The sequence below is a fragment of the Schistocerca serialis genome, chromosome 8, assembly GCF_023864345.2.
Source record: "Schistocerca serialis cubense isolate TAMUIC-IGC-003099 chromosome 8, iqSchSeri2.2, whole genome shotgun sequence".
Classification (NCBI taxonomy): domain Eukaryota; kingdom Metazoa; phylum Arthropoda; class Insecta; order Orthoptera; family Acrididae; genus Schistocerca; species Schistocerca serialis.
This window is the reverse complement of record NC_064645.1, coordinates 31,064,562-32,217,994: the sequence shown is the minus strand read 5'-3', so window position 1 is coordinate 32,217,994 and position 1,153,433 is coordinate 31,064,562. Positions and strand designations below refer to the sequence as shown.

Genomic DNA, 1,153,433 nt, shown 5'->3' with positions numbered 1-1,153,433 from the left:
AGATTCGAGGACCCAATGGAGCCGACGGGCTACCATCCATTCAAGTAACTTGCAAACAAAGTTTGTCAGACTAATTAGCCCATAGCTATCGACAAACAGGGGGTTCTTACCAGGCTTAAGGACGGGAACCATGATGCTATCCCTCCATTGAGAAGGGAAGTCACCCTGGAGCCAAATACGGTTAAGCACCCGGAGAAGATGTTGTCATTGTGGAGTCTGGGCCAAGGGCCGTATCATGAGAAGAAGAAAGTGCGGAAAGAAGTTCCCATTCAGTAAAAGGTTCGATGTAAGATTCTGACTGACAAGGATTAAAAGATAAGGCGGAAGCTTGTTTCAAATGGGGGATGAACAGGCTAAAGCCAGTCATGCTCGCGGGTCACCATCCGTCACCGACAAGGAGGGGGAGACATCCATGAGCAGCAGGTCAGAGTCAGGTTGCGAAGGTGGGGACGGGACCTCTGGCGACACCAGTGGCTCCTTGTCCCGGGAGTTATGTTTCTTCTTCTTTGCTGTTTGAAATCGAGGGGGGCTGTGCTACAAAAGGGAGCCAGCCATAGAAAGATCTGGAACAGAAAGTGAGCGGGCAACCTGGGGACCCACAGACCCGGGTTCTTGTGGTCATTGTGTGGCAGCAGACCTTTGGCCTGGAAGGTGCCGGGTCGGGGGGTGCTGGGAGGGGCACCCTCGACCAGCAGACGTCGAAGAAGTGGGAACCGCAGGGGAGGGGGGGGAGCAGAGGGGTTTGGGACAGGGGTGGGGGGATCATGGATGCAGCAGGAAAACGTGTCGAAACTGTAAGCATTTAAAGCATCTCATCGGTGGTAGAACGTAAGGTTTTACATCACACCGATACACCATCACCTTGCCCTTCTCTGGGAGGGTATCTCCTTGGAAGGTCAGGATAAAGGCGCCTGTACCGGTGCGATTGATTTTAGGGTCGCGTTGTACAGGGCGGTTAAATCAAACTCGTCGCCACTCGAGGTTTGTACAGAGCTCCTCATCAGTCTGGAGTAGACAGTATCGAGTTCAAAGATTGGTGGGGTGTGACGGAGACTGGGATGTCACCAAGATGGTCACAAGCACACAGGCTTCAGATTGAGAAGCAGAAGACGTCTTTATGAGCAAAGAATCGGACCGCATTTTACTCAAGGATTCCACTTCACCATACTTACCTTCAATCTTCTCCACGAAAAACAAAGTCTTGGTTGTGGCAAAACTTTTGCTACCTGTCCTGGTACAAACCACGTACCGAGGGAAAGGTTTCAACCCAAGCCGGCGAGCTTGACCCTCTTCCCAGAGGGTGGCCAAGGGTCAGAAGGAGTGTCATGCCTTGTATCACTCTTAGAGACGGCCACAGAATGGCCAGGATGTTGACGCTTTTGTCGCTTCATGTGCAAGGTGACCGCCCTAGTACCACCCACTCCGACCAGGGGCTCGCCCCGTGGGCCCACCCATCCACAGCGAGGGCTGTCTGGCACGGCAGCCATCGCCGGGAATTCTGATGCCCTAAAGTGATGAGTATCAACTCCTAGGCATACACGAGGCATTAACAGCTCAGGTACTAGCAGTGTGATCCCTGTGTTGTCAGGGGGCTCAGCCAAGTGGGTACTTAACAGGCCCACCACACGGACTGGCTACCGTGCTGGTAACCTAGCAGGAAGGGGGCAAGGGTGCAAGGGGGAAAGGGAGGGGAGAGGGAGAGGAGCCTGCACTATGGAAACTAGGTTGGTAGTTCATTCCCAAATGGCTCACACTGAGCGGAAAATGTTGGAAATGGAGGTTGAACCTCAAAGGGACCAAAAATGCTGAAAAGGAAACAGCAAACTAAACCATAGCACACACCAAAAGCAAAGCTGAGAGGATAGCCAGGTTGATATAAAGAAGTCCACCAAGAGGACAGGGAGAAAGGAGCAAGGACAGGGAAGGAGAGGAACAGGGATGGTACTGTAGTCTCAAAACAGGAAGGAGACTGCAATAGCTTTGGGCCCCATGAACGCCACAGACATACCCACAAAACGGACTGTGGACCCCCTGAGCGGACAACTAGGGAATTCATTACAAGACTGCGTCACGCAGAATAGCAGTTTTCCACAGAGTTACATCTTATAGCCAAAGTGTCACAAGAAAATCTGGCAGTGTTCTTCCCTATGGCTACGGTAGAGGTAGAAACAGATACCGTCAGGGCGCACATAGTGATCGTGTACCTATTGTGGGGATATAGCAGAAGTGGGTGCAGGTGAGGACACAGGACGTATTGCTAGTCTCCAAGGATGGACAGGCTAACGTAGTAATGTCACAGGTAGTGTTGGAAAGATGGACACGGGGAGATTGTGACCTGTCCAGATGCCCAGGTATGGACTGATATGCACCCATGTGAAGCGAGTTTGTTTCTGTGGGAAGTAAATGGGACGAGTTGTGAGAAGGAGCTTCTGCCACCTTGAACTTACTTCAAGAGACTGGGAACACATTGGTTATACCAAATATTCACAATGGAAACTGTATGGCTGAATTGTTACAAAGAAGGAAGATTGGTAGCATTCGGAAAATTCATGCTTTAGGAAAGCAGAATGATTACTGATGGAACAACTAGTAAGGTAATTTGGACAGACTTTCAGCTGCTGGTACCACTCACAGGATCAACTCTTATGACACTATCATGGCATACGCTGTATTGACTGAAAGGATCTCTGAGGGTATTACTCGTTCAAAATTCAACCTACTTAAATAACACACTTCACCCAGAACTTACAGTCCTTGGACAAATTAAGTGTCCCAGCAAGGGGACATTTCAATGGAACGAAAGTGGCAGCATATATGCTATTTCCGGGAATGACAGCATTGTGAGGCCTGTTTCTAGCAGACTTTTGTATACTGTATTTCTGGGTAAACTGTAAGCAAGCACGGGCTGTAGATGTGTCAACACACCAAACACCAAAAGAATGGTTAACTGACGCTGCCCATGGAAGCAATTAGTACTAAGGACTTAATCAGTATAGAAGAGTATAATAGGTTACATGGTAGTTAGTTAGGGGGACAATACAAGTGCGAGGAAAAGTTCTGCGTGGAGACACTTTATTGTGAATTTCGAAGGGGGGAGGGTGCCCTCAATATATTGGAGTTCAGATAATGTACTGGGAGCTCGATACTAAAGTAGGGAGAACATATGCGACGCCATGAGTAACTATAGGCATGGATTTATGGAATTCTTAATAACTTCGTGTAGCTATGGCTGGAAGGTACAAGTTAAGCGACCAATGGACATATCAGGTAGTGGCCACTGGTAACATTGTTATTAAGCAAACAGTTTAGCAAGGCAGGTTAACGAAGCCACTTGCAGGCAAGAAAACACAGCCTGGAGGACATCGTAAACAGAAGTGGCATAATCAGGCAGAACATAGGCACTGACGTGCTACAAAAAACCTGTACGTTGCACTTACAACAGTGCCTAGCAACCTGCACTTGGGGCTGAAGTGGGTTGGAAAAAGCTGATGTTATAATTATTAAGGACACTCCAATTGTCCCCTCCAGAGGGACTAAGTCAGAATCATAGGGAAAGGAGTATAAATACGGCGGTCCAGACACTTGGGGCAGGCAGTTGTGTTGCCATTCTGCCCGCGTCCGGAAGCGGAGAGAATGATGATTGTTTAAATTGCTGGCCAACCACAATGACTGTCCGGTGACTAATTCTGGCAGCCAACTGCCCCCTGAATCGACCTCAAAGCTCTGTGGCACATACACACCACAGCAATGATGAAGTGTGTCTGAAGCTCAGTGCTGCATGGGTGTGGGGAGGAGGGGAGCGGCCAGCCTCCACCTTCTGGGTGATGTCGTCGAACGTACTGCGAGCTGCCTTCTGCAAGGGTGGAGCTGGGGTGCAATCTCGTGGCATCCTAGGTTCAAAGCTGTCCTCAATCACTGACCAAGCTGCTCTGATTGGCAACTGGAGCTGCCAAGGCTCTACTACATCGACAGCTGCTGGCTGTTAACCTTCGGCACTCTACATGGTGACCAAGAACAGCACTTCATGGAATAGCCAGCTGTGCTCCGGAGGGCAGGTGGGGCTTCCAATTCAGCCAAACAGTCTGCTCAGGATACGACAGGCTGGTACATCATGCGCACAAAGTGGCTGGGTGCTGTAGTGGCAGACTCTGTCACTGGCATTTGCAATGACATGTGGACACATGCAGTGCTTCTGACATCCGGATCGGCTGAGGCACTGTGTATTCTTCGGCAGAATAAAAGTCGATGCCAAACTCTTCTCTCTATCTCTGCACACACTGGCAGGATTCACCCTCTCCCTCAAATCATACCTCTGTCTTCCTGGTGTGTTATGGCAGCAGTGGCCAGGGGCCATAACAAAATGAACACACAGGAGAATTGCCCTAATTTAATCCTCACACCACTGAGATGATGAGTGAAATACATGTTAGTGTAAATGGTGCTGAGAAACACATGAAATTGTTAAAACTGAACAAAGCTCCTGAGCCCAAACGAATCCCTATCAGATTTGATACTGAATCTGTAGCTGAGTTAGCACCTCTTCTAGCCATAATGTACTGTAGATACTTGAACAAAAAACCATGCCTGGTAGTTGGAAGGAAGTGCAGGTCCCATATGTCTACAAGAGGGGTAATAGGGCCTACAATGACCTACAAAACTACTATCCAATATCTTTAACATCCATTTGTTGTGGAATTTTAAAACAATTTCTGAGCTCAAACATAATGAGGTATCTTGAACAGAATGTCCTTTACCAACTAGCATGGATTCTGAAAACATCGATCACGTGAAACCTGACTCACGCTTCTCTCACATGACATACTGAAAGCTTCGGATCAGGACAGTCTACTAGATGCAGTATTTCTTGATTTCCATAAAGCATTTGTCTCAGAACCACATCTACACTTATTGTTAAAATGGGATATTAAGTGAAATTTTTGAGTGGACCTTTTAGTAGGGATAGTGCAGCACGTTAACTTGGATGGAGAGTCATCGTCAGATGTAGAAATAACTATGGGAGTGCACCGAGGAAGTACGTTGGGACCCTTGTTGCTTATGTTGCATACTAATGAGTTTGTGGACGATATTAATAGTAACCTCAGACTTTTTGCAGATGACACAGTTATCTACAATGAAGCTGTACAAATATTAAGTAACACTAAATTTCTTCATGTCTATGATCACAAACTTGTTAGGTCCTCAGAGTAACGGTTTTGGTCAGCAATAATCTCCTTCAGATCTGTTTTAAAATATGTCTTAATATAATGGTGCAGCACGTGAAATTAAAAAAGACCTCGATAAGATTTCAATGTTGTGCTATGATCTTTAGCTTGTTTTAAACGTTAACAAATGTAAAATTGTGCACTTCACAGAAATAAAAATACCACACACACACACACACACACACACACACACACACACACACACACACACACACACTGTATCGTATTACTGTAACATCAAGTAACACTTTGTAGGGGGTAAGAAATGGAATTCACACACAGGCTCATTCGTGGGTAAGCAGGTGGCAGACTTGAGATGCTGAAGAATCTTAACTGGGAGACCCTTTGAAGATACAATGTAAACTATCCCAACAAACCCTAATTACAAAGTTTCAAGAACCGGTTTTAAATGCTGACTCTAGGAAATATTAGAACCCCTTACGTATTGCTCTAATTATAGCATACATTTAAACAATCTTTCTTCCCGTGCTCCCTACGACAGTAAACGGAGCAGGAAGACACCTTAATAACACGTACAATGGGATGTACCCCCCTGCCATGCATTTCACAGTGGTTTGCAGATGTGGATAACAGAGGCATGGCACTAAGGCCACGGCTTCAAAATCAATTACATACATGGGTGGGTGCTGTGGCAGCGAGAACTATTGAGACTAAGTAGACAGCATGGATATCATGACTTAGGTGTTCAATTACTTCAGGCAAAATACTGGAATGGACGCTTCAATAAAACAGCAACCTTGTAGTACTCTTTTTAAGGAGCTTGCATACTGAAATGTCACTATATGAGGCCTACGTTTTTCCATGTATTAAGCTGACAAATCCTAAAGGTATATCACTGACACCTGTGCCTAATACCCAATACTGGAGAAAAATACAGGTCACACATGTTTACAAGAAGGGTAACAGAAGTTATTGATAAAATAACTCTCCACTTTCATTAACTTCCATCTACAGCAAAACCGTAGAACATATTCGAACTTACACGTAATGAAGTATCTTTAACAGAATGACCTTTTCCATGCTGACAACATGAATGCCCAAAACATTAATCATGTAAAACTCCCAATTCATGGTTTTCTCAAATGATACCCTGAAAGCCAATGATCAAGGAAACCATGTAAATGCAATATTTCTTGACTTCTGAACAACAATTGTTAACCAAGGTAAGATTATATGGGTTATCAAACAAAATTTATTGCTGCTCTGAGTATTTCCTGGTAGGGAGGACAAAGTATAACATCTTGGATGGAGAATCACTCACAAAAGCAGACGTAACTTCAGGTATGCCTAACCAGTGCATCCTGGTACACTTGCTGTTCGTGTTCTGTATTGATGACCTTGCACACAATATTAACAGCAACGTCATAAGCTCAATCATAGGCAAATCATATGGTAAACTCCAATTCATTGACAGGACTCTACAAAACCGCAGGCAGTTGACAAAGGAAACTGCTTGCATACAAATCACTTGGTCATTTCACAATACTGTGAGCAAGTGTGCCCATACGAAATAGGATAACAGGGGATATTAAATACATGTGGCTGAATGACCATGGGCTCCTGCGATCATCATGGTAACGTTGAGAAATCTGAATAGCAAGACTCTTGAAGAGAGATGCAAATTATCCCACGAAAGCTTACAAAATTTCAAACGCCAATATTAAGTGAAGAATCTAGAGATATTACTCATCATCCAATTCCTCACTTCAATAAGAGCCATGGAAACAAAAGTAGGCATTAGGCACTCACAAAGACATTTAAGCAGTCCCTATTCCTATGCTCCATATGCAACTGGGGGAGAAATCTCAATATATGGTTTCATGCAAGCGACAGTATTTTGCGGAGTATATAGATGTAGAGGTAGAAAATTGTCAGTGACGAATAAATCGTAATACTGTTGGACGCCAACTTTTTTCTTTCTTTAATATGAGTTTTCCATCATTTCCTATGTTTAAAGGCATTTTGAAACTTTACTTTGACGAACTAAAACCTAATTACACTGAGTCGTTGTGAACCAATTTCAGTACGTAAAATTCGAAATATAAACAAGTATTAACATATGCTTGGTAATCCTTCTTCAATATGTTTGTAACTTATATGGCCGTAAATGATCTCCACTTATATAATGTCTTGGTTAATCTGCAATATTATTGTGATTTGGTACTAGATCTTTACGAACAATGCACATACAACAAAATTTACAATGTAAACAGTACCAATACCACCCTTACTTGTGTTCGTTATCAATAACTTTAAGACATAACGCAACATAACTAAAAAATAAATAAAAAAACAAAGTTTGAGAGCATCATACACGTGTAAATAACCTTAAATATAGAAAAACAGTTACACGCCCGTGACTTTGCAGTGCATCGGAAACATCAACATGCGCGTGTTCCCAGATCATCAAAATGAATACAACATTGTGCTGTCAAAACCAGGTTTCTACAGTGCGACTACCAGGTGCCTTCATCCAATACAAACTGAACGTAAACAACTTACACACGTCACTATGTCATGCAGAAACCGAAACGGTGGCTTTCTAAGCAACTTTTCGGTCAAAGGTGGCCTTTTGACGTATTTTCCTAAGGATTCCTGCGTTTTCTTAATAACATCGGGTTTTACTTCTTCTGTCATACTGCCAAAACACTATAACAACCACCTTACGATTAATATACACAACAGCAGAAAAGAATGTGGTTATAATAATTTCTGTGCAAACAGGTGTGACATCACACGGGATGAGTTAACTTCGATCAAATAACTTAACTTCACACACTGATCATAAAAACTTCAGTAAAGGGCAATTAATGCTGCTAATATTTTTCCAGTATCTCGTCTGACAAAATACTTATTCTGTATGTAGCTACATACATGTCAATATCAGCATTAATGACACGTTCAGGTCGCGCTGTTGGTATTACGCAAGGATGTTAGAAACTCACGGCAAAGCATGGAAGTACCTCCACAGTCTAGGCCCGTCAACACGCAACGATCTGTCTGCGCAAATGTCTGCGCACAACACATCTGCGCAGACAGATCGTTGCGTGTGGACAGAAGATTTGCACCAACCTGAGGTGTGTGCAAACCTGGAAGTTGGAGTTGGAGGTTTGAGCGAAACCTCTCAAATCTGTGGGTTCAAACCACATCTGCGCAGACAAGTGGAGCGTGTGAACAGGAGATCACCGCAAATCTGGTGCGAAACGACTGTTTGCTCAGTCTAGTGTTTGTATTTGTGCGCACAGGGCATTAAAATGGCTGATACTCGTCAGTGTTCTCGAGAGTTTGTTAGTGAATTCATTGAAATATATAGAAACCACCCATGTTTGTGGAAGATTTAAAGTAAAGAATATAGTGACCGAGACAAAAAGACAGCACCATACAATGCTCTAATTGAAAAATTGCGGGCAGGTGACGCCACGGCAAACAGAGACACAGTAATAAAAAAATAAAAAAATTCGTTGCGAACTGTTTACGGAAAAGAGTTATCCAAAGTTCAGAAATCTAGAAGATCTGGTGTAGGAGTAGATCAAGTATACCAGCCAACGTTATGGTATTTGGATCTGCTTGGCTTTCTTAAGGTTCGCCCTGCAAATCTCGCAGTAAATTTACGTGAGAAATCTGCTTTCGCTTTAGCAGTCACTGTCTACACCATTTTGACCGCTTTCTCTGTTTCCCGCGACTGGTCTGAACATTTTTTGCAACACACGTTGCGAACACAGACCACAACAGAACTTCCTCCATTTCTATATTTCAAAATAACTGAATTAAATTTTTGACGTTTACGGGGAGCATAGTCGCTTGCCACTGATATTTCTTCTCTACACCGACAGATGGCGGGCGAGTAGTAGATTGGGGTTTGTGTCGTGTGAACACACCACATTTGCCGCGATCTTTTGCATGTACAGACATCTGCGCCGATGTCTGCGCAGACAGATCGTTGCGTGTGGACCGGGCTTTAGACTGTGGTACCTCCATGTGGCGAAGAGATATGCGTTGAACCTCCTTGGACGCTCCATATCTGTCCCAATAAAAAACTTGACAACAAAGTTGTGTTCATCCATGCAACTGAACTTTGCAAATACCAATTACTGTTTCTACCTGCTACGGATTAAATTTCCAAAGGAACAATTTGCACATAACTTCAACAAAACTCGCTTACGTTTAGCTGGGTTTCCAAATGCAGCACAAGTGACACCTCACCAGTGTCGCCACCGAAATTGCACATTGAAAACACCTAAATCCAGTTCACATCATTCTACACACGTCAGTTCTTGGCATAGGGGGAAACGCCGTTTTAGCTTTGTGACATAACTAGCTTTCTCAAACTATTTATTGCATATACAGAACGCATATAAATTAATAACGTTTGTAGGTATGCCAGAGGAGAATACATAATAAACCAGTGGTGGCATATGTTCTCATTTACAATATCGCCATTAGAATGCCTATAGAATCTTACTGTCAGTCCAAATACTTTAATAATTTTTGATGTCGTAGCGACTTTATCAGCTTCGTCAGCTAACGTCTGTGCTCACGGATTTTGTTCTACTTTCATTTGAGGAGACTCTATACTTGTTCCTAACGAAAGGAAGTTTTGTATTGATGTATTCTTTTGTGCAGGGTAACCACTTGTTTCGGATAGATCCACCACCATCTTTGTTATCACAAAAAGTGAATAGTGGCTACTACACATTCTCAGACACATATGTAAAGGCTCACTGAGACAGGGCATTTTTTCCAAATAGACTGAAATACGCTATTGTTACACCATTGCATAAGAAAGGGGATAGATCTGATGCTAACAACTACCACTCAAGCTCACTTCTGACAGTTTTATCCAAATTTCTTGCTTAAGTAATGTATTCAAGAGTAGCATCACATATTTGAAAAAATGAAGTACAGTAGAGTTCCGTTAATCCGAACTAATTAGGACCAGACCCTGTTCGGATTACCGATTTGTTCAGATTAGCCGGAATTACGGTGACGAGTTTATAGAATGAAGTATACCAAGCAGATAAGGAGGTACACAATGATAAAAAATGGGAACAAGCGTGCATTTTTTCAAGATGGCGCCGAGTGTAAATTGTGGTTGTGTTAATTACCGGAATAAACTCAACATAAACGTTAAAAAGTGCTTAACATGTAAAAAATTTGATGTATATCGTGATGATATGTGTATTGCGTGTTTTATTATTAAAAACGTTTCGGAAGGAAGACAAGGGGAGGCCCAAAATTGCGAAACTGAAATCGCACATGGAGCTAGTACCTCGTCTGACGAATCGCGAGACGAAATACAAAGACTTTGCTACTGCAAATCGCTCGCCGTGAAGGGCATAACGTGCATAAACTGTAAAACTGTAGACCATTTCGCGTGTGTAAAGGCAGATGCAAGACGAAAACTATGGTGTTGCAGAAGGTGTAATGAATATGGCCTAGACAAAGCACTACAGAAGAGCGACTGCAAAGTTGAAATTATTGCTATGCTGTTAAAAGAGGTACACGCCCTGAAATGCAAATATACCAATAATAATCAATGTGAGTATAAAACAAACAGTGATCTTGTAATTGATAATGATATTAGAACAAATATGATACCAACTGTAAAAAATGCGGGAAAACCGCTAAAAGTGGTACAGTGTGTGTAAAATGTGAAACAAAATTCCACTTTCGATGCGCAAAGGTGGACAGCTCACTACCGAGATACTAAGCAGGGCCGCAAATATCTCGCGAACAAACAGATTTGAAGTGCTCGATGTAGACAGTAACGATGATGCTCTTGAAGCTCATACAGAACATTCTCAATCATCAAATGCTGCAGTAATTCTTCCTGGAAGTACTACCGCTTCTGAACTTCAACAAGGAGATCTTCAAGTTCCGTGTGATGCTGCTGTTCCTGTCCCGAAAACCATCTGTCAACATAAATCGCATTATGGTATTCCGAGGAAGCTTGTGATTCTTGCCGATAGTCACGGTCGAGAGATTGCTTCTCGTATAAATGAAACTGCTGAAACTGTGAAGGCAACAGGATTCGTCAAGCCTAAAGCATCTCTCTCTCAAATATGTACGTATATACATTCAGAAGAAATCGGTAAGTTGTCATCCAAGGATTTCATTGTACTACTCGGCGGCTCTAATGACGTGTACCGCAATGAAACATCAGTAGCTTGCCAAGAACTATAGAAGTGCTTGTGTTATCTAGGACACACAAATGTAATACATGTAAACATTCCACAGAGGTACGACTTACATCAGTCGTCTTGTGTGAACAGAGAGATCAAACTTGCAAATGAACAGCTGTCAAACGTATGTAACCAGTTTAAAAATGTAAATGTTCTAGATGTAAGTGGTGTTGGTCAAAAATTCCATACCTCACATGGGCTTCATTTGAACAGTCTTGGGAAAACGTTCCTAGCACAAAAACTAATTGAAGGAAGCACAGGTAACAGTTTTACTACAAATTCAACAGTAATGACAAAATTTGTTTCATCGCAAACCACAGAAAAGAAAAATAGTGATTTTTTTTCCACTGCAACACATTCCAGTAATAGTCAACACTCAAATAAGATCTTTTTTAGGCTAAAGAACAGACGAGAGCACAGTGTAAATGTTGTACCTTTTGATAATTTAACTTGTGTGAAAACTAACATTAAGGAACCAGTTAAAAATACAACTGATAAACTATACTGTTTCAAAATATTTCATCAGAATATAAGAAGTCTTTTGAATAAAAAAGAAGAGCTGATGCTTTCACTGCAAGAAACAGCTGACACAGACGGAATTATTCCTGATGTGCTCTGCTTAACTGAACATCACTTGGAAGCCGCCACAGAAATTAATCAGCTACATTTAAATGGTTATAAAATTCATTTTTCCTACTGTCGGAGCAATTTAAGGCAAGGCGGAGTGGCAATTTACACACACAATACTATTAGGTGTTGGTTATATGTTGTAGATGTATCTAAATATTGTACTGAACAGCACTTTGAATGTTGTACCGTCAAATTAGAGCTTGAAACGCAGTTCCTGATCATAGTGACAGATTACAGGTCACTTATGGGAGACATACAAAAATTTCTATCTCAGCTAGAAACAGTTGTTACTAAACTTTATAGAAACAATAGTAATGTCATCGTATGTGGTGACTTTAACATAAACTTACTCACACAAAATAACAACCAGAAACTATTAGAATCACTACTGTTAACTTTCAATCTGCTCCCCATGATCTAGTTCCCAACAAGAGTATATCGGCACAGCAAGACCCTGATTGATAATCTGTTACTAGATCCCACAAATTACAATGAAGTGATGACACGGGCAGTTACAAATGGTCTGTCTGATCACGATGGTCAAATGACAACCCTAAAACCTGCCAGCAGAAAAACAACACATGACCATTGTAACCAAGTTAAACATGTTACATCAATAAATGCTGAATCTACTTGCTTGTTCAGAAATAGTTTATGCCATGAACAATGGGAGGAAGTATACCAGGCTGACACCATGAATGAGAAGTTCAACTCATTCCTGAACTGATTCCTTAAACATTTTGGAGCTTCTTTCCCCCAAAGACAGATTAAAATCAAACCAACCTGTGGTAAAAGGAAAGAGTGGCTAACTACTGGCATGAAAATACCATGTAACAAAAAGAAAGATCTGTATGTATAACAGAGGACTAGTACAGACCCAGCAGTAAAGTTACATTACAAGAAATACTATAAAATTGTAACAAGTGTAATCAAAAAGGCCAAACAGTTGCACTATGCACAAAAAATTAGCAATTCAAACAATAAAATAAAAACCATATGGCACATCATAAAAAGTGAGACAAATAGAAAAATAAAACCTGACAAATATAAACACAAAGCTGCAGCCTCAGATTTCAACAATTTTTTTTCTCTCTGTAGCTGAAAAAACAGTGAACCGTAATAAACAGGCTCACACAGAAGCTATTAAACTACTTAACCACATGCAAATAACATCTAAAGTGGCACTTCATTTCAGAAGTACAACCCCTAAAGAAATTGAAAAAAAAACAATAAAATTACTAAAAAAACTCAGATTCCTGTGGATACGATGGCATATCAAGTAGGACTCTAAAATCATGTGCAGACTTTATCAGTTATATATTGTGCTATTTGTGTAACCAATCTATGGAAGCTCGTGTGTTCCCAGATAGATTAAAACATGCAGTAGTGATGCCTATCCACAAAAGTGGAGCAAGGGATGAAATATCCAACTATCGGCCCATGTCCCTCTTGCCAGTATTCTCAAAGGTATTTGAGAGAATAGGGTATGATAGGATTTATAGTCACACTACACAAAATGGCTTACTGGCTCCTACACAGTTCGGCTTTCATAAGGGCTCCTCCACAGACAGAGCTATATTTAACCTAACAGATGAAATTTTGGGTGAACTAAATTACAAAAGGTATCCAGTGGGGCTATGTTGTGACTTTGCCAAGGCCTTTCATTGTGTAGATCACAACACACTCTTAAAAAAGCTTCCACATTATGGCATTAAAGACAGATCTTTGACTTGGTTAGAATCATACTTACAGAACAGGAAGCAAAGGGTTGTCTTAAGGGGGACAGGAACAGCATTAACATCACACTGGGGAAATATAAAGTATGGAGTCCCACAGTGCTCAATTCTTGGGCCCTTAATTTTCCTGATCTGCATTAATGATCTACCAATCACAATTAACAACAGAGCAAAAATAGTAATGTCTGCCGATGATACAAGTATCCTCATAAAAGGACCCAACTCAACAATGCAGGATACATCCATGACAGTCTCTACTCAAGTACACAAATGGTTCACTGCGAATAGCCTAACCTCAAATATTTAAAAAACCAATATGATACAGTTTCTGACAAAAAATAAAAAAATTAAAGCTCCTGAAATACATGTTAACAATCACAAAATTAATGAAACCACACATACAAAATTCCTAGGTATCCAGATAGACAGTCACCTAAAATGGAATGAACAAATTGATCAGCTGGTCAAGAAACTTAGCTCATCATGCTTTGCACTAAGAGTTCTCCATCAGTTAGTAGACAGAGAAATAATGTTGTTGTCATACTTTGCATATTTCCATCTGTTCTCTCCTATGGCATAATCTTCTGGGGAAATGCTGCAGGTGTTGAAAAAGTCTTCGGAATACAAAAACGAGCACTGAGGCTAATATGTGGGGTCCCTAATGAGACATCTTGCAGAGGTCTCTTCAAATATCTCAGGATACTTACCAGCACAGGACAGTATATATACTCACTGATGTTATTTGTAGCCAACAACAGGGAACTGTTTCAGAAAAATTGTGACATCCACAACCATGACACAAGACAGGTGAAAAATTTTCATCAAGGCTCTGCAACTCTCACTAAGGTACATACGGGAGTTACTGAGTCAGGTATAAATGTCTTCAATAAGCTCCCCATCAATATAACAAAGGAAATAAATAATGTACAGGTTTTCGAAAGGAAACTAAAATTATTTCTCATCGAACAAACTTTCTATAAAATGAATGAATACTTAGAGTTATGATGTACAAGAGTGGGGGAAACTGCCTAAGAAAAGCACTCCCTTAAAAATAAAGTGTGATGTTGTTACTTGTAGTTTAACTGAAATTGCGGTGATAAAATGTAAATTTATCTGTTTCATTATGAGAAAATGTGAACTCCCATGTATCCCACTCTCTTGAGCATTCACTTAAACCTCTGCTTAAGGAATGCAGTTAAAACTTGTATTCATTCAAACCATGACCATGAAGAAAATTTACTTCCTTATATATGTCAGTAGTATAAAAATATGCACTGTCACTTATTCTACTATTTTAAACAATCACTTAAACTGTTTTTGGCATAATGCAGGTTTTAATACTGCATGCAAGTAATTGTTCTTGTAAAATAAACCAATGTATGTGCAATATGATGTATAAATGTTGATGTACTACTGTAATTGCATCAATTGACTTGTCCTATATTACTTGTACACTGGCTGTATAATATGTAATCAACAGGACCAAATAAATAAATAAATAAACTTCCTGCCCTTGTTGTTGTGCATTGTTGAGCCCTTTATAGTATGTGCGGTCAGTGAATTGCCAGTTGGCTCGCAAAGCGCTTGGTTATGTTAGTTATCGATCGCTGGCACACGTAACAGTTGTATTCTATTCGTTCAGGTGTACTGGTTTAAGTATTTTCGTCATGAGTAAACGGAAACATACAAGATTAACTCTCAAAGAAAAAATGAATGATTTGAAGCCGATAGACAATGGTGAAAATGCATCTAAACTGGCAACGTTACTGGGTGTTGCTAAGGCAGCCATTTTTGATTGGAAGAAGAACCGAGTGAAGCTTGAAAAGTACTGTGCAACGTCTTCAGCAAAAACACTCGAAATTTTGCAGAATTTGAAACAGTCCCAGTACGAACAAGTGAATGAAGCTGTTTTCCTTCAGTTTACCTAGGAAAGAGGAAGAGGAATTTTGAGTGGAGCACTGGTTCAGGAGAACGCTGTTTACCTGAAGAAGTTAATGAATGGTGATGAGTCTTTTAGTGCGAGTATGGGTTGGTTGGACAGATTCAAAAAATGTCATGGAATCCGTCAGCTAACAATTACTGGAGAGAAGCTTTCTTCTGACCGTGATGTAGTGAAGGAATACTTTGGTGAATTTGAAAAAATGATAAGAGAGGGAAAGTATTCTCCCCAACAAATTTATAACGCGAGACTGGCCTTAATTTAAGGTCATAGCCAACAAAAAGCCTAGCATCAAAAGCAGAACATACCCTTGGTTATAAAATGTGCAAAGTTCGTGTGACTTAATTAGCATGCAGCAACACTGCTGGTAATCACAAGCTGCCTTTAATGCTGATCAGCAAATCTGTTAGGCCCAGAGCTTTTAAAAACTGCAACATGAAATCCCTGCCAGTATATTATCGCAACCAGAAGAAAGTATGGATGAATGGTAAGCTGTTCAAAGAATGGATTCACAGTCAGTTTGTTCCCTCTGTTCGACGGTTTTCTAAGGAAAATCATTTGCCTTCCCATGCAATCCTTTTGATTGATAACGCGCCATCTCACTCCAGCACTGCGGAATTATGTGATGGAGAAATTGTGGCGACGTTTTCGCTGCCGAATGATACACCACTTCTACAGATGATGTAGATGAGTGGATGGCAGTGAATGGGGTGTGTGTGGAGAACCTTACTGACACTGATTTAGTTGCTGCTGTGACTCAAGACCAGGAAGAAGTGGACTGCTGTGACAAGAGTGACAATGAGCCTGGAAGCGACAAAGGAGAGCTGGTGCCACACAGTGTCGCAGCAGAAGCCCTTGACCTCGTTTTACGTTATTTTGAGCAACAACCCACTGCTAAACCTGCTCATTTGTTGTTTATGAGATGATGGCGCAACTATGCGTCATATAACAGACTGTCTTCATTATGCCAAAAAACAATGACTGAGTTTTTGTCATCTAAAAAGTAGAGATGAAATGTCTGCTGTATTTTAGTAAGTTTGACAGTTTTTCTTTCATGGTTATGCATTGTTTAAACCTAATGTTTTCTTACCAGTTTTTCTAATACATGTTTACTGTATTGTCTGAATTAAAATACTGTGTATGTACAGCAGTTTGCCGCACAGTTTTGCATACTTAGATTAACATTTTTCGTGTTTGAAATAACTGAACATTCAGATAACCAGGGTTCGGATTAATGGGACTCAGCTGTACTAACAAATTGTCAATTTGGTTTTCAGAAAGGTTTTTCAACAGAAAATGCTATTTATGCTTTTGCTGATCAAATATTAAATGCATTGAATAACCGAACATGTCTCATTGGGATATTTTGTGATCTCTCAAAGGCTTTTGATTGTGAATAATGAAATTCTTCTAGATAAGCGTAAGTGTTGTGGCATGAGTGGGACAGTGCACAAATGGTTTAATTCATACTTAACTGGTAAAATGCAGAAGGGTAAAATTAACAGTACAGATAGTCTGCAAAAACCAGCAGAATCCTGTAACTGGGGAGGTATCAAGAATGGTGTCCCACTGGGTTCAGTTTTGAGTCCCTCATTGATCTTAATGTATATTAACGACTTGCCACTCTATATTTCATGAAGATGCAAAGCTAGTTCTTTTTGCTGATGATACAAGTATAGTAATCACACACAACAAGCAAGAATCAGCTGAGGAGATTGCAAATAATGCCGTTCAGAAAAGTATTAAGTGGTTCTCTGCAAATGGACTCTCGTTAAATTTTCAGAAAACACAGTTTATACAATTCTGTATAGTAAATGGCATAAGACCATTGATAAATATAGACTATAAACAGAAGTCTCTTGCTAAGGCAGAATACTCAAAATTTCTGGGTGTGTGCATTGGTGAAAAATTGAATTGGAAGATACACATTGATGATCTGCTGAAACAGTCAGGTTCAGCTACCTATGCTATTAGGGTTATTGCAAATTTTGGTGATAAACAAATCAGTAAATTAGCCTACTATGCCTATTTCAATTCACTGCTTTCATATGGCGTCATATTTTGGGACAATTCGTCATTAAGAGAGAAAGTATTCATTGCACAACAGTGTGTAATCAGAATAATAGCAGGAGCTCACCCAATATCACCTTGCAGGCATTTATTTAAGAAACTCGGGATATTCACAGTACCTTCGCAATACAGACATTCACTTATGAAATTTGTCATTAATAACACATCCCAGTTCAAAAATAACAGTGTAATGCATAGCTACAACACTAGAAGAAGGGATGATCTTCACTATTCTGGATTAAATCTCACTTTGGCACAGAAAGGGGTGAATTATGCTGCCACAGAAATCTTTGGTCATTTTCCAAATAGTGTTAAAAGTCAACAGCTAGCTAACCAACATTTAAAAGCAAATTAAAAGAATTTCTGAATGACAACTCCCTCTACTCAGTAGATGAATTCTTAGATATGAAGTAGCAACTGTAAAAAAATTACTCGTTTAATTTGTGTACAGAAAACTTATATTAAGGTGACTCGTTCTACATCATTACAAAATGTTCTCTTCACGATCTTTGGAACAAGGATTAATGTATGTATGTCATGTGGAAATGGACCAATTGGAAAAACTGATTGTAAAGATAAGTTGAAAAAAATTTGAAGGTAATTTATGAAATGTGCACAAGCTTGGGTGAACTTTTAACTGATACAGACCTTTAATATCATTACATTCAGGGTCAATAAATGTAATTTGCATTACATACTGCTGCTTCCAGTAGTGTGCAGTACCAAATAATCACCGCAACCAATGAAACTGTCGCACGAAGCACAATATCTGAAGTATAGGTAAACCAAGTTCAATAGGTGCCTATCAAGTCTGAGTCATTACCTTCGCATAAATTCCATTGCGTTTAGCCTTGATTGTGAGAATATACTCTTTCATATACTAATGTGAATTATTCTTGTCTGCACCGAACCTTTTGATGCAGGATCTCAGCAGCGAGTTAACTGATAAACAGACAGGATTTGAACTTTAACAGCGCGAATAAATATTCCTTTTCTAATAACTTTTTATAATACTTTTAATGGATGGTTAATATACACATTTTTAACTGTGCTGGTACAATGGGTCCAAGCATATGTCTGTATGTTTCAACTGCCCGAAACAAAATGGTGACACACATGATTAAAAAACTGAAGAGCGTATTTCTAGCCTTGTTTCATACAGATATTTAACGATGCTGGCATTATCTGAACAATATATTTTGTGTAAGGCGGCAAAGTGCATCATGTGGAATATAATAGACCTCTCTGGTGCTATTGTACACTCTGAGTTTTATATGTGTAATAAGAATCTTCCTTAGTTGTTGTGTTCGATGTCCTTTACCTGGAAGTGCACTAAATGTTTTTTACTCACTATCATTTATTCAACTGTGTCGACTCTAGTAGGTTATGGGTCCAGCGAGGTATTTGGAGTAGGTAGGGTAAACCTTGGTAAGTTCGTGACATCGCTTCTTTCGTGATACTTCGTGGATTCCACTTCACACATTTATCAACCACACTAGAAGTGCAGTCGCTGACGCACAAATAGCAGCACATGTCCCCTACGTGCAGCGGCATTTCACGCCACGCTACGAGTGGTCTTGGCAGCACAGTGAGTTGTTTTCTTCCGTTGGGGGTAGTTGTCTTTCGCTTTCGCGCTGCAGAATCCCATGTGTTTTTAAAGAGCTGATTACTCCTCATATTAACAAGATAATATTTTTTGATTTTGCATAGTTGTTTATGTGATATAAATAAATTTTTCTGATTAAGGTTTGTGTTTTTGAGTTCGTTAGTTAAGACGTAATAGCTTTAGCTGCGCTAGTAAAAATTTTAGCTTTTTAACTACCATCTTACGCCACCCTGGACAGTCTTCGCAAATACTGGCTAATAAACGTATTTAGAAGCGGATATTTAATTATTTGTAGTAGCATGCCCATGGTATAGATAGAGCACTTCATTTTAAACCAGGCAGTATATTACATTTACATATCATGAATTAACCAAGCTATCACGAACCAGTTTTTTTTCTTCTGCATGCTAGATGCCTCCAAAATATCGCAAACATGCCACCCCAAAAATTATTACAGCAGCAAGGTTGGTAAAAGAGGAGAAGTACTCAATTTACAAGGCATCAAAGCACTGTGAAGTGCCATGGTCTACCCTGAAAGACTTTCTTAGCAGGAATGAAAGTGAATGTGTATGCCTACCTAAATTAGAGAAACTGTTTGCTTTACATGTACAAATGGTACAAAGAATATGCAATTACATGCTTTCCATGCAGGAATTAGGATTCAGATTGACTGTAGTTCAAATTCGAAAACTGGCATTTAAGCTAGCTACAGCAACTGGTAGGAAACATCCCTTCAATGAAGACGAACAAGATGCAGGGGACAGGTGGGGGAAAGATTTTAAAACACATAATGCTCTTACCTTAAAAGTGCCTGAAAATATTGCTGCTTATAGGCCTTCTATGGGTTCAAAAATGGCTCTGAGAACTATGGGACTTAACTTCTGTGGTCATCAGTCCCCTAGCACATAGAACTACTTAAACCTAAGTAACCTAAGGACATCACACACATCCATGCCCGAGGCAGGATTCGAACGTGCGACTGCAGTGGTCATGTGGTTCCAGACTGTAGCGCTTAGAACCGCTCGGCCACCCCGGCCGACTTTTCTATGGGAAATAGGTCAATAATTACTGACTTTTATCAAAAATTAGAATCATTAGTCACAGATCTAGGAGTTCAAGATCGTCCAGATCTAGTATGGAATTGAGATGAAACAGGGCTCTCATATGTGGTGAAAGCATCCAAGATCGTTACAGCAGGTGGCAAAAAGTATGTATATAGCAGAACGTTTGCTGATCGAGGTGAACATCACACATTGCGTGCCTGTGTCAATGCTAGTGGTCACTGGATACCACCTATGGTGATATTTAAGGGTATTCGAATATCAGAAGATTATCTGAAAGATGTAATTCCTGGTACCATTGTGAAACTATCACCAAAAGGGTGGATAAATGGAGAACTTTTTCTGGAATGGTTCAATCATTTCATACAATGTATACCTCCTGCAAGACCTATAATTTTAGTAATGGATTCCCATGGATACCATATTTCAGAGGAGGTCATTGACCTGGCCAAGAAGAACCAGATCTTTCTATTGACATTTCCTTCTCACACTACTCACATTCTGCAACCATTGGATGTGGGGTATATAGGCAACTTAAAAGATCATGGGGAAAATCTTTAAATAGCTACATGGTCAAGAATCCAGGTCTCAGACTCAACAAATATGATTTCCACAAATTGTTGAAACCTGCTTACTATAGTGCTTTCAGTCCTGAGACCATCATATCAGCTTTTAGGAAGACTGGGATACATCCATTTAATCCTGCTGCTGAGACTTATGAGGCAATAGCAACATCAAAGCTGACAGACAAACCTGCAGAAGACAATCTGGAACCAGCATTAGACGATTCAGAAAGTCATTTAGAGGTGAATGAACTTTTTGCCCTGCCTGTCTTAATAGATGATGGGAACAAAAGCAAGCGGAGGAGAAAGACAGATAGCAAGGCAAAATGTCTGACTCCAATTCAAGAAGCAGCTCCCGAAAGAACTGGAGGTAGGCCTATGCATTTTCTAAAATATTGTCTCACATGCTTCATTAACAGAGTTGACAGTTGTTTCTTTGAGTTGTTGTTTATTTATTTTAATGAAATTTATTGATTTACAGGTAGGCCATGAAAGGAAGATACATTAAATCCACAACCCAGCACCTCTGGTGTGACAAAGAAGAGGACGAAGGATGACAATAAATGTGGATTCCGTGGCCACAGTTATTTAGAAGACGTGAGGAAAAATCGGAGGCACTATGGATTCAATGTAGTTTTTATTTAATGTGGTACTGTTCGAAGTGTCAACACACTTTTGAAGAGAGTGAGAACGTTTTTATGTGCAACAAGTGTCAAAACCTTTCTGATGAAGACTAAAATGAGGCTTTCATTTAATCAGTAAATTCAGTTCAGTGGTTTTGCTCATAACTTCGTCAGTGCTTTATCATTATTGTTACAAATAATCCTCAATGTCCTAAAATGTCAAAATAAAATCTTTTATAGAATTACAATGCTTCCATTATTTAATTATTGCATTATCACGAAATTACCCAAGTAATGTCACGAACTTACCAAGGGGTATCAAGAAATAACCTACAAAATTCTTACTTGATGAAATCATAAGGGAGAGAATGAAGAATCAACTAATCATAATATTGTGCATATTGAGTAATGCATTTCAGGACAGGTTTACATATGTAATTCAGCAGGCTTTCAAAATATTTTGTATGTACTTTAAATTAACTTAATACAGAAATCCTCACGGAATTACCAAGTTTTACCCTACATCCATAATATTGTAGTGAGAAAGTATTGGAAAGGTTCCAAGCAGTGCACTTGGGTGAAGTACGAGTTGTCCTTACAAGACGAACGCAACTCTTTTGTATTATTCATCAGTATTATTCTTTACGTTAAGAAAGATCAAAGTTACCATTAAAATGAGAGCAGCACAAGTTCTGCAGGTCTGAAAGACTTATGAGTCACGAAAACTATGCAACGTCGAAATTTGCAGTAGAAGTGTATTTATGTTTGGACAACCTGTGGGATGTGGTGGTGGAACAATGAAATCCACACATCAGCAAAATCAAAGTTGATATTACTAGTTGACCCAGTGAATTATGTTCACGTTGAAAGAGCTGCGACAGCAAAAGAAGACTGGGACAAATTACGAAGTGTATTTGATGACGAAGGTCTTACAAGGAAAGTAGGATTATAACATGAGTTAATTACCACTCAGCTGGACAAATGCAAGAGTGTAGACGAATACGTCAACAAAATAATAGCCATGTCAAACCGACTGAGGAACATTGGGTTAGAGATTGCTGATGAATGAACAGGTACACTACTGTTGGCATGACTGTGGCCTAGGTATGCGCCTATGATTATGGGGCTGGAAGGCTCAGGTATACCAGTCATGGGCGACAGTGTTAAAGCGAAAATCCTACAAGACGTAAGAGTACTTCAAGCTGTCCTGTATTAGAGAAAAAAACTGCATGTGTTCTTTATTCAAAAAACAAAAGAAAGAAATCAGTGAGGTGCTATAGATGTCAGAAGAAGGGGCATGTTGCATCTCAGTGCAGAGGAAAAGTAAACCCAATGTCAGACATGCACTCTCATATTTTTATTCTTTTGAAGATGGGGGTAACCATCAAGTGGACTGGGTTTTAGACTCAGGTGCATCTGCACATATTGTTAAAGACAAATCTCTTCTTTATGATGTTAAAGATAAAACCATATGGGAATATCTGCTGTTGATGGCAGGAAGCTCCAATGTCATTGGGCTGGGAAAGTAGGCCCACATGTAAGTGTAAATGATGAACCTGATATAGTTACAGCACATGATGTTCACTATGTAAAAAAGTTGCGATTAACCTACTGTCTGTAGGGGAAATTGTCAAGAAGGGAAATACAATTATTTTTGACATGAACAGAGCAAGAATAATCAACAAAGATGGTGAAGTTATAAGTACAGCAAGTAACAAAAAGGGGTATTTTTAAGTTGGATACCTATATGGTTACAGCACATGTTGTTCATTACATGAAAAATGTTGCGACTAAGCTACTGTCTGTAGGGGAAATTGTCAAGAAGGGAAATACAGTCATTTTTGACGTGCAGTCAAAAGTAATCAATAAAGATGATGAAGCTATAACTACAGCAAGTGACAAAAGGGGGTATTTTTAATTTGGATACCATTGACAGTAAACACAGAAATGTTAAGCATTCAGTATATTCAACAGAAGGTTTTTTATGGCACTGCAGACTTGGACATCTAAATAGAAAGAGTATGTCTTTAATAAGAGATATAGTGAGGGCGATTCAGATTTATAGTGTATCCAAGGACCCTTGTGAGATATGCATAAAAGAAAAACAAGCGAAACTAGCTTTTAAGACTAGTAAAAGTAGACCTACAGAGGTCTTACAGTTAATCCATACAGATGTATGTGGCCCGATGGAGTGTGAATCCGTAAGTCGGAGTTATTATTTTCTTACATTTATTGATGATTATTCACGATCTACTCATGTTAATTTTCTTAGTTCCAAAGACCAAGTGAGTAACAATTTTGAGGAATATCGTAATATGGTCGAAAGGTGGACAGGAAACAAGCCTAAGATCATCAGGTCTGATAACAGGGGAGAATATGTTAACCAGAAATTGAAGACAATCCTAGCAAAAACGGGAATCAGGCATCAAACTACCATAAGGCAGAGCCCACCTCAAAATGGGGTTGATCAGAGGACTAGTAGGACCATTGCCGAAAAGGCAAGGAGCATGATAACTGAGGCTGGAGTATCAAAAGATTTTTGGGCAGATGCAGTAACAATGGCTGTATTTTTGAACAACAAATCACCTACAAAATCATTAAGGTACATAGCTCCCTATGAAAAATGGGTAGGAAGGAAACCTGGCCTAAGCAATGTAAGGATTTTTGGGTGATGCAATGTTGCACATTCCAAAACAGCTAAGAGGAAAATGGGACCCAAAAGCTAAAAAATATGTTTTTGTAGGCCATTGTGAGAATTCAAAGGGCTACCGATTAATGGATTCATTGAATAAAAGGATATTTACAAGCAGAGATGCAGTAATCTCTGAAAATAGAAAGGCCTCTGACGAGGACAAGACCACTAAGTTAACTGCACCTAGTTCTGAGAGTGAAATCTTAAGTGAAGAAAGAGAAAGTGAAGAACAGGAAGAGGACAGCCAAAGGCAAATGGAAATGACAATGAGTTTGGGGGCAAACAAAATGAAGAGAACAATGTGAAGTGTTCTTCTCGCATACCAAAAGTGAAAGAATATCCGGATTTTGAGATGTGTGCATTCCAGTCGTTTCGTGATGAGCCAGCAACAGCAGAAGAAGCAATGAACGGCCCAAACTCTCACGAATGAAGAGAAGTGATAGAGAGGGAATTGGAATCTTCATCTCAGAACGAAACCTTTGAATGGGTAAATATACCAGCAGATAAGAAACCACAGCAGATATGATGGGTATTCACCTTGAAGAGCCTCAAAAATTCATCACCAAGATATAAAGCACAATTTGTAATAAAAGGATATTCGCAAAAAACAAGGGGTAAATTACAAGGAAACTTTTCACCTGTAGTCAAGTATGCGTCATTGAGGTATCTTTTAGCCTTGGCAGCAAAACGAAATTTAACAATTCATCATTGTTGTTGTTGTGGTCTTCAGTCCTGAGACTGGTTCGATGCAGCTCTCCATGCTACTCTATCCTGTGCAAGCTTCTTCATCACCCACTACCTACTGCAGCCCACATCCTTCTGAACCTGTTTACTGTATTCATCTCTTGGTCTCCCTCTTCGATTTCTACCCTCCACGTGGCCCTCCAATACTAAATTGGTGAGCCCTCGATGTCTCAGAGCATGTCCTACCAACCGATCCTTTCTTCTAGTCAAGTTGTGCCACAAGCTCCTCTTCTCCCCAATTCTGTTCAATACCTCCTCATTAATTACGTGATCTACCCATCTAATCTTCAGCATTCTTCTGTAACACCACATTTCGAAAGCTTCTATTCTCTTTTTGTTTAAACTATTTATCGTCCACGTTTCACTTCCATACACGGCTACACTCCATACAAATACTTTCAGAAATGACTTCCTGACACTTAAATCTATACTCGATGTTAGCAAATTTCTCTTCTTCAGAAACGCTTTCCTTGCCATTGCCAGTCTACATTTTATATGTTCTCTACTTCGACCATCATCAGTTATTTTGCTCCCCAAATAGCAAAACTCCTTTACCACTTTAAGTGTCTCATTTCCTAATCTAATTCCCTCACCATCACCCGACTTTATTTGACTAAATTACATTATCCTCGTTTTGCTTTTGTTGATATTCATTTTATACGCTCCTTTCAAGACACTGTCCATTCCGTTCAACTGCTCTTCCAAGTCCTTTGCTGCCTCTGACAGAATTACAATGTCATTGGCGAACCTCAAAGTTTTTATTTCTTCTCCATGGATTTTAATACCTACTCTGAACTTTTCTTTTGTTTCCTTTACTGCTTGCTCAATATACAGATTGAATAGCATCGGGGAGAGGCTACAACCCTGTCTCACTCCCTTCCCAACCACTGCTTCCCTTTCATGCCCCGAGACTCTTATAACTGCCATCTGGTTTCTGTACAAATTGTAAATAGCCTTTCGCTCCCTGTATTTTACCCCTGCCAGCTTCAGAATTTGAAAGAGAGTATTCTAGTCAACATTGTCAAAAGCTTTCTCTAAGTCTACAAATGTTAGAAACATAGGTTTGCCTGTCCTTAATCTTTCCTCTAAGAGAAGTCATAAAGTCAGTATTGCATCATGTGTTTCAACATTTCTACGGAATCCAAACTGATCTTCACCGAGGTCGGCTTCTATCAGTTTTTCCATTCGTCTGTAAAGAATTCGCGCTAGTATTTTGCAGCTGTGACTTATTAAACTGATAGTTCGGTAATTTTCACATCTGTCAACACCTGCTTTCTTTGGGATTGTAATTATTATATTCTTCTTGAAGTCTGACGATATTTCGCCTGTCTCATACATCTTGCTCACCAGATGGTAGAGTTTTGTCAGGACTGGCTCTCCCAAGGCTGTCAGTAGTTCTAATGGAATGTTGTCTAATCCCGGGGCCTTGTTTCAACTCAGGTCTTTCAGTGCTCTGTCAAACTGTTCACGCAGTATCATATCTCACATTTCATCTTCATTTACAGCCTCTTCCATTTCCGTAATATTGTCTTCAAGTACATCGTCCTTGTATAGACCCTCTATATACTCCTTCCACCTTTCTGCTTTCCCTTCTTTGGTTAGAACTGGGTTTCCATCAAAGCTCTCGATATTCATGCAAGTTGTTCTCCTTCCTCCAAAGGTCTCTTTAATTTTCCTGCAGGCAGTATCTATCTTACCACTAGTGAGATAAGCCTCTACATCCTTACATTTGTCCTCTAGCTATCCCTGCTTAGCCATTTTGCACTTCCTGTCGATCTCATTTTTGAGACGTTTGTATTCCTTTTTGCCTGCTTCATTTACTGAATTTTTATATTTTCTCCTTTCATCAATTAAATTCAATATTTCTTCTGTTACCCAAGGGTATCTACTAGCCCTCGTCTTTTTACCTACTTGATCCTCTGCCTTCACTACTTCATCTCTCAAAGCTACCCATTCTTCTTCTACTGTATTTCTGTCCCCCATTCCTGCCTTTGTCCCCTTACGCTCTCCCTGAAACTCTGTACAACCTCTGGTTTAGTCAGTTTATCCAGGTCCCATCTCCTTAAATTCCCACCTTTTCCCAGTTTCTTCAGTTTTAATCTACAGTTCATAAGCAATAGATTGTGGTCAGAGTCCACATCTGCCCCTGGAAATGTCTTACAATTCAAAACCTGGTTCCTAAATCTCTGTCTTACAATTATGTAATCTGATATCTTCTAATATCTCCAGGGTTCTTCCATGTATACAACCTTCTTTCATGATTCTTGAACCACGTGTTAGCTATAATTAAGTTATGCTCTGCGCAAAATTTTACCAGGCGGCATCCTCTTTCATTTCTTAGCCCCAATCCATATTCACCTACTATGTTTCCTTCTCTCCCTTTCCCTACTCTCGAATTCAAGTCACCCATGACTATTAAATTTTCGTCTCCCTTCACTACCTGAATAATTTCTTTTATCTCATCATATATTTCATCAATTTCTTCGTCATCTGCAGAGCTAGTTGGCATATAAACTTGTACTACTCTAGTAGGTCTAGTAGGGTTCATGTCTCTCTTGGACACAATAATGCGTTCACTATGCTGTTTGTAGTAGCTTACCCGTACACCTATTTTTTATTCATTATATGGATGTAAAAACAGCATATTTAAATGGGAAATTGGTAGATACATGTCATTCCACCAAGGGAAGCCATGAAAAACAATTCGGAAAGAGAAAAGAATTGGCGTTTGCGAAAAAGTATTGTAAAGCCACAACTATTCCAATTGAAGTAGGAGTGAAGTTAAATATAAATGAGACAGATGTGGAATGTTATAAGAATGTTCCATATTCAGAATCAGTAGCGAGTCTGTTATATTTATCTCAAACATAACAACCCGACATTGTCTTTACCACAAATGCAGTGATCAGATATCACAGAGACCCAAAGGTACAGCACTGGAAAGCTGTGAAAAGGATATTCTGATAGCTAAGCGGAACTTCAAACCACGAATTAAGATACTGTAGAGAAGGTAATGCGAAACTAGAAGACTACAGCAATGCGGACTGGGGAAGTGGCCGGCCGGTGTGTCCGAGCGGTTCTACAGTCTGGAACCCCACGATCGCTATGGTCACAGGTTCGAATCCTGCCTTGGGCATGGATGTGTGTGATGTCCTTAGGTTAGTTAGGTTTAAGTAGTTCTAAGTTGTAGAGGACTGATGCCCTCAGCAGTTAAGTCCCATAGTGCTCAGAGCCATTTTTGAACTGGGGGAGTGAATTGGGAGATAGGCACTCCAGTACTGGCTGCTGCTTTAAATTAATAGTGGGCCTCATTTCATGTTCCTGTCAAAAGCAAAAAACTGTTGCATTGAGTACCGTAGAGGCCGAGTTCATGGCGTTATCTTACACCACACAGGAAACATTCTGGCTAAGAACATTAATATGTGAAATAGAACCCAGTTTAATAATGGAACCTATAACGATCTTATGTGACAATAAAGGAGCCATCAACCTAGCTAACACTAGTGCTAGGACAAAAATTGATTTAAGGCACTATTTTTTTCGGGACCACATAGAGCGACAGAACATAACCGTGGACTATCTGCGCTCAGAGGATATGTTGGCTGACGTTCTGACAAAACCCTCGGACAAGATTGTGGAGCTCTTTGATTTATCTTGTGAAGCCATAAAATATATGTTCAAAGGAAGGTGTTGGAATTGTGTGAACAATATATTTTGTGTGGGATGGCAGGAAAGTGCATCATGTGGAGTATAATAGACCTCTCTGTTGTTATTGTCCTCTCTGAGCTTTATGGGCATAAAATAACGTACCTTAGTTGTACTGTTCAATGTATTTTACATGGAAGTTCAAATATAGATACTGGCACTAAATGTCTTTTACTCACTATTATTTATTCAACCATGACAACTCTAATAATCCTTGTCACAAAACCACTCGTTAATTTATCTTTGATGGTGTCTTTGGTTTATAGCTCATTCAGTTTATATATATCTTATATGTAAGAAAAGAAAGAAAAATAATACGATTCAATATAGTTGACATCCCATTCCCCCCCCCCCCCCCCAGCCAGAGTGTCGGTGCCATGCATTTACAGTGGCTTTCACTTCACAAATTCGTGAAGCTCGTGTCCAGCGGCGTCATCGTTTGTGAAATCTGACAGTGACAACTCGTGTCCATATCACTGGCCTGATAAATTTATTTCACCTCATCGCTCTCACTTATTCAGAGAAGAGACCAGCTGTACATCCGACATCTGTCAACAAGTTAAGTTCCTTGGTGCTTTGACGATGTTGTCGAGCACAGAAAATTCATGTTACACAAAGTATTGCCATTTTTAGTTAACCATGCGCACATTCACGTACTGTTTTAACACACATACTCTTAACACTTTGGAGCCAGGTTTCATATGTTTTTCGCTTTGTTTTTGAGCGTCTTCCACACGGTTTCTGCAGTGTCCTTTCCATGTACTGTACACATAACATAAAATACAAACACAATTACAAATACACTTATCCTATTCATTTGCTGACATGCCATTTTCGTCGCTCATATACATTATAGCCTGTAACATATTCTCTCCCCTTTTTATATATAGGGTCATTAATTATCATTTGGTTTCAATACATTTTATTAGATTTCATTTTCGTGAAATTATTCGATTCCAATTATTTGAGTTCACATTTTATTCTCATTTGGATATACATACTTCATATAACATTTATATTAATAAATTCTATTTTTATTTATAGCATAAATTCACATATATTTTATGTCAGTTTACAGACCTCTTGACGGAGCATATTTATTAGTTCAAAAAGAATCAAAGAAGTAAACAATAGTCGTAATAATAGCGCCACTCAGATAACTAAGCAAGGCCATGCCTCTCTAGCATTCTCCAGGAAGGATCTACAGACTACAGGTTTGTGGAAACTCCAGGGAAATGCATTCATGTGGTCAGTTACATCTAGTTGATAGACTTAACTGCGACCCCAAGAACAAAATAGTTTGTTGTTCCTAAGTGCATTTAAATCTGACGATACCAATTATATTAAATCCTTATTCAGTGTTTAAAAGTGCAGCTCAATATTTACTTGTTATGTTCATTTCATATGCTGAGGTATACAGAGTTGTATCATCAATACAATATGGTACGTGTAATGAGTGTAAAATCATTTTTGATAAGTAACAAATGTGCATAATAATTGAAATGTTATTCAGATGTTTGAGGCTTTCATGGGTGATCGACCCTCACAGTAGTTAGGTCTCGACCCCTTGATTATCTGGTAGTACTCAACCATAGTTTAGCATCATGATATGAGATGTACTGCAACTGTTTTCTTCTTCACATATTTTCACACTATTACATTCATATGTATCATTAACTTACAACTATATTTACTTCTGGTGTGGTTATTTCTTATGTTTTATGGTACCTAACACTCTACAAACATTTATCTTTCTTCACTTTAGGATGTATTGATGCATTGTTCCCTGGAAGAAAAACTGTAATACTAATTTAAAACTAAATCTTCATAGATAAGTGTATGGTGCCTCGATAGCTTCTAATAATTTCTTCACATATTCAACCATGTATTCATTCACTTGAGTGTGCAGTCATGTTATCGCAAAACTTATTTCATGTCGTATGTCTGTCTCTACTTACCTTATAAATTTGAAAGATAAAGTGTATTAGAGGCATGGTGCGACCTCTTATTCAGTTTGGCACTTATACTGCACTCGCTTATTTACCTTCAGCAAGACTTTTTTCGCATATCAAGTATAATTAGTGCATACACTTTCAATACTTAAATTTGCAAATATTGTACATATACAGGGTGTTACAAAAAGGTACGGCCAAATTTTCAGGAAACATTCCTCACACACAAATAAAGAAAAGATATTATGTGGACATGTGTCCAGAAACGCTTAATTTCCATGTTAGAGCTCATTTTAGTTTCGTCCACCTACGCTCAATGGAGCACGTTATCATGATTTCATACGGGATACTCTACCTGTGCTGCTAGAACATGTGCCTTTACAAGTACGACACAACATGTGGTTCATGCACGATGGAGCTCCCGCACATTTCAGTCGAAGTGTTCGTACGCTTCTCAACAACAGATTCAGTGACTGATGGATTGGTAGAGGTGGACCAATTCCATGGCCTCCATGCTCTCCTGACCTCAACCCTCTTTACTTTCATTTATGGCGGCATTTGAAAGCTCTTGTCTACGCAATCCCGGCACCAAATGTAGAGACTCTTCGTGCTCGTATTGTGGACGGCTGTGATACAATACGCCATTCTCCAGGGCTACATCAGCGCATCAGGGATTCCATGTGACGGAGGGTGGATGCATGTATCCTCGCTAATGGAGGACATTTTGAACATTTCCTGTAACAAAGTGTTTGAAGTCACGCTGGTACGTTCTGTTGCTGTGTGTTTCCACTCCACGATTAATGTGATTTGAAGAGAAGTAATAAAATGAGCTCTAACATGGAAAGTAAGCGTTTCCAGACATATGTCCACATAACATATTTTCTTTCTTTGTGTGTGAGGAATGTTTCCTGAAAGTTTGGCCGTACCTTTTTGTAACACCCTGTATAAATATAATCATATAGTAGCATACCTTAAGTATATATATCGTAGTTTAGCGTCCCTTTTCCCTATATACAATCCCTTAGCTTATCTTTGTATGTGTGTATTGTGTAGATAGTCGTAGTTGTAGTATAGATTCTTCCTTAATTTTCTATGTCTCTGTTTATTCGATAAGCATTACAAATCCTAGTGCAGGCTGTAGCTTATCAGGTTGGTTTGTTTTGGGCACTTCATCACTTCTAGTTGCGCCTGCCAGTTGCGCATGGACTGATGACCATAGTTGTTAAGTCCTATAATGCTCAGAGCCATTTTTTTGTTGCACACAAGCTTGCGGTTTATTGACCAGCTTGCTTCCCAATGCACATCCACTGTGTCGTTCTGACGTCACTGGCATTGTGGCGAGCTGTATATTGAATCGCACGCTAATGTGCGTTTCACAAGTTCATTTATTAGTTTAAAACTGACTTACATGAACGGCAAAGCGTTGTATATAGAGTACCATCGTCTCAAGAGACATAAAAGTAAAATACTTCCTGTTACAACCACTCATCTTGCCGTTTACATGTTTTAAATATAAGAAAAAACACAAGCAAAACTTTTGCTTAACGACTAACAACATAAATTCTGGAATGTGACTTTCCAGCAGCCTAAATATAATATTATTACACATATACAGGATGGTCCATCGATCGTGACCAGGCCAAATATCTCACAAAATAAGTGTCAAACGAAAAAACTACAAAGCACGAAACTTGTCTAGCTTGAAGGGGGAAACCAGATGGCGCTATGGTTGGCTCAATAGATGGCGCTGCTATAGGTCAAACGGATATCAACTGCGTTTCTTTAAATAGGAGCCCCCATTTTTATTACATATTCGTGTAGTACGTAAAGAAATATGAATGTTTCAGTTGGACCACTATCAATGGACCACCCTGTATATAACTTAGAGGGTATACCGGTCTTCTCTCAATATATAAACGTTTTCAAGGCTTCTGTAAGCTTCCAGGTAGGGGATTTTATTAATTATGTATGGTCTGGTGTATAGTAGTTGCCACTTACAGCTCAGTTTTCCAATTTTTGTGGATTTGGGGTATGTTCTATGTAACACCTTTTGTCCTATATAAAATTGTGTTGTACGTTTCAGCTTTCTGTCATTAATTCCTTTCCTTATTTAGCCCAGATTTCGAGGTTCATTACTGCTTGTAGTATTTTATCATCCAGTGATAATTTCTGCATCGGTATCTTGGGCAAAGGTTTCTACCACTCATCTACTCGTTTCCAATTCAACATCAGCTCATTTGGTGTAAATACGGTTCATGTATGGGGCAGGTTGTTAACAGCTTGTAAGAGAGGGGTGGCATATTCAATTCACTTGGTATGTTTATGAGCTATTCCTTAAATACCCTTTCTATGGTGGTGTTTCCAGATGAAATTTGGATAATAAAATGTGTTTGATCTGGTTGTAACACAAACTCTTCCCATTTACATCCAACAAAATATGAGGCATTGTTAATATAGCTTCTGGTTTTCCTACTCTTGCAAAATAATCCTCTTTGATTCGTCTTATAATTGAAATGGCTGTAGTGTTCTGCACAGCATACACTTTTTCATATTTGGTGAAAATATCATAAAAACAACCTTATAGTTTATGCCACCCTCACCTCTGGGATAGGGTCTTACCACATACAAAGATACATTTTGTATGTAATGTATGCATCCGATTTAGCAGCAGAATGAATCCTAAATCAGATACAAGATGACGAAAAAAAATCGATCGGTTTACCTCTCATTAAATCAATAAGGCTGAAATTAATTACAGTACAGAGGAGAAAGAATTATTAAATTTGGTTTTGGAGTTCATTATTTTAAATGCTGTTGAATGGCACGAAGTTGACAATGGTAACCAATCATGCTACTCTTTTGTGGCTACTGTTTCTGAAAGACCCCTGCAGTCATTTAACGAGATGAGCATTGAAGCTGAGTGAGTGTGATTACTACATGCATGATAAACTCCATAAACGTCATCAAAATGTAGATGCACTACTTAGGAAGTTCTGTGTAGTGCAAGAAGATGGCATGTTTATCGTAGAGTTGGAAGAGGCACAAGCAGGAAACTGTCAGCAGTACACCAGTCTCCTAGATTTTGTACCTGAAGACAATATACTGTAGCATAAAACTCAACCCAGGAATCAGTTAATGATATCTATGGCACTGCAGCAGTATAATAGTACCCGACGCCATAACTGGATTCAGTCTTGCTGTAGTAGAAGATGTGTCATTAATACTCGAATTAATGGTGAAATTGGGAGTGTGAAATTAGAAGACATATACATGCTCATCTTTTGTGCAAAAAAAGGGTGTAGAAAAACATTACTGCAGATTGATTTGCAACCTTGAGAGAGTCTTCCAGACCTTTTGAATTAATTTGTAGTACTGGATATTATGGGACCATTTCCCCAAACATAGCAGGAGAATAAATACGTTCTGTCACAGATCACTGTCTTTGTGAAGTTGCAAGATGATGGAGTGTAGGGCCAGCTACTTGGGTATGAAATATTTCTATTTTTTCAATATTTGACACAGTTGCAATAACAGCCATCTCTTTGTGGTGAGTAGTATCAGACTATCAAGTGCATTTTCAAACCATAGCCTTAAATGTAAGTGTAATCATATCATCTACCAATGGACACTGGTGAACTATGTGATTACACTTACATAAAGGTTACAGTTTGGAAATGAATGTAAAGAGTAACAAACTTTCATATTCATCATTAAAAACGCTTACATGATACAAAATGTTAGACATTATATGAAAATGTAATGTGGTGTCCTTCCAGTTCTTCTTTGCTACATTCGCCTGCAAGGAAAACAATTATGTATTTGTATGAAGTGTAACATTTTGTGTTCATGTAATGGTATCCAACGATGAATATGAACATTTGTTGCTCGTTTTTAGATTGGTGGACTGTATGATTACAGTTACGTTTAAGGCTATGGTTTGAAAATGCATGTAATGGTCTGAAAATAGTTGGTACAAACAGATGACTATTATCGCAACTGTGATGGATATTGGACAAAGTACAAAACAAGAACTGGTCTTTGTCATTGATCACTTTTCTCAGTAACTGGTTTGGATATCAATTACAGATATTCCATTGGAGACAAAGACCTTTGTAAGTCACTTAGTATTACCATTCAAAAGTCCTCCGGCCATTTTGACACACTATGGAAGTAATTTCATGTCCATTTTATTTGTGCAGATGTCTAAACTACAAAGGATTAACAAATGGAGGAGTACCCCCTCCCAACCTAAGGCTAATGCCATTTCGAATATGTTCATAAAACTATTGTTTGAATGTTGTCTTATTATGTAAATAAGACATCTAACGACTGGGATCATTATTTGCCTTATTTTTGTCTGCTTACAATAGTAGGGTCCACAAATCTACAGTATAAACAACTAAATGGGTACTCCATGAGCTCCCCCTTAGAATTAGATTAATTGCTGTTGGGTGTTGATCTGATGAAATAAAAATATTTAGCACACCAACTTCAAATTATTTGGCGAAAAGGCTCAATTTCAAGGTGTCAAAGCAGGTTAAGAGGGCTAATAAAGGAGCAATGATACTTCCATGGCGATCAGGTGACTGGGTCTTGTTACAGAATTCAGTGATTAAGAAAGGGAAAGCTAAAAAAGTTTCCTCCACTCCACGAGGAGCTATATGGAAATGTATGTTTGACATTGTCCATCAGTGTTGAAATACAACGGGCAGATCGTTCTGCAATCATCCAGTTTGTTAGAATGAAGCCTTATCATGGACAAACAGCACAACTTCATTACTCATGTGGACTGATCCCACTATTGCACTGTTTGTAGTTGAGGTAAGAAGGACTCACCTTCACAATGTTATCGTTTCTATATTAGATTACAAATTAATTTTTAAACACGGACAACACAATGCACTTCCACTGCGACCCCTAGAGTTGTATGACAGTTGTTCCACTCCTTTTTTTGTTTCTTCCCTGTAGCTGACATTCCTTCATCAGGCACACATTCCAAATGAACCTACTAGCTGCTGGTTGCTGGCATGTACCGCTGTGCATTGTTAGAACAATAAGCAATACCTACTGGTGGGGTTAATATTACATTTGGAAATGCAAAGTCATACTTCCATATACTTCCTGGCCCAGAAAACTCACCTATGTTTACAGCCAGTAAAAGTTATGATTTCATTATCTAATTACACAAACTTGATGACATACTACCACACTTTTATACGCATGACACCCAATGCTTTTCATATATCCTTGTCTATCGCCCCAGTGGTAAGTTATATGCTATCAATTTATTGCTTGCGCGTCACACTGGATAACTGTATCGGCTTTCTCTGTAGATGCATGCTACTTTTTGGATTAGGGAATTTGCATGGGTCAAATTATTGACCTGTGGTGTAGTTGACATTTGCAACTAGCACGCTGCCCTTCGCAGCATGGTAACTATCACGATTTTAGCCATGGCATAATTTATAGATGTGCCTTGAACTTTTTACATGTGGTTGCCTATAGTCAATTCGACACCACACCCCACATGTATGGGTAAACAGAAGAATAATAAACAGAAAGAGACTCACATCAGCTTACCAGTCACATCCACAGTTCTACTAATTTGCCCATGTTCCCCATATGCTACACAATATATCGACATTATTGCTGAGGTAGTTGATTGTTTGGCTTCCACAACTACTTTCTTTCGAAAACTCTTGACACCATTGAGCTGAGACTGTAAGGCTACAAAAATGCACATTTAGCACCCCAGCTGCTTCATCGTGTTCGATTGTTCACAGTCTAATTGTAAATGGAGAGTAAGTATTGAGAAAGTCACTCTATGATGCATACAGTCTTTTATAGTACACATAGTCGAATCACACTTCACACAGTTACATATGACACACCCTTAAATTTGCAACACACCCTTTTCACATACCTCTTGTGCCACTGAGTCTTGACATCCCATGGATGCCAATACACAGAAGCTAGCTAAAAAAAAAAACGGTAAACATGCAGATAAAGAAAATAAATACATGTTAATAAAATGGACACATAGTAAAGTCGCATATCTAAAGAAGGAACCATCTCAATCCTGAAAGTACTTGTCTATGTGATGAACTTCACAACTTGACAATAGCACTGGGTATAATCTCTTTCGTCGAAAGTAATAATGTATTGTTGTAGCACAGCAAGGTTAACATATGTGATGTTATGTCTGACACCAAGTTACGTAGTTGCCCCACAGAGGATGGCAGCAGATTGCAAGCAACAGTACATCATCATATAAACCCTTACTTTCATGTACGAGGGCACATTCCCCTTATGTTTGTTGAGCCCCAGTTTGCATTAGTTACGGTTGACCTCTCTGGTGTGCAGGACCCAGAAGCCTCTGGGCTGGGAACGCTTAACACAGAGGAGGCTGGCAGACCAGTCATTAGTACAGGCATTAGCGTGGGAGGCCTTATGTATGCAGAAGGAAAAATATAGCCGTGAACCTGATAAGGACAGAAACTGTGCTAGTTTTTCCCAGCCAATCCCCCTGTCAGAATTTCAGATCCTCCCACATGTTGACATGTTGAATGTATCTGTGGGTTCTACACATATTTCATTATACTATTGTGGCTACTCTACATTTACACTTACACTCTCTGCCCCTGTACTTTTGTAACCGTTTTTACTAGCTTATTCCGACACAAATAATACTATACTACCAGTTACACTGAACGCTACAAGGATGAAGCTTTATTGTACCACAATCAACTGCATGAACGCGTGCTGCTTCCTGCGACTGGCTCGTGCACGCACCTTGCTCGCACGTGGAGACATGTGAGAAGACACGACTCAGTTGAGGTATCACTGTTGTGTCACTGACTTGCTGTATGTTTTAGAGAACCTCTATCACACACCACACACTTTCCTTTTATAACCTGAAACTGAATGAGTTAGAGGATGTAAAGAAGCAGTAAAACAAGTGATACACAAATTATTTTGCACTCTTCCTTGTAGCTCATATATTAAGCTAAGTGTTTATATCTTGGCGTTTTGAAGCACAATGGTTTTATACAAATTTTGTGCGTAAATCTAAGCTAGTTTTGGCAATATTGCTGATTTGGTTTGTATGCAGGATGTAACTGTTACTGGAATTGCCTTGTGCCCAAAGTGCCTTTACGATTCCAACTTTTTCAGTCAATTTTCACTGCCCACTATTTCTGCTTTTCTACATTTTTTGTGGGTACTGCTATCCAATCGTCTATGCTGTCACTTGGGATTTGCCAGTTCTGAAGTCTTTTATGATTTGAGATTTTATAGTATGCAAATCCAAATGGTGAAAGCTTCAAGGATTTCACCCTGCCGTTGTTTACATTCTACTTGTTATCTTCTCCACTTGTGTACACAACGATCGCCTCCCTGCATGGGGACTTCTTAAGGTGTTCAGGAAAGGTGTCAGCCAAGCTGCAGTACCAGCCTCCAAACTCCCACAGGGTGAAATGAGTATGAGTCTTGCCTATCCCTAAATGACATAAGTAAGCGTGTTTGCGACCAAAACAACAGCAAGAAAAGACCGTTTCCATTACCACCCAGAATTTTGTTTGGGACAAGTGCCCCAACTCACCACTCTTCTACCTCACTATTACGCTGGACCCCCACTGAATGTCAACACGGATATGATAGCAAGCAACCCACTTGCTGTGAATCTTTTCTGGGTACAGAGTTTTCTTGTACTTGTATACAATCCAACTTTTCACCAGTATATTTTTGTGCAATACCTTTATTTCTTTCATGTTTCCATTTTGGACTTAAGGATGCTTCCTTGAATGCTAATTTGACAGAACATGTACTCATTGGTGTCTTCTCCCTTCAATTCCCATTGGCAGAAATTAGACAGTTAACTTTCTGGTGTGTTGCAATACTACTCTTATTACACAGTTCATATCACCAACCCTAAATGCTTGTAGCATGTGATGGTATGCTCTTCCGACACCTGATGTCTCACGTTAGATTCACACAAGTTACAAAACCCAACCACAATCCATATTTGAGTCAAATATGTATTCAGATCAAAGAAGTGGGTCATCAAACTTGAATGTTCGGAATTGCCTATGAGCATGTATATGAACAGAGCAAACCTGATGCATTCCCTCACTGTCAATGAGACATATAATGCAAATGAAAAATATAAAGAACGACCTTCCTTGACACAGTGAAATATCTGGTAATGTGTATGCTATGACAAACAAATGCAATGAACATCAATAAACTGGCCTTGGATAAACTATCGCCTCTTTCTGAAGAGACAACGTGACCTCACATCTGCAGATCATTAGCCACCTACTTTTCTTTTGATGTCCCATTTTGTCTTTATTAGAAACTGCTACTGATAGAGAATGTAGAAGGGAATCTGTAATGGGACTGCATATACAGTTGTGCACAAAATGGTGTGTATGTTCCAAAACATTGTTTCAGGAAGGTTGTTTTTGAGGACTGTGTTGTGAAAATGCCTTAATATTTCACCTCTCTATATGAAGCCTTTGGGAAATTATTATTGGTGAATTGGGGAGACTGCTTGCATGAATTCAGACCCACAATTTGCTACAACAATTTCTATGAAAATGACTTCAGAAATTCAAGTGACATACATACAGTTCATTGAAGCTCACAAAGGTCTATGCTCGACAGGGAACCATTCTGTAAATGAGCATCGTACCTCTCGTAATTAATTTCCGTTTAGTGGAGATCGATCCAGATATTGCTGTATTCGTTACTGCCAGCTTTCCCGGCACTGACAGTACTCACCAGCTAAGGTGGAGATATTCTCCTTCACAACTCAAACTTTCCTTGTAACATCAGCCATGGTTGTGTCATATGTTTAAATATGCACATCCCTTATACACTTGAACTTTCCGCTCCCACCACTGAGAAAATGTATATTGATGTGATCCTGGTTACCAGAGAGGGACTTGTACTGTGTCCATGTTCGCTCAAATGTGTGGTACTAGTATAACTGCTGAGCATATACTCCTTGGCCTGGCACTTTCCATCTGACTGTGTGTGTGCTTGTAATGAACATTGATCAATTTCCAGCTCTGAAACATAAACACTGCTCATTGTCATTCTCTCAATACAAATGAACATTAAAAACATGTACACTACTATGACGCTTATTTATTTCCTCCTTTTTTATCCTGAATCGATTTTTCTTGCTTACTGACAGTTCAGGGTGATAATCCAGACTTTATATAAGTTGTGCAGAAGCAGGTAATGGAGTTAGTACAACATATACACACCAATATATACTTCGGTGGTGCCCTAGTACAGTTCTGTGCTGAGTTACGACGACCACAAGAATTATTCTCTTGTCAAAGGTCGTTCTCCAAGATTAATCAGGCTCCAAAGAGGAAAATACGCTTCACTGAATTATGAAGTGTGATGTGAACCCAGCGATGTATCAGTGCAATGGGTACAAAGGGGAGTGAGTGTGCTGAGGCTTATCCCGGTTCACTGCTACTAGCGCCACATCATCATAGTGTGCCTGAGCTTAGCATACAAAGGATTGCACCATAATCTAAGCATGAAATTACAAATTAAAATAACTTTTCCAAACTACATTAGTGTATACTTAAATGCTTTAATGTCAATGTGGTGAAATCTCATAAAAATAAAATGAATACGATTCACTTAGTATACTACTTTAAGAAAAAATAAGTGGTGCAAATTTCTGAAGCTAGAGAGCTATAAACTGTTCAGAATATGCAAATATATGTCACAATTAAAAGTTACAAGTCTCAACTTGATCAGAGAAACATTTTTGGTCAAAATCAGCATTCTTACAAAAAACTGAAGGCGCTAAATGTTGGACAGAGAAAGACGAAAGTTCGTATGTAGCCTCAGTTTGATCTAAAAACCTTATATCTGTGACACCAATAACCTATCGCTGTTAGTTTTCAAGATATTTACTGAAAACCAAATTTGGAACAAAAACATACTTATTCATAATAGATTAAGTACCATTTGCATTTTTATAGAAATTTATAATTATAGCACTCAATGACATTGATGAAATAATACAGGTGCACCAAGTTTGAAGACTTTTTTGTAAATAACAGTTAAAACAAGGAATCTTAAAGGGGCAATTAAGAGGTCATGTTCTACTTTTGATTCCATTCTAAAAATGTTAGTCGGCAAAGTTTAAATGCAGTTGAGCTAAAAGTTTTTCAGTAACTAAATCAAACTTAACTTTACCTGTACAAAAATCAAGAAGATTGAAAATTATTAAGCCACAGAGGTATTAATTAATATGAGTCTAAGAAAATGACCATTTAGGCGTTGTTATCTGTGCCCAAAGCGGTTGACAGCAGAAGTTCCGTTCGTCGGTCCGCTGCGCCCATATATAAATACTGTCAGAGAGGCAGTAGCGAGAGACACTTCGTTTCGAGATATCAATATTTTCCCGTCAGTCAAATGCCAGCATTTGCTGTGCCACAGATCTGTAATTGTTTATGTGCTGTCCATAATTCTGACAAAACTGCGGGTAAGTGACGAGATATTTCCCATTTTTGAGGTGAGCAATTAACTTTTAGTGATTAGAAGTCAGAGCGATAGACCATATTATCTGGAACTTTTCACATAGGTCGCCTCTGAACTGTTAGTAGTGCAGTTTCCAATAGGGACATTATCATTATGATGAGGAATATTATTATATTTTGGGAGTGTGGACTTTTACTTAATATATCAATCAGTTAAAACTCAAAACTTTTATTTATGCTGGTTGTTCCTGATCACGTTGTGTAAATAGTAAGTAGGAACATTTTCTTTCAGTGAACACAATGAGTAATGTGGACTTGCAAACTGGAAATTATAATCAGTAAGTTCTCCATGCCCCTAAGAGCGAAAGAAGCAGTAGCGATCAGCGGCATGAGGATGCAGAAGGCAATGGAAACCACTGCATTAAAGACACATAATATGCAACCACAGGACATGTGGCCCATAATTGAAAAAGTGTCACAATGATCTAACGATTTACAAAAGATTCTGTAATAGTCCCCCATTCGGATCTATGGGAGTGGACTGCGAAGGGACTGGTATTGATGAGGAAAAGATTGCATAACAAACGAACGGATAACGTTCTACGATTCAGGGCCTGAAATGTTAGAAGTTTGAACGTGGTAGGGAAGCAAGAGAATCTGAAAACGTAAATGTAAAGGCTCTGTTTAGACATAGTAGGGCTCAGTGAGGTGAACTGGAAAGAAGACAAGGATTTCTGTTCAGATGAGTGTAGGGTAATATCAACAGTGGTAGAAAATGGTATAATGGGAGTAGGATTCATTATGGATACGAAGGTACGGCAGAGAGTGTGTTACTGTGAACAGTTCAGTGATAGGGTTGCTCTTATCAGAATCGACAGCAAACCAACATCGACAACGATATTTCAGGTATACATGCCGACGTCGCAAGCAGAAGATGAAGAGATAGAGAAAATAAATGTGAGGATATTGGAAGCCTAATACAGTGTGTAGATGAAAATGTAATAGTCATGGGGGGCTGGAATGCAGTTGTAGGGGAAGGAGTAGTAGAATAGGTATCAGGAGAATATGGGCTTGGGATAAGGAATGAGAGAGGAGGAAGACTAATTGAGTCTATAAAATATTTCAGCTAGTAATAGCGAATATTCTGTTCAATAATCTCAAGAGGAGGAGCTATACTTGGGAAGGACCGGGCGATACGGAAAGAATATCAATTAGATTACATCGTGGTCAGACAGAGATTCTGAAATCAGATACTGGATTGTAAGGCATACCCAGGAGCAATTGTAGACTCACATCACAATGTAATAATGATGAAGAATAGACTGAAATTTTAACAGATTGGTCAGGAAGAATCAATACACAAAGAAGTGGGATACAGAAGAACTAAGGAAGGATGAGATAGGCTTGAAGTTGAAGAGGAATTGACATCCCTAAAGAGGGCAATCACAGAAGCTGTAAAGAAAAACATAGGTACAAAGAAAATAACTGTGAAGAAACCATGGGTAAAAGAAGAAACACTCCAGTTAATCGATGAAAGAAGGAAGTACGAAAATGTTCAGGGAAGTTCAGCAATACAGAAATACAAGTCGCTGAGGAATGAAATAAATACGAAGTGCAGGGAATCTAAGACGAAATGGCTGCATGTAAAATGTGAAGAAATAGAAAAAGAAATGATTGTCGGAAAGACTGACTCAGCATATACGAAAGTAACACAACCTTCAGTGAAATTAACAGCAAAGGTGGTAACATTAAGAGTGCAACGGGAATTCCACTGGTAAATCCAGATGGGAGACTGGATAGGTGGAAAGAGTATATTGACGGCCTCCGTGAGGGCAAAGATTTGTCTGATGTGATAGAAGTAACAGGAGTCGATTTAGAGGAGATAGGGATCCAACATTAGAATCAGAACGTAAGAGGGCTTTGGAAGCCTTAAGATCAAACATGGTAGAAGGGATCGATAATATTCCATCAGAATTTCTAAAATCATTGGGAAAAGTGGCAAAAAAACGACTATTCATGTTGGTGTGTAGAATGTATGAGTCTGTCGACATACCATCTGCCTTTCAGAAAAATATCATCCACACAATTCCAAAGACTGCAAGAGCTGGCAAGTGCGAGAATTATCGCACATTCAGCTTAACAGCTCATGCATCCAAGATGCTGACAAGAACAAAACACAAAAGAATGGAAAAGAAAATTGAGGATGTATTAGATGATGATCAGTTTGGGTTTAGGAATGGTAAAGGCACCAGAGAGGCAATTCTGACGTTATGGTTGACAATGGAAGCAAGACTAAAGAATAATCAAGACAAGTTCAGAGGCACTATCTACTGGAAAAAGCACTCGCTAATGTAAAATGGTGCAAGATGTTCGGAATGCTGAGAAAAATAGGGGTGAGCTATAGTAAGAGAGATGAGTAATATACAATACATATAAGTGCCAAGAGAGAATAATAAAAGTGGACTACCAAGAACGAAGTGCTCAGATTAAAAAGGGTGTAAGACAGGGACGTAGGCTTTTGCCGCTCTCATTGAATCTGTACATCAAAGAAGGAATGAAGGAAATGAAAGGAAGGTTCAGGAGTGGAATTAAAATTCAAGGTGAAAAGATATCAGTGATATGATTCGCTGATGAGATTGCTATCCTGAGTGAAAGTGAAGAAGAATTACATGATCTGCTGAATGGAATGAGCAGTCTGGTAAGTATAGAATATGGACTGAGTGTAATTCGAAGAACGACATAAGTAATGAGAACTAGCAGAAACTTAATGTCTGAATTGATGGTCACGAAGTGGATGAAATTAAGGAATTCTACTACCTAGCAGCAAAATAACAAATGACGGGTGGAGGAAGGAGGACGTTAAAAGCTGATTAGCACTGGCATAAAGGGCATTCCTGATGAAGAGAAGTCTACTAGTATCAAACAAAGGTCTTAATTTGAGAAGAAATTTCTGATAATGTATGCTTGGAGCACAGTGTTGTATGTTAGTGAAACATTGGAGTGTGCTAAAACTGGAACAGAAGAAAATCGAAGCACTCGAGATATGGTGGCACAGGCGAATGTTGAAAATTAGTGGGACTAATAAGGTAAGGAATGATGAGGTTCTCCACAGAATTGGAGTGGACAGGAATATTTGGAAAACACTAAGAAGGAGAAGGGACAGGATGATAGGACATCTGTTAAGGCATCAGCGAATGACTTCCATGGTACTACAGGGACCTGTAGAGGGCAAAAACTATAAAGGAAGACTGATATTGGAATACATTTAGCAAATAATTGAGGTTGTAGCTGACAAGGGCTACTATGAGATGAAGAGGTTGGCACAGGAGAGGAATTAGTGGCAGGTCGCATCAAAGCATTCAGATGACTGATGACTCAAAAAAAATCGCAAAGATAGATTTTAGGCTCCTGTAAACGGACAACCTGCATTGTGAAATTATGGAATTTTGGAATTAGATGCATTGGCTATCGTTTGGTACGCAAAAGTTTGTTAGGTGATAATATATAGTGATCATTAGGCACTTGTATTTTTAAAAACTTACAAACTGAGACATCCAAGACTAACCAGGTGTGCAATGTACCTTCAGCAGTTTGTACTTGATATTAAATACATACAAAGGAAGAACAATCTGGTAGGAGACAGGCTATCAAGAAACGCTGAGTTATTCAGAGAATCAAAAATTCCGTTAGCAGATAAGAATGAAGTGAGAATCTTGGCCATAAGTGAGGTCGAAGAGTAAAGTTGTAACCTCCTCCTTCCTAATCGCGCTGTTGGATTGCGATATAACTGCATATGCCTAATGAAATCTTACAGTGAATAAGGCTATGTTTACCGATGGAAAGTAAAACCAGTTAGTTAGGGAAAATTGGACAACAGACTCATCTGAAAGAAAAATCTATTCTAAATTTAAGCTAAAAACTGATGATAATTCTGTAATGGGTGGGATACGGTGCAAATACTCACGAGCCACAAAAGGGAGAAAATGGTACCACATAATATTTACTACAAAAGTTACTGATAACACAAAGAAAACACTGATTAGCTAAAAATGAGATAATTGAACTGTCGCCAGTCCACTAGGGCAATAAATTTCCAGAATCTTAAGAAACGCAATGGCAAAGAAATTTAAGCAATAATCACTGGTGTGCTATCAGAAGGTTGTCGCGCTTTTCCCCAACGCAACTGTTTATGAGAAAATAAATGAATCAGAAAGCACTGAGTTTGCACTTACTTATTCAGAAGTACTAAATTTTGAAAGTAAAGTAAATAAAGCTACTGGTTAAATAAATGACTGGCATAACTTAAGCTTTGTCATGTGGAAAACTGACTTTTAGTAACCTCAGTGTAGCGTCATGCAAAATTTAGAAAAAGGCAAACAATTTCCTTTTGTTTATAGAAAAACTGAATTAAATTTACTTTAATCAAATGAGCAGCTGATTTTACTTTTAATATAACAACAATAAGATATATACCAAGTCAGCAGAAGTCACTTGCTAAGCTAAATGCAGAACAAATGAAATGTGCACTCTTAATTTGTGCTGTACCTTTAGTTATTAGTTTTGCAAGTGAAATTTTATGTTACTTTAAGTGGATGAAGTTAATATCCAAAATTGGAAACTAGTTAAGCCTCTGTTAAGCAATACAAGAATGAAGATTTACTGAGGGAGAAAATGTATACTGAAACTGGTCATTAGCAAAAACAAAAAATTTGCTGTAAGTAATTAATCTATTTTTATATTCTTACAATACTCAGTGATTGCATGGAAAGGAAAGGGACCCTGCTTGGTAATAATGTCTGAGGGCAATGACACCACATGTGTCCTTCAAGTTTTAACTATTGCTGGTTATTATTCAAGTTAGTCATACTTTGTGAAAAAAATGTCACTGGGTAATGACTACATAATGGCTCTGAGCACTATGGGACTCAACTGCTGTGGTCATAAGTCCCCTAGAACTTAGAACTACTTAAACCTAACTAACCTAAGGACATCACACACATCCATGCCCGAGGCAGGATTCGAACCTGCGACCGTAGCGGTAATGACTACATAAGTTTTCAATTTTTTCACATAACAGCTCTATGATGTTGTAGCTGTGTGGACTATGAAGAATGTAGCCGATGACAATGCTGAGCTGCTGCTGCTGGATGAGGACCCCGAGTCATCTCCAGAGCCAAGGATAATTTTGAGACAGGCAATAATTAGAACTGCAGCTTCCCTCACCTGTCCACTCCTACCATGCTCTAATAGTCGATGGTTAACGAATTAGGTGCACCTACGCTGGTGAAGTCGCAGGTGCATCCCGCGTTTGTAGGAGCACCCAACAAATAATTCCACACTTTTTCATGACTCAAGCTGCTCTGCTTCCTTTCTCCTCACAACTTGACAGAGACTCTCCATATGCAAAGATAAACAATGGCACAGCTACTACAATTTGACGATGTTATCGATGTGTTTAAATAAAGTTCCCTTGGGTATGACCCAGCAAATTACAATATTTTCATTATCATTACACTCAGTTATATACAGTCTGAAGTAATACACTATTACATCGATTACAAATTAAATATAAATTCCACGATAGAGCTTATAGATTCAGCATCAGAAATACAATACAAGTTATCAACAGACATTAAACAGCGATAAATTTTAGATAGTGCAGAAGTTATTTTATCTATGTTTTCGTTGTTACAAAGTGCCTTGAAGAAAGGATGTAACGACTCAAGAAGGGAGCAGAATGATGATGATGAGTTGAGGTTAGTCAAAAGCCATTTAGGGGTCCCTAATTATCCAAAAGTAGCACAGTACTATTGTCTACATAAAGGAACTTTACTGCGAGCAAGGATGTTAGTTTCTGCAGAATGGAATGCATGTTTTCCATCACAACATGTGGTGTCCCCCATGAACCATGGACCTTGCCATTGGTGGGGAGGCTTGTGTCCCTCAACGATACAGATAGCCGTACCATAAGTGCAACCACAACAGAGGGGTAGCTGTTGAGAGGCCAGACAAACATGTGGTTCCTGAAGAGGAGCAGCAGCCTTTTCAGTAGTTGCAGGGGCAAAAGTCTGGATGATTGACTGATCTGGCCTTGTAACATTAACCAAAACGGCCTTGCTGTTGTGGTACTGCGAACGGCTGAAAGCAAGGGGAAACTACAGCCGTAATTTTTCCCGAGGGCATACAGCTCTACTGTACGGTTAAATGATGATGGCGTCCTCTTGCGTAAAATATTCCGGAGGTAAAATAGTCCCTCACTCGGATCTCTGGGCGGGGACTACTCAAGAGGACGTCATTATCAGAAGAGAGAAAACTGGCGTTCTACAGATCGGAGCGTGGAATGTCAGATCCCTTCATCGGGCAGGTAGGTTAGAAAATTTAAAAAGGGAAATGGATAGATTAAAGTTAGATATAGTGGGAATTAGTGAAGTTCGGTGGCAGGAGGAACAAGACTTCTGGTCAGGTGAATACAGGGTTATAAATACAAAATCAAATAGGGGTAATGCAGGAGTAGGTTTAAAAATGAATAAAAAAATAGGGGTGTGGGTAAGCTACTACAAACAGCATAGTGAACATATTATAGTGGCCAAGATAGACATGAAGCCCATGCCAACTACAGTAGTACAAGTTTATATGCCAACTAGCTCTGCAGATGACGAAGAAATTGAAGAAATGTATGATGAGATAAAAGAAATTATTCAGGTAGTGAAGGGAGACGAAAATTTAATAGTCATGGGTGACTGGAATTCGAGAGTAGGAATAGGGAGAGAAGGAAACACAGTAGGTGAATACGGATTGGGGCTAAGAAATGAAAGAGGATGCCGCCTGGTAGAATTTTGTACAGAGCATAACTTAAGCTTAGCTAACACTTGGTTCAAGAATCATAAAAGAAGGTTGTATACATGGAAGAATCCTGGAGATACTAAAAGCTATCAGATAGATTATATAATGGTAAGACAGAGATTTAGGAACCAGGTTTTAAATTGTAGGACACTTCCAGGGGCAGATGTGGACTCTGACCACAATCTATTGCTTATGAACTGTAGAAACTGAAGAAATTGCAAAAAGGTGGGAATTTTAGGAGATGGGACCTCGATAAACTGACTAAACCAGAGGTTGTACAGAGTTTCAGGAAGAGCGTAAGGGAACAATTAACAGGAATGGGGGAAAGAAATACAGTAGAAGAAAAATGGGTAGCTTTGAGGGATGAAGTAGTGAAGGCAGCAGAGGATCAAGTAGGTAAAAAGACAAGGGCTAGTAGAAATCCTTGAGTAACAGAAGAAATATTGAATTTAATTGATGATAGGAGAAAATATAAAAATGCAGTACATGAAGCAGGCAAAAAGGAATACAAACGTCTCAAAAATGAGATCGACAGGAAGTGCAAAATGGCTAAGCAGGGATGGCTAGAGGACAAATGTAAGGATGTAGAGGCTTATCTCACTAAGGGTAAGATACATACAGCCTACAGGAAAATTAAAGATACCTTTAGAGAAAAGAGAGCACCTTGTATGAATATCAAGAGCTCATATGGAAACCCAGTTCTAAGCAAAGAGGGGAAAGCAGAAAGGTGGAAGGAGTATATAGAGGGTCTATACAGGGGCGATGTACTTGAGGACAATATTCTGGAAATGGAAGAGGATGTAGATGAAGATGAAATGGGAGATACGATACTGCGTGAAGAGTTTGACAGAGCACTGAAAGACCTGAGTCGAAACAAGGCCCCGGGAGTAGACAACATTCCATTAGAACTACTGACAGCCTTGGGAGAGACAGTCCTGACAAAACTCTACCATCTGGTGAGCAAGATGTACGAGACAGGCGAAATACCCTCAGACTTCAAGAAGAATATAATAATTACAATCCCAAAGAAGGCAGGTGTTGACAGATGTGAAAATTACCGAACTATCAGTTTAATAAGTCACAGCTGCAAAATACAAATGCGAATTATTTGCAGACGAATGGAAAAACTGGTAGAAGCCAACCTCGTAGAAGATCAGTTTGGATTCCGTAGAAATGTTGAAACTTGTGAGGCAATACTCACCTTACGACTTATCTTAGAAGAAAGATTAAGGAAAGGCAAACCTACGTTTCTAGCATTTGTACACTTACAGAAAGCTTTTGACAATGTTGACTGGAATACTCTCTTTCAAATTCTAAATGTGGCAGGAGTAAAATACAGGGAGCGAAAGGCTATTTACAATTTGTACAGAAACCAGATGGCAGTTATAAGAGTCTAGGGGCATGAAAGGGAAGCAGTGGTTGGGAAGGGAGTGAGACAGGGTTGTAGCCTCTCCCCGATGTTATTCAATCTCTATATTGAGCAAGCAGTAAAGGAAACAAAAGAAAAGTTTGGAGTAGGTATTAAAATCCAGGGAGAGGAAATAAAAACTTCGAGGTTCGTCGATGACATTGTAATTCTGTCACAGACAGCAAAGGACTTGGAAGAGCAGTTGAACGGAATGGACAGTGTCTTGAAAGGAGGACATAAGATGAACATCAACAAAAGCAAAACGAGGATAATGTAATGTAGTCGAATTAAGTTGGGTGATGCTCAGCGAATTAGATTAGGAAATGAGACACTTAAAGTAGTAAAGGAGTTTTGCTATTTGGGGAGCAAAATAACTGATGATGGTCGAAGTAGAGAGGATATAACATGTAGACTGGTAATGGCAAGGAAAGCGTTTCTGAAGAAGAGAAATTTGTTAACTTCGAGTATAGATTTTAGTGTCAGGAAGTCGTTTCTGAAAGTATTTGTATGGAGTGTAGCCGTGTATGGAAGTGAAACATGGACAATAAATAGTTTGGACAAGAAGAGAATAGAAGCTTTCGAAATGTGGTGCTACAGAAGAATGTTGAATATTAGGTGGATTGATCACGTAACTAATGAGGAGGTATTGAATAGGATTGGGGAGAAGAAAAGTTTGTGGCACAACTTGACTAGAAGAAGGGATCGGTTGGTAGGACATGTCCTGAGGCATCAAGGGATCACAAATTTAGCACTGGAGGGCAGCGTGGAGGGTAAAAATCGTAGAGGGAGACCAAGAGATGAATACACTAAGCAGATTCAGAAGGATGTAGGTTGCAGTAGGTACTGGGAGATGAAGGAGCTTGTCCAGGATAGATTAGCATGGAGAGCTGCATCAAACTAGTCTCAGGACTGATGACCACAACAACAACAATGTGGTCCTGCTGACACATTACATACATCTACGATATGACCATTATGGTGCCAATAAGTGCATTTCTAAGTTAAGAGAGAAAGTGATTTTCGAAAACATGGATTGTAGAGTAACAACATCCTGTATTGTGTGGCATTAGGTACTTGCAGTAAATAGTATACTGGAGGGAGACATGCACAATGTAGGACCAAGTGAACCCCTGGAATTATAGCAGCCCATCTTTTTGGACCCCTACAACCAACTAGAGAAGGATGTACACATGCATTCTTGGTGATTGATGGTCTTAGAAATTATGTGAAACTACATCCAATACAGAAAGCACATGTCAAAACGCTGGTAGACAAGTTCGAAGAGGACTTCTTTGTAAAGATTGACAAACTTAAGAGTCCTGATTGGGTAATGGCCTGCAATTTGTATCTGGAAAATTTAAAGCGTATCTAGATGGAATTCGCCATATAAGGATCTCAGCATATTTTCCATATGGACATATGAATGAGAGGATTATGCATGAGCTCAACATATTATGTAGAACTTATTGAGCCAGAAAACATTCAACTTGGGCGAATCATATCAAAGGTTTGAAGAAATCATCAACAACTTTACACATGATGCAACAGAATTCGCTCCTTGTGAACTAATGTTTAATCAGGGACCTCATAACATCTTCTCAAACTTGGTAGATTTTTCCAGTCCTATCTCAGAGCTCATTAGGTGAAAAGAATGCGCAGGCTAGGCCACACATAAGTAAAAGAGCCTTGGACAGGCAAAGAAGACATGACACATCCTCTTCCCCACTAGTTTTAATATTGTTGAAATACTATTAGTCAAAACTAAAGAAAATTCTAAGATATTTCAGTGGAAACAAAGAAGTTTATGCACGTTTATCAAGGACCATTCAGGATAAGAAGTACACCTCATGCAAATGCATGCTGACTGGAATACCGAAAAAGGAAGAGAGCTAAGCCCATGAAGCGTTGTAGATCTGCAGCCTTTCAAAAGTGGTAGTAATTAGATTCTGTATGGAGTCTGCCATTCTTTGGTGGATACACAATTTGGTATACTGTGTAGTCCCAGGTGGATGAAACTTTGTTTCCCTTCCAAGTTTTATTTTCTTCTTCTGTTCCATCTACAGTATGTAAGGAATATATGCCTTCATGTTATACATATGCTATTAGATTGTATTATGTTCCTAATTGTTAAAATAATAATGTTTAACTTACAAGTATCAATGATAAAAAATAATGGCTAAAATAATTAAATAGTAAATGAGATCCACAAAAATGATTAGTGAAAACCTAATATGGATACTCTGCATTAAGAGAAGTAATTGAATTTGAAAATTACTAAAATCTGAAAAATAATCTCTGAATAAATTAATAATTTTCATTTTGGAGGTAAGTTTGTTTGTAGGTAAGAGGGATTAATAATATGGTGCAAATAGAGAAAAATTTATTATGTGTAAATAAAGAGGTCGGTAGGCTGACGAAGAAAAAAGGGAACAAGAAGCATCGGAATATGTGTAAAAGTGAAATTTATGGATAAATGAATAAAGGGAGAAATAGGAGAAATGAAGGCAGTAGTGTGACATATGTCGTAAAATGGTGGAAAATTGAGTCCCTCACATCTGGTAAACAGGGTAGAGAAATGTGTAATCTTGCTTAAGGCGTATGATCAATCAACAGACATTGACATATACAGATAAACAAATGTGTTACAGAATGCAGATAGTAGGGTGTTTGTAAGTTATAATAAAACAGCTTTTTAATGGTGATTGTAACAAAATACTAGCCCATCTGCACTAGTTTGACTTTATGGAAGTTCAATTATTGTTAATAAGAGTTGGTGTGTTATTTCAGAATAATTCGTATAGTACCCATTTGGCAAATATTAGGTGTTTTTAATACTTAGTCGCCACAAGTGACATTCAAGATGTCGCTACAGCATAACTTTTTTCCTCCAACTTATGCTGTAGCTAAAATGTGAAAAACTCTTTTCTTGGATTATTTGGTAAGTTTACACTATTCATCTTTTCCACTACTGCGCGCATATTTTCCGCGTCTCAGTTACGAAATTCAAACTTTTTCGTGACAGGAATATGCAGTTCTTCTCATTCGAGAGAACAAATAAAGCATATATTAAAACGAATAACTCCTGACCCACAGGGTCCTAAATGCATCGTGTACTGAATAAAACACGAAAAATTATGACTGAAGGCGTTTTATAATTCATACCTCGAAAATGTAAGAGGTATTAGAGATGAAGTTAGCGAACTGCCTATAGGCTTAGCACTTAAATAATTTGACAATTCTGAGGCTTCCTTTACCAGGATACAGATTAGCTGACGGTTTTTCAAGGAGTTCTTTATGAAGCTCTGGAGTGACCATGCACATAAAAAACAGTATTCATTGAGTCCATCGAAATACCATGGCACTTCACTGAACAGGTATTTAAATGTTGTGCATGGCAGTTGAATTTAATAAAATTAAACTTCTAATTGTTGTTATTTATTGGACCCCTAACTTTGACTTGAGAGCATTTCTGTTCAAGCTAGAGAGGGTTCTTGGTTCACTTTATAGAAAGTACCAAAAATTAGTTATATGTGGTGACTTCAATATTAATTTTGCTATGTAATTGTGCAAGAAAAAGGATGTGGAAGCTCTCCTAAACTCATATGATACGATGCAACCTTTTTTTCTATCAATGTTCAAGCTTCTTTATTCATTCTCCATCACTAGCTGGGCATGCTATTAGTAAAATGGTGAATGGCCTTTCAGACCATGATGCACAAACTTGAAAACTAAAAGGTATTTTTGACTCAAACAAATGTTATACGTAATTACAAACTATGTGGAAAGCTAATCCAATGGCAATATAGAGTTTTTTAAACCTCATTAAGGAACACCGAGTCTCAGGATGCTTATAGTGCTGATAACATACATGACATACATAACGCTTCGCTTAACGCGTTTCGTATGCTGTTTGAAAGTTGCTTTCCATTAGAACGTTCTAAATAGGATACTAGCAGTGAAAGGCAGCCTGGTTTGCTGACTAGTTGGATAAGGATATCATGTAGCACGAAGTGGGAATTGTATCAAAATGTTAGAAGAAGTCACAATCTAGCTAAGTAGCCCATTACAAACAGTATGGTAAGGTGCTTAAAATGTTATTAGGAAGGTAAAAGTATGTTGTACACAAACAGAATAGCTAATTCATAAGATAATACTAAAACCGTATGGTCAGTTGTGAAGGAAGTGTTGTCTAGTCAGCAGCACAAGGTCGAGCATATAAAGCCAGTTCATAGCAAAAATGTTTCTGTTGCTGCTAAGTCAGATATACATACAGTATTGAACAATCATTTTATGAGCATTTCTGGTGAATTAAATAAAACCTTTCTTTATACAGGGAATCATATAGCCCTCTTGGAAAATGCCTTTCCGAGATTGATATCTGAAATATTCCTCTGTGATACTTACAAGAGAGAGATTGAGTCAATAATTAAATCACTGAAGACTAAGGACCCTGTTGATATGATGTAGTGCCTAGCAGAATATTTAAGCACTGTGCTGCACATGTTAGTCCTGTGCCTTTCCATATTTGTAGTTTTTCCTTTCAGGGTGGTTAGTTTCCTGATTGATTAAAGTACTCAGTATAAAAACTTCTTTATAAAAAGGGTGAAAGGGACAATGCAGACAATCTTAGACATATTTCTATGCCACTAGTCTTTGCTAAAGTCATTGAAAAGGCTGTGTATGTAAGAATAAGCGATCATTTTATTTTACATAATGTGCTATCAAATGTACAGTTCTGCTTTACGAGTGGTTTAACAACTGAAAATGCTATATTCTCTTTTCTCTGCGAGGTACTGGATGGATTAAACAAAAGGTTTCGAACGCTAGGCATCTTTTTTGTTCTAACTAAGTAGTTTGATTGTCTTGATCACAAAATATTGCTCCAGAAATTGGACTATTATGGAAATGGGCTGTGTCCCAGGGATCAGTGTTCGGGCCACTCCTGTTCCTTATTTATGTAAACGATATACTCTCTAGTATTGTAGGTAATTCTAAAATATTTGTTTTTGCTGATGACACTAGTTTGGTATTAAAGGATGTTGTGTGCAACATTGGGTCTGTTTCCAATAGTGCAGTTCATGACATAAGTTCATGGCTTGTTGAAAATAAACTAACGGTAAATCACAGTAAGACTCAGTGTTTACAGTTTCTAACACACAAATCAACAAAACCCGACGTTTTAATTTCACAGACTGGGCATATGATTAGTGAAACTGAACAGTTCAAATTTCTAGGTGTTCAGGTAGACAGTAAACTTTCGTTCAAAGACTTAATGCTGCCATTTTTGCTATTTGAACAGCATCTGAATTAAGGTATAGTTTGACATGAAAAGTACTCTACTTTGCTTATTTCCATTCAGTATGTCATATGGTATTATATTTTGGAGTAACTCTTCCACTTCTCAAAGGATATTTTTGGCACAGAAATGAGCAGTTTGGGCAATAAGGGCTGTAAGTTCGCAAACTTCTTATCGACACCTATTCATTAGTCTATGTATTCTAACATTGGCCTCTCAATATACATGTTCTTTTCTGTCGTTTCTTGTTAACAATATCAGTTTATTTCCAAGAATTAGCAGCTTTCAATCAGTTAATACTATGCAGAAATCCAATCTGCAGTTTGATTGTACTTCTTTGACTCTCGTGCAGTAAGCAGTGCAGTATGCTGCTGCATCCATTTTCAATAACCTACCATCAGAATTCAAAAGTCTTAGCAGTAATCCACGCTCTTTCAAATCAAAACTGAGGAGGTTCCTCATGGGTCACTCCTTCTATTCTGTCGAGGAGTTCCTTGAAAAATTAAGACGATTCCTATGTTATATTGTTAATTAGGTTTATATAAACTTAGGGTTGGTCTTTTTTGGATTCATAAACATTTTATTTTATCTGTTATTACTTTTATGTTGTAATTTTATGTACTGATACGATCCACAACCTTGGAGATTTATTTTATTTAATAAAATTGCAGCCAAACCAGTTACTTTGCTTAACATTTTGCATTTACATTTACATTTTACATTTTTGCATGTTCATTTATAGATTTCACTCTTTTACTGCACAGTTCTATGTGATATCGTTCATAGGCTTTGTTACACAGTTTTTGCAAATTAGATGATGAAAGCCATGAATAGATAATCTAGTTATGACGTGTCGTAGTTCGAAGTTTGGTGCTGTACAAGAATGGTTCGTCATTGCTTCGGTACCATAGAACACTGGCCATACTTTTTCTCGTTTATCCTCCATGATCTTTAGTTAATTTCTCGAAGCCCTGGTGTGTGGCATCATATATCGAAGTTTGATGTCTCCAATTAGGAATGTCTCTCTCGCTATCAGGTACACTAGTCTAGATCTTGTTGTCTTTGAGAGACCTAGTGCTCTTTTTAAATAAGTCGATTTTACCTTTTATAGTGATTCTAGATTTTTTTCTGTCAGGTGGTCCTATATAGCCTCCATCCCATACGCCAGGATTGGCAAGATTTTTGTGTTGAATAATTTCATGGTCGTTTCTAGACTGAGTAGGCGGATGTTTTTGATGTCCGTGTTGCTATTATTGCTTGGGTTGCATGTTATGTTGTATGTTTTGTGAAGCATTAGGCTGTTGGTTGCAATGTCACCCCTATGTATTTAAAGTCTGATGAGATTTTTGTTTTTTGTCCTCTGATGTTGATTTCTGCATTCTTGGGTGTTTTGCTTCCTTTTCTGAAAATCACCATTTCTGTCTTTGTTATGTTTATGTTTGGTTTATGTTCACTGCACCATTTATCTATTTTCTCAATGATTATCTGCAGCTTCTGTATATCTGTTGAACTTAAGGCTATGTCGTCAGCGTATGCATATATTTATACATCTTCTTTATTTTCTCCAATTCGCAGTACATCTTCAGTGGCAAGAATGTACAGCAAAGGGCTTATTAGGTCACCTGTAAGACTCCGTTCGACTGCAGAATGAGGTTCGAAAAATAGAGGTTGTCTGATATTGTGATTAGTTATATTTGTGGATTGACTTGATTATTCTTGCCCATGTGCTATCTTCTCCCATTGTGTTTTCCAGTTTTCGGACTATGAGATCTCTTTCCAGTAGGTCAAAGGCTTTGGTAAAGTCTATGAACACTGTGTAGAACATTTGTTTCTTTTGTAGCGCTTCGTCGATGTTGCTTAGAAGAACCTGACTGCCGTAAGTGTCGATCTTCCAGTTCTGAAGCCCATTTGTCGTTCTGGGAGGTGATTGTCCACACAGGCTTTGATTTTTTGTCTAATTATCTATGAAAACATCTTGAAATGAGTATTTTCCAGGGCTGTGCCTCTGTACTTGTTTGTGTCCGTTGGGTCTCCTCTATCTTTGTAGAGAACTTTTATTATCGAGTGTCTCCATTGCGTCGGAATTCTCCCAAGTTCCAGGCATTTGTTGATAGTTTGATCCATTTGTATTGGAGTGCCTCTTTTGTGTCTTTTATATGTTCGTCCTGCTGCTTCCTTGTTCTTCAGTGTTTACATTACTTCTGTTACATCTTCTTCATTTAGAGGTTCCCATACATTGTATTTTTCCTTTGTCTGATGTTGTTTCGCTTTCTTTGGGGGTGTTTTGATTCCTTGTTTGTTCAGCATCTTTCTGAACTGGTCTTCCCGTTCCTTCATGTCTATGTTTGGTGTATGAGCCAGTCTTCTTGGTCTTGCCGCTATGTATGGGTCTTTCTCTGTTTCATCCACTTCTCTTATTGCCTCTCTTTCTATGAATCCCTTTTTCTTCTCTACTATTGGTTTTTTGTAGATTTTCCTCTCTTCTACGTATAGTATGCATGTTTCCTCGTCGTGCTGGTTTCTTAATCTGTGGAGCGTTCTTAGGACACTGTTCCTTTTGCTGTAGCATTCAGCATCGAACCATCTTTTTGCTGTCCTTGTTTTTAGGTTTGTTTGTATCACTGAATTTTTTAGGAGGTCTTCTATTTTGTCTGTTGATTTTTCAAGGTCTCCTTCCTCTATTAACGTTTCCATTTGTGTTATTTGTTCTTGCTGGTTTGTTAATTTTTCTTTGTCTGTTTTTCTTTGTGTGATTTGGTGGGTCTTTCTTGCTGGTGATGACGTGACATTATTTATTTTTATCTGCATTGGAATGTGCTTTCATATAGGAGTGATGGAGTCATGACATATTGGTTGAATACTTCCTTTTATTTCTCCTCTTGTTAATGCAACATCATTGGTGCTTTTCCCATTGTGGCATATGTATGTACATATCAGCCTATCGTTCGGTAGGGTGAAATCATATTCTTTTAGGGTTTCAATGACTAGTCTTGTTTCATAGTTCTCTGTGTCTATTCTGCAGTTGAGATCACATGCAATAATGGTGGGTTTGCTGTCGCATTGTTTGATGTATGTGACTATGTCGTCAATTATTTGTGTGCAGTTGGAAATAGGCTGCAATTATATTTTTGTTTGCCGTTTCTACTAGCATACAATTTTCTTGTTTTATAATTTTTTTGGTGGGGGGCATCCAGGGTTTCAGTAGGATAGACATTCCTCCCGTGAGTTGTCCTCTTTCTCCCTTCTTTGCGATTAGGTGAATATCATAGAAATCTTTATGTTGTCAGTTGTCTATCAGGAAGGTTTCTGTTAGAATTGCAAGATCCGAGTTTTGCAGAATGTCTGTTGGTGTTAGGCTAAGAGCACTTTTTATTCCCTCTGTATTCCACAAGACTGCTTTTATTTCTTGTTCTTCTAGTTTTCTTGTTAGTTTAGTTGAGCTCTGCTCCCTCTTCCATTGATCGTCTTGGGAAACGAAATCGATGTACTTTTATGTTTTCAGGTCCTAATTCTGGTTCTTGTACGATTTGTAGATCTTCAAACGGAATGCATACTTTGAAAACTTTTTCGTCGCCCAGTGTGCGCAGTTCTTCACATTCTAGTTGTCCCAGTATTCCGTTCTTGTTGAGGTATTTCACTACTGTATCAGTTGTGGTGGTGCTCTTGAAGTTAGCGATATATAGCCACGCTGCTGTTTCTGCTGCTTGGATTTATTTATCTTTTTTTATACCCATTATCTGGTTTCTTATCCTGTACCAGCTCCTCCCTACTGCAGTACTCCAAGTTGGTTCCTCTAGTTCATTCACCTGGTTTCGGTTTTTATTATGTTGCTCGTGCGCATTGATTTGGACTTGTGGCTGATTTTGTTGCTGGAGCAGAGGTTTCTGTGTATTGTCATTAATTTTGTTGTTGTACTTAGTTTGAATGTTGTTTCTGTCAGTTTGGTTTTCTCTGGTTCTAGGTGGCAAGCCTCTTCTAGATTTTTCTTTATTTGCTCCTGTATTAAATCTCTAGTTGGTTTTTTAGGAAATCAGTTATCTCCTCCCCTTTATGCTTCACTCCTCCCATTGCTGTGTTATTTTCGTCTTTTTTTCTTTTTCCAGAGAGCGACCCACTCCAAAGATGTTTCTGTTGAAGTTCTTCTCAGATCCTGTAGGTGTCTCTTCAGTCTGCCTCTGTCCGTTATGTGCTGTTTCCTGCGTTTCCCCAGTAGATGTCGCTAGGAGTTCAGCAGTCCACTATCCGTTATGTGCTGTTTCCTGAGTTTCTTTAATAGATGTCGCTAGTTCTCCAGCAGTGCAGCTGTCTTCTTCCTCATTCGTATCCTCGTTTTGGATATTCCTAACCTCTCTCGTAGGATTCATATTATCCTCCTTTGCTTTTGTTTCGTTTTTGAAAGATTCTAAGCATTTTCTTATTTCACTCACCGCCTCTTGTAATTCATTCTTCATTTCCTTCTTCATATATCCTCCTTCTTCTGCCACTTTTCCGATCTTCTTATGAGCAGTCCCTATACCTTGCAATGCACTGTCCGCCATCGCGTTTTACTCAACCTTGGAGATTTTCTTATCAATTTGGTCCTATGGAACTAGACATGTAAAATAAAATAAAAGGTGTCATCTTACCCTGGATTGTACCAGCTGCTGCTCTTGCATCCTCCATAATCCATTGTATGACTAGGCACTAAACACAACTGTTCTTCCAGAATTTTTGGATCCCTTTCACGCTATTCAAAGAAATGCAATTTTATTGAACCAAGAATCTTTGTGTTGAGAGTTAACACCACGTATAGCTCTCAAAATTCATGCAGACCTCACATGTTAGGGCAAGAGCATATGGCTTTCCAGTCAAAACACTGCCTAAAAGATGCCGAAGGTTGGATATATTGAACGTGATATTGTACAACAGAATATTTTATTGTACATATTGTACTGAAGTTCGAACAGGCGAGCTGTGAACATAGTAGGTTAGCAATGAGATAATGGTATGTATTTCCACACCTATGCATCACTAAAAAATTAAACTTAGACAGAAAAGAACTCAGCTCATCGACCCAGAGTGATTATTGAATTACCAGAGGGAGGCAAGGAGTGCTGGTGGGTCAGGTAAATGAGGACAGATGTGCTCATACACTCAGAGCCACCACATCACAGGTGCGGACACAGCTCGTTATATAGAGAGGGATGTGGTGCTCGAGGAAGCGTTCTCTCGTGCTGCTATTCTGTCTACATTGCTAGAACCAGAGAGAATGACAGTTGGTTGAGTTCCGATGAGACCACAACAAGCTTGTTCTCTTCAACACAGGGATGCAGCCAGCCTGATGCATGCCACTGTCACTGCCTTCCTGGGCTGACTACTGAGTTAGCATAGATGATCTATCAACAGAAGTCAGAGCGATGTGGTACACAGTAGTAAATGGGGAAATACTGATGAATGCCAAACTCCACACCATCAATCTCACAGACTCACCCACGTGCACAACATGCATGTTAACTGATAATGAAGATGACACATTTGTCTATTCCAATGTGAAAGGAATTTCGCAATTATCAAAGAGAAGTTGGCACGCAACAACAGAAATTCTCCCTGTGTCTTCAACCCAACAGATTTACTGACGCAAGAGGCAATTGCAAACCCAACAACAAAATAGGATGTGACCAACTGGATCAAAGGGCACACCGTGCATTACATCCTCAGAAGAGGACACAAGAGCAAAGAAGACAATTGGGAGTACCTTTCCACACAACATCATGACCTTACTAAAACTAAAAACTACAGTAAAAATTAGCAAATTTCCTAAATAGAACTATCACATAACATGTGCAGTGGGCCTTTGCACACTAAGAAGGGAAAATTCTGATTCTGTAAAAGCCAACTCTATATCTGATGGATCGATGAACATTTCTTTTTCATATCATGATGATGAAGTCCCATACTCCATGACAGAGCATAGGGGATCTTATATATGAAATATAGAGGCACAAGTTTACATGCTTTTTGATAGAGAAAACTTTTCTTTACTAGCTTCCTTATGTATACAAGGAAGATTAATAATGTTTCCCTTTTTCTACAGCTTCCGTTTCTTATCACAGAGACAAAAACTATCAAATGCAGAAAACATTACAAAAAAAGAAAAAAAAGTGGTGTAGAGGTTATCACGTTGCCAGGTAAACAGGAAACCCAGGTTCAAGTCCCAGCTGTGGCACAAATTTTAATTCACTACTTCACCTTCTATCCTTATTGAAATTCAAATTTAATTCCATCAGATCAATTTATACGGGTTTGTTTCAAAAAGGTTAAGAATATGACAAAAACCCTTGCTGATAAGTGAATATCGCCATATATCACTTTAATACAAATTGCATACATGAAAATAAAAGTTTTGGAAACAATAAGATAAATAGAATAATGTTAAATAGAGGACAAAAGGTTTGTTTACACAGTAATTGGTAATGTTTATTATTAATTTTGCCAATACGGACGTCTTTATTGTTGAACACAAACTTGCTGAATTCTACCGCTATTTGCATACTGGATACTTAAACTGTTTGGTAAAATTATAAGGTTGATTCAAAAACTGACAGCACATCTGCAAGATCTCTTGATCGATATTTTTTTATCAAAATCTATCAGTATATTAGACAAACAGTATCTTGGTCCTGAAGCTGATATAATGGAATGTGAAAGACAGTTGGTAGTCATCTTTACCTTTGTATGTTCTCCTTGCTCTTTTGAGCAAATAAATCATTCTAAGAAGTAAATTCAGCGACTCTTTCACTGTCACTTTCAACTTTATCCAAGAACATGTCTGAAGGAAGATACCTCTCTACTCACTTCATAAACTCGTGATCTAATGTTCTTCAGTATTACAGCACCAGTTTCAACAACTTAGTTGTGTTTCTCTTGGTGGTCTCTTGGTCGTCCTACGCCACTGTGAACTGCAACATCAGAATGAAAAACCGTCTGGCGCAATTACCGTGGTATTTACCCGCAAAAACAAGAAGATCTTAAGTGTACCCTACTCGAAATTTTGCTGGAGTTCTCCATTCATTATTCTGCTGTCACATCTCCATTAGCGATTTTGACAATGTCTTTGAAGCATTATAATGAACTCTTTTCTAACCTTCCCATATAAATACAAAATATATAAAATAATGAAGTGTAACCTTCCCAAACAGAAAATAAAAATAATTAAATTTGGATAATTAAATTCTGACATATGAAAACTGATAAATCTTATCTCATGAAAAACTGATAAATTTTGACGTAAGCATTGCTACGCCATGGCCCTGTGAAATCACTCTGAATCTCTCCGTGAGAAATAAACTGGAAAACTCTTATCTCGTGATGATGTCGCCGGATAACGCTGCCTATATATCTACTTGTAAATGGCACAGCTTAGTGCAATGCTGGCCTTCTACTAATGATGGATAACATTTATCTGAGATCTGAATTACTAGTAAAACTGACTTTACTTAGTGACACAGCTGCACAGCTGGCCGTCTGATTACTAAAGAGCAAATGACTATGATCTAACAAAAATTCTGAAATATTTTAACTTAGGTAAATGACTGAATCAGGACTGGCAATGACTTAAGGGAAAATTGTAATTTTATAGTTGACTGGTAAAAATAATTATAATCTGAAAATTTTTTACGTTATTGATAAAAATCTACAATCCATTACATGGGAAAATTGAATATATTACAAATCTGTGTCAAAAGAAAGATTGAAACATCTCAGACAAGTGACTTAACTACGTGCATGCCAATAAAAATAATAAAATTTACCTTGCAATAGATGGTTGACTTAATTACACTGTTGATTTTTCATTATATTAACCATTATTCATTTGTTCATCACCATCTCATTGCATGGTATCATTTAGCTCTGCGGCTGATCGCAATTATTATTCAGTTCCATGTAATAACATTTTACAATTTGTTCTATACTGTGACTTTAACAACTACTAACTATAAACTGCATTGTACCAGCAACAGACTACAACTACACTGTAGCAGCAAGTGACTGCAACTGCGGCAGAGACTGCAACTCTATTTCAACTCTCTTTTGTCAGGGGCAAAGATATTTTATGTCTCAGGCAGCGCCTGTGAATTGTCGTTCCAGCAAGTTAACAATACATCGAGATTACATTTGCTCCAGCAGGGTGGTGAACCTCTTACACTTTTTTAAAAAAATCGGTTTCTTCAGATCATTTCTCACATAACCCGGTTTGTTTAAAGGTAAACTTTTTGAAGTTACGAGAGATAAATGTAGGATTAGGTGATTAAAGGTCATGTGTAGAATGTTGTGTGTATAAGATGGAGGTGTATTACCATCAAACTTTTCGTCACTCTTCATAAGCAGTACCATGGAAATTGGGAAATAATTGAACCTTCACAGTCACCATATTATAGCCCTCTTCAGGCAGTCATCAAAATGAATGACAGCAGTCATGATGGTGAATGGCAGTGTCTATGTAGCTTTAGTTGCCAGACAAATCAACAAGATCATTGTTCTAGTTAGGACAAAGCCACAAAATTTATGTGAACTATTGCTAAAAATTGACAATTTAAAGTACTTAACTAGCACAAATTTGTATGCTTCATACTGGTAGATAGCACTTCGTCCAGACAGTAAAAATTATATAACAATCGTTTTTACAGGTAGAAGTTACCAATACTGTGTACTTTCCTTTGGTTTGAGTGTCACTCCAGGGCTACTCATAGCAGCCCTGGATCCAGTGTTGGGTACAGAGTTGCTATGTAGACTGACCATGTATGTAAATGGCCTAATGGATGCCACCACAACATGGAACGAACGCCTGGCATTGCTGAGTAAAGTGTTAATGTCACAGTAAATTTACAAAAGTCTGACTTTAGCCTTCAGAAAATAAAATTTTTAGATCACATTATTTCCTCAAAAGGATTAATACAAGATAAAGGAAAGATCACGTAACAAGAAATTTTTCAGCACTGCAAAATAGGAGACAACTCGAAGTATTTTTACAATTAACGTCCTTCATCAGATAGTTCTTGCCAAATCAATTGGTAAAACAGGGGTGCTCTGTTAAACCTGTTGACAAACAACGATATGTGGTTGTGGACAGCGTATTGCCAGAATGATTTTAATGCAATTAAAGAATATCTAGTCAGTACTAATCTGTAACATCACTGTGATACACTTTTGTCTCTGCATGGACACATCATTCCAGGGAGTGCGGGCATGCCCATTTCAAAACAGTAAAACTGACGGAAAATCTACCGTTGTGTGATTAGTTTCTCAAGTGAAACTCTAAAGAAATGTGAAACATCTTATTTGGTAACAGAACAGGAAGCCTTAGCAGTGGCTGGGCATGTAGGAAATTCGAGTACTATTTATGAGGTAAGCACATAAAAGTGTTTTGCGATCATCAAGCCTTGTCCTTTCTATTAACCTGCAAATTGTTACACAGATGAATTGCCAATTGGTGTCTTTTCTTTCAAGAGTTCAGTTTCGAGATAGAATACAGAAAAGTAGAGCAGAATATTATATCAGATCTAGTTTCACGCCTCCTCAAGGCTTACACGAATTCAGTGAGTTGATAGAGAAAACTTGCGATTTTCATATTTACAGGAAGAAGATGCATGTTGGCCGAATGTAAAGTGGAGTCTCTAAGAAGATAACTGTGAAGAACTGGGCATGTAGTATACTCTGCACCAAGGTGTATCATCGTTGCACACCAGAATCATCCTGATGATGCATATGTTCACCTGATACATACACCGATGACTTTATCAAATACATCCACAATGCTTAGGGGCACTATTGGGTGTCAGAGTGCACAGACAAGATCGTTTCATCCTGTTATTTTCTTGATGTCTGATGCAGGGTACATCGACTCATAAGAAAATGTATCATTTGTCAATAGGTGAAACGCCCTAATCGACCTAGTTTAACAGAAAAAAATCTAATAATTCCTATTAAACCACTGGAGTTGGTGTCACCAGACGCTCCTGCCGCCCTACCACAAGCTATGGGCGAAATGAAATATATAATTCCATTATATGATATGATGTTGTTAAAACAGTGACTTCCACACCTATTATCAGAATTATTGCAAACAATTATTTACTGAGAGTTGGTAAGACGTTAGTAATATTAGCTGATAGTGCTACCAACTTTACAAGTAGTAAACGGAGAGTATTTTTGACAGAACAACAGAAAAAACATGTTCTAGTTTCAAGTTTCCATCCAGAAGCAAGTCCTGCACAGAGGCTATTCAAGGAGATTAACAGTTTCGTTGGGACATATGGTCCTCACAAACAAACTGGATAGAATATTTGACACTGTTTCAGCAAAAGGTAAATGATCTTCCACACTCCTCCATGGGATTCACACTAACCAAAATGATGTTTGAAAATACTGAAATTGACAAGTGTGTCAAACCACTACTGCAAGTGCCCAAAAGAAGAAAAGATCAGTCAGGCATTAACAACCCTTAATGCAAGAGTAGAGAAACGAAAACAAATGTATGATAAAAGATGAAAGAACATGTGCTCTCTTCAAGTCGGAGAGGAAACACTCTTAGCACACACCCTAAATCCACCAAACTAAAGAAACTAAATGGCAACTACTGTATGTAGGGCCATACACAATAGTTGACAACCCACACTCTTGGTGTTATCTTCTGGGTCAACCCAATTTAATAAAGATACAGTGATTGTACCCACACTAAGACATTATGAACTTTGTTTGTTAAAGCCAAATGGTGTAGAACAAAATATCCTCTTTCCAGGTTCAAATAACAGTTAGTGACAATAGAAGACAAATAAAAAAACGTATAAATATGAAAATATAAATTTTTAGACTTAGGTTGAAGAAGTAAACTGGAGAGCAGGAAAGAGGAAAAAAGAAGATGTACAAAGAGGATATGCACCACTCTACTAGCTACCTAAAAGTATACTATTTATAATATTTACATTAACCACAACAATTGTTAACTATGATTTATGAAAGGTAATATGACTAAATGCTACAACTAAAGTGGGGAGAAATAAGTGTGATCTTTAAGAACATCAACTAAAGTTCTGTAAATGCAAGATGTTTTAATACCATGTTGCCAATCCTCAGAAGAATAATATGTAACTTCAGTACCCAGATTGTATCTCAATGAACTCAGTTCTAGTACTTATAGATTGTTCAAGGTATGAGAATAATGTTTTACAAAAATGAAGAATAGTACACTCTTAAACTGCTCAAATATTGTACTTATATATGAGTGATTAGCACTTATATAGTTTATTTAGTATTAGATATATGGGAATGATGAAAGTGTATGTCCTAAATGACAGGAGATGCTATATGCATGCAGTGGTAGGTACTGGGAGGACCACACTGATAGAAAATGTGATTATGTTTAAATGTGTAGATATGAGTGATGACAAACGATGTGTAGAGCAGCGAGAAAAGCGTGAATGGTCTTTACTGTTAATAGGAAAGCAATCATGAACGTAATGTAGGAAAACATACTAGTCCTGATGGAGCGAGGTGGCGCAGTGGTTAGCACACTGGACTCGCATTCGTGAGGACGACGGTACAATCCCATCTCCAGCCATCCTGATTTAGGTTTTCCGTGATTTCCCTAAATCGTTTCAGGCAAATGCCGGGATGGTTCGTTTGAAAGGGAACGGCTGATTTCCTTCCCCATCCTTCCCTAACCCCGAGCTTGCGCTCCGTCTCTAATGACCTCGTTGTCGACGGGACGTTAAAAAACACTAACCTAACCTATCCTAGTCCTGATGCATGCGTGGTGAGTTCTGTATGGTTGACTGAAGCATGTACTAACATAAAATATTATAACTTATGCTTTTGCTGATCAGTATACTGTATTTAGCTGTTAAGAGAAGATTTAACATTCGTCTTTACCCCTATAAATGATGTACACATAAATATTTCACAAAGATTAACATATGCGACCACTAGTAGATGGTGAAATGTTTATGCAAATTACATTTTTAAGTATTTTATAAGAGAGATGTTAAGTGCAACGCTCCGTGTTGCACATTTTTGAAGGCATTGCATTAGTACCCATAATATAAAGAAGAAGAACTAGCGATATGAATTCTCGTAGTTACAAGAATAAGTAAAAGTGGGCAAACGTGTTTTGCTATACAGAAGATAGCATGACCCTTACAATGAGGATCACACAGTCCACATACTGAAGATTTTCTTGTTGAGAGGGTCAAACAATACCAGTAGTGGATGAAAACTTTTTTTGGTGGAACAATACGAGTTAACTCTGTCGCTTCGTATTTGAGCCACATGTATTAAACTTGTACTTAGTATGAATAGGAATTAGATAAGTGTTAGAGTGCATTTCAGTACAAATTTTAATGTACATCTACACTGCATATTTCCATAGTACTTTAACAAAGGTCTTTTTCTAGTAGTAAACTATGTATCTATCTTATGTTGATTTTGTCTCGTCCTTGTACTACTGAAGAAAAATTTAGAAGTAGATTTTGTAACAAATTCTTATGTAGGCGTTTTTGAATCTAAGTATCAGTATCTTATATCGGTTATCGCTTTAACAACACCATAAGTTTAGTGAAACCAGGGTACTCACTTGCCAAAAAAAGAAACACAATTCACCAATCTCTTCAAAGTACCATAAATCGTGCCTTAATATTATGCCCAATGTAAACTGAAGAACATTTTTTTAAAAATATTTAATTGTGGTAGTGGCGGTGGTGGATGTACAGGGCGATCAACAGCGTGTTCATCAGCGCCTGTACTCAACTAGAATAGTGCAAGTGTGGTTATCAGTTGTAAGAAGCACGCACCAAAATTAAATTAAAAAAGGAAACTGAAGGCATCCTGGGACTCAGTCACTCACACTGTCACATGAAACAGCAAAACACAGATGTCTCAGGCAGTGGGTGAGTAAAATACACAGACGATAACCATGCAACATCTAAAATAATGGAAGAGACTAATGTGCTTACATGATCAATTGTAAAATGAACAATGAAGCAACCACCCTAGGAACACTTCAAAATCTTATACCTAAGACGCTATTGAGAACGCCAGACATCACACAGAATCTTAAAAAGTTATGAATCACATTCGATTCATCATAACCTAAAGAGAGGGCAGTGGTAAGTGCGTTTTGGCCATCAAGGATTTGGTATAAACTACATACACTTAAAATGTGGCATACAGAAATCCATATACCTCAAGCACTTCATGTCTGTGGGTCTACCTGTGAGTCTTCCATGCATCAGACAGCAGTATCCTTTCTGGAGGTGCACGAAAAGTAGTTGCTCCCTGCACAGCGGCCAGAATGAGGAACACCACGGTTATGTCATGGGTTCCACAGGCCTCATCTTGTCGGTCTCCAACCCTAACCACTCCTCCTCCCACAGATGCGTGGTGTTCCTCAATAACGAGGCAACTGTGTGGACAGGGCAGCACATTTCGAAAATGTAACTTCCAAACAGGCATCCTTGCTGCTGTATCTGCTGCTTCATTATCCTGAATGTTCATGTGCCCTGGTACCCAGCAGAATGACACATCCTAACCTGTCTCTGTAAGTGGGAAAGCGTATCATGAATCAGCTGAAGATACTTTTCAGCTGGCTGATAGATAGCCTGAAAGGCACTTAAAGAGTCAGTGCAGATAAGGAACTTGGTAGCAGGAAAGCATCACATCTTCTCCAGTGCTTTAAGATCGCATATAGTTCAGCATCATACACTGTAAATGTACCAGGTAAGCGAATCTTGACTACAAAGTCTGGAAATAGCACGTCTGATGGAATTATCCTGCTTAGAACCAACAGTCTATTTGACCACACAGTCACAGGGCTTGGCTAAAATTTTGTAAAACATAGATTTAGAAACACTAGCCAGATACTGTTTGCACAAAGAGCCACTAAGTCCTGACACAGGTGAATGCCATTTGGCTTTGTTGCTCATGGCCTATTTCGAGATAGTTGGGCTACAGGAGGGCTAGCAATAGTATGAAATGCCAGTGATTGTGACGTGAGAGTTTGCTGCACACATCACGCATCTTGAGGACCAGCCACCAGATAACAAGTAGTGGTTCACCAGCCTCGACACAGAGACTAGGAATTGGATTGGTCATATATACTCCCGTTGCCAACAGACTCCCCTCATTAAATTTAATGCACGATAAGAGCTTATCGTAACATGAATGTGTAAAGCAAATCAATGTTTATGTTGTTGTTGTTGTGGTCTTCAGTCCAAAGATTGGTTTGATGCAGCTCTTCATGCTACCCTATCCTGTGCAAGCCTCTTCATCTCTGACTAACTACTGGAACCTACATATCTATGAATCTGCTTAATGTATTCATCTCTTGGTCTCCCTCTACGATTTTTACTCCTCCTCCCACCCTCCCATGCTTCCCTACAGTACTAAATTTGGGATCTCTGGGTGCCTCAGAATGTGTCTTAGAAAATGAGCCCTTCTTTTAGTCAGGTTGTGCCACAAACATCTCTTCTCCCCAGTTTTATTCAGTACCTCCTCATTTGTTATATGATCTACCCACCTGATCTTCAGCATTCCTCTGTAGCACCACATTTCAAAAGCTTCTCTTCTTGTCTAAACTGTTTATCATCCATGTTTCACTTCCATATATGGCTACACTGCATACAAATACTTTCAGAAAGGACTTCCTGACTCTTAAATCTATACTCAATGTTAAGAAATTTCTCTTCTTCAGAAACACTTTTCTTGCCGTTGCTAGTGTACATTTTATATCCTCTGTTCTTCGACCACCATCAGTTATTTTGCTTCCCTTATATCAAAACTCATCTGGTACTTTAAGTGTCTCATTTCCTAATCTAGTTGAAAGACGTGCACTTCATTCACCATTCATATTTCTAATCCACGCATTCTGGTACTCGGTAAACTAATAATTCAGGTAATAATAATAATTTCTATGGGTTGCCTGATTTATTTGACGATTTTTACAGCTTGTCTCACGCTGATCTGTGAGAGTAGCTTGGCGCCAGGAATTTTCTTTATTTATGGGCGAGGGCAGCAGTCTTCCTGGCAGCCATGATGGCTCCCCGTTTCCTTTCCTTTTCCGATCGCCGGGGTAGCACGTGGTGGCGTTTGAAAGTTCAGTAGTGGCCAAAGTTTCTCCTGCTCTCAGTTCCCCAACCTGCCTTACCAGCCTTGTAACTGATATTTCTTCTCAACTTTAACGTCGCGAGATCGCCTCCCTGTGAAATTCCGGCCCTATGATTGACCAGTTCAGGTGCGCGCCCGTTTTTCGCGGGCGGGCGCCAACCGCCCTCCGCGGATGGGTAGTGGACAAAGGGGCAGTAGTGCAGTTCTGGAGTGACCGGGCCTGAGGTCGGAGGTGCTGCTTCCAGGAGATGAAGCTCGGTAAGCATGAGCGCCGACGAGCACTGTAGATTCGCGCCCTGCGGCCCAGAGGGAACCTTATAGGTCATTGTACTGATGTGCGCTCCTTGAATTACGGTTTATGCAATGGTTTCCGTGTTATAAGACTGTAGGGTTTTCCTTATACAGTCGGGCATAATGTGCGAGACGTGTTGGTTAGTCACAGAAGCTTGCAGTACGGCACTAAAGTGCATACATTCATGCTCAATTTTCCACTTCGTCCGACAGTAGCTCTTTCAGTCCTCCTGTGTAAAATTCGACTCAGAATTTATGTCTTCCTAGCTTAATAACTTGTGCCCTTTGTCCTACGCCACGTGGTGAGTGTCTGGCGCCCCTTCATGTTTCGTTAACGTAGTCGGACCGAGAGCCAAAGTTATACGAATAGTTTCGCGTCTTGCTGGTTGTATTCCTTTAGTACAGGAGTCTACCTAGCGACTCACCCACAGTAGCACCTTTCTTAGTGTTTGGCTGATTCATGGTGGTGGTCGTTGCATGCCTGCAACCCCTTCCTTTAGTAGATTGGACCCCATTTGATAATACGGCAATCGTCCCTAAAATTCCTTGTCTCCTGCTATCGTGGCTTATTATGAACGAGCGTTGGGGCAAGCTGCTGAACTCAATTCTTTCTTCCCCCCACCCCCATTTGATTGTATAATTGTTCAGTATTCAACTGTTAAATAAATGAGTCCTTTAATCTGTACATTCTCCCTTTCATTGCGAGAAACCATCCTTAGTGTCACAGTACATCTCCCTTGTATACTCTATATACTCCTTCCACCTTTCTGTTTTCCCATCTCTGCTTAGGACTGGTTTTTCAGCTGAGTTCTTGATATTCATGCAGGCGTTTCTGTTTTCTCCAATGGTCTCTTTAATTTTCCTGTAGGCAGTAGAAATCCTACCCTAGATCTACATCCTTCATTTGTCCTCTAGCCACTCCTGCTTAGCCATTTTACACTTCCTGTAGATCTCATTTTGTGAACGTTTGTATTCCCTTTCGCCTGTTTCATTTATTGCATTTCCTCCTTTCCTCTATTAAATTCAATATCACTTGTGCTACCCAAGGATTTCTACTAGCGCCGTCTTTTTATCTACTTGATCATCTGCTCCCTTCACTATTTCGTCTCTCAAAGCTACACATTCTTCTTCTATTGCATTCCTTTCCCCTGTTCTTGTCAATCATTCCCTAATGCTCCCTCTGAAAACCTCTACAGCTTCTGGTTCTTTGAGTTTTCCAGGTCCCATCTCCTTAAATTCCTGTCTTTTTTCAGTTTCCTTAGTTTTAATCTTCAGATCATAACCAATAAATTGTGGTCAGAGTCCACATCTGGAAATGCCTTACAATTAAAAATCTGGTTCCTGAATCTCTGTTTAATCGTTATACAACCAATCTGAAACCATATGGTGTTTCCAGGTCTCTTCTATGTGTACAGCCTTGTCCCATGATTCTTAAGCCAAATGTTAGCTATGATTAATTTATGCTCTGTGCAAAATTCTCTTTTCATTCCTTCCCCAAGTCCATATTCCTCTACATCCTTTACTTCTGTTCCTTTTCCTACTATCGAATTCCAGTCCCCCATGACTATTAAATTTTTGGCTCCCTTAAACATCTGAATAATTTCTTTTATCTCATCATATATTTCCTCAGTCACCTACTCATCTGCGGAGCTAGTTAGCATATAAACTTGTACTACTGTGGTGGGTGTTGGCTTCATTTCTATCTTTACTACAATAATGCTTTCACTATGCTGGTCATAGTAGCTAATCCACGATCCTATGATTTTACTTATTATTAAATCTACTGCTGCAGTACCCCTTTTTGATTTTGTATTTATAGCTCTGTATTCACCTTACCAGAGTTCCCATTCCTCCTGCTATCAAACTTCACTAATTCCCACTATATCTAACCTTAACCTATCCAATTCCCATTTTAAATTTTCTAACTTTCCTGGACGATTAAGGGATCTGACATTCCACACACTGAGCCGTAGAACGCCAGTTTTGTTTCTCCTGATAACGACGTCCTCCTGAGCAGTTACCGCCTGGAGATACAAATAAGAAACTATTTTACCTACAGAATATTTTACCCAAGAGGATGCCATCATGTTTCAACCATTCAGTAGAGCTGCATGCCTTTTGGAAGAGTTATGGCTGTAGTTTCCCCTCGCTTTCGGCCATTTCGCAGTGCCAGCACTGCATAGAAAGGCCATTTCGTTGATGTTGCAAGTCCAGTTCAGTCAATTATCCAGGCAGTTATCCCTGCAACTACTGAAGAGGCTACTGTCCATCTTCAGGAACCACACGTTTGTCTGGCCTCTCAGCAGTTACACCTCTGTTTTGGTTGCACCTACGGTAGGGCTATCTGTATTGCTGAGGCATGCAAGTCTCCCCACCAATGACAAGATCCATGTTTATGGGGTGGGGGGGGGGATCAATTTGGTTATATATGAATAGATATATAGATAGATGTATGTATAAAAAACAGTCTAAACCTGTGTATCAGCAAACAAACTTACCTGTTACTGATACGAAGATAAGGATGGGATGATGTAAGCACCAGGAAACTCATAAGAAAAGTGAAAGTGTGACAGTTATGACGAATATTTATGAACAAATTTAAAGACATTTTATTCGTGTAATAAAAGTAAAATTCTGAGGAGGTGTAAGAAGAGGCAACTGAGACTGACTATGTGTGGTGTATCAAAAGCACAATGGTGAATGCTATAAGGTGAACAATTTCTGAGCGAATTCCAAACGTTGGTGCACTTACCAAACTGATGTCTTGCTTAGAAACACCAAGGTTTGTTTCATCTACAGTTTCCACTCTGCCGCAACTGAACTGTTGTGGTATCTTGGGGATGTGATTTATAGATTCAAGGCAAAAATTGGGTTCTGGCTTGAAATAACTGCAGCACACATTCACTTGCACCTGATGGAGAATCAACAACAACCCCATAGCTAGCGCAAACATTGTGGCGATGTGAAAATTGACCTTGGGAACAATGCGGCTCAATGTCTTGGTAATAAACAGGTCAGCCTCCTAATGTACTTTACATATTTCCACTCAATAATGTCTTATGGAATAGTTTTCTGGGTAGCTCAACACTTAGACATAAAGTATTGATTGCACAAAAGAGAGCAGTGAGAATAATTAGTGGTGTTCACCGAAGGATGTCATGTAGGCACCTTTTCAACTAGTTAGGTATTTTAACTACACCATCAGAGTACATATATTTGCTAATGAAATTTGTTACAAATAATCCATCTCAATTCGCAAAGAACAGTGATGTTCATATGTACAACACTAGAGGGAAAAATGACCTTTCCTATCTGTTATTGAAGCTTTCAGTTGCTAAAAAAGGAGTACATTATTTAGAAACTAAAATCTTTGACCATTTGGTCAACAACATAAAGTGACTGCCAGGTAGCAGATCAAGTTTTAAATCCAGCTTAAAATCATTTCTTTTGGACAACTCCTTCTACTCCATGGACGAGTTTCTGTTTCAGAAATGGTAAAACAAATTGTACCTCTAAATGTACGAGTAGTTGCATGTGTAGAACTAAAAATTTCAGTAATATTAATGTTAGCACTATTCATGTGCATATATATGTCTTGTAATCTGACTTGTTCCACATCATATCGATAAAATAATCGGGAAAATGATCTACAGAACATGACGTAACTAAACTAAAACTAAAACTAGAATATCGTAACTGAGGTACAAGTGACGCCAACTGATCAGGACTTGAATAAGCCTAATTCATCATTTGTGACAAAGAGCACTCAACAATAGAAACAGTGCTTGGTATAAACTTAAATAAATGTAAAATCAAATATGAGCAATTAGTATCAAGTATTTTTTTTCACTGTATGCAATTCTTGTATAATATTATATGTATAAATAGCAAGTTTTAGTTTTCAATTGGGCAACACACAACTCTCAAGAGAAGAAAAGTATAGTAAATACCTCACACCCTCTCCTATACTCTCATCACATAGTAAAAGGTACTTCCTTGGACCATATACATGCATTACCCATAGCTGCAAACCTGTTATTTTTAAAATCTTACAATCAATCTGTAAATTATATAATCACTGTAACAATTACAACTGCCTGTTGTCAGAAGCATGAACTGAAGTTCGCCCTTACAGCAGAAAGTGGGGCAGATGTGATATTACTTAGCAGTTGATAAAAATTTTGTAAAAGGAAAAAAGGTCATTCTAAACATTTGTAAAGGGAAGTAAGTATCTACTGGAGAAACGTTACAGCAATCACTGAAGTTGCCAGAGAGCCGTTAATATAAAAGAAAAAGGTGAAGTTTTCCGATCCTGTTTTGTTACTCCCTTTTTGGAGGTCATTTCTCGCTTTGCTTCGAAAAGTATGAACAGTACAATCCACATACTAATATATAAGGTAAAACATGTAAGTGTTTATCGATTTATTAATCACCTAATACTACATTAAGTCAGTTTTAAGTCAAGATCCTTAACAGTATTGATGCCTGGTTCGCCTCCATTGTGGTTAACACGACAGTGATTGTGAAAGGAGTGGTGATATAATAAAGCACACAAGGAAAGACAAGAAGATAAAAGATAAAGGTCGAACTTTATAATATTTACGAACACTGGATTGTGTGAAAGCATCAACTTAGCTTTATAAATAATTCTCTAATGACAAAACATCCTAAAGCTTGCATGATTCATTTCATCATCTATTGTGACAGCAACAGCACTTGTGCAACTTCGTTAATCTTATATGTCACATAGACATTGACAAAGGCTACTTTTTGTATTTCATTAATCTACCTGGTATAGTGTTTCTTTATGCATACACACATAATCGTAAGAATATTCTTGTAGTTAACAGCTATTATATAATGTTCTTTCCAATTCAATGCCTAAGCATTTAATTTTCGAGTGTGTCATTAGCTGGCAGTGATCCTTTATTCATAATTCCAGACTTATTCCTCTTCACGTTTACTCTTGAGGCAAGTTCATATTTATTAACGATTCGTAGAGCTTCCCTAACTCCATGATCATCCATGATTAGAAAGCCTACATTATCTGCATACACATTCAATATTTTGCTACAAATTATGGTAAATCCTCGTAAATGCTGGGTCAGTGTTACAAGCAAAGATTTAATGGCGATCGAAATAGAGCCATTGAGACGACCCTGTCTCAGAGAGCTGTTTGTTTTAATTTATTTAGTCAGGTGGCTACGCATCATCGCACTTGTAACATTTTTACTGAGAAGTTCACAAGTAAGGTTAGTAAAATTTATTGGATATTCTATTGTCTACATGGTGTTTACGAAACACTGGTGATTTAATGTGTCTAAAACTTTTGACAAATACTACCTCTACAGTACCTCTATAGAAGTAGCTACAGCTCTGTATTCACGTAAGTTGTGGAGAATAACCCTGTTCATGCCTAGACTCACCATGGTACCGATCAGTTATCGTATTCATTTATACATAAGTCTGCAGCAAATCCTGCGTGGCATGATTTTAGGGTTACTGTTCAGTAACGTAATTGGTTTAAAATCCTCAGTTAATCTGACTTCCTGATGTTTAGGAATTAATGCAGTGATTCCCTCCACAAGCACTTTAATTCGTTATACATAAATAGTAACTTAGACTGCATTTGTTGTTGAAATACATGGTAAAATTTCGGACCAAGCCCATGGGCTCCTGGAGATTTGTTTCAGACTTCGTGATATTGCTTATTCCAGTTCCTCTTACCCGATTTCCTTAATGAGGGTTTCAGCTGTGCTTAATTTTCCTTGCAGTTTATGTGGTACTTCTTAGTGTATTCCTTTTCCAGTATGTGTCGTTGCCAGTAGCTCATCCAGGTCCGTTTCCCTGTGCAAGTCACTTGCCTTTAGCGTCATCACTTAGTTTTAGATGTGTTATTATTCTCCTTTCCCCACTCTTATTTTTATGGATTACGTAGAATGTGGATGGTTCTTCATCATCTATCACGTTCTGCGATCTGGGCCTATTTTATAGCCTTCTGATTGCTGTTGTTTAAGTTTTAAATATTCCGATTTGAACTTTTAACTGTTATTATTATTGTCTGTTACCGATGAGTATAATTTGTGCAAGTCTCTGAGACAAGTAAAACAATATTCGGTTGTTTTCTTTTGGCATGAATACTTTTCCATTGCGTTAATTTTAAACATTTTCGTCATTTTTTGTTTTGCATGTTTAAGCCACCATTCCGTTGCCAAGTTGTAATGTCTGCACTTGCTTCTGCATTCCATTTTTGTTCCTTCCAAGGCATGCTTACAGGCACCATCTTGGAGACGAGTGTTGTTGAGTTGTCACGCTCCTTTGGCCCGAAATTTTCCTTGATTGCTCACTCTAACAGCACATATACAGAGCGTCCCAAAACAACACTGGCAATACTTAATAAGTTGGGTGGGAAGGCAAACTGCGATTTTCAAGAATGAATGCATATGTGGAAATTCCCAGCTTCGGCGTTGGAGAGCGTTTGCTCCAATTCGTTTTGGTGTCTGAGTACAGAAGGCATGCAGCCTAATAACACACCTGTGCATACACTACATTCCTCCATACAGCCCTTGTGTGAGTGCTACCGCAGACTTTTCATGGTCTGTTAGTGGAGTAACGCTGTTTACAACAGTGTGACATGCACCATTACACAGCTGTGGAAGTTACTCGAATATTGCTTGCATACAGGAAAGCGGATTGCAGTGGGAGAAATGCTGCTGCAATACTATATACATACCCCCACATCATTCCAAATTCGCAGCCATTGATAGAAGCCTCAGAGAAGCCAGAAAGTTGCATGTAGATATTTTCTGCCTGAGGCGTGTCCATTGCACAGTAAAGTTATATCCCTTCTATTTTTACAAATACTATCCCCATCCATACCATCTGCAGAACGTCCAGGCGCTACAGGAGGAGGACTACCCACGATGATTACAGTTCTCGCAGTGGTATTTACAACAAAACATACTCCAGCCTCAATTCCTAAGCTTGCTGCTATTCATGAAAAATGCACATTTACTCGAGATGGCATTTTAAACTTGCCTAATAAGCAGGTTGGGGCAGATGAAAAACAGTGTGCACAGGTGATTCATAATCACTAACACAGTGTTGGTATTAACATCTGGGCTGGAATAATTGCTGATCGTATCATTGGCCCATATCCACAGCCAAACACACGAATAAGACCGACCTACCTCACATTTATTAGAGATGTTTTCGCTACCCTATTGAATGTAGTGCCACTAAATTTGTGGATGGACATGTGGTTCCAGCACACTTTGATGTCGATGTGGTAAACACTTCAACATCGCATATCCCAATTAATGGATTGGGAGGGGTGGACCAGTTCCACAGCATAACGGTTCCCATATATGATATCGCTTGACTATTTTCTGTGGGGTAGTATGAAGAGTATGGTGCATGTCGCATCTGTAACATCAGAGGAGGACCTTATTACTCGATTCTGCAGAGTGATTGAAATACGTCAGTCACATGTATTGGCTCATGTGGGTGAGGCTCAGAACTGCTTATGCAAGCCTTGCAGTGACGTACAGGGTACACAGTTCGAAACCCATTTGTGGTGTAGACAGCACCAAGTGCTACCCATGTTGGTTTATTGACATAATGCAAAATGCACACCATGTCAGACTTCAAAAGTGGGTTTCTTCTCGAAAACCAATCAGTTTGCCTTCTCATACAACATATTAAGCCTTTCCAGGGCTTTTTGGGGACATGCTGCATATGAGCATATCAGAGAAAATTATCAGCCAAACATCATACTGTAGACTTGAGTTGTTAAATGAATAAAAGATGTATTCTGACGACTTTGCCCTGAGGGGTTCAGCATTGATTTGCTGGGCATGGGCTTGGCGACCTCAGGGTACTTGAGCTGAGGACGGTACGTGCCGCCAGTCCTCTCTCACTGTAAGCTTTGGACATACTTCAGCGACCACTCGTGCAGCACAGTGATGGAACATTGTGTGTCATAGGGAATGGGGAACTTGGGTTGACCACCTCAATTGCAAGGATGGAAAAACCTCTAAAAAAACACTTCAACCTCAACGTGTGCTCGCACTGATGAAGTACATGGCTGTTGAATTGGAAGAATCGTTACCAGCCAACCTCTGGGAAACCTGCCGCATCTGATTTGTATAAGACTTACCTAGGCATGTGGGGCTCTCTCTAGCTGCACTTTATTTCCCTAGCTGTTAGTGAGACCAAGATGGATCATTCGAAATTTTCTTTTCCCTCTTCCAGTGAAAAGTGCGGGCCGCTGGAGGTTACCAACATCCAGTCTAACAAGAGGGCTCGTGTAGTCATCCCTCCTGACTCAGTTCTCCAGTATACAGTAACAGAAAGCATGTTGCTAGTCATAATGTGTTTTTGATTGTGAACCGAAAAGAGGGTAACTTTGAGAAGGTTTAGCCTTTCTGTATTCAAAAAGGCTTAGAGTCATTTTAGGTGCACTCATATCAGTCAAGAGATTGCGAGGTGCTGGGATGGAGAGGAGTTTGTACCTCTTTAATTCCGGCGAATTTTGCATGAGAACTAGACATGCACTCGATCCCCTCCTCACCTACCACCTAATTGATAATGTGCACAACGGTAACGAAAGGAATTGATGGTGGACCCTGCTAGTTGGTAAAATAAGGAGTGCACACTCACAATAATTTAATAAAAATCAAAATCCACTCAGTAAAGAAAGGGAATTTTATCTAAATAAACGACAGGAAATGGATTCTCCATTTATCTACCAAATGGTATGCTGATTATATGAGATTTATTATAAGTCAGGACATAAAGGTACCTCATTGTCGATACAAACAGTAGGCTAAAGGATAGGGTATACTGAACTATTATGAGAATAAAAGTTGGCTCGAGAACGAGGGGCTCCTACTCTCTATGATGCAGTAGATTGACAATAATGACTGGAGGTCCTAGTGAATGAAATGTTACTCCCCCAACTATTATGTAGTGAGAGCTCAAATGGGAACACGTGGAGAAACAAACAAGGTGGACTTGTAGCAAAGCGAGTGCGCGTGCTACTGAGGACTTCAGTATAAAAATAATATGCCGTACAATGTCAGAGCCGCAAAATCCTTCACCAGTCCTGAAACCTGCAGCACGTCGTCGGTAGGCAGCGTTGTGATGATGTAGGCACCGACTCCTGCTGTGCAGCGGCTCTGTTTCAATCCCTGCCAAAAGCAGGGAAACTCCTGGGTGCACGAGGATGTATTTCTATGAAGAGACACAGCTACACCACCTAAACTCGCCCTGTCGGCAACAGGAGCGAAAGCACAGAGTAGGAATATGGGTCTTATGTCACAGAGTGAAACTGGAGTATGACAGAAGTCATGCTCGTCAATGGTTTCGAAAAAGTGCGACCAAGTCGCAAGACAACAAACTCTGAAGTACGCTACCCATAATCCTCAACTGCTACATGTAATCCCAACTGTAGCCTACCTGCCACTGGAGCATGCTCACAACTACTGATGACGTTTTAACTTGGCTAACTATGCTACCTACAGGCGCCACTGCACATCCCTCGCCGTCTCAGATCCCAGAAGCCTCGATGGATCCCTGAAACTGCTCAAGACACGGCGTCCGCACAAAAATACACAACGAACACATATTAGACGTGATAAAATTAGCTGCAATTGCCTTAGCAATCGAAATGAATGAAAATATTATATGTAACTTACCAGCTACACCTTTTCACGATACATATGTACATGTCCTGCCTCGTTGAGACAACTCAATGGATACTGCTGTCTCTGGCGTGGCCGATATGTTGAGTCGGTCGCCGCTCATCTGAGATGGAACTGGATATACTGACACTTACAGGTGCAAAATTTACACAAAAAACACTGCAGACTTCGCTAGTTACAATGCAAAGACTCTATCCCTGTAAATAAGTTCTTCTAAATATCATCCATTTGGACTGCTCTTGCGTGCTAGGTGTGACACTAAGACACCAATTACCAGACTTGTTGAGGAATTCCATACCTTCTGCATTACGCCGCTCGTACGATAAATCCTGACGACTCCACACGTTCAGAGGTGTGACGTACCATCGTACGAGAAACTCGCCACACTTCAGAAAGGTTACACCCAAGAGCAGTTGCATGTTTGGGCACAACGGTCACTTTTATATATCCCCCTCCGAACCTTAAGAGTATGGTGCAACGCACTGTGGTGTGCCCAACGCGCCAACGAAAGAAAACATCACTGAAAATAGGCGCAACACTGCAATAGTGTGCCCATAACACCAGTAACACGTACCGCGAAAACAAACAAATGGTGCAACGCTGTAAGGCGTGCCAAGAACACTGTCGATATGCATCCAGTAGCTCTTCCTCAACAAAGAAACAGTAATAGGTATGGTGTAAAGACAAAACACACATGGAGACCAAGTTTGTGTTACCGTTGACTCAGAAGAATTGTGGCTACTCCATGTAACTAAAAGTCCAGAAAAGTAGGTTAGACAACGCAACTCCTATCTTCACTTTCAGAAATAACCAAGATCGCGGAACAGCGTATGTCGCTTAGTAGCCCCTACAAGTTAAACATGTACATGTTAAAGAATATAAATAAAAAGAGATTACCACAGCTCAATGTCTAATATGTGCACAACAGAAATATGTGATTCTTGAGTTTCTCCCGGTGTATTTGATAATCAAAATATCCAGGGTGTACTGCCGGTCTACAGTGTCCAACGGGCACAATATTTCGGCGATCATGCATGTCGCCATCATCAGGTGAACTGACGGACTGAGCTCCAGTGAACGTGCCAGTACGGAGATCCGTACTCTATGGCTGCTCAGGGGGAACTGGGTTCGGTCGCGGCGGCGGCCGATTTAAATACCCTTCGCCAGCGGCGGACTCCCTCCGCCGTCCGCTTCCCGCGCCACGGTCGCGCGGTGGAACAGATTGCGACGGCGTCTGAGATGACGTCGGTGTGATGGCTCTGTCCGCCGTGGTCGTCACAACTGGGTACTCAGAATGGCAGATTCAACGTGCTCTGCCCCCAACCACTACAGCACAACCTGTGGAGATGGATGAAATCACGAGGGAGGAGGTAGGCACTGCGTTTATTCCATATACAGGCGCACTCACGGGGAAAATCGCCCGCATTTTGAAGAAACACCGGATCGGAACTGTGTTTTGCCCTCCGAATAAAACTCGTGCACTGGTGGGGAGCGCCAAAGATGACCTCGGTTTGAGGAAGGCCGGCGTGTACCAAATTCCGTGTCAATGTGGCAAGTCGTATATTGGTCAGACGATGCGTACCGTCGAGGATCGATGCCGTGAACACCAGAGGCACACTCGACTGATGTATCCGAGCAAGTCGGCGGTCGCTGAACATTGTTTGTCGGAAAATCACGCTATGGAGTATGAACGCACGAGGATTCTGGTACAGACGTCGAGATACTGGGACAGCGTTGTTAAAGAGGCCATCGAAATTCGCACCAATGACGACCTCATAAACCGTGACTGTGGCTATAATCTTAGCAAGGCTTGGGAACCAGCGATTGGGTTAATCAAGAGTAAATCAAGCAAACGTATGTTGTGACGACCACGGCGGACAGAGCCATCACACCGACGTCATCTCAGACGCCGTCGCAATCTGTTCCACCGCGCGACCGTGGCGCGGACGGTGGATGGAGTGCGCCGCGGGCGGAGGGTATTTAAATCCGCCCGCCGCCGCGAGCGAACCCGATTCCGAGCTGGGTTGCCGCGGGAGAAGGGCGTGCGCTCCGATGCGACGGGTGTGGCGGACGGCTGTCCGGCGGAGCTTGCTCCGTCGGCGACCCCATTCGGCCCCCCACCTATGACGACCACGCACACGGCAACGGAAGTGATTGGATCTGCTAAACGGACGAAGCCAGCTGCAACCGGCGACGCAGTTGCGTTGCTGATGCCCATCATATGCACCTCCACCATCACCACCACAACCATCATATCCACTGTCATCTGCCCCTCCCCTGCTACTCTCGGTCGCAGCTTCATTGATGCAGCCATCAATGAGGTTGCACCTAGGGCCAGGAATAGGGAAGTTTGCGCATCAGGGCCCCCTTCACGTGGGACAAGCCCGCGTGCGCCGCGCTCTAGGTCACGCTCCCCCCTACCCCCACCAGACCTGCCCTTGACATGCCGGACATACAGGACGCCGTCTGCGTCCCGCAACCGCTTCCGGCACCAGAAGAAGAGCTTGCGTCGTCGCTGATGACCGCCGCTGATATTCAGGAGGGCCTGCAAGAGCAATTAATTGCCCTCCGTGACGCTGCAGAGGAGGGGGGCCAGCAGGTCGACAGTGTTCGGCTGCAGGCCCTCCTCTATCCCAACATGATTGCCGCGGCCGACGACAGCGATGACGGGAACGTGATGGAGTTTGATGACGACCATCGGCGCCCGGTCGCTGAGCGTCGGAAGCGGCAGTCAGCCTCCTCCTCCGACTCTGAGGCCACTCAGCCTGCTGAACGCGGGCAGTCTAAAAAGAAGAAAGCCACTGTTGAGGCGGAAGGCTTCCAGGTGCCGCGTAAAACGGCACCCCGCTGTCAGTTCACCACGTCAGTTACGGATGTGTCTGTCCGCAACACATTTGCGGCCATTGATGGTGCCGCAGATACCCCACAATCATATCCCCCTCCCCCCCACCCTCAGCCACCCCCCTGCCCCCCACCCATCGTCATACAACACAAGGGGCCCTACAAAGAGCTCAAAGATATTCTCATTGCTCACACCGAATACCCCTTCCGCATAAAACGGTCAGGCAATGATAATACCGCCTGTTTGTCCAGTCCCCCACTGACCTCACTAAGACCCTTCACATCCTCAGCAAGCTCAATATAGGTATCTCAACCCCCCCCCCCCCAAAAAAGATCTACCGCCTCCGGGTCGTCGTCAGAGGGCTTCCCGTGGAGTACTCTGATGTTGACCTGAGGACGGCCCTAACGTCATTGAACATCACCCCTACAGTTATATCCAGAATCATTTCCCATCGAACCCGTCTCCCCACCCCACTCTTCTTCGTCTCCGCCCCTGACACGCCGGAGAACCGTCCCCTCCCTACCCTCCCCCTCCTCGATCACGTCAGCATCACGATGGAGAAGCCCTGCTCCAGGAGGATGACCCTGGTATGCTATCGCTGTCAGGGACTGGCGCACTTTGCGGGTGACTGCTCCCGTGAAGTGCGTTGCGTGAAGTGTGCCGGTGGTCACACCTCCTCGGAGTGCCCCAAACCCCGAGACGCCCCCCCCCCCCACCTGCGCCCGCTGTGGCGGAAATCACACGGGCAGCTACATGGGCTGCCCAAAAATCAAGTCGTTTAGGGCAAATCAAAAATCTGCAGGGCCCTCGGCTGCTGCCCGTCCGGGCACCAGTTACTCTGGTGCCCTGTGGGGGTTGGCACAGTGGGCTTACCCCCATCGTGCATCTCGCTCCCATCCCGCCCCTCTGGGCTCCTACCCACCCCCCTCCTCTCCATCCCTATCCCTCCCCCCCCCCCAACAGCCTTCCCTCGTCTCCACACCCAGCAGGCGTCATGCACTGCTTCCCCCTCCCCACAGCGGATGTCACGCTCTGTTGTCCCTTCCCTCCCCTCCAGCAGGTGCTAAGCTCTGCTGCCCCCTCTTCCACCCCGGTGCAATCTCAGCAACACCCTCTCCCCACCCCATCCGCCATTCCCACCTGCTTTGGTGACCTCTTCACCAATGTTGTCGAGGCCTTGATCTTGGCAATCTCCTCCACATTCAACTCCCTCCTCCAAACCATTCCACTCCAACTTGCCTCTGCCCTCTCCCAATCCATGTTCCCCACCACCACCACCCCTGTTCCAACCAGTCATGGCTGTTAGACACCACGGACTGACAGCCGTGATCTGGAATGCCAATGGCCTCTAAAAACAACAGGGCGAGCTCCGACAGTTCCTTTTTGATGAGGGGGTCGACATTTGCCTTGTTGCTGAGACGCACCTCAAACCTGGTGTTTTTGTCCGTGTAGCAAACTACTCCGGCTACAGGACAGACAGGCCCACCGCCTTTGGTGGCACGGCGGAGTACGTGCGTAGCTCCCTCCGCCACCTCCCCATCCCCCTCCCCCAACTTAACACCGTGGAAGCCACCGGCGTTGTAGTCCACATGGTGAGGGGTCCCATCACGTTCGTGGCTCTTTATAGACCACCACGAGGCCTTCTTGAAACACCAGACTATGAGGCATTGCTGTCGCTCGGCAACGACGTCTTCGTTGGCGGTGACTTCAATGCCAAACATGCTGCCTGGAACAGTAGATTAACCAACACATCTGGTTGTCGTCGCCTCCGGGTGGCTGAGCGGCAGCATGCCCGCACCGTTGGCCTGCATGACCCCACCATATTCCCTACTGGAGGTCGTCCCCCAGATGTCTTAGACATCGCAGTGGTGAAAGGTCTACCCCACCCCATCACTGCAGCCACCTGTAACGCTCTAGCCTCTGACCACCGGCCGGCCATCTGTTCCATCGATCTCGTTGGAATCACGACCACGCCGAGTGAAGGCCTGAACATTCACAGTATTGACTGGCAGTCCTACCAGCGAAGGGTCGAAGCAGCCCTACCCACTATCCCTGCTGCCGAACAGACGGACGCAGATCGCACCCTCATACACCTCACTACCATCGCCCTAGATGCTGCAGTGGCAGCGACCCCTCACCGTCCACATCAATCCCCAGACCATCTGTGTCCACTCCTCCCCCCCTCCCCACATCCTTGCTCTCATCACTGAGAAAAACTGGACCATCCGAGAATGGCAGCTCACTCGGAACCCGGCAACCAATCGCCTCATCAATAGACTACAGCGCCAAATCAAGGCTGCGGTAGAAAACCACCGCAATCAGGCATGGGAGGACAAAATCTCTGCCATTGACCTGAGTGACCCGTCTGCTTGGCGGCTCACAAAAAGCCTTCTGAGACGAGAGCAACGGATCTCCCCCCTCCAGGTCGGCAATGCCTTTGTGTCCGAACCAGACGCCAAGGCCGATGTCCCATCCCTTGGCCGATGTCTTCACGCACAACTTCACCCCGGTCGATGACCCCGTTGACCCCAACCATATCCGCCTGGTAACGGCACGCCTCCCTCAACTCCTTGCCGTGCAGGACCCTGAGGATGAAATCACCCCTATCAATGAAGAAGAGGTTGAACTGCAATTGCGGCACCTCAAATCCAAGAAAGCTGGCGGCCCCGATAAGCTGAAAAACGCCCTCCTCAAGCAGCTTCCCCCAGCTACTATTCCCATCCTGATGGCCACCTTTAATAACATCCTCACAACCAGGCAATACCCCACTGCCTGGAAACATGCCGAAGTGGTCGCCACCCCCAAGGCTGGGAAGGATCTTCGTTCCCCTGCCAGCTACTGTCCCATCAGCCTCTTGCCCGCTATCTCCAAGGTGTTCGAGAGGCTATACCTTAAACGACTGCTCATCCACATTGCCTGAGAACGAGTCCTCCCTGATGAGCAGTTTGGCTTCAGGCAGGGACATGCAACCACCCACTCCTGCACCTTGTAGAAGAGGCACTGGACGCCATAGAACGTAGGGACAACACTTTTTCCCCCATACAAAAACAACGTTCTTGGGCTCCTTTATCCACATGGGTTTTTCTGTCTTTAGCTGCAGCCTTTATTCTACTTAATGCCTATTATGCTATGGTCTGGTGTTGTCCAGAGGTCCTTGGTGGAAGATCCACCAGTTTTCGTATAAGATCCTGAAGCTGTCTGTTCTTTGGTACGATGACAGGTACCAACTTAGTAATGCCATGGGGTGTCTCATTGATGACATTTAGGAAATGCTGCTTGTCACAGTACAATTGACATAAGTTTCTAAGATCTTTTCTGACCCGTTCTGGTAAGCTGGAGGTTGGGTGGTGTGACGAGATGACGATCGGCTCAATTTTGTGCCTTCTCAAAATCTCCTTCCACTTACTCGACTTGTACTGTGGACCATTGTCAAAGATAATCTTTTCCATGTGTCCGACCTGTAGCAGAAAGTCCCGAGCTATGGCGTGGGACACTGTTAAGTGCAGTAGCCGTTTTGAGTTGGGGGGGGGGGGGGGGAGTAAATGTTACAAATTGCGATGTCAGTTCGACAAACACTAATATATAACTATACCCCCTTCGTGTCCTTGGCAAAGGTCCCATCAGGCCGGTCGCCACTACTGTCTCAGTTTCGTTGGCACTATCGAGAACAGCAGTACCTGCAGGCAGACAGTGGTGTGTTTTGCTTTCTGGCAATCTTTACACAGCGACAGCACTCGCCGGATCCTTCACTCCATGTTTCCGAAGTGACACAGTGTTCTGAGCTTCAGGAAGCATTTCCGTGGTCCAAAATATCCGGGTGTGCAACGCCGCCTTATTGATTAAACGTTCTGGAAGACACAGGCACCATTCGACGACTCCCACACCACTCCGATGCACAGCAATCAATTGAAAAGTAATTTGAGCTCTCAGTACAAATACTCTAATCAGAATAACCTTATTCGGCCCGTTTCCACTGTGAAATGACATAAAACATTAAGAAAATTGATTAAAATTAGAGGCAACATGCAGGAAAAGGCATGGAACCTATCAAGATTTCGTTACAGAGCACTGTTGTTTGAAGCTGCCAGTTCCCAACAAGCCACCAACCTCTAGAAAGTTAAGTGCCTTGAGGAATACTCCACAGAAACAGAGCGCAACAACACCTTGAACTGTAGCAATGGTGTTGTGACACATAGAGATCTGTTTGACATCCCAAAGAGGAAGTGAAAGATAAGTGAACTCAGGAAGAGATCGTGCAAAGTGTATTGAAAAGTGTGGATGGGGACCTCATAAAATCTGACTCATTCATCCTTGCCTTCAATAGCACGAAACACCCACAGTATATCAAGGCCACTTTCCTTTACCTAAACCTTTGGAAATATGTCCCCAAACCAACGCACTGTTTTAAATGTCAGCACTTTGGGCACACCACCTTAGGATGTAAGGGAGAAGCCACTTGGGGCAAATGTCATAAGGCCACCCATGACAGAATCGGTAGCTTCTTCCCTGCTAAGTGTGTCAATTGTTCTGGCATCCCCCATTGGGAATAGGTACTGCAGTGTCTTCCTAGAAGAAAGGAACATACAGGAGATTAAAACATCGAAACGCATCCCATATGGCTAGACCAAGAAGATCTATAAGGCAGCCTCCCACACTCACTATACCTTTTGCTTCAGCCCTGAAAAAGCCTATATCGACCGCCAACAATTCTACACATGAGTACGTATGTTTGTCAGTGCACCTGTCTAGCTGCAGTTATTTCAGAGGCCATAGCCCTCCCTAGAAGGTCAGATAAAGCTACAGTTGCTAGCATTACGGAGCTCATGGTACCACCAAAGGCACAGCCTGCTAAAAAATCCGGCACTACCTCTACCGCTGCTGCTGTACCTCCTACAAAGCCCTTCCAGATAAAAAAAAAACAAATGGGAAGCTTCCACAGCAGCCAGAAACACGCTGTAAACCGTCATACCATATCGATGTCATTCGGCTTGACACTCCTACTGTGTCTACTTCAGAACTAATGGACTGCAAATGCCGCATGGCAACCAACTTTCTCTAATGCTGAACCTCACGTTTTGGGAGCTCTTCACCCCAGTAGAAAGACAAAGTGAAAATGCAACCCCATGGCAAATACGTGGGTTCAGGACACTTGTGAAGGAACTGAAACTCGTGTCATAGGCAAACCCCCTATGCTTGTGTTTACAGAGCCACTGATGCCCCTGTGCTAAGAGGCTATACCCTCCACCGAAAGGATGAAATGACTGGGGAAAAAGCCAAGCGAAGGGTTGCTCTGTTTGTCAATAACATACACTATTTCTCTGACTTATAAGCAGTGGCTGTTGCTGTTCATGTGGATCAGAAGATCACTATTTGCTCCCTGTATTTACCTCCACAGGACACAATAGACTCTGAGGCTTTCACAGACCTTACTGAAAAACTTCCCCGCCTGTTTCTCCTACTGGGTGATTTCACTGCCCATTATATGTTATGACTTTCGACCTATACTGGCCCCTGGGGTAAAGCATTGGAGAACCTCATCATGTGACAGGAGCTGTGCATCCTCAATACAGCCAGACCCATTCATTTCTCAGCTTCTACTGCGTCGTCCTCAACAATCGACCTCCCTTTCTGCTCTACAGCACAAGCAGACTCAGCACAGTGGGAAGGAACTGATGACCTTCATTTCAGGGACAACTTACCACTATGGATCCACCTTCTGGTTGGAGGATTGCTTGAACAGAAGCCACCGAAATGAACAGTCAGCAGCTAACTGGACGCTGCTCAGGCAACTGGCTGTGTTTGAACACCGCAGCATCATCCAAGAACAGGTGGACCACATCACATGAGTGATCCATCATGCCACTGACTTGTCTGTCCTAAAGTCTTCAGAGCATTTTAGGAGGTGACCTGCACGTGGTGGACTGATGAGTGACGTTCAACAGCGCGGTACAGGCGTGTAGTTCATCAACAGTTTAAATACATCACGTTATATATCGCCTGACAGTAGACAACCTCACAGCCATTCGAGTCGCGAGAGCCAAGGTTTGATGTGTAATTAGGGAGAGCAGGATATAGTCATGGCAAGCGTTCCTGAACTCCATCAACCGTTCCACTTGTTCTACAGAATTATGGGAAGCCATTTGAAGGATTTTCAGTAAAAACAGCCGTTTACAAACAGCAGCAGTGATGAAGCAGAGGTGTCTCCAAATATCTCCTGGAGACATTACTCGGACGATGGCAGAGCATTTTGTAATGACTACTGCCGATGCCAGCCAGGATCTGGTGTTTCATCGCTGCTGTGTGACTGCAGACAGGGGCAAGAGGTAAACTTCCGATCCCGCAGTTCTGAGTCTTACAACTGCCCTTACTCCATGTGGGAGCTGGAATCGGCACTGTCTGAGACTCGTGATACTGCATGTGGTCACAGCCAGATCTGGTACTTCCCGGTTCGACATTTTCCAGCAGCATCAAATGAGTAGACCAGATGCAAAAGCCACTAAACCCATTTTTCGTAGCTTTTTAGTTTGGCACACTGTCGTATAGATTTTTTCGGTGCCTACACGATGGAATAGTTTCAGGGTGCAAAACCCGCTATAAACCGTTGAAAATGGCTGTAGAAAATCGTGTTCCGTTGCAAAAGCCGGTAACTGCCCGTTGTCTTTGGGTGCAAAGCCCGCTAAATGTCCAACGATTGCAAAAGCCAGCAAGTTTAACAGGCGTGGCGGTCGCCATGCCATGTCTGGATGCAAAGCACGTCAACTGACATCAGACTTACCAATCTAGACATTCAAAGCTACTTTTCGATTTGTTACGATTAGAAGGGATATTTTTCTTATTCAGAGTTAGGTTTGTCGCGCTGTACAGAACGCGTAGGCAACAATGAGCTCTCACTGCATATGCGTTGTCCAAATGTACGCCAGTAAGCACAGCTGATCAGCTGGGCGTTTGTTAACGTGCTTGTGTGAGTGTTTTGAAGAAAATTAGGTCGAACTCGTCGCAGTAGTAACAAATGATCAGAATGAGACAGAGGGAAAAGGAAGAGGCGTTCTGATCAGTGGAAAATAAATGTTTCCAAAACAGAAAGGTAAGAACATGAGAAGTATTATTAAAGCAGTGGTATGCAATGGGAACTGTTCAAATGGTTCAAATGGCTCTGAGCACTATGGGACTTAACTTCTGAGGTCATCAGTCCCCTAGAACTTAGAACTACTTAAACTTAACTAACCTAAGGACATCACACACATCCATGCCCGAGGCAGGATTCGAACCTGCGACTGTAGCGGTCGTGCGGTTCCAGACTGAAGCGCCTAGACCCGCTCGGCCACATCGGCCGGCTAATGGGAACTGTGCTGACACTATTTGATACGACATAACTTCAACAATTTCTTGGTATGATCTGTGCTCTGCTCTACATAGTGACATAGTTTGACCAATTTAATGGACAATTCCTGCAAAACTGAAACTGGTAGCTATCTGGCAACAAAATAAGTGTAGTGCGTAGCAAAACTAAAGAAAATCTGAGTTTAATTCAGTAGATCTCGCAGGGAGCAGCAAGTAGTGTATGCGATTAGTGTAGTTGTGCACGCACTACACTTACACTGTTGCCAGATTGCGCCCACTTTCAGTTTCGGAGGAGTTGTCCATTAGGGATGCTTTTAAGCAATTACTGTGTGAGGGGGTTATGGCAGTAAAAATTAAATTTTCTACCAAGAATGTGGCTTAATCCCACCTTTTTTATATGCTACTTGATTTTTAACTTAGCTCGTCGTGCTCACCATCTCACTGATTTTACCTGCATGTACAGACTTTTCAAGAGCCGTGATGTGGTCGCCTCTCTCCCCTTCGTCACCATTTACTGCTTCTACGTACTTAAGCATGGAACTTTGTTCCAGACACAAACCAAGGCCTTCTCAAAGATGCCTGATTGTCACATCCCTTCGGAAAACATAGATGTAACGAGCTTACTGTGCAAGGCGTAAGAAAACGATTTACTAAAAGAGAACCCGAGAGTGGCATGGCAACTACATAGCTCAACATGTCTCCTGAAAGAAGATCCGACAAGGATGAAAAAAGGAAATGAAAGATCACCACCCATTTTTGTTTATTGATTAAGAGCCACTAGGAGAACGAAAATATTGCTGTTTTCAAAATGACTTTTTTTTCAATTTAACAGATTAAGAAAGATAGAGATACTGGGTTGTGTCACCAAATCTTAGACCAAGATTAGAGGAGGCGACATAAGAAACAAGTTGTACGAAGCGAGAAAAGAGTGTGTGAAAAATCACACTAAGAAGTTCATCCCCTTAGAACGTCACTACTCTGTAGGAACCAACACCCAAAGAGTCTATTTAAGTAGCGAACTGAGCATAATTAAGAATTGGACCATGTATTATGAAGAGAATCACAGAAATGTTCTCAAACACGATTACTACAGGAACATATTTTGCCAAGATTTCAATATTGGCTTTGGCGCCCCATATGTTGATACCTGCTCGACATGCTCATAGCTGGAAAGTCGTATACTCCAAAAAAGGAGATCCTGAAAACCCAGTTCAGAGTTCATAAAATGAGGGCTGAAGTGTTTTACACAAAGCTGAAAGAAAATATCGCGGGTGAAATAACTCTCAGATACGATTGTCAAAATAATCTAGTACTAACAAAGGTGTAGGACCAAGCGGCCTATTCTTCACGTCAAATGTACCTTTACATTTCATTGGAACAGGAATATGCCACAGGATCAAGCGAAGTAGCTTCGATGGTTCACCACAGACTAACTCACCGAAACTTCAAAGAAGCGAAAAAATTTCGGTTGTTTTCCGACGCATTGGGAGAGTCAGAATAAAAAACAGGACGATTATCAGCATGCTATGTCCTATGTCAATGGTTTTTTCTCGAAACTCCCAACAATCTTGAAGAAACAGAGCCGTTGTTCCCAATACCACACGTCCATTCCACCTCACAGGATTTTTTGTAACATCGAAAGTCAACTTCGCAAGTTGAGCGTCGTTGAAAACTAGGCTGTATACATTCAGGCACATTGAGAAATTTGCGACGGTAGTATGTCCAACACAGAATGATTCAAAAATCCAAAAAAATCGACTTCACAAAAAGCAAAAGCAAGAAAATTTTCTAGTTCGTGGAAAGCCCTTCTAGTTTTGAAACTGGAAAGGAGAAGAGGATCCTGAAGAGGAGAAAACATTTCAGCAAATCAAATGGCCCAATATCAATCGTAGCAGGTGTAGAACTTTCAGAAGCCAAACCCGGAAACGTCAGAAAGGCTTTGGAGCTCCACTTTGTTGAAGACTAGGCGACCAACAACAAATGCAAATTCTACACCGAGGTTCCGACGAGCTGGAAGGCACTCATAGAGTCTCTCCTGCTGCTGCCAAACCCCAGAAAAAGGGCAAAGCCGGAAGCGGTTTTGAGTTGACGAACAGTGCTGAGGTCGACGTCATTTAAAAGCAATTTTCAGTCAATTTCATTTTCTAGAACTTTTTGTAACTGTTTTAATTAAGAAACAACTTTCTGCCAATTTTTTAATTCCTAAAATTTTGACGATGTTTTACTATGATGCATTTTTGCACTTATTTTAATTTCTACAATATCTTGTGATGTCGAAAGGCCGAAGGTGTATCCTTTTTTTTTTTTAAAAAAAAAAAGCTAATGTTGAACATTAATTTTTGTTCTCTTTTTGACGTCAAATAAGTCAGATTTCCCTGAGAAAATAATGTCACTTTCGTGTTTTTATATGACAGTTTCGTAGAATTTTCGGACTTCTCTTTGAAGTAAAACGTATTCCGTTTATATTTGCAGCAATTACATTCCATCACAGAATTGCGGGTTCTACAACCGAACGTTTGATTCGTAATTTCATCGACACATTTGTAAAAGCCGCTAACTGCATAAATCGGATGCAAAAACCGCTAAGACAATATTTCAGTTAAGATTTTAACGTATAAAACATAATCCAAGATGTCAATCATTAATACGGAGTAATTGTCTGCCCCCGGTAGCTGAGTGGTCAGCACTAAAGAATGTCAATGCTAAAGGCCCGGGTTCGACTTCCGGCTGGGTTGGAGATTTTCTCCGCACATGGACTGGGTGTTGTGTTGACGTAATGTTAGCAGAGCCCCGGACGGCGCACAAGTCCCGCCCAATCACCCCCCTCCACACCAATCCATATCCTAAGCTCCGCGCATGGTGTGCCGCATGCTCCAAAATCAACGTTGCTCGTATCACAGATATTCAAGCCATAAAAAGGGAGAAAATCAGTAGTTAGTACGAAATACAGTTTTTCCAGTACCATTGTGAAAAGCATTGGAAATATGTTCATTGAATATGCGAGTTGAAAAATCATTAATAAGAATGAAAAATAAAAATGGCATACACACTGTCTTTATTTATTTCATTAGCTTTCATCTGCACTATATCAAAATATCTGATATTTGTTAACTGCAGTGAGCGCAAATTTCCGTCACCTCGCGTAGTGTAAGAAATTCTGTTGGGAAATATTAATTGGTAGTATCGCCAAGGATGCTGTCCATTATCTCGATTGTCTAAAGTCAATGTTGTGCATGAACAAGGCAAAGTCGATGTCTTGGTTTGTTTCTGATTACGTCATTAAGACTAAAGAATATAAGAGTGGGATAATGTAGAAATGCGTAATGCAAGCAGTCAGATATTTATACAGTGACATTCTTCATTAATATTTGCCTGTGTAATGGGTGAATTTTTGCTTGTGAACTCTTATGACTGCTTGCTTATAGCAGACACGAGAATACTTTGAGTTCTTCTTCAGTGTTTCAGAGCTTTAGAGTTGCCTATTGTTAAACATATGTACATAATTTCATCAGTGTCATTCCAACACATCTTACCACACTTTAATGTCTGTTAGATATCAGTTTTGACAGCAGTTGGCCACAACATTCAAGATTAGGTACCTTGTGTATGATAACGCTAAACAAAAAACGACGAACAGAAACACGACAGCGACGAGGACTACCAAAGATCATATTGTTGCGCTCTTGGTTGGTGTGCGGGGGGGGGGGGGGGGGTAGGTGTGGAGGGGGGTAAATGGGCGGGGCCTGTGCAAATGTCCGGGGCTGTCGCTAACTTTTCCTGTTGTGTTGTCCTAATCATCATCATTTCATCATTTCATCCCCATCCACGCGCAAGTCGCTAAAGTGGCGTCAAATCGGAAGTCTTGCACCCTGCGAACGGTATAACCCAACTAGAGGCCCTAGTCACACGACATTCATTCACCTAGTAATTAATTATTTTTATTTATTTTTAAAAAAGAAATTAAGTCTTTAACTTTAACAGTTTGGATGGAACGAGTTTTTTGCGATTATCTCAGTTTCGCTTATCATGCAATTAGCGGCTTTTACGTCTGGGCTACTCAAATGAAATCTTCCTCACATGCATTAATCTTAATTAATGGCAAAAGGGACAACTTTATTCACTCATGGAGAGAGGCAATTCTGACACTTCCACTCAAACCACACCGAAAGGTCCAGTCTCAGCAGTTACGAGAGCGTCGCCTTAACGAGCTGTGTAGCAAATACCCTCGAGTGAATGGTTAACCATCGTCTGGTGTGGTTGTTAGAGACCAGGCAGCTCCTTAGCCGCTCTCAGTGTGGATTCCGGTGATTTCGGTCCACTGTCGACAACCTGACATTACTAGATGTGGCTATTCAGCAGGCACTTCTGCGTAAACATCACTGTCTTGGTGAATTCTTTGATATCAGCAAGGCACATGACACTACTTGGAAGCACAATATTCTCAAACATATACATCAACAGAGCTTTCGTGGACCCTCCCTATCTTCATATGGTCTGTCCTGTCTAAGTGCTTTATTGGGACCCGAGTTGGTGACCTGCTGTCGGATTGTTTTGAGCACGAGAATGGTGTTGTTCGGGCACAGTTGTAAGTGTTACCCTCCTTGCCATAGCCATAAACAGTATCATATCTATGGAAAGGAGTCCTGTACAGTGCTCCTTATTTGTGGACGAGTTTGCTGTTTTCTGCTCCTCCTCCAGCGTTCCACCGGTACCCCATGAGTTGCAACATACAGGGCAGAAGTGAGAGAAATGGGCTGCAAAGACAGGTTTTCAGTCTTCTGCAGATAAGAATGTGTGTGTTCATTTTAATCTTTCTCGTCGTATTTTTAGTTTACCTGACTTGCATGTGAGGGGCACCATTCTACATTTTAAAGACTTGGTGAGGTTTCTGAGCCTCATTTTTGACTCCATATTGTTGTAGTACCACACCTGAGAGACCTGAAAGCCACAACTCAGAAGCCACTGAGTGTCACAAAGTGCCTTAGCCACTGGTCTTTGGGAGCAGACAGGATGCGTCTGCTCCAGTTTTATAAGGCCCTTGTGCATCCATAGCTAGACTATGGATGCACAGCATGTGAGTCAGTGACGCTATATTATTAGAAAATTAACGATACTACCCACCATCAGACGATTAGGCTAACTACTGTTGCTTACAATACCAGTGCTATACCGAGTCTCTCTGCTGAGGCTAGGGAACCACCACTCCCCATCTGGCAGCAGCTCCTCATGGTGAGTCAGGCATGTAAATTCCTCAAAGCTCTGACCTCACCTGCATACCATACTGTTGGTTAGCCATCTCTGGACTACCTTTCCTCCAATCGTCATGAGTAACAGTGCTGTTTGAGAGCTGCATGCAGCGTGTGCTGGAGCCACTTGGTGTGGAGCACATACAATCCTAAATCCAGGGTATTAACTGCCTGCCGCCAAGGTTACTGCAGAGACCCAGGATAATCTTAGAGTTAGTGCAGTACAGGAAAGATTCCACTCCAGTATATGTTTTAATACTTTATTTTCTGCCCTTTTAACTGTGCATCACAATTCTACAACTGTCTTTACAAATGGGTCGAAACAGAGGGACTCCGTTGGTTGCCCTGTTGTTTTCCCTTATTTTGTCCTCAAGGTCCAACTTAACTGTATTCGTTGTAGAACTGTATGCAATCTTGTGGGCACTGGAGTAGACAAGGTGTGCTATGAGTGCTTAACTCTTTGTCTGTAACGATTCTCTGAGTGCCCTTCACTATCTACAACGTTTTTACCCAGCAGATAAAGTAGTCCAGAACAACCAGGACGCAATTCTCCAACTACAAAGGCTGAGAAGGAGCTGTCTTTCTGCTGGGTACCAGGGCACATAGGTATAGAAGGGAATGAAAAGACAGATGTAGCAGCCACGGAGGCATGTAGCGATCCTCGATTATTTCAGTGTGCTATCACCCTGCATGCTGTCTCCTCGTTGTTGAGGTGCAGAGTCATGAGTCACGAGTGGCTGGAAGTGATTGATAATAAGCTGCATCTAGTAAAGTGCATTATGTGACTGTGGCATACTTCCTTTCAGCCACGATAACGGGATGATGTCCTCCTTACCCATTTTCGCATAGGCCACAACCCAATGACACATGTCTTCTTGCTATGGTGGGAGGTCCCCCCAATGTGTGGTGCTTGTGGCGTATAGATCACTGTGTACCACATTTTACAAGGCTGTGTTTTATTTTCAGACCAGAGGGTAGCGGCAGATTTGCCAACAGTTCTGTTCCCTATTTTAAGTGACACTGAAACGAAGGTAGTGTGACTTTTAAGGGTTTGTGATCTGTCCACCTTTTTTCCCTGATTTCTGGGGAGATGTTCTTAATGTGTTAACTGTGTTACTGGCTCAGCCGTACTTTTTTTTATAAAGGGGTCAGCCAGACACAGTCCACTGTGCTGTTGTTTTAGCTCCTCTGTCGTTTTACTTCTGTTTTCACCCCAGGTGTAGCACCTTTCACCATATCGCCTTTGCGAAAATGAAAAAATGAGCATATGGCATCGTTGGCTGGGAGGCCCCATCCGGGCAAGTTCGGACGCCAAGTGGAAGTCTTATTTCAGACACCACGTTGGGGGAGGATGAGGAGAACAACACAACATCCAGTCCCTCAGTGATAGAATCTCCAACCAGGCCGGGAATTGAACCGAGTCCACTTGCATGGGAGGCAAGCACATTAGCAGCCAGCTATTCAAGCCACTCTCTCCTTCCTACCTTACTCGTGTTGTCCCACGTAATAACTCCAACGGCAATTTTTTACAGAATGTGATATGGAGTTATTGTGTGGGACAACGTGAGTGAGGTAGGAGTGAGTGAGTGTGCGAACTCTTGTAGCCCTTACCAATATTTGGTACTTTTAATATTAGTTAGGATGCTGATAACCTCGCTGTTGAGCTCTTGTAGTTCCAAATACAACAAGATAATGGTCCTTGCTTGTGAGGTAATCCAACACAAGTCGCCATACCAAAATCAGTTCTTTCAGGAATTCTCTGTTGTTGATATGTGTTTCTCTTTATGGGATGACAATGATTTTTTCAACAGTTTTCGGGATCCCAGCCATGTTATTATTCATAACCGTTTATTCCGCTCAGTTCCCTGTTTGTGTGTTCTGGTACAAAGTGTCTGCTGCTTTTTTAGGTCCATGGTGATCTGGCCTACGGTGTTGACATGATCTTGTGATAGTGTTCTCAAGCACCACTTGGTATATTCTCATTGTGAGGGAGTTCGTTGCATCTACATCCATCGGGCCTGATGCAGATTGGCTCAGGTCAGAATTTTCAGAACTTTTCTGGGTCAGTTGCCTACTAATCGTTTTTGCTTTTTCGGAAGTAGTGGTGCTGCTTCATTAGCATCCTAACATGGCAGTCTCTGCTTATTTTTAGAGTAGCTTCCTTTGCGATTTTGTTTCATTTTGGCGTTCGATTTAGACTGTTTTATCAGAGTTTGTTCCTCTGTAACTACAGTGTCTGATCGTCCTCATTACTGAATGCCTGGACTTCATGCAGAATTTCAGTTATTTCAGTTTTCTCTGGTTTGTCATTGTTATCTGATCATCATCACTAACACTTTTGGAGTAACACCTACAGTTTGACTTACAGGTTTGAATCTGGTTGATTATAGTTGAGAAAATAAATTGTGTAGTATTGCCTTATGGCGAGATGCTCAGTAATGTTTGACAAAGGTGGTCTAACATTCATAAATTCCTAGTGCTTTAATGGATAAGGCAGGAGTAGAGATGTATCTATCAGGGACAGAACTGTTGTCACAGGGGGGCTTATGTCTTTACCTGCAGGTATCTGGCCACTCTTCAATGTATGCACTGTGTGTGAACATGTGAACATGGCCAGGCTAGCTACAGCCAGCACCTGTGCATGATTGTCCATCATATGTTAGTATAGCATGGTCTCCACTACTGTAATATGCGAAGGTATGTGCTACTGAATGTCTATGTTAACCTTCCTTATCCATTACATCACCAGGAATTTATGAACATTAGACCAACTTTTTCCAAAATTACAGAACACCTTGCCCTAACGTGGTACTACAGAATTTATCTTCTAGGCTGCAATTCGCATGATCGTGGAGGTGGAGCAGAGCACACAACTTGCGTATTCTATGACAGGCCATGTTGGTGTCTTAGAACAACCTTGAACTTCTCACATGCACAGTAGCTCTCAACATGCTCTCTGCCACAGTTCTTGCCCTGTTGAACTGTTTGATTGCAGTGAGTATCCGTGACAAGCTGCGCCTCTCGCTATCTCCTCATTTACCTTATTACAATTGTGGTGGTTCGTATTTCGTCGTTAGCCGCATAGTGACCAGCATGAGAGTTACAACAGTTGGGTGGAACCACTCACCGCATCCAGTCACCTTGATGGAGGGGTACGAGCGCTGTCAGCGAAGTCAAACATGCATATGGTGGGGGGACTCATCACAATTAAACCCGTAGGAAAACTTCCAGACACGTTAATGTGCAGCCATTTTATTTGTATTGTAAAATCACATTTTCAACACTCCAGTAACGCTTAAACGTCAATATCAGACGTTAGAACACAAAAATGTGCATTTACGTTGTAAATGAAATGTAGAATCAAATATGTCGGTCTTAATTGCAAAAACAGGCACAATTGATATTTGTCCTTTACAGCATCATCTACCACGAATGAGAAATGACTGTTAGATGAATCCATATATATTTTTTGGCATTGAATCCGAATATGCAAGAAAAGTTTGGGTTCCCATTTGAAAATACAAAGTTGATCCCACCCACACAGGAGGGGTGGTTAGGAGGTAGCCAGTTGAAGGGGAAACATTGTTACAAAAATCTCGAAAAGTTCTTGACCGATTTCCTTCAAGTTTTTACATCTTATCGTTATAAATATTTGGACAGACACAGGATATATATATATATATATATATATATATATATATATATATATACTATAAATTTATATATCATAGGGGTGGCTCACATGAATACTCACAAGATTAATGTGTGTCAGAGGACTGACTTTCCACATGCCACAACCCTGGGCAACAGAAGCGCTAACATGGTCCTTTCTTGTGTATGAGTAGTTCAGTTGTCACCACAGTGTTGGCTTCGAACACTTCAGTTGTCCTTGAACACTATTTTTATGGTCTGCTGTGGAGTGGTACCCTGTATGTAGAAAAACAGCGTGTGTGTGGCCACCTCGCTCATTCTCTCCAGTAGTTTTTCATGTTGGAAAGCTGCCCTTTCACGAAGTCTGTTGGCATAGATCTTCTAGTGTAGACCGCAATCGTTAATTATTGGAGGTCCTGCAACAAAGCTTGTACTCATACTTGACGTAGAGGACGATTATCAGTGGTCTGTGCTCAGATCGACTGGGATTTAATATGCATTGTGGAATGTTTTGTTGTTTCATTCTGTTCTGAACCTTTGCACTCAGTCAGTCATGAATAAATCTTTATGCTGACGATTCTAGCTGGAAGTGTCGACCTCTTTCTCCAGGCTCTAAGAAATTTCTTGAAAAATTTGTTAGATTGATTTGCTCAATTTCTGCTCATAACACGTAATTTTATACGCATGTGCATTTCCTTTAAATATAAAGTTTTTACAGTTACATTGGTTTAGTTTATATTATTTCTTATTACATTATAAGTCACGATAAATTTAAGTTATAAGGACATTTTCGGATAAGCCAGTGCTTGACTCACTTTTTAAAAGTATTCACTATCAATATCTTAACTTTATAGGATAACAAGTTACTAAAAAGAGCTTCTTTGACATAGGGGCTTTTCGCTGTTAAAGTTAATCTTCTGTTAACCATATGACAGACTTTTCTATACTTTGTTTCATAGTTGTGAATATCCATGTTTCTTTTTGTGATCTTAGTATCTTCTTTCACTAGCATTGTAGTTTATAGTATATACATGGCAGAAACTGAGATTATTGTGTCTAACGGACAGGGGTTTGCAAGAAGTTCCTGGTTTTACTTTTGCTATCATCTGAAAGGCTCCCTTCTGTAGTATGAAAACAGTTTTCATATTAGTTTGGCATGTCCCACCCCACAGTACTGTTCTACAAGACAAGAATTGGTACACTAATCCATAATATACAGTACTTAGGGTTTTAGGATTAAGATATGGTGATAATCTTCTTAATGCATGTAGACTGGGTGTTATTATTTACAGATATAATCAGCTTGCTGCTTCCATGAAAGTCGATCATCTATGCATAAACCCAAGACTTTACAATATGTACAGGTTTTTGGTAGAATTTCATCAATGACAATATTTTGTCTGTTGTGATCACTTGGTTTAAAGTAAATAATATTACTTTTTTCTATGTTTACTTTTAGGTCATCTCTTTCAAAGTGATCTCTTGCCTTTTCAGTAAAATTTTGTATCCCTTAAACTATATTGAGCTCACTGTCTGCATAGTAGACACCAGATGTATCGTCTGTGTGCGTAGTGATCGATTGCTTATTGTCAAGAGAACTTGAGAAATCATTTACATAGCATATGAATAGGACTGGATCTGAAACGGAGCTCTGAAGGACACCAAAATGTGTATTTCTTATACTTGACCTTCTCCTTTCCAATATTTCTCCATTAGACTATATAATCTCCGTGCATTGCCATCTACCCTTTAAATATGTTTCTAGCAATTGCGTGAGTTTTCTAGTGACACTACTCTTAGAAATTTTTGACAAGAGCACTTTTCGATGTACTCCATCAACAGCACTTGACAGGTCCAGGAATACATAGCATATACCGAGCGGGGTGGCGCAGTGGTTAGACACTGGACTCGCATTCGGGAGGACGACGGTTCAATCCCGGGTCCGGCCATCCTGATTTAGGTTTTCCGTGATTTCCCTAAATCACTCCAGGCAAATGCCGGGATGGTTCCTCTGAAAGGGCACGGCCGACTTCCTTCCCAATCCTTCCCTAATCCGATGAGACCGATGACCACGCTGTCTGGTCTCCTTCCCCCAACCAACCAACCAACCAATACATGGCATATGAATAGGACTGGATTTGAAACGGAGCTCTGAGGGACACCAAAATGTTTATTTCTTACACTTGACCTTCTCCTCTCCAGTATTTCTCCATTAGACTATATAATATCCGTACACTGCTGTCTACCCTTTAAATATGTTTCTAGCAATTGCATGAGTTTTCTAGTGACACCACTCTCAGAATTTTTTGATAAGAGCGCTTTTCGATGTTCTCCATCAAAAGCACCTGACAGGTCCAGGAATATTCCTGCTGCTTGGGATTTTTCATTTATTTTTCACTTCTTTTAAACGTGAGTTTCTTGTATGTCTGGCCCATACAAAAAGTTGTCAAAATTTTCTATACGGAACATTTTTTATATAACATTCCCCAAAGTGTGTTATACAAGGTCTTTGAGAAAGTACGAAATATGTTTAGCTGCAATGTGATTATCGATATGTAGTAGAAGTTTCTCGATTCTCGATTATCTTTGAAAATATAGGTATGAGGGAAGTCTGTGGTGGGAGCACGTGAAAGGGAAGATTTTGTGTTGCGGTGGGATTGAAATTGAGAAATAGACAAAATGTTGTTCGTTTGGAAATACGTTGGTCGTAAGGCTTTTGATTCTACTTACCATGTAACGGAATCGGCGAGTAAACATCAGTTTAGTACGCTTCTGAATAAGGTATAGGTTCCTGCGTTGCAGGACAAGTATTCATAAATCGTGGGGATATCACATTGTTGGAAAATAATCTGCTATTGCGATTAGTATACACCTATATGTATTAAATGTTCAGGCTTGTTGTACTTGCATTGGAGTTAGTGGTATTTACCTCCCTTTTTTCAGGTCGCTACACCGGCTCTTGGCGCAAACCAAAATGTTACGCAATTTAGGCACAAGTAAGTACTATATATCAACTGCTTAAAGTTCAAAACCGTAACAAAGATTCTAGTGATATTATTATGTTTACTTGCTGCCCTTTGTCGTTACATTGCATGATGCAATATATTATATTTTTGCATGGCCGGTGTTAAATAAATTTGTTGGGCGTACTGGACAGAAACGATGTCATTGATGAAGCACACTGGCATGTTTTTCGTTCCAGGCGCGTCTTATGAACATTCTTCAAGATAACAGTTTTTGCCGTGAAAACATTTTCTGGTCGAGTGTCGTGTATTGACGTTCTGTAACTTGCAAGTAATTGGAGTATGATGAAAATGTAATTCTCTGCATTATGTAAAAGTTTCAGGCCAGAAAAGAGGACATTGGTTTATGTTAGTTTGTAATTGCTGCAGTTGCACAAATTTAGTGATTTGGCTTTCTCAGTAACTTTGACCTCGTCAGTTAGTGAAATATAACTTATCAAGTGTTATATTTGATAAGACAAGCCAGTGCGTTTTGTACTTAGGTGTGAGAAAATGTTTTATGCCGAGTTGTTAGGTCTTGTTCCATGTAACAGGGTTGTGGTGAGATGTCATTACAATATTAAACCAATCTTTGATTGTATGCCTTGTGTGTAAATGCAGTTAACATCAGTGATTTCGAGTTTCTACTGCCCAAACTGAAAGATCAAATTCTGTTTTAATTGAAAGTCAAGCTTATGTTGCTGTTCTACATCTACATTTATACTCCTCAAGCCACCAAACGGTGTGTGGCAGAGGGCGCTTTACGTGCCACTGTCGTTACCTCCCTTTCCTGTTCCAGTCGCGTATGGTTCGCAGGAAGAATGACTGTCTGAAAGCCTACGTGCGCGCTCTAATCTCTCTAATTTTACATTCGTGATCTCCTCGGGAGGTATAAGTAGGGGGAAGCAATATATTCGATACCTCATCCAGAAACGCACCCTCTCGAAACCTGGCGAGCAAGCTACACCGCGATGCAGAGCGCCTCTCTTGCAGAGTGTGACTCTTAGTTTGTTAAACATCTCCGTAACACTGTCACGGTTACCAAATAACCCTGTGACGAAACGCGCCGCTCTTCTTTGGATCTTATCTATCTCCTCCGTCAACCCGATCTGGTACGGATCCCACTCTGATGAGCAATGCTCAAGTATAGGTCGAATGAGTGTTTTGTAAGCCACCTCCTTTGTTGATGGACTACATTTTCTAAGGACTCTACCAATGAATCTCAACCTGGTACCCGCCTTACCAACAATTAATTTTATATGATCATTCCACTTCAAATCGTTCCGCACACATACTCCCAGATATTTTACAGAAGTAACTGCTACCAGTGTTTGTTCCGCTATCATATAATCATACACTAAAGGATCCTTCTTTCTATGTATTCACAATACATTACATTTGTCTATGTTAAGGGTCAGTTGCCACTCCCTGCACCAAGTGCCTATCCGCTGCAGATCATCCTGCATTTCACTACAATTTTCTAATGCTGCAACTTCTCTGTATACTACAGCATCATCCGCGAAAAGCCGCATGGAACTTTCGACACTATCTACTAGGTCATTTATATATATTGTGAAAAGCAATGGTCCCATAACACTCCCCTGTGGCACGCCAGAGGTTACTTTGTCTGTAGACGTCTCTCCATTGATAAGAACGTGCTGTGTTCTGTTTGCTAAAAACTCTTCAATCCAGCCACACAGCTGGTCTGATATTCCGTAGGCTCTTACTTTATCAGGCGACAGTGCGGAACTGTATCGAACGCCTTCTGGAAGTCAAGAAAAATAGCATCTACCTGGGAGCCTGTATCTAATATTTTCTGGGTCTCATGAACAAATAAAGCGAGTTGGGTCTCACACAATCGCTGTTTCCGGAATCCATGTTGATTCCTCCAGAGTAGATTCTGGGTTTCCAAAAACGACGTGTTACTCGAGCAAAAAACATGTTCTAAAATTCTACAAAAGATCGACGTCAGAGATATAGGTCTATAGTTTTGCACATCTGCTCGACGACCCTTCTTGAAGACTGGGACTACCTGTGCTCTTTTCCAATCATTTGGAACCTTCCGTCCCTCTAGAGACTTGCGGTACATGGCTATTAGAAGGGGGGCAAGTTATTTTGCGTACTCTGTGTAGAATCGAATTGGTATCCCGTCAGGTCCAGTGGACTTTCCTCTGTTGAGTGATTCCAGTTGCTTTTCTATTCCTTGGACACTTTATTTCGATGTTGTTATGAAACACAAAAGTTTGTGTTTACATTGCAGATGTAGCTTGCACTCTGAAATGCTTCTTTATAGAAGTTTTGGAAGGGGAAAGGAAAGTATGAATAATTATTTTTTTCTTGGGGACATATTGTGTTTGTAGTTGGAGATCTGGGTTAAAGTGGAATGTGATAGCAAATTTTCTGATGCTCTTGTAGTAGATTCCATCAGGGTTGTTATATTCACTTATTGTGGACGAGAACTATGCCATGCACTTTATTTACTGAAGTCTGATAATTTGTAATCATTGGAAAATATAATTTGAATTGTATTACATGTGAAGTGCAAGAATTAACCATATAAAGCAATATGACGTCGTTAAAAAATTGTTGTATTTTGCTCCTTGGTGCATGTAAGAGTTCGTCCTACTCACTTTCTTACTTTTATTTTCAGATCAGAAGGTGTGAAAGGGGCTGTAGTTGGTATAGATCTAGGCACCACGAACTCGTGTGTGGCAGTAATGGAAGGCAAACAGGCAAAAGTAATTGAAAATTCAGAAGGTGCAAGAACCACACCGTCAGTTGTGGCTTTCACTAAAGGTATTTCTGTTGACAACAATTATTTCTTCCTTTTGATGTGACTATCTTAAGAAAATCCCTTTTTTGTATTCACACTCTAAGATTGACTTGTGTTGTATTTTGTGGTAGTTTGTAGCTAAACTATGTGCACAGTAATGTATTTAGGAAGAAACCTAAGCTGATGATCTGTTCTCTCTGTGCATATGTGACATCACACGCATCATTGTCAAAAGTCAGTTTTGACATGCAGTTATCAGTCGATTCAACCAACCATAGTTTTGATTTTTTATCCGAGTGTGGACTCTTGGAATTTTACCAAACAAGGTAATGGTTAAAATCCTTATCCAGCAGTCCAGATTTGGATTTTCAATGCTTTTGCTAATGTCTATAGTTCCTTTGAAAAGACAACAATATTGGGCTCGACAGAAGCATCCGATCCCACGCGTCGGCTTTGACCCGTGACGTAAGGGTGTTGTCGTGTGTGACGTCATGATGGCGCGGAGTTTGGTTTGAGTGTGGCTGTCTCCAGTTCTGTTTTATCTTATTTTATTTACTTTTCTAATCTGTTCGTTCTATCTCGTGAGGGTTTTTTTTTTTTTTTAAATTTAAAAACACTTATTACTTATTTTAATTATGTTTCCTCCAATTTGTTTTAGTTTATTATATTTATCTTTCTGATCTGTTCGTTCTATCCTGTGAGATTTTTTTTTTAAAAAGACAAAAAACACTAATCAACTACTGAAGCATCTTTATCTTCTATGGGTTGCAGGGGTTACGACCCCTGGGGAGGTGGGTGGGGGTATTCATGCATGGCTGTCTTCACTTACACGTTGTAGCTACACAAGGTGTCTAAATTTGTTTATATTTAGTTTGCCCCCCACCCAAAACACCCCATTTCCCGCGCTTGTCCCGTTAGTGTCATTAGGCTTCTTGTGGAAAGTGTGTGTGTTTGTTTTTGTTTCCGCCATATTTGTGACGTCATGGGTCAAAGCAGACGGGCGGGATCGGACGCTTCCGTATTTCCACAATATTGCCAATGTCATTCCTCAATCTGAGTTTTGTGCTGTTTCTGATGATGTTGGCCTCACAATAATTTGAATCCTCCTTTCTTCTCAGAGTGATGGTAAAGCTCAAAGAGATAGTCTTTTTATCTGGGTAGGCATTTTGCTGAACATTTCTGTGTTGTGTGAAGTTGTGGTACTATATATCTATATCAATTTTTTTTTTACAACAGTGTTAACACATCTTGTAATGTCAGTCATGTTCCACAGGTGAGTGAAGCCAGTGCAGTCTCGTCTTGCACTATTGCTTTGCCAAAGTTAATTCAAAGACTTTGTACTGTGGATTGCAGAGTCATAATTTTAGGAATTGCGTAGATGTCATGGGGAGATGTGTCAAACTTAAAAAAAAGGCGGCAGTGTTGATTTCGCACTCAATTTAAATTGTACGAAACTGCGATGAGGAAAAAATGGATTAGACACTTGTAAATTATAGAGCAGAACATTATTGTAGTGTCCTGCTGGGTTAAAGAATATACATTAAAAACACTACCTCTGAAACAGGATTATCTACAAATATTGTTTGTGGTTATTATGGTTTTGTGTGAGGTATGTAATGTTATTGTCATGGGTAACAGTGTTGCTATGCATGGTGAAAATAAGGGTGTTGAAATAGATGAATTGCATGTCACAACCTGCAAGTAAAAGAAAGGACAAATTTTGAAAACCGAAATTGAACAGATATGGGTGTTTGGAGGTGTATAAAGGGTATCTCAGAAATGCTTTATAGTTAGTGTATTTGAAGAATGAAGATCAGGATTTTGAGTAAGGTGAGTTAAATTACATTTAAGTGCTTCATTGGAAGACATTCATTGTCATCAACACTGTAACCAAAATTGGTATCTTGTGCCATGAGTTGCGCTCTTGTTATCCATTGCTTGCAACAGATGTTGAAAATTACCAAGTCTACTGCCCCTGTGTCATTAATGTTACATTGTAAAGCTCACAGGTCTATGAATAACTGTCAACAGTCTGTGGAATATGATTTAGTGCTTTTTTCTGAATTCAGTAGTGCTCCAGAGATAAATACTGATCTTTCACAGTTGTGACTGGTTCCAGTGAACTGTGAAGTCAAATAATAATGGTTCTCTGCACATGTATGTGCATTCTTAGACGTAAAACCTGTCCAATGCAGAGACTAAGTCACTCGTTAATGTAAAGCGGCCAATCAAACTGGCCGCCCTCATTTGTGAGTCTGCCTATACGCATGATTTGGCAACATGATAGAGTGCAGAAGTGTCTGGAGAAAATATAGTCTCTTTATTGAGCTGTTACAGTATTGTATTAGCTCGTAGTCTGGTACAGGATGATTAATCATTAACACAACCACCTGGCAAGGGTTTCTTGCAGACATCCTTCTAAGGCTAGTGGGAATTTCCTGTGGCTCTGACCAAATGGCTATAAATTTACTGAAGTTACAGCCCACTTTGTTTTCGGTTGTATCGTGGTTCCACGAAGTGGATACATTTATTCACAAGATAACTGTTACTGGAGTTCCAAAAAACCTAACATAATATGCTTGTACCAACTGCGTAATCAACAAATAGGAATGTGGTGCGCTATTAGTGGTGGAAGCAGTTAAGTGACAGATACGTGCAAAAACATTTTGCAACTTTTTTTCCAAATTAACTGAGAGAGAACTTGCTTTTGCTACCTTTCCCCAGGAATATGTAGTGGCACATAAGGCCAGCTTATCATTATAGGAAATTGTGTATTTCAAGATAGTTATCACTAACACCATATGGCCTCCTTATTTCTCCAGTTTAAACACCCTGTGATTTGTCTCTAGGAGACATTAAATGAGAAAATGTGCAGATCAAATTGATGAACTTCAGATGAACTAATATACATCAAGAAATTGCTACCATGTCACGGAAAGATCTGCAGAGTGTAATGTTTATTTCCTAAGCAGGTGTTAGAAATTCATGAAAAATGAAAAGCAGCAGTCCAGATCTCCTTCCTTAATGTATGTGAGAAATTGATTTTTGTTTTTAGGGCTTTATGTTGTGTATGTTAGAATAACTTCCATGACAGACCACACTATATTTACCTGCAGACCTCCTATCACCACCCGCATGCCACGGAAAGTGATGGCTTTTATGAGTGATCACCCTGTAGTAAGTATGGCAAAATGTAAACACGGAAGTCACAAGTTTGATTCCACGCATCTCCTTAGTTTTTAAACTGCATTTGTGCTGTCTGCCTGAAGTTATCGGTCTGAAACCTCAGAGATAATTTGCATCGCTTCCTAACTCACGTGTAATAGCAAAAACTTTTGGAAAGAATGCAACTCAGTTTGTGGCTGCGTCAAGAACAAAATAGAATATACTCAAGTGTTTTTTTGTCCTACTGCGTCTACTGGCCATCTCAGGTCAAGTGCTGTCCAAATGACTGCAGCACTGTGAGTGTATTTATCGACTCTCATTTTCTTGTTTGAAGTTCTAGTATTTGCCTTGCAGTTACATATTATAAGTTGCATACTTGAAACTTACTAATGTTGTGTAAGCATTGTAAAATATTTACAACTGGAAAAAAGTTTCACATTTCTGACATATAGCTGCATATTCCTTGAATGTCATGAGATCCCTCATTGAGCATTCCTTTGTAGTATTGTTGTTGGTGACAATTTATGGCTGCTATTTGTTGCCAGCACCTGAGACACGTTTTGGTTGCAGTGTACAAAAATACTGTTTTTTTTGTACCATTTGTTTTTTGATTTATTGATTTTTGAAGTTTCCAAAGTTCTGCAAGCAATTTTTGTCACATTTTGGAACCTTAAAATGGCTATATCTCAAAAACTACTTGCATGACAGACCTGACATTTGTATCAGTCTATTCAGTTTCTCCTAAGCTTTACAAAAATATGCTATATTACTATATTCATAAAGTTGAATTTTCCAAGACCAAAATTTTTAAAATTGTAAGAATTTCAATATTGGAATTTTTTTTCTTTGAAATAAATATATGTTAATTCTACACTGTGTGTAACTGTGAGGGTATTCCAATGGGAACATGTTAAAATAAATTTTATTATATTGCTAAGCGAAGCATCCAACATGATGTCCATAGGACTGCACACTTATTACGAAGCTGTAATGGAAATCTTACATGGCAAAAACCGTGTAAGGTTGTGTGTGGGGCACTGTGTCAATTGCTTTTTGGAAATCCAGAAATATGGAACCTGCCTGTTGTCCTTCATCCGTAGTTCTCAGTATATCATGTGAGAATAGGGTAAGATGAGTTAAAGTGAACAATGCTTTCTAAAACCATGCTGCTTTGTGGACATAAGCTTCTCTGTCTCAAAAAGTTTATTATATTTGAAGTGAGAACATGTTAAAAGATTCTGCAGAACACGGAAGTTATGGATATTGGTCTGTAATTTTGTGGGTCTGTTCTTCTACCTTTCTTGTATATGGGCATCACACTCACGTTTTTTCTAGTTGCATAGGACTTTGTCCTGAGTGAAGATTCACAATAAATGCAAGTTAAGTAAGGGGCCAATGCCATAGAGTACTCTTTGTAAAATCAAACCCAGATTCCATCATTACCTGGTGATTTATTTGCTTTCAAATTTTTTTAATTGTTTCCCTATGCCATGAATGCTTGTTGCTATGTCATTCATACGGGAGTCTGTACGATGGTCAAATGACAGTATGTTCGTATGATTCTCCTGTGTGAACAATTTCTTGAATGTGAAATCTAAAACTTTGGTTTTTGTTTTGCTATCTTCATCTGTCACACTAGAATGGTCAACAAGAGACTGAATAGAATCCGGCTGCTTTGTCACAGAATTGTTAAAAATCTAGCCTCCAGCGAGACCGGAACCGCAAGCCAAAACAACCTTCACTTTACAGACAGCTACATTCGCTCAGAGCTATTGCAGGGCTACCGTATTTCTCTCTCCCTTATTGTCCCAGTGGTGGCAGTGGCAGATATGACAATGTATAAGTTGCTATTAGTTGCCATTTCTCTGTGGAATAACTTTCCTGGACTCAAAACCATGCATTGCTACCATTAGTTTACACCTTCAGAGAAAATAACTCCATTTATACAATGGAAATGTCATGAAAATCAAGTGAATTTGGCAGGATGATTCTGTGCTAACCAAGAGGTAACTCTCCTGTCACAGAGACGCCAAACATACTCTGTGTTTTTGCAAAGATTTAGTTATACTACTAGCAGGAAGAATACCAGCCAGCAAGTTCCCTGAGTAGACTAGGAAGCAACTATACCTTAAGTCGCAGACGTGGCTGTCGAGAATACACAAAGTATGTCAGTTAGCTTTATTATGATTTCTTTAATAGTATTTAGGGGCTAGAGCATTGTTACCAACAATACTCAGGTGCATCGAATGAATAATATACTTGTACATCAAAAACTGTCATTATTTATGTTTTCCTATCTTAAGTGGGGTCGGCTGAAGTGTCTGATCCCACCTGTAGGCTTTGACCCGTGATGTAAGGCTGTTGTGTGTGACATCATGCGGAGTGGAGTTTGGTTTGTGAGGGTGGCGTGTTTGTAGGTGTCGTCGTGTTGCGGTTTGTGGTGCCCTCTGGTGGTGTGTTTAGGGGTTTCGTGTTATGTGGTGGTCTTACTGATTATAGTGGCTGGTTTGCGTTTTGGCTGTGTTTGGAGCGGAATTGGTTTCAGTGAGTTAACAGTCTAGTGGTTTTGTGTGAAAGTTATTGTAGTGCTGTTTGCTGTAGTTAGTATTTTAATGTGAGTAAATGAATTTGTTGTTGGTCTTGTTAGGTATGGATATGACTGATAAAATAGTGTGCGACTCCATGCTATGATGTTGAAGCTGATCAAATTTCTACAGTTTTTGGGTTGATTGTGGAGGTGGTGAAGTGTGCTGTCGGAAGGAAGTGACATTGGCAGAAGTTCCGGCATCTCGGACCAGGGATAGTTGTGTGTGGCAGTGCCGTAGGGATAACCTATGGTGCTCCATACGTCACGGTTCCTGGTTCGAGAAGTCTAGGTTGGGCCTGCGCAAGATTGTGTTGTTGACATATTACTTTTGTTATAGATCCTCTCAAAGTTTTTGTGCATGAGACTGGGTGAATGAGAGGAATGTGCTTGACTGGTTTTCATTTTGCCGTGATGTGTGTTCTGAGTTTATCAAGTATGGGGGTAAGTTGGGTGGGCCTGGGGTTGTGGTGGAGGTGGAAGAGTCACAGCATGGGAAAAGTATGGCAGGGTTGGTCTCTGGGGGTGGGGGTTCTGTTGTACCGGTTGGGTTGGTGTTTGGAATGTGTTTTCAGGGTTGTGGAGGGGGTGGTCTTTGGCGGAATTAGTGTGGTTGATTGAGGAGTTTGTAGAACCAGGTTCCACTGTAGTTTCAGATGCTTTTTCTTCTTATAGGGGGTTGGGTGAGAGGGGGTACGGTCATTTAATAGAGGGGGTACGGTCATTTAATTGTTAACCATAGTTAAGAGTTTAAAAATCATGAGACGGGGCTTGTGCGAATACTATAGAGGGGATGTGGGGGGGCTGTTAAGTCAGTTCTTGGGGGGGGGGGGGGGGGGGGAAGAGGCGCTCTTTCAACCTTCAGTCTCATTTAGATGAGTACTGTTGGCGGAAGAGCGTCCCTGAGGGATTTTTTTTTTTTTTCCAAAAGGGGGCTATTAGTAAGATGTACAGGCCGAAGGTGGGTTTTTTGGGTGGGTGCAGCTGGGGGGGGGGGGGTGTTATTGGTACTGTTTGTGGGGGGGGGGATGTGTTGGTTTGTGATTTAGTTGTGGAGGATCTATTCTGTTGCAGTTTTTGTTGAGTTGTAGTGTGTGACTGAGATTTTTTGTAGTGTGTGACTGAGATTTTTTTATTTTGCGTTTGGTTTTTGTTTATGGGTATTTTATTTTGGGGTGATGAGGGAGGTTGGGTTGGGGGGATGGCATGTGAGTGGCTTGGGGCTTTCTTTTGGTTGTGTATTTTTTGTTGGTTTGTGGTTTTTGTGTGTGTGTGTGTGTGTGTGTGTGTGTGTGTGTGTGTGTGTGTGTGTGATGGCCGACCTGGGTTGCGGTGCCAGGACTTTGTTGTGGTAAGTTTTGTTTTTCTTGTTTGTGCCCTGAAACCCCTATCGTTCAATCCTCCATCTCTTCTCAACTCTCATAGGAGTCGCATGAGAAGATACGGTTGAAGCCCTCTCTGAACCAATATGTTGAACTGTAAAACAAGCACACCGTGCAAGTAGAACGGGAGGCTTGGAGTGTCACTGAAGTATTAGTTGGCCCAGTGGGAGTGGATGGGTGAGGGGGCAAAAAATAAACTGTTAAGATTAAACTACAAAATGAACACAAGGGAAGAATGTTTTGGTTGTTTGTGACACAGTCTGCAAGACTTCGAATGGTACATACTTGGGATCAGTGAGTCTAGGCTCAAAGCTGCAGTACTACTATCCTCAAGTCTGGACACACCCTATTAAGTAATAACTGGGACATAAATTGGTATATTGGCAGCATAGCTCTGCTCATTTGCAATAGGACGAAACAGTTTTTCACCAAGTCTGATATTTCGGACAGTGATCCTTAAGGTGAATTCTAAGGTTAGTCTTCAAATCAGTTGTGCTTATGCATTTACTTGTACTTCAACCTATGAAGAATTAGGACAGTCCTATGAAGATTTCACAACAACAAAAAATTCAGAAACTACCGCATTTTCCATAATACTTCAGTGTTAATACAAAAATGGGAGCGAAGTCTACAGAAAACGATCCCATTGTTGCAGACTTTGGATTTTCAGCACGACACCAGAGCGCATAAATTATGATTTTTCTTAACAACCACAGACAAGTTAAGAGGAGTGGATCTGAATGAACTCTTGACAGCACTCCAAAACCAGACAAATCGAAGATTCAGCTTTGAAACAGAACAGCTCATAGAAGAAAGGTGAAACACTGACAGACGCCATACACTCACCTCAACAAAAATGTGAAGAAGGCGATCAGAAGAGATCATTGAATGCACAACAAAAGACTGATCGAGGAGACCATTAAAATCAGTGTGAACAAAAAGTCCTTTGTACTAATCAATCAAAAGGGAAACTTAGCATCCACAAAATTCAGAATGGCTGAAGGGAAATCGTTACCGAGAGAGAAAATTATAAAAACTGTCGGACTTTCATTAGACGCTCTACTGTCACTGGCAAGCCAAAGCCTGCGTGATGAAATAAGATTTGTTATTAATGTGGGATCATAAAAACTGGAACCTATCAAAAAAAAAAAAGAATTGAAACAGCTTTGAAACAACTCAACAATTTTAAGGTGCTGGGAGATCAGATCATGTGAGATGCTTAAAATTCAGGGAAGACAAAGTGGCACTCCTAGTTCAATTAAATAAATGTCTCAAGGAAGGAATATTTTCAGAGTCATGGAAAAATCCAGAAGTCATTCTCTTCTTCGAATAAGGTGACATGAACCCCGAGAATTAGTCTTTTTATCCATATTTTGCAAGCTGCTAAATCATTACGGACCACGGTAGTCAGAAATTTCTCCTCAGCCATTCTTAATGGTTTGTTTTACATTGACTGGAATGAAGGACTCTCATGCTTACATGGATTCTGATGGTCTTCTCGATCGGTCTTGTTTTGCACTTGCTGATCTCTTCTGATGGCCTTCTCTGTGTGTGTGTGTGTGTGTGTGTGTGTGTGTGTGTGTGTGTGTGTGTGTGTGTGTGTGTGTGTACCCGTCCTTTTTTCCCCCTAAGGTAAGTCTTTCCGCTCCCGGGATCGGAATGACTCCTTATCCTCTCCCTTAAAACCCACATCCTTTCGTCTTTCCCTCTCTTTCCCTCTTTCCTGATGAGGCAACAGTTTGTTGCGAAAGCTTGAATTTTGTGTGTTTGTTTGTGTGTCTATCGACCTGCCAGCGCTTTCGTTTGGTAAGTCACATCATCTTTGTTTTTAGATATATTTTTCCCACGTGGAATGTTTCCAAACATTCCACGTGGGAAAAATGTATCTAAAAACAAAGATGATGTGACTTACCGAATGAAAGTGCTGGCAGGTCGATAGACTTACCTTAATTAATCGAATTAATTAATTACATTATTTTCATGTTTAATTTTTACGAATTTTGCAGCGAATGAATTGTCTTTCACTTTTAATTTACTGATCTTGTAAATTGTAAGTCAGTGGTGGCGTAAACATACGTCGATTTTGCTTGCTTTACGTCGTTGAGATTTACAGAATTTGGTTTTATGCTTCTTGTTCCACCATGACTACTTCTCATTTTTGACTGTGAATACAATACTGATTTTTATCGGACTTCCTCTTCAGATGCAGGCAGCTAGTGACATGACATTAACATAATGCACGGAAGAAAAGAAAACTTTCGTAGTTTTGCACTTAAAAGAACTCTAATACTTCCATAAAAACTATTGTTAGGTAGCAAAATGTCTACTACACACTTCACAAGGATATGTCTTCTCCCCACGAGAACTAAAGACAATGTCCTCTCAATATTATTATTAGTTATTTTATGGCCTTCATTGGACCACTGTAGTCAAAAATACAAAGTTCTAAACAAGTTGTTACACATGGATACAATTTGGTTCAACAATTACTTAATATATTTAGGTAATATAATTATTAGAGGCTATTCTTATATGAAATGTGTTTTGCTCTTCTGTCTGCCCAATATTTCTTCATTTTTTCAGATATTTTCTTTCTTTCTTCATCTGAGACAACTCTTCCTGTACTCCTTTTATTGATTTTCATTTGTAGTCTGGTTTGCGGGTCTTGCAGTATTCTGGTTTTCTGTGTCTTGTTTTTTAGGTCATCTACTGTAATTTGAAGTTCTTTTATATCTTCCTTAATTTCTGTGATCCATTTAATGTCGCTCTTGCTATTCCACAATTTTTATATTGTTTTTTTACTAATTCTGTTTTCTGTAGTTCTCATCAGATGTCCAAAGAATGAGATGCGTTTCTTCCTGATTGTGCTCATGACTGGTTCTATTTTCTTATATACTGTTTCATTTGGTGCTATTCTCCAATGTCCATTTATTTTATACTGTTTATTTATACATGTCCTAATTATTCTTCTTTCTATTTTTAGTATTCTGTCAATTTCTGCTGTATTAGTTGTTTTGAAGATAGTTTCAGCTGCATACGTTATTTCTGGTTGTGTAACTGTTTTACAGTGTTTTAATTTTGCATCTATAGATAGGCTTTTTTTATGTAGTTTTGGTAATGTAATTTGCATAGTTCAGTTTTTTTATTCTATTTTGCCATGATGTCTTCTCATTTAGATTGTATTTTATTATTTCGCCTAAATATTTAAATTTATCAACAATTTTGATTTCCTGTTCTCCTATTGTAATTGTGTTTGCAAGTGGTGGATCAGTTAGCATAATCTCCGTTTTTTCAAATGATATTCTAAGGTCTACTTTCTCTGCTATTTCTTGTAGTGATTTCACTTGTTGCCTGGATTCTTGAACGGTGTTGGCTAGGAGAGCAAGATCATCAGCGAATCTCAAGCAGTTTAAGCTAATATCATCTTTTGCACTTCCAGTTCTTATCCTCTTTGGATTGTCCTTGTACCATTCTCTCATTATGTATTCCAGTGCACAGTTGAAAAGTAATGGTGATAGGCAGTCACCTTGTCTTAAGCCTGTTTTTGTGAGGAATGGTTCCAAAATTTCTCCTCTAAACTTCACTTTTGATTTGGTATTGGTTAGAGTGAGTTGTATTATTTTAGTTAGTTTTGGATGGAGTCCTAGATTTCTTAAAATTTTTAATACTGACGGTCTGTGGAGACAGTCATATGCCTTCTTAAAATCTACAAATGTTATTGCCAGAGGTTTGTTCCGTTTCTTGTAGTATGCCATAATCATTTTTAAACTAATTATCTGCTCTGCACAGCTTCTCCATGGTCTGAAACCTCCCTGATATTCCCCTAACTCCTGTTCTAATTGCTCCTTGATTCTTTCATATAGGATCTTGGATAGAATTTTATATGTGCAATCTAGGAGAGAGATGCCTCTGTAGTTGTCTGGGTTGCTCTTATCTCCCTTTTTGTGTAGTGGGTGGATGATAGCTGTGGTCCAATGTTCGGGACATTGTTCTGTTACCCAAATTTTTGTTAGAGCCATGTGTAAGGAGGTCTTCACTGTGTCACTTGCATATTTCCACATTTCAACAAAAACTTGATCTTCTCCACATGCCTTATAATTTTTTTGTTCTTTAAGAATTTCTTCTACTTCTTGGAAAGTTGGAGGGTCTAGTTTGTTAGGTTTGGTTTTTATTGGGGTATTTATGTTGATTTGTAAGGGTTCTTTGGGTTCCTCGCAATTCAGAAGTTTGTAAAATGCTTTTGCCATGATTTCTGCATTTTCCTTGTTACTGTGTGTCATTCTTCCATCTTCATCTTTCAGTATTAGTGTAGGGGCCTCATATTGTTGTAGTTATTTCCCAAAGATTTTGTAGTAGTTGCTGGAGTTGGTTTTATGATAATTACCTTCTATAGACTTTATAATATCTTTATGAAATCCTCTCTTGATTCTTTCATTTTTTAGGTTGATGGCATTTTCTTCAGTTTTATGTGTTTGAAACTTTAACCATGCTTGGTGTCTATCTTCATGGAATTTGTCACATTCTGATGTCCACCATGCATGTTTCCTTCGTGGATTCAAGGGAGCTAGATTCTCTGCTTCTTTTTTAAGATTAGGCGCTAGTTGTTCTAGATCATCTGTTAACTTGATGGTTTGTGTTATTTGTTGGTACTTATTATTTTTAATTTGCTGATGTGGGTCAAACCTCCTTTTTATTTTATTAGTTTTTCCGGTCCTCTTCTTTAACGGTGTGAATTTGATTTTAATTTTAACCATATAATGGTCTGAGCCTGTGTCTACTCCTCTCAGTACTTTAACATTGTGGATCTCCTTATGAAAATTTTTGTCCATACAGACATGGTCTAGCTGCCACTCGCCCTTCCTCCAGTCTGGATGTTTCCATGTTTTAAGTTTACTTGGCTTCCTCTTAAAGTATGTTGATTTAGATATAAGTTTGTGCTCTCTGCAGAGTTCTACAAGTCTTTGACCGTTTTTGTTTGTAAATTGACAAAAAAAAGGAATTTCCATTATTTGTCATTTGCCTTCCGGTGTAGCAAAACACATCTTTTCCGATGCTTACAGCAATCGCGCTAGTGATTATTATCATTGGTTTTAAATTTTTGTTGTAGCTTGTTGGGGCTTTTCCTTATGTGCTTATACATATGGTTTTGTGTATTTTGTGTCTGTATTTGGGTGCGTTTGTCAATGTTTCTGTGTTATTCCTCAAGCTCTTTTACGGTAGTTTCTTGTGTACTCATTGGCTAAACTCATTTCTTTTCTGTTTCAACTCATTTGTTGTTTGTCGGATCTTCCTTGGTATCATATGTTTCATGAGTTGAGTGTTAATGTGGCTGCTGGCTGTTACGGAAATGGACAGTTTATAATTTGATGATGATTCTGAAAAAATTGAAAAGGTACTGTTTACATTTTCCTAATCATATGCTACTAAAATGTTTTATAAATTGTAATGATTTCCTTTTGGAGTATGCAGTAAACCTGTCTATGGATGATTTCATCGCAGCAGCTTACTAAAGGTGCATTTACACTGAGTTCAAAACATGTTCTGAAACATACTTCGTGGCTAGTACTGGACTGCCAGTATTCGCAACATGTTGTCAACATCTTGGCAACACATAATCAGTGTTAATACAACTGTCTATATAGATCAAAGGTACATCCTTCCTGTCCTGCTACCACTAAATGCTGCTAAACTGTGCTAGTGTTTTATTTTGCTGTCTGTAGTGTTGAGTGTTGTCTTTATGGATTTGTCCATCTCTTTTAGGCAGAGGAGTGCATCCAGAATGTTTGGAGTGATTGCTATCAAAATATTAAACAGAAGAATGACTCCCTACAAAAAATGTTTTTCTTCACACCAGCAGCAGTGGTGTAGATAGAATAATTAAATCTCTAATTCCCCAACACTGCAGCAGCGACAGCAACAACAGGATTCGCGATCCAAGTGTGGAAATCTTTTGTCATCTGCAAGTTAGATGACCCTTTGCTATATGAAAGGGTGGGCCGACAATAAAAGTAATTACAATATTTTCTGTGCAGCAGAAATGAATGTACATAGGTGGTAGCAGTCCATAGTAAATGTGGATGTGTCAGAGGAGTCATCACCTGCAGATTTTTTGTTCAGTCATTTGAAGGTGTGTGACATTTAGGCTGGAGTAGTTTTCTTTAGTAAAGATGATGATTTGGGTTAATTTTAATATGAAAATAAATGTCACCAGTTAATTGCATCTTCTCTGTTTAGATTCAGAATATGTTTGAAACATAGTGTTTAAAAGCCTATATCAGACTTCTTATATTTAAATTTTTCCGGCAGCTGGATGGTGTGTAGTGGATCTCCACTCCGTATTTGCCATGTTATTATTGACAGCCTCTTCTCAATGTTGGCAGTTGTGTGTTAGTATGGTTTCTGTTTGTAAATAGCCCATGGTTGTTGCTATATGTGTAGAAGATATTTATGAATGACACACCTTAGCAAAGTCGGTTGTTCGATATGATGTAATCTACTAATATCTTAACTGTGCTTGGAGGGCTTCTGAAGGTTCACTAGCTTTTTGGGTTTCCTTTGTCAAATGTGTTCATGTAGAATAAATCATCTTTATTGCTGTTTGATTACTGGAGGTAAATTGTATCCGTAGTTCGTTCAGTTCCATTCCTCTTAACTTTTTTGGTTGGTTGTTAAAATTCATCGTTATTTGCCCTCTGTTTTCTGCGTAAAGTCCCAAATTTTCAATGCGGGGATGGTCTTCTATGGACTACTTGTATTTTGGTGTTGAAGTTGACGAGTATTAATGAAAATGAGATGGTTTTTGAATTTTTACCTGTTGTCAGATCTTCATAGAACTGTTATAGTTCTTCCTCGGTTGAGGTAGAGGTAGGTACATAGGCACAATTCGTTTGTAGGCTAATCTTAATATTCTACTTCTACTCAGATACTGTGGAAATCACATTTAAGCACCTGGCAGAGGTTTCATCAAACAACATATTTGTTTAGAGACTCAAGTAATGGATATGGTATTTCTGATAAAGTGTACCCTGCTGTTATGAATTAGCAGAGCCATGCTGCCAGTACATGAAATTGCCTGATTTACTGTGAAACACTAGGTGCCGATGCTTGAGGGCACTAGTCATTTCGCTTTTGAGACATGTTTCACTGACTCCAAGCATGTCTTGTTTGGTGTTCTGTGATTTGCGTTACAAAAGCTAAGATATTCTTCAATTTTCCAAGTGCTATTGTTATATGAGGTAGCAAAAATAGTTTTGTTCAAATTGAAGCTATTTCCTGACTTTTCAGTGTGACATTCTTACCCTCTGGCTCTACTTGCCTCTGGCTATGCTTGTTTTAAAGGTTCAGGGAAGATTTGGACCATACATTGTTATGTTGATCCAGTGTGAGTTGAGAAGAGGTGGAGGATTGTACAAAAGTTAAGAGCTTTTGATGGATAAGGATTTTTTGGGACATGTTCCTTTCAGGTTATGCAGGTGAGGAAGAAAAAGTGCTCATGTAAGGTGCGGTCGCCACTCCCTGAAATGATCCTGCTCCTACCAGTTTGCGAGAGGGAACCAGCTGCTATCAGAGTTTTCACATTGTGCTTTGATAATTATCATAAAAATATTTTGCTAAGCTATAGCCATCGTTTATATGAACTCAATACAGATTAAATTGATAAAGCCTACGCTAACTGTGAAATGCTGCACTGAAAATTAGCACCATGCACAGCTTATTTTAGATAATACTGTTAACAGTTCTGTGTTCCTTGTTCAAAATTTTGATAAAACTGCTCCACCGTTCGTTAGCTGGTATGACTGCCTCCACGCCTTTTTGAGCCCACTGTTTTGCTCATGGCGTACGGTTTCTGTGCACAGTAAACTTTCTTGATATGGAACTTTTGTTATTTATAGCTCACAGTCTCTGTGGAAGTTTTTTGCGTGAAGTACATTTAAGATAGAAAAATATAAATAATTATGACAGTTTTTGATGTACAAGTATATTATTCATTCGATGCATCTTGAGTATTGTTAGTAACAATGATCTAGTCCCTAAATGTTATTAAAGAAATCATAGTAAAGCTAATTGACATACTTTGTGTATTCTCGACAGCCACGTCTGAGACGTAAGGTGAAGTCGCTTCCTAGTCTACTCAGGGAACTCGCTGGCTGGTATTCTTCCTGCTAGTAGTATAACTAAATCTTTGCAACAACACGGAGTATGTTTGGCATCTCTGTGACAGGTGAGTTACCTCCTGGTTAGCACAGAATCATCCTGCCACATTCACTTGATTTTTATGACATTTCCGTTGTATAATTGGAGTCATTTTCTCTGAAGGTGTGAACTAATGGTAGCAATGCATGGTTTTGAGTCCAGGAAAGTTATTCCCCAGGGAAATGGCAACTAATAGCAACTTATACATTGTCATATCTGCCACTGCCACCACTGGGACAATAAGGGAGAGAGAAATACGGTAGCCCTGCAATAGCTCTGAACGAATGTAGCTGTCTGTAAAGTGAAGGTTGTTTTGGCTTGCGGTTCCGGTCTCACTGAGGGCTAGATTTTTAGTCATTCTGTAACAAAACTAAAAGCAGCCAGTTTGAAAATCAGTAAGGAAGTCTAACAAAATCTTCTGCATCTAAAGTAGTCTTGCTACTTCCAGTAACACCATAGTGTAAGGGTGAACATCTAATGACACTGCACAATTGATGCCTCTTTACACTTTTGTGTGCATAATTATTGATAACTCTTTATGAAATACCAAATTTTCATTCTATTTGAGTATGACACAACAGCTAGTAAACATGGGCCATTTCAAAGTCCAAACTGCATTAACATATCTCTCGTCCATAGTGATACAGGCACACTCATAAATATTTTGTTTTTATTGAAATAGACTTTTGTCGTGTGGTTGATATGGTAAGTTGTATTTAATGTGTATTATTAAAGTGCAAATTTAAATAGAGGTTTCCATTAGTTCATTAAACAGAACAGAAAGCACCAGCTATAAATTATAAACAATACAGGTTCTCCTATGAGGAATGGTCAGTATTTAGGGATATGGTACAAACTATCAGTTGAAGCAAAAAAGTTTAGTAGTCACGGCCTCTAGAATGCACATCTTAAGAGCTGTGATCACATCATCATCATCTTCAGTACTGTGAAGCAAATCTCTTCTGGGTCTTTGCTTTCCCTTTTTTGAAGCAAAACAAGAAAAATGTCCTATAGTGCAAACCATAAGAACTATTAGCAGTTGTTCGTCTTTGCTATTGTGGAACACACCTCTTTTTCTGAACAAATGCTCATAGCTCGTAAGGTATGGTTTTTAGAGACTAGTCAGTTATTTTTCTCCTACCACCTCCTCCCAAAATACGGAGAGGGTAGAAGAGATTTTCTACATCTACTTACATACTCCGCAGTCCACCATACGGTGCATGGCGGAGGGTACCTCTTACCACAACTAGCATCTTCTCTCCCTGTTCCACTCCCAAACAGAACGAGAGAAAAATGACTGCCTATATGCCTCTGTACGAGCCCTAATCTCTCTTATCTTTGTGGTTTTTCCGCAAAATATAAGTTGGCGGCAGTAAAATTGTACTGCAGTCAGCCTCAAATGCTGGTTCTCTAAATTTCCTCAGTAGCGATTCACGAAAAGAATGCCTCTTTTCCTCCAGACTCCCACCCGAGTTCCTGAAGCATTTCCGTAACACTCGGGTGATGATCAAACCTACCAGTAACAAATCTAGCAGCCCGCCTGTGAATTGCCTCTATGTCCTCCCTCAATCCGACCTGATAGGGATCCTAAACACTCGAGCAGAACTCAAGAATAGGTCATATTAGTGTTTTATAAGCGGTCTCCTTTACAGGTGAACCACAGCTTCCCAAAATTCTACCAATGAACTACCAACTATCCGCCTTCCCCACAACTGCCATTACTTGCTTGTACCACCTCATATCGCTCTGCAATGTTACGCCCAAATATTTAATCGACGTGACTGTGTCAAGCGCTACACTACTAATGGAGTATTCAAACATTACGGGATTCTTTTTCCTATTCATCTGCACTAATTTACATTTATCTGTATGTAGAGTTAGCTGCCATTCTGTACACCAATCACAAATCCTATCCAAGTCATCTTGTATCCTCCTACAGTCACTCAACGACACCTTCCCGTACACCACAGCATCATCAGCAAACAGCCGCACATTGCTATCCACCCTATCCAAAAGATCATTTAGGTAGGTAGAAAACAACAGCGGACCTACCACACTTCCCTGGGGCACTCCAAATGATACCCTCACCTCTGATGAACACGCACCATGGAGGACAACGTACTGGGTCTTCAAGCCACCCGCGTATGTGGGAACCAATCCCATATGCTTGTACCTTAGGAGTCTGCAGTGGGGCACCGAGTCAAACGCTTTCCGGAAGTCAAGGAATATGGCATCCGTCTGATACCCTTCATCCATGGTTCACAAGATATGTGAAAAAAGGGCGAGTTGCGTTTCGCAGGAGCGATGCTTTCTAAAGCCGTGCTGATGCGTGGACAGCAACTTCTCTGTCTCAAGGAAATTCATTATATTCGAACTGAAAATATGTTCGAGAATCCTGCAACAAACTGATGTTACGGATATTGGTCTGTAATTTTGAGGATCTGTCTTTCTACCCTTCTTATATACAGGCGTCATGTGCACTTTTCCATTCGCTCGGGACTTTACGTTGGGCAAGAGATTCGCGATAAATGTAAGCTAACTAAGGAGCCAGTGCAGTAGAGTACTCTCTGTAAAACCAAATTGGAATCCCATCAGGACCTGGCGATTTATTTATTTTCAACCCGTTCAGCTGCTTCACAACACCAGGGATGTGTATCACTATGTCCTCCATACGGGAATCTGTACGAGACTGAAACGGCGGTATGTTTGTACGATCCTCCTGCGTGAAAGATTTCTCAAATGCTAAATTTAAAATTTCAGGTTTTGTTTTGCTGTCTTCCATTGCCAGGCCAGACTGATCAGTGAGTGAGTGGATGGAAGCCTTCGACACACTTACTGAATTTACGTAAGACCAGAATTTCCTTGGGTTTTCAGCCAGATCTTTTGCTAGGGTATGACGGTGGTAGTGGTTGTATGCTTCGCGCATCACTCTTTTTTACAGCAGCACGAATCTCTACTAATTTTTGCCCGTCCTCATTCTCCCGATCTTTCTTGTACCGCGTGTGCAACTTTCTTTGCTTCCTGAGCATTCTCCAAATTGCACTGTTAAACCACGGTGGGTCTTTTCCATCCATAACCCACTTTTTCGGCACATACTTCTCCAATGCGTGATTTACAGTGTGTTTAAATTTTGCCCATAATTCTTCCATGTCCATCGTACCGGAAGTAAATGAAGTCGATTCATTTACTAAGTGGGATGCTAACAACTGCTTATCTGCTCTTTCTAGTAAGAATACTCTCCTAGCCTTCTTGACCGACTTTTTAACTTTCGTAACCATAGTCGTAATGACAACATCATTATCACTAATCCTTGTCTCAACACTGACACCGTCGATTAGGTCTGGTTTGTTTGTGGCCACCAGATCTAAAATATTTCCATTAGGTGTTGGCTGTCTATTTAGCTGCTCAAGACAGTTTTTGGATAATTTGTTCAAAAGTAATTCACACGACGGCTTGTCTGTACCACCTGTAATGAATCCATAGACATCCCAGTCTATACTAGGTAGGTTGAAGTCGCCTCCGACTAATATAGCATGATCCAGGTAGTTCTGCGATACAGAATGTAGACTCCCTTTGAATGACTCTAGAACTGTCACGGTGGAACCTGGTGTCTGGTAGTAACACCCAACAATTAACTTTATTTCCCCTAGCCCTGTTAAACGTGTCCAGATAACTTGACAATCACACTCTACTTCGACCTCAGCAGACACAATACTTTTGTCAACTGCAATGAAGACACCTCCTCCTACGGTGTCTAATCTGTCTTTCCGATACACGTTCCAACCCTCACTAAATATTTCAGAAATTCCTATCTCAGGATTCAGCCAGGTCTCAGTCCCGAGAATAATTTGTGCACCACACGCTTCCTGGAGGGCAGTAAATTCAGGAACTTTATTCCGAACATTCTGAAAATTTACTGCTAATATCCTGATAGCTGAAGTGTCTTTACACTGAGCGCGTCCTGATATCCCTGCCTGCATGTCGACTGGTGAGTGTTCATCAGGAAACCTCACACTACTGCCTAGCCTAAAAAACCCTCATGTGCATGCCACAAGTACTCTGCTACTCGAGTAGCCGCTTCCTGTGTGTAGTGCACCCCTGACCTATCAAGGGACGTCCTACAATTCCCCACCCAATAGAGCAAGTCTAGAAATCTGCAGCCAAGACCGTCACAGAGTCAATGAAGCCCTCTATTTGGCTCCAAACCAAATGACCCTGATCCACTCTGGGAACGATGCTGCAAATAGAGAGCTCTGCTTGCACCCCACGTGCGAGGCCAGCGGTCTTCACCAAATCCACCAGCCGCCTGCACGAACTGAGGATCGCCTCAGAACCCAAGCGACAGGCATAATTGGTGCCGACGTGAGCAACTACTTGCAGATGACTGCACCCCATACGCTCGATAGCTGCAGGCAAGGCCGCCTCCACATCTTGGATGAGGGCCTCCGGCAGACAGTGCACGTTGGAATTCTTTCCAGCCCTGTACGCTATTTCCCTAAGGGGTTCAATCACCCGCCTAACGTTGGAGCTCCCAGTAACCAGCAAGCCTTTGCCCTCGTGTGTGCCTGCTCGGGCCCTGCTGAAGGAGCAGCCATCTGCCCACTGACAGTATCGAAGATGAAGTGCTCATAGCTAAGGTATGCATCATAGAGCCCATGTTTACAAGGCTTTCTTGCTCCAAATGATTGGTTCGGTCATCTCCAAATATTTATCATTCCTCCTGGTACACCTTGCATATTCTTTTACATTACCTAAAATTGCCTGACAGTGCTCTCGTAGTTTACATATTCCAAGCCTGTAGGAAACTTCCAAGCCTGTAGGAAACTTCCAAGCCTGTAGGAAACTTCCAAGCCTGTAGGAAACTACTGGTTCTGATTTAAAGGTGTCGTCGAACCTGGTTTGAATTGCATTTTCATCCGGAACGGAACTTTTCTGATGGTTGTTCAATAAGAAATGGGAAAAGTAAACATTTGAGGGTGGAAGATCGGAATAATAAGTGTGCGAGGGCAGAATTCCCTAACAGACTTGTAGATAGTTTTGTTTGTGACATCAGCAGAGTGTGTTATTGCATAGTAGCAACACTTTATGCAGTTTTCTTAGTTATTTTTTGTACGTTGCAACCGAAAGGTATCTCGGATGTTGTCATCAAATACCAGCTGTGATGGACACATCCTTAGGGGGGAGTTCGTAGAGCACAACACTAATTTGGAGCCTCCAGATGAAAAATATTATGTTGACTCTGCCCTTTGCTGAAGTAAATTCTTTTCTCAGGGCTCAGCCATTCTTATGACATTGAGGTAAACACCTCATAACTCGTCACCAGTAACAATACTGTCCAGGAATGCTCAGCAGGAAAACCAGTGATGTTCATGAAAATAAAATAAAGCAGTTCGATTTTGTTGGTTTGTGTTAGAGCATGCAGTACTTCTGGACCTTGTCTATTGAATGCAAATCTCCACAATGGGTTAAATGGTTGCAGTAAATCATATATGTCGGTCAATTATTGACACTTCTTGAATGCTGAAAATCATTCATGTCAGAACAAAGTATCGTGAAACAAGAAAAGCTTTTTCTGACATGTTTTCCTGAAAGCACTTGTTGTGCACACAATACAAAGGATTCAAGCTGCTACAGCTGCCATCATTTCTAACGTGAAGCAAACAATAAGTCACTAATGAGCTACTCTTTACCACTGGTGACTATTTTTCAATGCTTCACAACATTCATATTTTTTAATTATGCAAAATGCAATATAGTATTCCCCCTCTTTTACACTTGTCCAAGGATTGGAGGATTGGTGGGGCAAATAGGGGGGGGAGTGTAAATGAGGTAAATCGCTTTCAAAGGTAGAAATGCTCTGGAAAAGCCAGGTGAAGGTTTCGAAATGTTTTTTGTTATATAATAGTGTACATTGATTTTATTTCTAGTACTTACCTCAAATGTGCAGTGAAAAAAAAAAACTGCTGATATTGCTCTGCCTTCTAATTATGCTTATCCAGTGGCAAGTTGAATGGTACTAATGGTTGGAACAGATAGCCTTCATGTGAGCTGATTATTTGTTTGCTTATATAATATAGCATGAAAACTGGAGCTATCCATAATAGAAATGTTATGTCTTTTTAAGAAACATCCAGATTTTAATAACAACTCAATATTTACGATTCAAAAAATCACAGTTGTAAGTATTATTGTTGTTTACAAAAGAAATCCATAATAGTTTTGTTGAGCTCTTGTTTGATATGCCTCAGTCTGTTCCTCCAATTTGTAGAGAGTATCAAGTGTATATTCACGCCCTTCAACAAAAAAAAAAGTCTTTAGTACCTCCACCGCTGCAATTGCCTGAGCACTGGGGCACAGTCTTCTCTTCCATCTTCTTCTCAGTCACTGAGAGAGGAATTAGGTGGCAATTTTTCTGCAGTGAATTCCCCCATGGTTCTTTCTTCTGCAGTTATAATGTTGTCATCTACCTGTAGAAATTCATTAAAAGTGCAACTTTGGCTGCAGTGTTTTCTGTCCCGCAGGAAGTAAGCCTTTACTTTCTTCTTCCTCACCTTCTGGCAGCTGCCACCTCATACTCTTACTGAATCCTACCGCTTCGGTTTTTTACTGTATCCTTCACCAGCCTTCCACAACACCCCCCTGCGGGTTCGGGGATAAGAATAGGCCCGCGGTATTCCTGCCTGTCGTAAGAGGCGACTAAAAGGAGTCTCAAATGTTTCGGCCTTATGTGATGGTCCCCTCTCGGGTTTGACCTCCATCTTTCTAAATTATTCCGAAGAGCGAGCCAATTGGGGAAGGGCGCCTTACATGGTGCACTGTATCCGTCGTGCGTTGAGACCTTTAGCCGGCTTTTTCGTCATTGCACTGGGGTCCCGCTCGTTTTCCATCTCTTGGGCGAGGATACGTCCCTGGGTGTGATTCCCACGCTGCAATCTGCAGTGTTTCTTTTAACTGCGACGACGACCTTGGACAGTTTTGCACCTAAGATCCAGCACGGTAGCCAGCCCGTTGTGGTGGGGCCGCCATGTACCCTCTTGGTTGTAGCCCCCTGACAACACAGGGATCGCTCTACTGATGCCTGCGCCGTTAACTCCCCACGTATGCCAAGGAGTAGATGCCCATCTCCTTGGGGCATCAGGACTCCCGGCAATGGTCGTCCTGCCAGGTGGCATTTGCTGTAGCTGGGTGGCGCCAGTGGGGAGGGCCCTTGGTCGGAGTAGGTGGCATCAGGGCGGATGACCCGCAATGAAGCGTGGTACATCATCTCTCGCTGGCGGCCAGCCGCCAGCAGTCTCTAAGCGTTCTCGGGCTCAATTTAATGCTGAAAAGTACAATCCGAAAACGTTCCCCTCTCTGGCCACGCCGTGGGAGGAACGTAAGTCTCAGGATGGCAGTAGCAATTACTCGCCCCGATTCTTAGTTTGTACGAGAGCTGATGGGGAGTCTTTTCTCTCCACAAAGCCTCAGTTCTTTGTCGAGCAAGTTTGGGGAGGTGGAGGGCTTGTCAAAAATGCGCTCTGGATCGGTCCTGATCCAAACGGCATCCTCTGCCCAGTCACGACGGTTACTTGCTTGTGACAAGTTGGGGGACGTTGCTGTTACGATCACACCGCATAAGAGTTTAAATATGGTCCAGGGAGTTATTTACCATAAGGACCTTCTTTTGCAGTCTGATGACGAGCTGCGCGCCAACTTAGAGCGCAGAGGTGTACATTTCATCCGGCGCGTTCATCGGGGTCCGAAGGAAAATCAGATCGCTACCGGTGCCTTCATCTTGGCCTTCGAGGGTGATACGTTACCAGAAAAGGTCAAGGTGATGGTCTACCGATGTGACGTCAGGCCCTATATTCCTCCCCCGATGCGGTGCTTCAAGTGCTGGAAGTTCGGCCATATGTCTTCCCGCTGCACTTCCAGCCTCACATGTCGAGATTGCGGACGCCCGTCTCATCCCGATACTCCATGTGCCCCGCCTCCCATCTGTGTCAACTGCGGGGAGCACCATTCACCTTGCTCGCCAGACTGCAGAATCTTCCAGAAAGAACGCAAAATCATGGAATATAAGACCCTGGACCGACTGACTTATACCGAGGCCAAAAGGAAATACGACCGTTTACATCCGGTGAGAATGACATCATCCTACGCCACTGCTACAACACCTGTGCTCGCCCCATCAGTTTCGCGACTTCCGGCCGGATCGCTGAGTGGTACAACTCCTCCTGCCGCCTTGCCAGTGGGGGCCTCTACCCACCGGGTTGCTCCTGCGCCACCTACCTCAGGGGCAACACCTTCCCCCCCCATCAGGGACGTCCGTCCCTGCTTCTAAGCCGGAGAAGAGTCCAACTTCTTCGGCTTCTCACGCTCGCAAGGGGTCCCTCGGGTCCCTCCCTTCCCAGGTTTCCACCAGTGGGAAGGCTGACGACCGACAGTGGCGTAAGTGCCCGCAATCAGCTGGTCGACGGGCTTCACGATCCTCCTCAGTCTCGGAGACTGAATCGGTGAAGCCCTCCCAGCTAGTTAAACCCAAGGAGCAGCGTGAGAAATCAAAGAAGAGCTCTAAGCCCAAGGAACTCGCGGTGGCAGCCACCCCACCGCCACCTTCCAGCTCTGCGTCTGAGGACGAGGTGGAGATCCTGGCGTCTGCTGAGGACCTCGATCTCGCCAGTCCCTCCGACGCCATGGAAAGCACTGGCACAGGTGCTCACTTGGAGGCAGCAGGTGACCCAGCGGCGTAATCTGCCTTCCCCGACCCATCACGCCTTTCCCAGCCATGGCCAATACCATCCTCCAGTGGAACTGCAGCGGTTTCTTCCACCATTTAGCTGAGCTCCGCCAACTTATCAGCCTTCGCCCTTTCTTCTGCATTGCTCTCCAGGAAACTTGGTTTCCAGCGATGCGAACCCCCGCCCTCCGTGGCTATCGGGGTTATTATAAGAACCGAGCAGCTTATGAAAGGGTGTCTGGTGGCGTCTGCATATATGTCCTTCACACTCTGCACAGCGAGTCTGTCCCTCTCCAGACGCCTTTAGAGGCTGTCGCTGTACGCGTGTGGACGCCACAGGCTGTTACCGTCTGCAGTCTTTACATTCCACCGGATGGTGATGTCTCGCAGCATGTCCTGGCTGCACTGGTCGCCCAATTGCCGCCACCTTTCTTGCTATTGGGTGACTTCAACGCCCATAACCCTCTGTGGGGTGGGTCAGTGGCCACAGGTCGAGGCGCCATCGTTGAGCATTTATTGTCGCAGCTCGATCTCTCGCTGTTAAATGATGGTGCCTTCACACACTTCAGTGTGGCGCATGGCACCTACTCCGCCATTGACCTTTCCATCTGTAGCCATAGCCTCTTACCGTCTGTCCAATGGAGTGTGCATGACGACCTGTGTGGTAGTGACCACTTTCCGCTCTTTTTGTCACTACTACAGCGTCACTCTCCTGGGCGCCCTAGCAGATGGGCTATGAATAAGGCTGACTGGGATTTGTTCTCCTCCACTGCCGCTTTTGAGCCTCTCTCTAGTGATGACATTGATGCGGTGGTTCAGTCGGTCACCACCGGCATCGTTACTACCGCCGAATCTGCCATTCCCCGTTCTTCTGGGTCCCCTCGGCGGAAGGCTGTGCCTTGGTGGTCGCCTGAGATCGCTGAAGCGATTAAAGATCGCCGGCGGGCGCTCCAGCGTCACAAGCGACATCCCTCCTTAGCCCACCTTATCGCCTTCAAACAGCTGCGTGCGCGGGCCCGCCTCCTTATCCTCCAAGGCAAGAAGAAGTGCTGGGAGCAGTATGTGTCCACCATTGGCCTCCATGTCACTCCCTCGCAGGTCTGGGCCAAGATTCGACGCGTCTACGGCTATCGGACCCCTGCCAGCGTCCCTGTGCTCTCACTGAATGGAGCCGTTTGTACTGACTCGGACGTCATTGCAAATCGCTTAGCAGAGCATTTTGCTATGAGTTCCGCTTCTGCGAATTACCCCCAGGCCTTCTGCTCCATTAAAGAGCGGCTGGAACGTCGGAGCCTTTCGTTTCGCACCAACCACCTGGAATCTTACAATGCTCCATTCAGTGAGCGGGAATTTCGCAGTGCCCTAGCTGCTTGCCCTGATATCGCTCCTGGGCCAGATGGCATCCACTGTCAGATGCTGAAACACCTTTCAGTGGACTGCCAGCGGCGCCTTCTCGATCTTTACAACCGTCTTTGGGTCGAGGGGGAGTTTCTGTCGCAATGGCGGGAAGGCATTGTCATCCCCGTTTTGAAACCTGGAAAGACCCCTCTGGAGGTGGACAGCTACCGTCCCATTAGCCTCACCAACGTTCTTTGCAAGTTGCTTGAACGGATGGTGAGCCGGCGCTTGCATTGGGTACTGGAGTCTCGGGGCCTTCTGGCTCCGTCTCAGGGTGGGTTCCGTAGAGGCCGCTGTGCCACCGACAATCTGGTGAGCCTGGAGTCGGCCATCCGTACTGCTTTTGCCCGCCGTCAGCACCTGGTCGCTGTCTTTTTCGACATGCGGAAGGCGTACGATACGACATGGCGTCATCACATTCTTTCTACGCTTCATGGATGGGGTCTTCGGGGTCCTCTGCCGATTTTTATCCGCAATTTTCTGTCGTGTCGTACCTTCCGCGTGCAAGTCGCGGCCTCGTATAGTTCCTCCCACGTCCAGGAGAACGGTGTGCCACAGGGCTCTGTTTTAAGTGTCTGTCTGTTTTTAATAGCCATTAACGGGCTTGCTGCGGCCGTGGGAAATTCTGTCTCCGCTTCCCTGTATGCTGACGACTTCTGCCTTTACTACAGCTCTACTGGCATTGCAGCTGTTGAACGTCAGCTACAGGGCGCTATCCGTAAGGCGCAGTCTTGGGCTGTAGCGCATGGGTTTCAGTTTTCGGCAGCCGAGACCCGCGTTATGCATTTCTGCCGGCGCCGAACAGTCCATCCTGAGCTGCGACTTTATCTTGCCGACGAACTCCTTGCTGTGGTGGAGACCCACAGGTTTTTGGGGGTGGTTTTCGATGCCCGGTTGACTTGGCTGCCTCATATCCGGCAGCTTAAACAGACGTGTTGGCGGCATCTAAACGCTCTGAGATGCTTGAGCCACACCCACTGGGGCGCCGACCGCTCTACCCTGTTGCGGCTCTACCAGGCGTTAATCCAGTCCTGTCGGGATTATGGGAGCCTGGCTTATGGCTCAGCATCCCCATCTGCGTTACGGGTGCTGGACCCAATTCTCCACAGCGGGATACGCCTTGCCACTGGTGCTTTCCGCACCAGCCCTGTGGGCAGCGTACTAGTGGAGGCAGGTGTACCTCCACTGCGGTTCCGACGCCAACGTTTGCTGGCCACTTATGCTGCCCAAGTTCTAAGCTCGCCCGGGCACCCAAACTATCGTCTCCTGTTCCCGCGGTCGGTCGTCCGTATGCCAGAACGTCGGCCCCGGTCTGGTTGTACAATAGCGGTCTGCGTCAAAGAGCTTCTCTCTGGGCTTCAGGTTTTCACTGTTCCACCTCCTTTCCGGGCTACTTTGCATACACCCCCATGGTGTGTTCGTCGCCCTTGCCTTCGGCTCGACTTGGCACGGGGCCCGAAGGACTCAGTCCCTCCAGAGGCCGTCCGCTGCCGCTTTTATTCCATCCTGGCCACGTATCAGGGCTCTGTTGTTGTTTACACTGACGGTTCGATGGTTGCTGGTCGTGTCGGATATGCGCTCACTCTAGGGGACCATTCCGAACAATGTTCCTTGCCAGATGGCTGCAGCGTTTACACTGCTGAACTGGTCGCCATCTTTCGTGCCCTAGAGTATATCCGCTCCTGCTCAGGTGAGTCCTTCGTTATCTGTAGCGATTCCCTGAGCGGTTTACGAGCTCTCGACCAGTGTTTCCCTCGTTCTCGTCTGGTGATGGCTATCCAGGAGTCTCTGCATACTCTCGCCCGTTGCGGCCGCTCTGTGGTCTTTGTGTGGACCCCCGGTCATGTCGGTATCCTAGGTAACGAACATGTTGACCGCCTGGCGAAAGAGGCCACCAGTAAGCCATCTCTGGACGTTGGCCTCCCAGAGACTGATTTGCGGGCAGTCTTCCGCCGCAAAATCTTGGCGCTATGGGACGATGAATGGCGCGAACTGACAATGTGCAATAAACTCCGTGCTGTCAAGGAGACGACGGCTTTGTGGCAGTCGTCCCTGCGAGCCACTCGCAGGGACTCAGTAGTTCTTTGCCGGCTCCACATTGGCCACTCCCGGCTGACACACAGTTATTTACTGCGCCAGGAGGACCCTCCTCTATGTCGCTGTGGGGCGGCTTTGACAGTGGCCCACATTTTGATGGCCTGCCCCCTTTTAGCTGTGGTCAGGCAGACATTTGCGCTGCCTGCTACGCTCCCTGCCCTTTTAACAGACAGCTCCACTATGGCTGACTTAGTTTTACGTTTTATTTGGGCAGGGGGATTTTATCATTTAATCTGAGTGTTTCTGTTTTATTTTGTTGTTTTGTGTTGATTCTGGCCTTTGGCCTATGATTTTAAACTGATTTTTTAATGTGTTTCTAAGTGGTTGGCTTTTCCTTTTTTCTTTCTATGGTCGGCCAACCACCGTCAAACTGTGTGGTTTTAGTTCGTTTTGTCTTGTCTTTGTCTCAGTTTCTCTTGTTCTGTATCATCTGTGGTCTCTTCTGTTCCTCGTTTTTATTCTCTGTGGGTGTTCTTTGTATTTGGACAAAGGGACCGATGACCGTAGCAGTCTGGTCCCTTTAATCCCCCAAACCAACCAACCAACCTTCCACAACATAGCTGTGAAATACAGTGCTTTCAGAACTGAAATCCTGCTAATGTGAGACCATCAGTGACACGTCTTTCACTGAGATTATTACTATAAAATGACGTGGAGTGTAAAATTCCCTGGGCTGCATTTGCTTGTGCTGTTAGCTAGGAAAAATTCTAACTGCACATTTCTTAAGTTCACATTAAGAGGATGTGCAGGACAGTGATCAAATGAAAGTTTTTTCCGTTTTGAACCCCCATTTTTGCATCAGGTGTAGCTAACAGCTTTCTAAAAAGATGTGAGGTCATACAAGCTTTGTGATTGGCATCATATCTAGCTGGAAGTGAACATTTATCTACAAAATGAGGCTTTTGTTATTTCCCTGTTGCAAAGGGGTTGAGCTCCTCGGAGTCAACATTTGCACCCATCATCACTTTTAGCCTTAATTTATCGTGTTTGCCACCATAGCATTTATCACCATTGAATGACAATATTTTGTTTGGCAACAAATTTAAAAAAGTCCAGTTTCATCAATGTTAAATATGTTTTTGGCTTCATAATTTGCAGTTGACTTTGATAATTTTCTGTTTATCTACTGCTACACAGTACCACTGTCTGCATCATTTGATTCACCACAGACAGTTTTATAACAGGCATATCTTCTTCTAAACATGGCTGTTCAGCCATTGGAGGTGCTGAAATTCTCAGTGCCAAGAATGTTGACCACTTTAAGTGCTTTGTCCCTTAAAAGCATGACATCAACTGGAATACATTCTGCTGCCCTTAATGTCTCAGACCAATGTTTTGTTATTTTATCCAAATATTCACATACAAAGAACATCCATTACTTTTGTTTTTGGGCATTTGGTGCACTTCCTCTGGCACTAGATGTATTTTCTGTTTCTTTTCTTTTTTTTTCCAATTGTGTTTAATGTTCATACTGAAAGTTGCAATTTGTGGGGAGGAACCCACTTTCTCCAAAATCTGGACCATTGCTTCAATAGTAAAATATTTTCTTTCTTTCCTCTCCATTGGTCAGAAACAGTAAAAATATCATAACAGGCAAAGATTAAGAAGGAAACTAGTCAAGAAACAAAAGCAATTGTGGCAAATGTCGTGGCCTCCCAACTCTGGTACAACAACAACAAAAATCAAAATGAAAACAAGAAAATGACAGGTGATAAATACTCTCACAGCGCTGCACCGTGGTCACCTGGTCGTATGGCACTTGATGTGAGGTGAGGTGGCGTGTGACCAAAGGCCACAGTGGACCAAAGAAACTCTCAAGCATATACTGTGCATATGTTGTTGCAGTCGAGGTTCATCACACAATAACTCTAGCACATGGCTGAAATGTGGTTTAAAAAGTAAGCGAGTGTGTGGACTTGAACTTGCTACTTTGTATCTACATTTTGTGACATTTACTGTTGGACCACGAACTCGTACAACATTGTAACAGCTGTAGAAGACAACACTTTCGCGAGACATCCGTATTCAATTGTGTTACCAAATCATGGGTATGGCTTAACTTGGAACTCTTTGACAGGTGGCTAGTTCTGTTGGCTGCCTTAAATGAACAACTTGGACTTACTTGTCTAAGACTGTACATGCATTACTTTGTTTGGTAAACACTTGAGTGACCCTGTCAACTCCCTGTCCCCCAACTATGTAATTGACAAACAATCTTTTTAAAGCATTGTCCACCAGATTATTATACATTTTTCCACTTTTGTATGATGTGCCACGTGCATATCTAATGATATCTTCCAATTAAATCGAATGTAATGCTCTGGAAAGTATTGCACCCAATCTCATACTTATTCATATATTCTGTAAGCATGTATTTTCTATACTATGTTAGGGTGCAGAGCTATATTAAACGCTGTCCAAACGTCAAGAGATGCCCAAATGTCAATAAACATTGCATAAATGTGTGTTCAGTCAACAGCGTCATTCTGTATCTTCTGGATTAACACCACTGGTGCTTGCGAAATCTGTGTTGGTTCCCACAGGAAAGGTCTGCCGTATCCAAATATAATAATCAGCTGTAAGTGCAAAGTAAGTTCCAGAAATTTCTGATGGCTCAGACTGGTTCTGTGCAGCTACTCTATAACTCTTCTTAGCCTGGAATAACCTGTACATCTAATCGTGTAGGACACTGTTGTTTTGCCGTTCTGTGAAGACTTCTCCTTAGATGAAACATTGTATCTCACTAACTCAGTTCTGACAGAGACAAAAAAGAAAAATTATCATGTTGGGATTTTCTGTGATCTTGCTACTGCTTTCAGTTGTACGGATTAACACCATACAATTTTACAAAGGCATTGCACTTCCATGGATAGTTGTATCTTAGTGATGGAAAATGAGGATCACATTGACCTTCTTTTCCAGCACTACAGCTCATGATGAGACGGGGCCTTGTTTGACCACCTATGTCATCTAATCCTCTTTTGACTTCACCAGCCTTATGCAGTCTGTACTCCTACCTTTCTCAGATATGTCGTCCAGCCATTGCAGTCTCGATCTCCCCACTGAGTGGCTTTTATCTGACTTTGCAGTTAGCACCTTCTTTGGCTGTCGTACTTCCTATCTCTGACATTTCTGACCTGTTGTGTTATTGTCCTTGTTCTGCACCCATACACAACTGGTTTTATAACTGTTTCGTAAACTTATGTCTTCAGCTGTCTTGGAATGTTAGAAGATTGCTACATGTTACAGAAGCTATAATAATAATAAAAAAAGAAGCTATAATAACACCTGTTACCTGCAGCTATTCTTGCTTTGTCCCTCTTGTTACTGTATTATCTTCTGTAACCATGTCGCCCAAATACTTGAACCAATTTACTCTCTCAAAGCTTTCGGTCTGCTCAACGTCTCTCCACCTTGTGTGGATTTGTTTTTTTCCAAGCCAAGTGTAGCCACTTTGCATTCAAATACTACAGTTTTCCAGCGTAGCATAGCTGTCATCTGCAAATACCTTATTCCGAGTTGTTCTGTTGAAAAGTGTACTATTTATTTTGCTTCAGTTTTCACATGACAGCCTCCAGAGCCAAATTCATATTCTTGAGGGGGGAAAAAACCTTGTTTCACAAAGCGACTAGCATCCAGCGCACGGTAGTCTATCGATTATTCATATGTCTTTGAAATGCATACCTGTCGGTTTTTGAACACATTATAAGTTGATTTCTGAATGAATGGTAAGTTGATCTGTGAATGTGTGCGTAGTATACATGATGTCTCTGTCAGAGGAATCCTCATCGCATATAGAAACAAACTTTCCTACAGACAAAAGGGGCTATACGAGCTGAGCGGAGTTAAGGCCGAGTGTTTATGATCTGTCGCCGCTCGTGGCATGACTTATTTTTGTGCACGCTACCGCAGCTAACACTTAAAAAGGGAGGAATCGTCTCATTAGCAAAACAATGGCAAGAGACTGCTATTTGTTGTTACTTACACTGCTGCTTTTTTTGATAATGATCAACAAGAACCAAATAATAGACTGCATATGAAGGATGTTCTGAACGAGAATTTAGCGAAAATTTTTCTCCGTTTGAAAATCTTTGCAGATGCCTCTTTAGTACATTACATTCTGCACAGAAATTAGTCATCTTAGATTTAAAAATCCAGTCAGTTGCCTTGTTTCATTTCTGACTATCACATTAGGCATAAGAATAATACGAATATAAACATGATATGATATGTATATTCTTCTGCGTTTACTGTTGTCTCACTCTAGTTTCATAGTTTATTAGGCAGACAGGATTTAAATGAGATATCAGCAAACACGAAAGAATACATGGCAAAATGTTTATATTCGTATTATTCTTATGATGAAGAGAATAGTGCATGTGATTCACAATTCATAAAAGTTCCTATTAGCAACCATCTCTTCTCACAGGTAGGAAAAAATTCAGAACGTAGAGTTGGCCATATTGACAAACATCCCAAACAGCCTTGTCAGTCGGATTTTCGTAGTACATTGAAATGAAATGCTGTTCCCATTCGAAGATGAACAATACAGAATTTGTATTTACTTCGTTGGATAATTTATGAAAATGCAGTGATCAAAACTCAGGGCGGAGAAAAAAAGCTCGTCTTCCACCTTTTTTTAAATTTATTTTCTGACGTAGAGGTTTTGGCACCAGTATTTATCTTTGTGCCTGCAAAGCATGCCTGTGTAGCGCTACATACATTCGACGGCAGAAGTTAGTTGTGGTGGCACCTACCAACATTTTTCGGAACTTGCGCTTACTTTGCACTCGATTCTAAGCGGCAGGCGTTTTTTGGATTACAAAAACCGGAAAAAAAGTGCGGCTTAGATTCGAGTCAATACGGTAAATCATACTTGGTTTGTTGTAATAGGTGCACAGGCAGTGATGGCTACATTGTTGTGCGCCCAAGTGAAATGGACCGTAAACAGTAAAGAGGAGAGAATAGAAGCCTTTGAAATGCGATGCTACGGAAGAACGCTGAAAGTTAGGTGGGTAGGTTGAATAACTGATGAAGTGATAATTGAATTGACTAAAAGGGGGGAAAAAAGTTTAACTGGACTAAAAGAAGGCATAGGTTTGTAGGCTAAATCCGGAACATCAAGGAATTGTGATTTTGTCGTGTAGGGGAGTGGGAGGGGAAGGGGTAAACATTGTAAAAGGAAACAAAGGTTTGACTACAGGAAGCAGTACAAGTTGTTTTAGAGTGTCACAGGTTCAGGGAGTTAAACGGGATAGTTAAGCATGGAAAGGTGCATTGAAATAGTCTTCAGACTGATCTCAGCCATTGCACTCTCACAGTATTGGTGTCAGGTAACTCATAATTAAAAAGAATAATTCTCGTAATAATGGAGACCTATTTAGAATAATTAGTTTTTCTTCATAATCTGAGATTCTGTGTCTTACAGTGTGTCTTAGAATGTACCGTTAATCCCCATTTTTACTGTTGGAGTAAATTTACACAAGTGTTAGGCTTGTTATGTGTTTACTTAGAACAATACTTTATCACTTCTGAAAGCATGTTAAATGTGTGGACTCAGGCTGCATTACATCAAGAAATGAATGCACTAAGCTAGAATGTTTGTCTGCAAGTGTTTTGGACTGCAAAACATTAAAAGTCTAACTTTTTGTTGCCTTGTCATAGTGCTTATTCAGTTTTTGCTATGTTATGTATGTAGATGAATACAAATTTCTATGTTTCTTCACACTTATGAAAGCAAATTAGATTGCCGTGAAACAGTTGTAGATCTGTTTAGTGGTTTGTATGCACCACTGCAGTGTAGTGTGTGATCCTCTTTTGTGAATTAGTAAGGTAAGACTAGCCATATGAGGAAGATGCTACACCAATTTAGATTCTTAAATAAAATTTTCTGGTCTGCACTATTCGCAAGGTTATGGGAAATGCCAGAACAACTGCTTTTTCCTCTTATTTTTTAGCTCAGCCAAAGCATCACTTAACAAACATACGTAAATGTGATGTGCATGCAAAGCTCTGCTCAGAAAAGTGGACCAACATTTTATAATACATTGCTTACTAGTAGAGATAAATGGAAGATTGTGTAATGTGTTTGTAAGAAAAGTTGAATTTCATAGTTTATGTTGACATTGCTAAATCATTGACTGGTAATGAAAGTGTATCAAAGGTCATACAAAAGCACAGCATTGTAGTACTCCACAAGTTACACTGCCATACACCAAGAATTATTGCATATTAAAGATATGATGATTACCGTTCCCTCCTAAGGGATGTAGTTTTTCCTGCATTTAAACTTGAAATGACTTGTGTTTACGTTCGATATGACTCCTGTAACGTGGAGCAGAAAGCAATACTTAAATATGAATCTCCATATGCTGTTGCTGGCACATCTGCGAGAGTTATCCTTTGTGTTTTTAAGCTTCTTTGCCTCAAAGGTATTACTTTGTCATATTTTTTGTTGTCTTACAACCATGCCCACCAAAGTGTCTTCTACATCTACTCTCTGCAAACAATCACGAGGTGAGTGGCAGAGGGTACATTCCATTGTACCAATTATTAGCATTTCGTCCCGTTTCACTCGTATACGGAACGCAGGAAGAATGAGTGATTGAATGCCCTGTGCGTGCAGTAATTATTCTAATCTCATCCTCACAATCCCTATGTGAGCAATATATAGGGAATTGTTGTATATTCCTAGAGTCATCTTTTAAAGCTGGTTCTTGGGACTTTGACGTTCTCAAGATAGTTTACATCTATCATCGAGTCTCTTCCAACTCGGTTCACTGTCTCTCTCTGTGACACCCTCCCACAGATTAAATAATCCTGTGACAATTTGCGCTGCCCTTCTCTATATACGTTTAATATCCCCCATTACTCGTTTTTGGTATGGGTCCCACACACTTGAGCAATACTCTAGAAACAGTTACACAATTTATTTGTAAGCAATCTCCTTTATGGGCTGATAGCAGTTCCCCAATAAACTGAAATCTGCCACCTGCTATACCCATGACTCAGCCTAGTATTTTTTTTTTGTTATCAGTTCTTTGGTCAGCTTTAGTCTTCCTGTTATCTAATTAGACACCTGGACACCTCTATTGACACAGCAGTAATGAATTTTTCTTTTCATGCTTCATATGCTTACATGATTGTTTTAATTAAATCTGGTGTTACTATCATTATTTGTAGCCTATAACTGTTGTGGAATATTTACCTAGTTTGTTCCATGAGCACATTGCACACATTTAACCTCTCTAAATTTAACCTGCTGTATCTTGTGTTTTAGCTCAAATGCGCTAAGTCTTAACCATTGTATTAATCAAATAACTGAAGAAAAGTGTGAAAATTAAATGTGGCATTTGGAATGCAGGTACTTGGTAGTTGCAACTATTTGTAAGGAGGGGTACAGTGATACGCAGATTTGACACATCATCAAACTGTGGTGAACTAGTTGAGACAGAACTGTGACTGTAATGATGAACTCTCGCCCCTCACACTTGGCATTCCATTTTAACTCATCTGTTTGAGATATGGTCAATGCTTTGAATACACTTGTATGGTGGAGTGTTTTTTACCAGTGATACTTGCTTTAGTGTTTTCTTCCAGTCCTATCTTGTCTGGAGTGCAAACAGAAAGTTTGAGGAATTATTTGTAAATAAATCACGTGCATCATTGTAGGTTGTGTTGTAACAGTATTCTTCTTTTGGTATTTGGAGGTAAATATTATTTGCTGATAATTGTCAGTATCATTTAGTAGTCACTAACAACCATTCACCATAAAATATTCCAGATGGCGAAAGACTTGTGGGAATGCCAGCAAAGCGTCAAGCTGTTACTAATTCTGCAAATACGTTTTATGCAACCAAGAGACTTATTGGAAGAAGGTTCAATGATGCTGAAGTGCAGAAGGACATGTAAGAATTGTGCCACTTCTCTAAAAGTTGAATTTTTCTGTGCATATAATTTACTGTACATTGGATACTATTTGAGTACTAAATTTTGTGTAAATAAGAAACACATGACTTAATCCGTGCTTAGTTATAATCCGGTTGAGAAGCATACATCACACAAGTTTACAAAAGTGTTTTCTTTTAACATTCTTTGACAGTGTGTCTTTCCTTTGTCGAAGTTAATAAAAGTTTTGGAAATGGCTGACTCACATGTTGACAGTGTGGTAACACAATGATACCTCTAACTTGGAGTAGTAGTATTGACACAGTATTTGAGACTGGCTGAATAGGTCCACCTCACCTGCTCTGTATTGCCCCCACCACTCTGAGAATATTCTCAGTCATTTGAGAAAATCGTGAAAATGAACAAAATACTGTTGAATGCTCAGACATACACTTAAAGTACTCTCAAATCCACATATTCAACAGTATTTTCATTTATCTTTGATCTGCTCTAATGGATTTCCAAAAAGTATACCAACACATCCATCTCATCATTTATATACACCCTTCTGAGTGAGAATGTATCCCCACAACAGAATAATGGAACATTCTGAAAACTAAAGAGTATTTGGGAAGTTACTACTTGACAGACTTCAATGGGAGGCTGGCAGTTTAATATAAATGTTTAAATAGCTCACATGAGAGAAGAGAACAGAATGAGCTACTTATGGTCTGCTCTTCATTTGGTTCTCTCCATTACATAGTAGTGAAATGCCTTAAAGATCAAATGGGTTGTCGTCATGGGAATAAAATTCATTTCCATCTTGTGCTAAATTGATATGGTCAGAATCATGGTTGCATCTAATGATTTAGTGGAGAATAAAATATGGCTCAAGCCAAATTGGTTTATTACTTTGTTTTAATAAATGCGGCAAACTTACAAAAAATAAAATAAATAAAAAAATCATGATTGAAGATATTCAGCCTGAGGGTAAACTGTGATGGACATGGCCACTCCACTTATAGCACTAGTAATGCCTCTGTCTGTAAATATATGAACTACACTGATGATTAAAAACATTGTTTTGGTGTTTGTTACTTCTTGTGCATAATTGCCACATAGGCAGTCACTTGTCTTGCTTAAGGCTAGGATAACAAGGAACATGCTGCCAACAAGGGCCGAATGCAAGTTTTCCAGCTGCAGGCGACAACTTTTAAATCAGCCGCCAGTACTAGTAGCCGACAAATTACATTTGTAAGCTGCACTATTCAAACACTATGCTAACTGATGCTGTTGTGGCACATTGGCATCAACACACTTATGTGACACTGAGTGCTCTTGTTAGAGGAACTAAGTTACAAGGTATAGTGTGAACCAACAAGTAATTTTAATCAAGCAGTAGCATGTGTAGTTCTTGTGAACTCCGTGTTGCTGCAAATGGTTATTGAAAAGTGAGCATTGATGGAACACTTACATTGTATCATTATTAGGTTTATTATTTTTGAAAGGGTTGTGGTGACAACTCTGCAGGGTACCCCAGATTTTACGCTAGTTTCAAGGAAAAATCTGTGTTGCAATAACAAGTACATGAATTAGTATAGATTGCTACATACCACATAGAGACGGTGTTGGATGGCAGGCACGCACACTAAAGAGTAAGCTGAGCTAGCAAGCATCCATCACACATTCATACTTACACACATTACGGTGAGCACCTGTCCCCCAATGGGGCTCACCACTCTGTGGTGAGTTTGTGTTTGGCTACCATGGGCTCCCAGCTTTTGCAGCACATTTTCCCTCTCGTACTGCATGTCTATCCTCCTATTTTTGTCCCGTCCCTAGGGAGGGGAAATTTGCAGGAACATGTCTGCACTTTCAGTAGCCTGACGTCAGAACAGTCCCCACACATCTTTTCCCTATCCTTACTGTGTTTCGGCGTTTGATGATTCTTTGTTTCTTCTTCCTCACTGTGCACTCCTCCCAAGCGTCTGTCGTGTAACAGGTGACTAATTCCCAGCCTCAGGTCGACAAGTAGGTTGTGAGAATACCTCATGGTACAGCCATGGCCCAGGGAGAGGTGATTGCCTGAGCTGTTACCTTTCCAAATTGCCAATTGGTCCCTCAGTTAGGAGCTCTGGAGGTGTGACCTCTGGTGTGAGGGCCGCCGCCCCCCCCCCCCCCCCATCTTGAGCTGGGTTGCATTCCCTTCCCTACATCCAATCCTTCCCACCCTAGCTCCCACCCCCCTCTTTCTTCTTTGGTGTTTCCCTTTTTAACTTGTTTCCATAGTGTGAGTCATTTGGGGACGAATCCACTCCCTAGTGTCTCTGGTGTGGGTTCCTCTCCTCCTCCTCTCCCCCCCCCCTCCTCCTCCTTCCCCACGATAGTCTCCCCATCCCACCTCAATAGGTCATGGCCACATGTAGCCAGTCCAGCTGCCTTGTGTATGTGTAGGAGTTGTTGCTCATCATTTTGGGGCATTGTAACTTCCAGCAATAAAGTCCATGGCAGGTAGACCTTGGCGTGGCTGGGTACACCCATGGGGTGAGCCCCTGATAGTAGTGGGTGCTAAGCTTCATGCTTCTGGCCACTCTTCCACGGCTGCATCTTCAAACAGGAACGGTTATCTGTCTTCTCTTACAGTTGCTTCCCCACCCTTCCCCTCCAGTGCCACCCAAACTGGTGGGGAAGGGTGGCAGACTTTAGTACGTTATAAACTGCTCTGCATGTGGGGACAGTCTTCGTCCCCTCTCATGAGATTTCCTGTTGATTTTTCGTCAGGGCACTGATGACCGTGATGTCGAGCGCCCCCTCAACCAAACTCATCATCATCATCCAGGGCCACCCTTTGGGAGGAGGGCCAGGCCTGCTGGCTTGGATCAAAATCCTTTCCCCATTACTTGGTCTGCACCAGGACAGACGAGAGACTTTAACTGCTCCCAAGCTGCTCCTTTCTGTAGAAAATTTGGTGAAGTTGACTCACTAAGATGTGACCTGGTTCCCTACTGGTTAAAACATCTGCCAGTCATTCGACGTCCCTTTGTGCTTTCAAGTGCTTTGGACACATCATGGTGAGCATCACTCCTCACCAGGCCTTAAATATGACCCAGGCCATAATCTTCCAAGGGCCATCCTCTTTCAGTCTGACAAAGAAACTGGGACTGGTCCGGCATGGTGCAGCATTCATTTCATCTGGCAAGTCTAGGGAGGTTTTTTTGAAGGAGAATCATGTTGATGCAGGCATTTTTATCATGTCTTTTGAGGGGATACCCTTCTGGAAAAAGTTATAGTTAACTATTGCGACATGAAGCCTTATATCTCACTTCCAATGTGTTGCCTCCGGTGTCTCCATTTTGGTCACATATCTTCGCGATGTGATGTAAATCCTATTTGTGGTGGCTACGGCTGCCTCTCCATGTGGGGCATCCTTGTGCTCCACTGCCCAAGTGCATGGACTGTTCTGGTCCATATTCTCCTTGCTCATTAGGTTACCTGATCTATAAAAAGAAAAGGAAGGTACAAGAATTTAAAACTCTTGACTGTTTATCCTAATCATAAGCCTGACAGAAATTTGACAATCTCCACCTGATATCTTTAATGTCTGTCTTTGCTTCTGTTTCATCCTTTCCTCCTCTTCCTCCCCCCCCCCCCACCCCCCCACCCTCTTCCCCCCTCCTCCTCCCTTATTAACTTTGGCCTGTTTTCTTCCCTTTCCTCCTCTCACAGAACCGCTCCTTCTCTTCAGCCAGAGAAGAAATCTTCTCTGGCACCCACAGAGGATGGGGCTCCCACTAGAAATCCCCATCTCCAATGTCTCCAGGACAAGAAACCTTTTATTTTGAACAGGACCAATGCTCTGTGGGCCTCAAGGCTGCTCATTCTTTCATATCTTACAATTCCTATGACTCTCTCTCTTTGCTACCACATCTCCTCACACACTCCTTAGGAGGAGTAGCAGACTCATAAGTTCAGGACAAAGCCTCTCTGACATCCTATGGGGTGTTGCTCCCCCTCCCTCTGAATTCAATCATACATCCATTGATGACACTCAATGCTTACCTCTGACGGTCACTGACTTGGCACAGTGATCTATTCTGGCCTCTTCAGTGGCCATCGAGCCTCTAATACTACTCTCCTCTGATGAAACACTTATCACCATCTTCCAGAATTGGTCTCTTCATTCTCTCTGCTATGTAGCTTTCGTTGTATTGCAGGAATCTTGTTTCATGGATACACATAGTGGTTTCTGAGCCTTCTGCCAGAACTGGGTTGATCCTTTGAGAGCCTCCAGTGTACATTGGTTCACATGGACACAGTTCTTGGGTTCATCCTTATACTTTGCTGGAAGCAGTGGCTGTTCAGATCTGTTTAGACTCTGCTGTAAAAATATGCAATATTTTGTATCCCCCCCCCCGACTGGCCTCCTATGCCTGCTGCTGTTCTTGCCCTCCTTAAACAGCTCCCTTCCCCCTTCCTTCTTCTTGGTGTTTTGGCACCCCAACCATCTGTTGGGTGGTATTGTGACCACTAACTGGGGCAGCACTAACTGGGGCAGACTTGTTAAGACCTGCTGGCTGGGCTTCATCTCTGTCTCCACAATGCAGGGGCCCTGACACACTTTGGTGTGACACATGGCACTTAGTCAGCCGTTGAGATTTCCTTCTGTAATCCTGGATTCCTCCCCTCCATTCATTGGAGAATTCATGACAATTTTTGCAACAGCGATCAATTTGCGATCATCTTATCTCTTCTCCAGCATCACTGACCTTGGCCTTTAGTAATGTGGATTGGGAGGGCTTTTCCTCAGCTGCCATCCCAAGTGCTCCACCACAGGATGGCATTGATGATCCCTTCAGCAGTTGCTTCTGTGATTACTTCTTCCTCAAATTCTTCCCCACAGAAGACTGTCCCTTGGTGGACCAGCAAGATTGCTGCTGTTATTAAAGTCCACAATCACACCCTCCGATGCTACAAGCAGCATCCATCTGTCGATCAACCCCTGGCCTTTAAACAGCCTCTTATTTGGCCCAAAAGATTTGTAGGGGACAATATATCTCTGCCATAGGGCTGCATACTCCCTCTTGACAGGTGTGGGCAAAGATCAGATGCATATTTGGCTGTTGTCCTGTTGTAGATGTCCTAGGAATTTCCAAAAATGGTGCCGTTGCTGAGCATTTAACCCAGGCCTCAGAATTGGTCCACTAACTGTCCACATTCAGTCTTCTCAAACACCGTCTGGAACAATTCCCTTTGTTTCTTTCCCTGCTGCCTGGAGCCTTGTAACACCCAGTTCCGTTAGTGGCAATTTACGAGTTCCCTTGCCATCTGCTCAGACATGGCTCCTGGACCAGATCGGATGCACAACCAATTGCTTCAACACTTATCAGTGGCTAGCAGATATCATATACTTGCCTTTTTTTAACAGTAACTGGAGTGAGGGGGAATTCCCTTCCCAGTGGCGAGAAAGTGTCGTTCCAGTTTTGAAATTAGATAACTGTCATCCAGTCAGTTAACTGACTGCGCTCTGCAAGTCACTTGTACAAATGTTGAGTTGAAATCTGTATTGGATCCTTGAACTTTTGGACCTTTTGGTTTCAACTTGGTTTTTCCCAAGGCTGCTATACTGCAGATAATTTATCCCACTTGGAACCTGATATCCAAACAGCTTTTGCCCAGGGTCTACACCTTTTTTCGATCTGCCTAAAGCTTTTGATACCACACAGTGCCACCACATCCTTGCCGCTTTATATGAATGGGGCCTCTACAGCCTGCCACTGATTTTTATCCATAACTTTCCACGTCGCACTTCTTCGGTACAGGTTGGCACCTTCCAGCTGCACGATGATGGAGTTGCACAGGATTCTGTTTTGAGTGTCTCTCTCTTTTTAGTGACTGTCAGTGGTCTGGTGGCAGCTGCAGGATCTGTGGTGTCCTCCCTTTGTGTACTGATAATTTTTGTGTTTAATTTTGTTTGGCCTTAATGGGTGTTGTTGAATGCAGACTGCAGGGAGCAATACATAGTGCAATCTTGGGCTCTTCGTCATGGTTCCAGTTTTTGGCTGTGTTATCCATTTCTGTTGTTGCTGTAGCTAGTTCCTCCTTGTGACTGACTCTAATATTTTTTGGGACTGGTCTTTGATGCCCAATTGACATGGCTTCCCCACCTTTGTCAACTAAATAGTGCATGTTGATCTCACCTTAGTGCTCTTCGATGTCTCAGTACCGCCATTTGGGGCATGGACCACTCTACTCTGATACGGCTTTATTCAGCATTGGTCCTGTCCTGTCCTAGATTACGGGAGTCTCGCATATGGCTCAAAGTTGCCTCTGATGTTACAGATGCTGAACCCGATACACCACTGTGGGGTATGACTGTTAACTGGTGCCTTTCGGACTAGCCCCATGATCAGTCTCCTAGCAGAGGCAGGGGTTCCACGAAGTGTGCTCTGCACCAACAACAGTTGAGCGCTTAAGCATTATGCATCCGCTGGTACCTGGAGCATCCGAACTACCATCTCGTCTTTCCAGATATGTTGATCCTCCACCAGCAACGGTGGCCCACGTCTGGAGTTATGATCCCCACTGCTGGCACAACGTATATAGCCATACAGATTAAATACACACATCAAAAAAAGTTTTGCTTCACCTCGATTTTGTAACCTATACGGAAAATTGGAATAATTGTGATCAATATAAACGTCATTTCCGCACCCCCCCCCCCCCCCCCCCCTTCCGTGACAACCAGCAGCTTACATCGTCTCCACATAATGCCACTCCAAATCAGCAGGACACCTCCAGCTTGCTGCACTCACTGGATAGTGTGTCTAAGGCCTTCAGCCCGACTGGGTTGTCTCCAAACACATCTCCGACTGGTGAAGAGAACGTGATGCCATTCCTGAGCAGTCCATTCGGCATGTTGTTGGGCCTATCTGTACCATGCTGCATGGTGTCATGGTTGCAAAGATCGACCTCGCCATTTACGTCAGGAGTGAAGTTGTGCATCATGCAGCCTATTGCGCACAGTTTGAATCGTAACAGGATGTCCTGTGGCTGCACGAAAGCATTATTCAACATGGTGGCGTTGCTGTCAGTGTTCCTCCGAGCCACAATCTGTAGGTAATGGTCATTGACTGCAGTAGTAACCTTTGGGCGGCCTGAGTGAGGCATTTCATCGACGATTCCTGTCTCTGTATCTCCTCCATGTCTGGACAACATTGCTGTGGTTCACTCAGAGACCCCTGGACACTTCCCATGTTGAGAGCCCTCCCTGGCACAAAGTAACAATGCAGACGGGATCAAACTGTGGTGTTGACAAATTTGGGAAACAACCAAGAATTCTTGAGGATTTTGGAAATTTTTCGTTTCTTAGTTTTCAGTTAAATTTCTGTAGAATAATTTTACTTTTATCTTACTACTGCAGAATAATACTGTAGCAATAAAACATAAAACGAGAGAATAACACCAAAATAAAACTTTAATTGCAAAGAAACTGCACTGTTTGGAACAAAACACAGTGGACATAAAAGTGTCTGGCAACAGCAAAATGTGCCAAGGCTTTAAGATTAAGAGTATATAATACTACAATAACAGCAAAGTGCTTTTGATGAACGTGATGTCAGAACTGTTTGTTTCTAACAAGTTGCAAGAAAATATTGTGAACCGTGGTTTGAAAAGCATTACATAGTAAATTTCCTTTTATGCAAGACGAAATATGTTACGTGTGAGGATGTGCTATGAATTTCTTAAATTGTGGGTCGTTTGATGCTTTCGAAACTTAACACTTTGAGAACCAGCCACTCAGAAAAATTTCAAGCTCAGCAGGTCAACCATTTATGCCATCATTTAAAATTTTACCGGCACATTCGTATTTGATGCATCTGAAAGAGTAATGCACACTAAAACAAGACCAATTTTTTTGAGGTTATTTTTTCATATTTATCATAATACTTTCATAGATTACAAATTATGCAATAACAATGGCGAAAAGTATAATTATCCTTTAAAAAAAGTTGAGGTGAATTCTTGAGCATTTTCACACATATTCAGCTTTTTTATGGAAATGTTGAAGTGCTCTATGGAACATGTATTCAGCCAGGTAACCCATGAAATGTTCGCTGCACAACAGCAGTGAAATTTATAATCGTGCTTTTCAGATGGTGCAGTTTAACCTGTGCTCTTAGGATCCTGGCTACCACACACTCTGAACAAGAGCAAACAATTTTTGACGACCAGTATTATATGTGAAAGCTTAGCCTTTCTTGATGAAAAATATCATCTAGTAGTTGTATTCTGGAAAGCAAGTATAAATGTTACTGCATTATATTTTCCCGAATTCTAAGTTACTGCAAGGCCACTGAGTGCTATATGGTCTCTTTTTCCATATAGTAGCGTGGGTATTCTTGTCTTTTGATGTTCTGTGTTTGAAAATTACCTTGCTATATTTGATGAATTTGTATATATACTTTTGTATTGCCAAAATAAGCAGTGTAATTGTTGCCGCACATTAAAGATCTTTCATGAATGTGTTGTTTTTGCTGGGAGTGCCAGAAAGTTCTACACCGGTGTATAAAGTCTCTACCATTCAATGGATTGATATCATTTACAGCTATACTGTGTGAGGGAGTGTTTGCTTTTAACAGAATATGGGCTGTGAGAAAGTAATTAAAGGGAAATTGCCTGGTAGAATTTAGCACAGAGCGCACACATTTAATCATTGTTAGTTGGTTTAAGAATTGAGAAAGAAGGATGTAGGCCTACATGTAGAAGAGACAACGAGACACTGGATGGTTTCAATTTTATTTTATAATGTAATGGTAAATAATGAAAGGATTAAAAGTAACCACTCACTGTACAGTGGTGGCATTGAATTGTCAGTAGGCACAGATAAGGACAGAATGTTGCCACCTTCCGCTTCACAATGCACACTCAGTGCAAAATTCTCCCATGTTGCTTCTGTCTTCCAGTTCATTACTCCAGTCCATTTTCCACTAATATATTTCCTTCCTTCCTTCCTTTTCTTATTACTGAATACCATTTCAGTTTTCATCTCCCGTAAAATTACTAAATCACTTATTTTATTTCATCATAAATTCTTCAATCTCCATCTGCGGAACTAGTCTGCGTACATATTTTTATTTCTGTGAGGCTTTGTCTCTTTCTCGGTAACAGAAATACATTCACTGTGGTATTCATAGTTGTTAACCTGCAATCATATTATTTATTTATTTATTTATTTTTGTTCATTATTAGGCATACTCTTATATTGTCCATTTCAAATTTTGTTGATAACCCTGTACTCATCTAGCAATAAATCTTTTTATTTGTGCCATTACACTAATTCCACTTCAATCTCTCCCATTTCAAGTTCTCTAACCTACATGTCGAATTAAGGGACATAATGTTGTATGCTCTACCCTGTAGAATGCCAGTAGTTTGTTCTGTTCCCAGTAGTCCTTGCCTGTGATTTAGTTGCAGACCACACTGGCTGACAAGAGAAAGTGAAGCACATCAGAAGACATGGTCAGATATCAATGTAATGCCTTACGTACAACCACCACCAGTGGGTGTGCAAATGATTAAAGAGTTTTGGCACTCTGGCATACAGAACGGCTGTCAGAATGCATTAGTGTTAGTGTTGGGTACCAAGCTAGGTAGAATATGATGGTGGCCGGGAAGTAACTATGTATCATTGAATTGATATTGGTTGAATAATACTGGAAACAGTGCAGATACACAGAACATTAAATAGTATAGTGATTTTCCATACCGCGTAATACCGAGGTGGTACACTCGACAGTGAGAAAGATGGCTGACTGCATGGATTGCTTCATAGTTTGAAGTGTGAAATTTGATTGTTCTTTTGGAGAGTTGCTGGCATACAGTGAAGGGAAGAAATGAATCAGTTCATCTGGAGGCAATAAAAAATTGTCATTCGAAGATAATGACCACAGATTTGGTGAAGAATGCAGTGAAAACAGGTGATCCATCCATGTCATTGGTGTTCTGAGAATGTGACAATTCTGCAGAACTCGTGCAGTGATAGCGTGAAGAAATTGATACAGCCTGCAGCATGTGAAAATGGACTCGTGGGGCACCTGTGCATCAAGTATTTTATAAAAAATTAAACTTTTGAGCATGGAAATCCCATTACGTGCAGCAGCTGACACTGGAAGACTGTGATTGCAGGATGGAGAATGGGGTGTTGGTATTGGATTGGCACTAAGATTGGCTCCAATTGTATCACATCACCTTCTGGAGTGATGAGGCCATATTTCTTGATAAGTTTCATCAGTCAGCACTGTTGCCAATACTGGGCGTCACAGGATGCTGATGTTACGGTGTAGAGGATGTATTCTCGTCCAAAAGTGACCATGCGGTGTGGCATATCAGCTACGAATGTCGTTGGCCCATATGTCGGCTGTGACACAATGAACAGGGAACACTACCTTTGACGCAGTGAACGGGGAATGCTACCTTCAAATACTTCATGATCACATTTGGTCCATGATATCTGGATGGGAAAATAATATATTCAGTATCTTCATGCAAGACGGAGTACCATGTATCTTTGCAATTGTTGTGTGGGACATTTCCTGGGGAGATATGGACATCACGAATGGCCTGCAAGAAGTCCAGACCTGACTTTTTATGGGGCTGGGCAAAAGAGGTGTACCAGACAAAACTTTCACATCGGACAGATCGGAAGTACGGATTCAGGATGTTTCTTATTCTTATCAACATCTCACACAACTTCCTCCAAAAAGCTGTGTATTCCATTCCAGATTGTTTGAGACGATTGGTTGATGCCAAGGTCCCTACATTAAAATTTAATGGACTTTTAATGTACGCCTGATATTCTCATATAGTTGTATATAATTAATTTCAAGTAAATAACTCTGCAGGATAAAAGTTATGTCAGTTTCAGTACCTAGTTACTTCTCACCCATCCTGTAAAAGGGTTGTGAAAAGTGCCAGATGTGTGAAGGACACAGAGATGGTGCGTGATCGTATAAGGAAAGGGCTTCAGTGTGGGTCTCCATTTGGCAGGCTTATTGAATTGTGCAATATCTGGACTTGTGGGGGAATTCAGATGTTACAGAAGTCCAGTGTTGGACTGCAAGGAAACTCAGTGAGAGGCATACTTGTCTTAAGGATTCTAGCTAACCACTACCCCCAATAGAGGATTGCTGTATTAGGCACCAAGCACATTCTAACCCCTTCACATCTGCGCCTGCCATAAGAGAATAGGTAATGGACTCCCTACAACTTTGTATGTCATCTTAGAGCATTGGTCAGAGATTAGGAGCAGCTATACTAGGGAATTATAGTCACATGTAGGCTGCTGCTAACACCTCAACACAAGCAACTGTTTACGAGTGGTGCTATGACTGGGAAGCAGGCCTGCTGTGAAGGGTTTCATATTGTGTTCAATGGTGGATCACAAATCTGTGCTAACCCTGATGACTGTTGCAACCTGGTGAGGAGAGCCATCAGGTGTTACTTAGTCTGGACTGGTAGTAATTGAGGGAACTCTGGGGGGCACAATGCTATGTCAGGGACATCCAGCATTCACGTATGTTACCTCTCGTGTCACATTATCGTGGTGGCAATTTCTCAACAGTACAATGCTTGTCCACAAATGAAGTGTGTATCTTTGAGCTGTCTGCTTGATGTTGAGGCTTTACTGTGGTCTGCAAGAACCCAAAATCTGTCTCCGATAAAATTTGTGGGACTAGCTTAGACATAAACGGTGATGCAGTGACAGTATCAAGGAGTGGCCACAACAGTTGAAGGCCAGCTTGCCTCGGGAGAGGATACTGTGGCTGTGTAACACTTATCATCCTGATAAGTGGGTTCCTACTGCCAAATTATTTGCAAATTTGACTTGATATTGTAGTAAATAAAATAAAGTTCTGTACCTTTTCAACCACTGAGGTCTCATTTTCTTTCCACTGCCTCTTCAGGGGCTTAACTTTTTTTGTCAGGCAATGTGTGTCCTTTCTCTGTAAGAAAGGCAGTGGGACGGTATTAATAACTGTTAACTATGGCATCTGCCATTTCCCTGGACATGTATTAATATATCAGGACAGTTGCTTACAACTTAACTTCACTGTTGCACAGAATCTACATCTATACCCTGTGATCCACTGTAAAGTGCAAGCCGGAGGGTACCAGTTAGTAGGGTTTCTTCCCTTCTGTCATGTACGGAGTGCAGGAAGAATAATTGTTTGAATGGAGCAAAGTGCACAGGCATAGGCATAAAAATATTTGACCAGCTCCCTTGTCAATAAAAGGTCTTAATGGATGTTGTAATTCTTCCTATACGACAACTCCTACTCTCTAGATGAATTTCGAACGACGACGTATTTATGTGGTTGGGTTACATTTAGCAAATTTTGCTGTTGATTAGGATTAAAACAAAGTCCAGTTATGTCAGTATAGTCTTGTAAAGAGAAATTATACCTTATTTTTTGAACCTACTGACATATTGCCAACTAAACTAATGCTACTATCTGTACTCAAAATGAAAGGTGGAAGGATTGCTTCCCCATTTGATCAATCTAATTTTGACTCTGTGATTTTTCTTAACAAATCAAAGAAATCACTTGGATGGTTTCATTGGAAGGGACAAGGTAGTTTTCCTTTTCAGTCCTTTAATTATGTGATCTTGTGCTCTATCTTTAATGATCTTGTCATTGGTGGATAATAAACTATAATCTGCCTCAAGTACTGCCAGTGTTTTCATGTCTCTTTCCCATCTTATTTCTGTCCAGCTTTTCCATTTGAGTTACTTTTCTCTTTTATGCTGGTATTTCTTTCCCTTCCTACACCTTCACTACTTACTTTCAATTTTCCTGTTGGTTTCTTTGTCTATTCTTCCACGTTTGCTACTGTTTCTTAGAAAGTAAGATTTTTTTTTTTTTCATTTGTTGTACTTGATTATTAAGAGCAATTCAGAAGCCACAAACCAAATTGAACTGTAATACTTAACTTCACTACTTGTAGCTTTACTGTGTGTTGAACATACACAGCCGGTTTTGGAAGTTTGTGCTATTTTTAGTTGAACACCTTTATTGCATATTCTCTACTCTCTCCTGCTTTTCTTTCCTTTACCTTTACGTGGAAGGTAACAGTTCCATGGCACAACTTCGTTGACTTGCAATGAATGCAACTTGCATTATTAACTGCAAAGTTTCGGACAGAAACATTTTTCTTTCGTAGTTTGAAGAGTGAAAGCTTCACACACAGTAGACGGCTGTCTTTTGGCACTACATATATCAACAAAATGTGTCTGCGTGCATCACAAAGTTATTGTGCCCTGTACTAAAGGGACTTGCTCATCATTCCCATGAAATTGCCTTAGAACAAAATAACTGGACTACTTTAACTAATATTTTCAAAGAAAGTTTCACTTATAGAACACACATTACAGAAAATATTCAGTTTTATACAAACAGTTTATACCAAGTACTCTACTGATAAATGAAACAAAATAATAGAACTCTCCTCTTTTTCTATGGGCACACAAAAACTACTTCACATTATTCAGCCATTGTTGGCATTACCTTGTCAACAGAAAAACTATTAAATCCCCCATGAGAATCTCACAATATGAAATGATTGTGTGTCTCAGTGCATCAGTACTAGAAGATCCGCAGTTTGAGTTTCTATCTCCGATCACTTTTAGGATCTGTACATCAGTTATCACCTTTCACAGTGTTTGTTAATGTGAAATTTCATCATGTTTTGATGTTCATTTTAAAATGTCAGTCTGCCTAAATAACAATAAGTTAGTTAAAGTCAGGGGAAGGCATACTGTACCACTTCCATTAGGACATGCCGAGTAAAACATGGCGCATCTCAAACCGACTTTCTGATTACACTTCACCTTTTTTATGAAACAGTATGCTAATTAAAACCTATTCTGGAAATAATACCGTAGCATATCAGTTTGCAGCTGTTCCTGTTCATGTTTTGCAAATATGCTAATAAAATGTCGCATAATTACTTCATTCTAGTGACTTCACAAATAAATTTCTGGTCTTGACAAGTCAGTGTGAGTGAGACAGAATACCTTTTGTATGTTAATTCAAAATACATGGACATTTTAAATGTGATGACCACTCATGAGTACCTCTTGCATTGTGATAACCGTAAACTGTTTACATTTACAAATACTTACTTTTGCAGGAAAACAGTTTCGTATAAGATAGTTAAGGCATCAAATGGTGATGCATGGGTAGAGGGCAGTGATAAGAAAATGTACTCTCCAAGTCAAATTGGAGCATTTGTTTTAATGAAAATGAAAGAAACTGCAGAAAGTTACCTCAATACATCAGTTAAGAATGCTGTGATAACTGTGCCTGCTTACTTCAATGACTCGCAGCGTCAGGTAAAGATTGTGTTTCACACCGCATCATACTTTACAAAAATTCTTAAAGTACCATAGTTTGTATGAACTACTGCAATGATGTCTTATTTTTCGTCTCTGAATTATGTATGAAGAGAGAATTTTCTGAGTGTGCAGACATTATAAATAATGATTACTCAAAATAGTTGTAAGTCTGAAACCGAATGCATTCTCTATTTCAGGCAACGAAGGACGCTGGTCAGATTGCAGGCTTGAATGTGTTGCGTGTCATTAACGAGCCGACAGCTGCTGCATTGGCATATGGCATGGACAAAACAGAAGATAAGGTGTAAGTTTCTTTTACTTATAAAATTGATATCAGACCAGTATAGTACATAATATGCTTCTTTATAATAAACAGAGCTGCCCTCCAGAATGAGATTTCCATTCTGCGGTGGAGTGTGCGCGGATATGAAACTTCCTGGCAGATTAAAACTGTGTGCCGGACCGAGACTCGAACTCGGGACCTTTGCCTTTCGTGGGCAAGTGCTCTACCAACTGAGCTACCCAAGCACGTCTCGCGCCCCGTCCCCACAGCTTTACTTCTGCCAGTACCTATCTCCTACCTTCCAAACTTTACAGAAGCTCTACTGCGAGGTCCCGAGTTTGAGTCTCGGTTCGGCACACAGTTTTAATCTCCCAGGAAGTTTCAGAACTGCCCTAACAACATACAAAAGGCAATTTTATTTTAAACTAGTGTACAGTTTATACACTTTGTATGGCGTTATGCAGTGATGTCTAATTTTTCGTCTCCGAACTGTATATGTGGAGAGAATTTTCTGAGCATCTTTAAAACAAATGCCAGTACAACAAACTTGAGATGTGATATTACCTACAGATTTGGTTTTTTGACCTGTTTACTTTAACAGCTCTCTTGGTAGCCTACTTTCACAGTATGTTGATGGATTACTGTCAGCTGTTGGTTTCATAAGCAATGTCAGATGAGGACGATGGTTCAAACCTGTCTTGCCATCCTAATTTAGGTTTCCCGCAGTTTCCCTAAATCACTTAAGAAACATGCTGGGATGGTTCCTCTGAAGGGGCATAGCCATCTTCCTTCCTCATTCTTCCGTAATCCAGTTGGACTGATGACATCGCTGTTTGGGCTCCTCCCCCAAATCAACTAACCAACCAATGTCGGGTGACTTCATTTTATCAGTTTAAATGATTTTCGGTCCAGGGTCTATAGCTGAAAAATCTAGAATACAGAGAAATTTCATTATTAATGACAGATAATTCATGTTATGTTAGAACACCACCAGTTTGGGAATACATAACTTCTTTTCGAAGTACATACTGTCGCAGGTTTACCGTAGCTAAAAAGTATGTCGGCCATTAAACTGTAAATCCACTTCATGGACGCTTATGTCAGAAATTTGGAATTTGGTCAAATAATGTACACATATTGCACACATCATGGCATAGTGTAAATACCCAGGCTGTCAGTAACTACTGTCAATGCACACTTCAAGAGCTTAGAATGATAATGGGTTATAATCGGCCATTTGATGCCCACTGGAATCACACTCCAGCTCCCAAAGACAGTAGTAGTATGTATGTGTGTGTGTGGGGGGGGGGGGGGATGGACTTGCCAGAAAGTTAAATATTTTGCTGTCTCTTTGATTGTGCCTGCCTGCACCTCAACACCACCTCCCTATGATAACTAGCAATCTATCCTTTCCATTTTGTTGACATGTTATGAAAACAATAGATTCCTACTCACCATATGGCAGAGATGTTGAGTCACAGGTAGGCACAACAAAATAATGTCAAAGAAGTAAGGTTTTGGCCAAAAAGGCCTTCAGAAGAATACCCCCCCCCCCTCTCTCTCTCTCTGTCTCTCTCTCTCTCTCTCTCTCTCTCTCTCACACACACACACACACTATAACTGCGTGGTATCCTGCTGTCCGCTGAACCTACACAATATCCTCATCCATCCCTACACAACTCCTGATAAATCCTGATCCCAACCCCTTGCCTCATGGCTCATATATATATATATATATATATATATATATATATATATATATATATATATATATATACACACACAATTGTAATCGACCTTGATATAGGACCTGTCCCATGCGTTGCCCCACCACCGCCTACTCCAGTCCAGTCACAAGCATTACCTGCACCATCAGAGGCAGCACTGTGTTGCGTTCTATGTCGGCATGATGTGACAACCGACAAGCTGTCAGTCAGCATGAATGACCACTGATAAACCGTGGCCAAGAAACAGCTGGACCACCAAGTTGCTGAACACACTGCCCAACATGTTTCTTAATTTAATGATTGCTTTTCAGTTCTTGCCCCTTGGATCCTTCCTTCAAACACCAGCTTTCCTGAATTGCGCAGGTGGGAATGAACTCTTCCTGCAATATATTCTATGTTCCTTTAAGTTTCATGGCCTCAACCGTTGTAAGTCCTTGTTTACACCCAACTAATTTTCTTCCCTGTTCCCACTCCAGTACTACACAGCCTTCTATTCCACCAACATAACCACAGTCTTTATACTTCTCTCATTTTCTGCTGCCCGCCGTCTGTCTAATTTTCTGACTGCATCTAGCTCCCCTACTCTCTCCCTCCACCTTGTCTCTGTATGCTCGCACAAGCAACACTTACCATCCCGCACTCGTATCCTGCTGTCCCTCCCCCACCCCACTCTCCTCCTTATCCCCGCCACTGAGATTGCATCTCCCATCATTCGCTGCTGCTCTCTGTCTGGCCTCGGCAGTCAGAGACTGTGGTAGTGTGTGTGTGAGTTGCTCATTTGTGTGTGTGTGTGTGTGTGTGTGTGGAGGGGGGGGGGGTGTCTTACTCTGATGAAAGTGTTTTTGATTGAAATCTTACTTGTTTGACAGTCTTTTTGTTGTGTGTATCTACAACTCAACATGTCTGTTATATGGTTAGTAACAGTCAAGCTTTTTCATAAGAGTGTCATTATTCCATCCAAGACTTTCCATTTTGTTGCTATTTAAATTCTTTGAGTGTGTTAGGAAAGACAGTGAGAATTTAGTAATAGCGACAACTTACAATAACAGAACGATGACTATAACTTAGTTTTAGTAGAAATCACATTTGGACATTTAAGATGACATAGGAGCTAGCAGAAATATAAGTAGGAAAAAGTAATGTAACCATGTTGGTACACAGGCCTGAATGATTTACATGGAATATGCCATTAATTTATATTGAAACAAGTTTTGCTTTTAGAACTGATAGTCCATCAATATTTAAACGCCGTTTTTAATTTTTCGTTGTTCATAATAAAGCCTGGTCCCCAATTTTCTCTCTGCATTGTTCCTCTGTAACAAGGCGTGTCTAGTTCTCAATTCTCTATCGGCTGTCTTTCTTCCTTTGAACTTCTGATAACCCTGCTATATATTATTTTATTTGTTTTTAATACAGTTTCTGCACTACTAAGATGCTTTTGATTGTTAAACTTTGGCAACTTATTTCTAGCTACATGGAAAGTAAGAATGTCGGTAACAGATGGAAATGTTACTGCTCACTCAGCAAAACTTTTTGCGAAAGAAATAGCAGGGGATGTCTGCTGGGCTGAAAGCATTACTAGAATTCTCTCAGCCCACTTCTCATCATAATCCAATATTATGAAAAGTATAGTTGTTATTCACCATATACCGGAGCTGCTGAATCGCAGATAGTCACAGCAAAAATAGTCGGAAAGTAACAGAAAGTAAGCTTTTGGCCAGCAAGGCCATCAGAAATAATCTCTCTCTCTCTCTCTCTCTCTCTCTCTCTCTCTCTCTCTCTCTCTCACACACACACACACACACACACACACACACACACACACACACACACCATATGACTGCTGTCTCTGGCTGCTGAGGTCACTTTCTGACGGCCTTTTTGTTGTGCCTGTCTGCGACTCAGCATCTGCGTTACATGGTAACTACTCTCCTTCATAATATTGTTACATTCCATCCTGGATTTTCCATTGTTGAATTTCTCCTAGTATTCCTTCATCCAATCCTAAACAGACGTCCCAGGAACTCGCATATAACCATGGTACACTAGCTTGCCAGGGCCTTGAGAATTTGGTGAGATGCATGATCAGTGTCTGCTAAACTGTTGCAGAACCATGCTAACAACAATCTCAGCCTAGATCTGAGTGCCTGCGAATATGAGCAAGGAATCAACACAACCTGTTCACCTACCAAGCGTGTGCTAGCAGAACCCTGATCTCTCCAGTTAAGTGTCATTATTTGGCATTTGGCCAGTCTGTGACCTGTAGTAGGTTTGGTCCAGATTGGTGAGAGTTTGACACAGGAAATTATCTGCAGTGCAGATAGGTTGTAGCTTCTCCCCAAAGTTATTCAATCTGTATATTGAGCAAGTAATTAAGGAAACAAAAGAAAAGTTCGGAGTAGGTATTAAAATCCATGGAGAAGAAATAAAAACTTTGAGGTTTGCTGATGACATTGTAATTCTGTCAGAGGCAGCAAGGGACCTGGAAGAGCAGTTGAACGGAATGGACAGTGTCTTGAAAGGAGGGTATAAGGTGAACATCAACAAAAGCAAAACGAGGATAATAGAATGTAGTGGAATTAAGTTGGGTGATGCTGAGGGAATTAGATTAGGAAATGAGACACTTAAAGTAGTAAAGGAGTTTTGCTATTTGGGGAGCAAAATAACTGATGATGGGTCGAAGTAGAGAGGATATAAAATGTAGACTGGCAATGGCAAGGAAAGTGTTTCTGAAGAAAAATTTGTTAACATCGAGTATTAAGTGTGAGGAAGTCGTTTCTGAAAGTATTTGTATGGCGTGTAGCCACGTATGGAAGTGAAACGTGGACGATAAATAGTTTAGACAAGAAGAGAATAGAAGCTTTCGAAATGTGGTGCTACAGAAGAATGCTGAAGATTTGATGGGTAGATCACATAACTAATGAGGAGGTATTGAATAGAATTGGGGAGAAGAGAAGTTTTTGGCACAACTTGACTAGAAGGGATTGGTTGGTAGGACATGTTCTGAGACATCGAGGGATCACCAATTTAGTATTGGAGGGAAGCGTGGAGGGTAAAAATCGTAGAGGGAGACAGAGAGATGAATACACTAAGCAGATTCAGAAGGATGTAGGCTGCAGTAGGTAATGGGAGATGAAGAGGCTTGCACAGGATAGAGTAGCATGGAGAGCTGCATCAAACCAGTCTCGGGATTGGAGAAAACAACAATTGAAGTCTGTAACATGTATGTGTTGTGTTTATTAAACTTAGGCAGCAACGTAATATGTTATTTTTATCTTATTGTAATTAATTTGCTGGTCTTCTGTCATTACTTACTCTGTTCAGTTCCTCCGTCATTTGCTGAAGTTCTGTTGGATTCCAGGCAAACCACCATTTGCAAATCAAACTTGGTTCTGAAAAGATTCATTCATCCATACTCCTGCATCATCGTCATCTTCGTTTCCCCTCTATCCAACATCTGGTCAGGTTGGGGTATCAATGGTACTTCGCCACTTTACTAGGTCTTTTCACCATTCTTCTTCCACAATTTGGTTCCATGGCAGGTTTCTCCTTCTGAAACTCATCTTTGTTGTATCAATCCGTCTTGTTCTTGGTCTTCATCTTGACCTCTTGCCTTCAATCTTGAACTCTTATCATTCTTCTTGGTATTCTTCCCGCTCCCATCCTCTTCACATGCCCAAACTGTTTTAATCTATTATTTTCAATTTTTTCAGTGAACTTCTCCAATTTCCTTCCTAACATCGTTTCTCTCTCTCTCTCTCTCTCTCTCTCTCTCTCTGTCTTGCGAGCATACTTCTCAGAAACTTCATTTCACATTAGCATGGTTGTGAAGCAAGTCTTGTATAGCACCAGCTTGCACTTCATTGGCACTTCCCTTCCCCACACCAAGCCCCTCACACACAGGTAAAATGTACTACTCTGATGTATTCTTTTGCCAATTTCTGTCTCCAAACGAGAATTCCCCATTAATACACTTCCCAAATATTTAAAGTTGTCTACTATTTTAATATCCCGTCCCTTAATATGAATTTGTCCCTTGCCCTCTCTATCCCCTCTGGTTACCACCATGGTCTTGCTTTTCTCCACACTAAATTTCATTCCATATTTCTCGACCATATGATTTAGGATGTATTTGTTTTTGTACCTCCTTACTTCTTGTTTCCCACACTACAATATCATCAGCAAATAGTAACAGCTTCATCTCTTTCCATCAACTGTCTCATACTAAAGATTGGGTCCACTGTTTATCTACCATGAGGAAAGCCATACTGCTCCTCTTCTAACTGCCCTTTCACTTTCTCTCTCTCTTCTTTCCAGTATCCTCTCCATTAGTTTTGCTATTTGGGATATGAGTGTGATCTCTCGATAGTTGTCACATACTTTCCTCTCACCCTTCTTGAAAACTGGGGTTATTATTCCCTTTCCCCATTCTTCAGGTACACATTTTTGGTTCCAAATGCATCTTATTAGTCTATATAGCCGCTGTAGCCCAACTCGTCCAGCTGCCTTTATCATCTCTACGGTCATTTCATCTATCCCAGGTGCCTTTCCTGTTTTCATTTTTGTCAGGGCTAGTTCCACTTCTAACATCGTTATATCCTCTTCTTCCAGACCCCTGCCTTGCTTCTATTCCCTTTCCATTCCCGTTCTTCACATTTAGTAATTTATCAAAGTACTCTTTTCCATCTTTTCCTTATCTCCTCTGGTTGCATTAATAGCTCTCCGCTTTCCCCTTTCACTAGTTTTGTGTATGTTTTTTCCTTCCTCATACTCTTTGTAATTCCATATATCATCCTCTTACCACTAGTAACAGCTTTCTCCAACTCTCGGGTGAATTTCTCCCAGCTTTTCCTCTTTTTCTTCTGCTACCATTTCTTACATTTATTTCTACTATTCTGGTATTTCTTTTTACTTTCAGCTGTTTGGTCTCTGTTCCATTCATGTCAGGTTTTTTTATTTTCTTTTACTGCCTCCTTCACCTCTCATTCCACCATCGTGTCTTCTTTTCCTTTACCCTTCCAGACACTCTGCCACAGGTCATCTCAGCAGAGCTTACAGACGCTTCTTTGAACTTACCCCATTCGTCTTCCACATTGCCGTACTCAGTGTTAGGGATTTTACACTTAGGTGGCTCCTTGAACTTTTCTTGTACCATGCCATCCTTTAGTTTCCACACTTTTTTCCTTTTCCTTTCTTCCTTTATGCCTTTCAATTCATAGAATCTCATCTTTGCCACCACCACTCGATGGTCTCCGTGAAAAGCCTCTCCTGGGAGTGCAGTTACATCCATCAACTGTCTCCGATTTTTCTTTTCCATCAGAAAGTAATCGATGACTGTCTTCGTCCGTCTATCACTCCATCCGTATCTCGTTACCATTTGGCTATTCTTTTTATGGAACCATATTACCCACAATCAGCCAGTTTCTTTCACAGAAATCAATCAGTTTCTCTCCTTCCTCATTTTTCCTTCCATATCCATATTGGCCAGTTAGCCTTTCCTTGCCTACCTGCGCATTTAGGTCACCCATTACTATTGCTTCACACCTATATTTTCTAATACCTCTAGAAAATCCTCTATTTCCTGTTTGTGGTGCATATACTTGGATGAAGTCCTTCACAACATTCCTTGTCCTCAGCCGAATCTCCTAGGTTTGGATTTACTATGATACCTACTCCATTCACCTCCCCCCAGGGGACCCACAGTCCCTTTTGTGGGTATGTGTGTGGTGCGCACGGGGCCTCGAGCTATTGCAGTCTTCTTCCTTTTTCCAGACTGCATTACCGTCCGTGTTACTCTCCTTCCCTGTCCTTGCTCCTTTCTCCCTGCCCCCCCTTTACTATGATACCTACTCCATTCACCTCCCCCCAGGGGACCCACAGTCCCTTTTGTGGGTATGTGTGTGGTGCGCACGGGGCCTCGAGCTATTGCAGTCTTCTTCCTTTTTCCAGACTGCATTACTGTCCGTGTTACTCTCCTTCCCTGTCCTTGCTCCTTTCTCCCTGCCCCCCCCCCCCCCCCCCCCCCTCCCTTCCCTCTTGATGGACTTTTTTATATCGACCTGGCTATTCTCTCTGCTTTTTTTTTTTTTTTGTATGTGCAATTGTTTAGTTTGCTGTTTACATCTCCTGTTCAGGGTTTTTGGTCCCCTTGGGGTTTGACCTCCATTTCAAACGTTTTCCATTCAGTGTGAGCCATTTGGGGATGAAATCCCAACCTAGTTTCCATGGTGCAGGCTCCTCTCCCTCTCCCCTCGCTTTTCCCCTTGCACCTGGCTCCTTTCATGTTAGGTTCCCAGCACGGTAGTCAGTCCGTGTGTGGAGCTGTTAAGTACTCACTTGGCTGAGCCCCCTGACAGCACAGGGATCACACTGGTAGTATGCGAAACACGAAGTCAGTTCTTCCCCTTTTCCACTGTTAGGACTTGTAAAATCCTCTCCCACTTTCCAACTGTTGTCTGTCTTCAACTGTTACCCTGGCGAGGGGCCCTTACAGGGTAATACCATCGGGAGCCAGATGGACCCAGGTTTTTTAATGAGTGTGTTACTCCTCCGCCTCCTCTTTCCTCACCACTTACAAGGTGAGGCCCCAGGCTTGGGACTGGCACTGGTGGAGTTCCATACTCCTGCATCCAATCGAAATGATTTTAAGACCTCTTCCAAGGCTGTAGAAAAGGGTTTTGGTGATATGGTCACCTCACGCAATGCCTTTTCAGTTTTACTCTTTTAAGATTCTAGGTGTAGTCATATGGATGTTGTATTCTTGAATTTTTTCCTTCTGTGAAGATTTTCGAAGAAGTCTTCAAATAACTTCAGTATGGTCTCCTTGTTTGTCACAACAGTGCAATCTGACATCCTGACTGATGTGATAGATCCATGGTATAATTACCTGTTTCATTTACTTCATTTTTTGATTATCAGTTGATGTCTTAATAATCTTATCGTAATACATTTTGACATTTCCTTGTAAGAGAGTTTCTGAATATTTTTAACAATGATGGAAATTCCTGAATCGAGCAATACCCAAAATGAGGGAAAGGCAGCCACTCACTTATAGCAAATCAATGTGTGAAACACAATAACACAACAGTAAACAGCACTAACACTAGTTTTTCAAGAACTAGCTCTCTTTGTAGCAATAGTACACGCGGATGAATGCACGCACGCATGCGCACACACGTACACTTCATGGCAATGGCAAGTCTTGCTATGGCCATTTGAGGTTGTATCTGGGTGTCAGTTTGGAAGCTGGCTCTGGACATTCTCTGCCATACCCTGCATGGGATGCACGATTGCTGTGTCTGATAACGCCAGCACACAAAACTGTTCTACATGAAGTGGACATAAATGTTCAGTTGCAACTACAAAGTGTTTTAATAAATTGCTATACGTGAAACTGTAGAAAGGCTTTACTTAAAATAAATGCAATTTTATAGCTCATCTAAATTGCTTGCTCTCCTGATTTTTCTTCCTCCTCATCAGTGAGCTTCCTTTAAAGTTTTAAAATCACTTGTAAATGGTCAAATCACTCATATTTTCTGTTTACATATTCTTTGACATTACAAGACTCCCAGTGCCTTTGTAAATTGGCTTTGATAAACTAAACATTTTGCAAATTGATACTTTTGTGTAAAAAGATCTGATTCGTCGCACTGCAGATTGGAATGTGAATCCGTGACCCCCACTAAGTCGCAACTGTCGTGCCCTGAGAGAGAGAGAGAGAGAGAGAGAGAGAGAGAGTGCAGGGAGAGTGCTCAAATGATATTGTGAAGCTCTGCTATACAAAAAGACAGTCCCTCACTGCTGCTCTGATAGTGTTCATTTTATACCACCTCTGCTACCCCACTGCATCCCTCTTGATATTATTTAGTTTCAGTTGCTGTAAACTATCTTCAGTCCCATGTATCCTACTGTTTAAGGTCCCTGTATGGAATGTGGTAAAAGCTGTCTTGGAGTCACAGCAGTTTATTTCAACCAGTTTCTATGCAGCAGGATGCAGGTGTACCCTGTGTCATGAATACGTTGCCATAGTTCATTAAGTCCAGTGCTTCCCACATCCCTTAATCCAGTCTCAAATAGTGACACTCGGGAACTTTCACACGGCACGTTTGCCAACTCGTAACCTGGAAGGCCCCTAAGAATTTGGTAACACACATGTCTGCATCTAAATGTCACCACAGCAGAGATTAAACAGTTTCCTTCTGTTTTTGACAGCTTCTAAATGTAGATGATGGGTTTGAGTGTCTGCAAGGAACATTCTTCTGTGGTTAATTGTTGTCTCCTGTCTGATTAGAAGGGTGCTGATGCCAATGCTTTCCACACTCTTGTACTCTTGTGGTGCAGGTTGGATAGTTGCTTGCGTGTGCCTGTTCACTAAACTTAGTATTTTTCAATCATCATCACATAGGACTACGATACAATCAGGTGAGCTGTGCCGTGGGGACTTCAGTGTTTACCAGGACTGTAGACATGGACCAGCAGCATACTTACGTCTTAGATGGTTTGGGCGAGGGGAGAAAGATAGTAGGGAGGAAGAGAGGGTAGGGTGGTTGTTGTCAGGAAGGGGCAGGAGAGCAGTGGGCATAGAGGATAGGAAAGCTGCATGGGTCACCTCACTTTGGTGGCATTTGTGTGCCATGTCCTGCGGAACCCAGAACTCCAAACACTATTGTTTCATGTAACACGGCCCAAGTGAGCTCTCCTTACATTCCACCAAAGAATGTATATTCACTATAATGTATACATGAATGTTCAGTGAATGTGTATCCATGAACTTCACACCTTAAGTGGGAGTAACTGGTATTTATATCTAGAACTTCAGAAACTGTGAGATGCTGTGCGATTAATTGGGAAACAACTTACTGACATGCTGTTATTTAGGCTCAGATTTAAGAGACAGGGCAAGAAACAGAAATTGAAGCTTTTTGGTAGACTTAGTGTGAACGTGCCTCAGATTCTGCCAGAGGTGCAGTGTAGTAGTTGCAATGAAAGTTCTGCACTGTGTATGTGCACATAGGAAGAAGGGGAGTGAAAATGCTCAAGGATTTGTAATAGGGAAAGAAGTATAAAAATTGAGTATTCAGAAACTTTTTCCAGACCATTATGAATATCTTTCCTCAAGACTGATGGAACAGTATTGATATCAAATAGGGCTTTACTTTTTTATCTGGTTTTGAACCCACCAATGGCTCCTTTTGTTGAGGAGTTGCAATTGGTATTTCTTGTTATTGCCGTAGCGAGATCATCCAGGTTTAGCATTGTTTTGACATTGCACAGATGGGCATTCAGTACTTGGGAGCATAAGATAGCTCAGATTTCCTACACCATAGACACAGCAGTGGCTTCAGTGGCCATTGAGACACAATGTTGGAATGTTTTCATCAATGACCAAGGATTGTAGCTTCACTTTTGGGATCCAGATGAAGTTATAAACCTAAACAACCAAACTAAAAATTTTAAAAAATCAGGGCAGCAAAGGTATAGTGGATGGAGGAAAGGCAAGAAGAAATTAAAAAATAAAGGTTGGAGGACTAATTCAGCATATAGAAAACTCAGACAACCTCTGGCGAAATTAAGAGAAAAGGGTATTAACTAAGAGTGCAGCAGGAATTCCACTCTTAAATGCGGGAGGGGGAGAGGATGGGGGTGGGATAGGGTTGAAAAAGTACACTGAAGGCATCTATAAGGGGGAGGAATTGTCTGATGACGTGGCAGAAGAGGAAATTGGCGTCAGTAGGTATGTCATACGGGATCCAGTATTAAACTGTTACTCCCTTAATCGTAAGAAAAAACTTCATGTGAACATTACGCTATGTATTCTTCCACATTTGCTGGAACTTCATTGGATTTCATTTAACATGGAGCTCAAGCCAAGCTGTCTTGAGTACAGTCAAGTATGATAATGAGGATACATTTTGTCCTGTGTGTTACACGTACATCGACTCAGTGATATGGGGCAATGGCTTTACCAGCACTTTTGGGAAACTTACCCTCATTAAGTTTGCACAACCAGTTTTGTTGCATTGTCACCCAAGTTGCCAGCAGACAAGATTCCATTCCTTTCTAGAAATTACTAAGCCCCATCCCCTTCTTTGTTTCCCCATGTGTGAGTGCAGGGAGGGGGGGGGGGAAGTTGTGGACTGGCACAGAACTTGTTTTAAAAGCAGCCTTCAGGTTGATTGTTGCTTCGGTTTTGCTTTACGAATTATTGCACCCTAAGTACCAGATCACTTCCGTGGTAGAAATTGTCAGCAAAAGTTGTATTTACTTCAGTTAGTTACTGGTTGAAAGTTCAATTTATGAATTATCTTGTGTTACTGTTTCAGGGTAGCTGTTTATGATCTTGGAGGAGGTACTTTTGATATTTCTATTTTAGAAATTCAGAAAGGAGTTTTTGAGGTAAAATCGACAAATGGAGACACATTCCTTGGCGGAGAGGACTTTGACAATGTTCTGGTCAACCATTTGGTTGCTGAGTTCAAGAAAGATGTAGGTTTCCTACAGTTTAATTACATATATTTTTACACAATTAAATATTATTGCTAATTTTGTGTGTTGTGTTCATGTAATTTGTTCTTATTCTGGTGACACATATTCTTGCAGCAAGGCATTGATATTACAAAGGATCCAATGGCCATGCAACGATTAAAGGAAGCTGCGGAAAAAGCGAAGATTGAACTGTCATCTTCCCTTCAGACTGATATCAATCTTCCTTATCTTACAATGGACGCTTCAGGGCCCAAGCACATGAATCTCAAGGTGGCTTAGTTTGTCTAGTCTTATTGTACACAGATAGTTTTGTAGAACGTCAGCTAATTGAAATCTGATTTCAGCTAACTCGTTCAAAATTTGAAAGCCTTGTGGGGGATCTCATTAAAAGAACCATTCAGCCTTGTCAGAAGGCCCTCCAGGATGCCGAAGTGAACAAGAGGGATATTGGAGAAGTACTGCTTGTTGGTGGCATGACAAGAATGCCTAAGGTAAGAACACGACTATGTTGTATGTGGTGTGCTCTATACTTGGTGCACTACGAGTGATGTATGAGAGAAGAAAGTAACATGCTAGTATTGATATTTTATGATGTACAGTTTCATCAAAAATTTTGTGGTGTAAAAATGTTCAGTGTAGTTGTATGTTGTAACTAAGTAGTTGATTTCAGTACTTCCTATGTGCTTATGCACAGACTAGATTATTTGATGGTTAGGATATCAAACATTTGTGTAGGGGTAGTGATGATCGAATCCCTGCCTATCAAACCTAAATTAGATTTTCTGTGGATCCCATAACCATGCGATGTGATTGCAGAGTGTGTTTCTCAAACAGTACTGCAGTAACTTTCCTACATGTCAATATAAAATTCCTTTATACCCTCTCTATATGACTGATACTGTTGGACCATGAAACTATAACCTTACTTTCATTATTTTGTGTAACTAAAATCTCCATAGACCATGAACATCGATGAGGAGGGATTGTTTGCATGCTTCAACAACACAGGTAGCCATAACTTAGAGCAGTATCTGTGGAGAGGCCAGACTAACCTGTGGTTCCCAAGGAGGGCCAGCAGTCTAGATGATTCACTAATCTGGCCTCATAGCACTAGCCACAGTTGCCTTGCTTTACTGGTACAGTGAACAGCTGAAAGAAAGGAACAACTAAAGCTGTTGTTTTCCCCATGGGCATGCAACTCCACTGTATGGCTTAATGACGACGTGCTCATGGGTAAAATATTCCGGAGTCCCCCTTTCAGGTCTAATCAGGATGATGACATGAGGAAAAGCCAAACTGTCATTCTATGGAGCAGAGTGTGGAATTTTAGATCTTTTAATCGGGTAGGTACACTAGACAATTTGAAAAGGGAAAGTAATAGATTGAAGTCAAATTTCTGATTAGTTGAGTTGAGGGTGATAGGGGTTGCAGGAACAGAACTAATTATGAACAATAAAATAAGAATATTGGTAAGCTACTACAAACAGTGTAGTGAACACATCAAAGTCGAGATAGACACAAAGCCAACAGCCAACGGAGCAGTAAAAGTTTGTACGCCACTGTCTCTGCAAATGTAGAGATTGAAAGAATGTGTGTTGAGATAAAATGATTCATTCAGGTAATTAATGGAGACAAAAGTATGTGATGAAGGTGGAATTCAATATTAGGAAAAAGAAAAAGTCGTAAAACAATAGGAAAGATGCTTCTCGCCTAAATGTTCATAGAAAATGTACCATAAATCATCTTCTTTTCCAATAAAGCTATGATGTAAATGTGTCAGGACTGCTCTTGTTCTTGATATAAATAAATTATCTTACACACATATATGATGTGCAGCAATCTGAAACTGCTTGCTGACAGCCACCTTGAAGGTCACTTACAGGGGAAGCGAATTGGTGACTTAGGTTTATTGGGAGAATCCGAAGATAGAGTAGCTCACCTGTAAAGGAAACTGCGTGCAGAACACTTTTGTGACCCAATCTTAAGTACTGTCAGAGTTGGGGATCCCGAACAGCCCAGACATCAAAGCAATTAGGAGGCATGGTGCGAGATCTGTTACCATTCAGGTAACAGACTACAAAACGGTCCTACTGCCATCTGCATATGTCTCATATAAGGTCTATGAAGGCAAACTGAGAGTGGAGCTTATGTGGAAGCATATAGACAGTAGTTTTTTCCATCACACTGTTGAGAGGGAAACAGGATAAGGGAGGGCTAGCAGTGATAAGAGGCACCTTCTGTCATGCAATTTACAGTAGTTTGTAGAGTGCATATGTGGATAAATAGATGTCATTGCCACCTAAAAGTAATCACAGAAATAATCTAATGTTCTTGGTTGCACAGGAAGATGGTGAAGAAAATCACTAACTGTGAAGCTTATGGAATGCTAAGACTTTATTCGAATCAGGCTTAGCTCGGCAGACAGAAACAAAGAAAGTTTTCAGTCAGTTATATAGAGGAGGGAATGCCAGTCTTAAAAGTGGAGTTGAACCTTTGTGCTAAAATTTTGAGGTCCTTCGCAGTGTTTGACAAACATTCCCAACTGTGCCTAAATTCTGTCCAGCTTTTGAAAGTATTGGACTCTGATTTGAACCCATAAAGAACGTCGTGCCATTCCTAAAGACTATTACTATAAAAATCTCAACTTCTAGCTGCTGCAGTGTAACACCTTGGGGAGGGAGAGGTGGATTTGTAAGGCACCTCTATTTCTTAAGTGCTGGAAATGAAGGGATGAGTAAAGGTATGTTTGTAAATTTGAATGAATTTTCATTGTGTGTCTAACCCATAAAACTTAGTCACTATTTTATTCCCATTAAGTGACTTTATTGCACAATGTGACAAAAATGTCAGTGATATCAATGCCAATTCTGACCATCCTGAGATTCTGCGATGAACTGCAGATTATTTGTGTAAGAGGGAAATAAAGCAATGGCTGTAGCTTCAATGGTTGGCACTCTGGACTCGCATTTGGGAGGACGACAGTTCAAATCTGCATCTGGCCGTCCTGATTTAGGTTTCACTCCAGGCAAATGCCGGGGATGGTTCCTTCCAAAGGCATGGCTGATTTCTTTCCCCATCTTTGACACAATGTGAGCTTGTGCTCAGTCTCTAATGACCTCGATGTCGATGGGATGTTAAACCCAATCTTCCTTCCTTCCTTCCTTCCTTCCTTCCTTGTAGAATCAGATCAGCCAATGTTGATTTGTTGAGGTTGTCTTAAATTGTCAGTATGCCCTGCTTTTCCAGATTATTGTTTGTGCAGTTGTTGCTTTGCATATGTAGATAGTTTGCTCCCTTAGGAATTTACACACTTTTGAACAGATGTAGATACATAGAGAAATATGAAACACTAATGAGGGATGTTACATGCATACTAACATCAGTTTCTCTTTCCAGGTGCAATCAACAGTACAGGATATATTTGGTAGGCAACCTAGTCGATCTGTGAACCCAGATGAGGCTGTTGCTGTTGGAGCAGCCATTCAGGGAGGTGTTCTTGCTGGTGATGTAACAGATGTTCTCCTGCTTGATGTCACACCTCTGTCTCTGGGTATTGAGACACTGGGTGGAGTCTTTACGAGGCTTATATCACGAAATACCACAATACCGACAAAGAAGAGCCAGGCAAGTTTAAATTTAGTTGTGGTGCGTGGAATGCGTGTGTTTTACTACAAAAAAAAAAGCTTTGGTTGGAATATGTTGGTGTTCCATTATTGTTTTGTGTAATGTAAGGAAGTGGGTGTGTTATGTATCCAGAGATCGAAGATTACTGCATTGAATAACTTACTGAAGAATTTATTCAGTAACATAAAAAATAAGTTTGAATTGTGTACAGGCCCCAATAGGATTTTAAAAAATTCCATTAAGTAATTAAAGATAATGGTATTAATAACTTTAGTGGAAATAACTGGGAAATCCTTTTTGGACATTCCAAGGTTCGTAGAGAGCATTTGGATATTGAGGTAATGCTTTGGCCATTCTTTCAGTACCATTATCAACAGTAGAAATACAGCTCAGTGGAGATTGATAAATATATTTAAATCCCCTGTCCTTTGTGGAATTAATGTGATTCCTATAAAATAATTTATAGCTGTGCTGGTGGAACAGCATTGCTGGAAGGGAAAAATTCTGTTTCACATAATTATAAATGCAAACTTCATCACACGATCATGAGAGGATGACCGTGGGAAAAACTACGAAGGGCACGTGATAGATGAGAACGTAGTGTGTTGGAAACCCAGATTTCACACAGAATGGATCAACGACAATTCCAATAGAAGTTGAGATCAAAACAACATTATCTAACATAGAAGGCTACTTGTAACAGAGGCTTAGAATGCAAGCAAACAAAACTACGAAACTGTTCAGTAGTTGTTGTACACAAAAATGCAGTACTGTAAAACCAAAGGAATTACAGATTGGAGCATTATTGGTCACGAAAAGAACTAAGTCAATAAAGCAAATTATATTCAGCTTCCTGGTATGGTAACAGTGTGCAGATGTTAAAATTAAAGTCATTGGCTGCTAAATGCAAAGTAGTTCTTCCTAGTAGTAATTGAAGAAGTGATTTAAAAAAAGAGCCAGACAGCTGATCCATTAATTAGGTGGGCATCACATACTTTACAACCAGACATGAGTTTACCCAAATTCTCTGTTAGAGAGAGAACAAAAATCATTAGTCTCTGGAGAGCCGTAACTCTCCTGGTTAAGATGATACGTCGACCAAAGTATCAAAACTTTCAACAAAATAATATAATTGGATAGATAAAAAAGTCTATTCACCAAGTGGCGGCAGCACACACACACACACACACACACACCTAAAAGGTTATAATTAGGCAAGCTTTCGGAGCCAGTGGCTGCTTCTTCAGGCAGAAGGGTTTGAAGGGGAAGGAAGAGGGGTGAAGGAAAAGGAATGGGGAGGTCTAGGAAAAGGGGTGGATTTCAAGAAAGTCACTCAGAACCGCAGGTCACGAGATACCAGATGGGATGAGATGGAAGGACTGACTGTTAGGGCTGCACTGGGTGAGATTTGAAAACCTAAGAGCTTAAAGGTGGAAGACAGGGTAATACGCAAGACAGAGATTACTACTAAAACATCGTGCACAAGTTAATAAGAGTGAAAAGCTAAGTGCATTGTACGTAACGGGTGGGGGGGATGGTGAAAAATAGACAGGTAAGAAAATGAAAGATGTAGAAAATCAAATGGAGGAAAGAAAAGAGTTGTTACTGTGCAGAAATGCAAAGGTGGAAGAAATTAACACATACTAATGCCGAGTGGGTGGCAGGAATTAAGGACATGTTGCATCACTAGTTCCCACCTGCAGAGTTCTGAGAAACTGGTATCTGGGGGAAGAATCCAGCTGGCGCGTGTGGTGCAACAGGCAACAAGATCACAGTTGTCATGTTGTAGTGCATGCTGCGCAACAGGATACTGCGTGTTGCCCAGTATAAACTGTCTGCGTGTGCCCATTCATCCTAACTGATAATTTGGTGGTATTCATGCTGATGTAAAAGGCCGAACAATGCTTACACTGTCATTTCACAGGTGGCTCTCCCTTTTGATAGTGTATGTTTTGCCAGTTACAAGGCTGGTATAGTTGGTGGTAGGAGAGTGCATATGGCAAGTCTTGCAGTGGGGTCAGTCACAGGGGTAGGAGCCATACGGTAGGGAGATGGGTGCAGGAGCAGCATGGAGTCTGACGAGAATACTGCCTAGATTAGGGGGGTGGTGAAAAGCTGTTCTAGGTGTGGTGGGAAAAATTTGTACTGAATGGATCTCATTTCAGGGCCTGATTTTGGGAAGTCAGTGCCTTGTCAAAGTAGCTGATTAATACATTCCAGACCAGGATATTATTGAGCGACCAGTGGTTTGCTCCAGAGTTGTTTGGAGGGATCAGCAGTACCAGGATTGAATATGATGGCCCAGGAAATCTGCTTTTGAACTAGGCTCGTGGGGTAATGACGTCCAGTGAAGGCTAAGATGAGAATGGTGGTATATTGCTGTAAAGAGTTTGCAGCTGAACAGATATGTTTGCCTCAAATGCCAAGGCTGTATGTAGAAGTTAATTTGTTTTGTACTTCAGTTTCTTGGTATTTTACTACATTCTTTTAATTTATTTTAAACGAATCATCTCAATATGACTTGGTAACAAATGAAAACCAGTAATGGTACTCTTCTGTGATCTGAGGCTGAAACATACAAAAAAAAAAAATTACGAGGCAGTCACTGTGTTTTCCTGTGTATGAAAGCAGTATATCTTAAACTCAGTCCTGGTAGAGCTGAACAAGAAAGTTTTTCGTGTCTGCATTTTCTATGATGCCAAAGCTTTCAGTTGCCCCTATCCCCTCTCCCCCCCCCCCCCCCCAACACACACACACACACACACACACACACACACACACACACACACACACACACACACACACACACATGTATCCTAGCTTTTAGAAGTAATAGTTACTGCCATGGGGAGGAGAGAGAGATAGGTTGGGGAAGGTTAAAAGGGAAGAGCAGGTAATGCAGACCTCAGGATGAGCGGGACCGGCCTATTGTGAGAGTCTGAGTGACGTGCCCTTCCTTTTTAACATTCTCCAATCTATCTATATCTTCTTCTCGAGGAAGGAAAGATTAGTTCCAAAAGCTACGAAGGTGTGTGCACTGTTATGTGTGCATCTATCAGCAGTACTGACATTTCTCATCAAGGTAAGTACTCATCAGCAGTTTTGTTGCAGTATTTTATAATTTTCTTGAGAGAATTTTCCCTCTGACACAGAACAGGCTTAAAACTATTTCACAACAAACAGCTTAGCTCATAGTATAAAAAGACTTCTATTAGAAAATTCTAAGCAAAAAACATGGTTTACAGGTATCAGAAGTGGAAATCAGCAGGCACCTACTATATGAAACTCCATCTTTGTAGTTTTTAGGTATCATATTTCAACAGCATGTGGATAAGTTTAAAAAAAGCCTTAGATCTGTGTGTGTTGCACTTATAAGTCTCTTCCCTTGTTCTGATGGGATTATTAGCATACTTCCACTCAGTACTGTCACATGGTGTAATTTTCTGGGGTGATGCAGATCTTGCAGCAGAAGGCTTTTGTGAGTCTTTTGGATTCTTAAATATTTGTCAGTGTGTCACACTGTAATGGCATTTGAGGGTAATAAGTTAATTTTAAGGTGAGACGTGAAATTCTTGACCACGAACTAGAAGTAAAACGTATTTTCATACAAGCCATTGTGTCCTTATCTAGTTTTATATCAAGTTTTATATCAAGTGCGATGATGTATAACAGTTGGGTGACAGATGTCGCCAAAAACTGCAAGGCCCCAGTTGTGTGAATTGTGTTCTACAACCCATCCCTCTAGGGGAGATTTGACCATTATTAATAGAAAAATTGTTGTTGGAAATAAGTCATTTATTTAATCACTTTAATCTTTATACTTTTTTTTTCTTCCAGGTATTTTCAACTGCTGCTGATGGACAGACACAGGTAGAAATTAAGGTCCATCAAGGAGAACGAGAGATGGCAGCTGACAATAAATTATTAGGTCAGTTTACGTTGGTGGGCATCCCACCAGCTCCACGTGGTGTTCCGCAGATTGAAGTCACTTTTGATATTGATGCTAATGGAATTGTCCATGTTTCGGCCCGAGATAAGGGAACAGGAAAGGAGCAACAAAGTAAGATTCCTGTTATTATTTATTGTATAAGTAGTACATCTAATAATGAAAATAAATTTATCTGAATACATAGAGAGCACACATTAGTTGTACATGTGACTCTAAAAATGTAAAGCTGAAGCAGTATATTGAAATGTCACTTGTTTCCTGACATGTAAGTTCTCTGTGGGTGGAAATGTACATTACTTACTGATCACCATAACTTTCATAAAAGATATTTATGAGGTCTGTTCAAAAAATTCTGGAACTTTGTCCACAAATTTTTTCTGCACTTACCTTTCACTTATTGTGCATGGTCTCCTTCGAAATACTATCCTCTGCAATTGATCGACTAATCCCGAAGCAGTCTTGGTACACCTCTTGCTGGATTGTGCTATGTGCAGTCTGCGAATTTTCTTTTATCTCGTCTATCATTGCAAATCTCCATCCTTTCAACAGGGTTTTCAACTTCAAAAATGAAAAAAATTCGCAGAGACCATGTATGGAGAGTACAAATTATTATTAGCACAGTGATTTTTTTTTTGCAATAGTCACATACCAACAGGGATGAATGTGCAGGTGTGCTGTTGTGATGCAAGAGCCATGCATTCTCTCACCACATTACTGGCTGTTCCCTTCTCACATTTCCTCACAGGCGTCACAGCTTGTCCGAATAGTACCAATAACAGTTTGTCCCTGTGGCATGAATTCATGATGAACATATCCTTCGATAGGTGTCGAAGGGTGCCGTGAATGAGGGTCATCTTCAACTTTTGTCGGACCATTTTTAAATGGTGTGAACCATTTTTAACACTGAGTACAGCTTAATTACTCATCACCATTGGCTTCCTGCATCACTTGGTGTGTGTCTGTAAAGATTTTCTTGAGTTTCAAGCAAAATTTAATGCAGAAGCGTTGCTCCAACACAACGTTCTATTCAATGCAGCACCGAACAATAACGAAAAGACATACTACAATTAAGCTTCCAGCAGTTACACATTAAACGCAGGCATGTGCAGGGATACCAGCCGCATTTTGCTGCAACACGCCATTGGTGCAAAATTATGAACACTCCATAATTTTTTGAACAGACCTGGTAAATCACATTCTGATATTGAATTCTACAATTAAGTTAACACCAAAGCTGCGGAATTGAGTGGGGAAGGGGATCACTAAACAGGTAGATCACTAATTAAAGTGGAGGGTCATTGAACAGAAAAAACAGTCAAGGCATGAAAAAGATAACCATGTGGTGAAAAATGATGTACAGTTCCTATAAGCAGACAAATTGGTGACTGAAAGTAAGTGCCAAAGATCCTGTAAAACTGAAACAAGAGATGGTTAAATCTACTGCAATTAGTGGTGAAAAGCAAATAAGACTGCAAGGAAATGATCACAAAGTATAGAAAAACTGTAGCCAAACGAGAAAAGTTGGTAGGTAGGCAAAGAAAAGAAATTGCAAAACAGAGAGAGGAGGCAGTTCAACAATAAAATTGGGTAACCAATAAAGAAAATTGGATTGTAAGACACTGAAGATACAAGCTAACAAGAAATAGGTCACAAACCATTGAAAAAAGATACATGGTAAATTGAGTAGAATTGATATATGGTAAGCTAACTGTCACATGTTAACTAAAAATTAATTCTCATCGTGTTAACTACAAATTGATTTTCGTGAAGTGATTCTCCATGAATCCTGAACTGTTATTATTGGTTAGTGTTAGCTGACAAAAACAGACATTAACACATTGATATTGTTGTATTATTACATAAGAATCATTGAGTAGTGCTTGCAGAGGCAATAGGTTAATAACCAGCTTCACGCTTAGCATTACCGATATCGGCAGTAGGGTGTGTGTTGAGGGAAGGAATATTATTTCCAATTGTAACAATAATGGTAGTGATCTGGTGGTAAGTGTTGTGCATTGTTTGAACAATGAAATAAGTAATCCTGCAGTGAAACGGTCAGTAACAAAGTAACAAGGACATGACAGAAGACAAGCTTTAGATTTGCCACAACAGGTTGCTCCACTGGCAACTCCCAGTAGCAGTAACAATGATGGTATCTGTGAACATACAATAGAAAATGAGGTGCCCGTAGATCAGGAACCATTGCCAACAGATTGAAATGTAGCAATACCACCACCAGAAAAACTTCCATGAGACTTATGCAAGCCCATAGATAATGGTCTGTGCATAATTTATTTATAAAGCTAGAAAACTGACACAAGGAGTATAGGAAAAATTATTCAGTCACATGCCAAGGATCCGTGGCCACTATGTTAATATCTCACAAGCCGGCAGAAACAGTTTAAAAATTGAAGCCAAATCCCCAGCAGCTGCATATTACTTAGTACAGTCAGAAATGATATCTGAGCCAAATTTTGAGTCAAATGTTCCTAACCATATGGTGTTGAAACCTGGAGTAATTCAAGGTGTGTCTACGGAACGTTGTGAACTTCCAATGTTCATGTCATCAGAGTAAAGCGAAAGACGAAACATGTCACTCAGAATTACATGTGTTGTGTTATAAATTTACAGGCTGGTAGTCTCACGTTTTACTCAAATCCTTCCACGGTATGTGTATATTCATAGCATGCCCTGTGACGTTACTCCACATGTAACAGCAGTGAATCGATGTTTCCAGTGTTTGTTGTGGGCACACAGCTTGGCAATGTTGCAGTCAATATCATTGCTGTCGGTGTTGCGGTCAATATAAAAGAGAACAGCGCCACAATGCCAGTATATCCTGCGTACATTGCTGTGATGGACATGAAGATATGAAGAAAAAATGTAGTATCTTCCTATTTAGGAAAAGAGTTAATGAAATAGCAGCTCAAGACAACTGGTGCTTTAAAGAGATTAAGAATTAATTACGCAATGCAACCTATTCTCAGACTGTTCAGTCTTTCCCTCTGCTTGCAAATATTAATCTACCTCAATTTCAGCCATTTGGACTTACAAAATTTACAAAGGAATTGGAAACAAACACACACACACACACACACACACACACACACACACACACACACACCCTTTCTCCAGCAAGAATGGACTGAAAAAAAAGGGAGTGTAGAGGCCCTCGGAATCATACAATATAATAGGTATGACATGTCAACAAACTGCTAATCCCCCCATTGATAGAGCAGAATTGCTGCCAGAAAACATTTATATTGAGCAAACAAAAGAATCACTGAGGCTATAATTATCCACACCACTTGTTAATAGACCCAAGAGGAAGTTACGGAAATGCGATCCCAGATAACACACATTCTCTGGCTTTAGAACCACAGAGTAAACATGGTTGGGGTTTCAGTGATACTCTGGGTGAAAAACTCTACAATGTAGTACTTCATTGGATGGAACAAATAAACTGAAGAAAATACACAGCTGTTGTTAATAAAATCATCAATTGATGACCTACTGGTATCAAGTTATAGGGTTGAACATTTTACAATGGAGCAGTTGTTCCATTATTTCAAGTAAAGTAAACTTAGTCAGAAGGCTACAGCTGTGCTGCGTAGCAACTACAGCATTATCCCGAACGCGGCTCCAGCCGAATAAACAATTTTTAGTGAAAGGCTATTGTACTGCCCACCATCGAATAAAAAAAATCCTGCTCAACGTGTATAGGACTCTTGTGAGATCGGTCTTGGATTGTGGATGCATATTTTTATCTTGATGGGGGGCAGGAAATTAAATATCGAAACTATTCAAACTTCAAGTACGTATTCAAATATCCACTGGAGGCATGTTTTTTCACACCTACCAATGCTCTCCTTGTTGAGTCAAGGGAACAGTCACTGAATACTGGAAGGGGGAAAACTTGTGAACAAATTCATTTTGAAGTGAGTCTCGCAGTCAGGACACCCTTTAATAAATGGCATAATGAAATATTGGTCAGACACCGAAAAACTTAACTATTGATCTGAAAAGAAAAGAAACCAGTCGGTTATTAAATCCCTTGAATGGTGAACCTTGTATGAAAAGAAACTACAAAAACATGATTCTTACCAGAATTTCTAGCCCCATTCAGGTACTGAGAAGAAAATGTTCTGATCTTTTATAACATTGCACAGTATAAAAAGTCTCCAAATTTGAAGACTGAAATCAACCCAGTTTGCTCAATATTGTTTTCTTGAATTCAACGAAGATTTACACCGATGGATCCAGGACCATTGACAGCAATAAAACAGGATGTGCAGTATACAACCCTGCAGAAAATTATCAAGTCTTTTATTCTCTACCCTTGGAGGCAACAACGTTATTATGCAGAAGCCATCACAGTTAAGGGAAGCAGTAAAGTACATGATGTCTTGCAGATGAAGCAGTAAGATGGTATTAGCAGATACACTAACAAAATCCTTGTGAATTCCAGAGCACAGTGCCATCTTTCATAATGCAGTATTAGACAGCTTAGAGAAGCAAGCAATGAACTTCAGTGAAATTCTAAGTGAGAGACTTCCTTATCAAGGTATGCTGAGATTAATCAATGAAAAAGCGATACACGACTGATAGAAACTATAAGATTCAGCAAAGATATCAGAAGATGTAAAATGTGGCCAGCTGCAGCCTAAAATAACTGTGTCCTCTTGGTTTATTGATTAGAAAAGAGCAGAGGATTCATAACCATTTCGTGCCTGTGCTTAAATCATGACACATTCCCAACCCACCTGTTCTGAGACTGTGAAGGAGACTTGAATCTTCTACTGTTCTTGTGTACCAGATACAAGACACAGGAAAAATCCTTTATGGTCACATTGGTTAACGCAAAGATTCCACTTTCAACATCCGCTGCTGTGTTTTTGTCGACCAAAAAGTGTGTAGGGTTTTAAATGTGTTCACCCACTTCTATATGTGTGACTTCACTATCTAGACACGGAATTATGTATATTGTTTTCTTTCTTTTATTATTGTGGTGTGTAACTTTGAGTAGTTGATAGTGGTAACATGTATCAATCATTTAGTCATACACTTAATATTTTTGCATCTATGAATTCATGAAATGTATAGTAGAATAACAATAAAGGTAGTTTGCAAATATGATGGATGGCTGTATGGCAATGGCCAAATGCCAAAAGTAGAAACAAATAAAACTGAGGAGAAAGACAGGTTGTAATATCAGCAATAGTGATACTGTTATAAAAAATTGCAATTTATGTTGGTTATATTTATTAAGTAACAAAAATAATCACTTCCTATCATCCCACCCATGTAAACTCTCCTGACCCTGGGTTCTGGGCAATGTTTCCCTCTCCCCATTTCCTAAATGTCACTAGTCATTTTCCTCCCTCTTCCTTTCCCTTCAACACTTCCCTGCAAATGCTATCCAGGGAAGGATAGCATCAAAAGAAATAATAGGTTGACAAGCAACTTTCTAACTGTAGTATTAATAATGCTGCTCCTTGTGTGAGTGTTATAGATATTACACGGGATTTGCTGTTGTTAGACTTCAAATGAGATAGAGCATAAGCACTACTGCCTTTGCTATTGTTATTGATAGCATAGTATGATTGTTTGTAGACAGGTTGAACCATCGTAGATTTCAGTGTGTGTGTATTGCTAATAATAAGGGACCGCAATTTGTAGCATCTATTTTTAGCCAGATTAGCATCTGTTTTTTGGCAACAATTAGACCGATAAAATAATCTCTTTTCTCACTGTTACATCCTATTCTTGGCAACTGTTTCATTTAATGCTTCTGCACAGTCAATGTGTTTGAGGAGTGAAAGAAAACTGGTATTTTACAACAGAATTTTCAAAATATGTGTTGTTATTGCTCGAAGAGTACCAATTTCAGCAGTAATTCCATTATGGTTACAGCAAATTCTATTCCTCAGAAGGAAGGAGAGTATAAATTTCTGCACTACTTTCTTTTAGATTACATCTCTTATCAGTTACAATTGTATTATAGCGAGGTGGAATTCGCTCACTGTCAACATTGTTTGTGGGTGTCCACAAAAAATCCAAACAATATTTGGCAAACATTTCATATGCGCTTTCTGTTCTCATGACCCTAAAACTATTGATCACATCAATTCAATTGTGTTCCTTGAGCTCCTTCTCAACAAGTTTTTTGAAACACGCATACCCACTAGACACTGTGTGTTCTGTTGCTACTGTTGGAAACTCTGAAGTCTTTCAATTTGAAGTTCTTCAGCACTATTCAGAATGACATTTCGTGGATAAAATGCCCGTGCCAAAACCTCAAATTCTTTACAATTAGGATCCCCGCTTCAGAGTGCTGCGAGCTTAATTTCTGCAGCATTGGCTACCTTAAAAAAAATAGGATCTTTACAAGCAGCTTGCTCCAAAGCAGTTAGTTTGCAGCAAATTTTTTGTCAAGTCTGAATATTGTCCTTGACATATATCTGCAGCCTTTTTAATTCCTCTTTGTTTAATTTAGGATAAATTATGTGACATTTGGGATATTTTGAACCTTTGAGTAATGTTAAAGCAGATCCACAAGCAGCTTGGCATGATCCTTGACAAACACAATGTGTGTGTGTGAATATTTTTCACATCTGTCAAATTTTTTATAAAATTCACACCTCTATTGCAAGTGTCTTTCATATCTGGCAACTGGAAAAAACTGACAATCTCATGAAAGTAATTTTTCAAATAAAACGTAGCTTCAAACCAGCTGTTCCAACAAGTAACAATTGGTATGGGAAAAGTTTGCATCTTTTACATTTTGAACTTAAAAAGCTATACGTATTTATATTTGCACTTCAGAGTGTTTATAAAAGCTGTTAACGATTGTCACTACTTGATTTAAGTTTGACACAGCTATTGTCCAGCACTTGCCAATCAAACTGAGCTTCTGTACCGAACATTGTATCTGCATAAATTGACCACCAATTACGACCTTTAAGGTTTCCTAACACAGAGTCGTGTGTGGAGCACTGTCACTCATTAACACCTGTACAGCTTCATACAGAACTTTGTGATCACTAAACGTGTCTCATATTATTCAAGGAGTCACTATATTTCTTGCACAGCATGTTAGAGCAAGTAATTTCATAAAGCATGTTTTCTTACTGCATTACGGTATCTTAAGTATGATGCTGTAGGCCTGCGTGAACTGCTGCATTATGGTGGTGACTACTATAATTTAACACATGAAATTTCTGTTGCAACTAGTATATCTTGGCCTATAGTTACTGTCAAATGTGAAAGTGATAACAATGACAAAATCTTGAAGTGAATTGTAAGTGATAATTGTAATATGATTTTCTGCTAAGACATCCAAAATTATTTTGCAGTTACTTTCCCATTTCGAGGTACCTATAAGACAAGATAGACCAGTAACGATAAAATAACGTATTTTCGTGGCTAAAGTAATCAGTTTAATACAGCAGCTACAACACATAGAGTACCACACTGAAGGTGCTATTTCACAGCAATAAAACGCACTTACTAAAATTATGTCAGATATGAAATAATAATCCAGTAAACATTTTGATACATGAAAAAGTAAACCACCTCTTTTTACAAACATAGCAACTAACCTATTAGTGCCAAAGCCATGAATATTGGTTTTTACTATGCACTATGAAACTTAATTTTCAACATTGATTCATAAATCATGCACAGAAAATTGTAAATGGGGGGGAAAAAAACTAGCATGGCAAACAAGGACTATTAATGTAACTGTTTCATGAATTTCTCATTTTTATGGCGGCTTATTTTGAATAATAATTCAGTTCTCACAATATGACACGTATCGCCAAAGAAACATGATACAGCCTTTTTATGCGCAAAAACCACATATTCGAGAAGTATACTCTTCTCTTTGATAGCTCTGCTTAAATTTAAGGCAACAGTGACCAGAAGACTTGAATATGCCGTTTAATTCACTACTAAAAGTCTGCAAATAATGATATATTCGTGTTGTACACAAAACTCACATATTTTTCATGTAAGATTTAACGCACCAGACACGAGGCGTAGCTTGCTTCCCTTATTTCTATTGTGCACTATAATCTAAAATCACAAAAACAAATTGCTTATGTGGGAAATATTTCTCATGCGGGGTCTTCCCACATGCCAGTTCTTCATTGGAGAATCAGAAGTCCACTATCATAAGATGGCATTTTCCAACTTCTCCAGTAGAATATTGGCTTTCAAAAATGCCTTAACAGTTTCTTTTACCGAAAATGTAATCTTGCTTACTTCTTTCAGCTTTGCTTAAGCAATCAGCAGTCCATGTTTGTCTGATTTAATATGTTTGTTGACATTACCCTTCCTATCCCACCCCATGTGACAGTTGCAAAATTTGCAGAACACTATTTGGAAATCTGTAGCATATAAACCGTGGCTTGCATATTGCTGAGTCCTGTCATGTGCTTTCACAGATCTGTGATCCATAATTCACGTACAAACAATGAAACGGCAAAAACGAAACGAGATCCGAACTTCACTGCGTGCTCTCGAGCGAGACTTTCGGATTCGGTGAGGGGACTGGTGTGAGCAGAGTCAATTATGAAATTACATGGACCAGCATTTATTGGTAACTGGTCGCTACCATTAGTAGTTATCAGATTACATTGTGTTTGGGGCAGTATGCTGTGGATGTGTCATGTTGTCAGTGTTGTGTTTTAGAAGTGTCCATAAAGAATTTATAATCGGTGGAAAGTGGGATGGGTAACAACAATATTATGACAAGGGTAGACTACTGCCCGATAAAGAGAAGACACTCACTCGTAGACATGGTCAACAAAAAGACTGCTGCATGTTTAAGCTTTTGGACAAAAGTCTTCCTGAAGTAAAAAAAAAAAAAAAAAATACCACACACACACACACACACACACACACACACACACACACACACACACCACAATCTCTTTCTCCTGTGGCTAGAAGTTTTCTTATCTAGCACTTCCCATACTTTGTACTGTTCTTCGTAAATCAGTTTTGTGATTTTGCATTAATTTAGTCACACCAATATGCCTAACACGAGTAATCTTTATTTTAAATGCGCGCAAATTACGGTACTGGTGGGTACCTCATTAATATTTAAAATTTTTGTTTTCAGTTGTTATCCAGTCATCAGGTGGCTTAAGCAACGACGAGATAGAAAATATGATACGGAATGCTGAAGCATTTGCTGCACAGGATAAGGTAAAGAAAGACCGTGTGGAAGCAGTTAATCAAGCAGAAAGTATCACTCATGATATTGAGTCCAAGATGGAGGAGTTTAAGGACCAATTACCAAAAGAAGAGGTATGCTAAAATTCTACCAAATTCTTTAAATTTAGTTGTTGTGCTCTATACCTAAGAGATCACGTATATAATCTGAGCATGTCTCAAGGCCTGACTCCCTTTCATTGTCACTGATGGGTCCACTTACTATTCCAGAACACTACTGCCAGAATTTGTCAAACGGTGTGTGAGAAAAGTATCAGTCGTTGAGAAGAGGTGGTGGAGGACCATGTCTTACACTGATAAAAGCGATTGATATATTTTTGAAAGTTGAATCAGCATTTCTGACAGCATTGATATAATTTCATTTCTGTTCATTTATTTCATTAAACATTTGCAGTGTAATGGTACAGCCACGTGACTCCATCATCTCTGTTCTTCTAATGTGGATATTCCCGAATAGCCTTCGAGTGAACAGCTAGTGTTTGGAAACCATAGTAGGTGGCAATATCAGTGACATTAGAGGTCTGCTCAGGTAGCCTAATGGTTCAGGCGACTCCTCATGATAAGCAGGAAATTTGGTCTGAAGTCGTAGTTTGGTGCACACTTCAAATTGCCAGTACGTATTCATTGCATTGCGAGTTCAACTGACCTGGACAGTTTACATTCGTATCAGTGCATTGAATTCTTTTCATTATGAACTGTCCTCTGGCATAATGGAAGACGAATAACTAAAGCAAGGCATAAAAATAATTTTAGTCTACAGATGTCTCATACATTTATAGGAAAACTGTGATCACAAATTCACAATGATGGTGATGGTAAATTAATTGTAAATAACGTGTAGTGAATAATGTCCCTTGACTACTTGTTAATAATGGTTTATATTTGAAATAATAAAAACCATGGGTGTCTCTTTATTGGGATAAAAGTAAAACATTATTATTAACTGATCATCAAACAAATGCTGTTATAAATTGTAGCTCAGATTTGTAATTCTGTGTACATATTTTGCGAGGAGCCTTCACTGTGCAGAACGCACATACATACATTAAATAAGCAAACTTCACGAACTGAAGTATGATTTTAAGCTTTCCCAGTGTATGATTTTGAAATGTTATTGGGTATTCAACATAGTTGTGCCCTTCCATTTGGAACCCAAATTTGAGTCAACACAGGTCCTAGAAGTCTGCAGAAATGTCATCAAAATGTTATGCTGTGATATCAGCCATGTTTTTTTGTGGGTTGCTACTCCTAAATACAGAACAGTTGTTCGCTAGTTATTGTCTCTCTTGTTGCAAGGGAAAACGTTCTCCATGAAAATTTCTAGCTTAAGGCAGAAACAAATCTCTGGCTTCTTTTGCTGCTGCTTCTTCCCACATTGGGCCCCTCTAGAGCCAGTGTTCTAATTTAAAGTCTTCATCTTTCCTTTCAGTATTGTTTCACTATGCTTATTTTTGCTTTCTTCTTTATACCTGTTGTTTTTCTTCCTCCATTTCTGAAACTTTCTTCCTAAACCTTTCTCTGTAGTATGTTAACAGGGCTTCTAAGCTGCAGATTTGAAATCAGTGATCTGCAGACTTTGCAGTTGTCGAACTGGGCGAGAGAAGGCACACCTGAACTCAGAGAACCACACTGTTCACCAGTGAAAAAATGCTGCCGCATCTCAACAGAAAACTTACAGCCAACAGAAGAAAATGAGCAGACTATTTCACAAAAGAAACTTTTTCTTCTCCTCCCCCCCCCCCCCCCCCCCCTCCTAAAGCAAATATTCCACTCAAAAATTATTAATAAAGAATAAAACTGTGTACTCTTTTTGTTATTACTGCTAATTCTAATCACTGTTCTTTTATTTTTTGCGATCAGTTTCATCTTCAGGCATGCAAATCTCACCAAAAAAATAGATACATTTCAGGTCCCTATGTTTGAGTACTGTACTTTTATCTGGCTCACTAGTGTTATTTTCTTTTGTTGTTTTCTGTGGCAATAACAACAATGTTAATAATAACTCTTTTTCAGTGTGACAAAATGAAGGAAGAGATACAGAAAGTTCGTGAACTAGTTGCCAAGAAAGATGAGACAGACCCTGAAGAAATACGTAAAGCAGCAGGTTCTCTTCAACAAGCATCACTAAAATTATTTGAAATGGCATACAAAAAGGTAAATTTACTTAATTTCTTAAAAGATGGTGTCGTACAAGTGTTTCAGCTTACAGAACAAATAAAAACTTGTCATTGTTTTGAACTTTGAAGTCAGTTATTGCATTGCTTCAGAAAGTTTCTAATAAGTTTGTGTGGTAGGTGTTAAATTTTGTAGTGGGGTTGTTACAAAAGCTTCCAAAACGAATAGAAACTTGAAGAGAAGCTGTAGAAGTTTCCTCTGTCGTATTGTTACAACTGATAATGGGTTCTGAGTTAGAGACAAATCAGTAGCACGTAATATTTATTTATCCATAATGGTGAACTTTAGCCCTCCCTCCCTCAGCCCCCCCTTTTTTTTTCATTTGCTGCCACTCCTCAGTTAACAAAATCATACCACAAAAGGCATGGAATATGTATGAAAAAACAGCATGTGTAGGTATTGTTAATTTATGGGCAGTTGGTTTGTGGGCATTGGTGTCTGCTAGTGTCCCAGTTGGGTTTCATCAGATGCAGGTAAGATGAATTTGATGGTAAAGACATCAACGTGAGTTTACTATCATGCTCCTCAAACCATTGCAGCACAAATTTGGCCTTGTAACATGAACAGTTATCCTGCTGGAAGGTGCCACTGCTTTTGGGGAAGACATAAAGTGTGAGGGATAACAAGTAGTCCCTGATAATGTTCATAGTCCACAGCTGTCATGGTGCCTTAGATTACTACTGCACGTCCCTTGGAAGCCCAGCTGAATGTACCCCATAACGTAATACTGCTCCCACTGGCCTGAGTGTGTGGCGCACTAAATGTTTTGAGCAGCCATTTGCGTGAATCATGGTATATCTGAACACAAGCATCAACCAGTTTTAGCAATAAACTGGATTCATCCGACCAGGCGACATGATTCCATTGATCTGTGAGCCAGTTTCTATGAGCCCCTGCCCACTGTAATGACAATTTGCCCTCAGTGCCAGCAGGCAGTATACAACCTTGCAGTGGACAATGGTCATTGGTCATAATGTTTTGGCTCATCAGTGTAGCCTTAAGTAAATATTTACAAATATTGGCACGGGTGCATACCAAAAAATTGTATCATGGACAAGAATTCCAGCCTGTTAAAGAAATGTTCCAGCAGCAAATGGGCTGTGATCAGTTACCCCCACCACCACCACCACCACTTTTTTTTATTTCCTAGTAAGGAAAGTGTGTGACCTTGAACACTCAGAACTGTATGAAAATGTGCTTACAACATAAATTGCTGATCCTAAAAACAATGACAACAACCATTTGCTTGCGAACTGCTCATCTTACCACAAGAGACGTTCAAATGATCACCAATTTGAGATCTGAGAGAGAGAATTTTGTGACATGAAGAAGCAAAATATGGATATAATTAGGACCATAAACAAATGTTTCAATGTCATGACTTATTTTTCTGCTGATCACATAGTGTTGTATCATGATTGTTGGGATGATGAGTTTATATTCTTAACACATTTCTGAACATAACACTGAATGTGTCTACTCATTATGTTATACATTCGTCTTTATGTAATTATCCTAAGACAATACACACTGTACAGGGCTACTATTTTAATGATTCATTCATTTTCAAAGTTCTGTATTCCCCAAGGTGTTACGTGTACAAATATGGTTGATGTACAAATAAAACTGTAAACTCATGGAGTTCGCATTGTGCCTACCAGTTGGCATTGACAAAATTGTGACAAAACAAAAAGTTTTTGTGTTGGAATATGCAAGATGTTTTTTTACAACAGTGTAGAATGTTTTCAGAAAGAATCATGGACAAGAACCATCATGTAAACAGAGCACTGTGTTGGTATCAAGAATTTAGGGGCACTGGTTGTCCCTGTAATTATAAAAGTACCAGTTGACAAAGTCTTCCAAATGCCATCTCTTTAGAGGATGAAGTAAAGCTTTTTATGCAGTCCAGTCAACAGTATATGCAAGTCACAAACTTGGAGTACAGCAGCAAACTATGGGGAAGATTTTACGGCGGTAGTTACATTGCAAGTGTGGTCTGCAGCTTGTACAGCAATTAAAACTTGAAGAGTTAGGCCTGCACCTTCAATTTTGCATCGCATTGCAGGAAAGACTTGAGGATGAACATTTCACCTCCAAGCTGATGTTTGTGTCAAAGCAACCTTCCGTTTACCTGGAAAGCCCACAAAATTAAGGTGCACGAATTAGATTTGTCAAAGGTTAGTGATTTCTGTACCACGTAACAGAGAATGTATATAGGCAGTGTTTCTTCTATGAGAAGATTAATAGGTACCTCTTAACCTGATGTAATGCAGCTCTGGTTGTTTCTACAACTGACTGCCAATTCCAATAATTACATCTTCCAACAAGACAGGGCAGACCCTCATCAGAGCATTCAATGTTTGTCACCACCTAAACAACAAACTTCAGCGTCACTGAATTGATTTAGTAATAAAGATTATGTGGCTCTGTTCTCTTGGCTCCCCAAAACGCCTTGTGATTGTTTCCTTTGGAGGTCCATTAAGGACCAAGTTCCTGTATCTCCATTGCCTAGAACACTGGAACAGCTTTGAGAATGCAACAGTGCTGCTGTGATGACCATTGACAAGATGTTGCTACATAAGGTATGGAGCAATCATGAGTACCGCATAAACATGTTATGAGACCTGAGAAGCATTCGCAGAACATGTGAAGAGTGCCAGTTGTAAACTGGGGGAGTTTACGGTTCTGTTCATGCACCAAATCATATTTGTACACATCCTACTTTGGAGAGAAAACTAATTGCTTACAAGTTCTAATATATGGGTGTGAAAGTTGGGAGAATTCGTCTGGTGGTAATAATAATAATAATAATAATAGCCTATAACCTGTTCTTCTCACCTCCCCTCAGATGGCTGCAGAGAGGGACTCCTCCAGTACTGGAAGTAGTGGTAGCAGTGCAGATAAACCTGAAGAAGAAGAGAAAAAAGCAAAGAAAGAAGAATAGAAACAAATCGATATTCCATTGCATTAGCAAAATATAGTGCAGCTTTCTGCTTGGGAAGCAGAATCTCTGTACATAAACTGCTGTAGGTGTACAGTGGGCCACTGACTCCAGTGCTTGAACGTTACGGACAGTGTACATAAGATACATTTCATGGTCGCATATTCACTCATGGAGTCACTGAAAATGTGTACAAACTGTGTGTGTGTGTGTGTGTGTGTGTGTGTGTGTGTGTGTGTGTGTGTGTGTGTGTCAAGAGAGATTTTTGTTAATGAGTTACTATCATTGAAACATTTGCAACTGCTGTAGATGTAATGTTGTATTTTAAACAGAGCTTAAGTTTTGTTGAGCTGTTTATTCCTGTAACAGTGTAAACATATTAAAGATTTTTTTTTATTTCTATCTTGGTCAGTTTTTATTAACATGTGTTAACATTTCATTCCTGGTTCCTTTTTCAGAGGTATTTTGTTATTGAATTGTTACCCATTTATATCCAGCAGTTAGCCTACATTGAATCTTAGTTACATTTGGATCAGAATAAAAAAAGTGAGTGACAGCTACTTGTTTCGTAGATAGCTACTGTAGCAGCAACTAACCGGAGAATGAGTGTAGCTGCACCTTCTTTTTTGTTCATGGGTGTCATATCTTGCTGCTACCTCAGATGCCAGTTGCCACAGTCAGTTGCAGATGACATTTCTGGCTGGTAACATAACAGTTGTTGTTTGTTCTCATTGTTTACATTTTCTCTGTGCAGTATGTTTATTTTGAACAACTGAATGTCTTAAACTAGTTGTGAAAGGGTGCAGGAAAGTGAAAAATATTTCCACTCTTCTAAGTAAACCCATTAGTGCACATTAATGGACAACGTGTGAATTTATCGAGATAAGAAAGGCCAGGCTTTTTGTACCACAACTGTATTGTTCGGGCAGACCAACTGTAACTGACATCACTGCCCCCTTCCGTGCCCGACTGTCAGTAATTTTGTTAATGTAATTGAGCTATTGATGACAGTTTGAAAAGGTTTTTTTTCCACCTCCTTCATTCTCTGATTATAACACAGACCTATAAAGACAAAAGTTGAATGGCAGATGAATGCTCCTAGATTTCCAAGAACTAGGTATTGCTTGTATTTTATCCCTGCCACCTTCAGAATTACAAAGAGTGTATTTCAGTCAACAGACTCAATAACTTTCTCTGAATCTATAGATTTTAATGATTACAGATAGAACATCGCCTGTTCTAAGAGCTCACTGACCTGAACATTACTGGACTATCAGTTTAAAAAGCCATGGCTGCATAACACTGACGCACAATTACAGAAGACTGGAAAAACTTGTAGATACTGATGTTAGGAAAGATACATTTGGATTGCAAAGAAGTGTGGTTACATGAGGCAATGCTGACCAAAAGACTTATGTTAGAAGAGAGCAAACACACACTTACGGTATTTGTTGGTTTAGAAAAAGCATTTGTGACAACATTGACTGGAATATACTCTTTGAATCGAGAAGAGGTCCCCATGATGGAATTGAGTTTTTTAAAGTATCTATACATTAATGTTGGTTAGAGTCCCAGGTATCTCACCTAGCAGCCATTCACCCTGATGATCCCTCATTTGCAAGTTATCGATGAAAAAATTTCATAATTATGTGAAACTTCAATAATTATAAAGGCATTTTGGTGGAGTGGTTAGCATAAGAGTGTGATGTGTAAAATGTGGTGGGTTCAAATCTTGTAAGCTGCTTTTGAATTTATTTTTATATTTTTACCAAAATGCCTTGGATTGTTGTTCGTATTCAAATAGTTGGTTTATAATTGTTTGTCATGTCATTTGAGTCACTACATTACTGTTTTCATTTGCTTTCATCTTTTTTCTTCCTATCACTTTTTTATTTGGAGTCTTTGTGCAAATTGTTTTTTTATTGTGTGCATTTTAGTTTCTTCCATTTGATCATCTTATATGTTTGTCCATGTTATTGAATTTATTGTTTCTATTCCTGACTTTGCGTGAATATCATTTTAAGTATTGTCCTTTCTTTTGTTTACATCTTCATCTGCATTATTTTGATCATAGTGCAAGAAGAATTTTGTTTTAATTGTTTGTATGACAATTAACATCTAAAAAAATTTGCATCTTGTCAGCAACAAAAAACTAATGTAAATATTCTTTTGTGTTTTGGTTTTTAACCGATAGGTTGGCATTTTCAAACATTTAAATGTTATGAGGGATAAATAAAAGTAATTGAAATCACATGCACAAAGATTCCAAATGCAAAAAAGGATGGAAAGAAAAAATGAGAGCAAATGAAAAAGTTTATATTATGAATATAATGGAAGGAAACATTCCACGTGGGAAAAATTATATATAAAAACAAAGATGAGGTGACTTACCGAACAAAAGCGCTGGCAGGTCGATAGACACACAAACAAACACAAACACACACACACAAAACTCAAGCTTTCGCAACAAACTGTTGCCTCATCAGGAAAGAGGGAAGGAGAGGGGAAGACGAAAGGAAGTGGGTTTTAAGGGAGAGGGTAAGGAGTCATTCCAATCCCGGGAGCGGAAAGACTTACCTTAGGGGGAAAAAAGGACAGGTATACACTCGCACACACGCACATATCCATCCACACATACAGACACAAGCAGACATATTTAAAGACAAAGAGTTTGGGCAGAGATGTCAGCCGAGGCAGAAGTGTAGAGGCAAAGAAGTTGTTGAAAGACAGGTGAGGTATGAGTGGCGGCAACTTGAAATTAGCGGAGATTGAGGCCTGGCGGATGACGAGAAGAGAGGATATACTGAAGGGCAAGTTCCCATCTCCGGAGTTCGGATAGGTTGGTGTTGGTGGGAAGTATCCAGATAACCCGGACGGTGTAACACTGTGCCAAGATGTGCTGGCTGTGCACCAAGGCATGTTTAGCCACAGGGTGATCTTCATTACCAACAAACACTGTCTGCCTGTGTCCATTCATGCGAATGGACAGTTTGTTGCTGGTCATTCCCACATAGAATGCATCACAGTGTAGGCAGGTCAGTTGGTAAATCGCGTGGGTGCTTTCACACGTGGCTCTGCCTCTGATCGTGTACACCTTCCGGGTTACAGGACTGGAGTAGGTGGTGGTGGGAGGGTGCATGGGACAGGTTTTGCATCGGGGGCGGTTACAAGGATAGGAGCCAGAGGGTAGGGAAGGTGGTTTGGGGATTTCATAGGGATGAACTAACAGGTTACGAAGGTTAGGTGGACGGCGGAAAGACACTCTTGGCGGAGTGGGGAGGATTTCATGAAGGATGGATCTCATTTCAGGGCAGGATTTGAGGAAGTCGTATCCCTGCTGGAGAGCCACATTCAGAGTCTGGTCCAGTCCCGGAAAGTATCCTGTCACAAGTGGGGCACTTTTGTGGTTCTTCTGTGGGGGATTCTGGGTTTGAGGGGACGAGGAAGTGGCTCTGGTTATTTGCTTCTGTACCAGGTCGGGAGGGTAGTTGCGGGATGCGAAAGCTGTTTTCAGGTTGTTGGTGTAATGATTCAGGGATTCCGGACTGGAGCAGATTCGTTTGCCACGAAGACCTAGGCTGTAGGGAAGGGACCGTTTGATGTGGAATGGGTGGCAGCTGTCATAATGGAGGTACTGTTGCTTGTTGGTGGGTTTGATGTGGACGGACGTGTGAAGTTGGCCATTGGACAGGTGGAGGTCAACGTCAAGGAAAGTGGCATGGGATTTGGAGTAGGACCAGGTGAAACTGATGGAACCAAAGGAGTTGAGGTTGGAGAGGAAATTCTGGAGTTCTTCTTCACTGTGAGTCCAGATCATGAAGATGTCATCAATAAATCTGTACCAAACTTTGGGTTGGCAGACTTGGGTAACCAAGAAGGCTTCCTCTAAGCGACCCATGAATAGGTTGGCGTACGAGGGGGCCATCCTGGTGCCCATGGCTGTTCCCTTTAATTGTTGGTATGTCCGGCCCTCAAAAGTGAAGAAGTTGTGGGTCAGGATGAAGCTGGCTAAGGTGATGAGGAAAGAGGTTTTAGGTAGGGTGGCAGGTGATCGGCGTGAAAGGAAATGCTCCATCGCAGCGAGGCCCTGGACGTGCGGAATGTTTGTGTATAAGGACGTGGCATCAATGGTTACAAGGATGGTTTCCGGGGGTAACAGATTGGGTAAGGATCCCAGGCTTTCAAGGAAGTGGTTGGTGTCCTTGATGAAGGATGGGAGACTGCATGTAATGGGTTGAAGGTGTTGATCTACGTAGGCAGAGATACGTTCTGTGGGGGCTTGGTAACCAGCTACAATGGGGCGGCCGGGATGATTGGGTTTGTGGATTTTAGGAAGAAGGTAGGGGTGCGGGGTGTCGGTGGGGTCAGGAGGTTGATGGAGTCAGGTGAAAGGTTTTGCAGGGGGCCTAAGGTTCTGAGGATTCCTTGAAGCTCCGCCTGGACATCGGGAATGGGGTTACCTTGGCAAACTTTGTATGTGGTGTTGTCTGAAAGCTGACGCAGTCCCTCAGCCACATACTCCCGACGATCAAGTACCACGGTCGTGGAACCCTTGTCCGCCGGAAGAATGACGATGGATCGGTCAGCCTTCAGATCACGGATAGCCTGGGCTTCAGCAGTGGTGATGTTGGGTGTAGGATTAAGGTTTTTTAAGAAGGATTGAGATGCAAGGCTGGAAGTCAGAAATTCCTGGAAGGTTTGGAGAGGGTGATTTTGAGGAAGAGGAGGTGGGTCCCGCTGTGACGGAGGACGGAACTGTTCCAGGCAGGGTTCAATTTGGATGGTGTCTTGAGGAGTCGGATCATTAGGAGTAGGATTAGGATCATTTTTCTTCGTGGCAAAGTGATACTTCCAGCAGAGAGTACGAGTGTAGGACAGTAAATCTTTGACGAGGGCTGTTTGGTTTAATCTGGGAGTGGGGCTGAAGGTGAGGCCTTTGGATAGGACAGAGGTTTCGGATTGGGAGAGAGGTTTGGAGGAAAGGTTAACTACTGAATTCGGGTGTTGTGGTTCCAGATTGTGTTGATTGGAATTTTGAGGTTTTGGAGGGAGTGGAGCTGGAAGTGGGAGATTGAGTAGATGGGAGAGACTGGGTTTGTGTGCAATGAGAGGAGGTTGAGGTTTGCTGGAAAGGTTGTGAAGGGTGAGTGAGTTGCCTTTCCGGAGGTGGGAAACCAGGAGATTGGATAGTTTTTTGAGGTGGAGGGTGCCATGCTGTTCTAATTTACGGTTGGCCTGTAGGAGGATGCTCTGAACAGCCGGTGTGAATGTGGGAGAGGAAAGATTAAGGACTTTTATTAAGGATAGGAGTTGACGGGTGTGTTCATTGGCTGAGTTGATGTGTAGGTGAAGGATTAGGTGGGTGAGGGCAATGGATTGTTCAGTTTGGAACTGGTATAGGGACTGATGGAAGGAAGGATTGTAGCCAGAGATGGGAACTTTAAGTGTGAGGCCTTTGGGGGTAATGCCAAATGTCAGACAAGCCTGAGAAAATAAAATATGCGAGCGTAATCTGGCTAGGGCGAAGGCATGTTTGCGGAGGGAATGTAAATAAAACTTAATGGGGTCATTGTGGGGGTGTTGTGAGGGTGACATGGTATTAGAAGGTGGAAAGTGTAACATGAGGTGAAATGAAAATAAAAATATATGGGGAGAGATAAAGGTGAACCGGAAAGAAACTGGAGATCTGGAATGAAAAAAGGCGAAAAGGTGTTGGTTACAGCTGGGCTATGTTGGACTTGGGTTGGTAGACAACGGTGTGCATAAAGGTTAGGTGGTTGTGTTGCCGCCAAAACACGTTAAAGGACAGAGAAATTCGGGAAAATTTCGAAAAAACTGCGTGTAGTATGTTAAAAGGAGTGGTATTGTGGTGGCAGATTATGAAAATGAGGCTAACAATTGTCTAACGAAGAAATAATTGCGTTAAAACCTGTGGGAAGCGGCTAAAAATGATCAGTGATGTGGGAAAAACGGAAATGGAAATAAAGCGAAAGTTATTAGAACTGGCCGAAATGGTTGTTTAAAAGGTGAAAGGAGCTGTTTGTGAACTAGAAACGGTGGATATTATAGCGGCGGTAGTGCTGAAAGCGGAAAAAAAAAAATATTTTTTTTGGTTATGGTTTGGAAGTGGGTTACGTATTATTGAGTATATATATAGGCGGGATAAAATAGTATAGCAGATTACGGTAAAAAGGAGAAGGTGAATACAAAGTGAAACTACTGGCAAAAACAGAAAGAGGAAAATAAGACGACAGAAAAGATTTCGAAATGCAACAGTGACAATAACAAACGTAATTGTTGGATTCAAATTAATGATAGCAATATAATGGAAGGAAACATTCCACGTGGGAAAAATTATATATAAAAACAAAGATGAGGTGACTTACCGAACAAAAGCGCTGGCAGGTCGATAGACACACAAACAAACACAAACACACACACAAAACTCAAGCTTTCGCAACAAACTGTTGCCTCATCAGGAAAGAGGGAAGGAGAGGGGAAGACGAAAGGAAGTGGGTTTTAAGGGAGAGGGTAAGGAGTCATTCCAATCCCGGGAGCGGAAAGACTTACCTTAGGGGGAAAAAAGGACAGGTATACACTCGCACACACGCACATATCTATCCACACATACAGACACAAGCAGACATATTTAAAGACAAAGAGTTTGGGCAGAGATGTCAGCCGAGGCAGAAGTGTAGAGGCAAAGAAGTTGTTGAAAGACAGGTGAGGTATGAGTGGCGGCAACTTGAAATTAGCGGAGATTGAGGCCTGGCGGATGACGAGAAGAGAGGATATACTGAAGGGCAAGTTCCCATCTCCGGAGTTCGGATAGGTTGGTGTTGGTGGGAAGTATCCAGATAACCCGGACGGTGTAACACTGTGCCAAGATGTGCTGGCTGTGCACCAAGGCATGTTTAGCCACAGGGTGATCCTCATTACCAACAAACACTGTCTGCCTGTGTCCATTCATGCGAATGGACAGTTTGTTGCTTGTCATTCCCACATAGAATGCATCACAGTGTAGGCAGGTCAGTTGGTAAATCACGTGGGTGCTTTCACACGTGGCTCTGCCTCTGATCGTGTACACCTTCCGGGTTACAGGACTGGAGTAGGTGGTGGTGGGAGGGTGCATGGGACAGGTTTTGCATCGGGGGCGGTTACAAGGATAGGAGCCAGAGGGTAGGGAAGGTGGTTTGGGGATTTCATAGGGATGAACTAACAGGTTACGAAGGTTAGGTGGACGGCGGAAAGACACTCTTGGCGGAGTGGGGAGGATTTCATGAAGGATGGATCTCATTTCAGGGCAGGATTTGAGGAAGTCGTATCCCTGCTGGAGAGCCACATTCAGAGTCTGGTCCAGTCCCGGAAAGTATCCTGTCACAAGTGGGGCACTTTTGTGGTTCTTCTGTGGGGGATTCTGGGTTTGAGGGGACGAGGAAGTGGCTCTGGTTATTTGCTTCTGTACCAGGTCGGGAGGGTAGTTGCGGGATGCGAAAGCTGTTTTCAGGTTGTTGGTGTAATGATTCAGGGATTCCGGACTGGAGCAGATTCGTTTGCCACGAAGACCTAGGCTGTAGGGAAGGGACCGTTTGATGTGGAATGGGTGGCAGCTGTCATAATGGAGATACTGTTGCTTGTTGGTGGGTTTGATGTGGACGGACGTGTGAAGTTGGCCATTGGACAGGTGGAGGTCAACGTCAAGGAAAGTGGCATGGGATTTGGAGTAGGACCAGGTGAAACTGATGGAACCAAAGGAGTTGAGGTTGGAGAGGAAATTCTGGAGTTCTTCTTCACTGTGAGTCCAGATCATGAAGATGTCATCAATAAATCTGTACCAAACTTTGGGTTGGCAGACTTGGGTAACCAAGAAGGCTTCCTCTAAGCGACCCATGAATAGGTTGGCGTACGAGGGGGCCATCCTGGTGCCCATGGCTGTTCCCTTTAATTGTTGGTATGTCCGGCCCTCAAAAGTGAAGAAGTTGTGGGTCAGGATGAAGCTGGCTAAGGTGATGAGGAAAGAGGTTTTAGGTAGGGTGGCAGGTGATCGGCGTGAAAGGAAATGCTCCATCGCAGCGAGGCCCTGGACGTGCGGAATGTTTGTGTATAAGGACGTGGCATCAATGGTTACAAGGATGGTTTCCGGGGGTAACAGATTGGGTAAGGATCCCAGGCGTTCAAGGAAGTGGTTGGTGTCCTTGATGAAGGATGGGAGACTGCATGTAATGGGTTGAAGGTGTTGATCTACGTAGGCAGAGATACGTTCTGTGGGGGCTTGGTAACCAGCTACAATGGGGCGGCCGGGATGATTGGGTTTGTGGATTTTAGGAAGAAGGTAGGGGTGCGGGGTGTCGGTGGGGTCAGGAGGTTGATGGAGTCAGGTGAAAGGTTTTGCAGGGGGCCTAAGGTTCTGAGGATTCCTTGAAGCTCCGCCTGGACATCGGGAATGGGGTTACCTTGGCAAACTTTGTATGTGGTGTTGTCTGAAAGCTGACGCAGTCCCTCAGCCACATACTCCCGACGATCAAGTACCACGGTCGTGGAACCCTTGTCCGCCGGAAGAATGACGATGGATCGGTCAGCCTTCAGATCACGGATAGCCTGGGCTTCAGCAGTGGTGATGTTGGGTGTAGGATTAAGGTTTTTTTAAGAAGGATTGAGATGCAAGGCTGGAAGTCAGAAATTCCTGGAAGGTTTGGAGAGGGTGATTTTGAGGAAGAGGAGGTGGGTCCCGCTGTGACGGAGGACGGAACTGTTCCAGGCAGGGTTCAATTTGGATGGTGTCTTGAGGAGTCGGATCATTAGGAGTAGGATTAGGATCATTTTTCTTCGTGGCAAAGTGATACTTCCAGCAGAGAGTACGAGTCTCGGCCAACAGCGGCCTACTGCAGACCGACACTTAAGTGACACCAAATACAAATCAACATCGAGATACAGGCCCTGTCATATGGCACTCGCGACGTGTACGCTGAAATTGAATGTAAATAATACGTCTTTTGCGACTGCATGTCGCTCGGCCAACAGCGGCCTACTGCAGACCGACACTTAAGAGACACCAAATACAAATCGACATCGAGAGACAGGCCCTGTCAGATGGCACTCGCGACTACGCTGAAATTGAATGTAAATAATACGTCTTTTGTAGTGGGCGTCGCTCTACTGCAGTGTCACACACGACGAATAAATAGGAAAACAGTAGAACGTCTGCGTAGGGCCATGTTTTTACCTACAGTGTCACTTGGCTGAATGTGTATAAGGCCCTGTGGCATCACTCGCACAGCCAAATTGTCACACTAGCTGTGTATCTCTAACAAAGTTGACGAATGTCCTCACCTCTGTGACGGTTAAAACGATTTCGCCCCCGGGTGGGCTCGAACCACCAACCTTTCGGTTAACAGTTCGGTTAACAGTTTATATTATGATTAAAATGAGGTGACAAAGACTTAGAAATTTAAAAAAGTACATTTAAACCAATTAATTAAATAAAAATGATAATCAGTTATTTCTATAAAGATTCAAAAATAAAAAATTTTGAGGCACTTGACAACATTTTGAATCTGCAGCCTTCTACACAGCAGGCTGACTAGTATGCTAATCATAACACCACAGTTCCCATATGATTATTTTATTAGTTTTAATGCCATAGAATAGTAACAAAACAAAAACGAGAGTCCACCAGGGTGAACAGCTGTAGGCTAAAGTACCTGAGACGCTAACCATATAAACAATTTCTGAAAGATGTTCCCATCTCTGGGGCATATCCTTGTTAGAAGTGAAAACTAGTATGAAGATGAGTGTACACTTGCAGTTGAACAGAAAAAGGAAGCAAGAGTGAAATGCTTACAATGAAGGCAGTATGAAATGAATACGGAATACAGGCAGCAAAAGTGTGTGCGAGGAAAAATGGAAAGTCATGATCAAATGTGGAGATGGAAGACCATTACTAATAGTGTGAAAGCAGAATTTTTTTAAAGAATATTAAACTCAGGAATATAGACCTAATGGTGTTTACGGATAAAGAGAGAGATTTTCTGACAGATAATCGTGTTCTGGCTGGATGGAGAGAGATTTATCAATGGAATTTTGAAAGGCATTCCCACAAGAAGTGAGCAGTTACCTTATAAAACTGCAGACTGAAAGATAGATCAATTGAGAAGAGGTCGTGAAGGGAACCCATCTCCACAACTGAATCTACATACTTCAGTTGATAGGAGATGTGAAAAGAATTCCACATTAAACTAAGGGGTCAATCCAAATGAAGTGGTCCAATAAAAATTAAGATGGTTGCTTGACCATTTATAATTACAGTATAACCTTGTTAGCACGAACTCACGGTTAATGTGAAAAAAATATTGGTCCCTCCAGGAATACATTAGTTTTTATGGTATGTTTTATCGGTTAACACGAATTTCGGTTAAGGAGAATTACGAACTCTGTTTCCATTCCTGGCGTAGTTAAATTTCACTGTAACACAAACTTCTGACCTTAGAGTATTCTAAAGCATAATTATTTTTCCGAAATGAATGTAGGAAATATAGCTACAAAGCTAATTATACTTATTGTTGACTCGTTTTTAACGTGTTGTAGGTCAGTAGCCAGAATCAGCATATGCTGTACATTGTAAGACATTCAATAATGTGTGCAGCAGCATTTAGGAACGTACTCAGTGCCAGACTTGACAGGTCTTCTGTTAGTCGTAGCCATATCGAGTTGGAATACTGAATAAAAACTACAGTTACAACCGGTACCGTAGCCCATGAAAATGGCAAAGAGTTAACAGACAGCTGTAAATGTACAGTTAAAGCTTAAGATTATAGATGAAGTGCACTGTGGTACCAAGAAAACAGCAGTTCCAGGGCAGTTTGGAATACCTAAATCTACTTTATCCATGATTATTAAGAACCAAGAAAAAATTCTTAATGCTGCGGCATCAGGTTCTGGAAACAAATCTAAACGACTTTGTACTGCCAAGTATGAAGACATCGAGACATTACAGCTAGAATGGTTCAGTCATATGCGTGCATCTAACATCCCTTTAACTGGCCCTGTGAGTCAGTCAAAAGCAAATGATACTGCTAAAGATATGGGCATCGAAGACGTCTGTTGTTCTGCTGGTTGGTTGTATCGGTTCCAGAAGAGACATTCAGTTTCATCTGTACAATTTTGTGGTGAAGCAAATAAAGTTGATGATGAAAGTGCGAACAGCTGGTTGCATCAATTCAACCGAGTCAGGGTAAAGTATGCCTCATGTGATGTGTTTAACATGGATGAAACTCGATTTCTACAATATTTTTCCAAATCACACACTGGGGATAAAAGGTGATTAGTGTCACAGTGGAGCACGAAGCAAACAACGTGTGACTGTTGTACTGTGCTGTAATGCTGATGGCAGTGAGAAGTTTCGCCCCTGCGTTATTGGTAAATCCGAGAAACCACGTTGCTTTAAAAACATAAATATGGACACTTTACACTGCATCTACTCTCATCATAAGAAAGCTTGGATCGATGGCACATCATTTCACTAGTAGCTTCATTTCAACAGTCAAATGGTTGCTCAAAAAAGACATGTTGTTCTTACATAGGACAGATGTACTGCCCATAACATTCATGATCTGAACCTATCCAACATAAAGGTTCAGTTTTTTCCACCCAACGCCACAAGCCGCCTTCAGCCTTTGGACCAAGGATAATCTCTCTCATAAAGAGAGCTTATCACAAGCGACTTGTAAGAGCTGCAATTTGTGCTGCTGAAAACAATAGTGCAACCCCAAATTGAAATATGCTTGACACACTAAAGGCCATCGCAGCAGCCTGGAACTCAGTATCACAACATCATATAGGGATGTGCTTTAACAGAGCTTGGAGACATAGCAACACTGAAGATGTCCACGAGTTAGAAGATGCCACTTCACCTGATGAATGGACAGTTCTGCAAGACATTGTGAACCCTGGAATTAGCTTCGAAGAATTCATTAGTGTAGATGACGATGTTGCCGTATGTGCTTCTGTGGAATCGGATGTGTCAAAAGCTGTGAACGAGGTGCAAGAAGGGCCATCAGAAGAAAGTGAAGAGGAGGAGATTACAGATACCATTCCACCTACCCGTCAGGAGATGTTTGCCGCCTTGGACTTTTTAGAACGGTTCGCTTCAACATCCGATGTCACTGCTGGGTTTACGGATGCTATCATTACAACTGGTTGTGAAATTACAAAATATTAAGGTTCCCATGAACGTCAGCAAACAATGACCGAATTTTTTTCCAAGAAAGTAACGTACATAATTTGTGAGTACTTATAATTTTACAATCACTTTATAGTGTTATAAGTCTACAATAACTTGATTGATAGTGTAGTGTATTACACATTAGTGTACTGCTGCACATGTGTACTTATTAAAATCTGTGTTATTCATGTAACACAATTTTTTTAACACGAACTCCTGATTTTTCGGTCCCTTCAGATTTGTGTTAATGAAGTTTTACTGTATTTTAATTTTTTTGTGTGTGATTATCCTGTAATTGAGAAGTTAAAAACAGTTTTTAAACAACTTTTACCTTTCATCTGTACTGAATGGCCATTTTCATTTGTAAGCACGAGACGATGTTTCAGTTTAGAGACGTTAACAAAATATGAATATCTCTGCGCTGGGTTAAGTTACATCATCACAACTGACATGACTGTTTTTAGAAAAGCATCCTCTACATTATCTATTACACAAAATACCATAAATTCAAGAATAACCAGTCAAAATGACCTCCCAAAGTTTAGTATCCAAATTTTCTAAAATCTACTTTTTAGGCCGGAAAATAACAAACAAGGAGTGATTTATGAGTCTTTTTTTTCCTATAGTCAGTTATCATACACTACTAGCCTCATATAGAGCAAGAACACTTACAAATGTTTCCTTAATTTTTTTATGAATTTTTGAAATTAGTATCCAAACTTTGTCACTAGTAGATTTCTCAAAATGATGATCTTGGGCCAGCATGGTGGTAAAAATGCACAAAAACATCATTTTCCAAACTTATTCTTTCAACCTCTGCAAGCCCCCACTGTCCATCATTCACACATACCACTATGTCATTCAACGTTAAAGATAGATGTAATTTTACTGACACAATGATCCTCATAAATTTCGGTTTCTGATGTTACATAGCATCAAACTAAGTTTTCCGCAATGCCAAGGAATTTGTGGAAAGCATTGTGTCTTTTATTGCTATACAGTTTTCAAATTTGGTTTGAAGTGTTGTTTTCACATGCAGAACCGCTTCTTTCTTGATCAGAAAATAGCCAATTCCTTTAATATTATCCTTGCAAAAGACATACATGTCCTGCACTGTGAGAATTTGGTCCTACTCCATCACATGCATTTTTACCACGGCAAGATGCAAAAAAGTGCCATTCAGCCTCCAACCCAAAGTGTACTTTGTAGTTGCACAGCTTTAAAAAATTCTTTTTGTTCTTATATTGACTACCACTACCATCTGAAAAGTATATCAGCTTCTCAACCTTGGGAAAATTTTCTTTTGTGTAAGTTATTACATACTTTTAAAACACATGCACGGCGAAACTGTTGTGCATGGTGAAAGTGTTGTTTTCCAAGTAGTCGGAAGAATGCAAATTGAAGAACTCCAAACTTCATCTTTTTCATTTTTAAAGTAGAGAACAAATGGATGCGCTGTTGCCTGGTCATTGACCCAGTTTTACCCTTGTGATTGCATCCTGAATCACAAAAGTAAAATTTTCTGCAAAATCAGCTAGCACTATGCATTCAGTTTCATGAAGTTGTGCTTTTTCGTCCTTTAAAAACTCACTTTGGATTTTAGAAACATAGTGGTGACTTTTGAGTTTTTGTGAGTTATCAATTAAAGATTCCAAGTATTCTTTGTGAGATTTAACCACTGTTATCATTTCTGCCCTGTCAGTTGTGACCCACTGTTTGAAGGTTATACTGTCTGGCATTTCCTCATCATATTCATGAAACAATTCAATAACGGTTTCCTTACCAGGGCATTTGTTACACAAACTCATCATGCAGTCATAACTGTTAGTGTTACAGACCATTAAATCTCTTAACTCTTTGTAGTTAAGACCACGGAGTTTAGCACCCGCAATCATCAGTTTGACATTTTGATGATATAAACAAACACATATGGAGTGTGGAGTGTGTCCCTGAGGACCCAGCCAAAATACACCACTTAGGGCGGAGGTCACAAAATTTTGACCTTCCAATTTTGCACTCAGGATGAGAATTTTTTAAAGCTACATAAAGTTTATTTAAATTTGACAGCACTAGTCGTTTCTGCTTAGTTACTTTAACTCCATTTATAACAACACTCTTGCTGTCTTTGCAACCTTCAAAAAACTGCTGGATCTTTTTAATAGTTTCTTCACTTACACCTACTCCTTTCTTCTTTCCTAAAACTGGAATGCACAGCCCTTTCACTAATTTTTGGTTTACTTTAACCAAACGATGTGGAAAGTTGAATTCAGGAACTATTTTTTCTCTTCACCATGAGTCAGGGAGCAAATAAAAATCTTTACTTTTGCTTTTTAGATGTCACTGAACATTTAATTTTTAATTTCTGTATTAAGCTCAAATTTTCAGTGTCAGATGATGCTGGTGGTAGGTTTCCTTCTTCTTTAGAAATAATGTTGGTATCTGTATTATTAAAGCATGATTCCAAGTCTTTTCTAATTTTGTCTGAAATTTGTTGTACCTTATTTTCAATAGCTGCTTTTTTCTTCTACTTAATTTTGTAATTTTCAAAGCAGGAGATACACCTAAATTAGAACAAGCAAAATCCAATATGCTAACAGTTTCCTCATTAGGAATATAAATGTCATTAGCAACGTCCTACATGATTCTGGTTCTGGATTCACAACAAATATTTTTGAGTAACAATTTGGGCACATGGACTTTCCAGGAATCACATTACATTTCACTTGGGAAGTTGTTCTACTCTCACATAACAAGGACAAATGTTCAAGTTTTGTTTCCCTCAAACCTTTAGTAATAGGCTTTTTATGAACTTTAAGTGGATCACGGCACTTTCTTCCAAAAATGTGGTTGTACTTCAGAATATATTTTTTCTGATGATACTCAAACACTGATGTTACAGAAGAACTTAATCGAAATTTAAACAAAGTTTGTCTAACTTCATCAAAGTCATTGACATTTTTTAAGTTTTTTGAAACTGAACCATAAACTGTTTTGTTACACACTTCACTTGCTATCTGTCCAACAGAGCAATGTTTATCCATGTTATTGCGTTCCAGTTATTCTCTCAAAATAAATTACAAATTACACACAGAACAAAGTACACAACACATTCTACACACTATACATCCACTGTAACAGAGGTTTCAGAACAGACTGACTACAACAATGCCACACCCAGGAATAATGTACTTCTCTATTGACAATAAACCTAAACGTAAATGGGCTTTTCTATTACCATAGAAACAAAGGCAAAAGCTCCTTTCGTTTAATATTGCATTATTAAAAATAAACTAAATCAATAGTGGGTGATAGTGTTAACTAAATATAGGTCACAATTAAATTTTATTACAGTGAAACAATAAACCATTTAAATACTCGTAGGCAACAGCCATAAGATCAGTAATGTGAATTATTTCCTCATTTTCAAAAATTCATATCTTTGTTCACAGTCAGATATCAATGTTGAAATTTCTACAGTACGTTTCTATCATATAGGTGTACAAACTATGCAAAAATCATATTTTTATATTCAGTTTCACCTGAGATAACTAACCCCAAACTTTGAAAAAATGAAAATTTTCAAATTTCAAAAATTCATAAGAAATTGAGGAAACATTTGTAAGTGTTCTTGCCTATATGAGACTAGTAGTGTATGATATCTAAATATAGGAAAAAACATACTCTCATAAATCACTCCTTGTTTGTTATTTTTGGGCCTAAAAAGCGGATTTTTGAAAATTTGGATACCAAACTTTGGAGGTCATTTTGACTGGTTATTTTTGAATTTACGGTATTTCGTGTAATAGACAATGTTGTAGAGGACACTTTTCTAAAAACAATCATGTCAATTGCAATGTTGTAACTTTACCCAGTGCAGAGATATTCCAATTTTCGCTAATGTCTCCAGACTGAAAAATTGTCGGGCACCTACAAATAAAAATGGCTGCCATCCAGTAAAGGTGCAAGATAAATTATTTTAAAAACTGTTTTGAATTTCTCAAATATAGAGTGATCACATGTAAAAAAATTAAAATATTTAAAAATGGTCAAGCAACCATCACTGGACCACTCCATATAGATTGACCCTAAGGTGCAATGAAGGAAACATGGCTGCTGTTTGAATTTCTGGGGAATGGCTTTGCTAAATGTGGGGAAAATTTTTTCTAGTGGTATGTACAATAGATCAGCAGGAGACAGTTTGAGATAATATCAGTGTGACTTTGGTGGTAATAGGTCAACGGTAGACGAAGTATTTACCATGAGGCAAATACATGGAAATGGAAACATGAAGCATGCTATTGCTGCGTAGGTCTCACTCATTTGAGCAACTATGGCTGGTCATGTCATATAGGCACAAAATATACAAAGATACATGCATATGTAAATGATGTAGCAGTTATTAATGGAAGAGGCTCATTTGAGAGAAGAATATTATATGAGCTGAAGGATGCAACACAACCTCAAAGGCCTTGCTTTCAATAGGGAAGTAAAAGTAAAGTTGTGTGGCATGTATGGATGGGATACATTGAAGGGCAGGCTCAGCCACCTAATTGGAAAAGTTTTTCTCTATCCTTTATTCCCACAGACACCTTTCCATTGGGAAGTATGTCTGCCATGTGCGTATCTTAAGTGTAGGTGACTGTCTATGAAAGTACATGATATATGCCAGGAAGGGAACAAATAATTATTAGCAACAAGTTTCAATACTGATTGTGTGTAGCACTATTTGTAATTTAATGTTAATATGCCAAATTTCATGTCAACTGAAATATCAACAACATTATATTAAATTGCAAACACAGGGTGATTAAAAATTCCTGTTACAGGCTTCTATGGTTGTAGAGAGGACTTAGTAGTATTAGTTTTGACAAGGAATCCATGTCCGTATATGCACTGTTTGGGTGTAAAATCAGTTTAACAATTTGATCACTGTCAAATGTCACACTTCACAGTATGCACACAGTGAGTTTGACCTGTGAGCTGTCGGAGAAATGATATGGGCAATGTCTGGAGTACTTGCCCTTCGGTTCTCTTCTATGTGATGAAGGTTGTCCTCTTCAAATTCAAGAGTGCACTGCGTCCATGGAGCACCACAGTCAACCCTCCTGGTTTCAAATGTACCAATTTCTTGCAGCCATTATAGTCATACGAAGGTGTTTTGAGATGTCATAATTACAACAGGGACTGACGATGGCACACTTTTCTTGGCTTGTGTGTGTACTGTGAAGCTGGAGATTTGAAAGCGATCATATCTTCATACAGACTTCATATCCACATTGTGCAATTCTGGACATGGGTTCCTCATCAGAACTTCACCAGTAAGCCCCCTCTAATAACCCTAGAAGCCTGTAATAGGAATCTTGGATTGTTCTGTATATGTGCAACTGTGCATTAAGTACTGATAAGCAGCAGCTTTGAAGATTTGAATGTAAAATTCTATGCAAGCTGTATGGCCAGTTTAGGATAATACTGGCACATGATCTAGAACAGACTGATTTGGACTGTTGTATACAAGAAGCTGTCATTTCAAGATAAAAAAAGTAGAGTGTGTTCATAAGGATGAATGCTGGAAGAGAGAGATTTATGAACACAGGCCAACTGAAAAGAGGAGGAAGAGTAAGAAATCAGTTAACAGACAGTGTAGGTGTAACATTGCAATGGGATGGTAGTGTTGGGGTTTACAGGCATACATAATCTAACATTCCAATGAACAAAGTTCATCCTTTTATTATGCGTGAATATGTAAACAGAAAATTCAATCAAGAGGTGAAACCCCAGTCAGCCTCACAAGAGAATCGATAAAAAAAATTTGTAACAATTTTTTGAATGCTGAACAAATAACGCTTAGGTTTTTAAAATAAAACTATTAAGATCAATGAGCAAGGAAAATTTCAATTCAAACTTTCATTCCCACTTTTTCTCTAAGAAACAATTAATATAAGGACAGCAGCTATTGAACTGGTATGACATAAGCATACTTGGAATCAATCAAAACAACTTTTATATGTACTGGGTTCACCTTCACGCATATAGAATAAACAATTTTAAAGTGCCCACAGATAATCTTTACATAAAAAATAAATCCCATCAACTAACATCGCAGACAAATCGCACACACATCACTAGCAGTTAACAAGAGAATATTTAAATTTACACACTGAGTTTACTCTCTTGCATTACAGAATACATAATATTAAAATGATCACAGGTAATACTTACACAATAGAAAAGTCCATTCCTACATTGAATGGATAGTACATACATCAATATTACCCATATACAGCCCTCCCCCAAAAATCTGGAAGACACCTTTTTCAACAATAATTAAATGAATAACAGGGTACACAATACTCAAATGAATGGCACATAGTGTAAGTAAATGATTCTTGTCAAGGCAAGCACACCCATCCAAAACTACATGGACTCAGTACAATAATCATGATGCACACCATTAGCATACTTCATTACAATCAACCAAGTTACTCATGCGTCCGAGCAACAAATAAACCTTTACAAGCAGTAACGGCCACTCATATTCACATAGGCTAAACAGTTGCAAACGTCCATTGTGACCAACATCACCTTTTTTTTTTACATGGCTGTTTAATTTAATTTAGAGCCCACAATTCCACGAATGGCGGTATGCAGCAGTTCCAGTGGCCCCCTTTGTAAAACTCTGCATGCCCACTTGATTCAACAACAGCTTGGAACCTCTTGTTGACCAACCATGCTCCCCCGATGATTCCAATGGATCACCAGGGTAAGGACTGCAGCCAATCTCCATCGGCCGTCTCTGTTGCAATGAGAAGTTTACGTCATCCACCTCTGGAAGGTTCGGCCGCATGCTACCAGTAGCAAGGCATATGGCTGATCCCGGAGTACCCTCTGTCATTGCAGAGACGCCAGTCAGTGGTCATTCGAAGTGGTGGCCGCTGGTGCTGGAATCAAATTGAACTAGAATGCTAAAATTCTCACTTCCCATTTAGTGATGTGCCTGGTACGCCTCGGTCTTGCCAACACCCAGCTAAGGACCTGGTTATTTGTTTGTAAGACGAATGGATGGTGTGAGATACTAAATTTTTCAAATGCAAATAACACCGCATGAAGCGTACGCAATAGTGCAGCGCCCTTGTCCTCCTCCTGCAGAAGGACAGTTGCAACACCTGATGTCGATGCATCAGTCTGTACTATGAACTACTTGTTAAAGTCAGGTGTTACTGACACCGGAGCACTCACCAAAGAGGCTTTCAATGCCTCAAATTCTGCTTCTTGAGATGGGCCACCACTCGAATTTTCTCCCTTTCTTCCTAAGATCATTTAAGGGAGCCACTAGCTGGGCAAAGTTAGATATGAATTTCCTATGACAATTTAGCATTCCAATATAATGTGCCACCCCTTCTGTACTCTTTGGAGGACAAAATGAATGGATGGTTGCTGTCTGGCTTTGATCCACCTTGACCCCCTGGCTGGAAAGTATGTCTCCTAAAAAGGAGATTTCAGATTGGGCAAACTTAATTTTGGCTGGCTTAACAGTGAACCTACAGCCTTTCTAAGAGACTCCAAAATCTCTCTAATATACTCAAGATGATGTTTGAAATTCTCGCTAAACATCACTAGGTTATCAAGGTAATGTTAAATACATCTAAATTTTAACCTGGAAAAAACATTACGTAAGATTCTGACAGGACTGTGGCACCTGTGAAAAGCCCAAAGATTCCGGTCAATAATGAAAGCTGTCATGGGTTTTGATTCTTTGGCATTCTTAAACCAGCTAAAACACACCTGCAGATCATGTAATGGTACTGATTGCATAACTACCTCCTTATTCAAGGCTCTGTAATCCACTACTGGGTGTACCCCATCCTTTCCCTTGGGTACCCTAAGTGCGGAGGATGCATAGTGTGATCTAGACGTCCCCCTGTCTCAACATTTTCGCCTATGTACAATTTGAGCTGCTTAATATGAGGCGGAGAGAGAGGATACAGTCGGTGCTGTACCAGTATGTTGGCAATAAGCTCAATCTTATATTCCTCCCCTTTCACTACACTCAAGCAATCGGTCAATTCATCACCAAACTTACTGCACTACTAGTGTAACCCCCTGCCTGTTCAGAGGATATAAGACTCAAATCATAACCAGCCTTAACTCTCTCCATCGTAACCACTCTAGACTAATTCTCGATACCTCTTCCTGACCGCTGCTTACAATACTTATAATGGTGCATCCTATCAAAGCCAAAAGACGACTTGCCCCTCCTCCAATCAGGAATGTCCGCAGCGATTGGTCAACTGGCTAGCGTTACAGCCTTTGGATAACGGGTCCCAGCTAGCGTTACTTAGACATCAATAAACTATAGATTAATCGATAGCATCTGCACCATCGTCACTATCAATAGCCTGGTTTAACTATCGATAGTTCTATCGTTTATAATGTATTTCTTTTTGAGTTGAAACCTGAAAATTTGTCGGTTCCTATTACCTCTATGGCGTTTGCAGTGCTTATGTGGAGGTATTTAATCAACTATAAATACGGTGGCGCCTTAGCCAGACTAAATTGTTTATAAACTACGATGTTAATCTATTGATCGCTGTGGGGGAGGGGTCGTGAAAGAGGGAATTTCTTGTTTGTCTTTCAGTGATGACAACTCACGGTCGAGCAAATCTCATACCGATCAGATGCTTATGGTAAAAATTACACACACAAATAACATGGATTCGTGAATGTGCATTATACTGATTTTCATCCTCAAATGTATGAGCTTGCTTGCTTGTAGCAAGGAATACAAATGTAATTAAGGGTGCTGTAACACAACGCTGTTAGTAGAAGAATAAATGACATTTTAAAGATTTTTTAAGTGTTTCTGATTGTACTGTAAAATAAATACAATTATTGTCATTATTAAACACACCTGCTACTGTCCTTTTCTGTTTCTGAGTCCTCATTGTACTTACAAGTGTTTTTAGTTTAACATGTTTTTAATCTGTAAAGCGATTTGAAAACATGGACGCAATCCTAATGCCCCTGTGTCACTTCTGATTTTGCAGAACCACAAATATTATTCGTATTTCGATTGCCCATGTTCGGGTCGATTAGAGGAGCTTGTTCCTTCAAGGACGCACCAGCTCCCGAAAAACTGAATAAAGTAAAAGCACAACCCATCGAGTGTCAAACTTTATTATTTGTATGGTGAATGGGCATAATCAATAAAATATACAGCTGCATTTACATGCTGTCTGCTTTTGCAGCATTGCAGTGCATATTCGTAAGTAATTCGGGCGAAATGGGAATATTTCAGTGGATGAGAGACAAAACTTCTTGCCAAGAGTTAACTTTGAATATTCTGGAATGTTTTTGCAAAACTCCATATCCTGTAGATATTTCTTAAGCTTTTGCCCGTTAGTGCTGAGACCCCTTGTTTGTGCAGTGGGTGAATAAGATCACCATTATTTTTTTTTCATTTTTTTGAGTTTACATCATTTTGCAACCTGATTAATAAGTTTTCGAGTGTCACAAGCAAGAATTCTGCGTCTAAAGCTTCTAGCTCTACAGGGTATTGTAGGAGGTGACTTCAGTGAGCCAGCAGTGGCTTCTTCGTCACTCATTTCATTATCTAAACGTCACACAACAGGATTATTCTTCATTATGCAACTATAGTGCCACAACTGTTTAATCGATGTTGTTGGCAGCAGTGAGACAAAGAACAAAGTAGCGAAGAATTGTTCCGAATGGTGCCGACAAGAAACGATCAGTACTTTTCTCACGCCACCATATGCACGCCACCGATACTCTCCGTTGACTGAGGAAATTCCGCCCTTTCAAGATTATTTTGTTAATGTAAGAGGTGCGTAAATATAGTTTTTTGTTACTGTTTTGAAAGTGAACCGTAAAAATCAATTATCTGTGTGGATACTTTCCCCCCCCCTTCCTTCAAGAAAGTGGGGGAAAGTTGTCAGTTTGTAAAGTGTACCATCAGCATTAAAGATTATAAACATGGTCGGGAATAGGAGTAATTTAAGAGACCACTAAAAGGAAAACATGGGAAAAAATTAGGAACTAGGAATTAGTAATACAATTGAAAGGTGAGGGATCAGCTTGTGAGGTAGAACATGTGCAAGAAGTGCAACCAAGAGAGTTGAGAAGCTCTATAAAAAATTATTTTAGCACAAGTCACTTGTATGATGCCAGTTCAAATGTAAGAAAAGAACTTGATTCTCTTGATAAAACCACACTTAAATGTTTACTGATCTCAAAACTATAGGAACGGAGAAAGAATAAATAGAGAAAGCTCTTGGAGGATGTAATTTTTTAGTGTTACAACGGACGTGTAGTAAAACAATGCGGATGAAGGTATACTGCCACTGACTTGCTATTTATTATAGACTAAAATTACTTTCACTCATATTAAAATTGACAAAAACTTCAGGTCATCACAACGCAGAATCTAGGCATACGAAACTAAAATTTCTGAAATGTTTCTTTCTTTAACTCGTTAATGCCATGCTGAGTTTTGTTTCGTCCTTGTGATCGGTAGATGTCGGTGTAAGTCAAGTCAGTGTAACTTGTGAGGTATTTCGTGGCAGTTTTGTCCGTCCCCTCCCCGCCCTCACTTCCCGTCACCAGTCTTGTCCATAGAAATCTGAAGTCATCGTGTCATTTTTGTTCTGTTTACGGACGCTGCTAACCGTAAAAAATCATTGAGTAATTGTGTTACTACAGGCTTAATGTATTTTCTTATTCATTACTACAAATAAACAACACATTTGAACATAGATGTCTCTATGATGTGCTTCCTCAAAACATTGTTACTTCTGCAACCAATGTTTTCATTTGAGAGTTTGTGCGATAGCAAACTAGCAAGTGAGGAACGAACACAAACCCCAACACCATATAAACTAAAACTAATACAGCAGCATAGCAAAATCAGCTGCCTGTGGCATTACAATTACTGTGTTGCTGTCTTCCGAGTACGTAAACAACTTGTTTTTGTGGTGATTTATGCGGAAGTGCTTCCATTGTGTTAGCGAATTGGAACAGAATTAAAACTTTCTCTGCTTACAGAACAGCATATTAATGTATGCATTTTTCAAAAAAGTCTAACCATAGCAAGTTGTAAATATAGGCCTTAGTAACCGAATCAGAACTTTCCAGTGGTTAATGGAAAACTCTCAGCTGTTGTGTAATGGAAGCTGTTGTATCGCCACTACAGTGAGGCCGACGAAACACCATCAATCAGGTTCTGTCAAGTGCAAACTTGGAGCCGCGTGGGTATAAGATTGGTAGGATGGGTGAAGGTGCCAGCACTGCTGTCACTCGCCGCACCTTTCCTTACACTTCATTAATACCGTATTGTGCTCTTTATACCACTCTGTGTGCTTCCCCCGACGAAAGGCAAAACACCCAACAGAACTTCTACAAGCTACACACTTGTAATGTCGAGTGCACTAAGATCACAAGTGCTGCTGATCTCAGTGATTTAGCAACTGTAGCACTGCAGTAGAGTGATGGCTTTTTTGTTTTGTATTGGGTGCCAACTCAACTGAGAAAAAACGTAATGAATGAGGAAGCCATCCTTGATCTCTTCAATGCAGTTTCAATCTTGTTATTCCCATGTGCAGTTTATACTGTATCTGCTGCAGTTCATCGGCAAGCTTGCACACCTAAGGTAGCAGCATTGCATGGCAGACCAGTGAACACTTTGCCTCTCACATCCCCATTCCTTATGATGACTGTCCACCCCCGGTAGCTGAGTGATCAGTCTGCCTTCGGCAGAGCAACAGAGCGGACGCGTCTGTATTGACTGCATGCAGAGCGCGAGCTCGCCTTGTTTACATTCTGACGGCCGTTGCTTAAGTGTCAGCTTACCTTGTACGATCCAAGGTGAACACTTCCATTTACTTTCTGCAACGATTATGCCTGACCCGAAGCACTCGAGGTAGAGCGTTTTCTGCGAGAGGATGTGAAGATCCCAGCAACCGATATTATCGGTATACATTTGTCAATCGTGAGCAGCACAGTCTATGTTAAAATAATTAGTGACGCGGTGTGCGAACGCATACTACGTGAGACCAAACAGGGGCTCCGCTTCTGTCATGCTGATGGCAATGTGGGGGAGGTAACCGTCGACCACGCAGGCTTAGGTATGCGAACGATACGCATTTTCGAATTGCCATTCGAACTTCCTGCTGAGGAAGTCGTCGCAGCACTATGCCCATACGGCACAGACCATGGCCACATTGCGGAGAAGTGGACACAGTTTCGGACGTATCCTGTCCTAAACGGGGTCTGACAGGTCACCATTGATCTCCGAAGCCACGTCCCGTCCTACTTACAGATCGGCGGATGCCGTGCAATAATTATATATGACGGCCAGCCTCGGACCTGTTCCGGGTGCGGCAAAGAAGGCCACCTTAGATCCGAATGCCTACAACGGCATATTACGCAGCTTCCAGCTGCCGAAGAACCACCTACGTCGCAACCTGCAGTGCTACCGGTGACCTACGCCGCTGCTCTAGCATCTCCTACCGCTTTGCAACGTCGCCCAGTCACCACAAACAACGCCACCAATGAGCCCGACCAGACACTGACGGAGAGCACCTCAGACGGCCTGCTGCCTCGGCCGGCAATCGACACCGCTCCAACGATGCCGACTCAACCGGACGCTGACCCTGACCTCGGCAACACGATGGAGATCGACTCACTCATCGTTCCTACAGCGGCCTTTCTGCCAGAGCGACGCGACTCCCTTCCGTCGTCGGACACGGAGGGTCGCACAAGGAAACAGCATTCTCCGAAACGTCACAAGCGATGACATCGCACAGATTCCGGCCAAGAGGAGACGTTACAAGTCGAGGAGGACGCAACCATCGGCCAGCATGAGGCCTCAGAACCTACTACTGCTGACGAAGACGTTATGAGCACGGAGACATCTACTGGTGTGCCTGGGCCCGTGCTGCTGCTGAACTAAATCATGAACGTATCACAGGCGACACAATACCACGCACCATTACAACATCTTCTGCGGACAAAATGGAAGATACACCAGTGTCCGCTTCCACGGCGTGGCACGAGGAGGAGGTCGAGGAACAGGGCCCGTTACGGGACCCTGCGCCATTGCGGCCGCACCACTAAACATACTCTCCCCAGAATCCCCTGCAGGCCAGTGGATAACGTTCCGCTGCGACGCCCATGCCATTGCGCGGACGGCAGAGTGGACCAGCCTCCAGCAGTCCGACACCAGGCCTACTGGATAACAACCATCAACACCAACAACATCTGTTGCAGGGTGAAAATCCACCTTATGCAGGAGATGTTCTGGGCTTTGGATATTGATTTCGCCCTTTTGCAGGAAGTTCACTTGGCTAGTCTCCCGGATATCAATGGCTATACCGCACACGCCTCCGCGAGTGATCCTATGTTCCGCAGGATTTCTGTGACTGACGTCGCCTTCCTTCCATCAGCTCGGGGCATGGCACTCACTGCCATGGGGACACGCATCTTTAATGTATACGCTCCATCAGACACCGACCGACGGCATGAAAGAGCCCAGTTTTACTCCAAGGAAATCGCTCCCCTGTTTTTAGGGCATTATGACCATTGCCTATTAGGAGGTGATTTTAACTGCATTCTGCATCCCAAAGATCAGATTCCCCACTATACTACATGCCAAAAACTACGTATAGTGGTGTGAGACCTTCTGCTCCACGATACCTGGGAAGTTCAACACGGCGACCGTTCTGGCCATACCTTTCTTACCAGTCATTCTGCAAGCCGACTAGACAGGATATATGTCTCACAAACTCTTAGATCTGCGATACGGGGCGCCGAACGCTGGCCGCTGGCCTTTTCCGACCATTGCGCTTACATCTGTACGGTCCTCCTTCCGCCGTAATCAGTATGGCGCAGCCATGCGCCTTGGAAACTCAATACTTCACACTTGCATGACCTGGCATATCGCCAACAAGTCACTGAAATGTGGACAGCCTGCGAACGACGCCTTCCCCACTACCACTCGACATTGACGTGGTGGTGGGACTGTGCCAAGCCGGCAATCCGGAGGACATTGATGAGATACGGGAAGGACATTGCCGACTGGCATCGCAACACTGTTGACTTCTATTATGCGATTCTCCGAGATCTGGATGCTCAACTGCCAACCCCGGACAACCAGTTGGAATGGCAAAGAACTAAGGCGAAGATAATTGCACTGGCACACCGGAAACTGCAAGGGGTTGTGATACGGACGCGACGCTACGATCACGCGGATTTAGAAATTCCATCCATGCATCATATAGTGTCCGACGAATGATGGCGTCGTCGGCAGATCATCAGCACTCTGACCACGCCTCATGGCACGCAGGTGACCACTCAGAATGACATCGTCCACGCATTCGTCGAGCACTACCGTCGTACTTATAGTGAAGAAGATGCTGAAACTGCAGCAGACGACTCCATTTTGTATTACGTCGCACGCACCCTCCCCCACACGGAGGCAGATGCTTTGACAGTGGCGGTCACGTGAGACAAAGTCAACAACGAAATCGCCAAGGGTGCTGTCAACAGATCGCCCGGCATTGACGGCTTACCGATTGAGTTTTACCGTACCTTTCGGGACCTCATGGCACCACGGTGGACGACTATGTATCAAGCACTGATAACATCTGACCAAGCAATACCACCCGCCTTTGCTGAGAGCATCATCATACCGGTCCACAAACCAGCCCGTGGTTCGATGGTCACGAGTTACAGACCACTCACCCTACTCAATGCCGATTACAAGATTTTCGCGCGCTTACTGGCAATGCGGCTCCGAACAATACTCCCTCATATCCTCTCACCAGAGCAAACGACACCTGGAGGACAGGTTAACATACAGACTGCCACAGGGGAATGCCGCAACTTAATTGCGATGGCTGCGGCCTGCAGGCTCCGTGCAGCAGTCATCGCTATAGACTTTGACAGCGCCTTCGATAAAGTGCATCATCGTTTCCTGTTTTCGGTGGCAGCCCGAATGGGCACCCCCCCTCCATTTCTCGACGTCATCCGGCAGTGCCAGTTCACGTGTCCAAGTAAATGGTCGTTTAGCAGGGCCGGTGCCTATCTGCTGTTCAATACGGCAAGGGTGCCCTCTCTCTACCCTCCTGTAAGCCATTGCCCTTGAGCCCCTTATTTGGGGCTTGACGACCAAGCTCTCTGGCCTCACCCTACACCAACACACTTTTCGCTGTCGGGCATATGCTGATGACCTCCTCCTCCTCATTCGCTCCGGCTCTGAGATTCGAGAAGTCCTCGAATTGATTACACGTTATGGGGCTACCACTGGCAGTGCCATGAATGTCGCCAAATCCTCTGCAATGCACATTGGACGAGGCCTCCAGGAGGGCGAAGTGGCACCCCTGCCGCTTGTGTGGACTTTCCGGTACCTTGGCATTACCTTTACCCCCACGGTCACACGCACAGCGGCAATGAATTTCCGTCACCTGTTACACGTCATCCGCAATGAAGTCCGCCAGAACCTCTTGTGCCGCCAGGACACACTTCAACGGGTTGAGTTTCTTAATCTTTATGTGGCATCAAAATTGGTTCACATCGTGCAAGTTCTCCCTCTGCCAACTGCAATTGAGCGCAACCTTCAGGCGGCTTTTGGCTATTATCTCATGGCTGGTTCCATGTTTAAAGTCCATTATGAGACACTTACCCCGCCCTCACGGGATGGTGGCGTCGGGCTCGTCAATGTCCGTATGCGAGCTGCAGCCTTGTACAGGAGTACCATGAGAAAACAGTGGATGGACCAGGGTACATCTCTAACACGCAGCTTGCTTGAGGTCCTCCTACCTGCTTCCACCTCACCACTGGTGTCTGTTGGCCATATCATGCCTCATTTGTCTCACATTTCGACCTTTTTCGTTGACTACAGTTACATACATACCAGTCTGCCAGATACGCTTCCACCCAGGACTAAGGATTTTTACAGCCTGCTGCTGCGCTGTGTTCCTCGGAATGTGATGGAGACCAAACATCCCTCCATCCAGTGGTCCATAGTGTGGACTACCGTCCACCAGCCCTTCCTCCCTATGAATGTCCGGGCACTGTGGTATCACATAGTCAACAGGAAATTTGCCACGAAGCAGCGACTGCACAACATTGGCTTGTCAGAATCCCCTCTTCGTCTCCTTTGCCAGCAACTGGACACTGATGAACATCATCTGACATGCGCCTCATCGCAAGATGTGTGGCGCTTTGTGCAGCAAATCATTGCCTGCTATCTCCGGGTGCCACCAGACACAATCGAACCTCGAATGTTTCTATACCCGGAGGACAGACATTTTCCTGCCGCCAAATATCATGCTATTACGTGGGTCAAAGGGTGGGCGGTTGCTTATCTCTTTCATGAGGGACCTAAATCCCGCCTCGATTTCTGGACCTATTTACGAACAGCCCATGCAGCTCTTGAAAACACGCCACGTTACTGAACACTATTTGCTAACTATCTTTGAGCGGTCTTTGTTATACCTCCACTGAGTTGGGGGGTGCCTGGCTCAGAGGACACCTACCCCTCCTCCCCCGGCAGTGTCTGAGTTTAAACCGCCTACGATCTATTCTACTTCTGACCTCCGCAGATGGGAGAGCGCGTTGCAGATTTATTTCTTTTTGCTTTTCCTTTTTCTTTTCTTTAACCAGAATTTATATTTCTTTTCCTCTTCTGGCTGATGTGTTTCACATAATTTAATGATAACAGTGAATGTTACAAAAACACATGCAAATAAATAAATAACAACAACGCCTTCCACTACTGTTGATTCCTGTGTCTCCCACTTTCCTAAGCACCACAGGATCGGTGGTGATGAGGTGGACACTATGGCCAGGCCTCGGGTTTCGACCCCTGCCCACTTTGCCCCCCGAGCCCCCACCGGTACACAACCTTAAAAAAGAAATAAAAGGAAACAATACAAAAAAAAAAAAAAAAAAAAGAAAAAAAAAAAGTGCTCAGCGTGACAGACTATCGATCCTAAGGGCCCGGGTTCGATTCCCGGCTGGGTCGGAGATTTTCTCCACTCAGGGACTGGGTGTTGTGTTGTCCTAATCATCCTCAGAATTTTCCCCATCGACGCGCAAGTCGCCGAAGTGGCGTCAAATCAAACAACTTGCACCAGGTGAGTGGTCTACCCGACGGGAGTTCCTCGTCACACGCCAGTATTATTGTTATTATTATGACCTTCCTCTTTTCTTCTTCTTCTTCCTGCTTTTCCTGAGGTTCTAAGATGCTGAAGCTCACCTTAAATCAACAAGTAATATATTGGCCCAATTTTTATGACAATTATTTTTTTTATATGTGAAAGAAATTTTTCAGATAACAAGACGAAAAAAGAAATTTTTTGACAATATTATGCAAAATTTTGGATATATTGACAGGGAACTTTAACACTACATTTTTTTCACGTCATCAATCAGATCTTACTAGAATACAATATCCGTAATAAGACAGTAGTAGTGGGTTATGAAAAAGGTGTCTAAACTTTAAGGATTCGACATTCACTCCATCTTGCCCACAGCATCAACTTTGCGGTACAAAATTATTTCAAAGCAGAAACATTTTCGAAAATTTCACTAAAAACAAAGACTGTTGTGACTTTCTTTCCTAGCGCTACACTAGCCAGTGACAAACTGTGCATTGTTCAAAGAAGAGCAAATAAAAAAGAACTGAGACTGATACAAGAGGTGCTGAATCGGTGGAACAGCTCATTCCACACACTCAAAAGAATTTTGGAAGTACAAAATGAACTTGAGATTGCGATCAATGAAAGTTTAAAAGCACTGCCTACCCTCACAGCATAAAATTACTTAGTTATACAAGAGAGAATAGATCTTCTTGAACCTTTTGAAGTAGCAACAACAACAATCTCAGGGGAGTCATACATCACTGCTTCCTTAATTACCTCTTATATGAGGTATTGCTGCAAAGTTTTCAGACACTTAAAGCACCTTAACTACTAATGAAGGACAAAGTGTTCTGGTTTCCTTGATAAACCAGTCGATGAAAGAATGAAACTATTGAACGCATTGACTGTTAATATGTTGTGACATTATCAGATCCTAGGTTAAACTTAAACTTTCTCCCGCTAGTGATCACACAGCCCCAGCAGTCTCTCCAAATGGAAAGGCCTCTTATGATGCAATAAAATATTATCACAATGCGTTCCCTATGTTGGCCATGCGGTGGGAAGACCTCAGACTAGACGGCAAGGAGAAAAATCCTCCCTCCAATATCTGGTCTGTACCAGGACCAAGGGGGGAAATCTTTTTGGCCATAAAGCCATTATTTTTTGTTGAACACATTGAAGACAAATGCTGGGAAGTTGCAGCCATCTCTAAGGTGAAGATTGGTGCCCTCATGATTAAAACCTAATCTCGTTCCCAGTGACAGGTGCTACTCTCTTATGAACAGTTGATTGACATTCCCATGACTGTCACTCCCCACAAGAGCCTTAGTGTGGTCCAGGGTATCATCTTCCAGCCTCAATGTGGTCCAGGGCATCATTTTCCAACATGATCTTCTTGTGCAATCTGACGATGAGCTGCAAGGCAACTTAGAGTGATGGGGTGTGCACTTCATCTGTTGTGTCCATAGGAGACCAACGGAAAACAGAGTTGCTACTGGGGCCTTCATCTTGACTTTTGAGGGTGATACGATGCCTGAGAAGGTCAACATGATGGTCTACCCATGTGACATGAAACCTGTAATCCTCCCCCAATGAGATGCTTCTAGAGTATGAAGTTCAGACTTCTCATTGCACCAGTGGGCCTTTAGAGGTGCCCACTAATACCTGTCCCTGAGGTGGTTGGTGGTCCTTCTGGTGCTTCCACTGCAGCCACTTCAGGAGTGTTGGCCCCCCACCTGCCGAGGACACCGGTCCCCATCCCCCAGCTGGAGGCACCTCATCCTCCTCCAGCTTCTCTGGCTAGCAAGAGGTCCCTTTGGACTCTTCCTTCCATGGTTCCTGCTGGTCCACAGCCAGACGCCAGCCTGTGGTTGAAGGAACCACAGGCTGTCAGACTTTTTGTTCTTCCTCTGTCCTGGAAACGATTTCAGGGAAACCTTCCCAGCTCTCATCTTCTAAGGAGGAGGAGGACAAGAAGGACAAAAGGAAGTCCTCAAAGGCAAAGGAAGCTCTGGTGGTCTCCACACAACTGGAAACTGCATAGCCTCCTTCTGTGCCCAAGATGGAGATTCCAATGGCCCCTGAGGCACCAGATCTCTCCAGGCAATGTGCCACAGAACCTGTGTCAGTGGATCCCTGACATCTCAACCAGTGCCAGCACATGACCCTATTTCATAACCAGCTCTCCCCTGGTTGCTTCATAGCCCCACAGTGTTTAGACAGTCTTATCCTCCAGTGGAATTGTAACAGATTTTTCCACCACCTGGCTGAGCTATAGCAAGCACTTATCCTGCAATCTGTATTGCCATCCAGGAAATATGGTTTCCAGCAACGTGGACCACTGCCTTTGTGGCTACCGAGGTTATTTTAAGAATCTTACTGACTTTGAGAAGGTATCTGGTTGAGAGTGTATGTATGTGCTGGACTCTATATAGTGACCTTGTGCTGCTTGATACACGTTTGCTGGCTGTGGCTTTTGGGGTAAGGGCACATCAGGATTTTATCATCTGTAAGGTTTATCTCTCTCCCGATGATGCTGTGTCCCAGAATGTGCTGTCCGCATCGCTCTCTCAGTTCCTCCCACCTTTCCTAGACTTGGGTGACTTCAATGCCGATAATCTTTTGAGGGCTGGAACAGTTATCACTGGCTGTGGTAAAGACATCGAAACTTAATAGGCACAGCTCGATCTTTACTTCTTGAACTCTGGTGCCCCACACTCTTCACTGTGGCACACAGAACTTATTCGGCCATTGATCTTTCCTTTTGCAGCCTTGGTCTTCTATCATCTATGCACTGGGAGGGTGCGGGTCCACGATGACCTGATCTTCCTGTACCTCCCTCATCATTGCTCCCTGAACCCCATCCAGATGGGCTCTCTGTAATGCTGACTGGATCAGTTCACCTTTGCTGTCATCCTTAGCTCCCTATTGCAATGCAGTATCGATGCAGCTGTTCAGCACATAATGGCAGCTATTCTTTTGGCTGCCAATCAAGCCATCCTCTCTTCCTAGGCATACCCCCACTTCTTGGGGATGCCCCCAACAGAAGACAGAACCTTGGTAGGCACCAGAGATCGATGTGGCCATTACAGAATGAAGGCACGCTCTCCAGTGCCATAACTGACACCCTTCACTGGAAAACCTCATTGCCTTTAAACGACTCTGTTCCCACATCTGCTGCCTCATAAAATGATGAAAGCAAGAACCCTGGGAATGGTATGTAAAATATCCGCCGTACGAGGATAGGAAAATCTCAGAGTGTGAGTTATAGCGTTTTTATTTAAACTATAGTCTTTCTTTGAAGTTTACAAAACAATATTCGTGAGGTAGGACTGATCCTCCAAGCCTACCAATAACTAAATCAGAGATTCTTCCAAATATAAACTGTCTGTAGTAACCATACAACTTCACCAAACCGAGCCCCAGGCGTCTTGTGAAGAGTGGCGCAGAGTCCACATTGCTGTCACCTGAGTCCGAGGACGAGTAGAGGCCCTGCAAGGATGGCTCCGGTACGCTGGCGGCGGTGGCCGATGACGCGGCGGATACGATGACACCAGTGGGCTCGCTCAGCACGAACTGCCTCTCCAGGCTCCTGCACCAACCTAAATACTGCTTGGCACATGGATATGGCTGGCTCTGTTTGCAGTCACGTGTCGAGCGGAAGGAAAGAGGTCTGCGGTTGTAGCGACCTCTTGCGGCACCGTGGACACCTCCTGGTGGTCTCTGGGAAGCGTCTGTGTTTCCGGGACGACCGGCCAGGCTGACCCCTACTTGGTCCGGGGCCCACTGTACCGGTCTGCTTTGCAGGAAGCGAGAGTTGCAGGCACTTAGTCTGGACACAGTAGTATGTTTCCATCATTGGATCACATACCTCTCCATCATGGGTATGGGCAAAGATCAGATGCCTCTACGGCTTCCAGTCCCAAAGTATTTTCTTAGGTCTTACCATTTATACTGATCCAGGCTCTTTCACCAAACATTTCGCTGAGAATTATGTCTGCCCATCTGCATCTGAGAACTACCACCCAATCTTTTGGTTCATAAAACCGTGGTTGGAGTGAATGAGCTTATTTTTTACTTCCCGCAACCTGCTCCATTCAGTGAATGGGAACTCTCCAGTACACTAGCCCTTTTCCTGGGCACAGGGCCAGACTGCATCCACAACCAAATGCTGAAACATCTCCCAGCAGACTGTCAGAATCACATCCTTGGCCTCTTCAATCAGATCTGGAACAAGAGTGAGTTCCCATATCAGTGGTGAGAAAGCACTGTAGTTCTTAGAGGTGGACAATTATCGCCCAATCAGCCTTACTGACATTCTCTGTAAGTTGCTTGAACACCTGTTGAGCAAGTGGCTGTGTTGGCTCCTTAAGTCTCGGGGCCTTTTGGCTGCATCTCAGGACAGTTTTCACAAAGGCCACTCCACTGCTGATAATTTGGTTCATCTGGAGTCACAGACAGCCTTTGCATATCATCTGCACCTCATCGCACCTTTTCGGCCTACAGAAGGCTTATGATACAACATGCCGTCATCACATCCTTACTACGTTACATTAGTGGGCTCTCCGGGGTCTACTTTCGATTTGTCACATCGTACTTTCTGGGGTCAAGTGGGTGCTTCACTCATAACTCCCCTCCCCCCCCCCCTCCCCCCCCCCCCCCCCATATCCAAAAGAACAGGGTCCCACAGGGGCCTGTACAGAGTGTCCCCCTCATTGTGGTGGCCATCAGTTGCCTAGTGGCGGCTGTGAGATCTTGAGTAGCACCTTCCTTACATGCCGACAATTTTTATCGTTCCTCTAGTATGGGCTACAGGGTGCCATACTAAGGGCACAGTCATAGGCTCTCACTCAGGGCTTTCAGTTTTCAGGTACCAAGACTCATGTAATGCACTTCCGTCACTGTCGTACTGCCCATCCACACCCAGAGCTTTACCTAGATGATCAATTGCTTCTTGTAGCTGAGACACACTGCTTTTTGGGACAGGTCTTTGATTCCCGGCTGGCGGGGCTTCCCCACCTTCCCCACCTTCACCAGCTTAAGTGAAAGTGCGGGCGACACCTCAATACACTTTGCTGCCTCAATAGCACTAGCTGGGGGTGCAGGTCGCTCTGCCCTTTTGTGGTTCTACAAAACTCTGATTCTGTCCTGTCTTGGGTATGAGAGCCTTGCATATGGTTCAACATCATCCTCAGCATTATGGATGCTGGACCATTTTCATCATTGTAGGGTCTGACTTGAGACAGGAGCCTTCCAAACTAGTCCTGTGAACAGTTTACTAGTTGAGGCTGGAGTCCCTCCATTACCTATCAGGTGCCAACAACAGCTGCTGGATTACGCAACACATGCTCGTAGGTTTCTTGAAGATCACAAATACAGTGTCATTTTCCCTGGAAGGGAACTGAAACTTCCTCCACTGACACTTATGGTGAGGGAGGTCTAACATCTGCCCCCATGGCTTATGCCCCAACCTCGGATTTGTCTCCAGATTTCCTTTGGTCCAAACGATTCTATTGACTCCACAATTTGTTGCCACCTGTTCTTGGCTGCACTTGAGATGTATATGGATGGAATTCACCAATGGCTCAAGAGTTGACAGATAAACAGGCCTTGCACACACACACGCATGGTGCACTGCACTCCACTCCATCCCAAACAGTTGCACTGTCTTCACTGCTGAATTGATGTCCATTAAACCAGCCCTTAGCTACATTCATTCTTGTACTGTAAAGAGTATGCTAATCTGTAGTGACTCCCTTATCAGCCTTCAGGTTATAGACCAGCGCTACTCTCATCACCCACTGGTTACAGCTATCCAGGATCTTGTCTCTGGCCTCTATCAACCTGGATGACCAGTCGTTTCTGGTTGGACCTCTACTTCTACTTGAGCCAGAAGAGCTCACTAAATATTTTACAACTACAGTAAATGAATTAAAATGGAAAATTAAACAGTCAGACATACCAGCAATTGATATATTTGCTGATCAGCTACTTAAAGGGCATGAATTTCACATTGACCCTGTCACACCCACAGTTATAATAAATGTTGTTAGAAAATTATCAAACTCTAAAGGCATGGACTACTACTGGCTATCTAACTACATAATAAAAAGGACAATATGCCTCATGTGTAGTCCACTTGCTTTTATTCTGAGTAAATGCCTAGAAGTTGGAGTTTTCCCTGATCAGTTCAAAATTTCCAAAGTTATACCTATATACAAAAAGGGGGAAAAACACCTCCCTGAAAACTAAAGACAAGTGTCTATTGTACCAATCTTTTCCAAAATATTTGAAGCAATTTTCCACAAACAGCTAAGCAAATATTCTGAAAAGTATGACCTTCTCTGTAATAGACCCCATGGTTTTTGACAAAGGAAACATACCACCTCTGCAGTCCTTGAAATAGTTTATCAGACATTAACTGCATTAGAAAATAAACAAACAGTCTCACGTGAACTTTGTGATCTGAGTAAGGCATTTTATTGTATCCCCTTTGACATCCTACTAGCCAAACTAATGTAATATGGTATAAATAATACAGAGTTTGAAATAATCAACTTTTATCTAAATATTACTTTATTACTCGATCTGTGTCGTTTACCAGTCATGACTGGACAGACTGTGTCAAGATTAATTACATATATACATTTAAAAAAATATTCACAAAATTAAGACATTTATACTTAATAGAAACAATATTTGTTTGTCCATTCACTTTGGTCACTATTAAAGAATTCACCAATGAAGTACAATGGGCGTTCTTTCAGGTCCTGTGCTACTCTCCTTCTGATTGTTCCTAGCGGCAGGGATTGCAATTCTTGAGGCAGTGAGTTGAACATCTTTAGGGCAACCATTGGAAAGCTGTCTTGCGTTCCCGTCAGTCGATACCTGGGTATTTCGATGCTCCTCTTGTTACGGGTATTGTGATTGTGTATATCTTGCCTCATGCTGAAGGCTCCTTGGTATTCTTTCACGCTGATGAGACATAAAAACACATACTGGCTGAATACTGTCATAATTCCTAACTGCTTCAATATGGGCCTGCAGTGCTCCTGTCTTTTGCTTGATGTGATTATTCTGAGAGCTTTTTTCTGTAGAATTAGCACATCCTTACAACCTGCAGAATGTCCCCATAACAGTAGGCCATAATTGATGTGGGTATGGAATAGGGCATAATATACTGTTATGAGATATTGGTCACTCAATACACCTTTTAACCTCCTCAGAAAGTATATTACACGGGAGAGCTTCGAGCACACGTACACTGTGAGTTTGTTCATTATTAGTTTCCTGTCTATCATGAAGCCCAACAGTTTGACAGCTTCCATATTATAATGGCATCCGATGTTGTTAAGGGTGCATATCAGATGATGTGTTTTTTCTTCATTCATTTTCATTTTATTTTTGATGAACCATTCTTTAATGTTTTGAAAGAGTACATCTGTTTCTTGGAGTGATTCTGCAGCAGTTCTCCCTTTGGTAAAAAGGGTGGTGTCATCAGCAAACTGTAACATATTGTTGTTATGACCCATATCATTGACATAAATAAGGAGCAGGAGAGGCCCTATGATGGACCCTTGGGGTACTCCATATTCCAGCTTTTGTTCTTGTGATGTTGCTCCATGAATTGACACCACTCGTCTCTGGTTTTCCAGATAAGACTGAAAAGTTGCCAGAACAACACCTCCGACACTGTAACACTTCAATTTATTGTGCAGTATCTTGTGGGAAATGCAGTCAAATGCCTTGCTAAGATCACAGAGTGTCAGTGCCACACTTTCTCGGTCTTCAAATCCTTGCCTTATTTTTCTGGTTAAGTCCAGTGCTGCCGTAAACATTGACTTTCCCTTGCAAAAAGAGCTTATTTATTTCAAAATAATTCTGTAACTGGAGTTTCATAACAGACGCCATAACTTTAGCTAGGATAGGAATGATAGAAATTGGTCTGTAGGTGGACACTTCACATGGGTCACCTTTTTTGTGGATTGGTACTGTCCATGCTAGTTTAAGAAATTTTGGGAAGACACCAGAGGATAAGCATTTGTAGAAATTGGTCTGTAGGTGGACACTTCACATGGGTCACCTTTTTTGTGGATTGGTACTGTCCATGCTAGTTTAAGAAATTTTGGGAAGACACCAGAGGATAAGCATTTGTTAATTGCTATTGATAATGGTTGAACAAGCTCTAGAATAATTATCTTCAGCATTGTGCAAGACATACCATAGATATCTACGCTCTCTGAGTTCTTGTACGAGTTAACTATTTTTACGATATCCTTAGCGTGCACTTCCTTCCAGTTTTCAAAAGTGCTACTGGTTATGTTTCTCATTTGACTTGTGGGGACTAAGCTTGAGTCAGGTAGTTCATTAATACTATCTTTCACTATCCTAACAAAGTACTGATTGAAAGTGTCAGGGCTACCAGAATTTAAGGCTGAGGTGGGCTTTTTTCTGCACTCGTTTACCAGATTCCAAGCTGCTGTGCATGGATTGTGAGCCTCTTTAATGAACCTGTCATTGTATCTCTTTTTTACCTCCTCCACTTGCTTTCTGTAAATTCGTTTGGCTCTTACATAGTTACAATGAAGCAGGTCTCTAGATGGGATATCTCTAGCTGCTTTCATACAGTCCCTGAAAATTAGGACAATGCATTTTAGTTTATTTAGCTCAGGGGTATACCACATCTTCCCTGTAGTAGGTTTGTTCCTTCCTTTAGCTTTGCCTGTAGGATACTTCTTGTGGATTTCTGGAAATAAATCATCAAATTTAGCTTTTAATGATTGGAACAGACATTTGAATGAGGCACTGGCCCCCATTCCTGCAATTTTTTGCTGCCAGTTTACACTTGACAGGGCTATTTTAAGGTCATTTAGCCTTTTTTCTTTTATGATCCTTTTACTAAATGTATAACTGGAGTGCAGTGAGCTTTGTTGCAGTTGACTTGAGCATCTCATACTTATTTCCATTACTAATGCACTATAGTCAGCAATCGTTGGTTCGACTACACTGATATTATAGTCCCAGGTATTGAGGTTAGTGATAACTTTGTTTAGGCAGGCATCACCTCTTGTTGGCAGTCAGTTTGCAACAAACAGCTCATAGCTATTAACAAAGTCATGAAGACTCTCTCTTTAGTGCTTCCATCACCTATATGTATGTTGAAATCTCCACATAGTGCAATTTTAGATTTAAGACATGTTAGGTAGGACAAAAGGTTTCCATTTGAAACTTCCTGGCAGATTAAAACTGTGTGCTAAACCGATACTCGAACTCGGGACCTTTGCCTTTCGCGAGCAAGTGCTCTACCAACTGAGCTACCCAAGCATGACTCATGCTCCGTCCTCACAGCTTTACTTCTGCCAGTACCTCGTCTCCTTCCTCAGTCCGGCACACAATTTGGTTACATTTTCAGTTTTTGACAATTTGTGTCAATTCAAAATAGACACTCTTGTATTAATAGTGCCACATCTGGTGTACCTCAGGGCTCTGTCCATGGACCTTTCTTCTTCATTGTTGCAATTAGTGGTTTGCCATCTTATGTTGGGCCTGAGTCAGTTATCTGCTATACAGATGATACAACCTTAATCAGCACAGATTGAGATTTATCAAAGCTACACCAGAAATCACAGGACAGTCTCACCTTAATACTAAAGTGGTTCTCAGCTAATAAACTTCTATGTAATCCAGATAAAACTCAGCAACTGTAGTTGGGACTGGCTAAAGAGGCAGAACCAAAACCCAAAAAACTGCGTGGAATACACATTGATTCCAAACTTAACTGGCAGCTCCATATCAAGCAAGTCTGCAAAAAGTTATCAGGGGTGTCCCATCTCATCTGGAAACTGCCTGATCCAGTGAGTAACAAGTATCTCAGAACAGCTTACTTTGGAATATTTCAGTCTCATATATATTACGGGCTGTTACTATGGGGCCACTCAAGTCATATCAGTGATTTACTTCTGATGCAGAAAAAGGTGCTATAAATAATGTGGTAGGTTGGTCCAAGGAAACACTGCCATCCCTTAATCATCAAAATGGAAATAATGACAGTGATAAATCTTTACATTGATGCATCACTGATATGTGCTAAAAAGAACAGAACAAAATTTAACACCAGAGAGAACATACACTTTCATGACATCAGAAACAAAGAGAATATTGAGATTCCTAGGCATAGGCTGACAAAAACAGGCAACTGTCACACAGTGAACTGTTTGAAATTATTTAACAAACTACCACATACTACACTCAATACACCTTTCAATAATTTTAAAAGTAAACTGCACAAATGGTTGATAGAGAATTCATACTACAATCTTACAGAGTTCTTGGATACTTGTAACACAGAAATTGAGTTTTAAGTCTATGGTTGCACTACTGTACAACTGATTAATGTAGCATAAATAATTTGAACTTATAATGTAAACACTAACTAATATAGCAACTTTTATGTATCATGACATCATTGTAAAGCCTATTTCACTACATGTGGTCAATGGCAAATAAAGAGTTTGAATGTGAATCTTGTCATGTTGGGATTTTGGGGAATTAGCGAGTTGGCCAAGCTAGCCACCAGGATGCTATTTCTGAAATGGGGGTCCCAGAACCAGACCTTTGGTTGTTTATATGCCATCGATTGCTGCAAGCCTGGAACTCAGAATGGTCTGCCCTGATTTCCCCTAACAAACTAAGGACAATTAAGGAAACCATGACCACGTGGCAGTCTTCCCTGCTCACTTGTCACAGGGAATCCATCATTCTCTGTCGACTCCACATTGGCCGCACTTGGCTGACTCGCAGCCACATTCTCTGGCATAAGGATCCTCCTCAGTGCTGATGCAGAACCCACTTACTCACAATCTGCGTTAATTTGGCTGCTTTGAGGCTTAATCTTCATGATGTGCTACATCTGGTGTTAGCAGATGATGCCAAAGTGGCTGAGCTGGTGTTGCATTTTGCTTGTGAAGTTGGTGACTATTCATCCCTGTAAGGTAGGGCTTTTTGGCCTCATTGACCGCCTGAAGGCTTTGTGAGGTGCATCCCTCTCCTGTTCCACCCCAACCAGTGGCAGATACAGAAAAACCCCAAGGAGGGGGCGCTAAATGTATCTTGAGCTACCTTTATTTTTAGCGTGACAAAAAATAATCAAGTCACATGCAAAGCTTAAGAAAGTTTTATTTAAACTGATTATACACATATACAAGGCAATGCCATCTTATTATATAAAAAATTTACAGTTGTGGTTCTCTTCCTTAAACAATGAATTCTGTGCACCTATTCTTTCTGGCAAATTGGTTAATTACATTGTCATAGGACAGTCATTGTCAGGGGGCAGTGCAGGTGGCAATGCCGACGTCCCCCCCCACTATTGAGGGGGTTGGGGGGGGGGGGGGGGAAGGAGCACGCCCCCCGTATTTATCTGCCACTGCCCCCATCCCCACCCCGTGGTCGCTTGGCGGCCCTTGCTTGGTGGCTCAGCGTAACCTCCATCCTTCCCTTTTTTTCTCTTTATTCGTTTTTCATTTCCCGATTTCCGTGCCATGTCTTGACTGATATCTTAACATCTTGTCTGTGCTGTCTTTTTTCTGAGCTTTCATCTCTGTTTTTGATTGGGTTAGTTACATTTAAACTTTCCAGGATTCCCCTTTTGCCTCCTTTCTTTGACAACCATTCCTAGTTTGCCGGTTAATGGATGAAGGGACTGATGACCTTGCAGTTTAGTTCCTTTCACTCCAAACCAACCAACCAACCAATGACACAAACCAAAGAAATTATGGTAGTTTGTAAAGGCTGTTAGTGGCACTAAAGTTAAGTCAGTGTCCAGTCCCTAGTGAACGAGACAGTGAGGGTAGCAAAGAAAAAGCTGATATGCTTAACTCCGTTTTCAAATGTTTCTTCACAAAGGACAAGCCAGGTGAACTGCCCCTTTTTAATCCTTATAGCACTGAAAAGATGAATGAAATAAGTATTAGTGTCAATAGTATTGAGAAATGGCTGAAATCATTAAAACTGAACAAAGCTCCAGGGCCCAGTGGAATCCCTGTCAGAGTCTACACTGAATTTGCGACTGAGTCAGCCCCCCGTATAACTATAATCTATTTTAGATCCCACAATCAAGATAGCTGCCGAATGAGATCACAGGCATTTTCTTCGTCCACTTAAAGAACTTATTTAAGAGAAAATAGTGTCAAATTTAAATTTTCTTTGTTTTGCATACTTGCTGTAGTGTCTGTTCTTGTCACACAACTGAATATTATCGCCCCAGCAGACCTTTTTCTTGAAAAAACTTGTTCTTTAGCTGAAAGGAAGATCTGCAGCAGATAGGCACTTGGTGCGGGGAGTGTCAACTGACCCTTAACATAGACAAATGTAATGTATTGCGAATACATAGAAAGAAGGATCCTTTGCTGTATGATTATATGATAGCGGAATAAACACTGGTAGCAGTTACTTCTGTAAAATATCTGGGAGTATGTGTGCGGAACGATTTGAAGTGGAATGATCATATAAAATTAATTGTTGGTAAGGCGGGTGCCAGGTTGAGATTCATTGGGAGAGTCCTTGGAAAATGTAGTCCATCAACAAAGGAGGTGGCTTACAAAACACTCGTTCGACCTATACTCGAGTATTGCTCATCAGTGTGTGATCCGTATCAGGTCGGGTTGACAGAGGAGATAGAGAAGATCCAAATAAGAGTGGCACATTTCATTACAGGGTTATTTGGTAAGCGTGATAGCGTTACGGAGATGTTTAGCAAACTCAAGTGGCAGACTCTGCAAGAGAGGCGCTCTGCATCGCGGTGTAGCTTGCTGTCCAGGTTTCGAGAGGGTGCGTTTCTGGATGATGTATCGAATATATTGCTTCCCCCTACTTATATACCTCCCGAGGAGATCACAAATGTAAAATTAGAGAGATTCGAGTGCACATGGAGGCTTTCTGGCAGTCATTCTTCCCGCAAACCATACGTGACTGGAACAGGAAAAGGGGGTAATGACAGTGGCACATAAAGTGCCCTCCGCCACACACCGTTGGGTGGCTTGTGGAGTATAAGTGTAGATGTAGATGTAGATGTTAGTCCTGATAATTGCGACAAAACCCGAAATTTTTCATGACATAAACACAAAAAATTCTATTCAAGTTTTCTTGATAGTGCAAAATTTGTTTAAAAAAACAGCTATAAGTTTCATCAGTGTCTATTGTCACAATGAAATTGGAATTAAACGTTTCTGAATTGTATTTAACTAACACATTTCATATTGCAGTGAAATTGGTATTGTGAGGCCGAAAGTGCAGGAGTTCAGGTCCATGTGTAGGATAAGAGTGGAGAAACTTCAGGATAAGGAAATCAGACACAAGTACATAACAGTGATCTCAGAAAGGTACCAGTTAGTTGAATGTAGTCAATTGCAGTCACTGGAAAAGGAATGGACAAGGTACAGGGACACAGTACTAGAAGTGGCCAAAGAATGTCTTGGAACAGTAGTGTGTAAAGGTAGGATGAAGCAAACAGCTTGTGGAATGACACAGTCAAGGCAGCCTGTAAAAGGAAAAAGAAGGCATATCAAAACTGGCTACATACTAGAACTCAGGTAGACAGAGAAAGTTATGTTGAAGAAAGAAACAAAGCCAAACAGATCATCACAGCATCCAAGAAGAAATCTTGGGAAGACTGTGGAAACAGGTTGGAGACCTTGGGTCAAGCTGCTGGAAAACCATTCTGGAGTGTAATTAGCAGTCTTCGAAAGGGAGGTAAGAAGGAAATGACAAGTATTCTGGACAGGTCAGGAAAACTGCTGGTGAATCCTGTTGATGCCTTGGGCAGATGGAGGGAATATTTTGAAGAGTTGCTCAATGTAGGTGACAATACGATCAGTAATGTTTCAGATTTCGATGTACAATGGGACAGGAATGATGATGGAAATAGGATCACATTTGAGGAAGTGGAGAAAATGGTCAATAGATTGCAGTACAATAAAGCTGCTGGGGTGGATGAAATTAAGTTGGAACTCATCAAATACTGGCTACACAGGATAATTGAAATGGTGTGGGAGTCAGGACCGGTTCCATTAGACAGGACTAAAGCAGTAATCACACCAATCTTTAAACATGGAAACAGAAAAGATTGTAACAACTACAGAGGTATCTCTTTGATCAGCATTGTGGGTAAAATCTTCTCAGGTATTGTTGAAAGGAAAGTGCGAGTATTAGTTGAGGACAAATTGGATGAAAATTAGTGTGGGTTTAGGCCTCATAGAGGTTGTCAGGACCAGATCTTTAGCTTACGGCAAATAATGGAGAAGTGTTACGAGTGGAACAGGGAATTGTATCTATGTTTTATAGATCTAGAAAAGGCATATGACCAGGTTCCTAGGAGGAAGTTATTGTCTGTTCTACGTGATTATGGAATAGGAGGCAAACTGTTGCAAGCAATTAAAGGTCTTTACACAGATAGTCAGGCAGCAGTTAGAGTTGACGGTAAATTGAGTCCATGGTTCAGAGTAGTTTCAGGGGTAAGACAAGGCTGCAACCTGTCTCCACTGTTGTTCATATTATTTATAGATCATATGTTGAAAACAATAAACTGGCTGGGTGAGATTAAGATATGTGAACACAAAATAAGCAGTCTTGCATATGCGGATGACTTAGTTGTGATGGCAGATTCTATTGAAAGTTTGCAAAGTAATATTTCAGAGCTAGATCAGAAATTTAAGGACTATGGTATGAAGATTAGCATCTCCAAAACAAAAGTAATGTCAGTGGGAAAGAGATATAAACGGATTGAGTGCCAAATAGGAGGAACAAAGTTAGAACAGGTGGACGGTTTCAAGTACTTAGGATGCATATTCTCACAGGATGGCAACATAGTGAAAGAACTGGAAGCAAGGTTTAGCAAAGCTAATGCAGTGAGCGCTCAGCTATGATCTACTCTCTTCTGCAAGAAGGAAGTCAGTACCAAGACTAAGTTATCTGTGAACCGTTCAATCTTTCGACCAACTTTGTTGTATGGGAGCGAAAGCTGGGTGGATTCAGGTTACCTTATCAATAAGGTTGAGGTTACGCATATGAAAGTAGCTAGGATGACTGCAGGTACTAGTAGATGGGAACAATGGCAGGAGGGTGTGCACAATGAGGAAATCAATGAAAAACTGGGAATGAACTCTACAGATGTAGCAGTCAGGGCGAACAGGCTTAGATGGTGGGGCCATGTTACACGCATGGGAGTAACAAGATTACCAAAGAGAGTCATGGGTTCAGCAGTAGAGTGTAGGAGGAGTCGGGGTAGATCACGGAGAAGGTACCTGGATTTGGTTAAGAATGATTTGGAAGTAATAGGCTTAACATCAGAAGAGGTACCAATGTTAGCATTGAATAGGGCATCATGGAGGAATTTTATAAGGGGGACTCTGCTCCAGACTAAACGCTGAAAGGCATAATCAGTCTTAAATGATGATGATGATTTCATATTGCTTACTAGCAAGATAGACGCGATCTAGGCCTAAATTTTCCGAGCTATAAACATTTAAAAACCTGACCAAACACGACTGATAACATAAATTCTCTAAAAGCAAAGTAATTACAAATTCATTCTTCTGTCATTGTATCTCTAAATCAGTACAAAAACAACAACCACCGCACATAAGACCTTTGTGTCGTTTTTTGTTTACACACTGCCAATCTCGCGCCCTTGACAAATTTAAAACAGTCTATAAACTTAATTATTCTTTCGAAACTGACAATGAGTGAGAAATGTCGGAGCTGTTATAGGGGATAGAGGGATTTGTTGCCAATCTTGTAGGAAATATTTTCATTGGGGGTGATGCAGTGGGGAGAATGTTGGGAGAAGAGACTGGAACTGCAGAGTATGCAGTAGGAACATTTTGATTGGGGAACAGGAAAGGAAAATCTGTGCCCTTCAGGCACAGTTGGAGGAAGCAGTGAAGGAGCTCATAAGGATCAAGGGAGTTAGGGGGAGGAGGGCGGTTGGGACTGGCAGCTGGTAGTACGATAGGAAGAAAGAGAATGCGATGTGACAGTTTTATGATCAACACGAAAAACAGGTATCTACCACTGCTGGAGTTAAGTGGAGAAGAACCTCAGGTAGAACGAGGAGCAGGAAATGTGTAACACAATTCAACTGAGGCCAAGAAGCCTAGGAATGTACAAATTCTTAGGAATAAGAAAGTGCTGTTGCTAGGCAGTAGCCATGGGCAAGGTGTAGGCCATCAGTTACAGGAAAGTTTAGGGGCAGTGTACCAGGTCGCCAGTATCTTCAAGCCAAATGCAGGGCTAAGTCATGTGATAGAGGACCTAAGGTCTTTAATTAAAGGCTTTAGAAAAGAGGACCATGTAGTGACAGTGGGTGGGACGGGAAACAATTTGGACAGCGATGGGGCATATGACATAGGCCTTGACCTGGACAAGATAGTTCCCCTGACTAACTCATGGCACCAACGTACGTTGTTCCGGCGTCATGATTGACCACACCTTGATGGAGGTGTGAGGCAAAACAATGTGGGGTTAGGGATGGCTCTGAGGACAGCCAACTATGCTCATGTTTCTCTGGTGCTCATTGGGACTATCAACAAATGGGGTTTAAACTAGGCATGGCCTACACCTAAACATGAAAGTATAGGGGGTGGATCTTGGGCCACACATGGTCAAATGCCTGTTGTCATAAGTAGGAAAAGTAGGTCTTTTTAGGATAAATTTAGAAACAGGTTCCCCTGCCTAAAGAGTATCTCCAGTAGTTTAAAAAATACTGAAATAATCACTCACAAAACAGATTTTAACACTTCAAATATCACATATACCAGATGTCACAAAGAAAAACAAACCATTGGAAAGAGTAACATGGGGCATTTCACAGACGTAACAATCCTCCATCAAAACATGTAATCAATACAAAATAAAATACAACTATTATAAGTTCAGCTCCAATCTTTGAACTGCACAGTAGTTTGTGTTACTGAGCACTGGTGTAGAGACACAGAAATCCAACATGTAGTATTATCATTGTATGAAAAGGCAAACTCTTACTGCAAAACTAATACAAGGGGTGGAGGATTGTGCATTTGTATCAGAAAAGGAACACACTTCAAATCAAGACATGACCTCAGTATAGTAAGTGAAGACAAACTCTTCGAAATATCAGCTATTGAATTAACAGGGATTGATATCGCCAAGAAATTAATCGTTTTGTGTGTGTATAGATCTCCCAGTGGTAATGTGGACACTTTTTTCAATAAATTAACAGAAGTTCTAGATAAAGTCTCCAATACAAAGGTCAATGTAATTCTGTGTGAGGACATTAACATCAACACTAACATCATAAATGAATCCAGCAGCACCTTCATAAATATCCTTCAAAGTTTTGGCATGTCCGTATTGGTCAATAGTGCAGCAAGGGTTCCTACAACAACTGCATTAGTAATTGATCATGTGGCCACAAATATTGACAGGGAAAAATGTGATTTAGCTGTAAAAGATCTCGGACTATCAGACCATCTCTGTCAAATAACAACAGTAAAATCAGGCATCGAATCATTCCCTAAACTACAAGCCTAAAAACGACATCTATCAGAAATCAAAATAAAAGATTTTTCAAAAGAACTAGAAAAACAAAGCTGGGATGAAGTGTATAAGGAAACCAATGTGAATATGAAATTCTCTAAATTCTCCACATTGTTTAAATTGAACTTTGAAAAGGCATTTCCCAAAGTATGCATGTCTGTATCAACATCTAACAGAAACAGATGGATAACAGCAGGTATTAAGAAGTCTTCCCAAACACTTAAATACCTCAGTTCCATGAAAAAGATTCACAATGATCCAGAATTCTTAAATTTCTATCATAGATGCAAAAAGATGTATAGGAAGGTGCTGATTGTTGCAAAAAAGTCATTTAATGACAAAATAATATATAATGCAGAGAATAAATGCAAAGCAGCATGGGATGTTATAAAAAAAGGAAACGGGGACAGGCAAACAAACGCAGAATAACATATTCCTAAGGGAGGAGGGATAAGGTAATAAATGATCCACAACATTTAGCAAACTATGTAAATGAACATTTTTCAAGTATTGCAGAGAAGTTACGGCAAAAATTCCCCAAAACAAATATAACACCTGTAAATAATGTGGCACTAAATACAATGATGTTACTTCCAACCACAGAGAATGAAGTCAATAAAAATGTTCAAAAACTAAAAAATAAAAAGTAAGTAGGCTTAGATGAAGTACCAAAGTAAAGAGGGAAACTGGCAGGACAACAGGGAACATGTCTCAGGTAGAGATTAAAACAGGGGACAGTATCATAAAGAAACCTGAGTTGGTTGCAGAAATATTTAATAACCACTTTTTGAGAGCAGCAGAGAAGACAGGCTGTAATGGTTCTATGGAAGAATCATTATCACTCCTACAGAAAGCTATTAGCAACAGAATCCCACAGTTATCTTTACCTCCAGTTACTGTGAGCGAAGTCATAAGAGGAATTAGATTACTAAAAAATAAAAATTCTGCTGGTGTGAACAATATTTCTAGTAAAATACTGAAACACTGTTATAAATTTGTTAGTCCCATCTTATGCAACATATACAATACATCCCTACAAGAAGGGATTGACCCTGACAGACTAAAATTGGCTGTAGTGATTCCTCTCTTTAAAAAAGCTGATAAAAGCATTGTTACAAACTATCGCCCAATATCCCTATTAACTACCTTCTCAAAAATTCTTGAAAAACTCATGGATAGGAGGATTGTAGACCATCTCAACTTCCACAGTATCTTAAGCAAAAATCAGTTTGGTTTTCGTGCCGGTCTTTGTACTGAACAGGCAATATTCTCTTTCAGCAACCAAGTTTAGGAAGCCATTAACAAAAAGTGTCTCCAGTGGGTATTTTTTGCAATCTTATGAAAGCCTTTGACTGTGTAAACCACCAAATTCTTTTGAAAAAGGCAGATTACTATGGTTTAGGTGGTACTGTTGGCTTGTGGCTACAATCATATCTACAGGATCAAAAGCAGACTGTAATGTTAAATGGCTCTTCTGGAGAACCTGCCTCGTCTGAATGGGGAACGATACCGTGTGGTGTGCCTCAAGGCTCCGTTTTGGGCCCACTGCTTTTCCTAATCTTTATTAATAAATCACGATCTTGATCAAACTACAAATATTGTTTTTAATGACATCTGAAATTGGTTCTCCTCAAATGGTCTCTCACTCAATGCAGATAAAACTTATTATATGAGGTTCCATACATCACAAAGTAATCTTGGTAAAATTAACATAAAATGTAGAGATCAACCAATACAGAAAGTTGAAGATACCAAATTCCTGGGTGCTTACATAGACAGCAAATGTAATTGGTCAGTTCACATTCTTCATCTATGTAAAAAACTTAGCTCGGCAACATTTGCATTATGGGTAATTTCTTCAGTGGCTGAAGTTGATACCATTAAGGTTGCCTACTTTGGCAAGTTTAAATTGAAACCTGCACAATTTGACACGTTCCATATCCTTGTGATTGACTCATTGATGTCATATGCTATCATATTCTGGGGGAACCAACCACTTGCAAAAAAAGTTTTCACCATCCAAAAAAAAACCATCAGAATAATGTGTGGGGTCCATCAAAGACACTCTTGCAGGCACTTGTTTTGGAAGATTGGTATCCTAACAACTGCCTCACAGTATATTTTTTCCCTGCTGACCTTTGTGTGCAAAAATTATTCTATCTACCAAGACAACAGTAAATTCCATGGCTATAACACCGGAAACAAAAACAATCTACATTTCGAAATGAAACGTCTCACTCTGGTACAAAAAGGAGTTTACTACTCCAGCATTAAGCTGTTCAATGCTCTACCACTACATATCAAATGTGTTCATACAGAACTGCAAAAATTTAAACAAGTTCTCAAAGATTACCTCACAGAGAAATCTTTTTATACTGTGGATGAATATCTGAAAGAAAATGTATACCATCACTAAACTTATTGTGTCTAGAAGTAGTTCAATTGATTTTATTGTGCATTTGAGCATTAGCACACTTTTTGTAACAACAAATTGGCTGTACCTGTATTTACTCTTGTAGGCCCAATGTATGATTTAACTTTGTGCTCTTATCTTTAACCTTTATTTAAAACTCCTTTTTCTGTTAAATGGTTGAATGTTATCTAGCTGACATTGTATCTGTTACTGTATTTATAGTATGTCTTACTTAAACTATGTACAATTTGGCATTGAATTGCCCTTTTATTTATTGTAAGTTTAAATTGAAACCTGTACAATTTGACACGTTCCATGTCCTTGTGATTGACTCACTAACTGGATCCACGGAACATGAAATAAATAAATAAACAATGTGTATACTGAAACATTGCTTAGGAATTATACAAGGCCCTTGACAAATATAATAAATGAATCCTTCACATCAGGGACATTTCCAGAACAGTTAAAACTGGAAAGAGTTATACCTTTTCTCAAGAAAGGTAATGAGAAGACATAGAAAATTAATAGAAGCAATTATGAAAGACAGATTAATGAATTACCTGAATAAATACAATCTTTTAAGGGAATCACAGTTTGGTTTCCGAAGTGGCAAAACCATGGAGTCAGCCATAGTAGAATTCAGAAAAGTTGTCCTTGATGCTCTTGATAAAGATGAGTGTGTCACAGGCATATTTTTGGATCTTTCTAAGGTGTTGGATACAGTTGACTACAAGATTCTATTAATAAATTAGAAGCATTAGGAATAAAAACGGTAGCTAATGACTGGTTTTGATCATACCTTACAGACAAGGTACAAAGAGTAGAGATAAAACATACTTCAAATAGAGCTAAACATTTAGTAAAACACTTATCAGAATCAAAATACATTATAGGGGTTCCGCAAGATAGCATATTAGGACCAATACTGTTCCTGATATACACTCCTGGAAAATGAAATAAGAACACCGTGAATTCATTGTCCCAGGAAGGGGAAACTTTATTGACACATTCCTGGGGTCAGATACATCACATGATCACACTGACAGAACCACAGGCACATAGACACAGGCAACAGAGCATGCACAATGTTGGCACTAGTACAGTATATATCCACCTTTCGCAGCAATGCAGGCTGCTATTCTCCCATGGAGACGATCATAGAGATGCTGGATGTAGTCCTGTGGAACGGCTTGCCATGCCATTTCCACCTGGCGCCTCAGTTGGACCAGCGTTCGCGCTGGACGTGCAGACCGCGTGAGACGACGCTTCATCCAGTCCCAAACATGCTCAATGAGGGACAGATCCGGAGATCTTGCTGGCCAGGGTAGTTGACTTACACCTTCTAGAGCACGTTGGGTGGCACGAGATACATGCGGATGTGCATTGCCCTCTTGGAACAGCAAGTTCCCTTGCCGGTCTAGGAATGGTAGAACGATGGGTTCGATGACGGTTTGGATGTACCGTGCACTATTCAGTGCCCCCTCGACGATCACCAGTGGTGTACGGCCAGTGTAGGAGATCGCTCCCCACACCATGATGCCGGGTGTTGGCCCTGTGTGCCTTGGTCGTATGCAGTCCTGATTGTGGCGCTCACCTGCACGGCGCCAAACACGCATATGACCATCATTGGCACTAAGGCAGAAGCGACTCTCATCGCTGAAGACGACACGTCTCCATTCGTCCCTCCATTCACGCCTGTCGCGACACCACTGGAGGAGGGCTGCACGATGTTGGGGCGTGAGCGGAAGACGGCCTAACGGTGTGCGGGACCGTAGCCCAGCTTCATGGAGACGGTTGCGAATGGTCCTCGCCGATACCCCAGGAGCAACAGTGTCCCTAATTTGCTGGGAAGTGGCGGTGCGGTCCCCTACGGCACTGCGTAGGATCCTATGGTCTTGGCGTGCATCCGTGCGTCGCTGCGGTCCGGTCCCAGGTCGACGGGCACGTGCACCTTCCACCGACCACTGGCGACAACATCGATGTACTGTGGAGACCTCACGTCCCACGTGTTGAGCAATTCGGCGGTACGTCCACCCGGCCTCCCGCATGCCCACTATACGCTCTCGCTCAAAGTCCGTGAACTGCACATACGGTTCACGTCCACGCTGTCGCGGCATGCTACCAGTGTTAAAGACTGCGATGGAGCTCCGTATGCCACGGCAAACTGGCTGACACTGACGGCGGCGGTGCACAAATGCTGCGCAGCAAGCGCCATTCGACGGCCAACACCGCGGTTCCTGGTGTGTCCGCTGTGCCGTGCGTGTGATCATTGCTTGTACAGCCCTCTCGCAGTGTCCGGAGCAAGTATGGTGGGTCTGACACACCGGTGTCAATGTGTTCTTTTTTCCATTTCCAGGAGTGTACATCAATGACTTTCCCAGTGGTGTTACTCATGGTGAAAAATATCTGTTCGTTGATGACAGCAATATTATAGTCACTAAGAAAACAAGAGAACTCCTTGCTGAGAAAGCAAATGAAACTCTCAAGGAAGCTAATGATTGGTCAATAAGCAATAAAGTGACAGTGAACATAAAGAAAACTAATACCATGAATTTCAGTTTGAAGAGGAAAAATGGCAATGTTAAATTAAATGTAGATGGCACCTGTATAGACTGTGTAACAAATTCAAAATTTCTAGGAATGAGTATTGATTCGCAGTTGAACTGTGTGAAAACACAAAGGTACTTGCAAACAGAATGTCATCAACATGTTATGCCCTTAGAATCCTATCATCGGTATGTAACATGCAGTGTCTTTTAGTTACATATTATTCATATGTACACTCAATTCTTAGCTGTGGCAATCTTTTTTGGGGAATAAATGCACAAAATATTAACACAATTTTCAAACTCCAGAAAAGAGCCATAAGGATAATAACCAAAAATACTAGTCAAGCTCATTGTAAAGATCTGTTCAAAACACGGGGGATTTTAACTGCTCCATGTGAATACATTTACCAATCAGTTGTACACGTCAAAAATGTGTTGTTGTTGTGATCTTCAGTCCTGAGACTGGTTCAATGCAGCTCTCCATGCTAATCTATCCTGTGCAAGCTCCTTCATCTCCCTGTACCTGCTGCAACCTACATCCTTCTGAATCTGCTTAGTGTATTCATCTCTTGGTCTCCCTCTACGATTTTTACCCTCCACACTGCCCTCCAATGCTAAATTTGTGATCCCCTGATGCCTCAGGACATGTCCTACCAGCAGATCCCTTCTTCTAGTCAAGTTGTGCCACAAACTTCTCTTCTCCCCAATTCTATTCAATACCTCCTCATTAGTTACGTGGTCTACCCATCTAATCTTCAGCATTCTTCTGTAGCACCACATTTCGAAAGCTTCTATTCTCTTCTTGTCCAAACTATTTATTGTCCATGTTTCACTTACTATACATACAAATACTTCTAGAAACGACTTCCTGACACTTAAATCTATACTCGATGTTAACAAATTTCTCTTCTTCAGAAACGCTTTCCTTGCCACTGCCAGTCTACATTTTATATCCTCTCTACTTCTACCATCATCAGTTATTTTGCTCCCCAAATAACAAAACTCCTTTACTACTTTAAGTGTCTCATTTCCTAATCTAATTCCCTCAGCATCACCCGACTTAATTTGACTACATTCCATTATCCTTGTTTTGCTTTTGTTGATGTTCATCTTATATCCTCTTTTCAAGACACTGTCCATTCCATTCAACTGTTCTTCCAAGTCCTTTGCTGTCTCTGACAGAATTACAAAGTCATTGGCGAACCTCAAAGTTTTTATTTCTTCTCCCTGGATTTTAATACCTACTCTGAATTTTTCTTTTGTTTCCTTTGCTGCTTGCTCAATATACAGATTGTATAACATTGGGGAGAGGCTACAACCCTGTCTCACTCTCTTCCCAACCACTGCTTCCCTTTCATGACCCTCGACCCTTATAACTGCCACCTGGTTTCTGTACAAATTGTAAATAGCCTTTCGCTCCCTGTATTTTACCCCTGCCACCTTTAGAATCTGAAAGAGAGTATTCCAATCAACATTGCCAAAAGCTTTGTCTAAGTCTACAAATGCTAGAAACGTAGGTTTGCCTTTCCTTAATCTTTCTTCTACGATAAGTCGTAAGGTCAGTATTGCCTCACGTGTTCCAACATTTCTACGGAATCCAAACTGATCTCCCCGAGGTCAGCTTCTATCATTTTTTCCAATCGTCTGTAAATAATTCGTGTTAGTATTTTGCAACTGTGACTTATTAAACTGATAGTTCGGTAATTTGCACATCTGTCAACACCTGCTTTCTTTGGGATTGGAATTATTATATTCTTCTTGAAGTCTGAGGGTTTTTCACCTGTCTCGTACATCTTGCTCACCAGATGGAAGAGTTTTGTCAGGACTGGCTCTCCCAAGGCCGTCAGTAGTTCTAATGGAATGTTGTCTACTCCCGGGGCCTTGATTCGACTCAGGTCTTTCAGTGCTCTGTCAAACTCCTCACACAGTATCGTATCTCCCATTTCATCTTCATCTACATCCTCTTCCATTTCCATAATATTGTCCTCAAGTACATCACCCTTGTATAGACCCTCTATATACTCCTTCCGCCTTTCTGCTTTTCCCTCTTTGCTTAGAACCGGGTTTCCATCTGAGCTCTTGATATTCATACAAGTGGTTCTCTTTTCTCCAAAGGTCTCTTTAATTTTCCTGTAGGCCGTATCTATATTAACCCTAGTGAGATAAGCCTCCACATCCTTACATTTGTCCTCTAGCCATGCATGCTTAGCCATGTTGCACTACCTGTTGATCTCATTTTTGAGATGTTTGTATTCCTTTTTGCCTGCTTCATTTACTGCATTTTTATATTTTCTCCTTTCATCAATTAAATTCAATATTTCTTCTGTTACCCAAGGATTTCTACTAGCCCATGTCTTTTTACCTACTTGATCCTCTGCTGCCTTCACTACTTCATCCCTCATAGGTACCCATTCATCTTCTACTGTATTTCTTTCCCTCATTCCTGTCAATTGTTCCCTTATGGTCTCCCTGAAACGTCACAAATAACATTGGTAATTACTGCACAAATAGCTCTGTCCATGACCATGCAACAAGAGATAGACTCAAAATAGCATTTTCTACCAAGGAATAAAACTGTACAATAAATTACCAAAAGAGGTTAAAGAAATTGCAGAAATACATTCATTTAAAAATGTATTGTATAACAAGTACTTTTTAGCTAAAAAGTACTTGTTATGCAATACATTTTATGGATTGAAGGATTACTTAGATAAAACAGAGTAGGGGTTTGATAAAAAAATGTTATACAAATAAATAATAATAATAATAATAATGATTATAAAACATCCAAAATTCCACATAACACCTTCACTTTATGTTTTTTCCTTCTTTTTTCCTTTATAGAAATACTTACTCCCAAGGTATGCATAGCACAATGCTAACACCTCTTCCTCTTTCTGAGCTCAACTTCTCTCTCATTATGGGGGGATGCTGACTCAGTTTTTCAGGATAGCAAATGGGAAGTTGTGGTACAGAAAATGGCCCAGAGATCACCAGTGTGTGTGTGTGTGTGTGTGTGTGTGTGTGTGTGTGTGTGTGTGTAGTGAGTGAAGTGTTATGAAACAATGTGTGTATAATGTGTTCAGTGACTGATAGTGAGATATGAGCAAAAGAGTGGCATTACATTATTTAATAAGTTATTTGTAAACAAAGTATTGTATACCAGAAATAAATCTAATGATCTCTAACAAGAAGTCTGTAAAGATATGTGTGTACAAATTAGCATATTTTAAATTGATCTAAATTTGTAAATATTTTGACATGTCCTATATCCTTGTAAAAAGAGATCTATGGATGAATAAAGCTACTACCACTACCACTACTACTACTACTACTACTACTAAAACAAACAAAAACCATGCCCAGTTCTTGGAAAAAAAGCAGAGGTCACACCCATCTACAACAAGGATAGTGGAAGTGATCTACTAAACTACCATCCAATATCTTTGATATTGATTTGTTGTATGATCTTAGAGTGTATTCTGAGCTAAATAATGAGATATCTTGAACAGAATGACCTTCTCAATGGCAACCAGCATGGATTCTGAAAACATTGACCATGTGAAACCCAATTCACATTTTGCTCACATGACATACTAAAAGCTTTGGATCAAGGCAGTCAGGTACATGCAGTATTTATTGATTTCCAGAAAGCATTTGACTCAGTACTGCACTTATGCTTATTGTCAAAAGTATGATCATATGGTGTATGAAGTGAAATTTTTGACTGAATTGAGGTTGGAGAATCATAGTCAGATGTAGAAGTAACTGTGTGCCTCAGGGAAGTGTGTTAGGACCCGTGCTGTTTATGTTGTATATTGATGACCTTGCAGCCAATATTGATAGTAACATCAGGCTTTGTGCAGTAGATGCACATATCTATGAAGAAGTACTGTCTGAAAGATGCTGCATAAATATTCAGTCAGATTTTGATAAGATTGGCAACTTACTTTTTTGTGCAGAAATGTAAAATTGTGCACTTCACAAAATGAAAAAAATGTAGTATTCTATGAATATAATATCAATGAGTCACTGTTGGAGTCAGCCAACTCATACAAATAGCTGGGTGCAACACTTTATAGGGATATGAAATGGAATAATCACATAGGTTCAGTCATGGGTAAAACTGGTGGTAGACTTTGCTTTATTGGTAGAATACTGGGGAAGTCAATCAGTCTACAAAAGAGATTACTCATAAATCACTCATGAGACCACTTCTAGAATATTTCTCAAGTGTGTGGGACCCGTACCAAATAGGACTACCAGGAGACATTGAAGTTACACAAGGAAAGGCAGCACAAATGGTCACAGGTTTCTTTAATCCATGGGAGAGTGCCACAGAGATAGCGATGGAACTGAACTAGCAGACTCTTGAAGATAGAAGTAAACTATCCAAGGGGAAAGTCTAGTAACAAAATTTCAAGAACCAGCTTTAAATGATTACTCTATGAATATATTACAGTCACCTAGGTATCGTTCACATAAGGACAATGAGGATAAGATTAGATTAATTACTGCTCACACTGAGGCATTCAAACAATCATTCTTCCTGTGCTCCATACTTGAATGGAATAGAAGAAACCCTAATAACTGGTACAATGGGATGTAATGTTTGCCATGCACCTTACAGCTGTTTGCAGAATATAGATGTAGGTGTACATTCTCTTCAGTATATTGGGGTATTATGGTGTCACTTGCAATGCAGCAACAGGAAACAAAGAGTGTCACCATGAAATACCTGTGCAATAAGCAATCAGTCTTCACAATATTGTGAATTAATTACATGTTATATTCCTCAGGTTTCCATCTTGGGTCCAGTGCTTTTTATTGTGCATATTAATGACCTCTTGTTTTGTTTGCAGGTGACACGAACATTGCAATAAAAAGCAAAGCAAGTTAAGACCTAGAAATAGCTGGTAACCAGATTTTCACTGACATTAATAAATGGTTGCAGCTAATCCACTGTCATAAAACTTTGGAAAGACCCACTATATGCAGTTCAGAACCTGTAAAAGATTTTCTTCCAAATTGTATATAATTTGCAAAGACATGCAGATGGAGGAATTAGACAGCATTAAATTTGACACAGAATGAATTGACAGTGTTAAATTTCTGGGTTTGCAATTTGATAAGAAATTCAGTTGGGAAGAGCATACCACAGAATTGCTGAAGCACCTAAACAAGTCTGTAATTGAAATATGAATGATGTCGAATGTAGGAAATATAAATACAAAAATACTTACAAAATTTGCTTACTTTCGTTCCATTGTGTCATTTGAGATCATATTCTCGGTAACTTGTCAAACCGAGCAAAAGTTCTTAGACTGCAAAGCGAGTGATAAGTCTAATTTGTGGTGTAAATTCAAGAACATCATGTAGAAACCTGTTCAAAGAACTAGGTATTACAACCACTACTTCTCATTATATTTATTTCTTAAGTAAATTTGATACAAATAATATGTCTCTATTTCCAGCTCAATAAATAATAATCAATACTAGTAGTAAGAACTATCTACATAAAGATCTAAAATCATTTACATTCGTCCAAACAGGGGTCCAGTATTCAAGAATACACATTTTCAATAAATTTCCAGCAACCATTAAAAACTGGTTTTCAGATAAATTACAGTTTAAGCAGAGCTTGAAAGACTTTTTGGTAGGCAACTTCTTCTACTCCGTAGATGAATATCTTAACAGAGACCATAGGTGTGGTGTCACCACCAGACACCACACTTGCTAGGTGGTAGCCTTTAAATCGGTCCGGTAGTATACGTCGGACCCGCGTGTCGCCACTGTCAGTGATTGCAGACCGAGCGCCGCCACACGGCAGGTCTAGAGAGACTTCCTAGCACTTGCCCCAGTTGTACAGCCGACTTTGCTAAAGATGGTTCACTGACAAATTACGCTCTCATTTGCTGAGACGATAGTTAGCATAGCCTTCAGCTACGTCATTTGCTACGACCTAGCAAGGCACCATTATCAATTGCTATTTATCTTGTGATGCATGTACCGTCAGACCGATGTTCACCAATAATGGATTAAAGTTAAGTATTCCAACAGCTATGTACTTTATTTGCTAGACTCAAATCCTTTAACTGTTCCAGACCTCACGCCAGCCTGCGTGAGCTTAAACGCGTGCCTTTCGGCTTCACCTCCTAGTGGCTTGGCTGTCTTGCCAAGTCACAGCAATAAGAACAGCTTAAGTAAAAATACCCGTTAGATTTCAGTTTTGACAGCACTTGGTCACAACAGTCAAGATTAGGTATTTTGTGTACGACAAGATTTACTAAAAGTGCGTATCTATGTTTCATTCTGAGCATGTATAAATTCTCTAAATATTAGCAGTTCCAGTTTACTGTAATGTATTTATATATCTTGACAGTCTCCTGAGAAATGATCAGGGAAGTGAGTATTATATTCAAATGTTCTATTTTTTTATGTTATACTTTCTGATATGTTCCACACACATGAGAATTATCTCATTTTTGAAGCTATGGAATGAAAATTGAATCTAATCTAATACCACCAAAACCTAATGTGTTAGGAGGAGTGTACAGTCGTAAGGCAGACATATACATCGATTTACATAGTGAAGTGTCATTGATATCAGAAGAATTATTACAAACTATAAAATAGAATCAATTAGTTCCTATACTACCAATTACTGAAGTGTATATTGTAGCTATTACCGGAAGAATGAGTAAGTCAAATAAGCCTGAGATGAGACCCTATATAAAATTTGGCTGATTTTGGTGATGTAATCTCTATTGGTTTTTTCAAATGTTAATGTGAAAAGGAGAGTTGCTACTCACCATATAGCGGAGATGCTGAGTCGCAGATAGGCACAACAAAAAAGACTATCACAAATATAGCTTTTGGCCAGTAAGGCCTTCGTCAAAATTGGACGACAAACACACACATACCCTTGAATGTGTATGTGTGTGTTTGTCATCTATTTTGATGAAGGCCTTACTGGCCGAAAGCTATGTTTGTGATGATCTTTTTTTTTTTAGACTATCTGCAACTCAGCATCTCCACTATATGGTGAGTAGAAACTTTCCTTTTTACAATACTGTTACATCCCATCCTGGATTTTCCATTGTTTGATTTCAAATGTCAACTTAGACAGATTGTTGAGATAGACTAGCTGCTAAAATACAAAGTGATTTTAGATCTTAATATGGATGTCATATGAAGTTGATGCGAAGCGTAAATTAGTACCTTTCAAAATAAATCATGAAGTTGTTACGTGTAACACGGTCATACAGATTCACAGTTACTCGCAAATGTAAAAGTACTAAATGATGAAGAATCTTATACACTAGTACAAAATCTAGCTTATGAGTCCAAGGTGGAGAATCCGAAAATGGCATTGTATCATATTCGATCACGTAGGCTATTTTCCTATGTTAAAAATTTGGTTTGGATTGTTGTTACTCTGATTCATTATAACATTTAAATAGCATTTATGGGCAACATTCTCACAATATATCTGTTAGTCTAATGTAATTAAAGCTTAAATATAATTAAATATCAAGATCTAGTCATGTGATCGAAAGCACTCTGTTATTGGCTGATGCTCTGGTAATGTCACAAAGTGATACGTGTGTTATAGGAGCAAACACTTTACCTATTTAGTGATGGAAAACACAATTACAACTTTTAAGTAACAATAGGAAATAGGAAGGAATTTTTTGAATGGTGATAATGGAAGACTTGTGAAAGTTGATGTGTTTGTGCTCCACCCATTTAGAACGGTGATATGTGCAACGATGGACATTCTTTTCCCTGTTCCCTGGAACATCATTAAACTCGCTCAGAACTAAGGAGTTTTAGAAATTTCTGCAAATGGGTAAACTTATTAAAAATAGATTGTTGATTATCAGTCATGAGCTGCACCCAAAACACAATAAAATTATTCTTGACCAAACATAGTGCTGATTTCATCTGTAGAAGACACTCAGCAGTGACTTTTCACTCAGCCTGTATTCAGTGGCGTGAAGGATAGCACAATCAACTGTAAAGTAAGTCTTAAACTGAGAAATGGACAACAGAGGATACAAGTAATTACTATGCGAACAAACATTCCACTTTTTTGGAAAGCATTGCTAGTAGTGAAGATATCACCATACGCCCACAGTACAATGAGGTGTAGGACGATGATGTTATACGGAGATATATGAAATGTGTACAAAATGCAGGTGGCACAAACAAAAGGCCTGTAATGTTTGTGAGTGTAAGCTAATGTTAGCGTCTGAAGCAGACTTACATCGTCATGCAAGATGATGAAACTGCAATAGTTTAAACACTAAGGATTGTAGCTGGACAGTACAAAGATAAAAACATTGTTTCTAATAAAGCAAAATGTGTGTGGTTGTGGTCACATAAACTAGAATATATCTTCCTGAACGTGACGTGTGTGAACAGCAATTGCAAGTGTAAGTGCATGTAAACGACAAGAAAAACACAATAATATTCTGTTTCTGATTGCTGTGGTGAGGTTTTGTGGTTATGATTTGGTTTCCATATGAGAAGACTCTCGAGTCGTTTTAAAAATAAGTTAAAATGTTCTTTTGGGTTAGGCTGCAGTCACAGTGGCTCCAATATCGGTGGATTCTGCCGATGACCGACATCGGCCAGAGACGACCGATCTTTTCAAATCAGTACGTCACTACGTGCACAGTCACACTATAGCCAATCCTATCTCCTGAACATGGAATTCAGGTCAGTTTGTTTTCTTCGGTCAAATCGACCGATGTTCTCACATACAAAATATGGAGTGTGAGAAACTGAAAAGTTTATTCCAAGAAAGAGGGAGTTTGTGGCATCCTGGGGACGAAAATATCACAACAGGGATATAGTTCAGAATCTATGGACTGAAACTGCAGGTTTATTCAAAACCTTAAATAGGCAAAATCTTTATTGGAAATTTTAGGCATAGATTATAACCTCCAAAATTAATTGGTTCTGGTGAAGAGAGTGGTGCATCTTATACGCTTGTAGCTACTGTACTGGATCTTTTTGTGGTAGGTTTTCATTAGTTGTCTACAAATGATTATTACTGCTTACTGGCATTTTATGCCAGTAGAGTAGTGATCCTGTTAATATAAAGTGGTCTGCAAATGTGGTGTACAGTATGTATTTCCACTTTTAAGTGCTTTATGTTTTCGGAGTAGCTTATGCTACACTTCAAGCTTGCCTTTCACTCGTGTGCTAAATGAGTCACCGAAAGGTAATTGACATACATCAGTACAACTTTAAATACGTACAGTGAAACAGTGTGTTTATAATTTGTTCCAGCTAAAAGGGTGGTATACCTTATAAGCTTATAGCTACTGTACAGGATCTTTTATGTGGTAGGTTGCCATTAATTGTCAACAAATTATTATTACTGCTGGTGTTTTATGCCAGTAGCATAGTGATCCTGTTTATATGAAGTGGTTTGCAAAATGTGGTGTGCTGCATGTATTTCCACTTTTAAGTGCTTTAGGTTTTCAGAATGTCTTATGCTAAACTTTATGCTTGTATTTAACTCATGTGTGAAATGACAGTAATTGAAGGTTAATTGATGCACATCTGCACAACTTAAAAAATAAATATAGCAAAACAGAGTGTTTATAACTTGCATTTCCAGGTCACCACAAATTATCTCAAGTATGTAACAGAATGTTTCTCCCGTCGTCTCACATATTTGTAAAACTTGTCTGGTTATTCCAGTAACTGAGTACAGAGTGTCTAGTACTTGCCCCTTTTTTCACGAGACAGGAAAGCTCATTCATATGCATTCAGTGTCTTTGGAATAGTGGCAGCCGCTATGCAGCACTCACATCCAACTACAGAGGCATCATGGTATCTACCCTACCCTTTGAGGTTAAAATCCAACCTACTTCATACATAGATTAGATTCTAACCTAACCTAACTTACGGTAACCTCCTCGACCCTGCCAAAAACTGTTGGAGGAGATCAGACGCACTATGACCACACTGTTGGCCGACGTTACTGCATGACCTCTGGTGACAGTGTCTGACAACCGTTGTTGGTGCCACTGTGCATGCAGCTTAAGATTCAAACCAGCGATCTATGGACATCACCTTATAAAATTCAACATTTTATCGCTCTAACAACTGTACCACCGAATAATTCTGGTGTGTGGGAGGTGGGGGAAGGGGGGGGGGGGTTAAAATGACAATTTTCGCTAGGACACTGTCTTTCATGTAACAGTGCGAAAGCATATCTCCAGCGTAAGTTAATGTTAACTTCACAGTACAACACATTTTTAATGAAGTTAATGAACTTGTGCATCCACATGATGGAAGTTTGCTGGTACAGTGAAACCACATTTTAAGCACCTTCTCATTCTCTGGAACACTCAAAAACAACTTTTCAGAAGTTTTTATAGATGTATTTGTGTAGTACGGAACTGCATATCACTTGTAACGTAAATTCCAAAACAAGACATCACTGTGATTTAGCTTTATGACAGTAGGGGCAGTGAGCTAGCCAGTGACATTACAGGCATAACATATCTCAAATGGAGCGTTTTAGTAGGCTTTCAAATCATATGAAATTCAAGAAGAAAAAGAAGCATGTTAGAAGCATAAAATGACATAATTAATCATTTAAGACAATTTCCAGGAAACAGCCGAATACCCTATTACAAATCTATTTTCTCCAGCAAGCCAGGAATCATAGGTTACACTTGTCAATTTAAGATCAAGAGTAGTAATCCATTCTTTTACAAACCTTATCCTATGCCGTTAAGTTTAAGATCTGCAGTACAGGATGAAATTAACAACATGGTTGACAATCAGGTGATTGAATAGAGTACTAGTGTGTATAATAATCCACTGTTAGTGGTTAAAAAGCCATAGGAGGCAAACGTTTAATTTTAGACGCCTGTACACTCGATAAACATGTAGAAATGCAAAGGGATAAACCTGTAAGTATCGATGAAGTGTTAGCCAAATTCAAGCAGACCCAGTATTTTACTTCAGTGGATTTATTGGTTGGATACTGGCAGGCGAGTCTGCACGGAAACTCCAAGAAAAATCAGCTCTCTTATTTGATGGAAAAGCTTATCAATTTCGCATCTTACCTCTTGGTCTGAATATCTGTGTCAGTTTTTATTTGAGCTCTGGGTCATCCATTAGGAACAGAACTATTACAAGAGCTACTTATATGTGGTGATGATATTCTCTTGATGTTGAAAGCATGGGAAAAACACTGTACACTGTTAATTAAAACCCTACAAAAGTTTTATGAAAAAGGTATTATGATTAAACTAGCAGAATCTCATTTTAGTGGGGAAGAAATTAAGCTTTTGTGACAATTAGTGGGGCTGAACGATATAAAACCAGACATCGGCAGGATAAGAACTATCAGACACTGTTGTCCAGAACCATAGAATGTTAGGTAGTTTCGTTCATTCCCAGGACTAGGAGGGTTTTGTCATTATTATATATGTGGACAGGTTATGAATGATCCACAGTGAGTTTGCTGAAACCGACAGAAAAATGGATATGGAATGAAGGTACAGCAGAAGCGTTTGGCTCTACCAAACAGGTGCTTGTTAACGCACCAATTTTGAAGCATCTTGTGGTAAATGAATCTTTCAAATTAGTGACAGATGCGTCAGAATATGGTGTAGCCTTGGAATTATTCCAAGGAGAATGGGACCAGGAAACAGGGGAACACAGAACAATTGCTTTTACAAGTCATAGTTTAAGTAAACACAATATGAATTACACAGCTACATAGGAGGATATGGAGCATAAAGAAATTTCAAACTTTGACATGGGATACAAAAATAGTTAGCAGTATATACAGGGTGGTCCATTGATATTGACCGGGCCAAATATCTCATGAAATAAGCATCAAACGAAAAAAGTACAAAGAAGGAAACTCATCTAGCTTGAAGGGGGAAACCAGATGGCACTATGGTTGGCTCGCTAGATGGCACTGCCATAGGTCAAATGGATATCAACTGCTTGTTTTTAAATAGGAACCCCCATTTTTATTACATAATTGTGTACTACGTAAAGAAATATGAATGTTTTAGTTGGACCACTTTTTTCGTTTTGTGATAGATGGCACTGTAATAGTCACAAATGTATAAGTACGTGATATCACGTAACATTCCTCCAGTGCGGACGGTACTTGCTTTGTGATACATTACCTGTGTTAAAATGGACCGTTTACCAATTGCGGAAAAGGTCGATATTGTCTTGATGTATGGCTATTGTGATCAAAATGCCCAACGGGCGTGTGCTATGTATGCTGCTCGGTATCCTGGACGACATCATCCAAGTGTCTGGGCCATTTGCCGCATAGTTACGTTATTTAAGGAAACAGGAATTGTTCAGTCACGTGTGAAACATCAACCACGACCTGCAACAAATGATGATGCCCAAGTAGGTGTTTCAGCTGCTGTCACGGCTAATCCGCACATCAGTAGCAGACAAATTGCCCAAGAATCAGGAATCTCAAAAATGCTGGTGTTGAGAATGCTATATCAACATCAATTGCACCCGTACCATATTTCTATGCACCATGGTGACTACTTTGAACATCTTGTACAGTTCTGCCACTGGGCACAATAGAAATTACGGGTCGATGACAGATCTTTTGCAATCATTCTATTTAGTGACGAAGCGTCATTCACCAACAGCTGTAACGTAAACCAGCATAATATGCACTGTTGGGCAACGGAAAATCCACGATGGCTGCAACAAGTGGAACATCAGCGACCTTGGCGGGTTAATGTATGGTGCGGCATTATGGGAGGAAGGATAATTGGCCCCCATTTTATCGATGTCAATCCAAATGGTGCAATGTTTGCTGATTTCTTACGTAATGATCTACCAATGTTACTACAAGATGTTTCACTGCATGACAGAATGGCGATGTATTTCCAACATGATGGATGCCCGGCACATAGCTTGCATTTGGTTGAAGTGGTATTGAATAGCATATTTCATGACAGGTGGATTGGTCGTCGAAGCACCCTACCATGGCCCGCACGTTCACTTCCCCGGGTTTCTTTCTGTGGGGAAAGTTGAAGGATATTTGCTATCGTGACCCACCGACAATGCCTGACAACATGTGTCAGCGCATTGTCAATGCATGTACGAACATTACGGATGGTGAACTACTCGCTATTGAGAGGAATGTCGTTACACGTATTGCCAAATGCATTGAGGTTGACGGACATCATTTTGAGCATTTATTGCTTTAGTGAGGTATTTACAGGTAATCATGTTGTAACAACATGTGTTCTCAGAAATGATAAGTTTACAAAGGTACATGTATCACATTGGAACAACCGAAATAAAATGTTCAAACGTAACTACGTTCTGTATTTTTATTTAAAAAATCTACCTGTTACCAACTGTTTGTCTAAAATTGTGAGTCATATGTTTGTGACTATTACAGCGCCATCTATCACAAAGCAAAAAAAGTGGTACAACTAAAACATTCATATTTATTTACGTACTAAAGAAATATGTAATATTTAAAAAAAAACGCAGTTGATATCCGTTTGACCTATGGCAGTGCCATCTAGTGGGCCAACCATAGTGCCATCTGGTTTCCCCCTTCAAGCTAGTTTTTTCGTTTGATGCTTATTTTGTGAGATATTTGGCCTGTTCATGACCAAATGGACCACCCTGTATATTGACCACCATGCATTAGGCTTTGTCATGGAGACAGACTACTACATGATCACTTGATGAGGTGTGTTCTATTCATACAGCAATTTCCATTAGAGATTAACTATATAAAAGGCTCGTGGAACTATATTCCCAATGAAATATGTACACTACCATTAGGTATGAACAATTTGAAATGTACCAAGGGCCCTGGGGTGATATTAGCATTTAATTCTTAGATATTACATATACCAAAACCGAGGTACACAATTTAGCCCTTAAGATAAAGCAAGGAATAAAAGGTGATGAATACTTCAGTAAGGAATACCAACAGCGTAAACAGGATTCCCTGGTGCCATTACAACAACTTTCATGGACAATACAAAATGATATTTTACTTTGAAAATCACATTTACATACTCTATGTTGGAAATTATGCATACCTCGGTGCGCTGAGGATGAATTAATACAGTTCATACTCAAAGGTTATGGACATTTTCGAATACGTAATGTGCATAAAACATATGAATAAATTTTATTATTTTAAGAATTGTAGTCAAAAGGTCAAAGAAGACAATAGTGGTATAAACTACAAGCAATATCCCATAGTACCCAGAAGGTTACATGACCTTATGGAAGCAGATTTATTTGGCTAACTGCGTATGGGTAGAGGGATCCTGACTTGTATGTTTGCGCTGGTAAAGTGTTAGTTGGAATACACACATCGGTTTTAAGAGTTCCAGGACCTGTACAGAAATTTGGAATACATAAACATCATTTCCACCCTTTTTATTGCTAATGAAAACCACACATTGCATGTTATACTGCTATACAACGAGACCTTCAGAGATGCTGGTCAAGATTGCTGTACACACTTGTACCTCTAATACCAAGTAGCACACCCTCTTGTATTGATGTGTGCCTTTATTCATCATGGCATACCATCCACAAGTTCATCTAGGCATTGTTGGTCCAGATTGTCCCACTCCTCAACGGTGAGATCCCTCAGAGTGGTTGGTGGGTCACATCATCCATAAACAGCCCTTTTCACTCTGTACCAGGCATGTTCGATAGGGTTCATGTCTGGAGAACATGCTGGCCACTCTAGTCGAGCGATGTCGTTATCCTGAAGGAAGTCATTTACAAGATGTGCACGGTGGGGGTGCGAATTGTCGTCTATGAAGACGAATGCCTCGCCAATATGCTGCCGATATGGTTGACTATTGGTCAGATGATGGCATTCACGTATCGAACAGCCATTACGGCACCTTCCATGACCACCAGCGGCGTACGTCAGCCTCACGTAATGCCACCGTAAAACATCAGGGAACCTCCACCTTGCTGCACTAGCTGGACAGGGTGTCTAAGGCATTCAGCCCAACTGGATTGCCTGAAAACATGTTTCTGACGACTGCCTGGTTGAAGGCATATGCAAAGATGGATCTCACCATGGATGTCGGAAGTGAAGTTGCCCATCATGTAGCCTATTGCGCACAGTTTGAATCATAACACAACGTCCCGTGGCTGCATGAAAAGCATTACTCAACATGGTGGCATTACTGTCAGGGTACCTCCGAGCCACAATCCATACATAGTGGTCATCCACTGCAGTAGTAGCTCTTGGGCGACCTGAGCGAGGCATGTCATCAATGAGAATGAAGAACTGGATGTAGCTGTTTATAGATGCTTCATACAACAATGCAGTAAAGGAATTCCAGTCAGTGGCCCAGTTATAAAGGAAAAAGCAGCTGCATTTAACAAACAACTTGGTGGTAGTAGCTTGTTTGCAGTGAGTGAAGGTTGTCTATCACTGGAAAAAACAACATGGCATTTGGCAGATGACAGTCAACGGGGGAAGTCTCTCAGCTGACGATAAGGATGCTGATGAGTTTGTAAGCGAGATACAGAAGATAATAGAGGAACAAGATTTAACTGCTGATGCCTTGTATAATGCTGATGAAATAGGACTCTTTTACAATATGCTTCCTTAAAAACATTAGCTTCCAAGAACGAGAAGAAAGCTCATGGTTACAAGCAACAGAAACAGCACGTAACATTAATGGCGTGTTGTAATGCAAATGCGAATCATACACTACCGCTTATGGTGATTGGAAAATCCCAACATCAACGTTGTTTTCAACACACTGACATAAATACTCTACAAGTTCAGTATTGCGCTCAGAAGAAAGCATGGATGGACAGACAAATATTCTCTCAGTGCTTCCATGTAACATTTGTACCAGCAGTGAGAAAAGAGTTAAAGAAGAAAAAGCTTCCATTGAAAGCTAGCCTTATAACTGGCAGTGCTCCCAGTCATCCTTCAGATGTTTCTCTAAAGTCTGATGGTATACACATACAAACACTCTTTCTCCCACCCAGTGTGACAGCCCTAATTCAGCCCGTGGACCAGGGAATTTTGGAATCAATTAAATGTCATTATCAACATTCACTTCTCATCTCCTTGCTGAACGAAAGTGAAAACAACTGTATCGAGACTATGCTGACGGTGTGGAAAGCAATTAACATATGTGATGTTGTTTTCCAAGCAGCCGAAGCATGGGGTAAAATGAAGAGTGCTTCCATAATGAAGAGCTGGAGAAAACTGTGGCCATCCATTGATGTCGAGTTTTATCGAGTAGTGAGTGACAGTGATGAGCCAGTCAATTTGGAATTATCAATTACTTTGTACACTGACATGTTCCACAACCTTCCAGGAGGAGAAGAAATTGATGATGGGGATGTTACTTAGTGGCTGAATGAGGAAAACTGTGATATGGACCTAACTTTAACGTTAGAAAGTAATGGTGAAAGTGATGAAGAAGAGGACACAGGAGGAGAGAGCATGAAGATTTCTCATACTACTGGTGCTGAAGCTGCCGAGGTCTTCCTGGAGCACATAATGCAACAACCAGATACATGCAGTACCGATGTACTGCTAGTAAAGCGGTTGCATGATAAAGCATGCCACCATCACATATCATCATTGCGACAGATAAAAATTAGGGACATGTTTCATATTGAGTAATATGACTGTGTAATTATGTGCAGTATACACTCAAGGTCTAAGATTTCTTTGAAAATTAATGTATTTTTGGATTTAATAAAGTATATCCTCTGTGATTTAAAATTGTATCCTTCGGTTTAATGAAATACAGTACACTATATCCCCTATGAATTCAAAATAAATGAAAAACAAAAGATGAATAAAATAAATTTCACACACTCAATAATCCAGCACTTCCGCTAATCCAGCACCCATATGTGCCAGGAATGGCCGGATTAGCAAGAGTCTAGTGTTCTACTAAGTAAATGCTCAAGACAAATGAAGACTGTAAATCTTATATCTTAAGTCGAATTGGATGTGGTCAGACATATTGATCCATGTGTCTGAGTTTATGAGTTACTGATATTTGTATCTGCCTTCACAATTGATGTGAACAGCTGGAACAATAAAGAAGATTATCGTTGAAGATGTGTTCATCATTCAGTAGCTGGAAGTACTGACACACTCTTTTACAGCATCACCCTGCCTAGACACAAAGTCAAGAGGAATAAGTTCACTTACTGCTATGGTACAGAGTAGCCAGACCACGAGAACAAAACTAAAAGGCAACTGTATTGGAAGAAGAACAATCTAAGGTAACTAGAACCACATCTCACTGACAGATCCACCATGCAGTGTTCCTTACTCATGCTGTTACAGCCAAGTTGCCGCGCACATGTGGGATGAAACACAACAATGGACTAGTAGAAATGGAATAAATACTTAACGGGCAACGTCAGGTTCTCAGCTAGCAGAAAATAAAGAAGTGAACAATATTATTGAAGTATATAATTTCGTCATATAATAATAAAGCATTTCACATATCTGTATCTGCTTTTGTATATGACCAGTAATTTAAAATAAGTTTTTATTTTTATTAAAAAGAAAAAAGGTTTCAAGATTTGTTAAGTAACATTTCCATTTGATAATAAATACAGAATAATAAAAAAATTGCCCCTAGTGAGAGTCAAATCCATGATTTTGCAATTACAGAACCATTATGCAGTGGACCCAGCTACCAGTGAATATGTTAATTATTATGTAATATTTTGTACTTGAACTCTACTTTATCTGTCATTCACCTGGGGTCTCATCATGCAGGTGTTGAGGAAAGTGGACAGGGAAGGTGGACCTTATGTAACACTAGCATTTTCAGTGGGTAATAGGATGGAGAAAATGGATCATGGTATGGCACAAGCTGCAGCACATTTGACAAAACCCACTTTATCTCCAACTTGGATTGAATAGCAATGTAGTCACTGTCCATTAATCAGGGGTGCGATCATAATATAAAATTCAGGAACTAACCCTTCCAGACTTAACCACTGAGTTCCCTGTAATTCCAAGTATAGCAAAGAAGTGTTTTAGTAATTATAAAAATAACCCAGGAGGGTAACAAATCCTCCACCAGTAGTGCAGCAACTAGCGTGTCGTACTCTGGTGAGACTAAGTTGAAATGTTACACCAGACCAGAGAGAACCAGAGTCCTTCCTTGGCAGAATCAACATTAATTCACTCCTAAAGCCCTGAAGCTCTACAAATTTGACTCGAATCTTCATTCCAACTCAACCGAAATTTTAAACCCAAAAAACTCAGCAGAAGGATGTCAGTGATTTCGAAATTCGATATTACTAAATCCAGTCATTGTTACTGGCAAATGAACATGAGAAAATGCAAGTGTAAAACTGGGAACAGCTCACCAAATTCATGAAAAGTCCTCGAAACTAAATTCCTTTAAGGAGGTAGATAAAATATCCTTGGAGGAATGAAGATTGCGAATAGGCAATAAAATCTTGGCACAAGGTGCTCAAAACAGGGAATAGTCACAAATCAGAAAATACTCATGACACATTCCTGGCACTAGAAAAGAAACTTTGAAATTAATTAGACAAACAAAAAGACAATATGGAAACAGTCAACTCTGTTGTTGTTGTGGTCTTCAGTCCTGAGACTGGTTTGATGCAGCTCTCCATGCATAGTCAACTCTGTGAAATTGAAAAAGACTTCCAAAAAACCAACACCAGGACTTCAATAACGAAAATAGAGAGTTGGCATGCAACAACCAAGAAAATTCAGATAATTTTTAGCAAATATTTTAGAAACTTCTAAATTTATCTGAACCCACAGAAAGATTTCAGCCAGAAATTCCCCTAAAAGCGAATTCAGATTCAAAAGTACCAAATGAAGAGGAAACTGCTGCACATATTAAAAGCTTAAAAAATAACAAAACATCGATTGAAGACGAAATTGTTGCAGAAATCCTGAAATCAGCTGTGCCTAAAAACTTAAAAAGGAATTATATTGGTCATACAAAACACTTGGCAAGCTGAGTAAATTCTAGAAGTCTGTAAAATTGCATTGATACATCCACTACATAAAACATATGTTAATAATTAGTGGAGGCACTGAATCGCAGACAAGTGCAAAGAGAAAAATTCTAGCATTCTTTTTCTCTGGAACTCGACTCTATGTGGTGAGTAGCAATCTATCTTTCCATATTGTTATAGCAGGTAAGTTGTGGTAGAATGTTAACTTAGGAGTAAAGGACACCACCACTGAACAGCAGAAGGACTGGGTTGTCAACAGTCACATACATAAACAAAAGAGAAGGAAAACTAGCTAGCTTTCTGAGTGCGCACATGAAGCAAGAATGTGCGCACACACACACACACACACACACACACACACACACACACACTCTCTATCTACCTATCTCTCTGTAAAGGAACATCCTCCTCTAGCATTACTTGTCCTCACTGATTTTTGAATTTTGGACTGGTCAATATTATCTCAACTGTTATCTGAAAAATTTCATATAATTTTATACACAATATGTTACATTTGAAGCTAAAAACTAAGAAATTGAGTTACTTTATTTTTATTGTTACAATCGATAGTACTACCTCTGTATGTACAGTTAAATTTATTTTTTTAGAAACATTATAAATTACTAAATATTTGGCATACTTAAAATTTCTATTATTAATTATGAAATCTGGTATTGTTTATTATGTTTATTTCTGGATTCATTTTTATATCAATAGAAATTCATTTGTCAAGAAAATTTGTAAAAGGTATGGAATACTGTTGTTATTGCAGAGTGAGGAATGTGATTGAATGTGTTTTTGTATTTTGGAAGAACAAAGGAAATTCGTCTTTGTTAATATGAGAATTCAAAAGACAGTGTGATAGAGTAAAATGTGAAGCAAATAAACATAAAAAAATCTGCACAAACATTCATCAAATTTATTTACGTCAATTGGAACATGAGAACCTAAAATGTGAAAATTTAAGCTTCGAGAATCAGACCCCTAGACATGAAGAACTGGAGCCAACTACCAGAAAAGAAGATAAGTAAAAAGTTTATTGTAAATGTTACTAGTCTCATATTTTTTAAAAAGTCTTTACCATCAACAATAGAAGTGACAGCAACAAAGGAGGGAGGGGAGATTACAACACACACACACACACACTAGTGCACCTACTTTGTGCTGGCCAGACACACAACTGGCAGAATGCACAATTTAGTGGAACAGGTGTGTGTGTGTGTGTGTGTGTGTGTGTGTGTGTGCGGGTGGGCGGGGGGATGGCAAGGGGTTTGCTATGGCCTAACAAAGGATTTAATCTGAAAGCCAGCAAATTCTCTTGTGCATAAGCCTGCCGACAACAGGCTAAGTTTCGGCTATTTGATGCCCTGTGGACCTCATCTCATCTCCTGACTGTTCATTCTGAAGATCACTTTTAAATTGTGGGACACTTCCTTTTTTTTGGAGGGGGAGGGGGAGGGGGGGGCGATTAACAGTGACTTATAAGAGGCAGTACAGGAAACAAAAGGAACTAGTCAGATGAAAGGGAAGGCTAGAAGGTGTACCACCAATCATTACAACAGCAAACTGAGCACCTCTTGCACTTGACTGTATAGTCACAGCTGAACTTGCAGATTATTGGAAGGCAAACCTACTTGACTACAGGAGTTTGCTATGAATATGATATTTGACATTAATGGTCACTCCCTCATGTGTAAAACAAATTACTCTGAGAGATATGACACCTTAATTTTTTTTCTCTACATAAATGGTGCTATACGAAATATATAACATTGCAGTCAAACCATTAGCTGTTCATCTTCCACATCCTCTTTTAGTAACATAGAAACGCTAATGGTTACTACAAACATGGAAGCCTTATACAGGGTATCCCAGGTGGCAGTAAGAATGATTTGAAGTATAGTAAACATGGGCTGTAAATGCGTGCCTTAAGAGATATGAGCACTTGTTCAGTAGAAGATTTGTGTTCACTCTAGCGAAGATAACAAGTGCTCGTTTCTCTTAAGTTATGGACTATAGAGCCCATGTTTACTAGACATTTTTGCTTCAAATGATCATGCCCATCATATCCCTCAATTCTGACCGTTCCTCCTGGGACACCCTGTATGTATACATTAATTAACATTCTTGAGTGGAATAGACATAATGGAACAAAAAATGGTAACTGCTTTCCTTATAATTGAGGCACTGAGCACAAACATGACTAAAATTGTTGCTAAGCTTTTGGATATTGTCCTTCCTCAGAGTTAGCTAACAAAACCATGCAGTCGTAGGTACACAGCTGCTTTGTCCCGACTTGGCCAGTCTGGTTATAGTGCCGGTACAATGTAGCAGGCCAGGCAGGTCAATGTAGTCATGGAAGAGTTTTGTTAGCTTTCAGGAAAGGCATTGTCCAAAAGTTTAGGAATAGTTTTAATCCCATGCCACAATTATACAGTGCGTAGTTATCCTTTATAGCTCCTTCCACTATTTACTTAACCTTCCATAATTTATGACTGATATGTATAATTAGAGTATGCACTTGAGTTTTCTGCTAAGTGCAAACAAAAGACAAACTCAAAAAATGCACTCTGCAGTAAAGCAGCCTATCCAGGGTGTATACATGGACAAGGAAAAAAAATTCCTGGATTTTTCCTGGATTTCTCGGCTGAAAATACACTTTCTCCCAGATGAAAATACATTTTTCCCTGTGTTATGTGAGAGTATACTTTTCCTCGGCACTGTAAAACTTATCAGTCTTTTGAATGTTTACGGTTTTAATGGTTTTATACCCCGACGTAGAATTTCACTTTAGAAAAATAAACTCAAAGGGGGGGGGGGGGGGGGGGGGGGGGGGAGGAGGAGGGGAACACATTTTGGAAAGATCTTTGATGTGCAGCAGCAACATGTATGCCGCATATTTTCGTGTTACAAAGATATAAATTTGAATTCCACCAAACACCGCATGTTACTTTCCAAGGCATTGAAATCGAGATTGCGACGCGCTTTTGTAAGTGTGATCTCGCCAGCTGATGACAGCATAGGACACGTTATGAAGTCAGCCAATAACAAGATCACTCTTAAGTAGCGCGAACACACAAATAAGAAAAGCTGATGGTTTAAATTAATATCCATAGTGTTGCTACAAGAAAAACAGAGGTTTCACATATAATCGCAGTCTTCAAGATTAATAAGCTGCAAGAGAAGCTCCCATGTGGCATAAGGTAGGAACCCTCACCAGAGATAATAATCTCAGAAACAGGTATAGTACGGTAAGCTAAGATCTCCCTAGTTTCAAAGGATTCCAAACCAGCTCTCCCTGCACTATTACATGCAACAAAAGCAACAGTAATCCAACCATTACCAAGGGTGGAAGAAGTGCTACTTTTCATTACAGAAAAATTAAATCTCGCGCCACAAAACAAGGTAGGCCCATTTAAAAGAACAAATTGAGCAGTTTTACCTACTCCCCTAACAGCATTTTTCCCCTTACCTGTAGATGCAGCAGCACCAAGAGTGCCGTCCACATTTACAAGTGATTTGTGTTACAATTTAAGATATATCACACACATTTGCCAGTAAAATTTTTAATAACGACGTAAATGTCTGTTCTTCTGGGCTCGAAATTCTTCTAGATGATCATCCTCAAAGAGTTGATTTTTAATTGAGAGTCAAAGAAATTCATCACACATTCTCGCATATAGTTCATCCTGTGTAAACAGAAATTTACTGTGAAAGTAACGCTTTTCAAATCAGAATCCGCAATGTTTTCCCGTGACCTTTTAGAAACTGATTTGTTTCAGCAGTTGCCGGAGAGTGCCAGAGAACAGGCGCCACCGCTCTTGCGCAGCTATGATAACACAGGAAGCCGGTATGTTTGTATGTGTAAAAAATTAATAGATTTTGCACTATGTCACAAAAGAAACAAGACATCAGAGGACACTTCAAGTTCACCAAAATTTCAAGAACCATACTAAAATGCATAATTGGACTTAAAGTGCACATTCGTATGTCCAGATTTGATGTAAATTTTCTTGAGTACCAGTGCTGTATTATCTCATGTTTAGTTCTTTATTATGGCATAATGTCATGCGAGCTAGAAGATGGAAAACGTGCACTTGAAATGCAGCGAACAGTTGAAACTAGCTAACAGTGTGAAATTACACACTTCGTTTCAAATAAATTGACTGCCTCAGCACAAAAGATTAATAAAAGCCAAATCTCTTTAGCAAAGCGACAAAAATAACTTCATTGTTCTGCAAGGTGATTAATGCTTGACTGTCATAAAGGTGGAAATAAAACCTGAAAACAATAACATATTTTAGCCTTCCATAATTATGCGAACGTTATTTTAATTCATTTGGTAGCTCCCGGCCAAAGAAATCCGTTTTGTTTTCATTTCATGTGAGAGTAATAAATGAAGAGGAAACAGCAAAATCACTAAACGTAACACGGGTCACGTGGACACTACTCACCCCCCCCCCCACCACAACTCAGACTCCTCTGTGCATCAGCCCCGGACCTACGATATTTCTGAACCGGGGCAATACTAGATAGTGGCGCCCAGCCACACATCCGTAGCCAGAAGTGGCAGAAGGAACTACCCATACACGACTCAACTGCGCATGCACAAGAGCCCACCCGCAACTGCTCAAACGAATCTAATGTCAACAGCTGTCACTTTTGACACACTTTGCTGTTGGCAGACACTTGTAAGAGTACTATGTTTTGTTGTTGTATGTGGCTCATTTCCTTTACGACTTAAGTTTTATTTTCGTTTTTTCTTCCTCTTATTAATGTTTTGTTGCTGCAGTGTTATCCTGTAGATGTGGGATACAGTAATATCCTTTGTTGGAGTATTGGTTCTTACCAGTCAAAATCACAAAAAATTAACTGCAAACTAAAACAATGAAACATTCCCGGAATTCTAAAAAAAATCCTGGGTTTTTCCCGGTTTTCTCCTGGATGAAAATTTCCCGGGTTTTTCCCGGATCTCAGTGTCCCGGGTCGCATACACCATGCTATCACAGTGTTAATCAAAACATAATCAAAATAACAAGGCGAAAGATTTCCAAGATCAAGCTGTTTACACCTGCACATGCCTAGGCTTAGACAATGTAAATTGTACATTGTTTTATCAAACAATGTAAAATCAAGGATGGAATGTACCAATATTATGAAAAGCATAATTGGTACGCACCTTATAGCAGAGATGCTCAGTCACAGACAGGCACAACAAAAAGGTTGTCAGGAAGTGAGCTTTCGGCCAACAAAGCCTTTGTCGAAAATACACAACATACACAGACACTCACACAAACACAACTCACACAAATGACCAGTCTCTGCGAGCAGCAGCAGTGCAAGACGGGAGAGGCTACTGTGTGGTGGGGATAAAGAGGAGGCTGGCGTAGGCAGGGGGAAGGATAGCAGGGTGGGGGTGGGGGATGGTAAAGTGCTGCTTGTGGGAGTGTACAGGGATGAGGTGGAGGGATGGTAGGGCGGCTAGGTGCAGTCCGGAAGGTTAGGTGGGGTGGATGGCGTGAGGTGTAGCAGGAAAAGGGAGATGAAAGAAGACTGAGAGTGCGTTGGTGGAGTAGACAGCTGTGTAGTGCTGGAATGGGAACACGGAAGTGGCTCAATGGGTAACGACAATGACTTACAAAGGTTGAGGCCAGAAGGGTTACAGCAATGTAGGATATATTGCAGGGACAGTTCCCACCTGCGCAACTCAGCAAAGCTGATGTCGGTGGGAAGGATCCAGATAGCAAAAGCTGTGAAGCTGTCATTGAAATGAACATCCTGTTGGGTGGCGTGCTCAGTGTGGTGGTCCAGCCGTTATTTGGCCACAGTTTTGTTAGTGGCTATTCATGTGGACAGACAGCACAGTGGTTGCAGCTTGGCTTGTAGATCACATGTCTGGTTTCACAGATAGCTCTGCCTTTGGTGGGATAGGTGATGCTTGTGACAGGGCTGGAATACGTGGTGGTCAGAGGATGTATGGGACAGGTCTTGCATCTAGATCTATTACAGGAATATCAGCCAGAAGGCAAGGGGTTGAGAGCAGGGGTTGTGTAGGTTCGGTGGGCAGCAGAGTACCACTGTGGGAAGAGTAGGAAGGATAGTGGGCAGGACGGTCCTCATTTGAGGGCACGAGAAGAAGTAGTTGAAACGCTGGCAGAGAATGTGACACCATTGCACTGAGTCATGAGGGGAATGCACCCCTGTGGCCAGACAATGGGACTTTGGGAGGTGGTGGGTGACTGGAGAGATAAGGCATGGTCGGAACTCTCCCTACAAATATCCTACGTTCCCATAACCCTCCTGGCCTCAACCTTCATTAGTCATTGTCATTAGCCATCAAGCCCCTTCCCTGTTTCCATTCCGACACTACACAGCTTTCTATTCCACCAATGCACCCTCCATCTTTATACTCCTCTCCTTTTCCAGTACATCTCACCCCGCCCAACCGTCTAACCTCCCAACTGCTTCGAGCCGCCCTGCCGTCTCTCTCCCTCGTCCATGTACACTCCCTCAAGCAGCACTTTACTGGCCCCCACCCCTACACTGGTCTCTCTCTCCCCCTCCCCACCCCAGCCTCCTCCTTATCCTCACCAACTAGTTGCCTCTCCCATCACATGCTGCTGCTCGCAGTCTGGTCTCAGCAGCCAGACTGTGGTCATGTGTGTGTGAGTACCATTTGTATGCACGCAGGTGTGTAAGTTTTTTGTCTATTTTCGACGAAGGCCTCGTTGGCCAAAAGCTCAGTTCCTGACATGCTTTTTGTAGTGCCTATCTGCGATCATCATCTCCACTATATGGTGTATAGCAATTATTCTTTTAATAATATTGTTACATTGTTTTATCATAGAGCAATAGTATCCAAATTAAATAAACATCTGATGGAAAAATTTTCATCATTCCTCTGGTAAGGTAATGATGATATGTTGGAGAAAATGCGATTTTGAAAAATGGGACTAGAGGAATAAATTCACAAGCATATTTTCTCCCAAAAGTTTTGATATATCTGTGTTGTGAAATAAATTAACACACATGAAAATTTGTGTCATCTTCCGTTGTTTATTATTTCACATCTCTCGCATTATAACACTCAAATTTAAACACTCATTCACACAGGCAAAACATTTGGCACTACCTCTTTTGGCTAAGCACAGTGAGTTACTGAATATTACATACAAATGTACAACTTCACAATTTTCATACAAATAAACAGACATTGTCAATATAAAAATACAAATAATATTTACAAGTAAAAGTAGCATGGGGTACTGCCATTATACATTTTTTTTATAATTATATAGTACATCATAAAATTGGCAATATTTCGTTTTGTACCATACTGTCTAATGGACATACAAAATTGAGCACACCTAGTGGGCAATTTTCCCCACAAAATAGTTGCCTGAAAGTGGAAATATACTGTTCTGTGCCACTAACTGTGAATCTGCAAATGAATAACAGTATTCTCGACGAGAGAAAAAAGAGGGAGTGAAAAATAATCGGTCCTTAATTATACAGTAAAACAAATTTAAAGGGATGTTTATATTGTTCCAGTCACAGGTATGGTAAATAAGCCAAGCAAGGATGATGAAAAACGAAGTTTCAAAACATTTTGAGTAAATACTATAACATAGCCAGAAGCACAGAGTGACACAGGACACAATGGCACAAGAGGTATGAACATTTACAATTATTTACAGTCCGCAGTTTCTTTTCGTGAATCTGCTTGTACATTTCTAAGGTTTGGGGTGCATTTACAACATGCATTTAATGTTATGGACCATTTACATGGGAACTGCCCTCATTCAATATGCAGAATGCAGCACTGCAACAAAATGAGGTGTGCTTGTAACTTGACGCAAGGCTGCCTTATGGGGACACAAACTGACCTGAGAGTTGTAACTCCATTGTGCACAGAAAAGTCTCTTGCACTATTCACTTAAAATATCACAGTATGCAACATCTGAAACGTACTGTCTGAAATATTCTGGATAAGTGTGATTCTTCTGAGAAAGTACACGAAAACTTCCTCATGTACAACACAGAAACAGTTTACCAGAAAGTCAGACGTTCTCTTCATCACCTGCAAGTAAACACAGAATCACTGTCTGCAGTTCGGCACAAGAATAAAATTTCTCATTGCCCCTTTTGCCCAGCCAAAAGACAATGTCATAGCTGTCAGACATATTCTTCGGATGGCTTGGGTGCACTGTTCGGCAATCGCAGTGATGCGGCCACTCGCGAGTTTACAGAGTCTGGCAGTTCAGCAATATCCTTGAAAACACCCACTAGGCTTTCAAAATTGGGACCCCAGTTGAGCAAATAGTCCCAGCCGAGTGCCGCAGCCGTTGATGAAGGAGACCCATTGTGTGCTCTGTACAGAGATGCACCGACATGAGTCGACAGGTCATCATCAGACGCTACCAAGGTACTCAACGAACCTCGGAAAGACGAGTCGAAACCGTCGTAAGACGCAGGAGGCACTGGCGGCAGTGGCGGTTTACCCTGATCTGCACCAGTTGCTGAAACCTGCAAAAGTAAACCTTCAGAACCTGAACTGTGGTTGCCAGCAGAGCATAATAAAAACCAAATGAAATACACGTAATTAATACATCAGATGTTACTGGTTCATCATTTTGAAAATAACATACCACAGCACACAAAGTGCATCAAATATATTTACAATATCTACCCCCCCCCCCCCCTCCCACCCACCTGCCCACACACACACACACACACACACACACAGTATGTCTCAAGGTCATGGAAATCAGAGTGCACAACAAATATACGAGGGCGGTTCAGAAAGTAACCTCCGATTGGTCACAGTGCGGGTTGTGGGGGGAGTAGCGATGCCATCTGTGCGTTCACGCACTCAACAGGTCAGTCGGCATCAAGCCGTGGTCGAGTGAACGTCGTACCTGCGCTAGTTTAGTTTTTGTGGCAGTTTGAAATGTGTGCTGCAATAGAAAACCCCGCCAAATGTGAAGTGCGTGCTGTCATAAGGTTTTTTACAGCCAAAGGATATTCTGCAGCAGCTATTCATCGTGAGCTTTGTGCCGTGTACGGACCAAGAGTTATGAGTGAAGGAGTTGTCCGTGAATGGGTACGTTTATTTAAAAGTGGACGAGAAAACGTTCATGATGAAGAGAGGAGTGGTAGACCATCATTGGTGACTGACGAACTCGTTCAGACAGTTGATGCAAAAGTTCGTGAAAATCGACGTTTCTCAATGTCGGAGTTGTCTACTGGTTTTCCACAGATTTCTGAGACTCTCTTGTACGAGATAGTGACAGCAAGATTGGGTTACTGTAAGTTCTGTGCACGATGGGTGCCCAAAATTCTTACCGACCACCACAAAACTCAAAGAATGGCCTCTGCATTAGACTTTCTGTCACGTTATGAGGACGAAGGAGAACCATTGTTAAACAGAATCGTGACCGGTGACCAAACCTGGATTAAGTACGTGAACCCTGAGACAAAAGAACAATCAAAGATGTGGGCACATTCAAATTCGCCTACCAAACCAAGAAAAGCCTCGCAAGATTTTTCTGCCAGAAAACTGATGGCAACGGTGTTTTGGGATGCCAAAGGGGTGTTGTTGGTTGAATTCATGGAACGTGGTACGACCATTAATCAAGACGTGTACTGTGAAACAATAAAAAAGTTACGACGGGCTATACAGAACAAACGCCGTGGTATGCTGACTTCCGGTATCGTTTTTTTGCACGATAACGCCCGTCCTCACTCTGCTCGCAGAACAACGGCCCTTCTTGAGTCTTTCAAGTGGGACGTTATCAACCATCCACCTTACAGCCCAGACCTGGCGCCAAGTGATTATCACCTCTTCATGCATTTGAAGAAATGGCTCGGGTCACAGCGGTTTGATGACGACGAAGAGCTCAAAGATGCGGTCACAGGCTGGCTCCAGGCACAAGCGGGTGATTTTTATGCAGAAGGAATTTCAAAGCTTGTGAAGAGATACGATAAGTGCCTCAATCGCTATGGAGACTATGTAGAAAAATAGTGCAAAGATGTAGTTGTAAGATGTATATATTAAAATATTTTTATTTAACTTGGTGTATTTTTTTAAATCAACCGGAGGTTACTTTCTGAACGGCCCTCGTACTATATGAAATGAGGAGGCTTGTGATCTTGATATCTACACAATCATAGAATTCACAGTCTAGGTCACATTTTATTCTATTTGCACAGATAACCCTTTCCGACCTGACAACTAGCATCAGATCTCCAAGAGAAAATAAAAATAAAGCTATTGGGAATTCGTGTAACACGACCCCAGAAATGGAGAAACGAGATAGCCTATCACCTTATAATGACACAGAGGACACATAGTTGTTAACTGAATTTACTAACAATGTTTGTGACAACCCAAATAATCTGTAAGAATTACAAATCTTACCACTGATAATTGACTGTAGCTGAAATGTTGGAATCTGTAGTCAAATATATTTGTCAGTTACATTTCACAGTTATGTTAATAAACTGACATTTGGTGCAATGGTTAATGACTAGACATAAACGAGTTTAATTACATAGAAACTGCTATGTTAGAAGTGGTAGAAATAATGGAAAATGTGTCTGAAAGTAGAAACAATACAAAATAAAACGTATGCAAAGAAAAAAAAATTAAGTGGATGTGGCTGTTCAAAATCATGGCCATCAGTCATCTCACTGCACAGTCAGTCCATCAGGATGAAGTAGACATATAATTGGAAGTGGGCAGGCTGTCCATTAGCATTTGTTGTAGTGGGAGCCACTGGCACATGTTGCTATCAGAGAGCTGTGTGGATATTCTCACTGTCAGTGGCAAGCAGCTTGTAGAATGACTACAAAGGCTTATGACGGGAAACAAACTTTGACTAGATGCCACAACATTGCAGTCTGTTATGGCAACTCTTCAAAATAAGCACTACAACAAAATCTGAATAGTTAACTAAGGGATTTCTCAAAATTATTTTTAGATTACTGTTGATTATTTAATGTACTCTTAGGGCGCCTTCTTTGACATTTTTAAAGGCTTTCTGTAACAGTGGTGCCATCGAATCACTCATAGCATATGTCCCTTCTATGACCTGCTTATTAGTGATGATGACATCTGCACAGCGCACTGTTATGAATGTGAGTGAGCCATGGCTCCCAGGATTCCAAAAGCTTACAGACAGCCTGCACCACTTTTGGTTCTAGAGCTCCTACATTGTGACGGACTGCCTGTACAGTGAGACAGTTGCTGATATCAACTTGAATAGCCAGTTCCTCATCAAACCTATATTTCTTCTGCATATATTTTAGTTCTTACACTTTCTATTTTCACATATATTTTACATCACTTCTATCACTTCTAACATATCAATTTCTATGAAATTAAACTCTTTCATTTACAGATATTAACCATTGCATGAAATATCAATTTATTAAATAACTGTTAACAGTAATTGGCTTTTGTACGAACCCGAGCCCCATATATGACAGCATTTTTGTACATTTAATTGCTGTCAAAAAACACTTACTTTTTTAAATCTGTCACTGCCTCCTCCACAGTCATCAAGATTTGCATATCATATGTGATAAAGTGGTGTTCTGTCCATTAGGCAAGTTCAGCATTCTCTATTTCTCCCAGTTTTTCGTGATTCTTTTTGCAGCTGAATATGAGGCATTTATCTTTATGTTGTCAATTTGCTGCTATCTTCTTCCTCTAGCCCCTTTCAAGTCACCATTCCTTCTTAAGCCAGCCTTCATTATCCAGTCTCTTATCATCAAGTATTCTAGTCAAATTCTTTTCCACCTCAGTTCCAGAATTGTTTTTCTCATTTATCCTGTGTGACATAACATAATTTCTATTTTATTTGTCCATTCCACACTTTCCATTCTTCTTCAAATTCACATCCCAAAAGTGTCCAAGATTTTCTCCTCTCTCCGCCACAGCATCCATGTTTTAGCATCATACAGGGCAGTACATGAAACAAAACTTCACTATTCTTTTCCTTTTCTTAACTGTTTATTTAATGGACCACAGACAATAGTCCTACTCCTGTAAAGCATTTCTTCTGCAATGGCTATGGTGCAGACATTTTAACTTGGCAGTCAGTTAAGAATGTAAACAAACACGGACTTAAAATTGCTGAGGGGAGAGGAACAGTGCAAGGGAATGAGCCCTGCCTCCCTCTCAGTGGGTTGGCAGACCCCTGTGATTTGTGCTTCTGTCAAAGAAGAAGTGACATAGGGTTCGCCTTACAGAGGTAGCGCAGCCTGACCTCTCCTGATATCTTATGCAACCATAGGTTGACTCCCCTTCCCCCTTCCAACCTACAACTGGCACAATCAAGTATCCACACTATACCTTTGTTTTTTATTTCTAGATTACATGTCATATATTGGTTATACTGCATGCTATGTACCTGAAGCTATCAACATGTTTCCCTAACACAATGAAAAATTTTTTACATTTATGTTATTTGTTTTTCATGTAAAAACTATTGCCTCGGTGTTCCTCATATTTATCTTCATGGCTGGTGTTGTATTCTTTTAACATGCTGTTGCTTGCCTTTTCATTTTCACTTAGTGGTAACATGTCATAAGCAATTCTAATACCGTTTATATCTTTGCTCCTTTCCCCAACAATCTGTAATGGTCCAGTTGTATCTCTGTACCTTTACCCTTTCTGAAGCCCAAACGTTCTTTATCCAGTTCTCTCTACAATAGAGTAAAATGGTTTATTCATTATTGTCAGTAGACTTTCTTCCAAATGAGGTATCAAACTTATTCTCCTATATTTTGCACATTTAATGGAATTAGTTTCCTTCAGCATTGGCATCACTATTGTTTCTGTGATATTATCTGTCCACTCATCTTTCTCATACGTGGTATTGCACGAATCTGTCAATTGAAGACATAAAGTCTGAATATGAGTCCAAAATAAATTTTTGTACTTTTTTATTACAATGTTCTATCAAGATTGCAATTTTGATTTCATTAGTAACTTGTTTTGGCTATTGCCATCATTAGATTCAGATATGTTGTATCCTGTCAGATGTATATACCATAAAAATGCAGTATTTCTGCCTTTCCTTGGTTTAAGCATTTAATGAATTCAAAACCATCCACTGAGCGAGCTTGTGCAGTGCTCAGCACAATGACTCACATTAGGGAGGACGATGGTTCAAATTCACATGTGGCCATCCAGATTTTGATTTTATGTGATTTCCCTAAATCACACCTCACAAATGCCAGGATGATTCCTTTAGAAATAACACAGATAATTTCCTTCGTAATCCTTTTGTAGTAACAGTAGGCAGATTGAGATGGATATATGTTGTAGAAGTTATTTGGAAGATAAAAAGGCTTGCGTAGGATAGACTAGTGTGAAGAGCTGCATCAAATCAGCCTTGAAGACAACAAGTATGTTTCTAGTTGGAAGATTAAAAGATGCCCATTTGTAGTATAAGAGGCTCTAACTTTTAAGTCAAGCCGGCCGGTGTGGCCGAGCGGTTCTAGGCGGTTCAGTCTGGAACCGCGCGACCGCTACGGTCGCAGGTTCGAATCCTGCCTCGGGCATGGATGTGTGTGATGTCCTTAGGTTAGTTAGGTTTAAGTAGTTCTAAGTTCTAGGGGACTGATGACCTCAGATGTTAAGTCCCATAGTGCTCAGAGCCATTTGAACCATTTTAAGTCAAGTTTTGGGCAAACCATTTCTTTAAAGTGCTGTCACGTAAATGTGTGATTGTTTGTGCAGGCATGTGATACAAAAGAAGCCAGTCACAGACTATAAAGCGGAAAAGGAGCTGAAATAATTTTATTCATTTTCATCTCTAAATTCCTTTGCAGAATACAAATCAAAGTGAAAGTATAACTACATGGAAATGACAAACTGTAGAGAAACTATCCCTTTCCAACGTAGACAGTCACATACGGATCCAAGTGTAGAGGTACAACAAATTTTAAAATTTTCTGTGAAGTGAATTTGCCATAGCATACAAAACAAATGAACTGCTAATGGTGCAACAGCTTCAAGACACATCTGGGTGAATATAAAAATAAAGAAAAATTGTATTTGTCTGAAAGCAGTACACCGATGTTAATATTTAAAATCTGCCATCTGAAAGACTGTTTAGTAAGGAACTGACTTCAACCATATCAGATTCCAACATTTCCTTATTTCCTATCTGGCTGTGCAAACTCATGAAGTTTGAAAGAGCAACCTGATACAAAAGAATGTGAACGAGGATGTTACTGTAAAAAGGTTATCTGAATGTGCATTATAAGATGGTTACTTGGAATGTAAGTTCTGTTAATTTACTAAAAAACACTAGTACATTAAGAGTTTTTTTTTAATTGCACAGGGTGTTTCAGAAGTGATGGTCAATACTCAGAGATATGTCAGGAATGATCATTCGAAACAAAAAAGTCAAGTAAACATGAGCTCTAAAATGCATACCTTAAGAGCTATGAGCAGTTCCTGATCTTTGACAGTGTGAAGCAAATCTCGTCTATTGCAAGCTCTTTGCTTTCCATATTTTGGGAAGTGGTGGTATGGACCAAAACAAGAAAAAAAGACCTGTAAACATTTGCTCTAAAATGCATACCTTACCAGCTATGAGCACCTGTTCATCTTCGGTACTTTGTAACACAACTCTTCTAATAAACAAGTGCTCATAACTTTTAAGATATGCATTTTAGAGTACATGTTTACTGAACATTTTTTCCTTGTTTTGGTCCATACTACCATTTCCCAAAATATGGAAAGCAACGAACTTGCAATAGAAGAGATTTATTTCACGATATGGAAGATCAAGAATATCTCGTATACGTTTTAGAGCCCATGTTTACTTGACTTTTTTGTTTCGAATGATCATTTCTGTGATATCTCTGAATATTGTCCATCACTTTTAAAAGACCCTGTAAGAGGGGTCAGGTGGGAAGAGATAGGGGTGGGAAAATACACTGTAGTGCTGCCCATGGGAGCATGCAGGGATGTGACGGGGAAAGGATAGTAGGTTGTAGGTTACAGTATCAGGAGGAGCTGGGAGGGGATGGGGGGAGAGGAGAGAAGCTGAGAAAGGAAAAGGTTTAGGCAAATGTGCTGGGGATAGAAGGCATATGCAGTGCTGGAGGGGGAGCTGACAGGGCATAGAGGCACATAGAGAACAAGAACAGCAAAAGCTAAGGCCGGGGTGTTTGTTGCAGAAATGAAGGATCTGTTGCAGGGAGAGCTCCCACCTGTGCAGTTCAGAAAAGCTGGTGTTCATGGGAAGAATCCACATGGCACAGGTTGTGCAGCATGCACTAAAATCAAACCCATCTTATCACATGGTTTGTTTGGCAAGGGGTGGTCCAGATCTCTTGTTGGGCGTACCTTGGCAGTGACCACTGGTGCAGACACGCAGCTTGTCAGTGACTATGCCTGTGTAAAATAGTGCACAGTGATTGCAGCTAGCTCAGTAGACTACATAGCTCGTTTCGCAGGTTGCCCTACCTTTCATGGGATTGAAAAATGCCTGGGGCAGGACAGGAGCAGGCAGGGGTAGGAGGATGCATGGAAGAGGTGTTGCAGCTACGTGTTTTGCAGGGATACGAGTCACAGGGCTACAGTTTGAGAGCAGGGATGAAATAGGGACAGACAAGGATATTGCGTAGGTTGGATGGCTGCTGAACTATCGCTATGGGAGAGACTGGGAGGATAGTGGGAGGGATACTTCCCATTTCAGGGCACGACGAGAGGTAGTAGAGATCCTGGTGCGGAATGTGACTTATGTGCTGCAGTTCCTGGGTAGTACTCGGTCAGGAGGGGTATGCTCATTTGTGCCAGTCAGCAGTCACAGGGAGGATGGTGACTGGGGTGGACAAGACATGAGACATCTGTTTCTGGGCAATGTTGGGAGGATAACTGCAGTCTGGGGAGGCCCGAATGAGACTCATGGCACATTTGGAGAGGGGCTGCTCATCACTGCAGATGTGACGATCTCGGGTAGCTGTGGCGATAGTGGTGTAGGAGGTGGTGGATAATGAATGCTGCTCTAGTTTCTGGTGGACAAGGGTTTTTATCTGGGAGATAGGTAACAGGGTACAGAAGACATGTTGCAATGGAAGGGGAAGGGATACAGGAGTAGGGATAGGATGGTGGACTGTTTGATGAAGCATCAGGAGAAGTGTGCTGGAGGGAGAGTAGGGGACAGGATGAGAGAAGTACAGAAGTGGAAAGGACTATGCAGGTGAGATGGGGAGAGAGGGGACAGCATGTGTGTGTTAGGCTAGACTGGGAGCAGGGAAGGCAACAGAGGCAGGTGGAGGTCAGGTACTAGCCCCCAGTGGAGGCACAGTGGCTGGAGACAACAGTGGTTGTGTGTGTGTGTGTGTGTGTGTGTGTGTGTGTTCTCTCTCTCTCCCTCTCTCTCTCTCTCTCTCTCTCTCTCTCTCTCTCTGTGTGTGTGTGTGTGTGTGTGTGCGTGTGTGTGTGTGTGTGTGTGTGTTTCTTCACTTGATGAAAGATTTTGTATGATAGCTAAAGAAACCTCTATGTGATGAGCAGCAACCAATCTTAATTCATATTGTTATTTCATCCTGATTTTCTATTGTTTGATTTGTTAAAACTACAAAATAAAATTACCTCCTATACTGAGGAATCTTCAATACTGAGGAAAGAGTTTTTCAATGACCTCATCGTAGAATTCTGCTGTCTGCTCCACTTCGACACTCTCTTTTAACTAGTCATTAATTGCAAACCTCTCTGACCCTTGCCATTTTTTCCCCTTTGGAAAAAGATGAAAATCAATGGGCAAAAAATAAGGGCTTGATTGGGAATAAACTGCAATTTCCAGTTGAAAGTGTAAGGCAAAGTTTGTGTGTGTGTTTGCAGCACTATGTGGTCTTACATTATCGTGTACAAAAACACCACTAGCCCAACATCCAATGCCTTTTGTTTTGAATGGATCTTCCTAGCTTGTTTATGGTTTCATAAACAATTTCAAATTTTACTTTGGACCGCTTTCTGTAAAATCAACATGGAGTGCTTCCTTTCTCCCCAAAAACAGTTGTCATCAGCTTTGTGCTTAAAATGATTTTGAAGCCTAATGTGGTAAGCTATTCTAGCCCCACTCCAATGAATGGTTTTTTGTCTCCACAGTGACATATGCAACTCATGTTTCATCCCGTGTCACAATGCGATTGAAGAATTCATCTCATTCTGTATCACATCACATCAGAACCATTAGTGAGGCTCCCAACCTCTTTGTTTTGTGGCCAGACTGAAGCTCTGGGACCCATCATGCACAAAATTTATGGTAACCAGGCTTATCAATCACAAGTTTGTACAACACTGTCTGCAATATCTGAGGGAAACTAACTAATAATACTGTAATAGTGAACTGACAAGTTTCTCTTATTCTGTCATTGACCTTTGCAACAAGTTCATCTGTCCACTTCTTTTTTCACCACTGACATTTGTCTGACATTTCCGAAACAAGCAGCAGCATTTTCTAGCAGCAATATCAATCGTACTGTTTCCTCTGTAGGCACGAAGTTCACTAGGAATGCCTGTAGCTTTCACATTTTTAGCATACAGTAAAGGGGTTACGACATGTATTTCAGGTAGCATGATTTTTGACGATAGTGGCCATTTTAATTTACAGTTACTGCACTAATAACGGTTCAATAACTTTCCACAGCTCTGCCAGACTTGTACTGAGCCATGTGACAAAGCCACACTCAAACCATTATCCCCTATCCTCCACACACCAGACAGCATCAGAATTTACTTTTGGAACAGCCTTTGTAGAATGCCACACAAACACAGTCAACAGGTTTTCATTTAATTTGGGGGAGATCTGTATATGACAGAGGAAGCTAAATTTCTTTTATAAAGGAAAACACATTTCTTTACATTTAGCACAATTTTAATAATAATGTTGATCTGACTGTGATCTACTTCATTTTCCAAGTTTTAGAATATTCTGATATATAATCCTGTCACTTTTCTCTTCAGCCTACAAAGCTGTTGTCACAACTCATAAACTACTGTGAACAGCCAATGACAAGACTACATACAATTCCACTGCTGATTCTGCATCTGTGTGACGTATGTCTGAAGTGACGTTTGCTTAAAAGTGCAGAAAACTGTACCAGCAATCAACAATTACCCTGATTATTGTTGTTTGTGATGTACTTCTCCCTGCTGGAAAGAGATCCTCACTCTACTTAGGATTTGTAACATTTTAATAGAAACATAAAAATACTTTGAGGATAATTAATAGGTATGTCTGTCTTCATTAAATAACTTGAAATACCATATTCACTCGAATCTAAGCAGCACTTGAATCTAAGCCACACCTGAAAAATGAGACTCAAAATCAAGGAAAAAAAAATTTCCCAAATCTAAGCCACACCTGAAATTTGAGACTCGAAATTCAAGGGGAGAGAAAAATTTTAGACCGCACCTCCAAATCGAAACAAAGTTGGTCCATTGTAACATGAGACACAATTTAGGTCGAATGGATGAAGATACAGTTACAGTAGTTTGGTTCGAGTCATAAGCTTCACAGTTAAGCTTTACCAAGTAGCCATTGCTATGTGTCATGTGCTCCGTCCGTATTTGTATGGGTACCATTCCTTTTTCACGTGCTTTGTCTGGTTTGAATCGATTGCATGTTTTGCTTTGATCTGATAAGTGCTGTCCTCTTTGTTATAGGTGTCTACATCACTCTAAGCTGAAACTGCATTATTGTACTGTGTCACGCATTGTTTGTCGCTTTCTGATAATGAGTCTTTACGACCTGTCAGCGCTTGCAGCATGGCTTGCTTTTGTGCACGCTACCACGGCTTACAATTAAAAAACAAAAGAGAGGAATTGTCTCATAAGCGAAACAATGGTAAGAGACTACTATTTGTTGTTACTTACACTGCTGCTTTCTTTGATAATGATCAACAAGAACCAAATAATAGACTGGATATGATAGAAGATGTTCTGAACGACAGTTTAGCGAAAATTTTTCTCCGTTTGAAAATCTTCGCAGGCGCCTCTTTAGTACACTACATTCTGCACAGAAATTAGAGTCATCTTAGATTTAAAAATCTAGTCAATTGCCGTGCTTCATTTCTGACTGTATCACTATTCAGCATAACAATAATACGAATATAAACATGACATGATATGTATATTCTTCAGCGTTTGCTGTTGTCTCACTCTAGTTTCGTAGTTTATTAGGCAGACAGGATTTAAATGAGATAGCGGCAAACCTACCTTTTCTTTTAATTTACTTACTGACGCAGAGGTTTTTATCTTTGTGCCTGCAAAGCATGCCTGTGTAGCATTACATATATTCGATGGCAGAAGTTAGTTGTGGTGGCACCTACCAACATTTTTCAGAACATCCGCTTACTTTGCACTCGATTCTAAGCCGCAGGCGGATTTTGGATTACAAAAACCGGGAAAAAGTACGGCTTAGATTCGAGCAAATACGGTAAGAGCAACATTCTGGGAAGAATATTTAGTCATTTTCAGCAGCTGTTTGGAGAATAAGTGAATGGACTGCATTACCTCTCCTGCTCCTCGTGTCTTATCATTTGTATTGTCGTACTCAAACTCTGAACAAGTGAACGAGTCATTGCCACTCTCATCCGTCGTCGTAGAGCTGGCGTTGTCGTCAGTGTTGCACCCGTGCTGGGTGGGGGATCCCACTACACCGGGACCTCCTCCACCATTCACAGCCCCGGCCACTCCGTGGTGCAGATGAAGTGGCTCTTTCCTGTTTGCAAAAGGAGCAAATGTTTTTTATCTTTAGCTAAGTATATCAAATGACTTTGCTTAAATCTACATAAAAAAGTCTACTCAATATTTATTTACGACATACAACATTACAGATAAACTTCCCGTATCAACAAAACCTTTTAAATTTAACATGTACAATGGGTTGCTACTACATTATTCTACCAAAAATGCACTGCTTTTTGCTCTATCTGAAGATAAGAATGTTCACTAAGATTACTTGGAATACATCTCAAAATATTCTCTTGTACAACCATACAATACCACTTCATTCTTGATGACAAAAATACAAACACTATTATATTAGCAGTTTTATAGACCAAAGAACAATGAGTATTGTAGAAGACCTCCAAAGCCACAGGTAATATTTTCTCTTCTTCAAAATGACAGCTAACAAATGTTCAGATTTGTTTGAGAGTGTAAACAAGAATCAGGAGGACTCACTGGCTCGCCGCAGAGAAAAATTTCCAGTAAAGGAAAGGATAAAGGAGAGGTACAGTGGAACTAAGAGTACACCATGTGTTTAACATCTGAGGAAATAAGGTAACATTTGAAGAAATGTTCGCACATATTTATCTCCAGAGCAACAGGTAATGTTTTCCTTTCCGCAAAATGACAGTAAATAAATGTTCGGATTTGTTTGAGAGTGTCAATAGTAAACAGAAGCATTCACTGGCTCACTTCAGAGAAAGGACTTGCAGCATGTATTGTAACACTAATAACCAGCACTGGTACTAGATAAGTATCATTAAAATGTAAATCACATTGCCAATCCAAGATCAGAGTTTCTGGCACTCATATGCCTGAGATACACGAGTGTTTATATAGTACAATTAAAATGTATACATATTGTCAATAAGTAAGTCAAAAAGCTAATATGTTCAAAAAAGATAGCTAGCAAAGAATATATTTTAGGATCATGATAGTTATTAACTTCTTCTCACGTAAACAGAAATTTAAGGCCACCAGATACACACCACACATGGACGAGCATGAATATATCAGATTAAAAGTAAGTGTAAAATTCTGTTGATGAATCATGATATTGGTATGAAGATCAGAGAATAACTAGAAAAATGGTTAAAGTAAAATGACTTACACAGATGTTTGAGAAAATTAATGATTATATAAAGGCAAGTGATACTTCGGATGAGGAATACATCAAAATTTACTTAACATTGTGATGACTGCTTACTGTCTTCTGTTTGCACTGTAAATACTATATTCCTCACTTGATACTGGTTCTTGGAACTTTCTAAGAAGAATTTAATGGATTAGTAGACATCTATAATTTGCCAGTTCAGGTTTTTATTTTAGGATCAGGATACTTGTTAACTGTCTTTCACATAAACAGAAATTTAAGGCCATCAGATACACACAATATCTGAATAAGCGGAATATACCAGATAAAAGTGTAAAATTCTGTTGATGACTCAAGATATTTTAGTACTTCTTTGAAACATTCCTGTTGATCAAACTAACTGTGACAACTCCTGCTGCTCTTCCTTCTATAGCTTCAATATCCCTGTTAGTCCTATTTATAAAGGGTCCCACAAATGTGGTCAATATTTCAGGCTGGCTTCCACAAGAGTATATTTAGAAATCTCCTTGGTAGAAATTCATTTTCTTGAATCCTACTGATGAATCGATTTACCACATGCTATACCAACAACTGAGACTTAGTGATCATTCCATTTCATTTATCCACAAATTGTTTTCACCCAGATGTCTGTATGAGTTGACTGATTCTAACCATGACTCAACATTTAAAGCAACTTACAATCTTTTTATCACTCTGAAATCTTATCAAGATCTGAGGAAATATTTGTGCAATGTTTTTCAGACAGTACTGCATTAAAGATAACTGCATCATCTGCAAACAGACTAAGTCTACTGTTAATAATTGTTTGCCAGGTCATTAATATACAACACTTACAGCAAGGATCTCCTAGTACACTTCCCTGGGATACATGGGAAGTTACTCATACGTCTGGCAAAGACTCTTCATCCAAACAAAAATGATGAGTCATTCCTACTAAGAAATCCTCAATTCAGTCACAAATTTCACCTGATATTTCATATGATCATAGTTTCATTAATAACCATAGGTATAGTATTGAATCCCATGTTTTTTGGAGGTCAAGAAATGTTGCATGTAGCTGACTGCCTAGATCCATGGCTTCCACGATGTCATGCGAGAAAATCACTAGCTAAGTTTTTCACAGCCGGTGATTTTGAAATACATGCTGTTTGGTACGGTGGAGGTCATTCTGTTTCAGATATTTTATTATGTTTGAGCTCAGATTATGTTCTAAAGTTCTGCAACAGCTGTATGTCACAGGTAATGGATGCTAGTTTTACAGAAAATTGCTACTACACTGCTTGTAGATGGGTGAGATCTGTAGTTTCTCTCAACCACAGGGCTCTGTTTAGGTATTTAGGTATTGTATAATATGGTAGAGAACTTGCCCGCGAAAGGCAAAGGTCCCGAGTTCGAGTCTCGGTCGGGCACACAGTTTTAATCTGCCAGGAAGTTTCTATCAGCGCACACTCCGCTGCAGAGTGAAAATCTCATTCTGGAAACATTGTATAATATGGTTAAGAGCTGGGCCAACTCGCATAAATTCTATAAGGAATATGATTGGGGTTTCCTGAAGCTGTGTTCCATTTTAGCGATTTTAACTGCTTGTCAATGACACTAAAATCTATGTCAACCATTTTTGTAGTGGTGTGACATTTAAATAGGCCAATGGTCCACAGTAAGCGAGTAGGCCAATGCGTCACAGTACGCGAGTACCATAAAGCGTACTTCACATCATGAACTGTAGTACTACATACATATCTACCTGGTGCATGTCAACTACTCTTCTAAACTTGGGCCACAACTCTTCTACATGCTTCTGTCCAAAGCTACATGTTTTAAGTTCTGTTCTATTCTGTTGTCACTGACCTCTGATATTACTGCCTCTTTGTCTAGTTTGTTGAACTTATAAACCTTTCTACTTGTCTTAGTTGTCCTTTGTATTTTAATAATCATTGTTGCTATGCTTCCGCATCATCACTGATATCAGTTTCAACATGGGCATCATCAGAAAGGTCATGTCTATTTGTTGCCATTACATTCAATATATTTCCATCATGAGTGGGTTTCCTAACTACCTGTTCAAGGAAGGTTCCATAGAAGGCATTTAGTATTTTTTCTCAGGATGTTACGTCCTGCCAACCAGTTCCAAAATTTTATCTCAATTGATTGTTTGATGATTAGTCTCCTCCAATGACAACAGTATGATTAGGGAATATATTACATGCTAGTGAACTGGGATTTCCTCTAAAGTTTTCAGTTACATCTGGTGTTTTTATTCGCTGCCAGGTCTGCAGAGACATTCTCCAAGTGCCTGTGAGTATCAGTGATGCTCTGGTTTCCGTCAAAAAAGACTCAATAGCAGCTCTCTGCTTGGAATGCTTCCATTTTGAAGGCTACATGATGTTGCACAACAAATTCTGCGTTTTTTCAACTGAAAGTGGCCAAGAAAATAATGTGTTGCATTACTTATTGAATGCCCCTCATACTATAAATACAATAAAGTATTTATACATGTACAAGATTTTCTTTTGAAAAATACAATTGTAATCAAGTAAATATTAAGCAGATAATTAGCAGCTGTATAATAAAACTGAGCAGGCAGTAGTTTTTTTTTCTCTCCAAAGAATCAGCTTCCTTACTGATTTACTTGATTAAATTTAGATGGTCTATAGTCATGAGTAGTATAGTGATAGTTTATTGTTAATGTAGTATACAGTTTAGTTTATTGTTAATGTAGTATACAGTTTAAGTTTCTATGACATCTTTGTCTCATGTTAATGCATACCTTAACTTGTTCTAAATCCCTGAAAGTTTTCCTTCTTGAAGGATGCTATGGAACACGATGAATGAATGAATGAATGAGTGCAATGTGAAATGAAATAATAATATATTGCAAAGTGATGACATAGAGCCCCTGTAACTGGTTTGGCAAACTGGTTCACAGATTACAAAATGACAATTACATGCCGTCTCTACTAGGATTGCTACTAGTAAGCCACTTACCCACATTTTACCAGGATACACAGATGTAATTGGAAAAACTAATTGTTACAACTGAAACTAAACAAAATGAAAGATTGTTTTCTATATGGTAAGAAAGCATGTCACACTACTTTAAATAGCAGACCCACATACCGATGAAGAGGTGTGGCCCCACCAACTCCCCCAGGCCCCGATGGCCCTCGGGCAGCTTCACTGGAGCTCGAAACGGCATCTAACGTTGACACCAAGCTGGAGGTGCGGGGTCGGGAATTGAGGCGTTCGATTTCTTCGGCTGTGAGCCCAACCTCCGGCACGGGACCTCCGCCAGACACGACTGCCCCAGATCCTACTGAGCCGGCACCCGTCCCGACAACTCCGCTGCCTCCGACCACTGCTGAAACCTGTGGACACAACCCTCTGTTTCGAAGGACACTAATACCCTCAACACTGAGCACTCTAAGACTGTACGTAGCACCTTATGTTTCACAGCTAAGGTTATTTATTTATTTATCTGTAGTGCGGCAATTATAGTAAGATTTGAGAAAAAACAGAATTTGGGCACGGGGTCACAGCAATATTTAACATAGTGGAGACTGCAGGTAAAAATAATATACAAGGTTTGTCCGGAAAATAAGTGTAAAAGTTGAATAATAACTTTATTTTACAATTATTCAGGTATTACAATATGGTCTCCTTCAAAGTACTCGCCCTGAGACGTGATACACTTCTGACAACGCCGTTTCCACTGTTGATAACATTGCTGAAAGTCTTCAGTTGTGATGTTCAGTTGCCGTGTCGTTTCCGCCTCGATGGCTTCCACATCTCCCAAGTGCCGCCCCCGAAGCACCTTTTTGCATTTCGGGAACGTGAAGAAGTCACACGGGGCTAAATCAAGTGAATAAGGCGGGTGGTCTGTCACGGTGATTGAGCTTCGGGCCAAAAACTCACGCACAACGAGCGACGTGTGAGCGGGTGCATTGTCGTGATGAAGGATCCACCTGCCCCCTTTTGCCAACTCCGGTCAAACTCGGGCCACACAAGCTCTGAGACGTGTCAGAACTTCGACGTAAAAATTTCCGTGCACTCTCTGGCCGGGAGGGACGAATTCCTTGTGAACAATGCCCCTAGAATCAAAGAAAACAATCAACATTGTCTTCACATTGGACCTTGATTTTCGCGACTTTTTTGTTCTCGGTTCTCCTGCTAGTTTCCATTCCTTGCTTTGAGATTTGAGCTCCACATCGAATTCGTAAAACCAGGACTCGTCTCCAGTGATGACTCGGTTGAGAAAGTCCCCTCGTTCCTCTGCTTCCAACCAATCCTCACAGCACTCAACCCTCTTTGCTTTCTGTTCTGGCATCAAGAGCTTCGGTACGATTTTCACACACAATTTCTTCATTTCAAGTTTTTGTGTCAGGATTTCGTGTGTGATTGTTTTGGGGTTTGACAGCTCATCAGCAATCATTCTGACTGTCAATCTACGGTCTTTAAGAACACAAGCCTGAATTCATTTAACATTTGCATCGGAACTTGATGTCGACGGGCGTCACTTCTTCTCGGCCATCCCGGAACCTTTTTAACCACTTATTCACAGTTGGTTCCTTCAGAGAATTGTCTCCGTAAACCTGTTTCAAACACTCAAAAATCTCACGGCCATTCTTGCCTAGCTTTGCAAGAAACTTGATGTTGATGCGCTGTTCCTCAATCAGAGAGAGCTCCATGCCAGCGCCGGTGAAAAAGGGTAACTGTCAACAAGCTGCCGCACACTCCCACCTTCACGCAGAGTGCTCTCACTCGAATTGAGCATTGATGGGATTGATTACAGCAGTAGTCCCACCTGGCGGTGACTGAAACTTGTAACATAAAGACATTATTCAACTTTCATACATATTTTATGGACAAACCTCGTAGCGTATGTTTCAACATAAATTTTAAATTTTAAGTCACAGAGGTGTCTGTGGCCATAAAGAAGTCTGTAAGGTAACAAGGGTTTACTCTTACAGATCACTCATAAACAATAATTGATGATCTGATTTTCTGTTTGTCCACCAGTGATGGCTAGCATCTTTACAATGGAATTCTTCTCTGTAGATGTGCAACTGTTATAAGAGATTAGTCTCTTGACCAGTCAGCTGTCCTAGAGATCTTGGACATTTTGATGACTTGTGAGAGCATTGTTTCAGACATTCTTGCTTGTAATACATGCCGTTTTACATCACTACTGCCAAAGAATTTTGCAAGGGGCCTAGATTGATTCATACCTATACTGCATACAAATAAAATACAGGTAGGTCAGATTAGATGTAGTTTTCTTCCCAATTGATCCACAGTGAAGAGGTCCCTGGGATGTGGAACATGTCAGAAAACAAGAATACAAAATAAATATTGCAAAATAAGAATGGATATGTTAATTTACCTTCCACAGATCTCATATGAAATTGCACAATTATAAGGATATCAGACTTGTCATGAAATATTACACGTTCAATACACTTAGGTGCATAAGATTATTATTAGGCTATTGTAGCCACACATCATCAAATAAAAAACATTTTACAGAACTTATTTGCAATGGTTGCATTACTGCACAAAATTTGTACAGAAGTCAGATTGTACGCAATATTCACATTATGTGATATTACTAGTACCTTACATGCATCAACTGGTTCTGCTAAGAAATTCATCAATGGAGTAGAAGGAGTTGGTCAGCAATAAATTCTTTAGATTCTTCTCAAACTGAACTTCAGTATTAATTACACTTTTTATGACTGTTGACATGTTATTGAAAATGTGTATTGCTGAATAGTGGACACCTTTCTGAATAATTGTGACTTTAAATCTTTGTAAAACTTATTCTTAATTTCTAGTATTGATTCCATGAACTGGGCTGTTGGTTTGAAAAAAGAAATATTTTTAATGACAAATTTCATTAAGGAATAAATATATATTGGAAAGCAGTAGCTGGCATCCCCATTTCTTTAAACAGCCCTCTGCAGGATGTTCTTGAGTTCAAACCACAAATAATTCATATGTATTGCACACTTTTTGTCTCAGAAAACTTTAACTTGGCTTGATGAGTTACCCTACAAAATAATTCCATACATGACATTAGGGAACGAAAGTAAGCACTGTACACTACGTTTTTTTAGCTAGCAGACAGAAATTTGTTTAGCCGCTTCAGCAGTTCTGTGGTGTGCTCCCCCCTAGTTAAATTTATTATCAAGCTGTAATCTCAAGAATTTAACACCTCCAACTTCTTCTATCTGCTTGTCATCATATTTTAGCCATATACTGGCACGACACCTTTTACAATTCTGACTGCATATAGTATGTTTTCTCAAGGTTTAGTGACAGAGAATTGGCTAGGAACTACTTATTAATGTCCATGAAGATTTATTAGCCAACCTCTCTAAGGCTACACTTGATTTACTATTTATTGCAGTTTTTGTATCATCTGCGAACAAAACAAACTTGACATCTTGGATGATAGCACAAGCTGGCATAGCCAATATTCCACAAACCAGAACTCTGCACCCTGAGCATTTGTGCTCAGCTCACTCACAGATTTTTAAGATAGTTGAAGTCATCAACAGATAAAAAGTTTGATCAATCAAAAAAAAGCCCCAAGGTGAAGAAAAATTATATATAGTTTAATTTAAATTAAAATCACAAATACGTATCGCAGAGTCAACATATATGAGAAAAATAAATTACAGCATGTACAATGCTTTTATCATGCCAATACACATAAAATAAAAAATGTAAAGTCAATGAAAAATTGCATGAAATAATCAATAAATGTAATTTGTTTGAATGTGGAAGTAGTCTGAGTAATTTAAGGTGTGCTACAGAGGGTCTTTCAAACCTCATTTAAGCATACTGTATTCTTTCAATCGTACATCTCATTTGATTTGTATGAATATAACATTCCACAAATAACGTCAGTTAACTGGGGAATTAACTACAAACGAAGTAGTTATTTCTCAGGAAATTGATCTGTATAGGTTCCACAATTTTTAGAATTGTATGAGGTTACAATACACCATCAGCAGATGTTCTAACACATTCATTCAATACTGATAGAATCAGTTCAGCGTAACTGTGTCAAAGTGTTCTCTGGAATTAAAAATAATGCCACAGGTTGGCCAATATTGTTGTGTATTCTCTCCAAAGTGCTTTTCTTTGGCAAAGCTCAGATATGAAAATGAGTCTGAGGACATGGAAAAGCTATGTAATGGTTGCTTATACAGTTTTTCCCACCCTTTTCCTAAACTATCCCCTCAGATACTCATCTTGAAGATCAATGCATGTAGTGCAACAACTTTCCAAGTTTTTAACAGCATCAGTAAATCCAGTTTTTTCCAACCTTGCAAAGGAAGCATCTGTCTCAGATTAAACTTGCTCATTCGATATGAATATCCATCAACCCAGCCATTTCTTTGAGTTCAAGACCAAAATGTGGTTGTTGGGAGCCAAGTCTGGTGAACATCGTTATGGGGATGTAGAAGCACTCCAAAGTTTAAGGCCATGCAGTATTGTTGCAGCAACATTCCAATACATGATGGGATATTATAATGATGTCAGCAAACATTTGTCTTTGCAGAAGAGATGTTAACATTGAATGTGAATAGTATCATTCAATTTGTCCATTAGTGAAACATAATGTTCCTTGGAGAGGCCTCTACCATAGTGAAGGTCGCTTGCAAACACCAAATTTATTGACTCCTAACACCTATCAAGATGAATTTTTTTCAGTATCTAAAACTGAATGTGAATATGGTTTTGGGTACTTGTATCCAACAATGTGCCACTTTCTAATATACCTATGTAGTTTTAACAGGATCACTATTAACCAGAATTTGAATGATCAAGCACTGCCCCAGGATTCAAAACACACCGTGCATTGAAATAAATATCATGACCTGCAACTGAAAGCAGTTTTTTATTTTATTTTATTCAACTGAATAAAATCTGTGGGTGGCCAACAACAATGTCTAATGCAGAAGAGTTGGAAGTCAACATAATTTTAGAAGTATGTTGTCTTGTGAGGATTTGTGATCAAAAAGTTAAGAGGCAGTTCACGAGGTTGGCAAAGAGCTAAATAAAATTTCCAATAAATTCTGTGAGGGCCCAATAGTGAATAGCATCACCACTTAAGATGGCCACACAGGTTCATAGCGGTAAGGCCAAACACACACACACACACACACACACACACACACACACACACACACACACACACACAGAGTCATTCCTCACCTTCATACAGGCTACAAGATACAGTAAATACAAAACAGCAGTAAGTAGGATCTACCTGCTCAGCACTTCCTTCCTCTATAGGACTGCTTGGTGTGTGCTGAATGCAAATAAACACAATGATTGGTGTGCAAACGCTGCTCAGCTAATGTTTACAAGCTAGTCTGCAGAGTACTCCATAGAAATGAGCAGCACCAGCATCATAACCTTCAGAACTCAGTGCATGCATATCACATGCCTGCCGAGTGTGGGGCAGGTGTCCGTCTGCCAGGCAGTGTGCTTAAGATGCCACCTGGCTGCTAGCAAAACAATTCTATCTGTGAAGCCACAATGCTGTGTCCAGAGTTCCAAATGCAGCACATACTAGAGGATCCACAGGGTAGCATCACAACAAGCAGATAGCAGTCACTACCAGATGAAATGCCTCTACCAATCATGGCCTCAACAGACACTGTGCTCCTGGGACAATATACGGTAGGTGATCTTAGATTTTGTGCTTGTGTCAAGCTGTCACCTTCAGATACAACATCTCACTGGACTTAAATAGCATATACTAGCAGCCCACTCTCCTGATCCTGTGGTCGGCACTACAGTACAAAGTCACTGACGCAGATGCGAGTGGCCATTCTGTATGCACCTCTGTAAATGTGTGGTTGCATGCAGCTTAATCTAACTATACTGAACTAAATGACTCTTCTCACATACCACAGACTGATAGGGTTTATCTTTCTGATCAATTCTCTGCTGGCATCAGACAGGCTAATCTGATATGACAGCTTATTATTTATTAGTGTCTGTTACAAACAGGTTTGTAGTTTAATGAATTCCTGTTTTGAAACAGTCACAATTCCCAAACTGAGATCATATCAACTCTCATCTTTCTGATGACAGCTGGGCCTATCTGTAACCCATACCTCTGCAATTCTAATCTCTTATCACCAGTACAATGTAATTGCTCTGTACATCCTACCAGATTGAAATAATTTGGGCCCCTTTCTCTGTGAGTTGCAACTTTCACAATTATTTCTGTATGTCAAATTGCTGCCTTTGAAACATACATTGTGGCTTTAATGAGCCTGTAAATCCTTACTCTTTCAAGTCTTGTTCATCTCAATAAACAAACTAGTAGCCTCAGTGACTTATAACTTTCTTGGGACTCCTTCATCTTCATCTACATCTACATACATACTCCCCAAGCCACGATGTGGCAGAGGGTATCTTGTACCACTACTAGTTATTTTCTTTCCTCTTGCATTTGTAAACAGAAAAATTTCTGTCTATATGCTTCCATACGAGTCCTAATTTCTCTTGTCTTATCTTTGTGGTCCTTACATGAAATGTACATTGGTGGCAGTAGAATCATTCTGTAGTCAGCTTGAAATGCTGGTTCTCTAAATTTTCTCAACGGCGTTCCTTGAAAAGAATGCTTTCCCTCCAGGAATTCCCATTTGAATTCCCAAAGCAACTCTGTAATATTTGTGTGTTGATTGAACCTACTGGTAACACATCTGGCAGCTTGCCTCTGAATTGCTTCGATGTCTTCCTTTAATCCAACTTGGTGAGGAACCCAAACACTTGAACAGTATCCAAGAATGGGTTGCACTGGTGTTCTATATGTGGTCTCCTTTACCAGTGACCAATAGTTTCCTAAAATTCTCCGAATAAACCAAAATTGACCGTTTGCCTTCCCTGCTACAGTCCTTACATACTCGTTTCATTTGCTATAGCTTTGTAGCATTACATCTACATACTTAATCAACATGGCTGTGTCAAGCACCACATTACTAATATTGTATTCAAACATTATGGGGTAGTTTTTTCTACTCACTGTCATTAACTTACATTTTTCTACATTTAGAGCTAGCTGCCATGCATCACATCGACTAGAAATTTTGTCTAAATTACCTTGAAACCTCCTACAATCACTCGAAGATGATACCTTCCCATATGCCATGGCATCATCAGCAAACAGCTGCAGATTGTTGCTCATCCTGTCTGTCAGTTCATTTATGTTTACAGAGAATAGCAGTGATCCTATCACACTGCCCTGGGGTGTTTCTGATCGTACCCTTGCCTCTGAGGAACACCTGCTGTTGAGAACAACTTACTGGATTCTATTCCTTAAGAAGCCTTCGAGCCACTCACATTCTCACATGTCTGGCAACCTACTCCATATGCTTGTAACTTCATTAAGAGGCTGTTGTGGGGCTCCCAATTCTGGAAGATTGTACTGAGTCTCCATCAGATTCATATGAACCAGAGTCCCCATGGACATTTTACTGTGACTTACTTCCACTCCTATTTGCACTAGAAGTAAAGTGCTTTGTTTTTGTACTACATGGGAATCATTATTTCAATGTGTGGAATCACACTCAGACACTACAGAAAACGTAAAGCTCTTACTCGTAGGCCTCTCTCCTGACCCTGCGGTTGGCACTGCACGTGAAATCACTGATGTGGATGCAAGTGGCCATTTTTTCTGTACCTTTGTGGTTGTGTGCCCGCCTGTAGTTTAATCTAACTATACTAAACTAAATGACTCTTCTCACATACCACAGGCTCGAAGGGGTTATATCTGTGACCAATTCCCTGCTGGCATTGGCCAGGCTAATCCGAGTTGGTAGCTTATTTGCTATTAATGCCTGTTACAAATATGTTAATTGTAGTTTAATAAATTCCTGTTCTGAAACAGATGCAGTTCTCAAACTAAGCTTGTATCAACTTTCACTTCTCTGATGATGGCTGGTCCTATGTGTAAGCCATCTCTCTGCAATCCTAATCACTTATCACCAGTTCACTGTTACTGCTCTGTGCATTCCACCAGGCTGAATTAATCTGGGTCACTTTTTCTTGAGTTGCAAGTTTCGCAAGTGTTTCTGTATGTCAAATTGTTACCTTCGAATGCATTATGGCTTTAACGAGCCCATCAATCTTTGCTCAGGTGACTGAGACATACGCAGCTGCAGACTCACCTTGCGACTGGCAGACGAGCTCTGCCCAGAGAGCTGGCTCATCACGGGACTGTTGAGTGAGCGCTCACTGTTGGAGTGCAGCACGTCCTTGCCGACACCTCCGGACGAAGATGTTGTTGCGAGCAAGGCGGACTGCAGGGGCTTCCCACTTATGTCCTGCAGTGTCAGGATTCTCGGTGCCTGCTGAGCCGACAGCTCAGAGGATGGGCTAAGGCGAGCTAATGGTGTGCTCTGGAGTACGGGACCTCCACCTGTGCAAAAAAGGCTGGTAAATCAAGTGAACTTCAGATTGTAGAGTCAGATTTTGATTTATTCCACTTTGTCCAATATTGTGTGTGTGTGTGTGTGTGTGTGTGTGTGTGTGTGTGTGTTTGTGTAAATGATGATAGGTAAATGCAGGAAATCACACAGAAGTAAAATAAACTCGAACTAATTGCATAAAGATTTCTTCTGATGCATCCACTGAGAAGGGGCCTATATTTTGTACGAATACACAGTAAACAGCACATTTGATAGATCTTACTTCCAGATCACATTCCAGTGTTACAGGAATATTAAATGTTTTGTGTTGCAGATGTACATAACTAAGATTGGAAGCAACTCTCCAAAAGATGTGGGTTAGAAACTGAGAATCAGTCTTAAGTAAGGCACAATATTATGGGGAAGTCATTGAGCTAACTATGATATGACCTTTGAAAATTGAATAAAGAAGTAAATGAAGAAATAAAGTAGTAGGAGATCAAACATTTTCTGCAAGTGAGACAAACATCAGAAGTGCTAAAATTGTGAGTCAATTGCCTAACAAAAACAAACTTACACACATCATTTAGTGAAAGGACGGAAAGCTTTCGTACAAACACCAGACTTTGGATTGGTCTTTTTCATTCTGGTGTTCTTTGTATCCTATTACAATCTCTTTTTCTCTAAATCTTTACTACATCAATTTTCTTCTACAATCTACACCTGCACTAAAACCTTTCCCCATGACTCTTCACCTTCTGTGCTAGCTTCACTGGGCTAAGATGCTGTCCTACGCATCCAGATCAGCTTGCACATTTTAGCAACTATTACAAATAGACTTTTTCTTACTATTTACTTTTAACAACTCTTAAATTTTGGATATCTGCTGCTTCATTTATTGCTCCAATCTACTCTGTGTTTCCTTGCAATGATTAATTTTTTGAACAGCTTATTTTATTGGTTGCCTTTCAGTGGTTATGGAGTGGCTTATTCACTCTAATATGAAGATTCTCCAATACAACAAAATATGATTACGTGTAATGGCAACAGTGTAACTGCAGAGCTTCATGGAGACACTCAGCAGTATGGGGCAACCATGCAAGGGTGTGAAGTGTATGTCACTGCTCACTCGGCCATACAACACTCCATGATCTACATCGGAAAGTTTCCAGTACGAGGTTACTTCCACAACTGATTTCCAGAAACATTCAGTGTAACTTGAGCGCTGTCTGCACGAACACTCTCTTTTCCATTGTTTTCACAATGCCTTTTGCAGGCTAAATGTCTCTGAAAGATGCAGCTGCCAAGCAACTATAGACACAGTAGAAGCTGTTAGTAGGAAAATAAAAAACCACAATAGATAAACATCGTAATACATTTGGATTTGTTCATTAAAATGTGTGCTTTTGTTATACAAGAAACTATAGCTTCTCATATAACTACACCAAATAGAAAAATCGACCATAATATAAAGAAAGGAGGAATGCCTACATAAACAAAATGTGGAATAAAGTCATAGACCACAGACCTAAACGAGAAGTCCATTGATCACTTGTTTGAGTATGGGGCTTCAGTAAAAAGACTTTTGATACATGTTAGATAGTACGAGGCATGTTCTTTTAAGTAAGTACCATTCTGAAATTAAAAAAAGACGTACTAAGATATCTCAATAATTTTATTTTTACATGAAAGCCTGTACCTTAAGCTACTTTTCTACATAATTTCCATCAATATTGACGCACTTGTCATAACGTCGTACCAGTTTTAGAATATCCTCCTCATAGAAGTCTGCCGCCTGACTTGTTAACCACTGCATCACCACTGTTTTGACTTCGTCATCATCTTGAAGACGCTGACCGCCCAGGTGCAGGAACTGATGGTAGTCACTGGGTGCAAGATCGGGGCTGTACGGAGGATGGTCTAGAGTTTCGCATCGAGAAGATGTGATGAGATCTTTGGTCTGATTCGCCACATGCGGACGGGCATTGTCTTGCAGCAAAATGATGCCCTTGCTCAACTTCCATGGACTGTTGCTTTGATTCTGGTATGCCGTAGGCCACCCATGTTTCATCACCCGTAACAATTTGGCTTAAGAAATCATCACTGTTGTTGCGGTACCGCTCAAGGAAAGTCAATGCACTGTCTAAACGTTAGGTTTTGTGCACATCCGTGAACATTTTCGGTACCGAATGTGCGCACAATTTTTGGTAATTCAAGTGCTCGGTCACAATGACATGCAAAACACTACAAAAAACATTAGGAAAGTCATCCCACAAGGAGGAAATCGTAAAGTGTCTGTTTTCTCTCACCTTACTGTCCACTTCCTACACCCAACTTTCATTAACGACCGAAGGATGCCCACTCCGTTGTTCATCATGCACATTTGTGCGGCCATCTTTAAATGCTTTCACCCACTTTCTTACCATTCCATCACACATAATGTTTTCTCCGTAAACTGCACAGATCTCACGATGAATATAGATCGCTTTTAGCACTTTAGCACTAAGAAATCTTATAACAGTCCGTACTTCACAGTCGGTGGGACTCACGATTATCGGAGGCATTTTAAACACTCAGTACACAACGTAAACAAGGAAGAATCAGACTGTAATTGCGTCAGTGTGTAGATTAAGGTACAGGCTTTCATGTACAAATAAAATTCTTGTGATATCTTAGCACGTCTTTTTTTAATTTCAAAATGATACTTACTTCAAAAACACGCCTCGTAATTTCAGCCAAATAATTCTCCATATACTGGCACATCATTACATAAAATATTTAAAGCAGTAACAATATAAATCATCTGAGATAATTAGGAGTTGATTGTGAAAGAGTAAGCCATGAGGTGCATCACGAGTGGATGTAGGCAAAATCTTGAAGGGAATTGGGTCATTTTTAAGACTTGTGTACATTAAAAGTGAGATAAATGTTGGTGGGAGGAAGTATTATGAAAAAATACTAATTATAGAATTCAGAGGAAAGATAGCAATAACAAAATAAGAAGTCGATAAAGAAGATGTGTTTGAAATTTAAGTGGCTCAGGTGTTTCAAGATTAACAGTCACACGTGCATGATGTGAGACAATAATTGTCTTATATGGGATTTCATCAAAACTCTAGTGATATCTACATCTACATCTACATTCGTATTCCGCAAGCCACCTGACGGTGTGTGGCGGAGGGTACCTTGAGTACCTCTATCGGTTCTCCCTTCTATTCCAGTCTCGTATTGTTCGTGGAAAGAAGGATTGTCGGTATGCTTCTGTGTGGGCTCTAATCTCTCTGATTTTATCATCATGGTCTCTTCGCGAGATATACGTTGGAGGAAGCAATATACTGCTTGACTCTTCGGTGAAGGGATGTTCTCGAAACTTTAACAAAAGCCCGTACCGAGCTACTGAGCGTCTCTCCTGCAGAGTCTTCCACTGGAGTTTATCTATCATCTCCGTAACACTTCCACGATTACTAAATGATCCTGTAACGAAGCGCGCTGCTCTCTGTTGGATCTTCTCTATCTCTTCTATCAACCCTATCTGGTACGGAACCCACACTGCTGAGCAGTATTCAAGCAGTGGGCGAACAAGCGTACTGTAACCTACTTCCTTTGTTTTCGGATTGCATTTCCTTAGGATTCTTCCAATGAATCTCAGTCTGGCATCTGCTTTACCAACGATCAACTTTATATGATCATTCCATTTTAAATCACTCATAATGCGTACTCCCAGATAATTTATGGAATTAACTGCTTCCAGTTGCTAACCTGCTATATTGTAGCTAAATGATAAGGGATCTATCTTTCCATGTATAAACAGCACATTACACTTGTCTACATTGAGATTCAATCGCCATTCCCTGCACCATGTGTCAATTCGCTGCAGATCCTCCTGCATTTCAGTACACTTTTCCAATGTTATAACTTCTCGATATACCACAGCATCGTCCGCAAAAAGCCTCAGTGAACTTCCAATGTCATCCACAAGGTTATTTATGTATATCGTGAATAGCAACGGTCCTACGACACTTCCCTGCGGCACACCTGAAATCACTCTTACTTCGGAAGACTTCTCTCCATTGAGAATGACATGCTGCGTTATATGCTGATATTCATTGGGAAATTTCTGTTATGGTGAAATAGCATTGTGAAGGTAAGTGAGGACTGAAGTACTGTCAGGTCGAAATGTGGATTAATAAACAGTTAGTACAAGTGTTGTTTGTCAAAATAACTGAATATTAACCTTGTCAATCCCAACTTAAAAAGTGCAGTGTAATCGAGCTGCACAAAAATTAAAACAGGGCCATTGGATCGGTACTGGGCACACCGTCACAGGCCTTAATGTTCCCTCGAATGTGAGTCCTTCACATCCAACCAAATGACATCTGAATGCCTCAATTAAATCTGCGACCACTAATAACCATTGAAATGTAGCAAGAGGTGGTGGAAGATTACAGTGCCCACGCACATACTTAAGCAATTACCCATTTGCTCTTTTTGGGCAAAAAAATAAGAAAAAAAAATCAGCCACAGCAAAAAAGAAAAAAAGACACTACAGCTTACCTGCTCCCGAGCCAGCCGCCACGGAGCCCGGCCCCGGCCCTGGCGCACCGGGTGAACTGTCAGCTGGGGGCGGGGGAGCCGCCTGGCGCGGGGAATCCCTCTGCGGTGGTGCAAAACCGCCACGGGGCGAGTGCCGGTGCTGCTGCTGCTGCGCCGCCGCGCTCCCACTGGCAGAGTGCTTGTGGTGGTAGCCCACCCCTGTGGCAGACAGAACTGCTGCTTTGTAAATCCACCCGTCTCGTCTCACAGGAACTGGCATCATTATTCTCGAAAATCGAGCTACTTCTCTACTCGAGATGTGCTAACACTACACGTCTCCAGAAAAGTTACTGTTACTAGCACATATTACACAAAATAGCTGATGATGAAGTTATATTAGAGCACTAATTGTGGATCTATGAAAGGTCAATGGTATTAACAAAATTTTACGGCTTTACTGATGTACTTTTGCTAGTAAAAGTGCATCACATACAGACAATTTATCATTAATCTCAGTTCTTTATAGCAGCTAGGAGTTTTTAACTACTGTGAAATCATACTTTATGAAATCACACTCATATTTGTAATCAAGAAAAACTGAAGTTCAAATGTAAGATTGTCAAAAGTGTGAGGAGATTTGTTAGCGAGAGACAATCGGCAACTTGCAGCTCGGAGCAGGATTATTTAGTACAATAGTAAAAATGGTATGAGGCTCCTGTGGCTAGAATAAATGTTAAAATGTGGTACAAACTATTGTTATTTAGTTCACTGCTCACTGTTAACTGGCAGCAGGTTTCTTGTCACTCAAAAAGCAGAAAAGCACGGAAATACATAACAGCAGCTAGACGAGTCAGAACCTTGTGCTGAAATTGATAGCAGTAGGATAACAAAAATATAAATGCATGGAAAAAGATACAAACATCAGTTCATATATGCACGAACATTTTCTGACTTATTTTCTCAGCCTTCTAGTCACTTATTATATCTGTTAAGTAATGTATTCATTAAAAAATGTATTCAGTTACACATTCTTACCAACGGTCGGTGGTGGAAGATGAGGAGGTGTGGCCCGATATTTTCTGACATTTCCACCTTCACGGTATCCTTTGTAGTGGTACACTATGTCTATATCGGACGGCGCGATGGAACTCGCATTCTCTAGATCGTAGTGCTCGGGCAGGTCAGGGTCATTGGGCCCGACCGACGCCGACGTGGGCTGGGGAGCGGGAGCGGGTGCGGAGGACGGGGCGCTCAGCTGCGGCGGCTGCAAGGGCTTCCCCACCACTTCACGTTCGATAATATCTGGACGCTGTGCCACGATCTCGCGTTCCTGCACAAAACAGACTGTCGATTAGATTGTGCAGTGGCCGAGCTCTGTTAAACGACTCTTTTTTTCCTTAAAAGCCGCATTATATTCTTCTTTTTTTAAATACTGCTTGCACAGAAACTTGTATTAGTTGTGGCAGATATCTCCCACAATACAAGCAAGAGAGCCAGAGAAACATAACAAAAAAATGAATAGGTAGAACATTTATTCTCACTAGAAAGGAAGAGTACAGTGAATATTATGGAGGCTCACAGACTGACACAGTGTATATGTTTCTTGAAGTTTAAGGATTACAAATTGTTGTCTCCTTCCAAAACCTGTGAAACAGTACCATCTTCGTGCACAATTTCAGTGAGTTTTCTATTCTGTGAGAATCTTACTCCAGCCAGGAAACATTTTGGCAGTGAAATTCACTGAGGAATCCCATTTCAATCAAATACGTTCCCAGTCGTAGCACCTTCTGTGTTCATTTTATGTTCTTTAAGGAGCTTGCTACAGATTTTTATTGTTTCCTTTCTTATTTCACAAACTTTTCAGTGTCATACAATGGAAAACTGGCATGAAATAACACCATCCGTTTTCTTTATCATGTCTTTGCAAGTGTATTAATAACATTAATCTCAACCCCAATAAATAAGTTCACCTAAAGTAGACTACCTCTTAGAATTATGTTCTATGTTGCAGTCGAATGTATGTTCTTTTGAGATTTTCTGGCAGATTAAAGCTGTATGCTACGCCACAATCTTACTTTTCATGAACAATGCAGCACTGTCCACAAAACATGAGGTTCCAGTTTTGAATCCTAGTCTAGCACACAGCTTTAATTTGTCACGAACTATCATATGCTTCTCATGCTGTTTCCAATATCTCATGTATTTATCACCATTACCATCTTCCTACTCAGAAAAAGAAAGATTCACACACAATCTTTACTTGTGAGTATTTGTAATACGATGCCATTCGTGAAATTATCTGCTGCTAAATGTCTTCCGTGTCAACTCACGAAAGTATTTTGAAATTTCTTCATTGGCTGTGAATTCCTTGTTAACAGTTGTATTAGGTACAACTGTACTACCCATAGTGACATATGAACATTTCTGCCGGACCGGAACTCAAACCCAGATTTCCTGCTTATCGAGAGTGGTCTCTTTAACCACTTCAGCTGTCCTTGCATGCTCCCTGGATTGACCCAAGCCACCATACCTCACACTGTCTACATCCTACATTGTAGTCCCCTAAATTCATCACCTAATGCTCGCAACACTACTTGGATACCTGCTACAGTGACAATGAGACAAAGAGGGATCAAGACCAATGTTGTGATTGCCATGTGCCTGCCTAAGCTCGCAATACTTACTTGTACGTCTGAAACGACAGACATTACTGACAATTCACAGCTGTACAACGTACTTCCCAGCACAGTCCAGCACAAATTTTCATATGTCACTATTGAGTAGTAGACCTATAACAAAATATGGCCGATGTTATGGAATTCACAGCCAGTGAATAAATTTTGAAGTATTTTGTACAGAATGAGATTTTCACTCTGCAGCGGAGTGTGCGCTAATATGAAACTTACTGGCAGATTAAAACTGTGTGGCGGACCGAAACTCGAACTCGGGACCTTTGCCTTTTGTGGGCAAGTGATCTATCAGCTGAACTACCCAAGCACGACTCACGCCCCGTCCTCACAGCTTTACTTCTGCCAGTACCTCGTCTCCTACCTTCCAAACTTTACAGAAGCTCTCCCGCGAACCGTGCAGGACTAGCACTCCTGAAAGAAAGGATATTGCAGAGACATGGCTTAGCCACAGCCTAGGGGATGTTTCCAGAATGAGATTTTCACTCTGCAGCGGAATGTGCGCTGATATGAAACTTACTGGCAGATTAAAACTGTATGCCGGACCGAGACTCGAACTCGGGACCTTTGCCTTTCGCGAGCAAGTGCTCTACCAACTGAGCTACCCAAGCTGTGAGGAGGGGGCGTAAGTCGTGCTCGGGTAGTTCAGTTGGTAGAGCATTTGCCCACGAAAGGCAAAGGTCCCGAGTTCGAGTCTCGATCTGGCACACAGTTTTAATCTGCCAGTAAGTTTCTTATTTTGTACAGGTTTGAATTGGCAACAATGTCTACTCCTTCAGACGCACATGTCAAGTATTGTTGTGCCACTGACTCGAATGGGCTGTGAGTACGCTGCCAGTTACAAAAAATCTGTTGGCAGACACTAGAGTACTGCTACCTCAGCATTCAGCACTCTACAGGTTGCCTTGCAATAGACTGGTCTGCTCCAAATATGGTGCCTAGAGCAGCACTTTGCAGTTTTACATGAAACTGAGCGGGGATTTTCTGTCACAGTAATGTCATCTGGATGAGTATTAATTTGCCCTCTGCACAGCTGAAGATCACAATCACTGGTATCTTCACCACAGATACATCTCTTATCAACAGGCATGAGGGCCATTCTGTCCTGACACCAGACCAGGATTTTGTCACAATCACCGACGATGTGCTGCATCTCAACTTTGATACTGTCTTTGACTCTGGCTGCAGCACCTGTGCACCCTCAGAGCCGACATTCTCTGATTGCTCCGGCTACTAGATTCGAGGCCTGATAGCTCTGATTTTCTCTATGCTTTTGGGCATTGAATGGGGTCCAACTCCAGGAAGCCACTCCACGTCAGCTGATCAGTGGTACTCCGCCATCTCTAGATGTCCCAGCTGCGTTTTGGCTGACCAGCAGTACATGTGACTGACTGCCTTTCAGCACCGGTCTGAGCTTACACCATCAATTCTGTGAGACCACTCCAGCCAGCTACCACAGGCACTGCCGATGTCGCAGTCTGCCAGCAGACGTAGGCAATGTTGCATTCCACTGCTATGGGACTTCCCGACTGCTGGCACTGGCTGACTCGTGTGTAGAATGAGCAATCAATAAAGCTGTTTATCGTATGAGAGCATTCTCTGGCCTTGCCATCGTCACGGACCTGGCATTTGCCGTTCTCTGTGGTCACCTGTCACCTGTATTTGACATCCTGAAGGCCAGGACGATCCTGCAATCCCTGGATGTCTGTGTAGTACAAAAAATTTACAGTTCAACAATTAATTTCACCAACACCTACATCCATACTCTGCAAACTACTGTGCAGTGCACTGCAGATAGTGCTTCCCACAGTACCACAAATTGGGGCTTCTTCACATTCCATTTGCACGTGGGGAGTGGGTATACAGACTGCCAAATTGCTTCTGGACATACTGAGATTAGTGTAATCTAAACTTCCAAGTTGGCTACAGGAGCAGTACATGGGGAGGGGGATGGAGGTCGTGCATTCCATGTAAGTTTCAAAAACTGGCTAAAAAAAGCGAACAGACTATTTTAAAATCACTATAGGAGCTGTCCTAATTGAGATAGTGGTCTGGGAAAGGTATCATTCTGCATCATTTTTTATGCTCTTTCCAGTGATATACAACACATAATAGGTTCCAATTAAGATTAAAAAATACAAGCTGAATTTCTGATTTAATTTTTTCCAGAACTAACTAAAAATTTTCAAAAAATTTCCACAAATACTTAGTTCTGCAATACATGGCAAAATACAAATATGGGATGATGATGGGTTCATTGTAAAAAAAAAAAAAAATTCTTTACCTTGTTTTTCATTAATAGCCTCACAATTGAAACTAATAGCCTACTAACTGGAGAACAAAAATACTGAACATGGGACCTAGAACTACAAATTTAAATACGGTATGAAGAAAATGTACTTACTGACGTAATAGTTCTGGTCCATGATGCTTAGACCAGAACTATCAAATACATGCTTGTTTTTGAACTGTAGATACCTATATATGTGGCTAAATGTAACACAATAGGTACTAACAGTTTTAAATAACTATCTATAAAACCTGCCTTCCAAAAAATTAATTCCAAATAAAACCATTAATACTCTATAAGCGCGCGCGCACCCACACGCACGCACGCACACACACGCACACACACACACGCACACACACACACACACACACACACACACACACACACACACACACAGAGATATATATATATATATATATATATATATATATATATATATATATATATAATGGAAGGAAACATTCCACGTGGGAAAAATTATATATAAAAACAAAGATGAGGTGACTTACCGAACAAAAGCGCTGGCAGGTCGATAGACACACAAACAAACACAAACATACACACAAAATTCAAGCTTTCGCAACAAACTGTTGCCTCATCAGGAAAGAGGGAAGGAGAGGGGAAGACGAAAGGAAGTGGGTTTTAAAGGAGAGGGTAAGGAGTCATTCCAATCCCGGGAGCGGAAAGACTTACCTTAGGGGAAAAAAAGGACAGGTATACACTCGCACACACGCACATATCCATCCACACATACAGACACAAGCTTGTGTCTGTATGTGTGGATGGATATGTGCGTGTGTGCGAGTGTATACCTGTCCTTTTTTTCCCCTAAGGTAAGTCTTTCCGCTCCCGGGATTGGAATGACTCCTTACCCTCTCCTTTAAAACCCACTTCCTTTCGTCTTCCCCTCTCCTTCCCTCTTTCCTGATGAGGCAACAGTTTGTTGCGAAAGCTTGAATTTTGTGTGTATGTTTGTGTTTGTTTGTGTGTCTATCGACCTGCCAGCGCTTTTGTTCGGTAAGTCACCTCATCTTTGTTTTTATATATATATATATATATATATATATATATATATATATATATATATATATATATATATATATATATATATATATATATAGACACACACACACACACACACACACACACACACACACACCTTCCCTACAGCCTAGGTCTTCGTGGCAAATGAATCTGCTCCAGCCCGGAATCCCTGAATCATTACACCAACAACCTGAAAACAGCTTTCGCATCCCGCAATTACCCTCCCGACCTGGTACAGAAGCAAATAACCAGAGCCACTTCCTCGTCCCCTCAAACCCAGAATCCCCCACAGAAGAACCACAAAAGTGCCCCACTTGTGACAGGATACTTTCCGGGACTGGACCAGACTCTGAATGTGGCTCTCCAGCAGGGATACGACTTCCTCAAATCCTGCCCTGGATTGAGATCCATCCTTTATGAAATGCTCCCCACTCCGCCAAGAGTGTCTTTCCGCCGTCCACCTAACCTTCGTAACCTGTTAGTTCATCCCTATGAAATCCCCAAACCACCTTCCCTACCCTCTGGCTCCTATCCTTGTAACCGCCCCCGATGCAAAACCTGTCCCATGCACCCTCCCACCACCACCTACTCCAGTCCTGTAACCCGGAAGGTGTATACGATCAAAGGCAGAGCCACGTGTGAAAGCACCCACGTGATTTACCAACTGACCTGCCTACACTGTGATGCATTCTATGTGGGAATGACCAGCAACAAACTGTCCATTCGCATGAATGGACACAGGCAGACAGTGTTTGTTGGTAATGAGGATCACCCTGTGGCTAAACATGCCTTGGTGCACGGCCAGCACATCTTGGCACAGTGTTACACCGTCCGGGTTATCTGGATACTTCCCACCAACACCAACCTATCCGAACTCCGGAGATGGGAACTTGCCCTCCCGTATATCCTCTCTTCTCGTCATCCGCCAGGCCTCAATCTCCGCTAATTTCAAGTTGCCGCCACTCATGCCTCACCTGTCTTTCAACAACTTCTTTGCCTCTACACTTCTGCCTCGACTGACATCTCTGCCCAAACTCTTTGTCTTTAAATATGTCTGCTTGTGTCTGTATGTGTGGATGGATATGTGTGTGTGTGCGAGTGCATACCTGTCCTTTTTTCCCCCTAAGGTAAGTCTTTCCGCTCCCGGGATTGGAATGACTCCTTACCCTCACCCTTAAAACCCACTTCCTGCCGTCTTTCCCTCTCCTTCCCTCTTTCCTGATGAGGCAACAGTTTGTTGCGAAAGCTTGAATTTTGTGTGTATGTTTGTGTTTGTTTGTGTGTCTATCGACCTGCCAGCCCTTTCGTTCGGTAAGTCACCTCATCTTTGTTTTTATATATAATTTTTCCCACGTGGAATGTTTCCTTCTATTATATATATATATAAAAACAAAGATGATGTGACTTACCAAATGAAAGTGCTGGCAGGTCGACAGACACACAAACAAACACAAACATACACACAAAATTCAAGCTTTCGCAACAAACTGTTGCCTCATCAGGAAAGAGGGAAGGAGAGGGAAAGACGAAAGGAAGTGGGTTTTAAGGGAGAGGGTAAGGAGTCATTCCAATCCCGGGAGCGGAAAGACTAACCTTAGGGGGAAAAAAGAACAGGTATACACTCGCACACACACACACACACATCCATCCACACATATACAGACACAAGCAGACATATTTAAAGACAAAGAGTTTGGGCAGAGATGTCAGTCGAGGCAGAAGTGCAGAGGCAAAGATGTTGTTGAATGACAGGTGAGGTATGAGTGGCGGCAACTTGAAATTAGCGGAGATTGAGGCCTGGTGGATAATGGGAAGAGAGGATATATTGAAGAGCAAGTTCCCATCTCCGGAGTTCGGATAGGTTGGTGTTAGTGGGAAGTATCCAGATAACCCGGACGGTGTAACACTGTGCCAAGATGTGCTGGCCGTGCACCAAGGCATGTTTAGCCACAGGGTGATCCTCATTGCCAACAAACACTGTCTGCCTGTGTCCATTCATGCGAATGGACAGTTTGTTGCTGGTCATTCCCACATAGAATGCGTCACAGTGTAGGCAGGTCAGTTGGTAGATCACGTGGGTGCTTTCACACGTGGCTCTGCCTTTGATCGTGTACACCTTCCGGGTTACAGGACTTGAGTAGGTGGTGGTGGGAGGGTGCATGGGACAGGTTTTACACCAGGGGCGGTTACAAGGGTAGGAGCCAGAGGGTAGGGAAGGTGGTTTGGGGATTTCATAGGGATGAACTAAGAGGTTACGAAGGTTAGGTGGACGGCGGAAAGACACTCTTGGTGGAGTGGGGAGGATTTCATCAAGGATTGATCTCATTTCAGGGCAGGATTTGAGGAAGTCGTATCTCTGCTGGAGAGCCACATTCAGAATCTGATCCAGTCCCGGAAAGTATCCTGTCACAAGTGGGGCACTTTTGTGGTTCTTCTGTGGGAGCTTCTGGGTTTGAGACGATGTGGAAGTGGCTCTGGTTATTTGCTTCTGTACCAGGTCGGGAGGGTAGTTGCGGGATGCGAAAGCTGTTGTCAGGTTGTTGGTGTAATGCTTCAGGGATTCCGGACTGGAGCAGATTCGTTTGCCACGAAGACCTAGGCTGTAGGGAAGGGACCGTTTGATGTGGAATGGGTGGCAGCTGTCGTAATGGAGGTACTGTTGCTTGTTGGTGGGTTTGATGTGGACGGACGTGTGAAGCTGGCCATTGGACAGGTGGAGGTCAACATCAAGGAAAGTGGCATGGGATTTGGAGTAGGACCAGGTGAATCTGATGGAACCAAAGGAGTTGAGGTTGGAGAGGAAATTCTGGAGTTCTTCTTCACTGTGAGTCAAGATCATGAAGATGTCATCAATAAATCTGTACCAAACTTTGGGTTGGCAGGCCTGGGTAACCAAGAAGCTTCCTCTAAGCGACCCATGAAAAGGTTGGCGTACGAAGGGGCCATCCTGGTACCCATGGCTGTTCCCTTTAATTGTTGGTATGTCTGGCCTTCAAAAGTGAAGAAGTTGTGGGTCAGGATGAAGCTGGCTAAGGTAATGAGGAAAGAGGTTTTAGGTAGGGTGGCAGGTGATCGGCATGAAAGGAAGTGCTCCATCGCAGCGAGGCCCTGGACGTGCGGGATATTTGTGTATAAGGAAGTGGCATCAATGGTTACAAGGATGGTTTCTGGGGGTAACGGATTGGGTAAGGATTCCAGGCGTTGGGTAAGGATTCCAGGCGTTTGAGAAAGTGGTTGGTGTCTTTGATGAAGGATGGGAGACTGCACGTAATGGGTTGAAGGTGTTGATCTACGTAGGCAGAGATACGTTCTGTGGGGGCTTGGTAACCAGCTACAATGGGGCGGTCGGGATGATTGGGTTTGTGAATTTTAGGAAGAAGGTAGAAGGTAGGGGTGCGGGGTGTCGGTGGGGTCAGGAGGTTGATGGAGTCAGGTGAAAGGTTTTGTAGGGGGCCTAAGGTTCTGAGGATTCCTTGAAGCTCCAGCTGGACATCAGGAATGGGATTACCTTGGCAAACTTTGTATGTGGTGTTGTCTGAAAGCTGCCGCAGTCCCTCAGCCATATACTCCCGACGATCAAGTACCACGGTCGTGGAACCCTTGTCCGCCGGAAGAATGATGATGGACTGGTCAGCCTTCAGATCACGGATAGCCTGGGCTTCAGCAGTGGTGATGTTGGGAGTAGGATTAAGGTTTTTTAAGAAGGATTGAGAGGCAAGGCTGGAAGTCAGAAATTCCTGGAAGGTTTGGAGAGGGTGATTTTGAGGAAGAGGAGGTGGGTCCCGCTGTGACGGAGGACGGAACAATCATTGGCTTTTGGGCCAAGAGTGGAAGCATTTCCGAAATGGCTAAGTTGGTAAACTAGTTTGTGCACCCATGCTGACTGCTGTCCATCTGCAACCAAGTCTAGAGTTTGCATGCCAATACTGGAACTGGACTTGACTTTGTACGCTTTCCCGGTGTAATAAGTCTTGAAAGTTTCTTCGGGTTGTTGCCAGATCCTAAAATCAAGTCAATTCAATATTTTGGTGAGCCCACTGTTCGCCATCTTCAGGAGAATGTTGCTGATACTGAGAGAACTGTTCTCAGTGGGACTCAGCAGTATCAGCAGTGTTCTCCTGAAGATGGTGACAGTTGGACCGAAAAAATATTGAATCGAGCTGATTTTAAGATCCGACAGCAAACCTGAAGAAACTTCCGAGACTGTAGCTGGATGTTCACTGAGTGGCAACAGGGGGCCTTTTCATATGAATCACGTTTTATGCTCCATCGGACAGATGGCTGCTGGCACCTATGGCGTGAAACGTTCGAAAGCAAAGCAAAGACTCTGTAACCAGGAGGGAGGGTTATGGTTGGGGGAATGTTTTCAGGGTACTCTGGAAGGCACACTGGATCAACACAAGTATACACCTATCCTTGGGGACCATGTGCACCCCTGCACGGAGTATCTTTTTCCTCGGCACAATGGCATCTACCAGCAGGTCACTACAACTTGTCCCACAGCTTGCAGTGTATACATCTACATCTACATCTACAGCATACCTAATGGTGTGTGGTGGAGGATACTTTCGGTATCCATATCTGATCCCTCCAACCCTGTTCCAATCGAGAATAGTGTGTGGGAAGAATGATTGTCGGAAAGCCTCTGTATTGGCTCTAATTTCTTGCATTTTCTCCTCATGGTCAATACACAAGGTGTATGTGGGGGAAGCAATATGTTGTCTGACTCCTCCTGAAAAGTGCTGTTGGGAAATTTCAATAATAAATCTCTCCGTGATGCACAAAGTCTCTCTTTTAACGTCTGCCAGTGGAGTTTGTTTAGCATCTCCGTAACGGTCTCTCGCCAGCTAAACAATCCTGTGACAAAACGCACTGCTCTTCGTTGGATCTTCACTATCTCCTCGATCAGTCCACCTGACAGGGATCCCAGATAGATGAACAATACTCAAGAATCGGGCAAACGAGTGCCCTATAAGCCACTTCTTTCGTGGATGAGTTACATTTCCTTAAGATTCTTCCGATGAATCTTAGTCTTGTGTCTGCTTTTCGAACAATCTGTTTTATATGGTCATTCCACTTAAGGTTGCTCTGGATAGTTACGCTTAGATATTTTATGAGAGACGCTGCCTCCAGCTGATTGTCATCAATAGTGTAGCTGTACAGTAGTGGATTTCTTTCCCTGTGTATGAGCAATATGTTACATTTATTTACGTTCAGAGTCAACAGCCAGAGTCTGCACCATTCATCAATTCTCTGCAGGTCGTTCTGCAAATTCTTACTATCTTCTGGCATCGCTACTTTGGTATAAACAACTGCATCATCTGCAAATAGACTTAAAGAGCATCCAACGCTTTCTGCTAGATCATTTGTATACATACTGTGAACAGCAGTGGTCCCATCATATTTACCTGGGGTACTCCGGATATTACCTTTACCTCTGTCGTTTTAGTTCCATTAAGAGCGGTGTGTTGAGTTCTGTCTGCAAGAAAGTCTTGAATCCAATCACAGGTCTGCTCCGATACTCCGTAAGCTCATATTTTTGTGGTTCAAAGAGCTCCAGGATGAGTTGACCATACTCCCCTGACGACCAAACTCTCCAGATTTAAACCCAATGGAGAACCTGTGGGGCCACATCATTTGGGCGGTTTGCACCATGGATACTCAACTGAGAAACCTAGTGTAACAGGCTACAGCATACTTGTCTTCATAATCATTCATGGATGAGTGTAGTCTCAACCCGCTCTAGTTCTGTAAGGATTGAAAATCGGACACATGTTCACAGGACTTTTTCGGTTTATTTTCACAAGTAGAATTATGTGACATTCCACCTGAATCACCCTGTATCTGTGATGAAGTCTGCATGGCTCCACATCCCCGTAAGTACCTTCTAGAATCTGACTGACTCTCTTCTTGCATGTCTCGCACTGCGATAGGTCAAGCCCTATCAGGCTTCTGATAGGTGATCACATTAATGTGACAGCACAGTGTACTGCTACTACTACTGCCACTTTGGTGGTGGTAGTAGTAGTAGAAGTAGTAGTAGTAGAGATGATAATAATAATAATAACAATAATAATAACAGTGAAAGTGACAGATACAAAATGTATTCTAGGTGTACAAAAGTGATATTTTCTAACATAGTGAGTTCAGAGAGAAAGAAATTTAGGTAGACTGCACCAGGTAAGAGCACAGGCAAATGAGCAACTTGTGGGGCTACCAAGCTTGTCCTTCCTCCTCCAAACCATTGTTGCACTGTATGGAGCCCTCACCAGATGGGACTGACAGAAGATGTCAAAAAACTTTTAACAGCATGGCTCTTTTTGTGTCATCAGGAAATACGATAACATACGAGGTCTGTTTAAGAAGTATATGACCTTTGATTTTCCCTTGCAAAATAGAGATGATAGTGCAGTGCCACCGTACACAGTAAAGGAAGAGACTTTTATGCACATGTGTGAATTTTGTCCCCGCCTTCCAGCACATCAGTCACTGCCTGTCAGTCGCTGAGTGAAGTGCTACACAACGTGTTCGTCGGATTACCGATTCTCTCAAGATGACTGAACATGTTGAGCAAAGATACTGTGTCAAATTTTGTCAAAAGCTTGGTGATTCTCAAAACGAAACAATTTGTAAGATTGTGTTTGGAAAAGATGCAATGTGTGTAACACAAATTAAGGAGTAGTTCAACTGATTCAAAAATGGCTGCACGTCAGCAGAGAGTGACCAGTGTTCTGGCAGGCCCCAAACTGCTCAGAGTGCAGCTGTTGTTGACAGGGTGCAAAATTTGGTAACGGCAGATCGTCGTTTGACCATGCAGGAGATTGCCTAGTAGGTTGGAGTGAGTAAAGATTATGTACATGCAATTTTGCATGATGATCTGAAGATGCACTGAGTGGCTGTGAAATTTGTGCCCAAGACCTCTGTTTTGACGTTGCAGAGGACCTTCTGGACACCATTAACACTGATCGTGGGTTTCTGAACACTGTGAAAACTGGAGATGTGTCACGGGTGTACGGCCGAGAAACAAACAGACAGTCATCACAATGGAAGCATACAGAGTCTCCAACACCGAAGAAAGTGCGGCAGGTGCAAAGCAAACCAAGTTGATGCTGACTGTCTTTGTTGATGCCTGTGGAATTGTGCATCACGAATATGCACCAGAAGGACAAACAGTGACAAAGGAGTACTATAAGGATTTTCTCCGGCGACTTCGTGAAGCAGTTCGGCGCAAAAGACCAGACATGTGGACGGCAAAAAACTCGCAACTGCATCACGACAACACACCCGCCCCATTCATCCCACTTGATCCAAAATTTCTCGGCCAAACGTGGAATTACAGCTATTCACCAACCTCCGTACTTCCAGACACCTTGTGACTTCTGGTTGTTTCCAAAATTGAAGACGCTTCTGAAAGGATCCCATTTTGAGAGTAGAGAAGAGATAATGCGCAACACGACGACGGAGCTGAACACCATTTCAATAGAAGACTTCCAGAGGTGTTTCCAGCAGTGAAAGGGTTGGTGGGCTAAGTGTGTGCAAGCACAAGGGGCCTACTTTGAAGGGGATTAGGGTCCCAACCCCATCAGGTATTCGAAATATTTTTTTCTGGCCAAAGGTTGGATACTTTTTAGTCAAGCCTCATATGATGCGATGGCCTAATGAATGAATACAAGGACAAAGGCAGAAATTAATGATGCTTTAATAATGCTGGATATGTTGTTCAGTTCTTTAATAGAATAAGGGAGGTCATTCCAGAGTCAGGTTCTCGGCACTTAAAGGGACTTCAAGAAAGCAGCTGAGAGATGGAATGGGGCAGAAAAGACTTTGCTCTGATGGGAATGAGTGTTTCTGCTGTATTTTTCATACCAGAGCAATCAGGTTGAGGAGAGAATGAGGGGCAGTGTACATTGATATGGAAATAGAAGAGATACAATGTATGAAAATCTCTGCGCTTGTCTGCACTTACCTGGATAGGTATGATGAATATGGTCAAAGAGTTGAACATCACAGATACAGGGTGAATCAGGAGGAATGTCACATAATTTGTGAGGCGATTCTGCATGTGAAAATAAACGAAAAAAGTCCTATGAACGTGTGTCAGTTTTCTGATTGTTTTGGAACTGGAGCAAATTGAAGACTAAACACATCAATGAATGAATATGAAGATAAGTGTGAATACTATTTACTGAAATACTGTGTAAGTGCTGTAGTGGACAGAATAATGGTGAGACAGATGACTGATCATCCTACAAGAGGTGTTCAAAAAGTCCACCACCCACCTTGATGCACTCGTCAATGCATTGGAGAGTATACTGTGTTGCACATCGAACATTATCTCAGTGGGCTTTAATATGGGGAACAGCATCAGTGAAGCGAGCGACAATTTCTTCATGTGTATCCACCTTCGTAACGTACATATCCCCCTTTAACCAGCCCCATGAACAGAAGTCATAATCTGGCTGGTCAGTTAGTGGGTTTGGCATGGCCAATCCACTGTTGAGGATATGTGTTATACAGACACTGGGATACTTGCCTGGTATAGTGAATTGGTGATTGCCTGTACATTTGCCATCGTTACTCAAATGTCACATCTTCCGAAAGTGCAGGTAAGTCTTTTATCAGGAAATGCACATTTGCTGTGGGTGTCATGTGATTTGGCAGAAACTCAAGCCCTATCACCAGGTCATCAATCATAACACACCAGATGTCCACTGAGAACCTAACTTGGAATCTTGTTTCCCTAGTGTTAGAACTATTAGAACTATGGGTGTTCATGACACCATTGCGTGTAAATGTCTCTGTGTACAGCCAACCATTAACAAAATCGTTGTCCACTTACTGAGTCACGTGGATGCAGATGTTGCATGGGTTGCACATGGAATGACTACAAGCATTCAGAATGTAACTTATGCCGCACTCACATCTGTGGAATATCGAGGTGACGGCTAATACGCCATGCACTGGCGGTGGGACTCTGTTGTACCATTGCAATAATGTCATCTGTTTCCTCAACTGACTGGACAGCCTCATGTTCTGATGTTATGTGTACACTGGGTAGCGTGCCAGAGTCATGTAATGTTTGAAAAAACCCTGGGAAATTCCCTCACATAGGGAGTTCATCGATCTCTGGTATTAAGTCACACCCGCATGGGCACTGCCACTGCAGTACCCCTATGCAAAGAAAATTTATGCAAATTCTGCATGGGTTAAATTATGCAGCATGTTGGTATTCACAGAAACAATGCACTTCGAACTTGCTCAACTGAACAAAACTCAGGCACGATACCCACATGGCCTCACAACCGCTCACTGCTCCAACCCTGAGCATGTTTGCAGCTGTTGCCTCGGTGTGACATCACAGTGCTACCATCTGTTGGAGTATTCCCACACCTCTTGTAGGAGGTGCAACATTCCTCCTGAATCACCTTGTATATCGAATGCAGGCATTCATCAACAGTTCCAGGCATCATGTGTTATCCGGATAACAACCTTGCAGGATGTTGTTGTTGTTGTGGTCTTCAGTCCTGAGACTGGTTTGATGCAGCTCTCCATGCTACCCTATCCTGTGCAAGTTTCTTCATCTCCCAGTACTTAGTGCAACCTACATCCTTCTGAATCTGCTTAGTGTATTCATCTCTTGGTCTCCCTCTACGATTTTTACCCTCCACGCTGCCCTCCAATGCTAAATTTGTGATCCCTTGATGCCTCGGAACATGTCCTACCAACCGGTCCCTTTTTCTTGTCAAGTTGTGCCACAAACTCCTCTTCTCCCGAATTCTGTTCAATACCTCCTCATTAGTTGTGTGAACTACCCATCTGTCTTCAGCATTCTTCTGTAGCACCACATTTCGAAAACTTCTATTCTCTTCTTGTCTAAACTATTTGTCATCCATGTTTCACTTCCATACATGGCTACACTCCATACAAATACTTTCAGAAACAACTTCCTGACACTTACATCTATACTGGATGTTAACAAATTTCTCTTCTTTGTCCTATACATACGTCTGTAGCTTGCAGGATAACATCTCCATAATCAACAATTGTAAGTATAAGCATTTGTACAAATTTCTTTTTCAGATCTAAAGGGAATTTTTTTTTATATTTTTGGAGGGTACGGAAGATGCTGATGCTATCTTGCATACTGCAATTGTGGTCAACCCAGGTAATCTTTTCATTTATTATTACTTTCAGGCTCCTTGCCAAGGAAGAGAAATTGATGTTTGTCCCACTTAATATTAAAGATGGTGAGGATTCCCAAAATTTTGGGGTAATGAGACTAGATGGTTAACCAGGACTACCTGTGTTTGGGATGACCATATATTACGTGCCGATTTTGATAGCGCAAAAAGTTCAATACTGAAATTCTCGACAGCTGTCTTCAAGTTTATCAGTTTTGCACTTTGATATTACTGAAGGTCATCTATGTATGTATTTACAGTAGGACAAAACTGACAACATATCATTTACACACAAGGCAACGACAAAAGGACCTAACAGTGAGCCCTGGGGCATCTAATACTTCCTGTCTATATTGTGACCTTATGGAGCCAGACATGATGCAATGCTGGTGAGACATTCTCCTCCTCCTCCTCCTCCTTCTTCTTCTTCTATTCTTCTGCCTTTGTCATGCATGTGTGCAGGGTTGGCATGGTTATTAACTGATTTGCTTGCCACGCTTAATCAAAGGGTTGGATCGAAGCCCTTCCTGCTGCTGCTCCACGGTGAACATGCCATTTCCCCAGGTCCCACTTGAGTTCTCCTACGGTATTATGGACATCTGTATGCATCCTGAGCCACCAACCTCTTACTGCTATGACAAGTTACTCCCATGCTTCGGTGAATAAAAGAGTTTCGAGTATTTATCGTACAACATATGGGCCTCCATGTGTGCTATCACTTGCAAAAAAATCCATTTAGATATCTTGAAATGTTTTTGAGATGTGATGATTGTTAAGACCACGAAGCGCATTGTGCAAGCATGTGAATGGGCACATTGTGCGCAACTGTCTGTCAGGTATGAAACCCAATAATTTCAGTGCCATCATTTGCAAAAAACCTCATTTCAGTACCTTGAATCCTTTATGAACTTTGATGACCATGATTTGCAGTGCACAAGGACAAGAATGGTTGTGTGTGACGCACCCATTCATGTCTGTCAGATATGTATCGAAAAAAGATATGATTTATGCTCTCAATTTTAAGAGAAATTTATATAGCTTATCTGCATTTCATTCCACACAATGTAAGTGCTAAAATCGACTGTACACGAAGTTTACACAATGCGTTTCTACCTCTGCAAAATCTTTAAAATTGTGTGCAACGTTTTACTTAATCTGGTGCACTGCAGTATGTATGATGTATAACAAAATGAAATTCAGTTTTTATTGAGTGAAGATAACAGGCTGTTCACGTGAAAAAACCAATTTTTTTCACCAAACAGTTTTCAAAAACTATGTTGGTAAGCGTTTCATAAGGGTTGTAAAGCTGTGTCTCAGCACAGGCACCAGCATTTGACGAACAGTACAGATATAACAAAAGCCGCCCTCAACACGAAATGCAGAGAGCACACCTGTAGCAGTGAAAAGGTTAGCAGGTCATGACAGTAGGAGCGATAATTCAACAACTAAGTAGCCTCTGACTAGAGTACTGAGTAACAGAATCAGCACACAAACAGCTGAGATGGCCATTTCTAAAGCTGAGGCATACACCTCAGCAGGCGACAGCAAACTAAAATGGCCGTCCTTTTGAAACAGAGAGTCAGACTCGCCCAGCGATGAGAATCAGAACATATTGCTGCACAGGTGCACATTACTTTGTGCGATCTCTATGAAAGTGCTGACTGGCGATGTTGCTGGATTACAAGAATTGGATTTGGAGAGACTGAATTACAGGCTTTTGACCGAAAGCAAAAATTGTTTTATGTGTATCAAATACAAACTATAATACACTTTCTCAAATCCAGGAAATGGCTAACAAAATTAAGACAGAAATTTCAAATAAAATATGGTATGAAAAGTTAGCACATGAAAATGTCACTTATATCAGAGAGTGAAAAAAAAGGACACACACACACACAAACATACACACACACACACACACACACACACACACACACACACACACACACCTACATCTCATCCAACAAACATGACACATACTAAATATACTCTCATAAAACTATATATGATTTATGCTCTCAAAACGCCTGTTTGCAGCTAGGGTGTCGGTTTAATTATCATTTCACTCTCATATAACTCAAGTCAACTTGTGTGGAATGAATCTCATGTCCTTAAGCAAGTTATTTTTTGTTGTTTGAAGATGACTGTTCCCATCTTTTCTGAAGATGAGAGATGAACTGTTTGTAAATTAGAAACATTCATGAAAAATAGTTGAAAATCAGTTTGGGGAGAAAGTCAAATGTTTAAAGTCAAACAATGGGACCAAAAGCCAGAATTCTTACACTAAATGACTTACGGACAAACTTGAAGTTTTTTACATGTGTATGGAACCAGAATGAGAATCTGTGCCCTGAAGAAATAAAATATGCAGTCTTTACACTAAAACATGCAGGAATGAGTTCAATAAAAGGAAGAAGCCTGGCTGGACTGAGACTTGGTTGTACAATGGAGCTTACTAATTTGAGATATTTTGGGTGTGATTGCTATGTTTTAACTGAACATCAAAACCAAATAAAGACTAAAAAGAAATAAAAGAAAACTTTCCAGGTATGATTTGTATTCCCGCTGATGAAGTATACACTGTTGTCTCTGATAACATCATTTTTTATTAAAGAATCATAGATAAAGAGGATATACCAAAGTCAAGACTTTCATAAGAGGCACCAAGAATGAAATCAGCAAGTACGATGATTTCCTCAATGGTACAACTGAAGATCATACCATATAATCTGATTACATACTTCAAAATAGTCTCACCACTGAAACTATGTGACTGATAAAATTGGGTGCCTGTGAGACTCACAGACTATGAAATTGATCATGTGCAACTCAGTAATGTCAAAAAGTCTGGCACGTCAGAAGTTGAAGGCAAAGTCAAAAACTGGTACAAAGAAATATCTGATGCATTCGAATCTCAAATAAAATTGAAAACCTTGAGTCCTATAAAACTCCCAAAGAATGGAAAACATTTAATTTGTCACTGAGTATTGTGGGAGCAGCAAGACGAAAATTATAAAGCAAGACAAGATGCAATGGGTTTCAAGTAACTGAAATGGATAGAGTATTCAGAAACTTTTGTCGCTGTGGCATTTTCTGAAATAATTAGACTGCTTCATAGTCTTGCAGCCACAAATGAAAATAACAACTTTTGATGTTAAGTTAGCATTTTTATAAACTGATCTGCAAGAAGAGACTCAGGCAAATCATTCTGACAGATTAAATGATGGTGCAAACAAAGTTTGTAAGCCAAAGAAGTGTTTGTCTGGCCTGTCAGATTCAATGATGGTGCAAATAAAATTTGTACAGCAGAGAAGAGTTTGTATGGCCTAAAACAAGCTCCACAGAAATTGAATGAGAAATTCTCGAATTTTCTGATGACATTGGGATTTGAAAAACTGATGACCTTCACACCTAATTTAATGAAGACAAAAACATCATCATAGCACTGCTTGTTGATGATGTGTTAGTTATTTGAAGTGAACGAGTTGAACTGTTAGACTGAAATTACATTTGACAGGATATTTCAGGATCTAATGCCATATCTTAGCATGGAAATTAAAATAAGTTCATGGGATTTTTTTTTTTTTAAATCAAAACAAGCAGAGAAAATCCTATGACCTTTTAAATTTGACAGTTGAAATCTACTAGCTACACATACAGAATGTAGAATAGTGACAAGTAAGCAAAATTTTGTGAGCCCTCTCTCACTGGAGACAACAGAACCCTATTGAGAAATACAGGGAATCTATTTGTACCTCACAATATTATGTTGCTTGGATACCAGTTTCGCTGTTATGTAAGCAGATATTGTAAAACCAATGGTGAGTCACTGGACAATGATGAAATGTATTTTTCAGTACCTAAAAGGATCTATGAAGTCTGATATGTTCACTGACAGAGGCTTTACACTAATTGCCTATGCTGATTCTGACTGTGGAGGTGATATCCTCCTTCAATGTTCAACCAGCGGAGTTCTCCTCTCATGGGGCAGACCCACTGTTTTGTATGCTCAAATGCAATGCCTTATGGTTATTTTGACAGCTGAAGCAGAGTACCGAGCTCCTCTCTCTTTCATTGACAATACATGTTGTGTAAAACTCTTTGAAGAAAAACTTCAAAATTAAGGCCTGAATCAACTGGCAAAGCTGTGTATAGACAATAAGCTCCCATATCTATGTTGAAAATACTTAACTATGCACAAACAACACAAGGCAAGGAGAATATTAATAATGGAACCAAGTTCATTCAACAAAACATTGGAAAGATTTTCAAACCAAAATGTAATGAGAATTCAAATCAAACTGCTGATATATTGACTAAACCATTGACTCATAATATTATGAAAGGGATACAGTGCTACTCACCATATACTGGAGATGTTGAGTCACAGACAGGTACAACAAAAAGGCTTCTAAACAAGTAAGATTGTGGCCAAAATGTCTTCTTATGAAGAAGACAAAAGACGCACACACACACACACACACACACACACACACACACACACACACACACACACACACATATTCATGCAAACGCAACTTACTCACAAATGGCCACTGTCTGTGGCTGCCGAGGCCAGACTACGAGCAACTGCACATGATGGGAGAAGCAATCTGGGCAGTGGGGCTAAGGTGGAGGCTGGGGCAGGGGAAGGGATAACAGTGTAGGAGTCCTGCTTGTGGGAGCATACAAGGGTGGGGTGGGCAGCTAGGTGCAGTCTGGACAATAGATGGAGAGGCGAAGGGGAGGAAAACAGTAAAATGACTGTGGCTGCATTGGTGGAATAGACAGGTGTGTAGTGAACATGACCACCATTCAGGACTGGAACAACTGAATTACATACTCTGCCAGAGTTTCGACTTTTCTAAATTGCAAAAGAGGCTTCCTGCAATGCATTCTATGTTCCCGCAACACCCTGGCCTCAACCTTTGTCCTTCACCCACCTATCCCCTTCCCTGTTCCCACTCCAGCAGTTCACAGTCTCCTGTTCCACCAATGCACCCAGTCATTTTAATCTCTTCTTTTTTTGCTCCCTCCTCCATCCCCTTGCCCTCCATCTAACATCCTGACGGCACCTAGTTGTCCTATCCTCTCCCCAATTCATTCCTGTATGCTCCCACAAGCAACATTTTACTGTCCCTCACCCCTACCCTGCTATTCCTCCCCCCTCCCATCTTGTCCCAGCCTCCTCCTTACCTCCACCATCCAGACTACTTCTCCCATCATGCACAGTTGATAGTTGTTCTCAGTTTAGTCTCAGCAGCTTGAGACAGTAGTCGTATGTGTGTCTGTTTTGTCTACTTCTGAAGGAGGCTTTCTGGGTATAAGCTTACTTTTCTAGCAGTCTTCTTGTTGTGTCTGTCTGCAACTCAATATCTCTACTGTATGGTGAGTAGTATCCTTTTCATCATATTCTCACCATTCCATCCTGGATTTTTCATCATTGGATTTTGTTGTTGACTCATAATCCACAAGTAAGATCGATCTTCTCAACCTTCTCTGACAGTTGCTGGAATCATCTGAGTACGATTTCACAGCCCAGATGACTGACACTGTTAGTTACAACGTGTACCATAATGTGCAGCTAACTGCAAACTGTTCCCGTAATGGCTTCTGTGCAGCCTCTTCTGTGCACATGAACGAGGTCCCCAGGAATATGCTCTGAGTAGATCATGATGATCATTCCATTTTCTTGCTGCCATTACCCCCCATGTTCACAATGTGATACATTCCAATCCATTTGACTCTACTTCTTCTTGACATGGCTAACAGCAGGTAAAACTGGCTCAGTTTCAGTTTTAGAATGAGGCAGAACTTGAAACCTGTTGGTGAGGGGGATGGAACTGGAAAGAACCGTATAAACAGGACAGGATAGTACTTGAGGTACTTTTAGTACCTCCCGTATGTGACTCTTGTAACAGCAGCTTCCCATCACTTGATGGCAGTCAGGACAGTTTCCAACTGTTTACAAACAGCAACTAGCACACCTCATGCTCGATAACAGTCTTCACAGTGGGTCTGCTATGTGACTGGTGCAAATATTCTTTTAAATAGAAAATAAATAACTTGAACTTCACTGATTCTCTTTTAATCTCATAGTCTGTTTATAACGCAAAAAGGATTTGGAGTCATTTCATGTGGTGTTGTGGACGTGAGCATGTGCACTTGCAATTTGGTTGACAGCCTGCTGCGACCTGAGAAGTTAGTAATTAACATAATTTAGATGTGCTCAAAGGTACGTCTAAAGACACGTCCTGAAGTCTCGGAATTGATCGTAAAAGTTATAAAATCATCTTCGCAGTCTGAGGCTATTTTAGCTATTGTTATTATAAGAAATAGGCGTGCTGCCATCAACCCACTACAATGGCTATTTGAGATTACAAGTTCCCTTGAAGAACGGATGCTACAATACCTAAGAGATTGGTTTGTGTTCTACGAAAAGAACAACCTGGGATAAAATTTAGTGACTGCCTGGAGCTAATTGATTAATTTGTTTTCTCAAGTGTATGTTAACTAACAGAATATACCCATAACAACCTCAAAAAATAGCAAAAATTAATGACAAATGCCTACAATGTGAACTGCTGTTGAAGAGGAAAACTAACTGGAACATGACATGGCAGTAATAATATAGAGAGAATGCTATATTATGTCACAGCAGTCAACTTCATAAGAGCTGCTTATGGCATTATTGTAAACTTTCAAACATTTTCTTAGAAAAAAATTGTCAACAAGCACAAAAAGGTGGAAATTTTGCAGTAATCCCTAAACATCTACATCAAAAATAAGGGGAAATCAATTTCTGAACAAGACATTGCTGCCTAAATTTGTAGAATACACAACTGAGCTCAGAAACAATGATTTCTTAAGAAACACATCACACAGAAGAATAATAAACATCTAAAACTTCTAATGACTATATTACTAAACTCACAGATATGCAATGAAATTAGGAGGAATGTTTTTCTAAAAGTGGATATTAGGACCAAAACTGTTTTGAGAGCATAAATGTAGTTTTGCAAATGATGATATAGTACGAGTTTTGTACACTATTCATAAATATCAAAAAATACACAATATAAAATGACACACAAATGTTTTGGTACACTACCTCCATTACTTTTCATAATGGTGGCGGATGATATAATGACAAGTGTCAAGAGAGATTGGAAACAGAATGTCAGCAATCATTTTTGCTGACAATTCGTTTTATATTTGCGAACAATGAAGATGTTTGGGATGAAGTTGTGCAAGAACATGGCCTAAAATTTAATGCAAAGATGTTTGAGATGGTCATAACAAAAAGATAGACCTACAGATGAAGTTTTTCAGAAGTCAGATAGGTGCAACTAAAATGGAAAAATATGAGAAATGAAATGGTTAGGGAGACAACACTTGAGGAACTGCTTAAAGAGAAGTAAAGAAAAGAAGACTAATATTGTATGGGCAATTGAAGAGAACGGAGGAAATGAGTATAACTAGCAAGAAGCAGATGATGATGGAGGGCAGGGGCCATGGGACAAGTGGCTGTAAGGACTGGATGGGAGCATCCAGAAGAAAAGAGAAGATTGGGCCAGAGTGGCGAGAAAGAGGGGGGAGGTAGTGGGAAGAACACAAAGAGGGAAAGGCTTGTCTTCCAAGCAGATTCTGCCACATGAGGATAACTGTTCCGGAGGATTATGATGAAGTACTTTGATATAATTATGGAAGATAGAGAGGAAATGACACAGATAGCATGTTTAATTTGTATGTGAAATATTATAGTTTAGAATTTCAAAATGAATTTATGTGACACACTTGGTATTGTTTACACACAAAGGGAAAGGCAGCAGACAGCTTATGTAATTGGAATTCCAGGTAGGAATAAAAACACTGTAGGAAAAGGTAGAGCGCTACTTACTGTAACGACAACCACCCAAACTGCAGGAGTTGGTGGTCATGTGTGTGTGAGGTGTGCTTGCTCGTGTGAATGAATGGTGTGAGTTTCTCTTTTTTCAACGAAGGCTTTGGCTGGAAGCTTATGATAAGTGTCTTTTAATTCTGCCTGTCTGCTAATTAGCATGTTATCTTTATTGTAAGTAGCAATCTATCCTTTCCTACAATGTTTATAGTCAACTTACACAGGTAGGTAAACATGTCAGGTGCATGGATTTTTGCACTTAGGTGATCAAATTACACTTTCTATGCAAGTGCGCCAAAAACGAACACTATATCACCAGTTATTCCCTTAAAAACAGTAAAAGTTGTGGAGCACTAACAAAGTATATCTTCCACTTGAAACAGCTAACAATGTATCATGAAAGACACTATCAAAAGAACATGCATCTTCTTACAAGACACTAAAATTGTAAGCTCACCTTGTATTTCTTGGCAATAAGCTCAGGTCCGACGAGGTGATGTGGCCTAAGCACCTCACCCGTTTCACCAAGAAAGGCAGCAGTTTCCGCTGCAGACAATCCACGTCCACCTAGCACACCACATCCACCACCACTGCCATCGTTACCCCCTCCTCCGGGTCCACCACCTCCCGATACTAACGTTGCACCGCCGTTCTGTTTGCCCACAATGCCACCACCACTCACACCACCACCTTTCTCCTTTTTCTGGCGCCGAAGCCGGAACACAACAAAGCTGACGAGAATAGCGACAAGCAGTACAACGAAGAATACGATGACGAGCGTGATGCCGATGCTGAGTGGGTCGGGAGTGGCGGTGGCGGCGAGGCCGGCAGGCCCCGTGCAGCCGGGTGTAACGGCACCATGCCACACAACATCAGGCAGGATGCTCCCTGAGCCGTTAAGTGGCTGCAGCTCATCATTGATGGTGAAGTTGGCCAGGCAACCCTCAAAATCTATGGAGCAAGAACAAACATTTATTTAGATAAATTCATTTTTCCTGTATACTGAAAATGTTTGATATTCTTACATAATAATCCTCAGACTTAATTTTGAGAGTAAATATTTCTGGCCACAGCAGACATTGAATAGTACTGTAAGCTTACACATGCAATGACAGAAAAGCACATCAGACTCTATGGGTGAAGAAAAAACTTGAAAAAAACTTATCTACTGTTTGCATAATATTTTATCACTGGTAAGTTTCTGTTATGAACAAACATCATCAGTAAAGGTCTAGTGTTTTACATTTTTTTCTGTCAAATGATAAATGTAAACACAAGCGTAAAATAGCCACTAAAGAGCACAACAGTAAAAAATTATTCTAAAAGATTATTTTTCTCAAAGGAGTTAGCAATTCAAAGCTAGGATGTGTTGTAAACAGAAAAAAGTAGATGCATAAGTGTCAAAGTTATCTACATTGTTTGGACCATTTATCATAATGTACTGAAAAATATGTACCTCATTAAACAAAATAAGACACACATGAGAAAGTAAAGCAGTCTGATTTATTATAAGACAAAAAATTGGAGTCAAACGAAAATAGAGATCAGTGGTTTGATACGTGGTGATTCACAAGAAGGCAAATTTTGAAATGGACTGTTTATTCAGTTTTAAAGTGAAGTTAACAAAAACTTCCAAAATAGGCATAACATCTATAAAAAATAATGTGGTAAGGACAGCCCTTCCTGCTCCCTTTCTCTGTTCATTCACCACAGTTCAGTTGCAGTGACAAAACAACATAGTCATCCACAATAATGTAGACACGTTTATTTGTGTGTTTTGTACTTGTGCCCTATGAAGAAGGGCACTGAGCAGAAGCTCAGCAACGTTTTCAGTCCTGTTTATGTGCGTATCTACTGTTCAATGCCACAACAATGTTGTGAGTGTTTACCTCACTCCTTCCATTGTTTGTATTCCGCTCAGGGTTTTCCAGTATTGTATTAAGTGCAACATTTGTTGGATTTTTTGGCACAGTATTTGGTGCTGAACTAATACGCAGCCATTCTTCCTATTTAAATGCAACACGTAATCTTTTCTGTGCCAAATGATGGAAAAGTCTCTGTACCCCGGAAACAGTATAATTAATTGTAACTCAAGCTCACATCAATTATTACAGACACACAATGTGGGACATATAGCTCTGCTGATCAATTTGAATTGTCAGCTGTTGATGATTGCTCTACGAAGAGTCACAACTGAAAGATTATCTGTATTCTGCCAAGTAACTTTGTATAACTCCTGCTAGACATTTGCAGACTATATCAAATGATACACCCATATCTCACTTGCTGTACTGCATTCAGTTTGCCTGTTTTCCACACAAATTTGATAGGTCTCCCGGTAAGGAGACATAACAATAAACCTATAAAACAATACTGAATATGAAACATTGTGGCAGATTAAAACCTTTTTGTAGACCAAAAACAGTGTGCTCTAAACTGCAAAGTGACTAATTTTGTAAATACTGAATTTATCTTAAGAAATCAATTGCATCAAAAATTTACCACAACAGCATTTTGCAAGAAATTCACCTTGCAGACAAGACAGTTTCAAAAATTTCAGAGTGTCACTCCCTCATGGATATATACTGTAAATATAAGTGAATAAGACACAGTTTTCTGCATAAATAATCTCAACATAAAATAATGCAAATTATTCCCATACTGTGAAACAGAGGACCGACCTGGGGCTCCGGGCAGCAGGTGTGGCGGTGCACCGCCTAACGAGAGTGCAGTCAGATCGGGGTCCAGGAAGTCGTGCACCCCGGCCGCATCCAGCTCGTCGCCTGCCCGCGCCCCATCCAGTTGCAGTGAGAGCGCGCGCCGCTGTGCGCACAGCCGCACGTGGTGCCATGCGCCATCCGACAGCAGAGGCCCTGCGGCACTCGTGTTCACAGCTGGCGCACCTCCCAGCCGGGATACGTACACCAGCTGCCCACCACGCAACTGCCCAGGGCAAGAATTAAATTAATGACCTACTGTCTCCCTCTGTGGGGCACATTTAACTGTGATGGATGTGTGCCCGGTGACTCAGGGTTGGAAATATGTAGCGTCACAGCAGACTTATGTATTCATTTTTAAGGTAATGCTCATGCAGCTCTTTCCCAGAAATATATTACTGGAAATTTCTATTAATAATACCACAAAACCTTTTTAAACAAATACGAACTGTAATAAATTTTAAATGTGATAAGTATCTTGAGATCATGTGAGACACATTGGAATAGTGTTCAGTTGTTTCTATATCTTAGATAACTTGGCAACAGTAAACAAGATTAGAGATTGACAATTATGTCTAGTTACTGTGAATGTTTATTCTGTCAGACAATATTTTGCCGGACAATATTCTGCCAGACAACTGAAATGCACAATGATTAATACAGTGCAGAAAACTTTTAATTCTAAATTACGTCATTACAGGAATTGTAGAAAAACAAATGCACAAAAAGTAAAGTAATCTCTCTATATCTCACACACCCTCAGACACATGGCCATTAAATCCGTGCAACAAACAAAATCTAAACAAGAAATGTAAGATATACTTCTACCACAGTGTGTTACACAATGAAAAAAGTATCAGGTCAGCAACATCTAGTACTGGAGGGAATTTTCTTCAGAAAATATTCTGCAGAGGCTGTGTTTTAGTTGAAACCTAGATATGTAAATCTGAATTATTACTTGTAATTGGTTATTGTGTAAATAGTGAAAGTGATGCTCACTGCTCTAATATGGTAAACATGTACACAGTGATTACTATCTCAGCCGCACTTGCTCCCTCCTGCAATCTTGGCTCTAACATGGCTAGAGATAATCATTTGCTAAACAGCGTACTTAGCATTGCGAAGTGAAAGGGAAACACTGAGGATTTATCAATCATTATATAATATAGGTTTGCTGTGTATCAGGCTATTCATAAGAAACTGTGTCATTTCCTAGAGGTTACGGTATTTTCAATGCTGTTTGCCAGCCCAGACTGCTGGGAATCTTTACAGAACAGAGCCAAAAAAGTGTCTACCAGTTTTTTTCTGTCACTTCTTCGTACAGGCATTATTATCACACTGCAGAAAAGAATTGGAAATGGCTGTAGTGACCTTACCAACATCTGCCCCCAATTCCCATATGGTCATTTACCCTCCCTTGCTGCACAAATTATTTTATACTGTAGGTAGAGACATTTCATATGTGAATGGAAATGCAACAGTCAGAAGAAAAAAAAGCAATTTTTTGTGCTACAAAATAGAAGGAAAGTGAGAAATTTCAAGGTCAGGCAAGATGTCCACTCCAGGGTGCCAGGATTTCTGTGAGGCATAGCACGGAAAACAATACGCAATGCTACGAATTTTGCCACCCAGCTGCCACAGCTGCAGGGTGCCACAAATCCCGCCTGAAGTGAAACACAGTAAAGAGCAATCGTTGTCCGAAGAACCAGTACTAAACACAATTATGTACAGGAGATCATCCACAGCATAGTAAAAAAATAATTATGAACAGATTTTGAATAAGTCCACAGCAATTTGACCATGCAGTGCATAGGAAAAATTTCAGATATTTGAAGTAGGACAACGCGCACTTGATACAAAAACTGGAGGTTGTGCGTGTCAAGGATGCTCGATACAATTTACAATACATGCACGATAGTTGCCTACTACATTATGCACATCACATTGCATGTGACATAGATTACAGTGATTTCAAGGGAAGCAATGGATGGTTGCATAACTTGAAATTATGCTACAGAATTGAAGGACATAAAGTAACGAAATTTTAAACAGAGCATCAACTTGACGATGCACAGCAAACTCTGGAATAGGCCCGAAAATTTGCGGATAAGAACAAACTTATCCCACTGTTCAATAAGGGATTTGGTTTCACCTCCGTACAATTGGGGTTTGAAGAGGAAACACATATGAAAGGAAAGAAACCATAGGTACCAAGAAAGTTGTATCAAGATCAACTAACATCAATGCCTTAATGCATTCGTATACAATTATACCGACTGTTAATCTGGATGATAAATTGGATGGCAATTTATTTATTGCACAGTGAGAAGTAGGACATGCTGTGCTCCCTACAGTTCTTTCAAGTCTGCATCATCTTGCAAGGGCAATAGCAATTATTTACATCACAGCAAGTAAGAGTAGAAAAATGGGCATAGGATAAATACAGCTACGGTATGAGCACTGCATCTGGTCAATGGCTGGTCAAAATAACTTGCTTTTGCTTGATTCCTGGTCTTCAGGTAAAAATTTAGAGCAAACTATTTTCCTGAGAAGTGTGTTATCTCAATGGTGCGAAGCTTTGTGATCACTGTGGCACAAATTTTTTTTTTTAAGTGCTCATGGTACAAGTTAATGGTCTGTCTTGAATATTTTTGAATGCTGATGATGTGCATTTTGTGAAGTTTAATACATACACCCCAGAGAAGGTCGATCCCTGCACCTCCTGGACACTCATTTTCTGCCGCCCTCCTAATGCACAGGGTAAGTCATTAGCAGCTAATAACTGTTGAAATAACACTTTAAAATTACCTAAAGACTGAACTTGCGATCTTGCACTCAAAAGGGTTCCTTGTAAGCTATCTGCAAGTTATCCACATCCACTAAGCAATTCTAGTGTGGTCAATTGCATGTGTCAATTGCATGTCAACTGCATTCATATCACAGCAATTTTTCAGAGACGCTACCCTCAGAACTAACAGGTAGTTTTATATTTTGATGACAGGAGTCTAGACAAGGAGAACGGCCCCTTGGCTAACATGGACTCTGAGAAACAAGTGTCAAAGAAGAATGTCCCACAACTTGGAAAAGTGAAGTTTGTGTGTGGAATAAGTGGCAAAAAGGAAAACCTACAGTTTCAAGCAAGTTCAGGTGAACTGTGACAGTGGGCAAAAAAAGTAGGGATTTAACACTTTTTCTCCGAGTTTGACATGAACAAGAACTGTAGTAAATGCTGTGTAAAGCCATAAAGGACTCAAAATATGCAAATGGCAGCAGCAGTGAACTGAGAAACTTACGTGAAAAGAATAAAGAGAGGTAAGAAATTTTGTAAACTAAGTCAGAGTGGAACTATTTTAGAGTAAGTGTTAAAGGTTTCAGAACTGAAATACGTTTCAAGATTGATAAAATGGAATTCTGGGTACAGACTTAAAAGTGACTGAAACTACTAGTTTCAGGAGCAGTGGCTGATAAACTTCATAAATATTACTGAGGCATGCAAGCACCTAACTTTTGAAAGTGATGCTATGGTGGATGAGTATGAGTCCAGTTTTATGAGTTAAGTGACACTGCACTTTTTGCAAGCAAAATGAACATTAGGAAAGTATTGCAAAACACTGCCATCCAAACAGAAAGCATACACCTACAGCCACACATACTTGTGTTGATAGAGTAACATCTTAAAATGACCACATTCAGCAGATAAGGATATTTTACTGGATATTACATATGATAAGCAGAATATAAAAAGCGTGCACTGGACAACTGTCAGCAATAATAATAATAATAATAATAATAATAAAGAAACGCACACACACACACACACACACACACACACACACACACACACACAAAATCCTTAAAGAATCAAATTCCCATGTGTAATATAACTTCAAACATCTTTACTTTACAAATTAGTTAATGTGTTAAATACTTGGCTTTAACCATATACACAAGAAAAAGTGCAGAGAGAGGTTTGAAATTATGCTTAAAGTTCATTGGAAGTAACTAAGCACTATTATTATGAAACAATGACTGAATATAAAATGGATAGTTTGTGTTCAATTTTGAGCAAAAGCTAGTTTTTCATGTGACGGTCAAGTTTTACAGCATGAACAATGAAAATGTAGTAAATGATAAACTTCATTCCTTTCATTATTTTGTGGGGAGTCTCAGCAAGAAAAAGTTTCAATAGATTTGAAATTGTGTGTAAAGTTTACTGGAAATCTTGAGTGTTCTCATTCCCAAGTACCGAATGAATAAAGCCTGTGTATTTGCGTGCCATCAATTATGCGCCCTCAAAAAGGACATACACTCGCTAACCGGAATACATGTTTTATTGTGGTAAACTTTTAAAATAAAAATATACCTCTTAAAGAGAGGATTATGACAGCATTTTGAAATTTTAAATTCAGTAAATAATTACACAAAATATTGAAAATTGAATTTTTGTTGTCACTACACTGCAACTGGTAGCAGGTACCAAGTTTTGGTATAGTGTTTTAGAAACACAAGTATCAGAGAAGCATTCTTATTCTTTAAAGTATATTTACTTGAGAAAGATTGCAAAGAAACTGTGACTTAACCAAAATAATATCAGGCGAAACACGTTACACATACTTACAGCTGATCCAGATAGCAATATGTGCATATGAGCCTAGCAAGTAACAGCAATGTCGAGTTGTCAGAATAAGTAAAACTACATCACAGAAAACAAGAACTGGTTTGTTTGCCCTGTGTTTAGGCTGCAGGTAGTGGCAGTCAATCTGCAGAGTTGTCGGTGATATGCTGCAGTAAATGGTTGTATGTGACAATGATAAAAAGTTTTCTGAAATAGTACTTGGTCACACAAAATGGTTCAATGCTTAGTTAAATTGCTGGTCAGATAGCTCAGTTAAAGGCAGTGGAATTTAATATTCTGTGGAGTCTAATTATTCACAACAAGGCTCTCAATAACAATTAATTGTTATTAATCAGAACCATTGTCAAGTTAGTTAAATTCAATTCCTGATTCACATCACATCCCACTTCAGTACAAGAGAGAAAGAAGGTATCTATGAGAAAGTGAACACAGAAACCTCCACATAACTCACACAAACACCATACACTACCAGAAGAGCACATCTTACATGGATCTGACACTTTCCAACAAACTCCATGATAAGATTTAAAAAATCTTATAGTCATATCTACCGAGCCACTGCTCCTCCTCAATCAGTAGTAAATGGACATGTGAAGCACTGCTTTGTGTTAAGATTTCTTACTACCATATGTTTAATTTAAATATTTGAGCTAAGTGAAAATAGTAATTTAGAATGTCATAATAAAATCTGTTTAAGAAACTTCTTGTGCACAAGTTGTGTGCAGTTTCAGTCTATTAAATATATCCGATATCTGTGGCATTCAGTATTATTATAAATAAAAAAGACTAATAAATAAATAAAATTAAAAATATTGCGAGCTTGGTGCTCTGCAGCTAGTAAATATGTGTTAAAGGACGCCTTGTAAATGTTTAATAGTCAAACCAGTAAACAGGTGTAGAAACTAGCATCCCACACTAGTACACAGATTGCACTCGGTGTTCACATTACACGACAGTACTGTCCAGTATTAGCAACAAATGTCACCATTTAATATCTGATGAAAGTAATGTACATGACAACCTGTGTACTGTGAGGTGCCACCGACAATGGGTTCTACACTCTTTGGCAACTAAACGTTTTAAATACAGCTTAGGATGTTTGCAAGATATCCTTTAACAAATAAATAAAAAATATGAAGAGATCAAGTCAGTGTAGTGACCTCTATCGAGGTGTAGTCAGAGTTGGAGGCCGCAAAGAAGAGTGCGGCATCTGCACGCAGCGTGCGGAATGCGAAGGCGACGGCCCTGTCAGTCAGGCGGTGCTGCTCTGCAGAGGGTGCGGGTGCAGGTGGGCGGCGCCAGCGTGTCGTCCCGCGGTACAGAGTGTCCAGCAGCTGCAGCCGGCGGTGGCGCTCTCCCGGCGGGAGATCCAACCGCGCACCTGCGGCTAGCGACACTGGTGCCAGTGCGGGGCCACAGTCAGGCGCCAGCACCCACTCAGGAGAGGAGCCGACAGAGCCCGTGTGGCATTCACAGCGCCGCGACGGCCACCCCTCTGCACACCTCCCCGCAGGACCGCACCTGTGCGGGGATCAAACCTTGGAGACTCCGTGGAGCAGCTACTGCACTGCACGTGTGCCTTGCGAGAGAGTTGTCTTATGAGGGTAGTGTATATTATTTTCATCCAACTGAGTAATTAATGGTGGTGTGTACCATATTTATTGAGGTGATTAACTGAAACATCTTCCACAAGTCCTTCAATTTAGCACAACCTTGAGATTTACAGAGAAAAATTCAAAAAACAACACCCTGCACTCTTTACATTAGATTATGTGAATTTTATTCCACAGATGTAGAAACTGAAATAAATGAACTTTATGGACAGTTATAGTATAACAGGGTTGATATTTAATTATATTATAGCCTAACTTGTAACCTGGCCTGAACTCGCGTGGATAGTTTTAAGTATCTGCGGCCAGACAAATTGACTGGTGTAGCATATTTTGTTTGCAGGCCCAGCTCAAATTATTAGGGCTGGTTGAGGCAGGGAGGAGGAGGGGGGGAGAGGGGGGGCGTGATGTTCAGCTTTAGGTCATGTTACAGCACATTTCTTGTGAAGATTAGCACACACTGTAATGCATTATGCATTGTTGAGACTCATTGCCACAAGTCTTGGTTGTGGACTCTTTTTCGTAGATTTCTTCACTGCTATGCAAAGAATCATGTACGAGGCAGAATCCAAAATTTTCCAGACTGGTGCTGCCATCTGGAAAGTAGGAGTAGTAGATCTCTGCACCGCTAGGCTGCAAGAGCTGCATATCTGATGAGTCAGTGTGCGGAGTGGCATTCAGCTGGGAGGATGTGTTGCGTGTCCACAGTGATTTCCGTAATAATCTGTGTTCGGCGTGTGGCGATTTTACAATGGATTCGCGAACAGAACAGTGCTTGTGTATCAAATTCTGTGTGAAGCTTGGGAGAAACCTTCTTGTCATGGGTTATCACCGGCAACGAGAGCTGGATTTACGGTTATGACCCAGAGACAAAGCAGCAATCGTCCCAGTGGTAGAGCCCGGACTCTCCAAGACGTATAAATGCGAGACAGATGAAGAGCAAAGTGAAGAGCATGATCATCGTTTTGTTTGATACAAAGGGAATTGTGCACAAAGAATTCATCCCACCCAACCAAACAGTGAATTTCACATACTACTGTGACATTTTGAAACGGCTCCGTGAAAAAGTCGGGGGACGACAGCCCGATCTTTGGCGTCAAGGAAACTGGCTGCTGCATCATGACAACACACCCTGTCACACATCCTTGCTCACCAGTATTTTTTGGCAAAAAACAACATGGCGGTTGTACCCCACAGACCCTACTTGCCAGATTTGGCACCTTGCGACTTCGCACAATTCCCAAAACTGATACTCAAGTTGAAAGGCCGTCGGTTCGACACTCTAGAGAGGATTCCAGAAGCATGGCTGGCGATGATAAACACCCTCAAAGAACAGGACTTCTAGAAAATGTGGCACAGGCGCTGGGACCGGTGTGTACGTGTGGATGGGAACTACTTCGAGGATGATGGTGACCATTAGGTAAGGTTTTCGACAGATGGCAGCACCAGTCCCGAAAATTTTGGATAGCACCTCATATATGATTTATAGGTTTGATTTGGGGAAAGCAGAAAGCTGAAAGTTAAGTCATCTCCTGCACTGATGAAAGAACTTACTGCATGTGAAAGATGCAAAAATGCTGAAGTAATTTTATTGGAAAATGATTTACTTGAAGCATTAAAAAAAAAAAAAATCTTGGATTCACATTTTTTTCTGCTATGTAGCCATTCTCAAACGATTGCAGGAAATCTATTGATTAAAATATCTGATTATTTCAAATAGAAAGTCTCACATCATATGATGTGGCTATCTTTTGTTACTAGTCATATTTATTAGAATACTTGAAAGCTGAGTAACACACTGCACATTGTTTGAAGGATTTGTAGTGAAATAAGCATGAGAATTGAGACTGCTAATGTGAGGGAAGCAGATATTGGCTACCTGAAACTGTCATCATACTACAAAAGGGTCACCAGTGGAGATTCGTCTGGCAGTCTTCTGCATAATTTGAATAATATCTTTTGCCCCGCGATGTAGAAATCTTGCTCGCATCTATGTCTGACTCTAGAAAATCTTGAGAACTGAATGTTGGCCATTTGCTGCACTGCTATAAGAGTTTCCTTATATAAATGAATCAAACTTGCCTGCTGTATTTTACTCTAGGCATCAATAATAGAGAATCATGGATTTTGGATTTGCATGTTATTTACGCTACGCACTTGTCCAAAAATGATTGCAATCACTTGGATATCACTTATACAACTTGCATATCCCTAAACAGTTATCCAACTGGGAGAATGGAAGTTACAGTGTAACATGGTATCTGAGCTGTGTTTCATTTCTGGCAAATCTCCACATGACAGAGAGGTGAATGCTAGGTTAATAGACAGAGTGGAAAAAAAAAAGTGATAGAGCTGGGATTTGATCTCATAACCCTTGGGTTTCTAGCCAGACACTTCACCGCTTCCTGCTCTCTCAAGTAACTGCTCCTCTATCAAATTATGGCGGCTGCTCACTAGGTGGCAATGGTCCCCTTTTACAATTAAACTTTATTTCATCATAATTCAGACAATTTGTGCAAAATGTTCAGAAATTATATACAAAAACCATCCTCATGGACCAATGTATCCATCAGACAAAAGTGGATCAAAATCTCTACAATAGTTCCTGAGATTAACCGGCACAAACAGAAGTGAGCAGGCAACTTCAATCTGTATATATACTCTACTGGCCATTAAAATTGCTACACCACGAAGATGACGTGCTACAGACGTGAAATTTAACCGACAGGAAGAAGATGCTGTGATATGCAAATGATTGGCTTTTCAGATAATTCACACAAGGTTGGCGCCGGTGGCGACACCTACAATGTGCTGACATGAGGAAAGTTTCCAACCGATTTCTCATACACAAACAGCAGTTGACCAGCGTTGCCTGGTGAAACATTGTTGTGATGCCTTGTGTAAGGAGGAGAAATGCATACCATCACGTTTCCGACTTTGATAAAGGTCGGATTGTAGCCTATCGCAATTGCAGTTCATCATATCGCGACATTGCTGCTCGTGTTGGTCGAGATTCAATTATTGTTAGCAGAATATGGAATTGGTGGTTTCAGGAGGGTAATAAGGAATGACTAGCTGGATCTGAACGGCATCGTATCACTAGCAGTCGAGATGACAGGCATCTTATCCGCATGGCTGTAACGGATCGTGCAGCCACGTCTTGACCCCTGAGTAAACAGATCGGGATGTTTGCACAACAACCATCTGCACGAACAGTTCGACGACGTTTGCAGCAGCATGGACTATTAGCTCGGAGACCATGGCTGCGGTTACCCTTGACGCTGCATCACAGACAAGAGTGCCTGCGATAGTGTACTCAACGACGAACCTGGGTGCGCGACTGGCAAAATGTCATTTTTTTGGATGAATCCAGGTTCTGTTTACAGCATCATGATGGTCGCATCCGTGTTTGGTGACATCGCGGTGAACGCACATTGGAAGCATGTATTCGTCATTGCCATACTGGCGTATCACCCAGCGTCATGGCATGGGGTGCCATTGGTTACACGTCTCGGTCACCTCTTGTTCGCATTGACGGCACTCTGAACAGTGGACGTTACATTTCAGATGTGTTACGACCCGTGGCTCTACCCTTCATTTGATCCCTGGGAAACCAAACATTTCAGCAGGATAATGCACAACCGCATGTTTCTGAACACAGAAAATGTTCAAGTGCTGCCCCGGCCAGCACATTCTCCAGATCTCTCACCAATTGAAAACGTCTGGTCAGTGGTGGCCAAGCAACTGGCTCGTCACAATACGCCAGTCACTAATCTTAATGAACTGTGGTATCGTGTTGAAGCTGCATGGGCAGCTGTACCTGTACACGCCATCCAAGCTCTGTTTGACTCAATGCCCAGGCATATCAAGGCCAGAAGTGGTTGTTTTGGGTACTGATTTCTCAGGATCTATGCACCCAAATTGGGTGAAAATGTATCACATGTCAGTTCTAGTATAATATATTTGTCCAATGAATACCCATTTATCATCTGCATTTCTTCTTGGTGTAGCAATTTTAATGGCCAGTAGTGTATAACTTACTAAGGTACTTTGAAGATCATGTTTGAAGATACTCTTCAGTGGAACAATGTAGTTGCCTAAAAGAAATTTTCAGTCACCGATGCATTAGTCACAAAACATATGTCCTGGTAGGTTGTTGAATACATGTGTACCCAAGTATCTAACACTTTTTACACAACATTCACGAATATATGTGTAGTGAAATATTTAGTTAAAAAAGGAAAAAATAAGTTTTTTTTGGAGAACTTTCTGTAGATGTTGTAGATGTATGTTACCCTATTACTACAGTTTTCACATAAAGGGATTCTGGAATACTATAGTGAATGAAAATGTGCAGAATAAATAATTCCTTCACTTTTAAATCACCTTTAGCTATATTCATGCACACTGCAAATATAGTAAAACGAAGGTGCTTTTAGGATTTGAATTATCCAATTATGGTTGTAAGCTATAATTTGCATGTGCAATAATCACACATTTTGGAGGAATGCCTTCATTAGGCCTATGGTGGTTATCCAGTACCCAGAGATTTTCACATCTTTCTGAATCTAAATTCATTTCATACTCGATGTTGCTTTTAGGGTGTCAAAGTGATAGAACAGGGTGTATACGCAGACAAAGAAGAAAAATACCCTGGATTTCCCGATTAAAAATACACTTTCTCCCATGTGAAAACACAATTTTTCCTTGTTAAGTGACAGTATATTTTCCCTTATCAATCCTTTGAATGGTTAAGGGTTTACACACAGGTGTAGAATTTCCCAGCACTTCAGAAAAGAAAACTCAGATAAAAAGACATGTTTTGGAAACATCTTTTATGTGCAGCAACATGTACGGTGTTGATCTTCTAATTACAAAAGTATACATTGGAATTCCACCAAACACCACATATTACTTCCCGAATCATTGAAAATCGAGATTGCGATGCGTTTCTGTAAGCCAGTCATAGTTCATGTCATGTGATCTCGGCAGCCGATGACAGTGGATGTTCAGAGCATAGGACACGTGATGTAGTCAGCTAACAGCAACATCACTGTTTCGTGGCAAGAACATACAAACAGGGAAAGTTAATAGTTTAAATTAAAATACATAGTGTCGCTACAAGAAAGCAAAGCTTTCACATATAATATTGATCTCGAAGGTTAATAAGCTGCAAGAGAAGCTAAGATTTCGCATATAATGTTGATCTTTTTTGCGCATGTTACACTTTAAGAATCACACAAATGTGCCAGTAAAATTTTTAATAATGTCAAATGTCTGACCTTCAGGGTTCGAAATTCTTCTAAATGGCTCGTCATCAAAGAGCTGATTTTTAAATGAGAATCAAACGCTCTGTGATTTAAGAAATTCAAGGTACATTCTCGCACATAGTTCAACTTACGTAAAAGGATATTTACTTTGAAAGTAACGCTTTTCAAACCACCTTTCGCAATATTTTCCCGTGACCTATTAGAAATAGGTTTGTTTCAGCAGTTGCCAGAGAGCGCAGATAACAGGCGTCACTGCGGTTGCGCAGCTACCATGACGTAGGAAGACCGTATGTACGTACGTGTAAAACATTGAAAGATCATACATTATGTCGTAAAAGAAACAAGACATCAGAGGATACTCCAAGAGCATCGGAATTTCGTGAATCATACTAAAATGTGCACATTTAAAGTGCATACTTAAAGTGCACATTCGTATGTCCAGATTCCCAATCAAGTAGACCTCGACCTGATATTAAGCTTTTCAGAGTGGTTTTTGGGATGTAAATTTTCTTGGAGCACCAGTACTCTATTATATCATGTTTGGTTCTTTATTAAGGCATAATGCCATATGTGCTAGAAGATGAAAACATGGACTTGAAATGCAGCGAATAGTTGAAACTAGCCAGTACTGTGTAATTTTGTTTCAAATACATAGACTGCCTCTGTGGAAAAGGTTAATAAAAGTCAAATTTCTTTAGCATATAGACTAAAATAACTTCACTGCTCTGCAAGGTGATTAATGCTTGACAAAAAGGTGGAAATAAAATAAATTCTGAAACTAATGACATATTTTAGCCTTCTGTAATTATGTGAAAGTATTTTAATTCACTTGATAGCTCCCGGCCACAGAAATCTGTTTTGTTTTCATTTGACGTGAGAGTAAACGAAGGGGAAACAGCAAAATCACTAAATGTAAACACGGGTCACGTGATTACCCACTATAACTGAGATTGCTCTGCCCATCAACCTCGGATCTGCGATATTTGTGAACCGACTCAATATTAAAAAAAAAATCGAATTTTCAAAAATATGTTCATCTTGTAGCGCACATCCTTCTGAAAAGTCTAAAACATAAAACATATGTGTTCAAGGAAATGTAAGACATGTTATTAGGTCTTAAGTGTGCCAAAGTGCAGTGCCACACCTCTTCATACGGCATTCTGCTATCGCACGTCACTGTATTTCGCTCTGTAGAATTGAAACTTGTATATTTTGTACTGGATGTTATCAAACTATATTCAGGACAGTGGGAATTGAGATGTACTGTGTTGCCTCTCCTGCTTCCAGTTGGCCAATTTGACAGCCTGCACCTACATATATATATATATATATATATATATATATATATATATATATATATATATATATATATATATATATATATATATATATATATATAATGGAAGGAAACATTCCACGTGTGAAAAATTATATATAAAAACAAAGATGAGGTGACTTACCGAACAAAAGCGCTGGCAGGTCGATAGACACACAAACAAACACAAACATACACACAAAATTCAAGCTTTCGCAACAAACTGTTGCCTCATCAGGAAAGAGGGAAGGAGAGGGGAAGACGAAAGGAAGTGGGTTTTAAAGGAGAGGGTAAGGAGTCATTCCAATCCCGGGAGCGGAAAGACTTACCTTAGGGGGAAAAAAGGACAGGTATACACTCGCACACACGCACATATCCATCCACACATACAGACACAAGTAGACATATATATATATATATATATATAAATAAATAAAATAAAATTAAATTAAAAAATTAAAAAAAACTCTCGCAATTAATAGCGGATGGGATTATTTGTAATCGGGAGAACAAGAACTTGCACTCTTTATTGCCTATTAGCTAATAACTTGCTGTTTTGTGTGACATAAAATTAAATATATGGTACATAAAACCAATAAAGAAAAGAGACAAGCAAGAAAGTACAAATTTCTGCAATCTGTAGCTCCTAGCTTTTTTTTCTCTCTAATCTTGCTACAGCTTTACATGGCGTGCTTTCCTTTCTGCGAAAGAATCTGTTACCTCATCAAAGTTCGTTAAACGATTTGCTACATGAAAAATCAAAATGTCGCTATCTAATACTGAAAAAGCTGTTAACACAAATAATACTCAAGACTGGTGTGGTTTCTCGATCTGATTAGCTATGTCTATTTTGTCACTGTCTGCTAGATAAAACAAAAGAGGCCTTTCTAATATTGGAGCGATTTTGTAAGACACACCAAATAAACGAGACTGTTTTGGCACAAATGGCCATTTTTATAACACGGCAGAATATAAGGCCTACTACAAGCAAAAAGCTTTATGTTAGGAAATAGTTTCACATTTCATTCATATGCACCAGCTTCTTAAGCATGAGATTGAGAAGTAGTACTAAGAAATTTGTATATAAATTTGGAATTGTCTTATTCTTCCATAATTTGTGTGATGTCCCCGTCTCTTCTCCTTCCTTGTTCTAACAAACAATCTTGTCATCACCATTTCTGCAGCTATTCCTGCCATTGTCAAAATTTGTTCACCGATTAACTTCACTAACCCTGCCAGAATCACAGGTTTAGTTATCCCACAATTATTTTACAGTTAGGTGTTATTATGTGTTTGTACAACACATTTTCTGTGTTACTTCCAGAAAAGAATTTAAGTGGCTGCTAGCCGGGGACTGTACAACTGCTCCTTACTTGTGTAGTGACCTGGCCAAAAATTTTCTGTCAAAATTTCATTCTCTTGGGTACACCGAGAAGAAAGTACGTATCTTCCTCACCTGTTATTCCTGTCAGTCGTTTATTTCCGTTCTGGTAATCTGAATCTATGGAGTTCGCCAGTAATTATAACAACACTGATTATTCGCAAACCCAATCAACCAGATAATCAGACAGCGATTGCCATTCATCTGTTCAGCTTTAGTGCGCTCAGCTCGTATAGCTCCATCCCCTTTCGTCTGCGGAATGTTTATTTCTAGATGTGACGAAGATTCTCCTGACATAGACATCACGTACACTATGCACGCTTTCAAAAATCAACTTATGATTAATTCAGAAATTAACTTAAAATGTTTTCAAAAATGTTCAAAAACCAACAGGGAACCATTTCAAAATCATATGAATAATCGATAGACAAACGTGTGCTGAATGCTAGGCGCTTTGTGAAACAAGAATTTTTTTCCCTCAAGAATATGAATTTGGCGGCCCCCTTTTCCCAGTAGCATCTAGCTTCTTGCTGCGACTGCTTGCACAGTCAACAGTCACATTCCTGTAGCCATAAGCGGGAGAATCTACTACTCAAACGCGACTCAACTGCGCCTGTGCATGAGCCCGCTCGTAACTGCTAAACCGAATCTAATGTGAACAGTTGTGACTTCATGCTCATCGGAGACAATTTATTATGAAGCATTGCATAGTCTTCCTAAAGCCTTTGACACATTTTGCTGTTGGCAGACGCTTGCAGGAGCACTGTGTGTCGTTGTTGTATATGGCGCATTTCCTTTGCAATTTATTTTCATTTTTTTCCCTCGTTTATGTTTTATTGTTGAAGTATTATTCTGCAGTAGCGTGTGTGTGTGTGTGTGTGTGTGTGTGTGTGTGTGTGTGTGTGTGGTTGTGTGTGTGTGTGTGTGTGTGTGTGGATGGATAGGTGTGTGTGTGTGTGTGTGTGTGTGTGTGTGTGTGTGTGTGTGTGGTTGTGTGTGTGTGTGTGTGTGTGTGGATGGACAGGTGGGTGTGTGCAGATGAGAACACTCAATTCTTTTATACATCAGAACTTACTTTCCAAATCTAACAATAATTTCCTTTGCACACAGACATTATCACTGTTACTCTAGAACAGGCGCGGGCAACCTTTGGTGGTCCGTGGGCCTGGTTCACATATTTAGTTACGCTTGCAGGCCACCTTGTCACGTGATGCAACAGCAGCGCTCTTAGCGCACAATGTCAAAACTGTACCATTTGTGATATTATTGTTTATGGTAAAATGCACTGATAAAAATGGCACTCCTTTCCCAAAACACCATGGTCACAAACTGTGCCTCAAAACCCACAATATTGATAGCATATTCCCTTCAGTCCATCCCATCTCGAGATGTTTGCATTTATTTACACACTGTGAACATTATTTCCTTTCTTACAATGTTTTACAGAAGCTGGCTTAAAAACTTCTGTAGCACCTTGCTCTCTCTTCCACAAATTTCATCTATTTGTCGGACTGAACTGGCTGCCCAACTGTGTCCTAGGATATGCTTAAAAACTGTAAAATCGCAAATAATAGGAAGAATGTGCAGTAGCAGGGCGTCGAATTATTTTATCACGATATCTCACAATCCAACAGCATTGCACGTCCGTTGCAAGGTGATAATTGAGCAAGAACAGATTTTTAGTCTCCAGAATGCACTCAAATTTTGAAAACAAAATCCAGTCACAAATTATTACCTTTTGCAAGCAGTCACATATGATATTGCTATTTCACCAAAAACTGTCAAAGCTTGTTGCATTTTTTAGGTCTTTCTCCATTACATCCCTACAAAATGGGATGGCAACAATGTAATGAGCAAGGATTCATTCACTGGAGATTATGCTTTCTACAATCAACATTTGCAAGAGACTGCTGAACAGCATCTTTTAGACTCGTTATCTATCGATCTTTTTTTTCAAAAATTTCTGCAAGAACTGTATTATCCGCTATCCAGTTAGTAAGGTGGATATTAATGTTTCTTTAATAATAGAGTAATATATAGTCATAATGCAAATAACAGCAGCTGCGCTTACATGCATCACTGCAAACATAGTACCAAAATGACATCAGTAGTTATCCAATTAGAAGAGCCGAGCACGGACTGTAGCTCAGATCAATCAGATGTAGGTGCAATATTTTCTGTCCTCATCTACATGATAGTGTCAGCAGTGTGTGAGTTATAGACCCCTTACATCATCTGGTGTAAGAGCTCCAAAAAATGTAATAATATGACCATAATAGGCAATTTCAATAATATTGAGCCACCAAGACCAAACATCACTGTCTGTGGAAAGTTCATGGTAGTTGAGGTGAACTAAATATTCACGGTAGTTCAGGTGAACTAAATATTTCATCTCGAGACACATTAAAATGTGCCAAAAGAGACGTGAGATTCCATTGGTACCCACAGCAGCCGCAAATTTGACAGTAACAGTTCATTTCATGCCTCGCAGCCCACTGTTCTGCACCTGACAAGTGCAAGTTCCTACTCACCCCCACCTAGTGCAGAGTAGTTCAATTGCTACTTACCGGTCACGATCGGCACCATCAGCTCCGAGCGAGTCGCAAGGCGAGAGCCGCGGGCGCGAGCAGGTGGGAGCGACGGCGCGTGCGCGCAGCGGGCTGCTCAGGTTGAGTGCGCGGCCATTCACTGTCACACTGTGCACGCAGCCCACCAGTTCGTCCGAGTGCACCTGCCCTGGGCGCTCTAGCACCGCCTCCACGGACGGTAGGCCGCCCACCAGCATTGGAGAGCCGTCGAAGTTGAGTGTCCTGTGCACAGAAAAACTGCAGCTTGGGCTGTGCTCGTTCACACCAGGACTGGACGAGATGCCAATGGAGAACCTTAACAGAGCCTGACACAGTTACGACTGTTATCGATCAATTTCAGTACCTGATTGCTACAACATGAATAGGTGTTAAGAGTGCTACCGTAACTGCACAACCCACTCCTACAGCCCAGTGGGGATAATACAGTATGTTTGCCCTCTGTCCACAACCTGCAAGGTTCCATCTGGAACTGTGAATCTCGGGTTCGAAGATATGGGTGTCAAAAGAGTGCATTGCACTGCCGATGTTCTTGAGGGAATTTGTCGAACAGCTGGGAATCGAGTGCCAAAGTGACAGAGATTGACCATAACGCTTCTTCTAGAATGTGTGAAAATATGTAGCATGTTCCAGAATCTTCCAGGAAGTAATGTTGCAGACTCTTCCAGAAGGTTAGAGAGTGTTCCAGGATGTTTGACAGTGTCCTCAAATGTTGCAATATCCTATTGTGGTGGGGATTTGTTCGAGCTCAGAATGGCGTATACAGGTGATTGCAAGACATGTTCACCAGTATACTTTTCGAAATCTGTTAGAGTGGACTGAGAAAATGTGAAAGTGATAGAAAATAAATAAATTTTAGTGTAAATGAATTGCTTAACATAGGGAACAGTGTAAGTAAGTTGATTTTTTGTGCGTTAAGTGATATTAATATTTAACAGGATGCCAAAACATAAAAGAGGAGGAGATTTGCCATTGGTGAACTGAATAGAAGAAAACATAAAGGACAGCAAAGAAATGAAACTCAGGTGCAAGACATGTGTTTGCTCTCATAACGAAAGAGAACGAATAGATTCAGATGAAACTTAACAGATGAATGAGTTGAAATAGAGAAGAGGATCAAGTTAGACATTCAGCAAGCAGACAGGGAGGAACTGCTACACACAAGATTATGAAACGAACGAAGTAAAGAGTGAACTTCATGACAGACAATGGTTGCAAGTATGTGAACGAAACATTCGCATGTGAGAAGTGCAAAGTAGTTTGGCCAGTGAAGCATTCTGTTATGATCCCACTAAAAGATACAACAAACAAAAACATATCACTGGCAAAATGGCGTGTCAGTTGAGCGGTACCAAGAAATTCAATAGAGAAAAACTAGGAGTATGTTACATGAATGGAAAAATTCAACTAGCACTACTTGAAGTGCCTCCACTACATTTCATTACCTGACTGGAGAAACCATGGAATCAAAAACATATATACATGAAAATAAATACCAAATGCAGTGTGTCTTTTTAAGTTAGTTTAGCAAAAACACAGGTTATTAAAGTTTGTACAATGCAATACGTGTAATCACCAATAACAATGCAGCCTAGGGAAAAGAAAAATACCTTATATACAAGAACAATATGCACATCTTCTTTTTCCGGAAGTTAAGGATGAAAAACTGGGGTGTGCTGATTAATTGCAAATAAGGTTGGTACTCTGTCTCCAACAATAGATCCTGTAGATAACAGCATGGTTGCGTCCTCTGTCTGTGGTCAGTCAGCAGCACGTTAAAAAAGAGGCTACAAGTTCTCATTACCACTTGTGCACAGCTAAAGAAAAATTTCAAGTTACCGAAGAATCAGACAACATTGGAAACCACGCAGCAAGAAGGAAGTACTATGTGAGGGAGAGTTGTATTTGCGACTGGCAAAGAAAACAAAAGACAGCTTCAAGAAACGAATGGTAGTCGCTGAGCATTTCGTGGCCAAAAAGAAAAGCATCTGGACCTTGAAGAAAGCTTCTGGGACTATGTAGATGAGAAGCGACAATGTGAGTGCACAGTGAGTAGTGAAATGTGCCAACTCAAAGCATTGGCTTTAGCCAAATAACTAGGCATCACTAGTTTCAAATCTAGCTGTGGCAGTCTATCAAGATTTTTCAATTAAAATGGATTAGGCTTCAAGAGGAAAACTACCACTGCCCAGAAGAAACGGAGAAAAAGTAGTGTATTTTCATCGCTACATAATAAATTTGTGCCACAAACATTCCTATAGCCTATCTTTCCTTTCCCAATGGGCCCGTAGCTTGCATGACATCAGAGAACAACATATTTCATTTTAAGTACAAGTTATTTGCTGCACTAGTTATTTATTTCCTCATACTGACCCAAGTTACATAATGTCCTCATTTTGGTGATTTGCCATTATTGAATGTACCTGTGAAGATGGCACAATAGGCAGAATACTGATCGTAACATGTATGTTAGTTAATGTCTAAATGTGGCACCTTGTGTTCGTGTCTTACCCAGTACGATATGGTCCTAATGGCATCTTGGAGTGTAAATACAGATTGTCTGTTTCTTATGATACTTTTTATTTGCATTTTCTTGAAAAGTTATTTTTTGACAGTTTTTCTGACAGCCTTGCCTCTGGCGTTGTTATATGTTTACAATGGAATTTCTATTTCATGGAAAGTCAGTGATTACGTTTAATTTTTCACAGATAGATAGTAGTTCTTTGTTTTTTATATAAATGATATTTCTTCTATTGTTTTGTGTTTGCCCTTTTTCTTTAATACAGTCAATAAGAATTTTGAGGTATTTTTTATGTTTAAAATCTGTTTATTTGTTCAGCATGTCTTCTGGGTCTTTTTCTGTATGAGTGTAACTATCCATTTCCTCGAAAATGTTCTTTGTATTTTCTTTAGGTACTTTGTGCAACATTTTTAGGCCATTTTCAATTTTTCCTGCTTCATATTGGTGGTTTTTTAAAAGCAAGTAAAATGTGGAATGGTTGATTTTGTGTGTGCTCTTTAAATCTGATTACGAAATTCCTGTCTGTTTGTTCAATATGAAATTTACTGTAGTTGTTACAAGAGAGTTTATAGACACCTGGATTTGGAAAATTGGAAACTTTATTTTTTGTTGATTGTGTTTTGGCCTTTAGGTTGTTATTCATACAAAATGCCAATTTTATTTTTGTTTTCTTAAACAAGTTGTTTATCATTTGGCCTATCTATGGTGCTATAACATAGGTAGGTTTATCTGTGATTTTTTTTCTTTCCATTTTTAATATCAATTCTTTACATATACCTTTTGTTTTTGGTTTTGTATGCTGTTCATATAATTTTAGCACTATTTTGGGGTTGAAGTCATTTTGTTGCACTACATATTGTAGAATTTTTATTTCATATTTTATTCCATAATAAAATTCTATTACTCACTGATTTGAAATATGTGTATTCATGCGAATTTGGGTCTCAAGAATTTTTATTTATGATAATTTCATTCATGGTAACTTTTCTATATAATCTGAATTGGTGTTGGCTTGGTGGCTGTTGTTGCTTATTCTTAAATCTATCAATTTGTTTTGTCTATTTCCATCGTAAATTTTACATTCGGGTGCATGATGTTTAGTTGCTAATGGATAATTTGTATTCTAGGTCATCTTCATTACTAATAGTAGTGCATCATAAACATATCTGTGGTAATAGATAATTTTGTTTGGAACTGTACAGTTTGAATTGAAGAATTTCTCTTGTAAAATATTAATAAATATGTCTGCTATTGTGGTTGTGACACAGCTTTCCATAGCTTCATTAGTAGAGAAATTCTACAATTCAAACTGGCCATCCTGCAACCACTAGATGTGTGTATAAATTGGCCATTTGAAGCTGCACTTAAACAGCAATATACTCAATGGATGGTGTACAGACACAAACACGAATTAGTCTTTTTTTTCCCTTCCTTAAAATTAGGGTGCATGGAATATTCGGTGGTATGGGTTATTCACATATATATCATATGTAACAATGACCGTTCAAAATTCCTGGGTATGTACATGTATCAGAATACGAAATGGAAATCATGTTTTTCAGATCTGCACATACACTTGAGTTAAGTAACATTTTTTCTATGGGTAATTGCTGATTTCTTTGATGAAAGAGAATAATTGCAAAGATGCTTCTTGGTGTCCATCTTCATGCTTCATATAAGCAACTATTAAAATAACAGGCATACTAACAAGCGCCTTATAATATATTTACTTTCTTATGAAGTTTATGATGAGGAATCATGCATAATTTGAAAAACATGTCTGCAGGCTGGCCATTTACATAAATGGTCTTTTTTCTTTTTTGAATTTTAATCTACAGTGAAAGTTGATAAATGAAAGACAATCACATACATACTATAATACTCTAAGGAATAGTCCATCAGAAATAATTCCAATTGGTTTTTAAAACTTTCATTATCTGTCGGGGCTTTAATTCACAATGGATATTGTCAAAAATTTTCATGACTGAATACTTTGCTTATTCTTGTGCAAGTGTAAGATTAAGTTGTCGATAGAACGGCTATCTATTTTTTTCTTCTTAGTGTTATACTTACAAATGTGAGTATAACACCAAGAACAAAAATAGATAGCCTTTCTATCGACAACTTAACCTTATACTTGCACAGGAAGAAGTATTCAGCCATGAAAATATTTGACCGTATCCGTTATGAATTAAAGCCCCGTAAGATAATGAAAGTTTTAAAAACCAATTGGAATTATTTCTGCTGGACTATTCCTTAGAGTAGATAGTATGTATGTGATTGGTTTATATTTATCACATTTCACTGCAGATTAAAATTAAAAAAAGAAGAAAGGCCAGTTATGTAAATGGCCAGCCTGCAGACCTGTTCTCGCAGAGAAAATGTACTTCATTTGTCAATGTACTGACATGTTTCACATCACAGTGAGGTGTTGTGAATGTGATCCATGAAACGTGTAACTAAACTGGCAGGCATGGAGGCTGTACATCTTCCAAAGGTGTTGACAGGAAGGAGAATTACATTAAAGAGTCCCATTGCTGCCAGACTGACTCCAGCTGCAAGAAACTGTGGTCATGTGTGTGTGAATTGCATTTAAGTTCATGTGGGTGAATGGATATAGGCAGAGGTTGTATACTGGCAACACACACTATCCAGTTGCAGAGCATGACTGCAGTGCCTGTTTCACCACATGTGCCATCTGGATTCTTCCCCAAGACACCAGTCTCTCACAACTCTGCAGGTGGGAACTAGCGCAACAACATGACCTTCATTCTCACCACCCACCTGGCCTTAATTTACGTTAATTCTTTCCATCTCAGCATTGCTTCACAGTAACTACTCCTCTCTTTGCTCCATTTCAATTTTCTACATCTCTCATTTTCTGATGAATCTATTTTTCGTTGTACCCCTCCCACCTCTGTTACATACAATGCACTTAGCTTTTCACTCTTATTAACTTGTGAACAATGTTTTACTAGTAATATGTCTTGCATATTACCCTGTCTTCCACCTTTAAGCTCTAGGGTTTTCAAATCTTAGTTCCCAACAATCAGTGTTTCCTTCTCACCCCATCCGCTAAGTGCCCCAGACCTGGGGTTCTGGATGACTTTCCTGAACTGTACCCCTTTCCCTAAACCTCTCCAGTAATTTTCCTTCAACACTCTTCCTTCCCCTTCAACTCTTCTGCCAGAAGAAGGAGCCACTGGCTCTGAAAGCTTGTAAAAGGTCAACCTTTTTGAGTATGTGCCCTCTTGCCGCCGCTTTATAAGTAGATTTTTTATCTATCGATTTGCACTGTATTGTCATTCATGGATTATTTTCATTGTTATATTAGCCGATGTGGCCATCATTCCTTCTTATGTAACTGTATTGTCAGTCTTTGTTATCATCTGTCTTGTCCAAACTATTGTCTGCTTTCTACCTTCTGTGCTAGTAGTCTGATCTTTTATCTGTACCACCCAGATTGACACTTTGCCCCTATATGTTTTCTAGTACCAGTTTTTGTGCACGTAGGTGGGTCCATTGTTATTTGTGAATTTGCATATAATAATTCCACTGTCATTTACGAATTTGCCTTCTTCTGCAGGGCATTTTTCAGATCATCTTCAACTGATTTATTTGCAAATTTGACAGCCATTTTCTTTCCTACCCTCCACTTACTCTGTTCACACGCAATTATTTCAGGTTTTTGTGAGTTTGTATTTGGCCAAACTGCTCTGACTGACTTTTACTGATGTCTCCTACATTACTTTAATTGCCAAGAAAAGTAGTTTACATTATATCCTGTGACTTTCTCCTTCTTTATGTCCTGTTTTTAAAATTTTGTCTCCTTTCATGACTTTCCCTATAGGTGTTTTTTCTAGTCATTTTTTCATATCATATAGACCACTCTTCTGGTGGGAAATTCTCACCAGCTCATTGCCTCTTGTTAACTATTGCCTGTTATCACAATTTTTGCGCAAATTTTTCTGATTTTTTTTCCCTGCTTTTCTTACATTTTTCTATCTTCTTACACCCTCTGCCTCTCGTTTTTGCCCCTCCCATAATTTCTAACATTCCAAACTGTCCTCTCTTGCCATGATGACTCTCATCACATATCACATCCATACTTAAAAAAAAAAAAAAAAAAAAAAAAAAAAAAAAAATGCATCTGCGCTATCAAATTTAAAGTCCCACATTCTGTTTCTCGAAACCTCCTTGTCCCTTGGCATTACTCCCAAAGAAAGGACTAACACTGAAAGTCTCTGCTACTGGATGTAATCCTACTCTACACCAGGCTCCTTTACAGTTTCAAGTACCGCAATCTTTTGCACTTACCTGAATATTCTTTGACCTATATGCCTCAATCTGTTAGTTTCCATTCCAACAGACTTCTCGCCTTCTACAAAATCCTGCAGTTATCTGCCCCTTATGTTTCCTTGGATGATATCATCTGCAAAGCCAACTTCAGACTGCAACAACATGCCACATTTCACCGCAAAAGCTATCCCACCTACTCCTAAACTAACTCATCAGTGCTGTTTTCCTTCCTGTCCCCCTGCAGCTCCTCAAACAGCCGCATCATCAACCACCACTCCTCTCCAACGAACCGAGTTTGGCCAACCTCCTTAACATCCCACAGCCTTCTCCATTGCTTCCCAGACCAGCAATAGCTTAAAATCACAAGAACCAGTCACAACAGTAAAGTGTTCTCAACCTCTCATCAAACTCACTCTCCCCTCCTGAATTATCTGCATTACCGAAGGATCTCACTTTCATCCCTAAACCTCCATTTAATCATGCTACTTTGGTGAAGGACCTACTTTCCTTTACATGTAATGTCAACTGGAAATATCACTTTGCAACCCAACCTCAAAACCTTTCCAACAGCAAACCTTATATTTAACCTGGCCTTGAACAGTTCTGACCATGATCCCAGCTTGCTCCACCATGACTACCTCCAAATCATCCCTTACAAGCCTTCCAAGAATTCCACACATCTGGCATTGCTTCACAACTCTTCCTCAGGTACATTCAACGTGACCCTAACCTGTCCTCTGCAGAACTCCAGGCCCTACGTTCCCTAAAAACTAATGACTCCACCATTATCCTCCCAGCAGACAAAGGATCTACCACTATGGTACTTGACCAACAGGAACATGCTAGTGAAGCTCTACACCAGCTGTCTGACACCCCTACATACAGTGTCTGCCATCAACATCCTATCCCTGTGACTCCAACAAACCTGCAGTCCCTCATAAAAACCTCAGGCCCTTTGCAAGGAGTTACACCTCAATCCATAGAACTTCTTTCCCCACCCCAACCATAAACTCCCACCTTTTAGCTTTTACCTAAGATCAACAAACCCAATCGTACTGGCCATCCTATAGTTGCTGGCATCAAACCACCCACCGAACAAATATCTGCCTTAATTGATCACAACGTGCAACCCGTAGTACAAAGACTTTCCTCCTATATTAAAGGTATCAACCATTTCCTAGGTTGTCTGAAATCCATGCTTGTCCCACACCCACCACACACCTTGCGTGTCACCATTGATGCCACCTCCCTCTATACCAACATCCTCATGTACATGGCCTGTCTGCTGCTGAACATTTCCTCAGTCAACACCCGTCTGATTCCAAACCTATGACATCCTTCTTGACCACCTTAATCAACTTCACACTTAGCAACAATTACTTCACCTTTAAGGTGCAGACATATAAACAGATCGGGGATATGGATATGGGAACCAGGATGGTTCCTTCCTATGCCAATCTTTTCAAGGGTTGCTTGGAGCGAGCTTTCCTGGGATCCATAAGCCCTCAGCCCCTGGTTTTGTTAGATTCAGTGATGACACCTTTTCCATATGAACTCTAGGTGAGGCTGACCTGTTATATTCCAGGAATCTCTAAAAACCTTCTCCCAGTTAAATTTCACATGGTCCTATTCCGAATCCCATGCCACTTTCCTTGATGTTGATCTGATCCTCACTGAAGGGCAGCTACAGACTTCTGTGCACATTAAACCTAATAACAAACAACAGTACTTACATTTTGACAGTTGCTATCCCTTTTATGTCAAAGGTTCCCTAGCTTACAGCCTTGGAATTTGAGGCAAACATATTTGTTTGGATGTAGACTCTTTACGGCATTACATCACTCTCACCTCAGCTTTCACTGGACGTAATTATCCCAACAGTCTAGTTCAAAAGCAGATTTCCCAGGCAGTCACATCCAATCTCGGTACTGTTGATCCCTCCAAAAACCAACTTCGGAGCACAACACATGTTACCCAGTATTATCCTAGTCTTGAATGTATTAACTAGCTTCTTCGACATGGCCGTGACTTCCTAAAATCATGTCCTGAAATGAGATCCTTTCTGTCAGAGATTTTGCCCACAACAACTAGAACAGCTTTTTGCCATCCTCCCAATCTCCGCAATATTCTTGTCAGACCCTACGCTCCTTCTGCACCCATCTCCCTACTGCATGGCTACTACCCCTGTGACTGTCCCTGCTACAAGACTTGCCCCATGCATCCTCCAACCACCACCTATTCCTGCCCTGTAACTGGCAGAACATATACTATCAAAATGAGAGCCACATGTGAAATGACACGTCATATACCAGCTGTTATGTAAACACTGTTCAGCGTTTTACATTGGTACGACTACCACCAAGTTATCAGTCAGGTTGAATGGGCATAGGCAGAGTGTGTATACCAGCAACACACAATATCCTGTTGCAGAGCATGTTCTACAACATGAGAGTCATGACCTCAGTTCCTATTTCACCACACGCGCCATTTGGATTCATCCCCCAGACACCAGTTTCTCAGAACTCCCCAGGCGGGATCTAGCACTACAACATGTCCTTCATTCTCACCACCCACCAGGTCTTAACTTATATTAATTCATTCCATCTTAGCATTTTTCCACAGTAACAATTCCTTTATTTACTCCATTTTTGTTTACTAAATCTCTAATTTTCTCACGAGTCTATTTTTCGCCCCTTCCTGCCTCTGCTCCATACAATGCACTTCACTTTTCACTCTTATTGACTCATGCACAATGTTTTAGTAGTAATCTGTCTTGCATATTACTCTGTCTTCCACCTTTAATCTCTCAAGCGTAAAAATCTTGTCTGGTGCAGACCCCAACAATCAGGCTTTCTTTCTGAAACTGCCTGGTGAGTCTCCCCTGACCTGGGGTTTGGGGTGACTTTTCTGACCCCGTACTGTTTTCTCTAAACCTCTCCAGTCCATTTCCTTCACTACTCTACCTTCCCCTTCAACTCTTCTGCCAAAACAAGGAGTCACTGGCTCCAAAAGCTTGTAAAAGATAAATCTTTTTGTCTGTGTATGTTCTCCTGCTGTTGCTTTATACGTAGATTTTTTTGTCTATACAATTACATTGCATTGTCAGTAATTGATTATTTTTGTTGTCGTACACAACTGCCCTCACTACAGTAAAATGCTCTCTCGTGTTCTTCTAGAGACTGAGGTAGTCTTCCCACTGCGCACCAGGATGGGGTGTACTGGCCCGGTCCGCACCTATATGGCATGAATAGCTGTCACAAATGTTTGTACTGCGTGCCAAGCCAAGATGGCGAAAATGAACTTCTCTGATTTTCAAATCGTAAAAACTATTGGTGGTATATAACACTATGCCATATTGTTTTAGGAGGCTATTTTTTCCTTGAAAGATTCTCTTTCTTCATGAAAAAAGAAAATGCCTATGTTCCGTAATTTGTAAAAATCACTGTAAAATGACGCTACTTGTCAAACACGTACACTTCATTTACAAATCGTGCAGTCTAGATATATATATATATACATATCTAAAAACAAAGATGATGTGACTCACCAAATGAAAGTGCTGGCAGGTCGACAGACACACAAACAAACACAAACATACACACAAAATTCAAGCTTTCGCAACAAACTGTTGCCTCATCAGGAAAGAGGGAAGGAGAGGGAAAGACGAAAGAATGTGGGTTTTAAGGGAGAGGGTAAGGAGTCATTCCAATCCCGGGAGCGGAAAGACCTATCTTAGGGGGAAAAAAGGACGGGTATACACTCGCACACACACACATATCCATCCACACATATACAGACCACAGGTGTCTGACAAAAATCTACATATAAAGCAACAGCAGGAGAACATACACACACAAAAAGATTTATCTTTTACAAACTTTTGGAGCCAGTGACTCCTTGTTTTGGCAGAAGAGTTGAAGGGGAAGGTAGAGGAGTGAAGGAAATGGACTGGAGAGGTTTAGAGAAAACGGTACGGGGTCAGAAAAGTCACCCCAAACCCCAGGTCAGGGAAGACTCACCACGTGGAATGTTTCCCAGATGGGAGCTTGCCCTTCAATATATTCTCTCTTCCCGTTACCCACCAAGCCTCAACCTCCGCTAATTTCAAGTGGCCGCTGCTTGTACCTCACCTGTCATTCAACAACATCTTTGCCTCTGTACTTCCGCCTCGACTGACATCTCTGCCCAACCTGTCCATTCGCATGAATGGACACAGGCAGACAGTGTTTGTTGGTAATGAAGACCACCCTGTGGCTAAGTATGCCTTGGTGCACGGCCAGCACATCTTGGCACAGTATTACACCATCCGGGTTATCTGGATACTTCCCACTGACACCAACCAATCAGAACTCCAGAGATGGGAACTTGCCCTTCAGTATGTTCTCTCTTCCCATTAACCCCCAGGCCTCAACCTCCGCTAATTTCAAGTTGCCGCTGCTCGTACCTCACCTGTCACTCAACAACATCTTTGCCTCTGTACTTCCGCCTCGACTGACATCTCTGCCCAACCTCTTTGCATGTACATATGTCTGCCGGTGTCTGTATATGTGCGGATGGATATGTGTGGGTGTCCAAGTGTATACCTGTCCTTTTTTCCCCCTAAGGTAAGACTTTCCACTCCCAGGATTGGACTGACTCCTTAACCTTCCCCTAAAAACCCACATCCTTTCATCTTTCCCTCTCCTTCCCTCTTTCCTGATGAAGCAACCTTGGGTTGCGAAAGACCTTGGGTTGCGAAAGCTTGAAATTTGTGTGTGTGTTTGTGTTTTTTATTGTCTCTATCAACATACCAATGCTTTCGTTTGGTAAGTTACAGCATCTTTGTTTTTATATATATTTTTCCCGTGTGGAATGTTTCCCTCTATTATATTCATATCATTAATTTGAACCCAACAATTACGTTTGTTATTGTCATTGTTGCATATCGAAATCTTTTCTGTCATCTTACTTTCTCTTTTTGTTTGTGCAAGTAGTTTCACTTTGTATTCACCTTCCCTTTTTTACCGTAATCTACCATACAATTTTATCCTGCCTATATATACTCAATAATACGTAACTTACTTCCAAACCATAACCAAAAAAAATTTTTCTGCTTTCAATACTATTGCTGCTATAAAATCCACCGTTCCCAGTTTACAAACAGTTCCCTTCACCTATTAAACAACCATTTCGGCTAGTCCTAACAACTTTCGCTTCATTTCCATTCCCGTTTTTCCCACATCACCGATCATTTTTTAGCTGCTTCCCACAGGTTTTAACATTATTATTTCTTCGTCAGACAATTGTTAGCCTCATTTTCATAATCTGCCACCACAAATCCACTCCTTTTAATACATTTACACGCAGGTTTTTCGAAATTTTCCGGAATTTCACCACCCTTTAACGTGTTTTGGAGGCTACACAACCACCTAAACTTTGTGCACATCGTTGTTTACCAACCTAAGTTCACCACAGGAACAACATAGCTCAGCTTTAACCAACACTTTTTCAACTTTTTTCACACCAGAACTCCAGTTGCTTTCTAGTTCACCTTTATCTCTCCCCATATATTTTTATTTTCATTTCAGCCTCATGTTATACTTTCCACCTTCTAAATACCATGTCACCCTCACAACATCCCCACAACGACCCCATTAAGTTTTATTTACATTCCCTCCGCAAACATGCCTTCGCCCTAGCCAGATTACACTCCCATATTTTATTTACTCGGGCTTGTCTGACATTTGGCATTACCCCCAAGGTCTCGACACTTAAAAGTTCTCATCTCTGGCTGTAACCCTACTTTCCATCAGTCCCTATACCAGTTCCAAACTGAACAATCCATAGCCCTCACCCGCCTGATCCTTCACCTACACATCAACTCAGCCAATGAACACACCCGTCAACTCCTATCCCTAATAAAAGTCCTCAATCTTTCCTCTCCCACATCCACACCGGCTGTTCAGAGCATCCTCCTACAGGCCAACTGCAAATTAGAGCAGCATGCCACACTCCAACTAAAAAAACTATCCAATCGCCTGATTTCACCCCACCGGAAAGGCAACTCACTCATCCTCCACAACCCTTCCAACAAACTTCAACCTCCTCTCATTGCACACAGACCCAGTCTCTCCCATCTACTCAATCTCCCACTTCCAGCTCCACTCCCCCCAAAACCTCAAAATGCTAATCAACACAATCTGGAACCACAACACCCCAATTCAGTAGTTAACCTTTCCTCCAAACCTCTCACCCAATCCGATACCTCTGTCCTATCCAAAGGCCTCACCTTCAGCCCTACTCCCAGATTCAACCAAACAGCCCTCGTCAAAGATTTACTGTCCTACACTCGTACCCTCTGCTGGAAATATCACTTTGCCACAAAGAAAAATAATCCTAATCCTACTCCTAATGATCCAACTTCCCAAGATAATATCCAAATTGAACCTAGTCTGGAGCAGTTCCGCCCTCCGTCACAGCGGGACCCACCTCCTCTTCCTTAAAATCACCCTCTCCAAACCTTCCAGGAATTTCTCACTTCCAGCCTTGCCTCTCAATCCTTCTTGAAAAACCTTAATCCTACTCCCAACATCACCACAGCTGAAGCCCAGGCTATCCGTGATCTGAAGGCTGACCGATCCATCGTCATTCTTCTGGCTGACAAAGGTTCCACGACCGTGGTACTTGATCGTCGGGAATATGTGGCTGAGGGACTGCGGCAGCTTTCAGACAACACTGCATACAAAGTTTGCCAATGTAATCCCATTCATGATGTCCAGGCGGAGCTTCAAGGAATCCTCAGAACCTTAGGCCCCCTACAAAACCTTTCACCTGATTCCATCAACCTCCTGACCCCAACAGCAAACCGCACCCCTACCTTCTACCTACTTCCTAAAATTCACAAACCCAAACATCCCGGCCGCCCCATTGTAGCTGGTTACCAAGCCCCCGCAGAACGTATCTCTGCCTATGTAGATCAACACCTTCAACCCATTACATGCAGTCTCCCATCCTTCATCAAAGACACCAACCACTTTCTCAAACGCCTGGAATCCTTACCCAATCTGTCACCCCTGGAAATCATCCTTGTAACTATTGATGCCACTTCCTTATACACAAGTATCCCACACGTCCAGGGCCACGCTGTGATGGAGCACTTCCTTTCACCCCGATCACCTGCTACCCTACCTAAAACCTCTTTCCTCATTACCTTAGCCAGCTTCATCCTAAACCACAACTTCTCCACTTTTGAAGGCCAGACGCACCAACAATTAAAGGGAACAGCCATGGGTACCAGGATGGCCCTCTAGTACGCCAATCTATTTATGGGTCGCTTAGAGGAAGCCTTCTTGGTTACCCAAGCCAGCCAACCCAAAGTTTGGTACAGATTTATTGATGACACCTTCATGATCTGGACTCACAGTGAAGAAGAACTCCAGAATTTCCTCTCCAACCTAAACTCTTTTGGTTCCATCAGATTCACCTAGTCCTACTGCAAAATCCCATGCCACTTTCCTCGAAGTTGACCTCAATCTGTCCAATGGCCAGCTTCACACATCCGTCCACATCAAACCCACTAACAAGCAACAGTACCTCCATTTTGACAACTGCCACCCATTCCATATCATACGGTCGCTTCCCTACATCTTAGGTCTTTGTGGCAAATGAATCTGCTCCAGTCCTGAATCCCTGAACCATTACACCAATAACCTGAAAACAGCTTTCACATCCCGCAACTACCCTCCTGACCTGGTACAGAAGCAAATAGCTAGAGCCACTTCCTCATCGCCTCAAACCCAGAACCTCCCACAGAAGAACCCCAAAAGTGCCCCACTTGTGACAGGATACTTTCCGGGACTGGATCAGATTCTGAATGTGGCTCTCCAGCAGGGATACGACTTCCTCAAATCCTGCCCTGAATTGAGATCCATCCTTCATGAAATCCTTCCCACTCCACCAAGAGTGTCTTTCCGCCGTCCGCCTAACCTTCGTAACCTCTTGGTTCATCCCTACGAAATCCCCAAACCACCTTCCCTACCCTCTGGCTCCTACCATTGTAACCGCCCCACGGTGTAAGACCTGACCCATGCACCCTCCCACCACCACCTACTCCAGTCCTGCAACCCAGAAGGTGTACACGATCTAAGGCAGCGCCACGTGTGAAAGCACCCACATGATTTACCAACTGATGTGCCTACACTGTGAAGCCTTCTATGTGGGGATGACCAGCAACAAACTGTTCATTCGCATGAACGGACACAGGCAGACAGTGTTTGTTGGTAATGAGGATCACCCTGGGTCTAAACATGCCTTGGTGCATGGCCAGCACATCTTGGCACAGTGTTACACCGTCCGGGTTATCTGGATACTTCCCACTGACACCAACCAATCAGAACTCCAGAGATGGGAACTTGCCCTTCAATATATTCTCTCTTCCCGTTACCCACCAGGCTAATTTCAAGTTGCCGCTGTTCGTACCTCACCTGTCACTCAACAACGTCTTTGCCTCTGTACTTCCACCTCGACTGACATCTGCGCCCAACCTCTTTGCATATACATATGTCTGCCTGTGTCTGTATAGGTGTGGATGGATATGTGTGTGTGCGCGCGAGTGTATACCTGTCCTTTTTTCCTCCTAAGGTAAGTCTTTCTGCTCCCGGTATTGGAATGACTCCTTACCCTCTCCCATAAAACCCACATCCTTTAGTCTTTCCCTCTCCTTTCCTCTGTCCTGATGAAGCAACCTTGGGTTGCGAAAGCTTGAAATTTGTGCGTGTGTTTGTGTTTTTTATTGTCTCTATCAATATACCAATGCTCTTGTTTGGTAAGTTACAGCATCTTTGTTTTTTATATATATATATAATATATATATATATATATATATATATATATATATATATATATATATATTGTTATTTTAATGATACATGTCCAGAAAACTCCAAAAATATGCGAATTTTCCACTGGTGATGACCAATTACACTGGCTATGGTTTTACAATAGGCCACAATTGACATTATAAAAGGCAAGCAATTATTTGTTGTCAACATTTTACAATTAATAGAATCTACATTTCATATTTGGAGGTATATGATAAGTACAAATTAACCTGAGACTTTGCTTGCAATATTCTACTTAATTGCTTTCTTGTTGGTGATGAAAAAACTGTAGAGACAAAAAAATAGAATTACAAATTTATACATGTTTCTAGTCTACATTGACTATTGCACAAGATGTTCAATTTTGAAATTTTCAGCTTCATATTTCTGTGAGAGTATAGTACCATGAGTTATAAACAAATTACATCTCATCTCCAGTCATAAGAAGTTCGATTTTGATTTTTCTATTGCAACAGTTAAAGAAGGAAAAGCGTTCAGGATATAATGTCCTGTTAATATTGAAGTCATTAGAGACGGGGGCAGGTTCAGCAGATCCTCCCCAAACATTGCAGGACAAGTAAACTAATTACTGTTAATCGATGCAGGTGGGTGTGTCATTCCCCTCCCCCCTCCGCCCCCTTGCAGGCTGAGCTACGTATGCAAGTAAATCTGCAATCTGAGACAGCTGAGAGAGTTCATAGACAACATAGGTGCAGCCTACAGTTTCTCACCACCATCCCCTTTGTGCTATCATATAAAACTATGACTTTGTTTTGACAGTGCAGTGATTTGTTAATTCTTTTAACCACAGAAGAAATAGGAGGTTACGGGCTTATCCCATATACAGTGGCAGATATTTAGGAAAGTTTTCTACTTTAGGTAAAGTAAAAACTTCCCTGAAGAATTTTATTCATATTACAGAATGAATAATAATAATACATTTCAGTACATGCAGTGAAACATTAAAGACCTGAGACACACCAGGAAATAATTAGTGTCATTTTCGGTAATATCTTGCTGTGACTTCATCAAAGGTATTTTGCCCATTTCAAGTTGAAAACACTTAATCTTTTTCCCATTTTTTTCCTTATTTCTTAATGATGCAGTAGTTGGCATTGGCAATGGTTCATTGAGTAGAATAATCTTCCTTGTCTTGTTACACAGGCTGATAGGTGAAAATTCTTGAGATAATGCCATTTGGTTCACAGGTTTTGTTTCCACTGACAAGAAACTTGGAATTAAAGACTGCTTTTAAAAAATTGTGATGAAACCAAGGCCAAGTGGAACTACTTTTCAATGGACTTTTCAACGGACCACCTGACCTGATATTGCCAAGTTTTTTTTTTGTAATTGCTCCCAAGGTGTTTCCATTTGAATTTCAACATTTTATTTTGAATGATAACAAAAAGATATAAAAAATGTGGTTCTTTACTTCCTTACTGTTACAGACGTATGAAAATAGTTGGAGAAAGTAAATGCATATGGCATAAGTAACTCTGCATGTATCATTACAATATTTATAATTTTTCCACGCTGACTGTGAAATGTGAAGGTTTTTTTTAAGGCCTTGTGCAGTGATACAGATGGGAGACATGTGATATATGTACCGCAAATTAGATTCACCAGCTTGAGATAGAAATAATAAAACATTATGGATGCCGCCATCATGGTGCGAACCCACTCATGCTGCACCACGTGGCCCAGCCACCAGTGTGGACAGTGCAGAGCAAAACAATATGTTTGATATCCTGGCCTGGTCTGGCCTGGCATGTCTAGGTCCAGCACACAGTATGAACACACCCAAAACTCTTTCTACTTCCAGCCTATTACAAGAATTGATGTGTGGTTGTCTACCTCATAAACTCAGCGAGATACAAAACCTCTTTACAGCAGGTGTTGTTAAAGTCAGGGATATATGTTAGCCACTAGTGGAGAGCATGTAAAGCAATTAGACACAGAAGTCAGTGCTAGTAGAACATATGAGGAAAGCTACATCTCTCATCATAGATTCCACAAGACTGGAGTTTTGATATGCCACGCTGGTATAGTGACATGAAAAGGTATGGCGGGCATTCCACTAGTCCCAGTTTGTCCTATGCTAAAATTTCTATTTCATTTCATTAGTTCTCTGAAAGTTTCGCATTGCTTTAGCATGCTGTCACCTGATAGTCTCAATGTGAAATCAAACCTGTCGATCTAGGAAACACAGTCAACATTCCTGCACCAAGTATAATCTCCGCAGATGGTGAAGTCTGGGTAGTAGAGTTATTCAGATGGGATGGCTGTTTCTGCCATGTATAATAAACCCTGGTTTTGGTTGGTTTGCAGCAAAGAAAGAGAGAAGCAAAGCTAGAGATAAATGCCTAGACAGCAAAATCATTACATAAAAAATATCAGTTCTGGCAGACCAGGCAATAGTCTGACAAAGCCCTCAACTGAGGTGTACTTTTTACAAGCACTGAAGATACTCACCCAGTCGGGCCAAATTCGTCGGCCGAGCAGGAGCGATCACCTGGACTGCAGTCTCGGCAGGCGTCGCCATCTTCGCCACAAGAGGCCACGCTAAGCGACAACACGCGGCCATTACGTGTCGCTGTGATGCGGTGCCAGCGGCCATCCGCCAGCTCGCCGCCCGCCTGCACTGTGGCGATGGCAGTACGTGCACCACCGTACGAGAAGGTGGCGCGCCCGGCCACTAGCTCCAGCGAGACGAAGTCCGAGCGCCCACCTGTCTGCGCACCGTAGTTGTACACGAGCAGTGCATCAGGCTTGGCAGTGGCGAACACCACCGACACGTCGTTGGTCGTGGCGTCGAGCGACGGGAAGGCAGCAAACGCGAGTTCACCGAACCCAAACGCTGAGCCCTCGCAGTGGCGTCCGAAGCGTCCGTCAGGGCAAGAGCAGCGGTACCCGAGAGCAGGTGGTGGTGGCAGCGCGATGCAGACACCACCGTGAGCACACGGGTTGGGACGGCAGGAGTCGGCTGCTGCTTCGCAGCGGTTGCCACGGAACCCAGGCCGGCACAGGCAGAAGAAGCTGGCTCCGTCTGCACTCTCGCGGCACGATCCGCCATGCAGGCAGGGCCGTGTGCCACACACCGCGCCACGTTCCAGCTCGCACAGGCGGCCCTCCCTGCAATGTCGGGACCATTACCTGTGAGCTGTACCACATCGAGACCACTTCCGAGAGCAAAGTCTGAAAGTGTGCTGTGTCTAGTCTACTTGGGTGCTCTGCAGTATATAAACCTGAACGCCTTGCAGCCCTCATTACATTTCAAATACAGAGCTCTGCATATCAGCTGCCTTTCGTATGATAAAATTTCCCAAATTTCTCCTTCCCAAAGCAGATACTCAAATTGGAATGCTGTGGAAGTTGAAAACTCTGCCAGTCCATAATTCTGTATCAACTTCCCAATTCTGAGATTTCACAGTGCCTCCAAATACTAACAGCCAGGCTAACCTTTCACAGTAGGTAGCTTCTTCTGTTTGGATTGTTACTGCAGTAAACTCATGATAAAGTGTAATAGCACTTGTGTTATGGCCAACACTGTCACCAAGTGCCCTGTTGTTCACACACCTGTAGATGCTGCGCCACCTCCCCTCTGGCTGTAACTTCTAGGTGAACTATCTCCGTCAGTACTTTAACATACCGTGTATTCCTATTACTGAGTTGGTCAATTTTTATGATATTTATGAAAGTATAAGAACACAGTTCAGTGCCAAAATATTCCTGCACTGATTCATAAAGACAAATAGCAATGTCGAGACAGTGAAATGTTTTTAATTAGCTGCTCTTGTCGGCTCATCTGAACACCACCATGATGTCTATTTGAGTTCAGCCTCAGTTCTCCCTTACAGTCTTTAGATACTGCTCTTTGCACACTGCCAGTGTCAATTAGAATAGTCGAGTCCAGAAAGACAAGTAATACAAAAAGACAAGTACCCATACAAACTGTTGCCAACACATTTTGGTATATACACTGTGCCAGTCGTTCCACCTCTGTACTTTTACTGTAATTTACAGGACTGTAATAGAATGACACCAGAACACATAGGAAAAGGTAGTGGGACACCACACGTTACCATAAGGATATATGGTGTCTGTCAGGATCGCCAGAGAATTTTCCACTGTGAGGTGTCAGCAACAGATGCACCTCGGTCATGCCAACATCCACACATCTGCCTTTACCAAAACTATGTACTTCTTCCCCTCTGTAAGGTAAAACTGTTACTTTGATAGGCAGCTCATGGAAACCACAGTTATGACTGCTGGCACTCCCGTCACTTAGTGTTTGCTTTCAGGTTTCCACAAAAGCTGTATTCAGCAGTAAACCTGTGAGCACCCCTGCAAATGCCATGGAATCTATAGAACTCAATTTCAAATATTACAGTTCATGGGAGTGAAGGTCCTTCCCTTAGCTGAAGGAGCCCGTGTGACAATGAGAAAGTTTCATCAGCAGCGCCACCTGTAGCTGCTGTAGCTGTGCACCCGTGTGTGTGTGTGTGTGTGTGTGTGTGTGTGTGTGTCAGCTGTGCAGAAGCTCAATCACAGGAGGTTAGCATCTGCAGTGTACTGGCATTGCGTAATGAGACAAATTTCAGTTTCTCAGATGCAATTATTGCAATTTTGTCAGCAGTGTTGAAAGAGAGAACAGCGATTGATCCACTTGTAGTCACAACAGGAAAATATGACACCCCAAAAAAAGGAATGGAATGACTTACATCTGTAGCATGACACTACAGCAGAAATTAAAGAGTTACCCTCAGATCTCAAAGTTGCTCAAATAAAACATGAGATGTCATTTGACTCTAGATAAACTATGAATGTGAAATCCAAAGCTATCACTATGTTTACGTAACTCTAAAGAACATTGGTAGTAGCAAACTGAAATTCTACAACTATAATTTGCCTCAGAATCAGGAGCTGGTTGAAGCTTCTACATATGGGGAAGTTACATTCAACAATACTCATCTGGGGTCAAAACACTGCTAGTAACTGCATATGAGTTAGTGAGATTGTTATGATGGAGACTCTTACTTTCAAATACCTCCACTCATTTGGAAAATAGACAATATGTGAGAAATATCTACCATGCCTAACTCCTTCCATCCTTTTTGTTATTACAATATTTCTCTTGTCCACAATATTTTATTTTAAGGAATAATTTACAGGGTTATTACAAATGATTGAAGCGATTTCACAGCTCTACAATAACTTTATTATTAGATATTTTCACAATGCTTTGCACACACATACAAAAACTCAAAAAGTTTTTTTAGGCATTCACAAATGTCCGATATGTGCCCCTTTAGTGATTCGGCAGACATCAAGCCGATAATCAAGTTCCTCCCACACTCGGCGCAGCATGTCCCCATCAATGAGTTCGAAAGCATCGTTCATGCGAGCTCGCAGTTCTGGCACGTTTCTTGGTAGAGGAGGTTTAAACACTGAATCTTTCACATAACCCCACAGAAAGAAATCGCATGGAGTTAAGTCGGGAGAGTGTGGAGGCCATGACATGAATTGCTGATCATGATCTCCACCACGACCGATCCATCGGTTTTCCAATCTCCTGTTTAAGAAATGCCGAACATCATGATAGAAGTGCGGTGGAGCACCATCCTGTTGAAAGATGAAAATAGCTCCCTGCTCGCTTTATTCGTCGACTTCCACGGGCTACACGTAAAACTTGCCCACACGCGTTCAACCGTTTCTTCGCTCACTGCAGGCCGACCCGTTGATTTCCCCCTACAGAGGCATCCAGAAGCTTTAAACTGCGCATACCATCGCCGAATGGAGTTAGCAGTTGGTGGATCTTTGTTGAACTTCGTCCTGAAGTGTCGTTGCACTGTTATGACTGACTGAAGTGAGTGCATTTCAAGCACGACATGCGCTTTCTCGGCTCCTGTCGCCATTATTGTCTCACTGCGCTCTCGAGCGCTCTGGCGGCAGAAACCTGAAGTGCGGCTTCAGCCGAACAAAACTTTATGAGTTTTTCTACGTATCTGTAGTGTGTCGTGACCATATGTCAATGAATGGAGCTACAGTGAATTTATGAAATCGCTTCAATCATTTGTAATAGCCCTGTATTAACTGCTAATATGTTGAACTCTTTTAAACTTTTTTAAGAATAACAAGGTCAGCAGAAAAGTCATTTACTGCGAACAAAAAGGTAACGGTGAAAGGAGGCAAGACGAAATGCAGTGAACGTACCTGAGTGGGGGGCAGGAGCAGGAGAAGTCGCCGAGGCGTGCGCCACGGTGACAGGTGCCTCCAGCGAGGCAGGGACTAGGCGAGCACGGATCCTGCCGCCGGTCGCAGCGCTCCCCCGCGAAGCCCTCGGTGCAACGGCAGTCCACCTGCACACACAGCCGGGCCTCAGCTCCCGCTCCTCGTCGAAATGCAAACATCACAGTACAGGAGATCGATGCTCGTTTGAAGAGCAGGGTGGTTAAAGTGTCACTGACAGTGTGACAGTTACAGATTTGTCACAAACGCAAACCCGACAAAATCAGAGGAGGCAATTAGTGGCAACTTCGTACGAGGAACTATTCCAGAATTAGCCTTGTTTGATTAAGAGAATCTGCAAAAATCTAAATTGTAATGGCTAGGTGGTGATTTTAACCACAGACCTCAGTGTTAGCCCAGTGTCTTTATTGTGACACTTTAGTCAGGCAGTCATTTGACACTTTTGTTGGGCAGTCATTCTGAGTTTATGTCAGGATCCCAGATGCGTAGAGAAAAAGAGCCACTATCATCAGTAGTAAGTGAAGAAAGGTCTCTCTGCTCCATACCTCAATGTGGTGCATGTTTTTCCACAGGACTTTCGGCACACGTTGGTCAGCGGTAGCAAATACTGAAGGCAGCTTGAAATAAGGAGTGATCTCCACAAATGACTGAAGGGCAGTACAACTTCCACTCTGCCACGGACAATTGACTGTGTAAATCTTCAGGACAGAATGAGCCACAGTACCGGACCTCAGCATTTTGTGGGCATCACCAACCTCAAACTAGTATCTCAATGACACCAACAGTTTGAAGTTGAGAGGGAAACTGCAATGTGTGCTAGGATGAGAGATTTGCCAGTGAAATACAAGCACCCCCTAAGTTTAAGTCCTGATTGTTGCAGTGGAATAAAACCACCATATCACACACAGCGCAACTGCATACACTACCAAAGTGGTAACAGAGCAACACTTTATCAACACTATGATTGTCTTTTTAAAATAACATCAAACATAATCTGGTCACTTAATAAAAATGGAATGAACGGAATACAAAAGGATCTCGTATACTCCTGTTTATTGCTAACACTCTCCCCTCAGAATAATACCTAAAAGTAACCACACATGTCATTTTTAATGTAGCATTTTCTTACAATAACATTCATGAATATTCTGATTCAGTGGCTCAGCTAACAAGTCTGCTTGATTTTTACCTGTTGAAATGTATTGAATGCCAGTTGTTCCATCTATTACTTTCTCCATGATGAAAAGATGTTTTATGGCAATGTGTTTTGTTCTGGATTTGTCTGTATGATTCTTGAAGAGTACAACTGCTGCTTGATTATCAATACAGGTATCGATACAGGTGTCGATTCTCCAATCAGTTCTTTCAGGTTAAGGCTCTTCAGTAATTCTCTCATCCATTTCACCTCTTTTGCACGGCTGTCTCTGACACATATTCTGCTTCAATTGTGCTCAGTGCAACTGCAGTTTGTTTCATACTCTTCCAGAACACTAGAGATCTGACCAGTAATATTACATATCCCATAATATTTTATGATCATTTATACAAGTAGCCCAACAGCACCAGCGAATGCTTCAAGTACTTGACCAGTAGGATACTATGTGAGTTTAAATGTGCTGTTTCCTTCACATAACTTAGTATCCTTTTTGGTGAATTCCAATCGTTCATATTAAATTTTGAACAATGTTGTGACAACTTTGCCACTAAGAAAGCTAAGTCTGGTCGAGTCATCAGCGAAAGGTATGAGAGTGACAAGGATCTATACCATTTCGAATAAATCCCAATTCTTCTAGTGAGTTATTTCAATGATCATTCCCACTTTGTTTCAGTATATATATTGACCTTTTAACTTGCAAACCAAACTTTCTTGTCCTTCTCAATGAAATCTTCTGGCTGGAGCATATGTACATATTCCTTAAATTTACTATGCAGATATGTTCTCGTCACAGCATACTGATCAATATGCCAATTTTGTCAACGCTGGCTGTTATCAATAGGCAAATTGTTTCTAAATTTGAAACATGAGTATAATTCTTGTTTTAGTCTATACCTTCCATTTGACTAAATCCCTTTGCAACCAAGCGAGCTATAAAAATCTGCTTTTGGTCAACTGTCTTCTTTCTAAACATCCATCTGTTATTTACAGACATTACACCTGATGCTTACTCACCCAATTTCCAAGCATCTTGATTCTTCACAGAGTTAATTTCTTCATTCACTGCAACTATCCATTCTGATGCTTCATCAGAATTAACTGCTTCATGATACAGTAATGGTTCATCACTGTTCCTTCCTCGCACGAGGAGCCTTCTCTTCAGAATGAAGTGTCACTGGATGAAATCTGCTTAAACCTGTGTTTTCTTTTGTTACATCATTTCTTGGCCTGCATTTACTTTATGAAGTTTCAGCAAACTTCACAAGTTCCCGATTACCTTCAATTTCTTCCAAATTTTCCTCCTGATCTGAGAAACCATAAAATTCCTCTTCAGTGTCAGAATCTTTTCCTTCACTTGTATTTCATCTTTGATACTTGGAAATGATAATACTCCGTCATTGTACAGTTCAACAGATTCTTTCTGTTTCTTAGTTTGAGCTGGGTATTTGCCATTCAAAAACTCTTTGAATAATCAGTCCCTGCATTCCACAACCTGTTTCATTTCTGGCTCCAGATCCTTTATGCACAGCCATATACAGAATATTCTATAAATACAACTTTTTCCTGCCCTTGTGGATGATTTAGAATGGCGTCTTTGTTGAGGTACATGAACGAAAACTTCACAGCTGATCACACGCAAATGTCTCACACTAGGCTTTCGATCTGTCCACAATTCATAAGGTGCTTTTTGACTGTTGTGCCTATTTGTAAAACTATTTCTTATGTATGCCACAGTGTACATCAGATCAGCCCAAGAGCTTTTTGGTAAATTACTTTCTTGCCACGGTGACCTTACTATATACATTAACATTCTGCTGAAACATTCAGCTATACCATTTAGCTGTGGTGTGTATGTCATTGTTACTTCATGCCAAATTCCCCAGATTCATTGTAGATGTTGCAATCTCTTTTATTGAAAATAACCTCTCTATCATTTTCTGTGAGCTGCCTCATCAATAAGATTGCATGGTTGTTATTCGGTGCAAGGAGTGTATTGTCAGCTACAAATTCCTTAGTCAAACCCTACATGTTAATTATCTTCACCCTTACTGTACCTTTCCCCTTTTTTCTAATATCAGCAAAAGTTATGATCTCAGCTAAAATATTTTTATCAACAGTTGAAAAATAATTTTCATTTGGAGTTATGTGATGAGTTGTCCCGGAATCCACTATCCAGTTATCACCATTCAATGTGATTGTGCCACAGGCAGCACCAATACTAACAGCACATAGTTTATTTTGTTCCTTTTTAAATGCATCCTTTTCAAAACAGTTTCTGAATATGTGAGTGACTTTGTGACAGTTGTAACAAACAAAACTACCTTTCAGTGTAGCTTCTTTCTTCGTTTGTTCCTGTCCTTTGTCGTGATCCGTAACTGGCATTCTTTGGAACTTTTGACTACCAGTATACTTTTAAGGATACTGCAGAATGTTTATCTTCATTGTATTCATGACATCTACCATCATTGGCAAGTAAACACATTTTAATTGTAGCACACTTAAAATCATTACCTGGCAAATGGCACAAAGCTGTAACTACTGCATCCCATTCGTCTGGAAGTCACACAGAACAGTCACTGCTATATCTTCATCCTCAATTTTGTCACCAATGTTTGCTGGATCTGTTACAGTTCTGTTTATCAATCGTATATAATTTCCCACAGATTCACAATACTTCATTTTTAGTGAATATAACTTCTGTACCAGTTGCACAGTGCAAAATTTGCTAATCATTGGGGTGTATAATTTTTGAAGTTCTTCCCATACTGTTTTTGGATTTGATAAATTTCATATACGCATCTGCAGCTGATGTACCTTCACCAGGTTCTATCCACCAAACTAAAATATAGTCCACACATCAGAATGTAGTACGATCATTTTCTTCTGATATGACCAGCAAGCGTAATTTCCTCCACTTAATTTCGTAATAATGCGTCTGTGCTACTCATCTCTGTTTATTTCACCATTGTTTTACTGTTGTTATCATCCTGTGAGACCACAAACACAGCTCAACATCAATTAACATTTTCCACATGCGCCACATAAAAATAATCAACTGGTATTGGCAAATATTGTCTTCTCCACAAGGATGAGTTTTTGATTGACTAATTGACACTAACAAAGTTTTTATTTTATTTGTTAGGATGAATAGGCCCATACCCATTGTTGTAGTGGAATAAAACTGTCACATAACACATATTATATTTTTTTGGGACAAAAACTGGATCCATCATGAAAGTGGTACAGAGCAACATTGTGACTGCCTTTTTAAAATAATGTCAAAGTAACCCAATCGCATCATAAAAAATGGAATGAATGGAACAAATAAAATATCTCTTCTCCACATGTTTATCTCTTAACACTTATGCTGTATGGACTTTTAACCTGTCAGTACATTTCTGCAATGTCAAACATCAGACCGTTAAGCTCTCAAAGCTGAGTACACATCATCGCCAACACAAAATGTGTACAGCTCATGTCAGGTGATGTACTATCCCAAAACTGAAGGCGATAGATTTTACGTATCCTACCAGCTACTTCAGTTGACACCAAAAATTTAAGGCAAATCAAGTTCTGTCTAGGATTACAAATTAATTGAACCCATTAATAAGATTTGCTATTATATGGATTTGGGCTCAATTATTGTTTAAGAAGCAAAGCAATCACAATTCGACTTGACTAGCTGTAGGGTGGTAATTGTTCTCTTTTATTTGCATTAAGGAGGAAGTGAAATTAGGGTATGTGATGCAGAGAAATTTCTCAGCTAGTGACGTTCTGTAGTCCACTGTCAGTAATGATAATAATCTGCAAGAGACACATCTATTACTTCTCATTTTCCAACAAATATGTCCAGACTTCTGAGAAAAACCATCAATATGCATTAAAACTGATGCAATGGCAAAACAACGATAGAGATCCTACATTCAAAACCACACAATACCAAATATACTGACTCACTTCTCTCATTCTCAGCAACATCCAAACAATTATGCTCTTTGAATCTTTGAGATTTCCCCGAATCACTTTAGTCAGAGGAAGGGACAGTACCTTTAACAAGTTCTCATATCGTTGGATGTGAGGTCCGCCAGTTATGCAAAACATAAGTTTTTTCTCAGTACCTAAACATGTTTTGGCACCACTGTGCCATCATCAGTGGGTTTTTGTTTTTATTTATTCTACAATGTGAACGTTTTTTTTAACTGATTATAAAATTATGTGGATGTTTAGTTCAAACAATAGATTGTTTATTTTTGTAAATACCTTTGCATTTGGTGTGCATGAATTTTCCAGATCACTTGTGTGTTAATTACTACAGGTAGCTTGTCATCTGCAACCAAATGATGTTGATGAGAAAGTTTTTTGCTGGGAGATAACCTATCTTCCAGAATGTAATTTAGCTTGTCGCGATATTTTCGAGCCTATATTCGTTTTCACTTGCATTTTTGTGAGGCAAGCACTTACATTCTCTGCATCATGGTGAGGTGTTGTGATGCACAAGTAACTATAACAAGTATGTTCCACAAATAACGTAGTAAAACACTTTTCACTTCACCAAAACACAGTGTGATTGTGGTTTGTTGTGTGTCCCAGTCCAGTCAGTGTTCATTTGTGCATCAGAGAGTTCGGTGCCAAATTTTAAGCTACAGGTTGACAATATTATTGAAATTATTGAACTATATAAAACAAAATTGTCATAACTTCTGAACGGTCTGTGTTAGGACGTTCAAACTGCACAATCGGCTGGGAGGCATGATAGGAATAGTATGCACTGTGTGCACGCTGGTTTACCAAATTTCATTTTGATGGGTTTGTCAATAAGCAATATTGGCGTTTTTGGGGGACTGAGAACCTGCATTTCGAGATCGAAAAGTCTCTTCACCCTCAACAGGTGAAGATGATTTCATCCACATTATCCAACGTGATCCTGATTTTCGCAAGATGTGATTCATGCAAGATGTAGCTCAACCCCATTTAAGAAGGTGAGTGTTTGATGTCCTGGAAGAGCACTTTGGGGACTGCATTCTGGCTCTGTGGTACCCAGAGGCCACTGGCATGGGCCTTGATTAGCTACCATATTCTCCGTATATGAACACATGCTACTCCTTTTTGTGGGGCTATATTAAAGACAAGGTGTACAGCAATAACACCAAAACCATTGATGAGCTGAAAACAGCTATTCACAAGGTCACCGACAGCATCGATGTTCCAACACTTCAGGGGGTCGCGCAGAGTTTTACTATTTGTCTGCACCACATCATCGCCAATGATGGCAGGCATATTGAACATGTCATAACCTAAATCCGAATATCTGTAGTGAAGTTTGAATGTTGAATGAAGTGTGTGCATGCCGTAGTTTGTAACTAATTTACGTTTTTCTTCAAACAGTTCAATAATTGTCACCCAAGGTAGAAATTTAGAGTAATTGCTGCCAAGTGAAAAAGTTTTTGAATAAAGTCTGAGTGTCGTTGAAGAGCGCCAGTGCTGGGCAGCAGTTGGCACTCTTCAGTCATCAAGCAAAGCTATGTTATAAGAGCCACACAGTTGGGTTGTTGGTTAATGTTAGTAATCTGTTTGGTATACGACAAATCGTGCTGCATTATTTCATTTGAGAGTTTCAGTGTGGAGTGGTAGAGATCATATAGTGACACGGAGAATATTAATCAATAGCGACACACAGAATATTAATAAATTGTGAACATTTCAAAGTATTCACTGTGTCGTGTTTTCCACAATAAATAGTACTGTTTGTGACCCCATAATGATAACTATTCTTCATAGTACTCATCATTATCTGCTTCCTTAAAGTATCAATCACTGGATTCCATCTGCCTCTTAGTGAATGGAGTTGAGAGAGGTAACAGTATCGATGTAATATAGCAAGCATTTGATGTTCGTGTTACATATGGTGACTGTGACAGAATGTTGCTTCCTACAACAATCTTCAGATCCTATCGCCAGCATCAAAATATGGTGTGTGGTGCCTCAATCTCTGAGCAACATTGGGTGGGAAAGGGAACATGGACAGTGAACATTTACTTTGACTATACATTGCATGTGAAATCTACACCTGATTAACAATGACTAGTCAAACAGAGAGTGCTGACGTTATAAATGGATAGGGCAGTGTTAATCAATGTTGATATGGATCTTGTTAATGAGTCAGAACTAATTAGTAAAATTCAAAATGTAGATGCATTGAGAAATGTTAACTCAATATCAACATAAATGTTGAATCATATGAAGCAATGATAGACAATAATCGGGCTTAGAACAAAAATATTTTAATTGAGAATCAAAAGTGCACGCACTGGAAGATAGAATGAAGAATGTCAAAATATCCAATACACCAGCTGATATGAACATTATCCAACATGAAACAGAATCAATAATGCAAGAAAATCATGGTACAGTTTGTTGTACAAGTAGGAATTTGACCCACATAAACAATTACATCCCATAATTTAAAGTGTTGTTTGCATGAATTAAAAATGAATCAGGAAAATTCAGTATCTGTGTATGACACATGGTTGCAGGTGCTAAAACATTCGGCATTTGGTGATTTTGAAAGCACATTTCTAAATATTGGTCCTGCAAGAAAGGAAGAAGTATAAAAGAAAAAATATTTTGAATGCACAATTGCAATCGGCACGAGGGGTTGATGTTTAACTTTCTTCAGAAATACTAGGAATGTAATAGTTATCTGGACAACCTTATTACTGGTAACGATTTGCTCATAATTTTGCTAAAGAATTTACCATGGAAAGTAAGAAACAATTAGTGACACAAACCTCTGATGATTCTGAGAGTTAGGAAGAGTTGTAGATTGTCTGGAAGAGACTGAGAATGAAAGAATGGCGGCGGGATCAGAGAAAAATTTGACTCATTGCAAACAACATTTTCAGTGATGTGATGGCACTGCAAAAAGATAATGTTGGATGTGCACTGTGGAATCAACAAAATGACAGTCGACAGTGGTATAATGACAAGCGAAGGGATGAATGTTCACAAAACTATGTGTGCAATGATATCTGGTTCCAAACTGATGAAAGGAGGGAAAATGAGTTTTGCAGACAGAACCAAGAGGTAGTGCACAATGGAAGAGATCAGGACTGTTCACCACACCGAGATACAGATGACAGACACTGACACTGTGTGCAATTGTCAATAAACTGAAATTAGTTTCAAATGAGGCTTGCTCTGGAATGAGTGAATAGCCTAGTGAGTCAGATATGAGAATACAGAAGACTGAATGTAAATCTGAAGATAATAGGAGTGACCTACTGGGAGAAGTTGTGCAGTTGTCAATGAGGTGTTGTATTCAGTGATTGAATTTAGTGTGAATGGTCAGAAAATTCCAGCAGTTTCAGATTTTGGAAGTGATACTAAAGAAATCTCCAAAAGTTTCTATGAACAGCTATGTGAAGGAGAAGAGGCACCTGTGTTCCCTGTCAATAGTGTGCGTATAATTACTGCAACTGGGCATAGGAGTCATGCTGTTACTGGGCAGGCACTCATTAGGTGCAAGATTTTCGATAGATACTCTGTCGTGGTTGTACTGATTCTTGATTCTTTGACTGTGAATTGGAATTTTGGTAATGACTGGCTGGCACAAAGAAGATGTAAGACTATGGAAAAGGCTGTTTAAGTATCTTTGATGGGAGGGAAGAATCGGAGTTAAATTTCATCATGTTCATCAGAGGAAAGGAAGAAGTGTCTGCAGGGTTAGAAAATAGATTTATTAAGAAGATGGTAAATTGTGGAATTGAAGCACCAGAAAGGAAGACAATGTGTCCACAGAGAGAGGAGAAGATATTTGTGATGTCATGTTAAAAATTCAAGTGAAAGTAAGTGATTTGACAACCTGCCCATTTCCTGTAGAGAAGAACTGTGAGTGGTTTTATGTACGCACACCAAAGTCTTTTCAAATAAAAATGAAAATATAAATGATTAATGTTCTGGTAATGATAGGACTGTTTAGACTGGTTGTGTATCTTCCCCAATGAAGTAGTATAAGGATAAGGATATCTTCTACAGCAGATAAACAGTTACTCACTTGAAGGGTTACAGTTACTAACTTCATCAAATTGGCAATCTGTACCGAGTAGCAGTGTGTAATTCTTTTTCCATTTAATTAGACTGAGACACAGCAATGCATGGCCATAAACAGCTAGTTTGAAATAAAATATTCTTTCACTCACTTATTAATTTCTTTATAGAAATCCAAGAACATTACAAAACATTTGAGAACATTCTAAAATATCAATAAATATCTGATACCTTTAAAGAAACCTCTGTAACTTTCTAGAACATTCTAGCATATTTCAAAATATTGTCTATATATACCGTTCTGAGGTGGAACATATCCCCACAACAAGATAATGGAACATTTGAGAACATCCTGGAATATTCTAGAACATTCCTACACCTTTTAGAAGCTGCTATACATTCTGCAACATTCTAGAACTTCCCAAAGGAGTCCATTGGTGTGATGGCCTCTTTTGACACTCATATCTCCAAATCCAACCCCTGAATCTTCATGGAGGAGGGACAACGGGCTAACGTACCATATAACCCACACAGGGCTGCAGTGGGTGGGTTGTGCTCTCTCTCTCTCTCTCTCTCTCTCTCTCTCTCTTTCACACACAGGGTGAGACACAGTGACTTTGTGAATAGTTCCAGATACTGTAATGAGGTTTTTCACAATTGATAGTGTGCTGAAGAGCACATAATATTTTGTGTGAATAATGGTCTGTACTCTAGTATCAACTGAGATAGTGAAACATTACGGTTGTTTATAACAGAACTGTATGGTTTTCATAACTGCATTCAACAGCTCTTGGGAAGACAATTACAGTGATAAAGCACTTGTTAATATTGATGTTGAAACCTTTCGCAAAAGAATCCGAGAAATGCACTAAAATTGGAAAGTGGTGGGGCCAGAGTCTGCTACTGCAGTGTAACCACCACCAAGAAGAGCTCTCATGCCAGGCTCTGTTGTTATATGCGGCAAGACGTGCTTATACTACTAAGATAAAAACTGGTTTCCTACACAACGTTGATACATGGTCAGCTATGATTTTTGTATATGGAACTAAAGCATACGCTCAGCTTCTGCCACATCAGGGGGGCTTAGGAAAACTACTTCAAATGTGTTTAGTTTCCAGGTTGTTGTGGAAACAACTACAGTTCTGTCAGACAGTTTTCCTTTGAAACCCTCCCCCTTGCTGCTTTCTTGTCAAAGCCAAATTAGAAACATCGGTCACTCATACTTCATAATGATAAACAGCTTCATCCATGGAAAAAAAGAAACCAATGTGTATACCTGACCTGCTTTTGTATGGAGATGCCTGAATACTTCTTAAAGGTAAAACAACTGCTGTCAGACAAATGTGTCTATAGACACTGCTCAAAATTGTAATAAGACTGAATACACTTTAAATGAACTACACATTTTATTCCGAATGACTGATGACATGTCCTCCAAAAACTAAAGACTTTTTCGACAAAAAGTAGTGCTCAAATTTTTACCATGGACTGCAAGGCACATATGCACTCATCATTCAAGAGACAGATGAACAGATTTGACAGCGCATATCGTCTGGTGTAGCTGGTGTTTCACGATAGACTGCATCTTTCAGTGCTTCCCATAGAAAGAAATCAAGAAGACTGACTGGTCATGGTATTGCAGCTTTCCATCTTATCCAATGGTCAAGAAACATTTCATTCAGTTCTTGCATCGCAATGTGAGAAGAGTGAGCTGGGCAGTTGTTGTGTTGGAACAACACACACTGCTGCTTATCCAGTGGTAGCACTTCTAGAAGAACAGGCGGAATGTTCATAAGAAAATGTGCATATGTACTTCCATTTAAGACCTCCAGAGCCCGGCCTCAGTAATTTGGTTTGTTTCCTTTCTTCTGTCCATTCCTACAGAACTAGGAACTTTGTTAAGCATCTCAATTGTGATGGTTCCTACTTGCCTTAATGTGCTAATGGTGAATGCTGAGCTGGTTCCTTCAAAAGGTCATAACCAATTTCTTATCCCATCCTTCCCTATTATGAGCTGGTACTCCTCCTTTAATGACATAATCCACAAAGGGATATTGAACCATAATCTTTCTTTCTTTCTTTCTTTCTTCCTTCTGTTTTTCTGTGTTGCCTTGTTTATGAACTTCTAAGCTTCATCTGCCTTCATGTTTGATTTGATTTGAAATCAGCCTCAGTGGAAGACATTACTTTAACATCCTCTCAACAGTCGAGTGAAAGGAGATCACTTACATCACCAGTCATTCGGCCCTTCTTACAGTGACCACTTGTGGCTCATCTGGGATGAAGTACTGTCCCACAACGGAATTTCTTATGATGCTGCATCATATGTTTATGCCCCGTAGTCGTTGGTAATGTACATGACGAAACCAGCATGGATTTTCAGCTGCAGTAGTGCATATTACATAAATTTATATTACTGTGGTGCGTGACCAATTCTTTGTTGGTAAAGAGCAAATGTAGAAAAACTGTAGTTCACCTGCAACATCTGAAGCAACATTAAAAATGTGAGCACTGGACATTTATTATTGTGGCAGGCTCGGTGAAGGAAACATAAAAGTTAGTGTCACTGGTAACTTGTGAGTATCTGTTTACTAGTGCCTTGTGACACGCATCAAACTGTATTTTCATTATACAATCATTTAATGAGGAATAATGCCAGATACCTGAAGAATTACAATCAGTCCAAGGGAAGATTAAATTACGAGTGAGACTCTGCAAATTGTATTCAACATATCATGTAAGTGAAAAAAAAAAAAAAAAAAAAAAAAAAAAAAAAAAAAAAAAAAAAAAAAAAAAAAAGCCAGTCACAAAAGGAATAGCACGACACTATGTGTAAAGCATGAAGAGAAGAAAGTGGATACGTCCATGTTTGTGAGAATACATTGTTAATCAAGGTAACTGGAGGCTATTTTGTTAATAGTTTAAGTGTGTACCTGTACTAACTGTGCAGCTAACATTAAGTACATTGCTAATAACCAAAGAGCTGAGAAGGAAGGTAATGTGAAGAACATTTATGATGAAGCAAAACACTGAAAAATTGTTACAAGGTTTGTCAGCAGTGTAATACAGCTTGTCACAATTTGCTGGATGGAGTAAAAGTCAGCATGTTGAAATAAAAATACACAAGAAAAACGTGATTAGATCAATAATTAGTCATGCCATAGCCACAAGAAGGTGGATTTAGGTGTCTGTGTTGTTGTCTTCTAGAAAAGAACCAGTGCTCAAAAGTTAGTGTGAATGTCATTTTCTGTGCTCCATGCATTGATCTACTATAGGTGAGTGGTCACCTTTCTCTTATTTGACATATTGCTCCCTCCAGTAATTACTGCAATATACAAGAAATGTAGAGATGAGGTTAAGTTCCTGAGAATAAAAATTGCTTTTGCAGTCTTACAAATTATCAAATGAGTAAATCACTCAAATTACTGCAAACTGCAAATTCATCACTACAACAGTAGCCATCAGTACATCATAGGAAACAGAAGTATCTACTTCTATCACATGTATTGTGGAAATTAACAAAAGGAAATGGCAGCATTAGTACTTCAGTCTTCGAACTGAAGACCACAGCAACAACAGCATTTCTACACTCCTTTCCTTTGTTTACTTTCTTAGGTAGCAAACATATCTTGCAGGGTGTGGGGTTAGGATAACTGTTTGGCGAACTCCCTTGCCTTTTAGAAACTCTGACCTCTGCCACAGGAAAAGCTGCAGGAGTATTCAGGGTCTGCTTTTCCACTTGCTTACCTTACACAGACTACATAGTCAAAAGTAAATTATCCTGAAAATAATATTTACTGGACACCTGAAAAATTATAAATGATATAATATGTACTGCCAAATACTGATGTAACAATTTAATACTGCTGCACTGCACAAAATGTGATACTTTCTGGAAGGATTAACTGTTTCCTACAGGTCTTAGTTGATTACGGAGGATATGACGAGGTTTCAAAGTTGATGTTGTTCCTGTCCTGCTTCCAGCTGCAGATGCCTTTTTCTTCTACTCTACAATTGCATAGAATCATTCTAGATATTTATTTTGCCTTACTTCTGGTAACAGCAAAAATAACTGGTCTCTGAGTCACAAAATACGGACAGCGTTTCTTCAGCATGCTAGGAAATAAGTTTTGACCTTTTCTTCAAACTTAGTATTTGTGCACCGAGAAATGTTTCAGTGGCACAAGCCAACAATTGAGAGAAAGGGGGGAGAGGGGGGACATGTGAGAGGAAGGGAGCAAATAAGAACATTGATTTCTGCAGTAGGTGAGTTTTCACTTCTAAAACAGTAAGATGCTGAAGGTTTACATTTGTATCAGGCTTTGTTCTGTTAGATGGAGACATCCACCACATTTCCATTCACAGTAAAGATAAATACATCTCATAGCAAAATTATACTAATAACAAGAAGCTAAGTTTGGGTCCATTATTTTTGTATGGGTGAACCTAAAAGGATTTCACCAAGCATCAAACTATAAACTAACATTAAGAATTTCATAATGAGGGACAATTTGTGAAATTTCTGTCTCTGTTTAAGTATTTGTTTTTATTCTTTGATTTTAAATGAAAGAATATCATTTTTGCAAATAGCCTTCACGGGTTTGCTGCCAGATGTCGTTGCACAAATTCCACAGTATTTTCTTGGAGCAACTGTCCGACATCTTAAGGTGGTTAAACGCCGCTGGTGGCTAGATACGACTGACGGTATCAACACATCAGTGCCCCTGTATATAAACATGTGCATCAAGAATGCGCAGGCACGGAAACTACACATGTGCAATGATTTGCAGATACATGGCGCAATACTCACACGCCCTCTGCCGAAAATCGCAGAGCAGGCCTCTCGCGTGTGCACTGTACGCTATGTTTACTAACAGTGTGGTCAGACATGACTCATAAAAAACTATTCTAAACCAATGTTGTGATGGATCTGTTATTAAAAAAGCTTGATTTTCTTGTCATGATTTAATAACAGCCAATGCAGGGTTCCAGCCTGTGCTTAGTGGAAATCCTGCATCCCTGTTGATGATATTATCAGCTGCATGGATATGTACTGCTTCCTTAATGATGCAGTCCCAGAAAGATGATGCCAGGGATAAAAATTCCATCTTCTTATAAATTATGCAACATCCTGTATTCAGACAGTGTTCTGGAATTTCCTACTTCTCTGGCTGGCTAGGTGTGTATGGCGTTCATGCTCACTGCAGTGTTCTTGTACTGTGCGACATGTCTGGTCTGGCCTATACATGCCACCCCACACTGACAACAAATCTTATACACACCACATTTCCACAGACCAAGATCATCCTTAACCGAACTCAACAAGTTCCTCAGTTTTGCAGATGGACAGAAAACACACTTAATGTCATATCTTCTGAGGACTCTTCTGGTTCCTGATGACATGGCACCAAAATACGGCAAGAAGGCAAAAGTGGTGGGCGTCTTTGTGTCTTCATTCTGCTCCAAGGATTGAATCTTGCTTGGGCCTGAATACATTACATATCTGTCTCTCAGAATTACCGTTTTGTCAGAAAACTGTCTTCAAATTTGTATCTCACTCAACAGCTTTTCAGGATCAGTCTATGAACAACATATGTAGTGCACTTCTGCATTGTGCAGGGTGATGGCAGCTTTTGGCCTGCAAACATCACTCTGTATGTGTTGGCTTGCAATAGATGCTATGTCCCTAGGGTCCATGCTGTTAATAAATGTAGAGTACAGTGCACGCTCTGCGATTTTTGGTAGAGGACATTTGAGTATGGTGCCATCTATCTGCAAATGATTGTGCGTGTTTGATTTCCGTGCCTCCACAGTCTCTGTGCACATGTTTTATGTGCAGGGGCATTTACGCGTGGATACCGTCTGTTGTATCTAACCACCAGCAAGGTTCAGTCACCTGAAGATGTCAGAGAGTTGCTTCGAGGAAATATTGTGGAATTTGCAAATCAGCCGACGGCAAACCTGTGAAGACTATTTACAAGATATCCACTGGGAAAGCTTGAAGAGTCACAATATAAGTTTTATTTTCATAATTTTCAAAATGAGTGTCATTTAGAAAAGTCTCATTTCTTTTCTATAGTTCAAACTTATCTATTGCTTATATCGTTTTTAGAAGTAGACTTCTTTCTTTACACTTCCAGTACATCCCACATCAGTGAAGTAATACACACCTGTGTTCACATTTGTTTCCCTTCACTAGTTATTCAGTTTAGCAGCTACACACTTTGGGTGAGCTGAGTAGTAGCTATAAGAAGACAGCACTGATGATAATTGAGAAATTAAAAAAAGTTTGGTTTGTATTTACATCAATTTGTCAATGGACTACAGTGCTCCAGTTAAGTTACAATAATTTCTAAATGGAATGTATGATGTAAAACGGAAGAGTACAAAAGTCTCAGATCTGCTACATACCTCGAGGATGACAGCTGGTGTGGCAAAGACGAGAGTGCGGCTGTCCCAGACAAGGGTGCGGTTGGGGCGGACGCGCAGTGCCTCAGAACAGGAGGCACCATTCTGGCAGGGTGCACGCTGCCGGCACGCACTGTACGCCACGGACAGGGCCGGCAGCAGCGGTGCAGCCCGCGACAGCGCCTCCGTCACTGCTGCTCTGTCACGGTAGCCCTGTGAGTGGGAAAGAATGGTAGCTTTCCTCCCTCACTGCAGGTGACACTGTCCTGTCAAATCAAACTCACACTCTCCTCAAAAATAACTGTTAAATTATAGTAGTAACAATTTCTGTTCACTTTGTGTTTCTGGTCTCCTCTTCAAGTTAACTAAAATTCAGTCATTCCTTGAGTGCAGAACACAAAGTGAACAATGCTTCATTGTCAAATTAATATTATCAAAACTTACTTGAATGTCCACACTCTGTATAGTCTGGCAATACTAAATTCTTTTAAAAGAAAAGAGTGACACATTAAAAAATCACAGAATCACTCCTAAAGCCACTGTCTATTGATCTCACATTTGCAGGAGAACATAATCTAAAATCTTCAGTAGAAATCACTAAATCACAGAATGTCTGATCACTGAATCACAGAATGTCTGAAGGATGGTATCGTGATTTATACAGCCAGTTGGTCAAAATAAAGCAATTCAGATACTAAAGGCTGTTAACAGATGTAAATAATGTCAAAATATTTCTCGCCACTGGCAATCGCTCTCCAGAATGTATCTCCACTTTCAAACACTAATTTCAGCTGAACAACAATCTCTTCCTCTGTAAAAAAAAAAAAAAAAAAAAAAAAAAAAGTCCTCTTGTGAGATGCTATCCATTTTCAAGAAATGAAGCTACAACTCAAATACGTCTTTCAGACATGGACTGATAAGTAATAAGCAATAACAACGTGCAGTGACGTCAAGTGATTTTGCATTTAAATGGTATTGTTTACTGTAACCAATACATTCCAGTTACATGGAACTGAATTCTTTTGCAGTTACACTGAATTTACAGCTACCCCTCCCCCCTCTTCCCTCATTTGACTTGTGCTGTATTATACCAGCTTCAATGCCAAAATTATACAGCTGTCACCCAGGATGGGGTGAACAGCCACTGCCACACTGTGGCCAAGAGCAAAGTAGACCAACCCATGGCACAGCATACAGTTGAACATAACACACTTGATTTCAATGGCTGCTTCACTTCCGAAGTCATCTGCATCCTTCCCTCCACCACCACCTTTTCTGAACTGCATGGACAGGAGTTATCCTTACAACATGTTCTCTGCTCCCGTAATTATCCCAGCCTCAACATGGTAACGTACTGTCCCACATCCTTCATCCAAAAGTTTCCACCCATCTTATCATCTCCTCCCCATTCTCATCTCCCACACCATTTATTTGCAGTCCTCTGCCAATGCAACCGCCCGTCTTTCTCCGCTCCTCTTCTCTTCTCTTCTCTTTTGTTCCTGTTTCCCCCACCTGCCTGTCCCAGAACCTCCTTACACTACGCCTGTCGGCAGTCTAGTCCCTGCACACTCCACCAGACAGCGTTTGTCTCTCTCCTCACCCATACACTACATCCCTTCCCCTTCCCTGTGTGTGTGTGTGTGTGTGTGTGTGTGTGTGTGTGTGTGTGTGTGTGTGTGTGTGGTGTGTCTAAGGATATTGTGTGTGTGTAATTCTCTCTTTACTGACAAAGACTGCGGTCAAAAGCTATATGTGCGCGTCTTCTAATCTTGCTTGTCTGCGACTTGACCTATATTCTTTATGGTAAGTAGCAATCTATCTTTTCCTAAATGGTTCATATATTAAATATTCTTATTTTATCTAAATCCCCTGATCTCTTATTTAACTTTATAAGCAACTAATCTAAGAATTTGCCAATTGTGTACTTAATAACACATCTACGGTTCAATGAATATCACATTATGTCTCCACGAAACTCGAGCACATCTTCTTGAAATTCTGGAGATACTTTATCGAGGAAAGAACTGTGATTTGGTTCAGGTTTCAATGTAAGGTCCTCGAGCCCTCGGATGCAAGTGTTCACGCAAATCTGCATGCGCTTGTGATCTAAATTTGACTTTTGAAAAGTCAAAGGCAATTTGTTGAGAAGAAACATTACATCTTTCATAAAAGACAATATTGACAAAAATTTCACACACTTCACATTTTTTAGCAAGCCAACAGTTACTTGTCTTTTCTCTTTTTCCAGCACAGATACCACAGAATTCCAATTTACATACTATGAATTTACTGCCTCTTCCAAAGACAGCCAGAAAATGGCAAAGTTTCTAACAATATTTTTCCTTGGCTCATTATATATTTTTTGCATATCTTTTAATGTTTTGGAATTCTTTGGTGACTGTTAAGAGTTGCTATAAATTCTGTTTAGAGTATTTTGAAACTTTACAAGCTCTAAACAGTATTCAGCTGCTTGACTGACTGCTGGAGCTAAATGCACAGATAATATAAGGGGTATTTTTTTTAAAAGGAACTGCCACCCCAGATCAAACTCCTGTCATAACAGATCCACCATCACTAACAACCAAGGAACATTTACTCTTATCAATGGCATGCCTATCCAAATTTCTCCATCACATGAACATATAACTCTTGCAGTACATTATATTAGCAGACAAAGAGCTAAGTAGAGAATGTACATTTCCCCCTTATTACAAACATAACAAGAGGTTCTGTTTCAGTAATGTCAGTAGACTCATCTATCAGGATTGAATACCACCTGGATCACTTTATTTTTGACAACAGGCCACAGTAGCCCACCACCCCACAGCCACCCCACACCGAACCCAGGGTTATTGTGCAGTTCGGCCCCCAGTGGACTCCCCACGGGAATGTCTCATACCAGACAAGTGTAACCCCAAATGTTTGTGTGGTAGAATAATTGTGGTGTACACGTACATGGAAACGGTGTTTGCACAGCATTTGCCAGCACAGTGTAACTAAGGCAAAATAAGGGGATCCAGACCACATACGCCGAGGTAAATGGAAAACAGCCTTAAAAACCATCCACAGTCTGGCCGGCACACCAAACCTCGACACTAATCTGCCAGTCGGATTCATGCCGGGTACCGGCACACCAAACCTCGGCACTAATCTGCCAGTCGGATTCATGCCGGATACCGGCACACCTTCCCCTTCAGCAAGCAGTGTGTTAGACCACGAGGCTAGGTGGGTGGGCATTCGAAAGAATCTAAAAACTGGAAAAAAGAGTGGTCTTTCCATGGGGGGTGGTCATGGGGTCCCAGACTGAGAAGACATGAAGAGAGGCCCTAACCACAACCACCCTGCCCCTGCTCCACGAGTAAAGCAAAACCTAATCTACATCTACATCTACATGGATACTCTGCAAATCAGATTTAAGTGCCTGGCAGAGGGTTCATCGAACCACCTTCACAATTCTCTATTATTCCAATCTCGAATAGCGCGTGGGAAGAATGAACACCTATATCTTTCCGTACGAGCTCTGATTTCCCTTATTTTATGTTTGTGATCGTTCCTCCCTATGTAAGTCTGTGTCAACAAAATATTTTCACATTCAGAGGAGAAGGTTGGTGACTGGAATTTCGTGAGACGATTCCATCGCAACGAAAAACACCTTTCTTTTAATGATGTCCATCCCAATTCCTGTATCATTTCTGTGACACTCTCTCTCATATTTCGCGATAATACAAAATGTGCTGCCTTTCTTTGAACTTTTTCCATGTACTCAGTCAGTCCTATCTGGTAAGGATCCCACACCGCGCAAGAGTATTTTAAACGAGGACGGACAAGCGTAGTGTAGGCAGCCTCCTTAGTAGAGATTGTCTCCCAAATCGTTTATATAGATAAGGAACAGCAAAGGGCCTATAACACTATCTTGGGGAACACCAGAAATCACTTCTGTTTCACTCGATGACTTTCCGTCAATGACTACGAACTATGACCTCTGTGACAGGAAATCGCAAATCCAGTCACATAACTGAGATGATATTCCATAAGCATGCAATTTCCCTATGAGCCGCTTGTGTGGTACAATGTCAAAAGCCTTCCGGAAATCCAGAAATACAGAATCGATCTGAAATCCCTTGTCAATAGCACTCAGCACTTCATGTGAATAAAGAGCTAGTTGTGTTTCACAAGAACGATGTTTTCTAAGCCCATGTTGACTGTGTGACAATACACAATTTTCTTTGAGGTAATTCACTACGTTTGAACACAATATATGTTCTAAAATCCTGCTGCATATCGATGCTAATGATATGGGCCTGTAATTTAGTGGATTACTCCTACTACCTTTCTTGAATATTGGTGTGACCTGTGCTACTTTCCAGACTTTGGGTACAGATCTTTTGTCGAGGGAACGGTTGTATATGATTGTTAAGTAAGGAGCTAATGCATCAGCATACTCCGAAAGGAACCTAATTGGTATATAGATCCTACCAAGTGGGAGCTGCACCAGATCCAAAAATCATCGGCATACAATGCTGGGGTAACCTGAGAGCCAACAAATGTCACAAGCCAATTTATGGTTATGAGGAAGAGTGTGACACTTAATACAGAATCATGTGGGATATCGTTCTCCTGAATCTGAGGGGTGCTGAGTGAAGTGCCAACTTGAACCGAGAAGAACCAGGGGGATTAAAACTCGCCAATAAAAATCTGAAGAGGGTCACAAAATCACCATTCATGAAGGGTAACTGAAATGTGATGGTGCCAAGCCATGTTGTATGCCTTATAAGTGCTGACAGATAGTAAAAGCCTGTCAGATTGCAGTTTCCAATCTGAGTAAATGGTCAGTTGGAGGTTATCCTTCCTGGAAGCCACACTGGTAAGGGGACAAAAGGCTCCGAGATTCAAGTAGCCAACATAATCGGAAGCTAACCCTCCTTTCAAGCAGTTTACAAAGTACGTTTGTCAGGTTAACTGGGTGGTAGCTGTCCAGAGACGTTGGGTTCTTCAGAGGCTTAAGGACAAGGATAACTCTACTGTCTCGGCATTGTGAGAGGAAGGTACCTATGAACCAAATACGGTTGAAGACTCTGAGTAGCTAATCGTCCTCTCAAGCAGTTTACGAAGTACATTTGTCAGGCTAATTGGACAGTAGCTCTACAGCTGCCTCTGTCCAAGTGTTGGATCATCTGGTTGTGGATGGAATCCCGGCCTGGGGCCGTCTCATGTGCAGAGGTAAGAGTCTGCAAGAATTCCCATTCAGTGACGGGTTCAATATAGGGTTCAGCTGGGTGAGGGTTGAAATGGAGGGGGGTCTGTTCAACTCTGTGTTTTCTGCCAGAGAAAGGTAGCAGGATAGGAAGAGGCATAAGCAACAGGCTGCTTGGATCTATCACGATGTCTATGACCCAGTACCGTCCCCAAGCCATGCTGTGAAGTGTCCATTGCAAGGATTAAATGGATGGCTAGTTGGTACATCACTAAGCAGCGCGCACATTGAAACATGCTCTTAAGGGTGGAAAATTCCAGCAACTGGTGTAGCTAAGCACCTCTGCACAGCAACACATGTAACAGCTGCGCGACTGTGGCTGCCCTACGCCAAAATTTATGGTAGTGGGCAACTTTGCCCACAAAAAACCTAAAGTTCTTTGACTGATGTAGGGCATGGAAGAGACGCAATAGTACAAAGATGTTGATACAGGGCTCTGAGAACCTCATGAGAAACTTCAAACCCAAGATAAATGATAGAATGTTGAAAAAATGGACATTTTTCTAAATGACACTTCAATTTGGCCACTGGGAGGAGAGACCAAAAAATAAATAAAATAAAATAAAGAGTATGGAGATTTTGTCCATGTTCCTCAGTGGAGACACCATAAACTACAATGTCATCCAAATAGTTTGCACAACCCAGCACAGATAGTGAAACTTATTCCAAAAAACACTGAAAAATAGTGGGAGTGTTGGCGACTCCATAAGACTACAAGTGTTGACGACTAAAAGCGGCACTGACAACTAAAATACATAGTGACTCGATATCTAAAGGGAGCTGTAAGTAGGCATCTAACAAGTCAGTTTTTGAGAATGTTGCCCATGTGATAACTGTGCAAAGAGTTCGTCTGGGTACGGTATCTGTAGATTGTGTATTCATAGAAACTTTAAAATCCCCACAGAGGCAGTTTCTTCACTATACTGCATCATTTGAGGTCTAAAAAGATATTTTTCTTCTGTTGAAGAACGTGGAAATATGCTCGAAACTCTTTATGAATTGGAGAAACAGATTAAGCGCATATCAAACAAAAGAGCTAAACAAAAATCTATTATGGACTTCTTTTGTGGAAAACATTAATTCTTGCAACTGTGATTTTTTAATTGTAAATATTGAGTTATTGATAAAATTTGAAAGTTTCTTAAAAAGACATAAGATTTCCATTATGGATAACTCCATTTTCAATGTTATAAAATTTAAGCAAAACACAAGAATCAGCCCACAGGAAGACTATCTCACAATGTTTCAACTACTAATACTGTTCTACTTGCCAGCAGATAAACAGAATTAGAAGGCAGAGCAATATCAGCAATTGCTTTTCATGGGATATTTGAGGTAAGTGTGAGAAATGAGACCCACACATACTATTATATATCAAAATGCACTGCAAAACCTTCGCCTGGCTTTTCCAGAGCAGTTCTACCCCTTTTTACACTACCAGCCCTTCGAACCCCTGAAAGCGTAAAGGAGGAGTAATACTGTAGGTGCCTGAAACTGGTAATGGAAATAAAATTTCTTTTGTGCAACTGGTTGCTGATTATTTCAAGAAATATTGGCCACAATCCGCCGATTCGACAATACCTGCTGGGAGCGTACGGCGACGGCCATCTCGAGCCCTGCGTCGACCTGCTGCAGGCCGAAGAGCAGCGGTGCATCGGCAGGCGCAGGAAAAGCAGCACGCAATGCGTCAACAGCCGCCTTGTAGTGGGCCGCCAGGAAGCGCTCCGCTGTCGTGTTTTCAGCACGCAGTGGCACCGCATTTGCCACGGCCTCCTCGTCGAAGGTGGCCAGTTCGACTGTGACGGCTGACACGACGTCAGCGTGCACGCCGTCATTGCCAGTCACGGCCAGTGCCAGACCGCGGTCCGCCCCCATTCCGGTGGTCAATGACTGCGACAGTGAGGGCAGGGCGTGCAGCTCGCAAGTGCCTGCTGGGATGCTAAGTCCGCCACCACCAGATTGTACCTGCCGGGCAGAGGAAACCACCAACAAATATAAGTACTGCACACATATAAGAAGAGTCCATAATGAACACAACTTGAGACACAAGTTGTGTGTGTGTGTGTGTGTGTTTTTTCTTAATTATTTTTTTTATGCAGCAAAACTGCTTCTACTTAACATTCATGTGCTTTCAAGTTGCCATTTATATTTTCATGCAGACGCTACTGGGATGCAGCTGGATTCATCATCTAGGTCCATGCGAAAGGTTCAAATAATTTGACAAACTGTATATAGCTCAATCTATGTATTACCATCAAACAGTCACAAGTTAGGTATTGTTTCCAGTTCCAATCAACCAGTTCACCTTTGCCTTGGGCATTCTGGATTGCTATTTCCCTCTGTGTGATACTCGAGTGTTAACTTCATAAACAAATTATCTTCTGTTGGTTTGATTATTTTGTTATTGTTGTTGTATACTAAAAAGATCCTCCATATGTCTTCAAATGAATGCACACATTCTAGAGAAGTTTGCTTTCATAATTCAGCGTAATGTTGCATGTAATGTACTTAAAATTTGTTACTTGCACCTGGAGAATATTATTCATGTTTACTGTGTTACTGCTCTTACATAATCTTTCTGCCATAAATTCCACCATTACAGTCGTAGCTATTATAGTGCGCGTCATTTATGACGGCGGCCGAGTTTAGGTTCGTTCTGCGCATCTGACGTCACAAAACACAGTCAGCCAATGAACAGAGAACGACGTTGCCAGAGCTCGACTGCAGTGCAGAGCACGGACGAGTATCTTCAGTTTTAGAAATGTTCAGTCATAAATAAAGTAATAGAACAAAAGCAATGTCTTGATAGCAGACTTTCTTTTACAGAAAGATGGAAAAAAGCATTCTTTATACCAATTGCTTCATATTCTATTAATTAATTAAACCAAACAAGCAATAACCCTCCTAATCAGGCAATAGCAAGGAAAAGTGTTTCTATCATTCTCACGAACCGCTTTTTTGCAATAAAGAACAGCGGTAATTGTTTATTTCCTATTGTACTTCGACGAAGCGTGAGTAATTCATAGTCATACCAACAGTGTTTGTCGATATTTTGCGTACAATTTTAGAGCACTCCAGGTATTCCATCAAATAACAAGCTACGTCAGCGTAATGGTTAAGGTGTTGTGCTGCTAAACGAAAGGTTCTAAGTTCAAACCTTGTGCGATGCTTAATATTTTCTTTATTTAAAAACAGTATCGAAGTGTCTTACTTCATGAATTTTATTCGTTTGAATGTAATTTTTTTGAAATTTCTAGTGCTTTGTCTCTTCATTAACCCTTTTGCTGCTACAGAGACATGCTCCCCACATTTCGCACTGTGCGCGATTTTACCATCACTGCACTGCTCGCCTGTGCAGACACATGGTGTTCCGACTGCTTTGACACACTTATCATTCGATTTCACAAAAACTATTTGGTTAAAAAATTTGATTTTTACACATCTTCTTGATTGATACCTTCCCCCTACAAATGACTTAATTTTGTTTCGATGTTCAACGCTGTTATTGTGCAGCATTAAATGTAGTAAACCATTGCACAAAATTTTGAAGAGTTTGCAGAGGTAAAAGTCCATAGCATATACTTTCCGTATGGTCGATTTTAGTTGCCACAATGTTGAGAATGAAATGTGAACAAGATACCTAAATTTCATATAAAATTTACAGTATAATCTCATTTAATTTAAGTACCAGGTAGGTGTCGTATGTAATATCAAGAAATAGTCCATCTTTCGCGACTGTAATAAAAGTTTTATTTACACTGGGCAAGTTTGGCTTTATTTTAAAGCACTTCAATCAATGAAAAGTAAGGCACATACACAATGGTACTCATGTTCTCTTTCTTGTTTTTGTTCCACAGTCGCAGTTTTACCTATGGTATTGAAATATATTCCTCTTTCGCAGCTGTAATAAGCGTCTTATTTAGACCAGACACGCTTTTCCCTTTTGAAGCATCTTCGGTGGACAGTATTTTGTCTCCTCCATTGCCAAATCACCTTTCATAGTTTTGTGCTGCGGTAACACAATATTCAACGTTTGTGTCGGCTGATCAGTGTTTTAGCAAATAAATGCTCTTTGTGTGTGCCACACACAAAAATTATATTTGACATAGCTCAGAGCACTTCACTGATACACAGTATATTGAAGTCCTAATGTTTTTGTAAGTCCACAGTTTTGTTTAATATATTATGTCTACTTCCTTTTGATTAATTGAAGTGCTTTAAAATAAAGCCAAAGGTGCCCAGTGTAAATAAAACTTTTGTTACAGTCGCGAAAGATGGAATATTTCTTAATATTACATACAACACCTATCTGGTACTTAAATTAAATGAGATATTGTTATACAGTAATAGTTCCTGCTGTAAAACCTGAACCAAGCACCCACCAGTTATAAACAACTTTCTGAAGAGGGCAACCACAGATCAGAGACACTATGAATAACAATAACATCACTCAATAACCATTCAAATTATCATAAAAATTACAACAATTAGAAAGTCATGAATGATGAAGATGTTTCCACCAATTACCACTTACTCCAGTCCCACCACTTGTAAACTGTACAACATAAAAGGCAAAGAAATGTGTCAAACCATACATGTTGCTTACTAACTTAAGTGTGTTCACTGACGGTATTTTGTATATGGGTAACCTCTACCAAATGGCCTGAGCACATGAATGGACATAGAACTGACTGTGCCGGGACACCTGATATGCAACTGCTGAACATGGTCTATAATATGACCCCAGGGGATCCTGAGTGCTTGCAGCACCACACGAGGTATTTGGATCAATCTATTTGATGCAAATTTCCCTGAACTCTGTACATGGGAAATTGCTCTCAACATATTTACATCCCATCAGCCTCCTGCACTCACCCTCTGTTAACATATTAACCCCCCCCCCCCCCCCCCTTCTCATTATTATACATGGGGCGTTTATTCACTTAGTCAATTATTTTCTTCATATAACTTTTTATCATTTCTCTTCATCTATCCGTTTTCTCTTCTCACTCTGTCGTTAACTCATCTCTGGACTGAAGTTGGCACAGTGCTTACACTATCGTTCACCTCCTACTTTTTCTGTATGCTTCTCCTTTTATTTTTGTTATTCCTTGTCCTCGTCTTTCACCTTCTACTCTCTCTTCTATGCTTCCCCCTTCATCTTTGTTACCCCTCATCCTGATTATGGATGGGTCCTCTCATCCTGTCCTGGTGTAGCTTTCTAATTTTGTGCAACCTATCCCTCTTTCCCCCCAAGCTATTACAATCAGTGTTTCTTGTAAATGTGTCTTTCAGCAGTATTTGAATTTTTCCACTTGAAAGTAAGTACTGGCCCTTTGTAATCTTATATTTTTCTCAAGGGAATTTTCCTTTTGATGTAATAAATTATCAAAATTTCTCACACTCTTGAGTTTCAAAACCACTACTTTTCGACCTAATCCTGGAACACAACTACACATCAATTACCTCTACAGGTACAACAGAAGGTAAAGTCAAAGTACCTCGCAGTGGTAGTCACCCGTGGTGTCTGCGTCGTTGGGACGCACGTCGGCAATCTTTCCGTGTGGCAACTGCCCCTCGAAGGCATAGACGAGCACATGGACAGCGCGTGGTGTAGACGGGCTGTCATTCTGGTCCAGCACGACCACTGTCACCGGCAACTGCGACCGCATCGGTGGCTCCCCGCTGTCCTCCACCTCCACCTGTCATGAGTATTTGCATTCCATTATACTGAGGGCAGGCCACAGTTTGTAAACAATTTCTATGATTTAAAAAAAAATGCAGTACTGTCACAAAAGGTTACTTACAGACTGGTTACACTTTTATTTTACAGGGTAATATTGTCAACTTTTGGTGCAAGAGAAAAGTTATACCTGGGGAGATATAAACAGCTAACTTAATGGCAATTTTCAAAACGCACACCTTCTTTCTGCTCAGCACATACATTGAGTTATCCGAAAATTCAGTACACATGGAGTGTAGATCCCTCTGGTGGTTGTAAACTTTACTTAGCTACTATGACAGACAGAACACTGAAGCTCAGTATCTTATTTCCTCAATCAGTTCCATCTACGGCTAAAGCTTTGATCAGTTATCTAGCCATTCTGGAAATACTAGTTAGTGGTTAGCCTCATGTGGTAGTTTGGTGGCATGTCTCAACAGCATATGTACAAATTGTGGTTTGAGCTCGAGTAAGGAAACACCTTCCTGTATCAAGTTTGCACAACTTCCCCTACAAATGACTGATTAAGTTTGTCATTGTTAATATACTGTGTCTTCTGAGAAAAAGCAAGGTGTCTATATACACACTGGACATTAATAAAACCAACATATACAGGGACACATTCCTGACTGTAAATGGAAGAAAAAAGGTCTCTACAAACATCTGTCCTGAAAAGTGTGAACAACAACAACAAATCATCTCGGAGCTGCATCACATCCATGTAACAAATGTTCAAAGTGGCCTCCGTGGGATGCAACGCACACGTTGTATCATGGACTGCTACACTCTTTCACATGTCCTGGTCTCTCTGAATAGTGTCACAGGTGCCGTGAACACACTAGTGAAAGGTCGGTACATCAGGAAGTAGTTCAGCATACACAACACTTTTCAGATATCCCCAGAGGTAAAAATCCAGGGGGTTTAAGTTCAGTGATCTTGAAGATCATGCTACAGGTCCTCAGCATCCCACCCAACATCTGGGGAAGATGTTGTTGAGGTGTCGGCGAACTGCAATGTGGAAGTGGGGTGGTGCTCCATCATGCAGAAACCACATAACCTGTTGTATTGCTAAAGGCACAGTCTCAAGCAGCCCAGACAGAGTTTTCCGCAGGAAGTCCTGGTATGTTCCTCTTTTGAGGCACTGTGGAATAATAAGCAGTCCTAGTATGTGGTTACCAAGAATTCCTGCCCACTCACTGATGATGAACAGATGCAGATGAGACACATCAACCATTCACTGAGGAATAGAAAAGCAACTGGAATCACTCAATAGAGGAAAGTCCACTGGACCTGACGGGATACCAATTCGATTCTACACAGAGTACGCGAAAGAACTTGCCCCCCTTCTAACAGCCGTGTACCGCAAGTCTCTAGAGGAACGGAGGGTTCCAAATGATTGGAAAAGAGCACAGATAGTCCCAGTCTTCAAGAAGGGTCGTCGAGCAGATGCGCAAAACTATAGACCTAAATCTCTGACGTCGATCTGTTGTAGAATTTTAGAACATGTTTTTTGTTCGAGTATCATGTCGTTTTTGGAAACCCAGAATCTACTATGTAGGAATCAACATGGATTCCGGAAACAGCGATCGTGTGAGACCCAACTCGCTTTATTTGTTCATGAGACCCAGAAAATATTAGATACAGGCTCCCAGGTAGATGCTATTTTTCTTGACTTCCGGAAGGCGTTCGATACAGTTCCGCACTGTCGCCTGATAAACAAAGTAAGAGCCTACGGAATATCAGACCAGTTGTGTGGCTGGATTGAAGAGTTTTCAGCAAACAGAACACAGCATGTTGTTATCAATGGAGAGACGTCTACAGACGTTAAAGTAACCTCTGGCGTGCCACAGGGGAGTGTTATGGGACCATTGCTTTTCACAATATATATAAATGACCTAGTAGATAGTGTCGGAAGTTCCATGCGGCTTTTCGCGGATGATGCTGTAGTATAAAGAGAAGTTGCAGCATTAGAAAATTGTAGCGAAATGCAGGAAGATCTGCAGCGGATAGGCACTTGGTGCAGGGAGTGGCAACTGACCCTTAACATAGACAAATGTAATGTATTGAGAATACATAGAAAGAAGGATCCTTTATTGTATGATTATATGATAGCGGAACAAACACTGGTAGCAGTTACTTCTGTAAAATATCTGGGAGTATGCGTGCGGAACGATTTGAAGTGGAATAATCATATAAAATTAATTGTTGGTAAGGCGGGTACCAGGTTGAGATTCATTGGGAGAGTGCTTAGAAAATGTAGTCCATCAACAAAGGAGGTGGCTTACAAAACACTCGTTTGACCTATACTTGAGTATTGCTCATCAGTGTGGGATCCGTACCAGATCGGTCTGACGGAGGAGATTGAGAAGATCCAAAGAAGAGCGGCGCGTTTCGTCACAGGGTTATTTGGTAACCGTGATAGCGTTACGGAGATGTTTAATAAACTCAAGTGGCAGACTCTGCAAGAGAGGCGCTCTGCATCGCGGTGTAGCTTGCTCGCCAGGTTTCGAGAGGGTGCGTTTCTGGATGAGGTATCGAATATATTGCTTCCCCCTACTTATACCTCCCGAGGAGATCACGAATGTAAAATCAGAGAGATTAGAGCGCGCACGGAGGCTTTCAGACAGTCGTTCTTCCCGCGAACCATACGCGACTGGAACAGGAAAGGGAGGTAATGACAGTGGCACGTAAAGTGCCCTCCGCCACACACCGTTGGGTGGCTTGCGGAGTATAAATGTAGATGTAGATGTAGATTGTCTGAATTGACGCGGCATGTACACCGAGAGATTTTTACTCAAATGCTCTATCGGCTGAGGTACTTGACTAGTGACCTCTCGTGACTCATGACTTCTCTTCACAGCTTTACTTTTACTGGTACCTCATCTCCTGCCTTCCAAACTTCAAGATCCCACGTTCATGTCCTCGTCCGGCACACAGTTTTAATCTGCCAGGAAGTTTCATATCTGTGCACCTTCTGCTGCAGAGTGCAAAATTCATTATGAATGTAGGAAATTATCATGAAGAAAAAAACCATGTTACACTTACAAAGTGGTTCATAGAATCAGTAATAGCAAATCTGGGAAAACTGTCAACAATAGTTCTAGTTAATGCTTCTTACCATTGAGTTATTGTTGACAAGGCACCTATAGACAAAGGGAAAGGAGGAAATGGTTAATCCGGAAATTTATTGTTGCCGTGGCAGATGGTGCTGACAAATGAAGGTTCCTCTGGTCATGTGCCGTGTGTTCCTTTTGTGTTGCAGGCTGTGTGATTGATGCAGTGTACTGTAAGCAGCAGAATGGTCTAGCATTCACACCAGTAACAAGCCGAGATGGTGTTTGCGTATGGCCAAGCAAATGGAAACAATTGAGAGGCAGCACAGCAATACCAAAACAAGTACCCTCACAGACATGAACCACATCACACACATTTCAAACCCTATTTCGGTATTTGTGTGATGATGGGTCCTTTCAAAAAAACAAATGTAGCCATGATAGAGCATTTGCCTGCAGATGGCAGAGGTCATATGTTCAAGTGGTGGCCTGGTACACTGTTTTAATCTGACAGAAGTTTCATTTCCTGTTTTCTTTGATTTAAAAAGCAGGAGGCCATTTGGGAGGAAACCTAGCAAGATGCCTGCATGCATCATATTTAAGTGAAATTACCTCATATTACAAAACTCTCATAGAGTTCCAGTTCTGCCCCAATTGCTGGAAGACATTGCCATTATTCCTTTGGTAGTTTCATCTGTCCAGCCCTGCTTGACAACATGACCAGAAATTACCAACCAACCTCTGCATCAAGAACTTACAGCTACAGAAATTCCCACAGTGAAACCCTAGGTTGTGTAAAATGGAGAATAACCGCTTGCAACTGCCTGAAAAAGTCCTGTTTTGTTCAGTGTGACCAATAACTTGCAGTGTTGGATGTTCCTTTCTGTGATAATAATTATAAACATGATGACGAACCGTAACCTCTGCAAGTGAATGTATATTGGTAATTATGGAGGAAAATTCACATATAATATAAATCTTGTAATCTGCTTATCCATACAATATTTTTTTCACCAGGTTTTTCAGTTTAGATGTTTCTCCAGTTTCCTTTTCTATCTTGAACACTTCCTTGCAAATTCTCATAATGGTGTTTTTATCTATATTCAAAGCCCAGCAGCTGACTACCACTAAATTTTTCAGTCTCTAAGTAGGCATGTAACATGCAAACCATTTCTCTCGAATGAGCTAACATGGCAAGCCCCACGCTAAGAGAATGATGTCAATCTTCCACACTTATCACTTTTGACAAACTTCCTACTGACATTGTACAGTACAAGTAACAGTAACAACAAACAAAATAACAACTCTTACAACCGTAAAACCCAAATAAGTCGCAGGGCGCAATGACCACACAGGATAGCAGGCTGCCTGTTAACTGTTGCACTGACAGAACACAGTTGAAGTCTCCCACATGGACAACCCCCCCCCCCCCCCTACTACTTAGCTGCAGAAGTAATTTTGATCAGTTTTCAAGAGGCTCAACAAGTCTTCGACAAAGTTGCTTCTTCCTTACCACTGAGATGTTAGACATCGTACACTTCCATTTCATGGTAACCTGTTGTCACATTCTATTTCTTATTTTAACGGCATCTTTTCTGCAAAGATAAACATTTATTCAGCAGCATAAGGGTACAACAGATTGCGATAATCCTATATTCTAATATGTCATAGTTACTATTACTTGTGTGGCTGTATATATACAAGATGAAAGTGAATTGCCAATCTCAGCCACCTGAGGGCTTGCCCTTATGCGGCTGAGATCACTAACTCACTTTCATCATGTCACAGTTAGTTATTATTTCTGGCACTTTTCTTAAGCTTTTTCTTTTGTGTGGAGGCATATTGAGCTGTGAAGTATTAATAATCATGTAGCAACAGCTAGTTAAACATTATCCAGAAGTAAAATAATATTTGTCAGTTCAAAATGTTTTACAAACTATCCCTGTCATTCGCAACATGTACATGTAAAATTTGTCATGTACAGTGGGTCGGAAGTGCCTACCAAGATTCAGACGTGTCAAAGTGTATGTTTCAGGAAAACAGGAATAAAATTGCACCCTTCTCAGGATTATGTACAGTCTAATCATCTGCACTATGTTTACATTATACCCAAAGTTTCAGTAGGGAGCAATTCTGTATGTATTGTGGTATACGGGAAATTTCTGAATTAAAGTATAGCTTGAATTTTTTTTAGAGATAAAACATTTGCAGCAATAAAACATTTTATTGTCCTCATCATACTCTGATTCTCAAGGAATTCGTAAACTGTAATTGGTCTCAATCAACAATCTGAATTAATCCACTAATTACACACATAAAAAAAAAATTGGTTTTGCATCACCTCAGTTCCGAGAGTTCCGGAACCTGTACAGAAAGCTGGAATAGAGATCAACATAAACATCATCTGCCCTTTTTATTGCTCAAGAAAATCACACATTGCATGTTGTACCACCATAAAGCGAGACCTTCAGAGGTGGTTGTCCATATTGCTGTACACACCGGTACCTCTAACACCCAGTAGCACATCCTCTTGCATTGATGCATGCATGTATTTGTCATGGCATACTATCCACAACTTCATCAAGGCTCTGTCGGTCCAGATTGTCCTACTCCTCAACGGCGATTCACCGTAGATCCCTCAGAGTGGCTGGTGGGTTATGTTGTCCATAAACAGCCCTTTCAATCTATCCCAGGCATGTTCGATAGGGTTCATGTCTGGAGAAAATGCTGGCCACTCTAGTCGAGAGATGTCGTTATTCTGAAGGAAGTCATTTAAAAGATGTGCATGATGGGGGTGCAAATTGTCATCCATGAAGAAGACTGCCTCGCTAATATGCTGCCGATATGGTTGCACTATCGATCGGAGGATTGCCATTAACGGTGATATCCATGACCATCAGAAGCGTAAGTCGGTCCCACATAGTGCCATCCCAAAACAGAAGAGAACCTCCACCTTGCTGCACTCGTTGGGCAGTGTGTCTAAGGCTTTCAGCCTGACCAGGTTGCCTCCAAACACATCTCCAATGATCGTCTGGTTGAAGGCATATGCAAAACTCACTGGTAAAGAGAACGTGATGCCAATCCTGGGCGGTCCATTTGGCGTGTTGTTGGGCCCATGTGTAGCCCCCTGCATGGTGTCGTGGTTGTAAAGATGGACCTCGCCATGGACGTCAGGAGTGACATTGCACATCATGCAGCCTATTGCACACAGTTTGAGTCATAAAGCGACGTCCTGTGGCTGCACAAAAAGCATTATTCAACATGGTGGCGTTGCTGTCAGGGTTCCTCTGAGCCATAATCCATAGACAGCGGTCGTCCACTGCAGTAGTAGCCCTTGTGTGGTTTCAGTGAGGCATGTCATAGACAGTTCCTGTCTCTCTGTATCTCCTCCATGTCCACTTTGGTTCACTTCAAGACGCCTGGACACTTATCTTGCTGAGAGCCCTTCCTTGCACAAAGTAACAATATGGACGCAATCAAGCTGCAGTATCGACCATCTAGGCATGGTTGAACTACAGACAACAAGAGCCGTGTACCTCCTTCCTGATGGAATGACTAGAACTTATCGGCTGCTGGACCCCCTTCATCAAATAGGCAGTGTTCATGCATGGTTGTTTACATCTTTGGGCATGTTTAGTGACATCTCTGAACAATTAAAGGGACTGTATCCTGGGTGATGCAAAACATTTTTTGACGTATTATCACCTGCTGATGGAGAAATATAACTGAGAAATGAAAACTGAGTTACCCACTGAGCCAAGCATTTAGTACTTGTTTTACAACAAAAGTAAAAGTTATCGAAAAGCTGTTTTTTTCCCCCCTATTATTAATACTGTTTTCGATGCTGTCCTCCATCTTTTTTCTTATCACGTGCCAATCATTTAAGCTCTACGTGACTACTGGATCCAACATCCCCTATAGTCTGGTTTTCATATTTTAGGATTGCTGTCTCCTGAATATCCTTTCCCCTCCCCCTCCCCCTGCCCCCCCTCTCCAGCTGGCTGGCTGGCTGATGCTCTAGCAGATGTTGCATTAACCTGTCGTTTTTTCTTCCATGGGTCTTCCACAGACTTCATTCCTTATCTATTCTTTCTAGCACTTTTTTATGTTTATTACCTTATAAATAAATAAAGAACATTTTTATTTTAAATTCAGTCCATTAGTATTTGTAAAATAACTTTCATATAGTGTTCATTAAAAAATGATGATCATTCCACTTGGGACCTGTGGAATGGTACATTAGCTTATTTGTTTTAGTTGTAAATATTTGTCATGTATTGTTGTTTTTCTGACATGTTCCACATCCTGGAGGACCTCCTCACTACGGATCAATTGGAATGAAAGTAAATCTAATCTAATCTAAACTGAAATGTGTTCCCCTAGAACTTTTCATCTTCATCCAAAACTTTCTTTCATTTCATTTATTGCTTCTTCAGTGTACAATCTGAATGGTAGTAGTGGTAGCTTACACCCTTGACTTACTCTCTTCTTGACACAAATTGGTCTTCTTGAACTTCCACTTTTATTACACCCACTTGGGTCTTGTAGGTGTTGCAAATAATTTGCTTTTCTTTGTATTTCACCCTCAATTGTCTAAGAATTATGAATATTCTCTTCATTAGTAAATACTAAGAAGATGTCCTGATTTTTCTTGGATCTTCCTTCCATCACCAACAACAATGTCAGAATTATTTCTCTGGCACCTTTTCACTCCCTGAGATCAAACCGATCTTTGCACATTACAATTTCAATTTTTGTTCTTATCCTACTGTATGCTATTTTGATCAACACTTCACAAATGTGGCTTGTCACATTAATCATCTGACAGTTTGTGTGTTCATCCAAAAGTCCCTTCCTCAGTACAGTGATAGTGATGTTTCCTGAAAACCTGATAGTAAGTCACTTGTTTCACAGATATCTGACATTAACCCAAATAACCTTCTAGTTCCCAAATCACCCTCAGATTTCAGTTAGCTGTTTAGGCAAATAATCACTTTCTGGTGACTTATTTGAGACTGAGTCATTTGGTGCTCGGCCAAACTCCCTGCTCCTCTCCTATCAAACTGCGAGACTTCACCATATAAGCCTTCTAAGTACCATTTGAACTTTCTCCCACATTTAATAGAGGTTTCCTACCTGCAGCTTGTAGGTTACCACCTTTACATTCTACTTTCCCGAAACTACATTGAACTTTCCTGTATTCTATGTCAATCTTCCTACAATCATATCTCTTTCAACACACTTCTCTCTTCCATTCTCATTTATCCTGTTTGCACATCCTATTAAATTCATTCCTAAGCAGCTCACAATGCAATGGTCCTTCCAGAGTTGTACTATTTTCTCCTTTCTTCCGTGAGATCGACAATTTCCTGAGTCGTGAGTCATTCACAGATTCTTCACCTCTACTATAGCTATACTTATGATGTCCTGTACCACATTAGTTATTTTCTTCCTTATTATATTTCACTACTATTCCGGCAAACTGATTTCCATCATGTTACTTAAGACACTGGTCACTGGCAGAGAGAATTTGCATTCCATTTCATTCTGTCTTAAGATTTCTGGCATTCCATTTCAGCACATATTCCTTTTTCTTATATTCTTTTGTATATCCCCTTATCCATTTAACAAAAAAATTGCTCCTGGAAAACTGAAATTGTAAAATAAATTATAAATTATATAAGGCAAAGTCATAGGTATAAACAGGTATGAGAAAGAGGCAAGATAAGAGATGTACTCACAATTATGTCAAGTTCCGGCGTGGCCTCCCGGTCCAGTGGACGTGTCGTGCGGACGAGCCCCGAGTGACGCTCAACAGAGATGAGGTCACGGTGGCGGCCACCCACCACACTGTAGGCGAAGGGCGCTCCGTTGGGTGGCAGGTCGGGGTCGGTAGCAGTCAGCGTCATTACGGACGTACCCGCAGGTTCATTTTCAGACACGTAACCTCGTGACGCGTCAGCGGCCAGTTGTGGCCCGTTGTCGTTTATATCGGTGACCCGCACACGCAAAGTCGCAGTGCCCGTCTGCGGCGGTGTGCCCGTGTCTATGGCTCCCACGACCAGTGCGTACGCCGGCGTCACCTCGCGGTCCAGCCGCGATGTGGTCTCCACTACGCCTGTCGCCGGATCCACCTATCGACAAGCCGACAGTTGACTCAGCTCTTGTGTCGTCCACTGTGCACTGGGCAGGAGTGCATCTGAATTATGATTGGAGAATTCAGTAGAACTGGTAGACAGGTCAGTAATGCACCACAGCATATAAAAAGGGAACATCTCTGCACAACAGATTAGGTTTTTGGCAGCACTCGTTTGGTGACAAGGTTGTTCTTGTGTTTGGAATCAACCACGCTAAGCAGTAGGTTTGTATATGTTTAGATACTCATCTCTACTGTTTCATTGTCACCGATATCTCTAGTAACTGGACTCGAGGGAGCCCAGAGCACTCCGGCCAAAGGGCGTTAATGGGGAATCACCGATACAATGCGGACATCCACAACAGGGATGACTGACAACACACATCATACAGCGAAATACCGAGACCAGAGAGCAAAACCAAATCGTATACCTAGATGTAGCAACTATCAGCGACTACAGCACGATGAATAGGCAAATGATGACGAGCAATGTCTTAACACAACTGCAGGCTGGGCCCCTGTGCTGCCGGCTTTATAGGACCACCGTGAGCACCGATAGGCTGACGCGGCAGGTGTAGCCTGCGCATAGTGATGGTGATGACAGCAGTGCTCGCACATTATAGAGGTGCTGCCTATTGGCTGTTGTCTATGTCCGTGCCTTCTGGTGGGCTGTCAAAATTGTCAGATCATCATACCAGGATACCTTCATCTAACCTCCCCACAAAGCACTGAATCCATCTACAGCTACACCTACAATGCACTTGACGCACAAAGGAGACAAAAATTCCAGCAGGGTACATCAGTAGCTTGTGTCCCAACTTTTTTAATGTTTGACCACTAGGGGAAATTTAAGAATGTCATCATACAGCTTTATGTGGCACAAGTCATTTAGGAGGTAGTATTGAACATCATACAGCTTTATGTGGCACAAGTCATTTAGGAGGTAGTATTGAAAGGTATTTGTTTTGTTGAGACAATGGGCATCTGGAAAACCAGGACGTGAAATGATAAACATGTGCCATTATTTCTGACATATTTTCCCCTCAGAGTTGCCCACATAATATTCATAACTGGTGGTACAAGATATCCTAGACAGTTGTACACATTGTGGTATGGAAATAGGTGAATGTCTTGCAATTTATCCTTACAGCTTTTTAACTACCAAAAACATCAGATCAAAAACTTACAGTATCCTCATAAAAAAGAGTGTAGTAATACAATGATTATTACAAAGTCTACTGAATGTTTTTGAGAAGAAGATGAAAAATACGCTAAACATGAAGAACACTGCACTTGTAAGCTGCAGGTTTTGCCCCATTATATGCAGACAAAGAGGTAACATTCCACTCATCCACCTCAGCCTTCACTTCCAGAGTACAAGCTATACAGTGTGTGTAGATAATGGAACTGTAACATTAGGTAGTTCGCTTAAGAGTATTGACTTGGGCTTACCAGCACTGATGGACCATTCATTTGTCACAGTTGTGACCAGTACAGTACGTACAAAGGCAAGAGAGTCATATAACACTAAATGACTTGCCTTGAAGGCGTGCTGAGCGTTGCCAGCGATGATCGAGTAGGAGAAGTGATTGTTGTGAGGCCGCACATCACTATCAGTGGCGCGCACAGTGGCCACCAGGGCGCCTGGCGCCGCCCCTTCCGACACCTCCGCTTCGTACACTTCTCGCTCGAATTCCGGCGGGTCGTTGCCATCCTGGATGGAGATGATCACCTGCAGCAAAAGAGAACAAATGTCAACATCGCCCTGGCACAAAATCTAATATTGCCACAGGCATTTACCATACGAGGGTGGTTTTCGATGTTGTCTACTGAGGCTTGTCTTCACTGTCTGCAAAACACTCAAACGTTAGCAGTATTAATCTTTTATTAGTGTACAGATCACCAAAATTGCTTTATCCAGTAACCTACTTCTGTACTTGTCTTGAAACTGCAAACTTTCTCACTTGTTATAATTGCAGTTGTTTGCAGACTCGTCACAAATCCTATACCCACTGCCACAGTTGTCTACAGACATGTCACAAATCCTATACCTACCTCCTGCAATTTGTCAATGACACTGTCTACTGAGGCTTTGCGTACTGACTTCCTGTGACTTATCACTTCCCTTTGAAATAGTGTCTGATACGAATAGGTTCAATTGACATCCCAAGCCAGTTGTCCGAAGCATCCAAGTATTTTAACAAGTCTCCCATTGTGGAATTTATTTACCCATGAAAAATTAACAGGTGAGATATTCTAGCACTACAGTGTATTTGGAACTAGTGGCAGTTCACAACCAGCAAAATATGCTCAGTTTGCCACAAACTGAGAACACTGTCCCTGACTGAATCTTCTGAGCAGTTACCACTACCTCACTTGTCGATAGCCGACACTCGGTAAGTGCTGAACCTCAATGGTCATCTTTATAATTTGTACTTCCAGGATGTTGGTGCCGTCATTTTATTTCCTGTAAGGTTTATATTCGAGAGCTCGATTAATCAGTCATGGTGACAAAGGAAACGAGTCAAATCTTACCCCTATTTTTGCGGCCCTAGTCCAAACTGGGCACACATTTGAGCCTCACCTCATTCCTTCTGTCAGAATGGAAAATAATTTTCACTGCCTGCATTTTTCACAATCACTCACCACACTGTTTTTCCTAAATTCGCTGTGGAAACTGTCCGTATTCATTGAATGCCTGCAGGAATTCTCCATTGGTAGAAAGTTGGCGTCCTTTCAGCCGAGTAATGTCCTGAAACAGGAGGAGACCTGGGCTAGATGCAGAGTGTCCATAAACTACAATCACTGCCACAGTTACACAGCTTGGAACCCAGTCATAATGAAATAATCAGCTGTCACATACCAACTCGAACAGATGGTTATTGACACCAGTGCAACTCAAGCCTCCATCTACAGCTTTCCACAGACTTTTTCTGTAAGAAGTAAGAACTGACCCCATATGATGAAGAGTTTAGGCAAAATTCTCTTCTTGACAAAATGAGACTTTCGGTTTACAGGAAGTGCACTCTTGCTTTCAAATACTCACTTAAATGTCTTGTCAATAAGGCTACATTTAACTGATTTTTACAGGGCTATTCACATTGTGAGCTGTGACACTTTGAATTCCTTTTCAATACTCGTATGTCGCCTGAGAGGTAAGAGCCATCTGCTTCTCAATGAGTAATCGTGAGACCTAGAAGAAACAAAGCTTTTGTTGTTTTAATTTAGTCTAGTTTAAATTGGTGAATAATGAGTGCAGATTGGCCTGAGAATTCCCCTTTACGCACATATGGTGCACACCAGTCCTCCTAGTTTGCACGTAATACCATCTGTAAACAATTGATACGGTCAACCAGAAACAGGGAGCATCCTCAAAACCACAATTAAATGTCTGAAACACTGCAAATAATTTGATTACTGAGTAGAGATGAGGTCACTCTGATCGAAGCACTGAAGACAAGACATAAAACAATATTTCCAAAGATTGTGTCCCCAACTGTTCATTAAATTGCTAGAAAGCCAAAGATGCTTCCTGTATCAATGAAAATAATCAGTTTTTGAACATCTTTTGTAATTGAATAGGTAAAACATCTCACCAAGCAGTGGCAGGAGAACACACATAGAAAGGTATTTAAATTTTCAAGCTTTTGGAGCCAGTGGTTCTTTCTTCTGGTAGAAGGGTTGAAAATGAAGGAAGAGAGGTGAAGGAAAAGGACTGGTGAGGTTTCCCCTGCACACCTCTTCTTTTTCTTTCAACCTTTCTGCCAGAAGGAGCCACTGGTTCCAAAAGCTTGCACATTTAAATACCTTTGCACGCTTGTTCCCCTGCTGCTGCTTGGTAAGTAGATTTTTTATCTATCCAATTACATTCTAAAGGAAGTTCCTGAATCCTAATACATTTTGGGAGCTTCAGATGACACACTCGTATTTTAGATCAACTGCGTAAGCAGTTCTCTGCAAGAGAAAGTCGTTAGAAGTTGTGCAGTTTCTTCCCACATCTGAACTTAAGGGCTCCACACCTGATCCTGACACTACCCCCAAAGCGATACTGAAGGCAGCTTACCTGGGCCTCGTCAGTGTCATTGCCACGGATGGAGCCACGGTTCTTGGCCAGCACAGTGAGGACGGCACGGCTCTGTGTCTCGCGGTCGAGGCGGCGCGCCACTCGGATTTCACCCGTGGTGGCAACGATGCTGAAGCCTCGGTCATTGCTGGCGCCCACGAACAGGTAGAAGACGTGCCCGTCATCGCCTGCGTCCTCATCTGTGGCACGCACGGTGCCGACACTTGTGCCCACTTCAGCAGACTCGGAGACGTCCAGGTGGAATACGGGTTGCACGAAGTGTGGGTAGAACTCGTTTTCCCCCGTCACGTGCACCACCACCTGCACACAGCATCTCCTCTCCTCACCCTCTCACTCTCAGGCAGAGGGAAGACAACAGCAGCAGCTACGTGTGTCACATGTGAGGCAGTACAACACAATATGGTATGTCTTATATATACATTATATCAGCTGACATTCTCGTTCTGGTGTTTGACTGCAACCAATACATCAAGGTCTTCACCCACCACTGTGGGAGCTTATGGTAGTGTTCACACATTATCACTCAGTAATGATCAATGATGACATTCCAGAACAAACACTTATGTATTGGATAGCAATAATGTGTTGTAGAAATAGTCTGCAGTGTTAGATACAATGTGGGAATTTGCCAGTTTTCCAGACTGAAAGCAATGATGTTCATTGTTTTTAAATGCTGTGATTCAGTACAGTATATTATTTAGGTGCGTTCGGCATTTTGCACAGCAGTTGCATGCTTTTACAGTGCCACTGATGCTGTTTTTTGTGTACTGTTGGATACAAGTGGGTGTCACTGTCCTAGTTGGATTAGTAGTGATTAGGAATTAAGCGTCAATCTAAGAAATGTGCTAGTTACTTTACAGCCCACCGAGTTGCAAGGTGATTACATTAGGAAACAAGACACTACATAGAATTCTCACAAAATTCTAGCGATGACTGCTTATACTCCACTTAACTGTAAGTTTAATAGTGTAAAGGGTTAATACTGTGACTTTTACAATCACTATATGTCCTGGGTTTCTTTGGTTGTCAAACCGCCATGGGAATTATGTCGATTTTTCAGTATGCCAGGGGGTTCGATGCTCTTCTGCAGTCGAAGCCTGCCAGCTGCAGTCAGTGTGTAAATATGGAAAGCCGCTGACAGAACAGAGGGAAAAGACAGGCAGATGATATGAACAGAAGAGGCAGTTTTGTGTTTTAAACTCTCAACAACATTGAATTAGTTAGGGGGCACAATGATAGCTCAGCTGGGCAGAGTCAGACGAGGAAACTGATTGCCGTACTAGAGCAACAGTCCTGGCATCTCTCAAATAGTGTCCCTCTCACTCAATATGTCCAGATTACTGACCTTGGTGGAGCCATACATGGGTGAGTCAGGATTAGCGGCGAGCACGTCGAGTGTGTACAGCTGGGTCTGCTCGTAGTCGAAGGGTCGACGGGAGTAGAGCACGCCCGTATCTGGGTCCAAACGGAAGGCGTCGCGTCCCGAACCACCCACAACGGAATAGCGCACGACAGCATAGCGTGCCGAGTCAGCGTCATGTGCGAGCAGTGTGAACACTGCCGTGCCCGCTGGCGCATTCTCACGCACCGATGCCGAGTACTCGGCGTGCTCGAACGATGGTGCGTTGTCGTTCACGTCTGTCAGAGTCACCTGCAAATGGTAATTTACGAAGAGCGTCAGTTGTGGCATCAAGTCATGGAATCTTACTGCTTAAATACAAACTACTGTTGTGCTTCTGGTTACAGATAAAAACAAATCACAAAAGTTCTCTCCACCATCTCAATTTACATAAAGTCAAAATATTAACTTTACTTCAAAATGACAATAACCATAATAATAAAGAAATTTATCCAAAATGCAATTGCATGAAAGATTTAAAATAGGTTAAAAGTGCACACAGTGACCCACAGTTAGGAGACAGGTGTTGATTGTTTCACCTGTGGCTGGAGAGAGCCGAGTCTGTACTGTGTAACATGCTTCAGGGACTGCAGCTTATTACCAGCTTATTCCAGGCACTCAACCTCCCACTGACATGTGAAAGCTGTGTCTACAAATCTGTTATCCCAGATACCCACATGTTCTGATGTCAAACAGAACACCACTTCCTTCCCTAGATATTAGAGCAAATCGAGGGTCCTGGATAGACTGGAGAGGGATATGCTCCCTTGACTGCCGGAAATGCAAACACAGAAACCAAGTAGATGAGTACATTCACTAATGGAACATAGGTCACCTATTCCAGATCCTGCAAGGTTGTATATACCTCTGCACTGAGATTAAGCATTTGTCCAGGATACGAGTTCTGGGAACTCAATCTGATTACAAAACAAAATGGCTATTCTCCTTTACTTCTACCCACTTGTTGGCAGTGGCAGATTGAAGCTATGTTGCAAGCCAGGAAGTAAATAGGAGAGCATCCAAATGGAGGATTGTTGCCTTCCAAAAACAGACATCTTGCACACAGCTTTTATGAAGGGATAAAACAGAGCTGACAATGTGTTTTCAATGGTGATTTCTTAACATTATAGAAGCAATGTCTTCAGTTTACAGGCACTTTAAGTATGGACTGATGTTATGGACTGCAAAGCATATGTAATTCCTCAGGGGTTCCATCTGAGTTGGCGTTGGATATTGTTTCACAGCTGCTACGGAAATCATGTGCTCTAGTGCACCACTAATCATTTGTTATGAGTAGGGACCTGAAAATGTAGCATTTATTTTTGGAAAAACTGATATCTATTTTTCGAAGGTCACTTCTATTTATGACAAAATTCAGATTTTTTTCTGTTTTTAAATGATTGATGTAGAAATTTCATGATAGGTATCTGAAGATAAAACCTTAGTGGTTTGAAATTGACTGTTAAAAAGAACATCACTGACTGGGAAGCTTTCTGATTGAGATGTTTGTTTTTGCAAAAACTTCAAAATTTTTTTTCTGAAATACTCTTTCCTTCTTTTTTTGGGTGTACTGAAGTGTTCATTACATGACTGTTTTGTGCTATGAAGCAGCGGCATTTTTCCGCCAGTGAATTGAGTGAGTCTCTGATGTGAGGTGTTTCTCGACATTATTTTTCTTTTCTCACCCAAACTGATAATGAAAAAATCCGCAGTATATTAATTTAGCCCTTCGTCAATCTTCACAACCAAGTTACCAATGCTTGACAATGCCACAAGCAGAAGTGGCAAGACGCTTATAGCACAGAAGCAGAGCTGAAAATAGCTCTAGCCGCACACTAAGGGAAGAATTTTGGCACGGTCAAAATACACCGATAGGTTTTGTTTTCCACCTCCTGTAGTGCAGTGAGTGGCCACTATAAATTGGCGGCTGGCTGTGAGTGTAAACAACTAGAACTTTGGCCATCACAGGGAAGAGGAGTTGTGCAAGGAAACAAGCCTCATCTCCCTCTCCCACGCGTTCTGTGTTTCTGCGAAAGCAGAACTGACACATGATAACAGGTATTGCCGAGCTCTTCTCATGTCTGAGGGTTATAAATAAAATTTGTGATGAACTACACATATTCCATTCATTCATTTTAAAATAAGAAAAAAAAAAAAATAAAGAAAACAACACACAACACACATCGCAATGCATTTTGTGATAGCTACTACACAATTGCTTGCTGACATTGGTATCAGAATCATTTCAATCATCAGAAGATGATAACTTTCACAGCTGTGTGGTGTCATGATTGTTTATGTTAGACTATGTTGGCATTGTAAACAAGGTAATTCAAGCATTTGACACAACCACAGTTCTTAAACCCTGCCACCTAAAGATGCCATGTTAAAATTTCTGCTTTATATACTGGTGATGGGCTGAAAGATATTTTCCTCAAAAAATAATCCATTTTTTGGGACAGAAATGATGCACTGCTGCTGAAACAAGGTGTATCAATTGATTTAACAGTGGTACGGCAAAATACTAGAAAGCTGTGGGACAGAGAAAGAGAGGGAGAGCTGCAGGCTGGCAGCAGCTGCTGTGTCCTGAGAGCCGTACTCACCCTCAGCGTGGCAGTGGCATGGCGCGGTTCAAAGGCAAGGTCGCTGGCAGTTATGTTGAGGTGGTACTCGGGCACCGAGTCATAGTCGAGCGGCTGGCGGATGGTGACTGCTCCCGTCTCTGCGCTCACAGCAAACTCCTCGCACTCGCTCCCACTGGAGATGGTGTAGCGCACCATCCCGTTTGGGCCCTCGTCACCATCCGTCGCCGACAGCGTCACGATGGTCGAGCCCACAGGCTCATTCTCAGGGACTATGACCTGTGCACAAGAAATGGTCATCATTCCTGCTCATCAATGTGCCAGTAATACTACTTTACTCTACACGTATGATTGTTTACTGTTCTTGCCGTGTGCCAGTAATACTACTTTACTCTACACGTATGATTGTTTACTGTTCTTGCCGTACTAAGTTATGTTTGGTTTTTGTGACTTTGTAGCTTTCTTTAATACCCACATTACTGCTTGAAGTTAGTATTTTTCGTAAAGTATGAAGCCATAGAAGAGATGCCATAACTGAGGAACTGTACATACAGAAGGATAAAAATCTAAACTACGTGTCATTAAGGACACAAATAGATGTTCTGAAAAACTTTTTAATGGAAATGTATCTGACAATGGAAAACTCAGTACCATCGAAAGTGGGGGTGCAAAAAAAAAAAAAAAAAAAAAAAAAAAAAAAAAAAAAACTATTTCCTCCCATTATTTCACAACTTGAAAGAAAAATGATGTAAAGTACAAGGACAAAGAATGGTGTGTACTGACATCTCAGTATTGTTATTCTTTATATTTGTACGTATTTTCTGGAGGAAACCGATATTCATGTCTTGATGCCTTAAAATACCTGAACAAGACTTTTCCTATTATTTCAGTTTTCTGCAATGTGTAGAATATAAAGTATGGAGGAAAATCACAGTTACATGCCCTGTCAAAGGCAAGGTCACTGGCACGTGGCACATGCAAATAAATAAATAAATAAGTAAAATAAGAAATAAAAATAAATAAATAAATTCACACTAGCTTTTGAGCTCTTGAACTTGCTCTAGCAAAAGTACACACATCACACACACAACCACAGAGATACTCAAATACACACATCCACTGCTGCGTGTGTCTTTGAGAGGTGTGTGTGCGTGCGTGTGTGTGTGTGTGTGTGTGTGTGTGTACTTTGACTAGAGAAAAAGCAAGAACTCAAAATGCTAGTGCGAATACTGTTTTCTCTTCATGTTTCTAAGTGCCACACATCAGTCAACTACAGTGAGTTGTTGGCCTTCCTTTATTTTACATATTATTCCATCCAGGAATTTCCATTATTGTTATACATGGTCACTAGTGGTGATTTATTGTAAGATATGCCAAAAAATCCTTTATTTTGCTGTAACCATTGACAAATGGGATTTCTAGCATTGCTAAACCTTTACTGCTATGACTAACTCCCGGCCTTTGAAAGACAGGTAAGTGTCCCATAACTTCAAATTTATCATTCACTACCACACAGTATGGTGTGATATTCTGTCTACAGTGAACCACTCAAAATATAAGGAGACATTAGCATTTGGTGACAGGATGATCCAATGATGTACAGAAAAGCTTTACTAACAGCTTTGGTGACTGTATTCCTCACTCATTGAAGGTATGATGGAGCATGTGAAAGAGCCTTTACCTTCAATGTTGCACTTTATGAAAACAGCTGATCAAATAGAGAGGGTCGCTATACGTCTATATGTGGGGAACATCTGCTAACCTGGTGAATGCTGATGTTAACCAGTTACAGAACATGTGCACCACTGTTTCAGCACAAGCCTATGTGCACTGTAGTCATCAGTGGGCTACACGAGTGTGGCGCTGCAGGAGCTGAGGAGACCATTTGTAAATGAATTGGCAAAAATGACTCTTTTGTAGTGTATTGACATAGGGCAGGTCATCAACTCTTCTAGCAGAAATCTACACTATTTTCCTGAATAATTACACAAACAGCAATGGTATTATTTACATAAATAGGACTCGTAGTACATAAAAACAATAGCTTTGCCACAACTTTTGCAATTATGAGCAAGTAAGGCGACAGAATTTAATGCTTGCACTTGGAAGAACTGGGGTTTGAAACAACATCTGGCTATCCATATTTATGTTTCCCATCATTTCCATAAATCAATTAAGGTGAATGCCAGGATGGGTCCTTCAAATAGGGATATAGTCAATTTCCTCTCTGTTCTTTCTTGTGCACATTTCTAAGTGACCACAAAATCGACGGGATGTTAAACTCTAATCTTCCTTTTATTATTACAATTTGATCTTGTGGACAGAATAAAGTGGCTGCCCCTGCCTGATGCAGAAAAAACAGCAACTCTTTCTTCTCTTTACCAATTAGTTTTCACAAATATTAATGACACACATTATAATTATATGATAAGCTGACATGTTTCCTATTCAGTCTGGAAATGGGGAAAGAATAAAGCAAAAGTTGTCCTTCCAGTTGAGCTTGTTTCAATTAACATGTTAAGTCAGTTTCAATGAATGCATGTAATTTATTCACTACAACAGATCTGAACAGCCACATACTGAATTTGCAACTGTTGTACAGTATTCTCAAACATTTAAGGACATCTGTCAGACCTTTACCTGGTAGCTAAGCGTGTTGAAGACAGGGCTGTGGTGGTTGTCTGGGGTGACCACCAGGGTGACAGTGACATCAGCGTGTCGTGGCGGGACGCCATGATCGCGCGCCCGCACCCCCAGCAAGTACGTCACACCGGCACTGCCCGGGGCCCGTGCCACAGAGATCCAGCCTGTGTCACGTGCCACCTGGAAGAACTGAGAGCCGTTGCCCGCACCTGTCTTCACGTACTCCACCTCGGCGTTCACACCCACATCTAGGTCATCGTGTGCCGTCACCTGAAAACATGTCACACTTGCTGTTTGTCAAACACTCCACAGGAAGACCCACAGGCTACCCCCATCACCATTATCCTCATTTACAGTTGTTGGAAAAATATTAACATCATCTTAATACAGTGTGCAATGTGACTAACTCAGTCATAAATTAGTAGAGAATATATTACCTTGCATTATAATGAGGTATCTCAAACAGCATGATCTCCATGCCCACTAGCACAGATTCAGAAAATATTGATCACGCGAAACCCAGCTTGAACTTTTCTCACATGAACGCCACAGATCGAGTTAAGTGCACGGATGCAGCATTTCTTGACATCCCAAAAATATTTGACTCACTACTACACCAACAATTATTACCAAAAGTATATATGGGATACCAAACAAAACTGATATTGAGATAGTCTTGGTAGAGAGGGTGCTGCAAGTTATCTCGGATGAGGAATCATCAACAGAAGCACAAGCGCCTTCCCGAGTGCCCCAGGGATGTGTGATGCCAACCCCTGTTGTTCATATTGTACATTAATAACCTGGCACACAATATTCCAATAGTAACCTAAGATGTTTTCAGGGTGTATATGCAGACAAGGGAAAAAAAAAAAATTCCCAGATTTTCCCGTTAAAAATAAATTTTCACCTGGTTGAAAATACACTTTTTCCATGTTAAGTAAAAGTATACTTTCCCTCGCAACTGTAAAAGTAATAAATCCTTTGAATGGCTATGGTTTAACACACTGGTGTAGAATTTCTCGGCACTATAGAAAATGAAACTCAGGAGGGGAGAAAAAACACTTTTTGGATAGTTCTTTGATGTGTAGCAACATGTACACTGCACATTTTTGCATTACAAAAGTATAAATGCGAATTCCACCAAACAACGCATGTTACTTTCCAAAGCATTGAAATCGAGATTGTGATGCGCTTTTGTAAACCAGTCACAGCTCACATCACGTGATCTCGCCACCAGATGACAGCGGACATTCAGAGCATAGGACGTGTGATGTAGTCAGCCAACAGGAACATCGCTGTTAAGTGGCACGAACACACAAATAGGAAAAGTTAATGGAGTAAATTAATATACACAGTGTTGCTACAAGAAAAGCAAAGTTTTCACGTATAATATTGGTCTGTAAGATTTGTGGGGATGGAGAACCACTGGTTCACCCCGCAATAATATCGCTACCCTTCGGCAGCGAGAACAACTGTATCTTTACCAGATCAGTTCTCTGTAGTACGCGCTCTATGCAAGAATAAAAGTATTCATAGTAAGTGACAAGAGTGCAAGTGATTATTTATCATCATAATCACCACGCCCACTCTCCACTGCCTATAGATTAAGAAGCTCTAAGAGAAGTCAAGCTTTCACATATAATGTTGATCTCTTTTGTGTGTGTTACACTTTAGGATACATCACACAAATGTAATCTTCTGGGCTTGAAATTCTTCTAAATGGCTCATCCTCAAAGAGTTGATTTTTAAATGAGAGTCAAATGCTCTGTGATTTAAGAAATCAGTTTCAGCAGTTGCCAGAGAGTGGCAGATAACAGGCGTCACCACTCTTGCGCAGCTACGATGACATATGAAGCCCGTATGTTCGTATGAGTAAGACATTTAAAGATCTTACATTGTGTCATAAAGAAACAAGACATCAGAGGATACTCCAAGAGCATCGTAATTTAGTGAACCATATTCGGCTTATAGTGCACGTTCGCATGTCCAAATTCCCAATGAAGTAGGCCTCGACCTTCCTAAAGCCTTTGACACATTTTACTGGTGGCAGATGCTTGTTTGAGCACTGTGTTTTGTTGTTGTATGGGGCACATTTTCTTTGCAACTGAAGTTTTATTTTCATAATTTATCTCGTTCGTATTTTATTGCTGCAGTATTATTCTGTAGTAGCAGGATACAGTAATATCCTTTGTTACAGTATCGGTTCTTACCAGCTGAAATTACAAAAAATTGACTGAAAACTAAAACATTTTCTGTGTTTTGCAGATGATACAATTTTTTGTAATGAAGTACAAAAAAAAAAAGAAAAACACACACACAAATATATGGTCAGCTCTTTATTTGATTTCAAAGAGGTGCTAGACTGGCAACTTGTTTTAAATTTTCAGAAATTTAAAATTGCATACTTCAAAGAACACATAAAAGATCAATTTTATGATTACAGTATCAATGAGTCACACAACTGCAATCAGCTGATTTGTACAAATATCTGAGTGTGACAATTTATAGGGATAATGGAATGATCACATAGGCTCAGTAATGAATAACATAGGTTCATTAGCAGGACACTGGGAAAAAGCAGGCAGTCTACAAAGGAGATTGCTTACAAATTATTTGTGCATCCCATCCCAGGATATTGCTCAAGTGTGTGGGACCTATACTAAACAGGACTAACAGAGAACACTGAAAGTATACAAAGGGAGGGCAGCACAAATTGTCACAGGTTTGTTTGACACACAGGAGTGTGTCACAAATGTTGAAAGATCTGAACTGGGAGACTCTAAAAGATTATCCTGCAAAGGCCTACTTAAGAAGTTTGAGAACCATTATTAAGTGAAAAATTGAGATATTTTTCATTCCCCGCCCCCCCCCCCCCCCTCCCCCCTACACCTCCAGTGGGATGTATGATGGCGAATTAGAGTAATTATGGCACATACAGAGGTTTAGGCAGTTATTCTTACCACGCTCCGTATGTGACTGAAATTGGAAGTAGCCTTATTGTGGGTACCATATTAAGTACCCTCTGCCATGCACATCACAGTGGTTGCTAGATTATGTATGCAGATGTAGAGGACCAAGGTGTATGACATGATTCTCCATCTTACCCAGTAGCAGTGAATGCTGTACAATAGCAGAAAAAGAAGCCCTAATAAGTGGTACAACAAGAAGAACCCTTAGATTTGCATTTCGGAGTGGTTTGCAGAGTACGAGCCGGCCGGTGTGGCCGTGCGGTTAAAGGCGCTTCAGTCTGGAACCGCGTGAACGCTACGGTCGCAGGTTCGAATCCTGCCTCGGGCATGGATGTGTGTGATGTCCTTAGGTTAGTTAGGTTTACTTAGTTCTAAGTTCTAGGCGACTGATGACCTCAGAAGTTAAGTCGCATAGTGCTCAGAGCCATTTGAACCATTTGCAGAGTACGTATGAAGATGTAGATTTGTCAACTGATCAATACATGCATATTTCTTGATTAAAAGTTTGTCTATTTGGGTTTCTGGTATCTTCATGTGTTCTTGTGGAATGGAAATACACTTATGGCTACTATGAGGAACATTCAATAATTGAAAAAAAATTGATGTAGAAATGAAACAGTTTGGAGGGAGCTGAGAACAGCTGACAGGCAAAAACAGTTTTGTTTATAACCTCAATATTGTACTTGACAATGGCATGTCTGCTTGAGGTTTCCACATTAGTTGAATAGCATTCACCGATCTGTCTTTTGCTTTTTGGAGGTAAAATCTTTTCTTGAATGCTTTCACACTATGGTCAAAGTTGTAAAAACTGTAGAAATTTTTATAAGTGGGTAAAACAGTTCAGAAATGGCTGAACCTAAATGACTGACAAGCGGTGCCCTAACCAGCCAGTTCAAGTGTAAACTCCTTCACCGAAAAACCCAGAGTGACAAAATTATTCATGAAGACTGCCATGTTACAGTTGAACATACAGCATAAACACTTGTAGTAGGTGTCGGCACAGTTCGTAATGTTATCAGTAACAAGCTTAAGTCTAGCAAACCAAGTGCAAAGTGAGCCCCAAAAGGGTTAATGTAACAACACGAGAAAAGGGGATTCAGAATGTGTACAGATTTGAAAGAACACTATGAAAGGGAAGGTGTAATGCTTCAGGTTCTACTACATCTTTTCCTGCAGATTCACATTATTCATTTTAACAGGTCATGCATGTGGACCAGACTGCAGAAGAAGAAATCACCATAAGGTAAGTGAACATAATTTCTGTAGGATGCGCACACAGAAACTGCGACATTGCAAAGATATTTCTGAGATGATCATTATTTATGAAAAACAAGTTTTTATACTTTTCATAATTACTGGATACATATGGGCAAAGATTCAAGCCAAATGCTAGTCAAGAAAAATAAAAGTAAAATCAAAATAATGACACATGCAAAAAGGACAAATTTTCAGTGGTAAAAGTACTATTTAATGAATGAACATGGTGTTATTCAATGTGCAAGAAAATACTAAACAATGTGCAGTGCAATCAATAATGTAAAACATACGTAAAGTAGTAAAGTTAATTGGAATGACTTTTGGAATAATGTAATGTTAGGATCTTATTGTTAAAAAATGTAAATGAATATGTGGCAGTTATTATAGGGCATCTATTACATGGAGACCAACTGACAGACAGACTGTACATTTTTGTCTAGCAGATTTATCAAATAACCATGTTAGAGATATAAGTGTCACGTTAATTGCAAAAAACCTGGACAATCACATCTTGCTATAAAATTATGTATTGAAACGGATTTTTTAATTCATATTTTAGTATTACTGTTCCATTGCTGGAATGAGGAACTGTGTTATAGATAATAAACCATAAGAATGCACAATCTCTGGAATGAGATACTGTGTTACAGATAATAAACCATAAGAATGCACAATCTTTTTGTACCAATGTTAAAAATATTTTTATTTATTCATTTATATTATGGGATAGGAATGTCCAAACAGTGTGGCCACCTCTGACAAACTGTACAACCCAAAACTCTCCTGGATATGTAAGTACACAAATTCTGAATAGTTGGGAATGACATTTTGTGCCATTTCTTGCAAAGAAACTATTCCAGATACGAATTTCAAATAGCTCAATTGCATTCAATTATGGTGCGTTGAGGGACCAGGAAGACATGCCATCACATTTCATCTTCATGCTTAGGAAACGAAGCCTTGAAATTTCTTCCAGTCTTTGTTGAATCATTTGCAACAAAGAAAATGGATTCCTCATTGTGTAAGACAGCTATGCCAGTCAGTGAAAGTAGCCACCGAAAATAGCTTTTAGCATTTTTACAAAAACCTTTGCAAATACGAATTATTTAGCATCATTTACATTATATAATATAAATGTGACATATAATGGAAGGAAACATTCCACGTGGGAAAAATTATATATAAAAACAAAGATGAGGTGACTTACCGAACAAAAGCGCTGGCAGGTCGATAGACACACAAACAAACACAAACACACACACAAAATTCAAGCTTTCGCAACAAACTGTTGCCTCATCAGGAAAGAGGGAAGGAGAGGGGAAGACGAAAGGAAGTGGGTTTTAAGGGAGAGGGTAAGGAGTCATTCCAATCCCGGGAGCGGAAAGACTTACCTTAGGGGGAAAAAAGGACAGGTATACACTCGCACACATGCACATATCCATCCACACATACAGACACAAGCTTGTGTCTGTATTTGTGGATGGATATGTGCGTGTGTGCGAGTGTATACCTGTCCTTTTTTCCCCCTAAGGTAAGTCTTTCCGCTCCCGGGATTGGAATGACTCCTTACCCTCTCCCTTAAAACCCACTTCCTTTCGTCTTCCCCTCTCCTTCCCTCTTTCCTGATGAGGCAACAGTTTGTTGCGAAAGCTTGAATTTTGTGTGTGTGTTTGTGTTTGTCTGTGTGTCTATCGACCTGCCAGCGCTTTTGTTCGGTAAGTCACCTCATCTTTGTTTTTATATATAATAAATGTGACATATACGTTTAAATAGTTTAACACAATTTAGTTACGAGAGAAAATAAAAATTATTCACAAATATCACTTTATTTACAAGAGAGTACGTACATATGATTTGTAAATGCAGTTTTTTTTTTATCTAAAGTATTGATTAATGAAGATCATGGGTGGAAAAATTTAGTGCCACAGAAACAAGAGGTCAGTTTAGTTAACAGCCACTTTTTTATCTAAAATATTGATTAATGAAGATCATGGATGGAAAAATTTACTGTCACAGAAACAAGAGGTCAGTTTAGTTAATAGCCACTAAAGAATCAATATAATAATTTGTCAGAATATATGTTTCTGATATTTTTTGAAGATTGGAGTGACACAAAACTAGTATCTGAATATGTATTTTAATTTCTTTATAAAAACTAAAATTTAGCTCTGCTTTAGCTCTCCTTTAGCAGTTTCTTCATAAAAACTAAAATTTAGCTCTCGTTTAGATGTCTTTCCTCACTACAATACACATTATCTCCTAGATACAAACAAGATAATATTGCTACAGCCAGAAAAACACTAAACTGAAACTTCTGTTACTACAAAATTGTGATCTAGGGACTACAAAGTATATTAACTAAGCTTATCTGAACACCAATTCAATAATATGAAGTTACTTATGGGCAACTATCAGCATACCCACTTACCCTCTCCTTACATTGTCTACAGTAATGTAATACACACGTGTATCCCTCAATGTGCATCTGCTTAATTTCTGTGTCTTCCAAATAATGTGCTGCAGTACCACAACAATATTAAATGGTGTTCCATTATGAATAACACTTCTATAGGAATACCTTTCGAGTCATCTATTTACTGTAGAGATACAAGAAGCTAATGTTTATTGATTTACAGGATTCTTATGTTTTGCTAAAAAAGGAGAAATGTATGTTGATGTTCACCATTGGCTGCTGTTTTTTACTTTTAATGTTAGTGCTTCAACTGTGTCAATGCATTTTCAGCAGCCCTGTCTGTTGGAAAGATATACCATAAAAAAGGATAATGGGAACATAAAAATGACAGGTATTGGAGAACAGCGCTCTGGTCATACTGCAAAATAGTAGTACCAGTATTCTCTTATTGGAAAAATTCAGACACTTTTACAGTTTAAGTATGTGACTGAAAAATGAGGGGCAACACATTTTTCACATAATCCTATAAAGTGATTCCTGAAGTTCTGCACTAACATGTTTGACAGAACACTTTATCCAGACTGTGTTGTATTGTACAAATAGCAGCTCAATCATTAGATATGTTTGAGTATCAGTCACACCAACGCACTTTAGATCATTCTCAGACCTCAATTAAACAGGTACGATTGTGTTCCAAACTCTTATCAGATTCCCTAGTAATTGTTACATGCTCAATTTTACAAATATTTTCCCTGAGAGCTTAAATCACAATTGTCAATACTGAACTCAACCCTTTGCTGAAGAATATTAGTTACTCAATATTAAAGACATTGGCAGCTGTGTACTTCTTCTAACATTTACCATCCGAGACTACTCACTAACAGATGGACCAACTGCAGGAAAAATAGTGACTACTGTTTTCTGAAAGTGTCATGTTGTAATCTTCACATTCAGCACAGTTCTGTAATCCTTATGATTTGTGTATTGTCATGTACATAATTTGTGGCTTATTGTTCATTTGATTTGCAAGCGTCTCTCTCTGTGTGTTGTAGCTATTACAAACACCAGTCTGTTAATCACACACTTTACGGTGTCTCTTATGTGGAGGATACCAGGAGCAAACATTTGCAATCGGCTAACAGCCATCAGCTTCTGCGATGAGCCCCGCATTCTTCTGCCACGGCAGTCAGCTTACAGCTTATAAAAGAAGTGAATTCATAGTGTTACGGAGCATGAAATTGTTACTTAGCTAATGCTGGCCACGGGTGTAAACAATCCATAACAGCATGAAGTTGACTAACTTTCACTGATCACAAAAGAGCCACATTTCAAATCTGCAAGAAGTATAGTACTCACCTTAATGATTCGCAGACCCACAGAGGCCTTCTCTGGCACAGGGGAGAAGTAGGTATCTGTCTCAAACTCAGGCGAATTGTTATTGGCATCGACAACGTCAACTGTGACGAGGCACTCCGAGGACATGGGTGGCTTGCCATTGTCAGTGGCGGTGACAGTGAAGGAGTACTGGTTCTCGGGTGAGCGGTCCATTGAGGCACTGTGCTTGTAGCGCAGCCGCCGCTTGGAGAAGATGTCGCCACTTGCCGGATCGACGGTGAATAAATCGGAGGGCTGCTGGAGTGCGTACGAGATAACAGAGTTGGGGCCCTGCTTGTCACGGTCTGTGGCCACCACACGCCCCACGAATACTGCCTCCGACTGCCGCCGCTGCTGCTGCCCCTGCCCCGAGGCTCCCGCTTCACTCCCGATGTCGCCCTCAGTGCTGCTCCCAGTCATCGTCTCTGGTACACTGAAGCTGTAGTACGAGTGCTCAAACTCAGGTGCGTTGTCATTCTGGTCCTGGACGGTGACGGTGAGCGGTGTCTCGGCACGCCACGACCCGTCCACTGCCGCCACCTGCATGGGAAAGGCATGGAGGGAGGTCATTACAGGTACAGCTTGTGATGTGATAGTCCCAACTGGCCATTTAATTGTGTAAAAACAATCATATTACTGTTCAATAGCCTTACAGCAATAGCTACATGTAAAGCCTTTTCAAGAAACACTTAAATTTAAATTTAACAATGTAGGAAAAAATAGCCTGCTTCTTACATTAAGTTGTAGACAGGCACAATTAAAAGACATTTACACAAAACTTTCAGCCACAACCTTTATCAGCAAAAGAGAAACACACACCATTCATGCTCACAAGCAAGTACACCTCATGCATACATGACCGCCAACTCTGGCAGTTCTGGCCTGAGCTGCTTGCCTGCTTGTGTGTATTTTTCTTTTGTTGATGAAGGCTGTGGTAGAAAGCTTTGTGCAAATGTCTTCTAATTGTGCCTGTCTACAACTTAATGTGTCTTCTTTACTGTAAGTAATGCTGTTGATATTTCTACCTGGAGTTTCCATTGTTTAAATTTCAATTTAACAGACATTAATTAAAATGGTAATCAGTAGGAAAATGTTTCGTCAAGTTGTGTTTTTGATGAAATCAGTCAAAAATTTATAAGTTTATAGATAAGTTACATAATTACAATGAGTTTTCATTGAAGGTAATGTCTTTTATAATTCATAAAGGAAAATTTTGTCATCTTGCTTAACATATATTGTGAAACTATGTGAGAAACAATCTGAAACTTAACTATGGGTTACACGGGGAATAATAGTGTTATTAAAATACCCTTGTAATTAAGTCTAGTGATGAACACAAATAGACAGTTTTGTTAAAAAAAATGGATGATTTCCATCCACATACACATGAGATAATTTCAGAATCCTATTTATTTAGAAAAATTACTAAATTATAATTTCATTGAGTTATATTAAATTATAATTAAATTGCAATACTTGAGTCTAATTCTCAACATCAAATTGTCAACACCAGTCTTTCGTTAATATTTAATGACATTAGAAACTGTAAGTAGGAGGAGAAACCAAGGTAACATAGTTGCTCAAAACTAGATTGTAAAAATTAATATTTGTAATTTAAATTCATGTGAAATGTGAAAGTGAAAAATAAATTATTTTATTTTCAAATAATGCATAGATTTAAATTATGTTTTTGAGATAAAATGAAGCAGTAAGTTACAAGCACATTCTGCAATCAGGGAAGGATAGGAAAGGAAATTAACTGTGTTCCATTTGAAGGAACAACCTCGATATTTACCTTTACTCCTTTCGGGAAAGAATGCACAGTTTTGGTGGGTGAGCTGAAAAGTATCGCCTCCAGGTTTTTTATGTGAAAACTTGCAAAGCTTTTGAAATACAACAAAGTTTATTAACATTCTACATCTTTATTTGTCCATTGCACATATTTATTCCTCAACATAATCACCCCACCAAAAACGCATTCTCCAAATGAGAGAGCAGTTTGTTGATTTCGTTGACTTTGTTGATGGAGCCACAACCTGATTTCTGCTTTTACCATTTCATCACTATCAAACTAAAGTCCTTGAGGGTGTTCTTTAAATTTTGGAAACAGATAAAAATCAGATGGGGCCAAGTAGGGACTCTATCGTGGATAATCGATGACAGTGATTGGAAGGTGCTGGATTGCTGCAGATGCTGAGTGCTCATGTGTGGTACGGTATTGTCATGCTGTACGAGAGGATGCGCCATGTGTGAACAAACTCTTTGAATTTGTGCTTTCACATGTCTAGGCACTTTCTCATTCACCAACATAGTTACAGTACATTCTGCCACATTACACACTACAATTCAGAGCCTTCTAGCGGCAGAGAGTTGCAATTTGCATCAGCGCAGCAGGAAAGTTGACTGTGGAATACACGTGACATGTAACACCTCAACCGATATTGAGGACACAATCAAAAATTTGGAGCCACTACTTTGCAGCACACCCTCATCAATCGGACCAGTCGGACATGGATTTGAACTGCCATCTTTACAGTCATGAGTCCAGTATCTTACCACTGTGGTACCTCATTCAACTACAAATTTTACTCTTTGGTAAAATCTAGGGTCCAAGTTACAAACTAGGGGAGTTAAGCAAAAAAGTAAAACTGAATGTGTCATATAGTGATGCAGTCTCCCCCTGATATGTACACTCATGAGCAGTTGGGTTACAGACAGCTATCAAACAATACATAGCATCTCCTTTTGTGATGATGACAACAGCGAGACACTGTGCTCCAAGTTCATAAACACACCAAAACCACAGGAATCTCACCCCAATCCCTGGTCATACAGTTGCCGCTAGTATCTGGTGGAGGCAGGTCAAAGCCGGGACATGTCCCAATTGGTGCCAGCTGAGACTGGTCTGAGGTCAGAGGACATATGTTGGGGTGGGAGCAACATAGGTCTTGTGTCTGTGGAACGTTGCTAAACATATTTTGACACAATACAGGTTTCAAAGATATTTTCTTCCAGAGCATATTCCACAAATGGGCTAATTTCACAGTGTGTTTCCATTCTGCAGAATATCCGCAGGAAGTATCTAGTTGTGTAGATGATATTTTTTTCCACTGCAGAGGGAGCAGTGGTATGTGTACAGGGAGGCAGTTTCCGCCCAATGTTGTGACAAGTTGTTATAGGTGGTATGGCTACTCACCAGTGGCTTTTTTCAGTGCAGAACTGTTTATAATCCCTTAACACAGAACTATAAAAAGAAGGAAAAAATATGAGAATGAATGAATATAAATTGAATACAAAACTTGAGATTTTGTTCACAGCACAGATGAAGTAAAAATCAACAAACTTATGTAGGAACTGTAGAATGTATGGTGTGAACTGAACGGTAGCCTTGTGGAATATGAAGTGACACACATTTCTCGAAGGCAAAAGATAAAATATTATCCTATTATTATGCAGCTATTATCAAGCTTGAGATAGTAAACTAAGCAAAAACATAGATATAATTTTTTAACCATGTTGTTGAAAATGAGACTTTACTGTCCTGTGAGGACCACATGGTCTGTGGCTGTCCAATCAGATATAGCAAAACATCTGCTTCACTGTGAACTATGTACCTTCTTAAAAACACTGTAAGAACTGCAAGATGCACAATGTACAGTGATGAAGTTAAGATAAACAACACCAAATATACCTCGAACGGAAAAAATATGTCAAGGAGCAGTTTTTGATAATAAACTGTGGACAATGACAAATTTTCAGATATACACAAGTAATTTTTAGTTTTTATATCTACTGAATAATCCTTTTTTTTTTTCAACTGGAATTACAAACTTTTTTCTGTGGATTGGAAAGAGCTTTCAAAGAGGATGTAACATGTCAATAATATAAATAATTAATTATGTAGATTTAATTATTGTTTTAATAAATAATAAACAAATAAATATTTGTTGTTATCATTCAAATAAATTCCCATCTTTCTTTCGGTAATGCTGCCTGGCTTTTCCCAATGCTGATGTTCAGTGGAATATGAGGATATTTTCTGACGTTGAAATTAGGTAATGTGCAGATCAGTTCACATACTATGCACCCTTCGGACACACGTGAGCTGACAATAACTGAAAGCAAGTTCCAAGTGATGAGGCTGGAGAGCTGACACTATCAAGAGCTTCATGACAAGGACTTTCGAAACCAATTACACTTATCTGAATGGTGTCTAGGAAAGCTGTACAGTCATGTGTTGTTTCTATGCAAGAGTCCGTCTGCTTATCTGGGTGGTACCATGCTTGCCTCCCATGCAAGTGGGCCAGGATTTGATTCTCGGTTGGGTTGTGTTGTCCTCATCGTCATTTCATCCTCATCACAGGCACACACATTGTGCAATGGCCTCCCGGCCAACGATGCCATATGCTCAATTCCATTTCTATGCAAGATTTTATTTATGGATGAAGCACTGATTACAAACTGCGAGAAAGACAATCTAGACAATATGCAATACAGCTCAGTTGAAAATTCACATTGTTGATGAATAACCATTTGCTACATCAACATGTGGTGTGGGCTATTGATGAATCTCATCATTGGTCCCTGTTTTATTGAGAAGACTCTAAATAGCCACAAGGGTCTACGGTTCCCAACCGATATGCTGCCACAATTTTGCAAGACATCCTGCTGGACATAAGCCAATCCACGAACCGCCTGTGTAATTGTCAGAGATGTTTACAGACCTTCTCAATGAAACTTTTGGGAGTTGTTAGAATAGTTGTTTGAACAACATAAATTAGCCTACAAGCTCACCAAACTTAACAACTCCAGACTTTGGAGAAAACAAAAACAATAGGTCCACAAGGAAACACGCATGGTTCCACAAGACAATAACACACTGACCTATGCTGATAAAGTCCGGATTAAAATCAACAACTAATACTGTGTCTGTTTGGAATTGCATAGATAGTACGTATTAATGCTCTAGATCAACATTTTGAACACTCAATATGACAGTCACAATAACAAACACCTGAACCACAGGGCGGACATTTGAGGGACCTCTTCTCCTGATGGCGGAACTGCTGTTTGCTGCAATGTTACTTTGTTACTACCTGAGAGTGACATGTTATGTCAGCAAAATTCTCTTCCAATGCTCTTTTTGACAACAGAGGTATAAGTACATAGTTACATTCGGAAAAAAAAGTTGGTATAATAATTCAGCAGCCTTAAATGTTATTTTCTTATTCTGATATATGTTGTGTTGCCTGTCTTAGTTGCCTCCCTCTGTACATATGTTATTTTTGCAAATATAGACGGCAATTTTTTTTTGTAAATTTTCGCTCAAAAAATCACGGCATGGCCTATAGTCAAGATTTTACACCTAAGATCATAAACTGTCAATTTCAAAATGAAATGTACACGTATTTTGTGCGTTGAAATTAATACCATTACAAGTTAGTGCTGTGTAATGCCACAAGCTCTTACAACAATATTGGCCACGAAGCTTTTTTGTCCATCAGCCGTAATGCTCAACATCATTGTGCAGCATACACAAGTACATATTTGCACACTATGTTTCCCTACATTATTTACTGCAGTGCTGGTCACCATATCAAAACAGACTGGCATTTCGTCTGAATCCCTTGTTTGGAATGTAAACAAAAATTTTTGCATCTCAAAGCTGAATCATATGACACTGAAAAGATATGAAAGTTTTCATAAACTTTAGGCAGTTTTTGTGCAATTGTAGTTCTGTGACAAACAGATAAGATTGTTTTACTGCATGAATAACCAAACCCACCCATATGAAACTTTAAATTACATTGGCAAAATGGTTCTTTTACATTCTATTCACTTCCAAGTTGACCCTGAGCACAAGCATACCAGTAATAATGTTGCTCTCCATTGCTCAATTGTTACCTAGAGTTGCTAACTTAATTTAGTGTCTGCATTGTGTACATACATTATGTGATCAAAAGTATCCAGACACCCCCAAAAACGTAAGTTTTTCATACTAGGTGTTTTGTGCTGCCACTCACTGCCAGGTACTCCATATCAGCGACCTCAGCAGTCATTAGACACCGTGAGAGAGCAGAATGGGGCGCTCCATGGAACTCACGGACTTCGAATGTGGTCAGCTGATTCGATGTCACAGGTGTTATACGTCTGTACGTGAGATTTCCACATTCCTAGACATCCCTAGGTCCTCTGCTTCCGATGTGATAGTGAAGAGGAAACGTGAAGGGACACATACAGCACAAAAGTGTATCTTGTCTGCTGACTGACAAGAGACCGCCGACAGTTGAAGAGGGTCCTAATGTGTAATAGCCAGACATCTATCCAGAGCATCACACATGAATTCCAAACTGCATCAGGATCCACTGCAAGTACTACGAAAGTTAGGCAGAAGGTGAGTAAACTTGGGATTTCATGGTCGAGTGGCTTCTCATAAGCCACACATCATGCCAGTAAATGCATAACAACGTCTCGCTTGGTGTAAGGACATAAACATTGGATGATTGAACAGTGGAAAAATGTTGTGCGGAGTGAGGAATCACGGTACACAATGTGGCGATCCGATGGCAGGGTGTGTGTATGGCGAATGCCTGGTGAACGCCATCCACCAGCGTGTGAAGCGCTAACAGTAAAATTCGGAGACGGTGGTGTTATCGTGTAGTCGTGTTTTTCATGGGAAGGCTTGCACCCCTTGTTGGTTTGTGTGGCACTATCACAGCACAGGCCTAAATTGATGTTTTAAGCACCTTCTTTCTTCCCACTGTTGAAGAGCAATTCGGGAATGGTGATTGATATCTTTCAACACGATCGAGCAACTGTCGATAATACACAGTCTGCGGCAGAGTGATTGCACGACAATAACATCCCGATAATGGACTGGTCTGCACAGAGTCCTGATCTGAATCCTACAGAACATCTTTGGGATGTTTCGGATTGCCGACTTTGTGTCAGGCCTCACCAATTGACATCGATACCTCTCCTCAATGCCGCACTCCATGAAGAATGGGCTGCCATTCCCCAAGAAACCTTCCAGCACTGATTGAATGTATGCCTGTGAGAGTGGAAGCTGTCATCAAGGCTAAGGGGGGACCGACACCATACTGAATTCCAGCATTACTAATGGAGGACGCCACGAACTTGTAAGTCATTTTCAGCCAGTTGTCCATAGTACTTCGCAACTGGCGTTATATTGGCTGTTTTAACTGAACCTCAAGACACAGAATGCACTCAACGAAAATCATGATACTGAGGGCCAGCAGGAGACCTTAAGCCTATACATGAGCAAACACATCATTAGCCAATCAGAACAGGCAAATGATGAAAAAAAAAAAAAAATTGCAGAGATTAGATGAGCACTAGCACTGCATGCGAACAGGAAAAAAAGTTCAAGGGGGTGGTAGTTCAGTTGCAAAAAAAAAGGCAGGTGAAGAAGACACCTGAGAGGAAACCAAACACCGTATGCCCCACGGGATGACCGAGACAGTCACCTGGAGAAGGACCTGGCAGCCCTGGTCATTGAAGACACCTGCAGGAGCCTACCACAAAACAAAAATTAATGGAGGCAGTTTGTGGACGTGGTATGTGGTCTGCAGGGCTGTGCTCACTGGATATGTATATATGTAGTTCAGTGGTGGAGGGTGACAGCATACCGTGCACCCATACATGTAGCTGCTTGCACATCGCCAATCCAATAAGAACAAGTACTCTGCAGGCAGTTCTGTGATCTATTGCACTGATAAGGATGGCAGTGGCAGCAGCAGTAGTGGTGGCAATGCTAACAGTGATGCGAATGTCCGTATCCGTAGCAAAAGGCAACATTGGTATGCGAGTACTATGTTCCCCAGACATGCTGCACATTTACTGGCCCCTACGCATCTGGCTGTGGCACTGTCTCTGCTATACAGAGATTTCCCTACCCTCGCATGTCGAGGGGGCAAATTCGACCATCTCTTCTCCTCTCCTCTCTCAACCTACTACATTTGATGCAGCTGCCCTAGATATCGGGAACTGCAGTGATGATTTGGAGCTTGGGAAAGAGTAGTACCTGCTCTAGAGGGAGGCCCTATGGTAAGGAAATTTAAATTCATTGTGTGGACCTCATAAATACTGGCAAACTGGAAGAGGCGCATGGGGCACAGAGCAGAAGAGGCTTCACCTTGAGCAGGTACTCGTCCTGTGCCTCGCGGTCCAGCAGCCCTGCCACTGTGACGTTGCCGGTCACCGGGTCGATGGCAAACCGCTCGCCCGGGTTGTCAGCAAAGCTGTAGGAAGCGTTAGCGTTTTCACCCACGTCCCGGTCGGAAGAGGTGACGCGAATGACGAAGGATCCCAGTTCGGCGTTCTCGGTGACGTTGACGCTGAAGAGGCGCGTGAAGCGAGGCGGGTTGTCATTCTCGTCACGCACGGCGACCAGCACCGTGGCAGTGCCCGACAGTACAGGTGACCCACCGTCCACTGCCTCCACGAGCAGCCGGTGTGATCCTGCCTGCTCCCGGTCCAGCCGTGCCCGCGTCCACACCTCTCCGGTCACTGCGTCCACCGAGAAGAGTGCCGACGACTCCGTCGGCCGCAGCCGATACGACACCTGAGGAATGTCAGTGAATGCATTTTCTTACTTTTATGTGTCGTCGGTCGCTCTCTCACCTGTGAGTGGCAAGGGGAAGAACGTATCAGTTACCGTACACTTTCTTACAAGAAATATGCAACAATGGCAGCACAGCATTTCTTTGAAAAGTGGTACCTTGACAATCTTTGTGCTTTGCTGTTACTGCTTCCATATAGCAATGGTATATATTTAACAAAATGGCACATAAATGTCGGCCTCTGCCTCTGCAGCTTGCAAACCTGTGAAGAGTTTTAAATCATTGAACTTCTTCACGATGCTAGACGGAGAGTTTCCATTGTAGCTGATTGACCACATGAAGAACTAGTTCTTCATCCAAAAGTTCTTTTAATAACGAAAAATCATACATAATAAGATAATTACACACAATAAAATAATAAGATACATCCTTCCTAAAATTATTTAATTGCAATACATTAATCACATTCCATAGATATTTTTTATATTTTAGTACGTAGAAACACATCCTTTTTGTGACTGCAGATCAAACTCTTTTATTACTGCACCCACAGAGACCATATGGCAAAAGATCACTCCTCTAGTGGTCCAAAATGATGTTCAACATGTCAGTCAACATTGTCATCAAGATGACAGTCATCTGCAATTATTTCAGAATTGTACCATTGCTGTATGACAGCAGTAACGGCAAAATGCAAATGTTGGTGAGTTGCACTTCATCACTCATTTCTCACAGCATATTAATGAAACCAAGGAACACTGTAGTTGATAAAGATGAAAAAAGTTTTCAATTTATACAATCTACCAAAGCCTGCTATGCTGTATATGATACACTTGAAAAAGGCAGGTTTATAAAAACCTAAACTATATTGTAAAACTGGATAAACACTTCTCAAAATAACTGATGCTTGTACAACTTATAACTTATTGAAAAAAGTAAGTTTCATTTCCACCAGTCGGCTGTACACAGGCCTCTATCTGAAATGTCTGACCTGCAGTTTGAGGAGAATCCCGACCCCTTGAATGCCGCTTTCACAGAAATTACAAACATGTTAGTCAGTCATAAACTGTCACATGAATGTGTTCACAGTTATCAAGTTACAGTGTAAGCTAGGACGCCACCACACACTGTACTCAACGAAGACTTCACAAGGTAGTGCAAGGAGCTGCTTCAGACCTAGGGCAAATATCCTGTTTGACGGTACTCAAAATATGTTGACGGAATTATAAGTACTCCAGTGATAAAGAATGGTAGTAGGAAGCCTGTGTACAGTATGGCCCATGAGACTGAGTATAATATCTACAAACTTGTGAAAAATGAAAGTCTATTAATTTCAAAAGTTTTTATGTTTTCATTGGCAGCTGATGCTACATGTGTCTGTATGGATAGCTGCAAATGCATTACAATTGAGGACCAGGGGTTCAAAATGGAAGCTGGACCATTCAACAAGTCTAATATCGAAATAATCCAAACAAATGACAAACTTCCAACAGTGAGAGAGCATGGCTTCCAGTTTTAAAAGATAAGATTAATCTTTTGGCCAGCTACTGCTTCCTATAAAAGATTGTTCCAGATTTAGGTTATAGATGGAGAAAAAAAACATATGAATGGAAATTATTAATGAAAAAGAAGTGATCTGGGAAAAGAAGTATTTAAGAGTCACTCAGAAATACTTGAATAATGAGAGATCTACTATGTAGTACTAAAGACATGTGCATTTGTACATATCACGGTTGGAATAATTATACAAACAAAGCTTCACATACACAGCTTTCCAGGAAAAACCTGCTTATTGGTTATAATAATGTGTTTATGCCAAACCCAGTGCCTATTTTTAAATTTGGAACAACATGTTGTATCATAATGATATTACTTTCTACAAACTTTCAGAAAATACTCTTGATGAAAATAATTCAGTGCAGGGAGCACATCTCTCACTCTGCAGTGTTCTTCACACCTTTGCAAAAATTCTGAAGAGATTAAAACCGTGCAACAAATTCCTCAGCCAGAAACTTCACCTTTCATGCAATATGCTCTCACCAGTGTAATCCCAAAAACACCTTCCAAATACAACATTTGTGATTAATAATGCTTCCTGCAAAAACATTAATGTGAATCCACTGACAATATTTTTGTCTATGAAAAAGGGCAATGTCTGTGTTAGTGTTAAAAGTTAAAAAAAAAAAACGTTTTTACAAATGTCGAACACATTCTGTTATACATGTATTTGTTTTCAGACCAGGCGACGGAAGCCTCCAGCATAGTAAGTTACCCAGGGATGAGACCAATGGTTCCCAACACTGAATGTGATCCACCTCTGAATGCCTGCTAACAACATACTGCATTCTCACTGTGAATGACTACTGAATGGACAGTGGAACAATTATCCCCCTCCCCCCAACAAACGAGCAATTTTTACTAGAGTTTCACACGCTGCATGACTTCAACATATGACTTCTCCCCAGCCCTGTAAACATAAATTGCAAGTTGTCATTATAACCCATCAAACGGATTGAGCGTGTTGCAGTGGATCAGGTACACAGACACTACAGACAACAGTCAACCCTGGGCCACTTACAAAAGGAACAGCAGCAGTGACGAGGGTGAAATGACACTTCATTCACCTGTCACAAGCAATTCCAAGTGGAGGTGAAGACTATACCAGGAAGTCACAACCCACTGCAACTTGGCATTCTGGACTCTACAACGTACTCTTCAACAGAGCTTCCATTTTCGAACGGCTCTTGCTGGCCCATCCCAATATATTTACATCAAATTCTGCCAGGAAAAAGTGCACTCCTCTCTCCCCACCGATTATTTCTATCCGTGACACACAACTTTTTAAGCCTCTGAGGGCTTGTCCAGGCACCAATTCTATCACTGTCAGACAAAGTGAGAATTTGGCGCCCCCACTCCTGTGCATATTTCACCACTGACCAGTTTCCTCTTCACTGAGTGCTTTCCAGCTCACCTCTCCATTGACACCGGTGTCAGCATCGTCGGCGTGCACACGACAAACCAGCACAGGTGGCGGCCGCTCCTCAGGCACTTCGGCGTTGTAGACGGCACGCTCCAGCATGGGTGCATTGTCGTTGGCATCCCGCACCGTCACATCCAGCCGCACCACCGACCGCAGCGGTGGAGAGTCGTTATCACGTGCCTCCAGCCACACCGAAAAGCTGGCTGCCGTCTCGTAGTCCAGTCCGCCACCCGCCACCACCACCTACCCACAGACCAAACTTACAACCGGTCACTGACACGTGAGAGGGCTCACTCACAGAGCAGAAAAGTGAGTATTCAGATGAGTACAGTAGTATTTTTATATTAACAGCAGACATTGTCTTCTAAGTCATGCAACTCTCGTACGACATAAGATTTTCCTGTAAATGTGCAGAAGATTTACACTACATCACTAGTACAGACAGCTCCCCCTCAAAAACACAGTGCATTTTTATAAGTATGTAACAGACATCTCAATGTTTTGTGCTGGATAACGTAATGAACTTTACTTAAAGCTTTGCAGAGATAAATACAAACAGATTCTATTTCTCTGAGACATGTGTCACATATCACATGTCGTTATTCAATTTTATACACGAGTTATAAATGCCAAAGGAATGAACAGCCATCACAAAATTTTTTAAGAAAAATTATAACAGTCTTCCCTTGCAAGTGACTTGACCTACTTAGAGATTTCATCAACATGTATACAAAAGAGAAAATGTACATCATCATCATCATTTAAGACTGATTATGCCTTTCAGTGTTCAGTCTGGAGCATAGTCCCCCTTATAAAATTCCTCCATGATCCCCTATTCAGTGCTAACATTGATGCCTCTTCTGATGTTAAGCCTATCACTTCAAAATCATTCATAACCGAATCCAGGTATCTTCTCCTTGGTCTACCCCGACTCCTCCTACCCCCTACTGCTGAACCCATGAGTCTCTTGGGTAACATTGCTTCTCCCATGCGTATAACATGACCCCACCATCAAAGCCTGTTCACCCTGACTGCTACATCTATAGAGTTCATTCCCAGTTTTTCTTTGATTTCCTCATTGTGGACACCCTCCTGCCATTGTTCCCATCTACTAGTACCTGCAATCATCCTAGCTACTTTCATATCCGTAACCTCAACCTTATTGATAAGGTAACCTGAATCCACCCAGCTTTCGCTCCCATACAACTAAGTTGGTCGAAAGATTGAACAGTGCACAGATAACTTAGTCTTGGTACTGACTTCCTTCTTGCAGAAGAGAGTAGATCGTAGCTGAGCGCTCACTGCATTAGCTTTGCTACACCTCACTTCCAGTTCTTTCACTATGTTGCCATCCTGTGAGAATATGCATCCTAAGTACTTGAAACCGTCCACCTGTTCCAACTTTGTTCCTCCTATTTGGCACTCAATCCGTTTATATCTCTTTCCCACTGCCATTACTTTCGTTTTGGAGATGTTAATCTTCATACCATAAACAACATGTTCACATAGAGAAAAAGAAATCATGACACACACCATGGACATTTTCTCAGAATTAGCTATTCTTTATCTAGATAAGCATTCTATCAAAAATAAAGTACACCAGCTTGAAACTGAATTACACTCCTTGAGCAGCATAGGACACTGGTGTGTGCCTGTCTGTGACTCAACATCTCCACTATACAGTGAGTAGCAATCTATCTTTTTCGTAATATTGTCATTATTCCATCCTGGATTATCCATTGTTAGACAATGAGATGAAGCATGTAGTACTAGCGTCACATGATTGCACAAGTTGTTACCACAGAATTATCATAAAGGGTGGGAGAAAAGGTATTTACATCAAGATGAGGAACCCATTTTTAAACCTAAAGGAGATGTGAATCACATTTAATGTAGAAAGATACTTTGAATTGGCAACCACTGAACTAGCAAAGCTAGACATCCATAAGGTAATCATTCCATGTGCATACTGGTCCCCTAATGATAATGTGGACATTTTCTTCAACAAATTAACTTGAGTTAATTGAGTTAAAACTGAAATAGTTACATTTTCTTCAACAAAGTAACTTAAGCCCAAGAAAAGAGTCTCAGCCCCCAAACTAACACAATAATATGCAGAGACATGAATATTACCAAAGATGTTATGGGTTGACCTACTTAGATTTTCTTATTTTTAAAAATTGCCTGAAAAATAAATAACGTGTTCCTACTCAAAAGTACTAAGAAAGGCCATTAAAAAATTAGAGAACGAGCAGATAATCTCAGGAATCAGTACTTCCGACAACAGACTTAAGGCAATTTGGAATAAATTGAAGAGAGAGATTCACAGTTAACAAATGCATTTAATAATAATTTCTTAAATATAGTATAAAACGTACGGACAAACAGTTCCACAGCAAAATCACAGCAGTATGTTGAGGATGTAACTTTCATACAATTCAGTCATATGAATGTAACACAAATTTCTTCTTCTGAAATTAAGAAAATTATACATTCTACCCAAAACAAAAACTCATCTGGTTTGGATGGGGTTTCCAATAGGGAACCAAAAATTTGTTCCCATGTAATAAGGCCCATCTTATCAGGAATAATATGAAGTTTGAATGAAAAGTAATGCCTCCACCTTTGTTAATTGAGTTTGGATGGGAATATTTTCATATATCAAATGCAGAAATAATCCTTAGAATGTAATCTTTAATTACCAATATTCACTTTTCCACATAATCACCAGCCAATTGGATACATTTTTGCCAACGACGAACAAGTTTTCTGAAACCGTCACGGAAGAAGTCGACACTGTTTCCGCAACCACAGTCTCACAGTTCTCTCAAAGTCTTCATCAGAAGTATAATGATGTCCCTGCAGATCGTCTTTCATTATGGAGAAAGGTGTCACCTTCATTCTTGTAACGTGAGAGGAATTTCTGACAAATTTCAAGTATGTGCACTTTCATTTCAGGAGTCAGCATCTGCGGTACCCATCGAGCACAGATCTTCTGATAGCCAAGCAAAGCAATAATATGGCCCACACATTCTTGTGAAATATCGATTGTGCTTGCAATTTCTCTCTGTGTGATTCACCTTCTGCTGTCAAAAATTCAATGACTGCACGTTGCTTAAATCGCCCTGACCGACCGTCTGCGCAGGGTTCCATACTTTACACTGTAACAATGCAACCATGCAATGCTAAGGCTTCCCACCAATTGGAGCTGTAGAGAAGACGCTACGGAACAAGCTAGTACCTGGCACATACCAATGCTGCCACCTGTTGAAGAGTTCCAATGGTGGAGGCATTACTTTTCAGTCAACCCTTGTATGTAATGCATCATTAACTCAAGGCATTTTTCCAGAGTGACTGAAATATGCTGTTGTTAAACCTCTCTTTAAGAAAGTTGATAAGAGAGATGCCTGTTTCACTGCTGACTTCATTCTCCAAAATTTTTGAGATGGTAATGTATTCCACAATACTATCTTTAGCAAATCACAGTTTGTGTTACAGAAGGGTTGCTCTACTGAGAATGCCATTTACATCTTCACTCGCCAGATTTTACAAGCATTAAACAATAAAATAGCACTGACTGGTATTTTTTGCGATCTCTCTAAGGCATCTGATGGTGTGCGTCACAGTAATCTCCTAGATAAATTAACATTTTCGGGATTGATAGTATAGCTAACAATGGATAATGTCACACCTAACCAAGATAATGCAGAAAGTTTTACTTAGTAATTCAGGCAATATAGTCCAGGGACATAATTCTGTCTGGGGATAAATCACATATGGGATTCCTCAATGTTCAATCTTAGGTCCACTATGTTCCTCAATATTTTCCAGTACAACAAGCAGACTTAGTTCTTTTTGCAGATGACACTTGTATTGTAATCAATCCAAGCATACATACAGAAACAGAAGAAATGGTAAACAAAGTTCTTAAAAGTATCATTGAGTGGTTTTCTGCGAATGGTATCACCCTCAATTTTAAAGAGAGCCAACATTTTCAGTTCTGTATATCTAGAGGTACTACACTAATGATAAGTGTAACACATGGCGAGGAAATAACAGATAAGTTGGAACCTTCAAAATTCTTAGGGGTTCACATCGATGAGAATCTAAATTGGAAAAAACACATTTTAGAACTTCTAAAACAACTTAGTTCAGGAACATTTTCACTTAGAAACACTGCAAATCTTGGGGAGAGAAAAATCAAAGTTGACATACTTCACAAATTTCATTCAATGTCATATGGGATAATGTTCTGGGGTAACTCATTTTTAACTAAGTAAGTCTACATTGCGCAAAAATCTGTTGTGAGAATAACATGCGGTGCTCACCCACAATCATCTTGTAGACATCTGTTCAAGGAGTTGGGCAGTCTGACTACAGCTTCACAGCATATTTATAACCTCATGAAGTTTGTTGTAAATAATTCACTACAGTTCAAGAGGAAAAATGATGTGCATAATCACAATATCGGAAGGAAAAATGACATTCATTACTCTATATAAGATTGTCCTTAGCACAAAATGTGGTGCACAATGCTGTAACAAAAGTTTTTGATCCTTTACCCAGTGATATAAAATGTCTGACAAATGGCAAAGCAAAATTCAATAACAAACTGAGAAAGTGCCTTCTTGATAACTCTTTCTATTCCGTAGAAGAATTTCTGTTACTGTAAAGTGTAAAAGGTGGTGGGTAGTAATTAGTACCTCACATTTGTGTATTTTATTTAAAGAAATGTTCAGAATGTAACCATATGTGCAAATTAATTAGTTATGTGAATGTACAATGACTTATTTCACATCATTATGATCCATCAGACAAAATGATACACTGACAACGTTACAAACTAACTAACTACCTACGAACTTGAATTCCATTTTGTTTCACAGATAGTCTTTCCTTTCCAGCATCGAACAGCTCACATTATGATCACAGTAAAAATCATGTGCACACTGAACAGTTTTTCCACAACATGTCTTATCTGGCCTTGAATTTGGTGTCACTAATATACCATGTTCTACTATCAAATTTTTGCTCTTCCTGATATCTGAAGAGGAAAATTCATTTTGCATTTAGTAACACATACATTCTGTATTGTAAAACTTATCTTTCAGTTGGGCTGTTATTTCTGTTTCTCCATTTTTTTCACACTCTTCTTTTACGAGTTGTGCCATATAAACACACTCAAATACTGAGGCAACCTCTTTCAATTTTTGCTTTGGGTACTTTTTCTCACACTGAAGTCTCTTTTTCCTTACAGGAGATTCACGTAAAAACTGAGGGCTACCATATAAAGACGTCAGTGACGGATACGATGCTATTTCATCTTCACTTAACATATTCTCAGGAAGTACCTAGTGCAGCTGAGACAACACTTGCAGGAGTTGATGGCTTTTTGTGGTACTTGCTTTATACATTTGCAGCCAATTTTTCCATTTCGCAATATGTTAGGACACTTATTTACCATCCACAACAACCATTTCTCAAATTCTTCTGTACTCTCACACGTCTCTTCTTTAAGTGGATTTCAATAGAACAATTTTTACTTGAAATACATTTTTTACAAACTACTTCTATACATTTACAATCTAGCCTACTTCTATGTACTACTTCACAACACTTGCACCCTGCAGTTTAAGTAAACAAGCCACACCAATGGAACAACCTAATTATGACTGGCTGAAATAAAAGCATCTGGTTGGTTGTTCAAATCAAGAAATTTTCACCAATTTGTCTGAATAATAGTGACTGTTATTGTCTGCTGTTCTCCAAAAAATATGCATTCACAGCTGCTACCAGCATTTTGTTAGTGTAATGCCACAGACACAATACTTTCTTTTTTGGTTTTGTTGATGGCACCTTTGATGTGCCATCTGGATCTCTCCCATAATTATGGTAGTAGACTGGGCAATAAAATATTTCATAAAAATTGAAGGTGGAGTGTTTTGAGATAATCAAGGTCAATTAACTTAAACGAGAAAATTCTCAGAAACCCGCCATGTTACATATCAATGTATTAGTTTTTCAATGGTATAAATGTCATCACTGTATCAGAATTACAACCAGAACTGTAGTCATTTATGTTGAGACGGACACATGTAAATTTGTCACAATATCCAAACTTTGCAGGCCTGTAAATTTCTTTGAAATTGCCATATACCACTGGAAGTTGGTGGTTTTCCATTTCTTAACTCGTTCATTGAATGCATCAAGTTTGAAAGAAATGTGGGTGGGTCGGATTAAATGTTCAATTGACATGGAATTACTCCAGCATTAGTTTTCCTCTCATTTGAGTGACACAGCATTGCTCATTCATCAGTACAATCGTGACGATAATATTTTCTTTGAAGTACCGGTATGTGGCAATAGCATGATATACTTCAAAGCACAGGGATTAATATATTCTGCTCACAGATGTCGAACATTACAGGGATTGTGTCTATATACTTCGTGCATATACACGGATCAGACCATGTTTATACACATAACTATTCTACCAAAATTTTTCATGGACATTATAAACGCAATTTCCAGAGATCTATCTGAAACTCAACTATTAAAAAAAGCTTCTGAATTAGTGTCTGAACAATGTGAGTTGGATCATAATTCTGGTCCTCGGATCCACGAAGATTAAGTGCAAAACTGTGTATCGGAAATAATCTCTCTTAACACAAAACATCATTATTGCTAGTAGTACTGCCCGCATAATCTCAAGGAACTGCCATTATTCTGTTACTTGTGTACCTGCTCGGAGGTTCTTCTTTTTGCAAACTCGATTACTTATTCAAATCTTGCTCATGCTACACGAAAATTTCAGTTCACAAATCAACAATGGAATTACGTACAATCGCGAATGACACTGTGATCAATAGCCATACGTTGCATGTTAGCCAACTGTGAAATTACAGAACACAGAATATTGCGAGTGCTACAGATGAAAGCGTGAGTAAATGTATGTCAGCACCTCTTTAAAACATAAATTAAAAATGATTAGAATCAAGCTAAATACAAAATACATAAGTCAGTTTAAAAAGGAAAGTCTGAGCTATTTTTATAGTATCAGTGGACTCCTGGAAGACACTCGGCGAGCTGGCCGATGGGAACCAGCTGAAACGACGTTCGTCAAAGCTAACTCAATGAGCTCTGACAGGTTTTTCTCGCTGCCAACCTAGCCTGATTTCGTGAGCAGACATCGCTAGTTTAGCTTATGGACCCGTTTTTGTACACGCGAAACACAAGACAACAACACCAGCGTACAATACATAATACGCTAGTCTACGGTCACTAGCGGGCTGAAACAAATGAATGGAGTCTGAAGTATTACACCGTGTTGTGGCTTGTCGATTCAGCTACGGTATTTCCCTCAACCGTTGCGCCGAATTTCTTCTCGAAGTTGGAGATTAGTAAAAAAAAAACCCAAAGGCGAAATATGCGTCATTTTGGTCCCGTTTGCTGTATAAAATTGGCTCGAAATCGAATCGGGCTCCACTCACCTCCCCGGAGGAGGCGTCGACGCGCAGCGCGCCACCGAAGTTGCCGCCGGCGACGGCGTAGGAGATGGCGGCGGCGGGCCCCGCCTTGGGGGAGGAGGCGGCGAGGCGCGCCACTGGCTGCCCGGCGGGCGCGTCCTCGGCCAGCGCGACGCGCGCCTGCGCTGGCGCCAGCGACAGCGCCGGGAAGAGGGCGCTGGGGCGCGTGCGCACCACCAGCTCGGCCGTGGCGCTGCGCGGCTCGCGGCCGCCGTCCGTCGCCGTGATCGTGGCGCGCACCTCGCCGGAGGCGGGCAGGGCGCCCGCCGCGCGCACCACGCCCGTCGCCGCCTCCACCGCCAGCAGCGCCGCCTCCGCACCTGCCCCAGCTCCCGCCCCCGCCGCAGACACCGACAACGAGAAGCGCACCTGTCCGTTGGCGCCCGCGTCCGCGTCTTCCGCCTCGGCGCCGAACACGAAATCCCCTGCCGTCGGAAACGAAAGAGGTGTATGTTTTTCAATCTGGTTCGACTATCAGCTGCAGAGAATAAAACAACACAAGTGATGCTAAAACTAACATCGACAGGTATCTGCCAGTTAAGGCATGCAACCCTAATATTAAACGAAACATACTGACACGCCACTCACAAGGGAAGGTCACGATATGTTGTCGCACAAATTACATCGATAGATAGCGGTCTTAATAGAGCAATAGAATATATGAACACTAAAAAAATTGTAGCTGCTATGGACTATTAGAACAGGAAATATGATTCGTCAAAGCTACGATGAGAATACTGTAACTATGCATGATTTATTACACAAAAGGATTTTTTGAGACAAATACTCAATAATGTGGCAGGAAGCACTCTATAACAGAGTTTACCTTCTTGACTACACTATCGGAGGCAAAAAATGTGCAAGTGAGCAATAACTGCATGGGCAATGCGTGCACAGCTTTCGCAGTGTGCACATTTGATGAAAGCAGCTTGGCCACAGTTCTCGTGGAAACACTTTTCCGTTAACCGTTCTTCGAAGCAGCACTCCAAGGGCGTTTGAAATACTCCAGGAAAGTCTGCGGTGCAGCCGCATTGAAAAAATGCAAATTTGATTAAGTTGGAGGATCGTGCGGCCGAAGACTGGAAATACACAAACGACTGAAGGCGTAAGAAGTGGTCTCTATGGCATATGTTAATGTAATTGTCAGAAGATACCATAATTGCATCCGAGATAAATTTTATAAAATTTTTGTGTGGACGGAAGAAGAAAACATCGGTAGATTGCACGATGCCTGTGCACTTTCGCTGGAATCAGCTTCTTGATGAATTAAACGCATTCAGGAACTGCAGAGTTCTATAGTTTGTCATCTCTTGTGGCCTTCCAGGAGTCAAAGGAAAGAAGGGAAGGGTTTCAGTTTTTTCATGTATATCTGGCCACATCACTTATTCGAGGAAGACTTTTAAATCCCTCTTCTTTATATTAGCAGATTTGCTAGCAAATGCCTTGATATTCGGTAAATTTATATTCATATTTGCAGGAAAATGGCCAGTGGGCTCCGATACGTATGGGGTAGCATCTCAATGCAAGACATTACCATATAAGAGTAGTTACCGCTATGGATCCAGCCCCACAAAAGACATGTTTGCTTCCTTTCACTGCGAGATTACGTCCAGATCGTAACTCTTTATCAAATCTTGACTGGTCAGTATGAATTACTTGATCTGGTTACAGAAGTTTTTCCTCGATGAGAGATCTTATTTCTCTCACGAACTGATAAGCTTTTTGTCGAATATCGACATCCCATTCTACCAACCGCGCTTGCTACTTTATGGGTTATTTTGCAGCAGACAATCTTCCTCTTACATTTAAATTTTGTGGATCATGTATTAATGCATTTTCCTGTCTCTTTTCTACAGTATGATCACGTAATTCAGATTTTTGTTTTGGTTTGATGAATTACAGTGTTTTAGCCTGTTTTCAGATAGTGCAACACAGTTTTGCATTTTATTTTCCTTTTCTGTGACAACACTGTTGTAATTTTCAGGCACGGTGTCAGGTCAGTTGCTAATCCAGGACGACACAGGCGGTGAGGATCAACATTTCCATCTCCTTGATTTAGCAGTTTTTCCATATCTTGTATGCATCAGCCTGATAGCCTTGTGATAACTTGGTTTTCTTGGAGACGATGGCTGATAAGATGAACCGCTGCTTCCGTGGAAATCCGCCACTGGTGACTTTGCTTCATCCTTCACTGCCATGGCACTATCATTTTCTTCATCTGATGCCTCTTCCTCTGATGCCTCTTCATCCGTTACAAGTGCAGTAAGAACTGCTATTAAACACCCTCTTCTGTCAACTGTTGCGTTTTTTGTTCGTAAATAACACACTCTTCTCATGTAGATACATCTTCTGCAATACCAAAGTAATCCACCAACAGTTTCACAGTTGCTGCCTGTCTCATTGTCCAAGGTGAAACACATGCTATCTCTGTAAACACACTTCCACAGCACAAAGATAACCAGATATACTCTAACAGCAAGCAAAAACCCTTGTGACGTATTGTGGCCAGTGCGCTGCTTGCAGAGAGGTACGTAAATGGAGAGAGAGGTTCAGCAGGGACAGACAACCTAATCCTCCCTCTTCTGTCAATACCGTTGCAGCATAGCTTCCATTTCCGCGTTAACGCAGTTTACTCTATAATGTTGTGTTTCTGAAGAATTTAATCGTTTTCTGTATTCCGTACAGTGTTAACTCACTAATCGAAAAGTCGCAGATTAAAAGCACGCCGCTGCAGGGCCGGTGCAACGTTGTAAAACAGTAGACCCCAGCTCGCTCGTGAGTTTACAGACGAAGCGTCGGCGCGAGCGCGGAAGAGTTCGTCGCCTCACTGGACAAGGTATAAGTCGCCTCAAGCACTCGTGTCGGGTCAACCTCACTCGGGGAGCTGCAGACTATCACAACAACACGAAAACGCTACACTGTTTTGCCGCTGCAGAACGGATCGCCGTAGCTGCGAAGGCAGTACAGCGACTCACGCAGTGGATCCGACACAACTCTCGACGCTACTCAATCCCACGCAAGCCTCTTCATCTCTGGACAACTCAACGTACTTCCATTTGAAGCTGCTCACTGTATTCGAGGCTCGATGTCGCTCTATAGTTTTGGTCCCTCTCGCTTCCCTCACTTACCAAATTGACAATCCTCGGCAACTCAGGATCTGTTCTGTGAATCGATTCCTTGTTTTACTCAGGCTGTACCACAAATATCTTTTTTCGCCAGATCGATTGAGTACTTTCTCATTACTTTTTCAATCTCCCTATGAACTGTTTACCGTCCACATTCCACTTCTTTACAAGGCCACACTCCAGACAGATGTTTTCAGAAACGATTGTCTATCATGTAAATTTACAGTGAAGCGACAAAAGTCGTGTAATACGTCCACATATCGTGTCGGAACTCATTTTGCCCGGCGTAGTGCAGATCCGCGGAGGGGCACGGCCTCGGCAACTCGTTGGAAGTCCCCTGCAGAAATGTTGAGCCGTGCTGTCCGTACAGCCGCCCAGAACTGCGAAAGTATTGCTGATGCAGGATTCTGTGCACGAACTGACTTCCGATTATGACCCATAAATGTTCGATGGGATTCATGTCGGGCGATCTGTATGGCCAAATCATTCGCTCGAATAATCCACAATATTCTTCAAATCAATTACGAACAATTGCGCCCCGGGGACATGGCGTTTAGTCATCCACAGATATACCATAGTTGTTTGGCTGCAAATCCCCTCCCAGTAGCCGAACATAATCATTTCCAGTCAATGATCGTTTCATTTGGAGCAGAGGACCAGTCCATTCCATGTAAACACAGCCCACACCGTTATGGAGCCACCATCAGCTTGCACAATGACTTGTTGACTACTTGGCTTCGTAGGGTGTGCACCACACTCAAACCCTACCGCCAGCTCTCACGAGCTGAAATCGGGACTCATCTGCCCAGCCGGCCGCGGTGGTCTCGCGGTTCTAGGCGCTCAGTCCGGAACCGCGTGACTGCTCCGGTCGCAGGTTCGAATCCTGCTTCGGGCACGGATGTGTGTGATGTCCCTAGGTTAGTTAGGTTTAAGTAGTTCTAAGTTCTAGGGGACTGATGACCACAGATGTTAAGTCCCATAGTGCTCAGAGCCATTTGAACTTCATCTCGCCAGGCCACGGGTTTCCAGTCGTCTAGGGTCCAACAGACAAGGTCACGGGCCCTGGGCGCCGCAGGCGATGTAGTGCTTTTAGCAGAGGCACGAGTGGCAGTCGCCTGCTGCCGCCAGATTTCGCCGCATTGTCGCAACGGATACGTTCGTCGTGCGTCCTACGTTGATTTCTGCGGTTACTTCACCCAGTGTTGCCTGCATGTTGGCGCTGACAAACTCTAGGCAAACGGCGCTGCTGTCGGTCGTCAGGTGAAAGCCGTCGGCAACTGCGTTGACCACGGTGAAAGGTGATCAATACCTCGAGTTTGGTATGCTCGGCACGCTCGTGCCTAGTCTGCTCACAGTTTTTAATCTACTTGTTACTCCATCACTAAAACATGTTATCGCGTCCATCACACCAGTCTGAAAACACGTCAAATGAATGCGCAACTGCGAATAAGGACTGCCATCAGCTGTAGAATGGAATGACGACAGTGAAAGTTTGTGCCGGACCGTACTCGAATCCGGATTTACTACTTATCGCCAGCAGTCGCCTCACCATTTGGCTATCCGCGCACGACTCACTGCCCAACCCAAACTTCCACACGTCGTCAACAATGCGTCTACGACCTGTACTCGTACATCCGTTATGTGTATTCCCGTACAGGTCGGACGTACTTGAAAGTCGCTTGCCCGGTAACATGGGCACTGCAATATCGTATTTATCTGCTGATACAGGCCAGACGTACTTGAAAGTCGCATGTTGTACGGAAATATACATGATGGATATACGAGTTCAGGTCGTAGATGCATGGTTGACGACGTATGGAAGTCTGGGTCGGGCAGTGAGCCGTGCACGGACAACCATATGGTAATACGACCACTCGCGATAAGCGGCAAATCGAGATTGAGTCCCGGCCCGGCGCAGATTTTCACTGTCGTCATTCCATTCTACGGCTGATGGCAGTCCTTATTCGCAATTGCGAATTCATTTGGTGCGTTTCGTAACGGATGTGGTCGCCGTAGTGCCTTGCACAGTATCAGAATAACACAGACGCTGACTGCAGTATCGTACCAATCTCAAAAGATGACATGGCAACAAAAACATGCAGCGCAAAACATAATTAAACGCAAGTAATCTAGGGTATCGACAGAAATATCGATTGCAATAAATCCCTGCTCTTATTACAGTCGACATTTTCGTCAAGGTTATCACACAGACGAGCTGCTATGGAAATAGCGGCGCCAAAATTAAGTAACGAGAAATTGTAGCACCAAAATTAAGTAACGAGAAATTGTAGGCAAGGTTTTTTTTGTCTGACAGCACTGTGACAGCTAGGCATTCGAGCGCCGCATCTGCTTTACAAAGGCATTTAAACGCGAAAATGATGATGTACTATATATTAAGTTCATATTTTTAGAGTCACGAAGAATCACAGAATTGCCCTCATCACGGCCAGATCCCTCAACATCGTACCCCTCAGCAACTGCGGATGATCAGGATATAAAATACACTGAAGAGCTAAAGAAAGTGGTACACCTGCCCAATATGGTGTGGGGCCCCCACGAGCAGACAGAAGTGCCGCAACACGACGTGGCATGGTCTCGACTGTTGTCTGAAGTAGCGCCGGAGGGAATTGACACAATGAATCCTGCAGGGCTGTCCATAATAGCGTAAGAGTACGAGGGAGTGGAAATCTCTTCTGAACAGCACGTTGCAAGGCATCCCATATATGTTCAAAATGTTCATGTCTGGGGAGTTTGGAGGTCAGCGGAAGTGTTTAAGCTCAGAAGATTTCTGTAGAAATACTATTTGACGAAAAAGCTGAACAAACATCAGTCAGACCTTGAAAGGATTTCAAGGAGGTGCAAAGTGCTACGGCGTCAAGTCCAGCGCCGGCGCGCCAGTCGGGAACGATAGAACAGAGACGGCTGTGAACATGACGTGAGCCAGTTGTACGCTGACCGGCCCCTCTCCAGGACGACAACGCGACAGCAGCGACGTCTGTGCGAATAGAACATAAGCGCCGCGCCCGGCTACTCCCGGTCCAGTTCTGCAGAAGCGTCACGACTAGCGAGCTGAATAGAAGAGTCAACTATATTACTTTACTTGTATTAGGGATTGCATATACTGAAGATATTTCTTATTTCCCTGTCGCCCTTTGCTCGCGACACTTCTGTGTTATTGTCAAAGTTAAATATTGTAATTGTTAATTTCGTAATGAAACTCATTAAAACGATTTGCTTGAATTTTGTCTAGCGATCCGAGAAGGCAGGCTTCCTAGATTCCACATATTTGACGTCAAGGCAGGATTCAACACAAAGAGTGGCAAATTGTTTTAAACGTTCAGATATGTAAGATTAAGCGTTGCACAGAACGCGTAGTACGTTATGACTACAAAATGAACGTGACAACTGAAACCAGTCGACTCGTACAAATAGTTGACATTAGCAAAGGGACATGAGTGGCAGATGGTACGGGCTCATTGGCAGGTGAAACAGGTGGCAGAGCTGGACTCACTCGCAGGATACTGGAGAAACACAGCAGTGTACAAAGGAGCCTGCTTACAGACTACTTGTGTGACCCGTTCTCGAATACTGCTCAGTTGTGGGAGGCCCATACCACACAGGAGTGACGCGGTACGCTGAACGTGTAGAGAGGAGGGAAGCGAGAACGCTCACAGGGTTGCCTGACCCTTGGGAGAGTGTTGCAGACATGCTGAAGAGACAGGGCTGACAGACACTCGGAGACAGGCGTACCAGGTGTACAAGTATGAAACCGGAATTTCCCTATAGATGGTGATAGCCGTCAGTGTAGAGCCCGCGAGACCGCAACTGCAGCGCCATCTGTCTCCTGTAACGGCTGACGACGAATGTCAACGCGCAGTGACCCAAGTTCCGCACATCGGTGGAACCGTAAACGTGTCGATGTTGGTGCCTACTAACTACGATTTGCAGACAGCACTAGTTTTCTGTTATCATTTGAAGAAAAGTGGCGCAGACTCACATCGAATGCTTTGCGAAGCTTTTGATGAACGTGCTCTCGGGAAAACACAGCGTTCCGAGTGGTTCAAAAAATTCAAAACTGGTGATTTTGACGTGAGAAACGACGAGCACCGGAAACCATCGATAAAATTCGAAGATATCGATTTTTCAGATCTTAGTGGATGAAGCTGATATTGAAACTCAACAGGAACTCGTGGTGCAACTGAATGTGACGCAGAAAGCCGTTTCTCTTCGGTTAAAAGCTACGGGAAAGGCGCGGAAAGTAGAAAAATGGATTCTGCACGAAATGAATGAAAGAAAGTCGTTTCTCCATCGAATAGTGACAGTTGATGAGAAATGGATGTATTTTACGAATCCTAAGCGTTGTAAATCGTGGGTGGATCCAAGCAAACCATCGATATGCACTGCAAGACCGAATCGCTTTGGAAAGAAGACGTGCTCTGTGTTTAATGTGATCAGAAGGGTGTCATGCATTATGAACAGCTAAAATCTGATGAAACCGTTAACACTGGTCGCTGCCAACAGCAAATGATCATTTTTAATCGAGCATTATGTGAAAAACGACCGGAATATGGAAAAAGGCAACACAAAGTCGTATTGCTCCACGATGACGCCACATCACACACAGAAAAATGGGTCAGGGAAACGATCGAAGCGTTCTGTTGGGAAATAGCAGGGCATGCTGTTTATTCTCCAGACTCGGTTGCATTCGATTATCATCTATTTGCGTAACTGGGACACGCTCTCGCTGATCAACGCTTCAATTCGTAGGAAAATGTACGAAAATCGGTCGCTGACTGCTTCGATTCAGAAGAAGAACAATTTTTATTTGGCGTGGCATTGATGGCCTGAAATGTATAAGTAGCAATGGAGGTTATTTTGAATAAAATATTATTTATCAGTTTCAACAGACGTGTAGTTATTGCAACCGAATTCCGGTTTCGTACTTGTACAGCTGGTAAAGTATCCCGAGAAAGGCCGACGGTTCTAGGAATACACGACCGGCCCCTAGGGTATCGCTCGCTCCCGTAGGGATCGCGGGGACGAGGTCAGATCGGTTACAGCAGACGCAGAGACACTCAAACGCCGCCCTCCACACGTGAAAGGACCGGCAATAAACCGTAATTGACTGGTACAGGGGGGCGTACTCCCTGCCACACACGTCGCACAGGTTTCCATAGCGTTTTCAAGTCGACGCGGACGCAGACACCAGTTTGCCGGGACTCGGACAGAAGCAGCAGCAGCAGCTGGCGCCAGCCCGCACCTGCCCCTGTGGAGTCGGGCACGTAGACGGTGTAGCGCGGCGCCGAGAAGCGCGGCGCGTTGTCGTTGGCGTCGGCGACGACGACGCTGACGTTGACGGCGGCGGCGCGCGGCTCGGTGGCGCTGCCGTCCTGCGCCACGAGCGTCAGCTGGTACGACGCCGCCTCCTCGCGGTCCAGCGGCTCCGCCGTCGTCAGCTCGCCCGTGCTGCGGCAAACAGCGTCACCAAAACACTGCACCACCAGTCGCACCTCGGTACATTTACTATTGCAAACAGGACGTGCGAAAATATCCGTGAGAGATGACGAGTCGGAGATAGGCACAACAAAAAGACTATTCCAAATAAAGCTTTCGGCCCGCTTAAGCCGTTGGCACACAGAACGTGCATGCGAACGTCCAACGTTGAGCGCGCCGAGTTTCTGACGTCAGAGCGTGGAATAGCAAAAATGGTTCAAATGGCTCTGAGCACTATAGCACTTAACATCTGCGGTCATCAGTCCCCTAGAACTTAGAACTACTTAAACCTAACTAACCTAATGACATCACACACACACATCCGTTCCCGAAGCAGGATTCGAATCTGCGACCGTAGCAGCAGCGCGGTTCCGGACTGAAGCGTCTAGAACCGCTCGGCCAGAGCGGTCGGCTGGAGTACCACGTCGGGGAGTCTTTCTGAACGTGCAGAGCAATATCTAGCATGTCAGATGTTCTGAACTTTGACCAATGCGATGGCAGAACGCCACTGCGTCACATGCACGGCATATCTCTTCGGTGCAGAGCCGTGAGGCGCTATATTGGCTTTCAGTTGAAGTTCGTATGTATATACGCCGTTTCTGAGCACCGCAATCCGAGGAGCTATCGAAAACTGCCGTTAATTCTGTGATTCGTTGTAATGAAATGACGAGAAATGTATCTGGCCGAAGTGACCGAGCGGTTCTAGGCGCTTCAGTCCGGAACCACGCTGCTGCTACGGTCGCAGGTTCGAATCCTGCCTCGGGCATGGACGTGTGTGATGTCCTTAGGTTAGTTAGGTTTAAGTAGTTCTAAGTCCTAGGGGACTGATGACCACAGCTGCTAAGTCCCGTAGTGCTCAGAGCCATTTGAACCACTTTTTGACCTTCAATTTTGTTGTAGTCGTGTTAATCAGTAAGACTTCATAATGGCAGATTCCAGCAGAAGAAGCAATTCCCGTTACTACTTACACGGCCAGCTGCGAGTTAACAGGTTCAGAGACGTATTTTTTATGCTGAGCTGGGCGAGTGAGCGCGTCCAGGCCTACGTTCGAGACGTACGCGCCGTCGCCTGTCTTCCTCGTAGGCCTCGCCCCCCCCCCCCCCCCTACCGTCATTGTCAACTGTGTTGTATAACGTTCCTCTTTCTCTTCCCCTTCCAGGCCTTCTCTAATGACTATTACTCATAGAGCCCATAGTTGAATTATTAGCCTGTGTGTGCGTGTGTGTATGTGTGTCTACTGCTGACAAAGGCCTTAATGGCCGAAAGCTATGATTGTGTGAATCTTTTTATTGTGCCTATCGTGGCTCAGCATCTCCGCTGTATGGTAAGTAGCAACTTCCCTTCTCTCGTATTGTAGCCTGTAAATTAATTACATTTAGTGTTGCAGTTCTCAACATCGAATGTAAACTGTCTTTTTTTTCCTCCGCGCTACAATAACTTTTAAATTATACTAAATCTAAAGAATGACATGTATATTGTGTAGCAGAAAGCGAAAAAGCGCTGAAGGACATGAAGAATCGCAAGGCAAGTGGAATCGATAAATTGCCAGTAGAAGTGTTGGGAACAGGAGAAAGTAGGAAGAAAACTGCTGAGCTCTGTAACGGTAGGACTATCAGTGTAATACATCATGTAGCTAAAGTATTGTTGAGGGCGCTCAATAAAAGGCTATATGGCGATTTGGACAGATGAATTGCAGAAGAACAGGTCGGGTTTAGAAGAGGGAAAGAAACACGAAATGCTATCGTTTTGTTAAGAATCTTAGAGAGGGACAGAAATGTATGCTGTTTTTATTTATTCAGAAAAAAACTTTCGACAGAGTTGGATGGAACGAGGTGATGGATATTTTGAACGGCAATGGAGTGGTCTGACAGGAGAGACGAATGGTGCAGAATCTGTATTTACTACAGAAAGTAAGAATAAGAATTGGAAATGAAATAGCGGAAGAAAGCAACATTGGAAGGGGCTTTGGAAAAGGTTGTTGCCTCACCTGTAGCTCTTCGAGTTGTGCTCGGAAGAGGCTCAGATGGAGAAAGACGAGTATGTACGGGGAAGAATTTGCTGATGACATGTTATTAGTGTCTGAAAATAACGAACTGCAAATAAAACGCTAAAACAACTGAATGAAGCTCGTGTGAAATGTGGAGTGAGAATCAATACAGCGAAACCAAAGAGCGCGGTGACCGGAAGAGCAAGACGGCTCGGAAATACTAAGATGGGGCAAGTTATTTTCAGTCAAGTAACAACATTTTAATACCCATCAGGTATGATCATTGATGACGCGAGATGTCATGAGGAGATGAAAATTGGCGCTGTTGTAGCGAAGGAGTCATTGAATAGAAACAGCAGATGATTATTGTGTGGTTAACTAGATATAGGTCCGAGGAAAAGGCTTGCCAAGTGTTTTTTTTTCTGGATTGTGGCACTCTATGGGGTAGAGACACGGACACTGAGGTGAGAGGATGAAAATTGACTAAAAGCGCTTGTTTTGTGTATATGGAGAAGAATAGAGGTGATAGAGTTGGAAGGAAACGGTCGGTGAGAGGAGAAGGCTGGTGCAGGCTACAAGAGGACGGAAGATGGGACATTTCTGTAGGTGGGAGAGCTCGCCAACAGACGCTTTGGAAGGACTGTTCATCGTAAGAATAAACCTGGCGCCAGCAGTACGCCTTGTATTCTTCCGCGTTTGCTTGAATCTCTTTGGATTTCGTCTCACGTGCGGCGGAGGCCAAGCTGTGACCAGTACAGTCGAGTACGATGGTAGGTGTACGTTTAACGCTGTGTTACACGCACGTGGACTGGGCGATAACGCGGGACAACAGCTTTATCGGCGAATTAACGCTAGGCGGCACTGGCCAGCCAACGGTCCAACTACCCTGCGACGGAGTGAGCAGTTGCAGTTCAGACATAAAAAGCGATGAACAGAGAAACAACGCAGCTCCGAACGTCATTTAATTTTTAAAAACAATGAAATAATATTTGGCAAAACTCCAACATTGCCACGTGCTTCTTAGGTGACTAACGGAAAGTACAAAATGCTCTCGTTCTCGCCTGACATAGTATTCTCATTACAAACAAGAGTGATGAAAATTCCTATCTTAAACACAGGGCTTTTTTTCCGAGCGAGCTGTGTGTGATGCAAAAGCGTACTGCAGCGATCTCAGCGTACGGTTGAATACTGAAGCCAATGGATGTATTAATTACAGTCAATCGTCAGGTAATCTCTTAGCTCCTTTCTTATCCGAATCTGAGAAATACGTTTCACTTCCGGAACTGCCGTCTGCTACGTTGATAACAAACGAGTCGATCAACAACAGAATCCACGGAGACACACAGACGCGGTATGTCCTTGTCTCCTCTTATGACGTTCTGTTCTATACGCCACCAGTGTTCGGCAGCGACTTGTGAAAAAGCTGCGTGCGTTAGATGCAGTAACGTCTGGCAGCTTAACACCCTTGTTATTTATCCGGCAGTATCCCTTAAATTGCCTCGAGATCAGATCTGTTGGGTTCATACTGTAATGGCACAGTGGCAAATGTAAAAATGCAGCATTTCTTTGGTGTGCACAATGCTGTGAAAATGGTTGTTTTCCACGTTTCTGCGAGACTATCCACATCTGCGCTACGAAGCAATGGACATAGTCCAACTAAAAGAGTATTTGGTTCTTCATTTTTGCCTTCAAAAATTAAATGTTAAGTTTTCTTAATTTAAGCAACCTTTAGTAAGACTCTTCCATAAAATATCGATAGTTAATAATTTGTATTTGAAATGAAAACAGGAATTTCACGTGCAAAATGATGATGAATTTAGTAATTACGAAATGTAGGTATTTCAAATTGAACGAGAAAAGAAAGAGTCAGACAAAAGTTGAACAACTGAACCGTGAACGGCAATATAATAGTAATATACTACGCTACCGTTATCGCTACACATTCGTCGTGAGTGTCTATTACAACTGTGTGTGTAATACAGTGCCTCGAAAAACTTCAAAGCCGGTGCGAGTTTATGAAAAACGTTAAGGGCAATCTATTTCTCGGCTCTTTGTAACCGTGTTCCGCATGCGTGTTTCACTCCGGAACAGTGATCAGATCAGCCATTTTCATACTTCTTATTAGCAGCGTAATAATCAGAGCAGAACTGTACACGATTTTTGAAATAAAACTACATAGCTAAAGCGTGATTAAGATATACGTTGATGACTGTTAATAAATTTGAATATCTTAAAGTTTCATTTAACGTAACTTAGTAATAATATATCTAATACATAAGTAGGACCTACTTCCAATAGCGTAACAACACCAGGTACGAGAGCTACGGCTTCTGACCAATCATTGCGTCCGTATTTGTTTACATCGGGTCTATTCTTAGGGTGAACGGAGTATAGTTTGTGGGAGGTCGACTGAGAGAAAGGAGGATATGCGAGATGACGGACGACATAAAGGGAAGCGGAAAGTACGTGGACGGTAAAAGGCGAGAGAGCACGGAGAGTCGGCACGTGGGAAACCTGCCTCGGGGCAGAGCATCAGCGACGACAGGGGCGTCGTGTTGGATGTGGAGACAGAGGGAGGAGGGCGGAGGGTAGGGTAGGGTAGCGGCGCCGCAGCCAGCCAGCCACGTACTCTGGGTTCACGGAGAAGCGGTGCGCGCGCTCGCCGAGCAGCGAGTAGCGCAGGCGCGCGTTGTCTCCCTGGTCGCGGTCCGTGGCTTCGGCGCGCAGCACGGCCGTTCCCGCCGGCAGGTTCTCGCCGACGCTCGCCTCGTACGCGTGGCGCGCGAACTCCGGCGCGTGGTCGTTCACGTCCTGCACCTCGACGCGCACCGTCCCCGTCCCAGTCAGCGGAGGCGTGCCTGTCAAACAGCGGAAGCAGCCACCTCACTCACTGCACGGCCAGAGTGGCTCAGCTAAAGGCGCTAGTACAATAATGGGGGAGGGCCATCTCGAGTACACATACAATATCATATTACACCTGAGGCCATTGGCGAAGATATCTTTACCACCGTAATATACAGTGACCTGGCAAAAGTGGCACAATACCTCCCAATATGGTGTCGGAGCACCTTTTGCCTGTCACAGTGCAGTACCCTGCAAAAATATTGAGCCGTGCTGCGTCCATAACCGTCAGTAACTCCAAAACCTCGCGATATGTCCCATGATGTAATACGAGATTCGTGTTGGCCAATCTAGTTGGCCAAATCGTTCCCTCGAGTCGTCCGGAATGAAGGAGTCACCACCAGCTCGCACCGTGCCTCGTCCAGAACTTCACTCCATCACCTAGTGTGATATGTGCACCATGTAACGTTCCCTGGCAGCACACACACTGTTAATAAACAGAAATGACGTTTAATTGTACTATGTACGCCGCTATGAAGCAATTCGTATGTACTGTAATTGTTTAACAAAAAATATTATTTAATTTTGTATAAAGGTCTTTGGTTATTGTTGTACTATTTTCTGTAATAATATTCTCGATGTATTTATGATTGTAATATTTCTATACTCATAATGTAATTACGAAATATGTTGACATCTGCGATGAAAAAATGTAAAATATAGCCACAGAGGAAAATAATGTTGTAAGATTACAAAGAGATATTCATAATCAGCAATAGTATAAATAGCACTACATAATGTGCATTCTTTGTCGTCTTCCTCGAGAGCTGAGAGAGAGAGGAACCTGTGACGTAGCATTGTATGAATGAGTAGACTTCTTTTGTCTGTATCTATCTTTAGCCGCCAATAGAGGAGAAATTATAAAGGTGTGTAATTTTAATTATTGTTATGGTCTAAATACATTCTGATTTATCAAAATTGTGTATTACTAATGTAAATTAGCTTGCCCATATCATCTATAATATTTCTTTAGAGAATTTTCAGCACTTTTAGCGATTATCGTTGGTGTTGCTGGGCTGTGCTGCGACCGAACGATTTGCAGCGGCGGCACATTTAAAAAATTGTTCCGCTATAAAATTAACGAAACCCGTAAATCGGGAGCAGGTAAAATTAGCACTGAATTACGAAATATTTTTCTTTCATAGCGATCCTGAGGCTGACTGAATTTGTTACTGGTTTTACATTTGTGCATTCATAGGCGGATAATTAACGTTGAAGTTGTTAATCTGTTCGTTCTTTCAATTTCTAAAGCAAATAACTTATACGTATAGTGAAGTGTGTTTTGTCAATGATAATTAAGCGTTCAGGTCGGTTTGGCAATATTTAACCATTTTATGCTAACAGAGACAGTCTTGTGTTCCATAACTAACGCCGGGAAAGAATTCAGTAAATATTTAAAAACCCACTGCATCTAGAAAATGTGTGCCAAGACCGAAATACGTAAAAAATTTAATTTAAATAATTTTCAAAGCCATAAATGTTATTAATCAGTTAGTTTGAATTTATCAGCATGAGAGGGTTGCTAAAGTTCACGTAATTTTAAATGTGCTTAATTCTGTCTAAATGAATTTTTATTACCACACGTAAAAAAAAAGGGTTCTACAACAAAGTTCGTACTGAAAGAGTAAATAACAAAAATATTTAAAGCCATTTCTTCCCCATTTTCATCCATTCATTTTACATAATAAATATTTTTTTTCATTAAAACCACACGAACTAAATTCGAGATTCGTCTGAGCAGCTCACGAATTTCCAGTCGCTTAGGGTCCAACATACACTGTACGATCAAAAGTATCCGGACACCTGGGTGAAAATGACTTACAGTTTCGTGGCGCCTCCATCGGCAATGCTGCATTTCAGTACGGTGTTGGCCCGCCCTTAGACTTGATGACAGCTTCCATTTTCGCAGGCATACGTTCAATCAGGTGCTGGAAGCTGTCTTGGGGAATGGCAGCCCGTTCTTCACTGAGGAGAGGTATCGATATCGATCGGTGAGGTGTCGTACGAAGTCGGCGTTCCAAAACATCCCGAAGCAGTTTTATAGGATTCAGCTCAGGACTCTGTGCAGGCCAGTCCATTACATGTTATTGTCGTGTAACCACTCCGCCATAGGCCGTGCATTATGAACAGGTGCTCGATTATCTTGAAAGATGCAATCCCCATCCCTAATTTGCTCTTCAACAGTGCGAAGCAAGAAAGTGCTTAAAACGTCAATGCCTGTGTTGTGACACTACCACGCAAAACAACAAGGGGTGCAAACTCCTACACGGAAAACACGACCACACCATAACACCACCGCCTCCGAATTTTACTTTTGGCACTTCACACGCTGGCGGATGACGCTCACTGGCCATTCGCCATACCCACGCCCTGCCATCGGATCGGCAGTTTGTGTACCGTGATTCGTCAGTCCATACAACGTTTTTTCACTGTTCAATCGTCGAGTTTTTACGCTTTTTACACAAAGCGAGGCGTAGTTTGGGATTCACCGGCGTGATGTGTGGCTTATGAGCAGCTGCTCGACCATGAAATCCACGTTTTAACACCTCTCCCCTGATTGTCATGGTACTTGCAGTTTGGAATTCCTGTCTGATGGTCTGGATATATGTCTGCCTATTAGACATTGCAACCCTCTTCAACTGTCGACGGTCTCTGTCAGTCAACATACGAGGTCGGCCTGTACGGTGTTGTGCTGTACGTATCCCTTCACGTTTCCACTTCACGATCACATCGGAAACAGTGGACCTAAGGATGTTTAGGATTATGGAAATCTCGCGTACAGACATATGACACAGTCCGAATCGGCTGACAACGTTCGAAATCCACGAGTTCCGCGGAGAGCCCCATTCTGGCCTCTGAAGATGATAATGACTACTGAGGCCGCTGATATGGAGTACCTGGCAGTAGATAGCAGCACAATGCACGTAATATGAAAAGCGTATGTTTTTGGGGGAGTCCGGATACTTTTGATCATATAGTGCATGCAGTCACGCGACCAGGAGGGGTGCTGCAGGGGATGTGCAAAGGCACTCGCGTCCGTCGTCTGCTGCCATAGCCCCTTAGCGCCAAACTCCGCCACACTGTCCAAACGGATAAGTTCTCCGTACAGCCCACATTTATTTCTGCGCTTATTCCACGCGTGTTGCTCGTCTGTTAGCACCGACAACTCTAGGCAAACGCCGCTGCTCACAGTCGTCCAGTTAAGCCATCGGCCACTGCGTTATCTGTGGTGGGAGATCGTGCGTGGGATTTGGTATTAATAGCACACTCTTGCCGCTGTGCATCTCGGAATACTGAATTCCTAACCAGTTCCGAAATGGAATGTCCCACGCATCTATCTCCATCTACCATTCTACATTCAAACTCGTGTCAACTCCCGCCTTGCGACTGTGAGCGCGTCAGGAATCTCTTCACATGGACCACGTGTATGTGCAACTGTGCCGACGTCTGTGTATGTACTTGTCGCGCATGACTTTTGTCACCTCCGTGTATGAAAACAAGCTGTTATGAACCGTTGTTACCAAAAATATCGAAAGATTCTCTATCGATTAACTTCATATTTTTATACAGTAAGCTGATAAACACTTGGGCACACATAGGATAAATATTTTTAATGTATATAAATATATGTATAACATACAAGGGGTGTGTGAGGTACTAATGAGGTTGACAACATTTCAAGCGATCTCGCAATGCTGCGTTGTTCTACTTGTGTAGACCGGGTTGTTCAACCTTTCCAGACGATCAGTCCTAGTTTCAGCTCTGTACATCGTGCTGTGAGTTTTAAGAGCGCCACCAGTGAAGCTGTGTTTCTGTCGTGTGCTACGAAAATTGAAGAGCTGAATTTAGTCAAACGTTACCCCATCAATTTTTGTGCTAAGCTTGGGGAGTCATCGAGAGTGACCTCTGATAAGTTGAAACAGGCTTATGGGGACCATTCCTTATCGAGAGCACAAGTTTTTCGCTTGCACATCGACGGTGAACCTCACTCAGGTAGACCTCAAACTTCAGAAACTGACAAAAACGTCGGAAGTGTGGGACTGAGGATCGCCCATAACGAGACAAAGACAAACTGTCGTAAATAAGAGTACTGGGCACAAATCAATAGATATGAGCACGTTTATTATGTAAAAGGCAGCACGAAAAATTTCTTTATAAAGCTCCAACCGGTAGTGGGGAGACCCTGAAAAGTAGTTGAAACCGGTAGGTGGGAGCAAAACAATCCTTGTCTTGTACCTGTATGAATAATCCTCGCCCAGTTGCCTCGAGTGTGACACGACGCTCCTTAACTTATCACCGGAAGTCCGTGTCTAATTTTTCCCTTTTTAGGCTTTCACAATCCGATCTGTATCTGCTTCCAGTTCTGCAGTGACAGTGAGGTGTCTGCCGACGCACCTACCCACTCTTCTCAAAATATGAAAATGGCCAAAGATGTATCGTAATTGCCTGAACGATTATAAGTAGGGAAAGTACGGATAAAAATAACAGATAAGTTGTGACGAAGGACAGACTTAATAATTCTGATGATGAAACGTACAGAAACGTTACGGCCTGACGGTGTCTGGCCAGCCGCCGCGCCGCCTCTACGCCTCTACGCCTCTACGCCCCTGGCAGGAGCTGCCGCAGCCCGCCCCTGCCGAGTTTGCCGGGCGGGACGGCTGCGACGGACGGCTCACCTTGCTGCCACGGCTCCAGTTTCAACCGTATTCCCGAATAAGCGCTCGGGCTTCGCACTCGCGTTTCGAGCCAACCTACCGGTTTTGCAACTGCTGACGGAACCCACCTGTGTCTACCGAAAGGGGTTCGAGTACCACCCGTGTAGTTATTTGGAGGACAAGTAGATCGTGAAATCTAGTTTGCAAGTCTTTTTTGAGGTGCAAGTTAAAAGCATCCGAGACTGAAAGTTTGCTACTGTTACCGTGCAATTCTGGATGATTCGGAAAGTGATAGAGCTATCGAGCTCGCGGTTACGGCCATTGACGTCGATGACCGGTTGGCTGTGAACGAAACCAAACTCGCCCTCGTCTCCCTATAATTGTGTTCTGGCCCGGTTGAAATAGCCGGAGAGACACCGCCGCCCATTAAAGCTGCAACGCCACGGAGGCGCAACCCGAGAAACGTGCAACTGGCTCAGAAGCCCAGATGATAAGCATTCCGACGCAACCGCACAAAGCAGACCCCAGTAGCGTCGTCTGTAGTCTCTGTGTAAGCACAGACTAGCAGTGGCCTTATCTTTCGTACCGAATGTTAGCTGTTAGTGAGAAAGTGCCGTTGTGCTTCTCGCAAGAAGGGGAAACGTCTCCCAGCAAGTGTCGGCGGCAGTGCGCGATATTGCTGTCACTTTGGTCGAGGTCCCACGACCGTTATGCGAATATGGAATTATTCAGTCCAGGAAAACCATACTCACTCAATGACACGCAGGATCTCGAGGGCTCCACGCAACTACAGTCCGATAAAAATATCCGCAGCTCGTGGTCTAGTGGCTATCGTGATGCCTCTGGATCACGGGGGCCGGGTTCGATTCCAGCAGGGTTGGGGATTTTCTCTGCCCTCTTACTGGGTGCTTGTGTTGTCATCATCACTTCGTCATCATTCGTGAAAGTAGCGAGATTGGACTGTGTAAAGACTGGGAATTTGTACGGGCGCTTGTAACCACGCAAGTGAGCGCCCCACAAACCAATCGTCATCATCATCATCATCATCATCATCATCATCATCTAATGAAAATTACTTGATTGTTGACACTGCACGCGCTGGAGCTGGTTTCCTCCAACCACAACGCTCAACGTCACACCCGAACTGTTCGCCGTTATCAAACCAGCACAACAACAGGTCATCTCACTTCGAATTACTTGTCTGGCATTCTTTCTTGATGTGTTTGGATCCCGAATCACGGGTCTGCCATTTTACTTCGTATTTCAGTACACATGACAACCTCACCAAAAGCAAAAGCCACTCCACACACACACACACACACACACACACACACACACACACACACACACACACAGAGAGAGAGAGAGAGAGAGAGAGAGAGAACGATGCTAATGCAGTACACACATTTCAGACACATCACTAAGCAAACACTACTAGATACTTCTGCTTACGACACGATCCAGCGTCATGTACACAGTTATCATAGTCATAGAGAACGGCTTATATTAGATAAGCTTCGCACAAAATTGTATGGATCCGAATTTCTGAAGGCTGCATTTTATCGTTGCGACAGGGCTAGCACACAATCTGGTGTAGTGCAATGGTTAACGTATGAACTTCACTTGTATAAGGTCGTAGGTTCAATTCTCGTCCAATGTAGAGGAATTTTTTATTCATAAATCTAATCAAGAGAGTTTCGTTATATTTTTATTCAATTAATCGGTTTAAATGTAATTTTTTTATTTCTAATTTTCATCAAAGTAATGACTTTTTTTACATTTATTTTTCTTTCTACCATTCTCCTTTCGTTTGGACTCTGCTTGTGCAACCAAGTACCAACCAGGACTGTTCATCGTTTGTTGATGCTGCAGCTCATTTAGCCAGCATGAGGGTAATTTCAGGTAACCAATGATAGCGAAACCTTGCATTTTGCTTTTAGCGTTGAAACTGTTTTTTTTTTCTCTTTTTTTTCTTTTTCTTTTTTTTCTGTTGCAGACTGTTGACCGCTGTTTCTTCCGGATACATTGCACATCACGAAGTTGTAGTTAGGTTAGGACATGTCTAAATTAAGGGCTACGAAATCCGACGTCTACCGCAGTTCACTCATACGCCACTTAAAATCTGCTGTCGACAGCGCATCTCGCATTTCCGACATACCTCGCGCCGACCACTTCCAACATCGTTCCGCATTACAGATTAACAGCATGTGTAAAGTGACCTGCCGTGTTTGTGTGTAACCTATAGCCCAGCAGTACCTGGCCCCCGGTGTGTCAACACTGTAGTGACAACTGATAGACGACAACTATCGTGTAACTTTAATCGGACTATATTGCCCGAGTGGAATTACTCACTGTTCGTTCGGCCGCGCAGGCACATCGTTCGAATGAAATGGTCTTGTTTGCAGAAAGGCGATTGTGTCCACACGAACACCGTGACGACACCTGGACAATCAGCACAGTAACCAGTGTTTCAGCTTACACTGACAAGGCAGCAGACAGAGGCGCACATACGGTGACAGAGCTCTGCACACACCATCTGTGTACAGGTTCTGTGTTCAGCAAACAGAAGCACGTGTCTACACGTCGAAGCTCTGGGGAGAACGAACGTTGCCGGACGGCAGGACGGCACTCGCCATCATCAGTGATATGGACACAGCACTTGGCGTGATGATACTGTCGGGTACACAACACAATCAACTCTGGTTCTTATATCCGCTGATTTAGACACCAGCACTACATCTCGGACGTATTAAGGCCAAAGGCTGCCATCTTCATTAGAAGGCTCTGTGACGTTATATTTCAACAAGATAACGCTAGACAACATGTTATATATGCTGTCCTGACCTGCCTCATAAAGAGAATGTTCAGCTTTTGGCCTGGCGATCGTGTTCTCCAGGTCTCTCACTCTTGCTCTTGGGTTGCCATCACTAGCCAGTCGCTAAAATTGGTAAGTTCTGGCAGACAGTTTAAACAGCATGCACTGACGTACTGGTATCTGCCGCATAAACTCTGTTCGGCTCACACTGCCTAGACCGGTTACCGTGGTCAATGCAGCCCAGCTGTAGTGGCAGTGCTTATGGTAACCACAGCATTTATAGAGGGCCGTGAGCACAGTGGCTGCAGCAGCTGCAGCATTTATAGAGGGCTGTGAGCACAGTGGCTGCAGCATTTATAGAGGGCTGTGAGCACAGTGGCTGCAGCATTTATAGAGGGCTGTGAGCACAGTGGCTGTAGCATTTATAGAGGGCTGTGAGCACAGTGGCTGCAGCATTTATAGAGGGCCGTGAGCACAGTGGCTGCAGCAGCTGCAGCATTTACTGAGGGCCACAGGGCTGTGAGCACAGTATCTATCGCTGCCGTGGCATTTGTACAGGGCTGTGAGCGCAGTGCCTATAGCAGCCATAGCTTTTACAGAGGGCTTTGAGCGCAGTAGCTATGGAGGCCATGGCATTTATTATGACCAGGCGAAACTACTTTCGTCTGGCCACAACTTTGGGTTCTTTCATTGCTCTATGAGAAGTCTCATCACACTACAGCACATGAAATATTAATTCACTTTATTACAAGCGAAGGCTGTTCAATAGTATGGTGACTTTTCAGATTGCGCGGGCAACGTAATTCGATTATCGATCTTTTTTTTTTTTTGGCAGATAGTAGTCGAAACCGGAACCAAATGGTCCCAGTGGAAGTAAGACTGAAAAAAGCAAGCCAAGTTAGATCAAATGTCAAAGTTTTGCTCATTGTTTTTTTTGTCATTGTTGCGTAGTGCATAATGAATTTTTGCGTCAAGGTCGTACAGTCAATAGGAAGTATTACCTTGACGTTTTGCACCGCCTGCGAGAAGCAATACGCAATAAATGACCAGAATTGTCGAAAAACAAGTCATGGCTTTTGCATCACGACAATGCACCTGTTCATTCATCGTTGCTTGTGAGAGACTTTTTGGCCAAAACAACACGACAGTCATGCCTCAGACACCATATTCACCGGATTTGGCTTCCTGGGACATTTTCCTGCTCCCAAAACTGAAGAGACCTACGAAAGGCGAAGATTTTCAAAGACTGAGGAAATAAAAACTGCATCGTTGGAAGTACTCAAGGCTCTACCAAAAAGTGCTTATGAGAAGCGCTTCGAGGGATGGAAGAAGCATTGGCACAAGTGTATTGTATCTGAGGGGGATTACTTTGAAGGGGATAAATATCTTTCCATAAAAATATAAAGTGACTACTATTTGAGCACATTTGGTGAATTTATAAATGATTTACTTCACTTTGCCACATGTGTATTGGATAGTTTACACTTGTCATGGACTACCAAAGCGTCACTTGAAGACTAATTAACAAACTGTTCTCTTGAGGTACGACCTTGAGGTACATATCTTCAGAAACTGTAACTATTACTGTCCTAACCGATGATGTTGACTGCTGCACCTTAGGTCTCGAACTGCCTCCACTCTATGTGGACCCTTTGCGTGAGGACGCTGGTGTGCTGTAAGGGGAGGCTCGGTCATCAGAGCGCCGCCAGTATGTCGTTGCGGATTGCCTGAAGCCTGCGGTATCGGTTCGCGTTGTCGACTTCGCTGTGGCGCCGGGATCTCTGGACGAAAGCACAGCTTTTGTGCTCGTACAGGGCTGTGAGTAAAATGGCTATGCCAGACGCGTCACGTGCTCTCGCGCCGTGGTTTCCGGGCCTGCAGTCAGTACGTTTGTCTACATCTACATCTACATCACCGCTAGCCGGTGTGTGGCGAAGGGCACAATTCGCTCCAAAGTCATATTTCCCCCTTCTGTTCCACTCGCGGATCGCGCGAAGGAAAAACGACTGTCTGAACGCTCTTATTTCCCTTATCTTTGAATGGTGATCATTGCGCGTTTTGAAAGTTGGTGGTAATAATATATGCTCTACATACTCGGTGAAGATCGGATTTCGGAATTTAGTGAGCAGCCCCTTCTGTCTAAAGCGCCGTCTATCTGCAGGAGTGTCCCACTTCAAACTTTCTATGAGATTTATAACGCTCTCGCGATGGCTAAAGGTACCAGTCACGAATCTTGCAGCTCTTATGTCCGGCTCCCCGAACTGGAATTCACAATAACTCTTTTTACTCAAACTTCGATCTTGGAAATGCAGTCCAAGCTACCGGGTTTCCTCTTCCACAACCGATTTTTCTCCCGCGTACAGGCACAACCGTTCTTGTTTTATTTTCAAAACGTTTCGGCTAATCTAGACGGAGTGACTTATTGAGCAGTGATGGAAAAGTATGAATATTAGACTGAACACGAAATTGTTTTCCGCGCGGAATGGCCGCTTGGTTTGAGGCGCCATGTCACGGATTCCGCGGCCCCTCCCGCCGGAGGTTCGAGTCCTCCCTCGCCCATGGGTGCGTGTGTTGTTCTTAGCGCAAGTTAGTTTAAGTAGTGGTTAAGTCTAGGGGCCGATGACTTCGGCAATTTGGTCCCTTAGTAATTCACACACACACACACACACACACACACACACACACGAAGTTGTTTATCTCCGATATTGAGTTGAGGATAAGCAGCTACAATGCTAATTGAATCGGAAACTGGATCATTTGATTTCCAGAGGTCATTGTGTGAAACAACTGACAATAGGAAAACCGATATTTCACTGCGTTAACCAAATCGCTGCACGTCTTAACGTGTACGAACGAGAATGAAAAACAGTTTTCGTCTTTGAAATCCGGTTTTCGTGCTTTGAATATGCGTTGACGTAAACATAACAAGTGTGTCACATCCGTTACGCTGCGACAGGTGTTAGGAGTGAGGTTGCTCATCATGCACCCTATTGCGCACAGTTTGAGTCGTAACACGACGTCCTGTGGCTGCACGAAAAGCATTATTCAACACGGTGGCGTTGCCGGTTCAAATGTCTCTGAGCACTATGGGACTGACATGCTGCGATGCTTATCATACAAGCAAACGTGTTAGGAAGAGTGAACAATAAGTAATGCAACGCAGTTTTCTGGGCCATTTCCGGTTGAAAACCACGGAATTTGTTGTGGGACATCTTGCAATATTGCCGCTTCAACCCCTATCGTTTCATGACGTTCCAGCAAGTGGCGGCGCTAACGTAGGCTTCAAAATGGCGTCTGTATGGGAGGTGCGTTCCAGGGAGAAATCTGTCACCGAGTTTATTTTAGTGAGAAACGGTGGCGTCCCAGCTTGTAGAATGTCTACGGAAATCTGGCAGTGAACAAAAGCGCGGTGATTGTCTATGTTCAGGGAAACATCGATTTACACACAGGAAACAAAGTTTTGCGACACCTCGGTTCCGAGAGTTCGGGAAACTGTACAGAAAATTGGAGTAGAGATCAACATGAACATCATTTCGCCTTCTTTATTGCTCATGAAAACCAAACATTGAATGCTGTACCATCATACAGCGAAACCTTCAGAAGGTGGTGGTCCAGATTGCTGTCCACGCCGACACCTCTAATACTCATTAGCACGTCCTCTCGCGTTGATGCATATCTGTATTCGTCGAGGCATACCATCCACAAGTTCATCAAAGTACTGTTGGTCCAGATTGTTCCACTCCTCAACGGCGATTCGGCGTAGATCCCTCAGAGTGGTTGGAGGGTGACGTCGTCCACAAACAGCCCTTTTCAGTCTACCCCAGCCATGATCGATAGGGTTCATGTCTGGAGAACATGCTGGCCACTCTAGTCGAGCGATATCGTTATCCTGAAGAAATCATTCACAAGATGTGTACGGTGGAGGCGCGAATTGTCGTCCATGTAGAGGAATGCCTCGCCAATATGCTGGCGATATGGTTGCAGTATCGGTCGGAGGATGGCAATCACGTATCGTACAGGCGTTACGGCGCCTTCCATGACCACCAGCGGCGTACGTCGGCCCCACATAATGCCACCCCATAACAGCAGGAAACCTCCACCTTGCTGCACTTGCTGGACAGTGTGTCTAAGGCGTTCAACCTTACCGGATTGCCTCCAAACACGTCTCTAGCAATTGTCTGGTTGAAGGCATATGCGACACTCATCGGTGAAGAGAATGTGATGCCAATCTTGAGCGGTCCATTTGGCGTGTTGTTGGGCCCACCTGTACCGCGCTGCACGGTGTCGTGGTTGTAAAGATGGACCTCGCCATGGACGTCGGGAGTGAAGTTGCGCATCGTGCAGCCTACTGCGCACAGTTTGAGTCGTAACACGACGTCCTGTGGCTGCACGAAAAGCATTATTCAACACGGTGGCGTTGCCGGTTCAAATGTCTCTGAGCACTATGGGACTTAACATCTGAGGTCATCAGTCCCCTAGACTTAGAACTATTTAAACCTAACTAACCTAAGGACATCACACAACACCCAGTCATCACGAGGCAGAGAAAATCCCTGACCCCGCCTGGAGTCGAACCCGGGAACCCGGGCGCGGGAAGCGAGGACGCTACCGCACGACCACGAGCTGCGGACAGGTCGCGTTGCTGTCAGGGTGCTTCCGAGCCATAATCCGTAGGTAGCGGTTACCGGCTGCACTAGTAGTTCTTGGGCGGCGTGAGCGACGCAAGTCAACGAAAATTCCTGACTCTGTATCTCCTCCATGTCAGAACAACATTTAATTGCTTTTGTTGACTCCGAGACGCCTCGACACTTCCCTTGTTGAGAACCCTTCCTGGCACAAAGTACCAATGCGGTCGCGATCGAACTGCGGTATTGACCGTCTAGGCATGGTTGAACTACAGACAACACGAGCGGTGTACATCCTTCCTGGTGGAATGACTGGAACCGATCGGCTGTCGGACCCCCTCCGTCTAACAGGCGCTGCTCACGGGTGGTTGTTTACATCTTGGGGCGGGTTTCAAAAATGGTTCAAATGGCTCTGAGCACTATGGGACTCAACTGCTGAGGTCATTAGTCCCCTAGAACTTAGAACTAGTTAAACCTAACTAACCTAAGGACATCACAAACATCCATGCCCGAGGCAGGATTCGAACCTGCGACCCTAGCGGTCTTGCGGTTCCAGACTGCAGCGCCTTTAACCGCACGGCCACTTCGGCCGGCTAGGGGGCGGGTTTAGTAAGATCTCTGAACTGTCAAAGCGACTGTGTCTGTGATACATCATCCACAGTCAGCGTCTACCTTCTGGAGTTCTGGGAACCGGGGTGGTGCAAAACTTTTTTGATGTGTGTAGTTTTCGGGTTACTATTCGTTTACGATTTCAACGAATCAGACGTAACAAAAATGGCAATTTCCCCGCGTGGGAGTAATTTCCGCGGATGGCAGTGATTCGTGAAGAGATTTTTGGGAGAGTAGAAACGAAAGAGCGCTCTCGATTCGGGCGAGAGCAGCGGAAAGCAAAGAGGTGGGGGAGGCAGGGAGGGGGAGGGGGGGAAGGTCAGGAGGGGGACGGCTGACCCGCTGCTGCCGCCGACGCGAGCTGGCAGCGTGTGCGCGCGACAAGCGGACACGCGTGCCGCCGCTTTTTTGTGGCGCGCCAGTAAGCAGATACGGCTCTGTCGGTGGCGCCAACTACAGTGCCGCGCTCGCCTTACAGCGGGTCTGCCCCGGCGGCGGCAGCGCACGGGAGCTCAGCACGGCGTGGCCCGGGCTGTAACAGCTGCCGCCTGAGGGCGCAGGGAGGCGCCGCAGCGCTACGGCCTCCGCGGCGGTTAGGGGGCTGAGCCCGACGTCTGAGGGCGGGGGCATTACTTCAGTCCGATAGAGCGTTGTCTCTCAGACCTCGGATCGTCCGCTCGGCGGCTTCCTACCACCCGATTTCGTACCGTACTCCGAACGGTGATTAAACGCAGGCAGTGCTGAATCTGATACAGTACGCGACAGATGTGTCGCGCTGGATTTTCGTGTAATAATTTACACTGAAGGTCCAAAGAAACTGGTACACCTGCCCAGTATCGTGTAGGGTCCACTGGAGCACGCAAAGGTGCCCCAACACGATGTGGCACGGACTTGACTAATGTCTGAAGTAGTGCTGGAGGGAACTGACACCACAAATTCAGCAGCGCTGTCCATAAATCCGTAAAAGAGGTGGAGATCTGAACAGCACGTTGCAAGGCATCCCAGATATGGTCAATAACGTTCATGTCTGGGGAACTTGGAGGCCAGCGGAAGTGTTTAAACTCGGAAGATTCTTTCTGGAGCCACTCCGTAGCAATTATGGACGCGTTGGGTTTCGCATTGTTCTGTTGAAATTGTCGTATCTAGACGTATCAGGGACCCCATATCACTCAACTGCACACGCCCCACACCATTGCGGAGCCTCCACCAGCTTGAACAGTCCCCTGCTGACATGCAGGGCCCATGGATACATGAGATTGTCTCCATTCCCTTACACGTCCATATGTTCGATACAATTTGAAACGAGACTCGTCCGACCAGGCAACATGTTTGCAGTCATCAACAGTCCAATGTCGGTGTTGACGGGCTCAGACGAGGCGTAAAGCTTTGAGTCGTGCAGGATACACGAGTGGGCCTTTGGCTCCGAAGCCCATATCGGTAATGTTTTGTTGAATGGTTCACACGCTAACACTTGTTGATGGCTCAGCATTCAAATCTGCAGCAATTTGCGGAAGGGTTGCACTTCTGTCACGTTGAACGATTCTGTTCCGTCGTCGTTGGTCCCTTTTCTTGCAGGATCCTTTTCCGTCCGCATCGATGTCGGAGGTTTGATGTTTTACCGGATTCCTGATATTCACGGTACACTGGTGAAATGGTCGTACGGGAAAATTCCCACTTCGTCGCTCCCTCGGTGATGTTGTGTCCCACCGCTCGTGTGCCGACTATAGCACCATGTTCCCACTCACTTAAAACTTGATAACCTGCCATTGTAGCAGCAGTAAGCGATCTAACAACTTCGCCAGACACTTGTTGCCTGATATTGGCGTTGCCGACCAAAGTGCCATATTCTGCCGGTTTATATATCCGTGTATTTGAATACGCATGCCTATACCAGAGTTTCTTTGGCGTTTCATTGTAGGTAACAATAACAACTTCGTGTGGCTTAATGGTCTTGTGCAAGTCTTGAACTCCTCTTCGGCGACTTCCGTGTCCCTAACGTACCCCAGGTATCAAACCGACGAAAGGTTTTCACAGATATCCGAAAAACGTGTTGTTTCTGGCGACTCCTCATATCGCTGAGACTTGAAGGCTAAATTAAAACGATCACGTGACCTATCAGTTTCACAGGCAAGCGCTATACAGTTGAATCATCTTGCCAGACGTGTATACAGATAATCCATCTGTAGACCTGGATGAGTGAGTTTGTGAGTATCGAAACACGTGATACGTATATGTCTGTATTTTTCAATTTGGTTTGACTTAAGAAGATTAATTTTTTTGCACCTGTGAGGGACCGTTGTATGTATTTGACATACACTATGTGATCAAAAGTAACGTGGTCAGGTGATTGGATGTCACTTGTATCAGACGTATGTATCCGAGATTTCCACACGCCTGAACATCCTTAGGCCACGTTTCCGATGTGATAGTGAAGTAGAAACGTGAAGGGACACGTACAGCACAAAGCATACAGGCCGACCTCGTATGTTGACAGATAGTGAACGCCGAGAGTTGAAGAAGGTCATGATGTTTAATAGGCAGACATCTATCTCGACCATCACACAGGAATTCCAGACTGCATCAGAATCCACGGCAAGAACTATGACAATTAGGCAGGAGGTGAGAAAACTTGGATTTCATGGTCGAGCGGCTGCTCATAAGCCACACATCATGCCGGTAAATGTCCGACGATGCCTCGCTTGGTGTAAGGAGCGTAAACATTGGACGATTGAACAGTGTAAAAACGTTGTGTGGAGTGACGAATCACGGTACACAATGTGGCGATCCGATGGCAGGGTGCGAGTACGGCGAATGCCCGGTGAACTTCATCTGCCAGTGTTTGTAGTGCCAACACTAAAATTCGGAGGCGGTGGTGTTATGGTGTGGTCGTGTTTTTCGTGGAGGGGCTTACACCACTTGTTGTTTTGCGTAGCACTATCACAGCACAGGCCTACATTGATGTTTTAAGCGCCTTCCTGCTTCTTCCTGTCGAAGAGCAATTCGGGGATGGGGATTGCATCCTTCAACAGGATGGAGCACCTGTTGACAATGTACGGCCTGTGGCGGAGTCATTACACGACAATAACATCGTTGTAATGGACTGGCCTGCGCAGAGTCCTCACCTGAATCCTATAGATCTTTTGGAACGCCGACTTCGTGCCAGGCGTCACCGACCGACATCGATACCTCTCCTCAGTGCAGCACTCCGTGAAGAATGGGCTGCCATTCCCCAAGAAACCTCCTTCACGTGAATGAACGTATGCCTGCGAGAGTGGAACCTGTCATCAAGACTAAGGGTGGGCCAAGACTACATTGACTTCCAGCATTACCAGTGGAGGGCGCCACGAACTTGTAAGTCATTTTCAACCAGGTGTCCGGATACTTTTGATCACATAATGTATTTCCATTTGTTCCCCCGAAGATTTAGGTGTTTTTTTTTCGTATCTTTTGACCGACTGACACTGAGCTTGTAACCTTCACACCGACTTCTCCATGTCGACCAAGTTCACGCAGGGCACGAAGAAGGATAATATTTTCTTTCTCCTTTTACCTGGGATCAACGAGCTAGTGAATGCCATGTCATATTCGTAATTTTTCTTTGACGTTTATTGTATGTTCACACTACCGTATCTAGTGCCGGACCGTTATTGCCCTGGTACTGTGTCTACACGACATCCCGCCTACGCCATACGCGCGGCAGGCTGCGCACCCACGTCGCGGCCGCTCGGCGAGCGACGTCAGCAGCTGGCGCCAGCCAGCCCACGCGACACGACACCACTCTCAACCCTCGCATGCGTGGCAGGCGTCTCTGAGAACCGCAAACCTCACATTTTCGCAATAAATTTTCTTAAAATTAGTTTATTTTTATTGGTCTCCTTTGGAATCGTTGCAAATGCTACTGACATTCTTCGGAAAAAGAAAATTGTTGAAACTTCCTGACAGATTAAAATTGTGTGCCGGACCGAGACTCGAACTCGGGACCTTTGACTTTCGCGGGCAAGTGCTCTATCACGGAGCTACCGAACCACGACTCAGCATTCGCCCTCCCAGGTTCAATTCTGTCAATACCTCGTCTCCTACCTTCCAAACTTCACAGAAGCTCTTCTGTAACCTTGTAGAACTAGGACTCCTAGAAGAACGGATATTGCGGCGACATGGCTTTGCCACAGCCTGGGGGATGTTTCCAGAACGAGAGTACTTGCCCGCGAAAGTCAAAGGTCCCGAGTTCGAGTCTCGGTCCGGCACACAATTTTAATCTGTCAGGAAGTTTCATATCAGCGCACACTCTGCTGCAGAGTGAAAATCTAATTCAAGAAAATTGTTTGTTGTAAGTCAAATTAGTTATTTTATTTAATTACTTTTGTAATAATACACATCTAATATAAGAAAGGGCTCTTTCTCGTATCTTAGTATATCTTTCTAACAGTTCATTTGTCACTGATTTGAGTTCTGCATTGAGACGGCAAGTTACTGATGACAAATCTCAGTTTTACACAGTTATACTCTTTATGAGGGTTCAAAAGTATTGTAATACCTGCAACCGAGTACTCTTCTGAGTGTAAGTGCATCGCTAATTGCCAAAATAATTATGGAGGATACTTGTATTCTTTATACTACGTGTACGACACAAAAGAACACCATCTGACGTCAGCACAAGTGATCGAAATTTCGAATCAGCTGCTAATGAATAGCTTCGAGACGAATCTCTATTTGATAAAGAAGATAGCAGAGATTCAGGCACTGACGGCTCCCACGATAATGTACTCGCATCTTCCACAGTCTCAGGTCAAGCGAGCAGTGAAGAACTGGTCGATACAGGGTACAGAACTGCTAATTTTCCTATCGGTTATAATGGAAGTTAGTAGAGTAAATCACCACCACCAAAGAACAGAATACGGGTACACAAAATCATGAAAATTCCTCCCGCTCCATTAGGAGGTTGTGTAACAAAACAAAAATGAAATTCCACTAGAAATGAAGGCTTCCACATAGATAGGAGTTTTATCGTATCAGTTTGCTCTCAAATACAATTTGAATTTGATACATATACGTGATAAAGCAATAAAATAACAAAAGCATGATGTTCCTAATTTCACTGCGCCACAGCAGCACTGCGGGTGGATGGTATAAAAACATGTCAGAGAATGTTTTATTCTGTGATGAGGGTAAATCAGAAGTTGATTCTCGACCACAAGGCATTTGCATACATTTAAAAGGGACAGACAAGAAGACAATACTTCTCTTAAAGACAAAAATTTTAGATGTAGTAACAGTAAATGTCTTGTGCTTTTTTTCACAGCAACTTCCCACCTAACTGGAAGACACATATGATAAAAACAGAATTTTTCTCATGCGACGAGGAGAAGATTCTACAAGCCACAATAGCCGAAGATTACGCAAAGTGGAGGCAACCAGACATAAAATGTTCCGCATCGATGAGACTGAAAGAATTTTCAAATATTCTACAAATGCACAAAAAGTGTAGGCAAAGGACACAGAGAAATTATTTTTGAAGAGTGTTTTTTTTATGAGCAAATCTTCTGGTGTGAACCAATACATTTCAGCGTTAGCTATCAAGTCTCAGGCGGATTACGATGTAGTTTATACGACTGTACTTCATACTATACTAAACCGAACGTCAATACCACAATCGACGCTTTCTTATTCATTCTGCGTCAACATCCCTTTCAAAATTTGATAATACTTCTTTTAATACCAATATTTTCTGTTATTTTTGAGGCAGGGGTCTTATAAACCACTCTCATACATTTCAGCGAGTCCAGACAGACATGCACTCGAGGGTTAAGGAAACCTTCGTAGACCAACTGTTGATTTCAACAGCTTCAGCCGTAATGCATGACAGCCAGTGTACTACTGTTAAGTTCGAATATGACTGCGGTATCCTCACAAACTCTGTTCCGGTTTTGCTGTGTAGAGATTACCGAGGAAGTTGTTTAGAGTCGATTGGGGGCGGTATATCGACAGCTATCGGTTTACGTGTTGCAGTTCACTGGCCGAATCTCGGAAAGTTTCTTGGAATGGTTAGATGGTTACGCGGCTTTTGACTATGACTTTCGAGTAGTGAGAAGTTTAACCACCTGTCTAGTGTCGTTGACTTAGGGAATTAACACGCGTACCTCAGCAAAAGTTTCGAATTAGATCCGTGGAGCGGCACGTCGCACGCACGCCACGCATCGCCACAAGTGACCGCTGCTGCCAGTGCTTCGCGCTGCGGCAAGGAAGCTCCGAAGCGCGTCCGCAACGAGCAAGCGCCCGGCGACGTTCGGGAAACCGATGTCGGTTGCCACGTAGCAACCGGTGTCGCTGTTGTGCTCTTCAGTCTGATGCAGCTCTCCATGCTACTCTATCCTGTGCGAGCTTCTTCGTCTCCGAATAACTACTGTAACTTAAATCCTTCTGAATCTGCTTACTGTATTTATCTCTTGGTCTCCTTTTACGATTTTTACGCCCCGCACTTCCCTCCCAATGCTAATCTGGTGATCGCTTGATGTTTCAGAGTGTGTCCTATCGACCGAGCCCTTCTTCTAGTCACGCTGTGCCAAAAATTTCTTCTCTCCCCAGTTCTATTCATTACCTCCTCATTGGTTATGTGATCTACCCATCTAATGATCAGCATTCCTCTGTAGTCCTACATTTCAAAAGCTTCTATTTTCTTCATGTCTAAATTGTTACTGTGCATGTTACACTTCCATACATAGCCATACTCCGTACAAATTCTTTCAGAATTACTTCCTAACACTCAAATCTGTATTCGATGTTAACAAATTTCTTTTCTTCAGGAACGCTTTCCTTGCCATTTCCAGTCTAAATTTTATATCCTCGCTAGTTCGGCTGTCATCAGTTATTTTACTCCCCATACGGAACAACTCATCTACTGCTGTATCTCGTTTCCTAATCTTTATTTCCTCAGCATCTCCTCTTTTTATTCGACTACCTCCCATTATCCGCGTTCTACTGTTGTTGATGTCCATCTTATAGCAACTGTACTGATCCACTGGGAACGAGAAACATTTATTTAAGGGTGACATAAAATGTTTAAACGAACTGTTATATTATGTGCAAAATAGCACATAAAATATTAACTACCTCACTTTGATTTGTATGAAAAACAATACCGATATTGCAGGATAATCTATGCTTTATAGTAAAGATACAGACAACAATGAAAAAAACACAAATAGATTTGTATTGTCTTTTTACTTTGGTTCGTATCTTCCCATGAGAAAGACGTGGAAGGACACGTATGTATCTTGTAACATATTTATGGTTATCGATGGCCAAACCACTTACGTCAGTAGTATTAGCTTCCTAACATGTATGAAAAATTAATTTGTAAATTACAGATTGCAGCGATCAGTCGTCCTTTTTTAAATTTCATTGTGCAGATCTACATTTCGGCTAGAGGCTAGCCATTCTCAATGCACTATTATTTTGGCTCAATGCATGTAATGCCTGTTGTTCGGGCTTCATCCACAGTTCAATGAACCCGCCCAACAGGCATTACATGCATTGAGCGAAAATAATAGTGCATTGAGATTGGCTAGCTTCTAGCCGAAATGTGGATCTGCACAATAAAATTTAAAGAAAGATGACTGGTCGCTGCAGTCTGTAATTTACAAGTCAACATAACAGTCGCTGAGTGCAACAGCTTTCTGAATAGAAGGTAACCTGATGAAAAATTAATTTACATTTTTCAGAGATTAATGAGGTACAGAGAGAGTCGTAATTAGAATTGTTGGCAGCCATTTGCCAGACAGCAGATTCTTTTTCAAATTACCCCAATCTTACGTGGCGTAAAGCAAAAAGGAGGTCAACTACAGTTAATTTCTTGCATGACAGACTAAGAAAAGACATTCCATTACAACCGAGAGATATTTCTGAAAGGAAAAGGTTAACGTGTTTCACACCGAGCTGCCTATACAGACGTTTCAAAGTGATTCATTTATCAGGCACTTGAACACAGAAAGCCTTAACAGTATCAAGAATAGAATACTCTTCCGTTGTAAGAGACTGTAGTGAATACGTTGTATGTAGCCTCATGTGATCTTACGATGTGTTACTCCAACAGTACGCGACACATGCGCGCGTGCGCGCGGGACCGTATTTCATCGTAATTTGTGCTGTCTTTTCTTTCATTTACGCGTACAAATTGATCGGCAAGACAATAAGCTGAGAGAAATTGTAGCTAATAACATCATGAGCAAAACTATAAAACTGCGTAACATCCAAGGTTAGGATAAGATGCCAAGCAACCCCCAGGCATCTATACGAAAAATAATAAATGTCTTTGGGGACATGCGATAAGTTAAATTTTATTTGTGCATTTTCAAAATTGCTTCTTGTCGAACACAATTTTCAATGATGTGAGGGGAAAGTTACTCTTCTAGTCTATCATCGCTCGTAGTATAGGAAGTAGTAGTGGGAGCGATTTTTTTATTTTGATTATTGTAGTGTTTTCAGTATGTTAATATTTCTTGTTCCTTCTATTTTTGTTTGTAGGTTGTGCATAGTGTAATTAGGTATCAAACATGTGTAGGCCTAAGAGGAACGAATTCTAGAGGGAGATAACGTGACTGAATTAGAGCAAGCAGGTAATATTCGTGAGTTGGATTATAACGCAACAGAGGATAATAGCTAAGAAATGCAGACTTTTGACACCGAAGAAACCGTGGTAGGTAACCAGATGTTCCGTTCCAGTGTAGGAACACTGGAAGAACATAAAAGTGCCACATCAGCTGACGCTACTACTAATACTACCAAGACCTAGCGAAAGATGAGGTGCTGTAACTTAACGGCGACAGAAAACGATTTTCTGTCTCTGTTGCTACGGTAGGTAGATTTGAGAGAGAGTATAAAGGAACGGGAACAGGAATAAGGAGAAAGAATTAAGGGAAAGGAACGCGAGGTAAGGGAAAGAGTAAAGGAAAACGAACGTGAAGGATGGGAAAGAGTGAAGGAAATGTAATGAGAAGGAAGAGAAAGGATTAAGGAGATAGAACGAGAGGAAAAGGAAGGAATACGCTAGCTCGAAAGAGATAATAGGTTGACCGGACAACTAAACGAGGTTCTCGATTCTCGGGATAAGCGTATCGTTGGCCACATAAAGGAGGAAATGGATAGCATACGAACACAAATGGAAGAACTAGTTACTCAAAATAAGGATTTGCCCAGTAAAGTGATGAAAAGGACTCAAAAGCAAAAAGACAAAAAGAAGCTCAACAAACACTTGAAGGCCAAGTAAAAAAGTTTATAGTAAGGTGGGCGGTTTGTTCAATGATCTAGACAACAAAGCAGAAACCGAAGTTACCGCGACACTGCAACGTTTGAACATTGTAGTAAATCGCGAGAAAGATGACCTTAATGCGCGAGTGCCACAGGACGTAAGTGAAACACGGCAGCGTATGGTTATGGCGGGCGCGAGACTAACGGGACCAGCTTTAGAGAACCTAATGAAATCCCACATACTAGTTACCGGCATGGCGACAGTCCCATTAATACTGCACGTTGTGAGATTTCAAACCGCAATCTAACTGGCAGATACAGTTCGAGCACTGAAGAGCGCATTGTTGTCACGACAACCTCTGAGGTTGCAGTGCCAACCTTGGCACATATAAAGCACGAAGAGACGCTTATAAAACATAGACAATTCGAGAAGTTCTCGGAAGAGAAAAAGACGGAACATCTCGTAATTTCCATTAAGAATCTTAGAAATGTACTGCCTGCTTCTTGGTCATTTCTTTCAGAAATGGCGCTGCAGCATTGTGAGCGATGGAAATCGCCGGCACCTGTCAGAACATTTCAAAATTCGAAAACTTATTTCTATCACGCTTCTGGTCGAAGCGTGTTCAAGAACGCCCGAAGAAGCGGTTTACAATCCCGAACTATATATTCTTACACAGGGAAACCTGAGCAAATACTTTGAAATATACTTAAAAGATTCGGTATTGGGATGAGCCAATGTCTCCAAGAGACGTATTGCGAATACCAGTTGCCATTATCGAAAAAACTTCTCCACGCCCATGATACGGACCTTGAACAGTTTATCAGTTTATGGCTACTGTTCAAATGGTTCAAATGGCTCTGAGGACTATGCGACTCAACTTCTGAGGTCATCAGTCGCCTAGAACTTAGAACTAATTAAACCTAACTAACCTAAGAACATCACACACATCCATGCCCGAGGCAGGATTCGAACCTGCGACCGTAGCGGTCACGCGGTTCCAGACTGAAGCGCCTTTAACCGCACGGCCACACCGGCCGGCCAATATGGCTACTGTTGCTCACTTAATCTGATACAGGGGGGGGGGGGGGGGCTGCAAAGCAAAGTTAGACAGCGAACACTGAACACTGGCATGGGTCACAATAATTTTAACAAAAAAATCGCTACATACTCCCCATCAAGACACTCCATTACGTTCACCTGTTCTTTCAGGTTCTCTGCAGATTCTGACAAAATTACAATGTCATTGGCAAGCCTTACATATTTTATTTATTCTTCCAGAACTTCCAATTGTTCTCCAATTTTTTCTTTGGTTTCCTTTACTGCTTGCTCAATGTACGGATTGAATAATAAGGGGGATAGCCTACAACCCTGTCTCACTTCCTTCTCAATCACTGCTTCCTTTTCGTTCCCCTCGAGTCTTTTACACTGAAACGCCAAAGAAAATGATACAGGCATGCGTATTAAAACACAGTGATACGTCAACAGGCAGAATACGGCGCTGCTGCCGACAACGCCTACATAAGACAAGTGTCTGGCGCAGTTGTTAGGGCGCTTACTGCTGCCACAATGTCATGTTATCAAGATTTAATTGAGTTCGAAAATGGCGTTATAGACGGCACCCGAGCGATGGAGTGGGGATTTTCCCGTACGACCATTTCACCAGTTTACCGTGAATATCAGGAATCTGGTAAAACATCAAACCTCCGACATCGCTGCGGACGGAAAAGGATCCTGCAAGAAAAGGGACCAACGACGACGGAACAGAATCGTTCAACGTGACGGAAGTACAACCCTTTCACAAATTGCTGCAGATTTCAATGCTAGGTCATCAAAAAGTGTCAACGTGCGAACGATTCAACGAAACATCATCGATATGGGCTTTCGGAGCCAAAGGCCCACTCGTGTATCCTGCACGACTCAAAGCTTTACGTCTCGTCTGAGCCCGTCAACACCGACATTAGACTGATGATGACTGGAAACATGTTGCTGGTCGGACGAGTCTCGTTTCAAATTGTATCGAACGGATGGACGTGTACGGGTATGGCGAGAATGTCATGTATCCATGGGCCCTGCATGTCAGCAGCGGACTGTTCAAGCTGGTGGAGGCTCTGTAATGGTGTGGGGCGTGTGCAGTTGACTGATATGGGGTCCCTGATACGTCTAGATACGACTCTGACAGGTGACACGTACGTAAATATCCTGTCTGATCACCTGCATCCATTCATGTGCATGCTGCATTCCGACGGACTTGCGCTATTCCAGCAGGACAATGTGACACCCCTAACGTCCAGAAGTGCTACAGAGTGGCTCCCGGGACACTCTTCTGCGTTTAAACACTTCCGCTGGCCACAAAACACCCCACACATAACCATTGTTGAGCATATCTGGGATACCTTGCAACGTGCTGTTCAGAAGAGAACTTCACTCCTGGTACTCTTACGGGTTTACAGAGAGCCCTGCAGGATTCGTGGTGCGAATTTCCTCCAACACTGCTTCAGACATTAGTCGAGCGCATGCCACTTCTTGTTGCGGCTCTTCTGCGCTCTCGCGGAGGCCCTACACGATATTAGGTAGGTGTACCAGTTTCCTTGGCTCTTCAATATATCTGGCGTATGCTTTCCGTACAAGTTGTAAATAGCCTTTCGCTACCTGTATTTCACCCCTGCTACCTTCAGAATGTCAGAGAGAATGTTCCAGTCAACATTGTCAAGAGGTTTCTCTAAGTCAACAAATGCTATAAACGTCGGTTAGTCTTTTCTTAACCTATTTTCTGAGATAAGTTGTAGTGTCGCGTGTGCTCAAACTGATGTACCCCGAGGGCGACTTCTACCATCACCGTCGCCACAGAACTGCCGTCGAGTCGACCTCGAAGCGCCGCTGCGAGCACGGCCGGTGTTAACGTGCCCAGGGAGGCGCTCTCCAAACAGCCGCGACGCACTCATCTGTACCTGTCGCGGCGTGGCGCGGCCCGGCGACAAACAAAACGACGCCGCGGCGCGGCGCAGGCGGCCGTAATTGCGCGACCCGTCCCAGCCGGCGGTACGACAACACTACCCGCGAGCTTTTCTCACGGCCGGCTCCAATTTCGGATTCGTTCCGTCGAATTAAAGTTGTCGTAATGGAACTCTTTTTCGTACATTATAAACGACCGGGGGAAGGAGGTGAGGCAGAAGAGGCGTCGGTGGAAAACGCCGTCGCGTCCTCAAAAACGACGCCGGCGACAGTTGGCCAGTGTTTGCTGCGCCTGCGCCACACGCTGATGGACTTTGTCGTCACCACCGACAACAGCTGACTGGTGATCCCGAGAGAGAGAGGGAGGGAGAAAGGGGGGGAGGGGAGGGAGAGAGAGAGCGTAGGGTGCAGGCGCGCCGCGGCGCCGCCGGTGCTCGGGCGGGCCGCTGCCTCCGGCACCTCTTCTGCACCTGCCAGCCACCTCCACACGTGGCGTGCACAACGCCCACTTGACGTACTCATCCCTGCCGACGGTTCAGAAAATATCCCGCTTAATTCGTACTATACGCACACCGCGATCTGATCATACTGGCTGCTGTTTTACGCACTGCCGAAAAAAAATATATATATATGCAGTACCCTCGAGGACGAGTTATTTGACTGTCAGGTCAGATTACAGCTGGTTCGTCACTGTACGAGTATACAACAACAAGTACAGACTGTGCTGGCGTAAGTGTCGCCAGCACACCAGGCGGCCAAGAGGTTGCGAGAAGATCGATAGAGGCCGAGGACAGACTCGCAAGAAACGTGCCGCCAACGCCCTCTCCGCCTCCAGTATTCAGATCGCCGTCGCCGACCGGGGGCCCAGTCCCTCACACGCCCAGTCAGTCCGCCATCCAGTGAGTCAACTAGTCGAGTCACCAGTCGCAGCCCAGTGGGAGTCGCAGTCGCAGTTAGGTCAGCCTCTGGCTCACAGTCAGTCAGTATCTAGCGACCGGGGTAGTGTACGTAACGAGACTTCTACTTCACCGGCAGCGAGGCTAAGGTGGACTGTTACAGAAGAGCTTGTACCAGCGCACCTGGACTGTCTGAAGTTAAGTAACTTCTTCTTCTTATGAATAAAGAACCCTGTTAATAGATGCGTGCAGTTTGTGTTACAGAAAGAGGATAACGCCCACCAAACAGCATCCTCTCCTTGCTTCCCACGGTACAGCTCTATAGGAACAACGAGACGACACAAAACAGACCAAATGAAACACAGATCCCATTCTAAAACGTGCCCAAACGGATGCATTAACACACAGTGTAGCCTACCCACCCCCTCCCCCCCTCTAGCAACGCAGGCGTGTGCTTTCGGACCCAAGCGATCCTAAAGGTGCCCAATGGCATCCTGTGACAGATTGTCCCACCATTTTGCGCTTTTTGTTGCAATTGGGGGATGGTTCGTACAGGCCCTGTGGAACGTGTAAGTTCCCGCTTCATGAGGTCCAATACGCGTTCAGTTGGCGATGTGTCTGCTGGCTAGTTCTTTCAAACCACGAAGAGCGCTTTGCATCCCAACTACCGTAATCGGAGGTGTATTGTGCTGCGGTTCCTATCGAAGAAATAACATAAATACGGGGACAACAGTCTGGGGAATGCAGCGGGCACTAGTTATTTTAGTCTGCAGGAGAGCTTCTGTGAAGTTTGGAAGGTAGCAGACGAGGTCCTGGTGGAATTGAAGCTGTGAGGGCGGTTCGTGAGTCGTGATTGGGTAGCTCAGACGGTAGAGTACTTCACCAGGAAAGGCAAAGGTACCGAGTTCGGTTTTCGGTCCGGCACGCAGTTTTAATCTGCCAGGAAGTTACACAGCAGCGCTTGCCCCGCTGCTAAGTGGAGACTACAGTGCGAATAAAATGAGTTGTGACTTTTGACGTCACCGGAGGAGACTTGACGCCGTTGCCCAGGTAACACCAATGGCGAGGCGGTTTTCCCTACCACGCCGCCAGCAGTTCGGCTGGTAAAGCGCCCCTGTCGCCACGCCGTGGATAAACAGTATCATCTGGTGTCGCGCTTTAGAGGCATCTACGTTCATTAGCTCCCGTTATAAAGTGATATTTTCTGTCGTTGAAGTGTTGACCAGTCGTCGGGCATTCGTTTTGGCGCTACATTAATACTAATGGTGCAGCATGTCTGAACACGAGATTCGCAATATAAGTGGGCGTCCAATTACTCGTTCACCCACCGGCTGTGAAGATAAGATTCCGTTGCAAAATATTCCTCCGAATTCGACAATAGTAATGAACAATGCGCACTACCACCCGGCTGTATGACGGAAAAACTCCAACACTGCAGCGGAGGAAAGCGATTATTGTTCGATTGGATAAAGTTGAACCAACTTGTGTAAGGCGAAGTTAATGGAACTTGTAGTACTGTACAAGCTAAAAACTCCACACTATAGCCGCCGCGGTGGCCGAGCGGTTCTAGGCGCATCATTCCGGAACCGCGCTGCTGCTGCGGTCGCAGGTTCGAATCCTGCCTCGGGCATGGATGTGTGTGATGTCCTTACGTTAGTTAGGTTTAAGTAGTTCTACGTCTAGGGGACTGATGACCTCAGATGTTAAGTCCCATAGGGCTCAGAGACATCTGAACCATTTGAATCCACGCTATCAAATGGCTCTGAACATTGTGGGACTTAAAATCTGAGGTCATCAGTCCCCTAGAACTCAGAACTACTTAAACCTAACTAACCTAGGGACATCACACACATCCATGCCCGAGGCAGTATTCGAACCTGCGACCGTAGCAGTCGCGCGGTTCCGGACTGAAGCGCCTAGAACCGCTCGGCCACCGAGGGCGGCAATCCACGCTATCACGTCGTCAAAATGGCTAACGGTAGACAGCATAGATTAAACAGGGTTCCTTCTTATCAAGCTCATTTAAATCCGACTGATAATAAGTGGCTTAGGAGAAAAGTAATGTGGCAAAAAACTACAAGAAATTTACGCTCAGCGAGGTTGAAATGCTGACAAAAGAAGTCATTGCAAATGTTACATCACACGACTGGTCTCAAGTTGTAAGCCATACCAAAATGTAGTTGAGTAGACATGGATCCGTGAAGGACTGTGCCGAATTTTTAGTAATACGTCACATTTCTTGCTGCTGTGTTAACATCTGCTTCTTTTGCCTAAATACAGCAGAGTTTACAGGTATACATCTCACTAACATTCTGATACAGTTGAAATTGTTGCATTAATCCTAAATCAGCGTATTATTAAACTATTAACTGAGGTTGAGACTTACCAATAGTTATGACAAAGCCCATGCTCAGTATATAAATAAATTTGAAGTTTCTTCACATATATAGTCTCAAAATCCACAGCAATTCTCATTTAACAGTCTGTTGATGGTGCTTAAAAATTACATTATTTCATTTCAAAAAATACGTAGTTGCTTGAATATCGCGGTACATTTGAAGTATCGCAAATTACCCTCCTCTTTGCTTGCTAACATCAGCCCAACTCTTGTTTCTACATGAGACACGAGGGACTCGCGGATCTTTCACCCTGGCTTTTTCACTGCCGACTGCGTTCGCCACGGAGCGCTTTACTCACGTTCCATTTTCTCAACACTGGAGATACACACATCAGAAAAAGTTTTGTATCACCCTGCTTCCCAGAACTCCTGAAGACATACTTTGACTCCGGATACTGTACCACAGACACACTCCCTTTGGCTGTTCAGAGATGACACTAAACCCTCACAAAGATGTAAACAAACATGCATGAGCAGCGCCTATTAGACGGAGGGGGTCCGACAGCCGATCAGTTCCAGTCATTACACCAGGAAGGAGGTACATGGCTCGTGTTGTCTGTAATTCAACCATGCCTAGACGGTCAATACCGCGGTTCGATCGCGTCCGCATTGTTACTTTGTGCCAGGAAGGGCTCTCAACGAGGGAAGTGTCCAGGCGCCTCGGAGAGAACCAAAGCGGTGTTGTTCCGACATGAAAGAGATACAGAGAGACACGAACTGTCGATGCTCACGCCACCCAAGGGCTGTTAATGCAGTGGAGGACCGCTACCTACGGATTATGGCTCGGAGGAACCCTGACAGCAACGCCACCATGTTGAATAGTGCTTTTCGTGCAGCCACATGACGTCGTGTTACGACTCAAACTGTGCGCAATAGGCTGCATGATGCACAACTTCAGTCCCTCACTTCTGATTTGGGGTGGGATTATGTGGGGCCGACGTACGCCGCTGGTGGTCATGGAAGGCACCGTAACGGCTATACGATAAGTGAGTGCCATCCTCCGACCAACAGAGCAACCATACAGGCAGCATATTGGCGAGGCATTCGTCTTCATGGACGACAATTCGCGCTCCCATCGTGCACATCTTGTGAATGATTTCTTCAGGATTACGATATCACTCGACTAGAGTGGCCAGCATGTTCTTCAGACATGAACCCTATCAAACATGCCTGGGATAGATGGAAAAGGGCTGTTTATGGATGACGTGACCCTCCAACCACTCTGAACTGTCTACGCCGAATCAAAAATGGTTCAAATGGCTCTGAGCACTATGGGACTCAACTGCTGTGGTCGTAAGTCCCCTAGAACTTTGAACTACTTAAACCTAACTAACCTAAGGACAGCACACAACACCCAGCCATCACGAGGCAGAGAAAATCCCTGACCCCGCCGGGAATCGAACCCGGGATACGCCGAATCTAGTTGAGGAGTGGGACAATCTGAAGCAACAGTGGCTCGATGAAAATGTGGATGGTATACCACGACGAATACAGGCATGCATCAGTGCAAGAGGATGGGCTATTGGGTATTAGAAGTACCGGTGTGTACAGATGTCTGGACCACCACCTCTTGAAGGTTTCGCTGCATGAGCAGGAAAAAGGGCGGAAATGATGTTTATGTTGATTTCTCTTCCAATTTTCTGTACAGGTTCCAGAACTCTAGGAACTGAGGTGGTGCAAAACTTGTTTTGATGCGTGTAAATAGCGATATCCTTAGAGATCTGAGGAATAATGTAATATGTTATCTAAATTTCATAATTAGCAATGTATGACCTAACATACACCAAACGCAAATCCATAGCGACCCCTATTTTTCACTGCAGACTTCGAGAATTTTTCGCAACGGTTTAGCTGTATCCGAAATATCGCAATAACTATGACCATGAAAGAAATGGTGGGTAATTCACCGTGAAGCTGGCGAATGAGCTTATAATATGTGCGAGACTCAGTTTCTTTAAAAGCGTTAAAGAAAGAGTGTCGATCGGGCAGCTTGCGTGGCTGACGGTTACGCGCCGAGCAGACGGCTCTATCGTCGCCTGCTGACGCATTCAACACACGCTGGCAAATACGCTTTCCTCAAGTCGCTTCGTACTGAACTTTCAAAAGAAGCAACTTATTTTAAACGCACTATGTTTAGTTTACCCTGCAGAAGCACGAAATGCGACTGCGAGTTGTAACTGATGTCGCTCCACGGTATGAATCCTGGAATGCTGTGTGTGACGGTAGAATGTTTTGTGCAGTAGACAGCTCACGGTACACTTGTACGTCCATCACTCGCGTACAGGCAGAATCTGCTCTAATTACTGATGACAACAGAGCGCGATTCCACTCTCCATTCGACTCTTTCGCGACTCCGAAGTAGCCAGGCTCGGCGCTTTCGTGGTGTCAGTGGCACGCGTGATATGGATCCTGCTGGAAGCAGACGGTTCCCAGTGGTCCCCGTGGTCACAGCAGGTGCTAGATGTGGCTGGAAATGCGTTCCCGGACGATGCTCCGCACAGTGCGTAGCTCTTTACGTGCGCCTCCAAGTCCAGAACCTGGCCTACAGCTGTGGGAATGTTCCACAGAGCACTGCTCAAAGCAGGGCCGCACATGTGCAACAAAATACGGCGATACCTCCACGCCCACAATGCATTCGCCGCGCGGGGTAGCCGCGTGGTCTCAAGCGTCTTGTCACGGATCGCGCGGCTTCCCCCGTCGGAGGTTCGAGTCCTTCCGTCGGACATGGGTGTGTGAGTTGTCCTTAGTGTAAGTTAGGTTAAGTTCGATTAATTAGTGTGTAAGCCTAGGGACCGATGACCTAGGCAGTACGGTCCCATAGTGCTTACCACAAATTTTCCACAATGCATTCCGGCTCAATTGGCCGAATCCGTTGTGATATTCCTGGCAGTGGCCGCCAGTATTTTATTTTGCTAGAAGCTTGCCTTGCTGCAGCTTGATACACGTGAAGTAGCATATGCTATGGAGTGAGGTACAAGAGACAGATGGTACAGTGTGTACCAGTCCCGTGGCAGGGTCCGCAAGTTGTACTGAAATTGCTTCTGATTGGTCAGCACGTTCGGGTGCTAGGCGCCAAAACGCCTAACTTCTCTTATTAATTATTTATATACTTTTCATTGTATTTAGATCAGTTTTTAGTGCGACAGTCTCTTGTGGTTACCCTACGAGTCTGTTGTTTTTGTTTATTTAATTTCACTGGTTTTAAGAAATATAAGAGTAACGATATTCCATCCGAAGTGTTTCGGGTACGTTCGGGTCTCTTTGGCGCGCCTGGGAGACGAAGTCCTTCGGCTGCGCCAGTCAGTCTGTTTCGCGCGTTCTCGAGGGTCGGACACGTATCTCGGTTGGAAATTTGTGGTAAGCTCTATGGAACGAAACTGCTGAGGTCATCGGTCCCCAGGCTTACACACTACTTAACGTAACTTAGACTAACTTACGCTAGGGAGAACACACACACACACACCCTGCCCGAGGAAGGACTCGAACCTCCGACGGGGGAGAGAGAGCCACGCGAACCGCGGCAAGGCGGCCCTAGACCGCACGGATACCCCGCGCAGCACGTATATCAGTATCGTGCGTTACTTAGATTTTGAATATGTAGCAGTCACTCTGTTTCGGATGTTCTTCAGGCCCGGACATGTACTCTATACAGGGCGTAACTTACTTGTGAATACGTAATACTCACTCCGTCTAGTGCGTAACAGGTGAGCCGGACATGTGTATCATATGTCGGAAGTCGGATGGAAAAGTTACCATATAATAAAGAAAGCTATGTTCAGTGTTGTGAAATACGGTGTAAATGTGTGAATATTTGAATACTAACCAAAGAGGATACAAAAAACTGGCTCTGAGCACTATGCGACTTAACTGCTGAGGTCATCAGTCGCCTAGAACTTAGAACTAATTAAACCTAACTAACCTAAGGACATCACACACATCCATGCCCGAGGCAGGATTCGAACCTGCGACCGTAGCGGTCACGCGGTTCCAAACTGAAGCGCCTTTAACCGCACGGCCACACCGGCCGGCGAGGATACTTTAATGAAAAGTGTCGCCTATCATCATTGTCAGTACTACAGAACTTGCCCTCGGTAGATACAGAAGCTACCATGGGCAATTGGCATCCCGCAAAAAGCACAGTCACAGTTTCGAATTGACAGCGCAGCAGCCTCCGCCGTAGAAGATCCCACGACCGACGAGCTGTCTTCTGCGCTGGCGACACAACTTTAGAAGACGACAGGTTGGTGCAAAGAACGGTCAGAGACTGTTATTCTACCTCTCCAGCTTCCAGATCTGAATTGCAAAGGCACGCATAACTTATACCGTTCGACAAGAGTACGCACTCGTCCACGGAGTACTGCTGCACCCTAGAATGAGTGTTGCAATCACTGTTCGCCTCCAAACCCAGCAGAGTTGCTCTCTGAAGATTCAAAACAGAGGACGCACAGACAGGGCCCATCCCATCGCCGATGACCGGCCCAAATCAACTATTGCACCCTGTTCATCGTAAGAATAAACCTGATGTAAACATTACACCACGTATTCTTCCCCGTCTGCTTGAATCTCATTGTATTTCGTTTCACGTGAATCGGAAGCCAAGCTGTGTCCAGTACAGTCAAGTACGATCGTAAGGATATGTTTTATGCTGTGTTTCATGCACACAGACTGAGAGATAACGTCGGACAATACCTTTACCGGCGCTTTAAACTTGGGACAGCACTGCCCAGCCAACGGTCCAACTAACCCGTAATGTAGTTCAAACGTAAAAAGAGATGAGCAAAGAAACTATATAGCTTCGAATGTCATCTAGTTTTTAAAGAGAATGAAATAATATTCGGAGAAACTCCAGCACTACCACGCCCTTCGTAGGTGACCAGACGGAAACCATAAAATGCTCTCGTTCTCACATGTCGTAGTATTCTAATTACAAAAAAGAATGATGAAAATACCTAAAATCAAGCACAGGGTAACTTTTCTGAGCAAGTTTGTGTGATGCAAAAGCATGCTGCAAGGATTACTTCGTACTGTTGAATACTAAAGCCACTGAAGGTATTAATTATAGTCGTCAGGTCATCTCTTAGCTCCTTCCTTATCCGAATCCGAGAAACACATTTCAGTTCTACATTGATAACGAGTCGATCAACAACAGATTCCACGAAGCCAACCAGGCGCCGCACTTTCTCTTCCTCTTCTTTTACGACTTGCCGTTCTATATGCCGCCAGTGTTCGGCAGTGACGTGTGGAAAACCTGTGTGCGTTATTAGTTCCAGTACGTCTCGCAGCTCAACACACTTCTCGGCCCAAATCCCGTAAGTCGGCTCCAGATCAGTTCTGTTCAGTTCGTATTGTAATGGCACAGCGGCAAATGTAAAAACGTAGCATTTGTATGCTGTGCACGATGCTGTGAAAATTATTGTTTTCCATGTTTCTACGACACCATCTACATCTGTGCTACGAAGCTATGGACATAGTCCAAATAAAAATGTAATTGTTATGTATCCTTAATTTAACCAACTTTTATTAACAGTCTTTCATAAAATATTGATAATTAAGAATTTATATTTGAAATGAAAACACGAATTTCGCGCGCAATATGTAACTAGCAGCAAGAAGAAGCGCATTATTCTAAAAAATGATGATGAATTTTACAGCTACAAGATGTAGGTATTTGAAAGCTCGTGGTCTCCCGACAGCGTTCTCGCTTCCCGAGCACGAGGTCCTGGGTACGATTGCTGGCGGCGTCAGGGACTTTCACCTGCCCCGAGATCACTCGGTGTGGTTCTCTGGTCTTCATCATCATTCGTCCCCATAACGGTCGGAAGAAGTCAACGGCAAACCACCTCCATTAGCACCTTGCCTAGTGAGGCGGTGGGGGGCTGCCGCATCGTTCCCCTACGCTCTGTCAAGAAGTATGGGAGTTCATTTCAAATTGAAAGAGAAAAACAATGACTCAGATGAGATTTGAACTAGCGATCCACGAACTGTAGTACGCTTATCAGTCTATTGCGCTACCCTTTTCTGCTATACGTCAGTGTGCATTTATGTCTCAACTGTATCTACTGTAATATAGTCGCTCGTGAAACATCGGAGCCGACTATCTCCGTACATTTGTGAAAAACATTAGGAACAACCTATTTTTCGGCACTTTGTAGCCGTGTTCCGCAGGCGTGCTTCACTGCGAAACAGTGAACGACCCCAGCGACTTTCATACAGCGCATTAACTGCACAACGCTGCCGAGGCTGTGACTGCACACGATTTTTGAAATAAAAACTACGTGGCTAAAGCTTGATTAAGAAAAACGTTGATAGCTGCTAATACATTCGAATATCTTAAATTTTCATTTAACGTAACTTAGTAATAAGATATCTAATACATAAGTAGGACCTAATTCCAAGAGAATAACAACACCCGTGTACGTGTGCTGCAGCTTCTGACCAGTCAGCGCATTCGTTTTTGTTTACATCAGGTTTATCCTTGTGATGAACAGAGCACTCAGTTCACCACAAGAATAAACTTCGTGTAAACATTACGCTACGCATTCTTTCGCGTTTGTTGGAAGCTCATCGGATTTTGTTTCACACGGAGCAGAAAGCAAGATGTCTCGTCTACAGTCAAGTACGATAATGGGGATACATTTTATGCTGTGCGTTACGCACATATCAACACGACAATAGTACGGGGCAACAGCTTTCGAAAATGGTTCAAATGGCTCTGAGCACTATTGGACTTAACTGCTGAGGTCATCGGTCCCCTAGAACTTGGAACTACTTAAACCTAAGGACGTCGCACACATCCATGCCCGAGGCAGGATTCGAACCTGCGACCGTAGTGGTCGCCCGGTTCCAGACTGTAGCGCCTAGAACCGCTCGGCCACCCTTGCCGGCGCAACAGCTTTACCGGCGCATTTAACGTGGACAGCACTGACCAGCCAAGTGATCCAACTAGTATGTGAACAGTTGCAGCAAAGACCTAAACAGAGACGAGCAGAGAACAACATAGCTTTGAATGTCATTTAATTTTTAAACACAAGGAAATAACGGTAAAACTCAGGCAATACGTTTCTTAGGTGATGAGACGGAAATCATAACATGCTCTCGATCTTACCTAACATGGCATTTAATTAAAAACAAGAGTGGTGATGATTCCTGATTTTAACAAGGATAATTTTTCTGCATGTGCGGAGCGAAAGCAGAGTGCTAGGATTTCACCATATAGTTAAATATTGAAACCACTGGAAGTATTACAGTCAGTCGTCTGGTAATTTCTGAACTCCTTCCGTACTCCGAGGAATACATTTCAGCACTGCTACGTTGATAACGGGGCGATCCGCAACAGAATCCCCAGCCACCAAGTAGTCCACATTTCCTCCTCCTCCTCTCTTATGACGGGCCGTTCTGCATTCTCCATCGTTCGGCAGTGACAAGTCACGAAGCTTCGTCCGTTAGTTACAGTTCGTTTGGTAGCCTAAATGCCTTATTTCTCGCGACAAATCCCGTAACTTGGCTCGCAATCAATTCTGTTGGGTTCAGATTGCAGTGTTAAGGTGACAACTGTGGAAATGTCACGTCTGTACAGTGTACTCGACAACGTGAAAATTATCTTCCATGTTTGTACGGCGCCTACCACTCTGGCTCGTGTGAGACCACGTCGTCTGCCGCACAAAACAGTGGGTTCGAATTGCTCTGTGCACTGAGGGACTTAACATTTGAGGTCATCAGTCCCATAGAATGCTGAACTACTTAAACCTAACTGACATAAGGACATTACACACATCCACCGTACTGGTCGCGCGGTTGGAGACGGAAGCGCCTAGAACCGCTAGGCCATACTGGCTGGCCAAAACAATGGGCATATTCAAAAAGGGAGCATTTGATTTTTCATTTTTCTCCAAAAATTTTTATTGTGTAATGTTTCCATAACTTTCTCAATCTTTTATAAAATTGTCGCGAACAGTAGAAGATAGAATTAAAATCATGTAGGCTGTAGGCTGGAAAATTATTGCTACAGATCAAGCGAGGCGGACGTGACCAGAGTATCTCATGTGTAATGTGTGATGTGTACTCGACTAACAAGAGCGGAGTATGCAGCATCACGAGGCTCAAGCACAGTTAGTGGCAACCCGTGGACACAGCAAACAGTGGAGAATGGCTACTTCATCACGTAGGCATCACATGCTGCCGCGTGACTAGCCTACTCAGGGCTCAAAGTTCGGGGGTGCCAGAACCTTCTAGAACAAGTGGTGCCGGGTGCACTACCCCCTATAAAAGCGGATAGCCGCTAGATCGAAGGACAGTGATGGAGTGAGGTACTTAGGACGCCGGTCCACGTTAGTCTGCGTCGGGATGCTGCAAGAGTTGCAGGAGAGTATTGAGCACAGCAACAAGTAGGGACTTAGGCTGAATCGACACAGCTGACACTTAGTCTAGTGCGCTCGCCTCTGCTGTATTAGGACTTAGGTTCGGGAAGTTAGGGATGGCAACTGCATAGCCAGATAGACAATCATTGGAGACTGTATATAGAATCTTATTTAAATTAAAAGTGCCAGGGGTACTTCCAGTATAAACGTTCTATGCATCGAGTGTTCATACATGAAAGCTTCCCTGAGATCCTATACGAGTTCCGTACTCTAGCTCACCTTGCAGCCTTCTCTACAACGGAGCAGTGAGGAGTTGGCGGCCCACACCACCGAGACCTCATGCCAAGTAAATCCTCTGACGCGCACCAACGCAGTCCTTCCACTCCCTCTCAGGACACGTCAGTGGGACACGACAAAATACCGATAGTTAAAAGACTGCATTTGCAATGAAAACCAAAATTTTGCGTGAGATATGTACTTAGAATACATAAAAGAATCATAAAAGAAGGTTGTATACATGGAAGAATCCTGGAGATACTAGCAGGTGGCTCTGAGCACTATGGGACTCAACTGCTGTGGTCATAAGTCCCCTGGAACTTAGAACTACTGAAACCTAACGAACCTAAGGACATCACACACATCCATGCCCGAGGCAGGATTCGAACCTGCGACCGTAGCGGTCGTGCGGTTCCAGACTGTAGCGCCTTTAACCGCTCGGCCACTCCGGCCGGCTACTAGTAGGTATCAGATAGATTATATAATGGTAAGACAGAGATTTAGGAACCAGGTTTTAAATTGTAAGACATTTCCAGGGCAGATGTGGACTCTGACCACAATCTATTGGTTATGAACTGTAGATTAAAACTGAAGAAACTGCAAAAAGGTGGAAATTTAAGGAGATGGGACCTGTATGAACTGACTAAAGCAGAGGTTGTACAGAGTTTCAGAGAAAGCATAAGGGAACAATTGACAGGAATGGGGGAAAGAAATACAGTAGAAGAAGAATGGGTAGCTTTGAGGGATGAAGTAGTGATGGCAGCAGAGAATCAAGTAGGTAAAAAGACGAGGGCTGGTAGAAATCCTTGGATAACAGAAGATATATTGAATTTAATTGATGAAAGGAGAAAATATAAAAATGGCTCAAATGGCTCTGAGCACTATGGGACTCAACATCTTAGGTCATAAGTCCCCTAGAACTTAGAACTACTTAATCCTAACTAATCTAAGGACATCACACACACCCATGCCCGAGGCAGGATTCGAACCTGCGACCGTAGCAGTCCCGCGGTTCCGGGAGGAAATATAAAAATGCAGTAAATTAAGCAGGCAAAAAGGAATACAAACGTCTCGAAAATGAGATCGACAGGAAGTGCAAAATGGGTAAGCAGGGATGGCTAGAGGACAAATGTAATGATGTAGAGGCTTATCTCACGAGGGGTAAGATAGATATTGCCTACAGGAAAATTAAAGACTTTTGGAGAAAAGAGAACCACTTGTATGAATATCAAGAGCTCAGATGGAAACCCAGTTCTAAGCAAAGAAGGGAAAGCAGAAAGGTGGAAGGACTATATAGAGGGTCTATACAAGGACGATGTACTTGAGGACAATATTATAGAAATGGAAGAGGATGTAGATGAAGATGAAATGGGAGATACGATACTGCGTGAAGAGTTTGACAGAGCACTGAAAGACCTGAGTCGAAACAAGGCCCCGGGAGTAGACAACATTCCATTAGAACTACTGACAGCCTTGGGAGAGCCAGTCCTGACAAAACTCTGCCATCTGGTGAGCAAGATGTATGGGCCGGCGAAATACCCTCAGACTTCAAGAAGGGTATAATAATTCCAATCCCAAAGAAAGCAGGTGTTGACAGATGTGAAAATTACCGAACTATCAGTTTAATAAGTCACAGCTGCAAAATACTAATGCGACTTCTTTACAGACGAATGGAAAAACTGGTAGAAGCCGACCTCGGGGAAGATCAGTTTGGATTCCGTAGAAATGTTGGAACACGTGAGGCAATACTGACGATTTACCTTAGAAGAAAGATTAACGAAAGGCAAACCTACCTTTCTAGTATTTTCAAATTGTAAAGATGGTAGGGGTAAAATACAAAGAGCGAAAGGCTATTTACAATTTGTACAGAAACCAGATGGCAGTTATAAGAGTCGAGTGACATGTAAGGGAAGCAGTGGTTGGGAAGGGAGTGAGACAGGGTTGTAGCCTCTCCCCAATGTTATTCAATCTGTATATTGAGCTAGCAGTAAAGGAAACAAAAGAAAAATTCGGAGTAGGAATTAAAATCCATGGAGAAGAAATAAAAACTTTGAGGTTCGCCGATGACATTGTAATTCTGTCAGAGACAGCAAAGGATCTGGAAAAGCAGCTGAACGGAATTGACAGTGTCTTGAAAGGAGGATATAAGATGAACATCAACAAAAGCAAAACGAGGATAATGGAATGTAGTCTAATTAAGTCGGGTGATGCTGAGGGAATTAGATTAGGAAATGAGACGCTTATAGTAGTAAAGGAGTTTTGCTATTTGGGGAGCAAAATAACTGATGATGGTCGTAGTAGAGTGGATATAAAATGTAGACTGGCAATGGAAAGGAAAGCGTTTCTGAAGAAGAGAAATTTGTTAAAACACCAGGTATAGATTTAAGTGTCAGGAAGTCGTTTCTGAAAGTATTTGTACGGAGTGTAGCCATGTATGGAAGTGAAACATGGACGATAAATAGTTTGGACAAGAAGAGAATAGAAGCTTTTGAAATGTGGTGCTACAGAAGAATGCTGAAGATTAGGTTGGTAGATCACGTAACTAATGAGGAGGTATCGAATAGAACTGTGGAGAAGAGGAGTATGTGGCACAACTGGAGTAGAAGAAGGGATCGGTTGGTAGGGCATATTCTGAGGCATCAAGGGATCACCAGTTTAGTACTGGAGGGCAGCGTGGAGGGTAAAAATCGTAGAGGGAGACCAAGAGATGAATACACTAAGCAGACTCAGAAGCATGTAGGCTGCAGCAGGTACTGGGAGATGGAGGAGCTTGCACAGGATAGAGTAGCATCGACAGCTTCATCAAACCAGTCTTGGACTGAAGACCACAACAACAACAGTAAATAACAGTCTTTTAATAGTTGTTGTGGGAACCCATATCTCGTTTGCAGTGTTCTGAAGAGATTGACCATACCTAACCTTTCAAGCACTTTCAGTTTCTTCGCTAAAGACATTGTCAAATGTTTATGTTTAGTTGATGCCCTAATTCAGTTTTACGTTCTTTGATACGTGATAAGAACACTGTTACTGCCGACCAGTGTGGCCGAGCGGTTCTAGGCGTTTCAGTCGGGATCCGCGCGACCGCTACGGCCGCAGGTTCGAATCCTGCCTCGGGCATGGATGTGTGTGATGTCCTTAGGTTAGTTAGGTTTACGTAGTTTTAAGTTCTAGGGGACTGATGACGTCAGATGTTAAGTCCCGTAGTGCTCAGAGCCATTTGAACACTGTTACTAATTTATAAAACAAATGCGTGCACAATTGACTTATTGAGCGAGTTAGTAACAAGCTGGTTCATACCAGAACTGGTGTAACTGCCGCACCTCTCAGTGCTAAACTGCCTGCCGACCTATGTCGCGGACGACGAGTCATCGCCAAGTCCGACAAACACCGGGAGTAGGATGGTCGGGGAGTCGGACCACCCGGGGCCGGGTTAGCGAGGTTCTGCGGCATCTCTTCGCCTACAGGCGTACAGTACGCTACGCTCGTAGTCAACCGCGAGTTCCCCCAACAGATGACGAAAGTCTGCGAGTCTTCTTGCATTTGACTAGCGTTGATTCCTTCCTACAGGCAACAGCGTGGTTTTCGAATAGCCTTTCTAGGTTTCCGAGGTTGTCCACTAGACAACTGATACACAGTATTGTTAACAGTAAGAGTAACACTGCTTTGGGGAGCTTCCGAAATTACTTTACACAGTTCGATTTCGTCCCGTTAAGAACTTCAGTTTTTTTGATCGTGCTGGACAGGGATTGTTCTGGATGTCTTGTCTGAAAATTGCCTTGAGCAGATAGAGAACCAACTCGTGACGGTAACGTCTGAGACCTGCTGGCAAAAACAGGCCAGAACTTATCGAATCAGTTATCGTAGAGGAAGGTATCAGTGATCATAAAGCTGTGACAGCACCTATGACAGCGGGTCCTGCAAGGTTCAAAATGGTTCAAATGGCTCCAAGCACTATGGGACTTAACATCTGAGGTCATCAGTCACCTAGACTTAGAACTACTTAAACCTAACTAACGTAAGGACATCACACACATCCATGGCCGAGGCAGGATTCGAACCTGCAGCGCGGTTCCGGACTGAAGTGTCTAGAACCGCTCGGTCACAGCGGCCAGCCGTTCTGCAAAGAATATTAAGAATGGTAGGAATATGTATTTGCTCAGCGAGGGTGACAGGATACAAATTTCAGAATATCTCAGCAGTCAGCATAAAATATTCGGCGATGAGGACGAAGATGTGGAGAACAAATGGAAAACATTCAAAGGCAACGCTCAATACGCTCCAGACAACCATGTTCCCAGTAAGGTTTTAAGGGGTGGGAAATATCCACAATGGTTTAATAGCCATGTTAGAAAAGCGCTACGTAATTCAAGAGAAGTAAAAACCTAGCTGACAAACAAAAGCTGAACGTAGGGAAAATGAGCGTAAGGAGAGCAATGAGTGAAGCGTTCAATCATTTTGAAAGTAAGACGTTGTCACCGACCTGAGTCAAAACCCAAAGAGATTTTGGTCGTATGTAAAATCAGTAAGTGGGTCAAAATCATTTTTTCATTCTGTCAGCGACCACACCGGCACCGAAACCGAAGATAACAGACAGACGGCCGAAATAATGAATTCGGTCTTCCAAAGTTGTTTCACAGCGGAAGATGGTAACGCTGTCGCTCCTCTCAATCGTCATGCGAATGCCGAAGTGGCAGATACTGAGGTAGCAGATGGACGAACTGAAAAGCAGCTACCAGCGCTTAGTAGTGGAAAGGCTTCAGGACCAGACGAGATACCCATAAGATCGTATAAAGATTGTGTGAAAGAACTTGCTCCCCTTCTAGCAGTAATTTATCGTAGGTAGCTTGAGCAACTAAAGGTACCTAACGACTGGAGAAAGGCGTAGATCAATCACGTTTTTAAGGCAGGCCGTGAGACAGATCCATACAACTACACACCTGCACTATGTGATCAAAAGTATCCGGACACCCCCAAAAACATACGTTTTTCATATCAGGTGCATTGTGCTGCCACCTACTGCCAGGTTCCGCATATCAGCGATCTCAGTAAGCATTGGACATCGTAAGAGAGTAGAATGGGGCGCTCCGCGGAACTCACGGACTTCGAACGTGGTCAGGTGACTGGATGTCACTTGTGTCATACGTCTGTACGCGATATTTCCACAGTCCTAAACATCCCTAGGTCCACTGTTTCCGATGTCATAGTGAAGTGGGAACGTGAAGGGACACGTACAGCACAAAAGCGTTCAGGCCGACCCGGTCTGTTCGCTGACAGAGACCGCCGATAGTTGAAGAGGGTCGTAATGTGTAATAGGCAGACATCTATCCAGACCATCACACAGGAATTCCAGACTGCATCAGAATCCACTGCAAGTACTATGAAGTTAGGCGGGAGGTGAGAAAACTTGGATTTCATGGTCGAGCGGCTGCTCATACGCCACATATCGTGCCGGTAAGTGCAAAACGACGGCTCGCTTGGTGTAAGGAGGGTAAACATTGGACGATTGATCAGTGGAAAACGTTGTGTGGAGTGACGAATCACGGTACACAATGTAGCGATCCGGTAGCAGGGTGTAGGTAGGGCGAATGCCCGGTGAACGTCAACTGCCAGCGTGTGTAGTGCCAACAGTAATTTTCGGAGGCTGTGGTGTTATGGTGTGGTCGTGTTTTTCATGGAGGGGACTTACACCCCTTGTTTTGCGTGGCACTATAGCAGCACATGCCCACATTGATGTTTTAAGCAGCTTCTTGCTTCCCACTGTTGAAGAACAATTCGGGGACGGAGATTGCATCTTGCAGCATGATCGAACACCTGTTCATAATGCACGGCTGTGGCGGATTGGTTACACGACAATAACATCCCTGTAATGCACTGGCCTGCATAGAGTCCTGTTTTGAATTCTACAGAACGCCTTTGGGATGTTTTGGAACGCCGACTTCGTGCCAGACCTCACCGACAGACATCGATACCTCTCTTCTGTGCATCACTCCGTGAAAAATGGGCCGCCATTCCCCAAGAAACCTTCTAGCACCTGATTTGAACGCATGCCTGTGAGAGTGGAAGCTGTCATCAAAGCTAAGGGTGGGCCAACACCACACTGAATTCCAGCATTACCGATGGCGGGAGCCACCAACTTGCAAGCCATTTTCAGCCAGTTGTGCGGATACTTCTCATTACACAGTGTATATCGCTGACGTCAATGTGTTGCAGAATTATGGAACATATTGTATGCACAAGCATTACGACGTTTTTGCAAAATGTCCATCTCCTCTACAAAAATCAACATGAATTTCGCAAACAGAGATCCTGCAAAACTCAGCTCACTCTGTTCCTCCATGAGATCCACAGCTCAGTGGACAACGATGCTTAGATTGACGCTGTGTACCTTGATTTCAGTGAGGCATTTGACGCCGTCCGGCATTGCTGTTTAATGAAAAAAAAAAAAAAACCGAGCTTACGGAGTATCGGAGCAGACTTGGGATTGGATTCAAGACTTTCATGCAGATAGAATTCAGCACATCCCTCTTAACGGGACAAAATCAACAGATGTAAAAGTAATATCTGGATTACAACAGGGAAGTGTGATAGTACTGTTGCTGTTTAGAGCGTATATAAACGATCTAGTAGAAAGCGTCGGATGCTCTTTAAGGCTCTTCGTAGACGAAGCAGTGGTCTGTACCAAAGTAGTAACTCCAGAAGATAGTAAGAATTTACAGAACGACCTGCAGAGAATTGGTGAATTGGTGCAGGCTCTGGCAGTTGACCCCGAAGGTAAATAAATGTAACATACTGTGCATACATAGGAAAAGAAATCCGCTACTGTACAGCTACACTATTGATGACAAACTGCTGGAGACCGCGTCTCCCGTAAAATATCTAGGCGTAACTATCTAGAGCGGCCTTAAGTGGAAGACCACATAAAATAGATAGTGGGAATAGCAGATACCAGACTCAGATTCATCGGAAGAATCTTAAGGAAATGTAACTCATCCACGAAAGATGTGGCTTATAAGGCGCAAGTTCGCCCGATTCTTGAATATTGTTCATGTATCTGGAATCCCTATCAGGAAGGACTGATAGTGGAGATAGAGAAGATCCAACGAAGAGCGCCGCGTTTCGTCGCGGGATCGTTTAGCTGGCGAGAGAGCGTTACGGAGGTGGTAAACAATCTCCACTGGCAGACCTTACAATAGAGGCGTTATGCACCACGGAGAGAGTTGCTATTGAAATTTCGGGACGGTACTGTTCAGGAGGAGTCGGACAACATACTACTTCCCCCCCTCTCCCCCTCTCCCCCGCCCCCAACATACATCTCGCGTATTGACCACGAGGAGCAAATTCGAGAAATTAATGTCAATACAGAGGCTTACCGACAATCATTCTACCCACGCACTGTTCGCCGGTGGAACAGGGTTGGAGGGAGTGTCGTAGGACCGTTGCTATTCACAATATACATAAATGACCTTGTGGATGACATCGCAAGTTCACTGAGGCTTTTTGCGGATGATGCTGTGGTACATCGAGAGGTTGTAACAATGGAAAATTGTACTGAAATGCAGGAGGATCTGCAGCGAATTGACGCATGGTGCAGGGAATGGCAATTGAATCTCAATGTAGACAAGTGTAATGTGCTGCGAATACATACAAAGAAAGATCCCTTATCATTTAGCTACAATATAACAGGTCACCAGCTGGAATCAGTTAATTCTATAAATTATCTGCGAGTACGCATTAGGAGTGATTTAAAATGGAATGATCATATGAAGTTTTCGTCGGTAAAGCAGATGCCAGACTGAGATTCATTGGAAGAATCCTAAGGAATAGCAAACCGAAAACAAAGGAAGTAGTTTATAGTACACTTGTTCGCCCGCTGCTTGAATACTCCTCAGCAGTGTGGTATCCGTTCCAGATAGGGTTGATAGGAGAGACAGAGAAGTTCCAACGGCGAGCAGCGCGCTTCGTTACAGGATCATTTAGTAATCGCGAAAGCGTTACGGAGATGGTAGATAAACTTCAGTGGAAGACTCTGCAGGAGAGACGCTCAGTAGCTCGGTACGGGCTTTTGTTGAAGTTTCGAGAACATACCTTCACCGAAGAGTCAAGCAGTATATTGCTCCCTCCAACGTATATCTCGCGAAGAGACCATGATGATAAAATGAGAGAGATTAGAACCCACACAGAAGCATACCGACAATCTTTCTTTCCACGAACAATACGAGATTGGAATAGAAGGGAGAACCGATAGAGGTACTCAAGGTACCCTCCGCCACACACCGTCAGGTGGCTTGCGGAGTATGGATGTAGATGTAGATAGTGGTTCCGCCACAGACCATTAGGTGGCTTGCGTGGTATTATGTCGATATAGATCTTCATTTTTTTTTTTTCGCAAGAAAGTTCTGAACTTAGTAGCATATCGAGTCAGATACCCCGGAAGGTCGTAGTTTGTTCACTGAACGACAGTGCACAGCTGTGCAGAACGCCTCTAGGAACGGGGAGGCGTAGTGACGGGGTGCGGTGCGGTGCTGCGACTGCCGAACGCTGCGGAGCCCAGGCCGCAGCCGCCCCGGCTCGCCGCTGTCGGTCGGTCGTAAACGGCCAAAATGGAGGCGGTCCCCCCAGCCCCCACCCCGCACCCTGCCGCAGGCGGCGACTCTCGTAGGCCACGCCCCCGGGCTGGCGGCGCGCGCTGGTTGGCCGCGCCCCGCTCATTAGCGGTCGCGCCGTCCGCCTTCGGCCGCCCCGCGTCTGTAATTACACGCGAGGCGAGGGGGCGGGCCGCCACCAGGCACCGCCCCTCCCCCCGCTCCCCTCCCATATCGCGTTACGCAACGGCGTCGCGACGCGGACGTCACCCGGGGCAGGTGTGGCACTCACACGTGCAGAGGGGTCTTTTAGGCCCACCTGCAACACCAGTGTTGGGCCTCATCAACTTACTGCGTACTGGGCTGAATACACGGTGTTCGGACATTCCCGTTACGAATTTCGAGCACTTGTAGAGAACGTAATATTTTGAATATGAACCCCTGACCGGACGGTTTCAATTCACATCTATAATGCGTCCACGTCTGCTGAAGGAAAAATTTGAGTTGCGTGTCCTGGTATGCATTGCTTAGTTAGGATGACGTCTAATTCGTCAGATGTTCACCTGATGCCGCTTAACATCGGTCTTGCTACCAGACCTGTTCCATGCCCGTGCGTCTCCAGTACCGTAAACGGGGTTGGGAATGCACAGACATGTTGCCCTTGCGTATATCGAAGCTCGAGGTGACGGAAGAGCAGCAAGTCGGCCTTACCAACGTACGCACCAAGTTTTTACCAAAGTTACGCAGCGGCTCCGATGAACTTCCACCGTGAAGAGGCAGGACTGTTTCGCTCCACGGCAAGGCTGCACGCCCGAATTTGAACAAGATGTTGTGCACCGCGCTGAAGAGACGCGTCCACGAGAACTCGAACAATTCCGCGTGCGGAGACTCTGCGTCAGCAACACTCACATCAGTACCACTTACAAAGGCGACACGTCTTCGGTCTAGCCGTTTTTCACGACGCGTTGCCTCCTGCACGTGGTTCCTGCAGACCTTTTTCCACGTCTAATTCTGTTCACAGACGAATGTGCGCTCACTGGGGACTGTGTTCTGAATTCGAGAAACAGCCGTGTTTGGGCAGAGGAAAGCACTCATGCTACGCATCTTCATGGATGTCAGCACCGATTTGGTGTGAGCGTGTGGGCAGGGGCAGGTGTTCTGGAGGGTCATGTGATTCGCCCATACCTGAACGGTCCTACGTACCTGATCTACCTACAAAATGTATTGAACCTCCTCTTGGAAGATGTGATCCTTAATGTCCCTCAGCAAACGTGGTTTCAGTACGATGGTGCATTGCCTCACTTTTCACGTGATGTTCGAACGCATCTCAACAGATGGTATGGTGCAAAATGAGTAGACCGAGGTGCTCCAACCGCGTGGACTACCTCCTGTGGGTCGTACACAAAGTTTCATTTACGAGATTTCTATAGAGACACAGAAAGATCAGCTGACACGTGTTCTGGCCGCTGCACTAGAAACTGAAGAGGCACCGGCACCAGGTCGGATGGAGAGAGTGTAGGCTACCTGAACAATGTCTGTAACAACATCGGCGGTCGCCACATCAGGCCGTTTTTGTAATGCATCTGTATACTCTTCTGTGTGTGTGTGGTATGCTGGGTTCTTTTTAGTTTTGGAATAATGTAAACAATGTTTTAAAGTCAATACAAACAAATTGCTTAACTGATAAATGGATGCTCCTTTATGTCTCCTTTCCAACTGGTATCTAGCAATTGCACTCCGTCATGCCTAATTCAATTTGTCAAACAGAACTGGAAAGTTAAACATCTGCACTGAAGCCGTCGTAGAATGGAACGGTGCTTTTCCAAACGTGGGTTCCTATTCAAAATATTATGCACTCAGTCCCCTTTACAAGAACTAGAAGTTTGTAACGGGAATTTGCGAGAACGCTGTATAAGTCACACTATTACTTTCAGTGGAGTGAGAACATTAATGGAGAGAAAACATGTCTCGTTCTTCCCTATAGGGCTTCTACAGCTGTCACCGAATCCGACATTTCTGTGGCCGTCGTTTTCTATCTTCCCACGAGTCCGTTTGTAAAACGTGTTCGCAGTACTATTTCACTTGATCACATTTTTTTAAATGTTGTAACGTACATAAACTACAGAGAAATGCACGCCTTGCAACTACAGTGCCCAGTAATGTCGCATTTGACTTCACTGCAGTGCGTACACACGGTCATTCGCAGATGATATCTTGCGACCTACGAAGAAGATATCTCCTATACGCCGAGGAAATTAATAGATGAATATAGAAAATGGGGAATGAAGTTGAACGTCAAGAAGACCGAAATCACGGTAGATCTTGAAATAGAACAAAATGCAACCATCTGTAAATGTGAAAGATGTGCTGTAGAGGATCTTCCATATATTACACAGTTTTTAAATTACGTGGCAAAATTTTGTTTTCAAGTTTACAGCAATATGTTTAATATTTTTAATATCAATTGTAGTTCCGTTTACTTATTCAGTCGTTGTCTGGAGGGACTCACAAAGGAGGACCACGTTATCATTGTGGAAACCAATTGCAGGATCGGCGAATGCTATGCAGAGGCTCTTCGTAGACTTCGCGGGATCTTCGGATAATAATGCTCTTGCAGCATCAACAGCTCTGCGGCTGATAAAGAAATTCGACGAAACATAGTCCGTAGCAACCATAAAATAGCGTACGGAACAAAAATTTGTGATAAGTTCCTATGGGACCAAACTGCAAAGGTCATCGGTCCCTAGGCTTACACACTACTTAGTCTAACTTAAACTAACTTACGCCAAGGACGACACACAAACTCCCCTGCCCGAGGCGCCTCTGACCGCACGGCTACCCCCCCCCCCCCCCCCCAAGGACACAGAACAAAACATTGCATTGGTGTAGGATAGTAAGGCTAAGTACCAAGTCGCTTCAACGTGGTTCTGAACAACAGTTAATTTCGACAGCCTCTTAGCGAAGAATTTTGAAAAAGAATCCTCATTTCCGCCCACATAAGATTCAGTTGACGAAATATCTTAAACCCACAGGTCATTTGAAACAGACAAAAAATTCGTCGAGTGTCTTCTCAGGACAAAGATTTTGGAAAAAGAATAATCTTCAGCGACGAGTTAGATTTTCATCTGTGTGGGTTCCTTAACCGTCAAAATTGCCGTATTTGCGGTCAAGAGAACCCTAGGGTGATCCAAGAGAGCCACATGGATCTACTGTTTGGTGTGGCTTATGGGCATGTGGTAGAACGACCCTTTCTTTTCTTAAGAGTTCCGACGGTAATGCAGCAACAGTTAAAGGTGAGCATTATCGTGAAATAGAAACAACTGCTGGCCTGTTGTGGATGAAGTGGATACAGCGGTTTCAGCGGGACGGGACTTGGTGCCACACATCTCACGAGGCAGTAGCCCTACGCCACTTCTTGGTGACATGGAATGTGGATGAAGTGGATACAGCAGTTTCAGCGGGACGGGACTTGGTGCCACACATATCACGAGGCAGTAGCCCTACGCCACTTCTTGGTGACATGGAATGTGGATGAAGTGGATACAGCGGTTTCAGCGGGACGGGACTTGGTGCCACACATCTCACGAGGCAGTAGCCCTACGCCACTTCTTGGTGACATGGAATGTGGATGAAGTGGATACAGCGGTTTCAGCAGGACGGGACTTGGTGCCACACATCTCACGGGGCAGTAGCCCTACGCCACTTCTTGGTGACATGGAATGTGGATGAAGTGGATACAGCGGTTTCAGCGGGACGGGACTTGGTGCCACACATCTCACGAGGCAGTAGCCCTACGCCACTTCTTGGTGACATGGAATGTGGATGAAGTGGATACAGCGGTTTCAGCGGGACGGGACTTGGTGCCACACATCTCACGAGGCAGTAGCCCTACGCCACTTCTTGGTGACATGGAATGTGGATGAAGTGGATACAGCGGTTTCAGCGGGACGGGACTTGGTGCCACACATCTCACGAGGCAGTAGCCCAACGCCACTTCTTGGTGACATGGAATGTGGATGAAGTGGATACAGCGGTTTCAGCGGGACGGGACTTGGTGCCACACATCTCACGAGGCAGTAGCCCTACGCCACTTCTTGGTGACATGGAATGTGGATGAAGTGGATACAGCGGTTTCAGCGGGACGGGACTTGGTGCCACACATCTCACGAGGCAGTAGCCCTACGCCACTTCTTGGTGACATGGAATGTGGATGAAGTGGATACAGCGGTTTCAGCGGGACGGGACTTGGTGCCACACATCTCACGAGGCAGTAGCCCTACGCCACTTCTTGGTGACATGGAATGTGGATGAAGTGGATACAGCGGTTTCAGCGGGACGGGACTTGGTGCCACACATCTCACGAGGCAGTAGCCCTACGCCACTTCTTGGTGACATGGAATGTGGATGAAGTGGATACAGCGGTTTCAGCAGGACGGGACTTGGTGCCACACATCTCACGAGGCAGTAGCCCTACGCCACTTCTTGGTGACATGGAATGTGGATGAAGTGGATACAGCGGTTTCAGCGGGAAGGGGACTTGGTGCCACACATCTCACGAGGCAGTAGCCCTACGCCACTTCTTGGTGACATGGAATGTGGATGAAGTGGATATAGCGGTTTCAGCGGGACGGGACTTGGTGCCACACATCTCACGAGGCAGTAGCCCTACGCCACTTCTTGGTGACATGGAATGTGGATGAAGTGGATACAGCGGTTTCAGCGGGACGGGACTTGGTGCCACACATCTCACGAGGCAGTAGCCCTACGCCACTTCTTGGTGACATGGAATGTGGATGAAGTGGATACAGCGGTTTCAGCGGGACGGGACTTGGTGCCACACATCTCACGAGGCAGTAGCCCTACGCCACTTCTTGGTGACATGGAATGTGGATGAAGTGGATACAGCGGTTTCAGTGGGACGGGACTTGGTGCCACACATCTCACGAGGCAGTAGCCCTACGCCACTTCTTGGTGACATGGAATGTGGATGAAGTGGATACAGCGGTTTCAGCGGGACGGGACTTGGTGCCACACATCTCACGAGGCAGTAGCCCTACGCCACTTCTCGGTGACATGGAATGTGGATGAAGTGGATACAGCGGTTTCAGCGGGACGGGACTTGGTGCCACACATCTCACGAGGCAGTAGCCCTACGCCACTTCTTGGTGACATGGAATGTGGATGAAGTGGATACAGCGGTTTCAGCGGGACGGGACTTGGTGCCACACATCTCACGAGGCAGTAGCCCTACGCCACTTCTTGGTGACATGGAATGTGGATGAAGTGGATACAGCGGTTTCAGCGGGACGGGACTTGGTGCCACACATCTCACGAGGCAGTAGCCCTACGCCACTTCTTGGTGACATGGAATGTGGATGAAGTGGATACAGCGGTTTCAGCAGGACGGGACTTGGTGCCACACATCTCACGAGGCAGTAGCCCTACGCCACTTCTTGGTGACATGGAATGTGGATGAAGTGGATACAGCGGTTTCAGCGGGACGGGACTTGGTGCCACACATCTCACGAGGCAGTAGCCCTACGCCACTTCTTGGTGACATGGAATGTGGATGAAGTGGATATAGCGGTTTCAGCGGGACGGGACTTGGTGCCACACATCTCACGAGGCAGTAGCCCTACGCCACTTCTTGGTGACATGGAATGTGGATGAAGTGGATACAGCGGTTTCAGCGGGACGGGACTTGGTGCCACACATCTCACGAGGCAGTAGCCCTACGCCACTTCTTGGTGACATGGAATGTGGATGAAGTGGATACAGCGGTTTCAGCGGGACGGGACTTGGTGCCACACATCTCACGAGGCAGTAGCCCTACGCCACTTCTTGGTGACATGGAATGTGGATGAAGTGGATACAGCGGTTTCAGTGGGACGGGACTTGGTGCCACACATCTCACGAGGCAGTAGGCCTACGCCACTTCTTGGTGACATGGAATGTGGATGAAGTGGATACAGCGGTTGCAGCGGGACGGGACTTGGTGCCACACATCTCACGAGGCAGTAGCCCTACGCCACTTCTTGGTGACATGGAATGTGGATGAAGTGGATACAGCGGTTTCAGCGGGACGGGACTTGGTGCCACACATCTCACGAGGCAGTAGCCCTACGCCACTTCTTGGTGACATGGAATGTGGATGAAGTGGATACAGCGGTTTCAGCGGGACGGGACTTGGTGCCACACATCTCACGAGGCAGTAGCCCTACGCCACTTCTTGGTGACATGGAATGTGGATGAAGTGGATACAGCGGTTTCAGCGGGACGGGACTTGGTGCCACACATCTCACGAGGCAGTAGCCCTACGCCACTTCTTGGTGACATGGAATGTGGATGAAGTGGATACAGCGGTTTCAGCGGGACGGGACTTGGTGCCACACATCTCACGAGGCAGTAGCCCTACGCCACTTCTTGGTGACATGGAATGTGGATGAAGTGGATACAGCGGTTTCAGCGGGACGGGACTTGGTGCCACACATCTCACGAGGCAGTAGCCCTACGCCACTTCTTGGTGACATGGAATGTGGATGAAGTGGATACAGCGGTTTCAGCGGGACGGGACTTGGTGCCACACATCTCACGGGGCAGTAGCCCTACGCCACTTCTTGGTGACATGGAATGTGGATGAAGTGGATACAGCGGTTTCAGCGGGACGGGACTCGGTGCCACACATCTCACGAGGCAGTAGCCCTACGCCACTTCTTGGTGACATGGAATGTGGATGAAGTGGATACAGCGGTTTCAGCGGGACGGGACTTGGTGCCACACATCTCACGAGGCAGTAGCCCTACGCCACTTCTTGGTGACATGGAATGTGGATGAAGTGGATACAGCGGTTTCAGCGGGACGGGACTTGGTGCCACACATCTCACGAGGCAGTAGCCCTACGCCACTTCTTGGTGACATGGAATGTGGATGAAGTGGATACAGTGGTTTCAGCGGGACGGGACTTGGTGCCACACATCTCACGAGGCAGTAGCCCTACGCCACTTCTTGGTGACATGGAATGTGGATGAAGTGGATACAGCGGTTTCAGCGGGACGGGACTTGGTGCCACGCAACTCATGAGGCAGTAGCCCTACGCCACTTCTTGGTGACATGGAATGTGGATGAAGTGGATACAGCGGTTTCAGCGGGACGGGACTTGGTGCCACACATCTCACGAGGCAGTAGCCCTACGCCACTTCTTGGTGACATGGAATGTGGATGAAGTGGATACAGCGGTTTCAGCGGGACGGGACTTGGTGCCACACATCTCACGAGGCAGTAGCCCTACGCCACTTCTTGGTGACATGGAATGTGGATGAAGTGGATACAGCGGTTTCAGCGGGACGGGACTTGGTGCCACACATCTCACGAGGCAGTAGCCCTACGCCACTTCTTGGTGACATGGAATGTGGATGAAGTGGATACAGCGGTTTCAGCGGGACGGGACTTGGTGCCACACATCTCACGAGGCAGTAGCCCTACGCCACTTCTTGGTGACATGGAATGTGGATGAAGTGGATACAGCGGTTTCAGCGGGACGGGACTTGGTGCCACACATCTCACGAGGCAGTAGCCCTACGCCACTTCTTGGTGATATGGAATGTGGATGAAGTGGATACAGCGGTTTCAGCGGGACGGGACTTGGTGCCACACATCTCACGAGGCAGTAGCCCTACGTCACATCTTGGTGACATGGAATGTGGATGAAGTGGAGACAGCGGTTTCAACGGGACGGGACTTGGTGCCACACATCTCACGAGGCAGTAGCCCTACGCCACTTCTTGGTGACATGGAATGTGGATGAAGTGGATACAGCGGTTTCAGCGGGACGGGACTTGGTGCCACACATCTCACGAGGCAGTAGCCCTACGCCACTTCTTGGTGACATGGAATGTGGATGAAGTGGATACAGCGGTTTCAGCTTGGTGACATGGAATGTGGATGAAGTGGATACAGCGGTTTCAACGGGACGGGACTTGGTGCCACACATCTCACGAGGCAGTAGCCCTACGCCACTTCTTGCTGACATGGAATGTGGATGAAGTGGATACAGCGGTTTCAGCGGGACGGGACTTGGTGCCACACATCTCACGAGGCAGTAGCCCTACGCCACTTCTTGGTGACATGGAATGTGAATGAAGTGGATACAGCGGTTTCAACGGGACGGGACTTGGTGCCACACATCTCACGAGGCAGTAGCCCTACGCCAATTTTTGGTGACATGGAATGTGGATGAAGTGGATACAGCGGTTTCAGCGGGACGGGACTTGGTGCCACACATCTCACGAGGCAGTAGCCCTACGCCACTTCTTGGTGACATGGAATGTGGATGAAGTGGATACAGCGGTTTCAACGGGACGGGACTTGGTGCCACACATCTCACGAGGCAGTAGCCCTACGCCACTTCTTGGTGACATGGAATGTGGATGAAGTGGATACAACGGTTTCAACGGGACGGGACTTGGTGCCACACATCTCACGAGGCAGTAGCCCTACGCCACTTCTTGGTGACATGGAATGTGGATGAAGTGGATACAGCGGTTTCAACAGGACGGGACTTGGTGCCACACATCTCACGAGGCAGTAGCCCTACGCCACTTCTTTGTGACATGGAATGTGGATGAAGTGGATACAGCGGTTTCAGCGGGACGGGACTTGGTGCCACACATCTCACGAGGCAGTAGCCCTACGCCACTTCTTGGTGACATGGAATGTGGATGAAGTGGATACAGCGGTTTCAACGGGACGGGACTTGGTGCCACACATCTCACGAGGCAGTAGCCCTACGCCACTTCTTGGTGACATGGAATGTGGATGAAGTGGATACAGCGGTTTCAGCGGGACGGGACTTGGTGCCACACATCTCATGAGGCAGTAGCCCTACGCCACTTCTTGGTGACATGGAATGTGGATGAAGTGGATACAGCGGTTTCAACGGGACGGGACTTGGTGCCACACATCTCACGAGGCAGTAGCCCTACGCCACTTCTTGGTGACATGGAATGTGGATGAAGTGGATACAGCGGTTTCAGCGGGACGGGACTTGGTGCCACACATCTCACGAGGCAGTAGCCCTACGCCACTTTTTGGTGACATGGAATGTGGATGAAGTGAATACAGCGGTTTCAACGGGACGGGACTTGGTGCCACACATCCCACGAGGCAGTAGCCCTACGCCACTTCTTGGTGACATGGAATGTGGATGAAGTGGATACAGCGGTTTCAGCGGGACGGGACTTGGTGCCACACATCTCACGAGGCAGTAGCCCTACGCCACTTCTTGGTGACATGGAATGTGGATGAAGTGGATACAGCGGTTTCAACGGGACGGGACTTGGTGCCACACATCTCACGAGGCAGTAGTCCTACGCCACTTCTTGGTGACATGGAATGTGGATGAAGTGGATACAGCGGTTTCAACGGGACGGGACTTGGTGCAACAAATCTCACGAGGCAGTAGCCCTACGCCACTTCTTGGTGACATGGAATGTGGATGAAGTGGATACAGCGGTTTCATCGGGACGGGACTTGGTGCCACACATCTCACGAGGCAGTAGCCCTACGCCACTTCTTGGTGACATGGAATGTGGATGAAGTGGATACAGCGGTTTCAGCGGGACGGGACTTGGTGCCACACATCTCACGAGGCAGTAGCCCTACGCCACTTCTTGGTGACATGGAATGTGGATGAAGTGGATACAGCGGTTTCAACGGGACGGGACTTGGTGCCACACATCTCACGAGGCAGTAGCCCTACGCCACTTCTTGGTGACATGGAATGTGGATGAAGTGGATACAGCGGTTTCAACGGGACGGGACTTGGTGCCACACATCTCACGAGGCAGTAGCCCTACGCCACGTCCTGGTGACATAGAATGTGGATGAAGTGGATACAGCGGATTCAACGGGACGGGACTTGGTGCCACACATCTCACGAGGCAGTAGCCCTACGCCATTTCTTGGTGACATGGAATGTGGATGAAGTGGATACAGCGGTTTCAGCGGGACGGGACTTGGTGCCACACATCTCACGAGGCAGTAGCCCTACGCCACTTCTTGGTGACATGGAATGTGGATGAAGTGGATACAGCGGTTTCAACGGGACGGGACTTGGTGCCACACATCTCATGAGGCAGTAGCCCTACGCCACTTCTTGGTGACATGGAATGTGGATGAAGTGGATACAGCGGTTTCAACGGGACGGGACTTGGTGCCACAAATCTCACGAGGCAGTAGCCCTACGCCACTTCTTGGTGACATGGAATGTGGATGAAGTGGATACAGCGGTTTCAACGGGACGGGACTTGGTGCCACACATCTCACGAGGCAGTAGCCCTACGCCACTTCTTGGTGACATGGAATGTGGATGAAGTGGATACAGCGGTTTCAACAGGACGGGACTTGGTGCCACACATCTCACGAGGCAGTAGCCCTACGCCACTTCTTTGTGACATGGAATGTGGATGAAGTGGATACAGCGGTTTCAGCGGGACGGGACTTGGTGCCACACATCTCACGAGGCAGTAGCCCTACGCCACTTCTTGGTGACATGGAATGTGGATGAAGTGGATACAGCGGTTTCAACGGGACGGGACTTGGTGCCACACATCTCACGAGGCAGTAGCCCTACGCCACTTCTTGGTGACATGGAATGTGGATGAAGTAGATACAGCGGTTTCAGCGGGACGGGAGTTGGTGCCACACATCTCACGAGGCAGTAGCCCTACGCCACTTCTTGGTGACATGGAATGTGGATGAAGTGGATACAGCGGTTTCAACGGGACGGGACTTGGTGCCACACATCTCACGAGGCAGTAGCCCTACGCCACTTCTTGGTGACATGGAATGTGGATGAAGTGGATACAGCGGTTTCAACGGGACGGGACTTCGTGCCACACATCTCACGAACCAGTAGCCCTGCGCCACTTCTTGGTGACATGGAATGTGGATGAAGTGGATACAGCGGTTTCAGCGGGACGGGACTTGGTGCCACACATCTCACGAGGCAGTAGCCCTACGCCACTTCTTGGTGACATGGAATGTGGATGAAGTGGATACAGCGGTTTCAGCGGGACGGGACTTGGTGCCACACATCTCACGAGGCAGTAGCCCTACGCCACTTCTTGGTGACATGGAATGTGGATGAAGTGGATACAGCGGTTTCAGCGGGACGGGACTTGGTGCCACACATCTCACGAGGCAGTAGCCCTACGCCACTTCTTGGTGACATGGAATGTGGATGAAGTGGATACAGCGGTTTCAACGGGACGGGACTTGGTGCCACACATCTCACGAGGCAGTAGCCCTACACCACTTCTTGGTGACATGGAATGTGGATGAAGTGGATACAGCTGTTTCAGCGGGACGGGACTTGGTGCCACACATCTCACGAGGCAGTAGCCCTACGCCACTTCTTGGTGACATGGAATGTGGATGAAGTGGATACAGCGGTTTCAACGGGACGGGACTTGGTGCCACACATCTCACGAGGCAGTAGCCCTACGCCACTTCTTGGTGACATGGAATGTGGATGAAGTGGATACAACGGTTTCAGCGGGACGGGACTTGGTGCCACACATCTCACGAGGCAGTAGCCCTACGCCACTTCTTGGTGACATGGTATGTGGATGAAGTGTATACAGCGGTTTCAGCGGGACGGGACTTGGTGCCACACATCTCACGAGGCAGTAGCCCTACGCCACTTCTTGGTGACATGGAATGTGGATGAAGTGGATACAGCGGTTTCAACGGGACGGGACTTGGTGCCACACAGCTCACGAGGCAGTAGCCCTACGCCACTTCTTGGTGACATGGAATGTGGATGAAGTGGATACAGCGGTTTCAACGGGACGGGACTTGGTGCCACACATCTCACGAGGCAGTAACCCTACGCCACTTCTTGGTGACATGGAATATGGATGAAGTGGATACAACGGTTTCAACGGGACGGGACTTGGTGCCACACATCTCACGAGGCAGTAGCCCTACGCCACTTCTTCGTGACATGGAATGTGGATGAAGTGGATACAGCGGTTTCAGCGGGACGGGACTTGGTGCCACACATCTCACGAGGCAGTAGCCCTACGCCACTTCTTGGTGACATGGAATGTGGATGAAGTGGATACAGCGGTTTCAGCGGGACGGGACTTGGTGCCACACATCTCACGAGGCAGTAGCCCTACGCCACTTCTTGGTGACATGGAATGTGGATGAAGTGGATACAGCGGTTTCAACGGGACGGGACTTGGTGCCACACATCTCACGAGGCAGTAGCCCTACGCCACGTCCTGGTGACATGGAATGTGGATGAAGTGGATACAGCGGATTCAACGGGACGGGACTTGGTGCCACACATCTCACGAGGCAGTAGCCCTACGCCATTTCTTGGTGACATAGAATGTGGATGAAGTGGATACAGCGGTTTCAGCGGGACGGGACTTGGTGCCACACATCTCACGAGGCAGTAGCCCTACGCCACTTCTTGGTGACATGGAATGTGGATGAAGTGGATACAGCGGTTTCAACGGGACGGGACTTGGTGCCACACATCTCATGAGGCAGTAGCCCTACGCCACTTCTTGGTGACATGGAATGTGGATGAAGTGGATACAGCGGTTTCAACGGGACGGGACTTGGTGCCACAAATCTCACGAGGCAGTAGCCCTACGCCACTTCTTGGTGACATGGAATGTGGATGAAGTGGATACAGCGGTTTCAACGGGACGGGACTTGGTGCCACACATCTCACGAGGCAGTAGCCCTACGCCACTTCTTGGTGACATGGAATGTGGATGAAGTGGATACAGCGGTTTCAACAGGACGGGACTTGGTGCCACACATCTCACGAGGCAGTAGCCCTACGCCACTTCTTTGTGACATGGAATGTGGATGAAGTGGATACAGCGGTTTCAGCGGGACGGGACTTGGTGCCACACATCTCACGAGGCAGTAGCCCTACGCCACTTCTTGGTGACATGGAATGTGGATGAAAAGGATACAGCGGTTTCAGCGGGACGGGACTTGGTGCCACACATCTCACGAGGCAGTAGCCCTACGCCAATTCTTGGTGACATGGAATGTGGATGAAGTGGATACAGCGGTTTCTGCAGGACGGGAGTTGGTGCCACACATCTCACGAGGCAGTAGCCCTACGCCACTTCTTGGTGACATGGAATGTGGATGAAGTGGTACAGCGGTTTCAACGGGACGGGACTTGGTGCCACACATCTCACGAGGCAGTAGCCCTACGCCACTTCTTGGTGACATGGAATGTGGATGAAGTGGATACAGCGGTTTCAACGGGACGGGACTTCGTGCCACACATCTCACGAACCAGTAGCCCTGCGCCACTTCTTGGTGACATGGAATGTGGATGAAGTGGATACAGCGGTTTCAGCGGGACGGGACTTGGTGCCACACATCTCACGAGGCAGTAGCCCTACGCCACTTCTTGGTGACATGGAATGTGGATGAAGTGGATACAGCGGTTTCAGCGGGACGGGACTTGGTGCCACACATCTCACGAGGCAGTAGCCCTACGCCACTTCTTGGTGACATGGAATGTGGATGAAGTGGATACAGCGGTTTCAACGGGACGGGACTTGGTGCCACACATCTCACGAGGCAGTAGCCCTACGCCACTTCTTGGTGACATGGAATGTGGATGAAGTGGATACAGCGGTTTCAGCGGGACGGGACTTGGTGCCACACATCTCACGAGGCAGTAGCCCTACGCCACTTCTTGGTGACATGGAATGTGGATGAAGTGGATACAGCGGTTTCAACGGGACGGGACTTGGTGCCACACATCTCACGAGGCAGTAGCCCTACGCCACTTCTTGGTGACATGGAATGTGGATGAAGTGGATACAACGGTTTCAGCGGGACGGGACTTGGTGCCACACATCTCACGAGGCAGTAGCCCTACGCCACTTCTTGGTGACATGGAATGTGGATGAAGTGTATACAGCGGTTTCAGCGGGACGGGACTTGGTGCCACACATCTCACGAGGCAGTAGCCCTACGCCACTTCTTGGTGACATGGAATGTGGATGAAGTGGATACAGCGGTTTCAACGGGACGGGACTTGGTGCCACACATCTCACGAGGCAGTAGCCCTACGCCACTTCTTGGTGACATGGAATGTGGATGAAGTGGATACAGCGGTTTCAACGGGACGGGACTTGGTGCCACACATCTCACGAGGCAGTAACCCTACGCCACTTCTTGGTGACATGGAATATGGATGAAGTGGATACAACGGTTTCAACGGGACGGGACTTGGTGCCACACATCTCACGAGGCAGTAGCCCTACGCCACTTCTTCGTGACATGGAATGTGGATGAAGTGGATACAGCGGTTTCAGCGGGACGGGACTTGGTGCCACACATCTCACGAGGCAGTAGCCCTACGCCACTTCTTGGTGACATGGAATGTGGATGAAGTGGATACAGCAGTTTCAACGGGACGGGACTTGGTGCCACACATCTCACGAGGCAGTAGCCCTACGCCACTTCTTGGTGACATGGAATGTGGATGAAGTGGATACAGCGGTTTCAACGGGACGGGACTTGGTGCCACACATCTCACGAGGCAGTAGCCCTACGCCACTTCTTGGTGACATGGAATGTGGATGAAGTGGATACAGCGGTTTCAGCGGGACGGGACTTGGTGCCACACATCTCATGAGGCAGTAGCCCTACGCCACTTCTTGGTGACATGGAATGTGGATGAAGTGGATACAGCGGTTTCAACGGGACGGGACTTGGTGCCACACATCTCACGAGGCAGTAGCCCTACGCCACTTCTTGGTGACATGGAATGTGGATGAAGTGGATACAGCGGGTTCAGCGGGACGGGACTTGGTGCCACACATCTCACGAGGCAGTAGCCCTACGCCACTTCTTGGTGACATGGAATGTGGATGAAGTGGATACAGCGGTTTCAACGGGACGGGACTTGGTGCCACACATCTCACGAGGCAGTAGCCCTACGCCACTTCTTGGTGACATGGAATGTGGATGAAGTGGATATAGCGGTTTCAACGGGACGGGACTTGGTGCCACACATCTCACGAGGCAGTAGCCCTACGCCACTTCTTAGTGACATGGAATGTGGATGAAGTGGATACAGCGGTTTCAGCGGGACGGGACTTGGTGCCACACATCTCACGAGGCAGTATCCCTACGCCACTTCTTGGTGACATGGAATGTTGATGAAGTGGATACAGCGGTTTCAACGGGACGGGACTTGGTGCCACACATCTCACGAGTCAGTAGCCCTACGCCACTTCTTGGTGACATGGAATGTGGATGAAGTGGATACAGCGGTTTCAGCGGGACGGGACTTGGTACCACACATCTCACGAGGCAGTAGCCCTACGCCACTTCTTGGTGACATGGAATGTGGATGAAGTGGATACAGCGGTTTCAACGGGACGGGACTTGGTGCCACACATCTCACGAGGCAGTAGCCCTACGCCACTTCTTGGTGACATGGAATGTGGATGAAGTGGATACAGCGGTTTCAGCGGGACGGGACTTGGTGCCACACATCTCACGAGGCAGTAGCCCTACGCCACTTCTTGGTGACATGGAATGTGGATGAAGTGGATACAGCGGTTTCAACGGGACGGGACTTGGTGCCACACATCTCACGAGGCAGTAACCCTACGCCACTTCTTGGTGACATGGAATATGGATGAAGTGGATACAACGGTTTCAACGGGACGGGACTTGGTGCCACACATCTCACGAGGCAGTAGCCCTACGCCACTTCTTCGTGATATGGAATGTGGATGAAGTGGATACAGCGGTTTCAGCGGGACGGGACTTGGTGCCACACATCTCACGAGGCAGTAGCCCTACGCCACTTCTTGGTGACATGGAATGTGGATGAAGTGGATACAGCGGTTTCAACGGGACGGGACTTGGTGCCACACATCTCATGAGGCAGTAGCCCTACGCCACTTCTTGGTGACATGGAATGTGGATGAAGAGGATACAGCGGTTTCAACGGGACGGGACTTGGTGCCACACATCTCACGAGGCAGTAGCCCTACGCCACTTCTTGGTGACATGGAATGTGGATGAAGTGGATACAGCGGTTTCAGCGGGACGGGACTTGGTGCCACACATCTCACGAGGCAGTAGCCCTACGCCACTTCTTGGTGACATGGAATGTGGATGAAGTGGATACAGCGGTTTCAACGGGACGGGACTTGGTGCCACACATCTCACGAGGCAGTAGCCCTACGCCACGTCCTGGTGACATGGAATGTGGATGAAGTGGATACAGCGGATTCAAAGGGACGGGACTTGGTACCACACATCTCACGAGGCAGTAGCCCTACGCCATTTCTTGGTGACATGGAATGTGGATGAAGTGGATACAGCGGTTTCAGCGGGACGGGACTTGGTGCCACACATCTCATGAGGCAGTAGCCCTACGCCACTTCTTGGTGACATGGAATGTGGATGAAGTGGATACAGCGGTTTCAACGGGACGGGACTTGGTGCCACAAATCTCACGAGGCAGTAGCCCTACGCCACTTCTTGGTGACATGGAATGTGGATGAAGTGGATACAGCGGTTTCAACGGGACGGGACTTGGTGCCACACATCTCACGAGGCAGTAGCCCTACGCCACTTCTTGGTGACATGGAATGTGGATGAAGTGGATACAGCGGTTTCAACAGGACGGGACTTGGTGCCACACATCTCACGAGGCAGTAGCCCTACGCCACTTCTTTGTGACATGGAATGTGGATGAAGTGGATACAGCGGTTTCAACGGGACGGGACTTGGTGCCACACATCTCACGAGGCAGTAGCCCTACGCCACTTCTTGGTGACATGGAATGTGGATGAAGTGGATACAGCAGTTTCAACGGGACGGGACTTGGTGCCACACATCTCACGAGGCAGTAGCCCTACGCCACTTCTTGGTGACATGGAATGTGGATGAAGTGGATACAGCGGTTTCAGCGGGACGGGAGTTGGTGCCACACATCTCACGAGGCAGTAGCCCTACGCCACTTCTTGGTGACATGGAATGTGGATGAAGTGGATACAGCGGTTTCAGCGGGACGGGAGTTGGTGCCACACATCTCACGAGGCAGTAGCCCTACGCCACTTCTTGGTGACATGGAATGTGGATGAAGTGGTACAGCGGTTTCAACGGGACGGGACTTGGTGACACACATCTCACGAGGCAGTAGCCCTACGCCACTTCTTGGTGACATGGAATGTGGATGAAGTGGATACAGCGGTTTCAACGGGACGGGACTTCGTGCCACACATCTCACGAACCAGTAGCCCTGCGCCACTTCTTGGTGACATGGAATGTGGATGAAGTGGATACAGCGGTTTCAGCGGGACGGGACTTGGTGCCACACATCTCACGAGGCAGTAGCCCTACGCCACTTGTTGGTGACATGGAATGTGGATGAAGTGGATACAGCGGTTTCAGCGGGACGGGACTTGGTGCCACACATCTCACGAGGCAGTAGCCCTACGCCACTTCTTGGTGACATGGAATGTGGATGAAGTGGATACAGCGGTTTCAACGGGACGGGACTTGGTGCCACACATCTCACGAGGCAGTAGCCCTACGCCACTTCTTGGTGACATGGAATGTGGATGAAGTGGATACAGCGGTTTCAGCGGGACGGGACTTGGTGCCACACATCTCACGAGGCAGTAGCCCTACGCCACTTCTTGGTGACATGGAATGTGGATGAAGTGGATACAGCGGTTTCAACGGGACGGGACTTGGTGCCACACATCTCACGAGGCAGTAGCCCTACGCCACTTCTTGGTGACATGGAATGTGGATGAAGTGGATACAACGGTTTCAGCGGGACGGGACTTGGTGCCACACATCTCACGAGGCAGTAGCCCTACGCCACTTCTTGGTGACATGGAATGTGGATGAAGTGTATACAGCGGTTTCAGCGGGACGGGACTTGGTGCCACACATCTCACGAGGCAGTAGCCCTACGCCACTTCTTGGTGACATGGAATGTGGATGAAGTGGATACAGCGGTTTCAACGGGACGGGACTTGGTGCCACACATCTCACGAGGCAGTAGCCCTACGCCACTTCTTGGTGACATGGAATGTGGATGAAGTGGATACAGCGGTTTCAACGGGACGGGACTTGGTGCCACACATCTCACGAGGCAGTAACCCTACGCCACTTCTTGGTGACATGGAATATGGATGAAGTGGATACAACGGGTTCAACGGGACGGGACTTGGTGCCACACATCTCACGAGGCAGTAGCCCTACGCCACTTCTTCGTGACATGGAATGTGGATGAAGTGGATACAGCGGTTTCAGCGGGACGGGACTTGGTGCCACACATCTCATGAGGCAGTAGCCCTACGCCACTTCTTGGTGACATGGAATGTGGATGAAGTGGATACAGCAGTTTCAACGGGACGGGACTTGGTGCCACACATCTCACGAGGCAGTAGCCCTACGCCACTTCTTGGTGACATGGAATGTGGATGAAGTGGATACAGCGGTTTCAACGGGACGGGACTTGGTGCCACACATCTCACGAGGCAGTAGCCCTACGCCACTTCTTGGTGACATGGAATGTGGATGAAGTGGATACAGCGGTTTCAGCGGGACGGGACTTGGTGCCACACATCTCACGAGGCAGTAGCCCTACGCCACTTCTTGGTGACATGGAATGTGGATGAAGTGGATACAGCGGTTTCAACGGGACGGGACTTGGTGCCACACATCTCACGAGGCAGTAGCCCTACGCCACTTCTTGGTGACATGGAATGTGGATGAACTAGATACAGCGGTTTCAGCGGGACGGGACTTGCTGCCACACATCTCACGAGGCAGTATCCCTACGCCACTTCTTGGTGACATGGAATGTGGATGAAGTGGATACAGCGGTTTCAACGGGACGGGACTTGGTGCCACACATCTCACGAGGCAGTAGCCCTACGCCACTTCTTGGTGACATGGAATGTGGATGAAGTGGATACAGCGGTTTCAACGGGACGGGACTTGGTGCCACACATCTCACGAGGCAGTAGCCCTACGCCACTTCTTAGTGACATGGAATGTGGATGAAGTGGATACAGCGGTTTCAGCGGGACGGGACTTGGTGCCACACATCTCACGAGGCAGTAGCCCTACGCCACTTCTTGGTGACATGGAATGTGGATGAAGTGGATACAGCGGTTTCAACGGGACGGGACTTGGTGCCACACATCTCACGAGTCAGTAGCCCTACGCCACTTCTTGGTGACATGGAATGTGGATGAAGTGGATACAGCGGTTTCAGCGGGACGGGACTTGGTGCCACACATCTCACGAGGCAGTAGCCCTACGCCACTTCTTGGTGACATGGAATGTGGATGAAGTGGATACAGCGGTTTCAACGGGACGGGACTTGGTGCCACACATCTCACGAGGCAGTAGCCCTACGCCACTTCTTGGTGACATGGAATGTGGATGAAGTGGATACAGCGGTTTCAGCGGGACGGGACTTGGTGCCACACATCTCACGAGGCAGTAGCCCTACGCCACTTCTTGGTGACATGGAATGTGGATGAAGTGGATACAGCGGTTTCAACGGGACGGGACTTGGTGCCACACATCTCACGAGGCAGTAGCCCTACGCCACTTCTTGGTGACATGGAATGTGGATGAAGTGGATACAACGGTTTCAGCGGGACGGGACTTGGTGCCACACATCTCACGAGGCAGTAGCCCTACGCCACTTCTTGGTGACATGGAATGTGGATGAAGTGTATACAGCGGTTTCAGCGGGACGGGACTTGGTGCCACACATCTCACGAGGCAGTAGCCCTACGCCACTTCTTGGTGACATGGAATGTGGATGAAGTGGATACAGCGGTTTCAACGGGACGGGACTTGGTGCCACACATCTCACGAGGCAGTAGCCCTACGCCACTTCTTGGTGACATGGAATGTGGATGAAGTGGATACAGCGGTTTCAACGGGACGGGACTTGGTGCCACACATCTCACGAGGCAGTAACCCTACGCCACTTCTTGGTGACATGGAATATGGATGAAGTGGATACAACGGGTTCAACGGGACGGGACTTGGTGCCACACATCTCACGAGGCAGTAGCCCTACGCCACTTCTTCGTGACATGGAATGTGGATGAAGTGGATACAGCGGTTTCAGCGGGACGGGACTTGGTGCCACACATCTCATGAGGCAGTAGCCCTACGCCACTTCTTGGTGACATGGAATGTGGATGAAGTGGATACAGCAGTTTCAACGGGACGGGACTTGGTGCCACACATCTCACGAGGCAGTAGCCCTACGCCACTTCTTGGTGACATGGAATGTGGATGAAGTGGATACAGCGGTTTCAACGGGACGGGACTTGGTGCCACACATCTCACGAGGCAGTAGCCCTACGCCACTTCTTGGTGACATGGAATGTGGATGAAGTGGATACAGCGGTTTCAGCGGGACGGGACTTGGTGCCACACATCTCACGAGGCAGTAGCCCTACGCCACTTCTTGGTGACATGGAATGTGGATGAAGTGGATACAGCGGTTTCAACGGGACGGGACTTGGTGCCACACATCTCACGAGGCAGTAGCCCTACGCCACTTCTTGGTGACATGGAATGTGGATGAACTAGATACAGCGGTTTCAGCGGGACGGGACTTGCTGCCACACATCTCACGAGGCAGTATCCCTACGCCACTTCTTGGTGACATGGAATGTGGATGAAGTGGATACAGCGGTTTCAACGGGACGGGACTTGGTGCCACACATCTCACGAGGCAGTAGCCCTACGCCACTTCTTGGTGACATGGAATGTGGATGAAGTGGATACAGCGGTTTCAACGGGACGGGACTTGGTGCCACACATCTCACGAGGCAGTAGCCCTACGCCACTTCTTAGTGACATGGAATGTGGATGAAGTGGATACAGCGGTTTCAGCGGGACGGGACTTGGTGCCACACATCTCACGAGGCAGTAGCCCTACGCCACTTCTTGGTGACATGGAATGTGGATGAAGTGGATACAGCGGTTTCAACGGGACGGGACTTGGTGCCACACATCTCACGAGTCAGTAGCCCTACGCCACTTCTTGGTGACATGGAATGTGGATGAAGTGGATACAGCGGTTTCAGCGGGACGGGACTTGGTGCCACACATCTCACGAGGCAGTAGCCCTACGCCACTTCTTGGTGACATGGAATGTGGATGAAGTGGATACAGCGGTTTCAACGGGACGGGACTTGGTGCCACACATCTCACGAGGCAGTAGCCCTACGCCACTTCTTGGTGACATGGAATGTGGATGAAGTGGATACAGCGGTTTCAGCGGGACGGGACTTGGTGCCACACATCTCACGAGGCAGTAGCCCTACGCCACTTCTTGGTGACATGGAATGTGGATGAGGTGGATACATCGGTTTCAACGGGACGGGACTTGGTGCCACACATCTCACGAGGCAGTAGCCCTACGCCACTTCTTGGTGACATGGAATGTGGATGAAGTGGATACAGCGGTTTCAGCGGGACGGGACTTGGTGCCACACATCTCACGAGGCAGTAGCCCTACGCCACTTCTTGGTGACATGGAATGTGGATGAAGTGGATACAGCGGTTTCAACGGGACGGGACTTGGTGCCACACATCTCACGAGGCAGTAGCCCTACGCCACTTCTTGGTGACATGGAATGTGGATGAAGTGGATACAGCGGGTTCAGCGGGACGGGACTTGGTGCCACACATCTCACGAGGCAGTAGCCCTACGCCACTTCTTGGTGACATGGAATGTGGATGAAGTGGATACAGCAGTTTCAATGGGACGGGACTTGGTGCCACACATCTCACGAGGCAGTAGCCCTACGCCACTTCTTGGTGACATGGAATGTGGATGAAGTGGATACAGCGGTTTCAGCGGGACGGGACTTGGTGCCACACATCTCACGAGGCAGTAGCCCTACGCCACTTCTTGGTGACATGGAATGTGGATGAAGTGGATACAGCGGTTTCAACGGGATGGGACTTGGTGCCACACATCTCACGAGGCAGTAGCCGTACGCCACTTCTTGGTGACATGGAATGTAGATGAAGTGGATACAGCGGTTTCAGCGGGACGGGACTTGGTGCCACACATCTCACGAGGCAGTAGCCCTACGCCACTTCTTGGTGACATGGAATATGGATGATGTGGATACAGCGGTTTCAACGGGACGGGACTTGGTGCCACACATCTCACGAGGCAGTAGCCCTACGCCACTTCTTGGTGACATGGAATGTGGATGAAGTGGATACAGCGGGTTCAGCGGGACGGGACTTGGTGCCACACATCTCACGATGCAGTAGCCCTACGCCACTTCTTGGTGACATGGAATGTGGATGAAGTGGATACAGCGGTTTCAGCGGGACGGGACTTGGTGCAACACATCTCACGAGGCAGTAGCCCTACGCCACTTCTTGGTGACATGGAATGTGGATGAAGTGGATACAGCGGTTTCAACGGGACGGGACTTGGTGCCACACATCTCACGAGGCAGTAGCCCTACGCCACTTCTTGGTGACATGGAATGTGGATGAAGTGGATACAGCGGTTTCAACGGGACGGGACTTGGTGCCACACATCTCACGAGGCAGTAGCCCTACGCCACTTCTTCTTGACATGGAATGTGGATGAAGTGGATACAGCGGTTTCAACGGGACGGGACTTGGTGCCACACATCTCACGAGGCAGTAGCCCTACGCCACTTCTTGGTGACATGGAATGTGGATGAAGTGGATATAGCGGTTTCAACGGGACGGGACTTGGTGCCACACGTCTCATGAGGCAGTAGCCCTACGCCACTTCTTGGTGACATGGAATGTGGATGAAGTGGATACAGTGGTTTCAGCGGGACGGGACTTGGTGCCACACATCTCACGAGGCAGTATCCCTACGCCACTTCTTGGTGACATGGAATGTGGATGAAGTGGATACAGCGGTTTCAACGGGACGGGACTTGGTGCCACACATCTCACGAGGCAGTAGCCCTACGCCACTTCTTGGTGACATGGAATGTGGATGAAGTGGATACAGCGGTTTCAACGGGACGGGACTTGGTGCCACACATCTCACGAGGCAGTAGCCCTACGCCACTTCCTGGTGACATGGAATGTGGATGAAGTGGATACAGCGGTTTCAACGGGACGGGACTTGGTGCCACACATCTCACGAGGCAGTAGCCCTACGCCACTTCTTGGTGACATGGAATGTGGATGAAGTGGATACAGCGGTTTCAGCGGGACGGGACTTGGTGCCACACATCTCACGAGGCAGTAGCCCTACGCCACTTCTTGGTGACATGGAATGTGGATGAAGTGGATACAGCGGTTTCAACGGGACGGGACTTGGTGCCACACATCTCACGAGGCAGTAGCCCTACGCCACTTCTTGGTGACATGGAATGTGGATGAAGTGGATACAGCGGTTTCAACGGGACGGGACTTGGTGCCACACATCTCATGAGGCAGTAGCCCTACGCCACTTCTTGGTGACATGGAATGTGGATGAAGTGGATACAGCGGTTTCAACGGGACGGGACTTGGTGCCACACATCTCACGAGGCAGTAGCCCTACGCCACTTCTTGGTGACATGGAATGTGGATGAAGTGGATACAGCCGTATTCAACAGGACGGGACTTGGTGCCACACATCTCACGAGGCAGTAACCCTACGCCACTTCTTTGTGACATGGAATGTGGATGAAGTGGATACAGCGGTTTCAGCGGGACAGGACTTGGTGCCACACATCTCACGAGGCAGTAGCCCTACGCCACTTCTTGGTGACATGGAATGTGGATGAAGTGGATACAGCGGTTTCAACGGGACGGGACTTGGTGCCACACATCTCACGAGGCAGTAGCCCTACGCCACTTCTTGGTGACATGGAATGTGGATGAAGTGGATACAGCGGTTTCAACGGGACGGGACTTGGTGCCACACATCTCACGAGGCAGTAGCCCTACGCCACTTCTTGGTGACATGGAATGTGGATGAAGTGGATACAGCGGTTTCAACGGGACGGGACTTGGTGCCACACATCTCACGAGGCAGTATCCCTACGCCACTTCTTGGTGACATGGAATGTGGATGAAGTGGATACAGCGGTTTCAACGGGACGGGACTTGGTGCCACACATCTCACGAGGCAGTAGCCCTACGCCACTTCTTGGTGACATGGAATGTGGATGAAGTGGATACAGCGGTTTCAACGGGACGGGACTTGGTGCCACACATCTCACGAGGCAGTAGCCCTACGCCACTTCTTGGTGACATGGAATGTGGATGAAGTGGATACAGCGGTTTCAACGGGACGGGACTTGGTGCCACACATCTCACGAGGCAGTAGCCCTACGCCACTTCTTGGTGACATGGAATGTGGATGAAGTGGATACAGCGGTTTCAACGGGACGGGACTTCGTGCCACACATCTCACGGGGCAGTAGCCCTACGCCACTTCTTGGTGACATGGAATGTCCTCCCAGATCTTATGACCTCATTCCATGTGGTTTCTTTTTAGGGGGTTATGTGAAGTCCAACGTCTGCGAGAACAAACCACAAACAGTTCTCCAACTTAAGGAAGAAATTCAAAGTGTCATAAACGACATCAACAGAAATGTCTGTGGAAGGATCATCACGAACTTCATAAACCGAGTAACTGCCTAACGAGACAGTGGAGGCGGACATATGGCTGATATAATTTTCCGCCCGTAAATGGGAGTGTATGTAAATGAAAACAAAAAAAAATTATTTTCATGCATTTTTCACGTAATCGATGCATTTTTACAAATTGTGTAATATATGAAAGACCGTAAAAGATGTAGAAGTACAAATATTAAAGAAGGAACATGTGATGATCACTTGAGACACAGAGTAAGCTCAGGAAGAGGAGAAATGGCAAAACTGAGCTGTCTTTTATGGTCCATAAAAATCGGATAAAGACAAATTAATATGTATAAAGCCATTATTAAGCCAATGACAACCTATAGTTCAGAGTGTTGGACGATTACGGAGTAGGACCGTAAGAAGATCGAAGCTTCCTATACCATTATCAAGGATCTCACGTTTGGAACATGAAGCAAATGAGGATGTACGGCAAATAACGCACAAGGAAGGTGCCATAATGGGAAATAGAACGCAGACAACTTTGGTGGTCTGGACACTTAACAAGAATGCTACAAGAAAAAACACCGCCCAGAAAAAAAAAGAGTACAGACCAACAAACAGAAGGTGCACAGGGAGACCGTGACTTGAGTATAGAAAAGAGTATGAAAACAGAAACTTGACCAGTTTATTAGAGGGGCTGAAATGCGGGATAACATGGCCGCTGCTGACGTTTGTTTGCTTCTTTTCCTATTCTAGGCTCCTTACAGGGGTGGTTCAACGAAACGAACGCTTGAGATCTGAAGTTAGATTTTTTTTTTTTTTTTTTTTTTTTTTTTTTGTACGACAGCGAGCTATTGCTGTTTCGAGGCCATACCTCGAAGCGTGCCGACCAGTCCGTCTTCGATGCAGCAGATTCGTTCTGTACTCGAGGTGTGGGGCTCCTCTTGCTGAACGGCCAGCCGACTCTCCGATTCCAAACAGTAGCTAGCCGGTCCACCGCTAATTCTTTTCTCATCTCAGTTTTTTTTTTTTTTCTTGGCGTCGAACAACCAACTCCAAGCGAAGTTATTCTTCCGCGAAATTTTAAGCTTCGCAACAACGCAGGACGGCAGCTTTCATCCCTTTGGAGCAACTGTTAATGTCGCAGCCACTCCTTGTGCTTCGTTTCAGGCAGTTCTTGATGGGAATCCTTTCGCCCCTTTATACTCTACTGACTGTTCACGAAGGACGGGCGCCCCTTCGGATTACGCGCCTCTGCAAGCTGATGAGTTCCTCGGTAAAATCTGCTGGCGCTGGGGGGGGGGGGGGGGGGGGGGGCGGGGGTACTTCCTGGGACAGACGGGTCACTTCTACGCATAAACCTACGGCAACAGGCCCTCCGATTCATTTAACTGCGTCGGGAGGTGTGTACCGCAGTCTCTGTATACTTGTACCTTACACAGAATCCTAGGTGCAAGCGCCGCAGATTTCACAGACTTTGGCGGTCTGCGAGGTTTCGGGGGTGAGACGGCAATTTGCAGCTTTCTGTACTCGCACGGTAACCGCATGCTGAGGGTCATTCGTGTTTGTTTGTCACACAGATTTATTATGTGTTCACATCTTTTTACCTTTCCCACTATCTTGACTACAAGTTTTTCATGTTTCGTTTACTAGTATAGGGAGACAGGTGTATCTCACGACGACTAAATATATCGAAACCGACCAGAAAAGAAGAAAAAGTTTTCGAGCAACGAAAATTCTACAAATTTCTGATCCACTTTGGCGGAATTATCACGGCAAAACGGATTCCACACATAAACCCATAGGGATGAGCGTACAGATAGGAAGAGCATGTTGTCAGCCTCTACGATGCTACACCAAGTAGAAGAAATGTGTGTCCCTTAGGAAGACGTGGGGGGTTCCATTATTACAGCCACAGTGTCGCAGAGGTACTGAAGACATGTTGTCGAACGATGCAGAAGGCACAAATAAGATTCCTTTGGAATTTCTAAAATGATTCGGGGAAGTGGAAGCCAGCCGGCTATTCCAGTTACTGAGTAGGATTTGTGAGACTGTAGACACACCAACAGACTTTTGAGAGAATCTCGTGAACACAGTCCTCGAGAAAGGAAAGCAAAAAAATGCAAGAAACAATGCAAGATCAGCTTAAGAGCTCATACGTACAAGTTGTTAATGAAAAAATACACAAATGGTAGAAGAGCAAATTTAGGATTTGTTAAATGACGATCAGTTTGGCTTTAGGGAAACTAAAGGTACCGAGAGGCTGTTCTGATGTTGTGCTGATAATGGAGACAGCACTTTTGAAAAATCAAGACTCTCTCACAGGATTTGTCACCGTGGAAAATACGTTCGAAAATGTAAGATGGTAAAAGAAGTTTCAAAATATCTAAGTCTCTGACAAGTAGGTGTAAGCTATAGGGCAAGACAGGTAAGAGAGTAACTATGTACTGCAACAGCAGGGAACAATAAAAATGGAAGAGCAATAGAACAGTGCTAGAATTAAAAAGGGCGAGTCGCAAGATAGACTCTGTTCGCCAGTGCTGAACCTGTACATGGAAGAGCAAATGACGAATGTAGAAGATAGGTTCAAGAGTTGGAAAATAGTTCCCAATGATGGGATATCAATGATAAATTCGTTAGTATTGCTATCATCAGTGAAAGCGAGGGACAATTACAAGACCTTTTGAATGGAATGAACAGTCGAATAGGCGCTGAGTAAACGAAAGAAACGCGATGGTATAGAAGAGCACTAGAAATTAGATTGTCCATTTGCTTAAAATCAAAACTGAGTCAACGCAAAATAGCGCGTGACGGAAGAACCGAGGTCTTGACGAACAGACTACAACAGGCGAAGATGGCAACGTAGGTCTATTAGCATTAAATCTAACTAAGGTGGAAATCTAAGAGAATATAATTTTGTAGCGCAGCCTTAAGGGAATAAATCATGACGGAGAAAGAATAATGTTGAAAATTAAGATTGGAAACGAGAAAGTTCTCCGCTGAACTGGTAAATAAAGAAATGTGTTGTAAACACTGACAAAAAGAAGGTGCGGGATAGAACATGTTTTAAATCTGGGAGTAGCTTCCGTAGTACTAGAGGGCGAAAACTGAATGGGAAGACGGAGATCGCAATAGATCCAGCAGATAACTGAGCGTGTTGGCCATGTTGCTTTAAGATGAAGACGTTGGCGCAACAGAGAAACTCGTGGCGGGATCCATGAAAATAAGAAAAAAAAAATTAATCTGAATCCCTCACTTCTGGAAAACTCCTTCGATTCTGTAGAACATTTTGAATAAAAAAGTATTAAAATTCACAATGAAATTTTCACTCTGCACCGGAGTGTGCGCTGATATGAAACTTCCTGGCAGATTAAAACTGTGTGCCGGACCGAGGTTGGAACTCGGGACCTTTGCCTTTCGAGGCCAAGTGTTCTAATCTGCGAGGAAGTTTCATATCAGCGCACACTCCGCTGCATAGTGAAAATCTCATTCTGGAAACATCCCCCAGGCTGTGGCTAAGCCGTGTCTCCCCATATCCTTTCTTCCAGGAGTGCCAGTTCTGCAAAGTTCGCAGGAGAGCTTCTGTAAAGTCTGAAAGGTAGGAGACGAGGTACTGGCGGAATTAAAGCTGTGAGGAGGGGGCGTGGGTCGTGCTTGCGTAGCTCAGATGGTAGAGCACTTGCCTGCGAAAGGTGAAGGTCCCGAGTTCGAGTCTCGTTTTGGCACACAGTTTTAATCTGCCAGGAAGTTTCAAATAGTAGCATGTTTGGTATGAACGTTATAGAGATTTAGTGTGGTTTATAGACCTAAGTGTGTTTCGTTAGCAAAATCAGTCGTTTCGAAGTTACACTCACGCCACTGCGCTATTTAGAAATCTGTAGATATCGGCATACACGCTGTAGTAGCTCCCACGGGAAATGGTCAAGTTAGGAGACAAGAGGTACTGGTCGTCTGTGCGTGACAGGAGCCAGACCTCGCAGAGAGGTTACATACTCTCGGAGAAGGTCCTGAACGCACCGTGGAGAGATACTGAGCAGAGGCGCCAAGGCAGCGACAGTCGCATACAGAGGTAAGGCTGTAAGCTATGGGGACAAGGAGCGAAGGTGAGGGAGGGACAAAGGGAGCGAATCCCTGGAAGGGGCGCCCGTGCGTCACGGAGAGCCTTCAGCGGGCCCGAGACACGACGACAGACGCCTCCGCCTCCCCATCCGGCCTCCCAACAACAGTGCGCAATTAGAGACAGTGAGGCGGTGAGGGCTCTTCGACAACACGCCGTGTCAGGGACTGGCAGGGGCGAAGGGGAAATTTTGGAAATTTGTGGTAAGCTCCTACGGGGCCAAACCGCTGAGGTCATCGGTCACTAGGCTTACACACTACTTAATCTAACTTGAAGTGACGTAAGCTAAGCACAACACACACACACCCATACCCGAGGGAGGACTCGAACCTACGACGGGGGGAGCCGCGCGAACGGTAGCAAGGCGTCTCACACCGCGCGGCGGGGCGAAGGGGCAAAGCGAACAGAGCTCTGAAGTAAGACGCTGCGAGCGAGCTACTGCAGGCAGAATAGGAAGTTGGTAGCTGTGTCAGCAAAGGCAGCCGATGAGAGCAGCCAGGCAGGCAGGCAGAGGTAAGCAGAGCGACCGGCAGCGGTCGCAGCGCAGCCCATACAACCCTAGCGACTTGTGCGTGTCGCCTCGTCGATGAGGGCTCAGCTAGTACTGACAGTTTCATTTCAAGTAGGCAGAGCGGTGCTAGGTAGTCACCGTCTTTGTAAAGACTCGGTCTTTTCGTGGATACAATTGCTTCAGAACAAGTATATACGGAGTTGATACTGTTTTCCGAATAATGTCGAGACTTACCTTTTGTAATAAGACATTTTGACAACATAGTCAGGTCAAGACTGCTTCTCACTTACGCTAAACGATTATATCCCTTTTTTCCTAAGCCCGTCGTCCAGTCCCAAGCAGTAATCAAGTTTGGGACGCGATAACACAGACAAACTGTGTACGCGTCGGCTCACTCTACACGATTTAGATTGGAATCGTGCCAGTTATTGATTAACTAACCGCACAGGAGGTAGCTTACAGTAGTCGTGTCAGACGAATGTTAAGTTGTTCTAGCCAGTGTAGGATGCCTGATACAGGAGTCGAGTTATAAAGGCGCGTAATACGTTCCTAGCAGTCAGTGCTGGAGCTTCCCGGTGCAGCGTCGCGAGGGCGTTGTGGTGACATCTTAGGCTGCATGCCTTGAAGGCGCGGCCTCACCGGACGCTTATGCACTGCCAGTCGCGTTACTCGCTCATTTTTATACTGCGCGGATTAATTTTAAAGTCAATGTTACATTATACGTTTTTTCTTGTCCCCTCCGCCGCTAGCGGGGCACGTAATTGGTGGAAAAACGAGAATAGCGACTATAAATTTATGTAGCGAGTTAATGTTTTTGGAACGAATGTATAAATAACAAGCAGATCGAAGAAATGAGATATTCTGTATATATTTACGGGAGAGAGGTATGTTAAACGCGCACGGGATCATACAGAGCCTTATAAATATTTAATCAGATAGGGGTGGGGGGGGGGGGGGGAGGAAATTTGATTTCTTGTACGGTCCGGCGGTATTACGACGGCAGGGCAGCATCCGACGCCAGCTGCCGATGCTTCAACTCAGTTCGCCTCCCCCCCCCCCCCCCCAATCTGCTCTTAGGGCGCTCGGCCACTGCTACAGTAGAACAGTAGGCTTACGTAACGGACCCCGTACAAACCTTCCACGCCCGCCTCTGCTGTTGACAGTCCTGCCCAGGGAAACACGCACGCTGCAAGTCGAAAATAATGACTGTGTTGCTAATAGAATGGCGAGGAGACTTGCAAAGCAGTGCTACTGAAAGGCGAGTGGAATATTTCCTAATGTCGGGGAGAGGTCGTTAACAGGCGACATTTGCCCATTACTGCGTTTGGTTCACCTTATAAGTGGGTCACGGCCCACATCCCACCTACGTGAAAAGGATAAACAGGGAAAATGTCGTGATCTCGCTGAGACGTCGCATTCCAGAGTGAATTACAAGGGACAGGCAAAATAATGTGAAAACCTGTGCTTACTTGCGAAAGGTTTTTTAATAAGGGGTTGGAGCACCACTTGTCCGTAATACAGCTGCGATCCTTCTTGATACTAGCGTACACTGAAGTATAGTCTCCAGTGGAAGGTTATTCCACTCTTTGATCAGAACTTTCCCTAATTTCTGTAGCGACGCTAGAGAGGTGGATATCTGCTCCGGAGTCTGCGCTCCGAAACCGCCACAAGGGTTCAATAATGTTCAAGTCCGGAGACTTGCAGTTCGGTTGCACGCTCCACATGCCACCATTGTACTGTTCTGGCTGTGTGAGTGGCTGCTCTATCGTTCTGAAATACGGCAGCGTCGTTCGGAAACAACACTTGAATCTTGGGGTGCACCTGATCTCCTAAAATGTTCACATGATCGTTTAATACGGCCTCGCAGAGTACTGATGGGACCAGCAGAATACCACGATATGGCTGCCCACACAATCACACCTGCACCTCCACGCTTAACCGTTGGAATCAAGCAATCAGGATTGTAGGCTTCTCTTAGTGTTCTCCAGAAGTAAACCCGGCCCGATGTTGGAAATAACGAAAACGGTAACTCGTCACACGGTATAACTTGTTTCCAGTGATCAGGCGTCCAGCATTTACCCTCCTGACACCATGTTTTACGCTCCTTTGCGTCGGTTGTCGTCACTGACGGTTTCGGTATAGCAGCCTGTCCACGAATATTTGCTTTATGAAGTTCTCGGCGGACAGTGTCGATAGATACGGGGTCTCGAAGATGGGTACTGAACTCTGCAGTTACTTTAGCCGCCGTAGTTTTGTGTCATTTTGACCCAATTAGTGATAGCGTACGAGGATCTATGCCATTTAGTTACGATTTGCGCCCGTTATTACGTTTACACGGTGGTGTCTTTCCGTGTTTTGTATAGGCTGTCATGACTGTTGAAACATTGAAAAAGTTGGCTGTCTCGGTTACTGATTCTCCAGCTAATTGGGCTCCCACAATCTGCCCTCTTTGGAACTCTGTTAGGTCTTTCACTGCGCGTCGACCTCGGCCTATGAATGCAGATGCGAAGAGGAGCACTACTCGTAAACAACCTGCACTGGTGCCTAGTCCGCACTGAACACGCGCGATCCGCTGTGACACCTGCTTTACCTGCGGTGTTGACCATCAAAACACAACCACTGCCACTGTTCACATTATTTTACCTGTCCCCAGTACTTACGAACATCACAGGTATAGAGAGAGAGAGAGAGAGAGAGAGAGAGAGAGAGAGAGAGAGAGAGAGAGAGAGAGAGAGTTAAGGACAATGGATTATATAGGGCACTGAATAGGCTATCTGAAACTGTGCCGCAATGGAAATGGAACTGTGTTTAGCAAGACAAGATCCAGCCAAAGGAAGCCACCACACACCACACCCAGCACAAGTGAGCCGGCATCGAGGCAAAGCAGGAAGAAGAGCATCTGTGGGACTTGAGACGAGCAGCAAGAATGAAATACCTAAAATCTCAGGCGAGGCGTTACTTGTGAGTTACACTTCGTGACAAGGGAAACGGATTTAATAAGACTGCGGTCACAGTGGACCGACATCGGCCGAAGACGGCCAAGCGTTTAAAGTAAGTGCAGTCACAACGCAGCCGAACGTACAGACTTCGGACGACAAGCAGTGCAGCCAAATTACGAGGGTTGCCCACAAAGTAATGCACCGCATTTTTTTTCTTCATCAACTCTTTATTGAACATAATGAGAATTACACACAGAAAAGAATGTCGTTTGATCTCTACAACCTGTTTTTCCACGTAATCTCCAGCGCGAGCGTGTATGCCCTGTCGGTACCAATCCCTGCCCTTGCGGCAGAGCCGGTGCTTCACTGTGTGAACTTCCTCTGCTGACTGACAGATGCAGCGACAACTGCCGAGTCGTAACGCGTGTGTCCTCGCGAATGACGGCATCAGCTGGCTGCAACACGTCGGCTGTGACAGCCGCGGACGGTCTCCCCGACCGCTGCAAATCGTGGAGCTCCGCCTAACCGTCTACCGATGACCTCACCCTCCGTGCCCAACGACTCACTGTGCTTCTGTCGGCAGCAGATGCTCCATAGACTTTGCACAAGCGTTTGTGAATATTCCCCAGTTTCTTTCTCTGCAGTCAGAAATTCAATGACGCACGCTGCTTGTAACGTAGACCACCTACAGACGCCACTGTGAAACTGCCCTGCAGCTACGCTGTCTGTCGGATGTGACGGAAACTTGGCGCGGTCATTCAGGAAACTTAAAATAACACAGCTCTACAAAATAAAATTTTTTTTTCGTTGCCAGGGAAGTTTGAACGAAAATGGGATATTGTTATGATACTCATTCCGAGTATATTTGTACTTTTTCCAAATTGGCTCTGGTTTTTGAGATATAGGTTATTTGTGGAAATGAGAGTTTCATGTGGATAATATCGACTGCAGGGTCCATATATGGTGTAATGTATTTGCTACCTGTTTTTTAATTAGTGATATTGTACTATCTTTATTAAACAATTGTGCTCAGGGAGTGCATCTGTGTGGTTGAGGATTACATCATGCAAACATCACACTGTCAGCATGTGTTCAGTCCTGTTGTGCGGTGCGTGTGTTGAAGATATTGAGGGTTGTGCAGATTTGAATTCGGCGGTACTCGACGTTCATTTGTTGGCCGAGGTAATCCCCGCAACAGCCGATAGGTAGCGTTCAGTGTAAACAAGAAAAATGGCGATGGTCGAAAGTCACACACATGTGCAGTGCAGCTTCAAGGAGATAGAACCTTTTCATCGTGACGTAGCAAATAAGAGGTGAGTATTCATTTCACACAAAACAATTAATGATGTTTGTTGGATGTGATTGACATGCAAATACAAGAAAGTTCTGCATAATATGTAGTATTTGTGCAATTTTGTTTTAGGAAAACATGAGTTCTTCACGCCGTCTTTGCGTGAACCATCCAGATGAGTTCTGCTACATTTGTGGTGAATACGTTCTTCAAAAGAACAGGAAGAATATCACTCCTTTTGTGAAGGAAGCGTATCTGGCATATTTCGGAATTAAACTTGGAGATCAAGACAAGGCGTGGGCACCCCATAAAGTTTGTAAATGCTGTGTGGAGTGCTTACGGCAGTGGACAAAACGAAAAAGGAAAAGCTTAAACTTCGGAGTGCCTATGGTATGGCGAGAGCAGAAGAACCATACAGATGATTGCCATTTTTGCATTGCTAATGTGAAAGGTTTTAATAGGTTCAAAAAACGAAAGTGGGAATATCCCGATTTGGAGTCAGCAAGAAGACCGGTGGTGCACAGCAACGATGTTCCTGTACCAACCTTCACAACATTACCCACGCTAACATCATCAGATGACGATGTGCACGGTGAGGAATGTACAAGTAGTGGTTCGGAATACGAAGGACGTGAGACACAACCCCAGCAGTTCGACCAGAAGGAGCTCAGTGACTTGATACGAGAACTCAATCTTTCAAAGCAAGCATCAGAACTCTTAGCATCCAGGCTTAAGGAAAAGAACTGTCTTCATCCAAGTGTTAAAATAACAGCTTACCGGACGAGAGAAGAAAACCTTCTTCCATACTTCAACCAAGAAGAGGTTATAGTGTATTGCAGCAATATACCTGGACTTTTATTTGAATTGGGGCTGCCGGAATATAGACCAGAGGACTGGCGTCTCTTCATAGACAGTTCCACTAGAAGTTTAAAATGTGTTCTCCTACACAACGGCAATCGTTACGCATCTATTCCAATTGCCCACTCAACAAAACTTTGTGAAGCATATGCTAACATCAAGATGGTTCTGCAGAAAATTCAGTATATGCAGCACTAGTGGTTGATTTGTGTTGATTTGAAAATGGTGAACTTCTTGCATGGACAACGAAGTGGATACACAAAGCACCCATGTTTTATCTGCATGCGGGATAGTAGGACAAAGCACGAACATTGGAAGCAGAAAACATGGCCTCCAAGGGAACATATGGCTGTTGGTGAAGCAAACATCATTAATGAACCTCTGGTTAGTAGGGACAAGATTGTTCTTCCACCATTATATATTAAGTTAGGACTAATGAAGCAATTCACCAAAGCTTTAGACAGAAATGGTAATTGCTTCACATACATCTGCAATACGTTCCCTGGACTCAGTAGTGAAAAACTTAAGGCAGGAATATTTGATGGTCCTCAAATTCGCAGGCTCATCAACGATACCAATTTTACAAGTGTCATGACTGTCACTGAAGCATCGGCCTGGAACAGTTTTGTCGCTGTTGTAAAATGTTTTTTGGGCAATCATAAAGCTCCCAATTACGAGTAACTGGTCAAAAACATGCTCACTAACTTTCAAAACTTAGGAGCTAACATGAGCATAAAATTGCACTTCCTTCACAGCCACTTGGATCGATTTCCTCGTAATCTAGGTGATTTCAGTGAGGAACAAGGAGAGCGGTTCCATCAAGATATGAAAGGAATAGAGGAAAGATATAAAGGAAGATGGGACAGGCATATGATGGCAGATTATTGCTGGAATCTGCAACGTGACTGTTCTGAAGAGACCTATAAAAGGAAAGCGTGCAGGAAGCGGTTCGTCATGGACGGAAAATGATATACTTATAGAGAAACTATTCAATTATGTTTTATACGTGGACAAATGCCTATCAGGTTTTCATAGAAGCTATTTATAAAGATTATTTTCTTTTTTCATTGTAGTTTGTAGCGCTCGAGTTCAGTATTAGCAATTTTTTCTAATTTTTTGAATAAATCATGCATTATCTCAAAAACTAGAGCCAAACTGCATAAATGGTTGCTATATTCGTCCTCAGCACCACTAACCCATCCTAAAGCCACTCAAATATCCTTGGCAAGAAAATGAGTGTTGACCAGTGTAATACATACGCAACGTTTCGCATTCGCAGCACTGTTTTCGGCTGAGAAAAAAAAATGCTGTGCATTACTTTCTGGGCAACCCTCGTAGTTTGTTTTCTTCGGGAGAAACGGCCGACGTCCTCACACACGAAATACGGACTGTGCGAAACGAGTGAGTTTAGTTCAAGAAAGAAGGAGTCTGTGAAATTCTGAGGATGGGAAGCATCATAAACGTGACGTACCTCGGAATCTACTGATTGAATTCGCTGCTCTATTGGTAAACAGAAGTATGCGAAATCTTTATCGGAAATTTTAAGCATGAATTATAACTACCTGCATTTACTTCCGTCTTCTGGATCGCAACAGGGCAGCAACTTGAAACGATTCAAGAAAATTGTAAAAACCGCCAAAGATGCAGAGAAGTATTCTTTTATGAACTGGTGACTAGTTTCGGACATTTTCAGTCCAGCGTTCATGCATACTGCAAGTAGTTGTAAGAGTTACGGGAATGATTTGAAAACGGACTGCAAAGGTCCGAAACTATTAGTCAGTTATTAAAGACTAACTTCTGGGCACCTTTGACGGCTTTTTACAGTTTTCTTGTGTAAATTGTAACCTCAAAAAATAATTTATTCAAGTGAGAAGTTTGACGTATTTTGAACTAAATGTTGCTGTACTGGATCTTTTTTGGATTCTAGTAGGTGACATTAGCTACCAATGAGTTATTATAACAGTTAATGGCGTTTTCATGCCATTAGTGTGGTGATCCTGTTATATGAGCTGGTTTACAAATGTGGTGCTAGTTCCTCCACTTGTCAGAATTTGAAGTATCCAGAGTATCTGGTTCTAAAATTTACGTTTGTTCTTCGGACTTGGTCGAATGACAGTCATCGAAGGTTAAGTCACTAACGTGTGTTGTGTTGAATTTATCTGAAGTTGTGCAGAGCATTTATAATCTTGCTTTTCAGTGCCGCTACGAGTCATCTCAAATGTGTGTGTATAATTGAAAGCTGCTCTCTTCATTTCATATACTCGTAAAACGTCTCTGGTTATTCTAATAACTGAGGAAAGTATGTACATTACTCGCCACGTCCTTTTCGGCAGAGGTGTGGCACATTCACATGCATTAGACGTCTTTCCAATACTGAAAGCCGCAACGCAGCACTAGTCTGCAAGCGTAAAGCCATGGCGGTATTCGTCTCGCCAAAGGAAGTTAAAATGTAACCTGCTTCATACACAGAATAGATTCTAACCTAACCAAACCCAAACACTTTGACCCGGTGAAAAACTGACGAAGGAGATCACACGGGCTGCGAACAAGCTGTTGGCCACCACTGTTATCAGGCAGCATGTGATGACCGTTGTCCATGCGACTGTGAACACCTACCACCTCACAAGAATGAGTTAAACGTGCTGTTCATATTGTTTGCATAATTCCTCAATTTTAATCCAATGTACTATGTAAATCTTAGGTAGTTAACAATGAGCATTTCGTAGGTAAAAAAAATTTCTATCATTAATTGAAAGTAGTATACAGCGTGTTCCACAACTGCTGCTACAGGCTTCTAGCGGCTGTAGAAGGGACTCAGTAGTAATGTTGTGATAAGGACCTCATGTCCAGAAGTGTATCATTTCGAAGTGAAACAAGTTTAAACATTGGATCACTTTCGAATCTCCAACTAATAGGGGAATGAGGCTGAAGTGACGCCAGTCTGCATTGTTGCCAAATTTATTTAAGATGGCGTCTCTTCCTGGGTGCCCGCCATCTCCTCTCCATGTGGTGTAGACGTGGCAATGTCGCACAGCTGACGTCGCCATCTGCACTCGCCCTAACTTCCCCACATCCCCTCCCCTCCCTCCCCCCCACACACTTCCCCCCTTCCCTTCCTCCCACCTCTTAGGAAATGGCGGGAAAAGACACTCCGTGCTGAGCTGCTGAAGAGGAAGGACATGAGATACTGTTTTTATTTATATGTGGATTGCTGTACAGTCATCCTCTCTTGTGAACTGCTGAGGAAGGTTCAGTCCAGGCTGGCTGTGTGGGCAAGCGGTTCTAGGCGCTTCAGTCTGGAACTGCGCGGTCGCAGGTTCGGATCCTGCCTCAGGCATGGATGTGTGTGAGGTTCTTAGGTTAGTTAGTTTCAAGTAGTTTTAAGTTCTAGGGGACTGATGACCTCAGATGTTAAGTCCCATAATGCTCAGAGCCATTTGAACCATTTGGTTCAGTCCAGGCTGACCTGTTGGTGAGGAAAACACAGTGTGTGTGTGTGTGTGTGTGTGTGTGTGTGTGTGTGTGTGTGTGTGTATGCACAATGTGTACAACTGATGAGCTGTTGGCATTTAGTAGAGTGGAGATCAATAACCGTATCAAACATAAACATGCAGTTGAGGACTGTGAGTGTAGCTTCCTACTTGATCGTTGGACAGACGAGGTAATGGAGGAGCATGAAAAGAATACTTTTCACCAAATAATGGTGGTGCAGTGGGATGGGGCGAAGTTTTGCAACTCATTCAGCGGTTGCCGGTGCTCTAACTGCAGACCTCCTTCTTTGAAGCGGCTGGACAACCTGCCTCTTCCACCACAGGTGATGGCCAACAATCCAGCAGGTACGTAATATTATTCCCTTGTGTAACATTTTTTGTGGTGGCCAGCAAACCAACAATAATAATATACTGGACTAATACTGGTTCTCCCTGCATTCTAACAGATGGGTCTCTAATGGTCAGTCTCTTCCACAGCCCCAGACTGATTGGTCTGGTTGACATTTCCGCCACCAGAGTGTGTTCAAAATTGGGACATAATGGACGAAAAATTAGTAGGAACCAATGAAAACGCTACACCCAGTCTCGAGATCATGATGTCACGGATATAAGGCGAGTGCAGCAGCTCACTGCCCTCAGTCAGGGAGTGGAAGGACCGTGAGGTGTCAACAGCAATGCAGATTGTCATCTGCCTCCACCTCGCAGAAGCAGCATACGTGTGATTTAGATCCATGTCTTTGTTCAATTCCATGCCTTTGCCTGTGGATGCTTATTGTTTCTCCTTCTTTGTTCAGCAACCTCCGGCCTGTCCAGCTTGTCGGGACCTGTAGCTACCTCTGGTGCAGCCAGGCCAGTGGCAGCCATTGCTGGCTCATTGGGACCTGCAGTGACCTCTGGTCTGTGGGACCGGCAGCTGCAGGAGCAGCACCGTGGAATCCTGTAGCGCACCTCACCATCGTGATGGAGCGGGACAACGAGCTGCTGCTATCAGTCCCACGTATCGATTTGCGTGATACAAAGGCCCAGCCAGTCCCTCACTCTTGGAAGAATTGTGCTGGGGGGCATACGCTACGTGGTGCAGTCCAGTACTGGTCTCAAACACACATCATTCCAGAACATTCTGGTGTTGCTGAAGGACAGAGTGTTGATGTGGTGAATAGAAACCTGTCAATTCCTCCCTGCATTCTACTGCTTTTCAATTCATAATTTAACAGCTAGTGGCTCAAAGTGCTAAAATATGGGTATAGGAGCATCAGTGGACATCACTGGCGTGTTGTATTAGTGATTGAAAATGCATCGAGAAGTGTTAAAATGTGATTCACAGAGTTGGAATGCGGTGACCTGTGTTGTGCAGGACCCTACATTAGTCAACAGATGATGTGTCGTTCACTCTGGACATTTACTGTACACACGTGATGGTATTTATAACAGTACTGTACGGTGGCATGTTTGGAACATGGCATACATCTCCCAGGACATGACAGTGCACATCGAATTTTAGCTGATAAAGCTAAGGCAACATGGGCAAGAAAGGATAGTGATATAGGACAGTGCAGTGCAGCTTTAGTAGTTGATAAAACCGTGCACGGTAAAATTAAGTTGGGCTTTGGGGCGAATTTCAGTCAAGTTACGAACATCGCATGTTGTGCACTGAAGAGGAAGAAGATACCAAAGAAGAAGAAAAAGTCGGGATAGGGCTGTTTAGTAAACTGCAACCTGACAGCGATGTATGCAGCTAGAAACGCCCGGAACCATAAAGGACTGCTTAAAGAACCTCGGGTACTGCTGATACACAAGACATCGGATGGAATTATTACCTTCCTCACTCTTGCCCTCGCAGGTCTCTCAGCAATGGGTTCACTGGTTCAAATGGCTCTAAGCACTATGGGACTTAACTTCTGAGGTCATCAGTCCCGTAGACCTAGAACTACTTAAACCTAACTAGCCTAAGGACTTCACACACATCCATGTCCGAGGCAGGATTCGAACCTGCAACCGTAGCAGCAGCGCGGTTCCGGACTGATGCGCCTAGAACCGCTCGGCCACAGAGGCCGGCAATGGGTTCAGTGGCTGATGGTGCTGCGGCTAGTGCGAGAGCAGTCAAAAATGCACAGAACTGCCAGGAACAGCCAGAGGAGGTAAGGAGATCTAACCACACGATGGGAGCAGCAGCCATCAGGAAAGGACTATACCTGAAACTATGCAAGAAAGGACGAGGTCTCTTCATGAATTAAAAAAAATCCTGCTAGCTATCGTACTGGGTAGACGTCTTACAGATACAGATCTGCTCAAGCTGGTGTTTACGTGGGATGCATAACCAAAGACTGTGTGGAAATCCAGAGAATGTAGAATTGTGAATTTAGATGTTGCTGGGGGACCAGGAATCCCCTGGGTGGCGTATGTTGAGAGAAATACAAATAATGTCTACTATTTCGACTCATTTGGAGAACTGCAGCCAGTTTCATCACCACCAAGACTGGTATGTGTGCATCATGTTCCTCCTAACGCTTACGAAGAAGCATGTATCAGGAGGTACATTAAGGATCCACTCGTCAGGTCAGGTTCACATGCAATGTCATATAATCTGACTTTAAAAGAACGATCACCAGTATCACGCGCAAATCACTTCCTAGTGATTGGTTTAAGCACTGGAGAGTGGAGTGTTGCACTAAATGGACTGGAGGCATACAACAGCATTCTGAATATCACAGCGTCTAACAATAAACTTCATCAGGAAATTAATGGCAAAAAACATATTATGGAAACAGAACCTGGTGCATACTGTACTGACACTGTAAACAAAGTTTTAAAACGGTGGAAATTGGATTGTGCTATATGCAAACATCAATACACTTAAACGTCAAACAAAGACAGCATATTCAATGATAGACTTTAACCAGACAAGTTCAACAGAACGACTTTTGGATTTCACAAAAGGACAGGATTTTGGAGATGGATCGTAATAAATTTTACAGATATGACCAGCTCAGTGAATGTACTTCCCGTCAGTACAGTCTCTGTTGACTGTAACATTGTAACAAACTCCTATCTCAACAATAGATTGATTCAAGCAATTGACCGATTCTTCCCATTACCTGCGAAGGGGCACACAATCGGTGAGAACTCTAGCAAAGATATATACCTCCCACTAGCACTTCAGACATTGGACTATCTGGAGCTGCATATTGTGGATCTGGATAATCACCTGTCAACTTTCATGATGAGGAAATCATTGTACGACTAGATGTAATGTGGAACCGCAATGTGCAGAGACCTGTTATCAGTGGCAGCTACCTTCAGCCAGGCAGGACCAGAAGCGACGTCGACGACCTTCCACGTGTTGGAGCCGGATGTGGTGGTGACCCACAACCAATCAGTCTCAGGCGTTTGCCGGCAGCACTGCTGGTGGATGTGGAACGTTTCATGGCCATCACAGAGAGGGAAACGATCACAGCAGCGGACTAAGGAAGAATGAAGATGACTGTGGAGGAGTTAGGGTTTGCATAACGTCAAGCTCTTCCCCCTGTGTTGATGGCAGCCAATAGGAATTGCAGGAACTCTGACCAGTGAATTGCAGCAATCCGCTAGTCTACCTGTTAGACTAAGAACCTTTGTCCTGCACCTGCCGGCGTTTATTGGTTTCAGGGAAAAGTTCCCACAGATGAAGTAACTGCCTACTTCTCCTGGGGTGGTCCAAACTCCTTTGTGAGGGGGAAAACATCCCCTTTCTGGAAGGTGTTGGTATCGCCTTTGACGTGAAATACTTTGTTCTGTTTTGGACAAAGCTACAGTCCAAGTATTTTTGATCTACAGAGATCTTCCGACTACCACTATGAGGTTTGGAAACCTTAGTGAGCACACCTCTTCTTAGGTGGAGTAGGTAGAACACTATTGGCTCTGACAACGAGATAAACTACTGTGTTTTAGACAACGCTATGAGTTCCCACAGAAGGCACAGTCCTATCTGGTTCTACTGGGTGGTCCAGGCTCCTTTATCATTCATTCCCTGACAGTGAAATATTTTGTTCTCTTTCAGACAATGCTACGGGTCCCAGCTTTCCTGGTGTACTCAAAAGCATACCAGGGAATGCCGCTGGCAAGTTATGTGCTGTTAAGGCACCTCTAGACGTTCTGGGAGATTCGCTTGTTCCCAACTAGAAATCCAGGCAGGTCGTTAAGAGCATCTGCTGGATAATATGTAACATGCAGTCATCTGTGGCAGTGGTGATTAGGGGCACAAATGCGCAGGCTGGGCCAAAGTGAGCCGCGAGCAGGTAGTGAGACAAAACACTGGAGCAGACACCACGTTACAGACTGGTGCGAACTGATAACAACAGCCGCGGGAGCCCGCTGCCCTTGGTGGCATGCCAGCCAGCACTGCACCTTAAGTCGAATGACAGATGCCACTGTGGCGGAACACCAGCAGTGGTGGCGCGTCATCTGTGTAGATTCACAGGTGCCAGTTGTTTCGTGTATTGCATTAGAGACCTTACTAACGTTATTTAAGCTCAGTTTCTTCAAGATACAACAATTTAAGACACGTTCTTTTCTGTGTGTAGAGCAGTTTATAGATTTGTTTCACGGTGTAATTAGAAGAATTTTCATCTATGTTCGTTCTTGCAATATCTGGTCTTTTATCATTTCATCGATGCAGTTCGAAGTTTTCCATGGTGTGTGGTGAGTTATAAAGCATTTTTCGATGTGTAGGCGAGATTGTGGTTTCCGTCATCGATTGTCGAGCTTTTTACCATTTTCAGAAGAGCGTTTTTCTGTTGTCCTACCTATTTTAAGCAGTTGGTTTATTTGAACGTCAAGCAGCAAGGCTGTCAGTTCAGTTTTAGGAAATTTTTCCAGCAGCATTATATACATAAAAGTAAACGAACACAATTGCCAAGAGAGTACCTTACATCATTCCTCTGCACCAGCTCGGCAAAGATTGAGTCTTTTTCCTGCCAATACCCAACTGGGATACGGGATGGGGAAGTTGGGGAGGGGGAAGGAGTGGGTGTTGTGGTGATGTCAACAGTGCGATATTGCCACATCTACCGCCTAGGGAGAGGAGGTGAGGGAACCACCCAGGAAGAGACGCTATCTTGAATAAATCTGGCAACAACGCAGACTGGTGTCACTGCGGCTTTATTCCACTGCACCTACTTCACGCTGTGCACACATCAGAGGCACTGAGCTGGGGGACCTGTGTGTCGTACAGGAGCCGAGGACGCGGGCAATGTTTCGAGTGAGTAGCCGTCACCGGGTCTTCTCCTACGTGACGAATGTCGTGAGTGCTTCGCATCCGCGGAGCACCACAGCCTACCCTCCTGGTTGGAAACTTAGGTGTTACACACAGATGTTGTTCTGTTCGGACCGAAGTGGTGCGTACTGCCACAAGTAGAACACGGCCTGACGTCGGCGCTCTCTTCTCAAATCGTGTTTATGCCGTGAAGTGGGAGATTTGAAAGTGATGTGATCTTGACGCTTATTTTACATTCAAACGGAACATTTCCAGACATGGTTTCCTTACCAAAACTTTTTGTCTACTACATTATAAAAAGTGATATGTATAATTCAACAAAATGTATGGCGTGTCTGGCAAACAGCAGAATGTGTCTTTACATACTTTATCGTCGACCAGTGATATCAACCTCAAGTGTTATACAAGCATCAAGTACATCTTTTACAATAGACATATCAGCTTGGATGTCTCCCTAATCCATTACTACAGGCACCAAGACAAGGCACGCACATACGACGATGCATTTAGTTTTTTCTAGTGTTCTTTAAGACTTTAAATACGCGACTACTAATACAAATACGTCAGTAGTATAATTTTCATATTAATACACCATACATTTTGCTTCATTACGAATAAATAGCAGTAGCTATAGAATATAGATTATGAATCACAAATGAATAGAAGTTCGTTTCTTGATTAGTTAAATATAAAAGATGAATGTTTAAGAATGAAGACGCAAATGATATGTAAGTGGTTCCCCGTGGCTGACGGCGGTGCCTTAGGCTCTGGAGCGCTCCCTCTCTACGCTACATAACTCGAGCCTGCTTAGCCTCCAGCGTCAGCATTACTTACAGTGACTGAGGCATTCGCAGCGGGTCAGGCGCCATCGCCGTCATCCTGATGGGTAATGATACATCGTTTTACAGCGTAGTTTCACAACATTGCCTTCTATATGTAATATAAGACTGTAACTTTTGCTATTACAATGCAGAGTCTAATGATGGCCCGTAATTAATAGGCCGAAACCGGTCAGAAGTTAGCATCGGCTGCGGTCAAGGCTGCTTTCATAGCGTTTGCGTGGCGTGTTTTCAGTTGGCAGGTGGGTACTGGGTACCAACCCGACGTTGACCTAGTGGAATGTGCGAAACCGTCTAGGAAGCACATCTAGGTCGGCTGGAACACTGGCCCCGGTCGTTACTCCGCGAGGGGGAATCGTTCCGGTAAAGGTTCACATCCCCGAATCTCAGAGTTGAGTGTTCACGCGCATGGCTGCCGTGCGGGCAAATTCGGATGTGTCATCGAGCTCTGCATTATCTACAGTGAAGTGCGAATGAAACAAGTATAGGCATGCGTATTCAAATACAGAGATATGTAAACAGACAGAGTAGGGCGCTGCCGTCGGCGACGCCTGTATGAGACAACAAGTGTCTGGCGCAGCTGTTAGGTTGGTTACTGCTGCTACAATGACAAGTTATCAACATTTAAGTGTGTTTGAACGCGGTGTTATAGTCGGAGCACGAGCGATGGGACAGAGTATCTGCGAGGTAGAGATGAAGTGGGGATTTTCCCGTACGACCATTTCACCAGTGTACCGTAAATATCACGAATCCGGTAAAACATCAAATCTGCTACATCGCTGCGGCCAGAAAAAGATCTTGCAAGAACGGGACCAACCCTTCCTCAGATTGCTGTAGATTTCAACGCCGGGTCATCAATAAGTGTCAGCGTGCGAAGCATTCAACAAAACATAGGCTTCGGAGCCGAAGGCCGATTCGTGCACCGTTGCACGACAAGAGGCTTTACACCTCGCCTGGGCCCGTCAACACCGACATTGGACTGTTGATGACTGCAGACGTGTTCCCTGCTCCGACCAGTGTCGTTTTTGTATCGAGGAGATGGACGTGTACGGGTCTGGAGAGAATCTGATGAATCCGTGACCCTGTATGTCAGCAGGGGACTACTCAAGTAGTGGAGATTCTGCAGTGGTATGTGGCGTGTGTAGTTGGACTGATACGGGCCTGTGATACGTCTAGATACAACTGTAACGTACGACACGTACGTAAGCATCCTGCCTGGCCACGTGCACCCATTCGTATCCACTGTGCATTGCGATAGACTTGGGCAGTTCCAGCAGGACAATGCGACACGCCACACGTCCAGAATTATTACAGAGTGGCTGCAGAAACACTCTTCCCAGTTGAAACACTTACGCTGGCCACCAAACTCCCCAGAGATGAATACGTTTGAGCACATCTGGGATGCCCTGCAACGTGGTGTTTAGAAGAGATGTGCAGCCCCCCGTATTCGTACAGACTTGTGGACAGCCCTGCACGATTCACGGTGTCAGTTCCCTCCGGCGCTTCTTCAGACATTAGTGAAGTGCATACCACGTCGCCTTGCGGCACTTCTGTGTGCTCGCGGTGGCTGTACACGGTTTCAGGCAACTGTCCCAATTTCTTTGGGTCTTGGCGTGTTAGAAATCTGTTGGTCATTTCAATCAGAGTCGGAGTTGACATTTGTTCTTGAAACAGGTGAAATGTTCCTGTGTATATGTCTCGCATCCCAGAACTGGCAGGCACAGTGTTCTGCGCAGCGCCACCCGGCGGCGTCGCTGTGCCCTCTGCCGGCTGCCTGCTGGCCGCTGCCCGCTGGCCGGCCACTGCAGCGGCGCCGTGGCCGTGGCCGAGCTGCCGGCCGCCGGCAGAGGGCCGGGGCCGTGTGCTGCTGTCCACCCCGTCCCACGACACGATTCCAAATTTCCTACTCTTCCACGCGGCACACTTGTCACTCAGAAATAACAAAAAGCCTCTACTGTTACAAAATTTCCCGCTAGAGACCTCCAACGGAACGGAAAACCATAGGGAAGCGGAAGACGAATATTGCTATGTGGAGTAGCGAGGAATGGCCTCGCAAGCTGAGCGAGTGTTCACACAAACAGGGAAGGCCAGCGTGGATATTACTGGATCGACAGACAACAAATGCTCCGGAAATTTGTGCGGTGATATTTTCACGTAAAGCCCACCGAGCAAAGCGAGCAGGGCTACCCGCGGAGACTGCGGTGAGATAGTAAACTGTGCCGTCAGATTAATGGCGGAGTTCTGGGAGTGGAAATGGAGTTTATGGGGTATTTATTGGTGATCGGGGGGTTAAATGGTCTCACGGGCGATGTAGAGAACGTTGTCGAGGATTTATGTCATCAGGAAATGGATGAGATCGATTAAAAATAAATGTCAGTGCTCGCCGACACGAATGCTGCCGGAGAACGGTCCGCGCGGTCTGGGGCGTGTTGCCACGGTTCGTGCGGCTCCCCCAGTCGCAGGTTCGAGTCCTCTCTCGGGCATGGGTGTCTGTCTGTTATTCTTACCAGAGGTTAATCGATGTTACTTTAAATAGTGTGTGAAACTAAGGACCGATGACCTTAGCAGTTTGGTCCATTAGGAATTTACATACATTTGAAGATTTGAAGAGAATGACGAGTGGTAGGTATAGTACTATGGGTGCCGACAGTCGACAAACATTAACCGATAGTGCCATAATTTACAGTGCTCTGTAGGGAAAGTTAGCTCAAAATAATGGCTGAACATTTTAAATGTTAGGAACTTTGACGCTACGCGTATACAGAGTCGGTAAGTAATTTAAGCTCTATAACAAGCTGTGTTGTAAGGCACCGGCAATAAAAATTCTTTGTGACGGATGTGAGAGTGGCAAGTGGTGATCGCATCGTTACCTCCTGACATGCCAAAGCATATTTCCAACTACACAAAGCAATAACGGCAATATAAACAACAACGATACCAAAACGGTGCAGTCTGATAAAGTTCACAAGACGATTCGGTTTCAACATTCGCTCAAGATAGCCACAAAACTGTCAACGGTTCAGCGTAATTCAGAGAGTAATGTGAGCAAAATCGTTCAAACAGAAATACACGGTGCAGCTTTTGAGGCTGTAGACAAGAAACTACGCCCACCAATCGTCTCTAATGGGATGTGTTGGTGCGATGGACTTATACTGGAGGATAATTCCTAAGCACAAAATCTGACGAAAGTCTTGCTGTTTTCAAGGAGGAAAGAGTCCCAGAAGTCTGGAAGTAAAACCGAGGTAGGTGGAGAACACGCATAGAGGAGCATGGGAAACACCGAGGGAGCACATAAAGCACTACTGTAATGACAACGTGAAGTATCTGTCCCATATTTAAAGAATAATGCGTGACGGTTATTTACAAAAGGCACGTCTCGATTCCTTACGAAGAGAACACAGCATTTGACCAACAACCGCGAAAAATATGAAAAATACCAAAGTCCCGGACCAGAACATGTAGAGTAGTGAAGATAATAACAGCAGCAGCGCTGAACATGTTTGCTATAATATAGCCTAGCGGTGTGAGGCGTGTCGTCACGGTCCGCGCTGCTTCCCACCGTCGGAGGTTCGATTCCTCCCTCGGGCATGTGTGTGTGCGTGTGTGTGTGTGTGTGTGTTGTCCTTAGCGTAAGTTACTTTAAGTTAGGTTAAGTAGTGCGTAGGCTTAGGGACTGATGGGCTCAGCACTTTGGTCCCTTAAGAGTTCACCCACATTTGAACATTTGAGCCACAACACGCACTGACTTGACTCCTCGTAACGTCGTGTCGGACCTCCTCTTTCTCGGCGTAGTGCAGCAACTCCACGTGTCTTGAACTCTAGTCGTTGGAGCTCTACTGCAGAAATACTGAACAACTTCGTCTCCATAGCCGTCCATAATTGCGAAAGTCTTGCCAGTGCAGGATTTTGTGCACAAAGTGACCCCTCGATTATATCCCTTAAATGTCCGTGGGATTTATGTCGTCCAAAACATTCGCTCGAATTGTCCAGAATGCTGTTCAAACCAATTGTAAGTAATTGTGATCCGGTGACACGGTGCTTTAGCATTCGCAAAACTTGCGTCGTTGTTTGGCAACATGGAGGCCACAGTCTCGGAGTAGCCGAACGCAACCATTGCCAGTCGAGGATCGGCTCAGTCGGACCAGAGCTCCCAGTCCGTTCCGTGTAAACACAGCGCACACCATTTTGGAGCCACATCGAGTTCGCACAGTGCCTTGTCGACAACTTGAATTCGTCGCCCCGTGGGGTCTCCACCACACTCGAACCCTAACATCAGCTCCTACCAACTGAAATCAGGACTCACTCGTCTGGTCAGGGCACGGTTGTCTACTCGACTGGGGTCCAAAGGACACTGTCACGAGCCCAGGAGAGGCGCTGCAGGCGAGTTCCTGCTGTTGGCAGAGGCACTCGCGTCTGCTGCCACAGCTCACTGACGCCAAATTTCGCCGCACTCTTCTAACGGAAGCGTTCGTCGTATGTCCCATATTGATTTCTGCGGTTATTTCACGCAGTGTTGATGTCTGTTAGAAATGACGACTCTAGGTCTCCAGCTGAAGGCCTGCGGCCACTGCGTTGTCCGCGATGAGAAGTGACGCCTGGAATCTGGCAGTCTCGGCACATTCTCGACACTGTGGACCTCGGAATATGGAATTCCCTAACGATTTCCGATACGGACTCTTCCGTGCGCCTAGCTCCAACTAAAATTCCGCGTTCAAAGTCTGTCAATTCCGGTCGCGCGGCCATAACCGCGTCGGGCACCTCCCCACACGAAGCACCTCTGAGTGCGAATGACAGCTCCGCCAACGCGCCGCCCTTCTGTACCACGTGTACGTGCGATACTACCGTCATCTGTGTGTGTGCGTATCGCCATACCGTAACTTTTACCTGTGAGTACAACTAATGCTAAACTTGAACTACACCTCACGAGGCACGTAATGGAGCAGTAAACTGACCTGTCCGTGGCAGGGCAGCGGACAACACAGTGGTTCAGTGATTACTGACCAATTAACCTGACGTGACGTGATCCGAGGCGCGGTTATATTCCCGAATACTGAAACAATGATGTGCACGTAACAGAGCAGCTGAACGGATTTCCTGGGGCTAGTGGGACATATTTACGGAACCTCATTGAAAAACGTAAACCTCAACGCAGGTGCTACTGCTGTCGGCCGTCAACTGAAGGCCGGATTTGTAACTTACATCTGCGGAAGACCTGTGCCACAATATAGGCTGTCGGCCTACGCGGTGTACGACAAGCGGTTCTGTGACGTCAGCTTCGCTTAAAGTCTACTTAGAAGAAGCACTTGAGAGCTCTGAAGATGGAGTAGGCCTATGCGGAACAGGAGATAAAAAGTTGAAGAGTCTTATCTTCGATGATGGGCACTTACTGCAGCGACCATGCGAAAGCTGCGGGGCCGGCCGCGGTGGTCTCGCGGTTCTAGGCGCGCAGTCCGGAACCGTGCGACTGCTACGGTCGCAGGTTCGAATCCTGCCTCGGGCATGGATGTGTGTGATGTCCTTAGGTTAGTTAGGTTTAAGTAGTTCTAAGTTCTAGGGGACTGATAACCACAGCAGTTGAGTCCCATAGTGCTCAGAGCCATTTGAACCATTTGAAAGCTGCGGGAAGGCTACGAAGTACGGAGGGACTGATGATTACCGTGTCGAAAAGCGAATTTTAGCGGCAGAAGTAAAAAATGTATGAGACCCGTCGGCGCGTTTCCAGACGGAGTGAGTGGAGGTTGCATCCCCTCTGGCTGTGGCTGAGCCACATCTCCGCTGTGTCCTTCCTTCCAGTAGTGACAGTCGTGCAAGGCAGCCAGGAGAACTCCCGTCAAGTCTGGGTGCTGAGAGAAGAGGTACGGCTACTACAGCTACAGCTACAGCTGGTCCCCGTAGGAGTGGAGCTGTAGTGGCCGTTTACCTCAGGTGGCACTGTTTCAGTCGGCCCGGTCCGTTTTAATCTACGACAACATTTTCCCAGTAGCACGTACTACAGTCCAGAGTCACAAATACATTCTCAACTCACGAATTTTCTCAGAAATGCAGACGATATACCAAAAACAACCGCGAGTTCAGTGTTGCTACAAGTGTCGCCTTTTTCTAGAAAAACAATTAAAAATGAAATAAAAACATTTTTTGCTACAGATCATTGTAGTGTTTTTACAATTTTCGCATTTAAATGTTATACCCTTGGGCATGCTCTCGAGCCAATCCTTGAGGCGAGTTTCTGGTCTGGTGTAGGCGTCGAGACCAGAAGACAATTTTGGAAGGATCCAACAGTTTCTCGAGGCTATGTAAATTCGGCATTAGCTGCTGCTAGAGCCTCTACAGCAATGATCGCGAACGAACCACTGCTGTTGGTTTTGGTTCATCTTGGAACAGCCCACCAGCTGGTTGCTGCTTGGATTCCAGCTGGTGCGAGTATACCAGTGTCTCGTCTCCTACTGCGATGTAAACGGATGTTACGTTTGCTCGACTGAGTTATTTGAGCGTCTCTCCTTACTTTAAAAGATGCAACCCCGTTTTCGAACTTCGGTCAAGTTATAAGGAATCTACAGGGAATATATTTTTTCCACAGACAAACTTTCGTTCAACATATAGAGTACTATAATATGGTCTACTCTCTCTTCAACCGCACTGTACACAGCATCAGCATTTCTCTGGAGCAACAGCCGATTTTGGTCGACCTTCGCGAAATCCATTGCTGACATAAAAACGACCACACGTAATTCTGAAATCCAGTCTGCAAACCAGCCCTTTCTGAAGGTGACTGCCGCGAGTTGAGCGAAGCTATTCTAAGCGTTGTTTCTGAGATAGGCGTTTATGGAAATCGTCCTCCGGAAACCTTCCCGTGAAGTCTACCTTTTCTCATAACACTCGCTCTTTGAACGCTCATAGCAAACAAACTGCGGCCTAGTGGCTAGCGTTGCTGCCTCTAGATCACGGGGACTGGTTGTTCGTTTTATCCTCATCATTTCATCATCATCATCATCATCATCATTCGTGTTAGTGACTAGATTGGACTGTATAAAAGTTGGGACTTTGTACAGGCGCCGATGACCGCGTGATTGAGCGCCTACCAAACCAAACATCATGATCATCAAACAGACTGCTCGGCCACTTTCTTAGCAATACCAAACGAAAAAAATGTTCAAATGTCTCTGAGCACTACGCGACTTAACATCTGAGGTCAACAGTCCCCTAGACTTAGATCTACTTAAACCAAACTAACCTATGGACATCACACACATCCATGCCAGAGGCAGGATTCGAACCTGCGACCGTAGCAGCAGCGCCTGGAAGCTCTCGGCCACAGCGGCCGGCACCAAACGACAACTCTGAAAACGGCAGTAACGGCACATCTCAAGAGCGTCATCTACAATGTGCCGACCGCAAGTCGGCCTGTCAGCTCCCTGGACCTGAATCAGTACAGATCGGTACAAGTCGGCCGGCCGGCAGTCATTTGCTTTTGGGTGCAGCCAACCTCCTGTGTGACGTGGCCATTGTTGTCTGATGTGCTACTCCTTCATACTGAATCCATTGCTTGTGACAGGTTGCAGTTTGGATCTTTACAAATCATATTAATACGTAACATGATTTCACTTTCGATTAAAAACATTGTTTAGGTAACTTTTGCCTTCGTGTGTGACTTTTGGTTTCGCGGAAGCACGAAGGACAGGATAAGGTTTATTAAAGCGTTTATGAACGATCCTGTCAACAGTTTTCAGAATAGTAACTAAAGGCTTTAACAAGTTCCTGGTTCCCTGCAAGCAAAGTGCTGAAGCTGAAAGAACAGGATAAGGTGGCTAGACTCGTTTACCCTCCCGCACGCCTCCTCTCGTCTCCGCCCCCGCAACCCCGTCTGACAGTGGTTTGGCTCGCCGCTGACGCACAGTACCGGCCACTTGTAATAACTTAATGCGCAACTGCAGTGCGTACGCTGAACAAGTGTGTCGGCTGGATTAAGAGAGCTTCCTCGCATTGGAGCAGACTTTTTGTGGAACATTGCGGCATTTCGAGGGTGCAGCATGTCCAGAATGAGATAACTTACGGGAGCCACACAGCAAGGTAACTGAAAGGAATTGGAAGCTGTGACTCGGCCGTCTATAAACGAAGGTGGCCAATGCGAGTGTGCTGATGGACTTGTCTGAGAAGAGCGAAAGGATGACGCCTCTCCCGTGCCCACAGCGTGGCTCATGTGACTAGAACGAGGTGGAGACGATTCGTCCAGGAGTTGGCGGCATCTGTTCCGCTGCTCAGCAGCAATTATCTGCTGCTCACAGCCTACTTGTGCCTCGACTCCTGTTAAGCTGCAGTGCCAGTCACAGTGGTCACTATTTTGTGATCGCCACTGCCGGACGTGAAGCGGATTTACCATAGCCGGAAGTCTGGCGGCACTGCATTCGGTGACCGAGTCGCTCGGGCTGGACACGGTGCGGACAGCGAGTTCCGCAGGTATCTCCGGAAGACGACTACGAGATATGCCGAATAGCGTTCGTGTCTGGGAAGTTCGGTGGCCAGTGGAAATGTTTTAACTCAGAAGAGTGTTCCTTTCCTGTAGCCACTCTGGACGTGTAGAGCGTCGCATTATCCTGCTGGAATTGCCCAAGTCCGTTGGAATGCACAATGGACAGGAATGGATGCAGGTGATCAGACAGGATGTTTACGTACGTGTCACCTGTCAGAATCGTGTCTACACTTATCGGGCCCCATGTCACCCCAACTGCACACACACCACATCATTACAGAGCCTGCACCAGCTTGAACAGCCCCCTGCTGACATGCAGGATCCACGGATTCGTAAGGTTGTCTCTATACCCGTATACGTCCATCTGCTCAATACAATTTGAAACGAGACTCGTCCGACCAGGCAACATTATTCCACTCTTCAACAGTCCAATATCGGTGTTGACGTTCCGAGGTGAGGCGTAAAGCTTTGTGTCGTGCAGTCATCAAGGGAACACGAGTGGGCCTTCGGTTCCGAAAGCCCATATCGATGATGTTTCGTTGAATGGTTCGCACGCTGTCACTTGTTGAGAGTCCACCACTGAAATCTGTAGCAATTTGTGGAACACTTACACTTCTGTCAAGCTGGACGATTCTCTTCAGTCGTCGTTGGTGCTGTTCTTGCAGGATCTTTTTCCGGCCACGGCGATGTCGGAGATTTGAAGTTTTACCGGATTCCTGATATTCACGGTGCACTCGTGAAATGGTCGTACGAGAAAATCCCCACTCCATCGCCACCTCGGAGATGCTGTGTCCCATCACTGGTGCGCCGCGCCGCGCCGACCATAACACGACGTTCACGCTCCCTTAAATCTCGATACCATTTTCCTAGATACCTCATAGTTTTCGTGCAGTTGTCTCCTGAAACCGCAGTGGTACTAACGCAGTATGTCGAAGGAGCTGAGTGGCATCTGCTTTCGTCACCCCCAATATTTTGGAGCGAAAACTTGTTATTTTGAGACTTACAGCTGAGTAAACAAAAAGCTAGAATTTAAACTCCAAAGAAAAAATCTATGTCCAGCGATTTCTTTCAGTGTGATGGACAAAATTACATGGTTTGACAGTGTCCCTGGCGTTGAAATCATATCTGTGAATAAATTGTCATGCGGGAGTGTATTACAAACATTTCAGACACGTGAAATAAAATTTCAGAATATAGCCTTTCAAGCCATTTGTTCACATGTCGGAAAAAAACAATCATTTTACATTCGGTAACAACAAGCTATAATTCAAGAGGACATAGTCGTTTTGTACACTGCTGCAGGTCCTGTTTTACCCGAGCACTGGTATATCATGCTGGCATTTATGAAACATAAAAAACAAATTGCAAGAGCATGTCTTGTAGTAGAACCTCCTAAAAGATCCCTCCAATACATTGAAAACAAATACCATGTACGTGCTGATATCTGATATTTTTGCTCCATAACTCGCCTCTACCAACATGTGTATAAAGTTTCTGCCACCAGTACTTAAAGAAGAAACCCACATCAAGCAGACGATAATTCGCAGTAGCAGCAGCTTATTGCATTGTAGTTTTGTAAGGTATTTCGTCATCACGGAACAGCCTGTTTCACACAGTCTCCTTAATGTCAGGAAGAGCACTATCATATCTAGGTTCCACAATGAGCTGTAATTCAAGCACTGTATACTCCAAACGTCACCCTATGAGATATAACTGCATGTTCAATATAGTGTAAAACAATTACTGTCTGTGTGTTGACATCAAGCATATCACATATACACACATTAGTCCATTGTAGCTGGTGACCAAAGGCACTAGTACAGACCTGTGAATAGTGTCGTTGCCTGTACTGGAGGAATACCATATCCCACAGGAAGACCACATCCCACAGACTATCAACCACAAGAGGGGGGGGGGGGTTCCTGTGTTATTCTTTCATAAGCAGTTTGATACAATGTTTTTTCAGCTGTAACACATCCAGACAGGGTATGACTACAGCTTTCTACACCATCATACATTTTGTTTTTCTATCATGACTTCAAAGTATGTGTCAGATGCTAAACCGACATTAACAGATTTTGATCCGTTGGCTCCCACAGAAACCTGGACATTGCATTGTGTAAATTATGCTGCTCCCACAACACACAGGATGGTAGAAATATAACACCCAGTCGACGTTTCTCATTGATAAAAATGTAGAAGACATCGCAATAATTGGAAACTGGAAGAGCTTGCAACATGAGAGTATTCCACAGTGACGGGGCAGCAGATGTCTCGGTGTTCTGTTTCGAGAGATCAAGAGCATTGTCTCCTCATTTTGCAGTCATGTATATGATAACTGTTCTCGTGTTGACCGTACCTGGAAGGTGCTATTCACAACATGCAAGGTGTAGTAGAAATAAAAAGAGGTACTGTTGTATCAATGGTGAAAAAAATGTGGAGGCCAATGCAGCATATGGAAATAGGACGAATCTGCAGCATTGAGAAATATCTCCGAGCAATTGTCTGAAGGTGATCACATGTACGTTCAATCCCATGTTCCGCAGTGACAAGTAGCTTATGTCCTGAGTCCCCCCAAGGCTCCCTCCGTCTCAAACAAGTGGTGTCATTCAATCGTTAAGCAGTAATCAACAGTGTGCCAGCGGACGGATGGGATGGAAAAGACACTGTCGATATGGCACAATGTACTGTAATATACACCATAGTTGACTGCACGATCAATTTTACCAATTTCACCATTTGTTCCATAATTTCAAAATCAGCCAATGACATAGCAGAATTTTCCCAATTTCTGTGTCATTGTTAAACAACAAAGTGTACCAGACAGTGCCCTATACAAACGCAGTTAAGTAATCTACCTATTTCTAGCACATCGATCATAGTGTGGAATTTATGATTATGACTGGCCATCGTACCCTATGTGGATGGGAGTCACGAAGTATTCTCACATACAAAGGGCAAAGTCGGGGATTGAAAGATCTCCCTGCAACACGGTTCGCCGATTTAATATGCAACTGACCACATCTTGTGAAGGAACAGAGTGAATTGTGTCCGTAACTGCTATTCAGCGAAGACTTTTCTGCACCAATCTTTCTTACAGCATGCTTCCAAGTGCACAAGATTTCTCCAGATGCATACATGTCAAGGAGGGTGGCATCCCCTATCGTTGTATAGTAGACATGAGAGCGTTGTGTTAACACAACAGACGATTAAGAAGAGACACATGGTTTATGCTTAACGGATCTCGAGACGGATGGAATTTGAAACATTACATGTAAATCAATTATGCTATCAATTCTAGATTATTAATCCAGTGTCTGGAATCAGTGCCAAGAAGGTACCAGCGAGAGAGAAATGATCTTAAGCATAAACACATGCAGTCCTAAGGCTACAAGATTCTGCGCCTAAAAACGATATAATGTCAAAGCCATATGACTTCCAAATATTAGAATTGCGGAATGCAGTTAATGATTGGCACGCCAGGGACGCTCTCGAACCATGTGAACAGAAAGAAATCGCTTAACATAGATTTTTTTCCTTCGGATATTAAATTCTCACTTTTTCTTCATTCTGATGAAAGTTTCAGAATAATGAGCAGTGATCGATAGTTTTTGCAGCAAAATAGTGGAATTTTTTGCGATTTTATGCATGGTAGACATGCGTAGGAGATGAGAGATAAGTTAATACGTCTGTCAGGTGTATCACTGTAGAGCTCTGACCTCCGCAGTTGGTCATCTTAATCGGTGGTAGAGCTGCTGTTTTTTTTTTTTTTTTTTTTTTTTTTTTTTACTGTCGTTGGATGTCACAGAATAACGAGATTCTGGGGGAGAGATGTGAAATGTATTGGAGTCGATCATAAAAGAATGGCTGAACAGATGCCGTTCTATCTTGATAACTGAATCCTCTGAAAAGAATGTAAAGCCCTCACGCATGAAAATTTATAATTTGGACACTAGGAATGCTTTCAAATTATACCAATTTTTCACATAAAACTAATACAAAATGACTCCAGCTGTTTTCATGGAAACAAGACTGTCTTTTATTGCCATTGTCATTGCCATTGCCATTGCCATCGCAGTTGCGTTTTTTAATAGAGCTCCCTTATAAGAAGTATACTGACATTAAATACAACTTTTACACTGAAGTGTACCCTCTAGGGTACTTCAGGACTGACACAAATTGTTGGAAATACTGCCTCACTCTCCTGGGGCTGGCGCCATTTGCTTAGCACATTGCGCCAGTCACGAGGGTACCTCAGGGTTGACACTGCTTTTTGAACATACTCGTATTTGTGCCGGCATAAGCTGCTGCCAGCACATCGGTCGGCAAAGATGAACCGCGAAGGTCGATTAGTTGGTGCTGGATGAAGCGTGCCAGAGGCTCGCCCACTAGCAACGTGCCGCCACAATGCCACCTCGACAGCCGCCGCTGACCTGGCGCCCTCAGCCATCCAGTTTGGTGTGTGTCAGCTCACTCGCAGAGCCGGTTTAGTTCGCCACAGGCCACGACAGTACACAGCGACCAGGTTAGTGACTGTAGTGGGAGTAGTTTACCTCAAGCAGAATTGTTGTACTTACTAGCAGTGAGAAACTAAAGTTTTTAATAGCAAGATTACTCATTACATTAGTCTGCAAGAGGACTATTACTGATGAACATGTGCCACAAAACATGGACTCAATTGAAGTTAAGTAATGTTTCCAGTTCCTTTAAATAAAGAATAATATTAATGCACATGTGCCACCCACAACAATATCATCTCCTTTGCTTCCTTGCGGTACAAGACTCTACAACATTGGCTCACTCACAACAGTAACACAGGGTTGATGCTGGGCGTGATGTTCCACGCACGAAGCTACCTCAGAACTCGTGCCCCTTGCCGTAGCGTAGTGTCAAACGTGATGGTATCTTAGGGCTGACACTACAGGTGTTTGCTAGATACCTAGTCTCCTTCGTGAGGCTACTATAGGGTTGACGCTAAATGCTGTGCGCAGTGCTATACTCGTGAGGCTACTTCAGGAGATGCATTGTCTCACACATGAAAGTATCTTAGGAATGGCGGTACTAGCTAGACACATTGTTTCACAAACGAGAATACGTTGGGTTACTCTACTTGCTGGGTACATTGTCGCGCTCATGAGGACACGTCAGGGCAGACGCCGCTCTCTGTATGATTGCCTCACATATGAGGATACGTCAACACTGACGCTACTTGCTGAACAGGTTATCTCATTCACGAGGCTACCTCAGCCTATTCTAGTTGCTGGGCATACTGTCCCAGTCATAAGGGTAAAACAGGACTAACACTTCTTGCTGGACTCGTGACACTGCTTACTGGGAATATTCTCCCAGTGACGTTTGTACCCCAGGACTGACACTTTTCCTGAGCACACTGTCTTAAACATGAGCATACTTTTTTCCTCTCACTAGAGTGGAAAACTGTGAGGTGAGGAAAATGCGCCGACGGCTTACACTCAAGGCAGTGTAAAGATATAACTCGACACATTCCCTCTAGCGAGATACACTTCTTCGTTGGTTTTCGTATACAATCTATACGATAATTAACAGGGAAGTACGACACAGGTGAAAGTCCATGGTAACAGAAGCAAAAGCGTTCTAATAAACACGGTTCTTCGAATTCCCCGTTTGCGAGATGATTGATTTTACTTCGTTAAGAGCTGCCGTGACTCCAGTTTGAAGTATTGTCCCTGTTAGTAGCAACGTCTTTCAGATGTAGGCTTTTGGATTTAGTTCCCATTTTATTGGGCCATTTGCTCTCGGGTGGAGGACGTGGTACACACAAAATGGGGCACGAGCACGCGAAGTGTGAGGTGCCTGTAGGGTCAGAGGTGTACACGCCAGGCACGAGCTGTACCCCGGCCCCCTAAACAGCGTCAGTCCTCCGGCAACTTCTCTCTGACGTCGATGGCGACGTGTACCGCGCTCTCTCTGACGTGGGTGAATTGTCTGAAAGGATTCGTAACTCGCTGCCTGGTCGAGCGCAGCACTGGCTCCAAGTACAAGGGCGACACGTGCAGCGGCCACGGTCGCTCAGTAGCTCGTAACGTCGAAACGGTCCAAACAAGTTGCCAGTTGCGTCGTTGCGTTCAGGGTAATCTCTGTTTACGCGATTTGTTTAATTACCACCCTCTCTAACTGGGAAGCACTATTATAATTAGCAGAAGCGGTTGCAGAAGATCAATGCAACGAGTTCTCCTTTTTCTATGCTATGATTCTCGATGTAGCTTCGTTTCCTCGCTTAGACAGAGTAGGAGCAGTTTTTGTTAGTTTTATTATTCGATTTACAGTTTATAAATTCCGCAAAAGTTGTCGTTCAGCCTCGGCTCTGAGATAGGCTGTCGCTGAAGCGAGTTCCTCGGAAAGGGGAGACGAAACCCCACCCCACTGGACACGCTGGGGTCGGTTCGCGGAACAATAGTCACTGGCTGCGTGTTGTGTGCGGCGTGCGTGCTCCAAAACCGAAGAGGAAGAAAGAAGTCGTTCGGCCACTGTTTGGCGAGGCTCCAGACTGCAGTTGAGAGCCCGTCTGATCATAACAATGGGAGCGTGCTTATGGTGTCGGCGGTGGCACTAGAAGAGGGCGTGGCATAAGGCATACGTACTCTGACACGCCTCGACTCAAATAATCGAAGGAGAGACTTTCTTTGTAGTTCTGACGCCAGATATTTCCTAAGAGAAGACTGAAGTCCTCTCCCAAGGTGGCGCCAGACTTTAGGAGCCACAAACAAACGCTACCTCTTTCAGACTTGATCGTCTTTCTCTATCTCGTCTTACATGGTAATTTTCCATTCGAGTTTCCTAGGAGTGGAGGTCAGGATTTCTGCTTCTCTCTATCCCACTAAAGATTAACGTGGAGCGAAGATGAAACTACAAAATCTCACTCATCCAATTGGTACACCAATTGTTCTTGCTATGCCATTGGCCAGCGAACGAACGTACGCCTTTCTTAGGCAGAGCCGATGTGGAACCCAGAAACTAAGTGGCAAGGATGATTTGGTGCGAGACTGTGTTGTGAATCGGCATTCGGGTTACCGCGGCTGGACTTTGAAGAATTTGGGTCCTGATGGGCAGCAATGATGAGTTCTCGCGGGAACCCGACTACTTGTTGATAAGTATGACGCCGCAAGTCGCGTGTCAGGTTTCATTAGGCTTTGCTCACTCTGATAGGAGAACCTGTCGTTAGCTAAATTCCAACAGTCCCAGTAAAAATCAGATTCTTAGGTCAAAAATAGACTGCAAATTAATTTCGCAAACCTTGACGGGTTTCCCACATGTACTGTTCATACAAACGCCTAATGTGTGGTTTCGACTTCCTTTAATGTATGATTAACTGTTGCGTAGTCACAATACGAGGAGATCTGCAGTTGTTCCTAGTATTAGCTAATGAGACGCGCTTAGAGCCCCAACTATTGGAAGAGGAGTGCATTTACATTTCCTTTGCCCACCCGCCTTTCCCATGGTCCGCACACGCGAGACTTGCAGAACACTTATTAGTGATCATCTAATGATCCATCATTTGATACTGTGTTGTCTGTAGGTCGAGGTTAATTAAAATTTTTTGATACTGTACATCATAAAAACTACATTAAATTTGTCTTATTGATTAAGGTTTTTTTCTATAATTATTACATCTTCCTTTTCTAAACTATTAGTAGAGCGTACAGGTGCCATTATTTGCAGTTTTAGTGATATCTGAATGTCGAGTCACTTCCCTCCGCAAGTCAGAATCTAACTACATAGGAATACATGCAGAACACCTCTCCTTTATTGTTTTTACTTCTTGTACATAGCTTACCCAGTCAGGATATTCTACTTACTGACATATGCATAACTATAAGCACGCAATATACATCTCCATCTGAGCTCTCATTTATGTTCCAAAACTTGCCTGAAGCAGTACTGTAGTTCTTGTTGACGTGGGGCGTGGGTGAAATTTTAGCCGAAGTAGACGGGGACTTGATCGAAAAGTTTGCAATTCACATACGTTTGTACTCACTGGGACAGTATCTGTACTGGAGTCAGAACTGACAGCCATAATCATCTCACAAACGGCTCGCTTGGGGTGTCGCGTTTACTTCAACATTTCTGCTTTCACCCGTGTCATATTCCACTATCAATTATACATTCTGTATGTTGCACATCATTTTTCTTATATTACTCTTTGTATCACCGGTACCTCTGATAGAACACTAGGAAAGTCCTTTCCGCAGTTACGGATTTCCCGCTCGTGATGAGACAACATTTCTGTGTACTAATTCGGGATAACGGAAAACACGTCACGTCAGATCAGGAAATGAACGAGGATAATCGCCAGCTTCCTTATTATTGTTTGCACTTCACGTACACGTGTTCACTGCTCAACGCGTTGTGCTGTACGGAGTTTGTTCTCACTCTTCGGGAGTGAGATGACGCGGGAAAAACTGGCGTCGGTGCTCTTTGGAACGGCTCACGAATTTCTCTGGGTTCATCCTTCTGACCATTATACGAAGTGTGGGTGAGAGACGTAACAGGTTTCTCCGTTTGTACTGAAAAGTGATACGTCGACGACATCTTGACCATTTACAAAGGACCTAACGACGGTATTGATCGACTTTTCGGTATGATTTACGAGTTCCACGAAAATATTTCTTTCACTTGTGAACGTGAAAATGAGTTCAGGCAGTTAAACTTCCTAGATCTCACTCTTACAATAGTAAACGACAAAATTAACTTCAATATCTTACGTAAAGAAACAAATTCTGATTAAATTATACCTGTCACTTCAGTACACCCGCATTCTCATAAGAAGGCCTTTTTTCATTCGGCCACCTCCACCCCCAATTCTGAAATCAATCTGATTGAAACTGTTGCTGTCAGTAATGACCCTTCCGTAGTAGATAATGTTTTTAGTAGTAAAACCAATAAGAGAATGACCACCCTAGGTCTTTCTAATAATGAACCTAATCAAAAGAAAAAAATTTTCCTTTGTACCGTTTCTGGGACCAGTTTTTTAAGGATACAGCGTCTGCTTCAAAATAAATATAACTGCAGAGTAGCCTTCTCCACTAGTAATTCTTTAAAAAGTAACATCATACATAACTTGAAACCGACGCTTTCCCCTTTGCAAAATTATGATGTTTATAAAATTATTTGCGACAAATGTCCCGCCCATTACATGGGGCAAACAGGCCGAGCTATTTCTATAAGATTCAAGGAAGACCTTCTAGGCAAAAAAGGCACCAATATTCACAATTCAACTTTCGCTGACCACCTGTTGATCATACGGCATAATCATAAAGATGTAAAAGACGCCGAGATCTTGCACTTGGAGAAATAAGGCTTTAGGCTTAATATCTTAGAAGAGCTAGAAATTTTTAAAGATCTATCTCTGAAGGACGGTCTCATTCTTAACGAGCAGTTGCAAGTACGCAACAAAAACTTTTGTCAAGGTGTAGAGCCGCTAATTAAAAATGGTGTGAATGGCGATACCCTCCTCAATGTAGTCTCTTAAACATCGTTTTCCCTTTCATTTTCATGTCTTCTGTGTACATTCGTTGAACTTTTTTTTCTTTTGTAAAAATGACTGTTACGTTATGTTGTAACTTTGATACACTGGTTCCTGTTTGTTACCTATAATGTTTAAAATTGTCTTTGTAATGCCTTATTTGCTCTTGTCTGTAATTCGATTACTTGTTGCCAGTTGGCGCGAATCTGTTTTCGTGTCCACCGTGTGTCTGCCTCTGCCTGTTAGCCGTTTGGTCTGACGGTGGCGGCTGTGTTGGCGCGGGTCTTGACACTAAGCGACCTCGCGGCTGCCATTCTGTTTCCATGGAATATTTTATCCGGTTGACAAACATGTTATATTTTTTTTCTTGTGACGTTTTCTACTTGACGAAAGCACTTTTGCATTGAAGTTGACGGTGGACTGTTTGAACATCTTCTGTGAGGAAACGTACAAAATTAAAGAAACCATAACACAACAGTATCTTAATTTACCGTCACCTGCACCTTTCATGTTCCTAGCTGTTTTGATTGGTTTAGCCGGAGACATATGTTTATTACAAGTTTTTTGTTCACAATCACCAGTAGTATCTCCCATCAAAGCATGTACCTTTCCTCTCGACTCACCCTGTATACATCCTGTAATTAGACACGGACAATATTCAAGAAGTAGTACATGTTATTTGATTGCCATTAAAGACAGAATTTCGGATTGGACACCATTGAAGTTAAGTACCGTACTCGATTGGTTCCTGTCATAAAGTGTATTCTAACTAGGTGTGCATTTTGTGTCGTACTGAGAGAGAACCATCCACCCACCTATCATTCCACCCAGCCAGGAACCGCAGACATTACGAGAGGGCATAGCCACAACACTTGGGCTACATCGATTACGGAAGCAGCCACTATAGGAGCAGTACAAATCTGTCCACATTTGAATTGGCTTAGCTCCGACATAATGCCCTGACTATTACACAGAAAACTCTTCTGGTGACGAACAACATTTGCGCTGCACAGGTGGTGTCCGCGGTCAAATAGAAACGCGCAACCCGCTGTTCCGGCTGGCCTCTACAGTTACGCTCGAGCACGCATTTCTGGCGGTGTGTCTCCTTCACATCTGGCGAAAGCACTAGATTGGCGAAATTCTAGCAACGCGTGAGCTCAGCAGCAGCGGTCCTCGCGGCGGAGTATTGGCGGCCGGCGGGCCTGCTACGTACCGGTGTCCATGGCGACGAGCGTGAGCAGGTAGGTGGCGCGCGCCTCGCGGTCCAGCGGCCGCAGCACGCGCACCTCGCCCGACGTGGCGTTCACGCGGAAGACGTCGGCGTCGCCCTCCTTGAGGAAGTAGCGCACCTGCGCGTTCTGCGGCGGCGAGTCGGCGTCGTGGGCGCGCACCGTCAGCACGCAGCCGCCGCCCGCCGGCGGCACCTGCCGGCACACGCGGCGCCACGTCAGCACGCGGGCCCAGCTGCCGCAGCCGCAGCCGCAGCCACGTCGCCTCCACTCTACTGCGGCACGTTTGTAAGCGCCACCCTACACGACCTACGTCTTTGATAGGTCTTACGTCGTTGACTCTGTAAGACCGCACACCCGAGAGATACTGCTTTCGGTCTGAGATTATTGTAGTGTCGAAGTAAGAGAGCGCTCGGCGTGCAGTTGTAGGTAGCGGTCGGTGAGCGACAAGCGAAGGAATAGGCAGTTTCTTGTGGTGTGCTGTGTGAAGCCACCGAGTGTTACATTAATTTAGGTATGTCAGTATTGTTGGACATAGAAGCAGAAATCCTCGTGCAAGCGAAGTAAAGATGTTAAATAATTAAGATTTCTATTTTTGGCAGCGTGTTAGTATACACGAGTTGGCTGACAATTTTTAATTCTCGAGTGATCCCAGAATGAACGTAAACCGTTTTGATAAAAAGCTACTGATATATTTCATTTTTGTAATGTTTCTAAGATTTCTTAACAGACCTATATCTAATTCGATGATCTGCATTTATGTTGGATTAGTGAGGTTAAATAATATTTTCTGTTTAAATCTCATTGTTTGCGAATGAATTGTGAGTAATGTAACTTCAGTTGTCAGATGTTTTTGAAAAGACAAAGTTAACCCACAATATAATTTTGCTAAAAAAACCACAGTGTTAGTAATTCACCACAATCACTACCGCCTCCCTGTCCAGGTCGTACGTTTTTGAAACAAGTTGGATTTCTCACGAATGTTTTCGTTTATCAGCAAAAAGAATTTCGTGAGCATTTCAAGTACTGTGGCCACCATTGCACAGTGCAGAGTCTGTAGATAGCATTTACATATCTTTAATGAGAGAGCAGAATATATGGTGTTCCACCGTTGCTGCTTTACAGCTAAGACAATATAAATATTTGTATGCACTAGCCATCATTCAGAGTATTCTATCCGAGGAGAATAATTTTACCAAGTATCCAAAAGTTTTCTATTTCAAAGAACGTTTTACTCTCCATTCGTCTTTCGCTCACCGACAGCTACCTACGACTGAACGCCAAGCGCTCTCTTATTCCAACACTACAATAATCTCAGACCGGAAGTGTCTGCGGTCTTACAAACTCAGCCGTATAAAGCCTATGAAAGACATACATCGTTTATAAAATCATATTCGGGTGCCACATACAAATGTGCCTCGATAGACTCCTTTCAACGGACCATCAGCCAGATATTGAGGCCAAATAACGTGTAGTTTACTGCATCTCGATCTGTCCTCGCGTCTAGTTGCCCTCCATCCGCAACCCTTTCTAGTCTCTCCCGAGCGTAATTTCAGTAGCCTTCCCTTCCCAGACCACGAATTGGCCCCGGAACCTACCCTTCCGTCCAACTGTCGCACGCCCAACCCAACCATGCCGTCCCAAACGAAGGCTTCACGCCACGCCACCCTAAGACGTGCACCGGATCGGTCGGTTTCCTTCCGACACAGACGCACCTCCGCCAGTACTGCCACTCACCACGTTCTCCATGACGTAGGCGAGGTAGGGCGAGTCGAGGAAGACGGGCGGGTTGTCGTTGATGTCGCGCACGGCGACGGCGACGGTGGCCGCGTCGTGGCGCGCCGGCCGGCCGCTGTCGGTGGCGCGCACGCGCAGCACGTAGCGCGGCGCGCGCTCGAAGTTGAGGTTGTTGGCGACGCGCAGCACGCCCGTGTCCTCGGCGATGCTGAAGTCGCGGTTCTCGTCGCCCGCCACGATCGCGTAGCGCACCACGCCGTTGCCGCCCTCGTCCACGTCCGTCGCCGACACCTGTCCGCACACCGAGCGCCTCCCGTCACAACAACAACAACAACGACAACAACAACAGAAGCAACAACGACGACGACGACAATGAGGAAGAAGATAACCGGCAGGAAGCGACTGCGCAGTAGCCCCACCTGTGGCGCCCAAGTCGTATCTCGCAAACTGTTTACAGGACTGGGAGAAAGCAATGAAAGAGGCACCTGCCGGCTAGAATTTTGCACGCATCGTAAATCAGCCATTGACACATCCACATCAACTTGCACACTCTGCAAATCACATTTTAGTACCTGGCAAAGGGTTCGTCCAACCACCTTCACAATAATTCTCTATTGTGCCGCCGCGCGGGATTAGCAGAGCGGTCTAAGGGGCTGCAGTCACGGACTGTGCGGCTGCTCCCGGCGGAGGTTCGAGTCCTTCCTCGGGCATGGGTGTGTGTGTGTTTGTCCTTAGGATAATTTAGATAAAGTAGTGTTAGGCTTAGGGACTGATGACCTTAGCAGTTAAGTCCCATAAGATTTCACTCACATTTGAACATCTATTGTCCCAATCATGTACAGCGCGCGGAAAGAAACGAAGAAATATCTTTCCGTGCGAGCTCTGATTTCCCTTATTTCAGCCGCACGGGGTAGGCGTGCGGTCTAAGGGCGCTTTGTCACGGTTCGCCCGCCTGCCTCCGTCGGGGTTTCGAGTCTTCCCGACGCCCTGTGTGTGTGTGTTCTCCTCAGCATAAGTTAGTTTAGGTTAGACTACGTAGTGTGTAAGCCTAGGGACCGATGACCTCAGCAGTTTGGTCCCATAAGACCTTACCACAAATATCCAAATTTCCCTTAATTTATTATGACGGTCGTTTCTCCCTATGTAAGTCGGAGTCAACAAAATATTGTCGCATTCGGATTAGAGAGCTGATAATTGAAATTTCGTGAGAAGATTCTGCCTCACACGAATAACGTCTTTGTTTAAATGATGTTCACCCGAAATCCTGTATCATTTCAGGGACACTCTCCCTCTTATTTCGCGATTAGACAAAACGTGCTGCCCTGAGTTGAACTTTCTCGATGTAGTCCCTAATCCTATCCGGTAAGGATCCCACACCACGCAGCAGTATTCTAAAAGAGGAATGACAAGCGTAGTGTGGGCAGTGTCTCTATTAGATCTGTTAACATTTTCTAAGTGTCATGCCAATAAAACGCAAGCCTCGATTAGCCTTTCCAACAACATTTTCCGTGTGTTCCTTCCACTTTTAAGTTCTTCTTATCTTCCTGGGTTTATCAATACTGAAAGAACGTTGCATACGAACTCGCCTGGGTAGGATGTGTCCTGTGTGGAATGCTGTGAGCATTACGTTGGCAATGCGACGTGTAGCGATTACAGAGCCGCTGGTGCTGCTTTGTACAGCTTTCAGTGACCATTTTCTGGCAACGTTTGAGGGTAGTGCACCATTGTGTAAGATAAACAAAAAAGCGATAAATTGTAAAGCGCGTTGTTTAGTGCATTCCGGTCTCGTGATCGTGGTGAGAGGCTGACAAGATTATTTCTTGCAGACCTTAACATGACAGAGTGTATGGAGTGGCATTCAGCCGCATATGCCTTGCCCTCGTAAGTCGCCGACTCAAGACCACCTCACGTATCAAAGGTTTTCACGGAACTACTTCTATTATCCGTCGTAACAACGTTTGGTGGAATCCAAGAATCCAAATATGAGCTCAAGGAGAACCATGCTGTGTTTGACTCTGACAGACCACGCAGTCTTTTATCAAGTCTGTACGTTCTCGTACTGCAGACTTACACACGCCATCCAGCCGTGTCACCGACTGAGCCGCCCCTCTCACCGGAGGTTCGAGTCCTCCCTCGGGCATGTGTGTGTGTATGTGTGTGTGTGTGTTTTGTTCTTAGCATAGGTTAGTTTAAGTGGTGTGTAAGTCTAGGGACCGATGACCTCAGCAGTCTGGTCCCATAGGAATGCACACACAAACATACATACCATTCCAGGTTTGAAATTGGAACTTGAGTACTGACATAATATGTACTTTCTGTTTAACTTCTGAAATATATATTACCATGTATTTACCCTTGGAAAAGAAGTAGCGTGCACATTAAAGAGCCGCTTGTGGTATGGGCAGATGCGCCGACCCCGGATCGAAAGCAGCTGGCGCTTTAATGTCGAGGACCGGTGTGACGGCCCAGGCAACCAGAATGTGTTTATTTGGTAGTTTCACACATCGAACTAGGTGAATACTGGGCTGGCACCGAAGCACCGCCTCACTTACACGATTCCCAAACATTTAGTAAACCCCCACTCACTTTCACACGGATAACACTACCCGCAGAAAGTTCCGGTACACGTGTTCTGTCTGGGGGGCGGGGGCGAGGGGTTATGGGAGGGGATGGGCCACCGTTTAAATCAACCACGGCAAGTCCGCTGAATAAATGTGCCAACCCGGCGCCGATGTGGGACAAGGGCACAGAAAGAGATTAGAGAACTTTGTATACGTGGAAGAAACTTCACGACACAGGGAGGTTTTAAATAGAGTACGTAATGGTAACACAAAGGTTTCGAGACCGGATTTCGCTGAGCAAAAATTTCCAGGGGAAATATGTACTCTTACCATAATTTGTTTGTCAATTAAAATTGAAAAGAAAAGCAGAGAATTTGGAAACTGAGGATATCGGAACTGGAAAACTAAATGGTTTGAAGTTATTGAAAGATTTAAATAGAATGTTAGCCAACAAGTTTTTAATTGCAATGGGGGACGGGGATACAATACAAATTAACGGGTATATCTGAGAAATGAAATAATGAACGCAACTGACAATCAAATAGGTAAAAAAACAACTGCCAGTATAAATCCTTGGATAACAGAAGAGATAGTGAATTATACTGATGACACAAGTTGTGACACTCCACTCCTTTTCACACTCGTCAGACATCAGCAGAAACAGCCTGTGAGTGCGTCAGCGTCTGTACAACAGATGACTGGGCACCCTTGTTCTATGACAGAGCACATCAGTGTTTAGCTGTACACAGTTACTTTAATTTCAGAATTATTGTCATAGAAGTACACGAATTTACATCGATTGTGACAGGACACTTACAGAACAGTTGTCAATATAACGCATTACGCAACGTTTAGTAGAAATGACCCTGAACACAACAATATCAAATTTAAATAGAAGGTTTTCTACAAAATTATTCTTACTACTACACGGTGAAGTTGGCCAATATTACAACAAATCGTCCAATTCCGGTTCTAAGTTCGGTGCTATTTAGGATGACAATCAAGTCTACAGAGGATGGTTAGTTGTTGTAACAAGATGAGCAAAAGATTACCCAACGTTGCTCAAGTTCACAGTGCATGCAAGCTGGTAAACCAACAAGTTTACGCATCTGCGAGCGGAAATTATCTTCTAGCTGCGATGTGCTGTCAGCTGCATGGCTGCTCTCGCCCTCTGAAAATCCTATAGAAATCTAATCAAAACCTTTACTGATTTTATCAGCTGAAACTGTTCTATGTTTCTCGTTAGGTGAGAAAACACGCACCCATCCCTAGTCTGGAAAATATGGTGATATACACGTACATAGGTGGTGCAGCATGTATACTTCAGTGCCCTCTCAGTTCTTGCAAGAACAGTTAACTATGTGGCTGCTTTGTTCCTCCACTATCGAAGCTCAACGACTCTTCAGCTAATTTATAACTGAATGTCAGCCAAAGTGAACGCAGTGTTCACACAAGATTCCTCTTTTGACGTCATACAGAGCGTTGAAATGGCTCTGAGGACTATGGAACTTAACGTCTATGGTCATCAGTCCCCTAGAACTTAGAACTACTTAAACATAACTAACCTAAGGACAGCACACAACACCCAGCCATCACGAGGCAGAGAAAATCCCTGACCCCGCCGGGAATCGAACCCGGGAACCCGGGTGCGGGAAGCAAGAACGCGACCGCACGACCACGAGCTGTGGACTCGTACAGAGCGCGAGCACCCTGTCCTACACCTGACGCTGGTTCAGAGGAGAGTTCTCCAAGTTTTCGGCCTTGTATCTCTCGTAGCAAACTGTCCTCCACCTGTGTCCTTTCTTGCTTCACATCATGGCTTTTTCAGACCAATGGTAGCATTCCTTTCATCTTTTGGAAACTACCTCTCCAATCGCAAAGCGCCTACCTTTAAATTGCATCGAAATATCACCCCTTTCTACTCTTTTCAGCCAATCAAACATTTTGTGCTCGGTCCTGACACCTAAAAGTTAGACGCGTACATCACGAGTGTACCACAAGCATTTCACATGATCAACTGCGTCGCTGGTCTGTTTGTGTCCACCTGGAAATTCCCCAAAGCGGTTTTCTAAAGAATTTCCCTGTCACAAGCACCACCGGCCCCTTACGTGCTGTCCTCGCTGTATCGCGTGGCGCGTTCGTCGTCCCTCTCGCTGCAGGTCACGAACCCCCTTTTTAGAAGCGTCCCATTGTATCCGGGACGTGATGGTGCAACTCGTGTCTGCCCTCAAACTAAAACATTATCTCCAGCAGCTTTTTTCACCTTTTGCTCATTGACATGCAGGCTTTGGGTTTGGTGTGTTAATACTGTCGAGTTGAGTGTCATCCCTTTGCATTACATACTGTAAATTTTGGTAGGTAAGTCTGCTCTCTATCGCTGAAGTATATCAGTGACATATTCATCTCCTTGTTTTGATGTATAAAATGCCTGAGCGATACAGATAGCTATACCGTAGGTGCAACCACAATGGAGCGGTACCTGTTGAGAAGCCAGAAAAACATGTGGATCCTGAAGAGGGGCAGCAGCGTTTTCAATAGTTTAGTGCCAACAGTCTGGATGATTGATTGATCTGATCTTGTAACATCAACGAAAACGGCCTTGCTGTGCTAGTACTGCGAAAGGCTGAAAGCATGCGGAAACTACAACTGTAATTTTTCCCGAGGACATGCAGATCTTCTGTATAGTTAAATGATGACAGCGCCTCTTGGGTATAATATTCTGGAGGTAAAATAGTCCCCCATTCGGACCGCTCAGGAGGACGTCGACATCAGGAGAAACAAAACTGGTATTTTACGGATCGGAGCACGGAATGTTAGATCTCTTAATCGTGTGGGTAGATCAGAACATTTAAAAAGACAAATGGATAGATTGAAGTTAGATATAGTGGGGATTAGTGAAGTTTTGCGGCATTTGCATTTGAAGGAAGCCAAGCGAAGGGCTAAAGAAAAAAAAAAGGAAACAGGTCAAGTGCAAGTAGGTCTGACGCACCGAGGGCCCAGCATAAAGTCCATTTAAATATGTAGATAGTTCATTCATAGAGGGAGTCGAGAATGACGGCGATTTGTGCCGGTATCTTAGCGGTCCTGGGAATTCCAAGCATATACCAAAGCGTCTGCAGTAGTTCCTGAGACTAGGTCAGAGATACAGAAGGAATCGAGCAAGGGACTTAAGTTTATATATGTATAGAGTGAGGATTTAATAAAATATTTTCGTTTACTATATAGAACATGACTGCAACTTAACATTTTATGTTTCCCTGCAGTAATATTTTTGTTATGCTTTCGACAAATGATGACTGCAGTGTACGTTCTAAAGGCAAAACGATATTTTTGTATGACGTAGTTACAATTTAACAATTTCCTTCGGCTCTTGCTAAATTTCGTGATTCTAGGCCAACGGGAAATACCGTACAGGTTTCAGTGTGTGAGTTTGCGAGTGTCAAAAAATGGGCGTCAATGGCGGTGTCTGCACTCGCTTGAAAACTTCAATTTTTTACTCCGCCAAGGGGCTGTAGACGTCAGTACGCGTCATAAATTACGACGTGACAAGTCTATTCGTTCCTGATGAAAATGGTTTATAATAGTCGGTCAGACAGAATGATGCTACAAGGGTTCCACTTTTACCGACTGAGCTACGGAACTCTACGAAAGCTCTTTAATGACTCGTTTTAATGAAATGCACCAGGCTGTAGAGATGGTGGTGGAACTCGTGAGCCGTTGACCCCGTCTGCACGCTGGAGGAGCTCTCTCTGAGACCGGCAGCGGCCGGGGGGCCCTGACGTTGCGCCAGCCTGACGGCGAGACGCGCTGCCTGGAGCTGGAGCTGGAAGCCGAGGCGGGCGACCCACTCTGCTCGAGCGAGCGGTTCGCCCACAGCTCTGGAGGCCCCCTGATGTTTCCTCCTGCCCCCTCCCCCGTCACGCTTAGAAGGTGAGCGTCTGATACGGAGCTCCTCCTGTTACAAGAGCAGTGTCGTCCGAGGCCGGCAACGAGTGCCTAAGGAAAGCCCAAGTTCACCGACAAATGCGGCCAGTTACGGCATCGGCTTTACACGAGAGAACGAGGTAACAGCGTGGGCGTCGCCTGTCGTGGTAGTTGGCGGTGTTCGCCTGGTCTGCAGTCGGGTCCTGAAACCTGACACAACGTTTCGGCTTTCCGACTGGCCGCCATCTTCAGATGGTCGTTCCCTGTGTGCAGGACCGGACCGCTTCTCCCGCCCGCACGCGGGGCTTCATTCAGAATGCCGCTGACTGCCACCGTTTGCGGCGGCACAAACGAGGCGGAAGACGCGCTGTTCGGCGGATTTAATTCTCTTCACGACCCCACTACCCGATGACTCTAACTAAGTTCTCTTTGACCTGTGAGGTAGATTTACAATTGATCTCCACTCCAAAGTCAATAACTAAAACCGTTGTGCTACCTACCTACTTCCAGGAAGATAACATTCTGAGGTCGACCACGGTGCCGGCCGAGGTGGCAGAGCGGTTCTAGGCGCTACAGTCTGGAACCGCGCGACCGCTACGGTCGCAGGTTAGAATCCTGCCTCGGGCGTGGATGTGTGTGATGTCCTTAGGTTAGATAGGTTTAAGTAGTTCTAAGTTCTATGGGACTGATGGCCTCAGCAGTTAAGTCCCATAGTGCTCAGAACCATTTGAACCATTTTTGTCGACCACTGCACTACAATAAGTACACAGCTTATACAACGAAGAGCCAGAGAAACTGGTATGCCAGCCTAATCTCGTTTAGGTCCCACGCAACACGACGTGGCACGGACTCGACTAATGTCTGAAGTAGAGCTGGAGCGACTTACACCATCAACTCTGCAGGGTTGTCCACAAATCTGAAAGAGTACGAGGGGTGGAGATCTCTTCTCAACACCACGTTGTAAATCATCCCATAGATGCTCAATGATGTTTATGTCTCGGGACTCTGCTGGCCACCGGAAGTGTTTAAACTCAGATGAGTGTTCCTAGAGCCACTCTGTAGCAATTCTGGACGTGAGGGGTGCCGCATTGTCCTGATGGAACTGCCCAAGTCAGAATGCACAATAGACATGAATAGATGCAGGTGATCAGGCAGGATGCTTACGTACGTATCACTTGTCAGAGTCGTATCTAGACGTATGAGCGGACCCATATCACTCCAACTGCACACGCCCCACACCACTACAGACCGCCGCGTGGAGTGACCGCGCGGATTAAGGAGCCGTATCACGGATCGCGGGGCCCTTACCGCCGGACGTTCGAGTGCTCCCTCCGGCATGTGTGTGTGTGTGTGTGTGTGTTGTTCTTAGCATAAATTAATTTAAGTAGTATGTAAGTCTAGGGACCGACGACCTCAGCGGTTTGGTCCCACATTTCTACATTACAGAGCTTCCGCCAGCCTGAACAGTCTCCTGCTGACATGCAGGCTCCGTGGGCCGATGAGCTTCTCTCCATACCCCTACACGTCCATCCACTCCAAACAATTTGAAACGAGACTTGCCCGACCTGGCAACATGTTTCTAGTCCTCAACAGTCCAGTGTCGGTGTTGACGGGCCCAGGCGAGGAGTAAACCTTTGTGTCATGGAGTGATCGAGACTACACGAGTGGGCCTTCGACTCCGAAAGCCCATATCGATGATGTTTCGTTGAATGGTTCGCACGCTGACACTTGTTAATGGCTCAGCATTGAAATATGCAACAATTTGTGGGAGGGCTGCACTTCTGGCACGTTGAACGATTCTCTTCAGTCGTCGTTGGTACCGTTCTTGCAGGATGTTTTTCCGGCCGCAGCGATGTAGGAGATTTTATGTTTTACTGGTTTCCTGATATTGACAGTACACTCGTGAAATGTTTGTAGGGGAAAGTTCCCACTTCATTGCTACCTCGGAGATACTGTGTCCTGTCGCCCGTGCGCCGACTATAACACCGCGTTCACACTTAATTAAATCTTGATAACCTACCATTGAGCAGCAGTAACCAATCTGACAACTGCGCCAGACACTTGTTGTTATATGTGTTGCCGACGGCAGCGCCGTATTCTACCTGTTTACATATCTCTCTGTTTTAATACACCAGTTTCTTTGGAGCTTCAGTGAAGTTCGTGGACCACCTGCACCTGGCCCCTAGCGACTCCAGATTAGAATCCCTCCGCAGCAAAACAGAAATACACTCCAGCGTCAATGAGGGAAAAACTCAGACAAAAACACCGCTCTCAAATTTACACGGGAACGAATGGAATAAACTGGCTTCAACTGAACCCAGTCAAATGCCTCACCTGTAGTTAGATAATGGCTCCACGCTTTGCTACGAGGCCGAGGCCACGATAACTAACACCGACACTCCCCACGAAAAACAGTCGAGTACCTAGGCAGAATCCCACGCCTCTCCACAGGAGAGCGCTTCGAATACTTTTCAGCTTTGTAGTACGGGAAAAACAACTTCCTTGACGACGACGAATCACTCCGAAAAAATAAGGACTTTGAAACTTCATAAAACGCCGCCCTACAGGGTCCTCCTTATTGCCACAATGAGTAAGGCCTATTCGTCCACTTCGTGAACCAAACTTTATGACTTTCAGCCCTTTTACACGAACAGCCTCAGCCAAAGAATACAGGCGTTTCGTGAGGTGTCATTTGAGCTGTCTAGCATACCCGTAAGTCCGATTTCTGATGACCTAGACAGAAAGGAAACTCCCCATAAGACCATGCAAATGTTATTGTTGTGGTCTTCAGTCCTGAGACGGGTTTGATGCAGCTCTCCATGCTACTCTGTCCTGTGCAAGCTTCCTCATCTCCCAGTACTTACTGCAACCTACATCCTTCTGAATCTCTTGGTCTCCCTCTACGATTTTTACCCTCCACACTGCCCACCAATACTAAATTTGTGATCCCTTGATGCCTCAGAATATGCTCTACGAACCGATCCCTTCTTCTAGTCAAGTTGTGCCACAAACTCCTCTTCTCCCCAATCCTATTCAATACCTCCTCATTAGTTATGTGATCTACCCATCTAATCTTCAGCATACATGCAAATGTAACAGGAACAATGTCTCACGATGCGTAATGTATTCTTAAATGAAAATTTCTTGGGGTGGCTCACTTAAGCATGATGTATGGGTATAATTCCTCACCCGGATACATTCAAAATAAAACTAACGGCCACTATAACAATTTTGTTTATGTTCGAGTCCTCCCTTGGGCATGGGTGTGTGTGTTTGTCCCTAGGATTATTTAGGTTAAGTAGTGTGTAAGCTTAGGGACTGATGACCTTAGCAGTTAAGCCCCATAAGGTTTCACACACATTTGAACATTTGAACTGTCCTTCAAAGTAGTCACCAGCGTTGTGGAGAACCCGTTGCTAGCGATGTGGAAGGCGTAGTATACCGTTAGCAGAGCCTGTTCAGTTGATGGTACGACTGGAGCGATCTACTGCCTGTCGAATTTCTGGAACAGTTCTGAAGCGAATGCCACGAAGCCAAAACTGAAACTCCAATCCAACGAATGGCGTTATTATGTGTCACCGCGAAAGTCGAAAGTGCGCCAGAGCCCCAGTATAGTGAAAGTTATGGTGATTCTCGTGTACGACTGTGACGGTGTTATCATAACACATTACGTTCCTCCACGGCACACCGTCAGTGCACAGTATTACTGTTCGTTTTTGCAGCATCACCTGCGACCAGTTTTGCGAAAGAAGCGGCGACACTTTCTGCGCAACCCACCCATCAGTTTGTACGGAGCATACTGAGCAAGCTGTGGCTGCTCTGTCGGTCGATGGGGCTGGCATGTACTGTACCATCCACCGTACTCCCCGGACTTAAGTGTTTGTGACTTTGATTACACCGTCCGCGGAGCTACGATCATAGTTTGTTGTGTTATTATCCAAGGAGTTACAGCAAAAAGATTTCCATTTTTTAAATGGAAAAATGGCTGTTTCTATCATGCACTGGAATCAGTGACACCAGCTGTGCATACATCAATTTAAATTACATTCCTGTCACTTTTGGTTTGGGAGCTACAACCCTCCAAAGTTTCAGGGGCAGATGCCACACACGGTGCGCATAACGCAGTGCGCCTTCTCAGTGCGGTGCGGCCGAGTTGTGTAACGTCGCCGGCGTCACGGAGCGAGAAGCTTCCTCGATGCGCTGCTAGACTGCCGACTGTCGCCGCACACGGCCGTGTACCCGACACTTCGAGCCACACAAACAAACGGGGCTCAATACACCACAGTTACTGACTTCGGATGAAGTTGACATGTTGCTGATGACCGGCGAATGCCGACACGATGCCACTGAAGCAGCCATGGCGTACGCCTTGAGATATCCTAGGCGAGGAGCTCCTGCAGCCATTACGTTCTTACGTGCCGAACAACGACTTCGGGAAACAGGCAGCTTGGTGATGCGCCGCAGTAACAGACGAAGAACTGCAAAAAGTGAGGAGACGGAGGTGTTTGTTATAGCTGCAGTAGCTACACCACGATCCCCCTGTCAGCTTAACGAGCCGTTGCTGCAGTCGCTGGTGTCAGTCTCACATCCGTGTGGCGTATAGTGCACGGCCGCAGGTTTCACCCTTACCGCCTGTCACCGACCCAGGAGCTGCATGGGAGCGATTTCCGTGCGAGAGTCACATTCTGTGAATGGGCCATGCGTGATTTCACGCTGGAGTTTTTACAAGGTATTATGTTCCCTGATGAGTCCGCGTTCACAAATTATGGTACAGTGAATCGCCATAACGAGCACTACTGGGCCCCAGACAATCCTCGGTGGGTACAACCTGTCGACCGTCAACGTAGGTTGTCTAATAATGTATGGTGTGGAATCCTTGGGATGAAATCATCGGTCCACACAACTTCCCAGGTACACTGACAGGTGAGTTATAGCGTTCGTTTCTAGTGGACAGTTTGGGCGGTCTCCTTGAACACGTGTGTCTACACACGAGAGTCCATATGTGGATGCAGCACGATGGTCACCCAGCCCATTCTGCGCGTGCTGTTGTCGAAGAAGTAAACAAGAGGTCTGCAGAAAGGTGGTTGGGTCGCCGTGGTCCTCATTCGTGGCCCGCTAGGTCGCCCAATTTAACACCATTACATTTCTTTTTGTGGGGGTATCTGAAGGATCGTGTTTATGTCACTGAGCCCACATCCTCAGATGATGTAAAACGGCGTATCGAGGACGCATGTTGAACATCCATCACCACCATACAGCCATATATTCTGTACAGCGTGTGGTATCTGCCACTGAAACTTTGAAGGGTTGTAGCTCCCAGACTAAAAGTGATAGGAATGTAATTTAAATTGATGTATTCACAGCTGGTGTTACTGATTCCAGTGCATGATAGAAACAACTGTTGTTACATTTAAAAATTGTATCTTTTTGCTGTAACTCCTTGGATAATAACACAATAAACTATGTTCATAGCTCTGCAGACAGTCTGACGTTTATAATGGTGACCTACCGCAATAAATATTCCGTCGCCTATCACTTCGTGACTTACAGAGGCAAACACATTTAGTGAAACACCCTGTATATATTGCTATTTCGACTGCAAAATAACTACAGTGGATCTAAAATGTACACTGATAACAGCAAGAAAATACTTCTGAAGAACAGAAATTTGTTAACATCGAATATACACTTAGGTGTTAGAAAATATTTGTATGGAGTGTAGCCATAAACAGAAGTAAAACGTGGATGATAAACAGTGTAGACAAGAAGAGAATAGAAGCTTTTGAAATGTGGTGCTATGGAAGAATACTGAAGATTAGATCTGTAGATCGTGTAGCTAATGAGGAGGTACTGAGTAGAAATGGGGAGAAAAGAAATTTGTGGTACAACCTGGCTAGAACACGGGATTGGTCGATAGGACACGTTACTAATTTAGTATAGAAGGGAATCGTAGGGGGTAAAAATGAGATGAATATGGTAAGCAGATTCAGGACGTAAGTTGCAGCAGTTATTCGAAGATGAAGATGCTTGCACAGGATCACAGGATAGAGTAGCACGGAGAGCTGCATCGAACCAGTTTTCTGACCGAAGACCACAACAAGAACTGAAGTAATTACTGTGCACCAATCAGAGACCCTCTTACACAGATTTACACAAACATTCGAGCACGGCGTGGCCACGACCGATGGCCTGTCGCACTGTCTAAAACACTTGAGATTTTCACCGGGCTTTCAGATCTCATCTCGCAAAAAGGGATTCCTTCCAGCGTGTCACACAGTTCAGTTTAATGGAACGAGACGACTCTCCTGTGCGATTGCTCTGCAGACGTGCGACGCTGCGATTTTCCCATTCAGTACCTGACTTCACTGCTGTACGTGTTGATCACCCTGTGCTTCTTCTAAGTTAATTTCGCTGCCACAAGCCAGCTAAGGAAAGCCCCCAAGGTTGCAGAAAATGACAGGTTTCCCTCACTGTAATTAAAGGAAAGGAGAAGAAGAAGTAATTAGCTGTCCTGTCATTGGCAATAGTGAATACTGTCTGTAGTTATCATACACCGTTAAAGATTATACTGTACTGACTACTGGCAAGTGTATAGTACATTATAAGAAATGTTTGCGTGGCTGTTTGGTCATAAAGTGCCACATAACGGTTTCCAATGGCCGTCTGGCGCTAACGTGGTCGCAATCAGGAGCTGCTTCTCGGCAGGACTTTAAAGGAGTCCTGACTCTCTAACACTAATGTGTCCACCACAGCCCACTTTGAGGGACTGGGGGAGGGAGAGCAGCCCCTCACCCCCCAGACAGCAGAAAACTTCCTTCACACGCGCACCAACCGGGAATTACGTTGTCGTTGCTTTTTTTAGTTTTTTTGCTCCATTTAAAAGAATCTCGTGCGCTGCGCACAGAAAAATTAATTATAATTTTCAGTCTGAGTCTTGACTGCATAAAGCATTCGGATTTGCCTCTCTTCCAAAGGGGGGGGGGGACTGTAAACTGATTGAGACGAAGGAGATTGACAGGGGCTGCTGCACACAAAGAGAAAGAGCTTATAATTAGAGTATTCGTATACTATAACCAGGACGTTCCACATTGCGAACATCAGCGCTCACAGCGTAGGCCAACTGTTGCAATCGAGAATCACTGCAGACACAGGCGCCGACTTCATGGGGCCTGAGGGGGCTCTGGCCCACTCAAAGAAAATTATCAGAATTATCAGGTATATTACGCTTTGCGAAAGCACAAAATTATATTGGAATTTTTTATTTTCCTTGTTTGACGATAGTCACCTTTTAAATACATTCAGTAATGAGTTAAATAATTATTACGGTAGTAAGCAGGTTCACTGAAAACGAGTGGTGTGAATCACGATAGTGTTGCGATGCTTAGAATTTGTGACGGTGCGCGAACCTTCGGGTAAAGTGTGGCGCCGGCGGGCCTGCGCTGCGGCCGCGGCGACATCAAAAGGACTGCAGCGGAGGCGGCTGCAGCCCCCCTCCGCCTCGCGGCGCCTTGACGCTTCGATACACTGCGACGCCGCGGCTATATGGAGCAGTGATTCAGTGTGGCTAGTTTCCTTCAGCGCATGCTGCTGACGTGTTTAGCGTTCCGACTTTTTTAGTGTTCCGACTTTTTATGTTTTATGCTTTTAATGATGGTTTAGGATTTATTTAAATATAATTTCAGTCTTTTCAGAGCTATATATTCACTGCTTTGTAATAGTCTATAATCACGATTATTACCGTAAATTAAATTAGCTTTTTACGAAAATACCGTTCGTGTTTACGTTTTGTTTCTTTTTTCAAACCCAAAAAACGTGTCAGGCTTGTCGAGTTTCCCGGAGTGTCGAGTTATCGAGAGTCCAATTTCCTATGTTCCAATGTTGATCAAAAAACTTTAAAACTCACTATTTTTCATCTAAAATTTAGAAAATTTCCCGGAGCAAGACCCCCAGTATGCCCCCCCTCCACCAAATATTTTTTATAAGTCGGCGCCCCTGACTGCAGACAGCCATAAGTAAAACAGTGACACTTAAAGGGAACTAGGTATTGTTAACAAGTCACTGACATATTGATTACAGAGTGGTGGCCAGCTTCACGATACGATGAAAGGAAAAATCGGCCTCCACACTGCAGATACTGCTAGGGAGAGATTTCAAGAGAACATAGAGATATCACCGCAGCTTCAGAGAGATCGTTACACTCGACAGAGCTCTGTAGTAGGGACAAGGGGGAGAACGAGAAAGGGGGGGGGGGGGCGGTAAGCTTGCGACGTCTTCTTACCGCATGGCAAGATCAAAGGTCGCATGTAGCTTTCAGCTTCTGGCAGGCTGGTTCAACAATTCCGCGCGAAACCATTGCTCGTGCTGTGTTAAAACGGTGACGCTTTTTCGTGAACATCATTACGCCTCTCTGCCCAAGGAAATGACGGCTTCACTGTTACCGGACTGTAGCCGGTAACTACCTCGAGCCGAAAGTGATGACCGCTGGCGTCTTCCGAACTTGCCAGCTACTTGCAAACCGCGATGTCTGAACGAGAAGAACGTGGCCAAGTTGGCCGCGTCCTGTAATTTATAACCTCGGAGTGACCGGTCTCCAGTAAGCTTAAGATGCCAAAAAATACATATTCTGCCCACTGCCCACAAAGTCAGCGGCCATGGACATGCAAAGCTGATAATGTCAACTCCTCAGAAAACAAGCGTGCAGCAGAAGGCGTTACTATAGCGAGTTGGCGCTTTAAACAAAAATAAGGCGCTCAACTTTCAGGGAATTCAAATGCTGGTGGCCATTTTGCAGAAGCTGCTGAGTTCTCTCATGATGATCGTATCATTGATCAGATTCCTGGATACTGTTCAGAGGTATGTATCCAACCTGGCTATTACCGTATCCCCACTCCCCCACTTTTCTTTGAGAGAGAAATCAGCACGTAAGGTTATACAGACTGTGAAGAAAATTTTACATTTACAAAACCAGACGAGTACCAGTAGGACTCGCGCTCAGAGGGTTACGTACAATCTGTAATACACCGACGGAAAAAAAAAATCGCAACACGACGAAGGAGTTGTGCGACGCAACAAAACGTGGTAGGGGTATTTCTACACCTCGAAGATGACGTCTATTCAAATTTCGCACCAGTCCCACAAAAAGGGCGCTAGCAGCGCCACTTTAAGGATGCAAATCAGGTTTGCTTTAAGTACGCGGTGTAACCGCCGTGAGCGTCACTTACCTTTGAGACTGGACATTGTGAATGGATGTTGTATGCATGTATGTATTGAACTGAGGACCTGGAAACGACGGAGAGGCTTCGTCCCCGCCGTAGCCCTCAGTGGTACACAACCCCACACCAGGCTACAGCAGTCCACTTATCCCGCCGCCGCCTCACACCAAACTCAGGGTTATTGTGCGGTTCGGCCCCCCGGTAGACCCACCGGGAACGTCTCACACCAGACGAGTGTAACGCCAATGTTTGCGTGGTAGAGTAATTATGGTGTACGCGCACGTGGAGACAATGTTTGCGCAGCAATCTCCGACATAGTGTAATTGAGGCGGAATATGGGGAACCACCCCGCATTCGCCGAGGTAGATGGAAAACCGCCTTAAAAACCATCCACAGGCTGGCCGGCTCACAGGACCTCGGCCGGCCGAACCACGCGACTGCTACGGTCGCAGCTTCGAATCCTGCCTCGGGCATGGATGTGTGTGATGTCCTTCGGTTAGTAAGGTTTAAGTAGTTCTAAGTTGTAGGGGACTGATGACCTTAGATGTTAAGTCCCATAGTGTTCAGAGCCATTTAAACCATTTTTGATGAGGTTACCGCCAAGGGACTGGAGACATTAGTATTTGACATACACTTCAATTTGACACCTCTAGGTTCCTGAGATGCACAGACAGAACGACAGAAAACAAAGTGATAATATAAGGATTCCGTTTTCACCAACTCAGGTTCGGAACCATAAAAATGAAATACGAAAGCCTTAGTTGTAACGAGTGTATCAGTAGTTTGTAGGACTGTAAACATTTTTTTAAATTTATTGGGTCCACTTTCTTAGTGAGCTGACCGCGCAGAAGCGCTGGTGTGTGCGTGTGGGCAGGTGGTTAAGCTTCGGTCACAGCTTCGCCAGTCGCGAGTAGTGGGCGTAAATTCTGGGTGTTCACAAATTTTTGGATTCAGAAAAGTTTGAGAGTGAAATAGCACCTACCGTACAACAGTTGTGCTTATGAACAGATTTATACAACTGCAGACACTGACAATAACAATATTAATAATAGCAATAATAATAGTGTGCATAAATTGTCTAACGAAAGTAAGAATTGTTTTTGTGGAATTTCATTGTTTTGTACATAATTAAGTTCAGTTTAGGGCAATAACGGAATGATGTGTAAGCTTTCGCCACTCTCCTTTTCGCATTTTTGTGTAATTGGAAGTTTTCGTCATTTTTGTAGCACAAACGCACAAGATCCGTAACACGTGTATTAGCCCACGAATTAACTTCTAGAAATTCATACGTTCCAGCTGCACAACCACTTCAGCTTATTGTACATATCTTTCTTAAATGTCCGCTTGTAGTTATGTTTGTTTGATTTCGTCACAATGAACGGATCTGGTCTACGAGGTCCTAGTTCCGTTGTGGCTAACGTTTCCTGATAATTTACTTTTCTGTTAACACGTAAAAAGACTGAACAGAACTCGCATTGACACTGCCCACGAAAGCCGATTCGCGCACTAATATACTGTATTTCACCCACAAACCCACAACATTAACAGTATATCAATCCCATAATACAGGGCTATTACAAATGATTGAAGCGACTTCATAAATTCACTGTAGCTCCATTCATTGACATATGGTCACGACACACTACAGATACGTAGAAAAACTCATAAAGTTTTGTTCGGCTGAAGCCGCACTTCAGGTGTCTGCCGCCAGAGCGCTCGAGAGCGCAGTGAGACAAAATGGCGACAGGAGCCGAGAAAGCGTATGTCGTGCTTGAAATGCACTCACATCAGTCAGTCATAACAGTGCAGCGACACTTCAGGACGAAGTTCAACAAAGATCCACCAACTGCTAACTCCATTCGGCGATGGTATGCGCAGTTTAAAGCTTCTGGATGCCTCTGTAAGGGGAAATCAACGGGTCGGCCTGCAGTGAGCGAAGAAACGGTTGAACGCGTGCGGGCAAGTTTCACGCGTAGCCAGCGGAAGTCGACGAATAAAGCAAGCAGGGAGCTAAACGTACCACAGCCGATGGTTTGGAAAATCTTACGGAAAAGGCTAAAGCAGAAGCCTTACCGTTTACAATTGCTACAAGCCCTGACACCCGATGACAAAGTCAAACGCTTTGAATTTTCGGCGCGGTTGCAACAGCTCATGGAAGAAGATGCGTTCAGTGCGAAACTTGTTTTCAGTGATGAAGCAACATTTTTTCTTAATGGTGAAGTGAACAGACACAGTGTGCCAATCTGGGCGGTAGAGAATCCTCACGCATTCGTGCAGCAAATTCGCAATTCACCAAAAGTTAACATGTTTTGTGCAATCTCACGGTTTAAAGTTTACGACCCCTTTTTCTTCTGCGAAAAAAGCGTTACAGGATACGTGTGTCTGGACATGCTGGAAAATTGGCTCATGCCACAACTGGAGACCGACAGCGCCGATTTCATCTTTCAACAGGATGGGGAATCCTCACGCATTCGTGCAGCAAATTCGCAGTTCACCAAAAGTTAACATGTTTTGTGCAATCTCACGGTTTAAAGTTTACGGCCCCTTTTTCTTCTGCGAAAAAAGCGTTACAGGACAGGTATGTCTGGACATGCTGGAAAATTGGCTCATGCCACAACTGGAGACCGACAGCGCCGATTTCATCTTTCAACAGGATGGGGCTCCACCGCACTTCCATCATGATGTTCGGCATTTCTTAAACAGGAGATTGGAAAACCGATGGATCGGTCGTGGTGGAGATCACGATTAGCAATTCATGTCATGGCCTCCATGCTCTCCCGACGCTCTTTCTGTGGGGTTCTGTGAAAGATTCAGTGTTTAAACCTCCTCTACCAAGAAACGTGCCAGAACTGCAAGCTCGCATCAACGATGCTTTCGAACTCATTGGTGGGGACATGCTGCGCCGAGTGTGGGAGGAACTTGATTATCGGCTTGATGTCTGCCGAATCACTAAAGGGGCACATATCGAACATTTGTGAATGCCTAAAAAAACTTTTTGAGTTTTTGTATGTGTGTGCAAAGCATTGTGAAAATATCTCAGATAATAAAGTTATTGTAGAGCTGTGAAATCGCTTCAATCATTTGTAATAACCCTGTATCTCTTGTCCTGTACTGGCGGATAGGAGTCGTGAATCGTTCAGCTCATCGCTTTAACGACCTTCCTACTGTTATTGGTTCAAAGTTAAAATATGTCGCGAGGCTACGCGTTTCGCCTGCGCAAGCGAGATATTTATTCCTTGACTTGGCGTTTTCCGTGGCGAGCGAAGAAATGTAAGAAAATCAGTGTGTGACAGACAGGGTAACGAGAGGACGTGCATAGAGTGTGTGCGATGAAACAGTGATTCTCAGCCGCTGTGTTGTACAGTTTGTGTTTTTTGAGATTCACGAGCGATATGTAACGTTAATGTGGAGTTTGGTAACAGCCATAATAGTCTAGTGGATTTTAAAGGTAATTTTGTGTATTTATTTTTGATCAAAAGATTCTGTGAAGAACCGTAATGTACGAGAAGCTTCGAAAATATGGTGAGCGATCTTTGCTGTAGAGCCTGCTTCAATCACACGGTCAAAAGCACAGAGAAAGTTTTCTCTGCTAAAACGAACTCATTTCACACGCAAGCAATCATCGAATGATCAAATACGAATGCAAATATCTCAATTCGAGAAGATCCTATAGAAGTTTTCTTTCTCTTACATTTCAAGAATTCTACACCACGAGAGCAACTTATTTACGTGTACGAAATTATGTACGCTGGGGGACCAGTTGACGTCGCTCGTGAAATTGATATTGTCCTTCACAAATATACAAACAGAGACAGTACACACACTAGTTCAATAACAACGAGTTCAAAATTACCAGCTTAAGAGCATTAATTTCTTATCTTGCTCCACAATAATACTCGTATTCTGACGTGCGATATAATTTTATGATACAGTGAGTGAATTAGCGTGTGTGAGGACTGTGGTACACTCTAGCGGGACTTATGCCAAGCGAACGGGCATGAAAGTGTGCTGCACTGTGTTACCAGCTGATGGCACAGCCGCAAACTTGTAGTCGAATGGTAAGGGCTAACTGTGCAAGCAGCGAACTGTGCACGTTATTTATATCAAATCCGTACGTATTTCACCCGTAAAGAAATTACGTCACGCCAGTTCCGCATGCGCAAAAGCTCCTTAAGACGTGCTCAACTGAAGGTGTGCTAACAACCTTGATGACAAGTTCCACAGAGCCTAGAAGAGTAGTGATGTAGCGTAGCGCGGTAGTATTAAGTGCCGTATACAAACATTACCTGGTTCCGAGAGTTCCGGATCATGTACGGAAAATTGGAAGAGAGATCAACATAAACGCCGGCCCAGGTGGCCGAGCGGTTTTAGGCGCTACAGTCTGGAACCGCGCGACCGCTACGGTCGCAGGTTCGAATCCTGCCTCGGACATGGATGTGTGTGATGTCCTTAGGTTAGTTAGTTTTAAGTAGTTCTAAGTTCTAGGGGACTCATGACCTCAGACGTTAAGTCCCACAGTGCTCAGAGCCATTTGAACCATTTTTGAACCATCAACATAAACATCATTCCCGCCCTTTTTATTGCTCATGAAAACCACACCTTGCATACTGTACCACCATACAGCGAAACCTTCAGAGGTGTTGGTCCAGACTGCTGTACACACCGGTACCTCCAATACCCAGTAGCACGTCCTCTTGCATTGATGCATGCCTGTATTCGTCGTGGCATACTATCCACAAGTTCATCAAGGCGCTGTTGGTCGAGATTATCCCACTCCTCAGCGGCGATTCGGCGTAGATCCCTCAGAGTGGTTGGAGGGTGACGTCGTCCATAAACAGCCCTTTTCAATCTATACCAGGCGTGTTCGATAATGTTCATGTCTGGAGAACATGCTGGCCACTCTAGTCGAGCGATATCGTTATCCTGAAGAAATCACTCACAAGTTATGCACGATGGGAGTGCGAATTGTCGTGCATGAAGACTAATGCCTCGCCAATATGCTGCCGATACGGTTGCACTATCGGTCGGAGGATGGCTTTCACGTATCGTACAGGCGTTACGGCGCCTTCCACAACCACCAGCGGCGTACGTCGACTCCACATAATGCCACCCCAAAACATGAGGGACCTGCACCTTGTTGTACTCGCTGGACAGTGTGTCTAAGGCGTTGAGCCTGACTGAGTTGCCTCCAAACACGTCTCCAGGAATTGTTTTTATGAAGGCGTATGCGACACTCATCGGTGAAGAGAACGTGATGCCAATCCTGAGCGGTCCATTCGGCATGTTGTTGGGCCCATCTGTACCGCACTGCACGGTGTCGTGGTTGCAAAGATGTACGTCGCCGTGGACGTCGGGAGTGAAGTTGCGCTTCATGCAGCCTATTGCGCGCGGTTTGAGACGTAACACGACATCCTGTGGCTGCACGAAAAGCGTTATTCAGCACGGTGGTGTTGCTGTCAGGGTTCGTCCGAGGAATAACACTTAGGTAGCGGTAACTGACTGCAGTAGCAGCCCTCGGCCGGCCTGAGCGAGGCAGTTGCTGACTCTCCGTACCTCCTTCACGTCCGAACAACATCGCTTTGGTTCACTTGGAAACTTCTCTTGTTGAGAGCCCTCGCTTGTACAAAGTAACAATGTGGACGTGATCGAACTGCGGTACTGACTATCTAGACGTGGCTGAACTACAGACAACACGAGCCGTGTACGTCCTTCCTGGAGGAATGACTGGAAGTGATTAGCTGTCGGACCCCATCCGTCTAATAGGCGCTGCTCATGCACTGTTGTTTACATTTTTGGCCGGATTTAGTTACATCTCTGAACAGTCAAATGGAGTGTGTCTGTGATACAATATCCACAGTCAACGTCAATCTTCAGGAGTTCTCGGAACCGGGTTGATGCTAAACTGTTTTTGATGTGTGTATTTAAATAATCCCATCTACGTTATCTTTAGCAGAATTCGAAGAAAGATAACTGTTAAATTGGCAAGGTGTCACAAGTCAGGGTGCCGACGCACTCTCGTGATCTCTCGTGGGAGCTGCCGCTGAGTGCCACAGTGTGTTACCAGGTGGTGAAGCTCGAGCCAAAATGTGCAAATGAAGAGTAAGCCACATCGGAGGAGACTGATAAATTAGGCAGGGGAGGAACAGCATAGGAAAGGAATGGCAGCGCCGAGGAGCGAGAAGGGAGAGCGGCGCTCACCTGGAGCACGCTGGCGCCGATCGAGGCGTTCTCGGCGACGGAGGCGCTGTACTGCCGGGGGTCGAACACGGGGCTGTTGTCGTTCTCGTCGAGCACGCGCACGCGCAGCGGCGCGCGCGTCGCCAGCGGCGGCTGCCCGCGGTCCCGCGCCTCCACCCACAGCTCGTAGAGGGCGCGCGTCTCGCGGTCCAGCCGGCCCGTCACCCGCACCTGCGACCGCCCGGGAACACGTACAGTCGGGACTATTCTGCAAACCATCCACTGCTGCAGCTTCCGAGAAATACTGCAAACGCCTCCAATCGCGACAAACGTACACTAGCCGTATTTTTAGATATCGGGCAGCTTTCTATAAATTCTTTCTGATTTAATCAGAATCGTAAAAGAATAACTATCTGAAAGGCAGTGCAGAGTACGTGTAGTGACCAAAACGTCCTACTGTTTCACGCCAGAAGCAGGAACACCTCAGGAAGCCATCACTTCCTCACTCCTCCACGCTCTATTCAGAACCGACGAGCCAGGGAGGGCTAGAGTTGTACGCCGGCCGGCGACACGGCGCGCTATGTGGTCACAAACCGCACGGACGGATAGGACGCCGAGCTGCTCAGCCCGACTACAAGGAGGGGTGAATAAAGAGAAGAAAGTCGGCTCCGAGAAACACTCAAACGATTTTGTTCCGGCACAGAGGCCTCACCAAGAAAAATAATCGTGATATCTGAGACACACGACTTCCCCTATGTAGGACCGCACTGCGGCTCGGTGAAAATTCAAGAGACCTAAGACTACACTATCATTAGCACGTAAATTGGAAAACACACGAGCACTACATACTAAATAAGATCAGGAAGAGACAGGGACCAGTCAGATAAGTATAAAAAAAATTCATTGATCCAGTGCCACGCCAGTTATCGATTACGTTCCCGCAGCACTGGGAGGGGAGAAAATGTCAGAAAAACTACACGACCTTCCCTCCCACACACACACACACAGAAAGAGAGATAGAGGGGAAGGGAACAGAAATTTGAGAAAGACAGAGAGAGGGAGAGCGGAAGGGAACAGAGAATTAGAGAAAGAGAGAGAGAGAGAAGGCTACTTCTAAGCTTCATTTCTACAACTCCATGACAGGACCCCATACCTTGAAATGTATGTGACACAAAAATAGCTTCCTTACAGATACCACTTGTCAGAAAAGAAACACAATGAACGAACTCTAGAATAACAAACACATAGACATACACACTGTAGCAAGCAGCCCTGCACAAAGCACAGCAAATTGTAAATAAGTATAATATAAAACTCACAAATAGATACGACAACAGCACTACGATATTTGAAACGAAAAGAAGACAGATTAGAATACAAAAGTAACAACAAGCCTCTCACACAGCAGAGGACATCACAGAAAACTGTCAACAAAGCAACCATCAACATGTTATAAGCTAGCTGAGTACCTGGCGTTTATTCCAGTTACCTGTAAGTCCATCTCCTCCACTTCTCTGTCCGTCTCCTCCATCCCTCTCATTCGCCTCTCCCTCCATATCCTTCGTCCTGCGTCCTCCTGCCCGTGCCCATCTCCTTTATTCCTCTCTCCATCTCCTTCATCCTCCTCTCCATGTCCATCTCCTCTGTCCCCCTCATTTCCTCCCTGCCCCTCTCTCTTTCCATGTGTCCCTACTTCTCTCTCCATTTTCTCCACCCCCATCTCCATCTCCCCCATCCCTCTCTCTCTGTTCATCTCCTGTGAACTCCCTCTCTCTCCATCTCCATCATCCCACTCTTCCTGTCCATCGCCGCCTCTCCTCCAACCCCATCACTCTATCCAAATCTTCTGCCCCCCTCTCTCTCTGTCAGTCTCCCCCATCCCCCACCCTCTTTGCATCTCCTGCCCCCCTCTCCATATTCTTCCCGCACATCCTTCGCTCTCTGTCCATCTCCTCTGTCCATCTCTCACCATTTCCTCTGTCCATCTCCTCTCTCCCTCTCTGTCTGTCCATCTCCTCTATCCCCCTTCTCTCTCCATCACCTCTGTCTGCCTCTCTCTCCCCATATCCTCCAGCCCCCATCTCTCTCCATTGCCTCCATCCCCCTCTCCATATCCATGTCCTCTCCATCTCCTGTGTCCCCCTTTCTCTCCTTCCCTGCTGTCCCTCTATCTCTGTCCATCACCTCTCTTCCCCTCTCTCTGTCCATCACCTTCTCCCCCCTCTCCCTCCATACCTTCATCCCACCTGACCCCTGTGTCTTCCCATCTCCTCCACTTTCGTTTCTTTGTGTACCTTTTTCTGCCCCTCTGTTCACTTGTTCCTGCCACTCATCGGCTGTTGCCCCTCTCTCTGTCCACTCCTTCTCCCCTTCTTCCTATCCATCTCCTCCTGCCGCTTCTTTCTGTCCATTTCCTCCTTCCACCTCTTGTATCTACATCTCCTGCAACCCCAATTCATTAGGAGGTTGCTAGTTCTTACCGTCACAGTTTTTCCTTCAGATAGTAAGAAAGATGTGTATTGAGTTTGCCTGAAGTCGGTCGAGTTGTGGAACCTTTAGATATACTGGGTGATCAAAAAGTCAGTATAAATTTGAAAACTGAATAAATCACGGAATAATGTAGATAGAGAGGTACAAATTGACACACATGCTTGGAATGAAATGGGGTTTTATTAGAACCAAAAAAATACAAACGTTCAAAAAATATCCGACAGATGGCGCTTCATCTGATCAGAATAGCGATAATTAGCATAACAAAGTAAGACAAAACAAAGATGATGTTCTTTACAGGAAATGCTCAATATGTCCACCATCATTCCTCAACATTAGCTGTAGTCGAGGAATAATGTTGTGAACAGCACTGTGAAGCATGTCCGGAGTTACGGTGAGGCATTGGCATCGGATGTTGTCTTTCAGCATCCCTAGAGATGTCGGTCGATCACGATACACTTGCGACTTCAAGTAACCCCAAAGCCAATAATCGCACGGACTGAGGTCTGGTGATCTGGGAGGCCAAGCATGACGAAAGTGGCGGCTGAGCACACGATCATCACCAAACGACACGCGCAAAAGATCTTTCACGCGTCTAGCAATACTTTGTTTCTTTTTGTTTTTTTTTGTTCTAATGAAACCCCATGTCATTCCAAGCATGTGTGTCAATTTTTACCTCTCTATCTACATTATTCCGTGGTTTATTAAGTTTTCAAATTTATACTGACTTTTTGATCACCTGGTATATACACCCATATATCCACTTTTATCATATGTTGGTTAGTTGCTTTGGGGGAGGGGACCAAACACTGAGGTCTTCAGTCCCATCGGGGAAGGAAGCTGGCTGTGCCCTTTCAAAGGAAACATCCCAGCATTTGCCAGAAGAGATTTACGCAAATCACGAGAAACCTAAATTAGGATAGCCAGACTCGGATTTTAACCGTTGTCCTCTCGAATGCGAATGTAGTGTGCTAACCACCCAAGCACCTCGCTCGATTTTTATCATATGTATGGATTCCAGTTCCAAAGAAAGATGTGCGACAGGTGTGAATTTTATTGAATTATCAGTTTAATAATACGAGGCTACAAAATACTAACACGAATTTTATTACAGAATAATGGAAAAACTGGTAGAAGCTGCCCTCGGGGAAGATCAGTTTGAATTCTGGAGAAATGTAGGAACATGTGAGGCAATAATGACCCTAAGATTTCTCTTAGGAGACAGGTTAAGGAAAGCGAAACCTATTTTCATAGATTTTGTAGACTTGGAGGCAGCTTTGACAACGTTGACTGGAATACTCTGAAATTCTGAAGGGAACAGGGGCAAAATACGGGGAGAGGAAGGATAACTAGAATTAGTATAGGAACTGTATGAGTGTTATAAGAGTGGAGGGGCGTGAAAGGGAACAGAGATTGAGAAGGGAGTGAGACATTGTTGTAGCTTATCCCTGATGTTATTCAATCTGTACATTGAGCAATCAGTAAAGGAAACGAAAGAAAAATGTGGAACAGCGAATAGTGTCCACGGAGAAGAAAAAGAAACTCTGAGGTTTACCGATGGCATTGCAGTTCCATCAGAGACATCGAAGAAGTTGGGAAATCAGTTGAACGGAATGGAAAATGTCTCCAGAGGAGAATATAAGATGAACGCCGATAAAAGAAAAACAAAGTTAATGGAATGTAATCGATTTAAATCGAGAAAATATGAGGGAATTAGATTAGGAAACGGAACACTTAAAGTAGTAGATAGGTTTTGCTATTTGGCCAGTAAAATAACTGATGACGGCTGAAGTAGAGAAGATGTAAAATGTAGTCTGCAAATATCAAGAAAAGAGTTTCTGGAGAAGACAAATTTGCTAACGCTGAATATCGATTTAATTGTTAGGAAGTCTTTTCTGAAAGTAGCCTATTTGTACGGAGTGTAGCCATGTGTGGAAGTGAAACATGGACGATAAACGATGTAGACAAGAAGAGAAGAGAAGTTTTCGAAACGTGATCCAACAGAACAATGCTGAAGATTTGACGGGTAGATCATGTAACTAATGAGGAGGTGCTGAATAGAACTGGGAAGAAAAGAAATTTTGTGGCACAATTTGAAGAAGGGATCGGTTGGTAGGACACATGAGACATGACGGGATCACCAATTTGGTACTGGAGAGGTGTGTGTGTGATTGGGGGGCAGATCGTAGAGGGAGACCAAGAGATGAAGACGGTAAGGAGATTCAGAAGGATGTAGGTTGCAACAATTATTTGGAAACGACGAAGGTGCTTGCTGAGAGTAGAGTACAACGGAGAGGTGCATTAAAACAGACTGCAGACAACAATAGCAACAATAACATTGATTATAAGAAATTTCATGTACGAGGGTTGTTCAAGATGTAAGGTGACTTTTGAAATTGCGCGGGCAACGTACATTCGATTACCGATTTTTTTTCTTTTTGTTATGTTAGTACGCATGACACGAACATATGTTCACAGTAAGTGTACAGCATATTTCGTTTGTTTTTGACAGCAATGGAGCAAAGAATTTGCATCAAATTTTGTGTGAAAAATGGAATCAAGTGCTCTAAAACACTTGAAATGTTGAGAATGGTTTAGGTTAGGTTACGGTGGGTCTGCTGTAAGTAAAAGAAATGTTTACAAGTGGTACAAGCTGCCGAGAAGATGCCAATGACGAACCTCGCTCTGGACGCGCCAGCACATCAACAACAGAAGATAACGTCGAAGCTGTGAAGAAAATTGTTTTGGAAAATCGTGCAATTACCGTAAGAGAGGTTGCTGAGGATGTTGTTGGGATATCAGTCGTCTCGTGCCATGCAATTTTTTCGGATGTTTTGGGCACGAGAGGTGTGTCAGCGAAACTTGTTCCAAAACTTTCTCAATTTTGATCAGAAGAACTGTCGCACGAGCACCGCTCAGGAGATCTCGAATGACGTCGATGATGACACTGATTTGCTCAAAAGGGTCATAACTGGTGACGAAACACGAGTTTGCCGTTATGACGTCGAAGCCGAAGCCTAGTCGTGCGAATGGAAGCATCCCGGAGAGCCGAGACCGAAAAAAAGCGCTCTAAGTTCGATCAAATGTCAAAGTTTTGCTCACTGTTTTATTCAATTACCGTGGCGTTGTGCAAAATGAAGTTTTGCCTCGAGGTCGTACGGTCAATAAGTTGACGTTATGCGCCGTTTGCGAGAAGCAATGCGGAAAACCGTCCGGAATTTATGGCTTTTACATCACGATAATGCACCTGCTCATTCATCGTTGCTCGCAAGAGATTTTTTGCCCAAAAACAATACGATAATATGTGCCTCAGACACCATATTCGCCGGATTTGGCCCCCTGCGACTTTTTCCTGTTTCCAAAAGTGAAGAGACCTATGAAAGGCGAAGATTTTCAGAGACTGAGGAAATAAAAAAACTGCATCGCTGGAAGTACTCGAGGCTGTACGAAAAAGTGCTTATGAGAAGCGCTTCGACGATTGGAAGAAGCGTTGACGCAAGTGTGTTGTATTTGAGGGGGATTACTTTGAAGGGGACAACACGAATGTTGATGAATAAATAAATATTTTTTTTATAAAAATATAAAGTCACCCTACTTTTTGAACACACCTCGTACATGAAAAGGTTGATAGAAATAAATGACACGTGTAAAATAGTGAAGAGTGAAGAAATAAATGGCCGAATCGAGCAGGGCAGACGGGCGGCGCGCTACTGACCAGGCCGTCGGTGGCGCCGACGGAGAAGAGGCGCGCCGCGTCGCCCCCGCCCCCGGGGCCGGCGACCAGCGAGTACTCGACGTAGCCGTTGCGGCCCTCGTCGCGGTCGACCGCCTTGACGGCCAGCACGACGGTGCCCGCCGGCGTGTTCTCCGCCACCGACACCTCGCCCGGCGAGATGAACTCGGGCGCCGCGTCGTTCACGTCCTTGAGCACCACCGTCACCTGCACAGACAGCGCAGCCGGCGCCTCCAGCGTCACAGCTCCACGACAACAGGCAGGCACAGGCAGGGAGGCATTCACGGCGACTTCGGGAGGGTTGAGCCGCGGGGTGAGGCGGACCACTAACGCAGCTCTCGGGACTGTGAACGAATTTGGTGAAAAAGTGTTGCAGCTCTTTTCATCTTACTTCTGGTGAAATCGCCGAGCGGGGTAGTCGCGCGGTCTGATGGCGCCTTGTCACGGTTCGCGCGGCTCCCCCCTTCGGAGGTTCGAGTCCTCCCTCAGGCATGTGTGTGTGTGTGTGTGTGTGTGTGTGTGTGTGTGTGTGTGTGTTGTCCTTAGCGTAAGTTAAAGTTAGATTAAGTAGTGTGTAAGGCTAGGGACCATCTCGGCAGTTTGATCACGTAGGAACTTGCCACAAATTTACAAATTTTTCTGAAAAAATCTCTTTCTCGGTTATGGTAAACCGAAAAGTTTTATTGTGCAGCTACATAATTTTAGAATTAAAGCTTGGTTTGCATAATGTTGATGCAGTTTTGTTTGACATATACTTATGCACGAGACTAACCTAAAATCGACACCGACCTCACTAACCTGCAAATGGGAGTCGCAGTGGTCCATCTCTCCCAGACAATCGGGACAGGTTGGCCGTGTGTTTTAAGGTGGTATATTCTTTTTTGAAATGCGAGCTGGAGTCAGCCCAGACAAATACTGCGCATCATATCTTTCAGACGACACCCATTGTTGATGATACGCTTCGATTTGTTTCCCGTTAGAGGCAAAATTATTTGCAAGTGGAGTATTACGTGTCCTTTCGATACAGCGGCCTCAAATTAGTGCAATCGATATTCGCTTTATCGATATGTCTTAATAGGTGCAGGAGAACACGGCAGCGACAGCACCGCGCGTGCGCGAACTGGCTGCAAGTGATGGAAAGATCCGACCACTTAGAACCGGTAGCGGTATTTTTCGGTACTTGTCTGCTCTCGGTAATAACAGATTTTTTAAAATATTTTACTAATAACCGATTATCAATTTATATATCAATTAACCGTAGCAGCAATAATAAGATTTTTGTTTTTAAATAAACCTATTTTTAAAAAAGGAATAATTTTTATTCGTAAAATTTGCATTGGTTTCAAATATTGCCTTATTGTAGACAACTGGAAAAGCGATTGGTGCCGTTTCGATAACAAACGAGTGACGAACACCTGGCACCAGAAATAGTACAGAATTGCTGCGACAATAGCGTTCCCATTGGCGTGTGACGTGGCTGAAGGATCGGGTGTGCGCCCAGTGTTCCAAGGTCTGCCAACACCTCGTCTGACCAGTAGTTTGTCGCTGTTCTCGACAGACGTCGTTGTACTGCACAATGGCACCAACACTAGTCTGGAAATATTTTTACGAAGTGACGTAGCAATCAAGTATTGTACTTGATCAGCTTTAAAAGATTAAATATTTGTCTGCCATTTCTACGAAACAATAAACTAGTAAGTAAATTATGGTAACAGTAATAAATTAAAAACTTAACAACAGTCCATTCATAGTACACAATAAGAATATAAGTAAATGATCTGCTGCCTGTGTCTACATAATATGCGTTTATCTGTTTGTAGCCCTTGATAACGGACAAATTAGCACGAAAAATTGAGTTCCTCAAACTCACTTTCCACCCTTCAGCACCATATATTCCTAATGAGTGGAATGATCCTCGATTACAGCAAGATGTTTCGAGCAGACTTTCAAAACGTTAGAATCAATAAAAGAATACAGACGATTTTTGTAGTATTCAACCACTTACCACCTTTCAAGAAAGCAGCAAACGCTGGACGGACAAAGCTTTCTTTTATTTGCCCATTTAATTTAATATTTTGTGTCTCTGTATCTCGAAACTACATTAATGACAGGAAAGACCAGAAATAAAAATCTGAAAATCGTATGTTTCTTAACAGCTGGGATAAACTTGCATGGAGAAAGAACCGATGTACCGGTAACCGAAATCGAGTCGCCGATAACCGCCATCCCTTCTCGCTGCTACCAGCATGCAGCAGCGCTGCTCATTCGCTGCTGCAGTACTCTTTATTCTTCACGTTCTGCTGTCCCTGTTAACACATATCGATAAAACAAATACAGCACTAGCCTAAGTTCGGAGCGCGCTGTAAAGTGGGCACGTAAAATTCGGCTTTAAAAATAACTTTTTTATAACTGGAAACAAACTGGCATATGGCGTCGCATGTAAGACGTGATAAGCAGCATTTATTCGGCCTGACTCGAGCAACACACTGCAAAAACAAAACTACAAGCATGTGTCGAAACATGACAGAGAAAATGCGCCTGCCGACTCTAAGGAGAGGCGCCGTGCACATGTAACACGGAGGTACCACCATCAAGACGACTACATCCTACTCTCACACTCTGGCACACCACAGCAAGGTGTCGCTACAATTGTGAAATGTTACAACGCAGACGTCAGCTACATCTGAAATGTGGTGACAGAAACAGAACTGTACAAGAACAAGAACGAAAATACACCAAACACAAAATACGTAAGTAGTTACCACCTGGACCATGTTATTACCGATACCTTTGTTATCCACATTCGACGCATCCAGCCATAAAAGAACTTTGTTCTCTTCGGTAGAAAGCTTCTGAACACTGGCAAAGCCGCTCGGGGTAGCCGCGCGGTCTAGGGGTCGTGTCGCGGTCCGCGCGCCTCCCCCCGTCGTAGGTTCGAGTCCTCCCTCGGGCATGTGTGTGTGTGTGTGTGTTGCCCTTAGCGTCAGTTAGTTTAAGTTATATTAAGTAGTGCGTAAGCTTAGGGACCATGACCTCAGCAGTTTCGTCCCATAAGACCTTACCACAAATTTCGAAATTTTCCATTGGCAAAGGCTGGTACTAATCAACCAATGAATAAATACAAGCTTTGGTGCAAAGAATTAAAAACGTCTTTTGTTCAGTTAGTTTTTCCATTTTGGCACTTACTTATGGAACCCTAAGCCACAGCCCTCTCCTCCAATACAGCATAATAATAACCACGATTATAAATGTAACAGTATTCACAGAGACAATGCTATCCCCTCTACATCTCGCCACAGATGCGGTTCATCCGCATAGGGACATGAATCACAGCACAAATATGAGATGAAAGTATGAAAGCGATGGCGTTTGCAATGGACTAATGGTGCGACCCAATGGAGAAGAAGTGGGAACGGAAAGGCTAAGGGAGTGGTGGGAATTTAAGGATTCAAATTAAATGCAGAGAAGTGTGAAATGATTCTGACAGTGAGGAAACAGAAGAGAACATCAACGAATGTAAGTATTAGAGGTCAAATACTAAAGAAAGTGGAAAGTTTCAAGACCCGGGGGAGCATAGCAGAAGACAGCAGCATGTATAATGAGGAGATTCGCGGAAGAGGAAGGCTGGCCCATTGAAAGAACCCAGTGAAAGAACCCACGTGCAGAGCACGGACGGTCCAGCAAAATATAAACAAATGTTATACCGAATGAATATTCACTCTGCAGCGGAGTATGTGATGATTTGTAACACCTTGGCAGATAAGTACCGTGTTCCCGTCCGGCACAAAGTTTTAACCTCCCAGAAAGTTTTAAATGCTATGCCGAGCATATTATGCACCAGTGATCATGAACGCGTCGGAAACGTAAATAACGAAAAAATGCAGGTGAGCAGGATAGAGGATTGCGAGATGAAATTTCAAATAAGTAGGACAGGACTAATAAGAAAAGAATGAATGAGACGGCGAAAGAAATAGTGAAATAAAAGCTTATACAAGAGACCACAGAAAAGACTTGATTAAGATGGTGTAGGGTTATTACAAGAATGGGAGTTAGCGGGATGACGAGACAGGTTCTTGAAATGAATGTAGGAGGCAAGAGACCTAAAGGAAGCCCGAGAAACAAATGCACCGTTATGATGAAGGAACGTGTGAAGACAAGAGGAGAAGCCTGGGGCGGGTTGCGTGTGGGACGACAGAAGACGGAGGGCTTGTGCCCTTGTCCCCAGGGTGAGGCCGAAACAACAAGAGAAAAATAAAAGAAAAGGGAGGGCGAACGAAGTAGAAGCGGAAGGAGGAGGAGGAGGAGTGGGAGAAGCGGAAGGCTGTATTTCACTAAAAAAGGGGTGTTGGTAAGGTCTTATGGGGCCGAACTGCTGAGCTCATCGGTCCCTAAGCTTACACACTACTTAGTCTAACTTAAACTGAGTAAGGACGACACACACACACACACACACACACGCCCGAGGAAGGACTCGAACCTTCGACGGAGTGAGCACCGAGGACCGTGACAGCACGCCTTAGACCGCGCGGCTAAAGAAATGAGGGAGGGGTGCAGATGTATAGAACATGTGAAGATTCTGGCCAGACTGTGTTGAGCATCGCTTCCGTAAGACCTGCCGCTCCTTTGCACAGGGTGGCTTGTTTCTTGTTTTCGGTTACTAGATGGCAGTCACTTTCGCTATGCAAGTAAATCACTGCGACGAATATAATTGTCTTCCGAATCTTATAAAAAGGAATCGCGTTACTGTTGCAAGCTGTGTGACGTTAGACTGTGAGTTGTTCCATGTTTCCAACTGAATCGTACAAAAATGGATTTCTGAAACGTGCACGTTTACCTAGTAATTCCTAACTGGTTAAGCAACAGCTCTTTTCTTTTGCCCAGTAACTTACAACTGAATACGGTTTGATTGCCATGGAGTTTGGAACTGGAGGATTGGTGGTTTCTTGTTGAAGAAGTAACCAAAGAATTCCTGACTTGAAATTACTCTTGCCTGAAATACGAGGGCGCGCTGAAAAGTAATACCATCGAATTTTTTTCCTGTTCTCAATATCTGCATTACACGGGAGAGCCAAAGCAACTGGTACACCTGCCTCATACGGTGTAGGGCCCCCGCGAGAGCGCAAAAGTGCCGAAACACCACATGGCATGGACTTGACTAAAGTCTGAAGTAGTGCTCGAGGGAATTGACACCATTATCCTGCTGGGCTGTCCATGAATCCGTAAGAATACGAGGGGGTGGACATCTCTTCTGAACAGTGCGTTGCAACAATCCCAAATGTGCTCAATAATGTTCATGTTTGGGAAGTCTGGTGGCCAGCGGAAGGGTTTAAACTAAGAAGAATGTTTCTGGAGCCACCGTGTAGCAATTCTGGACGTGTGGGGTGTCGCATTGTCCTGCTGGAATTGCCCAAGTCCGTCGCAATGCTCAAAGGACATGAATGGATGCAGGTGATCAGGCAGGATACTTACGTACGTGTCATCTGTCAGAGGAATATCTAGACGTGTCAGGGGACCCATATCACCCCAACTGCAGACGCCCCACACCATAACAGAGACTCCACCAGCTTCAACAGTCCCCTGCTGACATGCAGGGTTCATGTCTTTATAAGGTTGTCGACACAAATTTAAACGAGACTCGTCCAACCTGGCTACATGTTTCGAACCACCAACAGCCCAATGTCGGTGTTGACGGGCCCAGGCGGGGCGTAAAGGTTTGTGTCACGCTGTCATCATAGGTACACGAGCGGGCCTTCGGCTCCGAAAGCCCATATCGACGATGTTTCGTTTAATGGCTCGTACGCCGACAGTTGTTGACTGCCCGATATTGAAATCTGCAGCAGTTTGAGGAATGGTTGCACTTCTCTCGCTCTGTACGATTCTCTTCAGTCATCGTTCGTCCCGTTCTTGCAGGATATTTTTACGGCCGCAGCGATGTCGATGATTTGATGTTTTACCGGATTCCTGATATTCACGGTGCACTCGTAAAGTAGTCGTACAGGAAAATTCTCACTTCAACGCTACCTCGGAGATACTGTGTGCCATCGGTGGCGCGCCGCCTCTACCACACATTCAAACTCGCTGTAAATGTTGGTAATCTGCGACTGCAGTATCAGTAACCGACCTAACACCTGCACCAGACACTCAGTGTCTTATACAGGCGTTGCCGACAGCAGCGCCATGTTCCGCCTGTTTGCCTATCTCTGAATTTGAATACGCACGCCTGTAGCAGCAAGTCGCGCCCCCTGGCACTAGACGGTGTGTGACCTGGCGGTGTCTAACACAAGTGTTTCGATTCTTGAGAAACGGCGTGATGTCATTGAGTTTCAGCAGCATAAAACGACCGTGGCACATATAGAGCACCCTCCACTTCAGCATGACAATATCAGACCCCACCCGAGCGCTGCGACGAATGCCACAACCCGATGCCTCGGGTTCGCTGTCATCGATTCGCGACTTGGCCCTAACATCTTCCCATCTGATTCCAAAATTTCCAGGACTCTACTTTGGCAGTAGTTAAGCGGTGCAAACAGAGGTGAGGTTATGGCTCCGTCAACCGAATCACTCATTCTACAGTGACAGTATCAACGATCCTGTTTCTCGTTGGGAGAGATGTGTTCGTCGCTGAGGTGACTATGATGAGAAATACACACATCATAAAAAGTTTCGCATCACCCTGGTTCCCAGAACTCCTGAAGATAGACGTTGAGTGTGAATATTGCATCACAGACAAAGTCCCTTTCACTCTTCAGAGATGTCACTAAACCCGCCCAAAGACGTAAACAACCATGCATGAGCAGCGTCTGTTAGAAGGAGGGTCCGACAGCCGATCAGTTCCAGTCATTCCACCGGGAAGCAGGTATACGGCTCGTGTTGTCTGTAGTTCAACCATGCCTAGGCGGTCAATACCGCGGTTCGATCGCGTCCGCCTTGTTTCTTTGTGCCAGGGAGTGCTCAACAAGGGAGGTGTCCAGGCGTCTTGGAGTTAACTAATGCGATATTGTTCAGACATGGCGGAGATAGAGAGAGACAGGGTCGATGACAAGCCTCGCTTAGGCCGCCCAAGGGCTACTACAGCAGTGGATGACCGCTACCTACTGATTGTGACTCGGAGGAACCTTAAAGGCAACGCCATCATGTTGAATAATGCTTTTCGTGCAGCCACAGGATGTCGTGTTACGACACAAACTGCGCGAAATATGCTACATGATGCGCAACCTCACCCCCGACGCCCATGGCGAGATCCATCTTTGCAACCACGACATCATGCAGCGTGGTACAGACGGGCCCAAAAACACGACGAATGGACCGCTCTGGATTGGCATACGTGTGAGTGTCGCATATGCTTTCAAGCAGACAATCGTCGGAGACATGTTTGGAGGCAACCCCGTCAGGCAGAAGGCCTTAGACACATTGTCCAGCGAGTGCAGCAAGCTGGAGGTTCCCTGCTGTTTTGGGGTGGTGTGGGGCCGACATACGCCGCTGGTGGTTATGGAAGGCGCCGTAGCGACTGTTCGATACGTGAAGGCCGTCATCCGACCGACACTGCATCGACATCGGTAGCATATTGACGAGGCGTTCGCCTTCATGGACGACAGTTCGGACCCCATCCTGCACATCTTGTGAATGATTTCTTCAGGACAACGACATCGCTCGACTAGAGTGGCCAGCACGATCTCCAGACATGAACCCTATCGAACATGCCTGGGATAGATTGAAAAGGGCTGTTTATGGGCGACGTGACCCTCCAACCACTCTGAGGGATCTGCTCCGAATCGCCATTGAGGAGTGGGACAATCTGGACTAACAGTGCCTTGATGAACTTGTGGATAGTATGCCACGACGAATACAGGCATGCATCAGTGCAAGAGGATGTGCTACTGGGTATTAGAAGTACCGGTGTGTACAGAAGTCTGGACCACCACCTCTGAAGGTCTCGCTGTATGGTGGTCCAACATGCAATGTGTGGTTTTCATGACCAAGAAGGGCGTAAATGATGTTTATGTTGACCTCTATTCCAATTTTCTTGACAGGTTCTGCAACTTTGGGAACCGAGGTGATACAAAACTCTTTTTGATGTATGTAAATTTGTAGACACGGAGAATAAAGCTGTAGAATGTGAATAACGTGTTCTGGCGTATTCGCTGGGAATCCCATTTTGAGAAGGTCGCCCACCTGGTGTGAGTCTTTTTATTCGACGCCACCCGGTCCCCGCGGAAAGAAAATCTTCGACCCGGCCGAGAATCGAGAGGGGGTCCTTCGTACTGCATTAAGCGGCGCTATCGCTCAGCTGAGCTACGGAGGCGGACAGAGTGTTGACAACGTTTGTTTTATTTAATAAGCGTTACGAGCTTTCACATAAAAAATTCGGAGGCATCAATTTAGAGCTCGCCCTCGTGCTCAACGAGTAGCGAAAAGCGCGGCGCGCACACCGCCTGGCCGTGTTGTGTTATGGGCGGCAGTGTTTAATGGCGGGCTGGCAGGAGGGGGGGATCCAGTGCGACGGCAGGCTGCATCCTCGCTGACGGAGGGCATTTTGAACATTTCATTTACGAAGGTGTTGCACACTGTAACCGAGTGAGTATTTTACACATTTCTTGCGAAAAACAATTTTATATAATGCTTGTACGTCCCGTTCCTGTGCGTTTCCCATGATAAATGTGATTATGGAGAGAAGTAGGAAATCAGGTCTAACACGGAAATAATGCGTTCCCAGACCCGTGGCCGTATGACATATTGTCTTCCGCTACGTGCGAGGAATGCTTCCTGAAAGTTTGAACATTCGTTTTTCTTACATCCTGTAAATGGTACCATCGTGTCAATAATAAAAGTATAATTAGAAAAAGTGACGTTGAGTTACTTTACCTCGATATGGGCGTTACCATGGGTAACAGAAGAAATACTTCAGTTGATTGATGAAAGGAGGAAGTACAAACATGTTCCGGGAAAATCAGGAATACAGAAATACAAGTCGCTGAGGAATGAAATAAATAGGAAGTGCAGGGAAGCTAAGACGAAATGGCTGCAGGAAAAATGTGAAGACATCGAAAAAGATATGATTGTCGGAAGGACAGACTCAGCATACAGGAAAGTCAAAACAACCTTTGGTGACATTAAAAGCAACGGTGGTAACATTAAGAGTGCAACGGGAATTCCACTGTTAAATGCAGAGGAGAGAGCAGTTAGGTGGAAAGAATACATTGAAAGCCTCTATGAGGGTGAAGATTTGTCTGATGTGATAGAAGAAGAAACAGGAGTCGATTTAGAAGAGATAGGGGATCCAGTATTAGAATCGGAATTTAAAAGAGCTTTGGAGGACTTACGGTCAAATAAGGCAGAAGGGATAGATAACATTCCATCAGAATTTCTAAAATCATTGGGGGAAGTGGCAACAAAACGACTATTCACGTTGGTGTGTAGAATATATGAGTCTGGCGACATACCATCTGACTTTCGGAAAAGCATCATCTACACAATTCCGAAGACGGCAAGAGCTGACAAGTGCGAGAATTATCGCACAATCAGCTTAACAGCTCATGCATCGAAGCTGCTTACAAGAATAATATACAGAAGAACGGAAAAGAAAATTGAGAATGCGCTCGGTGACGATCAGTTTGGCTTTAGGAAAAGTAAAGGGACGAGAGAGGCAATTCTGACGTTACGGCTAAAAATGGAAGCTAGGCTAAAGAAAAATCAAGACACTTTCATAGGATTTGTCGACCTGGAAAAAGCGTTCGGCAATATAAAATGGTGCAAGCTGTTCGAGATTCTGAAAAAAGTAGGGGTAAGCTATAGGGAGAGACGGGTCATATACAATATGTACAACAACCAAGAGGGAATAATAAGAGTGGACGATCAAGAACGAAGTGCTCGTATTAAGAAGGGTGTAAGACAAGGCTGTAGCCTTTCGCCCCTACTCTTCAATCTGTACATCGAGGAAGCAATGATGGAAATAAAAGAAAGGTTCAGGAGTGGAATTAAAATACAAGGTGAAAGGATATCAATGATACGATTCGCTGATGACATTACTATCCTGAGTGAAAGTGAAGAAGAATTAAATGATCTGCTGAACGGAATGAACAGTCTAATGAGTACACAGTATGGTTTGAGAGTAAATCGGAGAAAGACGAAGGTAATGAGAAGTAGTAGAAATGAGAACAGCGAGAAACTTAACATCAGGATTGATGGTCACGAAGTCAATGAAGTTAAGGAATTCTACTACCTAGGCAGTAAAATAACCAATGACGGACGGAGCAAGGAGGACATCAAAAGCAGACTCGCTATGGCAAAAAAGGCATTTCTGGCCAAGAGAAGTCTACTAATATCAAATACCGGCCTTAATTTGAGGAAGAAATTTCTAAGGATGTACGTCTGGAGTACAGCATTGTATGGTAGTGAAACATGGACTGTGGGAAAACCGGAACAGAAGAGAATCGAAGCATTTGAGATGTGGTGCTATAGACGAATGTTGAAAATTAGGTGGACTGATAAGGTAAGGAATGAGGAGGTTCTACGCAGAATCGGAGAGGAAAGGAATATGTGGAAAACACTGATAAGGAGAAGGGACAGGATGATAGGACATCTGCTAAGACATGAGGGAATGACTTCCATGGTACTAGAGGGAGCTGTAGAGGGCAAAAACTGTAGAGGAAGACAGAGATTGGAATACGTCAAGCAAATAATTGAGGACATAGGTTGAAAGTGCTACTCTGAGATGAAGAGGTTAGCACAGGAAAGGAATTCGTGGCGGGCCGCATCAAACCAGTCAGTAGATGCTTTTTGCATCTCACACTCCATCTAATTTCTGTTTTGTCCGTCGATACACCATGTAATCAAAAGTATCCTGGACACCCACAAAAACATACGTTTTTGATATTACGTGTATTGGGTACCACCTAGTGTCAGGTACTCCGTATCAGCGACCTCAGTAGTCATCAGACATCGTGAGAGAGCAGAATGGGGCGCTCCGCGGAACTCACGGACTTCGATCGTGGTCAGGTGATTGGGCGTCACTTGCGTCATACGTCTGACGCGAGATTTCGACATTCCCAAACATCCCTGGGTCCACTATTTCCGATGTGACAGTGAAGTGGAAACGTGAAGGGATACGCACAGCACAAAAGCGTACAGGCCGACCTCGTCTGTTGACTGACAGAGACCGCTGACAGTTGAAGAGGGTCGTAATGTGTAATAGACAGACATCTATCCAGACCATCACACAGGAATTCCAAACTGCATTAAGATCCACTGCAAGTACTAAGACAGTTAGGCGGGAGGTGAAAAACTTGAATCTCATGGTCGAGTGGCTGCTCATAAGCCACACATCACGCCGGTGAATGCAAGACGACGCCTCGCTTGGTGTAAGGAGCGTAAACACTGGACGGTTAAACAGTGGAAAAACGTTGTGTGGAGTGACGAATCACAGTACACAACGTGGCGATCCGATGGCGGGGTGTGGGTATGGCGAATGCCCGGTGGACGTCATCTGCCAGCGTCTATAGTGCCAACAGTAAAATTCGGAGGCGGTGGTGTTATGGTGTGGTCGTGTTTCTCATGGAGGGGGCTTGCACCCCTTGTTGTTTTGCATGGCACTATCACAGGACAGGCCTACATTGATTTAAGCACCTTCTTGCTTCCCACTGTTGAAGAACAATTCGGTTATGGCGATTACATCTTTCAACACGATCGAGCACCTGCTCATAATGCACGGCCTGTGGCAGAGTGGTTACACGACAATAACATCCCTGTAATGGACTGGCGTGCACAGAGACCTGACTTGAACTCTACAGAACGCCTTTGGGATGTTTTGGAAGGCCGACTTCGTGCGAGGCCTCACCGACGGACATCGATACCTCTCCTCAGTGCAATACTCCCTGAAGGATGGGCTGCCATTCCCCAAGAAATCTTTCAGCGCCTGATTGAACGTATGCCTGCGGGTGTGGAAGCTGTTATCAAGGCTAAGAGTGGGCCAATACCATATTGAATTTCAGAATTACCGATGGAGGGCGTCACGAACTTACGAGTCATTGTCAGCCATGTGCCCGGATACTGTTGATCACACAGTGTGGCTCGCTTGGGGAAATTCCAGTATATTTTGTGCACATGTTGTCCAAATTTCAGGAAAGTAGATGGCATTATTTCGGTTGATAATGGCCATTTTCATCGAAACTAGTAACAAATAATTTTTTTTAATAGTGTACAAGTCTCTTTCCTTGCACGTGATTTCATGCAGTGAAAGTCACAGGCTAATGATACGACCTTTTCAGCATTTAGACTATGAACCCCCTGAAGTTTCGTGCAAAAGTGCGACACGGCTGTGTGGAGACTGACCGAGACGCGCCCGCGCCCGCGCACGGCCGCCGGGCACGGACACGCGGCGCTGCTCCGGCGTAACTCAGCCGCAGAGGCAGCTGTGGCTGCGGCCGTGGCCGGCTCCTGGATCCGCCAGTTGTGTCCGGTGCAGTGCGACGTTACTTTGTTGCTCTTCTTGTTCTCGTCTGTCCGGTGAGTATGTCGGACTATTTGGTACACCACGAAGGCATAGTGTTAGTCTCGATCTGACTGCCTTCAGCGTGACGCTAACGAGTGCCCTCCCCAAGTTTGGGTCTGCACCGATACTAACGACAAAAAACAGAAAATTAAGCTTCCGAGGAAATGTATTGTATCACAGAAGTAAAACATCGCGTAAATTATAAGAGGAGCTATAGTGGTGTGAGATAGTCCGCCTCTAACTCGTCTCTATGTACAGAATGAAACCGCACAGGGCTCAGTTCTCCTTATGTTGCACATTTTCTTCGGCATTAGTGCTGTCCTTCTTTGTACACGTTCACTACCCCCTCTCCGTCCTATTTGGCATGGGTCCGACCTACTCGAGTTAATGTCCTCGGTTGAGTCGCACAACTGTTTTGTAAGCAACGTCGGGTGTAGAGTGGTCGCTTTCTCGCACTATTCCACCAACGAATCCAAGTCTCGCACCTGCTCTACCAGTGACAGAGCCTTTATGACAATTACGTTTCATAACACCCAAATTGTTACACCTACGCGTTTGTAAGAATTAGCTAATTCTAATACTGACTCATTGATAGTAGACTAATGCACAATTTTACATCTGTCAACATTTAAAGCTAGTTGTCAATCAGTCACTGCTTTGAAATCTTATCAAGATCCGACTGAATATTTGTGGAACCTTTTTCATAAATATACACTTCCCCACCACGAGCCTCAAAATACTTCTAAGTGTGTCGATGACTCTCCATCCGAGGAAACATTCTGTGTACTTCCTACCAGGAATTCTCAAACCATTCGCAAATTTCGTTTGAAATCTCACTGCACCTTGTGTTCGTCAACAAGCGTCCGTGTGGTACTAAGTCAAATGCCTCTTGGAAATCAAGCTATACTACACCTATCTGGTTGCTTTCAGAATTCCATGTATAAAAAGTGCAAGCTGGGTTTTCGGAGCCTATGCCGGGTGGCACTGAGGAGATCATTGTGGTCGCTTACCGAAACTCATTACGGCCGAGTGGAGAATGCGTCGTAAGACTCTGTAGCTGGGGGAGGTGAGAGGCAGCTCTGTGGACTGCCTGCCGGCTGCTCAGACCGCTGCTCTCGCTCTTCCTCTACAGTCCTTATCCTCCCACAGTTCTTGTCCTGTACCGGCAAACTGACGATGCGTAAACGCGTCAGCATGTTTCGCATCAACCGATCCCTCGTTTTAGTCAATTTGTGTCATAAAGATCTTTCATAGTCACTGTCCATTCATTGGTAACGCTATCTACCGGTCTAATGTTCTGCATTTTTCTGTAGTAAAACCTGGACTGTTTTAAAGTGTACGTTTCATTCCTGTACAAGGCTGCGATCTGGAAGAAATATCTTCACGAAGGAATTGCTATCAGTCTAATTCATATTCCATGTTAACGATTTTTTCTTTATCAAACATGCTTTTCTTGCTTTTCCAGTATGCACTTTACATCCTCTCTACTTCAGCATCATCAGTTATACTTCTAACCAAAACTCATCTGCTACTCTTAATGTCTTATTTGTTACTCTAATTCCCTCGGCTTCGTCTGATTTAATTCAACTCTTTTCATTTACCTGTGTTTTACTTTTTCCGATGTTTATTTTATAACTTGTTTTCAAGACATTATTCAGTCAGATCAACTTTAACTAAGTTCTTTTCATCTCTGGTATTATTACAGTATTGTCAGCACCTCTCGGGCGATTTGTTTCCTCTCGCTAAACTTTAATTCTGTTTCAAAATTCCCCCTTTGTTTCCTGTATTGCTTGCTCGACGTACCGACTGAGTAACGCGGGGGATCGGTTGCAACTTCCCGTCACTCCCTTCTCAGCTGCTGCTTCCCTTCAGGAGTCCTCTCATGGGACGTGAAAGCGTTCGTGGACGAGGAGCCGGTGACATCACAGCGCGGAACTCCAGGCTCCACTGCAGTGCGAAGCGTGAAAGGAAGGACCTGCCGCGTCACAGTTTTGCTTCGTGGAAAGGACCGTGCGCAGTCAGGTAGAGCAAAAGTTTTACGCTATAAGTAAAGCTTGGGAGTCTCGATATTGTGTTTAGTCAGATGGAGTAGAATTGAGTTTTTGGTGATTTTTATATTATAGCGTACGTGATATGAACAAATGCTATTTCAAAGCACCAGCACATTGAGGGTCCATCGAAAACTCATGGTTTTAAGTACGGTTTGTTACATTAAGCTAACAGGCCTGTCGTTACAACTTGTGTGATATGAAAGGATACAGTTCGAATGCTACGGTACAGTGATGATTCATCAGAAGCACGTCGCCACTGGTACAGATTTCATAGCTGGATGTCAGAGAATGACATTTGTAGTTACAGCCTTTAAAATTCTTTACAAATCATACACTGTATAAGTTAGTCACAGTCAGCATGTTGAAACTGTAGTGTAGTTTACAGCGTTTTAAACCATAAAATGAAACGCAGCAGATTCGCGTCACGCTAGTTGCAAGAACCATTTTCGCTTTTTGTTTTCTACAAAATTGTCGGATTTCTTACTATTTTAATGCGATTATTATATCAAAAAGTCGATGTCATATATTTGTCCAGTTCTTGTTACACAAAGCCCAACGAATGAATGTTTCTCCGGTAGCGAGAAATCTTAGCGTGACTGTCAATGAATGTAATGACTTAAACCCAAATTTGAAGTTTTTCTATTACGAGTCTTTGTGTAAAAGATATATATAAAAGATATAAACCTATCCCTCGGGTTTATTGATTCCCTCATGCTTGTGTCTTGCCAGAAAATATGTTTTCCGACGATTGTAAGTAGATTCGAAAAAATCTGCTCTTCCATTCGAATGAAATAACGAACCGAGTCTCGATCTCGAAACCAATGTAATGAAGTATGTTACGTTAGAGTAGTGTCAATATCAACATTGAGAATATGGATATTACGCATGTGTAAAGCGACATTAGACACTACACTTTAACCGTGTTCAAATTAAAACCGGAAATGTGATGGAGGTTCAGTTTAGTTAGCAAAAAAACTTTTACGGGTACGCATCTCAGATTGCCGTACGGCATCGTGCAGCGTTGCTCCATCAGCTATTCGCTCTCCAAGCCGTCGACGAGTTCAGAATGTTCTCGGCGATTTCCTCCGCTCTTCTTCGGCAGCTGCAAACAGAGTTAACGCAGCTATTTTACGCGCCTCCATTTTCGTAAACAACCTGTGTGATTAGCGCGCCAGATTCATCCGACAACAGTCTCCGGAGAGCGTTTCGGTGCCAAATCACGAGTGGCGAGCACGTCACGGCACGTTCGGTGAGAAGTAACGAGGTCGCTGCGGCACCACACTGGGCGCGCTTCGCGATGACTAACGCTCGACGCACTCCGTCTCTCATAACTGCAGTCCGGTTGTACGCGCAAGTTGCACTTTGGGTGGCGGGGCGCACGTCGAGGGCGGCCTGGCGAGCACACACCACTTCCGGGTCGCGGCGACTGCGCCTTCTTCCAGCAACTGTCCAGGCGTCGCCGGCGCCGGCGTCGGCGTCGGTGTGGGAGAGTGAGCAGCCGGCGGCCGCGGCGAGGAGGCGGCGTAGGCGGCGGCGGCGGCGGCTGCGACTGCGCTCGCCCGCCCCCGCGGCAGTCGCACTTCGCCTGCCGTCGCTTATGAATATGGAGATTGGTTGCGAGCCCTCGGCCGCCCTGCTGCGGAAAGCGAACCACCTCGCCGGTCATTACCGGGGGGTGGGGGGGGGGGGGCGGGGAACCGAACCGAGAGCCGCGCACGCTCTGTACCGGCCCAGTTCTGAACACTGGGAATACAGCTGCCCCTAACAAAGAGAGTCTCCATTCGTTTATGTCTACTTGTTTTCCAAACCTGAACAGCACCAGTCACCACATGATCTACATCTACATCATACTCCGCAAGCCACCTAATGGTGTGTGGCGGAGGGCACTTTCGGTACACTAGCTGATCCCTCTAACCCTGTTCCACTCGCGAATAGGGCGTGGGAAGATCGATTGTCGTTAAACCTGTCTATTGGCTCTAATTTCTCGAATGTTCTGATCGTGGTCAACACGCGAGATGTGTCCAACTTCTCCTGAAAAGCACTGTCCCGAAATTTCAACAGCAACTCTCTGCGTGATGCACGACACCTCTCTTGTAACGTCTGCCAGTGGAGTTTGTTTAGCATCTCCGTAACGCTCTCTAGCCAGCTAAAAGATCCCATGACGAATCGCGCCGCTCTTCGTTGGATCTTCTCTATCTCCTCTGTCAGTCCTACCAGACGGATAAACAATACTCAAGAACAGGGCGAACAAGCGCCTTATAAGCCACATCTTTCGTGCGTGAGTTACATCTCCTTAAGTTTCTTCCGATGAATCTGAGTCTGGTATCTGCTTTTCCCACTATCTGCTTTATATGGTCATTCCACTTAAGGCAGACGTCTCTCCAGCTGTTTGTCACTAGTAGTGTAACTGTACAGTAGTGGATTTCTTTTCCTATTTACGTTCACAGTCAACTGCCAGAGGTTGCACCAATTCATCAATTCTCTGTAGGTCGTTCTGTAAATTCTTACTATCTTCTGGCGTCGCTACATTGCTATAAACAACTACATCATCTGGGAATAGGCCACTGCTCTGTGGATCTCGTGGAGGAACAGAGTGAGCTGTGTTTCGCAGCATCTCTGTTTGCGGAATCCATGCTGACTTTTATAGGCGGGACTTATCCTGTGTACAGGGTTCAAATGGCTCTAAGCACTATGGGACTTAACATCTGAGGTCATCAGTCCCCAAGACTCAGAACTACCTAAACCTAACTAACCTAAGGACATCACACACATCCATGCTCAGGATTCGAACCTGCAACCGTAGCAGCAGCGCGTTTCCAGACTGAATCGCATGTGTACATGCTACTGACAAAGTATGGAACTGATGCATTGTACAGAATGCCTAGGCAACATACAGGGTGATTCAGGGAGCTATGCAAATATTTTAATATGTTACTCTACAAATAAACTAAAGAAAAACGTTCATACAAACATAGGTCCGAAATTGCTTAGTCACGTAGTTACGGCTAATAAAAGATTTTGCGTGAAATTTAGCAACTTCGCTAATATGAAGCCATCGCAAAACCGTACGAGGTTAAAGTAAAGCACGATTCCCATTTATTTTCTTGTTATCGGTCTGGTGAATCATATAAAACATGTCCCAGACGTGTATCTGCAATAGTTTTCCAGAACGTCCAGAGTGCCGAAAAATAATGCCGCCGAGTGTTTTATTCTGTTCTCAATATCGACTGAGGTATTATACTACTCGGTCGACTTTCACACTTTGCTGACGTAAGTTGCAACGCTGCGCCTCTGGAGGGCTCCAGTTTCAGCGTGCAACATGGCGGAGTGTAACTTGGAATATGTCTGTGCTCGACAGACGGCGTGCTGTAATCCAGTTTATAGCCGCAGAAAACTTCGTCCACAAATGGAACACGCCCCCTTCTGCCTGACACTGCTAGACCACACACGAGCGCGGCATCAGCAACAATCCCACTCCTTGGAATAACCGCCATCGATCATCCTCCGTGCAATCCCGACTTGGCCCCATCCAATTTTCATCTGTTTCGAAAACTTATACAACAGCTTCAGTGCCTTCAATTTGACAGTAATGAAGCGGTGCAAGGATATGTGACAGCGACACTGACCTCTTGTTGGGAGAAATATGTTTGTAGCCAGGGTGACTACGCTGAGAAATAAGTATTTAGACATGAAGAATAAAGACGTAGAATGTTAATAAGGTCTGCTGTATTTAAAAAGTTTTAAGAGATTTCACATAACAAATTCGCAAGCATTTTTTTTCAACACAACTTCGAAGATGGCCTAGAAGTTTTTCTCAAGATGTTTCATTCACTTTTAATTTAATACTTTTCTAGAAAGTAGGAATAATGTCTAGGTATATTACAAAAAGGGAAACGGACGCACGTAAAATATATTCAAACTAGAAAACTATATATTTAATGAAACTTAAATTAAAACATGTAATTATCACAACTAATTCTGTCTGAAAATTGGCGTATCCTAAAGGAGATATGTTTTAATAGTTCTTTAACAGTTATTAATGCGTAGTAAGCAATTGAAAAAACTGGTTTTTAACAATTGCTACAAATGTCTAATAGACAATAACTGAACATAAACTTTAAGTTTTTATTTACTTCGAAGCTGCATTTCTTTTATCCTTTATTTATCGCAGCAAGCAGAACTGTAATGACGTTCTGAATTGCAAATAACTTTCATTTTTACACGCAAACACATGAATTCCTAGCATTTATTTTTGCACACAGACACTTCACGTATACTTGGTCAGTCTTGGAAGATTGCTAAGTTGCATCTGCCCTGAGAGACACTTCTTTGTCCAACGGAACATCGTCTGACTCTAGGAGAGATTTCTTGCATGCTATGAACTTTGACGTTGTGTACAGTTATCTTAGAATTTCTTGTTCGATACCCAGTTAAAAAAAAAAAAAAAAAAAACCATCAGTTGTCACGTGAGCCACCATAGCCAAATGGCTAAATTATCTTTCTTTCAAAATTTGCGTTAAAGGTAACCGGCATTCTAGTAAATGCGTAAGCGAAGTATAACGTAACATGCAATTAATACTCTACCTAATGCTTTTTGATATTCTGTACATTCCCTAGACAGTCCATAAAATGCCGAGTTTCACAGTTTGCCGGTAACATATACAAAATGTACGTATTGTTATGTGCGATGTAAACACAGTAGGAAGAGGTGGGTGTGACCACTGGAGATAGTGCCAAAGGTTGGCCACCGCTTGTATTTGTTAACTGACTTAGGCTGACCATATGCTGAAGGTTTAAACCTTCGAAACGCGTACTGGAAGTAAATTGCGACTGGTTATGCCAAACTTGTAGCAGGCGATACGTCTTTCGTGGGTGTATCCTGGCGTGGCATGACCGGCACTTCAATTGGTATAGGAAGGGGAGGCTGGCAAAGTTTACAGGTGACAGTGCAGTGGGCGGTGGTGGTGGGATCACTCATGGAAAAATTCCTGTAGCAGCTGGTGTTAGAGCTGCACCTTATTTAGATTGAAGTCAACTGATAGGTATACCAGCTTAAAGAAAGTCCCTCTAAGGAATCACCTTCAGAGGAGGTCAGGTATCCAAGTAGCGAAGGAATTAGCATATTTCATCAAAATATAAGAGGTTTTAGAGATAAAGTTGGTGAATTGCTTATAGATGTTGACTCTGACATTATTGATATGTCGGAGCACCATTTAAATAATTTGCTTTAGCAGGATACAGATTAGATGGCTGCTTTTCAAGGAGTTCCTTGCGGATTGGGGGAGTGGCCATGTACGTAAAAAACAGTATTCCGTTTGAGTCCACAGATCACGGTACTGCACTAGACAGATATTTGAATGTTTTGCAGGGGCAGTTAAATTCAGTGAAACTAAATTTCTGATTGTTGTTGTTTATAGCTCCCCTAACTCTGACTTCAGAGCATTTCTGCTCAATCTAGAGAGGGTTCTTGCTTCACTTTATAGGAAGTACCTGAAATTAGTTATATGTGGTGACTTCAATATAAATTTTGTATACGATGGTGCAAGAAAAAGAATGTTGGTAGATCTCCTAAATTCATATGATCTAATGCAGACTGTTTCTTCCAACTAGGGTGCAGGGGAACAGTAGCACAGCCATAGATAAAATTTTTATTCATTCTTCGTTACTAGATGGGCATTCTGTTAGTAACAGGGTGAATGGCTTTTCAGACCTTGATGCACAAATTTTAACACTAAAAGGCTTTTGTACTCACACAAATGTCACACATAATTACAAGCTATGTAGGAAAGTTAATCCAAACAGCAATAGAGAGTTTTTTAAACCTGGTCGAGGAACAAGAATTGCAGGATGTTTATATTGCCGATAACATAGATGACAAATATAATGCTTTCCTTGACACATTTCTCATGCTATTTGAGAGTTGTTTTCCATTAGAACGTTATAAACGGGGTAGTAGCAGTAAAAGGCAGGCTGGGTGGGGGACTAGTGGGATAAGGATATCGTGTAGAGCAAAGCGGGAATTACATCAAAATGTGAGATACAGACACAATCAAGCTGCAGTAGCCCATTACAAACAATATTGTAACGTGCTTAAAAATACTATTAGGAAGGCAAAGAGTATGTCGTGTGTAAATAGAATAGCTAATTTACAGGATAAAATTAAAACCATATGGTCAGTTGTGGAGGAAGTGTCTGGTCAGCAGCACAAGGTCGGCGATATATAGTAAATATATTTCTGTTACAGCTTTACTGTGTGGTTAAATGATGATGGCGTCCTCTTGGGTAAAATATTCCGGAGGTAAAATACTCCCCCATTCGGATCTCCGGGCGGGGACTACTCAGGAGGACGTCGTTATCAGGAGAAAGAAAACTGGCGTTCTACGGATCGGAGCGTGGAATGTCAGATCCCTCAATCGGGCAGGTAGGTTAGAAAATTTAAAGAGGGAAATGGATAGGTTAAAGTTAGATATAGTGGGAATTAGTGAAGTTCGCTGGCAGGAGGAACAAGACTTTTGGTCAGGCGAATACAGGGTTATAAATACAAAATCAAATAGGGGTAATGCAGGAGTTGGTTTAATAATGAATAAAAAAAATAGGAGTGCGGGTAAGCTACTACAAACAGCATAGTGAACGCATTATTGTGGCCAAGATAGACACGAAGCTCACGCCTATTACAGTAGTACAAGTTTATATGCCAACTAGCTCTACAGATGATGAAGAAATTGAAGAAATGTATGATGAAATAAAAGAAATTATTCAGATAGTGAAGGGAGACGAAAATTTAATAGTCACGGGTGACTGGAATTCGGTAGTACGAAAAGGGAGAGAAGCAAACGTAGTAGGTGAATACGGATTGGGGCTAAGAAAAAGGGGAGGAAGCCGCCTGATAGAATTTTGCACAGAGCACAACTTAATAATAGCTAACACTTGGTTCAAGAATCATAAAAGAAGGTTGTATACATGGAAGAAGCCTGGAGGTACTGACAGGTTTCAGATAGATTATCATAAAAGAAGGTTGTATACATGGAAGAAGCCTGGAGGTACTGACAGGTTTCAGATAGATTATATAATGCTAAGACAGAGATTTAGGAACCAGGTTTTAAATCGTAAGACATTTCCAGGGGCAGATGTGGACTCTGACCACAATCTATTGGTTATGAACTGTAGATTAAAACTGAAGAAACTGCAAAAAGGTGGGAATTTAAGGAGATGGGACCTGGATAAACTGACTAAACCAGAGGTTGTACAAGAATGGGTAGCTTTGAGAGATGACGTAGTGAAGGCAGCAGAGGATCAAGTAGGTAAAAAAACGAGGGCTAGTAGAAATCCTTGGGTAAAAGAAGAAATACTGAATTTAATTGATGAAAGGAGAAAATATAAAAATGCAGTAAATGAAGCAGGCAAATATCCTTTTTGCCTGCTTCATTTACTCAAAAATGAGATCAACAGGAAGTGCAAAGAGGCTAAGCAGGGATGGCTAGAGGACAAATGTAAGGATGTAGAGGCTTATCTCACTAGGGGTAAGATAGATACTGCCTACAGGAAAATTAAAGAGACCTTTGGAGAAAAGAGAACCACTTGTATGAATATCAAGAGCTCAGATGGAAACCCAGTTCTAAGCAAAGAAGGGAAAGCAGAAAGGTGGAAGGAGTATATAGAGGGTCTATACAAGGGCAATGTACTTGAGGACAATATTATGGAAATGGAAGAGGATGTAGATGAAGATGAAATGGGAGATAAGATACTGCGTGAAGAGTTTGACAGAGCACTGAAAGACCCGAGTCGTAATAAGGCCCCGGGAGTAGACAACATTCCATTAGAACTACTGGCGGCCTTGGGAGAGCCAGTCCTGACAAAACTGTACCATCTGGTGAGCAAGATGTATGAGACAAGCGAAATGCCCTCAGACTTCAAGAAGAATATAATAATTCCAATCCCAAAGAAAGCAGGCGCTGACGCGTGTGAAAATTACCGAACAATCAGTTTAATAAGTCACGGATGCAAAATACTAACGCGAATTCCTTACAGACGAATGGAAAAATTGGTCGAAGCCGACCTCGGGGGAGATCAGTTTGGATTCCGTAGAAATGTTGGAACACGTGAGGCAATACTGACCCTACGACTTATCTTAGAAGCTAGGTTAAGGAAAGGCAAACCTACGTTTCTAGCATTTGTAGACTTAGAAAAAGCTTTTGACAATGTTGACTGGAATACTCTCTTTCAAATTCTGTAGGTGGCAGGGGTAAAATACAGGGAGCGAAAGGCTATTTACAATTTGTACAGAAACCAGATGGCAGTTATAAGAGTCGAGGGGCATGTAAGGGAAGTAATGGTTGGGAAGGGAGTGAGACAGGGTTGTAGCCTCTCCCCGATGTTATTCAATCTGTATATTGAGCAAGCAGTAAAGGAAACAAAAGAAAAATTCGGAGTAGGTATTAAAATCCATGGAGAAGAAATAAAAACTTTGAGGTTCGCCGATGACATTGTAATTCTGTCAGAGACAGCAAAGGACTTGGAAGAGCAGTTGAACGGAATGGACAGTGTCATGAAAGGAGGGTATAAGATGAACATCAACAAAAGCAAAACGAGGATAATGGAATGTAGTCGAATTAAGTCGGGTGATGCTGAGGGAATTAGATTAGGAAATGAGACACTTAAAGTAGTAAAGCAGTTTTGCTACTTGGGGAGCAAAATAACTGATGATGGTCGAAGTAGAGAGGATATAAAATGTAGACTGGCAATGGCAAGGAAAGCGTTTCTGAAGAAGAGAAATTTGTTAACATCGAGTATAGACTTAAGTGTCAGGAAGTCGTTTCTGAAAGTATTTGTATGGAGCGTAGCCATGTATGGAAGTGAAACATGGACGATAAATAGTTTGGACAAGAAGAGAATAGAAGCTTTCGAAATGTGGTGCTACAGAAGAATGCTGAAGATTAGATGGGTAGATCACATAACTAATGGGGAGGTATTGAATAGAATTGGGGAGAAGAGGAGTTTGTGGCACAACTTGACTAGAAGAAGGGATCGATTGGTAGGACATGTTCTGAGGCATCAAGGGATGACAAATTTAGTATTGGAGGGCAGCGTGGAGGGTACAAATCATAGAGGGAGACCAAGAGATGAATACACTAAACAGATTCAGAAGGATGTAGGTTGCAGTAGGTACTGGGAGATGAAGAAGCTTGCACAGGATAGAGTAGCACGGAGAGCTGCATCAAACCAGTCTCAGGACTGAAGACCACAACAACAACATTTCTGTTACTGACAAGTCAGATATATGTACAGTATTTAACAATCATTATCTGAGCATTGCTGGTAAATTAAATAAAAATTTAGTTTCTACAGGGTATCATATGACTTTCTTGACAAATGCCTTTCCGAGATAGACTTCTGAAATACTCCTCAGTGATACAAACAAGAGGGAGATTGAATCAGTAATTAAATCACAGAGACTAAGGACTCTCATGGTTATGATGGAGTGCCTAGCAGAATATTAAAGTACTGTGCTGCACACGTTAGCCCTGTATTTAGCCATATTTTTAATTTATCGTTTAGGAATGGTCAGTTTCCAGAACGATTAAATTATTCAGTAGTAAAGCCGTTTTAAAAAAGAGGGAGAAAGGGAGAATACAGACAATATTAGACCTATTTCTATGCCATCAATGTTTGCTAAAGTTATTGAAAAGGCTGTGTATGTAAGGATAATTGATCATTTTATATCACACGATTTTCTATCAAACGTACAGTTCAGCTTTGGAAGTCGTTTAACAACTGAAAGTGCTACATTCTCTTTTCTCTGTGCGGTACTGGATGGGTTAAACAAAAGGTTTCGAATGCTAGGCATATTTTTTGATTTAACTAAGACACTTGATTGTGTAGATCACAAAATATTGCTCCAGAAGTTGGACGTTTATGGATACGGGGAGTAGCTCACAATTGGTTCGCCTCTTATTGTCACAACAGACAGAAAAGGGTAATTATTCACAGTGTTGAGAATGGCAGTGATGTGCGGTGTGAGTGGGGTACGGTGAAATGCGGGGTGCCCCAGGGATCAGTGTTGGGGCCACTCCTGTTCCTCATTTATATAAATGATATGCCCTCTACTACGGATAATATTAAAATATTTCTGTTTGCTGACGACTCCAGCTTCGTAGTAAACGATGTTGTCTGCAACATTGGCTGTGTTTCAAATAGAGCAGTTCAAGACGTAATTTCATGGCTTGCAGAAAATAAACTAACGATAAATGATAGTAAGACTCAGTTTTTTACAGTTTTTAACTCTAAATTCAAGTAAAGTCGACTTTTTAATTTCACAGAATGGGGATATGATTAGTGAAACTGAACAGTTCAAATTTGTAGGTGTTCAGATAGATAGTAAACTGTAGTGGAAAGCCCACGTTCAGGATCTTGTTGAAAGACTTAATGCTATCTTTTTTACTGTTCGAACGGTGTCTGAAGTAAATGATCGATTTACACGAAAATTAGTCTACTTTGCTTACTTTCATTGGCTTATGTCATGTGGTATTATATTTTGGGGTAACTCTCCCCAGTCTAAAAGGATATTTTTGGCTCAGAACTGGGAATAAATGGTGTAAGTTCGCAAACCTCTCGTCGAGCCCTATTCACCAGTCTGGGTATTTTGACATTGGCCTCTCAATATATATATATATATATATATATATATATAGTTTACTGTCGTTTCTTGTTAACAATATCAGCTTATTTCCAAGAATTAGCAGCTTTCACTCAGTTATTACTCAGAAGAAATGCAATCTGCATTTGGATCGCATTTCCTTAACTATTATTCGGAAAGGCGTGCAGTATACTGCTGCATCCATTTTCAATAAGCTACCACAAGAATTCGAAAAGTAATCGACGCGCTTTCAAATCTAAACTGAAGAGTTTCCTCATGGGTCATTCCTTCTATTCTGTTGAGGAGTTCATTGAAAAATTAAGCTGATTTTTATGTTATATTGTTGATTGCGTTTACTTAAACTTGTGGCTTGACTTTTTTGGGTTCATAAGCATTTTATTTTATCTGTATTTACTTTTATGTTGTAATTTCATGTAATGACACGTTCCATGACTTTGATGATTTTCTCCTTAATTTTGGCATATGGAACTAGACGTGTAATACATAAATAAATAAATATTCCTTAGGCTTCTACCGATAAATATTAGTCTGGCGCCTATCTTACACAAAAAGTTACACGCGGTCGTTCCACAGTAGATCCTACCGGACTGACACCCCTAGGTTTCGTGAGTTTGTAACCTTTTCCCGAGTTTAATATGAAGAGCGTACTCAGACACGTGGAGCCGGCCTGTCTACTTGTGCTCAGGACGTAACGTGTCGCCACGTTCGCCCCGTCACCTGCGCGCCCCTGCGACAAGCGCGAGTCTCCAGCAAGACTCCGTCCACGCGGCGCGGCTCCCCTCGGGGTACAGGCGGAACCACCGACTTCGCGAGCTTCATCCGTCTCCACCAAATTCCTTCTGGCCTTTCAGCTAATCGGCACGAGGAGCAGCACGCAGCCGCTTCCACTGGCGATTTCTGGGTCCCACTAACGGACTGCTCTTTCCTTCGATGACTGATGACAAGTTTGTTCGCAACAACCACGGAAAACACCTGTCGTGGTGGGAAAGCTAGCCTGTTTGGCTCCGACCGGGAACCACTCCAGCTGGAATGGGCTTTGGCCGGACACGTAGGTGCCGGCGACGTCGCAAACGACGCCCCCACAAAGCGGTCACGACTGAGATTAAATTTGATTCGCTTCCAACTAAAGCGAACGTTTTCCTTCCATTGGTAAAAACTGTCACGGATCACATCAGCAAAGTACTCAGAAAACACGGTATTGGTACAGTGTTTAATACTCGAACACTGCAAAGGACCTACGGCCGCCTATTAGCAAAGAAGGACATAAAATCCCTCTGGCCAAATGTACATAGGAACTACCATGAGATACTCTCATAGAATTCAATTTTCCCCAAGACATGTAAGTATCATCTTTATCTACGATGGAAGCTGAAGAAATGGATTAAAATTTGTTTTACGGCTGGGACTCGAACACGGGTCTCCTTGCTCAGTAGGTAAGACTACTGACCACTACTCTACCGCAGCAGCATGCTTGTTATTGATGCACGGACTGCCGAAGTAGAGTGCCCTCTTCAACACAAACTTCACATCTTCAGCTTATTTTCCCCCTAAATCATCACTAAACGCCGGGTTGCTACTCCAATGCCCCGGCAATAGAGACGATTTAGGGGGAAAATAAGCAAGCAATAAGATATGAACTGAAGTTGGTGTTGAGGAGGGCATTCTATTTCGGCAGTCCTTGCAGCAGTGTTAAGCATAGTGATGTGTTCGTGTAATGGTCAGCATTCCTGCGATATAAGCAAGGAGACCTGTGTTCGAGTCCCGGCTGTGACACTAATTTTAATTCATTTCTTCAGCTTCCGTCATTATCGTACCAAAACACCCGCACCCGCCTCGAGGTGCACGAGAGCAATTGTCGCCTGGCCGAGACGGATAAGTCAGCAGTGGCAGCTCGTGTACTAGGACCTGCAAACCACTGTGGTTTTATCAAGAGCTGGTAATTACTACGCTTGGATGTACAGAGAGACCATAAAATTCACAAGTCCAAAAACAATTTCAGCACAGAAGGAGAGCTGCAATTAGAGTTGTCGGTTCTAGTGCCAAATACAACAGCGCCAAGCCTTCGCCACTACGACCTCCACAGCACACGTCGGCCGATTCGGCGGTCTCAGGCAGCGCTCTGATGTCGTCACTGGCCGGCCGTCGCGTGGATGTATAACACAAACAGTCGCGCTTGCTGAGCCCTTTTGAATCTGTAACAGTTTTCTGAGTTGTTAAAGCCTCCGACGATGTCTCCAGCACGGGAAGACGAAACGTTAGGCGGAGGATGTTGTGCCATGAACCACGGCCCCGTGCCCACAAAACAAATGCCAGCAGTATTGGAAATATGAGCCGCGAAAGGATGCGTTTCGTGTGACGAAAAATTTTACAGTAGTGTAACAGCTACAGTGAAGTAGCTCGGTCTACATCTACATCCACATGGATACTGTGCAAATCACATTTATGTGTCTGGCAGAGGGTTCATCAAACCACCTTCACAATTCTCTACTATTCCAATCTCGTATAGCGCGGGGAAAGGAAATTACACCTATATCTTTCCGTACGAGCTCTGATTTCCATTGTATCATGGTGATCGTTTCTCCCTATGTAGGTAGGCGTCAAAAGAATATTTTCGCATTCGAAGGAGAAAGCTGGTGATTGGCATTTCGTGTAGTCTGTAGCGAAAAATGCCTTTGTTTTGATGATGCCCGTCCCAAATGCTGTATCATTCCTGTTACAGTCTCTCCCCTGTTTCGCGATAATGCCAAATGAGCAGCCATTCTTTGAATTTTTTCGATGTACTCCGTCAACCATATCTGGTAAGGATCCCAACACTGCGCACCAGTATTCTAACAGGAGTGACGAGCGTAGTGTAGGCAGTCTCCTTAGTAGGTCTGTTACATTTTCTAAGTGTTCTGCCAATAAAACGCAGTCTTTGGTTTGCCTTCCCCACAACGCTTTGTATGTGTTTCTTGCAAATGAAATTGTTCGTAATTGTAATTCCGAGGTATTTAGTTGAATTTACGACCTTTAGATTTGACTGATTTATCGTGTAACGGATTGCCTTTAGCACTCATGTAGATGTGCTCACACTTTTCGTTGTTTAGGGACAGTTGCTAGGCGCTACAGTCTGGAACCGTGCGACCGGCACGGTCGTACGTCCGAATCCTGCCTCGGGCATGGATGTGTGTGATGCCCTTGGGTTAGTTAGGTTTAAGTAGTTCTAGGGGACTGATGACCTCAGAAGTTAAGTCCTATAGTGCTCAGAGCCATTTTTTTGACAATTGTTAATTTTCGCACCACACAAATATCTTTTCTAAAGCGTTTTGCAATTTGTTTTGATCTTCTGATGACTTTACTAGTCGATAAACGACAGCGTCATCTGCAAACAACCTAAGACGGCTGCTCAGATTGTCTGGCAAATCGTTTGTATAGATAAGGAACAGCAAAGGGCCTATAACACTACCTTGCGGAACGCCAGAAATCACTTATGTTTTGGTCGAAGACTTTTTGTCAGTTACTACGAATTGTAACGTCTCTGACACGAAGTCACGAATCCAGTCACATAACTGAGACGATATTCCGTAAGCACGCAATTTCACTACAAGCCGCTTGTGTGGTACAGTGTCAGAAGCCTTCCAGAAATCCAGGAATACGGGACCAATTTGAAATCCCTTGTCGACAGCATTCAACGTTTTGTGCGAGTAAAGAGCTAGTTGTGTTTCACAAGCACGACCTTTTGTAAATCCGTGTCGACTGTGTGTCAGTAGACCGTTTTCTTCGAGGTAACTCATAATGTACGAACACAATACATGTTCCAGAATCCTGCTGCATGTCGACGTTAATGACACGGACCTGTAATTTAGTGGACTTCTGGTCAACCTTTTGTCGAATACTGGTGTGACCGGAGCAACTTTCCAGTCTTTGGGTACGGATCTTCCGTCGGGCGAACGGTTTTATACAAAGTGACGAAATCTATGCCAGAGATGATTGTAGTGCGGGTGCGACGCCGGTCTGTGGGGGCAACAGCAGGGGAGGCGGCCCCTGTCCCCGGCCGGCCCTCATCCCCTCCCCCATCCCATCCATCCCTTTGTGGCGCCGCCGCCTTTATTAATACTGCCGGCCTCCGCGTGCGTCAGATCGGGGCAGCAATTAGCGACCCCGCCGAACAATGAGGGCGCGAGCGGCCGTAGACACGTGTCCGCTTGCCGCCTGCCCTTTCTTTGCTTTCGCGTGCACTACGACTTAATCCGCTGCCAGCGCGCAGACGCCGCCGCCGCCGCCGCCGCCTTCCTTTTTCCTCCGGCCGGGAGGCGAGGCCCATCGGTCGGCAGTGCATTAGCGCGGGACGTCGCAGCCCGGCACTCTCTCCGGTGCTGAGAGGGGGCGTGCCTGCCCCTGCCAGACACCGCGTCGGCGCCACCTGTTGCGCCCCCGCGTCTGTTTCACTTTTTTTGTCCCTTCCGTACGCAATACGCAAGCGTCATGAGCGCTTTCCGATACTCACGCGTGCCTTCGCAAAAAGGTAGGAGTAGCAATACAGGGTATTTCAAAAAGGACTTAACAACTTTTAAGATTCATATAAATTTATTGAAAGAAGATATAGAGCTAGGTTTAGCGTTATTTTGTAGGGAAACACATCAAGTTTCTTTACCTTAAATTAAAGATGTTGTATGTGGATTCCCTTGGTTACCCTGCACACAACCCATTGGAAGTCAATTTCTTCCCAAACTCGCTGTGGCTTTGCAGGTGCAACTTGCTCAGTGGCGGCGTAAATTCTTGCTCTGAGTTCAGGTAGAGAAGCCGGCACAGGAGGTACAAACACGACATCCTCGATGAATCCCCATAAAAAATATCGAGCGCTTTCAGGTCAGGGGAACGTGGGGACCGTGCAATTGGGGAACTATGGCCACTCCATGGACCTGGAATGCGGTCACTGGGAAAATTCCGGACGTCACCCAGGTAGTGTGGTGGTGCACCATGAAGTAAACATTTCGTTCTTCCTCATCCTCGTAGATCTGTGGTATCAAAAATTGTTGTAACGTATCCAGGTGGACTATCCCGTTGATGGTTCTCTCACGGAAAAAATGGGGACGTACACTTTGTTCTTGCTCAATGCACAAAAAACGTTCAGTTTAGGGCTATCACGAATACGCTGCAATGTTTGATTTGGATTTTCACTGCCCCAAATCCTACATTTGTGCGTGTTAACCGTGCCACGCAGTTAAAAAGTCGACTCGTCAGAAAAGATGAATTTGTCCAAGAAATGTTCATCCTCATGTAATCGATTTAACATATCCTCAAAGAAGAGCTTGAGGGCAATTTTATGAGTGTCTCTTATTAAGAATGAGATTTTCACTCTGCAGTGGAGTGTGCGCTGATATGAAACTTCCTGGCAGATTAAAACTGTGTGCCGGACCGAGGCTCGAGCTCGGGACCTTTGCCTTTCCCGGGGAGTGCTCTACCACTTTTTTTTTTATTTATTTTTATTAAAGGTAGTGTTTGTACACAACAAAATGAAAATAATCGATTCCTCTGCGGCTACATAACCAGAATAATAAAAGTCGTCCCGTTAGGATGCTCCATGCTACAGACCGCTACGGAGTTTCCGATGACAGTCGTCTCGTCGCTGTCTTGTTTCCACTGTTTGTTCAATCTCATTAATAAACGGAACTGGAAAGACGTTCGCAGGTTATCTTCTCATGTCGTGGATAATCCAGCTGAGACGCGAGTTATGGAATGCGCTCCACAGAAAGTCAGAAAAATATTGTCTGTATTTAGGGTTCTTGACGATTGCACAATTGCCGGCCAGAGTAGCCGAGCGGTTCTAGGCGCTTCAGTCTGGAACCACGGGACCGCTACGGTCGCAGGTTCGAATCCTGCTTCGGGCATCGATGTGTGTGATGTCCTTAGGTTAGTAAGGTTTAAGTAGTTCTAAGTTCTAGGGGACTGATGACCTCAGATGTTAAGTCAAATAGTGCTCAGAGCCATTTGAACCATTTTTGATCGCACAATATCGTTCGTTGAGATAATACCAAATTTCGGGTACTGTCTTTTCACTATTATCGAATAGGTAGTGAACACCGTGGCCGCTAATCCACGTCACAGAGTTCGATTTTGCTCTTGGGAAACACACGCCACTCTCTAGTGGGGTGTTTGCTTCCAATCACATTCGACGTCTTGTCCTGTTGCACGGCAGTATACATCGCCCTCGTCGTCATCAAGCGTGGGGGTAGTTGCGCGGTGTGAATGTAGCTTCATTGAAGGAAGAATTGGCTAATGTAGAAGAAGGTGCTGGGATGTCCGGTATCATCACAGGGGATGTGAGTGAGGTTGGTCGTAAGGCCGGCCTCCAGTCAATCACTTGCGCGGCGCGTCTGGCTTCCTCGCCACAGATGCAGGTGACAGCTGACGAACAGAGCCTTCGCTCTGTTCTGAATATGACAAAGGCCTAAACCCTCGGGAGCAGCCCGTACTAACAAAGGATCCCAACACATCATTTTGAGCATTTATTGCATTAATGTGGTATTTACAGGTAATCACGCTGTAACAGCATGCGTTCTCAGAAATGATATGTTCACTAAGGTACATGTATCACATTGGTATAACCGAAATAAAATGTTCAAACGTACCTACATTCAGTATTTTAATTTAAAAAAAACCTACCTGTTACCAACTGTTCGTCTAAAATTGTGAGCCATGTGTTTGTGACTATTACAGCGCCAACTATCACAAAGCGAAAAAAGTGGTCCAACTAAAACATTCATATTTCTTTACTTACTACACGAATATGTAATAAAAAATGGGGTTTCCTATTTTTAAAAACGCAGTTGATATCCGTTGGACCTATGGCAGCGCCATCTAGCGGGCCAACCATAGCGCCATCTGGTTTCCCTCTTCAAGCTAGACAAGTTTCGTTCTTTGTAGTTTTTTCGTTTGACGCTTATTTCGTGAGATATTTGGCCCGGCCACGATCAATAAGCGAGAAACCGTAGCAGCCCTGGTAGTCAGTGAACTTGTGACGACGATGGCGGAGATGGCCATCGAAAGCTCGAGTATTTTATTCGAATGGACGCGGCTGGAAAGCCGAGAACGTTTTATTCATGTATGCCGTCGCGAAAGACTCCGAGGACACAAGGAGATGGGCTCTCACCTTTGCTCTTCAACTGTGCCCTCGAGAAAGTGATTCGTGAGTGGCGCAAAGAACTGGAAAACCAAGGAATTAAAAATGGTGTCAAGCTGTGTTGCAAGAAACAAAATCTCCAAATCGATTGTCTCGCTTTTGCAGATGATCTTGCAATTTTTTGTGATTCCATTGAAACAGCTGAGAGACAGATAATGAGCTTAACGTACAAGCACAGAAGACTGGCCTCCAAATTTCATTTTAGAAAACCGAGTTTATAACGACCATAAATTCACCACCAAGGGAGCTTGTACTGGGTCAAGGCATTGCCATTGCAGCAGCAGACACCGATGTAACAACTGCGTCAGGCACTTGTATCTTATAAACGGATTGCCGACCGCAGCGCCGTATTCTGCCTGTTTACATATCTCTGTATCTGAATACGCGTGTCTATACCTGTTTCTGTGGCTGTTCAGTGTAGTTTTCACAGCCATTGTGTTTCCACACCCATGCCTGTACCAGTTTCTTTGGCGCTTCAGTGAATATGACTGTGACGAAGAGCTCGGGTAGGCCATCTACTTTGTAAACGGAAAGGAACATGAAGACAATTGAGTGAATGTTTCTTCATCTTCTTCGTACCAGAAATGGTGATACAGCACACGAATTAATCATTAACTAGGGTCGAGCGCTTGCAGATTATCGCCAAGTTTGTGCTCTGGCCGACACCACAACTGACAGACAAACACGAAACAGGAAAGTTTGGAAATGCCGACGTTCTGAAGAGGAAGGTTAAGACTTCCTGAGCAACACGACAGGTGCTGACGAGGTATGGTCTGCCACCGGCGACCACACAGTAAGGCGCGCAGCGGCAGGCTTCGCCTTTTGCAAATCAGCTCAAGAGCGGAGCTACTGTAGCGAAGTTGGCGACGGCCGTGTTTTGTGGTGTGTGGTGTGACCGCTGGCGACGCACTACACTCCTAAAAGACGAGCAGTCGACAGTGACAGCTAATGTGACAGGAGAGGGAAGCTTAGAAAAGACGCCGTCCTCCGTCCGGACGCCACCCGCCGTCAGACAGTTGGGAAGACAACCTAGGTCCTTTGGAAGATTGGTTCTGAGTTTCTGGAGCACCGCTGACATGGCTCCAACCTTTTTGGTCCAATGGAATAGTACCTGCTTGAATCAAAGTTTTCGTCAGATGGCGATTGCTGGGGAGGCGGTGCGAGCCTGGATGGCCGCGATTAGAGTACACAAAATTAGAAGTATCGGTATACCGAATTTTCGATAGATCGTCTGATGATATCAATGATGACATTGTATCACAGGTAAATTTCTTACTAGAGGTCTGCAATTGTGGATTTATGTACTTTTCTTCAAATGGTTTGTTTAATTTACTTAAGTGAAAGCTATAACATTTTCTTTGTTGATAAATAAAGAAAATTTTTATGACTGTTTAATTACGCGGAACTTAATTTATATTCTGAGAGAAAATAGTTCTACTGAGATTCAAAAAGCTTTGGGGAATCACCAACATTAACATACTTCATGATTTACGTTAAAAAGTAAATTATGTTGCTTGAGGCAGTGAATTCAAAAAAGGATTTCTGGGATGCCTTGCGACCTCATTTCTCAATGGTAGTTTCGTCGGGCTTTGGAAATAGGAACAGAAGTCACGCCTTCCTAAACAGTGTGTCAGCTAACCACGCTTGGGATAAGTGATTGACAATTGTCGAAGTCGAGCACGATAGCAGCTTTCAAGCTTGCTTTATGGAGAGCGTGTAAATACCGACGGGAGGAAAGAGTTTGGCAGTTGAGTTGCCACATTTGAAATGAGACAGGTTTCTCGTGATAGTTCTCCTGTGAAACGCTCAGTTGTCTAACTGTTTCAGTTCCGTAACAGCTAACAGAGGCGGAGTCAACGGCCAGGAAATGTTGCTGATAATGTTCAACGATACTAAAAATTGTTCCATCATAATAGACTGTGGAATTGCTCACGTCAAGTGCTATTTCAAAGTTTCTTATTCCAGAACCCCTCTTATTTTTGTTCTTCTCTGAGATAATCACGTTTTATGAATTTAAAAAGTATTTAATCTTGTTTATTATCGGTCATACGTCAATAAATACCAAAATTACTTAGTAGATTTGCATTTCGTTATGTTCACCCGCCAGGATGCGTAAAAATATACTGATTACTTGCATCCACCACTCAGTAAAAATGTATATAAAGTAGAATTATGAAAACCCGAAATATCGGGAAAATGCATCGAAATCGTAGATAAATGTAGATAATTCCATAGCAGGAAAAGGATGAGAAAGAAAAATTGAAGGAGAAAAATAACGAAAGAGGAAGCCACCTGACACAGTGATTCACAGAGTACAGTTTAATGATCACTAACGATTGGTTTAAGAATCATGAAAGAAGGTTGTATAAGTCGGAAGACCTGCTTGGAACTGGTGACATCCTTGGGAGAACCAGCCGCCACAAAACTACTACACCTGCTACGCAAAGTATAGGAGACAGGCGAAATGGTCTCAGACTTAAAGAAGAATGTAATAATTCTGGCTCCAAAGAAAACAAGATGCTGACAGGTGCTGATAAGTCACGGTTGCAAAGCACTAACACTAATTATTTACAGAAGAATGGAAAAGCTGGTACAAGCCGACCTCGAAGAAGATCAGTTTGGGTTCCGGAGAAATGTAGGAACACGCGGTGCGACTTCTTGTATAAGAAAGGTTAAGCAAAGCAAACCTACATTTATAGCATTTGTAGACTTAGAGAAAGTTTTTGAGAATGTTGACTGGAATACTCTTTGAAATTCCCATGATACCAGAGCTAAAATAGAGGGAGCGGAAGGGTATTTACAAATTATATAGAAACCGTACGGCAGTTATAAGAGTCGGGGGGCACGATAGGGAAGCAGTGGTAGAGAAGGGAGTGAGACAGTGTTGTAGCCTATCCTCGATGTTTTTCCATCAGTGCTTTGAACAAACAGTAAAGGAACCCAAAGAAAATTTGGAGTAGAAATTAAAGTCCAGGAAAGAAATAAAAACTTTGAGGTTTGTCGATGACATTGTAATTTTGTCAGAGACAGCAAAGGACTTGGAAGATCTGGTGAATGGGATGGACAGTCCCGTGAAAGGAGGATGTAAGATGAAAATTAACAAAAGTTGAACAAGGATTATAACCTGTAGAAGACTGAAATGAAGTGATGGTGAGGCAATTGAGATTACGAAACGGGACACTAAAAGTAGTGGATGTGTTTTGCTATTGGGAAGCAAAATAACCGATGGTGGCCGAAGTAGAGAGGATATAAATTGTGGACTAGCGTTTCTGAGGAAGAGAAATTTGCTAACATCGAACATAAATCTGAGTATTAGGAAGTCTCTTCTGGAGGTATTGGTCTGGAGAGTAGCCTTTTATGGATGTGAGATGTGGACGATAAACAGTCGAGACAAGCAGAAAACGAGCGCTTTTGAAAGAAGATTGTGACACAATGTGACTAAATAAGGGGTGGGGTGATGGGATACATGTCGAGGCAAAAGGCGCTGACTGGCTGCAAGTTGCTGTGAGCAGCGCTGCCGGTGGGTGTCTGCGTTCCTGCCAGGTCTACCTGCAGTACTGCTACAGGACCTCGTCTAAACTCAGCAACGTGTCGGCAATGGGGTCTTCGTCACTTTAAAGGCGTACTTGACTAAGGCGAACTCACCAGCTCCAATATACACTGAAACGCCAAAGAAAATGATACAGGCGTGCGTATTAAAACACAGTGATACGTCAACAGGCAGAATACGGCGCTGCTGCCGACAACGCCCACATGAGACAAGTGTCTGGCGCAGTTGTTAGGGCGCTTACTGCTGCTTCAATGGCACGTGATAAAGATTTAAGTGAGTTTGAACGCGGTGTTATAGTCGGCGAACGAGCGATGGGACACAGCGTCTTCGAGGTAGCGATGAAGGGCGGATTTTACCGTGCGACCATTTCACGAGTGTACCGCGAATATCAGCAATCCGGTAAAACATCAAACCTCCGATATCGCTGCGGCCGGTAAAAGATGCTGCAAGAATGGGACCAACGACAATTGAAGAGAATCGTCCAACGTGACAGAAGTGCAACCCTTTCGTAAATTGCTGCAGGTTTCAATGCTGGGCCATCAACAGATGTCAGCGTACGCGCCATTAAACGAAACGTCATCGATATGGGCTTTCGGAGCCGAAGGTCCATTCGTAAACCCTCGATGACAGCACGACACACAGCTTGACGGCTCTCTTGAGCCCGTCAACAGGACAATGGGCTGTCGATGACTGGAAACGTGTTGCCCGATCGGACGAGTCTAGTTTCGAGTTGTATCGAGCGGATGGACGTGTGCGAGTATGGAGACAACCTCACGAACCGTTGAACCCCGCATATGAGCAGGGGACTGTTCGAACTAGTGAAGGTTCTGTAAAGGTGTGGGGCGTGTTAATTTGGAGTGATACCCGACTCCTGACACGTCTAGATACGGCTCTGACAGGTGACACATACTTGTACGTAAGCGTTGTGTCTGATCAGCTGCATTCATTTCTGTCCACAGTGCACTTGGGCGATTGAAGCACGACAATGCGACACCGTACACGCCCAGAATTGCTCCAGGAACACTCTTATGAGTTTAAACACATCCGCTGGCCACTAAAGTCCCGAGACACCAACATTATTGAGCATATCCGGGATGCAGAGCCCTGCAGGATTTATGATGTCAGTTTCCTCCAGCACTACTTCGACATTAGCAGAGTGCACGCCAGGTCGTGTTGCGGCACTTGTGCACACTCACGGGGACCCTACACGGCGTTAGGCAGGTGTACCAGTTTGTTTTGATCTTCAGTGTAAAAGGTAGTCAGCGCTGCCACCGTCACGGCTTATATTCGAATCAGAGCCGACGTGGAAAGCGACGGTGGCGCCGCGCCGCAGCCGCAGCCGACTCACCTGCACGGTGGAGGAGAGCGGCGGCCGGCCGCGGTCTCGCGCCGTCACCAGCAGGTTGTAGAGCGGCCGCGCCTCGCGGTCCAGCGCCCGAGCCGTCACCAGCGAGCCGTTGGCCGTGATGGCGAAGTCGCCGGCCGCGTCGCCCGCGCTGATGCTGTACTCGATGTGGCCGTTCTCGCCTGCGGGCACGCCCACCCTCAGCGTCACCACACGTCACACTTCAACACCACCGACAGTCACTGTGCATTCATTACCACAATAACAATAAAAACAACAATAATAGTATTTGCTGAACGGCGCAATCAGCCACAAATCATTTTTAAATGTTTCTTTTTTTTTAGTGCCGTTTTTGGGCTACCACGTCCATCTTCAGGTGGCTAATATTTTCAATTGAACAAATGTTTCGGCCAACAGCATGTCGTCTACTCGCACACTACAAAAGAAAATCGGAATATTTTGTACCACTTTATAAGTTGTTTCACTAATACAAATATTATAAAGTGCTTGCATTTATATATGATGGAAATTTGATGTGCTCATTCACCTAATTTCCAGTAGACGGCGATTTGTTTTTTTTTTTTTTTTTTGTGATCCGTGTGGTTTTCTAGGTAGCTGTTTATGACGCTGAATTCCATACAGCACACAAATTGTAAATAACTTACTGTGACACACTTCATAATATTCTTATTATCAGTTTTCAGAATCACACACGTCCAACACACTTGGTGCTTTTGTTTACAGCTACATCTACGTGGATACTCCGCAAAACACATTCTAGTTCCTAGCAGAGGGTTCATCGAACTCCCATCACAATTCTCTATTATTCCAATCTCGCATAGCGCGGGGAAAGAACGAACACCTGTATCTTTCCGTACGAGCTCTGATTTCCATTATTTATCGTGGTGATTGTTTCTCGCTATGTAGGTACGCGTCAACAAAATATTATCGCATTCGGAGGAGAAAGCTGGTGATTGGAATTTCGTCAGAACATTCCGTCACAACGAGAAACGCCTTTCTTTTAATGATGTCCAGCCCAAATCCTGTATCATTTCAGTGACACTCTCTCCAATATTTCTCGGTAATACAGAACGTGCTGCCCTTCTTTCAACTTTTTCCATCTACTCCGTCCATCCTATCTGGTAAGGATCCCATACCGCGGAGCAGCATGCTAAGAGAGGACGGACAAAAGTAGTGTAGGCAGTCTCCTTAGTAGATCTGTTACATTTTCTAAGTCTCCTGCCAATAAAACGCAGTCTTTGGTTAGCCTTCCCCACAACATTTTCAGTGTGTTCCTTCCAATTTAAGTTGTTCGTAATTGTAATTCTTAGGTATTTAGTTGAATTTACGGCATTTAGATTAGACTGATTTACCGTGTAACCGAACTTCAACGGATTCCTTTTAACACTCACTTGGATCACCTCACACTTTTCGATATTTAAGTTCAATTGTTAATTTTCGCACGCTACAGATATCTCTTCTAAATCGTTTTGCAGTTTTTTTTGATCATCTGATGACTTTACTAGTCAATAAACAACAGCGTCATCTGCAAACAATATACGATGGCTGCTCAGATTGTCTCCCAAATCGTTTATATAGATAGGGAACAGCAAAGGGCCTATAGGACTACTTGAAATTATCATTAAGGAAAGATACAACAAAATCTTTCATTTCGTATTGACCAAAGATGTAAACAGAGCAAAGATGATATGTGGTACGTGCAAAATGTAACACGTTAGTAGCAGAAAAATGTTTGCAGTCAAAGAGAAAACTTATTATTAAGAGACAAAAGGTTTTAGCATGTTTCCTTTTATCCTTACTGTCAGTGGAAATGTTGAACGAATACTTTAAAGTCAAGTGATTGCACAATATAAGTTATACATAGGTGTACAGTCAATTCAACAGCATATGCATCGACCTAGAAAAGCACATGCACCGTAACAAAACCAGTTGCCATCTACAGGAACGTATGTAAGTGAACACAACAAATTTCCATCACATACAAATAAATGGAAGTACTTTAGCGCATTTTTATTAATGAAACAACTGAAAATATTAGTGATCTGAAGTTGGGCATGATAGCTCGAAACCGGTTATGGCACTAACATAAAACACTTAAACAGCATTTGTAGCTGGCTGTGTCATTCACAAACTATCATTAGCGGGCGCGGATTTCACAAGCTCTGACATGGATAAAACAACACCAGTGTGGTATGTTGGAAGGGCCTGGCGCGGGACTGTGAAGGGGCCGCTCGCTCCTTGCGCGGTTCGCGGCTCCCGGACAGCAGCCGGCTCCAGGTCTTCCCGGGCGGTCACGCACCCTACTACCAACTGCGCCCAACACTCACTTAAACGTACGTGATGGCGCGAGAAGCAACGTGGCAATGCCGTCGGCTGTTTGCTGTAACTAAGTAACGTCGGGCGCAATTTCTCTAATGTTTTGGCGGGTGTTCGCCGTTTTGTTTATGCTGCATGTAGCAAGAGTCGGCCCAAACAATCAGTGCTCGTCATGCCTCCTATGCGACACCCGGCGTGACTTTGCTTCCCGTTACGAACAAAACGTTTTTAAAGTGCAATTTCACGAGCCCATTCGATAGAGCCATCCAAAATTAGTCTAGTACGATATTCGTCTTATCGATATGTATTAGCAACAGTAAAACCCGCAGCGGCCAGTATTCAAACAGCAACAGCACGGCCTTGCAGTAGCAGCGCTGGAATGCTGCTTATGCTTCGCGTTTTAATGTCCGTGTTAATGCATATCGACCCAACAAATGTCGCGCTCGACTAATGCGGTACAGGTCTATCGATTGCGTATGTAAAATGCCGCTCTAAACAACAACTCTCTTTGTAATGGGAAAGAAATCCACGCTTTCCGTGCACACTGGGCGTCGCATAAAGGATGTGATGAACAACATTTATTTTGACTCAGTTCACCTGCAAGGGTGAGTCACTAACTATTGCCGCAAAGTATGATAGGAGCTGAAAAGTTTGTAGGACAAAAGTTGCATGGGAAAATGGGAGTCATAATATGACGTTGGTTTTTTGTTGCTATGTGGGGTGGCTTCAGAGATATGGTCAACTTTGCTTTTTTTTTTTTTTTTTTTAATGGGATGCTAAAGTTTGGTATTTATATTCTGAAGGGGCTATCGAGACGAATCCAATGATGTGTAACAGTAAGGTCTTTGAAGGTCAACGAAGGTCACAAAGGTGGCATGAGCGTCCATTTACAGGAGGTATTCGAAGTGATGACCTTTGGTATCAGTGCAGTGCTGCAATCTTCTTATCCTGGACTGGGTGGTATTCCTTATCACTTCGGCACTTATCGAAGCACATGCTCTCTCTCATATCTTCAGGTGTAGTTGGAACGTCTTCATAAACAATGTCTTTTACGAATCCCCACAAGAAAAAATCCAGAGGCGTCAAGTCTGGCGAACGAGCCGGCCACGACACATCTCCTCCGCGTCCAGTACAACGATTTGGGAATTGTCTCTGCAACTCATGTCTATCCATCAGCGAAAAATGTGGCGGACACTCATTGTGTTGATATACCACATTCTGTTCCTTGTTCGTAAAGGTATTTCTTCCAATAACAGACCTAATGTTTCTTGTAGGAATGTGGGGTACTTCCTACTATTAAGATTTCCTTCGATGAAAAAGGGGCCTATAATTCTGTCCTCCAGAATCCCACACCATACATTCACCGACCACGGTTTTGGTGTGCGACTTGCCACAGGCAACACGGGTTTTCTGTTGCCCAATAATTCACATTATGCAAATTAACATTTTCACGGTTAGTGAATGTTGCCTCGACGGTAAATTAAATCAAATTTCATGTGTCATCCCTCTGAATCTGAAGTTGAGCCCATCGGCAGAATTCAGTGCGACGCATACGATCCGTACCAGTTAATTCTAGGTGGAGGCTGATTTGGTAAGGATGATATTTATGACAAAGCAGAACACTAACAACACTACTCTGGCTCATGTCAGATTCCCTTGCGATTAGACGCGAACTAACACAAGGATCTCGAACCACAGTGGCAAGGGTACCAATTTTCGTTTCCTCGTTAGCAACTTTCCTTTGCCGGATATGTTTCCGATGCGTTAAAGATCCAGTTGTTCTCAATTTATCATACACATATTTAAATATACGACATGTAGGGTGAGTACGTTGAGGATATCTTTCAGCCTATAAGTCCCTAGCTCGCATTGAATTTCGTTGGCATTCTCCGTAAGTGAGAAGCATGTCGATTTGTTCTTCGAAGGAATAGATCATTCACATTCGCTTGATTCGACTTTACTAGTCTTACCGTTCCTATTAATGTTGTATTGCGAAACCGTCGAATGGTGTTTACATGTCAATGGCACGTTAGATGGATACGCCGTATTCGGCGAATATTTACTATCTGCACGATTTACGAGAGACAATTGTCATAGCATGTGCTTTGGTAAGTGCCGAAGTGATAAGGAATACCACTCAATCCGTGATAAGAAGATTGCAGCACTGCATCGGCACTAATGGTCATCACTTCGAATACCTTCTGTAAATGGACGTTCATGCCACCTTTGTGACCTTCGTTGACCTTCAAAGACCTTACTGTTACACATCATCGGATTCGTCTCGATAGCCGCTATCACAAAATAATTGCAAACTACAGCATCCCATTAAAAAAAAACGAAGTTAACCTTCATATCTCTGACGCGGCCCCATTTAACAACAAAAAACCAACGTCATATTACGGCCCCCCTTGTCCCATGCAACATTTGTTTCACAAACTTTTCAGCTACTATTATACTTTCGGCGTTATTCTAGGTGGCAATAGTTAGTGACTCGCCATATATAATCCATTCAGGCTTTGACGTTGGGCTCCATAATGGAGCAAGACAAGTTCATATGATCTTTCAACCTAGACAAGGCATACAAAATAAAATGGTGCAACTCGTCTGAAAATCTCTCATCAACAGGTACTGTATAAGCCATAGGGAAAGACACCTAATGTACAATCTTCACAGAATAACGAGCGAACAACAAAACTGGAAGTCCAAGAATGAAGTTTCTGAAAGAGAAACAAGGCGTTAGGCACGGATGCAGCCATTCTTCAATATCCTACAACCTGTAGGTGCAAATGGCAAAGACAGCAATAAAAATCAGTGACAAGTCCTCAATAAAAGTCACAGCCTGTTGGATGGAACAAACCTGAGGTGTAGCAGAAATGCGAACTTAACATCAGATCTGGGAACCGTGAATTCACGAACTGATGGAATTCTGCTCTCTAAAATAAATCTACCAGTATCAAACATTGTCGATAATTTGACGAAGAAATCTCTGAGAAGGCACCTCGGGTCACAGTATTGCGCAGAGATTATTTGTGGGCTGTGGGACATCCGGGAAAGACAAGAATCAAAGCACCTGCCATGTCGTGTTGCTGAAGAAAGCTGAAAACTACATGTCTCGGTACGATTCGAAATGAGAAGCATTTCTGCAGAATCAGCTTGTAAAGTAATATGTGGAAAACAAGTCGATTGGACGTGGTGTTAAGAGTTTAGAAAATACACTCATGCTCTAAATTAAGGATAATGCTGATACATGGTGAAACAGAGTTCTGGTGGGCGGTTTGCGGGTTTAAATGCGGTGCGTTTGACCTGCGGTCGTCGCACGGTAGCGCTGGTAGCAGTCCACATACGCAGAGGTGTGTTGGTGCCTGTCAGACTACGGTGCAGCGAGTAAGTGTGCAGACGTTTTCAGACGTGATAATGGTGACTGTGTGTTGAAAATGGCTCAAAGAACACATATTGGTGACGTTATGAGGGGTAGAATACTAGGCCGACTGGAGGCTGGTCAAACACAGCAGGTCGTAGAACGGGCCCTCCGTATGCCACAAAGTGCGATCTCAAGATTATGGCAACGATTCCAGCAGACAGGAAACGTATCCAGGCGTTACAGTACGGGACGATCACAGTGTACAACACTACAAGGAGACCGATATCTCACCATCAGTGCCCGCAGACGGCCACGGAGTACTGCAGGTAGCCTTGCTCAGGACCTTACCGCAGCCACTGGAAAAGTTGTCTCCAGACACACAGTCTACAGACGACTGAACAGACGTGGTTTATTCGCCCGGAGACCTGCAAGGTGCATTCCACTGACCCCTGGTCACAGGAGAGCCCGTAAAGCCTGGTGTCAAGAACACAGTACATGGTCATTGGAACAGTGGTCCCAGGTTATGTTCACGGAAGAGTCCAGGTATAGTCTGAACGGTGATTCTCGTTGGGTTTTCATCTGGCGTGAACTAGGAACCAGGAACTAGACACAAACCCCTTAATGACCTTGAAAGGGACTCATATGGAGGTCGTGGTTTGATGGAGTGGGGTGGGATTATGATTGGTGCACGTACACCCCTGCATGTCTTTTACAGAGGAACCGTAACAGGTCAGGTGTATCGGGACCTCCTTTTGCACCAGAATGTCCACTTTTTCAGGGGTGCAGTGGGTCCCACCTTCCTCCTGATGGATGATAACGCGCGGCCCCACCGAGCTGCCATCGTGGAGGAGTACCTTGAAACAGAAGATATCAGGCGAATGGAGTGGCCTGCCTGTTCTCCAGACCTAAACCCCACCGAGCACGTCTGGGATGCTCTCGGTCGACGTATCGCTGCACGTCTTCACACCCCTACAACACTTGAGGAGCTCCGACAGGCACTGGCGCAAGAATGGGAGGCTATACCCCAGCAGCTGCTCGGCCACCTGATCCAGAGTATGCCAACCCGTTGTGCGGCCTGTGTACGTGTGCATGGTTATCATATCCCATATTGATGTCGGTGTACACGTGCAGGAAACAGTGGCGTTTTATAGCACATGTGTTTTGGGACGGTTTTCTCAACGTATCACCAATACCGTGGACTTACAAATTTGTCTCGTGTGTGTTCCCTATGTGCCTATGCTATTAGCGCCAGTTTTGTATAGTATGACGTTGTGTTGCACCACATTCTACAATTATCCTAAGTTTATGAGCATGAGTGCAGTTTCAGTAGTAGTAAAGGGAGCCACAGTTGGTAGGAACAATGGGGGAAGACAGTTATTAGATAAAATGTACCCACCACAGCTCGTAACTGAAGACGATGGGTGTAGTTGCTACACATCAGATAATTCTGTACAAAAATACACCCCAAAACTGACAAAAAACCAGAGACATATACCAGAAAGCAGGTATATATCAGCTACAGTGTAACACTTGTGAAGGCATATACAAGGCCAAACAGGGAGAACACTTGATGTCAGATACAAAGAACACATGAGAGACTGGAAATATGGAACAAACCACTCCACATTTGCAGAACACCTAAGAGAAAATGACCACAAGCCAATGACTAGAGAAGATGACATGAAAATAATTAGAATCAACAATAAAAAAACACCTCCTAACCATGCAAGAAAATTTCCACATACAGAAAAGCAAATCAGAGGGGAAAATCCTGTTGAATGACCAAGTACATATGCCAAGCAATTCATTATTTACACTAATAGATAAAATAACAGAATAACGTTCGCAAAAAGTATTAATATAATAATACTGTCCAATATAATAATAATAATAGAACCCAACACCTTTACACTCACTCATCCATGAACCCCTCCACAGAATATTGAAACGAAAAGTCAGATGAGCTGTCATCAAAGTTTTCAACCACTCGCTAACAGCTAGGACAACCGCCCCCCCCCCACCCCCCACCCCGCCAAAAAAAAAAAAAAATAAATAAAAGTAACTGGTCTGCTCTATCTCTCTCTCACTCATTCACACACACGGAATAAACATCATACATCATAAATAGAAGTTAGTCCCGAACATATAGTTCGTTAGGTTGGCAACAAATAGGTAAACATACAAAAGAAGATGAAACACGTCATGGAGTCGCAATATTTAAGTTGTGAAGAACAGTGTACGACGAAATAGTTGTATCGAGTGACAAAGGAACAATAGTCCACCACAAAAAAGAGTGAGAAACATGGTTAACAGTGTGTGGCAAGCGAGAATACAAAGATGTGATTACTGGCAGTGATAAAAGTGGTAGTGCGACCTCCAGACCAGATGTGAGGAAACGCAGATCAGCAAATCGTAAGTAATTACTTTTTTACAAAAAAATCGCTAAGTGAAGTGTTTAATAATTTAAAACTAGCAAAGCTGTATCGTTATAGATCTCCTGATGATGCCATAGAACAGGAGAAAGCGGAACGCGTATGAGATAAATAAAGTAAGTAGCAGCAGGAAAAGGCAGTTTTATTTACAAAAGAAGTATTTATATGCTTGCCGCGGAGGATGGCCACAAACGTTATACACAGTATATTGTACACTCGAGGACTAAGTTTTCTTTGATAATTAATGTATTTTTGGATTTAATACAGTATATCCTCTACATTTTAAAACTGTATCATCCGGTTTCATAAAGTACAGTGCACTATTTCCCCTACGTTTTCAAAATAAATGAAAAACAAAATAAATGAATAAAATATGCTTCAGACACTCAATAATCCGGCACATCCGCTAATCCGGCACCCATACGTGCCAGGAATGGCCGGACTAGCGAGAGTCTAGTGTATCGCCATCCCGCGACTTTTAGTGAGCTTTCGGGAAGTGCAGGGCCCCACTAACCGAAGGCGATAGGCGGTTAGGACAGAGCCGGCCGCGGTCGGCACTCCGACTCGTCCAGAGCAGCAGCACGCCCAACGCCCAGGTGGCAGCCGGCGGCGCGCTAATGAGAGGCAGGCGCGGAGCGCAGCGTTTGGCGGTCACCGGTTCCGAGTCGGTGTGCCGTCTGAGCGGCTCTCGGCCGCAGCCTCGGACCGCTGGCGAGGATTGGCGGCGGTTTTCGACATCGGCGCAGCCGGCCGACACGCCGCAGTGGCGCTGCGGGCGGCGTGGCGGCGGCGGCTGGCATCAGATAAGCCGGTGTAACGCTAGACGCGGACACGGCCCGGGCCGGGCCGCCGTAAAGCCGCGGCCGCGGACACGGCCAGGGCCGGGCCGGGCCGGGCCGCCGTAAACACCGGCCGCCATAAAGGCGGCGCCGTACCTTACCTTCACTCGCTGGCAGTCGGCCGCGGCGCGGCAGGCCCGCCATAAAGATGCGGCGATTAATTGGCCCCCCCGTCCGGCGCTGACTCGCGACGCTACTGACTCGGACGTCGCCTCGCCCTACGGGCCGCCTTTCGGCTGGAGGGCGACTAGCTGTAGTGGTGCTGGAATCGGCCTTTCCCGGAACGACACCACACTTGCCGCAACAGTCCAGTACAGTGATTTGTGCGGGTTCGTTAAAAACTGACGAGCGAAAACATTTTGACGGGTGCCCACAGCGAGAGTGCGTGCTGCCTGGGCGCCTATTCTGTATCTTTCCGTTATTGCGCCGGTCGTTTCGGTACTCGAGAGCACCAAACGGTCTAGTACTCGAATTAGAGCCGCTACGTTACTCAGTAAGCATTTCGGTAGCGATACCGTTCGGGTCTAGAGAACCAAACTGCTGTTGGCGGTTCGCGTCGCGCAAGCCAATCAAAAGCGAGCGGCTGCAGACCTGCACATGCGCACAGCGCCACCAGCACAAAGCGGCTAGCAGAGGACAGAGGCGCGCTATTCTTCCGAGCACCGAAAAGGTAGCGTATTTGACTGTATTCTGCAGATTGTCGTAAATGCCGCATTACGTCATTTTATACTCATTCACACTGACATCGTGTTTTGGATTTTACGTTTCGGAAAATGAGTTAGGAATAGTGTCTAGTACCACATTGTACTAATACATGTATAAAAACAGCCGAAAAATCGACTCTGAGAGTTTCAACGAATAAGAAGATAAACAGAATGTGGTTATAACTCGCTCCTACAGATCCAAATGATTAAGTAGCCCACTTCCCTATATGATACGTCAACGATTTGGATATTAAAAACAAAATTGAAAAAAACGCATAGAGCTCCTGCAGTTCGTCCAAGTTCATAACATGCTTCTCGTGAATGAAAATGATTCGTATCTGGTGCTACAGTCTTCAAAATATTAGGGCGGAGATCTTTCATCTCTGTCTACTGTTGTTGAGGATTCGATCGCAGATAAATACTTGTGACAAGCAAGATTGTGAAGATGACTGCTGCTACCTACATTCCCAGTATTTTAAGTTGTGTTCTTACATTCCTGTCTAACCGCATACTCGGAAATCGCTACATATTCGGAAAGAATGGTGAATTATTTCTGACAACATTTCGATTTTTAAACACACAGAAATCTCGAAATCATTACTGAGGAAACGCGCTCTTACATGTAAGTAATAACAAATATTGCAGAAAAATCTTCACTTACACGAATAACATTCTCTTAGAACGTGTTGCATATATGAAGAGGGAAAAAATATTTTGCACACCATCCGTGGTCGAAACCGTGGCCTTTCGTATCGCATACCCGCGCGCTAGCCACTTAGCCACGCCAAACAACAGTAACGTACAGCTCAATTTTAGTGGTATTGCGGAGAGGAACCTAGGCTGATATCTTTGCCAAACGGTGCTGCGTAAGTCATAAATGAGTGATAGTTTGGGAGGTTTCCAATATCAGGCTTCACATAATTGCTTTCCATTGCTACTTGAAAGTTGTAAACACAACTAACTAACCCATTTGTGGGAAAAAGTACACAAAGGCACTAGTAACGTCAGTTCACACTCATGTATTATACGTAAGCAGAGCCGATCTCTTGATATTTAATGATGTTTAAACTCTTATTTGCATAAAAATAACACGTATTTTGAGAGAATATTGATCGAAAACGTTTTTTCTATGTAATCATTCACAAACTAACCATATTTCTAACAAAGGAAAATAGTCTATCACGAACTCACTTTCCAACCGGATGCGTCCTCCGGTGATTCTTTAGTAACTCAATCACTAAATCCAAAGTTAAAACCGCTAAATATGTTTAAAATAACAAATGATAGGTGCACATAAACCACAGCTCACCACTCGACAGGGCTAGACCGAAATCCAAAATCTCTCGGTACAATTGTCGCAAAATCGGTGGGAGGACTGTCCGGTAACAAGTCTCAGAAGCTTACTGAATAGCGTATTTCGATAAAGAACCGATTCGGAGGAGCCGTCCTCACACGGTGACGTGCAGCTGTACGATTCGTGTGACATCTCTCGCTGGTATTTCGCACTGAGGAGCCTGTCTCGCGCGAAAGACAGAATAAGTCCTGCGACATATCGACAACGTGTCGCGTAAAGTATAACCGATTAGAAGCAATGTCACCAGCATAATTCGCGAGACGCGATACGAAGCCTTTATTTGGTGGATTTCACTGTACGAATATAAGCCGATTCTACAGCCATCGTCACACGGAGCGTGCTGCCGAACGTTAACGTTGAGCGTGCCAAGTTCAACGCGCTGCTGAACGCTCAGGAACGATGCGACTTGTGCATGCGGTACGTGGGCCGGATCGTGGTATACGCGATCGCAACGCACTCCAGCGGCAGTTGAGGGATGTTTCTAGATCATAAATCACACTGTTTACTCAAAAGGCGCGCGTAAAATTCCCACGTTACCTCTGTTAAAACGCAGATTTCCTCCGTTGTTCATATCCTAGTCACAGGCTTATAAAAGTTCCATTGCAAACAGTGTGACACGAATTTGCAATAGTTGTCCACATAAAATAAACACTATTTTATCTTTATCTTTCCCACATTTTAGTAAAACACTAATATCATTCTTACTTGATCACTGTTCCTACCCAATAGCAGAGTCTTTACAACATGTAAATTACAAAACTCAGGCCGGTCGGAGTGGCCGAGCGGTTCTAGGCGCTTCAGTCTGGGACCACGCTGCTGCTACGGTCGCAGGTTCGAATCCTGCCTCGGGGATGGATATGTGTGATGTCCTTAGGTTAGAAAGGTTTAAGTAGTTCTAAGTTCTAGGGGACTGATCACCTCAGATGTTAAGTCCCATAGTGGTCAGAGCCATTTGAACCATTTTTTTGAAATTACGAAACTCAAAAGAAAAAGGAACAAAATATCTTTATTCAAGTAGTGGCGGCTCTGTTCCTGGAACGCACCTCCGTTACAGCCGCCGCTTTGAAGCTTACATACAGCGCTGCCACAGTCGGAACTTCATGAAACCGTAGGGGCTGAAGCATCAACTTTTCGCGTTGTCCCACGACAAATTCAGATTTTTCTCAGCCGAAACTGGACGAGAAAAAAATGTATTGCGTTACTTATTAAACACCCCAAGTCCAGCAATGCCATCCGAGCATGGCGGCTTTAGAAGAAACTGGAGTTGCTGGGATCAGGCGCTAACTCTCAGAACGCTGGTTGAATCTCGGTTACAGAGACACCTCAGATCGGTCGCAGCTTTTCTGTGCCTGATGGCAGCTTACGATACGGTACAGAGAGAAAAACAGATGTTCACATTTGCTGGCATCATTTCATATCACAAGTTAGCAACAATTTTAATTTTTTTCTGAACGGAAAACTAGGGGCATGCGGAACCACGAACAATAGCTTGCCTCCACTCTACTTTGTATATCTACGACGATACTTATCCAGTGTATGTTCTGGATCACAAAGGACCGCTGATAAAGTTAATGCCGCACCTGACAAGAGGTAGGAGACGAGGGCCTGGCGCAGTTTCAGGGTCACTAGTGACGTCATTTATGGTGTCTCGTTGCGGACTTGGGCATCCTAGCGCAGACTCGAGGTCAGCCGCCACCCTCACAGGCCTGCCGCGCGTTTCTGTTATTGCCGGGAGGAGCCCAGAACCGGTTATAACTGGTTTGAAGACATCACTTACGACATGCCATGCAGGTGATCTGACAGTAATATGCAGGAACGATGATACGAAGCACTGTAAAAAGGACACTCACAAGTTGCCTCGCTGTGTAGAATACGTTCTGCTGCAAACAGACACTCCAAACTAGCCCAAGTAAAACAGTCACAGTTGTAGCATACTCTTTGTGTTACTTAATTTGTTGGTTGAGCAAGAAATAAAGGAAAACAAGGAAAAATTTGGAAAGGGGCTAAAGCTCAGAGAGAAAAATAAAAACTTCGAGGTTGGCCGATGACATTTGAGTTCTGTCACAGACGTCTGAAGACTTGGAAGACCTGTAGCACAGAATGAATAGGTCTTGAAAGCGGTTGTAAGATAACCACGAACAAAAGCGTGACAAGAACAATAGAATGCAGTGGAATGGATCAGCCAGTGCCCAGGGAACTAGATTAGAGAATGAGGCACTACAGGTCAGCAAAGCTACTGACGATACCGGAAGCAGAGAAATATAAAATGTAGGTAGGCAATAACTGTAAAAGCATGTATGTATGAATGATGAGATGAAGGAAATTATTCAGATAGTTAAGGAAGAACAGAATGTGTGATGTGTGACTGTAATTCGACAGTACGAAAAGGAAGGAAGAAAGCAACACGAAGGCGCCCAGTCGAATTTTTAGAAAGCATAATTTAATCATCGCTAATATCTGGTCAAAAAATCATGAAACAAGATTATACTCGTTGAGGACAGTTGGACACACAAAGGAAGGTTTCAAATATAAATGGTTCAAATGACTCTAAGCACTATGGAACTTAACATCTGAGGTCATCAGTCCCCTGCATTTACAACTAATTAAACCTAACTAACCTAAGGACATTACACACATCCGTGCCGGATGCAGGATTCGAAGAAGGTTCAAATAGTCCACATAATGGTAAGATAGAGATTTAAAGCCAGATTTGAAACTGTAAGAATTTACAGGGGCATAAGTTGACTCTGATCATAATTTATTGATTATGTACTGCAGATTAGAACTGAAGAAATTGCAACCCAGAAGGGAATTAAGGATAAGGGAGCTGGATCAACTGATGGAACGAGGGACTGCTGAACAATTCAGAGGGAGACAACGATGGAATGAAACAGGGGAAAGGAATGTAATAGAAGACGGATGGGTGGCTTTGAGAGACAAAACAGGGAAGGCAATGGATGATCAAACAGGTAACAAGGTAACGCATATTGCAAATCCTTCGACAGCACAGAAGATATTTAAATTAACTGGCGAACGAAGGAAATATAAATATTCAACAAATGAGCAAAACGAAATGGAATACAGATGTCTAAAAATTGCGATTACAATAAGTGCGAAATGGATAAGAAGGTCTGCCTAGAGGGCAACTGAAAGGCTATAGAAACGTGTGTAGTAGATGAAGTACAGAACCTGCTGCAGAAAAATGAAAGATAGCTTTGGCTGAAAAAGACGCAGCTGTATGAATATCAAGAGCTCAGATGGCGAGTCATTACGAAGCAAAGGAGGGGAAGTTGGGAGATGGACGGAAAATGTATAGAGTCTATAAATGGAAAACAAACTAGAGGACGATATTATAGGAAGAGAGGAGAAAGTAGGTAAAGATGGGATACGATACTGAGAAAAGGATTTGACGGAACAATGAAAGACTTAAGTCGAAACAAGGCCTCTGGAGTAGATGATATTCCCGAAGACTTATTAAGATACTTAGAAGAATGACAAAATTATGCTACCCGGTGTTAAGATATATAAGACACTAGAAGTAGTTTTAGACTTCATGAAGAAAGTAATAATCCCAGTTCCGAAGAGGGCAGGCGCTGACAGGTGTGAACACCAAGGAGCCATCAATTTAGTAAGTAACGGTTGCAAAATCCTGACAGTAGTTGTTTGCAGACGAATGGAAAAAGAAACAGCAACTGTACTAAAGTTTAACAGCTGTTTTCACATAGAACCTGAATTTAAGGCTAACAAGAAAAATCTCAGCAAAATTGCTGTAGTTATTCATGCTACTTAGTTTTAAGAGGTCCTAAAACAAATGACTTGCGTGCAAATAAGATTCATGATTTAGCTGAACACACAAGCGCGCGCGCGCGCACGCCCGCGCGCGCGCGCGCACACACGCACACACACACACACACACACACACACACACACACACACACACACACACACACACACAAAAGCATCAGAATTAAAACGAGCAGTCGTTTATTCAGGCGAAACGTGAATAAAAGTTTTCAGAGAGACAATGCGCGAGTATTCTCAGACAAATGTACCACTGAGAGTTTTGTCGTAGCGTGCAAGGCAGGGATGTGCGGCGAGGGTCGTGTGGGCAGTACAGTGCAGGACACCGAAACATGAGTGGTGCGTGAGGCCCGTCTTACAAGGCGGAAACAGAGAATGACAGCAGAGCTCCTACTGGCGTGGCAGTTAACTTTGAACACGAAAAATTATGCCTCGAAAATCAGTGCTTTTAATTGAAAATACACAACAGTTTTCATTTGCTACTAGACTACGAGGGCCACTCATAAATATAAAGTACGCGCCTCGAAACCGAAAGTAACATATTTGAGAAATCCCAATCAAAAACTAACTTCTCGTAGCTGGGATTCACAGTCACATGAAATTTTATAAATGATGTCGTGGTTCCCTTTTGACTGCAAAATTATTTATTTGTGAAACCCATTATTGCAATTTCGACCGTGTGCCCATTATCAAGTGGAAATTATTGGGCTATAGCGGATGTCAAAATCTAAATATCATCTGACATGACATGACGACACAGAAACTGATTTCGTCGGCTGTATCGTTGATTGTGACTTCTTGTGTGTAATGACTTTTTGAACTGCATATTGAACAATATTGCTCGTATGCTGCTTTATCTTCGCATGCATCTATAATATTGGTTCGAGGAAATGTTTGTTTTTGTTTCATATAAAACAGAAGTTGGTTTCGTTGCATAGTGTTCTGTCAACGTTTGTTCCTGCCTACGAATCCATGTATGAAGTTCTCGATTTAAATACATTGTATTTATCAGTTTTTCGTACCTACTCGCATTTAATGGAGACATTTATGTAATCAGCTTTTGACAGAACTGGTGTTCAACATTATTACATCTTGCCTTGGGATGAGTACGTGTTTCTGCTTTAAATAGTGTTGCTTCTTGTAACGACTATGCTTTGTAGTCTTAGTCACTAAAGTACTCTCCTTACAAATGCCAAAAATAAAACAGTAGTTATGCAGATGTCTTCACACGTTATTAACAGGTACTACGAACAATACATTTTAGCAGAGATGAATGCAGTACAATCGTTCCCCCAATCGTTTGACAATTTAAAGACAAGTAGTACAAAATTCACACGTTTTCTTCACTGGATCTACTAGTGAATGCTCCATAACTGGAGTTTACTAAATGCAGTACATTCAGTGTGGGGGAAGAACGTCGAGACTATATGAAGCAATGCTATGTACAAATATGCACTTCAATGTAGGATATTTACGCTGCATAACAGTATGTGCCATAATAACGGCAGGAAGCATAAATACATACTCATTTTGTCTAAAGATGTAATAAAGCTGATACAGTGGTGGCTCCACTCGGTCCTCTGTAATGTGAAGAATAATCTTCTGTTCTGAACAAAACAAAAACAAATATGGAAGACTTTAAATCGTTCTACAAGAAGCTGCAGCCCACCAAGTGGGATGGCAGTGAAGCAAGTTTGTGTCTTCGCAACTGCTTACATAAGTTGCAATCCCAGTTCTGAGAGTTGCAATCGCAGCTCCTCAGATGTAAAAATGGTGGTGTCGAGAGGCACGGCAGGACTGGAGCTGTCTTTGTGGGTGTGGTGTGCCAGGGAGTGGTGGAACGGGCAGGGGATCAGAGGGGCAGGAGGTCAGAGGAGCTATAGGTGCCAGAGGGACAGTGGGTTGCAGGGGCAAGAGGACAAGAAAGTAGGGGGCTGAAGGGGGCAGGGGGACAGAGGGGTAATAGGCAGAGTGGTAGGGGGAAAGAGGGGCAGGGGGGCAGATGGGAAGGGGTTGGAGGGGGAGGGGCCAATAGGCAGGGAGACACAGGGTCACGTGACCAGAGGGGGAGGGAGTCAAGGAGGAGAGGGGGCAGAAGGGCAGGGGGACAGAGGGACAGGGGACCGAGGAGCAGTGGGACACATTGTCAGGGGACCAGAGGGTCAGGGAGCCAATGTGCAGGGGGACAGAGGGGCGGAATGGGAAGGGGGAAAGTGGCAGGGGTACAGAGGGGCAGGGGGACAGAGGGGCAGAGGGGCAGAGGGCAGGGGCCAAGGACCAGGGGGACACATTGTCAGGGGACCAGATGGGCAGATAGGCAAGGGGACAGAAGAGGAGGAGGGGGACAGAGGGGCACGGGACTAGAGCTGCCAGGGGCGAGAGGCTGGAGCGGAGTGCTGGCCTTACCGGAGTCGAGGTCAGTGGCGCTGACGGTGAGCACAGGCGAGCCGACGGTGATGTTCTCGAAGACCTCGTTGCTGTAGCTCATCGGGTCGAACAGTGGTGCGTTGTCGTTGAGGTCGAGTACGTTGAAGTAGACACTCACTGTAGAGCTGAGCGGTGGCCGCCCCGAGTCCTGTGCCTGCACCACGAAGATGTAGTGCGCCACCTGCCAGCACATACGTATTCACTGTTAATAATAACACTCCTGCATGCACTAAATAACAAGTCATCATATATTACTGAATGTGGCGAAGCATCTTTTTTTATCTGCTACCGTTTCAGTGGTATTCATTCAGAAACATTATACTCAATACTGTTTTCAAGGGGGTGTTACATCCCATTAACTTCCGTATGGGCACATATCGAGAAATATGTATCTCTTATTTTGCTTCACACTACGAAAAATTCAAAGCTGATAAAAACAATAGGTTTGCCTGTAAGTGAAATACTTATCATGGGAAGCTCATACTAGCATTTTATGTTGTGTCAAATACCACGTGTTGACGTTGTGACAGTATCTTGCCACTGTAAATCTGAAATACAGATGTGGCACATGTACATCTCACATTTTGTGACGACTGCTTTTCAAATAATGTAATTCCCTGAACTGTATTTTCTTAGAAGTTATCCGTGGGTGTCCCACATAAAACAGGACGCCTCACGTACCGGTTAATCATCTCTAGTCGAGTTCCTTGTGCAGTGGCATCACTGTGCCGAAAGTTTTGTCGGAAAGTTGAGTGCAGCTGTGTATTCGTGCTTCAGTAATTGTGACATGCTCCTACTGTTGACTTGTTACAGAAATGGGGCACTTTGCATTACAGTTCCTATTGTGGAGTGTTACGTAAAGACAGGCTCCATCAAGGAATCTAACGAAATGTTTCAAGTGAAGTATCCTGGTAGGAAACGTCCCACGACCAGCACTATTCTGGATCTGTACAAGAAATGGGGGGCGTATGATCTGCTCAGAATGTGCAGAGTTACAGTAAACAGTAAGGACCCCTGAAACTGCAGACAGAATTTGGGTGGGCGTTACGAAAAGTCCCCGCACGTCGGTAAGGAGGCTATCTCGTACATCGCGTACTAAAAGATTTGAAATTAAAAGCCTATTGTGTGAGTGTGGCGCAACAGTTGAAATTCGAGGATCAGGAAAAAATAGAAGAGTTCAGTATTGTAACTGGCTTCTAACAGGCAGAGAAGATTTATGCAGTATTCCAAGAAGAAGGAGCAACCCCTCACAAATCCAGTTAGGTTGTGGCCCACTTTACCAGCGTATTCCATAAAGACAGACTTGTCAGTAGAAGCAGAGCCCTCTGCCCCCCAAGGCCTCCGGACTTGACATCACGTGATCTTTGTTTCTAGGACACAGAGTACGCTCACAGCCCTCGCACGACAGACTGTCTTAAACGGAACATTCCAGGCAAATGAACATCACACCGGCAGAATCACAGTGTGTTGCTGATAACGTCCTCACACAAAGTTGGCAATGCCTGGATGGCCATGGCCACCACTTCTAGTATGTCTTGAAAACAGGTATGCACAGGTTTTTTTTAACGTTACTACTATTTATTACTTTTTAGGTAGTTTATTGAATCCTGGGCGTGAGGCGTACTTGTTTTATGAGGGACGCCCTGTACTAAAGCTACGTTATAAGCGCTGCTCTAAACAATTTACTGTTTTTATATTAAAACATTTTGCATGTCTTATCGTAATCAGACAGTCTTAGTATTGTTAAAATTATTATCATGAAAATAATATCCACCTGTGGAACGTTAAAACACAGCAGCAAACTGCGACTCTTCCCAGAGACGAACCCCGGACGCCCGCAATCCGTAACCAGTAAGCAGAGAGAATGTGGGCAGTCGGATGTTAAATGACTGTTTTCATCCGTGAAATGAACGAGTGTTGGACGCGGTGTGTGATACCCGACATCGTCATGGTGAGGAATGATACGGTTCCCCTGATTCCACCGAACACTTGTGCCTGTGGTACACAGATCCAGCATTTGACCAGCTACGATCCCATAACCAAAACGCCCCATGTCCTGTATAACAAGGAAACGACGCTTCAGACAAATGCTGGGATGGTTCCTTTGAAACGGCACGGCCGATTTCCTTCCCCATCCTTCCCTAATACGATGCGGCCAATGACCTCGTTGTTTAGTCCCCTCCCTCCAAATTAACCAACCAATCAGCCAGCCGTGATTTTCCTGGCAGTTATTCGCGAACGAATGTCTGTTACTGGTCTCGTTTCATCTTACAACACTTAAAAAGTCGACTGCTGCTTACTTCCCAGTTCTCACGTGCATTATAAAGTTTCACCTCCTTTGGGATGTTCTATAAGGATTTAGCATTTACTTGGCCGAATTCTTTGAGCATTTTCTGTGACCGATTGACTCTAGCCCGTCTTTTCAGCTTTGGTTAGACTGTACGGAATCCACTGGGAAGACATGTATATCACGGCTGAACGTTCGTGCAAGATCGAATGTACCGCAATCTCAGGCACACCTGAGCTATCTCGTGGTGAGGTCGCACACCGGTATTCTTCAGTTTTGTCGAACGTACCATCGGTTTTGGAACAACAAAAAAGTCTGGCCGACTGTTACGAAATTCAACGCTGGCGGAAGAACGACCACGACGAAATTACGAAAATCAGTTGCAAACAAGGCTTTTCTGAAGGCGATTGACTGTCAGAAGCTGAACGAAACGATTCGAGGCTTGTTGTTTACTTAGATGTCTACGAAAATCGATAAAAAATCCAACGAAACCCTTCGCATCCTATATCCGCATCGTTACAACACTGATTTTCTAAATCGTCGTTGTAAGCGAACTACTCCGCCAATTTCTGACCAACCATATTTTAGATATACCAACTGACATATTTTAAAGCAATAGCAATGTCATATCGCAATGCCGCTGTCTGCGGTCGTTTCCGCCCCAGACGCAACACGTTATGTGCTGCGAGCCGGCACTGTCGCCGCGGCGACCTAGCACTGTTCGTGTTGCAGCGACAGCCACAGGTCAGACCACGGCCCCGTACCGTATGCTAGCTTGCGTCGCCGAGTTCGGGGCGAGTAGAGGGTAAAATAAAAAAATAATAATAAAATAAAAATAATTCAACAAAAAGCTCCGTAATCGAAACCTGCACATATGTATATGCAGAACTTACAGCAAAAAAAAAAAAAAAAAAAAAAAAAAAAAAAAAAAAAAACATGATCGTAAATCAAATTAAGATTAGTAATCACAGTTTAGAAAAAAAAAGTCACAAATCATGGCAGCGAAGGGCAAAGTCAAGAACAAGACGCACCTGTGCAACCAGGAAGGCTGCTATCGATTGTAGTAGAACCGAAAGAAAAAGTCAAAGATTTTGTCTGCTGAACAGATGAATGTCGGCAGGAAGCGACGCGATGTGTTTTTCACTTCTGGGACTGTCTCGATAAATTTGTAAATCTGCCAGCTCCACTGAGCAAGAGGTCCAGTGAAAAAAAAAAAAAGAAATTGCCTACCGGGTGCGTTTAGAAGGATCGCCCTCGGTCCTGATTGCATGTGTGACTCAAGCGGTCATTAGTGATGTAGGTGAACAACAACTGCGATATGGCCGTTGTAGCACTAGCGAGATACCAAATTTTACTCGCCGATTGGAATATGTAGTGCACCAAAGATTTAAAATAACTTCAGTGAATAATTATCTTTCTCCGAAGGGGAAGCGACCAGCAGGTTTCTCAGGTGATGAAAGACGCCACTGTAGGAGAGGTTCCTAACAAATATCTCGCGTATTATCGGAACTGTGGGACTTCAGAGGGGCGAAAGAGGTGGACGCGAGCAGCGAGGAGATGCGCCAGTGTGAGCGCACGTGCAGCTGCCACGTGGAGTTTCCCGTCAGCGAAAGTTCACAAGCGTGAAAGAAGAGTCGGTCACTCTAGTTTTTTGCAGTGTGGATAGGAACGTGACCAACGAGATGTAAAATGGCTTCCTACGCCGCAATCAGAGCTGCCGTACTGAATTCAATCATTTGCAGTCCAAGCCCGCATGTGGCGGTTCCTTATATTACCAGTAACCATCTCCGTGCCCACCCTCGACTCTTTACAGAATGACGTCCCAGGTATAAAACACTTTCAAACGTCTGACTACTTGAAACTGAGTTGGTGTGTTAAATATTTCTCGTTAATTGTGTAAAACATTTGTCCATTATTATGAAAAACCCTATTTATATCGGTATTATTAGTTTCGCATTTTTCACCCAATGTTTATGACGTCATATCTGCAGAACTACATGTCGTACAATGAATAATTTTGCACATACATTCAGTGGTATATACACGTAAGAGCCAAAGAAACTGGTACACCTGCATAATACGAGAGTTCTCCAGAAAGTGAGTTCCGATCGGTCGCGAAATGGAAACTGTGGTGTCACCGCCAGACACCACACTTGCTAGGTGGTAGCTTAAATCGGCCGCGGTCCATTTAGTACATGTCGGACCCGCGTGTCGCCACTGTGTAATCGCAGACCTAGCGCCACCACAAGGCAGGTCTAGTGATACGAACAAGCACTCGTCCCAGTTGTACGAGGAGATTGCTAGCGACCATACGGACGAAGCCTTCCTCTCATTTGCCGAGAGCCAGTTAGAATAGCCTTCTGCTAAGTCCATGGCTACGACCTAGCAAGGCGCCATTAGCCTTACCTACTTTGAGAGTTATAGTATAAATGTCTCAAGAAGAATGCTGTAGTCATCAAATAATAAAGTTAAGTATAAAGCAGCTACGTACTTTTCTTGCTACCATTCAATAGTTATCCTGTTCCAGAATTGACGCCCGTCGGCGTGAGTGTGTACGCGTGCCTTTCTATCGGCTACCCGTCACTGTGGACTGGCTGCCTTGTCAGTCCACTTCAGAAACCACTGGGAAAATCCGGTAAAGCTTTGCACACATGTGTTGGGCGGTGTCTCTAACAAACCTGTCGATCGTGACGTGTCGCTCTTTTCAGTTTTGAGTGAACAGTGAGCACGTAAAGATGCGTAGGGAATAGTGTCTCCCGCCAAGTATGAGGTCCTTATTAGAGATTTCGCCTGTGTCATGCAACCCACATAACACAACTGTCGAGCAGTTCCTTCTTGATGCCAATTCTCGGCCGCACATTGCAGGGGCAAAGAAGACGCTCCTGCAGCGTTTCGGATGAGAAGTGTTTGATCACCCACAATACAGTCCGTAATTGGCTCCCCCTGAGTCTCATCTCTGCTCACAAGAACCGCTGGCTATGAAGACAAAATTTTTCCACAGACAACGAGCTGCAAACCAATGCAGATAACTGGCCAAAAGCACAGGTGGCTGCTTTCTATGACGAGGATATTGGAAAGCTGATACAACATTACGACAACACTCGAAGTTGGAGCGGCGACTATGTAGAGAAGTTGGTGAAAGGTGTATCTAACTGTTGCAAATAGAACGTTTCTAGTTTTCACTGTTGTTTCCATTTCGCAAACGATCGGAACTTACTTTCTGGACAACCCTCGTATCATGTATGGCTCTCGCGAACACGCAGAAGTGTCGCAACACGACGTGGCATGGATTTGACTAATGTCTGAAGTAGTACCGGAGGGAATTGACACCATGAATCCTGTAGGGCTGTCCATAAATCCCGTAAGAGTACCACGGGTGGAGATCTCTTCTGAACAGCAACTTGCAAGGCATCCCAGACATGCTCAATAATGTTCATGTCTGGGGAGTCTGGTGGCCAGTGGAAATTTAGAACACTGTTCCTGGAGCCAGTCTGTAGCAATTCTGGACGTGTGGGGTGTCGCATTGTCCTACTGAAATTGCCCAAGTCCGTCGGAATACGTAATGGACATAAATGGATGCAGGTGATCAGACAGGACGCTTCGGTACGTGTCACCTGCCAGAGTCGTATTTAGACGTATCAGGGGTCCCACATCACTCCACCTGCACTCGTTCCATACCATCACAGAGCCTCCACCAGCTTGAACAGTCCATTACTGACATGCAGAGTCCTTGGATTGATGAGGTTGTCTCCACACCCGTACACGTCCATCTGCTCGATACAATTTGAAACGATACTCGTCCGACCTGGCAACGTGTTTCCACTCATCAACAGTCCAGTGTCGGTGTTTAACGGCTCTGGCGAGCCGTAAAGCTTTGTGTCGTGAAGTCATCGAGGGTACACGAGCAAGCCTTTGGCTCCGAAACTCCATATCGATGATGCAGTTCCGACAGGGTTGCATTTCTGTGACATTAGAGGATTCTTTTCACCCCTATTTTTGCAGGATCTTTTTACAGTCGCAACGATGTCGGAGGTTTTATGTTTTACCGAATTCCTGATATTCGCGGTACACTCGTGAAATGGTCGTAAGGGAAAATCCCCACTTCATCGCTGCCTCGGAGATGCTATGTCCCATCGCTCGTGCGCCGACTATATCACCACGTTCAAACTGACTTAAATCTTGATAACCTGCCGTTGTAGCGTGAGTAACCGATCTAACAACTGCGCCAGACACTTGATGTGTTACACAGGCGTTACCGACCGCAGCGCCGTATCCTGCCTGTTTACATATCTCTGTAATTGAATACGCGTGCCTGTACCAGTTTCTTGGGCGTTTCAGTGTATATGAAGATATTTTCTGGAAAATATGTTGGGATCAGAGTTAGCCCAAAGAAGGAATGCAGTAAAACGTCATGCCTATATCAACAGCGAAAATATAGTAAGGGATAAACTTTTTTCCTTCCATTATTTTAGTTTCGATAAGTTTGAGATTATGTGCAATGTTTGTGGGAAGTCGACAGATGTAGTCATTCTCAAACACTAACTCCGTGATACCAAGACGTATACACGGCTTTTAACTTCAATAGTTGGCTTATTGTGTTAAATCTTTAGCATAATATTATACCTAGAAACGAGTAGGTAACAAGAGCATTTTAAATTTGGTGAATAATTATATAAAGTACTGAAAATCAAATTTTTGTTGCGCCCGTTAGCCCTCAGAGAGACAGCCAGCAACCGGTGGTGTTAGTTTTAGTCGGTTAGTACATAGGTAATTTGTGTGCTGTGAATGTTTGCTGCCTGAAAGAACAGGACGCGCATTGAAGAGTTATAAACAACAAACCGTTTGCCGTACGATTTTGTTATGATTAAATGTCAAATGACCAGAAACGTGCGATTAAAGCCTTTAGAACTTCGTACGATCAAGAACATAGATGCAAATAGCATCTGTCAAGTGTGAGGCAATGGATGTAGACTTTTATTATGAAGCAAATGATTTGCGTCCTGCTTTCTACAAGGGACTGTCAAATGAAAACTAGACAGACGGAGAAAAAGTAAGTAAACTGTCTATTATTTCAAAAGTAATAACCATAACTGTTAATAAATGCATCCCATTGTGAGACAAGACGGTCAGTTCCTTCAGGGAAAAATGTTTGCGGTTGCCTAGGGAACCGTGATGGTACCCAGCATTTCTTCGTCCGAAGCAAATCGACAGCCACGAATGTGTAAGCGTAGGCTTCCGCGGCCGTTGTCTTCTTCAATAAAATTCTTCAGGGTATCAGACCGCATCGTCATAATTTAAATTGCGCCAACGTTTCGGCCAGCGTTGCAGCTAGCCTTCATCAGGGCCTTACGTTAACTGCTAAATGAACACACTTGATTCCTTAAATAGCTGCACGAGAAAACCGCGTCGTTACTTGATTGGCTGTAAAGGGGAGGAGGAGGAGGGGTGAAAGGTATGCTTTATTGGTGTTTCCTTTACTATCTGTCATTGGCTGAAATAGCTGTTTTCTATTGGTTTTTATATTAATCCACCCCATTGGAGGAGACGGACGAATAGCGAACAGGTGATGGCTGTGACGTCACACTGTTTCCATGCTGTCCAGAAGCCGGCTGCGGCGTGCCATTGCTCTGTGTGCTCGCGACCACTACTGCGGCTCTCCGCGTGTCTGCATGGGCCGCCACGGCTCTGCCGCCGCTCCGTACCCCTGCTATTGCAGGCAGCCAAGACCTCGGAAGCTTGTACCCGTCCTCTCTATTCATGTTGGCGGGTCTTTTGGCTATTTCTATCGCCTCTCTAATCTTTCTTTTGAAAGTGAGAGGCTGTTTCGCCAGGACGCGGGCTTCTTGAAAAAATATTGGTTTCCCGCACTCGTCTCGGTGTTCCGCCACTGCTGACTTAGTGTGTTGTTTCAGGCGGATATATCTTTCATGTTCCGAGAGCCTTGTGCTAATCGGACGTCCCGTCTCACCTATGTAGACTAATCCACACGCACAACCAATTTCATACACGCCAGCTGTGTGTAGTTTGTCAACTGCATCCTTGGTAGAACCGAGCATGTCTGATATTTTGTTTGTGCTTCGGAAAATTGGTTTGATGTCGGCTTTCCGTAGAATTTTGCCAATACGTTCGGTGACCCCTTGTACATATGGTAACACAGCAATGCTCTGTGCCTCCTTCTCCTCTTCCCTATTAGTCTTCTCCCTTGTCGACATGGTGCTGTCTATCATCTGCTTCCCATAGCCATTAGTTCCGAAGATGGACCTGAGGCGTTCAAGTTCTGTCTTCAGATGTTCTTCGTCGCTTATCCTGTACGCTCTCTTCGTTAGCGTGTGCAGGGCGGACTTCTTCTGCGTGGGGTGATGGTGGGAGGAGGCGTGAAGGTACCTGTCCGTATTGGTTGGTTTCCTGTACACTTTGTGGCCAAGTTTACCATCAGGTTTTCGATAAACTTCCACGTCGAGAAAAGGCAGCACCCCATTCTTCTCTGTTTCCATTGTAAACTGAATTTTCCTATGCTGTTGGTTAAGGTGCTTGTGGAAGTTCTGTAACTCCTCTTCTCCGTGTGGCCGCGGAAGCCTACGCTTACATTTAACCAACCTGTATGGGCAGGAAATCCACGGAAACATCAAGAAGTTAGAAGCACTGCGTTTAAAAAGATGTAAACTGCTGAATGACCTTGCTTTTTTGAAGAGATGCAGAGACACGAGTGTTGTGCCGTATTCTTTGCGGTTGACGTCTCACATAAAAACGAACAAGGCGAGGAATATCTGTGTTAAAGCCAGTAAAGCATTGCTACGGGAAAGGATCCGCCACATCCGCATAAGTCTCGATGCTCACAACAGGAATTTGTGTGATCTGCACCTATTTCTGGCCGGAAAACTTCAGATGGAAGACTGGGATAAAGTCGACAGGTTAACCTTTCAGCAAGCATCAAGGACCAGCAATAGTATTACTAACCGCCAGATGAGAAAGTACGACAAACTACAACAGAAAGCCACGGACGAAACATTGACGCTGGACAGGCGACGGATAGTGGTCAACCTCTGCAGCCACACCTTGAGCGAAGCAACCACAGCAATTCTGGCCAAGGGGATGAATTTCGCAGTCGCACCTAAGCGAGTTCCAAAAGAAGATATCATAGAATCCGTAGAGGCTTCGGTACGTCATCTGCCACAGGCCGAGGCGGAGAAGATCCGGCAGGAAACGGTCAGAGTTCTGAATAAAGCAAAGCCACCGAAGCAAAACATCAACGCTGAGGAATACCATGCCATCAAGGAACTCAGGGACAACCCCCACTTAGTAGTGGTACAGGCAGATAAGGGCAACGCCACTGTAGTCCTGGACACAACTGATTACAACAAACGAATGGAAGATATTCTCGCAGAACCTATCTACAAGAAACTTCAGGGAGATCCGACGGCCAAGGTAATCAAAACGACGCAGGCACTGCTCAAGCACTCTAGAATCAACTTCGACAAGGCCAGAAGATTCATCCCGCAAGTGACATAGGCACCAAGGATATATGGAGTACCGAAGGTACACAAAACCGACTTCCCCTTAAGGCCCATAGTAAACAGTATAAATTCGCCGACCTACTACCTAGCGAAAGAACTGGCACCTAGGCTCCGACACCTAGTGCACCAAACCGAGTCCTACGTTAAGGATTCCACTCACTTCGTGTCTCTCCTAAAGGAAATGCGTGTTACGGACCAAGATCTGATGGTTAGTTTCGACGTCAAATCCCTATTCACGAATGTCCCAGTGTCAGATACTGTGAACATCCTAGAAGAACGCGTGGCACCTGATATATGTGAGCTTGTGCGCCACTGTCTGACGACCACCTATTTCAAGTGGAGAGGTCAATTTTATGAACAAACTGACGGTGTAGCTATGGGCTCACCCCTATCGTCTATCGCAGCAGAAATTTTCATGGAGGCATTTGAGGAAACAGCCCTCCAGTCCGCACCATTACGCCCAAATTGTTGGCTTCGCTATGTCGATGATACTTTCGTCATCTGGCCACACGGAGAAGAGGAGTTACAGAACTTCCACAAGCACCTTAACCAACAGCATAGGAAAATTCAGTTTACAATGGAAACAGAGAAGAATGGGGTGCTGCCTTTTCTCGACGTGGAAGTTTATCGAAAACCTGATGGTAAACTTGGCCACAAAGTGTACAGGAAACCAACCAATACGGACAGGTACCTTCACGCCTCCTCCCACCATCACCCCACGCAGAAGAAGTCCGCCCTGCACACGCTAACGAAGAGAGCGTACAGGATAAGCGACGAAGAACATCTGAAGACAGAACTTGAACGCCTCAGGTCCATCTTCGGAACTAATGGCTATGGGAAGCAGATGATAGACAGCACCATGTCGACAAGGGAGAAGACTAATAGGGAAGAGGAGAAGGAGGCACAGAGCATTGCTGTGTTACCATATGTACAAGGGGTCACCGAACGTATTGGCAAAATTCTACGGAAAGCCGACATCAAACCAATTTTCCGAAGCACAAACAAAATATCAGACATGCTCGGTTCTACCAAGGATGCAGTTGACAAACTACACACAGCTGGCGTGTATGAAATTGGTTGTGCGTGTGGATTAGTCTACATAGGTGAGACGGGACGTCCGATTAGCACAAGGCTCTCGGAACATGAAAGATATATCCGCCTGAAACAACACACTAAGTCAGCAGTGGCGGAACACCGAGACGAGTGCGGGAAACCAATATTTTTTCAAGAAGCCCGCGTCCTGGCGAAACAGCCTCTCACTTTCAAAAGAAAGATTAGAGAGGCGATAGAAATAGCCAAAAGACCCGCCAACATGAATAGAGAGGACGGGTACAAGCTTCCGAGGTCTTGGCTGCCTGCAATAGCAGGGGTACGGAGCGGCGGCAGAGCCGTGGCGGCCCATGCAGACACGCGGAGAGCCGCAGTAGTGGTCGCGAGCACACAGAGCAATGGCACGCCGCAGCCGGCTTCTGGACAGCATGGAAACAGTGTGACGTCACAGCCATCACCTGTTCGCTATTCGTCCGTCTCCTCCAATGGGGTGGATTAATATAAAAACCAACAGAAAACAGCTATTTCAGCCAATGACAGATAGTAAAGGAAACACCAATAAAGCATACCTTTCACCCCTCCTCCTCCTCCCCTTTACAGCCAATCAAGTAACGACGCGGTTTTCTCGTGCAGCTATTTAAGGAATCAAGTGTGTTCATTTAGCAGTTAACGTAAGGCCCTGATGAAGGCTAGCTGCAACGCTGGCCGAAACGTTGGCGCAATTTAAATTATGACGATGCGGTCTGATACCCTGAAGAATTTTATTGAAGCCACGAATGTGTTTCTTGAGGGCCCCAAAATATGGAAATCGCATGAGGAGGGATCGTGACAGCAGGGAGGTTGTGCAAGAGATTCCCAGCGAAACTTGTCCAGCATAGTCGAAACAACAGGCACGTCAACTCCGAGAACGCCACACTAACGTTTTCATTTGACTGCTCATTAACTTCCTGGAAGATGCTGCCACAGCTAACGAACAGCGGCACGTGGATACTTTGCAAAAGTTGAAGCGTGTAAAGTTCCATGACATAGGAATACTATAGACAGCGTCTTTCTGTTACAGCATATTGTCCGCCCACGTCTTACGAAGGTTGTTTCGACTACGGTGGAGACGTTGCGCTGGGAAGGCCTTTCACATCCTCTTATAAAGTCGCGATCCCTCCCCGCGCGATTTCCGTATTTTTGAAGACATGGAGAAAGCCATTCACGGCCGTCGATTTCCTTCAGACGAAGAGTAGCACTCCCAGGTATGCAACAGCAACATTTTTTCAGGAAGCCACTGATTGTCTTGTCTCAGAATGAGATACATGTATTAACAGTTATGCCTATTACTTTTGAAATAATAAGTGGTTTATTTACTTTTTTTCCATCTGTCTCGCTTCCATTTGACTGAGCTTTATACACGCACAAAAAACGGTTTTGCATCACCCCGGTTCCAAGAACTCGTAGACAGTATGTACTGTATCACAGACATATTCCCTTAGACTGTTCAGAGATGTAGGGGAAGTGTCCAGCGGTCTCTGAGTGAACCAAAGCGGTTTTGTTCGGACAACATGGAGGAGATACAGAGAGACAGGAACTGTCGATTACATGCCTCGCTCAGGCAGTGGATGACCGCTACCTACGGATTATGGCTCGGAGCAACCCTGACAGCAAAGCCACCATGTTGAGTAATGCTTTTCGTGCAGCCACAGGACGTGGGCAAAAGGCTGTATGATGAGCAGCTTCACTCCCGACGTCCACGGCGAGGTCCATCTTTGCAACTACGACACCATACAGCGCGGTACAGATGGGCCCAACAACGTGCCGAATGGACCGCTCAGGATTGGCATCACGTTCTCTTCACCGATGAGTGTCGCATATATCTTCAACCAGACAATCGTCGAAGACGTGTTTGGAGGCAACCCAGTTAGGCTGCACGCCTTAGACACACTGTCCAAGCGAGTGGGATCGTGACAGCAGGGAGGTTGTGCAAGAGATTCCCAGCGAAACTTGTGACGTACGCCGCTGGTGGTCATGGAAGGCGCCGTAACAGCTGTACGATACGTGAATGCAATTCTCCGACCGATAGTGCGACCGCCGGCCGGAGTGGCCGTGCGGTTATAGGCGCTACAGTCTGGAACCGCGTGACCGCTACGGTCGCAGGTTCGAATCCTGCCTCGGGCATGAATGTGTGTGTTGTCCTTAGGTTAGTTAGGTTTAAGTAGTTCTAAGTTCTAGGGGACTGATGACCTCAGCAGTTGAGTTTGAACCATTTGATAGTGCGACCATATCGGCAGCATATTGACGAGGCATTCGTCTTCATGGACGACAATTCGCACACCCACGTGAATGGCTTCCTTCACGATAACGACATCGCTCGACTAGAGTTGCCAGTATGTTCTCTAGACATGAAACCTATCCAATATTCCTGGGATATATTGAAAGGGCCTTTATGCAAGAGGACATGGTACTGGGTATTAGAGGTACTGGCATGTACAGCAATCTGGGCCATCACCTCTGAAGGTCTCGCTGTATGGTGGTCCAACATGCAATGTGTGGTTTTCATGAGGAATAAAAAGGGCGGAAATGATGTTTATGTCGATCTCTATTGCAATTCTCGGTACAGGTTCCGGAACTCTCGGAACCGAGGTGATGCAAAGCTTTTTTTGCTGGGTGTAGTAACATCTTTTTAACTGCCTTCAGTATGTACGACAGTATTGGCGCGTTCTGTGACGAAGAGCGTAGGAACTTTGGAACCATCTGATGTCTAAAAAGCCTTGCTATCGTAAGGCCACGTGTGTGTTCATGTGGAACTGGACCTGTCATAGTAAGGCGCCTCTGAGTGATTGTGTGTGTGGTCGTCGGTCAATGTAAGTGGTGATAAATTATTGTTCCTCGCCATATTCCGTACAAGTGTACGAGCATTCTCTGTTATGAATTGAGTTGATCAGATTGAAATTGTAACATAGTCTGTGTTGGTGGCAAGGCACCCTTTGTAGATGAGTACGCTCTAGTAATTCGATATTTCACCTTGTTAATTTTAAAGTAATTTTAAAGGAGTGTTAAGCTTGTAGCTTGTATGTGTAGTCACTTCGAGAATAATATTGCCTACATCCTCGGCATTTTTGTCTATAGCCTTATTCGAAAAGATTAATGTTCTCTTCTGATGTGTGTTGGCAGGGTAGTTTTTCCAGCGGACGACAAGCCCCTGTTGACTGGGCCCGTAGCAGAGACGTGTTTTCGACTACGTTGGCCCGCAATCTGGCGCCCTACGAGTCGCATATTATTGGCTCGAGTTCAGTAAATTTGATCGTTTGATATGTGCCCCAGTGGAGTGTCACCAGTTAATTCGAAACTATTCAGTATTGCGAATTCAGCAAGCAAATAAGCTTTGAAGCGTGTTCTGCAAGCCAGAAGTACCTCCTCTTTGGCTATTCGTTTAAACCTTGCGCCCTTATTGCTAGTTCGGGAGCGTGTCGTTTTAAAGCCCTTTAGTTATGAATATGAACTGCAGAGCTTGTAGCCTGTTGGCTGTGATAGCCGCCCGCTGTATTTGCCAGCTTATGTTGTATTTTGGGGGATTGTGTATTTATTTAAGGGTCATTGTCAGTATTTCTGCTGGTGTGTAGCAGGTGGGAGTAACATTTTAAATTGTATGCCTTCTTAGCTTTCGTTGTATTTTCGGGAATTGTGTATTTTACTTGCTTAAGGGATTTCATTAAGGTATTTAGATTGGCAAGGGCTTTACAACAGCCACAATCAATGGCGTGACTTGTTATATTGTCTGCATTTTGTGTGGGCGTTGACTGTCTGTTTAAGGTATTATCCAGGCTTGGGAATTGTTAGTACCTTTAGTGATGGTCATTAGTAGTTCATTTTACTGGTAAAACTCAATTTGTTGTACTAGCTTGCGGTCACATCCAGTTGGTGTGACTTCTTACTTGTATTTGGGGACTGTATATTCCTGGTTTCAAGCACTGTTCTTGATGGTATAAATTGTTAAAGTTTCTTATTAATGAACTGATCCTGCGCAAGTTCTTTAAATTATTGTGAGCGTTATCATTCTCTTGACAAGGTTTTTAATTTGTAATCCTAAGAATTATTTTTAATCAATAAAGTGTATTATATGAAATGAGGAAATATGTGGGCCCACCTTCCGTGTGTTTTTCCTTAAAATTACCCCAACACTTGTTCTGAGGAGAAATGAATACTACGAGCACGTTGCAGACTTGTTTCATAAACCCACGAACTGACAGCATCCCAGCTAAAAGCCGAGGCAAGATCCTGACGACAAAAATACTGGAAAGGCAGAGGACACTCTGGGCGCTGACCAGAGGCTGGGGCGCTCTGCGACCACGCACGGCGTTTGACCAGCTGCATGACGTGCTGTCGACCACCGGTACGCTTAACAGACATAAGGCGGCATACCTGCACAGTGGCTACCAGGAGGATTTACTCAGAGAAACGCACCGATCATTTTGTTCACTCTCAGCATCGAGAACTAACAATTCGTTGCAGCCAGAAAGTTGCATGAGATATGGAAATAAAGCTTGGGCAGTAATCATTAATACCGCGCGACTGCTACGGTCGCAGTTTCGAATCCTGCCTCGAGCATGGATGTATGTGATGTCCTTAGGTTAGTTAGGTTTAAGTAGTTCTAAGGTCTAGGGAACTGATGACCTCAGATGTTAAGTCCCATAGTGCTCAGAGCCAGTAATCATCAATGTCAATACAGATAAAGACGAGATCGAAAAACGTACACATCATCTACATCTACATGGATACTCTGCAAATCACATTTAAGTGCGTGGCAGAGGGTTCATCGAACCACCTTCACAATTCTCTATTATTCCAATCTCGTATAGAGCGCGGAAAGAACGAACACCTATATCTTTCCGTACGAGCTCTGATTTCCCTTATTTTATCGTGGTGATCGTTCCTCCCTGTGTAAGTCGGTGTGAACAAAATATTTTCGCATTCAGAGGAGAAAGTTGGTGGTCGAAATTTCGTGAGAAGATTCCGTCGCAACGAAAAACGCCTTTCTTTCAATGATGTCCAGTCAAAATCCTGTATCATTTCTGTAACACTCTCTCCCATATTTCGCGATAATACTTAACGTGCTGACCTTTGAACTTTTACGATGTACTCCGTCAGTCCTATCTGGTAAGGATCCCACACCGCGCAGTAGTATTCTAAAAGAGGACGGACAAGCGTAGTGGAGGCGTCCTGCCAATAAAATGCAATCTTTGGTTAGCCTTCCCCACAACGTTTTCAGTGCGTTCCTTCCAATTTAAGTTGTTCGTAATTGTAATACCTAGGTATTTAGTTGAATTTACGGCTTTCAGATTAGACTGATTTACCGTTTAACAAAAGTTTAACGAATTCCTTTTAGCACTCATGTGGATTACGTCGCACTTTTCGTTATTTAGGGTCAACTGCCAATTTTCGCACCACTGAGATACCTTTTCTAAATCGTTTTGCAATTTGTTTTGATCTTCTGATGATTTTAATAGTCCATAACCGACAGCGTCATCTGCAAACAACCTGAGACGAGTGCTCAGATTGTCTCTCAAATCGTTTATATAGAAAAGGAACAGCAAAGGGCCTATAACAGTAGTTTGGGACTCGCTATGAATCACTTCTGTTTTACTTGATGACTTTCCGTCAATTAGTACGAACTGTGACCTCTCTGACAGGAAATCACAAATCCAGTCACACAACTGAGACGATATTACATAACACTGCTATTTCGCTACAAGTCGCTTGTTTGGTACAGTGTCAAAAGCCTTTCGTAAATCCAATTTGTTTTGTCAGTAGTCTGTTTAGGGTATGGCAGAGGTTGCTGTGTGATCGCTTACACACACACACACACACACACACACACACACACACACACACACACAGATGCGCGCGCGCTGCCGCGGGTGTTAAGAAGTCGATATTAGTTTCGCAAAGGTAAATCAACAGATGGTGCCTTAGGATTTGGAGACGTGTCAACTCGGAAGTACGCAGTGACGGTTATGGTAGCGACAGCGGGTGTCTTCGACAACGTGTGGCAGTCTCTCACTGTTCAAGATCTCCGGGCTCCCTGTATCATACTTTTGGAGATGCCGAAAAGTTGAAGCTTGCTGGGCGGTGTATGACGATCAATAAAATCACAATTACTCGTTTAAATGTACTGTGATGACATAATTGTTTTTGTTTACATGAAAACTGCAAGGTTGCAACATGGTCGATGTTAAAATATGTTAGTTCTACGATCGGAAGAAGAAGGCAAGATACTGTATTCGTTTGTAGTGGTAATGTCCAAACCTGAGGCGCGCGGAGTGGCCGCTCGGTTTGAGACGGCATTTACCGGATTGCGCGGCCCCTCCCGTCGCAGATTCGAGTCCTCCCTCGGGCATGGGTGTGTGTCTTGTTAGCATAAGTTAGTTCAAGTCGGTATAAGTAGTGTGTACGTCTAGGGACCGATGACCTCAGCTGTTTGGTCCTTAGAAATTCACACACATTTGAACATTTGAACAAACCTGGTATTTTGTAGGTGATTTTGAGAAGCGCTGAACGAGTATTCGCAATTTTTCAAGTGCTTACAAGTTGAAGAATCATATTTTTACACGCATTAGGAAGACAACACCTGAGAAAGAATTAAAGTGTGCGTAATCTGCGTATATCAATACGATAACGAAATCTCTCCAGATTATTTCCAGTAAGAGTACTATGGAATAGAGATTTTGAGATTGGACACAGCTATCTCTCAAGAATAGAAGCCACAAATAGAAAAGGAAAATTTCTAAATCAGCGTCCACTGACAACTACTAAAGAGTGGACTGCGAATGAGACTACTTACAAATATTCGTGCGCCCCATTTTATAGTATTGGTGAAATGTTTGTGTGGCGTTGATAGTTCCGATGCCACATTGTAGGTGCACGCTCGCAGGTTGGCACTGCGAGAGTTGACGGACTACGCCGACCATAGCGCCCTCTGGCCGACGCTGTGGAGCTCAGGGAGCGCCGCTCTGCTTTGTGCCCAGTTGATCAGGAGCAGGCGACCCAGCAACTTGGCTTCTACTTCATAGGGGGCTAGCCATTGCTGACTTTGCCTTTGTTACTTCAATGATAGTTTGTCCAACTACTAGTAACTGCTAGCTTTGGTACATGAGCAGCTTCGCACCTATGTGCTCATCTTACCAAAAGTTACGTATGTCATTGACTAATATTCTCTATTAAATGTCCTTTTACTTTACATGGAGTACCGAAGTGCTTTACCTCTCCTGCCCATATTCGCTTCCTTCATCTGGCCTTTTTTGCAGATCACAAGAGCAGACCCACCATACAAAAGTTTGGGACTCATACCAGATACCCGTATTAGTAACGAATGCTATCGGATTTACGAAAAAAAAGTGTGTGTTTTTCTGACTTGTGGAAGAGTCTCACCAAAATACTGAAACATGTGAATTGGCTGACGCCTGAAAGCAAGCTTACAAAGCTTCAAGAATTAATATCAAGTGAAGAATCAGAGACAGTCTTCATCATCCCGTGTATCGCTCCCGTGAATACCCCGAAGACAGGATCGGTCTACTTACTGCACGCACAGACCCAGTTAAGCAGTCATTCTTAGCATACACTTCACGCGTAAATGAAATGCAAAGAAACTTTCATGTCGATACAATGGGAAGTATCCTCGGCCATTTATTTCGTAGTGCTTTGTTGAATAAGGGTGTGCTGTCTTGCCTAAAAGTACCCTAAACATCTATGTACGTGGGTTATCCTGAAAGTAGTGCACTGCATTTTTTTTCTCAGCCGAAAACAAAAGCTACGAATGCCAAACGTTACGTGTGTATTATTTGAAGTCCGCTGAGTGAGCGTGCCAAGTTTCCGTCACTTGCGCCAGATAGCGTATTTGGAGAACAGTTTCAAAATGGCGTCTGTAGGTGATGTACGTTACAAGCAAAGTGACGCCATTGAATTTCTCACTACAGAGAGAGAGAAACTGTGAGGAGGTAACATTCACAAACGCTTGTGCAAAGTGTGTGGAGCGCCTGCTGCCGACAGAAGTACGGCTAGTCGCCGCGCACGGTGGGGGAGGCTGCCGGGAGGCGGTTCGGCGGAGCTCCACGATTTGCAGCGGTCGGCGAGACCGTCCGAGGACACCACACTTCACAACCCGGACCTAGCCCTCTCGGACTTCCTTCTGTTTGGGCCATGACGGGATGCCACTCGTGAAACACATTTTGAGGAGGATGAGGAGGTGATTCACACAGTGAAGCACTGGCTCCGCCACCTGGACAAGGGTTGGTGCCGACAGGCCATACACGCCCCTCTTCCCGCTGGAGAAAGGCCATAGAACGGGATGGAGATTACGTGGAAAAATAGGATGTGTAGATAAAACACCATTCTTTCGTGCGTGTAATTCTCATTATGTTCAATAAAGAATTGTTGAAAGAGAATACACTGCATTACTTTCTGGGCAACTCTCGCAAATTGCGTTCCGCCTGTGCTGTATGCAACTCACAAAATGTAACTCTCTTGCAGGTGTTATAATCTGTTTCCGGTACAATCATTGGGCCGTACAATATGGTTACTATAAATAGTTGTTAAATGAAACAAGTTACCAAGCTTGTTTCGACTAGTCTGCACATGTTTCGCTTGAAAGCCCTTGCACACCCTTCATGAAATCCCGATCACACCCCATGCGATTCCTATACTTTTGGAGCCCTGAAGGAAGGCATTACTAGCTGTTATTTTGATTCGGACGAAGAGGTGCACGCGGGGACACAATCGTGGTTCAACAGGCAACCACAAAATATTTTTCGATAAAGCCACTGGCCCCCTTGTCTCACAGTGGAATAAATGTGTCAACAATTACGGCGATTACTTTTGAAGAAGTAAACAGTTTACTTAATTTTTGGAGTTCCGTACTCAGTCGGTAATAAAGGAACCCTTACAAGAACAGTTTGTGGTCCGTCTGTCTGTCTGTTCGACTGTTAGAAAACAGATTTTCTCAGGAATGATGAAATTTATTTCACATACTGAGGTCTATGGTCCCTTAGTCGTGTAAGAAATTGAACGTTCTATGTCAGTGCAACCAAAAAAAAGGCCATTTATGTCACGTTTTTGATACTAGTAAACCTGTTCATCATAACCTATAGGGTATTTCCCGTACGCTACGAATCATGTAATTTGGCAAGAAACAAGGTTTAACACTACAAAAAAGGGAATAAATTCGTAACTGTAAATTTGTAATTATATCACACGAAAAACAGTTTTGTCGTTTGTTATCAGAGTGTGTGTCAGTCAATCTGTTAAGACTCCTGTCTTCTCAGGAACGGCTAGACGGACCAAGTTGAAATTTACGTCACACAGTAAGACCCTCGGCCACTTAGCGGTGTAAACAACTGAAGCTTCTAAGTCGATGCAGTCAGAAGATACGGCCTTTTATATCGCATATTTTGAACTCACTCATCAAAACCTATAGCGTCCTTCCCGTTGGCCGAGATTCATAAAATTTGGCAAAAAGCATTGCTCCACAGCACAATCAAAGGAAAAAATCCGGAAGCTGCAAACTTGTAATTATACCACACGAAAAAGAATTCTTTTTTATATTTTTTATCCGACGTCAAGCTTGAAATTAAAACAATCACTAGGTCCGGATTTAGTCTGACAGGGTCGCAATGGTAAATGTCAAATATTAGGCACTGGACTCGTATTCGGGAGGACGACGGTTCAAATCCGTCTCCAGCCATCTTGATTTAGGTTTTCCGTGATTTTCCTAAATAGTTTCAGACAAATGCTGTGATGGTCCCTTTGAAAGGGCACGGCCGACTTCCTTCCCTAATCCGAGCTCGTGTTCCGTCTCTGATGACCTCGCTGTCGACGGGACGTTAAACACTAACCTCCTCCTCCAAATATCAGGCAAGGAACGACATTACTGCTCATTCGAGACTGGGCTGCGAATTTTTGTCTCAAATACAACTTGAAACGCTATATTTAGGAACAGAAATCGCTTCTGTATATACGATGATGCACAAATTCCAAAAGTCATTCGTTGAATGATGCTTGACTTTTATGATTGCAACTCAGTCAGCCTGGATGCGGAACTACTGATTATTACAAATAATGACCGCCTGCCGCTTACACAACTTTACGCCACAGCTATATTATTGAAATTAAAGCATTCTCGAAAATCTTGTAATCCGTCGGATCGCTATCTTGCCAGCAGCAATGTCCATAAGACACAAGAAGACGATATTTTAAATTCCCGTAAAGGGTCAACTGCCTGTATACGTTATGTAGTTTGTTCGGAACCTTCAAGGCGTGTCCTACTCCCACTTCACCATTTTCTCCATTTATCTCAATGCTCGGCTTCTTCCCCGTTATGCCTGGGGTACTTGCTCTGCGAGACTGCTAGAACTACTTTGTTTCTTTCCCGTTATTTGGTTCAAATGTTTCAAATGGCTCTGAGCACTATGGGACTCAACTTCTGAGGTCATGAGTCCCCTAGAACTTAGAACTACTTAAACCTAACTAACCTAAGGACATCACACACACCCATGCCCGAGGCAGGATTCGAACCTGCGACCGTAGCAGCAGCGCGCTTCAGGACTGAAGCGCCCAGAACCGCTCGGTCACAGAGGCCGGCCCATCCATCTCGCTCGTTTTATTTGACTGCCCCCTAAACAAGAGACCACTAGAGAAAACTGCTGTGTGAGGCTATCGATCCACATCTAAAATAATATCACGATAATGCAAATAGCAGGAAACACATGACTTGAGATGAGACAGTCTGTAAAGATTGCAAACTCAGATTTATTAACATCAACGCCATTTCAAAATTTCAGCTTGTCGAATGTTTTTATACTGGAGTGCCATATGGAACTCCAATCCAGCAAGTATTGTCCCTACTAAGTAACCACGAAAGATCTTAAATAAGGTTTCAATCACTGGTAATAAAGTGTGCCCATTTTTTAATTTAAAATGGCGTTAAGTTTTGTGTTGGGCGGGGATTCGACCCAACACCCAATCGGCACAATCGAATGTTAAGATATAAAAATTTTTCTCCAGTAGTGAGATGACTGAAGCTGAAATGGCGACACGAAAAAGTTCTGCCTCACCAGGATTCGAATGCGCCGCCTATTGTCGTTGTTTTCTGGCCACAGATGTGTGTCAACTTAGGGTTCAACGTGCTGTCGGCTACCAAATCATTGCAAATGATCCATGAAGTATAAATGGCGTTGTTTATCACATTTGCCAGTGATCGGGTGGACCACACTGCTAGATCATAAAATATCCTTTCACCAAAGACCACTGATCTCCAATGTGTCGGATAATTCACGTCGAAATTATCGAAACTATCCTATTTAAGAGAACTATTTGCCGCCGGGCATTCCTCGATGTGCTCATCCTGCACACCCACAAATGTTTCCAGGTGCGTCCGCTGCCTCCAGCTCTCTATTACATCCAAAGAGAACGAGATGTCGCTAATGTTAGACTTTTACCCGTTCCACACTCCGTTTTCTGTCGTTCAAGCAGCAATCCTCATACTCTTAAAATGTGCAAAATTCATCTGTGCTTCGTTGGGCTACTGGAATGATTCTGGCTTCATATGTTTAACATCATTTAAAAAAAAAAGCATGAACAGACCTTTTTCACCTCTGATAACGCCAGTTGAACAACGTAAGGATGTACCGTCCGTGTTCCCAAATCCACGTGAACTCGATGTCCCTCCGCTGCCTACAGGAACAAAGTAGGTGTAGGTTGGGCCGTAACAGATGCGGAAGTAATGAACCAGTCATCATGTAACATCACAAGCCACTAATTTCCTACTGTATTTGAACTTGAGAGATTGAGAGTGTTTGTACCAGTCTCGGATTCGAATTTAGATACCACTTTCTGGAAGATTCGATCTCATCGGGATGATACAGTTCTATCGTTTCCTTGTTTCCTCAAGACTGCTAACTCCTCAAGGTCTCCACGAAAGACACGTGGCTATGTTGGAATCCTGATTAGACTCAATTTCAAGTTGTAGCGTGTGGGCATCAAACTACACGTGACAAATATGTATGATTTTTAATGTCCCTCCCTGCGTTGTCAACAATTGCGACTGGAGCCGCTTTCGACTCCCAGTCAGACACAGAACTTTTCATCATATAATTTCAGGTTCAAACATACCGCTCCCAGTTACTGGTGAAAACGAATTCGGTAGTTAACTGTTCTTCGTGTGCACTCAAACAGTGATGAACTGTGGTGGGGTCGACTCCCAGTGAGCACAGACAGGACTTTTGGACAAGTCACTTCCAGATCAGACATTGCACATCTCTCTACTAGTGAAATATACCGACATTTGACCTCTGTTCATGGTTAGAAAACAACGACTATACGTGCCGGGTTCGAATCGCGGCAAGAAAAAAGTTTTTCTTCCTGACATTTCAGTTTCAATTACCTCGCTACTACTAAAATATTTCGACATCTAATGTTTGATTGTGCTTAGTCGGCAATAGTGTTAGGTGCTGGGTTCAAATCGCTGTCCAGCACAAAACTTTATGCCACGTCATTGCGAGTTACGTTGTTTGCGTTTGAAACCAGATTTAAAATCTTTCGTCGTTATTTAACATGACCAATAGATGCTAGATTGAATTTCCGGGTCCCAGCCAAGTACAAAATTTACGCCACTTAAATTGGAGGTGACACTTGCTTTTTGAAATATCATTAACTGTAATAAATTTGACTTCACAAACGTTAAAGGCTGTGTCATCCGTAATAACGTGTTTTCTGATATTTGTATTGACGTGGTATTCATTTGTATCAGGATTGATAGCCTAACAGAGCAGTTTTCTCTAGTAGTCTCTTGCAGTAGCCATTTTCTGTAGTCAAATGACTCTACAGGAAGCCGGCCGGGGTGGCCGAACGGTTCTAGGCGCTACAGTCTAGAACCGCGCGACCGCTACGATCGCAGGTTTGAATCCTGCCTCGGGCATGGATGTGTGTGATGTCCTTAGGTTAGTTAGGTCTAGGTAGTTCTAGGTTCTAGGGGACTGATGACCTCAGAAGTCCCATAGTGCTCAGAGCCATATGAACCATTTTGAACTCTACAGAAAAGATATTATAGGAAATGCGAGACATTTACGTTATGTGGGTTGCATAGAAAGCTGGCGGAACGCCTTGAGGTCGTTCGGATACTGTTGAACATGAGAGTACATATACCACAAGGCACCCTAATAAATGCATACCGCTGTCTCCGGAATGGCCCCGTTGTGTCCGGTACGCCTTTTAGTTTTTCTTCTTACCTGAGGACCCAATGGTCGAGTTTAATGGCAACCATTGTGCAACTTGGCATTCTTCACATAAAGGAAAAGAAAACATTGTCTTTGGTTGACCTGGTGATCACAGTTTACGTGAACTTGCAATTTCTTATGAATACGTATTCCTTTTGAATATCGGTCCGCGCGCGAAAACGTGATACTTTAGGAGGCCGTTTCTCTGGTTCTGTTCATCACAGAGATAAAGAGTCAAGCTTCTAGCGACCATTTGTACACCTACCGGAAGTACAAGCATACTGTAACTATTTTGCAGTACAGGACCAAAATTAAAATATTACACACTTTCTCTAGCCCAGGCGAATTGTGCAAATCGGTTAGTTCTTTTGCGTTAGGGGTGGTCCAAACTGGACCTTGGACGGCTTATAAAATCACCATTTGTTCATGGGAGTTCCTTATAAAACCAGGAAAAACAATGATTTTTCGGTTCGAAAAATACCAATTGTGAGGATGACAATTTCTATAATTTATATTCATGTTAGATCGTCGAAATTTTTAGCATATGTTCTTAAGATGATATTCTTGGGGAAATTCGAAACTTTTGTCGATATCGTTAACCGTTACCGAGATTAAGTTCAAAGTTAACGTACTTATCCACTTAAAATAATCACATAGTATCCAGCCTGAGGGGGAAATGTGGCCTTAACGGACTTAGTGAAAACGTGGCAAGGTTTCTGGGGTCATCCCATGCTTACTAAGGTCACGAAACCTTGTTTTCAGTCGCCATTTCCTCAACAATAAAACTTCATGACGGACTCTTTCTGCATATGGGATATACGCGTGGAATGGAAATTATTCGATGGTGCCACGTCGCGGCGAAAATACGTTACAAAAAATTATAGCCGATAACAGCTGGGATGTGATCTGACATATATAAGTCTAGTATTCTACATACGGTGATCATTCACGTGAAGCATTCTATTTCTGTCGTCTTATCGCTGTCGAGAAAAAATGACTGTTTCCCTGGATCCAAATGCTTCCAGGTCAACTTTTTCTCTTATTCCTCTAGCTGAATTGCCTCGTGTCCTCCTACAATCCGACCTGGTACGTATCCCAAACACTCGAGCAGTACTGAAGAATAGGTCGCACCAGCGTCCTATATGTGGTCTCCTTTACAGGTGAACCACTCTTTCCTAAAATTCTCCCAAAGAACCTAAGTCGACCATTCGCCTGCCCTACCGAAGTTCCCACATGCTCTTACCATCTCATATCGCTTTGCAATGCTACGGCCAGATATTTAAATCACTTGACTGTGTCAGGCAGGACACTAGTATTACGGTATCCGAACATTACAGGTTAGTTTTTCCCACTCATTCGCATTAACTTACATTTTTCCACATTTAGGGCTAGCTGCCATTCATCACACCAACTAGAAATTCTGTCTACGTCGATTTGTATCTTCCTAAAGTCACTCAACTTCGACACCTTACCGAACAACAGGGCATCATCAGCAAACAGCCACTCTGTTCACCAAATCATTCATGTAACAACAGCGGTCCTACCACACTTTCCTGGGGAACTCCTGACGATGCCCTTGTCTCTGATGAACACTTGCCGTCGAGGACAACATACTGTGTTCCGTTACTTAAGAAGTCTTTGAACCACCCACATGCCTGTGAACTTATCCCATATGCTCTTACCAGCTTTAACAGCCTGCAATGGGGCACCGTGTTAGATGGTTTCCGGAAATGTAGAAATTTGGAATGTGTGTGTTGCCCTTCATCCACTGTTCGCTGTATATCATGTGGATATATTTGCCCCCTTCTTGCAGCGGTGTACCGTAGGTCTCTAGAACAGCGTATCGTTCCAAAAGATTGGAAAAGGGCACAGGTCATCCTCGTTTTCAAGAAGGGACGACGAGCAGATGTGCAGAACGATAGACCTATATCTCTAACGTCGATCAGTTGTAGAATTTTGGAACACGTATTATGTTCGAGTATAATGATTTTTCTGAAAACTAGAAATACACGACGCGGAGGTGGTGGGCTGTTTGACGCGTCTGCAAGACCGAACCTGGCTTGTAGTGTGGGAACTGGACTCGGCCACATTACCCGAATCGAGTCGTGCGGCCCTGATTTGGATCTGTAAGGGATTTCATAAAAGATTTGGTCAGAATTGCTTGTCATGGTTCAAATGGCTCTGAGCACTATGGGACTTAACAGCGGAGGTGTCATCAGTCCCCTAGAACTTAGAACTACTTAAACCTAACTAACCTAAGGACGTCGCACACATCCATTCCCGAGGCAGGATACTAACCTGCGACCGTAGCGGCCGCGCGGTTCCAGACTGAAGCGCCTAGAACCGCTCGGCCACTCCGGCCGGCGCTTGTCATGTTTTTGGTGCGCATATTATACTGATCCTTGCTTCCCAAGTATCGGCACCATGACCGGAAACTGTTGTCTTGCCAACCAAAAGGTCCCCTCTGTTTAGTGCTGTTTAAGGGGCTCCGGAACGCTTGCAATGTTAAAATAACGCTTATAAATTACATCTTTCCTCACAAAGTATTTGAGGTAGGAAGTTAAACTTTTTACAGATTATTTATTGGAATATGGGCTACAACTTAACACAGGGATTTTACAAAATTTTAGTTCAGTTATTAAAGATGATTTTTTTTCAATTGTAATGAAAATTCACAACATTTTTTTGCAATTTTTTATTTATATATTCAAAAATATACAGTTTTTTGGAAAAAGGCTGTGTTAAATTATGCAGAAGGTACTGTGTAACATTCACTGAAAGTTTGAAACAAATATGTTTGGAAGATCCTTAGAAAACATGTAATTAGTATGAGAAAATAAAAGTTTTGGGAATCGAGCGACAATGATTGGATTAACTTTTTAGTGCATTCCAGGTCCATAGGATGGATTATCTTCATCCTCTGCAAACTCCTCCTCCAGCTTCCTCTTGTTCCTCCTCCTGTTTACTCTTGCTTGTATTTCTAGACTCTTTACAGCCCTGTCTGCAGCCCGAAGGCGTTCCTTGTCTAAAGCAAGCATCGCTCGTTGTTGCAACACTGTTCCAAAAGGTGGTCATGTATGAACACTTATCACATTTCAGTTGTATTTCACTAGCAAGTCCTACGTGCTTTATTATGGAGAGTTCCAGACCAACTTCACTACAATGAATACATCTTACACAGTTTGAAAAAATTCCTTTGAGAACCGACGTATCAAATATTTCATTCACATCCGATTCGCCCATAAAACATTCATAGTTTTCACTCATTGAACCAAGCTTCTTCTGTGAAGTATTTTCTTTCCCACTTTGACTGCTATGGGCAGGTGTACTTGAGAGGTTAGGTTCACTCCCTTGGTTATCGTCTTTATTGTTTACAGTAATAACACATACCTTTGGCTTTCCAACATTTCTCCTTTTCTTAAAAGCCTTCAGAGGATTTCTAATAACTTTACTTTTACTCATTATTATACTTCAACAAAACAGAGACTCAAGAAACAGAATTAATTACGAATATTTTCGAGATAACAACAGAGTAAATAAACATGAAACAATCGACAATCACACCAGCGATATATATTGAACCATCACAGGTTAGCCACAACACATACTTTATCTCACATCACTAAAATGTACCTGATGAACGCGGACGTTAATAATAACACCATTTGACAGCAGTTTAACAGCGCCACAGTGGGTCACGCCCATGTAGAACACATTTCAAAAAAAAAATTAAAAATAGTTGTAGTCTTCGGAATTGAATAAATTATATATCTATTAAAAGGTTCAGAAAACGCAAAAAAGTAAAAATTGAACTTTTCATGATTTTGGGCATTTCCGAAGCCCCTTAAGTAAACACGTGTTACTGTGTTTGGTTAAATGTCTATCTGGATTTTGTGATGTGATGCAGTCCGAGCAAGCGAGGTATATTAAGTGAAGCGGTACTACTGTTGTTCGGAGTGGCGGACGGCATAAGCCAGTATGGTGGAACTGTAATATTTTTTCCTGGTACAGTGAGCTGTGTGCACGTTGTTATAGTTGGTTCAAAGCACAGGCTTAACACTGAATCTGTACGTTCTGTGTTGTCTAATTGCATTACTTGTTCACTCGTAAACAGTGAAATGGTAGCCTTACTTGACTGTCTAAGTTTGTCAGTATCCTGTTAAAGGGGTAATTTAAAGGAGCTCCCCAGTTTCAGTGAGCATGTGTTAACCTACTGGTGTAGTTCAAATTTATAAGCTGACTTGGTATTATGCTATTCGTCCTCGTTCTTTAAGGTTACGTCAAGGGCATTAGTTATTGATTCACCCTTGACTATTTTATTACAATGTTCGTGAAATAGGCTATCATTTTATACATTGTAGTTATTTTACGTTTGAAGATTTAATGTTTGCCGTTTTCTGCCCTCCCCGTCCCCCCTCTTTTCTCTGAAATTGTATAGTAGCACGGGCTCTAAGACCTTTTTTTCAGTCTGTTATAGTGTAGTGCGTGCGGCACCCTGTCCAGCTCGCCCGCTTGCTGTGGGTTCTAGGTCCAGCCGCCTCTGGCCTGGCTCCAGTCCACCCCCCCCCCCCCTTCTGCTACTTGAAATAACCCGTGCCTATGTGACGTCATCTCTTTTTAAAATGTGTCATGTTGGGGCGTATCTGTTTGTATTTTATTTTGTGTTTAAAAAATTTGTGATATCCATTATTGGTTAAAGTTTATCACATTATTGTAGTCTCCTTTTGGGAGCTTTACTGTGTACAGAACTTAATTAACTTGCAAGTCACCTAATGCTTGATTAAAGATTAATGTTATTGTTTGAATAGGACGTTTGCCCGTGCTTGTAAGGATTTTTCATTTTAAAGATAAAATTTTATTTGGCCAAAGAGAAGTTAATAAAAGTGTTGTTGTTATAAACTGTGAATGTTGCTTGTGTGGCCCGGCCCTCCCGCTCAACAACAATTGGCTGATTAGGGTGGATTATCCACCACAGTGACATTGGAAAATTGTACCGAAATGCAGGAGGATCTGCAACGAATTGACGCATGGTGCAGGGAATCGCAATTGAATCTCAATGTAGACAAGTGTAATGTGCTGTGAATACAAAGAAAGAAAGATCCTTTATCATTTAGCTACAGTATAGCAGGTCAGCAGCTGGAAGCAGTCAATTCCATAAATTATCTGGGAGTAGGCATTAGGAGTGATTTAAAATGGAATGATCATATAAAGTTGATCATTGGTAAAGCAGATGCCAGACTGAGATTCATTGGAAGAATCCTACGGATATGCAGTCCGAAAACAAAGGAAGTAGGTTACAGTACACTTGTTCGCCCACTGCTTGAATACTGCTCACTGGTGTGGGATCCGTTCCAGATAGGGTTGATAGATGAGATAGAGAAGATCCAATGGAGAGCAGCGCGCTTCGTTACAGGATCGTTCAGTAATGGCGAAAGCGTTACGGAGATGATAGATAAACTCCAGTGGAAGACACTGCAAGAGAGACGCTCAGTAGCTCGGTACGGGCTTTTGTTGAAGTTTCGAAAACATACCTTCACCGAGGAGTCAAGCAGTTTATTGCTCCCTCCTACGTATATCTCGCGTAGAGACCATGAGGATAAAATCAGAGAGATTAGAGCCCACACAAGGTATACCGACAATCTTTCTTTCCACGAACAATCCGAGATTGGGACAGAAGGGAGAACGGATAGAGGTACCCTCCGCCACACACCGCCAGGTTGCCTGCGGAGTATGGGTGTAGATGCAGACGTGAGAAAAGGGGAAGCTGAGTTTTGCACGAGCCATGCTTTCTACAGCGATGCTGATTCGAGGACATAACCTTCTCTGTCTCAAGAAAGTTTATTTTACTCGAAATGAGAATATTTTCAAGGATTCTGCAGCAAACCGAAGTTAGGAGTATTGATCTGTAATTTTGTGGGTCCGTTCTTTTACCCTTCTTATGTACTGGAGTCGCCTGCTCTTTTTTTTAGTCGCTCTGGGCTTTGTGCTGTGAGAGAGATTCACGATAAATGCAGGCTAGATGAGGGGCCAATGCCGTAGAGTACTCGTTGTAAAAAGGAATTTGGATTCCATGCGGATCTGTGGTTTATTTGCTTTCAACGCTTTCAGTTGTTTCTCTATGCCAGGGATGCTTATTACTATGTCGTCTGTCCGATGGTCAAATGAGGGTATGTACGTACGATTCTCCTGTGTGAACGATTTCTCGAATGTGAAACTTAAAACTTCGGCTTTCGTTTTGCTACCTTTAACTGCCACACCAGACCGTCAACAAGGGACGGAATGGAAGCCCTAGACCAACTTAGCGGTTTTACACGAGACCAGAATTTCCTCGGGTTCTCAGCGAGATCTTTTGCTAAAGTGTGACGATGGTAGCTGTTGTATGCTTCGTGGATAGATTTCCATCACAGACGCCCGGAAGTTTACTAGCTTTTGCTTGTCGTCATATGCGCTTTCTCTTTTGAGCCTGCATTAGAGTATTAAGGTCGTTGCGCTCGATATGATTAATATTTCGGAAAGCACATGGCTTTAACATTATAACGTGCTTAAGTGTAGAACCATGTAGCCTTCGGAGTGCATGTATTTATGTTCTATGATTATTTCTCTCCTGTCAATACCTTCTCGATGCTGACCCCAGACACTAGATCAATACCTTAGAATTGACAGCGCAGTTGATTTACGTAAAATGCTTCAAACGCTGTCCGTTTGTAGCTCCATCATGAATAAACCACACAAGCATCTGTTCTATCATGACAAGACTCTCGTATTTACTGCACACCGATAAGGGGTGTTAACCTCCTCGATATACGCGCATCTGGAGAAATCTTGTGCACTTTGATGGGTGCCATGAGTAAGACTGGTGCGGAACGGTCTTCGCTGAACGTAGTGACACATTCAGCTCGCTCTGTTCCTTCACGGGACATGGACTGTAGCGGGCATAGTACCCTATTACTGGTCAGTTTAAAATTAAATCGAGGACAGTGTTGTAGCGAGGGTTGGTCAAAGACAATGTATGGAGATCTTTCAAACTCCAATTTTATCCTAAGAACGCGCGAATGCTTTGTGACTCCTATCCACTTAGGGAAAGATGGGAAATCGTAATCGTAAATTACGCACTATGATCGAAGTGCTAGAAATATGTAGATAACCTAACTTCATCGATATAGGACGCTGTCTGGTATACCTTGATGTATCTATTCCAGAATTAACCATGAATAAATATGCTGCACAGTCATCTGTCTACATTAGCAATCTAGTGTATGATACTCGCAAAGAATTGGAGGGGTGGTTTAGCGATGACACAGAAACTGGGGAGCATGCTGCTGTGTCGCTGGTCGGCGCTGAAATTACGTAAAAACTGGTAAAATTGCTGAACCTGATAGCACTGTCACCTGTAGCACTTATTACAGTACATCGCCCCACATCGACAGTGTCCTTTCCATCCCATCCGTCCACTTGCACGCTGTTGACTGCAGCATAATAATTAACTGGTACACTTGTTTGGGACGGAGAGAGTCCTGGTGGGAGCAACATCTTCTGGCATTGGCCTGCATGAAACAGTGACTGCAGTATGACGAATCAATCGAAATGGAACACGGAGACATCTGCTACCCCTTCAGTGTGGAAGATGAGATTAAATGTAGAGCCGATCACCTTTAAACAGCTGCTTGGAAACGCTCCACAATGCCGCAAACTCTTTCAGTTTCTGTATGTTGCAATGTCTTCCACATTTTTGTCAATAAGGGACACCTTCTCTGTCTCTTACTTGAACCATCTTGTGCGTTGTGGGAGCAGTATAGTTTACACCATGCGGTGACCAGATTTCTGTGAGAGCCAATGGATTGAACAGTGCTTGGATGTGTTACAGAAAAAAAAAAAAACCTATCAAAGTGCTTGTGAAAGAACAATATAGAGATCCTCTCTTGCGATTGATAGTCTGTAGGATACGGTCCTCCTACACTACAGCTGACGAAACTTTAGACTGGTCTGTGCAAGCGACTTTGGTTACTGGTCGGCTGTTCCAATACGTGTACCTTCAATGGGATCACCACGTGTGGTCGATGACAACATGCACATGGTATTTGTTTCCTGATATATCGGAAGAGAGAGACACAATAAAATGTTATTGACTTGAAGTTTTTATAAAATGGCTCTGAGCACTATGGGACTTAACATCTATGGTCATCAGTCCCCTAGAACTTAGAGCTACTTAAACCTAACTAACCTAAGGACATCACACAACACCCAGCCATCACGAGACAGAGAAAATCCCTGACCCCGCCGGGAATCGAACCCGGGAACCCGGGCGTGGGAAGCGAGAACGCTACCGCACGACCACGAGATGCGGGCGAAGTTTTTATAGTTTGTAGTTTTATTCAGTTGTGTGTTACGAAAATAATGAGGGGAGAGAGACACTGTGCTGTCAACGAAGACTCAAACACCGTTACACTGTCTTATATCTAGCGTGGGAATCATAGGGATCTGGTAAAGGAGATTAGGTCAAGTGCAGGAGGGATACTTATAGTCAGGCATTCGATGTCGATGAACTGTAGGTGATATGCTTCTGAATTTCTTTGTGCAATCCATATGTACACTGCGTGGTTAAGAATTTTCTCCTGTAAGTTAGTGTGTAATTTTTCTCGTTGTGATAGCTCTCCCTCTAGTCAGCGACGGGCAGGGGACTTGACAGTCTTCTAAGCAATGGAACAGTGCTATAGTAGGGTGACAGAATCTCCAGAGAATTAGCAGTGGACTGTAACTTGACTGGGGGAACATCCCTTATTCGTCGATATCAGGTGGATTCAAATGCATATATATCGAAGACTAGAAGGTTCGTGGGAATACGGCAGGTAACCGATAGTGACTACGGGGGAGTTGAGAGGTGAGCTCTGTACCGTTACTTGTACGTACTTCGGGCAAAAATATTACAACCTATCACGTACGACTCGCGAAGCGACTGCAATGAGGAAGTTAGAGGCAGATATGAAGATTTCCACAGAGAGACAACCAGCAGCACAAGTTCAATCTTTTGTTTTCTAGATACATTACGAGACAACCTCCTTCGGTGAGCTTTGTGTGCCTATAAATGGATGTACTGACATCTTAATAGGTAGACTAAATTTATGTCTATATGATTACTTCGAAAGCCATCATACGGTGTGTGGCGGAGGGTATCCTGTTGCGCTAGTGGTCATTTCCTTTCCTATTCCAGTAGCAAATACAGCGAGGGAGAAAGACTACTTATATGTATCACTACGAGCTCTAATTTCTCGTATCCTATCTTCGTGATACTGATGCGAAATGTATGTTGAGGGCAGTAACATCCAAATGTTAGTTCTCAATAATATTCCTCGAAAAGAACATCGTCTTCCCACCAGGGATTCGCATTCGAGTTCTCGCAGTATCTGCCCCCTAGTTTGACGGGCGGCAATAGGAATACCTGTATCGGGCTGTATTCTCAGGGTAACCTAGGTCTGTAGACTCGTACACATTTGGGATGTGGCGGTCACTATTCTGGTATTTTCTTGTCGCTCACTGTGTCGGCCTTTCCGTGATTCTTAGACAAAAACATCTGAGAGTTATCAGTCTGAAGGAGGGATGAGGGGAAGCCTATTATTCAACATCGCGACATTTGCCGCAGCGACAATTAAGCGCCCAATTCTTCCGTCCGTCCGTCATGGTGAGCGCTACAGCCCTGACGCGCGGGCAGAGGTTCGTGCCCCGGTGACTGCCGTTCACATGCAATGCAGGGGGAGGAGGAGAAACGTCATAATGCCCCCATACACTGACAGGTGTTAGTAGGATAAGTTAGGGAGCAGTATGCCAGAATTCTAAGTGATATAATTCCACCAGCATGTCAAGACAACCGAGAGAGAGGACGCAAATAGCGCTGGATATCTTCGGCTATTTGACGACCGTTACCACCCACTTTGGTAACAGAGGAAGTGTCTACCTAGCCTATTGAAAGCCTCCAGAGACGTCATGGAAGCGTCTATAATGGTTACCTGGCAAGTGTAAACAGATTGCAGGAAAAAAGAATTACTCACAATGCAAAGGGACTCTCATGATCAAATTTATTAATTAGCCTATCAATTTGAAATCAATGACGTTCCACCAAGCAGGTGGATGCGATGGTGAGAGTATCACTGATGTGATCTAAGAATTGGAGAATGAATCAGGCGTTTTTACGTTGCAGTGACAGCTTCTGATGGAACCTACATACGATGAGCTGTCATCATAATAAAATCAGCTATATTATCGAAATTTTGAAGTGACACATAGTATAAACCAGATATTTACAAGTTCTCTGTGCTGTTACCTTGAGGCTCTTCATATGTGACGAGGCATATGTTTACCTTAAGATGATGATGATGATGATGTTTGGTTTGTGGGGCGCTCAACTGCAGGGTTATCGCCGGTACAAATTCCCAACCTTTGCTCAGTCCAAACTTGCCACTTTCATGACTGATGATGAAATGACGAGGAAAACACAAACACCCAAACATCTCGAAGCAGGTGAAAGTCCCTGACGCCGCCGGGAATCGAAACCGGGACCCCGTGCTAGGGAACCGAGAACGCAACCGCGACACCACGAGCTGTACACTTTACTTCAAGAGAGAGTGCGAAAGTGAGGAGCTGTTGATCAGGAGTTTCTGCGCTGCAGCGAAATGTTTTGACGGAACCTACACTGGGGCGCAGCGTGTCACCGTTCTAATATTATTACCCATCCTCATGCTCCTGGCGGCAGCCGTTGTTCATTTGTGCTTCAGTCATAGCACGCCGTCCTATCACTACTTTCCATACAGGTCTATCGGCTAGACCGTCCTGGAGCAACTCTCTAGTGCTAGACTCGTAGCGAAAATACCCACTCGACATATAGCTGCGCCTAACGAATCTTGATGGCGCTAGTCTAGTGCTCGATCAATGACAACTGAAATTGTTTAAATAATCAATATTCCGCACTGTGTACAACATAATAAAGAGTTACTTCAGGTCTGTCCGGCATCCCAGCATAGATTGAGTCCTTTTCCCGCCAATTTTCAGATGGGGGAGGGGAGAAGGGAGTGGGGGAGAGCCAACAGCGCCCTATGGTGTTGGTGCTATGAACTACACTCCTGGAAATGGAAAAAAGAACACATTGACACCGGTGTGTCAGACCCACCATACTTGCTCCGGACACTGCGAGAGGGCTGTACAAGCAATGATCACACGCACGGCACAGCGGACACACCAGGAACCGCGGTGTTGGCCGTCGAATGGCGCTAGCTGCGCAGCATTTGTGCACCGCCACCGTCAGTGTCAGCCAGTTTGCCGTGGCATACGGAGCTCCATCGCAGTCTTTAACACTGGTAGCATGCCGCGACAGCGTGGACGTGAACCGTATGTGCAGTTGACGGACTTTGAGCGAGGGCGTATAGTGGGCATGCGGGAGGCCGGGTGGACGTACCGCCGAATTGCTCAACACGTGGGGCGTGAGGTCTCCACAGTACATCGATGTTGTCGCCAGTGGTCGGCGGAAGGTGCACGTGCCCGTCGACCTGGGACCGGACCGCAGCGACGCACGGATGCACGCCAAGACCGTAGGATCCTACGCAGTGCCGTAGGGGACCGCACCGCCACTTCCCAGCAAATTAGGGACACTGTTGCTCCTGGGGTATCGGCGAGGACCATTCGCAACCGTCTCCATGAAGCTGGGCTACGGTCCCGCACACCGTTAGGCCGTCTTCCACTCACGCCCCAACATCGTGCAGCCCGCCTCCAGTGGTGTCGCGACAGGCGTGAATGGAGGGACGAATGGAGACGTGTCGTCTTCAGCGATGAGAGTCGCTTCTGCCTTGGTGCCAATGATGGTCGTATGCGTGTTTGGCGCCGTGCAGGTGAGCGCCACAATCAGGACTGCATACGACCGAGGCACACAGGGCCAACACCCGGCATCATGGTGTGGGAAGCGATCTCCTACACTGGCCGTACACCACTGGTGATCGTCGAGGGGACACTGAATAGTGCTCGGTACATCCAAACCGTCATCGAACCCATCGTTCTACCATTCCTAGACCGGCAAGGGAACTTGCTGTTCCAACAGGACAATGCACGTCCGCATGTATCCTGTGCCACCCAACGTGCTCTAGAAGGTGTAAGTCAACTACCCTGGCCAGCAAGATCTCCGGATCTGTCCCCCATTGAGCATGTTTGGGACTGGATGAAGCGTCGTCTCTCGCGGTCTGCACGTCCAGCACGAACGCTGGTCCAACTGAGGCGCCAGGTGGAAATGGCATGGCAAGCCGTTCCACAGGACTACATCCAGCATCTCTACGATCGTCTCCATGGGAGAATAGCAGCCTGCATTGCTGCGAAAGGTGGATATACACTGTACTAGTGCCGACATTGTGCATGCTCTGTTGCCTGTGTCTATGTGCCTGTGGTTCTGTCAGTGTGATCATGTGATGCATCTGACCCCAGGAATGTGTCAATAAAGTTTCCCCTTCCTGGGACAATGAATTCACGGTGTTCTTATTTCAATTTCCAGGAGTGTATGTCAGTTGGTCTCCGAAACTCTAAGCGAACACAAAAATTTTGATATTCACATCAACAAATTTGAATTTCTCACCACTTTTTGTGAGCTGCTAAATTGGAATACATCATGGGAGGGGAGGGGGCCGGGAGTTCCCTGAGGGGCCGACATGCCAGTTGGGGTAAATCCAGGGGGTGGGGTGGGGTGGGGGATGAGTAATTCATCCGTCAATTAATTAGCTTGCATGACTAATTTGATATCAAATTGGTATCAAAAGTGGACTTGGAGACCCATTGCCAGCTACTCTCAGGGGTTGCTGCACATCAGAAGCATCTTACTGGTACTGGTGCACGAACGTGTATGGCTGAGAGCTTATTTGATGGTCACCTTTTCAGCAGAGAAGTCGCCGCATCCACCTGGCAGTGAGTGTAGTTCACTGCACATTGCATGTGTGTATGCAGAACTGGTTTCGCCACCGGCCATTCAGCTACCAGTGAATTCCATTTCCAAACCCGGAAATGCATCGAGGAGACAGCCAGGAACAGATGGCGAAAGTGCCATAGGGTCAACTGTATCTTTCGGTCCAAAGACAAATCAGTGTTCATGTTGCACACGGAGGCATACGCGATTGCTCCCTGACAAAAGGCAACAGTTGGGGGGGGGGGGGGGGGAGGAGGAGTTGGAGTTCAGAGAGGAGACATTGTGACGGACTGCAATTGTGACCGCAGTTCTGGGTCTCTGTTCTAGGAGAGAGATCTCCCTACTGGGGAAAAGGACACGCTTGTTTGGATACTTAGGAGAGCTGCAAAATATGTACAACATAACTGGGTAGCTGCCTTGGCGAGAGGCTGTTCATTGGGCTAGTTTCAAAGATTCCTGTTGCAAGTCAGATCTCACGTGGTGTCTCGGGTCCAGTGACCGAAATGCTGAGGGCGATACCGAACCTTATACCAGAATCCCATAATCAACAAGGCACAGGATCAGGACTTTGCAAACTGCAGAAGGGCGTTACGCATCCGCTGGGTAACGAAGATCAGTCCCAAACAGTGGTAAGTCTCCACCGCACTGAATGATTGGTGGTCAGGGTAAAGTACTGAATGTGGATGAACAGTACAATGGCGGGAGAAACGCACAACGTGAGCCTTGGCGGCTGAGAAGTGAATGCCACAGGAAAGGACCAGTGACTGCTCCTCTCTAACGGCGCCCTGCAGTCAGCGTTCAGCAGTACCCACACTAGAGGAGTCATAATAAAAGCAAAAATCGTCGGCATACATGGAGCATAATAACGAAGACCTACAGCTGCGGTTAGACCATTGATGCCCACTTAATACAGAGCCCTACCAGATCCCATTCTCTAACATATGGGGGGTAGTGTTGGAAGCACCAACTCGAACTCGAAAAATGTGGTGCCACAAGAACTTATGGACAAAAACCAGTCGTGGGTCCTGGAGAACCCATTCAAGTAAGATACCGAGGATGTAGCGACATGCCATAAGCCTTTTGTAGCTCGAAGAAGACAGCAATAAGGTGATGCCATCAGATAAAAGCTGTCTGAACGGCGGACAGCAAGCAAACTAAATTATCAGCAGTGGAACGACATCCGAAAATCACCCTGGGATGGAGCCAGAAGGGTCCGAGACTCAGGGAGCCAACACAGCCGCTGGCTAACCATGTGTTTGAGCAACTTACAGAGAACATTTATGAGACTAACTAGGCGATAGCTGTCCATCTCTAGGGGATGTCTTTATCATAGCTAGTGACTGTGGTTTTACCACACAAAGGATTATGGGCACTGAAGTCACCCAAGATTAGGAAACCAATGCAGACAATATGTTCTGAGACACTCCACCATCACCGTAAAAATTACAGGTGCTAAAATCCTGAAATGTCCTTACCTAAACAGCTACAGTCGCCAAAGTTGTATTGGCTCTGAGCACTATGGGACTTAACATCTGTGGTCATCAGTCCCCTAGAACTTAGAACTACTTAAACCTAACTAACCTAAGGACATCACACACATCCATGCCCGAGGCAGGATTCGAACCTGCGACCGTAGCAGTCGCGCGGTTCCGGACTGAGCGCCTAGAACCGCTAGACCACCGTGGCCGGCTCCAAAGTTGTATCAAGAGGCACAAATTCGCTATATACAGAGTCCAGAACGTATGTGGAAACCTCATCCAACACCCTATCATAATCAGCACAATTCTTAAAATAACCTCAGTAGCCAAGAATGGCAGAGGTCCCAGTTGCGGAAAACAAAGTTTCCTGCAGGGCAATGCAGGAACCAGAGGAGGAACTTAAGAGATGTTGTAGCTCAGGCAAGTAGTGGAAAAAACTACAACTGCACTGAACGATAGTGCTGTTGGTATTCGGTGAGGGCGTGAAGGGACCAAGGAGGAAGGATATGTCCTGGGCTCACCTGATGTCACCAGTTGAGAGGTGATGTTATCAACACACAGGATCTGAGAAAAATTGTGTGTTATGATCTGGAGCCTCAGGGCCACCAGGATTGCTGCCATTGCCACAGAAACAGAATATGTGAGATCCAGTGGTATTGGGGCCACTGGAACTTCTTTCAACTTGCTTGGAAAATATCTTTTTTCTTCTTTTTAGTGGCTTTGGATTACTCACTAATTTTTATTTAGGGACTGAAGAAGATTTTGAAGCCCTATGCAGACCGGCAAAAATCTCGGAGTGTCCCGAAGGACCCGTTCCTGGCATAAAAAGCAGGACGAGGGTGATTCATCTCCAGCTAGGGGACGCAGATCAATGTCTGCAGTGGGTGGGGAGACACTGCTCTTCCCAAAGTGGGTGTGGGGGAAGCAGCAGGACGAACCACATCAACCACCAGGGAAGGGAGGTAGGCATGCTCGAGCGATCATGTGGACTCGCTGTAGGATGCGTAATGGGGATGAGAGTAGTGTAGTCAGAGAGGGTGACGTCCTCATAGATGTAGTGTGTGACATTGTCATGAATGCAGCATGTAGATGCTCATATTTTTTCTTGGCCTCTTGGTATGTCAGTCTGTCCAGAGTCTTATATTCCAGGTTGGGTGAGGGAGGAGCACAATGAATGTTCGCATCCAACGGTCATCCACATCCATACATACTGGGCTGGCATCACAGTGCAAATACATGTGTCTGAATTGCATTCATTTGAAGCACCGCAAAGAGGGGGGGATATCTGATTTCATGTCACATCAGTATCCCACAGGCAATGAATCGATCTCAAAGGCCAAGGTGAAGACCCCACTACCAGCCCTACTGTCCTCTGGATTCTTATGGACACAACAAACGAAGTGTATGCCCTGTTGCTCCAAATTGGTGCATAGCTTATCGTCAGACTGCAAGAGGTGGTCACAAAGGAAAATGATACCTTGAACCACGTTTAAACTATTTTGGGGAGTGATTATCACTCGAATATGATCCAGTTTGTCAGAAGCGAGCAACGCCTGTGATTGGCCAGGGCATGCTGTTTCATCAAAACTGAGCCTTTCTTCATTTTGGAGATGGCTGTAACTGCCCCAGACTTGTCATGTATAGTCTCTACGAATAGTACAGGCTTTTTGACCAAAAACGAATCGCCCTATGTTCTTGTGCAAATCACATATTTGGGGAGTATTTCCCTGCTTCTGATATAGCCCTACGTTCCTCCCACGGGACCAGAGAAGAAAACATTTTGGGTTTGTATCCCTCCATGTTGAACAAATTCTTTCCTCCTAAAGAGACTCTTGTGGCTGTAGAAAATTTTATCTGCTTTATATGAAAGTCACCGACTATGATGCCAGCCATTGGTAACAGAGGTACTCTCCACGGTCACCAGCCAGCCTCAGCAATGGCCACCCGGTGAGTAACCCGTTGTTCGGAGCTCCGTGCCCCAGTCACCAAGGGCACACACTCCTTGGCATGCATGAGGAACTTTTTCAGGCCTCAACAGTGCAACGCCTGCATGGCCAGGGTACTTACTGCTGCCATGCAGGTAACTGACGACCTCCCCCCCCCCCCCCCCCCCCCCACACACACACACACAACAGAACGGCTGCTGTGCTGGGTTTAGGGTGTACTACCACAGTGGAAAAGAAGGTTGCTCAGGTGGAAAGGCACAAAGGTGGAACAGACACCACACTGGGCATGATCCGTACTTCTGAAAAATTTGGAAAAGTTGTCTCAGATCAAACACAACAATTGAGACCATGTAACTTATTCATTATTGAAAATATGCAGAAAGCTCTGGAAATGAAATGGAAAACTAAGGTCCTAAGTCATGTACTACATCCAAGTAGGGTCTGCACCATCACAAAAGAGTTGCGGGCCCCCTGAGCGGCACAGAGGGGGACCGGGTAAAAGGATTTACAGTATTCTGTGTTAAAAGAGCGCGAATATGTTCGCATGCCAAAATTTTCTGTAAGGACGTCGGAATGAGGATAGAGACAGGTGATGCCTCACTTCTCTGTCAGAGTTTTTTAAGGAGGAACATATTCCACTTTCTTGTGGTCCGTCAGCAGCACTTTTTCGCTGGTAAAATAGCTTGCCCGCCTGGTACTTGGTATGAGATATGACGGTACAATTTGTTATAATGACGTTGCCTTAGCGCCCTTTTGTTGGGTCTAGGGGTGCTACACGTATTTCTTAACTGTCGCGAAATTTTGGTGTCTGTATTGGTAACACCTTTTCACTTTCTGTAGTGGTATCCGTTTTTGGCTCCCTGCATTGGTATTAGGCTTTCGAATTTGGCACTAAAGCTCCAGCAATGTTTTCGTTACCATGTTTCATCAATTGTCGCGATTTTTGTCTATATTTATTGGTATAAGTTTTTGAGTTTCTGTACCGCTAATCGGTCTATATGTATTTGGTACCATGTTTTGTTAATTGTCGGGATTTTTAGGGAAATGTATTGGTATTGCAATTTTGCTTTCCGTATTGGTATTGGTTTCCCTCTCTGTCCTGGTATCGGGCTTTTCAACCAAGTGATATTTTTATACCAGTTACTGTTGATTCGCGCTAATTTTATGTTACTTTCGTCTTTGATAACGACCGTTGTATGGTCTTTCGCAGTTGTTTTGTTTTGTATATTTTAGTATTTTTGTGATTTTGTGGATGTTATTTACGATTTTAGTATGTCCCGCTCAAAACCTCTATTTTCCCACACTTGTCCCGTTAGGTTCAACATTTATAATTAACAAGAAGACCGCAAAACAGTGGAATTTTTGTATATTTTTTACATTTACGGCATGTGAAATAGAGAAGTCATACACGAAAAAAGTTAATTTTTGTTCGACGGGCTACGTGGCTCTGTGGCAGAATGATCGCCTGCCATGAGGACAGCTCGGGTTCGATTCCCGGCTGTGGTAAACTTTTAAACAGAGGTGGGTGTTGTACGAGCATTTCTGTGAAGTGTAAATACATAAAGATGGAAAACGAAAATTAATTTGTAATCTTTCTTTAAATTTCACAACCTTTAGCAACAGTTTTTATACAATACTGGTAGTTAAAAACTGAATTTTGCGTACAATATATAATTAGCAATAAGAAGACGCATTTTTTATAAAAATGGCACCAACGTCTGTTAATTAGGATATTTTTGTTGAATTTTATACCTAAATGACAAATGTATTCGAACTGAACAAAGAAAAAATGTAAAAAGTAATGACCCAAAAGAGACTCGAACCAGCAATCGCCAGACTCGAGCACTGCCGATTATTTTACCGTCTTTATGTATTTTACGATTCATAGAAACGCTCGTAGAACAAACACCTCTGCTTGAAAATCTTGCATATGCCGTGTGGTTTACTTGTAAGAGTTTGAGTGATTTTAGTATTTTCGCGCCACAGGGCAGATGACTATCACGGTCGTGATAACGAAATCATGTCTGCGTTGCACGTTAAGGACTTATGACTACCTCATTAGTATAAGGTCGAAGGGTTTATCCTGACACCCCCGATTCTGCCTATGACGCCCTGGAATAGTCTGGAACGTGTAATTCCACACTGTGACGTCACAAATCTCGACCCTGTCATATCCTGAGAGGGAGTGAGAAGGTCAGACTGACGAGCAACACAAGACCTCACCTCGAACGGTGAAAGTCGGCGAGCTTAGCTAGCGGTGGCACGCCTGCCGATTCCCCGAGCTACAACTGTGCAGGCTGCGGAACTCGGCAGGGCTACTCAGGAAACAGGGTAGAAGCATTTACTTTCCGACGTGTGTGCATTTCCCGGAAGTACCCCTGGCACACTTCCCTACTTGCTAGTTCCTGTCTACGACGAATTAAGTCGTCATTGTCTTCATCCGGCACTCGTCCCACTTCGGCCGAGGCTGGCGAAAGAAACTGCGCCCAGATCAGACTGACACCTGCGTCATGTGCTCGTCACCCGCACCGTCCTCTCCCCAACACCGCAGGCGGGTCCTGAACAGCTCGACCTGCACACTGCCCTGTTAGAGGGTCGACCAACCTGAGCACGGTGTGGTCATTCACGCAGTCGGTGCGCGACGCCGTGCGTATTTGGCTATTGTGGAACTTTCCGTCCTCACAAATACAGTATCCTACAGCGCGAGGAGCCAGTCACGTCAGCCGACGTTTCGCGTTGCACGAGCGCTACCGGTATCAAATACTGGCTTACCGCTTCCGTCGTCAGGACAGGCACTCTGCTGGCTCTCGGCCGAGAATTCGTTCGGAATCTGAATTAATGAATTGGTAGGGATATTACTTATACTCGCGACAACCAGCCTCACGCGCACATCTTTCACGTCCCGCGCGACGACATTTGACTGCGAGGTAGAGCATGGCGCGAGTAGTGAGCAGTGAATAGTGAGTGGGGGGTGGTGAGCAGTGAGTGGGCCACGCGGCAGTGCGGCAGCAAAAAGCGCGGCCGTCAATTTATGACGCGGTCGCCGGAGCTGCGGCAGGCAGGCAGGCGGCCAGGCAGAGCGGCCAGGCAGAGCGGCCTTTGTGCTCCGCGAGGCGCGGCACGTTTTTTGCGTCGCGGCCCCGCCGGACCGCCGACGGCCGCAGCAAGCAGAGCCAGGGGGCGGCCAGAGTGACCGGGGGCGGACGGGAGGCAGCCGCGCGCCACCTCCCACCAGCCACCTGCTGCACACCCGATGCTCACTCGACACTTCCACCCACCTACACTTCAAATGGCACTGAGGCCAGCCCCCACTAATGACCTAGATTCCCAAATCCAGTCATTTGTTGTCCACGGTTGCAGGTCCTCGGCTTGGCTTCGTACCCATGTTTACGATGTTTTTTTTTTTTTTTAACTTTATAAAGAACTAACACAAACCTCGAGTGGTAAACCTGCCTAATATCGTGTAGGGCCCCCACGAGCACGCAAAAGCGCCTCAACACTACGTCGCATGGACTCCAGTAATGTCTCACGTAGTGCTGGATGCTGCAGGCCTGTCCATAAACCCGTAAGAGTAATACGAGGTGCTCTTCCGAACAGCACGTTGCAAGACATCACAGGTATGTCGACATAAAAGTTTGCTGGGTTTGGTACCGCGTCACGATGTAAAAAACTAGTGGTGCTGGAGAATAATCAACGTTTCGGCCACGATTGCAGCGGCCTTCTTCTAGGTCCAATTCTGCGTTCTAGCCATGCAGTGTCCTTTATATTTTGTTGTTAGTGTTCACTGCGCATGGCATTATGTCATATTTTTTAAAAGGTAGTTAGTTTCACTGGTCACTTATGGAAGAGGGAGAGGGAACTTTATTTTAATAGATTATTGCGGTGGAGGGAGAACGTGACCTCGGTTGTCTATTGGCTCTTGTGTTGTGTGCCGTGACTGGTGGTCAGTTACTCGCCGGCAGTGCTCGTGCCTCGTGTTGACAGTCTGGTCTGTTGGGTTCTGACTGCTGGGAGCCTAGATGGGGCAAGCCTTAGTCCATCGTCCCAGTTCATGTTGTTAGGTTGTTTAAGTTCCATGGCCTCTCTGATTTTGCGTTTCACCGTAATTGGCTGCTTGGCCAACACACAGGCTTCGCTGAATTTTATTTCTTTTCTGCAGTCTTGGTGATGTTCTGTCACTGCGAATTTGTTGTGTTTAACCCAGAACTGACTCTGGCCGCGGAAGCCTGTACAATTATATCCCAGATATGGTCAATAATGTATATGTCTGGAGAGTTTGGTGGACAGCGGAAGTGTTTAAACTCAGAAGAGTGTTCCCAGAGCCACTCTGTAGCAATTCTGCATATCTGGGGTGTCGCATTGGTCTGCTGGAACTACCCAAGTCCGTCGGAATGCATAGTGGTCATGAATGGATGCAGGTGACCAGAAAGGATGCTTACGTACGTGTCACTTGTCAGAGTCGTATCTACACGTATCAGGGGCCCCATATCACTCCAACTGCACACGCCCCACACCATAACAGAGCCTCCAACAACTTGTACAGTCCTCAGCTGACATGCAGGGTCCATGGATTCATGACGTTGTCTCCATACCCGTACACGTCCATCCACTCGATACAATTTGAAACGAGACTCTTCCAGGCAAAGTGTTTCCAGTCATCAACAGTCCAATGTCGGTGTTGACGGGCCCAGCCGAGGCGTAAAGCTTTGTGTTGTGCCGTCATCGAGGGCAAACGAGTGGCCCTTCGGCTGCTACAGCCCATATCGATGATGTTTCGTTGAATGGTTCGCAAGATGATACTTGCTGATGCCCCATATTTGAAATACGCAGCAATTCGCGGAAGGGTTGCACTTCTGTCACGCTGACCAGTTCTCTTCACTCGTCGTTTGTCGTGTTCTTGCAGGATCTTTTCCCGGCCGCCGCAACTGCAGACTCGTGAGATGGTCGTACGGGAAATTCCCCACTTCATCTCTACCTCGGAGACGATGTCCCAACGCTCGTGCGCCGACTATAACACCAAGTTCAAACTTACATAAATCTTGATAACCTGGCAATGTAGCAGCAGTAACCGATCTGACAATTACGCCAGACACTTGTCTTATATAGGAGTCGCCGACTGTAGCACGGTTTTCTTCCTGTTTACATAACTCTGCATCTGAATACGCATGTCTATAAAAGTTTCTTTGGCGCTTCAAAGTATATGCAAAATTATCTTTTGATGTGGAGTATATAATTTAAGTTAACTGGTCAGGCCGAAATTTATACGGACTCGAACGCGTCAGCTGAATTACGAAAGTTGCGAGCAGGCAAGGTTCAGTACGTCGCGGCCACGGTTCAATGTGCTCGGTGAGCGAGCGTTGGCCTGTCTTGCGCAGCTCCGTTGTGAGTAGGCCTACTCTTTCAACCCTCGTAAGCTGAGAAAAGCTGACGAGCACGCAGGCGCCGCACCGCTCGTCGACTGGACCACTAAAGGAGCCGATCTTAATCACACAGGATATGCCTGGAACAGCGGTTGAATCGTGCATTCAGCGTCCCCGTAATTAGGTGATCTTAAGTGATGAGAAGTGAAGCTGTTATCAAGACCGGAGGCGGTGGTGCACCGTATTGGCGTCATATCTGCTGGGTTCACTGCGCTTTGTTGGGCGGAATGCTTCCATGCAGGGCGCGCCACATGTAACAGCGGACACTGATACGGATGAGGCTATAAGCCCATCGAAGCAAAACATTGCAGTGAACGCGGATTTTCAAGTAAGATGTCTGCGGGGTAACTGCTAATGTGTGGCTACGGATTACTTCAGCTGTATTTGAAGGGTATACTCATCGATTAAGTCATCGTGTAGTTGGGCTCAAATTTTATCCACGGCCTTCACTTAACAAGAAATGCAGTACTAGCTCAGCGAGTTAAAAATCACAGTTTACTGTTCATGCCTACGTGCTAAAGGAGGTGTTACACGTGTCGTCTTCACATTTCGATGAATACGGCACTCGTCTCCAAAGTAACTTACGAATTCTTCGAAACATTCCGCGGATCATGTAGCAAATGTTGACAGCAGGTATCGCTACTCCAGATCTTCACCCACATCGACGAGACGGCTGTATGCGACACTTACGAGCTGACCCCAGAAAGAAAAGACCAGAGAAGCGAGGGGCCAAGGTACGTATCTTGCAACTGTTAGCGCGTTAAAACCATTACATTAGATGAATAGCCGGCCACGGTGCTCTAGTGGTTCTAGGCGGGCAGTCCGGAACCGCGGGAATCCTGCCTCGGGCATGGGTATGTGTGCTGTCCTTAGGTTAGTTAGGTTTAAGTAGTTCTAAGTTCTAGGGGACTGATGACCACAGAAGTTGAGTCCCATAGTGCTCGGAGCCATTTGAACCATTACATTAGATGGAAATGTCGTGTGGCTAGGGCCTCCCGTCGGGTAGACCGTTCGCCTGGTGCAGGTCTTTCGATTTGACGCCACTTCGGCGACCTGCGCGTCGATGGGAATGAAATGATGATGATTAGGACAACACAACACCCAGTCCCTGAGCGGAGAAAATTTCCGACCCAGCCGGGAATCGAACCCGGGCCCTTACGATTGACAGTCTGTCACGCTGACCATTCAGCTACCGGGGCGGACATTACATTAGATGAATAACGTGTGGAGCACAGACATTACATTAGATGAATAACGTGTCTGTGCTCCATCGCTCGTGTACCACATTCTCCGACTAACAGCAAGGGATGAGCTGTGAGCCGGATTGGGTGGAAAAGTCTACATCTGTCAGGCATCTCTACTGGCGAGGGCAATACTTCATACTGGCGCCAGTGGCGGCTGTTAACCGAGCAGAGTGATCGGCGCTGGTGACTGCCACGCAGGGAGGCCAAGCTCGATTCCCAGCACTTGGCCTTGTGTTGCCCGCAACACCAGTCAGTCATCATCACCGAGACGCAAGTCGCCCAAGTGGCATGAAATAAAGAGACTTGCACCGGGCGGTCGGTTGGTTGTTCGTTTAAGTTGGGGGGATAGGGACCAAATAGCGAGGTCATCGGCCTCATCGCATTAGGGAAGGAAATCTGACGTGCCCTTTCAAAGGAGCCGTCCCGGCATTCGCCTGAAGCGATTTAGGGAAATCAAGGCAAACCTACATCGGCATGGCCGGTTGCGGGCTCGAACCGTTGTCCTCCCGAATGCGAGTCCAGTGTACTGACCACTTCGCCAACTCGCTCGGTCGTCTGGGGAGAAAGTAAACCGGCAGAACAGTGAATGCAGCCATATTTACTACACGGCCACTTGTACAACTTTTGTGTTACAGAGGCCGCCCCCCCCCCCCCCCCCTGCTCTGCTGGTCTAGCCCCCCACGGGTGAGTGGCGCCTCCACCTGCTCCTCGTTGTACTCACACGGCCGCTGAGCTGCTCAGAGTTCCAGGCAATGTCCAGGCGACATTCCAACTGAATCAGTAGTGATTAAATGTTCTTACTGAATATCGCCACTGTCACGCTTCCACAATAGCTGGGAGTAATGCTTGACAGAACTGCGAACCGGCAGCCTTTAGCGAGCCGTACACCAGCACCGCAGGCTCCACAACGTCGCACCTGCCCTGCAGCGGCGCGCTCTCTATGTTTGTAATGACGCAGTGCACAAATACGCGGAAAACGATTACTTTCTTCAGAAACACAACATTGTAGGGCAAGCTGCATTAACGAGGGAACGGAAGCCGTACCTCAGAATTCATGTAACTGCAGTAACGATGAAACAGAAAGCGACGTCATCTCAATGCAAGTCCATCTACTATGTCCTCCTAAACCGATGGCTAAAACGTCATATTACATTGTATTTCCGTTAAGATGTATAAATTTGCTTTGAAGGGCTGCAATCAAACTCAGCAATTCTTACTATATGAGAAGTGTTCAAAAAGTAACGGGGAATTTGTAATTTCTCGTGCTGTATATTAGTGCGAATCGAGCGAGTCTTTCATCATCGTGAGTCCGCCTAGATGCAAAACAACTTTTTTTTTATTTTTTACTTATTTGTTCCCGGAACTAGTTTCGGCGACAATCATCAACATCCTCACTGGGCTCTTTAATTCTAAGAAAATAGCATATTTACACGAACACAGTAACACATCATTTCATTTTTACTCTTCGTTTTTTGAAATACAGTTTCTTATGGATACTATCTTATTTATTGTATGTTATGTATGTTATGGCATGCTTTGAAGAATTACTGTCGCTGTTTGCGGCATATTTTCTGTGCTTCTTTTGTCGCCGTTGTTTTCTCAGCGTATATCGTGTCATCTGCAACTATGTGAGCGGCTGCTAGTAAACAAATACTAAAAGGTGAACTTACGAATGTCAGCGTTATACACTTGTAGTTGGGATAGTGCTCTGGAATACAGTTTTGGTGTGTACTGGGCTGTTACTCAGTTATTCGTGCACTCACGTTCGTTGGATGCATGTTGTTGTTGTTGTGGTCTTCAGTCCTGAGACTAGTTTGATGCAGCTCTCCATGCTACTCCATCCTGTGGAAGCTTTTTCATCTCCCAGTACCTACTGCAACCTAGATCCTTCTGAATCTGTTTAGTGTATTCATCTCTTGGTCTCCCTCTTCGATTTTTACCCTCCACGCTGCCCTCCAATACTAAATTGGTGATCCCTTGATACCTCAGAACATGTCCTACGAACCGATCCCTTCTTCTGGTCAAGTTGTGCCACAAACTTCTCTTCTCCCTAATCCTATTCAATACTTCCTCATTAGTTACGTGATCTACCCACCTAATCTTCAACATTCTTCTGTAGCACCACATTTCGAAAGCTTCTATTCTCTTCTTGTCCAAACTATTTATCGTCCATGTTTCACTTCCATACATGGCTACGCTCCATACGAATACTTTCAGAAATGACTTCCTGACACTTAAATCAATACTGGATGTTATGTATGCATGTAGCTGATTCTATACACAGCAATACAAAAATTTCGCACTTATTTATGATCCAGAACATTACGACATCTTCCTGTTCACGTGTGTCGCGAGCCGAATACACATCATAAGTGTATTCCACAACACTAGCCAAATCCCAAGGGTATAACGCTGACGTACGTAAGTTTACCTTTTAGTATTTGTTTACCAGCAGCCGCTCACATAGTTGCAGATGACATGCAAACACGGTCCAAAGGGAAGAGTTCCGAGATAAAGTTGTTATGTCTGAAGAAGACAGTATTAGCCATATCGAATATTTAGTGCAGTGTCAGTTGTCAAAAAGCTGTTGCACAATCCGCCTTATAAATTAACTGTACGTTGTGTAAAAGCAGAGCATTGGCTTTAATATTCACCAAAATAACTCTGTCGGTGCGACTGACACTGTCGATGATGCCGTCAGAACCAGGACCCGGCCATCATTTTCTGTGAGTAACGTCGTTGCTCACACAGATTTCGTCGATATAAAAGAACTTTCTGCTTTGCTCTCTGAATCTCCTTACGTGTATCAAGCTTTTGCAGCGGCAGTCAATTACATGAGTTATTTTTTTACTTACAAATCACTTCCACATAACTCCCATTTCACGCAGTGTTTCGCGCAAAACATCTTTCTGCCGAGGGAAATTAATTTTTTGTTCTACAGCAATAAATAATTTGCGTAATTTCGGCCTACTTTGGATGTGTATAAAAGCCATCGATGATTTGTAATTTGCCGGCTTTTTAAAGCTATCTATAATGATTTGTTAGTGATGCATCCTATTGTGGCAAGGCTGACCTTTGTTTAAAGCCGTTTGACTGAGACTGGAAATATTAGCCAACAGTTCTTTCTGTGCCGTTTCTTTAACACAAGCCGTAATTACGTTGTAGGTGACGAGATGCTGTTTAGTCCACAAATACCTCTTCGTCGTATTGCGCACATTTTCTTGCAAAGTAGTACGCTTCTCGATACCTTGTGAATAACTATCTCTGAATCTAGGAACTAAACCCACAGTGGTAACTAATGTCACACGAAGGCAGTCGTGGCTGGCTGCTGGCAGCTGCCGGGTTCTCCGAGCACAGGTCACTTCCCCCAGCGACGGCGCGTGTGGCCCACGGGTTTGCCGACGGACTTGGACGGCGGTGAGTGAAACTGCTGGTTGCCGCCAGCCTCCCTCCCTCCCTCCCCCAGTAGGCTCCGCAGAGTGCGGAGGGCCGAGCGGCCAGCCGGGGCCCAGGCTGCCCGTGTCAGTGGAGGAAGCACAGCGGCGAGGCACTGCACGTAGTGAAAGCTGGTTGCCGCAGGTCGCGACCCGGAATGCGAATATCCGAGGACAGTACGGAGAAATGGGCCTTTAACGTCGGTGACTCGTACTGCAGGACTGCAGTAAACCACAAAACGTGTGACACGTTTCAGAAACCTTCCGTGCCCCACGTCCTACGCAGAGGACGACATCATCCGTGCTACCCTGAATGCCCCGGATGTTGGGTAGTTAGACTCAAATACGATCCGGAGAAGTTGTTTTTTCCCAGTCTAATTGTTCATCTTATTGATTCGATTGTCAATCTGTATATCCGTGTCTCTGACTCAAGAATCCGTACATCGATACATATCATAAAAGTGTATCTATGTCTGTACTGTATGTATAAACGTGTTTCACACCTACTCCTAAACTACTGGATGGACTTGAACCGAGCACGGTACACATATCAATAACTGTCTGTGCAGAACCTCTGTAGCGATAAAAACCACCTACATCTCAAAGGTGTGGACGTGAAAAAAAAAAAGCTTGATTATATTTATCCAGCATTCGACAATGAGAACATTTAGTTACTTGCAAATAACTTTACACAAAATTTCAAACCGCTCAGAGAAATTTTCTCACTCACATCACTTACAGAATGATGACAGTAGAAAGAGTTTATCGGTAATTGCACTTTGGCTATCCGTGTACTGAAACAGCCGCATCGGGGAGGCCTTTCAGTTTATCACTTCTTTATTAATACGTCTGTTAGCAACACATTTTGCAGACAGTATTCATTTATACCGCTGAAACCACTTGCGAAATTATATAATACCGCGGCACATAGTTCAAGAGATGATGTCATAACCAGAGAGTTGCGTAGGAAACTGCCATGTCATACGCGGCTTTTTAATTTATTACTTCTTCACTACTACATACTTCCGCAACACATTTCGTATGCAGTGTCCACAGGTAGCACTGGATGTGTCCGCAGAGCTGTGTCTTGTACGTCACGTAGCTCATAGGGTACGTCTTGAACACTGAATTGCGTGAAAACGAAAATGCGAACGAAAAAATACGCTACATTTACGTGAAGTGTACCGGGTGAATCACCTAAAGCCCGCTCCGCCAGTATTGCGGAATGGGAACTGCTATAGATATGCGATTTTGACAGACTGGATTGGTATTGACGGGCTCCTATTGTTAGCCAAAACGCGTGGGTGCGTACGTTGTACTTAGCGCACGTTAGTTTAAATTAGTTTAAGTAGTGTGCAAGCCTAGGGACCGATGACATTAGCAGTTTGGTCCCACAGGAACTTACCATAAATTTCCAAAAACTGTTAGGCAATCAACAGATTTTTAACAATGTTTAGAAAGGGTATTTTTCGGAAACATACACTTTTTTAGACGGAACAATGCTTATTGACATTAACAATTTAAATTCAGGATGAATTAGAACGTCGGCGATGTTTGTTGCAGAATTCTATTGCGAGTCGTTTGCGAGAGAACGTGTTTTGAGAAATCCCCACACCGACAGTTGCACAGTACGTGTGCAGCACACACTGAAGAGCGAAACACGTGCGTATCCAAGTCACATGCGAACTTGCAGCATGCTGGAGCACCTGTGGGTCAGCGGCTCCTGTTAATTAGTACAACAAAAAGCCAGTCCAAATATGCGAATTTTACTTTTTTTATTGATTTGTTGTCCAGTTTCGGCCCGAGACCTATTTTCAAATGATCGTATCATAGTCAAAAATTTTATTTCTGGAGACGTGGAAACCGTGTCAGAAACGTACATACAGATTACAATGTGGTATGCAACAACTGCTGCATACGCGCCAGCGTTTCAGAGATGTCCGACCAGGCTACAGTAATACGTTATCTTCATGCATTTAACTGTTCGTTGAACATTTTTGACACGGTTTTCACATCTTCGGAAATACTATTTTTGACCATGTTACGGTGACCTGAAAAGTGCTCTCGGCCCGAAACTAGTCATCGAGTTAAAAAGAAAAAAAAGTAAAATTCGCAAGTTTTGAGTGGTTTTTCGTTGTACAGTCAAGTTACATGGATTCTGACACATAACGAAGGAGGTGGAGAGAGGACGAGGGAGGGGGGGGGGGAGGGAAGAATATCAAGAGAGAGGAAGGAGGACGCTGTTTGGTTTGTGGGGCGCTCAACTGCGCTGTTATCAGAGCCCGTACAATTATCCAGTCTTCACACAGTCCAATCTAGCCGCCGTCACGAATGATGATCAAATGATGAGTCCAACACAAGCACCCAGTTCCCGGGCAGAGAAAATCCCCAACCGGGAAGGAAGCAACGCTAGCCAATTTTTTTAATTTTTTTTTTACACGAAGCGCGAACGCAAACAACTGTTATTCTTTGAAAGGAACTTTCCCGGCACCCAAACGGAGGGGTGGGAGCAAAGTGGGCAGGGATCGCGACCCGAGGCGTGGCCCACCTTCCAGGAACCAAGGAAAGCGTAGGGAACGTGGAGTAAAGGTACAACGAACATCGGTTATTTATTTATTTTCCTTTTCGTTCTTTTGTATTTACTGTTATTCATTTATTTATTTTTGTCATGAATACTGCCGAGAATATCAGGGAAGCGGCGCCACACGTGGAGGAGGGCGCAGTGCGACGTCACACTAATTGAGAGTATCGGCGTAAAGTGTTTCCGAGAAGGACATTCCGATTGCAAGTGAATATATCGGTTCTAAGTGTGGAAGGGGCAGGGATCAACTCTTCATTACAGGAACACCCCAGCTCGTCGGTGGGTCAAGGAAGACACTGCAGGGGAAACTGGAGAAAAATTGCCTGTATTCTCGATTGCGGAGAACTGCACAATGGCATTCATTAAGGAACTGCCAAAAACCTAGGATACTTTTCTCGCCATCAGCAAACAAGAAGTGTGCTGCTTGTCCACAAATCCACCTCACAGAGTTCGTCTTCGCTTGCGGGAAGTATCCCACGTAGGTTGGTTGGTTGGTTGGTTTTTGGGAAAGAGACCAAACAGCGAGGTCATCGGTCTCATCGGATTAGGGAAGGACAGGGAAGGAAGTCGGCCGTGCCCTTTCAGAGGAACCATCCCGGCATTTGCCTGGAGCGATTTAGGGAAATCACGGAAAACCTAAATCAGGATGGCCGGACGCGGGATTGAACCGTCGTCCTCCCGAATGCGAGTCCAGTGTGCTAACCACTGCGCCACCTCGCTCGGTATATCCCACGTAGGGAAAGAGGAGCAGTTGAGTAGGTGTTTGATGAGGAGTCGTTCGGGTAATTGGGGACAACCACTGTTGCACGAGGAACGAGACACCAATCGCCGATCTGCACTCCAGGCGTTAAATTTTGGTTTTTACTTAACATCTCCTAGCGCAGCCCCCTCCCCTCCCCTCCCCCCCCAGGACGGAATGTGACTGGTGAAGGTGAAAAGAGCACGAGCTGCGACCGACGAGGAAGGGAGGGCTTACAGGACTGGGTTTTTCCAGCGAGGTCGGGTGCAGTGTTGGGGAAGTGGGGACAGGTTGCGGGATAGGCGCGCAGCGGCGGCCGGCGGCCGGCGGCTCGCACTCACCTCCTCGTAGTCGAGCCTGGCGGTCAGCGTGAAGACGCCGGTCTGCGGGTGCAGCGAGAAGACGTCGTTGGCCCAGTCGGAGACGACGCTGTAGCTGATGTGGCCGTTGACGCCCTGGTCGAGGTCTCTGGCGCACACCTCGCCGACGCGCGCGCCCCGCGCCGCGTTCTCCGGCATGTCGAACGAGTAGGCCGCCTCGGGGAAGACGGGCGGGTTGTCGTTCGTGTCCGTCACCTGGCCCACACACCGACAATCAGTCTCCCACCTCCTCCAAACTGGGTCAGGGGAAAGCGGATGCCGCGCAGGCTGCCCGCCGGCCACCTCACTTTCTTACCCTTTCATCTCAACTATTAGCAGCGATGGGAAAAACAGACCGGTTACAACCGGTACCGGTATTATAGTTCTCAATAACCGCTATTTTCCGCTATTTCTTTGCTCTCGGTTATGACAAGGTTTCTTTATTTTTAGCAACTACCAGATAAGAAACTGGAATATCATTTAGTCGTAGCAACAGTGTTGAAATTTTTGGTTTTTAGATACATATTTTTTAAAAAAGGAGTAATTTTTGTTCGTAAAATTTCCATAGCTCTGAAATACAGCGTGTATCAAAAATTATGTTATATTACAAGTGTGACAGAGCCAAACACACGGCTAAGTGACAAAACAGAAAATGAAATGTCGGGTACGGCCTTTCTACCCTACATTCCCAGAAAGACGAACAGAATCGGCCGAGTATTCCGCAAACACGGCGTAAAGCCTGTTTTCAAACCGACAAAGAAGATCAGAGAGTAATTTAGATCGCCAAAGGAGAAAAGGGATCCACTTGCAATATCGGGAATATACCGCATACCGTGCACATGAGGAAAAGTTTATGTCGGAATGACTGAACGATCATTCGACACCAGGATCAAAGAGCACAAGCGACGTTGCAGGTTGCGGCAGGTGGAGAAATCGGCCGTGGCAGAGCACGCACTGAGTGGCGCCGACCACGTTGTAAAATCCGCCGACACGGAAGTTCTGGCTGTAGAGGAGCGCTGTCACGCCTACTTTCCCAAAGAAGCTATAGAAATACAAAAACATGGGAATAGCTTCAACCAGAAAGAAGAAAGCATTAACGTAAACGGGTCCTGGTTTCCCGTGTTGCAGCGAACGACCGTCGTAGGTAGCAAGAGAACCGCACCGGAAATGACCGCGGAGAAGCCCTTGGACGTTGGCGCGCCAGGTGCATGTAAGTGTATTTTGGTGAAGTGCGAAGTGCTCTTACGACCTTATTTTGTGAAAATACGAGTTATGTTTACGTGTACTTCATAACACGTCACCATGATGCTGAGAAAAAAAGGGCTTGCCAAAGAAAAACGTAAGTAAAAATGAATATAGGCGCGAAATATCACGGCAAAGTAAATTACGTTTAGAGTATAAAATTATAGGTTAACTCCCAACATCGTCTGGTTCCAGATGACAAGCTACCTGTAACAAATAATGCACAAGTGGTCCTGAAAAACCATACAAACCGATTGTGAAGGTACTAACAAAAAGAAACGAATTGTTGTTTGAACCATATATCCCCATAATTTTCTAATCATTTACTAAAAACTTTCGCATTACAGATTAAATAAAACAGAAACGCACTGATGATGGCACAGAGGTGCTGAAACATGTTTGGGAACTTGGAAAAAACGGTGTTTTCATAACTGGCGAACCTTACATGCAACAGGTACATATAATCTGCGGCCGCGAGCTCGGCTCCAGTTCACCACCAGCAATAAGTGGTGAATGTTTGACAATGCCAGCCGCTCGTGCTGGCGAAATGTCACTGAAATCATCAGACCAACGTTGGCCGAGGAACCCGAGACAGAGGACAACAGGCAGTTTGTATCGAAAAGAAGTATCCGCTTTTAAAAAAAATCGAAACTATCATGTTATTTGAGATATGTGCGTGGACAACGTTCAGTTGGAAAGAGCAAACTCTCGAGTTTCATAGGTTGCCGCTAGGTAGCGCGCACTTCAGTTCAGGTAAAAATTGTGTCGGGACAACAGAAAGCGTCTTGTGTTCTACGTTTTGCGCAGTGCGAGTCAGTAATAACTGTTCAGCGTGACTTTCGTGCTAGGTATGGTGTGGATCACAGAGCATTAGGCGATGGCATGAACGATTCGGAGAAACAGGTTGTTTGTGTAAAGACAAATCGCCGGGCCGTCCCCGAGTGTGTGACACACACGTCGAACGCACCCACCACAGTTTCACAGAAATCCGTTCGCCGTGCAGCTCGACAGCTCAACATGCCCCCGATGTCCGTCTGCCGTTTGTTGCTTCGACTTACACACGAAACCATACAAAATTCAGCTACTCCAAGCTCTTCGTGCAGGTGACAAACAACAACGCGTGGAGTTCTGTAATTTCGTTCTTGGCAAGATGGAGGATGACTGTTTTCTTCCATGCTTAGTGACGAGGCAACATTCCATTTAAATGGAAAGGTGAACCATCATAATGTGAGAATATGGGGTACGGAACAATCACATGAAGTTGTAGAAAATGAGCTGGACTCTCCAAAAGTTAATGTGTTTTGTGCTGTTCCACGGGAAAACGCCGAGAACACTGTTACATACATCGATATGCTTGAGAACTTTTTTTCCCACTGCTGGAGACTGAGTCGAAAAACTTCATTTACAAACAGTATGGGACACCGCCACACTGGCCTCTGGAAGTGCGGGAATTTTTAAATCAAAGGATTACTGAACGGTGGACCGGTCACACTGCACCGTGTGATTCAGCATTACGATACTGGCCTCCAAGTTCACCGGACCTGACTGTATGCCATTATTTCTTTAGGGGGTTTATAAATGACTCTGTTTATGAGCCTCCGTTACCAGTGACAGTGAATGAACAGAGACATCGCATAACAAGAACTGTGGAAGCTGTAACTGGAGACATGGTCGCTGCCGAACGGGAACAATTTCAATACCTCATACACATATGCCGTGCATTTCAAGGGGGCCATATTGTACACCTATGAAAAAGTATGAAAAAAGAAAACTTTTTGAGTTTCCCGTTCATCGAAAAATAAAATTCACTGAATTCGTTTATTAGTTTCAGAAATATGGATGTGCCAAACTGGATGATTGTTTTTGATACACACTGTACTTCAAATTTCTACACAATGCTCTAGCAAAAATTCTCTCGGACATAGGCTGCATGTCACTTGAACATCAATGTACAGGTTTTCTGTTAAAACCAGTGGCGGCTCGTGGGTACACATTTTGCTTGTTCATGCATTTTTACATTCAAGCTTGAAATAGCATGTGCTGTAAAACAATAGCGATTTGAACAATTTCATACAACAGCAGCCACTGCCAATAATAACAACAATAATAATATGCGTAACTTGTCTGACGAGAGAAAGAATTGTTCTTGTAGAATTTTGTTGTTTGCACATAATTAACCACGGTTTGGGGCAAGAATGGCATAACGTGTAAGCTTTCACTAATCTCAGTTCCGTCAGCCAAATATTACTGCTGAGACTGAAACTTCATTTACATACAGGATGGGACACCGCCACACTGGCCACTGGAAGTGCGGGAATTTTTAAATCAAAGGATTACTGAACGACGGACCGGTCGCACTGGACCGAGTGATTCAGCCTGATGTTATTGGCTTCCAACGTCACTGGACCAGACTATATGTGGTTAGTGTCTGTGGGGGTTTATAAAAGGTTTTGTTTTTGGTCCTCCGTTAGCAACACTGAATGAACTGTGACACCGCGTTAACAGCAGCTGTGGAAGCTGTAACTCAACACACGCTCGCTGCAGTGTGGGAACAACTTGAGTACCGCATTGACATACGCCGTGCATCTCAACGTGGCCATATTGAAAAACTACGAAAATGTATGACAGAAAACTTGTTGAGTTTCCCGTGCATCAAAAAACAAAATTCACTGTATTTGTTTATTAGTTTCAGAAATATGGGAATGCCAAATCGGATGATTCTTTTTGATAGACCGTATACTGTGTTATTATAGAAAATGGGAAAAGCAATCAGTGGTATTTTAATAACAATAGCCGGCCGGAGTGGCCGTGCGGTTCTAGGCGCTACAGTCTGGAACCGGGCTACCGCTGCGGTCGCAGGTTCGAATCCTGCCTCGGGCATGGATGTGTGCGATGTCCTTAGGTTAGTTAGGTTCCGTTGGTTCTAAGTTCTAGGCGACTGATGACCTCAGAAGTTGAGTCGCATAGTGCTTGGAGCCATTTGAACCATTTTTTAATAACAATAGCGACAGGAACGAGCAAGAAACACACGACGGAACAATTGATTCAGATTTCCTGAGACAATGATGTACATGTTACCATGTGGCATCCGCCTCTGGTAGCGGAGTGGTCAACGCGACGGAGGTCATACCTAACGGCACGGGTTCGATTCACGACTGGGTCGGAGATTTTCTCCGCTCAGGGACTGGGAGTTGTGTTGTCCTTATCATTTCATCCCCATCGCCGCGCAAGTCGCCGAAGTGGCGTCAACTCGAATGACCTGCACCAGGCGAACGATTTACCCGACTGGAGGCGCTAGCCACACGGCATTTCCATTTTTACGGTGTGGCGCGGTCTGTGGAATGTTACGCATGTACATGCAGTGTGCGAGACTCGACGCCACCTGGTATGTACGGTAATTTCTCGCTGTTCGTGTCGGACATTAGTTGTATTAAAGAATGGCAGCATCCCTAGTGTGGTAATACTTTACGATGTGCGGTTTCAATCAAGTAAGAGGCCTCATTTGCTTTAAGAAATTAAGAACGGGGTGAGCCACAACAAACTTGCGACATCACATAAGGAGAAAAAAATTTTAGAATTCATTCACAATTCACAATAAAAATGGAAATTAGCTGATCTATTGCTTGTGTCTACATTTGTGCTTTTATCTGCTTGTAACTTTTGAAAATGAGCGAATTAACATCAAAAATATAGCTCGTCAACATCAGTTTTCACATTTCAGCATTGACTATTTCAATGCTCAAATAGTAGGAGAATACTGGAGATTTTTTGTAGCGCTCACAAGGGAACCTCCCCATCGCACCCCCCTCAGATTTAGTTATAAGTTGGCACAGTGGACAGGCCTTGAAAAACTGAACACAGATCAATTGAGAAAACAGGAAGAAGTTGTGTGGAACTGTGAAAAAATAAGCAAAATATACAAACTAAGTAGTTCATGGCAAGATAGGCAACATTAAGGACAAGAGAAAGGCAAGAGCGTCGTGGTCTCGTGGTAACGTGAGCAGCTGCGGAACGAAAGGTCCTTGGTTCAAATCTTCCATCGAATTAAAAGTTTACTTTTTTATTTTCAGTTTATGTGACAAACTCTTATGTTTTCATCACTTTTTTGGGAGTGATTATCACATCCACAAGAAAACCTAGATCGGGCAAGGTAGAAGAATCTTTTTACCCATTCGCCAAGTGTACAAGTTAGGTGGGTCGACAACTTATTCCTGTCATGTGACGCACATGCCGTCACCAGTGTCGTATAGAATATATCAGACGTGTTTTCCTGTGGAGGAATCGGTTGACCTATGACCTTGCGATCAAATGTTTTCGGTTCCCATCGGAGAGGCACGTCCTTTCGTCTACTAATCGCATGGTTTTACGGTGCGGTCGCAAAACACAGACACTAAACTTATTACAGTGAACAGAGATGTCAATGAACGAACGGACAGATAATAACTATGCAAAAATAAAGAAAGTAAACTTTTCAGTTGAGGGAAGACTTGAACCAAGGACCTCTCCTACTGCAGCTGCTCACGCTACCACAGGACCACGGCGCTCCTATTCCTAAATAGTCCGCTATGTTGCTTATGTAGCCCATGGACTACTCGGTTTGTATATTTTGTTTATTTTTTCACAGTTCCACACAACTTCTTCCTGTTTTCTCAATTGATCTGTGTTCAGTTTATGAAGGCCTATCCACTGTGCCAACTTATAACTAAATCTGAGGGGGGTGCGATGGGGAGGTTCCCTTGTCAGCAATTTACCGCTTTTAGAGAAAAGCAGCGAACGCCGAACGGACTGTTTCATTTAATGTTTTGACTCTGTGTACCTTGAAACCGAGGGAATCGAAATATTTCAATCTTTCTTCTACTTCTACGTTTATCAAGGGAATAATAGGAATAAAAAAGCAGAAATCGGTTATTCCAGAAACTGGTTATTGTGAACGGTTTTAACACTCAGGTCACGTTAAACTGGCGTTGAAAATTTAAAAAAAGACAACAATGTAACCGAAATTCGACTGTTTCATCGATAAATCACCATCCGGAATGTTTCGGCGACGTGTGCGCTGGTGGCACCAGCACCGCTCTACACTCTGCGCCAGACGCCGCTCCCCTAAACTCCCTGAGCAGCGTTCCGCGGAGAGGGCATCGCCTTCCCTCCAGCGAGTCTCATTCGAGTTCACGGAGTACCGCGGTGTCGACTGAACCTGCCGGTGACAAATCTAGCGCCACGCCTCACAGTTCCTTCGACGTCTCCCTGCTCCAAACGCTGGAGCAGTACTCAAGAATATGTCGCCATTTTCTAAAAGTCTCCCAATACACTGAATTCGACCTTTCGCCTTCTCTTCGACAGACCTTCCACGCTCGTTGCACTTCGTGTTCCTTTGCAGCGCTACGCCTACATATTTACTCGACGTGATTCTGTCAAGAAGCACACCACAAATATTTTATCGGAACTTACACGATGTTTTCCCTACACATCTACATTAACTTAAATTTTTTTGCATTTAGAGCAAGCTGCCGCCACTCAGCAAATCAAACAGAAACTCTGTCTAAATCATCACGTATGCTCCTGCTACAGCCACTCGACGACAGCACTCCCCTGTACACTGTGGCGTCGTAAGCGAACAGCTGCAGGCTGCTGCCTACCCTCTCCGACAGGTGTTCACGTATGTACAGACCGCTTCCCTGGGGCGCTCCTGTGACAATACCCTCGTGCCTGATGCACACTCACAGTCCCAGACAACGAACTGCGTGCTGCTACTCAGGCGCGTATACGTAAAATACGTAAAAAATGTCGAATTTTTTTTTGGTCACCACTTAGCTCTGTAGTATGCTAGAAATATTGTCTCCAGTTTCCAGAGTTGAATTCGCGCTGCAAATGACGTACAAACCATCTCGCTTGAACCAATATCGAGTGCCACGTCCACTTTTCTACATTTTTCGTTTCGTCGTCTGACTAGGGCTTCCCGTCGGGTTGACCGTTCGCCGAGTGCAAGTCTTTAGATTTGACGCCCCTTGCGCGTCGATGGGGATGAAATGATGATGATTAGGACAACATAACACCCAGTCCCTGAGCGGAGAAAATCTCCAAGCAAGCCGAGAATCGAACCCGGGCCATTAGGGTTGACATTCTGTCGCTCTAACCACTTTTTTTTTAGTAACAATAATATTTTATTTATTCATTTAATTTTAATGTCCCAAAAGAAGAATCATATATAAAAAAGAAGGGAAAGAAATATAGGGCTGAAGTGACATCCTGGTCACTTCACTGGGTGTACATCCTATCCCTCGCAACAACGTAAACCTGGGACTCCCCACCGCTTCGGGGGGTTATGAAACATGCTGCCTAGAAAGTTCGCAAAATGCGTTTTATATTTAGGGTGGCGTCGGATGATTTCGTGTTGTTCTAGTAGATAATGCCAATAGCCCATGCCCGATATCAAGGTCCGCGAGAGCACGTAGTGCGATGCGTGTCCTCCAATCCATTTATGTGAGGGGAAAAAGACAGCGTCAGGGAAATATAAAGCGTCCGTCGTGACCGCTGATTCGCCGGTGCGTCGGAGGAGGGCCATGATGCGTTGCGTCAGCCGCCAGACATCCTTTGCCCCACCGCAATGCAGAGAATGTTCGTCGGTGTCCTTCATGCCACATATAAGGCAGAGCGGGGAATCTACCATGCGAATGTCGTACAATCGTTGGCGGTTGACTGTCTTGCGGTTGATTAGTGTATACCATGACGATCGCGCTGCTGTGGTGAGGAGAGGTGTATGGACAGCTCGCCAGACTGTCGCCAGTTTCGTGTTGGGTATTTAAGTTCGACAACATTGCTGCCATGATGACGCCGCAAGTATCGATATATCTCACGGGTAGTGGGGATTCTTGTAGAAGGTATCTGTACCTGAACATAACTAAAATCAACAAAAAATCGCGCGACGTGAGAAAAAAAGAGGGCGAGATTGCGCTTACCACCACCGGTGGTTCAAAGGACGTGGGAAGAAGCACATCCAGGATGGCCGACGTGATGACGTGTTGCCGTTGGTTCCAAGTGCGTAGCGTCGCTCGCAGGTATAGAGCTAGAGCCTTGTTCCGCACATCCGTGAGGTTAAGTCCACCAGAATGGTGTGGGAGAGTTAAAGTCTCGTATTTGATCTTAAACAACATTCCTTGGCTGACATAGTATCCAAAGGCCGCCATTAATCTGTCAGCAATACCATGTGGCATTGGCAGTACCTGTGCCAGGTGCGGCATTCTCGAGGCCAGGTGAACATTAGTGTAGTCCACCCTTTGGAGCAGGTCGTGCGTTCGGAGTGAATTGTTGCGTATGTGCAGTCGGACGTTCTGGAGGAGACGTCGATAGCTCGCCGCCGCTGATTGTCGTAGCGATCGGGTGAACAATACACCTAAGCATCGCAATATGTCCACCGTCGAAAACGGACTGTGCAGAGCGTCCAGCCCTCGACCGATGTGCATGATCTTGGTTTTATTCATGTTGACCCTTTTTCCCACAGCTACTCCGTACGTAGTAAGGAGGGTAACCACCTTACTTACGTCGTTCTCCGAGCGGACGAGTATCATCAAGTCATCGGCATATGCACGACACGTGAAGGAGCTCGCACGGAGTCGGACGCCTGTTAGAGTCCGTCTAAGAGTCTGCATCAATAGTTCGAGCGCTATTGTAAACAGTATCATCGACAAGGGACATCCTTGCCTAACTGAGCTGCGAACAGGAATCGTTCCTACCTCCCTGCCATTGACTCTCACCGTCGAAGAAGCGCCGCGAAGGAGGCGCATGAGGACGGCAATAAAATCCTGTGGTATCGCCATGCGTCGCATGGTCGAGACAAGGAGATCATGGTTGATCCTGTCAAAGGCACGATCAAAATCCACCTATACGAACGCCGCTCGCATGCGACAAGCTTCCGTCAGGGAAATTACGTCACGGTATTCGCCGAGGATAGAATGTATGTTGCTCCGAACCCCTAGACAAGCCTGGTCTGGTGGTATTGTCTTGGATATTACAGTCTTGAGCCTTGCCGCCAACATTCGCGCAAAGATCTTATAGTCAGTATTGAGCATCGTGAGAGGTCTAAATTGATGGGCGCTGACACTCGCTGTCGATTTCGGTATTGGTATGAGCAGTCCCGCCATGAACTGCGACGGAACGTCCGTGTCAGGGCTCAATAACTCATTATACATCAATACCAACTGGGACATCATTAAATCCGGAAATGCGCGATAAAATTCGAGTGTCAACCCATCTGGCCCAGAGGATTTATGCAGCGCACCCTTCGCGAGTGCGCCCCGGATGTCGTCTTCCGTTAGGGGTTCCAATACCGCCTCTGCATCCGGACCATCCACCTCCGTTTGCATCTGTCGCAAAATTTCTTCTCCTGTCCGATTGTCCGTCGGCGTCCCAGTGAAAAGGAGGCGGTAATGCTCCAGAAACTCAGCAGCAATGTCCTGTTGTGACGTCAAGGGCCGACCATCGTCATCATGGAGCACTGTGATTAGGGATCGGCGATTACGCGCATGTCCCTTGGACACATGATGCATGCCAATACGTTCTCCATCGACGTTGTCCAAGCACCGAGCACGGATCGAAAGTCCCTCCAGTCGACGTCTCGTGATCGATAAAATGCAGGCCTGAATGCGAGGGACTTCCGCTTGACGCTCGGGCGATGGTGCCCTGGAGGACAGGTCGCGGAGCACCATGTAGTAATAATCAAGTGTATCTCGGAGCCATTTCGCTTTTTCCTTGCCATGCGTTATGAGAGCTCTTCGTATCGCCGGTTTTGCACACTGCAGCCACCACGAAAGAACCGTACGGTGCAGCGGCAGACGGCGAGTGCAAGTCTGCCATGTTTCTTCGATCCACTGGCGACATTCGAGATCCACCAATAAGGATGAATTAAGTTTCCAGGAACTACGACTCCGCCAGACCCGCTGCCGTGGGAGGGTTAACGTGCATAAATATGCAAGGTGATCCGTAAAAGCTGTGGGCCAACGTTCAGCAGCCAATACGTGATCTTTTAATCCGTCAGAAAGATAAATCCGATCCAGCCTGCTCGCCGAGTGGCTAGTAAAATGCGTGTAGCCCTCTCGCTCCTCATGGATCTTTTCCCACGTGTCCATAAGGGCCATGTCCCGGCAGATCGTGTTCAATGCGTGGCAGGAGCTGAAATTAGGAGTTTGATCCTTCGGTGTGAGTACACAGTTAAAATCCCTCCCTACCAAGATGTGGTCATACCTCCCATGGAATAGGGGGGCAATCTCCTCCGAGTAGAATCGTGCACGCGCCTGTCGATTGTCAGATCCGGAGGGTGCATAGATGTTGACGATACGAATACCGTTCACGGTCATAGCCGAACCTCGAGCCGAAGGAAGGTAATCGAGGTCACACATCGGAATCCCTTCCCGGACTAGTATCGCTGTGCCACATCCTCCATCTGGAGTCGGCGCTAGGTAAGTGTTGTATCCATGCACGTAGGGAAAAGCAGCATTGCAGGTTTCCTGCATCAGCAGAATATCAACGTCTGTGGCGTAAATCATGTCCCGGAGAAGTTGCATCTTTGCAAGCGAACGTGCGGTGTTAATGTTCACTGTGCCCACCTTATATGCTTGGTCCGTTGTCGTTGTCATGCTCGTGTCATGTCATTGATAACTCCAAGGGCTGTAGTCCACTATTCGTGCTCAGAGGGGTGCCCGCCAACGGGCTGCCCTCCTTTGTTGTCGTTCCGTGGTGTGCATCCTGTAGGTGAGTGGTCATCATTTGGGGGTGGCAATTCCTGTAGGTCTTCGACTGGTTCCGCCCGGTCGCAGTGGTCATCCATCCGAGAAACGTCCTCTGATGTATTTCGACGTGGCTGCCGGGACACTGGTGTCCCTGACTCCTTCGTCGGCAGCGCTGGGTCAGTCGGTGTCAATGAAGAGGGACCATCTGAAAGGCAGGACATCCGGTCACCATCTGACGGAATCCTGTCAGCGTCCTCTAAAGGCACGTGTTCTGTGTCAGACAGTTCTTCGGCTAGGGTACCTTCCGTGTCCCCTAGGCTGGAGGGGGGGGGACGTATCACCCGAACTATGGCGACGCTTTTTGCGACGCTTCGGCGATCGCTGTTTGCGTGCCCTGCCCTCTGCTGCCTCACTGTGTTCGTCGATCGTTCGTTGGTCCGTTGCCGGCGCCACTGTCTCGATCTCTACTTCCACGCCGCGTGCTACATGTGAGTTTTCGGAATGTTCCTCCCTCAACTGACGTGACGTGGGTGTACGGACATTCTCCTAGTCACTTCCATGCTCCCGTAAATCAGTATGCTCTTGAATAAACACGTCCTTGTCACGCTCCGAACTTGGCAACACCTCCCGGCGGGCCACCGACACGTACGTCATCGGCAGTTGCGTGGGAACTCCTCGCTGTGACGCTTCTCCATGTGGCAGTTGTATGCACTCCGAGCGGATATGTCCTTCTCCACCACAGCCAGAACAGGTGCGTGGCTGGCCATCGTAGATCACAATAGCTCGACATCCGCCAATGTATAAATAAGACGGGATATGTTTAGTAAGGACGATCCGCACCTGTCGCACGCCGTTTAGCACAGGATAGGTACTAAAACTTGCCCATCGTTCAGGCTTATGACTAAGTACCGTTCCATATGGTCGCTGCGATTCAGTAACCATCGATTCTGGCACCTCAAATGGCAATTCAAACATCCGAATGACCCTCACACCCAATCCTGAAGGAGCTACTGTTACATCGCAGATATGGCCATCAGAGTGTCGAAATTTAAATCCTCTTTGAGCAGCGGAGAGAGTTCTTTCACACGCAGCTTCATCGGTCATCTTTACGTACATTGTACTGCTTACAATGGACAGGTGTATTCCAATTATGTCTGCAGCAGGTAAACGAACTTCTTCCCTCAAAAAAACGTTCTATTTCGAAAGCTTTGGGTCTGGCAATTAAGTTATCGAACGTAAATTGGAGCGTAGTCTTTCGAAAATTGTGTGCCGTGGCGATCGAGTCAGACAACAACAGGCGCGAGTGCCGGCGGTGTAAACACTTCCTCGTTCACGCGCGCCCGCGGCCGCGACGGCAGGTCCGTGCCGCGCCACCGCCTAAAGCAGGCTGCTGCAAATGATGTACAAACCATCTCGCTTGAAGCAATATCGAGTGCCACGCCCACTTTTCTACATTTTTCGTTTCGTCGTCTGACTAGGGCTTCCCGTCGGGTTGACCGTTCGCCGGGTGCAAGTCTTTAGATTTGACGCCCCTTGCGCGTCGATGGGGATGAAATGATGATGATTAGGACAACAAAACACCCAGTCCTTGAGCGGAGAAAATCTCCGACCCAGCCGGGAATCGAACCCGGGCCCTTAGGATTGACATTCTGTCGCTCTAACCACTTTTTTTTTTTTTTTTTTTTTTTTACTTTTTTTTTTTTTTTTCGCGGGCAAGTGCTCTACCATCTTTTTTTTATTTATTTATTTATTTATTATTTTTTTGTTTTTTTTATTTTTTTTAATTTATTTTTATTTATTTATATGAAGGAAGGTAGGAGAAACATTAACCTTTATTATTCACAAAATAAACATAGTACGTCCTGTCACATGATAACTGTTCTGGAAGGATCCTTGCTGCCGTCCTACCATGCAGCATGAAAAACAACAAAATCGAAGTGGGGCCACCTCCGGCACCCTAAAGAAAAGTATTTTGGATATGAAAACAAAATTTGAAATACATCCATTTGATAACTGTTCAAGCGCGAGTTTTTCGCAAGTCGCATACTCGCATAGTGTTCTTAGTCGATCACTTTAACTTGGTCGGTTTCACAAGACAGCACCGCCGCTCATCTTTGCGCACCCGGCACACCCCAGGTATATGGCGGGTCCGCAAAAACCGTTACTAGGAAATTGGCATACCAATCCTTGTACGTTTGTAGCCGTAATAGTTTTGTGTGTCCATCTTGCAAGTATTGCCAGTAATCCAGGACGTTCAGTAAGTTCGTACGTGTGTCTCTATAGATGTAATGGACCGTCATACCTGTGATCCACGCCACCGCGTTCGTCTTATGACGCGGAAAATACGTTGCCTCTGGAAAAAATACTATGTCAGAAGAGACTGCTGTATAGATTGTGCGCCGCATGAACGCTATTATCTTTCTTGCGAGAGTCCAGACAGCCAATGCCTCGCCGCAGACCAGCCGATGGTCGTCCGTATCCAGCACGCCGCATTGCTGACACAAGGGCGAATCCGCCAAATGTATTGCGTGCTTTTTATCATTTGTAGGGTATTTGCGGTTGACGACAAGGTACCATGTTGATCTGACTGATGTAGGTAGGTGGGGGTGGTGGACCGTGCGCCACACCACGTGCCAATTAACAGCTGGATGTTTGCGTTCCACCCTATTCCGGGCGATCTGTCGGAGGAGCAGATGGTACACGTCCTTCGATGTCGACTGTCGGGTCGTCGGTAAACGCTCTCGAACGTAACTGTGTTCCACGATGAACGTGCGCACATACGTGAAAGGGGGCGATATATGGCCGACACTGACTGGAGGAAGATGCGATGTTGGTACGAGTTCTTCGATGATCGTCCCCGTAAGCGAGTGGTCCCTGTTGCGCCACCGTTTGAGCATAGTATTAATAAACATGGCACGCGCCTTCTCGTGCACGTTCACTAAACCAACGCCCCCCTCTCGCGCTGGGAGGGTAAGCGTGTTGTACTGTACCTTAAAGAGTTGTCCCAGGCACACATAGTACCCAAAAGCCGCCTGAATCCTCATAGCCATCGTACGCGTCAAGGGGAGAAGGTGTGTCAGGTGGCACATCATGGGCGCGAGATAAAGGTTGACGAGTAACACTCGCTGCAACATATCCATCGACCGTAGGGCGTTTAGTCGTACTGCCGTGCGGACTCTGAGTAACAATCTTCGGTAGTTGTCCGCAGCCGTTCCCGCTGTCTCTTTATGAAAGGTGATACCCAAACAGCGAAGGGTTTCCACCGCAGGTAAGGGTCCTTCCGTTCCTGGTTCTAGGCCACGCCCCACATGCATGAATTGTGATTTTCGGTAGTTGACCACACTTCCAGCTGCCATCCCATACGTCTGTAGCCAATCCAGTGCTGTTTGAGTCTCCCTCTCATTCCATACGAGGAACACAATATCATCCGCATATGCTCTGCATTTGAACGATAAATGCCGTAGGGAGATCCCGGTAAGACGGCGGCGAAGGCCTGCGAGGCACGGTTCTAAGGCAATCGCATAAAGGAGGATCGACGAGGGGCAACCCTGTCTCACTGATCTTAAGATCGTAAAATACTCAGTTCTCCCTCCGTTGACCACCATCGCTGATCTGGCGCCGTGCAACAGCCGCATCACAGCATTGGTCAGTAATGGCGAGACACCCATCCTGTTCATCACCGCCGCGAGGTACACATGATCCACGCGATCAAAAGCATGATCGAAATCTACAGCAACCATCGCCCCCCGGAGGCGGCATGCAGCCGCGAGGGCGACGACGTCACGATAGTCTCCCAAGGCTGTGTGGATATTACTGATGCCGCCAAGACAAGTCTGATCGGCATGTATTCGATGCTCCAGCGACTTTTTGATACGACTTCCCAGGATGCGCATGAAGATCTTGTAGTCACTATTAAGGAGGGTCAAGGGGCGATAATCACAAGGCCGTTTGCCACCACGGGGCTTCGGTATCGGTATCATGAGTCCTTCCGTGAACTGAATGTGAACCGGTACTTCTTGCCGCAGAAGCTCATTAAACATACATAGCCACATCGGTGTCATAATGGTCACGAAGGCACGGTAAAATTCCAACGGGAATCCATCTGGACCTGGGGACTTGTTGCAAGCACCTCGTGTAATCGCTTCTTCCAGCTCTTCACACGTAATTTCGGATAACCCGTCTGCTTCCCCGTTCACAGTCGTCGCGTCAGGGATCTCTTCCAGGACGTTCCCCAGCTCCCTCTGACCCTCCCCGTTGCTCGCATAGAATCTGCTAAAATGATCCGTGAACGCCTGTGCTATGCCCCTTTGTGTTGTATAACGACGTCCATCGCCGAGATCGATCTCATGTATTAAATTCCTGCGTCTTCTTCGTCTTTCCTTTATCACGTAATGCATCGAGGGAACCTCGTTGGGCAGGAAATCCTGCGACCTCGCGCGTATCATCGTACCTGCCATCCTCTGCGTCGCAAGTTGTACCAGCTTCGCCTTAACTCGGTGGACGGCCGTCTGGCGTTCTGGTGTAGGTGGTTGAGCTAACAGTTCCCGGAGAGCCGTAAAGTAAAACTCAGTGGTCGTGCGCTGCCATTGAGAAACCTCCTTCCCATAACCTATTAACGTCCTCCGTAAAGCTGGCTTCGCGCACTCGATCCACCACTGCAGGATAGAACCGAAAGAATTTCGTCGACGGAGGCAGCCATGCCACGCGTCCTCCACCATGCGTCGGCATTCTGCATCTCGCAGGTGGGAGACGTTCATCTTCCAATTACCCCTCCGTCTCCACACCTGCTGTCTATCAAGGTTAACTGTACAAATATATGCCTCGTGGTCTGTAAACGCTGTCGGCCATATTTCTGCGTCCACCGTCGACACTGCTAACGCCCTTGAAACGTAGATTCGATCCAAACGGCCCGCGGAGTGGCTAGTAAAAAATGTATATCCTGGTTGGTTGCGATACTTCAGGTCCCATGTATCGACTAATTCCATCCCGTTGACCAGCTCCCTAAGTTCTTGGCTAGTAGTATAGTTAGGTTGTTGGTCCTTTCTGTCAAGCACACAATTAAAATCTCCGCCGAGTATGCAACCATCGTATCGTCCCTGGAACAACGGTGCAACCTCATGGGCGTAAAAATCTGCTCTGTCCCTTCTCTTATCCGAACCTGACGGTGCGTATATGTTGATCAAACGTATTCCTCCTATGGTCACGGCCGTACCACGGGCAGAAGGCAAATACTCTACTTCGTCTGCACGTATCCCTTCCTTTAATAGTATAGCTGTACCAACGCCTCTCTCGTCACACGGGGAACAGTAAATGTCGTAACCGTAAAAGTCCGAAGGGGGAAGTACCCGAACTTCTTGTAATAGTGCGATGTCTAAATCCGCAGCCTTTATCATGTCACTGAGCATCTTGATTTTCACCGGCGTCCCAATGCGATTGATGTTAACAGACCCTATCCGATAAGCTTGGTGCATGGCGGTCAACGTAGATAGGGTACCGTACGGTCGCTAATTTTGCCGTACATAGGCTGCTGTCGGACTAACGTCCCCCGCCGTCCCCTCATATAGTCTGCCATTATTCCGTGCACCCTGCCGGTCTTACACCGGGAGAGTGCGTGGGAGCAGTTCCTCCGGCATCATCTGTTCCCCAAGGGGGTGGCTCTTCTGACCAGTCCCCTAGTGTCCCATCGTTGTCGTGCGATGCAGGCGCCGGAGCCTCCTCAGTATCCTGTTGCCGTCTATCGAGCTCCTTCGCTGTGTCTGGAGCATCGTCAGCATTAGGTCGTGCCGCCGTCCCGCTGGCCACCGTTGCATCCACGCGAGGTAGTTCTTCTGTATCCATGGTCGTCTGTTCTGTACCCGTAAACTTCTCAGAATTATCTACTAGATCAGAGTGATCGTTCTCCACCGTGAGGCGGCGCTTCTTCCGGCGTTTTGGTGAGCGCTGTTTACGTTGCCGGGCCTCGGAATCAGAGGTCAACATGGTCTCCAGTTGTTCGTGGGGGACGTCAGAATCGTGCGCCGTCGTATTTTCGACGTCTCCAAGTGCCTTATCTGAAGGGGCCTCAAGCGGAACCGAAGAGAGGGCGTCCTGTGACTGTTGCAGGCGGTCCAGCGCAACGTCGTCTTTCTGTGGCTCGCCACGATCCGCCGCTGTCTGTGTGTTCTGGTACGCGTCTGTCTCGCGGCCCACGTCATCGCGTAATGCGGCGACGTAAGTCATGGGGAGCACAGTCGGATGCGGCGTGAGGGGTGGATCATCCCGTGGCAGCTGTAATAACCTCCGTTGAGCACACTCAGAACGTATGTGTCCCTCCTTCCCACATCCAGAGCACGTCCTTGGTTGTCCGTCGTAAATGACAATCGCCCTACAACCGGCGATGTACAAGTATGACGGGACGTGTTTTCGGAGTTCAATCCGTATTTGTCTGACGCCATTGAGGACAGGATACGTCTTGAAGCTCGCCCATTTTTCAGCCACGTGGGATAGGACCGTTCCGTAAGGACGCAGGGCGTCTGTCACCAATTCTTCTGGCACTTCGAATGGAAGCTCAAAGACGCGGATCGTTCTGAGTCCCATGCCGGCGTGTTCAACTGTTACCGCTCCAACATTCCCGTCCGAATGACAGAAACGAAGTCCTTGTCTGTGTCGAAGTAGTAGTTCGTCACATGCCGCTTCATTTATAAGCTTGACATAAACCACGCTGCTGACTATAGATAAGTGGATTCCAACTAGAACGTCAGGTTCGATTTTCACCTCGTCCCGTAAATAACGTTCGATCTCGTAAGCCTTCGGTCGAGCATATTCGTTAACAAAACTAAATTTCAGTGTCGATTTGCGGAAGGACAAGGCCATGATTCGTTCTATGTATTACCGCGGCACACCGCTACACACGTAAACACTTCTCGCGCAGACGTGCGGCAGGGACGTAAACACCGTCCGAACCGCTGCGCCGCCGAAGGCTGACTGTGTAGTTCTTTCACACGCAGCTTCATCGGTCATCTTTACGTACATTGTACTGCTTACAATGGACAGGTGTATTCCAATTATGTCTGCAGCAGGTAAACGAACTTCTTCCCTCAAAAAAACGTTCTATTTCGAAAGCTTTGGGTCTGGCAATTAAGTTATCGAACGTAAATTGGAGCGTAGTCTTTCGAAAATTGTGTGCCGTGGCGATCGAGTCAGACAACAACAGGCGCGAGTGCCGGCGGTGTAAACACTTCCTCGTCCACGCGCGCCCGCGGCCGCGACGGCAGGTCCGTGCCGCGCCACCGCCTAAAGCAGGCTGCTGCAAATGATGTACAAACCATCTCGCTTGAAGCAATATCGAGTGCCACGCCCACTTTTCTACATTTTTCGTTTCGTCGTCTGACTAGGGCTTCCCGTCGGGTTGACCGTTCGCCGGGTGCAAGTCTTTAGATTTGACGCCCCTTGCGCGTCGATGGGGATGAAATGATGATGATTAGGACAACAAAACACCCAGTCCTTGAGCGGAGAAAATCTCCGACCCAGCCGGGAATCGAACCCGGGCCCTTAGGATTGACATTCTGTCGCTCTAACCACTCAGCTACCGAGGGTGGGCACTTTTCTACATGACTCCATCTTTGTTTCCAATATTTCTTTATTTCCTGCCATCGAAAGAGTCATCTACCGAGTATATGAGGCTGAGACCCATTTTACGATGCGATTAATTACGATTTATTAAAGAGATGTACAGATGGTGGAACACAAAACTCACTGCGAAAGCTTTAATCATGTCAATTAGAAGAGATGCCCGAAGACTTTTGCTATCTACTGTTGTTAAAATTTCCTCATATGATGATTGCCTGGTGTTCAGTGATGATAACAACTGAAAGAATCAGAGACTAGGGTTTGATGCACCTTGCTTCACTGAAAACCTAATGAAGAAGACAGATTATGTGGGTAGTTCTGAAGTGTCGGTGAACGATATTGCCGAAAGGCCAAGCCGGACGAAAAGAGCGACCTGAAGACCAAACAGATCAAAAGTACTGTTATGGCCAACATTAATATTCTGTTTCTGGTATGAATGATAATAAAATCTTCTTTCTGCATTTCCCGCAACTGTCATTTTTCAGTGTATAAGGAACACTTTCTGCTGAATCATTGCAGATAAAAAGCTAAAAATTGGCACAGACTATCTGTGTTTCAAAGTTTTTCAAAGAGCATTACTGTCGAGTTTATTTAAATTTATATAAAATAAAAAGTTGCTGTGTGTTATACATATAAATCTTTGTTGCGTTAGTTCTAAGATTGATATTAAAAAACTGGTAAACAGATTTCTTTATCAATTACTGAGAATTATCTACTACTTTTTGAAAGAATAACCAATGCGAAACTGTTCCTCGTGCGATAGTAAGTTTTCTAAAATTGCCCAGCAAAATCCCGATCAGATTATTTAACCAAAAAGAAAAGAAAATTCAGATCGTAGCCAATAACATAATGGTAACATGTGCAAAATTTACTCGTGTATTTTCCCATACGTCCCCACTAAAGAAGTCTTCGAGCCAATCGCATGCTGCGACCTACGTTGGCATTCTTCAGTATGGCACTTTGCCGAGCCTCTTCCGAATATCATGGGACCTGCCGTCCACGGTTCGCAGGATTCGTGCAACAAAAGCGCAAGTTGAGTTTCTCAAGAGCGATTCTTCCGAAATCAGTGCTCATTTGAGGACAGAAGCTTTTCTCTCTCAAGGTCATTTATTGTATTAGACCTTTTAACATGCTGAAGAGTACTTCTAGCAAATCGACGTTGATGGTAGTGGCCACTTCACTGTTTTGGATGGTTTTCGATGTCAGTCGAGTGTGATTACGTATCAAACATACAGTGCGATACCACGGATCTGTATATCACTAGATGTTAATTAAGAAAGCGTGACTGAAAAGCTGTAAAATATTAATAAACAAGTTTTTGAAAAGGGCCCTGAAGGAATCATCTTTAATATTGGGCCACAAACGAGTAGCATTTGAGTTCATTTGTATAAACGCGCGTTCTATGTGGTGATACGACTACGCCCGTTTTCCCGTTGTCGACCTTGTTGTCACTGTACCAGTTTGGCGTGCGGTCCACAAGGTTGCAGAGGAACGCAGGAACAGTACCATGCTTTTCTAGCAAAGAAAACTTGTCTTCTCTCGCCGTTCGAAGTGTTGCAGTGACGGAGATTCTGTTAGTTCGCTGAGTGTACCTCAAATCCGCTTGGGGTGGCGATATTAAGATACCCTGAGAAGGCAGGTCGCCTACAATCTGTCTCTCAAAAACTGCGACCAAGAAAACTAACATGATTGTTCATACATATGATTAAGGGGACTAAATTGCAATACAGCTGCTGCAAGAATGTGCTAAGCTAACAACTGAATCAAATACTCTGAGGCTTATCACGGAAAAATGGCACCACGGAAGGCAGACAAAGAAGAAGCTATACGTTAACAAAGCGAACCGAAGCGAAAGGCTCCAGTTCAGAAGGTGCAACGTTAACAGTGTGTCAGAGTGGTGCAGTGATTTTTTATTTTGTGACGAGAGAAAAGTAAGTGCATTTTTAACGGACGGAAGGATTATAGTGTGCCGAAAGCCACAAGGCGGTCTGCGATTTGCAACATACTCTGGAACACGGCGGTGGGTGTGCTTTGGCGTGTGGCCGTATTTCGTCAGCTGCTGGGGTGAGAGTACTTTCACTGCAACGTGCCAGTGCGAAATTTACACAGGTCTGCAGAAGATTTGGTAATTAGATCTACGTTGAGATTTTTCCATGGTATTGGACCGACGTTCAGCTATGCCTTGTAAAAGAATGTCTTGTTTACAACTCCAGCGAAGTTGTTGAGACACGACGTGAATCGCCAGACCTTTAACTACATAGAGAATTTATGGGACGAACACGACAGAAATATAAGTGGAAGAGCGATCAACCAGAAAGATTATATGAAAAAGGATCTGCAGGAAGGGCAATATGAAAATCGTGACCTCACGGAGTGGTGCCGGGAAATCTTGACCTCTGGAGGGCGGAGCTGGAGTATCAAAGGGCTGAACAGAGGTCGGGAGTCAGTAACGTTCCGTGATTAACAAAGTAACTTTTCAAATACGCAAAATTCAGAAGAATCGGAATTGCTTTCCCGTGTGCATACGTGGATTTCTGTGCAATCCTCTCCCGGTTTTCTTCGTGGCTGTTGACTTTTAGTGAGAGGTATGTCACATCTGAGCACAGACCCATTAGGTAGCTGAGGTTAGTGCTTATTAATCGAAACGGACTTCGCGAGGTATAATTGAAGGAAATTAATTTCATTTCTTTCAGTGGAAATTTGAGTGTGTTTTGACCCACTGACGTCGAACTTCACCGAAGAGCTAAAGAAACTGATACACACGTCTAATATCGTCTAGGGCCCCCGCGAGCACGCAGAAGTGCCGCAACCAGATATGCTCAATAATGTTCATTTGTGGGAAGTTTAGTGGCCGTGGGAAGTATTTAAACTCAGAAGAATGTTTCTGGAGCCACTGTGTAGCAATTCTAGACGTGTGGGATGTCGCATTGTCCTGCTGGAATTGCCCAAGTTCGTCGCAATGCACAGGACACGAATGGATGCAAGTGACCAGCGTCCATGGATTCATGAGGTTGTCTCCACACCCGTACACGTCCATCCACTCGACACAATATGAAACGAGACTCGTCCGACCAGGCGACAAGTTTCCAGTGATCAACTGTCCAGTGTCGGTGTTGACACCATGGGCCCAGGCGGGGCGTCAAGCTGCGAGTTCTGCAGCTGTCGAGGCTACACGAGTGGGCCTTCGGGTCCGGAAGACCTTATGCGCGACGTCATGTTGAATGGTCCGCTGACACTTGTTGATGGCCCAGCTTTGACATCTGCAGCAATTTGCGGAAGTGTTGCACTTCTGTCACGTTGAACGATTCTCTCCAGTCGTCGATGGTTCCGTTCTTGCAGGATCTTTTCCTGGCGTCAGCGACGTCGGAAATCTGATGTTTTAACGGATTCCCGGTATTCACGGTCACTCGTGAAAACGTCATACTGGAAAATCCCCACTTCATCGCTATCTCGGAGATGCTGTGTCCCATCGCTACTGCGCCGACTATAACACCACGTTCATATTCACTTAAATCACGATAACCCGTTATTATAGCAGCAGTAACCGATCTAGCAACTGCGCCAGACTGTTGTTCTCGTATATAGGCGTAACCGATCGCAGCACCGTATTATGCCTATTTACATATCTCTGTAATTGAATACATTTCCCTATACCAGTTTCTTTGGCGCTTTACTGTATATTCCTGTATTGTAGCCGTGAGACTCAAACTGTGTTGTTTAGCCAAGTGTCTAGCTGAATGGCAGCGTTTATTGAACGAATTGAACGACACAAACTTTGTGAGATTTACTGGAAGCTAATAGATTACAAATATGTCGCGGAATTCGAATGTATTGTTTTCGTGAGACTCGTTGCTGAAGGCAGACGGATCCTAATCTTCGTTCCTTCCTTTCTCTTATGCGTGGTTTTTCCCTACTGACGTTGATGTGTGTTTGCGTTTCGTCGTACGGAGATTATCGGTGGAAGTTTAGAGGACCAGATGGGCGCATGTACAAACTGTTGGTGCCGAACATGTGCCAGTAGACCTAGGAATATTCCCGATAACAGTTACGAAGCCACGGGGCTTTGAATTATTGCCTTTGGAGTAGTGAGGGGATTATCCTCGTCTCGCGCGTCAAAGCGTCGTCGGCGAGTCTTTGTAAGAACGGCCAGACACGTGCAGCAGCGCAGATGAGTAACGCCGGTCCGTCAGCGGGCGCTTGCGATGAGAGCGGGCCGCCGGCGCCGGCGCCGGCTGTGCTGCGTGCGGGCCTCGTGCCGCCGCGGAAGCTCCGGGCTGCAGAGCGCTCCAGAACGTGCCTGCTGGGAAAGGGGCGCAGCTGGCGCATTGCAGCTCACACTGCTTACTGTGATCATATTTGGAACACGAAAACCGCACGCTTTCGCCTATGACGCCCGCTTCCGTTCACACACGTCCACGTTTGGTTACGATTGCCATTGCAGTCCTTCCGAGGACAGTGTGGTGGCATCAGGCGCTGCGCTGGCAGCCATTGTGCTCATCATCTCCGGCCACAGGCAGAGTCTATTTGGAACATGAGCCTCACCACCTGGTGTCGTTTCCCCACCACCTGTCCGTCTTCACTCTGGTCCAGTCCTCGCCCTTTTTTCGACACACTCCTCCATACCTTTCAGCCGTCTACCCCTCGGGCTTCCTCTGGGTCGTTTTCTTCGTGTCTCCATTTCGTATATATTCTTGGGAATCCTCTTCTTTTCCGTTCTCTTTAAGTGTACATACTGCCTTAGGCTCTTTAAGCGCCCATACCCTGTCACCCTTCATATTTCTACCCAGCTCTGCAACGGTTTGTCTTTCACTATTTCCCTTACCCTTTCATTCATCATCCGATCTCTCCTCGTTACTCCTACCCTACGTCTGAGAACTTCGTTAGACATACCTGTAACCTGCTTACGCCTATTTATTTCATTACCGACGTTTCAGATGCATTGGTCAGTATCGGGATGCAGTAACTTGTTCCAAAACCAGGCTCCTACCGCTTCGCTGGAATGCTTCTGCCTGTCTGCCATTTCTTCTATTTTCCTGTATCACAAACCACGAGTACTCGACAATTTCCATCTCCTTCAATTGTAGACCTCCAATCCTTATTCCGCCAGTCGGTCTCTCTTTATTTCTAGTCACCTAGATCTCACAATCGTACGGATGAAATTTCATTCCACTCTGTCTCACATTTTCTTCCCGACAATCTGACTGCTCCCAGTTTCCCCACATCGTCGAGTCCCCTGCCAACAACATGGCTTTCATCTTGTCTTCCCCATTTCTTTTCCGTCCCTCAGTCGTTACTTTTGTACACCTTCGTCGCCAGTTTTGTGAAGACCTCGTCGCTACTGCTGTGTAAGCCCAATTGCCACCATTGTTACGGTAGGCCAAGTTTGCGAGTTCGTGAAACAGCTTCTGATGCAGAACACCGCCGAGACAATTTCTCCCTGCCGCTATTACACAGCTACTCCCCAGTGCAAGGTAACAGTATAGGAGAACGGAGGTTCTACAACACTGCAACAGATTAGCGACAATGTCACACAAATGAGTTAAAAAGGTTCACTTATCTTTGTGACTTGTCGAAAAATGTAGTCTGCAACGCTGCATGTAATATAACACAAAAGTGGCCCTCAATGGCCAAGTGCAAATAATCGCAGGTAAACTTCACAGCACATAGCAAATGCAATTACAACAACTGTCTGTTCAATTCTAAGAGTTCATTACACGACGTTCCCTGTCTAAGTCAGCCCTGGACGATGAACTGTAACCGAGTGGGCGAGAACTGCTCTGCTGTCCCCAGAGCGGGCATCTGTCCGTTGTCGCCGGGCCACTGCCGGATTCTGCTAGGCCGGTAACTGGCCGAGCTGAAGCCTATGTCTCCATCCTCAGCGCCGACCGCGCCGCTGGCGCGTGGCGAGCCTCTACGGCACCGGCAGCGGCTCGCATATTCCGCTGCGGCTGTGACGCTTTTGCCCTGGCTGCGACGATGCAGCAGTTATCTGTTCGAGACCACACTGAAAAGGAGAGGTGAAAATGCACTACCCTCTTTCACAGCATTTGTTTGCTGGAACCAGTAAGTCCTTTTGAAGGGTCTCTGCATGAGCCTCTTCACGATTTTGCCATACCGCACGGCTTCATTTGTGTGCCACTGGCAACTCTATTGTTGCTGCAAATGATCTATTACCCTAGATGTAAAGAAGAAAAGGGAAAAGGTTGAGCAGCTGAGTGTGTCTGGAGTGGCCACTGTATACCATCCATATTTCGTTATAACATTTCATTAGGGTAATGGTACTTCTCTGAGCCCCACACGCTTGTTTGATACATTTAAGTACCATATTTCAATGAATCTTTTCTTTCTTCTTCTTGTCCGATCTGTTGAATGTATGAATGAAAGTGTGCAAGGATTTCAGTGTGTAGATCCGTGGGAGTGCAGTAGTTTGCCACTGTGTCAGAACAGCCAACTGTAGGAAACACGTACCAGGTAGCACAGAGGTTTCTGATTGCCTCTGACGAACCTTTTGTATAGGTTGGCATCACAATAGGGGTTCCTCTGGCCACTTCCGTAGGTACGTGGAGCGGTTTTCGGTTGGAGATGGAATGCTCGTGGAGTGTTCCGTGGGACGCCAGACAGGCCAGACCCACGGACGGTGAGTGTGCCTTCTCGATGAGAAGTTAGTGTTGTGTTTTATGTAAGTTTTTCAAAGCTAGTCGAAGTAAATGATTCCTTTCATCGGTCACAGTTCATTATCGTATGTGACAAATATTACTTGCCAATTCGCGAATGTTAAGTGCGTTAAAATTCAGGGACGGTGTAGGCTATTGTTCAGTTGAACTGCTAATCAAACACATGGAGCCGTGTTGAGTTTATTGTTTGGTATCCCTTTCGTGAGCGCAAGTACATTGCGTATGATTTCCGTGATTTTATGACTGAATTTTGTGCAATTCGTCTCATTTGATAACCTTGTTTGTGCACTCTATTGTATGTGAGGACCACGTGGTCGCGATCTAATGAGAAAGATTACAGTGCCAAGGCCACAGTTATCTTCCACTGTAGAATACGTGAATTAATTATGATTCTTAATTATACTTCATTTTTATAGCAATTCACTTCAAACTGAAATTTTATCTATTTATCCCGCACGTTAAAATCAAAGGAAGAGCCCCTCATGCCACCCACGTGTGTTGTGGTGAAGGTTTTCAGTTCTTTTCCTTTCTTTGGTCTCTCAAGTGTGTATGAGTGTAAGTGTTCGTGATTAAACCATGCTTTGATCATTCGTCTTCCATCGATCATAAAGCTTGCAGGGGACTCCGTTCTAGGTTTGATTAATATGCGACGTAATAGATTGCAGGCAACAGCAACCATCATATGACTCACTATATACGTTCATGTGTGCAGTTAAATTTACCGATCTGCTAAATGTTCTTTTTCCAGAATTTTTGTTTACGCTCTCACTGCTAAAATTCCACTGCATGTTTCATCCAGCTCTGATGTACGGCACATTCCATTTGCGCGACAGTCGTACATTCGTACTGAGGTCACACTTTACCCCTCCCCCGCCCTCCACCATTTTCAGATTAGTAGTTGTAAAGTGTAAAGATTCATTTCCCACCATTTCATAGTACAGCTCCTCCACTGTGCTCACAGCTACACTATGTGGTCAAAAGTATCCGGACAACCCCACAAACATACGTTTTTCATATTAGGTGCATTGTGCTGCCACCTACTGCCAGGCACTCCATATCAGCGACCTCAGTAGTCATTAGACATCGTGAGAGAGCAGAATGGGCCGCTCCGCGGAACTCACGGACCTCGAACGTGGTCAGGTGATTGGGTGTCACTTGTGTCATACGTCTGTACGCGAGATTTCCACATTCCCAAACATCGCTAGGTGCACTGTTTCCGATGTGATGGTGAAGTGGAAACGTGAAGGGACACGTACAGCACAAAAGCGTACAGGTCGACCTCGTCTGTTGACTGACAGACCGCTGACAGTTGAAGAGGGTCGTAATGTGCAATAGGCAGACATCTATCCAGCCAATCACACAAGGATTCCAAACTGCATCAGGAGCCACTGCAAGTAGTATGACAGTTAGGCGGGAGGTGAGGAAACCTGGATTTCATGGTCGAGCGGCAGCTCATAAGCCACACATCACGCCGTTAAATGCAAAACGACGCCTCGCTTGGTGTAAGGAGCGTAAATATTGGATGACTGAACAGTGGAAAAACGTTGTGTGGAGTGACAAATCACGGTACACAATGTGGCGAACCGATGGCAGGGTGTGGGTATGGCGAATGCCCGGTGGACGTCATCTGCCAGCGCGTGTAGTGCCAACAGTAAAGTTCAGAGGCGGTGGTCTTATGGTGTGGTCGTGTTTCTCATGGAGGGGGCTTGCACCCATATTGTTTTGCGTGGCACTATCACAGCACAGGCCTGCATTGATGTTTTAAGCACGTTCTTGCTTCCCACTGCTGAAGAGCAATTCGGTTATGTCGATTACATCTTTCAACACGATCGAGCACTTTTTCATAAAGCACGGCCTGTGGCAGAGTGGTTACACGAGCATACCATCCGTGTAATGGACTCGCCTGCACAGAGTCCTGACTTGAATTCTATAGAACACCTTTGGGATGTTTTGGAACGCCGAATTCGTGCCAGGCCCCACCGACCGATATCGGTATCTTTCCTCAGTGCAGCACTCCTTGAAGAATGGGCTGCCATTCCTCAAGAAACCTTCCAGGATCTGATTGAACGTATGCCTGCGAGAGTGGAAGATGTCATCAAGGCTAAGATTGGGCCGACACCATATTGAATTCCAGCATTATCGATGGAGGGCGGCACGAACTTGTAAGTCAGTTTCAGCCAGGTGTCCGGATACTTTTGATCACATAGTGTATAGTCCAAAATGGTTCCGTCACGCGTGCTCTGTCGGACGCGTTCTTCGAATTAGTCATCTGACGGCGAGTATTACTTCGAAATACTGATTGTCTTTCCCGCTGGCATCGTGTTCCTAGTTTATTCAGTCCATGCAAAGCAAAATTGGAAGAGGCGAACCTCCTAGCGGCAAGGACACCGAAATTAATGCCTCTGGTCCGAAGAGTTGCCAGTCCACTCTCAGAAAAGTCTGTATACGAGGGCACTCAGTGGGTGTTTTGGAAACAGGAAGACTGTTGTAGGAGCTGTTCCTCTAGCTCCTGGAATGTCTGAAATTTACTCTTCTCTTACAGAGCGCAGTCACCAGTATACGAAATAAGGGAACACAGTGTAAGCTGGCACACCGAGTAACGGGGCTAGGACACGGGCTGACAGAAAATAGGCCACGGGGCAGCAAACAAAGGAAGACAGAGTTGTCCGGTACTGGCAGACATCGGAGGTCCAAGCCGGGCCGACCGCCCGGCAGGGAAGCGCGTTGTGTCGGTGTTTGTTGGGTGTGGCTCATTGTAATGGATGTGTGTGTGGTGTGTACTGCTGCAGCTCACTGTAATGGATGTGTGTGTGGTGTGTACTGCTGCAGCTCACTGTAATGGATGTGTGTGTGGTGTGTACTGCTGCAGCTCACTGCAGTGGGTGCGTGTGTGGCGGTGAGGACAGCCAGAGTGGAGCTCCGTCGTCCCAACACGCCCCCCCCCTCCCCCCCCGCTCGCGAACCACGAACCGCAACGGCTGCCTCCGGACTCGACGTCGCTGTCCGACGTTCGGATCACCACCGACAGAGTCACACGTCCTTACTCCGTGAGGCTCTGCGGAGAAGTTTGCTATTTAATCGAGGACACTGGTGATCGGAAATATTAGGCCACCACCTGTCCTCCGCAAGTCGACCAAACACTGCAAACTGTGGCTGTGAAAATTACACTGAACAGCCAAAGAGACTGGTATAGACACGCGTATTCAGATACAGAGATATGTAAACAGGAAGAATACGGCGCTGCGGTCGGCGACGTCTATATACGACAACAATCGTATGGCGCAGTTGTTAGATCGGTTACTGCTGCTGCAATGGCAGGTTATCGAGATTTAAATGAATTTGGACGTGCTGTTATTAGTCGGCGCACGAGCGATGTGACATTGCTTCTCCGAGGCTGCGATGAAGTGGGGATTTTCCTGTACGACGATTTCACGAGTGTACCGTGAATATCAGGAATCCGGTAACACATCAAACCTCTACCATCGCTGCGGCCGGAAAAACATCCTGCAAGAACGGGACCGACGACGACAGAAGAGAATCGTTCAACGTGACAGAAAGTGCAACACTTCCGGAAATTGGTGCAGATTTCAACGCTGGGCCATCAACAAGTGTCAGCGCGTCAACCATTCAACGAAACATCATCGATATGGGTTTTCGTAGCCGAAGGCCCACTCGTGTACCATTGATGACTGCACGACACAATGCTTTACGCCTCGCCTGTGCCCGTCAACGCCGTCACTCGACTGTTGATGACTTGGAACACGTCGCCTGGTTGGACGAGTCTCGATTCAAACTGTATAGAGCGAATGGATGTGTATGGGTATGGAGACAACCTCATGAATCCATGAGACCTGCATATCAGCAACGGACTGTTCAAGCTGGCGGAGGCTCTGTGATGGTGTGAGGCGTGTGCAGTTCAAGTGATATGGGGGCCCTGATACGTCTAGATACGACCCTGACAGGTGACACGTACGTAAGCATCCTTTCTGATCTCCTGCATCCATTCATGTCCATTGTGTATTCCAACGGACTTGGGCAGTTCCAGAAGGGCAATGTGACACCCCACACGTCCAGAACTGCTACAGAGTGGCTCCAGGACCCCTCTTCTGATTTTAAACTGGCCACCAAACTCCCCAGACATGAACATTATAGAGCATATCTGGAACGCCTTGCAACGTCTGTTTAGAGGAAATCTCCACTCCTCGCACCCTTATGGACAGTCCTGCACGATTCATGGTGCCAATTCCTTCTAGCACTACTTCAGAAATCACTCGAGTGCCTTCCACGTCGTGTTGCGGCATTTCTCCGTGCTCGCGGGGGCCCTACACGATATTAGGCAGGTGTAGCAGTTTCTTTGACTTTCAGTGCACCACCGGGGTAGCAGGCGGCCACCTCAGGGGAGAGCGTCAGCGATTTCAGCGGCTGACTGGATGCACAACAGCCTTAGCAGACAACGACAGACGACAGCACGTCTAACCTGCAGACAAAGCCAGCTGCGGGTCTGATAATAGGTGAATCACCTGGCGAAACGTCGCGACAACTGGTAGCGTACCCCGAAGCTGAAGTTCGCCAGACAGTACGCTCCTTGTGAACGAAACCTCTAAGTAGCACACAGATTCACCATGAAATTCTCTGGGTGTACGGAACTAGTGCAGTATCGCGTTCATGTGAAACAGTGCCAACAGTTTGACGGGGGCCACACAGGCGTGGCTGGTCCTCTGTGCGAAGGCCACGCCTCGCACCGCGCAGTTCCCGTCTTTTCGGCGAGCTAATAGACTGTCTGGGGGAACGCCGGCCGCGGTGGCCCAGCGGTTCTAGGTGCTTCAATCCGGAACCGCGCGACTGCTACGGTCGCAGGTCCGAATCCTACCTCGGGCATTGATGTGTGTGATGTCCTTAGGTTAGTTAGGTTTAAGTAGCTCTAAGTTCTAGGGGACTGATGAAGTAGTGAAGGCAGCAGAGGATCAAGTACGTAAAAAGACGAGGAATACTAGAAATCCTTGGTTAACAGAAGAAATATTGAATTTAATTTATGAAAGGAGAAAATATAAAAATGCAGTAAATGAAGCAGGCAAAAAAGAGTACAAACGGGTCAAAAATGAGATCGACAGGAAGTGCAAAATGGCTAAGCAGGGATGTCTAGAGGACAAATGTAAGGATGTAGAGGCTTATCTCACTAGGAGTAAGATAGAACTGCCTACAGGAAAATTAAAGAGACGTTTGGAGAAAAGAGAACCACTTGTATGAATATCAAGAGCTCAGATGGAAACCCAGTTCTAACCAAAGAAGGGAAAGCAGAAAGGTGGAAGGAGTATATAGAAGGTCTGTACAAGGGCGATGTACTTGAGGAGAATGTTATGGAAATGGAAGAGGATGTAGATGAAGATGAAATGGGATATAAGATACTGCGCGAAGAGTTTGACAGAGCACTGAAAGACCTGAGTCGAAACAAGGCCCCGGGAGTAGATAACATTCCATTAGAACTACTGACGGCCTTGAGAGAGCCAGTCCTGACAAAACTCTACCATCTGTTGAGCAAGATGTATAAGGCAGGCGAAATACCCTCAGACTTCAAGAAGAATATAATAATTCCAATCCCAAAGAAAGCAGGTGTTGACAGATGTGAAAATTACCGAACTATCAGTTTAATAAGTCACAGCTGCAAAACACTAACGCGAATTCTTTACAGACGAATGGAAAAACTGGTAGAAGCTGACCTAGGGGAAGATCAGTTTGGATTCCGTAGAAATAATGGAACACGTGAGGCAATACTGACCCTACGACTTATCTTAGAAAATAGATTAAGGAAAGGCAAAGTTACGTTTCTAGCATGTGTAGACTTAGAGAAAGCTTTTGACAATGTTGACTGGAATACTCTTTTTCAAATTCTGAAGGTGGCAGGGGTAAAATATATGGAGCGAAAGGCTATTTACAATTTGTATAGAAACCAGATGGCAGTTATAAGAGTTGAGGGGCATGAATGGGAAGCAGTGGTTGGGAAGGGAGTGAGACAGGGTTGTAGCCTCTCCCCGATATTATTCAATCTGTATACTGAGCAAGCAGTGAAGGAAACAAAAGAAAAATTCGGAGTAGGTATTAAAATCCATGGAGAAGAAATAAAAACTCTGAGGTTCGCAGATAACATTGTAATTCTGTCACAGACAGCAAAGGACTTGGAAGAGCAGTTGAACGGAATGGACAGTGTCATGAAAGGAGGATATAAGATGAACATCAACAAAAGCAAAACGAGGATAATGGAATGTAGTCGAATTAAGTCGGCTAATGCTGAGGGTATTAGATTACGAAATGAGACACTTAAAGTAGTAAAGGCGTTTTGCTATTTGGGGAGCAAAATAACTGATGATGGTCGAAGTAGAGAGGATATAAAATGTAGACTGGCAATGGGAAGGAAAGCGTTTCTGAAGAAGAGAAATTTGTTAACATCGAGTATAAATTTAAGTGTCAGGAAGTCGTTTCTGAAAGTATTTGTATGGAGTGTAGCCATGTATGGAAATGAAACATGGACGATAAATAGATTGGACAAGAAGAGAATAGAAGCTTTCGAAATGTGGTGCTACAGAAGAATGCTGAAGATTAGATGGGTAGATCACATAACTAATGAGAAGGTATTGAATAGAATTGTTGAGAAGAGGAGCTTGTGGCACAACTTGACTAGAAGAAGGGATCGGTTGCTAGGGCATGTTCTGAGACATCGAGGGATCACCAATTTAGTATTGGAGGGCAACGTGGAGGGTAAAAATCGTAGAGGTACACCAAGAGATGAATACACCAAGCAGATTCAGAAGGATGTAGGTTGCAGTAGGTACTGGGTGATGAAGAAGCTTGCACAGGATAGAGTAGCATGGAGAGCTGCATCAAACCAGTCTCAGGACTGAAGGCCACAACAACAGTTTGTGAATATAGCTGGTTCGGCAATGTCGGAGGACAGACCTGTTTTCTGCGCGGTCGGCATAAGATTAAGACATTATTAGCAATGTATGATTATTTGGATATGTAGTTGAGAACAGTGTAGCCGGCCGCGGTGGTCTCGCGGTTCTAGGCGCGCAGTCCGGAACCGTGCGACTGTTACAGTCGCAGGTTCGAATCCTGCCTCGGGCATGGATGTGTGTGATGTCCTTAGGTTAGTTAGGTTTAAGTAGTTCTAAGTTCTAGGGGACTGATGACCACAGCTGTTAAGTCCCATAGTGCTCAGAGCCATTTGAACCATTTTTTTGAGAACAGTGTGATAGTAATTGCGAAAATACGTAGTTCAGTATTTTGTTGAAGAGTGGAAATTATTTGTGACTCTAAAATAGAATGTAATTGTGCAGTTTCTCGTATTCTGCCAAGAAAAGGGGAGTGGCATCCCGTAAAACAAACTAACTGAACATTTAATTTTTTGTACACAATATCAGTTCCTCGCTAAGAGTTTATTACAGCCTCAGGATAACGGGTTCACGACCTACGTGCTGTTTGCTGCGCGGGAGCAACTGTACAAGACTGCAGGTTAGTGAAATTTAACAGAACTTATGCACTCCATTCATGGCAGTGGAAGCAAGTAGGTACTTCGCTTGTACTGAAACCTTAGCATAGGTGAGATCAGTGACATGTCATCTGTGGTAACACAGAGGAGCTATGAAGGAGAGAAATTTTCGAGGGAAGGATTTTTCATATGCCCCTATACAGGGTGGACCATTGATCGTGACCGGGCCAAATATCTCATGAAGTAAGCGTCAAACGAAAAAACTACAAAGAACGAAACTTGTCTAGCTTGAAGGGGGAAACCATATGGCACTATGGTTGGCCCTCTAGATGGAGCTGCCATAGGTCAAACGGATATCATCTGCGTTTTTTTTTTAAATAGGAACCCCCAGTTTTTATTACATATTCGTGTAGTACGTAAAGAAATATGAATCTTTTAGTTGGTCCACTATTTTCGCTTTGTGATACAGGGCACTGTAATAGTCACAAACGTACAAGTACGTGATATCACGAAACATTCCTCCAGTGCGGACGGTATTTGCTTCGTGATACATTATCCGCGTTAAAAAAACAAATGGCTCTGAGCACTATGGGACTTAACATCTATGGTCATCAGTCCCCTAGAACTTAGAACTACTTAAATCTAACCAACCTAAGGACAGCACACAACACCCAGCCATCACGAGGCAGAGAAAATCCCTGACCCCGCCGGGAATCGAACCCGGGAACCCGGGCGTGGGAAGCGAGAACGCTACCGCACGACCACGAGATGCGGGCTATCCGTGTTAAAATGGACCGTTTACCAATTGCGGAAAAGGTCGATATCGTGTTGATGTATGGCTATTGTGATCAAAATACCCAACGGGCGTGTGCTATGTATGCTGGTCGGTATCCTGGACGACATCATCCAAGTGTCCGGACCGTTCGCAGGATAGTTACGTTATTTAAGGAAACAGCAAGTGTTCAGCCACATGTGAAACGTCAACTACGACCTGCAAAAAATGATGATGCCCAAGTAGGTGTTTTAGCTGCTGTCGCGGCTAATCCGCACACCAGTAGCAGACAAATTGCGCGAGAATCGGGACTCTCAAAAAGGTCGATGTTGAGAATGCTACATCAACATCGATTGCACCCGTACCATATTTCTATGCACCAGGAATTGCATGGTGACTACTTTGAAAATCTTGTACAGTTCTGCCACTGGGCACAAGAGAAATTACGGGACGATGACAGATCTTTTGCAATCATTCTATTTAGCGACGAAGCGTCATTCACCAACAGCTGTAACGTAAACCAGCATAATATGCACTGTTGGGCAACGGAAAATCCACGATGGCTGCAACAAGTGGACCATCAGCGACCTTGGCGTGTTAATGTATGGTGCGGCATTATGGGAGGAAGGATAATTGGCCCCCATTTTATAGATGCCAATCTAAATGGTGCAGTGTATGCTGATTTCCTACGTAATGTTCTACCGATGTTACTACGAGATGTTTCACTGCATGGTTGATGTCCGGCACATAGGTTGCGTGCGGTTGAATCGGTATTGAATAGCATATTTCATGACAGGTGGATTGGTCATCGAAGCACGTTCACCGGATCTGACTTCCCCGGATTTCTTTCTGTGGGGAAAGTTGAAGGATATTTGCTATCGCGATCCACCGAGAACGCCTGACAACATGCGTCAGAGCACTGTCAGTGCATGTGCGAAAATTACGGAAGGCGAACTACTCGCTGTTGAGAGGAATGTCGTTACACGTATTGCCAGATGCATTGAGGTTGACGGACATCATTTTGAGCATTTATTGCATTAATGAGGTATTTACAGGTAATCACGCTGTAACAGCGTGCGTTCTCGGAAAATCTGCACAAAGGTGCATGTATGACATTGGAAGAACCGAAATAAAATGATCAAACGTACCTACGTTCTGTACTTTAATTTTAAAAACTTCCCTGTTACGAACTGTTCGTCTAAAATTGTGCGCCATTTGTTTGTGACTACTACAGCGCCATCTATCACAAACCGAAAAAAGTGGTCCAACTAAAACATTGATATTTCTTTACGTACTACACGAATATGTAACAAAAAATGGGGGTTCCTATTTTTAAAAAAAGCGCTATTCCTATTTAAAAAACGCAGTTGATATACGTTTGACCTATGGCAGCGCCATCTAGCGAGACAACCATAGCGCCATCTGGTTTCCCCCTTCAAGCTAGACAAGTTTCGTTCTTTGTAGTTTTTTCGTTTGACGCTTACTTCATGAGATATTTGGCCCGGTCACGATCAATGGACCACCCGGTATATCCCCATTTCTCCTTGCCTCTCGTTTGTCGTAAACTGTTTGTGTACCTCCGGGAACGGCGGGGCTGTGTATGAGCGCCAGCAAAGTGGTGCTTTAGTTTTGCAAAGTGATATCTGAAGTTTCTGGGCGACAGCTAAACATCGGAAGTTCACCTGTGAGGATCTGACACGGCAGCAGGAGGCATGAGGGGGGCCGGGGGTGGGGGATACCGACCCCCCTCGTGGATTTTGGTGAGGAGGCTAGTGAAGAGAGTGAGAAGGAGAAAGGTGTACCGGGAGGCAGTGTTGAGTGGAGGGCGCGGACGGACGGTACCGGGCAGAGTGGCAGGGGGGCGCCGGGGGGAGCTCGCTGTAGTGCGAGGAGGGAACTCTATTGGACAGAAGACTGGGCGACGCATAGGATTCTGTTGACGCTCATTGACGACGGCTGTGAAGAAAACTAAAAGGACGACAGCTTCAAAAATCAGTGCAGAACTGAATGTCACATTCGCGAATCCTGTCAGCAGTAAAACAAAGTGAAGGGAGCTCCATACGCAGAGAATTGCGGGGAAAAACCACTCATCAGTGATGCAAATGCCCGTAACAGGAAAACGTGGCGCCAAAGCCTTATAACCTGGACAGTGGGGCAATGGAAGAAAGTCGCCTGGTCGGATGAGACTTGTTTCACGCTGTTTCCGACTTCTGGCCGAGTTCACGTCCCGGGAGTGAAAGATGCCGGGCGATCGGTGACGATCTGGGCAGCCATATCGTGGTATTCTATCGCCACCTTGTTACTCTGCAATGTCACATGACTGCCAAGGGCTGGGTGATCATTTTGGCTGATCAGGTCCACCCAGTTGTACAGTATTTGTCCACCGAGGGTAATGTTGCGTTCCGAGAAGACAGGGACCCACTTCAAACAGTTTTCGTGCTGCAAGACTGCATTTGTGGACACGAATGTCAAGTGTCGCATCTTCCCTGGGCATCACAGTCAGCAGATCAAAGTATTATAGAGCCTTCGTGGTCTACTCTGGAAAGAAGAGTGCGTGATCCCTCACCATCTCCTTCCAGCCTTCACCTGAGCTTCCCGTTATTTTTCAGGAAGAATTGTGTAAGATTTTCTTGAAAAAAGTACAAAAAAGTGTATTCAACCACTCTGAGGCGAGTGGAACCTGTTTTGAATGACAACGGTTTTCCGACACCGTATTAGACACAGTAAAGTGTTGTGTTTCTTGTGTTTATCAAGTTTGTTGATATTGTCAACCAGGCGATACGCGATCTGTTGTAATTTTTTTAATTATGACAGTACGCAGTTACGACCTTTTGAGCGCACAGCTGTTAAAGTGAGGCGCACTCGGGTTGTTTGTCACTCGCTGTGCACAGTTGCAGCCGCCTGACGCCCGCGCGCCAAGCTCTGCACCGCGGAGTCACAACAGGATCCCACTTACCTGTGGGATGTTGCAGGCGAGTCATGGGTTGGGGGCAGAACACGTGGCAGTCTACGTCAAAAATAGTGTATAATATGAGCACGTAATATGTCAACTTCAGACCCATAATCAGTGGCACGAAGAGAATTAGCGCCACTTTTGATATCTAATTGATATCAAATTAGTTATGCAAATTAATTAAATTTATCAATTAATTACCCCATCCCCTGATGACATCATGGGTATTTCTCAGCTGGCACGTGTCCCTGCCCCCTCATCTCCTATCTACCCCATCCCTAGAAATGGCGGGAAATTGAAATTTTGACAGCAAATTCAAAAAATGGCGGGAAATTCAAATTTATTGGCGGGAATATCAGATTTTGTGCGTTCACCTTGAAGTCTCGAGATCGACTGACTCTTCTCATATCCCCTCTCTTCTCTCAGTCTGGTGAGGTAAAGGACTCAGCCTGTGCTGGCCTGCCGGACTCGATGTGTTACAGTAGAAAAACACTGTATGAATGGGCAAGACAGGGACCCTCTCTTTTGATTGATATTCGATATGGTCTTGCTCGAGTACAGACTGACCTGAGCAAGTAACTTTGATCACTGGCCAGCTGCTCCAACGGCCGAAGATATCTATATCTAATAGGATCAAAACATATGTTGGATATCAGCAGGTAGACGCTATTTTTTCGATATACACACATAAATGAAAGTTTTCTATAACCCCGCTTCTCAGAGCTCCTGAAGACATACACTGACTGTGGATACTGCACCACAGACTCAGTCCCTTTTACTGTTCAGAGATGTCACTAAACCCCCCCAATTGTCTAAACAATCATGCATGTACAGCGCCTATTAGACGGAAGGGGTCAAACAGCCGATCAGTTCCGGTCATTCCACCAGGCAGGAAGTACGCTGCTCGTGTTGTCATAGTTCAACCATGCCTAGGCGGTCAATACCGCCGTTCCGCATTGTTACTTTGTGCCAGGAAGGACTTTCAAAAACAGAAGTGTCCAGGCGTCCCAGAGTGAACCAAAGCGATGTTGTTACGACGTGGACGAGATACAGAGGGATGGGAACTCTCGATGACGTAACTCGCTCAGGCCGGCCAAGGGCTACTACTGCAGTGGATGACTGTTGCCTGCAGATTATGGGTCAGAGGAACCCTGACAGCAACGCCACCATGTTGAATAATTCTTTTCGTGCTGCCACAGGACGTCGTGTTACGACTCAAACTGGGCGCAGTAGGCTGCAAGATGCGCAACTTCACTCCCGACGTGCATGGCGAGGTCCATCTTTGCAACCACGACACCATGAAGCGAGGTAGACATGGGGCCAACAACACGCCGAATGGACCGCTCAAGATTGGCATCACGTTCTCTTCACCGATGAGTGTCGCATATGCCTTCGACCAGACAATCGTCGGAGACGTGTTTGGAAGCAACCCGGTCAGGCTGAACGCCTTAGACACACTGTCCAGCGAGTGCAGCAAGGTGCAGGTTCCCTGCTGTTTTGGGGTCGCATTACGTGGGGCCGACGTACGCCGCTGGTGGTCATGGAAGGCGCCGTAACGGCTGTACGATACGTGAATGCCATCCTCCGGCTGATTGTGCAATCATATCGGCAGGCATTTGTCTTCATGGACGACCATTCGCGGCCCATCGTGCACATCTGGTGAATGACTTCCTTCAGGATAACGACATCGCTCGACTAGAGTGGCCAGCATGTTCTCCAGACATGAACCCTATCGAAGATGCCTGGGATAGACTGAAAAGGGCTGTTTATGGACGACATTACCGACGAACCACTCTGAGGGATTTAAGCTAAATCGTCTTTGATTAGAGGGACAATCTGGACCAGCAGTGCCTTGACGAACTTGCGGTTCGTATGCCACGACGAATACAGGCATGCATCAATGCAAGAGGACATGCTGCTGGGTACTATACATACCGGGGTGTACAGCAGTCTCAACGAACACCTCTGAAGGTCTCTCTGTGTGGTGGTACAAGATGCAATGTGTGGTTTTCGTGAACAATAAAAAGTGTGGAAATGATGTTTACGTTGATCTCTATTCCAGTTGTCTGTACAGGTTCCGAAACTCTCGGAACTGAGGTGCAAAACTTTTGTTGGTGTGTGTAGTTGTAAATTACGCACTCTAAACATGCAACTGAGTCCGCGTATTCTTCATTTCTTTGGTGATAACGGATAAACACCACTGACATCACTCTAATCGCTCTGAAGTACCACTGTAACAGTCACTGTTATTATTTATGAAATGGAAAAACTTTGTGCTTCGATAAGGGCGACCAACAACTTGCCGAGTGCGGAATTTTCCTTTCTGCAATAAAAATCATAAAGATGACGACGGATCTCACGAAAAGTAATTTACACTGGTAATGCGTTTATCGATATAACGTATTTTCCCGAAGAGCTTCTATGTCATGCCAGATTCCTTTTATTTCTCGAATATATCCTTACCAATCTTCGCATTACTGTTTTTGTTTAAGTTGAGAGCTGCAGCAGTTCCGTCGATTACACATTTAACGGGGAGAAGTAGGACACTGTTAAGTTTCTCACTCTCAGAGTGGTGACATGACACGCGCCGAATCTCTGTCGGCTAACACTGCACAGCTATCCCTTGGCCTGGAGAATGACGCGGAACGTGGCCACTCGTAACTTTCGACAAATTTCTTTTTGACATTGTTCAGTACCAATTATCAAATGACAGTAACAACGAATAAAATAATTCCTGGAACGCTAAACAGGACAACAACCAAAATCACAGTGTATGGCGATAACATAAAGCTGCCAGAAACTCAAACACTGTGTAAGCAGGAAGTGTTGCGGTTTGGAAGTGCTGCAGGTTTGCCAGCCCGCGGTGCTCGCCGCGTGTCGTGGGACTGGCGGGATGCCGGACGCGACCCACGTGACCCCCCCTCCCCCCCCACACACTACTACTACTACTTCCGTTGCAGCTGCGCAGACTGTTGTAGTCTAGTGCGTGAGGATCACCATTCTCACGTGACTTCCCGCCTAGCCTTGTTACCTGAAGACTACCCTTTGCTCACGCCTCACCACCACGTTTAGTCCTTGAGGTCCGACGTTCACATACCGGCCCAGTGATCGAGAGTATCTTCTGTGCCGTAGAGACGTTGTTTCCACACAAGCGTTTGATGGATGGATGTCACGTCGTCTGTGCAGACACACACGCGGCCATCAGCGGTCTGCTGTGAGCCAAATCGCTTCTGGTTTGAATGTGGGCCGTCAAAGATCCATATCTACCGGACTGTGCGGAGACAAATGAATCACGTAGGCGTACTCGACGATAGAAACAGATTCTGTTTGGGGCTCGCACGGCAAAAACTAGAGGAGAGAGACAAACTACTACGATATAAGAAGCTCTGTCCGTATCGCCAATGGTCCTATATTCGGTGTGCACGAGACTGACTTAGGGTTGGTAACGATTTCTTTAGTAGCTAAGCTGGATTTATGTAACAGTAGCGACCAGACCCTGCTTCCCGTGAATATCTGTACGGTTTATATATAATATCTCCGTTGATCCGTTGTGGATACGAGCCGGAGGCCATTCAGATATTTACCACCGCAGTATTGAGGAGTATGGCAGCAACGATAATTCGAAGCAAAAAAGTCCGGTAAACTTGGCCTCTAACATGCATCCCTTAAGAGTTATAAGCACCGCTCCCTCTTTGGTACTGTGGAACAAATCTGCTCCACTCTTTGCTTTCCATATATTGAGAGGTGGTAGTAAGGACGAAAACAAGCAAATAATGTCCACTACACGTGAGCTATAAAGTATATATTTGAACAGCTATGAGCACTCGTTCATCTTCGCTGCTCTGAAGCAGAACTCTTTTACTGACGGAAGTGCTAATAGCTATCGAGATACGCCCACGTTTACTGGAATTTTTCCTCTTATTTTGGCCATAGTACCTACTCACAAAACATGGAAAGCTTAGAGCTTGCAACAAAAGACATTTGTTTCACGGAATCGAAGATGAAGAAATGCTAGTAGCTCTTAAGGTACGCATTTTAGATCCAATGTTTAGTAGGTTTATAGCTTCGAATGATTGTTCACGTCAGTCCCCGACCTTCGACCGTGTTACGGCGTAAAGCCAAGCGCCGGCAGGACGGTCGGGAACGATAGAGGAGAGATGGCTGTGAGAAGACGTCAGCCAATCCCACGCTGACCGGACCATCTCCAGCACGACAACGCGACACCTGCGGTCCCTGTGTGAAGAGGACATTAGCGCCGCGGGTGACTGGCGACGGCCCAGTTGAACAGCAGCTTCGAGACTAGCGACTTGATAGAAGCGTCGAGACTAGTTACTTCGCATGTCCTTACTATGTAGCAGCGACTTGTAATTGTTTATACTGACGGAGAGTCATTATTTCGTATGACGCTCTTTGCTTGCTAGACATCAGAGTAATTTTCAAAGTTAAGTAAGTATTGCTGGCGCCAGTACCTTTTTCTTGTAGCCACATCTTTGTCATCGATTTCGCTTCGTCCGGCCACGAGTCAGTTGCTCGGCTATTCGAGTCGGCAGCGTCGAGGCAGCGGGGCTGACTGCGTGGTGTGTGGGTTGCGGCGCGGCTACAGCACGGTCGGGGGGCTGGCGGCCCTTACACGGCGTGCACGCTCATTGCACTGGAGTGCTGTCACTGCAGTGCTGCGGCCGGAGGCGGCGGAAAGACTGGGTCGCGGCGCGACGAGTGGCTTTTCTCGCCACGCAGTGCGTGTTGAGAAGAAAAACTTGCCGGAGCGTCGCCTGGCATTACCGTTCGCCTGGGTATACGGCGTGTGTTCGATTTAGACAGGCGCAATTGTGTGCTTATATATGGTTAACTACTGTTATCGTTAGTGACGAGTCGGTTATGTCCCACGTGCCACGATAACGGAGCTTGGGCATTCCATCTTAGTTTCCTGCCACTTGATGAAGGATCTGCAGCTATATGTAGGGGAACCCGGTGAGCTCCTCATTATTGAGTGATGGTATATCTAAAATTGTGGTAACTTTGATTACGTACCAAACTTTTGTACCTTAGTTTACAAGTAACGAAATACTATGCTGTCTCGTAAAACTACATCAGAGTCCATGAAAGTGTTGTTTTGATGAGCTCTTGCCCGTTTAAAGCAATACTCAGCTGTTACTATCACGTTTCAAGGGACAATCTTATTTACGCATGTATTGCAGTGTAAATGAATTTTTAAGTGTTGAGTTTAAAGAAAATTTTGGCGAGCCTTCCTGTTTTGATGTTATGTGTTATTCTCTTATGTAAGATGAACGTGCAATTGTATGTGTATTGTTGTAGTTGATTTACATTTCAATTGGAGGGAGCTGAGTGTATTTCGTCCGGTACGGTCGGACGTGGAAGCAGAGCCTGGGGACTTGTCCGTTGCCAGTGGAACCGTGGTTCGTTAGATCGGGCTCCGTGTTCCTGGCCTTCTGTCTCGATCTCGTCCTTGAGTACTGCTGTTCTCTTTGTTCCTGGCTCTGTCAGGTTGTTCAGCTTTGTAGCTCGTTCGTTTGCCGCCGGCCAGAGTGGCCGAGCGGTTCTAGGCTCTACAGTCTGGAACCGCGCGACCGCTACGGTCGCAGGTTCGAATGCTGCCTCGGGCACGGATGTGTGTGATGTCATTAGGTTAGTTAGGTTTAAGTAGTTCTAAGTTCTAGGCGACTGATGACCTCAGAAGTGAAGTCCCATAGTGCTCAGAGACATTTGAACCATTTCGTTCGTCTGCTGCTTTGGCGGATGCACCTTTCGCTCGAAATGTGAATTTAAAACTGTAAAACTGGGTTTTACTCTGTAATTAGTGTCCTATCAGGTTGCTGGAGGCTCCGCCTCATTAATTCTGTATTCCCTTATCAGGCATTTGTATCTACTTGTACCTTGTACGCTGATTGTGGAGGTTTCCTGTGCTATGTTCTCAGGGACTGTTTAGATGCTGAGGCGCTGTTTTTTTATTAATTATTTGTTATTTGATTAGTGCCTACCTGTACTGGCATCAATGGATTTTTCCTTAGTCAGAAGTTAGTGGAGCCGGTGTCTTCATTGCCGACCGTTTAAGTTTTAGAAGTTGTTTTATTGTTACTTGTGTGCTTTATGTTAGGCCTTAATGTTACACCTCGGTACGAATTTCTATTGCAAAAGAGAAGTCATTGCGGGTTCACACTTTGACCATATTAAGAATTTACACGAAAAGAAATTATCTTAATGTCGTATGCATTTGTTATGCAGATTTTAACGGGGGCTTAAGGAAAAATTTTATTGTGCTCCTGTAAGATTGTTAAATTTATCTGTTTTATTGTATTTCAATTGTTCAAGCTAATAAACATTGTTTAACTCGAGCTGTGTGTGTGTTTGGTAATTATAGCGCTGCTGCTTCCTGTCCTACTATTGGACGCAAATCGCACGTTCCAATTGTCTCTTTTCCTTTTGTAATAAAACTCATTAATACGATTAGTGTGAATGTTATCTAGCGATCCGAGTAAGCACGCTTCCCAGACACCCCATATCTGACGACGAGCACGGGGACATGATGTAGGACTTCTCCTGGGATACCCTGTACGGTGTACGGAATGAAGTTTAGACGTCCGGCCATTATATCGACACCCACGTGTCGACCAGCGGAATCGACCGCCGCGTGCCACCGCTGCTGGCTGGCCCTCGGTGGGGAGCGCCTATCGAGTTATTACCGTATTGTGTTCGTCACAAGAATGCGCCGTATAATACGGCGTATTATAATTGGAAATTTGTGTCGGAAATTCTGACGGTGGGGAGAGTGAGCCCAGTTAGGGAGGGGTGGGGCAGCCGCCGCAAGCAGAAGTCCGCAGTGCGAGGCGCGCGCGCAGAGAAGAGGCAGCTGGGCAGCGAGCGGCCTCTGGCGCCCGCCCCGCGCTACTGACCGCACAGCCTGCCGCTCACGCCACACACCGTGACTCGTAGCTGGCGGCATAGCCGAGTTCTGGCACCCACAAAGTAGCCTAGTGCTTTTACGCGTGTACGATAGTGGCACTGAAGGTAGAAAATACTGTAAACGTAATGTATAGTCAAAGGGAGCAGGCACTCGTACTTAACAAAAAAAGCTGCTTCCAGGTATGAGGCATGAAGGAATCTTCAACTTGGTACAGGAGGGAAGTGTGTGTGGGGGCTAACAATCGTACAAAGGAACCTAGAGACGAGTACGGTAAGCAGGATCAAAATGACGTTCGCTGCAGCAGATATTCAGGGGTGGAGAGGCTTGCACAGGATACAGAAGCGAGGACAGCTGCGTCAAATCAGTCCTCGAGTTGAAAACAACAGCAACTACTACTACTAGTACTACTTCTACAATAATAATAGCAAACTGATGTCTATTACGATGGTCGTTCAATAAATAATGCCCTACATTTTTTTAAGAAAGCCATTAATAAACAGAGACAAACGTCCATGTTTGTACTTCACATTTGATGTTTGTTCTGTGCGCCGGTGAAGTTTCGAACCGTTCTGGCAGATGGCAGAGCCGTAATATAGCATCAATGTGGGTCTACGTACGACTCACTTTACAAGCAGCGTGCTATTATTGAATTCTTGTGTGCAGAAAAAGAAACCGTGATGAACATCCATAAACGTTTGTGTGCAGTGTATGGCGATGCTGCAGTCGATAGGAGTGCAGTTGGGCGATGGGTAAAGAAAGTCACAGCCCCAGGAAATGCAGAAACAGAGCTCGATGATCAGCCGCGCTCGGGACGTCCTGCCACAGCCGCTGCTCCAGACGTGCCGAATCGTGAGGATGCCGTTATTCGTGCCGACCGGCGCATCACAGCTCGACACTTGGCTTTACAGTTGTCAGTCAGCATTGGAAGGGCGTCTGCAATGGTCGAGACTTTCGGATATTCAATGAAGTGCTCACGATGAGTTCCACGAATACTTACAGCGGACCACAACATTCAAAGAAAGGCCATTTCATCTGAAATGTTGGAGCGTTCTGAGACCGACGCAGAGGCCTTTCTGTCACGGACCGTTACGGGGGACGAAAGGTGGGTGCACTACTTTGCGCCAGAAACAAAAAGGAAGTCCATGCAGTGGCATCATCCTCATTCACCACAAAAGAAGAAATTCAAGACAACCCCCTCCGCCGGAAAAGTCACGGTGACAGTCTTTACCACCGTTTGTGGAGCATATAGCTGCAACAAATGACCGCCATGTTCTGTCTTGCGCTAGTTGTGTTGTTGTAGGGGAGGAGACGAGACAGCGAGGTCAACGGTCTCATCGGATTATGGAAGGACGGGGAAGGAAGTCGTCAGTGGCCTTTCAAAGGAACCATCGCGGCATTTGGCTGGAGCGATTTAGGGCAATCACGGAAAACCAAATCAGGATGGCCGGACGCGGGATTGAACCTCGTCCTCCTGAATACGAGTCCAGTGTGCTAACCACTTCGGCACCTCGCTCGGTATCTTCTCCCAGTATTTTCACTTAGTCCCATCCTATTCCTTGCTGTTGGGACAAGGAATCGTCGTAAACTAAATGAAACAAGAGTCTGTGTCCGTATGGGTTAAAGGTGCACTGAGCTGTGCTAGGGTTAAAGCTGTTGATGACTTCACGCGTTATTATAGGAACTGAAATAAAGTACTTGTCCTTTCCTCATAATGGCGACAGGCGCTGCGGCCGTAGGATACGGAGCGTAGTCGAACTGCTTAGTCGACGAGTGACTCAGAACAGTGCTGCAGTGCTAGTGGCGTTCATAGAAAGCAGAGCAATGGCAACGATAAACAAAGCAAACATTGCATTTTATCTACAACAACAGTTGCCGAAGTCGACATTTCGTCAGGAAGGAACGCAAGGAATTTCGCCGAGTGACAAAGAACTGGCAAGGAGAGTGAATTGAATGTATGTGTGGTTTACGCTCGACTGTGCGAACAATGTTCATGAGGAGTACAATGATGACGATAATTGCTTAGAAGTGAAAGTCATACTGAAAGCGGTGTCGACCCATGTATTCGTCGTCCTTGTCGAACAGGTAGCCACAAATCCCGTCTCCAGTGAAACGTAGTAAAAGACAATCGTTGTCCAAAGAGCGGGTACTAAAACATAATAACCTAAATGGAAGATCACCCACAGTATAGTAAAAAACCATTTATGAACAGATTTCGAATAAGTTCGCGTCAATGTCGTCATGTAGTGCATTAGAGAAAATACGCATATTCAAGGAAGGGCAAGGCGCACTTGTTACGAAAACTGGTGTTTACGCTTTTCAAGGGTGCTCGGTACAATTTGCAGAATGTGCATGATAGTGACTTACTACGTTATGCACATCACACTGCGCACGACATAGATTACAGTGATTTCAAGGGAAGCGCTGGATAGTTGCATAGTTTCCAACAGTGCTACAACCCTGCAAGACATAAGATAACGAAATTTCAAACAAACCATCAACTTCACAAAGCACAGCAAACTGCAGCATCGGGCAGAAAATTTGAAGATAAGGTAAACAAACTTATCCCATCGTTCAGTAAGCAATTTATCTTTAACTCTGACCACTCGAGATTTGAAGAGGAAATGCGTATGAAATGAACCCTGAAAATTAAAGGTACCTAAAAGTTGTAGCGAGATCAATTAACATCAATTCCGTAATGCATTCGTATACAATTATAGCTGATTGTTAATCTGGCTGGAAACTTATTTATTGTACTGCGAGAAGCTGAAGGAACTCTGCCCACTACGATTCTTTTTTGTGTGCTTAATCTTGCAAAGGGCTGTAGGAAATATTTATGTCAGAGCAAGCAAGAGTGGTAAAATGGGCGAAGAGAATTGCAGCTATGGTATAAGCACTGCTTGTGGCCAATAACTGGTCAAAATAACTTGCTTGTGTTTGATTCCTTCTCTGCGTATAAAAATCATCTTCCTTTACTGAAAACTATCCCTCTTGAAAAGTGTATGACATTGCAGTTCATACCACCTTCAACACTGGACAAATTCAGCCTCTGAATCACTGCTTTTTCTGTGCCTACAGAACGTATTATCACACTATGCTACAGCTGCGCCTTATATGATAGCCAGCGACACGATAATCTCCACAACAGAGTGTTTCGCGTTCGATCACATTCCATCAGGTCTCCTCAGCGCGTTACACCAACATGATTCTATACGCATTCTTTAAGAGTCAATACCTATCTGAACGTACTGCGCGGTTTGTTTACTCCAATGTGGAATGAAGCGCCAAAGAAACTGGTGTAGGCATGCGTATTCAAATACAGGCAGAATGCGGCGCTGCGGCCGATAGCGCCTATATAAGACAACAAGAGTCTGGAGCAATTGTTACATCGGTTACTACTGCCACAATGGCAGGTTATCAAGATTAAAGCGACTTTGAACTTTGTGTTATAGTCGGCGCACGAGCGATGCGACACAGCATCTCCGAGGTAGCGATGAAGTGGGGATTTTTCCGGACGACCGTCAATATCATGAGTGAAACATCAAATCTCCGGCATCGCTGCGGCCGGAAAAACATCCTACAAGGAGGGGCCAACGACAACTGAAGAGAATCGATCACCGTGATACAAGTGCAAAACTTCGGCAAATTGCTGCAGATTTCAGCGCTGGCCATCAACAAGTGTCAGCGTGTGAACCATTCAACGAAACATCATCGATATGGGCTTTCGAAGCCGGAGACCCACTCGTGTACCCTTGATGACTGCACGACATAATGCTTTACGCCTCGCCTGGGCCAGTCAACACGGACATTTGGCTGTCGATGATTGGAAACGTGTTGCCTGGTCGGACGAGTCTCGTTTCAAAATGTATCGAGCGGACGGACGTGTACGGGTGTGGAGAGAACCTCACGAATCCGTGCACCGTGCATGTCGCCAGGGGACTGTTGAAGCTCGTGGAGGCTCTGCAGTGGTGTGGAGCACACGTCCAGTTGGAATGATATGAGGCCCCTAGTACGGATAGATACGACTATGAGAAGTTCCAGTGGTTCAAATGGCTCTAAGCACTACGGGACTTAGGCCGGCCGGAGTGGCCGTGCGGTTCTAGGCGCTACAGTCTGGAACCGAGCGACCGCTGCGGTCGGAGGTTCGAATCCTGCGTCGGGCATGGATGTGTGTGGTGTCCTTAGGCTAGTTAGGTTTAAGTAGTTCTAAGTTCTAGGCGACTGATGACCTCAGAAGTTAAGTCGCATAGTGCTCAGAGCCATTTGAACTACGGGACTTAACATATGAGGTAATCATTCCCCTAGAACATATTAAACCTAACTAACCTAAGGACATCACACACACCCATGCCCGAGGCAGGATTCAAACCTGCGACCGTAGCAACAGCACGGTTCCGGACTGAAGCGCCTAGAACGCTCGGGCACAGCGGCCGGATATATGACAAGTGATACACATGTAATCATTCTGTCTGGTCACCTGCATCCATTTATGTCCATTGCGCATTCCGACGGACTTTGGCAATTCGAGCATGACAATGCGACACCCCACACGTCGAGAATTGCTACAGAGTGGCTTCAGGAGCACTCTTCCAAGTTTAAACGCTTCCGCTGGTCACCAGACTCTCCAGACATGAACATTATTGAGCATATCTGGGATGCCTTGCAACGTGCTACTCAGAAGAGATCTCCACCCCCTCGTACTCTTATGGATTTATGGGCAGCCATGCAGGATTCATGGTGTCAATTCCCTCCAGCACTACTGGAAACAGGAGTCCATACCACGTCGTGTTGCTCGCGGGGACCCTACACGGTATTAGGAAGGCGTACCAGTATCTTTGGCTCTTCAGTGTATTTCACCTTCGATCTCGATAGTGCGAACCCTTGTGATTAGTGAGCTGCGCTAGTTTTCATTCGGTGGTCACGGTGCAAGCTGATAGTTTGTTCTGAACATTTGTCGAATGCCGACGATCTCCTTTTTGTGAAGTGTAATATATACATCCCTCAGAAGGTAGATCTCTGCACCTCCCGACACTCGTTGTCCGTCGCCCTGCTGATGAACACGGCGAGTCACTGCCAGCTACCGTTTTTTCTGTCGTTATAGTTAACGCGACACTTTCAAGTGTGCCTTATTAATTGAACTTGCAACTTTGCACTCGAGGGGTTCCTTGTTAGACTCTTGAGGTGACAACAATAATTACAATGAGAAACACGCGGTGGTGGGAGGGGCAGGTGGTGGACGCTGGTGGGTGCCCCCTCTGTCGCTAGGCCCTGCCTAGGCAGCAGCGACCGGGCCCCCGCCTCCCCCGTGCCGCTGTGCCGACGTCAGCGGCAGCAGTTATCAGCAATTCGCGGTCCGTCCGCACGCGGAATGCCAAGGCGAGCGGCGGGCCGCGCGATAAAAAGCCACAAAGCGGCCGGCGGCGGCTGACGGATGTCTGCCAGCGCAGGAATGCCGCCAAATTAAGCGGCCGCATTCCGCGGGGCGGGGGGCAGCGGCGAGGCGGGCCCTGCCCTAGTCGCCGGCCGCCCGCCCCTCTCCACACACTACTCAGCGGCCTCTCCTTCCGCAGCTAATTCTTACTGCACTGCACTGCACGCTGGTAAAGTCACGCGTGACGTCACTCTGACATGTACCCAAGACGACAGAGCACGCGTATCGACTTCTGTGATCGTTCCAGTCGCTAACTGCTTCGGCCGTTTTTGCAGACTAATTAAAGGATCAGCTCATTGTATCTTCAATTGGCATATTCACTGCAATTTTGGTAGCTACTGATGTCTTTATTTTCTTTGAAAATGTGAACCTGTTAACGTTTGGGGAAGAAAAGTTCACAATAAGCTTTGTAAAGAGTAAACGTTGTATTGAAAGCGTCGATGTTAGAGTGGCTCACTCGATCCGATGAAGTTTTGCGGTGGCTGAGGTTCCGAGTACGAAGCTATGTAGGGCCTGCTTTTTTTTTTTAATGCAAAAACTGCAGCCGAGTAGCAGAGTGGTACGGAGCCCACGTTAAACTCGACGCAGGTAGGGAATTACCTTCGGAAATGGTTCAGTTGTTAAAATGTCACAGCATATCCCCCATACTGTCGACAGGTACACACATCAAATCAGTAAAATGCAAAGTTTTGTTGACGTTGCTCATTACAATCCTAAATGCTTGGGGCATGGCTAATGATACTGTATGTAAGGAAAGCAGTCTGCTCTGACACACGAAACAGACATGTAGAAGGGGAGAGCATGCCATGGATTATTTTCCCAGGTAGTTTAACGCTTTCATTCTATTTTAGTCCAAAACAGAATTGTTCAGCCCAGTATTCATCAATATTTGGAAACTGCAATGAACGCCATCCTGCAAATTCTAAAATGTTTTGAAAGTAAGTGTCAAATCAGTGATGGGACCGAACTGCTGAGGTTATCGGTCCCTAGACTTACACACTATTTAAACTAACTTATGCTAAGAACAACACACAGGACTCGAACCTTCGGCGGGAGGGTCTGCGCAATCCGTGACCGCGCGAGTACTCCGTGCGCCGAATGATGTCGACAACACATCACATTTTACTGATATCAAAAACCATTTGCAAATATTCTCAGTCCATTACAGTCACTTGAAACTCGTATTTGACTAAAAAGCTATTTGGTCACCTATTTTCAGCAAAAATGCTGCACCTGCGATGTACACCCAAACGAAATGAGAAGTTAATTTTAGCATTAGAAGCGACTAATGTCTCACGGTAAGTAAGTCAGACTGACACCAGTCCCTCACCCTGGTGAGATTTAAAATCTCTAAAGTGTGTTTGGAGATTAAAATCAACGATTGTTAGTAATAAACTAATCACACTGGCACAACTTTTCAGACACACAAAAGCAGCTCTTCAGCGATATTTGTAATTGGTCGACAATACGGAAGATATGCTTTGACACTATATCTGTAATGTGCCAACATTGGCAATTGGCCCTCAATAACGAAAACTGTGAGGTCGTCCACATGAGTGCTAAAAAGAATCCGTTAAACTACGGTTACATGATAAATCAGTCAACTCTAAAGGCCGTACATTGAACTAAATAACTACGAATTACAATTACGCACAACTTAAATTGGAAGGAACACATAGAAAATGTTATGGGGAAGGGTAACCAAAGACTGTGTTTTACTGACAAGACAGTTAGAAAGTGTAACAGATCTACACTCCTGGAAATTGAAATAAGAACACCGTGAATTCATTGTCCCAGGAAGGGGAAACTTTATTGACACATTCCTGGGGTCAGATGCATCACATGATCACACTGACAGAACCACAGGCACATAGACACAGGCAACAGAGCATGCACAATGTCGGCACTAGTACAGTGTATATCCACCTTTCGCAGCAATGCAGGCTGCTATTCTCCCATGGAGACGATCGTAGAGATGCTGGATGTAGTCCTGTGGAACGGCTTGCCATGCCAATACCACCTGGCGCCTCAGTTGGACCAGCGTTCGTGCTGGACGTGCAGACCGCGTGAGACGACGCTTCATCCAGTCCCAAACATGCTCAATGGGGGACAGATCCGGAGATCTTGCTGGCCAGGGTAGTTGACTTACACCTTCTAGAGCACGTTGGGTGGCACGGGATACATGCGGACGTGCATTGTCCTGTTGGAACAGCAAGTTCCCTTGCCGGTCTAGGAATGGTAGAACGATGGGTTCGATGACGGTTTGGATGTACCGTGCACTATTCAGTGTCCCCTCGACGATCACCAGTGGTGTACGGCCAGTGTAGGAGATCGCTCCCCACACCATGATGCCGGGTGTTGGCCCTGTGTGCCTCGGTCGTATGCAGTCCTGATTGTGGCGCTCACCTGCACGGCGCCAAACACGCATACGACCATCATTGGCACCAAGGCAGAAGCGACTCTCATCGCTGAAGACGACACGTCTCCATTCGTCCCTCCATTCACGCCTGTCGCGACACCACTGGAGGCGGGCTGCACGATGTTGGGGCGTGAGCGGAAGACGGCCTAACGGTGTGCGGGAACGTAGCCCAGCTTCATGGAGACGGTTGCGAATGGTCCTCGCGGATACCCCAGGAGCAACAGTGTCCCTAATTTGCTGGGAAGTGGCGGTGCGGTCCCCTACGGCACTGCGTAGGATCCTACGGTCTTGGCGTGCATCCGTGCGTCGCTGCGGTCCGGTCCCAGGTCGACGGGCACGTGCACCTTCCGCCGACCACTGGCGACAACATCGATGTACTGTGGAGACTTCACGCCCCACGTGTTGACCAATTCGGCGGTACGTCCACCCGGCCTCCCGCATGCCCACTATACGCCCTCGCTCAAAGTCCGTCAACTGCACATACGGTTCACGTCCACGCTGTCGCGGCATGCTACCAGTGTTAAAGACTGCGATGGAGCTCCGTATGCCACGGCAAACTGGCTGACACTGACGGCGGCGGTGCACAAATGCTTCGCAGCTAGCGCCATTCGACGGCCAACACCGCGGTTCCTGGTGTGTCCGCTGTGCCGTGCGTGTGATCATTGCTTGTACAGCCCTCTCGCAGTGTCCGGAGCAAGTATGGTGGGTCTGACACACCGGTGTCAATGTGTTCTTTTTTCCATTTCCAGGAGTGTAGTAAAGAGACTGCCTACACTAAACTCGTCCGTCCTCTTTTAGAATACTGCTGCGCAGTGTGCGGTCCTTCCATGTACGACTGACAGAGTACATCGAAAAAGTTTAAAGAAGGGCAGGACGTTTTGTATTAGCGCCAAGTAGGGGAGAGAGTGTTACTGGAATGATACCGGACTTGGGATGGACCTCATTAAAACAAAGGCGTTTTTCGTTGGGGAGGAATCTTCTCATGAAATTCCAATCACCAGCTTTCTCCTCCGAATGCGAAAATATTTTGTTGACGCCGACCTACATAGGGATAAACTATCACCATGATAAAATAAGGGAAATCAGAGCCCGCTATACGAGATTGGAATAATAGAGAATTGTGAAGGTGGTTCGATGAACCCTCTGCAAGGCACTTAAATGTGATTTGCAGAGTATCCATGTGGATGTAGATGTGGATTAGAGATTCCAGTCTTTGATTTCAACAAAATCACTGATGAAGATAATGCCCTACTTGTGTCTAGTGTAGCCCGAACTCCATACTACGCTGCTACTTGACGGCAATTTTTTGCACTAAGAAAAATCCAGACCTTAGATAGTTTCTAACACGGGACCTCTGCCACCGCAAAACTTCATTTGATTGAGTGAGCCACTGTAACGTTGAAGCTTTCGATAGGACGTTTATTGTTTATAAAGCTTGTTGTGAGCTCTTTTTTTGCCAGACGTTGGCAGGTTCACATTTTCAAAGAAAATAAAGACACTAATAGCTTCCAAACTTGCAGTGAATATACCAATTGAAAATCTAATATGCTGCCTGTTTAATTAGTCTGCAAAAATGTCCATTACAGTTAGCGTGAGGAACGATAAGAGAAGCCGATACGCGGTCTCTGTCGCCTTAGATACAGCGTGTACACGTCATAATGACTGAGGAGTACGGGAAAGACAGACCGCGGCGCGTGCGTCGCGAAGGTAGGTCTGCGTTAGCTCGCTTGTTCAATTCAGGAGACAAACTACGCTTGTACACCTGTTAACTCGTAACTAAGGTGTGTACGTACAAACGAGAATTGCATCTTCTACTCGAATCCCGTGTTGTGGAGTCTTACTGTTATTAGTCCTACAACGATCGGAAGTCCATAGAGCTACTTGTAATTTGTTACGCCTGTACTGGGGTAGAATAAAATTAAAATCATGCAGGAATAATTACCAGTTGCATAAGGCAGCACTTCTTGTATGAAATGAGGACTGTTAAGCAGAAGAGACTACACACTATAAACAAACCATTTGTATCGAGTACTGACTTTAAATTAAATTTTGTTGTAGTACTGTTAATCAGTAAGTCTGCATAACAGCAGATTCCAGTAGAAGATGCAATCATCGTTAGTACATACACGCCCAGACGCGAGTTAACAGGTTTAGAAACGCATTTTTTCCGCTGAACTGAGCGAGTCCAGGCCGTCTACCTTCGAGACGTACGCACCGCGGCCTGTCTTTCCCGTGGGCCTCGTGTGTCCACCAGCGCGCGATACGACTCGGCCTCGTACCGCAGGGTATCGAGCAACGGCGAGGCGCTGGCTGCGACGCCTGCGGCCGGGGCACGGACTGGAAGCGCCGCCTCACCTGCCTCGCTCACGGTGGGCTGAACGCCGCGAGCACGCCAGCCGTACCCTCGCCCTCACTCATGCTTCCGGGTTCGCTACAGGTCACTTGTTTCGTTGTCACCTACGAAACTGTGTGCGACGTCTTCCACGACGCAATCTCTTCTAACTTCACTAAATCACCACACTGTCGCACCTTCGAGCACCCTCCTGGACAAGCGTACTGCAGTCGTTTCGGCTACACGTCACCATCTGTATCGTGCGATCTCGCATAATCTTTCACTCTACGGCAGACCGGCGTTAAGATCACACTGCGACTCCTCGTTTCCTGCTTCCATTCCCTGCGGCTGCTGACTGCGACAGGGGGGAGCCGACTTTCTTCAGCCTGCAGTACCGCAGAGCTCGTAAATAAGTAGTAGTAGGGGCATACGAGGCTGGTTCGACCGTTCGTTTAGCAATGTTGCCCCCCAAGCGCCATCAAAATCGCACACTCTTTTTTGCTACGTGTTTAAAGTTTCGACTTTGGATGGACAATGGCGATTGCAAGCACCGTTTGACCATTTCAGTACGGAGATATTCTATTTGTCTCTGGTGAAAAAGTTGCGAATAGTGATCAATTTTAGCAGACGCCGCGCACGGTTGTGTGGGCGTCAGCAGTGTCGCAGTTTGTTCCTATTCTGTGGCGCTGTTTTTTCTTATGCAACGAAAAGTGGTTTTAAACGGAAAGGGGAAGTCTTTAAGATGAGTTATTACTCAAATGTATTAGCGAATTATTGCCTGAGACATTGCAAATAGTTCGGTCTTTCCCAAGAAGAAACATCAGCACCTGAGCAACGGAATACTGACCGATACGCAGATTTAGTCACCGGCCAGAGTATGGCATACAAGGAAGATCTAGGTAGACTTTACCCTCAGGGGTATTAGTCTACGAAATGTGAAAAATCTCGAATTTTTCTGTGTCTTGTACCAAAAAGGGATTGTTTTAAGACATTTCACTTGAAATGCTGCAAAATGTAATCATTTTTTCAGTCACAGGAAAAACAGCTTGTCTGTGAGAGAATTCAACGTCATACATCACTGCCGTCTGGTTTTTGTACAAGTTGTAAATAGCCTTTCGTTCCCTGTATTTTACTCCCGCTAGCTTCAGAATTTCGAAGAGAGTATTCCGGTCAACATTGTCAAATGCTTTCTTCAGGACTACAAATCTTACAAACATAGGTTTGCATTACCTTAATCTATCTTCAAAAGAAGCCGTAGGGTCACTATTGCCACGCGTGTTCCTAATTTCTCCGAAATCCTGCTTATCTTCCCCGAGGTTGGCTTCTACCAGTTTCTCCAGTCTTCTGTAAAGAATGTATATCTATACTTGCTACAAATTAAAGTCCCGCGCTGCGCTTTCTGTCTGTATGTTCGGCGTAATCTCAGTAGTGATGAGAGTGAAAGCGCTACTTTTCTATCTGGCGTTTGGAGCGGCATCCCGTGACAGCGATGTGGGCTAGGAGCTGCCCGGCTAGAGATTAGGTTGCACTGGCGCGAATAGCGGTAAAGGAAACAGCCGCAGTGCAACTTGACCACCATCTGTCTGAAGTCTTTCGGAATTTCACGGACTACTGGTGTGTTTATCCGTTGTCAACTCTTCGAAGTACACAGTCCACAAAAACATTTACAGAGTCCAAGTACTAATGGCTTCGGTTATGCGCGCGTCAGCGTATCTGATTATATATGGAGTGCATAGGGGCCTGAAGATAGCATTGATGTGATGCCGAAACATCGTGTAATAAGTATAATAAATATAACAAAAAGTTTTAAAACCATACGTATGTTTGGGCATTTTTCTTTGGTAAATATCTGACTGGCCGCCGTCCCGTATCCACAACGGATCAGCGGAGATATTACACATAAATCGTACGGCCACAGATATTCACGGGAAGCAGGGTCTGGTCGCTACTGTTACATAAATCCAGCTTAGCTACTAAAGAAATCGTTACCAACCCTAAGTCAGTCTCGTGCACACCGAATATAGGACCATTGGCGATACGGACAGAGCTTCTTATATCGTAGTAGTTTGTCTCTCTCCTCTAGTTTTTGCCGTGCGAGCCCCAAACAGAATCTGTTTCTATCGTCGAGTACGCCTACGTGATTCATTTGTCTCCGCACAGTCCGGTAGATATGGATCTTTGACGGCCCACATTCAAACCAGAAGCGATTTGGCTCACAGCAGACCGCTGATGGCCGCGTGTGTGTCTGCACAGACGACGTGACATCCATCCATCAAACGCTTGTGTGGAAACAACGTCTCTACGGCACAGAAGATACTCTCGATCACTGGGCCGGTATGTGAACGTCAGACCTCAAGGACTAAACGTGGTGGTGAGGCGTGAGCAAAGGGTAGTCTTCAGGTAACAAGGCTAGGCGGGAAGTCACGTGAGAATGGTGATCCTCACGCACTAGACTACAACAGTCTGCGCAGCTGCAACGGAAGTAGTAGTAGTAGTGTGGGGGGGGGGGGGGGGGCGAAGGGGGTCGCGTCCGGCATCCCGCCAGTCCCACGACACGCGGCGAGCACCGCGGGCTGGCAAACCTGCAGCACTTCCAAACCGCAACACTTCCTGCTTACACAGTGTTTGAGTTTCTGGCAGCTTTATGTTATCGCCATAAACTGTGATTTTGGTTGTTGTCCTGTTTAGCGTTCCAGGAATTATTTTATTCGTTGTTACTGTCATTTGATAATTGGTACTGAACAATGTCAAAAAGAAATTTGTCGAAAGTTACGAGTGGCCACGTTCCGCGTCATTCTCCAGGCCAAGGGATAGCTGCGCAGTGTTAGCCGACAGAGATTCGGCGCGTGTCATGTCTCCCCTCTGAGAGTGAGAAACTTAACAGTGTCCTACTTCTCCCCGTTAAATGTGTAATCGACGGAACTGCTGCAGCTCTCAACTTAAACAAAAACAGTAATGCGAAGATTGGTAAGGATATATTGGAGAAATAAAAGGAATCTGGCATGACATAGAAGCTTGAAGCTCTTCGGGAAAATACGTTATATCGATAAACGCATTACCAGTGTAAATTACTTTTCGTGAGATCCGTCGTCATCTTTATGATTTTTATTGCAGAAAGGAAAATTCCGCACTTGGCAAGTTGTTGGTCGCCCTTATCGAAGCACAAAGTTTTTCCATTTCATAAATAATAACAGTGACTGTTACAGTGGTACTTCAGAGCGATTAGAGTGATGTCAGTGGTGTTTATCCGTTATCACCAAAGAAATGAAGAATACGCGGATTCAGTTGCATGTTTAGAGTGCGTAATTTACAACTACACACACCAACAAAAGTTTTGCACCTCAGTTCCGAGAGTTTCGGAACCTGTACAGACAACTGGAATAGAGATCAACGTAAACATCATTTCCACCCTTTTTATTGTTCACGAAAACCACACATTGCATCTTGTACCACCACACAGAGAGACCTTCAGAGGTGTTCGTTGAGACTGCTGTACACCCCGGTATGTATAGTACCCAGCAGCATGTCCTCTTGCATTGATGCATGCCTGTATTCGTCGTGGCATACGAACCGCAAGTTCGTCAAGGCACTGCTGGTCCAGATTGTCCCTCTAATCAAAGACGATTTAGCTTAAATCCCTCAGAGTGGTTCGTCGGTAATGTCGTCCATAAACAGCCCTTTTCAGTCTATCCCAGGCATCTTCGATAGGGTTCATGTCTGGAGAACATGCTGGCCACTCTAGTCGAGCGATGTCGTTATCCTGAAGGAAGTCATTCACCAGATGTGCACGATGGGCCGCGAATGGTCGTCCATGAAGACAAATGCCTGCCGATATGATTGCACAATCAGCCGGAGGATGGCATTCACGTATCGTACAGCCGTTACGGCGCCTTCCATGACCACCAGCGGCGTACGTCGGCCCCACGTAATGCGACCCCAAAACAGCAGGGAACCTGCACCTTGCTGCACTCGCTGGACAGTGTGTCTAAGGCGTTCAGCCTGACCGGGTTGCCTCCAAACACGTCTCCGACGATTGTCTGGTCGAAGGCATATGCGACACTCATCGGTGAAGAGAACGTGATGCCAATCTTGAGCGGTCCATTCGGCGTGTTGTTGGCCCCATGTCTACCTCGCTTCATGGTGTCGTGGTTGCAAAGATGGACCTCGCCATGGACGTCGGGAGTGAAGTTGCGCATCTTGCAGCCTACTGCGCACAGTTTGAGTCGTAACACGACGTCCTGTGGCAGCACGAAAAGAATTATTCAACATGGTGGCGTTTCTATCATGGTTCCTCCGTGGCGTAGTCCGTGGGTAGCGGTCATCCTCTGCAGTAGTAGCCCTTGGGCGGCCTGAGCGAGGCATATCATCGACAGTTCCTGCCTCTGTGTATCTCCACCATGTCCGAACAACATCGCTTTGCTTCACTCCGAGACGCCTGGACACTTGCCTTGGTGAGAGCCCTTCCTGGGGCAAACTATCAATGCGTACGCAATCGAACCGCTGTATTGACCGTCTAGGCATGGTTGAACTACTGACAACAAGAGCCGTGTGCCTCCTTGCTGGTGGAATGACCGGAACTGATTGGCTGTCGGAACCCGTCCGTCTACTAGGCGCTGCTCATGCACGGTTGTTTACATCTTTGGGCGAGTTTGGTGACATCTGTGAACAGTCAAAGAGACTATCTGTGATACAATGTCCACAGTCAACGCCTATCTTCAGGAGTTCTGGGAATCAAGGTGATGCGACACTTTTTTTTATGTGTGTATATCCCGCCAGCGTTCGGCGGTGACAATGAAAAGCTGCGTGCGAGAGGTGCCAGTATGACTTGCTTAACAATCTTGTTATTTCTCGGGCCAAATTCCTTAACTTGCCTCCAGATCAGTTCTGTAGGGTTCATATGGTAATGGTACTGTGGCAAATGTAAAAATGCAGCATTTGTATTGTGTACTCGACGCTGTGAAAATGATTTTTTTCATGTTTCTACGTCACATCTGTGGTATAAAACAATGGACATAGTCCAAATGAGTTGTATTTGGTCTTTCATTTTTGCTTTAATAATTGAAATTGCAATTTTGCTTAATTTATACAATCTTTATAAAGAGTCTTTCACGAAATATTGTTAGTTGGTATTAATGTTTGAAATGAAAACAGGAATTTCGCGTGCAATACGTAATTAGAAACAAGAAGACGTGCATTATTCATGAAAAATTAAAATTACGAGATGTAAGTGATTCGAACTGCACAAGCGGAAAAAAAAACTGACTCGAGCGGGACTTAAACCAGCGAACCATATCTTACAACCAGTTTCGAAGCTATTACGTTACCAATTTCGCTATACACGAACGTACACTTGTGTTTCAACTGTATCTAATACAGTCCCTCGGAAAGCTTCATAGCCGATTAACTGTATAAATTTATAGTAAACTTTAAGAACAACTTATTTCTCGACACACTCTAACCGCGTTCGACATCCGTGTTTCTCTGCGGAACAGAAAGCAGCGTCAGCCATTTTCGTACTGCGCATTAACAGCGCGGCAATCAGAGCACAACATTGCAGAGGCAGTGACTGTACACGATTTTTGAAACAAGACCTAGTTAAGTAAAGCGTGATTAAAAAAAAACGTTGACGGCTGCTAATACATTTGAATATCTTAAAGTTTAATGTAACGTAACTTGGTGATAATATAATACATCCACTATGTGATCAAAAGTATCTGGACACCTCGCTCAAATAACTTTAACGTTGAATATGGTGTTTCTTGGGGAAAGGCAGCCAATTTTTCACGAAGTGCTGCATTGGGGAGAGGCATCGGTGTCGGTCGGTGAGGCCTGGCACGAAGTTGGCGTTCCGAAACATCCCAAAAGTGTTCTACAGGCTTCAGGCCAGCACCTGTGCAGACGAGTCTATTATAGGAATGTTGTTGTCGTGCAAGCACTCCGCCACAGGCCGTGCATTATGAACAGGTGCTCGATCGTGTTGAAAGATGCCTTCGCCATCCCTGAATTGGTCTTCAACAGTGGGAAGGAAGAAGGTGCTTAAAACCTCAATGTAGGCCTGTGCTGTGATAGTGGCACGCAAAACAACAAGGGCTGCAAGCTCCTCCATGGAAAACACGACGACACCATAACACCACCGCGTCCGAATTTTACTATTGGCACTACACACGCCGGCAGATGACATTCAGCATTCGCGATACCCACACCCTGCCATCGGATTGCCATATTTTGTAGCGTGATTCGTCAGTGCACATAACATTTTCCAGTGTTCAATCGTCCAATTTTTACGCTCCTTACATCAAGTGAGGCATTGTTTGGCATTTACCGACGTGATGTGTGGCTTATGAGCAGCCGCTCGACCATGAAATCGACGTTTTCTCACCTCCCGCCAACTGTCACAGTTCTTGCAGTGGATCCTGATGCAGTTTGGTACTGCTGTGTGATGATCTGCATAGATGTGTGCCTATTACACATCACGACCCTCTTCAACTGTCGGCGATCTCCGTCAGTCAACAGACGTGGGCGGCCTGTACACGTTTGTGCTGTACGTGTCCCTTCACGTTTCCACTTCAGTATCACATCGGAAAGAGTGGACCTAGGGATGTTTAGGAGTGTGGAAATCTTTCGTGCAGACGTAGTACACAAGTGACACTCAGTCCTCTGAACACGGTCGAAGTCCGTGAGTTCCTCGGAGCGGCCCATTCTGCTCTCTCACGACGTTGATCATTACTGAGGTCGCTGATACGGAGTACCCGGCAGTGAGTGGCGGCGCAATGCACCTAGTATGAAAAACGTATGTTTCGTTGGGGGTGACCGGATATTTTTGATCACATACTGTAAGTATGACCTACTTCCGAGAGCGGAACGACGTGTGTAGGTGTAGTACTCCTTCCGACCAATCATCGCGTTTGTGTTTGTTTAAATCACGTTTATTCTTAGACGAACGGAGTATAGCTAGCGGGAACCTTGTAAAACCCGAGTTTGCTGTGTGCAACAGTACGTCGTTGGCGCACATATCTCAAATAACACAATAGATACGATTCTCTTAGGCCGACGATTCTTTGTGGTACACGCTGTACTGTATACAGGAGGGTACTCACGCGCACGGTGATGGCGGTGTCGGAGTGCTGGACGCCGTCGGAGAGCCGCACCACCAGCACGTACTCGTCGGCGGCCTCGCGGTCCAGCGGCGCGCGCAGAGTCAGGGCGCCGGAGCGCGCGTCCAGCGCGAAGCGGTCGGCGGCGGCCGGAGCGCCGGGCGGCGGCAGCAGCGAGAAGCGCAGCTCGCCCTCCAGGTCGGGGTCGCTGGCGGCGAGGACGGCGAGCGGCGCGGGGCCCGCCGGCAGCTCCTCCGACACGGACAGCTCGCGCGGCGACGACGGCGACAGCGACGGCGGGCTGTCGTTCCGGTCCAGCACCTCCACCCGCACCTGCAGCAACACGGCGCGCGAGGGTCAGCGTGGCGGACAGCGGCTGGGAGGTGGGAAATGCCGCTACAGCTTGTAACGTAGCACCTACACTACGTAGTACTGTATAAACGTACCCACTCTATTTTGCAATTTCATTCAAAGGCTTCTACAGTATTTTAATAATAATAACAACGTAAGGGCTTCACTCACATTCAAACCAAAGTAATTCAGGCCAGCCATACGGCGACGTGAATTAATACACGAGCGCTGAATGAAAAGTAATCGTTAATTCGGTTTGTATGGGAATATTTTAATAAATCAAACGCGCAAATAATCCTTAGAATGTGATCTTTAAGTACCATATTCACTTTTGCACATAATGACCAGCTAACTAGATACATATCTGCCAACGATCAACAATATTTCTGAAGCCTTCACGGAACAAGTTGACACTCTGTTTTCGCAACCACACAGTTCTCTCAACGTCTTCAAATATGGCTCTGACCACTATGGGACTTACCTTCTGAGGTCATCCATCAGTTCCCTAGAACTTAGAAGTACTTAAACCTAACTAACCTAAGGACACCACACACATTCGTGCCCGAGACAGGATTCGAACCTGCGACCGTAGCGGTCGCGCGGTTCCAGACTGTAGCGCCTAGAACCGCTCGGCCACTCGGGACGGCTCTCAACGTCTTCATCAGAAGCATAATGATGTCTCCGCAGATCGTCTTTCATTATCGGGAACAGATGGAAGTCAGGCGGTGCTAAATCTACGGAGTATGCCGTACGGTGGTGAGATTCAGTCTCTGAAGTTCTGCTGTGGTGGCACGTAAAGTGTGTGGTTTGGCATTGTCATGCTGCGGGAAAACATTTCCCTTTTCCTTTCGGGCCCTCCTTAGCAGTTGTTTCAGAGTTCGCTGCGTTGTAATGTGACGCTATGAATTTATTGTTGTTCCCGATCGAGGAAATCAATACGGATAACAGCATCTGCGTCCCAGAACACTGTGTCCATTATTTTACCAGCTGAGGGCTGCGTCTTGAATTTCTTTTTAAGGGGCGAGTCTTTGTCTCGATATTCCGCAGACTGACGTTTCGTCTCCGGATCGTAATGGTGTACCCACGTTTCATCTCCTGTCACAAGTGAATGGAGAAAGGCGTCACCTTCATTCTCGTAACGCGAGAGGAGTTCCTGGGAAATTTCAAGTCCGTGCACTTTCATTTCAGGAGTCAACATCCGGGGTACCCATCGTGCACAGATCTTCCGATAGCCAAGCAAAGCAATAATGTGACCCACACCTTCTTGCGAAATGCCGATTTTGCTTGCATTTTCTCTCTGAGCGATACGGCGATCGTCTTGAAACAATCTGCCAACATTTTGCTTGTGAAACTCGGTGGTTGCTGTCACAGGATGTCCAACTCTTTGTTTGTCACGCAGGTCAGATGTTCCTGCCTCAACATCTTTAAACCTGTTCACTCAATGACGCACAGTACTGACATCAGCACAATCACCATAAACTGCTTTCATTCTCTGAAGAATCTCCTTTGGGGTGACACCTTCTGCTGTCAAGAATTCAATGACTGCACGTCGCTTCAATTGCATAGACCGACCGGCCGTCTGCGCAGGATTGTACACTTAACTCTGTAACAACACAACTGATCAATGATAAAGCTTCCCGCCAACTGGAGCTGTAGAGAAGAGGCTGCAGAAAGAGCCGGTACCTGCCGCATGCCAATGCTGTTAGCTTTTTAAGAGTTACGAAGTTGGAGGCATGACTTTTCAGTCGACCCTCGTATAAAGGGCACTCAAAAAGAAACGAGCCAGAGTCTGGAAGGCGCAAACCGGTGGAAGGAGGGTAATCTCGTGGCGTGTGTAACGAGGTGTGGTTCCGACCAGAGCGTGGAAGTTCACAACACGTCGCTAGAGGGCACGCGTGCACGTCACGTGACTGTACAGAGCTACCAGCAGCATGCATCAATCGTACAACGCTGCCAGTCGCATTGCAAACAGTGACACGGAGGCGTCAAAAGAAGAACTAAGAGGTGTTATTCGTTTTCTGACAGCGGACATTCACCGACGAATGTCACTTGCAAGGGTCAGGGCGTGGCACAAGCGCCTCAGGGAAGGACGGGTGTCGTTAGCCGGCGATGGACGGCCTGGAGCACCGCACTGCATCACCGACGACATCGTCCAGCTCGTGGATGCACTCATTGCCAGGACCACGGCCGCCGTGGTCGGAAGTGTTCACACCATCGTGAGGGAACGACTGCACCTGCGCAGAGTGTGTACCCAGTGGGTGCCCCGCAGTCTTCAACCCCACCAGGAAGCATGTCGAATGGCCGCGCGGGGTAGCCGAGCGGTCTAGGGCGCCGAGTCACGGTCCGCGCGGCTTCCCACCGTCGGCGGTTCGAGTCCTCCATCGGGCATGGGTGTGTGTGTTGTGCTTTGCGTAAGTTAGTTTAGGTTGGATTAAGTAGTGCGTAAGTTTAGGGACCGATGACCTCAGCAGTTTGGTCCCATAAGACCTTACACACATTTCCATTTCCACGTCGAATGGCCCTCTTGCTCATCTGCAGCGCTATGCTCGGGAAGGGAATGCGTTCCTGGCGCGAGTGGTGGCTGGAGATGAGTCACGGTGTCATCACTTCGAACCAGAATCAAAACGGGAAAGTCTCCAGTGGAATCATCCGGAGTCACCATCACCAAAAAAAGCGAAGGCCATCCACACGAGTGCAGGAAAGGTTATGCTGACGTTCTTCTTTGACCGAGATGGCCAATTCTGATTCACTTCCTGCAGCACGGGACAAGAGTGAATGCTCAGCGTTACTCGCAAACCTTTACCACCCTTCGCCAAGCGATCAAATCAAAGCGACCAGGCAATCTCACCCGTGGGTTCATTCTGCTCCACGACAATGCAAAGCCTCATACGGCCAACACAGTCGCGACACCTGCAGAAATTAAAATGGGAGATTCTCGACCACCATCCATACAGTCCGCACCTCACTCCCTGTGATTATGCCATTTTTAGTCCCCTTAAAAAGGCTCTGAGAGGCAAACGATTGAACTCGGTCGACGACGTCCAGCTGTTCGTGCGGAAATGGTTAACATCGCAGCCCTGGGAATTTTATGAGACAGCCATTCACCGCCTTGTGTCATAGTGGGACAAGTGTCTCGACAGCCAGGATCAATACTTCTAACATACAAGTTCTGGTTTCTGTAATTATGCCTTCGGCTCGTTTATTTTTCAACGCCCCTTATATTTTCATTATTGATCAAAGAAAATATAAATGAGAGTATGCAGAAGGCAGTGGGCAGGCATACGTCGAACGATCGCTATAGAAGGCTCTGAGTCATCTCGAATGGGAATGCGCATTGGCTGACGTGGCCGGATGTAGATGGGAGTGCCACAAGCGCGGGGAAGTGAGAGGCTTCCAGTACCTTCTAGAACAGTTTCGGCGTAGTAATACCGTTCCCTTATCAGAAAGCGCGTGGGATTGTGAATGCTGATGGGGAGCCCCCCTGTAGAACTTGGATGGCGATATTGCGAGACGTCGGCGTCGAGAGAAAGCAGTCCCACTTGTTCTTAACCCTTCGGCTTAAGAAAAATATATTTTAAATCCAATCTAAACCCTATAATTGAGGACAGGGCTTAAGAAAACGATCTCCTCTGTTACATGCTAATTTCTTTCATTAGTTTATAAAATGCGCAACGACGTGATTATTCGTCGATGCGGAGGTACGAATAAGATGGAGGTGAGCGCCGGTTTTGGCGTTGGCGTTTTCATTCTAGAGAATCGCTATGGGTCCTTCATTTTGGAAAGACCAGTATCTGATCGCCCCAATGAAATGCTAATTTTATTCGATCAGAAGGTACTTTTACAGTACAAATGGCTTTCCAGGCACAGCAGCTGAGTAGCGACAGGTTATTCCGCAATTTAATACGCCAATAAAAGTGTACACGAGACTGTGGTTTTGATTATGTGATACGAATTCTCATTGGAACTGTGATGAACGTGAGAACGACGGCAGAACCGCATACAGCAACCAAGATGCAGTCTCATCGTCATGGGTAACTGATCTCTTGCATGGTTCGGCAGATTGTTCCAGAAGGGGCTGACGTATATTGCATTGTTCTGAAGGATAGAGCCTAATTCATTGTGAAGATAACTTATGAATATAAACGAAAGATGTGCCATCGTAAGGGGCGTAAGCGAAGACGTTATCGTGATGCTCTGTCGTTTGTGTGCTCTCGGAGTAACTACAGGTGCCAAACAATACTGTAATAGCAATCCCTTGCAGTTGTAACATGTGCTTTGTTGGAGAACACTGTGCCTCTGAATTATATTTTATTTATCACGGTAGGTCCCTTTTTTTAATTTGCTGCAACACCCCTTTTCATTACAATATTACTTGGTCGATCTGTTGCTTCCCAAGATTGTTTACAGTGAGTAGCATCGAGAGCGGGAGAGCAGGGCAGTCTTTGAGAGCCGAACATCTTGGAGAAATATGAAGGTCGTGGTCTGTAGTACTTACGACACGTAACAAACGTTATGTGGACGTTAGCCCGCTGCTCGCCCTATTTAATACAATCTACGAGGTACCAAGGCTCCAAATGACTAACCACTGGCACCGATACATTAATAACAGTATGCAGCTCATGTTACGTAGCAGTCCAGCAATCGGTTTGGTCGTAATAGTAGTCAGGTCGAACAAATGGTAGAGTAATAAACTGCTCCACCGACCCTGCTAACTTCCAAGTTGTAAGGTTCTTTTGTTTAGAACACGACCGGTTTCGGGCTCTTATACACCCATCTTCAGGTAGCGTACTGAAAATAGCAAGAGACGGGAGATAATAAATCCATAAATGAACTAAAAAACCACCGGCCGGTCTACGTGCTGTAAAGCCCAAGACAATGCCAAAGTGACACCAGACAGTACTACAAACGACTGCCTGGGTAAAGAAATGTGCAATGAATACCAGGCAGGACACACACACCTGGTGCTGTGAACCCGAGCGCCGCGGTGGACGGGTACAAGATGCGGTGTGCTACCTGTCAGCGCAGAGCACGGAGTAGAGTAAGCGAAGGAGGAAGCAGACTGGTATACCAGAGAGGCACAAGTACTGAAATCTGTTGACGGGAAGAAGAACGCGGGGCCATTAGCCAGCCGTTCACAATCTGAATTAGTGATTTACATATAAAATGAAAAAAAGAAACATTATGAAGGGAGTTACACGAAAAACATTAAAAGTGCATTATGCGTGATAAAGGAACATGTTGAACGGGACGGTACAGAACTGTAGTAAAACTGAGTGAAAGCTGGCGACATAAAATTCATGGTACAATGAAACTTTTCCCTTTACACGAGTGGCACTCAATTTTTAATTAAGTGAGGATATGTACACAAGGGAGAAAAATTGTGTCACGAAATTTTAACCCTGGATAGCTGATGCCAGTAGGAACCAAATTACGAATTTTGTGTAGGTCGACATCGCACAGTTTTTAATCTAAAGAAACTTGGCGCCACGTGCTCCGATTGGCCACACAACTGCCCTGTTCCCGGATGCTCTGGGCAACGCTGACCGCGAGCGCTTTGCCTGACGGAGGTCGCGACGTATTCGAGGCGGGCGGCACGCTAGGCGCCAACGCGCAGCGCCAGCCTTCCACCCTGGGGGCCTGGGGCCGAATCCGCCGGGGTCCATCCATTCTAGTTCCACGATAAGACGTACCGGGAACAAACCCGTCAACAGCTGTTAGTTCGCGTACAGAAAGTCTTTTACAAATTGTGTCAGCTCTGAAAATTGCCTTACTTGCAACTAGGACATTGTTACTTAAAGCTGGTGCTGGAACTGGCGACCCTCTGACGCGGCACAAGCTTGGTAAAGTCGAACCGTGTTTTGCCGAACTGTTTCAAAGATACCTGGCATTGCCATGATGTGATTGGCGGCATGTTGAATGCGATCCATTAATTCATCCTTGTTTCTAGGTGGTTCGCGTCCGGGTGAACTAGAACCTTAAAGAATCCGCACAGGAAAAAGTCCGCTGGCGCGAGGTCTGTTGATCGCGGGGGCCATGTCCTACGAGCACCTATGCCAGTTACCCGCCCGTCCAAGAGTTCATTTAGACACGTGCGCAAAGTACGACTGTTAAGTGCTGGCGCCCCATCGTGCTGCAACCCCATACGTAGCCGTATGTCGAAGGCAACACCTTCCAGCAGGTCCGGTACAGTTTCTTAAAAAAAAAAGGGGTAATTTGCCCCGCCAAGTTGAGGAGGTAGACGGACGTTTGTAAGTATGAACCGACAAGCATAGCGCTGCTCGTCAACCAACGAACGGGAACAGAGCAATCCGACGGCCACTCGGAGCGCGTCGCGCCAAGTGTCCGTACATTAAAAATGTTGCGTTGTCGATATACACAACATTAGTAATTTTGGTTCCTACTCGCTTCAGCTATCAACGGTTAAAATTTCGTGACACAGTTTTTCTCCGTCCTGTGTGTGGCAATGTGTAACAACACGCCACAGTCATCAGTTACGAGAACATTCACTCGTGCCACTCCTACTTACGAGCATCTCAAAACTGACCAAAAGGGAAAGTAGCGAAACCTTACTGTCCACACTGTCAGAAACAATTGTGCTAATTAAGAGCTAGCAGCCGCGGGGAGCACAAAACGTTGCAAGGTGAACCACTTTAAGGAGGGAATAGTCAACGTCCGCTGCAGACAACATTTCACGGAGTAACGCCACTTTGTGATGTGTGCGAACGGCATTGACCGTTTGGCTATGCTATTAAGTTTGAAAAGCTGCCGTGGCCAGGCGGACGGGGGCCGTGCAAGCAGGGGGGAACCCTTCCCCGCCAACTGGGTTCCACCTCCAGGACGTCCATCCTCAGTATCGACGCCATCCGCGCAGGAGACAGACGTTCAGTGGAAGTATATCAGAGGTGCGCCCACAGGTAACTTCAGATAGAAAAAGGGGGCACTTCCCTGTTTCAAACGCCGAATGATGCAGCCAAAGATAGTGCCTTAGCTTTTTCTGCGGATTTACTTGAAGTTTCCACATATTACACGGCTCGATTAGGAGATTCGGATGGCGTTGGAGAGGGGCAAGGAAGAGTTGAAGGATATGATGGGTGACCAGGAAGGAGGTGTTGTCAGCATATTGCAGGAGGTATGTTAAGGGTGACTGTTAACTCGCTAAAAGACACTCAAATTACCTCGAAACTTCGAGCGTCGTTTTTCTGACACGGTAGATTATATATGGATAATCCGGAACACGTGGTGGCTTATTTTGACACCTATTTCACTGAGTGAAGTTCTGGGAAATCGTTTTATGACCTGCTTGTCTGTCGGAGTGTCGCTGCGCGCTCTCGCCCTGTGTGACGCGTCGACAGTCCAGTGTCGCACACGTGGCGCGCGTCCCCCCCCCCCCCACTCCCCCTTCCCCCCCCCCCCCCCCTCGCGCACTCTAAACCGGTGAGCAAGGGCGAGCAGCGCACCGCATTATGATAATGGCGCGGCCGTCTCGCTCGCTAACAATGTAATTTCGGTGGGCCGGGATTTATTCCGGCGGGAGAGCACGGTCCGGCCGGCGCAGCGCCCCCCTCTGGGGCCCTGTACTGCCGCAGGCTTCCGGCAGCCGCGTCCTAATGCCTCCTCGCATCCCTGCAACACGACAGCGGCAGGAAGTACGAGCTGACTGTGTAGGGCGTAGGCGGTCCCAATCCCCCCATGAAGGATTTTCTATTCCGCTTCTTTAATTTGTTGCATCTCTGGAGAACACTGACAGAAGGAGTATGTAAATACACCAACTGCGTCCGAGTCGCACACTTGTTTAAGTTTGGTGCAGCTGGACAGGCCGGACGTTTGTGGCACGCCTTCTCCTTCTCGTCACGGCGTGCCACTCGTTCGCAGGGTCAATACCTTTTTACAATACGATCGAGTACCACGCGTTCGAGTCCGCTCCGTACGCAATTTCTTATGCCACAGAAACAAGTATTTCAGTTTCATTAGAGAAAGGACCTATCGCAGGTCTTTCGCTACAAAAATCAAAAATTTCTTGGGTATGTAAAAGTTTTTGCGACGTTGTCCACTACCGTCTAGCGAGATCGGCAGCTGGGCGCATGCGTTCGCTCTGGACGTGCGGTGGCCTCTCTTAGCTGGCTCACCTGTTTCAGGCGCAAGACAATGTGTACTCGCTATATTGTGTCTTCAACTCACTTTGTACGTCTCAAGTTAGCTAAATAAATATACAAGAGTCACAAAATGTAAACGACGAGACTCGTACCTTCTCACTTCAGTCACACAGGATAAGTAAAGGAAATGTTTTATTTATTATTATTATTATTTGTCCAGCATGAGATCTGTTGTTTTAGGTCAGAGCAGCCGAAACACGCGACCGGCGTTCAGAAGATGGCAGTCGGCAGCGAAAAATTCGGAAACCCATGGTAACTGAAACGCAATACGTCAGCTTGTCTAACTCCGTCTTGATCTCTAATCAAGTAACATTTTACTACTCGAATTTGTTCAATATTATGTAAAGTATATTTATGAAATTAGAGTTATTGCACGAACAGTGTATTACTGATTTATTGAAAAATAACCTTTTCAGTGTCCTCACCTCGATCGCTAAAAACAGAGCCATTACACGATCACTTTCAGAGTATGCTGATGCATTAGCTCCATACTTAACAATCGTATACAACCGTTCGTTCGACGAAAGATCCGTACGAAAAGACTGGAAAGTTGAGCAGGTCACACCAATATTCACGAAGGGTAGTAGGAGTGATCCACTAAATTACAGCCCCATATCATTACCGTATGTCACACCAATATTCACGAAGGGTAGTAGGAGTGATCCACTAAATTACAGGCCCATATCATTACCGTATGTACGCAGCAGGATTTTTGTACGTATATTGTGTTCGAACAATATGAATTACTTCGAAGAAAACGGTCTATTGACGCACAGTCAACATGACTTTAGAAAACATCGTTCTTGTGAAACACAACTAGCTCTTTATTCGCATGAAGTGTTGAGTGCTATTGACATGGAACTTCAGATAGATTCCGTATTTCTGGATCTCCGGAATTCTTTTGACACTGTACCACACAAGCGGCTTGTAGTCAAATTGCATGCTTATGGAATATCGTCTCAGGTATCAGACTGGATTCGTGATTTCCGTCAGAGGTCACAGTTCGTAGTAATTGACGGAAAGTCATAGAGTATAACAGAAGTAATTCCTCGCTTTCCCCAAGGTACTATTATACGCCCTTTGCTTTTACTTATCTATAGCCGGCTGGTGTGGCCGTGAGGTTCTAGGCGCTTCAGTCTGGAACCGCGTGACCGCTACGGTCGCAGGTTCGAATACTGCCTCGGGCATGGATGTGTGTGATGTCCTTAGGTTAGTTAGGTTTAAGTAGTTCTAAGTTCTAGGGGACTGATAACCACAGATGTTAAGTCCCATAGTGCTCAGAGCCATTTGAACCATTTGAACTTATCTATATAAACGAATTAGGAGACAATCTCAGCAGCCGTCTTAGGTTGTTTGCAGATGACGCTGTGGTTTTTCGACTAGTAAAGTCATCAAAATATAAAAAAAAAATTCAAAACGATTTAGAAAATATCTGAATGCTGCGAAAATTGGCAGTTCACCCAAAATAACGAAAAATGTGATCCGTTAACTTCGGTTACATGATAAATCAGTCAGATCTAAAGGCCGTAAATTCAACTAAATACGTAGGAATTACAATTATGAATAAGTTAAATTGGAAGGAACACACAGAAAATGTTGTGGGGAAGGCTAACCGATGACTGCGTTTCATTGGCAGGACACTTAGAAAATGTAACAGACCTACTAAGGAGACTGCATATACTACTCTTGTCCGTCCTCTTTTAGAATACTGCTGCGCGGTGTGGGATCCTTAGCAGGTAGGACTGACGGAGAACATCGAAAAAGCTCAAAGAAGGGTAGCACCTTTTGTATTATCGCGAAATATGGGAGAGAGTGTCACAGAAATGATAGAGGATCTAAGCTGGATATCATTAAAAGAAAGACGTTTTTCGTTGCGACGGAATCTTCTCACGAAATTCCAATCACCAACTTTCTTCTCCGAATGCGATAATATTTTGTTGACACCGAACTACATAGGGAGAATGGATCACCACGATAAAATAAGGAAATCAGAGCTCGTACGGAAAGATATAAGTATTCGTTCTTTCCTCGCTCTATACGAGATTGGAATAATAGAGAATTGTGAAGGTGGTTCGATAAACCCTCTGTCAGGCACTTATATGTGATTTACGGAGAATCCATGTAGATGTAGATTTTTTGATACCAGCAAGCTGATTCATCAAAATCATTAGATGACTTGCCTATATAACTCGCTTCGGCGGAACATATACCACAATTGGGACAGACAGTACAGAGAAGATCAGCATGGCCCCTGCGCAAGGATGACACGCAAAATGGTGCAGAGTTAAACAAACAAAAGGGTTCTTGCGTAACAGGTCTGCCTGGAAACCGAGAGATCATGGAACAGAATCTCCGGTGGATGATGGATCTTTCAGTCTTAGTTTAAATTTAGTCCACACTTCTCAACGATTCGACAAGCCGTGAGGAATAACACATGATTCGGGTTTCAAATTAAGCTGTAGGCATCCTTTCGCCGGTCTGGTAAACGGGGTAGTGTTGGGAATACACGAGTCGCCCAAGTGGCGTCCAGAAAAAAGACTGGCACCGAGCCAATGAGCCACACTAAATTATTACCGTTAGTATTATTGTTATTATCATCTATATACATAACTAGCTTAGCGCCATCTGCTTCACTGGCGTAGACTGTATGGCGTGCACAGTTTTTTTTTTCCTTTTTCTATTTCTGTAATCTAATTTGTACGTTGTTACAAACTGCAACACCTTCTAAACTTTTCACGCTAATTAAGGCCTTAGAAGCATGATCTTTTTCGTTCTTGTTGGGATATTTCCAAAGAAACCTTCGTCCCCTAACATAAATAAATATATGTTTTTATCCGATACGCGAAAGAGCAGTTTTCATAGACACAGCTTTAAATTTTTTTAATACATCGAAATATTTTTTTAGTAATTTTAATCCCTTGTTTGCCCCTTGGGGACTGAATTGCCAAAAACAGTGAAACACGTATTTTTTATTTCTAAAAGAGTATCAAACCGGTCTTTGGACTGAGGACCGCAACAACATCATCTTCAAAATTGCCTTAATAGAGACACAATTTCAAGAAGCATTTCATCCGCTTTAGGAGTGGAATTTCGGCAGTCCCTTCTTGACTGATGCCTACAGTATAAGACCTACATCCTCTCCAAATTTCAAGTTTCTGTCCTTAGCGGTTTCGGCTGGGTGATGATGAGACAGTGAATCAGTCTGCTCCTATTTCATTACCTAAGACGCTGAATTTCCTAAAATTTTGAAATACGGGTTTCTTTCCTTTCTAGCCGAGAAGCTAAATACGTGTTTTCAGAGATTAAGCTTTAAAAATGCTTTCATAAGGAAATATTTTCATAAAACATTCATCTCCTATTTTACCCTGATTGAATATCCAAAAACAGACATGCGATATTTTTTAATTTGTAACATAGAAGCCAAATACAAATTTTTATATATGTAGCTTCAAAATTACTTGCATAGTGAAATATTTCCAGAAATACTTTAATCTTCTGTTTCACCCCCATACGGGCTGAATTTTCAAAAACAATGCCACACTTTTTTTTTTAAATTGTAGCCGAGAAGACAAGTGCAAATTTTCATAGGCTTAGCTCTGAAAATGCATTCATAATGAAATCTTTCGTAAAACATTTCATCTCCTGATCCCTCCTTTATGGGTTGAATTTCGAAAAACACTGAAACACGCATTTTTTAATTTGTAACCAAGAAGTCAAATACCAGTTTTCATTAGTGTAGCTTTAAAAGTAGGCTAGTTTAGTAGTTCTTTTATAATAATTTATTTTCAAAAAAACTTATACCTACTGATTTCACCACCATAGGCGTTAATTTCCAATAACGCAGACACAGAAGTTTATTTATTTCTGACCAAGAAACCAAATACCAATTTTCACGGGCCTAGCTTCAAAATCACCCTAATAGCGACGTATTTTCAAAAAGCATTTGCTCCTCTATTTTGCGCCCTACAGTATAATATCAACGTCCTCTTCACATTTCCACTTTCTGTCCTTAGCGGTTTGGGCTGGGCTGGGCGATGCTGAATAAGTGAGTGAGTCATTCAGTCTTTTATACGCAAAAGCGTACAGAGTCCACAGATCGCCAGTCCTACTCCCACTTTTCCGTTTTATTTTCTTCCCTTATCTGTTCGAAGTGTGTGGCTTGAGGAGCAAATTAGATCGTTTAGATGTCTGTTTCAGGAAATAAAGTGGTATAGAACGTATATTTGTGTCCAAAAGACAAATCTCCTATTGCGTGACAATTTTACAGCCTACACATTGATAGGTTAGGTTGATTTTTATACGCCGACCATACATCAGACTTCACACGTGTTGATTTACCAAATATCTCGACATAACTTCTGACTTAAAGAACATTGGACGAACAGTTTCTAGTATTAAAAAGTTTATGAAACTGAATTTGTGCAACATTATAAAGCATATTTCAGGGCTTCTATCTCAAAAATACTATCTACGACTATTATGGACTTCTGGAAACTGTGTCATACATGCTATGTAAATTCTATCGTTTTTACGAGACATATGATGGAATGGATATATTTGCATTACCTGTGCGGTTATTTCCTTAACTGAAAATAACGACAGTTTTTTACAGCTTATCAACAAGAGTACGCATTGTTACATCCATACAGTGGTGTCCTAGTACTGACGAATACAGCAACCCTGCTGCATTTAAAAGTCTACAACCAACAAATGCAGCCCACGACGTCAACATAGAGCCGATATTTCAATTGATTATGGAAATTAAAATTTTACAATATCACCACACAATATAGCCGTCTGCTACGATATACGTCCCGAGTGCAGATGTGAAATAAGTTTCAAAATAATATCCAGTAGCAAGGCCACTGTTGGGCTTCCCTGCTCTAGAAGTGTTAGCAAACCTCACTCGTACACTTCATCTACGAAATGAGAAATGTGTTTTCTTTTCTTGCATGACTGTGCAATAAACGACGGGCCATTATTACAGAATCACGTAATTCAAACTTAATATCAATTATTCTTATAACGAATGCGTATTTAGTACATCAGAGGAGCATTCTATGAAATGACGAGCGTGCAATATATTTTAAATGAAAATCGCTGTCATGATACGTCGTGGATACGGTCTTAAACTACAGTACTCCACTTTCTTTTAGTTAGAGTAGGGTAATTGAAAACAACCTGAAGGAGATCTCTTCTAAAGTCTTGGCACAACAACACACGTGCAGCCAGAAAACGCTTAGTAAGCAAAGAAAATACACGTAGTCCTATTTTCAATGTTGACATTGCAAAATGAGGAAAATAACCGGCCAGGAGTGAGCCTTTTGCTGAGGATCACTTCACTGAGGACCTAGTAGCCTCCTCATTAAAATTGAAGCTGCCAGAACTGAAGCAGACGAAAGCTACTGATACTGAATCTGAAGCAGCCAGAACTGAAGCAGAAGGAAGCTGATGACATTGAATCTGAATATGATAGGACAGAAACAGAAGGAAGCTGTTGACACATAAACTGAAGCTATCAGAACGATCTGAAGCTGAACGAATTAAGGAAGAATGAAGCTACTGATACAGAAGCTGAATCTGCCAGGACGATGTGGAACTGAAAGAATTAAGGAAGAATGAAGCTATTGAATTGAAGCTGAATCTGCCAGGATTGAAGTTCAAGGAAGCTGCTGACAATTTGAATCTGACAAGACTGAAGCAGAAGCTAGCTGCTGGAAGTGAATTTGAAACTTCCAGGAGTGGATGGAAGCTGATGACGCTTAAGCTTACAAGTACTTGTGCGTACCACGGCCCTAAGAAACCATACTTGGATTGTGATCAGCAGTTTCTGGACATTTGGAAACAGAATAATCATGAGGAAATATTAACGAAGGCAAAAAATTGGTCTGTGTCAGTAATTGTGGTGAGAAAGTCGAACGTCGAGAAACGCATTCCCCGAAAATGTAGTGTTTTTGGGACTAGGCGTCACGTGGCATGAAAGCAGTGCGGCACAAAACTTCACTGCACGGATCACACTCTTATATTCTTTTTTCTTACCACTGAGGCAGGTTCCGTACGGCGGTTACTGCACAGTGAGCTTCTTATGTATTTCATTTTTACGTGTCGCAAATCGACGATGCGTTTGGCAGAGGCGCGTGTGGCGGGATGCCTGCAGATAGGGGCGCAGCTCCCTTCCCCGGCTCGAGTGGTCGGCAAGCACCTGTGCTAACCGACCAGCGCTTCAATGCGCAGTAGGAGGTCTATTGTCCCGCGACATCGCGAAATACCTCGTCACTAGTGCCACTTGGAGGGGGACAAAAAGTTCTACTGGACAGCCTCCAGCAACCACACATTGATGGAGTACTGTCTCTTACATAGTTACAGCGAGCAGACGTCACGTGACAAGTATGCCATTCCCAGACGGCAAGCAGTCGTAACATTTTTACTCATCTGCTACTCCATCCTGTTCAAGAATTTCACCATAACCACGTATCTGGTAAGGTAAGACCTGTCAAGTTACTGACAGCCACTTTCAGTTTCTAGTTCGTGGCGACTTTGTGAACAATTAAGTGTTATCACATAAGTAAAAGAAGAAAAATGAATTGCGAGCTGGATTAACGCATTTCGTGTTAAAGCGAGTATAAAAATAGCGGGTCAGATATAATACTTAGGAATGTTCCTCCTCAGATTAAGAAGCGACTTGAGCCATAGTGGTGTACTCAAACAGGAAATAAGCCAGCTCGATGGCATAAAAGCGAACAAATTTGATTGTAAAATACGTATGTGTGCCTGATGTACCTCTCATACAGCTCATTTAGCTGTAAAACGCTGTTTAAAGGCTGACGGTTCTAAGGACTACAGAAGCATAAGTTGCTGGAAAAAGAATCCCACGTAACAGAGGTTACAGATTTGTTTTCCACAGCGCAAATTGTACGACAGTGGCAGACGTCATGATAATTTTGTACGCCAGCAAACTGACAAACGGAAGGTTGACTAACATTTGATCACCGAGCCTCACTCTGTTACCACCATTTTGTACTGGCATGGAAAGCCGTGTTGACGTATGGTAGCCAAATATCTGGCTGTGAAGTGGATATTCCACTGCCGTAATTTTAAAATGCGATTACTGCGGCGTTTTTTACGAGATAGTGCGGACACACCATAAATGATTTAGGACTGAACTTGCTGCTCTCAGCACCTTCCGGATACTGAAGTGCTGCACAGGGCAACATGGCTGCACGAGTGTGTTAACGTTTGTTGTCTGGAGCAATGCTGAGCGTTTGCCACGTAATGGCTCGTGCAGGAGTCTTACGGACTGACGGACAATTCTTTGTGTCTGGCTCAGCATGTGCTCGTGTGGTCGTTAACCTTCAAGTAACGATCTTATCAGCAACGGTCGTAGAGCTTCGGTCACTTCTTGTCGGCATATTCATCCCTTCGGCGCGACACGATTTACGCAAAGATGGAAGACTGGAGCTGGCGTAAATGATGGTTTTAGAAGTGGACACTGTGGCTGCTGCCGCCCTCTGACACGCCTTGCCACGGCAGCCCCCTGTCGGAGGTTCGAGTCCTCCGCCGGGCACGGGTGTGTTCTTACCATTTAAGCAGGGACCGATGACCTCAGCAGTTTGCTCCCTTAGGAGTTTACACACACCTGGACATCTAGTAACCACTATCTTTATATTTCAAAGTGCGAGCAGCGGTGCTCAACCGAGCATCATTCGGGGATACGAAATCAGGGCAAGTGTGGCACCTGCTGTATCGTCAGCAACTACTCGGAACCGTCTACTTGCAGCAGGATTAATATCACTCGTGCCTTTCACACCACACACTGCCGAGGATGGCTACTCTGGAGTCGCGAAAGAGTTGAATCGCGCTCTGTTGTCTTCAGTGATGAGAGCCGGTTCTGTTCGTTCGCGAGTGATCGACATAATGTGGCGGTGGTGGTGGTTAGTGTTTAACGTCCCGTCGACAACGAGGTCATTAGAGACGGGGCGCAAGCTCGGGTTAGGGAAGGATTGGGAAGGAAATCGGCCGTGCCCTTTCAAAGGAACCATCCCGGCATTTGCCTGAAACGATTTAGGGAAATCACGGAAAACCTAAATCAGAATGGCCGGAGAAGGGATTGAACCGTCGTCCTCCCGAATGCGAGTCCAGTGTGCTAACCACTGCGCCACCTCGCTCGGTCATAATGTGGCGTAGACCTGGCAAGCTACGTGTTCCAGAGTGCATTCGCGTGCGACACGCAGGTCTCAACTCAGGCTTTACGGTGTGTGTCTGCGGTGCGGGGCCATCAGTTACAGCTCGCGATCACATTTGTTGTTTCTACAGGGTAAAGTAACCGCTGCCCACAACACTGCACATGCTTTGTTTCTATTCTGGTGCCATTTCTTCTACAGCAGCAAGGTGATGTGTTCGTTCCAGTATGACAATGCACGTCCACATGCAACATGTTATTCATGGACTACGACATCCGCGCTGGCCAGCAAGATCACCAGGTCTTTTGCCAACTGAACACTTGTGAGAAATGATAAAACGGGAACGTACTCGCTTCCCAGTGACTGCAAGAACCATTGCCGAATTCGGGCGGAGTATAGTTTATTTTTATGGCAAGATGCCATTCGGCACATTTATGATCGTTTGCATGCGGTAATACACACCTTCATTGCCGCCAGAGAGGAGTAACTGTGTACTGATGCGACTACTTGAGTACCCTTTAGTGTGACATGAGTGTTTCGTTTGATCTGAACTTTACAATGATGAACTAGTTGTCACCTAATAAAATGACCTTGTCTTTGAGGCTATTTCATATTTTCTGGAGGCGTACGTAAGCAGGATCAACAGCGCTATAAGACTGTTGACCGCAGGTGCTCGTCGGACGAGTACGAAAGTGTCTCCACCTGCTATGATGAATGACAGATCCTTTAAATGTAAGATAATGCCTATAATGACGAGAAAGAACCCAATACTATGTGATCACAAAATAATGGTCAACATGTTGAGCGTCTCACGTCGTAGAAGCATTGAAAGGTAGAAATGGGACCATCGCGTGAAATCAGTACTAGACAAGATCAGACGAAGACTTGAGGTTTTCTGGAAGGGGTCTGGGCAAATGTAATGCGTCTCTCAAGCAAAAGGCACACAAGACTTTAGTGCAACCGATTCTAGAGTACTGTTCCAGTGTTTGGAGTATTTATCAGGGAGGCACGACAGCAGACATAGAACGAATTCACAGACGTGCTGTTAGGGTCATAACAGGTCGATGTTGTTTTTGTTGTGGTCTTCAGTGCAGATACAGGTTTAGCCCATAAAAACGAGTAACAGCAGTGCTGGAAGAACTTCGACGGGAGTCTTGGAAGAAGACGGCTACTTCTAACGAATTCCTACTGGTTAAGGGCGAACTCACACAAAATTCATCAAAAATGTTGAATTTTTTCCACCATAAAAACTGTCTCCAATTTTTAGAGTTTAATTCGTCCTACAGCTGATGTAAAAGCCATCTTAGTTTGATCAACACGCAGCGTAAACCCCTTTTTTACATCACCCTGTCCTAGCTTGCGATGTTTTCTCTCTCTCTCTCTCTCTCTCTCTCCTCCCTCCGTCCCCCCTCCCTCCCTCCCACCCTCCCTCTCTCTCTCTCTCTCTCTCTCTCTCTCTCTCACTTTTCGTCAGAGAAGCATCTGAAGAGCACAGGAGGCTGTGAGACCGTTACGATGAGTTTATTAAAGTAATGCACACATGAAGGAACACAAAACAAGAACGAAGGCTTTAAAACCTCCTTCGGAAGATACGCCCAAAAGGCAACGTTTTGCTCGTTTGTCTAGTGTTCAACAATGGTAAAACGGAAAGAGTGAGGATCATTAAGGGAGTAGGTAAAAATTCATGCACGTTACTTTACTGAAAACCTGTTGAAGAAGATTGACGAAGAATATTTTCTGCTGAACCATTGCAGATACATACTTCATACGTACTGTAACTCAACTTCTTGTGGTACAAAAGTTTTAAAAATACTTTTCTGCCAAATTTATTTAAATTGTTGTGAAATAAAAATTGCTATGTATTATACACATAAATTTAAAAAAAGTCGTTGCGAGAGTCCTAAGATTGATATTAAAAACGAGTAGTACACTGATTTGTTTATCTAATTACATCTGATAACCTACCATATTCTGAAACTGATAAGTATGAGAAAATTGAGAGAATGTTCCTGGTGAGATAGTATGTGGTCTGAAAGTATCCGGCAACGTCCTGATGAAATTACGTAGAAAAAAAATTGAGAAATTTTTATTTCATGGCCAATAACATGATGACAACATGCGCAGAATGTGGTTCCATTATCTCTCAAACAGCAAGAGTTATATTAACGAGCTTGTACGCGTATATCTTCTTACAGCACTCCCCCCCCCCCCCCCTAAATTTAGAGAACCTTTGCTGAAATATAGGTGTGTGTCGGTTATGCTCCCATTAACGTACATTTCGCGCAGGGATCAGGAAGATAAGAGAGATCAGAGTGTGTACAGAGACATTTAGAAAGTAATTTTTCTCCTGTCTCAGTACGTGAATGGTTGGGGTTGGTTTGGGTTGTTTGGGGGAGGAGACTAAACAGTGAGGTCACCGGTCTCATCGGATTAGGGAAGGACGGGGAAGGAAGTAGGTCGTGCCCTTTCAGAGGAACAATCCCGGCATTTGCCTGGAGCGATTTAGGGAAATCACGGGAAACCTAAATCGAGATGGCCGGACGCGGAATAGAACCGTCGTCCTCCCGAATACGAGTCCAGTGGTTAACCACTGCGCCACCTCGCTCGGTTACGTGAATGGAAACGAGATCAGTAACGTCGGTACAGTGCACCGTCTGACGTGCAAGGACCGCTGGCTTGCGGTGTCTTTTGTAGCCACAGTTGTAAGTGGGGCTGCTCGGCTTCCTTCCCGTTATGCCTGGGGTACTTGCTCTGTGAGACTGCTAGCACTACTTTGTTTCTTTCCCGTTCTTTGGTTCAAATATTTCAAATGGCTCTGAGCACTATGGGACTTAACTGCTGAGGTCATCAGTCCCCTAGAACTTAGAACTACTTAAACCTAACTAACCTAAGGACATCACACACATCCATGCCCGAGGCAGGATTCGAACCTGCGACCGTAGCAGCAGCGCGCTTCAGGACTGAAGCGCCTAGAACCGCACGGCCGCCCCGGCCGGCTTTCTCGTTCTTTCTGCGGTACTTGGGCCATGAGACTACCTGCAGTACGCTAACTGTAGCGCGCACCCCTGTGAGCGGGGTGGAGCCCTTCTCCCTTCCGCCGGCTACGCAGCACATATCTCACGGGATAATGGCGGCGCTCGTTACGCACGCTCTCGTTCGCCGCGGATTTATTCGTGCCATAAAAATTAATCGGCCGCCGCGCTCCGCCCTGGGCCACGTCTGCCCCCTCCCAACCCAAGCAGCACGGCGGCCCAGCGTGCACGAGGGCGCGGGCCTGCTTGCTGCAGCAGTCACGTGCGCATGCGCACCTCACACCTCCGTCCGCCAGGCTGCTGCACGTCTATTTGTACCTGTGTCTCTGCCACACCACTGCTTGCCGACGCACGGATCTCACAGTGTACGCAAAAGTCGGCAACTCCTGTCGCTCGTGGATCTTGACCCGCTGGTTTGGCAGTTGCGAATAGCCCCGCCTTCGTACAGAGACGCCGTCAGGCAACTGATTCGACAATCGTGTTTGTCAGTAAAATATTCACTAACGAGTTGGATTGAACAATCTTCTCTATCGTCGAAATGCATCAGCTACAGTCGTTAGAAGAAACTTCAGGATAAGACAGCTTTTACTGACGCTTCTATTGCATCTAAACACACATATTTAGACGCACTCCAAAATACGAGGGGTGCCCAGAAAGTAATGCACCGAATTTTTCCTTCAACAGTTCTTTATTGAACACAATGAGAATTACACAGACGAAAGAACGGTGTTTTGTCTACGCACTATAGTTTTCCACGTAATCTCCATCTCGTTCTATGGCCTTCCTTTAGCGCGAAACATGGGCGTGAATGCCCCGTAGGTACCGATCCTTCTCCTGTTGGCGGAGCCAGTGCTTCATTGTGTGAATCACGTCCTCATAGTCCTTAAAATGTCTTCGAGGAATGGCATCCTTTAATGGCTCAGACAAGTGGAAGTCCGAGGGGGCTAGGTCCGCGCTATAGGGTGGATCGTGTAACACTGTCCAACCCCATTTCGCGATGTGTTCAGCAGTCCTCGCACTTGTGACCGGCCGAGCGTGTCGCAGCAAAAGGACTGCTGGGTTGCTGTGGCGCCCCAGTCGCCGGAAGCTCATCCTGAGTTTTGTTAATGTGCTGACATGTGCTTCTGAATTAATGGTACCGCCTCTTGGCATCACATCAGTGAGACTCACACCGTCACAGTCCCAGAACACGGTGGTCGTCACCTTACCGGCTAAAGCAGTTGTTTGGATTTTTTTCTTCTGTGGGGTGTGGGAATGGCGCCATTCCATCGACTGTCGTTTCGTTTCGGGCTCAAAATGATGAACCCAGGTTTAATCACCTGTCACAATCCGGGACAGGTACGTCTCACCCTCAGCTTCAACAAACAGGACAAATGTTTTTCTGTGCGATTTGTGATCCACCGTTAGACACAGCGAGACACATCTTGCACCAACTTTTGAACTTTTGAATATCCGAGAGTGCCGATAACTGCATCCACAGTTCCTTTGCTGGTTGACAGATGCAGCGCCAAATGCCGAGTCGTAACGCGTCTGTCGTCGCAAATGACAACGTCAGCTGCAACACGTCGGCTGTGACAGCCGCGGACGGTCTCCCCGACCGCTGCAAATCGCGGAGCTCCGCCTAACCGTCTTCTGATGACCTCACCCTACGTGCCCAGCGACTAACTGTACTTCTGTTGACAGCAGATGCTCCGTAGACTTTGCACAAGCGTTTGTGAGTATTCCGCACTGTTTCTTTCTCTGCAGCGAGAAATTCAATGCCGACACGTTGCTTGTAGCGTAGATCACCTTCAGGCGACATTTGGAAACTGTCCTACAGCTACGCTATCTGTCGGAAGTGACGGAAACTTGGCGCGCTCACTCAGGAGACTTCAGATAATACACACGTAACGTTTCGCACTCGTAGCATTGTTTTCGGCTGAGGAAAAAAAAACTGCGGCGCATTACTTTTTGGGCGACCCGCGTATATCCCTCACTTATGCAAAAGAGTCATAATCCCTCCCGTATCATATGACCCTTAACGTCTCTCAGCAACCATTCCTATCGTTTAATTCAGCTCTATTACTCGCGAGTGTCACTCTATACAGAGACGGTCTTCCTGTCCACTGTGGCGCCCTCACACTAATAGCGGGCCAGGAGGCGCGCGCCGCCACCACTTACGGTGCAGAGACCTCTAGGGGTCTTCGACGTCCAGGACGTCTGGCGCGGATTCAAATTCCGCGGCGCGCGGTACCAGAGAAGCTATGGTTAGTCCCGCTTCGAGCGCCGTGCGAGAAGGTTCTCGTTTATCTCGCTTGCCGCAACGTCGCTTGGGTGCAGTTGCTCTTTCTGTCTGCCTGTGTTCGTCTACTTGCAGCGGCGTCGGACGCTTCGCTATGGCAACTGTGGTTTACACGTGTATGCCACGAAAAGGTACTGTGAGCTTTACTTTCGATAAAACAACGCAACACGTGCAGCCTTGCTCTCTAGAATTCCACGACTGGCTCGTCGAAACAATTCGTGTGAACTTTGATCAGGTCCACATCGCTTATTTTGACGCAGACGGGTACGTATTTTACGTGAACTTTATAGATCCCCTTCACGTTGAAAGATTACTGTCACTACACGGTTCTCAAGTCCCGTTCTAACATAGCGATAATTCCCGTTAGTGTGGGTCACTCGCGGATGGTGAAATTGATTGCACCAATGTTCGAGAGTTCAACCTCCCGCCGGAGGTGGATGACAACTTTCTAAAGAACAAATTGACGTCAAAAACATCCATCGTGTACGCTGGTCCAATTAGCACAGGTTACAGTGTTATAGTGAAATTGTCTCCGTGGCAATGCACAGGTTGGTTTAATGTGTATGTTGGGACTGTCTAAGGGTAGAATAAAGGGCCAGGAAGGCGGTGTCTTCAGCAAATTGGAGGAGGTGAACAGGTGCGGGAGGTTTGGGCATACCTGCAGTATACAGAAGATGGGAAAGAACGGAGCCTTGGAGCACGCCGGCAGTGGGGTAGAAAGTACAGGAGTTGGTATGTGTTGATAGTGACACAGGAGGGGCGACGGGAGAGAAAGGAAGCTACGAGACGGACGAAACTGATGGGAAGAGCGTAGGTCTGGAGTTTAAAGAGGAGCCCGGGATGCCAGACACGGTCGCACGCGTTCTGGAGGTCTAGGGAAACAAAGATAACGGAGCGGCGGAATTTAAGTTGGAGGGAAAGAAGGTTAAGGAGCTGGTCGTAGGCTGGAAGCCGCACTGGGTAGGGAGAAGGAGATGGTGCTGGTTAAGATGGTGATGAATACGGCGAGAGACGATGGACTCGAAGATCTTAGTCAAAACGGTAAGGCAGATGGGATGATAGGAACAGGTGGGTTTAGGCGAACAGAATAATGGTGTGAGTTTACGTTTTCATTTTATTTTCTGGCGTCATCGAAATTTGCTACGACTATAGCAGTTCTTAAATCAACTGAATGAAGCTTTTCTAATTCGCAGACGAGTGCTTTTCAAACGTCGAGTTGCTCTGACGCACCACTGGACTGTGCGGTCCGCAGGCGGCCCACGCGGACGGCTGTCGCCTGGCTGCAGTTGGCCACGCCCGCTGGCGGAAGGGGGCGGCTCTGCCGCGTCGTCAACAGCACACTGAGACACGACACTACTGCAGGTGCAGGCGAGCAAATTCTGCTGTCGTGGGGTAACGTTCTACACGTTGTGCAATGTGTGTGTGTGAATTCCTATGGGACCAAACTGCTGAGGTCATCAGCGCCTGGACTTACACACTACTTAAACTAACTTATGCTAAGAACAACATGTACACCCATGCTCGACGGAGGACTCGAACCTTCGGCGGGAGGGGACGCGCAATCCGTGGCATGGCGCCTCAAACCGAGCGGCCATTCACAGCGGCCGTTGTCCAATAATGAGAGTAAACAACAATTAAAAGTCATCGTGTGCGAACGAGACAGGATATTTTCAGAAACGGTTCGATGCAGCTCTCCGTACTACTCAGTCCTGAGCAAGACTCATCATCTCCGAATAACTCCTGCAACCTACATCTTTCTGAATCTGCTTTCTGCAGTCATTTCTTAGTATCCCTCTACAATGTGTACCCTCCACACTCCCCTCCACTACTAAGTTAGTGACCGTTTGTTCCCTCAGCATGTGTCCTATTAACCTATCCCTTCTTCTAGTCAGGTTGTGCCACAAATTTCTTTTCTCCCAATTCTCTTCAGTATCTCCTCATTATTTACGCGATCTACCCATCTAATCTTCAGCATTCTTCTGTATCACCACATTTGAAAAGTTTCTATTCTTGTATAAACTGGTTTTTCCCCATGTTTCGCTTCCATAGATGGCTATACTTCCAGAAAAGCCTTGCTAGTTCTTGAATCAACACTCGATGTTAACAAATTTCTCTCCTTCAGAAACGGTTTTCATGTCTACATCTACATCCACATGATTACTCTGCAATTCACATTTAAGTGCTTGGCAGAGGGTTCGTCGAACCACAATCATACTATCTCTCTACCATTCCACTCCCGAACAGCGCGCAGGAAAAACGAACAGCTAAACCTTTCTGTTTTTATTTTGATGGTCATTCGTACCTATGTAGGAATATTTTCGCATTCGGAAGAGAAAGTTGGTGACCGAAATTTCGTAAATAGATCTCGCCGCGACAAAAAACGTCTTTGCTTTAATGACTTGCATCCCAACTCGCGTATCATATCTGCCACACTCTCTCCCCTATTACGTGATAATACAAAACGAGCTGCCCTTTTTTGCACCCTTTCGATGTCCTCCGTCAATCCCACATGGTAAGGATCCCACACCGCGCAGCAATATACTAACAGAGGACGAACGAGTGTAGCGTAAGCTGTCTCTCTTGTGGACTTGTTGCATCTTCTACATCTACATCTACATCTACATTGATACTCCGCAAGCCACCCAACGGTGTGTGGCGGAGGGCACTTTACGTGCCACTGTCATTACCTCCCTTTCCTGTTCCAGTCGCGTATGGTTCGCGGGAAGAACGACTGTCTGAAAGCCTCCGTGCGCGCTCTAATCTCTCTAATTTTACATTCGTGATCACCTCGGGAGGTATAAGTAGGGGGAAGCAATATATTCGATACCTCATCCAGAAACGCACCCTCTCGAAACCTGGAGAGCAAGCTACACCGCGATGCAGAGCGCCTCTCTTGCAGAGTCTGCCACTTGAGTTTATTAAACATCTCCGTAGCGCTATCACGGTTACCAAATAACCCTGTGACGAAACGCGCCGCTCTTCTTTGGATCCTCTCTATCTCCTCCGTCAGACCGATCTGCCACGGATCCCACACTGATGAGCAATACTCAAGTATAGGTCGAACGAGTGTTTTGTAAGCCACCTCCTTTGTTGATGGACTACATTTTCTAAGCACTCTCCCAATGAATCTCAACCTGGTACCCGCCTTACCAACAATTAATTTTATATTATCATTCCACTTCAAATCGTTCCGCACGCATACTCCCAGATATTTTACAGAAGTAACTGCTACCAGTGTTTGTTCCGCTATCATATAATCATACAATAAAGGATCCTTCTAAGTGTCCTGCCAATGAAACGCAACCTTTGGCTCGCCTTCCCCACAGTATTATCTATGTGGTCTTTCCAACTGAAGTTGTTCGTAACTTTTACACCCAAGTACTTAGTTGAATTGACGGCCTTGAGAATTGTACTATTTATCGGGTAATCGAATTCCAACGGATTTCTTTTGGAACTCATGTGGATCACCTCACACTTTTCGTTATTTAGCGTCAACTGCCACCTGCCACACCATACAGCATTTTTTTTCTAAATCGCTTTGCAACTGATACTGGTCTTCGGATGACCTTACTAGACGGCAAATTACAGCATCATCTGCGAACAACCTAGGAGAACTGCTCAGATTGTCACCCAGGTCATTTATATAGGTGAGGAACAGCAGAGGTCCCAGGACGCTTCCCTGGGGAACACCTGATATCACTTCAGTTTTACTCGATGATTTGCCGTCTATTACTACGAACTGCGACCTTCCTGACAGGAAATCACGAATCCAGTCGCACAACTGAGACGATACCCCATATGCCCGCAGCTTGATTAGAAGTCGCTTGTGAGGAACGGTGCCAAAAGCTTTCCGGAAATCTAGAAATACGGAATCAACTTGAGATCCCCTATCGATAGCGGCCATTACTTCCTGCGAATAAAGAGCTAGCTGCGTTGCACAAAAACGATGTTTTCTGAAACCATGCTGATTACGTATCAATAGATCGTTCCCTTCGAGGTGATTCATAATGTTTGAATACAGTATATGCTCCAAAACCCTACTGCAAACCGACGTCAATGATATAGGTCTGTAGTTCGATGGATTACTCCTACTACCCTTCTTAAACACTGGTGCGACCTGCGCCATTTTCCAATCTGCAGATACAGATCTATCGCTGAGCGAGCGAATGTATATGATTGCTAAGTAGGGAGCTATTGTATCAGCGTAATCTGAAAAGAACCTAATCGGTATACACTCTGGACCTGAAGACTTGCCCGTATCAAGCGATTTGAGTTGCTTCGCAACCCCTAAGGTATCTACTTCTAAGGAACTCATGTTAGCAGCTGTTCGTGTTTCAAATTCTCGAATATTCCATTCGTCTTCCCGGCGAAGGAATTTCGGAAAACTGCGTTCAATAACTCCGCTTTAGCGGCACAGTCGTCGGTAACAGCACCATCGGCACTGCACAGCGAAGGTATTGACTGCGTCTTGCCGCTTGTGTACTTTACATACGACCAGAATTTCTTCGGATTTTCTACCAAATGTTTCGTTGTGGAACGTATTAAAGGCATCTCGCATTGAAGTCCGTGCCAAATTTCGCGCGTCTGTAAATTTTAGCCAATCTTCGGGATTTCGCGTTCTTCCGAACTTCGCAAGCTTTTTCCGTTGCCTCTGCAACAGCGTTCGGACCTGTTTTGTGTACCATGGGGGATCAGTACCATCTCTTACCAATTTATGAGGTATGAATCTCTCAATTGCTGTTGCTATTATATCTTTGAATTTGAGCCACATCTCGTCTACATTTGCATAGTCAGTTTGGAAGGAATGGAAATTGTCTCTTAGGAAGGCTTCTAGTGACACTTTATCCGCTTTTTTTAATAAAATTATTTTGCATTTGTTTCTGGTGGGTGGTTCATGGTGTGGGTTCCTGTAGTCATGTCCTAGTTCATGAACCACGGGTAACGTATGAGTGGCCAAGTAAGTGGTCCCGACAGTCGGGATACCAGTTACTTTGGAATAAGGCTGGGCATCTCGGACATATTCTGAGTCGTGGCCACCTTTGTGTTCATGCGGCAAAGTCTACCAAATCCACCGGTTATTCCCTCAGCCGTTAGGGGTAAAACCCAATGGGACTCGGGGCAAGTAAGGCTAGCAACCTGCTTCCCTGGTACTTTAAATATGGTGCTGGCAACAATCAGAGCAAAATGCCTCGGCCCTTTGGAGGTGACGGAGTCCCACCTCTAACTGACAAACCAGGGACTCCAAAGATACAACTTGGCAAACAAATGGTAATGACATGGGGAGCTATTAATATCAATGGGGGCTACTCTTCGAATAAGGTAGAGCTTGCAGAGGCTGCATGTAAGATGGGACTGCACGTTTTAGGTGTTAGTGACATTCAGGTAAGGGGTGAGAAAGAAGAGGAAGTGGGAGAATACAAGGTCTACCTGTCAGGAGTCAAAACAGGAATAGCACAATGGGGTGTAGGGCTTTACATCAGGAAAGAAATGGAACCCAGCGTAGTTGCAGTAAGGTATGTAAACGAACGACTGATGTGGATAGATTCGACAGTGTCTAGCAAGAAAATTAGGATTGTGTCAGTATATTCGCATTGTGAAGGGACAGATCAAGATAAGATGGATAGTTTTTATGAGGCACTCAGTGATGTAGTTTTTAGGCTAAAGGACAGGGACAGTGTTCTGCTCATCGGTGATTTTAACGCCAGGATTGGAAATCGAACAGAAGGGTATGAAAAGGTTATGGGTAAATTTGGAGAGGATATGGAGGCCAACAGGAACGGGAAACAACTCTTGGATTTCTGTGCCAGTATGGGCTTAGTAATCACAAACTCCTTTTTTAAACAGAAGAACATCCACCGGTATACTTGGGAAGGCAGGGGAACCAGATCTGTCATTGACTATATAATAACAGATCAGGAATTCAGGAAGGCTGTGAGGGACACACGTGTATTCAGGGGATTCTTTGATGACACTGATCATTACTTAATCTGCAGTGAAATTGGGATTGTGAGGCCGAAAGTGCAGGAGGCCAGGTCCATATGTTAATAGTCATGGGTGACTGGAATTCGAGTGTAGAAAAAGGGAGAGAAGGAAACATAGTAGGTGAATATGGATTGGGGGACAGAAATGGAAGAGGAAGCCGCCTGGTAGAATTTTGCACAGAGCACAACATAATCATAACTAACACTTGGTTTAAGAATCATGAAAGAAGGTTGTATACATGGAGGAACCCTGGAGATACTAAAAGGTATCAGATAGATTATATAATGGTAAGACAGAGATTTAGGAACCAGGTTTTAAATTGTAAGACATTTCCAGGGGCAGATGTGGACTCTGACCACAATCTATTGGTTATGACGTGTAGATTAAAACTGAAGAAACTGCAAAAAGGTGGGAAGTTAAGGAGATAGGACCTGAATAAACTAAAAGAACCCGAGATTGTACAGAGATTCAGGGAGAGCATAAGGGAGCAATTGACAGGAATGGGGCAAATAAATACAGTAGAAGAAGAATGGGTAGCTTTGAGGGATGAAGTAGTGAAGGCAGCAGTGGATCAAGTAGGTAAAAAGACGAGGGCTAGTAGAAATCCTTGGGTAACAGAAGAAATATTGAATTTAATTGATGAAAGGAGAAAATATAAAAATGCAGTAAGTGAAACAGGCAAAAAGGAATACAAACGTCTCAAAAATGAGATCGACAGGAAGTGCAAAATGGCTAAGCAGGGATGGCTAGAGGACAAATGTAAGGATGTAGAGGCCTATCTCACTAGGGGTAAGGTAGATACCGCCTACAGGAAAATTAAAGAGACCTTTGGAGATAAGAGAACGACTTGTATGAATATCAAGAGCTCAGATGGAAATCCAGTTCTAAGCAAAGAAGGGAAAGCAGAAAGGTGGAAGGAGTATATAGAGGGTCTATACAAGGGCGATGTACTTGAGGACAATATTATGGAAATGGAAGAGGATGTAGATGAAGATGAAATGGGAGATATGATACTGCGTGAAGAGTTTGACAGAGCACTGAAAGACCTGAGTCGAAACAAGGCCCCCGGAGTAGACAATATTCCATTGGAACTACTGACGGCCGTGGGGGAGCCAGTCCTGACAAAACTCTACCATCTGGTGAGCAAGATGTATGAAACAGGCGAAATACCCACAGACTTCAAGAAGAATATAATAATTCCAATCCCAAAGAAAGCAGGTGTTGACAGTTGTGAAAATTACCGAACTATCAGCTTAATAAGTCACAGCTGCAAAACACTAACACGAATTCTTTACAGACGAATGGAAAAACTAGTAGAAGCCAACCTCGGGGAAGATCAGTTTGGATTCCGTAGAAAGACTGGAACACGTGAGGCAATACTGACCTTACGACTTATCTTAGAAGAAAGATTAAGGAAAGGCAAACCTACGTTTCTAGCATTTGTAGACTTAGAGAAAGCTTTTGACAATGTTGACTGGAATACTCTCTTTCAAATTCTAAAGGTGGCAGGCGTAAAATACAGGCAGGCTATTTACAATTTGTACAGAAACCAGATGGCAGTTATAAGAGTCGAGGGACATGAAAGGGAAGCAGTGGTTGGGAAGGGAGTAAGACAGGGTTGTAGCCTCTCCCCGATGTTGTTCAATCTGTATATTGAGCAAGCAGTAAAGGAAACAAAAGAAAAATTCGGAGTAGGTATTAAAATTCATGGAGTAGAAATAAAAACTTTGAGGTTCGCCGATGACATTGTAATTCTGTCAGAGACAGCAAAGGACTTGGAAGAGCAGTTGAATGGAATATACAGTGTCTTGAAAGGAGGATATAAGATGAACATCAACAAAAGCAAAACAAGGATAATGGAATGTAGTCTAATTAAGTCGGGTGATGCTGAGGGAATTAGATTAGGAAATGAGGCACTTAAAGTAGTAAAGGAGTTTTGCTATTTGGGGAGCAAAATAACTGATGATGGTCGAAGTAGAGAGGATATAAAATGTAGGCTGGCAATGGCAAGGAAAGCGTTTCTGAAGGAGAGAAATTTGTTAACATCCAGTATTGACTTAAGTGTCAGGAAGTCATTTCTGAAAGTATTAGTATGGAGTGTAGCCATGTATGGAAGTGAAACATGGACGATAAATAGTTTGGACAAGAAGAGAATAGAAGCTTTTGAAATGTGGTGCTACAGAAGAATGCTGAAGATTAGATGGGTAGATCACATAACTAATGAGGAAGTATTGAATAGGATTGGGGAGAAGAGAAGTTTGTGGCACAACTTGACCAGAAGAAGGGATCGGTTGGTAGGACATGTTCTGAGTCATCAAGGGATCACCAATTTAGTATTGGAGGGGAGCGTGGAGGGTAAAAATCGTAGAGGGAGACCAAGAGATGAATACACTAAGCAGATTCAGAAGGATGTAGGTTGCAGTAGGTACTGGGAGATGAAAAAGCTTGCACAGGATAGAGTAGCATGGAGAGCTGCATCAAACCAGTCTCAGGACTGAAGACCACAACAACAACAACAAGGAAATCAGGCACAAGTACATAACAGCGATCTCAGAAAGGTACCAGTTAGTTGAATGTAGTCAATTACAGTCATTGGAAAAGGAATGGACAAGGTACAGGGACACAGTACTAGAAGTGGCTAAAGAATGTGTTGGAACAGTAGTGTGTCAAAGTAGAACGAAGCAAACAGCTTGGTGGAATGACACAATCAAGGCAGCCTGTAAAAGGAAAAAGAAGGCGTATCAAAAATGGCTACATACTAGAACTCAGGTAGACAGAGAAAGTTATGTTGAAGAAAGAAACAAAGCCAAAAAGATAATTGCAGCGTCCAAGAAGAAATCTTGGGAATACTTAGGAAACAGGTTGGAGACTATGGGTCAAGCTGCTGGAAAACCATTCTGGAGTGTAATTAGCAGTCTTCGAAAGGGAGGTATGAAGGAAATGACAAGTATTTTGGACAGGTCAGGAAAACTGCTGGTGACTCCTGTGGATGCCTTGGGCAGATGGAGGGAATATTTTGAAGAGTTGCTCAATGTAGGTGACAATGCGATCAGTAATGTTTCAGATTTCGAGGTAGAATGGGATAGGAATGATGATGGAAATAGCATCACATTTGAGGAAGTGGAGAAAATGGTCAATAGATTGCAGTGCAATAAAGCAGCTGGGGTGGATGAAATTAAGTCGGAACTCATCAAATACAGTGGGATGTCAAGTCTTAAATGGCTACACAGGATAATTGAAATGGCCTGGGAGTCGGGACAGGTTCCATCAGACTGGACAAAAGCAGTAATCATGGAAACAGAAAAGATTGTAACAACTACAGAGGTATCTCTTTAATCAGCGTTGTGGGTAAAATCTTCTCAGGTATTGTTGAAAGGAAAGTGCGAGTATTAGTTGAGGACCAATTGGATGAAAATCAGTGTGGGTTTAGGCCTCTTAGAGGTTGTCAGGACCAGATCTTTAGCTTATGGCAAATAATGGAGAAGTGTTATGAGTGGAACAGGGAATTGTATCTATGCTTTATAGATCTAGAAAAGGCATATGACCGGGTTCCTAGGAGGAAGTTATTGTCTGTTCTACGAGATTATGGAATAGGAGGCAAACTTTTGCAAGCAATTAAAGGTCTTTAGATGGATAGTCAGGCAGCAGTTAGAGTTGACGGTAAATTGAGTTCATGGTTCAGAGTAGTTTCAGGGGTAAGACAAGGCTGCAACCTGTCTCCACTGTTGTTCATATTATTTATGAATCATATGTTGAAAACAATAGACTGGCTGGGTGAGATTAAGAAATGTGAACACAAAATAAGCAGTCTTGCATATGCGGATGACATAGTTGTGATGGCAGATTGGATTGAAAGTTTGCAAAGTAATATTTCAGAGCTAGATCAGAAATGTAAGGACTATGGTATGTAGATTAGCATCTCCAAAACGAAAGTAATGTCAGTGGGAAAGAAATATAAACCGTTTGAGTGCCAAATAGGAGGAACAAAGTTAGAACAGGTGGACGGTTTCAAGTACTTAGGATGCATATTCTCACAGGATGGCAACATAGTGAAAGAACTGGAAGCGAGGTGTAGCAAAGCTAATGCAGTGAGCGCTCAGCTACGATCTACTCTCTTCTGCAAGAAGGAAGTCAGTACCAAGACTAAGTTATCTGTGCACCGTTCAATCTTTCGACCAACTTTGTTGTATGGGAGCGAAAGCTGGGTGGATTCAGGTTACCTTATCAACAAGGTTGAGGTTACGGATATGAAAGTAGCTAGGATGATTGCAGGTACTAGTAGATGGGAACAATGGCAGGAGGGTGTCCACGATGAGGAAATCAAAGAAAAACTGGGAATGAACTCTATAGATGTAGCAGTCAGGGCAAACAGGCTTAGATGGTGGGGCCATGTTACACGCATGGGAGAAGCAAGGTTACCCAAGAGACTCATGGGTTCAGCAGTAGAGGGTAGGAGGAGTCGGGGCAGACGAAGGAGAAGGTACCTGGATTCGGTTAAGAATGATTTTGAAGTAATAGGCTTACCGTCAGAAGAGGCACCAATGTTAGCAGTGAATAGGGGATCATGGAGGAATTTTATAAGGGGGGATATGCTCCAGACTGAACGCTGAAAGGCATAATCAGTCTTAAATGATGATGATGATGATGATGTTTCTGGTGGATTTGGAAAAACCGGTATTGAGTCTAGCTATAACGACCTTGTGATCACTAATCCCTGTATCAGTCATGATGCTCTCTATTAGCTCTGGATTGTTTGTGGCTAAGAGGTCAAGTGTGTTTTCGCAACCATTTACAATTCGCGTGGGTTCGTGGACTAACTGCTTGAAATAATTTTCGGAGAAAGCATTTAGGACAATCTCGGAAAATGTTTTCTGCCTACCACCGCTTTTGAACAAGTATTTTTGCCAACATATCGAGGTAAGGTTGAAGTCCCCACCAACTATAACCGTATGAGTGGGGTATTTATTTGTTACGAGACTCAAATTTTCTCTGAACTGTTCAGCAACTATATCATCGGAGTCTGGGGGTCGGTAGAAGGAGCCAATTATTAACTTAGTTCGGCTGTTAAGTATAACCTCCACCCATACCAATTCGCACGGAGTATCTACTTCGACTTCACTACAAGATAAACCACTACTGACAGACACAAACACTTCACCACCAATTCTGCCTAATCTATCTTTCCTGAACACCGTCTGAGACTTCGTAAAAATTTCCACAGAACTTATTTCAGGTTTTAGCCAGCTTTCTGTACCTATAACGATTTCAGCTTCTGTGCTTTCTATTAGCGCTTGAAGCTCAGGGACTTTCCCAGCACAACTACAACAATTTACAACTACAATTCCGACTGTTCCTTGATCCAAGTGTGTGTGTGGTTTGAGGTTTTCGGGCGCTAAACAGCGTGGTCATCAGCGCCCACCTTGATCCAAGCACGTCCCGTATTTGCCATGCACCCTTTGAGATTGCAGCCCACCCCGTACTTTTCCGAGACCTTCTAACCTAAAAAACCGCCCAGTCCACGCCACACAGCCTCCGCTACCCGTGTAGCCGCCAGCTGAGTGTAGTGAACTCCTGACCTATTCAGCGGGACCCAAAACCCCCCCACCCTAAGGAGCAAGACAGGGAATCTGCAGCCAACACGGTCGCAAAATCGTCTGAGCCTCTGATTCAGACCCTCCACCCGGCTCTGCACCAAAGGTCCGCAGTCGGTTCTGTCGACGATGCTGCAGATGGTGAGCTCTGCCTTTATCTCGTAAGCAACACCGGCAGCCTTCACCAAATCAGATAGCCGCTGGAATCCAGAGAGAATTTCCTCAGATCCAAAGCGACACACGTCATTAGTGCCGACATGTGCCACCACCTGCAGCTGGCTGCACGCTGTGCTCCTCATGACATCCGCAAGGACCCTTTCCACATCAGGAATGACTCCACCCGGAATGCACACGGAGTGCACACTGGATTTCTTCCCCTCCTTAGCCGCCATATCCCTTACGCGCCTGACATTGGAGCTCCCAGCTACCAATAAGCCCACCTTTTGCGATTGCCCGGACCTCGAAGGCTGAGAATCATCCTCTGAAACAGGGCAGGCTGCTGCATCTGGCTCAGCCAGAGACAGTACCTGCAACCTGTTTGTCAGACGCACCGGGGAGGCTTTCTGATCAGCCTCCGGGGACGTCTTTCGCTGCCTGCCACGCCTTGGAACGACCTCCCATTCAACCACAGGCGAGGGCTCAGCCCCACTGCAGGCAGCAACCGGGGCAACCACAGCGGCAGACCGATCTGGGGACAGACGGGACGAGGTTGACATCCCCGTGATACTCAAGTCCAGCTTCCCACAGTGGCAACAGCCTCAAGCTGCACGACCGAAGTCAGCGCCGCCTGCAGCTGTGAGCGAAGGGATGCAACTCAGCCCTCATCCGAACACAGCAATCACAGTCCCTGTCCATTCTAATCGCTGTTGAACAACAGTTACTGAAACACGAGTCCGTGCCTAGATAATGCAAGGGAAACACGCAAAGAATGTATGAACTAACGTGTGCAAATGCCTAACGACTGCGCTACGATCTGCCTGAATTTACGATTACAGTAATTAAAACTCGAAATTACACCTCCTATACGAAACTATGTAACAAATAAGTGAGCTAGGAGTATACGACTTGCTGCTGGCAGCTGCTTATCCAACGGCGGCAGAAGCACACTGGCTGTGACCAACCGACACTGGCCGTTCAAAGAAAAAACAGAAGACAAACGACTACGCGAATTTACACTGTTCAGGTACTAAAGCGCAATGCTACCACTCTCAAATACTATAAACGCCCGAAATTTATGAATTAAACAATGCAAGTACCTAAAAACACGCAAAGAAATTAAGAATTAAACTATGTAACAAGTAAGTGAGCTAGGAGTATACGACTTGCTGCTGGCAGCTATTTATCCAACGGCGGCAGGGAGCTCACTGGCTGTGACCAACCGACACTGGCCGTTCAAAACAAAAACAGAAGACTACGCGAATTTACACTATTCAGGTACTAAAGCGCGATGCTACAACTCTCAAACACTATAATAAGCGCGAAATTTATGAATTAAACAATGCAAGTACCTAAAAACACGCAAGGAAATTAAGAATTAAACTATGTAATAAATAAGTGAGCTAGAAGTATAAGACTTGCTGCTGGCAGCTGCTTATCCAACGGCGGCAGGGAGCACACTCCACATTTTAAATCCTTTTTACCTCGTCTATCATCAGTTATTTTGCTACCCAAATAAAAAAAAACTCGTCTTCTACTTTTAGTGCCTCATTTTCTAATCCAATTGCCTCAGCATCACCTGATTTAATTCGACAACATTCCATTATCCTTGTCTCGTTTTTATTGATGTTCATCTTATATCCTCCTTTCAAGACACTGTCCGTTCCGTTCAACTCCTCTTCCAGGTCCTTTGCTGCCTCTGACAGAATTATAATGTCGTCGGCAAACCTGAAAGTTTTTATTTCTTCTCCATAGATTTTTAATTCCTACTCCAAATTTTTCTTTTGTTTCTTTTAATGCTTGCTCAATATACAAATTGAATAACATCGAGAATAGGCTACAACCCTGTCTCACTCCCTTCTCAACCACTGCTTCCCTTTCTTGCCCCCCGACTCTTATAATTGCCATCTGGTTTCTGTACAATTTGTAAATACTTTCGCTTCCTGTGTTTTACCCCTGCCATCTTCAGAATTTAAAGTAGAGTATTCCAGTCAACATTGTCAAAAGTTTTCTCTGAGTCTATAAACGCTAGAAGCGTCGGTTTGCCTCTCCTTAACATAACTTCTAACATAGGCCGTAGGGTCAGTATTGTCTCAACATGTTCCTAGAGTTCTCCGGAATCCAAAATGATCTTCCCCGAGGTCGGCTTCAACCAGTTTTTCTATTCTTTTGTAATGAATTCATTTTCATATTTTCCAACCGTGACTTATTAAAATGATAGTTCGATATTTTTCGCACCTGTCAGCGCCTGCTTTCTTTGGAATTGGAATTACAACATATCTCTCGAAGTCTGAAGGTATCCCGCTGGCGTTATATATCTTGCACACTGGGTGGTATACTTTTCTCATGGCTGGCTTTTCCAAGGCTATCAGTAGTTCTGACAGAATGTCGTCTACTTCAGGGGCCTTGTTTCGACTTAGGTCTTTCAGTGCTGTGTATAATTCTTCTTGCAGTATCATATCTCACATCTCCACTATGTACTCTTCCGTTTCTATATACTACATTACATTTTTACTATTAAATGAATCATCAGAATCAAAAGAATTATCTGTAAATAAATGTTGCCACGTTGAGGAGTTTTGTCAGACAGAAGTTGCTGTCAGTGTTTTACTGGTGTGCGGGGCGCCAGTGTGTAGCCAGCCCCGTGATGGGCCCACACCCCACACCCGCACTGGCACTGGCTCCCCCCCTCTCCACCCCCCCTCCCCCCAACCCCTTCGCGCTTCGTGGTTGTAAACGCGGCGGCGCTGCCACGTTAGCCGCCGCTTTGCTTCAATAAACAACTCCTTCATCTTCGAGTATTGGCCACCTCCGTACAATGTTATTCCAAATGAACGTCTCCTTCTGCTTGCGCCGGTACTTTATATTTAGCCGGAATTCCTTTCCTGTGCAGTTCCTTCCTCGCTGCAGTCCGTGTACTGCCAGATTTTACTTTTGGTTTTTCCGTGAAACACAGATGCTCTTGGGTTTTATTCTTGAGGGGAATGCACTTGTGGATATCCTCTAGTGTTATCCGCATTTCGTGCCGTCTTTTTCTAAGTCGGTGAACATGTATGTCCTTGAATTTCTTGAAGAGAAAGTAACAGATGATCCGACTGCTGAAAGCTGCACGACTCATACGGACGATGTGGCCATAGAAAACTGTCCGCCTCCTACGAGTGACGTCTGTGATCTTTTCTGCGTGTATGTAGGGTTCGCGGATATGCCGACATATCGCCATTTTCTTTTATCTGGCCTAGGACTTTTTCCAGATCTGTCTTCCTGTTAATTCTATCTTCTAGAAAAGATCTTTTCTATCCATAGCAAGGCATTCTGCGGCACACAGGGCCGCCGGCCGTACTGCTGAGCAGTAGTGTCGTGTCTTGGCATTCATTCCTGCTGATTTCTTCTTGTGGACACTTGTTACGCTGTTTACTTTTTCCTGATACTTGTGATACAAAGACTTGTTTGTCAGTGGAATTATGCGTTCTCATAGATATTTAAACTCCGTTGTCTCTTTAACTTTCCCTTCTTCTACGTTTATCACTCCGTGTAGTTACTCGATGTTTCTAAGACATTCAGTTTTATTGAAGAAGATTTGGAGTCAGCCTTTCGCAGTTTGTGCTTTCAGTTCTTTGCTTTTTTTTTCTTCCGCTACCTCTAGCGACTGTAAAACTGTAAAATTCAAGTTACTGTAGACAATCCTCTTTCCATTTTCAACACTTTGCTCAATCATTACTTTCCGAAATTAGCGGATCAGTTTCTCGAATACGTACATTGTTGAAGAGTAGAGGTGAATGTCCACCTCCTTGCCTGATTCCCTACCTGATTTCGAAACTTCACTTTGGAAATTGTGTCAGTGAGGCTCTGACGGATAATAGCCTTAACCTTATTTATATATTCTAATAACACTTTGCTTTTGCTTTTTTGAGTTTCATTTTCGTTGCTCCCAGACTTCCATGTTCCTTTGAGATGTCAGACCTTTTCTTCGTGGGGTCCATTTTCTCCCATTTGCAGACGTCTTTCTTTCCTGAAATCCTATCTTTTGTGCTGCATCTCTAAAAGTATTCTATTATGCACCTATGTCCATTGTAATCCCAGTGCTTTTTCCATATTTCCATATTTCAGTGATTGGATTTGTACTGCAAAGTAACGCATTCGAACTTTTTATGTCAAATCTCTTAAAGTTCTTTAAATAAAACAAACATTAAATTCTACATCTTTATTCTTCATGTCTGTATGTTTGCAGCCTTCTGCCACTAGGGGGCTCCGCATTGTACCATGTAACATGCAGCGGCGGATACAGAGAAACCTCTAGGGGGGGGGGGGGGGCGCTAAAGATATCTTGAGCTACCTTGAGCTAATAAAAAGTAATCAAGTTACGATGCAAAGTTAAGAAAGTTTTATTTAAACGAGTCTCGTAACAATATTTTTACTGAGAAATTTCTGATTTATTATTATTAATACTTCATAGCCAACTGATCATTCTCACTCTTGACTAATCTTCACACTTGCACTTGGTATAACTAGGACTTTTTACTTATTGATTCTTGAGTCTTCTGAATGTAAAGTAGCAAATAATCCGTATATATAACGCTACGTATCGAAGGTTCACAGTACAAGAAAACAGTAGAATAGTCGCGACTTTTCTCGAACAAATGCCAGACAGAATAACGTATCAAGATAACTACAATGGCCGCTTCTTTTTTCGTAGGTACGTGTTAGCTGTCTATGTGCAGACAGAAACGTATAAAATACGATAACGCGGACGGATGTGCTACATAGGAAAGTGTGCTACACAGGAAAGTACAACTACTCGGTAATTCGATTTAGTCGACTCGACTGACGAAAGAAACGAACGAATAGCGTACGGCCTGACTGCCGGGAGCGGCGCGGATGGCAATGGCCATCTGGGGGGAGGGGGAGGGGGAGGGCGGTGTGTAATGTAACACGAGAACCAACGTTTCAAATTCAAAGAGTTGGTCCACATTTGGAGCAGCCTCTTCTTCGGCATGACCGTGCCTCGGGTTCACTGTCATCGATCATCCAGTGTACAGGTCCGAGTTGGTCCCATCCGACTTTGATTTGTTTCTGAAACTTGAAGAAGGCCTTAGAAGACTTCACTTTGATATTGATGGGGAGGTGCAAGCGGAAGTGAGGTTGCGACTCTGTCAAAAAGTCAAAGATTCTAAGTGACAGTATCAACAAACTGGTCCCTTGTTGGGAGAAATGTTTTCATCGAAACGAGTGATGATCTTGAGAAATAAATATGTTGGCATATGCACTCTCCTATTGAATGTTAATGACATTTGCTTCGCATAGAAAAACTTTAAAAGTTTTGACATAAAAAATTCGGTGGCAATACTTTTCAACAAGCCCTCGTAGCTGTTTAGCGAGCTGAAGATGTGCTTGTTTATTCTGTTATCAGTTACCACCCATTTGGAATATGTCGCCATAAAACTGCAGTCTTGTTTTCCTCATTAAACCAATCAGGTTTCCCATTTTTAGAGCTCTCTGTTTGATATTAATTTCTACTCAGCATTACTATTACTTTTAGATCCTAGTATTTTCCTTAGAATTCTTGTTTCAACTTTTTCCATTTGTTCAAGATCCCCGAATTTTGTTAGTTTGTTTCTTCTCCATGCAGTGTTTGAAGCCTTACCAGTATATGATGTTTTGCCTTCCAGGACATTTTTATTTTATTTTGCTATTTATGTTCTTGATCATACGGAATGCCCATTCCATTGTAAGTACTCTATTTTCTAACGCTATGTTTTCTTTTGTATGGCGCGTTATCCCCTCTCTTTTGGATATTGTGTTGTTACGAATTTTAAGATTTTGGCGAACATGACTGATATTTGACACGAACTGTGTTTTTCCAAATGATAATGATAGTCCTTGTCGTCATTATTATATTAAAACATTTTATATATTTTATTCCTAGTGTTACAATCGATGCATCTGTGGTACTTAAAAAATGGAAATGACGGTACGTTGGATTTGGAGCAGAGCTGGTGGAGGAAATGGAGAGACACTATAAGAAAGAGAGCCCCCCGCCCAGGATCGACATCTGCGCAAAATTCCACTTGAAAAGAGACTTGGGACTAAAAACGGACAGCCGCTTTCCGTCGATACGTGAGCCACACTGTGAGCAACATCACTGCCTGCACACTTGGCAGGACACGCACCCGGCCAGTGGCGCGGGTTGCCCGCGCGCCAGGCGCTCCCCGGCCCAGCTTGCCGCAGCGTGGGCGAGGCCGCGGAGGCAGGCAGGCGCGCGGCTACACTCACGCAGCCGACGCTGGCGAGGACGGAGCGAGCCCAGCGCTTCTACTTCATCTGCGGGATTATACTAGCCGAGTGCTGCTTTTCAGCAGCACCCGTAGACAGAATCTTGCGCTTCACATCTACAACAAAGCGCCAAAGAAACTGGTATAGGCACGCGTATCCAAATACAGAGAAATGTAAACAGGCAGAATACGGGGCAGCGGTTGTCAACGCCTATGTTAGACAACAAGTGTCTGGCGCAGTTGTTAGATCGGTTACTGCCTATACAGTGGCAGGTCATCGAGATTTAAGAGAGTTTAAACGTGGTGTTAAAGTCGGCGCAAGAGCGATGAGGCTCGGCACCTCCGAGGAGGCGATGATGTGGGGATTTTCTCGTATGACCATTTCTCGAGTGTATCTATAATATCAGGAATCCGGTAAAACATCAAACCTCCGATATCGCTGCGGCCGGAAAAAGATCCTGCAAGAGCGGGACCAACGACGACTGAAGAGAATCGTGCAACGTGACGGAAGTGCAATCCCTCCGCTAATTGCTGCAGATTTCAATGCTGGGCCATCAACAAGTGTCAGCGCGCGAACCATTCGACGAAACATCATCGATATGGGCTGTGGGAGCCGAAGGCCCACTCGTGTATTGTTGATGACTGCACGACACAAAGTTTTACGTCTCGCCTGTGCCTACCAACACCGACATTGGAGTGTTGACGACTGGCAACATGTTGCCTGGTCGGACGAGCCTCGTTTCAAATTGTATCGAGCGGACTGACGTGTACGGGTACGGAGACAGCCTCATGAATCCAAAGAACCTGCATGTCAGCAGGGGACTGTTCAAGCTAGTGGAGGCTCTGGAATGGTGTGGGACATGTGCAGTTGGAGTGATATTTTACCTCTGATACATGTAGATGCATCTCTGACAGGTAATACGTACGTAAGCATCCTGTCTGATCACATGCATCCATTCGTGTCCATGGTGCATGCCGAAGGACTTGGGCAATTCCACAAGGACAATACGACACCCCACACGTCCAGAGTTGCTACAGACTCGCTCCAGGAACACTGTTCTGAGTTTAAACATTTCCGCTGGCTGCCAAACTTCCTAGACAAGAACATTTTTATGCATATCTGGGATGCCTTGCAACGTGATCTTCAGAAGAGATCTTCAGCCCCTCGTACTCTTACGGATTTATGGAGAGTGTTAATTCCCTCTAGCACTACTTCAGTCATTAGTCGAGTCCATGCCACGTTGTCTTGCGGCACTACTGCGTGTTCGCGTTGGCCTTACACAATATTAGGCAGTTGTATGAGTTTCTTTGCCTCTTCAGTCTAATACAAAGCATCATTAGAAGCAATGAAGTCTAGTAAACACGGGGGTCTAAAATGCATACTTCAACAGGTACGAACCCTTCTTCTCCTTCTATACTGTGAAACAAATCTCTTCTACTGCAAGCTCTTTGCTTCCCACGCTCTGAATCGTGGCAGTATGGACTAAAATTATAGAAAAATGTCCAGTAAGGATGGGCTGTAAAGTGCATACCTTAAGTACTATGAACACTTGTTCATCTTCGGTACAGTGGGACGCGTTTCTTCTATTTTACAAGTGCACGCAGCTCTTACGGTATGCATTATACAGTGCATATTACTTCGGCATTTTTGATTAGAATGATAGTTCCCGCCATATTCCCGAATATTGACCATTTCTCCAGGGAAACGCTTTATGTGGGCAGGCGAGTCCTCTGGGCTTTGAAGATTGACGAATAAGTGCAAGAGTTCTCGTTTTTATTCACTGAAAAAAAAAGGGTTTTGGTTGCATTGTACCATTTAACAACAAGACACCTCCGAAGACTGAGTAACGTCTGCGTCGGGCTGCACATACGCAACCATGTGAAATTCACATTCGTTTATGCTACAACATGGAACAGAGAACTCTCGGATTTGACAGTGTTCGAACTACGATATCTCTTAAATTACTTGCACTGGATTCCTGCAACAAACACCACTGATGTTCTAATTTAATGGTACTGTTAGTACGCATTGAAATATTTGCGCCTATTTTAAACAAATACTCATATGAAACTGTTAACACTCTGTGTATGGGCTGCATAGGATGTCCCTTGCCCACCACTACAATTTGTAAAACCTGCATATCAATGGCGCATTCCACCATCGAAATATCTGCGGTACAAGTTTTAGGTGATTCACCTTATATACTCTCCGTGTATTGCCTTAAACGCCGTGACGACAACACAAAGCTTTTCCCGATGACTGTTGTGTCATTTCCATCTTTGTGGGCGTAGTTTGCGATTTTGAGCGAGCTGAATGAAATGAAATGAAAGTCATCGCGTAAAACAGAATTAATATCTGGCGTTCCGCAAAGAAGTGTTATAGGCTCTCTATTGTTACTGATCTATATAAACGACATAGGTGACAACCTACGTAGCTCTATTACACTGTATGCAGATGGTGCTGTCATTTACCGTCTTGTAAAGTCATCAGATGACCAACACAAATTGCAAAATGATTCAGATAAGACATCTGTGTGGTGCGAAGAGTGGCAATTGACCCTGAATAAAGAAAAGTGTGAAGTTCTTCACACGATTAGTAAAAGAAATCGGCTAAATTTCGATAACGCGATAAGTCACTCAAATCATAGTGCTGTAAAATCAACTAAATAATTAGGGATTATAATTACAAATAACGTAAATTGGAACATCACATATATAATGATGTGGGTAGAGGAAACGAAGGACTGCGATTTATTGCCAGAACACTTAGAAGGTTGCAACAGATCTACTAAAGAGACTACTTACACCTTGCTTGTCCGCCCTATTCTAGAGTATTGCTGTGCGGTGTGGGATCCGCAGGTGGGACTGACGGATGTCATCGAAAAAGTTCAAAGGAGGGCAACTCGTTTAGTATTATCGAGAAATAGGGGAGATAGTGCCACAGATATGATACACGAATTGGAGTGGTTGTCATTAAAACAAAGGTTTTTTTTTTTTTTTTTTTTTTTTGTTGCAACGGGATCTTCTCATGAAACTTCAATCGCCAGTTTCGTCCTCCGACTGCGAAAGCATTCTGTTGGCACACACCTACATAGGGAGAAATGATCATCACGATAAAATAAGAGAATTCAGGACTCGAACAGAAAAATTTAAGACCTCGCTTTTCCCGCGCGCCGTAGGAAAGTGGAACGGTAGGGAGACAGCTCGAAGGTGGTTCAAATGGTTCGAATGGCTCTGACCACTATGGGACTTGACATCTGAGGTCATCAGACCGCCGGCCGGGGTCGCCGAGCGGTTCTAGGCGCTAAAGTCTGGAACCGCGGGACCGTTACGGTCGGAGGTTCGAATCCTCGGGCATGGATGTGTGTGATGTCCTTAGGTTAATTAGGTTTAAGTAGTTCTAAGTTCTAGGGGACTGATGACCTCAGCAGTTAAGTCGCATAGTGCTCAGAGCCATTTGAACCATTTTTGTCATCAGACCACTAGACTTAGAACTATTTAAGCCTAACTGCCGTAAGGACATCAGAGACATCCATACCCGAGGCAAGATTCGAACCTGCGACTGTAGCGGTCGCGCGGTTCCAGACTGAAGCGGCTAGAACCTCTCGGCCACAACGGCCGGCCGAAGGTGGTTCATTGACCCCTTTGCCAGGCACTTTATTGTAATGACGTAGATGTAGATGAAAGATGACGCGTATGTTCCGTGCGGGACACGGCGACCGCACGTGCTCCTGCCGCGATGCAGCGCCTGTTCCGGACGGCCCTGCGCGGTACGGCAGTGAGCCGGGCAGAGGGCTCTGGCCCCCGCCTCGCACAGTGCCCACGCCGCCGCCAACTCCGTCGGCGCTTAGCCGGCGCGCCGCAGCACCAGCAGCGGCCGCGGCGGCGCGGCCCACAGCTCGCAGAGCCGGCCAGCAGGGGCAGAGGGCGGCGCGCCGGCTTCCGCCCGCCTCGCACGGCGGCCGCGGCCGCGGGCGCGCCCGCAAAAAGCCCGCCATTGTCCTCTGGGCCGGCCCGCTCCATCATCATTCGGTTGGCGTCATCGCAAAGTCCTGCCGGCGCACGGCAGCCGGCCGCGTACAAAAAGCCGAATACGTTACGGGGGCAGGCGGCCCCGGCGCGAATAAAGACGGCGCAGCGGCGGGCAGTTGTCGCTCGCTACCGCCGCCGGGCCTCATCTCCTCGCTCGGCGCGGTGCCAGGTGCGTTGTCTGCGGGCGGAACGCAGGGGAATCGGCTGTCGCCCCACATGCTGCTACTGTGTGTGTGCTCTTCAGTACGAACGCTGCTCCCTACCCTCTCGAACCCCCTTCTACTTGTACCCATACAACTATCTTTACGACTCTCTAAAAAAATGTTCAAATGTGTGTGAAATCTTATGGGACTTAACTGCTAAGGTCATCAGTCCATAAGCTTACACACTACTTAACCTGAATTACCCTAAGGACAAACACACACACACACACACAGCCATGCCCGAGGGAGGACTCGAACCTCCGCCGGAACTAGCCGCACAGTCCGTGACTGCAGCGCCTTACACCGCACGGCTATAGACTCTCTATACGGCAATATCCAGTCATACAAATATTTTTGGCAATAGTTTCATTACAACTCTTGGCAACACGTAAGCGTCTGCTAGCAGAAGTGACAGAGTCGGCAGAGCACGCCTTAAAGTACGCACATGCCACCTGGCGATAACAGTACAACACCGACTCCGGCGACAATAGTAAAACACCGACGTGTACAAGCAACGGCGCCTTAAGCACGCATTCGAGGGCGCTGCCACCAAGCGAGTAGCTGTGCAGGCTGAACTGATATGTGTATTTGTGAATCACGCTGTTTAAATAATTTGGCTGTGTATTAAAATGTTTGTCAGCCGTTGTGGCCTAGCTGTTCTAGGCGCTTCAGTCCGCAACCGCGCTGCTGCTACGGTCGGAGGTTCGAATCCTGCCTCGGGCATGGAAGTGTGTGTGATGTCCATAGGTTAGTTAGGTTTAAGTAGGTCTAAGTTCTAATAGGGGACTGATGACCTCAGATGTCAAGTCCCATAGTGCTCAGAGCCATTTGAACAATTTTTATTCAAATGTTCAAATGTGTGTCAATTCCTAAGTCAACAAACTGCTGAGGTCATCGGACCCTAGACTTACGACTACCTGAACTACCTTATGCTAAGAACAACATACACACCCGTGCCCGACGGAGGACTCGAACCTCCGGCGGGAAGGGCCGCGCAATCGGTGACATGGCGCCCGAGACCCCGCGGTCACTCCGCGCGGCGCTGTTTATGGTTTCACACACTTCGTTATAGAAATTGTGCTATCTGAAACTTACGTAAACATAAATGTTCACGGTCTTGGCTTGACTATTAAGTCAGAGTCATCAGCTGCATCCCCGCGGATGCGTTTACGCGGCAAAGTTGCCGCCGTTGTTAATACCAACGAAGAGCTTCTAAAAGACTCTGTGCTCAGTCTCTTCAGTCTTTCGAGTCAGGAACACGTATAGTATCGTGTGGTGAACTTATGACCTTATCAGCAACAACAGTCTCATGTGGACGAGATATAAATGCTACTCGTATTTCCGCATGGTATCGCGATATTCCTCGCTGTGGCCGCCAGTATTTTATTTTGCTAGAAGCTCGACTCTATGCAGCGTGTGGTACAAAAGCGGAGTGACGTACAAGCGACAGATGGTACAGTGTGCACCAGTCCCGTGGGAGGGTCCGCCAATAACACTGAACTTCATTCTGATCGGCCGGCACGTTCGGGTGCTAGGCGCCAAAACGCCTAGCTTCTCTTATTAATTATTTATATACCTTTCATTGTATTTAACCCAGTTTTCAGTATGACAATCTCTCACGGTTACCCTACCAGTCTGTCGTTTTTGTTTATTAAATTTCTCTACTGAGAAACGTAAGAGTAACGATATTCCAACCGAAGTGCTTCGGACACCTTCGGCTGGCTTAGGCGCCTGGGAGACGGAGTACTTAGGCTGCGCTACTCAGTCTGTTTCGGGCGTTCTGGAGGGCCGGACACGTATCTCAGTATTCTCCAATACTTAGATGTGAATATGTAACAGTCACTCTGTTTCGGGTGTTCTTCAGAGCCGCACATTTTGTACTCTATATCGGGCGTAACTTAGTTGTGAATATGTAATACTCACTCTGTCTAGTGCGTACCGCAGAGCCAGACATGTGTATCATATTTCAGAAGTTGGATGGGAAAGTTACCATACAATTAAGAAAGTTATGTCGAGTCTTGTAAAAGACAGTTAAATTTGTGAATATTTGAATACTAACCAAAGAGGATACATTAATGACAAGTGTCGCCTACCACCATTGTCAGTACTACAGAACTTGCCCTCTGTAGATACAGACACTATACTGGGCAAGTGGCATCCCATAAAAAGCACAATCACAGGTTCGAAGTGACAGCATAGCAGCGTCCGCCGAAGATCCCACGACCGACGAGGTGTCTTCTGTGTTGGGGACATTACTTTAGAAGACGACATGTTCGTGGAAAGAACGGTCACAGATTCTTATTCAATCTCTCCAGATTTCTCCAGCTTCGAAGATCTGAGTTCCAAAGTGACACATAATTTATAGTATTTAAGCAGCAATCATCTACAGAAGAAACGGTGGCTACAATTAATTGCCAGCACTAAGCTAATATGTGGTAGGTGACCTCACATCAATATATTTATACTGGCTAAGGGATACAGCTGAAGTGATGACATTGCTTCGACCGACAACGGTAAGATTCTAATTCTTCGCCTCGTGGCATGTATCGATAGAGGCTTGAAGAAAGCTCACCACGAGTGCAAAAGACAAAAGTACATTTGTTATTTGTTCAGTCAGTGTAATGTGGGCCAATTGCCTTGCCGCAGTGGTAACACCGGTTCCCATCAGATAACCGAAGTTAAGCGCTGTCGGGCTGGGCTGACGCTTGGATGGGTGACCATCCGGTCACCTGAGCGCTGTTGGCAAGCGGGGTGCACTCAGCCACTGTGAGGCAGACTGAGAAGAGCTACTTGGCTCAGAAGTGGTGGCTCCGGTCTCTCCGGCAGAACACCGTGTTGACCACATGCCCCTCCAGTAACGCCTATGGGCTCAGGATGACACGGCGTCCGGTCGGTACTGTTGGGCCTTCATGGCCTCTTCGGGAGGCCTTTAGTTTTTTAATGCAATGTGGACTTCTTACCAGAGACAGTGTTCTGTAAAAGCCATGATCTGACTGCTGGGCGAGAGCTAGGTGATTACTGTTTCAAGCAAAAGCTTTCTCTCATGCCTGTTTTTTTATGCACTGTGTGTTGTCCGTGTTAGTGCATAGCGGTACGTGATCGTCCCCGCAATGTGCCGACCGTGTACAGTGTTTTGTTATCATCTGCATTTTCATCGCACAACAGTAATGGCTCTATTTATTTAAAAACCCTCCCGTGCGGCAGCGCGCACACTCCGTTCACCAGAGAGCGCCCAGCTGTGAGTGGGGCAGCTGTGCTTCGGCTGCCCGCATTAAACGAGGCCGACTGCCTATTTCGTCCATCTGCAGCAGTTAGGCATTCCTTGTTAGCATAAATCCGGATGAGACTTCCAAGTCTCTGGAAATCTACTGCAACCTACATACGTCTGAACCTGCTTACTATATTCTAGCCTTCGCCTCCCTCTCCGATGTTTATTTGTCCACTGCACTTCCCTCCATTACCGGAGACCACTTCCGACGTGTCGGGACGCGCCATACCAACCGATCCCCTCCTCTAGTCAAACTCTGCCACAACTTTCTACTTTTCTCCAGTTCCGTTCACCACACTTGATCAGTTATTCGATCTACCGATAGAATCTTCAGCACCGTTCTGTAGCACTGCATTTAAAAACCTTCTAGTCCCTCATTCTCCAAACTGGCTGTCGCTTCCGTACAAGACTAGACTCCAGAACGTAACACTCACATTAACTAGACGTCAACGAAATTCTTCTTTTTCACAAACCCTTTTGTTGCCGTTGCCCATCTGCATTCTAGGTCCTCTCTGTCAGACGCCCAGTTATCTTACTTCGCGAATAGAAAAACAGATGGATTAATTTTAATCTTTCATTTCGTAAACTATTTCCATCAGCATCAGCTGACTGAGTTGGACTAACTTCCACTGTATGTATGTACTAATCTGAGGATCTAGAAACGACGGAGAGGCTTCGTCTCACCATAGCCCTCAATGGTCCACAACCCCACGACGACTACCTCAGTCCACTTTACCCCACCGCCGCCCCACACCGAACCCAGGGTTATTGTGCGGTTCGGCCGCCAATAAAACCTCCCGGGAGTTACGAGTGTAACCCCAAATGTTTGCGTGGTACAGTGATTATGGTTTACGCGTACGTGGAAACGGTGTTTGCGCAGCAATCGCCGACACAGTGTAACTGAGGCAGTATAAGAGGAGCCAGCCCGCATTCTCCGAGGCAGATGGAAAACCGCCTTAAAAACAATCTACAGGCTGGCTGCCACAAGGGACCTCGATACTAATCCGCTGGGAGCTTCCACTACTTTTGCTTTGTTCACGTTCTTCTTCTATCATCCTTTCGAGACACTAACCCTACGGTGCAAGTCACTTCGCAGTTCGTTTACTGTAACTAACGGCATTACTGTATCGTCGAGAACCCTCCAACTTTTTATTTCTTCCCCCTGTACTTTTATTTCCTTTCCAGATTATTTCTTTACTGTTTGCTCGTCGTCAGTTTGAATAACGTCGGAGATAGCCTGCGCCCATGTCTGAATCCGTTCTCAACTAGTGTTTCCCTTTCATGCCCTTAGGGTCTTATAACTACAATCTTCTCACCTGCTACAAAACCTTCAAAAACGTATTGCACGACATTTTTACAGTTTATATATGTGTGAATATGCTAACTTCACCAAAAGAATCGATAACCAACTAAAAAATCGCGTGTTTCTTATATATTGCAGTAAAAGTCAACGAAATGAAACAGACTCTCACACATTGACGTCACTAGAACTGGCATAATACACACAAAAAACGCACTTGAAAATGGGAATCATTTTCCGAAACGCGTTGTGCGAAAATTAAATAAAGAAAATCGTGAATGGTAGCAGAAGATTTATTTATAAACAAATCTATTCCTCCGTTCCCATTCTCTGTACATCTCTTCTTCTCTCCCTCTCTTTCCATCTCCTCATGCCCCTCTGTCTGTCCAGCCGCTCCTTCCACCTCGCTCTATCCATTACCTCTTCCACCTTCTCCTGCTCCTCCCTTTGTCCATTTCCTCCTCTTTCTTCCCACTTGCCACACCCCTCTCTCTTCTTCATCCTTTTCTCGATCTACCTCGTCTCCTTTCTCTGTTCTTTCCCCTTCCTATCTCTCCTTTCTCTCCCTATTTCCTCCTTCCCCTCTCACTTTCGATCCCTTCCTCCCCCACGTCTGTAACCATGTGCTCTTTCTCTTTCTATGTCTGTACATCTCCTCCTCCCCCCAAAACGACGTTGCTGGTTCTTACACGAACAGTATTTCTTTCAAGCTAGTAAGTAAAATGCCTACCAAGTTCGGCTGAAATCGATTTAGCGGTTTGGGAGGATACTCATTTTACGAAGGTTTGAAGCTCCTCTTGATGGGCTTTCGTGATTGCAATTTAAAATTGGAACGTTTTGTTTTTGTTTCATGAAATGTTCTTGACAAATACGCATTAATTTTGTTCATGGCTAGTTTGCAGATAACATGCTGTAAAAAAATTAAAAAAAAGCAGAAAACCTGTGTGTAATAATGCAGTTCATTTAGCGATGTAATTTTATGGTGAGCGTCTAAACAAAATAAAACAAATTGCACGTATTGTAATTCTTAGCTTCTTTACAGAAATAAAAATTTGACCCACAGAGGATGACACATAGGTGTCGATACATGTCTGGCCAAATACAAAAATAAACAAATTATGTTTGCCTAAGGTTGATTCTCAAAGCAACCCACGGCTTTGGAGGAGATGTGGAACATACATTGATACATACGACCACTTCTACACTGAAGCGCCAAAGAAACTTGGAAACTTGTATGAGCACGCGTATCAAATACAGAGATATGTAAACTGGCAGAATACAGCGCTGCGGTCGCCGGCGCCTATATAAGACAACAAGTGTCTGGCGCATTTGTTGGATCGGTTAGTCCTGCTTCAATGGCAGGTTATCAATATTTAATTTTAACTTTGAAGGTGGTGTTATAGTCGGCGCATAGGAGTTGGGACACAACATCTCCGAGGTAGTGATGAACTATCAGGAACTATCAGGAATCCGGTAACACATCAAATCTCCGACATCGTTGCGGCCGGAAAAAGATCCTGCAAGAATGAGACCGACGATGACTGAACAGAATCGTTCACCATGACAGAAGTGCAACCCTTCCCCAAATTGCTGCAGATTTCAATGCTGGCCCATCAACAAGTGTCACCGTACGAACCATTCTACAATATGGGCATTCGGAGCCAAACACCTACTCTTATACTCTTGATGACTGCGCGATAGAAAGCTTTACGCCTCGCCTGGCCCGTCTATATCGACAATGGACTGTTGATGAGTGGAAATATGTTGCCTGGTCAGACGAGTCTCGTTTCAAATTGTATCGAGAGGACTGACGTGTACGGATATGGAGACAATTTCATGAATCCATTGCCCCTGCATGCCAGCAGGGGACTCTTCATGCTGATGAAGGCTCTGTTATGGTGTGGAGCGATACAACTCTGACAGGTGACACGTACAGAAGCTTCCTGTTTGATCACTTGCATCCATTCTTGTCCATAGCGCATTCCGACGGACTTGGGCAATTCCATCAGGACAATGCGACACCCCACACGTCCAGAATTGCTACAGAGCGGCTCCAGGAACACTATTCTGAGTTTAAAATCTTTCGCTGCCCACCAAACTCTCCAGACATGAACATTATTGAGTATATCTGAGATGCCTTGCAACGTGCTATTCAGAAGAGATCTCCACCCCCTCGTACTCTTATGGATTTATGGGCAGCCATGCAGGATTCATGGTGTCAATTCCCTCCAGCACTACTTCAGACATTAGTCAAGTCCATACCACGTCTTGTTGCGGAGCCCCGCACGATATTAGGCAGGTTTACCAGTTTCTTTGGCTCTTCTGTGTACACTATGTATGGAGTTGATGCCGTGCTCTTAAGTTCATGATTTTCCACACTTTCGTTTTTTATTTTCTGCTATACACGAAAATATGCGTGCAAACAGATGGATTTCTCATGCGGTGTGGTCGCCTTAAGGCCTACGCACGCGTACTAGCCAGCTACAGCTTTAAGCCATGAAAAGAAATGAAAGAAAAACTAACTGGGCGTAGATAAAGATCTTGAACATTGTGAAGCCGACGCTTGCGGATGCGACGTTCAAGAAGAAATTCAAAGATGAACGAACAAGGCACTTTAACATGTATGCCCACTATGGAAAGTTATGCACGAAGACACTTGGAGACAACTCTCGATTGAGAAGGAGTTTCCAAGAGAACGAGTTTGTACTGAACTGACTAGACTTGGCAGATGACGTCACACTTTGAGCTTCCAGTGTAGAAGAACTATTCATCAACTATCCTCCTTCAACCACATTACACCTAAAAGTGGGTTAAGGTTTGTCATTAACAAAACAGACTACATTGCAGAATGGATATCTCCGAAAGTGAATGAAGACCTGGTATTCAGCAACAGATGCACCAAACTGGAGATCGCCCACCATCTCTATCAGAACGATTACAGGCCTAAACCGTTTTCCCTCAGCCTAAAACTCCGCCACTACAGTACAATAGTAGTGGGTTCACTACTGAATAGTTCAGATTGCCTGAACATGATCACAAAAGGACAGCTCAGGAAAGTACAAGGACAGGATGGAAAGGCTATGAGAAATATTGTTTGAGCATGGTGGTTGTAATTGACTTTTTGCTACTTGAGCCGGTGTACGTGTTAAGCTATCTACTGTATGGCTACCCAACTTTATAGGAATGATGTTCAGACTGTGCGCTGCAGGATTTGCTTCGTTAGTATCGTTAATGTCACGACTTGCCTTTAGACACCGACACTGGTACGGCGACGTAGGGATGAAACACAAGCACCAGGTGCATTACTTGGGTCTGAACAAGGCGAGCAGGGGTTTACTCGTAAAGCTGTTTTACGAAATCAACAGCAACAGTGACACTGTTCTTCGCGAGTATCGACGCTTTAAAGGAGAGGTCCTCTTTTCGCACTGTGTTGGAAGAACATGATTTCAAGGATCTAATTAACTGGCGATTTGGGTATTGCTCATGGCAGACGCAAACGGTCACTTGCAGCACTAATTGTTGACGAAGTTCTGTTGCGAAGGCTGAGAATGCTGCACGCAATGTGCCATCTTCAAGCAGTGCACGAGCTGTGGCAGGACAACTGAAAAAAAGAAAAGACCTGCGAACAACTGTCCTTCAATCTCCGGTGCGGTTCCAGGCTGTCGTGGATGCAGATGATCATCACACTGAGCAAACGTTTGTAACCTGGAACGTAAACACGGTAGGTTAAGAAATGTTAACCTCTCACGTGGAAATTTCAATGGTTTATTCGTTATTCCTCTTCGGCGTAGCTTTACAAATGTTTCACAGATTTTCATTGTCCTGCAATCACACCTTTCTCATGTGGGCTCTCTCAAGTAGCGAAAGTTTACTTACAACCACCCTGCATATAAAATCTCAGATGACAAGGAACTGTACCAAAATATACAGTGCATCACAACAGGGATAGGGACGATGAGGCTAATCTAGTGAAGCCATGCAGATAGGATGGGCGGCTGGAGAGTCGCGACTGGTACCGCCAGCAGTCTGCCTAGACAGAATGCGACTTTTGCCAAGTGGAGAAGACTGGCTAGGAAATTCCTCGAGCGTGTAGAAACTGGCCGCAATTACATTCACCACAGGAATCAGTAGAGAACGCTCCTGAGAGCAGCAGCTTCTACATCTACGTTTACGTGGATACTCCGCAAACATTTAAGTGCCTGGCAGAGGGTTCATCGAACCACCTTCACAATTCTTCATTACTCCAATCTCGTACAGCGCGCGGAAAGAACGAACACCTATATCTTTCTGTACAAGCTCTGATTGCCTTTATTTTATCATGGTGAACGTTTCTGCCTTTGTAGGTCGGCATCAACAAAATATTTTCGCATTCAAAGGAGAAAGTTGGTGACTGAAATTTCGTGAGAAGATTCCTCCGCAACGAAAAATGCCTTTGTTTTAAAGATGTCCTTCCCATATCCTGTATCATTTCAGTCACACTCTCTCTCCTATTTCGCGATAATACAAAACTTGCTGCCGTTCTTTCAGCTTTTTCAATGTACTACGTCAGTCCTTAATCTGGTAAGCAGTATTCCAAAAGAGGACGGACAAGCGTAGTGTAGGGAGCCTCCTTAGTAGGTCTACTACATTTTCTAAACATCCTGCCAATAAAACGTAGTCTTTGGTTTGCCTTCCCCAGAACATTTTGCAAGTGTTCCTTCCAGTTTAAGTTGTTCGTAACTTTAGATTTGACTGATTTATCGTGTAACCGAAGTTTAACGGATTCCTTTTAGCAATCTTGTGGATCACCTCACACTTTTCATTATTTAGGGTCAATTGACTTTACTAGTCGATAAAGGACAGCGTCATCTGCAAACAACCTGAGACGGCTCCTGAGATTGTCTCCCAAATCGTTTATATATAAGGGGCATTCAAAACGAAACGCGCTGGAGGCATAATTACAGAAACCAGTACCTGTATGTTGGAAGTACTGACCCTGGCTGTTGAGACACTTGTCGCACTGTGACACAAGGCGGTGAATGACTCTCTCATGAAATTCCCGGGGCTGCGATGTTAACCAGTTCCGCACGTACAGCTGGACGTCGTCGTCCGAGGTGAATCGTTTGCTCCTCAGAGCCTTCTTAAGGGGATCAAAAATGGCGTAATCACAGGGAGAGAGGTCTGGAATGTATGGAGGGTATTTCTGTAAAGATGCAACTGTAACCTCTCTCACAGGAAATCACGAATCCAGTCGCATAACTAAGACGATATTCCGTAAGCATGCAGTTTCACTACAAGCCTGTTGTGTGGTATAGTGGTCACTAACCAGAGTGACAGCGTGTACGGGAACCACAGTGAACCCGACCCCGCGGACGCGAACAACCGTAGCGCCGGTGCGACAAGAGTATTGGCATAACGAGGACGCTCGCCAGAGCGTACAAGTACGTAGTCCATTGTAGGTCTAAACGGAATGCAATAAATAGAGGTGGCAGCGAGCCGAACATTGATCACTCCAGTTCTGACTGTGTCGATAGCCTCAGAACTCGACCCTGCATCGGAATTGCTCGGGGAGAGTCGCGCTCGGGCTGGAATACTGCGTCCACGAGTCGCCGGCCGCTGGGGCAGGGCTGCCAGCACAAAACGGGCGCCGGCGCGGCTCGTGCGGCCGGTCGCGCTCGCGGCCGCGGCCGCGCTTTTTCTCGCCGCCGAGAATAACCGGCCGCCAGTGGTCGCGCCTCGCAGTCGCGCGGGCACAGCCGGCGAAGGGTCTGCGTGCTCACACGGCGAGTCAGTGGAACGTCACGGAACGGGCGGGTGACGTCTGGTTACGACACACTCCTGATACAAAAAGTAAGAACGCGCACAGCTGATGAGATAAATCGATCGTAACAGGCATCTCAGTTATAGCACAGGCCAAAGCAAAAACCAAAATATTAAGGACAACTGTTGTACGTCAAGTTTTGCACGCCTCTGAAATGTGAAAGAACAAGGAAAGAGTTGTACAACATTTTCTTTGTTCCAGAAAATATATACATACAAATACACTGAAGGGCCGAAGAAACGTACACCTGAATAATATCGTGTAGGGCCTCGAAGAAGGCGCAGAAGTGGCGCAACACGACGTGGCATGGACTCGACTAATGTCTGAAGTAGTGCTGGAGAGAAGTGACACCACGCATTCTGCAGGGCTGTCTATAAATCCGTAAGAGTATGAGGGAGTGAGGATCTCTGCTGAACAGAACTTTGTCAGTTGTCCCACATATGCTCAATAATGTTCACGTCTGGGGAATTTCGTGGCCGGCGGATGTGTTTAAACTCAGAAGACTGTTACTGGAGCCACTGTGTAGCAATCTTAGACCTATGGGGTGTCGCATTATCCTGCTCGAATTGCCCAAGTTCGTCGGAATGCACAATAGGTACGAATGGATGTAGGTGATCGGACAGGACGCTTACGTGCGTGTCACCTGTCAGAACAGCATCTAGACATATCAGGGGTCCCATACCACTCCAATTGCACGCGCCCCACACCGTTACAGAGTCTCCATCAGCTTGAACAGTCCTCTGCTGACATGCGGAGTCCATGGATTCAAGAGGCTGTCTTCATACCGGTCCGTACACGTCCATCCGTTCGATACAATTTGAAACGAGACTCGTCCGACCAGGCAACATGTTTCCAGTCACCAACAGTCCAATGTCGGTGTTAACGGGCTTAGGCGAGGCGTAAAGCTTTGTGTTGTGCAGTCATCAAAGGAATACGAGTGGGCTTTCCACTCCGAAAGCCCACATCGATATTGCTTCGTTTAACTGTTAGCACGCTGACGCTTGTTGATGGCCCAGCACTGAAATCGGCAATTGTCTGCCGATGAGTGCACTTCCGTCAGGTTGCACGATTCTCTTCAGTCGTCGTTGGTTCCGTTCTTGAAGCACCTTTATCCGGCCGCAGCGAGATGGTCGCACGGGAAAATTTCCACTTCATGGCTCCCTCGGAGATGCTCGGTCGCATCACTCGTGCATCGACCATAACACTGCGTTCAAAGTCAATTAAATCTTGATAACCTGCCAATGTAGCGCAGCAACCGATCTAACAACTGCGCCAGACACTTGTTGTCTTATATAGGCGTTGCGGTTCTCTGTATTTGAATACGCACGCCTAGACCAGTTTCTTTGAGGCTTCAGCGCGCGTTAAACAACATTCACAAGTCTATGAATAGCGGCTCTTCTTTAAAGTATTGTGTTTCGTTTTCTGTCAGATTACCAAATAACGTAATAAAAACTGTAATTGTTTCTTTCGATAGAGCTCAGTTTCTTACTAGGACTGCTTATGGAAAATAGCTTCGTCGATTCACGTAGACCATTCGAGTAGGGCTTTTCTTTGAACAGGCATTACGAAATCTAAATCATTTCTTGCCATGACATATTTGGCCTTTTTTGTAGAACGCTCACAGAAAAGTATTCTAGTCCTCAAGGAACTTTAGCAACGTGTTACGTACACAAAGCACACGGTGAAACAAATACTAGTAAAGCACAAAATCCACACTGCTACAGTGTAACGCGACTGACTGAGGCGACAACAGGTTAAGTTGCAACGTTACCACACAACATCAGTCTGCCCCCACCAATGTCAACTTCAGAACTTTCTTCCTACGAAATGCCCTGATCCCGAACGGTCCACGGCCCGTGTAAATGTGAATGGTGCCATCTGGATAGACCACACAACTCCACAAATCAGAGAGCATGCCTGAACAAGTTTCTATACTTTCCCTACAAGAATTCCGCGACTTGGCCGTCAGGTAGAACACCGTGTGCACGTGTTTAATCAGACGAGCCCTCGGCGCTTTGGGAAAGACAAGTGCATGATAAGAGTTTCCATTCTCGTTTTGACTCTTTGTCTGAATTGCCCGACATTAACATTCGTACATTTGTGAATAACTTCTGAACACTACAAACAGAATCTTACGTTCAGCTAAATAGTGTCGGCACCGGTACGTAGCAAAAGCTGAATAGAAATACAAAAGAAGACAAGTATTTATCCAGAGAACAAATATGGACAGACTGCACTTATTGAAATGTCTTTCCTGCTAAACTTAAACGTCCCCGTTAGTTCCAAATTATCTTCCGAATAAAATAACTTACATTTTGGCTCGCTGTGTTACGGAGTGTTTGAGGATACAACGGATCGACCATTCGGAGCTACAGCCTCAAAAAGCTCTAAAATGTGTACTTCAAGGGCTACGAGCTCATATTCGCTGTTGTGGAACCTGTCTCTCCTACTGAAGCACTTCGTTCCCCATGTTTTGGGAAGAGATAACATGGACCAAGAGAAGAAAAAACTGTCTAGTAAACATGATATCTAAAATGCACACTTTAAAAGCTATGAGCAGTTGTTTTGTGGGAGAGATGCCTTCCAGAGCAGCGAAGGTGAAAAAGTGCTCGGAGCTCTACATGTATGCACTTCAGGGCCCACGTTTACTCGACGTTTTACTCTCGTTTTTGTCGATGTTGCCTCCTCCCAAAATATGGACAGTAAGGAGCTTGCAGTAGAAGAGATTTCTTCCACAGTATCGAACATGAGGAAGTGCTCATAGCCTTAACGTACGCTTTTCAGATCACTACTGTGCTAGACACTTTTAACTTCGAATGATCCTTCAAAAAAATGGTTCAAATGGTTCTGAGCACTATGGGACTTAACATCTGTGGTCATCAGTCCCCTAGAACTTAGAACTACTTAAACCTAACTAACCTAAGGACATCACACACATCCAAGCCCGAGGCAGGATTCGAACCTGCGACCGTAGCGGTCATGCGGTTCCGGACTGAAGCGGATAGAACCGCACGGTCACACCGGCCGGCCAATGATCCTTCCTGTCATATCCGTGAATACTGATAATTTCTTATAGGACTCCCTGCAAGTTCATTTACGTTTCTCGAACCACTTTTTGATCATTCTGTCAGGTTACTTGCCACTTTTGAATGTACTTATTTATTTAGTTAAAGGTTAAGCATACTATTCTGGCACGACGATAGTTTGGTTGGTTGGTTGGTTTTGGGGAAGGAGACCAGACAGCGTGGTCATCGGTCTCATCGGATTAGGGAAGGATAGGGAAGGAAGTCGGCCGTGCCCTTTCAGAGGAACCATCCCGGCATTTGCCTGGAGTGATTTAGGGAAATCACGGAAAACCTAAATCAGGATGGCCGGACGTGGGATTGAACCGTCGTCCTCCCGAATGCGAGTCCAGTGTCGAACCACTGCGCCACCACGCTCGGTGACGATAGTTTGTCACGTAAATAAACACACGATTCTACATTTTTGCTGTCCAACAAACAGAGTAGAATCAGAGTAGTTCCACCCATCAGCATTTGCTAAAGCTCGTAGGCGATGGTGGGGGAAACGATATTGTACAAGAAAGTAGAACGGGTTTCGAATTTCCAAACTTACGCGTATGTTGGCGTGGCAGTGTGCGAGTTGTGTGTTTCCACACGTAAGGTGACTTACACGAGTGGTGGTGGGGGTCCGCGCGTGTAAGAAATTCGTGCCTACGGAAAGCCGGCTCCGGGGGCGGCAGCAGGCAGACGTTGCGGAGTGTGTGCGGGCCGACTCTTCGCGGTGGTGAGCAGCGTCGCTGAAGTGCGCGGGACTCCCGTGCGTCGCGAGGCAGCGGTACCTCACCGCAGCAGCAGCGGCCGCTGCGGCTGCGGCGCGGACAATGTCGCGGGGGTGGCGGCCACACTTCACGGCTGATTTGGGCCCCTCGGCCGCGGCCCGGCGCCATTGTCCGGGCATTCCAGCGCCGCCATTGTCTGCCGCCTGCCTCCACGTGGCCACGCCGCCCTCGAGGGCACTGTGCGCCAGCCCTGCGCCTCGGCAGCCAGGCCCGGGACGGCTACCACCCAGGTCCTCACACGACGTGCACATTGCTCCACGTACAGAGACCGCCATTCGAGTCGGTCACGCACCGAATTCGGGCCTCAGTTTTGCGTTCAAAAGCCCGCGCTCTGGTACGTCTCGTGCAGCGATTTTTCGATGCACGAGGCATTTTTCACTGAAAACCCGAGCTCGTTTTATACGCTCGAGGGCCGAAGAAACTTGTGCACCTGCCTAAACCGTATAGGGCCCCCACGAGCACGCAGAAGTGCCGGAACAAGTCGTGGCATGGTCTCGACAAACGTCTCAGGTAGTGCTGGAGGGAACTGACACTATGAATCCTGCAGTGCTGTCCATATATCCTCAAGAGTACGACGGGGTGGGGATCCCTTCTGAACAGTACGTTGCAAGGTATCCCAGATATGCTCAGTAATGTTCGTGGCTAGAGAATTAGGTTGCCTGCCGAAGTGTTTAAGCTCAGGAGAGTGTTCTCGGAGCCACTCTGTAGCAATTCTGCACGTGTGGGGTGTGGCATTGTCCTGCTGGAATTGCCCCAAGTCTGTCGGAATGTATGGTGATGAATGGACGCAGGGGATCAGACAGGATGCTTACGTACGTGTCACCTGTCAGAGTCGTATCTATACGTATCAGGGCCCCCATATCACTTCAACTGCACACGCCTCACACCATTACAGAGCCTCCGCCAGCTTGAACAGTCCCCTGCAAACACGCAGCGTCAATGGATTCATGAGATTGTCTGCATACCCGTACACTGCTATCCGCTCGATACAATTTCAAATGAGACGCATCCGAGCAGGCAACACGTTTCCAGTCATCAACAGTCCAACGTCGGTGCTGACGGGCCGAGGCGACGCGTAAAGCTTTGTCAGTCCGCCTTGATGCAAAACACCTTGTTATTTGTTTACTTATTTATTCTCCAAACTAGTTTCGGGGGACAGATGTAACCATCTTCAGTGGGTTCTTTAAATCTAAAACTGCAGAAAATAGCATAGTTATGCAACCACAGTTACATGTTCTCACAGTTTTACTGTTCGTTTTTTGAAATATAGTTTTCTATGGATATTTTCATTCTACCTCATTTATTGTATGTTATGGCATGGTTTTAAGAATTATTGTCGATCTTTGCGGTTTATTTTCTGTGCTTTCTCTGTTGCTCTTTTTTTACAGCGTACATAATGTCATCTGCAGCTGTGTGAGCGTCTACTAGTAAACGTATACTAAAAGGTTAAAAGGTGAACTTCCGTATGTCAGCGTTATACACTTTACTTTTCCGTGATCAGATCAAGTTTTATTTTTCCAATAGTTAGGCACAACTACGGCTTTCTCGTTGGCTTGTAGCAGGTCACTAAAACTGCAGGGCTCCGGCAGCAGTCGGCACGTGAGCAGATGTGCCTCGTCTTGTACCTCTCCGCATCCGCAAAGAACGTCTTCGTCGTTAGTCAACAGTCCCCACTTGCACAGATTAGTTTTGCATCTGGGTACACCAGCCCTCAGCCTGTTTAGTGTTCTCCACACTGTATAAGGAAGTTTGTTTCCAGGCGCCATTTGCTCTTTTGGTATTATCTGCAGTGCGGTTTGTTCATTCTCCCATTTACGGGCTCTATTATCTTCCTATGAACAGTCAAGGATCTCGGTTCTTGCAATAAAGCTATTTCAAGACTTTAAGCCTCCGAGCCTGAGCGACGTGCCCATTCAGTGGGTGTCGAGAATCTGTTTCTTTCTTTGTTCTCTCAGCGTCTGCTGCCACCTGCCTTCTTCTTGAATGGGGAAATTCCAGCAAGTAGGTACAAATTACCCGTTGGTGTGGGTCTGAGACAGCCTGTAGCAATTCGCACTGTCTCATTTACACTTACATCAACCTGTTTAGCGTATGCAGATGTTTCCCATACTGGCGCTGCATAGTCTGCTGCAGAAACACACAGAGCAAGTGCTGATGTTCTCAGTACTGATGGTTGAGCTCCCCATTCATAGTTTGTCAGCCTGCGGATGAAGTTATTCCTGGAGCAGACTTTAGCCTTGGTGTTTTGGCAATGCTGCTTGAAGGAAAGTGTTCTGTCAAGTACAACCCCTAGGTATTTAGGTGTCGGGCAGTACTTTAGCTTCTTACCTTGCCATGCAACGTCGAGCTCAACTCCAGCATCTCTACTGCACAGATGGAAAGCACATACTTGGGTTTTGTCAGGGTTTGGCTTGAGGTGATTAGCGTCGTAGTATTGAGCCAGTTCTTCAAGCGCTCTAGAGAGATTTCCAGATGTTGCATCAAAACTGGATCCCTGGACCACCACAGCTGTGTCATCAGCATATACGAACAGTCTTGCATCTCGAGGTATAGGTTGGTCATTAGTGTACACATTGTAAAGGATGGGAGAAAGTACACTTCCTTATGGTAAGCCATTTTTCTGCAGTCGCCATCTACTGTTCTTATCATTTAGGGAGACATAAAATCTTCGATTCTGCAGAAGACTACCAATAACCATCGTCAACCTACAGTCCCCTGTGAGGTGATATAACTTGCGCAATAGCTTTCTGTGGTTTACCGTGTCGTATGCAGCAGTAAGATCTATGAAAGCTGCTCCATTTATTAATTTTTTTTCAAACACATCTTCTATATGTTGCGTCAGATTAAGTATTTGCCCACAACAAGAGCTTCCTGGCCTGAAACCGGCTTGTTCCTTTATGAGCTTTCCATCTATAGTTTCTGCCACCCGGTTGAGAATCATCCGCTCCAGTATCTTATAGAGATGGCATAGAAGTGACACTGGTCTGTAACTTTTGGGGTCCTTTATCTCCTTGCCAGGTTTTAGTAAAGCCACCACTCTCGCCTGCCGCCATAGTTTTGGAATATTCAGCTCTTTAATACAGGTGTTCATCATTTGTAATAACCAATTTCGAGCTTTGGGCCCAAATTGTTTTATCTGCTCCGTTCTAAGGTCATCAGTTCCAGCGGCCTTATTCAGTTTCATACTCTGAATGGCGTGTTCCAGTTCGGTTGCTGTGAATGAAGCATTGAGGAGTCCATAATCTTTTTGTTCTTGGGGTATAACTCTTTCCCTTTCTCTTTTCCCTTTGGTTTTCCCATTCTTCAGAAGTTGGCTAGCAATCTGATTTGCTGTTACCTCGTTGTTCTTCTGCTGGTGGTCAGTTGGGTCCCCACTTAAGTTTTCAGTAATTTCCATGCACGTCTGCTGTTTTGTTTCATGTCAAGATTCTCGATTAGTTTGCACCACCGTGATCTCTTATCCTCAGCAATAGCCTGCATTAGTTCCTCCCCAGCCTCCATCGTATCTTCGCTGAAGGGGTCCTGAGTGAGCAGCTTTGGTACCTGTCAAGTAAGACCTTGCTGCTGCCGGTCAGACCCTGGATGTACTGGGTACGGCAACCCCTTGGGATGTTTTACCTTGAGATCCCTTTCACAAGGTCGATAAATCTACCATACTCATCTGGCCGAGGAGGGATTTTCTCAATCTCTTCGTCCAATTGCTCTTTAAATTTCTGCCAGTCTGCCTTTTTGAAATTAAACCGTCTTCGGAAAGGCACCTCCTCTGGTTTAACCATGGCATTCACAACACAAATGACGGGTCTGTGTTGTGTACTTGGGATAGGTTCTTCAACAAGGTTCATGCACTGTGCTGCCAACTTCCTAATCCCAAAGATGTTGTCAGGATTATATCCCCTTCTCCATCTTCTGCTGTTGAACGACGCTGGCTGTTTTGGGTCATGAATGAGTTGTAGGTCATTAGTGTCAGCACAGGATTCAAGCTGTACACCATTCTCATCAGTCTCATTATATCCCCATGCTTCACCATGGCAGTTGAAATCGCCCATGACAAAATTAATATGGTCATATGTAAAATTGTTTGGTTCATGGAAAACAAAGTCCACATCTGGTGGTTTGTACACAGACGTCACAGAGAACTTCTGGGCGCGAATGGTAAGTACTTCAATGTTATTTACTTCTGTCATTGCGGCTGATGTTACGAAGAGTCCGGATCTGATGAAAATCGCACTCCCATACTTATCGTGAGGTCTTTCAATGGCCAAATCCATTCCTGCCACTTTAGGTCTGTGGCTGGTGGCTCCCCGGTGTGTTTCCTGCACCAACAATACGTCGCATTTATGCTTATATCACATGTCTGCTAATAAAACACTCTTATGACTACAGAATCCCTCAATATTTATCGAGATCGTCACAAGGGGTGGTCTTGATAAAGACCGTTGCATCTTGATGTTAATTTGGTTTTGGACGTTAACTTGATCTGGTGTTAGAAGGATTAGCCGGTGAAATCTTTCACCGTTTTCAGGGTACGCCCGATTGTGTCTGTCTTAGGCTCACAATCTTCTAGGAGGCTCCTTCTTTGTACACTTGGGGTTGCGGTAGTATTGGGGAATACGGTTTGTGGTGTGTACTGGGCTGTTTCGTGTGCTCAAGTCCGTTGGATGGCATGTAGGTGATTCTATACACAGAAAAAAAACTTTCGCACTTTGTTTATAATCCAGAACATTACGCCATCTCTGTGTACGTCGGAGATTTGATGTTTTACCGGATTCCTGATATTCACGGTACACACTTTAAATGGTCGCACGGGAAAATTCCCACACTATCGCTACTACGCTGTGTCTCATCGCTCGTGCGCCATCTATAACACCACGTTCAAACTCACTTAAATCTTGGTAACCTGTCGTTGTAGCAGCAGTAACCAATTTAACAACTGCGCCAGACACTAGTTCTCTTATTTAGGCGTTGCCGATCGCAGCACAGTATTTTGCCTGTTTATTTATCTCTGTATTTGAATAGGCATGACTATATGAGTTTCTTTAGCGCTTCAGTGTATGAGATCAATGTACAGGCGTCTCGCCACCCGTCATATGGCAGGTGCTACCTTCTGGGATTAATCAAAATTAAAGTAGCCTGGGGTGCCGCAAGGATATGGATGGAGGAGGGAGGCGAACGAGGGTAATCCGTGCAGTTATCTGAACTGCTGTGGCGAGGTGGCTTGGTAGCTAACGTACCTGCCTATTAATCAGGAGACCCGGGTTCGATTCTCACTCTCGGTACAAATTTTCACTTGCCGCTTCAATCTATACACATAAAATCTCATTTGATTGGGATATTTAATAAATACCGAGAAATACGATAAACCATAGTATTAGCGACTGTCGACAATTCTGTAATGTAACCTTGCTCTCGATTCGAATTGCCGTGCCTTATGAAATGAGAGGACAGTGGAAATGTTCTGTGCACTGGAGCAGCAGACAGGCTGCCAGGGATGTACAAATAGGCGAGTGTGCTCAGAGTGGAAGGACGCCTAGTGGGAGGCGCAGATCAGCAGCTCACGCCGGGACACGGCTTCTATATTGTCCAAAGCACTTTTAACTAACGCACACAAGGTCTCCTGCGGTGCAAGCGCCCTACCGTAGAACAAAAAGAGGGAGCATTTCCAGCACAGGGCACCACTGTGCGCAGAGGTAGGAAGCTGAGTTTCTTTCCACTGCACGCCAGAGGTAAACATCTCAAAAATTAAATGGAGACCCACAGTTTTTGGGCCTTTGAAGGCACGGGCCCTGCTGGTCGTGCTGACTTCAGGAAAACCAAATGTTTACACAATATAACAATCATGGGGATTGGCTTACGTAAATAGACAGAGGGTCAGACGGAGAAGTTAAGCTGTGCCAAAGAGGATCGCCTCGTTAATCGCAGAGGGAGTGAGCTGACTGTTTTGTATGTAGAGCGCTAGAAAGCCCAGTACTGGTCAACGGAGTAGAGGGCGGCCATGGGAGAGGAACTGGCGTGTTCTCAGAGGAAATTCTATCGGCCGGCGGTCGTAACGCCAGAAGCTCAGCCGCGAATACCGTGCGATGTCTCCTCGCAGAGAACGTTCGATCGGAAATCAATTCATCTAAGACTTCATTCTGGGCTTCTCCGTCTATTGCTCGTTCAGAGACTCAGCTGAGAGACGCTGATTACCTGAAGCCACCGGCACTGACGCGTCGCGGAACTTGGAAGAGAAATGTCAGGGTCATCCGCACCGAGGGTGGGCGGTGCGACTGTGACCGACTCGGCAGTTACTTCGGCCTCCACCTACAACCCCTAACGTGAGATCGAGCCGCAACCGCGATAATATGCGTAGTAAAATTAAAGCCATTAAAATTACAGTCAGAATGAAATTTCATTATGGAAACATCCCCCAGGCTGTGGCTAAGCCATGTCTCCGCAATATTCCTACTTCTAGGAGAGCACGGTCTGCAGGAGAGCTTCTGTGAAGTTTGGAAGGTAGGACACGAGGTAATGGCGGAATTAAAGCTATGAGGAAGGGTCGTGAATGGGACTCAGGTGGCTGAGTGGTGCCGGCGCGGTAGCTCATCCTGTTCCGTCACAGGGTTGGCTGCCCTCTGGAATAAAAAACCTGAACTGACGCATCAACGGTGAACTTCAACAAGTGCCACAGGACGTCCGCCCCGACCAAATACAACGATCAATTACGAATAAAATGAGATTCGAGATAAAAGAAAGAAAAATGTGGTAAAGCACCTGCCCTCGAAAGGCAAAGATACCGAGTTCGACTCTCGGTCCGGCACAGGGTTTAATGTGCCAGGAAGTTCCATATCACCGCACAGTCCGGTGCAGAGTGAAAATTTCATTCTGTTTGTTAATTGGTTATGCATAACTTTATTGCAATAAACCAAAGTAACTGCGTTTAACATTTTAAATAACATAGTACTTATATAGGAAACAGCGATCTGTAATTATTATAAATAAACTGGAAGCAGTCTCGATCGCTTAACTTTTTTAATCGTGACCGGTTTAGATCTTTTTATCAGATCATCTTCGGACCATCAATGTCTGCCAGAGGCGGTGGCGCATGGCAGTCCTCTTGTTTGTGGCTGGTGGTGTGCTGCGGTCCGAAGATGATCTGATAAAAAGATCCAAACCGGTCACCATTAAAAAAGTTAAGCGGTCAAGACTGCTTACAGTTTATTCAAAGTAACTGCGATTCTTCTCCCTTTGTAGTCACAGAATTCCTAAATCATTATTTTGGAGGGTGTTTAGTTAATTTACGTCAGATGAAGGACCGACTTCCACTTGCACCAGTAAGATCTTATTAATGTCTGGTTTTCTGGACCCAAAAATCTTCTGCGGCTCCACATCAAAGGCAAAGAAGTGGATCTGTACTATTCGGTCACGTAAGAACATGAGCCGATCATGCCCGCAGGCCCTCTAGGTGACAAAGGGGATGCAGGGGAGCAAACACGGCGTTCGAATAACGACAACTTATAACTGTTCACCACGCAAAGCTTTATAGGCGCAGGGATGTGCCTAGTTTCCTGAGCAGACCTGTATCCAGAAGTATGTTTGGGGATGATATACAACAATTTGAAGAGAATGATCGAATAGAATCTGTCCCTCAAAAAGAACAGAGAAAAAATTAAGAAAATGAGAGAGGCGTTCACCCATAAGAAATGTTAGAGTAATTCTCGTCTGATAGTACCTAAAATTGGAATCAGCTTACTGCAAGATTGTGGTAAGCTAGTAAGCGTATCGAATTTCAGGAAGATAATCATAGAAAAATGATATCTTGGAAGGGTGGCGACGAAACTGTCATGAGTGAAAAAAGTCGAAGCAGTCAACACAGACTCAGAGTTGTGGAGGACGCTGAAATAGATTGTAAGGCGCTGTATTTACTTCAGAAGCGTCGCCGTATATATTAAAGAGATGCAGTAAGTGACGAACCATCATACGGGACGTGACATTAGGGCACCAGTTACACGTAATAACCACGAAAGCATCCAGAGAGAGCTACAGAAAAGAGAAGATACTGTCTGAGTGATAGCACAGAATTGATGTAGTACAACGATCAAGAACAGAAGACAATGAAGAAGGCAGAAAGAGAGCTCGAAGTTTCAAGTGAGTCTGTCTGCTGCAGATGAAACGACATGAGCGTATGGCATTCTTGGCCGGGAGGCCCCTATTCGGGGAAGTTCGTCCGCCAAGTGCAAGTCTTATTTCAGTCGACGCCACACTGGGCGACTTGCGCGCCGGTGATGAGGACGAGATGATGATGATGAGGGCAGCACAACACCCAGTCCACGAGCGAAGAAAATCTCCAACCCGGCCGGCCGGGAGTCGAACCCGGGCCCGGTTGCGTGGGAGGCGTGCACGTTACCACCCAGCTAAGCAGGCGGACTCTCTGCCGCAGTCAGCAAGACACAAAAACGAAAATGCCAGAACACGAAAAAAGTGTAACACCGTTAGAGGTCGGTGCAAAGTTTTAACAAGAAGTTGAAATCACAAGACGTATTCTTCAACAAGCTCGAGGCCTTCTGGATTCAGCAACACTGTGCTAGTGTTGGAGATGGTAAACCTGGAAACTAGACTACCGTTTTTGAAGTACAGTAGAATCCCAAATCTAAAACTACAATGACATTTTGAGCCAGCGTGTGAGAAGATTAAAGGCCTGAGGTTAGAGAGCAAGTAAAGTTGGCTGTAGCAAAGTTTTGTTAGTGAATAGTTTTATAATTGTCAACGCGGAATTAACTGCGAAATATTTTTCTGAAAATAGTTATTAAATAAAATTATAGAATGAAAATTTAAATAAACTGGAATGTTACGGTGTTATGGTCTGCTTTAGTTTCTAGGTAGCACACCAGTATTTGTTCCAGATGCAAATACTGTACACTACATTCACACCTGAGAGACAGTGTCAAACAAGGCAGGCAGTGGACGTATCTACCTCACTGTGAGGTAAGTGGCAGATGGGTCTTGCCAATGCCTCGTGTATTCGCGCTTCTTTCCATTTCCTTCGACTACAGACCACAGAGACATAATGCCTCTGTATACATCGAATCAGTCTAATCTCGTCTCCGAGGTCCCCACAGAAGCGAGGTTAAGAAGCTGCACCACATTTCCAGATTCCTCACCCTACACTTGCAGTGGCTGGCAGCTAAGGTTGTCCGTCTCCTCAGTGATGCCCTCTGGCAGGTCGCCTGAGCTGGGCAGGTGACACACGTGGTCGGAAGAGCCGGAGGTTCCCCCGAGGCGCTGCAGAGCTGAGCACGGCCACGCAGCAGCAGTGCCAGAGGGGCAGTCACTGCTGGCGTTCAGCTGAACTCAGAAATCGGTAACGAGGCGTCCCTCGACCGCCACTTCTGACACGCCATATTGGGTTAATCATGTTCCGTCGTTTCTGCTGTACCGATGCTTAACACCAGCGGTGTGAACTACCGACAACACGTCAGGGGTTCCCCCGGGCATGGATGTGTGTGATGTCCTTAGGTTAGTTAGGTTTAAGTAGTTCTAAGTTATAGGGGACCGATGACCTCAGATGTTAAGTCCCATAGTGCTGAGAGCTATTTGAACCATTTTTGACAGACAGCCATGTTCCGACTGTTCACTGCGAGGCGAACCAAGTTCTAACACAGGCTGTACGGTGCACGAACCTATTCTCTTCCTCCATCGTTCGTGACCGCTGTATCTAACGCCGAGTGGTATTTAGCGTAGTGTTCGTGCCGTGCCATACAAGAAGAGTTTGCTTCGAGTGAGTTTCGTGGAAGACGTGCCAATTCTGTATGCAATCCATCAGCCAGGATTCTCACTCCAGAGCCGCCTCCACGACGTCGCTGCCGCTCACGCCCGACTTGGCGACCCTCGTCGCCGCCAGCTGGGGTCCTTCGCAGTATTCCGTGACATTTACATGTGTGCTCTCTTATGAATGAGTTTCTTAGATTTCGTGACTTTAGCCTGATTAAAAAACGAAAGAAAAGAACGATCGAAACGAGTGGCAAACATATTTACGGTCTCGCTTATCAGAAACATTTAATTGTGATCGAATCCTTTCGTGAATTTGGCAGTGAAGTCAAAGGAAGATCTCACCGTAGAACGAGCGAAGCACCTCACGCGACCAACATTAGATTTCAGCCGAACAGAGGGACATCACGTGACCGATTTCCGCCGGCCGAAGTGACCGTGCGGTTAAAGGCGCTGCAGTCTGGAACCGCAAGACCGCTACGGTCGCAGGTTCGAATCCTGCCTCGGGCATGGATGTGTGTGATGTCCTTAGGTTAGTTAGGTTTAACTAGCTCTAAGTTCTAGGGGACTGATGACCTCAGAAGTTAAGTCCCATAGTGCTCAGAGCCATTTGAACCATTTTTTGTAAGCAATCTCTTTGACGACTCGGTGCATTTTGACAGTATTCTACCAATGAACTGAAATGTGTCTTCTACTTACCTACGACTGAGCGTAGGCGATCATTCCATTTCATATTCCCACAAATTGTTAAACTCTTATTTTTTATGAGTCGACCGATTCCAGCTGTGACTCATAATTATTGTAGGCATAGAATGTCCCTCTTTGCGTTTTGTGAATTTTAAATTTCTGCATATATAAAGCAAACTGACAATCAGTGCACAACTTTGAAATCTGGTCAAGACTTCACTGGTTATTTGCGCACTTCGTCTGAGAGTACAGCCTTCTGCGGGATCCCAGGAGGAACGGGCAATATTCGGGGGTGTGAGAGGAACTCTCACATGAAACGAAAAACTTCCAGCGAACATATGCCATGTTTCGAATAGTTTCTGGGTTAGAACATAATTAACGTCATTTTTATACGTGTATTCTTGAATAAGTTGAAAACAGCTGTCTGCCCGCATCTCGTGGTCGTGCGGTAGCGTTCTCGTTTCCCACGCACGGGTTCCCGGGTTCGATTCCCGGCGGGGTCAGGGATTTTCTCTGCCTCGTGATGGCTGGGTGTTGTGTGCTGTCCTTAGGTTAGTTAGGTTTAAGTAGTTCTAAGTTCTAGGGGACTTATGACCACAGCAGTTGAGTCCCATAGTGCTCAGAGCCATTTGAACCATTTGAAAATAGCTGTCTCTTGCAGAAACGTGTTCGAGACAGAACAAACCATTCGGAATAGGGCATATTTCCATACGAAGTTTTTTGCGTAAAATGCTCATTTCTGTCATATCTCCGAATACCATTCCTCCTGGGACGCCTTGTAGATAAGTGCGACATCTGAAAAAAATCCTAAATTACTAATACTGAGAAACCTGGATAAGTTTTTTTTTTTTTTATTTCACCCGTCTCAGTTACGTCGATATAAAATTCAGCCGTAGTGGTAACGGGATCCCGGATGACACACCCATTTTCAGACTACAACTTTGCTAGTAACCGTAATTATTAACACAATATGGCGCCAAAAAGGACAGCAAAGTATACAGTGGGCAACAAGTACCCTCTTTGATCTTAGACTATGCGTACGTTGCGACTGACTGACATAACTGTACATAATAATCGTCAGTTTGAAAATGGGTGTGTCAGCCCCAAACCGGCAACTGCTACAGCTGAATTTTATACCAATGCAGTTGAAACGGACGAAATAAAAAAAATAAATCATGCAGTTTCCTCAGTACTGGACAGTTGTCGACCTACCATCACGTGGCAGCATGTCTCGAACAAGTAAATTACTAATATTGTTTATTAATATACGACATGAGCAGCTAGGGTCCAAACACATTTCCACACTTGAAGTTAGTTCGATGTTTCTCCATACAAGGAATAATGCAGCATCCTCGGTGCCGAAAACTCCTCAGTGTAGTCAGAAATTTCGTTTGATCCTCGTTCTTTAGTATGACTTTCTCTCTGTCGCTTCCTTCAGCTCAGCTAATCTGACAATATGAAAAATGCTGGACTGCACCACGGTGTGGAGTCCACGTCAGACTACACGTGTCCTCCCCCTCCCCCCCCCCCCCCCCAACCACCACCACCAGCAGCACCATACACAAGGTGTATTCCGAAAGTAAGATCAGATCGGTCGCGAAATGGAAACCACAACGAAAATCCGATAAAGCTGTGCGTGGGTGTAGTGGACAGTGTCTCCAGTATGCCCGCTGACCGCTGCTCGTACAGTGAGCACGTAAAGATGCCTAGAAAATAGTGTCTCCCGCCAAGTATGAGTACCCGTGAGAGACTTCGCATGATATGATGCAGTGTTCGATGGGAAGTGTTTGATCTCCCTCCATACAGCCCGGATTTTGCTCCCTCTGATTTTCATCTCTGCTGAAATGGGTCGCTGGCTATGAAGTCAACATTTTGGCACAGACAACGATCTGCAGATAAGCGTAGAGAATCGGCGAAAAGTGCAGGCGACTGCCTTCTATCACGAGAGTAATGGAAAGTTGGCACAACGCTACGACAAATGTCTCAGACGGAGCGGCGACTATACACAGATGTTGCTGGAAGATGTGGCTAACTATTGCAAATAAAACACTTTTGATTTTTACTGTGGTTTCCATTTCACGACCGATCGGACCTTACTTTCGGAATACGCCTCGTAGCTGGATGGGTAAGTTGATTCAACTCTCGGAGGAAAGCAACGGCGTCTTAGCAGGTGCCTATAAAGTGTTTAAAACAAGTTGCGACTTTTGACAGTTCAGTACGCAGCGAGTGGAGTGAAGCGCAGACGGCAGCGTGTGATGGGCGCGTCAGCAGGTGCCCGCAGTATAATGCCAGGCCAGGCCAGGCCAGGCCTACTCGGCGCGGCGCTTGACTGTGAGAAAAGCAAGTCGGTCGATTGGCGATTTTTCTCAAACGACTTTAAACAATCTATTCGGTAATAAAATATCATTCTCGGCCGTCTTACAGTTTAATTCGTCGGCTTCATGCTGAACCGTCTATCATTTCATTAATCGTCATAGTTATTGTGATATTTCGGTAGTAGGTGAACTACTCCAAGAAATTCTTAGTTTGCAGTGAAAAACAGGTACCGTTACGAATTTATGTTTGGTGCGTGTTATGTAACGAGCTGCTGCGTATTTAATATAGATAATATATAGAATTTTAACTAGGAGGGATACCGCTGTTTCCAATGTCGAGAAAATGGAATGTATGTAAGGTGCTCCGGCATGATCGCGTGAGTCAGTGCAATATTTATAAATTCCTCGTATCTCATAAATGGTTTGAGATACTGAAGCATGATTTTGGCAAATGACGGCTCCCAAAGACAATACTGTCTTGCCATATAATTAATATACAGAACTTCCACATCTACCGCGATATTCAGGCGACTATAGATTTTGTCAGTGAAATAATGTAATTATTGAGGGCTATCGATAGCTGGTGAAACGAGAACTGCTGTGGGTTTTGTAACAATGTAAGTGAAGAAGTTACAAGTTTATTCTTATACTGACAATGGACTGCTTCAAAAACTATTGACCTGAGCTGCGCTTAGTTGTTAGCTTAATATATTTTCACTATTTCAGGATTCTGTCGCAATTTCAACTGAATCAGAATATTAGTGAAATGAATGTTTCTAACCTCTGATGTGTTTTGACAAAAAAAAAAAAAGCAGACATCAACATGGCAACTCGTCGCAGTCCTTCATGGATCAATGTCTCCTTTAACTACCTTCTTGGTATTGCTTACAACTCAAGATAAGTCCTGTCGTGTAACATTTATAGTGGCTTCTTTTGTAGGAGGAAGCCTGATTAAACTATTTCATTTATCGTCAGACAGTTCGTCGACCTGGTACAGTGATATGGCTTGCACAACATTACAAGTTCCATTAGCTTCACCTTATACAGGTTCAACTTCATCTCGCGGAACATTTTTTGGTACTAGAGCAAAATATCCGCTTTCCTCCACTGCGTTTTGGAGCTTTATGCATCACAACAGAGTGGTACGTCGTTTTGTCCCTTACTGTTGTCGAATTCCGAGGGATGTTTTGTAGCAGAACGTTATCTTCGCAGCCGGTGAACGTGTTTTCGTTGACTCTTTTATTGCAAATCTCGTATTCAGACGTACTGCACTGTTGTTATTAATGCGACGCCAACACAAAACACTTGTTCGCAATACCTGACGACAGTGCCAGAAAATACTATTTTACGAGAGCTGACGAACGTTGTATATAATGCGTGACACCACGTGGTGCTGTTTATTCATGATGTGGCAACAGGTGCGCTTTACCAGCCGAACAGCTGGTGGTGTGGTAAGGAAAGCCTGCTCGCTATTGGTGTTACCTGGGCAACGGCGACAGGACCCAAGTAATTTTAAACTCACTGTAGTAAAGCACTGTGGTGTTCAAATCAACGTTCGGGTGATGATAGCTTTATTTTATGCTTTATTGAGGCTATATGATGGTGCTTTGGTTGAGTACTGGAGTGGTACCGAGTCAAATACTTTTCCAGTAGTATCGCGTATCTGACTGAGCGCCTTGACCGAGACTTTCAGGAAGTCACGCCTGAACGGCGGGTGTTGGGTTTGGCGTGAGTTGTGTTTACGGAATCCGCATCCGCGCTGCTCGGCACGCAGGGGGCAGGGGTTGCTGGCGCCGCCCGCCGGGATGCCTGCCGCGCAGGGGCGCACCTTGCGAGCTGTGCCTGCCGCCTGTACCGTAGCGCAACGACTTCTCGTTACACGTGGCGCGCAACCTCCACTGCCGTATCGGCTGAATGCAGGCGAGGACTGTCTCTTCCCACAAGGACATTCTGAGGGCCACGTGTGTGTCACACGATCAAGCCCTAAAGAGAGAATCACTTCACGCCTATATCACCTTTATTTCGTGAAAGGTTGTCGGAAGATTTTGGGAGGATACTGAAAATGCAGAGAGGCTGTTAGAAATGTGTGGAGACTGCAGTCCTAAGATACGGAATAGCTTTTTCCGATCAAAGAGATCCATAAATATTCCTTCACACAGCCTACAAGGAAGTTACAATCTCTAATTAGTTACGCTGTAAGGAAAGAAAGTAATCGTACAAAGATGGAGGACTGTATATCGTACGGCGGAGTAGAATGCGCATCTCACCATTTCCTGCTTCGGTGTGCACTTTGGTTCTCCTTTCAAAAAATTATTAAGTGCCAAAAGAATTGTAATGAGAATGGAGAGAAGCGGGACCAGCCGTAATATAAGTTTTCTGCAGGATCCTTCATCTGCCTTCTTATTCAAGTTTAGACTGAGTGGGTAGCTGCATCAGACTAATAGTACAACAGTGGAAGTAGCGCATTAAGACAGTTGTGAGAGCTATTCATGAAGCTGCTTTTGAACGTATCGGAGTCTTTGAGAATAGGTCTGGCAAATTTAAAAGTGACTGGTGGGCGCCCATATCGCCACATAGGTGAGGAGCAAAAGGAGGTCTACAACAGGTGTCTCTGAGCAACAAGACTGATGATAGAACTAGGAATGTGAGACTGAGGGGAGAGCAAAGAATGCAATAAATAAAGAAAAAAAATGCTATGTAGAACTTTAAAGGTGAGGAAATTAATAATTGCATAAGGCTATCAAAGTCCGTAAAAGCACGGAAGTTAATAAAATAGCTAAGAACAAATGACAGAAGTAGTATAAACGTGCAGCTGATAAGCCTATATAGATGAAAGACATACTATGAACTGTTTAAGGAATATCGATCCGAATTTGAGAATATATCATCCTATGCAAGCAAGGAACATGAGACAGAAACCCAGGAGATCTCAACAGCGGTAGTACAGTATACAGTTAAGCAATTAATAAATGGCAAAACACCAGGAAATTGAGTTTTATATATGGAGTTGTTCCGGGCCAAATGTTTTATTCGAATATCTTGCAAACCTATTTTAACAGTTGTCTTAGTGGAGAGTAAATCCCTATCGACTTTAAAGAAGGGTTCATCACAAACATATTTTAAAAAGGGAAGCAAGGATGGCTGCGCAAATTATCGAGGCATCACAGTTCTCAGTTCTATGTGGTAAGATACTTAAAACTAGAATTGTGAGAGAAATTGAGGAAGTAGAAGAAGAGAGTGGCTTTCGTGCAGGACGATCTTGCATCGGTAATATCTGGACCATTAGACAAGTGACTCGCAACAGACTGGCACATAACGTGGAGACACACGTGGCTTCTGTAGATTTGCAGAAGATCTATGACAGTGTATCGCTTTCTAAGCTGTGGAAAGCAATAAAAATCCAAAATATACATAAATTGCTCAAGAGAAGAGAGCAGTGATATAACGCTAGTGAATGATGAAATTGAAACTTTTCGTGAAAATGTGCGAGAAATGTGGTAAAATTAAAAGGCGAGGTTGCCGGACTCGTACATTACGGTGTGTACACGTGCCGCGCTCCGTCGTTACGTGCAACGACAAGACAGGGTCTACGCTACTAAGATAAAAACTATTTGCTCTTGGCTCTACGTTGCGCGAAATAGATTCGGGGGCAAGTAAGACTGTTGTGAGTGGAACTGTATCGTATCGTTTACAGTAGTATAAAGGGGCAGTCAAACTGCTTATTATTTCGAAAGTAACCGACATAGTTGTTAATACATTTATGCCACTGCGAGACAAGACGGTCAGTGCCTTTATGGATAAATATTTATGGTTGGCTACGAAACCGTGATTGTACCGAGGTATCTACCTCTTAGTCCGAAGCAAATCGACGGCTGCGAATGCTTTTCTTCGGCGCTCCAAAAATATGGAGATCGCATGTGGAGATACGGGGCTGTATGCAGGATATATATATGTTCCCAGCGAGACTTGTGCAGCGCACTGGAAACATCTTTTGTCAACATTCATTATGTTGCACGATAATTCCCGCCCACCAGTTGCGCCGAATGGTGGCGGAGTGTGGCTGTAGCCAGGGATGGAGATCTTCTCTGGGTAATCGCTTTGTATGTAAATTGAAGGGGGGGGGGGGGGGGGTGACTGCTGACAGCTGCAGCAAGACATTACGCGGAATCAGCGGCGACAGGCCAAAATGTGTACCGGACTGGGATTCGGACCCAGGATCACCTGCGTACTAGGCAGGTGCGGTAACCACTGCGCCATCCGGGACACAGACAGCGTTGTCGCCACTGCGCGGACTGCCTCGGCACGCCTCAAGGGCGGCCCACTCTGCCAGCCACTGCCGCCTATCCGCAGTCCCTGTCCATTGTACTCCTGTCCGCTACTCAGAGATTCCCGCAGGAGGTCGAACGTATCTGTGTATTTGCACTGAACAAAGTGAATACATTGTCTAGCCAGGCTTATGAATTATTCGAATGCACGGTGTCTGTTCCTTCGAAAGAACAGACACCATGCAGATCCCACAGCTGTGAAACACCGTATGTAAATTTATCTGCGTAGTCTTCAAATAATCGCTATGTAGAGTGAATGCATCCTGTCATTCAGTAGACGTCTGTAATCTGGAAATTTGTGGTAATTTCCTATGGGACCAAACTACTGAGGTCATCGTTCCCTAGGCTTGCACACTACTTAATCTAACTCAAGCTAACTTACGTAAGGACAGCACACCCGCCCATGCCTGAGAGACGACTCGAACCTCCGACTCTCAACGCGGCCTTCTGTAATTTCTTCAACTACTAAGTCTAAGTGACGATTCCATTTGACATTCCTGCAACAAGTTACACTTCGGTTCTTGTAAGAATTGACTGCTTTAAGCTGTGGCTCATTAACATCGCAGTCGTAGAATAGCAGGTTTCTGTTTTGTCGTTTGTGTACAATCAAAACAAGTTCATCATATTTGAATCATCATCAAGATATGACTGGATATTTGTGGAGATTCTCTGAGACAGTGCTTGCTGCGTCACTTGTAGAAACGCTGAGGTTACAGTTACATATTGTCAGCGGCCACAATAGTATAACACACGGATAGTGCCGCAGTACACTTTCCTCAGTTACGCACAAAGTTACTTCTTCGCCTGTTGACGACCCTCTATGCAACACAATACGCAGAACTCCTCCATCCGGCTACATATTTACTTCGGTGCCCCATAAAAACTGTTCAAATGGAGCTACGCGAATTCGATCGACAGATTTCAGATCGCCGTGTGAGAAAGGCGGTGACCTGATGGCCCCGCCCCGGCAGCAGCGCCAGGCCCCCAGCTGCCGCCTCTCTGCCCCCACCAGAGTCGACGCGCCGAATGCTGTGGAACTGCCTGCACCACAGTGCGTGGCGCGACCACCCCCTGCGGTATACCTGTCCAGCGGGGGGACTCTCCACAGTAGCTCCCGTCATACGAATTACCTCACTATTCTTTCGTCTTCCAGTAAAAGCAGTTTCGGACGAGGACGAATAGTTACTAGACTAAAACAGAAGGAAATTTTTATTTATAAATACACTAGAGAGCCAAAGAAAGTGGTACACCTGCCTAATGTCGTGTAATACCCCGCGAGCACGGAGAGGTGCCGCAACACGACGTGGCATGGACTCGACTAAGTAGTGCTGGAGGGAACTGACACCGTGAATCCTGCAGGGCTCTCCATAAATCTGTGAGACTACCAGGGTGTGGAGATCTCTTCTGAATAGCACGTTGCAAGGGATCCCAGATATGCTTAATAATGTTCATGTCTGCGGAGCTTGGTGGCCAGCGGAAGTGTTTAAACTCAGAGGAGTGTTGCCGGAGCCACTCAGTAGCAATTCTGGACGTGTGGGGTGTCGCATTGTGCTGATGGAATTGCCAAGTCCGTCAGAATGGATGCAGGTGATCAGACAATATGCTTACCTGTATGTCACCTGTCAGATTCGTATCTAGATGTATCAGGAGTCCCATATCACTCCAACTGCACACGCTCCACACCATTAAAGAGCCTCCACCAGTTTGAGACGCAAGGTCCATGGATACTTGAGGTTGCCTCCATTCACGTACACGACCATACTCTCGATACAATTGGAAAAGAGACTCGTCGGACCAGGCAATATGTTTCCAGTCATCATCAGTGTAATGTCGTGTTGACGGGCCCAGGCGAGGTGTAAAGCTTTGTGTCGTGCAGCCATCAAGGGTACACCGAGTGGGCCTTCTGTTCCGAAAGCCCATACCGATGATGGTTCGTGGAATGGTTAGCACGCTGACATTCATTGGTAGTCCATCACTGAAATCTGCAGCAATTTGCGGAAGAGTTGTACTTCTGTCACTTTGAACGATTGTCTTCTGTCGTCGTAGGTCCCGTTCTTGTGGGATCTTTTTCCGGATACAGCGACACCGAAAATTTGACGTTTTACCGGATTCCTGATATTCACGGTACACTCGTCAAATGGTCGTACCGGAAAATCCCCGCTTCATCGCTACCTCAGAGAAGGTGTGTCCCATCACTGGAGCGCTGACTGTAACACCACGGTCAAACTCACTTAAATGTTGATAACCTGCCATCGTAGTAGCAGTAGCCGATCGAACAACTGCGCCACACACTTTTTGTCTCATATAGGCGTTGCCGACCGCAGCGCCGTATTCTGCCCCTTTACGCATCTCTGTATTTGAATACGCACGCCTATACCAGTTTCTTTAGCGGTTGCGTGTATCAAAACATTACGATACTTCCTCAATAGCGTACTGGCCCGCTTTTGAAACGCAACACAGCAGTCACTCGGCACAGCGTGTATTCGACGAGGCTGGGAAGGTGGTCGGGCACGCGTGCGCCACCGAACGTCCGCGCACGAGTGGCGCCGCGCCGCGCAGTGCCTGTGAATCGCGGGCCACCGGCTTGCGCGTGCGGATCTGCCAGCCGATATCATCCCGGACGTTTCCCCGTCCACGTCGAGTAAGGTGAATTCGGTGGCCGACACATCGACGTGCATTTCGGACCGATGTAGCACGATTCTGGCTTGCGACACAGTCAGGTATCCCGCTCCGACATCGTGGAAAATACCGAACACGAAGGGAAGTCGGTGGCCCGCAATAATGTCCGCTTAGTTCACAGCTGTGATCCCGGCTTCGACCACTGCTACAGGTGACCCGGAAGCTCGTTGCGTCACTGCCCCACCGTAATCAGTGAGGACACGGTGCACGTTGCGGGCGGCCGACATCCTAGATAACGGCGCACCCGGACTCGACTGTTCCCCTGGTGCAGCAGGAAACGTTGCCCACCCGCCACTCGTCCGGACAAATCTCGCCCGCTGCGGAGCCCCACGTTCGCGACTGTACACCGAGCGGTGTGCTGGGAAACTGGCACGAGTGCCGGCGTTCTGCTGCTGTCGTCACTCCTGCCGCAGGCCGCAGGCGCGTTCTGTGAGCAGCCGACACCCTGTCGCCTGCTCGTGGTTTCGCCGGCCTCCGACCAGTTTCCGCGGGTGTTCACGACACTAGAACGCCAACACACGACTGGCTTCACTGTTTCCGAAACGATCGTTCCCAGGCGCCAAGCTGTAACAGTGGTCAGTGGAGATGGTGTGCCCACCTGCGGCCATCTCTCGCGTCTTGTCCGACCGTAAACTTCCGGCTCCGCGCCACGTTTTCGCAACGCCGCCAGTCTGGCCGTGGACAGCAGTCAGTTGTTTCGCTCACCAACGTACCTACGTCTACACTCTGGAGGCCGCGTGTGTGACCGAGGGTATTTCTGATACTACGGTCTCTTCACTACTCCTCGTTGAGCGTGGAAAGAATGATGGAAGTAGACATCCGCATTAGCTCTCATTTCACACATTTTATATTTGCTGTCCTTACGCGAGACATATCTGAGAGGGACTGACACGTTGCCCAACTCTACGTACCGTCTCTGAATTTCGACACTAATCCTCGCACGCCTCCTCCTGAAGTTAGTTGAGCATTTCTGTAGCGCTCTCTGGCCCGATAATAGAGCCTGTGACGAAACGAACCGCTTTCGTTGCGTCTTCTCTCCGTCTTCTATTAAACCAACCTGACATCTGATCCGCAACATAAAAGTTACCCAAGAAACCAAAGATTTTTTTCCAGCCCCATTACAGGTACCCTTGAGGAGAAAAATACTTGTTAAACGTGGAGATGGCCGAGGAACGTCAGCCTGCGGAAGGAGGACAGGGAGTGGCCTCAGTTGAGAGTAAGCGTGCCACGTCTCGCAGTCACAAACTGAAACAAATTGTCTCCCAGAGTAATTATTAAAGGTTATGTAAAAATCTTCACTGTGCGAATGAGACGGTTTCCATCTATGATGTACAGAGTTCGTTCATAATTCACAATGCATAAGGACAACAAAAATAGTCAGTTCAGAGGCATAATCAATACTGCGTGCACGTGAGCTTGCGTCAGACTTCTGTGCAATATATTTACTGACACGAAAGAGAACGGAAGATGTACAAAAACTGATACGCTGTTGTTTTAAATGAAGTAAACTATATTGTGATCAACGTCACATATATGACTACATATTTTGAGGACAAATGTTTGATCGTCAATGCAGAGAGTATGTTTCTTTTTCTCAACTTTTTCTCACGAAATATATTACCTTTATTTTGGAAATATGGAGAGGAAATTCGACCAGTCGTCTTATGCAGTTGTTTCAGATAGCTGTGTCTTTTTCTTTCTGCACGTATGAGATATTTTTCGCAAACCATGTGAGCCGTGACCGCAATAGAACAAATGCACACCGATCTTTACAGGAGTTGAGCCGATAACGAATAAAGCATAAGAGATGCACAAACCGCAACTGTTGACACAAATTTATTGAAGTTAGCAAACTGTGGCACACTTCGAGAACCGTATTATCTAGACGATGCCGCAGAGACCGTAGCCTTGTAGACAGTCAGCTGCCAGCTGCTACTACGCTATCGTACGCATATCAGGCGCCACGCTACGTGGTCTCCTAATAAACTTGAAACAATTTTGCCTTCCGTACCATATTTACTAGGAAATACCTGCGTACAGGAAAACATATGCTTGATTGCATTGTGAAGTCTTAACAACAACAGGAAGAAAACACACGATTTTTCAGGAAACATAAACGGTGAGTTAATAGTATACCGGTAGTACCTGTGTGTACTTTTCATCGCTCTATCGTCCCCGCCCGTATTACTACACGGTTAATCCGGTTCATGGTTCAAAGTCTCACTTGCAAATTGTCTGTCTAACGCCTTCTGGGGCTAACCAAAGTTTGATTTTCAGTATTTCGATTAATTATTTACCGAAATCAAAAATTTAAAGTGCTATCATAATCTACTCATTAAGAGTTACAATCTCATGTTAACAGCATCCCCCCTCACATGTAGTGGTAAGAGAGCCCATTGGACAGCCCGTCAAAAATTGAACACAGATCAAGCATGACCAACAGGGAGGTGTACTGGACTGTGAAAAAAAGAATGGCTAAATCGAAACAGCCAACGGTCCAAGAACAAGATGTGCAATAGAGAGTAGCCGGGAAATTTCTGTATGTCCATCCTTGTGCATGGAGGTCTGGCCGCCTACGGGCGTTCACTATTGTAAGAAAGTGAATGACATACACCCGTACTTATGATGTCATTTACTGGGTAGCTACCAGTTTGGGCGCATCAGTGCACCATCTTCAGACCGTAATTGATGCTGAAGGGGTTATCACTATCCACGTATACGATGCATCAGTGGTCAATAGCTGGTTTCCGTGGACTACCCGCAACTGTGATATCGTCTCTGCAGCCATCGTATGTCAAATGACTCCAGAGGCCTTGCATCGTGGGTGAGTGGTTACCACGGTGTTGGACTGCCAAGCGGGCGAGCCGTGAGCAAACCTCTATCACTGTTTTTCCCACTGTTCGCTTTATTCAGATTTGTGTCTGTGTCGTGGGGTAACGTCAGTCTGCAACAGCGAGGTGTAAGGTAGGAACCTATAATGGCCGGCCGTGGTGGTCTCGCGGTTCTAGGTGCGCAGTCCGGAACCGCGCGACTGCTACGGTCGCAGGTTCGAATCCTGCCTCGGGCATGGATGTGTGTGATGTCCTTAGGTTAGTTAGGTTTAAGTAGTTCTAAATTCTAGGGGACTGATGACCACAGCTGTTAAGTCCCATAGTGCTCAGAGCCATTTGAACAATTTTTTTTGAACCTATAATGACAACTGATTCTGCACAACTACTCTATTAGCACCGGAAACGAAGTGGCTTTCGAATGGGAATCGCAAACGTTCTATGACAAGGCGACAAGTCAACTGAATCCTCCACTGGAAAACACGTCTGGTATGTTATACAAGGCATTAGTGGCAGTAAATGTGTCATATGTAGAAATCTCTTATCGACGCACCTAGTTTGTACGCACGGTAAGTGAGTGAGATATACCTCGTTGCCCGAAATAGGTGTTCGTATGAATATGAATGTGATAACTCCCAAGTAAATTATGAGAACATAACAGTTTGTCACATAGGCTGCAACAAATGAACGCAACAGTTTCACAATCACACAGATTCTCTGTGTTCTGTGAGAACATTTGTTTTTGACGTTTTTGAAGTTGTGTTCCGTTTTGGAAGTCTTGACTCTTGAATTCCTTTGTTGTAACGTAGTTCACACCTATTTATTTGTTGTTGTCATTTCTGTTAGATGTCTGTGTGGTACCTCGCCTGCTCTCTGTATTCATCACATTCACTTGCGGCGGTAATGTATTCCTACCACATGACTCGTGTTCTATAACCAATGTATAGTACGACAATTGCCAAGACTACACAAAGAGAACGAACATTTCATGTCCAGACGGACAGTTCACGGTGTTACGGAGAAAAAAAAAAGGCTCGAGAGATTTTTGAACGCGGCTCGCCCTCTTCGTAATGTAAAGCCGTGACCACTCAGGCACGGCGCCACGGCTGTTGCTTCAGCCTGCTCTTCATTGCACTTCTTGTTCTCGTATCGTTCACAATTTGTGTTTCGGTATTACACAGTTCAGTACTCCTTCTTCCTGTGTTCACTTTTTGACGCGCTGTCCACTGGGCCATTGGGGGGGGGGGGGGGGGGCATGATGTGTCACTGCCAATGACTCAACTCTATGAAACTTGGACCAAGCATTGAAAGAACTGCGACAGTCAAGTACAGAATGTAACTGAACGAACTACGCAATCGGACGAACAGAAGTAACTCGGTTTTTCGAAGACAATAAATACAGTCAAGTCACTGCGAATTATGATTGTGATCCAGACATTAAGAAACGTGGGACACGGTATTCCACGGTCTGTGTGACCTGGACGACGGCAATACACGCTCTGCAACGTTCTCCCATGTCGGTAAGAAGTGGCTGTGATGGGCCGCTCTTTGGGTTCCGTTGTTGTTGTTGTGGCTTTAAGTCCAGAAACTGGTTTGATGCAGTTCTTCGTGCTACTCTATCCTGTACAAGATTCTTCATCTCCCAGTACCTACTGCACCCTACATCCTTCTGAATCTGCTTAGTGTATTCATCTCTTAGTTCCCCTCTACGATTTTTACCCTCCACGCTGCCCTCCAATACCAAATTGGTGATCCCTTGCTGCCTCAGTACATGTCCTGCCAACCGGTCCCTTCTTTTTGTCAAGTTGTGCCACAAATTCCTCTTCTCCCCAATTCTATTCAGTACCTCCTCATTAGTTATGTGATCTACCCATCTAATCTTCAGCATACTTCTGTAACACCACAGTTCGAAAGCTTTTATCTCTTCTTGTCCAAACCATTTATCGTCCATGTTTCACTTCCATACATGGCTACACTCCATACAAATACTTTTAGAAAAGACTTCCTTACACTTAAATGTATACTCGACGTTAACAAATTTTCCTTCTTCAGAAACAATTTTCTTGCCATTGCCAGTCTACATTTTATATCCTCTCTACTTCGACCATCGTCAGTTATTTTCCTCTCCAAATAGCAAACCTTATTTACTACTTTAAGTGTCTCATTTCCTAATCTAATTCCCTCATCATCACCTGATTTAATTCGACGACATCCCATTATTCTTGTTTTGCTTTTGTTGGTATTAATCTTATATCCTCCTTTCAAGACACTGTTCAACTGCCGTTCCAGGTTCTTTGCTGACTCTGACAGAATTACAATGTTATCGGCAAACCTCAAAGTTTTTATTTCTTCTCGATGAATTTTAATTCCTACTCCAATTTTTTCTTTTGTTTCCTTTACTGCTTGCTCAGAATACACATTGAATAACATCAGGGATAGGCTACAACCCTGTCTTACTCCCTCCCCAACCACTGCTTCCCTTTCATGCCCCTCGACTCTTATAACTGCCATCTGGTTTCTATGCAATTTGTTAATAGCCTTTCGCTCCACGTATTTGACCCCTGTCACCTTCAGAATTTAAAAGAGACTTCGGTACAAAATTAGTTACGTCTACAGACAGTTCAGTTCATCTATAGGCTTTGACGGGTGACTTTGCGAGCATCAAAATATGTAACGCAAATGGCAGTATTTTTGATTGCATTGACCTAAAGCTTTAATTTTTAGACCTCCCAGACACCGTAGACCTTAGTATGGGATGTAAATATCGAATGAGAGAAAGTGATCTCAACAGACGGACAGTAAAAAAAAAGAAAAATATATTTGACATAATTACTGCTTAAAATTTTCGGATTTTTTACTATACTTTTACTGTGAAATCTTGCTTCTTGCCAAATGTAACGATTTTAAGTCAACGGGAAGATCCCTACAGGTTTTGATGAATGAGTTTGCTAGTATCCAACTGTGTGACATACACGTCTTAAATCTTTTTATTGCGTTACCTTAGAAGCTTAAATTTTGTGCACCACAAAGAAATAGTAGACCTTAGTATTTGACAGAAATCTCAACTTGGTACGTGGACCCGTTCCTGAGAAATACAGGTCTTAAGAGGCGGGTAGACAGACAGACAAAGTGATCGTATAAGGGTTTCGTTTTTACCGATTGAGGGACGCCCTGAAAATGAAATCGAGACCGAATACACCCCTGGAAACAGGCACATGAGGTTGCCACATTTTGAATTTGCTATACGAATATTGGTTCCAGAATAAAAACGTTGTTTTTTGTACGAGTTGTTTCTCAGACGGCAAATAAATAAATAAATAAAAGTTTTAGTATCGAGTGACTTAATTAAATCACATCTGGAAAACCGAGCCGTCATCAACATTTTTGTGATGTTTTATGCACTTTGGTGAGAACGTAAATTCATTCGAGGGTCCTGGAGGCCTCTGAAGATGCTGCCCAACCACTCGCGACAGTTTGACGCCTCAGCTGCCGAAATGTGGCGACGCTGATCTCATCTTTAATAGCACACACGTGGAGGGCGTCGCGGAACCGCAGCCACATAGCAGACCTTTGACAAGTGGACGCAGCTCGCGACGAGACGGCTGCAGCATTTTTCGATTGCTTACCATTGCGACGGCGAAACAGAAATCCGGCAGTTTGCGAACCATTTGGACAGCGGTCCAGCTGATTTTGGCAATGCGGGCGAGGCGCCGGGTGCGGCTCTTGCTGATACCGTGAAAACAGAGCGCGCGTGTCAGACAGACGAAAGACTAGGTTCACGTGTCACGGCTGCACACAGTATTTCTCTACGGCAAAAGCGAATTCCCCTTTCCTGAAGGATTTTTTACTCTGCAGCGGAGTGTGCAATGATTCCAATCTTCCCCATAAATTAAAACTCTTATTCCAGATCAGGACTCAAACCTGAGACATTTTGCTTCCGAGGGCGGGTGCTCTGTCGACTGTGTTGTCCAATCGAGATTCACGAACCGCCGTCGCAATATATCACGTATAGACTTCTGTACTTTGAAAACTTTAAACTGAAATTCACATGTAAACGTACATTCCAATGCTGATATGTTTGACTATTCCCGACAAACTGTCAGAGTTACTGGCCAGAAATATTCTGGGAAAAGAAGCAAATAGGCTACTGTTGCAAAGGTAGGACCTGCAATTACTGGCCACACACTGAATGACGCGTCATAGGTAAGATTTCAAAGTGAGAAGATGCGCAAACTACAGTGAGACAAATGCACTGACAATCTACTAAAACAAGAAGTCTGTTCTGCATGGAGGTATGTAGTTCTGTTTCTTTGACATTTCAACAGTCGTTCACTTTGTTGGCATGCACAAGATACGATAGCATCCCTTCCTTCCTTCCTCATTGTGCACATTGGTAGGCTAACGAAGCACACGTAAGTAAGTTTCTTGCAAACGTGAACGTTAGAAGTGTTGTCACACGAGTTGAAAGCTGAAAATGTAACGAACAAGAAGCAGTACCAGTAAGCAAACAAGCATTGGTTTCGGAGTTCCAGCTTGATTTGCTATCGACACAAATACAGTAAACTGGAATTAAATGGAGTACGAAAGCATGTTTTTCACATCACATCCTCTTCTTCTTAGTTATTCGAAATATATCGACGAAAAACAAGTCACATTAGCGAGGCCAAATGTGTCGTATTACTAGAGGAAATACGCATTCATGAACAGAAAAACTTTCGAAATTGCCTCCTTGACATTATGTTATACATGAAAGTACTATAATTTTTAGCATTTGAAACAGTTGTTTCACGCACGCGACAGAAATAATGAGCAAGAAGCAATCGTAAACAGCAGACTACTAATGTTTGGGCTACTTAGAATGGCGGCAGGCCACGCCCACTCTGGCTTCAAAATAGCGTACAGCGCTAAGTCTATAGTGCCCGTCTCCCTTCTCTTTTTACCTCCACGGATTTAACCAATGATCTTGCTGTAGCGAGACGCTACCTATACGCGTTATCGTCGACTAGCAACGACTGATTGTTAAAGATAAAATTACGTCCTACGAAGTTGAACGTATACTTAATTTTACGTAAAAGTACTTAATGTCCTCATTGGCCGGATAAGTTTACATGACACTTTAAAGCTTTGTTAGGGAAAGTATTTAAATGGAATCTACAGGTCAGACAGTCCGTATTAATTGATTTCGTATGATGGTGGCATATTTTGGTGACGCCATTCCTTTGCCAGTGGATCGACGTATAGTCACTTGAGACACTGGAAGATTTCAGGTTGTTACTGCAAGTGTAAAGATGGAATATGTGATTTCTATCCACCGAATACTGTTGCGTATAGCATTTTTTATTGTGGCTGAGATCAGCTTTGGTGGTAGTTAACCTTACGAACCTAGTGATATTCTGTGAGTCAGATGCGTTATTAAAATCGATATTAACATATCCCGGTAGCCACCACTAGGCCCGTAAAAAATGTGGCCATCCTTCAGTACATAGCGTTGTTGTAGTAATAAGTAATATGATCTGTAGTGAGAGAAAATTAACATCCAAGCTTACGTGCCATTGTTGTGTCTGGGTAGCCGATCAATTAAGAATGCACGGATTACGCCGTTGACCTTCGGCACTGTCTTGTCTGCGCAGTTAAGGGGAGCCGGAGGTGGTCAATTCCAAAAAATTAAGATTTTTTTTTTGCTACCGAAAATTAATTGGAACATTCCTCTTTAATGTAAACTTTGAATTATTGTTCTACTCACCCTAGAAGTGGAGTTATTACCATTTTCCCCCACGCCTGCAGAGGAAATGGGCGGCCGCTGAATGCATCTAACACCCTCTCGTGACTTCCTGGCGAACTGCTTGGGATTTTCTCGGCCTGTTACGCATATAGCGCCTTATGTTACGCATACAGCGAGTGTGCAAGGGTTGGCTACATTGTTTTCTGTGTCAAATGAAGCGCTAAGAGCGCGGAACATCGTCTCTTTGCTGTTTACCGTTTCGAATTAGTTCAGTGTTGCGCCTGTTGTTGGTACTATTATACTTCTTGTGTAAAGCGTTGTTCTGGTTACGATGCCACGTTTTAGTAACCGTGTATATAATCAGCATTAGCGGCCGAACACTTCCGGCATAAGAAGTCAGCCTCATTCTGCCAACGGCCTTGTCAAAGAGGGCGGAGGAGCGGATAGAGGTTCAGGCCACTCTCTTGTCCTAGGGGTGGGAAATTGCCCCTAAAGGCGGAAGAATCAGCAATGATCAACGACATGAGGATGCAGAAGGCAATGGAAACCACTGCATTAAAGACACGTAACGTGTATCCACAGGACATGTGGCCTGTAATTGGTGGTGGGCCGCATCAAACCAGTCAATAGACTGATGACCAAAAAAAAAAAAAAAAAAAAAAAGTATAAGAAGAGGAAGAACGTAGGGAAAAGAAAATTAACACTAATACCAAGTTGCGATACTACAATTACTGAAACAGTGCGTTCTTCTGCTAAGCAACACATAGCCGACCATAGCCCTGTGACATCTTCTAGTAAGAAGCTGACTGGTGGAAGTGACAGATTTCGTGAATATGTTAGTGACAGTGATGATATTAACGAAGCACTGAATACTGGATTATTATCTTCTGTGCTGAAAGAAAGTGTTCTGTGCAAAATGTGTTCAAGTGTAGGAGTGGGACTAGAGATAACAAAGCACTTTGGTTTAGCTTGTGAGATGAAGATAATTTGTGCGTGTTGCAAGTATCAAGTGACTTTCTACAATTCACATGCCAGTCTCTTTGGTGAAAATGGACGATCTAGAGTGTTTGATGTGAATGTTCGACTTGTGTATGGTCTTCGATCCATTGGAAAAGGGTCTGCTGCTGGTAAACTGTTTTGTGGTATTATGAACTTGCCATCGCCTCCAAGCAAATTTGGGTACTACTGTGAACTGGTAGTATCCTCTGTTGAAGATGTGGCTTTGAAAACCATGAAAGAAGCAGTGGAGGAATCTGTAGAAATGAACGGTGATTCTAGGGATTTGGTGGTGGCATTAGATGGTTCCTGGCAAAAGAGGAGTCATAAATCCCTGAATGGTGTTGTAACTGCTACTTGTGGTGATAGTATAAAAGTGATAGATGTTGCAATATTATCAAAACATTGTAGGTGCAAAAATAAAATCAAAGGAGAGCACAGTGGAACCTGTGAGGCAAATTTTAGTGGATCAGGTGGAGCAATGGAAGTGGATGGAGTGAAACAAATTTTTGAACATTCAGTTCCCAGATACAACGTTAGGTACAAATACTACCTTGGGGATGGTGACTCCAAAGGTTTCAAGACTATAGAGGAACTGAAACCATATGGAAATGAATTTGTAGTTGAAAAGTTGGAATGCATTGGGCATGTGCAAAAGCGTATGGGTGCACGGCTTCGAAGGCTCAAACAAACTTTGGGTTCAAGTAAGCTCAGTGATGGAAAGACAATAGGAGGGAGAGGCAGGCTTACTGATGAGGTGATTGAACGTCTACAGAGTTACTATGGGTATGCTATAAGGCAAAATACTAGTTATGTTAGATATATGCGAAAAGCAGTGTGGGCGTTGTTCCTTCATACTGCCTCTACCAATGAATACCCTCAACACAGCCTGTGCCCAAAAGATTCCTGGTGCAAATATAATGCAAAAAAGGACTATGATCACAAACATAGTTTGCCAGCAGCTGTGATAAATGCAATAAAACCAATTTTTCATGACTTAGCACAGCCAGAATTGTTACACAAATGTCTACACGGAAAGACGCAGAATCCTAATGAGTGCGTAAACAATTTGATTTGGAAAGTGATTCCTAAAAGGGTGTTTTTAAGCATAAAAACACTGCACTTTGGCATTTATGATGCAATAGCAACCTACAACCAAGGGAACAGTGTGAAGTGTTAAGTTCTGAAGGCATTAGGATTTACAGCTGGGGTGAACACTGTACGAGCACTAAGAAATATTGACAGAGAAAGGATAAGAGGAGGAGAAAGAAGAGAAAGGCATATGAAGTATGATGGAACAACAGGCCAGAAAAGAAGACAGAAGAGGAAGCTTTTGGAGGATGAAGAAGAAGACCATGATAATCCATCCTATAGTGCAGGAATGCATTGAGAAAATTTGATAGCCATTTCCCGTAAATTAGAATTTTTCGAATATAAGGAACATTTTCTCAAAATCCACTCAAGCTAGAGAGATGGAATTTTTATACAGCACTCCTAGTGGTCAATCTTACATTGTAACACAGCCATTTGGCATAATGTTCAGTAGTTTCATTTCAGTTTAATTATAAAGCAATTATTTGTAAAAAAATTTGGGTCATTAATAAAAAAAAATAATTGGAAGGAAACTAGAAAAGATACTCCAAAATCCCTCAGTCGTAACTGCAATACTAAACCACTCTATATGTAAAAAAAAATTCAAATTTTTCTATTTGGTACTTTATTCATAAATGTTCCTCAAACTTAATGATTTTAACATGGGCAGCATAGGCACCTCCGGCTCCCCTCAAGTGACGTATTCCGAGGTACAGCCGACACTGCCCGGCGTTGCTTTCTCTAGCGTCCGCTCATAATGTGTCAGTTCTACGAGTGCTCTGTCTCCAGAGGGCGGTGCAGTACGCAGTCCAGTCTGCTGCCTGACATCCTGTATAGTTAGCTATATTTGCGCGGTTCATAAAAATTGTGCATTCCTGTCGATACAGCCCGATAATGTTGCCGGAAGCAATGCAGCCACGTGTACGGCAACATCGCCGGGGAATGCCACCTGCCAACGTTTGCGGCAATACTTTTCCGGACCGCCGCGCGTGGTAGCCGTCTGGTCTACGGCGCCTTGTCACGGTTCGCGCGGCTCCCTCGGGCATGGGTATGTTTATTGTCCTTAGCGTAAGTTAGTTTAAGTTAGATTATATAGTTCGTAAGCTTATTAATTAAACCAACAAACACTTTTCCATTTTCTTATGACCAAGAGACGACACATTAACACAACCCAATTTCAATTACAGTAGATTTTCAAAAATGCTTCCATTGACTCGTAAACAAAGGTTACACCGTCGGATCATGTTCTGTCTGACACGGGCAAAAACCCCAGGAGTATCCTGAATTGTTCCCGCTGCTTTACTATCCGGGCAACCAGATCCTCTTCTGATGCAACAGGAGTTGCGTAAACAAGGTTGCGCATCTCTCCCCACACAAAAAAGTCCAGAGGGGACTTATCTGGAGATCGAGCAGGCCGTGGTACAGGACCACCTCTGCCAATCCACGTTTCTAGGAACCGTCGGTCCAGGAATCGACGACTTAACTGCGCCGGCGCCCCGTCATGTTGAAACCACATGCTTTGTCTTGTAGGGAGCGGAACGTCTTCTAGCACTTCTGGCAATGCTCCGGCGAGAATATTGTAACAGTGCCTGCCATTTAATGGCCTAGGTAGCAGGTACGGCACAATTAAAAAGTCCCCAACAACACCGACCCACACATTAACGAAGAACCGAACTTGATGAGCGCTAGTAACTGTGGCATGTGGGTCATCCTCACTCCAAACATGTGAATTGTGCATGTTGAAGCCTCCATCACGCCCAAACGTTGCTTCATCGGTAAACAACACACAGGATGGAAATGTAGGATGCATTTCACACTGTTCCAGGTACCACTGCGAAAACTGTGCTCTGGGTAGATAATCAACTGGTTCCAGGTTGTGGACACGCTGTAAGTGAAATGGACGTAACAAGTGCTCTCGAAGGACTGTTCTTACATTCGTATGATTCGTCCCCATGTTATGTGCAATTGCACGAGTGCTGATTGAAGGATCCCGCTCCACATGCTGCAAGACAGCTTCCTCAAATTGCAGCGTTCTTACCGTGCGACGGCGTCCCTGTCCAGGTAATCTGCTAAATGACCCGGTCTCTCGCAGCAGCAAAGGTCGTATGATGCGGGATACGGCCATTAGGGAACTGTTGTTGATAAACCCGCTGTGCAGCTCGTCCGTTGTGGTGCGCTGCGTAGTACGCACCAACCATATCAGTGTCCTCACTCCAGGTGTATCGCTCCATTAGTAAGCAGCGACAATGCACTACTACACTGGTGGACAGCAGATGCCTACAACTGAAGAGCGTAATACGCCCTCTAACAACTGAAGAGCGTAATACGGCCTCCACCGGTTTAAATAATCGTCATAGGGAAAAATATTAGGGAAAAATATTTGCTTTGATGTCCCCTACAACCTCCCAGAGTTTGTCGGTTTAAATACTTTTCGCCCTGTATTAAACGATTTGGGAGAAAATCTAAGAAGCCGTCTTGGGTTGTTTGCAGATGACCCTGTCGTTTATGGACTAGTAAAATCATCAGAAGATCAAAATAAATTTCTAAACGATTTAGAAAGGATATCTGTATGGTGCGAAAATTAGCAGTTGACCCTAAATAACGGAAAGTGTGACGTCATCCATATGAGTGGTAAAAATAATCAGTTAATCTTTGGTTACACGATAAATCAATCAAATCTAAAGGCCGTAAATTCAGCTAAATACCTAGGAATTACAATCACGAACAACTGAAATTGGAAGGAACTCGAAGATAATGTTGTGGGGAAGGCTAACGAAAGACAGCGTTTTACTGGCAGGACATTAGAAAATATGAGATCTACTAAAGAGACTGCCTACACTATTCTTTTCCGTTTACTTTTAGACTACTACTGCGCGGTGTCGAATCCTTACCAGATAGGATTGACGGAGTACATCGAGAAAGTTCAAAGAAGAGAAGCACGTTTCGTATTATAGCGAAATAGGGGACAGAGTGTCACTGGAATGATACAGGATTTGGGGTGGAAGTCATTAAAACAAAGGCATTTTTCGTTGCGGCGGAATCTCCTCATGAAATTTCAAATATCAACTTTCTCCGCCGAATGCGAAAATACTTGTTGACGCCGACCTACGTAGGGAGAAACTATCATCATAATAAAATAAGGGAAATCAGAGCTCGCACGGAAAGATATGTAGCTGTTCGTTTTTTCCCCGAGCTGTACGAGATTGGAATAGTAGAGAAATATTGTGAAGGCAGTTCGATGTACCCTCTGTCCGCCACTGTGATTTGCAGAGTATCCATGTAGATGTAGTAGTACGTGTAGATGCAGACTTTTATTCAGAACATGTTTTTAACCTAACGATTACATTTATGCCAGGTTAGGAACACACTTAGTGAAGTGCAATGTGTCCGTTCAACATTTTCGCACTGCACAATTTTGTCTGTCTTTGTTTTTCTTGTCAGCTTTTGGTACGCAACCGGATCCGACACTGCTCAGTGGAGTGTGAATGTCTATTTCTATTTTTCTCAAGCTTCTCACATACTTGTGACTGTTAGGGCAATCTGATTCAGACAGTTCAATGGAAAAAGAAAACTCTCGCGCGTATATGTCGTTCTCCAAAGCGCAGAGGACTTGTCTGTCCAAATATACGCGGTGCGACAATAAAGTAATGAAACTAATTTTCTTTGCAAGATGTGGCAACCCTGCAAGCTTGCGTTGGCATAATATCTTTGACCTTGGTCTATAAACTGCTTCTAGTCCAACCAGCACATCGATGTAACTGCTCAGTCGTGAATTGTGCTGTAATAGTGAACAGGTGTTTGTGTCTCTCGTCATGGAAATGGAACCGCATAATATTGCGGAACGGTATACCATTTCTTTTTGTGTTAAACTGGGCGAAAACGCGACGACAACTTACGGTGAGCTTCAGAAGGCTTTTGGAGAGGACGTTATGTCAATGGTGCTCAAAGGGATCACCCAGACCAAAGAAAGCTGGCATGTCAAAGTCAAAAGTGAAATACATGCTTGTGTGCTTCTTTGATTTCAAAGGGGACTGTTCATAAAGAGTGGATGCCGCCTGGACAAACAGTTAACCAATATTACTACAAGGAAATTTTAGAAAAACTTCGTAAAAGAGTTCTTCGTGTTTGTGCCAACATTGCAGATAGTTCGATTCTGCATCATGATAATGCACCATCCTATACTGCTCTGCCAGTACAGCAATTTTTAACCTGAAAACAAATTCAGTGCTACCACAGCCACATTATTCGCCAAATATCGCTCTGTCCGACTTTTTTCTTTTTCCAAAAGTCAAAATAGCGGTCGAGGGACACCATTTTCAAACAACATAAGATGTCCAAAGAGCTGTGACGAGGGTCTTGGAGGATACTACAGAAGATGAGTTCCAGAAATATTACCGCCAATGGCAGAAGCGCTGGAAAAAGTGTGTGCAATCAGAAGCGAACTACTTTGAAGGAGACAACACTAAACTTGACTAAAACGGTAAGCATCATTTTTTTTCACATCAGTTTCATTACTTTATTGTCGCATCTCGTACGTACGCGCTTTTCTGACAGAAGCAGATATAGCACAATTCAGCCGTGGAGCTTGGAGGACCCTTGCTGTGTCCGTCCCAGAAGAGTGAGATACGGAGTGTTGCAACATCTAACCTCTACAGCCTACGGCTGCATAGAGGGAATGGATGTACACTATGCGATCAAAAGTATACGGACACATTGCTGAAAATGAGTTACTAGCGCCCTCTATCGGTAATGCTGGAATTCAATATGGCGTTGGCCCGCCCTTAGCCTTGATATCAGCTTCCGCTCTTGCAGGCATACGTTCAATCAGGTAGCGGAAACTTTCTTGGGGAATGGCAGCCCATTCTTCACGGAGTGCTGCACTGAGGAGAGGTATCGATGCCAGTCGGTGAGGCCTGGCACGAAGTCGGCGTTCCAAAACATCCCAAAGGTGTTCTATAGGATTCAGGTAAGGGCTCTGTGCAGGTCAGTCCATTACAACGATGTCCTTGTCGTTAATCACTCCGCCACAGGCCGTGCATTACGAATAGGTGCTCGATCGTGTTGAAAGATGCAATCGCCACCCATGAATTGCTCTTCAACAGTGGGAAGCATGAAGTTGCATAAAACATCAATGTAGGCCTGTGCTGTGATAGTGCCATGTAAAACAATAACGGGTGCAAGCCCCCTCCTTGAAAAACACGACCACACCGTAGAACCACAGCCTCCGAATTTTATTGTTGGCACTACACACGCTGGCAGATGACGTTCACCGGCATTCGCCAAACCAACACCCTGTCATCGGATCGCCATTGTGTACCGTGATTCCTCACTCCACACAACGTTTTTCCACTGTTCAATCGTCCAATGTTTACGCTCCTTAGACCAAGCGAGGCGTCGTTTGACATTTACGGACATGATGTGTGGCACAACTTGACTAGAAGAAGGGATCGGTTGGTAGGACATGTTCTGAGGCATCAAGGGATCACCAATTTACTATTGGAGGGCAGCGTGGAGGGTAAAAATTGTAGAGGGAGACCAAGAGATGAATACACCAAGCAGACTCAGAAGGATGTAGGTTGCAGTAGGTACTGGGAGATGAAGAAGCTTGTACAGGATAGAGTAGCATGGAGAGCTGCATCAAACCAGTCTCAGGACTGAAGACCACAACAACAACATGTGTGGCTTATGAGCGGCCGCTCGACCATGAAATCCAAGTTTTCTGTCCTCCCACCTAACTGTCACAGTACTTGCAGTGGATCCTGATGCAGTTTGGAATTCCTGTGTGATGGTCTGGATAGATGTCTGCCTATTACACAATACGACCCCGTTCAACTGTCGGCGGTCTCTGTCAGTCAACAGACGATGTCGGCCTGTACGCTTTTGTGCTGTACGTGTCGCTTCACGTTTCCACTTCACCATCACATCGGAAACAGTGGACCTCGGGATGTTTCTGAGTGTGGAAATCTCGCGTACAGACGTATGACACAAGTGACACCCAATCACCTGACCACGTTCCAGGTCCGTGAGTTCCGCGGAGCGCCCTATTCTGCACTCTTGCGATGTCTGATGACTAATGAGGTCGCAGTAGGTGGCAGCAAAATGCACCTAATATGAAAAACGTATGGGGGTGTCTGGATACTTCTGATCACATAGTGTAAAAATGGAAAAACTAAACACCTCAGCATATCTGATACGGTATAGGAAATCTATTGGCATTCAAAACATTGTCCATTCGTCTCGGAATGGATAAATGCAGGCCCTGCATGGTTTTCGGGGAATTCTTATATAGTCTTACTACAAAATAGTTGACGTAACGGTGACGGAGATGAATAGCGTCTCTCGTAAGGAGACCACAAGGGGTCAGTAACAGTTTCTGGTCTGTGGTGACGTAGGGAGATGTGACAATTCATTCTTGTTCTGATAAAACCAGTCCTGGACGAAGCGAGATGTATGAGTAGGGGCTTGCCGTCTTGGAACACTGCATCACCGTGGGAGAACAAAAATTGTATCATGTGATGGACGTGATCAGCCAAAATGGTCGCATAATCCTTGGCAGGAACTCGGCCTTGCAGAGTAACCGTGGGGCATACGCAATACGATATGGCTGGCCAAGTTTCACTGCTGGGATGCAGACTGGGCCCGACGTTGGAAACTGTGTGCTACAAGACTCACGCGACCAAAAGAATTACGTCCACTGCTCCTGAGTCCAGGTCTTATGGCTTCGGTACGATGTTTGCCTCTTTCGGGCCTCTGCATCACAGTTGAGTGGTTTTGGAAATCCAGGTCGCGCTGCAATTGTCGGCTTATGGAGGTCCCTTCGAGTCATTTTGGCGCTGACACACTTGGCGAGTTCCACATTCAGTTTTGCTGTGTGTCTAACCACTGTTGTCGTCTTCTTTTTGCTTCGATGACAGTCCGTCACGATCAGTCCAACACACGCCCGCGTTGTGATTTAGGGGGTAATGCTTCTCCGCTTTCTCTGTACGCAGTACGAATTTTCGATGCGATGACTCTCGAGACACCAAAGACTTCGGCAACCTCAATTACGGAAGCACCGACCATACGATCTGGCCACCAGCAAATTTATTTTGCTGTGACGTAATCCACTCTACACAGAGCACTCTTTTGGCCACGACTGTTGGGGGCATTGCACAGGTGCCGTTCGCGGTGAAGTACGACCTGAAAATCTGGCTACACCTGCATTTGTGCTCAAGCACACATTTCTCACTGTGTTTCCACATTTCTGTGCAAACCCTGTATGTTTCCACGTGTAAAGAAATAGAGGGTGTTGCAGGAGGAATGATCAAAATTCAGTGTTAGACAAGAAATATCACTGGAAGCGAAAATGTCTAGTAAACACGGTATGTAAAATACATACCCTAAGAGCTAGAAGCACTTGTTCACATTCGCTACCGTGACGAACATTTCTGTTACCGAGCAAGAGCACATAGCTCTTAAGGAGAGCCCACGTTACTGGACAATGTTTCTTTTGGTCCGCAGGCACGGAGTTCGCAGTAGCAGAGATTTGTTTCACAGAGTCGAAGATGAAGGAGGTATACACTTTAGAGGCCATGTTAACTCAACTTTTTTGTTCGAAACGTTGTTCCTGTCATGTCCATGAAGATCGACCTTTCCTTCTGGGACACCGTGCATGTGAGTGAAGAATCAGTGTGCAAACAGCCGACAGCTGTTTTGCAGGCCTTGCAAAACACCACCACAGGATTGGAACCACGTCAGCAGTAGAGCACACACCGAAACGAGAGGGCAGCACTAGGTAAGGCACACAGGCAGTTGAGAGAGAGATTCTGGCAGATTCGACGCCGGGCGAACAGCAAGCAAGCACTTGGCGGGCCGTTGCTGGAACTGTGAGCAGCCGCAGGCGTGTTTGTGTTTGTGTGTGATTGGCGCGTCGCGCGACGGCTGCGGCTGCGGCTGCGCGGGCGCGCGCTACCTGTGTGTGTGTGTGTGTGTGTGTGTGTGTGTGTGTGTGCGTGGCGAGAGGCGGCAACACCGCGCCGCCGCGGCTCCTCGCGAGCGCAAGAAAAACAAGACGGCGGGCCGGCGAGAGCGAGGCAGGGCCAGGGCGCTGGCGCTGGAGCTGGAGCCGGAGCCGGCTGGAGCTGGAAGCGGCCAGCCTACGCCACAGCGGCTCTAATTCGGCCGGCTGCTCCGCGTGACTGCAGACCGGCGGCCGCGTGTACAAGCGGTTGTTCCACGTTCACCTAGTCTCGACCGAACACCACTCATTGTGGACGCTGGACAGTGCTGGTCTTCAGTCCGAAGAGTCGTTTGATGACACCCTCCGCGCTACTGTACTCCGTTCACCATAACAATAAACCTCATGTAAACATTATATTATGTACTCTTCCGCGATTGCTGGAACCTCACTGGATTTCATTTCACGTGGAGCAGAAGCCAGGCTGTCCCGAGTACAGTCAAGTACGATAATGAGGATCAGTTTTATGCTGTACGTTACGCGTACATCGACTTAGCGATAATACAGGACAACAGCTTTACCGGACCACTTAACTTGAAAAGCATTCGCCGGTGGCCGGCCGGAGTGGGCGTGCGGTTCTAGGCGCTACAGTCTGGAGCCGAGCGACCGCTACGGTCGCAGGTTCGAAGCCTGCCTCGGGCATGGATGTGTGTGATGTCCTTAGGTTAGTTAGGTTTAATTAGTTCTAAGTTCTAGGCGACTGATGACCTCAGAAGTTAAATCGCATAGTGCTCAGAGCCATTTGAACCAGCCATTCGCCGGTCTCCTGGTCCAGCCAACCTGCAGACGCAAAAAGAGACGAGTAGACAACAATGTAACGTTGAAAGTCATTTAATTTTTGAACGCAAGGAAATAATGGTAAAACTCAGGCAATACGTTTCTTTGGTGATCTGCTGGAAAACATAACATGCTCTCGATCTTAGCTAACATAATACTGTAATTGCAAACGAGATTGATGAAAATTCCTGACTTTAACAAATGGTTCAAATGGCTCTGAGCATTATGGGACTTAACTTCTGAGGTCATCAGTCCCCTACAACTTAGAACTACTTAAACCTAACCAACTTAAGGACATCACAAACATTCATGCCCGAGGCAGGATTCAAACCTGCGACCGTAGCAACAGCGCGGTTCCGGACTGAAGCGCCTAGAACCGCTCGGCCACAGCGGCCGTCTACGACGTTGCAGTGGCAGCGTTATTCCGAATTACGGTGCAAAGTTCCTTTGAACATGCAATTCGGAATAACACATGCACTGCAATATAGAATTTATCCGCCGACACCGGGCAAACGACTTTCAAGGAAAATGACCTGTACGGGAATATACCAGTACGTAATGGATGTTGGAGTACAGGTTGTAGGCAGATGGTTGACGACATATTTGAGTCTGGCCACGAGTCGCGCGCGAACAGCCGAATGGTAAGGCGAGAAATCCGGGTAGTCGGCTGTAAGCCGCGCAGCGTGCGGAAGGAACTGCCCCGGCACTCCGTCTCGCCATTGTTTGGGTCACTACCGCGCCGCGCCGCGGCACTCGTCTTTATACAGCCCACTACTGACGTACCTCGTGGCGCACTCTTACCGCCGTGCGAGGATCGAGGTAACGTTTCAGGCCGAACATGCACGACGAAGAGCCTTTGGAGATGAACAGTTCATACGAGAGGATCTGCGTTTGAACCCCATGGACGTGGTGGGAATACATTTTTCCATCACAGAAATCGTTGTATACATCAAGATGTCGACTGAGGCGCTATGCGCTGAAGTTGTCCGATGACATGCCGTCGGACTAAAATGTAAACACTCTGATAGACACGTAGGTGCGGTGGCGGTGGACCGTGCGAGATCGGGTCTCCCAACCTTACGGATGTTTAAGCTCCCGTTCGGGGTACCTCAAGATGTGGGCACTGCTGCCTTCCAACCATATGGAAACGTCATGTATCGCCTCGCAGAGAAATGGCAAATATTCACGACCTACCCAGTGTTAAAAGGCGTCCGGCACGTCAAAACTGAGCTAACGAAACACGTTCCGTGGTACCTGATGATCGGCGGTGTGAGGGCCATCGCCGTGTACGATGGCCAGCCACGACCGTGCTCAGGATCTGGCCAGCAAGGGCAACGCCGGTCCCACTGTTTAAGCCGACGTTTGATACAGGGTGAAGTTCAAAATGCTTCAAATGGCTCTGAGCACTATGGCACTTAAAATCTGAGGTCATCAGTCCCCTAGAGCTTAGAACTAGTTAAACCTAACTAACCTAAGGACATCACACACACCCCTGCCCGAGGCAGGATTCGAATCAGCGGTGGCGCGGTTCCAGACTGAAGCGCCTAGAACCGCATCGACGTTCACGTCCCTGCCTGTCACCGTATCGACAGTACAACGGAACCCCGCCACGCCACCCCACTTCAGGATACACCTGAATCCTCGTCAGCGCCACCCACCGCACCACAAAACGCCGACGAGACGAGCATAGCATAACCCCCAGACCTCCCGCCGGGACCATCCGATCTCAGCAACGTGATACACGACCCTGTTCGAACTAGATGTCGTGCCGATTCCTGCCTTCATCCAGGAGGGTTTAACATCGGATGATGGGAAACCACATTCTGATTCGGAACAACACATCATAAAACAACAGTCGCCCAGGAAGCACAAGAAACGCCGACCTCCGACGACGCCCTTCTTCAGATGGGTTCACGAGATGACGACCGGCTGCCTGACAAGGACTTTCGATATTGCGTCCACTCACAGGGTGCGACCACACCTGACAACCCCTTGTGCGACAAATCCTGTCTCAATCCAGAACACGTACTCTATGTTGGCAGTACATGAGGACGACAGATCGCCCACAGCTTTTGTGCAGCGCCTGCTTCCCCCTCTCTGTCGGCCAAATGCGTTCGACGTCAGCATCCTGGGCCCACGATGTCGACGGAGTAGATCAGGGCACCAGCGTGTCAGAGCGAAAGACTCCCTCAGAGGCGCCACAGCTGGCGCCCTGCCATTAATCACGGTCCCTGCGGCAGACCCGCCGGATTCTTCCGTCACGCATTCTGCATCGAGCGTAAGGGACTGTCACAGCAATATCATGTCGCCACAGTGAATCTTTCCCCTTACAAATTGGCCACTCCTACAAAAAGTGTTCGTTGCACCCATTTGGCGCGTTTATCATTAATTTCTAAACACCATCTGGTTGTAGCCAACGACATGACCGACACACGTTCTTCGCCAAGGAGGTCACACCACTCTTCACAGCCCCACAAGACAATTTGATGGTCAGTGGGGACTTCAGCTCGACACCAGGGTCCACTGACCAACTCCCGTTGCATTCATATTGTGCTGCCTTCAGTGGACACCGATTGATTGCGACTCGTCGACACATGGACGAAGCTCCACGGAACCCAACCGGTTTACACGTTCTACAGCACTCACTCGTCAAGCCACACAGACCGAATCTACCTCACCCACTTCCTTGCTGATGGCACCTGCTATGCAGAAGCCTGGCCCATGGCCTTTTCAGACAGTGAAGCTCACATGTGCAACGTCACTCTCGGCCGACATAAATTCAATGTCGCTCACCTGAACTCCACAGAAGGTCATGATGTGGTCGAGGATGCAGGGGAACGATGCTGGCGTCGTCGTGACGCCTATGCCCCACCTTATCTTGGTGACTGTCCTGTGGAAAGCTGACCCTTCATAAAACATTGATGAGCTATGGTAAGGAAGCCAAGGCATTGTGGACTAATACCTAGCAATTTATTACTCCATTTTTCTTGACTGTTGGTCGAACCCTTTCTCGCCAGCCCAGCAGACGGTGGTATACCGCACGAAGGCGCATATCTCCTTGATAGTGCGCCGTCACATAGAAGGAGCCGTAGTTCATTCCCAGTCCTGTAATCATATACCTGAAGAACATCAGTCGATGTACCACCTCCTCCAGAACGCCACCCGCAAGACACCCAACAAACCATCTATCATGCTCCACAATCATTTTGCTGGATTGTGTGCAGCTGCACCACATTCTGTGGAACTGATCACAGAGGTCGCACAACTTACTACCCTTGCTCTTCCGGTGGAGGTAGTGCGTGAACTGCAGGAAGACGTGACCACAGATGATGCCATCAGGGACCGATGGTATCCCCATCGAATTTTATGAAAGTTTTAACTCTTTGCTGGCTTCCACGTGGACAACCGTCACGCAAGACCTGATCTCCCCGATGACATTGGTGCCCAACATCTTTCTCAGTGGCATCATTAGACCTGCCCACAAACTGCACGTGCGATCGAGCGTCCATGACTATCGACCAATCAGGTTGCTCAACAGCGATATGAAAATATTTACAGGGCTGCGATTCAAGAAGGTCGCACGTTACGTCACCCCCTGCGACTTGGCCCCTAGGAGGCGACGACATCCGTAAGGCTCTTTGCCGTTACCGAGACACGATCGCATTTCCTCGTGACCAACGTCTCCCTGGTGCCTTGGCACCGCTGGACTTAGCCAGGCTTTCGACTGTGTAGACCACTCATATCTGCGAACAGTTCTTCAACATATGGGTTTCCCGGCGGTTTTGTCACGGTAGTTTTGCGCCATTTGAGCGGCAGCCTGGAGACAGCACGATCTGTCCGGCAAGGCTGCCCGCTTTCCACGATTTTATACGCTTTTGCTTTGGAACACTTGCTCCTCAGACTGCGCCAACGTTTGGAAGATATGACGTTGCATAGGCACAGTTTCTGTTGCATGGCCTATGCAGAAGATCTCGTCCTTCATCTCCGCAGTGACCACGAAGTTCGAGCAGCCCTGACATGGTTGGCCATTTACAGCAAAGCATCGGAAAGATCCCTCAACGTGCCCAAATCCAAGGCCTCGCACATTGGTGAGGTCCTACGGGACAGATGCGTGCCCCTCCCCCCTCTCCCCCCTCCTTAGCGTCGCCGCCATCCTTCGACGTCTTGGCACTGAATTCACAACCGATCTCTGTCGCTCAGTGGCTATTAACTGTAGGCGTTTGCTGCACACCATCAGAGCTAGCCTTGCAGATCACCGGCTACTAACCCTCGACATTATCCGACGCACTCAATATGTGAACGTCTATCATGCCTCCCGCGTATCACATGTGGCACAGGTAATACCGGTCCCAACTCTCCTGGCCGAACTTGCGCTGCCGGCTCTGGGCTCCTTCGTCAGCTCAGGGATGTGCAGTGTGACTCGGTCGCACTCTCACGGGACGCCGGTGGGCTGGGACTAGTGCGTGGGCCGCCCAGAGTCGCGTCTCCGGTGCTGCACCTCAGACGCCGGCGTCGTTGCCTGCACAGCCTCACTGGACTCTTATTCCACGACTCTGCGCCCGTCTCTCGGCCATCCCGTCCCCCTTTTATCACATCCGGCGATTTTTCCTGGCCTTCAGTTATGTCTACCGGGCTTTACCACTTACACATTTATACCACATGAAAGAACTTTACAAAGTGTTTCAATAGAGCCGCCCGCTCAGCCCCGTCGAAATAAAGTATCCCCAGTATGTGTAGCGGCACATATGGAAAGCGGTCCACGCCCGCTCTCTCGAATCCGACGTCCAGTCGGCGTCGTATATCACAGTGAATTGCAAACAAGTTAACCGACATCGACTGCATATCGTCCACCTAGCCGACCCGCCCCTCTGCACCCACTGTGGAGTGGGCGACACAGATGACCACCGGTTCCACTTTGGTCCGGCGTCTGAACACTTAAGCGGCGTATTTTGGCGTTTGTTACACGCCAAACAACCGCTCAGATCGACATCCCCACACTTTTATTCCGGGAGGGGACTTTTTACGCCACTACCAAAGCTCACTCTCTCAACTGGATCTGTGGTCACACGATCCGTTATCGGAATTATCTCAACGAAGGACACTGCGCCCTAAGATACAACCCACGCTATCAGCAATATTTATCCAATTTCTTAGGGAGCGTGTTTAATGATCCCCTCCCAGCTGCAATGTCTAAGCCGTGAGAAGCTGAAAAACAATCTCAACCTAACCGAACCGAACAGAACCGATAACTGATTGTACACCCACTTGACGAGAGGACACGTTTGGACGTGCTGGTCGACGCACGACCAGCTACTCAGTGCGTTCACACATTAAGCGAAAATAAACGAATAAATGTAAGTAAAATGAATCGAAAAGAAATAATTATGTTTAATTTTCATGGCTCTTCTACGGTTTCCTGCCCTTTATCCTTACTCGTCCCCTCATAGCTCTAGATTAGTCATACTAGTAGTAGCATTAGATAGAGGCCAGCGCCTAAAGTGGTCGTTTGTTTTTTATTTAGGGCAAAAGTGGCGGCGGCAATTTTCCTTTTTTTTTTATTCCCTTTATACTCCCAAGGGAATTTTTTTTAAAAAGTAAGGCGACCGCTCGCGTTAACCGGGGAATACGGGTTGGAGTCCCGATCCGGCAGAAATTTTCTTTACAGTCATTCGATTGTCCTTATTCGCAGCTGTGATTACATCTGAGGTATTTTAAGGAGGAGGAGAAGGAGGAGGAGGAGAAAACTGTAAAATAAATATTTACAAACCTTATCCACACGAATTAATGTGTTCCACACTGTTTTCGGAGGCAACAAGGGTGCGTAGAACTGCTACGAGGCGGTCATTTGACGCTCCACCGCTGACGTAATCGTGACGGCCAAGTATGGACCAGCTGAGCGAGATGGCTCACCGTGGAGCCGTCACAGGGTGGCGGCTCTCCTGTGTGGCCGAGCCCGTCACGTCAAACAGTATCACGCCTCCACTGCATAGGGCGTAGTTCTCTCCGTGTAGTTTCGTGATTTGACGTAACGTTTTCGTATTATTTTTCTCGTCGCGTATTCTTTACTATAAATTAGGCGCTCACTTGGCCATTTCTATCTCTGGTGCCGTCTCGTTTTCAGTTGTTCTCAAATAAGTTAAAAGACCGAGAGACGGGTGTTATTGGTCATCTCCTGGGAGTTGTCAAACCGTGTGGACTCAAAAAGCCGTGCATTCGCGTTTTTGTAACATATTTTCTGAAATGGACGGTGTCAAATATGTTTCCGTGGATAACATTAATCATTAACCTCTGTAGCTGCTTTACATCCACGTTCAAGATGGACAGAGAAGCAGAGAAATATTGTCAAAGAGAAAACAAAAGATTTCTTCAGCCACTCCCAGCCTGAGCCGCGGCAGGAAAAGCTGTGTGAGAAGGACGACCGTGTCGGTTCTGTCGGCCGATGGGTTGGGATGTGTCAGTGCAGGCTGTCCAACGTATCCACAAGGAAGGGAGGCAGGGGGTACCACAAGACAAAGGGACTGTGATCCCAAGAAGACCTCAGACGAGTCTCTAGCTTCGTCAGCTACCAGGCAGGAGCCGCTGCTGCCACTGAATGCGGGCCCATCGAACCCAATCTCTGAGCGAACACTGTGACAGGAACTGAATGCATCTGACTTCTGTACTCGGATACCTCCAAAAAGGCCACTGGTTATACTAACACACATCAGGTGAAGAAATATGAAACCGGAATTAGGGTGAAATAATTACACGTCTGTTGTTTGAAACTGATAAACAATATTTTATTAAAAATAATCTCAATTGCTATTTATACATTTCTCCCTCCTCTCCGGCGGGCTATGAATGCCACGCCCAAAGCACAGTTCTTGTCTTGAAGCGAACCAGACAGCGAGCCATTTTCGTACATTTTATACGAATGGAAGCGTTGTTCAGCGTAGCGTGTGCCAGTGATGCAAGCAGACGATAACCGCACGTACCAAAGTCTGGAGAATAAGCCGCATGCCCTAGTATATCCCAACTGAACGCATCGATCGTTTCTCTGACCCGTTTTGCTTTGTTTAATGCGGCGTTATCATAGAACAACATCACTTTGAGTTTCCTTTTTCCATATTCCGGACGTTTTTCACGTAATGCTCGATTTAAATCGATAATTTGCCGTTGCTAGCGGTCAGCGTTAACGGTTTCAAAAATCAAAAATGGTTCAAATGACTCTGAGCACTATGGGACTTAACTTCTGATGTCATCAGTCCCCTAGAACTTAGAACTAATTAAATCGAACTAACCAACGGACATCACACACATCCGTGCCGGAGGCAGGATTCGGACCTGTGACCGTAGCGGTCGCGCGGTCCCAGACTCGAGCGCCTAGAACCGCTCGGCCAGACCGGCCAGCTTAACGGTTCCGCCGGGGTTTAGCAGCTCATAATAAATTACACCCTTCTGATCCCACCAAACACAGAGCATTGTCTTCTTTCCAAAGCGCTTTGGTCTTGCAGTGGATGTCGATTGTATGCCTCGATTTACTGAAGATTTACGACTCTTAGGATCCATTTTTCATCACCTGTCACTATTCCATGGAGAAACGACTTTCTTTTGTGTATAGCGAGCACCATTTGACAAGTGGTCTTTCGAGTTGTTTGCTGTCTTTCATTCAGTACGTGCGGAGCCCCATTTTCCCGCTTTCTGCACTTTTCCCATAGCTTTCAACCGAAATGGAACGGCTTTGTGCGTCACATTCAATTGTTACGCGAGTTCCTGTTGAGTTTGAGTATCATCTCCATCTAATAAGTCTGCAATTCGATGTCTTCGAACTTTTTCGGAGGTTCCCCGTGTTCGTCGAATCTCACGCCAAAATCACCAATTTTGAATTTTTTGAACCACTCGAAACACTGTGTTTTCACACAAGAGCATATTTGACAAAATCTTCCCAGCGTACAGACCAGCAGGTGCTCTGCATGCCGGCGATCTCGTCTGTCGGCGTGCAGAGAGAGAGAGAGTTGTTGAATGTCCTAGTCAGGGATATTGGCCAAAAACTGTCCACCTGGCACGTTAAATAGTCAAAACCCCAGTTGGGCGGAAGGTCCAGCCCACAACGCTCCAAACGTTCTCAATTAGGAAGAGATCCGACGCCGTTGTTTTCCAAAGTCGCGTTTGGAAAGCATGAAGGAAAGCAGTAGAAACCTCACCGTGTGCCGTCGGGCATTATCTTGCCCTGATGTAAGCTAGCGATGGTTTGGATGGTTTGGCAAGAAATGGGGGGGAAAAAAAAGAAACAGGGCGCAGAATATCGTGGACGTACCGCTGTGCTGTAAGCGTGACGCAGATGAGCACCATAGGGGTCCTCGTATCTGCTATGAAATGAAACGGCACCCAAGTCGGCACTCAGTCCCGCTTCAAACTGGGCGCCGGTGACAGTGAAGACGCGTCCGGGTATAATGAGCGGCATCACTTGGACCTTGTCTACACGAAGGAACTGGTGGATTCTGTCCCACGCTCCACTGACGTAATTATCGAGGACAGAGGTGAACGTGCCGTGAAATATCCTGGCTCTGTGAGAATTTTTGTCCGGTGTGTTTAGTATTAAAAAAGTTGTGACAAACACACTATTACACGGAAACTTCTCAAAGGCATTCAACGGACGTGAATAGTTGTGCATTTGCGCCCCATCACGAAGAAAGAAATCCAAATAGAATTAACTTCGTAATTTCAGTCATACATTCGAGTTGCTTGTAAAAATCCCGTTTCATTAAGTGTAATCGCAGGCGTGACTGCTAATTGATTAAACAATCGACACAGTATATCAATCATTTTATATAATAACATTAATTTTCTCGAGACAACGGACACCACCAGTGGCTTAGCTGCACGGAGAACCATCTATTGGTGGAGCCTAAGTAATGTCCACATTCGCCATTTAATTAATCTAGAAAGTATGCAAAATGGTGAAAAATCCATAAACTTTGGGCCGTTACGTTCGAATTTAAGGTGCAGCCACATGTACGAGAAAGAATGCCAGTTGCTGCCGCCTTTGGGTAACTGGCTCCAGGACAGGTGGCCCGCCTCCTCCCCCCAGTGAGCCGACGCAGCGGCCAGCGCTCCACCCCCTCCCCCACCGCGCCCCCTGTCGTGTCGGGCACAGGAACCGTCTGTGGACGCACACTGCGGTGTAGCGTCCGAGTTTGGAAAAGCAGAGGGAGACGCTCTCGGAGCCCATTCGGTTGCAGAAGCCGCACGCCTTCACGTCGCGGGTAGATACTGGCACTCTGACACACGAGCGCCATCTCAGAATCAACCTCGTGCGAAGGCAGTCGGGTTCGATTACTACGTTTCGTGGCAGGACAGTCACGGCAGCTATGTCGATTACTGCCGTGCAGTCACCACATTGGCTCTGCGAGTAACTGGAATCACTACTCCACGGATAGTACAACTGTAACCTATGTCGTAATACCCCTGTCTTTGTAATCTTATTTCGGAACTTGAGGTAAATGTCTTCTATTTCCTGGATTCATCTCAGTTAAGCAATTCTCGCTCTCTAGAGATTCCATTGTGTCTAGATCTAACTTGTCTTTCATTACTTGTTCTACAGCAAGGTGGGTAGGTGGGAGTCACACAGAGTTGTGAGTGATCTCGAGGACAACGTCACATTTTATTTCACAATATATTCGGAGATAATTTGAATTACTGGCGATCTCTAGCTTTCCCACCGCTCCCTTTTCTTTGATTACATAATTAATTCTGACAACGAAACACCCGCAGTAGGCGAAGAGGACAGACGCCTCCACAGTAGATTAGAAGGGGAATGCACCTTCCCTGCTGACAGGGAAACAGTGACAAGACAGCACACACAGCCACTGGCTGTCGCCACAGCTGGGTCAGCTGGCACAACATTACATTTCGCGGTGTACGGGCTACAGCCTACACCAGGGAGAGGAGACCAGTGTAGGCCACAGTGTTCCAAACGGAAGTATCTGCCGTCACAGTGGGCGTAGAGGAGAATTTGTGTAGCAGCTACACGGATCGTAGCATCTGCATTTATTCAGTCAGCCGAGCAGCTCTGAAATTTCTGTCAGCCCTCTAACGAGAAGAGGGAGCGTTGCAGAGTGCTGTGGCGCCCTTATGGGCGCAGCGGAAGGCAGCGGGATGAACCTGGTATAGGTTCCCAGTCACTCAGGGATCTAGCTGGACAGCTGGATCAGTCATGACTAGCGCGACGGTAAAATCAAAACTGCTACGTGGATCAGGAGAGAGTGTGTACAATATTGGATTCGACACGAAAAGCTGACAAGCTAATGATGCCCAAGTCATGTTTCAAGAGCAGTTCTGTAGTCCTCAACTTGAGCAGGACACAGGTTAAATTTGTGGTAGGACTAGTGACAGGCCGTGGGAACTTTAAGAAAGCCCTTCAAGCAACGGCTACAGACAAGGAAACCCGTAACTGGGTAATGAGGGGATGAAGCTTTGCAGGGCACAAAGACAGAATATTTGTGTCCCCAAGTCCTGAAGAAATCGTGTCCAATAAGCAACTAGTAAAAGGTCTCCCACACGTCGTTAAGGGCACTGGCTTTTGGCAAATTTGGAAACTTGTGGTAAGTTTCTATGAGAGCAAACTGCTGAGGTCATCGGTCGCTAGACTTACGCACTGCTTAGTCCAACTCAAACTAGCTGACGCTAAGGACAACACACACACACACACACACACACACACACACACACAGACTCATGCTCGAGGGAGAATTCGGACCTACGGGGGGAGCCCCGCGAACCGTGGGAAAGCGGCTACGAGGGGCTTCTAATAAGTAATGAAACGCGTTTTTTTCTGAAAGCAGGTCGGTTCTGTTCAGAAGTCCACGACACCGTATTGTTTCCCACCCTTTTTGGCTATAAAACCCTGTTTTTCAATATAATGTCCGCTGAGTGCCGCCTCGGCGGGAGGTCCGGTAGGGCCGCACGTTACCAGCCTGCTGGCCGGCGTCGCAGCCGGCGCCCTCCTGCGTCGATAACCTGTCCCTCTTCCACTGCCGCTTCCCGCGGAGTGCTCCTGCATTCGGTCACACAGATGGAAGTCGGAACGTGCCAGATCCAGGCTGTACAGTGGACGAGGAACAACAGTCCAGTGAACTTGTGCGACCTGCCCTCAGGTGGGGAGACTCGGGTGAGGACCTGCGTTCTCTCGGAGAAGGGGAAGCTAGTCTGCACGTCTGTGGAGACGAAACCGTTGCAGGGGCCGCAGCCGTGTGCAGTCGGCCACGAGGCGGAAGATGGGGCGGCATTGCGCGGCGTCGTTCCCACCATGCCAAATGCCTCGCCCAACGGCGCGGCGCGCTCTCGAGTTCACCGCCACGGCTCCCTAGGCCTTTTCTACAGCTGCCTACGAATATCTGCGATGCCCTGGTTCTCCGCGGAAAGCTCTGTGCTCGGAACGCAGCGGCGTTACAAACGTCATTTCGAAGGACACGTACAGCGCCGCCACCCATCGGAACTTCAGGAAACTACAGGAGCACAAAAATTCCGCAATTTTTCGAGCGAAGTTGGCCGAGAAGAACAAGTGTCGCATTATTTAGTGAACGCCCCTCGCAGAATCACGCAGAGAGCAGCCGCGCCGTAAACCCGACGAACTGGGCCTGGGTGCGGCCGCCTCCCCGCGCTGAGCAGATTAACTCCGACGGAACGGAACGGACGCCGTCGACGTCCGCGTCGCCGTTCCGGACGACGCCCCCGTGAAGACCGGGCCCGCCGGCGGCGGCTGCGCGCGGCGCTTTTTTTTCCTACACTACTGTTCGGCACATTCTCGTGCTCCGACGTACAAATTACGCTGGGAGCGTGAAATGTACTCAAACAGCAGTACGTATTAGAATATGTTAATGGGTGTGTTCCGCGACCCGAAAAAATGTCGGTCTAGGGGGAAGTCCCATAAGGCGGCCGGCGCAGTGGCGTTATTAAGCTAGCGGCGAGATGGTGCGGATAGCCGCTGCGCTCGTTATAATAGCGGCGGTGGCGCCGGGGGCAGGCCGCTGCGCTGGCCGGCCGCCGCGGGACCGCGTGTGCACCGCGCCGCGCCTCGCCACGCCACGTCACGTGACGTCGCGTCGCTGCCGATGGTTATCTGCGGCGCGGCCCCCAGTCCCGGCCGCGCCCCACTTCTCCGCCGTCCTCGGCACTTCTGCTACTGCGCGCGCGCCAAATCCCACATCCCGTTCAAATTACAAAAATGGATGTGCTTATATATTGATGTATGTTCTACATCTCTTTCTAAGCCACTGGACCGATCTCAACCAAATTCGATACACATAGACTATGAGCCGGCCGGAGTGGCCGAGCGGTTCTAGGAGCTTCAGTCTGGAACCGCGCGACCGCTACGGTCGCAGGTTCGAATCCCGCCTCGGGCATGGATGTGCGTGATGTCCTTAGGTTAGTTAGGTTTAAGTAGTTCTAAGTTCTAGGGGACTGATGACCTTAGAAGTTAAGTCCCATAGTGCTCAGAGCCATTTGAACCATTTTTTCTTTATTTGATATTCTTTTGGCGGCAGTTTTTCTTGCTTCCTAAATAAAATAAGCGAAACGCGTATCGCAATAAACAAACTGCCTCCATTTAGTTGTATAGACGCTACATATCTCCACGAATCCTAAAGGTGTTTAATCCATACTTCCACTCAAACCCGTTACATTTTAGACGCTCAGCGTCAAGAGTAACTTTATAGTTTCTGAGGCGCCTGAAGTCTCACAACGACTTTGCCATTTAAATGCTGTGCAACAGAGACGTGCCTTTATATAGAGAACGTGGCAGACTTTTAGTGAGGCTGGATTTGATTGTGATATGCGAGACATGTGAGCGTATCCGCTGGTAACAGGCACACACGCCAGGGCAGGTGAAGTAGCTGCACGTAGCAAACGCTGACGGCCTGCTGATCTTGTTCACTGCTGACTCTATGTTGTTAGCAAAAATGGCCACGTCATCCGCAGAGGCCAAGCAGTCAATGTGCACTCCTTTGTTCTTAGTACCAACTCTGAACCGCTCTTCATTTGATTCTTCTTCGGCTAACAACTTTCTCCACTCTCGAATGACTTTCTCCAAGACGCAGTTGAAAAGGGGTGGGGATAGTCCATCTCCTTGTCTTACGTCCGTTCTGATTGTAAAGGGTTCTGATATCTCACCCACAAATTTTATTTTTGACACTGTGTTAGTGAGAGTTCGTTTGATCAGCTTTCTTGATGTATCATCCACCCCAAATTCCTGCAAAATATTCATTAATGCCTGTCGGTCGATGGAGTCATATGCCTTCTGAAAATCAGCAAACATGACCACGTAGTTATTTCCTCCATTTTTTTTTTTTTTTTTTTTGTATCTGATTGTGTTCTTCAGGTTACAGGTCTGTTCTGCGCAAGAACGGCCCTTTCGGAAACCAGCTTGATATTCCCCAATTAGTTGGTCAAGATGACTTTCTGTTATGTTCTGTATCGCTTTGGAGAGAATCTTATATGGAACAGATGCTAATGAGATGCCCCTATAGTTATTGACATTTTTATAGCCTTTTTTGGGTAGAGGATGGATTAAAGCTGGCTGCCATTCAGTTGGTATCACCCCAGTTCTCCAGATCTCCTCAAAACGTTGGACTAGTACCTACACCTAGAGTTTCATTCTTTGCCAGCTTCAGTAGTTCCGGCACTATTGAATCCTCTGCAGCTGCCTTATTATTCTTAAGGTTGTTGATGATCTCTTTGATCTCCTCTTTACCAGGTGGAGATGAGTTGGCTAGTTTGTGGATCGGGGCACGTACAGGGAATCTTTCTTTCGGTTCATCACAATTAAGTAGGTTTTCAAAATAACGAGACATGGTCGTGCAAAATTCAAATGGCTCTGAGCACTATGGGACTTAACATCTGAGGTCATCAGTCCCCTAGAACTTAGAACTACTTAAACCTAACTAACCTAAGGACATCACGCACATCTATGCCCGAGGCAGGATTCGAAGCTGCGACCGCAAACAAACTCCGAAATTTTGTTGAAAGAGTTCTGGTTACAGCTGTATATATAGTTCGTACCACATGGACCGTACACTCCCCTTTTGCAACCCACGAAGTCTGCCATTGCTGAGAACTGCATGTCCACCGGGCATACGATGGGATGTGACGAAAGTACAAATTTCGTTACTGTGAATTCATTGTGGGATTCCATTACTGAGGAGTACTTTCGAGTCTGGATTTTGGAACATATACTGTGTTCGAAAATTATGAATTACCTCGAAGAAAACGGTCTATTGACACACAGTCGACACGGATTTAGAAAACATAGATGTTGTGAAACACAGAAAGCTGTTGGCACGATGTGTTGAGCGCCACCGACAAGGGATTTCAAATTCATTTCATATTTCTGGATTTCAGGAAGGCTTTTTACACTGTACCACACAAGCGGCTTGTAGTGAAATTGCGTGCTTATGGAATATCGTCTCAGTCATGTGACTGGATTTGTAATTTCCTGTCAGAGAGGTCACAGTTCGTAGTAATTGACGGAAAGTCATCGAGTAAAAGAGAAGTGATTTCTGGCGTTCGCCAAGGTAGTGTTATAGATCCTTTTCTGTGCCTCATCTATATAAACGAATTTGGAGATAATATGAGCATCCGTCTTTGGTTGTTTGCAGATGACGCTGTCGTTTATCGACTAGTAAAATCATCAGGAGATCAAAACAAACTGCAAGCGATTTAGAAAAGATATCTGAATGGTGCGAAAATTGGCAGTTGACGATAAATAACGAATAGTGTGAAGTCATCCACGTGAGTGCTAAAAGGAACTCGTTAAACGTCGGTTACGCGATAATTCAGTCTAATGTAAAAGCTGTAAATTCAACTAAATACCTAGGTATTACAAGTACGAGCAACTTATATTGGAAAGAACACACAGAAAATGTTGGGGGGAAGGCTAACCAAAGGCTGCGTTTTATTGGCAGGACACTTAGAAAATATAACAGATCTACTAAGGAGACTGCCTACACTACGCTTGTCCGTCCTCTTTTAGAATACTGCTGCGCGGTGTGGGATCCTTACCACATATGACTGAAGGAGACATCGAGAAATTTAACAAGAAGGGCAGCACGTTTTGTATTATCACGATATAGGGGAGAGAGTGTCAATGAAATGATACAGGACTGGGGGGGACATAATTAAAACAAAGGCGTTTTTCGTTGCGGAGAAATCTTCTCACGAAATTCCAATCACCAACTTCCTCTTCCGAAGTGAAAATATTTTGTCGACGCCGACCTCCATAGGGAGAAATGATAAAATAAGGGAAATCAGAGCTCTTACGGAAAGATATAGGTGTTCGTTCTTTCCGCGCTCTATACGAGCTTTGAATAATTGAGAATTGTGAAAGTGGTTCTATGAAGCCTGTAGCAGGCTGATTTGCAGAGTATCCATCTAGATGTAGACGGGCACGACAGAAAACCTTATCAACCGGGACAGCGGTAGGCCGCAGCGCAGAACGCCGTTAGTAGCACAGGACGTGACATGAGGGAAGGACGCGCGGCACGGCCGGTGCTGATGGCAGGGGTCAGCTGAGGCGGCTGGCGGCTGGCGGCTGGCGGAGGGCGTGGCGGCGTGGGTAGCCGCTGGCGAGGTGGCGCACAGCCGAAAAATACCGTACATTCGCGAAACAGCACTGAATAAAGAGTGGTCCTGTTGCAAGTGTAGGTCCTCCACGTGCAGTGGGGTTTCTTTGTCCTCCCGCTCCTTCACTCATTACATGCCAGCTTCCGGGGTGTGTGGGTGGGGGGATTAATAGAAGCGATGCGCTTACTGGCCAAGGTGGTTGCCGTGAGTCGCGGTTCGTAGGTTTCGTAGTGCGTTGGGCTGCATTCTGTTACCACTCTAGTCGTCCAACTCTCTGCTGCCAGGCAGCCCCAGCGGATTTTCTTCCGTCCCCAAATATCTCTCTAAATAAGTGTTTTAGCCTGCTGCAGAACGACAAATAGTGACACTAAAAATTGTCATAAATAACGTACTCAAAGAAAGTTTTAGCAAGTGCAAGTAACGGCACACGCTTCGGGCCCCTATATCGCCCAATCGTCCGTGACTTTCGGTTCGGTAGTTTTGGTACAGTGCATAAATGACTTAGAACATGGTAGGACGACAAATAGTATTGGTAGCATTGATAGGGAAAGAAACATAAACAAATGCGTGTGAGGGAAAGAGGGAGCCGACAACTTCTTTTTGGTTTTTAGTCCATTGGGTGTTTTATATGCTTAAAAAATATAAATAGCATTTTATACATAAAAAAAATTGGCTGCCTAACTTCCCAGCATTTATCTAACCAAAACAAACCTTTTGGATGCAAGTACAGTTTACAAGCACAAACACAAAAAATAACAGAGACATATTTTGTACAAGTTCGACGACATACTGAAGCAATGTTTAATATGGTTTTTGTTTTGCGTTTTTCTTTAATGATGTTACCTTTTTGCTGAGCAAATAATGTTTCCTGGTGCTACAAGATAAATTTCTATTGTTTTATTTATTTCTGCTACAAAATCCATCTGTTTCACATTACAAATCAACAGTTTTCGAATGAAACCTGAAGTAAACAATGACAATTCCAATTTTGTTATGAATGCTGTTCTTTTTCAAACAACAGATAAGAGCGTAACAACGTATGTAGAACAAAATTGTTATCTACGTTATCCATCCCTTTATGTAACCACACTCAGTAGACCGTTCACCATTCTACAGTTTCCACGGGAATCTTCTAAGACACTTATCGCACACACAAACAAAGCGATCCAAATGAGGCAACACCTCACACTTACGCAACAACCACACCGCACAGGTAACGCGGTTACGAACTTGATTGGCCAAAGCTACTACCAAAACTACCGAAGTCCACACTTAGTTACGATAGTCTACGGTAGTTTTAAAACTCTAGCAATACAATAAAAAAGTGTATCTTTAATACTACCAAAACAATACTGTTAAAAATCAATTAATGACGCAACAAATCATAATTTCATATACTCAGAGGTTCGAGAGTGAACGGTAGTCTTCGTTGTAATCAGCGGAAACTGAAAAACATGTGGAAATGGGTAGGTACGACTCCCTTGAGGGGCCCATCATACTCTCTATATTTATTACGCACTGCTGAGCTCTGCGCAATAATATTGACCGTGTGGGAGCGGTATTGTTCGTTTCCGCGATAATACTGAAGGGGAGTGCAGAGCTTCAAAAATATTGACACTCGCTCAATATGTTGCGCATTTTATTGTACCGCGTAAAGGTAGTATTGCGCAACAAACGGCAGTTCTACCGAGTCTGGGAGAAATTTAGTTTGCAATGAACAACTTTCCGCAAATAAGTGAAAAAAGTAAATGATAAAATATCAGGCAGTGCGCTGGAGGACGTATACAAAGAAAGCAGCACGCCGTACGTTGAGAAATTTATTTCGCGGCTGTTTAGGAAACGCCACAAACGTCGTTGTCGACAATAGCAGACGAAGCTGAAGATCACAGTGTCATGACAGTAAGTAGAATTGTTGAAGCTTTTGGAATTGGCAAATAAGATCAGCTCAGATGTCCAGCGAGCATATACACACTGACGCGGCTAAGAAACTGATGTAGGCGTGGGTATTCACATACAGATATATGTAAACAGGGAGAATACGACGCTGCGGTCGGTAATTACTATATAAGACAAGTCTCTGGCGCAGTTGTTAGATGGGTTACTGCTGCTACAATGACAAGTTACCAAGATTTAAGTGAGTTTGTTTAGTCGGCGCGTAAGCGATGAGACACAGCATCTCCGAGGTAGCGATGAAGTGGGGATTTCTACATATGATCATTTCACAAGTGTACCGTGAATATCAGGATTTCGGTAAAACATCAAATCTCCGACATCCTGCGGCCGGAATAAGATCGTGCAAGGGGGGGGGGGGGGGGGGGACGACCAACGACGACTGAAGAGTATCGTTCAACGTGACAGAAGTGCGACCCTTCTGCAAATTGCTGCAGATTTGAGTGCTGGGCCACCAACAAGCTTCAGCGTGCGAATCATTCGACGAAACATCATCGATATGGGCTTTCAGAGCTGAAGGCCCACTCGTGTACTCTTGATGACTGCACGATACAAAGCTTTACGCCTTGCCTGGGCCCGTCAACACCGACATTGGACTGTTGATGACTGGAAATATGCTGCCTGGTCGGACGAGTCTCCCTTCAAATTGTATCGAGCGGATGGACGTGTACGAGTATGGAGACAACTTCATGAATCTATGGACACTGCATGTCACCAGAAGACTGCTCAAGGTGGTGGAGGCTCTGTAATGGTGTAGGGTGTATGCAGATAATATGGGACTCCTGATACATCCAGGTACGACTCTGACAGGTGACACGTACGTAAGGATCCTGAAGGGTGAGCTGCATGCATTCATGCCCATTGTGCATACCGACGGATTTGGGAAATTCCAACGGGACAATGCGAAACCCCTCAAGTCCAGAATTGCTACAGAGTGGCTTCAAGAACACTCTTCTGACTTAAAAACACTTTAGCTGGCCACGAAACTCCCCAGACATGAACATTATTGAACACATCCGGAATGCCTTGGAACGTGGTGTTCAGAAGAGATCTGCAGCCCCCAGTATTCGTACGGACTTGTGGACAGCCCTGCAGGATTCACGGTGTCATTTCCCTCCAGCACTACTTCAGACGTTAGCCAAGTTCATGCCACGTCGTGTTACGGCAGTTCTGCGTGCGCGTGGGGGCCCTACACGATATTAGGTAGGTGTACCATTATTATTATTATTATTTTTTTGGCTCTGCAGTGTATTTGTTTTCTTGCAAATGTTGTCACGGACATAAGATAATGTGAGCTTTCATCAGAGCTTATTTCGCTTGCAACAGAACAGTTGTTACACCAGAGCAGACCACGCCGACCGACGAAAGCAGCGACGCGCTGCCGCCGGCGGAGACGGCGCTGAGGCGGCAGTCTCGTTGTTGGGGCTGGGCGGATCAGCGCGCGTCAGGCGGCGTAGCGGTATTCAAGCGAATGATGATAGCAATAATAGTGCCAGCTTTATGTTCGCTCCTCATTTTGCACTAATTTACAATATTGTTTCCTCATCTTTGGCATCGCGCTGAAGCCACTAATTTTCCGATATCTGTAAAAACCGAGCTATCGCAATTAGAAGTATAGCTTCCAACGAAGCATCCGACAAACTTGACCTTGCTTTTGTATTGTTAATACTCATAACTGAAAGCATTTGGTCACAAACAAACGCTGTGCCGCGCGAGATTAGCCGAGCGGTCTAGGGCGCTGCAGTCGTGGACTGTGCGGCTGTTCCCAGCGGAGGAACGAGTCCTCCCTCGGGCATGGATGTGTGTGTTTGTCCTTAGGATAATTTAGGTAAGTAGTGTGTAAGCTTAGGGACTGATGACCTTAGCAGAAAAGTCGCATAAGATTTCACACACATTTGAACATTTTTCAACAAACGCTGTTCCGAAGATAGCAACACACTCCAGGGCAAGGCCACAAATTCTCCGGAATTCTTGTTGATCGACGCATTTACAAAATGAAACCACATCACCATTGTAATGGTAGTACTGGTCTCTCAAAACTGAATTGCACTGTACTTTTATCAGCTCCACTTGGCGCACCGAAAAACGGCAGGTCTTACTTGTTTTATTTCTTCAAACCTACGATCAAATTCTTTATGCAATGACCGTAACGCATTTGTGTACTCACCGATGTGTCCATAAATACCTAAATTCAAGGATTCTGGAGAGGGAAAACTGTCCGTATTTCCTCCTTGAAGCTGACTTTTAAAAAGCAAAAGCTGCTATTTGAAACTTTCAGTACTGTCACACGTAGTAGCGATTAATTTATTTTTACCTCGCTACGAGATATTTAATTAACACTACTACCCCGTGACGTCTGTCACGAAAGCGAGATCACCGGTCCATTGCTCACAATCCAAGTCTGACTGAGGAGCACCTTTCGCATCAGTGAACATAGCTGTTTCTTGCCTCATTGAGAGTACTTTTGAGTAACTTGACAATTGTGCGGCACAATAAAAAGGAAAATCTTCGTGAGTTGATTCAAGAACCCCCAAGAATCGTTTACATTTCCTTTAATTGTCTTCCTTAACCCACCACGGAACAGGGATGTTCCTGCCATGAGGAGTTGATCCTCGCCTCTTCCACACTTAGAATCGAAATTTTTGTATTGTTATTATTTCGTTTGGCATCAAGGATACATTACTTGAATTGGACAGCAATCATGTTACTGATAACATAATATGCATATACTACAAATAGAATAGATTACATTCATTTATGGTAATAAAAGTCTTAGATTAGATCGATAAATCAATTATATACATATGAATAAAAACACTAGGATGAGTTACATGCAAAAGAGAAAATGTGGTTTTTATAAACAGTAATATCGACAAACAGAGCTTCAAGTTGTAATAAAAGATTGCTTCCTCAGAGACCTCATGTATGCTGGTCAGAGTTCCACTCTGTGACTATGCGGTGTATTGTTTGTCGTTGGTGTCCGCAGCCACACTTGGCACTTTCAGCGATTCCCCACTTATGCTTCAAGTTCTGGCATCTTCCGTGCTTGGTGCGTATGCGATTTATGGTGGTCCACGACCTCCTAGGTAAGTGGAATCCAGGAGGGACTCGTGTAGGATCAGCAATGAGACCTGCAGAATAGGGATTGGCTGCGAACCATTCTTCCCGCCATGCTGTTTCTGGTTGGAATCCTTCAGAAGTAAGCCTTTTTCCAAGTCTCCAGGAGGGTTTCCTGGACTTAAGACGTTGCCTTTGAGTGGCATCACAGTCCTGGTGTAGCGGTAACTCGGGATTCTTGGAGCATTTCTCCCATTCCCTTTTCAACGCTGCTTGACGTCGTAACTTCGGTGGTGCAATGTTAGACAGAACAGGTAGCCATTCTGTGCGTGTGGATTTTATTGTCCCGGATACGCTTCTCATGGCTACATTCAGCTGCGCGTCTACCATGGCTGTACACGCGCTGTTCAGCCATACTGGGCTGCAATATTCCCCGACAGAGTATACAAGTGAGAGGGCAGTTGTTTTGAGCACTGGTGCCTTAGCTCCCCAGATTGTTCCGGAGAGTTTGTGTAATATATTATTTCTGGTTCTCATTTTTAAAACTGTTTCAGTTAGGTGTTTTCTATATGTTAGCGAACAATCCAAGGTCACGCCGAGATATTTTGGGAATGGGTTATATAACAGCAACTGATTTCTAAAGGAAATTTGCGGTTTATAGCGAGCATGCCTATTACTTAGATGGAAGGTGGAGGATTCAGTTTTATTTCTGTTTACTTTGAATCGCCATCCATTAAAAAATTCATCTAGAATTCGCAGATCCTGAGTGAGAGTCATATCTGAAGTTGTAAAATCGTTAGCCTGCGTCACCAAGGCTATGTCATCAGCATAGATAAATGTTCTTGCTTTCGTTTCTGGTAAGTCAGCGACATATAAATTGAAAAGTAGGGGGGCCAATACTGATCCTTGTGGTAGTCCGCCATTTAAATTGTATTCCTTGCTTACTTGACCTTTTAGGTAAACTTGGAATTTCCTGTTGGACAGCAAGTTATTGAGTAGTTGTGCAATTCTTTTACACGGAATTAGTCTTAACAACTTAAGAAGCATGCCTTTCCGCCACACTGATGTTAGGTCATTAAACACGGCCATTGTTTTCTTCAGGTCTTCGAAGCCCTTCTCTATGTATGTTGCCAACGCTAGCACTTGATCGCTGCAACTGCAGTCTCTTCTGATGCCAGCCTGTTCTACAGGAATGTGTTTCAGGATAGTTGCTGCAATTCTATTATAGAGTACTCTCTCCAGCAGTTTATAGCAGACACTTAGAAGTGCAATGGGTCTATAGTCTTCAGGATTGTTACCAGATTTTGACGGTTTCAGGATGGCAATTACTTTAGTTTTCTTAAAAAGATTTGGCAGTCTTCCTGTTGCGAGAATTTCATTAAACAGTGCAGTTAGCCACTGCACTGCACCTTGGCCAGAATGTTTAAGGAACTCCGGGTATATACCATCACAACTAGCCGCTTTACCAGATTTCAGAGTATCTAGGGCTGAAACAACTTCGGCTGCAGAAATTTTCTGTGCAAATTCGGAAGGCTGTGCTTGAGACATTTTAGACTTTACCTCATGTTTTATTTCTTTGGCTTTCTGTTTGTTGTTGTTGCTTGGTGTTCTTGTTATATTAACAATCCTGGCTGCTATTTTGTTAGGATTTATTTTGTCTGATAAGATATTAACTTTTGTGGCACTCTCAAGCTTTCTTAATAAATTCCAAGCTTTCTTACTCGAGTGTTGGAAACAATCGAAATATTCTCTGGTCATCCGAATGCTCTTTCCCGAAAAACAGTGCGACGGTAGTCTGACGTCTTGCCACGACTTCGTCATCGCGACGTCGGTTTCCTTCTGTTCTCGGTGGTAAAAATGTTAATTTCTTTAAAAAAAAGAGAAAAACTAAAATAAAATAAATAAACAATTGACGTTCATTGTACCTCTACTCCACGCACCCTACGCTTTCCTTGATTCCTGGTGCAAGGGGGGGAGGGGGGGGGGGGGGGAAGGCGCCAGCGAAGTTCCTTTGGAAAAAGAATAAGCGTTTGCTTTCATAAAATGGAAACAAAAGAGGTTAGCGTTGCAGCTTCTTAATTTCGCGCTTCGTGTTCGAAACCCGGTTATTGTTTTTATCTACTTCATTTTTATTATTTTCATTTAATTGCCCACGTCCTTAGGAGGGTATTACAAGCATGTTTCTTATCAAATTGGGAGACATAAGCGCGTTATATTAATTGTAATTACAAGTGGATTTCAGAATAAGTGTCATACAATTACTGTATTATATATTCGTATATGGTATGTTGAGGGTTTATAATCATTTTAGATTCTCATATTATGATATTTCATTCTCATATTAATTCTTAATGTTTTAATCTTATGGTTATTCTTCAAAAAGATGTAGTGCATTCCCTTGGATCCAATCGTAGAAACATTCGAAACACAAATACTCAGAACACCACAAGCATCGCACGAAGATATCTTTGCCACCGTGACATTTCCTCTTGCAAAGCTGACTCGGCAAACGTTGTTATCATTGCGGAGATTTCTGCTTTGGCAGTAATTTCGCTGTAAATCCTGCATAACGGATCACTTTTCCGAAAACTGGTGCTCGTACATTTCTACGAATCAAAACACTACGGAAATTTCACCAAAAACAATTTCAAATAATTTTTTCGTTCTTTTTTTCTTAATCTAGTCATCTGACATAATTAGTAGACAAATAAGGATAACGTTACATTCGTGTAGTAACCCCCTACAGACGTGGATATATACATGAAAAAACAGAAATAAAACTAACCGTCGGGTTTCAAACACGGGGCGCAAAACTAAGAACTTGCGACGCTAACCACTCTGCCACCATTTTGTTTGAGGGTATCCCACGGTAAAACGATTGCCAGTACCTCGTAATTTTGACCCGTGGGTTTTTCGGTAACGGTCAAGTCGGCCTATCTAAGGACAAGTGAGACTCGTGTGTTGGAGGTTATACACCACTTGCCGTGTTCTCCTGAAGAGTGTGTCAGGGACACTTTAGCCTCAGGTACTGAGCCTTCCAGATGACTATAACAGGTTTAGTCCGCTGAAGCTAGGTCCCCAAATATCTGCCATATTTCAGAGTGTAACCTCGAGACAAGCTTATTACCTGTTTGCAAAACATCGCCCGACGTCGATAGTTGACTGTAGTTATTTAAATTCGTGTAGCAAATATTCGAAACGCTCCCCCATTATATAAATTCTTTAGTATATTAACAGAAAAAACCTTTTTAGGAGGCTCTGCACACCTCAGAGGCGCCCCTCGTTGCCATCCGACTCGTGTGCGGGCTGCCGAATCAGAGGAGGCCAGCGCGGCGCGCATTTACAGCACGGCTTGCAGGTACAGCGGCGGCCAGTCGCGGCGCTGGGGCGAGAGCTGTACAAAGGGAAGGAAGGGCCCGGGGAAGGGACCGGAGTGAAGAAGGGCCGGGCAGCGCGGAGCGGGAGCAGAGCGTTCGCCGCAGGGGGCATCCGGCGCAGGAATGCCGAGGCTCAGGCAGAGGCTGGTGAACGATGAGCGGCGGTAAAGGGGCGGGGGGGGGCAGCCTCAGGTATAGAGACAGACAGACAGACAGAGAGAGAACGAGAGGGGGGGGGGGGGGGAGGGGCGGCGCGCACGCGCAGTTGTCAGCTCTCGCCGGCGCCCCAGCGCCGCTGCGCACTGTGCCATACCTACCCACTTGCCAGCCACTCTGTGACGTCACAGTCCCCGTCATGGGTCCAGACTGCCTGCCAACACGAGGGACGCGACATAACACAGTCCACTGGTTCTGTCTGCCACAATCGGAGTACGGATCTAGTTCGAGGTTCAATCGCTGCTTATATTCACTTCGTATCTGTTTTTGGAAAATGAACATCTCCTCTATAAAAATCGACACGGAACTCGCAAACAGAGATCCTGCGAAACTCAGCTCGCTGTGTTGCTCCGTAAGATCCACAGCGCAGTCGACAACGGCGCTCAGGTCGATGCCGTGTTCCTCGATTTCAGTAAGCCATTTGACACCGTTCCGCACTGCGATTGGATTCGAGACTTTCTTGCAGACAGAACTCGACATGTCGCTCTTAACGGAACAAAATCGACAGATGTAAAGGTAATATCTGGGGTACCACAGGGAAGTGTGATAGGACCGTTACAGTTTACACTTACAAATGATCTAGTAGAAAGGGTCGGATGCCCTTTAGGCTATTCGCAAATGATGCAGTTGTCTATACCAAAGTAGCAACGCCAGACGATAGTACGAGTTTGCAGAACGATGTGCAGAGAATTAATGAATGGTGCAGGCCCTGGCAGTTGTGCCTGAACTTAAATAAATATAACATATGGTGCATACATAGGAAAAGAAATCCACTAATGTACAGCTACATTACTGATGACAAACAGCTGGAGACAGCGTCTGTCGTAAAATATCTAGGCGTAACTATCCAGAGCGACCTCGAGTGGAATGACCACATGAAACGGATTGTGGGAAAACCACACACCACACTCAGATTCATCGGAAGAATCTGAAGGAAATGTAAGTCATCCACGAAACAAGTGGCTTATAAGGCGATTGTTCACCTGATTCTTGAATACTGTTCATCTATCTGGGATCGCTATCAGGTAGGACTGACAGAGGAGATAGAGAACATCACGGGATCATTTAGCTGGCGAGAGAGTGTTACTCGTAACACTGCTAAACAACCTCCACTGGCAGATGTTACAAGAGAGACGTTTTGCATCACGGAGAGATTTACTATTGAAATTTCGGGACAGCACTTTTCAGGACTGAGACAACATATTAATCCCCCCCCCCCCCCCCCATACAACTTGCGTATTGACCACGAGGGGAAAATTTAAGAAATTAGAGCCGATACAGAGGGTTAGCGACAATCATTCTTCCCACACACTATTCGTGAGTGGAACAAGGTTGGAGGGATCAGATAGTGGTACCGAAAGTACCATTAGGTGGCTTGCGGAGTATGATGCAGATGTAGATGTGGTGTCACGTGTCGATACCACCCCACAGGCACCATAGCAACAGAATTAGAAGTTTCCGTGAGGCGGTGATGACGGCCACGACGGATCCGGTGGAGCCAATGGCACGCACCCACGGCGCCACACCTCCACAGCCTGTCGGCCAGCAGCGCCCTCTGGCGTCGCAATGCGGGGCGCTCGCAGCCGCTTCACCACGGGACTCCACGCACAAGCCACCTGCTCGCATCGTCGTCCGTGCTTCTTCCGTGCTGGTATACGCTGGCGCCAGCACACCGTGCGGCATAGAGGCCAGCGACAAGGCTCGCTGGAAACGCGCCGCCAACGCCCTCTCAGCCGCCAGTATATAGGATCACCGGAGGACCAGTACGTCAGTTAGTTCGAGGCTACACACTGTGAGAGTTCCAATATGTCACCGATACGGAGCCACACACTTAGTGTCTAGCACATAGCAACCATACAGTGAACACAGCGGACTTCTACTTAAAAACCACTACGTGGACTATACAGAAGAGAGCTCGTACCTCAGCACATGCAACTTTAACTTAAGTAGCTCTTTGTTTATGACTAAAGAACCCAGTTATTAACTGCGTGCAGTTTGTGTTATAGAACGAGGATACCGGCCACCAACCGACCTCCTCTCCTCGCTTCCCTAGGTACAGTTCTATAGAGACAACGAGACGACATAAAAGACGTAAAGAGAGTACAACATCTTCCTTGCGACGTCGATAGCTGGACTCTGTTCCTTTCTGCGTTATTTGTATCGAATCTCGGTACGCTTGGAGAAATACGAGTTAGGTAAATCTTCTACCTGTTCACATTACCTTGTTCGCTAAACATTAGTGCTCCTGTCCAGCTTTCCCACCTCTTCTTACCGTTGTGTACAAAGCCGTGCACGACTGTCTCTCTGCGAGATCCGTAAACGTTTTGCAGCTGTTCTGTTCCGTTTACTTACGTAATCTTCGTGTCGTCGCTAATCGTCATCCACAATAAAATTCCCGAAGATTTGACTTCTGCGTAAGTCAAGTTCAGCTGCCAACTGGCTGAACGACAACATGAGCAAAGCGCCGCGCCGGGTGGGCGCGCGGTTTGAGGCGCCGCGTCACGGAGTGCGCGGGGCCTCCCGCACGAGGTTCGCGTCCTCCCTCCGGCGTGGCTGTGCGTGTGGTTCTTAGCATAAGTTACTTTACGTAGTGTGTAAGTCTAGAGACCGATGATCTCAGTAGTTTGGTCCCTTAATAATTCACATACATTTGAACATTTGGAGCAAAGCGATGGAATCTGATCCTTTTGTCAAATGTCTCAGAGGACTCCCTACAAGCTACACAACGACTTTTTGTAGGAATTATCGTAGTCAAGCTAAAAGTGGAAAAGGGAGAAAAGAGGTATCAAACTGGCAAGTGTGAAGTCTAGTTTTCCAGAAACATATTTAATTATTTGAAAATAATCACGCTAATTAAAAAAATAGTGACGTGAGGGAAAATTAAAATATTTCGTGTCTAGCTGGTGATAGCTATAAATGAAGTGTCAAACGGTTGTCTCTACAAGGCCTTGCAGCTAAATATTAAAAGTTACATTTGTGTGGAAATTATGTAGCCTTTTCTCTCCACTTGAAAAAATAAAATAATTATCAATTTACAGTCCAAACTCAACCTTCTCTAATTTCTCTTGATCTACACATTTAATAATAACAGAATACAGGTCGATGTTTTTACATATGCTACATTTCATGCTTTCTGAACAAAACTAGAAAATTAAAAAATTTAAAAAACGGCCATTCGTTTTATGAAATTATTCGTCTTAAAGTGAGAAATAGAACAGATCAGAGAAACATTTGACACGCCTCATTTGCTGTGCATTGTTTCGAGCGTCATTCAGAGGCACGTCAAATATTTCTCTGATTTATTTTATTTCTTACTTTTACACAAATCATTTCACAGAACACTTGGTCGCCTTTTTTCCAAAATCTGTTTTTAACGATTATATCGTCAGATGGGTGGCGAGAATTGTCACTAGAAAATATTTCAGTGTAACCTCGGTTCGTTTCTATTAATTGCATTTTGTTGAAAAACTTTGGACAGTTTGTTGACAAGAATCTTTGGGAATGAGACAAGTTGTAGACAGTAAGATTATGTACACTATATTTAATATCTCTTTCGATTCCGGCCGCAACGACTGAGAGGTCGCTCCGGGATCCGTCGCGCCCGTGCGTGCGTGCGTGCGTGCGTGCGTGCACAACGTTCCGGACTGGGACGGCGCGAACTGCTCGCTGCGACAGAGGCGGCTCACGAAACAGCGGCTGCATTCCTCGCCTTGGCGATCCGTTGGACTGGTCGGGACACGTGGTCGGTCAATCGGGGGTTCCACGCCGTTGTTGGATCGAGTAGTCATGAAGAATCTTATGAAGGGGCCCGCTGGAATTGCTGCATATCGCCATTCGCGGAATTGTGGACTCTGAGCGACGTTAAACAGTCACATAAGAAAAAAGGTGATGTTGGACGAAACGGTAGTTGGTGACTGTTGGTCTACGTGGATTCGTGTGGCTGTTGCAGTTTGTAAAAGTTCATTTTCTGCTCACACGACTGAGTGACTTGGTTGTAGTGAAGGACGTCATTGGTGCGCAGCGTGGTTATTGTACTGAGTCCACATGGTTTTGGATGCGCGTGCTTGTCTTGACAAGAACCATATTTATAACATTATGTTGAGTACTGTGTATCCCGTTATTCATTGGTTAATGTTGAAAATGGTTTGGAAGGAAGGCTGTATATGGGCAACGTTAACGTGTGAGCTATCAGTTCAAAGTAGCAATGGAATTGTGTCTACTGTGTAACGATTACCTGTGGTCATTTTAATATTACTTATTCTGAGTTAATTGCCGGTGACACCTGTGCGATCTCCGTCTGCCATGTTAGTTAATGGATTTGTTCCTTATATAAAGGGAAAGGGAAGTGTGATAGGACCGTTACAGTTTACAACATATGTAAATGATCTAGCAGAAAGTGTCGGGTCCTCTTTAAGGCTATTCGCAGATGATGCAGTTGTTTATACCAAAGTAGCAACGCCAGAAGATGGTAAGAATTTGCAGAACGACCTACAGAGAATTGACGAATGGTGCAGACTCTGGCAGTTGACTCTGAACGTAAATAAATGTAACATATTGCGCATACATAGGAAAAGAAATCCACTAATGTACAGTTACACTACTGATGACAAACAGCTGGAGACAGCGTCTGTCGTAAAATATCGAGGCGTTACTATCCATAGCGACCTTGAGTGGAATGACCATATAAAATAGATAGTGGGAAAACCACACACCAATCTCAGATTCATCGGAAGAATCTTAAGGAAATGTAAGTCATCCACGAAAGAAGTGGCTTATAAGGCGATTGTTCACCCAATTCTTGAGTACTCTTCATGTATCTGCGATCCCTATTAGGTAAGACTGGCAGAGGAGATAGAGAAGATCCAACGAAGAGCGCCGCGTTTCGTCACGGGATCGTTTAGCTGGCGAGAGAGCGTTACGGAGATGCCAAACAAACTCCACTGCCAGACGTTACAAGAGAGGCGTTGTGCATCGCGGAGAGATTTACTGTTGAAATATCGGGACAGCACTTTTCACGAGGAGTCGGACAACATATTATTCCCCCCACATACATCTTGCGTGTTGGCCGCGAAGAGAAAATTCGAGAAACTAGAGACAATAAAGAGGATTACTGACAATCATTTTTCCCACGCACTATTGGCGAATGGAACAGGGTTGGAGGGATCAGATAGCGGTACCGAAAGTACGCTCCGCCACACTCCATTAGCTGTTGATTATCCGTGGATGCTTTAAAATCATTTATTCTAAATGTAGGAAGGTGAACCCAGTACATATTTTGTTGTTTTGCTTGATTCCAGAACGTTAATAGCATGTTGGTCCATTAGCCACTGTCTTAATATTAGTTGTTTCCTAAAGGTAAAAGGCGACTGAAAATTTAAATTCAGATTTAAAAGTTGTATTTAAAAAACATTCTGTGATAAAATTGTTTTATCGAGTCTCTTGTAATGATAACTGGGGGTTCACCTCGAGTTTTCAGTTTAAATACTTGTGTGTAACAAAAGCCGACAAGCTCCCGCACAAGAAGTCACCCTCTTTCTGCCAAAGGCCTTGTGAAAGAGGGCGGAGCAGCAGAGAGAGGTTCAGAGCACTCTCTTGTCCTTTGTGTGCGAAACTGCCCCTAGAGGCAGAAGAATCAGCAATGATCAACAACATGAGGATGCAGGACGCAATGCAAACCACCGCATTAAAAATACATAACTTGTATCCATAGGATATATGGTCTGTACCTGAAAAAGTGTAGTGATGATCTCTCTACTGGCAAAAGATTCCGGAAGATTCCTCCATTCGGATCTCCGGGAGGGGACTGCCAAGTGGGAGGTGCACACGAGAAAAAGATTGAATAACCAACGAAACAATAACGTGCTACGAGTTGGGGCGTGGATGTCAGAAGCTTGAACGTGATAGGGAAGGAAGGAAAACTGAAAAGTGAAATGCAAAGGCTGAATCTCGATGTGGGAGGAGTCAGTGTAGTGAAATGGAAAGAAAACAAGGATTTCTTGTCAGATGACTATAGGGTAATATCAACAGCAGCAGAAAATGGTATAAGACTAGCATTCATCATGAATATCAAACTAGGTCAGAGAGTGTGTTACCGTGAAGAGTTCAGTTATAGGGTTGTTCTTTCCAGAATTGACAGCAAATACCGACAACGATAGTTTAGGCATAGATGCCGACGTCGCAAGAGAAAGTATGTGAGGATACTGAACGGGTGATAAAGGGAGGTGAAAAAAAGGCTACAGGAGAATATAGGTTTGGGACAAGGAATGAAAGAGGAGAGAGAGAGAGAGAGACTAACTGAGTTCTGTACAGCTCTTAATAGCGAATACTCTGTTCAAGAATCACAACAGGAGGTATACTTGGATAAGGCCGGGTGACACGAGACGATTTCAGTAAGATTACATCATGGTCGACAGAGACTCGAAAATAAGATACTGTATTGTACGCAGGAGTAGATACAGACTCAGATCACAATGTAGTAGTGATGAAGAGTAGATTGAGGTTTAAAGGGATTAGTCAGGAAGAATCAATACACAAAGAAGTGGGATATGGAATACTAACGAATGATGAGATACGCTTCAAGTTCTCTAAGACTATAGATACAGCACTAAGGAATAGCACAATAGGCAGTACAGTTGAAGAGGAATGGACATCTCTAAAAAGGGCAATCACAAAAGTTGGAAAGAAAAACACGGGTACAAAGAAGGTAACTGCAAAGAAATCACGTGTAAAAGAAGAAATACTTCAGTTGACTGAGGAAAGAAGGAAGTACAGAAAGGTTCAGGGAAATTCAGGATAAAGAAATACAAGTCGCAGAGGAATAAAATAATGAAGAAATGCACGGAATCTAAGACGAAATGGCTGTATGATAAATGCGAAAAATCGAAAAAGAAATGATTATCGGAAGAACTGACTCGGCATATAGGAAAGTCAAAACAACCTTCGCTGAAATTAAAAGCAAGGGTGGTAGCAATAAGAGTGCAACAGGAATTTCACTGTTAAACGCAGAGGAGAGAGCAGATAGGTGGAAAGAGTATATTGAAGGCCTCTATGAGGGGGAATGTTTGTCTGGTGTGATAGAAGAAGAAACAGGAGTCGATTTAGATGAGGGAGGGGATCCAGTGTTAGAATCAGAATTTAAGAGAGCTTGGGGAAATTTAAGATCAAATAACACAGAAGGGATAGATAACATTCCATCAGAATTTCTAAAATCATTGGGGGATGTGGCAACAAAGCGACTATTCAAGTTGGTGTGTAGAATGTAAGAATCTGGCGACATACCATCTGACTTTCGGGAAAACATCATCCGCACAATTCCGAAGACTGCAAGAGCTAACTAGCGAGAAAGTTACCGCACAACCAGCTTAACAGCTCATGCATCCAAGCTGGCGCCGAGATTAATATACGGCAGAATGGAAAAGAAAATTGACGATGTGTTAGATGACGCCTAGTTTGCTTTTAGGAATGGTAAAGGCACCAGAGAAGGAATTCAGACGTTGCGGTTGATAATGGAAATTAGACTAAAGAAAAATCAAGACACCCTCGTAGTATTTGGCGACCTGCAAAAAGCGTTCTACAATATAAAATGGTGCAAGGTGTTCGACGTTCGTAGAAAAATAGGGTTAAGTTATAGTGAGAGACGGGTTACACACATAAATCACCGACATGGGAAAGTGGCAGTTTAGCTCATCCCTAGAGTGGCAGCGGGGGCTCGCTATGCTGCCGGTCTGCCACAGTCGGGGGTGTGGCGCAGCGAGCGGGCCGCATGGCCGCCGCCGCATCCTGCGGTTCGACACGTGATTCCACAGTGACGCTGTTGGCATCGACCGGGTCTCGTTTTGTAAGCACGAGAGTGAATTATTGCCGCATTTCCCTTGGCTTTCGCAGTTCATAGTGGTTGCTGTGGTCTTCAGTCCAGAGACTGATTTCATGGGGCTCTCCACGCTACTCTATCCTGTGCAAGCTTCTTCATCTCCAAGTACCTACTGCAGCCTACATCCTTCAGAAACTGCTTCGTGTATTCGTCTCTTGGTCTCCCTCCACGATTTTTACCCTCCACACTTCCCTCCAGTACTAAATTGGTGATCCCTTGATGTCTCAGGACATGCCCTACCAAACGATCCCTTCATCTAGTCAAGTTTTGCCGCAAATTGCTCTTCTCCCCAATTCCATTCAGTACTTCCTCATTAGTTACGTGATCTGCCCATGAAATCTTCAGCATTCTTCTGAAGCACCACATTTCGAAAGCTTCTATTCTCTTCTTGTCTAAACTATTTATCGTCCATGTTTCACTTGCATACATGGCTACACTACATACAAATGCTTTCAGAAGACTTCATGAAACTTAAATCTATACTCGATGTTAAATTTCTCTTCTTCGGAAGCGCTTTCTTTGCCATTGGCAGTCTACGTTTAGGTATGTCATTCCCCATTCCAATTCCCTCAGCATCATCGGATTTAATTCGACTACATTCCATTATCCTCATTTTGCCTTTGTTGATGTTCATGTTATGTCCTCCTTTCAAGACCTTGTCCATTTCGTTCAACTGCTTTTCCAAGTCCTTCTCTGTCTCCGACAGAATTACAATGTCATCGGCAAATCTCAGATTTTTTATTTCTTCTCCATGGATTTTAATTCTTACTCCTAATTTGTCTTTTGTTTCCTTTACTGCTTGCTCAATATACAGATTGAATAACATCCTGTAGAAGTTAAAACCGTGTCTTACTCCCTGCCCAACCACTGCTTAGCTTTCGTGCCCATCGACTCTTACACCTGCCATCTGGTTTCTGTACAAACTGTAAATAGCCTATCGCTCCCTGTATTTGACTCCTTCCACATTCAGAATTTAACAGATAGTATTCCAGTCAATATTGGCAAAAGCTTTCTGCAAGTCTACAAATGCTAGAAATGTAGGTTTACCTTTCCTTATCTGAGATAAGTCGTAGGGTCAGTATTGCCTCACGTGTTTCAACATTTCTACGGAGCCCAAACTCATCTTCCGCGAGGTCGGCTTCTACCAGTTTTTCCATTCATCTGTAAAGAATTCGTGTTAATATTTTGCAGCCGTGACTTATTAAACTGATAGTTGCGTAATTTTCACACGTGTCAACACCTTCTATCTTTGGGATTGGATCTCAGTATTATTGAGCCTTTACAGCCTACTTTGGAGAGAAGGGAGCGCGGTCGCTATCGACCTGCGTCACCCTTAAGCCGTCGGCACACGGACCGTGCATCCGAACGTTGAGCGTGCCGAGTTTCTGACGTCACAGCATGGAATAGCACGTTCGGGAGTCTTTCCGAACGTGCAGAGCAATATCTGGCATGTCAGGTATTCTGAGCGTGCGTCTGAGCGTTGACCAACGAGATGGCACAACGCCGCCTACGTCACAAGCACGCCGTCTGCCTTCAGTACAGAGCTGTGAGGCGCCATATTGGCATTCATTTCAAGCCTATACGTATATATGCTGTTCCGAGCACCAGCAAATTGAGAATAGCTGCAAAACCCGTTGTTAACGGTGTGATTCGTTCCAATAAAATAATGAGAAACATCGTATTCGTGGCCAAAGAATTATTGTAACTTGCGTATAATGAGAGTAGGCTATTTGAAGGCAGCTACACACTGAAGATCCACCCAAAACGCATTGTTCTTGGTACAATTTCTTATAATTAAATTTCAGTTAGCAACATATCTACGATTAAGGTTTTTAGCAAGGGGTAACATACTATGTTTAGATACGAAAGGTGTCGTGATAGTTTAGCGTAATGAATATCATCCCTGTCCCTTATCGAGTTTTTTTTGTTGGGGCGGTGGTTCGCGTCCTGACACAACCAGTTTTTTTCCCTAACATTCGCGTTTTTATTAGGTTCTGATACTTTATTATTAGCTTAATATAAGTATAGACTATAATATTTGATGTTATGTAAATACAATTTCACCTTTTTGTGAGGGGTGACTTTGTTCGATTGGCTTAATCTAAAGGACAGCTTGCGCTGCTTGTATAAAGATATTTTGCTCCTTCTTCTTTTACGCTTGGCAACTCACATGTTGTAAAGATTCTGCTACTGGGTAGGAACAGTGATCAAGTAAGACTGACCTTGGGGTTTTACTAAAATGTGGGAATGATGAAATAATGTTTATCTTATGCGGAGAAGTATTCCAAATTTGTAACGCACTGTTTGTAATGGAACTTTTATAAGCCTGTGTCCTTATTGATTGGACACGGTACTTTCCTTTTCGTGGACGATGGAAGAAATGTGCGGTTTAATAGAGCTAACGTGGGAATTTTACGCGCGCCCGTTGAGTAAACAGTGTGATTTACGAACTAGAAACATCCCTCAACTGTCGCTGGAGTGCGTTGCGATCGCGTATACCACGTCGGGGCCCACGCACCGTATGCACAAGTCGCATCGTTCCTGAGCGTACAGCAGCACGTTGAACTTGGCACGCTCAACGTTAACGTTCGACGGCACGCTCCGTGTGACGACGGCTTTAGGTGAACTCGGCACTACTTTGCGAGAAGAATGGTAAAAATTCCCTCGAAAACCGAAAAGGAACTGGACTTATCGATTCAGAGACGATTGGAAGTTGTTTCGAATGCCGACGTCTTTGTTACACCGTGTTAAGGACGGCAAAGCGGTGTATTTTGGGAGTTTCCATATTTTTGTCCACCCCCTGTACATTCCGCTTGCCGAGCGGCAGCGCGGAGAGGCAGGTGTCGAGGTGGGCCCGCGCGGCGCAGGTATAACACGGCACAACAGAACGCGAGACAGGGCTGAAATACCGCGCAGCGGGGGACATTCCGAGGCCCGGGCCGCGAGGGGACTAGTTTGTGGAGGCGGGCGGGCACTCCGCCGAGGCCCGGCTACCTGCGGGATCGGCTTACCGGCCGCTGCCACCGAGGCGAGCCGCCACTTGTAGCTCACAGCCGCACACGCCTCTGCCGCTCTGTTCCGCGCTCGTTATGCCTCAGCAAGTCGATCTGAGCGCAACAAAGTCGACACGTGTAAAGATAATTTCCAGAGCGCTTCGAGGAAGTGTGACACGACCGTTACTGTTTACAGCTGTGTTGTTTTCTGTTTATACTATGATCTAACACATTCTTCAACAAGAATACAATAATTCCGATCCCAAGGAAAGCAGGTGTTGACTGGCTGCAAAATTACCGAATTACACTTTAGTAAGTCACAGCTGCAAAATACTAACACGAATTCTTTACAGACGAACAGAAAAACTGTTAGAAGCCGACCTCGGGGAAAATCAGTTTGGATTCCGTAGAAATGCTGCAGCAGGCGAGGCAATACTGACCCTACGAATTTTATTAGAAGATAGTTTAAGGAAGGCTAACCTACGTTTCTAGCGTTTGTAGACATAGAGAAAGCTTTTGACAATGTTGACTGGAATACTATCTTTCAAATTATGAGGGTGCCAGGGGTCAAATACAGGAAGCTAAAGGCTATTTACAATTTGTACGGAAACCAGATGGCAGGAGTCGAGGGGCACGAAAGGGAAGCAGTGGTTGAGAAGCGAGTAAAACAGGGTTTTAGCTTATCCTAGATGTTATTCGATTTGTATATTGAGCAAGCATTAAAAGAAACAAAAGAAAAATTTGGAGTAGGAATTAATAATCCATGGAGAAGAAATAAAAAGTTTGACGTTTGTTGATCACATTGCAATTCTGTCGGAGACAGCGAAGGACCTGGAAGACCAGTTGAACGGAATGGACAATGGCTTGAAAGGAGGATATAAGACGAACATCAACAAAAGCAAAATGAGGATAATTGAATGTAGTCAAATTAAATCAGGTGATGCTGAGGGAATTAGATTAGGAAGTGAGACAAAGTAGTTAACGAGTTTTGATATTTGGGGACAAACATAACTGATGTTGTCGACCTAGAGAGGATATAAAATGTACGAGGTGCGACAATAAAGTAATGAGACTGATTTTATTTGCAAGATGTGGCAACCCTGCAGGCTTGCGTAGGCACAATATCTTTGACCTTGGTCTATAAACTCCAAGGGGCTCTAAGCATCTTGGGACGTAACATCTGAGGTCATCAGTCCCCTAGACTTACAACTACTTAAATCGAACTAACCTAAGGACATGACACACATTCAAGCCCAAGGCAGGATTGTAACCTGCGACTGTAGCAGCAGCGCGGTTCCGGACTGAAGCGCCTAGAACCACTCGGCCACAACGGCCGGCTGGTCTATAAGCTGCTTCTAATCCAAGCAGCACATCGATTCAACTGCTCAGTCGTGAGTTGTGCTGTAATAAGTTAACACGTGTTTGTGTCTCTCGTCACGGAAATGATACCGCATAATACTGCGCAACGGTATGCCACTTCTTCTTGCGTTAAATTGGGTGAAAAGGCGACGACAACTTACGGTAAGCTTCAGAAGGCTTTTGCGGATGAGGTTATGTCAAGAGCTCAAGTTTTTCGTTGGCATAAAATGTTTACTGAAGGCAGAACGAATGTTGAAGATGAAGACCGCAGTAGACGACCACCAACCTCACAGACGGATGTCAACTTCGCCTGGGTGTGTGAACTCATACGATCTGATCGAATGAAAATGATTGCAGAAGAACTGAACACCAATCGAGAAATGGTTCGTCTAGTAATAACTGAAGATCTTGGTGGATTCTGCATCATGATGATGCGCCATCGCATACTACATTTTTAAAAAATGGTTCAAATGGCTCTGAGCACTATGGGACTTAACTACTGTGGTCATCAGTCCCCTAGAACTTAGAACTACTTAAACCTAACTAACCTAAGGACATCACACACATCCATGCCCGAGGCAGGATTCGAACCTGCGACCGTAGCATACTACATTTTTAACCTCAAAACAAATTTTATTACTACCACAGCTACCTTATTCACCAGATATCGCTCCGTGCGACTTTTTTCTATTTCCAAGATTCAAAACGGCGGTCAAGGGACACCATTTTCAAGCAACACAAGATGTCCAAAAATCTGTGACGAGGGTCTTGGAGGATATTACAGAAGATGAGTTCCAGAAATGTTACCATCAATGGCAGAAGCGCTGGAAAAAGCGTGTGCAATCAGTAGGGAACTACTTTGCAGGAGACAACACTAAACTTGACTAAAACGGTAAGCAACATTTTTTTTCACATCAGTGTCATTACTTTATTGTGTCACCTCGTAGACTGGCGAGTATAGATTTAAGTGTCAGGAAGTCTGTTCTGAAAGTATTTGTACTGAGTGTAGCCACGTATGAAAGTGAAACATGGACGACAAATAGTTTAGAAAAGAAGAGAGTAAAAGCTTTCGAACTGTGGTGTTACAAAAGAATGCTGAAGATTAGATTTGTAGTTCACGTAATTAATGAGGAGGAACTAAATAGAAGAGGAATTTGTGGCACAACTTGACTAGAAGGAGGGATCGGTTGGTAGCACATGTTCTGAGGCATCAAGGTGTCACCAGTTTAGTAATGGAGGCAGCGTGGAGGCTAGAAATCGTAGAGAGGGACCAAGAGACTAAGCATGTCCGGAAGGATGGAGGTTGCAGTAGTTACTTGCAGATGAAGAAGCTTGGAGAGGATAGAGTATCCTGGAGAGCCGCATCAAACCAGTCTCTGGACTGAAGACCACAACAACAACAACACCTTATGTCGGAAGCTATAGTCTGTCTGTAAACTCAAGAGCGAGCAGCGCTTTTGGTGGGGGAAGTGGCCATTCCCGGAAGAACCTGCCGATGACCTACACAGGGGCACCCAAAACCAGTTGTCTGTTACCTGTCTAAGGAGGTGTAACACGGCGTGCAGTGATATTCGTCGATTCTCTTCGTGAGATCTTAGTTGCCAGCGTCAGTCAGCTAACTTTGTATACTTACTGATATACTTCTGTACCCGCAACTGATGGATTAATGTCTTACATTGTAATGAAATGTGCAGAATACGAGGCATCTGCGGGCTAACGAGCGTACCTGTTGTTGTTACACCGTGTGTTACGGAGGCACCACAAACAGGACTGTCGGCTAATATTACCAGCTCCAATAAAGGGGCTACAATCTATACAAACGTAAGCATCGCTACAACAGCACGCATAATAAAGGAACGCGGAGATAAACCACTCGGTTTACTGGAATCGCCACGAAGGAAAAGTAATAATTTTGGGAGGAGACCCATCGTTATAGACAGTTTCACGAAATCGGTCATTCGACAAACGATGGAGGACTTCTACTAAATTAAAAAAAATAGCGTCGACTTTAAGGAAATTACTTACTGCCGTAAAACAAAAAATCCATTTTCGTTGGCAGAAAGATATTTTACAGAAGACACTGCGTGAAATGGGATTTACATGGAAAAGATCTGTAATTAAACGAAAGTTTCTGGTAGGGAGAACGGAATAACTGACTGGCGATGAAATACCTGATCCAAGTGAGGAAATTAAGGGAGTGAGGTAGAAACTTCTTTCATATTGGTGAAGCTTGGGTGGACAACAACATTATTTATTGAAAATGTTGGCAGGGTCCTGGCGTCGATGGCATTATGGACAATAGTACTGGAAACAACCGGATTATTGTAGTCATTATTGGATAAAAAGATGGGTTTTTACCCAACGCACAGTAAATTTATAAAGCGGGATGTCGAACAGCGGACTAATACGGGCAAATAAACTACGAAAACTTTTCAAATTGGATAGCGACTAAAGTAATTCCGAATCTGCCACCGAGCTGTGTTACTGTTATGGCCAACGCTTCAATTTCCAACTAGGTCCTCTAATGAAAGGGAAATGATTGAATGGTTATTAAAAAATAAGGTGGAAGGAGATTTGTCAATGAGAAAAAGAAAATTATTTGATATAATTAAACAACAGAAACCGAATGACAAAGTATTTGAAATTTGTAAAATACTTGAAGCTCATGGACACACTGTGCTGCGACTTCCACCATATAACTGTGACTTAAATCCAACTGAACTGACGTGCGCAAAACTCAAAAATTTCTTCAAAGAAAGAAATATTCTTGGAGACAGTTGCATGACGAAGTTACTGCAGTTAGTGAAAGAAGGTAAATTTTGCAGTAACCGAAAAGACATATACAGACACTTGTCCTAGTTATTACATATTTTGAAACTAATACTCAGATGACTGGAATGCACACTGCCTCCACACACAGGAACTTGAAAGGGAGTACTGGGTTAAGGATGTGATTATTGAAGACATACTAGGCGCCATCGTTATTAATTTAGAAAATGAAGACGACGATAACGACAGTGACACTATTGATGACGACCTCTAAAATACGATGCATGTAAATAGACAATGAATAATTCTTTAAAAAAATATGTTGTCTGTGCTCTCAAACCTGATTAGGGTTCATACACTATAAAGTTTCTTCTGGTAAAAATGTACTACATGGTAGTAAAAGTGTTAAACAGTTTTCCAAGATAAATGCAGTCAAACGTGGCCCAAAGCAATAAATACCTTCATCACTAGTTGTAAAAAATCAGCAATAATTTAAGAACTTCATGATAAAATTGATTAATTTTTCGCCGATAGAATTCAATTTAATCATGTAAAACCTTTGATGCTTATGGAACAGCAGCGTTTGAATGTACTCTGTCACTAAATCTCTGTCTCGGCTACTATTCACCTGATTCTAGGACATATTGATTAAAACATGTTCGCAATAGCTATCCTAAACACTGCTGATATTTCCTTCGAAACAGTTACACCGATTTTGGACTTGTATGTGAAAAGCTTCACATATCACATATTAATTTTTTTTCAAGAACTTTATTTGTTAAGCCACAGCAATGTTACCCTCTTCAAAATATTCCCCACTACATATTATACACTTATGCCAGTTCGTTTTCCAATTCCTGAAACGCCTTTGGAATTGTTACTTCGAGATGGGTTATAGAGCTCCTAACTATGCATTTGTAACCTCACCTACGCTTGTAAAACCGCTGCCCTTTAAGGCCTTCTTTGAAATATTTGTACCACTAGCAAGCCCTTGTTTTACTCATAGCAGACTCACCGAAATCAATATTTAACATCTCTAAAAATTTGATTTACTTTATTCCTTTCTTATGACAAAATTTAATACAAATTCTCTAATCTGTTTACATACAAAACAAATAATCATTGATACTGCCGAAACACACGTAACGTTTGACAGCTGACAATAGACTAAATTCCCATCATGTATCATAGCACTGTACAGATACTTTTCTGACATGTTTACGAAGACAGTGACAAAAAAAAGTAGTGTGAATTGGACTATACAAAACGCGAAATTGTAAATTTCTGGTTACTTTTTAAACACTCTTTGCCTTGCAAGAATTGTTGCGTTTCAATGCAGCCCTTCAAATAAAACTTCTACCTTTTAGTAGAAACACAAAGAACTAGCCTTAATTTCTACAGACTGATTGCACTATATGCGGTTCGTTTTACGAATAGCAGTAGAGGAACGTACATTGACACCAACAGGTATTCCGTTCTATGTTTGTAGCAGAGTCCTGACATCCGCTCCTACGTTAATTTTGTTTGCTCTCTAATGTTGTGTTTGAGAAGAAGCTATTGTCTTTTGTATTGCTTATGGTCTCAACGCATTTATGTAAAAATAAATGCTGCCGGGACGTGTCTGTACGCGGTGGCATCGCCACAGATTTAAGACGCGCGCCGCGCCAGGGTCGCTGTTACGTTGTGAAACGGCCTGTAGGAGCATCTCGTGAAGTAGCTGGGTAGGCTATAGCTCCTATATAACACGCTGAATCGTCCGCCATGTTTTCCCCATCTCTGAGGATTCAGTGGTGTTTACCTAGTGCCCGCATCTCGTGGTCGTGCGGTAGCGTTCTCGCTTCCCACGCCCGGGTTCCCGGGTTAGATTCCCGGCGGGGTCAGGGATTTTCTCTGCCTCGTGATGGCTGGGTGTTGTGTGCTGTCCTTAGGTTAGTTAGGTTTAAGTAGTTCTAAGTTCTAGGGGACTGATGACCATAGATGTTAAGTCACATAGTGCTCAGAGCCATTTGAACCATTTGTTTACCTAGTGTGTTGTTAACCTATTCACGAAACTTCTTATAATATTTCTTATAAAATACTAGATACTTCGTACATGAAGGGAACCAAACAGTAATTAATGTTTATAGATATCATCAGAATGCCCTTTTCATACAACATAAAAATTGAAATTTTATTATTACACGGTTATAGAAATGTAGGCTCGGAACTTGCATTATAGCTTCTAAATATTAAATGTGACGAGTTAAGAACTCATTACCAATGTCTTCAAATATAGGTGTTGTGCAGTAACTACATGTGTATATTTGTTAGTTTTGCCTGTATACAGCCAGTTGTAAAAGAAGTGGTTATTTTTTTATTCAAAAGGTGGTACTTTAAGAAATGCCAGATTTTTATTGCACAGAGGTGGGGAGAGTAAGTATAGTTTCATCTTACAGTGAAACGAATTTTTATATTAATTTCATCCATCATTTAACCAGTATTCATATTAAGAAGTTCATAATAGGTTTGTTGCTTGTTGGGTTGTAGTAAAAAATATATTCTTTTAAGGTTACGTTACTTGTGCGCGTTCCCTCACAATGACCAATCAGATCTAAAAATATCTGAATTATCACTCGTCCTACCGCGCCTACATATGAAATGCGGTTAAGTATTATTCAGTTTGTATAAGTATGTTTATGATAAGATGTATAAATGCATCAAAAATATTCCTCTCCACTTTTCCAATTGGGGAAATATCGCAAGAATGGAAAAATTTTGAGACGAACTGTTTCAGTACAGTTTTCGACTGGGAGGAAACGCAACTGCATACAACTGGTTACAAGTTATAACTACTTTTATTACTGTATATTTACAAAACACAAATGAGCGCTGGTTAGTTCCCAACTGTCTCTTCAGCAGTCTATGGCCCATCTTTTCCTTCATTCAGGGTCATTAAGAAATACAAACATGCGAAAACCATTTTTGCAATAGTTACTGCAGTTCACAGCTGAGCAGCCACCTATATTTATGACGAATTCTTCAATACATTTAATTAGAAGTCTCCACTCGGATCGTAACTAGTATGTAAACAGGTATGAAATCCTGTACTTTGGGGAAAACATGGCGGACAGTTCCTCTCAGGTTACAGGTGTCTCAGGGTAGGCCCTAGCCTCTAGGCAGCGGGGGATCGCTCGTTCGCTCTTGAGTTTACCGACAGACTACAAACTAGGCCGTATGGAGATGATAGGGTTGTCTACAAGAAGGCAGCCACGGCAGAAGGGTCTAGGGAATCACAGGAAGACACTCAGAGCGTCAAAACTGGTGCAGTGACCGGAGGTTGACGCTGAAAGTAAATAAATGTAACCTATCTACATCTACGTGACTACTCCGCGATCCAAATCAAGTGCCTAGCGGACGGGTAATTGAACGACCTGCTGGCTGTCTCTCTACCGTTTCCCTCCGGTACAGAGTGCGGGAAAAACGAACACGTAAGGCTTTCAGTGCTAGAGTCTGTTGTTTTATTACGATTATCATTTCTCCCTTTGTAGGCGGGCGTCAACAAAATATTTTCCCATTTGGACGAGGAAGTTGGTGGTTCAAGTTTCATAAAAAGATCTCGCCACTACGAAAAACGCATTTGTTATAATGATTGTAACAGCAATTCACGTTATCAGCCCCGTGACACTCTCTCCCGTATTTCAAGAGGGGCAGCCCTTCTTTGAAATTCTCCGATGTCTTCCGTCAATTCTCTCAGATACGGACCACATACCGCGTAGCAACACCCCAGAAGAGGATGGGCGAGCGTGGCGTAGGCAGTCCCTTTAGTGGATCTGTCGTAAGTGTTCTGCCAATGAAACGCACTCCTTGGATCGCTTCCCCCACAACATTATCTTTGTCATCGGTCCAATTTAAGGTAGCCTATTCGTAATTGTAATCGAAAAGTACTTAATTGGCCTGACAGCCTTTAGATTTGTGTGATTTGTCGATTAACCGAAATTTAATGGATTTCTTTTAGTACTCATGTATATGACCACACACTTTTCGTTATTTAGGCTCAGTTGGCTTGCGCCATACAGATATTTTGTCTGAATCATTAATTTTGATCTTCCCATGATTTTACGAGACGGTAAATGACGGCATCATTTGGAGACAATGTAACGGAGCTCCTCAAATTGCCTCCTAAATTGTTTATGTCCATTAGGAACAGCAGAGGGCCTACAACACTGCCGTAGGCAACGCCAAATATCACTTCCCTTCTACTCGTTGACTTCCGTCAGTTGTTACGAACTGTGACGTTTCTGATGGGAAATCACGAATGCAGTCGCACAACTGAGGCGACACTCCATAGCCACGCAGTTCATTTAGAAGTCGCTTGTGACGAACGGTGTCATAAGAGACTGCACACAAGGAGTCGAAGAAATGCACTACTGCACGACTACACAGCTCACAGCAAATAACTGGAAACAGTAACTGCAGTAAAATACCCAGGAGAAACCGTCCGTTGCGACGTAAAGTGGAACGCACACATAAAGACAATTGTAGAAAAAGCTGATACCAGACGGAGATGCACAGAGGGAATATTAAAGAAACGAAGGAAATGGCTTACAAAACAGTTGTTCAACCCAATCTTGAGCATTGGTCATTAGCCTTGGACAGTCAGTGGGTTGGATTAACAGAAGTGCTGGGCAAGAGCAGCGCTTTCGTCACGGGATCGGTTAGTCGGTGCGAGACAACCGCGCACGTGCTTAATAAACTATAGTAGCAGGCGGTACAAGAGAGGCGTTGCGTATCGCGGAGAGGTATACTGTTAAAATTCCTATAGAGTACGTTCCGGAAGGAATCTGACGACAAATCAGTTCCTCTCACGTATGTCTCGCGATACGAACACAATGAGAAAATCCGAGAAATTAGAGACGATACGGAGATTTGCCAACGATAATTCTTCCGAGGCGCTATTAGCGAAGAAACTAGAGAGGAGGGGGGTTCAGACAGGTGGTTTGCGGAGTGTAGATATAGATGTACAGAGACAAGACACACAGGAGATGCTGAGGCGTCCGTCGGCCGCCATGTTGTAACAAGACTGCGCGTGGGCTGTGCTGCTCGGTAGCGCCGCAAGGTCGAATGCAGCTGCCACTTGCTGACTGTAACAGGACGAGGTTCTCGCAGGAGACACCGCAGCGAAGCGGTTACGTATTTAAATGAGGGGATAAGTGAAGCGTTAATTGAAGATGGGCAGCAGCATTTTCAGCGGCTGCAGGGGCGACAGTCTGGATGATTGACTGATCTGCTTTTGTAACATCAACTAAAACGGCCTTGCTGTGCAGCTACTGCGAATGGCTGAAAGCAAGGGGAAACTACAGCCGTAATTTTTCCCGAAGGCAAGCAGCTCAACTGTATGAAAAAATGATGATGGCATGCTCTTGAGTAAAATATTTCGAAGGTAAAATAATCCGCCATTCGGATCTCCGGTTGGGGACTACTCAGGAGATGTCATCAGGAAAAAGAAAACTGGCGCTCTACGTATCGGATCGGAGCTTGGAATGTTAGAGCCCTTAATCGGGCAGGTAGGTTAGAAAATTTAAAAGGGAAATGTATGGGTTGAAGTTAGATGTGGTGGGAATTAGTGAGGTTCGGTGGCAGCAGTCGCAGGACTTCTAGTCAGGTGAATTCAGGGTTATAAATACAAAATCAAATAGGGGTAATGCAGAAGTAGGTTGAATCATGAATAAGAAAATAGGAATGTGAGTAACCTACTATGAACAGCATAGTGACGCATTATCGTAGCCAAGATAGACACGAAGCTCACAATGGTACTAGTTTACATGTCAACTATCTCCGGAGATGATGAAGAGATGGAAGAAATGTATGATGGGATAAAAGAAATTGTTCAGACAGTTAAAGGAGACGGAAATTTAATTGTGATGGGGGATTGGAACTCGATATTGGGAAAAGAAAGAGAAGGAAAAAATTGTAGTTGAATGTAGACTAGGAGAAAGAAATGAAGGAGGAAGCAGTCTGCTATAATTTTGCACAGAGCATGATTTAATCATTGCCAACATTTGGTTCAAGAATCATAAAAGAAGGCTTTATACGTCGAAGAGATGTGGAAACAACGGAATATTTCAGATTGATTATATAATGACAAGAAAGAGATTTCGGAAGCAGACTTTAAATTGTAAGACATTTCCAGTGGTAGATGTGGACTCAGCTGACAATTTATTGGCTATGACCTGTAGATTAAAGCTAAACAAATTGCAAAAAAGTTAGGAAATTAAGGAAGTGGGACCTGGATAAGCTGAAAGAACCAGAGGTTGTTGTAAGTTTCAGAGGGAGGATTTGGCAACGACAGACGAGAACGGGGGAAAGGAATACAGTAGAAGAAGAATTTGTAAGTTTAAGAGATGGAAGGCAGCAGTGCATCAAATAGGTAAAAAGACAAGGCCTAGAACAAAGCCTTGGATAACATCGGAGATTTAATTGATGAAAGGAGAAAACATAAAAATGCATCAAATGAAACAGGAGAAATGGAGTACAAACTTTAAAAAAATGAGACTGACAGAAATCGCAAAACGGCGAAGCAGGAATGGATAGATGACAAATGTAAAAGATATAAGAGGATGTATCACTAGGGGCATAATAGATGCTGCCTACAGGAAAGTTGAAGTTGCCTTTGGAGGAAAGAGAAGCAGCTATGTGAATATCAAGAGCTCAGATGCAAAACAAGTCCTAAGCAAAGAAGGGGAAGCTGGAAAGTAGGAGTATATAGAGGGTCTATATGAGGGAGATGAACTTGCAGGCAATGTTATAAAAATGGAAGAGCACTTTGATGAAGGTGTGATGGGAGACATGATATAGCGAGAAGAATTTGACAGAGCGTTGAAAGACCTAAGTTGAAAAAAGGCACCGTGAGTAGACCACTGCCCGTCAGACCTAAAGGTTTCCTTGGCAGAGCCCGCCACGACAAGACTCTTCCATCTGGTGTGTAAGATGTAAGAGACAGGCGAAATATTCCCAGGCTTCAAGAAGGATGTACGAGTAATAAGTACAGTTCCAAAGAAAGCAGGTGCTAACAGGTGTGAATATTACAGAACTATCAGTTTGACATGTCATGACTGCAAAATACTAACACGAATTCGTTATAGGAGAATGGAAAAACTAGTAGAAGCCGACATTTCGGAGAAATGTGGACACACGCGAGGCCATACTGACCGTACGACTTATCTTAGAAGATAGGTTAAGGAAATGCAAAGCATTTGTAGACTTGGAGAAAGCTTTTGAGAATTTTGACTGGAATACTCTCTTTGAAATTCTGAAAGCAGTAGGGGTAAAATGCAGTGAGCGAAAGGCTATTTACAAGTACAGCAGTTGTAAGAACTGAGGGGCATGAAAAGGAAGCAGTGATGAGAAAAGAGAGGGCTGCAGCCTATCTCCAATGTTATTCAATCTGCATATTGAGCAAGCAATAAAGCAAACTAAAGAGAAATCTGGAAAAGGAATTAAAGTTCAGGGAGAAAAAATAAAAAATTTGATGTTTGCCAGTGACATTGTAATTCTGCCAGAGACAGCAAATTTTTGGAAGAGCAGCTGAATGGAAAGGACAGTGTCTTGAAAGATGGGTACAAGAGGAACATCAACAAAAGAAAAACGAGGATAATGGAATGTAGTCGAATTAAATCAGGTGATGCTGAGGAACTTAGGTTAGGAAACGAGAAACTTAAAGTAGTAGATGAGTTTTGCTATTTTGGCATCAAAATAACTGACGAAGTAGAGAAGATACAAAATGTAGACTGACATGACAAGAAAAGCGTTTCTGAGGAAAAGAAATTTGTTAACGTAGAAGTCTTTTTTGAAAGTATTTCTATGGAGTGTAGCAGTGTATGGAAATGAAACGTGGATGATAAAAAGTTTAGACAAGAAGAGAATAGAAGCCTTTGAAATGGGCTACAGAAGAATACTGAAGATTAGATGGGTAGAGCACATAAGTAATGAGGAGGTACTGAGCAGAACTATGGGGAAATTTGTAGCCCAACTTGACTAGAAAAAGGGACCAATCGGTAGGACACATCCTAAAACACCAAGGGATCACCAGTTTAGTACTAGAGGGAGTTGTGTGTGTGTGGGGGGGGGGGGGGGGGTAGGTGGGGGGCGGGGGGGAAATCGTTGAGGAAGACAAAGAGATGAATACAGCAAACAGATTCAAAAGGATGTAAGTGGCAGTTGTTGTTCGGAGATGAAGAGGCTTGCACAGGACAGGGTAGCATGGAGAGGTGCATCAAACCAGTCTTAGGACTGAAGACGACAACAGTAATTGAAGAAACCCAGCAACAAGCCACTTTATACATTACTTCATCGATCCAAGACAAGTTTCGGATTTTCGCCCAAATTTAACAGGCGTAATACACCTTACATCTACATTATTTTAAGTAGCCTTAACTTTGTACACTGCAGTATCCTTTTTCTCCTTATCTTGTAACTAGTTTTATCAGATTTATACAGAGTATGACGGGAATAAGTGGAGATATTTTTAAGTGGCACGTTAATATGTGGTGGTTGTTATTTCTCTGCATTCAATAGTCTTCCCACAAACACGTGAGAAACTTCACGAATAAGTGGACTAAACCTGCCAGTATAAACTAATCGTTTTATGTCCGCGTGTCTACACTTTAACAACTGGCGTGCTACTCAGGGGAAAATAAGCGTAATAACCTAAAAACATACTTCTCAGAGGTGTAATTGTTAGTCTGTAAATGAAGTAAATACTGACGTAGTGCTGTTCATTAAACCTTCCTCAGTCATCAATAGAAGTATCAGCACTTACAGCCCTTTAATAACATACACAATTTTAGATTTAGGTTTATGAGTATTTGCCAATGGAAACAAACAAAGGTCGGCCACGTTGCGAAAACAGCTCTGCCTGAGTATGACTGTGAATCTAAAAAAGTGTGAAACAACGAGTTACAACTTGCACGACAAAAGCAGCTGCAGTCGAAATAAAATAATGAACATGTAAGTGTATGACGGCAGCTGCAGATGGTCGCGCCCCAGGACGAATAAAGTCTCAGCGTGCGGTATTTCCTCGAGTGATTTCAGCGACTGCTACGGAGCTCAACGACCAGCTTCATGGAAACGTTAACGAATGAAACGGTTTCCTCCGAAGCAGCGTATTCCAGAGAGAGAGAGAAGTGCTTTCAGATCTTCCAGGTGGAACTCTCATTGGAGGAGCCAATGTCCACTGAGATTTTTGCACTTCTGTGTTACGCGTATTTATCGTCAGACGTGTCAATAAGCAACGAATAAGGATATGTAAGAGTTACAAATTAAACAAATTTTGTCATTTTGTGCGTGGGAACACTAAACGAAAAGTCGTAATGGTTTTGCGTAAGTCACAACCCGAGCTGCAGTGTGTTGCACAGTAAGACCCTGACTACTGTTCGGCAGCAAAAATACAGAAATTTTTCTTCTTCTGCTAACAACATAAAAATTATACGAGGGACATTCCATAAAACACGGTAACTGTGATATATCGTGCGAACGGTTAGCATCACCGTAATCGCTATAAATACAATCGAAAGCCCGCGGGAAACGTTATCGAAATCAACGGACAGATTGCGACCACACGCAGGGGTGGTTCGTTGCCAGCGCCTGAAACGTTCGGCGTGTGGCTGGCCGTCTCCAGCGCCCGCCCTACTCACCTGAGCCCAGTCCATGCGATTTCGGCCTCGTTCCACAACTGAGAGGACCATTGCGTGGGAGGCGCTTTGCAAACATGGTGAACGTCCTTACGGCATGCAGGCAATGCTAATGGCATTCAGCGCCTTCCCCATCGGTGGCAACGCTGAGTGTGTGTACTGGGGACCTATTCTGAAGCACAGTAATTGATTCTGATTCACATTTGTTCCATCTGTAATCGTGCACAATAAATTTACGCAGGGTTCCAGTGGGTGTGATCCATTTCAAGCTTGACTGCGACCTCTCCTACAAGAATCCTATGTCATGTTGGCTTTTAGATACACACTGCCGTACCGGGTCAAGGCACATCGTGGATTCTCATGTTGTCGCATTATCACGAGACATACCATAGTTGCCACGACTTACAGTATGACCCTCGTACATGGAATCCACGCGTTCTTAAATGACAGATGTTACGAATGTCATTGAAGATACATTATTAATGCCATATCAGACTACTTTGCCATCTAAAAATAATTATTTGTAGAATCCCATAAGGAAGTTTTAAGGGTTCTTTTTTCGCGATTAAGTACCACTACCAGCGTCACATCTCCATTTGCAGGGAAGACCAGCATCTTCACTTTTGTACTTTTACAGCCAACAGCAGGGAAAAGTTGGCACGGTTGTAAACTGTCGTTCATAATTACGTCAGCTGTATCAGTAATAAACAGTAATTCTTCTTCAGTAATACAGGGCCTACAAATAATGCTGTGAAAATTTAAATCGCGAATTACCGCCACAGATCCGATTTATAAGCTTTGTCTATATTGAATTGCGCGAAATGCGATGCCGAAGGAAGTGCAGATGGGCGGCGAGGGGTGACATATTTTCGTGTTCAAATAATAAATACGCCATTCGGTCGGTATTCAGAGAATTATGGCAATCTGTACGCACTACGCTATAGTAGAAAGACATCCAACACAAGCCCTCAAGTGAACTCTCCGTCCTCCACAACAATGTTTCCTGAAACTCTGACTGCAAACAAATTGCTCGCTCAGTGTGTGAGCTGCCATCATTTAAACTGTAATAATGTCACATCTCAATAGAGCTTTGTAATGGGAGTTTGCGAAACATTAAAAAGGGACTTACGAAGAAACTATAAACTGCAGAAGGCTTAGGAATGATTTAGACTACTGGGCCTAGAAGAGGAACTAAATAGTATCAGATGCAGTACCACTGAGGCATCGAGGGTGCGAATCGAATCGAGGCTGCTGCAGCAGATGGCACTGCGTCGCCACTATCGAGGTCGTTGCGAGAGTCACCCGCGACACAGGTATTGCACGACCCGTGCAGGGTATACGAGGCAGGCGAAATACCTCCAGGTTCAAGGAGAATGTAATAATTCTAGTTACGAAGAGGTGTGGTACTTACAGGTGTGAATAATTCCGAACAAACACAGTTACAAAATTCTGACACGATATATTTGGAGGACAAAAGAAAAACTTGTTGAATCCGACCCCGACGAAGATCAATTTAGGTTCTGGAGAAGAGTATAACGCGCGAGGCAGTACCGACCGTCGAAAGTTTAGGAAATAGGTTAAAAAAAATCAGCCATTGAAGATAAAGACCGAAACCGGTACCAGAATAAATATCGTTACCACAGTTATCACCGTCTCGCGGTTGCGTTCTCGCTTCCCGAGAACGGAGTCCCGGGTTCGATTACCGGCGGGTCAGGGATTTTCACCTGCCTCGAGATGACTGGGTGTTTGTATTCTTTTCATCATTCATGAAAATGGCGAAATTGTACGGTTGGGAAACTGTACGGGCGCTGATAACCGCGCAGTTGAGCGCCCCACACACTAAACATCATCAACATCACCACAGGCAGCAACAGTGTAGCGCATTTCGTAAAATTACATACTGTTGACTAGCATCTAAATAAGATTTTCAGTCTGGAAAAGAGGCTGTAAGAAGAGCATCAACAAAATTAAACAAGAGCAATGGAATGAGGTGCAATCAGATCAGGCGATGTTGACAGAGTTAGATTAGCAAATGAGACGCTAAAAGTACTTAAAAAATTTTGCTGTTTCAGCAGCAAAACAACTAATAACGTCAGATGTAGAGAGGGCAGAAAGTGAAGTCAGACTACAGGAAGAAAAGCATTTCTGAAAAAGAGAGTTTTGTTAGCATGTAATGTGAAATCAAGTATTAGGAAGTCTTTCGTGAAGGTATTTTTGTGGAGCGTGGCCTTGTGCAGAACTGAAACGTGGATTATAAGCATCTAAACTCAAACGAGAAGAGAGTAGTAGCATTTTAAATGTGGTGCCACAGAAGGATGTTGAAGATTACTTGAGTAGATCTAATAAATAAGGGCGTGTTGGGGAAAAAGGAAATTTATGGCACAACGTGAAGGAAAGAATGGTTCGATTTATGAGATAGATCCTGATGCACCAAGGAATCGTAGGTTCTGTAGATGAAGGACGTGTGAGGGGTAAAAATTGTGGAGAGGGACTTACACTCGGATACGGTAAGCAAGCTGAAGTGGATCTAGGCTGCAGCAGTTGTACAGAGATTACATTAGATTAGATTCAGTTTTCGTTGCATAGAGGCAAAAAATGAGTTGATTCTCGTGGGTGTGGAACAGGTCAGGAAGTATTAACATAAAAGCCATAAAACATTAGAATGTAATTCTTACTACCCTGATCATTTGGCAGGAGATTGTCAGAGTAGGTGAGTGCAGTACAGTAGACGGGAACAGTTAGTATTTACAAAGTGAAACATCGCTTACGCACTATTAATAAATTTATTAAACACAAAATACCTAATCTTGACTGTTGTGACAAGTGCAGTCAAAACTGAAATCTAATAGACATTTTTACTTAAGCTGGCCTAATAGTCTCTGTTAAGATATTCATCTATAGAGTTGCCTATCAAAAAGTCTTTCAAACTCTGTTTAAACCGTGCTTTATCTGGAACCAAGTTTTTAATGGTTGCTGGCAATTTATTGAAAATATCTGTTCCTGAATATTGGACCCTTTTTTGGACCGAGCTGAGTGGTTTTAGGTCTTTATGTAGATTGTTCTTATTCCTAGTATTGAAACTATGTATTGAGCTGTTGGTTGGAAACAGAGATGTATTATTTGCAAGTAATTTCATTAAGGAATAAATATACTGAGAAGCAGTGGTTAGACCACAAAATTCGTCGAACAGGTTTCCACATGATTTTCTTCAATTAACACCACAGCTGATTCTTATTACACGCTTTTGCACGCTAAAAACTTTTGCTCGGTATGATTAGTTACTCCAGAATATGATCCCGTATGACATAACAGAATGAAAGTAAGCAAAATATGCAAGTTTTTAAATATTTATATCTGGCTTCATTCTCACTGCAAATACAGACTTGTTTAGGCGCTTAAGCAATTCTGTGGTATGCCCTTCCCAACTGAATTTATTATCTGCATGTCTTCATATGTTATACACATGCTGGAAGGAAATCTCTTACAGGTTCTGAACTGCATATAGTGGGTCTTTTCGAAGTTTAGTGACAGTGAATTGCCTTTAAACCATTTATTAAAGTCAGTGGAAATTTGATTGGCAGCTATTTCTAAATCTGTACTAGATTAGCTACTTATTGCAATATTTGTATCATCTGCACACAAACCTAACTTACCATCTGGCAATGTAACAGACGAAAGGTCATTAATATACGCAAGAAAGAGCAATGGACCCGAGATGGAACCTCGAGGAGCACTACATGTAAATAATTGCCAGCCAGATGAAGACTGACTCCTTACTACAGAGGTACTTCGCAACGAGACCCTTTGTTTCCTGTTAGTTGCATAGGACTCAAACCATTTCGCAGCATTGCCGTTGACACCATAATATTCTAAATTACTTAAGAAAATGCTGTATTTTACACAGTCAAAGGCTTTTGACAGATCACAGCAAATGCCAGTAGTTGCTACTTTACGAACAGCTCAGCAGGATGGGTGAGAATGGAGGAGTGCATCAAACCGGAAGAAAGGAGGGGGATGAGAGGGAGGTGCAGGCAGTGCGTGTTGAGGGACAGCCTTGGCCGGGTGGGAGTTGGGTGTGGCAGGCTGGAGAGTGGAAGACGAGGCGAGGGCAGAACCCGGCCTGGGGTCCAGAGGTTCGCTGGCGGCTTTGTGCCGCTGCTCGCCGCTCGCCTCGCCGGTAGCCTGCCCCCGCGTTCCGCTTTTGTCACGGGCCGCCGCTCAATCAGTGAGGACAATGGCTGGCAGGCGGCGCGCCTGCCGCTGCCGCCGCCACCTCACGAGCTCTGCCGCGGCTCTGCTATCGCACCTCCAAAGTTCACCTCCACACTGCGCAGGCAGTCGCTCTCTACTCGGTGGCACGGTCGTTAGCCCCATATCCGAGTTAACGCAAACCGAACAGAATACGAAAATGCGTAACAAAAAAAGAAAATGGGAAAAGGACGGTCGAATGTCTGTGTGAAATGATTTGTCTTCAGATAAGAAATAAAACAGATTAGAGAAACACGTAAGGAGACCACTAAGTGAATCTCCACCGTACAGAAATCCTCTAGCACTTTCATAAATTCTAAGACGATTAACTTAAACGTTGAACTTTAAATTCTCAGCTGGTACATCACTCGCTGTACACGATTTCGAGCATCATTCAAAGGCGTGTCAAATGTTCTCTAATACATTTTATTTCTTATTTTTAGGCAAATAATTTCACAAAACATTTCACCGTTTTCCTTATTTATTTATTTTTTACTAGGTCCACAACTTTGCTTCCGCCGTTTTTTTTCGAAATTCGAGGCTTTATTGTGAAAAACTTAAAAAAAATTGTAATTTTTAGTATTGCCCATCGCTGGCCACTACATTATCCCATCATTCGGATGGCATACGCATCCCGTGGCGGGAAAACTGAGCGCCTTTTGTGGCGATCCGTGAATCGATTCAAATGGTTCAAATGGCTCTAAGCACTGCAGGACTTAACATCTGAGGTCATCAGTCCCCCAAACTTAAAACTACTTAAACCTAACTAACCTAAGGACATCACAGACATCCATGCCCGAAGCAGCATTCGAACCTGCGACAGTAGCAGCAGCGCGGTTCCGGACTGAAGCGCCTAGAACCGCTCGACTACAGCTGCTGAATCGATTCAATTTTGCGCTTGTTCATATGATCGGAAGTGCTGGTCAGCCAGACTGTATGTCACTGATCGAAAAAGAAGGTAGTCAGAGAGAGAGCAACGTATGGAGAATACGGTGGGAGGGATAGGTCTTCTCATTTCAACGTTTCCATGTGTATTTTGGCGGGTTTTGCGACATGGGGTCGAACTCTGACATGCTGCAAAATTACCTTTACATGTCTATCGCTGTATTGTGGCCGCTTGTGTTTAGTGTTGGGCTCGAACGCATCAATTGCTTTCGATAATGGTGTCCTGTAACTGTCTGTTTCACTAGCTACGAAAACATTCTGTCTTTCACCGTCCTCGACATCAGAATCACCGTTCTTAAGGCGTTGAAAACATTCTCTGCACGTTCTTTCACTAATAGTTTCCTCACCATGCTTACCAAACATTTTAGGAGTCACAGTCCGAGATTTCATCATGTTAATGCAGAAAATTAAAACTTCCTGCAAATGGCGAGAAATGGGTACGTAAGTTGACGTACGTAATCGAGAATAACCTTATGATACAATCACAAATCGATTAATATTTTCATTGTATTACGTTTATAGATGCCAAGTTTATTGTCTTAGACCTATGACCAACCACCTGAACCCCACTTGCCGCTAATACCGTCCATAGCAAAACGGTGGAAACAAAGTTGTAGACCTAATATTTTCAACTTTTGTTCACGAAATATACACTACTGGACATTAAAATTGCTACACTAAGAAGAAATGCAGATGATAAACGGGTATTCATTGGACAAAAATAGTATACTAGAACTGACATATGATTACATTTTCACGCAGTTTGGGTGCATAGATCCTGAGAAATCAGTACCCAGAACAACCACCTCTGGCCGTAATAACGGCCTTGATACGCCTGGGCATTGAGTCAAACAGAGCTTGGATGGCGTGCACAGGTACAGCTGCCCATTCAGCTTCAACACGATACCACAGTTCATCAAGAGTAGTGACTGGCGTATTGTGACGAGCCAGTTGCTCGGCCACCATTGACCAGACGTTTTCAGTTGGTGAGAGATCTGGAGAATGTGCTGGCCAGGGCAGCAGTCGAACATTTTCTGTATCCAGAAAGGCTCGTACAGGACCTGCAACATGCGGTCGTGCATTAACCTGCTGAAATGTAGGGTTTCGCAGGGATCGAATGAAGGGTAGAGCCACGGGTCGTAACACATCTGAAATGTAATGTCCACTGTTCAATGCGCCGTCAATGCGAACAAGAGGTGACCGATACGTGTAACCAATGGTACCCCATACCATCACGCCAGGTGATACGCCAGTATGGCGATGAGGAGTACACGTTTCCAATGTGCGTTCACCGCGATATCACCAAACACGGATGCAACGATAATGATGCTGTAAACAGAACCTGGATTCATCCGAAAAAAATGAGGTTTTGCCATTCGTGCACCCAGGTTCGTCGTTGAGTACACAATCGCAGGCGCTCATGTCTGTGATGCAGCGTCAAGGGTAACCGCAGCCATGGTCACCGACCTGGTAGTCCATTCTGCTGCAAACGTCGTCGAACTGTTCGTGCAGATGGTGGTCGTCTTGCTAACGTCCCCATCTGTTGACTCAGAGATCGAGACGTGGCTGCACGATCCGTTACAGCCATGCGGATAAGATGCCTGTCATCTCGACTGCTAGTGATACGAGGCCGTTGGGATCCAGCACGGCGTTCCGTGTTACCCTCCTGAACCCACCGATTCCATATTCTGCTAACAGTCATTGGATCTCGACCAACGCGAGTAGCAATGTCGCGATACTATAAACCGCAATCGCGATAGGCTACAATCTGACCTTTATCAAAGTCGGAAACGTGATAGTACGCATTTCTCCTCCTTACACGAGGCATCACAACAACGTTTCACCAGGCAACGCCGGTCAACTGCTGTTTGTGTATGAGAAATCGGTTGGAAACTTTCCTCATGTCAGCACGTTGCAGGTGTCGCCACCGGCGCCAACCTTGTGTGAACGCTCTGAAAAGCTAATCGTTTGCATATCACTGCATCTTCTTCCTTTCGGTTAAATTTCGCGACTGTAGCACGTCATCTTCGTGGTGTAGCAATTTTAATGGACCAGTAGTGTAATATATTTAGCCCTCCGACAGTTGCGCCCCTTTGCCTGCTGCACCTTCGACGTGCTTTACGTGCCCATTAAAAAAAAATTCTAAACTTATGGATGCTTTGGAAAACTATTGATAAAATAGGAGACAGCATATTTTACGTCAATAACAAACTTTATTGAATTATAAACAACAAATAAGTGATATGGACTGCGGAAGTACTCATAGCTGACTGCTACGGCACCAGTGACGTGCGCGAATAACCGAAAGTTAAATATTGATCGGGATTCTACTGTTATTAAGAATATATAGGTGTGTGTGTGTGTGTGTGTGTGTGTGTGTGTGTGTGTGTGTGTGTTCTCTTAGTAACAGTAAAATCCCGATCACAGTAACTGACAGTAAGAGGAAAATTATTTCAACTTGGCCTAGCAATAGAATGAGGATGCGAACCGAGATGAGTACTTTCTGTAATGAGTTCGACCGCTGGTCGAATACAAAGTAAGGTATAGCCTCCTCTTCATACGACAACAGGAGAGAGATCATCAGGTCGACAACGAAAAAAATTTGTAGAATTGACGTCGGGTCACAACGGACGTCAACGGACGGCAGCGTCAAGTGACGGCGTGTTCACACGTAAACACGGTACATCACACTACTTAGCTCAAAACCGAACGTCAAAAGTTAGGATATGAGATGCAGCGCGTCATAACAAAGGTTGCTATATGATGGGGCGAATAAATCAGGACGGATGTCACTAAAGGAGCTAGCAAATAAACACTAGTCTATTAACAAACAAAGCAAAATTCGTAACTCGAGTACTTGCAAAGGTAGCAAAGTAAATTACCTACATTTCTGAGAAGCGAAGGAACAGAAAAAGATGTAGAGTGGTGTTGGTTGGGTGAATAGCTGTAGCTATATCTAAGCTCTCTGTCGTCTGTCCTCTTAAGAATATAAATCAATACAGATCATCGAAAAATGGATGAAATTGCCTTCGGAAATGTACCGGCTATCATTGTCCCCTAGCACATCTCTCACCTGCTGATCTTCTGCTCCAGGCGTCGGACTTGGTATCTTTCAGCAGGTGTTTCACGCCTAGTAAAGAGCTGATTGACAAAAAGGTACGACAGGAACGCTACAGGTCAATGAAAGTCAGTACAGTCCAGCAATGAGAGGTAGCCCTATAAATCAGAATTAGGCACCAAAATGCAGCCGCTGGGCGAGCAAAGTACTTTCTGTAGAGGGGATAGGGAGAATAATGTGAACACGTGTACTTACTTGGGAATGTTTATTAATAACGGGTTCGATTCCCTTTTACCCGTGACACAGCCGCGATTCTTCTTGGAACGCTGGTATATAATGTTTGTATAGTCCCCAGTGCCACTTCTGCCTCCTGTAGTAACGAGGGAGGCGGAAATCTGCTCCAGAGTCTGTGCTCCAGTACCGCCCACGAGGGTTCCATAATGCTCAAGACCGGGGACTGTGCTGGCCAGGGAGGACGCCGCAGTTCAGTTACATGCTCCTCATATCACGATTGTACTGTCCTGGCTGTGTGAATCGGTGCATTATCGTCCTGAAATAAGGAGTCATTGTTGGGGAACAACATTTGAATCATGGGGTGCACCTGACCACCTAAAACGTTCACATAATCCTTGGCTGCAACACGGCCTTGGAGAGTAATGATGGAACCAGCAGAATACCACTAAATGGCTGCCCACACCATCACACTTCCTCCTCCATGCTTAACAGAATGAAGCAGTCAGTATTGTAGGCTTCTTTTGGCGTTCTCCAGAAGTAAACCCGACCCGATGTTGGAATTAACGAAAACGTTGACTCGTCGGACCTAATGACATGTTTCCACTTATCAGCCGTCTAGGATTTACGCTCCGGACACCATGTTTTACGCTTCTTGTGGTTGTCGTCACTAATGGTTTCGGTATTGCAGCTCGTCCACGAATATTCGCTTTACGGAGTTCTCGACGGACGGTGTCGATAGATATGGGGTCTCGAAGATGGCTACTGAGCTCTGCAGTCATTTCGGACTAGGTAGTCTTGTGTTGTTTTGACACATATCGTATTAGCGTTCGATGATCTCTGTCATATAGTTTTGATTTGGGCACACTATTATGTTTACACGATGATGTTTTTCCATGTTTTGTGTAGGCTGTCATGGCTCTTGAAACAGTTGCTCTTGAAGATCTCAATAAGTTGGCTGTCTCGGTTACTGACGCTGCAACTAATGCCCCCCCCCCCCCCCCCCCCAGTCTGCCCTCTTTGGAACTCTGTTAGGTCTTTTACTGCACGTCGACCTCGGCCTCGGAATGGAAATAGGAATCGTACCCGATTCGTAGTAAACAACCTGCACTGATGTCTAGCCCGTACTGAACACGCACTGTCCAGGGGGACAGGCACCTTGCCCGCGTTGTCGGCCGTCAAACACAGCCACCCGCCACTGCCACTGCCACTGTTCACGCTGCTTTGCCTAACCGCTGTAGGACAAGCCCAAAGGACAAAAATTCACACAAGCAGTGATGTCTGCAGTATGAAGAACAGGCCCTAGAGAGAGCGTAAAATGACTCGGCACGAGTCAGTCCAACGTAAGGAGAACGCGGCCACAGCAGCAGGAGTCCCGCCACACGCCACACGCAGGTAGCGCCCGCCTGCAGCGCCGGCACCTCGACGGCAGAGCCGCGGCCGTCGTAGCAGCGGCGTGCTTCGTAGTTCTGAACGTCGCGAGCGGCTCACAGACGGCTACCACGAGGCTGTCGATTGGTAATGGAAAACAACGCGTGCCACAAAAGGAGGTAAAAGCTGCACGATCAGCTCGCAGCTCGCCATGTCGACACCTTTAGAAGCTGCGACGGAATGTGCTGGAGAGTTGCTCTCCGGATACTTAAAGACACTGTCGACGAAACACAGTGCACCTCCTCGGTATACGAAAAGGTCCTAGCAGTCAACCTATCTTGCCAAATGGAGCGACGGGATTCCAGTCTTCAAGTTTGGTGGCCCGAAAAGTGGCGGATTCCCAGAACGCGGGAAACTTTGTGTGTCTCCGCCACCGCATGGCTTCAGCGACGATTGGAAATGACGGTCAGAAACTCGAGCTCGACTCCGCCATCTTGGGAATTTTCTGTATCCCTTCCAATCGATGATCCTTTTGTAGACAAATCTTCGGAAGTGGCTGCGGACCTGGGAAAATTAGTTTAGTAATATTAAATGGGTAATTAAGATTGATATCTTGTCAGTTAATTAACTGAGCGGTCCCAGTATTTACTTGGAATTCTATTGGAATCTGTGATCAGAATTAAAGGATGATTTTCATTAGGCTCACTTCCTTCGCGATGGGGACTGGTCTGGACACATACCGTAGGCTCGCCAGCTGAGTTATGTGCTCGACACAGTCACAGTATTACAAACTGCAGTCCAGTCACTTCAATACCTCAACATTTATTTTCTCGACAGCCAACTCTCGAATGTCCGCATTAATGCGGACCGGGGACTGAACCAATAATCGAAAAACATGGATAACAAAAAAAAAATCATGATAATCCAAAATAAACATGTTTTTACCGGAAACTGCTATCTACTATACTTACGATACGTGTGCGTATCACTTAGAAAGTTCATTGCTTTACGAACGCTGTACCTGCTGAAAACAGATAACTTATATATAAAATTACCTTTACAATACACTGTGTTATGTATCACTTTTTTCTGGCCACTTTTTGGAAATAACAGTCCACTTTTCCTTTTTTTTCTGACGTTAGTTCTCGTTTTCTGCAGAGCCAGAACAACGGTACAGCCAAGCAAATTTTGTCCTGCAGACACCAACAACATCTCAATGCATTTCAGAGACTCTTGTCCGGGACTTGAGCGAAAATGAATGCTGGTCTGGCTCCATTGTAACGTCGTAGGAAGTCAGAGGAAGTAGAAGCGATATTCAGTTACTGAGGTCAGGTGAGTGGAACAGACAAGACTGTTGTCGTACTAGGAAATAACCTGGACTTCAAACAGCTGCTATTTAAACAGTTTATTTCACACGTTTTAACTTTCTGGAGGAGGTGTGCTGCAGAGGCTTTACCCTTATGGCCCGCTGTCCTAAATCCACCAAGAGACACTTGCATCATAGCAAACCGATAAGATCAGTCCGACAGTATTGTCCCCGGCCGTCAGAGGCGAGTGCTGTTCCGCGACTCGTTTTGCTCACTTACAGAGGGTACGTGTGTCTCACTCAGTCCTCTGTTGCAATGCATTTGAAAAGAATACTGACTCGTCCAGTTATTACCTACGCATTTGCATTACAACTTACGCCTTATGGTTTACATTAATCTACAACAACAAGAACCCAGCAACTACGGCACCAGACGCAACGTACCGATGCATTACAACAGCGGCTCGATGTGGCGACTACCGACGGTGTTACACACATTCTACGTCCCAAGCATGTTCTGGTACACTCTCTCCGTCCCACCTGGTGTCTCTTCAATGTCTTGTGCAACGACCAGAACTCGTGCCAGCAGATCTTCCTCTGTCTCTTCATGTGACCCCACAAGAAGCAGTCCATAGGGGATTAATCCGACGATCGTGGCGGCCACGCGATTGGACCATCACGGCCTATCCATCTATCACCCATACCGTCTATTGAAATGTCTCCGGACAGCCAGCGAAAAGTGAGGTAGTGCTCCATCATGCTGAAACCACGTTTTCTGACGGACATTGCGTGGCACAGCTTCCAAGAACGGGTCCATTACGTGTCGTAGGAAGACTAAGTATGCGGGACCCGTGAGCTTGGGTGGAAGGAGATGTGGTCCAATCACGTGACCGTCCAGAATACCTGCCCACACGTTAATGCCAAACATGTCTTGAAACTGAACATGCTTTGCTTGAGGTTTTCGTTCGCCCACACATGGCTATTTCGAGCATTCGGAACACAATCCCTTGTGAACCTACTCTCATTTCAGAAGAGAACTCTACGTGGAAACAGGGGCGCGTCGATGCAACGGTGCAGGAACCGTGTGCAGAAGGCGACGCGTTGTGGAAAGTCTGCTGGGCCCGCAGCGTGTACCCTCTGTAAGTGGTACGGATGTAATTGTTGCTCGTGCACGACGTCCAAGACGGTACTGTGACTAGCAGCCATTGCACGCGCAATTGTTCGCGAACTCGTTGACGGGCCATCTTCAACGCGACGCAGTACGCCTTCTTCAAATTATGGAGTGCGGCGTCGCCGTGGAGCACCACAGTCCTGCCTCATCACGCTGAAGGTACCCGTTTCTCGTAGCTCTTGTGTAACTTGGGCTAACAGTTTGTGTGATGGAGTGTGACGGTGTGGAAAACATTCGCGATACATCCGACTAGCAGCTCTTCCATTACCTCCAACTTCCCCGTACGCAAGGAGCACGTCTGTGTATTCCGCAAGCGTGTACTGCAGCATGTTTCGTCTATCGGTGATGCACAGGTGTTGACTCGGTCTCACAGGAAGGCAGACAATAAGTGACATCAGGGGATCGTTTGACGTAGTACACGTCATCGTGTCTACCCTGTTGCATACCACGACAGGGAACTCTGAGACGTTTCTCTTGCCCTAAGCAGACGTTGACGAGGTACACATCTGAACTGAAACTGTCGTAGGACGAAAACGATACGATTCTGGACACGGGTTCCTATTCAAAATGTTGTGTACTCGCTACCCTCTACATGTCCTAGAAGTTTGTAACGGGAATTTGCAACCACCCTGTGTATACCAGCTCACTACTGGAATACGAGTGCTGTCCGCTCTTGTTCTTCTGACTACAGACCACAGGCAACCAAGCACATCCGCTGCTCTGTACTTCTCCTAGCCGCTTGGTCTCCTAGCCAGAACACAGTTTTCTTCGCAGCTGCACGGCGCTCGGTGCTGTGGCAGTGTGGCTTCGCTAACGGACCCCGAGGCGTCTAGCCACGCCTTTCGACTCCGGTTGCTCTTGTGCTGCAACGGCTACCACAACACTGCTCATACCTGTGATGATGGTCCCTTTCGTGTTCAAATGCCGTTGTATCACACAGCTCCTGCATCCCTAAGTTCTGGAAACTTGCAGCTTCGTTTGCAGAGATATTCAGCACGCACGTCGCCTCCATACTTGAGCTGCGCCACTTCCCCCTCCTGTCCACGTTTGCTCGTCCGAGCCACTTCCCGCCAGACTCCGTGTAATGTTAGTACACAGGTGGAGAACTTCACGATCCCATCAGCAACATGCCTTCCCTTGTATCTAACGTTAACGAGATTTTACAGCGCTCATGTATACGACAATGGGTCCGCAATCACCTCATTTTCGAACTCTCCCTCGCACTCATTCATATAAACAGCAAATCGGCGATTATCGAGTCTTCCGGCGCTAAAACCTGAGTGAGATGAATAATGGCGTCTTCTGCATGAGAATATTGGTTATAGTTATAACAGAATAATCTAGAGTTCTTTTTTTATTTTTTAAAAAAGCGACGAACTATGCATAGAAAATCCGCACTCGGATAATCGGGAGCTTGCTGTACAGGAGGCCATAAGTGGCACTTTTTTACTTTATCCAATACGTTTTGTTTTCTTTCTAGACACGAAATAACCTAAAAAAATTCCTGCACTTTTTCCGTTACATGCAGCTGACAGTTTCACTGTTAATAAGAGGAATTTTTGTTGAAAATTGTGTCAGCTGTTTACGTTGCTTTCGGCTCACCGTGTCACGACACCTCGTCCCGAGCCGAACCGCACCTCGCCCTCAGCCAGCGGCTGCGCGGCGGGGAGGGCAGGGGGAGATTCGGCGCAGCTGGGCTGCACTCGCTCGGTCGCTCCCGTCGCTCCTCGCCGAGTCCGAACCGCGCTGTGCGGCGTGCGAACAGCAGCTGTGTACTACGTACCACGGCGACACAGAGGAACTCGAGACGATCGCTGTGGTTCAGGCCACTGGTGGCTGTCGTACGCGGAAACAGCCCAGATTGCCCCCCAAAAGCCAAGTAAGCTACGGCGGGCGCGCGCCACAGGAGACTTCGAATATCCTCTCGCCGTCTAACACCACCAGCTTGGCCGGTCAGATTTTTCAAATTTTTGGTTTAGTTAAGATTAGTAATTTAAACTTTCCCGTGACGGTAGCGAAAAAAAAAGACTTCGGTAAGCGTTATCCAAAAATTAATTACGTTCTCACTCCGATGTAAACTTAATCCTTACAAGCGCAATACTCTCGTGGTACGAATGCTAGAAAAAACAAAACAATTCGATTGTGACCTTAACGCTATTAAAATTTTGTAAATTTTGAAGTAAAATTTACAAAAACGTCACTTTTACAGTTCCTATGTGCAAAAACAACAACAACAACGACAATAATGAGACTGACTAAGTCGGTGGCCAAGGAGGGCGGGAGGTCGTGTAAAATTTCGAACGGTGCGCCAGTTTGAGGTTTGACAGACGACAAGCGTCCCGACTTCCCCTACAGTTGTGCGGCGCGTTGACGACCAGTGCGGCTCACTACAGCTGGGACGTGGCCACCGGCTCGTTCGTTTGCGTGTGGCGGCGTGTGCTGGACACTGGCGCAAAGCAACAGTCACTGCCGCCTAACCGAGTCCTAATATTTGTTAGGAACGCTTCGGGCTGAAATTTTACTTCGTGATCTGATTGACGATTATTAGGTGAGCAGAGTCCTCCGTCGACAAACCAACAGCCTTCAAACGACAACGAGGCAAAAAATGCCAGAAGAAAAAAAAAGTTGTCGAAAAGAATGGAACATCCGCACTCGATCTGTCGAAAAACCGGGACTACCACACGAACTCACGTCAAACAGAAACGCCTCCTCTTAATTTCTCCTCTGTGACCATTATGAGGAAACAATTGCTACTTCGTCAACTAAAAATAAGGAGTCACTAATGACAGCATTTTACACATGTGTCGGTTAGTTAGCAATAATGCTGAATAGGAAAAAAATTGAGGTTAACATTCAATTTTTGACATATACTGCTTATCATTTGCAAATAATTTCCGATGTGTTTACAAAAATGTTGTAACATTAAAATATACTGTTAATATAATTTTATTTCCTTTAAATTTCGAGAGGCTATCAGAGTCCTTACAGCCCCTGATGATATCGCCAGCACTGTTCAGAGCTAAGTTTTGGACCACAGTCGAGTGTCAACAAAACAAAACATCACCGTGGATGCAGATACTTGCGGCGCAACTGTGTCTTGTACGATACTATTGACAGGTCGCTGCAGGATTATTTTTATATTATCCTTTCGTCGAGTAGTCGGTGGATAACGCAGAACTGCTCGGCAGGTGTCAGCTGATACCTGTCCCAAAGCGTGAGATGAAAAAACTCTAGAGAATGTCAGTTTGTCGCCGGTACAGCCACTTGCAGTGTACTGAAGTTAGTCTCGTATGTAATGATGATGACTTGTCCCATGTTTGTGTGACCACTGCGGTGACCATTTGGAACAATGTACTGCGCGCAGCCTCGTCCACCTGTGCGGCTAGCCAGGTTGAGTGGATGTTGTTTAACCAAGCGCAGGTGCCTCAGGTGTATTCTACCGGGAAGCCTCCGATTCTGCCAGTTCCTTTTCGGTATTCTTTTCCCTGCACAAACGCACGCAGCAGCGGCAGCTGATTTCCTCCACGGTGGCTCCTCGCAGCCCCTCCACACACACAGCCGCGAGTGAACCCTTTAATGCGGGCCGTGACAGTCCGAAGAGACTTGTAACGAAGTCACTGTATAGAACATACATAAACACGTACATAAAAGGGCGTAATAGTACGTCGAGACGCCGAGTAGAGTAATATCGTACAGACGGCAGCGGCCACTTTCCGAACCATCGAACCCTTACTGTCTGACCATTTCCAGTCACCCGAGATGTCGCCAACTTAATGCTAGACGAATTCTCTGCCTATCCACATCTACAAACTGTTGGCTCTCAAGCAATCCAGAATCTTCTTCAGTGCAGAAGCAGGCGAACGAACTAAACATTCACGTATTTCTGAATCTGAAACCAAGATTCTGTTTACTCCATATAATAAATACCGTTACAATAGGAAGGGTCGCGGGCCAAATAGAGCGCACGTATGTTGCGGGCCGAAGAAGACTGGACAAGCGTGCAGTAATGGCACCGCGCTGGTGCCGCCACCAGTGTCCCACAGTCAAAACATTCTCCCCGGGAACTCTGGGGGCTGACGTTCTGTTCCAACGCGTTCCATTCACGGCCTGTGCGAATTACACCGTTTGAAATGCATTTCAAAATATTTTGACGTCGTATTTCGTTCCGCGGCGTCCAGTCTTTCAGACTGAGCTCTGAGCACTATGTGACTTGACATCTGAGGTCATCAGTCCCCTAGAAATACTTAAACGTAACTAACGTAAGGACATCACACACACCCATGCCCGAGGCAGTATTCGAACCTGCGACCGTAGCGGTGCGCGGTTCGGGACTGAAGCAGATAGAACCGCTCGGTCACTCCGGCCGGCCGCCGAGTCTGAATCAGAATTAAAGCAAGTCGAGCTCTGCGGACTCGGCACGTCAGGGTGAGCGCAGCGGGTGCGCCGTTATACACCGCGGCACGCGCGACGCCGGCCTCTGGCGCGCCACGGCCGGCCAGCAGCCTCTGCCCACCTCTCTCCTGCCGCACCTGCATCTAATTCCAACTCCCGACGAGACACCACCCTGCCGTCGGCGTGACGCCACACACAGGTGTTGTACGCCTCGACTGACCCGTGCGCCGGTTCACTTTGCCAGATTCCTATGTGCCCTCGTACCTGGCATCAGTGCTTAATTTCTAAAATCTCAGGTGCCGGTAGCCGGTAAGCACCTCTTCAACAATACTATCGCCTCCCCCCCCCCCCGCCCCGCCCCGCCAGCCATAACGATCACAAAAACCACAAGCTCCAATTTTTGAAAACTTGTTATAAAAGTTACAAGAAGAAATCATTTTTTACGAAATACTGTTCGAAGTCCAAATATTTAAAACGTAATTTCTTACAATCGAAACAATGAACCATATGATTTAATATAAACAATCGTTACTACCGTCTGCCTCCGTTCTAGTGTAACTTATCGATAGATATCGGGACAAGTCTGTAGTCTTTGTGGCTGTGACGTCATGTTTTCTGCTGCTGCCAGCTGAAACTTTCAGACAGTTGCGCTATAGCTGCTCGGTGAAAGTGTATCTAGTGTTAATTAATAAATCATTTAACGACGAAGATATTTGGCACCCAACAGGGTCACTTACTACTCTGACTTCACTAAGAGAAAAAACAGAACTCTATGTTCACGAGACACGAGACACGAAGTTAGTTGTTTAGTAAAAGCTTTAAATGTCCTTTGCCTCTTACTCATTAAATTGTATTACAACTGGATTGGTCTACGTTCGTATTCATTAGTAGAAATAAGCAACAGGTTTGAACAGGAACGCCTCAGTAAGACGTCTTCACGAAACGTCAACTTCTTCTGCCCTTTGTACCGTAGCGGCTGATTGGTGAAGATGAAGAGAAGAACGCCCCCCCCCCCCTCTGGCCACGGCTCCTCCCTCATCTCCTCTCGACGTCACGTGACACTGCTGTGGGGACAGACTGTCTGTAATACTCTCCAGTCACATTTTGTCACCCGTATTGTACATAATAGTGACTGAAAAAGAAGTCGCTAGTCTTATATACGTACGTAATAAATAAATACGCTTCTAAATACAACACGTAACCAATAAAAAATTTGATATTTTTCTTCGCTTTTTATAATTTAATCACTAAAAAGCTACATTGTCTTTTTGCGAGACCCAAAATTATTTGGTTACTCTGATTTACTGTGAAAATAACTGTCCGAGAGGAGAAATGAATTGCCTCATGCTAATGTGAAAGTGGAAGACTATGATCAGCAGTTATGGCATAAATTACAAAACAGAATAATATGATTTCGTGACAGCCCATTATAAGGACCCTCATTTCAAACACTTGTTACGCTATTTATATTTCACTGTGACACACAACACGAGGCGTCTCCATGCTACCAGATCTGGTCAAAGACTCCTCCCTTCAACAGAGGAAGAGATAGAAGCCATAAAAGTGCCATTTTGATTTATTCAGCGAACAATGAAACTCAGCTTATCTTGGGTATACCGTACAGACAAACACACACACACGCCCATCGCCCAGCTCATGAGACTCGCCGCCGGCACTGTCACGTTGACCGGTACCGGCGCAGCAGCAAATGAAAGTTAGGTTGCGACCGAGTGTACTCTGTTACTTCTCCGCTGTCGACTTGGTCCACTGAGTTCTGAAAAAATTGCCTCGGGGGTGCAGCTAAAATTAATCGCTGCCTGGCACAATATCTCTTAGTTTTGTATGCGAAGGCGAAGGAGGAATTGAGTGGATCCTGCTGAACACATTCACTGGATCATCTGAATTGCCCTTAGAGAATCAGTCAGATAAGCAATTTACTAAATCAAATTCACCTCATCTGCTCCATCGCCCACGGGATAGTATAGGCCTTTGCATACAGAAAACAGAAAAATTTGTGCCTTCGCAGGTTGTCGACCTGAAATAGAATCCCCTGTAAACACAACGTATTCTTATTGAGGCAGTCACTGAATGATGACTGGTTCCGCGCAATGGCGTAAAGTTTCGCCTCAAAACAAACTACAAGAAAAATTATATTAGCTTTTTTTTGTCTAATAGGTGAGTCTACAGTTGCAGGAATAGCAGTGTTACTTGCAAGTTAACGCGAGCAGAAGTGTCATACAGCTTATGTGTATCTGACTGGTATACAAGGTGGTTATAATTAAACTTCCTCTATTTAACAAGATACGACACGGAATCTAAATGCCGTACGAGGACAAAACTTGGTCGGATTAATGTCAAGGGCTTGGCGAATAGTCAGAATCAGTGCAACTGAGACAGTTTTAATGCACCGGTACCATTACTGCTACAAAAGGGGCTGTATACGGAGACCGTCAGCGTCAAGGAGATTCTGAAAGCGCAGGACTGGATTCTGCACAACACAACGAAGCATTTCCGTACGTATGATGGCTACCTCTCTTCATATGCTGCGTTTCAGATCAGCACATGTGTGAATGTTCCCCTGGTAAACCCTGTCGTTCAGGTAGCCCCACAACCAGAAATCACAGGGAGCGATATCAGGTGACCGTGCTGGCCAAGTATTTGGAAACAATCGGCTGATACTTCGATCGTTTGCAAATGTGTTTCGGAGAAACAGGTGACCTTGACTAGCGATGTTCGGTGGGGCCCCGTCTTGCACGAAAAGTGTTGAGTTCAGTGTCTGTCTCCTGTAGACATGCTGGAGCTGGATATCGCAGTGAGGCTGGCCAGTCGCGCTGCACGTCTTCTGTCCTTGAGCGCCGACCTGTTCAAAAAAGAGTGGGCCGATGACGAACGCAGCCGTGAAGCCACACCGTAGTGAGGAACTTCATAAACAGTGACTGGAGGTGAAGATCTTCATATTCGGCGATTCTGTGTGTTCACCTCACCCGTCAGAGAAAAATGAGCTTCGTCTGCCCATAGGGTGGTCCAGGACCAGCCCTCGTCAACTTCGCTCCTTGAGAGGAAATGGACAGCGAAGTCAACACGTCGTTGTGCGTCCTGTGGTGCAAGCTGCTGTACGATACGGATCTTGTACGGATACCATTAGAGAATGGTTCGAAGCACCTTCCGTACAGTCGACCAGGCGACGTTCAACTGTCGTGGCACAGCACGCGCACTGCCTGACGATCGGTAATTGCGCGCAGCGTTGTCTGCCGTAGCAGCAGCGACTTCATCAACCGACCGGTCGTCGGCCTCTTCCCGGAGCGGCGCCCAGTTCTCTAGTTGATTCAAACATCTTCATCGTGCTTCGCACAGCACGTGAAGAAAGAGGGCCCTTCCGTAATACTTTCAGCCGGCGATATTCTCCAAGTGCAGCTGCAGCACTACTGTTGTTTTGGTAATAAACCTTTACAAATAATGCTCTGCTGCTTTTGTCAAAGCTGACGTTGACACGTCGACAAGTGGACTGCGACTGGTAAATTGCGTGAGACTATAAATGGCTCTGAGCACTATGGGATTCAACTGCTGAGGTCATAAGTCCCCTAGAACTTAGAACTACTTAAACCTAAATAACCTAAGGACAACACACACATCCATGCCCGAGGCAGGATTCGAACCTGCGACCGTAGCGGTCGCGCGGTTCCAGACTGTAGCGCCAGAGCCGCTCGGCCACCAGCGGCCGGCTGAGACTATAAATCACGGTGACCGAACGCGTGACTGGCGTCCGTAGTTGGAAGTGGACCGTGGCGCTGTGACGCTTGGAGATCGTGCACACCGTACTCTGCAGATTAACGGTACCAAATGTACTACTCGTACGGTAATTAGTTTCCGTGTTGTAACGTCTCACGTAGGGAACGTTTGATTCTAACCGTACGGGACACGAATAAATAGGTGTCAAAAGAAAGTCGAAACTAATATTCCTCATTCCAGAGTGACACTTATTGCTGCCCCGATAACTACTTTATTAGGGCATTGACGGCCACAAACGATTTCTCAGCTGGATTCCTGCCTCCCAAACTGTGGTGGTGCGAGCGACGGACACGGCGAGCGCCGCGACAACGCTGAAGACTATGCGGGTAGATCACGTGACTAATGAGGAGGTATTGAATAGAATTGGGGAGGAGGAGTTTGTGGCACAACTTGACTAGAAGAAGGGAATGGTTGGCAGGACACGTTCTGAGGCATCGAGGGATCACCAATTTCGTAGTAAAGCGTGGGGAGTAAAAAAAGGAGAGGGAAACCGAGAGATGAATACGCTAAGCAGATTCAGAAGGACGTAGGTTGCAGTAGTAACTCGCAAATGAAGTGGCTTTCACAGGCTAGAGTAGCACGGAGAACTGCATCAGACCGGTCTCTGGACTGGAGACGACAGCAACAACAAGAGCGCACCTTGCCGTTACGAGCAGCACGCAGAGCAGGGCGCCGCCGCCGGGTGTGTGGGTGGTGCTGCCGTGGCCAGCCCGGCCGCAGAGCCGCACAGCCACCGGGCTACTGCCGGGGTGGGGTCCCCACTGCACTGCGCCCCGCTCCGTCTCACACCGACGCGCGGCTCGGATTTAATTTAGCGCAAGCAAATATACGAATTAATAAATTACTCTAATTCTCGAGTGTCATTCCAGGTGGGTGTATAAAACGGATTTAACTGCTTTCCATTTCCGTCTGACGGCAGACTGCGCGTGTAGCGCGGCACCTCCATAAATTAGGGAGAAATGAATTTATTGTGGAAGTGATACGAGCGGAGGGCACAAAAAACGCCGTAAAAGGCGGGCGGGCGGCCCCGGTGTGCTGGTGGCTCGGCTCGCCTGCCTCCCGCCACCCGCCCCTCACCCTCCTGCCACCCGCCCCACAACCTCCTGCCACCCGCCCCTCACCCTCCTGCCACCCGCCCCTCACCGTCCTGCCACCCGCCTCTCACCATCCTGCCACACACTCGCGCGGCACGGCGCCCTCCGCTGCCAGCTGCACAGCCTGCTGCCTGCTGCTCCTGCCCTCTGCCCCCCGAGTCGTCGCTGGTCCACGTGAATGACTGCGCAGCCTGCGCCTCTGCTCTACGTCTATATTCGATCCACTCCAGAACGAGGCGCCGGAGGTACGGCTTCCTTGCGCGCTCTGCTCCAGTTGTTAGTCCCGTGATTTCAGTTACCCTTCGCGACGTGACGTGTCTCGATGTAATATTGAGCTTTTTCAAGTTTTCTCGGCAGGTTTTCTGCCGCCAGCCGAACACTCCCTTGACCCTTGCGCCTACCTCCCTCCGTCTCCACAACACGTGTCTTCTTTATTTCCCTTTACGGCTGTTCCGTACCCCTCGCCCTATTTTTAACTGTGTTAAAATTGGGGACACAAACATTAAACGAGCACAAGACACGCGCTATCTTGGGGTACACGACGATGAAAAATTGAATTTGCACGAACACACAAGGATACCGACAGACAAAGCAGAAAAAATACTACACAAACTGACGAAATAAATCTCGGGTGAACAGCCCGGTACGAGTGTGCAAGGACACAATATTTCGGCAATCGACCACGTTGCCATCGTCAGGTGCGCCGACGAACCTCCATACATATCGAGATCAGTACATCAGCGCACCTGACGATGGCAATGTGGTCGATTGCCGAAATATTGTGTCCTTGCACACTCGTACCGGGCTGTTCACCCGAGATTTATTTCGTCGTAAAATACGCCTGCAGAAATTGAAGAATCACTACACAAACTGGTGAGGCTAAATTCAAAAAAATGGTTCAAATGGCTCTGAGCACTATGGGACTCAACTGCTGAGGTCATTAGTCCCCTAGAACTTAGAACTAGTTAAACCTAACTAACCTAAGGACATCACAAACATCCATGCCCGAGGCAGGATTCGAACCTGCGACCGTAGCGGTCTTGCGGGTCCAGACTGCAGCGCCTTTAACCGCACGGCCACTTCGGCCGGCACTAAATTCAAAACAATACAGATTACCTCTACCAGTCATACAGACGTCCCATTGTACGCTCTTCGAATAAGTACTCAACTTCGCAGGTAGTACGTGGTAACATAGACTGAACCTCGTCACCGGCAAAGCATCGGTCAAACGAGGGCAGAGAAGTGTCCTACTTAGGCTATCTCGAGCCTTCAGCACCACCTCTGCGGATGCACTGTGTGTGGTGCTCGTGCTATGCCCCGTAGATATCAAGATCAAATACAGAGCTGCAAGGAACTGGTTAAAGATGGGGAGACTAGATAAGGTACACGCAATAACTGTCGTGCCGACAGAGACGATACGTTACCTTAAAAGTTTCCGTTTCGATACGTGGCAAGGTGAGTGGGATGTAAGTGGTAAGGGACGTAGACTGCACTACTTCCTCCCTGGCATAAGGGAGCGGTTCAGAATCAGACATGTCGATCCCAGCCGCGGTATGGTACATTTCTCAACCGGCTGCGGACCTTATCGCACGCACTTAAACCGCGTGAGTCTGAGGCAGACACCTACATGCACGTGCGGGAAAGGAGGTTCCCCAGAACACACTGTCTTTTTCTGCGGGCAATTCACGAACAACAGACATACGCTGCACTTAGACTAGACAGAAACAGACGTAGATACATACACAGCAACAAGAGACGAAGAACAATGGGCACAATTAAACGCACTGACAAACAGTATTTCAAAAACAATACGCTAAGAGTACATGCGGACACGACATAACAGACAGGCCTGTGTGCAACGTAACAACAATTCCCAGAGTGTCGACAGCGATACCCACAGTGACAGCGAAAGGAGTGACAATGAGGAGGAACAGGAGCAGGAAGCCGAGATGTGACAGTAAATAAGCGTAAGGTGCTCGCGATCTAGCCAAGAAATCACCAAATGCTGTACACGGATCGGCACGTATAGTTAATACATAGGATAAGCAAAACTATTTCTCTATTAGTAACCATTTGTGTGTGTGTGTGTGTGTGTGTGTGTGCGTGCGCGCGACTGGCGGTTGACGGCTCGAAGAAACCATTACGAGGTATTCACCGTCAGTCACATTCGGTGATCCTACTAACAGATCTTCCTAATCCTACCATCTTTTTACATTGGTTTAAAAAAAAACAACATTTTATTTACATTTCAACCTTAAATTATTGATATTTTGAAAGGTATTAGTCCTTGTAAATGAAAGTAAAACAAAAGAAAACTGCAAAAACAAGAAAACCAAAACTGTAAGATGTACGACCTGTTTTAAAACAACAGGTGTCAGGTCTATAATTTAGCAATAAATAAATAAACCCTCTCCCTATACTGACAGAGAGAGTCCCGAAGCGGGAAAAACATCATGCTCTGCAGCCAAACGAATTAAAATATACGTAAACACTAAAAATTATACACTGAAGCACCAACCAGATTGGTACAGCACGCGTATTCAAATACAGAGGTATTTAAACAGGCAGAATATGGCGCTGCACACGGCAATGCCTATGTAAGACAAGCATTTGTTAGTTCGCTTACTGCTACTACAATGGCAGGTTATCGAGATTTAAGTGAGTTTGAACATTGTGTTATAGTCGGCGCAAGAGCGATGGGATACATCACCTCCGAGGGAGCGATGAAGTGCGGATTTTCCCGTACAACCGTTTCACGAGTGTACCGCGAATATCAGGAATCCGGCAAAACGTCAAATCTCCGTCATCCTGCGCCCGGAAAAAGAGCCTGCAAGAAAGGGACCAACGACGACTGAAGAGAATCGTTCAACGTGCCAGAAGTGCAATCTTTCCCCAAATTGCTGCAGATTTCATTGCTGGGCCATCAACAAGTGTCAGCGCGCGAACCATTCAACGAAAGATAATCGATATGGGCTTCGGAGCCAAAGGCCCACTCGTGTATCATTGATGACTGCACGACACAAAGCTTTACACCCCGCCTTGGCCCGTAAAAACCGGCATTGGACTGTTGATGACTGGAAACATGTTGCCTGGTCGGACGAGTCTCGTTTCAAACTGTATCGAACGGATGGACGTGTACGGGTGTGGAGACAACCTCACGAATCCATGGACCCCGCATGTCAGCAGGGGACGGTTCAAGCTGGTGAAATCTCTGTAATGGTCTGTGGCGTGTGCAGTTGGAATGATATGGGACCCCTTATACGTCTAGATGCGACTCTGACAGGTGACACGTAAGCAGCCATCCTGTCTGATCACCTGCACCCAGTCATGTCCATTGCGTATTCCGACGGACTTGGGCAATTCCAGCCGGACATTGCGATACCCCACACGTCGAGAATTGCTACAGTGTGGCTCCAGGAATATTCTTCTGAGATTAAACACTTCCGCTGGCCACCAAACTTCCCAGACATGAACATTATTGAGGATATCCGGGATGCCTTGGAACGTGCTGTTTAGAAGAGATCTCCACCCCCTCTTACGGATTTATGGACAGCCCTGCAGAATTCGTGGTGTCAGTTCTCTCCTGCACTACTTCAGACATGAGTCGAGTACATGCCACATCGTGTCGCGGGGCTTTTGCGTGTTCGCAGGGTCCCTACACGAATATTAGGCAGGTGTACCGGTTTCTTTGGCTCTTCAGTGTACATTCAAATAGTGGAACATTCACATACCGTATCTACGTCTCTATATATACTCCGCGAATCCAGCCACCCTGCGATGTGCAGTGGACGGTGGAGGGTACTTTGTGTACTACTGCCACTTTCCAGCTTTTCCGTTCCAGTCGCGATTCGTTTGCGGAAGGAACGATTGCTGGTAATGCTCCGTGTGGGCTAGAACGTCTCTGATTTTATCGTCGTGGTCTTCTCGCGAGATATACGCAGGAGGAAACAATATACTGATCGACTGTTACACTCTGAAGCTTTAGCTGCAGGCCACGGCGCGATGCGGGTCGCCTCCCTTGCAGCGCCTGCCGCTGCGGGCGGCCGAGCGTGTGCGCCGCGCTTCCGCGCCCAGTAAATGAGTCTGTCACGCAGCGCGCTGCCCTGCACTTCTCTCGATATTCTCTATTCCCTCTATCAATCCTGTCCGGTACTGATCCCAGACTGACTAGGGATACCCGAGTACTGGTCAGATGAGCGATTAATTGCATGAGCTGGTTTCATTTAAACCGCTCTATATATGTAATCCTAGTTTTTTTAAGGCTGTGACTGCTTCCAGTGTTCTGCAAATGTGTAATCAAACAACAACGGCTATTTTTCCGTTTTGCACACAATACTTTACATTTATGTTGACGATCAATTGCCAATATGTTTACCGAACATCGATCCTCTGCCGGTCTTGCGGCATTTGTCTACAATATGATTTCTCTGTAAATAACAGTATCATCCGTCAAAAGGGTCGTGGGCTCTCCGACGTTATATACTAGATCATTTACATATAGTGTGAAAAGCACTGGTGATATAACACTCCCTTGGGGTACCCAGAAGTCACTTCACGTCTGAAACCTTCTCTCCATTGAAAACCAAATGTAACGTTCTGTTTCTAGAAACTCTTCAGTCCAGTCACACAGTTCGTCTGACATTCTGTACTCTCGAATTTTGTTCATTACACAGCTGTGCGGAATTACGTAGGCCGCCTTCTGGAGGTCAAGAAATAGGACAACAAGCTGGGCGCCGGTATTTTTCAAATTAATAAAAGATGAATCTCACCGTTGGTATTTATATAATTTAAACTGTTGATATTCTTCGTTTTCTACGAAAAATAAATTAACAATAACGATAAAAAAATTTAAGGGACGTTGCAAGCAGGTGGCAATTAAAAAATTTTTCACTAAAAACGGAAGGTCCTGAACTTGCGGTAAGTATTCAGTGTCTTTGGGTCGTAACTGCGGAGTAGCGTAGGAGTTCGAGTGGATTCTGGGAGACAGGTGTGTGGGAAGGGTTTGTAGTATCAGTGTGTGCTGAGGCAATAGCCGCATGCTTAACACTCACATACAACCGCTCGGTCGACGAAAGATCCGTGACTGGAAAGTTGCACGGATCACACGAAACGCGTGAAAGGAAATATGAGAAATCCAATTACAGACACATAACACTAACGTCGATTTCCAGTCGGATTTTGGACCATACACCGTGTTCGAACATTAAAAATTAGCTCGAAGAAAATGTTCTATTTAAAAAACTGATTCAAAAAATATCGTTCTTGTGAAACACAATTACGTCTTCATTCACACAAAGTAACGAGTGCTATCGACAGGGACCTCAGACCGATTCCGATCTGCAGAGGGTTTTTGGCGCCGTTCCTCACAAGCGACTTCTAACCAGATTGTGTGTGTGTATGGACTGTCGTAACACTTGTGCGATTCGATTCGTGACTTCCTGTCAGAAAGGTCACAGCTCGTAGTAAGTGACGGAAACTCATCGAGTAAAAACAAAAGTGATATCTGGCGTCTCCGAAGGAAGTGTTATAGGCCCTCTGCTGTTCCTGGTCTAGGCCTATACAAACGACTTTGGAGACAATCTGAGCAGCCTTCTTACATCGTTTGCAGGTAATGTTGTCATTTACTGTCCCCTAAAGTCATCAGTAGGTCAAAACCAATTCGAAAATGATTGAAGTAAGAAACCTCTACGGCGCGAAAAGTGGCAGTTGACATCAAATAGTGAGAAGCGTGCAGGAATACGCTAAATTTTGGTTGCACGGAAAATCAGGGAAATCTAAAGACGATCAATTTCAGTAAATACTCAGGGATTATAATTACGACCAACTGAAATTAGTACCACCACATAAACAATGTTGTGGAGAGAGCAAACCAAAGAGTACTTTTTATTGGCAGAACAGTTTGAACATGCAACTAGTCCACCAAAGAGATTGTATACACTTCGATTCTCCGTCTCTTGTGGGGCATTGCTGCGCGGTATTGGATCGGTGTCAGACAAGATTGACAGAGGTCATGGAAAAAGTTCAAAGAAAGGCTGCTCGCTTTGTATTATTGTGAAGTAGGGGAGAGAGTGTGACGGATATGATACGCGACTTGGTGTATAAATCATCGAAACAAAGAGATTTTTGTTGCGAAAGGATATCTTCACGAAATTTCAGTCATAGAGTTTGTGCTCCGAATGCGAAAATATTTTGTTGGCGCCCATCTACATAGAGAGAAATGGTCGTCGTAGTAAGATGAGAGAGGTCGAGAGCTTGCACGGAAAGACTTAAGTGTTCGTCTCCCTGCGCGCCACTGAGATTGGAACAGTAGAAAATAATAGCTTGCAGATGGTTCGGCAAATCCTCTGCCACGCAATTAATTGCGAATTTCAGAGTAATCTTGTGGATGTAGATGTAGTATTAAGAGGAAACGGATAGGGAAAGATGACGAATGAGGCCGGGAAATGGTCGGGCAGCGGCGCTCGGCTGGAGTTCCGTCAGGCCGGCGTGTTGGGCGAGTCGAGTTGCAGGGTGGGTTGGAGGTGGCGGAAGGGACGCGACAGCTCACGAGGACCGGATGGTAGGGGAGAGAAACAGCAGAACTGCTAGGAGCCCAGTGTCCGGTGTAGGATGGTTGAGGAGCGTTGAGAACTTGATGAGATGGCAGAGAATCCACGTGGGTTGCGTGTCCCCTTTTAGTGCGACCTCATTCGGGTTTCAGACATGAGACCAGTCGTCAATTAGAGGCCATACATACATTTTGCAAACAATTCGCCTTTCTCTAGCGTTCTATAAACGGATCTAAGTCTCCTCTGCAACCCAGTTAAAGTACTGGTACAGCACGGAAACCTCAAAACATTTCCAAAAAAATCGTTCAAATGGCTCTGAGCATTATGGGACTTGACATCTGAGGTCATCAGTCCCCTAGACTAAGAACAACTTAACCCTAACCAACCTAAGGACATCGCACACACCCATGCTCGAGTCAGGATTGGAACCTGCGACTGTAGCAGTCGCGCGGCTCCGGACTGAAGCGCCTAGAACCGCTCGGCCAGGCCCAGAAGCGACCGAAGCGCTGCGAGGAATGTGGCGTGTCGCTGGCTCTCAACTGTCCTGCAGTCGGAAATACCTCGCTACACACTGCCGGCGAGTGCTCTCACACGGCGCTGCGGGAAATAATCTCTGGTGTTCCCGTCAGTTGTCTGTCGTCAGCACACCTGTCAGCAATTACCAGCCTGGTCTCTCTCCGATAGCGTCTGTGCGCCACTGGCCTGTTCGCCTGTTTCCTTATCTACCAGTGGCTCCTTACTTGACTGACGTGGGTTTTCAGAAATCCAGTGTCGACTGTGGTGAGAGTGCAGCGATGCAGGCAGCCAGCACGTCGCAGCGAGGCCGCGCGGCAGCTGCTCTGCTCACCGCTCACCGCTCACTGCTCACTGCTCACTGCTCAGGCGGTGCCGCCGGGTCGGCTCAGACCAGGTCTTCTCGGTCTCAGTCCACAGCTGTGAGAGTAGGCGCCACTTGTGCCAACCTCAAGCGATGGACGGTGTTCTTTCCGATGTCACCTGTATCTCACGTGGTCCGGCAAAAACCGACACGAAAATCGCGAGGCTTCGCGGACCAGGCCGGAGCGCATGCGGCGGTTGGCAGCCCTGACCGATTATTAACAGGGAAACTGCAACCGACACAGCGAGTCGTACGTGGGACAGCCTGCACGCAAATGACAGCCTCATCTACATCTACATCTTCCTGACCACTCTTCAATTCACAACTAAGTGCCTGGCAGAGGGTTCGTCGAACCACCTTCACACTAATTCTCTATTGTTCCACTCTCAAACAGCACATGGGAAAAACCGACATTTAAATCTTTTTGCCCGAGGTCTGATTTCACTTGTTTCATTATGATGGTCATTTCTCCCTATGCCAAGAAAATATTTTTATATTCTGAGTAGATAACTGGTGACTCAAATTTCTTGAGAAGACCCTGTCACCAAGAGAAACGCCTTCGTTTTAATTATGTCCACACAAAATACCATACCACGTCCAAGACACTCTCTCCCCTATTTCTCAGTAATACAACACGTGCTCCGTTAATTCTATCTGGTGGTAAGGATCCCATACTGTGCAGTAGTACTCCAAAAGGAGACGGATAAGAATAGTGTAGGCAGCGTCTTTAGTAGATCTCTCCACCTACTAAGTGTTTTGCCAATGAAATGCACTCTTTGGTTCGCCTTCCCCCCAACATTTTCTATGTATTCTTTCCAATTTGTTCATAATTCTAATTCCCAGTTATTTAGTTGAATTTACGGACTTTGGATTTGATTGATTTATCGTGTAACCGAAGTTTAACGGATTCCTTTTAGCAATCATGTGGAAGTTCGTCACAATTTTCATTATTTCAAGACACTCATCCTTTCTGTGACTGACTAATCAGGCAGTAAGAGGCCGCTACAAGGATAGTTCCCGATCCAATACGCGGCCAAATGCATTTCACATCGCATGGACCCATATTTAGGTTCGCTGCATGAGATGACGTTGTTGACACATTGATAATTTGTCAGCTCACCCTTTGACCACGACCTGCCGCTTCTACGAATGTATTGTTTAGATAATACATTTTAAGTTTTCCTTTTTGTGAATACTACGAGCACCTGTAGGTGAGAGACACAGTTTTTTTTAAATTTTTGTGTGTTAGAAGAAGAGAGAGCGAGGAGGGAGAGAGAGAGAGAGAGAGAGAGAGAGAGAGAGAGAGAGATAGAGAGAGAGAGAGAGAGAGAGAGAGAGGGAGGGGTTGTAGAGTGTGTTGAACTCCATTTCTTAATTTGTGTCCTTGGAGCATTACGCGGAAGTTCGACAGCTGAAGACGACGATGGAAATGGCTGTCGAAATTTCAAGGAACTTATTCGCCATTACAATGCTGGAATACATAGGGTAGTTATTAGTTTTCTCACTGTTTTTCTTTTTACAAGATCACTACTTGTTAATTGCGTCTTTTTGTGGGCCGTTTCGTCACCAGGAAAGAATTTCACGACCAAAAGCGGCACATAAACAGAAATACAGCTCACAACTGTGTATACATAGCTTTAGGTCAAAGCATGCGATGATGAAGATGTACTTTGCAAACTCATAGATGGAATAGCAATGCGTGAATATAACATTCGTGGTTCCGCAGGTGATAACTGGCACGACTAAGACACTGTCGGCGCTGCTGACAGATGGGCCGTTTTCGCTTTTTCCAGCTGAACCGGTGGCGCGTCGCGTCGCGTCGCGGCGACTGGAACAGGCCAGAGGCCAGCAGTGGCGTCGAGTGCCGGCCACAGGCGGCCAGAGCGCGTCAGGCGCAGCCAGTCGTGTCCAACAGAATGGCCTCCTCAATAGCAACTAGTGCGAGTTACAAAAGCATCTCTCACGCGAAACCTAATGCACGCTTTTACAACGTGACACCATGAAAGCCACGTTTCAGGGCGATCAGCTGAACGCAGTATCTCTCAGCTTCCGAAAAGTATGTATGATTACATGGCGCACGAAACGTAATTTATGACTGGATTGACGATTTCATGATACGGTGGACGCAGCACGTAACCTTAGCTGAAAACACATCGATAGACGTAGAAGTAGCTTCAGACGTGCCCCAGGAAACTTGTGTTCGGAGGCTAGCTGTTCATAGTACGCATTACTGCTAAACAGTCGTAATCACACACTTTTTTTGCAGATGATGCATTTATCTGCAATGGTGTACTGTCTGAGTAAAACCTACATAAAAATCCAGTTAGATATGGATACACTATTGGCCTTTAAAATAGCTACACCACGAAAATGACGACGCGAAATTTAAACGACAGGAAGAAGATGCTGTAATATGCAAATGATTAGCTTTTCAGAGCGTTCACACAAGTCTGGCGCCGATGGCGACCCCTACATCGTGCTGACATGAGGAAAGTTTCCAACCGATTTCTCATACACAAACAGTAGTTGACCGGCGTTACCTGGTGAAACGTTGTTGTGATGCCTCGTGTAAGGAGGAGAAATGCGTACCATCACGTTTCCGACTTTGATAAAGATCGGATTGTTGCCTATAGCGATTGCGGTTTATCGTATTGCGACATTGCTGCTCGCGTTGGTCGAAATCCAGTGACTGTTGGTAGAATATGGAATCGGTGGGTTCAGGAGGGTAATACGGAACGCTGTGCTGGATCCCAACGGCCTCGTATCACTAGCAGTCGAGATGACAGGCACCTTATCCGCATGGCTGTAACGGATCGTGCAGCCACGTCTCGATCTCTGAGTCAACAGACGGGGACGTTAGCAAGACGACCACCATCTGCATGAACAGTTCGACGACGTTTGCAGCAGAATGGCAGAATGGACTACCAGCTCGGTGACCATGGCTGCGGTTACCCTTGACGCTGCGTCACAGACAGTAGCGCCTGCGATGGTGTACTCAACGACGAACCTGGGTGCACGAATGGCAAAACCTCATTTTTTCTGATGAATCCAGGTTCTGTTTACAGCATCATGATGGTCGCATCCGTGTTTGGCGACATCGCGGCGAACGCACATTGCAAGCGTATATTCGTCATCGCCATACTGGCGTATCACCCGGCGTGATGGTATGGGGTGCCATTGGTTACACGTCTTGGTCACCTCTTGTTCGCATTGACGGCACTTTGAACAGTGGACGTTACATTTCAGATGTGTTACGACCTTGGCTCTAGCCTTCATTCGATTCCTGCGAAACCCTGCATTTCAGCAGATTAATGCACGACCGCATGTTGCAAGTCCTGTACGGGCCTTTCCGGATACAGAAAATGTTCGACTGCTGTCCTGGCCAGCACATTCTCCAGATCTCTCACCAACTGAAAACGTCTGGTCAATGGTGGCCGAGCAACTGGCTCGTCACAATACGCCAGTCACTACTGTTGATGAACTGTGGTATCGTGTTGAAGCTGCATGGGCAGCTGTACCTGTACACGCCATCCAATCTCTGACGCAATGCCCAAGCGTATCAAAGCCAGAGGTGGTTGTTCTGGCTACTGATTTCTCATGATCTATGCACCCACATTGCGTGAAAATGTAATCACATGTCAGGTCTAGTATGATATATTTGTCCAATGAATACCCGTTTATCATCCGCATTTCTTCTTGGTGTAGCAATTTTAATGGCCAGTAGTGTAAATCAAAGTGTTATACAGATTGGGAACTTACTTTCAAAAATCGTCAAAAGTGATGCCCTATAACTACAACAGTAATAAGTCACGGGTGTCTCGGCTCAGTGTTCGCAGACAACAAGCTACAGAGACACGGCTGATCGGGTCGCTTGAGAAAACGCAATAAATCGTCAACATCAGTAGTTCATCTTGTACACTGCGTCATTAAAAAAGCAAAAAAGCTAACAGGTTTAAACACCTGGGAAAATGCAATCGATCTAAAAAATTGACTGCGTATCAAAACTGGCGCGATCCATCAGAGATACAGTTCAAATGGACGAGACCCACAGAGAGAAAATGCAGGGAGAAAACTTGGATGTGATGGTCGAGCGGCTGCTCACAGGCCACACATCACGCCGGTAAATGCCAAACGACGCCTCGCTTTGTGTAAGGGGCGTAAACATTGGACGATTTAACAGTGGAAAATCGTTGTGTGGAGTGACGAATCATCTGCCAGCGTGTGTAGTGCCAACAGTAAAATTCGGAGGCGGTGGTGTTATTGTGTGGTCGTGTTTTTCATGAAGGGGCTTTCACCCCTTGTTGTTTAGCGTGGCACTATCACAGCACTGACCTACATTGATGTTTTAAGCACGTGCTTTCTTCCCACTGTTGAAGAGCAATTCGGGGATGGCGATTGCATCTTTCAACACGATCGAGCACCTCGTTCATAATGCACGGCCTGTGGCGGAGCGGTTAAACGACAATAGCATCCCTGTAATGGACTGGCCTGCACAGAGTCCTGATCTGAATCCTGTAGAGCATCTATAGGATGTTTTGGAACGCCGACTTCTCACCAGGACTCACTGATCGACATCGATACCTCTCCTCAGTGCAGCACTCAGTGGAGAATGGTCTGCCATTCCCCAAGAAACCTTCCAGCAACTGACTGAACGTATGCCTGCGAGAGTGGAAGCTGTCATCAAGGCTAAGGGGGGGCCAACACCATATTTAATTTCAGCATTATCGATGGAGGGCGCCAAGAACTTTTATGTCATTTTCACGCAGGTGTCCGGATACTTTTGATCACATAGTATATGTAGCCTTGAAGCTTGTTTTGTTTCAAGTGGCCGTTACTGTCACGTCCCTGAATACCGAACATTGCTGCCGGGACATCCTGTGTGCCTCGTGTAGCGATGGTCAGAACGAGATTACGGCACGTACAAGGCTGAATGTATCAGGAAAGAACGCCGATAATATTGGTACACTTCGCCATACACTGTGCAGTTTGTACGTAGGCTCATACACGGTCTGCTCTCACTTACCGTTCGGAGCCAGCTGCACTACTGTTGCCATGCCGACGTTTGATGACGCCAAACGAACGGGGATGCTGGCCAGCGGATGTACAAATGACGTAAACTGATTACACATGATACGGGTCCGCATCCTGTGCAAGTCAAAACTAAACCGCTGGAGGCAGGATTACAGAAGACGACCCGGCATGCATTTGCTAACGGGATATTGTCTGAGTTGCGACCGTGTGCTCGTCTTCGCCTTATACGTACGTTAGACAATCAACAGCTGGAACCTCTTCTTGTACTTTCGGGGAAGACAGTTTTACAGTATAAGCAAATGGCACTTCGGCGCGGTAAATGAAGAAAGGTGCCCGCCAATTCTGAGATGACCAGTGTTTTGTATCCAACAGTACACGCAAAACAAAGCGTGGAGAACAAGGAAACCGAAAACTCTCACACAGATATGCGCCGAATTTTCTCAAATAGAGTGGGTGTTCCCTGATATGCTGCTCTAACTGTGTGGAAAATGCAACTCGAGCAGAACCAAATATCCACGGTTCAGTGAGTGAATTTACACCGACTTTAGTGGAAGACACACTTAGATTCACTGTACTGGTATTTTGATAACATGCCAGTTCCAAGAGGTGCTTCTCGTTATAAAATTTTCTGTAAAGGATTTGTCTACATGTGGACCGTTCCGAATCAGTACACATTTATTAATTCACTTGCGTGTCGTCCCGGCTTTTCACGGGTTCACCAAGTATGCACGGCTGGACGACTTCTGTGGCGAAGCAGTAATCCTTGTAAGACACCTCTGTGTAGACTTACCATTTATAATTATTTCAAATACAATGAACTTTTGATATACCGTGGTTTTATACAAATAGTCACGAAAATTTGAAATTTAAGGGCTGTAAAAATGCTTGTAAAATTTAAAATAAAAAAAGTGGGGGGGGGGCGGCCATGCAATACATAATTGATGCATGAATTGTTTATCCCCGTATTGTTACACTATTTACTATTATCTGTTGCATGTTTTTCGTACTAAATATTACAAGGTTCTGTACTGCTGTTAAAACTGACAACTACAAATTTTCGGGACTGTCTACTCATATATGGGGTTAGAAATGTGTATGTGGCTATAGAGAAATTATTTTATAGGCTTTAGATCTTTTGAAAAGGAAGCACAATAAAATTTTATTTTTATTTAAGTAATTGTCTTCTGCTTTTTAATTTTGTGTGTGAAATTGTTCAGTGGATTTTAAACATTTTGATGAAGTTATAACAAGAATATGTTAAACTTCTGGTTTAGTTCAGTATATTTTCACCTGATAATCTGAAATAGAATAGTGTTATACCTATCTATTAACAATAAATCAATCTATTTAACTGTTATTTTCCTAAAAAATAAAATAATAAACGAGCAAAACTTATGTTACATGAGTTTCTCTTAAACATTTTTTTTTTCGATTATACCCGTAACTGCGCCCTTGTGTTATCATCCACCTTCTCTCTCTATCCACCTTTCTGTATGCATTTCGGCGGCCGCGTTGGTCTAGCGGCTCTAGGCGCTCAGTCCGGAACCGCGCGACTGCTACGGTCGCAGGTTCGAATCCTGCCTTGGGCATGGATGTGTGTGACGTCCTTAGGTTAGTTAGGTTTAAGTAGTTCTAAGTTCTAGGGGACTGATGACCACAGATGTTAAGTCCCATAGTGCTCAGAGCCATTTGAACCATTTTTTTGTATGCATTTCGTCCTCTTCCTCTATTTATCTACTCCTCCACTCCCCCTGCTCAACCGTACCCATCCGCACCTAAAATCCCTCAAAGGAACTCTGATGCTACCCACATAAACGCTTGTGATGCAGAGTTCCCTAAATGTCATGTGTTACCAACTGTTTTCACCTCACCCCCATTCCTACCGAACAGACAGACAAGACGGCTAGTTAATATTTCACTGTCATTCAGTTATGCGGTATATTTAAAATCGGTCATGCAGTAATGAGCTATATTTGAAATGCCAACTCTCTAGTTCGTTCGGAAATCAGTTTAAAATGAATTGTAAAATTTCTGCCAAACACAGAAACAGATAGACAGACATAAAGCGACCTAATTAAAACATGGTGAAAATGCAGAGAACAGTGTTTGCTAAACAAATAAAAACTTCAAATTGTAGTAATTTGTATCCGGATAGGAAAAGGAAGGAAGATTAGGTGTTGTACCCTAGACATCGATGTCATTATAGACAGAGCACAAGCTCGGAATAATTAAAGAATGTGGAAGGAAATCGGCCTTGTCTTTGCAAAGGAACTATCCTGGCATTTGCCCAGAGAGATTTCAGGAAGTTATAGGACCCCTAAATCTGGATAGTCTATCACAGATATTTAAACGTTCGTCTTTACTAATCCGAGCTCATATTCGTATAGGGAGTTGAACAAAACATGTTGTATTTAGCTTTTGCTTTTGACCAATTTTTCAATGACTGTCCATAACCTCCTTAATCCTACATTAAATGAAATATTTTTTATTTGTGTTGTAACTGTGGTCCATGCATATTTTCTACTTAAAACATTTTTTTTTTTTACGTTTTATTCATAACGTCTTCAGGATAAGTGCAAAACTGAACTATTAAGTTTCGGTGTCACACGTGACAGGGCTAAGTGCAACTGGTCGTGTGATAAACAGTACAGGCTTAGGTTAATTCCAGCAACGTTGAACTACGGCACTATGGTTTGTTAATTGTAATACCAAGCTCGTGTTTCGTGGAAAACTGGAGCCGTTTGAACTGGAAAGGTTAGTCTGTGGGTATCATTGGTACTGTTCATATCACAACAGTTTTACCATTTCCACAGCCAGTTAATAGCGTAGACCCGGAAAAAAGAAAAAAAACATTTTTAACGTCGGTTATTCGGAGTCTCGTTCCGTTGGAAAGCAAAGTCGGGAAGAGTTTAAATTTCTCCATAAAATAATAGGTACATCTGCTTTCAGTTTTAATTTATATACGGGAGTTCCAGTTGGCATCAATGAATTTAAAAATTCAGAATTCAGTAGGGTAATGTACTGGTTTGTCTTTATCTTAAGAGCGTGTCAGCTGAATAGTAAAGTTGAACAGAATCAAGTCATTTGTTCTATTTTTGATTTGTAAATGACAATGTAGTCATTTCCTGAGCCCGAACAGAAGGAGAGAAAGTGAGCAGGGTATTACGATTTGTATACGTAGAAAATAAGAGGAGAAGGAGGAGGAGAAGAAGAAGAAGAAGAAGAAGATGATGATGATGATGACGACGACGACGATGATGATGATGAAGGGGTCATTGTTAATGCAACACAATGCTTTCAGTTGCTTTAATGTAGATTTTAACTCTATTTTCTGGTAAGTTCCCGAAAAAATATGTTATTTTGCAGTACAGTAACTGAGGTGCCAGGATGTGGACAGCAGATTGCAGGCAATGAGTTTTTCTCTAGTTTCCTATTTCGTTAAGAGAGGAGAGGTGAAACAGGGCGAAACGGACGTTCCCACATTTCGCACGGGGCCCGGGCCCGCCTCGCAGCTGCCCTGTCGCCGGGCTCCTTTCTGCAGACGACAGCGCAGCGCCGCTTTCCCCAGTACCGAGACGAGTCGCAGCGCCGAGTCCGATTTGAAAAATCAGTCAAAAATGAGGAGGGGAGTTGCGGGCGGGTGTTATTAGCATACTAAGCGATCGGCGGCGGGCCCCCTCGCGGCCTGACAGCTCCACGTATAATTCCGAAATGAGCGGCCGGCGCAGGCGGCCCGGTTGTTTGCATACAATTACCGCCGTGTGATGCGGCGCGCCGGAGACCTCTGCCGGCTGATACGCGATGTAAATTGTTCCGACTCGAGTCGTACGTCGCTGGCTGCCGTGGACTTACCTGCAACAGAAAACAGAGAAAAAAGACCGTCAATTGTCGCATAAGTGGCACAGTTCGCTGACAAACAACACGCGGCGCTCGCCGACAATAAATTCGACAGGTTGTGCGGCGTCACTCGAATCACCGTGAGAAGAACGCAGGCGCTGACGTCACGCGAGGCGAGACACGCAGCCTCGTGCCGTGCCGTGCCGTGACATTACAGACGCGCAACGCGCGGGATCGGCCTTCCGCGTTCTACGGGGCGCTGAGGGACGACCCACAGCTGGTTCGCTTACGCCTGCCCGGGGTATTGCAGGTCGAACGGGTCCCACGGGACCGCACTGTGCCCCCCTTTTTCTTTGTAGGTTTTAGCCTGAAGGCCGTACACCTTGTCGACCACTGTCATTGGAGCAGTGAAACAGACATCACGAGTGTAACAGTGAAGTTTGCGAACGCAAAAATGGCAAGAGCGAATTATTCACTTCCGTCACGAGTGTTTGTATGTGCGTGCAGAGTCCGCGCGTACTGTTAGGAGATTGTTTGAACAGAAGTTTCGAGGTGTTCGAATTCCGAGTCGTGATGGTGAATAAACGAATACCTACTTACATTTGGCATCTCATTTGGGCTGCACTGAACGAAAGTTCGATCAATATGTAAACGTGTGCAATACTTACAGCTTATTGCCTTTTAAAAAGTACATGGAAATTATGATAGTTGGCGGTGTTATTTAATTCCTGATAGAGTGCAGGCACTGTCGAAATAAGTGACAATAGCCACGTTAAAGATGTTTCCTAGGAAATGGCTAAGCGCACACGCAGGCATGGAATTTTTACTGAACATTTGTTGAGGCAGACGGATCGTAAATGCAGCCCGTGGAAAAATCGTAGTGATTTCAAGGAAGTTGATGAACTACGCCATAGGCTACCATGGACATTTATAAATCCTATTTTCAGGGATATGTCTGTCAGACGTTTTACAGTGATGCCTCTATTGTCGAATATAGAATCAAAATAAAAAAACAAACAATGCAACGCAAGGGACAAATCATGAAAGAAGTAAAACTGAAACATGGGGAGGCAATATCTTGCGACTTTGAAAACCTAGCTCATGGAAAAGAATTACAGTAAATATATAGAAAAACCTCGGACGCTCATTTTCACTGGATTTTTTCCTTGTGTAAGCAACTTTTCTCAGTAAATATAGAAGCAGAAGCTTAAATTTTTTGGATGTAGTACTTACAGAATGTCAAAATGTTATTTACAACTGCAAGATAATGTCAAAGAAATAATAAAGAGATAAATAGGTCAAGGGAAATTTTCGATTCCATTTTTCGGAGTTGTAGATGTTCGTTTTTTTTCTTTTTTGTATCGAAAGTTTCGTTTGAGGTATATTGCTCAGAGGAAATGTCGGAGTCCGTTTCTCGGAATTGCAGATTTTGTTTTTTTTCTGATAGTGGACTTCATTTGAGGGGTGACATGAATGATTCCACAGTGTGAAATGAATGAATTTAGGACCAGTGAAATGAATGAATCCTGTTCGTTTTGTGGTTGTAGTGATTTGTCGTGGTGCGGTGTTTTGAATAGTTATATACACTATGTGATACCAGCAAAAACATACGTTTTTCATAATAGGTGCATTATGCTGCCACCTACTGGCAGCTACTCCATATGAGCGACCTCAGTAGGCACTTGACATCGTGAAGGAGTAGAATGGGGCGCTCCGCGGAACTCACGGACTTCGAACGTGGGCAGGCGATTGGATGTCATTTGTGTCATACGTCTGTACGCGAGATTTCCACACTCCTAAACATCCCTAGGTCCACATTTTCCGACATGAAGTGGAAACGTGAAGGGATACGTACACCACAAAAGCGTACAGGCCGACCTCGTCTGTTGACTGACAGAACCCGCCGACAGTTAAACAGGGTCGTAATGTGTAATTGGCAAACATCTATCCAGACCATTACACATGAATTACAATCTGCATAAGGATCCACTGCAAGTACTATGACAGTTAGGCGGGAGGGGAGAAAATTTTTATTTCATGGTCGAGCGGCTGCTCATAAGCCACACATCATGCCGATAAATGCCAAACGACGCCTCGCTTGGTGTAAGGAGCGTAAACATTGGACGACTGAACAGTGGAAAAACGTTGTATGGAGTGATGAATCATGGTACACAATGTGGCGATCCGATGACAGAGTGTGGGTATGGCGAACGACCGGTGAACGTCATCTACCAGCGTGTTAGTGTCAACAGTATAATTCGGAGGCGGTAGTGTTACGGTGTGGTCGTGTTTCTCATGGAGGGGGTTTGCACCCCTTATTGTTTTGTGTGGCACTATCAAAGCCTACGCCTACATTGATGTTGTAAGCACCTTCTTGCTTCCCACTGTTGAAGAGCAATTCGGGGATGGCGATTGCATCTTTCAATATGATCCAGCACCTGTTCATAATGCACGGTCTGTTGCCGAGTGGTTACACGACAATAACATCCCTGTAATAGACTGGCTTGCACAGAGTCCTGTGCTGAATCCTATAGAACACCTCTGGGATGGTTTGGAACGCCGACTTTGTGCCAGGCCTCAAGGACCGACATCGATGCCTCTCCTCAGTGCAGCACCCCGTGGTGGATGGTCGCCATTCCCCAAGGAACCTTCCAGCACCTGACTGAACGTATGCCTGCAAAAGTGGAAGCTGTCATCAAGGCTAAGGGTGGGCCAACACCATATTAAATTACAGCGTTACCAACGGAGAGCGCCACGAACTTGTAAATCATTTTCAGCCGAGTGTCCGGATACTTTCGATCACATAGTGTATTTTTTGATCCTGACTCCAAAATCCGGTGGACTGCAGTGTTGTCAGATGTACTGTTAGTGACGGAGAACAGAGGTACACCGGCGAAATCTTAAGCAATAAAAAATACGGCCGTTGTTAAAAACTTCGTAATATTTATGAGAGTAAAAGTTGATGTTTTGCTAGATTAATTACAACTGTTTCTTGTACGTGTACTTCTCCCGACACGAAATAAACAAATGTGGTCGACAGAAACGTCGTATAGCTGTATCTTTTGTAGTAATGATCAAAGTGCTTGACTAGCCACTCTGTCAGTTAATGAAAGTAAAGGGTGGTGTTAGGGAGGAGGCAAGGGAAGGCGACAAGAGCTGCACCCGCCGTGGACGAATCCCTGTGTGTAGAATTCCCAGGTCCAGCTGCACGAGATGACATGCGGCCAACTTGCAGATTCAGTGGAGAATCGTGTTGGTTATCTTACGGCCACTGTTGCCTGTTCGATGAACAAATGAAACACGTTGTACAACGAGCACTACAGCAAACCCCTATCTACTGACACGGCACTAATTTTTTTCAGCGTATTCCGGAGTGTAATTCTCGTCATCGGGCGGTCGTTACAGCCCTGAAACACTTGGTGTGAACACTATGCGGATCTTACGATTCAGCTGACTTCGAGTCGTCACATGTGACATGAAACGGCCGAGTAGGAAGGGAATCTCATAGGCTAGAACACGTACGTCTCTCTCTCTCTTTCCCTCTGTCGTCCCGCCCACTGCGTTGCCGCTTCTCCAGTCCTCAGGCCTGCATCTCATATCACTGCTGGGATCACTGTGTGGCCCCACGTCACTCACCAGTAATTTGTCATTTGCTGTTCACTCACGTCGACACATTCCGAAACGGAAAGACCAAAATCAAACTCTGTAAGACTGTCCTTCAAATATTTTGATTTTTTCATTAACTTTCGATGTTTAAGATCCTTCGGTACAGTTGTCGCAAACGTTCTAACTGACGACATAAAATGGCCGCATAGCTCTGTTCACACGGAAGATAACGTCGCCCTACCACGGAGAATCTGCCACCATTGGTCTTTAGCGGGGAAACGACCATATGGTACGCGTACATATCCCACATTAGCCTCATTCTGCCATGACCACAAGCTCTACGCAGTTTGGTAGACTTTAGGTGTGCTATGCTGAGGGGCAGAAGAACAACTGTTGGCAGCACTGTAAGCAATGTTACACGCTAGACAGAAACCACCAGAAGTGAGGATGGAATTTCAGCAGCCACTACGTAGATTTCTGATTTATTTTACTACCCGTACCGGTTTCGGTCACAGCGGCCGGCGCCAACGTTGTGGAAGAGCATGTATTCCCTGCTGCTAAAAGTTCTTGTCCTGTAGGGGTAGACAAGTTTTCACTGCATGACTAACACTCTCGCCATGTTCTTAGTGTGTTCCCCGTAGAGAACCTTTAAGCGGCCCAAAGAGATGGTAGTCAGAGGGTATTAGGTCTGGACTGTAGGGCGGATGAAGCAATGATGTCCAACCCAATTTGGCGATGTGTTCCCGGGTTCTCAAACTTGTGTGTGGAAGTGCATTATCGTGTTGGAGCAACATTTCTGCTGGGTTCTTGTCCGATCGAAGACGCTGAAACTGTCCTTGACCGACTACTGTAGAGGGAAGCGTCGAGTTGTGATGCGCCGGTCGGCACGAATAATGACATCCGCACGGTTCAGCATGTCTGGAGCAGTGGCTGTGGGAGGACGTCCTGAGCGTGGCTCATCCTGGAGCTCTGTTTCTGCATTTCCTGAGTCTGTAACTTTCTTTACCCATCGCCCAACTGTACTGCTATCAACTAAAGCATCGCCATGCACTGCACACAAACGTTTATGGATGTTCACCACTGTTTCTTCTTCTGCTGCTTGTAACGTGAGTCGTGTGCAGACGCCATTTTGACGCTGTACTACGGCTCTGCCATTTGCCACAACGGTTTGAAACTTCACCGGCGCAAAGAACAAACATCAAATGTGAAGCGCCAACAAGGACGTTTGTCTATGAATATTAATGGCTTTTTAAAAAATGTGGGCCATTACTTATTGAACGACGCTCAAACTTCAGCCAACTCGAAGATTCGAATGAGAAACGTGTGTGGAACTCCATAAAAAAAAGGCTGACTTCACGTTCACGTTTGTGGCGTCTCCTCGGGGAAACGATACTCATTAGTGTGTCCTGTGTCAGCGGCAGAGCTCACCGTTGTCAGAAATTCATAAAGGATGTCGAAGGCATCACGATGCGTTCAGAACGTCCTGCAGCAGCGTCTGGTACTCAACTGCGCTTGTGCTTAGACAGTGCGACCGTACGGGTTATCGGGCGAAATTGTGACTGGGCTGAAGATATCTTTGGAAGGACGTGTAATATCGATAGAAGCATTATCAGGCGCGCCTCAGGGAAGTGTGTTGGTACCTTCGTTGTTCATGTTGTTTATTAATGGTCTTGCAGACACTATTAACTGTAAATTCGTACTTTCCGCAGATGACGCATGTCATGTGAAGTACAGTACGAAAAAAGTTGCAGAAATATCCAGTCACATCTTTATAAGATTCCAATGTGGTTCAAAAATTAGCAGCTTGCTTCAAATGTTCAGAAATGTAAAATTGTGAATATTCAAAACAAAACAGGTATCGCTCCCGCAGGGATTACGAAGTGAAGATTAGATTAACTGCAGCGCGCAGAGAGGCATGTAATCGACCGTTCGGCCCGCGCTCCGTACGTGAATGGAACGGGGAGAAGCGCTAATACAGTATGTTCAATGGCAAGTATCCACTGCCTAGCGCCTCTTAGTGGTTTGCAGAGTATAGCTGGTTCAGTTAAGCAACCTCCTTGGATATACGAGGCATGTTCAGAACGTACATGTACTGTGACTGTAACGAGCTGTGGATTTTTGCTTTTTGAGCGTTGGTAATACTGGCAGAGGGGGATCCCTTGACCAGAGCGAGTATCACAGGAACACGGCAGTACGCGCCAGCTCGCGTTGTGGTGTCCACTTCCGTGAAGACGTCGGTACGAAATCCCGCCAGATGCAAGCCACATGGTCTGATTCCCGTTCCCTGCTCGTGGAACGTATAAAACACCTACCGAAATTTTTTCACGGATCAGAACGGTTTACGGCGAAGGTATTACGAACAGAACGAGTGTGTTTAAGTGGTGTTGAGAGTTTAGAGGCGGCAGGACAAATCTTCGTGTCGAACAGAGGAGGTGAAGACCTCCTTCCATTTTGACTCATGAGCTGCTGAAAAAAACAGAGGAAACTGTCTGTGATGACTGCCGTTCGACATCGGATAAAGCTTCATACCGGAGACTGTACGCAAGATGCGTCACAAAACAGATGACACAACAACCACACGAGATCGAATCCATGAGCGACTTGAATTGGAATGTGAGAATTTTGAGAGCTCTATTCTGACTGGAGATGAACCGTCAGTGGTTCATTACATGGCTGTGGCAAAAAGACAGTCGTCACAGTGGCATGCACCAATTCCCCATCTGCCAAAAAATTCAAAATCACAATTTCGGGCAAAAAAAATCATGGCCTTAGTGTTTTGGGACCGAAAAGGAATCATTTTGGTCGAATTTCTGCCTGAGCGACAGATCATCAATGCACAACGATGTTGTGAGAACCCTAAATAACTTAGAAGGAGAGTTCAAAACAAAGGAGGGAAACGCTGGTGAGAGGACTGTGCTTCTTGCACGACAACGCCGGTCCCCACTCAGACTGAGCCACGGACGCGCTCTTGGAGTCGTGTGGTTGGGGTGCTGTATTTCGAACCAGCCCCCATTTTCCCCTGACTTGTTCCTTTCACCTTTTCATCTTCCTAAAGTCACAAACGAGTGGAATTAAACTTTCAACAGACAAGCAGGTCCAGAAAGAGGTTCCGAAGTGGAGGCGAAGTGACCTGATATTCCGAGCAGAGCATTAAGAGCTTGTGCCACAGCTTACTACGTGCATTAAACGGGACGTCAATTACGTGGAAAAATAGTCAACAAGTCTATCAACAATATCCTGTAATTTTTTTCCAAGTCATGTGTCAAGTTTTCAAGTATGTTTTTTTCAACAAAAATAAAAATAAAAGTCTAGTACACTTATTTTCTGAACATGCCTCGTGTTGCTCTTAGCCGGTCGACAACTTCCTTCTGGTTCGTTCTGGAATTACTCGCATTCCGTCCACATGTTTATGCATTATACGGAAATCCACGGATGTGCTCTGTCCGTAATCGTACAGTACCGTTCACTTTGGTCAATCAGTTAAGAGTTGAACATTCAGATATAATACGGTTCGTAAATCGATTAGTGAACAAGGTGGAGTGGAAGGTGTGACTAAAAGTCTAATGAGAATGAAACGGAGGCAGCCAGAACACGTAGGCAATCGACTGAATGACTGGCCGGACTGGTCTGCAAGAGTGGTTGGGGACACGCTACACTCGCTTCCGTTATTTCTGTTTGCGGGTCCCGCTGGGCATCAGATGTCGACATTCCGTGAGGCGAGGTAGATCAGAACGCGGCAGTGTGTTCACAACGGGGCGGAAGGAAAACTGATCTCGTGTCGCGGTAAACCACAAACTTGAAACTCTGTGCGATTATTTGCAATAAAAACACGACTTTTTTTACATTTCTAAAAGGCAGCGTAACAGAAAATGCGAGAAAGTTTTGGTCGGATTTAAAAAATTTAAAAGCTTATTTGAAATCCATCAATCATTCTACAAAATTCCTTTTACTTTTGTTACGTAAAGTTCGTTATGCAAAGAGGCCGATTTTTTGATGATGTAAGTTAATAAGCCGAACATAGCACAAAAAAGACAGAAAATGTTCTGCTTTATGAGTATTTTCATGGTTTCGTGGCGCAATGACTGTACCATTAAATTTCGGGTGTGCATACGCATAAATTCTACTTCTTCTTCTTCTAATATTTCGGCTGTCGGGCTATGTCGTCCACCCATGGCTTTTTTTCCTGGGAATGGAGCGAGCTGCTCGTGATCCGTCTGGCCTATTAAGGGTCGCGGCGGTTCTGTCCAACCAGACAAGCTGATAGGGGGGCCTATGGGGGACCCCAGCTGGCACTGAATGGGAGGGGGCTTACAAGTTGCGGGGTACGCCTTACAACCAACGGAAACCTCCCAAAAACCTTGGTCGGGACCAGCGAATTAGAAGTTGGAACCATTTTAATTCATTTCTGGGATACAAAAATCAACACACAAGGTGTTTATGTGTCACTGAACAGTGTGCGGTGTGATGTCGCCATTGATCCCTCCAGCATTCAGCACTACCTCAGTCCTTTTAACCTCGCGGACGGCGCTATTGCGCATGCGCCCAAACACACACACGGGCGCCAGAGACATTTATCGGCGGCAAGAAAGTATTCATTACGCACGGATTAGATTTTTAGCTGCGCGGTCGATACACGCAAGGATGTGAATGTATCACTGTGAACGCACTACGGCGACGTATTTGTAAGTTTATTGTAGAAAACTCTGGATTCCATAACTTGTCCAAGCTATGACTCTTGACATTTTTAAAAATACCAGTAATCCAATATATCGATATTTATCATTAACGGTTCTCAATACATCGACAAGAAATGTCAATATATAGGAGGAAAAAAACTGTCAAGAGATATCGATATATTGGAGGAAAAAAATATCGACATATCGCCCTAGAAAAATATCGGCTGCACATTGTAAATATACTGCCCGTTTTAGAGCTGTATATTTATGTATTGATTTATTATTAGATATTCTGTACATCAACAAGCTAGGAGGTTGTCTATTCCCCTTAGCGCAAGAACTGAAAGAAAAACACTTAATTTGGAAATTTGTCAACTAATAACGGTGCTTTGTGAAGAAGAAATGCTTGCATTACAATACTTTTTTGGTCGTCTCTCGTGTTTTTATTTAACAACTGTGCACATGCTGCATCGTCATGCAATATTTCAATCCAGTTAACCTCTTATACCTCATTTTCTTGGATTTGTCATTGGCTACATGTTGAATAAACCTTTTCTTTTTTTTTCGCGCTGAAGTAAGATAACTGCGTAGTGAAGCTACACGTTGCTGTTCCCGTTTGTAGCGCCGACCGCCGATTGCGTCAGCATTTCCACTCACTCACACGTCTCCACTCGCCGCAAGGACAATCTTGTAGTTTAGATTCTTGTTCATCACTATCAGCAACTGTTTTTAAAGAATGCCGATATGAAGAAACAGCAAAGGAGTTCCGTTAAAAATTGTTTTTTAACACCAGTGGAGTGCTATTTCTTCACATCGCACGTCTTATTATTCCACCGTCACCGCCACCCACACCCAGTGCAATCGGACTTCTTACATTTTGATATCGACATAAAGATATATCGGGGAGGTAGGTGTCGCTGGCACATATCGATACTTTGGTGTATGAAATATAGATATATCGATATTTTATCAGCAGCACTAGTCGAAGCTGAAGCCGCTATCTCTATTAATTAAATGATTCGCCAGACGAATGACAGTTGCTTCTTTCACCACCGATTCCCAAAAAGATAAAGTAGGCGCCAAAATTTCGGCGTTCTCGCACTACATAGAGTGACCAGTATCAAGACAGCGCTGTGCTGCAGCCATTTGTAGGGGGTCTTGTAAATCCCAGTCTTCCGAAGCATCAAATCACCTTCAACAGTGCGCAAGAATATTGTTGTCTTCGAAGGAGGGCAAAAATCATTTTGACATTTCGCTTGCCGAGTATCCGTCGTGTTTTTGACGATAGACTTCCAATAAGTGGCACGAAAGCATGGATTTTAATGTTTTTTCTCTCCTTTCATCTCACTCAGAAGAAGGCTGAACAAAGTGCAGCCGAAATTTTAGAAGAAGAATCGGAACTTACGGGGATGCGAGACAGAAATTTAATGGAGCAATGTTCTGCTATGTCTGGTGTTTCGAATAAAGAGGAAATCTCCAAACGGCTCTTCAGAATAAAAATTTACCGATCCAGACAATTCTGGGGTTATGCGTGTGCAGTGGTCCAGTAACGAATAGTCAAATTTATTTTGTTGTGACTGACAAGTCGTTTCGCCTCATGAAAGAGGTTTTGTACAAAAAATGTGAGAATGTTCTTTTCTCCAAACTGCAGACTTTTATAAACATTCTCGGTTTACATAACTATGTACGAGGTGCGACAATAAAGTCATGACACTGATTTACTTCGCAAGATGTGACAGCCCTGCAGGATTGCGTAGGCACAATATCTTTGACCTCGGTCTATAAGCCGCTTCTAGTCCAAGTGGCACATCGATGCAACTGCTCAGTCGTGAGTTGTGCTGTAATAAGTTAACATGTGTTTGAGTCTCTCGTCACGGAACTGGAAGCGCATAATATTGCGGAACGGTATGCCATTTCTTTTTGCGTTCAAATGCGTAAAAACGCGACGACAACTTGCGGTAAGCTTCAGAAGGCTTTTGCAGAGGAGGCTATGTCAAGAACTCAAGTTTTTAGTTGGCATAAAATGTTTAGTGAAGGCAGAACGAATGTTGAAGATGAAGACCGCAGTGGACGACGGATGTCAGCTTGGCCAAGATGCGTGAACTCTATCTGATCGAAGATTATCCATGAAAATGATTGCACAAGAACTGAACATCAATCGAGAAACGGTTCATCTAATAATACCTGAGGATCTTGGTATGAGGAAGATTTGTGCAAGAATGGTCCCCAAAAATCTCACACCACAACAGCGAGAAACACGGAAGCAATTTTGAACCTCAAAACAAATTTCAGTACTACCACAGCCACCTTATTCACCAGATATCGCTCTGTGCGACTTTTTTCTATTTCCAAGAGTCAAAATGGCGGTAAAGGGACACCATTTTCAAACAACACAAGATGTCCAAAAAGCTGTGACGTGTTACCATCAAAATGGCAGAAGCGCTGGATAAAGTGTGTGCAATCAGAAGGGAACTACTCTGAGGGAGACAACACTAAACTTGACTAAAATGGTAAGCAACTTTTTTTTCAGATCAGTTTCATTACTTTATTGTCGCACCCTGTAGGTTTACATGACTCGAGAACAACATAGCCATGTGAAACAGCGAGAAATGTTTCGTCAGGAAGGCAACGGAAAGGGGCCCCGTGCGAGTACGTACGAGTGGACAACATGAAAGCAGCTCAGTCCCATTGCAATTGGACGATACTGATGGCGTGGGCGAGCCTCCGCACTGAAACGACGACCTACGGTTATGGAATTACGTCGTACCTAATGTGCGGATAAGCTGTGATTGGGTGTGCAAACAACAAATTTCAGAAGGTCACTGCCACGAAGAAACACTGCGCAACGCAAACATATACAATCGTTCGTTTGACGAAAGATCCGTACCCAAAGACTGGAAAGTTGCACAGCTCACACCAGTATTCAAAGAAGGTAGTAGGAGTAATCGCCTAAATTACAGGCCCATATCATTAACGTCGATATGCAGGAGGATTTTGGAACGTATATTGTGTTCGGAAATTATGAATCACCTCGAAGACACAGTCAGCACGGATTTAGAAAACATCGTTGATGTGAAACACAAGGAGCTCTTTTACACACGCGAAGATTTGAGTGCTATTGACAAGGGGTTTCAAATTGATTCTGTATTTCTAGATTTCCAGAAGGCTTTCGACACTATACCACACAAGCGGCTTGTAGTGAAATTCCGTGCTTATAGAATATCGTCAAGTAGTGTGACCGGATTCGTGATTTCCTGCCAGAGAGGTCACAGTAAGTAGTAATTGACGGAAAGCCATTGAGTAAAACAGAAGTGATTTCTGGCGTTCTCCAAGGTAGTGTTGTAGGCCCTTTACTGTTCCTTATCTATGTAAACGATTTGGGACACAGTCTGAACAGCCGTCTTACGTTGTTTGCAGATGACGCTGTCGTTTATCGACTAATAAAATCATCAGAAGATAGCAAAATGATTTAGAAAAGTTAACTGCATGGTCTAAAAATCGGCAACTGACACATAATAACGAAAACGTAACCCCATCCATATGAGCGCTTAAAGGAATCCTTTAAACTTCGGTTACATGATAAAACAGTCGAATCTAAAAGCCGTAAATTGACCTACATACCTAAGAATTACAATTATGAACAGTTTAAGTAGGAAGGAGCGTATAGAAAATGTTGTATACAATCGTATTGTTACAAAAACTATTTCCAAAAGCAGTAGTTGAAATACATTGAAGACGCAAAGAAACTGGTACACCTGCCTAACATCATGTACGGCCCCACGCGATTACGAAGAAATGCCGTAACTTGACGTGGCATGGACTCGACTCGGGTCTGAAGTAGTGCTGGAGGAAATTGATGCCATGAATCCTGCAGCGCTGTCCATAAATCCGTAAAAGTACCAGGGGGTGGAGATCTCTTCTGAACAGCACGTTGCAAGGCATGCCAGGTATGCTCAATAATGTTCAAGTCTGGAGAGTTTGGTGGCCAGGGGAAGTGCTTAAAAGAAAGAAGAGTGTTCGTGGAACCAGTCTGTAGCGATTCTGGACGTGTGGGGTGTCGCATTGTCCTGCTGGCATTGCCCAAGTCCGTCGGAATGCACAGTGGACATGAATGGATGCAGGTGATCAGACAGGATGCTTACGTACCGTGTCACCTGTCAGAGTCGTATCTATACGTATCAGGGCCCCCATATCACTTCAACTGCACACGCCTCACACCATTACAGAGCCTCCGCCGGCTTGAACAGTCCCCTGCAAACACGCAGCGTCAATGGATTCGTGAGGTTGTTTCCATACCTGTACACGTCCATCCGCTCGATACAATTTAAAACGGGACTCGTCCGACCAGGCAACATGTTTCAAGTCATCGACAGTTCAATGTCGGTGTTGACGGGTCCAGGCGAGGCGTAAATCTTTGTACCGTGCGGTCATCAAGGATAAACGAATGTGCCTTCGACTCCGAAAGCCCATATCGATGATGTTTCGTTGAATGGTTCGCACTGTGACACTTGTTGGGAGCCCAGCAATGAAATCTGCAGGAATTTGTGGAATGTTGTCACGTTGAATGATTCTCTTCAGTCGTCGTTGGTCCCGTTTTTGCAGGGTCTTTTTCCGGCAGCAGCGATGTCGGAGATTTGACGTTTTAGCGGATTCCTGATATTCACGGTACACTCGTGAAATGGTCGTACCGGAAAACCCCCGCTTCATCGCTATCTCTGAGATGCTCTGTGCCATCGCTCGTGCGCCGACTAATAACTCCACGTTCAAATTCACTTGAATCTTGATAACCTGCCATTGTAGTAGCAGTAACCGATCTAACAACTGCGCCAGACACTTGATGTCTTATATAGACGTTGCCGTCCGCAGCGCCGTATTCTGCCTGTTTACATGTCTGCCTGTCTGTATTTGAATACTCGTGCCTATACCAGTTTCTCTGGCGCTTCAGTATAAGATGAACGTAACGTGTAATAGGTTTGTTTATCAATAATTCTTCTGCTACCGATCACGATTCTTTTTATTTTGCTTTCACACGTTTCCGGAAATGATTCCCATTTTCAAGTACATTTTTTTGTGTTTGTTATGCCATTTCCATGTGATGTGGATGTGTGAGAGTCTGCTTCATTTCGTTGACCTTACTGCAATATATAAGAAACACGCGATTATTTAGTTCGTTGTCGATCTTTTTGTTAATTTAGTGGAAAAATTTAGAAGAATTTGTGGTTACAGATTTCTTATGGTCCATTTGTGCAGAGTCTCACACATACTAAACATCAGACGCAACTTGCTGTACACTTTAAACATTGAAAATATCTTATATAAACAAAACAGTTACAAAGACGTTCCTACAAGAAATCAACACAGATAATATTATAGGTCTTCCATACAACATGATATGCTTTTGTACAGAAGTTATTTATCTTTACAATTTGGATCTTAATTTACTTATCTCGATTTTACAATTGTACTTAATGTATCGCAGAAGATTGCAAATTTTTTCAAAAATCATAAAGTAAAAATTGAGTTTTCTACATCTAATAAACTAAAACAAAAATTAATACATAATATAAAGTGTAATCGCGAACCATATTCAGACTCTCGAATATACAAGGTAACATGCCAGGAATGCTCCATGTTCTACCTAGGACAAATACGCCGAAGTTTCAACACCAGGTACACAGTGCACATTAAAGCCTGTACATATAACAGACACGCTACATCAGCCATAGCAACACACATACATAAACAGGACACCCATTTGGATAAATAGAGCAAAATGTCAAAGAACTCCAACGACTAAATAAAGGACATAAAATAGATTTGCTAGAAGGACTGCAGATACACTCACATTACAGAAAATATGAAGATAAAATATTAAACTACATGCTTGAAAGTGAATCAGTGAATTACTTAAGATATTTCGATAGCATACGTAAATAAAAATAGAAACATATAAGCAAAATCGTAAAATCGATTTAAGTAAATCAAGATCCAAATTGTTACCATAAATAACGTCTGTACAAAAGCATATCATATTGTATAGAATATCTGTGTTGAATTCTTGTAGGAACATCTTTGTAACTGTTTTGTTTATATAAGATATTTTCAATGTTTTAAGTGTACAGCAAGTTGTGTCTGATGTTTAGTGTGTGTGAGACTCTGCACAAATGGACTATAAGAAGTCTGTAACCACAAATTCTTCTAAATTGTTCCACTAAATTCACAAAAAGATCGACAACGAACTAAAAAATCGCGTGTTTCTTATATATTGCAGTAAAGTCAACCAAATGAAGCAGACTCTCACACATCCACAACATGTACATCTACATCTACATTTATACTCCGCAAGCCACCCAACGGTGTGTGGCGGAGGGCACTTTACGTGCCACTATCGTTACCTCCCTTCCCTGTTCCAGTCGCGTATGGTTCGCGGGAAGAACGACTGCCGCAAAGCCTCCGTGCGCGCTCGGATGTGTCTAATTTTACATTCATCTCCTCGGGAGGTATAAGTAGTGGGAAGCAATATATTCGATACCTCATCCAGAAACGCACCCTCTCGAAACCTGGACAGCAAGCTACACCTCGATGCAGAGCGCCTCTTTTGCAGAGTCTGCCACTTGAGTTTGCTGAACATCTCCGTAAAGCTATGACGCTTACCAAATAACCTTGTGATGAAACGCGCCGCTCTTCTTTGGATCGTCTCTATCTAGTCTGTCAACCCGACCTGGTATGGATCCCACAGTGATGAGCAATACTCAAGTATTGGTCGAACGAGTGTTTTGTAAGCCACCTCCTTTGTTGATGGACTACATTTTCTAAGGACTCTCCCAATGAATGTCAACTTGGCACGCACCTTACCAACAATTAATTTTATATGATCATTCCACTTCAAATCGTTCCACACGCATACTCCCAGATATTTTACAGAAGAAAGTTCTACCAGTGCTTGTTCCGGTATCATATAATCATACAATAAAGGATCCTTGTTTCTATGTATTCGCGATACATTACATTTGTATGTTGTATTTGTTAAGGGTCAGTTGCCACTCCCTGCACCATGTGCCTATCCGCTGCAGATCTTTCTGCATTTCGCTGCAATTTTCTAATGCTGCAACTTTTCTGTATACTACAGCATCATCCGCGAAAAGCCGCATGGAACTTCCGATAATATCTACTAGGTCATTTATATATATTGTGAAAAGCAATGGTCCCATGACACTCCCGTGTGGCACGCCAGAGGTTACTTTAACGTCTGTAGACGTCTCTCCATTGAGAACAACAAGCTGTGTTCTGTTTGCTAAAAACTCTTCAATCCAGCTACACAGTTGGTCTAATATTCCGTAGGCTCTTACTTTATCAGACGACAGTGCGGAACTGTATCGAACGCCTTCCGGAAGTCGGGGAAAATGGCACGTACCTGAGAACCTGTATCTAATATTTTCTGGGTCTCACGAACAAATAAAGCGAGTTGGGTCTCACACGATCGCTGTTTCCGGAATCCGTGTTGATTCCTACAGAGTAGATTCTGGGTTTCCAGAAATGACACGATATGCGTGAAAAATTGGAGCATCGTGTGGAAATGGCATAACAAACACAAAAAAACGCACTTGAAAATGGTAATCATTTCCCGAAACGCGTCGTGTGAAAGCAAGATAGAGAAAATTGTGACCGGTAGCTGATGAATTATTTATAAACAAACCTTCGGTTTTTACAGTCTCCGGCTTTGAGAATCTTTTATAATGGATCAAATCAGATAAGGTGTAGTGTTCTGTAAACGTTTTAGGAGCATTGGTACCGTGATTTCCGAAATGCAGGGAAGTCGAGTATGAAAATTACGATTGTCGATATAGGGCTTTCCAACCACCGTCTTCGGATCAGTGTGTGGTGTAACAGGCCTCGCCACCACATCCCGACCGCTGCCGCCACGGAAGTGACGACGAGAGGAAGGAAGTAAGGGGGGCGGGTGTCGCGGTAGCGAGCGCGAGTGTGCGACGAGTGCGAGCAAGCCGCCAGGGGTGGGTGACGGGCGCGGGCGCGGGCGCCGACAAATTTGTGGCCCCAAGGCCGGAGCCGAGCTGTGTCGTGTCGGGATCCATACATCTTGGGCGCAGGTAAAAAACGGCCAAGCAGGGGAGCGGAGGCGAGGCGGACGTGGACGTAATTGCGTGCCTCGGCACACAGGGTGGGTGGGGGGGGGGGGGGGAGCGCGGGGCGGGGAGGGGAGGGGGCAGCGGGGGGGGGGGATAATGCCGGCGCCGGTGGCGTGCCGTGTTTACGGCGGCCGATTTGCATACGATCCAGCCCCCAGGAGGTGCCGCCGGGCCGCGTCCACCAATCATGCGATAGAATTTGAATAATTATCAGCAGGAATGTTATATAGCAATCATTTAGTTTCGGGCCGGCCGGCGCGCTAGCATTCGCCGACTGAGAGATAAAAATTATATATCTTAGGGCGTTGTTTCTATTTTATTTCGATGATATAAGCGTAAATTAGAGTTTATGCGCCGGAGCAATGTTTTAAGGGCCCGCGGAGCATGTGGACAGCGAGCCAGGCTGCCGGTCGCCGCCGCCGTCGACACTCGTCGCCCGTGACCCAGCATCGGAGGTGGCGGAGGGTGGCGGATGTGCAGGCTGAGGGTGCGGGGCGCACGGTGAGCCCACAGCCATGAGTTTTATTACGAAAAAGTAATTGACAATACTTAACTCCGACTAGTACATAGAAGTGTCGCAAGCAAAGGGCGATATACAAAATAACAATGCTTCTTCAGTACATACAATTCAAAAAACGAGTCAAGTATTACAGCTGACGCTCCTGTACAGGTCGCCAGTCTCGAGGCTTCTGTAGAGCTGCCTGCGGCCAGTCGGGCGCGGCGCTGGTGTTCCCTTCGCAGACAGGCCGCTGCTGTCGCGTTGTCGTCCTGGAGAGGGGCCAGTCATCGTGCAACTGGCTGACGCCATGTTCACAGCCCCCTCTGTGCTCTCGTTCCCGACTGGCGTGCCGGGTTTGACTTTACGCCGCAACAAAAATCTTTGTCGGAAATGTTAATCGCAAATTGTAGTCTCGACCGTTCCTCTGATGCGTTTTACTATGCGTGATGGGACGTTATCATGGAGCAATATGACTTTGTGTTGCCTTTTTCGATGTTCCAGTCATTTTTCACGTAGTGCTCAATTTAAATCGATCATTTGCTGTAGGTAGCGATCGATGCTAACCGTTTCATCAGGTTTTAGCAGCTCATAGTAGGTGACACCCTTCTGGTCCCACCAAACACAGAGCATTGTCTTCTTTCCAAAGCGATATGGTCTTGTAGTGGATGTCGATGGTTTGCCTGCATTCACCCACGATTTACGACGCTTAGGATTATTAAAATATTTCCATTGGTCATCACCTGTCACTATTCGACGGAGAAACGACTTTGTTTTCCATCTGGCGAGCAGCAACTCACAAGTGGTCTTTCGATTTGCTTGCTGTCTTTCATTCTGTTCGTGCGCAACCCATTTCCCCACTTTCTGCACCTGTCCCACAGCTTTCAACCGAAGAGAAACCATTTTCTGCTTTCATACTTGTACAACTGGTATACCACTGCTCTATTTGGACCTCCGGAGGGTAAACACACATTACGACGTTGTCATCAAGAAAGGAAGAGACATGCGTGGACAGCTACGTGCGTAACACTCGTCTCTGCACTGAAGACGACATCAACAGCATCTAGAAGCGTGTGCATCCCCTGACGGCTTTCAGATGTTGCTGGAGCAACTTCACGCTTTATTAAAAGTTTTAATTTCTAAAAAGAGTGAGATATTTTATTAGATGATTTAATTTAAATTTTAGGCTATACTAATCCAAGACATCGACAATTTTGTGTAATGCCTCTTTCCCTCACACAGTTAACAAGAGTTTGGGTAACTAGCAGCTCTGCTGTTGATAACATTTTTATAAGAACACTGAAACTGCCACAGTGTATTTATTTATTTTTTTATTTAAACGTCAAGTTCCGTAGGACCAAATCGAGGAGCAAATCTCCAAGGTCATGGAACGTGTCAGTACATAAAATTACAAAATAAAGTAATAACAGATAAAAATAAATGTTTGTGAATCCCAAAAAAGTCAGTCCATGAATTTAAATAAACGCAATCAACAATGCAATAAGAATCGGCTTAATTTTTCAAGGAACTCCTAGACAGAATATAAGGAGTGGCCCATGAGGAAACTCTTCAGTTTCGATTTGAAAGCGCGTCGGTTACTGCTAAGATTTTTGAATTCGAGTGATAGCTTATCGAAAATGGATGCAGCAGTATACTGCACACCTTAAGCAAGTCCGACCCAATTGCGGGTTTGATTTCTGCTGAGTATTAATTAAGTGAAAGCTGCTTATTCTTTGGAATATTCTAATATTGTTAACAAGAAATGACAGTAAGGAATATATATATTGAGAGGCCAATGTCAAAATACCCACACTCATGAACAGGGGTCGACAAGAGGTTCGTGAAGTTACACGAACTGCCCATTTCTGAGCCAAAAATATCCTTTTAGACTGAGGAGAATTACCCCAAAGTATAATATGGTACGACATAAGCGGACGGAAAAGAGAAAAGTAGACTAGTTTTGGTGTCGTACGATCACTAACTTCAGATACCGTTCGAATAGTAAAAATGGCAGTATTAAGTCTTTGAAGAAGATCCTGAACGTGGGCTTTACACGACAGCTTACAATCTATCTGAACACCTAGAAATTTGAACTGTTCAGCTTCAGTGAACATATGCCCATTCTGTGAAATTAAAACGTTAGGTTTTGTTGAATGATGTGTTAGAAACTGTAAAAACTTAGTCTTACTGTGATTTAGCGTTAGTTTATTTTCTACAAGCCATGAACTTTTGTCATGAACTGCACTATTTGAAACAGAGCCAATGTTGCAGACAACACCCTTTACTACGAAGCTGGTGTCATCAGCAAACAAGTATTTTAGAAATACCCGTAATAGTAGAGGGCATATCATTTATATAAATAAGGAACAGGAGTGGCCCCAACACTGATCCCTGGGGCACCCCGCATTTGACCGTACCCCACTCAGACCGCACATCACTGCAATTCTCAACACTGTGAATAATTACCCTTTTCTGTCTGTTGTTACAATAAGAGGCGAACCAATTGTGAGCTGCTCCCCGTATCCATAAACGTCCAACTTCTGGAGCAATATTTTGTGATCTACACAATCAAGTGTCTTAGTTAAATCAAAAAATATACCTAGCATTCGAAACCTTTTGTTTAACCCATCCAGTACCGCACAGAGAAAAGAGAATGTAGTACTTTCAGTTGTTAAACGACTTCCAAAGCTGAACTGTACGTTTGATAGAAAATCGTGTGATATAAAATGATCAATTATCCTTACATACACAGCCTTTTCAATAACTTTAGCAAACATTGATGGCATAGAAATAGGTCTAATATTGTCTGTATTCTCCCTTTCTCCCTCTTTTTTAAAACGGCTTTACTACTGAATAATTTAATCGTTCTGGAAACTGACCATTCCTAAACGAAAAATTACAAATATGGCTAACATGAGCAGCACAGTACTTTAATATTCTGCTAGGCACTCCATCATAACAATGAGAGTCCTTAGTCTTCAGTGATTTAATTATTGACTCAATCTCTCTCCTGTCTGTATCACTGAGGAGTATTTCAGACATCAATCTTGGAAAGGCATTTGCCAAGAAAGTCATGTGATTCACCGTAGAAACTAAATTTTTATTTAATTTACCATCAATGCTCAGAAAATTATTGTTAATGCCGTACATATATCTGATTTATCAGTAACAGAAATGTTTTTACTACGAACTGACTTTATATCGTCGAACTTGTGCTGCTGACCAGACACTTCCTCCACAACTGACCATATGGTTTTAATTTTATCGTGTAAATTAGCTATTGTATTTGCTTAACACATACTCTATGCCTTCCTAATAACATTTTTAAGCACCTTACAATACTATTTGTAATGGGCTACTGCAGCTTGATTGTGATTACTTCTAACATTTTGATATAATTCCCGCTTTGTTCTACATGATATCCTTAACCCATTAGTCAGCCACCCGGGCTGCCTACTACTGCTGCCAGTACCCCTTTGAGAACGTCCTAATGGAAAGCAACTCTCAAAGAGCATGAGAAATATATTAAGGAAAGCATTATATTTATCATCTACGTTATCGGCACTATAAACATCTTGCCACTCTTGTTCCTTGACAAGAATTAAAAAACTCTCTATTGCTGTTGGATTAACTTTCCTACATAGTTTGTTATTAAATGTGGCATTTGTTTGAGTACTAAAGCCTTTTAATGTTAAAATTTGTGCATGATGGTCTGAAAGGCCATTCACCCTTTTACTAACAGAATGGCCATCCAGTAATGAAGAAGGAATAAAAATATTGTCTATGGCTGTGCTACTGTTCCCCCGCACCCTAGTTGGAAAAAACACAGTCTGTATCAGATGATATGAATTTAGGAGATCTAGCAACATTCTTTCTCTTGCACCATCATACACAAAATTCATATTGTAGTCACCATATATAACTAATTTCTTGCACTTCCTACAGCGTGAATCAAGAACCGTCTCTTGATAGAGCAGAAATGCTCTGAATTCAGAGTTAGGAGACCTATAAACAACAACAATTAGAAGTTCAGTATCACTAAATTCAACTGCCCCTGCACACCATTCAAATATCTGTTCAGTGCAGCACCGTGATACGTCTGTAGACTCAAATGGAATATTGTTTTTTTACGTACATAGCCACTCCCTATCTCGCAAGGAACTCCTTGAAAAATGCCTGTAGATCAGTCACAATTTAAGAGCTGAATATTATTAAAACAGACAAACAGTGACGGGTTCCTGAATGGAAATGGATGAAAAAGCTCTTACGTACGTGTGACCAGAAACGGAGGGTATGAGTGCAACGACAACAAATTCATCCTGGAACACAATACAGAGCTGCATCGCACCCACGTCACAACAGATGTTCAGAGTGTCTTGTGTGTGATGCAATGCACGCGTTCACACGTCGTATCGCGGATTACCGCACTCTTTCGCACGTTACGGCCTCTCTCTGAATAACGTCACAGGCGACGTGAACACTGTTGAAGGATCTGCACCTCAAGAACTTGTTCAGCATACCACAACGCTTTTCAGATGCCCATGAGGTTTAAGTCCGGTGACCTAGCAAGTCACGATACAGGGCCTCCGCGACCTATCCAACGTCCGGGGAAGATGTTGTTGAGGTGTAGGCGAACTGTAAAGAGGAGGTGGGATGGTGACCCGCCATGCATGAGCCACGTAACACGTCGTATTGCCAAAGGCACATTCTCAGGCGTCCCAAACAGAGCACTCCGCATAAAGTCCACGTACGTTCCTCCGTCAGGGTATTGTGGAATAATAACCGGCCCCAGTGTGTGGTCGCCAACAATCCTGCTCACACATTTTTGTTGTGACGGTGCTGGTGAGACGCCTCAACCATTCCCAGAGGATTGTCTGCAGCCCACAGACGACGGTTATCCAGACCGATGTTGCCAGTTCAGGTGATTGTGATGATATGGTGCAAAAACCACCGACAAAATCCTTTCCATAGAGTAAAACCCGCTGCTGGTAATCCTTTCACCCGTTGTAGGTGGTAGTGATGGCAGCGGTTGTCAAGCAAGATACACATAATCGTACTTTGGCTTACACCATGTTGGAGATTGTACTAGGATTCGGTACTATATCATGATGAAAACGGTCCCCCTTCACGTTTGTCTTTCTATAAGTATAGTATTTTGTGGTTGATGTATGTGAGGGCACTTCTTTTGGTATAGCCGTGGTGTGTCTCGACCGTTTCCATCCGCTTGGCTGTTCGGAAACACCATCTCGGCTTGTTCCCGACATGAGCCAAGGACCACTGTGCTCCATATAGTCCGCTGCATCAATCACACACCGTGCGAAACACACAAGGACAACACGGTACGTAGTCAGAGAAACTTTCATTCGTCAGCGCCATCTACGGCGGCAACGATTCATTTCGGGACACACGTTCATAGGGCCTTTTTTCCTCCATTTCCAGTCAGGAATCTGCCCCTACAGTTTGTCGTCTTTATTGATGTTCACAGTGTGTATAAATAAGAAATCAGTTGAGGTCTTTCGATGTATTTGCGGAATACAGACTGGACATATCTAAAAAACACACTTGGCGTTAGTGAGAAGTGTAATGCATTCCGTACAAAGCCTACAGATCCCAAGAAAAGCGACCCAATACATGTTTAAAGACATTCATCTCCAGTTTCTTTCCTACTATTGGAGGATCAACTGCCACTTCTGCAAAACATAGCGTTTCCTTTCCTATAGTAAAGCCTTACGAGACACTGCAGTTTGGAATACTGGTTCACGTTGTTAGATTGGTCGCTCGTGTGTGGCGCAGTCGAATGTATGCCAACGATGTATCGCTCGTGTGGGCGGGAAGGGTCCCTAACATTCACGTCGCTTCTGAAAAAATCACTGCCCACGTGAATTCTGCTCTCTCACTTATCCGAAAATCTACAGTACTTTGTATATTATCTTCGCGACAGAGTACTACTTGCAACAGTTGCATTTTTTTAACCCCGTGACAAAAGACGTGGAGCTGTTAGATCGTACTGTAGTGTGTGCCTTCTGACGGCCGTACCCTCCCGTCTACTTTGCGGAACGGTGCGGACAAGAAGCGTGCGGCAAATCGCCTGCATGTGGAGTGATCGGTCTGGGACGCACTTCGGTCGAGGCCAAAACAGCGACATCTCTGCGAACAGCAAAACTCAACGAGGTACTATGGAATCTGCGAGGCGCGCATTCACGTAGTTGTTTCTCGTTATCGTGTGAACAACGGGGTGTTAAGATGTTGGAGGAAGCTGCTGGAACTGCATTAAAGGCTGCGACGAAGTACACAGTGCGTGTGAAAGCTTTGCTGAAACAAGAGCTACAAACAAAATACCTTTAGTGGCCTTCAAAGAAATCACCATTAACTACAACGCACTTCTGACATCGCTTGTAAAGCTGTTGCAAACCCTTGCTCTCGAATCACTCTAAGAACTGTGGTCACACGCTGCTTGATATCCGCACCATTACAGAAGACGAGACCTGGTACTACCATTACGATGGGGATACCAAGCAACAGTAAATGGTACGGTGTTCATCGTCTTCCCCGCCATCCGAAAACCGTCGGCTTGCAAAATCTGCCATTTAGACTATGTCGATCGCCTTTTCCGACAGCTACCGTTTGATCCGTCACGAATTTCTGGCCGAGGGAAATGGGGGAGAGGACGAGCACCAGACCACTGACTGCGCTTTGTCTCCGTAACGTCTCACCTCCTACAATGGTGCGAACGTTCAACAGCACGTGGCCACGGGGCTTCGAGCGATCCCACGTGCAGCGTGCGCTCGCAGTGTCCGACAGTTTTAGAAGCGATGTCACAACTGCGTTGTACTTGGAGGTATTTTGTTTGTAAGAGTAACTCCTGATTCTTTTATTTTCTGAGACCATTTTCCGGCTTTTCTACACGCACCTCGGATATAGCTTCATTACTCAAACACTACAGAATGTAAGACTTGAGTTACGTCCGACATCTTGCCCTCGATTGCTTCGATTAAGACGGGGTCTGATAAATTTAAACTCCTTGCCGCATCCATCGAGGGCGCCTAGGAATCTATACGTCAGAAAAATTCAATTTCCACTTAATTGTAACTATCTCATAATAAAGTGTTCGATCGAAGAATTCATAGAGGATCCGATAGAAGCGTATTTCCCAAACTATAGCTGTCTGTTTGGGATTTTGCAATTGAATTGCAATACGATTCTGAACAGATAATGGATACTTTTGGTAGATAATGAAAGATTTTTATTTAATTTCGTAAATATGTATATTAATGGCGTTTTTTGAGCATGTTTTTATTTTATTTACTATTCTCATTTACCTACCCATATCCGTAGAAGCTTACTATACGAATGATCGTATCGAGTTTGTCGATATGAGAGCGTTACCCTACTTGCAGAATGACAACTGGGTTCCACAATAAGTGTGATACAGCTATTATATAATACATGTGTGTATGGTAAATGTGGGGTAACAACATTTTTTAAATTCTCATATTTCGTTCTTATATCAGTTCTTATATTAATTCTTATATTTTATACTTCAGAAATTTCGGGCACCACGAGCATGGTGCGAAGGCAAGTTTGCCACCGTGACCTTTCTGCGTACGAATCTCTCTCGGGAAACGAGCGCCGTTAATATTGCTGACCATTTCACGCGCTGGCAATAACTTCGCGGCACACCATGCACAACGGATCACTTTGTTGAAAGCTGGCACTTATTATGAATCGAGGTACAACAGAAATTTCACCGAAATTAATTTCAAGTAATTTTCTCAGTCATTCATTTTCTTTTATTTTTATTCATTCACCAGGCATACAATTAGCAGACGAATAACGACAAAGTAAATTCAATATACATTGGAAACATTCGTGTAATAATGTTAACAGACATGGGTAGATAAATGAAAAACAACAAAAACAGTAATGAGCTTTAGAGTAGGGTGTGCAGACTGTGAAGCCGGGGCGCCGGCGACTGTGCCGATGCTGCGGTTCAACTGTTCACTCGCTAAGAGGCAAATAAAGCATCTCGAAAATCTGACCGTCGTTTTTTTGGAAACTGCGGAGCACCTATACATAAGCTGAGGCATATGTTCGCTCTTTTTGGCCCCTCTCCCGCTGAGCAAGTCAGGTAACGGCGCTTGCCCTGTTGTCCTCGGCAGCAGAGCAGGTAAACGTCACACAGCTGAGCTGAGGGTCAGGACCGCGGCGGTGCTCACAGACAGCTTCCTACAGAACTTCCGTGGTGTCTTTTCCATCCCGTCTGTACACTGGTTCGCTGTTGATTATCACATAATGATCGAACGGCACCACTTCTTTCGGATGAAGAGAGTCTTACTCGGATCAGCACCTTCCAAGAGTGACCTCTATGAAACGTTAATCACGTAAATGGCTGCAACGTGAGGAATCAACTGAATCATAACACTTAGACATTTGCAACCCATAACTGTGAAAGATGAGAATAAATATGGAAGTCATCACCTTCGGACAGCAGTTCGGAAACACTCCACAATGCGGCAAAACTCTTCCATATTTTTTGTCAATAAGCAACACTGCCTCTGTCTTTTATTTCAACCATCGTGTGTGTTGTGGAAATAGCATATTTCACACCATGCAACGTCCAGCTTCCTGTGAGAGGTAATAGATCGAAATGTGTTAATGTCGGTTTAACACTTGATACAGACCTTCAAGTAATGGGGGAAAAACAAAATGCATGGGGGCGTGTACAAAGCAGTAGTCATACATTGCTTGTATGTGTTACAGCAGAAGAAAACAATGTATCAAACTGGTTATGAAAAAACAACACAGGGACCCTCTCTTGTGATCGTGGGATATGGTCCTCCTACAGTACAGGTTATGAAACTTTACACTGGTCTGTGCAAGCGACTTTGATCAATGGCCACCTGCTCCAATGGACCAATACCTACATCTTTAATAGGATCGCCACATATAATTAATGTCAGCATGCATATGGTGATTGTTTTCAATATATTGGAAGAGAGGGACATGGAGTTCTCTGCTAGACGATGTTAGCTAAGTTTTTTAATTCACAGTGTTTCTCTGTTGGATGGTACAAAATAATGAGGACAGAGAGAACATTCGGGTGATGGACATGAAGGCGCCCTGAGCGAGTCACATCTCCTTCGGACTGCAGTACCTGCATGTAGTTTGGAAATGCTTCGCAATGCACTAGCAAAATCACGACCCTTCTTTCAGTCCCCATACTATATGGAGACTTCCTAATTTTCCTGAGAAGAAACACCACTATAGCTGCTTTTAATGTCTTTTCTAAGACCCCATGCTGCAGGAGAAACCTTTGCTAGGTGCTGACCTTACACGTTGCGCATAGCTGGCAGAGCTACAACAACATGTTCCCATTTCCACGGAGTCGTCAATACACAGTCCTGTCGCACTAACTCAGCTCTCCCTGTTTCTCTATGGGATGCAGTATGTCTTAAATATAGCGCTCTCTGACTTCTGCTCAGTTCTGATTTAAATTTGGACAATCACATGGAAAAAGCTGCAGGGAGGACAAGGCAGAGAGACGAACAGTTTCAAGATGCCGAGGGATTGTCTAAAACCGTGAGGGAGTTTTGTTGTATGGAGTCTTTAGCAGATAGGTTCAAAATGGTTCAAATGGCTCTAAGCACTGTGGGACTTAACATCTGAGGTCATTAGTCCCCTAGACTTAAGACTAATTAACTAACCTAAGGATATCACACACATCCATGCCCGAGGCAGGATTCGAACCTGCGACCGTAGTAGCAGCGCGGTTCCGGACTGAAGCGCCTAGAACCGCTCGGCCATAGCGGACGGCTGATAGGTTCGACAAAGGTGACTTCTTTCGAGATATGAGAGTGCCACGACTATGATTCAATAGTGGGTGCAATCATTAAAAGATATCTCCATAGGACCCAACACAAGTATGTGGTTGAATGGACGGACTTGATTCTATATCATGGACAGCATTTCTGCCAGAAAGTGTAACACTATAGATCTGAGAAGCTGGTTTGTTGGCCATAGGACTTTGTTCATTTCTTAAGTGATTCCTCACATAGCACAGCATCTACTGGATGTGACCATTCTCAATAAACCACCATCCTCCCTCGCCTTCAAGCCCGTGGATGTATCGCAGAGCCTCTGTTACACTGTCGACATGGTACTGACACAGAATACATTACAAATACTGTTTGTTAGTCTAGGAAATATCTAGCAGTGGTATGAGGGAGTTGTAAATATAGCATTAATACACGTTCTTTAGTCTAATCACTTTCTAAATTCGGTGATATGGCTGATTTAGTTACAAGGTTAGACAGATGGCGACGTTCACCAGCACTTCTGTTTGTGTGGAAGACCACTTAATTTGGAAGCAATGCCATATCTCGATTTGTAAAACATGTATAGTTCTTACCATGGATATCATTAGTGACACTTGTGTGTGTCTGTGGAACCAAAACTGTTTTTTGTGCAAGGTGAGAGTAACACGATCGCTGTGATCGTGTTTTTAACAGCTGGTCTCTTATAAAACCAGGCGCTTCAGTCTGGAGCCGCGTGACCGCTACGGTCGCAGGTTCGAATCCTGCCTCGCGCATGGATGTGTGTGATGTCCTTAGGTTAGTTAGGTTTAAGTAGTTCTACGTTCTAGGGGACTGATGACCACAGATGTTAAGTCCCATAGTGCTCATAGCCATTTGAACCACTTAACTGTAACATGTGGTTGGTTTCCTGGGACGACACGGATTGGCGTGCGGCGTACGCGGCGGACGTAACCTGTGGCTCGAACGAATTGGCATTTTTGGCTTAAGACTGTCGCTAGCAGCGGTTACAAATAAAAGTTCCGGCCAGCTGGCTAGTCAGTTTTTGACCACAGTTGCAGGGGCAAGTCCCAGCAGTGGAGCCTTCTGGATAGCCGAACAGCAAACTAATACTCAGTATCCATTGCATCCGTCGTATGTATTCTCAGTGGAAAATTGAGCAATTCAATAATGATAACTGACAAGTGTTGGTAGTGGACGTATTGATAACATCCAAATTCCTACCACTCCAATTACCGCGGATGCCCTCCAAGGCTGAGGATGTTGCACTCTGCCATACACACACAGACACCTGTGCGACTCTCCGACCTGGGGCGCTGCATATGGACATTCGGACATGAGGCACAGGATGTACGAATGTTTCAACGATCTCTGACTACAACAGACTGGACCATGGTTTAAGTGTGTCATGTTTAATGCTCCTCAGTACGTCGCAGTGGACTCTCTCTTTCAGAGGTAATTGTTGTTGTCTCTATCTTTTCACGCAGTAGAGCTTTCCTCCTCCTGAATGTAGCAGAGAGAAGCAAGTTAAAGGTTAGACAGTGCTTAAAAACTCAGTTACATCATTAAACTCCCGATTGGTCAATTTATTGTTTCTGATAGTGGTATTATGAGCACATACCAGTCTAATCCCTCCACAAATTGTTTAAGGGTATAGCATGCAAATGAGCCAAAATTTGAAATTTTCAGCTACCTCCAATGTAATGCACTTCCTACCAAAAAACTAAATGCGCCAGTATCCCAGTATCCACTGACACGAGGCAAGGGTGAAAAATCCAGTAGAATTTGGAAACTGGGTGGTTGCATGATTGAATCTCACCAAATATTCCAATCCTAGTATCTACCAATACGAAACAAGAAGAAACTGTCCCATACAGGGGGTATCGATTTAATTAATTAGTCAATCTGATAGAGTGAGCGAAGATTTCCAAGACATCCACGGCTGGGAGTTTACCAGGTAAATACTGATTTGTTTGCAGGTCGATCCAAGCATGACCGACAGTGCGTGGAGGCCTGGCAGTGGCACATGACGAGACATGGCTGAGAGAGAGAGAGAGAGAGCATCGTTACAACACAAATTTCTCAGGTATCAGTATCAAAGTGTTGCCACCACCTGAAGTTTTTGTTCGGGATTGGCGCGATGTCCCACCTTTCAGTCATGGAGTCTGAGAGGGCATAGTGTGGCCTGAGTGTGCGGGAATACAGGAAGTGGTCGGTCTGGCAGACGATGCCCTGCAGTCAGTGTGAAAGGCTTGCACAATCGGGTTAAAAAATTGCTACAGTTTAAATATTTGATAAAGCCTTGTCACCTTCAAAATGTTTAAATAAACAATATTCTCCACAGTGCAGTCAGTTTCCTAACAAATTATTCAAATAAATAACATATATTCCAAACACTGCCTTTTATCCAATAAATTGTTTAAATAAAGAATAATCTGCATACTGCCTTTTCTACCAGAAATTGTTTAAACTGTATTCCATACACTGCAATCGATTTCCCACCAAATAGACAATCAACTGAGTCTTTTTCCCACTAATTTCCAGGTGGGGGACGGGGTAGGGGTTAATTAATTGATCGAATTAGTCAATTAATTTTGTATCAAATGTGTGTTTGTATAGGCAAGGGGAGTTCCCAGATGGGTAGGCGGGGGGGTGGGAAGGAGGGGGAGTATGAGGAGAAGGAGGGGTAGGTGGGGGGGGGGGATTTCTCAGAAGGATGAATTATCCCCAGAGGGTCATAATCCACTTAGCAGCACAATAGGTTAAGGACCTGTCAACTAAAAGAGAACAATAGGTTTACCCATGCATCAGTGCTTTCCCCCTGACTGGATGCAACCCACACAAACAATTTGTCCTTGTTCTCTCTTTACGCTACTATCGACATATTGGGTATTAGGTGGGTGGTCATAGTATTCTGGCTGATCAGTATATATTAACGGAAAAGTAATTTACTAAATAAATCCACACTGAAGTTATTACAAGAGTAATTTATACTAGTTTGGCGTTTGCCACCCTTAGAGATCGGTATTTAACATCCAGAAACCACAGAACACACCCTATGGTCTAACTTTACTGCTAGTATTGCTTAGTAGTAAATTCTGGTCTTATTTCCTCCTTACATCACTAATGTAGTAGCATCCTCTTTGATGGTGCTCTCCATCGGTTAACTTCAGAATTAAATACAAAATTGGCTCGTGTAGTTTAGTACTCTCGCCAATTTTCTTCTCTATTACTAGCTCATCACCTCAGCCTCACTTACTCTTACTTGGGGGTGGCCACCCATAATGCTAGCCGTACGAAGTCGGGCTGGGTCACAAGTTACTAAGATAACAGCTCCTCCGTGGGCGCCAAGTCCCGATCACACCTGTACTTCTTATTGTTGTGTTTCTCTGTCCTCTCCTCACTGCCATGGTCACTATCACCAAATGCATTCCATGGGCCCACATGTTCGGCACATACCCAAGAAATGAGCAAACAAGACTATTGTTGCAAAGCCTGTCCACTTCCTATATATTGACTTAGTGAGCGTGACGACCTACAGGTTACTTTTTCGATATGTCGTCGACAGGTCAAATGCTAGTCGAGGTGAACATCCAAAAATGTGTGTAATGTTTTCATGCTGAAACTTGATTACAGGCGCCACGCTAGGTAGCTGCGCGGTGTGAGGCGTCTAGCCACGGTTCGAGCGGCTCCCCCAGTCGGAGGTTTGAGTCCTCCCTCGGGCGTCGGTGTGTGTGTTGTCCTCAGCGTAAGTTAGTTTAAGTAGTGTGTAAGCTTAGGAACCGATGACCTCAACAGTTTGGTCCCGCAGAAGTTACCACAAATTTACAAATTGCTTAAAGGAGAAAACACTCATAATTTTATGTATCTTCGTGATTCATTATCCGCGAAATTCTTTTTCTCCTAGCATTTATCCGCACTTAGAAAATTTGCTTTAGCTCATTTTATTCATTGTAATCGATGTTTCGAGGAAGCCTGCAACTGTATCCTTCACGATCTAAATAATACAACAGTTATGTAATTCGTGCAGTGTTTTATAATTTAAATTTAAAAAATTATGTTATTTTGAGTTTATGGTCGGAACCGTTCACATCGCAAACAGGCGCCAGGTGACGTGAGGTGGGGAATGACGCGAGGCGTCGCACAGGCCGCCAGCCCGACCCGGGCAGCATTTGCCTGAACCAGCGTGCAAGGCCGCCCGGACACCGCCCACACTCTCCCGGGACGCCAATCAGCAGCGCGAATTCGACCCGGGTCTGCCTCTCACCCCGGTCTCGGAAGCTAGGTAGCTACACGAGCGCATCACCTTAGTCGCGAACCTCATTATTAGTATCTGCTTAGTGTTTGCATTATGGACAAATTTCGTCTCTGCAGCTGAATGAAAGGCCGGTTTTTTGTTTGCCAGACTCTTTTATTTGCGATTCATCTTCAGTGGTACGTAATACATTTTCTGGAACCCATCATATTCAAGCGGCAAAAACTTGACAATAGTGTTCTGAATAATCACAGTCTATTTGGCTACTTTTAGGTTAAAATAATTTTTTGCGCTTGTTACCCTATGTTGTTAAAAGTTTCTCGTCCCGTTTAGGAATATGTGTCGTGCTTCTCACAAACACTATGTGATCAAAGTATCCGGACAACTGTCTAAATGACTTACAAGTTCGTGGCGCCTTCCATCGGTAATGTTGGAATTCAATACGGTGTAGGCCCATGTAATGTAACGGACTACTGAAACCACCGATACCACCGACTGGCGATGGCGAGGTGTGCGGTGCCGTCAATCAACTTGAAGGAGCAAGTGAACTGAAATATTATTATTTTGTTACAAAACTGTTAATATGAGGGCAATCATGAGGAATATTGCCACAGAACTATATTATAAACACTTTTCATTTTTCATACTATGTTTTTCATATATGTATACGTGCGATGTGTAAAATATCGATATACAACCAAGGTTGGCAGTACTGCACAGTTTGTAAGCTCTGTGAACAGGAGCCGGTTGTTGGCGGGTGTAGAGACGATGGGCAGTTGGTGTTGAGACGCTTGCTTTCAGAAGGTCAAGGATAGAGGGAACGAAATGATGTATTGGAAAAGCTGTTACATTGAAAATTATTGAATATCGTCACGATCAGCATTTATAAAATAAAAGTTGGAAGTTTAAATATGTATCGATTCTTACGCAGCACGATATACACCCTGGACTTCAAATTGATTTAACAAACAGCGGATGGCGAGATTCATCACTGGACCACGAGCGTACAACAACGACCAATAAAGGTAAGAAAGTTACATTACTCTAAATTCAAATTGTGATGATGCCTTTCTTTCTCCATGTCTTCAACCCTGTAGGTACTCTGTTCTTAGAGGGAACAGCGTGACGGGGACTTGTCGACTAGATACACGAGGGAGACCACACAGGTTTAAAATGATAATTTGTAGCTTAATACACTGCTACTGATAATAATTAATATTTGTCCCCAAGAGAAAGAGGTGCATTACACCCACCCTTAGCCTTGATTACAGCTTCCACCCTCGCAGGCATACGTTCAGTCAGGTGCGATAGGTTTCTTGGAGAATGGGAGCCCATTCTTCACGCAGTGCTGCATTGAGAAGAGGCATTGATGTCGGTCGGTGAGGCCTGTCACGAAGTCGGCGTTCCAAAACGTCCCAGAGTTGTTTTATAGGATTCAAGTCAGGACTCTGTGCAGGCCAGTCCATTACAGGGATGTTATTGTCGTGTAACCACTCCGCCACAGGCCGTGCATTATGAACAGGTGCTCGATCGTGTTGAAAGATGTAATCGACATCTTCGACTTGCTCGTCGACAGTGCGAAGCAAGAAGGTGCTTAAAATATCAATGTAGGCGTGAGCTGTGATAGTGCCACGCAAAACAACAAGGGGTGCAACCTCCTCCATGGAGAACACGACGACACCCTAACACCACCGTCTCCCAGTTTTACTGTTGGCGCTAACACGCTGCCAGATGACGTTCACCGGGCATTCGCCGTACCCACACACCGCTATCGGATCGCCACATTGTGCACCGTGATTCGTCACTTCAAATGGTTCAAATGGCTCTGAGCACTATGTGGTCATCAGTCCCCTAGAACTTAGAACTACTTAAACCTAACTAACCTAAGGACATCACACACATCCATGCCCGAGGCAAGATTCCAACCTGCGACCGTAACGGTCACGCGGTTCCAAACTGAAGCGCCTAGAACCGGACGGCGGCACCGGCCGGCGATTCGTCACTCCACAGAACGTTTTTCCACTGTTCAATCGTCCAATGTTTACGCTGCTTACACCAAGCGAGGCGTCGTTTGACATTTACCGGCGTGATGTGTGGCTTATGAGGAGCCGGTCGACCACGAAATTGAAATTTTCTAACCTTCCGTCTAACTGTCGTAGTACTTGCATTGGATCGTGATGCAGTTTGGAATTCCTGTGTGATGGTCTGGATAGATGTCTGCCTATTACAGATTACGAACGTCTTCAACTGTCGGCGGCATCTGTCAGTGAATAGAGGAATTCGTCTTGTTCGCTTTTGTGCTGTACGTGTCCCTTCACGTTTCCAAGTCACTGTCACATCGGAAACAGTGGACCAAGGGTTGTTTACAGGTGTGGAAATCTCGCTCACAGATGTTATGACACAAGTGACACCCAGTCACCTGACCACGGTGGAAGTGCGTGAGTTCCACGGAGCACCCTATTCCGCTCTCTCACGATGTCTAATGACTGCTGGGGTCGCTGATCTGGAGTACCTGGCAGTAGGTGGCAGCAAAATGCACCTAATATGAAAAACGTCTGTTTTTGGGGTTGTCCGGAATAGATTCCATATTCCATATTTAAATATTGTGCCGGTTAAGCTTGCCACTTATGTGCAAAGTTGCCTCATCACCGACAATGACACGCGCAGCAGACTCGCCTTCCTTCCTCTGTGGCTTCCGCCAGCTGCCGGCTTCTGACTCACGATCGAAATTTTGAGCATTGTTTTACATACTCCGTAACTCTTAATCGTTGACCGCTGTGCATTAAATACGTACAGCTGTTTGTAATCGCTATGTTCATTCAGAATTATTGGTACGAAAACGACAAGAGCACTCCGCAGCTTGTAAGTAAAATTAATACGTGTTGCACGCGAAACGTTTCGGAGTGTTAGTAGTTCCAGGACTTTGGACATTTCTCATCGACACGATCAAACACTCGGATTAGTATTTCTGTGTCGTGCTGCCTGTCTTGCACTGTAACCGTCTTTCTGTGGTTATAAGACACTGTGTCGTCTCCATCATGCAGAAAATAAGACAGACGCTATACATTACTCATATTGTCTGCGAAATTTCACAGTATGTTTTTCTGCATACTGTAGTAGGCGCGGACGGTACCTTAACCTCAAGAAGACGACGCACTACAGTGGGAAAGATGTACACAAATTACTTACGTAAATATTTTCACTCGACAATGAGAAAACAATCTCGAAACGGATAGTGCTAAACACGAATAATATACGTACCCGGTGCACTGCTACATTATTTAAACTAGAAACATTTGCGCAACGCGAAGAGTGTAGGGGTATCAACTAGCGCTAAGGTGTTCGGACAACGAAACACGCGAAAAATGCGTTGGGGCAAACCCACAGTGTTCTGACGGTCGAAAGTATGACGAAGCTGCGCCTGCGCAGTGGAGACAGTTTGAGAACGGTCGCACTCGGCTGCGGCAGCTCTACTGGAGCGAGTCCCCTGTGTGGCTGTCCTCCCCGCGCTGCGCGGTGGCGAGGCGGAGGACACCAGAGGACCGGTGGCTGGCATCGTCCGCTACGGACAGAGCGCTACGAAAAGGGATTCGATTTGGACACGGCGATCGTGACGGGGCAACGAGCAGCCACGCACGACGCCAGAGGGCGAGACTGAGTGGCGGTGAGGGCCGGTGCCGCGGCCGAGACGCGTGGCGTCGGCGTCGGCGGGGCGGCCGCCGCTATAACAAGTCGTTCACCGGGCCGCCGATAGCCGGCCGTGATAGCGCGCAACGAGCACTCCACTTGTTAAGCTTCGAGATGAAGAATTACTCCGGCGCAGCTATCGATTCATCTGGCGGGCGGCTCGCAGGGACAGCCGCGGCCGGCGGGGCCCTCCGGCATGCCGCAGGGCTGTCCAGCGCTGCGACTCTCTGGTGCTGGCCGCCAGCGAAATCCGTCTCAGTGCCACCTAAACCGTGAGTGCACGACGTCACGCTTCAAACGGATGTCTCTCTATATGTTAGCGATTGAACCCGAATTTTGGGACCCAGAGACGCACAGAAATTCGAGAAAAAGATCCTCCGTCAGATAATGTGTCTCAAAAGATCGGCGACGGACGGTGTGGATTACGAGGAACGGAACAACTCTACCACGACAACGAAAGATTCCTCGAATTAGTTAGAAAAAGAAAACCGCAAATTTACGGACGTACGTGTATACGGGTCCTGCCATCACAAAAAGATGAAATTAGAAGAGCAATAGGAACGGCAAAAGGTAGAAAAAAGCAGTTGCTCCAGGTCAAATACCATTTGAAATTCCGAAATTATTAGATGATAACGCCATCTCAGTTCGCCAAATAAAATTTAATCAAATTTATAACACGGGTAGATTTCCTGACGTCACACTTCATCCCTTTCCTCGAGAAAAACAACGCAGGAAGATGCGGAGACTACAGCCTAATTAGACTGATTTTGAGCCATAGCCTTAAGAAATTTCTCGAGATCACTCGATATGGAATCACAGCCAAGTGTGAAAGGGATATGGGATACTCACACTTTGGATTTAGACCACGGAAGCATTGATCGCGATTCAGGTATTTGTTCAAATTTGTTTACGATCAGAGGAAGAATGTGATGCTGTGCTTCATAGACTATGAAAAAACGCTTCGCGGGTGCAGCACCGTAAACTTGTACAAAGTTTTAGAAGACTGGACGCAGACGGAAAACATATTCGTTGTATATAAAATCAGTACTGGAATCAAACTGCTGAGGTCAGAACTGGCCGCCGATGACAGAAGCACAAAAAATCTGTAGAGGAGTTACATACGACTGTGTACACTCCTCTTTAACCTGTACTCAGAACATGTATTCCACGAGGTGCTCCAAGACTAGAGATAGGTATTAAAGTAAATGGTATATGCATTAACGACGTAAGAGACGCAGATGACACAGTCTTAATTGCAGACAACATGAATCGTCTGCAACATCTTCCGACTACAGTGGGAGAACACAGCAGCAATATGGGTCTGGATATCGACACCAAAAAGACCAAATTTATGATAAAGACTCGCAATTCAAAATGTTCAAATGTGTGTGAAATTTTATGGGACTTAACTGCTAAGGTCATCAGTCCCTAAACTTACACACTACTTAACCTAAATTATCCTAAGGGCAAATACACACACCCATGCCCGAGGGCGGACTCGAACCTCCTCCGGGACCAGCCGCACAGTCCATGACTCGCAATTCAGATGAGCATCAAAACCCAGAATTAATGCTTAACAATGAACTCATAGACAGGGTGAACAGATTTAACTACTTGGGGACGTGGTTGTGCGAAAATTGGTCGTCGGACATGGAAATAAGATGCGCAAGAGAAGGCCCGCAGTGTATTCGTGAAATTAACAAAGTGTTCACTAGCGCCGACTTTGATCTCAACCTCAGAGTTAGATCTGTGAAGAGCTATGTATGGTTAGTGCTTTTGTATGGCGTGGGAAGTTGGACGTCGAAAGTGAACACTGGGAACAAGTTGGAAGCATTCGAGATGTGGTTATACCGAAGAACACTTAAAATTCCGTGGACATCAAGGAAAACAAATGAAGAAATCTTGTGAATAGTAAAAAGAGACCGCGAACTGCTAACCACAATCAGACGTAAGAAAACAGCTTACTTAGGATTGTGGTACGAAATGAAAGATATAACCTTCTTAAACTGATAATCGAGGGGAAGACTCGAGGCAAAAGAGGAATTGGCACGAGAAAAACGTCAAGGTTCGGCAACATCAGACAGTGGACAGGAATGAAAAACGCCGCCGACTTGATCCGTGCTGGAAGAGATAGAGAAGACTGGGCAGATGTGGATATGCAGAAGTAGAAGAAGAATATATATGACGTGCGAGAAGAGGCCGAGAGTTTAAGATAAGGTTTCCGACAAACGGTCCAGAAAGGAAGGATGTCGAACTGGCAGGATTAAATCGAGGAGATCGGACCGTAAAAAGTGTGACAAGGTGGTGATCTACAGCCTTAAAGTCATCGACGATCCTCATCAGAAACTGAGAGCAGGGGATGCAGAGAGAAAACAACGGAAGCATTTGAGACTGCAAACACATTTGTTACAATGTAGCTGTACACTGCGGCCAGCCAGCTTGTGGCAGGTTGAAATACTTCCTACACCGTAATTTAAAAAAAAAAAAGCTGCGGTGTCCTCTGCCCAAAATGAATAAAATAACAAAACAAACTTGTGATTCCTATTTTATGTGTTGTTCAACAGCTGCTACTGAATAAAGACGGGGTGAGTCGTGTGAGATGTAAAAGCAGTTTTATTTCGTGAACTGTCCAGATGTCGAAACCAGGTTTTCGCCAAATTGTGGAGCTCAGTGCAGCACGTATCTTTTGCTGTGTGCGTAACACTCTCACCTGTTGTATCAAGCGAGATACTAAATCGAATACGAATCTTTCTGGCGAGCGGATGGTGAGTCGCGCTTGCGTAGTTCAGTTGGTAGAGCACTTACCCGCTGAAGGTAAAGGTCCCGCGTTCGAGTCTCGGTCCGGCACACAGTTTGTAAGTAGGCTGTTTATGTTTTCTCTATGTAAGTAGGCTGTTTAGGTCTTTTTATTGGTAACGCCACCTCTGTATAAAAATCACTGGCTGTGCTGTGTGCAGTCTGTGGCTGCTTTGCATTGTTGTAATACTCGCCATTGTAGTGTTAGGCAGCTGGCTGTGAACAGCGCGTAGCGTTAGGCAGTTGGAGGTGAGCCGCCAGCAGTGGTGGATGTGGGGAGAGAGATGGCGGAGTTTTGTAATTTTTCATGAACTGCTATATTTATATATGATGATATCAAGGTAAATACATTGTTTGTTCTCTATTAATATCTTTCATTTGCTAACTATCCCTATCAGTAGTTAGTGCCTTCAGTAGTTTGAATCTTTTATTTAGCTGGCAGTAGTGGCGCTCGCTGTATTGCAGTAGCTTGAGCAGCGAAGATTTTTGTGAGTTAAGTGATTTGTGAAAGGTATAGTTTAATGTTAGTCAGGGCCATTCTTTTGTAGGGAATTTTGAAAGTCAGATTGCGTTGCGCTAACAAAATATTGTGTGTCAGGTTAAGCACAGTCGTGTATAAATTGTTCAAAGGGGACGTTTCAAGTTTTAATCTGTCGGGAAGTTTAATATCAGCGCACACTCCGCTGCAGAGTGAAAACCACATTCTGGAAACCAAATATGCCTTTCTTTTAAATGGAACCGTTTCGAAAGTTCTTGAAAAGACGAGTGCACTGACATAACGTTTGTTAATTTTTCCATTGAAACTTTTTGAGAAAGTATCCGAGAAACGAACTAAAACTGAAAGGCTGGGCATCCGAAATCAGCTGTTGCGATGTATACACGCTGACTGTTACTCTCGAGTAAAACATAGGAGGTGAGACAACTTCCTGCTCAATCGTATATTTCTTTTTCTTCTCCGCTGAAAAAATAGTCACCTCCTCCCATTTAGGTGGAATTTTTAAAAGGAAACTGGAAGCTGACACCCTAAGAAGGAATCAAAAATGGTAGACTGTTCACGCGGGGGCGATTATCGACAGCGGAAGAGAAAATCTGACACAATCTATGTTGGAATGTTTGTATGTTCAACCAGAAGCGGTACTGGGAAATCGGTTTACGGAACTTTGAACCTGGAAGCACCGTGTACACGTGGTGAGTAGCAGATGTGACAAGATGTGTTATAAAGTAGCAGTTCCCACAGCGTCTTAAACTGTATCGCAAATACCTCGATAATTAGCAAACGATTTCGAGGTTTTCAGCACTGTACAGCAAATTAAGTTATATACAGGGTGTTCACAGAAAGAATGGTTAATATTCAGGGACATGACAGGAATGGTCATTCGAAGCAAAAAAAGTCAAGTAAACATAGACTCTAAAATGTATACCCTAAGAACTATGAGCACTTGTTCATCTTCGGTGCTGTGAAACAAATCTCTTTCCTTTCCATATTTTGAGAGGTTTTAGGATGGACCAGTAAAGGAAACAAAATATCCGGTAAATATGGGCTCTTAAGTCGATACCTCAAGATCTACGAGCACTTGTTCGTCTTCACTACTCTGAATTACTGAAATATCTCTTCTACTGAAGAAGTGGTCACAGATGTTAAGTTATGCATTTTATAGCCCTTGTTCGATACATAATTTTCCTTATTTTGGTCCATACTATCTCGCGCCAAAACACCGAAAGCAAAGAGCCTGTAGTAGAACAGATTTGTTTCATAGTATCAAAAATGAAGAAGTTCTCATAGCTCTTAAGGAATGGGTTTTAGAGCCCACGTTTACTAGACTATTTTGCTTAAAATGGTCGTTCTCGTTTATCCGCGAATACTCACCATTACTCCTGGGCCAACACGTATTTTATAATCGGGTGAATAGTAATCGAGACACAGAATTAGTAGCAGAATGCCTTCAGAAGTATCCTTGTACACTTCTCCCGGGGCCTCCTTCTTGCTGTTTAAAGTGATGCCTTATGTTTTGTAAGTAACAAAGATTTTACACGACTGAAGCACATTATATTTCCGGAGTTACTGATGGAACAATTGAAGTGTATTCTGTTGGGCAGCGTCCGCTGAAATGGAGAAATGTTTATTTCAGCTTTGTGGCCGGACATCTTTCCCGTAGCCACAGTCAATCGTCAGTTAATCAAAAGTAGGGAAGTGGTGAACAACTTGTTCTGTCTGTTGCTGCCTTTTAACTGCCCATGTATCGTATTTTGTGGGCAGCCGAGCGCTTGTCTGGAGAGCGTGGCAGGCGGCACGCAGAGCAGACGCAGGCTGGCCGGTGCCCCAGTCCGGACCCCCTGCGGCTGGCCGCGCTGCGTGCTGCGGCTGTGCCACCCGGCCCGGCCCGGTCGGCGGGGAGCGCGGCGCGGCGCGGCGCGGGAGGCCAGCTCGCGGCGTGCCTCTGCGGCTGTCAAATGCACCGCTCCGTTCTTCCGGGAAATGTCACTTCCCCACCATCAGCACTTCTCGCTCTTTACTTTACGGGCACACTGTGTAAACTCTTGTGAGCATCCTCCTTATCCCCGATGATATACACTGAAGCGCCAAAGAAACGCATCTTCAAGAACAGAGATACGTAAACAGGCAGAATACGGCTCTACGGTAGGCGACGCCTATATAAGACAATAAGAGTCTGGCGCAGTTGTTAGATCGGCGACTGCTGCTACAGCGGCAGGTTACCGACATTTAATTGAGTTTCGACGTGAGGTTATAGTCGACGCATGACAGGTGGGACACAGCATCTCAGAGGTAGCGATGAAGTGGAGATTTTCCCGTACGAGAATTACGCAAATGCGCCGTGGATATCAGGAATCCGATAACACATCAAATCTCCGACAACGCTGCGGCCGGAAAAACATCCTGCAAGAAGGGGACCGACGACGACCCAAGAGAATCGGTCAACGTGACAGAAAGTGCAACACTTCCGGAAATTGGTGCAGATTTCAGTGCTGGGGCACGAACAAGTGTCACCGTGCGAACCATTCAATGAAACATCATCGATATGGGCTTTCGCAGCCGAAGGCCCACTCGTGCTCCCTTCATGACCGCACGCTTTGCCTGGGTCCGTCAACACCGGCATTGCACTGTTGATGAGTGGAAACATGTTGCCTTGTCGGACGACTCTCGTTTCAAATTCTATGGAGCGGATGGACGTGTACGGGTTTGAAGACAACCTCACGAACCCGTGGACCCTGCATGTGAGCAGGGGAGTGCTCAAGCTGGTGGAAGATCTGTAATGGGGCGGAGTCGGAGTGATATGGGACCCCTGATACGCCTAGATACGACTCTGACAGGTGACACGTACGTAAGCATCCTGTCTGATTACCTGCATCCATACATGTTGATTGTGCATTCCGGGGAACTTTGGCAATTCCATAATTCCAGCACGATAATGCCATACCTCACACGTCCAGAATTGCTACCGAGTGGCTCCTGAAACACTCTTCTGAGTTTAAACACTTCCGCGGTCCACTAAACTCCCCAGTCATGAACATTATTGATTGTATCTAGGATGCCTTGCAACGTGCTCTTCAGAAGAGAGCTCCAGCCTCTCAAAAAAAAAAAAAAAAAAAAAAAAAAAAAAAAAAGAAAAGGTTCAAATGACTGTGAGCACTATGGGACCTAACATCTGATGTCATCAGTCCCCTACAACTTAGAACTACCTTAACGTAACTAACCTAAGGACATCACACACATCCATGCCCGAGGCAGGATTCGAACCTGCGACCGTAGCGGTCGATCGGTTCCAGACTGAAGCGCCTAGAACCGCTCGGCCAAAGCGGCCGGCCAGCCCCTCGTGCTCTTACGGATTTATGGACAGCTGTGCAGGGTTCAAGGTGTCAGTTCCCTCTACCACTCTTTCAGACATTAGTCGTAGTGTTGCGGCACTTCCGCTTGCTCACGGGAGTCCTACACGATGTTAGGCAGGTGTGACAGTTTCTTTGGGTCTTCAGTGTATTTCTTGTTCTTCACAAGCAACTCTGACTCCCACATATTTCAATAAATTCGACTGTGAACTCTTTAAGTCACCATTTCATATTTAGGACGAGAGCCAGTCAGCACCTACGATTTGTCTGAAGAGTTGTCAAATGCGCCCGCAAATCTGAGCCTGCGGCACCATTTCCGATTTTAGAACTATATATTAATGCCTTCAGGTGCTGACAGGCGTTGATATATATCAACGGGGACAGGTGAAAATGTGGGACTTGAACCCGGGATCTCCTGCTTACATGTATCTCGGGAGGCGTGCTCGAGATAGTCTCTACAGTTGCACTATCCTCTGTATCCTCGGTGGCTCAGATGCATAGAGCGTCTGCCATGTAAGCAGGGGATCCCGGGTTCGACTCCCGGTCGGGGCCCACATTTTCACTTGTCCCCGTTGATATATATCAACGCCCGTTAGCAGCTGAAGGTATTAATACATAATCCTAATTTCGTTCTAGACGGCTGCAGGTCATCAAAAACCGCGCGCTGTGGTTCGTATGCGCAGACAGCACCGTCTACTGCTCGTCGGCGGTGGCTGGTCTTTCCAGAGGCAGGCAGCAGCAGGTAGCCGTCGGCACAATGGCGACGGCGCACGAGGGCAGCGGCTGAGTGGCAGCCCTCCGGGGGCTGCGTCCGAGGGCGCACTGGGCCGAATTCAGCACTACGTTCCGAGAAGCAGCTATGATTGTGGGAGAAGCTAGGTTCGAAATAACGTCCCTCGAGTTGACGGCAGTCCCTCAGAATTCATCTACATCTACGTGGTTACTCTGCAAATCACATTTAAGTGCCTGGGAGAGGGTTCATCGAACCACCTACCACCTTGACAATTCTCTATTATTCCAATCTCGTATAGTGCGTGGAAAAAAAAGTAACACCTATATCTTTCCGTGAGAGCTCTGATTTCCCTTATTTTATTATGGTGATCCTTCCTCAGTATGTAGGTCAGCGTCAACAAAATATTTTCGCATTCTGAGAAGAAAGATGATATTTGAAATTTCTTGAAAAGACTGCTCCGCAACGAAAAAGGCCATTATTTTAATTATGTTTACCCCAAATCCAGTATCATTTCAGTGATGCACTGTCCCCTATTTCTCGATAATACAAAACGTGCTGCTCTTCTTTGAACTTTCTCGATGTACTCCGTCAATCCTATCTGGTTACTATCCCATACCGCGCAGCAGTACTGTAAAAGAGGACGGATAAACGTAGTGTAGGCAGTCTCCTTAGTAGATATATTACATTTTCTTGGTGTCCTCTCAATGAAACGCAGTCTTTGTTTAGCTTTCCCCGCAACATTTTCTACGTGTTCTTTCCAATTTAAGCTCCAACGGATCGACACATTGTGTACTGAGATTCGTCACTCCACACAACGTTTTTCCACTGTTCAGTAGTCCAATGTTTACGCTGCTTACACCAAGGTAGGCGTCGTTTGGCATTTACCGGCATAATGTGCGGCTTATAAGCAGCCACTCGAACGTGAAATCCAAGTTTTCTCACCTCCCGCCTATTTGTCATAGTAATTGCAGTGGATCCTGATGCAGTTTGGAATTCCTGTGTGATGGTCTGCATAGATGTGTCTGCCTATTACACATTACGACCCCCGTCAACTGTCGGCGGTCTCTGTCAGTCAAGGCGAGGTCGGCCTGTACGTTTCTGTGCTGTACGTATCCCTTCACGTTTCCACTTCACTGTCATATCGGAAACAGTGGACCTAGGGATGTTTAGGAGTGTGAAAACCTCGCATACCGACGTTTGACACTTTTAATACACAATCACCTGACCTCGTTCGAAGTCCGTGCGTTCCGCAGAGCGCCCCACTCTGCTCTCTCACGACGTCCAATGACTGATGAGGCCGCTCGTATAGAGTACCTGGCAGTAGGTGGCAGCACAATGCACCTAATATGAAAGACGTATGTTTTGGGGGGTGCCCAGATATTTTTGATCACGTAGCGTATGTGTGCAATGTATGTGACACACTAATAGATGGGTGAAGCTGTGACTAAAAAGCTAGTAGACCCTATGTGTACAAGTAATTATTTAAGTAAAAATATAGTCTCATTTAAATGTTTAATATCCATTCTGAAATTTGACACACTCAAGAATAAAACGAGATAATAATCTGTATTAATAACAAAACTTCCATGACTGTCATTTGAATACGTTAATCTACAAAACTACTAAACGAATTTCCGTGGCGTTTCCAAAGGTACGGTGGGCGTAGCGTGGGGCAGAATATAGACTGTATGTTATTAAAATCGCGTCCGCCCCCGGTAGCTGAGTGGCCAGCACGACAGACTGTCAATCCTAAGGGCTCGGGTACGATTCCCGACTGGGGCGGAGATTTTCTCCGCTCAGGGACTGGGTGTTGTGTTGTCCTCATCACCATCGACGAGCAAGTCGCCCAAGTGGCGCCAAATCGAAAGACTCGCACCAGGCGGCCGGTGTACCCGACGGGAGGCCCTAGCCACACGCCATTATATGAAAATCGTAACACAGAGAAAAATATATCTTCATTTAAAATTTCATGTAAAATCGTCTGTTTAGCTCAGTAGTGTGGATGTGTAATTATGCCGGCATACTACATCATAGAACAAGTAGAGGCACTGTTAGTTTCGTAGTACGCCAAAGAACCAATGGTGCTGTTAGTGTTTTTAGCTCACAAGGGGAGGCCGCCAGTTGTGAAATTCAGATTCGATTCATACTGCGCATAAGAAAAGTTCATGGCCAGAGGTGTAATGTGGCAAAGCACCAAGATGCACTTCTCAGCCGTTGTCGAGAAAATCGACAGTTAAAAGAAACCGTTGCGGTGAAATACTCTCTACGATTAATAATTTTCTACAGCGTCGTAGCGCAGCGGTAAGCGCTCGGGTTGGTAACCCGAAGGTCGCCGGATCGAATCTCGCGCCATGCAGTTTTTTTTTTTTTATGAATTGCTTATGCATGTTGGTGAAGGCGGATCGCTCTCCAATTGTACCGCCTCCATTTTTCCGTTTTTTTAACAGGGTGTACCAAAGCTCTCCCGTCCGCACTGATTTTCGACGATGTTATAAGTTGCGCTAGGGACCGCATCTACCTTCTTTCGAAGTTAGCAGGCAACTACGCTGTTATGCGGCGGCTCGTTTCGGCCCATTCAACATCTGTCCTTCAAGTGTAACGAGCGAGTAACGGAGTTTATATTTCATACATGCCGCAGCAAATTTGTGTTCGTGGGGTCTCTATTCTAATTCGAACGTTTGACTTACGCTATACGTATTCGTTTCGGAATACCGTTTCTACGTCTTCCGTTAACTGTACGTGGCTAACATTATGAAGACAATTAATAACATTTGTGAAATACAACTTTCTTTGCGGAAAACATAATGATGTTCGAAGTCGCCAGTTTTTCCACGACAAACGACTTTCAACAACTTATTATATGCATAATTGTTGCAACTGATTGCCGGGAATTATATATATATAATTCCATTTGAATCACAAAAAACAAATACTAAAAAAAAAAGTTGCATGGCACGAGATTCGATCCGGCGACCTTCGGATTACGAGCCCGAGCGCTTACCGCTGCGCCACGACGCCGTAGAAAGTTATTAATCGTAGAGAGTATTTCACCGCAACGGTTTCTTTTAACTGTCGATTTTCTCGACAACGGCTGAGAAGTGCATCTTGGTGCTTTGCCACATTACACCTCTGGCCATGAGCTTTTACTATGCGCAGTATGAATCGAATCTGAATTTCACAATTGGCGGCCTCACCTTGTCAGTGACACATGTATTTGCGGAAGTGTACGTCAATGACAGAATTAAGCGCCGCAATCTTATCATCGAGAATACAGACTAACGGCGAATTTACTATAAATTTACCTTTTCTGGTTCAAGTGTAACGTTCTTTATGACCTGGCACATTACCGCTACCATATAAAGATTTACTGATTTCGCTTTGTGTATTAAAAACTCGACGGCATTGCTTTGTTTCTTTTGATAGGTTTTATCAACGAAAGTTATTAATCGTACTTGCTACGGAAAACGAATTTATTAAATTTAGTTTGTATTTGGGTACCTACTCATTACATTTTGAGTACGATTTGTCGACGCATAAAAATGCCTAGAAAATTGTCAAGTATTCCAAAATATACCAGAAAGGCTAGACTTACGACTATGTGGTCTCAAGAATCCGACGAAGATCGCGAGGCGAGATTTGCGGCAGCTCGACGACATCAGGCTTTACCTTGGTCTTTGCAGCCTCCTTCCAAACGCGAAGTGCGACGTAATCCTCATCGAAAGCGTAACCCATTATCGCGCTGCTTAGAACACTTCCCTGACACAGGCTTAAAGCTACTTCTCTGCGTCCTAGCATCGGAGAAGCGGGAATTTTGACGGGAATTAACGCAGGAGAGCGAGTTTTTACATCTCGAATCCCGCTTATTCCTAACAGTTAACGATTTCCCTTCATGTATGTGCCATTCCCGGTGATGTTACATTATGCCTGAAAAAGCACAGGGCCAGACGCTGCGTTTTGTTAACACCGATTTGATTTGATTTGTTGCTCATTTAGAGACCTGTTGCCTTACATTTTATAACAGGTCGTTCATTTTACAGGTTTTCATGTAGATTACAAAGCATTAGTGTGGACCTTAGTGGCAGCGGCTTTTTGCAAGCGAACTCTACGTGCCTCTCTCCCGTGTTAGTGAAGCAGACGAGCCCTTCGTTCTTATTCCCAGTCGTACTACTTCAAATATTGTTCACGAAGAAGCTTTACGAGTCAAAAATAAATTCGACACGTAAGAAGTCTCGGGCAGAGCTATAAATAAATAGCCATGCAATTATGGCTTTCGCAGCTAGTTACGTAAATGAAAATTAATTTTTTAAATAACACATTCTTTAATCGAGCTAAAAAATATATAGTAATACCTACTAGTCCCGTACAGATTCCTAACCGCACGCAGACAGTCCTGAAAATGTGTGCTGCAGATGTTGAACAGCCGTGAGAGCACTTTGCCTGCAAGCCTAAACGAGGCCCCGAGTAGCGCCGTCGCATTGAGCAAGATCGACGGTGTGCATGATGATGCTGGTCACATCACTTGTGGGATTTACAAAGACAACAGGTAACAGTTGCGAGGTGAAACATTCGGGTATCAATTACGTACTGCACGCGCCGCGCATTTTTCGTTATAAATCTTAAAAGTACAACGTGTATCAAAAAGGATTTTACAATTTTAAAAATTCATATAAAGTTAGTAAAAGAAGATATAGAGCTGGGTTTACTGTTATCCCATCGGAAGTCAATTTCTTCCCAAACTCGCTGTAGCATTGCGGTAGTAACTTGTTCGGTGGCGGCGTAAATTCTTGCACTAAGTTGAAGTAGACAAGCCGGCACAGGAGGTAAAAACGCGATGTTGTTGTTGTTGTGGTCTTCAGTCCTGAGACTGGTTTGATGCAGCTCTCCATGCTACTCTATCCTGTGCAAGCTTTTTCATCTCCCAGTACCTACTGCAACCTACATCCTTCTGAATCTGCTTAGTGTATTCATCTCTTGGTCTCCCTCTACGATTTTTACCCTCCACGCTGCCCTCCAATATTAAATTGGTGATCCCTTGATGCCTCAGAACATGTCCTACAACCGATCCCTTCTTCTGGTCAAGTTGTGCCACAAACTTCTCTTCTCCCCAATACTATTCAATACTTCCTCATTAGTTATGTGATCTACCCATCTAATCTTCAGCATTCTTCTGTAGCACCACATTTCGAAATCTTCTATTCTCTTCTTGTCCAAACTATTTATCGTCCATGTTTCACTTCCATACATGGCTACACTCCATACAAAAACTTTCAGAAATGACTTCCTGACACTTAAATCAATACTCGATGTTAACAAATTTCTCTTCTTCAGAAACGCTTTCCTTGCCATTGCCAGCCTACATTTTATATCCTCTCTACTTCGACCATCATCAGTTATTTTGCTCCCCAAATAGCAAAACTCCTTTACTACTTTAAGTGCCTCATTTCCTAATCTAATTCCCTCAGCATCACCCGACTTAATTAGACTACATTCCATTATCCTTGTTTTGCTTTTGTTGATGTTCATCTTATATCCTCCTTTCAAGACACTGTCCATTCCATTCAACTGCTCTTCCAAGTCCTTTGCTGTCTCTGACAGAATTACAATGTCATCGGCGAACCTCAAAGTTTTTATTTCTTCTCCATGAATGTTAATACCTACTCCGAATTATCTTTTGTTTCCTTTACTGCTTGCTCAATATACAGATTGAACAACATCGGGGAGAGGCTACAACCCTGTCTTACTCCCTTCCCAACCACTGCTTCCCTTTCATGTCCCTCGACTCTTATAACTGCCATCTGGTTTCTGTACAAATTGTAAATAGCCTTTCGCTCCCTGTATTTTACCCCTGCCACCTTTAGAATTTGAAAGAGAGTATTCCAGTCAACATTGTCAAAAGCTTTCTTTAAGTCTACAAATGCTAGAAACGTAGGTTTGCCTTTCCTTAATCTTTCTTCTAAGATAAGTCGTAAGGTCAGTATTGCCTCACGTGTTCCCGTGTTTCTACGGAATCCAAACTGATCTTCCCCGAGGTTGGCTTCTACTAGTTTTTCCATTCGTCTGTAAAGAATTCGTGTTAGTATTTTGCAGCTGTGACTTATTAAGCTGAGAGTTCGGTAATTCTCACATCTGTCAACACCTGCTTTCTTTGGGATTGGAATTATTATATTCTTCTTGAAGTCTGAGGGTATTTCACCTGTTTCATACATCTTGCTCACCAGATGGTAGAGTTTTGTCAGGACTGGCTCTCCCACGGCCGTCAGTAGTTCCAATGGAATATTGTCTACTCCGGGGGCCTTGTTTCGACTCAGGTCTTTCAGTGCTCTGTCAAACTCTTCACGCAGTATCGTATCTCCCATTTCATCTTCATCTACATCCTCTTCCATTTCCATAATATTGTCCTCAAGTACATCGCCCTTGTATAGACCCTCTATATACTCCTTCCACCTTTCTGCTTTCCCTTCTTTGCTTAGAACTGGGTTTCCATCTGAGCTCTTGATATTCATACAAGTCGTTCTCTTATCTCCAAAGGTCTCTTTAACTTTCCTGTAGGCAGTATCTATCTTACCCCTAGTGAGATAGGCCTCTACATCCTTACATTTGTCCACTAGCCATCCCTGCTTACCCATTTTGCACTTCCTGTCGATCTCATTTTTGAGACGTTTGTATTCCTTTTTGCCTGTTTCACTTACTGCATTTTTATATTTTCTCCTTTCATCAATTAAATTCAATATTTCTTCTGTTACCCAAGGATTTCTACTAGCCCTCGTCTTTTTACCTACTTGATCCTCTGCTGCCTTCACTACTTCATCCCTCAAAGCTACCCATTCTTCTGCTACTGTATTTATTTCCCCCATTCCTGTCAATTGCTCCCTTATGCTCTCCCTGAATCTCTGTACAACCTCTGGTTCTTTTAGTTTATCCAGGTCCCATCTCCTTAAATTCCCCCCTTTTTGCAGTTTCTTCAGTTTTAATCTACAGGTCATAACCAATAGATTGTGGTCAGAGTCCACATCTGCCCCTGGAAATGTCTTACAATTTAAAACCTGGTTCCTAAATCTCTTCTTTCATGATTCTTAAACCAAGTGATAGTTATGATTATGTTGTGCTCTGTGCAAAATTCTACCAGGCGGCTTCCTCTTTCATTTCTGTCCCCCAATCCATATTCACCTACTATGTTTCCTTCTCTCCCTTTTCCTACACTCGAATTCCAGTCACCCATGACTATTAAATTTTCGTCTCCCTTCACAATCTGAATAATTTCTCTTATTTCATCATACATTTCTTCAATTTCTTCGTCATCTGCAGAGCTAGTTGGCATATAAACTTGTACTACTGTAGTAGGTGTGGGCTTCGTATCTATCTTGGCCACAATAATGCGTTCACTATGTTGTTTGTAGTAGCTTACCCGCATTCCTATTTTCCTATTCATTATTAAACCTACTCCTGCATTACCCCTATTTGATTTTGTGTTTATAACCCTGTAGTCACCTGACCAGAAGTCTTGTTCCTCCTGCCACCGAACTTCACTAATTCCCACTATATCTAACTTCAACCTATCCATTTCCCTTTTTAAATTTTCTAACCTACCTGCCCGATTAAGGGAGCTGACATTCCACGCTCCGATCCGTAGAACGCCAGTTTTCTTTCTCCTGATAACGACATCCTCTTGAGTAGTCCCCGCCCGGAGATCCGAATGGGGGACTATTTTACCTCCGGAATATTTTACCCAAGAGGACGCCATCATCATGTAATCATACAGTAAAGCTGCATGCCCTCGGGAAAAATTACGGCTGTAGTTTCCCCTTGCTTTCAGCCGTTCGCAGTACCAGCACAGCAAGGCCGTTTTGGTTATTGTTACAAGGCCAGATCAGTCAATCATCCAGACTGTTGCCCTTGCAACTACTGAAAAGGCTGCTGCCCCTCTTCAGGAACCACACGTTTGTCTGGCCTCTCAACAGATACCCCTCCGTTGTGGTTGCACCTACGGTACGGCTATCTGTATCGCTGAGGCACGCAAGCCTCCCCACCAACGGCAAGGTCCATGGTTCCTTTATGAAAACCCATAAAAAATCGAATGGTGTCCGGTCTGGGGAACGTGGGGGCCTTGCAATTGGCGAATCACGGCCAATCCATTGACGCGCAAAGTGGTCACTGAGAAAGTCCCGGACGTCAGCCAGGTGGTGTACCATCTTGCACGAAGTAAACATTTCGTTCTTGGTCATCCTCATCGATCTGAGGTATCAAAAAATGTTGTAACATATCCAGGCACACTATCCCATTGATGGCTCTCCCACTGAAGAAAAAGGTCCGTACAGTTTGTTCTCGCTCAATGCGCAAAAAACGTTCAGTCTAGGGCCCTCACGAACATGTTGGAATGTTTGATGTGGATTTTCACTGCCCCAAATCCTACAGTTATGCGTTAACCTTGCCACTTACGTGAAAAGTCGACTCGTCAAAAAAAGGTGATTTTGTCGAAGAAATGTTCATTCTCGTGTAATCGATTTAACATATCCGCAGAGAAGTTCTTGCGAGCTATTGTATCAGTGTCTTTTATTGCTGGTACGATCGTCAATCTGTCCCACGTCTCACCGAGCACCCTGTTTCTACAAAACATTTACGCCACTCATAAACTGCAGGCTTACTGGGAGGATTTTTAGCGTACTCGGCACGGAAACTGCGCCGAACTGTCGTCACCGACTTGCATTCTTCAACACACACAGCTAGCACGCTCGGCTCCAGTAAAGGCAGCCATTTTTAAAGCAACTGCCGCTAGCGCTCCTCGAGGTACGATTCGGCACTATCGGACTACGCGAGACAAAACTTGATGTATCTCCATACAATTTGACACTACAATCATCTCTGTAGGTACTATGAATTAATTTATACGAATTTTTAAAGTTGTGGAGTACTTCTTGAAACACCCCGTATTGTCGTGGCTAGTAAAAATTCACAAGCACAAATTTTCAGCAGTATCTGCACGGTGTTAGGAATGTGGATGGGACCGGGAGATCATTTTATACTTTCGAGTCCGATTTAAAAGCCCGTTGCATCAGAAATGTACTTGTAATTAGTTTTTTTGAGGTAAGAGCCGGCTTGGGCAGTACTTGTCGCTAGCCGCCGGCTAACGAGCGCTCCGCGGCCAGATGGGATCGCGCGCCGCGCCGCGCCACCACCGGGGCCGCCGCGATAGCTTTCTACCGGCGGCCAGGGCCAGCAGGGGCAGGGGCAGGGGCGGCCACAGCCGCGGCCGCAGCCGCAGCCGCAGCCTTATCTGCCGCGCCGCCGGTTCCGGTTCGTTACGAGCGGCCGCGACTCGCGCAGCTCGGCCGCCGACGCCGACGCCGACGGAATGCGGTGCGGTGCGAAGCGCCGGCTGACAGGCAGCTGCGGACGGCTCTGGAGGACGCCGCGAGCGCTGGCAGGGGGCGACGGCGAGGAAAGGGGCAGGCAGGCCGGCACTGCTGGCTGCACCTCCTGCTTCAATTCCGTGCACGGAGTGTTCGTACCGTCCGATCCTTTCTTTTAGTCAGCTTCTAACGTGCATTTCTCTTTCCATTTCGATTCGGTACCTTCTCGTTAGTTACACGCTTTGCTTACCTAATGTTAACCATTCATTCGCGAAACGTTTTACTCACTCCTTTCTTGAACCGATTTTCGAGTACATTTCACTTTCATCTACCGCTATGCTTCAGACCAATACTGTGCTGGCGTACGCCTTCGCCAGCACACCGATCGGCTCTAGGAAAAATAGTATAGCAGACACTGAACTAGGCGCGCATATGTCAAGCTGTGTGCATATAGGGCGCCGCCGACGACCGAGCTGTCTCAATCATCCAATCTCGACGTCACTAACCTCAGTACGCAGCATCGGGACTCAGTTCGCATAGCACCTTAACCAGCTGTAGGGGAACGTTAGTCATTCTACATAGTTGTAATATTGACACAGACAAGATTCAAGAATTAGTACACGTCATTTGATTGCTGTTAACCACAGAGCTCCAGATTGGACATCACTGAAATTAAGTACTCAACTGGTTCGTGTAATAAAATGTATTTTAACCACGTGAGCATTTTGTGTTGTAGTGAGAGGAATCTGGCCGCCCACCTATCGTACACCCTCCCCTCGTCCTACCAGGAACCACAAAACATTACAAGAGGGCACAACCACAACAAATACTTTCACAAGCGCCTTACTACCACTCTTCTTTATATTCCAAATTACCAAATATAATTTTTTCAAAAGCGTTTTCTTACTCCTTACAGCCTGCATTGTACACCCCCCTTGCTACTGCCGTCATGAGTTATTTTTCTGCTCAGATATCTCAACTTGTCTAATCTGAGCGTCTGCTTAAAAATCTAATTACCTCACGGTCATCTGATTTAATTCGACTACATTTGCTTACATTTTTTCTACTTTTGTCTCATAATTTCCTTTGAAGACACTACACATTCCATACAACTGCTCTTCCAACTTTTTCCTGTGTCTGACTGAATTACAACTAGCTATGTACTCACACGAATTATTGAGTGCTATTGACAAGGTATTTCAAATTGATTCCGTATTGAAACTTCCTGCCTAGGCAAAGGTGCCGAGTTCGAGTCTCGTTTCGGCAATCTGTTTTAATCTGCCAGGAAGTTTCATATCAGCGCACACTCCGCTGCAGAGTGAAAATCTCATTCTGATTCCGCATTTCTAGATTTCTAGAAGGCTTTTGACACTATACCACACAATCGGCTTGTAGGGAAAATGCGTGGTTATGGAATATCGCCTCAGTTATGGGTCTGAATTCGTGATTTCCTGGCAGAGAGGTCACAGTTCGTACTAATTGACGGAGAGTCATCGAGTAAAATAGAACTGATTCCTCGCGTACCCCAACGTAGTATTGTACGCCGTTTCCTTTTACTTATCTATATAAACGATTAAGGAGACAATCTGAGCAGCCGTCTTAGGTTCTTTGCAGATGACGCTGTCGTTTATCGATTGGTAAAATCATCAGAAGATCAAAACAAATTGCAAAACTATTTAGAAAAGATATCCGTAAGCTGCGAAAATTGGCAATTAACCCTAAATAAAGAAAAATGTGAGGTCATCCACATGAGCGCGTAAAGGAATCCGTTAAACTTTGGTTACGAGATAAATCAGTCAAATTTAAAGGCCGTAAATTCAGCTAAATACCTACGAATTAAAATTACAAACAATTTACATTGGAAAGAACACACACAAAATGTTGTGGGGAAAGCTAATCAAAGACTGCGTTTTATTGCCAGGACGCTTAGAAAACGTAAGAAATCTAATAAGAGACTGCCTACGTTACACTTATCCGTCCTCTATTAGTATACTACTGCGCGGTGTGGTATCCTTACTATTTAGGCCCGACGGAGCACATTGAGAGTGTTCAAAGAAGGGCAACACGTTTTATATTATCGCGAAATAGTGGAGAGAGTGTAACTGAAATGATACAGGATCTGGGGTAGACATAATTAAAACAAAAGCGTTTTTCGTTGCGGCGGAATTTTCTCACGAAATTTCAACCACCAACTTTCTCCTCCGAATGCCGAACTACATAGGGAGAAACGATCATCATAATAAAATGAGGGAAATCAGAGTTCGCAAGGAAAGATGTAGGGGTTCGATTAACACTCTGCCATCCACTTAAGTGTGATTAGCAGAGTATCCATGCAGATGTAGAATGTCGTCGGCATGCCTGAAAGTTGTGGGCTCTTCGTTACTACTCGCAGAAATTTTTCTCTCAGTCGAAACTCGACCCAGTTTTACTGTACTGAGAGACTCATTCGTGTCCACCTGTGATTGCACTATAGTTTCCGATGGTGGGTCTGCAGGTATCATCGATTTAGTTTCAAGACTTGGCTCCGGATCACCACCCACCGTGTCATCATGAACGATCTCCGTCGGCGACATTACTAAGTCGTTTGTTGTAAACACTGCCAGTCCGCGATTGGAACGTCTCTTTGAGTGTTGGACTGTTTATCATTTGTTGCCTCGACAACAGTATGAGCTGTCCTACCATCTTCAGCAATACCACTTGCTAGGAGTGTCCGTTTGCAAAATGTATCTGAATCGTTCCATTCGTCTAAATCATTTGGATCACTATTACCGTGTTCAGGTTTACTGTTTACAGCCTCGGGATCATGAACAGCAACTGAATAACTTTCAGCTGCTGTGGCACTGTTTGCTACCGATTCATTACTTATTCCTGCTACGAGGTCTGAAAATTGAGGTTTATGTTTAGTTGGGGTGAGTTCTAGACGGAACTTTCGTCTAGGGCAGTGTTCTTTAACATAGGGTGACCAGACGCCCGTATTTTACTGGATGGTCCCTTATTTCGCTTAAGCATCCCTTTATCCCGACGAAATACACGCGGTATGTATATTGTCACGATTCTCATTGACTGTCCCGTATTTTTTGAAATAGCGTGGTTTTAAATAACTTGTAGCACAGCCAAATACACAGAGAATAATGGGAATGCACTGTTGAATTATACCAGTGTAAAAGGTAATGCTCGAGAGGGACCCCATGACAAACGACTGACAGCAGGGCAGTGACACTTTGTGAAAATATATCCACTGAAGAGCCAAAGAAACTGGTACACCTGCCTAACATCGTGTAAGGCCCCCGCTAGAGCGCAGAAGCGCCGTAACATGACGTGGCATGGACTCGACTAATGTCTGAAATAGTGCCGGAGGGAATTGACACCAGGAATCGTGCAGGGTTGACCACAAATCCGTAAGAGTACGAGGGAGTGGAGATCTTTTCTGAACAGCACGTCGCAAGGCATCCCAGATATGCTCAATAGAGTTCATGTCTGGGGAGTGGACGTGTGGGGTATCACATTGTCCTGCTGGAACTGCCCAGGTCCGTCGGAATCCACAATGGACATGAATGCATGCAGGTGATCAGATAGGATGCTTACGTACGTGTCACATGTAAGAGTCGTATCTGGACGTAGCGGGGGTCCCATATCACTCCAACTGCACGCGCCCTACCCCGTCACACAGTATCCACCTGCTTGAACAGTTCCTTTCTTACATGGAGGGTCTACGGGATCAGGAGATTGTTTCCACACCCGTACGCATCTATCCGCGCGATACGATTTAAAACGATACTCGTTCGACCAGGCAACATGTTTCCAGTCATCAACAGTCCAACGTCGGTATTGACGGCCTCAGCCGAGGAGTAAAGCTTTGCGTCGTACAGTCTTCAAGGGTACACGAGTGGGTCTTCGGCTCCGAAAGCCCATATCGTTTCGTTGAATGATTCGCACGATAACACTTGCTGATGGCCCAGGATTGAAATCTGCACCAATTTGCGGAAGGGTTGCACTTCTGTCACGTTGAACGATTCTCTTCAGTCGTCGTTGGTCCCGTTCTTTCAGGATGTTTTTCCGGCCGCAGCGATGTGGGATATTTGAAATTTTACCGGATTCCTGATATTCACGGTGCACTCGTGAAATGGTAGCGCGTGAAAATCCCCACTTCATCGCAACCTCAGAGACGCTGTGTCCCATCGCTCGTGCGCCGACTAAAACCCCACTTTCAGACTCACTTAAATCTTGGTAACCTGCTATTGCAGCAGCTACAGCTGCCCCAGACACTTGTTATCTGATATATGTGTTGCCGACCGCAGCGGCGTATTCCGCCTGTTTACATACCTCTGTATTTGAATTCATTCCCCTAAACACTTTCTTTGGCGCGTCAGTGTACAAGGACACTCGGAAAGTAAAAAGCGAATCAACCATTGCAAGAAATATTTTAATTTCCTTATGAGAGTGTCACATTCGTTAACTGCGTACCACTTTCACGTTCCAGGTTACAAAAACTGCTCTCAGTGAGGACCACGTGCATCGGCGACAGCCTGGAACCGCTCTAGACATTGCTCTACTGCCGCCCCCAACAGCGGTGGGCCACAGAATGTTCGTCTGTCGTGACACCGCTCGTGCGCTGAGAGGTCGCACTCTGCGTCTAGCATTCTCAGCTATGGCAACAGTAACTTCAACAGTATGTTCTCACCCAGGAGATATTCCAAAGCCGCCTTGTTGTTTCTACCTTGTATTATTTTCACACACTTAGGAGAGTGTAATGCGCTGGTAACCTTGCCGTTGAGTGCCCATAAGCACCTCCAAGTGTGTAGCGGCCGCTCCGCGGGACGCCAGCGACTGCGCGTCACTCGTCAACACTGGCTGCGGCGCACACGGGTACGAAGACACCGAGTGATGGACTGCTGCGACCGCCGGAGCGGAGCTGCCTGCTGCACATCCCTCCACACCACACGGGAATCTAATCGGAGGCGCGTTTGGAGGCAACCTGGTCACGCTGAACGCCTTAGACCCAGTGTCCAGCGAGTGCAGCAAGGTGCAGGGTCCCTGCTGTTTTGGAGTGGCACTATGCGTGGCTGACGTACGCCGCTGGTGGTCATGGAAGGCGCCGTAACGGCTGTACGATACGTGAATTCCATAGTGCAACTGTATCGGCAGCATGCTGGCGAGGCATTCAAGGACGACAATTCGCGCCCCTATGGTGCACATCTTGTGACTGAGTTCCTTCAGGATAACGACATCGCTCGACTAGAGTGGCCAGCATGTTCTCCAGACATGAACCCTATCGAACATGCCTGGGATTGAAAAGAGCTGTTTATGGTCGACGTGACGGACCAACCACTCTGAGGGATCTACGCCGAATCGCCGTTGAGGAGTGGAGCAATCTGGACCAACAGTGCCTTGGTGAACTTGTGGATAGTATGCCACGACGAATAGAGGCATGCATCAATGCAAGAGGACGTGCTACTGAGTATTTGAGGTACCGATGTGTACAGCAGTCTGAACCACCACCTCTGGTGGTACAACATGCAATGTGTAGTTTTCATGAGCAATAAAAAGGGGGAAAGGATGTTGCCGAGCGGTCTAAGGCGTTGCGGTCATGGACAGTGCGGCTGGTCCCGGCGGAGGTTCGAGTCCTCTCTCGGGCACGTGTGTGTGTGTGTGTGTGTGTTTGTCCTTAGCGTAATTTAGGTTAAGTAGTGTGTAACCTTAGGGACTGATGACCTTAGCAGTTAAGTCCCATAAGATTCACACACACATTTTTGATGTTTATGTGGATCTCTGTTCCAATTTTCTGTACATGTTCCGATGTTCCGGAACTCTCGGAACAGAGGTGATGCAAAACTTTTTTTTTAATTTTTGTATTAGGCACAACCGAGATTAGTCTGCACATACAGAGGGACGCGAGCAAGCGATTTCAGTTTATTTACAGGGAGACTGCGAAGTCAGAGTTGTGATGATGCAGTGTGTCTAGTATTGTATGGTCACTGCAGAGCGAAGCCAGACTGCTTTTTGTGGAATGTCTTGCCTCCTCGTGGCTCTGACGCGCCTCCTCGTAGCGTCACCTTCTTCTACAGTAATGCGTGTGTCCGCCACTTCGGTCTCCCGTGGAGGGCTGTTGCCTCGTCTTTTTTCGGGCGCGGAGCAGTGAACAAAGTCTCTTTCTCGGGCCGAATGGATCCATCGTTCCGGAACGGAAAGCAGCGCGGTGCGCGTCGGCGCTGGTGCCTCCCCCAGGATTCCCCACTGCGCAGCTGGCAGAAGGGGCGGGCATGCCCAGCAGCGTCAAGTCGGGACCTCCACTGCGACTGCAGTCTCGTACAGAAGGCCACGGGCGTCGGTGACGTTCACACGGCCGCTAGTGGTCAGAAACGGTCGGGACACACCAGCAGTAAAGCCGCCTGCAGCCGGCGCCCGTAATGCCCCCCACCCCCCACCCCCCTAAGGTCTGCACGCGTAATCATCTCCAGCCACTCTATCCACGATGCTCTTTCGTGCTTTCTAATATCGTCTTCGCACCTTCCATTACGTCCTCAACTCGGTATCTTCTTACCGTTTGGATTCCAGCCGACGACTTCTTCGATCCGTCTTACATGGATGTACTGTCTACCTCCATTTAATTTTCATTGTAGTTGTCATCACGCGTTCCCGTCCAAAGTGTTCATCTCTCTTCTAGAATTCCCAACAAGCATTTGTCTGCTGCTCTCTGAACACTGCTCAAGTTTCTGGATGGTTTTCCTCCTCTAGCATTACTTTTCCTCAACACTGGTTGTTGATACCAGTATTATTTTTCGAATCAATATTATCTCAGTAGCTTCTCTGAAAACTTTCATATAATTTTATGCACAGTATGTCATATTCCAAGCTAAAATTTACGAAAATGAATTACTTTACAAAATGTTTTAATCTCGATGTTACAATGGGTATGTACTAGTTCTGAATGTACAGTCAAAATTATTTTTTTAAAAAAACATTTAAAATTACGAACTATTGCGACACTTAAAATTTCTCTTATTAATTAAGCAATACTATACTTGTTACTATGCTTATCTCGGGATTTATTTATGAAATAATAATCGAAAGTAATAATGTAACAGAAAATAATAGAAATTAATTTGTTAAGAGAAATTGTAAACCCTATGGAATATGGTTATTTCTGCAGAGTGTGAGAGTCTTAAGCATGCCTCTAATGTTGCCGGACGTATTTTTGTGCGAACAGTGTAATTTCGGATTTCTTAATGTGAAAAATCAAAAGACTGCATGACATGGTAAAATGAGAGAAAATAGATTTACGTAAAAACAAAAATTCTGCAACAACAATCTTCAAATTTATGTAGATAAATCTAAGCGTCAGGACCTAAAATGGGACACTTTGAGTTTCATGAATTAGATTCCTAGACAAGAAGACCTGGAGCCAACTCTACACGACAAGCTAAGTAACCCAGAGAGCTCCTCTCAAATATGGATAAAAGACTAACGTGGACAATAGATGGAAGTAGGAAGGAGGGGGTAAATTACAGCGCCCATGGTAATACACTGGTAATACACGCACATTGTAACCTTAACTTTCCAGACACAATGCCATATTCGGTTTTAGTACTCTTCTGGGTCCACTACAAGCAATGCAAATTATTTATACCTGCTCAGCTATTTTCCTTTGCAACCAATCGCCGTCTTCAATAGTCCTAAACAAAAACTATCATGAGCTTTTTCTGTGCTTCTATTGTTAATCTGCAGTATTTTCTTTTAGATGATTTGGTTATCGTAAGTCACTTGTGCCCTCTTTGCGATTGATTTACAAGCTTGCTTTCAGACTTACTCAAATTAATTCTTCCGTTCGTTGTAAGTTCCTCTTTGTAGTAATAAAATGATTGAAAACCAGCGCAGCACGTCGAAAAGGAAATTGTGCAATTAAGTATGAAAACTAATGCTAAAATGTGAACTTTCTTTTCTTTTTTTGCATTAAGTCAGATCAAGACCGCGCCTGGATGAACAAGATTACAAATAAACGGCAGCGAGGCGCGTGCACGCTGCACGAGAAACGTCCAGAAATGTCAGGCTTGTTCGGCGAACGATAGAGAGCCGCACGCTGGAAATTCCTGGCAGAGGTCAGGGAACAGATTGGTGCGTCAGGCTGAAGTGAAAATGAAATTACAGAGTGGCGGCGCTAGTGTGCAGGTGTGCAGAAGGTGACGGTGATCTCGATTCGTATTAGTGTGAACAACACAGTCCAGATCATGTCTATCTCTTTATGCAATTACATAAAGAGATAGACATATACAGTTACGTTCGAATTAGGCCTTCTTCAGATCAGGATTTAGAATCAGTAAAAGAGAAAACTTAACCGCTACTTATTTCCTATCATCTAAGTTATTTTTAGTAGTGCATGGCAGATATAGACATGATATAAAAAAACTACGTATACATAATTTTAGAGCGTTCAGAGGTGATATAAAGAAACCGTTTTTATGCGACAAAAACGGTGCTCCGTTTCCCCACTAGGAGTCCACGGAGGTTTCGGCACTACGGTGTTCAAAGACGACGTTCAAACTGCAATGTTATAAATATTGTTTTAGAGATGTTGAAAGTGTCCTTTTATATTAAATCCCAGCTGCCATCTGGTGTTAATAATTGTCAGACACAACCCGGTATTGTTCACGACCATCTGTCTGAGCAGTATCTTCTGCTTAACACGCTCGGTGGCGGAAATTATGCCCTCTTTCTCCGTGAAGCACCACAGAAAATGTTGAAGAATGTCCCCGTAGCAGTCAGACAACGAATACGATTCCAGCATCATGGGTGCACAAAGCACTTTGTCACTGACGCCAGAACATTCAGACAGTGCATTTCCCACTGTCGGATTGGGTGAGGTGGGCCAGTACCGTGTCTACCATATTCTGCTGATCTCACTCCTAGGGACTTCTTTTTGTGATGACGGTGGCGGGGGATGAAACGTTTCGGGTTCGACACAGCGACAGACATTCCGCCCCTGTGGCTGAGGCTGCCCCCGTCACACGTGAAACACCTGCTCGTTTTGAGTGCTCCAGGCAGTCACCAGCACGCACCTCATACTTGTGCGTTAAGGCAAACGGACGACATTTCCAGCAGCATCTCTGTAATAATATTCATCACCTGGTTCTTTCACTACTGTCTGGGACAATGACTAGCGTCAAAATGTTCATGTACCACATTTTCGTCACATCAATTGCTTCTTTTTATCTTCTCGAAATGCTTTAGAATTTTTTATACGTAGGTTTTCTATAGTGTTTATACAGGGATAATTACCTAAAACTTGCAGCCGGTCGCTGTGGTGGAGCGGTTCTAGGCGCTTCAGTGTGGAACCGCGCTGCTGCTACGGAAATGTTCACGTCTAATAAACAACGACTGTGACTACAAGCACTGTTCATCAGAATAATTAAATTATTTATGAAATGGTGTTACAATGAAGCTGCATAAAATAGAAACAGGGCCACGGGACGACTCACTTCTTAACGTTCCGCTGTGAGCTCATCACTCCCAACTAAATAGTATCCAAATGCATTAATTAAATTGACGATCGCTAATAACAGTCGCAATGCACCGAGAAGGACTGGAGCCGGCCGCTGTGGCCTAACGGTTCTAGGCGCTTCAGTGTGGAACCGTGCGACCGCTACGGTCGCAGGTTCGAATCCTGCCTCGGGCATGGATGTGTGTGGTGACCTTAGGTTAGTTAGGTTTACGTAGTTCTAAGTTCTAGGGGACTGATGACCTCAGATGTTAAGTCCCATAGTGCTCAGAGCCATTTGAACCAATTCTGAGATGGAGTGGAAGCTCACAACAGGAGGGCGTATATGTGGAGGTTCTGAGTCTGGAAGACGACGATGATTTGCAAAAGCCGATGAAGAGTTTACGTTTAGTCTGATGTGTTCCTTACTAATGCTTTGATGGTCTCACCACTTACTGTACGAATCAATGTGGTCAGCACACCGCTCTCCCGACCGTATGGTAGTTTCCGAGACCGGAGCCTCTACTTCTCCATCAAGTCTTCCATTCATCTTGCCTAATACAGATTTCACATGATGGTCCCATTTATACCCCTTGGTGCTTCTGCGATGTGAAAAACTCAACACGTTCACGGCTTATCTTTTAATGATACACTGTCGAGCTACCTACCTTTCTTGTAGGCATTTTCTTACATTTATCCACATTTAATCAGAGCTTCCATTCATTGCAACACGTGGAGTTGAGTCTAAGAATTGCTGCAATTCCTTTCGATCATCCGATTTCGACATTTCCGTATAAACAACGGCATCGTCGGCCAAAAAGCTCGTCGCGCCGCCGGTACTATCTGATAAATCGTCATGTACAAGCTACATTCAATAAACAACTGGAGCAGCGGATTGTCGTTAGATTTATGTTAGCTGAACGGTTAGGACCAGTCGAAATTCACCGTCGAAATACAGAGAAGAGTGTCGAAAATTGACTGAGTCGGACACAGGTGTACCTGTGGACAGGTAAGTTCGAGCAGGGTGTAACACGTGCTGAGGATTCGCCACGCCCAGGACTCTCTGTCCGTGCAGCCACAGAGAACAACACTGGGCGAGTCGATAGTTGACATGGGAGAAAAGGCCTACTATGGTGACAGGTGTTCCAGCAACAGCGATAGCAGTGTGGGACCAGCGAACTAGTTGCTCATGACGTGCTGATGTTCCATACAGCGGGTCTCCGAAACACCTGCCTCTCCCCCATCTCGCCCCCCCCCCCCACCCTTCCCGTTCTTCCCTCGAATCTGCCACTTTCACATTCTCAAATTTTTAAAGTACTGAAAGAAGCTCTTAGTGGCCCAAGATTCGCTGCTGATGAAAACTTCCAGGCAGCTGAGCATAACTGCTTATTCACACGCCCACAAGAATTCCTTACACGTGGAACTGAGAAGCTTGTCCAGCGGTGGCGTAATTGCCTAGAGCTTAAAGGGGATTACGTTGAAAAAGTAACAAAGTGATGTGTTCGATTCTCGTAACAGATGCTTAAACATTCTGGTTTTTTATTTAATGAACCTTCAATACCGAAAACATTAAATTTCACATAGCGTTTCCTTGGAGCACATACGGTGTTATCACCTTTTTCTGTGCAACATTCGCCGTCCTGTTACACGTTTTGCGGTTTATAACTCCAATACTACTTGGGTATTGAGGGTTGTCTGAAAATGTATTTATTCTAGTCTTCTACTAGTCCATCTCCTCTTCACCACTCTGTCTATCCATCTACTTCACCCCGTATCTTTGCCAATCTCCTCCTTGCTCCTGTCTGTCGTATTTATCATGCTTTTCCCTCTGTCCTTCGTTGTTCCTTATCTACATAAACGATTTCGGAAACAATCTGAGCAGCCGTCTTACGTTGTTTGCAGATACCGCTGTCTTTTATCGACTAATAAAGTCTTCAAAAGATCAAAACAAACTGCAAAACTATTTAGAAAAGATATCTGAATGGAGCGAAAAGTGGCAGTTGACCCTAAATAACGAAAAGTGTGAGGTCATCGACATGAGTGCTAAAAGGAACCCGTTAAACTTCGGCTACACGATAAATCAGTCTAATCTAAAGGCCGTTAATTCAACTAAATACTTAGCTATTACAATTACGAACAACTTAAATTGCAAGGAACATATAAAAAGTGTTGTGGGGAAGGCTAACCAAAGATTGCATTTTATTGGCAGGACACTTAGAAAATGTAACAGACCTACTAAGGAGACTGCCTACACTACGCTTGTCCGTCCTCATTTAGAATACTGCTGCGCGGTGTGGGATCCTTACCAGATAGCACGTCTTGTATTTTCATGAAGTATGGGACAGAGTGTCACAGAAATGATACAGGATATGGGCTGGACGTCATTAAAAGAAAGGAGTTTTTCGTTGCGACAGAATCTTCTCACGATATTCCAATTACCAACTTTCTCCGCCGAATGCGAAAATATTTTGTTGACACCCACCTACATATGGAGGAACGATCTCCACGATAAAATAAGGGAAATAAGAGCTCGTACGGAAAAATAGAGGTGTTCGTTCTTTCCGGGCGCTATATGAGATTGGATTAATAGAGAATTGTGAAGGTGGTTCGATGAAGCCTCTGCGAGGCACTTAAATGTGATTTTCAGAGTATCCATGTAGATGCAGATGTAGTTCTCATCCTTCTCCCTCTGTCCATCTCCTGCTTCCCCTCTCTGTGCCAATACGTGAACCCGCTATCTATGTTCATATCCTTCTCTCGCACCCTTCTCTGTCTGCCACTCCGTTCCAGAAAGAGGTTGGTGGGTTGTGAATTGCATGTCTACCAAGTTTATCAGGGGTCTAGGAGGCGCTTTTCAGCAGTGGCCTCTCCCTTGTACTCACATGTCACATATATTTAACATGTTTGTTTGTACACATATTTCACCTGTATCTGAAGAAAATTTCGCCGTGCATTTTCAAAAAAAAATGGCTCTGAGCACTATGGGACTTAACATCTATGGTCATCAGTCCCCTACAACGTAGAACTACTTAAACCTAACTAACATAAGGACAGCACACAAAAGCCAGTCATCACGAGGCAGAGAAAATGCCTGACCCCGCGTGCAATTTCGTTTCCACGTTGCTCACTGCTTACGATGTCTTATCTGCTGAACTACATGTCGTACGCTGGTATAATCAAGCACGTACATTCAGTAGCAGAGATGGATAGTGTCTGCCAAATATGTTGGGGATGGAGTTAATACTAAAGAAGCGATACATTAAAGCGTCATGCTTGCTGTGCCAGTTTTACTGCACGAACTGCGAAAATGTAGTAAGCGATAAACTTTTTTCCTGTCATTATTTTGCGTGGAGACTGTCGGCCAGAAAAAGTTTCGTACAGGTTGTGAATGATATGTGCAGTTTTTTTACGAGCTGCTACCTGCTCTCTTTGTCAGACACTGGGTGAATACAGTCTGGCTATGTGCACTTCTCGAGCTGCGATACTTCTTCGCCCCAGCCTCGCTCGTTTGATACGCATGTGGTACTAATCTCCCACACCATTTCTTTCCAGGCAGTATACCATATGTGTACCCAGTTTGGTTGACGTCAATCAAGTAGCTTAGAAGGAGATGTAGATCATACATATATATGTACACAGATTTGTTTTAAATATACAGGATTCCTCGAGCGAATCAAGTATTCGTGAAGACACTCCGTATCTTTTATCTTTGTTAGGAGCCGACCATACGGTAGAATGTCGAATACCTTGAGGAACTTTACGAAGATGGCTCTCAATTCTTCGCCTGTTTGTTTTCGAGATGCCACGTGAGAATCGAGGAACGTACGGTTTTCTCTGATTTAGTTTTGACTGTTCGACGAAACCTCGTTTTGGTCCGGTAACGTCTGAGTGTTTGAGGTCAGAATATACTCTGGCATCCATCAACATACGCACGTCAGTGATGTTGGCCAACGGCTGTACGCATCCGGTGTGTTACCCCTTTTCCAAACACGAGTGATCAGATCTCTTTCTCACTCACACGAGACTGTTAGCTGCGGAAGCGATTCTCGACAGATAGGACCTGGGAAAGGAGCTAATTGCGTGACGCGTTCGATCTAAAATCTACCCTTGCTGCAAAACCGTCAAGCGGAAACAACTGGTGCTAACCGTTTCTGTCGATTACACCTACCACGTTAATGCGAAGAAGTGTGGCTGGAACGGTGCTCGAGCGAGAAGACGAGGTCCGGGAAGTCGGGGAGCGCGGTTCGAGTCTGGGCGCGGGGCGGCGGCGGCGGCGGCGGCGAGCCGAGGGCCGTGCCGTGGGCGGGCGGGGCGCAGCCGGGCCGGGCCGGGCCGCACTAAATTGATGGGCCAGTTTGTTCACGTACGGCACATATTATTAACATTAGCGAGGAATGTGTTATTAAGTGCAACTGGCTTACGCAGTGCGTGAGGGGCAACGGGACCCGCGGCACGGCGACCATTACACCGTAATTAACTAGAGGAGGCCGAAAGGGCAGTGGCAGGGGGGAGGGGGCAGGTGGAGGGGCGGCAGGCTAGAGGCTGGAGGAGGGGGGGGGGGGGGAGAGCGCAGGCCGGCGGCCGTCTTCCTCAACACACCTGCTGCGCCACGGCTTTCCTCTCCGTGCGTCTTCCCTACCCGTCAGTGGCCCACACTGTACGAGTATTGACAGTGTCAAGCTAATGCGGCAGGTACTACAGCGCTTTAGTACACACTTTTAAAAACAAATGTAACTTACTGCACCAGGTACTCAAGTAGGCAGAACGATGACGAAAAAATTAGCAAAGAAAGGAAAGTAATTTACAAAAACGAGTATCAATTGCAAGTTCTGTTATTCAGAAGACATTTTTAAGCTAACGATAGTATTTACACTCGATACGAAACGTACTTCAATACGAGCAATCTGTCCATTTCAATTTCTTGCCAATGTAAAATTTTCTTGCGTCCTGTTTTTCTGCCGCGGGTGTAGTCGCGCGGAATCAGGCGCTTCGCCACGGTTCGCGCGGCTCCCCCCGTCGGAGATTCGAGTCCTCCTCAGGACTTGGGTGTGTCTGTTGTCCTTAGCGTACCTTAGTTCAAGTTAAAGCAGTGTGTAAGCCTAGGGAGCGATGAACTCAGCAGTTTGGTCCCGTAGGAACTTACTACCACAAAAAGTCCTGCTTTTCTTGTCACTTTCGAGCCGACACTACTTACAATGTGACGTATCGGCGGTGTTTCAATAAGCAATGCAACGCGTTTTTTCTTTCTCGGCCACTTTGGGTTCAAAGTGTGCGGGCGTTAGTTGTGGGACATCGTGGAATATTCACGCTGCAGCCCTTAAAGTCTTACGACGTTCCGGTACATGGCGGCCCCACACGCAAACGTATATCTACAGCGGAGGTCCGTTCCAAGCAAAGAGTGTCACCAAGTTTCATTTTGCGGAAAACCAGAGCACTGAAGATATTCACAGGATCTTGCAGAAGCCGGCCGGACTGGCCGAGCGGTTCTAGCCGCTTCAGTCTGGAGCCGCGCGACCGCTACGGTCGCAGGTTCGAATCCTGCCTCGGGCGTGGATGTGTGTGATGTCCTTAGGTTAGTTAGGTTTAAGTAAAGTTCTAGGGGACTGATGACCTCAGCTGTTAAGTCCCATAGTGCTCAGAGCCATTTGAACCATCTGATCTTGCAGAATGTCTACGGAGACCTGGCGGTGAACAAAAGCAAGGTGGGACGCAACAATATCGCGCAAATACGTCCGATCTCCCTCGTGCTGGCTGACCGCCCACAGCTGTGACACCTGCAATGTTGGAACTTGTTCCTATCAAACACCTCGCTGCACAACCGGACGTGTTTGTTGGTAGTGCAGACACACTGGTCCACTCAAAAGGAGTGCGCCCGTTGGGTTCCTCGCCGCCTAACCGTGAAGATTGGTTCAAATGGCTCTGAGCACTATGGGACTTAACTTCTGAGGTCATCAGTCCCCTAGAACTTAGAACTACTTAAACCTAACTAACCTAAGGACATCACACACATCCATGCCCGAGGCAGGATTCGAACCTGCGACCGTAGCGGTCGCGCGGCTCCGGACTGCGCGCATAGAACCGCGAGACCACCGCGGCCGGCTAACCGTGAAGAGCAACGAAGAACCGTGTGTGGGGAGCTGCTCGCGCGTTTCCAGGTCGATCGTGACAATTTTTTTGTCGAACGTAGACACAAGCGATGAAATATGGGCTCATCACTCGGAACCGGAAACAAAACGGCAATCCGTGGACTGGCGCCGCACCATCTCTCCTCCGAAGGAAAAGTTCGAGGCCGCACATTCAGCCGGTGAAGTCATGTCGACGGTCTTCTAGGTCTCTGAAGGGCTTATTCTGTTCGATGTCCTCCCTCACGGAGCAACCTGTGCTACCCTCAGGAAACTGAAAAAATTTGGAAATTTGTGGTAAGATCTAATGGGACGAAACTGCTTAGGTCATCCGTCTTTAAGCTGACACACTACTTGACTTACGCTATGGACAGCACACGCCCGTGCCCGAGGGAGGACTCGAACGTCTGACGGGGAGAGCCGCGCAGACTGTGACAAGGCGCGTCCACCGCGCGTCAGGAAACTGAAGAAACGGCTTCTGCCTGTTCGTCGCCACAAAAATACCCACGAACGTCTCCTCCATGACAGCGCTAGGTGTCACACAAGTCTGCGCACCCGATTGGAGCTCACGAAATTTCGTCGGTCTGTTCTTCCTCATCCCTCCTACATCCCGTATTTCGCACCTCCCGACTTCCAGCTGTTTGGCCCAATGAAGGCTGGACTCCGCGGGAAGCAGTACGTGGATAACCGGAAGATTATAGATGCAACAACTTGTTAGCCCCTACGTCGACTGTAGAGTGCTGCCGTGCGGATATGCAGACCCTCCCAGTAAGGTGGCGTAGAGCCGTCGCACGTCCAGTGCGAATATAGGGTCTTGAAGCCAAAAGAATAGGAAATAAAATCGTGTTTTGCAATCCTGAATAAAACCAACCAGCTTTGAGAAAAGATGATGTGTTCATTACTTAAAGTCCCTCGTAATGCCGTGGTGTATTCACTGTAAAATCTAACTGGAATTCCGTTAAAACCTGTTGCCTTGTTCGCTTCAAATAGTCTCAGTTGTTCTTCAATAATGGGTGTCCTTATCTCGGTAGCTCTCATTTGACATTCATTGCGGCCATCAAACACCGGTTCAAAAACGGTTCAAATGGCTCTGAGCACTATGGGACTTAACATCTGAGGTCATCTGCCCCCTAGAACTTAGAACTACTTAAACCTAACTAACCTAAGGACATCACACACATCCATGCCCGTGGCAGCATTCGAACCTGCGACCGTAGCGGTCGCGCGGTTCCAGACTGTAGCGCCTAGAACAGCTCGGCCACAGCAGCCGGCTCAAACACCGGTACGGAGGCTGATGTCTTGCTGCGTATGTATACTGACAAAAGTAACGTGACAGCGATATGCACATATACAGATAGTTGGAATTAGCCGCACGGGACATTCCATTTCGGAAATCGTTACAGAATTCGACATTTCGAGATCCACAGGGTCAAGAGTGTGGTGAGAATACCGTGGTCAGTGGCGTTTGCGTAGAGTTGGCAGTGTTAAGAGACAAGCCATAGTGCCGGAAATAGCCGCAGAAATGACAGTATCCGTTGCGACAGTGCGGCGAAATCTGACATTAATGGGCTACGGCAGCAGACGAGCGACGCGAGTGCCTTTGCGAAAAGCGCGACATCGCCTGCAACGCCTCTCCTGGGCTGCTGACCGTATCAGTTGGACCCTAGACGACTGGAAAACCGTGGCGCGGTCAGACGAGTCCCGATTTCAGTCGGTAAGAGCTTACGGTAAGGTTCGAGTTGGCGCAGACCACACGAAGCCATGGAACCGAGTGGTCAACAAGGCACTGTGGAAGCTATAGTTAGCACTGTTACGGTCTGGGCAGCGTTTACATGGGATGGACTGGGTCCTCTGGATATTCGGCTACTTGGCAGCCATTCACGGATAACGTGTACCCAAACAACGATGGAATTGTTACGGACGACAATGCGCCATGGGACCATGCTACAAATGTTCGCAAATGATATGGAGAAAGTTGTGGACAGTTCGAGCGAATGATTTGGCGGCCCAGATTGACATAATCGTGAGGTCAGTTCGTGCACAAAATCCTGAACCGGCAACACTTTGGCAGTTACGGACGGCTGTGTGCGCAGGACGGCTCAGTACTTGTGCAGCGGACTTCCGACAACTCGTCGAGTCCGTGCCGCGTCGAGCTGCTGCGCTAAGGCGGGCAAACGGAGGTCCGGCAGGGTATTGGGAGGTGTCACGTGACCTTTGTCACCTCATTGTACAAGGTAATTCTGACACGATGTTACAAACTTCCAGGGATGGTGAAGAAGGCTGTATGTATCAATTTGAGATAAGGGGCAGTGGTCTGGAAACGACCGAGGCGATAGTGTTAAGTGAGAACAGTTGTGACACGTGTGACAGTAGATTACATGTACTGGTACCGTTGCTGCTAAGAGTGTGCGGTGGGCAGCATTTAGAGGTAGAATTAAGGACCGATACAACATAAAAATGTCCAGTAAACATGGGCTGTGAAACGCATAACTTAAGAGCTACGAGCCGTAGTTCATCTTCGACAATGCGAAATTTTCTGGTGCAGGTTCCTTTGGTTTCCACACTTTTGGAAGAGGTAGTGTGGGCTAAAGCAAGAAAAAGAGTCCAGTGAATTTGAGGTCTGAAATGCGTGCCTTAAGAGGCACGGGCTCTTCAGCAGAAGAGATGAGTTTCACAGCAGCGAAGACGAATAACTGGTCATAGCTCACAGGGTATGCGCTTCAGAGCCCACGTTTATTACACATTTATTTCTTGTTTTGGGCCGCGCGGTCTGAGGCGCCATGTCACAGATTGCGCGGCCCCTCCCGCCGGAGGTTCGAGTCCTCCCTCGGGCATGGGTGTGTGTGTTGTACTTAGCATAAGGTAGTTTAAATACTGTGTAAGTCTAGGGACCGGTGACCTCAGCAGTTTGGTCCCTTAAGAATTCACACACATTTGAACATTTTATTGTTTTGGTCCGTGAAAGTTGGCTACCCTAAAATATTAGCGACAACAATACTGGTACACGTATCGCACTGTCAGAGGTTATAACTTTCGACTCCCTTACCTCAAATTGATATAGTTAACCTCCTCCATCATTCTTTCACGTCTGTAACATCATCATGGAATCACCCTGAATATTTAAAGCCGGAATTGAAGTTCCATGCCTCCCGCCTGCTGTTTCCAGTTTGAAACGCGGACGGACCCACTGGTATGAGCGAGTGGGTTCCTGGAGAGAAAGCTCCTCTCCATCTGTCAAAGCACGGCAGCGCCGCCTATCGAGCGCAATTCAAAATAAAAGTAGCGATTACAGACACCTCTAGCTTCTTAATGCATACCGGCGCATCGATATCAGTTACAGACTGCGTAAAGTCCATTTTTAAAGTATTCGATAGCTGTTCCATAAGCACACCATCGGTCATTCTGAAATCACTTAATGATAATCCATTTCACGACATACGTCCTGAAGCGTATGTGGTGTTGCTGATGCAATCGCAATGCATCATTCATTTTTGGGTACATGGAGGGGTGTACGTCAGCATTATGTTCCTCATTCCAGGTTTCTGTTCGTGACTCGCTGAATGTCGTCTTTCCTGCATACTGTTCAAACGAACTTCAATTTTGGAAACGAGTTTGCTGACGATACTGCAGGACACGTACCAGTTTTGTTTTTCTGTAATATTAAAGATGCGCTACCTTTTTTAGTGGTAAGTATAGTAATGCCAGAGTTATTGTTACAAGTAAGATAATTATGTACTCATGTATACTTACTGTAGGTACATCTGCGACTAGTAACCTATGCCACACAGACGATTACGCCTGTAGGCTGGCATGCAGCATAAGTTTAGATCGTCTACAGTTAGGAGTCGTCTTCTACAAGTCACTAACGTTCGCGCGTCACACGCGAGAGCGGAAGGCAGCCACGAATAAGACGGCTCTACGCTAGGCGCAAATTGAGACGCGTACATCGCGTGTGGCTTCACAGGTTCAAATAGGAGCCCGCACGCTACGGGGACGCGCCTCGCCGCTTTGTGGTTGCGGCACGGTTTGCCGCGCCGCGCGCCACGCGGCTACTGTGCGAGGGGTGGGGCGGGCAGCGGCGGGGCAGTCCTGCCGTGTGCTCGCTACAGCACGGCGCGTGTGGGCAGGGCAAGTGCTGCCCATCCCAAAAGTACAGTCTTACACTGTAATGACTTTTATTGTCTCCAAGGAGTGATTCGTTTTTCGCCGTTTAAGCGCTTCATCTCTTTTCGTTAGTACATAACAGTTTTCAGTTACATATACTTGCATAGTTCTTTTGTTTTGCTTATTCTTCTTGTCAAGAACAATGCACAGTTCAATAACTGGTGAGCCATCAGCCACTGGGATTATGTCTTTTGCCTCCACAATGTTTTCAAATCCTAAGAAGGGACACACGATTCATGGTCAGGGTAGTGAATAAGGAAGATAGGAATATTATAAAATCATCTGATCTAGAAGCAAGGCAGGAAAGTAAAACAAGGTTATCTACTTTTTGCCTCTTATTTTGAAGTATCTCTGCGGTCTGTTAAGAAAAGTCGAAAAACCGTAACTTCCACAGGTATGACCACTTTGTGCTCCTGATAAAACGCGTCCAAGATCTGAAGTACGTAAGTTTCACTATCACAACTTGGCTATGGATGTAATAAGAGACATTATACTATGTACGTGTGGACATCACATTTCCACTGCAGGCTAGAAACAGTCGAGAAGCAGTCACAAATAACAATGTTTTAATTGCCTCGCCGTGATGAGAAAAAGTATTTCAGTGGTCACAAATACGCTACCAGTATTAATAAACTAATAATACAACAGGCTACGCACATGAAAAAGTGTTAGGTATTATTCCGAAAGTAATAGTATCCTGAAAGAAAATGGTGACTCGATATATTTAATTTGTTGAAATGCATTGCTGACAAAAGCAGATCTACTTCCATGAGAATGTTCCTCTCACAAGCCACACCAGGCACTAGCTTCCGCATTCCAGTCGCGCGCATTATTCTCAGCTGCTGACGATGCACTGGCCACTGTGCTGTGCGACGGATCCATTGTTTACTTTCCTCAATAACAATTATTTTATTCGCGCATCACACATAGTCAGTTTGCTAGTCCGTAGGTGGGTAACCAGCATCTGGCGTGTGCGTGTCATTCCGCGTGGAGGTTGGCTCTGAGCACTATGGGACTTAACTTCTGAGGTCATCAGTCCCCTACAACTTAGAACTACTTAAACCTAACTAACCTAAGGACATGACACACATCCATGCCCGAGGCAGGATTCGAACCTGCGACCGCAGCGGTCGCGCGGTGCCAGACTGTAGCGCCTAGAACCGCTCGGCCACTCCGGCCGGCTCCGCGTGGAGGCTGCGCTCGCCATTACTCAGATACTGTCCAGCAGCTATAAAATCCTTTTGGTAAGTTTCCATTCCAGTCGTTCGGTGTTAGAAAAACAATGGGTTACGGGGATTCAAGCAAAATTCCAACAGTACTGGCGATTTATTTTTGTGTGAATTGTTAACATTTTCTCATTCGAAGACGCGTCACCATTTATAAGTAACAGAAACATTTCCGTTGTTTATAGGTTTAATTCTACCTCTTTTGCCAAAATACAGTATAATTTGCACAGACTCATATTACAGCAGCTATTGTGACAAAGTTCTGAAACAGAGCGTCTCATTAAACAAGTAATTGTATCGGTTTGCACTAACATAAGAGAAGAAATTTCGTATTTATTTTCGTACTAGGACACCCTTGTTTCACTACCTGTCACTGGAGAGAAAAGAAATTAAATAGAAAGTATATCTTGTGATATATCAACACAGATAAGAAAGTTCCGTGTGTTTACAAAGTCGCAAAATACTCTCCTCCCTGTGTGCTATCATTTGCCAAAACCTCGTTTCGGTGTCTCGAGAGGTTCAGGATATAAGAGGAATGTTGTGAACCTCGACACCCTGATGCAATATTCTGCGCGCTGTTTTGTCTGCGATACGAATCCCTATTGTCCGGAAGAAGTGATCTCTAATATTTCTGGCAGCGCCTTCGAGCAGACAGCCGGAGGAGACGAACCTACGCTGGTGATGTCACACGAGGGCGACCACAGCTCGGTCTGTCATTCACACCTCCCGCCTCTGTACATCCTCCACACCCTTAGACACGTCACTTTGAGTGACCTGTAACCGATCGGCAACATCTTGCAGTGTGTGACCTGCTGAAACAAAGCCACTACCCTGACTATACCAAAGTGCTGTATGCCTCCACGTGGCATATTACTGCAGTGTTGAACACATACTGAATGAAATTGTTGTTGATACTGGAGTGCTCGCGTTGTACCGCTGCGGCAGCGGTGTGTTCACGTGACTGCGAAACGGCTGCAAAGCATGCCAGTAGTAAACACCGTCCAGTATACGAGTTCCAACTTGGTAGTACATCAAGTGCCTCGGCCAATGAGACCTGCAGTAATGTAAACTGCATTTTACGATAGTATTCCAATCTTTCGTTGTGGGGGGACTCGTCTAAACCACGCGTCGCAAATATTGTCGGAATGAAAAGTGTTATTGATGCGCGGTTTTCACAGAATGCAGAATGGATTGGAAATCAGGGGCTCGTATTGTTAGCCAATATATAGATTGTAATAATATTTAGAAAGTGTATTTTTTGTGCAAACACACACTTTTTTAAATTTAACACATCTTAATGACATTAACAAATGAAAAGTAGAATAAATTAGATTGTCAGTGGCGTTTGTTGCAAGAGTCTAGTGCGAGGCGTGTACGAGATTCAGTATTCTGAAAACTCTCCACACTGACACCCGTTTGTGCCACTCAACCTGCACAGTTGCTAGGCCCCATGTTGTTATGTTTGCTGACGGGGTGGGGTGTCTGTGTGCATTGCGACTTGATGGTCAGCTAGTGAGTGACAGTACAAGCAGTAGGTCGCGAGTGGACGATTTTATGTACCAGCGCGGAAAAAGCCGACACGTTCGCGGAGTGCGAAAGTGGGGGAAGAATGCCGTTCGCTCTTATACGGTGTATGCGGCAAAATATCCCAACAGAAGTCCACTACCTCCGCACTTGTTTATCTGTCTCTTCAACCAGTTACGTGAAAGTGGTGGTGTGACACACAGACAACGCAACACAAGCAAACAAGTGAAGACAGAAGAAGGGAAGTTAATGTTCTCGCTCTTGTTGCAGTTAGCCCCCGTGCAATCACACGAGGAAGTGGCACGAGTCAGGCAAGTGTGCTACGCATTCTCCATTGAGTTAGGTTCCACCAGTAACACATCTCTTTCCATCGAGAGCTGCATGGGAACGATTACGAGAACATGCGCTACTGGTCTACTGACTATCCTCGCTGGCTTCGTCAGGTGGAACGACAGTGTCTGAATTGTAAAAGAGTGGTATGTGATGGTGAACCATCGGTTCATAGGCCCGTTTTTCATAGACGGAACACTGAAGGCGCACATATATCGCAGCCTCCTAAGAGACCATCCTCCCGGATGCTCGAAGACGTTCCTCTGCAGACTACCGAGATGATGTCCAGCCCACAGTGCACGGAGTACTGCAGAATATCTTCACGACTTCTTTCCAAATCTTTGGACTGAACGGAGAAGCCTTCAGCCTCGGCCGGCCCGTTCCCCGAGTTTGACGCCTGTAGACTATTTTCTGTGGAGAAGATTGGAAGACGCTGTCTACGAGGACACACCAGCCAGGGGTATTGCCGCAACCGGTTGTCATTCTGAACACAATCCGTGATGGTCGATTGTCTCGTTACTGGTCACAGTCCTTGTAAGTAGTGTCTGCACTCGTGTTGTTGTTTAGTGTTCGCTACCACAGGTATTGTGCAGGTGCCGGTGTGGGAACTTTTCAAATTGTGATACCTCGTAAACGAGTAACACTTGAATCTCGCAAAGAACACCGCTGACACTCCAATTTACCCTAATCTTAGTTTGTTAATATCAATAGGCATTGTTCTAAGTATTACTACAATCTGTGTATTGGCTAACAATACGAGAAGCCTCATCATAATAGCAGTTTCCGTTTCTGCAATATCTCATTATCGGAAGTGGAAGTTTTAGGTGATTCGTACCAGAATCAAAAGTGCTCCTGTCATAGCACAAAAAGGTGAATATGCTCTAGGCAGAGTTAGGGATGTTAACGAAAGGGACTAATTTATAGATTTATCTGCCAGCTCCAAAGTAATTTAAATCAAAACATCAAGAGATATTCGCAGTTTCCGTTTCTGCAATATCTCATTATCGGAAGTGGAAGTTTTAGGTGATTCGTACCAGAATCAAAAGTGCTCCTGTCATAGCACAAAAAGGTGAATATGCTCTAGGCAGAGTTAGGGATGTTAACGAAAGGGACTAATTTATAGATTTATCTGCCAGCTCCAAAGTAATTTAAATCAAAACATCAAGAGATATTCGCGCTTTTTTATGTGTTAGGATTACTAGACATGTCATGTAACATAATGTCTCGTGTCAAGTAAAGTAACATGATACTCGTATGATGTCATGTCGTATAACGTGCCATATGTCATCCATCATAGCATTTATCATGTCGTGCAATATGACACAACGTGTCATTAAGGCACAGGATCCATACAACCTCACTGTGGGACATTTCCCATCATAGATGCACCTCCACTCTCCTAAGCTTCCTATTGTAGATATATACCACATTCTAGAAGCAGATAAATTTGTGTCATTTCTCTCTCACAGCGATCGCCATATATATGGGTTTGGGGTGAAATGGTCCCCTCCGGGAAAAATGATCCCCCAAAACACAAGTAAAAAAAATCTTGTTTTTAGCGTCCTTCCTAGGAACAGATCCTCGCACAAAAACTTTTTTCGCTGTTACATGTACTCTCTTCAGCAGTATGATATTATACACTCCTGGAAATTGAAATAAGAACACCGTGAATTCATTGTCCCAGGAAGGGGAAACTTTATTGACACATTCCTGGGGTCAGATACATCACATGATCACACTGACAGAACCACAGGCACATAGACACAGGCAACAGAGCATGCACAATGTCGGCACTAGTAGAGAGTATATCCACCTTTCGCAGCAATGCAGGCTGCTATTCTCCCATGGAGACGATCGTAGAGATGCTGGATGTAGTCCTGTGGAACGGCTTGCCATGCCATTTCCACCTGGCGCCTCAGTTGGACCAGCGTTCGTGCTGGACGTGCAGACCGCGTGAGACGACGCTTCATCCAGTCCCAGACATGCTCAATGGGGGACAGATCCGGAGATCTTGCTGGCCAGGGTAGTTGACTTACACCTTCTAGAGCACGTTGGGTGGCACGGGATACATGCGGACGTGCATTGTCCTGTTGGAACAGCAAGTTCCCTTGCCGGTCTAGGAATGGTAGAACGATGGGTTCGATGACGGTTTGGATGTACTGTGCACTATTCAGTGTCCCCTCGACGATCACCAGTGGTGTACGGCCAGTGTAGGAGATCGCTCCCCACACCATGATGCCGGGTGTTGGCCCTGTGTGCCTCGGTCGTATGCAGTCCTGATTGTGGCGCTCACCTGCACGGCGCCAAACACGCATACGACCATCATTGGCACCAAGGCAGAAGCGACTCTCATCGCTGAAGACGACACGTCTCCATTCGTCCCTCCATTCACGCCTGTCGCGACACCACTGGAGGCGGGCTGCACGATGTTGGGGCGTGAGCGGAAGACGGCCTAACGGTGTGCGGGACCGTAGCCCAGCTTCATGGAGACGGTTGCGAATGGTCCTCGCCGATACCCCAGGAGCAACAGTGTCCCTAATTTGCTGGGAAGTGGCGGTGCGGTCCCCTACGGCACTGCGTAGAATCCTACGGTCTTGGCGTGCATCCGTGCTTCGCTGAGGTCCGGTCCCAGGTCGACGGGCACGTGCACCTTCCGCCGACCACAGGCGACAACATCGATGTACTGTGGAGACCTCACGCCCCACGTGTTGAGCAATTCGGCGTTACGTCCACCCGGCCTCCCGCATGCCCACTATACGCCCTCGCTCAAAGTCCGTCAACTGCACATACGGTTCACGTCCACGCTGTCGCGGCATGCTACCAGTGTTAAAGACTGCGATGGAGCTCCGTATGCCACGGCAAACTGGCTGACACTGACGGCGGCGGTGCACAAATGCTGCGCAGCTAGCGCCATTCGACGGCCAACACCGCGGTTCCTGGTGTGTCCGCTGTGCCGTGCGTGTGATCATTGCTTGTACAGCCCTCTCGCAGTGTCCGGAGCAAGTATGGTGGGTCTGACACACCGGTGTCAATGTGTTCTTTTTTCCATTTCCAGGAGTGTATATTGTTCACTACCGGAGCTAATCTTCTGGATTTTGGGCACAGGATCAGGAAGCGTAGCTGAAAACTGGGAGATGTAGGTGCTCCAACACCTTATAGGTAAGAGAGCTCACGACTGGGTAAGTAGGTTTAACTCGAAAAAAAAAAAAACCGCGAATATGTGAAGATGTTTTGCTTTAAACGTCTTCGATGTTGAAGATGATGTTTGTTTTGTGGGGCGCTCAACTGCGCGGCCATCAGCGCCCGTACAAAGTCCCAGTCTGTACACAGTCCAATCTAGCCACTTTTACAAATGATGATGAAATGATGAGGACAACACACAGTCCCCGGGCAGAGAAAATCCTCAACCCGGCCGCGAATCGAACCCGAGACCCCGTGATCCAGAGGCAAGAACACTAGCCACCACACCACGAGCTGCGGACAAAAGTCTTCGAAGCAGCGACACAAGCCGAAAAGGCAGTTCCCTTCTTTTACATCCCTAACTCTGCCCGGGACATATTCGCCTGTTTTTGTACTGTGATAGGAGAATTTTTTCCGCCGGTTCCCAACTTTTACACTACCACGATCTGGACAGTGGGCCGATGTAGATTTTTGCCTCGGGTGATGACTGATCCGGTATATGGTTCCTTCCTTCCATTCGAGCAGTGTCGCTCGAGTCGGCCACCTTCAGTCTGGCTCCTCCTCGGTGCCCGCCTGGTGCGAGTCGTCGTGGTGCGCGCCGGCGGCCACGGACTGGAGGCCCGCCGCCCTCTGCGGACTGTGCGACCCACCTGCTGCCGCACGGGACACGGCCCCGCCCCGTCAGCGGACTCCGCTCTCTGCGCCGCTTTAACTCGCTCTGCCCACCGCAGAGCAGTGTTCAGCGTTCCTAGCGACTGCTTCGCCGCGCGGACTGGCCACGCGGTTGAACGTGCCATGTACGGATTGCGCGGCCCCTCCCAACGGAGGTTCGAGTCCTCCCTCGGGCATGTGTGTGTGTGTGTGTGCGTGTTGTTCCTAGCATAAGTTAGTTCAAGTAGTGTGTAAGTCTACGGAGCGATGACCTCAGTAGTTTGGTCCCTTAGGAATTCACACACATTTTTTGACTGCTTCGTTGCGATACACTGCGAACAATCGTTTACGGATAACCGACACAGTTTTTGTTTTCGCAATCGAGAATTCAGTTACAGCACGTTACTTGTAACAAATATTTTACGGGATGCTATTTTTATGGTTAACCATGGCTCTGCCGCCTTTCGGAACTCTTCGAAGCTTTACATACGTGCAGAAGAAACATCATGTTTGAAGCAGGTCAAAGGACATTCTCCGGTTCCCGGCGGATAAAAGGAGATGTACGTTCACGGATTAAAGCAGAAGCCTTCATATGGAAAGCTTCCGAATGGTTGCCGAAATAGAACACATTTAGTGTACATTGTTATTTATTTTATGTATTATTCAATACGGTGTCAGGTTTACGCTAATACACTTGTGAACATAATAACATACTTTTTTTACAAAGTATCACATGAAAAATAGGTATCTTTAACATATTAACCTCTAAGCATTACCGTACGCCTGACATTACAACATACGTACAGTTCACAATAAATGGTCCTGCACAGACTGTTAAACTATACGTCCAAAAAATATGAGAAATTGGAAGAATGCTGGCTTCATATAATGTGGTAAAAACCCTGCGAAGAAACATTGGACGTGTCGGAGACGGTATTCTTCGACAATAGCAGGAGCACAATAGTCGCAGAGGACGCAAGCGTACACCATACCCGCACGTTCATCACATAGAGTGGATGTGTGGCATTTGAGCCAGCGCGTGCGTAAACACCGGTAACCGACGGTTTCTGATAGACTCCCAATCTCGCGCACCACGTGGCTCACAACACATCGACAACAGCGCGTTCAGCGGGCTAGAGTAATGGCAGAAAGACATCCAGAGCAAGCAGACTGAAAGCAGCTATGTAGGTAGAGCTGGGATTAAACGTCAAAGAGGTTGGATTGGGTAAGACACATACTTGCGCACCATTAGTCCAAAAACAAATCAGGGAGAATAGGCCGCTGCGGTCGGCAACGCCTACTCGTATGTAAGACAACAAGTGTCTGGCGCAGTTGTTAGATCGATTACTGCTGCTCCGGCGGCATGCTATCAAGATTTAAGTGAGTCTGAACGTGGTGGTTTAGTCGACGCACGAGGGACACAGCATCTCCGAGGTAGCGATGAAGTGGGTACGACCATTTCACGAGTGTAACGTGAATATCAGGAATCCGGTAAAATATCAAATGTTCGACATCGTTGCCTCCGGAAAAAGATACTGCAAGAACGAGATCAACGACGACTGAAGAGAATCGTTCAACTTGACAGAAGTGCAACCCTTCCGCAAATTGCTGCAGAAATTTCTCTTCTGAGCCATCAACACGTGTCAGCGTACGAACCATTGAACGAAACATCATCGATATGGGCTTTCGGAGCAGAAGGCCCATTCGTGTACCCTTGATGTCTGGACGAAGGAAACTTTTACGCCTCGTCTAGGCCCGTTGAGCCGACGTTGGACTGTTGATGACTGGAAACATGTTGCCTGGTCGGACGAGTCTCGTTTCAAACTGTATCCAGCGGATAGACGGGTATGGAGACAACCTCACGAATCCAAAGACGCTGCATGTCAACACGGGACTGTTCAAGCTGGTGGAGGCTCTGCAGTGGTGTGGGGCGTGTGCACCTGGTTTGATACGGGACCCGTGATATCTGTAGATACGACTCTGACAGGTGATACGTACGTAAGCATCGTGTCTGGTCACCTGCATCGATTCGTGTCGATTACGCATTCCGACGGACTTGGGCAGCTCCAGCAGGACAGTGCGACACCCAACACAACTGCTACAGAGTGGCTCCAAGAACACTCTGAGTTCGAACACTTCCGACGGCCACCAAACTCGCCAGACACGTACATTATTGAGCATATCTGCGATGCCTTGCAACGTGCTGTTTAGAAGAGATGTCCACCCCCTTTTACGGATTTGTGAACAGCCTTGCAGTATTCACGGTGTCAATTCCCTCCAGCACTACTTGAGACATTTTTCGAGGCCATAGGACGTCGTGTCGCGGGGGCCCTACGCTGTATGAGCCAGTTCCTTCGGCTCTTCAGTGTAAAATGTCTCGGAATCCAGAATAGGGCGTGTGTTCGTATAAATATTTTTGCTTCAGATGAGCGTTTCTGACATATCTGTGAATACTGAGCATTCCTCCAGGGACACGACAATAATTCCGTTCTGCGCATCTGAATGTCGACTCCACTTTACTGCTAGTCGTCGTCAAACAGCTGTGCCGAAATCAGGAGACAGCCTGGCAGATGGTTAACGCTCGGCACGACAACTGGCGGCTGGCGTGCGACCTGAATAAATAGAGGTCGGCCGAGTGCAGGGCAGAGCCAAGCCGCCGGCCGCCGGCCGCCCCCACACCGGCGCGCCGTTTCTCGCGGCTCCGCTCCTGCAGCCGGCGGGCGGCCGCTTTCTACAGACTTTCTCCGCCGCCGCCGCCGCCGCGCGCCTCCCTACAGACGGCCCGCCGCTGCGTCACCCTCGCGCTGCCGTGCTGTGCCGAGGTTCCACGTGCACCTGGTCCACTTCTTTGACGCCACGACGTACAGTTTCACGTCGGCGAGCGTGTGCGAGCGCCAAAGGCAGAATCTGACGCGACAGTGTCTGCTTCGTGAACGGGAAGGTGGCCAGTGAGAAGCGAGATAGTTTATTAGGTCACAGGCAGAACTTAGCAGAAGCCATGCTGTATTACCAGTATCCTGATCAAACCCACAGTTGGTTGTTTCGTATTACATTTTTTCCTCTATACCAATAAACTACCAAACCTGGCAATGCTTCCTAATTGCTAAATATGTATGGGAATTGTGTGTACATCTGAAACTCCTCCCCCCCCCCCCCCAATATGTCAACCTCCTGGCTCCCTCCCATACACCCTCTGTCCATTGCCCATTGCCCCCCTCTCCTAAAGTTCAGCCAACGTAACCTTGACTGGGAACTGAAGTCGCGTAAAATAAATGTGAACATCGGTTTCTGGCCATCGGTATACGGTGTACGAGAGAGCTCTCCCCAGCTGCTAGGTTTGTGAGGATAGAAGCTTCAGTGACAATATTTCACACGGTTTTAATCTGCGAATGGGTAGCATTACAAAAGTTCTAGCGATTCAAATTCCCTAGCAGTATTAGCCACAAATACAACTTTCCTCTTTACTGCAAAACCAACTACGACGAAAAAAAAAAAAAAGAAGCACGATGTTATCTCCACAACTTTTGTTTAACTTTACATATCATAGGAGAAAAAGTATGCATGGGAGGAACAATCTTCCGTAATGGTTTACATGCCCCAGTATCGTAGCTGAAATTGACTGCGAAAAATAAAACGAAACCGCACACTTTCACAGCACACCACGCCGTTTTCTTTGTCACAATGGGCTTTTAACAGACAATCTATTCACTGTTGCTTAAAAAAGTATGCAGCCTACCACCGTCTAAATGTTTAACGACTATCGTGCAGATATTTGAAGTAAATCGGTGAAGATCGTTATGAGGTTTTTGGTAACAACGGTGAACAGCGGCGTGTCTTTCTATTGTAGTACGTAAGGTGGACCAGCAGCCCACTGCCTTTTGGTGAAGATGCTGCGGTGTTGGAGGAGGTGCTTGACGTTCGTTGGCTGACTGTGCGTGTTCCGGCCTAACGACAAGTACCGGCGCGAAAATCAAGAACGATACAGCAGAGCCGGCCGGGATGGCCTAGCGGTTCTAAGGGCTACAGTCTGGAACCGCGCAACCGCTACGGTCGCAGGTTCGAATCCTGCCTCGGGCATGGATGTGTGTGATGTGCTCAGGTTAGTTAGGTTTAAGTAGTTCTAAGTTCTAGGGGACTGATGACCTCAGAAGTTAAGTCCCATAGTGGTCAGAGCCATTTGAACCATTTTGATACAGCAGAGAGGGCTGTGAGGCGACGTGAGCCAGTAGCAAGTCACAGCGCGACAGGAGCGGCCCCTACACGAGGGGAATGAAAGCGGCTGGGCTGGGAGAGCCACGACTTATGAATTTGCGTGACTAGGTTGCATGGGAATTTTATCTATCGAAGGACACTGGTTAATTTCATGTCGCCAACTGATTTCGACCCACCTCGTACATACGCAAGTTACGTATTGTGAATTCAAATACTGTGATAAACTCTGTTAATATGATCTGCTTGTATGCTGTGAAGGTATCCGAGAAAACAGCTTCTTAGGCGCCCTATATTACACGAGTGGTCAGGATCCCACAATAGGAGGCTGGAAGATAATTCTGAGAAAATTTCCAATTCTGTGATAAATGGCAGCCTACTCTGAATTTAGAGAAATCTAAGTTAAAGCACAAGAGTAGCAATAACAGACCGGTCTTGCTTGATAAAGTCAGACAGAACAAATGTCTAGAGCTGAGCTGCAAAGCAATACCAAGTGGGACGAGCTCGTGGGGACGTCAGTAGCGGAGGTGAGTGGTCACTGATTTTATTGGGAGAATTTTGGGAGAGTGTGGTTCATCTGTAGAGCAGGCCGCGAACGGGACGCTGTTCTCGAGTACTGCTCGAGCGAGTGGGATCCCTGCACGTGGTCGGATAGGGGGCACCGAAGCAACTGAGAGGCGGGCTGCTGGATCCGAACAACACGCGTGTATTACGAAGGTGCTCTGTGAACTGGAGTCCCTAAACGGAAGATGACGTTCTTTTCCAGGGACACAGCAGAGAAAATATAGCGAACCGGCATTTGAAGCTGACTGCAGAACGAGTCTACAGCCGCCAACGTACATTTCGTGTAAGGACCACGAAGTTAACGTAAAGGAAGTCGGGGCACGAACGCTGGCATGTAGACGGTCGCTTTTCCCTCTGATTTCGGGCTGAATAGGAAACCGCCTGTTGTCTCATACGCTAGTCTGCGGAGTGTGTATGTAGGTAGATGTACGACTCTGGTGCTATAACTGGGCTGATGAGGCGAGACATTGAGAGCAGTGCGCGCCGCGGGACTGAACGCCAGCTTGGGGCACTGCGGACACGTGCTGCGCTAACAAAAGTAGTAAGCGCAGCACAGGCCAAAGAGGAATCGTTCTATATACAGGCCGTATTAAAAAAAAAAAAAAAAAAATCATCCGTTTTGTCACGTCTATATTTCTGAAACCAATAAATATAGACAATGAATTTTGTTTTTTGATGAAGGGGAAACTCAAAAAGTTATCATCATACCTTTTTAAAGGTGTTCAATATGCCCCCCTTGAGATGCACGGCATATGCCAACGCGGTATTCAAATTCTTCCCACAGTGCAGCGAGCGTGTCTTCAGTTACAGCTTCCACAGCTGCTGTTATGCGGTATGTCAGGTCATTCATTGTCGTTGGTAACGGAGGCACATAAACAGAGTCCTTTATAAATCCCGACAAAAAATAATCGAGCTGCACGGCGAACGGATTTCTCCTTGTGAAACTATGGCGGGTGCGTTCGACGTCTCGGTCAAAGACACTCGGGGACGGCCCAGGGATTTGCCTTTTGATAAACAACCTGTTTCTCGGCATTGTTCATGCTGTCACCTAACGCTCTGTGCGTAGGAGGATCCACACCATACCTAGTACGAGAGTCACGCTGAACAGTTATTACTGACCCGCACTGCGCAAAACGTAGAAAACATAAAGCCTTTCTCTTGTCCCGACACCATTTTTACAAGTACTGAAGTGGGCGCACACTGCTGCTACCTAGCGGGAACCGTGTACAACTCGAGAGTTTGCTCTTTCCGACAGTAGACTGTTCACGCACGTATCTCAAATAACATAACAGTTACGATTTTTTTTTTAATCGAATGATTGTCTTTGGTACACCCTGTATCCTCTGTCGATAAGCTGAGGAAAAGAGCAGCGGCTGAGATGGGGGAAGTGTCCTCTCGCGGAAGAACGCCAAAACTGCCGTTAACGGCACCTCAAGCCACCGCCACACAGACAGGCCGTGGTGTCGAGCGTCAGCGCTGGGCGCGCCTGGTCCACCGCCTCGCTGAGCGCGCACAAGCCACGCCACTTGTGCGTACGGTGCGTCGTCTCCACGTGGTATACGCGTTGGCAACGCTCTTCAGCGGCAGTTATTGGCTGTATCTTGGCTCGTAAATGACACTGTTTAGGAAATGGACGGGCGTAAAATTCCTATATTAGCTCTATTAAAATGTACTCTCCTCTCTTGTCCATATGCTAGTCAGGCAGTTCTGTTTGTGGTATTCATAAATAAAAACTTGGATATCCGTGAAAATTTTATAAGGCAAAAACGGAAGGACCAAGTCCAGTCAATAAGGACACCGACTTATAAAAGTTCCATTAGATACAGTGCGATACACATTCACAAAAGTTCTCCACATAAGATAAAAATTATTTCACCAGTCTCACTGTTTAGTAAAACCCTAAGGTAATTCTTACTAGATCACTGTCCCTACCTGGTAGCAAAATCTCTACATCGTTTGAATTACAAAACTTAAAAGGAGGAAAAGGGCAAAATATCTTACTGTAGGTAGTGCAAGGTGTCCTGTAGACTAGGCCAATGGAACAATTTCACTCCTCAAAAGGAGTGCACTTATACAACATCGCATATTATAGTATATACTTATGTTGAACTAATAAAAATGTATTTTTTGCATGTAGAGGGACGCGAACGACAAACACATAACTTCATCTGATTGCGGATCCGTGGTGCTATTCATTGCGGTTTTTAAGCTATCTTCCCGACGCCCAAAGGGAGATGTTGGGCAAAGTAGGCAGGGGTCGCAACCCGAGGCCTGGCTACCATGTCCCGTTCCCACCCAGCAAAAACAAAGGAAAGCGTAGGGAACGTGGAGTAGATGTACAATGAACATCATTCATTTATTTTTCTTTTCGTTCTTTTTTATTTTATTTATTTATTTTTGTCATTAATACCACCGAGAATATCAGCAAACCGGCGTCACGCGATGAGGAGAGCGCAGCAAGATGTCAGACTAAAGTGAAAGTGCCGATTACCAGTGAATATGTCGGTTCCAAGTGTGGAAGAGGCAGGGATCAACCCATCGTGACAGGAACACTCCAGCTCGGGGTGGCTTAAGGAAGATACTGCAGAAGAAACTCGAGAAAATTTGCCTGTATTTTGGATTGCGGACAACTGCACAGTGGCGTTCATCAAGGAACTGCCAGAAGTGAAGGATACATTTGTCGCTATCAGCAAATAAGAAGTGTACTGCGTGTCCACGTATCCATGTCACAGAGATCGTCTTTGCTTGAAGGAAGTATCCGGCATCGGGAAAGACGAGCACTTGAGAAGGTATGTGATGAAGAGTCGTACGGGTAATTAGGGACAACACCTGTCGCACCGAGAACCAGACGCCTCTCGCCGAGCCGCACACCAGGTGGTGCTCGTCTGTGTCCGTAACGTCACAGTCGACACACAACGGAGTGTCTGCGAGGTCTATCCTGTGAAGGCGTGACGGGCATCCTTGCTTCCCACTGACGGTAAGGATCCGTGCAGACGGGACGTCAGTGTCAATATAAGGAGCGCACACCGATCGCCAAACGGCACGCCAGTCCACTTCGGGAAGCTTCCACTCAACCACCTGTGCTGCTGATGGAAACCACAGATCGCCTTCGTGGAAGTCAACTGCGCCGGCAGTTTCACAGTACGGACGTAGTTCAATTCAAGAAAAAAATGACGGAAGTAAAAGAAGGGCGGCGCCTCTTCGGAGAGTTCGATAGGTGCCGCGAGAGCGTGTGGCGCAAGGGCCTCCAGCAATAGGCTGGTAAGGAACGCACGACTACGGCGCCACAGCGTCACGTGAAAGCCGATGAGAAAGGCTACCGCTCTGTCAGGCACGTCACACAGACCTAAAGTGACCACGTTCCCCCACCTACCTTGTTACTATCTCCTGAAGGCTTCAGTCGTAAATATATTACTAACTGAATTTTAACTAACAAATTGTCAATGCGTTTTTAATGCATCCCCAGCACGCCGGTGCCCTCAAACGTCATACTCCCATAATACGCAACATACAATACTTCTTTTACTACGAATATGACGTTTCTCGTCATTTCATTACAACGTGTCATACAATTAACGGATGGTTCCATGAGCTCCTCTGATTGCTGGTGCTCAGAAACGGCGTACGAGGTTCAACTGAAAGCCAATATGGCGCCTCACAACTCTGCACCGAAGGGAGATGGCGTGTTTGTGACGTAGGTGGCGTGCTACTATTCCACTCGTCAACGTTGAAACGCACGTTCAGAATATCTGACATTCTAGATATTGCTCTGCACCTTAGGAACGATTCTCCAACGTGCTTTTCCACACGCTGACGTCAGAGTTTCAGCACTCTCCACGATCGGATGGACGGTTTGTGTGCCGACGGCTCAAGAATCTATTTTTCTGTCTAGCAGTGCTGTGGTCCGTGAATTCTCGCCGTGCTCGGTTGTTCAACATAGTTACACGAGAGACTAGTTTCTGAATTCGGTATACTGTTAACGTATGTGGTGGAAACAAAACACTTGCTGACCCAGCTCGACTACTCTGTCGCCAGTGATTCGGACGGCGCGCTGGAGACAGCTGAGACGGCCTGTAAGCGCGCCCTGTGGGGCGGGGGCGGCTCTTCTCAGCGCTGACTGTGCCGACGATGAGGACCGCAGGCGAGGCGAGGCGAGGCGGAGGCGCTCGCCTTGGCGGCTGCGGCAGACGCCGCATCTCTGTGGCCCGCCGGCCGCGGCCGAGCAGCTGCAGCTGGTCGCCTGCCCCCGGCACCCGACATTGGCGGCTGAGGGCCGCCACCGCAGGTGTTTCCGCGCACATTGCTCATCTTGGTGCTAGGTAGTAGGCGGCTTTCACACTATGTGATCAAAAGTATCCGGACACCGGGCTGAAAATGACTTACAAGTTCGTGGTATCCTCCATCAGTAATGCTGGAATTCAAAACGGTGTTGGCCCACCTTTAGCCTTCATGACAGCTTCCACTCTCGCAGGCATACGTTCAATCAGCTGCTGGAAGGTTTCTTGGGGAACGGCAGACAATTCTTCACGAAGTTCTGCATGGAGGAGAGGTATCGATATTGGTCGGTGAGACTGGCACGAAGTCGGCGTTCCAAAACATCGCAAAGATTTTCTTTAGGATTCAGGTCAAGACTCTGTGCAGGCCAGTCCATTACAGACATGCCATTGTAACGTAACCTTTCCGCCACAGGCCGTGCATTATGAACAGCTGCTCGACCGTGTTGAAAGATGCAATCGCCATCTTCGACTTGCTCGTCGACAGTGCGAAGCAAGAGCGTGCTTGAAACATTAATGTAGGGCTGTGCTGTGACACTGCCGCGCAAAACAACAAGGGGCGCAAGCCCCCTCCATGAAAAACACGACCACACCATAACACCACAGCCCCCGAATTTTACTGTTGGCATTACACACGCTGGCAGATAACGTTCACCGGGCATTCGCCATACCTACACCCTGCCATCGGAACGCCACATTGTGTACAGAGATTCGTCACTCCACACAACGTTTTTCGACTGTAAAGTCGTCCAACGTTTACGCTCCTTACACCAAGCGAAACGTCGTTTGGCATTTAGCGGTGTGATGTGTGGTTTATCAGCAACCTCTCGACCATGAAATCCAAGTTTTCTCACCGACCGACTAACTGTCATAGTCCTTGCAGTGGATCCTGATGCAGTTTGGTACTCCTGTGTGATGATCTGCATAGATGTGTGCCTATTACACACTGCCACCCTCTTCAACTGCAGGAGGTCTCTGTCAGTCAACAGACCAGGTCGTCCTGTACGCTTTTGTACTGTACGTGTCCCTTCACATTTCCACTTCACTATCGCATCGGAAACAGTCGACGTAGGCATGTTTAGGAGTGTGGAAATCTCGCGTACAGACGTATGACGCAAGTGACGCCCAATCACCTGACCACGATCGAAGTCCTTGAGTTTCGCGGAGCGCCCCATTCTACTCTCTCAGGATGTCTAATGACTACAGAGGTCGCTGATATGAAGTACCTGGCAGTAAGTAGCACCACAATGCACCTGATATGAGAGCGTATGTTTTTGGGGTGTCCGGATACTTTTAATCAGACAGTGTATGTGTACCCATTCGACCCAAATACACCGTCGATTACGATAGCTGTGCCCGCGGGACGTCGGGATTTGATCGTGGACGAATGGAAACGTGTCACCTCGTGGGATACATCACGTTTCCTGTTACACCAGGCAAATAGCTGGTCGAAATACGTACCTCATCACGGATGCGGGCCGATAGGGGCACAACTGTGTTATGAAGGGGGGGGGGGAGGGGTGAGGCGTTCACGTGGGCTTCTGTAAGAAATGCGGTAGTAGCGCGGAGGCACAGTGACCCTAAATAACTAAACGTTTGTCCACTCCCGTTACCTGAGTGGTCAGCGCTGCAGAATGCCACGCCATGGGGCCCGGGTTCGATTCCTGGCTGGGGCAGGAGATTTTCTCCGCTCAGGAAACAATGGTGTTGCCCTCTCCATCATTTCATCCCCATCTCCGACGCGCAAGTCGCTCAATGTGGCGTTGACTGCAATAAGTACTCGCACTCGGCGGCCCAACTTTCGCGAGTGAGGGACTCCCGGACCACAATGCCGTACGCTCATTTACATTTTTTGACGAAAAGTGTGAGGCCATGCAAACGAGTGCTAAAAGGGGTCTTTTAATCTTCGATTAGACGATAATCTAGTCAAATTTAAAGGGCGTAAATTGCACTACATACGTAGGAATTACAATTATGAACAACTTAAATTGGCCGGCCGATGTGGCCGAGCGGTTCTAGGCGCGTCAGTCCGGAACCGCGCGACCGCTACGGTCGCAGGTTCGAATCCTGCCTCAGCATGGATGTGTGTGGTGTCCTTAGGTTGGTTAGGTTTAAGTAGTTCTAAGTTCTAGGGGACTGATGACCTCAGATGTTAAGTGCCATAGTGCTCGGAGCCATTTGAACCATTTTGAACTTAAATTTCGAGGAACAACTAAAAAATGTTGTGGGGAAGGCAAACCAAAGACTGTGTTTTACTGGCAGGACACTTAGAAAATGAAACAGAGCTTCTAAGAAGACTGCCTACACTACGCTTATCCGTCCTGTTTTAGAATACTGCTGCGCGGTTTGGGATATTTACCAGATAGGATTGACGGAGTACCTCACAAAAGTTCAAAGAAGGGCAGCACGTTTTGTATTATCGCGAAACAGGGGACAGAGTGTCACTGAAATGATACGGGATTTTGGCTGGACATCATTGGAAAAAAGCGTTTTACGTTGCGACGGAATCTTTTCACGAAATTCCAATCACCAACTTTCTCCTCGGAATGCGAAAATATTTTTTTGATGGCAACCTACATAGGGTTAACCGATCACCATGATAAAATAATGGAAATTAGTGCTCTTAAGATAAGATATAGGTGTTCGTTCTTTCCGCGCGCTGTACGACACTCGAACAGTAGAGAAGTGTGAAGATTTGCACCGAGCGAGGTGGCGCAGTGGTTAGACACTGGACTCGCATTCTGGAGGACGACGGTTCAATCCCGCGTCAGCCATCCTGATTTAGGTTTTCCGTGACTTCCCTAAATCGCTCCAGGCAAATGCCGGGATGGTTCCTTTGAAAGGGCACGGCCGCCTTCCTTCCCTAATCCGATTAGACCGATGACCTCGCTGTCTGGTCTCCTTCCCCAAAAACAACCCAACCCATCACCTCCCTGAACAGCGCCAGCGCCAGTGAAGATTTGCAGAGTATCCGTATAAATGTAGATGTAGACAGCCCTCGACTGCGTGAACACTGCCTCGGAGCAGCTGAATCCCGTCGTACTCGGTGTCCTCCCGGCGGTTACGGCAACTTCTGTCGGGGTAACTGTCCGATTACCGACGCCAGCAGCGTGGTAAGGCTATTTAAGGAGCACGACGGTGAATTCGTGTCGATGTGTTCGCTATCTGGTCGCAATGGAATAAATCCACAGAGCAGTGGGGTGTAGTTTTTGGGAACTGCCTAACTTGTGCGTCGGACGTCTGGTGCCGCATAGCTCCTGTGCCATCCGCGTCGTGCAGACCAGGTGCTGCATGGGGGAGCGACGCGGCGTCGAGCGCACGGCGCCCCACCGGTCCTTGAACCTGCTGCCGCGGCCGGCACGGCGGTGTTCCGCTGTCCGCGGCCCCAGCTGGAGCACGTGACGCGGCGCGGCGCGGCGCGGCGGCCGGCGCCGGCACCGGCACGTCGCTCGTAGGCGGCGGCTTCTCTCTGGCAGAGACGGCGCGCACTGCGTACAGGTTCAGGCGCACACGCGCAGTCGACAGCGACAGATTCTCGTCGCAGATCGTGGTCCGCCGGTTCGAAGGCCTTCGATACGATCGATCACGTATACCTGCTGCCACTGTACCGTCCGTACCGACTGGTGCCGTAGGTTAGCCTCGGTAGTGACGTCATTTTCGGTTCTTTATCAGAAGCTACTATTCTGGAAGCTTCTGAAGCCTGTTACCGATCGGTCCACCTGCCGATTTTTCGACAACCGTACGAAGAGGTTTTGGATTTCGGTACGGCTCTCTCGTTCGGTTCGGTGTGATTGATTTACACCTAGAATTTGCTATTTTAAACATATTGAGCGGTTTTAGCTTCAGATTTAGTGATTATGTCACTGAAGAATCACCAGGACACGTCCAGGTGAAAAGTAAGTTCATACTAGACTCTTTTCTTTTGTTAGAAACATGGTTTGTGTTGTTGTTACTGTGATTGATTATAACATACCTGTTATTTTTTATATTATTAAGAGTTTAAAAAATCATTAAATTCCAAAAGGTCGCTCTGCTAACGTATATCACACGGATGTTTGCTGATATTACTAGTGACCTCGCGTACTTTCTTCCGCAAAATGGTGTACATATTAATTACAGAAACGTGTTTAAAACCTTTAAGTAACGATGCAAAGGAATTTTGTGCAGCCTAAGAGGGGAAATCTTCCAAAATTTCATGCACTTACCGCTTACGCCCGCATCATTCGGCAACGAAGTTAGCCTGCGTCTCTTTCGACTGCAATTATGTGGATGAGTACGTAGCGACTTCCGAGTGCGTGGTCACACGGGAATCTAAGAGCACAACTTAAATTACTGCGAATGAAACTAGCAGCGGTCCTTTATACTTGAGCTTGTCAGAAGTATTTATCTGCAAACGAATCCATAACAACAGTTGACAGAGATGGAAGATTCCCAACGCAATATTTTTGGCCTACACCATCATACATGCGACATTTTGCCGACCGCGGTGGTCTAGCGGTTCTAGGCGCTCAGTCCGGAGCCGCGCGACTGCTACGGTCGCAGGTTCGAATCCTGCCTCGGGCATGGATGTGTGTGATGTCCTTAGGTTAGTTAGGTTTAAGTAGTTCTAAGTTCTAGGGGACCGATGACCATAGATGTTCAGTCCCATAGTGCTCAGAGCCATTTGAACCATGCGACATTTTGATGCGTCACAAGCATGTTACAAACTACAACTACTGCACTCGCCACACGTTCTCGAAAAGGCGTTATTTTAAATTTTATTTTTTATGAACCAAATCGTGTAAGTATCACACAGGGAAGTAGGCTATTTCATCATTTGAATCTCTAGGAGCGAGTTACAACCACATTATATGCTATATACTTATATGGATATGGTGTCTGTTCTTTCGGACATGTCAGAAAGAACAGACACCATTGATGACCTGCAGCTGTTTAGAACGAAATTAGAATTATATATTAATCCATTCAGCTGCTCACGGGCGTTGATATATATCAAATGTGTGCCCCGACCGGGACTCGAACCCGGGATCCCCTGCTTACATGGCAGACGCTCTATCCATCTGAGCCACCGAGGGCACAGAGGATAGTGCGACTGCAGGGACTATCTCGCGCCCGCCTCCCGCGAGATCCACATTCTAACCTTATATGTCCACACACTACATTCGTAGTGTTCCTACCCAACACACTCATTACTCGTGGAAGAAATTCTTACCAAGTCCCGTAAGCGTTCGGGTAATATGTGTGCATCCGCACAGAAGAAGAAGGTCATGGTAGGTATTGCCAGAACTATATACTTATATAGATATGGTGTCTGTTCTTTCGGACATGGTATCAGACGACTGAAAACTAATATTTAATACTACCTCAACTTTGCACGCTGATTCCAAATCTGTTTTCAGTTTTTTTCTATCACATACAGTTTCCCCACATTTAGCCAGTAGCTTATTTGTATTGTTGGAGGTACATTTCTCAGTATGGCCCTGTATAGCTTTAGGTTGCTACACCTGTTGATGCTGGTTGTTGTTATGTGAGCCAGAAAGTGTTGCTTGTCTCACAGGCTTGGATTACTAGTGCTATATGTGGTTATTCTGTAAATTTAAGACAGGAGTAATTAAACACTTGGCCTGCTGTTAATTGTTACTAGTGTGTCAACACGCACGTGCGTGAACAACCTAAATATTTTCTGTTACATTTTGGGAATTATACAGTGGCTTAAGAGATTTTGTGTGAAATACTTGCCATGCTTATTTTAAAATGAAACTTGGTGACGAGTACAAGGGACGGGCTCCAGAGACAGTTTACCTCTATTGTGTGGAAAGGTTAAGGTTGTGGATAAAAGGAAAGAAAATATGCATTGCATTTGTGATTCTAATGGTATGGAGAAAAATAAGAGACAAACTGATGAAGGACGAAGAAAGGTGTATGACCACCTTCCGGTTACTTAGAACTTTCTATAAAATAACGAATATCCTAATTACAAATCCATTGTAGAAAAAAATTGCGAAATTTCAAGAAGATGGGTCGTTAAATGAGTGTGAAAGTCCATTATCTATACTCACATATCTACTACTTCCCGGGAATTTGGAACATTATATTGAAGAGCAGAGTTAACGTTTCCTCCGAGATAGTAAGAGGGGCTACCAGCGACATCGGATAGCACCTATGTTGGCCGGCTCCTGTTGGGTGTTGAAGATGGACAGTCATCATATATAGTGATCTACAAGGAAGCCAAGGAAGAGAAATTTTAATAATTTATGAGCCACTGTTGACTTCTTTTTTATATACAAGGTAGTCACGAAACGAATTAGAGGAATTCTGAGGAGTATTTTTTAAATGTATTTCATTTTTTAAATGTGTTTTGATTAAAATCTCACCTTGAGTGAAATGGTTTAGGATACAGTTGTGGGCTCAGAAGAGAAAATTGTCAAAATAATGCTTCTTATTTTATGTAAAATCCTGGTGTGATAGACAAAAATAGTTATTTCGAGAATCCGCATAAAAAATCGATTCAAGAACACCTACTTTCAATAAATTGTCTGACAAAAAGATCAGATTAGTGTTATTAATGGCCCTTACGCAATTGCAGTCGAACCACTCCCGGTGAGCCGGCCGTTGTGGCCGAGCGGTTCTAGGTGCTTCATTCTGGAACCGCGTAACCGCTGCGGTCGCAGGTTCGAATCGTGACTCGGGCATGGATGTGTGTGATGTCCTTAGGTTAGTTAGGTTTAAGTAGTTCTAAGTTCTAGGGGACTGATGACCTCAGATGTAAGTCCCATAGTGCTCAGAGCCATTTGAACCATTTTGAACCACACCCGGTGAAAACCGAACAGTCGGCGACAGCTATATCGACAGCAAGTATCCGACTCTGTTGCACAGCATATACCAAAGACCTGTGCGTCGGTGTTTGGAACGCGCAGGACCTCAGGAAGCTGCGAGACGAATTAGAGGAATACGCTACTGCTACTCGTGTTGGTGCTCAAACCGACAACGGAAAAGCAACACTGCTCCTCAGTGGAAGTGCATCCCAAATCCATAGGCACCAGGCCGGACAATTCCATCGCTACCTTGGCGTACGATGGAAGGCTAATTCGGACTGCACGGTTACTAAGAATTGGACGGACTTAACAGCGCCGGATTTGAGTCGTATTGCAAATAATTTCGATACCTAGTGACATGTAATACCCGTCGGATTTTTTATTTTTTTATTTGGGTCGTCAGTCTTCTGGCTAGTTTGATGCGGCCCGCTACGAATTCCTCTCCTGAGCCAACCTCTTCATAGCAGAGTAGCACTTGCAACCTACGTCCTCAGTTATTCACTCGATGCATTCCAATGTCTTCCTCTACAGTTTTTGTCCTCTGCAACTCCCTCTAGTACCATGTAAGTCTTTCCCTCATGTCTTCCATTCCTCTCCGATTCTGCACAGAACTTCCTCATTCCTTACCTTATCAGTCCACCTAATTTTTAACATTCGCCTGTAGCACCACATCTCAATACCATACAACGCTGTACTCCCACCGATGCCCGAATCGCTAGCAATGAGTTTCTAAGACGCACACCTCTTCGAGGTCAGCTTTAAGACGCTCCCTAGCGTGGGAAGTCAGCGTGCGGAGCATCTTCTCGACAGTATGCGAGCGGAAGGCAAGAAGCAGGGTCCTCGGCTTGTCCAGCGTCTAACTGTAATCCTGCAGCCGCAAAACTGGCAGTGCCAGCATCGCCCCGGCATAGAGACATAATCCGCCAATATCTTTTGGACTTCAGCTACGTGCGCGCCAACTCAGAGCGGCCGTATCTACTGTGCACGAAAAATGTTTATGCGCTCACGATGGAGATAATTACGTGTAATCCCAGTGAGCTGTAGAGCTAACAGAGTGAATCCAACACACTGCGGCACAATAGAGCAACGCTCATACGCCGTCTGAGTTATCTTGTCGACGAATTATAAACTCCGTAAGACTGGCCTCAGTACGACTTCAACGTGTGAGTTCTGGTCAAGAATTGGTTCTCTTATACACAGATACACACGTGGTAGCGAGATGGAGGTGTGGACAAAACTTACACGGAAACTGACATTCCTTGTCGCGACAACAAGAACTATACAGGGTGAAGAAAAATTCGCGCACTCGCAGCGCGATTCCTCACATACTGACGATACAACAATGTCTCTCACAAAATTTCGTCCTGCGCATATTTCGGGCAGTAAATAGACGTTAAAGACCGGCACTCTCGCAACACAGTACGGTAACTACCTCTGTCAGGAGATACCATTAGTGTTGTCCAGTTGGTGCAGTGGATAGTGTTTTGGCTTAGCATGCAGGGTTCGATTCTGGGTCGTGCACTATTTGTTTTTATTTGCTAAAAGTAGTCTGCTTGGTACGGTATCTGGTGTCCTAAAGATCATACAGCCATTACAGTGCGTCTTCTAAAAAGCATTTGCAGATACGTATTATGAACACAGAAATGGATATGCAGTCGTTTTAATTGGTCACCTTTTAAAGAAGTCTTTTGCACGTCGTGGACGCGAATTGTATCGCACCAATGCATCTACTAGATGCGGAACTTGTTTTCTTTGTATTCACACCCAGTGGTCCCGTCGATTGATTCCAACCATTATTCGTGCGACGTTCAGGTCCATTACAATCCGTTGGGGCCTTAGCGTCACGAGTAGGGCTAGCAAGGTGCTTTGCAAATAGTTTCGATGAGAGGGCGGGAGCCGGCAGAGAACGCTCACTTCTAACAGACACCACGACACTAACCGACGAGCTACTGATTATTGCGAATGCTCGTTCCTTCCGCTGGCTTCCCGCTACACTGTAGTGGTACCAACTTCCCTCGCGGGCATAACATATTAAAGCTACATGCCTCATAACCTTAGTTTCAAGATAGCCCCCGTATTTCGCAGTGCTGATTTTCTAAAACGTAATATCTATACTTTGTAAACTGACACAGTTGCACTAATACGTAACAGGTAAATGATCGTTCACGTTAAAACACACTAGCAAAATACTCGCTGTCAGAGATTTACACTCACGGAGGAAGGATGTTCTGGCGTAACGACAAGCGCCGGCGCGAAGATCGAGAACGATACAGCAGAGACGGCTGCGAGACGACGTCAGCCATTATCACGCTGACTAGTGTTGTTCTCAGCATCAATTACTTTAAGTATTGTGTAAGTCAAGGGACCGAAGACCTCAGCAGTTTGGTGCCTTAGGAATTCATACACATTTGGCAAGTCTGCCGCCTTACCCTTCACGATCCGCGTCCCAAACGGCACATTCCAGCACACTGCGCTTCTCACCCTAAGTGCCTCGAGGACTGTACGTCACTGCCACAGACCTGTCCCTAACCGGGCGCGCGCGGGGTGCGACGGGGAGACGTACGCTTCCGTACCAGCCAGCAACCACTAGTCTTCGTGGACTGAAACAGCGTGACAAGAAATTATTGCGATCGGAGTCCGCCCCTGGTAGCTGAGTGGTCAGCGCGACGGAATATCCTACCTAACGGCCCGGCTTCGATTCCCGGCTGGGTCGGAGATTTTCTCCGCTCACTGACTGGATGTTGTGTTGTCCTCTCGATTAATGATAAACATTAGTGGCCGAAGACTTCCGGCATAAGAAGACACTCTAATTTTCCAACGGCCTTGTCAAAGAGGGAGGAGGAGCAGACAGAGGTTCAGAGCACTCGTCCTTGCGGTGGGAAACTGCCCCTAAATTGTCAATGGCATGAGGATGCAGAAGGCAATGCAAACCGCTGTATTAAAGACACATAAGGTGTATCCACAAGACATGTGGCCTGTAATTGAATAAGTGTCATGATGATCCTTCCACTAGCAAAAGATTCCGGAATAGTCCCCCATTCGAATCTCCGGGAGGGGACTGCCAAGGGGGAGGTAACCATGAGGAAAAGATTGAATAATCCACGAAAGGATAACGTTCTACGAGTCGGCGCGTGGAATGTCAGAAGCTTGAACGTGGCAGGGAAACTAGAAAATCTGAAAACGGAAGTCCAAAGGCTCAATCTAGATGTAGTAGGGGTCAGTGGAGTGAATTGGAAAGAAGACAACGATTTGTGGTCGGACGAGTACAGCGTAATATCAACAGAAGCAGAAAATGATATAAAAAGAGTAGGATTCGTTATGAACAGGAAGGTAGGGCAGAGAGAGAGGACAGTTCAGTGACAGGATTGTTCTTATCAGAATCCACAGCAAACCAACATCAACAGCTATAGTTCAGGTATATATGCCGACGTTGCAAGCTTAAGATGAAGAGATAGAGAAAATGTACCAGGATATTGAAAGGGTAGTACAGTATGTAAAGGGGGATAAAAATTTAATAGTCATGGGGGACTGGTTCAAATGGCTCTGAGCACTAGGCGACTCAACTTCTGAGGTCATCAGTCGCCTAGAACTTAGAACTAATTAAACCTAACTAACCTAAGGACATCACACACATCCATGCCCGAGGCAGGATTCGAACCTGCGACCGTAGCGGTCACGCGGTTCCAGACTGAAGCGCCTTTAACCGCACGGCCACACCGGCCGGCATATGGGGGACTGGAATGCAGTTGTAGGGGAAGGAGTAGAAGAAAAGGTTAGAGGAGAATATGGGCTTGGGACAAGGAATGAGAGAGGAGAAAGACTAATTGAGTGCTGTAATAAATTTCAGCCAGTGATAGCAAATACTCTGTCCAAGAACCACAAGAGGAGGAGGTATACTTGGAAAAGACCGGGTGATACGGGAAGATTTCGCTTGGATTACATCATGGTCACATAGAGATTCGGAAATCAGATAGTGGATTGCAAGGCATACCCAGGAGCAGATATAAACTGAGATCACAATGTAGTAGCGATGAAGAGTAGGCTGAAGTTCAAGAGGTTAGTCAGGAAGAAACACGTGGGATACAAAAGTACTAAGGAATGACGAGATACGCTTGAAGTTCTCTAAGGCTATAGATACAGCAATGAGAAATAGCTCGGTAGGCATTGTAGTTCTCTAAAAAAAATAAGAGAAGTTGGAAAGGAAAATTTGGTAACAAAGAAGGTAACTTCGAAGAAACCATGAGTAACAGAAGAAATAGTTCAGTTGACCGATGACAGGAGGAAGTACAAAAATGTTCAGGGAAATTCAGGATAAAGAAATTCAAGTCGCTGACGAACGAAATAAATAGGAAGTGCAGGGAAGCTAAAAGGAAATGATTGCATGAAAAATGTGAAGAAATGGAAAAACAAATGATTGTGAGAAGGACTGACTCAGCAAACAGGAAAGTCAAATGGTTCAAATGGCTCTGAGCACTATGGGACTTAACTTCTAAGGCCATCAGTCCCCTAGAACTTAGAACTACTTAAAACTAACTAACCTAAGGACAGCACACACATCCAAGCCCGAGGCAGGATTTGAACCTGCGACCGTAGCGGTCGCGCTGCTCCAGACTGTAGCGCCTAGAACCGCTCGGCCACCGCGGCCGGCCAGGAAAGTCAAAGCAACCTTCTGTGAAATTCAATGCAAGTGTGGTAAATTAAGAGTGCGACGGGAATTCCACTGCTAAATGCAGAGGAGATAGCGGATAGATGGAAAGAGTACATTGAATGCTTCTATGTGGGGAAAGATTTGTCTGGCGTGATAGAAGAAGAAACAGGAGTCGATTTAGAAGACGTAGGGGATCCAGTATTAGAATCAGAATTTGAGAGAGCTTTAGAGGACTTAAGATCAAATAAGGCAGAAGGGATGGATAACATTCCATCAGAATATCTAAAATCTTTTGGGAAAGTGGCAATGAAACGTTGGAGTGTAGATTGGATCAGTGTGGCGACAGACCGTCTGACTTTTGGAAAATATCATACCCTCTGCAGGTACTTAAATGTGATTTGCAGAGTATCCATGTAGATGTACACAATTCCAAAGACTGCAAGAGCTGACGAGCTCTCACACAATCAGCTAAACAGCTCATGCATGCAACTTGATGACAAGAATAATATACAGAAGAAAGGAAAAGGAAATTGAGGATGCGCTAGTTGAGGATCAGTTTGGCTTCAGAATAGGTAAAGGCGCGAGAGGTGCGACTCTGACGTTGAGGTTAATAAAGGAAGCAAGAGTAAAGGAAGATCAAGGCACATTAATAGGATTTGTCGACATGGCAAAATGGTTCAAGATGTTCGACATTCTGAGAAAAATAGGGGTAAGCTATAGAGAGTGACGGGTGATACAAAATATGTACAAGAACCAAGAGGGAATAACAAGAGTGGACGAGGAAGAACAAAGTGCTCGGATTAAAAATGGTGTAAGACAAGGATGTAGTCTTTCGCACCTACTGTTCACAATCTGTGCGTCGAAGAAGCAATGAGGGAAATAAAAGAAAGGTTCAGGAGTGGAATGAAAATTCCAGGAGAAAGGATATCAATGATACGATTCGCTGATGACATTGCTGTCCTGAGTGAAAGTGAATTATATGATCTGCTGAACGGAATGAACAATCTAATGAGTACAGGATATGGATTGAGATTAAATCGGAGAAAGGCAAAAGTAACGAGATGTAGCACAAATGAGTAGAGCGAGAAACTTAACATCAGAATTGCTGGTGAGGAAGTAGATGAAGTTAAGAAAATCTGCTGCCTAGGCAGCAAAATAACGAATTACGGGCGGACCAAGGAAGACATCAAAAGCAGACTAGCACTAGCAAAGGGGACATTTCTGGCCAAGAGAGGTCTACTAGTAGCAAACATAGGCCTTAATTTGTGAAGAAATTTCTGAGAATGTACGTTGTGTACAGCATTGTATGGTAGTGAAACATGGACTGTGGGAAAACCGGAACAGAAGAAATCGAAATATTGTTTTGCTGAAGTTTGGTGGACTGATAAGGAATGAGGAGGTTCTGGGCAGAGTCGGAGAGGAAAGGAACGCGTGGAAAACACTGATAAGGAGAAGGGAAGGATGATAGGACTTGTGTTAACACATCAGGGAATGACTTCCACGGTACTAGAGGGAGCTGTATAGAGGGCAAGAACTGTAGAGGAAGGCAAAGAATGGAATACATCCAGCGAATGATGGATGACGTAAGTTGCAAATGCTAGTGTTAGATGGACAGGTTCGCACCGGAGAGGAATTGGAATGCGCAGCGGGCCGCATCAAGGCAGTGAGAAGACTGACGACTCAAAAAAAGGTAAGAATGTTGGCCTACTGAGTTCTCAGCTAGTCAGCAACCGGCGAGGCTAGTGCCCATTCCGTGCCTGTTGCATACGGCGTGGGCGAGATGCAAGTGGTCCGGCTAACGCTTACGCTGAGGCTGACGCAGGACTGAGCAGCCCTGCCAGTGGACGCCAGCCAGCCGCAGAGGGGGCCGTCCACGGAACTTGCAGCTCTGCCCGAGAGGCGGCAGCAGCGTCGTTTTCTGAGCTCTGCAGTCCCTCTTCGACGTGTGAGGGTCACTTGTGTACACCGCACAGGTGAGGGGCAGCCATGAGGTCGCACACGCACTTCCTCTGCTCACCGCCCCCATTCGACGCCTCACGCAGTCGCGACGGTGCAGTGGAGCGAGGCGGCGGTGTGTGCTGTGCTGTGCTGCTGCTCCCTCTTGCTCAGTACATCCTCCGTGCACTCGTTCGTCTTCTGTGAGACGATCGAAACTGTGGTGTCACCGCCAGACACCACACTTGCTAGGTGGTAGCCTTTAAATCGGCCGCGGTCCGTTAGTATACGTCGGACCCGCGTGTCGCCACTATCAGTGATTGCAGACCGAGCGCCGGCACACGGCAGGTCTAGAGAAACTCCATAGCACTCGCCCCAGTTGTACAGCCGACTTTACTAGCGATGGTTCACTGTATACTTACGCTCTCATTTGCCGAGACGACAGTTTAGCATAGCCTTCAGCTATGTCATTTGCTACGACCTAGCAAGGCGCCATATTCAGTTACTATAAGAACTATCTTCAAGAATTTATTCTGAACAGATAATATTGTGAATCATGTACCGTCAAGAGCGACGTTCATCATTAATGGATTAAAGTTAAGTATCGAACTAATTACGTCCGCTTTCTGAATTCACATTCCGTGGCATGTGACAGACCTCACGTCAGTATAGTTCTTCCCTCCTCACGCCAGCCTGCATGAGTTAAAACGTGTGCATTTCGGCCTCCACTAGTAACACGGTGTTGGCTCTTCTGCTAACACAACAGAAACACAGCTTGAACAGTCCTGGACATACCAGTTAGCATAACAGTTTGGCAAAACAATGGTTGCGGTGGGGAAACCAGACAATGCACGTCAAATACCAATTTTGAGTCTATACAGCGGCTCTTAAGAGAGCTGAAGGGGATTTTATGATGCATAATGGAAAGTGTTCTGTCAGCTGACGTGGCCAGACAGGCTGAACCAGTCCTCGTCCAAACGAAAAACTGAGTATCCAAACGTCCTGATTCCACGGGCAGAAATAAGCGGGCGAAAGTTCATCTGGATCTTTTAACTCGAGAACAACAGTAAATTTATAAGGATAGAGATACAGGTCATTGTTCACAATGTTTCAAAAAGACGATCTCTCAGTTACCACTTGCACAGATAAACGGCGTCAAGTTTTCATCGGATTTTGTTCTAGGCTTTGCCTCATTCGAGCAATACATTTTGATGTTCGAACTCTTTTTCGGATGGTTACGGATTTTTATTCGCCACAAAGTCCCTTTCGGCTAGGTGTGCTACTACCATTTGAACTGCAGACTTTCTTGGAGGTTTTGCCGAAACATTTCCAGGCTTAAATTCTGGTTTCGTAGGGCGCTCAACTGCCTGGTCATCAACGCCCGTACAAAGTTCCAATTTTTCACACAGTCCAATTTCTTTACTCGGTCCAATTTAGCCAGTGTCACGAATGATGATGATGATGACGAAATGTTGAGGACAACACAAACACCCAGTACCCGAACAGAGAAAATACCCAATCCGGGCGGGAATCGAACCCGGGACCCCGTGATCTAGAGGCTGCAACGCTAACCGACAGACCACAAGATGCGAACGACGTTAAATACTGATCTTCCTTCGGTCCTTCTTCCGCAGAGGTTTTTCCACGAATTGCGCTTCCCGTAACACTGCACTGAACCTGCGCTGTTTCATTCCGTGGCGCACTCAGCTGGCCGCCGCACGAGGCCGAGGCGCGCCTCGCGCACCCGAGTACGCCTGAGACGCGCACGCTCAGACAAGTGACAATGAACCGACCGCTGCATCCGAGTCACGGCTTCCGACATTATCTGGCATGAGGAGTTCCCCCGTCGATTAATGAGGGTCAATTCCTACGAATATTTTCGGGGCCGATTTCATTTTGGTCCGCCTGCACGTCGGCGAAACGGCAGCAAAGCCGTCCGCAGTGGCGTTTCGCTTATAACTGATGGCGTTCATTACGAGGGGCCTGTTATGACGCGCCGCCGGCCGTGCTTGTTACGGAGATATTCTTCGGCCCGAGCAGAACCTGTTCCCGGCTCGCAGGCATTCTACTTCTGCTGCGGTCGCCCTGCCGCTGTATCATTTGTCGCTCGCGCTGTCTGTCTGCGAGATCCGCGGCGGCCAGTTTGAGGACGCCTTACTCAACTTCTCAAACGCCTGCTGCAGCGTCGTCTGGTAAACGCGCGTACGAAACGTCCGGCCGTGAGCGTACCTGGACTCGAGGATTCCTTACAAAAGACAAGGGCGAGCATTGCTCTTAAGGGAGAGACACCGTCAGCAGCGAAAGCACTGGCAGACGCAGGACAAGCCGGCCGCCGCCACTGCTGACCGTCTGTACACGCGAGACACATCCACACAGAACGTTCCGAGCTCACGGGAACCGTCTGCCGACGGGCGGTACAGGTACACACGGAGATCACCGAAACGCCGAGGTGCCGCCGACATTGCCGTCTGCAGAAATTTTTCCATGATGGGTCAAGCGTCTAAAATGCCGTTCTTTTATATACACTATGTGATCAAAGTAACCGGATACCTGGCTGAATGTGACTTACAAGTTCGTGCCGTCCTCGATCGCTAATGCTTGAATTCAGTATGGTGCTGGCCCATCCGAAGTCTCGATGACAGCTTCCACTCTCTCAGGCATACGTTCAGTCAGGTGCTGGAAGGTTTCTTGGGGAATGGCAGCCCATTCTTCACGAAGTGCTGCCCTGAGGAGAGGTATCTATGTCGGTCGGTGAGGCCTGGCACGAAGTCGGCGTTCCAAAACATCCCAGAGGTGTTTCATAGGATTCAGGTCAGGACTCTGTGCAGGCCAGTCCATTACGGGGATGCTATTGTCGTCAAGCACTCCGCCACAGGCCGTGCATTATGAACAGGTACTACTCTATTGTGTTCAAAGATGCAATCGCCATACCCGAATTGCTCTTCGACGGTGGGAAGAATTAGGTGCTTAAAACGTCATTGCAGGTCTGTGCTGTGATAGTGCCACGCGAAACAATAACGGCTGCAAGCCCCCTCTATGAAAAACACGACCACACCCTAACACCACCGCCTCCGAATTTTACTGGTGGCAGTACCACACGATGGCAGATGACGTTCACCAGGCATTCGCCATGCCCGCACCCTAACGTCATTCGTCACTTCACACAACGTTTTTCCACTGTTCGATCGTCTAATCTTTACACTCCTTACATCAAGCAAGGTGACGTTTGGCATTTACCGACGTGATATGTGCCTTATGAGCAGCCGCTCGGCCATGAAATCCAAGTTTTCTCACCTCCCGCCTAACTGTAATACTACTTGCAGTGGATCCTGATGCACTTTGGAATTCCTGTGTGATGATCTGGATAGATGTCTGCCTATTACACATTACAGCCTTCTTCAACTGTCGGTGGTCTCTGTCAGTCAACAGACGAGCTCAAAATGGTTCAAATGGCTCGGAGCACTGTGGGACTTAACATCTGAGGTCATCAGTCCCCTAGAACGTAGAAGTACTTAAACCTAACTAACCTAAGGAGATCACTCACATCCATGCCCGAGGCAGGATTCGAATCTGCGACCGTCGCAGCAGCGCGGTTCCAGACTGAAGTGCCTAGAACCGCTCGGCCACAGCGGCCGGTACTCCTTCTCAGATAGGAAAGCTAACTATCCACGGTGAACGCAGACACTTGTATCTTGTATTACTTGGTTGACTTGCACACTGTAACCCCATTTAAAATCAACCGAGTTAAAACGTGTGGGCTATACTTACTGTTCGTAAATCGTTTGAGTGCTGCACTCCTTACTTCTGAACTAGCAGAATAGTAATAATAGCTATAGTGGCTCTTATGTGCTGTGTCGTGCCGACAATTAATTCATTTATCTGTTTCGAAGCGTGTAATGAAGCAATTTATGGACTACTGCAAGCACTGTCTACAAGTGTAAGTAGGCTGTTAAGGTTTTTATGTTGGTAACGCTACGTAGCGCTCTGTATGAAAATCACTGACTGTGCTGCGTGCAGTCTGTGGCTGGTTGGCATTGTTGGAATATTCGCTATGGTAGTGTTGGGCAGTTGGATGTGAACAGCGCGTAGAGTTGTGCAGTTGGAGGTGAGCCGCCAGCTGTGGTGCATGTGGAGAGAGAGATGCCAGAGTTTCGAGAGGTTGTTATTAGCGGGCGATCTGGACGTGTGTCCGCCAGAAAAGGAAATTTGTAAAGATGTTTGTCATGAATTTATATATATATATATATATATATATATATATATATATATATATATATATATATATATATGATGACTTTTGAACATTATTAAGGTAAATACATTGTCTCTTCTCTATCAAAATCTATCATTTGCTAACTATTCCTATCAGTAGCTAGTGCCTTCAGTAGTTGGAATCTTTTATTTTGTTGGCAGTATTGGCGCTCGCTGTATTGCAGTAGTTCGAGTAACGAAGATTTTTGTGAGGTAAGTGATTCATGAAAGGTATAGGTTATTGTTAGTCAGGGCCATTCTTTTGTAGGGATTATTGAAAGTCAGACTGCGTTGCGCTAAAAATATTGTGTGTCAGTTTAGTAATGATCAGAATAAGTGAAAAGAAAACTGAGTACGTTGAGTGTTGCTCAGCTGTTTGAAAATCAAATAACGTAGAAGTTTACCAGCACAGTCATTCATAATTTTTCAAAGGGGATGTTCCGCAACTTGGAGAAGACATTTTCTTGAGATATTTAGCATTTGTTACTCATATGTGTCATTTTTATCATCAGCGATGTGCGGCACAAAGCACAGCTTAGCGGTGTAGTGGGTGGACTGTGTGAGGATCCTGCAACCTCCAACCGCATTAGTGCACGTAATTGAGATAAAGTATTTACTGATAACTTATATAATCTTTATTAGAGTCCTACAGAATTGTGATAATACTAATGATCTTTTGAAAATAATTGAGTTTCGCGACTGGAATAGAATCGAATCGTTTAGTTTTTATCCCTCACAAAATTTCATTTTACCCCTCAGGGGGTAATTATCCCCAAGTTGTGAACCACTGCTCTACGAGCAGTAGAGAACATTGTAGAGAATGTAGAACGTGGAAGGCTTTTAATGAGACTGTATTTGATTTTGATCAATTATCTGACTATATTAATCATCGATTAGTCGTCTTAGGGAGAACAGATGTAAAATGTAGGCACTGTACGTAATGCGTTGAAATGGAATTAAGAAATGATGGGTATGTGTTACTCTGGCAGCAAAATCTCACTTCCCCTACAAGATGAACCCTAAAACTCTACTTCTGCAGGAATGCAACGAAGCGAGACATTTTAAAATGTAATTAGGAATAATGCATGCTTATCAGATTGACCCGTGGCTAAATAACAGAAACACATTCGTTAGAAAACTCCACCCGAACAGGCCATGAAGGCCCAACTGCACGAACCGGCCGCCGTCTCATCCTCAGCTGACAGGCGTCACTGGATGCGGGTGTGCACCACCATATTTATACATTACTGACACACCTCCTCACCACCACCCATCACTTATCACAGCAGCACTGCTGTCAATGCAAAGCGTCTACAGGCGCCCTCAGCCGGTCCACACTTTCACAATTGCACAACACTGTGCAATCTGTGTCGGCGGTTTTTTAGGAACAGCACATCTCTCCTGTACCTTTTTTTTTCTCACAGGGGTGTCACTACAAATTAAAGTCAGTGGTGTGGCGGCCGGTAGGCCCCTTGTTTGCGATCCATTGAACTAGTGCCAACAGCTAGTCGCTGTCCGTTGAAACGTGTTTCGTGAATCCGGTTTAACACCGGTGACTTTCTGGTCCAATGGATAGCTCGTAATGGTGCGCCTCGCGTGTCTACGCGTATGTCAGCTGGCAGCCACGGCGCGATTGGATGAGGGGAAGTAAAGGATGAGCCCAGCCAGGTGTGTCGAGAACAGAGTTGTAGAATGACGAGTACGCTGTACACAGGAAGCATCGCCGCAGTCACTCAGGTCATACAAGTAGTGAAGCTTTTACTGTCTCTTTGTTAGTATTTAATTTCTGTTCGTGACAGTGCGAAATAAGCATCAGCGTCTCACATTTATCCTACAAGTGTTATCCCGTGACAGAGACTAAATACGCGAAAGCGAAATATTATTTTGATTTTTCAGAACCTAGTCAAAGAAAGAGCCTTCTCTGTGGATAGGTAGGAAAATGAACTGACAAGTCTCGAATGAAAAATGCTTCGATAATGAAAAAGTCTGGTCTCTTGAAGGAAGAAAGTTCTTTTGGATGTTATATGGCACTTAGGAACCAAACAAGATACAAAGGATATACCAAAAATAAAATTAAAAAAACAACCAGACGTTTGGTGAAAAGATTTTCTACAAATAAAAAATAAAACACATCAGAAAAACATTTAAGGTGCCTCTGCACGGAGCTCTAAACAATGTAGAGCAGCTGAGACGCTCATGCGGTTGCGACTTAAGCAGACCGCTGAGTGAAATTATACCACCCAAGTACCCCCTAGTACTATTTTAAAATTGTAAGATTCTAAGTTAAAAATTCGACTTTAAATCGCAGTCAGCACCTCATTCGCTGTACATGATTTCGAACATCATTCAAAGGCACATCAAATGTTTTTCTACCTCTTGTATTTTTTATTTTTACACAAATCATTTCACAAAACAGTTGACAGTGTCTGTTCTACACCGCGCATTCATATATTTGATAGTTTCTTTCCAATTTTTTTTATCGTCAAGATTTGTTCAGAAAGCATGAAATATAACATACCTAAATGTCTATCGGCATTTTATTACTATTAACAGTATGTAGAACAAGATAAAGCAGAGACTTTCAATTTGTGCTGTGATCTAATTTTTTGACCCCTCATTTGCACCGATAAAAATACCTGTTTTTCCGTCAAGTCGTCAGTAATTAAGTTTTTGTTAATTACCCGATTACTTTCTTGCAATTACAGCTTTCCTTGCAAAACTAGAAGTCACTCTGGTCAATTTGACGCCCCAACTGTCGATTTTTTACTCTTCGTTTGGCTATAGAAATTGGGATAAAAATCCTTTGTGTAATTTCAAGGGAGTCTTTATTTTCGCTTCACTCAAACATTTGACAAAAAGTCGCTTTGACCTGTCTTTGATGTGTTTGTTTGTACCAGTATTTATTTTTCTGAGCAAGTAAATGACGATACGTTACGACATTTGCATCTTTCCGACTCGTTCAGTTTTTAGCAGTGTGCAGCAATTACCATACAACATTGTCAAGATAATTTACTACTGGTATGGTTTTTCTGCGTGTTTTTGTTGTTGTATTGTTGTTCACTTCGCTACACTGGGGAACGTTGTGTAGCAACGCACGATTCCTCCACTCTACAGACAGACGCGCGCGCTGGTGTTGCTAGGGCTATGTGGCGGCTACTGAGGTCGCTACAATGCTTACAAGCGGCGCGTGGAGTTGTTCCCTGATGTTTCTATTGCAGAGTTTAAGACGCGGTGAAACGTTTTAGTGAAGCGGAAAGTGTTAGTGAAAGGCCTGGAAGGCTGATGCGTTAACACCGGAATTTACGGAGCGCGTTCTACAATCTGTGGTGAAACATTATGGCGAATCACTTCGTTGATTCTTCAAGCTGCTTGGAACACCTTATTCGACCTGTCACAGAGGCACCAAACGTCTGAGGCTCCGACCATACCGACTTGAAGTAGTTCAAGAACTGCATAGTTTTGGTTCAGAAAAGCGTGTCGGAGATTCACCCTTTAGGATGCGAATAATAAGCTGAACAACACGTTTTACAGTGATAAAGCACGATTCCACTTTAACCGGTTGTGTTAAGAGCCAGAACACTTGCATCTGGGCTGCCAATAATTCTGACATATTGCTTGAGACCCAACTTCACCCACAAAAAATTGGAATGTGGTGTGCCATATCTAGGCAGGGAGTTGTTGGACCAATATTTTTCACAAAACTTACTTCATTCGTTTATGCAGACACCGTACATCAGTTTATTGCCACGCTTAAAGTGAATGAACGTTATTACTGGTTCCTACAGGACGGCGCAATAAAACGATGACTGTCCAGATTTCTTTTTGTGCGGCCATCCTGAAGAGAAGGTGTACTGAAGGTGTACTGCCGGAGACTCTGAAAGGGCAAACCCGCCGCCGTAAGTGGGGTGGGTAACAGTGGAACGTCTGCAGGCGCCTGCGCCGAGCTGGTAGTCTACGTGCTCTGCTCACTACAAAGTGGAGCACGATCTTAGTATCTTTTATAAATGACGGCGATAAGAGCGAATTCTGACTTGCCTGAATCATTATGCAGATTACATCATTTTAGAAGGAGGGTGGTCGGCCATAAACCGACTTTGAGAGCAGACAACACTCACAACAAATGCAGATTTTGCATGAAAGTGTAAAAAATGAAACTTAACTAAAAATTAGAGAAAAACCGACACAAAAAACCTCTAAAAAGTAAAAAAAAAGTATTGCCGCTTTAAGTTTAATGTAATTAGTAACATTTTGATCGAAGCGTCGTCGTGTCGGGTAACCGCTAAGTAAATTAGAAAAAAAAAAAAAAAATTGACAGCAAGTATCCTTTCTGGAACAGCATTCTTTCATTATGGGTGCATATATTCCTCTTCTGTTTGGCGACGGATCTTGCAATCCTGCGCGTTCCACATTCACATTTCAAAATGGCTGGTGAAGTTTTAATTACTTATTACATAAAATATGGAAACCAATCCGTCTTTAATTAGCCTAACGTTGGCAAAGAATAGGATTACCTTTTTATTTTACATCATATTTTTAGATAATTAAGTGCGAACTCGGCTTCATTTTTACGAGGCTTATGTCCTGCAGTGTTCTGAAGACAGCGTACTGACTCGAGCTTCTGGAACGCGCTTCTGGTGGGCGGGGCGTGGGGCCTGGGGCATGCGGCGTGCGTGGCCGGGCAGAGGCAAATGCGGCGGCCCGCCACTCGTGCCGCTCTTCCTTGACGGTCGTGTCTCTATTGCAAATTTTTCGGTGTAAATTAAGACACACTCAACGATTTCATATTGTTGTTTTGATATTCACATACGTTTCCTAAATAGCTTACTAGAATATAAATTTCATGCTTTATCAGTTTTAGATGTATTCTATTTTTATCTAATTTTCTTAGCAATCCCCCGACAGGATCAAAATATTACTGCTCATACTAAACTTACAGGTGCAAGAAGTTTTAAGTTTAATATCGTGCTTTTTAAACTTCATATTTTACTAGTAGACACAGTACTATCGACAATCTACCCGCACCCTCATATAAATGGTTTCCAGGACGAAACGCGGAATTCCGATGCGAGGTCTTGTCTCGCTGAAATATGCGTATTCTGACAGTAGATGTATTTTGATAAATTTTGTTACAGCTGCAAGATTTTAGGATTGTAATAGCGTGCGTGCAGTTTTGAGTTTCAACCTGAAATTATTATTCCGACTTTATCCTTTCTTTCACATTTTGTTTACTTACGCGACTTAGGATTTTTTTTAAATATTCACACATATACAGGGTGGCACAGAAAAACGGAAACATTTCCACACTCCAATAAAACTAGAAGTGACGAAGGAAAGTTAATTGCGTTCATAGTAATGGAAACTTTACAACTTTGCCATTTACGAAACATTGATGGCATTTATCGTTTTTTGAAAATTACATCCTACAGAAGACGTCCTCCTGTACGAATACATTCGTGAAATCTGCTGTTGAGATTCCTCGTTGCCCGCTGCAACATCTCAGCTGGGACACTGTGAATTACATCCCGAATTCTCTTTTTTAACTCATCCAGGGCTTCTGGTCGAGTCTTGTAGACTTTGCTCTTGAGGTAGCCCACAAGAAAAACTCACAAACGGACAAATTTGGCGATGTAGGAGGTCAGGGAAAGGTACCGAATAGTGAGGTCACACGGTTGCCAAACAATTCTCGCACATATGCCATTGATTGCCGTGCAGTGTGTGTGATGTCGCTCCGTCCTGTTGAAACCAGGCTTCTTGCATGTTTGGAAAGTTGTTCAATGCATGTGTGCCGAAAGTTCGTAACATTTCTACTTAACGATCGGCATTGACAGTTATTGTATTTCCCTGTTCATTTGCGAAAAAGTAAGATCCGGTAATCCCATGTGATGAAACATCACACCATACTGTCACTTTACCGCCCGCATCTCGTGGTCGTGCGGTAGCGTTCTCGCTTCCCACGCCCGGGTTCCCGGGTTCGATTCCCGGCGGGGTCAGGGATTTTCTCTGCCTCGTGATGGCTGGGTGTTGTGTGCTGTCCTTAGGTTAGTTAGGTTTAAGTAATTCTAAGTTCTAGGGGACCGATGACCATAGATGTTAAGTCCCATAGTGCTCAGAGCCATTTTTTGTCACTTTACTAGCGTGTAAATGGCGTTCGCCAACGTGGTTAGGATCTGTGTTTGGCCTGTAACTGTAGTTTTGTTTATTCCCATCAGTGAGATGAAAATGTGCATCATCTGACATCCACAACTTGTTTAGAAATTCATCGCGATATTTTTGTTATCATTTGTTGACAGAATCCTAATCGTAACCGGTAATTTTTGTCCTTCAATTGTTGCACCATGTGCAGTCTGTACGGATGACATTTGAAATCAAAATGTAGACTTCTGCGAACACACTGCCCTGGGACATTCCAACCACTACTGCTTCCTTACCAATTGAACGCCGTGGGCTCCGTAAGATAGACTGCCGTACAACACGAACGTTCCGTGGAGGACGCACACTTCTCGGTCGTCCCGCTGGCTTCTTCTTGAGGGCAGATCCAGTCTCTTCAGAGTCATTAATCCAACATTTTATGGCGTGTTTTGACGGAACGGGATGAAGTCGTACTAAATTATAAAAACGTCGAAACTCCCTCTGCGTCGCTACCAAACTATAGATGTAAAAAAAAAGAAAAAAAAAACCGCAGGCTGTTGTCTGTTCCACTGATCCACGATTACTGAAATGGCGGACTGTTTACTCGCCATCTGTCACGAACCCGCAGTGCTGCGACCTGCCCATGGCTGCCAGTACTCGTTTTAAACATTCAGGTTATTCTGTGTCACCCTCTATTCATTGACTATGTTTTAGTACATATATGTAGTTAACTGAGGTGTCGTAAAGAAGAAGCACTGGGGATGATTCTAAATCGAGTCGGAAGAAAGTGGGCTGCCACTGCGGCAATAAACTGCTTAAACTGTTAGGGCAAAATCGATTTAGTTGTGAATGCTAAACGTAAAAAAAGACATACAAAAAGTCTGCGAGAGGATATGTTCATCTTTTCCATTCGAGTCACCATCACTATTTTTCTGCTTAGTAGGTGCTGAAACGGGCGACTAGAGAAGGCAGAAATCATCATTGTCGGTCAACCATAAAAGATAAAGATTCGTTCTCGCCAGCTTTTATTTAGATACATTTTAGCTCTACAACCCGGCGGAAATGGAGAGAGCGCGGTGGCGGAAAACTTTTTTACTTACTTTAGGTGATGAAATTTAAACGGCTGAATAGAAAAAAAAGAAATAAAATGAAAGGTGCACTAAAATCGGACCCTCTGTTTAGGACCTACGACGCCACAGACAGATACACACGTTAAACTTATGTAACACTTGTTGCGTAGGGGGCTAAAAGTTATCAGTCGAGGCGAGGGACTGTGAATACAGGCTCATTAGGTTAAAAACCTACGTGAGGGCGCCTGCGAGAGACTTACTTGCCGCACGGAGCGCACTGAGACGAAAGAGAGAGAGAGAGAGGGAGGGAGAGAGAGAGAGAGAGAGAGGGAGAGAGGGGGGGAGAGAGAGAGAGAGAGAGCGGTGGGCCGAGGCCTCGAGTAGGACGCGAGCGGCTGAGCGGCTGCGGCTGGAGCCGGAGGCGGCACTCACCGTGGCGGTGGCGAGGGCGGGCGGCGCGCCGGCCACGACGACGGCGACTACGCTGACGAGGTAGTGGGGCGGCCCCGCCTCGCGGTCCAGCGGCGCGGCCGTGCTCAGCACGCCGAGGCGCGCGTCCACGTCGAAGAGGCGGTCGGCCTGGCGGCGCGCGCCGCCAGCCCACGTCACGTTGGTGACGTAGTACTCGAGGGCGGCGGCGGGCGCGCCCGGCACGGCGGCGCGCACGCGCAGCACGCTGGTGCCCGCCGGCTCGTTCTCGTACACGCTGCCGGCCGCGTCGGCCGCCGGCTCGAAGCGCGGCGCGCCCGCGCCCGCGCCCGGCCCGGCGGGCGGCGCGGCCAGCACGGTGAGGTAGGCGTCGCTGGACTTGCGCTCCGCCTGCACCGCCTCGTCGCTCGCCTTGACGGCCAGGTGGTAGCGCGGCTCGGGCAGGGCGGCGCCGCGGCGCACCGTCAGCGCGCCCGAGTTGCGGTCGAGCCGGAAGTGGTCGCCGCCGGCGGCCGGCTCGGCGCTCACCAGGTCGTACGTGACGAGCCCGTTGGTGCCCGAGTCGAGGTCTCGCGCGCGCACCACCGCCACGAGCACGTCGTCGCCGGGCGGCAGGCGCGCCGCCGCCGGCAGCACGGCCGCGTTCATCGACACGAACTGGGGCGCGTTGTCGTTGACGTCCTCCACGATGACGGTGACGAGCTTCTCGGCCGAGAGGCGCGCCGACTCGGGCCGCGCGCGGTCCGTGGCGACCACGGTCAGCCGGAAGGTGTCGACGGCCTCGCGGTCGACGGGCAGCAGCGTGTGGATGACGCCGGTGGCCGGGTCGATGCCGAAGTGAGCCGGCCCCGGCGGCTCCTGCGCGCCGATGCGGTACTCCACCTCGCCGTTGGCGCCCGAGTCGGGGTCCTCGGCGGCCACCGTCACGATGGGCGTGCGCTGCGGGATGCCCTCGCGGATCTGGCGCACGATGGCCGTGTTGGGGAAGGCGGGCGGGTTGTCGTTGCTGTCCTCGACGTCGACGCGGAAGAGCAGCGTGGTGGCGAGCCGCGGGTTGCCGCCGTCGGCCGCGGTCACGTTGAGCGCGTACGCCGCCAGCTCCTCGTAGTCGAGCGGCCGGTGCAGGTAGAGCGCGCCCGTCGCCGCGTCCACGCCGAACGCGTCGCGCCGGTTGCCGCCCGCCAGCGAGAAGCTCACCTCGGCGTTGACGCCCGCGTCGGCGTCGGCGGCGGCGAAGCGCGCCAGCTCGGTGCCGACGGGCGTCGTCTCGGCGACGGAGACGCGCGGCAGCAGCGGCGCCGTGAAGCGCGGCGCGTTGTCGTTCTCGTCGAGCACGTCGACGGCCAGCTCGGCGGTGGCGCTGAGGCGGCGCGCCGCGTCGGGGGCGGCGTCGCGCGCCTCCACGAGCAGCCGGTAGGCGGGCGCGCGCTCGCGGTCCAGCGGCGCCGCCACCGTCACCACGCCGGTGGCCGCGTCCACCGCGAACCGGCCCTCCTCGTTGCCGCCGGCTAGCGAGTACCACACCTGCCCGTTGGCGCCCTCGTCCGCGTCCGCCGTGAACACGCGGAACACCTGCAACGACACCAGCGCCTCCGCTCACTGCGGGCTCCGCTCCTCCGTCCACGGGGCCAGCCGGCTACACGGACTTCCTCTTACGGAGTTTACTGGGTTGCAAAAAATCTATTTGTTTACTTTTTAAGTTACCTAGGGGACTCTAACTTCCTCTGTCCAATTACATTGCATTTTAACCTGCCCGCGCCAGAATCCCAAAGACCCGTTGTGTAAGTAATACTGGCAGTGGATTGACCACCTGGATTAATATTGCGATTATAAAAATGATTGTGCCTGGAATCAGGTGGGGTCGATTGGGCTCGTCGAGTCAACTCAGAGTGTTAGGACTGGAAGAGTTAGTTCCAGAATGTAAATTTTAGCCGCACTCCTGGTGAACAGACGGTGACCAGTTTGCCGCTTGCTACAAGATAAACGCAAGACGGATTTGATTTTGTTTTGCCTCGAATAGAATGGAAATTTTACAGGCAATATGTAAAAAATACAGGGGGCAGAAAGATATCTCCAACTCAAACAGAAACCAGTTTACAGTGACAAGTTTCAACAGACATGAAAGGGAACGTTAGTTCAGAAGGTAGTGAGACAGGGTTGTTGCCTCACACCAATGTTATTCAGTCTGCACATTGAGCAAACAGTGAAGGATAACAAGGAGAAATTTGGAAAGGATATTAAATTTCTGAGAGAAGTGTAAAAATATGAGGTTTTTGAAAGACATTACGGTTTTGTTAGGACGGCAAAGGACTTGGAAGAGCGGGTGAATTGAGTGGATAGTGTCTTGAAAAGCGGATGTAAAGCAAGGGTAATGGAATGTTGTCGAATTAAATCTGGTAATGGTGAGGGAACACACTGAATATGGCAGATGAGTTTTGATATTTAGGACGAGGAGCAGATTACTGTTTAACGTCCCGTCGACAACGATGTCATTAGAGACGGAGCACAAGCTCGGATTAGGGAAGTAAGGGGAAGGAAACCCGACGCGCCCTTTCAAAGGAACCATCCTGGCATCTGCCTCAAGCGAGTTACGGAAATCGAGGAAAACGTAAATCAGGATGGCCGGAGACGGGTTTGAACCGTCGTTCTCGCGAATGCTAAAGACTGCGCTACCCATCTCGGTTTGGTTTAACAAGTTACTGTCCAAGGTATTGTCTCGAGTGCAGCTTTCTATGGAAATGAAATGTAAACACTTTAGACAAAGAGAGTATAGGTGATTTTCAAAACTGGTGTTACAGAACGACACTTAAGATGAGCTGGGTGAACTGAACAACCACTGTGGTAGTGAATCGAAATTTATGACAGAACTTGACTAAAAGTCGCAGAGACGAACATGCTGGCATTGGACAGACTGAGGACGAGAATTGCATCGAACCAGTCTTCGGACTAAAGACCAGCATTTAGACGTACTCATTATGTTAATATGTTAAACTCTTTGTTTTGCTATGAATAACTTACGGTTGAAAAAATGGCTCAAATGGCTCTGAGCACTATGCGACTTAACTACTGAGGTCATCAGTCGCCTAGAATGCTAAAGACTGCGCTACCCATTAAACCTAACTAACCTAAGGACATCACACACATCCATGCCCGAGGCAGGATTCGAACCTGCGACCGTAGCGGGCGCTCGGCTCCAGACTGTAGCGCCTAGAACCGCACGGCCACTCCGGTCGGCCTTACGGTTGAATTATAACGATAATCAGTCGTAATATACAGGGTTGTTCTAAATGATGGACCAATTTTCAAAAATTCGTGTGTATTCAGGTACAAATCCAGAATGAACAAGTTTTATACCAATGACAAGAGGAAGTTTCAAAGAGTTTGGCGGGCGGGCGGTGAAGGTTTCAGAAGCGGCCGGTAGAGTCCACGCAGCAATGGGGCCGTCATTCCGTTTCATTGTCAGTTGTGGGTGAGATGGCGACTGTGGAGCACAAGATTTCCTGCGTTTTTGAGTTCGCGAAAAGTGAGTCGGAAATAGCAGTACAGCGGGCATTTCGAACCAAATTCGATATTCGATCACGAACTCGCAAAAGCATTAGAAGTTGGTTTAAGCAATTTAAACAGAGGGAGTGTGTGCAAAGGAAAAGCACAGGCCGACCGCGTGTGTCCGAGGATGATGTCCGACTGATTCAAGGAAGTTTCGTTCACAGTCACAGTAAGTCTACCAATAGAGCCAGTCGAGAACTTGGAACACCCCAACCAACTGCATGGAAAGTTCTGAGACGGCGTTTGTTGTACAAGCCCTACCGATTACAAGTTGTGCAGGCTCTCAACCCCAATGACAGAGAGAAGCGCCTCGCATTTTGCGGTTATGTGCTAGCAAAGATGGAGGATGACGCATTTCTACAGCTTATAATTTTTGCTATGAAGCGACGTTCCACCTCAGTGGAAAAGACAACAGGCACAATGTCCGCTTATGGGGTTTGGAAAATCCACATTCACCATTGCAACAAGAAAGAGACTCATCGAAGATGAACATGTTCTGTGCCGTATCCCGTACAAAGGATTACGGTCCATTTTTCTTTGCGGAAAGAACTGTTGGAAGTATGACTATTACCTCAAGGTATGGAAGATTCCCATGGCTTCATTTACCAACAGGATGGAGCTCCGTCCCATTGTCACCGTGATGCATGAGGATTTTTGAATGACTCCCTTCCTCAGCGCTGGATCGGTGACAGGGGACTCTAGGACCCGGCTGTGCACTTGTGGCCACCGACATCTGCGGATGTCACACCACGCGACTGTTTCTTATGGGGTTATGTAAAGGAAGCTGTTTACGTTCCGCCTCTACCAACCACTCTGAACGATCTGCGGAACCAGATCACTGCTGCCGTGGACTGACTAACAGCAGATACGGTTGAAATGGCTCTGAGGGCTATGGGACAACTTCTGAGGTCATCAGTCCCCTAGAACTTAGAACTACTTAAACCTAACTAACCTAAGGACATAAAGCTCGTTCTATTTGGATTTGTACTCTAACAAATACGGAGTTTTGAAAACGGTCCACCATTTGGAATAACCTCGAAGTAGCAGAACCTGCTAGAGGGCAGATCTGCCTAAAGTAAGAGCGGGCGAGTGAGGACGCACCTGGGTGCCGACGCCGGCCGCCTCGGAGACCTGGACGCGGTAGGGCGTGCGCAGGAATCGCGGCGCGTTGTCGTTCTCGTCGGCGACGTGCACGTACACCTTGACGCGGTCGGCGAGCGGCGGCGCGCCGTTGTCGGTGACGGTGGCCTCCAGCACCACGTAGCTCTGGCCCGTGTCGCGCACCAGCTGCTCGCGGTCGAACACGTGCAGCGTCTTGACGAAGCCGTTCTTGGGGTCGACGGTGAAGTCGCGCTGGTCGGCGCCGCCCGACAGCGCGAACGTCAGCTCGGCGTTGCGGCCCACGTCGCGGTCCGACGCCGACAGCTTGCCCACGAACGAGTCGGGCGGCTCGTTCTCGCGCACGCGGAACTCGAACGTGGCGTTGGCGAACTGCGGCGCGTTGTCGTTCTCGTCGACGACGTGCACGGTGACGGGCACCTGCGACGAGCGCGGGGGGTCGCCGCCGTCGGTCGCGGTCACCAGCAGCGAGTAGTAGTCGCGCTGCTCGCGGTCGAGCGCGCTGCGCACGTACAGCCAGCCGTCGGGGAAGACGCCGAAGCGGCCCGCCGCGTCGCCCTCGCTGATGGCGTAGCGCACCTGCCCGTTGGCGCCCAGGTCGGCGTCGGATGCGGCCAGCGCGAAGAAGCGCTCGTTGACGGGCGTCGACTCGAGCAGCGACGTCTCGTACGACGTGTGGTCGAACACGGGCGTGTGGTCGTTGACGTCGACGACGAGCACGGAGAGGGCGTGGCGCGCGGTGCGCGGCGGCTGCCCGCCGTCAGTGGCGACCACCTCGACGGAGAGCGCGGCGCCGGGCGGCGCGCGCACCGGCCGCCGCAGGTAGACGACGCCGCTGGCGGCGCCCACGCCGAACTGGCCGTCCGGGTCGCGCGCCAGGCTGTAGGCGAGCCGGCTGTTGGCGGCGGCGTCGCGGTCGCGCGCGCGGCACAGGCACACCTCCTGGCCCACGGCCGCGTTCTCCGCCAGCCGCACCTCGGCCGGCGCGCCCGGGAACTCGGGCGCGTTGTCGTTCAGATCCAGCACCTACCGACACACACACAAACACGCCGTGACACACGCGGCGAGGCTGGCCGTCTGGGAATCCGACAACAGACAGCCGAAAACGACACATACAGCCCCAGAAACTCTTCTAAAATGCAGGTAAGCGGTACAGCCCGACCTATGTACTTGTGGTGAGGTCCATCTTATATCGTTTCGACTCCGCGCCTTCTACTAGCCGCACCTCGTACTAGCTGGTACACGCATCCTTTGATTTGCTCAAAACTGCCCTGACCGTCAGCACACCAACTCCGAAACACACACATATTTTACTTTGTTCTACTTCTTCTGCTACTACTGATAGTGAGATTCTACTAGATAAACTACAAGAATTAGGAATAAGAGGTGTAGCTTATGACCAGTTCCTATCGAATCTTCCAAGTAGGGCCCGAAGGCAGGAGACAAAGTATACCTCAAACGAGCCTAACCTTTTTATAGAAGACTCGCCGGAACCAAATACAATAATCTACGACGTCCACAGAGAAGCACATTAGGACCAATAAGGTCCCTTATACACTAAAGAGCCAAAGAAACTGGCATACCTGCCTAACATCTCTGACGTGGTGCTCGAGGCAACTGACACCGTGAATCCTACAGGTCTGTCCATAATCCGATATGGGTACGAGGGGGCAGACATCTCTTCTGAACAGCACCTTCCGAGGCATCCCAGGCATCCTCAATAATTTTCGTGTCTGGCGAGTTTGGTGCCCAGCCGAAGTGTTAAACTAAGAACAATGTTCCTGAAGTCACTCTGTAGCACTTCTGGACGTTTGGGGTGTCGCACTGTCCTCCTGGAATTGACCAAGTTGTCGGAATACACAATGGACGTGAGTGGAAGCAGGTGATCAGACAGGATGCTTACGTACGTGTGACCTGTCAGAGTCGTACCTAGAGCTATCAAGAGTCCCATACTCCAACTGCACAAGCCCCACACCATTTCAGAGACTCCACTGCTGACACGCAGGGCCCACGGATTCGTGAGGTTGTCTCCATACCCGTACATGTCCATTCACTCCATACAATTTCAAACGGGACTCGTCCGACAAGGCAACACGTTTCCAGCCATCAACACTACAGTGTCGGCGTCGACGGGCCCAGGCGAGGCGTAAAGCTTTGTGTCGTGCAGTCATCAAGGGAATACGAGAGGACTTTACACTCCGAAAGCCCACATCGATGATGTTCCGTTGAGTGGTTCGCACGCTCACACTTGTTGATGGTCAGCATTGAAATATGCAGCAAATTGGGAAGGGTTGCACTTCTGTCACGTTCAACGATTCTCTTAAGTCGTCGTTGGTCCCGTTCTTGCAGGATCTTTCTCCGGCCGCAGCGATGTCGGACATTAGATGTTTTGCCGCATTCCTGATATTCACGGTACACTGATGAAATGGTCGTACGGGAAAATCCGCACTTCATCGCCACCTCGAAGACGCTGTGTCCCATCGCTAGAGGGCCGACTACAAGATCACTTTCAAACTCACTTAAATCTTGATAACCTGCCATTGTAGCAGCAGTAACCGTTCCAACAACAGCACCACACACTTGTTTTCTTATATCGGCCTTGTCGACTGCCGTGCCGTATTCTGCCTCTTGACATATCTGGATAGGCATTCCTATACCAGTTTCTTTGGCGATTCAGTATATAAATCTATGACTTTCCTAACGTTCTTAGACACAGCGGAAAAGTTCTCTTTGCCGATTGCAGCAGTGTGATAGGCAATCAAAAAAAAAAAAAAAAAAAAAAAAAACCTGCTTGCAGAGAAAAGAAAAATGAAACCCACAAGGAAGTTTACAATAAGTCAGTATAAAAGTAACGTAGAACGTAAAGAAAACAAACGCCATGAACTTCATTTTGAAGAAGAAGAATTATACTGTTTACTTAAATGTAGACGGCACCTTCATAGGCTCCCTAACGAACACAAAATTTCTACTCATTCCCAGCTGAATTTATGTGAAGACACAAAGAGACCTGCAGACAGAATGTCATCAGCATGTTATGGTTCAAATGGCTCTGAGCACTATGGGACTTAACTTCTGAGGTCATCAGTCCCCTAGAACTTAGAACTACTTAAACCTAACTAATCTAAGGACATCACACACATCCATGCCCGAGGCAGTAATCTAACCTGCGACCGTAGCGGTCGCGCGGTTCCAGACTGTAGCGCCTAGAACCGCTCGCCCACTCCGGCCGGCAGGATGTTATGATCTTAGAGTCCTATTATCGTTTAGTAAACAGTCACTGTCTTTTAGATAAACAGCGTTCATACTACTCCTATCCTTGTCACTCTTAGCTGTGGATTTCTTTTCTGATGAACAAATGAACAAAATTACAGAAACAGGTCGTAACAATAATAACTAAAAACAGTAGTCAAGCTCATCGTACAGATATGTTGAAAACAATGCGTATTTTAAATACATCATATGAGTACATTTACCAATCAGTTGTACACATCAAAAATAACATTGATAATTATTGCACAAACAGCACTGCCCGTGACCATGGATCAAGATGTAGAATGAACTTACATTTACCGAGACAGAATAAACATAAAACTCAAACAGCATCTACTGGCAAGAAAGAAAACTCTAAAATAAAGTATCCAAGAAGATTAAAGAGATCACCAAAACAAACTTATTGAAAAAGGCAATTAAGAAGTGGCTGTTAAGCAATATATTCTATACAGTGAACGATTGTTTTGATAACACTGAGTACAGCCTTGGTAAAAGAAATGTAACACAAATAAAAATAATAATGACAACAACAAAACGTCTATCATTTCATATAACACTTTCATCTTATTTTTTACTTTCCTTGTCTGTGGAAAAACACACTCACAGAACTATGGAATGTATTAAAACCTTATCCTCTTTCTGAGCACAACATCTCACTCATTACAGACGGATGCTGGTTCAGTTTTTACGTCTAACAAATATGAAGTTGCAGTACAGGAAACAAACCAAACATCGTCACTATCGTCTTCATATCAGCTGATAGTGTGTGTAGTGTCTACCTTGTATGTAGTGTGTGCAGTGACAAAGTGAGAAATGAATGAAAAGTATAGCACAAGCTTTTTACATTATTAAACAACTTATTTCCTACACAATATTGCACTAGATATAAACCGGATGAGATGGCACACTTCAAAAAAACTGGCCTCGTATTCAGCAGAGTAAAGCCTCCGATCTTCACGCGACGATCCTGATTTAGGTTTCTCCCTTAACTACTTCAGGCAAATGCCAGGCTGTTTCCTACTACGAGGACACGGCCCCCCACGTGTCCCAAACGGGATTTTTTTCAGTCCCCAATAAAAACAATTCACCTCTGCTGTGTTTTAAAAATAACACAGCTTTGCACACCAGAAGTTAATTGTGGTACAGCATGTGTTTCAATCTCGAAGATTCAGTACGGACAGGACCATCCGGTAAAAAATGTGTGTTCTGCGGTTTACGGATGTCACAACGAGGTAAGAGCAGGGAGCAGCCTGGAAAGAAGATGTGCACTACAGCCTCGGGTATATGAACGCAAACAGGAGGCGAGGATAGTCAATGAGGAAAGTGTTCCGCAACCAGGAAAGAAGGTGTGTTCTGCAGTTCCAGAGATATCAGATCGGTGCTCCGTAGGAACAGGAGAAGTTGGGGACGAAAGCGTATGCTGCTGTCTCAGAGATATTAACGCTCGGTAGGAACAGGAGCAGCCAGGAAAGACGGTGCGCCCTGCAGTCTCAGAGATATCAGCGCTCTGTACGAAAAGGAGCTGCCAGAGAGCAAAATGTATTCTGTAGTCTAGGAGATATCAACGCGCGATAGGATGAGGAACAGCTAAGGAGGAAGATGTGTTCCGTAGTATTAGAACTATCTAAGCTCAGCCTAATTCTTCAGATCTACTGAGTTTTCCTTGGTAGTGACAACATATGAGGTTCCAGAAATATCGGTGATGTTAATAGTAACCTAATATCATAACGTAGACGAAGTATCAAATACGTAGTTTTCTTCCTGTCACTATCTATCCATCTTTCTATCTTTACTAATTTAAACCATTACATATAACCGTAGTGTTTTCACTTGTTCGCTGAACATATGTAGCCTTCAGTTTACTTTCTTTTGCAAGATCTTGAACATCTTGGCTTCTCCTCTCCCGGAATACTTCTGACTTTCCCTTTTATTTCGGTTCTGAGAGCCCTTTGGTCCTACGGTAGTTGTAATTCACCACCACTTGTCTAATAATTGTTTTCCTCACCCAGCGAGATGTAATGCACTCTTTCGTGAGCAGCATGATTCAGATTCCCGCCAGGTCAGATTTAAGCGTTCCACGCTTTCGCTGCAACTGGTCAGAGAGACTATGGTCGGTATACAGCCCCATCAGTGCTCTGTATGAGCAGGAGCTGCTGGAGAACAAAATGTGTTCTGTAGTATAGGAGACATCAACGCGCGATAGGAAGAGGAACCGCTGGCTGCTCCTGTTCCTACCGAGCGTTGATATCTCCGAGGTAGCAGAACACGCTTTCGTCCCCATCTTCTCCTGTTCCTACCGAGCATCGATATCTCTGACACTACAGAACACACCTTCTTTCTTGGTTGCGGAACACTTTCCTCACTGGCCCAACTAGTGCCCTGTCTTTAACGAACTCCTCTTCCTTTCTTAACTTTTTAAAATTGTGTGTCCTATTTTTCTCAATCGGATAGGCAGTTTGCCGCACCCTTCAACTGCAATCGTTTGGAGTTTTTCATCCACTAGTCCTGCACCAAGTTCGTCATAAAATTGCTTTTACTCTTCGCTTATATAACGAAGCAGTGTCCGTATACCAGTACCCTCGCAGACTTCATTACGACGCATCCTCTTCCACACGCTAGGCTGATGAGTGATCATACTGGCAGCCAAGTATCTGGGAACGGTGATATCACGCAAGCTGCAATTACAGATGAAATGCTTCGAGCTGCTCATGTTGAATTATATTTTGTAATTCAACATTTGAAATAAAAAGACAAGTGATGTCAACACTTCTTTAACCAGAAACTTGCTGCTGTTTATTATCTCTAAATTGTGATGTATTATACTGTAGATTCGGTCGTGCTTAATTAGCGAACTGTATTGGCGTTTTGTCTTTTGAGAGCGATTTCTGTCAGTCAGAATGAGGAGCACTGTGCCGTTCCGCAGGCTCCCTTTCAACTTTGTACATCACTTTCTTCCACTGCTAGACGACGCTTGACGAATACCAGTAGTCCGTTCCCTGGTTACCCACAAGGTAAGAATCAGCGGGGAGGGACGATTTTCCTACTTATCGCCGCTAGAATGGTTCGCCCCATTGAGGGACTTTTTTCTGTTATATTACATGCAGTGTTGCAGACTCCATTATTCAACAAGTCACAAAGCTGAGTAAACCTTTTTAACTCATTTGTGTTGACTTTTTACTAATTCACTAGAGTATTGTAGAACCTTCGCTCTCCTTTCTTTTTACCTGACCCTGGGGCATAGCTGCGTAATGGTGGAAGGGAGAAACTGTGTTAGCGGTGTACTGCACCAGAAGCCGTTTCATCAACTCACAAACTCATCCTACCGAGACAACAGTGGCAACTCGGCGTCCACAGCAATAGCGACGAGGCCATTACAAAAAAGGTTCACATAAAAAGGTGATTTGGCGTCACTCAAGTGGCTTGGAGGGCAGTTGACGCTGTCTTTCAGCACCCATCCACGCGCAAGGGAACCGAGTTGTGTGAAGACTGATCGAGGTGCTAATTAGCAGGTCCACCTCGGCAAAGATCGGGAAAGGGCAACCGAAATAAATCTTATTAAACGAAGCTACAGATGTCTTGACAGCAATGGACCGCCGTCGCCATACCAAAAACGACCAGGTTCCATTCCAGGGGTAAGTGACAATGTTTTTGGACAAAGTCCGTATTCCACTGCAATATCTGAAAATACACGTACTAATTGTGGACGTGTGGATCTCGCTGGTTTTCCTAGAAACAGAAGCAAAAATTTAAAAAATTAATCAACATATATCGTGTGGAGAAACGGTCTCAGTCCTGGCCTGGGCTAACGTTTAAATGTCGAATAACGTTGCGAAATAATACTTGTCGTACTACACTGATGCGCCAAAGAAACTGGTATAGGCATGCTCATTGAAATATGCGCATTGAGATATGTAAAGAGGCAGAATACAGCGCTGCGGTCGGCAACGCCTATATAAGACAAGTGTCTGCCGCGGTTGGATCGGTTACTGCTGCTAGAACGACAGGTTACCAAGATTTAAGTGAGTTTGAACGTCGTGTTATTGTAGGCGAACGAGCGATAGGTCACAGCATTCAGAAATGCCGAAGAAGTGAGGGTTTTCACAAGTGTACTGTGAATATCAGAAATTCGGTAAAACAGCAAATCTCCCGACATCGTTGCGGCTGGAAAAAGATCCAGCAAGAACGGGACCAACGACGATTGAAGAGAACCGTTCAACGTGACAGAAGTGCAACCCCTCCCCAAATTGCTGTAGATTTCAATGCTGGGTCATCAACAAGTGTCTGCGTGCGAACGATTCAAAGGAAAACCATCGGTATGGGCTTTTGGAGCCGAAGGCCCAATGTTGTACTCTTGATGACAGCACGACAAAAAGCTTTACGCCTCCCATGGGCCCGTCGACACCCACATTGGATGGTTGAAATAGTTCAAATGACTCTGAGCACTGTGGGACTTAACTTCTGAGGTCACAGTCCCCTAGAACTTAGAAGTAGTTGAACCTAACTAGCCTAATGACACCACACACGTCCATGCCCCGAGGCAGGATTCGAACCTGCGACCGTAGCGGTCACGCGGTTCCAGACTGTAGCGCCTAGAAACGCTCGGCCACTCCGACCGGCCCCGACATTGGACTGTTGATGACTAGAAACATGTTGGCTGGCCGTAAGAGAGTCGTTTCGTAGAGCGGATGGACGTGTACGGGTATGGAGACAACGTCACGAAGCCACGGACGGTGCATGTCAGCAGGGGCTTCTCAAGCTGGTGGAGGCTCTATAACGGTGTGTGTCGTACGCACCTGGAGTGATACGGCACCCGTGGTACGTCTAGATAACGACTCTGACAGGTGACACGTACGGAAGCATGCTGTGTAATCACCCGCATCCATTCATATACTTTGTGCATTCCGACAGATTGGGCAATTTCAGCAGGACAATGCGACACCCCACAAGTACAAAATTGCTACAGAGTGGCTCCAGGAACCCTCTTCTGAGTTAAACAGTTCCGCTGGCCACCAGAGCCCCTAAAAATCTCTGGGACGCCTCGCAACGTGCTGTTCAGAAGAGATCCCCACCCCCTCGTACTATTACGGATTTACGGACAGCCCTGCAGGATTCGTGTGTCAGCAGCACTTCAGACATTAGTTGAGTTCGTGCTTCGTCGTGTCGTGGCACTCGTGTGTACTGCAAGATATTAGGCCGGTGTACCAGTTTCTTTGGCTCTTCATTGTAGGTGCTGTAGTAGTGGATAGTTGTTACGAACTTGTAAGACATTCTGAGGGACATAAACTGTGTTATTTATTGGAAAGTCACTCAGCCGGACTGAGGCCGTTTGAGTGCGGACTGCCGTAGCCGGTAGATACGTCCGGCAGGGAGAGGCGTGGCGACTGACCGTGACGTTGACGACGGCCTCGCCGGCGGCGAGCCCGGCGCGCGCCAGCACGCGCAGGCTGTAGCGCGCCACGCGCTCGCGGTCCAGCGGGCCGCGCGTGCTCAGCACGCCCGACGCCGCGTCCACGGCGAAACTGCCCTCCGGGTCGCCCGCCACGACGGCGTACGTCACGGCGGCGCCGGCGCCGGCCTGGTGGGCGCGCGCCACGCGCACGCGGCCCACGACGCGGCCGCCCGCCGCCGCCGCCGCCGCCGCCTCCGAGCCGTCGTCCTCGGCGACCTCGAAGTGGTAGCCGGCGGCCGAGTCGAACTCGAGGGCGGCGAGGCGCGCGCTCGCCACCAGCTCCACCGTGGCGTCCGGGTCTGCGCGCCGGCCGCCGCCGTCGCGGGCCGACACGCGCAGCCGCCACACCGGGCCGCCGCCGCCCCCGGCGTCGTCGCCGCCCCCGGCGTCCTCCGGCGGCGGCAGCGGCGCGCGCAGCGTGACGGCGCCGGAGCGCGGATCGACGGCGAACAGCGCGGCGTCGCCTGCCTCCAGCGCGAAGCGCAGCTCGGCGTTGGCGCCCTCGTCGCGGTCGCTCGCCGACACCTGCAACCCACACGGCCGATGCAGCAGCGTCCGCGCGCCACTGCGACTCCGGAAAACAGTTGCCACATATAGAAAGCGCTACACCGTTAACTCCTCAAAAACCCGAGAGGGAACTTCATAAGACGTGTAAGCGGACGGACGGGTGGAGACGGTGATACGGGCGCACGACGGCAAGGTCCTTAGCGCCAGTGCAAAAACAGATGAGGACGACTAAAATACCCAGTAGAGAAAGATAAAGCGGCAAGTAATATACGTGTAACAAAGGGTGGAAGACCGTGCGCGGACCCACACCGAAGCAGGGGACGAAGCGTGGCGTCAGTAGTAAAACATTAACGACACAGGAAGAAAGTGGTAGAAGGAGCTAAAACAGCAGGGCAAACGGAAGTGGCCGGTTGAGCGCAAGCAGAAGAAGGAGGAGCCAGCCACTCTGACAGCTCCAGCCTATAACTTTACACCAGAATCCAGACACATCGCAAAACTTTAAAACCCTAGCAACACTCATCTCGTCGTCGGCTAAAATTGAGGGCAGATCCTACCAATTTTTGCAGCTGCCCTCGCATCATGGTGTAAAATTCACTCTTTTTAAAATGTGAGGGATAGAGACGTGTACGGCACAAGCGTCACAAAACGGGGGACCCTCCCGCCGTAATACAAAGCTATGTGTGGGAGGACAGTGTCCAATTCTGACAAGAGTGAGTGCCACTTCATCCCGCCTGAGCAACTGGTAGGAGGAACGCCACGGCCGGATTGTTGGCTTCACCAGCCATTCCTCCTCCCTCAACTGCGTGCACCTCCTGTGTAGGACTGAAACGACAGAGTGCAAGGGAACAGGACGTACGCTGCCTCCTGCCCTACGCAGGTCTGCTTTGCAGCCCGATCGGCCTGTTCACGCGCAAGCGACAGCACTCTTCCCCTCGACAGTCGATAGCAGTGTAACAAAGCAGCTACGGAAGCGAAGAGAGCCTTCATCACGGATTTAAGTCGAGTCGAAGCCTGCTTGACAAAAGTGAGGTGAACGAAGTGAAATTGATCGAGGGAGAGCGGCTTCTTTTTACACATCCATCTTAGCAGCCGTTACTGGACGTCAGTTCTGTATAGTGTGTTACGTCTCGTTTAGTGTCAACGAGTTACAACAATACGATAATGAACTACAATGTCCGCGATGGCTGGGACTCGAACCCCGGTCTTCTTACGTATTACACAGAACTGGTAACCATTACAGCATCGCAGCACTACGGTCAGTACTGCAGCACGATCTACCCAAGTCGAGTGCCCTCCTCCAACACAAACTTCAATTCGTATCTTCAGCCTATTGTCGCAAATTTTTATTCATTTCTTCTGCTTCCATCATTATCGTAGATAAACATTGGACTTAAATTTCTCGGGGAAGATTTAGTTATAAGATGTTAAAACAGTGTACGATGTGCTTACGTTTTTGCGTAAAAACAGCGAAGCATGTTTGACTTATTACAATGACTGTACCGTATTTACAAATGGTGGCTCGATGTCACTAAAAACCAGTTCTACTCGAGTGTGTGGATGTGGCTTTTACGCGTAAATTGACTTCCGATTCACTTTCTCTGTAAGTTTGATGCGCTTTCTGTGGCAAGATACATCCTTCTTATTGTTTTCTGATCTGAACATGGTCGTCATAGACCTAAATTAATTACTCGTTGTAAAATATTCTAGCCTGTAACTGAAACAAACTTGAGACACCTTTCCTGGACTTCTGTGGATTACTACCGTCGCTATGTCGGAACTGGTCAATGCGAGGAACGTTCACTGAATTTGCAAATAAAAGTTTGCCTTCGGATCTGAGTAAAAAACCAAACAAGTTTTGGTCTTACGTAAATTTACTCGGTCGCTGGACGAACGAAAGGTAACAATCGACAGCAAAAATGCCGAGGTCATTCCAGTTTTCAAGAATGGTCGACAGATACATGCATCTAAATGCGTGTGTCCAATTATACTACCGCATTTCTCATATCCATCTGTTCTAGATTTATCGACCATGATCTGTGCCTTGTTCGTCCATGAAATTCAGATTCCCGCGGCCATCGCCGAACAGGTTGATGGCATGGTTTTGATTTCAGAGAGCCATTAACAATGGTCCGCACTGTAGTTTAGTGAACAAAATATGAGCTTACCTAGAGTCGGACCAGATCTGATAGCAAGCAGGACTCACTTGCAGACAGAAACCACAGAACAGAATCGACAGACATACACGTAATTTCAGGACTATCCTAAGGGGGTGCGGCAGGGTTTTACTGTTTAACAACGCGGATATCGCCGCAAATTCCATGAGGTTGCTCGCAGACGACGTGCTCTATGTAACAAGGTAACAGCGCCACAAAACTAGCGAAATGCACCGACATCAGCAGTGGACCGGTCATTGGTCCACGGATTGGCAGCTCACACTGAACGTAAACAACTGTAGCGTATGAAACATCCTGGCACATTTAAACTGCGTGCTGGACCTAGGCTGGAGTCTCCCTGCTGCACAATGAAAATTTCAATCTCGAGGCATCCCCTAGGCTGGGACTAAGCAACGTCTCTGTAATATCCTTTCTTTTGGGAGTGCTAGTCTTGCAAGTTTTGCAGTAGAGCTTGTGTGAAGTTTGGAGGGTAGGAGATGCTATGAGGAGAGGTCGTGAGTTGTGGTACGGTAGCTCACTTGACCGAGGAAGTCAAAGGACCCCTCATCTTCTCGGTCTGGCACACATTTTTAATCTGTCACGAAATTTCATATCAGCGCACACTCCGCTACAGTGTGGAAATTTCATCCTGGAACTGTAACGTATTACATAGAGGACCAAAATAGTTCTGTAGGGAGCACATTATGCTTATGTGGGAGCGATCTAGATGGTTGTAAAACAATAAACTGGTAGCCAAGATCGCAGGAATTCTTTTTATTCCATGATTACCGGTTTCGGCGAAACTAAAGCCGCCAAGATCGGATCTAGAGAGGACAGAAAACACTAATAAAAGTGGGCTCGGAATCCGCTTATATAACATGTATACATATAAATTTTGGTACATACCTTAGGACACGCACAGGTTACAACATCAAGGCAAACAATGGTGACAGTGCCTATAACACGCAAACCTTACAAAATTGTCGTAAGTAGCACATAGGCGTCCAAGAGAGATGACATTATAAATATTACGTGTCTCCATCACATACAAGCTTGACATTCTAGAAAACATTCAAATTTATAGAAACAAAAAAAGATACCCTAACTAATTGCTTAATGATCAACTTGAATCTGCAGACCATAATTTCTTCAGTATTTTTGACGAGACACCAAATATATGACGTCAAGGCAGGATTCAACATAAAACAAGTTTGTTACCAAAAAAAGAGACACAGTGCATATCGTCGACATTTGCAGTGTTCAGTAGATATTTTCTGTGCAGTACAGATACAAACACGAATAAGGATAATGAAATCAAATGACTCAAATAACTCAAAAAAATACCGTGAACAATCTCCAACATTTTGGCAATGGATATTCCGCCTTCCCCGAGTTATAAATATACATCAGAGCAGCTTATTTGCCTCTGCTGTCGCAAGCCAGCCATAACGCTACGTAAAAGTCAACGTAAAGGACTTGTGAGATCTGTGAGAGTTTTTTGAACATGTCTGACAGGAGAGCTGTTTATTGAAACTTCCTGGCAGATTACAACCGTGTACCGGACCGAGACTCCAACTCGGGACCTTTGCCATTCGCGGGCAAGTGCTCTACCAACTGAGCTACCCAAGCACGACTCACGCCCCGTCCTCACAGCTCTAATTCCGCCAGTACCTCGTCTCTTCCAGCTTCTGTGAAGTTTGGAAGGTAGGAGACGAGGCCTGGGATTGCAAGACTACTCCCTCCCTCCCTCCCAGGTGCTCCTGTTCCTATTGGCCATCTAGGTTGGTGGCGCAGCGATCGAAGCTCTGGACTCACGGTAGCAAGAAAGCATGTTCAGCTGTCCAGATCTGAGGTGCTCGTACTTTGCCCCATTCGCTTCAGACCAGTGATGGTCAAACAGCGGCGCCCGGACCGCACGCGGTTCGAGTCAGCTATTCCCGCGGCCCGCGGTTCTCAGCCGTACTTTATAACACGTGTAATATGCTTCTAGCAACTAACAACACAATCCAAAAACATCCATTAACGTTAATAGCGTCTTAAGAGTGTATTTTTCTTGCTCAGTAACTAACAAAAATACTTGCAGAGACAGTAATATTTTGAGATGTGCTTAATATCAATTGACGTTTATGAATTCGGCCACGAGCTGAACTTAGTTTGCCGCTTACGTCAGGGCCAGAGAGGTACGTAGCGCGTGTTAAGTGAAGGGAGAGGGGCAGTACTGCACTGCACTGTATTGTTTGTCTTCCAGTGGCAACTTACGAGCGCGCACAACCAGCACGGATCATCCGCCGTGATAGAAATGTCAAACGGAAGCAACACGGGTTCGTGAATGCACATTATAAAGACGGTCCGCTTCAAACGTGGTACAGGACTGTAGGAAGAAATATGAAATCAAATTAAGGTCGTCATAATACGATGCATTGAGAAAAGAAAAATGACATTCAAAATATTCAGTAACCATGTGTGAACGTGTCTCATATTGCAATACTGCTATGAACTCATATAACATAATAATTTGTGAAGGTTACCAATCAATAGTACGTTTGGTAGGGGACGGTGTGGTTAAATAGCCAGGACGAGGAAAAATAACAGTTACTTGTTTTTTGCCCTGAACTGTGCTGGTGCCTGCCTCATACACAGCGCTGTTGTCGTCAGTGAGACAGACGAAGCTTTTTCGATATTTTTTTAGTAAAAACTTGTTTGTTTTTGAGTCGTCTGATGTGAGACAAGCAGTTCATATTGTTCTTGTAACCTCACTTGTACGAAGAGTAATAACTTTTTACAGTATCAGTGTTGAAACAACGTCCTTTGGCCTAGAAATGTAGGTCCTTGTTATTTATTTCATTTAGATAGTTCCTTCTTAGGGTCACTAATGCTGACACGCCGTCCGAACGGGAAAAAGTGACCTCACATTCGTCGGGAAAAGTGGCCCAGGTGTCACTCGAATAAGAATGAATTACTTTCAAAAAACAGACAGAATACAACAGATAAAACTGACTTCTAAACGCTCGTAACACAACAGATAAAACTGACTTCCAAACACATTTATATACCAAGCTATCATACGCCATTTTATCTCTTTGTGACAATTTTCAATTAATAAGGTTACATTACTGAAAGACGTCTCGGTTATGCTATATTTGGTCTGATACAAAACTCCGATAGAAAACGGTCTTCTGCAGGCGCTTCTTATTGTTTCAGATAATGTGGCCGAAGATACCTAGAAGATGTGACAGCAAATCAGAAAAAAACGAGAAAGGGGTCCTGCTGCAATGGCTTTGGCCACAGTGCTCGCATTAGGTACGCAAAGTTGATCACTATGTAAGTCTTCAGAAATGATACATGTAGTTCCAATACATTATTTTATTTTTTTACTTTAATATATTTGCTGTAATACCTTATCATATGCAGGTACAAAACATGTTAGTGGTGAGCTAGTATCACTAACCACGGTTTAGTGAAAACAGAATTCCTCTACGGGAGGCCACAGCACTGCCTCGCTCCCCTCCCCACCCCCCCCCCCCCCTCCCCCCCAACCACCTCCCCGCCCCATGCGTACCGAGGTGCCGCCCGATATCGTAAATATTGGCTCTTACATAAGGAGAGTTTGACGACCACTGCTTTAGACGTAAGCCTAGCTGCTGTTTGGGAAAGGACACATGGTTGTCCTGTCTGAATTCGCGCTCGGTCCATAATAGCCTCGTTATCAAGTGAAGGTTAATCTCTCTCTTATCACAACCACACAGTAAATTATATGAACCATGTCACCTCATTGAGTTTTATGTAATAAACTTATTGTAAGTTTATTATTGAAATGCTTTTGTTTGGTTACCATTATCATAATTATTACTTTTAGTTCGTCACGTTCAAGTACTACTTCATTTAGTTCTCTTGGTATTCAGCTATTGTTCATTTAATTAAATTATATACACACATGTATATCACAATTAAATGATAATACCGTGACTCAATTTGATTTTGAAGAACCCACAAAATTTAAGAGAACTTGCGGAAATCACTGCACTTGTCTCTGAAGGTCTCGCCGGTTAGCTGCAACTCTGCTTAGTGATATATGATCTCCTGAACCTGTATATTGTATTTACTCTCACACACAGAATCTTCGGAGCCTGTACAGTATTAGTGCAATTACAGCACTCCGTCGACTCATGCATGTCCTAACGAGATACGTACATTTCCACAGCATACCATGATGAAGTGACGTGCTTGTAGAGTAACCAGTTAACATCCACATATCAATGTACGAAAATCCTATAACAATACTCAACATACACACTCAGATCAGTTACTTATAGATAAATAAAAAAATGGGGACTACTGAAGAACGGGATAAAACCCGGTCGGCTTTGACCAATGACGACAAAATTTGTCAGAGATGATTTATTACACTGATTTGACAGCAAAGACAAGTGTTCATAAACAAAGGAATGCAAGAGAGAAAACAAATGGTAAACGTATATAACGTCTATTAATATTTCGAACATAATGTTAATAATATCCCTTGTTTGAGTCCTAGTACTTCTGTAAATAAATAAAGAAAAAAAGGGGGATAGAAATAACGGTAGCATGGAATACCTCAGTTGATATAGTACGTAAAGAAATATGAATGTTTTAGTTGGACCACTTTTTTCGCTTTGTGATAGATGGCGCTGTAATAGTCACAAACATATGCCTCTCAATTTTAAACGAACAGTTGGTAACAGACAGGTTTTTTAAATTAAAATACAGAACGTAGGTACTTTTGAAAATTTTATTTCGGTTGTTCCATTGTGATGGTTCAAATGGCTCTGAGCACTATGCGACTTAACTTCTGAGGTCATCAGTCGCCTATAACTTAGAACTACTTAAACCTAACTAACCTAAGGACATCACACACATCCATGCCCGAGGCAGGATTCGAACCTGCGACCGTAGCGGTCGCTCGGCTCCAGACTGTAGCGCCTAGAACCGCACGGCCACTCCGGCCGGCTCCAATGTGATACATTTACTTTTGTGAACTTATCATTTCTGAGAACGAATGCTGTTACAGCGTGATTACCTGTAAATACCACATTATTCCAATAAATGCTCAAAATGATGTCCGTCAACCTCAGTGCATTTGGCAATACGTGTAACGACATTCCTCTCAACAGCGAGTGGTTCGCCTTCCGTAATGTTTGCACATGCATTGCAAGTACGCTGACGCATGTTGTCAGACGTTGTCGGTGGATCACGATAGCAAATATCCTTCAACTTTCCCCACAGAAAGAAATCCGGGGATGTCAGATCCGGTGAACGTGCTTCGACGACCAATCCACCTGTCATGAAATATGATATTCAATACCGCTTCATCCGCACGCGAGATATGTGCCGGACATCCATCATGTTCCCCCCCTCCCCCTAAACCATGGACCTTGCCGTTGGCGGGGAGGCTTGCGTGCCTCAGCGATACAGATGGCCGTACCGTAGGTGCAACCACAACGGAGGGATATCTGTTGAGAGACCAGACAAACGTGGGGTTCCTGAAGAGGGGCAGCAGCCTTTTCAGTAGTTGCAGGGGCAACAGTCTGGATGATTGACTGATCTGGCCTTGTAACATGAACCAAAACGGCCTTGCTGTGCTGGTAGTGCGAACGGCTGAAAGCAAGGGGAAACTACAGCCGTAATTTTTCTCGAGAGCATGCAGCTTTACTGTATGGTTAAATGATGATGGCGACCTCTTAGGTAAAATATTCCGGAGGTAAAATAGCCCCCATTCGGATCTCCAGGTGGGGACTACTCAAGAGGACGTCGTTATCAGGAGAAATAAAACTGGCATTCTGCGGATCGGAGCGTGGAATGTCAGACCCCTTAATCGGGCAGGTAGGTTAGAAAACTTAAAAAGGGAAATGGATAGGTTAAAGTTAGATGTAGTGGGAATTAGTGAAGTTCGGTGGCAGGAGGTACAAGACTTTTGGTCAGGTGAGTACAGGGTTATAAATACAAAATCAAATATGGGTAAAGCAGGAGTAGGTTTAATAATGAATAAAAAAATAGGAGTACAGGTAAGCTACTACAAACAGCATAATAATGAAAGCATTATTGTGGCCAAGATAGACACAAAGCCCACATCTACTACAGTAGTACAAGTTTATATGCCAACTAGCTCTGCAGATGATGAAGAAATTGATGAAAAGTATGATGAGATAAAAGAAATTATTCAGGTAGTGAAGGGAGACGAAAATTTAGTAGTCATGGGTGACTGGAATTCGACAGTAGGAAAAGGGAGAGAAGGGAACATAGTAGGTGAATATGGATTGGGGGAAAGAAATGAAAGAGGAAGCCGTCTGGTAGAATTTTGCAAAGAGCATAACTTAATCATAGCTAACACTTGTTCCAAGAACCATAAAAGAAGGTTGTACACATGGAAGAATCCTGGAAATACTAGAAGGCATCAGATAGATTACATAATGGTAAGACAGAGATTTAGGAACCAGGTATTAAATTGTAGGACATTTCCAGCAGCAGATGTGGACTCTGACCACAATCTATTGGTTATGAGCTGTATATTAAAACTGAAGAAACTGCAAAAAGGTGGGAATTTAAGGAGATGGGATCTGAACAAACTGGTTAAACCAGAGGTTGTACAGAGTTTCACGGAGAGCACAAGGGAACAATTGTCACAAATGTGGGAAAGAAATACAGTATAAGAAGAATGGGTAGCTCTGAGGGATGAAGTAGTGAAGGCAGCAGAGGATCAAATAGGTAAAAAGACGAGTGCTAGTAGAAATCCTTGGGTAACTGAAGAAATATTGAATTTAATTGACGAAAGGAGAAAATATAAATATGCAGTAAATGAAGCAGGCAAAAAGGAATTCAAACGTCTCAAAAATGAGATCGACAGGAAGTGCAAAATGACTAACCAGGGATGGCTAGAGGACAAATGTAAGGTTGTAGAGGCTTATCTCACTAGGGGTAAGATAGATACTGCCTACAGGAAAATTAAAGAGACCTTTGGAGAAAAGAGAACCACTTGTATGAATATGAAGAGCTCAGATGGAAACCCAGTTCTAAGCAAAGAAGGGAAAGCAGAAAGGTGGAAGGAGTATATAGAGGGTCTATACAAGGGCGACGTACTTGAGGACAATATTCTGGAAATGGAAGAGAATGTAGATGAAGACGAAATGGGAGATACAATACTGCGTGAAGAGTTTGACAGAGCACTGAACGACCTGAGTCGAAACAACACCCCGGGAGTATACAACATTCCATTAGAACTACTGACGGCCTCGGGAGAGCCAGTCCTGACAAAACTCTACCATCTAGTGAGCAAGATGTATGAGACAGGCGAAATACACTCAGACTTCATGTAGAATATAATAATTCCAACCCCAAAGAAAGCAGGTGTTGACAGATGTGAAAATTACCGAACAATCAGTTTAATAAGCCACAGCTGCAAAATACTAACGCGAATTCTTTACAGACAAATGGAAAAACTAGTAGAAGCCAACCTTGGGGAAGATCAGTTTGAATTCCGTCGAAATATTGGAACACTTGAGGCAATTCTGGCCTTAAGACTTATGTTAGAAGAAAGATTAAGGATAGACAAACCTACGTTTCTAGCATGTGTAGACTTAGAGAAAGCTTTTGACAATGTTGACTGGAATACCCTCTTTCAAATTCTAAAGGTGGCAGGGGTAAAATACTGGGAGCGAAAGGCTATTTACAATTTGTACAGAAACCAGATGGCAGTTATAAGAGTCGAGGGACATGAAAGGGAAGCAGCGGTTGGGAAGGGAGTGAGACAGGGTTGTAGCCTCTCCCCGATGTTATTCAATCTGTATATTGAGCAAGCAGTAAAGGAAACAAAAGAAAAATTCGGAGTAGGTATTAAAATCCATGGAGGAGAAATAAAAACTTTGAGGTTCGCTGATGACATTGTAATTCTGTCAGAGACAGCAAAGGACTTGGAAGAGCACTTGAATGGAGTGGACAGTGTCTTGAAAGGAGGATATAAGATGAACATCAACAAAATCAAAACGAGGATAATGGAATGTAGTCGAATTAAGTCGGGTGATGCTGAGGGAATTAGATTAGGAAATGAGAAACTTAAAGTAGTGAAGGAGTTTTGCTATTTGGGGAGCAAAATAACTGATGTTGGTCGAAGTAGAGAGGATATAAAATGTAGACTGGCAATGGCAAGGAAAGCGTTTCTGAAGAAGAGAAATTTGTTAACATCGAGTATTGATTTAAGTGTCAGGAAGTCGTTTCTGAAAGCATTTATATGGAGTGTAGCCATGTATGGAAGTGAAATATGGACGATAAATAGTTTGGACAAGATTAGATGGGTAGATCACATAACTAATGAGGAGGTATTGAATAGAATTGGGGAGAAAAGGAGTTTGTGGCACAACTTGACAAGAAGAAGGGACCGGTTGGTAGGACATGTTCTGAGGCATCAAAGGATCACAAATTTAGCATTGGAGGGCAGTGTGGAGGGTAAAAATCATAGAGGGAGACCAAGAGATGAATACACTAAGCAGATTCAGAAGGACGTAGGTTGCAGTAAGTGCTGGGAGATGAAGAAGCTTGCACAGGATAGAGTAGCATGGAGAGCTGCATCAAACCAGTCTCAGGACTGAAGACCACAACAACAACATCCAGTCCGCAGCTCGTGGTCGTGCGGTAGCGTTCTCGCTTCCCGCGCCCGGGTTCCCGGGTTCGATTCCCGGCGGGGTCAGCGATTTTCTCTGCCTCGTGATGACTGGGTGTTGTGTGATGTCCTTAGGTTAGTTAGGTTTAAGTAGTTCTAAGTTCTAGGGGACTGAAGACCATAGCTGTTAAGTCCCATAGTGCTCAGAGCCATTTGAACCATTTGAACCAACAACATCCATCATGTTGGAAGTACATCACCATTCTGTCATGCAGTGAAACATCTTGTAGTAACATCGGTAGAACATTACGTTGGAAATCAGCATACATTGCACCATTTAGATTCCCATCGATAAAACGGGGGCCAATTATCCTTCCTCCCATAATGCCGCACCATACATTAACCCGCCAAGGTCGTTGATGTGCCACTTGTCGCAGCCATCGTGGATTTTACGTTGCTCAGTAGCCCATATTATGCCGGTTTACGTCACTGCTGTTGGTGAATGACGCATCGTCGCTAAATAGAACGTGTGCAAAAAATCTGTCATCGTCCCGTAACGTATATCAACTGCGTTTTTTAAATAGGAATAGCGTTTTTTTAAAAATAGGAACCCTCATTTTTTGTTACATATTCGTGTAGTACGTAAAGAAATATGAATATTTTAGTTGGACCACTTTTTTCGCTTTGTGATAGATGGCGCTGTAATAGTCACAAACAAATGGCGCACAATTTTAGACGAACAGTTCCTAACAGGTAGGTTTTTTTAAATTAAAGTACAGAACGTAGGTACGTTTGAACATTTTATTTCGGTTCTTCCAATGTCATACATGCACCTTTGTGTGGATTTTCTGAGAACGCACGCTGTTACAGCGTGATTACCTGTAAATACCACATTAATCCAATAAATGCTCAAAATGATGTCCGTCAACCTCAGTGCATCTGGCAATACGTGTAACGACATTCCTCTCAACAGCGAGTAGTTCGCATTCCGTAATTTTCGCACATGCACTGACAGTGCGCTGACGCATGTTGTCAGGCGTTGTCGGTGGATCACGATAGCAAATATCCTTCAACTTTCCCCACAGAAAGAAATCCGGGGAAGTCAGATCCGGTGAACGTGCTTCGATGACCAATCCACCTGTCATGAAATATGCTATTCAATACCGATTCAACCGCACGCAACCTATGTGCCGGACATCAACCATGCAGTGAAACATCTCGTAGTAACATCGGTAGAACATTACGTAGGAAATCAGCATACACTGCACCATTTAGATTGGCATCTATAAAATGGGGGCCAATTATCCTTCCTCCCGTAATGCCGCACCATACATTAACCCGCCAAGGTCGCTGATGTTCCACTTGTTGCAGCCATCGTGGATTTTCCGTTGCCCACCAGTGCATATTATGCTGGTTTACGTTACAGCTGTTGGTAAATGACGCTTCGTCGCTAAATAGAATGATTGCAAAAGATCTGTCATCGTCCCGTAATTTCTCTTGTGCCCAGTGGCAGAACTGTACAAGATGTTCAAAGTAGTCACCATGCAATTCCTGGTGCATAGAAATATGGTACGGGTGCAATCGATGTTGATGTAGCATTCTCAACACCGACCTTTTTGAGAGTCCCGATTCTCGCGCAATTTGTCTGCTACTGGTGCGCGGATTAGCCGCGACAGCAGCTAAAACACCTACTTGGGCATCATCATGTTTTGCAGGTCGTAGTTGACGTTTCACATGTGGCTGAACACTTCCTGTTTCCTTAAATAACGTAGCCGCGCGGGATTAGCCGAGCGGTCTGAGGGACTGCAGTCATGGTCTATGCGGCTGATCCCGGCGGAGGTTCGAGTCCTCCCTTGGGCATGGGTGTGTGTGTTTGTCCTTAGGATACTTTAGGTTAATTAGTGTCTAAGCTTAGGGACTGATGACCTTAGCAGTTAAGTCCTATAAGATTTCACACACATTTTTTTAAAAATAACGTAACTATCCGGCGAACGGTCCGGACACTTGGATGATGTCGTCCAGGATACCGAGCAGCATAGATAGCACACGCCCGTTGGACATTTTGATCACAATAGCCATACATCAACACGATATCGACCTTTTCTGCAATTGGTAAACGGTCCATTTTAACACGGGTAATGTATAACGAAGCAAATACCGTCCGCACGGGTGGAATGTTACGTGACACCATGTACTTATACGTTTGTGACTATTACAGCACCATCTATCACAAAGCGAAAAAAGTGGTCCAACTAAAACATTCATATTTCTTTACTTACTACACGAATATGTAATAAAAAAGGGGGTTCCTATTAAAAAAAAAAAACCGCAGTTGATATCTGTTTGACCTATGGCAGCGCCATCTACCGGGCCAACTATAGCGCTATCTGGTTTCCCCCTTCAAGCTAGACGAGTTTCGTTCTTTGTAGTTTTTTCGTTTGATGCTTATTTCGTGAGATATTTGGCCCGGTCACTATCAATGGACCACCCTGTGTATATATATCTCGACCTTCAGTAGATCTGTATAGGTTAACTACAGTACGGGATACAAATTTACCGTAAGTCGATTTCTTCGTTGTCATTAGCATTAGTATCCTATTCTTCAGTTGACCTGTATACGTCAACTGAACTACGGGATCCATATTTTACGTATGTCGGTCCTTTCGCTGTCAATAGTGCTGATATAGACAGGAAAAAATCGTAGTGATACTAGTACTAGGAAAGGGAAAAAGAGCAATAACTGCAAAATTTGTTTTCCGTTCTGCAGCCGAACCCATATCTAACGCAGAACAATATACGGTGATATGACAAAGAAATACTTAAAAATTGACAAATTCAGTACAACAACAAAATAAAAAAATAAACTTAGCATACGCAAACTCCTCCGTAAAAAACCAAAAGCTTGTCTTGAAGGACGTCAAGAAAAATCACATACACAAGAAACACAAATTCACGAAAAAACAACACATACATACAAAAATATAAACGAAGAAGTTCACATCAACGAAATGAAGAGAAATAATATAAAAAATCCACAGAAGAAAATTATCTAAAATAAGAAAAATGAAGAACGATGAATCAACCACAAACAGTCCAAATCAATATTTATCCATCCCGATCAAATCTACTTTTTCCCTTAATCATCAGTTACCCACCCCACCCGCCATATCAACCTGAAATCAACAAACAAATTTTGGACTATACATTTGCCTAACACTTTAAAGGAAACACTTTAACAGGCAATATGTATCGGGAAGACTACGCCTCCATGAATATTCGTCTAAATGGCTCTGTAGTGTCAAAATGCGTACAACAGATTTTGTGGCTGACCTATAACCTTCTATACTAATAGTACAAAACCCAGTTGATGGAGATCTAAACTCAACATTATGATTGACGACAAGATGCTGAAAACCCCTATTCCCCAAATCCCTGTACGAAGAAAAACCATGGGAAATAACTACAGAACCCTCTGCAACATGATCTACAATAATTTCACCAACACTTTAAAACTACATCATCACATTCTGGACCTGAAGTTAGAACTCCTCAAACCTGTAATCCCACCGCAGGTTCCACCCTGTTGTACTTTCTTTCGCCAGAATGAGACTCAACGACTTCGACTATAACACCCGCCTCCCCGCCAAGGCCGCCTACACTTAATATATTCCTCACAAACTTCCCTAAAAAACGGACAACACTATAAAACGGTATACTCACTCACCTGCATGCACACACAGCTACACAGGATACCTCGAACACCAACAGTATGTAATTCCTATTATATCCCTCAAGGCCAGCTTCGATTTCTCTAACCATGTTCCTCGTTTAATTGAGAGCCATAGTCGATCCTTGCTACACTCCATGTGAATAAATCGTGAGTACGACGAACAGAACACATATCAGGCGCATATGTTCGCCGCACTCACGACGACGAACGCAATCAGCAAGAAGACCAGACATTTGCAAAAATCGAATTGTTGCCATCATGTCTGCGCCCAAATCCTGCTTTAAGTCTTCCATATTCATGGGGATAGATTAATCCATACATATATACGAAAACGAAAAACTCAAAATTCTTCTAAATGAAAAACTATTCTTCCAAATTATCTCAGAGTCACTAAGAATGAAATTAAGTGCCGAATGAATTGGAAAGAACCAATTATTTAAATCAATGCAAACGAAAAAAATCTTACGCAATGTCTAGCTCTGTCTTTTAAAAGCACATTCATTTATTTCAATTTACAATGATGCCGCTTATTCACAACAGACAACCGATTTATTATCTATGGCTGGAAAGCAAAGAAATTAATATCTATGAGTAACCTATGACGTGATTGGTCAAAGCCGACTGGTTGCATCCCTTTCTTCAGTTGACCCAAAAAATGCTGTGTACCTTAAAATTTTGCTGTTCTCTTTTTCTTGAAATGGCTAATCAGTACACACGTCCGTACTCGTTATGTCTCCGAACCAAGGTAAATCACCGTTGTACATTCGATCGTTACAAGATTTGCTCTCCAAGAAGAAGCTCTACTGTCTCAGAACGTCTATTGCGTTCTCGCAGACAGAAAAAATTTTAGTAATATTATAAAGCTCTTGATTGTATGACTCGTGCAAATAATAAGAACTTTACCCCAGGTGGTAACCAATCCACCCATCAACAGATGGCAACCAGGAATTCGGATTCTGGGGAACCTGGACTTACACGATTACATCAGAGAAAGTCGGAGCTCTCTGGCAAACTTCCACTTAAAACACCTACATACATTGGAACCTTTAACATAAATACATTAATCCAACCAGGAAAACTTCTAAACCTTACAACAGAACTTGAAAAGCAAAAGATAGTAATACTAGCTTTACAGGAGACACGTTTTACAGATGAAGAAACATCAGATTATGGCAACTATCGCATCTCTAAGAGCAAGACGGATAAACGAATCGGAAGAGGAGCCCCCCATCTCGGGATGGCGCTTATCATACACAAGAGCGTGCTCAGCTCCATCAAGGAAGTTACTCCCGTAAATAATAGGATAATGACGATGCTTTTACAATGTGCCAACAAAACATACACAATGGTTAATGTTCATGCTCCCACAAACGGAGACAACAAGAAAAACCCCATAGAAACAGAAAAGTTCTGGGACAATTTGGAGAATATAATGGCCAAGATTCCAAAAGATGATACAAAAGTTCTACTCGGCGATTTTAATGCCCAAATTGGTAGAGAGAAAATCCACCAAAAAACCGTAGGCAAATATCCTGCACATAAATTTACCAATAAAAATGGTACAAGGCTCGTCGAACTATGTAAGCAGAATAACCTGAAGATAATGTCAACATCTCTAAGAAAATGTCCAAGAAAACAAAAGACATGGAGATCTCCTATACAACAGATTGGCGAGTTTCAAATAGATCATGTGGCGATTTCATACCCAGTACAAAAAGAAATTTACGACGTCCAAGTACGCAGAGGAGCAAACATTGATTCAGACCATTACCTAACTAGAATTAAAATCAAGTTTACAGCACGAAGAAGTCATCAGAAGAAAACAGAAATATAGAAATATGACACCAAGAAGATTAAAGAATCTAAAGTAAAAGAAGAATGGGAGAAGGAAAAGGCAAACACATGGGAAGAATTTAATTCTAAAATCACGCGAATAGCTAAGGAAACTATTCCCTTGAAAAAGATATTCAAACACCCTTGGTGGGATTCACACTGTGAAAATGCATTGGAAAGGAGAAAAAAGGCATTTCAAGAATATAACAGTAAAAAATCACAAGAAAGTCTACATTTATTTAACGAGGTTAGAAAACAGGTTTCAAAATCTATTAGGCAAGCAATAAGGAAGTACACAAAGGCACAACTGGATGCAATAGAAGAAAATTTCCAAAACTATAATACAAGAGACTTCTACAGAACTTTCGCAGATAAAATACGAGGATATATCCCTCAAACTTTATGTTTCAGAAAAACAGATGGTAAATTAGCCCTAACAAACCAGGAAAACTGTCAAGTATTGGCTCAATATTTTTCTAACCTACTAAATTGCCCAGAACCTAGTTTAAGGTTTCCCAAAGAAATCAGTGCCAACGCTCAACCGGATTCATTACCACCAACACAGGAAGAAATCAAATGTCACATTAAAAACTTAAAAAATAATAGAACATCTGGCGAAGATGGCATTGTTGCAGAGCTATTAAAAAACCTAGGACCAAAGACGTTGCAAGAGCTCACAAAAATAATAACAAAAATATGGGAAACAGAAAAATTACCAGAGGATTGGAAATGTGCCCTTATTCACCCGTTACATAAAAAAGGAGACAGAACAAATGTCAATAACTGCAGGGGAATCTCACTTTTACAAGTCACCTACAAAATTCTCTCAACATGCCTGCTGAAAAGAACACAAGAGCAGCTGGAACGCCAAATTGGTGATTATCAAGCAGGCTTCCGCCCCGGTCGCTCATGCATAGAACAAATATTTAATTTAAAGACAATATTAAAACACAAAGCAATTAGAAATGCCCCCATAATTTGTACATTTGTAGATTTTAAGAAAGCCTATGACTCAATTGACCGGCAATCTTGGTTTAACATTTTAGAGGAACTTGGACTTTACTCCAAAACACTAAGGCTTATCAAAGAATCACTGACAGACACTGTATCTAAAGTTAAATTCAGGGGAGAAATCTCTGAACCTTTTCTCATAAAAACTGGAGTACGTCAAGGTGACGGGCTATCTCCACTTCTGTTTAATATAGTCCTGGATAAAGTCATTAAGGAATGGGAAAAAGAATTAAAAAATCAATCCTACTGGAAACCAATCCATCTTGGTAGAACCAAAGACAACGTGGAGATATCTTGTTTAGCATTCGCGGACGACTTGGCCATACTTGCAGATGATGAAGAAATCGCCACCAAACAGATAGAGATCCTTAAGGAATGCGCGGATAAAGTAGGTTTACAAATTTCGTTTCAAAAGACAGAATTTTTCTGTACGAAATTCCATATACACAGTTTGAACACAAAATATGGAAAAATAAATAGAGTAAAACATTTTAAATACCTAGGTGAAATTTTGGAGCCAACCGGAGGAGAGAAAGTTGCACAGAAGATCAGACAACAGAAAATGAAGAGAGCATATGGTATGACACATGAAATATACAATAAAAAATGCATCTCCTCGAACACAAAAATCAGACACTACTGCGCAGTAATTAAGCCAGCAGCACTATATGCTAGTGAAACGCTCACACTCCACACAAAATGTGATTTAGAAAAAATACTAAAAGAAGAACGCAAAATTATGAGAAAGATTTTAGGTCCAAAATTAACAGAAGAAGGATACCGGATACAATCAAGAAGAACCACAGAAACTATATCAAACCTGGCAGCAGACATAAGAAGGCGAAGATTAAAATTTTGTGGACATGTCACTAGACTTCCCCCCACACGACTCACCAACAGAATTCTCACTTACATAGAAAAAGTCAAATCAACAACACCATGGATTAGCCAAGTAAAATTAGATTTACAAAAAGCAAATATTGAACTTAAAGATGTCAAAGATAGAAAAACTTTTAGAAATAAGGTGGAAAAGTGGATTGTATTGTCGGAGAAGGAAGCACTAAAGAGACCAGGAACAAAATGGACAGAAGAAAGAAAAAGAAAACATGGAGAACGAATGAAAGAAGTATGGAAGAAACGACGTCAGAAAGCTTTGCGTGATCCTTCTGGGTCCATTCGCGATAAGTAAGTAAGTATAAAGCTGAAACTTCCTGGCAGATTAAAACTGTGTGCCCGAGCGAGACTCGAACTCGGGACCTTTGCCTTTCGCGGGCAAGTGCTCTACCAACTGAGCTACCGAAGCACGACTCACGTCCGGTACTCACAGCTTTACTTCTACCAGTACCTCGTCTCCTACCTTCCAAACTTTACAGAAGCTCTCCTGCGAACCTTGCAGAACTAGCACTCCTGAAAGAAAGGATATTGCGGAGACATGCTTAGCCACAGCCTGGGGGATGTTTCCAGAATGAGATTTTCACTCTGCAGCGGAGTGTGCGCTGATATGAAACTTCCTGGCAGATTAAAACTGTGTGCCCGACCGAGACTCGAACTCGGGACCTTTGCCTTTCGCGGGCAAGTGCTCTACCAACTGAGCTACCGAAGCACGACTCAGGTCCGGTACTCACAGCTTTACTTCTGCCAGTACCTCGTCTCCTACCTTCCAAACTTTACAGAAGCTCTCCTGCTTCTGTAAAGTTTGGAAGGTAGGAGACGAGGTACTGGCAGAAGTAAAGCTGTGAGTACCGGACGTGAGTCGTGCTTCGGTAGCTCAGTTGGTAGAGCACTTGCCCGCGAAAGGCAAAGGTCCCGAGTTCGAGTCTCGGTCGGGCACACAGTTTTAATCTGCCAGGAAGTTTCATATCAGCGCGCACTCCGCTGCAGAGTGAAAATCTCATTCTGGAAGTATAAAGCTCTTCGATTGGTTAAGCTGTACACGTCATTCTATGACTATATATGTGAAAGACAGTCAATAACGCCGCCCTTTCACCCCCGCGCGGAATTTCCATTCCCGCATTTGGAAGCGCTAGGACAAGGAAGTAGTACGATACGCAACTTACTTTCCAGTCCTAACAACCATTCAGTTTAAACCAGTATTTAACTGATTATGAATTGTATTTCCAGTATTGCCCCAAGCGTCAATTTCAGCATAATTTAGTTGTGGGTTGGAACAGACATCTCCTTTAATCTTTTAAACAGTTACTATCTCTATTTATGTCTAAATAACACACCTTATTAAATGTAGCTTGGTCGTTAGGCGTCAGACTGCATATCGAAAGGTGCAATCCTCACTCTGCCTCAAAACTTTGACTCGTACATTTTAAAATTGTCGAAGAGCATCATAGTCTCGAGTCCACCAGGTCTCCCTGTAACTGGATTTAAGGACGTGCGAAGGCAACGAATGCTGTCTAATAAAGAACAGTACTTCAGAGTAACCTCTGGTTTGGTCGTAGATTTAGTTTACTTACCACCACTTTTAAAATTACTGAGCTAAGATACAGATGCTTCGCTCAGGACTGAAGCGTTCTACAACAGCCCGTCTCATCAAAGCTTTCATAACCTGAGCACCTTTGCAAAATGTTTCGTATTTCACTTAATACGCCTTCTCAAACGCAACAAACCTCTAATCTGTAATAAAAGGTGCATGTCTGTTTTTAAAATGATCAGACGTAATTCCGTAAGACGTTATGTGTCTCTTAGCATATTGCATATCTGCAATTTATACAGGAGACTAATTATTTTGAAGTCAGTACATGTTTCATGAGGTTACTTTATATTAGTAACTGGCCCATCTTCACACGGGTAGCATGAAGTATCTTTGGCCAGACGACTTGTTAGGTGTAGCGTATTTTGTTTGCGCGCCACTTCGTAGAGTTATGAATAAATTTGAAAAAACAACTTTAAGTAAGTGAACATCATCACTTACGCAGTGTAAGCAGCGTCCGGCAGGAAAGTTGTCTGGAAGCATGAATGTTATGGGTTCCATGTGGAATGGGTGTCTGGAGTGACATCATGGCAATTACGGGAACTCATCCTGATGTAAATAAGAAATATGTTTACGATTAATGTAAGTATTGTTAAGTGTGTCGGTGAACTAAAGAGCTGCCGACCCAGCCAGCTACGTCACGCAGCGCTTCTACAGGCTGTTTCACAGCGTAGTACCGGCCCTGCTACGGCGCGCGCTTTAAATCTGTGGCGACGCCGTGTACTTACGCGTCCCGGTTACGTTTATTTTTAGACAAATGCGTTAAGACCATAAGGAAACACAACATTAAAGAGTAAATAATATTAACATAAGAACGGAAGTCAGGAATCTACTACAAACATAGAATCGACTGTCTGTTCATGTGAATGTATGTTCCTCTATTGCTATTCGTAAAACGAACCCCATAAATGCAAGTAATCTGTAGAATTTAAGGATTGTTCTTACTTTTTGTTTCTACTAAAAGGTAGAAGTTTTCTTTGAAGGACTGCATTGAAACTTTAACACTTCTTACAACACGAAGATTGTAAAAAAGTTCCAAGAATTTATAATTTTGTTTGTTATATTAGTCCGATTTGTACTACTTTTTGTCACTGTCTTCGAAAACATGTCTGAAAAGTATGTGTACAGTGTTATGCATATTGGGTATTTACTCTTTTGTCAGCTGTCAAAAAGGTTACATGTGTTTTGGTAGCATCAACGATTAATTGTTCTGTAAAAAAACAGATTAGAGAAACTGTATTAATTTTTTTATAAGAATGGAATAAAGTGTATGAAAAATTTTAGAAATGTTAAGTATTACTTTTAGTGAGTCTGTTATGAGTAAACCAAAGGCGTACAAGTGGCATAAACATTTTAAAGTACGCCTTAAAGGACAGCGGTTTTACAAGCGTGGATGAGATTAAAAATGCACAGTTAACAGACCTATAAACTATCCCGAGGAAACAGTTCCCAAAGTGTTTTGGGAATTAGAAAAGGCACTGGCATAATTGTATAGTATGTAATGGGGAATATTTTGAAAAGGACAACATTGCTGTAGATTAACAAACAATGTTCTAAAAAAAAAAAATTAATGTGTGAACGCACCTCGTATGTCAAACCTCGTATTAGATGTCCTCAATCGGTGAACATGTTTCGAAGGAAATTTCAGCAGTGTTTAAGGCAGCTAATGCGCACATGTTATAAGCAATATGTCTTAGAATCAGGTGAGTAGTAACCGAGATAGAGATTTAGTGACAGAATACGTTCAAATGCTGCTGTTCCACGAGCATCAGAGGTTTTACGTGATTGTGAAACTGTCTATAACGATCGGTTTCCTCCCAAAATTATTAGTTTTCTTTCGTGACGATTCCTATAAACGACGCAGCTGATTTTCGCGTTCCTTCCTTATGCATCCTATTGTGGCGAGGCTGACAATTGCATAAAATTGCAGCCGTTTGATTTGTTGTTGTGGTCTTCAGTCCTGAGACTGGTTTGATGCAGCTCTCCATGCTACTCTATCCTGTGCAAGCTTCTTCATCTCCCAGTACCTACTGCAACCTACATCCTTCTGAATCTGCTTGGTGTATTCATCTCTTGGTCTCCCTCTGATTGGTCTCTCCGTTTGATTTGGACTGGTAATATTAGCCAACAGTTCTTTTTGTGTCGCCTCTTTAACACACGTTGTAATAACATTAGAGACGAACAAACGCTCGCTACTCCGCAGATGCCTCCTCCTCTTCTTCGTATTCTGCACATTTTCTTGCAATGCTGGGCGATTGTCCATCACTTCTGGATACTGAAGTATATCAGTGAGTACACAAAGTCAACTGACTGACAGTGACAGCACGCCGACCTACGCCGCTAGACAGGTAAGTAAGGGCTAACTGACTTTGGGTGCCCCTGTGGGTCGGTGGCAGGGTTCTTCCGGGAAAGGCCGCTTCCCCCACCAAAAGCGCTGCTCGCTCTTGAGTTTACAGACAGACTATGTGAGAGGCTGGCTACGTGGCACAAATGAAAGAGAAATCACGCTTGATGTACATGTTTAGCTCGTGTTATAGCAGTCCTGTTGTGAAGCTTAGTACGCACTGTGATGCATTGTTGAGCGTCATTGCCGAAATTCTTTTTTCGTGGACTCTTTATCGCTGTGGCGCGCAACAGTCGTGTCCACATCTATGTTTTATTCAGGGAAGTCAGAAAGCTAATAGCTGAGTCATCTGCTGCGCTGCTGAAAGATTGTGGTGTAGGTGAAATTGCTGAAATTGCTTTTTCGGAAGACGTTTTAGTTATAGCATAAAAAATAAAACACCGCATATTTTAGATTCGCATTTTTTTCGCTATGTAACTGTTCTTAAGCGATTACAGGGAAACTTTTGGTTCTTTCAAATTCTAAACCACGCATCACAGCCCGATGATGAGTTGGTCCTGCTGTTCGAAGAATTTGCAGTGAATAAAGTGTGGAATTGCGATTGCTGATCTGAGGGAAGCAAAAACTGGCAGTCTGAAATTGTCGTCATATTTCGCAACGCGTATTTCCACATCATTGTGAGGTAAATGCTATTTTAAAAGGCAGTGCGAAAAATAGTGACGGTGCTGGGATACGATCCCACGACCTGTTGGTGTCGATAAAGCCGCTCTATTGTTAGCACCACACCAATCGCTGACTGCAGTCCACTTGCTGTGTTCCCTAAACTCTGCTGCTCTCTCGAGTTATGGCGGCTGTTTGCTAGGTAGCAATGATATTGTTTTATACAGCTTAAGCTCATCACAAGTCCGAGAATTTGTACGAAATATTTATAAATTAATCCTTATGAATCAATGCGTCTATTCGTCAAACTTGGGTCAAAATCCCTATATTTCATAAGCCTGCATATACAGGTGGACGTGAGCAAACGACTTCACATTAATCAATAGGGATCAATATTTCTAAATCTGGAATGTTTCAGTCCTAATTGTTTGGTAAAGCTAGCTCCCTTCTACATAACAAACGCCATGACACTGATGCACTTTCTGGCTCAGATCCCGTGCTGAAGGAAGTTAGGGGGTTTAACATGCCGACGACGACAGGAGCTCTCGCACAGACTGCCCGTCCCATTCCTGCGATAAAGATAATTACCTCTCCAACGTCGTCTAATGGATTTAAATGATTCAATGTTAATAAAAAAGATGAAAACTTACCACTTAATCTACACGAAGCACTTACACCTTACGCTTAAGAAAACGGAATACTTACTTTGTTCCCCTATAATTAATATAATTATGATATTGGTTTAAAACTGTTTGATCTACAGGGAAGAAATAAGGAAAGAGATATCCTCCTCAGTTCGAAATTTCGTGTAATGCTCCTGTGTCTACTTCAATTATCCTTGTTAGGGACAGACTTTTCGAAACATATATCAGGATTAAAGTGTTCTTAGCGTGATGTTGTATAAGTAAAATTTAATTACTGCACCTTGATAACAACGCACGTTGGACAATGACGATTTTCTAGAATGGACTATCAAGTATCCAAAGAGTTTTGTAGTCAATGTTGTTCCAATGAGCAATGGCACGTTAACATCTGCCGTTTCCAATTTCATTAGCGAAAGCGTTCCACGATTTGGTTAGTATTGGAACAGCGATTGACGAATATTTTCCCAAGCAGTAGCAAGCACCCCATGAGACGGTGTGTAGCCACAAACCAGTGACTGGCTCCGTGTCTTCCGTGCAAGGTAACGGCCAGTAATGCTAACTAGACAGTTACCTTCTGAACAGACCGCCTTGGCTCAGCACCGGAACACCTGAGGCTGGTGCAGATTCCCGGACTGCTGCTGGTCGCCGTGTCCGCTAATTTCTCAGAGCAAACAGAATAACACGCCATCATTCCCGGCTGCTCCTGATTCTATCACACGTTGGTATCTCCGAGGACGTAGAACACTTTCTTTCCTAGTTGGTCCCGTTCCTGCAGCGTGTTGATATATCAAGACTGTAGAACACGCTTTCTTAATCGGCTACTCGTGTCCGTACTGCATGTTGACATCTTAGAGATAGCAACATCCTTAACGAACTGGAGCACAATTAACTTTCCCCTGAAAGCTGTGTTCTCCCTATGGACGCGCTGGGCGCGAAATATTTCTTTTAGGAACAGAAAAAAAAGTATCACGAACTATGTGTAGGAACACTCCGGACAGAATCCTGTTTTTCTGAAATTTCAAACCCACCACGTATTTCTGCTCATTGCGAAAAATGAATGTATCAGTCGAAGATGCATGGAGAGGTGAATCAAACCAGTCTCTGGACTTAAGACCACAACAACAACAACAGTCGAAGATAATTATTCTGGGAAGAATAGGCTCTAGAGGCGAACCTACACTCTATCATTTAAGTAATTTAAACGATATCTCAACGTTCTTTCCCACATAAGGTTAAAAAATTGTGTAAATATACCAGCAATAAAATTATAAGCGATTAAGCTAGTGCAAGACACATGTGTCTGAACAAAATGTTATACGCAGCATTAGACTGCTACCTACAGTAGGATAAAAGTCAGTTGTGAGATTTAAATGAGCTCGGGGCGCCACACAACGCTGCTTCCCACGGCCCACTGAATAGCAAAACCATAAGGAGAAAGTCCACCAGAATACGGAAGAAAAATTGATACACATTAACGTCTGTGAAAAATGTAAGAGCCTTAAGAGAGTAACACTGTAGAGGAGGACGTACACGTAGGCACGAAGTACGCAGCCTGTTTTTATTTCATTTATTTATGTATTGTGACTTTTGGCCTTAAGGCCATATTAATCTCTCCTAAGTACGTTTTGGTATTACCTTGACAGCTCGACACGTAGGGCGATGTAAGCAACTGAGGTTTCTTGAGGGATTCGGAGACTCAATCGTAAGGAACAATGAACGAAGTGACACGATATGCTCGACACCAACATACTAGCACTTTCTGTATATCCTGCAGTTTATAAATCTGGTTTACACAGGATTTTAGTGCAAACCGCTATGTATAAAGGACAATGTCCAGCCTCCCTGCCCTCTCCCCGGCTCATTCACTCACTGATTCATCATCGACCTGCCAAAACCGCTACCAACAGAAACTTGAACTTTGGAGAGGGCACGGATTTTATACTGTAGGCATCGTTTAAGAGGGGGTTCTTCAAAATTCCACTCCTAAGAGGGTGAAATAGGGATGAAAAGTTTTACGAACTTATTTTATTATGAAAAGACTTTCAAAGGTAAATCTATGAAAATTTGTATTTGGCTTTTCTGTTGGAAATAAAAAAAAATGCGTTTCATTGCTTTTGGAAATTCAACCACTAAGGAGGTGATACACGGGATGAAAATTTTTAAGATAATATTTATTTACATTAAAAGAAAATTAAAGCTAAATATATGAAAATTAGTATTTCAATTCTCGTTTATATATAAAGAAATATATGTTAGGGCATGAAAGTTTCAATGGAAATATATCCACAAGAACTCAAAAGAAATGATGGACGAAAACTTTGGACTTTGGCTACTTGAATCGCTTTTTGGTCAGAACTACATCGGAAAAGACCATGCTTCTGTGGCCTCAATTAGAGTGCAAATTTTAGAACATGTTACAATTTATGAACAACACAGAAAGCGGACTTAAAAAAAAAAAGAATCTATATAGGCCGTACAGTCTACGCGAGCGACGCAGCGGACGGGCGCTAATCTAGTAAGGCGATAAATAAGACGTAAGAGAAAACAAACTAAATGTGTGCTGAGAATTATTCCCAATTCCAAAAATAGTAGTTTCTGAGGAGTAAAAACACACTGAAAGCTCTGCTTTTTATGTATGAAGTGAAAAACTAAATATTTATTTTAATATTTAGGATAGAAATTTCGATGTATGAAATCGCATTGAGATCTCTGTAACACTGCAGCACACGGCTTCTCTCGTGACTGTTGCTGCTCCAACCTCGCGTTCATATCTCCGAATGCACCATCGCTACTGCGTCGCCAAACAAAACACGATGTAACACAGATTGGTAGTGATTATAGAAAATAAAAAACATCAAAACGAGGTATCTCCGATAGTATACACAAATAAGTAACGTAAGGCTCTAAACTACTGCGCCGAGGTGATGTGCAGACAAAAAGACGATGCCGCGAAACTGCATTTCATTTTACACCTGATAAAATAGGATTTTGTCAACCACATTGTCCCGCTGAAAGGAGGCTATAAGATGAACGTCAAAAAAAGCAGAACAAAGGTATGGAATGTAATCGAATTTTAGAGATTTAGATTAGGAAATGAGACACTGAAAGTAACAGGTGAGTTTTGCTATTTGGACAGTAAAGTAGCCGATTAAGCCAAAGTAGAGAGGATATAAAATGTAGAATGTCAGTTGCAGGAAAATAGTATCTGATAAGGGAAATTTGTTAACCTCGATTATAAATTTAAGCGTCAAGAAATCTTTTCTGAAGATATTTGTCTGGAGTGTAACCTGTTACGGAGAGGAAACCTGGAGGATACAAAGTTTAGACAAGAAGGGAATAAAAGCTTAGGAAATGCGGTGCTACAAAATGGATCAAATGGCTCTGAGCAATATGGGACTTAACAGCTCAGGTCATCAGTCCCCTAGAACTTAGAACTACTTAAAGCTAACTAACCTAAGGACATCACACACATCCATGCCCGAGGCAGGATTCGAACCTGCGACCGTAGCGGTCGCACGGTTCCCGACTGAAGCGCCTAGAACCGCTCGGCCACTCCGGCCGGCGTGGTGCTACAGAAGAATGCTGAAGATTAGGTGGGTTGATCACCAAACTAATGAGGAGGTACTGAAGAGAATTGGGAAGAAAAGAAATTAGTGGCACTACTTCACCAAAAGAAGTAATCCGTTGTTAGTACATTTACTGAGTATCAGTGATAGTAAATTTTGTAACGGAGGGAAGAGTGGGTGGCTAAAATTGTAGAGGAAGACCAAGGGATGAATACAGTAAGCAGGTTCAAATTGCTGCAGGTTGCAGAAGTTATTCGGAGATGGACAGACTCGCACAAGTGGAAAGTGCACACAGTGAGTACATCCTTTTCCGACCAGTGTGCACCAAGTAAATGCTCCAGTTCCTTTGGAATCAGACTATACCGATACACATCGTTCTTAGCAGATCACACGAGTAAATGAACACAGAAAGCGTAACAAAACTTCCAGAACGCTCAAATTACGGCCTATATGAGGATTACATCACTCATTTGTTGACTAAAAACAGTTTTTCCAGATGCTTTAAGTTGTCCCAAAATATGATAACGTAGGCCATAATAGATCCAAAGTAAGCAAAATAAACAAGCTATCACGTTTTCGTGCAAGTAACAACTGAGAATATTCTCATAGCGAAAACCGGCAGCAGTTCGTTTTTTGAAAAAGATCTTGAATGTGATATTTCAAAGAAAGTTACCCAGAGCTCCGTAAAGAGATACGAAAGCCAAGACTACTACTATCATCACCCTTGGCACAGATAGCTAGGAATATCTCTAATTTCAGTTAAATGAGACATATCCATATAAAGGATTATTTGGAGTTTATTCTCAGATAATCATGCTCTGAGAAGCTATATGTATCCATCCTCATTGCTTCTAACTGCCCCATGTTATGAGAAAACTAGCTCACCGAGCCTTCTCATCTGGATTTTCTATTTATCATACTATTGTGATTAAGCAAGGAGATGTCGTAATATATCTGACAATAAATAAAATTTTAGACCTGCTACAAATATTTCGTCCAGTATTTTCTTCATACTGGACACAGGGTATGCGCCCCTCTCATTAATAATTTGAATAAACCGCAGCTCCGATTGCGAGAGTATACTTTGTATCACTTGAATTCAGATCCACCCATTGGAAGTGCGTTAATTGCTTATAAACGCACCTAAGTGCCTCTACCCAGTCTCATTTACCTGCAGCCCAGTGCAGAGTGGCGTACTGGCGCCGCCAGCTTCGTCTTAAGCCGCACACAGTCTTGCCGTACAGCCCTGTCATGATACCGGAACAGCGGCAAAAAGTTAACATTTCTGGTCTAAGCCTGAGGGCCAATCAAGTTCAAGGCTGCGCCCTGTCCTTTACACAGTCACTATCCCGGCATCTGGAGCATGATCTGCAACTGTAGCAAATACTTGCTGTGGTACCGTCATTACAATCTCGTGAGTAACAGGGTTACTGGCACCGTGCCTGTGGCTATGGCTATCCCGTATCAGGTGTGGCCTCTGCCTGCAGCACGCCCGCCACTCTAGTCTGTCACGTATGTGGCAGCATACTTGTCCGCACAGTCTGATATAACCTGGCATTTCCTATCGTCCTTTGTAGTCGTTGTTGCCTGATAAATTACATCCTACAGTTCTACGATTACTAAAAAAGACTAGAACGCGATCATAAAAGCAAAAGACTAGAGTGACGGAGCAGAGTAACAGAACAGCAAAGTTATGGCTGCTACTTGCCGAAATCAGAGCCGGTGAAATATTTATTCAGGTTAGGCTGCAGAACTGGTTAGAATGTGCCGTTCCTTATCTGTAACGGAATGGCACTTCAGCCCGATGGAAGTCTCTAGTGAAAAAAAATATGAGTTGTTTGGTGCTACGCAGGGACAAGCGCCACGCCTTTGCACTCCGTGGAATCTGCCGTCGCACTCAGCACTCGATGGAGGCAATGGGGATAGTTTGTCTGTAGCTTCAGCTGGCGCCCTAGTTTCAAAGGAAAAATAGACGGTATCATATTTTTAAAAAAAATATACGCAAGTTGTTATGCAATGTGACGTTCAAACTACTGCTGACGAGGCGCACCCAGTTGTCCGACAGAGCCCACTGTTTCGTTAGTTAGGCATTCGCCAGCTAACCGAGCCAAAAAAAAGTACGCATTTGGAAACTGGTATGCCTCGCGGATTCCATTGGAGAAGAGCATCCTCTTAACCTCTGCTTCCAAGGAAATATAGTGAATATTCTGAAAGCACAACCTAAGGTCTTCGAAAACAGGAGTATCATAAAGTTAGGGTTGAAATATGGATGGTTCGATATTCCCACAGTTGACAGTTATCACGGCAAGCAATGAAAAATACTGATTCGCACAGTAATTATCTCTGCACTTATCATTTATATCTTCTACACGTACACTAATAATAAGACTGTAGGACCGTCGTATCTGTTTGTTTCAACATGCTGATCTCCAAAACTACTAAATGAATTTTCATGGGGTTTTCAGAGTTAACTTCAGCTTAGCTTGGAGCAGGCTTTATTTCATGAAAATGGGATCGCAGTAAAAAAGATATATAGTAGTTTAAAGTTTTAGGAGTTTGCTTAGCTTAGTAGTTCGGATGCGCAGTGGACCAAAGAACCAATAGATGGCGGTACTAGTATCGTAGAACACCAAAGAACCAGTAGATGGTTCTTTTATTTTTATTTTTTTTTATTTGTACTTCTGTGAAGATGTATTATCGGAAGTTTGTGTCAATGGCAGAATTAAGTACCGCCAACTAATCTTATCTTTGGGAATCGAAAATAACTCGAGTTCACTTGTCAAGGTTGTATGGATTTACTGATTTCGCTTTGCGCATTGACAGTTTAATGAAATTGCTCTGCTACTTTCGATACATTTCATTTATATTTTACTTCTTGGCTAGGAGAAACAAATTTATTGAGACGATCATCCTATAAGGACTCTGTTTTTACGTACTGAGGAACGGAACCGTAAAGAGCGATAGTATGGAAAGACCCTTCTTTCATTTCCTTTGCGAAGCACGGGCGTATAGCCAGTAAGCAATATATTCCGTTAGCGGCGTATTTCCTGATTTGGAAAGTCGTGAAGTAAATGACTGAGTTTTGGGACAGTTTTTAGTGACTAAATGAATATCTTCGCGTTATGAAATTAGAGCCAAAGGTAAACTTTTACGACTTGACAAAACCAACACACTTAAATTGGATTTGGTGAAACTTGCAATATTTCGCTGGAAGGTTTCTACGCACTATTGTAGGAACAAGCCTTATAAACATTGATCCATCCACAAACCAGAGGTAGGAAAATGGATTTTTAGCTATGACAACAATGAAAACAGAATTGAAGAATCAAACTATCTTTGAGCGCCACTTGCTGTAGCTAATACGAGAAAGATATTAAGAAATAATCAGTAGCAACAGCGTCATTGACTCATTATTTGTTGTTTACGATATTTGAGAATATCACTTGTTTTAGAGTTACCTAAATATCGTGTTTGGAAATTTTTCAAAATAGTAGTGTAGAAAGAGTGGGATAGGTGCAGTGCTGATATTGCCTGAGAGCTGACCTCCTGGAAGGTGGCAGCCCCGCTGGGAAACGCTGCTTTGTCTACCAGTGGTCACTTGACGCTGTCACACCTTTAGGTCGACTACGCTGCTGTGATTGCGGAACCACTCCTGTCCACCTCTGACGTCAGCACCGACACACGACATTTCCCACTTTTCGTGCCTTTCGGATGACCGCCCGTGCTTCCCGACTCCTGTGAGATGCGCCATCTTTTTCTGGTTTGTGAGGTTGTGACCGTGCAGATCAGAGAACTTTTTGTCGACGGTAACTGGCTGTTGCACTGAAAAAGTAAGCACTGTCAAGAATGGGATCAGCACTGGAATCAGAGAATGTGCACGCTGCTGGGGGCCCTATTCTGTATCGTTCATACCGATTGGGGCGGTAGGTTAGCCTCGGTAGTGACGTCATTTTGGGTTCTTCATTCGGAGGCGTTATTCTATAAGCTTCTGAGACCTGTTACCGATCGGTCCTGACGCCGCTTCTCCGACAACTGCACTGAGAGGTGGTTATGTTTCGGTATGGCCACTCGTTCGATTCGGTATGGTTTTAGTTTAGGATTTATTGGTTGTGTTTTACTGAAGACTCACCAGAACGCATCCAAATGTAAACTCTCTTTTCCTTTGTTAGAAATGTGGTTTGTATCGTTGTTACTGTGAATGATTATAACATAGAAAAACAGTTTCGGTCAATATTCTCAGAAAATACCTGTTATTTTTACGTAATTAAGCGTTTAAAAACAATTGAATTTCAAAAGGTCAGCTCTGCTTACGTATATCATACGAGTGTTAGATGAAATTACTAGAGACTTAGCTTACGTTTTTCCGCAAATGGTTTATTTAACTATGGAAACGCGTTGAAAACTTTTAAGTGACAATGGAAAGGAATTTCGTGAAGCCTGACAGAGGAAATCTTCCAAAATTTCATGCATTTACTGCTTTCGCCCTCATCATTCGGCAACGAAGTCAGCCTGCGTCTCTCTCGATTGGAATTATGTGGAATAAAGTGCTGAGTGGATGCGAGTTGTTGTACCCAAATGGGCGCCGGCACGGTAGCTCCAGCGTGTTAGACTAGAGAGTTAGCTCCCCTGTATAATAAAAAAAAAAAGAGGGAAAGAATGAACGATAAACTTGAACAGGTGTCATGGGACGGACAAATGCAACGAACATTAAACGAAAAAAATGAGATCAGGAAAAAAAAGCGAGTAAGGTAACCAACTGCGGTGCCAAAAGATCGTAGGTTCGCATACTGCTGGGCAGGGAAACATTTTTGTCCTCTTCGCCCTCGAAAACGTTCTGGAACATCGCTAATCGTGAAACTTCAGTATTTTTCTGAAATATTTGTTGTTATTTACACGTAAGACCGCGTTTTATCAGTAATGAGTACCTTCGTTTAAGAAATGAAAGATGAAATTGCCGGGCGTGAAACAGCTGACAATGACATTTATGTTTCTTCTTGTCACAAATAATTCACCATTTTCTTGTGAATACGTAGCGATTTCCGAGTGTGTGGGCAGACAGGAATCTAAGAGCAGAACTTAAATTACTGCGGGTGAAACTAGCAGCAATCCTCTTGCTTGTCACAAGTATTTATCTGCGATCGAATCCTTAGCAAGTGTAGGCAGAAATGAAAGATCTCCACCATAATATTATAGACTATACGACCATATATAAAACGTTTTGATTCACCAGATGCATGTTATAAATTACGACGAACTTGGATAGCTGCACTCACAATACCCTCCCGAAAAGGCATTTTTTAAAGAACCAAATCGTCGATGTATCATACAGGGAAGTAGGCTAGTTCATCATTTGGATCTCTAGGAGCGATTTACAACCACACTCTATGCATCTGCTAACTCTTTGGCACTCTCTTAAACATTTTTTCGGGTTCGCGGAAGTACGGTCCGGCTATGCAACTAACTGAAGACAGTTTGTTTATTGCTATACACATTTCGCTTTTTTAAATCTACGAAACATCTTCACAAGTAAAAGAAGCGAAACGCGTGTGGCAATAAGGAAACTGCCTTCAGATAGTTGCATAAACGAAACGCACCTCCACGAATTTTGAAGTAACTAAGGAACGACGGAAAACAGAAAAATGACGTATTTTTCGGATGTTTTTATAGATGTATTTGTACAATATGGTACTACACTCTATTCCTAGGTCATATTTCGAAATGTAAAGTCCAAAACAAGACGTAGATGTGAATGAGAATAACACAATCAAATATTCTATCGTTATTATATATGCACGGAAGCACGTCGTCATCGAAATTTGGACAGTAGTACGTACTCTAAACACAATTTTCGGTACTGCTAAGAATAGCGTGCTCGTGTCGGCTGCTAGCCGCTTTGGGTTCGTGCCACTGTGAACGCTGTAGTGTGCACGCGCGGACCTGCGACACATCGATTTCGGTCGGTCTGTGCGAGGAGAACAGACGACAGCGTTTCGGTTCGCTAGAACCGTTCGGCATCAATTCCGAAATGCTTACGCCGGGGCTCTCCTTCGAAAACGAGACCGTTCGATGCGCTCGCTTACCGAACAGATCGGCAGAGCGGCCAAAAGATACAGAATAGGGCCCGCGACCCGGCCCGGTGTCGGTGGCAGAGAGAGAGAGAGAGAGAGAGAGATAGAGGGGGGCAGAGGAGGCGCCTGTGGCGTTACCTGCAGGACGGTGGCGCCGGCGGGCAGGTGGTGCGGCACGGCGGCGAAGTAGTGGGCGGGGTAGAAGGCGGGGCTGTTGTCGTTCTCGTCGAGCACGCTGAGGACGACGGTGGCGCTGGCGGAGAGCGCGGGCGCCGCGACGCCGCGGTCGCGCGCCACCACGCGCACCTCGTAGCGCGCGCGCTGCTCGCGGTCGAGCGCGCGCCGCGTCGTCAGCTGGCCGGTGAGCGCGTCCAGCGAGAAGGCGCCCGGGTAGTCGGCGGGCCGCGGCAGCTCGTACGCGACCGAGCCGTTGGTGCCCTGGTCGGCGTCCTCGGCCGTCAGCATGGCCACCAGTGTGCCCGCGGGCGCGCTCTCCGGCAGGCTCACCTGCGGCCAGACAGAGGGCGCGCTCACTTCACCTCCCCGCACTCGTACGCCGGCGCGTAGTGGGCTGCGGATACGGCAGCACGAGCAATACTGACACAGGGACCACAGAGAAATAGTCCAGACCACTGCACTGGTGAGACAAAATTACATCTACGATAAAAAGAAGGTAAATGCCGAGCTGTTGCCACTCTTTTGCAAATTTTACTGCACCAAATACACTGAAGCGTCAAAGAAACTGGTAAATGCATGCATATTCGAATATAAAGATATGTGAACAGGCAGAATACGGCACTGCGGTCGGCAACGCCCGTATAAGACACCGAGTGTCTCGTGCAGTTGTTAGATCGGTTACTGTTGCTACAATGGCAGGTTCTCAAGATTTAAGTGCGTCCGAATGTGGTATTATAGTCGGCGTGAGGATTTTCTCGTACGACCATTTCACGAGTATACCGTGAATGCCAGATTTCCGGTAAAACATCAAATTTCCGACATCGCTGCATCCGGAAGAGTATCCTGCAAGAAGAGAACCGACGACGGCTGAAGCGAATCCTTCGAGGTGACAGAAGTGCAACCCTTCCGCAAATTGCTGCAGATTTCATTGCTCGGCCATCAACAAGTGTCAGCGTGCGAACCATTCGACGAAACATCGTCGTATATGGCCTTTTGGCGCCGGAGGCCCAGTCGTGTATCTTTGATGTCTGCACGACACACAGCTTTACGCCTCGCTTGGTCCTTTCAACATTGACATTGGACTGTTGATGACTGAAACATGTTGTCTGGTCGGACGAGTCTCGTTTCCAATTGCACCTAGCCGATGGACGTGTACGGGTATGGAGACAACCTCACGAATCCGTGGACCCTGCATGTCAGCAGGGGACTGTTCAAGCTGGTGGAGGCTTTGTAATGGTGTGGAGCGTGTGCAGTTGGAGTGGTATGGGGCCGCTGATACGTCTAGATACGACTCTGACAGGTGACACGTACGAAAGCATCCTGTCTAATCACCTGCATCCATTCGTGTCCACTGTGCATTCCGACGGACTTGGGAAATTCCAGGAGGACAATGCGACATCCCACACGTCCAGAATTGCTACAGAGTGGCTCCAGGAGCCCTCTTCTCTGTCAGTTCCGCTGCCCACCAGAGGCCCCAGACAAGAACATTATTGAGCATATCTGGGAGGCTTCGCAACGTGCTGTTCAGAAGACATCTCCACCCTCTCGTACTCTTACGGATGTATGGACAGCCCTGCAGGATTCGTGGTGTCAGTCCGCTCCAACATTACTTCAGACATCAGTCGAGTCCGTGCCACATTGGGCTGCGGCACTTCTGCGTGCTGTTGGGGGCCCCTCTTGTGTGCCGGTTTCATTGGCTCTTCAGTGTGAAGCCTTTTGTCCCCAGACCTCTATCCTGTACGAAATTAACTTTTTGCAGCATTCTTAGTCCCTAAGCAGAAAGAGGCTATGCGGTCGAATAAATTATTTACTGGAAATGAACTAAAAGAAATTCAGTACTAAAGAAAGACCGCTATAATTCGAATAACAATAGGGGAAATTGGAAGTCTGTATAGCTGGTGGCTTAGAAAAGAAGGCAAAAGCAATACGGAGCAGTCCTGCGTTCCCAGTAACACGAAATTTCGACGACGTTTTTATGCCGATGTGTGCTGATCCAGACGGCTGCTGCAGGATGCAGGACGTGGACTAACTCAATTCCTCGAACTGTCTGCTGCCAAAACGCTAGTTTTAAATTTGAATCCCATCTAAAAATCAGTTTCTTCCATCCGTCTTAAATCTAGCTTGGAAAGAAATAAGGAACTGTCTTACATTAAGAAAACTTGAGACAAAATGTATTAGTGCGTCGCTTAGGGTAGGAAGACAGTGTAGTCCTTCCGTGACGTCGCCGTGGTCGCAGGGCAATCAAAACAGAGATGGCGAAGGGGCGGCGGGTGCCGCAGACCTCTACCTGGACAGGTTCACACTGCGCTGCTCAACGGCCAGCATTACTAGCAACAGCGTAATGGCGTCTGCGTGAGCGTGTCTCGCAAAACAATTCGTTGTCAAGTCCAGAGACAACTTACCGGGTAAGAGCCAAGCAGAGTACTGCGGACTTGAAATATTTCGGTGACTCTGTAGCGTGCTTTGTCCGCTGTGTGAAAGCGCGCGTTCCCTAGCTTCAAGCTGCTGCTCGGCACTCTCTGCTTTGCACATTTTTTTATGTTGCGATTCACAAACGCAGCGTAAATGCATGACGCGAATCAATGTGCCATTAAGGAAGTAGCGAAACGCTCTTTAATTATCAACTCCCTGTTGTGCGTTATTTTCTTTGGGTTTTCCTTGTGAAAGTGAAGCACATTTGCTGGAGATACGTAATTCTCGAAAGTGATTCGCCAGACTAACTTGCAAGTGGAAAATCGTTATCTTCATTTCATAGTAATTCCTCAGTCGTGGTGACCGGGTGTTGTGTGCTGTCCTTAGGTTAGTTAAGATCTAAGGGACTGATGACCATAGATGTTACGTCCCACAGTGCTCAGAGTCATTTGAACCATTTTTTTCTTCAGTCGCTTGGGTTTTATTAATCTGATTTTGAGACTTGTATGCAGCCACAGAATATCAATAAGATAATATTGTTTAGGTCATATCGAACACATATGGCTGAGTGAGAACTTGTGGCGTAGTGATGTTGTAAATGTTAGAAAAAAATGGTTCAAATGGCTCTGAGCACTATGGGACTCAACTGCTGTGGTCATAAGTCCCCTAGAACTTAGAACTACTTAAACCTAACTAACCTAAGGACATCACACACATCCATGCCCGAGGCAGGATTCGAACCTGCGACCGTAGCGGTCGTGCGGTTCCAGACTGTAGCGCCTTTAACCGCTCGGCCACTCCGGCCGGCTAAATGTTAGACTTTAGTCGTCCAAGTAAGTGGGTGATTGGGCGTTTCAGTGATTGTTGTTGACTTAGCTCAACCCTTGACTAGATTACGTAGGCCTATAACAATACGAGAATTATAGTTTGTATATCTTACTGTGTACTCTTCTTTGGTAATTAATTATTAAAGAAACTACAAGTATTTTACATATGTGACTAACTGTTTTGACTGACAACACCCTGTTTAGCCCTATTTGGAGCACTGTTATGTACTTGATCGTTCTTTTACTAATGCAGGCCTATTAGAATTAGATTATTTTAGACCTGGGTCACGGCCATAAATCAGGCACCGACACTGAACTGGTACATTTTAGTGGCATATTAGCTTAAAGTTTTCTTGGAATGAGTAGATTCATGAATTGACTCATGTGTATTTATTTTACACCATTGACTACCTTTTAATATATTAACTGTGTTCCATGCCATTCTTCCAGTTCCTACTCACTTGTGTTTCGTATCATTATGAATGATGTTGTTTAAGTAACCTCTTTCACTTTGTTACTTTATAGTGATGACGATACAGTGTTATCCAAACGTAACTCCTTTCCACCTTTCACTCTTCATAAACAATGGAATCATACCTTACATATGTCTGATTGAGAATGCATATTTTCCTTCCCGTTAGTTAAATTGTGCACACAAAGAAGGGTTTAGAGTATTATTATTCGCTTTTAGCACAATTTTAGTACTGTTTCATGCCTATATTATTATCTCTATAAGAGTAACGGTTTGCCACCTAGACTTATATATACCCCGATTTCATTCAAATGTCTGGTATTGATCTCTAATAGAAATAACCGTGTATATGTAACCTCATTTGTACTTGTTTGTACCACGTAAATTAATAATGTCATGGTAAATTGCATCTTAATGAAAATGAACGAAATGTAACTAGTTTTAATGAAATCATCGTTAATATAATATTTGTAATATATTTATTTTGTACAATAGCTCAAGGACTACTGATGTGTCACATTGTTTGGTTTATGTATGGTGTGTTGTATAGGGCCTGAAGATGTCGTTGACGCAACGTCGAAACTAGTAGCCAAGTAAATATGAAATCTTAAGTACAGCTGGAGGAGTTCCATTTTTAATCAATATTATACCAGGTGATGTTCTACCATGATCCAATTTAAATATGGATGAACGAAGACATATGTCTGAGGTCGAGATATTACGTGCTCATGTTACACACTGTTTTTGACGTAGACTGGCACGTGTTTTGGAACAAGATCTCGAGACACGTCGGGCAGACGTGGCCGCCTGCGCCCTCCCCCTCCCCCTGCCGCGCCTGCAACGTCCCGCAAGTGAGTGGGATGCGGTTGCGACTCCGCGGTGCACAACTTGGCGCCCGGGCGCCAGGGGGCTGCCAATGGTCACAGCGAGTGACAAACAACCCGAGTGCGCAAAAGTTGAAAAGTTGTGCTGTCAAATCGAGGTAACTATGTACTGTCATGATTACGGCAAAAATTTTCGCGCGGAGGCGACTGCAGGGGCCGATATCGTGCAAATGTGCTTTTTTATCTTTAAAATATGAGGTCCCGATGGTGGTGTTTCCTTCCAGTGGGGCGTCGTTATCGTTGTCGTCGTCGCTCCCGCGCGACCGAGTATAAGGGTGTAGAGAACGTGGAGCTGAAGACTGCTGTTACAGAGAGAAGAGTAAAGGCATCGCTTCTCATGCCGTTATTGACGGACCACGTGTGGTTTTAGGTTGTAGACTCGATTCTGTTTTAAGTGTGGCTGGTTCTACTCCGCCTCGTAACCGTAGCGGTCGGTTAAGCGTTGTGGTTGCGAGACGGGGAGGCACAAGTGAGTACGGTGACTGAGAGTTTTGCTCGTAGGGATGCAATCTGTCACCGTACATCTGCAGCGATAATCTGGGCGTACGGTAAGACATCGAGGAAGGGTAAAATGCTTCTAACGGCAATACTGACAGTGACGGTGCACTCTAAAAATACGAGGAAACCGCGACGTCTTACTGGCTTTTTGTTAAAGTGACAGTGAACCGCGGGAGTGTAGTGAGTGTGGAGAGAGAGAGAGAGAGAGAGAGAGAGAGAGAGAGAGAGAGAGGGAGAGAGCCGCGAGCTGTACTCGCCTCGATGCGCTCCTGCGAGAAGCGTGGCCGCTCGTCGTTCTCGTCGAGGATGGCCACCTTGAGCTGGGTGTAGGCCCACTTGGGGTTGGGCCCGCCGTCGCGCGCCGACACGCGCAGCTCGGCCGTGTCCTGCGCCTCGCGGTCGAGCGGCGCGCGCGTCGTCACCAGGCCCGAGTCCTCGTCGATGGCGAACCAGCCGCGCTCGTTGCCCGACACGAACGCGTAGTAGATGCGCGCGTTCACGCCCGAGTCCTCGTCGGCGGCGGCGATGCTGGCCACGTAGCTGCCCGCGGGCGCCAGCTCGCTCAGCACGGCCGAGTACTCGCTCTTGGCGAACACCGGCTCGTGGTCGTTGACGTCGTTGACGTGCACGATGAGGAAGGCGGTGGCGGTGCGCGGCGGCGAGCCGCGGTCGGCCGCCACCACCGTCAGGTTGTACTTGTTCACCTGCTCGCGGTCCAGCACGCCGTGCACGCGCACGATGTCGAAGCTGGGCGTGCAGTCGAGCCGGAAGTGGCCCAGCTCGTTGCCGGCGCGGATCTCCACCGTCGTCTCGCCGTTGGGGCCCTCGTCCTGGTCCACGACCGACACGGCCGCCACCACCGAGCCGTTGGCCGCGTTCTCGTCCACGGTCGCGAAGCCCGACGTGGACGGGAAGTAGCGGAACTTGATGACCGGGTCGTGGTCGTTGGCGTCGAGCAGGTTGACGGTGACGTAGGTGCGGCCGTCCTGGCGCGGGCTGCCGTGGTCGCGCGCGAACACCGTGAACACGCAGCTCTTGGGGCAGCCGCCGAGCCCGCCGGGGCGCGCGCTGGCGCACGACTGCTGCGGGCAGTCGAGCGGCTCGGCCGTCGTGATGTCGCCCGTCTCCGCGTCCACCGCGAACTGCCGCTCGCCGTCCGACAGGTAGTAGGCGATGCGCGCGTTGTCGCCCACGTCGCTGTCCGTCGCCGTCACCTGCACAAGCGCGCGCGCTCCGCCTCACTACTGTCTTCCTTTCAAAATTCTATTTAACAAACTCTAAAATTTCTGCGAGAAATACTAACAAATACAATATCAGAAGTGAAACTTATGGGCCAAATATCCATTTGAAGTATCAGGTGCACGAGTGTGAAACCGGAATCTTGCTCGCAATAATTACACGCCTGTTGTTTGAAACTGATAAACAATATTTTACTCAAAACAATCTCCATTCCTATTTATGCGTTTCTCCCACATCTCTGGCACGCTACGAATGCTACGCCAAAAAAGCAGTTCTTCTTTTGAAGCGAACCAGTCAGCGAGCCATTTCCGTACATCTGCGTACGAACTGGAGCGTCGTTCAGCGAGAGCTTGTCCCAGTGATGCAAACGGATGATAATCGGACAGAGCCAAATCTGGAGAATAAGCCACGTGCCCTGGAATTTCCCAACTGAACGCCTCGCTCCTTTCCCTGAGCAATTTTGCTGTGTGTGATGGAGCGTTATCGTGTCTTTGCCGATATTCCGGTCGTTTTTCACGTAACGCTCGATTTAAATCCATCATTTGCTGTCGGTAGCGATCAGTGTCAACAGTTTCACCAGGTTTTAGCAGCGCATAATAGATATTGCCTTTCTTATCCCACCAAACACATAGCATTGTCTTCCTTCCATACCGACTTCGTTTTGCAGTGGATGTCGACGGTTTGCCTGGAATCACCCGCGATTTGCGACGCTTAGGGTTCTCAAAATCTGCCCTTTCCCATCTCCTGTCGCTATTCGATGGAGAAACTTCTATTTGTATCTGGCGAGCAGCATTTCACAAGTGGTCTTTCGATTTGCTCGCCGTCTTTAATTCAGTTCGTGCGGAACCCATTTTCCCGCTTTCTGCACCTTTCCCACAGCTTTCAACCGAAGAGGAACGGCTTTCTGCGTCAGATTCAATTGTTCTGCGAGTTCCAATTGAGTCTGGGTATCACCTTCATCCAATATGGCCTGCAATCATTTGTCTTCGAACGTTTTCGGTGGTTTGTCGCGCTCGTCGTTTCTCACGTCAAAATCCAATGGAAACTCTGTGTTTTCCCAAGAGCATGTTTGCCGTTCGTAGACACAAACCTCGACATGTTTACGGGTTTGAAACAATACCGATGAACGGAACTTGGGTCACTGTGTGCTGACATTCGTCGTCAGCCGTCACAGGAAGCAGTTGGCGCAGCAGACGCGGCCTCACGGGCCCTACACTGACGGCCTAGCACCACCTACAGCGAAATTCCGGCTTCATACTTCTATACCTGGTAACAACTGACTTAAACAAGCAGATGGCTTGTCATATTTACTGTTTAACCCTCGCAATACCGAGGGAGGGGGTGGGTACTCTATGCCCACTCTAAAAAATTAGATAACACAAAATTTGTTAATCGTTGGTGAATTGTATTAACAGTATAATTTTTAAAGAGGCACCGCTGTATAAGTAGGGTCCAGGGCCTGAAAATATCTTCTAGCGTACTGTTAATAATACGAACACACATACCTGCAAGGAGAGGTACCTTAAGGCCAGCACAGAAAAAGAAATACAAATTTCCTTAAAAATTGTTTACTTTTACTCACAACATCCTTTTTACATATGTATTGATGTGTAAGTGGGCTCCTCAGCCTAAAAATAATTAATATGATATTCAGTGTGAAAATTCACATCTACTACTACGACTTAACTTTTTGGATTAAATTTAACTGAAAAATTTGAAACACTTTTGGAATCTGGAAGAAGACTTCGTTAAGAGTAATAACTATTTTTTTCAGTATTTAAAAATATGCACTTCCTGGCTACATTAAATATTTTCAAGAGGCCCGCATACAGTACTCCACCCCTCGTTGGTATTGCGATGGTTAATCACGATTTTTTAAGAAAAAAAACGGAGGTTAGAATCAGGAATACTGAGATAAAACAATCACAAAACTTAAATTCTTGGAAGGAGATCAAATGGAATTAATGTACAGTCCCTGGCGTCCACAAACGATTTTGCAATACCTTTAGAAAATATGAGAAACGTAGTTACAAAAATAAACCTTCTGGAAAGAACAGCCAGTAGAAATACTTTCAGAACTTCTAGCTAAAAGACAAAATCCATGACAAATATAAAACATCCACCAAAATACATATAAACACAAATAGGTAAACAACAGTGAATTAGTAAATATAAATATCTTGCAGAAACAACAAGTTGCAGCATTAGAACACTGCGGTGAAATGCAGGAAGATCTGCAGTGGCTGCGCACTTGGTGCAGGGAGTGGCAACTGACCCTTAAAATAGACAAATGTAATATATTGCAAATACATTGAACAAAGAATCCTTTATTGTTTGATTATATGATAGCGGAACAAACACTGGTAGCAGTTACTTCTGTAAAATATCTGGGAGTATGCGTACGGAACAATTTGAAGGGAATGATCATATAAAATTAATTGTTGGTAAGGCGGGTGCCAGGTTGAGATTCATTGGGAGAGTCCTTAAAAAATGTAGTCCATCAACAAAGGTGGTGGCTTACAAAACACTCGTTCGACCTATACTGAATATTGCTCATCAGTGTGGGATCCGTACGAGGTCGGGTTGACAGAGGAGATAGAGAAGATCCAAAGAAGAGCGGCGCGTTTAGTCACAGGGTTATTTAGTAAGCGTCATGGCGTTACGGAGATGTTTAGCAAACTCAAGTGGCAGACACTGCAAGAGAGGCGCTCTGCATCGCGGTGTAGCTTGCTGTCCAGGTTTCGAGAGGGTGCGTTTCTGGATGAGGTGCCGAATATATTGTTTCCCCGTACTTACACCTCCCGAGGAGATGAATGTAAAATTAGAGAGATTCGAGCGCGCACGGAGGCTTTCCGGCAGTCGTTCTTCCCGCGAACCATACGCGACTGGAACAGGAAAGGGAGGTGATGACGGTGGCACGTAAAGTGCCCTCCGCCACACACCGTTGGGTGGCTTGCGGAGTAAAAATGTAGATGTAGATGTAGAATGGACGAGAAAAATGTGCAGTACACGTATATTAGTAAAAATGAAACTCCAGAGATGCAAAACTAAAACACTACCACTACAAGACAACGGAAAGACCAGAGTAGTTGTTATATGCATGTGAACTTTGAACTATAAGCAGCAAAAAATACAGATATTTCAAAAATGGACTTCTAGAAAAATAATGACTGCAATAAAAAGTAGAGATGGTTGGAAAGTGAGAAATAATGATGATATGTACCAAAATATACAGAAAAAGCGAAGATTAATGTTCCGCTAATGAAAGAAATAAAACACTTAATTATCAATGAATAGATTATTTAGTTAATGAATATTTAAGTTAACTTAATATAAAGTTAATTTTATATAAATAACGTCATACTATGATACCACATCTTTATTCTTCACGTCTACGTATTTGTAACCCTCTGCCGCCAACAGCTCCGAAATCTAGCGTGTAACATGCAACATGCGGTGCGAAGAGTAACTACGTTGGTGAGAAAGAGCGTGCTATAGGCCAGATTGTGTTTCGTGATGGAAGGGTTGGTCCACAGACGGAACACCACACCCTCTTATTCAGCTCGACAACGCGAGGCCACGCAGGACCGCTGCGGCATCTACAACAACCCGCCGCCTTTTGTTCACTGTCATCGACCATCCCCCATACAGTTCCGATTTCGCCCAATCCGATCTTCATCTGTTTGCAGTACTTTAGGAACACCTTCGAGGACTTCACTTTCATAGTGATGAAGGGGTGCAAGCAGAGGTGAGGTTGCGACTCCGTCAACCAAGTCAAGCATTCTGCAGCGAATGTGTCAACAAACTGGTCTGTTGTTAGGGGAAATGTGTTCGTCGCCAGGGTTACTCATTGAGAAATAAATATGTGGGCATGAAGAATAAACTTGTAGAATGTAAAGTTTGTCTTATTTAGAAAAGCTATAAGAGTTTTGAGATAAAAAAAATTCGTAGACATTACGTTTCAGAAGGCCGTCGTACATTCATCGCGGCGTGAGGTAATTCCTTCATGGAAAAATATTTGCGGTTACCTACTGTATCATGACAGTACCTCTTTGTCCAAACAAATCGACGGCGAAAAATGTCTTTCTTCGGGGCTCCAAAAATACGGAAATCGGACGGAGAGAGATAGGGAACGTAGGGGGGAATGTGTGAGAGCTTCCCAGTGAAACTTGAGCTGCTTACTCTAAATAACTTTGGCAAGATATGGGCAGGCATTATCCTGCAACAGACTGACGCAGTCCACCAACATTCCTGGGCGCTGGAACCTGATGGCGTGCTTCAATTTTTGCAGTGTCCATATACCACCGTGCATTAACTGAAGCACGCTGTCACGTTCCAACACGCAGAAATATTGATGGACCGCGTCATTCCGTTGCAGGATAACGGCCGCCCACATGGTGCCGAGGCTGTTTCGCCTACGCCTACGCCCTTACACACGCATTCGCCATCACTGCCACACGCGATTTTCATATTTTTGCAGCCCCGAGGAAAGACATTTGTGAGCGTCGATTTGCTGTGGACGAAGAGGTGCGCGCCTGCCTGCAACCGTGATTCCATTTGGCAACCGCAAACGTTTTTTCATGAAGGCATTAAGCGTCTTGTCTCACAGTGGGATAAATGTGCTAACAGTTACGGCGATTACTTCTAAGATAGCAAGCAGTCTCCTTAATTTGCTCCCATCTGTCTGGTCTTCATTCGATTGGCCCTGGTAATATGTTGCTCGACTCTTGTCGGCTCTCCGTGACGCGCAACACCTCCCTTGTTGCGCCTGCTACGGAACTCTGTTGCGGGTCTGCGTAGCACTCTGGCGTCTACCACTCAGCCACCAAGAGATGTTCTCTTAATGTGATCTGTAATCATCTGTGCCGAATGGGAGGATTATCCGCGTGTTGCTACCGTATGGATAGCCTTAACTCGGGTGGAAGGTCTTCCAATAACTGAGGCAGCAAACGTGTTAACAGCTGTAGTCAGTAACGGTTATTTAGAGACTCATTAATAACGTAGGGGCCAACGACGAGGTGATGGTAATGCGTTCATTACATGTTGACAGACCGAGTTTTTACCCACTTCTCTCAGAGAATGTGGATTTTAGAGTAAGGAGCAGTGCATGCTGCGAACTTTGACTTGCCCACATTTTATAAGCAATACGTCAGAAGTCTGAACAAAAGCTTACATACAAATGCAGCATGACTTTTCAGTTTTCGTAGACACTGCTTAGACAAATGTAACCGACTTTAAAAGTCACTGCCATGAAAGTGTTTATAGGACTAAATATGGAAAGAAACACTCCTTTGGCTGATCGCACTCGCATATTTAGGGGGGGGGGGGGGGGGGACATTAGAAGGTTCAAAAAATCCGATTTTTTTATTGAATAAATTGTTAGATTAACTATCCAACAACACGCTGTCAAAATTTCATAGCGAAATTCGTTTATATTTTATGAGCACAGAATCATCAAGTTTTAAAAAGTGAATCTATAAATCACGTCCAGAAGAGAATGAGGATTCGACTACGAAACATTCGAAAAATTAAAAAGCTTGGGGCAAAAGGCAAACCCACAGAGTCATTAGTGAAAAGGCTCAGCACTTATTACGAACTGGCGATTTGAAGGCATATAGATAGTGTGCAAAACATGAAGAAAAGCAATTATGGCGACATACTATCATATGATTTCCACGGATGAAAACCCTTGACACGAGCATTGCCCAGAGGGAGAAGACAGCTGGTGCGAGCGTCGGAAATGAACAGCCCTTGGAATGGGACACGAACCGCACCCTACTTTATTGCACCCTGACGTACAGAAGGAAATTCTTCCAATATATGAAGATTTATCAAGGGATGAATTATTGGACAGACGTTTAGGTGGCCACACACGAAATGCAAATGAAAGTTTTAATTCCACTATTTGGCGATGAGCTCCTAAACACTTGCACTGTGGACTAAAAGTCGTTGAAATGGCAACGTATTTAGCAACGGGCTTATTCAATGAAGGAAATTCATCCCTTCTGATGGCCACGAACGAGGCAGGAATTGCAGTAGGCAGGCTAAGCTTCAATTATGCCGAACAAATGGACAACCAGCGCATGAGCCGGCAGAATCGGTGTAGTTCATTGGAATCGAAGAAATCTCCGAAAGAACTGCTGCAAGCGTAAAACGAAGCCTACGAGGAAGAAGAAGGATTACTACATGGTGCTGGAATCGCATATTAATCGGCAAACATTTTACATTATTGTTAACTTCCTAGAATTTCAAGTTTCCGAGAATTTATTTTTCAAACGCGTTTATCTCGAAATCACTTTTTTCACAGTTGCGTGCAGTCTAACTCAAAAAGTGTAAAACCGATCATTATGAAAATTGATAGTATGATTCTTTATAAAATTACGAATTATATGAACTAACCTGTGAGATGATATCATGATTTTAAGGGTATTTTTCTTCGCATAATTAGAGAAAAAATCGTGAAAGTCGAAGTAAATTCTTCCAACGCCTGCAAAATTTCTAATTTTCATTATTTTCACCTGCATTGAGGTTCATATTCTTAGAAAATAATTTATTAATGTAAAATCAAAACCTTTTGGTTTTCTGATGAAAATCGGAATGGCTACACTGCACGCCGTTGGAGAACTATACTCACAACCTTCAGTGGACATCACAGAGTAACTCTTTTATTTATGGCTGAAATTATTCAACAAAATTCACAAAAACTATTAGAAATATGAATGAAGTGATGTCTAAATTTGATTAAATTCTAATCAATTCTTCCCACATAAAAAATCAGTGTCAAACAAATCGCAAAAAAACAGTGTCAAGGTCTTTTAGCGAGATACGCGCGGGAGGGAGGAAGCAATGCGCTGGTTGACTCAGGTGAAAATAAGCTCAAGTTCATCTGGAATTTAACACTTGGCTCTTCTGGTGTGATCTCATCAAAATGTTTGATATCGATTGAAAAATTTGACGCACACAAGACAAAATCAGAAAAGAAGTATTTAAGTAAAAATTAATTTTTAATGTACCAGATCTTTAAATCGGACTAAGCACTATAAAATAATTTGTTTGCCCCATACACATAGTCCAGGAAATTTGTGAATTTTTAATAACTATAAAAATACCTGTAAAACTATAACTAAAAACGTAGGGCGTATAGTATACGTAGTCGATGATGGATAGTTGACATCCTTAATATTGTCTGTTGCATTCGCCTTCGTTTTTTGTTTGAAATCATAGTTTTTTTTCATACCTATTAAAAATTCACAACCACAAAATTTTCATGATTATCCATATTGTGTTGGGAATCTGTATGGGGCTAGGAAAAATTATTTTACATTTTTCAGTCCGATTTAGAAATGTAGCATATCAAAACCTGATTTGTATTTAAATAATTATTAGGGGCAGCTAAATGAAAACGAGATTGATGTAAAACATTAAGTAAAGCGTTTATTATTTCATGATTGTACTCAGGCGTGCATCTTTCACCCGAAATAAATCTACGGCCACGAATTTCTTTCATCAGAAGTAGAAGAAGAAGAAGAAGAAGAAACGTCGTGCAGCGTTCTCGATCCATTGTTAGCAACATTCTGTTGCGGAACACTGTCCGGCCAGATGTTCCCAAGATTGTTTAGAATACGCTGCTACAGTAGCAGAGCACATAGGACAAACCTGAGTTGAGTGTCGATTACATCTAGTACGCTAGAGCAGAGGTTTACGAGAGATAAAGTTCTGCCGGCGAGTCAGTTGGTGTTATTTCACTGTTACTGGATCAAGTTCTACACAAGCTCTTTTCGGTGTCACAGAAAAAAGCATATGGTTCCATAACAAATGTCGGTGTCATAATTCTAGAGCTATAAAATTATTTCGTACCTAAGAAATTTCACCACGCCGTGTGCAAAAACTGCACTCCCTTTGGATATACTGCGCCTCTCGCAGAAACGGCGTCGCGATAGAACGGGAAGGGGGCAACTCGGCGCGGTTCAAAGGCAGACAAGACAGCCTCCCGTATCTCCCATTAACAGATGCCCGTGGCAGAGCCGAAGCCAGCCAGCCGAGAAGTGAAACAGAAGCGAGAATAACGGCTGCGACGAAGAACGGAAAACCTTGTGAATATTTCTAGATACAAGTAGTGGGTGTTTACTGTAGTATTAATGTTCCACGCGGTTTCTAACTCCCAAAATGCGATAGTAACTATTTTTTTAAATCTCTAATCAGGTAATTATTCTAACAGTGTTCAACAGTTCTTGCCAAGATGAGTATAACATACAAATATTTCCTGTAGTCTAAATTAGTTGTGAACTGACGTTTAAGGTGAGAACATACGATTAGTACCGTATGCCGGCACTGCTCTGGTCGACCACAGAAAATCGCTTTAAACTCCGTATCTCCTAGAAGAATCATGTAATTGCCTCAAATTCTCGCCCGGTATAGATCCCTTTAGCGCCAATAAGTATGTCAAATGTCTGTTCTTAATTTTAATTAGATCAAGAGCTATGTTTGTAATTCAAGTAGATGAAATTTTCGGGTCTGTAAAAGTTTCTTACTTAAGAAATACAGAGTACAATTTCTTGTGCGTCAGAAGTGGCAAAATGAAATGATAGAGCTCAAAAACTCACATTACTTCATGAATTTCAATTCAGTATTCTGAAAATAGTAAATACATTATATGTATATGAGTTATATATGAGTGTAGACCCCGGAAATATCTTTGTAATTCTTAAAATAAAAAGCTTTTATACTGTCATTTGTATTACCAAAATTGTCACAGTCGCTTATATTACGCCAACGAACATCAGTAATACGACGGCAAGACGTGCAGAAGACACTGCTACTGACAATACCACGATCGACATATCGATACTCAAATCGAAACTGACCTTGTTTTGACAGCCATCGTCTTGCCTACGCTGTTGATTTTGTTTTGTGTTATCGTGTTATAAACTGACCCTTGTGAAGTTTGCGAACGGTGGTGAAGAAATCCAAGACAGCCGTGGAAATAGCGATACCTCAGCACATTAGAGTAGAACGCCACGCCACGAGAAGTGTGTGTTTTATAAAAATTTTCATCTGAATAGCAGACCAATAAAAAGTGACATCGCCTCATACTACAAGGGCTGCCCAGAAAGTAATGCAACGCATTTTTTCTTCAACAATTCCTAGTTGAATGTAAAGAGAATTATACACACGAAAGAATAGTGTTTTATCTACACGTCATATTTTTCTATGTAATCTTCGTCCCGTTCTATGGTCTTCCTCCAGCGCGGAACAAGGGCGTGTATGCCCTGTCGGTACCAATCCCTGTCCTGATGGTGGTGCCAGTATTTCACTGTGTGAATCACCTCCTCGTCGTTCTCAAGATGTCTTGCACGAATGGGATCCTTTAATCTGGCCTCTAGCGAGTGACATCATCAGGTCGCTGCCGCAAGTCAGGTGTGACAGCCGAGGATGGTCCCCCCGACCGCTGCAAATCGTGGAGCTCCGCCGAGTCGCCTTCCGGTGACCTCACCCTCCCTGCCCAGCGACTGACTGAACTTCTGTCGACAGCAGGTGCTCCACAGACTCTGCACAAGCGTTTGTGACTATTCCCTACCGATTCTTTCTCTGCAGTGAGAAATTCAATGACGACACGTTGCTTGTAACGTACATCACCTACAGACGCCATTTTGAAACTGCCTTGCAGCTACGGAAGTGACGCAAATTTGGCGAAACATGTCACTAAATAAGTAATTAAGTATTCAACAAATTTTGTGACTAGTAGCGGTATCTGAAACACATTTTCATGTGTTGCCACATCTGCATTTAACAGTGGAACTCCTGTCTCTCAATGTTACCGCCATTGTTTTTAATTTCACCAAAAGTTGTTTTCGCTTTTCTGTATACTGGGTCAATTATTCCGACGATCATTTCTTTTTCGATTTGTTCATATTTTTCCTGGAACCATTTCGCCATATCTGTCCTGCATTAACTGTTTATTTCATTCCTAGGGGTTTTATACTGCTGTGTTACTGTCTTTCTCTGGACATTTTGGTACATCCGTCTTTCGTCGATCAATTGAAACATAGCTTCTGTTATCCAAGGTTTCTTAACAATTACCTTCCTTGTATCTATAATTGTCTGTGCAACATCTGTGATTGCTCTTTTCAGAGACGTCCACTCTTCTTAAATTGAACTGCCTACTGCAGCATTTCCTCACTTAATATCCGCATTCTTAGCGAACTTCAAACGTGCCTCATACCTCAGTACTTCAGTATCACGTTTCCTTCCACAGTGATTCTTTCGGACGACTCTCTTAAACTTCAGTTTTCTCTTCACCATTACTAAATTGTCATCTGAGCCTATATCTCTGCACATGGGTATGCCTCACATTCCAATATGTACTTTCGGAATCTCTGACATGATGTGGTCCAGCTGGAATCTACTCGTCTGTATCGGTCGTTTCCAAGTATACCTCATCTCTTGTGATTGTTGAAGAGTATTCGCTATTATCACCTGAAATTTATTGCAAAACTCAGTTCGTCGTTCTCCTCTCTTACTCATAGCACCAAGCCAATACTCTTCTGTAACCGATACTTCTATTCCTTTCCCTACTACTGTGTTCCCCACGACTATTTATTTTCATCTCCCTTTACGTACTGAATTAGCCGTTCAGGGTCCTCTTATGCTTTCTCCGTCTCTGCTTCGTCTGCTTGCGACGTCCGCATGGATACCTGAACTACCGTTGTCGGCGTTGATTTGCCGCCGGATCTGATGAGAACAGCCCTTTCACTGAACTGTTCACTCTGCCCTACCTCCCCATTCACATCAAATCGCACTCCCATTGCACCATTTTCTGCTGCTGCTGATCTTACCCTATAGCTGCTACTGATCTTACCCTATATTCCTCTGACCAGAAATCCTTGTCTCCTTTCGATTTCACTTGACTGACCTCCACCATATCTAGACTGAGCCTTTGCATTTCTCTTTTGAGATATTCTTCTTTTCCTCCTACGTTCAAACATCTGACATTCCAATCTCCGACACGTAGAATGTTATCCCTTCATTGGTTATTCGATCCTTTCTCGTGGTCACCTCCCCATTGGCAGTTCCCTCCTGGAGATCTCAATGGGAAATTAATCCGGAGTTCTTTACGAATGGAGAGGTCACCACGACAATTTTTCACTTACAGGCCACGTGTTCTGTGAATAAACAGCATGTGTGCTTAATGCAGTGCTTTACACTGCCTTCTGCTTCCTCACGTCGTGATCATTGCTGGTTCTTGCTAGAGGCAGTTTCCCACCCCAGGGGCAAGGAAGTGGGCTGAACCTCAGTCCGTTCCTCCGACCTTTTTAACAATGGCATTGGCAGAACGAGGGCGACTTCTTACGTCGGAAGTCCTCAGTCACCATTGCTGATGATGTTTACTTAAAATTCAAGCAGTGGCTGAGTTCTACATCGGGACGCAGAATGTTTTGGTTACTAATCAAGGACGCTAGCCCTAGAGCACGCATTAACAACAATTTATTAACTTTAGTAACCATCAGCGCTGCGAAGACATCATGATCACTAATCGCTGTGCCTGTACTGAGCGTGTCGGTAAGGCGCGGTCTAGCAGCAACGTCTAAAACGTTCAATTGTGTGTGCATTGTTAAACTAGCTGTTCAAGACAGTTATCGGAGAACGTGTTTGGAACTACTTCAGGGCTTTTCCACGCTGCTGGGCGTAGAGTTTCTTTGAATGACTGCACAACTGTTCTGGGGGAACCTGGTGACCAGTAAAAACATCCGACGATTAACTTGAGTTCACCTTGTCCACTGCGTAGCGTCACAATAGTGAACAACAACACTCGTGTTTTTAGCGCTTCTGGAGCACGCTATTGTTGTCGCTTTGTGTTTTTCTGTTTCACGGTTCACCGAGCGACACAGCCGAGCGACGTCCATCCGGTCTGAAGTACAGACGATCCGACGAGTCTAAGGTGCCTGTGAGTCTGGAATCGCATGGAAGTCGAGTTTGCGGTATGGCTGCATGTTATTCATTAATTGTAAAAAGAAAAAAAAGAGGTATTATTTGCAGAATGAGATTTTCACTCTGCAGCGAAGTGTGCGCTGAAATGAAACTTCCTGGCAGATTAAAACTGTGAGCCAGACCGAGACTCGAATTCGGGACCTTTGCCTTACGCGGGCAAGTGCTCTACCAACCTTTTTTTTTTTAATCTCATTTTGTTCGTTTTAGTTCGTTGCATCTGCTCGTGGCGGACGTCGCAAGACACCCGTTTCAGTTCGTCGTTTATCCATTAACTCAGTTTTTTATTACAGAGGGCTGCTAACCCTCTAACCGAACACGCTGAGCTACCGTGCCAGCAACCAACTGAGCTACCCCAGCACGACTCACGCCCCCTCCTCACAGCTTTACTTCTGCCAGTACCTCGTCTCCTACCTTCCAAACTTTACAGAAACTCTCCTGCTAACCTTGCCCGCGAAAGGCAAAGGTCCCGAGTTCGAGTCTCGGTCCGGCACGCAGTTTTAATCTGCTAGGAAGTTTAAGGTATTATTTGATCTGAATTCGAGATCAGTTGCTGCCATGCATTTGAGATGGGTAGTTAGTCACAGCTTTACCTTTGTCATGTTGTAATTAGAATGACAATACAACATTACTGTAGCTGTAACTTGCCTCAGTAAAAGTGAATTTTCGTAGTACGGTTATATTCATATTATACACTGGAACTTTGGAAGTGTCTCTAAAAGGCTGATAAGGAGTAATGTTCAAGACAGAATTGATTCATCCGAAATATATTTGTAGCCTGGATTAATAATTAACTCATATTTGATGGTTTCGACCAATTAAGGTTTAGAAAAGCTACTAAACGATGAATCGATGCATTGCGAATAATCGGTACCACAACTACTTCGTCGGTTATCACAGATACTCTTTGAAAGTGAAAGAAACCTCAACTGAACTTTAGTGAAAATAGCATATTCAGCATTTTAATACGGACGTTTCTAATCAGCAGGAACTAATTGTTGTTGTTGTTATGCTCAGTCCAGAGACTGGTTTGGTGCATCTCTCCGTGCTACCCTATCCTGTGCAACATTCTTCATCTCCGAGTAACTACTGCAATCTACATCCTTCTGAATCTGCTTAGTGTATTTATCTCTTGGTCTCCCTCTACGATTTTTACCCTCCACGCTTCCCCCCCAGTACTAAATTGGTGATCCCTTGATGCCTCAGAATGTTTCCTACCAACCGAACCTTTCTTCTAGTCAAGTTGTGCCACAAATTCTTCTTCTCCCCAGTTCTGTTCAGTACCTCCTCTTTAGTTATCTGGACTACCCATCTAATCTTCAGCATTCTTCTGTACCACAACATTTCGAAGACTTCTATTCTCTTCTTATCTAAACTAGTTATCGCCCGTGTTTCACTTCCATACATGCCTACACTTCACACATACACTTTCAGAAAAGACTTCCTGACACTTAATTCTATATTCGAAGTTCAAAATGTCTCTTCTTCAGAAACGCTTTCCTTGCCATAGGGAGTCTACATTTTATATCCTCTCTACTTCGACCGTCATCAGTTACTTTGGTTCCCAAATACGAAAACTCATTTACTACTTTAAGTGTCTCATTTCCTAACCCAATTCCCTCAGCATCACCTGATTTAATTCGACTAGATTCTATTATCATCGTTTTGTTTTACTTGATCTTCATCGTATATCCCCCTTTCAAGACACTGTCCATTCCGTTGAACTGCTCTTCCAGGTGCTTTGGTGTCTCTGACAGAATTACAACGTCGTCGGCAAACCTGAAAGTTTTTGTTTCTTCCCTAGTGATTTTAATTCCTACTCCAATTTTTTCTTTTGTTTCCTCTACTGCTTGTTCAATATACAGATTGAATATCGTCGGGCTAGGCGGCAACACTACCTCACTCCCTTCTGAACCACTGCTTCTCATTCGTGCCCCTCGACTCTTATAACTGCCATCCGGTCTCTGTACAAACTCTAAATAGCCTTTCGCTCTCTGTTTTTTAGCCCGGCCACCTTCAGAATTTGAAGAGAGTATTCTAGTCAACATTGTCGAAAGTTTTCTCTAAGTCTGCAAACGTTGAAACGTAGCTTTACATTTACTTAACCTATCTTCTAAGATGAGTCGTAGTGTCAATATTGTCTCGCGTGTTCCATTTCTACTGAATCCAGACTTATCTTCCCCGAGGTCGTCTTCTACCAGTTTTTCCATTTGTCTGTAAAGAATTTGTATTAGTACTTTGCTACAGCGTGTTATTAACTGATAGTTCGATAATTTTCACATTTGTCAGCACCTACTTTCTCTGGGATGAACTGTTTAACTAACACTTTTTGATGGAATCTGTGCGGATATGTTGTGAATTATGCTCTGAGGACACCTCCGTAATGTTGTGGAATCGAGTAATAGCGGAGTGAGGATGAAACGCAGACATTGCACGTCACGCCAAGCAAAAAGAAGCTGTAGAAGGGCGAGCGCCCGAGCGCCGTCCCGAGGAGGGCGTGCAGTTCGTGGTCTAGTGGCTGGCGTCACTACCTCTGCACCACCGGGTCCGGGTACGAGTCCCGGCCGAGATGGGTATTTTCTCTGCCCGGGGACTGGGTGTTTGTGTTGTCCCCATCATTTCATCATCATCATTCGTGACAGTGGCTAGATTGGAGTGTGTAAAAATTGGGACTTTGTATGGGCTCTGATGACCGCGCAGTTGAGCATCCCTCAAACCAAACACCACCATCGTCTTCCCCAGCAGGAAGCCGTCGTGTGACCAGGTGGCAGCACTGGTTGCCCGCGGCCCGCGGCTTGCCGGCGCTCCACGGCAGAGGGGCGGAGCGCGCGAAGAACGACCGCTCAGGCGCCCCCGGTCGCGCGTGACGAGCCCGCCGCGGCCTCCGTGGCCGCTGCCGGCAGCTGCCATTCCTCACCTAACACTGCGCCTTCCAACTCTCTAACCGAGATGTCATCCATCTTCGAGCATCTCCCAATTACCGTTTTGAACATTTTCGTGTCGCACACTCGAGAGTGAAACACCTGTGACCATTTCTGCTGCCGTTATTTGGATACGTGCAATGTCTCTCGTTAGTCCTACATCGTATGTGTCTTATTGATTTGACAAGTATTCTAACACGGTAACCACGACAGTTTTGTAAGCCGTCTCCTCTGCAGACTTACTGCATTTTTCCAGTATCCAGCCAATGAAGCCAAACCTACCATCTGTTCTGCCTACGATTGAGCCGACGTCGTCATTCTGCTCCTAATCCGAAAATACTGTTACACCTACCTACTGGCATAATAACTTCAGACATTCTTACTGTATGACAGTATACTACCTCTACTACCTCCTTATTACTGCTTTTCGAGTCATCAGTCTTCTAAGTGGTTTGATAATGCCGCTTCACGTTAGAGTAGTACTTGCAACCCACTTCCTCAATTGTCCGTTGGATCTATTCCAGCCTGTCTTCCTCTGCACTTTTTGCCCTCTACAACTCATTCTACAACCAAGGAGGCCAGTTCCTGACGTCTTAACGTATGTCATATATGTCATATCATCCTGCCCCTCCTCCTTATCAGTGTTTTCCACATATCCCTTTCCTCACCGATTCTGCGCAGAACCTCCTCATTCCTTACCTTATGAGTTGCCTTATTTTCAATTGTTTCACTACCATACAATGCTGTACTCAACGTTCACTCTCAGAAATTTTTTCCTCAAATTAAGGCCTATGTTTGATACTAGTAGACGTCTCTTCGCCAGGAATGCCCTTTTTGCCAGTGCTAGTCTGCTTTTGATGTCCTCCTTGCTCCGCCCGTAATTGGTTATTTTCCTGCCTAGGCAGCAGAATTCTTTAACTTCATCTACTTCCTGACCAGCAATTCTGATGTTAAGGTTCTCGCTGTTCTCATTTCTGCTACTTCTCATTACTTCCGTCTTTCTCAATCCATATTCTCAATCCATATTCTGTACTCATTACACTACTGATTCCATTCAGCAGATCGTGTAATTCTTCTTCATTTTAACTCGGAATAGCAATGTCATCAGCGAATAGTATCATTGATACCCTTCCAACTTGAATTTCAATTACACTCTTGAACCCTTCTTTTATTTCCATCATTGTTTCTTCGTTGTACAGATTGAACAGTAGGGACGAAAGACTACATCCTTGTTTTACACCCTTTTTAATCCGAGCGTTTCGTTCTCGATCGTCCACTCTTATTATTCCCTCTTGGTCCTTGTACATGTTGTATGTTACCCGTCTCTCTCTTTTAGTTACCCCTTTTTTCTCAGAATTTCGAGCATGTTGCACCATTTTACACTGTCGAAATCTTATTCTAGGTCGACAAATCCTACGAACGTGTCTTGATTTTTCTTTAGTCTTACTTCCATTATCAACTGCAACGTCAGAATTGCCTCTCTCGCGCCTTTCCCTTTCCTAAAGCCAAACTGGTCGTCTTGTAACACATCCTCGATTATCTTTTCCATTCTTCTGTATATTATTCTTGTCAAAAGCTTGGACGCATGAGCTGTTGACCTGATTGTGCGATAATTCTCGCACTTGTCAGCTCTTGCAGTCTTCGTAGTTGTGTGGATGATATTTTTCCGAAAGCTAGACGGTATGTTACCAGACTCATACGTTCTACAAGCCAACGTGAATAGTCGCTTTGTTGCCACTTCCCCTAATGATTTTAGAAATTCCGATGAAATGTTATCGATCCCTTCGCCCTTATTTGATCTTAAGTCCTCTATAGCTCTCTTAAATTCTGTTTCTAATACTGGATTCCTATATCTTCAGAATGGACTCTTCCCCCTCATAGAGGCTTACAATGTAATGTTTCCACCTATCCGCTCTCTCCTTTGCATTTAAGAAAGGAATTCCGGTTGACTCTTAATGTTACCACCCTTCCAGTTAATTTCACCGAAGATTAATTTGACTTTCCTATATGCTGAGTGGTCCTCCCCACAATCACTTCCTTTTCAATGTCTTCACATTTTTCATGTAGCCATTTCGTCTTAACTTCCCTGCACTTGCTATTTACTTCATCGGTCAGTGAAACTAGACAGTACAATTTCAGATTTCTAAACATTTGAAGCAAGTTGCAACTAACTACACTAATTTGAAACATTTGCGAAATCTGACTAAATGTTATTGGAGTTTATTAGGCGTGCGTAAGCTCGTACTTTCGTTTGGGCCGGAGTGGCCGAGCGGTTCTAGGCGCTACAGTCTGGAACCGCGCGACCGCTAGGTCGCAGGTTCGAATCCTGCCTCGAGCACGGATGTGTGTGATGTCCTTACGTTAGTTAGGTTTAAGTAGTTCCAAGTTCTAGGGGACTGATGACCTCAGAAGTTAAGTCGCGCAGTGCTCAGAGCCATTTGAACCATTTTGAACTTTGGTTTGGACGGTACAGCGACAAACGTTTTTCCTAATTCAAGAAGTACTACATCCAACTGACTGCGTCGACACAGTGTCAAACACTGTTCGGAATACAAGAAGTGCTACATCCAACAGACTGCCTCGATGCGCTGCCTCGCGATCTCAGGTGAAAAGGCGCGAGTCGAATTTCGGACGAGCGATGTTTATCAAATACGTGCAGACCGCAGTCGAGGGAGGCGATCAGCGCACGTTGCGTATCAAATCGCCAAATCCCGCATAACACAGCAATCGGTTTTACTTTCGAAACGAGGGTATCGTATATCATAAAGATTCTAATTCCTACCAAACTAATAATCGCACTTTGAAGAGAAAAGCATCGACCAATTCGTCTCTTTAACAATTACGCTACCATCACCAGCAATTACTGTAGCTCCATCAGAAAAAGCCGAGTTGATACACGTATCCCTGTAATTAATAGCGCTGCGAAGAGTGTGGACTTTTGCATAGTTATTTTGGGTGGAAACAGAATCACAGAGCACGACGCTGCACGTTTGCGTGGCAGGTGCAGGCGCCGAGGCGCTTCCCCTGGCGCCGTCCGTGCGTGCGTGCGTGCGCGACACGAGCGCCTCACCGCCGTTCCCGCGGCGTGCGTGGCTGTCGTCTGGCGGCTGGGGCGCCGACCGACCGACCGACCGACCGACTCGGACTGTCTCCGGCAGCGCGCCGGGCCCAACGACGGCGACCAGTTTGTGCTTCTCACATTTTCACGCCCACGACAGCGAGCCCGAGGGGAATGGCGGGGGTCTGGGGGGAACGGGGGGGGGGGGGGGGGCGACAGAAAGCAGACACTGCGTGAGGTTAGGCGCCGCTCTGCGCAACTACCTGTTTATTTACTAACTTCGTTCCATCTTGATGCCCTCTCAGTCTGTACTGCTGATATTTTAACACAGCCGTGTTACAGCACAGCCCGAGGTTGTACGAACTGCAGTCATAAATTTGTTTTGTTTAACATTAATAGGTGAGCCCACTCGGAGCGAAATCATACTAGACCCCTTAGCAACAAATAATCCTGGACAAATACGAAGTATCGTGACGGTTACAGGAGTTAGCGACCACGAGGCAGTTGCTGCTTGGCTGAATACCGTAACACCCTCGAGCATCAAAAAGAAACGCAAAGCACATCTATTTAACAAAGCCCTTTTAAGAGACAGTCTCCACTCCTTCCGTTCTGATCGTGTACGCGTAGAAAAGATGTGGTATGATTTCAAAGAGGTAGTATCGACGGCAATTGAAAGATGTATACCACATCGATTAATAAGTGACGGTTCTGATCCCCCGTGATACACAAAACGGGTTAGATCGCTGATGTAGAAGCAACAAAAAAAGCTTGCAAAATTTAAAAGGACGGAAAATCCCCAAGACTGGCAAAGTTTTGCACAAGTTCGACAGATGGCACGTACTTCAGTGCGAGATGCTTATAATAATTTCCACAATGAAACTCTGTCTCGCAATCTGGCAGAAAACCCAAAGAGATTCTGTTCACACATAAAGGACACCAGTGGCAAGACGCAATCAATACCTTCACTGCGCGATAACAACGGTGAAGTTATTGATGACACTGTCACAAAAGCAAAGTCGTTAAACACGGGTTTCCGAAACTCCTTCACTGAGGAAGACGAAGTAAATATTCCTGAATTCCAATCAAGAACAACTACCAAGATGAGAAACATAAAAGCACGTATCTTCGATGTAGCAAAGCAGCTTAAATGTCTTAATAAAGGCATGGCCTACGGTCTAGATTGTATACCAGTCGGGTTCCATATTTAGCAATTATATTCAACCGCTCGCTCACAGAAAGATCCGCACCTAAACACCGGTACCCAAAAAGGGAAATAGGACTAAACCGCTGAATTACAGGCTCATATCACTAACGTCGATTTGCAGTAGGATTCTAGAACATATACTGTGTTCGAACATTATGAATTACCTCGAAGAAAACGATTTATTGACACATAGTCAGCACGGATTCAGAAAATACCGCTCTTGTGAAACACAACTAGCTCTTTATACCCATGAAGCAATGAGTGCTATCGACAGGGGATGTCAAATTGATTCCATATATTTGGATTTCCAGAAGGCTTTCGACACAGTTCCTCACAAGCGTCTTCGAACCAAACTGCGTGCCTATGAAATATCGCCTCAGTTGCGCGATTTGTGATTTCCTGTCAGAAAGGTCACAGTTCGTAGTAATAGACTGAAAGTCATAGAGTAAAACAGAAGTAATATCCGGCGTTCCCCCAGGAAGTGTTATAGGCCCTCTAGTGTTCCTGATCTATATTAAGGATATAGGAGACAATCTGAGTAGCCCTCTTAAATTTTTTGCAGATGATGCTGTCATTTACCGTCTTTTAAAGTCATCAGATGACCAAAACAAATTGCAAAACGATTTAGATACGATATCTGTACGGTGCGAAAAGTGACCATTGACCCCGAGCAAAGGAAAGTGTGAAATTATTCAGATGAGTACTAATAGAAATCCGCCACTGAAACCTGATGGCTGTAAATTCAACTAATTACTTATGGATTACAATTACAAATCACGTAAATTGGAAAGATAACATAGATAATGTTGTGGGTAGAGCAAACCAAAGACTGCAATTCACTGGCAGAACACTTAGAAGGTGCAACACATCTACTAAAGAGACTGCTTACACCACGCTTGTCCGCTCTATTCTGGAGTATTGCTGTGCGGATCCGCATCAGGTGGGACTGACGGATGACATCGAAAAAGTATAAAGAAGGGCAGCTCGTTTTGTATTATCGCGACGTAGGGGAGGTAGTGCCACAGACATGATACGTTAATTGGAGGGGCAATCATTAAAACAAAGACGGTTTTCGTTGCGCGGGATCTTCTCATGAAATTTCATTCACCAGTTTTCTCCTCCGATTACGAAAACATTCTGCTGGCACCCACCAATATAGGGAGAAATGATCATCACGATGTAATAAGAGAAATCAGGGCTCGCACAGAAAAATTTAAGTGCTCGCTTTTCCCCCGCGTCGTTCGAGAGTGGGAAGGTAGAGAGACAGCTTGAAGGTGGTTCAGTGAACCCTCTGCCAGGCACTTTATTGTGAATAGCAGAGTAAACACGTAGATGCAGGTGAACATAATACTCACGTATAATAATTGCGACACCAATTAACGGAAACAATGGTAGAAAACCATTTCTGATCTCGTCACGTCCAAACGCACGTTGGCTGTCTCGGGAAGGCTTTGGGCATTCGCAGGTGCACTGTCGCGCGACCTGGAACGACTGAGTACACTCCAACTTGAAGCAGCTGACACCCAAACCTCCAGATGTCATTCACTCAGACTGGTACCAAACGTTGTGTGTCGATAGAGTGTCAACCAAAACTCCGACTTAGTTCGTATTATGTCCTGTCGTCCAGCAGATCACGTGTAAGCGGTAATTAAAAAGACGTCAGAACTACTACATGGCAGGAAAGGGTTTCTGTGAACAGCTGTTCACCCTAGCTTCCGTGGGTTAGTTGGTAGAGCATCAGATCAACGTACACGCGGGGTCATAGATTCGAATCCCACTTACGGTAATTTTACCTTCTTACGCATGAAACTGTTGTATGGGAGGACATTAACCTAACATGTAAAAAGACTTCTCGCAGTTTGTAGAAATGTTCTTTTGGAGGTCTGCCTTCACTCCGTTAGTTAGAAGTAGCAAAACTGTAGAGTACATTTGTGTGGATAGGTGTCATGTTCTGTCGAACATGTGCAACAGAACAGACACCACTCGTGATGTTGCATAGCGACTGTCGTATACGCACAACAACCGAAATAACTGTAGATGAGAGGAAGTGTGCGGAATTCCTGCTGCGCATAATTGATCAGTGGTATGTGTCGAACTTTATTGTTCATTTGCTAGATTGAGTCTTCTTTCAATATATATATGCTAGCTGGAGAAAAATTGCGTCACGAAATTTTCACCCTGGATAGCTGATGCCAGTAGAAACCAAAACTAGTAATGTTGTGTAGGTCGACAACTCACAATTTTTAAACTACGGAAACTTGGCGCCACGCGCTCCGATTGTCCTCTTACGTTTGAATGCCTCTGACGTGAGGCGGAGACAAACGGCAAGACCTGCTCGACACGTGTGCGTATCACGTTGGGGCAGTGACGGGGCGAGGGGCGTTTGTATGTGTCAACCGAAAACCAGAGCGCTGACCGCCAACCGACGAACGGTAACAGGACAACCCCGCAGCATACATATCAAATGGACTTTTTCATGACCACGAGTGACATACGTCATTTCCTTTATAATCGCAAGTATTTTAGCCAACGTTCTTCAAATGGTTCAAATGGCTCTAAGCTCTGTGGGACTTCACATCTGAGGTCATCAGTCCCCCAGACTTAGAACTACGTAAACCTAACTAACCTAAGGACATCGCACAGATCCATGCCCGAGGCAGGATTCGAACCTACGACCGTAGCAGCCGCGTGGTTCCGGACTGAAGCCCCTAGAACCGCTCGGCCACAACGGCCGGCCAACGTTCTTCTATTGTCGTTGCTGTAGTGACCATTGTAAACACTGCCCATAACTCCCGCCACCACAGTCCCCACGCAAGTGGTCGGTTTAGAATCGTGCATTCGATATCTACCGTTTCGGGCCCGCGGCTTCGATAGGCAAACATTCTTGGAAACTTCCTTCGAATAAACCACTATAGCTCCCTGGCAGCTGGCAGTATTGTCCCCAGCTTTCAACTGCGAAGTGCAAACGGATGCTAGACGAAAACAACTGCCGTTTATAGAGCTGCGACAACACCGAGGCGCCGCCTCAGAGACGCACACGAATCCGCGTTACCTGATTGCTCGAGGTAAGTGAGCAAAGTAGCTAGGCGAAGCTCACTACAACTGTTACGGATCTGCTTTCGCGCTTTACCTCCGACGCTTCTTTATCAAAATTCAATGTGTCACATCTTCTTTGAAACTACCACGTATAGTTGGCACTCGACGACCTGTTTATTTGGTAACTTTTTAACCCAAATATCATAGATAGCGCAGATTTCATAGTTAGTCCAGATCTGGGTAACAAAAGCTGCAAAATTTTTGTCCAGCTGCATTGTTCGATGAAATTGCAGCCTGGGAACACATTTATGCAAATCATCATTGGGACTGTGTGACTTTTGCTTGTTCTCCTTTGGGGCAGGTACTCGAATCCCTCATTCCACACCTGTGCAGGCGCTGTCACAGCACTCAGCACGTGTGATCACGTCAGCAGCGGGCCATCGCGCTTGCCCACGACATTGTTTTCCCAGGTCACTTACCACCGCACTCTCCCTGCGACACGACCAGCGCTACTTTTAGTGGTACGTCGCCGCGGTTGGCCACGAGAACGACTTAGTTGCCAATGCGGCTGCGTGCGCAGTTCGCTTTGTCCGGCAAAGCATTCTCAGCGGGATTCAGAACTGGCAGCGTTCTCCTGAAAATGACGACCACTTGTATGGCCGAAATATTGAATCGAATCGATTTTAGCAACCGGCAGCAAACCCGAAGAGACTTTCAACACTGTAACCCTTGGTAACGCCCGTCTCATAGGCGGATATAAAATTTCTCAGCGCATTCTTGGCACACCTGGACTTTTACTTTGATCTGAGATTTCGACTGTGCTTCAGTCGTGAGTTGAAGTTATTCACTGTTTCATTTCCACGATAGTATCGTTTTACTAGCGCACATACGTAGGCCACACTGTATGGTTAAATGATGATGGCGTCCACTTGGGTAAAATATTCCGGAGGTAAAATAGTCCCCCTTTCGGATTTCCGAGCGGGGACTACTCAGGAGCACGTTGTTATCAGGAGAAAGAAAACTGGCGTTCTACGGGTGGGAGCGTGGAATGTCAGATCCCTCAATCGAGCAGGTAGGTTACAAATTTTAAAAAGGGAAATGGATAGGTTAAAGTTAGATATAGTGGGAATTAGTGAAGTTTGGTGGCAGGATGAACAAGACTTCTGCTCAGGTGAATACAGGGTTGTAAATACAAAATCAAATAGGGGTAATGCACGAGTAAGTTCAATAACGAATAAAAAAAGCAGGAATGCGGGTAAGCTACTACAAACAGCATAGTGAACGCATTATTGTGGCAAAGATAGACACGAAGCCCACGTCTACCACAGTAGTACAAGTTTATATGCCAACTACCTCCTCAGATGACGAAGAGATTGATGAAATGTAGATGAGATAAAAGAAATTATTCAGGTAGTGAAAAGAGACGAAAATTTAATAGTCATAGGTGACTGGAATTCGACAGTAGAAGAGAAGGAAACGTAGTAGGTGAATATGGAATGGGGTTAAGGAATGAAAGAGGAAGTCGCCTGGCAGAATTTTGCACAGAGCATAACTTAATCATAGCTAACACTTGGTTCAAGAATCATAAAAGAAGGTTGTATACATGGAAGAAGCCTGGAGATACCGACAGGTTTCAGATAGATTATGTAAAGGTAAGACAGAGATTTAGGAACCAGGTTTTAAATTGTAAGACATTTCCAGGGGCAGATGTGCACTCTGACCACAATCTATTGGTTATGAACTGTAGATAAAAACTGAAGAAACTACAAAAAGGTGGGAATTTAACGAGATGGGACCTGGATAAATTGATAGAACCAGAGGTTGTAGAGAATTTCAGAGAGAGCATTAGGGAACGACTGACAAGCATGGGGGAAAGAAATACAGTAGAAGAAGAATGGGTAGCTTTGAGAGATGAAATAGTGAATGCAGCAGAGGATCAAGTAGGTAAAAAAACGAGGGCTAATAGAAATCCTTGGGTAACAGAAGAGATATTGAATTTAATTGATGAAAGGAGAAAATATAAAAATGCAGTAAATGAAGCAGGCAAAAAGGAACACAAACGTCTCAAAAATGAGATCGACAGGAAGTGCAAAATGGATAAGCAGGGTTGGCTAGAGGACAAATGTAAGGATGTAGAAGCATGTATCACTAGGCGTAAGATAGGTACCACCTACAGGAAAATTAAAGAGACCTTTGGAGAAAAAAGAACCACTTGCATGAATATCAAGAGCTCAGATGGAAACCCAGTTCTAAGCAAAGAAGGGAAAGCAGAAAGGTGGAAGGAGTATATACATAGTCTATACAAGGGCGATGTTCATGAGGACAGTATTATGGAAATGAAAGAGGAGGTAGAAGAATGTGAAATGGGAGATATGATAATGCGTGAAGAGTTTGACAGAGCACTGAAAGACCTAAGTCGAAACAAGGCCCCAGGAGTAGACAACATTCTATTAGAACCACTGATAGCCTGACAAAACTCTACCATCTGGTGACCAATATGTATCAACAGGCGAAATACTCTCAGACTTCAAGAAGAATATAATAATTCCAATCCCAAAGAAAGAAGGTGGTGACAGATGTGAAAATTACCGAACTATCAGTTCAATAAGCCACGGCTGCAAAATACTAACACGAATTCTTTACAGACGAATGGAAAAACTGGTAGAAGCCGACCTCGGGGAAGATCAGTTTGGATTCCGTAGAAATGTCGGAACATGTGAGGCAAAACTGACCCTACCTTAGAGAATAGATTAAGGAAAGGCAAGCCTATGTTTCTAGTCGGCCGGGCAGGCCGAGCGGTTCTAGGCGCTACAGTCTGGAACCACGCGACCGCTACGGTCGCAGGTTCGAATCCTGCCTCTGGCATGGATGTGTGTGATGACCTTAGGTTTAAGTAGTTCTAAGTTCTAGGGGACTGATGACCTCAGAAGTTAAGTCCCATAGTGCTCAAAGCCTTTTTTTGAACCTACGTTTCTAGCATTTATAGAGTTAGAGAAAGCTTTTGACAATGTTGATTGGAATACTCTCTTTCAAATTCTGAAGGTAGCAGGAGTAAAATACAGGGAGCGAAGGGCTATTTACAATTTGTACAGAAACCAGATGGCAGTTATAAGAGTTGAGGGGCATAAAGGGGAAGCAGTGGTTGGGAAGGGAGTGAGACAGGGTTGAAGCCTATCCCCGATGTTATTCAATCTGTATATTGAGCAAGCAGTAAAGGAAACAAAAGAAAAATTCGGAGTAGGAATTAAAATCCTTGGAGAAGAGATAAAAACTTTGAGGTTCGCCGATGACATTGTAATTCTGTCAGAGATAGCAAAGGACCTGGAAGAGCAGCGGAACGGAATGGACAGTGTCTTGAAAGGAGGATATAAGATAAACACCAACAAGAGCAAAACGAGGATAATGGAATGTAGTCGAATTAAATCGGGAGGTACTGCAGGAATTAGATTAGGAAATGAGACGCTTAAAGAAGTAAATGAGTTTTGCTATTTGGGGAGCAAAATAACTCATGATGGACGAGGTAGAGAGGATATAAAATGTAGACTGGCAATGGCAAGGAAAGTGTTTCTGAAGAAGAGAAATTTGATATCATCCGAGTATAGATGGAAGTGTCAGGAAGTCGTTTCTGAAAGTATTTGTATGGAGTGTAGCCATGTATGGAAGTGAAACGTGGACGCTAAATAGTTTAGACAAGAAGAGAATAGAAGCTTTCGAAATGTGGTGCTACAGAAGAATGCTGAAGATTAGATGGGTAGATCACATAACTAATGAGGAGGTACTGAATAGGATTGGGGAGAAGAGGAGTTTGTGGCACAACTTGACCAGAAGAAGGGATCGGTTGGTAGGACATGTTCTGAGGCATCAAGGGATGACAAATTTAGTATTGGAGGGCAGCGTGGAGGGTAAAAATCGTGGGGGGAGACCAAGAGATGAATACACTAAGCAGATTCAGAAGGATGTAGGCTGCAGTAGGTACTGGGAGATGGAAGAAGCTTGCACAGGATAGGGTAGCATGGAGAGCTGAATCAAACCAGTCTCAGGACTGAAGACCACAACAACAACAACAACAACAACATATGTCTCTAAAACGAAGTGAAGTTTTACTGGTGGCTCTCAGATTTGATGATGAATCTACTCGCGAACAAAGGAAAAGAGATGATCCTATAGTAGTTGTGTCCAACAGTTTCACCATCTTTATTTCTGTCAGAAGATATACTCCAAAGGAGATCATGTTTGTGTTGCCAGGAGGCTAATCCCATTTAGTCAGATGCCGATTCAGAATGTATTTGCCCAAGAAACCTGGTAAATGTGGCATAAAGGTCATGTGTCTCACAGAGGCACATTCATCGTATTTATGTAATACTTATATTTATGTGGGGAAAGATTGCGATGTAGCATCACTATCAGAAGAAGAGAAAAAGTTCCAAAAGCGAACACAGTCTGTGATATATGGAACAAACAGGAATATCACACCAGACAACTGGTTTTCCTCCATTAAATTGTGTAAGGAGGTGCTGTAAAACAAGTTGACATATGTTGGAACTCTAAAATCCAAGAAAAGAGAAGTTCCAAAAGAGTTTCTTTCCGACGCAAAGAAGGAAGTGGGCTCCCGTATTTATACTTTCAATAAAGAATTCATAGTACTGCCTTTTGTTTAAAAAAAAGAGAACAAAAACGAAAGGAGTTATAATGCTTTCTTCAATGCACCACTGTACTTATACCGATGAAAAAAGCAACAAACCAGAAATTATTAATTTCTGTAATGCCATGAAATCTGGCGTAGACGCTCTATACATGACGTAGAGCAACTACTCAGCGAACCGCCGAAGGAGGAGGTGGTCACTGGCAATATTTTACTTTCTAATATCAGCGAGCTGCACAAACGCTAATGTTACGCATTTACATAAGGGAACAGAGTCAAGACCTGAGTTCATGGAGAGCATGGGAATGAGCTTAATCAGAAGACATATACAGAGAAGGCTCCAGATTTCTAACTTACCGGAAAAAATTAGGAAAACTATCCGAAATATTGTGGGTGAAGAGCAGCGAGATGGCGGCCCAACAAAAAGAGAAGAAGGTGACGCGCTAGATAAGAGAAAAGAAACTGCCGTTACTGTACCTATGCACTGAACAGAATGACGACATATAAGAAATGTGATAAACCCAGCTACTTACAGAGCTCCATGAAAACATGTAAAATTTGGCAGAAAATTTGAAAATTTTTCTTTACTTCCCTGTACATCAAAGTATCTCAGAAAACACGCCAACTTTACAAATTATTTCATTGGAAACACTAATATTTAATGTCTTTAATTTTGCGGAAGAATAATCAAGTTTGTAAACTATTTCATGAAGAACAGATACCTAATTTTTCATATTGTAACGCAAATTAAGATTTAAACGCAGTAAAAATATTAGCATTTATACTTTATCACGCTTGTAAACTGCTGTTTACCTTCGATATTCACTGAAGTGGAAACAAATTGCAAAATTTGGTAATCTTATTATCGCAGACGGATGTTGTGATTAGCGCACATTTTTCGCACGGTACCAGCTAACGGGTAATGGCAGTGCAGCGGCGCGGTCCTCCGTGGGCCAACACGCGACGCCGCCTCGGTGCGGCGCAGACCGACCTTCGCCGGACGAGTCCGCTGCGGCCTCCCCAACCGAGGAGGAGCGGCTCGCACGCCGGCAGGGCCGTGTGTCTGCCTGCAGCGGCAACCGCCACCTCTAAGTACGCCCCTTCTGGCTTCATTAAAAACATTATTTGACAATTTATGTCCCCAAAACGCCGTATCTTTTTACTTTTGCTAGCTACTATTTAACGAAATATACGCTACATCGAAGTACGACGTACAGGGTAATCCCAAAAGCACGGTCTCCTATTTTTTTTTTTTTTTTTTTTTTTTTTTTTTGTAAGTACAGGACTGTTCGTGTGCCAGTTGGTCACCCTGTTATGAAGAATGCTTCACGCGCTGTGTGTAAACACGCACACGCCGCGCTGAGGCGCTCAGTCTTTGTTTGGCAGCCGTTGAGAATGGAGCTCCCGTTGGATGTTACTGCCATATGCGAATTGCGTGCAGTATTCAGTTTTTGACCGCAAAGGGCACTCCGTCAATTGAAATGCATCGCCAATTGACGGAAGTGTATGGTGCGTCGTGCATGGATGTCAAAAATGTTCGTGAGTGGTGTAGAGACTTTGCAGCTGGTCAGACCGAAATTCACGACGAACAAAGGACCGGGAGACCGTCAGTTTCTGAGGAGACAGTGTTGAAGGTTGAGCAAAGCACGCGTGAAGATCGGCGGATCACCCTGGATGATCTCTGCACGTTGGTTCCTGAGGTTTCCCGAAGCACCGCTCACAGAATTTTAACGGAAACATCGAACTACCGGAAGGTGTGCGCAAGATGGGTGCCACGCATGCTGACTGAGGACCACATGCGGCAACGAGTTGATGCTTCTCGCGCGTTTCTTCACCGCCTCGCAGCCGAACAGGACAACTTGCTGGACTCATTCGTCACGGGTGACGAAACCTGGGCATAGCACTTTACACCTGAGACCGAGCAACGATCACGCCATTCTTCGCCAAAACTGCGGAAATTCAAACAAACATGCCGGTAAAGTCATGACAACCGTTTTTTGGGATCGGAAAGGGGTATTGTTGGTCGACTTTATGCCCACTGGGACCACATTTAACGCTGACAGATACTGTGAGACTAGCCGGCCGGAGCGGCCGGCTAGGCGCTACAGTCTGGAACCGCGCGACTGCTACGGTCGCAGGATCGAATCCTGCCTCGGGCATGGATGTGTGTGATGTCCTTAGGTTAGTTAGGTTTAAGTAGTTCTAAGTTCTAGGGGACTGATGACCTCAGAAGTGCACAGAGCCATTTTTTTTTTTTTTTTTACTGTGAGACTCTCAAAACACTCAAACGGGCAATTCGGAACCGGAGAAGAGGGATGCTGAGCAAGGCCGTACACATTCTGCATGACAACGGTCGCCCACTCATCGCTCAGCAAACCGTTGCTCTCCTGCAACAGTTTAAGTGGAACATAATCACCCACCCCCCTATAGTCCTGACTTGGCGCCCAGTGACTATCACCTGTCCCCTAGGTTACAAGAACATTTGGCCGGAAAGCGATTCAGCTCCGACGATGAGGTGAAAGAAGAGGTTCACAACTTTTTGAACAGCATGGCAGCGAACTGGTATGTCATAGGCATACAAAAACTGCCACAGCGTCTAAAATATGCGTCGACAGAAATGGTGATTATGTCGAAATATAGCTAAATGCTCAAGCTGTAAACTGATGTAAACCGTTGTAGGACATCGAAAGGGTGCAAAAAAGGGCAGCTCGTTTTGTATTATCACGTAGTAGGGGAGAGAGTGTGGCAGATATGATACGCGAGTTGGGATGGAAGTCATTAAAGCAAAGACGTATTTCCTCGCGGCGAGATCTATTTACGAAATTTCAGTCATCAACTTTCTCTTCCGAATGCGAAAATATTTTGTTGAGCCCAACCTACATAGGTAGGAATGATCATCAAAATAAAATAAGAAAAATCAGAGCTCGAACAGAAAGGTTTAGGTGTTCGTTTTTCCCGCGCGCTGTTCGGGAGTGGAATGGTAGAGAGATAGTATGATTGTGTTTCGATGAACCCTCTGCCAAGCACTTAAATGTGAATTGCAGAGTAGCCATGTAGATGTAGATGTAGATGTGGAATACCCGTTTATCATCTGCATTTCTTCTTGGTGTAGCAATTTTAATGGTCAGTAGTGTACATAGTGCGGGAGTGTGTTTTATACTTTTCCAGCTTTGTCGTTAGTTCATAGCGCTGGTGATGAAATGTGGTACAGATTACACAATGCCATTAATAAAAAAATGTTACAATAAAATAACACAGTTGTTCACTGCTCCTCACAGCTGTCCAGGTGACAGCAATCGACAGACGTACGAGTGTGCAAAACCCTCTGCAAAGGCGACACGGCTATGAAAGACGCAGCCTGAGTGGGCACAACATTCGAGCGCGCGTCACGTCTTCTGCTGCGAGTCGACGAAAGTTTTGCAAACAGAGCGTACAGTGTATGTAAGGGAACGAGCACTCAGGTTGTGAGAACAAGTGAATTCCGTAAGTACTACCGCAGCAAGTAGAGAAAGCAAGTGGGTGAGTTGTAGCTCAGGGAATGCCGGGGTAACAGTAGAAATGATAAAAGCAGGACAGACAGATGCTGACTGCAAAAACTTGTACAGCTGTTCACAAAATGTTTTCCTAAGAGGACGGTAGGAGGCAGTTGGAAAACACTATTACTGTTGAAATTCACAAAGCAAGGAGCAGCGAAGAAGTGAGTAACTACAGACCTATCTGTGTTTTGTCAGTGGTATGCAAGATTTTCTCAAACATCTCTACCACCCGTTTGTAAAAAACGTTAAAGAGGAACAACCATGGAAAAGAAGAAGCTGGGTTTAGAAGAGGACGTAGCCCCCCCCCCACCTACCCCCCCCCCCCCAAAAAAGCAACGAATATCAGTTACCAATTTCTATAGTGTTTATGGACCACGAAAAAGAGTTCGACGCTGTCACGATTAGGTCTGATACATGAAAACCAACGAATAGAGTCCACCTACATCAAACTACTGAAGGACAAACTGAACAACGCAAGTACGACAGTAGGCCTGAAGAATCATAAAAATAATCTACTATCAGAAAACTAATAGCAATATAGCTCAACTGGATGGACACTCACTGAAATAAGTGCTGTATTTGGGAAAATCAATGGTGCATCCGTAAGTAAACTACGAGAGTGTGATAAACCCTACAGTACTGGCTTAGGGAAAGAGAGCGCGGAAGTTAAATGCTAAAACAGGTCAAAAATGCAGGTTTGCCCAACAAGCTATGGAAAGTTACGTATTGGCCATATTAAAAAGTGGAAGAAAAATAAGCAAATGGGTAAGAGCAAATACGGAAGTTGATGACGAGAAATCGAGTGTTACCAAACAGAAATGGAGATGGGCTGACCATACTTTGGGATGAAATGAGGAGAGCTGTACTAACGGGCTCTGTGTCGAATGAGCTGCGTTAAGAAAACACCGAGAGGACGACCGAGCGGAAGGCAGACTGACGGGTCGAGGAAAGCTGAAGATCTACGTACCTAGGAATAAACCCCTAGTGCCCAGCAACGGATAACGTGAGGTGGGTTTGAAATTCTGAATAGCATTTTAGAGGATTCATCAAGTATATCGTGTTTGTACCCCCTGATCCGGCTTCTCTATCTGAACTTAGAGCAAGAATATACGCCGCCACTTAGCAAGTTATACCTACTACAGCGAGTTTGGGAAGAAATTGACTTCCGATGGGATGTGTGCAGGATAGCCAACTGTAGTCACATACAACATCTTTAGTTTAAGGTAAAAAGCTTGATGTGTTTCCCCAAAAAATAACACTAAACTCAGCTCGACATCTTCTCTCAGTAAATCTATATGAATTTTTAAAATTGTAGAGTCCTTTTTGAAACACCCTGTATACGTGAAGCCTCTGCCCCCGATTCCCTACGGGGTCGAACTCTCATGTATACAACACCTTGAAACTCAGGGTGCTCTCATTAACAAACACTGAATGAGTGTAGTCTGGGTAATTTGAGCTCTATTTTAAGAAAAGGTAGTATTTCAAGCGATGTTTATGGCGGCATATCTTCTCAGCTAGGTGCCATACAATGATATAATTTTGCAGGTACATTCAGTGGTGTATGTGGATACTGTCTGGAAATGCGTTACGAATGGAGTTGGTAGTAAGGAAGTAATAAATTAAAACGTCAAGACAGTGTTGAAGTTTCACTGTATGAGCAGCTGAAATGTAGAATGCAATCAACTTTGTTCTTTCATTAATTTGTGGTGGTATCAGCGAGAAAAAGTTTCGCAAATGATGCGTAAAGTTTGCTGGAAGTTGTTCAGTGCCCTCATTCTCAGATATCACACGAATATAGTCTCGCTAATTTGTATGCTGCGTGTAACACCGCCTTAAGATGCAGTTTCTGACTTTAATTTCGGATTTATTTTGTTCGTCTTTTAGTGAGATTCAGTCTGTGAGAGTGGCTGGGTCTAGCATACTATACTGAACCGGTATAGGCATGCGTATTCAAATACAGAGATATTTAATTCGGCGCTGCTGTCGGCAACGCCTATATAAGGCAAAAAGTGTCTGGCGCAGTTGTTTCATCGGTTACTGCTCCTACAATGGCAGGTTATCAAGATTTAATTCAGTTTGAACATGGTGTTGTAGTCGGCACACGAGCTATTGGGCACAGCATCTCCGAGAAGGCGATGAATTGGGGCTTTTCCCGTACGACCATTTCACGAACGTCCCGTGAATATCAGGAATCCGGTAAAACGTCAAATCTCCTACGTCGCTGTGGTTGGAAAAAGACCCTGCAAGAACGGGACCAACGACGACTGAAGAGAATCGTTCAACGTGACATAAGTGGAACCCTTCCGCAAATTGCTGCTGATTTAAACGCTGGAGCAACACCAAGTGTCAGCGTGTGAACCATTCAACGAGACATCATCAGTACGGGGTTTCGGAGCCGAAGGCCCACTCGTGTACCCTTGATGACTGCACGACACAAAGCTTTATGCCTCGCCCGATCCTGTCAACATTGACGTTGGGCTGTTGATGACTGAAAACATGTTGCCTGGTCGGACGAGTCTGGTTTCTAATTGTATCGAGCGGATGGACGTGTACAGCTATGGAGACAACCTCGAGAATCTGTGGACCTCGCATGTCAACAGGGGACAGCTCAAGCTGGTGGAGGCTCTGTAATGGTGTGGAGCGTGTGCAGCTGGAGTGACATGGGACAGCTGGCACGCCTAGCTGCGACTCTGACAAGGGACACACACGTCAGAATCCCGTCTCATGCACGACCTGCATCTATTCGTGTCGATTGAGCATTTCGACTGACTTGGTCTATTTCAGTAGCACAATGCGACATCCCACACGTCCAGAATTGCTACAGAGTGGCTCCAGGAACACTCTTCCGAGTGTAAACACTTCCGCTAACCACCAAATTCCTCAGACATGCATATTATTGAGCTTATCTGGAATGCCTTGCAACGTGCTGCTCACAAGAGGTCTCCAAACCCTCGTACTCTTAGGAATTTATGGACAGCTGTGGAGGATTCGTGGTGTCAGTTCCCATCAGCACTACTTCCGAAATTAGTCGAGTCATTGCCACGTCGTGTTGTGGCACTCGTGCGTGCGACGCACCGCTGCTCACGCAGTGACTGGTGAGCGCCGCGCGCGGGCTGCTGGGTCAGCGCACCTCGCAGCTAGCCCGGCAGCCTGCAGCCCTCTGCACGGGCCGTCTGGACAGTCGCTCTTCTGCCTCCTCGGCCCCTGTGGCCAACCACTTGGTGGTGAGTGGCTCGTTAAATAAAACACGGCCTTGTCTGAATGGTGTGCATCTGCCACACTTGTCTTCATGTTCCGCCACCGCCGATTACTACACTGACGAAGCTGTGTGTATCACTCGTGCCATACACTAACAAGGGGAGGCCGCCAATTGTGAAATTCAGATTCGATTCATACTGCGCAAAATAAAAGCTCATGGCCAGAGGTGTGATGTGACAAAGCACCAAGATGCACTTCTCAGCGGTTGCCGAGAAAATCGACAGTTAAAAGAAACCGTTGCGGTGAAATACTCTCTACGTTTATTTACTTTCTACAGCGTCGTGGCGCAGCGGTAAGCGCTCGGGTTCGTAATCCGAAGGTCGCCGGATCGAATCCCGCGCCATGCAACTTTTTTTTTATTATTAGTTTTTTGTAATTCAAATATATATATATATATATATATATATATATATATATATATATATATATTAATGAATTGCTTATGCATGTTGGTGAAGGCGGATCGCTCTCCAATTGTACCGCCTCCATTTTTCCGTTTGTTTAACAGGGTGTACCAAAGCTCTCCCGTCCGCACTGATTTTCGACGATGTTATAAGTTGCGCTAGGGACCGCATCCACCTTCTTTCGAAGTTAGCAGGCAACTACGCTGTCATGCGGCGGCTCGTTTTGGCCCATTCAACATCTGTCCTTCAAGTGTAACGAGCGAGTAACGGAGTTTATATTTCATACCTGCCAAAGCAAATTTGTGTTCGTGGAGTCTCTATTTTAATTCGAACGTTTGACTGATGCTATACGTATTCGTTTCGGAATATCGTTTCTACGTCTTCCGTTAACTATACGTGGTTAACATTATGAAGACAATTTGTAACATTTGTGAAATACAACTTTGTTTGCGGAAAACATAATGATGTTCGAAGCCGCCAGTTTTTCCACGACAAACGACTTTCAACAACTTATTATATGCAGAATTGTTGCAACTGATTGCCGGGAATTATATATATATATATATATATATATATATATATATATATGAATTACAAAAAACAAATACTAAAAAAAATTGCATGGCGCGAGATTCGAACCGGCGACCTTCGGATTACGAACCCGAGCGCTTACCGCTGCACCACAACGCTGTAGAAAATTATTAATCGTAGAGAGTATTTAACCGCAACGGTTTCTTTTAACTGTCGATTTTCTCGACAACGGCTGAGAAGTGCATCTTGGTGCTTTGCCACATTACCCCTCTGGCCATGAGCTTTTATTATGCGCAGTATGAATCGAATCTGAATTTCACAATTGGCGGCCTCCCCTTGTAAGTGTGTCTGCATATGCAGGGCGTACCGTCTCACCAGTGTAGAGCAGTGTAAGGTAGCACCTTGAATGAACGTCAATTTCGCACCTTACACGAGGCCTTATACCTCTTAACAAGGAGATGAATACATCACCTGACATACTTTGGCGATAATGAGCATATTTTCCTAGCAAAATGTACAGTATGTAATGCAAAGAGATGACACTCAATTCGACGGTATTAACACACCGAACCCAAATCCTACATGTCAATGAGCAAAAGGTGAAAAAAGCTGCTGCAGGAAATTTTTCAGTGTGGAGGCAGACGCAAGTTGCGCCATCACGGCCTGCGTACAACGGAATGCTTCTAAAAAGGGGTCGGTGACCTGCAGCTAGAGGTACAGCAAACGTGCCAGGCGATACATCGAGGGGAGCAGGTAGCGGCGCAGCGTTGGGGAACTTCCAGATGGATACAAACAGACCAGTGATGCAGTTGATCGTGTGAAATGCTCGTGGTACGCTCTTCACGTACATGTGTAAATTTTAGGCGTCAGGAGCGGGCACATTGGCTGAAATAAACACGGAAGGAGTAGAAAGGAGCGATATTTTGACGCAGTTTAGAGGTAGGCCCTTTGCGATTGGCAGAGGAAGTTTCCGCAAGATGAAAGGAACACTCCCATTGGTTTGAAAAAGCCATGACATGAAGCATGAAAGGACACAGTTGGGGGACAGTTTGCTACGAAAGACACAAGGCCGAAGACTTCAGGGACTCTCCTCTGAACCAGCTTCAAGTGTAGAACAGGGCGCCAAAAGAGAAGTTTTGTGTGAACACTGCGTTCACTTTGGGTGACATTCAGCTAGGACTTAGCTGAAGAGTCGTTGATCTATGATGGTGGAGAAATGAAACAGCCACATAGTTAATTGTTGTTGCAAGAACTGAGAGGGCATTGAAGAACACATGCTGCGCCGTCTATACACGTGTTTATCGCCGTATCTTCCAGACTAAGGATGAGTGCGTGTTGTCTCGCCTAATGAGAAACAGAGGACACTTTCTGCTGATAAAATCAGTAAAGAGTTTTATTAGCTTTTCATAGGATTTTCAGACGGCGAGAGTAGCCAAGCAGCCAAAGGCACATTGCAGCTGAAAGGTGCATGGCTGCTGGCAGATGCGTAAACTTGTTGGTTCTCCAGCTTCCGTCCACTGTGAACTCGAGCAACCTCGAGTAATCTTTTGGCTCATCTTGTCACAAAAACTAATCATCCTTCATAGACTGGACTGTCATCCTAAATAGTACCGAACTTAGAACCGGAATCGGATGATTTTTCGTAATATTGGCCGACTTCACGGTGTAGTAGTAAGACTAATCATGTACAGAACCTTCTAATTAAATTTGATATTGTTGTGTTCAGGGTTATTTCTACTAAACGGGGCGTAATGCGTTATATTGTGAACTGTCCTGTAAGTGTCATGTCACAATCGATGTAAATTCGTCTACCTCTTTGACAATAATTCTGAAATTAAACAAATTGTGTACAGCTAAACAGTGATGTGCTCTGTCATAGAACAAGGGTCCACTCCTGACCCCAGTTATTTACTCTATAGACGCTAACGCACTCACAGGCTGTTTTTGCTGATGTCTGACGAGTGTGAAAAGGAGTGGAGTGTCAGACCAGTACACGATCACAGCTAAGTTCGTATACACTTGGTGTGTGAAGTTTGTCTGTGGAGTCTTCAGTGGGACGCAGGTCGGTTTTTAATTAGTTATTTTCGCTGAAGCGTACTACAGATGTTGACAAAGGGCAGGGAGACACAAACTCCAGACGCGGGAACGGCACAAAGACTGGCGGTTGGTTAGGCGACATAGGAGAATTATTATTAGCAGAAAAGGCGGGGAAAATAATAAATGGATCAGGCAACGGAACGAAGTACGATACCTAACTGCGAGTGTCAGGGAAATGAAATAAACGCCGACGGGACTTGTAGTTTTGAGAATAGACTGTAGGTCGCCCTGTAAGGCCTCTACTGTGGTCCGAGAGATAACGACTAGGCGTAAGCATATATGGTGCCTAGAAAGTGTGCAGGAGCATTTTATTCAGCAGTCGGCACCTAAAAATTGATGATAATGATGTTCTAAGGAATATGCTCACCGAACAAAGTTTGAGTATCTCTCCTGAAAGGAAACACTGATCGCTTGTAGCGCCACCGGTAGTGTACAACTGCTGTGAGGCAGTGATACCACCCTCCTCCATCAGCGAATGAAATCATGGCAATGAAGTGAAGTGTATGTACCAGCCGGTCGTATGGAATCATCTCAGTAAGGTGGATCGACCTGGAGTCGTTTCAAAGTGACAGGAGTGAGCCAGTGTGTCTGGATGTTACAACGAAAAAGTCACGAATGAAGTTGCCCGACTTTTCACGCGAGTTCTTACTGCTCTTATTCTGCAGCGGACAACAGCTTTGTTTTACTGATTACCACCCTTATTAGCTTATCACATCAGTGACACCCCATCCCCTATTCCAAACACAGGGGCGTCAAGAAACTGTTTAGACATTCATTGGTCAAAAAAGATTATTGTAATTTAGTGAAAAAATCTCGTTGCAACTGACAACACCTTTGCTTTAATGATTGACACCATTATTTACTTATCTGAGGGACTCCTTTCCCCATTTCTTAATAACACAAAACGAGCTGCACTTGTGCGAACTTTTTCAATGTTTGTCATGAATCCTATTGGGTAAGAATTCTATGCCGCGCAGCAATACTCCAGAAGAGGACAGAGAGCGTATTGCAGGCAGTCTGTTTAGTAAATTCGTTACACGATCTAATTGTCCTGTCTATAAAACGCATCTGTATCTCCTGAGGTGACTAATTCATTGTACAATGTACTTATTAGAGTAGGGAAACAGTGATAATAGGCAGTTTTTAAAATTATGTAAATTCTATATAACGAGCGTAGTTTGGAAAGTTCGCATAATCATCACTAGATGAGGGCGCTAGGGCAACGAGGTTCCCGCTTAATAATAATACGCCGTCCTTTGTTAGTAAACACACGAAACGCGCTGGTGCTCTGCGTAGAGATCTGTGGTGCGGACGTTTCTCTGTTGTTATCGTGTAGTTATCTGTGAAGGTGGAAAAAATCGAGATCCGAGCAGTGGTTATATACTTCGTAAAGGCAGTATGAAAGCGAAGCAAATTCATTCCATTTCCAGAACGCAGTGCAAGACTAATATTCAACTATTTCCAAGTGGACAAAAGAGTTTCAATTTGGTCGATGCAGTCTGTATGACGATCTGCGTAGTGTACAGCCAAGATATACCACTACCCCAGAAATCATATGCAAAGTCCGTAAAATGGTCACTGCGAATCGTCGACTGAAATTACGAGAAAGTGTTGAACCTGTAGGGAAATAATACGAACGAGCGTATCGCATTTTAACAATGGAACTGGACACGAGAAAATTATCTGCTAGATATGGTGTCGCGACTCTTAACAAAGGATCAGAAACGCATCAGAATGGAAGTGTACGAACAATACCTGACCCGTTTTCAGAGCAACCGACAAGATTTCTGACCACAGATGGAGGTTGACGCATGGTGCAGGGAATGGTAATTGAATCTGAATGTAGACAAGTATAATGTGCTGCGAATACATAGAAAGAAAGATCCCTTATCATTTAGCTACAATATAGCACGTCAGCAACTGGAAGCACTTAATTCCACAAATTATCTGGGAGTAGGCATTAGGAGTGATTTAAAATGGAATGACCATATAAAATTAATCTTCGGTAAAGCAGATGCCAGACTGAGATTCATTGGAAGAATCCTAAGGAAATGCAGTCCGAAAACAAAGGAAGTAGGTTACAGTACACTTGTTCGCCCACTGGTTGAATATTGCTCACCAGTGTGGGATCCGTACCAGATAGGATTGATAGAAGAGATAGAGAAGATGCAATGGAGAGCAGCGCGCTTCGTTACAGGATCATTTAGTAATCGCGAAAGCGTTAAGGAGATGATAGATAAACTCCAGTGGAACACTCTGCTAGAGAGACGCTCAGTAGCTCGGTACGGGCTTTAGTTGAAGTTTCGAGAACATACCTTCACCGAGGAGCCAAGCAGTATATTGCTCCCCCCTACGGATATCTCGCGAAGAGACCAAGAGGATAAAATCAGAGAGATTAGAGCCCACACAGAGGCATACGACAATCTTTCCTTCCACGAACAATAGGAGACTGGAATAGAAGGGAGAACCGATAGACGTACTCAAGGTACCCTCCGCCACCGCCCACCGTCAGGTGGCTTGCGAAGTATAGATATAGATGTAGAAGTAGAGACAAAATAACAGTCAGAACAGTGAAAACACGTCGATTCGGTCCCGTGGTGTCACTTTTCTGGGATGTGAAACGGATTTTGCCCATAGATTATCTTGCCACTAGTCAAACAGTTACGGGACAATACTACACTAACCTCTCGGCTCGACAACTGCAAAAAATAAGCGATAAAAAGGCCGACTTTGGCAAGGAGACAATGCGCGTCCACACACAGGTGCCGTTGCATTCGCAAAAATACAAGAATTAAGATAGGAGCCGTTGCCACTTCAACCTTAGTTGGTTCCACGAGACTGGCACATCTTCCCCTAGCTCAAAATTTTCCTCTGTGGACGGAGATTCTGTCGAAACGAAGAAATGAGAGCCGGATCGAGGCGGTGTAACACGGTTGCATCGGTCTACAGGGAAACTACATTGAGAAATAAAGAAGTTTCAGTGAGGTAGCGTGAGGGAAGCGTGGCGTGGAAAAACCGTAGAGGGAGACCGAGAGAAGAATATAGCAGGCAGATTCAGAAGGGTGTAGGTTGCAGTAGTTACTCGCAGATGAAGAGGCTTAAACAGGCTCGAAGAAATCTGTCCATTGACACACAGTCAACACGGATTTAGAAAATATCTTTCTTATGAAACACAACTAGCTCTATACTCGCACGAAGCGTTGAGTACTATCGACAAGGGATTTCAAATTGATTCTGTATTTCTGGATTTCCTGAAGGCTTTTGACAGTGTACCACGCAAGCGGCTTGTAGTGAAATTGAGTACTTATCCTGCCAGTTATGTGACTGGATTCGTGATTTCCTGCCAGAGAGGCCACAGTACAAATGGTTCAAATGGCTCTGCGCACTATGGGACTTACCATCTGAGGTCACCAGTCCCGTAGACTTAGAACTACGTAAACCTAACTAACCTAAGGACATCACACACATTCATGTCCGAGGCAGGATTCCAACCTGCGACCGTAGCAACCGCGTGCTTCCCGACTGAAGCGCGTAGAACCGCTCGGCCACCGAGGCGGGCTAGAGGCCACAGTTCGTAGTAATTGACGGAAAGTCATCGAGTGAAACAGAAGTGATTTGTGGCTTTCCCCCAGGTAGTATTATAGGCCCTTTACTGTTGCGTCTCCATATAAACGATTTGGGAGATAATCTGAGCAGCCGTGTGAGGCTGTTTGCAGATGACGCTGTCGTTTATCGACCAGTAGGATCATGAGAAGACGAAAACAAATTGCAAAACGATTTAGAAAAGATGTATGTATGGTGCGAAAATTGGCAATTGGCCGTAAATAATGAAAAGTGCGAGGTCATCCACAAGGAATCCGTTAAACTTCTGTAGCACGATAGATCAGTCAAATGTAAAGGCCGTAAATTCTACTAAATAGATGGGAATTACAGCTACGAACAACTTAAACTGTACGGAAAACTTAGGAAATGTTGTGGGGAAGGCTAACGAAGACTGCGTTTTATTGGCAGGACACTTAGGAAATGTAACAAGAGATCTACTAAGGAGACTGCCTACACTACGCTTGGCCGACTTGTTTTAGAATACTACTGCGCGGTGTGGGAGCCTTACCAGGTAGGACTGACAGAGTACATCGAAAATGTTCAAAGAAGGAGAGCACGTTTTGTATTATCGCGAAATAGGAGAGAGAGTGTGACAGAAATGATACAGGATTTGGTGAAGAATCTTCCTACGAATCACCAATCACCAACTTTCTCTTTCGAATGAGACCTACATAGGGAGAAATGATGACCACGATAAAATAAGGGAACTCTGAGCTCGTACGGAAAGATATAGGTGCTCGTTCTTTCCACGTACTTTACGGGATTGGAATAATAGATAATTGTGAAGGTGGTTCGACGAACCCTCTGCCAGGCAATCGAATGTGATTTGCGGAGTATCGACGTAGATGTATATGAGGACAGAGTAGCACGGAGAGCTGTAGGAAACCAGTCTGAGGACTGAGGAGCACAACGACGCAGTGAGGTAGGTCGTTTCTCTGTGTTCCAGTGCCACGCCCGCTACCTGCAGGACGTGCGTGCCGGGCGGCGCGCTCTCGTTGAGCGAGACGGTGTAGTCGCTGTGGTCGAAGATGGGCGGGTTGTCGTTGACGTCGAGCACGGTGACGTTGACGAGCAGGAAGCCGAAGCGCGGCGGCTGCCCGCCGTCCCGCGCCGACACGTTCAGCTGGTAGCAGGCGACCTGCTCGCGGTCGAGGCGCGCAGTCGTCTCCAGGTGCAGGTAGGTGTAGGGCAGCTCGCCGGCGGCCGCCGGGCTCTCCGTCACCACCAGCCGGAACTTGTCGTCGCGGTTGCCGGCCACGATGCGGTAGTCGTCGGAGACGCCGTTGGCGCCCGCGTCCGCGTCCGACGCGGCGTCCAGCAGCAGCCGCGTGCCCGGCGCCGCGCTCTCGCTGAACGACACGGCGATGCTGGGCTCGGGGAAGGCGGGCGCGTTGTCGTTCACGTCCAGCACGCTGATGCGCACCTCGATCGGGTAGGTGGGCTGGCTGGAGAGCACGACCAGGTCGTAGCGGTCGGAGCGCAGCGCCTCGCGGTCGAGCTCGGCGGCGGTGCGGATGGCGCCGGAGCGCGCGTCCAGCGAGAACTCGCGCGGAGCCTCGTTGAAGCGGTAGGTGAAGCCCGGCTGCGTGGGGATGGCGCCCACCAGCGTGCCCACGGGCACGCCCTCCGCCACCTGCAGCGTGACGCGCGTGTCGACGGCGCGCGACTGCATCGCGTCGCCCGCCGCCGGCGCCGCCGCCCCCGCCGCCCCCGCCGACGCCGCCGGCGCCAGCAGCGGCAGCAACAGCAGCAGCAGCGGCAGCGGCAGCGGCGGCGCCGGCATGGCTGCCCGGGCCCGGGCGGCCGCCGCCTCACTCCATGTCAGCCGCCGCCGCCGCCGACCGCCCCCATGTGCCGCCCTCCCAGCGTGCGCCTCCTGCGAACAGACCGACACACGAGCTCACCACCTGACCACCTGCACTGGTTACGGCGTAAAGTGGGCGCCGGCACGCCAGTCGGGGACGACAGAGGAGAGATCGACCGGCGGCGTGCTGAGTGCCTTCCCCCCGGCCCCTAGGGGAAGGCTTACGCACTGCAGCCTCTATCGTTAGCAATTCCTACGTTGCACAGTTAGAGGTCAGCAGTCACTGCACTTCAGTTGACAGATTTTCGTTAGTAGTGTTCTCTAGGTCCAGAAGTGTTACTCGTGTTTGTCAATTCTGAAGAAAGACTAGTTATTTTGTACGTCCCCCTTTGCTTACGACACATCTGTGTAAGTGCGGATCGTCATCACTTGCTAGGGCCTTTGTACCACTTCAGTGCAGGGTCGGCCTCGCTACTACTTGTTTGGCGGTGTTACCGACTCGAGGTGGGCAGGCGCCCTTCGTGTCGCCACCCCGTTTGCCCCGGGACGGAGTTAGTTTACCCCGGCTGTGCGTCTGCGTCTAGTGTAAACCGTGACATAGTGCGAACGTTTTCAAATGTCTGCGGAGCGTCTAACTGAGGCGGGACGTGGGGACCAGCCCGGTATTCACGTAGTGGGATGTGGAAAACCGCTTAAAAGCCGCATCTGGGCTGCTCAGCACACCGGCCCTCGTCGTCAATCCGCTGGCCGGATTCGATCTGGGGCCGGCGCGCCTACCCGACTCCGGGAAGCAGCGCGTTAGCGCCCTCGGCTAACCTGGCCGGTTATCTCTGTAATTGTGGATGATCGTGTGTATAGAACTACAAGAATTCTCAGATCAAAGTTAAGTATTTGTACTTCTCTTTTAATAAACCTCATTAATACGATTTGTTTCATTGTTTGTCTAGCGAACCTAGTATGCACGAGTCCTAAACACAACATTTCTGTAGACCCTTCAATTTACATCGTGTGCTTCGGGTGGGCAAAATAAGACGGGCCTGGAAAATATGTCGTGCGCGGTAAAATAGACAGCCCAAATTTTCGCCTCAGGTGCAGATAACGTAAGGTTGTCTATCTTAAGGGTGCACGAAATAATTCCTGCGCTAGTCTTATTTTGACACCCCTGTATTTTTCTCATTTGATGTCTTGTTTGTCCGCCACACGCACACACACACACACACACACACACATACACACATACACACACACAAACACTACCCACTCCACCGCAAAGGGAACAGTGGGCTGTCACATATTCGACCCGTAGCAGGATTTATTTTTTCTATCCTTAGCGGGACGTATTTGGAAACAGGGTTGCGTTTATGTGCAGGCTACAGAGCAAGTGGTCCACAACACACAAATATAAACAAAGTCTTTATATTAATGCTGTCGTATGGGTGATAACAGTAAGTGGCTAAGAAAGATTAACGGAATGATCGCACTTTAAAACGAGTTCGATTTCTTGGAAAGCTGAATTGTTTTTCTAATATCTAAGTTGCTCTAAGAATTTATGTGTCACTTATGAACACGAAGAGCACCGCAAAAAGAGTTTTAGAATAACAATTGATCAAAAATGCGCTTCCAACCTCCACGTCTGATTATAGGCTCCACATTTGTCTTAGCCCAGTACCGAAAGTGATTTTTTTATACAGCTAAGTTACGAAGATATTACAAGTACTATCACTTCTATGAAGTGTGGACACGAAATGATTAGCTAGTAAGATTATTTGCATTTACATCTACATAGTACTCCGTAACCCAGCTAATGGTGTCTGGCTAAGGCCACTTCTGATCCCCCCTTCCTCGTTCACTTCGCCAATGGCGGGTGAGAAGAATGGTTGTCGGAAGTCTCTCTATTAGCTCCAATTTCACGAATTTCTCGCCGTGGTCATTTCTCGAGATGTTCTTGGGAGAAAACAATGGGGCAGTCCGACTCTTGCTGGAAGGTGCTCTCTCGAGATTCCAGTGTTCCGCCGCTCCGCGGTGCACCCACGCAACGTCATCCGCTGGACGTCGTTGAGCATCTCGGTGCGACCAGTGTACTTGCTTATAGCGTGTTGTTATCTAAAATGCTGATTGTAGCAAGTACGTAAGTGTCAATTTATTTTCTAAAGTTCTTCTCTTTTTTTTAAAAAAAAAAAGTGTAACTGTTCATAGCGATCATAATAAATCGTGCTGAATACTTTACCAATTTGAATTCTTTTCTCTTTGTTAAACGTATCAACTACGTCATACATTGTATAGTAAAATTTTGCGCAACTAAATAATAATTCCTAAACGTTGCATTATAGACTTCTGATTAGAAAACTGCTCTAACAGCTGTTTGTATGATTTGGTTAAGAGCCCGCACATTCAGCCCAGGTCCCAAATACGGCCCCGTCTGGAAACTGCATTACAAAATATTTTTCTTTCGTTTTTACGCGTTTTAGTCTTTCATGCATAATTTCTCAGCACAAAAGAACGGTATTAACGCAGGTTACAAATTATATAATTTTATTTTTAGTTAAATGAGGGTGTTTTTGCATTTCATGAACAGGCGAGAGTCAGCACCAACGATACCTCTATACCGCGGACAAAATCAGCGGTGATGAGGTAAAACGGAGAAATCTTGCGTCTGTAACTGAGCATGCAGGGTGGACAAATTTCGTGCTCAAATCAGAGATGTATCGAAATTTTCATGCTGAATAATTTTATCTATCAAAAAGCGACGTTGTTCGGACATGGAGGAGATACAGACAGACAGGAATTGTCGACGACATGCCTCGCCCAGGCCGCCCAAGGGCTACTACTGCAGTGGATGACCGCTACCTACGGATTATGGCTCGGAGGAACCCTGACAGCAACGCCACCATGTTGAGTAATGCTTTTCGTTCAGCGAGAGGACGTCGCGTTATGACTCAAACTGTGCGCAATAGGCTGCATGATGCGCAACTTCAGTCCCGACATCCATGGCGGGGTCCATCTTTGCAACCACGACACCATGCAGAGTGGTACAGATAGGCCCAACAACATGCCGAATGGACCGCTCAGGATTGGCATCGCGTTCTCTTCACCGATGAGCGTCGCATATGCAATCGTCGGAGACGTGTTTGGAGGCAACCCGGTCAGGCTGAACGCCTTAGACACACTGTCCAGCGAGAGCAGCAAGGTGCAGATTCCCTGCTGTTTTGGAGTGGCACCATGCGTGGCTAACGTACGCCGCTGGTGGTCATGGAAGGCGCTGTAACGGGTGTACGATACGTGAATTCCATAGTGCAATAATACCCGCAGCATATTGGCAAGGCAATCGTCTTCAAGGACGACAATTCGCGCCCCCATCGTGCACGTCTTGTGAATGACTTCCTTCAGGATAACGACTTCGCACGACTAGAGTGGTCAGCATGTTCTCCAAATATGAACCCTATTGAACATGCCTGGGATAGATTGAAAAGGGCTGTTTATGGACGACGTGACCCTCCAACCACGCTGAGCGATGTACGCCGAATCGCATTGAGGAATAGGACAATCTGAACCAACAGTGTCTTGATGAACATGTGGACAGAATGCCACGACGAATACAGGCATGCATCAATGCAAGAGAACGTGCTACTGGGTATTAGAAGTACCGGTGTGTACATCAGTCTGGACCAACACCTCCGAAGGTTTCACTGTATTGTGGTACAACTTGCAGTGTGTGGTTTTCATGAGCAATAAAAAGGGTGGAAATGATGTTGATGTTGATCTCTACTCCAATTTTCTGTGCTGTTTCCGGAACTCTCAGAACCGAAGTGATGCAAAACGTTTTTGGTGTGTGTATTAGAGCCATGTGAACTGCAGCGATTGCGTCCCGCGCGAAGTTT

General features: G+C 44.1%; 5 protein-coding genes and 3 non-coding genes across 10 annotated transcripts in view; 2 read left to right on the top strand and 6 right to left on the bottom strand.

Annotated features, from left to right (window-relative positions):
• The window catches only part of LOC126416158 (TRAF3-interacting protein 1), a 252,874-nt gene extending 244,680 nt beyond the window's left edge, over positions 1 to 8,194 (bottom strand). For 2 of the 3 annotated variants that reach the window (XM_050083713.1, XM_050083717.1), the window contains exon 1: positions 7,746 to 7,951. In XM_050083713.1, the coding sequence (XP_049939670.1) occupies positions 7,746 to 7,880 (135 nt within the window). In that variant the 5' untranslated portion in view covers positions 7,881 to 7,951. Of the gene's footprint in view, positions 1 to 7,745; positions 7,952 to 8,117 lie in introns of those variants that run through there. The other variant, XM_050083716.1, reaches the window with a different exon arrangement.
• A 93,407-nt stretch (positions 8,195 to 101,601) lies between these two features.
• On the top strand, positions 101,602 to 189,435 carry LOC126416157 (heat shock 70 kDa protein cognate 5). The gene is made up of 14 exons (XM_050083712.1): positions 101,602 to 101,795; positions 101,958 to 102,010; positions 104,667 to 104,812; positions 140,111 to 140,234; positions 154,405 to 154,606; positions 154,807 to 154,913; positions 166,942 to 167,104; positions 167,219 to 167,374; positions 167,449 to 167,595; positions 170,501 to 170,728; positions 174,566 to 174,788; positions 183,805 to 183,992; positions 185,931 to 186,071; positions 188,941 to 189,435. Exons 1-14 carry the CDS (start codon positions 101,694 to 101,696, stop codon positions 189,034 to 189,036), a joined length of 2,076 nt encoding a protein of 691 aa, XP_049939669.1. The 5' UTR covers positions 101,602 to 101,693; the 3' UTR covers positions 189,037 to 189,435.
• Positions 189,436 to 266,998: 77,563 nt separating this feature from the next.
• LOC126416156 (cadherin-related tumor suppressor-like) lies at positions 266,999 to 559,821 on the bottom strand. The gene is made up of 29 exons (XM_050083710.1): positions 559,732 to 559,821; positions 557,979 to 558,189; positions 449,165 to 449,393; positions 444,316 to 444,521; positions 435,895 to 436,355; positions 428,396 to 428,647; positions 424,998 to 425,426; positions 416,825 to 417,382; positions 408,827 to 409,099; positions 406,208 to 406,465; positions 403,551 to 403,856; positions 402,185 to 402,505; positions 399,662 to 399,853; positions 397,727 to 398,119; positions 388,712 to 388,912; positions 384,792 to 385,175; positions 377,960 to 378,169; positions 362,311 to 362,456; positions 358,570 to 359,229; positions 340,402 to 340,644; positions 329,419 to 329,779; positions 323,587 to 323,848; positions 321,363 to 321,856; positions 297,839 to 298,133; positions 296,825 to 297,022; positions 292,031 to 292,281; positions 283,956 to 284,203; positions 279,509 to 279,716; positions 266,999 to 268,488 (listed from the first exon to the last, which is right to left on the bottom strand). The coding sequence occupies exons 1-29, from the start codon at positions 559,741 to 559,743 to the stop codon at positions 268,138 to 268,140; spliced, it is 8,613 nt and encodes a 2,870-aa protein (XP_049939667.1). The 5' UTR covers positions 559,744 to 559,821; the 3' UTR covers positions 266,999 to 268,137.
• A 6,126-nt stretch (positions 559,822 to 565,947) lies between these two features.
• Positions 565,948 to 757,763, bottom strand: LOC126416539 (cadherin-related tumor suppressor-like). The gene is made up of 9 exons (XM_050084284.1): positions 757,734 to 757,763; positions 757,215 to 757,544; positions 696,545 to 696,778; positions 642,312 to 642,513; positions 625,081 to 625,259; positions 587,811 to 588,035; positions 581,754 to 581,836; positions 581,627 to 581,699; positions 565,948 to 566,247 (listed from the first exon to the last, which is right to left on the bottom strand). Exons 1-9 carry the CDS (start codon positions 757,761 to 757,763, stop codon positions 565,948 to 565,950), a joined length of 1,656 nt encoding a protein of 551 aa, XP_049940241.1.
• Positions 757,764 to 767,902: 10,139 nt separating this feature from the next.
• Positions 767,903 to 768,011, top strand: LOC126417680 (U6 spliceosomal RNA). The gene has a single exon (XR_007575756.1). It is a non-coding gene; the product is annotated as a U6 spliceosomal RNA (small nuclear RNA).
• Positions 768,012 to 832,585: 64,574 nt separating this feature from the next.
• Positions 832,586 to 832,660, bottom strand: Trnat-agu (transfer RNA threonine (anticodon AGU)). The gene has a single exon. It is a non-coding gene; the product is annotated as a tRNA-Thr (tRNA).
• Positions 832,661 to 1,028,512: 195,852 nt separating this feature from the next.
• Positions 1,028,513 to 1,149,423, bottom strand: LOC126416537 (cadherin-related tumor suppressor-like). Its single transcript, XM_050084283.1, has 9 exons — positions 1,148,713 to 1,149,423; positions 1,106,495 to 1,107,451; positions 1,101,290 to 1,101,474; positions 1,101,106 to 1,101,220; positions 1,067,785 to 1,067,865; positions 1,067,278 to 1,067,730; positions 1,058,604 to 1,059,647; positions 1,053,993 to 1,055,528; positions 1,028,513 to 1,028,743 (listed from the first exon to the last, which is right to left on the bottom strand). Exons 1-9 carry the CDS (start codon positions 1,149,421 to 1,149,423, stop codon positions 1,028,513 to 1,028,515), a joined length of 5,313 nt encoding a protein of 1,770 aa, XP_049940240.1.
• On the bottom strand, positions 1,033,681 to 1,033,755 carry Trnat-ugu (transfer RNA threonine (anticodon UGU)). The gene has a single exon. It is a non-coding gene; the product is annotated as a tRNA-Thr (tRNA).
• Positions 1,149,424 to 1,153,433: the final 4,010 nt, after the last annotated feature.

What these genes read in the sequence shown, in the direction of transcription:
- LOC126416157 (XM_050083712.1), top strand. Translation starts at nt 101,694, where the DNA reads ATGTTGTTCGTTTGGAAATACGTTGGTCGTAAGGCTTTTGATTCTACT. An exon ending in AGTTGTGGCTTTCACTAAAG is followed by an intron (nt 104,813 to 140,110) that starts GTATTTCTGTTG and finishes AAAATATTCCAG; the next exon opens with ATGGCGAAAGACTTGTGGGA. An exon ending in GACAAAACAGAAGATAAGGT is followed by an intron (nt 154,914 to 166,941) that starts GTAAGTTTCTTT and finishes TTACTGTTTCAG; the next exon opens with GGTAGCTGTTTATGATCTTG.
- LOC126416156 (XM_050083710.1), bottom strand. An exon ending in GCCCGACTCCACAGGGGCAG is followed by an intron (nt 436,356 to 444,315) that starts GTGCGGGCTGGC and finishes TTCCGACGGCAG; the next exon opens with GGGATTTCGTGTTCGGCGCC. An exon ending in GATGGTGCCGATCGTGACCG is followed by an intron (nt 329,780 to 340,401) that starts GTAAGTAGCAAT and finishes ATCCCCGCACAG; the next exon opens with GTGCGGTCCTGCGGGGAGGT.
- LOC126416539 (XM_050084284.1), bottom strand. Translation starts at nt 757,763, where the DNA reads ATGGCTGGCCTGAATTACTTTGGTTTGAAT. An exon ending in CGCTCTCCTCCACCGTGCAG is followed by an intron (nt 588,036 to 625,080) that starts GTGAGTCGGCTG and finishes CTGTCTGTGCAG; the next exon opens with GTGACGGTGGTGCTCAAGGA. An exon ending in TCGGCGCCAGCGTGCTCCAG is followed by an intron (nt 566,248 to 581,626) that starts GTGAGCGCCGCT and finishes CTCTTGTAACAG; the next exon opens with GAGGAGCTCCGTATCAGACG.
- LOC126416537 (XM_050084283.1), bottom strand. Translation starts at nt 1,149,423, where the DNA reads ATGCAGTCGCGCGCCGTCGACACGCGCGTCACGCTGCAGGTGGCGGAG. An exon ending in TCTCGCAGGAGCGCATCGAG is followed by an intron (nt 1,101,475 to 1,106,494) that starts GCGAGTACAGCT and finishes GTCTGGCCGCAG; the next exon opens with GTGAGCCTGCCGGAGAGCGC. An exon ending in CCGGCGCCACCGTCCTGCAG is followed by an intron (nt 1,067,866 to 1,101,105) that starts GTAACGCCACAG and finishes TGTGGGTTGCAG; the next exon opens with GTGTCGGCGAGCGACCGCGA.